Below are 1,116,204 nucleotides of genomic sequence, written 5' to 3' on the forward strand. Positions count from 1 at the left end.
ATATAACATGTACATATATGTCAACTTGTATGTGTGTATTTATTGCATTGATAAAAAAATAGTAATATAAAAACAGTAAAAAACTAATTACCATATATTGTATAATGGCGATCTAATATGTTTGATACAATTTAAAAAAACGTTTATGGAAGGGGGAACTTTTAAGTGCAAAATTGTGTTTGAGTATTATAGGTTAAGGGCAAAAAGGTAAACGACATAATTGGGGCAGCAATTTTATGAACTATGAAAAAATCAATACAACTATTTTTGAACGTAGGCTTTCAGTCTTTGCAATTAGAAAATGAGGAACGATGTGTGCATTAACTCGAATTATTTTATAACCGCCCTAATCTCTTCTATCATTTAGGTTGTACATGAAAAAAAATATTATCTATTTATATTACGAGAACAAATTGTTTTGAATCAGCTAACACAGAAAGACGAAAATGACAAAATCTTGCGCCATCAATTCGCATGATTGACGAAAAAATATGAACGAATATATTTCAGGCATAAGGAAAACATATTATATTTATTGTTTAGCGTTGAAATACGATAGCGAAAGCTCACTCGAAATTTTCTAAAAAATCAAAAATAACGCTACACCCGATTATCCATCCACAAACCGTGAACGTTTAACTCGACCGTCTAAAATCATCATCAATTCACACGAGATGCCATCGCATACGAACGGATATAGTAGAGGCACAACACGTTCGACGACAACCGCGTCGACGGGGCGCTTTGTTTGAAAATATTCCCACGCGCCGACGAGCAATTATTCGACGGGGGGCCGGGGACTCCGCCCCGCCAAACTTACCCTTCGGATTCTCTTCCTTCCGAAACGTCGAAAAGTTCGCGAAAACGACGCTAAATAGCCTGCGACACGAATTTCGTTGCCTTCGACGATTATATCGATCGAAGTGTTCAACCGCACCGTGTGGAATGAGCGAGCCGAGCGTTCGCTCGCCGAAGCGAACTCCGAATTAACCCGCGCTCTCTCGAAGCGACGAGAGATGTAAATTCATAATATATATTCTATATCACGTGTTTTAGAAGTTAAGCTGAGTAACTTCTTTCACCACCAAATGACTTATAAATAAATACATTTCGAGTACGTTATTAGTGAATTCTGATCGCTCCGTTAGAATGGGGTGCAACCAGTGGCGTAATTTATAGGAAATAGTTTTTTTAACTACCATAATAATTCGCAACTACTTGATAAGTGTCTTGTAAGCAATCGAATTTTGACTAATTATCGGGTAAGCAATAATCCGCGTGACCAATATTCCTGTGAGCAATGAAAACCGAACCGAAATTTTAAGCCCTCGTGCAAAAATTACGCAAGGACCTTTAACATATTTTTTTTTAAATATGAGATGATTTTTACTACATGTTTGTACATTTCACATATTTCAGCAAATAAAAAGTATTTAAATTAGCACTGAAGACAACATTATCTAAAAAATTTACACTCGATATTGATGAAATAATTTCTACCAAAATATTCAAAGTTTCGAGCAAAAAAGATGAACTTCTTTACACATACATATATCTGATTTTAAATTTTGATGTAAAATAAAATGTAAATTTAAATTTATTGTTTTTATAATTAATGTAAATTTAATTAGAAAAACTCAAAACTACTATTTTTTATAAAGGTAAAATACATTTTTGCACGCTACTATTTTAGCGTTTTTTTTTTCTGCGACTCAAAGACTTTTCAAATAAATTTAACGGTCCATCTTCGTGTGTGCATTTGATACCACTGATCCCATTTTAGTTTTTAAGATGTACATAAGTAGTACTGTATATAACTATACTATGTTTGCGTTAACACAGTCAGTTCGAGAGCTATCCATTTCATCATTATTCATAATTTAGAAAGTTTGGGTTTACAATTTTTGATAAGCTCGTCTGTAATATGTGCAAAATTGCGAATAACTAACAAACTGTATCGTGAGATTAAAGTTTGTAAGCAAGCACATTTAATTCAGATTGTGAATCAAATGCAATGACAATGTATGAACACCCTTTTCACATAAACTATAACACCAGATAGGCGCAAACAACGTTTTATTGACAAAGGTTGATCCAAAAAAGAGTATACATACACACATTCTCTACTTAAGTAAATGCGTTTAAATGTGGCATTAATTTCATTCCTATTAAGGTGCGTTTAATTTAAAAGTATCAGAAGCCATTGATTTTAATCATGGGTTTGATTTGTGCCCACCGTTTATTACATAGTCAGTTATGTACGTATACAGTAAATGTAATATTTATCGAAAGCTTATTAAACTAAAAACATAGCAAATTTATACATAAGACTTTTTATAATATATATGATGTAAACCCAAGTGCGTACTTAGCCCTGTAACATGAGAATGTTTTTTTGAACAGAGAGAAATTTGGCGGTCAACGCGTAACGTTACACTTTGTGATTCTAAACTCTCGTTTAATTAGCGACTAAAAATACAACTTGCTAACAAACAAATTGCGTAAGTTGCAAAAAAAATAATAAACTTCGAACTCTCCCCTAATATTTTTTTCGCATAACCTGCGCAGGCATTACGCAAACGAATGTTATCTAACTTTTCGAGTTGGGTGTTTTAATTGGTTTTAAAACTATGGATGTAACACAATCCAAGAACATTCCAGAATCTGAATCTAGAAACCCTATAACGATTGGCTAAATTTCATAATAAAAACGCACATACATACACTCCCTTCCAAAAGGGTTAGATGTGTACACACACGAATTGACACATGCGCGTAGCCCTCCGCGAAGCTGTTTGTCCGCGATGTGCACCCTCGTGTTTATACAATTCAGCGGCGTTAAAAGCGTGGGGCGCGGCGGTCATCCGATATAAAAATATAAAAAAAACGACAATGTGACATTGTGACTTTTTTATTTTACTCACCACTGGACTGACCGGTCGCACCGGATCGGCGACTTTCAATTATTGACGTTCGACACGACAACGAAATAAAAATAAAATGTAATAAACATAATGAAAAAAAGAAATAAAAGAAGTACAGTTACGCCTGCATTCGACCTTAGCTGTGAACTTGGCTCAAAATTCGTTCACCGTAGTTTTTGCGTAAAAAAATGACAGAAGAAGGCTACGGCGAAACGTTACGTAAGGAACGACACGGAAAACCTTGAACGTTTACAACTGCGAATAAAAAAACGATTATACATATAAAAAAAGATATAAAGCAGTCGAGACAAAAGTGCATAGTAACGGGTAATGAAGTCGGATGTCTGAATGCGAGAAAAAAAAAGCATATAAAAAAATGATTAATGATACATCAACAGTTAGAAAAACTACTATCCACAACGTTAACAGAGCATCCGAAGTATATATTCATGGAAACTTAATAGTTTTCTTTAAATTCTACTTAATAATCGCCAAGTGGCAGAAATTTCTTTCGGCATTTAAGCGGTCAACATATACTGCTTAGAAATGCTACCCTTGAATTTATTGTGGATACAACAAGCACATTTTATGGGTCGAATTTTGAATTGCAAAGATGGAAGTTTTAGTAAAAAATAAGCTTATATTTAGGGCTTTCAAACCGGGTAAGAACCGGAACCGGGTACCCGCAGGTTTTTAAAGGAACTGAGAACCGGACAATTTTTAACGGGTACCCGGTTCTTTTTATTTCAATATGATTAAATTTTTTTAATTAAACATTTGTTGTCACACGATTTTAAAGAAGCAAAATTCTCCGTCTTTTTTGTTCTATTTTGCAAAACAGATTAAATAAACCCTTCTGGGCAACGAAATTCGGTGCTTTCAAGAAGTCCGTTAAAATTACATCTGCATACAGAGTAGGTAGTGATAAGTGTGTCAAAATTCAAGATGATTCAAAATAAAATTCAAAATCCAATATATAAAATATTCGTAAATTTGAACTTCGGTTCAGTACATAATAGTTAACAAAAATTACCCTGTTCCTTTATAACAAAATATCCGAGAACCGGGTAATGAACACATATTTTATCACAATCGATAAAAAAGGAAAGACGGGAAAAAATTAAAGCGATTTATGCATTCAATATGCTATGTTTGCATTCAATAGATGCACAATTTCAACATAATTTATTATGGTACTATAAGTATTTACGTACTGGCTTTCATACTCGGTTTCGCTTGTGTTTGTTCTCAGTTATATCTTATTCTTTAACACTTCATACAGCTGCCAGCGCATATAAATAGGTGTTTCGAATGCTCCACTTGTGACATATAATTTGTAAATTCTTGTCACACTAAGCAACTGTTCTTGTGAATTATTTATTGTCATGGTAAAGACAATGTGAATTGGGGATTGAGGCGAAAATGTACAATAACGTATACATACATGCATTCAATGCCTTCATAACCAATTGCATTTCATTGTACAATTTTAGCATCAATTCCTCTTGAGCATCATAATAAACCACCAACGTTGTTGGTTAGCTTTTGCTGTGATAATATATTTGTATTCAGAGAATAAAATAATTAAACTGTATAATATGTAGCTTCTTCTTCGTCAATTATCTTGTCAAATATGTAAAATTAATGTGCTATAACTAGCATCAGCTTTAAAACAAAAAATGGATTCATCGATGACTATTACAATAGTGAAAATTACGTTTGTTTAGAAATCTATAAAATATACAATTAACAAACACAAACTACTAACGAGCTAAGAGCACTAAAAAGTATTTCAACTAAGTCGCGCAAATAAACAAATAACACATTCGTATGTACTTTATATGAAATAAAAAAACATGTATGCATAAAATATAAAGAAAAAACAGAATTTTCAAAACAAAAAATGTATGCATAAATATAAAAAAGAGATTATATATAATATTATATTTTATACACTGAAGGATCAACACTATTTATCTTTTGTTGGAAGGAACGATGCCATACTTTCACCAAATTGTTAGAAGCTGGTCGATTACTCTATTTCTCCGTGTTCCAAATATCTATGACAAACCATTCAAAAGTTTGTGAAAGTATCACGTAATCACAAATAATATTTATTTAATGACACCTGAACATATCAACGTAAGTTTGGTTGTATACTTATCGCGAGTATGTAAATTTCTATCGATAAGCTATCTATCTATCTCTTTGCTCGGTATGTGTAAGAATCTATAGTGCAAGATTATCCCGTTTTAATCCTATCTACATATTATATTTTAAAGAGCTGTGTTAACTTAACAAATATGCATTAACGTTTTGAAAAAAAATTATATTCATGTATTAGGTAGAATTTTCCATTCACGAGTTGAAAATTAAAGGTAAACTTTAAAAGAATTATATTACAGAAGACAATGAACTATTTGTTGATATATGATAAATTTACAGATATGCAAATTATCAACAAAGGATGACTCAGTTACGTGTGACAAGAAAAACATAATGACCCATTCAAACGGTCGCAGTCGCGCGCTGAAAAATCGCAAGCCCGTGCGCTTTTTATATTCGCATTACGGCGCTAAGTGCATTCGTCGAGGCCCTTTGTTATCTCGCCGACCGAGGCACGCGTTATATTCTCTCTCTCTCTCGTATGCCGAGGATTATTAAAGATACGGGGAGAGCCCTCGGGGGTCCCTTTGACTGACACGTGTCCGGCGGGACGCTGCGAAAACCCCTCGGAGGAAGAGGAGGACCGGTCCGCGGATTACTGCCGAAACGTGACCGTTAAAATTCTGATAGTATTACCGCGTGACTGAGAGCGTTAATATTTAATCGATGCGATTGGCTGCAGTTTTACGATTGAGAACGCAATCCCATAATAACTTAATGCGACGGAGGGCAACCTGAGCCTTAGGGATCTGCACTCAAGTGACGCGGAAGAGAGAATGATAAACCTGCCGGAGCGGAGATTGCTACGTGCTAGCCTTATCTCGATAAAACGAAGTTAACCAATCTTACCTATGCAATCAAATAGTTAGCGATAGGAATATATTATATTATTAATTAGTTATGTTATTCTGCTTTAAATCACATCAATTTATACACGATCGAGATAAGCATTAGATTATATATTATTATTTTGTCCAACTCCTTGATTGGTCGTCGATTTTGTGAGCATTTTAGTTATTTTTAAAAATAACGTAAATATTGTTTATCAGTTTAAATAAAACTATTAACTTATCTGTTTTCAGTATATATGTTTCATATTAACCCATTGGTGGGTTAATATTAAATTGAAATATCTCATTTATGTTTAATTTATCGAAGCGTTCGCTAAGGGTTTCTAATTGTAAGTCTCGGCGTAATATCGAGTTCCGAAAAAACATGAAAGCTTTTGACGCAATTCTTAGTGAAATATTTTGTTGGTTTTGACGTTTTATTGCGCACTGAGTGTTGATTGCGTATTCCGAGACCAAAATAACATGCAAAAGTGCAGGACCTATTAGTAATTTGATTTGAATATTTGTCTGCTCTTACGACAAAGAATGATGTATAGTTTAAATTATGAAATTTAGAATTCAAAGTGAAATTATAGCCTTTTAGGATACATTCTAATTTTAGCTAATTTGACGCCAGTGAATGCTTTTATCCTTCCATGACACATTTACTAGGATTTGTGTATAGTTTTCAATGAATTCTAAGAACCTCTCAAAGGGGAATTTTATATAAGCATAAAGTTGCTGAATCTATGTGGTTTAGTCTTGAAAATTATTCATACTCTAAAAAAATATATTTGAATAATAGAAAAGATTTATCAGAACAACTTTTTTCTAATTTAGATACTTCAGAATCCGATACTGAAAAACTAATTAATGATAATACGATTTAATTAATATGCCGTTAACAATTAAGCAAACAACTAATAAACAACCAGAATATTTATCTTAAAATAATAAATGTAGTTTATTATTTCTATCGAGAAATCAGAGAACGGACTCAAAATATAAATATTTTATACAAATCTTCGTTCATAATTAAGCCAACATCAACGGAAAGCAAGTGAGTGTTCTCAACAACAAGAATATTCACTATGAAAATTAGAAATAATCTGATTCGTATCTAAATGTCTTGGTTCATATAAAAACTTATTTGGCCCAGCAAAATAAAATATATGTATTCATATTTTTATAACTTATATTATGTATATCTAATTAAAATTGCGTTTTTTGTGGTTGTTATAAATACTAAATTGTATATATATATATATATATAACAAAACAATATGCCATTTAATTTTTTATTTAAATTGATGTGTGTCATTTATTTTTATTTTTGACAAGCAAATTTTTGTCTTCCTTCCCGGACTTCGAAAAATCTGATTGTACATTAGAATCACTAATGACAATGCTTGCCTTAAAAAGGCTGCATCACACTGGAATAGGCGGAAGAGAAATAATATACTACATATACATAAGTACATACTAGTCTCGTGTCGGTAAACTCAAGTGTACCAACGACTAATCAAATAGTTGGGATAGGAATATGTAGCAATTACTATGTTATTCCGCTTTAAATCATAGAAAGATAAACTCCATAAAATTAGCATGACATTATCTTAACTTCTGTCCTCTGTTATATATCTTGCATGATATATGCCATAGAAATTGATTCACGCGCAAGTAATTTAATAAAATATGTGTTGAAGCGAGTAATTTATATGCACTAATCCATATTACTAAACCACTAAATCTTAAATATATTACAAGCATACAATATTATAAATCATTCAATTACATCGAAGAACAGATGTACGAGAAAATTGTCAGTTACGACACGCAAACGTTATTTACGTAGTTAAAAAATTTAACCGAATAAATACATTATAGATATTGGCGTATCGAGCAGCTGCATCTTCCGTCGATTACGGCGGTCGCAATTAACGAGCATCGACACAAAAAGAAAGAGTGAAACATTTTTCTCAGCAGGGCGCAGACACATGGGGTAGAGGGGAAGAGAGACGGAGAGAGGTAGAAGGGAGACGGGAACATCCATAGGACCATTACAGGAGCGTCGGCGGCGTCCCGCCGGAAAAGCAATTTCCAAGCGACACGACGCCCTTGTAATTACGGAATTAATCAGCAAAGCTGATTTGCAAACGGCTCTGGCGGCGCCGCTCAATATCCTAAAGCTCGGGTTTAGCCTGTCGTGTCTGGTAAAAGTGCAGCGCGGAAAAATAAAGTAAATGAAACAATCAACAGGTTCTAAAAAACTGAGTGACAAGGATGGATCATAGCTATGAAAGGATGGAGAATAGTAACATGTTTGCTCCTAGGGCGAAATTATCGAACAGCTGCTTGGGGCGTCGACTCAAGAAGGGCACATTTTATAAAAAAAAAAGCAATAAAGAATATATTTAGACGAAAAGTAATTAACTAAGCATTGTTGTTTTGCATTGCTTAACATAATTTACCATTTTATTATTAGGTTGTATTTTAAATTAAACTATTTGAAATGGTAGATACTAAAAATAGCATTGTGTTCATTCGAATAATATTATTCGAGTAACTGGAAAAAACAATAATAAGTATTCTAATATTAAAATACAAAATTATTTGTTTACATAAATATATATTTTGTAATCGAAAAATCGGAAATGATTACGAAATTTTCAGCGACCTTATTTTTTCGAGAATCAATTGTATTAGTTGACTATTACAATAATCTTATTCCAATGTATTTTGTATATGTCTTATTAGTATTCTGCGTACTCGAATAGCTCTTCATTTCGAATAACGAGATCTAAAAATCCTTATTTTATGATTATTAAGTGTATCAAACAGCAACGAATCAAGGTGTATACTATACATGAAAATCGATAGTAACGCTTTGAGGAGGAAACACACTAGCCAACAAAGAGGTCAATTATTTACAATCAATCTACGGATACGCGTTGCGGGGGAGAGATCAGGCCCAGTTCCTTTGTGCCTCGAAATTCTAAAGCAGTGATACCCAACATTTTACTCCCGTCCCATAAATTTAAACTATGTATTGTCTCGACGACCCTACACACGTATGAATAAGCTGCTCTCTGTCGTATTTTTTTTTATTGAACACGCGACCCACAAAATCTTTAGGAGTTTGAGAACCACTGTTCTAATGCATGGTAAAACTTGGTAGTTTTTTATTCGTATAAACCTAATAATGCACGCACACGCATACGTATTCATCGAACAGCTGTTGTCGCTACTCACAAAAGAGTTTCTTTGTAAACAAAATTGCATCGTTCGGTCGATTTTTCTTCAGCTTCTGTGAGAAACGAAATTAATACACACAAAGAAGACTTAGAAAAGTATAGTGGGATAACGCGGCATACGATCCCCCGTGGGATTCGTTCTAATATCTCTATGGATACGGAGCGCAACCCTCAAACAAACCGTGAAACTTCGGCGTGCGGAAAAATAGCACTCATCTCTGACCCCCGCGATCGTTACACGTGACGAATTAAGTTAATAAACATTGACACTGAATATTGCGTCAATAATGACAACTAGACAAAATAAACCGAGGGATTAATCTTAAAAATCGATACGGCATAAATTAAGGACTTTATAAGCTTGCAGTAGAAACGGGCATAAAGGGAATCACGTTGACAAAAAGAGGGTGGTGCAGAGATTTGTATCCATAGCTACAAATACCTATCGGCGGAATATCTTACGCGAGGATCACCGGCCCCATTTCGGGGAGGGTAAATAAAAAAATGAAACTGTCATTCGTAAAGGTGGTTACCTTTGGGCGTCCCTCCTTGAATTTAGCACCATATACCATAACAGCGAAGTGCATCGTCAAACTTCAAAAGAATCGAGTCAACGAGGGCGAACAGCTTTTGTTTGTCGCACAATCATAAATAGGTGTATTCTTATATTATTTATATCACAATCACAATAAACGGCACTCATTGTAACACTTCTGACTCACGTCAAAAAACAAAACACTTCTCTTCGCGGTGATGTCGTTAGTTGCACGAGGCAACCATAACGCGTCGAACAAATTTACCTGAAACAAAAAGAAAACAACAATTGAGTTTCGAATACATATAAGTGTCACTGCAGGGGTTGGTAAAAGTCTCAAGATACACTCGTGTGTGGGACGATAAGAATAAGGAAAATATATCATATAACATATTTTTATATTATATAAAAAGTTATAATACCAATTAAAAAATATTATTAAGCGTAATTAAAAAAACATTTTCATAGTTAATAGCAATGTGGATCAATATATTTGTTATAAAAATAGAATAACTCGGTTTTGTATATTACATATGTACAGCGTTTATATTATTTTTTGACTCATTATAATACACTATAATACAATGAGTTTTCGCTTTATAATTATAATCACGGCTTTTTCTTAAACAAAAAAAGTGCCGGAACACACTTTTTGTCAAGCATTTTACTAAAAACAAAATATATTCTAATATCAAATATATTATATTAAATTTAAAGCAGTTATGCCACGAAGCATATAAAAAATTAAAGAAAATTATATGAGAGATTTATTTAAGCGTATTCAAACCGAATTTGGGTCAACAGGAGAGCGTAAAATCAATTATCACTTCTCAGCCGCCGTCACGATTTTATTGCTTTTGACGTGAATTTTTGCCTTCTGAGAAGTGATAATTGTTTTTACCGAATTTTTTAGCAAAATTCGGTATATATGTTCTTTATTTGATTCTTACACATTTAAAATCGTAATATTGTAAAAAAAATCATAAAATAAATTGTAGCTATTCTATATTTTCTGTTTTGGTCCTTTTTAACGGGACCGGAGAAAAGTAACCGATTTTTTTTCATTTTTAAACTTGGAGTTAAGCTTTTACATTTAATAATAAGTAAAATGAAAATAATGACGTCATATTTACGTAAAAATAAAGAAATGAAATGTTACACAGTTTTTCAATGTTTTTTAAACATTAAAAATACTTTAAAAAACGGTGCCGGAGCGCCGTTCTACCGCGTTACATAACAAAAAAGCCGTGATTATAATCAAGAGCGTAAATTTCAGCTATGAATAAATTCAATACATACTTTGTATCATACTCAATCATAAAATTGTATTTTTGATTATTATATGATTAGGAAGAATGATCTGTCTAAAAATAAAATCAATCATATCTACAAAAAACGAGAATCCATGGGAAAATAACGATATACAGGTTATTTTATGTTTGCGTTTTCCATCTTTAGAGTAAATATAAGCTATAATTTAAAATATTTTAGTGACATTTGTGAACAGGATTTTAACCGAAAGTAATTGATTCGTGTAACGTAAATGAGCTGAATATTTTTTTACTATAAAGCAAACCAATGCGTCTAGGTGGTCATTATACTAACAATAATAAATATTTTAAAAAATGTCATGATGCACACCTAAAATCTATCACAATTTTGTTCAGCTCCTCATATTTCGTCGTTAATAAAGAGCAAAAAAAAAGCAGATAACCCAGATTGGATCTGTGGTACTCCAGAATGAGCGAAATAGTCGATTGCCATAGCAAAAATAATGATATTAAATTAGTATCAATATATCACAATAAACCGAAATAAATAAAGATATATCGTCCCATTTAGAAAATGTACACATAACCTGTTTATCACGTACGTACATACAAACACATATTTATTATTATACGTTTTCATGACCATGAAAAAAGGTCCTAAATATAGAGGAGGGTTAGGGGGCATAACGAAATAAAATACTTTGAAGCGTCCAATTAAAAAATAAAAATGGCTACATGGGACCCTAGATCAAGCAATAAATACAATACATATTGGGATTTAGCAACTAGGGGGTATTTTAATTTAATGCCCTCCCGCCGGGGATAAAAAAACCATTAGCTCAATTGATATTCAGTAACGACGCGGTCAGCTGGGCTTTGCATATCATTTATACGACCACATACATACATCATCAAATGAAAATGCACATTTTCATGTTTGATAAACGCAAAAATCTCACGAGAACAAAATAGCTCGGCTGAAATAATACAAAATTGTTATTTATTAATAAGACCGGCAACGAGGAGAACGGTTGCTTTCGCGTTTAATCTTACTTAAATCCAGAATTTGGAAATCTTCCCCTCGTTCCTGCGAGTCCGTGAACTTTATGGGTATTATACGAAAAGACCCGGAGGCAGACTTAATTTCCGCATAAGATTTGCATAGAAAAGCACTTCAGCCTCGGTCAAAGTATATGGAAATTTGTTTGCATTACGGGAGAAAGAGATATTATAGTTAATTAACGAGATAACGTGTCCATGTAAATACTTCATTGGATTAATGAGCCGGGCTTGTTAGACAGATAAAATATAACAAAATCGGTTAACTAAACCAAGTCTACGACAAAAGTTTGAGTTTCGCATTATCGAAACTTTACGACGAAACCGAGGGCTTGGCGCAAAAAGAAGGCGCACTTTCCAATTTCGCCCGAGAAAGCAATAAACTCGTAAAACGACCGAAAGATACAGCAAACGCGCCCGCGGGGTTGGTCCACGGGGTTAGCGGGAGGAAGGGTCGGTCCGGATGTTGTATATAAATCTCGACAGAGGAAGAACAAAGTTTACAATTAGGAGGAGCCTTTTCATCTCGAGAACAACAAGTTGTACAAGAGTGCAACCTTTCAATTTTTAGTTCTAAAAGCACAGCAGAACAAGAAAAAGAGTATCTTAATTTACATTCTGCCGCAATTACCGGTGGTGCACGGGCAGCGAGCTACATAGCCGGTGTGAAAGAAAAATTCTCGACGAGGCTCAGTTTGCGTTTTGAATGTTAATTTTTTGCTTTGCGGCTGAACACAAAGGCCGCAACAATGGCGAGTTGCATTCAGTTATTGCAACTAAACGCAATAAAAAATAACCGCACGACACAATTACTTAACGGATTGTTAGAGCGTGTGTGCAGGAAATACCGCGGACTCGATAATATCAATCTCGAATAGCCAACGCTTTTACCGTGGGAAAAATGAGAGTTAAGTCGAAATATGATATGTATATTTAGAACTATTTGAAGGCGAATGTTTCACACATTCTTAACATGCAGTAGGACAAAGTTCCATATTAATACATTTTTAAAAATAATATTATGTAGATAGCAGTTGCGGTGCATGAATTTTGAATTGCGATAACAATGGGTAAGCTACTGGAGCTAAGTAAACATCTGCTCCAAACCTAAAGGCACTCGCATAATCAATGTAAAAGTTTTCAATTCAAAAGATGATGCTCATTGCAGCAACTTAGTAAGATAGGGGACGAAGAAAAAGCTACAAGATATTCAGCTGAGTTCATAAATTCTGGCGAGATCACATGTGATTGAGGCAAAGATCTTTACAAGCAATTTAAAAATTTGCTTTAAACGGCTTCAATTATAAATTAAAATTGACTTCGTCAATAAATAAGTCGTAAATACAATCCCTCAATGTGATAGAATTTGACTTATCGAAAAATAAATGCTTCACTTGTAGACAATTTTATGTTGTAATGTCACGAGCAGATCATTCAAAACACCTGTGATGGCAGATGAAAATAATTCAACCAAAACATTGATTATGGATACAATATAAATGAAGAGAAAATGCAGTGAAGATATACTAAAGTGGAACCTCGAATTGCGAGTAACTTGGTTTACAAGTGTTTAAAAAATCAAGACTTTTTATAATCAATTTTGTTTTAATACACGAGTGATGTATTGCGCCACCTTCTCCTCAACTGAACCGATGATTCTTTTTACAGTGAAGACATACCTTTTGGAAAATAATTTGACACTCGAAATATTGATGGTTATGTATAATATCCAGACCTTGAAGAAGATGAAATGCATGAAATTTTAAACTTCAAAAAGTTTTACACCAAATCACTATTTCAGCAATGCTTCGAAGTGATCGAAGGAACAAATTTAAGTGATCGAAGGAACAAATCTTACCCTAAGAGACTTTTGGAAAAATCTTTTCCACATCGTTTAGTCACGAGCTTAGCATTTAGCAAGTCGTTATCGAAATACTGCTCCTCAGATAATAATATACCCACAGTAGACGATGAATGATGTGCTGGATTCGAAGATATCTTTTCACTCGAGAAAATTTAGCAATGTATTCCGAGAAAAGTTCGATAAACGACGTCATTCGGTGGTTAAAAGATCCGTAAATACAATAAATAAATTGAGGGCGACATCTCAGAGATTGCGTGTGCGTAACTGCGGTTTTCGGAAAGTTTCAGAGGCCATATGCAAATTTCATCCGAATAACGGAAATATTTCGCGGCCGGCAGGCCGAGCTGTCGCTCTTCAGTTTCTTAGAACTTAAAAAGTACATAATGGAGGGTTTCTGGGCCATCGGCGAGGGGCGACCGCGAACGACGGTGGTTTTCTTCGGCGCACGCACGCCAAGAGAATAATGATAATTATGAGGAAAATGACGGGTTTCGGGAAGAATCGAGGGCATGCCACCACCGCATGTAAAACAGCAGACTTCCCGAGACACACACTCGAGCTTTTTACATGCTACAACATGAGCATTTGCATGCACACTAAGTAAGTGCAATCCAAAGTCGAAGCATATATGACCGAGCGGCAGTTAATTAAACGCCCCATTAATGGTCAGCATCAGGTGGCGGCGGTGGTTGAAGGTTCGATTATTTTATAATTGCTCGACGATTAATTTCGAAAGGAAATGGCGCGTGAAATAGACACGACAGTCATTTATTAACAATATGATAAACGAGTGTGAAAACGATGAATGTTCCTATGAAATTAAATCACACACTAGTTTCGCCAGCCAAATAAATTATATAATAAATCACAAATATAACTCAATTTATATTTAAATACGATATAGCACTAAGTGATCTTAGTGAAATATTAAATGTAGTTACGCGACATTTATTATATCCGAAACTAATTTGAATCAAATTTTGTCTAATTATTTTTAGGGCCCGTCTTAAAAATTCACACCTCTGGTGTTATTTTTACATGTATGTATATTATATTAAAAAGCATTCGTACTTATTATTACTACTACATTTTAAGTTTAGGGTCCATGCAAAACTAAAACAGTTCTCATCGATACAAAATACATACATTATATTATTTCCCGTTGATGCTGATTAATGATATATTCGTGTACTATTTCTAATTACGCCGATGCTTATCTATGTATGTAAATATAACAAGAATGATTCTCTCATATAAATTAAGGTTTATTTGCCTTATTCTTAGTCGCCGGATATGAACTGCTTAATTATGTATTTTGAAAACAATAATACAAATTACAATAGTAATTCTAAATACAGAGCTATATTATGAAACGACTTCATAGCAGTAAATGCACGCTTATCAATAGAAGTAAGTGGATTTCTGTGACTTTCCTCGACTCTCCTTGAGTCTTTGCAATAGTTGAAAACCTGCATGGACTTTTTTCACATAGTGAATTATCTGCGAAAATACTTTTTATGGAGAAATTATTCTTTCTGAATTAATTAAGTTTTCATTTAAATTCGCTTAAATACATCGTATTTATGTATGTACATATATAATAATGTATATCTTCATCTTTGAAATGAAATAAATAATATCATAATATTATATGAAGGGATAAACATGTTTTTAATCATAATTATTAATTGCGCACTTGATAAAACATACTAATATAATATAAGAAAATATAAACAAACACCTTTGTGATTTCATCGTGAAAAATACACTTTGACGGGTTCGATATGCGCATACAGGTGGAACATGAGAATACGACAGATGAAATTTCATCACGCATTACTTACGATTCTGTGAGTAAGATGTGTTTGTTTATTGAAGCAAGTGTGCGTATCTGGAAACGCACTTAATACGAAAATTGATATTTTTCTTTAGTATGCGAAATGCAAAGAATACGTTCGACTTGTATAATAATATATGAAATAACAATAACAATCATGTTTAAAAGTAGTAATTGATATACCCTGACGCGCACATAAAACACCATAAGTACATATGGTCGTTGAAACGACGTAGCTTCGCAAGGGTGCAGCTAACAGTTCAAAATGATTTATTGGTAAATAGCACGAGGGGTGGAATGGCAGTACACTATCGCGGCAGTCCTTGGAATATTGCTGAATCCTGCTGAACTTTCCCTCTTTTCTTCCCCCGGGGCGAAACGAAAGGGAAAAATTCCGGAATGACCGGACGGGAGACCACTCGAGCCAAAACGGCCGGAATTGTATTGTGGAAATACGATTTATTGAATTTCACTAGCGTTGTTGAATGTTGATTTTTCGTTTTATTTTAGTTTTTTTTAAGAATATCGCTTTCTATTATTAGTACGCTTACGGATTTTTCAAACTACATACACACGAGAAAGTCTGGAGATTGTTGGTCCGGCACAAGTGGTCTATTGTAAGCCTCGCAAGTCCACGAGGTAAATAAGTTATGAATGCATATGAGCACCGGTCTGCAGCGAGTTGAAGGCCCCGGTTCAACAATAACAAAGGGTACACGCAATGAGAGGTAAACGCTCTAAAGAACATACGACGAAGGTAAAAAAAAACACATGACGTTAATTGCACATGGAGTTTCAAGCAAAACAATCAATATTATAAGAACTGCTGGATGGAACGGAAAGGACCAACTGAATTTTTAAACGCAAAAACTATTTATTATCAACAATGAAACGTATACATATTCTTTGAGGCTACTTCGATATTTCCTGTATATGTCTGGAGAAATTTGAAAGTCTCTCGAGAATACTCATGAAATATTTTATATTTTTTAATAGTGCAAATTCGAAAATATGTAGTGCAATTTTAAGAATGCCGCTTAATTAACAGGTGCATTCAGAGTAGGTAGTAAGAAAAGGGACAGTGATTTCGGATTAAAACTCTGAAAACATTGTTTGACAACATAAGTTTTATGACCGACTCTAGGAATTACGATTACGTTTTATGAACTTTTGTCGGTGATTAAAAAATTAAGAATGCAAGGATCAATGATTTAATTTGGCTAAATGAAACAAGAGTCAATGTTTTCATGTGATCATACAATAACATGTAATTTTTTGAGAAATACAAGGAAAAATATTCATAATATAGCCGTTAATTAAACATGAATTAAATATTTTAGTCATATTTTTAATAATATCTCCTATAAGAATTTTTAATAAATTCATAATGAAATGATTATGAACTAGTGTGTTTTATTAAATGTTTTACAATTCTTTGCGTTGTTTATATTTTAATTACTAACTATAATATAATTTACATGCATTAAAATTTACCAAAAATCAGTAAAAATATTTTACATATATTATACATATATACTTAATGGAATAATAATATGAACACATACTTTTAGAATTCTCGAGAAATTTGAATGAATTTCTCATTACTCGAGCACAGTGAAATGATAAAACACTAGTTAGAAAATACTGATAATAGTTAATAATGATTATGGCTCTGATTTTGAAACTATAGTGTTTCCCTGAAACGAAGAACTATCGGAAAATAATAAAATTTGTTAACTTTGGAAGGAGTGCTATAAGTTTAGTTTGGTAATGCAGAACTTTTGAGTAATGTAAACATTGTTAACTTTGGAAGTATTTTAGTTTAGTAAGGCAGAACTTTTGAAATAATTACATAATAGTGAAATAAGTTTCTGAAATGAAAAAGAACTCTTGAAAATATGTGAAATAAAAAATTGATTCAGTAAACATATTTTTTTTAAATCTATAACAATAAATAAATACATATATTAAAATAAAATAGTATCTTTGGAATCAGCTTAAGCCATTTCTGATTCTTCTCAATACAACATTAATTCTTTAAGATCAATTAAAATTGTCTAAAAAAGAACGCATAATACATGTGCTGTTAAAATAATCGAACTAAGAAATTTACTGTAATCGAAAGGACCCAACAAAAAAAACCGCAATTGAGGGAAACGCTGTCCTTACGCAGAGTTAACGTAATTTTTAGTTGCTATCACTAAATACTTAGGGTGAGATTTTTCAATTAAAAGTTGAATTTTAAGCCAATTAAAAGTTGAATGCGTAGTTTTTTTAAAATTGGTAATATTTGTGTTTTAAAACATGCATTAGTTGAGTTATCCCCTAATATTATCAACACTAAAATAGATTATTAATACATTTCTCGAGAAATACAGTTTAAAATTGCTTTTCTCAAGAAATCAGAAACACTAGATATGCCTTTATCTAAAAAAAATCGTTATGGATATTTTTTTGTTAAATTTATGTTGTTCAGTACTGGTTATTCATGGTGTGATACAATAAACGCCCACATTATGTTTTGCAAAACCAGATGATACCAATCAAAACATATTGACACTCGACAAGCAGCTGAAAACGGCAAAATGTCAACAAGTATGCTTTTTATTTGTGCTAATTAACGGTTATGTTAATCTGAAACGCCCCATTTTTGTAAAACCATAATTGTACAACACAAAACCCGCATAATGAATTTAAAATCTTTGCGTTTGATCGAAATAATAAATTACGGCACGTGAAAGCATCTTGGCGTGTTACTGGCAGAGCCATCATCAGATGGTAAGGGTTAAAATTTCCAAATTTAACACGCTACTACGCGACCTTGTTTGTATGCGTTTTTTCGTCATTTTTTCCACAGAGTCAATTATGGTAATGATGAAACAGGTGCCCGCCGGACGAGTGAGCAACAGCACGCGCCGAAGGAAACCACCAGATGTAATTGGACGATCTGGTGAAGGGGCAGATGGCGCTCGATGGTCTTCGCGAGGACACAGCTGTTGGTAACGACGACAGAAATACTCGGCCATGGATATTTATACTCGGGCATGAGACGAAGGGGTCGTGTGCGACTTTTTCCCGGAGTTACAATTTACGTTCCACCCCGTGTAGTACGTGCGACGGGCCGAGCATTAATTTTGATTTGTGCAGGTGTATGGTTGTCCGGTTTGCCGGGAGCTGTTAGGGGGCAGACAACAATGCCCGCCGTGGGGCAATTCGCATCCCCTTTCTATACACAAACTGGATAAAATAAAATTGTTTGTAGACTTTTAATAGATACCATGTATGTTGGGTGCCAGCACATCCACCAATAGAAATCTCAATGATGGAACCTGAGTTTGACGCAAGTCCCTACACTATTTTTCTTGAGAGTAAATTCGTGTGATCACTAAGAACACATATTATGATAATTTTAAATAAATAAAAGAATATTAATTTTTGAAATAGATAAAAATAAAAGAAGCTCGTAGAATAAGAAAATCAAATATGAATATAGCAATGGTGAAAGGGAGATTAATTATTATCTCACAATCGTACCTCGAAACCGCCCTGTGTACTTATACAAACCGGTACATCCTTTAGGGCGACCAACCAGTCACATGGCAGAAATGAGGGATCACAAGTTAAACGACGTTTTTGTGCCATGACTTGAAGTTCAAAATTCCATAACCACAATATAGCCTACAATGCTTTTTACAAACTTTCAAACATTTCATCATCTTATAGCCAGATTTGGTTGTTATACTTCAAGCCTATTATATATATTATTAGTAGCATTCAAGCATAAAAGCCTTTGAAAGATTTGTTCTTAGCCATTCTCACAAATTAAATAGTTTAATTATTACACTAATATTTTGTTAACAAATAATACGCTAAAACCATTCCTTGAAAACTCATATTTTCGACTATTTTTTACATACATATATGTGATGACTTTATATAATATTTCAAGAACGGAAGATGCAAAATTAATTTGTAATAACAAGCTTTTATAAATATACTTATGTAGAGAGAGAGAGTTCAAAATATATATGGTCGAAAGTATTTGAATGGCACAAACTTATTAACGATTTTCTAAACTATCCTAATCGGCCTTATTTTCGCATTGGTAATCTAAGAACTACATTAATTTTCAGATGGTAATACACCGTTGTGTGTGGGAATTGACATATTGCAAAAATATATGGGGGCTTTCCACAGAGTTAAGCTACAAAATTTGACTGTCAGCAAACATTAATCTAGTTTATTCAATAATTCAAAGAGATTTTTTTTTATCTTGTTCAAAATATGAAAAATGTAAGGTAGCCACAGCGGTTATTGACAATTTTCTCTACAATACGGATATAAATACAACGCCCAAATTCCTTCGTAATTCGATACTAATCAAATGAATTATGTCGATCCGCTCAGGTCCTTCGATTATTCGTGTGCATTATAAAAAAACATCATCCTATTGAAGTTTATTCTCTTCAACGATCATTCAGTTCTCAGTTCATCAATAATACAAAGATATTTACAGTAATATACGGTATTATTATAATCACATATCAAAATTATGAAAACATCGAAAACCAAGGACGCCTCTGTATCTCAACCAGTGGCTGTCCGTGAGAGTTTGTAGTGGAGGTACTGCAGCAATAAAAACAAAAATCCTTAATAATCGTGGAATCACATGTTCGGACACACTTTTGATATGTTGAATCTGTTTTCATTTAATTATCTTTTCTGTAAGGCATAGTTACATTTAAAAATTTACCCGTAACAGTAGATAAATTCAAGCTATGGTAAAACGATATATCTAGTACCTTATCTATTATATTTAGAAAATATATTTATATGTTACTGTGACTTTAAACCGTAAAAGAAACATTATATTTCAACGACAGGAAGTGTAAAAATACGTTGTCGCGTAATTGTTTGAACAGGTAACGAAAATAAATGAAAGAAACTTTTTTGCTCTGATTCTGACAGGTAAAAGAGGGACGACGCCAAAAAAAGGCCGAGAAAAAACCGAAGGGCTTTTTTACAAATCATAACTGGAAGAACTTTTCGAATTTAGCCATATGTCGGCGGGGTTGGAGAACTAAAAACGGAAAAGATTATGGGGTGAAAGTAAAGAAGAAGGGATTGATTCGTGTGCCTCGATAAAACGATCGTAAATTCCCAACATATTTTTAATTAATTTAATTCAAACTCAACATCAAGATTAGTAATTAACTTTACAAATTATAAGTTCGAGCGTCTTCTGACGACACTACGCGACAATTTCTCTGTCATTAGCGATGGACGGATGTAACTGGAGATAAGCGGGCACGCGATAGTCAAAAAGAGCTTTGAGGCCGATTAAAAGGAAATTACGGTAAAAACTTCGACAATCGGATCTGTCGGTTGAAGAAGTGAAAGATTTTCCGGATTCTCCGAGAGCACCTAGAGTGAATTGGAGCTTCGCCCTCCCTTCGGAGGCTTTGTGCGGCACACAAATGGATCGATAAAGTCCACGAAGACAGATATTCCAAACTAAATCAACATATTTTCGACAGAATGCGTTATTGAACGGAAAGGACGCGTTCACACACATAGGTACATACGCAATAAATCCTAAGTTCAATCGCGTCGATGCGATGGCTGAGCATTTCTAACGCGTTTTATGATATTGGGGGAAGTAAATACACTAAAACGTCGTGAGATCTGAAACAGATGGTGCAATAACAATAGAGAAAACTACCATTAGCGGAAAATGAGACGAGAGCATCGGTGATATCTCATAAATGCATGAGTCATTTCTTTAAATATAATTCAGGTGAGGTATCATACATACCAGTTTTTTTAATAAATATATTTAATGATACATAATTACAGCGGTACGCTCGAGTCACGGTCTAGTGAATCGCACATGTTACAAATAATTGTAAAATTCAATCAAAATAACGATGACGTATTATAATATATAATTTCGTAAACGTTGAAATGTGATTACTTATAAACAAACAATTTTCCAAGCTCTTCTGTTAAAAATAAATAATATCTCGTGTGAAAAGTTTACAAAAATTTAAATTGTCTACACAGTAAGATTATAGCGAGGTTAATTAATGTAGTATGCTTGAAAATAATATTAAAAGTTAACTTAATCGTCCTGGTAGGGGAATTAAGAGCCCTTATTTTTTTCTTTCATTCGAATAACTTATTAAATATATAAGCTGTATGCTAGACTTATATTTAAAGTAATATTTACATATTTTTATAACACTATCCCAAACAAACAGGCTCTACCTAAATTGAGCACTCTTTTCTGTGCGTTTTTTGCGAATCAATGCAATGTAATATATCAAATAAAAACATACGTTGACGCGGAAGGCGTCTAGTGCTTTTTTATTAAGTCGATCTCGGCCGGAGCAAAACAGGCCACGAGCAAAGAGAAAATCTGGCGCAAATCCCCGGTAAGCCTTCAATCATTTTATTTTACAAGGCCTGAACGAAAGTACCGAAATGGCGGTGATGGGAGGGCGAAGGGCGGGAGGGTGCAGGGAAACGACCCCGGGCTCGACCCTTCGCACCCGTCGAATGTACCTACGTGCCTTCGGATCGGGCGTTATAAAACAATAATGGAAAACGACACCGCCGACACACGAGTGGGTTAATGGGGCGATACGATCAGCTGTGACCATCGACAGGTTTTAATTAAAACGACCTGTCACCGAACGGTCAAAGAGTGTGTGTGAGAGTGCATGCACGCGCGACTAACGCGAAAACTTCCCCCATTGACTGAAATAAAAAAATAAGGCGAACGCGCGAAGGGATAGACCCTCGCGTAACTCTGAAGGTAAAAGAGGAATCTTTTCAGACACGTTCCATATTGAATAAATTACGCGGTTAATCAATAAAGGGGTCTTTTTGGAATTATATAATTTTAAGGCGATGAAAGTGTTCAATGAAGGAGAACGTTCTAGATAATTTTCATGGGCAAAAGTTAAATTCGGGGGTTGCATACAAAGTTATGTGCAGAAATAAATGCAATTGATTGATTACTGACTAGACCTATGTGAACGAATGATTATCTGAATAACAAACATACAACCATAATAACTAGGTATATCATTGAAAGGTCTGGTTTATCATATAATAAAAGAAAAACATTTTTATGATAAAATAATGTTAAAATAAATTAGGCTTTGCAGCAAAAAAAAATGGTAATTCTGTGAATACCGCGACTTTTTTGCGATAATTAGGAATGCAATTTGTTTATGTTTATTTATATTATCAATGGTAAAATATCAGTAGACAGCAAAACGTTAATCGCGTATCAATAAAATGAAAAATAAATTTGAGTTTAAAAAGAGGTTGATAGCCACTAACCTAGTTAAAAAAGTGTAGACCATTTCAGAGCCAAATATTAGCGGCAAAAATTTGAAAGGCCTTTAAGATAGGTTATGAATTGTTGAATGTGTATAAGAAGGCCGAAAAATGGTGATGAAATGTAAGTAAAAAATGTGTATAAATGAAATAGAGGAGGATATCGATTTAACTATTTTAGTTAATATGATCTTTAGCCAAATAATCAAGTCGACAATTTGTACTTCTTTGGAAATCGCTATTTAATGTCAGCTACGAGGAGCTGGTCGGTTCGTATCATTTAATTTTTATATTTTATCGTAACGTATCAGGATAACCTGTTAGTCCATGATGGTATTAATTTAATTTACATTAAATAAATAAATAAATAATGTTCAATTCGTGATTATTAGAAGTACCGACGCAGATAGGAACTAGGAACATATTGTATATTTCTATAAAAAATATACACTGCGACTCTTAAAAGTAAATTGAGTATAGTTTGAACCTATTTTTAGTGCAAATAATCGCGGCAGTTACATATATTTAAAGGAAACGCCGTGGGAACAAAAATGTAATATAGAAACAATTAATCGGGCCTTTTTTCAACTCAAGTCATTCAACATAAAACCATACAAATAATTAAAAATAATCATTTTTAAAAAATACTTTTGTAATAAAACATTAAAAAAACATGTTTATTGTATATTTTCACACCAAAATATACAATAAAAATATTTGACTACGATAAAGCTAAAAATAGCAAAGCAAATATTTCTTTAGAGCCAAATATATCTGAGTATATATTTAATCCTTTCTCTTAATCAAATTTTTCACTTCAATTTAAAATATAGTGCGGAGCCAAAGGATATTTAAAAATACAGACTGAAGCCCTGATTTATACATCAAAAATATCAGCTGATGCTGTTATTTATTTTAGGGTGTGAATTAATTGCACTTTAATTATCTAATATCCACTATAAACTTGAAGCTTTGCACTATAATACTTTGGCGTGCAGTTTACCTTTACTTCTGTTGATAGTTGCGAAACGTCCATTTATTGTTCAAACCAAAACCTAACTTGAACGAATTAACCAAACTCTCAAGAAAATTTTATAGAACAAAATATTACATTTAGGGCCCCCCCCCCGCATGTAATGGAATACTATGAATCTTTGTGAAATCTAAATATTAAAAAAAACAACCACAGACTGGCCAATTTTGCCCCCCCCCCCCTCCTGGACCGCATGCTGCACGTGCGTTATATTTTTATAGTGCAAAGCAGGGCTGTGGAGTCGTTAAAAATAACACGTAAACACGTTGTTGTGCAAAGTAGCAAATTTATAGTGGAAATTATTAACTTTATGATGCAATTATATATTTCCCTTTGTTTTTTATATAATATTACCACTTCAAAGATTTTTTATTGTAACTACTTCGGCAAGCTTTCGCTGTAACATCGTTACATCAAACGAATGACGTCATGTCGAATATTTTTGCCAAAACAAGTTCATGGTGGTCATTTACACGTGTTTCAGTAAAACAACAATAAAAATTGAATGTCATATAGTCGACTCCGTGTTTGAAAGGTAGCAATCGCTATAACTAAAAAATCATAACATAATGACCTGTATTGTATTTGATTCGCGTTAATAAAACAATGAAATCGTATAAAAACATGTTGTTGTACACCCATTCACAAACAAACAAATTAAACAAAGACCATTCATCCCCCTGATGAACATAATCAAACGCAACCTTTCCATAAAACACATGTTTCGCTTTACAAAAACACAACGGCTTCTTCATTTACAATGGAATACATACACTAAAATATATATATTTTGATCATAACTAAAACATATATATTTAGATCTTAACTTATTGATCTAGATATTTTATACAAAAAAAATCGCACAAACATATATCAGCGCAACTCAAATATTTGTATAAAGATCAAAACGTCAAATATTGACTCATCTCCTGGCAAACGATTCAAAGTACGATTCAATTAGTTAATGACTGCTTTTTCAAAGTCAAAATTTTCACACAAACGTCGCTTCCCTTTGTCCTCCCTCGGTCATTGAAATATCGCTCGCCGGGGGAAAAGAAGTCGAAACGTGAAAACGCACTCCTCCTCGCCTCACAAAAGAGTCCGTCACAATGGCCGGCCAAGGTGTAAATCATACGTGAATAGCTCGACCCGTCATCAGGTGTGTGTATGTACAAAGCACAAAGTGTGTGCGTAATTAGTCGAGACGTACCTAGGTATCTACTATCTATACACGCGACGCGCAGAGACGTTACGAAACGTGACATTTAAAATTCAAATTTGTACCTAGTGGCAGAGTCAAGAGCGGCAACAAACAAACGCACATTTGTATTGTACATCGCGGACAGCGGCCGTTAAGTGGTGAGTTAAATTAACTAGGCGATAACCGGGACGAGCGAGAGGAAGTGAAATTTATTGATCTGCGGTGTATAGTACGAGAGAACCTTGGCTGTGGTATAAATAGATAACGTCCTTAGTAGATTGTAGCCCTCGAGGGACAAATTCCTGTATATGATGATGTATACGTATGTGGATGAGGAATTTCAATCTATAGATAAGGTTCTCAAATCTTGAATTGCTTATAATTAATCATTACCTCTAATATGCTGAAAACAAATTGGAAGCGATGATGGAAATCTTTGAATTTTTGAACTTACAAACAAACGTGAATAATAAATATCTAAATTACTAGATAGTCGCATATTTTAATTTATTTACATACAGTAAATCTTCCTTTGCAACAAAACAGGTGTTAGCCCGATGTACACATAATCAATTAAGTAATAAACGAGACACCAGCCTGAAATCAAAATCTATAAATCAATGACATCTATTTTATTATTTATAAACTTTTATAACAGCTAACAATTAATAACAACCTAGATAGATTATCGAGACGAGAAAGAATAAAACACTAGGGTCCATAGTATCCATACAATATATAAAAATTTAATTTCTTTAAAATAATTTTAAATAGTTGGAAATTGGATTGAAAAAATTATATAACACACTCACACATACTTTTCCATAAACGTGTATACTGTATAGATAATATTGATAAACATATATAAATTTAATGCGTGAAGATTTACTATTTTGTAAAGTTATTTTTAATAGATATATACACAAAATAATTAAAGTTTATATTGATATTATATCATATATAATTACAACAGCTCTTGACTTTCGCAAATAATTGGTTCCTGAAGAAATGTAATGTTGAAAGTTGTCCGAACCGAAGTTCAACTGAAGTCGGCCGAGGCCGCCGACTTCCGAATAACGGCCACACTGTCACAAATTTCAAATGCGGCCGTGAATGATGTCCGCACGGCGGCTGCTGTCACGTACAGCTGGCATCAAAAATTGTGCCAAATAATCGCAATTTTTAAATTGTCATATTATTAAAATTACGCTACTATAAAAGTTTGTGTGGGCACTCACCAATACAATATCAGTGAAAACTTTTCGGTCGTAAATATTAAATTTACGCAAAATCTTTGTCGGCTTTTGCAAAATTCCACAAGGCATAAAAATGATACTTCAAAATACGAACACCACATCTGTGACTATCCTAGAATTTGTCGCAATCGATTCTAAATAAGAATTCGTTATGGTGTGACATTTATATAAACCTATGTAGGAAAATACATTAGAATATTTGAAACGATTTTTTAAAATATTCAAAGATGTCAGTAAGAGTCTGTTGAAGTCCCCGATAAGCATGTGGTATTATAACTTGAACACGATGCAGCGCTCGTCATGCGTGTTGACCATAGGACGCCTACGCGCATACTGAAATTGAACCGAGTTACTCCATATCATTGTCTCTCTCACTCTCGTCACTTAACACGCGAGAGAGCGAAATGGGAAGTATCTCACCGCTCGCGCTCGAAAGAGCAGCTCCGACTTCCGACAATGTTCGGAAGCACTCGAAGCTGGCCAAGTCGACTGAATTACCCCCACTTTACCTCCCGTTCTCGGTAATCTCGGACAACTTCCGAGAGATTTTAGAGCGGGCAGAACCGAACTCGACCGAAGTAATCCACTATATTTTCCATCCTTGGCCAACCTAGGCCAACTTCCAGAGAGTGTAGTGCAGGCATAAAAAAAGTGAAAGAAGAGGGATGTAAAAAAATATTTTGAAATATTTATTTATCAATGAAAAGTGAACCAATTTTTAAATTTTAACGCACTAACCAACGCTTTTTTAATTGATTTCCAATGACTTGAAGCAATTCTTTAGCCTTTCTTATCAATGCTCTGGGATCTTCTGCTTGATAAACTAATCACCAAGAAACAATATTAATCAGTTTTTAGAGAGTTTATGTCCGGGGGCAACTGATTCTTTCTTCGATAAGAATGTACAATTAGGCATTTTTTCCAAAATAAATCCGTATCATCTGCATTAAATATTTAGCTAGAAAAATATTCTCCATCTACAATCATTTTAGACAGTGAGGAAATAAATTCTTTTGTAGCATCTGTGGGGACCACATATTTACGGTCACATTTAGATATGGAATCGAAGAATAAAATAGCTTCCCATATCTAATCAACCCCTCGCCGACGCGCGGATGTACTAATCAAGCGCGTCAAAGAAATAGGGGAGCTTTCGGGAACAGCGATATAAAAAATTAACAACCGCTATTTTAAGTCGTCTTAATTAAAATATTCTTCAGACAAGGCGATGAAACAGTTTCCCATGTCTAATCGACCCCTCGCCCACACAAGGATCTGCTAATCAAGTGCGACCAAAATTAGGGGAATTTGCAATAACATTTTACGTCTTCCTGGATTAAAAATAAACAAACTAGTCTGAAACCGACAATCCCACGCAAAAAGGGAAATGCCGTCTTACTTTTAATACGTCACGGATTATTTTATAATAAAATCCAGGATGATGAATATTGCACCTAAAATTACACTTGCGTGAGGACCAAAAACCGTGGGAAACAGGACGATATTGCGCAATAATATTGACGGAAGTCTACTACCTATATAAGGGGTTGGAGTTTTCATACAAAAACACATCACTCTTGCCATCGGCACGGGAGCAAGCAGTTTCACCCAAGTCCACCCTACGCCAGCGAAGACTTCCGAGACGCCTGCCTGGAACTTCGTCCTGTCGCAGAACCCCTGGACGTCCGCAGAGCATCCACCACAGCAAGAACCGAGCCAAGATCAACCCTTTTGGAACGCGAGCCGAACAGCTGATATTTTGGCCATCCAGCTCTATCCGTGAACTTCTCTCCGGAATTACGTCCATTATTTAAAATAAATCGTTGTCACGTAATGTACCATTAAGTAGCTAATAAAAACCTACATAGGTGACCTACACATCTTTATCTGCATCAGCCAATTCTCCAGTGAGTTTAATATTATGTAAAGATTACCTCATCTTAAATTTGTCAAACTAGTTATTACTGGCTTGAAACACCGTTTTGTATTATCGACAAAAATCTTGAAAAAATTGAATTCTTAAATTGTGCGAAAGTCTAGGGCCGCCTGTATATATCAGTGTATATAAAATACAACAAAATTTAGTGTTAGTTTAAACTTTAATATATTTATTATGTCCACTAGGGAGCAATAATGCTAATGCCAACTTTTCAGTTTGTCAAACCTCAGTATCAAAACAGGTGTTCAGATATGTATTAACTCTCAATACAAAATATTACAATCACTATATAAATTACACATAAATCTTGATATTTATTTATTAGATTAGAAAATCTCTTTTTTTAATATATTCCTAAAATAACTAATCGTCGGATTATATTCATAATTATTTTCACATTACAAAAAAATCTCAAAAAGCAGGTGCAAAATTCGAAAATTATTTTTTCCTTACATATTACAGATAAGTATCAGAATATGGAACAACGGTGTAAAAAAAAGGAAGGAACAAATAAGATTTAAACGAAATACAGTATTTGAATAACAAATTCGGGCTTGACATACGATAAATGTGCTTATTCAGGAAATCAGTTAAATCAAACCTTGTTTAATATGTTGTAATATATTATTTGTTTTTTTCTTCTTTATAGCAAGTATTGGATCTCAAAGGATAGATAGATAAAATAAGAAATTGATGGGAAAATATGTGGTTTATAAAGGCATAATATTTAATAAAATAATATAAAATAATCTTTTCACCATGTATACAATGACTATTGCGATTTCTGATAATAATGTATGATAATATAAGGCTAGGAAATTTAGAAAACGTACATACATTGCAACACTAAAAGTTTCCCTGAAAGTTGGAATAGTTAGTTGATAAACTATTGATTCGCCACATTTCTTCCTAAATATGTCACACACTTTTATGAAATTTTGCATTTTTTTTTTATAATATAATAAGTATTTTATAAATCAACTTTCGTTTTATTACATACAATTATCGACGTTCTACTTTAAGCAACCATTTTGGCTCTAATATTGCTGATCGTATTTTATACGAGATTAATGATATTCGCAGAAAAGGCAGCAGTTATAAATATAATTATATGCACGCATACTATCACGCATGTTTAGGTTATAGATGTATTTTATAATACAATCGGAACTTGAAACCTAGCCTGAGGTCCTTTCGGCCCCTTTATTTTCGAGGCTACAAAAAAAACAATACACGGGTAGAATCCAGGTAAGGACTCGTAGGAGTAGTCAGTAGATAAACAAAGAGGGGATACGGCAACAAGGCAAGGAGAGATTTTACATAACCTCGACAACAAAAAGAACGACCACAATAGGGCAAGAACAAATAAACAGCAACACTTCCATTCAGACAATGAGCGTGAAAAGGAAATAAAGTACTTTGGTTGAGTGAAAAGAGTCCTACTAAAACTTTTCCGATTTGTTTTCGTCGTGAGAACGGCGCCGTTAATTACGAATTTACCCCCAAGAAATATTTTTTGGTCTTTTACGTATAGAATTTCCAATCGTGGACGTTTCAATTTCCTCCCTTGGTTTTTGTCTTTGCGCGTCCGATCGCGATGTCTGGAAAGTTTAAATCGAATTATAAACAAATCCGGTTAATTAAAAGATCGCCGGCCAATTCAGTAGCATTTTAAAAAACACTAAAAAACAATAAGGATAGATGGCCCTTTTAAAATAATAAAATAAAATGGACGAGATTGCGCCGGAAGCCTAGGGCAACTGGACCGGTGTTGTTTTTGTTGTTTTTTTGATTCCAAGAAATATTTCGGCAACTTGTTGGGATTCGTAGACCTCGGATATTCCTTCAGCACTTATACGTATCAACGTCTCGCCACGATTGTCTTGTTATCCATAAAATATTTAATACTGTTTTATAATTCATCTCTACACGATGGGTATTTATAACTCTACTACATTTGAAATATATTTCAAATTGATTTATAGTATAAATTTTATACTATGTGAATTGTTCGATAAGCCATATCCAAAACACGCTACGACTCGATTTTCAAAATTAATCGGTAACTAAGAAGGTATTTTCGATAAGCTTATCAAAACAAACTCAAAATGATAAACATTCCTCTATAAGTAGATTATGTCAGTGGTTCAAAAATCACTTTCTAGCTTAATTTATCTTACGCATATTATACATACAAATATCGTTTATTATGAAGCTATAAAACACCCTTAAACGAATAAAATACATAAGATTGAATCAAATAGGTCTGCAAATAGTGGCTAACGCGTTTGACTCTCTGACCAGTAAATTGTAGATAAGTCTCATCTGCCGCTTTGGCTCTGGGCCAGTGTCGCAAAAAGTTTAACAACCGTAGACGTATGATTTTTACCGGTGAACGACGAAAACAAAATATGCTACAGGTCGTCGTACTCGGTCATTGACAAATCGTTTTGTCCCGACAAAGCGATTAACATGAGAACCAACACGTAAACACGCATACTACGGTTTCACGTAAAAAACACGTACATACAACATATAATGATATCTAATAATACAATGAGCGTATGTCGTGTGACACCCGGGGCGCAACGCGTAATCGATTCTCATCTGTCATTCATCGAGAGTACTATGTATACATAGCAACAGACGTAATTGTATACGCTGGAGTGGAGATTCCGCAGAAAATTCGATTCGCGGAAACTGACGAGTCTCGCGGAGTTTTCTCAATGAACGAGACCTGAGTCGTATTTCTTGAACGAATTACGTACGTAAGGTGTGTATGCGTATTCTGCGAATGTACGGGCGGAAGTTCACGACTAATTGTACCGCGAATAAGCTATGAAAAACTCTCAGAACGAGAGTGTGAGTAACGAGGGATTCGCCGAGAGGACTTTCCCCAAGAGAGATCGTCAAACTACGTGGAAAGGAAAATACAACAAGAAATCATTTGAAATATGTACAATATTATATTTTATGAAAACATGGGAATGGTTCACAAAGATGCGTGACATTGTAATTATTTACGGGTATAAGAAAGCGACATTTTAAGAAAACAACAATAAATAACTCCACCGGGTAGTATCTCCAAAACATAACCTACCCTAAAAACACTTGTAAAACAAAAGGAACAGATCGTCCTTCCAGGAAATTTTAGATTTCTAAAAATACTTTACGAAGAAAACAAAGAGGAAAAGGTCTACGTTTCCGAGTAGTATCCTATACAAGCGGTAAGCGAAGGATTTTAATAGCACCCCGAGAATAATGGAACAATATTTTTTTTATTATAAACTTTACCATTTTACTAAAATACGGTCGGGTAATTTTGTAAGCTACTAATCTAAAGTATATTTGTTAGATCGATATTACCCCCCTCGAGTCATAAATCTAAATAGTTTATAAATCATTTATATGGATAATCTCTTCAAGCTTTTGGGAAATAATATTGATTCATTTATGACACAAGAATATACAAAACTAGGACCTTTTGATATAAAAGCAATTGTAATTCCGTCGTCAGGATTCAGTCGATTCCTGTGCTTTGTTTTATATTCAATAGACTAAAAAATCCTTGTTCACATAGATAAGACAGTGGCTTTTTTATCGTTCCTCGCGCAGTTTAATATCCTTCGCTTGACATCTAAAAATATGACTGCTTTGTTCACAAATTAACGGCGCTATTCATTGTTAGAACAAAGTTCAAGAAATGCTCCTAGCTCCTTTGGCGCATTAACTTAAAAAAACCAAAAATAAAAATTTATTTTGTGGTAAGTACCCCGGTGCCCTGACTACTGGTCTGTTTTTTTGTATTTAGAGTAGAGATGCACATATGTTACTCGTAGTCAGTTACGACTAAAAGACTCGAACTGTGGGTATTTTTGGCGCTAACCGCTTATAAACACGCGTTAATTATTCGCCCACTTCATTGTAATTCTAGCAGTTATAAGTGTTAGTTATGTTAAACATAACATTTAAAAAACCAGAAACACTTTGATTCTGCTCTATTGTTCAATGCAGTGTTACTCAAACTAATGCGACTTCCCGGAAGAATCGAAATCCTTACAGGATGCCGCGAAATATTCTAGTCTTAAAAAACAAAAATATTAATTTCATAAACAGTTATTCTTTATATGTATGTCAGGACCAATATAATATCTAGCTGATATTTATTGTAATCCGTAAAGATATACAAATTATTTAAACACGAAAAAATTTAAAGTGGTGTTAAATTTATTTTTATTTCATTAATACTCAATTTTATTGTAAAACTTATCCATTCAATTTCTTGATTCCATTTTCGAGGTTTCGTTACTCGAAGATGGAATCGAGGCGAAATTGCTTATGCCAGCCGCCACATTGCAGCCATGATTGAATTTGCATTAATAAATAATTAGATATTTTTCAGTTGCATAAAAAATAACTTATATTTTCTAAATATTTTTTGAATGACTTAATGATAAAATTTCCAGTATTTTATTTTATATTTATTTATACTAATATGATTTGGTAATTCCCAGCCATTTTACCTGGAATTGTCAAATTAGTAAAATTTGTCATAAAATCTGTTAATCCATCGTCGAGTACTCGGCTATTGTCAAAGCCCAGACGTGTGAATTGTTATCTATGGCTCTCAATTTAAAAAGTTTTTTTAAATTTACGTACATATTTTCTTGAAATAAATTAAATAGCTGTTGTTAACTACAGCCGAAACATACTTATAAAGACAATTATAAAAACGAAAAGATATTATAATGTGGCTAACGATGATAACTTATTTGACAAAAAAACATTTGCGTAATTATGAAAATAATATTTCTGTTAGTGAATATAATCAGGAAGGTGAAAGTGATAATAACTAGTGAGATTTTGCCTATGAATTTAAAAAAAAAACATTTATTTATTGATGATGACGATGATGAACTTGAAAGAAACGCTCATGGATTATTTTAATGCAATTAAATAGTACATAGTAGCGATGATTTATTAGGCAATGAGTTAGATCAGCAATTCCAGAAGGTGTTTAGGAGCCTATCGACTTCTTTCAATTGAATAAAAATTAATGTAGAAAAACAAAAATTAATACTTACTCGCGGACAATTTACTTTTCCAAAAAATATATTCAACTAGTACAATTATGTTTAACTGAAATTGGCTTTCATAGCAATAAAAATATTGTTGTAACCTATAGATAAATGAATAATAATATTATAGTATTTGCTTGGAAGGACAAAATAACCGTCGCGATTTGCACTAGGCGTGGCCTATTAAATATGTGCTATAATGCTATTTCTATATCATTTAAAGAAAAACAAAAAGGAGCTTTTTTAAAAAGTGATCGAAAATCATATCTTCATATGGAAGATAGCTTCGAAAAATATCATACGATGGACAAATATAACCACAAAGTAATTGTAATGTAAATACATAAATATATTCAGTGTTTCATATATCAAAGTAATAATAAAAACAATAAATTCTGTGCGATTAAAAATATGTTGAGAATCATTGGCGTTGTGTGAATTACAATAGTGAACAATTAACTATATATGTACTACTCACAAGGATTTTTTATTGCATTTTACAAAATCCTTAAAACATTATCATATATGTGGTCAGCTCAAGCCTTTTTGTCTTGGTACTAGTGTACCGTGAAAATGCATTTAATAAAATCTTAAAATTGCTCACGACGCGGCCTAGTATAAATTAATATGATAGAACCATATGGATAAAATAAAAACAGAATCATATAATTGGCACGCTAAAAATACAGACAAACGAAAAATAACATACGCAATATGCATAGGTAAATCGTGTTTCATTGACAAAATGGGTGCGTCCCACCGTTGGACATTCGACGGCCGACACGCCTCCGCAAATTGCGATCTATTTCCGTTCGTCGGCCGCGTATTGCGTGGGAAGAAGTACTACTCTCTCTGAATCATACAATCTACTATCAATTCGTAAACAAACAGTAGTAACGTAGAAGCGCGCGTAGTAAATAAAGTCCGATAACGAGCCGCAGCTCATTAACGATTGCAATTATAAACTGCATGCACTTAATATTACTATAACAAGCATAACGTTCATTAATTTGACAAAATTGCAAATGTGCTTTTGAATCGTAAATCTATTAATTACACTTCTTGTTGCACCTATCGATTTTAACAGTCTGGAAAATCTAAAATGCATAGTTTGAATAGTAAAACATGCTGTTTAGATTTGAACATAGGAGAGAATTGCATCATAAAATGATCAAAGATGCAAACTATATGACGTATTACAACGAAGCTATAGTAAACCTTTGATGTTGGATGTATGTGTGCGCGCGGGCGAAAATTACTTGCGAAACTCCGAAACATATCAAAACTTCCCAAGTAAAAGTTTAAGACTAATAGGCGATCCTTGGCTTTAGCTGCCGATATGTGGGGGGGGGGAGGGTGCTTAGTAGTTATATGCACATTATAACCTTCCTGAGATGGTAACAAAAAAAATATATTTTTGAGACAGTGACGAGCATTGCAGTAAATGCGTGATCAGGATCGATAATAGACCGTTTCTGTGTGAATTTACACGTTTCAATTCAATCTAAAGTGAATAGACGTGAAAGTCGGCAAGTTTGTCTTTGATTATTTAATTCCCTGATTCAGTAAACGGGACTTTCCGTTTAGAATGTATCGATAAGTATGTGGTCGTAAAACTAAATGCATACCAATCGGAGAGTTGCATAACGTTGCTAAGTGCAACGCTCATTATGAAATCGCCATAGAAAGTGCCACAACGGCAAAGAAACGATGCAATTTCAAGGCTTTCCGGCGTTTACTATGAAGCAAATTACATGCATAATTTCTTTTAAATGTGATGATAATTACATAACCATTTTAAATGGTAATAATAATTATCAACGTACAATAATTTTGCCTTTTTTACCACAACTACACTTTGATTTTAACGGTGTCATTATAAAATTGTTTTTTTTTATGATTGATTATGATATATACCTACATACATACATATGTAATAAATCATATATATTAAATTCATTGAAGTTGAGTTTATATATTAAAACATTTTAGTTAAAAGTTGAAAATAAATTGACATAGAAATGGCAGTTAAAATGACACGTGCAAATGTCGCGTCGCTACTGTTCGCCATTTGGGAGGAGTTCTTATGACAGACAGACAGACATATGTATTTTCAGGTGTTCATAAGTGTTTGCGTTTTCAAGGTGCGGGTTAAATGAGTTAATACATAAAACGTTTTACTAAATTATATATTTATCTTTTTCTACAAATATTTTTAACATGTTAATTATTTTTTTAAATCTGATTTGAAAAATAAAGTATTTTTGGAAGCTAAACTTCTTACGTATTTTTTTTCCACTAAACACTAAATAAATGTTTGGGTGAGAAAGGAGTTCTCAAGAAAATTCATTGATTTTTCCATCGTCTTCTTGGATAAATGAGAGCGAGCGCTGTCTTGGTGGAAAATTGCCCTTTTTTAATTCATAAAAGAATGTATTTTTAATGGTTTGAGTAGATCTTAAACGAATTAACTGAGCACACTATGTATCTGTCATAATTGTCTGCCTATAATCCGATAACTCAAAACAAAATGAATTATGCTCTACATATCCCACCAAATGCATAACATTATCTTATCTCGGGGCTTGAATTGGGGGTTAAATGGCATTTAACCATTGCCTTTTATGTCGCGTGTTCAAGTAAAGGATCCACTTTAGTAACAATTCGACTCAAAAATAAATATTTCTAATTTAGAATCATTAATTATTGGCATATTGAAATTCGCTGAGCAATCAGACAATTTATATGATACACATATTCTGAAAATTAACACCTTTCCTAACTTTTTAAATATCTGTGAACAGGTGTAGGCGACACGTTGAGCTTTTGTGCTAGTTTCTGTATAGTTAATTTCGAGCCTGCTTTGATGGCAGCCCTAAAATCCTCACTAACAACCTCTAAGGAATACTTGCCCTTACGTAGATATTCAATGACAAAATTCGAATTTTTTAGAGCCAAATTAGACATTTGTTAAATTTAATGGCATCCCTGTCAATACAACTGCTATTGTCGCATTATGACTGTGTTTAAACACATAAAGCATAATATAGCTCAACTGGGATTATTTTATCTCCACTGCCATCGTTGATTTAGGGTTGAAAATATCGAAACAAAAAATATACCGTTACTAAATAGCATCATAATACGACTACTGTTAAAAAACATCGAAAGAGCGTTCCCACTGCAATATACTCTGTCTATATTGTAAACAAATTTAGAGAAATTGCTGAAATAGTGAATGTTATAAGCTATCAAAATCATTTACGCATGTATAGCGATAACAATTTGAAGACGTCCGTGCACTGCGAGTGTCGGAATAAAAAAGAAGTAGTTGGACCAATGAAATACCGTTGTGAAATACGAGATAAGCCTCAAAGTGACTCTGTTAAATGAAACGGAGTACATGCATAAAAAATAATGATAGTATCAAGCCAAATAAAATTGATTTTTCTCGCTGCGCGATTCTATCTGAGATATCATAAATAATTCGAAAAAGGTTTTCACTATTTTCACGCTTATAAATATCACAGTATATAATTATTATATAAATCATGTAGCGTTATAACTTAAGTAGCTAGTTTTTAATAACAAAATCGTATATTTTGGAGGATAAGTAGTTCCGGATTCAAATCGTTCAACATTAGTGTTTTCTAATCATAATCACAACGCGATTACAATGGCCCACAATAAATATTGTAACGCTAATGCGACACGCATTGCCCAATAACCGGTTATCTGGATTAGTGCGCTCGGCCAATGGCTATATAATACATTAATCCGATTATTGTATATCTCCAAAGATATAAATTCAATAAAAAAAATCACATATACCGTTTACGAAACGTTCGCGCTAGGGCACTCCCACGCTTTTAGAGGTTCGACGCACCTATTCAAAGGTAGTTTCTATTTATGTTTGGAGAAGAACCAACAGCATCAAGACAATGGCAACCGAGTGCGGAAAATGAAAACGAGTCGCATGCAAACGAGATAATTACACGCGCTTCAAGCAGATTGACGCTGTGTCGGTTGCGCAAGATCTCTTGTGTCTATCTCGTGGAATATGGGCCATGGCTGTTGTGTTGTGGTACTGCAGTAAAATATAGATGCTGCGCGATCTTCTCGATGTTTACCGTAATACGATAATTTCGTGCAAGTCGTAAACGAATCGACTCGACACACCTGCGGCCCCGTGGGCAGCGAACCCTAGGAGATGTTCCCTCGAGGCTATTTGTCGTACCTTCGTCACAGGTACGTAGGTATATGCGTTTGCATTACTGAGGACATAGGTCAAAAACCCCGATGGCCACGACAGTGCCGGTGCGAATTATCGTTAAACGGGCGTGTTGTTTGTGTTTACACAACGATACCGCTTGACAGATTGCGAATGCGGTGTCATGTTAATAGGAACGCAGAATGTTTTCAATGGTATTTATCTATCTACATAAAATCTAGTTAAGAAAGTACACGAACATATTTCAATCAGTGTAGCTTCCAGTCGCTTCAATTGTAATTCGGAAGCAAGTTCCATCTAGCGTTACTAGAAACACGACAATGAGCAATCTCAGAACAAAGTTTATTTGCAGTGCGATTATACAATTTTGAAGCGAATTGGATTTTGTTTTACAATAAATACTTTATATAAATTGACTTGAAAGATGAATCATAGCAAATTTATCTAAAACTCTCAAATGTAATGGAAAATGAAAAATAATTCAACAAAAAAACTACAATGAGTAAATATTAAAGAAAATGAGCTAATCGTCGTATATCTCCAACTTAGATCTTCAAATAAGGTTCATAAGCATAAAACCTCTAAACCGTGTGCCAAAGCGTGGGATCAAAGCACACACGTCCAAAACCTAGTTCAATAAATACCGATTACTTGCAGCAATATAACCATTAGTGCTTTTAAACTTTTTATTTGTCCCACGCTCGTCGGTCATGCGCCGCTATCTACAGTGCGTTCAAAAATACACATACCATATTTTATTGAACAAACCTTTGAGGCGGTTAACAGACATACACCATCGCCAACTGTGACCCATAAACACAATGAACGAGATTAGATAATGTGGCCGCGTTCACGCACAAAACGCGTCCGAGTTAAATTTGTATCATAAAATAGACAAACTTTCGAAAGCGCCTGTGTATGAAAGGAAAACTGTTATATAATCGCCGGATATAACTGCTAAATTTGATGGGTAGCAGTGAGACTTATATTTATATACATGATATATAGTAAACGTAGTTACATACATTAAAAGGAATCTAAAAAATATTTTTGAATTTGAAGCTAACTATACTGAAACATAGGTTGATATTGGTGGGATAATTTGCGGGCTTGGACCATCAGTGCCAATTAGGAAACCCGATAGAGAGATAATCGACTGTACACATAATCTCAAGTGAAAATGGGTTGGGCCGTACAGGAAATTCCAGGCGATCGACGTTGGGATTCAAACCATGCTGCTGTTCGTCTGTTTTTAACCTCTCGATCACTTGGCCAGGCGTCGGTATGTTCGCGATGAGATTAAAACAGGATTATTGTTTTTGAAAATAATTGTGAACCGAAGGAATCCTATGGTGAGCAACCGGTTGGCGATCGTTTTAACCACCGAAGTAATTGATAAAATATATTTATATAATTTCATCGTAACAAATTTAAAATTCTGATGTATAACTTTGAAAATACAGGAAATATTTATAGCTCGAAAATGGCTACAGTTTTAAACACGTTGTAAACGTGCTAAATATATACACATGTATGTATGTAATCTACAGTTGATATATTTGACAATATGCTCTGAAGGTTAACCTGTGTTTTTATATTACTATCATGATGACCACTGTAGGGAAAAAATATAGTTTCTTAAGAATTATATAAAGTAAATACGATCTATTCAATTTAAGAAATTGTTCAAATGTATTTATTTACCATTGAACCAAAATATTACAGAATAATCAGACGTGGTGTATTATTTAACTACATATTTTTTGTGAAAATCAGACAATTTGCAAATGTATAAATATCTTTAAACCACGTTTTTGCCAGTTAACATATTTTTGATTTCTAGCTAAGTCGTTTCTATTTTACTTCTCGCATACCTAATATATAGGTATTATCGTTGAAATACTACTAGATTAGTTACGTACACTTATCTCTCAATTTACGCGTTACTCGTTTTATTCAAAGTAAAATATATTTGGTTCTACACGTGTAGCGCAGTGATTTACAAATGTGTAGGTTTGGCTTACTTCCATTTCTTGCTCTTGACCTACATCTCGAACCTCTCCCACTGCTCATGCAGTGCGTCCTGAATTGATTTTTAGGGCCCACACGTGTCGCTGAAGTTTTGCTCGTTTATTTTATAATTTAAAGAACTGTTAAAAATACACGTGTAAAAATTTCGTTCTATGCTTCAATAATGCAATATTTCCTGGAATGTAAATTGCGGGATGAATATATTTGCCAAAAAGTGACACTAGCAAATCACTGCGCAAGCCTGTTACGTATCAAATATCAAACGATAACATTTTAATATGTATGTGTGTATACACGTTACAACATTGTATGCCCAATGAAACTTTGCAGCAAGGTCAAACTAATTAACGATCTGAAGCCCTTACAAATACATCCAATCAAAGTTATATAAATTATATAATACACAGGCGAGATATGTTGATAAATAGCGTTGATGACAACCTACTCGCTTTTTTCAACGCCGTATTTATTAAACAATATCAATCTGATTTAACATACAATTTTTTTAAATAATTGTAAACAAATTGTAGCCCTAATATTTTAATCCACATATGACAACATAATCATATATTTCTGACCTTCAATCGCACATTTAATGGATCACGAAAATCTTCATTAAATTAATTAACTTTTGAATGACTTCACTTATTAAGTAAAATAATTTGGGTTATGTTTAATTGAAATAGATATACATATGATATAGAAATATTATTTAAATACAATGACAGTTAAATATAAATCTTAAATTATATATAAAAATCATTTATTAAAAAATTGAAAATAAATTATTTTAACCCTATGGTTGCCGGGATTTTTGGGAGTACATGGTATAAAAATAAATAAAATATGTAAACAGAAAAAAAAATATTTTCCATTAGAGAAAATACAGTATATCTCATTAAAAATGGGTCCGATTTTATCTTCAATGATCCGACAATTCTCGTCAAAGTAACAAAAACCGATGTATCGATTTTCAGCAACCACAGGGTAAAAATGAATTTATCCAAATTGTTCGTAAACAAGTAAATATCAATGGGTAATGGTTATAAAATTCCGTTAATAGCTGATTTTTCGGAATTTGGCTCTCACTATATGTTTAAAATAGTTATGTTTTATGATATAAGACAGAATTAGGTAAAACATGAATTTATTTAAGCAAACTGTTATTTTAGCGAAGAAATATAATAAGAACATTAGAGTTTAAGTAATGCTTCGAATGAATTTTTGACATCATAAATTGATTCAGCTGTAGTTTTTGAATAAACTACAATGTTCTTACCAACAGTAATAATAAATATCAGAAATTAAAAACTATAAAATGACACATTATCCTCACTTTTATATTTTGTGTTATACATTATAAAAATGTATGTGCCTTTTTATGTCACTTTGTTATTGCTTTAGAATATAGAATTATTTACAATTATATAAGTACGACGAAAGAAAGGTAAACATTTTTCAATATAATAAAATATAATTGTTTTAAAATGAGAAAATTATCAAAATTTAGAAAAAATATAGATTTAATGGTTTTGAGTTAATGTTAAATATTTTTCTGAATAAAATACATTTTATCAAGTAGAATTTGATAGGAATATTGAAGAGAAACTCAAGTCAAAACTGCAAGAAAATTAAGCAATTTCCTCAACACAAAAGCAACTTTAATTAAAAATAAGGAACTTTGCTTGTTTTTAATATATTTCCCTTAGATATTAAATAAATAGCGCGCCATAACAAAGTTAATAACGAAACGATTAATGAACATTAATATTTTTACACTAGAAAATACTATAAAAATATTTCGCGTACCACAAAGCGCAAATATGTATTACAATAAGATTAAATTTTATTAAATGAAAATATATTAACGTGTGGGGACAACCGAAACAGGTAGAAAAACTTCGTGAAAAAAGACACGTCACAAATACGCGTTAAAAGCGCAATAAACCAAAAGACATTTGTTATACAACTGGAGATCCGAGGGATAGCATCCCCAAATGAACCATAAACAACGACCGTTTAGTGTTTTTACACAAAAAGGGTATTGTATTGACAAATTAATATCCGGTGGAATGCGGTAGGGCAAGTCTAGTGTTGCCAAATCTCCATCTGTTTAAACTTCAATAATAAATAATTTCCACCAGTTATTCCCGACTTAGAGAACACACGAATGCTACGTTGAAGCATCGACCGAGGAAACAGTCGATTCCCTCTTCATGCCAACCCCCGTCCAGCTACGAGACGGAAACAATTTATTGGAGATTCAAACATTTTTGCACACTAATGATTTATAACTAATTAACTTTGCCTGAAAAAAAGTAGCGCGCGACTGTTTATTACAGTACCAGAAAATATTTCACTACAAATTTAAATTTAACTACAAAATGCACACATCTTAATTACAGTAAGAATGGTTAAAAACTTGTACCATTTATTTTATTTAAATTATGTTTACATATTCATACAACTTTAAGAAAAATATATTTAAATTATCACTGCTGATAGATAAACAACACAATTCGTTTGGATTTTGGAGATTCACGCGAGTATAGGTCATGGACAGAATACTGTTCATTGTGAATAAAAATATTAGGGTTTGGGGGTTGAGGGTGGGGTGTCGATTGAAAACAGTTTGACGACCGGCGGCAACGGCGAGGTCGATAAACCGCGCGCGTATGTAAATAAGGTGTCGGACCTGTCTGAAGACTCGGAGCTGTCCGATCGGTCGGCGCAGCGCTTCTTCCTGGCGTCGTCGGCGATCGGGGGCGAAGGCTCCGCGGCGGCGGTCTGGGACGCGCCTCCCGCGGCGTGGCGCGCCCCCTTGGCGCCTCCGCGCCGTCCCGCAGCCGCTCGCCCCGCGCCCGAGCGCTCGCCCGGCAGCGCGTCCGCCATCTTGCGCCGCACTGTGCACTGCTCTTACTCCGCACGGACGATCCGACGATCCGGTGTGGCTAGTCGCGACGACCCTTTCCCCCACCGCTGCGCCGCGCGCAAAACAAACTTTGCGGACAGTTTGTCGACCTCAGCGCGCGCGTTCGCAATCCGCATTTACCCACGAATGAACAAATTTCAATTTGAAATTTTCCCCGAACACAGTTTTTCGAGGGCGGCAACACCGAACACTGCACCCGTGACGTCAGAGGCGAGCGATGCGTACGGCTCGTGACGTCACGGCTCCGCCTTCGCGCCGCTGCAGTCTCCCATTGGCTCGCGTTACATCACTTTGCACCGATACGTAGCCTTATACGCGCGTCATGATATAAATATTTTTTAAATTCTTTTTATAGAATATATCAAATTTCAAACTCTGTAATTAGAAAAATAGTATAATTAATACAAATATTGCACGTTCTATAAAAAACTAATGCTTTATCAGTATAAACAACTATTTATTGTCAGGGGTATAAATTCTTATTCAAAAACAGTCAATGTCATATTTTTTCTGGAATATCGTCAAAACTCATCAAATGAGGAATTCCGGTCTGATTTTTGCCAACTCTATTTCCTGTAGAATCAATTAAGGGCCTTACGACTATTATATCAGAATGTATAATACAAAATAATAACTATGAACAAGTGCAGTCGTCAAAAATTGTTTTATTTCTAAAATATCTGTCTCTAATTCGATTTATTTTAATGTGAAGTAGCCGAGATTTTGGGAGACGTTTGAGAGAAATAATATTTATAAACACGTTCAATCGTATAAAACAATGTTTGTTTATTTTTAAAATATCTCTAATTTAATTTATTTTGTTGCTAGAGAGGGGATGCAGCAACAATTAGCACCGAAGCCTGATTCTTATCTCGACGGCCTTGAATGCAGTAACACCGCAGATTATGCATTGTTGTCGCACGGCAAAAGAAAATTCTAAAACACGAATCATCATTCGCATCCATTAAATCCACGCTAATGCGGGAGCAGGGACGTCATTTAATCTTTTTTAAGTGGAGGGGGAAGGCAAAAGTTAATTAATCACCGGTAACCTACGGAAAAGCAAAAGTTTTGCTGTAAAAATAATTCATCTGAGATTCAAGAGAAGCCTTTGTATCCGCTAAAGGTGTTTTTTATCACAGTAACATCATCGGACAATAGTTTAGCATCAATCGATGTTAAAATATCAACGGACGAGTGATGGCTTCGTAAATAAAATTGATTTGCGCCAAAGATTACAATAAACCGATGTAAGTAAATGGCCAATCGCAGAATAAGTTGAAGCTGGTTGTTCTCGTGGCGGCTTCGTTCAGGTAGACGTAAAAGTTGCAGCCTAATCCGAGGAGTTGTAGAGGTAGGTCGACGGTTTCCCGACATCCTCTCGCAAGCTGATGCCGAACTGTTCGTGTTGACATCAGGTGAGGTAGTGCCCTTTGAGGACCGGGTCGGAAGAAACATCGAAAGCCCAAGCCAGGATCAACATCGGGATCAGGCGTCGATGTATCGAGTGGTGCAGCTCGAGGTCTCACTCTGAAGTCAGTGAGCGGCATTTGCCAGATGTCCTTATTAGTAGAGCAGTGGTCCATGAAGGTAAGCAGGATCAGCTGCCTGGTCGGCCGACGAGTCATCTTCCCGGCCAACCCATGGTAGTATCTCGTATAGCCTGGATCAAGAAGTAGAATGTAGCTCATTGAATTGAAGAAGAAGACCTTTCGGCTCGAGAGTCCTTAATTGAGTATGTTTGTCTTTTCAATATGGGTACATTGGTGACCCGACGTGATGTCAATTGGTGGGCCCCACAATAAGATGAGTGAAAATAATATAATATGCTATATTTAATTTAAAATATTTACATATATTGAAAAGTCATAGCACCCGAAGAGTTATATAAACGTGTTTATTGTTTATTTATTTTAAAAAATTACATTTTTTTTTATAATTTAAAATTTGTTATCATTATTTTTATTGGTATCAATTTTATACGCCGGCAAAAAAGATTGATTTTATTGAAACTATGAAAGTCGTAGTCAGCGTTGAAGCATAAGGAAAATTCGCAGTTAGTATATTTTAAACGACTCCACAAATCTGTAGTTTAATTGTAGAGACTTATAATTTAAAATTTATTTACTTGTGAACAAATTCTATCGTGCTTTCTGTGATTTAATCATCACTGAATCCACGCCATGAATTTACTTAAATACTAGACCATTATGCGTTTCGACAGTACTTTGCGATATAGAAACCAGACATAAAATTATAAGCAAACTTCTGATAAAAGCTATACAATAGTAACTCATGGAGAATTCATTCTCGATAATTTTGCCACGAAAAAGGAGTACAAGCTGAAAAGAACAACGCCAAAATGATTTCCGGACTCCTGAAGAAATAATTGACATTACTACACATATCGAAGTACTAAGTTGTGGTGATGCCCGTTCTTATCTATGTAGATAAGGACAAGCTACAACAAGTCGTAGATTAAGGGGAAAAGATCTATAAATCGATTACTATATAGAATTAGACATGAGATCATTGTGTCTTATGAATTAAAAGTGAAAATAACGATTTATTTTAAAAGTTAACAAATTGTATTTAATGTGAAATATGTTTATAATAATTTGCTGAATTATTTTTGCTTTCAGAGCTGTAGTTTTTTCAGGTACTAAAGTAAGAGTTGAAGTCGATAAATTTGAAAATGGTATGTAGCAGACGAGTTCTTCGGAACTGTGGTAAGAAAGTAAGGTGATAAATTATAGTTGGTAGTTTTAATTTTCGCACAACTCTACATTTTTTCCTTTAAGTTATTAATTATAATTAAGAACGATTATCTCAAATTTTGTTTTTCTAGGTTGTTCTAATATCATGAAAGAATATTGAGACAAGTAATTAAATTGAAATAGGTCATAATTGCTAATTGCATAAAATATTAGTACTATAAACATATGTATATTAAAGAGGTAAATAAATAGTATTCGATTAAGACTGTTTCGTGTTTTTATTTTTAAGTGGCACCTCCCCATCCCTTACTCATAAACCTAATAAATACACCGTAAATATATCATTTTATAAAAATAAAAATGTTAAAAATAATGTTTGAAATATAAAACAAGTTTATTATAATAAAAAATAATTAGTATTATTTTATAAATAAATGCCCGTTACGGTTCGTAAGAATATATATTTTAATTATTATCATATATATAATTGTATTAATTAAAAAAGAATATCGATACATATTCTCAAAATAAAACGTCAATTATAACGGGTGTTAAAGGTTCTGCTTAGAGTACGTTTATTATTCGTCTCTCGTACTCGCATATCGTAGTCGAATTACGAGCCCCTGATGAGTATGTTCTTTGAGTAAAATTTATTTATTCATTATTTTATATCAATTAAATTATTAAAAAATGTTTTGAGCAAATTAATTGAAATAGTTAATATTAAAATTGGTTTGGAGATTAAATAATATAAATTTTGAATTAAAAAATATTTATTTGTAAATAAAAAATGTCATGGATTGCAAATTTTAATCAGCTTTTCAGTTAATTTTAAATATATTTTAACATACAAAAATGGCATAACAATGACCTAAATTTTTTAAACAATAAATTATATGTGCATATTTATATAATACAACTATGCGCAATGAAAATATTAGCGATTTAAGTCTTAATCATTGTTCATTATTATAAAAATATATTTAATGTGTAATATTTAAAAAAATAATATCAAAAGAGTTTGTTCTTTAAATTGATGAAATAATGAAAATGATTATTTTTACTACTTACAAGTCATTATGGTGGGAGTAAATTGATCACTCTCAAGTCACGAGTCATTATGAGAGATATTACTGTGCGCTACTAGGTACTAATCCATTCATATAACAATCAAAACATATTTATAAAAAAATAATTCTAAATTAAACATTTTTTAGATAATGAAATGTAATATCATATAAAACATTTACAATGAATGAATGAATTTATTAATATATGTTATACATATGGAAATAATAAGTATAATAATAATTAAATATTATTTGATAATACTGGCAAATTTTAATACAAACTGTAAAAAATATAAAAAAATACAACAAATATAAAAACAATATAATAATAACTTTAAAAAATATTTAAATATGTTCAATTTTTGATTCATTTTTAATAACATGTATAGCACCTTTTTAATCACATTATTTTTAAATTTATATTTTTATTCCACGATGGGAAATTAATTTATGTCCACAATGAAGTTGGCATAATTCCCATAACTGATTTGCTTGAGGGAGTCAGAACTTCATCGACGAGAAACTCCAACGGAAAAGTAACCAAATGCCCGACAATCTTATATATTTCCTTATTAGCGGCGTCTGGATCGGTTTCCCACAGGGTCGTCTGATTATCATCTTGATACTTCTTTAAATCAGCGAACGACCTTACGGAATCTGTTGGGATGCAACAGAAAACTTTCTCAAAGATGTCGGTGTTACTATGAGAAATGGCCAACCACTTGTCTCTGTAAAACGAATCGATAACTGGATCCTTCAGATCGATTTCTTGCTGCCTATTTGCATTTCCGATCATTCCCAAATGTTCTCTAAATAGCCTTTTCCTTAATGATCCGGCGAATCGACCTGATGGAAATACTTCACCGTTCATAGAACCATCTTCAAAAGTTTCATCCTAAAACAATATCAATATTTAAATTTATATCCATTTATAATAAAATGTCTAAAATCCTAACCTGGAATAATACAGCTACTTCTGAATCTCGAGAACCCAATAAGGATCTATCGTTGATGTTTGCACTACCGCAAATCACTAATCTATCGTCGACGATCATTAATTTAGAGTGAACGTATATTAGTTCACTAACCGGTTCTCCTTCCAGAACCGAATGAGTTCTTAATCCATGGAAGGTTATAAATTCAGACGGATCTTTGATTCCGGCTTCTTTCAATCTTACAATTAGAGATTCTTTACCACTATAATAAAATATATTTATGAGAATTGGTTTTAAATTGGTAAGGGTTTTAATCTTTAAAAATATTCACCGGCTTATGCTATGATAATTCCAATGAGTTATAGCATGTAAAGACGTTCCACTTGAAGCACCGACTTCGCCTTCGAAAGCTGGGAGCAGAGGCATCACAACGAATACTCTAAATTTGGATTTAGATTTGTGAGCTCGTAATATACGGTTGTAAATCGCTTCACCAATCTGAACGTAAATAAAAAATATCATTATGACAATGAAAGAAAAATAAAAAATATATACCTTATCCACTATCATCAATACCTGATTTTTAACAATACAACTGTTGATCGATAGAGTGATGAAGAACTGATTTTCAATGTAAATATAATGTTGAGCTCTAGTTATGGACTCGAGATAGGCTTCGTGTATACTTTGCTCGGTAGATTCTGGATCTACGAATCCTCCTGACCAACAACTTAAGCTTCTGAGGATCTGACAAGTAACACTGTGCTTTTCTAAATTGGGAACTATATTCGGTACATTGATGTCTATGTATGACTTTGGCATCAAATACGGATATGTAGAATTATATCTGAAAACATATTTAAATATTACAGTATTTGTTTTATTTACAAGCTTAAATATTTATGTAATATATTACTTGAATTTTTCGAATTTGTGTGCGTTCCATCTTTGTATGAAATGTCTAGCTACGTCTCTAGCGGCTATGCCTTCTACCATTGTAGCTATATCGTGCCATGGCATTCTAGGTGTAGTCGATCTATCGACCAGATCTAAACAAAACAAATTCAACTCATTAGCAAGTCCAATCATAATCTTATGTTGGTAAACTAACCGACAAACGGTGAATCCAAATTAGTAAAATCTTTCACTATGAAATTAGCATAGTCTTTCCCAATCCACAATTTTGATTTGTCTTTATCATTATCACTTATAAGGGACACATCGTTTACGCTTAAGCCGCTTTCGTCTTCGGTTATAGTAGGCATAATAGCCATTTTTGATTCTACCATGGGTTCTTGCAGTTGCTCGCTTTCAGGGAAGAACATATTCATATCTCGCGCATAGTTTGCCGCTTTCTCTCTTTCTTTATTATCGCTTGACTCGGCTGCAGACGGTGAAGCTTCACTACCGAAGAAGCTTAATATATCTTTACTTTTATCAGTTATAGTGTCCATTATATTGCGTCTACTATTTAAATCCGGATTATAATGATCTTCCAAGAATACAACAGGAGATGTAGTGGGTTTCGGACTCCTTGGCATTAATAGATGATCCCCAGGTTGTAATGTTGGAATATTATGAGGTAACGCCGAAACTCTGTAATAAAGTGATCAATAATTTCAAATATATTGTGTGGCAATTTAATTCCCAGATCGTAGAATGGAATATTAATTTCACTCATTATTATTTATAGCACATAAGCAATATATAGAGATGCCTTTAACGACTGTTTTAGATCTGTGCTGAACTCGGATTAAGTTAATCTATAGTGAAATATATAATAATTTTATTAATGGTTTTAAGCTTGGCTACATTTATTTATTAACTATTTTAATATATTTGTTCATAGATGTCTACATATATGTAAAATAATAATATAATTTAATTTCGCATTTAAAGTACAGGGGTACTTTGATTGAAAGTTTAATTCATTGTGACGGAGCTTGTAATTCAAATAAAATTCCCTCATCAAAAATAATTGAAATGCCACTAATCCATTTTAATGGGGAAAATTGAAATGGATTAATGGGAACTGAAATGATAAATACATATGGCTCAAATTAATGATAAAGTTATTTTTTAAATTACGCAATACGTTTTTTGCTCGTATGGCAAGACATCAAGATTGTATGTCAAGACATTGCTTTTAAGTCGAGTTAATTCTTGAAAAAAATTTGTTCATATCTGCTCGTATCTCAAAATACTCGTAAGTCGAGGTTCCACTTTATATTTCAATAATAATATAGTATCTAATTTTATAAAATACAACAATATTTTAAAGCAATGTAATAAGAATAAATTATATTTTCCCTGGGCTAAAATTTGGTTATTTTATACTACTTTTATGTACTCTCTGATGGTTTTTCAATGATTAAGATACCAGTCTACTTATTTTCTATAAGTTAGTGCACAAAAACATTCTTTAACATGTGATTTTAAATTACTGCCCTGTGATTGGTCAGTCGCCCTGAGGGGCGGTACCATATGTGTTAGTACATGAGATATTGGTTTTTCGTTCTTCGAGATTACTATCTTGTCGCACCATTTTACATATGCTATATTTGTTATAATCATTACCTTGCTCTACAGGTATTTTCAAATTTTATTTTTCCAAACTTAACACATTTACGTGTGATAGCGAAATTTATGTTCATGCATTTTCGAGGGTTTCAAGCAATGTACCTTAAGTTTATAAAAATATTGTGCGAATGTAATAAAGATTTTATAATTTCACCTTTTGTCAAAATATAGAAATATTTAAAATTCTGCGAAAATTTCGGACCGTAATGTGTTAATATGGTTTTATTTGTTTTTGTACATGACTAAATAGAGTAGTTTTGAGTAAGTATAAAATATTTTTGTAAACTTTTCATTGGGCCAATAAAATAACTAAATTGTTACATCTCGTATAAAGAATCAAATTATTATAAAATATTTACTCATCAGCTGTTGACTTCTCTATCTCTTCTTCAACTTCTGATGCATTATCTTCGCTCAGTTCGATGGAATCCTTAAAGAAGCGTGGACGACTAGAAGTCATCTTCTTAGATTTTGGACGCGATGAGTTGTCTCTCACTATACTACCTATATCTGAGAGTCTAAAAATTAAGTTACATTAGAAATTTAATGAGTGGGTTGATTATTAAGTCATCGCGTGTTTTCATTTATGTATTTAAACTTTTTGAAAAAAAATAAGTTCTTTAGATAAATGTTTTTTGATATTATCCGAGTTCTTTAAAATGTTAATAAAAAACCCTCTAATTACTACTCAAACTATAATGAATCATTAATAAAGTGTACAAACCTGTGTTTATGGTCGTCCCATCTTCCGTAGCAAAGATCAATTCCGCCGACGAAAGCAATACTTTGATCGATGCAGACAATTTTTTCATGATGAGCCCAAAGAAACACGCCAGCTTTGGCATGATCAGGATGTCTCAAAACCTAATCAAATAGTATTTTACATCATCACTTAAACTAACAAAAATTAACTTGTATTAATTTACCTTGATATTTTCATGGGAAAGTTTCGATTTACTATAATAACTGCATATGCCAAGCGCCATTTCAACTTCTTTATAAAGTAGTACAAACACTTTAACTCCTTGCGACTAAAATATTATAAAGTTATTATTTTAATATTCTAAAGCTTATAAATAGTGGTTTGCGTACCGCTTTTCGTAGCAAAACTTGATCCAACCGCCAATATTCTCCGTTAATCGGTCGCTTCAAGTAGATCTCCGGACTCAACCACCAATCGGTGATGTAAATCTCTTCTTTGGCGGCTTCTAAACAATCTCCAACAGCGCTTAAATAGCCTCCACCGTCAATAAAAGAACTCGCTTTGACCGATGACCTCATTGGCACAAAAGCACGATGAGGATTCGGAGCCGTAAAATCGCGCGCTAAAACAATACTTAAATTATAGCAAATTGTATAGTAATTTACATACAGAAACTAAGCCAAATCAACCTTGATTATTAGCAATTTCTTTAAAATATTCGATCCATTCTTTGCTCTTTCTCTTCGTCCACAGTCTAAAGATCATTTGGCGGTTCAAATTTAAAAGTTGAAGTCCGTTGTTCAATCCGGTCGAGTAGATTCCGCTCGATACTTCAAAACTATAATGATATATTATTGATAACAGCTTCATAGGCAATTGCTAAAGGTTGTGGGTTTATCTTAACTAATTTTTCTAATTAATATTGTGATGATTATTAACACTGTGTGTGCCACTAAGAAGTTAACTTGTTTTCAAATGTATGTCGCCCTAGAGCCGAAAACAAGATAACGCGTTTTTTCGAATCTCCGACTTCAAAGATTTTTTTTGGCATCTGTTTTCATTTTATGGCACCAAATTTAAATAAATATATACTAGAGAATACATATCTTTAACAGATGCCATTTTTTTATTGCGTTTCATACAAAAATAAATAATTAAAAATTAATTAGTGGTTCGAGTTTACATTTAACATTTTTGGTTGAATATGGGACCTTTGCCGTCATCAATTTATATAATGTGCCACTAAAAACAAACAAATATATATAAGAAAATGTATTCATTAGAAAATGTCATTTTAAAAATTTTCTTTATACAAAATGAAATTAAAAAAATATTTAACGTATCTAATTTTTTGTTTAGTTTTGACGATTATCTTCGGTAATATTTTAAATTTACGTCGCCGTGGAGCAGCAAACAAGTTAACGTGTTTTTTTCGAATCTCTGTCTTCAACGAATTCTTTTTGACACCTGTTATCATTTTATGGCGCTTTTTTTGCTTTCATTCGAGTTGAATATTTACGATCTAATTTATGCATCATGTAGAATCTTCACACTTAGTATGTTTCATTCAGAGCTATAAAATTCAGCAGTAATTTTTTTAACCATGAGTGAAATGAGCATTTACGAATCTAGGGTTCTCATTATATAATCTCACACACAATACTTTTATTTTTAAATTTATTTGCAAGAAATGTGGCGTGCCACTGCCACTTTATTTTGGAGGATGTTTTGACAAATTTTACATTAATAATCATAAACATACATATAATAATAATCATTAAAAATAGTTAAAAGAATAATAATAGTATAATAAGTGTAAATAATATATTTTTTAAATGTGTATTTTGTGTGTTTTGAATTTATTTTTATCGAACCCAGAAAGTTGACAACCCCTGAATTCAAGAATTAGGAAGAATACCTATGGGGCGAGTACCCATATTCATTTTTATAATTATTGATAATGTAGTGTCATTAATATGACAGTTTGAAAATTGCGTTTTTAGAGCATTTTTTTCGATTGCGCGAAAAGGTGCCGGTTCTACATGTATTTTTATTTGTGCGAGTGTGCGGCACACACAGTGTTAAGTTCAGCTAGGTCATACATATGTACATATATGCTATTGGGTGCTCTAATAATGAGTTAAATGTATCCCACAATAATTTTTGATATAATAGAATATATATTATAAATAGTTAAAAGTTAAAATTTGCATACTAACCCTTGATCAAATAACATTATCGATTTAATTTCGCCGTCATTTGGCGATATGTATCCAAAAAATGTATCTTTCACGAAAAACCATCGTTCTCTCCATCTGCCAAAGCCTAATGAGCTACAAAAGAAGCTGCATCTGAAAAAATATGATTAAATGTTGAAATACAGAAAGCTTTTGCCTAAATAAAAGTGTTAATCAAATAAATATTTTGGCCATTTTAAAAAACTTATTAAATTAATATAAAAAAAGAATTTATATGTAGACTCCAAGCCAAGAACATGTTAACTGATATTTAAGTTAATTTTTATCGTAAACTAAACGTAACTAAAATAATTTTAATCTCATTTATTACCTGTTACACACTCCATAATGTAACAATCCACAACAATCACATCCTGTTTGTCCGGGTAGTGTTGATCCCGCTTTCTTCTTGACCATGCATTCTTTTCCTTTAAAGCCGAGTTCACAAACAAACGATACGTTCGATACTTCTAAAAACGTAATCTACAAAAAAATTGAATCAGATATTTGAAGTTCAATATCTTCATACTTTATTATAACGTAATTACCAACTCATGATGATTTCTGTAAATTGTTATGTTGCACAGCGAGTGTAGATAATCTTCCAACTGTTTCATTCTGTGTGGTATGTCGTCGTATGAAACAAGCACTTCCGGTTTTTTGGGAAACCTTAAAACCACAATTATTAAAAATTATATTAATATGTAATCTTATAATAATCAGTATTAGACCGAATAATGAAGATATGGTGTTAGAGCTAAAAAAGGGGATATCATCGGTTGTAACTTTATTTCTAAAGGTAATCCTTATCAATAACGTTGGCTACATACATTGATAAGTCTCTATCCAAACGTTTCTCGATAAAGATCCCGTATAAATATATATTTACCGTGGTAAAGCAGGTGATCGTAATTTAGGACGGTTTGATTTTCTACTTTCTGTCGTAACTGTGCCATTTTCGTTCCTGTTGCTTTCTTCCATGTTCATTCTAACACTGTTTCTGTGCTCTCTGTGTGTTTTAGTAGGAAATGGTATATTAAGAGTCGCTCTGTATACTACCAGCTGTTGATGCAAATATAAAATGTGCTTGTAGCGTTTGGATATTTTCCATGAAAAATCGCCGTGAGATAAATGGATGACGTATCTAAAATATGTCATAAAATAATTATGGTATTGAAGCTGAATGATATGTGATTAAATATATAATACATACAAATTAGGATTTAACAAATTCGACGATATGTTCCGTTCGTGTTTGGCGAATTGCACTTGAATTTCTATTCCGGGTATGAAAACTTTACGGTGAACGGAACTGAATTTGATGGGTTCGTTGAATATCGATTTGTATGGAATTTCATTTTTAAATTGAACTAAAATGTGAAATAATTTAGAATTGGATGTCTATGTGTCTATGTAAGTTTATTTTAACCTTTTGGCCCTGCATCAACTTCTGATGGTGATTCTTTCGGAGCGACATTTATGACTGACAATGAAGGAGGCACTCCTAGACTGTCGTCAAATTCTGATTCTGCGCTAAGCATTGATGAGTGATCTTTTCGACTGCTTCCTTCGGATGGATTTGCCACTGGAGAAGTTCGACCCGAAGCCATTTCAAATTCTCCTGTAATTAAAATAATATAATATAAAAATAAGGGACTGGAGTTATTGATAAATTCGCTTCATTCTCCGTGTATCGCTTCCTACGGATTTTCATTTGCTTCCTATCTCACAGCAGTTTTTAATTGCAAATAATTTTACAAATCGAGAAGATTTTAATTGTTTTTTTTAATAACTCTAATAATAAAATTCAATAACAAGATGGCAAGAAGTGATTGATTCAAATGAAGAATAAATAATTTATTATTAAATATATTTACTTTCTGCATCTGATAAATTAATTACAAAACAATTTGTGGCAGTACTGATAGTTTTATTCTCTATGGGAGTTTTAATAAACTTATTTATACATTTGATATTAAATAAATGAATAGAGTTGAATGATCAGTAATTATTAAAGAGTGGGTCAGTTATATTATGACAGATAATATTGTAAAATACTGGGACGTTATTTGGATAATAATTGGCCAGTCAGTGGTTTTTTTATTATTTCGATTTCATTAAGGTATTGATTTCATTCGTGGTATTTCACATCAAAAGCTATAAAATCGTGCTGTCGCCGTCATAGTTATTAATCGAATTAATCGAATTTCATCGAATAAAGCATACCTAAACCGAATTTTGAACAATAGGAGAACGCAAAAAACAATTATCCCTTTTCAGAAGTCAAAAATCCACATCCGCAGTGGGAACGATAATTAACGAGCGTTCCCACTGCGACGGCACCGACACGATTTTATTGCTTTTTACGTGAATTTTTGACTTCTGAGAAGTGATAATTGTTTTTCTGCTTTCCTATTGACCAAAATTCGATTTGAACACACTTTGACCAATACTTCCATATCAGAAGTCCGTAGTAATATCGGTAAGAATAGCTATCATTTTTTGAAACATAGCGTAATATACACATGTAGACAAAATGTGGAGCAATATACTGAGAGTTGAGTTGGCTTAGTTTGTGTTTTAGACTTGACCTAATGAAAGTTCTAAAATATAATTAGTTTTAGAACTTTTTTAAAGTTGGGTTTGGTTAATTCGTGTAGGTTAGGTTTGGGTTTGTACAGCAAGTGGATGTCTCGCAACTGTCAAATTTAGTTTCATACATTTTAGAACAGCATATAACTTCACTAGCGCTTATCAGTTAAATTATATTTTCGCTAGTAGTAATACGTATCTACTAGCGAAAATGTATTTGGACTTCACTAGTGAAAAAATATCCTCACTGAAAAATAAACATTCACTGTAAAATTTATACATCAAATGTAAATCAATAATGATAAGTATGTAAATGTATATATTACTACAAATGGAAAAATTGAAATCAATTTTACACTTACTTTATACCTGCCAGATAAATGATATTTTCACTAATAAAATAATAAAAATATATATCTACTTGTGAAACTGTATTCCGATATGATTTCACTGAAGTGACATATTTAAAAAATATTTTCGAGATCAATTTGAGACTGTTTTTTTAAATTTTCTTTGAGGGATAACCGGAGAATTTATGGCTTAGAATCAGGGACGTCATTTCAGCTTTTTCTAGGGGGGGAAAAAGTTGGTCAAATATTTCGATTTAAGTTTCATATTATTTCATTAAATGACATGCATTTTCTGGCCAAATTCAAGAGGTGATACAAATACTTCCAGCTGCCCTCCCCCCCTTAAATCCATGGTAAAATGTATGAAACTCAATGCCTGACATTAATTTTCATTTGTTGTATATCTAGTTTTATCTTATCATGTTTCTTAAAATTCAATGTTGATGAAACTGGATTGTGTAGGAAGAAGATTCCTGAGCTAATATATATTCATATGGAAGCAAAAAGTGCACCAAGATTTAAGGATTATATCCGATTTTTGTTACATGGAAATATTGATGGATATAAATTAAAAACATAAATGATTAAGTTTGAATGATGAGGAATTTTAAAATTCCATTTTATTTGTAATACTAAATAAAATAAAGTTTAAATAATTGAAATATAATATATAAAAAAAATATTTATATTTTGTACAATTTTATTTTAATAAATAAAATATAATTACTGTAATATTTATGTCTCTGTTAATATTAATGAACAGATAAGGAAAAAATAATTTTATGGTCAACTTTTATGGGATAAGCATTCCTAATGAAGATATGCTATTTCTCAGATATATTTTAACAATTTCTAAGAATTTTAAAAGGCTGGAATTCTCTGATTTATACATAAAAAAGTATCTGAAATTAATTACAAAGTAAGAATGTAAGTAACGCAAAGTACAAAGGCATTTACTTATTATAATCTATATTTTACTATAAAATAACATAAATAATTTATTTTGTTGTTTGAGAACATTGATATTAATATATTGGAATGATAAGATAATATTAAAACACAAAGGAATTTACATTGACCATATTATGCAAAAGGCAATGTTTTATAATAAATGAACGAATTAATAAGATAACCAATTGCTAAAAATAGGATTGTGGAAGTTTATTGGACGTCAAGGCCGTAAGAAAAAAAAATACGCGCTTTATCTCAAAACGTCATTTGATCACCTCCACTTATTACTTGAGAGTACATTTTTTACAATCAACGATAGTTCACCATACGTAATCTTTTACACACGTGAGGTTATTTTCAAGATTAGGTCAAATGATAGAAAACGTCCTTGATTACACACAAGCCACTCACTGAGATCAATCGAAAAAACTTTGTTAACGTAAACTTCATATTCGTTCTCGTTCATTATTAAACACTGTTTATAGCTCAATATACACTTATATTATGTGTCAAAGATAATTTTGATTTTTTTACTTGCGATAGTATATCTCTCTTTATCTTAGATATCTCTCCTTATCTGAGGTATATAACCTCCCTCCCTTTGTTTCGTCGCAGTTAACTCGAGTAAGTCACCAGTCAACCGAGGCGGTCATAATTAGCACGCACGCCCGGCACTGACCGCGATTTACGGACAACTGTGCCATTTCGGGAAAGTTGCGAAGCAAACTAAAGTAAAACGCGCAACGCAAACTCTATACGCAGTTTGACACTTCGGTATGGGCGCTGTCAAAAAAGTTGACCTTAACCGCGCAAATTGTTGACCATTAACAACTTTTTATACGGCTGTCTAGAAATTGCTTTTTTAAATAAATAAATAGTCGTTATTTTTCAGATCTGCTTAACACAAATAACGTACAATTTAAAAATTAACTCAATACTACGATCTAATATAACTTTACAATTGACCTAACCTAACCGAAATATGTAAAGGCAAATGTTGATATGCCTAATGATTTGAGAATTAAAGTATAGACAAGATATCTGGGGAGAAATTGAAAGATTATTAACTCATGCAGCGCAAATTTTTTGCTTCATTAAAATTACTTCTGAAGATTGGGTCCAACTCTTGGAGATTCTAAGTGACTACATGGTTAGATAAACTAAGACAATTAAAGTGGTTTGGTTTAGACCTGATTAGAGAGAGTTCAGTTGAAATCTCGAATATCTCAAGTTGGAAATGACGTGGTAGTTCTGTGGCCAAGCTACAGATAAAATATGGCAGTGTTCTGACAAATATACCATCGAAGAATGGGAGGGCAATAACGTCCCTTCCGTACCTTGATCCTTTGTCTAATGCAGATGATTTGCGACGGAACTTTTTTTTTGTTTTTGTCTAATACACATTTTATTAGATTTTTAGGACAAGTAAATAGGATTCGTAGTAAATAGGAAACACGGAGAGACATATTTTCTACAGTTATAATTAAATTAGACCCAATTACTATTTGTATGCTTGGTCATTCACTAATCAGAATATACTCCACCATTGGGGTATTTAATATTTTTGCTGAAACTTTTCTTACTTTATGCCCCATCTGTCACTTTATATTACTGCCATTGAAAATGTACTATTTTACATTTTTTAAAAACATAATTCGACCTCCGGAATTTACCGTTTTTAGGAAACAGTTTATTTCCCTACCCCGCCCACGGAACGTCCCTAAACGTATTTATCAACAACACTATTCCATGTCTTTCAAATAGTTAACAATCGGTTAACAAAATTTGAGTTTTAAATGCAATTTTATATAGTTCAGGTAATTCTAATTATCGTTCGAGATAGCAAGAAACACTATTCAAAATATTTTATTTTCCTAAGTAACATTGATTCATATTTCTGTTAGATAAATGGCACCGGTAAGTTAATCACAATATGAGTAGCGCTGGTCCTCGAAATCTGATAAAAATAGTTTTAGCTAATAATAGTACACAACTCTAAAATTACCAAAATCAGTCAGGTCAGACATATTGACCTACAGAGTCCTAAATGTTGGAACCCAGAATTTGGGAAGGGGAGAGATGTTAGTACCACAATTTTAATGTTTATTCAATTAGTTTACTTTTATATGAAAATCGGCCAAATGTGAAACAAAACGCTTTCATTGTATTTACATCAATATAGTGGGAAGAAAATCAATTTATTATGTAAAATAAACGTGCTGCAACTAGCACCATATCGATAAATCGAGAAATTGACTTTGTCTACTTTTAGTTTATCTCTCGTTTTATGTACTTAGTGATTATTTAAATTGCGTTTCAAAAAAGGATTAAAGTCAAAATAATTTAGATTATGAATTTAGAAAACGCGTTATTAAACTTACAATACATTGCTTTTTATTAACGTTCTGTAAACAAATAATGTTCCACTAATCACTAGTGGTCACTGGTGACTAGTGTGTTTGTAGTGAGAGAGATTAGTTCTAATAGAAAATTTGAGAATTATAGTATAGATTTTAGAAAACGTTATTACTCTCACATTTTTCACAACAGGAAACAGAGCAGACGTTATAACAGTGAAATTCTCTATTACGAGAGAAATTTTTATGCGATTGTCAAAAGGTGAAAAATAAAATATTTTGTTACGAACTCAACAGTTATGTTCCATAACTTTTTTCTTATTACAAAAACAAAATTAAATTATGTTTAGATTTTTGACATATAACTTATAAGATTGTAGTATTGTATATTATATATGTATACATATAGGACCTTGAGCATAGTTAGTTGAATTAAGAATCCTTCATAGAATAACTTAAAGCTATTGGAAACATATAATTAATCGTTTCTAGTAACCACCTTAATACCATATAGAACTTATTTATAATTTACAAATGCCTTGACAATCAATTTACGTAAATATATCCCCTGAGCGAAAAAAACGAGAGGTAAAAACGAGTCTAGGTTTACGAGCGCCATATTGTAATTACATCATAGTTATTTTTAGAAAACAGAATCCACTCGAATGTTTATTTTTGTATGTTTTTGGGTCTCACAATAATATATCTATATATAAATATATGTATATAGTAGCTTCTTTTCTACGTCTCGCTTGTGAAATATAAAAAGATATTGAATTCAATGATTTAATTTTTTAGAAATACATTACTTTTGGTAATGCTGTATGCATGAGCAATGTGAATTTTTGTACATTACGTATGTATGTATAACACACTTATTGTACGAGCAAACAAATTTATTATAACGTACAAGTGTTTGTATTTATATGAGTATGAAGATGTGAATATGTAGTTTCAATTGCATTTATTATACACTAGCTGTCGGTACCTCACTATCGTGAGGTACCGATAGCTAGCGAGTGTGAGAATACCGGACCCTCAACTTTTTGGGTTTTAAGTATAATTTTTGCTTCGTTCTGATTTTTTAAAATATTTTTTAAAATTTAATGGTTCAAATTGGGCATTACTATTTAGGAATTTCAATGATAGACAAAATAGTTCAATCTATAAAAAACTACTTAATATTTTCAATTCATTTGAAAATAGGTTTACAACTTGACTAAATATTTCCAGGAGAAAACATTTTATATTATTTATTAGATTTACAACGTTAGATTTTATCGTTATATTGAAACTTAGATATTTAATAATAAATCTAAATATTGTATATCATTTATGAATAGGTTTAAAACTTGGCTAGTTAATTTAAAATTGTACTATGAAATTTCAATACAGCGAAGCTCACGGAACCAATGAATAAATTTTGGTGTACTGAAAATTCGTTATATTGAATGTAAGGAAGATGATATATTTTAATTTTATTTTTAATTACCATATTACTACAGCATCAAAATAACCTCTTATAAGGTTGACAGATCGTTTTTTGTCCTTGTTTAAGGAAAATGTATAAAACACAATAAAATTTGTGAAAAAAATGTTTTATAAAAAAAGTTTGAGGGTCAGCGAAACACCTGTAATGTCGCTTTTGAACACATCTGGCACACGCCAAGTCAATGATGAACTGAATTCTTAAAAATATTTGGCAAGTTATAACGTCATTCTTAAATTCGGATCAAAATATTTCGTTATACTGAGATCAGTCTTCGTTACAATGAAAACATTTTGTGTGAAAGTTTTTCGGGGACAAATTAAAGATTCGTTATACTGGAATTTCATTATTTCGTCTCGCTGCCGCTCGCCCCGACCTTCACTATAGAACCAAACAACCTAACCTTTTTTTAATGATATTGTATTGATTTGTTCTCATTTCGGTATATCTTGTAATTGTCCAGAATCATCCAATCTATGACTAACTGATCCCGCGATCGCAGAGGCGTATGAATCTACGCCTGTGAGTATTTGTGGAACTAATTTTGGCGCCGGCGTGAAACGTCATCGTGACGTCACTATGCCGCTCTAACGCGAGTGTTTTGGGAATTAGCGGCCCGTTTTAACGCTGCATATAACACAATTTTATCATAAATTAAAATTTTAGTAATAAGAACGTTTTTTAGTAACACCATAAGTTACTTTATAATTAAAAAAAGTTGTTTATATGTTTTATGTGTAAATATAAAAGCCAATTAGAAGGATATAATAAACTGAAAATATCAAGCACCTAATATGTTACTTTAGACCAAAAATGCGCTTTAAAAATATTAATAATTTTGAGACCTTTGTCTATTTTTATTAAAAAATACTTTGACTTATTTTGATTTATATATTTTTTAAAGTAAATGTTTTTTCTGCGCAGTATTATATATTTTAATAATTGATAAATGCAAAAAGTTTTCACACTATTTAAAATTAATAATAAACTAAACATATTTAAAATCCATAATAAATAAAGAATATTTAAAATCCATAATAAAATAAAAAATATTTTTAAAGTTGAAAAAAATATTTTGAATAAATCTTGAAATTTTATTCTGAAACTTTATAATTTAAAAAATATTAAAATTAGTGATATACAATTTTGTGTAGTTTCCTTTCAAAGGTGTCAGTAAGAGGGATTTTTGCAACACTATGTGTTTAGTAGTTGGTTGTTATCGAATAGTACTTATTTTTAAACTTTGCCCCTTTTTGTTGAAAATGTTTTTTCAAAGGAAATTTTAAAAATTCTCTAAAAACTATTACTTTAAATTGGCAACGTTCGCCAAAATTTAAGTACACATTTTTTCTGCTAAGAGAAGCTAATAAAAAATTTACATTATTTATATTATATTTTAAATACCGTATAAACTGAACATATTTTAAAAAAATATTTTTTTTAGAATTTGATGATTTTTATACATATATTGATAAGTGTTTTATAATTTAAATCGATAAAATCAATTTCGTAGTTCGTTCTCAAGCGCGCCGGGGAAATACCATTACCGGTATTCCCCGGAATTTCTTATATGTGACAGTTCTGTCATCGGTCAAGCGCGCGCCGGGATACAGCTTAGTGCGATTAAATAAACAGTGAAATATGTTATAATCACAGCATTTTTCTTAAAAAATTACAATTGTAGATGATTCAAAGTGATTTACCATTGGAATTATAGACTTTATAATCGAAATTATCAATTATGAGTGTGCCAGTAAGTGTTTGGTTATATGAATACTATATCACGGTTATTCTAACAAAATTACTATTGACTTTCTAGGATCTAATATTAAAAGACAAACAGCAGTGATTTGGCAATTGAAGATATACATGCCAAAGTTAATTAAACATATTACAATGGTAGTAATAATGAAAAATCTCATATTAGTGTAAACAAAAAGTTACTTTTTACCCAATATATAGTATCGTTTACAGTCAATTTTCAGAATCAATGAGAGATCTAATAACATTTACGCATGGCAAACAATTAATGTATGACATATTGCGACTATTTTGAAGAAGATGAAGATATGTCAATCTATGTGTTTAATCCTCTACAGTAATTTCCGTTAATTTTGTTCTTCGTTTGTCGTTCAAATTTAATTTATGGATTATAATAGTAGTAATAATGTGTTCAATGTTTACTCTTATTATTTTTTAATTACTTTTCAGAAGCAATGATGGAACAATTTGATGACCTAAATGGCTACAACGTAGAATTGGTATATATAAACAAAGAGTTAATCTTCTCATGTTGAAGTCACTGTCAGCAAGTATTATCTTTTTATAAAGAACATACTACATAAGTTTGATGTAACTGAATATCTTAAATTTGGCTATTCAGAAAGAGGAATGATGGCACAGAACAAAAATTGTACATATTTTGCCACATCGGAATTAAACATAACCCACTCTTAGATACTTTGGCTATCGATTATTCCAGGTATGCAATCACATATTTATAATCATTGTAAAATGTCGTTTATTAGATAACATCCAAGAAACTACACATTTATAAGCTGTCCGACAGCGCCGATTTGATCGACATTAACTTTCAATCCTCACATACTAAGGATATATTACACGTTCATGTTTAAAACATAACTGGTTAATTTAAAATTCTTAAAATCTAACGTATATATGTATTAAATCGGAAAGCAATGATAATGTTTATGTAATATAAAAGTAAAACTCACTTTTCGGCCTCGGAGCCCGGCGACGGGATTTCAAAATTTGAAGATTTCATTACAAAGATTGTTTTATGATTGTTTATCTAATTTAATCAATGTATTCTTCTTATCCTCAACACATTATGTATATATTTAATTTTCATAGTTATAACACACCTAGTTAATTTGCAATCCGATTATTTATAAAAGCAAAAACTCACTTTTAGGCCTCGTAGCCCTTCACCGGGAATTCAAAATTTGAAAATTTCATTACGAAGATTATTTTATGATTGTTTATCTAGTTTAATCAATGTATTCTTCTAATCCTCAACACATTATGTATATATTTCATTTTTATTCAGTCAAATGACGAATTAATGAAAATTATTGTCGCGTAGCAAAATTTTATTATTAAATAAAATAATTATTCAAAAGTGTTGTCAAGGTACTATCTATTTGAATTTGAATGCTTATTTTTCATTGATCGACGCTATTTGAATATTTGAATGCTTATTTTTGATTGGTCGAAACAACAGAACGCATTACCGGCGGCTCGAAAATCAATCGGAACAAATTCAATTTTAATTTTTATTATTATTTATTATTATAATTAAATATATTTCCTTTGTTTACGTGTATTGTTACACACTGTTAATACAAAGCGATACGATTTACAGAGTAGATAATTGAACGGAGAATGTTTCGTTTAAAGTTATGCGCGTCCGGATACGGAAGCGACGGCGGAAGCGACGGCTTAGAACAATTATATATAAGATAATTAACTAGTATTTAAAAGATTGACGAGTTTTAGGTCAGACTGAATCACTTTTGTAACTAATGTATAAAATTACATTACATTTTAGTAAATTCCAACGAAGAGGAAATTATTTAGTAATGATTGACGGGTTTTTCCTTAAACCATGCAATTTATATGGAAGTCTTTGTTTTAATATTTAGCTCTCTATTTTCCCATTCTTATAATTAGTATAATAAATACTGATATTAAGTTAATCAAGGAAGTGGTACTATTAAATTAAATTTTCCTTAATTATAAAGATTGTCATCTGAAAATTGGTTTAACCAAGCAGCTTAGTTAAACCAATTTCCAAAAATCAAAACTATCCGAAAAATAATTAAAAAGTTGGATAGTGGTGTAGTGTTAAGTAAAATAGTACTGGAGCGCTAATTTTGACTTAACGCCTTAAATAATTATTTTCAAAATAACAAAAATTGAAAATGTGCCAATATTTTAGGTTAAATTAGGATCTTGATGAGAAGATGACGACCGGCGGGGCCTCATCTTTCAAACTATCATTTTATGTATACATTTATTTAGTGCGCGTTTTCTAGGCACGCAGTTGCAGGAGCGCATACTAAGTGGGCAGGTCGCATCAGTAAGTCCGTGAAGCTGACTATTAATTTACTATTTTAAATATTGGGAAAATATTTTTTTTCTAATTCCTGCAAATAATGCTTAGATACGAGTCACTAGGTGATAATACAAATCACAGAGTGCCCCGAGCTTCTCAATTGATGAACGTATCGCAAGACAAATCCTAACATATTAGAGGCTTCATTGCACATGTTTTCTATATGCTTGGACACAATCGGTTTCTACTTTTGTACGTGTTCAAATCGGTTTCCGCTTCTGTGCGATGAAGCAAATTGTTATTCATTTCATAATCAAAATTAAATGGTATTTTTGTCTTAGAATAGGTCATATAACGTTATTTTTTATTTTAGATGGTAATCTATTAGCGAATGACCACGTACATAGAATTTTAACATAACATTGAAATTTTCTACAATGGAATTTATTTTAAGGAATATTTTTAAATTATTGGCGAAAATAAAGAATTTGCAATTATTAATAACCAGCTGAAAAACAAAATAAACATTAATGGGTCGATATTAGAACATCGAGGAATTCACGATGAAAATCTATACATGCATATATAATTAAATATTTGTTTTTATACTTTAAATTTAGTCTAACACTAAGTCATTTCATAGCTACTACTTATAATCCCGCTCAAAATAAAAGCATCCTTCCCGTTTTTGTGTTCACCTACTGCCTCCCCCATCCGAATGTTATTAAACCAGTATTTTCTCAGTTATATTCTAGGACCCTGAACTAAATATATTTATATGTTCTTTATACTGTTTTAACCAATTTTGCATACATTGAAATAACTGGATTGTGGTAACTGAAGTACGTATTATCAGTCAAAAATATTTCTTTTTCACTGTATCTATTATGCGTGTGCTATCAAAAGAAATAGTAATACAGAGTGATCCAACTCGAGTTTTCTATCTTGGTAGTACTGTAAACCAGACAGCTGTCAATAATCATGTGTGTTCAAAGTGCCAAATATCAGTTTGCAACAACACATTTACGAAATAAATCACTTAACCACCGCTTAACGCGCTTAAATTATTCAATTATCCCACAGAAATAACAATTTGGCACGAACTGTGTATAGAAATTTATGGAAAGATTATCGTAAATTTCACCGTCCTACTGAGCGAACGATTCGCAACGTAGTGAAAAATTTTGAAGAGACTGGAAGCGCAGGAGCTAGGGTAAGGCCTGGGCATAATCGTGGCGCCCATTCAGACGACAATATTGCTGCTGTAAGTGAAAGTGTGTCCGAAGCCCTATAATTGTCGATTTGTCGGCGATCGCATCTTTTCTTATGGCTCCATAAAATTCAAATAACACAAGAAGCCCAGAGACCATGGACAGGAAAAAAATACGCAATTGGGTGTTGATGCTGATTTTTCAAAAAAAGTCTTCTTCTCTGATGAGGCACCATTCCACCTCTATGGGTATGTTAATAAGCAAAATTGGTGCATATGGGGCGAGAAAAATATTCATGTGATTCACGAGAGAGCATTACATGCTTAAAAAGTGACTGTTTGGTGCACATTTTGGTCAGGCGGCGTCATTAGGTATTTTTTTGAAAACGATTAAGGTCGGATTGTAACAATCAGTGGTGAGCACTATAGGTGCATATTATTTTTGGTACATAATTGAAAATATTGATGTGGAAGACACGTTGTTCTAACTTTCCACACATCGGGTGCAACGTTAGATGTTTTGCGTGAAGTTTCCAGGTCGCATTATTTTACGTTTTGGTGATGTAAACTGGCCGTCAAGATCATGAGATTTAACGCCGTTGGATTTTTTGTTGGGTTACGTCGTGTTTACGCCTACAAATCCGAAACGTTGGAGCACCTGAAAACCAACATCTGCCAAAAAATTATAGCCGAGATACCACCCGAAATGTACGAAAAAGTCATCGAAAGGATGCAAAAAGGGGCGGCCATTAAATTAATATTATTTTAAATAACTAATGAAGTACAACAAATGTTCGAATAGTAGAAAAAAAACGAAAATATTCTTAAATTTGTGATTTTATTTTACAAAAACAGTTCGGAAATTAAAGTTGTATCACCCTTATATTTGTATATTTTTGAGGATCCGCCTTTCAATTTTCGTATGTACATATATATAATAAGAATGTCTCTCAAGCTAAACATAGGTTTATCCTAAATCTAATTGTGGGCAACGTCTGGTATGGATTATTATTAAAGTAGAAAGTAACATTTGGTATGAATTTATATGCAAACAAATAATAGTTAATATTAAATACCTAGCTAAATATAATATTTTATAAAGTAATAGTAATTAATTATATTTAAATTGTAGTCATAGTCAACATTATTTGTGGGCAAAAAAATAAGGCTTAGATCGTAATATAATAATAACTTCTAATATCCTTAAAGTATGTACATAATTATGGTAATCCATTGTTTTATGTAAGTATAACCAGTTTTTATTTATTAACATAAAACTCAATGCAGTATGTAAAAAATCGTGAGAATTGCACTTTATTTAGTCATATTTGCGTTTATTTAATGACCATTTGTTGTTTATTGAGGTTAAACTAGTCGACGTAATGATTTGATTAAATGGTATTATTTTAAATTTATTAGTTTGTGGTTTTTATTTATGTAGTAAAGTTGTATCCTATTTCCTGTTTAAATATGCACCGGAATGAAAGGGAAAATAATCGTGGTTAGTACATAAAACATATTATGAATTTGATTTTATGGAGGCAATATAATACATGTCACATATTTTACAGCAGAAAAATCGAGATGACATCGAATGGTGTCATGGAACAAACAATAGAAAATTACATGACTTTGAGGTAACGTATTGTTCTGACCTGTGTCAATGGTAATTTTATAAAATTAATTTGCTATGTATGATTGTTGCTCAGCAATTTTCGAGTAAGTCCATACAGTTTAAATAAACGTGTAGTTCTAGAGTAACTTACTTGCGTTGGAAGAATTCATTCGACTGAAAATTGGGTTGAACTTTGGATTCTGGCTGGATAGCTGGAACAGGATTGACGTGAAGAGTGAAACGGTTGCTTTCCGTCTCGATCAAGTTGCAGTCAACGTAGTTCCACTTGGTGAGTTTGGATGAACTCTCTTATATTAGGGATATCAGGTGCAAGTTATTGATGAGGTGCTGATAGAAGCGAATTCTGAATAGAAGTATGTACATATATACACTGGGGGAGTCTTCGTACTCGCTCACTTTTCACCACGACCAATTATGCAGATTTGTGGGGTAAAATAAACACTTTATACCTGCTTATGATTGTATTTGGTGCTGCAGTATAATTTAAAATATTCTACAGATATAATAAAAATTGACATGACTGATTTTTATTTTAAGCAACACATATCGCGCCGTGGCAGTTACCGGTGACTGCCATCAATTGTCGGCAATGCGCCGTGGCAGTCGTAGGTGACTGCCAATAGTTGATTTGCAGAAGAGGTCCACACTCATTAATGGAGTTTCAACATAGAATATGACTAGCACAGAGTTTTTGCATAAAACACACCAAAACTTGAAAATTTTTTTTTTAAAATAAATTATGTCAAAAAAAGTAGATTGATTTTAACTCATTCTTCTATGAGTTATATTACAAAATATGAAGATTTCAATAGTAAAACAATATATAGTGCTAATTTAGAATAGTCAGATTACTTTACATACGTTTTATTAATTTTTACATTAATTTTACGTGCATTTTCAGTTGAAAAATAAACTTTATTGCTTGCACATACTATTTATACATTATTAGAAAAAATTATAATAAAAAAACATATAATGAAACAAATTAATCACAATTTCTTAAAGTGAAGAAAAAAAATTAAATAGCAAATATATGCATAAGACAACATGTGAGTATATGTACAAGCTACTTTACAAACATACACATGAGACGTTTCTATGTTCTGTATTGAAACAGGATAAACAGAAGTGTGGTTGACCCTCACAGTATGTCACAATTTTGGTGGTTTTATGTACCTAGCGCAATTACGTCGAACTTTTCGAGCTAGACCATATTTTTTCATGGCTGATCGTATTTTAGTTATTGCTGAAGTTGATGGCTCTGAAAAATCTTTGTACGACATAAGATACATAAATTCCTTCCAAAACTCCACAATGATAATTTTTTCTTTTATTACATTTTTTAACATAAAAAAAGAATTTACTACTGAAGTGTTCAAAAGGAGCTCTTCGAGTTTTTCGAAGTGGGCTGCAATACGCCGTCGTCTGGTCCAATAAATCCATCGCTGCTTTCCCCTGATTGTAATCGCGGATCACTATCGGTTTTTCAACCAGATTACCTCTTCTATTTTTTATATTGTTTAGGAGCTATTACGCCTCGATTCAATTTTTTTCTGGTAATTCTCTAACGTGTTATGGATGTAAATAAAAGACAATAAATAACTTAAAATTAAATTTTTATTACTTAGCAAAAATTGATAATAATTTGTATTAGAAATAATATTTTTTGTTGCGGTAAAAAAAACATAAATGTCATTTCTGTCAAACTATACCTAATATTTCAGTACAAAATAGTCGAATAAATAAAGACGTTTCATTTAAACAGCCATTACACTAACTATAGCGGTTCAAAAAATGAAACAACACTTTCGTACACACAACTTGTTTATTACAAGACATTGTTTTATTCAAACTTACATCGAAATCACAATTATTTATAAGAATTTAAATGGAAACTGTAGTGATAAATCTGAAACCGCAAAAAACAATAATTACTTAAAAATCCAAATAGTAAGTTATAATAAAATTTTAAAATTATTACCTAATCGCTAATATGCTTAAGAATTTTTGTTTATCTCCCTTCAATATACGAAGACAGATCAATCTCTTCGGGCAGTTCTGTTATGTTTACGTCGAAACGTTCTTGTACTTCATTCAACGTCTTTGCGTCGCTCTCGTCAGATACCATGGTAATTGCAAGACCCTATAAAAATGATTCAATATGTAATACACATTTCAAATTAGCTTATTTAAATATTAAAACATATTTAAATCAGTTACGATAGTTGATATCATCATTATAAATCTGATGTCCCTATCTGATATCATCATGTAAAATATAAGAGCTGAATATGAATGATTAATCACCTTTGTACCGAAACGACCAGCACGTGCGACTCGATGCAAATACGTGTCAGAGTCTTCAGGCATATCGTAATTGAACACAATGTTGACTCTCTCGATATCCATTCCTCTGCCAAAGAGATTCGTAGCAACCAGTATGCGCTGAAAAAATAATATACATAATAATAAAACAAATTCATATTATTATAGTTAATATTGTATACAAATTATAGATCAGAATCGATAGTCATATCAGCATCATAAATTTGATGTCCCTATCTGATTTCATCATAGCAATTTGCTGTAACTCTTTAAAACGTTTTTTGATATAGCAATTAGCATTTTATTAAAAAAAAAAAAGTCAGCGCCACATTTAAATAAGTTAATGATTGTTTTATATTTTTGCATTAAAATTAAAAAAAAAATATTTTCATTGTAAATATGAGGGCTATAAAAGCGAAGGTAGCGGTGGTTAATCAACGATAAGTTTTTGAACTAATCTATACCTTTTGAAAATCTTTAAACTGTTGATATCTGGACAATCTCTCGCCCTGCGTCATATTTCTGTGGATTCCGATAGCGGGGAAGTTCTGGTCGGTGAGGAGCTGAGCGAGGGCTATGCATCTTTGAACCGATTTGACGAATATAACCACCTATTTAAAGATAAAAACGAGTCAATAACTGAAAACAAATTTAAAACTTACCTAAAATGCAATACCTGGTTGAACTCGAGCACATCCAACAATTCAAAGAGCTTTTTGTTCTTCTCGTTTTCCTTCAATTTAACGTAATGCTGTTGCAATCCGTGCAGAGTCAATTTGGCTTCATCGTCGACGTATACTTCCATAGGCTAAAATGTTTGTAATACGTTATCATCGCGAATAATGTATTTATAACGCAATAATATAAAAATTATAATTTTTCTTTAAAATGCAATCGTTCATTAATAAAATTGATATTTTTTAACTGAATATGAATCATAACAGATAGAGGTCTAAACAATTAAAAGCATTTCTTTCTTCTCGTGTTGCTCGACGATTGAATCCGGGAATTAAAAAAAGCATAATAAAATACTTATATAAATAACAAGATCAAAATTAACCCATATCATATCTTACTGTCACGATACTTTTTGAGAAACATGACACTGGCATAGATCACACAGTAGAATGTCGGACAGCCAACGACTGCAGGTAGCGACATTGAGCACCAGAAGCATCATTGCGCACCAGCCATTAGAGGAGTGACGTCCCTAGCAATTTCGAAACACTGCAGCCATGCCGGGATAAGCTAACACGGTTAACTGATTTCTTCTTTCTTCAATCTTGACGCATCTTGATGTCCCCCCCCATCCCCGCCCCAGCAAAAACCTACTCGTCGGGCTGCAGTGCATATAGACTATTGACGATATCGTATCTTTCCCCGACCCCTGATTGATTTGACCCAATTTAGATTCTCGTTTCGCAGACGGTTTTACGCGCGTCGATTTTTTTTAATAAACTTTTGAACATTTAGGAACATTTACATCTTGCATAAACTTTTTGCAAACTGGGCGAATTTCCTTGCTGAGCGTGGCCGAAAACATCATGACTTGCTTTCCGTGCGGAGTGTTGCGGAATATCTCTTGAACGTCTCGGCGCATGTCTGTAACAAAGCGAATGTATTAAATAATGCACAATAAGAATGTATTAAGCGATGCTAACTTGCGTTCCTATCTTACCTAATAATTCTAACATCTTGTCGCATTCGTCCAAGATGAAGTGCTTCAGGTTCTTCAGGTTTAGCTTTTTGCTCTTGATCAAAGCCAATATTCGCCCGGGAGTTCCGACGACGATGTGCGGGGTCGACGCCTTGAGGACTTCTTCGTCTTTCACCATCGGTAGACCGCCGAAGAAGACGGCCACCTTGATTCCAGGCATGTATTTCGAGAATCGCTCGTACTCTTTGCTTATTTGGAAAGCGAGCTCGCGCGTGTGGCACATGACCAGTACGTATACGTGATTTTCTGTGGATTCCAACTGCTGCAGGGTCGCAAGGACGAAAACGGCAGTTTTACCCATTCCCGATTTGGCCTGGCATAATATGTCCATGCCGAGCACGGCTTGCGGAATGCATTCGTGTTGCACTGGAACAACAAAACAAATAATATAAGAAACAATTTACACAAAAAGCTGACGTACAAACTTATTTATATTTAAATAAATTAAAGATCAGAATCGATAGTCATATCAGCATCATAAATCTGATGTCCCTATCTGATATCATCATTTTAATCTGAAGAACTAGGCATATAATTACCTAATAAAACACACTACATCTGGCTTGGATCTACTATAACTTTATAGAAATGACAAAATACTATGTGGTTTATATTAATTCAATAAAATTAAACGACTAAAGAAACCAGATAAATCTAGATGTTAGCAAATTTAGTATTTTGCAGTTAAGCTTTCAGTGACTTTTTTGATTAGTATTTGCTATTTTGGAGGTTCAATGTACATGGCAAAAAACGCCTAGAAATCTTTAGCAATTTATTGTGATAAGAAATGTTTATAATTTTTACCAGAAACATCTATTCGCTTGTAACAGAAAGTTACAAGCGAATAGATGTTTCTGAATAGTGTTGTAACAGCCGGGAGAGAATGATGTGTTTAGATTGGCCGAGGTTACAGAATGTTACCCTATCTGGCTCCAAAGCTTCAAATATAAATCATAGTAGTTGTCAAGAAATATTGGGAGCAAAGTTTGTATGAGTACTGGCGACATTAATCATTTCTGCGTTACTCTAAATTCTACTCTTTTGACCTCATATAACAACAGGTTATGAAGTATCTACCTGCAAAATCTATATAATAATAAAACTATATTTTTTTTAATAAATTTAATTTAACCCTTCAGATGCGAGATGCGGATTTATCCCACACTATAAAAATCATAAATTTGCATGTACATACAAAAAAAATATTTCTAATAATATATTTTTATTTTTTAATTTGTATTTTTCCAGAAAAAAAACAGTAAAATTGTAGCATTATTTTCCTGCTTTTACCTGGAATAAATTTTATAATTTCTATATTCTTTATTAATTCATTTTTATTAAATGATTGTCAAAAACATTTATGCATTTTTTCCTTTTCCCTTTATTTTATCACTTTTTACTTTTTAAAATTCAATTCTGAAGGTGAATAAAGATGCAGCAGAGAATGACTACAAACATATAAAAAAAATCACAAATATATCTTTTCCTTTTTTTTTAGTTGATAATTGACATATTTCCTGACTTTTTATGAAATTTAATTCCGCACATAAAGGGTTAACCTACATTAGCTGTTCTAATCTGCTGACGACTCAAGTTTTAGATATATTGAAAAGAACAACCTGACTACTTTTTTTACAATTATGGGTTACAGTTGCATTTGTTGCACAGATTTTGCATATAGATTTACATTCCTTGGAATTTTTGACATAAGCATTTTAAAGCCATTTGCAGACGGGGGGGGGGGGTAATGCATAGCTAAATATGATCACAAATCGATTTTCAATTTGTGGGTCGTGTAAAATGAAAATTTAAATTTAGTTAACTTGCAAATAAAGTGCGTTTTTTTAAAAATATATCTTAAACTTGAGTCGTCGGCGGGTTAGAACAGTTAATATTGGTTAAATTAAAGTTATTATAATTTTTTTTAATATATAGTTTTTGCAGGTCGATACTACATAATCCGTCATAACACATCAGTGGTAAAGAAATTATAGGTAAAAGTGACCGTAAACAATACAGTAGACTCCCCAATAACACGGTAAATTGCGGACATGCTATTTGGATGCCCCTTTGTGTGAGCAAACCAAAGTGAGGATGTCTCACCACACGCGCTTGATTCATACGTACCCCAACTACACGCATCAAAATAGCAAATCGTAAATTTACCGCGTCATTTGGGGGGGGGGGGGGGTCTACATACATTGAAAAGTATGTTTTCTTTTTATATCCATTTGATGGTAGTGGTGTAAATAGTTATTCCTTGAAAAATATTATAAGTCGGCGGGCATGCTCGTTTCCAGAAAATTATAATGACCATCTCTCATTTGTAAATGAAGTTCCGTGCATTTATTATTTCGACTTTATTTTAAAGTACACGTTTTTTAAAGTAAAATAACGATTCTACGAGCATTTGGTTGGAAAAGAAAGCTATCAAGTTATTATACATATATATTTGTGATTGAGGTTAGGTCATAAAACTTAACGACGCCATCTTTTTTTGTAAGTCGGGATAAAGCTAAGCAATTCCATCGAAACGAAAGCAGTTAAGCGTTCGGCACTATCGAACGTTACACGAACAGCGATAATCGGAACGAGGTTATCGCGCCCAACTGATTAAACAAGGTTAGCGTCCACGTGCGAGACAGACGCGGGCGCTTTTGTGCGGGAATGACGCCGAAATAGTTAAAACGATCGTTACCTTCGGAAGGGTGCTCGAAGCCGCAATCGACAATAGCCCTCAAGATCTCGGGCTTGAGTAGAAAATCCCTGAAGCCCGAGCTGTGGATGGACACGTAGGAGCCCTTCACGTCCTTGGGTGGGGCGGCGCCTACGGCGGCGATCGCGGTGGCCACACCGTTGGTGGGCTCGGTTCCCTCCGCGACTCCCTCTTCATCTTCGTAATCGAGAAGGTCGTCGTTGTCAGCCATGTCGTCCGGAAGCAATGGCGCGATAACCGGCCGGCGTGCGCGTCACCAACCTAACACGATCAGATTCGGCCATAAACTCAATTTCATTTTTTAAATACAAATTTATTGTTACAGTTCACATGTAAGCGTTCAGCTTCTTTTTTGCATTTAAATAAGTCCATATAAATATTTTTATCGACCACACTCAGTACAGTACGGATGAATCAACTAAGATGACCATTCGTACTGGATTTACCAGTATGTATAGTACTGGATTTTTGTTCAAACAAAGTCAAATTTCTTAATTTATCAACAAAAAAATCGCAATTTTAGGCCATAGCACTACTTATAACGTGACAAAGTTTATCTAGATGTTGTAAATATAATTTTCTCAATCTCGAAACGTTTCTGTAATTTGTGAGCATTCAGCACACGTACACATTTAAACAAAAATACAAATATCTTTTTGCCGACTGGCAGCATTCGGTTTCAGTTCGGCGTGTTGTGCGCGAGCTGTCACCGCAGTCGTACGTTTGCGAGGCGCAGGGCGCGAGACGAAGGCGACGGGCCGGCATGGCGGGGCTGACGGGGCTGGCGCTGTGCCCTCGGCTCTTGCTGCCTGCTTTACTCATCGCCGCCGGACGAGCAGGTACCGCTTGATGGTTTTACGATTCTCGCTCTACGGGGATGAACTGCGTCGCGATTCTTTAATTTCGATGGTTAATCGAGCCGTCTCGTACACCAGCGTCCCGGCGTCGCGTTCGTCAATCTCGGCCGGAACGACCACTTTTCCAATTAGCGTCGACTCATTGTGATGCGCAATTTTACATTGCATCACACTGGTCAACCCTTTAAGTGGACAAATACTCTAGATAGAACGTATCATACTAACAATACTGTCAGCGAAATTATATTTGCACCTTGCTTTTGTCGATAACGTCAGGTTATCTGATTTAATCAGTTTCATATCAGTCGTATAGTTAAAATATATATATAAAAACTGACAATGTCACACTCGCATTCTACCAAAAACTGCATAAAAAAATATGTAAAAAATCTATGATGTACAAAAAAGTTTTTTAATAATAATTTATTTATATGCTCCAACATATAACAACACATTTTTAATTCATATTGTATCACTAGTAATCTAAAACAGTTCAAATGATATATATTATATAAAATAAAATAAATTAAATTATTTCGCTTTTTCTTCTTACTATTGTCGGTTTAAAGTTTCATTTTTAGTCACTTCTTTATTAATTTATTCGTAATGCATATACATATTTTTAACACCATATCTTCCATTTTAGCTAATTAAATAACTGAAAGATTCGCTTTCCATTTTGGGACTGCAACGGCGATTACGTATTGTCTTCCCTTATTTTATCGTAGTTTGTAAAAAAAATTTTTTTTGTATTTTTCCCTAATTTAACTCATCTTTTAATTTTTTGTAAACTAGAAAATTCTTTGTATTCCTATTTTTTTTTAATAAATATTCATATCAAAGTTTTGGGATTTGAGCCATGGTGATTTCCAACAATTAGGTATTAACTAAAATTTTGAAATTGAGAATAGGCGAGACTTTCGACTATGTCGTGAGGGGTCTCGATGATTAATTTAGAGATCCCGGAAACGAAAAATGACTTAACCACTCTATTTCCGCGAACCACTTTTGTGGTATTCAACAAAAAATCTTACTTACGCTTATAAATAATATTAAAAAATTATTTAGGTATATAGTGACATATCTGAAGAAATATTAAAAATTATAACCACTTAAATAAATATTAATGTTTTTCTTTTCAACGTCGCCAGAGCTGCCAATAGCGACTTTCGCCTTTGTATAAAACGTATAAATAACAATTGATATTTGATATGGAACTTGACTAACATGATTTGTGTTAGTAGCTAACAAATAAAAAAAATTGAAACAGGGATGCCTCTCGGTTTTTAGTTTTGTAATACGAAATTGCTCGACCCTGCCCCATTAAGCTGGAATAAACATGGTTATTATTGTTATCAACGTTATTTTTATTATTGTTATATTGATAGTTGATACTTTATAACAAAATTTATTTATTACTTTTTATTTTGCTAATAAAGCAAAAAAATATAATTCATAATTGTTTCATTGTGACAACCCTAGCACTTAGATTTTTAACTGCTAAGAATGGACATCAAATGCACTGGGAACGTCGCCCAGAGGCCCTTATGGGGTATAAAGGTCATTCATCTGTACCTTGACACTTGACATATATATTTTTTTAAATCTAAAAATAGGCAGCATAGGGCAAGATATAAGGTCCATCTGGTTCGGCCGGTAAACGGTTAACAATGAAATAAAAATCTCTACGACGATAACAGCGTCTTCCTCCATGATGAATGTAGACCTCACGCTAATGATAATAAGTGGCTTTATATAACGAAAGAGAAATCTGCTTACAAAAAAAGGATAGCGCACCCAAAACTGCATAATAACCCATACTTTCAAAAGCCATTAACAATCGCCCATTACCACAGCCATAAAAACACCCTTGGAAGAAGTCAAAACACACGCTGGAGACAATACTTTCGACCTCGCATTGATTGCCATTGTTCTTCGAGCCCCTGGTTTAAACGATTGACACAAATAGTCACATCTTGAGCGTCAACATTTTAAGGGTGTGTTTCCGAAGATAACGCAATTAGTTCTTAATTATACTTGTCAGCGATTCGTTGAAACTTCCTCGAAAGATCGATTTGAAAGATGTGACACTTAGGCGCATCGGGATTCACACTCGAGAAAACGGAACTGAGATTCGCTCTTTCTATGTGGTAAATTATATTTATTCCTGAAAATAAACAGTATACTTATCCCTCGATTTACTTTTACTTGATTAAGAAAAAACTTTTTTTTATTACTCCAAATTAAATATATTTGGTTTCACGTGTGGGTAACAAACGCATGGATTAATGGCTTACTCCCACTTCTCGCACTTGACCTACATCTGAAACCTCTCACTGCCCATGCTTTGGTGGGGAGGGGGATATGTCCAGTTATTGAATGGGGAATATTGATCAGTTTGCTACAGCAAAATCAGGAAAAAATTCTCTATAGATAATTTATTTTTATTTCTTATGTACATTTTTCTTTTAATAAAATTACCTATGCGTTACTTTGTAAGTAAATTTTTATAAAATTATTTCTTAAAATATATTGTACGATTACTTTGTAATTTAAAGACATGTTAAAAAGTACGCGTGAAGACTATTCAATCATTTTATTACAAATGTCGTTCTATGCACCGATTTACGCGATATTCCTTGAAACGTATTTATCGCCTAAATAGAAGGATGAGTGTACTGACTGTCTTTTTGGCTGCGAAGTCACACAAATCCTCCAAAGGGGCCACAAACCAAAAAAGTGTTTTTTTTCAGTTTCAGCAGGAAAACTCCACCTGAATTATTTTGTAGCCTGCGTTTTATGCCCCCAAATTTTTCCCAATATAAACAAGCAAAGGGATAAGAAGACCCTTCCAATTGAAAAATATAACACACAAAAATTTTGTATTGCTCATTATGATTAATAATGAGTAATACATAAGTATAATATATTCTCATTCTTAAATTACTCATTCAATCCTTCTATTAAAGTATAGTTGAATCATATTTTTCACAAAGCCTTTGTTTTTGTTAATAATGTCTGTTTGACCTTTTGTATTCTTGCAGTTATCAGATTTGTTTTTTCCATTGGTTAAAAATATATTGTTTTACCAACGATTATGTCATATTACTAGCTACATCAACATGATACATTAATCATTGCATAATTATTATAAAACAGATACATTGTTGTACGACTCATGTTACAGTGTGAAGATAAAATATTATGTACAGATTGATACATTTTTATTGCACTATTTATTATTTTTATAATACAGTAAGTCTCCAAAGTGATTAATTCGTTTCAAAGGTTTTTGCTTAAGCCAAAAATTCAAACAACACAAAATTCGAATCAAATAATAATTACAGTAAAATAAATACGGTCTACCTACATCAGTTTGTTCAAGTATTGTCTAGTGTTATAAAAGTATTTTTCACGATTGTTTGTATTTTCCCTTTTTTCTTGTTTTCTCAACAAAAATGTAAAAATATGCAACGAATTTTTTTTTATAACTTACTCATAAATTATCCTTTTACTTATAGAAAACTTTAATTCAAAGTATATAAGCTCTACTGTGTCTGAAGTATTGGAGGTCCTAGACACTGACTTTGTCCCAATAGATAAAGTGACATGTAGTTATGTGTCGTTCCAATAATAAGATAAGATAATTTGATCGCTCTCATGGAGAAATTAAATTTAGAGAGAGATAACATTAAATTATTTTTATATTTTCTCAGTTAATTTTTCAACAAGTACAATATATTTTATACTAATATAATGTGAACTTTTCTTGTTTCAGGTGCCATTTTGCCGAATTGCAATCCTCAAAAACTGGGCGAATGCCCAGGAAGCAATCAAATGTGTAATAAAAGAGTGTGCGAGTGTGTGAAAGGATACGTTTACGATTCTCAAAAAGACGAATGTACCAAGTCGCATCCTGACGACGTGCCAGATCATTCGTCGGCCACTTCTTTAATAGTCACCGTCGTTACTTTAACTCTTATTATATGCGCTTTAATATTAGTCGTACGTCGTTATAATTTAGTTAATTGGTTAAGACACAAGATTAACCGAAGAGACAACAGCGTGATGTACGAAGACGTCATGATAGGGCAAGACGACACACCGATAGCAGCCTAGTAAAAAGTGATATGTTAAGGTATACACACCAGTACTGATAAAACAAAAAAATAATAGCACCAATACGTACTCGGGATCTCGTTGGTTTAAACGTTTGGAATATTCCTATTTTTTGTAATGTACGAGCGCATAAATGAGTAGTTTGTATATTAATCCTTAGGGAGTTTTTTACGCCAATTTTGTACATAGTAGATTTTTCATATAAATTTATGTTAGTTGTTTCATTCCTTCAATTAAAAATACTATATTTACTTGAAGAGTATTATTTTTTTATTAATCAAGTCATTTATTGTAATTAAGTTACCCATTTAAATATTTTATGTATAAAAATTATTTATGTTTAAACGACTGTATAAAACCAAATAAATGTGTAATTTGTAATGTACAAAATATCAACTTTATATTTTTTTTTATATGAGAATGTTTTTTGATATATTGTTATAAGTTTTACAAATATGAAAATTAAAATAGCACATTAATCGCATACTATATCTATATTGTAATAAATATGAACGGAACTATGACTGAGCTGTAATAATTCTATTTGTCTTTGTATATATTAAAATAAATTATTAAACAATAACAGATTTGGCACAACTTTTATTCATCTCACTTTGTACTTTACAGAAAAAATGTACTTATAAACCATAAATAAGACGAAATGGAAGTCTTGATTGTATAAGATATCATCAATATTGTCGACGATGCGAAGTAACTGCATTGAAAAATGACTGAAACAAAATATTTTTTATAATAATAACATATGTATAGTTTAATGTTGATCAATAGACATTTATTTTAATATAAAGGATGTTAAGTTATATGCTGAATTCTTTTGGTTTATTTAATCAAAGTTAAATTTAATCAAAATTAAAGTCGAATGTCAATTGAAGACGTAGAAGTTGTAAGTTTTAGACAGTTTTTTGAGAATATTTTCTTATGCAATTTATCATGAAGAATTCTTAACACTTAACTGAAGGGTCAGGCGGTAACTGCCCGCCATGTTTGCTGATGGTAATCCACGGAACGGGTAAAATCAAACATTTTTGTCAGTGTTAATTAACGACGGGTTCTGCAGTATCTATCCGAAAAAACTAAAGCTTTTTGTGCTTGCATCTATGAATTAATATTTGTACCATATGAAAAAAATTTTTTTTTATTAAATTGTACTCTTTGTCCTCATTTACTTGACGATTGGGAAATTAGTCAAATATACACTATGTCGAGAATGGTGTTTTTTACTTAATTATCACATTTTGAGCTTGAAAAAGGTATTTATTATTTAAAATTAGAATGTTGATTTCCCTTCTATGAAGAGAACTATTTCATTAAATTACTTTGTTACGAATCTCTCAAATATAAAGTAAATTACTATGAGAGAAGATATAGTTTTTAGTTAAGAAAGAGTTAAAGCTCATTACTAAGTTCTACAATTATTTTGGAAGGCATCCATCTATTTGCATAACATTTATTGGGTTTATATGTAGCACGATTACGAAATAAATTATAGAGAATTTTTAAATATTGGCAGAAGCTCTTGGGATTAAGTTAACATTAAAATTTCAGGTCTAAAAGGGTTCAAGACAAGGATGCATTCTATTAGTTATTTTATATTATGAAAATAGGAATTAACCTAATGTGTTACAACGGGGCAAACACAACTAATAACTACTAAGTAAATAGTGAAACACCAGACTGAAATAAGTGTCATCTAGGTTATTAATTATGAATTGTTGTTCAGACATATCACTATGTACAACATAGCCCTTTTTATTTTAATTATTTGTCACCTTATTCATCTGTGAGATAAAGAAAATATAGAAAAACCTAATCCACGATGATCTATGGAATTATAATTTTATAATAAACTTATTTTTGATTTCTCAGATATGGCAGAATTTGAAAATCATTAGGGTTCATATGGGATTCACACCCAGGTATATCAGATATTAGTCACTAGTATAGAGGTAGTAAATGGGTTTGTCTAATTTTGACTAATAACGGTAGTTGTGAATAATTAATTATAATGACTAAAATTGTAACAAATATATATAAAGATTTTGGAATATCAGTACATTAACACTGGGTTTACCGGCATGAATCTGTCAATTTGATGGGTGTCATCAAAAACATAAAAGTGCCGTAAATCTAGTGTTAACAAAGATTCATAAATCATAGTTTTATATTGATAGGTGGCATATACAGTGATAATGAAAATTTAAACTTACTTGAATGCGCATTTATGAGGGCTAAAAATTTATACCCAAAAACTAAATATGTATGTATAGATCTATCATGATCGTTTCCCCATATGAGAGCTGGCAATAAGAAGAAATTACCACTGCTGGCCAAAATCAGAGCTTTGCAGAATAATAGGAAATTCACTGAAATCAATAATATATTTTAATTGCCATATTAAAAACGTATAGCTATTACATATTTAATAATGTTACCTTTATCTTTCATTAGAGCCGTATGTCCAAGGAATAATGTGAATATAAAATTTATTACTAAAAATATTGTAGTAGCTAAAAAGAAAGCAACGTTAGAGTAAAATTCAATAAAACACATTCATTCCATACTTACCAAGTAGAGATATAGCAAAAGCTACATAGACTGTTGTAGCTAATGAAAATGGATCCTCATCCTCTAATTTATTGGAGTTATCCATATTTTTAAAAGAATGATCAGGTTTGTCACTAGAACGATTGACAATCAATATAATTATAAAAATTACTAATTATATTGGTAAGGATACATCAAAGCAAACGTACTAAATAAAGCTGTAGTTATCGTCGAATATATGAACGTAGCTCTTATTACTAAATATGGTTTGTGTTGCTCTGCGTTTTAAGTCTGATTTATTGTTGGAATCGTTGGGTAAGTCCATGTATGCATCCATTATAAGTAAGCTTATAAATAATTTCCAGAAAGTCTATAAAAATACTTTTAGTAATATATTTTATTGTATAATAAGTAATTTAAATATAATGATATAACCTTAAAATGTGTGTTGTACAATATATGTCTGTAGGCCTCTTTCGAGAATAAGACTAAATCAACCACTGTAATAACAGGATCATATTCTAAATATTTGTCAGCAATGCTTCCGCATCTGTCCTACAAATTTTATTCAAAAAAATAATATATAGTTAATTTAAAAATTTAATATTATGTCCATAAATATTTTTTTATTTACGCATTTTGTAAGTTTGAGAACAACTGGACTGTATTGGCGATACAAGGGTCCAGCTTTGGCTCCACAACAAATGCAAACTCCTTCGACCACATCATCGACCTCCATGGTTTGAACAACTGTCAAATGAGTGTTGCCACGTTAAAAAATTGCCAAAGCAAATAACGATAAATTCGGGTGCTAAATATATTATAATAATAATTGAATACTTATTTTTATAAACGAGAGATGATTATAGATATTATTCACGGAAGAAAAAATATTTTTTTATCAAATTGTAATGAATTTAAAAAAACGTTTCTTGTATACTTTATTTATATTCAGACGTTCGATGAATAAAAAAATAAAATAAACAAAGAATGATTTTCGAGATCATACATAATTTATGTCAATTTGATCACAGCGAGATACAATTGGTTAGACGACATTTAAAGGTCTAGGCACTTTTTGAAAAGATTTTGCTTCTGTAGGTGGTTTTAAATTATTTTTGGCCATTGAATCACTTATCTACAATTTAGAAGGGCATAAACTTAAAAACCTTTAAATGTTCGAAATAATAAACAGCGATACATACTACTGGTAAACGATATGCTAATTTATGGTCACTGAGGCAATGTGTCTGATCACACCTAAGAGTGGTCGCTGTTGAGCTAATATTTAAAATTAGACTTATATAGTATATTTTGTAGTTTCAATTATAGTTTAAATTTATTGCTTTAGATTGAAACATCCGTTGCATTAGAAAACACAAATAAAGTAATTTAAATATTAAAAACATACTATAAGCACATTTTATGAATATTTATTCATTCAGCAAACTATGGAAAATATTTTAAATTGTAAAAAAAAATATGTCAACATAAAATTTGCCTTACATTTTTATAATAATCAATTTATTTTTCATGCTTCGATTCAACAATAAATTTATAATGACCACATACAGGGCCGGCCCTAGGTTATTTGGCGCCCCAAGCAAAAGCTAAATTTGCGCCCCCCCACCTATTAATACTTGATATAATTCAAATTAAAGTAAAGATATATTATATTTGACACCATGCTCTTTTTTGCGATTGTGGGTATTTAAGAATTTGTAGTTTATTTTTCGTCGCGATTTATCACGTGTGAAAAATTTAAAGAGAACACAGTAGTGTATAAAAAAACTAATATCAGAATATATTCTTTAACAATATTGTTTGATAATTTTAAGTGAATATTGCGCTTTTATTTGGTATCATGGCGCCTCACAAGATCTAGCGGCCCAGGCGATCGCCTGTACTGCCTGCCTCTCGGGCCGGCCATGACCACATAGAAAACATCATTCAGACAACAGGGATACTTAAGAATGCTGCAAAGTTATAGACGAAATCTCGTGCAAAAAAATTCAGCTTGAACAGAAAAATGTATACAAAATCTTTAGACACCAAATAAAGCTGCAAAATAATGATCTTTTCTATTTTTATTATTTTGTACAAGACTGCATATTTGTTAGCTTTTAGCTTGGTTATTGCTGTAATATTTAATATTTATAAGTTAAAAATATAAATTTCGAAAAAAATCTGGTGCATAATTAGCTATAGATTTATGATTTATATTTCTCTTTATGATACAAGTGGAATATTGCAGTTTTTTAAGATACGAATTTTAGAAAATGAGTAGATATACAATATAATATGAAAAATAAACACAAGTTTTTTTCACTGTTTGCTTTCAAAAGACCTTGGACGAGCGAACGTCACTTTCTAAAGGCGTAGATGTTTCGCTGTTCTACGAAGCGACTGCAGCGACTGGCTCGAAGATCGCTGCACATATGCTATTGGCCAGTAAGCTTTTAACCCCTAAAGCAGCGGTCGGGGAACCGGGGTAAATTACCCCAAATGGGGTAAAAATGAATTTTTTTGGGTAATAGGGAAATTTTTCTAATATTTAAATTGCTATTTCATAAACGTGATAGTATGTTTACAAACTTAAACAATATGTAAATGTAAATTAATTCAATAAATAATGTTTATTTAAAATTTACATTGATTGTTTTCTTTTCAGAATGGGGGGGGGGGTAATATCGACTTACGCAAAAATATTTTGGGGTAATGGTTAAAAAAGTTCCCCGACCGCTGCCCTAAAGGATATAAGCCCGAATTCCGACGAGGAGAGGGTAGACGCTCAGGGGCAGACAGTGAGGAGACACCAGCAGCTACTCAGATTCACCAACAGCAACCCCAAAGAGACCATCAGACGCGCCCTCACCGACAGACCCGAAGATCACACACGGAATTCCCGGACAACCAGCCTCAAGAATAACTATTTCCTGACACTAGCCGTACGAAGCCACAAGAGAGCTGAGGATCATCCCTGCTGAATCAGCTTCTCCACCGTTTGGAGGAAACATCTCGCAAATAATCGTCCGACGCGCTCATGTAAATATATTTAGAAAATATCTTACTAGATTTATACCAGAGTCTCACCGCGAGGTCGACGACCCCTAGGGGCATAACACCCCTAAACAACCCTTAATACTTAAGGCTGGTATCCAATGAGGAGAGGACAGACACGGGAGACACAGACCAGCAGGAGATACGGCCCGAGATGAGGACCATGCGGTCATGGACGGCCATCACAAAAGGGACTCCACTAGACATGACTGCAGCACGGGACCAACCTCCACTACACCGTCGCTGCCTCACTTACAACGCCTCCACTGACATCGTCCCTCCGCCAGCTTCTCCACCACCTCTCGGAGAATAACAATCTCGTCCATTACAGTTTGTCACAATATGTAAATTTAACTAATAAATTATTACCAGTTTCCACCGGCGTCTATCTTTACTCGGCGGCTATCTTTACTCGAGCCTTCTTCGAGAAAATTTAAAACAAAATATTTTGATTTGCTTTTCTCAACAGAAATTGTTTCGATTAAAAAACGTTTCGATTCATTTAAAAATACTTAAGAACTTTTCGATTTTATGTATAAAATCAAGCATTGTGCTGAAAAATAGGACAAACAAAATATTAGAAAAAGTGTTAAATTAAATAAAAAAAAAGACAGATATAGGTTCTCGATTATTCGTAGTTTTCAACTATTCAAATAGTGAATAAAAAATGGACGAAGCATTAAAATATTCGAATAAAGTCGTAATTATTTTCTAGGTTTTTACCGATATTAATTTATTTAACCAAATAGTGCAAAAAATCAAATAATTTCCTGTAAAATAATATTTAATTAAAAAATAATCATAACTTAGCAATATTTATTTTGATTAATCATTAATTACCTACAAAATCGTTGAACTTTTTGAATTTTGCAAAATATGCATAGCACATAACTGTGTTAATTACTATGAGGGCGTCAAAAGTAAAACGCCTTATTTATTATTTTACATACTTTTTGATCAGGGACGTCACTTCAGCTTTTTCCAGGGTGGATTAAAACTTAGCCGGTTTATGAATTTACGTATAAAATTACAACCCCCTTTCATGTTAAAAATCTCCGTGTTTTTTTAGTGATTTGGTTCAATATCCTTAATGTTGCTGTATTTAAAAAAAATACACCGCAGACGAAATTTTTTCATTAAAATCAAATATATTTTAATTGAATGTTAGATTTTTGACAAATAATTCTATGATTTAAATATTTCAAAGAAAATTACTGTATTTTTAGTTTATGATATAAACATAAAACAATAAGCAGTGAATTTTATTTCAACTCAAATACGATTTTTTTGAGAAGTACCAAATTATTTTATATGTTTATGGCAAATTGTAGGCTAAGCAAATGTACCCCACAAATTATGTCGCTGTGTCGCAAAATGGAAGTACGAAAATTCATCATGTATTTGTACAGTAACAAAATTTGAGAAAATATGATGAACGTGTTCCAAGATCCACAATGATAAAAAATGAACTTTCGCTAACGACGCATTCTACGATGTCATATTGAATCTCGGCAAAATGACCGTTTCAATTCTCCATATTTTCATTTCACATAACACATATTATTTTTCAATTAAATATAGGTTGTGAGAAGCAAAATTAGCTTTAATACATAATTGTATTCTCATTTATGTTCAATAACTAAATATCTATTGGATATTATTTTTGGAACAAATTCGATTTATATATAGATCGGAGACGTTTCATTGCTTATTTTGTGCGGAATTACATGTAAATTAAATTACCAGATTTAAGATCAGCAGCGATTGAATTTATTTAGTAAAATTGATAAAATATTTTAAGTACATAATTTAAATGAATTTATTGTATATACAATAGCTAATAGTGTTTGGAAAGAATTTGATATAAATAAATATTGGATCCGTATTTGCATTTGTTTTTCGCGGAATTGCATATAAATTTAATAACTAGGAATAAAACCTTTGCGTCGTAAAGCAACAAATAAAAATAGCTAATAACTATGCAAAAAATTGTAGCAAGCACATGTTTTTAAGATAAGGACTGAACGATATTAAAGGGTGAGTCTTTCAAACAGTTTGTTTCATTCAACAAAAGAATTCTGCGATTTTGGTCATAGTAGACACCCTTCTAACATTCTATTCACAAATGTTTTTCGATAGCACTTCAATTGTCTTACACTTCGAAACAAAATAAGGGCGCGTAAAAGACCATTGATTTTAAAGAACATTGAGAGAAAAATCGACAGAAAAACGAGTATATTGAGAGAAAAAACGACTACATGTGTTGCTCAAGTATACAAGATTTTTTCAAATTGCATTTGAGATGGTATAAACGAATATTCGATCAATTATTCGAATATTCATATAGTTGAAAATCAGGCAAATTATTTATATAATTCGATTTACAACTCTAATGCAGAGTGAATTAAAATGGAATTGAAATAGTTATCTCCCAAAATTGAATAAATCAATACACCTGAAGTAACTCTACCCTCGAAGAATTATTCCCAAATGTATTAATCGCATTAAGGATACTAATGACTATGCCCGTTTCAGTTGCCAAGGGAGAGAGAACTTTATCAAAATTAAAACTTATTAAGAACTATCTACGATCTGGCATGAGTCAAGAAAAATTGAAACGCTTGACAAAAATTTCAATGGAAAATGAAAATTCCCAATCTTTCACTTCGCTAATGAATTTCTCTAAAATAAAAACCACACGAATTCATTTTAGCAAAATAAATTACAAAACTTTTGTAATTATTAACTAATTTAGTAGTTTTAAAATTTTTTGATAGCTTTCTTTTTTTTTTGTATTGTATTGTATATTATCGTTTTTATAGTTCTCTATTTTTTAGGTGTAAGAGGAACCTTGCAGTCAGGCGCAAAAAAATTACGAGCCGGCCCTGTATTTACTAGTCTCAAATAGTTTCTGGTATGGGACAAATTCGTATGAGCGTAAATCTGGAATTTATCTGAATCGGGTGCTACGCAATATAGTTAATAAAAATAATTATTTATGTAACATTTGTGTTAAAAATTAATTAAGACATTAATTAGTTGTAGTAAATTGTTCAATCTACATCAGTTTGTCTCGCACGCAATAAGCACAACATGATATTCCTAAAAATACTTCCTAATTATATATTTTAGAATCACCAACTAAATATGGTACTAAACAAATCTATAATATATATGAAATCATTTTTATAGTTGAAGAAAATAATATAATATTTATTGTTAAAGCTATGGTAAGAAAAAAATGCTAAGATAATTGATGTCATCGGTAAAATTTACGCTACAATTTGCTAATATTTTTGTGCCAACATTTTAAAACATATGATGACAAAAATATAAACTAAGATGACTCCGCTCCATCGACGAAAAGGTTACCAATCGCTGGTCCCCAGTATGAGTAATTTCGTTACCTACCTTTTCCTCCGAGCGTCAGTCGGCGTTCGGTCGCGTTGCCGTTCGGTGTGTCGCGTTGCTCCGTAGTACCGGCTTCCGCGACGTGTTCGCACAAAAGTTGCAAAACTTCTAAAACAACCGCAAAAACCTAAGTAATGGATAAGCGAGTATCCGTTTGTGCACTAGTGAGCTTCGGCGATGCCATAAATTGAGCAAAAAAGTTTAACGGAGCTTTCGCCGGGCGGGCGCGCAGCATCCTCCGCGTGCATCTTGCATGGTGCACTTTCGGTTGCAAAGATCAGTGTTGTTGTGTAATTGAATCCAGTGCTTGTTAAATAGTATAGTTTTGTTTTACAAAGTTTGTTTTTGAAACCGTGCATCTCAATCTCTTGTGCGGCTTCGCGGAGAGCGAAAGGTCGGCGAACATAACTCAGGTAGTACTTACTATGTATATATCTATGTATAACATCGAAGCACGTATAGCTAAATATATCGCAACCTGATTTTTATAACATATATTTATTATGTATATGTTGATATATTTTTCGTTTTTATACAAATCAAATAATTCTCCATTTTTTTATTATAATGTGTAACATTAACAAATGAATATATAACTTTTTTTTTAACGTATGAATTTGAAACTGTTGTATACAAAAGTTTCAAATTCAAAGTCACATTTCGTGTATTTTAAACCTTTGTGCTCGCTCGTAAGTCGATAATGTGTCGATAAAACTATGACTGCATTTATTGGCATATTATTAAATTTATTAATGGTAAAAATGCTTCTCTTAAACACATTTCATTAATATTGAATTTTTAACTTATGCAAATAAGTCAATAATCTTAAATTTACGAGTGTAAGTTTATTGTAAAATTTTTCATCGGAACATGGCCGGACCGAGCCGTCTTAAGACCGCATAACGCTTACTTGACAGTTTTACGTTGGCAATTGTTCCTCTTGAACTGATTTTTTCCTTCAATGGCTATCTATATTTTTATGATATGGGATGAAACGGGATCATATGCTCTAATTGTGCATAATTGTTACTTTATATTGTGTGTCTGCTATGAAATAAAAAGATTACAAAAAAAGAGCGAGATGCAAGCAGAGCTCGCTATTTCGCTCGCACTATAGACAACTATCGACCTGAGTATCGACATTTTTAGCGGCAACTCAAATAATAATATTAGTCTCTACACATTTCATGTATTTTCGAGCTAGTAAATTACTAAGTTACGTATAACAGAATTAGTAATCTGTGTTTAAATTATTTATAAATATATAACATACTGATTTACTTTTAGAAATCTTTATCCATATAATTACCGAAGGACGATGGCGATAGACGAAAAATCACATAAAAACATCATTACATTTACTTTCCTATACTATGCATACCTAAAACTATGTCATTTATTTTTTGTGTATAGTAAATATAATTCTTCTTCAACACATTTCAAAAATTATTCTTATCTAAGTTTCATGGTTAACGTTTTACAAATTATTTAAAATAGTACAATCAAAAAGGTATTTCCAGATTAAAGTATTTAAATTATAATATATTGTTTTTTAACTAAAATACTCACAAGTCACAAACTATCATACTTTCGCTGTATTAATTTTATTTTGTAAAAATATTAATCAAAACATGTTTTATTTCATTTTTACTTCCAAAATTTGAACTTAAAAATATCCTGAAATTAAATACGAGCTGGCACTATCCCAACAAAAAAATACGAGTGCAAAGGGTTTAAAGTATAAATATACACATTTGAAATCATACCGATTTCCTCGATGTTTTTTTTTTAATAACGTAAAATTTTTATTTAAACGTCAATTTTTGGTTGATTTATTGCAGTCGGTTCAAGATGGCCTCCGTTTGTTTTGATGGTGAATCAGTTTTGAACGTGGTTCTCTCATACATAAAACCGGTCCGTACTCAGCTGTCTCTGTTAGTTGGAGAACCTGAAGCGATGTTGCCGGTTGGTTTGGTTATCCTCCGTTTGCGATAATTGGTTTGCGATTTTTTGTTTTGTTTGCAACGTCGGCGTTCATGCAGTGATTGTAAAAAAATAGGGTACTTGTCTATTATGACGGCGTAAGCTGCGCGAGGATGTGCGTCATTCCCCTTTTGCATCATATAACCTAACCTAGCGGATAAAATGTATCTATATACGAATGCTAAATTAGTCAACAAAATAAACATTACCTAACATAAATTCATAAGGGGCACTTTTTATTTTTTATAATTTGAGCAGATAACTTTCTTAGATCTGTATGTTTTATAATGTTTTGCTTAGTGGGGAAAGGTATTTAATCTATATATACATATTGTATAGAATAAACCTCGTTAATTCGAATTACGAATATGTACTGACAATTTAATATCAATGAATAGATGTTTGCATTTTTCGAAAATATATGTATCAATTAAATGATAATTTTATTAAAAAACAAAATTTTGGCGAAGATGAAAATTATTATTAATACTTGACCCTATATTGCAATTAAATATCTTATGTTTTTATTATAGGAGTAACTATTTTTTATATCTGAGTAAAGTTAGTTATCGTCAATATCGGATGGGATTTAAACGAAGTGTATATTATCTACAAATGTATAAAACAGCTTACAGCTGGTCGGTTTATTTCTAAGCATATTTCTTAGAATTTGAATCTAATTTTAAACCCATCGGGACCATTTAAAACAAGAAAAAGTCATTATAAAAGTAAAAAAAATAATTGCCAACTACGGCCACTAAAAACCAGGCGCGTACGGTGAGATACATTCCTTTTCGCTCGCTCGCGTGTTAAGTGATGAGAGTACGTGAGAGTAGGTGTTCCGCACGCCCACTTCTTCTCACTCACTCTCTTCACTTTACGTTACGAAAGGGAATGTATCTCACCGTACGCGACTGCTAAAAAAATTTGTTATTATATAAAATTAATGTGCAGAATTTTCGTGTGTCTAATTATCTATGTTTGGTATTTTCGCTGTGTGCATTTCGTGTTCACAGTTTTTGTGCGCGCAATTTTAGAAAATATAAGTTAAGTTCATTACCCAGCCTGATCCGTTTTATTTTAAAAAGCCGGAAATTTAAATAAATTTAAAATTTGAAAAAGGTAAACAGGTCAAAAATGTTCTTTAATATACATACATATATTAAAATAATATAATAAATTAAAATAAAACTTTCTTATACACTTTTATGTACAGAAATCTACATAATTCTTGTGACCTTTTTTTTCCTGACGGATTTTTTATTTTAAACTATTAAATCACGAATTAATCAGGGTTTTACTGTAATGGTTTATTTAAAAAAAAAATTGATACATATAAATATGTATATTCTATATTCTGGCTTTATGGATTGCTGAACAATGCGTATTTTATTATTCATTTAAATGTTAAGAACCCCTGGAGTTATTTTGTTCTCAGTCAATCAAACTAATGCTGGCCATAATCAAATTTATTGCCGAGCTCGATAATTTATAGTACATAAAAATGTTCATTATACTGCTGATATTGTGCTCTAAATAAAAACGTTGCATTTTTTCGCAGTAATAAATTAAATTTTGTTATGTTTTTATTAATCACTCTTTAATGCATAATATTATATTATATAAAAACCTTGACGGTTAGCATAATATATTTTTAGTATTCATTGTTTATATTGCTACAAATAATTATAAAGTATGGAGTAATGTGACTTATGAATCATTCAGTTCTTTATCTTATCTCTGTAATCTTAAGTTATGATTACAGATATCAGACAATGAACTAGATATAAATTTAAAACGACGTTTTATATTGTATTTATTAAATATTTTTGTAGTTTTTGTGCGACACTTATTTCCTTACCAAAAATCTAATAAGCACGCGGTACATATGTATTCGTTTTATCTCAAAATTTGTCAATGTAATATATCTATAATCGCCATCGGCAGGCACTAGTGGACCATCCACACGCTTTTTATCTGCGTCGTTCTATGGTCACTAAACTCTTTTGTCTTTCGAGGGTAGTGATAAAGTCCCTCGGTTCTAAAACTTTCCGTCTTTCAAAAAGCATTTGGTAAAGTATGTCATTAACTTATGCATTGTTGGTTAGCTTTAGCCGTCAGTATGTGAACTATGGCAATTAACGCCACGACAAATATTTAGCTCATTCTGGATTACCGCAGGGATCCAATTTAGCTCATCTGCTCTTTTCTCTTTATCAACGACGTACATACATGCCTAAATTAGAATCTAATAATATTTATTACATGCTGATGATATGAAGATCTTTTCACAAAAAGAAGGTGATCGATCGACAACCAGCTGGCTATCTTTCAGTATTGTCAAGTTCCACGCTTTTAAATTTGTTATATTTCCTTGCCTGGCAGAATTCCCTTACAGTTTAGGCGAAAGTTTTTAAGCAAAAATATTTCCGATGTTGATTTCAAATTTTGTATGCACATCATTAAAGATTACGATAGGGAATCGAGGATGCTTGGCTTCGTACTGCGGAACGCGTGTCACTTAAACAATTTATTGCTGAGTCGCGTTCTGTACGATACATTATTATCTGTTTACATTACCTGGCATTCTAGTGAAGCAAAGTAATCTTTGTTGGAAAGGGTTCAAAGAAATTTTCTCAGATATCTCTACAAGAGGGTGTACAGGTCGTATCCGTATTTGTATCCTAGTACCTTTTTACTAAGAGCGTTGGGATGAAATTTATTGGATTCAAAGTGCAGCTTCTATTAAATGAAGCAAGTGTCAACAATCCGTCGATGCTTGGCGATTTTCAGCTGCGAGTTTTAGAGTGCCCTAGAGAGTCGCGATCACGTCCCTTATTCTTCACCGTCGCGGTCAAAATGTCAGCGCTTAAGAAAGCTCCCCTTACACGAGCCATCCTGCTTTTCAACATATTTAAAGCAAATAAAAAGGAATTAGAATTGGAAATAATCAAACTTCAGAATGATTAATATTTAAAATCTAAAAATTATATTTGGAAATACATACACTAAAAATATACATAATCCTTACAAATGCGGTACAAAAATGAATGTTATTTTGGATCTACATATTTGGCTGAATCCGATATACGAAATAATTTAAGAGATTATTTTTTTCATCATATAATCCTGACTAAGAATATTTCTAAATCTGGGCAGATCAAGGATTTCATTAAGTAATTATATTTTTTATATGAATATATTTAAAATATTTATTTTTATCTACTGACATGTTTAATAAGCATTCTTTATTTGTGAATTTATAAAAAAAATATTATTTTACCTTGCATATTGGTAGATTGCTATGATTTTTTATAGATATATAGATCCCCACTACTAAAAGGTTGGCAGCCGTGCTATATTCATTTCATATTTGATCGAAGCAATATATATAAAATATTTTTGAAAACTATGTAAATTATTGTTTTTTCTTCGAAACGAGGTCATCTTAGAGAAAATTTAAGTAATTTTATATTTAAATTGTTTATTTTTGAAGATGTGCCACGTCTTTGTCTTATTAGTTTAAAACTTTAAGGTCTCATTTTATCACCAAGAGGCAAATGAGGGCTATCCTAGTGGGCAACAGTTACGACAAAGTTGTTTACAAAGTTTGTCATATCTAAGGGCATTTATTCGCGAGGTGGAATTGTTCTTGATTAACAACTTTTTGATTGGTACTCCACAAAGCTCGCTAATGTTAGTTTTAATATGAAAACATCTTCTATTTTGTAATTACTATGATTATGTTAGAATTTGTCTTCTATAAGAAAATAATCATAGATGTAATGGATAATTAACCATTTTATTTTGGAGTACTTAAGATAAATTCTTTGTACATTTCTACAATTTATAAGTTGTAACACAAAGATAATAAAGCATAGTCAGTAAATATATTTGTAAAATATATTAAAACTACGTATGTATTTATTTGTATGGTAGTCAAGTAGCAAAATGGTCTAGAAAGTTTTACTCCCATTCCCACACGTTACAGTTTTTGCCAAGGAAGTCTCCCCAGTTTAATCACACAACATTTGGGTTCACTCCCGCCATTTTGATTGGGGTCCCAATGTCAAGGGCGATCGGAGAAAAGAGGGGAGCGTCGCTGCTGCTGGCCGGCTGTCGATCCGAGTGTTATTCCAGTCGAGACAAATGAGCAGTTACAAGTGGAAATAACGATTGATACTTGTTTGTATAATAAAAGTTGTGAAAGACAAGACGAGTCTTTCAAACGAAGATCAACGTTGTGAATCAACAGATGTTGCGCCATTATTGTTAATTGAGCGACCTCACTTGGGATGTTGGTTAATTTGATTAGCATGCGTTTTAAATACACTGTGTGATCATCCGATGTGTTTCGCTCAATTGGAGATTGGAATTGTAAAATAATAATAATTTAATACATACAAATACAAATACAAATAAACACATGTTTGTATTTTAAATATTATATTGTGGACGATTAGTTTTTTTTATATATATGTATGTATATTATACATATATATTTTTTTATACAACGTGAGTTGTTTTAGCTTACTTATATAGAGGCAGTACACTTTTCGAGTGGGTCTGAAAATAGCCATGCCATTAAATGAGCGTCCCCCATTATCGTCGATCCATGACGGTCAAATTGGAAAGTCTCGATGCCGCGTCATGTCATTCCCGTGGAATTTTCTTAATTTGCATTTTGTGCTGACTCCACTTATTTACACAGAAGAAGGTTGGTTGCTTCATGAAGTCAGTTGTCGCCTTCTCGCTTCAACGGCTAGAGCTTAATTGGAAGCAATTTATAGTACATATGCACTCATCATCCTACGCGATACATAGTACAGTCGGCCATGTCGAATGATCCGAAATTGATGAGCTTTACACTTAATGTTCTTCGAATGGCGCCGTGTGGCATTTGATTTTTTGCTTTGCAAAAAAATATAATCGCAAAGTTGCTCTATAGGTGGTTCTGCGACTCTTGTCTTCCTGTGAATGTTAATATAATACATATAAAAATGTATTAAATTTGTTCAGGGTTATTATTTGCATTGTTAACAAACATTCATATAACACGATCTCATTAAATATAACGAGACTGGCGCAAGATCCCACAATTATATATTTGCCTAGAAGTTTGGGTTTTTGAGACCAAATGGAGTGTGTGACTTTACGATGAAAAAGCTAGTAACAGTTTATTTTATAAATATATATAAATTATCATATACATAGAGATTTAAGGTTTATATCCGGTGTGATTTCGCAGCTAGAAATAGACGTTGGAAACTAGTAACGATTTACTTAGTGTAACATATATTGCAACAAATTGTTATGGAAGAGTATTGCTTTTCTCCGAGCGCTGGTGGAGGAGCTGACGGAGAAATGATGTCCTCGGGATAGTCCTCTGAGGTCTCTGGTAGTAGAATGTGGTCGTGATCGATCGTCTAGGTGTCTCTCGTGGGCCGCTCTGCAGATGTCTCATAGTCCGCCGATGTCTGTCTGCCTCTGTCTCTGTTCCTCTCAGGTTGATCGTCCCTTGGAGACCGATCTTATGTATCGTAGATTGGGAAGCTCTCCGACGAATTATAACATTGCAGATATGATTCAACCAATTGATGCGCTCGCTAATTCGACCAACGAAATATGTCCATACCTTTAGAGAGTAAAATTTGTTTGAACATTTTCAAAGGTCAACCCATGCAACGGGTTTAATGTTATCGGTGCTTATATGCGTTATACACAAAAATTAATATTTTTTCTCTGCATTTCGAGGGTAGTAACTACGTATTGCTTACTTGTTACTTTATGTCCAGAGGATCGTTTTTTCCCCTGGAGTCTCCCTATTGTGGTTGTTCGTTCAGTTACAGTCTTCGTTTATATTACACTAATGTCGCGTTCATTCTAGTAATTATCATAGTTATGGTGATTAACTGTGTGAGTTTACAAAAAAAGTACCCCCACAGAAAAATATAGATGCCGCTATCAGGCGGCGTAGTGCCAATTATTACGCTCGCAAAATGTGTTTATGCCTAAAGAAAAACGGTCCAGATGGCTTCTCAGGCGATCGGAAACCAAAGAGTTGGAGAACAATAGTAATGTGTGCGCGTCCTTTCCAAACAAAGTTTATCGGCGGTAATTATTGGTGATTAACGTCTCGCGACGGATGTGCTATTAGGTGGTCCTTGCAATGTTTAATGAAATTATTTGGTCGCGATGTTTCTCTTCCATTGTTATGAATTTGCATATGTGGCCTAAATTTCGAGACAGGTTGATTTCTCTTTTCGTTTGTTAAAATAATCGCTATAGTGACTTATAACTTATAACAAATGGTGCAGGTGGTTCAAACCCCCACAGAAGCAACTTCAAAACTACATTTTTGTTAGCTTTTGTAAATAATCGGCGCACTTGGCAAATCCTGTATTTCATAAAATATTTATGTTGTATTATTGTTTTACGGAAAGTAATAATATCTATCTAGATAATAATAAGATATTTTGCGTAACATCGTTTCACAATAATATAATGAAAGTAATATTGTAAAAAAAATATTATGTTACTGGATCTAGAGTTTTAGATGGGCAAGGTTTCGAGAGATTTTTGCGCGCAAGTACAATATCCTTTTACTGAATGCTTCCGCCGACCGACCCTTAGTAATAATATTATGTCGTGTGAATGCCCATTATAGTGTATGTATGTATGTATGTTCTAAGCACGAGCAACACGACGGTCCGTTAACCTTAAATATTTTTGATTGATATTTTTTTCGCAAAAAGTTAATTTCCTGTCTTTGTGTATGTTTTACTTGTCAAAAAAAATCGTATTAAAAAAATGTGTGTGTTCCAAGTACAGTATAAAAAATCTTATGGCATTGTCCCCATCTACTGTGTTATAATATAAAGCATGGCTATACAAGGTACACACTTAAAAGTTAAAATATTTAAGGTCAGAAAATAAACATTAACACAAAATTTGATATGACTTCCGACTCCAGTGTAATTAAGTTTATTATTTAATTTTATCATATCGGTGAAAGCGCTTAAAAGGTATTCGATATTTTAAATAATGAATTCATTTCCATATAAAAGTGATTAAGGGAAATGTACTAGAGCAAATGAAAATTACAGTGGTGCTAAAAATATAGTTATTTTATCACATAAAATTATTAGGAATCTTTTAATGATTTTTTTTGTGTTCGCTATGGTAAAATCAGTAAAATTCTAAATCTCTTCATTCGCAATTGTCGTTAGGATAGTTCATAAATTAACACATACGGTTTTCTAAATTGAGTTATTAACCACCTTCATTCAATAATACAGTGGTACCTCGGTTTTCATTGACTTCGGTTATCGTCGGTTTTTCGCGAAAAAATTGTCTCGGTTTTCGTCGGTCAGCGACCCACGCGCTGCCAGTGTTAGTGTTTTTGTGCTTTTTTTTATTGAATGCGAGTGTTAATACATATTACAATTACATGATTCGTAATGTTATTACATACTACAAATAAATGCCTCGGTTTTGGTCGGTTTCGGATTTAAACGATTGTTTTCGGATGGATTTTCGACGAAAACCGAGGTATTACTGCACTCAAATACAAATTATGTATGTATTTTGTGTATACACAATTAGAAACAAGCTAATATATATTAATGCATATACTACACTGTCCCTATCTACCCTGTTATAAAGACGTTATATTTAGTAATAGCGGCTTTAAAACGTAAATAACTGTATTTAAAATATTTAAGACGTGACGCAGTCCTCGACTTTCAATGTCTTGTGATTGCTATACATTGTAGTAGGTATATGAAAGCGATCTAAAATTAAGATTTTATCGCCAATCTATCAAACAGCTGCGCTATGGCATTCACTCTTGCGCATGCGCATTTTTTTACAAAAGCGGTGAACCGGCGACACGCGTCACTATCATAAACGCTGACATTTTGATCTTGAAGGTCTCTCTTTTATGAATGTAAATACCATTTGAGCGGTATTCAATTCAGATTTTTATTGCATTGCTTTTTGTTGTGTGGATACGAGCTGTGACGAGCTGACCTTTTACTAGGAACTCAAGTACAGGCAGATGACTCTTATTTGTTTTTTTGACATTCTTTTTCCCATTAAATAATATGAATATGAAACGTGATGTACAAGTCCGTTCAAGATGTGAACGCTCATCGATATAGTATTGGTGAGAAATATTTTTGGGTGACCATGTGAAATTACACGTTCAATTAATTTTTCCTTTTTTAATTTAATTTGTTGAGGAAAATGTAAAATATCCCTTTCTTGCTTATTTTGTTTATTTATATATATATATATATTAAACTCAAAAACATGAAAGCAGTTTTGGAATCACTCTCCTAATTGAATATCTGTTTAATATAATATTAAAAAAATACCAATAGATTATTACAGGAATTGTTTTATTGATTACAAAATACCACAACATGGCAATAATTTATAATAAAAATAAAACACATTATAGTTTTTAATTCAATTTCCAACGTATGGTCTCCCTACCCTTAAAACAGCCCTGATTTAGTATTGGTAACGTTCTCCTATCGGTGTAAACAAATTCGCGGAAAACTGTATATGTATGTAGCTTACACGCACCCTTATTTCCAACACAACTAAAATGATCGTTAACATCTTGGATGGAATAAATGTATCTATTTTTCGAATTTCTTAAACTTAACAATTAGGTTTTAGTGAGTCCGGTGTATCAGTATTTCTTACGGCACTGTCCTATCTACCGTATATCTTTTTACATAGATTGTAGCATCCCTAAAAATTTAATTAATAACCCGATTGTTTGTAGGTTTTGATGTAATAGTATGTCTTTCTTGTCTCTAATAATAATTAAATAATCTGTTAATAAATGCAAGGTATTGTTTTTTGTGTTATATGTTTATATAATAGATAAACGAGTTATTGAATAGTACAAATTTAATTGTTTTATTGATTGAACTGTGTACGTTAGGGAACGAGATTGTCCGGCACTTGACGGCAATAAAATTTAACTGGCTTATATTCTTGTCATCCCATTACAATGTTTCTTTTTGTCTAGTAATCGAACAAGAGAGAGGTCGATGGCACGATTTTTTCTATGAGATAATACCACACACGCGATAAACAATGATCGATACACATGCGACAGGCGGTGTGCTTAGTTAATTATCCAAAAAATTCCGACGAAATATATACGCGTAGTTTACATGCATAATATAACATACACATATTTGACTGTTAACGAGTTACGAGGGAATTATTTAAATTAGTGCATATATCAGTGAAGAGCCCTTAGTGGTGTCCTCGTCAAGGAAAAGTTCTGGCTCTGAGTTTTTGTGTAGTCGGAGGCTAAAATCGTAAATCTAAAAACAGATATGATTAAAAAAAGAACGAACGAGTTTTAAGTTTGGTCCCGGTTTTTATTTATGACCTCTAATGATAAATCGATCGCGCTGAATGAGTGTCATTAACCATTTGCTCGTTTTGTTATCAATGTTTATTATTTGTTGGGACGCGAACGATTTATGTTTATGCAAATGAAATATAATTTTAAAATGCTGTTATTTATTATGAAATATTGTTAAAACGATCATTTTTATACGAGCGAGAATAACATCGACGCTGCGTGTGACCACCGTATAGGATATTAATTTGTAATATTGATTAAGTGTAGTAAAAAAACGAGTAGAATAAAAATCGCATATGTCACACTTGGAATGTGAAATTTTGGGCCAGTTAGGCAGAAATATTCAACGCATTCCTTCGCATTATGCACCGACCTTTCGGTTTTCTAATATTCCCGGTTTTTATGCAACTACTTTGAAACTATAATTTGTATAACGCCAACCAGAAAAAACTTTGGTTTTATAAAAACCAAATACAGCTGTGGCCAATTGAAAGTTGACAGCGGATCTTATACGTATTTTGATTATTTTATCAACTTTGATGCATTTTTTACACGTTTTTGAATTTATAATAGATAATTATAATTGTTAAATTTTCCGTTAATATTGTTAAAAAATACGGGTATTGTAAGATTAATAATATATAATTGCGTTAATTCTGGGAAAGGTGTATTTTTTCGTCGTCCCAGCAAGTGCATAATGGCGAGCCTCTAACACAACACGTGTTCGCGACTTTTTTTTTGGTTCCATTCATAGAAAGCAATATTTAAGACATTTAAAAATTAGAAGCTTGTAAATAAAACACTTTTATAACATTTTAACAAAATTATTTTCATGTAATTTCACCTTTATTTTTAATAAATTCTTGTATTCTACATGGCATCGATAAATATAGATTTTCAATTATTTTAAGACCGATCTCCTCTTCCCATCCTTCTATGACATGTTTTTTCAGCTCGGCCAAATTTTTTGATCGTTTTTTTCTTAATTGTTGTTTTATGATTGCCTATAAATTTTCAATCTGGTTCAGGTCTGGGCTGTGTAATATATAGATAGAGGATTAATTTAGTGAAAGTTTGAATGTAAAAACTATAATTTGACTCGCAGAACGAGCTCGATGGCATGGCGCAGAATCGTCTTGTAAAATGGGTTCAGCAGTATGTTAGGAAAATTCTTCAAGGGTTGGGATGAAGTCGTTTTATACAACCAATTTATATATTTTTGCATTCTTGGTGCCCTGGATGAAATTTACAGCCGTCATGCACCCCCAGATCATTACATAGGGTTAGTGCTTGATTAATCGATTAATGTACAAGGGATGAAATCTTTCGAATTTTCGCTATTTGTAATAAAATATGAATAATAAATTGTTTAAATATTTTTTACAAATTACTGATCAATTTAGATGTAGTTTTGGAATTACCTACAATTTTAAAATTTAATGTCAGAGATAAAATTAAAAAAAGTAATGTAATTTAAGTATGTTTTTTACATTTAAATCAATTAATTTAATATATTTTTGAGTTTTAATTATTATATATTTATTGTTCAATTTGGCTCCACTCTATCATATCTTATAAATGCATAATTAAATATAATGTAGTACAAATTTTCCTTGCATCGAAAGCACCACATAAATTTGGGTCGTCTATGGGGCGCTACTGTATCGTCGTTTCACAACACGTATCCTAAATTGGTCCTGTTTTGCATAGAGGCTATCAAAGCAACGCATAAGTTATTCGGCATCGATATTAAACTGTCTAATGTACTCTATCGAGGCATGAATGCCGACGTTTAAAATTTAAGGTGCTGGTCGATTGGCTGTTGCTTCAATTATGAATTGAATTTTAGATTAGTTCAACCTTTTGAGTGGAACGAAAATATTAAACGCTGTTAAATTATATATTGGATTCTTCTCTTATTAAAATGCTTTGTTATATAATGTTAGGTGAGGTGTTGTTATTAGTTGTTACCTGATGAAAAAAAATTAAACATTCGGTTGGTTTTTACTTTTTTTATAAATATCTTGCTATGATTTTTTGGGCCCCGGGAAATTATCCCTTCTTCCCCTCCTCCTATTGGCAGGTCTGATCATTAGCTATATTACTATAATGAAAACATAAAAGTAATATCGCCTCTTTCGAATACAACCTCCATTATTCAATTAACCCTTTCCGGTCCACAAAAAAAAAAAAAATTTTCTACCAGGTCCACAAAAGATTTAGAGAATTACAGGGTAAAACAATACATCTAGTTTTTTTTTTTTTAATAAAACTATATTTATGTTTACAATTTTTTTTTTTTGAAGGTAAGGATAATGCTCTAATTATTACATTTTATACACACCCAAAGTATGATATCGGTGAAAACATTCACCGATGCAAAGGCCGGGCTTTCTCTCACAAGTTACACAAATGTATCGCGTTTCTTTCCTACACCCAGGATTTTTTTTGTTGGAGCATACCAGGCAATCTTTATGCTTCCCTTGAAGGTTGAGGTATAAGAAATGACCCTTTTTGTCCAGTCTTTGCTCCCTATCGCCTAAATATAAAAACAGGAAGTAATAATCTTGATCGAAATTCGGAATCGTTATCACTGCTGCTCAAGGCTCTGTAGACTCGTGGTATTGTACGACTATTTACTTCTTTACTAGAATTAGAACTCCAAGCACTCGGGGGGAACAGATGGTCCAGGATCAGTTATGGATAATCTTCTTCTTCGGTTTTGTTTGTTTTATTACCACAGAAACGTCTTCATTTTCACTTTCAACAAATAGTTCAGTCACTGTTCACTTCATTCATATATTCTTCATCACTTCTTTCAAACTCGATGTTATCGCGTTTTTTTTTTGTAATTCTAGGCATTTTTGAGGGGTGCGAACTATTAGAATAATAGTACAATTATAAGTATCGGTAATAATAATTATCAAATTGTTTTCACGTGGATGGGTCGAGCGTAACTGATCCGAGTGACGAGTACCAATCTAGCCACTAAAACAAACCTTTTGTATCCTTCTCAGGTAGAAAGTTATACATTCAAATGCTCATAAAAACCATTCAATCCTCATCCCAGTATACCGCTACACTAAATACAAGTGAGAAAAAAATATGTTTGCTTGTATTTTGACAATAAACTGATGAAGAAAAAATGTCGAATGACATTCGACATAGGACTCACTGGAATAAAGTCGATGTCGAATGACATTCGACATAGGACCGGAAAGGGTTAATGGATCAAAGTGCAATACATATATTTGAAAAGTAATGTTCTCTCAATTATTCGTGCCTAAAATAAATTATATTTTAATTAATTTCATTTTTTTACATTAATTACAGTAATGTTTTGCAGAAATACATATGGGACTCAAAAAATTAAACTTTTGTTGATTGGAAATGCAACATAAGGGGATTAAAATAAAAAATCTTCTTGTTGATTATTACAATTAAAAATGAACAGGAATGAATAGACAGATCCTAGAAGATTGGTTCAGAACCAAATGGGTTAATGAAGTGAGAGATTTAAAAAAAGTATTGCCACAGAAAGCGGTATTGTTAATAAATATTGCTCTTTCTCATCCGTATAAAAGCATATTGTTTTATGATTGCAAAATTTTTACCTCCTAATGTTACAAGTGCTGGTCTTCTCAAAACGCTTGCTGAGGATGATGATGGCTCGATCAATTTTTATAGTAACACATTCAAAAATAACAATCGGAAAAACATCGAGAAGTTGTTTGATCGCGGTTTTTCAATGCTTAAATAATGCGAATATCGTTTCTATTGTCACTCATTGAGTAATAGTAAGAATACAAGTGACATTAGTCAGAAGACGGCACTGACTTTTATTGAAACTTTACTGGGCTACATCGATCGAAAGGGATTCGAATATAACGATATAATAGCTCTTAGAAAAGTTTTTACTGACATTGTAAATTATTGAGAGATACTTAAATGCAAGCGAGATTCACAGATTTTCCTGATAAATAAATAAAATGATAATCTGTATTATAAGTATTTAAAAAAAATATAAAAGTTATTATTTTCAATTATCCGTGCCTTTCTTCCCAGCAGTATGTATTAGCAATGGACTACATATAAACAGGCAGTTAGGGCTAATGATGGACAGAACGGCAATCTGTTATCGCCTGGAAAAAATATTACATTTATAAAACTAATACTTGTAATGCTTAAAATGAAATTGCAATATCTATGAGTAACGTATTCACTTCCTAGTTGGTGGGGGATAGTATACAAACTGAAGAACAGTAATAAAACGAGTAATACAAGCAATTTTTAACCAAATAGATGCCATAATATATAAATATATGTGATCGAAAACGATTTACAAAAGTGTCAAAAGCAGTGAATGATGCTATTAAATGTTTTTTGACTCACAGGTAAACCTCCAGAACCAATTAATGAATCGAGGACCTAACAAAAATAAGTACACGAACAAAACGAACAATCGTTGATTTTTTATTGTATAACAAAATGGATTACAACAGAGACGACGATTGAACATTTATTTTTTATAAAAAGATCAAACAGAAAGGCGTTAATTGATTTGAATATTTCGATAAGATTGAATGACGAATTCGTTAAAATCGCTGAAATTGAATTGGCGACATCAAAGCTCGTTAGAATTACTTGAATGTAAAAATGCGGAAGGAGTGCTGAATTTTTTGTTGAAATAAGAATCGAGCTTTTTTTATTTAAAATTAGGAATAAAATATCCATATAATACTTAGAAAAGTTAAACATACAAAACAAACAAATTCCATTTCATAAAAGAAAATTATTGTTTCTTCAAGATCAATTAAATTTGTATGTAACAAAAAGCCTGAAATTTTACTGAAAAGAATCGGACAACTAAGATATGCGATGTTAAATATTAAACCTACGTTCATATAAATTTAATGCAATTTTGCAACAAGGTTAATGCTGGATGCGTTATATTTCATATAGTATATTTATTTATTTACATGCATGTGCAGGGCTTAACAAGTTTATTACAATGCATACCTGGACGAGAATAAATCAATACTATCCGAAAGATAGTTAAAAAGTCGGATAGCTGTGGTTATTGAGAAGTCGTCCAATATTCCTCATTTTTCATGCGGATTAAAAAAAATATCCGGGAACGCACCCGCTAGTAATTGGTGGCACAAAAAAACAAAGCTCATCTAGTACCTTTTGATTGTGTAGCTTACTAGCAGCTTAACCTCCTCAGACCCAGTGCACATTGCAATGTATAATAATTTATTGCTTTTTTTTGAGGCCATTTTCGATTTATTTTCACCGGGACCTTTTGTACACCACAGTGTACACCATATTATTTCAATATAAAAAATATTTTTTATGTCCTTAAATGTAGTAAATAAAAAAAATTACAATTATTTTCTACTGAAACATTAATCTCAATGAAAGAATTTAGCAAAAATATTTTTTTCTACGAAAAATAAAAAATAAACAAGTGATTTTTTACACACTTCGATACTACTCGAGGTAATCATATCACAAAGTATGTGGGAAATAAAAATTGATTTTTTGGTTTTTAATGGACTTTTTTTGGACTACAAACCAACAAATGGATCTTAAATTGTTCCTCAATTCTTTAGAGGTTTTACTGCAATTTTTTCTATATGCTGTTGGAATCTGTAGTCCGCTTAAATACGACAACCATTTCTATGCGATGAAAGACGTTGCTACACATTTCATAATCAAAATTAATTGAATTTCTTACTCCAGAATAGGTCATAACCATAATATTTTTTGCCGTTAAATAATAATTTATTGGCGGAAGACCACAAACATAGTTTTACAACACTAAATTAGAATTTTCTACAATCTAATGCCTGAACTACACTCTGGAAGTAGGCCATGGTTGGCCAAGGACGGAGAATATAGTGGGTTAATTCGGTCGAGTTCGGTTCTGCCCGCTCTAAAATCTCTCGGAAGTTCTCCGCGGTTACCGAGAGCGGGAGGTAAAGTGGGAGTAATTTAGGTCGACTTGGCCAGCTTCGAGCGCTTCCGAAAATTGTCGGCAAACGGACCAAAGTCAAAGAGATTGAAGTCGGAGCTGCTCTTTCGAGCGCGAGCGGTGAGATACTTCCCCTTTCGCTCTTTCGCGTGTTAAGTGACGAGAGTGAGAGAGATAATGATATGGTTTTTCGCAAACTGAGATAGAACGAGTAATTCGCTTCAATTTCAGTATGCGCGTAGGCGTCCTATGGTCAACATGTATGACGAGCGCTGCAGCGCATTATAATACCACAAGCTTATAGGGGACTTCAATAGACTCTTACTGACATCTTTGAATATTTTAGGGCACCAAAAGGGATTAATTATATTTTTGATAATATCTTCTAACAGATATCATTATTATATTTATTTCATATAAAATTAAATAATTAAAAAATAATTAGTGGTACTTGATTTTGTTAAAAAAAATCGTTTCGAATATCCTTATGTATTTTCCTAGATCGGTTTATATAAATGTCACACCATAACGAATTCTTATTTAGAATCGATGGCGACAAATTCTAGGATAGTCACAGATGTGGTGTTCGTATTCGAAGTATCATTTTTATGTCTTATGTCATTTTGCAAAAGCCGATAAAGATTTTGCGTAAATTTAATATTTACGACCGAAAAGTTTTCACTGATATTGTATTGGTGAGTGCCCACAATAACTTTTATAATTATCAGTAGCGTAATTTTAATAATATGACAATTTAAAAATTGCGATTATTTGGCACATTTTTCATTCGCGCGCAAATATGCACCGCGGACGTCGTTCACGCTCGCCATCCGGACGGCATATGATATTTGTGGCTGTGTGGCCGCTACTCGGAAGTCGGCGACTTCGACCGACTTCAGTTGAACTTCGGTTCGGACAACTTCCAGAGAGTGTAGTGCAAGCATTACACATTAATATTTAATTTCGTAAATTAAGCTATTCTATATAATTTTGTATGTTGTATTACATATACCCAAGTAATACTGGTTTGTAAGATTTAAAGCTAAATAAATAGATGTGTCTTATTTTAATAATCAACGTTTGTTAATTTAAGACCATATACAAATAATAAAAGCAAATTTCTTAAAAAAAATTTTCGAAAAATGAAAAGTGTCAAGAAATCAGTAACACTTATAACGGCTCTTCGACCTTATAGGGTTTAATTATTATTATCATGAAAGCTCAGGATCAAATTAATTAAGCTCTTTGTTAACAGATGGTACTTAAAATGTCAGAACATCACGTAACACACAATATGAAATTATATCCCTCGTTCTTATAAGCTGTTGGAGTTCGTGATGTATGTACATATTTATATAGTAACTCGTCAATCAGTAACGAGAGGAAAGCTCCGAAAGCTCGTTTCCTTCCAACATTAAGAGGTCGCCGAGGCTCGGCGGAGGTCGTCTCGTAATTTGCGACGGAATTAATCGGGATTGTAATTAGTTGAAACCTTTCTCGGCTCACGCCCTTGCCAAACGGCAATTAACAGTCGAATTAGAGCAAATTCGAGTCCGCGCTGAATGTTTAATTCCGTTAATAAAATCGTGACCGTATTTACGCCGCACTGAGAACATTTCAACTATGGCGCGTTGGAAATTTCTTTATCGGGCAAATGAGGCCCTTTGAACTCGGGAGCTTTGATAAGCTTCGTAAAACATTTTGCTGTATGGACGTAACGTTAGCGATAATATAACATGTATATTTACTTTAAATATGACCTATAAAATGATACAAATCGACACTTTATGTTTTCTAGATTGAATAAATTGTAGTTGCTTTTGGATGCATTTTATATAAAATTTTGCAGATTTAAATGATTTTAAATGAATATATACATTAGGCAATTAGTGAACCATCAAAGCATGATTCCATTAATATCTGATATGTTTTTATATGTTAGAAATATTTAATAATACACTAACCTCTTTATATTTTTTTTCAATGCCTAGTATTACATGTTTATAGCAAATTCTAAGATTCACAATATTTATTGCTTGTAAAGAATTTAACGTTAAAACACTCGTTTTTTATATTTCGTATGCACAGTTCAATTCGACTATAAAACATTCTAGTAGGTGCGATGAATACTAAATATACAAAAAAGTTTTTTTATGTGAAAAATACCCGCTGTAAAGTCGTAAATTATTTTTAAGGCTGTATTGTACTAGCACAGACATCCACAAAATTTTATTCAGATATTTATTGCTAGATTCAGTTAAGTGTTTGCCGTTCTGTTTGAATTCCACGTGTCTGCCTACATGTGAGTTTATTTTTAACCTATTATATACGTTAACGTTATTATTAAAACCATTTAAAAAACGAAAGTTTAAAGTATTTATGCGATTGTTATCTAAAGGGAAATTGTTTTGATTCGACCGTGGATGCGTCGTTGATGTAACGCTTCGGTTAGTTATTATAACCGTACCAGTTTTCCTTCTTAACCGCTAATCCTAAAGTCACGGAATCAGTTAACATAGGTAGTTAATTAAAGTCTAGTTCATAAATCGATTTCAACTATAGGCGCGTGTGCATAAATCATTAGGTACTTCGGGCGTTTGCAATTTTTGCGACAATTCGACATGGTTAATTGACTATATAATACATGAATTTTAGAATTTAATCCGCATTTTGTGGGTGTATCGCATGCCAAGAATGCCGCAATGTATAAATTAATTAATTAGATAGTTACGGAAATATCGACCGACATCAAATTCAATGCTGTTTAAATCATTAATGATGCAGTTATAACATAAATATCTATGTTAATTACTTTAGGTTACCTAAAAAATATATCTTATTGAATGATTTTTTTAAAGATTTTAAATGACAACGCAAATTAACGCATGAATTTATTATACTATCTTGTGTACAAAGTTGTTGTAGTGTTATTATAGTTATTTAGGTCGAAGTAAAAAGTTTTAGAGACTGAAGTAGTCATGTAAAATGCTTTCGAAAGATATTGAGTTTACTACAGATTAAATGGTCATTATTAACGTTACTTGATATTGATTCTATGTGTTTTTGTAATTTAATAATAAATCATAATCTATTATTTATGAATTATTATATCTCACTTTGACGGTGTATAATTTTTATTTAACGCAAATATAAACACTTGTAAATCAACATTTTCTTTGATGGAGCTCTAATTTAAATATAGTAAAATCGAATGTTCCTTGAAAGTCCTTGGGTGCCTCGGCATCTTTAACGAGCTGCAAGGCGAGAGATAACGATGTCGTTGCAAGGCAAACAAAACTATGAAGTAAACTAATATTTATTTAGTCGTTGAAACTAAAATACCCGTCCGACTATTTCCTGAAGGAAGGATTGCTCATGTGTTCAAAGTCAACATTGCAGAGTGATCGTTTCCTACGAGCGTTTTTGGTAAATACCACCAATTAAAGCAGGTGACTTCATTGAACTCACTTTGTTAATAAATATTTTTCATTGCAATAAGGCATTTAAGAGAGTGAAATTGTTAATTCATTAAAAACTGTTCCTATTTTAAATAGCACTTTTTGGTTGTATTTTATAAATGTTTGTCTATTAATACAAAATATTATTCTATAATGGTTTTTGCCTAATGAAAATTTCCAGTCAACAAAAGTATGGCTTGATAGATTATTATTTACCACAAGATCAAATGAGACCTATTTGATATGTGAGTCATTCATCACGAACGTCGTAGGCATTCTTCATCTTCATGATCGAACCGAATGAAAGATTTACTCAATCTAAAACGGTCATTATTTAAAGCGAATCTAGTCATTCTTTTCGTTGGTAATAAAGCATCGCAAATAAATTGTGCTGTCAATTAATCTTAGATATGCACGTGAGATTTTCACGATCGCCTAGAGAATTGAGAATCGCGCATAAGAATCGTGACTTTCATGCAGCTTCCATCTGCAATGTTTCCGTTCGATTCGAGCGCCTTTATAAGGAACGGTTTGCTGTATTAATTTATAGCTGATTCGAACTGCTCGCTCGTGATGTAAATGCGCTAAATATCGAATAATTTAGCATTATTTTTTTTAATTTTATTTAGAAAGATCTACGATTTTAGATAAATAATCACAGCAGGGCGAGTGGACCATAATCAAACCAAATACAAATATTTTTTCTGGTTTAGTTTTATTTGATTAATATTGTAGTTCTTAGATTACCAAAGCTTAGATACGGCCGATTAGAGTAGTTGAGAAAATCGTAAAAAAATTTTTGCCATTCGAGTACTTCCGATCTCTATTAAAAGCTTCCAAGACTGCATGCATATTTTTAAATATCTGGCACGGACACACCCTTTCTTATGCATAGGTATAAAATAGATCCAGCGGCTGTAAAACGTTTAAAAATATTCGTACAAATTTAATTTTCAAAAAAAAAATATGAAACTTTTCAAATTATAACGCGATCTTATTTAAATAGATTTAGAGATAATGATTTTTTGTCAATAAAAATATCCGTTCAACTAAGTAAAGAAATATGAAGTTTTGCATTGACCTGATAGATTCGGTAGGTCGGTGCATAAATAGAAACACATTTCGTCGGGTCGTTTGGGTCTATTGAACCGACATGCTCTATTTTAGCTTCCCAAAGTGAACTGTTTTCAGGGCGAGATTGAAGGGATAAACATTTACGCGTCCAGGAACACACACGACGGCTCCCAATTAAAGCTCGACTGGCTCGTGTTTATGCGTTTTAATTAAAGGCTGATGTTATAAACTGTTTCTTTGGTTTCGGAGCACACAGCATACCTTGCAGTTATCTCCGAAGTATTGAACTGGATCGCTGTATGGCCTGCGCTTTCTTGCTTTAATTATGCCGCGCGTTTCGCTTAATTCAAAAGCTCTAGCATGCTTCGAATTTTGGACCGAATCCAATAGATTGTGTTGTTTATTGGTTTGAGATATACCGCGTTTCATAAAGATGTTTATCTGGCGAGATTGAGTGGAATGGCACATTTCTTTATGCGGGATGAAATCGACTCGAATGGGCTAATTTAGGGTTATGGCGTGGTGGATGGCGTATTTAACGGCTCTTAACGATCGCTAAAAGTTGAACCGAAACTGTTGAACTATCCATCAAGTAAAAACGTAAATGTATTTATGGATTTATTTGCCTAATAAGGGAAAGTTGTGCGTCATGGCTTTTCAAGATGAGTTTTTAAGGGCGTACGGGGAAGAACTTTTTTTGAAGAGAGCCGTTTTTTCTACAAATACTTCCGTTATTTTCAGACTTAAATATCTGTATATTAAAGTGTTAATTACGCAAAAAATGACTTTCTACCTTGATGTATTAGATTTTAAGACTTCCTTGACGGGCTAATTACTTGTCGCGCAACGTTGAATATTAACTATGCGTTGACTTATGATGGTCGCTGCAAAATACATAAAATATTTAACATATATTGTTGCATTTTTGATTATATTTTTATGATGGGTTATAATAAATAATAATAATACAAATTATGTATTGAATTTATTAAAATAAATATTGTTTTACTCTAAATATTTATTATTATTTAGTTTCTGAAGTATTATAATATCCAAATAAATACAATATTGATTCAAAATCATAATAACGATTATAATAATTCAGATCATTTAGTTCAGTTTCTTTAAAATTTACCTAATATTTATATCACTATACTCTTTTTGCGTTAACACAGTCAGTTCGAGAGCTATCCATTTCATCATTAGTCATTATTTAAAAAGAGATGGCAAGTTTGGGTTTACGTCCCAACTATATGCATTCGATAAACTTATCATTACTCCGGTTTATTTTTTGAACACATTTATAGATTTTTTTTCTATAATTATGTTCAAAAACTAATCGGAGTAGTGATAAGTATATCAAGCGTAGTAGTAGGGCGTAAACCCAAACTTGCCAACTCTTTCTAATTATGAATAATGATGAAATAGATAATTCTTGAACGGACTGTTAATACAAAAAGAGTATAGTAATATAAATATTAGGTAAATTTTAAAGAAACTGAGGTAAACGATCTGAATTATTATTATCATTAATACAATTTTGAATCAATACTGTATTTATTTGTATATTATAATACTTCAGTAACTTTATTAATTGATAGATATTAAATTGCACAAATAATAATTATTAATTAAAAAATCAATTTCAACTTAACTTATTTTTTACCGAACTGTTTACTAATATAGTATATATTATATATTTTTTATGCTATATAAATGTTAACGATCACTTTCATGTTCCCGGCGTATAAAATTGTGTCAGTTATTGTTATCAAAACAATTATAACACCAACACAAATTGTTGAACATTATCGCCAGGGCGTCTTCGGAGTTAAAAGCTTTTTCAAGCTCACGTTACACACGCCCTTCTTGTAAATTGAATTTAGCACGCGAAAATTTCACTTTATTGCGTAAAATCGACTCTTTTGTGCAATACAAACTCTTGAGACAATACCTTTAGATGCAAATCCGCTCTTGATAGACTAATCCAAATCCGAAAAGTTAAAGTCGAGCTCTTGTTCCCTAATAAATCCGCTTTGATCCTTATTACCTCCTCTGATGGTCTTTAATGCAACGAGATTTGTAAAAAACCTTATTGTTATGTTTAATTTTATTTATTCTCGTAATCTCCGAAATAGACTATTAGATTTAATTAGAATTGTTTCCAAGCCCGAGAGTGTACTCAAATACCTTTTTTACGTTTCGTCCTTGCGCTCCTTTGAATTAAACTTTGTCTATAAATTTATATTGCTCTCTACACTGTGAGATTTTAGCATCTTCATGAAAAGCCACTATTGGACTAACTGCGGAAAACCGATCAGTGGAAACTTGGCAAATTACTTTCGTTCAACGTCAACAAAACCCTATCCGGCAACGACCTAGGAAACGAGTTAGATAATGTGGCTCTGCACACTCGGCTATATTTTAGTTTTTGCTAATCTGATTTACGTGTGTTTATGTACGTATAAAATCGACGTCCCTATACCTCGAGACTGTTTCGATTAAACGAGATTAATCCTGTCTTTCCGCGTTTATTTGATAACGAACGTTTTGGATTGTGGAATCTAATTATATCCACATGGTTTTGGATAAAACTGTACTAACCCTTTGGTAATTTAATTTTAAATTAATATTTTCAGAAATAGGATTCAACATATTTATTTCATGGTTTATTTATAAAAAATAAAATAAATAAAAGTGTGTTAGTGATTTTTTTTCTAATATATTCTAATTCAATATTAGGTACGAATAGATAAGTATCCATAAAACGAATAGAGAAAAAATGGCATAATATACATATATTCAGTGTGCGAATATTCGAACAATCAGATCAATAAATATCACACGCAACCGTAAAAAAATTAAAAAACAGACTATAACATCTAAAAAGTATACAAGCTAATGAAAAATTATTACAGGTTCAAATATGAAGTATTTATATCCAATTATAATATCAAAAAAGTACTTTTTTTATAAATACTCAATAATTGTAACCTAGAGCCCAACACTCATAAATCATTTCATATCCTAGTTGATAGTGAAAATGCAATACATTATAATTTTTAGTATATGTATTAAAAAGCTGGTCTTTTCGCAAAAAATAATACAAAATAGATGATACCTAAAAGAGGAAATATATATAAAAAATATATTTTGTGTACAGAGGACGAGGACTTTTACGGAAAAAAAGTGTGCTATTATTGTGAAATGTATTTGATAAATATTTCATCATCGCTTATTTACAATTAGAGAATGTCTCATTGTATAATTTACGTGAACGTTATTTTAACCATATTACGGACAAATATCGAATAGATTAGCTTAATGTGCGTGTAATCTAGAGAGTATTTTGTTAAAATTATTTATGGAGATTTAGTCTGTAACTCCATATTTAATCCATACATAAATTTTCATATAATATTGCCTTTAAATTTTATTTCTAATTGGGAATTAAACGTTCGAGGATTTTGCGCTGAAATTTTGAATATTTTTGCGGTTTTCCCGTGAAAATTCCCCTTGCTTTATGGCAAGAAAACCCCACTTACATTTACGGTTACATAAAATTTGCTGTGTTGCCCAATTGGGAGACGTTACCATCGAGCTAAAGTGCCACTGTTCTAGGCCCACATCGCTTGCGGTTTTGCGAAACTATGTCCGCATTCGTCGCGATGACCTATAAACTATCCCGGCTCTTAGGTAACCGTTATCTACCTGACGGTTCGAACTCTAACAAGGTTTAGATTAAAATTTATATCGCACATGTCCCCATTAAACCCGCCTAATCGAACGCCTCACGGCGGCCAATATTGGCCGTAATATTTTACGGTTACCATTTTATCTCAGCTAGTCATCTTCCTGTAACTTTCCGTGTAATACGAATCGACTGTGTTATGAATCTAATCTTTTGAAATGCTAAATGGAAGTACGTCAATTTCATTCGAGTCGCTCCCTATGGATTTATATTGTTCCCTTTTAATCCGTACCCCTAAAAAGGAAATCTAAGGATACGGTCCATCGGTTCGAAACGCAAAAGTTAGCATAACCGTCCCCTGTTAATAACGCGACCGGCAAATCCAGCTTAAAAACCTATACATACGCATAATGATCTCTGGGCGGAAGGCAACTCTCGGAAGACGGAAAGTTAACAGAATGAAAGAATAAGAGGCACGAGTTGCGATAAAACATCTTTTCAAAGTAACAAACGAGCCGAGAATAAAGGAAATATATCACGAAAAGTTTTTCATCGCTCAAAAATGAACGCATTATGTTTGCTTCATCAAAGGGCTTTGACTGAAAGTTTTCCCAAACGCTGTCATAATCTTCGCTCCCGTTGTGATTGTTTACGTTTATGAAAGGAATGAATGCTTACCTTGATGTATTTATTTATAAATATAATGGGATAATTAAAATTCTTTAATGCTGGGCAATAAATGACAATTGACGAACGTTTCGCACTAGTATTTTTGTTTTTGTTCGAGTTAAAAGTATATACGCGAGTAATTCGAATACGGTTTATGTAATTACTCGGTTAACTTCATCAGAAAACACAAAGTTAGACAGTTAATAAGGTTAATTTTGTCGAAATTCCTCGGTTTAACTAGGCTCCGTTAAAGTTTGTGTTTATTATTTGATGTATACTCACCTTGTTGGCGTTGGGCAAGATTTAAATATAATATGTGTTCATCTAATAATAATAATATATAAATCATAATAAATTATACATCAGTGATCCTCACAATTATTAATTATAATTTATTTAGATTCTCATAATAGATTTTGAAAAATACAATAATTAATTATACTTTTCAACTCTAGCTTAAACTCTTTTCATAAACATGTTTAGTTCCTTTTTTGTTTTCTTAAGGTCGTAGAATTTTTTGTAAAAATTTGAAAGCAAAATCCATATTTTTTAATTACTTTGTTAGCACAATATACCAGTGATATAAAATATTGTATGAACCCTAGTTTTTATCAATTTATTTCGTGTGTAGGAGACATAAATTAGTGATTATTACATCATTATAATACCGATAGATCATAATAGATTATGTTTTCCTAGATTTTCTTAATCTCACAGATGAATATATTAATGAATATTTAAAATAAAATCGAGTTAGGTGGTGCATATTAATTTTAAAATGGGATAATAGTGTATATTTATATATCGGGGTTGAATCTTGGGAGTCTCTTCCTCCGTCTCTCTCTCTGATCGTCTGCCTCCGCCCGTTTTCCTTCTATAACATCTTTTATATTTCTGATTCGAGACAGATCTGGCGAATCGCAGATAAAGATGTTGGTTGGCAAATTGCATCACACCTACGAAATATGTTTACGCCTTAAAAGTGAAACTTTCAGCAGACCACTACCGGCGATCAATAACAAGGGGGTAAATGGTAGATGGTCAGTGAAATAAAAATTTAATCAAAAATCCATTTTTTTAAATTTTTTAGGTCCGAAAATTTAAAATCATTTTTAAACGAGTAGCACTCAATTTATCAACCATTTTAAATGGACAGCATGATAACTTTTTTTATAATGAATTAATATTTCCTTGAAGTAAAAATGTCATATCACATTACCTGAAAATATGAGAATATCAATTTAGAAGCCCTCTAGATGTTCTAACATAACATAATATATCATATCATTTACATAAATTGAGCAGTTTTATGATTGTGACGTGTTCAATTACATACAGTTGAAAATAGGATTTATTGTAAGCATATGTATGTATTATGTATTAAATACATTTTAATTAACCGCTTTATCTCGTTCGTTATATATATGTGTATAAATAATACACATTAAAACGGTTTTGCGTGTTGTCCATTAAAAAATCGATGCAAACGTAAATAAAAAATATTTAATGTTAAAAGGTTTATTAAATAAAATAAATGCCGAAGAGTTGTATGTACAGATTTACAGAGAGTAATAACTAAAATTTATTATGCACAATTTGTCAAACGATTTAGACTTTGACACCCACGATTTCGTGACGATGGTTATATTATAGAATATAGACAAATATAAATCAACCTTTACATGGTGCAATAATAAAATACACTTGTCGATATAGGTTATTACATAAACATTAATCGATTAACATTTTGCACTTGCATGTCATGGAATATCTGAAGGGCTTATAAACAACATCGCATCATTTCGTATGTATATTATATATAAGGAAATATAACAAACTTACTTTTTTTTCAATCGAGTTAAAAGTTTACTATACACTTTTACCATCGAAATAATTCCGTTGGAATCCCGCCATATACAAAGAAAAGCATTTTTATAATGTAATCTGGATTTCTGGGTTGGAATCGCCATTTCTGCGTGAGATAGCAACTGTTTGTCAAGTTTAATTTTAGAGAAATAGTTGTAATCGTTATTTTTTGCAAAACTTGTTCGACTTTTTATCTCTTTTCAATATTTTTTGAACATATACATATGTAAATATATTACCAAGTATCGACCTTGTTTAACAATTCTTCGATGGTTACCGTTCAATGTATGATTATTTCGACCCCTAACTTGTGTGGTCCACTTCAAGGCTCATCCATTAAATAAAAAACACCAGATTTATTTTTTTAAACTGTTGTCTGACATTCAATATATCTTCATAAATTGCACAAATATTTTTTGTAATAGTATTTGCAGAAGTATTTGAAGGCAATAAAAAACACATTAATGCAATATTAATTATATAATTTTTGTTGTGTATAGTATGTGATTAAAAAATATATAATTAGCTCTTAAATATAAAATAATGTTTGTATACATTTTTGTTTATTAATGAGGCCTTTTTATTAAGGCCCTTAAATATAAGAACTCATTTTATATATTATTATTCTTTTTTATAAATAGCTTATTTAACAAATAGTATATTTTCATTTTTAAATATTGATTTAATTTGATTTTAAACAATAATCATAAAACTATAAAATATATTTTGTGTTAAATAAATAATTTATTTTTAAGAATTGTTTTAAATATTAAAGTAATATTCTGTATGTCTCTTTTAGGATCGTAAATCTTCTGTAAGATTTTCTCCTTTAAAATGTCAAGGCTTTAAACAAGCTGAGTAGGATATTAATTCAATTTCGTGATGATATTTAAATAGAGTTCGAATGTATCACATATTCACAAACTAATTCATTATCATTAGAATATTTTGATTTAATCAATTTTACAGATCCATCCATTAATTTATAACTATCAATATTGTAATATGTTGGAATATAAAATAACTGACTTCAACAGTTTAATCAATCCATCAATTAGCATAAATTAACACATAATAGACAGATTATATATTTAGTCTGTATAATCAATACTACCCTTATCTAATTGCAAATTTAAATTGCTTACATTTAAACACTTTCATATCAATTACAACACATGGAATATGAAAATTAAATATAATGCTAATTTTAATTATCTAACTATTTTTCAGTCAATGCATTGTACCCGTTGACAAGTCAATTAAGAGTAATGAAATGAATAGCATACCAAAACTAACAGAAAAAATATAATATACATTTATTTAAAATATATAGTATATTATCTTCTATTAGCATATTTTTAAGTTTATTATATAAAAATTCATAATGATGAATCAAAAAATTAAAGTATGTTGGTATATTTCAGCATGGCGAATAACGCGATATTTTTCTCTTTTTTGTTTGCATTCATTGTCAATCAGTACTTCCGCATTGAATGTGGTAAACGATATTACCATTTTCGATTTTCAGTGATATATAAAGTAACGGTTGGTCGGCGAAACGTCTGTTGATCTGACTTTAGAACTTGCCAAGGCGTAAACCATGGAAAAGTTTTCTTCGCTCGCGGTGAATTTAAGTTGTATTCTCCTCATGGTATTCGACTGGAAAGTGCTTTTGTGCCATAGTCGCGGTGTTTATTTAAAACTTTTTAAATCCCTCTCTCGGCACATTCTTCTATATGTATAGTAAAATATTTAGACGCAACTGGAAAACGTTGACATCATATTCAGCCCGAGGAAAGTTTTAATGGGCGAGGTCTTGTCTCTCATCTGGGGGAGAAGTTTTGTTTATATATTGTGTATTTTTGCCCGTAAGGATATCGATATTCCATTCCGGAATCCGTTTTCCTCTATTGGACTCAACGATAGTGCCGTTTCGCGGAAAGCGTTATCCAATTTGCGGACACGCCTAAGAATTTTGCGTCTTTGCGTAGATAATAAAATTTGCATAATACAATACAAAGGCACAATCGGAATTGTTCTAGGTTCAATGTAAACCAAGTATTTGTAGCGGCTTGAACGAAAGCATCGAATTGTTCAGAGATACAATTCCACAATTGAGTCGATGATAAATATTTCAAATAACTACTAGTGGCTTTTGCGGCAAAAGCCTTAATTATAGCAAGAAGTATATTTTCTCAGTGGTCTAGAAAACAAAAATATACATTTTTACCCAATAACACTACATTTTTAAATTAGTATAGTTAAACTAACTTCATTCAAAAAAATTAAATCGATTATATTAGTTTATAGAGGTAGAAAATAACGCCAGTTGCTTCCTTCAATTTTAAGTGATTAGCCTTTTTGTTTTATTACAATTTTTCAATTATGTGACTTTATTTATTGAGCGTGGGATAAATCCGAATTTCGCACTTATGGGCTACACAGTGATTCGGATTTCTCCGCACCTAGCACCTAAAGGTTAGTTTAAATTTGATACAAAAAAACATGTGTGATACTGAAAACTTTGATGTTTGGAATTATATTACTCTTCATTCAGTTCTCCTATTTATTTATTAATTATGTATGCAGAAAGGTTGCAAACTGGCTATACATACGTATGTAATACGTTGTAGGATGTACGAAAAAATGCTTTCTCGTGTGGCGCAGCGGCATGTTTGAAGATAATATTTTCAATTCCCAAAAGACGTTCCAGGATATTCGGAACGATTTGTATTTATATCCCAATCGTTGCCGGGTTTCTGTTTATCTTTAACCGCAAAGGACTCCTCGGTCGGTTATCTCAGAATTTTTTCAATTGGAACTCGAAGTTTGCGTGTAAGAAAAAATACCCACTTCATATAAAACTTTGTCTTTTTATACGCCTGCGTATGAGTGAACAAAAACATTAATTTAACATAACGCTCTCTCTGTAGATTGACCCCCATATTTTGATCGCGTTTACATTTTTCGACGTGGGTTTGTTGTTATACCTACCTGTTCGACTCAGGTATTCTCTTTATGTTCTATATACACATTTTTTCAACAGGTATACGTATCCAAATGGAACATATGTTAGAACCACCTGGCGTCTGCTTGTATTCTTACTGCTCTGTTGAAAATTACCGGTTGCAGTGTGTCGTTAGATTTATGTATAATACTATATAATATAGCAGAGAATATTTTAAAATTTAATAAATTCTCAAGTGAATAGTTCGTTATAAATATATGTATATGTTTATGAATATAAATTTTCAGTTGAACCAAGTTGGTTATTAAATTTGTTGCTGCTATATTTGATTTATTTACATACATACATTACTGAGAGCAAAATAAGCCAAAATTATGAAATATGAACAAAAATGAAATATTTGTTATTGCTTCTTAGCTTTTGTAAAAATGGGGTTTGTGATTAAACTAATACATAAATCATTTATAACGTTTCAAGTAGATTATAATAAATAAATTGTAATGGTCTATGTGTCAGGGGGTGCTTATTTTGATACATGACAAGGTTATTTAGTTTATAATGGATATTTTTACAACTTCGCTGGAACAAAGTTGGACTAAGGTTGCGTGAAAAAGAAAGCTACTGCTTTCTCGATTTTCTCAGTGTGTTTAAGACGGAGAACTATGGTTTAAGTTCTTGGTAAAGGGTGCAAATCTCGAACGAAAGTTTATTGATTTAGGCGATGTGTATCTGTTTTTATATATGTCATGGTCAGCCCGAGGGAGGTTTAGTGCTCGCCCATTTTGTACCGCCACGAATATTTGAATTTTTCCCTATTCGCTTTTATTAAACTTTTATGACTATTGCTCTACAGAGTAAACAGGTTACACTTGTGTCGCTTGTACAGATTTAAAACGGTCGTTAAAATTTGGACAATTTGTGATGCGGTCTTATTAGCTTCCGAATGTTATTCATTTTTAATTCTCTTGATATATGATCTGTCCGTACTGGGCGGCAAAAAGAAGGCACTTGCAATCGACAAAATCCCTACATTGTACGTATTGTTTGGTTTTGAATTAGCCGGTAATTACAGATAGTCGTAAACTTATAGATGCTTTTAACATCATAAAAGCTTTGTTTCTCAGGCTTATTTTGATGAGCGTGAGAAATAAAACTTTTATGTTATTTATATTTAAATTTTTAATTATTTCAAGCTTTTAAAATTGCTTTCGTAAGTCCAAAATTTCACGGCAACAAAAAACAATATAACAACTAATAAGCGATATATACAAATAAAAACTTAAGGCAAGAACATGTTAGCATATATTTTTGGCAAAAATTTGTTAAAAGTAAGGAAAGAAATTTCACTATTTCAGGAAAAACTCTTAGAAAATTTTAACAGAAGGTATTTTTTATGGGCTATCTTATTTTTTGTAGTCATAGTTTTTATTCAAGATAAAAAACAGGCTATTGGCATGTGTTTTATATAATATATTATAGACAATAGGGTCAATAGAACGGGAAAAAATTAGTAACCCTACTATAAAATATTACAAAACAAACAATTACGGTTCAAAAATATCATTGACTTTCAAAATATGTTTACAAAAAAATCGTGATCCACCCTGTATACATAGTTTATTATTTTTCAAACAAACTGAATTTTGAATCGTCTACCTGCAAAAGTTGCATAAGGTAATTTATCGTTAATTTATTCTAATATATTCTTCATATCCCATCGAAGAACCGAATCAGTCAGACGTAATGAATTCGTTTTTTTCGTGTCTGCTCTGTTAATTGAAACAACGCGCAATGGGATCGAACTGTGCAATTAAAGTAATGCATCAATTCGTCTTTTTGACGGGACCTATAATTTTTATACTCTAATGATACAATAACTGACAGAGACTGACTTAATCAATTATTATAATCAACTGCGGTCGATTTCGTGAAAGCAAAGTTTCCCTTTGAAAGCGGTCCATAATTGATTAAACGCCAAAAATAACTCAAACGTGTTCTGATTAAACGCTTCTAACGGTTGCAATAAGTGTCTTAATGAAACCCCTCCGTTGAGCATTCTTTTTATTGGAGCTGGAGAGTAATTTTGTCATGCTTTTAATATGTCGCTTTTATTGCCCGTTTTCGTGGCTTATGGTTTGGTTGCCCAGAAAATTTTCATTTTCCTTTTCTGTTTTTATTATAATCTCTGCAAAAGTATGGCATAAAACCGAATATGGCTCTAAACGCACCCAGTTATACAAATGTCAGCAATTCACTAAAATAATGAAATTACATCAACACAACTATGTTCATAAAATTTAATATATAATCTCGTGTCGTCATATTATTACATTACGTACTATAAAATACTAGCATCGTATCCGTTGATTGACAGTATCTAATTAATATTACTTCTACAATACAATGACTGTATCTAAATAAGTTATATTTTTAATTTACAAATTGGTGATAAAATCCAGAACGATATTTTAAACGCTGATACCTTGTGAAGTGTTTATTTCGCCCTTTTAAAATCGCATTGCTGATATTGGTTTGGGGCAACTTCTCCCTCGCTTTTTTGTGGTGTTTTAAAGCGGATTATGGTAAAAAGTTGGATAAGTTCTGACGTATTTTTATGACGCAACAAAAAATCTCTGAAAATATAAGTAACGTGTTTGTCTTAATTATTATATCGTATAAATACACTTCTTTTACTAGTAGAGATTGACATTTGACAAATGTTTTTTAAGGAGAATTTCTTTGATATACTTGTAGAAAAGTTGGACAGTATTATAACCGTTTTCTAAAATAATATTTCAAAGCCGAATAGATCAAGAATTTATTTTTATTTTTCTGTGACATTTATGTTTCACAAAATATCGGCATTTAAAGTATTTTTCGTTCTTTCTGGGCCACTTGTATATATGCTCACTTTTAAGATTCCTTTGGGATTGGATGACTTTTATAGCAAGAATCCATGAATTACGATCGTATCTGGATACAAACTTATTAAAAATAATATCGCGTACTTATTTGTCATGTACATATACCTTATTACGAAATGCCCGATGCAGGTAAGATACTACATGGGAAAAATTCGGGTTTACTTGACTATGTACGTGATTCGAATTAATAATTTATGCGTTATTTAAATATAAAAATTGTTTCGGCAAATATTTATGTTCGGTCGTTGTGGCTTTCTGTTACATAAAAGTGAATTTAATAAATTATCGAATTACATTATTATTTATGTATGCGCATCGCAAAGTGCTATTACAAGTTGTAAACGTTATTTCACTCTTTTATGCTTATAAATCATAAAAAGGAGTACTGCTTCGACTTTGTACGGTTTTCATGTCAACTATGATCATACATATTTTACCGTTAAATTTTAACGTAACAATGTTATAAGTTATAAATTCTACTTTATGGTTTTGGAATGGGGAATGAAATTATATTATTAACGCCATTTATCACCTAAACGTCATTGGTGAGAAAGTAATGTAAAGTTTCACATAAAACGTTAGCGAGCATGTTAAACGTGTATTTATCTATTCGAAAAGTAATTTGGTTATATCATGTTGAAAGTTGGACGTTTATTGTATTGTAACTTATAAGTTTATTCTACTTTGTAATATATTTATATAGTGTTTGTCTGTAAACATAAAAAAATACGGCAGTACGTAGTTTTGTTTCTTTTTATCTTACATTTCCGAAAAGAAATTTCAAAATCACTCGAATTTTGGAAAATAATATTCGAAATACACAACATCGTGTACGTGACGTAAATTCCGTTCTTTTCCACCCGGGCATATTTGCTGGAAGAGATTAATGGTTTAGCGGTACACTTGGTGTACCATCCCCGTAGTTTTATATCCAAATCACGTGGCTTTTATTTCGGATTCACTTTATTGCATCTTCGGTAATGGAGAAGAATGGAAAAATGTGTATCTACGTAATGTATACACGGAGCAAAGTTCGTATTGTTAAATAAATTGGACTTTAACCATTGGTTCATTAGCGTCTGAGATAAATTTTCAATTGCGACTTACGAGCTTCGCGTGTGAATTCGCATATTCAATTCTAACACACAAGGGCGAATACACGCCGTAAGTACTTGGATATGTGGAGGGAATTTATTAGTGTTTCACGAGCGTTTCTACGTGGCATAGGTTGTTAATTCTGCCACGTTCTAGTTGCTGTTTATATTTATTCGTTATGTTCTCCAGAATTGTTCTGTTATGTTAATATGATACGTCCTGTAATTTTATCGCGCTTGGAATACATATTATTTGTTAATTTATACACCTAGTTAAATCGTTACTAACGTTGAGCACTAAGTCTTGAAAGAAGCTTGAAAGCTTATAAATGCAATAATACCGATTCAGAACAGTGGTTTTTAATTTGTTATGTAATGATATGCTAAAGGAGTAATAACGCTTTTGTCGGAATTGTAGAAGAAGTGGGTCCTTAACTATTTTCTAACGGACTTAAAAATCACTAATAATTAAACTGAAATTAAGTATGGGGCAAAAAGATTTTTTTCTAACGGGATTTAACGTCCACTGATCTTGTAGTTAAATTTAAGTCAATAACTAAAACTCCCTAAATGACTATAATAACACTAAGTTTGAGTAAAAAATGTATGCGATTATTTCTGTATACATATTACTCATTACTCAACGCCTTTTGTTTAAAATCTCATCTATATGTTAAACTATTGCTTTTATTTGTTTATTTTCTAGGACACAAAAAACACTATTTTAATCGTTATATGAAAAGTAATGGTAAAACCCATTGGCTTCCAAAAAATTTTTATTATCGAATATGCTACGGTCAATAAGTTTTACGTACACATATATTTTTGTATTTCTGATTTTCAATTCGTTTCGCAGATCATAAGTGGTGTTCGTGTATGCGCCCTTTGAGGTTTGATTCGCCATAAGAAAAGGTTTTTCTTTTTATCTTCTTATTCTCCCCGGTGAGATGTACATTTTTTTATTAAAGGAAATTTATGGTTGCGTGCCGCTGACCTATTTAAGTCAATAAAGAATAATATCCGTAATCGGAAAAAGTTTTGGATTTTCGTGAAAAAAATGCGTAGACCATTATATTCGTTTTATAGGATTTGAGGCAGTTGTGAGATATAATTAGATTTTTGCCATATACATAAACGTATTTGTATTATATATACTGTTTTTTTTTATTAAATAAAATTACTATTTATTTTTTAAACGCAAATACGATTCATAAATAACCTGAGGCTTTTTCAATTATTTTTCCACAAATGAAAATGTGTAATCGTTATCGCACTTTTCGACATTACAAATTCGTCACGCGTCGCCTTTCATTCTTTAATAACACTAAGTGTTGTTATTACGACATTAAAAAATCACGAATCATATTCTGTACCCACTTTATAATCTATGTATCAAATTAAGCGATGCATTGAGAAATGAAAGTGCAATATAAAATTTAATTCAAGACTGTTATGTTATCGTAAAGTTTTCTTATCATTTCTTAAATGTATTCTTTTGAAAAGATGCAATTTTATTTTAGTCATATATTGAAGTATAGTACATATTCCGAGCTTTAGTTTAATGGAAAATAGAGTGATGTATTATGTTCTGCCATAAAATTTAAGAATGCATAAATAAATAATATATACAAATTTACATATAGGGTTTCGAATAATTTATTTTTATTATATTTATCCAAATATTGTTAATATAATTGATATGTCAAGATAACCTAATATGTAATAAAAATGAGATTTGACTCTTGGAAAAACACAAAATGTAATTGTTTTATATAGTGAAAAATCCTGATTAAATATATTCTTAATTTAAATTAAAGTATTTCATACAATTTAACTAGAGAAAAATAATTGTCGACTCCGTCTTAAAATGTATAAAAAACTTTGTAATCATTACACCACTAATAAGGCATTATTGTTCCATGTTTTTCATTTCTCGAGAATTCTCATTTTCACTTTTTATGGAATTTTCAAAAATATTTGAGTTACAAAGAAGTTTCGGGCTTCCGTATTTCCGTAGAGAAGACAAATTCTTTGGATTAATAAAAAAACGATAGTTAAGTACGCTGACAGACAAATTTGATTCCGTAACTTTGGAATCAAATATTCATTTTTGCAATCTGCTGATTCTCACGCAGAGCGGTTTTTCTTATCTGATTATTAGTGTAGTTTTTATATTACCAAAGCAAAAATGAGTCCGCTTAGAGGAGTTGCGAAAATATAAACTTTCGGGATTCTAACCCTTTGGGGTGTGACTTTGCAATCAGTAAGACGCAGGTGGAAACTAGTGAGAATTTTATTATGACGGGCGAGATGTTTTAGCCCGGTAGTGGTGGAGAAGCTGGCGCAGGGATAATGTCCGTAAGAGATCCTTAGAGTTCTGATTGGTATGGTAGCGACATTATAGCGGAGGTTGATCTCTCTCTGCTGCGGTGCTCGTATGATGGAGTCCCTATCAGGATGTGAGCGTTCATGACTGTATGTTGTCCGTGGGTGGGCCGAATCTGCTAGTCTCTTCGATTGTCTGTCCGGTCCTCATTGGAGAGCAGTCTTATGTATTCAGGGCTGCAAAGCTTGCTGAGAAATCACTCTAAGCACTCGCTTCTTAGAACAACGAAATATATATATGCATTTAGAAAGTGACATTTGCTCGATGGACATCTCCGAGGTCGAATTGTGCAACGGGGACCTTGTCGCCTTGCGGTGTTTTTTGTCTTACGGTGATATATTGTTTTTCGTGACCGTTATAAATATTCATTCAATGCACCGGAGAATATTTGCGTGCTATTTATGGGAAACACTTTTTTCTACTCGTAACGAGGGCGTGATCCCACTATTGTCTAGTTTATCCTTGTTGATAAATGATCAGTTTTGGTCACGGATTTTAACGCGAGTTTCAAGATTTTTTGCCATTCAAAAACTTACGACCTCTTATAAAAGCATGCATATTTTCAAGCATCTGGCCCACCCTTTCTTATACAGCGGTATAAAAATTGTAACAGTTGTAAATCAGATCATGCAGTTTTTGGCTGTAATTAAATATTTTAATATAATATATTTAGGATAATTTAATTGTATCATATAAATAAATATTGGCAACAAATCAGCTGCTTTCTCTGGCTTAAACAATAAGACTGCAATGATTTTTTAATCACTCAATAAGCAGCGCAAAATAAGCAAGAAAATTGTTTGTATTATATTACCATTTAAAACAACTTATTAAAATATTTTTTAGCTGATAATGAAAAAACATTGAAAAAATCTAGAATACTGTTTCTTTTTATATTTAAAATAATTTTGCAGATAAATTTGCGTAAAATAGCCCAACGAGCGGGCACTATTCCAATTTAACTCTTCGCTTTTTTCTACATAATAATCATAATAACAATACATTTATATATAATACAACTACCGTGTTACATAATTGGCAAGAGTTTTTGTTTGGCAAAGGAGATTATAAGTTATCTTACACAAATTTGTGTATTGAATGATAAGTCGCTTGTTTTACCGTGTTTGAATAATGTATTAAATTTGTGCTTTATGCACCTGTTGCACCTGTCCAATCGTATTATTTTATCATTAGTATGGAATTATTTTTGAATATCCCCCTCGCGAGCGTAAAACAGTGGCAAGCTTCATATCCTCCCCTAATAAATATATAAAAACCCACCACCCTTCAATAGCACTTAAAGTAATTTTTCGATAGTGATAAATTTTAAAGTAGCATTTGTCACATACCGGAAAGGTGGCGTACGTTGACACCCCCGATAGCCGCTTAGCTCTACTGGGCATTGTTCTTCGATATGGAACGAATTGAATAATTCATGGCATCAGTAGCGTAGTGGTCCTGATAATGAAAAGTGCGTTAGGCCATATGTATGTAAGCGGGCTGTTCAAAAAGAAAAAAAATATCGAGATTTTATATATTTTTAGGTCATAGAACTATATTATTTCCAAGATTAGAGTACATCAATGTTGTATAAATTGAACGAGTGTTATATTTATAACACGTTCTTGATATATATTGGATTCAGTGATAAATCAATTTAAAAATAATTAATTTAATCTGTAATATTAGTATGAAAATAATATTTTTAAATTATATACAGTAGGTGCTTTACTTAAAAAAATATTGAGTTGAAGCATTTTTCGTTTTACAAGTTTATTAAAAAATTATGCAACAATTTTAAATACATAATTTTTAATTACTATTCTAATTAAATTATATTCAAAACATGTTCTATGTAACAAATCAAAAGCGAATAAAATGAGAGTGGGGTAGGGGGGGGATGGAGATGTGTTTGATTTTCGTATGTCTGGAAACTTTTCGATCAACCCTTATACATACATGTCGCCTGGTTGCAACGTTACCGTCGTTTTTAATTAAATGGTTATGACGATAAGCCGAGCACGATAGCAATAACAGCCCGAGGCGTACGCACATTTGTACCCTTCCGTATGCAATCCGATTACATTATTATTTATTGTGCACACGGCAATGTAACATTTGTTTATCGCGCAAACATTTGGTTATGGCCGGCGGTGACGTTGATCTTCGGACGGCCTTTTTACGCTTTTTGAACCAGTGATTGATCTTAATCTAGGGTGGAGTTTAATGGAGAAAAGCATCTGCGGGCCCACAAATTATTCACGATCCATTCGCTTTAATTATTCTTAAAATAATATTGATTTTAATCTGTAAAATTATACTGCCACTCTTGTGAATTCATCATAGGGCACATATATTAAATCGAACATATGCGTCGTGTAGAATCATTATCAATGTTAATATGTTTAGCTCTTTACCATTTAGGCAGAAATGTATATTTTGGAAACAAGAGATTTCCTTAATACATATTTTTTTAATAGTAGTACGTTAGTACAAATGCATTCATGTACATATAATAAACAATAAATCAGAAAGTAGCATTTAGAAACGTGATCTGCCATTACTATATTGAGTTTAGTTGTTTCCACGAAGCTACTGGTTGTTAATTCGATAGTTTTGAAAATAAATCTAGTTAATTTAGGTAATACACATACACATTTAATTATTATATATATCTGATCTCATAATAGCCTAACAGGATACTCCGATATGTTTTGATGTTATATTCATATACATGATATAAGTAGTGTTTATTCTGAAGAAAAATGTAAATTGATTATTTTTTATTTCTTGATAAATTTAGATCTTTTTCGAGAATTATCATTCGTTTTTTGTAAAAAAAAATTATACAAATATTTTTAAATGGTTTAAACCCGCTGCAATTTAGAAAACAAGTAATGTTTGAAATCTGCTCTATTCACAGCTGAATTCCGAGCAGGTAGTGCGAAAAGAGATGGATATAAGTTTTATGACCGACTGTAGAAATTACGATAAGCAAGCACTCAGCGTGTGTGCAAACAATCAATATCTGACTATCTTTAATCATTATCACAATATTTATAATACAATTATTTATAAAATAATTAGTTGAAGAATTATGCAGTTCATATCTGTATTTATGTTAATTAAATACATTGTAAATTTATTTGCATTTGTAAATTTATAAGATAATAGATATTAGAGTTTGTAGAATGCTAGATGTTTACTTAGTAATCAGTTAATTGATAATTTATTGCCTAGTGTGTATATAAAAGCTGTTTTTATAAACATATACATACAAAAAGTTTTTCGTAAAAAATAATGTTTTCAGAATAAAGCGGCTTAATAGGTCGATTTTTGTAACACGGTGAGCGTGTGTGAAAAGCACAGCTATTATGACAAAAGTCTGCTCTAGACACTCAAGTGCCATCATTCGTCTGAAACATTACATATCCAACTCGTATTATAAAGCTTTTTATTATATATTTTTTGCTAAAAGATACACGTGAAATTGATCGTTCAAACAGTCTTAAGTTTCAATTAAACTTGGCACGTAGTATAAATGATATGTAACACGTGTGCGGGCGTACGTAGTGTATAATCACATCGTAATTATAATATTCACATTGTATGAAAATACGTGATTAACGATCAAATAAATACCTGAAGATGTGGTTATTTAAATTTGCATTCCATATTATGTATAATAGATTGGTAGCTCATGTGGCAAGTAAAACTTATAAGCACGTGAAAATCGCTATAAATAATCAAATATAAACTAAATCTGTAACTTTATATGCGTTCCTTCTCGACACCTTGCAGACTCTATAATGCGATGTACTAAAGTCAACCTGATCCACAAGAAGGGTGAATCGAAAACTTCAGACCAGTCGCCGTTCCTTCGGTACCATTTAAGTTGTTTGATACAATTATTTGCAGATAAATTTAAAATCACTGCAAGTGCAAGTAGACCAACAACTAGAGTCTCCAATTCGAGTAATCGAGTACTCGTTACTCGAGTATTTTTGTCTATTTTTCAAGTACTTGATAATCGAGTATTTTGAAAATTACTCGATTAATACTCGAAATTAAAGTTTTTTTAAATATTTCAGAAACAAAAATAACTTTAACTCGGTCCGGTAAAGGTTAACGTCTTGCTTTTATTTGGCGTTTATGCCCGAAGTCCCGAGCTAGAGCGGTTACTATCAGGTATAATTTTTTCATAGTTCCATAGTTGCATAGTTCCGGTCGTCGGCTATGTTAGTGGGTACGACGGAGAAATTTCTTTTGTGTTTTCTGTTCGACAGTCCCGACTTATCTAATTTATGGCAATGAACAATATGAAATATCAACAAAAAAATTTTTAGGTTTTATGACTATGCAGTTGTAGCGTAAAGTGCTGTCAATTGTTTATACTGATCCCTCAGCTTAAAATATAAATCAAAACAATTGTGTGTTTTAAAGGCATTTAAAGTAAAGTCAGTTCTTTGCGAACCGTTTAGCTCTAGAGTGAAAGGGATTCACCCAAATACATCTTCGAAGGATATAGATTTAAATTCTTCGCATTAATCAGAAGGAGTAGAATATTGTATATTGTTAAGAAAAAAAATCTATTCAAGAAGAATTACAAAATGCTATTTTGTCAATAGTCAAAGGAAATAAGAGAAAAGCAGAGAAGGGAATGAAAGAAGAGAACATAAAAAGAGAGTTCAAAAAATTTTATATCTATAAAAAGCGAACAGATATAAATTAGAAGCCTTATCCAACGCGTTAATGACAATAAGACCAACATCAACAGCAACGAAAAGGGTTTTCTCCATAACGGGAATATTAAAACCAAAGGTTAGCAGTAATATTAAATTCAAGACACTTTTTGCATTATTGTTTTTAAAAAGTATGTTCGTGAAGTTAAAATAATTGTAAAAATTAACATACTAAGTATTTTATTTATTTATTTATATGTGCACGAATTTGAATAATAGCTATTTTGGTACATTTGGTAAATACTCGAAAGTACTCGAGTACTCGAGTATTTTAAAATTTTAATATTCGATACTCGAGTAGTTGATGGTTCGAGTAATTGGAGACTCTACCAACAACACAAGCTTGGTCCACGTTATTCTACAGTCACTAACATCTTGTGGCTTTCGAAGGTGGTGACAAAATCCCTCGATTCTAAAAATGTAGTCTATATCGACTTTCAAAAGGCATTCGACAAAGCTTGTCATGATAATTGTTTTTTGCGTCACCTATTAGGCAAAATTCGGTTTAGATGTGCTTTATTCCATTATCACTCGTAAAGTTGTTATAATCGAGCGTTTTCACCGCGATGGCACGATTTTATTGCTTTTCACCTAGACTAGAAATTCACTATATGGCAACACTGAGCAGCCAAGAAACACGACTAATTATCAGATACATATTACGAGTAGATTCTTTTAATACTTCTTAATGCTTAATTAAAATATTGCGCATAAAATATGATTTCAGAAAATATGTCGCAGTGGTGGTTAATTTTTATATTTATTTTAAGGATAGAGAAAGTTAACACGTACATATTATTATTTATTCAAGAAATTATATTATGATGTTAAATATATATAAAATGCCATTTTTGTCATGAGGCCTGGAATAATTTTCGAGTTTTTTAGTCACCGCCGTCAATATGCGAGCTATGGCAATCGTCACTCTGATGAGTATTTCGCTCATTTTGGAGTACCACAGGGATCCAATCTGGGTCCTCCGTTTTTTTTTATCTTTATTAACGACATACAAACAGTTTTAATAAATCGGAATATTTATTATATACTGATGGCCTATAAGTGTTTCAGAGTATTCGCACAAGTTCGGTTTCACTATCTTTACAGAAAGACCTGGGGTTGTTGTGGAAATCAACTACCTTTCAGCTTGCCAAGTGGGCATCATGACGCATTGAAGAATCCTGGCAAGTAGTGATGGTCAGATTTGTAATAAAAAATGTGTATATCGCCAATATAATCTCATTTGTCACATTATACATATTTTTTATAATGGTAAAAAAGTTGTTATTATATAAATGGTATAGATATCATTCTTTATATATTGATGTAAAGTACTTTTTTTGTAGTCTTGAGAAAAATGCGGTTTCGTTGGGGTGATCCGCCGGGGGTACCTTAAAAATTAATATGGCTTTAGGGGATTCGTTACGATCTTTTAAGTTAATATCATATATTTAAAGGATTTTTTTCTATTATTCTTAAGATTTATTTAAAAATTATATATAAAATATTTATACAATATTTTAATTCATCGTAGGCTGTGTTAAAAAATGGAGATTAATTAGTGTAATAAATGGCCTTGTATTCATTTGGGTACAAAAATATAATGCCTTTGTTATAGCCTTAAAGTATATTAACATGAACCGAGATACATTGTTTAAGGATTCAATTTAAAAGTATGAAAGAGTAAGACGTTATTATGAGTTAATTGCAGCGTTCGTGGCTCAAAAGAAATGTTATTAAAAATGCATTAAGGATACGCTATTTCCATCTATCTTGCCATAGTTAAGAAGGATGGATTTAAACTCGTTTCATGGCGCCTCAGGCAGCGTTTAAGAAGAAACACCATTATTACTGTGTAGGAACAATCCTGTCTACAAGTTTACTGCATGGTTGCTCGAAAAGCAATCAACCCCTTGTCTTTAAACGTTTCTTCGCATCACACCTTGCCTCTCTAAAGATATTCTCTGTTCTCCCGAGTCGTGTGTGAGTTGCGAAAGCCCCAAACTGGTTTTGATCACACCTTCGCACTTTCAGTTGCGTTTACTGTTATGTATAGTGCAACTTACTTGTTAACCTTGCTTGGGTGTTAATTGAACAAGAAAAGATTCGTTATTAGACGAGAGACGCTGCAGGCGAACGTTCTTTCATAAAATGCACATTGTGATGCTCAAAAGCTTGTTAATTAATTTGACGTTGTTTGGAATGAATGTAATTAGAGATATTCTCACAAGTTATAACATATATAGACGCCTCTTATAGTGTGCGCAAATGTGAAAGGAATTTGTCAATGATAAGTTTTTTTATTTATTTTTTGTTGCAATGTTTATGGAGTCACAAATTGATTCATTTTTAATTACTGTGCACAAAGATACGCTGTTGTATTAATTTAATAATTTTTTAACGAATGCTTTTTATTATACAGTGATAAGTACTACATTTAAATGTAAATATGAAGTGCAAAACCGACATTTTACAATTATTTAAATAAAATACGCCGAAAAAAGCGATATTTTTCACTGTAAAAAATATAGCTAAAATTATTTTTAGCTCAATTTAATCTTTCAATAATCTTTATTTACTCATAATATAATATGACAAATTTGAAATAATAGATAAGTGATATATACGACTAGGCAAATATAGATATTGTATAATAACATGAAAAACGAAAGCATAGAATGTTCACAATATGTGTGTTTATAACGCATCATTGTATTTTTCAACAAGCAAAATAAAAAAAATAATTGTAAAATCGATAAGAATTGTATTATATTCATATTTGTAATATATTTCAAAACAATGTAGAAATATTATTGTTTAATAGTTCATTGAATTATTGTTTGTAAACTATTGTGTAATACAATAAAATATTGTATCTGGTTTTTCCATATTTTTAATTTTTAAACAAAAAAATATATACTATATACAGTGTGTGATTATAATATTACAGTATAAAATTGTAAATATCTTTTATTATCTATTTTTGCTGAACAGAGAATAGGATGATTATTGAAAAAAATAACTTAAATAGGATGATTTGTTATGGATAGACGTAAAAAATCGAAAGTTTAGAACGGATCGATCTATTTGGAATTTTTACGCGAAGTTTAGAGAAAATTGTCAAAAACAGCTGTTGCTACTTTACAGTTTTCATATATCGAACAAGCTGAAGATAAAAAGTATCTTTGGATTATTGAAAAAACAAGGTTTAAGTTCGCCAACAGGCAAATTTTATGGCGTAACTGCCGATTTCCACGCGAAGTGGTTTCGTCTTATGTATTTGATAAATAATGTAGTTTTTAGATTTCCAAAGCAAAGATAAAACCGATTAAAGTAGTTGAGAAAATCGTATACAATTTTTTACCAATAAAATACTTTCGACCTCTATTAAAAGCTTCCAAGAAAGCATGCATATTTTCAAACCCCTGGCACTAACCTACCCTTTCTTATCGGTATGAAATAAATGCAGCGGTTGTAAAACATTTAAAATTTTTTAACAAAAACTACTTTTAACCTATTCTAGATTTGATATTTTTCTTGAGAAATTCTCGAGAAGAAACACTTATCACACCCATCAAATTAATCCTGGGAATAATTATCAAATATCTATTAACACTTTACCGACCGGCAGTTTCACTACCAGACTTACGCTAAATACCGGCACCTTTTCGCAAATCTTCGCGAATTTTACCTTTTTTATTTAAATTTATGTATTTTTTGATACGGTACGAATATTTAATTGAATTTTTCTAAACATGTTAAAAATGTATCAATGCATCAATTTAAGTAATTATTAGGTGGTTCTCAACATGTAGATCGCCGGAAATAAAAATTAATTATTACATTTCCTTATTATTAGATTTTTAAGATGATTATATTGATTTTAAAATTATAAAAACGAATAACTTTGAAATTTAAATTAAAATATTTTAATTTGACTCAACCAACGATACTCAAACTTTTTAAAATTTTTAAAAAATTTTTTCAAGCACACTTTTTTTTCGTATTGTGATATTTTGTGCAAATGATTATCTATAAAAGTGAGAAATGACATTTTTACTAATATGAGTATACTGATATATAATTCAATTGCAATAAAATATTCACTCACCATTGTAATTCGCTCCATCGTAATGCGAAATCTTCCAGGCACATACACAGATATTGTACATTGTCTTTCACGTGTAAATCACTTTTCACAATAACTATTTATATAATGCAAGTTTAAAGTGCACTCACCATTATAAATTTCTCCACACTAATACGGAATTTTTCAGGTACACAATTTATTATTATTCAATGTCTTTCACTTGTAATTCACTTTTCACAATATTTAATTCTAAAATAATACCAATAGGAATTATCAAAAAAATAAAATTCAAAATTCACAAACGTTATTTTTATTATTTACCTAGTAATGTTTCTTCAAATGATACGAGGAGAAACATTCACCAACATGTAAAGCTACTTTACATTCTTTGCACATGTAAAGAGAATCTTTTCTTATTTTATGTGCGATACAAACTATGCATCTTCTTCTTTTACGCTCATTAGTAGATGATATCCTGACTAATTGGTGTTGTTTTAAACTGCCTGAAAGCCTTTGCAATGATGGAGCAGTGGCGAATGTGGATGTCGGTTCTGAATTTTCGGACATTTCTGAAATTGTTGGTGTTTCTGTTTCTGATGTTTTTTCCTCTATCCAATATTTTGCTATTTTCATTAAATAATCATAAAACTTTATACTGCTGTTTGAATTTACATTTCTATACACTGTAAATGCATTGAATAATGCACAGTTAAATAAATACATGGCCACTTTTTTCGTCCATTTTTTAGTTTTACGGTATATTGGATAGTACGAAAGGTATTGATCAGCCCGATCTACTCCCTTCATGTATTTATTGTAATCAATTATACAAATTGGTTTTTTTATACGCAGCCCAGTTCTTCTGTCAGTTTTTTCAGTATTTACAATATTTGTATTATGGATTGTTGATATCATTCGGATATCTCTACTCTTTACTGTTTTCCACAATTGTAATAAAATTTCACCGTTTCGCTTATATTTACTTTCAAATATTCGTAATTTTGCCTTTTTTAGAATATCCGGTAAGCCCCGATTTTTTCGTATAGTGCCACATATTCTTATTTTTTTCTTGTATAATACTTTTGCCATTTCAACACTATTATAAAAGTTATCCATATATAAATGGTGCCATTTATTAGTACTAGTTGAGGTTAAATCTAAAACGGAATCTTTTAAACAAGTCCCAGGTCCTGAATAAATTTTAAATTTTGATATGTATCCCGACCTAGATTCACAAAGCATTCTAATTAAAATTCCGTATTTGGTTAGTTTACTCGGATTATATACGCGAAAGTTTAATCGCCCTCGCCATGGAATCATCCCTTCATCTAAAGATAAATTTTGATTAGGTTTATACAAATTTTCAAATCTTTCAGAAAAATAGTCTATAATTTTTTTAACTTTAAATAGTCGTCCAGAGTTCAAAGGTACATTTTCGTTATTTGAAAAATGCATGAAACGTAGTATTTGGTAAAATCTATTGCGGGTCATTGTTTTTGAAAATATTGGTGTTTCTATAAGCGGATTAGTTGTCCAATAAAGATGTAAAGAGCCCTTTTTCACAAGACCCATAATCAAAACTAACGCGAACCACTTTTTTAACTCTGAAACGGTGACATCCATCCATTTTTTAGTTTTAACTTCTTGTTTGTACTTATTCCAAGTTTGAGCACGGTATCTATTTGTTTCTTCTGCAATAATGCGGAACAGGTCATCACCGATAAATTTTTCGGCGATTTCTTCAGGGCGCGTGATATCAACATCAAAAGTTGCTCCCGACAATCCTTCAAATGGCTGGTTATGTCTAGGTGTATCAGTTTCACACCAATCTAATGGAATATCATCATCCTCAGGATCTTCTCCATCGCTAATAGGCATCATTACTCGAGGACGATTTCTTTCATGAACAATCGAACTTGTATCACTATCACTAAAGTTTTCGTTGTCACTGGGAATATTTGAATCATTGTCCGCGTAATTTTCCTCTACAAAACTATCTTCTGCCATTTATTTATTTGGGTTATAATTATATTTAAATAAAAACTATATTTTTAACACTATATAAAATACACTGTATTTATATTTTTATAGACACTATATTTTATAAAGAGGCGTAAGCGTAATATTTTTAAAGAATCACTGCAGCACAAAGATCCTTTTATTTATTTTATTTTTTTATTATTTTTAGAATATTCACTCGAGCACACGAAAACAAGATGCGATTTACACGACAGCGTTAGCTAAACTGAATTATTATTCATATTTTTTTAAGTGCATCATATTATTTCTTATCTCAAAAGAAATTCCCAATTTCAAAAAAAGAGTCACTTCTGAGAATCACTTCCAGTAAATCGGTGCTATCTCGTGATAGATAAAATTCACTCAATCAAATAAACGGTCGAAATTTCCAAATTACAGGACAGAAAAAATACGATTTAATCTCGCTAATCTGTCAATTTAGAAATTCGGGAAGCCGGTACTATCTTATAGTTTAACTCACAAAAAATGTTAGTGTACTTAAAAAAATGCAAAGTAGAAAGAATTTACAAAATATATTTGATATAAATATATATTTTTTTAATGGATTTTCGAATTTGTATAGATAAACAGTTCCTGATTATATTATAAGACACAAGTGAAGAAATACAAAGGCAGCTCAATTATGTTTGAACTATATCTTTATTATATATGATTTTGTTGTTAATTTTTACTGATAGCACTGGGAAGATATTTTTCATACTTGCAAAACAAAAATACCGTCGAGAATATTTGGGAGCATTTGAAGAGATTGATAAAATCGAAATAACCACTAAAAGAGAGCTAATCGAGAAGGTGATTCGGGAATAGAATCATACTTTAAACCTTCAAAAATAAACAACGTTTATAAAGTAAATTCAGGCACTTATTTAATCTAAAGAAGGACATACAAAATATTTGAAGTATATTGCCGAATTGCATAGTGAAAAATATTTTTATTTTTGTTTTGAATTAAAAAAATAGAATTTATGACTTCTCACAACTAAATTAGTTATTTTTCAATAACTAATGCTATAAAAAATAATAAAATAGTATAAAAACAAATTTCTGCTTTAAAAATTATAATATATAGACAAATTATAATATATAGACAAAAGTGTCTAATAATAAGGCCAGGCACAGTAATTAAATATTTTTTTTCAATATCAAATGAAACTTCATACTAATATTTAATTTTTTTCAAAAAAAAACTTAAAAAAATCTCAAAGCATCTATTTTTAATTTGATAACGAAATCATAGCTACCGCTCACTCCATATGGCGTGCGCGGTATTTAACGTTCGGCAGGCTCGCACTCCATATGGCGTGAGCGGTCGGTAAAGTGTTAAAATAGTTCCATAGTGATTTATTGTACAAACCTATTTCTTTCGCGAAAATAAATTACACACCCTCGATTATTTTACGGTTCTTTGAGACTGAGAAGTCGTACAACGTGCGCCTAGTTTTCGGGATAAGTAAACCGCATAATACTGTCTGGGTCCTGAAAATCGAGGCTGAAACCTTATATTGTGTGTGTTTATGTATAGGACTCAGTGTGCCGCAGCTTTAATTTAACCCGGGCTTTCTAATAATATTATTACGTATGTTTGCGGTCATATATTTCGTATATTTATAATATAAATACTTATGTTTGTACGTATGTATATATTGTTTGAATAAAACAATTCGTACGTGGTGAAGTATTAAAGTTACACAGTGGCTTTTACTTTGTGTCTAAAAACCAAATTAAGGAACTCGTTGACGTTTCGAGGTTTATGTCGGTCGTATTCTTAATGTAATTAAATGGGTGCAAGAATTCTTCAGTCAGGTATGTATGTATGTATATGTCAATATATATTTTATACTGTATTTGATATACAATGAATGTCCTTATATGCATACATTATATGTAAAGTATTAACATTTGTACATCTCCCAGAAAATAGATTCATAAAAAATGACATGTACTACATTTATAGACAATTTCGTTAGATATTAGTATTGGAAATTTTGTGCCACCCTGTAAATGCTAAATCAAAACACAACTTTTAAATTACGTATAAAATAGATTTATTTATGGAAAATGTCGCGCAAAAAGCGATAAATTAATTTATTGCAAAAGTTTGTTTTGTGTTTTATTTATGCGGTTAATTTTGACCTTCAAACTTTTCACTCTACTTGTAAAAAATATTGAGCTTAAACACGAGTTTTACGTCATTGGGAAATGGTATTTGGCATTTTATTAGTCTTTTATTTGATATTCAAATATAAATGGTGACAATGCTGAAATGTATTTGTTATGATGTTTTTGATTTAAATAATCATAGTGAATAAAAACAATCATTGTTGGAATGAGTAAGCTTGTACTTATATTATAAACAACTAAATTTCTGATATTTAGTTTTTTGCTATTCAATTAATTCGCAAGACTTCGCAATTTCACTAATTAGTTTTATAAATGTGATTTGTAAAGTGGTATTATATTTATAGATATTTATTCATTTGTATTATCATTTATAATATAAAATATTATATATTAGCAATATTAATATACTTCTAATCTTTTCACATACGTGCTACATTTATTTATTAAAATTAATAAATTACATGTATACATAATAAAACTATAAAATCTATAATAATAATAAAAAAATATTATAAAAAATAAAATAATAAACTGTGTAATATGTACATATATTTATTATAGTTTTGTAAAATCCATCGACTAAACACAAGATCGGCAGGTTTAAACACCGTGTGATATGAACTTGTCACGTATTATGCGTTAAAAGCGCCACAAACAAAACGCCATTTCTCTCATAACACGCCTATAAGTTGTTGCTTATAAATGTTTCAACATTTTTAACGATAAATAATCATAACATAATTATTTAAAACAAGTTTTGGATTATTGTCGTTTACTTAAACAAAAAATTATATATATAGTTACCTGATATTTTACTCATCAATGTACGAAAATATGAAATACGATATAAACATTTATATATACAGTGGAACCTCGGTTTACGAGCATCATTTGTTCCGGTAACCTACTCGTATTTCAAAATATAAGAAATGATAGTAACATTATTTGGTTCGTTCCAAAACGCAAAAACATTCCTATAAAAATTCACGTATATTTTTCATAGTTGTTATTATTTAAATTTAATAAAAAATAATTTCTCGTAATTTAATAATTATTCATATCGAAATCACTGCTGTCTATCACTATTAAATATTTTTATTTTTTCTGGAACTTTAAATTGATTTATTGCTCCCATTGCAACAGCTTTACTTGGGTGGTGATTTCCCATGAAATTTTGCATTAGTTCCAACATTTTACAGATATCTCATTTGAAATAGGGGATTTCAAAGCCTATTATTTTTTCTCCTCAGGCAAGATCTATTATTAGTTAGCTCCTGAACATGCACCTCTACCAACTCTCGAATATCTTCCTAATTCACCTTCAGTCCAATACTATTTTCCAAGAACACAGTTTTATCAACAATTGGCAGCTCTCTTTCATGAGAAAACCCGGTAGCACAATTAGGCCACGGTTTTTTCCAAGCAGAAATAAGGGTTCTCTTGGTCTCCCACCCTATGCTTTATCGATGCTTTTGAGGTAGTTCACGATGTGAAATTTATTATTCCAAAAATATCCTAGGGTAAGATTTGTTCACTTTGAAGTATCAAATAAGATGAGAAATATGTAAAGTATAAATAAAAAACATTTACAATAGAATTATATTTTAATAAGTAATACAGATTTACATAGATTTTATTTGCGGATAGTTAGGTGTGAAAATACGAGTACAGACAGGGGAATATTGTATGGAGGTGTGAATTTGTATATTATTATTTCTAGGATAATCTGCAAAAATAAAAATGTAGCGGGTTCCTCACTGGAATAATTGCATTAAGAAATTAATTATAATAATATAGTTTTTTTCTATATTTTGTTTATGTTTATGTTTTGATTATATTTGTTTAGTGTATAAATAATTTAGATATATTATCTAAATTAATTAATAAAATAAATATATAATATTATAGCTCACCTATGTAAGCGCATATTAGTAATTTTTCTCGATGCACAGCGTCCATTGTGCATATCGCCACAGGCGACGATATGGCATTTCTGAGGTGTCGCCTTCCGAAGAACAAAGGGCTCCAGTATTTCCGATCTATTGTGATTCATCGACCGTTGGGGGGTATGGTGAAAAACTTTTCATACCTCCGAAGAGCGAGCGAGCGAACAGAGATCGTAAAAGCGATGCCGGTGCATTGCGAATGTGATTTTTAACGCGGCGCATTTTGCATAATGCATACGGCTCTAAGCGCTCTTGCTACTTGTGCGGACACAATTTATATAAATTCGCATCGACGAACTACATATACAGGGTGTGTAATAAGAATCTGTATTATGTAACGCCAGTAGGCAGTAGTTGCACGCGAGCTAGAGCCTCGAAACCGGATCTTGAATCTCAATGAATGGGTTACAATTTTAACTCGGCGTTAAACCATTGAATGAATTCCACATTAGAGCAGCACATCATTGGCTGTCAATTAAAAGATCATGCTTTTTTCTTCTTCTTTTTTTATGGCGTTTAATTTATAGCCCACGAGTACTATAATTTAAAGTTAAAATAATGCATAAAATATAATAATATCAATAAAATATTTTTAAATCGACTGTAATAAATCTTATCTCATATTTTTATTATTTATAAAAAAATGTAATACAATTTAACGTATCCATCACAAACATAGACATAAATAAAATTTATGAAAAGTGATACATATTGTGAGATTATCCAATGATTTGTGACATTAATTTATTATATAAAACACCAGGACCAATTACATAAATAATATATGAAAATGTTCTTTACAATATTTAAAAAAAATCTTTAATTAGTTTTAATAACGTTATTTACAGAAATTTTGTATTTTGTCCTTACTGTGATAAAATATTTTTATTGATTGTAATTAACATACTTTTTTTTCTTTTCAGGTGAGCTCAAAGTCAACGAACAACTTGAAATATGGGCACAGCATTTAAGTATTTTTAAAGATATTTAATTACCTTTCCTATCACATATACATACATATACATAAATATTTTATTATGCTATTACTCGACTCTTTAGTTTAATCGTGCTCACGCACAGTATGATCAGAAATAATCGCGCAATTCACCTTTATTATACGTAGGCATTACTGAGCATTTTACGTTAATTTTGGATAATAATGATAATAAAAAAATCTTTTGAATGAGCATCGGTCCAACAGTTTATCACCAATTGAGAGAAACTCGCGGTGATGTAACGTAGCTGTTACCCACGCGCTCTCCATTTATTCACACCCACGAGTTCGATTATGGGATTTCGAATAGATCTGCCTCGGTCTCGGGAGATAGAGATAACTTTTGTTTGTTTATATAGTAAAAACGTGTGTGTGTAAATGCTATATACACATTTAAAAAAAGAAAGCCGGCGAACGTTTCAGAAATTTCACACCTTCCAGGCGTTGAGACATTGGTCTATAAATCAGCACAGACACGAATAAGCTATTTCCAATATAGTTGTAGCGCATGTTTCATGTCATAAATCAATGGTTAGAACACTTTTTAACCAATGCTACCAAAGTAAAGGAAGTTTATTGCTCAAACGCGGCCATGTGGTAGCTATAATTATAAATTATACATTACTTAAAAAAAAATCTGACATACTCGTATTTATATATTGTATTTTCTGAAGCGTCCGTTTCAATACCTCTTGTATCGAATAAATATGAGCTCTCGAACCAGTTGGTTACTTTACAAAACTTAATCATAAAAACAGTTAAGAGATATTTAGAAAAAATAAAGATTTATAATAATATAATTTCATTTTTCGATTATTGGCATATAATAACCGTTGATCATTCAAAAACTACAGTTCCGTCATGTTTTATGTTCAATGGCAGGTAAAGCCATTTGAATAATTTCTCAATCGAAAATGACGCTTAGACGATTAGAAATAGCTAACGATATTATTATAAAGATGCATTACATAACCTTACATTTTTTTTATCTTATTTTGGTAGATCAGTACGACAGATCTATTGTACACCTATGTCGATTACTAAAACCTGAAAGATCTTTGTTAAAATCCTATATGCACTTAGTGTTTTTTAACTTCTATCGTGTCTGGGTATCTGAAATAGTGATTATTATAGATTTTCTTATTCATACGGATTAATATTGTGATAATTAATAAAAATCTAGTTAGGTCTTACGTACATATACAATACATATACATATATTTTTTCTCATAATAAGCCTAATTCAATTCTTAATATTATAATATTACATTTGTCGTTTTAAGCGACATGTCTAAAAGGAACGAATGGCAAAAATACCAGTTATTTATTCTAAAACCATGAACTGGCACAAATACTGTCTCTGAACGAGCAGTGAGCTAAACTACAGATTTATTGTTGTCGAACTAATGCAGTCGCTAATGAAAGTACTTACTAAAATAAAATATTTATAATATTAAAACAAAGATTCCAGATCAGGTCAAGGAGGGTAGGGTCGTTGATTTCTCTCTTTTCCCCGATCTACCATGGAAAAATAATTCATTTAGGACTTCTCAAGTTCAGCTTGAACTATAACCCAGAAAGTGGCCTATGCATAATATAAACATTTCTAAGTCCAGAAAAAATCGGCCACTCCTAATTTAATTGTCCAATCTGGCACAGCCAAGCAGTCACTTTGATTGTCTTAAGAGTCCAATTCGATTTTTGACATCATATCAATAAGAATATAAGCACGAATCTGTAATATAACATCAACATAACATTTAACTGATGAATTATGAACCTTTGTATCATATTTTAAACTAAAAATAAACGCGTGTACTAAGAAGCACACAATTTAATACGCAACAATTTATGTCTTACCTAATTCTTTAACAAATTCAACGAATCGAAAAATAACATTTTTAACCTCATTAAATAATTTTCAGTAAAGACATACAAAGCCAAATGTCAAAACATATTTATAACAAAAATATTTTAACTATAATGTATGTATTTAGTTCCTAAAAATTACATTTAACATGTTAAAAATTTGGTGTTTCTATAATATATATACTACCCCTTCTTAGGCAACGGGAATGAATTAATTTGCATTATAATTTGCATACAAAACTCAGTTTACTGATTGTTTAAGATTGATTTGTTGTTGTATTCAATTTTAAGCAAAACATTAACGAGTTAATTGGAATTGAAATAGTTTTTTTAGGTAACTATTGAGTAAACATCTTTTCGTTAGAACTAAAAATAAATTCAAAAACATAACTTGTGGTTTTAATCGTAAAAAACCTAGGTAATAAAGTAGTATTTTCTTGGCCTATTTGCGCTTTTAAGCTTTCTCTCTCTCTCATATTTTTTTAATTACGCAGATCAAGTGCCGAGATAATTCCGTTAGGAGCTTGCTAATGAATCTAGCTTTTAAGAACCTGACTTTATAAAAAAATATTTTTCACGTCAATTTATTATTACATTGCAATAAATATCACATTACGTGTGTAGGTATGAGAAAACAGCGCTAATCGCCTAACAGCCATGATTCATAATGACTAAAAAAAAGTAACTTTCTTTGGCATTATTATTACACCATTGTTTTAATACACACCTTTAGTCACGTCAGGCTTAATTTTACAAAACAACAATGTAATCTCGTTCGAAGCGAAATGTTTCACATTTGAGCCCTAGAAATAAAACACCCAATTGTGAAATTTGAATACTTACTCTTCGACAGCGATTTAATTGCTGTCCAACACGAAACGACTGAACTAATTGAATTTTAACACGTTGTATACCAAAAATAAAATATAAAAACTACGTCGATGAAACTTAAATTTAATATTCTAGGCGAACAAAGGCCCAGTACCCTGGGGAGGCATTAATATAATAAAAATCCAGAAATGGGTCGGGAAAAATGGGAAAAACTGTCTAGAGCTGTGAAGGAATATCTTAATCTTTTTTACGACTGAATATATCACAAGCCTATTTTTTTTATATAATTCACAATAAAGTATACAATTGGTTTTTGTTTACAAATTTCGTGGCTAGATTTGGATTAGTTCTACTATTATTTTCTGAGAAATATATTGAGACAAAAATATGAAAAATGAATCTTACGTTTTGGTTTCAACAGAATACGTTCAATAATAATTGCATCTATAATGTGAGACTTTATTCTAATTTTTTATAATATTGATAAAGAACTAATTTAGAACTAAAAATTAAAATAAAAGTTTTTTGCCATTGAAAATATCAATTTGTAATGCAAATCAAAATTATTGTTTCTAAAAATCGTTTTTAAATTGCTTTAATTGACCTTTTTTTTGCTTTTTAAAATAAGCTCTCGATTTATTTCGTCATTTGCTTTCGTTTACGATTTGTTTTTTATGGGATAAGTTTTACTTTTAGTTACTCTAAACCATTTATCGTCTTAACCGAAACAGTATTTTAAAATTAATTACGATTTGTGATGATGATAAATTATTATGACTCTGTATCTCAGCGTATAGGATTTATTTAATGACCGAATTTGGTTTTTGATCGGTGTGTTCTTAATGGGACGAATTCCCTTTCGCATTTCTTCTTTGGACGTATACTTTCTATTGAAGGCTTTTCAGCTCTTGCCTCAGCAGCCTTCTCAACGAGGCTCTGGTTTTGCTACCAATGGCACTTCGCCCACGATAGTCGGTACTTAAGCACGAACAAATGTCGGATTTCTTGGACCCGCTTGTTATGTTGTGTGGAGTAAGTCAAATACTTTCACCTTCTAGCTTAGGTAACGTTCGTCCATTCAAAGAAGCAGATTTTGGACTGAAGTGCCATTAATGAAGTTATTTTACCTTTGAAAGTTATTTAAAGAAACAAAATTGCTCGTTTAGGAAAATGTATTATAAAAGTAATATGATATATAATAGTTACAATATACGAATTAGTATTAAAGTTTAGCAATAATAATCAGAATTTTCTAATGTAAATATGTATATGGTACATCGCTCTCACGCCATTAATATTTTAGGGTTCTATAAACTATAAGTAGGTTCCAACCTTTGAAATTAATACACCATGTAAAGTATCACATAAAAATAATATGATACAAAATCATCGCGAAGTTTTAAGGATTCTTCGCGCAAGGCTTCATTTTTTATTTATAACCCTAATACCACATGTGTATTAAAAGCTTGTTATTTAATACATTATTCATTATTTTATTTAATCATGCGTTACTGGCATTTTTAAATACAAAATCACGTTTTATAATCTATTAATAATATGCAGGTATACAAATCACATTTGTTTTTAATGACAGCATCGACTATAAAATTAAAGAAATATCTTTAATTTTATAGTTAATGCTCTAAATCCTTATTGAATATTTTGTATATACATGTGTTTCTGGTTATAAAGCCGAAGGGATGTGACTTTACAACCAAAATAAACACCGGAAGTGCTGGTAACAGTTAATTTTTTATTTGTGTAAAAATATAGATGTCGTGATGCTGATGTTTTGTTATTTATTGGTGATTAACATCTCGGGATGTGTGTGCTAAAAGGTGGTCCCTTAAATATTCCCAATTATTAACAAAATGGTTTAGTCCCGAGATCTCTTTTCTCATTGTTGTCCTTACTTTAAGACGTGATGGTTTTACTTTTCTTTTGTTCGAAACGGTCGTTAGAATGAGTGGCTCCCACATATGTGTGTAGGTGTAAATAACAATATATAAGAAATGGACGGAATATTAAGTGTATAAAAATAATTAGTTAGAATATTATCAATTATATTCAACATTCTATCATGTATTAATCATGTACATCTTAAAAAATCAATCTCTGTTGAATCCTTTCAATTCTTGATAAATCTAACGTTGATTGAACAATATTGAAAAATCCTTCAAAGCTTATCAGAATGACAAATGGCTCGTTATATGTATCGTTCACTTTATAAAGTTATCTATGAGTACACACATAGTTGTGTAGTCGAAAGTTTTATTACTAATGGCCAATATAATTTATAATACTTGAAAATACTTTTGACATTTGAAAATATTTTTTTTGTATTTTTTAAATGTAACATGACAAATTAACACGATTTATATATAGATTATAATATAGGTTTTTACAATAAATTTTTGTTTTAATTTATTACATCAATTTATTAGTAGTTTTTAACACGTTTGTTTTTTTAATGTTCGATTATGATATATTTTTCTACATAGTATATTTTAACTGCTGGGTTTTACCTTGAAAATGCCCCTTGGTAGTTCAGCGCCGGCAAGCACTTTGACTAATTTAACACAAATATAATATAATAAATTTGTTTCGTTTGAACCCCCTGAATTTAAAAATATCTGGTATGAATTTAAGGTTATAATTAATACAAAAAATAATATAAATACCTATTAACGTGTGTACTTATTTATGTTGTATTAAGGTACATATTTATCTTTATTACACTCCATTCCGTTTGTACCGATATCAGATTTGGCATTCGCACGCCACGAGGATGATATATGAAAAAATATATAATTTGACATGAACAACCGAAGCCTACGCAAATTTCCATATATACCTGCCCCCTTTGCACAAAGATTTTTTTCTCTTCTCTTTGAACAATGACTCTTCATCATTCACATCGGAGGTGCCTTTCAATCATCGCATTTTTAAACACACTCCATTCTTTTCGTTTATCTCCCATTATTATTATATATACATATAGATGTAGTAGGTACATATGGATTATAAATAACGTGGCTTGTGCGGGAAATTGGAGATTCGCATTTGATGGATTGCCTTTCTTCTTTCCTCCATACTCGCTTTGTTGTTATTATTATGTGTTTGATTTTAGCCCATTCGCTGAAATTTCTCTCGTGTCGGCTTTTGCTAATTAGTTTTTAGGTAAAATGATTTAAGTTTGTTAAACTTGTTATATGGCTACACGAGCTGCTTTAGTTCGTTCGTGAAAACTTTTAATTAATCGTTATTATTGCATCACTAACTGACTGGAAAATAATTTAGAAGCATCAAACAATAATTGCTATTGAGCCAGTAATGATATTATCGTTAGACCTTGAAACTTTACTACCCATTTGGGCTTGGCATTATTAAAGTAAAGAAAATTTTAAAATAAAATTTGTTTAAGCCTGTGGCTTAGTTGGATCAGAATATGAGTAATTTGATGGTTAATAACAAATAACCATTGTTCAGATCGATACTTAATCAAATTATACACGATTATTAGTTCTAGACACGTCAAACTTGTTTGCTTCGCATATTCCATAAGCTTTTTTTTTACATTTGCAAAAATGTATAACTTTTGTAAATTAACAATAATTTTAGTATTTTTTCGGTGTTTCTTTAGTAATGGAATATTTTTTGTTTCGTAATTTTTAACTCAAAATCAACAATGGCAGTGGGAAAAAAATAATCTAAGTTGAGCTATTTATATTATATTTAAGATAAATTAATTTGCATAAAATATAAATCGCATAAAAAGAGACTACTGTATATGACTAAAATTATGCATTTTTAGAACATGTAATTCTTTTTATTGATGATGTTAAATAGCAAACTTTGTAGTATCTATATCAATTCCTTATGTTAGAAAGATTGCCATATACAAAAAACGATCATAAACAATTAAACATGCTATAAAAAACTGATATCATAGTTTTGAACTGTATATTTCAGTTTTTAAATTTTAAAATTCAAGATTATATTTTAAAGCTCTAAACTTGGAATTAACCATGCGTTTGAACGAGCAGTGCTTGCGCGCGGCTCACGTGTCGTATCGCATCAACCCGAGCGCTGCTCGCCTGTTTCGACTTTCGGCTTGCATTAAAATATCTTAATTTATATCATTGTCTATCTTAAAAATATGAAATTTATCATTACAAAAATCTATGAATTTTGACGAATATTTATGAAAAAATATTGACGACGTCTATAAAACATGAGTTTATATAAGATGTTGGTAAATTAACATATTTATGTACATATATAAATATATATTACTAACAAATAATGGTTCATAATTCTAAATTTTAATTAATTAATTTTATTTTTTGGCAAAACTCTTGTACCGAATTAACACAAAGGAACGTACAAATATAATATTAATATATTATAGTATAATAATAACCTTTTTTAAGATTATACATTTTTATTAAATTTATTATAATTTAATTTAATAAGTTCCATTAGGTAGCATATTTCTTACGTCAAAGTGTTTTCTTCCTTATAATACACCATTCATCTAAGTATAATTAGGTTAAAATGAGATTTAATTAAAATCTACTTTCAAACATTCCTTCGTATTCATAAGGATTTCAAATAATTTAATGTGAAACTCATCATACCCATTATTAAAACAAATATAATTAGAGTCTTCCTGCTGAGCTCGAGAGTCCGAATTATTCGACACTCCTACGTACAATTAACGTCTAAGAAGTTTTCTATTATATTACATTCATATGTACAAAGGAGTGCATGTTATGTGAAATGCGAGAGTTTCATGTTTGTTACACAAGGGAAAAATATCACAAATATACGTCTTCTCGTATGGTTGACATGTGTATAAAGCATATTTTATATGGCATTTTGCTTTATTGTATTGCAATAGCATCTTGAGTGGTAACATTGACACAGATATCAAAAAAATGGTACGATAACAGGCTTTGACAGACATAAAAGTGGTTTCATTACACACGATATACACAAGAGGATACTTGAATCTTTCAGACTGAGACATACTCGTGTATTATTTATGTTGATACCCCTAATAGAATGTTAGTCACAAATTTTAATGAGCACTTTAATGCGAATTAAACCTTAATGTCGATTTTATGTATTGTGTATAACTCGAATAAAGTGATTGGATTCTTAGAATATATGGACATGTTTATAGCGAAGACACACATACAAATTGGCTTGATCGATGCTTTCTAATAATATATTTCTAAAAATAGATAGTTGTGTATAGTAAATATATTTATTAGATATACTGAGATATTTTGCTTTGTGTTATAGTTAAAATATTACATAAAACAAGCATTCATATTCCATAAAGTAGAGCAGCGGTAGAGAACTGAAACACCGACAATGAAAATTTAATGAATGGGTTATAAAGAGCATTACAGTATGCTTCGGTTGTTAAGACAAAAATGAAAAAAGTTAACTTACTTTACTATTGATAAAAGGAAAAGATTATTATTCTTGAGACTATTAGGTTACAAATTGTATTTGCTTTATGCATTTGTGATTATAAAGAAATATGTAATGATCGTAATATTATATATTTAATTAGATAGCATTTATCCATATCAATTTTTTTAATCTGGTTATGAACCAATTGTTTAAATATACTATATCCGACTTTAAATCAGCAAGCGAATTAGTAGAAACGATTCAATAACAATCTGTTATTGTTTTGTAATACCCGAAAATCTTAGAATCAGTTATATAATTAAGGGTTTTGACTCCCTATAGTACTTGGATTGTTACGCTTACAATTGTTTTATTTTATTTTCAAAGAAGTTAAAGTATACATAGGTATTATATTGTATAGGTAAATGCGCCTGCCTGTATCACAAATGATAACAACCTTTATTTTTCATTATACTTGTTTTCAAGTTCCGAGAAATGAGACGTTTCGTGAATATATGTATTGTGCATTAATTCATTTAACTGCAAGTACAGGTGTAAATTGAAAAGTAAGAATGTCCGGATGCGTAGTGACTGAAATTCCGGCTGGTGTGTCTGTGATGGTACTTTTCTTGAAGTAGAATGCCGAAATGGAGTATCAAATGAGGGGATGTGGCTCTTATAAACAGGCTTTTTAGATTATTAATTTTCAGCAGCTTCGATCACTAAAGTGCGGGCTTAATTCGACCAATTAGGTTAAAGAGAAGAGCAACATTTGTAGGATCCCAAAACTATTTTTCGGGGTTTTCTGAGTCTTTGTATATAATTATTCAACTCTTAACGTTCGTTATCTTTAAGGATGGTCAGCCATAATAGTTCATACATAAGCATATTCTTTGCCAGTTATAATGCGATAGTGAGCATTATTATGGACCAATCCATTGTTAGGAACGCTTAAAATAATTATCTATATCAGGACTCGAAATTCTTGTTGTTTTGATTTGAAAAGTCTGTATCGGCTGCTAATTTCTCTAGCGATATGATATGTATTAAAATGCTGTTTAAGTTACAAAACATACGTTCCTCTTTAATTGTTTATGTGTTCAATTCAATATCTGATATTTATATAGATCTTAAGGGGCCTTGTTATTTAGATGTCGTCTATTTTGTTTTTGAAAATATTGCATAGAGCTCTGTGTGAAACGTAACCATATTATAGCACGCCGGGGAAAATCCGAGTAAAGCACCTAGCTCTGAAAGCTAGGCTTTTTATGAAAATTCATATTCAGCCTGCACGCTTTCATAACTGCACATATAAAAATCCGTCACGACTGTTGGTAGACGTGACGGATGATTTCAGTCTGTGGTGGTAGGCATCACATAAACACCTTGCTCGGCGCCAACCACCACCATCGTTTATTAGCAAAAAGAGATACATGCAGGCATTGCTCGACACCAAGAAGCTCCGTTACGAGCCGCGTGCACCATGATGGGCCTATTAGCCGTTTTCAAGAGTGCACTCGTTTTCTCGGTGCACATTCAACGCGCCGGCCTAATGTGCCATCATCAAGCCGGCAAGTATTTAAATGAACCAACGTCATTAACCCGAGACTGTGACCCGGCAACGGCCACTTTAATATTAATTCCCCTTGCCCAGGGGCCGCAGTCGTAAATTGACAAGACACCGCACGGAATAGTAATTTAATGTCTACGCACAGCTTGCAGTCTTTGCGTTTGACTGACTCGATTGGATGGGAAAATAACAAAGGTTCGGTGAGAGAATGTAATATGGAAGCTAGGATGATATTTTGGGTTGATTTATGTCTTGATAGTACATAACTTATCAGGTTACTTAATAAGTATGAGTTATTCCTATGTGAAAATAATTTAATTAAGGCATTCATAATGAACTGGCCCCAGTGTTTCTAATACCATAATACCTTAGTGAAATTATTTAGAATAGACATTAAAATATTAATTAGGAAAGAGTTATAATATTTAAATATATATATATACATACATATATATACATATATAATGTATTGATTGTGTCCGGGTTATAGAGTAGGAGTCTTTATTTTATTAAATTGTTTGTTGCGCAAAAGTTGAGATGGGTTGTTCATGAGTGCGTCCGCGGGTTGCAAACGTTTCCGAAGTGACAAGCTGGACCAGAGGATGACAAGAGAGAAACGGCGGTTTCTGCGATCTTTGCTGATCCGAAGTTTAATCGGCATCCTCTCGTTTGAAGTCTCTTGAAGTTCGGGTGCCTTGAACTCCGATGTGAATGTTCAAGTTTGTGTCAGACAAAGTATCGGGATTTCTGGTATCCAGCGTCCCAGTTTTTATTTACATTCATGGCTTTTCCATGGTGAATTTTGTGGTCCGCCTTCTCCTAGTAGTACGACTAATTATGAAAGAGTGGCGAATTTTTCCGAAATAAATTGCTGTTGGGCGATAAGGTAGATTAAAAACGGTTGCGCGCTTAATCTATTTTTAAGGCGATACATATTAAATCCTATATTAATTTTGAAGCGTACTTTAATATGTTAAGTGGTCTCCCACTGTGTTTCATTTTAAATAAAAAACGATTTTCAACAGCTAAAATAGTTATAATGTGCGTTAATCCTACCAATTGTAAATAGGGAGTGTTTCAGTTGATAAAGATTATACTATATAATGATTTATTATTTATTTTATTAATTTATTTAGCTTAATAGATAATTTTTACATCAAATAAATATTAACTAAACATATATATAATATATAACATAAACAGAAAAAAAATATATGTATTACATTTTTTTTAACCATTTAACCATTCCAATCTATCGATTATACTTCTAAAACTAGTATATCTATTTTATTTAAGATTACTCTCATTGCCCTATTTTGTAATTTTTGCAACATTTGTTTATCTAATTTATTAAACATATCTAATATTGTCGCACAATAAATAAAATGGGGCAATATGCTACTCTTATATATTTTTTTTGTGTTTACACTAAACATATTTTGACAATATTCTTTTAATATGTATAATATTTTTTTAATATGTAATTACAATGTTCCTTACAAGTTAATTTTGTATATACAATTACTTTTAAATATTTTATATTATCAACTATTTATATAATAGAGCTATCTATAACTATTTTGATATTATTATCTAACGTATTTTTATAAGAATTAAACATACATATATTTTAAGTACATTATTTTTTAACCATATTATCATTGCATATTCTTATTATACTATTTATTTTTGTCACATGATAAATAATAGGGTTATTATTTATGAACTAAGAACTCTTACATTTTATTTTAATTTTATAAAAATCCCACTTGGAGGATATTATCTGTTTTTCTGAATATTAGTCTGATTAATTCATTTAAAAAATGAGCTTAAAATATTCAGAAAAAACAGGTAAACTCATCTAGGTGGGATTTTTATAATATTAAAATAAAATAAAATAGTTTATAAATAATAACCCTATTATTAATCATGTGACATTAATAAATTATATAATATGCAATGATAAATATATTTATTATTGCATAGTATAATATTCATCAACTGAAACAATCTCTATTTACAATTGGTAGGATTAACGCACATTATAATCATAAAATGGGCTAGTTCGACTGGCTGAAGAAAACATGGGGTTTTCGTTTAAAATGAGACTCTGATTAAAGTGTGCTCCATAAATCATAATTTAAAAAATGACTATTTAATTTAAAAAAATAGCAATGAAATATTGTTATACATACATATGTATGTAGATAAACGTATGTAACTTCTTTAATCTATTTTAAAGTTTACTTCATAATTTGAAGAATGATTAAGAATAATGACTTAAATTTAGCTGCAATGCAAGTTTCATATTTCTTTTGAAGGTTCTCTTCATAGAAATTCTATACGCGTCTTGTTAACTAGACATATTGCTCGCACGAAAGAATTGTAGCGCAAGTCAAATTTATCATCGTTGAAACAGTATGTTGAAAACGTTTACATTTGGAGTGGCACGAATTTGGAATAATATTTTTTGGCAAACGACCTGTTTTATTAAATGGAGACCAATTTGTCTCGAGTATTTTTTGTTGCCACGATAATTAGTTTTGTTTGTATATTTTTTGCGAGCTGGAAAGATGCAACGTTCAAAGAAACCTTCGTGTCGTAAAGTTACAACACGCCAACTTTAAGCTCGACGATGGCATGTCCGTGAAAGCTCGTAACATAACGACGCCTTCAAAGTCGTCTAATTTGCCAAACGCCATGAGCACTTTTACACCGCGATTTTATCGATTGGTATTAATCTCTCGGGAAAAGTTGCGAAATGTCTATATTTCTCGAATAATGCCTACTGAAAGTATCTAAAATAAACAGCTGCACTTATTTCCTCCACACCGTCCTCTCAAAAACATTTCAGATATAGGTACAATATGATTATTTATCATTTGAAGTGCTAGTACTCTGTACTAAAATTTTATTGTCATTAGCATTAATCTCTCGGTGAAAGTTGTAAAATGTCTATATTTTGCATCGTTGCACGCGTAATTTACGCTTGAGCGTTACTGTCTGATTAGTGCTAATCCGACACCGGTCTGAAGTTGTCAGATGGGTCAGATTAATAGCCGATCAGGTGGCGTGCCGACGTAATCCCCGGATATTGGTTGTATTATATATGGACAGATTAAACGCTATTGAAAGATTTTTGAATGAGCGAAATTTCGTTCCGGTGAAAACGACCGTGAACCTATCTACGTATTGTGGTGTCGTTAAGAATACGTGTCGTGAATGCTAATTAATAAAACCGGCACACACGTGTGAGAGTTGCGAGGGTCACGGATTTGGAAATGGTCCACGGAATAGATTTTAATGACTGTGAATTTGCTGGTAAATTATAATAAAAGCTATGATTTATGTACATAGATATGATATAATAAAAACAAATTTATTATTTTTTTGATAAGAAAATTATTAGATATTATATAATAGATTGTATGTTTTTTTGTTATATATGCAGACACGTAGTTTAATAAAAGTTTTGTCCAATTCTCGTCTGATAAATTATCTCGATTCTTTTTTTAGTGTTGTTGTCTATGGCCGAATGAAATCTGAGAAACCACAGATCAACGTATTTTGAAGGATTGAAAAGTGGCAACGATGGTCTGACGAGTTTGATGAGCAAAAGTGCCGAAAGTGTATTAGTCTTGAACGAGACTCTTATTGAGGGTAATAATTAGATTCATTTGCGACAACCCGCGTTCACTTTCACCTTTCGAAATGGGAATAGAATTCTTAGCATATATCAAACGCAATATTTTTCAGGATGTCTTTTCGAGAATGTATTCGCAAAATCCACAAATCATTGCTTTCGTTTAGTGGTAGCCTGATTGAAATGTTCCTAATTTCCATCTCTTCAAATGTCAATTGAACATCAATATCTTAAGGCCAATATTTTTGGTGAAATACGCGAGTCCAAAGTAAAAACATTTTTGCTATCTAGCATCCTTTTTTCAATTGACTCTTTCAACGTGGAATAAATTGTTTTCAAGTTAATAGGAGGATCATTTATTGTAGTCAGGTAGAAGCATTTGCCCCTGATTTAATGAAAAATTAAAAAAAAAGCGTTTTTGTCCCCTTCTCCCTTGAAAAAGCAAAAATGATGTCCCTGATTCCAAACCAGAAATTCTCGGGTTATCCCTTAAAAAATTTTTAGATAAAACAGTCTCGAATCTATCCCGAAAATATTTAAAAAAAATGTCATTTCGGTGAAATCATATCGGAATACATTTTTACCGGTGTATATATATATTTTTAATATGTATAGCGAAACAAAAAAACCTGTATATATGTATATGATACTAATACATATAGTACATATGAATACATGTGTATGCATATTTTACGAGTTACACATGTCAGTATTAAAAAAATTATAACTAATTAATGGGATATCTAAGCTTTGTTTAAATAAACATAGACATTTTATATTCGGCTCGATAATTAAAAGAGTAACCCGAAAATCATGGTCAAGACCCCTCAAGCACGACGGCTTGTCATTTTTAATTAGAACAAGAGTTGAACAACTTTGTTGAAAATGGAAGCAGAACTGTGACAGCCTTGTCTAGTATCCGAGGATATTTTTTCTTAACCGAAATCCAGAAATCAGCCACTGAAACTTGGACGAAGTTCAGTTTTAGTGTTCCGTCGTTCCTCGATTCAATAAATTCCTCTCGAATTTGCAGAGATAGTGCTTCTGTTAAATTTTCGGCATTGGTTTGTAAATTGTGTACAAGTAGTCAAATGAAATTTCTTTTACGGCAAAGTTAAAGCGATGTTGTTGAGCTAAATACACAATAATCGTGTTCTTTGGTACATTTTCAAGATCTTTCCGTTTATTTTAAAAATACCATAAATCATTAGAGCATATCAATATATGTTCATTGCAATTTTTTAATTCGGTTCATTCAGGTGCTTAAATTATTAGCGATGTATATGCTAGTTTGGCCAACCAGCTATTATCTTCAAAAGTATGTTGCTAACTCGTATCGAAGGTCATACAAACTAGTCAAAAATTGTCTCTGAATATAAAACTTAGTTCACTGTGAAAAAATAAAAAATTATATTCTGATTCAATTTCTATAAAAAAAATATATAAAAAAATAGGGTTCTTGATTTAATGATTTGTATGACGTTGTTGCTTTGTGATGTATGCAGCAGTTTGTAACTGTAGTCGTTTTACACAGGACAAAAAATCTTTTTTATTACCCATCATTGCCGCAAGGCAACCCATGCAAATAATTGTGCAAATATTTAATTGATCTGTTACTATAAAATAAAGAAGCGGTATTTGGGAAGATACGCTAGGCAGTTAGTTCTTCAGGGATAGAGAACATATAAAAAAAATCCAACTCATTTACCTATGTATACTTATGAAAATAATATTTATTTATGTATATTACTAAAAAGTATATTAGTCAAACCGATATAAATTATAAATGTCACAAATATTATGCGATAAATTATTAATTATAATATATGATTGTGATGCAAAATATAAATAAACAATATTAATTCTGAATACGCAAATTAGTTGTAATTGAACCCGAGAGAATGTCATACATATTTATGCCATTAGGGTGAACAGTGATATTTAAACTGGGCTTTCTAAAAGTATTAATTCTGCTTTATAATTTACATAAAAAATATATAAGTAAAGATAAAAATATATGAATAAATATTAATCAAAATTCAAACGATAAGATTTAATATATTTAGTTCCATAGTAATAACATTGAGTAATTTATTTTGAGGTACAATATATTTTTATATATATTGTATATTGTCATACTATTGTTTTGATTGCTGCATATGTAATATGTTTTAATTTATTCAATAAAGATAAACGCATTATCTTTATGACTTCTGGAAACAGATTATAAAAATATTATCGTGTGCTTGATAAATTCTCGATGTTGCACACCAGGGAAAATATTATCTTTGATTTATTCAATTTTCATTGTAATTTTTTATGAATATTATGTGAATAAAATATATCGTGTGCTTTGTTCATTTTTACATTAATGTTTATTTTCTTTCACATTAGGATTCCTTGTATACACTTTCTTTCACTCAAACGACAAATATTTTAGGTATTTCTAGCTTATTGATATACAATATTAATCGTTGCTCATTTTTATCGTTACTTTACTGGCTGAAGGAATATGTGTGATAGGATTTTTTGATAAATAAATCTGTGAAAAATAATTTGTTATAACATAGAGCCTTTAGAACAAAATTGAACAAATAAGCTCGGTTTTGATTGCTGAAAGCAACAATGAATAAAAAAAATATTTGCTGCAAGTTTTCTTTTAATTCATTAAATAAAATAAATTATACGTACTGAAATATAGCATTATAAATATATAGTATATCGATTACATATATTTGTTAATAAGTAAAAGTTACTTGTAGTGCATGTTACACAATACAATATATCATGAAACGCGGTGAATTCTTTTAAAAATCTGACCTATTTTTCACTAGCAAAAAATATATACGTATGGCGTGATGATACTTATTTGTGACGTGTTCAACTGTTCACCATTATCGTGAGAACGATATTGTGTTTTTTTCTTAAAATACTATTATTAACTGTGTTTTATCTGAAAATCTGATTTTAGAGGTTTCGGTAGAGCCACTGAAAATGTACATATCATTTAAACGTCGTAAATATAACCTCACGCGATGTTCATAGTTATAAATTAGATTTTTCCTTATATATGATTCACTCCGTAGTCAAATTTTGTGGATTTAATCACATTAGCAAACAATAAGTTAATGTGTAATTATTCGCGTTTATCAGATAAGCACGTAATTGAAAGCGCTTAAACTTCATCATTTATACATATTGTTTTAATGTAATTTTATTAAAATAATAACTTAGATTACCTCAACGTGACGTGTATTTTGGCGTAAAGGCAAAAACCATTTGGGGAACTACACGAATGTAATTTATAAGCGAGAGCTTTTTATGAACGCGATAAAGCTTAATAAAAAATATATTTTATAAGCAAAATTTATGTTCCTGTGGCATATTTATATCTTGTTATTTATGTATATGTAAAGATCAGTTTTATTACAATTTTAATATAATAATTATATTATGATAAGTGAAAAGTTATATTGTAATTAACTGCAATTTTAGTTCAGAGTTTTGTGCACGCAGCTTTCACTTTGCATAAATTAAACTTAGTTATTTTGTACAATAAATTACTTTAGTGATACTTAGTTAACGAACATTTTTGAATAATGCAAAAAGGAAATTATACTTTGCCCTGTTTTATATAACATATACAGTAATATAATGCGAAATATAATATAATAAAATAATATGTAAGTACTTAAGGGAAATATTTATCTAAAGAGCTAAACTTTTATTTGAAAAGAGCTTAACCAAAGAATACAATAAAGAACGAATGTTTTATTGTAGTTATAATATTGAAGTGTATTCTATTTTCATAATTTATTAACCATTGCGCTGATTTATTGTATGAAAGTGGTATAAAGCATAATTTATCGTTATTTTTGACACATGTTATATTCACGTATAGGTTTTATGCTTTTTTATTATTATAAAATATGTGAAATATATTTCATCAAGGTTTTATTAAAATAATCCCATATAAACATGAACATTTTATGTTAAAAATAAAATAATTTAATTTACGTCGTTGCACAGATTCTTTCGAACGTACATGATGTATCCCACATTATTAATAAAGAATGCGTTCAGAGAATTTTCATAAAAATAAGGTTAAATTGATAATATTGAATAGAAAAAAAATCCATGTTATTTGTTTATAATAAATTTGACACACTTAATAAAACGATAACGTTAGTATAATGAATGAATATTTAATTTATTATCGAAAATTATTTACAACTAAATGTACAAAATAACCTGTACGTCGAATATTTTAAATAGTTAGTTGATAATTAAATTATAAAATATCCTAAACTACTATTGATGGGACATAATTAAAATTGCATTAAGAATTCTCTAATGTATGTCTTTAATTATATTCAGTTCATTTGAATTTATTTCTGTTTAAGCACAGATGTTAAAGTAAACCCGTTATATCATGAATATGCGGAAATAGTATTCAACATAAGCATTTTTATTTAAACAAGTAACGACAAGTGTTCATAATATACGGCGCCATTACAAGTTCAACGATTGATAAACAAAGAGAATAGATAAGGTTTGACCCCCTCGAGGTAAACGGCTCATATTGAGGTCTGCCTTTGTATATCGACATGTGTTAGTTTTACTTCACGGTCAGATTTAATTATCTTCTAATATCCAATTGCGAGTCGTTAAGTATTTGTTGACGGGTCATAAGTTCAAGAAATACACAGCGAGACACACACGCTCTGTACTTATATATATATATATATTATATTAATTAATTACGATATTTTTTATTCCTCATACTTTAAAAAATCTCCCGCAGAGCTTTTATTAATATTGGCCCATTGAACATAAAGCTAATTTATCGTCGTGCATTTTTAATAAGTACACAGCTATCCTCGTGTGGTTTTAATTTTATTAAATTGAAAACGGTGAACATTTCAATATTTTTAATATCATTAAATGTGTCTTTAATGTTTATTTAATACTTTAGGCAAAACCCTACTGTAAATATGATTTGCTGTCGAAAATTTTATAAAAAGCTCTCAACGGCAATTAAAGCAGAGATAAACTTTTTAGATAGCACTCGTCCGCTTATTTCATCCCTCGTTTCTGTGAATTTTTTTTATGGAAGCGTATCTTATCTCCGAGTTCGAATTGATTAAATCTTCATCGCAAACCGCGATGAAAAGTTCGTAAAGGAACGACGAATTCGCGAGTCATGCCCTTGACAAGGGGGTGTGTAGATGATTTTTTATTTAACATAGATACCCGATGTTCGCGGTATTTTTTTATGGAATTATTGAAAAATATGTTTATAACACAAGAAAGAGCTTTATCTTAATTTTATGATTGACGCGTCTGGAAGCTGCGCGTCATTCAAACGTCGGAAATCTCATTCGTCTCATCTAATTATATATAACGTGTTTTTGAATGCGGACGCTTTTACCTATAAAAGTGGGAAGTGCTTTTAATGCATAGTTTTATAGATGGAAATGCAGTTTAAGATTTTATGCATAGTTTGTGTGTTTTATATTTAATTTCAACGAAAGACCGTTATATAATTGCATTATTATCAAGTCCGTTTAAACTTGATTTAAACACTCAACTATTAAAAAATGTTTGAGTTAGGTTTCTTTCGTACCTTCTTTTCTACGTCTTTATTTTGGCAAATATTTCGAAAATTTTTTTCTGATTTTTACGCGATTTTCTACATTATATTGTATAAACTTATGTTGTACATATGAGCTTAAGCGAAATCACGTCACTCGCTCAGTAACGAACTTTTGCGTAGCAACAAACGCGTCATATATATTTTTAGGCGTCTGATTGATTTAAAAACATATTAACATAATGTTATTTTTTTATAAAATGCTTATTTCAATGATTATTTAATGGCGTGTTTATGATGCTTCTCAATAAACCTGGAATCAGGTGTTATCGAAAGTTATCGTTTTGTATATGGCATCAAAGTCTTCTTGAAATTTTCCGCGATGGACTTTCAACCTGGAACAGTCGCTTGAATAGGACTTCAAACTCTTTCCAAAACCTCTACAACCACAAAATTCATCAACGATATACAAAATAACAGTTTCATCTAAACTCACCAATTTTTAACATTCCCCAGATGGTTTATAGTAAATGTTTATAATTCTATAAAATCGAGATACAGAGTAATTCAAATATGATTTGCACTAAAAATTTGCATGTACGACGAAATAAAGTTTAAGGTTTGAGAATCCTAGGGGTGTGAATTCGTAGTCAGTGAGACGCTTGGTGGAGTTTTATTACATTATATTTACATATGTTGAGACAGACAATAAATGGCGAGCAGTGGTGGAGAAGCTGGCGCACGGATGATGTCCGTGGGATGTTCTCAAAAGTTTTGTAGATAGCGTGGCAGTGACAGTATAGCGGAGTTTGATCCCTCTCTGCTATGGTAGTGCTCTAATGGGGGAGTCAATCTCGAGATGTGAGCGCCCTTAACAGTATGTTGTTGCTGGTCTCTTCAAGTGCCTGCTTGTGATTGCCTTCTCTTCATCGGAATCCAGGCTTAAATATCAAGGGCTGCAAAACTTGCTGACAAATCACAATTATGCAGCGATCATTGTTGATTCGGTGATTTATTGTATCCGTGATCGTTTCGCAACAGAGAAATATTCTTTCAATGACGAAGAATATTTACAGTAAGAACACTTGCGTGTTATTTTTTCTGGTCGTAACAAGGGTTTTTGTGTGGTCCATCCTATACGCTATTGTCTTGTTTCCTTGTTGATGGATGTTCATTTTTGTCACAGTAAATTAACGCAAATTTTGAGAATAAGACTCCTTCAATCGTGGGCATCTGTGTGTGGTCGCCACAAAATAAATGATTAATCTATATTTGATTCAGTAATAAATGTCAATAAGCCGCATTTGACAATAATATTTAATTTCTTAACTCTCGCCAAATATGTTCTTCATACAGTTTTTATTCAAGTATTTTATTTCAATACTTATCAGAATCGTTGCATTGCAGTGGAAAGTATTAGTTAAAGTGCTTCTCTTATTATGAACATATTTTTTAGTTCGTAGGAATTTAATAATATCACAATTTTTGGTATAATTGTACTGATTTTTACATTAAAAAATTAAATTACTATGACACAGCTGAATTCAGTGTGTATTTGTATACTCTTTAATCGCCAAATTCATATTATTAAAATATATAATTCATAAAGTGAGTTGGTGATTAATACCTGAAAGACTTGGGTTTGAATCTCATATGGACCTAAATGTTTTCCATTTTTATTGTGTCTGGGAGGTCGGATATAGTGATTATTATATAATTATAGTTCTAATAGATATTTTTTCGCGGTAAGTTTTCTTAGATTTTTCTAGTCCCACAAATTAATATCGCAATGAATAATTAAAATAACATCTAGTTCTACAGTGACATATATTTATTGTTAGTTGTAATAATAATAATTAATAAAATATATGGCACTGATTTACATATCAGATTAACTTGTCTTTACTTTCGCGATTATTTCGAGAAATTATTGGCGGATTTTTACGCGATTTTCTATTTACAAATTATTATCTTGATTTTGGATCATAATGTGAAGAACTAATTTAAGACAAGTCCTTTGTTCGAGTTCTTAAAAAAATATGAAGGTTCATATTTATACCATTAATAAAGGAACTGTTCAGGTTATTAAAAATACCTATTGAAAGCTTGACCACTAACCCTTCAGACCACCCGTTTGATTGATTACTTCGTAAAATCCGTGGCTTTGCACTCAAAACTTTATTATAAGCGTGACCGGTCTGCGATACAAAATCCAAGTGTTTTTTTCCACACGGCCATTCAAACCCAAACACGAACGCTGTTGGATAGATATTTTGGGTGGTTCGGTTATTTACTCCATTTAGGTGTTGCACGGCTGTCTTCCTGCCGGAAACATAAATTTTGATGAACACAACTACCAACCAACTCGACTATCCAACAATGAGTTTTTCGGCCGCCGAGCTCGGACACTTTAATATTGTCGTTAATATTTCCATTAATTTTTCCGTAGAGCGTCCCTTTATAACACACATACACATAGATAGATACAAACCCATTCTGTTTTAACATACACGGTTACGACTCAATCCAGCGGTGTTAAAACGCTTTAATTTATAGCCAATTTCAGTTTATAGTTCCGACTGAAAGATCAAAGTGTGAAAAATGAAATTGACTGTTTGGATATTTTGAAGTTATATTTGAAAGACAAAATGTTCACAAATGAATTTAGAGGTATTGTAATATTTTAAGTAATAATAATTGATCTCACTAATGGATAGATTGATCGGTGACATTTTGTATTTTACATATTTTGAAACCACTTAGAAAATGGTATGTTTTATGTGTAGTTTCATACTTACTAATACTTTACTATTTATAACTTAATAGTAATTACGGAAAATGCTGTCAAACATTTTTATTGATTGGTATTTGTTAAAGATTGATTTTTTAATGTTATTTAATTACTTGGTAAATTAGTTCTAATAGGTGTTATGGAAATTAGGGTTTGTGAATCGATTCCTGATAACAATCGCATGAAATTCAATATGGTCTAACGTCTAACCATTTTATGGTCAATTATTTTCCAATGTTTTAATGAATGTTACTTGAGGTTGTTGTGCTATTTTATTAGTTTGTCTCTCTTATTTTTTTAATTATCTCATTCTCGATGTCATTAATTCATAGCGATGTTATCGTACTTGAAAAGTTTCATATCTATACCCAAGGCTTTTTTTAAACAAAAAAGGTGCCGGAACTCACTTCTTGTCAAGCTTTTTACTAAAGAAAATTAAATTCAAATATCATTGAAATGAAATTTAAAGCAGTTTTTCCTATGCCACGAGGCGGATAAAAAGTTTAATAAAATTTATCATATGTTTTTCTTTACTTTAGACATGTCACATATAAAGTTAAACGAATACAAATATATAACTAAGGACTAAATGTAAAATAAAATTGTAAAACATAATCATATATTTGAATAAAAGTTTATAGTGATTTCCAAAGTTCTGCCCAATTCTTGTCTGACAAATTTTCTCTATTCCTTTTTTTAGTATTGGTGTCTATGGCCGAATGAAATCTAAAAAACACAGATAAAGGTATTTTGAACGATCGAAAAGTGACAAAGGTGGTCTGACGAGTTTGATAAACATAAATACCGATACTGAATTGGTCTATGTATTTAGTAACAATTGCTTTTAAAACACTAAAAATACCGTAAAAATGTGCCAGAAAGCCGTCCCACCGTGTTTCATAACAAAAAAAACTTGTGTGTATCAAACAAATAGGTTATTTTATCCCTAATATTAAATGCTATCTTACTCTAAGTATGCGATTTATCATATTTGATTTTATATGGCTTTTAGTTAAAATCAAATACACTTATCTATACATCTCAAGCAATTTTTATTTGTATACTATTATGGAATAAATTGTAACTCAAAGGCAATCTAGTGTTCTTTATAAAACTGATTAGACCTGTTGTAATTTCGTTTGCACTCGTCCTGTTCCTTGTGCTTAACGAATAAATTGCTATTTGGTCGAATTCCTCAATTTCTTTCGAAAGACAGACACACACTTGATAAGACTAAGTGATCCGGCTTTCTCCCCACAATCGTGCGATAGGATTCGGAATCTATCGATTCTCTCTTTGTATGGATGCTTTAATGTATGTTAGTTTTTGAAAAAACGTTTCATTAAATATTATAGCATTCATAACGTTATAATATACGTTCAACAACGTTAATTTTCATAATCTCATGCTACACAGTTTGTATCTGAACTGTTAAATATTTTGATCTTTTACTGTTGGATGTAATGAATGAATTTAATATAAAAACTGTTAAATGATATTTTAATTTGTGTATATAGATTCATCGCGGTGCGATCATCACCTAAAAAAAAATATTCTCGATTTTCATCACCTACACTAAAATTGTTTCTGGCATGCCACCACATAATCATAGCTTAAAAGGTAGGTGATGTGACCCATCAAGCAATTTTTATTGGCTCTTACATGTACCATGCGACCTGCTTCTAAATTTAAGTGTCGACAACTGCTATAAAGATTATCATGAACGAAAACAGTTTAAAGGTCTTCGGCAATTTTTGCAAGGATATCCACGTCGCGTCGTATGAGTATCGTAATGCTGTTCTAGTATAAAGCGATTCGTTGAATATTTGCTCTTAGAGCAAATTAAAGAGTATTCGACAGCTATTAATTTGTAGCATCTTTTATCTAAAATACATTGCCGAATTTAAAAGCATTTTAAAAATCCACACAATACATCATCACGACGCTAATGAACGTCATATTTGTGAATCACATCATTAATAGCCATAACATTTATATATAAATTCGTCGTAATTTATATGAATTTGCGCCATTCATAATTCTCGCTATACCTAAATTTAGTTGAGACTCTCCTTCACTGACACGGGAGTTTTCTTTTTCGATTTTCATTCCCAAATATACATTTTGTGAATATTAGTTGAAGTGTGTATATATATATATAATAAATAAAGAGAATTCTTTGTCCGCGTGATTGATGCAAAGGCATCAAGGAGTAAGAATTCATTCCTTTTCCTTAGTTAATTTCACGATTTTGACATTGACAAATATGTAAATAAACGCCCGTGACTAACATAAGCAAATTACCATAGTTATAGATTTAGTGAAACAACGCGTTGATTTTAAATTTTAAGTTTTAAAGGGAGTTTCTTCTATTCGCAAACGTATAATTTTGATTACTATTTCAGTTTTGCTCGACTTTTTTATAGCCAATATGTTGTAATAGTACGTATTTACTACTTTTGTTTATGTTAGCATAATAATACATTGCATGGTTCTCGTGTTGTGTGTTTTCAGTACATAAAAATACTTATGACATTATGAACCCGGCACACACATGTGTTTTTGTAATTTAGCTGGGTTAACTAAATACCATTTAAAATACAATAATTGCGTTCTGTTCTGAGATAAAATAATTTATTTATAGTGTATTATTCGATATAATATACTACTATAGACACAAATAGATGCATAAATGCATCACATAGAGCAAATTTCAAATTTATGGATAGTTCTCCAAAAGCGGCTACGTGTACGTGATAACGATCTGGTAAGGCTCATTGGGGATTCAGACATAGTGAAGCATGGAATTTGATATTATAATATGCTTTATATATTTATGTATATTACCTAATGCTAATTTGTTGAGCTTGCGGATGCATTAACACAAAATATGTTATAAAATTCAATTAAAGATCCGTTGGGTATAAGCAATATACCTACAAATTTTATTGTTGATGTTCCATAGCACGCCATACCTTACTGTTTCTGATTTTTATTTATGAATATATTGTACTCTATGTATTACATATCTAAACCATGTACTAGATAAGCAACTGAATATTTTACTCAAAAGTTTTGTATTTTTATTGCTGCATCTCACTAACATAAGTTTTTGTAACTCAGCTCAACTTTAGTCAAACACGTCAGTATCCACACGTAAAGTTGAATAAACAATTTCTTACAGTTTACCCTATTTTATTTATGAGTTTGGATTTTATAAGCATCTAAAAATGAAAGTAAAGGATATTTAAGACATTTTTTTAAATGTAATCAAATTCTTGATTAAAATCAAAATACGTTAATAATTATTGTAGAGCTAGTGTACATCTGTAAAACAGAGAACATATTTTAAAATCAAACAAATTTCATATCTTCTTCAAAATTGTGCGTTATTCTAAATGCAGATGTTTCACAAAATACTTTTTATCATACTTAATGTAAAACAACAAATTAAACAACATTCGTGTGGTGTCACAATACACGAGCTTACTTTTTGTAGTTGTTTCTATGACGCCACTGGTTGCTATCATAAAAATTTTCTATTTAAGTTTTATTAAAAATTGATTTTATTAACTAAAATATAAACATGTAATAGGTAACAATATACAATTGTTGTTTGCAGTAACATAAATTGATTTATAATTTCTTATAACACAAAGGACATGAAAAACGTTTACCGAGTATAATACCATAAATTCACCAAATTCGGCGTACATTTGATACATTTTTTAAAACAAAGGACAATTTAACAGTCATTGACCGTATCTTTTGGGAAGCGCAGGCGTATGTCAAAAAAAAGAAACGCCTTCTCACATTCGAATTTATTTGACTAGCATTGTTCGTCCGACAATGGCCCGATTTTACAACCGACCGTTCGGTGTCCGGTTGATATATACATAAATATATTTTATTTCAGTTATTCCTTCACACCCAATCCACCATTGACGACACTGGCGTTCCCTCGCGTTCCGGCTGCGTCTCGACGCCAATTAACACCGTTCCGGAACACTCCGCCGAATAAAACTCGGTTGTTTCTGCTTCGGACAAAAAGATTCGCTTTCATGCATTATTTATGACCGAGGCGATGTTTCAATTTTGACGACCGGATTTTTTTGGCTACACATTTGTACGCTTTTTTCACCCCACGGGTGTTTATTGGATATTTGTCGGGCCGGAAAATCCGAGCGAATTGCGTGTGGGATTGTGTGAAAATCCACTTTTGTCCGCAAGAATTAATTTTCTTCATTTTCCGACCCGTCGACGTATATGTTACATGTTACAATGTATCGCGCACCAGTTATTATTTAAACGATTCAATTCATTTTTTGTAATAATGTACTACATATACCTCAGTATATTTATTAACAAAAAAATGTTTTTACGGAAATTTATATTGTAAATATATAAATACGTATATGTATACATCTAAAATTTAACTTAGTAATATTGTATTATAAGTATATTCGAAAGCTCTATTTTGCATCAAAAATTCAAGTCTGTATCTTTAAAAGGAACCAAATACTAGCGCTAACTATATGCCAAGTCGCATAAAAGCTCGATTGGGGGCCCGGTCAATTTACCATAAGACTTGTTTTTAAAAAAAAAATTAAATTTTTTTTAATGCAAATTAAGCTTCTGAACACTTTTTGCATACGACATTTTTCAGTAGGATTTCGATTATGGAAAATAAGCAAATAAAACATTGTATCTATAAGCTGTAATATATTAAATAAAATTATATAAAATATATATAATAAATACATACGTATGTATAAATGAATAAAATTCTGTAGTGTATTTTTTTTATTACATTTTGATTTTCCAATCCGAATTTTTACGAGCTTCTCACATTATAATTATCATTTTTTTAGGCTATTTTATATTATTTGTGAAAATATTACATTATATCTATTATATCACAATTTCTTTAATTTTTTTAGATCCATTATTTCACAACCTCTCGAACTTTATTTTAGTTAGTTCATTAAAAAATTAATTTTAGCAAAATGTTAGCTTCTATTAATTTAATATGAATTATTATCGCATAGGTCAAAGTTTTAATAGATTAAGTACAAACGAAAAAAAGGAAATTTTCAATTTCTTCATTCAAATTTTACTTTATTTTTTATTAACACAAACATGAAGGAAATTTATGTTAAAAAATTATATTAAAACTTGGTTCAAGGCGGCATATAAAAATTACAATATTTTTTTATTATGTCTTTAGTCGATGGATATTTTAACCTGAGACAAGTAAAACTGGTATTAATTAAAGATAACGATTTTGTAAACACACCTGCGCGCTAACGTCTAAGCTAACCGCGGATGTGATTTTAACCTATGTTATCAAATTTTATTTTGGAAATAAATGTATACATATTAAATAAGACTAATAAAAAAGTAAAAGCGATTTTTTGCTTGATATACGCAGACTGCCGTTTTCGATTGGTTCTGTACGACGTGGCAATGTGACAGCGACTTTATGCTTTCAAAGTGTGTTTAAAATGGTCTTATTAATTCCTAATCTCATTAGTCTGTTTTACTTTGCGAAAAAATATGCTGCTGCTGAAATTGATCAGCAATTTTTTCATGTTTATGACAACGACGCTGTAAACAAGCAAAATGGTGTCATGAATTTAAAGCAGGAATAAGTCGACGAATAAAGCAGTGGTAGGCGACCCTAATAAATATCGGCATTTAGCGATCGTTTAACTTTATGAACAATATTAGAACTGTTCAATTATAATTAGGCTATCGAAGCTCAGCAAGAGTATCGATGTCTATGGTAGTAATGTTGAGAAATAAGTTTTATGGCACACAAATAAACTGACAAGTATACTACATATGTATATGACTCCAAGCTGTAATATTACCATTATTTAATTTTTTACAAAGTACAACAGTGATGTCACTGTTGCTGGGCCCTAATATATTTTGCCACACAGATCCTATCGGAAACGGCAGCAAAAAATTCGCTTTCACTTTTATTAGCCTTATTTAATTAAATGTATATATTTATTTATAAAATATATTTTTTATTATTATTTGTTTCATCTAAAAATATTTGTATTTCTTGTTCCAGGTGAGAACTTTCTCCGTTGTCAATCAATAACGACGATCTTCTACGTCTACGTGTCTCTCAACAGGTTGGAAAGATTCTATACTATTTTTGTATCGTTCCCAGTCGATATCCATACATCTTCCACAGCGATTCCATAAGTCAAACGCTGGTCTGTGTCTGGTCTAGAGAGGTTCTCTCGTTTCGAAATTTAATGAGATAAGTCTCCGAGTTGGTTGCATACCGCATTCATTTCCCGACTAGCGCATTCATCAGGCCAGATTGAAATCCTACGTATGGTTTTTGGTTGTGTGTGTACTGAATATCCTAGCCAGACGATTGACGCGCCAGCGACGCCTCCTATTCTTCAGAATAGGCGCACTTGGCAGAAGCGTGCAAATGAGGCGTATATATGCATCCGAAGTGTAGAAAATTATTGTGGCGCGATTCCGGCTTTTAGATGCCAATAGAAGGGAGGGAATATCGTGCATTAGAAGTGAAGGCGTCTGGATGGATGTGAGATTGTTATCTGGCAACAAAGAATATCAGGCAAATGTCTGTATTGAATTAAAATACATACATATAATATATATACAGTGTTATTGATTTGTCTTTCAATTAAAAGCCACACAGTGTGAGAAGATATCAGGATATTGTCAGTATTTGTTTTCGCATATAGTAAAATAATATATATTTTATTAATCTCCTCATTGGTCCACTGACATTTGGCTACTGATATATGTATATATTAAATTCTGCATGATTTTGAGAAGTGATTTTTTTACATGAATTTAATCCAAACCATATAATTATCAATTGCTAATTTCAACGAAAAATTATATTGGTTAATATGAATTTGAATTTGTGTAATGACCTCGATTGCTAATTTTATCATAAACGAAATTATAATATTTTAAGAAAGTCAGGAAATAACGGGAGGGGTATAAAAAATAAGATTTCGAAACTTATTTTTGATTGTAAAATACAAAATACTATATTAACATAAATAGCTTATGTTTTTTGAGGCTTTCTTATGAACTATTTAAACCTTTGGTGGTTGACTTTTCACGTTTATTTTCGCAGTATCGATCTCGAGCATATGCTTTAACTCATATTTTACCCAGGATATTTTTCTCGCTGGCATTCAGGGTTTTCTAATTATTTATTTCCATATTAATATTTTTTTAAACAATTGTGATAATTTTTTTATACTTATGTAACACCGATATACATCGCGTTATTAAATGCGTGTTTTATATGAGATTGAATTTCGGAAGATTTATTGCCGGCAAAAGATTTATTATGTACACATATTAAAAAATAAAGATGGGTTCCAAACGTTTTATTTTAATGGACGACCAGGCGATTTATTTCCTTAAATTGTTCTTCGCAATAGTCTGTCTAATTAAATAGATTTTTGTGAGTGATTGGACATGTACCCAAAATCACTGTCAATATTATAAAATGGTACCGCTGATAAAGATTGCTCATATTATAATTTTCTGCAATGACGTTCTCGCATATTATTGATAAGTTACATTGTTAAAAAATCAGATTTTACATAAGATCTATTTAAAACTATCTTCTAAAATTAAACAACATGTTTATTTAATTACCAGGAACAGATTACCTTATCGATTCGTTCATCTCAAATACCAGTGATTCATATAATTAAAACATAAAATCACATTAGGTTCGTTAAGCGATCCAATTGTTTGGAATGCGGAACGGATTTGTTCTGTATGTGATACACACGCGTATTATTTATGTTAAAGAGTGAATTTAGCTACTCGAACGATTTGAAAGCACGTGTGATATGGGTAATCCCTTTGTAGGCGTCTAATTGCATCGCCAACCAACATATAGGACATGCACTTTTATTAGTTTAATGTTCATTGATTATTTATTGTGTGCGAAGCGTTCATTATACGCTTGGTTGGCGATGTATAAAATACGTGTTGTTACTATAATATTTTAATCCGGGATGACATGGATAAAAAGGTGCGCGAGGATAATAGACATGTGTCAATTATTATGCTGTACGCTTCAATTCGTTACTGGTTTTGATTGAATGGATGTTTTCGTGGGATACAGGAAATTCGCCATTTTATGGAACATAATTATGGATTTTACAGGTTTCGTTGTGCATTGCAGGTGAGATTTTTAATATTCTGTTTGTTTTCACAATGATTGTCTTTTAAACAAAGTAACTTTTCTAAGTGTATTCATTGGCATATTATACTTCTCGTATTGGATTATTTTGCTTATATATGTACATATTATATATTATTATATACCAGAATGAAATTGTACTTCATTTCGCGATTTCTTGGGATCTGGAAATGTAATAAACTATGCTAAAAAAATGTACATGTGCATAAGCAAGAAGTGGTTAATTATTTATTAATGGTAATATCATACTATACTATTTTTAAATGAGTGAATGTGTAACATATCTTTCGGATTTTGAAGCCGAAGAGGTGTGACTTTGTAGTGAAAATAGACGCCGGATAAGCTGGTAAAAGTTTATTTTGTAAGCATATATTCTTTGTTGGAGTGTCAAGTTGAATAGTCGTCGGCTGTGTCGTGAGTGTTGTGATGTGTACTTGTGATGATGCTGGACAATCAGCTTATGTGTCACGTGATGTGACTCACTGGCGTTTCTTCTGGTGTCTAATCGCATTTTACTTATTTTGATCCTCTCTCTCTCCTGTTTAAGTGTCACATATATTATATTGCTGGTTTGAGACAGCTCTGTTGGATTGCGGATGAGGATGTTGGGGGGCCAATTACATTGCTTCTTGAACCCACTAACGAAATATGTATACGCCTTAAAAATGAAACTGCCAGATAATCGTTCCGACGATCGTTAATAAAGGAGTGAGATAATAATATTATTTTTCGCAGGTTAGGACGCATTGTCTATCGCGCATTTTTTCCAAAAAAAGAGTAGATTTTCAGGTTCTTATGTATGCTTATGTGCTAATAGGTGGTCCATGAAATATTAACAATTATTAACGCAGATGTTTAGTTCTGAGAACTCTATTGAGGTGCTTTTTGTCATTTATTATTATTATTATTAATGTTGCAAATGGTTTAAAAGGGAAGTAATACATTTAATAATTTTATTTATATTTTTTTATCGACGGGCTTAATTTCACATACAATGGAAAAATTCCGCGTGCTCCGGCGATGTACAATCAGTGTATATACATATCCTTATGCCTGCACTAAACTCTCTGGAAGCTGGCCAAGGTTGGCCAAGGATGGCCAAGGTTGGAGAATATAGTGGGTTACTTCGGTCGAGTTCGGTTCTGCCCGCTCTAAAATCTCTCGGAAGTTGTCCGAGGTTACCGAGAACGGGAGTTTAAGTGGGGGTAATTCAGTCGACTTGGTCAGCTTCAAGCGCTTTCTAACACTGTCGGCAAAAGAACCGGAGTCAAAGGGACCAAAGTTGGAGCTGCTCTTTCGAGCGCGAGCGGTGAGATACTTCCCCTTTCGCTCTCTCGCGTGTTAAGTGACGAGAGTGAGAGAGATAATGATATGGAGTTTCGCAAACTGAGATAGAACGAGTAACTCGGTTCAATTTCAGTATCCTATGGTCAACACGCATGTCGAGCGCTGCATCGTGGTCACTTGGTCAAGTTATAATACCACATGCTTATCGGGGACTTCAACAGACTCTTACTGACATCTTTGAATATTTTAGGGCACCAAAAGGGATTAATTATAGTTTGATAGTATATTCTTCTAACATATATCGTTATTATATTTTTTTATATAAAATTAAATAATTAAAAAATAATTAGTGTTACTTGATTTTGTTAAAAAAATCGTTTCGAATATCCTTATGTATTTTCCTAGATCGGTTTATATAAATGTCACACCATATCGAATTCTTATTTAGAATCGATGGTGACAAATTCTAGGATAGTCACAGATGTGGTGTTCGAATTCTGAAGTATCATTTTTATGCCTTATGGCATTTTGAAAAAGCCGACAAAGATTTTGCGTAAATTGAATATTTACGACCGAAAAGTTTTCACTGATATTGTATTGGTGAGTGCCCACACAAACTTTTATAATTATCAGTAGCGTAATTTTAATAATATGATAATTTAAAAATTGCGATTATTTGGCACATTTTTCGATCGCGCGCAAATATGCCGGCTGTACGTGATAAAAGCCGCCGTCCGGACGTCATTCACGGCCGCCGTCCGGACGGCATAAGAAATTTGTGACAGTGTGGTCGCTTACTCGAAGTCGTAGGTCTCGACCGACTTCAGTTGTAACTTCGGTTCGGACAACTTCCAGAGAGTGCAGTGCAGGCATTATGCAGAATATAGAAAATAATCTATTAATTTATACTATTTTTGCTTTCGATGATTCTCAAACGAGTATGGTACTAGAGCTTTGTGGTTTTAAATAAGTATCAAAGGTAAATTCATGTCGGTGATATTAAACTACATAGCTGGCAAAAATGGCTATAATACAATAGGTAGATCATGTCTAAGAAAAATGTTAATTCTTTACATTTTTTAGTGTAGCTGCTTTCAGTGATTATGGAGTTGGCAAATTATCTTGAAACATTTTTTTATGATTACTTGCTACTTTGGAGATTTGTAGTATGTATTGTAATGGTTGGAGTAAATTGGCATTATTAACTGTATTTAGCCAATTTTCGCTTAAAAAGGCAGTAATGTTTTTAATAGTTTGTATACTATTTTACTGTAATATTTTTGCTAGAGCATCCAAAGCTATAACTGTTGCTGCATGGATTAAACCCTAAACGATTTAATCGCCGCATCGTTCCAGTTTCACTGAACGATCTAATTATACATACCAAACAGCGTCGTTATCAAATAACCTCAATTATTATATAATATAACACTCGCTTTGATAAAAATCTTCATTGTACATGCTGTTGTCCGGGGGTGGTAAATCGGACGGAACGAGATCAATAAAAGAGTTTTTTATAGACATGTGATATACAATGTTGGTAATTAGCGTGTCGATTTAATCACAACAAGTCTTATAACATTAAAAACCACCTCTGGTGCCTTGATTTAGTACGTTTTTCCTGCCAGTTAAATTAAACAGCTTTTTAATGATGCCATGCTTCTGAAAAGTTGTCGCTTTTCTTTGGATTTTTTTGTCATTTATTTCTTTTTGAACCCCTGGATTCGATTGTTGTTTTCGAGTTATCGCTTTCCCGTTCATGACCCTGGTCGTTGCGTGTTTCAGTAAAAAAAGCTTACCTCGAATTCGTATTGTGTGTAACGTAACGCGAAAGCTCTCGCGGATTGTCGCAGCCGAGCTTTCATTCACAATGTTCTACTGCGTAGAAAAAGTATTTTTTTATTATTTTATTTTAAGATGGTACAAATCTTTTATTAGAGCTGATCGATAAATAATTTTATATTTATATTTATTTGAATAAGTAATTTTTTATTGTTATAAATGTTTATAAAACTCTTCCTTATATACGTGTTTCGCAACCCCTAAAGATTTGAGCTGTATTTACTAATATATTTCAATGTTTTTAAAGATGATCAAAATGTATTATTTGCCCTACTTTTTTGAAGATCTAACGACTAATTAATACTGATACTGAGAAATGTTATTTTTTTATGATCGGTAAAAAAATATTTAGTCGATTAAATTGCAATATATATTTTTGGCAATAATATGTAATTTAAATTTTGTTTTTTAAATTAACTAAACAAAATAATTAGGTACTGTTTAATCTCTTTTGTATTTTTAGTTTGAGTAGTAATGAAAGCAATGCCAGCTAGAGATACATTTCTGAAGAGCATCCACGGTAGATTCAGATAAAAAATTAGAAGTGATGAATATTTTTCGACTACTTTATAATAATTCAATAAGTAGAACTACAACACATAATTGAAACAATTTGGCGCTTCGAAATTTCTGGGAGTGGCAAACTAGGACGCAGAGATGTCGTTATTTGTCCCTAAATTAATATAGAATATAATTTAATAGGTGTAATCCAAACACGTTTTCAAAAAGTTAGTGCAAAGTTCAATGTATCTTTAAGGTTGTCGAAATATAATATTTTTTTCCGAAAGAAGACTTCATGTAGTCTTTCTTTCAAATTCAATGTCACTTGATTCTTAGTAGTAATATATCAAAAGTTGAAGTTTTTATAATAAACCAGCTCAAGTGAGTATTCCTACTTAAGCATTAAACAAAATTTAACTTTTTGATTTCCCAACGCTTCGAACTGATGAGATTGTCGCCTGCATAATTTGATCTACTACCCATCCATACGCGCCGTCCTTGTAATATATTATGATCGTATACCTATTCAGATTATTCGCGAGCACGTGGGGTAATTTCCATCTCCCGCGACAGATCCGCCGCGCTGCAAAGAGAGAATTAAATTTAATGCTTCATCCGAAAGATGCTTTAGGCTTACTACGTTATTAAACCGCACAATATGTGATACGTCTCGTCTGTGTGGACCGCTATTGTGTCTTTGCCGTCGTTAAATTCATACGTTTCGCGTTTACGTCGTTAAAATTTATACATTTATAACGAAAGAGAGCATATGTGCGAGGATATATATTATATAAGCGCAAACGATGAATATATTTATGTATTGTATTAAAAGCAAGGCGTGTAAAGTTGAGAGTTTTTCTCGGACGTTTGAGAGATGGGAAAATATATCACACATGCTACACGTTGACATTTTCTATCTCATCGGGTTTTATTCGTTGCAATTTTGAATAAATTTGAATAAAAATTTATAGCAACATTGAAATTTCATGACAAATTTATATCAAACAATAACATATATTAAAAGTGAAATATTTTGTTAATTGTATAACAATACAACTTCATGAAAAAAAAATTTAGAACAATTTATATATACATATTCACGGCCGTCGAAAGCAAAACAAGGCCCTGGAAAAACAATGATTCCGGGCCTCATGACAAAAATGCCGTTTTATAAATTTTTAACATCGTAATATAATTTCTTGAATAGATAATAATAGGTACGAGTTAACCCTTTCTATGCTACAAATAAATATAAAAATTAGCTACCGTTACAATTCTGAAATCGGTAACGAGCGTTCCCACTGCGACGGCGCCGACACGATTTTATTGCTTTTGACGTGAATTTTTGCCTTCCGCGAAGTGATAATTGTTTTTGCGCTCTCCTATTGACCAAAGTTCGGTTTGAATATACTTTGGTCAGCCCTCTTATATTAGAAGTCCATAGTAATATCGGTAAGGATTATTTATTTTATTAATTTACTTAGCTTAATAATTAATTTTTATATCAAACAAATTTTTACTAAACATATATATAATATATAACAAACACAAAATAAAAGATTAAGGATAGCTATCATATTTTTAAAACATAGTGTAATATCGAAATGCAGACAAACTATGGAGCAATATATGAGATGCGATGTCTGTCTCTACCTTTTCTTCAGCTTATTTTCTCTTGAGATATTAATTAGCCTTGTTGGTATTTTATGCGTGACCTAATAAAAGTTCTAAAACTATAATTATTTTTAAAACGTTCATTAGGTTAGGTTTGGGTTTGAACAGCAAATGGACGTTCCACAACTGTCAAATTGAGTTTCATAGCCATTTTAGAGCAGCATATTAGTGCCTATCAGTTACATTATATATTAATCTGGTGAAAATATATTTGGACTTTACTAGTGAAAATATAACTTTGACAAAAAATACACATTTAATGTAACATTTTTACATCGGATGTAAAAAATAATTATTTAAATATATGTATTACTACATATAGAGAAGTTGAAATCATATAATTGTACTAGCACCTGTCGGATAATTTATATTTTCATTGGTAAAAATATATATCTACTGGTATAAATGAAATGACATATTTTAAAAAATATTTTCGGGATAGATTCCAGACTATTTTTTCTAGATTTTCTTTTAGAAATAACCACATGAAACTGTATGTATTGTTTATTTATTTTGCTGCATTAAATCCAGTTGTCAAATTATTGATAATACAATGTATGAAAACATTAAATTAATATAATTTAGCTGGTACTGTAGTTTATTTTACGTTCTTTTTTGTTTCTTCCTTAGGTATTCGATCTGAAAATTTAGATCAATTACCAAAATTTACTACTTCTAATTTACATTCGTTAAATATTTACTCTCATATCTAATATTTTTAAACGTTTAAAAATCAATAAAGTCAACAATAATTTGCAAACAAATTTTAACACATGCAGAGCCGCGTCAAAAAAATATAATCTGTCCCTCTGAATAATAATGTTTATTGTGAAAGTACTAACTAGAAAGTGGGTTCTTTTGAAGGCAATGTTTCGCTCCTTTTATTTATTGTATGTGTAAAAAGTTCTGAAGGAACTTATACCTGAAATATATTAGTACATACATCTCAAACAACTGTAGTTTAGTTCAGATTCATTATTTGAGGTTGGTTTATACTATTTTTATACATATATTATTGCTATGATTTTTTCCAGAATCGAGCCCTATATGTATGTATGTCATACATAAAAGAGAAAATATTCTGATCAGATATGTCATTTTGGTTCGAAATGTCATGATGGTTTAATTTCATTTTAAATAATTATAGCTTACCTGCTATATAATAATCATATATGTGGGCAAAACATGTATGAATGCTTGAAAAAGTATTAAAATTATATATACATTATTAGTAAACAATATTGTTCAACGACAATGTAACGACAATATTATTCGATCGCTATTCGAAACTTCTATGTTTGGATCAAGTTATCACAACAATTTTGTATATCCGCGTACTTAGAAGTTGTACTATGTAAAAGGAATAGTTTAATTAAAGACGAAAACAAAACTATAAGTGGCAAGATTTTACACGAGCAATTAGACCAATCAAAAAAATGTCCAAAGTAAAGGAAAGTTTCAGCTAGAATGTTATCTGGCGACTTATGTCAGTAAATTAACGAGTTTATAAGTTCCATTCGAAAGAGGTAATAAACGTTCGTAAGGTCTCTCTCTGACTTCTTTTATTTGAATTCTTACTGACTTTGCAAAACGATTGGTATTCGACCGTCCTTTGAAGGATTTCAAGAGGTATTTATCTTCGTTTACTATGTAGTAGGTATGTCATTGAAAAGTTTCGCTATGTCGTGGTCGCCTTTTACCTCTAACCGATTACGTAATTCGAATATATATGCGAACCAATTTATTGAATTTTTTTTATTCATTCGATACTATTTTAATAATCTCTTAATACTTTAGATATTTAATGTGCGTGCCAAGAAAAACCCCCTGCTTTATTTCTTTTTGAATTTCACGTTTATGCGTAATCTACTAGAATTTTTCCTGACATCAAGTCTAAATTTACATTATTACGTTGGTTTATTTTGAGGAGCTTATCGTTACTTTATATTTTCTCTGGTATTTTAGAATGCTTGAAAAATAGATTTTTGGGTCATGGTGATACTTTACTATGCAATTAAAAGTTTTATTTTTGTTTAAAAAATATTTTTGCCAATATTGATTGAGATTATATTTATGTAATAAATATAAATTATAATATTTTTTATTAATATATCTATTTTCTACGCTTACAAGATTTTTGCAACGAAGATAACCTTATTAGTTCTAAAGCGTTTGCTTTTTTTGTTATTATGTACATTTATATGTAGCAATACTAATAATAACATTTATTTGAAACTCAATTTTTTTTACAATATTAACTAACAGTGTACATTTTATCATTATCTATCACAAATCACGAATAGCAATTGAAAAATCGTTTTCTGTATCTTGTCAATGCTAAATTGTTAAAAATCAAAAGCTAAGCCGATGATATCCTAGACATGGCTTTTCAGAAAATAACTAATGTGCCAATATCCATTTTTTCGAAATTTCATTTATTGACGAAATTCTATACAAACTACGTTGAGAAAATAAATCGTTAAACCACCACTGTCACAAAAAATTATATTTTTTAAGAAGAACTGCACGATATAGAAAACAAATTAAGTACACTTTGAAGTTGAGCGTAATGTTACCTAGTTGAAATTTGCTGTAATGCTATTTATTAATGGAATAATTAATATGATTTGTAATTTAAAACGTAATTAAGCTATATCCGTACGCTTAATGTTCACTCATGATTGTTACATGATTAAACCACTTCTCGGAATTCTGTAAACCTTTAAGCCACCGAGTTTGAGTGTCTATATAGATTTGAATTTCAACCTGCGTTTACACAGAGATAAGAGCGCATGGTGCGGTTTTAACACCAAATTACTCTTGAAGCTTTTGGACACAAAGCCAAATTACATAACCTCCCCACCGAAACGGTACATACTTTTAATAAATTAATATCTGGGATAACGTCTAGACGGGACATCCGGCGAGGCATTGTGAAAATTGCCGGTTTTCATGATCCTTGCGAGATGCTTCTCGAAATGCATGAATCACCAGACTGCACATAACAGCACTTATCCTTTCTTTTTTTCGGGTGGTTGTTGTGTTTTGGCGTTTATTCGCAACTTGGAGCCGAGCCAGCATCGTGCGAGTATTTTTATTGGCAACCAGGGCCCTTTTTTACTTGATCGCATTCGGAAAAGTGCGTCTAGGGCTTTGCGTGTGGTCAGGGCCGACCCTGGAAATTTAATATAATATACAATGCGATTGGCTTAACATCGTTTTATGTTTATTGTGTAATAATATATTATATATCTGAGAGTCAGGCAGTGATTGTAGCTATCATTCGTCCGGTAACAATTTATTGTCATGAGTTTTTGCAATTTTAAAATACCATACTTTTATAACGATGTGCTGAATAGCGTGGCTCGAAAGGTCTAGACAGGTAAACCAAAGACCGCGGGCTCGAGCCACGGCAGCAGACTCGAATTTTTATTTATAAAAATGCGCTATTGTTAAAAATCGACCCCAGCTGTACAGTGTTATATATCCCCGGCTTCCTGGTGAGGGAGGTGGTTTCTCGGATCCTCTTAAAACGTGATAAGCTAACTTTTATATATTTTTTTAGAAAGGCTTTTACAGCGCTATTATCTTTCTCAAAAATCAGTTTTAAAGTTTTTCTGTAAAACGTAAAGTTGTTTGAATATCATTTTCTTTGCATACCATTATATTCACTGACATTTATCTTCCTATTTATATTGTAAATCGCACAGCTACACAATGGTTTTAATGTCTAAGTTCAACCATTAAATTTAAAAATAGAATAAAAAATCAGAACGAAGCAAAAATAACATTTAAAACCCAAAAAGTTGTGGGTCCAGTATTCGCACACTCGTTAGCTAGTTTTATAAAATGTTTTCCATTTTTTATAGCGAATTTATGTTAAAATAAATTAAAAATATACTTTAAATCTTGGTTAAAAATATAAATTAATTTGAAACAAATTTGTGAGTATAAGTTTTTGTCAAACAAAAATATCGTTAAAAATAGTCTTTTCTTTTGTGATTTAAATATTTCTATACATTGTAATTGTTATATATTTTGCAATACTTCGCTATGTCGAAATAATTAATTTCACTTATACGTAGTGCTACCAATTTTTTGATTTTTTCCTAGAAATTAGAAACTGATGCTACATATGAAAAAATAGAATAATATACAGTATATATTTAGATTATTACAGTGTGTATTTTATTAAATGGAAAATCTTTTTACCGATTTTATTTATTGCGATTTGGGTTAGTGTTTATGCCTGTAAAATATTAATAGTAAATCATTTAAATATAAATAAACTCAAAGAATGGTAAGACATTTTTTAAAACATAAGTACCTAATACATTTTGAACTCCTATATGATATGAAATAATACTATTATTTTGACTAAAATATTTAATGCATGTTTAATTAACGGTTATGATTTTCTCATCTTAGTGTATGATTAAACATTGCCGCTTGTTTCATTTATTGAGCGGACTAATGTTTACAAAAGACTTATAAATTTTCCTTAAGTAATTGATCCTTGCATTTCTAATTTTTTGTTAATCGGCGAATGTTGAAACGAAATGTTTGCTAATCATAATTTCTAAAATCGTCATAAAACTTATATTGTCAAATTTTTTTTATGGAGTGTACACCGGAAATCCCTATCCATTTTGATTATTAATTAATTGCAGTTTTTTTTAGACCATTTAAAAATATTCGCATTAATTATATTTTTACCAAAAAAATTTTTAATGCGAATTTTCAAGAAATCATTGTTATGCTTTTTTTCTATAAAACATACTACTTATATGTATATTTTGTTATTATATCTAGTTTTTTTACCGTTGTGTTAAATTATTAAATATAAGGTGTTATATTGTTTTCATACCATACAGAAGTTTCAATTGTGGATACGCTTGCCTATTTTCCCATCAAAATTAAGAATTCACTATCATATTCCCGATATTGCTCAGGATTAATCTTAACTGTGTTACCATACGTCAATAACAAAAATTTGAAATTTAAATATAAATTATAATCTAGGTATAGATTAAGACTTTCATCAAAGTTATTTTCTAGGGCCAGCCCTGCGTTAGTTCAACTGTCCCATCGGGCACAAATTGCTCGAATTCAAGCGAGAAAACGACTCGTAACGACCGAAAGGCGCTGGACGTCGCTGTGAGATAATAAATCATCGCCTCCGAAGGATCGTTAATTAGAAATGGGCTGGACGTCTTTCTCGATGTCGCCTAATTAAACCTAAATGATTTATGTCAGCGTCGAAAAGTGCCTCGTTCGTGATGTTAATCGCGTAATTAATAAAAATTGTACTTTTAATAACATCCCCAATTAGGACAGCCTGCTATTGAAATATTGACAAATTAATCACATCAATTTGCATATTTTTTCAATAAAATAAATATAGTATTATTTTAGCTGATTTTCATCATACACAGAAGTTTATTTAAAAATAAATTAATAAAAAAATACTGATTTTTCAGTAAATGTAATTGACACGGAATAGTTTGAATGTAAAGAAAAATACAAGGTTAGTTATAAATAAGTAAAGCGATTATTTTTTTCAATATGTTGGCAGCACTGGTTTTCGTTAGGTTCGCGTGACGGAGATTTCTAGGCTTTAGTTGCATTGTTGTGTAAAATGACGATTTAAAATATGTTTTGATTGGTGCTTAATGACGATAAGGTTTATACAATGCTAAAAATAACTTAACATCTAGAACTGTTTGTTATTAAATGGTTTTCGTATTGAAAACATTGAGAGAATTAGGTGCTGAAAAAAAAGCAAGTGTGAGACTTCTATGATATAGGAATCAGAATTTTTTTTAATTAGTTTTAAGCTATTAAATATATTGATTTTATTAGCTAATCTAAAAATTAAATGCCGTACCGATATTATTTTGTATTTAAAATTATATCATGACATTTTTCAAACTTATCACGTACATTTTTGAAAAGATACTGATATAATATATTTCTGAACATATTGTTAGTTGGCTGGTCAATTATACAAAAAATAGTGGTGTTAAACGTAAACACTTTTCAAGGCAATTAATAAAACACTGGGAAATAATACTCTTAGTTGTTGTTGTTGATAATTGTTAATTTGCAAAGTTACGCTAGTTGGCGTTTGAAGTGTTTCAGCACCGGATTCGCTGGTATTTCAACGAAAGTTTTTAACTTTAATTTTCCGAATGGTTTGGTAATAAACTTGACTGTTTTTATTTATTATCTTAGCCCATACTTTCGTACCTGATTTTTTATAAAATAAATATGACCTAGATCATTGTTCGTTTGATACATTTTTTATCTCACAAAAGTGAAAATTATAGTTACACAAGAAGAATGTCTTTTTCCTATCTGATCACCATTAGTTCTGGCTCAACACTTTTAGAAGTACTTAGTCTAATATTTAAAATTATTTTTGTCCATATAAAATAATAGTATTAATAATTTATCTATGTTATCGTCATTATTATTGCCCAGACAAACTAAGATGAGTCTTCGCCTCCTCAAAAAATATTCTCCATCTACTTCGGTCCTGCGCCAGGTTGGTGCACTTGTTAGCTCCGGCTGCACTGTATCATTTGTCACATCGTCGGCCATCAGGTTTGTTGTCAGCAATGGTTGGGCAGAACCATTCCCTTTCTCACCATACCTTATGTATATCCTTCGTAGCACTTCTCTCGAATGTGTCAAGCAGCTGTTCGTTGGCCCTAGTAAATGTCCAACTATCCGAATCATAAATCTGCATAGGTCTAATCAACGCTCAAAAGCGTTGAAGGCTTCTATTAGTGGCTCTTTTGACTTTGCTACAATTCTATAATATCTACATAGGCGAATATTTATTTTATATAGTGCTTATTATGTTGGCATCTCCGGTTACTTTTTTCAGTGCAATGTTAAACAGGATGCATGCCAGAACTGAACAGCAAAGAAAACATAACTAATTATCATATAAATATTATGAGTAGATTTTTTTAATAATTTTCAATGCCTAATTAAAATATTTGGCATAGAATATGATTTCAGAAAATATGTCGCAACGGTGGCTAATTCTTATATTTATTTGTAGCGTAGATAGGGTTAACTTGTACCTCGGCGGCCCTGCCTCTGTAGTTTGAACATATCAATGGGTCACCCTACTTATGTATTGCACATATAGTTTCTTCATTTTATTCAGATGGTATGTTTTCATATTACCAAATATTTTTAATAATTAATATATTTAAGAAGAGTATCCCCTCTTTTTAGCATCTCTGAAGTCTGTACCTCATGACTTATTATTTTGTGATACATATGTATCCTCTCTTAATGCTTCTTCTCATATATAATAAGATCCATAAGCAATTTTTTTACTTCTATATACGTTTTGGAACAAAATTAATCATTGCATGTATGCATATTTTATATATTATGCAGGTACACCGAAATATATTACACATGATACTTTAATATATACTGATGACATCTATCCTAATTTAAAATAGTATTATTTTGTGAACGTATATATCGATAGAGAGAAGTAATTTATTTTCTTTATACATATATAATAGTAATTCAATTATATAGGAAGTTCTCCTTTGCGATGAGCCTTTTCCGATCTATGATTTTATACCCCTTTGTAGAAAATGTAGTATTATTTCCTTTGATCGTGGACAAAAAACCGCTTAATATTCAACAAAAACACATAATACGTTTTCGATTTCTATACAATACAATAGGAAAATATACTAGTTTTATTTTTTATTGTATGAATAAATAAATATTAATTCAAAGTGACACCTGTTTTCATTAAACTTTTTATTAATCAAAAAAATAATTTCAGAAGCTCAGCAATATGCGTTTTTATTGTATCATAGATCACGCAAATTTATGTTTGTTGCATGTCAAAATGCAGTTTCATTAGGGAAGGCGATACAAAATTATACACAAGCGAAACAAACTTTATCGTTTTAAATTTAATAATAATTTTATATTCGTATGTATAAAACATGTATGCATAGAATAACATAATAACGTGATGTGGGCGGATTTAAAATTCCTCAGAGATTTTAGCATACTTTGTCTCAGTAAGGATGAGAGAACAGTTAAGCGCTTATTGGAAGTTGGTAATAACTGAAAAATACTTGGAATTTCATTATTGGGTACGTTGTAGAAACGTTTTCTTGAAATTTTAATAATAAAAAATAGGATTATTTTCAATATGTAGGTATAAGCCTTTACATTATGCAACAGAGACTAATAAGGCACTAGTATCAACTTAATATGAATAAATATTTTAATATATATGTTGTAATTAAATTTAAGCCAAAAAATATATCAGAATGATTTACCAAATGAATAATATTATTCGATAGTCTTTAGATATTTGTAATTTCTCGTCAATATAAAATATATAGAATAATTTAATACTCATTTTAAAAATATTTTCCATAATTTAATTTAAGGAGAATTTTAACTGGCTTTTTATTTGTAAATCTAACCCCAACTGTTTCACGACCACAATACCCTAGCTCACACCGCAGCGCCCGTGTTTAATTGTTTACATCAAACTTTTGCAATGTCTCCTTTTTTATACAAATTTTTGTTTTACCTAAAAGAGAAAAAATACGATTGAAAACACTAGTGAAAAAGCCAATGAATGAATGAATAGAATCACCCTACTGCTTGTTATCCTGCTATTATTGAGCAAGTGTTGTACCCTATAAAAAAATAACGTTGAGTACATATTTATGTAACTATTAACCGCAAGTTTATTAATAAGTATAGCATGATACTTAATCCAGATTAAAAAAATATTAATCTAATAATTTATATTTATAAATGGTAAATTTTGAAATAAGATAATATAGTATTATTTATATATTTATTTTTACTTATGTTAAGATATCATATAATTAAAAAACTAATAAATATATTTGACTTGACTTCAAAACTTGGTGTTTTAGGGCCGTGTGAGTGTAGCAAATAACCATGTCGGTGTGGCGATAGTGTTTCATATCGATAATTACTTATTGAGAATTTTTCGAGAAATTATGAATTCTCATTAAAAGGTTTTTTGTTAAAAATAAAATTGATGTAAATATTTTTAATGGTTCACAAAACTGCAATTTTTAAAACAAGAAGTAGTTTTAAATTCGCTAAACTTATAGCTAAATTCAGAGCAGGTTGTTATAAAAGGGACACGGATTTCCGGTTAATACTCCGAAAACAATTTTTGCCAATATAAGTTTTATGACAAACTCTAGGAGTCGGGATTAGCAAACATTTCATTTCGACTTCCTCGAACATTTGTTGGTCAACAAGAAAATAAATATGCAAATATCGATGATTAAAAATAACATAATTATTAAGTCTTTTATAATAATTTGCTCGTAATAATATAAATACATATTGTATATTATATATATTTTTCATATATGAAAATATACCGAGAATTTTTTTTAAATTTGGAACATTTTCTCATTTTTCGAGAAATGGGAAACCTTCATAAATGAAAAAACTACGTAATGAGATGTAGAAGGTAAATAGTCTTTATTCTAGTCGGAAGTAAAGTACTGAATGGAGTGATGATGTTCAGCACGCACTTGAATTGCTGTGTATGGCGTGTTCGGGAAAAGCCTTTTTATATGAGCTTTGCTTATTTTTAATGAAAATTATACCACATTTGGCATCCCTATGATTAAAATTTAATCATGAACAAGCATATTCTATACTTTAATTGGAGGGGGGGGGAGGGTTGGCGATATATTTACGGGAGATAAATGTCTATAAATATTCGTATTGTCTGATGCTATTTAATAAATTCTCCCTGGACGTCTAAGGACGATCTGTATTGTTTTGATGTGACAATGACATTGAATGATTCAATCACTTTTTATTACGCTAGGACAAACAAATGTAAGAATTTTATATGTATCTTATTTTTAAAGTAGTTTCCAAGCAGCTTTGCTATTAGCAGTTTTATTTGTCTATTTATCTTTGACAGATCATGTAAAACTCACAACTAATTAATAAAATATTCTGTATTATTTTACTTGGAACTAACTTTAGCGCGTACTTCACTCATCTGGTTGTTTCTTATATAATATCAATTTAAAAACTACGTTTTGTTCGGAATAAAAATCAATTTTTATAACTTCACATTGCTATCTAATATTATCTGGCCAAATAGTATGGTAATACTGACATGATTGATGTAGTTTCACAAAATATAGCTATGAAAACATTAAGTACAATCTTATTTTCAAAATTCATGTATTGTTTTCCATTAACTGAGAATATATTTGCGCATTGTGAAAATAATTCTATTCTCCTTCTGATCTTCCCTTTATAATACGGATTTGGGAAAGCTCTGCGGTCGCTTTGAGCCATTGTGACATGTCCAACTTTGCGGTCACCTTTGTTTCATTACGCATTTCTGCCCGTCTGGCGTGCGTCTGCTAGACAAAGCTTGTGCCGTCTCCTTAGTATTCTCTTTCTGATTCTCGGTAGGTACCACATTAGAATTCATACACTTCGGGTGTTGCGTTCTGTTAATTTATACTCTTTATGTGTGCTCCGAATCCGTTGGCGTGATTCATTTTCGGTGCGCAAATTTAAAATTTCCTAGAAGTCGGTCGTAAGGTATCAGGTTAATTAGAAACCAAATTAGGAAGTAGAAGAATAAGATGGAAATTGTCGCATTTTACGTATCGAATCCGTTTAACGGCGTCACGACACTGTAAAACGTAAACAAGCAAACGTTGAATCGTAAAGACGCCCATTGATCAACGTTGAGGAACTGGCTCTGACAAAAACGTGATTAACGTGAAAAATGAGCTGTTTTTAGAAACTCATTAGGACGGAGATTTTGAATGGCCACGAAAATATTTATTACTAAAGCAAAATATATTATTAATTTGAAGCTTTTAAAATATAATATATACATAGTTATATAGATAATTAACGTCTAGCTTTATGACATTAAATACATTCTTTGGCAAGATAAGATTGTTAAAGATTGTATAGCTTTTCTATGTATATATATATATCGTGTTTATGTAATATATTATATAATAAGTAAATAAAATATTTTGTTATAATATACAATAAACGATTATGTCAAATTCCTAATTATTTTAACATATAAAAATGTTTTTTTAAAGTTGACCTAAGGTAAAAAAATTACTTTCCAGAGCAAGTGCCTTAATTAAAAAATAATAGAATGGTGATCTTATGAGATAAATAAAAACAATGTTTTATTAATTGTCACATATGTTTCACCGTATATCTTCTTTAAAACTTTGTTTTTTATCGAGCTTCGTAATAGAGAACGCGCATGTGAACCTCTGAACGCTATTAACCGGCTAGTAGCTAAATCGGTTTATGGTATCCATAAGTTAGCTGACAATGTAATAAAAATTCTTTACGGTTTATATTATATTATATTATATTATATTGTAGTCTATTTGTTGATTTTAGATATATTTTCATATAATTGACAGTTGCGAAAAAAATGCTTAAGGCCTTTAAAACTAATTTATTTTTTGCTTGTACGTAATCGTCAAACAATATGAGCGGACTATAATAAACGGTTTTAAATCACTTGAAAAAATTCGGCAATACCTGAACAAAGCCAAAAGATCGGTGAATAATGTGATGGAATGCGCCGATAGATACATGAATATAAATTACATCATTAGTTATTGTATCTATACTTGAATAATCGTAAGCAGATAGTCTTGGTGGTACTGAATTCACTCCCACCAGAAACTTCCATAAGGAATAAAACTTCAGACGAACTCGCAACAAGCAGTGCTATACCGAAACGATATTCAATTTATTGAAGACTGAGAAAATTACCGCTTTTCACTTCATCAGAATTCCTAGAGTTTAACCCGATATTCTAGACGACTTGGAGACTACGTGACGCAATTATGGCTATTACAAACACATATACAGCATGTGTGCGATGAATTTGAAAACTGTTGTTATATCAATTAGTGTTATTATTTATAAATACGTGTTGCAATCGTACCTTGTCAGCATCTCGTAGAATCTAGTTGGCTCCAAAGACCGGGTTAAGCTCTGGCTTTAAAATTTCGTAGCTGGACTAAAGTTGATATGAAGAGAGAAGCAGCTGCTTTTTCAGTCTTTTAAGTCTCGGTAGATGCTTAGGCATAACTAAGCAACTTGGCCGTTATTTATGGTCCATTTGGGGATCCTAAACAGCGTTTTTAATACGTATTTGTTCTATCTCACATTGAAAGTTTTTATAACTGATCTGGTGGTCTTCACAATTAAAAACTTTATAATTATAAAAAATAACGATTGCACCGTAAGGTACGCACGTAAAAAATGTAATTTGTTTCATTTCAAATTTAATAAAATTACAATATATATATTTTTTGATTATGAAGTATAGATTGTATTGGAATCGTATATTTTTTACACAATACAATTTGTTTATGAATATGAATATGTTATCATACAAACATCGTGTTTTTTTATATTAAATTTATTTTATGAGAGATAAACATGCTAAATTTCAATTAAGATTTCTTATATCTTTAATATGTAGGTCGTTTAAATAGTAATATTAATTTTTATTTACTAATTAAAAATAATAACATAGCTCATATTCTTGGGAATAAATAAATTAACTGGTTTGTTTCATTATAACGGTTTTGATAGATTATAAAGTATTAGTTTACTGTATAAAATTTGATATTACAAGTTTTGTATTTATTTTTAATGTTAAAACTTTTAAACGAAATTGAGTTAATAATACAATCAAATGGTTACAATATTGTAGATATTTTTTCTGCTTTCCTTAACAAAATTGCGATTATCCAAGTTTTGGGCATAAAATACCACTTTCGTCTTTAAAGACGTCTGTTTATGCCCATAAAAACGATTAAACATAATTTTATAGGTCATAATTTATGTTTTATTGTTATTTTATTCTGAAATAGTAAAATTATGGTTCCGGGCTAGTTTTAAATGCCCACGACAGGAACTTTTTCATAATAAATTCCTACTGTATTACTATAATATTATCATATTAGTTGCGTTGAAAGAATATTAGTTATTTACAAATCCATATATGAATTTAGCAATCGTAAGCGTTGTATTATGTTCCATAACCTGGATTAACACATACAAAGGGCAGCTCTTCAAAGGCGCCGATAAATAATTAACGCATTCCTCTCTGGTTTGTGAAATTAAACCCACGGATTAGAGCCGGTCACGTTTTGTCTGGAGTCTGAGATGTAGAGTGATGGTAAATAAAGTTTAGTTTTACTGCGATTTGTCTTTTACGTATATTTCTCGAGAGCACTACATAAACAATTCTCCAGACCGTAATTAACGGCAAACACAGACGCTTTCGACGTTTATACTATTTATGCGCAAATCATGACTTTCGGCCGTGCCGCGTGTGTATTTCGTGCGCGCTAATATTGACTAATGATCTCATCGCTTTGCAAATTTTTAGACTATTCCGAAACAATGCTCTCGTTTTAATACCATTGTTCAATCAATAACACGTTGCGAATGCACGAAAACGTGTCTAGTGTCGACGTTTAAATTTTATGACTAAACATTATGCACTAGTTTCTTAACTGTTGAGAAATTGACGGATAGTTTTTTAATATTAATTTATTAATCAACAGCTTAAAAATACGAAAATCGATCGTTTTATCATTTTTTATATTACATCATTTAAGCGGTGAGCCAAATGTCTGCCCTGTCGAATCTCATATGAGGATGTTTGCGGGCATATTGCATCACTTTTTGGACACAATCACAAAATGTGTTTACGCCTTAACCCAGCCTAGGCGAAAGGGGGGACATACAGGACCCCATATTCTATGACTTATGACATATATTTAAAAATATTTTTTTTTATTTAATCCTTTAACAAAATGTTGCGCGTATATTGTTATGGTTTTTAGTTGAATTTGGCAACAAATAATTATTTAAAATAGTTATTCGTGTTGAATCTTGTCTTTTGACATTTTTGTGTATTTTGTATAAACCTTTAGCAATAAACCTTTTATTTCGCTCGCACATATAGTACAAATGGCAGTAAATGAGCAGAAGTTTGATTTTATTTAATGAGTGTGAGCGAGTCAGTGATCTTAGAACAAGCTTTGTCGATAAATATTTGCCTTTTTGGAATGACTCACTGGTGTTAGTCCAACTTTAATTTTGTTTAGTTGATATATCATCAAAATTATATTTTTTTTCTTGTTTGTGGTTTTATAGGTTTGTATAATATTTATAGAAGTTTATCATAGTACATATTCTTGTTTATAAATATTTAGTTGTTTTGCAGTATAAATTATAATAAAAAAATAGATTATACATATTTAGAAAAATTAATCTTTTAAATCATAATAATGATTTAAAAGATTAATAGTTGATAACATTAATCTAGATCTGATTTTTTTATGAAAGCTTATTTCAATAATATACATACATACATACATATGTACAAAAACATTAAATATTGGTTCATAACCAAATTGAAATATATTTTTAAAAACAGGGCTGTAGTGGGGGAATACGAGCACCACTAAAATTCACTTTCGAAACTTACCCCACCTCAGTTAGTACGCGAATGGCAATGCTCTAATGATGATGTCCGTATGTATTAAATTTATATTACGTAAAAAACAAAAAATATCTATATATCGGTGATATTATAATTATAAAAATGTATTTATAAGGTTTTGTAATATATTTTTTTGTTAAAATAGATTTTAATTAGGCGTAAGATATCGGGGTCCATAAAAACTCTCTTAGGACAATGTGCGATTTTTCCACCTTCTGTCTGCCAAAGGTTCGGTAACCAAAGGGTAAAAGACAACAATGCGCAGGGTTAAATGCATTGTTTAGCGCGCATCCTTTCCAAACAAAGAGTAGTTTTTTTTTAGTATTTATGAGTGATTAACGTCTCGAAACGGTTGCGCTATTATGTGGTTCGTGGAATATTTTCAAGTATTAACGCAATTGTTTTGTCACGAGATCTTTTTTCAATTGTGAAAATAGTGTTGCCCAAATTCCGAGACTGGTTTTCGCGTATTCGAAATGGTCGGTAAAATTACCTAAAAATTAAAACACACTGTGCAGGTGATTAAAACCACCCCTAATATTAATAATAACAACAATAAAATATCGTTTATATTCTGTCTACATTGAGGAAATCGAGTCATTAATACTAATATCAAAACAGATGTGACTAGATAAAATAACAGTGTTTGAATTCAAGAGCATATTTATTTACAAATGGGTTTGAGGGGTAGTTGGGAAGGTGGTGAATGTTTATAACATTTTATTATATAAACTATATAGATCTTTTATGTGTAATTTCAAAAACCCTTTGTTTCAATTTGTCGTGGTTTATATGACCTCGCAGTAATTTTCCTCGAAGAAGACTACACAGCGACACATTTCACTTTAGTTTCTCAATAAATGTTGTTTAATTTTAGTTATATATAAAATGGACTAAACCGTGAAGTAAATATTTATCGTATATTTGCACTGAAAAAGTTAAAAAATGTTTCATCAAAATAGCAAAAATGGCTGTAACATATAAATATCATTCCCTCACTTCGGTACATATAGCCCAATAAAAATAAAAGTTGAGCTTTTAAAATTATACCATTAACCTACAGTTACTGGTTAACGACTGTTATACATATAGATCTTATCAAAACAGTTCTTTCCAATTAGCATTAAAACGTCGGTTTGTGAGTTTAACTAATGCATTTAGATAAAAAATCGTATTTGACATTCATTAACTTTTTTCTGAAGCTCGTATTATTTTTATTTCTTCGTCTCAAGGATCCATTCTATGCGCTGTGTACATTTTTAATGAATTATATTTTTTGTCGAATTATAAACGTAAATTATTTACACGTTTCCGCGAGCTCGTAATTAATTTTAGTTACTCAAATAAACAGTGTTCCGTAAGCTGAATTTTGTTAGAAAAAAATACAATATATAATATAATATAACACGTAGCAACTTGATATTTCTGTTTATAAATATTTAATTAGTGTTCGCAAACGTTATATTCTCCATTGGCTTCTTTAGTAAACGAAAAGTAGCTTTTCGCAACAGATGAAAGCTTTTACCGAATAAGCGTTATTATATATTTTTGAGCTGATGATTATTAAATTAAGAAAGTTAAATTATAAATGATAGCGTGAATAATTTTTTTTATTTAAATGCTTAAAAATGAACAGTTTATGCTGTTAAAAAATAAACTTATCTTATATTAATATTCAATTTAGTAACTGTATTGCACTTTAAAGATGTTTCCAAGAGCATTGCTGTTAATGCATTAGAAAAAAACTGTTATAGCGTTAACGTTCATGAGATATAAAATGCTTTTAGCTTTATTATGATATCATATACATTGTATTTTATATACGATATTCATACGTTATCTAATTTGGGTCGTTAGTGATTTATATGTAATCTCGTTTTGCTTCTAATTTAGCTCTTCTCTTATTATCCTCTGGGAGGTAAAGTAATTTAATTCGTACATCGTTCATGTATTTTATCAAAATATTCATTAACGAACCGTGCAGAAATATAAACGAAGGTGTGTAATTATTTTAATTAATAATATTATTTATTTGAGAGTCATATAAAGATATGCACATATATGAATTCGCGTTGTATGCATCATTTGTCCATAAATAAGTTCACACTTGCGTATTTATTTCAGTTGAACCTTTACGTAAAGCTGGATTTACACACGTCTGAATGACCAGACGAGATTTGCCTGTGACCGTTCTGACTAAACGATGAGTCATGAATATTTGTTCAAATATAGAAGTGGCAGACGTGTTGAGTTAGTTAAGCGATAATGTGCTAAAATAGTATAATACAAAGTAAAGCCATACAGTTGGGATTGTAGTTTAACTATCAATCCATCAAGTCTCGAAAGTGATTTGTTAAAAAAGATAAATCTTCTGAACAAAGATTAGTTATTTATTATAAGAACTGCCTTAATATGTTTATGAAACTAAGTTTCTTAATATCTATTGAGTATCATATTTATATCATATATCTTTAAAATATATACAAATATAATTTTTTAATACATTACAAAATTAATTTATTTGCATACTTAAATATGTATATAAAATAACATAAAATAAAGTTTATAATTATCATTCTAGTACCGTATTTATAGTATTAAAGTATTTTAGACATATTTATGTAAAATATTCTTTAATGGCAGGTCGTTTATCCTTTTCATTAACTCACTGCCCACGAACTTATTCCTAATTTTATTATTATTATCACATTAAAGTTACATTCTTGTTCATTTATATACATATCCAAATATGCATATAAAATATATTGTATTGTAATAACATATAAATATGTATTTTTTAATTTTCTTGTATACAGTATCGTCATACTTCTTATACTATAATATATCTAAAGATATGTTGTATGTTTAATACATTTATATATTTTAACAGATAAAAAACTTAAATAATAAACAAGGCAATACAAATAAATTGCAAACACGTTAAATTTAGACAATAATTAAAAAAAAATCATTGACTGAAAAACTATATTATCACTAATAAGGTAAAATATTATTAATTTACTACACCACCTTTAAAATAAGGAAAAACATAGACTTAAATGAACGTTTCGAAGAGCCTGTGGTTTAAATCAGTGTTTCACAAAAATTTTTCAATTGCGGACAACTAAAAATAAAAAAAAATTCGCGGACCACTAACGCAGACATAAAGAGTATTAATTATATATACTAGTACAGTCTGAATTTCTGATCTGAATCTAGATGTGCAACGAGTGCTAAATATCTCTAACTGGTGGTCCGTTCATGTAAGTAGAGGCTACAAAGAAGCTAAATATATCTCATTAATCAAAGAAGAATAGGATAGTTACTGACGTATGTTGATTCTTGATCTCTTTCATATACATATGTATCAGGCGCGTGCTGTGAGATTCTTTCCCTTTCGCTCGCTCGCGTGTTAAATGACGAGAGTGAGTGAGAGATAAGGGTAAGTATCTGACCGCACGCGCCTGATATGTACATTTGTACATCATTTATTTTATAGGAAATCAATAGAGCTTTATAGTTAGCTATAGACATTTTTACTTATTCAAGCGCTTGCTTTTTAAAAAATAATATGTGTAAAAGTATAACTTATACATTGCGCTGATCTGAGGACAATCAATTTTAGGTTCGATTAAATGTAAATATAGATATGCATATTCATTGTTTTGCAACGTTTATGCACAGTCGTTACCAATCACGGATATTTTAACGCATTATGCTAATTGTATGACGTAGTATTCATTATTAGCTTTTGGGTTTTACGTGTGTGTTTCACGTGTTTCAATTAGCTATATTTACAATTCAAATTTGGATTAATTTATCGTCAAAATTAATACAATAGTCAATTTGCCCCCAGTCGCTTTTTTAGGTGTTTTTTTTTTCCGTGGGTCTGTATGTATTATAATGTAGGTACTACGTGCTCTTGCCTCGTTAAGGACTTTGCGTCTTTGAAAAATCGCTTATTAATTAATTTCAAGCGCGTTTTCTCCCTTACCTTTTTTCTGCTTCGTCAAAATTTCCTACGAAATCGTTTGAGCGAATTAAAATGTAATTAATACAGAGGCGAGTTAATTACAGGGCCGGCTTTATCTCGCAGGGATTAGACGTTCGTGCCTCAGATGTTGTTATTTCAAATATATCATAAAAAAATACCTTAAGCTAATAAACAATATTTTTATATTAAGTATTGTGAGTCTTTCTAAAGAGTCTTAAAAAATATTGTTCTTTCAAATAAAAGGATAAAATATAACGTACCTCAGCAATAATATATTTTACTTTATGTTTTTATGTAATAAAAAAAATAATCTAATGATTTTTTTGTTTTATTTTCAGGTAAGAGAGTTGCTCTATTTTAAAAGTAAGTAATAGATTTAAATTTATTTGAAAAATAATATTGAATTAAAATAATTTAAATAATACGGGGAATTTTGGCGTTTTTAAAATATACATATTATTATATGTTTCTCTTTTTATAAAAAATAATTTGCAAAATAATAAAAATATGTATTGTACTGTTTTTATAATTTATAAATTCTTTATAAGTGATTGAATTTACAAGCACAGTTCAATTAATATATGGTTCTTATTATGTAATATTTAAATACCACTTAATCAATGTCTCGTTTTTCCGCGCCTGCTGCACGACAACGGAATTTTTGCGAGATTTTCGTGCAATGCAAAATTAAAAGAAAAATATGATAATTTTTGATTTAAAAAGAATAATTAAAAAATGTCAAAAGTTTTGACTTGTATTAGTACATCTGTTGAAATTATTTTATTAATGATTTTCAATGATATGTAAGTCGCGTATAATTAAAATCAAAACATTATTAATTTACATTCGATATGTGCTTAATTTTTATTTAAAAAATACAAATAAATTATAGTCATCGGCGGGTTAATACAGAAATCATTTATGGCTTTGTCACACCGAAAATAAAATTACTGCGTAATTTTACGTTATTCACGTGTGTTTACAAAATATGCTTTGATTTCTATTCAAGTGGAAATATAAAGTCGATATATTTTTTTCATATAATTCATTCATTCATTTCATAAATGGTAGTATTATAACCTTTACTTTTTGTGGGTAGATATAAAACTTTTCTGTAAATATTATTGATCAAAAACGGTTGCTTCTACCCGTTTTCTGGACTACCAACAGTGAACATGACGAGTAGGTACTATCTGTCCCATTGGTTAAGTGATACAATATATGCAAGAAAAACGTAAAAGTAAAAGATATTAAATTGCATTAATAAATTATAAGAAATGGGCTATTAGTTGCTTTAAATAATAAAAAAAATCATATGCTTTCTTATATTTATAATTTTAAGATTTTCTTAAAAAAAAGTAAGTCAAGTGAACTAAAACTTTTTTAAAACCTGCTTATTGGAAATTTTCATATGAGTTTTTAACACATTTCTGTTCACTAATTTTCGTCTGTCTTTTTGAGAAGCAGTGGTAATTGCTTACGCTTAGTTCTAATTATTTATTTAAATTACAAAAGCTCATAAAATACTAATTTAAAACCCTTGTTTGAAATGGTTTGAATTTGAACTTACCAATCAATTCAAAAAGTGGTGATCAACTTTTCACACACATTAATTTTTCAGCTGACAATAGAAAAACCCATATATTGTTTATAAAAAACCATCATGAATGATTGGTTGGCTTATATTTCACGTATGTCGCTGACTATTGATCTGAATGACCTGGGTTTGAATTCCAAATTAACCTCAGTGTTTTTCAATTTCTATCGTATCTGCGTGATCGAAATTAGTGAATATTATATTACATAAATACAGTGAAATCTCTTTGTAACGAATACCGAAATAATGAAATTCCCAGTATAACGAATCTTTAAATTTGCCCCCGAAAAACTTTCATACAAAATGTTTTCATTGTAACGATGATTGATCTCAGTATAACGAAATATTTTGATCCGAATTTAAGAATGACGCTACAACTTGACACAATATAAGTGTTTTGCCGACCTTCAAACTTTTTTTATAAAATATTTTATTATGTTCATTACAGTATCCTTAAAAATAGACAAAAACAATCTGTCAATATTGTAAGAGGTTATTTAGATTCTGTAGTAATATGTTAATATTAAAAATAAAAAAAATATATCATCTTCCTTACATTCAATATAACGAATTTTCAGTATAAAGAATTTTTTTCTTCGGTCCTGTACTGAGATTTCACTGTTTAATTACGATCGATCAGTCAATACACTGATAATATCGACTTTCACTCAGGTCTGCAGGATTCATTTATAGCACATAAAATAGCATCGAATTGGTGAGATTTTACCCCACTATTTTTAACAATATGTAGACTATACAACGTAAAATGTATATTTGCATTTCTACCGTATACAGTGCTACAACATTTTGCAATATAATAACATAAGGGTTCTCTACTATTCGCTGGCTAGGCCAAACTAATTACATCTTGTACATTTTTTTTTATAATATAATATAAATCGGACATTATCTGTACTTTCAATCACTGGTTTGTTAAAGCTTAAAAAAGGAATTATATGTAAGTAAACATTATGTATTTATCTCAAATATATGAAATATGGTTTATGTGAATCAAAGACGATTAGTATTAGGTGACCAGAAAATCTAATTTATAAAAACAGATCCAAACGTTACACATGCGAGAAGTAATGCACTGTACCATAAATAGTGTTGATGACATCACGCATTACTCCTCGGCTGTGTAGCATTTTAAATTTAATAGTCAGCTTTAATCTATGTATATCACACCAGGTATACGATAGATTATGTGATGGACACTTTAGAATATGTTGATTTCGTCAGTAGTATTCTGAACAAAACAACTCATTTGCATAGTAAATTGATTGAAGTTGATTTATTCTAATTCATGTGCACACCTTTCTCTATATTCTTATACAGATTCAATGTTTTACCTTTCGGCTATATTACACGTTGATCACCGGATTTTTAGGTCCACTTTATCTTTAGCCATTATCGAAAGATGCGCGTCTGACATTGAAACACGTTTTGTTAACACATAGCCCCCCGTGTGTATATACGTGAAGGGGCGTAGGAGGCCCTTCCTGCCCCTTCATACCGTATCTACATATAAATGAACCCGAAATATGCCTAATATATTATTACATATATAATACAGCCGAGATAAAATATTTTTATAGGCGTAGTTTATTTTTTATCCAATGACTGCCTACCTACTTCTTATAAGGTAACCGGTATTTCGGTAATGTGTGAGAATGTTCGGCGACGATAATTTAACGCAGTTAAGGCATGCGTAATGTTTACATGGTTGGCGTGAATTAATAATTAAGCGTAGGTAACTATCGTCATTAGTCGGTGCGTTTATGGGACCGAGAACAGTGATAAGGGGGAGTTCGTGTAAAATTATCACTCTTCGACGCCATTTGGTTGTACGCATTATTGACATTAAGGACTGTTACTTATCGCGGTGGTCGTGGGTTTTCCGGCTGTTTCGAACGTTTTAATGTAATGAGTTAAAGTGGGCGTAAAGACGTAACGATTATGATAAAAATAAGTCGTTTTACTATCGACTGAAACTCCAAAAAAGCTAGTGAAAAAGCCAGAAAAATCAAACGTTTTTATATAAAATAAATTAGTACATATGACATATTTTTAAATGCTATATTTGCGAGTCCCTTGGATCGCTTCTTGAATATACCCCCGAGATGTGTTCACGCTTTCAGACTGTTTAGATGGCCACTCCGGAGATCGGCAATCAAAGAGTGCAAAGATAGAATTTATTGTTTAGCACGCGTTTTTAAAAAAAAGTAGTTTTTTGGGCGGTGCTTAGGCGGTCCGTGCAATATTTGGTCACGAAATCTCTCTTCAATTGTTGTGGGAATGTATGTCTGTGGACCCACTTTTTTCACTTTTTTGTTTGTTTGAATGTGGTGGCATCTAAATTGTAACAAACCGAAACACATATAAGTGTAAAAATAGAACAAATGGTTTATGAAATTTAAAGTACATATTAATATTTATTTATAAGTCTTATACAAATATAGAAGACGAAAAGCAGATACGTGTTTTTTTTAATAATAATTATCTTCAAGCTAATTTGCGATATATGTAGATAGAAAACATACAAGCTAATGAAGAGCCAATTAAATTAATTTATGTATGATTTACCCTTTATTTCTGTAGCAATCAAAGCGACATGGGTTAAAATATTCGCATGGTTTCAATGAAATATCGACTAGTCTCATATCAAGGTTATTAGAACGATAAATGAACATCTCGAACCATTAATGTATCAACATCTACTCAATTATATGTAGCGTTTGATCAAGATGTATCCGTTTGAGATTTAAGCTGCAATGTAAACCCGACTGATGATTCATATATTACGTGTATATCATTGAGTTATTAGTTTAAATATAAGCAATATATATATAGAACATGTCCAAAATTACACGAATCTTAATTTAATATAAAATAAACTGGTTAAATATTAATTTATTAGGATGATAATATAATTAGTATGTGACGTCTATAATCGATATCGTATGTTACTTTGAATGACTTGAATTAAATGTAAAAATAAACATTGAATATTAAATATTCATATTGTTATACATATAATACGTAATATGTATTAAATTCCATTGCAAATCCAAAAATAGTTAAATGACAATGGCAGGGGTAGGAATTATGTTCATGTATGAAGTTCACACAAATAGTATTACATAAAAATCGATGTTGAAATTCACTTTTATAGATCATTTTTTGAAAATATTTTTAGAAAATGTTATATTATATATTCAATTAATGTTATATTATATATTCAAAATTAAACAATGGACATATTCAATATTGATTCCAAACATACTTTTGTATTTGTGCATAATATTTTGCATATGTATTCAATAATGTAGGTTTAGTAAGAATGTGTCATGAGCTATTACTTATAAAATTTAATTTATAAATGAAATATGAAGAGTGTCATCATATATTATCATTGGTAGTTAGTGTATTATTGTATGTATGAGAACCAGATAGCCAAACCAGGAATTGAAAAGGCTGTTTGTGACTCACTTGATCAAAATGGCATAAACATATGCGTCTGATAAGTTTCGCATTCAATCCCTATATGGACGCATTGAAATCGTATCGAACGTGTTTATCACACTTTTTTTACTGCACTTGAACACACTCACGTTACAAACTTCACATTCCTTACAATGATATTCTCGAATGAAATAAAAAACATACCGAGAATTTATTTCCGGTACTTGTGTGAGCGAAGAAAGGACTTTACGGTTTGAACAGCTGCTCCAATGTATGAAAGTGACGTAAAATAATTAAAGTTGAAACGTGTGTGTGTATTTTACGTAGTTTCTATGTTTTTTTTGCTTTATCAATTGTGTATGTGTCGCAACCGATTTAAAAGCAGTAAAGATTTGTACTGTTTTTCGAGAACATTTATTTTCTTTTCTTCCGTCACACGCACGGTAGTCGTAGACTTGTTAGTTTATTACGTGGAAAAGTCCGTAAACTGCGTTAAACTACAATTCTGTTAATTTTAACTTTAGAAAGGTAATTAAGTAATTATATAAATTATCAAGTAATGTTTATATTTTACTATTTGTATTTTTCTAGAAATATTACAATAAAACGGTCATCGCCTAGCGATTAGAATGTGTATTTTAATATAGAGCATAGTTATTTAGTTTAAAAATTATAAATAAATGTGCAACAATATTCAGTCATGTATAAATAAGCGATGTTATTGTATAATCCATACGAAGACCGGATTAAGCTCTGGATTTCGGATTTGCTGGCTGGACTAGGGTTAACGTGAAGAGGGAAGCGGCTTAGTGTAAGTTTGGATAAACTTTCGTGTATCTGGTAAATTAACTGATGGAAATTTTTGACGGATGTGTATTCTGCGTATAAATTAATGATATGCGCTATCTGTATGCGTATATACGCATGGTCGAGATGAAAAGATTCCTTTGCTTTGGTTCCTCTCGACCCGTGCACAAGTTGTTTATTTCTGTCTTTCTTATAAAAACCATTGCGTAACCGTTCAATCATATGTGCACAATAGTTTTTAGCTTCATAATTATAATATGAACTTTAGTAGTATACGTATATTTATTGATATTTATAAATAAATATTTATTAACGTACAATAGTAACTCTTGATATAATTTATATTATCAAATCAATACCTAGTTCAATAAATTAGTACAATACAATAGTAAAATATTTAATGGAAAATTTAGAAAATTTAAATCAGTATTTTCAGAAGAAATTCTAAACCAGTAATGATGAATTGGATATAAATATAATTAAATAAATATGAGAAATACTAGAAACTAAATTATAAAATTTAGTAAATAAGGCACTTACCGAAGAAGAAATACCTGATAATTTGAAGATTGCTATTATTTATTGAAAGTAAAATATAGTAAAAAGGTATATTCAGAATTTTTGAGTGCGCAATTTTCGTTTGCGAAATAATCCGGTCACCGTTGCCTTGTATGAAAAAGGTGTTTCACAAAACATTCTGTCTAAACAACAGAGATTCAGAGAAAAACATTCTACAAAGACTGTATTAAAAGTAATGATAAATGATTGGTTGTTGGCCAAGAACACAAACAAAATTATAATGTTAAAAAAAATCAAGATTATTCTTATAAGTGAAATGGTTTTAATAATTTAATAATTATTTAAAAACAGAATAAATTTTTTTAAAAGAAATGATGCTTTGCTTGTACTTAATCTGCAAAACAGTTTTCTCACGGTAGTGCTCATTTTAACAAAGGTCCCATATTTTTTTTTCTTAGACGTTTAAAACCCGTCTCTTTAAATCAGAACATCAGGGTTTATGATTTAGATTCAGATTCTAACGCCTGTAAATTTGGCTTAAAGCTTTTCGACCATTTGGGGATTTTTTCCATCTGTTGAGTGATCAAATCAATGAACCAGACAATTATAACATTAATTTCACCTTAAAATATTATATTTATTACGCGTTAAAATCAAGATTTTATATGCGTATTTTTTAAAGGTGAAATTATTTACTTTAATGGTACGCTATTATGCCAACAATAAATGCTAAAATATGTTATATATTTTAAGATGCATTTTTAATACACGTGTACTATAAATTTTATTTTTCACATAAATTCAGGTAGGAAACGTGTTTTCTGCTGTTGTCGTTCGTTTCATTCCTGCGGACGTTGAACTTGTCGCTGATGGCGGTTCAACTCCTTACTACCTTTCGAATCAAGGATGAAAGTTTTAAAGGTTTTCTTTTCGATCGTGTCAGCGTTTCTTTTCCTAATTACTAATTTTTGCCGTAGACTCGATCTTCAATAATAATCATCGGGTCACGAGTTTGACCGTTTCAACAAAAGGAAGCAAAAAATCGCGAACAAAAACGGGTTTATACCAAAGCGGATTACAGTTCCTGTCAAGAGACAGGCAAAACGCATTACGCTGTGAAATACTTTAATCCGTTCTCGACGATTTTGCGGCTATTATCGTAAACATATTCATATTTATATATATATATCTGGAATACGACGATGGGGAAAAAAGAGAATAAAAATATATTACGGTCATCCGACCAGAGCGGCGTCAGCGGTTAACAATCCCTCTTTTCAGAAGTTATTATTACATAACGAAAAGCTTCATGTAGTCATGCATATATATACATATAAATATATTTTTCTTTTTTCTCTCATTCGAATAGGAAAAGGCGAATAGATCGCGTGACGGCGCAAAGGCATTGTGTATGAAAAATATTTCATACACAAGCAATTTCGGTAACGATATCATATAAATATATTATACGTAATAATTGTTACGGTATTTATTCGCTCTGCCGACAAAACGATATGCAAAACTTTTATTTATGGTATGTCCAGGTAGACATTATTTCCCAAAAAAAGTTAAACGAATTGGATTGTGAAAAAATCTTTCTTCATCGTTACTTTTTTGAATAGTTTATATAATTTTTTAAATTTAAATGCCTTTGTGTAACTAAAAGGTTTATATATTTAATAAAATAATGTAATAATATTAATTATTAAATTTCTTTCTCAAACTATTTATCAATCAATGATCTACATAGATATTGACAATTGATAGAACATTTTCGCGTAAAGAGCTGAAAAAGATTAACTCCGGAGCTCCACCGATACTCGACCTAATATATACAGTTCATCTCTCAAAGATTGGTTCAGCAATAATGGCGACATTTGCGGACGATACTGCTGTGATAGCTTCTCATTAGGACACATTAAAAGCGTCAGAAAACCTCAAGAGTAACCTTAACGGAATTGATCAATGAATGAAAAATTGGAGAATGGAAGCAAATTCGACAAAATCAACACATGTACCGTTACCATTGAATAAAAAGACCTGGCCAAATACAGAAGACTAACATGGCGGAAACATATTTTTACTAAGAGGAAACGTCTCGGAATTCAGCTTCAGAAAATGCACTGGATGATGAGAAGAAGATTGCAGATAAAATTGGAAAGCAAGATACTAATATACAAATTGATAATCAAACCAGTATGGACATACTGGATTCAATATCGCCGAAGAATCAGACAACGATAATGAACAATGTCTTCAAAGGTTCTTCTTAATGATATAAATTCTAAACTAATTCTAACGTAAGCTTAAGAATTGTATGTCCGGATAACAGGAACTGCATAAAAAGTCATCGAATCAAGAAAATCATCACAAAGTGTAATCGCTGATTACCTTGTTAAAGGAAAAAAAATCAACACTTAAAGATAATGAAGATGACGCTATTCCAATTGTGAAAAACGGCAGCCGGTCAAAAGAGCGTGCGTCAAATGAGCGCCGTCATATAAGCGCTGCATTATAAGCGCTGCGTCATAAGAGCGTTTACCAAAGTAGCGCTATCACAAAATAGCGTACGTCAAATGCGCAGAGAGTCGTATGAGCGCTTAAAAAAAAAGAGCACGTCATAAGAGCGCAAAAACAACTTGATATATATCAAGTAATGAATATTTTAGGAATTATGTATACAAAATATAAGTAATTGTGAGAAATTTACTAAGAATTAAAATTCACGAGATATAGGCGGTAAAATTAGTATTTTATGTGCCAGAGCGCAATGACGATTAAAATGATTAGACAATAAAAATATTATTATTTATTAATTTTTACGTACATACGAAAGTATAGCTCCCCATCCCCATACATGCGATATATGCATATCAGTGTCGTGCGATAACTTTGAAACAGGGTATGCGGTTAGGGGGGATAGGAACAAAAACTATATTTTTAAATTTATTACCATTTAGGTGAAACTAGTAAAATAGAGGGAATGGGAATAAACACTATTTTTAAATTTATTACAATTTAAGTGAAGCTCGTAAAAAGTACGAATGCTCTCAACCTCGCATATGCGCTACTATACAATTAAAAAAATTTAGTAAAGAAAATCGTATCGATGATTTCTTCAGTGCTCAATTTAATGTAAATGTTGAATTAAATAATAAGAAAGTTACTGCAAACAGATATATTATTTCCAAATTAATTGACGTGATTTGCTTTTTATCTAAACAAGAACTTTCTTTTCGGGGACACTCTGAAAATAATAATACCGTAAATGAAGGCAACTATGTTGAATTATTGTATTTTCTAAGCGAATCAGACACATTATTAAAAAAAGTGAGAATAGATTGTCAGCTCTTGCACTAATATCAATTGAAAAAAAAACATTTAGACAAATTAAAGAAAGACAATATACTGATTATATAATGCGGTTATTGCTGACTTTTGTAAGAAGGAGCGTCGAATAAAATTAATAATATGTTTATAAAATAAAGAAAATAAATTTCAAAATATAGTTTTGTTCAGCCCCCCCTAACCCCCATATTATCAATATGTAATAAAAGTATATATTTTTCACTATTTTCAACGAAAGAACGTCATTTGAAAATGTCGTAAATTTGGCACATAGAAATTAGATTTAAATAATATAAAACTTGAAATCATCGACATTATACTTTTAGAAGGTCAACAAGTCAACAACAAAGGTGACATTCGTGTCACTCTCGCATTAAAATAAATTGAACGAGAGATACATATTTAAAAATAAACAAACAACTTGCATTAAAATAATTCGAATTAGAGATAAATATTTTAAAACTAGACAAATGCAATCTGAGGTGAATGACATTTGTTATTTTTAATGAAGCATAACCTTGAATTGTCTGGATGCATCTAGAAATATTTAAAAAAAATACCAGTAGCTATGCGACCACGGCCGTAAACGGCCGAATAAATTCTTTTGTTAAATTTTTCTCGAATAAGTGTTCTCGTTCATATTTTTTTATAATAATATCCGTTTCGATGTTTTTAATTATAAAGTGATAGTGTAATTTAGTGTATGTGTTAGAATTAAGCAATGTATAATTCAAATTAGTGTTTAATTTGTTACTATGCAAGGCAACCGACGCGATGCGACGCGTCCCTTCCCCCGCCGGCCTCGCGGGGAAGGGACGCCGCGCCGATTGACGCCGAAAGCGCGATATTAACAATTCTAGGCATCATGCGGTTGACAAGGTAATGTCTTTGGAATTTTCTGTGTCATATAGTTAACCCTTTGTGCTAGTAACTCAACAACGTATTCCAAGCGTCGCACTCAAAACTTTCAATGCATTTATTGGCTTTGTGTTCGAGCTAATTTTGCCAATTTCAATTTATTAATGGTAAAAAAGCTTCTGGTAGATACAGTTAAGTAATATTAAATTCTAAACTTATGCAAATAAGTCAATAATCTTAAATTTACGAGTCTCAGCTTATTGTAAAATTTTTCATCGGAATATGGCCGAATCGAGCTGTGTTAAGACCGCATAACGCTTACTTGACAGTTTTTAAGTTATTAATTATTCCTCTTAAACTGATTTTTTCCTTCAAAGGTATCTATATTTTTATGAAATGGGATTATATGCTCTAATTGTGCATAATTGTTACTTAATATTGTATGACTGTTATGAAATAAAAGGATTAGAAAAAAGCTATTTCGCTCGCACTATTAAAATGAGCGATTGACAACTATCGATCTGGGTATCGACATTTTTAGCGGCAACTCAAATAATAATATTAGTCTTTTCGAGCTAGTAAATTACTAAGAATTAGTAATCTGTGTTTTAAATTAATTATAAATACATATATTGATTTATTTTTAGAAATTATCCATATAATTACGAATGACGATATAATAATGGATGTTTAAGAAAGTGACAATGAATTTGATATTAACTGTGTGATTATTACTGTGATAGTGATAGTAGTAGGAATTATATCTAACTACTGAGGGGTGTATACCTGCCCTATTATACGCATTCATTGAAAGTCGAGTCGATAAATAATAATATTTTATTAATAATTTAAAAAAAATATTTATAATCTAATTAATAATATTAATATTTGTTAATTTAATGAAACATTATAAAACATACGTAATGATAAATTTTAAATCTGTAATATAAGTATATCGTACGTATGGGAATGGGGAGCCATACTTTCGTATGTACGTAATAATTAATAAATAATAATGTTTTCATTGACAAATCATTTTAATCGTTAATACGCTCTGGCACATAAAATATTAATTTTACCGCCTATGTTTCGTGCATTTTTATTCCTTGTAAATTTTTCACAATTTACCTATATTTTGTATACCTCATTCCTAAAATATATATTATTTAATTTTCTTCAAGTATTTTTGCGCTCTTATGATGTGCTTTCTTTTGTCAAACGCTCATATGACTGTCTGCGCATTTGACGCGCGCTATTTTGTTACAGCGCTACTTTCGTAAGCGCTTTTATGACGCAGCGCTTATAATGCAGCGCTCTTTTGACACACGCTCATTTGTCCGCGCTTTGTCTTTACCATTGTCTTTAACTTGTAGGTATAGGTGTATACAGGCCTGCCGAGAGAGGGCAAATTCCTTGAGGGTCCCAACGCTGGAAAAAATAATAGCAAGAATATATTTATAAAAAAAGTAAAAACCAACTAAACAACAGTTGTTTGAGATAAACCTATATACTGATGTATTTCAGGTAAAGTTCTCTTAGCCCTTTTTATACATATTATACAATATGTAAAAGGTGAAGAACATTGCCTTCAAAAGCACCCATTTTCTAGGTAGTACTTTCACAATAAACATTAATATTCAAAGGAATAGATTGTAGTTTTTTGACGCGGCTTGATTTGTGTTAAAATTTGTTTGCAAATATTTGTTGACTTGATTGCTTTTTGAACGTTTAAAAAGTATTAGACATGAGAGAAAATATGTAACGAATGTAATTAGTAGCAGTAAATTTTATGTATTCGATCTTAAAATTCAGAAAAAGCAAAGAAATAACGAATAATCAACAACAGCACCAGCTGAATTATATAAATTTAAAATTTTTATAGATTATCGGTAATTTAACAACTAGATTTAATGCAGTAAAATAAATAAATAATACATTCAGTTTCATTGGTTATTCCTAAAATAAAAATTAGAAAAAACAGTTTCGAATCTATCCCGAAAATATATTTTAAAATATGTTATTTCAGTAAAATCATATCGGAATAGATTTTCTTATACTGCATCATGTGAAACGCATCTACTGCATAAAAATAGACTTCAATCTATTTTTTTTAGAGATTCGTTGCATTATTACAAATCTTCGGCTGCTTCAATTCAAATATTTTCTCTATACATAAAGTAAATATAGATTTTGATTATGCTACCAAAAGCATCGATTAACTGGTGAACCGGTTCGGAAACCCTGGACAGTAACCTACCGCGATCGATGCTCTCGCTATTTATTCATACAATAATATAAACATTTTGTTTTGCGCGAGTGGTCGAATCCGGTTGTTCCGAATGTCAGAGCTGTCGTCCGAAACTGACCGAAAACAATCAAAACCTTTCCGGCTCGGCATCAGTAAATTTCCTAACCCTATTATTTTTGGAGCGTCGCGGCGGAAATTAATTTGTATACAAATGGCGATGCTGGCTGAAGGATTTATCGAATCGTTCATTAAGGAAATTCGTTAAAGCAAACGAGACAGTTAAGTGTTGCGAAAGTCTGGAAGTGTCTGTCTGAGACAACCGAAAACTAGATTAAAAACGTTAACTCGAACGTTACGCTCAATTTTCTCTGAATCCTGGTCGCTTTTGCGATAGCCATTAATTTTTACGTGTATTGTAGAGCCATCTATATTTTTTTCAATATTATATACGTAGTTATGTTTTTTATTTAGTATACAAAAATTATTTTATTTATTACAATATTATGTGGTACGTTGTACCATTTTATATATATATTTATGGAATTGCAAATAAATCCTTTTGGTTTATTATATTTTACATTAAGTTGTTTTTATATAAAACATGATAAAGTAACTTTATGAAACTTCCGACTTTTAGTTAAGAATTCCAAGAATGGAACAAAAGGATAGCATACTATTCGTCAAGCCTGAAACGCTTTTTTAATAAGTTTAATCATTTTTATGCTACATTTTCTAAGCAAATAGCACAATAGGTTTCAGTTTAAGAGTTGAAAATGCATATAGATATATGTAAATAGTAATATGATTATTTTTCTATAGTTTATTGCAAACGTTGTACGTGGATTTTGTATCATAAAACTGTTTCACTAAGCTTTATAGACTAGTCAATATTTAAGATGTTTCAAGCGTTGCATCACGTTTTCTAATCACGCCGACACATTGTAAAGTGGTGTTTTCGATTCCTATTGATAGAACCGGTGATGTGAAACGTGCTATACTTTTCCAAGCGACAGAAATCTACTCACACGGGACTTATCTTTGTGGCGCATCGATGTACATCCAGTGATCCGTATAGTGTAATAAACTAGTTCAATTGTATCACCTATTTCCTGGTTTGATAACAAACTCTATTGTGCTCTTGATGCATTAAGCAGATTAGTGATTAAAATTTATACACCAAAAAGTCGGTTTGAAAAAATACTTCATTATGAATAAAAAAAACATCGTGTTCTGGTGAAAAAACACGACTTTTAAAACATTTTGGGGTCGCCTTTTCTTTTTTCTCTTATTATTTCTTAATTCCTTACAAGGACGAGATCTACGGGGAGGGATAATTACACCCTCTTTGTGTCCGCCCTCGTTGTAAGATAAGCGAACTGTGATCTAAGCACATATATACTATAGAAAACATATCAAGGCAAATTTTATTATAGATTGATGTAATATATTTGATTATTTTTTATTGAGGTATGAATTTAAGAATCAAATGTCAAAAGCAATAAATTTTAATTAGAATCATTTATCGTCACCTTCGAGTCATACCACCCAAAGACACTCGTATCATTATATTAAGATGTTTATCACCAATCGCCAATGGACGGCGATCGTAAGACAAGGCGATCAATTGCGCTTTCGTCGTATATAATAATGGCCATATTTAATTCTTCCAGGAAATTGTCATTATCGTTTTTTTTTTTATATCATGTTTCGATATAACATTACCAATGTTCGCAAATTACCAATAATGTGAATGCAGGAAGGAAACTGTCAGAACCTTTATAAATCTACTTACGTTGTAACATTAAATGCTTGAATAATTTAACTATGATATTGAGTTAAATTTTTTACATGTAAACTGTGATACATATCATGTATCAAATTAATTTAGGGCTGTAGAAAATAATTACGAATTTGAAATAATATAAGGAAATGTTTGGTGTTTTAACAATTTTAGTTATATATGCAATTAAAAATGTTTTTCGAATATTCTGTTAAAGATAAAATATTATAAAAATTTATTATTATAAAATAGTGAGTTTTAAATACATTTAATATGTATTATATACATATAACATTCAATTCAAATTGTTTTTAAGAATTTTGTCTATAGAAAGTGTTATTAAAATTTGATTTTATTGAAAATATATTGATACACTAGAAACTATTTTTTCTTTATTGTATTAATGGTGCAAAATTGTTTGTTTTTTACGTTATTTGCAATATTGTGGATGTCATAATTCGATATCTTTTATCATGTCAATGTTATATTCCAATTTGGCTTCATTCTTAAATTAGTCAGCTGTTAATTAGACCGAATCAACGGACCCTCGAGGTCGGTCGATGAGAAGACTACTCTCGTCGATCGACCAATTTTTGTAGAAACGTTTTTGTCAATTTTTTACGTCTATACTTCCCTGGTATTTATAAGTAGTTACATGTTGTTGTTATACATGATTGATATGAGACTGGCGTACGAGGTTCCGCCGGTCGTTGTGCCGTTGTGGTCGTCAGAGGAAAGTAAAGTGTTGCTCTCGCAGCCGCCACGTTAGTGATGCTTGAATACCGCCTAGCTTGTGGTCAAATAAATCGACCTTCATAGAATTATTCAAAGCAATTATTATTATTTGCTTGATACTGAATACTCCACTATCCTTATTAACAAAAGCTTCACATTGCGATAATAATAATCTATTGTTGAATTAATCTCGTGTTTATTAAAATAACAAGCAATCGACAATAAAAAACATTCTTTATTTAATGTACAGTTTAAAAGATTATGATAAAAAATATTTGGGGAAAAACAATGAAATTAAAAAAAAATGGGATAATACGTCTTAGATTCATTGTTGATGTAAAACTTTTTTCATATCAAATTCTCACAGCTCCTAAGTATATTTTCCTGAGGGTCCCAAATCATTATTTTAAATATTCCACCACCATGCATATTTCACCGGATTTCTTTCGGTTGTTAAGGGATATATTTCTACGCCTTCGCCCGGTAGAACTTTCTGCATTATTGAGATGGATCTAAAGGTTCGGATTTTGTCCGACCTACCTAGGATCCGTCTCGAAAGATAAAAATAAAAACATACACTAGATATACCGAGCTCCTGATTTATCCGGTCACAGGTGTCCGACACTGTCTTTTTATCCTCTCTGCGCTGCCTGTCGGGTGTATATAATTTATGGGCGTTCGATTCTGGATAGGGTCTCGTCGATTGATATGATCCGTCTTTCGTGGGCGTTGATTATTCATGAAATGCGGGAATGACCGAGGAAAAAAATACTTTAGATATGCAGATGGTTATCTAATTCGGCGTCGGAGTCTCTAACATTTTTCCCTGTCTGAATAAATTATTAGTTGTTAGCAATGTGAAAATGTCGCCGAGCAAATGTACTCATTAGGTCAAATACGGATTACAATCTACGATGACAACTGGGATGACATCACCGTCTTGGCGAATTCTTTGCTCGTTATTAATGGCAAAACCATCGTGGAACTTTCTTGAGTTTGCATGTTCAATAGGTTGTCGTTGTGAGAAAATATAATAGCTGCTATTAAAATATCAAATATAAATGAATTGCATGATTTAAATTAATAGTACATTACACAATATTTTGCCACAAAAATATGTACGAACATGCCATGAGTTGTAGTGCATATAGATGCATCGTTTAAAGCATTTATAAAATCTTTCTGCCGAATATTATTTGGAGATTAGTTTTGATTACTGAAGTGTCTTAAAATATTTTACCTGTGCAATGTCTGATACTATATGTGATGTTTTCCATGCATTTATGGTGTACTTCACTACATTGCACACTAAGTTCATCGAAAAAAAATAGTGCTCTCTTTTTCGATTAAATATCACTATTGTATATCAACATTACTAATGCTGCTAATATCACTATTGTATATCAACATTACTAAAGATTTCTGATGGTTGAGGACATACCAGAACTTAGTTGATGTTAGTTGACTTTGGACTAATAAATAACAATATTATTGTATATTCGCGGGTGTCTTACAGTCTAAAAATAGGCATGCTGGATCAAAACTCGTACGAATGGCGTTGATCTTACAAACAACTAATATAATATCATAGTTTGAATTCAAATTGTCTTTGATTGCTTGACACCTACTTTTTGACTAAATGATTTAAGTAAAAACACAAATGACACATGTTGTATTAATCCTGAATACTGGTTGGTACCAAAAATAAAAAAGCCTTTCGCTAAATGCGGATTATATTGAGTAATTTATTTATGTAACGTGTATACGTGTTTACTTTACCTACTTCGTGCTCACATATAGCAGAAATGACTTATTTTTGTTCGTCACACAATCCATAAACTGGCATGAGCTTATTCAATTGTATTATACATTTATTGCACATATTATATGACAGTAATTTGACGATATTTCGTCGATGGTGAGACGAAACATAAAGTTCTTTATCGGTGTAAAGAAGCACCGCACACATGGCGAAATGTTACGACCTTTGCGTCTAAAGACAATAAGACAATAAACTCATTTTTCATTTGCAGTTATTCTTATCACAAATTTTAGCTACGCTCTTCTCTTTGTCTGAATTATTGTGTAAGGTTATGTAATTTCGCATAATTGGATGCGACAATTCTTATCGTGCTTTTAAGCGTCGAAACGTTAACGTATTGTTTTATTTTAACGGTTCACCCTCGTTGAACCTTTGAGTTTTCGTTTATTTACGATCCACTTCAAATTCAAAGTTTATTCTTGTAAGAGTACGTGCATTTTAATATTGAAAAACTCGCGTAAAAAATAACATATAGTATATATTATAGGAAACGATCCAGCTTATTTATAAGGATAATTAGTTTTATAAGATTAAAGTTAATTTTCAAGTCTGTCGATGGTTGCGATACTTTTCATTGAAAAGTTGGAGTTTCTTAACTTCCTTCTTGTTTCAAAATGACGGCTATTAAAAACGTTAAAAAATCGTAACTTTGTTAAAAAAATCCTGGAGAAAAAAGTATAAAAGAGGTCAGAAACGTTTGAAAATAAAATAGAAATTAAAAAATAAACGTTTTTTTTGTCATTTATGCGGTTTTTTGAAGACATGATAACTTTAAAGTAATAATATTTTATTCTTATGTATTTTTCTTGTGTATTTATTATTTTTTGTTTTAAAAATAAGCACATATGACTCACAAGTCAAGAGGACTTATATTCATAACTTTTATTTATCACGGTCAGATCTTTTTATTACCTGTTCACCTTATAAGGACACGCGTTCATACTAATACCGATAAAGCGATATCATTGTGTGCTTTGTTTATTTAATTGCCTAAAGTTTTTACAATAATAAAACTAACGTCTGAAAACTGCATCACCTGCAACTTGCTACGTGGCGAAAAAGATTTTTTCTAAATTCCAGGAGTTATTATAGTCTCGCATACTATTATTTTAAGAGTTGCTTTTGGTAAATTATAAGGGATTGTAAGTGTTTATTTTAATATTTAAGCACAAGTCTTTTTTTTATTGTGCTATTCTTTCACAATGTGCTTTAATCGATTTTTAAATTTCATTTATTTAATATTACCAAACCGGTGCATAGTATAAAATTAAATAAATTATTGTTTTTTTATCCCGATAAATTGAGGATGTGAGATGTATAGTCTAAAACAGTTAAAAGTAAACATATTTCCCCCCGTGCAATTTAACTTGAAATGTGGCAATGAGTTTATCGTACAATACACAACAGGTTCAATACCCCTGACATCCTATATGGTGAGCAAGTAAACCTTATTTGTCGAGAGTGATATAATCACGTTGTCAATGCGGAGTTTTGCATATAAATGGCGACCGTAAAAACGCGCGTGCATACTATCTACCTCAGTAAAAATACAGCTATACAAAATGGGTAAAAAATATTTTTAGAGAAAAAAATTAACGATAAACTTGGTAAAAAACACGCGAAATAGCCGAGTAAAATTTTAATTTGATCCGATGACACGCGTCGGCCTTTTAAAAAGTTGACGTAACTGATCGTTTATCATCTCGCCGCGATCATCCGAGATTAGACCGATAAAATACTTATCGCCGGTATAAAAAGACGATGTCTTTTCGGTACCAATCCGTCATCTGATACCTTAAAATTGAGAGACGATAAATAATACAGTGAAATCGAACGACCTCCCATGAGCGCATATATGTATGGCGAACAAACAAGATGATAACGATTAAAAGTATCCGAGTATAACGTTACTGATGTATATTCAGTTTAGCCTACACTAATTCGTAGATTGATTATGCGATAAACGATTGAAAATATTGAATTTGTGGGGTCCATTTTTATATATTCATATTTAGGTTTTATTGAGGCTAAAACTTGGGGGCACTCTTGCGTGACGGACACATTTTTTTGGGCGACTTTGGCGGGCTCGCACGGACTGAGCGTGCCTTGTGCACCGTCCACTCACTGTAATAATATGTAAACCATTATATTAATCTCAATAAAAATAATACTGCAGCGGCCAGATCTGTGTCTAATTGCCACCTGTCACCTCCTGTCGCCAAAGATTCAATAATACACTTTTAAATTGTTATTTAATAAACTACCAATTTTATTAGGAAACATGTATGACATGCAATGTTATTTTATCAACAATATAACGATACTTCTGTCTACTTTTTTTCTAAATATGATACTAATTAATAATATTTAGAAAATGGGTATCTCAATTCGCTTAATTTAGCGATAGTACATTGTGAATTTTTATCAAATCGTGTTGTGTCATTTTGTGCTGCGTGAGAATCTCGATTCAGATTTATTTAATTATCGTGAATACACTAATTTTTAATTGCACTTTTAGCAGGTGCGCGCGTAGACGAAGGGTCGATTGATATGGGAAAATGTCTTGTAAGATGATTAGCAATATAATATTTCGAAGACAGTGTTTGTTAATCGTTGGTATTCACAATTTATATATAATACTTTTTTGCTATTATATATGCTTTAATTTGTATTATCTATCAGCTAATATGCAATAATAAATAAAAATATTTGCTCAAATTGCCTTTTGATTAAAAAAAAGTTGGCTCCTTCAAATGAAACAAACTAGTATTCAAGTTGTCTGCTTTGACTTTTCGTTTCATTTTACATTTTATGGTCTTTCATAGTGTGGCTGATCACTGACTTAGAAACGTCTTTGATACGCCTGAATTAATTTTTGCTGCTGTTTTGAGAAACATCACGTTTGCCAAGAACTGAACAAATCGATTCGCGCTCTTTGCTAGTGTTTTTTCTTCGTTGAATCTCGTAACGAATCTAGTGTCGAATATAAATTGCTTATTAAATCTCTATCAAGTCTTCACTACTACATATACATTTTATGCATTTGTAAAAATATTTATAATGAAAGTAGAATTTTAGCTGAAGGCGTTAAATTATATTATTTAACTTAATTATGTTTTTTATATTCTAGTCTAGATTATCCGTTTATAGAAATGCGTTGGTCAATATTTATCCTTTACTGAAACACATTATACATAGCGGTGCTCGAGCTTTAAAATCGCACAACTCAACACTAATAATCCTTCACTCAAACGATCGTAGTGTGAGATAAGCTGGATTTAAGTATTACTACTGAGCTAGTACGTGACTAAAAATATAAATATTTTTTATACGGATATTGAATTATACAATCGTTATTGTATTTAAAAACAGTTTCAACTCGCATTTTGTAATTATATTCGTGTAAAATATTGTCAAAAACAATATTCCACGATGAAGTTTTAAATAGTTATTTTAGATCTTAATTTTAATTTTTTAATTAAAATTATTTGATAAACGAAATCTAATTTGCAGACTGAACAAATTTTGGCTCGGTTTAAAAGCTATTATAAAATATGTTATTTCTATTTAATTACAAAATCCTTTGAAAAGTGTTTCAAATATATCAAATTTACATTACATAAATATCTTGATTAATTCTTAAAAAAACAGAAGAGTTCTGAAAATCTGATAAAAGTGTATACAATATGTTTTTATATATTGTGTGCAATATATAGTTAAAGTCAAAGAAGAAGCAATAAAATTTATGGTATACTTGAAAACTTTTCGTAGAAACGTAAATAACGCGGTTATATTAAATTGATAAAAGTATACTTTGTAATATATAGAATATGTTAAAAAGCTATTTAAATATAATTAAGTATAATCAAATTTTTGTAATGAAAATATTGACCTCAACGATGCTTTATATTTTTGCTTAATTTATGAATGAATTAAAGTTGTTTTTTTATGTTTTGGTTGATCTATGGGTCACAGTTTTTAATAGAAAAACTTTGTAATATGTAATTATTAATTACCGATTGAATTTTATGATACGCCGGACGTAAGTACATTTTTATGTTGTAGTATTATTTTATTTTGCTTTTCTTAGAGGTTTACCATATAATTTGATGTATCGCAACATCGAAGATTTACCATGTTAATAAATCACATTAGATGCTCTATTGTTTCATCGACAAAATAACAAAAGAGATGTTGTATCGTGGAATTTGTTGCATCACCTGGTCCGGAGCGGTCAAGAGTTGTCGAGATGAGCAGAACTAACGTGTGATGATTGATGTACAGTACGCTCAGGAATGTCGACACAGAATTGTCTATTAGGCTTCAAAGAAATGTTTTCTTATGGCTGCTTGTTTGTAGAAAAATATTTCTATTATTTTAGTGTTCTCTTTCGAGTGACGTTTTCTATTCATTCATAGTGATATTATATCATACAAATACGAGAAATAGCTTAAAAATTATGTATGATGAACCAGTAGTTAGCAAACTACTAATATATTAGGAGTTATGTTAACTATGTAGTTTAACGCATTCTTTCATTTAAAATGTTCTCCACCTAGTTCTACATCTTCTAACTATTTTCATTTGAGTATATTAAACTTATAGTGGATAATTTAACTCACGTGTAGTTAACTTGTTCTTGCAATGTTTTTTTTATATACATGTATTAAAAAAAATTGCTTTCTTAAAATAAATTTTCAATTCAAAGATTGTGAGTTAAAAATTGATATTATAGTAGTCACCGAAACTTATCTATTATTAAGCTTAGTTAATTTGTTGATGTGTTCCAATCTATAAACATTAGAAATTAATATATTTAACAGGAATAAAAAACAGGTTTTGTATGCATTGACAATGCTGAAAAATAGCTTAAAAGGTGAAGATGATACCACATAGCTGTGATTAAAAAATTGAATCCTGAGCCAAAATTGCAAAATACCAGCAACATTAATTGTATGTAATGGTATGTTTATAAAATTAATTTAATTATTGAATTAACGTTGTATAAAATATATATCTTCATCATAATGGCATGATGAAAAAGCGAGATATATAAATATTCTTAAGGACAATAGTTAGCTGTAGTAGTTCCATATGCAAGTGCAATTATTTTTTTAGCTGCCAAGAATATATTAATCAATTTATAATTGCGATTTGTGCCATATTTAATTTAATATTCGAAATATATTTGCGATTCCTGCCATATTTAATTAAATTTATATGTATAAATCAAATGCCAAATTACGCTTAAAATTTATTGTTTAAAAATATCAGTCAATTTATCCAGTTAAAATTATTTCACAACATTGAATATTGTATCCATAAACTGTTAAAAAAACTTTCGTTGATTTTTTCTATTCACTTTGCTTTTTCTGAGGAATTTTCACAGCTTTATATGTTAAAGTTAAAAGGTTTTTCCGTCGACTTTTCGAACTGAAAGCTTGAACTAGGTTATAAGTTGCTTGATCAAATAATAACCTATGTTTGAATTCGAAAAATATAAAACGTATCATTTGAATAGTTTTATTATATGAATAATACAAACACAATAAAAACGTGAAGTATACGTAGGAAAAACTGGGTGAACGTAAGCAGGGACTAAATTAGAAAAGTTTCTGCGGTGTTTTACGAGTTCGCTGCGCATATGGTAAACTTTGATGCAATAACAATTTTGGGTGCATAATTAGGTTTAAAAAAATTTGTGATCGGACTGCTTTCATGGGAATGTTTTTAACATGTGTTATGATACTAACTTGTTCATACACGATCATGAATTAAATATTTTTTAATGAGTGAAAAGTAAATTGTAACATAAACTTTTCAGTAAAAATATATTAAATATTTATTAAAATGCTGCTTAAAAATTAATATATTTTAATGATGCATTCGATAAGGTTTAACGATAAAATATAAAAGTCATAAATTTTTCCGAAATCTCAAGTTAAGATTTCGTTAAGTTTAGTGATGTTATAAAAAATGATAATAAAGTGTGAATTTTTCCAACTTTATTAAATTAAAAAAAAAAATTATATACAGTATTTTTATTATTTAAATTTCATGCGTAAAAAATAAATACCATATACAATAATTAATACATTTAAGAGTAATTTACTTATTCGTATCATTACTCACTTTACGACCGCCGATTTATATCGATGATAATATTTATTGCCTTATTACTGTATACGCATTATATAGGATCTAACTTTATTACTTTATCGTCCGTGTTTTATTGCACGTTTATTGGCCACGGTTTATCTATAATCTATATTACTCACATTTTTTGTGCACATACCAGTTTTATACGGCTGAGCCTAATAATAATCGGTTATATAGAAGCCGAAGAATAAAATATATATAACATACAATCTATTACAGCGATAACGCGATGATAATCCTGGTGTTTGTAATGGTCAAGTTAAGCGATCATTATAATTTATGGTGTTGTGGTTGTAGGAATTTTATTTTTATTATAGTAAACAATATATTAAAAATATTTGATAAATTATAATGATTCATTTAATGCTCAGACAGGTCAGTTCTATTTGATTTAATTACATTGTTGTTATTATAAACATATTTAGTTTATAAGTTTATTATAAACAAAGACCGTAACCATATTTTAATTATAATGCAAATCAATACTTTGCAGATTTTTTTTATTATTTATCATACACGTATAATATAATATTAATATCTACAGCCTACGTATATTGATAATTCTATGGATATTTATGGTATGCAAGGTTCCGAATTAAATTTTATTTATGAATATTAATGTATGCACATCTGCTTCAATCCAACCATTGATATACGATCACCAGTTTATGCATATTTATAAACGCATACGTAGGTATTGTAGGTAAATTACGTAGTCAAAGTAGAACTTGTCGTTTCCTGTCTCTTCCATTAGTTCTCATAAACCTAAACCAAATGTGGTGTTCCGAATTGTGTATACAAGGGCGCATGAATGCGGCACGACGAGCACTTGCTAAACATGCTTCCTAAAAATACATTTGAGCATGCACACATGTCCAAAATAGCACGAATACCTAATGAAGAAGTAGACATAAAAAAGATGAAAAGAAATATCTTCGCTATGCGTTTTCTCGTTCGTTGGTTCAACTTTTTTTTATATCGCGGTCACATCGTAAATTATACGAAATTATCGTTTGCATAAAATGCATCGTTATTGTTTTAATACTTGCCGCAAATTACTCGTATTTGATACCAGATGTTCTATATATATTTTATGCTCCACTACAACGTTCTTACGGTTCAGAAATAATGCACAGTGTTTTTATAATAACATAACATATCATAATCGAATACATATTTGTAGTGCAAATTATATTTTTTATTGTACTGTCTGTAAAAGCAAAACTTGGACGAAATATATGTTGTGGTAAATCGGTAGCATGCTGTATTTATAATATGTAAAATGTTTATAAAAATTATATATTTAGTATCTAGGGCTGTAAAACTTACTGACCAATCACAATTATAACTTCTTAAAACGGCGAAATAGGTATTAATAATATAGCCTTTAGAAAGTGACATTCGCTTGGTGGGCATTGTCCAAGGTCGTATTATTTTGCAACGGGAATCTGGTGGATCCGGTGATTTAATATACCCATGACCGTTTCGCAACAAAGAAATATTTTCTCAATGACGGATAATATTTACTGTAAGAACAAAACTTGTGTTATTTATGTGATTTTTTTCTGGTCGTAACGAAGGCTGTGTGGTCCCAATCTTTTACGCTATTGTCTTGTTTTTTTGTTGATGGATGATCATTTTGGTCACGGTAAATTAACGCTAGTTTTGAGACAAAGACCCTTTCAAACGTGGGCATTTGTGTATTATATATTTATTTTGCTGCATTACATCCAGATGCTAGATTGTCGATAATACAATATATAAAAACATTAAATTTATATAATTCATCTGGTACTGTTGTTTATTTTTCGTTATTTCTTTGCCCTTCCTTAGGTATTCGATCTGAAAATTCAGATAAAATACCTGAATTTACTGTTACTAATTTACATTCGCTTAATATTTACTCTCATGTCTAATATTTTTAAGCGTTTAAAAAGCAATAAAGTCAATAATTTGCAAACAAATTTTAACATAAAGTGAGCTGCGTCAAAAAACTACAATCTGTCCCTTTGAATAATAATCTTTATTGGGAAAGTACTACCTAGAAAGTAGGTGCTTTTGAAGGCAATGTTCCGCTCCTTTTATTTATTGTATAGTATATATAAAAAAGGGCTAAAGGAACTTATACCTGAAATACATCAGTATATAGGTACATCTCAAACAACTGTAGTTTAGTGCAGATTTATTATTTGAGGTCGGTTTTTACTTTTTTTATACATATATTCTTGTAATGTATGTATTAAAAAAAGTAAAAACCCTTTTCAGAGTCGGAAATTTGCCCCTTTTCTCCTCCCTTTCGGCATATATGTACATATCCTATGATCATCTCACATAATTAAAATAAATTTCCTCAGTGAAATATGATTCAATTTACACTTAATTTATTTTTATAATTGACTGGAAAATATTTTTTTTCTTTTATTATCGTATTCTAAGCACAGATACACGATAAAAACTAACTGCCTCGAAGCAAATTTGTGTTTTAACTAGCATCTTATAGTCTCAGCGTAGGAATCTTATCGTTTTTATTTTTATTTGCAAAGTTTCACAGACATTATACAAGCATCGTCGGTCGCATCTTCATTAAGAACACGCCACTTTTACCCTCTTACCCTTCCGATATCAGGGGCTGTTAAAGCCTGTTTGCATTCTTTGAACGCAGCGTTTCACCCGGAAGCTGCGCGGGACCGTTTTAGACGTTTGATTATCATAGTGCCGCAGTTAGTACAAACGGCAGACGTTAAATGTATGTATATATATGTAGATAGATATATAGATCCATGTTGTTCAGCATCATGAGCTCATCCGGATGCTACACGCCGGTCCCCTATATGTCGTAGGTAATTCGGTTCGTGATTGGGTTGGAGAAGACTAATTTAAATTTATTTTCCTTTGTGCGTCGTCTCCGATTTTGCAACTCTGTCGTCAGAACTGTACGCTGTGTATATATTGTATTGCAGGATAAAAATTAATTAGCACCTCATCTGAGGCGGAATAAGCCGTGACGGTTACCGTCCCGGAATAATTCGACGGGACGGATGCGTGACATTGTCCCGACGGTAGAAATTTGTCAGTTTTTGTTCTATTCCCGTTCGTCGTCCTTAATAATTTATTTTAAAATGAATTGGTCGGAAATGCGTCTGTGCTTATATATATACAGGTTGGCAAAAAGTGAGAAATATTTAAATTGTCATTTTATAGTATCACTGGAAATGCTATAGAAGAAACATCATACACATGAAAATAATAACAATTTATCTACAGCCTCCATATATATATATATAGACTTCAAACTCATACAACATTTACGTAGCGCTAGTTGCTGATGCCGAGCCTTCGAATATTTTTTAACACTATCCATGTAGTTATTCTGATCTAGGCTTAATGTTAACCACTTTGCAGTCCTTGAGTCATCCACGCGCGAGAGATGTTCGGCTCACTTTGGGGCATTGTATTTTTATATTGTCAGTTTCAGGCTCACAATATATATGTATCTTAGTCGCCAAATATTACTCTACCAAATTTAAAACATTCGAAAAAACTGTTTTTAATTCGGCGGGTACATTTTACCGAAGTGGTTTACCATTGAAAAATGTTTTCACTTAAAGACAGATGATCACCGTGCTTCCCGATAAATAATTTCACAACCAGTGCATTTATAACTATCTCCTTATTTTTAAAATATTTATGTAAGATTTAGTGCATCGTCTTTTTATCGCTGTTCAACTCATATACTATTATTTTAAGTCATTCGGCGATCTTTTGCTATTAAATTTGTATCTCAAGAGATCGATGAAAGCTTAATTCTAGTCTGTGTCTTCGCGTATATTTTTGAAACGATTAATCAATCTTTAATCACCAAAATGTTTATTACAAAGTCGACTTATAATTGAGTCGTAAGTCGCGAGGTTATTACCATGGCACTAGTTTATGCAAATCATTTTAATGTAGCCATTCTATGTATTTGTTTTTTACTTTTAATTAAGCTTACTAATTTATTAAAAATCAATTATACTATGTAAGATTTCATGGCACTAATTACCAGTTGAATAACCAATTAAATATAAATGAGTTATATCTTAAGTTAAATTTAACATAACTAAAAAGTTTAATCTTTATAAAACAATGTATGTATGTATTATATATAAATTAAAACAGTACTTTCAAATGAATTGGGTTATGCATATTTAAAAAAAATATTTTATTCTTATAAGCAATTTAATATTACGAAGCAGCAGTGTTAAATAAAACATAACGCATTAGTACTCAGTTGTTTTAAATTAAAATAGCGCTTACCTTCTAATTGTATTTGCACTGAGTGCAAAAGGGTTAAGCAAATACCATTAGGAAGTTTAATTTAATTTTAAAACATATACGTTCGAATGTTTTTTTATGTTCTTCTAATTGAAGTTCTATACTATACTTAACAATTATAGTTTGTATGTCTCATTAAATATTATTTTTTTATTGAACGTTTTTAAAACAATATAATATAATATACATAAATAATTATTTTAATATTTTTATGATAAAGTAATTTAAACAATTATGCAATAAATGCGTAAGAGGTATTGTTCTTACGGTCGGTGCGTCAATTTAACTTTAAGTTTTTAAAACTGCTCTGCTTTGTATTTGCCGATGCACGTTGTTAGATTTGCATGTGATCGTTGTGAATCTGCAGGTGAATCACAAAAAAAGTAAACAAAAAATCCTACTAAAGCCTTAAAAATTAGTTTAAATTGTTTTTAATACTATGTTCATTTAAAAAAAAAACAAATTTAATTTAAAAGTAAAATTTGTTAACGTTTTACGATTGATATTTAAATTGAAGTTTTATTGTTTATTATTATTATATAAAATAAGTAAATAACTCTTAAAGTAAATGAAGTTTGGTTCCACGTAGTGCTGAAAGTATAGAAAGCTTTTTGCGAAGCTTTTTCATCCCTTTAATTAAACTATCGATTCTTTGTTCGCGAAACAATATCATACACTTATGTTTATGGATCAAGCGTATAATAATAATGTATTGACGTAGGTTTGACAATGAGACTTTTTGCAAGCTACCCAAACTTATCGATATTAACAAAGCTCGCCCTTTCACATTTAGGTTTATTGCGGATTAGGCTTACATACATAGGTAGAATTTATGATATAGCCATGCAAAAATAGTATAATCGGATAAAATGTATATTTTAGGTCGCGTTCTCGATAAAGCAATAGATTTTCTTCGCGTGTAAGCTTTGGCAAACTGACGGCAGATGTTTCCTGCGTTATTATCTATAAATCTCCAGTTGTTCATCCCATAAGCCGCCAAAAGTGGCTTAAGTGAGGGATGAAACCCTCGCAACATGGGTGTTTTTGATATTTTTGGTATACAGCAATGACGACGTCGACGGCGTGTAGCTGTGTTGAAAATTAAGTATCTTGTGGGCTCAGCCGGATCAGTGTCTTGGCTCTTTAGCCCCGAATTAGTCCGGGGCTAACATGTGAGTGAATACTTGCAAGTTCGCCGAAATTCATTATTGCCAGACGAATAAAGTTACTTAACTTTTGTGTCCGCTCGCGAGCCAAGTGACCGCCCACGTACGGAGCGTCGAGTGACCCTACAGAGAGCAATGAATTGTGAGGTCGCATCTTGACCTCGATACCTTCGCTATAATTCCTATCAATTGAATCGTATAATTTTAAACTGTACTGCTATTTTCGTTTAAATTTATATCATTTTTATAAATAGAAGTCTGCCTAATTCTTGCCGTAAAGAATTTTGTCAAGCAAATTTGAATCATTTTGTAGTGGTTATTATTTGATGCAAGATAAAGTATCTAGTTTAAAATTCATATTGTGCAATGATTTGAGTCAAATTCCCATAAATTTATATAGTTGTGTTCATGTCCTCTTTCCGTGTTTGGATCCTAAGAATCTAGTCGTCTCCGAAACGGATTGAATTCTGGATTCCTGACGTTGAGCTGAATCAGGGTTGACGTGAATAGGGAAGCGGTTGCTTTCTCGACCTTTTCCATCTGTCGTTGATCAGTGGCTCTACTTATTTTTACTTAGTATGATATCAGAGTGTAAGTTGTAGATCTTGGTTGAAGTTTTTATAAATCTCGAAGTTATAGATTTTGTGTTTTTTATCTATTTTTATATACATGACTAGTCTAAGGAAACTTAGTGCTTACGATGATCTGGGTGTGATCGTTTGAACAGGGTGTAAGCTTTCATCTAGATGAGTTTGTTATAACCGTTAAATATTTTAAATAATTCGTGAGTCAGCAATGTCGCACATGTATGATAAAAAACAATCGTAGAAAGTCTCGATTGGCTATTATGATCCTAATCATTTGAAATTTTTGGCTGGTAAATTTACGCCGGTCGGCATGCAAAAGACACCGTCAGATTATAAACTGATGGATGTGTTTATCACGTTTCGTTCTCACGGCCGGTGCGTCAAATCCACTAGAGTATGTTTTAACTACTCGGCTTTGTAATTGCTGATGCAGGTGTCGTTGTAGACTTGTAAGTAGTTCATTAAACAATTTAAAAAAATCCATGAAAACATTAAAAAATAAAATGAAATATTTTAAAAAATTTAAACATTTTTTTTATAAAACATGTCTTGGTCATGTCATGTTTTTATTATATAATTTTTGCGCATCTACAGTTTTTTCATTTTACCAGATTTTTTGAGATCCATCTTAATTCAATGATAAGGCGATTTTTTCAGGTAGTCTCAGGTAGAGTTAGACTATCGATTGAAGCAATAAAAGATAAAAAATAATGGTAATTACTAGTTTTAAAAAAAACTTTAATTATATAGTTGATATTGAGGTTACGATTAGCATCTCTTTTTTCTTGAGAAATAAGGTATTGATCCGAATTTTTTGAGAATTCTCGAGAAATTTTGACATATGATATAAAACATATATCTAATATACGGTATGAATTTATATTTTTACTGTATATATTTTTGTATATGGAAAATCATTTTACTAATTTCATTAAAATAATATAGTTTAATGCTCATTCATGCAAATCATAGTTTAGTTAATAATTAAAATATAAACGTACAAAGAATAATGATACATTAATTAAAACATACGAGTACAAAGTTATTACATTAATAATTTATTTTACATTCTTGTATGAGATAATATTATAATTCTGACGAACATATTAAATGAACATGCCCACTTCACATCACATTATATTTTCCCTCGTGTTTTACAAAATATGAGAAAATCGTATGGTATGGTATATATAGCATTTACATAAACATTAACAGCCGGCAAAGCAAACCGAAGATTTAAAAGTCATTGATCCTTAGATCAAATCGAATTCTAGCGTAGGTCATAAAACTTGTATCGTCAAACAATATTTTCGGAGAATTAATCAGAAATCCCTGTCTCTTTTCTTACTACCTGCTCTAAATGCAGGAGTAAAACCATTGCAGCGGTAATAAAGCATTTAAATATATTAAATATTTTTTCATCCAACATTTAAATTTTTCGAAATATAAGAAATCGTCATTTTGCAATTTTCTGGATAAATAATACTCGAGAAGTAACAATACTACAGTAAGAATTCTACCAGTATATTAAGGCGAGAGACGTTATAACATACGAAGCCTGTGTAACAACATTTTTAATCGCCACGTTAAATATATAGACTTTTAGAAATCCAAATACATATGATGTGAGAGGTATTGTGTTGGGGACGACAGACTGTATTTTTTTTATTGTTTTTGTTACGGATTTTTAAATATAAATTAGGGCTTATTAAACCATATACCGTGAAATATTTCGGTCATTAATTCTTGAAACAACAAGCCGCGTTACTAACGAAGGTTTTTTTGTTTATTTTCAGGTGAATACCTACACATTAAATCATCGCGCTGCATTTGCGCCACTGAAACGGGGACAATGGCGCTGAAGAGCCTGAAAGTAAATCACACGGAAGAATAAATTTCATAGTTTAGGTTTTCGCGTGTGGGAATTCGTGCGGTGTGTATATCGTATTCGTTTCTGCGCCATCGCGAGCCAAAGACACATTCGGAAAAGCGGCGAAATTGTATATAATCAGGTACGATTTGAATAAGGGGTTGAATATTTGCCGCCTGTGTTACGTGTCCATAATAAAGTTGGAACAAAAAAGCAGAACCGTGAATTTGATCTCATTATGTATTTTTTGAATCTACGAACGTTTCCTGTTCCGGTTTTAGAATTGTTGCTTAGTTTATTTCCTAAGAAAACTACATTATATTATGATGCGTGCTATTAATACTTGGAATTGTTGGGTTGGCCTCATAATTTATTTATATATAGATTCTGTGAACAAACATCGTGAAAACAACATTAGGCAAAATGTAAATTTATGAGGGGATTTATTAACACATAAATTATTCCATCAAAATGGAAATCATTGTTTGCTTTATATAATTTCTTGTATCAAAATATCACCGCAAACATTTCTTATTAAACGTATACAATAAACATTTATTATTTACAACATACATATATTCAAAAATTATGTTTTTATGGACTGATCAAAATGATTTATTTAATATTTTTTAAAAATATGAGCAGCTTACTAAGTAGTTCATATTGTATTACTTAACCTATTCTGAGTTATGTTACTTCTACTTCTATTTAATGTCTCGTTTATATGGCTGCTTTTGAGTATATTTAAGTTTTGAAAACAACTTGTTCTGTACTATAATGTTATTATCTATTATTTCTGAAGCCCACGTGCCACTTATAACGATTGTAAAACTCCATAAAATAAAATGGAATTTGACAATCGGATTGGGATACTGGTACGAAATGCCCTCTGCATAAAATAATTAATCCCTACATGGTGACTGCTCAGCTGGATCAGATCTGACAATCTAAGTGGAAGATGCTGTTTTTCTCTGAACGAAACTGTCATTTGTGTCGGTTCAGCGTAAGCTCTACTGGATGCGAGTTCTGATCCGTATTACCGTATATTTCAAATCGCAAGAAAAGTAGTCCAAATGTTGGTTGAAAAGCGAAAAAAAAAATTTTCTATTACAGTGCTGACACATAATGTTTTATATATGTGTTTATTATGTTTAATAGTGTTTTATCATCGCTCCGATGAGTATTTCGCATACGGAAATTAATAACTTTAAATATTTGTTGACGACCTTAAAGTGCTTCAGGGTATTCGCACAAATTCGGATTCACTCTTTTTACACAAAAACCTAGAGTCGCTGTTGAGGTAGTTGATCATTTCAGCATCGCCAAGTATCACGTTGTAACATATTTCAAATCCTCTCGCCAAGCTGATTTTTTTTACAGTTTAGGTGGAGGTGTGTTAAACAGAAATATTTCCGTTGATGACTCAGGAGTGATGATTGATCAAGGATGGAAATTTTCTATGCACAAAAGGCGTCGAGAATGCTCGGTTTTGGTATGAGAAGCACGAGTTACTTCAATAATTTATTACTAATTCGCGTTCTGTACGATACGGTAGTTCGCACCGTTCTCAAATATAGCTTTATTGTCTGGAATCCTAAGAATGCGAAGTGCTCCTTGTTATTGCAGAGAATTTAAAGAAAAAATCTGAGATATCAGAGATATACGGGTCGTATCCGTATTTGTATCTTAATGCTTTTTTTCTAGGAGCGTTAGGATAAAATTAATTGCATTCTCGGCGTAGCGTTTATTCAATGAAGCAATTTTTAAAGTTGCTAAGGAGCGGTGTCAACAATCCGTCAATGCTCAGTGATTTTCGACGGTAAGCTCTGAAGAGTCGCGATCGCGTCCCTTATTCTGGACCATTGATTCAATAGATAGCGGAATAGGATTGCTTATTGGAGGAAATGTATAATATATTTATCGAGAATTTTTAAGCACATTCGTTATAGTTTGAGATTATAAATGAAAATTCTAGTACGTGGTAATAAATTATAATTTGCTAGATTAGATTTTTCAGACACGATAGAAATGTCAGGATTAATATAATTGATGTGCACTAATTCTTCAGGGATTTCAACCATTAACTTTATAATTGATATGCATTGCTATTTTTAAAGTATGAGAACATATTTCTTTATTTATATTTAATATGTTCTCAATATAATTGATGATTTTCGCGAGCTCTAAAATCAATATTATTAATTACCTGTCACCTATAAAATGCTGATAGGTATTCGATTCGTCGAATTTTGAATTTCAGATCAGTTTATTAATAGGATTATTATTAGTTTTGCCTCGTGTTTTATTTTTATTTTGTCTCGAAGGTGTCGAAGGTCATTTTTATAATTTGAAATTCTCTCGGGGCGATACGAATGAATATTATTAACCGATATTTTGCATTTAATTCGCGAATAAATTCGCATTCTGCCCACGGCAGTTAAATATTCATCGCTATGCGAACTTTGTCAATCTTGCAGAAAGACGCTTTGTGCATGTTTGTGTTTGAGAAGTATTTTTTAACAACCGGTGAAGTTTCGAAGGAGAAAAAGAGTGAGAGAGTCAGACTAGTATTCATGGATAACTTTTTATACGTTTTTTTTATTTTTGTCTTAAAACAACTTTCTCATAGGCGAACTGTTGCTCGTCATGTAATTTATTGTTTTTTTTTTATTTATTAAAAATATATTTCTTTAATATAGTTTGTTTTGTAAGAAGCTTTTCTAAATATCATAAATTATATTCGTAGTAAATTATTTCTTAATTGAAGGGATTCATTTATTAAACTTCACTTAGTGTGGCTAAATGATTTTATTTCCATTTCTGTGAGTGTATATGCATATTTACAGTGACTGTTTTACTCGAATATAATATTTTATGATATAGCACAGAATGAACTTTTGAGGTTAACTTTGCGCTTATGGGGCATTTATAACCTGTTGGAATTCGTAATGAATGCAGTGTTGAGTATACAACTTATCATCAGCCATCGGGATTACTAAGTTGATGTCGATTGCTCCTTTATGGCATATCAAACAACAAAGCAATTTTAAATAATGTTTCCAGATCGACTAAAAATATACTAAAACTCATTTGTACCGTGTATTATTTGTAAAAATCAGATCGTTTTATTTTCTGTAAAAAATATAGTAAATTGTATGGTGTACGGTGTTTTTCATTAGTCTGCGAGAGTAATATTTAAATATGTAAAATTTACCACTCGTTCCACCTATCGGTTCTAGTGGATCAAAACACACTCGCCTACACTTTTTTCTGTATCTTTTTAACTACACACGGAAATGGTGTGTTTATTTCGCGTTTGGCATGTGTCATCGGCACGCTGTCAGAATTAATTAAAAACCTTGTAAAAAACCGGTCACACGGAACGTTGCCTCATTTGCGTAATTGTCAATATAATACACGCGTACGATATGCATATAATATAATACAAATTGTAGTGTATTTGGGCAATTAAGGCAATTTGCCTATACGCGTATGCGGAGTGCCTAAATACACTAACTGTTGGCCAATTATCCTATTGACTCATCTGGGCGACACAAGTTTGTTTTAGTTATCGGTTTATTAAACTGAATGCGTGGAAGTGGCGTGACGTTTCCCATCTCGGGTAATTATGGTGTCTTAATTAACCACAAATTGTTTGTAAGATGAATACTAAACATTTAGGGACAGTATTCAAAGTTATTTGCATGTTTTTTGAATTGAATGTAATATCAACAAACAAAATGCTTATAAAATAAAATAATAGAAATTAACAGTAAGAAATAAACTTCAAGGCCGAAATAAAGCTGGCAATAGTTTACTTTTATTATGTACAATTAACCACAGAAAAATAGTGTCGCGTTAAATTCCATAGACTGAGTGCTAACGGAGAAACTGGGATCGTCGCGATGAGATGATCCTAGAGACGATACGATAATGTCTATCATGTGGATGCGGGTCTCTCTTGCTTTGCCTCGGATGCCGTCTGCTGTCTGAGTTCGTCTCTAATCGTCTGTCATTTCGTATCTAATCGTTTGATCGTCTACCGATATGACACTGTTAAACTTTTGCTTCGAGACTGCTTTGGCGAATCCCTGATGTGGATGGTGGTGGGCCAATTGCATTGCTTGATTATTCAACCTTCGAAAATTTTTAACGCTTTGAATAAATATAACGTTTAAAAATCGGTAATGCAGAAAGGTAGTTTACAATAGCGGTTTTTACGCAGAATAGACGCATTGTCTATCGCGTATCCTTAACGAGAAAAAATATTTTTGCTCAATTTGAAATCTCTAATTATCACGCAATTGTAGTATTGAGTATGCTCTTATATTGTTGCGCTTTTTGTATGGCGAGTTATATTATTTTCATGATATTTAAAATGCTCGTTTAAATCACCTTAGTGTTACAAAAATATGATCCATTTGTATAATAATCATCTTCCAACGAAGCAATTGGAAAAGAATTTATTTTGTATTTATTTATTATGTATAATATTTTGCCTAAATAATAAACATAATTTTAGTATCGAAATTAAATATAAATGTATATTAAATTTTTTTTGCGGATATGAAATGAAAATGTAATTATTATGTTAAAAATTAAAAAAATATACCTGATTAAATTTCGTTGTTTAATGATGAATCGAAACGATTTATTTTCACTTGACGCAATCTTAAAATACAATTCTTTTAAATTAAATTCCTCAATTATGAAAAAAAATATAATGAAGTTTCTGAAGTTATATATTTGCGGTGTAAACCACATCAGAAATTTATTGTTTTCTACCAGAAAAGCGGTCGAGCGCAATTCCTTCCGAAACGACTTACAATCAAGCACGGTTGTGGCTTTCCATAAAAATGTTGATAGCTCCGAAGAACAGAACGGACTTATCCGACTTACGTAATATCATTTGCGTGAAAGGAACAATTGAGGCCTTGGCCCTTTACTAGGTCGGAAAGTTTTCGCATTTGTCTTCTTTTCAGATCGGATCGATTTTCCTCTGGTAAAAAAGGGAAACGCTCTCCGAATCTGCTTCATCGCATGCTAAAGCGTTCTAAGGGCTAACATTCCCTTATGAACACAGCAAAGTAGACTTTGTTAATATACATTGTTTCCTTCAATTCAGGATAAGATTTTTATCAGAAAGCAACGAAGCACACTTTGTTAGATTGAATTCGGGAAAAACTAATTCGGTTTTTTCTTCTATACAAAAAGCGTATGGTATCGTTGTATCGACGTGTAAATGAGTTTGAACCAGCTTCTAAATTCGGAAGCTCGATCGAACAATTTTCTTGTTTTATTGCAATCCAATTTTGCAATTTTCGCGTGCCTCGAACGTTTTTGGAGGGTTTAATTATACCGCTTTAATGCGGCAATGAATAAATTCGAAGCAATTTACATGGAGTAAAACACGCAGTCAATTTGTGTTTTTCGAATACCTGACGCGTGTAATTCTTGGTTTTGTGTATACGATAATTTTTTTATGGATAGGTACGTTATTGGCATTTAATCAGAAAGTTGCGAATAACGTTACGTAAAACGCAACATGTCGATATTTTAAATAAAAGTGTATAATAAATTTAATATGTTCAGAGAAAATAATTTATTCTTAGATAATAATTACTGTAATCCAAGTAATGAACATTGTTTTATTATTATTTAAAAAAAATACTACGAGCCGCCAAAACGATTTTTGAGTTTCTAAAGAAAAAATAATTGCTCGGAGCTAAATATGAGCCGTAACTAGTCTTTATAAAGTTCATGTTTATATTTATTTCCTTCCTTTACAATTATATAGTCATGGTTTGCTGATAATATCAATAATCAATTAAGGCTTACTTTTATATAACAAAAATGTAGCTATCAATTGTTTCTCAATGAATCTTTATGCTTCATTCTCTCATTTTTTTAAACTCAAACAGAGTTTTATGAACAGAAACAATGCGGTAAATTATGTTCGTTTCTTAATTATAATTCAGTAACATGGTTACTGAGTTATAATTAACGTTCGTTAATTATAATTCAGTAAACATGTAATATTTGTGGCTAATGATTTTTTCTGGAGTTGTTTCATATTGACTACCTGTTTAAGACTAATTTATAATTGACCCTCGATTCCTATACTCGATTATATAAGACTCAAAAAGTTTGATTTTTTTATTATATAAGTTATGATTTTTATTAAACAAGTTTGATTTCGGCGGAGGGCGTAATTCTTGAAACTTTAATAAAAATCCCAACCTATTGAGTATTTGATTGATTTGACTATACATATTGTAAAATCCTTCCCGCTGTCGAAGTATTTTATTATATCAGAAAACTAATAAAAAATCCGACAACCGATTAATCAACGCATAAAGAAAAAAAAATATTAATTAAAAGTTGTAAATTTTCTTTTTGAGTTGATTTTATTAATTCATAATTATTGAAAATATTAAATTGCCACGATGAAGTTAATTCTAAATTAGTACTACTAAAATATTATATACAATTATGCAGTATTGTATAAAACAATGTATTTGAAAATAGTATGTTTATTTAAGGTGTTTACGTTATTTACATACGAAATGACGTCACACTAAACGCGCAAAATATATGTAAAAAATAGACACAATCCACTAAATTTTTACTAGTCATTATAATTATTTTGATTAATTATACAAAAGCCTTGAAGTTTTACACTTTACACGATTGAATAATCATATACTATTGCTTTAATTTTTAATGGAGTTGTTGATATTTTATTTTTATTTATAACTCATTTCTATCTTCGGTTATTAGATTGAAATAATTTTTTTTTATTTACTAGTTTAAACATGTCAAGGGTAAAGATTATTTAAAACTTTTATTTTATATTAAATTATTGATATTAATGTATACAGAACTGTATTTTATATAATGATCATAGAAATATTAGGCTATCGGAAATTTTTGTTTACCAAAAGAGAGAACAGACTAGATACTATGAATCTTGTTTCCAGACTCACTAAATATTCCGTGATTCATGATGGATATTGTTATACATAAGTAAGTCTCGGTGAAGCTTACTGATGGCATTAATTTGATGTTGTTGTTAAGGTTTTGGGGAGGGCTTGAAATCTTTTATGAAACTCAGGCTCTCAGTTTCTAGGTTAAAAGATTATCGCGAAAAGATTCGTGGAGGGTTTGGCGTCTTCTAATAAACTTAAAGTAACTTAAGCGATAAAATTATCTTTATGAGCTAGCTGTGTCTTTGGTAAAGATCGATATTATCAGTGTTTTGACTGACCGTTTGTTACGCAAATTATATGATTTAGCTCTCGTAACAAAATATTTTCCCATATAAACTATGTGTTGAAATTGTATAAAAATAATCATAATATACAAATGACTTTTCTTCAGACCATATATAAATTATGCTGAAAAATAAATAAAGGACAGTTCTTAAGCAATTGTAAAATAAAATGCTTTAGAATATCTAATAATTATTAAATATTTCAAACGATGTAGCTTTTAGTTAATTAGCTACATTTATTTACCAAAAAATAATATCACATACTTTATATTAATTTTCCGAGACTCCCCCTCGTAACTTTCGTGCCTTATAAACACACAGCTAAGAAGGCTACTAAATGCCAGATTTTATAGAAGCTGTCTCACTTTGCCTCACCGTATGACGTAATAAATACGGGCTGAATGCTATTTTCACGTGACGATGCCGTCTCTCTGACAACAGACAACGTAGTACGTACACGCACGCGTATAGTATGTATATAAATATTTTCCAACTCCCCCAGAGAAGTTTAGTCGAATAAGAAGAAGGGGATGAAACGCTGACAGAAACAACCCGCATTCAAGACGTAAACCACATTATAGCGTTCCGTTTGCTTATTGTATCCACACCTCATACATATTCAAGTTGTTTCCAAGGCAAAAGCGCCTTCGACAATCTCGCCCGACACTATTGTGTCGCCGTTAGAATCTTAAAATTCCGCTTTATCAAATTACGCGACCACTTGTGGTGTCCTTAACCCTGAAGGGCACCGTTCCGGACCCTGTAGTTCCGTCCGGGAGGCGCTAGACCGCGACTGACGGGGGTCGTTATTATTCGACCTCGACCCCAAGAGTAATAGCTCGGTTGGCTGTGGCGCAAGAATAAGAGGATATTATATGTGGTTATTTTTCATAAAGGTTTGCCTTCGATCTTACCCGGCGCTTTATTCACTCATGAATGCGGCGCGGGTCAAGAGAGATTTATCACCTCATTAAATTTGCATATACCGAATTTTTGTTCACTTGATGTACACTTTCTTATGAATTTCTTTTCTGGAAACTTGATTTAAATTTAAGCAACGATGATAAGTGTTACAGTAAACTTGCAATCAAGATCGATAGCATAAATGCCGTGAAATAAGTTACATATGTACACGTACCCTTGTAAAGACCTGTATACGAAATATTTGGTACCTCTCGTTGTTGAGCGGGGGGGGGGGGGATAAAGACAATAGATTTGTGCTCTAATACTACGAAAGTTTCAATTTATATTTATATGTTATTTTACCTCAAAAATATTTTAAGTGTGAATTAGCCAATAATGCTACTTTGTTTAAATTATTCTGATACACATTCTATGAAAATCTTTCATCTTGAATATTGCAAATATTCATAAAAAATTCCCTGAAATCAACACGATATTTAGTAGAATATGTATATAGATGAATTGCAGGCTGCAAAGATCTAATCAATATTTTATTTTATTGACAAATAAGGAGTTCACCAATTAACAATTAAAGCTATTGTTAGGATAAAAAAATAAATTGTAAAATTGTAGACATAAAAAGCATATATGACCTATTTATTGTATGCAATTAATTAACACACTCTAATGGATTATAAAACTTTAAGTGATTAGATTATTGCATGCTAGTTAATCAAATAAATATGTGCACTTTGTTGGATTTATAAATGGCTCCATTATATATGTATATAGTATCATAAACAGTTTATTAGTGGCCACTTTATTACGTATAATATATATTATAATAAAATAGCCGTCCAATTATTTTAATTAATCCAACAACCCATAAATATTTCTGTTATTTTAATGTAACTTGATTTTATTGAATTTATCCTTATATCCTTATATGTATATAACTATAGTCGTATCAGCTGAAAAATCAAGTGTAAGTTATTTAATTGAAAACGTATTAATATTAATACAAATATCTATGTTTCCATCGAGATTCTAGCAATAATCGGATTGCAAACGGAATCTAGAAAATAACTTTTCGAAACTAAATAGCAGACGTAGAGTTTCTTCTCGAGAATTTCTCGAAATATATGTAAAATCGAGTATTTTCATTTCATATAAATTTAATTTGTACGAATAAAAAACGATACACTGCATTAGAAAAATTGTGAAGATTCTTAAATATTTCACAAAAGTATGTATCATATTTCAAGTAAAAAAAAAATAAATAGATGGAACACAATGAAGGCGATGCTAGACCGCTTTTAACGAACTAAGCAACAAGTTAAAAATGCAATGAGTGACCTAAATTTCAATGGTCTATGGAACTTAAGAGTATTTAATTATTGCTGAAAGGGTTCTGAAGACTTTACAGCCAATAAAGATCATTAAGTACATCAGTAGAAAAAAGTTTACTTTATTGACAGCCGAAAGGGCCTTAATTTTTTTGTTAAAACAATTGTTAATATATGCATATTCTAAGCTAAGCTCGAAATTTCAACATGCAATTAAAGGGAAATTAAAAAATCGAAAAAACAGACACAGATGTCATTAATTAAATATTTGCAAACTCCAGAATCTTTCACCAATCAAAAAAAAAAAGAATCACTTCTTTAGTGATTCTTCAAAGTCAGAAATATGTAAAATGCGGAATTAAATTGTGAATTGGTCCGGAAACAGCCCCGATTTGCACTTTATTGAAAATCTTTAAAAAACAATAAAGAAGGAAATTAGAGTACACAAACCATCTAGTGTATAAAAACTAAAAGAAATGATCGAAAAAGTGTGGTAAAAAGAAATTTATAATAAATTGATTGAATCGTTGATTAATTCTATGCCCTCGCGTGTTTTATCAGGGTTGTAGGCTAAAGGGGGTGCAACAAAATAAAAATAAAAAATATAAGTAATAATGCAAGTTGTCTTTTAAAGTTTCCTTGAACGGCTTTTGCTATAAATAGTTTTTGAATTTACAAATAATTTTTTTTTTACTTATGTGTCTAATATGTTATCTAATCATTTTTTTTCACTCATTTTTAATTTAAATTTTTATGTGTAACACTTCAAAAACCTTTAAATAGCTAGAAAAAATATAAATTTATATAAACTATAATACGTTTTTAGTTTCATATAAAATATTATGATTTTGAAGGTGATGCGTTTTTTTTGCACGCATAATGAATTATATACGTTTTAGCATTCTTCTAGTTGTTTTATATTTCAATAACATACTACGATAATAATACTTATATAATTGATTCGAAAAAAGCACGAAAAAACGATAATAGTAAATATGTTCTTGAGAAATGAAAAATCATCAAGAAATCAGAATGCCTAAGCAGACGATTGACGGAAAAAGGAGTCCGCAACACTTCGAATGTATTTAACCACTTCACCCTTTTACACGCACGGGCGTGTAAAAGGGTTTTTTACAAAAAAAACTTGAATTTGTGAATATCGCATTTATGTCATTAATAAATAAAGTAAAGAGCAAAGCCCAGGTTACCATTGAGAAACCCCCGAGGGGTGAGATATTCTTTCGAAAATCGGCCGCCATATGTTACAAACTGTCTACGATAGCACAGATAACTCCAGAATAACCGATTTAATCATCCGAGCAAATCATATATATGTATATAATATGAAGGCTTTGAAACCATTGATAAAATATTTATAATATCAAAGCAGATCTAGATATTTCTTATAATAATTTATAAAAGTGACTACGGACAAATTTGTTAGCTTGTTTTCGATGATAAGGTTGAAATATCAACGAAAAACACATATACGTGATGTAATAATATCGTGAGAGCACTACTAGACTTTTAAAAATATTACGTTTGCCTCTATAACGCATAACCTGCTATAAATCATGTTGTTACGTGTTTTTTTAAGGTTGTGTGCGAGTTTCATCAAATAACCCTTTATTAGTTTCGCCAGAGGTTTGGTACAAATATTTTTTTATGTGCATAAACTGCGCTCAGTGTGATTTCGATTACATTTTTTGCAAACGGCTGCAAAAATTGATATAAACTGTGCCTTTGTACTATTAAAAATATATTTTTAATTAAACTGTCAAAACGTTTCAAAACGTTAATCATAAAGGCTTCTAAAAATTGCATGTAAAATTATTTACTGGTGTTTTCATTTATTATTAGAGGTCATTAAAAAAAATTTAGCTATCGAGTCATTGCACATCCTTATGCCCTACTTACTAATATGATTTATAGCGATATAATAGTTTCCGTTGCAGCTTTCTATAATTCATAGAAAACTTTAATTAAACATTCAAAAGACAGCTTCAATATTTGCTTGATAAAACTATGATCTGTATTTTTTCATCTCAATTGATTTGGTATAAAATCTGGACCCCTGAGAGAGCAATAAATTGTCAAGTGCCAATAAATCAGCCAATTGATTCAGTAACAATATCCGTGCATGAATTGGGAGGGTTCCACTCGTTATGTGTCGACGCGTACACTAACTCAATGTGCGATAGTTAACACGTTAACTTAATTTCGTCGTTTTGGCATTTCGAGCCGGAAAGTCACGTTTCGAGAGTAACAATGGTCGGCTGTCGTCGTTATTCGAACCCACATGTCACGGTGTTGAAATTTGTTTTCATTCACAAATTAACACTTTCAGCCTTGTACGTGGTTCGGCCTTGCTACCAGCGTTAACCTTGCCACGTACTATTGTATCATCAGTTTTACTCTGAAGAGAATTTGGTCATCGTTGTCGGATGTAATTTTGATTCAATGGAGAGGATTACGTTATCTTACCACTTGTGTCAAAACTGAATAGATACTTTTATATACACATGTGAGTATTGAATATGAATAACTTTCAAACGACGCTTCATAAGTCATAAATTGTTGCTCTAAAATTATTAATATGTTGCGTATGCTTTCTTAGGGGAGGTATGGATAGATTGTAGTGGATAGAGGTTTGAGTTGCCTCTCAACTATAAATGGTTCTATCTATATTTATATAATACAAAAATAGTAGCAAAGAAAATAAAGGATAGTGCGAATTACTTGAATTCCGGGTAAAATGTTTTTTTTAGCAAAGATGAAATTGAAAAATAACATTGTTTTTTATGTGCAAAATTTCTCTGAAACGTTAATATTAAATCTATTAAACTGCAAGAACATTCCATAAAAATAAATCTACTGCATTTTGAAAACCCACTAAAAATGCTGAAGCAAAATAGATTTTGTAATACTACCAAGAATTCAATGGCAAAAATCTGCGGAATTCTGTTTTATATATTTGACTTGTCGAAGTTCTTTTGGGCTTAGTTTCATAAATAAGAACAAACGAAAAATATTTTCAGCTTCACTATTAACAGTTTAAAATCATTTTCCTTCTTGATATACATTATGTAGATCAGTGAATAAATGTCAAAGAAATATTTTTGTAAATGGCTATAGAAATGACGAGATAATTCCATGAGCGATGCATAATTGGTGTTCTGGCGTGACAAGTTTTCTAACGCGTACCATGACGCTTATACCGTATGTTACAATACAATCTATTATTACTCAATTAAATAAGGTGCTTTTCCAGGCGTTTCATCAATACTTATATAAAAGCATTGAACATCTAAAGTTTGTGGAGAGACCAAATCGATTATTCTTGACAAAAAAAATCAATCAGGAATTTTTTATAGTTGTGATAATACACTATTTTCTACATAGTTTTTCACTGGCATCAAAAAAACTTGAATTAGTGATTTCAATGTTTTGAATTTCTCAATCTCAAAATGATACATATGCTTTTTAGCAGCCACAAAAATGTATACACATACTTTGATTATAATATACTGTCAGGTTTATTATTAAGTATTTTTCTATACAATATTTTCACACACACATATTTACAATAATAATAACGTTATATATAAATATTGATTTATTATTATTTATAACTACAAATTTTAAGTAATAAATAATTACTTCAAAGCATAATTTATAGTACGTGATATATAATAAATTTATAACCCACAGCTGGGAAATTAAGTCGACAGTTTATACATTTATTATTTATAGCAAATGGTATATCCCGTTACTTAGGTTTAATTCAAAATTGTTAAATTTTCATATTATAATAGGTACACTCTAATATACATCGTTTTGTATCTGTAACATAAGCTTAAATAGTAATTTAAAACATATATTAAATTGAATAACTATTAAAATAAGGTTTAATGCAATACTAGATATAATCTAATATTTTAATAATGTAAATATGCGGTTAAATTAAGCGCCACGGTTTGTTTGCTTAAAATATATAACTGTACACTGTAGAAGTTACGTTATTTAATATCCGTTTTAAAAGGGTTGTGCGTCATATATTTATTTAATTAGTTAGTATAATTTTGTTAATTGAAAATATATTTAAAAGTTTAATTACGTAGATATTTTTTTTTTATTCATTTTATATCCACTTTAGTAACATAGTATTATTTTTATACGAAGGAAACCCGGAAAGTAAATATACAAAGCTTAGAAAATATTTCTAAAGTATTTTTTTTCAAGATTAACTTGAATAACTTTGGAATATTACTTTATTTATTTTGAAACAAAGCCTTGGAACGAATTAATTACAATGCCATAGAAGTGTAGCGACTGTATTTTTCAGCACTTTCCAATAGCCTAATCTTTTGATCATTTTTATTGACACTTCTTAACAATATCCATGAAGTTCACCGATTATTAAACGTGTATAAAATCTTGTAATGTATCTTGCCATACATCAGAAATAATGTAAGTACTTTATTCTTTCGCACTGAATAAGAATCACTAAATAAACCTCGCACATGGCAGGTCTAGGTTTAGCCACGGCCATTTTAAACACACTAAAAGCAAAAAGAAACGTCACTCGGATTTTAACAAACTGTTACCAATCGATTTAGAAAATCCCTTTTATTTTTACCAACCTTATATTTACAATTTCTAAATATACTTCAAATCGTGACTGTCGTTTTAAAATTAGTTATCAAAAGACAGCAAACAAAAATCTAAATTTTAATATTTTGCATACAGGAAAGTGTACATAAATAAGCCTTTTATGATATACTATGCTGTGTAATTACAAGATTAGCTCATTAATTCGTCATATTTTGTTTATTTATACCTTTTCCATGAATGGGATGTATTCACCTATTAATAATACACGAGTGTGTATTATTAATATGTGAATACATTTAAATAAACACGTTATAATAAACTCAAAAATCAAATTAACCCCTTCGTGTTCGTTTCGCCCTTTCGCTTTAATAATTACAATGTCAAAGTGGAAAGTGGAAATTGTTTCAGAGTTTACCAATCTTTCCGTTCCGGATTGTTTTCGGCTTAGGATTTCGCTCGTAAATTTATTGAAATATTATACCATTCGAGTTGTGACGATTCAAATTGTAGGGAATTATGAGGTTTCATAGTATTAATGGGATTAAAGTGTATTCAATGTAAATAATATATTGTTCAGTGATTATTTTTATTAATTAGCTTTTAAAATAGTCTTGTTTGCTTTATTTTTCATAATATTGCATAACTAAAACGTTATTTAGCTACTTTAGTGCACACGTACCAATACTAAAATAGTATCATATTATAAATAGTTAAATTGCTATTCTCTGCTATTAGATTGGAATTTAATTTATTTTTATTAAATGGCATTGTTGAGTGCTATTAAATATGAATTAATATATAAATTTTCATTAAAATGCCATATACTGTTGCCATATTAATGAATACACACAAAACCACCATAGACATAGAAACTTACTAGTATGGAGAATTTATTTTAATTAAAAAATCAATAACAAATTCTATTTTATACATATAAACTAGTGGTGGTGCATTTAGTTTTGAAGCGTCGTTTTGTTTTAATTGATTATAATTATATATATAATTTAATTAGGCAGTTGAAAATCTAACCATAATTCTCAAAAAATTATCGATTCTTTTTGCAAGTGTGAAAAGTATCATCGAAAAAACGTTGTTCTTTCGTATAATGTCATGTAAGTGATTTATTTATATACATATATTTTTTAATTAAGTTGTGACAATTATTACTTTTTTTTGGTAGGGTTTTTTAACTCTATAGTAGCAAAATGCCGTTCAATCAAAATGCTTTTAATATACTCACCGTGTAAGTATTTTCTGTTGATTTTTTATGCATTATCTTTCTCTATATAATATATTCAATTTGTTATTGTTATGTACTTGAGACGTCAAAATAAAAATATAATTTAATATAACATTTAATAGTCAAGGTCATGTAAATTTTTAACTTGCTTTGTTTATTATTTTCTGAATAAAAAAATACATGAAATAAAAACGATTTATTAAATAATTTTAATAAAGCGTGTCAAAGACACAACCGTAGAAAATACACTGTTGAAAAAATTGAAAAATGGTTGTGAAATTATGACTAATTGCAATAAAAGGTTAGGTAAATTTTAGCACTATTATTTTTGTTTCACGGCTCATCTTCAATATTTTTATAACCCACATACTTTACTGATGTACGGGTAAACGGCAGATTTCAAATTTTTATGTTATAATATCTATTCATTTTACATTATATCTATTAATTTTACATTATAATTTATAATTAATTATATATATATGTCACCGATTCAGTCTGAAAGGTCTGGTGATTAATACACAGGTATTCATTAGGTCTGATTGATTTGTCCAGCTGATACATATATACCCAATTGTAACGCATTAAGCGTACGCTTGTTGGGTTTCAACGGAGGATTAAAATTATATCAAAATACTGCATCGTCGTGAAAGCATCGATTATCGAGCAGGACGTACATCTATAAACGCAGGATTATACAATAATAATGTCCTAAATATGCGCGTATAACTTTTTAGTATCTCTTATAACTTATATGTATCATTAAAACATTAACACTAAAAAAAAATTGTGATAAAGACTTATTTATTATATAAATGGTTTGCTTTTTAAAATTTAGTTCGTTATACGTTTTTATTTAAAATTTATAATTCTTAGTAAGTGTGATAGAAAAATTTTTTTTAATGCTTTCAAGTAAATATTTTGATCAAAATATTTTGTAACATTTTTCAGATATTGTGCGTGGCTTTTATTTTAAACTTATAACTTAATACGTTCGAGAAGAGGAGGAGATTAAGTACGCATATTGGCAAAATTTACGGTAAGGCTTCGAAGATACTCAACTTTGTTGAGCGGAGCGCGTGTCACTTTGACAATTTATTGCCGATTCGTGTTTAATGCGATACGTTAGTTCATAATGTGTTTTTAATTTGACGCAATTGTCTGGAATCTTAGCTAATAAAAGTACTTATTTTTGTTAAATTTCTCAAATATCTACAATGAGGAGTACGGATTATATCCGTATTTGTATCGTAGTACCTTTTCGCTTGGAGCGTTGGAATATAATTTATTGTATTCTCGTGTAGCGTTTATTCGACGAAGCACTTTTTGAAGTTGCTTAGGGTCGGTGTCGATAATAGATCGATGTTTCGCGATTTGTGCCCTAGAGAGTTTCGATTGCGTCCATTACGCTTCACTGCGGCGGCCAGGACGCTAGCGCTCAAAGACGTTCTTCTTACACGAGGTTGCCAGACATGGTTATGTTTTTTGCGATAGTTATTTATGTGGGATGGTGGACATTTTTTATTTTGCAAAAACATTTGTGCGCATTTGTAATAAACACAGTTGTGTGTATGTGTAAAAAATGTTTTGTATTAATTTGTTTCTTATCAACTAGTCAATTTTTATTTATTCGAAAACGGATTTAGATTGTAAATATTTATATTTTCTATGTAGATTTATTATTTATATATTTAGGGTACTATTACTCAGAGAACTATAAGAGGTATGTTAGAAAAATTTCTTCAGAGAAAGATAAATGGAAAGGTAAATACTAATGGTAAGGTAAAAAAGTATGTTTTTTACTAGTTCTCAGAAACAATAGGAAACCATTACTAAAGAGAATCTTTAGCTAGGATAATAAAGGTGCATTATTCATCGATTGTTTCTTAAACTAAGCAAGATTATTACAGCAGAATCATATTGTAGAGAAATTTAAACGATGCACAGATAATTAACCACTAAACATCCGATGTTGGTAAACAGACTTAAAGCAATATTGCTTTAAGATTATACGAGACTTCGTATTTCACTAATTACTGCTGCAACATTAATAAACAAATTAGAATTGGAAATCTAGCCCTATCTCCAATATTTCCATATTCCTCTACATAATATAACATTTTTATAGACTTAAAATTATTTTTTCGAAATATGAAATTCAACAATGAGGGTGATATTAGTTTACAACCTCTAAAAAAAATTTTTTTTCCAAAACCATGGAATTCATGTATAGTTAAATTGTTGGCAGAAAACGATTTTTGTAAAAAGAGCATATGATTAATGAGACTGAAATTAAAAAAACATATAACCTGAAAAAGAAGCCACTTCATATGAAACAATCCAATAAAAAAAATCGCATTGGTAAAATAGGATCATGTTGGTTCGATTTTAAATAAAAAAATATTTTTTTAATAATTGCTCCATCTATGTAGATGTAAATGTTGATAATCATTTCTATAAGAAGAAGAGAAAGGAGTTCAAATATAATTATTTCAAAGGCTTTGGCGTCCTGTGTGTAAATATTAATTAAGCGGTGAAATTATTCTTGATTTTATTTTTCTCTGTAATTTGTGTAAAATATATTATATAATATAATTCTAAAAAAAACACCACAAGTTTACAATGAAAAGGTAAGGTGCAGAAATTAAGGTTAATTACTATACGAATTTTAAAATGTACGCCGCAACGATTAATATTATACAATAATTACATTATAGTGCTTTATGGATATGTATGTAAATAAAATGCATTCATAATTATTCATCTTAAATTTTTAAGTATCTACAATTATATTACAATATTAACCTTTCTCATTAAGTTAATATTAGACATAAATATTTTAATTGTTATTATTTGGCTATCAAATAAACAATTCTGTTAAAACTATCCACACGCTAATTTGTTTTACAAGCCTTGGTTTTTAATTACTTTGTCCCTCTTCCATTCTTAATAAATCTTCTTTTAGTGAACCTTTTTTTTGTAAATTTCATCTCGTAAGTTCTTTTTTTAATACATTCGCTCCGACGTTAAATCAACCCTTTGTTAAAATTGGCGCAAATTATCGCGCGCTCGCGAACAAGACGACGACGATGAAAGAACGTTTTTTTCCAATTGTAAACGTCCGCAATTTTTTTCGCCAAAGCACGAATTTTCCACTTTTTCGGCGTCTAAAATTACGTTCTCTTTTAATTATATCAAGCGGTGGTACACTGTGTATATGTATATTAATAATGTTTTGTGAAATTTAATGGTGTGACATAATTTATAAATGGGTGCACATCTTAAAATTGTAAACAAAGTTTTTGTCCTGCAAATATACTTCTTTCTGCGTATTCTGCAGGCGTCCTCATTTTGATAGTTTCATTACCACTGTCTGTAAATGTATAAACTCGGGTTGCCTTTAAATAAAAACCCACATCAATTATCGTCTATTGATCTATGCTAGTCAATATTATATTAAATACTCTAAGCTGATATCAGTACCTACTGTTATATAAGGCCAACGAGCTCAAGTGTGACGTCATCGGAAAGTGGTATAGTAACGAATCTACATACCTGCATTATTTCACCGATAAAGATTAATAGTATTAAAAAAATAAAGAGTTGATATTTTCACCATTAAGTAAAACGCTCAATTATTTTTAAATAAAAATAGTACAGCGGCTAATATGGTTTTACATGTGATTAGCTATTAATAAAACATAGCATTTATGCTGTTGAACTGGGTTCTTTATTCACGACGATTAAATTACGCCGCAACATTTTTCTTTCGAATGCTAATAACGGCATAATTTATAGTGCGTCGTACCGAACAAATTTCAAATTGTGAACGTTTTCTGGAAACTTGTCCTGTCACAAAAGTTTACGTCGCACAAAAGTAATTTTGGGAAGCTTTAATTTACACGCTGAAATTCCGCGAAACAAAATACGATACACGTGTGATATTTGATCATTTTGGCGACTTTAATTTATGTCGCCAAACCGGGTATAAATTAACATTCGACCCCCGGCGGAGAGTTGTCGTCGTTTCTTTATTTGCGTGCGAAATTTATGTGACTTTCGAATACACGGATGTACAAAGATTTTTACGGTGAATTATTTTTTATGTTAGACTGAAATAAAATATATTTGCATTTATAAAATTTAAGGGTCTTCAAAATTTATTTATGTGGAAGAATTACATCAGCAAATCTCATTCAGCTTTTTTGGATTTCGCTTTTAAATTCATGATATTTCAACAGCCGATTTTTGTGTTTAAGCTATTAGATCATTAATAACATTAAATTAAATCTAGCTTTTGCTTCAGAGTTTCCGCGACAATATTCGTGGCTGCATTTTTGTGTAATTTATTATTGCAATTTATTAGACAGACAAGAATCTGTTATCAGGCGCGGGTGGTGAGATACTTTCCCTCTCGCTCGCTCGCGTGTTAAGTGACGAGAGTGAGTGAGAGATAAGAGCATGTGGTCCACATAAGTAAGAGATAAGGGCATGCGGTGCATAAAGTATCTCACCGCCCGCGCCTGCTATATATATAATTATTGCTAACATATTTATTTTTTTACAAACAGAATTTAAGAAATTAAATAAATTGTAGTACAGCACACTAGGGTAATAACAATTTAAATTCGGTGCATCTCAGTGGAATCTTAGGAGCAAAACTATTGTACATAATTTTATAAGTTACATTTTTGTGAAAAATAAACTTAAAGTTATAAATATAATATGAAAAGAATTATAATAAATAGCGACTATTATAGGTACTAATTATTTTTAGAACTACATAATTCTAACGACGAATTAATTGCAAATTATATTTTTTCAAAAGAGCTTATTATATGAAACCATTTCATGAAATACGCTGTCTTAATTTACTACATCAAAACCTCAAATTGACTTTAAATACATTAACGAATCAATGCGAATTAACTTGATAATTAGCCAATTTATAAAAAAAAACGTAAATTTTCCCCCAATCATCACTGCGACTAATTTCAATAATTTTCCAATTAATATTATTAACGTTCTGTATTAACGCCGGACCGTATAATTACTAAAGAAATAAAATAATCGAACGAAAATCATTTTTCACAATGGAAAAGTTCCAAATTGAACCCGCAGAGTAATTCTTCGAATCAATTATCTCATTTTGCCGACTATGACAAATGTCTGCCGTTTGTCTCTGTGAAATGTATAATTTTTGTTCAAAGGAAAAAATGTCTAACGAAGAAACCCCTGGGAGTTATTCGTAATTGATAAGGGATTGCGATAACGATAATGCTATCGTAATAACTGACCGCTGCCAACGGGAAGACTCAATATACGAAACGAGTTTCGGTAAAATGGCTTTTCTTTCTGACCTAACCTTCGTCCCAGTTTACCGGTCGTTTGGGATCGGTTCGGGAGAGTTTATGGTAATTTACAGTAATAAAATCGTCGGCGTCGACGAATTAATCTCCTGAAAGAGTTTTTTCAATAGTGAATACACACGAATTGCTGTTAAATATGCAATTTGTGTTTGAGATATATAACTATCTATCGGGGATGCAAGGAGAAAGACAACTTTCGATGGTGCTTTATTCAATTAGTTAAATTAATTTATACTGTTGATATTCTGGCGCCCTTTCTGTCCTTGTTGGTGAACAGTTGTGTATTGTGTCAGGTTTGCGTGAATTGAATTTATAAGCTTTTGATAAATAAACCTCAGTCTTTCGACAATGGACCTTTCATATACTTTCTCATATTTCATTCACTAAAATTCAGTATATACTGTTTGAAAATTTCGTGCAATCGGGTATAACAAGAGGCAAAACCTTTTAGAGGATCTCTTTGAAAACGAACTTATTTCAATAAGATTCAAATGATTTTATACTAGTAAATATATTCATTCGCCAAGCTATTATAAACACATCTTTATTTCAAAGACAAGCTCTTTAATATAGCACAAACTGGCTCAAGTGTGAAAAAATGCAGTATTTATCTCGCCTTTAAATGCAATCGGAAAAATGGATATTATTTACCCTTCAATAGTTTTATTTTTATAAGGAAAAAAGATACAATCAAAACGAACAAAACAGCTTTTAAGTTGGTTTTATTAAATTATCGATTGTGTTGATTTTAATGACAAACATAACAAGCGTTACTGGAACATTATATCGATTAGATTATTACTTACATCCAATTCTGAGAACTTTCCCAATAGTTTTAGTGAGTATTAACTAGTTGTTCGGCAGCATTGATATGAAATATTTACTCAAGCATGTACTTAGAAATAATACAAAGTAAACTTCTTGTATTTGAACACTAACTACTTTGACTACTCAATGCTATATTTTTGAAGAGCTTTCTTAACGGCGATATATTTTAATAAGGTTTTATTTTTTTCGATATTAATAGTTTAACCATTTCCTAAGCAATATGTTTTATTACCAAATTATTTAGTGTGTTAAAAACACTCATGGCCCTTTGTGATTTTGTTTACCTTAATGTATAGAAGGTAGGTTGCAAAATCCATTTGCATTTTTGATTTAAATTAGTGGGTTTGAAAACCGTAACATATCTTTTGCCGGCAAACATAAAATATAGTAAATCAGCTGCCGGAAACTCTTTGAGAATTAATGATCCTCATCTGATTCCACAAAATGATTGGAAAGATAAGCTTTATGTACTGTGTATTGTTTTTGAATAGTAAAAAACAGAGTTATTATTGAAAATTAATTAAACGCCAAGAAAATAGACATTCATAAATCATAAATAAGGAACATGGAACTTGTGGTTCAAATCAAACATAGGAAAAATATTCATATAAATTAGATCGTCACTAACTGGTGGAAGTTTTAACATATTATATTTTTAGTCAGGTTTAAATTAAATTTAGAATAAAGTTGACTTTTTAATTCTAAAAATATATTATGTCTTAACTTTCAGTCACTACTTTTCAAGTTTATATTAAGCGGCAAAGTGATAAAAAAAAATGGCCGAAGAAAGTCATCAGATTTTTTTTTTGTAAATACGTTTATTTCAATATGACATTATGATAAACGACAGATTGCATTTGAATAAAAAAAGGATATCATTATTTTATTATTATCCTCCTTTACTCTCATCTAAAAATAATAATGGCATTCACTGTCCTGTTTTAAGCTTGAAACTGTACCACTGTTAATCATTAAATATATAAATTTTGTATTATAAATAGTCTCAGCATCTCATGTTACAGCGCCAGTTAAATGCTGACAATTATTATTAACGTTAAACGATCTATTTGTGAATTCCGATGGCAATTACCGCGGCGTTTTCGTGTCGAAACCAATTGATAAATACGTGTAATTTGCCGATCTGTGTCGCGTCATACCTAACGAGCTACAAACAGTTAAATTATATTTGAAACAATGGCGAAAACCGGTCCAAACATTCATAAACGAACATTTGGACAATATTGATTAATTCTCAAACACAAACAATGTGTGTTTATCGAAGGGTTAACAATGTTTACTGGTTAACGTGTCTGCATGCCAATGCTCTATAGTTAAACATTGCTGATGGGATTTGAATACTGGATGAGGCAAGGGCGGAAAAGAATTTGAACGGATGTCATGATTATTTGAGATGCGGCATGATATAAGGAAAGATCTAAAAGTGTATGGACTATTTTTTAAAACATTAGAAATAGGTTTTATTTATTATTCTTAACACAAATATTAATTACGTAAAAGCTGCGATATGAACAATTTATAAGCGAGTTTGTATAATCATACATTATTTATTCTAGGCGGTAATATATGCTAGCGATTAATTGCTGGTGGTGAATTATTTGCAATACATTTTCGTAGAAGCAGTCAATCTAAAATCAAAATTAAATTTAGTTCTGGTAAATATTGCTTACTGTACAAACATATAGTTATTTAGGAAAATACTGGGCCTGTTCATCTAGACTAGATCGTGTGATACACATTATGATAGAATGCTTTTAAATCTATCTATTTGTGGTGGATATGTATCAAAATATATAGCACATGTGCAAATTCAGGTCAAACGCCATAAAAGTTATCGTAGTATATTTTTAGTGTACATGGAGGGCTGAAACACATTTCAAGTGGTATGAAACGATACATGTGTATGTACTACATACATTGTAGATATAATATCTAGTGCTAGTAGATTCAAAATGTTTGTCGCGAATGAAAAACAATTCCGACCGCGTAATACATATGCCACAGCCACGATACGGATTTGTAAAGGGTTTTACAGTGACGCCAAACCGACTATTTGTATATTAATTAAACGCAAACCATATGGAATTTTAACTGTAGTTTGGTGGTTGCAATTGGTTAGTGAAGGCCATGACTAACAAGCAATATAAACACTATGTTAAATGTTAATACTTAAATTTGCTTTAAAATGTCAAATTATTTCATCAATAATGAAGAGATAGTCAGTAATATACATAAATATAATATTGTATTGTTATATATAGTATTTGCTTGCGAAAACAGTTAAATGAATTGTACTATATTTATCGAGATCGCAATATAAGTACTGTATACGTAATATTTCATACCTATTAAATATACAATCTGATCTATAATATAACCAAAACGCGCAAGTTCGTATCGAAAGCTTCACTGAGCTTTTTCGCGAGATAAAAGTTTAAGCTAAAATTATATGCGAGTTGTATATATTATTACATTTATTCGCAATAATTAACTTTAACGGTTAATAACTAAAAGCTGTGAGGATTAGATATCAAATTGTTAATTAAACCAATAGCTTTGATAACTTAATGTATACTCTAGGAAATGTAGCTTGTTTTACTACGTAAAGCGGTTTCTTTTAATTTCCGCATGTAACATTATTACTGCGATAAAAAGTGACGTTTTAATGCGCTATTCAATCAATAGGAAAACATAATTACATAAAACACGAAAGCTTAATTTCCGTTATGAAGGCTCTCATGCGTAATAATTATTATTTTCTCGGCGAGAAAATTCGCAATTAAATTATTTTATATATTTGACTTTAATTCGTTTCATAAACATCGTTATTGCAATATTTATACTTTCATTAAAATGCCTTACAGCAAGTTGAAGAATTTTATTGCTATTTTTATATTGCTTTTTTAATAAAATATTTTATTTATTATAATGTATTATACAATACAACTGGCCCGTTGCTAATTTGCTGCTCTGCTCTAATTTAAAATAATATTTATATTAATACAATATAGCAAATTGTATACGTATATATTTTTTCATTATAAGTTCTTAATCTGATCTATGGGCCGCGACCCAAATCTGATTACGGTTGTCAAGTTTTATATTATATTTTGATGGATCATGAAAATTTTTCTCGTGTTAATTTTGTATGTATGTAGCTAGGTTAAATCCAGATAACGTTAAATATAAAGCTTGTTAGGTAACTTTTAGTAAGCTAGAAATATATTATTAATGAAATTCTATTATAAATAAAGTACATTGCAAACTATTTTTGAAAAAATACTGAAAATAAAATAATGAAAACTCGAAATATATACTATTTTTCTACACAGTTTCCTACATTTAAAGCACATTATGTGGGCTGCGTAAAAGCCACTTCCTAAATCAAAACCACATTTTTCCATGGGGTTGTGTTTTTATTACTTCATAAAATTAGGCTTGGGGCCAAATTTACCAATATATGCAACAGTTAATGGTAACTTTATTGTTTAAGCTTAGACTTTGAAAAACGCGATCTGCGTAGCAAATTAAATATTGATATTTTCGTTAAATGTAAATGCTCATATAAACGTTAAATTATATCCAGGCATTATTTAATGACGAAAATAGTAGTGTATTTGAAAAATAGACAAAAATAAAATGTTCCAAATCGATTACTAGTCCATGTGCTTAAGTGTCCGGTTTTCTTGAAAATGACCGGGAATAATCCGCCCGCTTTCAAATGAGTCATATTTATTGACTTGTTACACCATGAAATTGCTTCTTTTTTAGAGACAGTTTTAGTTTTATTAAAGGGGAGATCATTTTATATTAGATTAATAAATATAGTACGGCCAAAAATATATCACAGGACTAGCTCCTGTGATATATTTTTCTGTCTGCCAGTAAAGCATTGCGTGTAGATTAGATACATTAATTTCCACTCTTCTATTACTTTTTGACTTACCACACTGTCAGTTGTGAAAAAGAAAAAAAACACTCATTCTCTTTATTACACGTTCTCTCATCGTTCGTGTCGACAACTCTCGCTTTGAAAGCAAAACAATACCCATTTTATGCTTATCGGCTGCTGTTAGTTTTTGACCTTCATTGTACGTGTACTATTATATATTTGTGAAGATTGATGTTTTAACTTTTGCCATTCTTAGTGTGCATTGGAATGATTGATTACGATTATACTTGTTTAACTTATAATTAAACTACCCAGGCATGGTAAAAATAATAGGAATCCTTTTAACAAAGATGCAATGGTGTTCCCTGATGTACAATATACAGATACAATAATAACTAAAAATATCATTGTTATTTGCTTTTTAAACACAAAACCTCCTATTAGCTTTCCTTTTATTCGGAATGTTCGTTTTTGCAAACGTATGAGCGTATGTTTATTTTCCATTGTTTACATACCGCCCTCGGCCAGTTTACACACAATATTTAATACGATTTCCTCTGTTGGTTTTGTTTACGAAAGCACCGCTCCAGATTTGAACTTTCGACTAACGGAAAAGAACGCCCTCGTTCGAACGCGGAGCTTTCTGGCAAACACACATACACGTTAGAGCTTTCATATGCCCGATTTTATCGTTATTCGGTTTTGTTTAAGGTGCTTTAAGATCTTAGCGATTTCATAATTACTGCCACTTTTTCCTCACCTTGATATGCGAACTTTTTCACCATGAGACAGTTTATTAGTTATCTCTAGAAACAAATAAAAATGCTTACTAAATCATGATTAAGGATCAGTCTTATTTTTCAATAGTATAGATTAAAATTCTTACTGAATATTACCTTCACACAATAATATAAACATTTTATTGATACAGTATTTAGCATGTGTACTGTTTATTTACGAAATTTAATTCTAGGTGACACCGGGCAAAACCATGTAATTCCCAAACAGAAAGGTAAATAATCAATGGTCATGTGTTGACTGTAGATACATATTTACCTTTATTATATTATATATTTACACTATACATTTTCATATGATATTTTTTCCAAATTCACAATAATTGTTGTTCTCTGTTGCAATGTATAAAATATCCATTTTGTATGTGAAAATAAACGTTTAACATTCACGATTAATAAAAAACGTATTTTTAAAGACAATACTCAATTCATTAAATTTAAAAAAAAATTAAAGACTGAAATTTTGCTGTTGCTAATGACGATTTTTTAAATTATCGATAACGTTGATAATTGCTTATGTTAGTAATAAAAGCCAAATATTGGATTTTATTACTAACATAATATTACTAGTTTCTATAATTCTTTGCCGGAAATTTAACTATCTATTTATGTACTTAGACAGGCTTGCAGAGGGGTAAAAATCCCGTGGCCCGTTCTCCTTGAAGGGATGAACTGAAAAAAATCAAAGCAATAATATATTTATAAAAAAGTAAAAATCGTCCACAAATAATGAAGAATCTGAACTAAATTACATCTGTTTGAGATGTATGTACTGATGTATTTCAGATATATTCATCCCTTTTTAAACATACATTAAATTAAAGGAGCGGACCATTGCCTTCAAAAGCACATACTTTCTAAGTAGTACTTTCACAATATACATTATTATCCAATGGGACAGATTTTAGTTCTTTGTTCAAATTTGTTTGCAAATTATTATTGACTTTATTGTTTTTTCTACGTTTTAAAAATATTAGACACGAGAGGAAATATTCAACGAATGTAAATTAGTAGCGGTAAATTTAAGTATTCGATCTGAATTTTCAGATCGAATACCTAATTAGTAATTTAACAACTGGATATAATGCAGCAAAATAAATAAATAATACATTCAGTTTCATGTGGTTATTCCTAAAAAGTATATAGAAAAAACAGTTTCGAATCAATCCCATAAATATTTTTAAAAATATGTTATTTCACTAAAATCATATCAAAATACATTTTCACCGGTAGTTATCTCTCGTTACCGAGCGTTTCCACTGCAATGGTGCCGACACGAATTTATTGCTTTTGACGGGAATTTTTGCCTTCTGAGAAGTGATATTGTTCTTGCGCTCTCCTATTAATCAAAATTCGGTTTAGATATGATTTATTCGATACTCACTCGTAATGTTGTAATAAAAAGTCTTATTATAAACGCTTGATAATCGTGCGTTTTCACCGCGATGGCACGATTCTCTTGCTTTTGACCTGGACTGGAAATTCACTATATGGCAACACTGAGCAGCAAAAAATACACGATTAATTATTAAATAAATATTATGAGTAAATATTTTTAATAATTTGTAATGCCTAATTAAAATATATCGGCATAAAATATGACTTCAAAAAAATATGTCGCAATTTTAATATTTATTTGTAGCATTGAAAGGGTTAACTCGTACCTATTATTATTCATTACGATGTTAAAAAATATATAAAAGGCCATTTTTGTCATAAGGCCTGAAATCATTGTTTTACCAGGGCCCGAGTTTGCTTTCGGTGCCCCTGTACTTAGTTTATATCTAGTTGTTGGTTGCAACTCTATTTATCCGGTTGTAAGTTTAACTGAGTGCATTCTGCCACGACACATTGCAGACTGGCTTAACGTAAATAACATCCCTACTGTGTCCCCTTTTAACCGCAGCATATTTTTACATATATTTTTGTCTAATCTCAATCTAAAACTTTTAAATCATTGTCAAATTTATCGTTTTTGCTGTCCAAGATATTTAAAGTATCAATATTTTGTACTTCTCCATTTTTAATAATCTTTATACATATCAAACTATACGGATCTCCCTTTATTTGACAATATTCTGATCTCGCCATATCTTTGATAGCTTTATCGCACTTTTAACCACCCCGATTCGTTTATGTGGTTCTTGCTCATATCCACTATTATTCGATAGATCCAAGATACACAAACTTATTTTTGTTTGTTTACTAAAGATTTGTACTTTCAGCTAAAAAGGAAAAGAACGCACACGCTCGAACGCAGAGCTTTCGGGCAAACACACACACGTACATATATATAATACATTCACACATTAAAGCTTGTTTGAGCTTTCGCGTGCCCGCCTTTATTGCCCGTCGGTTTTGTTACAAGCGTTTTAACTACGACCGGCTCAAAGTGGAGGAAAAGTTGGGTTTGTTTTTTTGGGACGTCGGTTTTTCGCATTGTGCATCCGACCTAATGAGCTTTTTCCGTTCCCACTGTAGCTTTCGCGCAGAAGCTACACCTATCATAATAAACTTTGGGTTTTATCACGATAATTAAATTAGTCTGTACGGTTCCGTTGCTCGTATTCACTATATTCAGTAGTATCATAATCTAACAGTCTTCTTTTAATTTAATAAACTAATAGTAATTGCCATGTTTTTATAGCTATAATTTCTTAATTTTACTACATATACATATCTGACATATTTATAATAAAATATCCAAAGTATGTTTTGATATCGTTCGTTAAATGTTTGAAATATATTTAGTAAATATTATTTTCAAACTACACATTTTTTAATGTGATTTTTTGGCAATTTTCGGATATAGTATACGAATATTAAAACGATGGATTGACTCTACAATATTATAAATAATAAATCGATGAGTCGTTCCTATATTCATATAGAATATTGAATGAGATTGAACGGTTTATTTTCGTAGGCTTGTGAATTTGATACATCTATTTTTTTCATTATCATATAAAGGAATACCCTAAAGCCTAAAGAATATATTTTTGAATATTGTCATTAATATTGCTGAAGTATCGGATTTAATATTAAATGTAATATTTTCAATATGTGTACATAACATAATATATTTTCATAACGATGTATATAATTATAGATTTTAAGGTATGATTAATGTAAGGTACAGCTATTTAAAAAAATATTGTAAACGGTAAAAATTACTTACTGCTTAAGATTTTTATTTAATTTATTTTGTGTTAGTTTTTATCTTAATTCTTACAATTTTTTCTTCTTCAAAATCTATATGTTTGATGTGAAGACTATAAAAATAGCTTCAAAGTGTTCGCTAATCTTGTCGATTCATTCACGTGGATTATATCTTATCTAGCACTGATATTTTTTGCTTTTTTATGTGAACGTATATTGTGTATTAAATAATTTAAAAAATAAAATAATAAATAGCATTATTATACTCATTTGAAATAACATAATAGATGTATATATAATATAAAATTAATATATGTTATATTATAAAGGCATAGGTTATTAAAAAGAGGAAAAGTCAAAAATTGATGCCCTCAAAATTAATTTTACTGATTCTTACAAATAAAATATTAAACTATAGAGATTTTCTGTTTATTTTAAATACATTATTTACTTTAAATCTCTAACTATAAACATGTTTGTAATTGTGTGTTATTTTTCATCAGATATTTAATTTAAAAGACACCCCTATTTATTTAAAACCTAGCTCTATATTATCATTATTACTAACCTTATTTTTAAAAGAAACTATTTTTTTATAGTTGCTTTCAAAACATGTTATACTTCACCCGCTCAAAATGCCACAGATTGGAAAATATACCCTTTAACACATTATTATTTCGAGATAAGCGGGTATTTTGTTATTATAGCGTATTTTTGCTACATGAAAAAGGGGTGAGTACGTCGAGTGTCGGACGGGTGGTCAATGCGAACCACCAAGCCACCCAACCACCCACTTTTGCGGCCAACTCAGTTCTCTGCGGTCGACACTATTTCACTTCGGAGCAATTAAGACACTTTTTCCGGGCGACGTAATCGTCCGGAAAATGATTTTGTATAGGTGAAATATCCAGCCGCACAAGATGTAGAATTTCCTTTTTCCAAACCACCCACTTCCACCGAGTCGTATTATAAAGTAAATTTTTAATCGAACCGTGCGCCGTTTCTTAATGGAATTTTCCTTTGTGCTGCTTACGGACATGCAATAAAATAATCATCGAAAAAGTTTCGTCTGAAGTGTCCCTTCCTCTAGTTTCTAATTATCCAATTCGGATGAAACTGTTAAACATCCATCGCCTTAAGGCTAAATTATAAAATCATATATTATGTATTTAACTAAATATTTATAAATATGTCAAATTATATATGCTTGAGAAAGCTGAGATGAATTAAATAATTAGGTACAATGGACGCAGATAAATTTTTGATGATATTATTAATTTGAATGTATTATATAATATAAATATATTTTTAATTAATTCTAATTATCTAGCGATGCGTATGTTTAGTTGAAAAAGACACACGTTAAACAATACATTCTATCCTGCGCACATTACTATTGTTTTTTGACTCTTTGTATATGAGCGATGCAATCGCAAACATCCTCGTCTGCATTTCGCTAAATCTGGCTTAAACTGACATTATAAAATATATTAAATTTAGTCACATTTGCAAGGAGACGACAAATAGAAGCCACGAAGTCATAGCAGCAGAAACGAGCCATCAGTAGTTTGTCCAGAGAGAATCTGGTTATTGACTCAAGATCCACTGTCAAAGAGCGTGGCTCAAAACCGTTTATAACCCTCGCGTCTTTTAGAGGGAGAAGGTTTCTCGGAAAACCTTTTATAAATAGGTGTCTTGCTGATATTTTTAATAAACTAACACTTTCTATATTCCTAAGAAAGCGGTCTTAATCACGCTTTCTATCTTTATCGATAAACTGTTTTAAAGTGATTCCAAGAAACGTCATTATCTCATTAGGCGTAGCAATGATCATCACATTGTATGTAACATAATTAAATGTATATTTATTAGTTTAAGGCTCGAAGTGGACCGGAGCAAACTTATGCATTTACAGTTCCAGTTCCTGAAATATTTAATAATTTAAACGCTTATATTATATATATTTGTTTATATATAAATCATATAAATAATATTTTACAATTTTTGACACGTTATGAATGGGAAAGGTTGTTATTATAAAAAAAATATATTTGCTATGTCAAAAAGTAAAATTATTTCATTTCTGGGAAAATCCATTAGATTTATAGGACTAATAATGTTTCTAATTTTTTTTATTTATTTGTAACAAGTATTTCTATTAAACGTCAAGCGATCTGTTTTCTCATATATTCTGGATTTATTATAATTAATATGAAATAAAAATGTACCGACATAAAAACATTAATTTACATACAATAAACTGAGAAAAATAATATAAAAGAAAACCATATTCTAGTTTAGACAATAGAGGTAAAGTTAAAAACGAGGTCAAGTGTTACATATGCACGTAAATGCAATGTTATGATAATATTTGCTAATATTATACACATGTGTGGTATTCCACTGAGCAATTATTGTTATGATAATGAATCATATTAAAAACATATTTGACAGTGTTGGTTATATCAATCATATACAAATAAAACCAAACAGAGGTCAGTATTTTATCACGCTATCGGCCATCTCTTAATTACATTTGGTCGTTTATATAATGGCAATGGTTGTTATCTCGATTGTTTTCTTTATTGGTGTAGTCAAAATAAGACTATAAAACCATTCTAGTTTGTTTAATTTTCAGAGATAACATTGAATGAATACAAAAACTAACGTTGAAAAATAAATCACTGTTTCATTGAATACATATGACGCATTAAAAAAATACTAGTGTTAATAAATATTACTAATAGTATTAATATATAAAATAATATAGTGAAAGTTGCCTTTAAAAGTTACATATAAAATATATAATTTAAGCATAACGTTATTAGATTTATATAAAAATCTATATTTTTTTTTTAAACATTATCCATATGCAACTAGAGCTCATGTTACCAATGATGGCTGTTTACCTTTAAAAATTTGTTTTATTTCTCCTTATATCCATGGAACATATGCGTGCCATCTATCGTCGTCGGCGTAGTCATAGTTATGCCTGTTCGTCGACATAATATATATATATATATATATATATATATATATATATATATATATATATATATATATATATATATATATATGTTTTTTATACGTAGGGACCATGATTCCACACGGAATCAAAAAAGTACGCGGAGTAATCCGACTCCTGGAAATATTAACCATATATATATATATATATATATATATATATATATATATATATATATATATATATATATATATAATATTAAAATAACGTTTTTTGTTAAACTACGTTGGATCAATTGTCTGTTTTATATTGCCATTCGTAGAGTAAGCAGATACTGACCGTGACGAAACAAGGAAATTATATAGCTCGATTAGAGATAGAAAAATAATGAAACTCGACTACGACTAATTTCAGTTTCTAAGCCATTAAACGATAAACCTATATTTCGCCCTAATCTTGTTTTGCCATTTCATAAAAAATAAAAGCTTGCGCGTTGATACGTTTTTATGCTACCTCAGCAAAAATAAAATATGTTGCTTTCACATTCGTATTTGTTGTTGTTGTTTTTTCATACATAAGATTATTATAATACAAAATTTTATCCAATTTTGCGGAACGCGTGCTTTGTTGTAACGACATATCGGTGAGGATTTTTTCTTAGTAATACGAACAGAGCAAGAAAGTTTCGCTTCGATGTTTATTTCCATTGCAAAGTTTCACAATCTCGAAAACTGAACTTGCAACGAGTAAATCAAATTAATGTACCGTCGGCCTTTTTCCGCCAACTAGCGCCATTGTTCGAGCGGTACAGTATTTTAGTTTGGAATATTATTACTCGGAGAGACAATGCGAGGACTTGCGGGAATATTAAGTTATGAATTTATTTCCACACCCTCTTTTAAATTCAACGTTTTACAGCCGAAACGAAACACGAACTGTTGAGCTGAATAAATTCGATCGATTGGATATGCTAAACCCCTTTTGACTATCAAATTTGTGTGCCTTTGATATTAATTTATAGGATATTAATATGTATTACAAAACAAAAGACCCGAATAAACAACAGATATATTTTCTTTCAATTTGCGGAGCAACAAAAGACATAGGAGATCATTTATGTTGGAACAGTCTTCTTCGCTAAAGTATATTTTTTTCATTGAAAATAGACATAATAAGCTTAGGTACATATGTTGCCGTTAGAATAACAACATTTATTCACTTCAGAGTTTTTATCAACTTAGATACGGAGTAAAACTCGAAATTCAATAAGTATGCCATTTGTGAAGTTCAAAAGTATTCAGTTGCTTTTTAGCTTATTTAGTATTAATATAGTAGATGATTTAATAATTTATAAGATCGCTGAAAAGTTTTATTATGGAAAGGTAAAATTATAACAAGCAATACATCTTAGATACAATTGAATAAATGCTGATGCAGGCTGAAAGACCATTTAAAGTCAAACGTCATATACAGCTGTGGCCAATTGAAAGTTGACATGGCCGTTCTTATATGTATTTTGATTATTTTATCAAATTTAAAGCATTTTTTACACGTTTTTGAATCTATAATGAATAATTATAACGGTTAACTTTCATTTTCCGTTAATACTGTTAAAAAATACGGGTATTGTAAAATCAAAATTAGTCAATTCTGGAAAAGGTGTATTTTTTCGTCGTTCCAGAAAGTGCATAATGGCGAGCCTCTAACGCAACACGTGCGCGCAACCTTTTTTTGTTCTATTAATATTATAGAAAGCAATATTGAGAACCTTTAAAAGTTAGAAGCTTGTAAATAAAACACTTTTTTAACAAAAAAAATATTTTTGTGTAATTTCACATTTATTTTTAATAAATTATTGTATTCTGCATGGCATCGATAAATACAGATTTTCAATTATTTTAAAATCGATCTCCTCTTCCCACACTTCCATTATAAGTTTTTCAGCTCGGCTTAATTTTTTTGTTAATTGTTGTTTTATGTTGCCTATATTAAAGGGTTGAAATAAAGTCGTTTTCTACAACCAATTTATATATTTTTGCATTCATGGTGCCCTGGACGAAATTTACAGACTGTCATGCACCCACATATCATCACATATGGTGAGTGCTTGATGAATCGATTAATGCATTAGGAATGAAATCTTTCGCTTTTTATACGGTGCACGGTCGCTCACCATCTGCTCCAAACATTAAATTTGGAGTCGTCCGAGAAAGTTACTCTTCTCCAATCTTGGACGGTCCAATGGCGATGAGCTTTTGCCCATTCAAGGTAATTCTTTTTCATTTTCTCAGTAAGTAGTGTTTTTTTTTGCTGTGTTTCGCGCTTTAAATCCAGCTTCATCTATTCACTGTCCGTCTCGAAATGTTCGAGTTTGAAGAATATTGTAATTCTATTTATATTTCAGCAGCAGTTATGAATCGATATTTTTTATGATATCCTTTATTCTGCGGTCTTCTCGAGCAGACGACACACGCTTCCGACCACCTCTTACACCCACTCTAGAATTACTGTTTTGCGATATTTTTTAATACATTTTTGAATAATAGAACCACTAAACCCCACTCTTCGCGCTATATCTAGAATTGAAACCTTTTCTTCGAGATATGCCATTATTTTAGATTTTACCGTGATCGACATTTGTTTAGATCTCTCCACGATTTTGGGTTTGTTTTTACATAACCGAAACTAATGTGCAGCTGAGGAGGCTTTACAAGTTAAAATATCTTGTAAATTATTACCACAGACGCACTTAATCATAAAAAATACAATAGAACAATTTTTAAGAAAAAATACAATTTAATAATAAAATTTGTGAAATATTTCATATGAAACATTTAATTGGCCACAGCTGTAAGTAAACATATGTATTCTGTTAAGCAATAAGATTAATGGAAATAAGCTAAAATAACAGGTGATATTTGTTACATGTATTAAATACACTATTATCTGTTAAATGTTATATATTACAATAATTATGAATAATCGTTGTGCTAATTACAATTTTGTCACATTCGCAAGAATGACACAGAAAAATTGCTACTCAAAATTTAAGCCAACTCATAATGCGTTTTTAATAGTTTAACTGTAATTATTTCACTAAACTTAAGATTCTTTTGTCGTCTAATTAAATTGTTGGTTCAATTTTAAATTATTCTGTCTTTTGTTTGTTATGGTTTATTGCTTTTGTTTTTTTATATAAAATATTCTTATTATACATAATTTCGCATTAGAAAATAACGTTTATACATAAAATTATGTACGTGAGTTTTTAGTTGTTAGTGATGTTATAAATATAATAGTTCATTCAATAGTGCAATTAAAAATCTAATTAGTTCTTATAATAATTGTAAGTATAAATTTATTTAATATTCACATAAATATAAAAAACGATTTTAGAATTTAATAAATTAAATACATTATTGATATCAACTTCTATATATTATATTTGTATATATTAGGCTTTTGTACCCTGTTTTGCCCGCGTTCCTTTCAAGTCAATTTCTGTTACATTAAACGACCGTTCTTGTAACTTATTTATTGTCATGAAAAAAGGAAAGGCAAATTGGGAATTGAAAGCGGAAAGGCAAATCACTGGGAAGCAATGGTACTCTGGAAATAAACAGACTGAAAATAATTATTGCCTTTAAATGTGATAGTTTGAGTTTAACGCCTTCACAACCAACTAGGTTATATTATTTTTGATGGATCCATATTCTTTTATAAAATGATCTTACCAACCTTATGAGCTAGTTGGTGTTGTAGTAATATTAACTACTTTTTTATATAATATTTTGTTATTGGAGTAACATTTTTGTTCTCTAGAATTGAGATTGATTTCATTGTATTTCATTAAAATTATATATATATATTAAATTATATATTTTTAAATAATAGACAATTTTATCAAGGGTGACTGCTTTTAAATGATATAACTAATGAGTATTACCTAGTCCACGGCTCGTGGCTCCAAAGTCGTCTAGCACTATACAACTTAACAATTTCACTTCGTAATTTATTATTGTCAAATCTAATATGTGTCAGCTTAGTTGAGGTTTCCAATATTTCACAAAATATAAGAACCTCTCTACGACATTTAAAGCTTGAGAATTTTCGAGGTATAATAAAACTACTGGGCTTATTGCGGTCGCGCGGTTGTTGTCAACCTAACCACCGCCAAATTAAGTTCATCACACGGTTAATATTCGACAAATTTCCATCACGCACCGTTTGACAAATCATAAAGCTTTCATCTTAATGACAGCGCACTTCGGCGAAACGTCTACGTGTTTTCGTACAACGTCTAATATAATTGAATCACCATACGCACGACTCAAAACGTGTCGGACTAAATGTATACACATGTACGGAAAGCATGTAGTAGAATGTCGCACAGGGAACTGAGGGAAAATCTTCTAATTTTGGAAACTCCTCGGGGGTTTCGGCTTCTTGAAGTTTGACACGATCAGCAGTTAGTGTTCCATTCGGCACTTAGTACGTTGCCTGCGCGTTACGAGTTTTCTCAACTATTGTATCCGGATTGTAATGGCACAAACATATGTACTCGTGTGTGTTCGTATCAATTAAAATATATATGCACGTTCAGCGCTAATGAAAATGGCGTTGGTTCACTAATATTTAGAAAGGGTCCAGTTCAATTATCTGGAGAGCAATGAAGGTGACTTTATAGAAAAAACTTTAATGCTCGTTAAAAAAGCTTTAGATAATTGGCAATATATAATAGTAAGTTAAATACAAAACAGAAAAGTATTTCGGGTTTTAAGGCCGGAAAGGCGCGACTTTGCAAATAGACGCCGCAATCAGGCGGTAGAGTTGAAATGGCAGGTCATGGAATTTAAAAAGAATTTGTCGTGAGCTCGTCTCTCGTTTCGTGGCTGTGATTCTATGGCTTCTTTCTGTGTCGTCTCCTTTGTGTCTCAATCGCGTCTCTTTATTTTATAATGCTGTTTTGAAACAGCTCTATAGAATCACAATTGCATTGCTTTTTAAACACCTGAGAAATGTGGTCCAGATAGCCACATCAGTTTAAGAACGATAATAATGTATTGTCTAGCACGAGTCCTTTCCAAATAAAGAGTAGTTTTACTTAATGGTGATTTGCCCTTTCAGGAGTATCGCCGTACACGTACTTCAGTACTCCAGATAATTATATATTTACATATAATATAATTGTTATATATTTACATATGTAACTGAAAAAATAAAAAACGTTTTATTAATATAATATTTTAAAAATTATTTTTTTGTTAATGATTTCTATGCATAATAATACCAATAAATTAAAGAAAATAAACATTACAAAAAATATTTAATAATAATTTATAAAAACTATTGAAAGCCTCTGTATTGATATAAAAATTCACAAAAGCCGAATAGTTTATAATAAATATGTAAAATAAATCAATGCAATGAAAGTAATAGAATCACTGATTTTTTTTACTGCTATTTACTGTAAATGCAATAAATAAATAACAACAGAAATAATTATGTAAATATAATATGTATACGTAAAATTATCTCACTCCCAAGTGTATATTAACAAAATAACAAATGCTTACAAATTAACTTACGGTAATAACGGAATTATTTGGTCACGAGATCTCTTCTTCATTGTTGTGAATATCGTGTGTGATTCCACTCTCGAGATGGGTTGACTCTCTTTTCGTTTGTTCGAAATAATCATTAGTATAACTTCTAAATTTTAATAAATTATTCAGGTGGTTGAAACTCCCATGAATAAAAAAAACAAAAAACATAAATATGACAGATATATAGTTCCTCATAATGGAATAATTAATTATTTAAAAAATAAAGAATTATTAAACATGATCTCTATAAGACATGTGATAAAAAAATCCGATCAAAAGCTGGGAGCCCATCCATTGGGTTGGACTCGTGGGTCCCAAGTACTGGTAACGGCACACATCCTGTTATTAGCCAAATCAATGTTGTTTTTTTCTCAATCAATTTCTCAGTGTTTTTGAACATTCTACAAAACCGTCTGAAGACGATGTTTACGTATTTTTCAAAATAATATTTATGATGTTTTCCTTTTTTCAGATTATGAAGTACGTCACTATTACGTGGAACTTCTGAACTGGTTTTTAATCGTGAGTTTTATTTACTTAATATTATATGTATTTTAATAGTCACATTTCAAATTAAATTAAACTATTTTATTGTTAGACACGTGTTGCTTTTTTACGAAGTCTATTACGACCCTTTGCTCAGAAGCAACAGGCGTTTTTTCACGTTATTATATCTACATTTGATTCAAGTGTGTTTCTATATATCGCTCATTTTCACTGTCGAGTTTTTATATGCAGCAAGCAATATTTTTTTTAAAACCTTGTAAGCAAGTTTGAAAAGTTCGCGACCTTATAATAATTTTTTTTTTTTAATATAGCAATCTTTTTAAACTAAAGCATATTTAACTATTTAAAGAAAATTACTTACAACCTAAGAAATAAATCTTAAATCAGGTCAAGTGAGGCAATCAACTGTATTTTTATTCGTCGATTTTTAATATTAATTCTGAATTTCGGACGTCTTAATGGATCAGTGGATGCGAATAGAGAAGCGGCTGCTTCGTGTCGGCTTCCTCTTGGTTGTAGTCTAAGTTTGAGGGCTCTTGCAGTGAACGTTGAAGTGTGAATACCAGTCAAAAAGTCTTTTTCAATGATAATTTTATTATTTTTTAATATTTATTTAACATTGCTCCAATTGGTAGTCTTATTACTAGTAATGTGTCTCTTTAAAAAAATAATAAATTAGCAATATCTCATTTATACTGGAACTAATAGCTATAACTCTTTCTGCAAAAAAAAATAAATTTACATTCTTTGTTATTGAATTATTATTTGTTTAGTTTCCAGTGTGTAGTAGTTTGTCTAGATATAATCAATAGTTATAAATCGATAAATAAAATCTTCTTAAAATAGTCTTAAATTGCAGATTAGTTTTCTTAACATTTTATAACTGACAAATGTACCAATTACCTGGAACAAAAGTTTTAAATAGAATATCTTTAATATTCGGTAGAATACCGAGCGTGAACTTTTCAAACGACACGGGTTTTTACGTGAATAATAAATACACAATTGGACTATTATTACACTCAACTTATATATAGAACGATCCAAATCTCAGCTTATCTCATATTTTTTTATTATATCACATTCAAACATCGGTTTCATCTTTACGGTCGATTTTAACGCTGACAACGTAGTAATGAGTTTTAATACAGTTTTTACGATATATCCGCGCCAAGGCACAACGACGCCATTCTGAGCATGTTCGACACCATCCAATTTTGCGAGTGTTCCTCTTTCATCCCTATAAAATCCCGGTAAGCCTTTTTCGAGGTTCGAATTCGGTCCTATGGTCTATTTTCGGTACGTGAAAGCACTCCGCAACGTGTATCGACACGAAAACAATAAACGACGATTTGATCGCTCGGATTATGTTTGCCATTACACTCGCTTTTTATACGCCCACATATTTTTATAACCAAACGCCTAATCCAACGTGTAAGACATGTACGTGATTTTCCTTTCATCTGTATATGATTCGAGTATACATAAGCTGTGAAAAAATATCTTTTAAAATTGGTAAAAAATATCTTTTAAAATTGGTAAAAAATATCATACTTATTTTGTGAAAAAATATCATTTAAAATTGTTATTATATATTTTGAAAGTTTGTGGCACCTATAGTATATAAATGGAGGTATAAGTTTAGCTTGAAAGAGGAGGAGCGTTCCAATCGACCGATTGCGGGCAGCCTCCCGTTTATTTTTAAATATATTACTTAGGTTCCTCTTACCATCCGTGTCAATTGGTGACTTCTATGGCTTTAAAGTTTTGGTGCTGGAGGTGTCTGAATTCATGCCTCTTGTAGACAGTGAGCACTTCTTGCAATTTTTTGTAGCAATCTTGCAGCTCATCTGGGCGTTACCTATTTGGTACTTCAAATTGATATGTTTTATTGTTAGATATGTGAATTCACAGCTCAATGCATGTCAGTTTCAGGATTTGCTTGCTCTGTTTTTGACTTCACATCTTATGTTATACATATATTGTATATTTTAAATTCCAACATTTTAATGCAACCGTGAGTGCAAAAATCAACTGTGAATAAAAACTATAATATTATACCAATGTTAAAGAAAAAGTAAAAAGCAAAATATGTTATACACTGTGGATACAAAACGTAATACTGTAAAACATTTTTGTGCGCTAATATGTATATAAAATTATTTTGTAAAAAAAACAGTACATAGCTCGAGAGAATTACATAAATTAAATCTTTGTATAGAAATGAAAGCGTGATTATTATCAGTGATAAAATAAAGCAGAAAGCTAAGCATTAAAATTATCTTATACGAGGCATTATTTTATAAGAAATTATGAATATTAGTTTTGCCTTAGAAAAAGTGTGTGTAGCATATTTTATTATAATATATTTACACAGCAATAAAAAATATTATTGTAGTATTTTGTGAAAGCAAAATTGTTGAAAAAACGACGGTTAATCTATACCGTTAAAAACTAACGATAAAGCTGTATTCAGTGCGTAAATTTACGTATCTTTGTGGCAAACATATGTATATATTAAATTTACATTTAAAATTCCTAAGTCGGTCAATAAAATTAATAAGCACTTGGACGAGTCTTTATCTAATTTGTTAAACTATAATTTATACGCTTTGACTAAGTGATTATTTTCTATAAAACAGTTTTGATTAATTGTTTATTTTATTTCAACTCTAGATTTTATTATAATTTATGTTGTTATTGTTTACTTAAATGCTTATAACAATGATGCGGCAATAAATAAATATGCCTGTATTTATAAAATGTATAGAAATAATTAGTACCCGAGGCTTTAATTAAAATAAATATTCCAGGTATATGTTAAAAATATTATAAAATTCGAACGAGGGATGGAAAAGGCAATTTATAAACCTTATCCTAAAAAAGCATAATTTAATCAACCTTTTGTAAACCTTTTACAATGATATTGTTTAAAATATTTGCATTAATTGTCTCGCTCATCTATTGATGGACACTTAAATTTAATTAAATATCGTTTACAAATGTAGGTACAATATAAGCAATATATTATGTTTATATCGGTTTTTAATTATACTATTTTTTTTAAAAAATAAAAGCCGTATTAATATGAGGTGTTTTTGAGTTATGGTATTTGCTCTTAGACCCACTTATTTTTGGACAACCCTTTCATTAATTAAGCGTATCTTAACGAACGTCTCTTCCAGCAAAGATTTTAGAAGTGAGGTAAATTTATCGAACGATGGGTTTTTGATTACTATTATAAAAAAATATTTAAATCCAGCACACGAATGCTTGCTTAAGCGTGGATAAAGGCTTTAGCGCTAATTGCCATTTCCGCTGATCTTAAATGCAATAGAATAAAAATAAATACATATTGCCAGTGGGTTTTGCTTGAAAAAATATTAAGCACGACTTATTGCCTAATGTATAAGCTTGAAAGAAGCAAATCCTTTATACATACAGTGTCTTTGTATATAATTGAATTTTTGGTTTCGAGATTTGGGATCCATTACCCATACCATGTACGAGATTTGTTCTCTTTTCCCAATTATGTCTAGCCTATATAATATAAAGTTAGAACATTGTTGTAAACTTTGCTCAAATACTATTTCCATTGCTTTGATGATAAATAATTCAGGGTGGTCCAAAACAACTGGAAAGAATATAATACATTTTTAAATCCAAGCTCTTTTTAATAATGTATCAGTCAATGTCATAGCCAAATATAAACAAATCATTAAGGGATTTTATTGAAATCTGTATTTGGACAATAAGCATTTTTTATATAATATATATATTTCCTTCTTTCTCCTTTCTCTCAGCAATTAGGCACTTAGGGAAAGAAAAATAAAAATAACAAGTCTCCCACTGGAGGCTTTCTTTAAATAATTAACATATGTATAATTAAATTAGTTTTATTTATATCTAATTGTATTATCTTATTATAAGTTAGTTGGTAGTAATTTTATTAATAGTTATGTTAATTAGATTTATTTGTTAGTTTAAACACATTTACACGCTTAAATCTACGTTTAGTTATAACATTTTTAACTTTTTCAAATATTGTTCATTTATAATTTTAATTACTTATTTTACACTTTATGTATTATTGTTAGCCACAAATCAAGGAGCACCAGTCAGCAACCTGAGAAATGTATTCTAGAATCTCTCAATAATATTTATATTATGTATATGGAGGTAACAAAAGCTGGGAAAATTTATAAAAATAGTAAATTAGTATTTGCATAAATTATTTATTATTGCATAATAAAAAAATATCTAGCTTATTTTTTTAATACAATATTTTTTAAGTTATATCTTATGACAAGATTATGCGCGTGATAAATAGTTCATTACTTTGTGGATGGTTATCGTTTAAACACCTGTATATAGTAGCCTATACTAGTGCTTATTGGTATATACCAGGTAGTATCTAGAAGTATCTGGTATTTATAAATAAAACACCATGTATTAGGTTAAAATAAGTAAAATTAAGTTAGAATGATATTTTTATTCTTCTCTCGGTCAAATTGAGCATATTCATAATTAAGACAGTTAATATTCTCTCTCACTAATGAAAACTGTTTTTCAAAAAAAAAAAAAAAATTCAATTAAGATCGGCTAAATACTTTCTTAAAGAATATTTTTTGTAAAAAAATATAAGTTTTTGATTAAAAATAATGGTATATTTTGGGTTATGAAAGTTGGTTGAAAAATAATTTAGATATGTATCTGTAAGGTAGAAGTTATTGACAATGGCTTTATTGCCACGAAATTATACATTGACAAAATGCTTCAAATCATTGTTTGAGGTTTGCCAATTTTAAAATGTATTAACATTACATTTACAGTATTAAACTTACCAGTCTTCTTCAATTGAAGTTTTGTAATTCTGGGAAGGAGACTGTGGTTTCGGAAGTATTCCAGTGACTTGTTTGTAACTCCAATTGCTTTCTCTCCAATTAGCGAATACCGATTGAAAGTTCGTACGATAGTTTGTATTGGGTTGATGCAAAAGTTATGACCGTTTTTTACATATACAATTAAACATTTTTTTTTAGATTTGTAATATTTATTTAATCAATTATATAATTTCCATCAGTTCTTATAACCTTCTTCCATCTTTCTATGAACTTATAAATACCATTTGTGTAAAATTCCGTGGATTATGATGCGAAAAATGTAGTAAGGGATGTTTTTACCTGCTCTATTGTATCAAATTTTTTATCATTTAAAAATTTTTTCAGTGATCGGAATAAATGAAAATCGGAAGGAGCAAGATCAGGAGAATACGGTGGATGCTTGATAACATCCCAATTCAACTCATTTAGCTTGTGTTGGGTCATCATAGCCACATGTGGTCGCACGTTGTCGTGGTGAAATACTTCTCCTTTTCTGTTTACCAATTCTGGTCTATCCTTTTGAAGGGCGATGTTCAATTTGGATAATTGCTGACAATATCGTTCTGCTGTAATTGTCTGATTGCGTTCCAAGAGTTTAAAATACACAATACCCTTACAATCCCACCAAAAGCAAAGCATAATTTTTTTTTTATGGATTTCGGCCTTCCAAGTTGTTAATGGGGCTTGTCCAGGTATATCCCAATGTCTTTTTCTTGTCACGTTGTTGTACACGACCTATTTCTCATCTCCCGTTACCAAACGATGCAAAAAAGGTTCATGTTTTTGTCTCGCACTCAAAGCAACACACGTTGAAACACGGTCCAATAAATTGGCAGCCGACAATTGATGAGGTATCCAAATGTCGTACCGCGAAACCATCCCCATACGGTTCTAATGTCTTAATACGGTTGTTTTGTTGACTTCCGTCATAGACGCGATCTCCCTGGTGGTTAGACGTGAATTGGTGTCAATTATGACTTTTAACTTGTCGTCATCAGATTTCAATGGCCGCCCGGTACGTGGTTTATCAATTAGTGAAAAATCCCCAGATCGGAATTTTGTAAACCATCTTCGTACCTGTCGAACTTTGATGACATATGCTCCAAACACTTCGCAAATGTTTTTGGTTGCCACACTCGCGGTATTGTCTTTACGGAATTCATAAAGTAAAAAATGACGTAAATGCACTTTATCGACCGACATTTTGAAAAAATACAAGGGCTCTTCACTGTACTCTGGCCAGGCCAAAACTGAATAGAAAGTAGAGGGAAAGTATCCTTTATACAATGGAGTCATTTAAAATAAGATACTATTCATCATTTCTGAAGAAAAATTTTTTTTACCTAGGATCATAAAAAAGGGTCATAACTTTTGCATCAACCCAATAGATTTATGTTTCAACCTTGCGAGTGTAGTTAGATCAATGTGTGTTATTAACGTGTTAATTATTGCTTATGGATTTTTTCGACAATTTTAATGTACAAAGCTCTCGTACAGGTCGTTTTTCATTATCGTTTTTCCCATTTTGTATCTATATTGTGTTCGTCAGTCGAAAATGGAAATTCGACCCGTGAATACACGAGGAAATATCTTTGTAACTCCTCGACGCCCTGAACATGGAGGAGATTTTTGAATAGGCACCCCTGACAGCTGTCGACGGCGTTGAAAGGGAAGCTCGTTGTTATGCCCTTCTTCGGGACACAAATGGCACTTGTATAGGTGTAGTTAACCAGCAAATATCCACTCAATATAAAAATTCAGGTTTTAAGAAAAATCGTTGTAATATATTTTAAATATATTAAAACTACAATATTATAAATAGGAACACTTAAATTAATCGTCTATATATTTTCAAATGTATCAGATACAATAAGAGAATTAGATCAAATTCGATCAGTTGTCACTTTAGTGGAAAATCTCTAGTGAGACAGAACATTTTATTATGAAGGTGTGGCAAACGATATGTATTGCTATATGACGAATTGCAGTACTGTGAAATCTGATTGTTCAGTTCAATGAATTTGACACATGATCGATAATATTTTTAAATCATAAGACCATTGTGTCACACGAAATGGCATTGAGTCACATTTATACATGAATTTATTGATTTATATTGTTAAAAAATACAAAAAATTAAATCCTAGAAATAAAATAAAAAAATCATGTAGGTGTTTCTTCACTCCATTTAGAAAAACCACAATTTTTGTACTATTGCGAATTATTATTATGCTATTATATTCTCGGGGTTTGCCTTTGCAGCCATATAAACGCAGGAAAATCTGGTAAAAGTTAATTATTAGATAGATCATAGATCAATTAAATTGTCCTTTAAAAGAACGTGTTTTTTCGAGTTAATGTTCTAATCTTTTATGTTTTGCTGTTGTAATCATTTACTAAAAAAAATATATAATTTTTTTAACAACTTTTGAAAAATATTTCATAAATTAAATATAATTTAAGAATCGACTACGTATATAATATTTATTAGAATATCGTTTGACTTTGTATATGCTATAAATAATTTAGGTTTACACGTAGTTCCTTGCGGTAGACCGTAAGATATACATATATTCTCAGAAATATGTCACTTATATATGTACATATTCCAGTTATGTTTTATTATTTTTACTGTTTACAATTCTCTTAATATACAGAAATATTGCTATAATGATATTGTATGCATCCTTGGCTAATAACCAATTGTATCATTACCTGCAATGTAGTCTTCGTATAATAGTAATTTACTAATTAATTCGTCTATCTTATTTATTTTTTATTAGTTTAGTTTATTTGCCGCGCCCTGTAATAAACTTTATAGGAAGCTTTTATTTACTTTATATGGATTTCCTGGTTTCAAATTTGAAAATAATTGTAACATTTTCATCCCCTTATCATAATGCAATCTTAATTAAATAGTTTCCTTCGAAAGGTATTATATTATACATAAATTTATGTATATGTGTAGACCCTTTTACTATTCAACTAATTGCTTTTTAATCAAAAATCATTGGGAAGGCATCACCGAATATTACGATACCTATATACGTACATATATAATGATATAGATTTTTCATTAGCAGTAAAAGCATGTCGAGCGTGATAACATCTACGAGTTTGGCAAGTGTGTTTACCAAGGGCAAAGTTTCAAAATTCGAGAAGTCCGCTGCTGAAATTTAGAATGTGTTTGGTATCGCCTAACTATGACGGTGGTATGTGCCAAGATCGCCCAGCGCTTTAGCATCTTTATGGTAATGTTCCATGTTCGTTAGGGGTCATAATGCCCTAGGTCCTAAGCGGCTTGGTTCGCAGCATCCGAACGACGACACGAGTTGTTTAACAGGCGAATTTCATAACGTGAGCCAAACACGTTTAACAGCTTCTTCCGCTGTTTGGTGTCAAAGGGGAGACGTCTTCCGCCCGTCACTCTACTTTAGCGTCGTTTAGTAATATTTCCTATCTGTATCCGATGCTTGGAGTATTCACTGAAATCGTACAGCCTTCCAAAGTGATCTTTTTTACAAAACACCATAACCATCAAATGAGCTGGTATGAGTGGTTTCGCACTTTTTCGTTCAAATAATATGATAGTTCATGAATTGAATATGTTAAACTATGTAGTATTTACAAATAATATATATACATAACTACAGACATGTATGTACTATCCCTACGGAACCGAATAGGTTAAACCTGCCGGGAGATTTGTGAAGATATTAAATTTTCAAGCATGACAGGCACGATCGCTTGTGACATGACATTTAAGTGAAATGACGTTCGCGGCTTTTGCAATATTTAAGCAAGATCGATCAATATTATTTTCCTTTTGTTTAGTATATTCTTACTGTTTCAGATTAATCAAAAATTGACGAATTGAATAATTTGCGCTCCGTTCCGTTCTCTTTCGAGTAATTTAACAATTATTAGCCTTATTGATTTTTAATTGGACTCAAATAAGTTACGGCTCAACTTGAAACATTAATTTTGATTATTGCGCTTTATTTTAATATTTTTGTTACATTCTGTATTATATGCATCGAGTCGAGATCTTATAGTGCCGCCGACGTTTGTGTGGGGCCATAAAATGGCTACGTGAAACTACCTACATACGTAGATTTGCGATACATCGGGGGCACAAGTGGTCCCAGAAATGAACGACCGCAGATACGCGGACGAGCACGTAAAAAATAGATCCAATTCGGAAGCAATCGAGATTGAAATATAGTCGAAGAGGGCGCAGTGACATCTATGGGGAAAATAAATGGGGGATGCAAATAAAGGCATTGGTTTGGAAAAAAATGCACGAAAAGAAGATCAAGTTGCATCGTAAAATGATATTGTTTTCTTCATTATACATGTGAGTTTTTCATTGATTTATTACGCTTTATTGTTATTGATAAGATTTAAATTTCCATCGACACTTCTGACAAAGAAAAGCCGCTGTCATTCTTTGTTCGTTTTCTGCTTTTATACATCTTACTATTCCTCTCGCTACATCAGCGTTCTAAGCTTTTCCATATCCACTAGTCTTTCTAGGGAAGTTTGTCTTTTTATAAAAAAACTAGTTTTTTTCTCAGAATATAAAGATTCAACTAGTCTGCTTAAAATTATTATGATCAATGTTATCCCCAGATTTTTATTTTATTCTGATTTTAAATTGTCAAGTTATACTTATAATGTAATTTTAATGATTATGTTTGACTATAAATATGATATTTCAATAGAAAATTCAGAGTAAAATTATGAAAGATACACTCAGAACCCAGTTTCTGAAACACATACTTTTCATTCTTTAGGGGTTGGGAACCCTAGGGGGGATTAACCTCGTGGTCAATGAGACTCAATGTAGAATTTAGTAAGACTTTATTGCAATATTTATATATGTGCAACAGACGATTATTGGCGAGACGTTTTCTCCAATGGGTGGCGAAGTTGGCGCAGGTGATAATGTTCATGGACGATTCTCAAGGTTTTGTAGCTGTCTGCAGCGAGTGTCAGGAAGCAGTTTCTCTTGCGGCGATGGTCGTTCGGGAGTTCCTGGTCCTCCCTTCGCGTCTGTCGGTGGAGGCGCGTTTGCTAGTCTCTTTGCGTGGCTGCTGGTGACTGTCTGACTCTCCTCATCGGAGTCCGGACTTATATATCCAGTGCTATAAGGCTTGCTAGCCAATCGCATATATGCAGCGATCTTCCAGCCAATCGTTGCAATCGCTTCGTAGAACGGTGAAATAAGTCTACGCCTTTAGAAAGTGACGTTCGCTCGTCCAAGGTCGTATTGCATTTATGGAAACGTGATTTATGATATCCGTGACGTTTTGCCACAAAATAATTCTCCTAATGACGGAAAATTTTTATGTAAACTCAAGGTCTGTGTGGTCCTCGTAATCCTTTACGCTGTTGTGTTGTTTGTCTCAATTGTTAATGAATGCCGTTTCTTCAAATCGTTTTTGGTCACAGTCATTAATGCGAGTTTAGGGTTTGAGACAATTCTTTGTCTTCGTTTTTTGGAATGTTATTTTAATGGGCATATGGAGTAAATGGTTTAAAATCGATGTAAAAAAGATAAAATAAACCTTGATTAAAGATCATTAAATGAACTATACTTAATTGATAAAATAATTTAGTAATAAGAAACATTACTTTTTTAAAGTGGATTCATAAAAAAACCCTCAAAGCTGCTGAGGAGGGATATTGGAGCAAAGAAAACTGTGAAATAGAACGCGGTTGGTTTTAAAAGTATTGAAAACATATAAGGTTTCTTCTCAAGAGTTAACTTTCGAGAATTTCTCGAGAAAAACTCAAAATTGAAATTTTCATTTCTCGAAAAATTGCTGATTTCTCGAGTATTTTTTGTTCAAAATTAAATTTGTTCAAATATTTTTAAATTAACTATAACCGCTGAATTTTGTATAACATTGCATTAGAAATAGTAGATCTGTGACAGATGTTTAAAAATATGCATTCTTGTTCAGCGGTTTTTAATAAAGGTAAAAAAAAAAAATAAAAAATATTTTACGATTTTTTGAACTAACTAATCGACATTATCTTAGCTTTGGTTAAGGCTAAAACCAATACCGTTTTTTCTATTATTTAAAAAAAAAAAATCAGCTTTTATGACTCGGTTGACCGGGTTTGTACAATTATTTTTAAATTAAATAAACAATATTTTTTCTCAAAAATCACAAAGCACTCAAAAAGCACAAAATCGATTAATAAATTATTATTGAAGCGACAGCAATAAGACTGCCGTTTCTCAGAAAAACTGTTTCAAAAAGTGTTTCTTCATGTACATTTTTTTGTGAAGGGCTTGGCCAATACCTGCTAAATAGTCAGCTGGTTGAAGTATACATTCAAATAACCAGTATTTTCAATTGCCCATTCAATTATGTTGGAGATTACTTGATAATAAATGATTAAAAATACATTCATGCAAAGTTACCTCGTGTTTTCCTAAAATGTAATCCTTTTCAAGTGAAAAAATCGATCGCAAATGTCATTTAGCTTTTGATATTTCATTTAATGTTTATAATTTCTAATTTTAATGTCGTTTAATTGTTCCTTGTATTTTATGATATTTTATATTATAATATTTTTAATATATCTATACCAAATTATGGCTAACAATAATCCGTTAGTATTTTTCTCGTCAATAAATTTGTTTTTGTTCATTATAATGTATTTTATTTCAAATTTAATATATGTATGTATATTCCAAATATAAAACATACTTTTTTCATGCATTTCATTATTTATTTCTGGTTATTTTACAATGATTTTTTTTGCATAATCTTAAACAAATATTTACATAATTTATTTTTTAAATATAAAATTATAACATACGAAATATTTTAATTTTCCGAGGACGGTTAAACCGGTTTTCGATTTGTAAAAAACCAAGAACCGTTTTTTACGGTCTCTTGGAAGCCCAAGTTACACTATACAGTTTTCCTGTCGGCGAACTTAAATCACGCTTTTTCATTAATCCAAAGAGGTATTATCTTTGTCTTGTTCGAAATATTAAAAATGTATAGTAGCAACAGCTGTTATTGACAATTTTCTCTACGATTTGGGTATAAACACGGTTGTCGGAAATTCTTTCGTAGCTTGTCGCTCTAATCAATCGAAGTAAATTGATCTGTTCTAGTCCTTATAAGTGCATTATAACAAACTATCATATCTGCCGATTTTAATATGAAAAAATATTCTGGTCTATTATTACTAGATATAGAAAAGGCTTTTGATACAGTATGGCATTACGGATTAATGTATAAACTTTTAATTATAAACAATGGAAATGGTTATGAACCAGTATTGTGCATTTAATCTGTCTGTATGCTATTGTATCTATGAATGATTTTAAAATAAACTTTTATAATAAAAAATGTAATCACATAGTAAATATATATTATATACATATTATATATTTTTTATTTATCAAAACTTCTTTAGAATTATTAAAAAATCAAGAAGTGTAAATGAGAATTCTCATTTCTTAAGAAATAAAAAACGCTAAGAAACAAGAATATCTAAACACATCTTATTGGTTTCTAAATCGCATTGTCTTTACAATGACAATAAATAAGTCACAAGGGGATAGACAAAAACTGAGTGATTTCTTTTTCATTTTTTATATTTAATATATCTGATTCTTTTATCATGTTCTTTTTACATACATTTTGCGGTGTTACTTTCAGTGACAACGAAGTTGTCAAATGTTCTAGATGCGTTTTTTAGGATTACCTATTATTTTTGCAATGGTATCGTATGTATCAAAGAAAAAAACTACATTATTATTTCATTTCCACATAAGAGTAAAGCTATATATTTTTCTACGTAGAAAAATCATGTTCTGTTTACTTTTGCTAATTTTTATTTCGTCTTTGTAAAAAGCGGCATGAACTCACTTTATTAAAATATTCTAGTAGCATTAGGATCGTGAGCTCGTGCTGTCGCCCACTTGCCATTCGAGAATCGAACCGACAATACTCGAACGTGTAAATATTTGCTCTCTTCGCCAAAGACTTGCACAATGCGCGTGCGTATTTTGCAAAAATAAAAAAATACGACGAAACAATAGGCTTGCAATGAAACAAATCTGTACAGCCGATAGGTCGCCCCCTTGAAACAATAACCACCCGCAGGCAAAGTGTATGTATGGCTAATAGGAAAATATCGGAACACAATGGATGGTTGTTAACAACGCGAACGGATTGTAAAAATATTTACATGAAATAATTCTACAGCATGCATCCATTACATACGCAAATCATTTGATGAATTGAATTAGTTAATCGGATGTATCAATCAAATGTTGTTCTGTCTCGTTAAGCGTGTTTTTTATATGACGTATATAGTATATATTTAATGCTGTATATTTCTTATCAACATGAATCTATTTTAAACCGCTTCTTATGATGTTATCCCATATTTATCTGTACATATGGAAGCTTTGTAGTATTGAAGTTTTGCGATGAACCGAGTAAGTAAAATGCACTTACTTCCCAAATATTTATTTTTCATTAGCTTTTTACTGGCTAGGTTAAAATTGAATAAATAATATTTTTAAGTATATTTTATACTATTGAATATATAGTTAAAACGTACGTTATTTATATTTAAATTATAATTAGTAATATTCATTATTTAAATTATAATTAGTGCTAATATTTATTTTCGCTGTCTTTAAAGATTCGCTTTATGAAAATTTGCACCTCATTTATTTCCTTTTCGCCCTGTCAGCTGCTGGTTCTGATATTCAGTAAATCACTTAACATTAACCAGGAGGGATTTAGAATGTTGATGAAATTTGTATATTTATGATATATCACATTTGTTCACCTTTCGCCCATATTCTTATAATTGATAATGTCTAATAGTTTTATATATAGATTCAATAAAATAATAATAATAATACGATACCATTAACGGTTTGATTTGTGCCGTTTATGTGAATAGTATTTGATCCATCTAACTGATTACAGGAAGCCCAAAAAAATCTATTATCGGACACCTCGAACGCCTCGCTAGATTTCCTTTGTGCCATAAACGAAATGTGTCGTAGTAATTCCGATGATTACAGGCGTCAATCATCGAACAGCATCCGTCCAACCGTGATTCTTCCTAGCGCCTTTCTACGATCTTCTATGTTTTGTAACACGTGGAAGTGTCAAGGTGACAGGAACGAAACAGTGATAACTAATGGGAGAAATAATTAATGTGACGCGCCTGATTGACGTGTGCCCACGAAAATGTGAATTAATACAAAGCGGCCTTTTACCTTTCCATTATATATTAATCGTTATTGTTACTACGTATACTATATAAAATTAATAAATAATATATCAGCAATGAATATTTTCAAACTTGCCAAAAACTAAAATTAAATAAATACGTATAATAATAAATAAAACATAAAGTATTTTAAAATCGTATATTACGATTATTATGAAGTACTTAAAGTCAAAACTATTATTTTATTGCATTCCTTTGGCCTTTGACAATGATGAAATACAAAAAGGGGTGGAATTAAGTAACGATTCAACAAGTTCGTGGAATACTTTCAATCTCTTTTGTTTCTTGGTTGAGTTATGCAATCGATTTTTTTCTTAATTCTGAAATTCTATCGGCTTACTTTAGGACCGTTCAAAGCATTTTAATCTCATTTTTTTGAAGTTTCAATCTAAATTTAAAACAACATGATTTTTTTTATCGAATAAATGAAAAACAAATTAAGGGCAATTTTATGATCCACTGTAATTTACTGTTCCGTCGATGAAGTGGATACTTTCTATTTAGAAAAGCTTATAAGGAGCATCTCTGGATTTCGCATACTCGGCTAAAGATATTTTCCGTTGTATCTTTCGCCATCTTGCCAGCGAACGTAGTACTTGCTTATAATAAGCCGCCATTCTTTGTCAATCTAAAACATTTGGGGCATTTTATGTATTTATTCGGTCAATAACGGTTTTTTGGCAGCTATAAGACTGCAAACACTCCTTATTGTGCACATTTATTTTCCTATCTGTTTTGCATACAATCATGATTAAAATCCAGTACAGGTTTACGCCTATCATATAAGCACATTCGCAGTATCACTCGATCTTCACCAAGGATAGTTATTTGTACCTTTAACCCTATGAGGAGTATCGCCGTACATGTACTGTGGTCGATATTTAACTATTTTGAGTTACCCCAGATTTTTATATACTTACATATTTTTGTAGAAAATTATACCAATAATAAAAAATATTTTATATTAATTTTATAAAAAAATCCATAAAAACTGAATTATTTATAGAAAAGTAGTGAAATATTTTTTTTTAAATATTCTAATTCAAAAAAGTAGTAAAATAAATTAAAGCAATAAAACACTGAAAATCGATGATTTGTTTTATAATTTAATTTAAATAATATAAATAACAACAGAAATAATTATGGAAAAATATGGTAAATTTAGTATATACTAACAAGTTAACAAATGTGTATAAATTAACTCACTATTCAAAGGGTTAACACGATATATTGCAACAATTTTTTAATAGTTTCCAAACTAAAGATTTGTTATAACTAGTATTTCTAATTGAGAATAATTTCTTAAAATTTATATGGAGCCTTTCTTTGTTATTAATTTGTACAAATATTTTACAACCGCTGCATTTTTTTTACCACTGCATAAATAGGGTGGGTCTGTGCTAAATGTTTGAAAATACGCAAGATTTATTAAAAGCTTTTTTTTAGGTCTTAACTTAAATCTCGTTTTTTAAATAATTCAAAACAGTTTTTTTATCTTTATCTTGTTAGAAATATGAAAGTACTATTGATAATTTTTATCTACGATTCTAAATTAAACACGGCTTAATATAATATTAAAATTTAAACTTTGAAATTAATATTTTATATGAAGAATTTAAAAAAAATAATGGAATATTGAATTTTTAATAATTTTATAAAGGTAAAGGTTATATTTTTTATTATATAAGAATCTAAATATATATTTTCTTAGATACTGAATTATTAATAATTTTATATAGGTAAAGGTTATATTTTTAACTTTTGCGTAATAGAGCATGATACAAAAATTAACGCTTAAATATAAATAGCAATGACTATCTGCTAAGGATATCTTATTATGAAAAAGTTATCAAGGTTTGTGTATGCTTGTGAAATATAAAGATAATACCCATGAGCGTTCGTGTTATTTTTATTTTCTCAATTTTTGTTTACGTATGAAAAGCATAATTTGATTTAACAACATATTTATATACACACAGTAAATATTAAAATGAAAAATTTCCATGTAAAATACTAATACAATTTAATAAAAAAATCTTATTGTTTTGCCAAATATTGTACGCTATAGGATGTTATATTTTATAAAAAGTATACTTTTTATCATGTAATTATGGATATATGTACATACATGCATGAAGTATAACTAAAAAATATTTTTTATTTAGTTTAAAATTAAAATTTTATATGAAAAAAACACACAAAACCCATTATCTCGCTTAACGAAATTTTATTCTTTTTGAAGTTAAAAACGCTAAATAAATATAATTTGTGTTTGTAAAATTATATTTCGCATCGTGTAGCTCTCTTTTACTAAGAATTAGAGAATTAAAAAAAAACTTTTAACATCTTATTCGTGTCAACGTTGAGTCTTTAACTTTGTTTCAAAAGTGGTGGATAAGAATTTAATAAAAAACGTACATTTCTTTCATGAGATTCTTCCATTAGATTGAGACACTGATGGGATTCGCTAAAATTGATTCTCCGCCGAAATATGCCATTTGTACTTTGGCGTATGGCGTTTTCGCTCGTCGTAATAAAATTTAGAAGTTTGGTATCGCGAGTTTTTGGAAATGTGCCAAAGAGAGTTAGCGATTTATGATATATGTTGGGAAAATGAGTTACGAGTTGCGAGGCCTCCAAACTACCATGCATTTTCTTTAAAGAATCAAATTGGCTTTATATTATATCATGTACCACACTATTATGTTTGGATATTTACGGTTTGCGGTAGTTTATTTCTTACTTTACAACTTCTTACATTGTAGTATGTTATTTTGGATGGATGAGGTTCGTGTTATATCACTGGAACAAATAAGAAAGAATGTCAGGAAATTTAGTGGTCATATTACAGAAATCTTATCGAAACTGTTTACTCATGAAAAAAACTGAATGATGTCTTACGAAACTTATACTGCTTAAAGTTTCACTTTATCCTCATAAGCCAAAAAGGAAAGGATGAGCGTTAAACACATAGCGTCTGAATAAATAATAAAACACCTGAGCCATTTGAGCGGACGTGAATCGCTCATGGAGAGGCTTGAAAACCACTGAAACGAGGTACGAACGCCGGAGTCATCGTGAAAGGGCAGAAAAAAGTAGCTTTAATAAAACCTTTTTATCTTTTTCTGGTACGCATTTTTATTCAGAATTACACATGGCGATGTTACAAAGCCGCGCTTTTAATACGAGGGCCACTCATCTTACTTATTACGACGACGAATCCAAATGTAGATGTTCAAAATAGATGTATTTTTATGGATCGATGGAACTGTTTGCGCTTTTAAAACTTACTTTTTTATATAAAAAAAATTGTACATAATTCTGTCTCGATATTTGGCGTAATGAAAACGTTTTTAAAGGCTCAGAGAGGCGTTCAATATGCCGAATTATTTCAGTTTTTTGGGCAATCAAAAATATTATGTATCAAGCAAGTGGATTTTTTCTGTTACTTTTTGTAAAATAAAGTCTTTGAAATGAATCCCATTTACATTTTTTAATTAGACATATTTTAAAAGCCAATATTCATATTGAAAAATTAATCAAATCTTTTTAAGAATGTAATGTTTTAAAGTTGTATAGTACAGGAGAAAAAAATATAGTTAGTAAGTGGCTTATGTTCAATGGTAGGTTAATAATTTGCCCAATATATTAAATTGAAAATACTATTTTTCATTATAAATTGGAAATGCATGATATCTAAAATAAATAATCATTTTTTTCGGCTAAATAATATTTAATGAAAATAAATTTACATCTTTTATGATTATTTCTTAGATCCGTGAAATACAACATTTTTTCCTTCTGGGGTTGTTTTTTATTAAAAAATAAACATCCAATCAAATTTTAAACGCATTTATGGCAAGAACATGTTTATCTAATTTATCTGTACAATTTATATTTATATTATGTTATGTTACTTTTTGTAGCATTACTTTTTATTTTAAAGAGCACATTAACTTATTATGGTATTTTTAATAAGTATTTTAATTGACGATTTTATATTTATTTTTAATCAATTTTAATATTTAAAACACGTTTTTGCTAAAGCAGTTTCTACCAAAATATTAAAAAAATAAACTATTGTTGTTATGCAGTGACATTATAGTTTTATGTAGTCATGTAAAAGTATCCTTATGACTGACAAAATAAGGAAATTATATAAGTTGGTTCTATAGACATATATGTAGATATGTAAATAGAAAAATACCCTCTTTTTCATCGAACAAAAAACGTCATTATTTCAAACGATTTTCCTCCTTGCTGAAAATCTGTTAACATAAAATAAAATGGAAATCGTATCAGTTTCTTCTTACGCACGATTTTACGAATATGTTTATGGAAAATATTTTCTTACACGTTCCAACACACATATGTTTGTCTGTTACACGTTTTGAATACGACCTTCGCAAATATCAGTTTCTAACCTTTACGACCAAATCCAGGGCCGGCACCGGGTCGTGCACTTTGATCATTATATCGAGTTTCGGCTATTGGCGCTGCATTATAATACTCGTTCAACGCCACGAGTAACGTTAACGTAACACAATACGTGAACGTGTTTAAAGCCAAATACATATCAAACATTCCGTTTTGCCATTTCGTATCCTGTTATTGTTATCACAGGTTGGAAGCACGTGCGTGCTTGGAATAGAGAGGACGCCTGTCAGGATGGCAATCCGTTTTGCGCTGTTTCATATACCCGAATTTGTAGGTATGCGGAAAAGAGGGTAAGCATTATTATTGCCGCAGTGCATAAAATATATATTTATTGATTGCGACATATACAATAGACAAATCAATTTATCGCGATCCCGACCGTCACGTCCAGTACGTCAGCGCTCCTCTTTCACTCAGGGCATCCAAATCCGTCCCTTGCTCGCTATGCATATACTATAATATGTACACTTCATTCCACAGTCGTCAATCTCTACTTCGGTTCGCAAAAGCTGTAAAGAAGTCCCTTGATACCAAAATCTAGGTCGACGTCATCTACACTGACTTTCAGAAAGCTTTTGACAAAGTTTGTAACGAGATTTTTCCTCCGGTTTACCAAACGGGTTTACCAGCTTCTTCTCAAATTACTTGAGTTGCTGTCAATACGTGATATCTCTTATTAGCGGTACAAATTGAGTACGTATCTCTTTTTGTATCATTGCGTATTTTTTTTAAAGAGCGTTATGGTATAACTTATCATATTATCAACGTATCGTGTACTCAATAAGATTATCAGAAGCTTAGCGCTCGAAAACCCCCCCCTAGCCATCCAGCTTCTTGACGTGAAATGTGCATTGTATTTTTAATGTGCTTTGGTATCATTTTAAGTATATTTTTTATAGTATTTAAGATAGATTAGCAATATTGAAGAGGGTCTCATATAATATTTTTCTGACTCTAGAAGACCCATTAATCACTCTCAGGTAAAATGTTTAGATAATATACAGGTGAGGCAAATATCTCTTTCAAAACGAGCGATATTGGAATTTTCATGATCCGTCTAATATAGAAAAAGTTTCGCAATATTTTTCTTTTCTCAAGAAATGAGAATTTATATTTTCACTCTCGAAAATTCCGATAAATATGTAATAAATAGTATGTGATTAAAATAATACAGTTTTACTTTATAAATGTAAAATATCTTTACTGTTTCTATTTTTGCAAATTGCCCATCTCTTATTTTTTTGTGAGGAAATTTTCAGTGAGAAAAAATCTTTGTGGAAAGCCTTTATACATATTTTAAATCTGCTGATTCTTATCTAATCGTTTAAGTAATTCTTAGATTAGCAAGGCAAAGATAATGCTAATTAAAATATTAAAAAAAATCTGCCATTCAAACACTTCCGATCCTTATTAAAAACTGCCATGAGAGCAGGTCATATTTTTAAGCATCTGGCACGGAACCACTTTTTTATGCAGCGGTGTGAACATTAAAAAATGGTCGCACAAATTAAATTTTCAACAAAAAAAATGACTTCTATTAAAATAATTTGATTTTTTTATTAAATTCCTAATAAATAATACATTTTATTGTATTTTAATTGTGTTTTTAATTGATTTCTTGGTGACCGTGTAGTGTGACTCTTACAGCCAGCTAAATGCCAAAAGAGCTGATAATAGTTTATTGTAAAAAATATATTTTTTTTTTAAATGTGTATGTGAGTATCGAACGACGAGTTTTGAGACTGCGTCCGTCTTCGTTTTAATCGTCAATGTTTCGATTAGTGATCTAGTGTCATAACTTTCGTAAAAGCTTCATTCGCAATAGTTTTTAACTCCACCTTTAAATCATAAGCTAGTTTCAAGGCTTTACGTTTTGCGAACGTGCAATGGTTTAAGCAATGTTTATTCGATGAGAGGTCATTAGTGTTTTTTTCTACACAAGTTTGCAGCTTATTAAGAAAAGGGTTAAATAAGTTTTTGTAGTAATTAGTGGCTTTTGGTAATAATTAATGAATTTCAAAAGTCGATAATTAATGAATTTCAAAAGATGAACCGTTATCATTTACACATTTGAGACTCGAACATGACAGTATTACATTTTTAAATTCTCATCTTATACCTAGTATAAAGCTTATTAAAGTTTAATTCACTATAAAATTTCTTTATATTATTTATATGATAATATATCATAATTTAAAGTTGTAATTATTATGTAGAATATTTATGTATATGTATATATTATATACAATATATATATGTATATATTATATAAACAGGCAGAAGTAAGCTCTCGGGTCATAATAATAATATTTTGAACAAATAAATTAATTGTATGGTAGCCATAATAAGTTAATCTGATAAATATAAGATAATTTATATATTTAAATTTCTGTCGGGTTCATCAAATGAACTACTTTTCCATTTATAATTTGAAGAACTAACGCAAGTCATAATCATAAAAGGGACCGTTTGACTTGCGATAAAAGCGTTTTATACGTTGAAAAAATGGGATTTTTCGTGCAAAATGAAACACAGTTGGAGACCATTTAACGGATTAAGGTGCGCGTCATAAATGAAAAAGATATTTATCGCCTTGAAAATAGACAACGCACGCAACTGTTTATAATCTAAAAAATCCGTTTCTAATCCACCCTACTCACCGAAAAGGGGTGGAACCCTGGCAATTAACATTCGAATACGCTTGCAGCCCACGGATGCATCCACGGTCAATACTGTTCAATCGTTGCGCAACAAACAATTTATCTCTGTCTTAATCAAATAAAGACCCTCGTACTCTATAACTTAAACATTACAATTTATACTAATGAGTTTAAAATTTAATTACTAAAACAATAGGCTGTGCTTCTACGCATAATTCCTTGATTTGATTCTGGTTCGCGTTCTAATTCAATTCCAATATCGTCGTGCGTGACTACAATGACCATGCAATTAATTACGTAGGCTGAGTTTTGTCGGTCATGATGTGTAATTTTCACCCTCGATTTAGCGTCTCTCACGATTCACGTATTTCATAATAATGAAAGCGATGATACGCCGGAATCGAGTGCATTATGTAAAAGTATATAATATAAAAAAAAGTGTTTTGGATTAACCGCGCTTATCAGTTTCTGAGGTTTTAAAAAGAGCTAGTTTCTATCCTTAACCCGTGCAAGGAAGGGGTGTGTTTCATCAAGATCTGTTTGTTTGCAAGTTTCAGACGCTCTCGAAGCTGTTGGATGTAGTTGTGTTTCGATTTTCAGACTAGCGCTTAACTAGGTTTACTCTAATACCGCTCGCTAACGGAACTCTGCCTCTGTGGATTAGGAAGTATTATTAATGAAATTGTTTTTTATAAACATAAAGATTTTTGCCACAAATATAAAAAATCTTGAATATTTCAGCTGTATTTTTAGTCTATTTTAACGAGGTCTTACTTTGTTGTTATCATTGATTTATGTTACTAATTTATATAATATAATATTATACAATATATTAGATAGCTTAATGAACTTTATGCTTTTAAGTTTCTGCTCTAATTAGTTTATTTACTAGTAAATATATTTTTTTTAAGTTGATCATACTTTTTTTAAATTGTGCTATGCATATTGAGATTTTGGGTATAAAGATTTAGGATAAAGATAATTTTTTTTATTATGTTGTGTAGCATATATTTTTATTATTATGGAACATTTCAATTTTTTTAACTACAAAGCTTTCGGTAATTTCGCTAAAGCGTTTTTTAGACACAAAGATCTAATTTAATTGATTGTGTTATTTTCTGCCTGCACTGTATATTTGTATATATTTATAAATTAATTCACAACTGAAATAAATAATTGTACGATATTAGTCGTAGTTATTCATGAAAGTAAAAAATATAAAAAATTACAGATCATCGTAGGGCAATTTCTCCTTCAATTTTCGTATACGAAAATTGAGAAGGAATAGCCGGTTTCTTATCAAAGATTTACGACCATGCACTGTCCGCTTCAAGTGGCCATTATAATTTATTGTTTCGTGCAAAAAACATCGTTTACACACTGAAAAATCCTTATGGACTGTTTCAGGCTTTGATGGATGGGCGCTTGTTTCTTGCGCCCTTCATAAAGGGCCTCCGTCGCCCTGGGCCGATCCTCAATCTTTGTCGTTTATCGAGCGTAATTAATGATAGCGATAACTTTTTTGTGGTGTCAAAAGAACTTGCAATACATATCATATTTTAGTATAATTTTCGAATGTTTATTTTCGGTTGTCTCCTACGCCTAAGCAATTTCGTCGATAACTTCTTGATTATCTTCCCCTATTATTGCGATTGTTATATATTTCGATTACTTTCGATGTCGTAGCGTAGGGGGATCCGCATCGTTGTGTAGCTTTCAATTCTACCCAGGGGGCATGGAAAAGTAGATCAGAAATATTAAGCAGCTCATCTTGTCCCCAACTGAGTGGCATAATCCTTTGAGAGGATCGTTTCCAAAATTTAATGTATTTGATTGTTGATTACTATTGATGCGTTACATGGGACTGAACCTAAAACAATGTTGGAATAATATTTATATGACAACATTAAAGTATATATTTTTAAGAAAAATACTCTTTTCGTATATATTCATATAATATGTATATATTTACAGCCCAGATTTTGACATTAAAACCACGTGTATATGTATATTATTATTATTGTTTTATAATATTAACATTATGTAGTAGATATGCTAAACAGCATTATCCTGTATAGTAAGCTTGATATTTTTTTAAATAACCATGCTACTATAAATAAATTCTGCGAGACAATAAACTCTTTTTACCTCTTTCTATTCGAAAAAAATATTTCCAATTATTTCTCTTTAAATAATGTTGAATAAAGTATGATTTAGTCATTATCCCTTTAAAATTGTTCTTAATGTTTGTCTTTTCAACAGCAAAAGTAAATTAAATTAGAAAAGCTATTATAAATAAAGAAATAAATTGTATACATTTTAATACCAAGTATGGCTAACCCCTTAGAAAGATATTTACATATATATTTGTAAAAAGATTTTCATCAACATTTGCAAAAGTTACGTTTTGCTCTGTTTTGAGTTTTGTTTCGTTTTGAATATTTTAGTATAATAAATTTATTGTCGAGTTTCATAAAATGCGTATATTTAAATCATTGCAATGAAAGAACTTCTAGATAATATTTTATTAAGCTGAATGACATTTATTATTTTCATTAAAAAAAGAGACAGCATCTCTTAAATTCATTCATTAAAATGATTTGAAGAAACAACGTCGTATGGACTGATTACCTATGCTGTCAAAAATAATGCAAAAAACATCAGACGAATAAACTCGATAAGAAAAAAAAAATATTCCTGATCATTTGGATTCAAAAATAGCTACGGAACTACATAGTTATTAGTCAGGTTTCGCTAAAAAAAGCTTAAAGAGCTGAAAGGGAGCAATTGGTGTACCACAGGGAAGTGTATTGGGACCGGTACTTTACATAATATGTACAGCTGATCTCCCAAAGATAGATTCAACAACAAAAGTGGCATTTGCGGACATGATTTCATCAGGATTCAGCTGTGATGGTTTTCCATCAGGATCCATTGAAAGTGTCAGAGCATTTCAAAACAATTTATAAAGTTTAAATTGCAAATATAATGTAATAAAGTTGCCAGATTTGAACATGTAAGCGTTTTAATCCAAATAATATAATTTACTATGATACTTATTAAAACATTATGAGATATTGCCCCACATCAGCTGATCATGATTTTATGTATAATAATTATCTATAAACTATAAAGAAAAAAAATGAAAGCTGTCAACTGGCATTTTAAATATTGACATTTGATACAAGTAATAAACTACTAGTTGGCCATATCCATTGAAAGTGTATGTATATCTTCCATCTTAGTGGATCATCTTTTCATCTTTTTGATTCGATGTTCCTGGTAAAAACAAGCATTTTCTTGTATACATATATCTAAAGAACTGTAGATTTATCTTCGTTCATTTACCGACAATCGTCTTGAAACCCCAGTTGTTATATTATGAAGACGTCGGCTCTCTTCTATATCAGTTATTATTATTTCAATAATATATTAAAGCAATCTCAGATTTATGCCCTCGCACAGACTTGGACGGTGGCATATGCACTTTTTATAGTTTTATATGACGAGGGGAGTTGCCACGGTGGGGGATATTCTTTTGCAATTTTCATTATCCGCATCTGATGGGGCATAACGCCAGGGGAAGTCTCTGGCGTCCATTTCTTATTAAAGGGGGTGGCTTACAATGGATCGGTTTACATATACTCTTGCCTCCCACCTACCGCCCTCTTTGTATCCACAATAGACGTTTGTTTGCAACTATAGCGAACCATGCGCAAGGATCCTACGAAATAATGGTCGCAAGAGGGACGGCTTGAAAAGGATCAAGCTTTCTTCGTTGGATGACGATGCCTTACTGCCTAAGATGTACCATATAATAATAATATAGTATTAGTTGAGGAAAGGATTTTATAATTATATAAAAATAGGCGCCGTTATATTTTTGAATCAACAATTTTTTAACTGTTGCTTTTTTTTAAACTTATGAAATATACATTTTATTTGGTGTTTAGAACATTACACCTCAATAGTATTTAAATAATATATTTATAAATATCCAAAAACAAGAATAAAAATTAGCCATATTCTAAAACGAATATATTTACCGCTTTTATCGCTTTTGACGTAGATTTTAAACAGTGATTCCCTTGAATTCGGCTAAAAAATGCACGTCATTTATTAAAATACTATGAAACTTGATGAAATGGAAATGTTCAAAAAATGACCTATCATCATGTTAAATAAGTCCCTGCTAACTCGTACCTATTCATATTGAGTCAAAAATTATATTGCGACGGTAAAATATACTTTTTTGTCATGGGGTCCAAAATCAATATTTTCCCAGGGCCCTGGTTCGCTTTCGGCGGCCCTTCCTAAAATAAGTCATCGCTAAAAAGTACAACTAGCTATGACTGATTCCACAGCCATTAATTCATACGTCGTGTCAGTTATAAATTATGCTGAAAATAAATATGTATACAATACTATCAAGCGTTTCTTTATCGTTATACTGTACCTCTCCTATAATTTGTATTCTTAAAATCTACTAATATATTGTGCATGTCATCTGAGATTTTAGAAATTTTATTAGGAAATAAAAACGACACTTTTAATGTGCAACATAAATAGACTGCCTTTAATATTTCCAACCCCCATATACCACGAATGGTTTATAGTATGTTCTAGTTCAAATGTGACCCTACATTTTAAAGGCATATTCAGGTTCTTTTCATTTGAAAAAAAAAAATTTCCATCATGTTTCGCTAAATGAAAGCGCTATGTATAAATGGATGCTCTAGAATTGTGTATGGCTATCCTTTCATCCATATTTTTAATGTTCTGTACAACTTCGCGCTCAATAATCAAACGCGCCTGTCGAAAGCTGAACGATCAAAATACAGTTTCGAAACAAATTCAAAAGCGAACGCAAATAAATAAAACAAATAGCACGTGTCAAAGCTGCTTTCGGAGCTTTTTGCGAGCCCTGGGGCCGCATTGCGGTCAATGCGAACAATCTGTCAGTGGAGGTAAATTTTAATTTGCACACTCGCGAAGTGGCGCATATAAGGCTGCCGCCATACGCGTGCGGCCCCGGTTTTACGTTCTAATAAAAAAGGGTGGGCAAAAATCGCCACCTCTCCAAAGAGCCCGAAAAGTCGGCGACATATTTATTATCGGCGCATGAATGCAATATGAAATCGTATATCACAAGTTCTCTCGCTCTCCTATTTACCCGCAACGGTGTGCAGAATGGTGCAGCGCAGATATTAGCATTTAATGAACGGGTAGGTGAGAGGAGCTGAGGCGCGTGTGACTTATGGCTCTTCCGGTCGTAGATTTTGCTCGATGGCGGAAGCTTTGATTTTCTAGAGATTTAGAATTTCCGTATTTTTTGGTAAACCTATATCGGTGCCAGCTACGGGGTTGACACTAAGCTTCATAGCCTATTTTTATTTGGATATATTTCTTTTATAAATTATCATTGATATTAATAATACGTAATGACGTAAAACAGAGCTTTCCAACCTTTCTTACAAATAAAATTATTATTTATTTATTTAAATTTAAACTATCGTGTCCTAAGAGTTTATTGCAATGCGTAATGTTAGTAAAAAACCAGATCCTCATAGCTGACATTAGATAGATCAATGTGCAATGTTTATGCCAGCGTATTAAGGAGCTGGATAGCAACAGCCATAGGCTAGTCGGCCAGTGCTTGTTTTATAAATGCTTAATGTGATTCTTTGTTTTTATATAGTATCTAATATTTTATTTCCCAGTTTCTTGGCATGAGCCATTAACCTGCGTAACTATTTAATTTATTAAATGGTTCTCCTTTTTATTTTTTGAGGGCAAAAAAACCCGCGTTTCAATTTTTAACTAACATTTTTTTAGAGGTATTTTATGTTATTTAATGTTTATTAATTTATAGTTTTTATAATGTGTTTAACTAATGGATTAGAATAATTTTGATGTATCACAGCTCCCTAATCGTTATAAAAATTAATATTTTTACTAACATTGTGTTACTGTGACACATAGGATTAAACTTCATTACATGTTTTTGTCACAAACACTAAATAGCATGATCATTTTTTTATAAAACTATGTGTTGATTACAAAACTGTTTTTAGTTTTATTTTGGCATGCATAATAATAAAAGTAGATTTTTTTTATTTATTAGATTGTACCATACATTGAATCTTTGATATAATCATTGTTTAAAATACCAATTTGTAAAGTCTTGATATATTTAAATGCACATACAAATACTGTTACGTATTATAAATCTAATATTTACTATAATAAAATACTATTTAAAGAAATATATTATATAATTCATATAATTTATATATTTTTAAAGATTAGTATTATTAAAAAACATTTTTTTTGCGCTATTTTAAAATATTGTTCTGAAGACTGGTTATTATTTATGTAAGTTAAAGTTAATAGACGCTAATTTTGGATATTTAATATTTTAGGATATTTTAGGCACAATGTTTGAAATGTAAATTATCATTATATACATACATATACATATATAAAAAGTTGTTTCAACTTTGAAACTCCATGTATGTACATGTGTATATTTGACTTCAAGTTTGAAAAAATTGTATATAAACGTATGTACATATGTAGATTGGTTTATGTATATTTAAATAATTTTAACTATTGGAGTTAAGCTGTAGCACATTCATTGCCATAAGATTCAGTTTGGATATAAATAATTTAACTTATTTTAAATAAATAATCCGGTATAGATATTTAAAAATAATTATAAAAAAAAAATCAATCAAGTCTATTTCATATTTTGTGCGTAGGATATCTAATATATGTATGTATAATAATAATATGAAAAGGGTAATTCGAAGAATCTTTGTGGGCCGACTTAACTGGGGCTAAAAAAGGGTCATTCGAAAATCACAATCGATGTCTCAGTTAAGGGATATTTTCTGAATAAAAAATTGCAGTTGATAGGTTAGTCATTATGGCATTGTATGTCTATGCTTAACGCAGGTCATATTATATGATGCCGACTAATAGGCTAAGTACTGTCAAACATATTAGATACTATATTAACACAATCTATTAAACCTTCATAACATAATACGAAATCTGCATATAAAATTAATACGCTTATAATAAATTGATGTTAATGAAGAAGCACGACCGTCTATGTCTACACAGGGCCGGAAAGGTAAATCATGGGTTCGGTCATAGCCTCCCATTAGGAAATATCCGCAAGGGGCGTTTCGGCCAGTCATCGTCAAGGGTGGGTTTTTGAGTTTGAGAAAATTGTAGCCGCCGCAGGTGGTCCCCATAAAGTCGCTGCTACAAACACATCCAGGAAGAACATTCGTATGCAGATACGATCCGCGGCGAAGAGTGGCTGAAAGTAAAGATAAGAGGTCTCGGGCTGGGTAAAATATGTGTGGAATGTCGCGTTTTCATATTGAAAACGGAAAATAGAAACAAAATGCTGGCGTGTAGAGTCCAAATGGTATTTCCTGGGGTAGCTGTATGATATTATACCTATGTGGGTATGTGTGTACTATGTAATAAGTGTGCGAAATGAATTGGGCCAAAGTTTCCGAAGCGGCGCTTATGTGGATACTTTATTTGGGCAATAATAGTATTTTGTGTGTTTGTGCTCGCGAGATAAGGCGCGGGATGTGACTTTTCAATTTAATAACACGATAACAATACAATATAATGCAATAAAATATAAAATAACCATTTGCGTTTTTGGACGTCAAATAAAAATAAATACAGGTAGGATAAACAAACAAACAAACAAACAAACAATACATAGTTGAACGTTTGTTCTGTTGAAATAAAAATATTAAAGGTAAATATAATTCTTGATAATTTAAACAATATACATTATTTCGATTCAATATTATACGCAGTGCCGTAAATACATTTTCGTCGTCTATTTTGGATGCAAAGTTACACCCCTTAGGCCTTAAAATCCGAAACAGCTTAAAATTAATAGGTGTTACTAATTCATTTATTACTACATACCTCCGTGAGATTAGGAAAATATAGAAAAACATAATCTGTGATACTGAATTTTGATTATATTTATATAAAAATGACTAATTACGATATCCCGATACACGATAGAAATTAAATAACAATAAGCTCCATATAGGATTCAAACCTAGGTATTTCAGGCATTAGTCACTAACTTATACTACTGGTCTATCGTGCTGGTGCATATTTCAATATTTGCTATATAGATTCTAAATACCATAAAACTTTAATCTGTTTGCAGAAATAGTGTAAAAAAAATGTAAATTTGAACTTAATCAATGAAGATAACGATAACATTTATTACTTAAAAAAATGGAATCAATTAACGTTTCCCAGATCAGAAAAATATTTATACCCCCTAACGAACAAGTTAAAATCGAATTATCTGATCGAATTAACCGAATCGTTAAAAAAGTTAGGGAAAACGGTAACGTTAAAAAACATCAGTAGGTGATAAGCACGTTAATTATATTTGATATTATCCAGAAGCACATTTCTTGGAATGAAGTGTATTAATTAGCAGCTTTTAAATCCCAAGGGATTATCTTGATTAATAAATTATTTTGCCTTCAATGGTTACATACATACATTAATACATTTATTAACTTGCTAACTGAAATAAATTAACTAGAATTAAAGGAAGTTTTATTTAAAATAAGTTGTATTAATTATATATACTATTAACGATTTTCAATATTATTTGTTAGTGATAATATTTTAACACTATAATATGTATATACATACATATAATAGATGTACTCGAGAATCCATGAAAAAAATATTTTTAGCTCCTTTTTTACTTGAATTTATCGTTTACACGTGATTGATTAAAATGTGAGTTCCTCTTAAAGAATGATTTTTTTAATCTTTCTGAAGAAGAAAATCATAAAAAAAATCACTGGAAAAAGTATTTTTTTTCCCAGTGTTTTGATCGGCCAAGTATTAAATTATTCAGACGTGCTTTGCAGACAAACCTTTTACCACGCTTTTCCACTTCGCGATTTAAATTTTTTTGATTTGCCACTAAAGCTTGCTTGTTTCGAACGAATTTCATCACCGCATTTCAGTCGTCGACGTTTCGAAAGTGCACACGCTCGAATGGTGCTTTATCCCCGGGCCTAAAATGGTGCAAAATGCGAAATGCACCGAGAACACTATTTTTACTAGAAAACGCTCTATATATAAATATATGTCAGCGCACTTTTTCGAAACAATTTTTCTATTTTAGAAAAATATACGAGTGATATTTTAAAGGTAAACATACAAAAAATATTATATTTTAAATTTGATATCGTTGGAGCATCATTTTTTTCCATAAAATTGAATGCATTTGGTGAAATGAGATAATTTTTTTTCCTTGCCATTAGACAAGTGCAGATTTGTAGTTAAACCTTATTTTTAAATAAATGTTTTATATAAGTGTCTATTTTCTCACAGATTATAAATTGCTACGATCATTTAAACACACTGTGTTTTTATTTCTAGAGAAATATCAATTCACATTTTCACTTCTCGATTTTCGCGAGATATTTTTTTAAATAAAAAATATATATATAATATATAGTAAGTGATTATAATATTACAGTATATTATTGTAGATTTCTTTATATTATTGGCGCACAGAAAACTGGATGATCGTTGATAGGAACAAACTTTCAGGCTCCCATATTTATATTTTTATTTCCTAAAAAAAATTGGCAGCAACAGCTGTTGTTGATAAGTTTCTTTTTATCTGAATATTTATGTAGTTCTTAGATTACCAAAGCATGGATAATGTTGATTAGCGTAGTTGAGAAAATCATTAAAAAGTTTTTGCCATTCAAATACTTCCGACCAAAAAGATTCCAAGAAAGCATGCATATTTTTAAGCATGTTTAATTTTAAATAAAAAGAAACTATGAAAATTCTCAAAAAATCAAAAAACGAGAATTCTTAATTTGACATTAATTTGACACTAGACATGTTCAATGCCCTCACAATCAACCGCTTTATATTTAATAGTTTTGATTGCTACAATTTTTTTCTGCAGCTTTGTGCGTTAATTTGTTAATCCAGTTAAATTAAGAAAATAGTCTTATTCGTAAATTATCTTGTCAATTGAGTCTACATCACTTATAATAATAAGCATGTTGCAACTTGCATTAATCTTTAATCGAGAAATTGCCTTCTACGTCGTCAATATCGATTGAGACTTGTAGTGTTAGTGTTTAAGTCATTCGCTGACGTTACCTAAAGAACACAAATAATGAAATGCATGTGTTCTTAGAAAAACTGGGTGATGAATATATATTACATCGTTCCTCTATAAATTTTCTACAGAATATGCAGAAAAAGTCGTATTTTGTATTATTAAAATGCACTGTAATTAGAACCTAATAATTAAATATCAGATTGAAATGAAAATTTATATATGGTATTAATGAATTTTGAACATACTGATTGGATCTTTTTATTCAGAGGACAAAGGTTTAAAAAATAAATAGTCAACACATAAAATATATGAACTCGAACATATATTCTAGAAAGCAATTGAAATCTGATTAGCTTTCTGAATATCAGGAAAATAATATAATATTGCATGTATAATGCATTATAATTGCTGTGATTTATCTGATAAATAATAGAATGACATCTAATTCATTATGTACAATTTTGACATTACATAAGAATAGAGTTTGATTTTTGTTGATTACGCCATTTCCCCCCCATGTATAATATGTAAATACAAATACATTGTGTAGTACTACCGCCATCATTCACAACAGGGCTGTCAGATTATTAGATTACATTCAGAGATACTTATTCCATATTCCATAATAATTGTCGAGCTGTGTATGAAATCGCCCACATCCACGGTTCGTCGTGATATTTCCATCGAACGGATAGTGTACACAATGGCCGGCGATAAATCACCTACGTATTATTATACACTCGGTAACGGTCAATGTGTTGTCATTGACAGACGACTCGTGTTTGGGGGATTCTAGGGGTTTTAGGGACGTCTCGTGTCACTTTGACGGTGTGTTAATTTAAGGTAATAACTTTGAGCGTACTGCTCGTATAATTAGTTTGGGACAAAGTCAGACTTAACTGAAGATTCTTGTATCTAAATCGGCACCGAGTAAATAAAGTAAATCACCGCGGGGAGCTCTTTGGCTTATTTCACGAGAGCCATCTAAGATTTTCTAAACGAGGATAATAAATATCTTCCGCCGTGGCAGCGGTGTATAAAGTTTTCAGAGTTATTAGAAGTTCCAGTGGTTTTGCGGAGGAAAAAAAAGTTTTTGCATAATAAATATGCGAGCGGCCCACAAAAGGGTTTAAGTGTTGGTAATATGAATCACGACGGTAATTTCGCGATGAGTTCAAGTAGGACATATTCTTTTTTGTATAGGATTATAAAATAATATTATAACTTTTATTAAGTAAAACCCGCTGAAGTGACAGTGCTTCCGATGATAATAAAAAATAAATCTGTTGCGATCAGCGCTTTTCACACAAATTTCATATATTTTTTATGAAAATGTCAACTATAAATGATCAATCACACGCAGACTTACGACTTTTATCTTAAGTCTGGATGAGGACCGAATATTTAGCAATATTGTTATGCTAAAGCAGACGCAGCTTATGATTTTTGCTTAATAACAGTCTTTATTTGAATGTTTACGCGGATTCTGCATCTCAAATATTATCACGGTGACTTTACCACACAAATTAACATTGAAATTTATGGATAGATTCACTATGTATTATTTCTGCGCATTACCATAACTGTATATCATATTCTAGATAAGCTTTATAACTTGTTGGTATATCATATGTTTATTATATATTAACAATTCGGATCACCTTCATATAAGCTAGTACAATTTGCCAAAGCGTTCTCGTTTAATTTTCACGCGTTCCTCTATCGCAGTTTCGCGTCTACGGTGATGTCAAGATACTTCGTTTAAGAAGCAGTTTCTCAAAAATAATAAGCGATTTTTGACTACACAAAGCTCTTATTGATTATAAACGTATTTCAGTCTAATGGCAGTGTTGATCATATAGGCAAGTTTCACGATAGATAAAAGCAGAAATTATTTTATAACGTGTTCAGTGCAAAAATAATATCCAGGCGCTTTTATTGTGCTGATATTATTAAGGATATTGTTTTGAACTTCTTTTGATGTAACATAAGTCTATTAACTAATATAGTTACTATGTTCTGTCTTGACAGTGGTTGAAAAGCGTTCTCAAAATGGTTCGTATTAAGTTGTCCTCTTTTTTAGTTTGTTTTTACCCTAGTTCCGATTTATTTTAGAAATAAAGACGCTTAGATCAGCTTAACAATTCAATTATATTTTATTTCACTTTTATTAAATTGGAATATTTTTTATAATCGTGTTCTATCTATGTATGTCCTATAAAACTTAAACGTTGAAAGCTTTTTTATATCGGTTTAAAACTACAATATATTTTGGTTCTTGTGTTTTTATAACGTCAGTTGTAGAAAAATGACAAGATTAAATCCCTGCGGCTCTTTTCGATCATCGGCATGCTGTAAATTAATTGGGCTTTAAAATCCATCGGACACCTGATTGAAAGGATCGAGATTTGACAAACGAGAAATTGGACCCGCAGGTGAAAGGGCCCCATTGTTCCACTGGCCCATTTTTCCTCAATCCGACAAAATCCCTTTCGATCCATTGTGCCTAAGGGCCGTGGTTCATTTTAGCTTTGCTCTGCGAATCGATTCGGCGTTTAAAGTGTGTGCGTGATTCAGAGACGATGAAAATTCAGGTTGTATTGAATCGATATTCAAGCTTTTCGAGGAAAATGGACTTTACTTATTCATGCATATGCAGTTTAAAACATTCTCTTTTTTGCATGTACTACATTAGCTATCGACGTTGTTGTAGTGAAGTTCTTCGTAGTAAGCAAAGTTTGCACTTAGGAATCTATTCAGAATTTTAATTTTTAAATAGCTTAAAAAAATATGTGAGTACCAAGTATATTTAGATATAAAGAATATATCGTTTTCTTTATGAAATATTCTAAATTATTAATCAAATTAATGTCTAGATTTGTGCGAATTATTCGAAAATATGATTGTATTTATAAAATAAAAATAATTAAAATCATTTCAATCGATTATGCAACGTGAAAATTATATTGTTGTATTTATAAAATCAGAAAGTATGTTTTTATATAATAATATAATTTCTGATAATTACTAATATTTTTGCTATTAGGTGTGGGTGCGATATGTTATGAAAGAAGCATAAAAAATTATAAATGGTCGGAAAAAAATGATACAAATGATAATGATACAGTATACATATAATAAATGTTGTCACCATACACAGAAAATTGTTTGACATAAACTATAAATGTTTGTATCTAAAAAAACTTTTCTTATTAAGAATAACATCTTCAAGTAATGCTTAATCTTAAAATTCATGTTTTTCCAACTTTTATTTTTTATTTTTAAGCATAATATGTATGTAAATATTTTTTTATGATCCTGAATAAATAAATAATTGAGACTGCGGTGTATTTATTGGGGTGATAAATTTAAGAAAATTATTGTCTATCTCTTATAGGCGCGTTAGAATAATAGAGCCATTCAGAATATTTTCATTTTCAAGCAATATACATAAAGTCGAAGACAATGCCAATTATCTTTCTTACCTGTATTTCTTGAGTTTTATTACCTGCGCTTGCGGCGCTTTGTATCTATGGGTGGTACGATCCATTATCGGTAACAATCGATGTTACCGTTAACACCACTTAACAGTTAGTGCTATCTGTGCAACTCTTGTGCATATTTCAAAGCATAAAATAAACTTATCGCACCTTTTTGTTTTTTCGAACCCGTTAACTAAATCGCTTCGAGTGCGTCATAAATATTATTTTACGATGATTCGATCGATACTCTTGTAGTTGTCCTTCAGGGAGTTCATTCTCATTTAGCTTGGATCAACATTTTGATATTTACGGTGGTCATGTAGCCGTTAGTCTTTGTCATTGAGATGCGTGCTGTTCAAGATTCGCATCATTCGTAAATTTAGAATAATGTTATTTTATATTTAAAACATGATTCATATTTTTATTTTATTTTGAATATCGTTGAAACGCAATATTTTGCACCTGCACTTACCTGCATCAATGGGATTTCTTGTTCCTACTTGTATTTATTTTAGAAAGACGGTCTACGACAGGTAGCAAATCTTTATTCACGAGGGTTAGTCTCGTCAATAGTCTTCGCGAGTGAACATCTATCAGTTGTAGTGCATAGTGTATAATAATATTTATTACAATTAAATTTATATTACAGGTTTGTAGCTGTTTATACAAATTAGTTGTGTTTATAATGAGGCACAGTGCATATTTTGTGTTTGTATTCCTGACTTTTTGCCCATACATTTAAGACTTCTTAAAGTTTTACACACTGGAAGATTTATCGGTTGTAAAAGTGGTGTTTTGTTTGATGGAAACAGAAAAAGTACTTCTTGATATGGATGGTTAAACTTTCAGACGTTTGATCTGTTTAAATCTCTCGAGGCAATTCCGATTTGAAAAAGAGCTTTGAATAGCCAGAAACTTGATAAAACGCCATTAGAACATAATTACGAATGAATTTAATAATTTATTGTACTTAATATACTTTTATTTATCTTTGAACACAAAGAAGGAGTACAAACACAATTTATCCTTACTTTTCTGACTTAAATATAATCTACATTCAATTATAATTCTGTATATTTTGACATACTCTAAAGGAATTTTTGCAATTATTTTTGAAGACGTGGTACTTAATTGACTTTTTTTTTAAAACCTTTTGGCTTTTGGTATAATATATAATTTTGTTTTGTAGTAAAGTTTTATTTATCTGATCTGTTTTTTGTCGTTGTATATATATCGTATATTTTCTATGAGCTAAAGAAGTTCAATATTATACAATTTTCAATACCGTATATGTACCACCGAGCTCAATTTTAATTAATCATCACGATATTAATCTGTGAGATTAAAAAAATATGATGTTAACCATAACATTGAAGATCGACCGGAACTACATATAATTATATAATAATCATAAATTTAAAAAAGCAGTAGAGTCCATGGGATTCGAGCCCTGTCCTTTCAAGTGAATAGTCAGCGACATATACCATACGCTTATCGTGCTAGTAAAGTTAAGCTTATATGCTAGTTTATTTATTATACCTATGTAACAAAATAATATTTAGATGTAAAAACAAGTTATGTAATGAATTAATTATTTATATTTTCTCAATGATTATTAATATTTGGTATACACATAAAAGCTCATGTGTTCTATTAACTATTTTAAATATGTTATTTTTAAGGACGATGTTTAATTTCATTGATTTTCCATACATTTCAAACATTTATGCGTAATTTCTACACAGAGATTTAATTCGTATCAATTTTAGAAAGCTCTCTTCAATTGGGAATCCACGGATAAATTGCTCATATTCATTATTACTTTGGGATTTTTTCTCAAGTTTACTTACATTTATTCCATACACACCGCGTTCGCGTTATAAATTTTTAGAAGTTCACAAAGTAAACAAATACATGCATTATTCTTATAGATGTTTTCAAATAAAGGACGAATAATTTATATCAGTTCTCTGCTGCCTTTTTTCACCCATAGCATTCTAAAGCTCTTCACGGAATACACTAAAAATGTATAAACAATATTAAATATTATATATAGTTGATACACATTTTTAGTACAATTTTAATTACAATTCAAACTACACATACTAGCAATTATAAAATTAGAGACTAAAAAACACATATGGGTCATTATTGTATGTAGTTTTATGATTATGGAGAGGGTCTTTGAAATATATTTTCTTATTTGTATTTCTTGTAAAAAATGTTTTATTGACACACGGTGAAAAGTAGGTTAAAATTAGTTTTTAAGTGAAACATAAGAAGGATAAACTTACAAAAATATTTTATTATTGAAAACTAAATATTATTTTTTCTATGATTATAAGAAGTATATTATTTTAAGATATGCATATTAATAGGATAGTTATGTTATATTGTAATGTAATAATATGAGTAATGTAATAATATGAGTAATTAAATAAAGATTTATTTGACACTTAAATAGATAATGCTTACAGAGTAGATATCGTTCTATAGCAATATAATAATTAAATACAATAATTGTTAAAACCATTTTAGAGAAAATAAAAAGTAGCTAAATATTTAAATAAGTTTATTCTTTTATTTAAACGTTAATAAATAGTGTTTATCGGTGCCCGGCAGATATAATTGATGTTGCGCCATGGTGTGCACCAGTGACTGGAAAATTATTTTTACGAAAAAATATGCTTATATTCCATCTCGACATGATCTTGTAGTATAATGCATACAATAAAGAGGATAGAAAATAATTGTAGATTTTTTTATATATAAAGTTATATTTTTTTTAGTAATAGCGCAGCACAATGTTTTTAAAATTTTGTTTGTTAAAAATTTTGTTAAATATTTCATATTTTTTGTGCTTTGGTTAAAGAACTAATGATGAAGATGTAATATATTATATTCAGTTCTAAATTTAAACAATAGCGAGAAATATCAATTAATAATATTAGATAAATGTTGTTTTTGAAGAACTTAAGGATTTTTTATACAAAAAATATCCGAATACGTTGAATTTGAATATGACTTATTTTGATCACAATTATTATGCATTTAAAGTAAAACTTAAAAATTTGTATTGCCTCGTAATCATCAAGTATTGTATGTATCTGTCAAACAAGTCTACTTCGAAGCGCGCCAACCAATAAAATTCTGACCTTTCTAAGCATATTCTCGTCTTCTTGTGTGCATGATTTATTTATATAGTTTTTTTCGATCGATTGAGCTATCTGAAGTCTGATTTTACGACACCTAAGTTAAGCGCGCCCTTTTGCGTTTAGAGACGCCTTTTTGAGATGTCCGAGGCGCGTAATCCGGCGTCGTTTTACATAGCAGTAAATCTCCCTTTTCTACAAGACAAGTTTAACGTATGGGCAAAGTCCTTCAGAAGGGCCGTACGGCCGTCGTAAATCCCTCGGATTCGGGCCGTAGAAAAAGACGTATTCACCATTAAACGGGAAACCGGCGCCATAATTCAAATGACGCGTCGTTGGTATTTCGAATCCGTTGTCTTCTTCTTGCGAACATCCCTCGGCCGTTTGTCACGGTCAAATATGCCAAATTCATTAGAATAAAACGTAATGTATATCGGTCAGAATGTGCGAAATATGAAATGTGCTTTTTCACATTGACGCCACTATCTATTATAGTTATTTTGTTTTTGAATTTGCTTTTATGTCCTGTTTTTATACATTATACTCTTGAATAATCAATATATGTTTCACATCTTAGTGATTTTGAAACAAAAGACATTGCCAGCAAATATATTTTTACCTATATAAATCTATATGTTTTCTTTCGTAATAAAACGATTTAACCGTATGAATTCGTCAAAGGACTATTTGTTGTTCTAAAGGCTGTTGTTTTGATAAAAGTGAATTTGTTATTAAGGCGAATATATACGGAAAATTGTCAATTAAGTTAACTGATACTTATTTCTTTATTTAACAATTTTTGCTAATAGTTAATTATTATCTAAAATACATAATATTATTCACTGAAAATTATATTTATATTCCATAGATCACAAAAATAGTTTATTAAAGATATTAAAATATTTCCTATACGCTATTGAATATTAATATAGGTATATAAATCTGTTTCTGTCTGATTCACAAATAAATTTAGGTGTTAATCCACAATAGATGACAAAATGCAAATTCGGGCGAGAATTTATTGTATTAACATGATATATGCAAAATTTCATTTAAAATTAATGGAAATAATAACAAGTTTGGTTTACGGGTTGCGGATTTTTTTTGATGTTTTGTATATATATATATATATAAATATATATAGATATGTGTTAATCTTTTGCGTCAGACACAGATTTTTTTGTGGGAAAATTTATTTACAATTCAATTATTTTCTTTTTATTTGTTCTAATTACGTGTTAAATAAATGTTCGTTTTCAAAAGACACCCAAATCGGCCTAAAATACAAAATGCTGCATAACGCTAAAATATATCTTAAAAGTTTCAACGAGCTTTTATTTTTTATATTGAGAAAGGACGCTTAAAGAAAATAATTAAAACATTTATGTTTCTGTAGGATAACTTTTATATTAAAAAAATTATTAAATAATTATTATAAATAAAATGTAAAAAGGATATGATTTATTAATTTATTATATAAAGCCCCAGTAAAAATAATAAATTTCTTAATATTAAAATGTAAATTTTACGTAAACGAGTTGCTGCGCGGTAGCATGATAATTAATGTAATTAAGTTCACTTAGTTCATAATTCATATCGTTTCAGTTTCACCGACATTTTCCGATACATTATATTCTCGTTTAATTATGATATTCGTTCGTTAATATTATGAAAAGGATATGTATTTAATTGTTCTCATCTCTTATATTGCATATATATACATATTTATATATTAAGCTAAAAATGTGTGTCTTTCGTATAACAGCTATAATAATAATTTTATATGTATATCTTATTTTTTCACCTAGCTTGTTACAAAAGCAGCAAAAATCCAAGACATTCATTTGCTTTATAAAATTAAAACTTTATTTTCTTCTCCAACCCCATCAACCACTTTTGAGTACACAAACAATTGTTTCTATAGAATAAATTGTTTTTTAATGCACATATCTTTAATGCACAGGAGATTTGCTCAATAACTTAAAAAATATGGTTGCTAAACACAACTGCAAATTCTAAGTTGAATTGCTAGAAAAAGCGTAGATGTAGTAGAGTACGTTTCTGTAAGTCAATATTTATTTAATTTAAATATTTCCTTGAAATATGACAGGGCTTAACCCAATACAACAAGGTAAACACAATCAATAACTATTAAGTAGTGAGAAACCAGATGGTAAATCAGATACAAATTAATTATTCCATATGGGATTGGAATCCTGGTATTTATGGTATTAGTCACATATATGCTGTTTTGTCAAGAGAGATTATAAATATTATACGCATTCTTTAAACAAATTAATAAAATAATCATGCTCGTTTTCCATTTTATATTTGGATATAACATACTGATTAAGGTGCCTCACTATTTTGGCCAAGGCCTTAGAGCAGTTTTTTTTTATGGAAATATTTATTATTCGACGATTCGGAAAGGTGAGCGGATCATTTTGACCCTTATCATTGTCCGGAACACGCTCTCTATCTAAAATGCGACCATCTTGAACGAAATAATAGCAGATTTTGATCGCGCGTGAAAGCTCCTATCGGATTTCAGCGATAGAACGCATGGGGAGTAACAAGTTTTTATGATAGATAACGAGACGTTGTTTGCAAGGGTTAAATCGAAATCTGAGTCGTATAATATAACTTTTTGGACGGTTAAGGTCGAATCTGATGTAAAAATACTCTTGCAGCAAAAAATACGCTATTTATGCATTGTAAATTATTTTTAAGTGACTGAATTTTTTTTTGATTGAAATAGTGTATGCATGTAAAGTGGCAAAAACAAGGAGTTAAAAAAAATAATAAATCATAAAAATATATGTTCAGAATGATTTTAATAGATTGATTAATATTTTACAAAAATATACCACAAACCATAAATATATAGTCTTCACATTGCACGTTTTATTAAATCGCTTTTTCTACGGCGCACATTCGCATACCATCTGCTCCAAACAGATTACATGTGGATTCATCGGAAAAAGCCACTCTTCTCCAATCTTTGACGGTCCAATGGCAATGAGCTTTTGGCCAGTCAAAGCGATTCTTTTCTATTTTCTCAGTAAATAGTGTTTTTTGCTGGGTTTCGCGCTTTAAATCCAGCTGTTTGTATTTCAGCAGCAGTTTTGAATCGATATTTTTTTTATGATATCCTTTATTCTTTTATTAAGAGGCTTTACAAGTTAAAATATTTTGTAAATTATTAACACAGATGCACTTGATCACAAAAAAATACAATGGATCAAGTTTTAAAGAAAGAATACATTTTTATAATAAAATTCGGGAAATATTGCATATAAAAATTTCAATAATGGCCACAGATGTATGTATTTCATATAAGTCGTTGAATATATACAGAAACACCTAACGCATCTGAATTTTCAATAATATAGCAATGATTTATAAATTTCATTAGTATTTCAGCACAATAGTGACTTATAATTGAAAGACCTGGTTATGAATCACACGCGAACCCTCGTGTTTTTAAATATCTATCGTGTCCGAGAGATTGGAATAAGTAATTGTTAAATAATTATAAATCTAATAAATCATCTTATGTGAGGTTTTCTTAGATTTTACTAATCTTATGGATGAATATCGTGACTAAAAAATGAAATAAAATCAAGTTAAGTCGTCTATAGTAATCTCTAGTGATTTAAGTAATATTTAAATTCAATGTGTTTTACTGATTTAAAAACATGATTTTACTCTTATGTCTAACTACTATTGATTTTGTTTACCCTATTGTAACGCATTAGGCTAACGCTTGCTCTCATGTTGCAAGAAAATATTTATAATAAGTAAATAAATATATAAAAATATACGATAATTTAAATTAGAGAATGTTAAAAAAATTATAGTATTTATATTTATTATTTTAACTGTGTCTTAAAACTCAAATTTATATAAATACATATATATTGTATTTATTAAAATCAATTTTATTTGTATCTAGATAAAATACAGTATGTAAACAGATTACATAATGAAGATGATAACTTAATTTTACCTTGAAGTCAACATAAGTCGCTGTAAATTCATTTAATAGCACTTCGCCTCGACATCTTGCAATTAGATCAGTGATACAAACATACGGCGCATGGAAAGAATTATATATGAATCACGCTTTTTTGTATCTTTCTCTTCTATACACATTTTTAAAAATCAATCGTAAATATATTATATGAGTCACCACATATTTATAAAAAAGTCACCTTCATAAATTCCCTAAATTTTATTATTATAGCTGCGCTCGTTCAAAATATTTTGACGAAAATTTCAAACAACGTGCGCTTTATAAATATATCAAAGAAACGTATTAAAATTGCGGCTCTAATAATATATAACTTGTTTTTGTACGTTTATTTTTGCGATACGAAACACGAAATTGAAATTCGTTTCGTTTGGAATTGTGCACGTAGAATTTTTTAGTCGGGCTCTCGATCCATTAGCCAGATTAATATTCGTTCCCGTTTTCCTTTGCATATTTGCGTAAGTCGACGTTTTGCTCGCAAAAGTTCAATACGCTTCGGTGTCCCATTGTGAAAGAGGTTCAGAAGTTGTAGTTGCGAGTTTTCACGTTGCTGTAAAGAAAACTCGCCACTGTCCCGCGGATAACGGACCGGGAAATTGTCTGCGGGAAATTCATTCGAAAGTTTTTTTAAAGACACGTACCATATAATTTTATCGATTCTTAATATTGTATGTACGGAACAGAAGGGGATCAAAGAGTTTTTGTCGTTGAAAACTTTGCTCGAGTTTGCATATAAACTAGATAAGTTCACGACACGAACTTTTATAAATATGCTTCATTACGAACTTTGAGATATCACTATTTGAAATATTAAATCTTTCAGGATCCTTCTTTTTAACACTGATCGTAAAGCATGCATATGATAATATTTAGTAATCGATAGAAAATACAAAAACTACTATGTTATGTTGGCATTATTATCTTATGTATAAGATAAAAACAATATTATATTGATTTACATATTTTTATAATGATTAGAACATTAACGAAATATGAGTAAGTAAAAAATATTTAATTCTAATTTTAACCGATGAAATAAGAACGTTGCGTAAGCGTAGTACGGTGTTACAATATCAGATAATGATAACCAAATTCCACTTTTGGTCTGTGCATATTGTAATGGCACTAGAAGTTGGTTGTTTTGAAGCACCCTCACGTTTAGATGTTAAAAGCGATACACGAATACGTGACATTTCAGTAGTATATTATAGAACCATAAGCAGGACTCTTAGTCCTATTGGTTTCCTGCGCGTCTTATATTACGATGCAATGTGATAGCTTTAAGGAAATAGCTATATATATTTTATATCATAATTTAATAAAATACATATTGTGCATGTAAAATAATAGTTTATTATATCTATAATAATTTTCGATAGTTTACGAACCCATGAATAATCTTTTAATATTTCATTAGTCACCAATCATTTTACATAATCATAGTTATAGCCTAAAAGAAATGAGAAACTCAAAAGTTGTGTCTTAAATATGTCCTTGTGTGATACAGATATCTTAGCCCAGATTATTAGTTGACTTTTAATTTCAGTGTTAAATCCACAGTATTATAAAGCAGGTCAACGTCAATTGTAACGTAATTTATTTATTTTGAATTATTAACAAAAAACAATTGAAGTTTAATTGCTTATATATTGTACATTGTTTTTGGTTGCCAAGCAATTAAACGTTTAATGGACTTCCATTGACAAGTTTTCTATATATAAAAAAACGCGTATTGATACTAAACGGCACATATTGTATAATAAATCGGTTATATACGATTATTGAATTCACTATTATAAGTATCTTAATGTTTATCACAGAGTATTGATTGCTTTTATGTTATAATAATATATGTATACGTTAATAGTTCTAATGCCAGATATTTTCCTGTAATCATATTTTATTATTTATTAAATAATAGATTATTTATATTATAGGTACATAAATACCATCAATCGTGATACATAATAAGATTAATATAATGCTTCAGATCATTATTAATATGTAATGTAATGGGATTGTTAAAACCGCATTATCAATCGGTTATCAACGTTAATTGGATATTTGCAAATTATAATTATATCATATGAATGTAATTATTAATTAATTTATTCTTCTTGTTACAGACACACAAGTATGTGATTACACGAGCAGATGTTCACAGCGCAAAAGAAACCCCTCAAACCCCTAGCTCGCAGAACTGCGCCCCAGTTTGTAGCTACTTTGATTCTGCAACTTCATCGGGGAGCTGTCTCCTTGGTAAATATTATATATTGTCATACAAAATTAACGAAGTATAAACATGAGACGGGCATTGGGCGTTGTACAATTTACAGACAGTCGATGTGCCATATTCATTGAGTTCATAATTAAATTATAGTCAAAAACCCTTCTAAGTTACACAATGCAAAGATTTGGATGGTTTTTGACAGATATGGTGATCGGAATTGAATGGGGATAGTATTTAGTAGTTCGGAAATATGGTACGATTGATGGCAGGGAAGTGCGTGAAATTGGTTAGGCAATTTTGTATAGCTCCTTTGACGTCATCGCAATATAATCATTCTTCATTGCGAGAGGCGGAATTAAGCGCGATGATGTTGTGAAATAAATAAAGGACAACACTATGGCCGCATTAGAAACGAGGGTTACGGCGAATCGTTAGTCGAAAGCTCTGTTGGGGCGAAAGCTCATTTCGTGTAACGATATTGCCGACGATTGCATACCGCGTGCAACTCTTGCCGAATTGCCCTAAAAAATATGTAAATAGTTGTTTTCTATCGACGAAATTAAAACATGGTAACGGTTGCTATAAAATTGTATTGACATTTTATTAAAGCATTTAACTATATAAAAACAAGACTTAAAGTCTTGTTTTTATATAGTTAAATTATAGTTAAATTATAGATTTAATTTTACATATTTAATTATACAAACTAAAAATGTTAAACGCATGTTTTCATATATACGTATTATCTAATTTTACACGTAGAAACGCTTTTGTTGTAATCTATGAATTTTTAAAATATATTACATGCTTTTTTCTGTTTTGACATGTATTTAATATTCTAGATTTATTAACAGAGTAAAATTTTTATGGCACGTGAGATGATCCAACAAAGTATGTTATTTACTTATTTACCGCTACAGCTGCAGCTTTGTGGATATAAACCTAATATGCTGCAGAAGCCAAAAATAATAATATTTGTTCATTTTTATTATCCTTGTTGGCAAGTTACACATCTAAGGGCTTCTTCATGTTATAATATTTCAATGCAAGTATTTTGAGCTATTTGTAATAGATATATTATATATTTTTCTTTAGAAAATTTTATCAAACGATCTGGCACATTTAACATTACATAGATTTTATACTGTCGATGGTTGAAATGTTTTTGTATGATATTTTCATATACATACTATATATGATTTTTCGATTCGTGTGTTTATAATTGCGATTAATTAAAATGTTGCAAATATATAATTCTCACAATTCGATGTTTATAAAGAGTATTAAAGCAATGTCTTTGTTTCTTTATATAATATTTTGTACATAGAACACTTTGATAATTAATAAGAATGAGGCTTTGACAATATTTAAATTTTATCAAAGAGTCCATTTACTTTGCGATATTTGATTCAAATGTGTTTATTATTTTAATGATCTCATAGCCACTATTTATAACAGATTCTTCTCTAATTTTATTTAGAGATTTGGGAGGCGTTTTTAAAGTGATTTTTTTGTTCTGCGTAAGTTAGATAAATATATTTTAATATTTCGCTTTCGATTTCATATTTATGTTGTCATTTACTGTCCGAAAAACTTATTATTAGCTATAAAAATAGCAGTGGTTGTAAACCATTTAAATTAGTATAAATTTCAATGATTTTACATTTTTTTCAAAAATAATCAACAAGTATGCTTCATCTTTGAAAGAATCAATTAAACAAACTGACTCATAAAACATTCAAAAGGTGTGTTAAAAATTACTATATGTCATTAAAAAATAATTAAAGCTGCAGGGGATTATATTTTATATATACAAATTAAAAAATAAATTGATATTTATTGTGAAGGATGACACGCGTTTGTTACACATATTTGTATCCATTTTAATAAGTATATACTTAAACAAGTGACTATTTAAAGTCGATTATCATAACAAATGAAAGCAAATGTTTGGCTTGAGAAATAGATTTATATAGTCGGCGAACAAATCCTTGCTAAAGACCTAATATTTTAATTATCATCAAGTCATTGCCACTTTTTTTGTTTTTTTGATTGTTAGCCAAAAAAATACATATATGGTTTGCACATAAAATATTTTCGTTGTATTATTTGCAAATCCCTGTCTCTTTTTTAACTACCTGCTCCGAATGCAACTGTAGATTTAGCGGATTTAACCATTATTTGCTTTTGAAATTGCAGCGGTTGTAAACCAATTGAAACTATTCGTATATGCTTATTTTTTTTAGCAAAAAACATTTTATGATAATTATCGAGAAATTTTAAGGTTTCTCGAGAACTATCATAAAATACGAAACTATCAAAGGAACACTACACGTGCTAGAATAAACTGGAAATTTATTTAATAAGTCAAATATTATATATAATTACTTCCTTGTGGCACAAACAATTTTATGAATGTAGGAAGTGTTATCCAAGCGAAATATTATATATTAGTATAGTTATATTTAAAAAAATGTATATTTATAGAAGAGTTTTAAAAGAGGTGAAATGTAAATTTTTACTTTAATATTTTATAAATATAGGAGCACAAAACACTGCTTTAAATTAATTAAATAAAAAGTCATCGTAAAAATTCAATTTTAAATGATTTTGTGATAGAAAAAGTTTCTGAATCGACGATATTAACAAATTAGACATCATATGTAGAAACAGGGTTTAAACCAAAAATAAAATCGGCGGAAAAAGCATAATTAAATTGAGTTGTGGCAAAAATATTGTTGTACATTGTGATGACTGTTTTCACTTGATTGATTCAAAATTGTATGGACTGTATACTTATAAGGGGAAGATTTTAATATTGACAAGCTCATGTGAACTTGGTCGGATAAGATATCGGATAAGATATCTTCCTTCCGTGAATTTTACTACCGGTTGGATGGACTGATTTCTCAGCCACGCGGACGGTTTCTTAAGAACACATAATATTCTATTTTTCAAATGACAATCATATGAATATACAAAGTCAGTTATTTCTAAACCATTATTAGGGTCGATAACCACGTTTTGAAACATATCCCGATACATTCAAGAGAAACTAAAAATTGATGACCAGAGTTATTGCACAGTGTAGTTATTTGATAGTTCTCGTTTAAAAACCTCACATGCCTTGATCATTCTAAACCGATTGTTTTGTAAATTTTATTTGAAAAAATATCCTAAAAGGGGTAGACATTTAAGCACATCGGCCAAATCTATCCAGGGTGTTTCACGTAATTTGTCCCTTTGAATGAGTCCCCCTGCCCCAAAAGGGTTACCCTACCCCTCTCTGTCCTAATGTTTCGCAATAAATATCCGAGGACCCTCGACGGAGACTTCTGCGGTGGTTTGACAGACGGGACCTCGTCCGAACCTAATGAACTTGGCTTCGAATGAAGTAGGATTCCGGATGCCGACCACCACGGTGAATTCTCCGGCAATTTGTCACCCTCGTCGTTGAAACTTTGGCGCGTTGCTCCGATCGTTACGTCCGGGCCACTTTTGATTTTGGCAATTTGCATAATTGATAATTAAATTTCGCACATTCGCCCGGATTAAGTTTCGCACGAAGTTGGAAGGTTTGTTTTAACGCCTTATCTATGGAAATTCACCCGCTGAATATTATCAATTGCAGTAGTTCTATTCAGAAACTTTTTTTGTGTTAATATGTAGTACAGGTTGTAAAAATGAGAATATATTTTTCTTTACAAATATATAAATCGTTGCGCATCCAATAAGCGTCAACACTTCACTTTGTTACTAGGTCAATTGCCTTTTCTTCGCTCTTTGATCTTACCCAGAAAGATTCCTTGGGTTGATCAGTTATTTTTCATGCGCTGCACGCGACCAATCCAATTCAGTCAGCTAATTTATATTTGCTTGATGACATTTGGGCTCACAAATAGATGCTATTGAATTATCATCACGATTTATTATTATTATACTGCACTGCATTTTCACTTTTAACCCATAGTAAAAATCTCATCGGTCGATCGCTTCTGATTAAAACCGGATTGATAATGTCCAAGTTATTCAGCGTGAGGTGAAAGCCTATTTAGTATAAGTTCGCAAAAACAGTTTATATTGTATATTGCAGGATCGAGAGAGTTCAGAACCATACTTTAGCAGCGGTAATATGGGCAATCCCCTGCGATTTATTGTCTCTCAATTTATGTGTGTTTTGAACATTTTTTTCGATGTTTTTGTTTTTATCTGTAACATTTAAAATATCGTTTGTTATTATTGCACTGTAATAGACATCGTTATCCATCTTTTTATACACCAGAATTATCGAATTAACGTGCATGCACATACACATGTCAAAACTAAACAATAACTTTCGTGCTGCAAGTTTACATTTGTTTTCGGGGCTGCTGGTGATGGTTACAAAATATGTTATGCGCGGATACCATTGTGTGTACAAGCATGATGTTTTCGGATGAAAATCTGCCCCGAGAATAACGTCAACCGCAGAAGATGCGTCTAGAATTTTCTATTGTTGCATACCACAATAAGAAGTGCTTTAGTGGCGTTTGAATGCGAGCGACGTAATAATTTCGTACGTAAAAAAATATATTCCACATTTTGGGTGTGCAAGATATATGGGGACGAAACGTAATATCCGGTGGGGTAGGAAATAAAGAGTTGGGTGTATCGGTTATAGTGTTGGAAACATTAGATTTCGTATATCAGATGTGTTCAAAGCATTAACAATCTTCAATTTTACTTTATTTGAATGTAACCATATTGTTTTTACTCATTTATGAGTGATTTTCACTACAAAAATATTATTATACAGGTATTATATAAGTAGTGGTATTCTATATTTAAATTAATCCAATCAAATATTTTTTTATTCTAATGATGTTTAAAAACTTTTTTATTATTGAGTCACAAAAATTAAGCTTCTTACGTATTATTGATATATAATTTATTTAGGGTAAATCCTGTACCCGTTCCAGATGTTAGGACCACTACCTAAAAAAAAACGTCCAAGAATGCAATGACCAAAAGAAAGATCATTGTAAATTGTATTTTGTTAATTGTTCATTATTGTAATTTACACAACACTAATGATTTGTAACATATATTTAAACACTCAGAATTTATTGTTTTTTTTTATTACTCAGATATATTAAACACTAAAAATATTTATGTGTGTACATTACAATTAATTACATATTTAAATATTTGGTTATATTTCTCCATCGTATGATATTTCTCGAAGCAATCTTTCATATAAAGATATGATTTTAAATTAAGTTTTTAAACATCTCCATTGTTTTTCTTTCATTAGTTTATTTTACATACTATATGAAAAATATATCTACAGTAGACCCCCCAATAACACGGTAAATTGGTGACATGGTATTTGGACGCCCGTTCCTTTATGTGTGAGCTAGCCAAATGGAAGATATCTTACCACACGTACCAGATTCGTAGATACATATTGCAAAAAAAATGTATGAGTATTTTCTAATCCCCCAACGCCTACACGATTTTATTGCTTTTGACGTGAATTTTTGCCTTCTGAGAAGGGATAATTGTTTTTGCGCTCTCCTATTGACCAAAATTCGGTTTGAATATATGTACTTTGATCAGCCCTCTTACATTAGAAGTCCATTGTAATATCGGTAAGAATAGCTATCATATTTTTAAATCATAGTGTAATGTCGAAATGCAGACAAACTATGGAACAATATGTGAGATGCGATGTCTGTCTATACTTCCGCGTATTTTCCCCTGAGAGATGAGTTGGCTTAATTTGTATTTTGGACTTGATCTAATAACAGTTCTAAAACTATAATTTGGTTAGGTTTGGGTTTAGCAACTGTCTAATTGAGTTTCATAGACATTTTAGAACAGAATATTAACGCTTATCAGTAAAATTATATTTTCGTGTGAGTAAGTCCATGTAAGCAGTGTTCGTGTGAGCAGTTAGTTGCCTTGTGAGCAATGCTCACCAAACTGTTATTGATATATGAAAATAGGAGGATCGACCTCTTGACTATTGAATAATTTAGTCTGTCGATTTGAAAGACGGTGCTTAATTATACTAATTGTTTACACTAACTTTTCAGTTGTAATTATTTAGTTAGATTCCAGACGCTAATAATTTATGATACTATTTATATTTCATCAAATCCATTTTGGAAAATTTCTGCTTTGGAAGCGCATAATTGAATTTGATTTATCGTCTAATGAAAAGTCCCAAGATCGAGATTGAGTCTGTGTTCAGTTGTATACCTTACAAATGGTTATTACCTTGCCTAAACAATGACATAAATAATGGAAATTATGTATAAACATATTTTAAGGTTATTTATATTTTTGTAAAAAGTAGTATTTCGTTTTACAATAATCGTGCACGTTTATAGATACAGATAAGAATATGAGGGGATGTAAAGAATGTACATATATTCGATGGGGTGAGATACGTCTCGTCGCGAAATCACAGGGGTGAAAGCAATTGCTAGAGTCGATCAAAATGCAGATTTTTTCAGTAGCGTCTCGGGTTCCGCGATACATGTCGATAAACCACGAAAAAAATACGACATCGTAAAACAAGGGCGCTCTGTGTGATCAAATTTGCCGAGTGGGGCAGACCTTTGAGGTCCATTACTCGCGCCGTGTTCTGCCCACGAGGGATGTTTGCATAATGTGATAAAACAGTAATGTTTTTCTAACAAAGTTTGCACCGGCTGCATAATTTTAATAGGTTATCATCCCGTGGGACGAAACACCTAAAACCGAGTTAATCTATAGATGTATTTTTTTTTAATCATTGAAAGACAGCTTGTTCATATGATCCAAAATACAATTTTCTCCGAGAATTTTTTCTAGACACAATTACTTACCGCATATATTAAAAAAATATTATACAATTTTTAGAGAATTGCCCACTTTAAAAGAATATTCTAAGGACCGTCCATAAATTTAATTTTACACTTTTTCTTTGATAAAAAAAACATGTGATTTTACAACGTAAGGATGAAAATAAATTCCAGAAAAGTTTTATAGTCCGCATCCTTCACTGTTTCGTCAATGAAGTGGATACTTTCCATTCCGGAATATAAGAAGCACCTACAGATTCTTTCGTTGTCTGGATTTTGCACAGTTGCGTGAAGACAGTTTATTGCTGTATCCTTCGCTACTTTGACAACAATCGTAGTATACCCACGTCTAACCCGTATAATTTTTTTTATTGTCTTCAGAGAGCGTTCCTCTTTCTCAATCCAAAACAGTCTAGATTTTGTGTCGATTGCCACATTTCTTCGGACAACAATGATTTTTTGCAGGTATACGACTGCAAACACACCTTCTCTAAGCCACTTATAATGGCTGTCAAAATTTATTTATTTATCTGTTTCGCAACTACTCATTGGTAAAATCCACGGCAGTTTTACGTTAACACATTCCAAGTGTAGTGATTTTTAACCTTTACTGAGCAATAATCTTGTAGATAACATTGGCGAATACACAATATTATACATATCATTTTTAACTTAAACTAAATTAAAGACAATTAGTCATTATATTTTTTTATAAATATTTTTACTATAGAATCCGACAGTTAATTGAATAGGTAACAACTTAAAAACAACATAGACATACCCCTAAATAAGTGATAAATATTTCCAAGAAGTACAATTTGATATTACGGATATATCTTCAACTTTGTATGATACTGTATATTTAATTTTAAATAACTTTTCAATTTAATATTTTATATATTAACTATGTACATATTTATAAACATAGTGGCACAAAAATGTCAGCAAAACGTGTTCTATGACCCTTTATACTACTAGTTAGTTACAGATTATGACTTATAAAATCATTATTAATCCACCTTTAATTCCCCTATTATCTCCTAATGATTACCTTTCAAATTAATCTGGCCATGTCAGATTAATGCATCTGTCCGAATCCATTATTGAATCTATAGCGCTAATGGTTCATTGTGTAATAGTTATTTTAATGAGTCATAATGCATCTTCCGGTGAAATTACGTCGATTTCGCCCTTCCGTTGAACATTTATCTCAACTATTCGTTATTACATGTTATAGGGGAAATAAGATTCCGAACAATGAGTCAGGTTTGATTCCTGTCACGGCGGGGAATCGATCAGGGAATTTAATGACAACGATGATGAATTAACCCCGAGGCTGGCGAGGGATGATATTGAGGAATTCGATTAAATTTTAACACCCCCTGTGATTCTAGAAAGCGATAAAAAATTGCGGTTGTCGGTAGACCGGGGTTTAATTAAATATTGGAAATTTTCTGGCGCAGTCATATGTTGAAATACGATCAGAGAGTGTTCGTGATACATTTTTAATTACTTTAAAGGAATATGTGTTGAAGGGGGTGAAACTACTTGGTAAGGAATGCAATAGGTGGAAGTGTGTTAAGCAAAATATTTTAGCCGAGGACTTGGGAGTGATAAGCATCGCTAAAGGCGTTGAAGATGTTCGGTTTCGTTATGCGGAGCGCGTGTCACTCAAACAATTTATTAGCGATTTGAATTATGTACGATACGTTAGCTCGTAGTGAACTCGAATATATATTTTATGTGTCATATCCTAAAAAATAGTAAAAATATAAATAAAAAACTGATCAAGGTTGTTTAAAGTGTTTATTTTAAGCTCATTTTTATTATTTAGTAGGCCTACCCTTAGCTTTAATTACAGCTGCAACACTTTTTGGCATACTGTCAACTAATGATTTGCAGGGGGACGGAGACAATTTTCTCCATTCCATCTGCAATTTTTTTCACATCTTAATTTTGGATTTGCAGTTTTGTTGAACAACCTTTCCTTTTAATTTTGTTTATAAATGCTCTATAGTAGTGGTCTTAAACCTTTTTATCGCCGCAGACCGGTCATTTTTTGATAATTTTACCGCGGCCCGTTTATTTTTTTTGGGGGCTTGAGAACGCTCCTTTTACAATAGACATCCAGCTTCTCAATGTGCTTGATAAACAAAAACGTGTACAGCGATAGTTATGAAAAGCTAAAATGATTTTTATCGAATGCTGTACATCTCTTTTATTTTAATATTTGTAGTAAATAATTGAATAATAAATACATATATTGTATATAACTATTTAAAATCATTTTTTAAATGTTATTATTCTTTACTGCCACTTTTTAAATTTTGGCAGTTGTTTTTAGCACTGCAGGCCTTGTGCTCTCGCGATATTTAGACTAAGTTTCGTTTACTTTTATGGCATAGTTCAAGGAGAGTATACGACACTGTAAAGCCAAGAGTACGCATGAGTAACGTTTACACCGTTCTGCTAAAAGTAGTACATAGTGGTATGTATCTATGTATAGTACTACTGCAGGGCGGCCGCATTAAATTGAAATAAATACGACCGAGTTAAGTATTCAATACTGCGCACGGCAATTCGCCATTACATCCGAAATAAAAACGGAACCGGCGGGCTTACAAAGCGATAAAAATCCACCGTTAAAGGAAAAGGTACGCCGAAACTGCCCTTAGCCCCTAGCGCGGCGGAATCCCTTACGAGTGCTAAACGTTTAGGGGCACGGGGGTCAACTGCCATATAAACGCGATACCGGGAAATTTGGTCCCGCGGATATTTTCACGAAATTAACATATCCGGAACATTCTACGGAAAATCTATCTCTGTTTAGAGTGAAACGAGTCCGGAGTTTCGGACTCGATTGGGTAAATGTTTAGTTGCGTTATCTCTTATCTGGGATCGATTTGAATTCGTTTTTTGTTACGGTCAAGATCTCTTTTTAATGGATGTTAATGGAACGAAACGTGGCCTTAAAAGGGTAAACAGGACGTTATAAATGACATTATAAAAGCGTATAACGTGAGCGTAAATGTAGTATTATTTTCTACTTTTTATTTATTTGGCTGTTTGGCACGCATCAGTTGTTTTAGCACCGTACAATCGGGCTTCAGTTCCGAGCAATAAGATCACGCTGGCGCTAAAATTTATCATATTTTAGTTGAGGCAAATCTAAAGCAAAAAATATTTTTACTGTGCGACTCAATTAGATCAGCACGATAAATAAATGCTACAAGTTGATGATTAAATCCCAATTTTTATGTACTATCTTTAGAATCTATGAAAATTAGCGAATTTTACATATGCATTAATCTGAAAGAACTGGACTGAAATCCCATGTGGAGCTATAGTTTCGTAATTTCTATAGTTTATGTGGGATCGAGTCGCATTAAAGTATTAGTCTAGCTCGGTCTTGTTATTAAATCACTAGATCGTTTTAACAACAAATTATAATATTTTTTATTTTTTTATGTATTTATTTATAGTCTGTATTTATTTATAATACATAAACAATTAGTATTTTTTGATTATGATATTGGCATGTAAAGAAAACTTCCCATTGGATGCCTTTTCATATTAATTATTACAAAATCTAATTTATTTTATATAATACTAATTTATTTGTTTATTGTAAGGTTTGTCAGATGGTCTAAATCGCTCAAGTCGTTTAGTGTCGTCATATCTACAAACAAGTAGTTCGGTTGCCATTTTGTTTGGGTGGAATTTTAGTCTGTCTCTGTATGTCGTGTATTTGTTCGTTATTTCATCTTTCATGAATTTTATGTTAAGGTCGTCATGTATTACGTCCTTAGGAACATACCAAGGAGCGTCGACTATCATTCGTAGAACCTTATTTTAGAATCTCTGGATGATGGTGATGGTAGAAACACAGGCACTACCCCAAAGTTAAATCCTGTGTGTCCATATTGGTTTGATAATTGACTTGTACATTAGTAACTTGTTTTCGTGTGTCATCTAAGATCTTCTTTCCATCATCCAGTGCATTTTTTTAAGTTGAATTCCAAGTTGTTTCCTTTTAGTAAAGATATGTTTCCGCCAAGTGAGCCTTCTCTCCAGATATACTCCCAAGTATTTGCCCTTTTCTTTTTGTTGTATTATTTGATCATATGTGCAGGTCTTTTAATTCAATGTGAACGTTACATGGGTTGATTTTGTCGTGTCTGCTTTTCTCTGAAAGTTTCTCTGGGGTTTTCTGACGCTTTTAATGGCGATCACAGCTGTATAGCCCGCAAATGCCGCTATTGTTGCTGAACCTATCTTTGGGAGATCAGCTGTATAAATTAAGAAGAGTACCGGTCGCAATATACTTCCTTGTGGAGCTCCGGATTTGATTTCGTTCCGCTTGACTTTCACGCGAAAGAATATGCAGGATTCTAATATTTTATAAATTTTGTTCGGCAGGTTTACTTTTATCTTAAAGAGCAGACCATCGTGCCAGACTTTGTCCAAAGACTGACTGATATCTATGAACGCTCAAAATCGTGATTATTAATTAAATTCGAGCTAGGTTGTGCATATATGGTATAAACATAGTATAAAATAATGAGCTAATTCTATTCATTTTAAATATCACATATTTTTAAACAAAATAATGTGTTTATATGTATGTGCTGAAAACGTATGAGCGGGAATCGCGAGATTATCTCCCAGCATTTTTGAGGGGTGGGGTCTGTTGGTTTTCCACTTCCCGCTATATTCAGACCCTTCAATTTCATATATTTAAAAATCGCTCCAGGACTTTAAGTTGGTAACCTTTTTATTTACTGGTACGCAAAAACTTAATCAAATAAAAAAATATGTGTAAATCCTTAAACATTGTTATTTACTTAAAGAAGATAATAATACACATTTGACCGAACATGTCCATTGATAAAAGGTCGTTTTAAGAGTTTTAATAAATATTTGATTTGTATAAATCAGTATGATTTTGGTTTTGAATATTCTACAGATTATAATGGTTTATTGTTTTGGAATCACACCGACTGGTTATATGAGATGTACATAATACAACTGTTATCCGTTGAATTCATTACCAAGTACGTAAATATTTCTTGGAAATGCAAAATTAACAAGTATAACTCTCTACCCTATTATTTGGTACATGTACAGTCGCAAATATTGTTTATGGGGGCGCCTCTATTAGATGGGCAAAACTCGAAGATTAACGTCAAATTAAAATAATAAAATTAGCTCTCAGTTACTCATTCAATATAAATTTCATGCATGAAACAAAAGTTTTTATTTCATTAATATAAAGTAGCACTCTCTTTCGCGTCAGGTTATAACCTAATTTGGAGGCACACAACACAGTTAGTTTCTCCGCCGTGGGTTACCGTGAGTGTTCATAGGTTTCAGAATGTTCTTTCCGTATCATTATGTGCTTACCTTTTGAAATAATTTGGCTCGACTCTATAGAATACCCCCGAGGCGGTGTAGCTATATTTTTTTGTACCCGGTTTATGTTTCCCGGGGAATGTCGCTGCGCATTACTCAGAAAACGTTATGGTTATATTAAATTATAAGCGGACTTCGAAAGGTTCGGGAAAATATGTAATTGGGTCGGAAGGCTCGTTACTGAGCCAGGGCCGCATTTTTCTCCGTCCACTTTGTGCGTAAGTCAAAAATTATCCCAACCCTTTGCGACTTATCAAAAGTTTTATCGGTTAACCGACGCGCGGGTTAACCGGCTCGGTCTTAATTAATTCTTGAAATTTTCAACGACTGCCTGCCGCACTCGAGAGTTCGATCTAAATCTGGTAATTTGCGCTGTGAGTTATCTGGAAGGATTTTTTCATTTTTAATCCGAATTAACATATTAATGGAGATGGTTAAACTTTGGATTTTTTTTAGATAATTAATATTTCTAACGAAACCTTCAGAGATGCAGATGGCAAAAGTGTAATCGATTTTTAATCGATGGCAAAAGTGTAATCGATGTGTAATCGATTTTTCTCCTAATTTAATCCAAATATATTCTATCGGTTTAACTAAGGACTATTTAATGACTAATATTTTTTTTACATTTTTATTTATATTCTGAAATATTTTAATAAATAAAATCTATATCTTTTTTAATTGCTTTTAAAATGTATAATAATTGAAAGTTTATTTTTTTACCGAGCATCAATCTGGATAGGATTTTTTACTAAGTTCGTGAAGGCAGTGCTTCGGACAGGCAATCATATTGAAACCGAATATACGCTGAACAACTACGAATGCTCTTTGATGGTTGGATTACTCTACGCTGCAGGCTCTAGGGAGCAGCTCTTGTATTATGGGGGTCGCCGAATGGGTATTTGGTTGGATTAACGGCATGGGGGTTGCATATGAATCTTTGACAAATAATTAAATTATGTATGAACGACGAGGATTTGGAATTAATGGCACATGTGTGCAGGAGAATAAACGTCACGAATTATTTCCTCTAACATGATTCATGTGAAATATGTCATTCATATTTTATTCCTGGTTTGATCTACATATTTAATACTAAATTTTCAACTTGCAATCCTTGCATATAAATTGTATGTGTGGTCTTATATGTTACACAGATGTTTGTTAGTTCACACGATAACTGTCCGAAAGTAAACTTTCGCTAGATTGGTCACCCTAATTTGTTCGCCTCGACAGTAACGATAATTAATTTAGTCTATCAACTCTCATACACACTGCATAACTTTGTGTTGTGTATTATGTGCATAACGTAAACATTTGCTCTGTCATTTCGTGCGCCACTTTAGTTTTGACCTGGTAATTTTGATTAAATCCGTACGATGTTATTTTAAGAGAAAATATTGTCGGAACGTAAACAATGAATATCTTTCGGCAGAATATGGAAATTTGTATAAACGTTTGTTGTAAATTTAACGCTCAACATACATAATACATAATCCTAAGAATAATAAATAACATGTTTTTTATGGGTATGTGTTGTTTTGTCTTTAAAATTGAGGCAGAAGTAATTTAATTTTAAACTTTATTTTAACTACCCTGAAATAACTTGTATGAGCTTAACATATTCTACTATCTAAGAGGCCCTTAAGTTATTAAAGTTTTGCACTATTGATTGTCATGCATGAACTTAGTGTAAGATACTTAAGATAGCAACCTAGTAAATTTAAACACACATACATGTATATCGTATCTAGTTTCAAGTCGAAGAGAAAAGATCGCCGAGTAGCGAAACAAAAGGCAGCTGTATAATGTCGGGTTTTGTTCAAAATTATAACTTTGCTACTATGGAAGCTAGCTAGTAATATCTCGTCCTAGATTTATATTTTTTTTAATACAGATTATTTTTTAATATTGTTTAATATACATTAATGTTTAATATCACCTCGAAATCATCATATTTCTTATAGCTAATGATATGTTATATTTTTAATAAATATATGTTTATATTTATAAACGCTTTACACATAAAAATTAAATAAAAAAAAAAAATTTTTTTGCCAATAATTCATATGCTAAAAATATATTATACACACACCATGTGCTAAAAAAATATTTTGCAATTTTATTGCACATCCTTTAGTCTCCATAATTGATAATGAATTAATTATCGATTCAATGAGTTCGTATTCTAATTCATCGTTGCTAATTCTTTCCATCACTTAAGTGTTACTTAAGTTGTGTAATCGATTTTTCTCCTAATTTAATCCAAATATATTCTATCGGTTTAACTAAGGACTATTTAATGACTAATATTTTTTTTACATTTTTATTTATATTCTGAAATATTTTAATAAATAAAAAAATAAGATAGGTCACGTTGCACATATGGACTCTATCCAACCGTCGCGTCGAGGCAATTGATGGTCGAAGATCGACTGGCAGACCAAAGCTTCGGTGGTTGGACGATGTGATAAACAACTGGAGGAACCTGGCGCAGGACCAGAGGAGATGGAGAACATTCTTGGAGCAGGTGAAAACCCATCTTGAGTCCGAGGGGTCAATAATGAAGATAATTAATTTTTAATCTCATCTTCACTTCATTAATAAAATCGATAAAAAATATTCCAAATTTAAGTTCACGTGATTTTCCATCTAATGACTGATAATAATCATTCATCGTACCTTCCATTCCGGAATATTAGAACCCTCAGATCATTTTGTACAGTTGTCTGGAGACATTTTTTGTTGTATCACATCTGATTCGTACAGATTAATTTTATTCTTGTAGTCTTAGTCTTGTCGATAACCTAATTGACAAATACATAATAATATCGATTTGGTATTATATTTTTATAAATATTTTCACTACGAAAGTTGATAATAAATTGGCTGGGTTACTATAAAAAAATAAAGACATACACCTAGATGAGTGGTAAAAAATTCCGAGAAATCTGAATAAGGATTACGGATATATCTTAAATGATTACGAGATGCGTTTTTTATGCTACTCTAGTATGTAGAGGATAATGGAGATTTTTCAAAAATATTTTTGTAAAAAATGGTACAGCTATAAAAAATATATGGTACTTAAAACTTTTATTCAATTATTTATAATGCAATCCTTCCTCATTGGTAAAGTAAGATTTGAATGCATTTTATCTGTGCTTTGTTTAATTGATTAAGACTTATAACCCAGATTAATATTATTTTAAAAAATAGGAAAATGCCATGTAATTCTTATGCTATCTTATCTTATGTTATTTGACGTTCTGTGATTAACATGCATCAAACCCTATGTATATAAATTAGGTTTATGTATGTACATGTTTACGTGATACATCGATTGTGCGTAATATCACACAAAGCGAGCGGTTTAATTAACAGCCAACAAAATTAGGACTAAATTACAATGTTTAATTATAACAGATTTTAGAGGTACTCCCTCTCGCTCTTCAGTAGCTAGTTACCATAGTAAATATATTATAGCACGGTTGCAAAGCCTCGCCTGTCGTTTATCGTCGAATGTTTTAATTGCGTTGATATTCTTAAGAAGTGTTTTGTTGGCTACCTGTACACAACCTGTGCACGTACACGTATCTGATTGCATGTTGCTTCTCATAATTGGAGGTTTTGCGAAACTTTCAATTTTACCCGCGCGAGACTGTATTGCGAAAGCCGTTTAACTTTACACGTGTGTGGCTATTTCGAAGGATATTTTTTATATTTCAATTGTAACAAATTAAAGTTTTCATTTAGCTTATGGGCTTATGTATATATACATTATGAATGCATCTGAATAAAATACATTAACTTTGTGTTAGTGGGCGTATTGGTAACTTTAAGCCGCGTATTATGCAAAGCCCTAAAAGGGTTTTCTTTGTGCGGATGAAATTGGTCTTTCATATCCATCTCTCGTCGGTGCGGCGGTTGGCGTGACCCGCCGGTCAGGATACTAGTATTTCCATGCAATTTTGATGAAAATGTGTATACCTTTCCTCGTGTTCGGTTATGCAACATCCTTTCCGAGTTAAGCCCATAACCTCCAGGCAAAAAGCAACACTTACTATATTTGATCCAGGACAAAATTATAGATTGAGTGTGCGAATCTTTATACTACAATTATCAAACATATGTTTTTTCATTTACTGAAATAAAAACTTGCAAATGCAATATTAGTTATTAATATTATTTTACAAAACCGCTGCGACAACCATTTTAAAAAACAATATTTTGTAAGAAGGTATGTTTATTTTACTCAATGAAACGTAGTTAGTTGTCAACGAATTTTTTAAATTAAACAAATACCTTGCCAAAATAAAGTTGTATATTAGTTTAAATAGATCTTTAAAATTGACAATTAAAATTCACCAAGTATATTTGTTGAATTTAAAGTTCGTCACGTCGCAAATTTTCATAAGTTTATAGCCAATTTTTTGAGTTAAATTTTCTCGACACGTAAATGGATGACTTATAGGCGCGGGTGTGGTTAATTGCCAGTCAATTTGTGCCGTAATTACATTACGTGAGAGCTGGTTTTCTAATATAAATCATATCGATCGAGGGTGAAAATTAAAATGGCTGAAGTCACTTGAAACGTTAAAAACAAATTGTCAGTACATGTATGTAAAGACAAGGGTCTATTTTTTTATCATTAATAAGAAACAACGAAGATTCTTTTTAGTCCTTAAGATTTAATTAAATTCAATTAATATTCATTTACTTAGCTATTTATATTAAAAATATAAAGGCACTTAAGTAACATGGAGACTATCGTAAACAAATTGTTTATTTGTTTATAATAAGTTTTGATTAAGGAATTTAACTTTATTATAAGTTAATTTTCAGAAAACCTAAATAAAAGTTGGATTTTAGCCATTCAAAAAATTTCGGTTGTATTGATTAATACCATTTCTCAAGAAAAACTTTTTTCACAAAAGCCACTTACTTAATAATTTTATATTAGAACGGATTAAAAAATATTTGTGACAAACTTGTCATAAATATATTTATGCTACATTAACAATAAACATTGATCCGTTTTTAATTTTTTATCTCCTGCAACTTTTTTTTTTTTTTTATATTTCGCTTCAATTGATGTAGGATCTCAATGATTCGATAGAATTTTAATACACTATTTTCACTCTTTGTTGTCTGTACCAAAGCATGAACATTCTCGGAAAACATATTTTTCAGCTATTTTTGATATGTATGTATTTTTCTAACGTCTGTAATTGAGTATGAGTTTTCTGGAATTGTTTCTTGGTTCATATTCAATTGACTCTCAACCCTACTCAAATTGTTTTGCTTAAGATATATTATGTGATATTCACCATAAACCTTTATATGTTTTTTTTCGAATGATTTTTATCTTATTACTTTCTTTGGCAAAAAACTTGATGCATTAACGTTGATATGGATATCGTTTATATGGGGTAACGGTGGGGAGAAAGAACACAGATAATCCGAACTGAAATTTTTTATATGTTTAATATTATACAGATTATAAATTTACTTTATATATTGAAAAATCTCGTTTGCTTTTAAGAATTTCTTAATCATTTTAGAAGATCAGTGCGAATTAAAAAAAAAGATTATAGTGTTATATTCGAATCCCTATTGGTCTACGTAATCCAGTAAAGTTTCAACAGATGTCAGTGCCGTCTTGGATTACTGTAATTATTAGTATTTTCTTTACTTGTATTCTTACTATCACTTCTTTTTTCTTTTTTTAAGTGGCAAAAGAGAAAATATACATTGATAATCCGGATCATTTGAATCGCGATCAAACTGTTTTTTCGATAGAATCCAATCCAATACATATATTTTCACGTTAGGAAGAATCTTTCTTCATGACCAAACAAGTGATTTTGGTTTTATTTTAGACCAAGATTGTGCTATTCCAAGTATTAAGTAGAAATTAATCATAGTTTGAGAGAACCAGAACGGTAAAACCGTATCATTGATGATATATCACTTTGTTGTAACCATAATACCGTCGGTCATTTTCAACATGCTTTTATTTGGACGAGGAGCATTATCTATTAACAATTCTGTTTTTGTGTGAATTTTACTTTTAAAAGATCTTTCACTTCAAGAACCCATTTGGTTTACAACTAATCTTCAAAGATTATAATAAGCAACAGAAAGATTATTTTTTTCTGATTCTTTATATTTTTTCTATGCTTTTCATCATTTCAAGATGCAATTTAATTGGCTCTTTAGTTATTTAATACATTTTAATTAAATAAAAAATAAATAAATAATGAATTTATTTCAAACACAGATAATTAGCACTCGGATAATCAAGAGTACGTTGTATTTAGGACTGTTATTTCCTATATGTAATATATAATATCTATGACATTCAGTGTCAATTGGCTAAATATAAATACACTTTGGCGTGAACATTTTTATGATATAAAAATATCACTTATTAAGTAGAAAGTAATCATAAAAGAGTCCCATAAGTCATTAAGAGCAACATTACATAATGAAAAAATACAACTTTATTTTGTATTATTACTTAATTTTATTATTAATATTACTTCATTTCAATGAATTCTAGCAAACCACAATGTTTTCTTTTCTGTATTTTTTAGCTATACTTAACACCGTAGATATATATGTAAATATAATTTTTGCATATTTTTTTATTTGTCATTAATTTGAAATGCAAGTTATTTTTATACTATCAAAATTTCAATTTTAGTTCACTACATCTACTTAATGCATGTAATAGTTCTTGCGATGAATTTTTAAAGGCGCTCGTTATTATATTTTTTCAAGATTTAGCTCAATTTATGAATATTTATTAGTGCAACGATATCAAAATTGCCTCTTTTATGTATGAAATTTGCATAATATTTAACGTAAAATGAAATATGAATGATATACGGTAGAGAAGTACGAAAGATAGTGTTTTATATGGTAATACTCTGCTAGTTTATATTTAGCCGCTTAATATGATTTATTATTACCATTATATTGATACATAATTTATAAAAAAAATGTGTAATAATATGTCACTGCTTTGTGACATATAAATAATTAACTCGTTACACATTTTCGTAACACGCGTAGGTTTTATTTTTTGGCATCGTGATATATCGCATTTTGTGTTTGTACTCATGTACCTGTTCAGACGCGCGTGATTGTTACGAATTGAATTTTCCGGGTATTTTCTGCCGAAAATCAACTGCACGATGAAAAATAGTAACGTTATTTCAAAAAAGAGATATTGCCTTCGTGGGATTCGTTTTGCTAATTTATCAATCATATGTCATTCTGAAGTATTGAAGCGTGCGAGATTTATGCAGAAAGTTTGCTCATATACATATGTACAGAAAAATTACTCTTATTTTATTAGTACCATACTTTAAGTGACATTTTTGTATAACGAAGAAAATATATTTATTTTATGATAAAATAAAAATAAAGTTAATTTTCTTGGTATATATAATACTTATATATGTATAACCTTTTTCTCAGATTTGAATGCCTTATATAATATCATGATTGTGTTTCTAAGAATATTCTACATATTATTTTGTTAACACAATATAAATAAAAAAAAACTTGTACGAAACTGTATTTAGAATAGACATAATTTATAAAATTTATGTAGGGGGAGCGTTGAACACGAGAACTGTATTATTTATATATTTTAGATGCTATTATTTAAAAAAATGACAATGTGAAGGTACGGTGCTTGCTTCCAAATAATACATATTTTTGTATGGCCCGATCCTAGAAATTTGGATTATAGAACAATATACGTTTCGATTCTTTTCATTGTAAGGATCAAAACATATCTTTCTGGTGAAAAACTTTATTTGACATTGACATTTATTTATATACGGATTTTGCATTGAGCTTTGAAATAAAAAATATATTTTTCATTCCATTCAAAGAATATTTACATCAAGGTTTGGTTGTTCTTATATTAAACTACATGTTAGTTTTATTGTAATCGAGGTTAATTATTGCATAACACACTATATTATTGTGTACGTTTAATCGAGGAAAACACGTGTCTAGTATGAGTTATCTTTACGTTATTTTTCGACGTTATATTTTCCCAATTCTGCAGAATCTCCGAATGCGGGCACACTAAGTGTTTTAATAAATATTTCATTATCAACGGCGTTCAGATAAAATTAGTCTTCCCGGCTCGTTTTCTCCTCTGCTAAGATTGTGTGAAACGAAAACGCTAAGACTAGTAGACGATTCGTTTGCACCGTGGCCATTAATGCGATTTTATGGCCTCAGCGCGGCATAATTACAGATGGTCACGTTTTCAGCTTATCAGCAGCCAGCTGCTTGTACTATTTATATTAACATTATAAATAAACCAAACAGTTCGTGTAAGCTGTAATAAATCTAATGTGATGAGCGCTTGGCGTTTTCTAATAATACCCTATTAAAAACTATTATATTTTGCCGTATTTATAATTTAATAATCTTTAAGGGAAAATATATTTCTGTCACTAGGTTGTTTATCAATTTAACAACATTTCCACTTGAAAATAAGATTAGATTGGCAAGTCAAAACAGCTTCTAGCTAAATTTACCCCGGTGACAAAGCCAGTTTCAGCATGTGAAATACAAAGATCGGTTTAAAACGTGTAAGACAAACAAATAGTTTCTTCGTTAAAATGGGACACCACCGTGAGAAATTTTTTTTGTAGATTAAGTCTAAATACTAATAACTTTTTGTTGCAAACACATTAAAACAGCGGTTCATAATCTGCTCTAGTGGCAAAAGGCTATTTGTTTCAAAAAACTTTTTTAATTGGCCGGTTCACCAAAATGAGGGTAAAATAAAACCTCTAATGAACAGAGCCATAGGTATTAATACTGTAACGCGGGAAACCAACGATCACTTCCTCGGACACTTCTTTAGAGACTTTCTAATTCCATTTACACTTGAACATCTACTTCAAGGATTCTCAAACTTGGATTGCTAAGTTTGTATAAACATCAATCAAGAGAAGGGCTATCCAATTTCAGTTAACTTCTCTCTTTGCATCCCCTAGTCCAGCTCGACGTCCAGAATCAGAGTTGAACCAGCCTAGAAAGTACGGACGCAGCCGCGGATAAAATATATAAAATGTATTCGCCGTTCTAAATTGATTTATTTTTTTTAAATAACAATACTTCGTTTTTAAACAAAAAAAAACTAACACATATAATAAGTCAAGACATTTGTATTGGTTTTAAATATAGTTATTTTTTTGAGCTTTGCGTTGATTTTAATTTATAATATTTTTATTCATTCTCAGTAATAACTGTATTCATATACATCAGGTGCCCAAATAGCACGGTAAATTGGGGACGTGCTATTTGGGTGCGTGTAGTTGGGGGACTAGAAAAAATCATATATTTTTTTGATATATGTACGTACGAATCAGGCGCGTGTTGTGAAATATCCTCCATTTGGCTAGCTCACAAATAAAGTAACAAGCACCCAAATTTTGATGTATTACTTTTTTCAAATAGTGTTCATTAAAATGTTACTATGAGCATAATATAATAAATTGTTAGGAATAGCTACTATTTATATTTTTTATATATATTATAATATAATAAATAGTTCATGAGACTTACGCATTCCAAAAGTATGTTGTAATGTAGTATTCTGAAAAACAATTAACAATGTAAATTTACTTAATTATTTCATCCAATTTAAAGTTTATCGCATCAAAATGCTTCAGTGCATGTGTGCTGTTTAATCAAGCGGCAAACAAATTTCGCACACCCTTAATTTAACTGGTTTATTTTCTACGGTTCTTATGGGTTCTTCAGTTAAATTCAATTTATTTAAGCTTCATTCAAGTAAATATTATAACGTTTATTAGTTATTCTATATAATATTAGTGTTACAACCGTAAAGGGTGGCGATGCACGAAACTTCGCCCTTAAATTGCGTCACGCTTTTACGTTTATCGTCACCGATCTTTGTCGCCATCGCCGCTTGTGTGTTTTATTGCATCCCAAATGTGAATTTAATGCGAAAATAACGTGATCGATGTCCGAAATCCATCAAATGGCCACACTTCCAATAAGTTAGTACGCTGAAAGCCGACGCATTTATCGGTTTGTAATAGGTGAAAGGCGCTGAGGCGATTTCCCGAAGGAAACCTATTTTTATTACCCATAGAAAAATATATGTTTAATTAAGAAAATTCGTTAAAAATGAGAATGAATGAAGGCGATAAGATTGTATCGTTCTGAATTTATAATCAAAATATATTGTGAAATACATATATAAATTATAATGGTATTTGTAGTATACGATGTATAAGCGGAATAAAAGTTTGTCGCATAGCGATACGGCAATGTTTCCGAGGGAATTGAACGTAATAAAAAAAATGGTAGTTTAAAGTGACGGTCGAAATTTTCTTTCGAAAACTTTTATGTTTTTCGTTACTGGACTAAATACGGTTTATATTTTTTGCTTGTAAAGAGAGACGGGAAAATGAAAAATGTTACTGCTATAAATTTGCGCAGTTACGTACAGAAAACCTTTGATATATAGCAGGGGTTAGGTTCTTAAAAAACGTCATTGTAACATTTGAAGTTTGCTCAGAAGCGGTGAGGATTAGATAAAGCGAGAAGTAAGACCAACTTGTCTTGTATGAAATTTATTTTTGTTTTGTCTTGTTAAGCAATATGTTTCACAGTGATCCGGAAACTACATTTTCCAGCAAACATTTTTGTATCATGATATTTTTGATACTCGAAATGAACCAAATGACGTTTTGACTTTTATTTAGAATTTCACCTATAATTTTTAGTTGTTCTTAAATAAAATTCGGTATATATTAAGTTGGATTCTAAAAGTATATAATTACGATATTATTTGCATTACAGCAAACAAATCATAATATTTATTATTAGGCTTTGGAAGCGTCTAATGAATTTGTTAATGTTATCTACTCGATGAACTGTATGTGAAAAAGTACTCTTATTTTTGTATTGCATTCAAAGAAGCAATTATTTTTTAATCGATAATTGCCGGGGGACTTTACCATCGCGATCATAATCTTTATAACTAAACTCGATGCAGATGCCTTATGTATTTTTTGTCTCATTTTAAACATGGGTATCCCAACAAACTGTAAATTTAATTTAATGTACTAAAAGTATATCGTATTAAAATAAATATGTAGTGAAATACGACCCATTCAATTTTTAGTTAATTATATACTTAAACTTTGTACTCTAAAACCATCTAAAATGCTTGCGATAATATTGTCATAATCACACTCTAAATATATTTGTATAAAAACAAAGTATATCGTGTCCTGAATGTCGTTAAGCAATTTTCATATTGCGATACATTTTAAGTATATCTGTTAAAATTGTTTACCCATTCCAGCGACTGGTTACGACTAGGAAATTGGATAATTTAATTTTGTTTGTTTTACTTCACCTACACATTCGCCCGATTCGATCTGGATGATTATCCTCCAGTAGGGATTTGACACGATTTCGTTTTTCATACCTCTGCACAGTGTCCCTCTTCTCTCCAGGGAGCTTTTATGCCTTTTATCGTCCCCGAAGCTCCGTTTATCTCTCACCTTGCGATCAAAGGCAAAACGGCATCCGATGTATAATGCGCAATCATGTTCCATAACTTTGCGTCGACTTTCCGGCATTTCATTAATTCGAAACGACATTACAACATCATTAGATGTTTGAAATTTCGTTTGATGAAATTCCACATTTTTCCTCTTTCCCGGAATCGTTGAATTAATTATTCCCTGATTGAATCGATCGACTGGAAGTTTAGGAAGATTGCGCCGAGAAAGAGGTGAACTTAACATAAAATATCATGCCAGATTTTCTATTTGTACATTTAATTGCAATGCCGTTAATTGGCTTAACTTTTTACATTAAAAATATCAAGAGCACCTAAAAAACTTTATAATTTGTTGGAATTAATCGAGCTGAGATGCTATAATAATTTAATATTTGTTTATAAGAAGTAAAGGTTGAATTAATGACTCAGGTAGTAAAATACAACCTGTTCAACTTTATTAAAAAATAATATATAAAAAGTACAAGTTGGATTTTTAACAATCAAAGAGTGCCGATAATATTTATTATTGATTTTATTTTGTGAAAGAATATGTTTGCAAAATCTGACCACTTGTACAAAAAATATTTGTGAAGATTTTGGAACGTATCATTAAAAACGTATGTGTTCAATATATACGAGGACGCGTCCAAAACGTTCCTAACTCAACAAGATATAATACAATTAACTTTGTTTTTCATTATCTAATCTTCAAGTCTGCATTTAATGCATTCAATTAAATATAACGCTCGTTAATCAAAAATACCTGATTAGAAGCTTTTCTTAAAAAATAAAAATCTGAACGAATTACCTCAATAAGATATACTTTTCTTGAAAAATACTTAACTACTAGTTGCGACTGTCATTTATTTCCTTACCAAAAAATAACAATTCGAACGTGTGCAATGACTTATTAGCTAAATGATAAATAAACACTCGTTAAAAATTCTGTTAAAAAATTATACAACGAAGAATTCACACTCGTTGCGAAAAGCAATTAGGTATATGAGAAGCGTTCTTTTGTATGCCGTTGCTTTTTGAGAGATTTTACGAAATTTGTAAACCTGTTTATATTTGCTTCATAGATTTTTAGAAATCATTCGATCACGTACTACATGATCATCTTATAGAGGGCCTTAGTTATATCGGGTTAGATGACAGATGTAAGACTTCTCAAAAATCTGTATTGAAATCATTTGGCAGTAATAAGCATTGAGGGAGATCAAACCGAAAATATCGCAAAGAGACAGAGATTATAATCTAAAACCATATTTAAAGTAGCTCTTCAGCGGCAAAAATAAATTAAAATCAGCTGGGGAGACAAATAAAAATATTCGTTATGCTGATGACTCGACAATATTTGTTGAGACCGTTGACGACCTTCAACGATCCCTGGATCGTGTAAATATTTTTTTAAAAAGGTCCTTCAAATAAATATAGATACAATAAAATTTATAATTAAAAGCAAGTTTCCCATGGGCCCGGTAAGACGAAAATAAAATTGCGAGAGTGAAGCAAATGGGAGCACGTCTTGATTGTTTTGTCAGGGAATATTTGTGCTTCCGTTCATTGATTTTTTTTACTGAAAATCCCAACATAATTTAGTCATGTTGATTTTTTTAAACGACTAAATATATTTTATCATAGATTTCTTCGCTTTCACACAACATAATTATTTAAAAGAACTTTATTCTTTGCTGTTTGTGCAAATACACAATTCCCAGAAGGCACCGTATATTATTTTTTTCAGATGTAAGTGAAATTTATAAAGGCCGGGATGGCGTAGTCCGTAAGGTACTGAATTAATAATTTTTACTGAATTAATAACCATTGATTTGAGTAGTGTGGCGGTAAGTGTATATATAAAATAGTATGAGCTTGTGCAAACATAATCGGAAATTGCATTATATTTAGTTAAGTTTGCACTGTATTTATATTTATAATATAAACTAATCTGATTTTTAATCGCAATATTTTTTTCATCCATTTTATCTGAATACAATTAAACCTTGCATTCTCTGTTTTATAATAGAGTATTTTTAAATTTAATTCTATCCGGGTGTAGACTGTTTCTATTTCCGTAGGAAAGTCGATTTTATTAAGTCCTCACTTTAATATATTCATTGATATCGATCTTCTCTCTCTCTTGTTCGCAATTTCACATAAACGCGCGTATTCTACCATAAATTTCGATTCGAAGCTTCGAGATTTATACACGTTTGCGTCTTAAGTAGAATTTGCACTCATCTCCTGGAATACAATAGGTTTTTTAATGCCGTTAAACCACGTTAATTTTCCATCTAGTCCGATGTATACAACTCGTAGGTATATATGGAGAAAGTTGCAAGGGACGAGTTTAAGGTCGGTTTTAGTTTTGACAGAAGCTGTCATCGTTGTTTATCCCTAGGTATATTATATAACGCTGGGTGCCATTTCCGACCAACTTTGTCCGCGGGTTTCCTCTCGGGAAGCTTTTCGATACCCGTACACACTTTATTAACTATGCTTTTTGCTCTGAGCTCACCGTTACGAAAACTACGGAAAGCCTCTGATATTGAATAATCTCGTATAATGCGGCCATAACAGTTTGTTAATAATTAACCCAACCGGAGTTTCGTGTTAGGATTTGGTTGCGCTTGCCATGTTTTGATTTTGTTAGGAATCGGTTTTATAACGTATACTAATGGCATGTAAAAATAGCGTTAGTACATAGTCAATGTTCAAATATAGCATAACAGTTTTATATTGCGTGTTTTATAAACGATGGTGACTATATTTCTCATTGTTTTTGTTGAATATATAAATTAATTTCCAATGGTTTGTAACATCAAAGATTTGCTTTAGAAATTCAATGTCGATTTAATGGAAATATGGATATTTCCGTTGATGAAGTAATTTAAGCAATTTCCTGTTTAAAGTGATCATATAAAGAGCACTTTTCAGTACTGTAAAATCATTCCTAACGTAATATATTGACCTTTATATATACCAAGAACGAAAGATGCAATTTTCTTTTTAATTAGTAAGCCATTTATTTGCCGGAAATTATTTATAAAATGATATGCGGCTTTTAAGAGTTAGTTAAACTTATTTATATTATATTTATTAAAGATTTTTATTGTTATGGGTTGATTAGGAATTAATGAAATGAAAAAGACTAATGCATACTTTTTTAATCTAGACTCAGATAAATCTTAATTATATTAGCCTTCAAAAAAAGGTTGGTGTTCAATTTAACAAGTTGCTTATAAATGCTTAACTTTTTTTCACATTGTGAAAAATATGAACAAAAATACGAACGTCATAAATTGATGTATATTTTCATTACTAAGTTGTCAAATACCAGATATATAAAATAAATCCATTAGCGAAATACAGTGCTGAGTAAATAAATTAAACGCATTGTATATAAAATTTCGTTGATCATTGATGTAAATATTTGAATTATATTTCTGAAAGAAGTATCTTATGAGTGCCAATCAAATGACACACGGAAATCCTTATGGTGTAAAAGAGAAAATATATTATTTTACTATAAATATTTTTTATCATACTTTTCGTAAGCTTAGTAATATCATATAATGATTTGCAAACCATCCTTCTTTCGCTTATATTTATTATTTTTTTATTATAAATGTAATCACAATTGTTGATTGCTCAGCGCATTTCAGCTACTTTTCTCGTAATCCTTGTGCTTGATTATTAAAAGCAGCCATAATCCGGATTCTAGATATTAGCATTTAAAAATATTTCGTATTTTTAGATCCACCTGTATATTTGCTTATTTGAGGGAGAAAAATGAAAACATACATCTGATTTTGGTGGATCTATTTTTTTACGTTTTAATCTTTAATAAGGGATCTACGGAAGCAGAGAATATAGCAAGCCGGTGGAAACTTTGTGTGTTTAACATTTTAATAAAGTTCTCCCCCATTCAAATGTACGTAAAGTATGTGAATTTATTACTTTGCATACGCGCCATGATAAACACGTAAATTTTAATTAAATATTTCTTTACGCGGGGTCAACTCTACTTACCTTCGTCACGAAAGCTCACTCCGGCTTTCAAAAGCTCGCGCATAGTTTGCAGAAACACTTCCGTCAACTATTTGAGCCAGATACGCACGATTAATCCGCTTAAAACTTTTTTTATTTAACACTGAATATTTAAAACGTTTATGTGTGTATTTTTTCCCCATCTAGCGTAGTATATTATATAATACTTTTACCAGCGTTTCTCATTTATTAAATATTAAAGAGAAAATTCGCAAATCTGCGCTTACGTATATTTGATTTAGGTTTACGTTTTTTTTTTTACTTGCTTTTGACTTCGATTATCGGCGTGGGAGGTTTTGATCTTTAACAGGCTGGCTGAGCTTCGCGAAGTATTATTTACGGATTTTGCGCATCGAACAATTATGAAGTTAGATTTAACTTTTCAATCCATCGAAATTGCCTCGTTTTAAATCGCTTCCTACTGTACTTGAATATGTTTTGTAAACATGCCCTACGTTATTGTATTCCCTGCTTATAATCTCTCATCTCTCAAACGTATTGGGTTCAGCTTAGATCGAGTTCATTACGGTTTACACTGTGAATTTTAGTTTAAAAAAATGATTAAATTAAATATATTGCAGTTCTTCATTAAAGATAATTTTATTAATAAAACCATACAGAAAACATATAAAAATCGTAATTTCGTATTTTTTTCCAAATGTCGCTATACAATGTTATTTAAATGCGAAATAAATATTATGTATAAATAAATAAATACTTTTAGAAAGCTTACTTATTTCGAGTTGGTCGCCGCTCAGTCACGAGGCGAAAATCGTTTTAAACTTTGTAATTGCTTCGTAATTATTGTAACCCGAACAATTACCGAGCTTAGCCGGGATAGAATTTATCGAGGAATTTAATTATCGAAAATTATTTAATTTGGGTATCCCGTCCTCTTTGTAAAAGGTTAAGGTGTAAAAGGCGCTCGCCCCCGCGGGACCAAGTGGAAACTTTCCGGGCAACGTGGCATAAAATTGATGATGATGGTCGGAAAAACTTTGAATAATCACCCAGCTTTAGGTCCAGGCCTGAGGTCTTCGAATCCCTTCTCAAGGGATACGGCCTCGGCGAAAGATCGCGCCGGTCTCGTCCTCACGGACCTGGATCAAACTTTGACCACGTACTTTGCCAGTTTCACACATGAGGCTCCGTAAAACTTGGACACTTAGCGACTATCGGTGAATATTTATAGCGAATAAAAATGCGCATAATAAATTTATTGTTGGGTGAATTTTACAATATGGACGAATTTATTAGTACTAATATAATATATGTAGTAATATAATATATACAATTTTAAAATGTGATTTTGCGATTTAAAAAATTCATCGTTCAGATATCAAATTCTAACAGAACGATCAGATGCAGCTTATATCTGTTTTCATTAGATAAATAATAAAATAAATAAAAAAAAAACTTTAGATATTTTACATAGTAAACAATACAAGTAGTGAAAGGGGCTTTAGTTTTTTAGGTTTAGTTTGTTTGTACCATCAACGGTTTACAATTCTCAAAAGTAGTATTTTCGATTACCATAATTATTTCTTGTATTTATATTTTGGATAAATTTTGAACATTTGAAATCTCATGCTGCAACGTTTTATTTAGTTCTTTCTAATTTATAATATACCTTCAGAGAAAAGGGTAAAAAACACTTACGATTTTATATTATGATTGTAACAATTTTTTGCAAATTTTAATATTTTTATATTTATTTAATCACGTTGTATTTTTTTTATCTATTATTGTATAATAATATATAGCACAGAAAATTAGTATAGCTTCACTGAATCACGACAGTTTTATATGAAATATATAAATTTAGTAGTATTACTTTGAAATGATAATAAAATCGTAAAATGTTCTGTGTCTGATGGTAAGATGAAACAATCGCTCGGGGCGCTACGCCACTGACAATATCGTTGATTACGAGTATGACATTACAATCAAAAGTCAGTTTTTTCATTCGCTGTCTACCTTTTGTGACACGTAGACGTGAAAGCGTAAAATAATATTTTTTTACTAAGATATATCTACGTCGTAAAAAAAAAAATATATTTTCACTATTTATCTCATCTGACTGTTGGTTGTTTTAATTCTCATAATATATATGTTTTATCAATATAAAAATATATTTAATATAAAAAGTCACAGTATAATTCGCGATTAGTTTTTTGTAATAAATTATCTACATAAATAATAAACAAATAATGATTCACATCAGAATGCTTGATAAGTATTTGGTTCTTCGAACTGTATGTTATCGCATAACTGATAAAAGTTTTATACATTAGTAGTTTAGTATAGATTTACTTAGTTAATCAGGATACTGTTATCATTGATTTACAACCATGATACATTAAGCTTTTTAATTGCTAATTATCTCGCTTTATTTTTGGATAAATATAAAACATTGTTAATAAAATAAAATAGTAAAATTTAGACTATAATAAAAAAATGCAATTTATTATTAAATTTTATAACATCTTGTGGTAAACAAATATTATAAAATCATAATTCAAAAGAAAATATTATAAATCACCGCTTTTATTGTTTAGTCGATAAGGTAGATACCTTCCATTACGGAACATTAGAAACACCCCCAGGTCATTGTCTTTCTGTATTTTGCACAGTCGCTTTTTTTACTACCTACCTTGAGATCGAAGGTAGTGCACCCCATATCAATTTATTTTTTCTTTTAACTATTTTTAATCAAACTAAATTATAGACGATTTGGGAATATATTTTCATCATTTTTTTCACTACGAAAGTTTAGTCATTTAGCTTAGTAACTATTAAAAAAAATAGATATATGTATTATATTTTAATTTTTATATTTTTTGTATATGATGACTTTTATTGTTGACGGTCTTATCATAGCAATAATTAGTTTATTCCACATATATAATTTATGTTGCATAAGCAATAAAAACCTATTCGCCTCATATAGAAAATAAATTAGAAATAAAGCTTGCTACATAAACATTTTAAATATTTTTAAGAATAATCAATGTATGGTTTTATAGTGATTCGTTCGCTGGTTTGCGTCACTTTTGCGGTGGAATTTGTCACTTTGTAACCGTAATGGATACTTTCGTTTACTTACACACAAAGGATTGCTATCACGTGTCGCAACACCTCATTAGTGTCATTAACTATGATGGCAAATGCATCATATTTGACGGATGCGGTGTCCCGTACACGTCACCGCACAATTTGCTCGGCCGACGGTTGGCTGTCACTGACAAAGGGCCGGTGGGCGGTAGGATTGCCGCAAAATAGCACTTGACCTATTATTTATATATATATGTAGCACGAAAATTTAACCTCAATTTTAACGTTTTACTGGAACAAAACTTATTTCATTATGAGAGCGTTTTTGAATTAAGACACTCTGAGGAGCCGTTGGAAAAGCTAACCGGCTACCGCAAGGAGTTAGTTTAACGGTTTAATTTGTTAATTTAACTTTTAACTTGCGCTTGCCCATTGACGCGGACAACAAATATAGACGTATAATTAAAAAAACTTAGAAGTGTAGGTGAACCATTTATTACGTACAGTGTAAGTAAAGTTTGTTTTAGAGTATAATAATTTTATTACGAAGTAGATTTAATTTAAAATCTTAAAATACATATACTATATAATTCTGAATCATTCAAAAAATCACTAGAAATGTTTTATTATGAATAAATCGCGTTGCAATAAAATAATTCATTTTTTAATGAATTTAGCATTACTATTATTATACTTAGAATTATCGTAAAAAAAAATATAGAAACCTTCGATTCGGTAAAAAATGTCTGTAGTTTAAATAAAGATATCTTCCTCAGAAATTTATATTTTCACGAAATAAATATCAAAAAAAAAAATAAAATTCAAATGAAAATTTCTCAGGGTCTTACAAATTATGCAAGTATTTAAAATTTAGCGTAAGGTTTAAAATTATATCAAAATAATATAATTTAAATGAACATCTAATTGTAGCTATTTTTTGTCCAAATATATAAAAACATATATTTTAAAACCTATTTATACTGACCGTACAAATGCATTAACATTAGAGAAAATTACTATTTGTGTATTAAAAGGGTTAAATTAAAAATTCGGAAATATCGCAATGAAAAAGAGCAATTCCATATTTTTATCATTTTAATGAAAAATCTGTTGTGAATTTTAAAGTTGCATCAGATACCACGTTATTTTGGAGCGTCGTGCTGAGATATAATATAGCCGGCGAGCGGAATGTCCACATCGTGAACAACTCCAAGACAGGTTCTAGATATCTAATCTCGTATATATTCGGTACCTCTTTTCCTCGCAGAAAACACCGTGAAAAATGGCCCCTTCTATAAAGAGCTACTAAATTTCCTGCGCGCTCCACTCGAGCGAATTTTCGCTCATTATTTTATGAGGCAATACCGGGTCCGCATCTCTGTTATATTACGCACATATACTTTTCATATTTTATATATTATATCTACTCATATGTAGTATATAGTCAATGATATACTCCTTTTTGTTTATATTTTACAATACCGCTAGTGTCATATCGAGCGTCCTATCTACTATTGTCATGGGACCTTTCAGACCTTTCCGTAATGGCCGCGATACGCTTACAGTCGTATAAGGTACGCAATAAAAATAACGAATACCTTTATATTTTAACGCAGGAACGTCGTTAATTTTATATTATTATATATTGAAACGTTTTAGGACCGCTGTTCGAAGATAACGGTCCTCATCCTATTTATTGTAGCGGCTCGGTTCGATTTCTTTAAATATATTAATCGGTTAATATATTACAACCATATCGTATTTTTCTACCCGTAACATATATAAAACATCGCGGAATGTATGTTAACACCTTTGTGTGACTAACGATACGGATGACTAATAAAACGGCGCCTAAATTCTTATCGAATACGATTAGTTTTTTAACGAACTTTATCTAATCTTTACAATGTGTGCTGGTTGCTCAGTTATTCAATTGACTTGTTTTGGATCACTCGTGTCTGATTGATATTCGAAATAATAATAATATTTATAAAAGACTTTATTTTTTTCTTGTATGAAATTGTTGGACGATATACAGGTGAGCACCAGAAGTATATATCTTTGTTGTTTTATGTTTGGAAATGAAAATAATTAATTTTTTTCCTTTACAATTAATGCAAGCTAAATTATCAATAAAAATCGCTTTTATTGATAATTTTAACTCCATCTCATTGCGTGTCTCATTTTTTGTACACATACTTACAATAAGTGAGATTTTTACTTTTTTGTTTTATTAGAAAATGAGTTCAAATTCTTATACAAAACAGCTGCTTGATAAAGTTTGATTGTTATTAACTGCTGTTGACCTGAAGCAATGGTGTTTAGTGTTCGGATCATTAGATTAGTTGGTCTATGCTAAGGTGCATTTAAAAAATCCACATATTAAATTAATGACTTGAAATTCCTATTAAACAATAATTTATTAAATTAATATATGATATGTATGCATTTACAAGCAAATAATAAGCAAGGAAGCACAAAAATAACATAAAAAAATGTCAGCTAAAATCTGTAGATATTTTAATTTGTTAAAAACAGCTGAAACAGAGGCATGTAGTATTTTATACTTTTTATTATTATATTTTATAGTAAATTATCATATCGTTTATTTTATATGTTTTGTTGACCTGTATTGTAATTTATGCATATTTAAATTTATATATAAACAATAATAACATATATTTTTCATTTAAAAAAAATACTACTATTATTTTACTTATGGGTTGCCTTAATTTCAGTGGCGGCTCGTAGTAAATAGCTAGGGGTGCTGCCGTATTATTATTTTAAAAATGTACACTATGCAATTATATATACCGACCCTGCCTAATTTCTTAAGTAAGCTGATGCATATTCAAAATCTAAAATATAAAGAGAACAAAACCCTATAATATTTCAGTATTTGATATATGAAATTATAACTTATTAATTTTCAGAAAATCCTGATTTACAGTTGGCCGGTCCAATGCCTATATCTATATATTTTTTGAAAATATAAAATTTAAAAAATTTGATTTGCGGAATTTTCGTGTCCGCAATAGGGCTTTAAACGTATCAAATATAGAATAAAAAATAGATTAAGTAATTTTTTTTGGTTTTTACCAATATTAATTAGTTTAAATAATTGCATGTAAAATAATATTTAATTAAAAATAATTATTTTCATAATCACTAAGCTTTCTGATTTTATAAAATATACATAACACAATGCTGTGCAAAGTACTGATCAGTGAGGTCGTCAAAAGTAAACTGCTTAATTTATTTTTCAATACTTTTTGATCAAGGTGCTTTTTAAAATTACTTGATTTAAAATCAGCTGCGGTTGAAATAATTCAGCAAAATTGATGGAACATTTTGAATATATAATTTTATTGAATGTATATACAATAGCTAATAATGTTTGAATCGAATTTGATATATTAACATATATCTGTATCGGCGTTTATTTTGTGCGGATTTGCATATAAATTAAATAACTAGAAATACATTACCCGCGATCAAATTATTATTTGGTAAACTCTTTGCGTGTTGAAATAACAAATACAATAACGTAACACGAACTTCACAAAATTTGCGAGGCACACCTGTTTTTGAAAATTTTGTTTCGTGCAATGAATGAATTCTACAAATTTCGGTCATAGTAGTTACCGCTGATAAATATTGTATTCACAAGTGTTTATCGAAGGCGTAAAATTTTTTTTGTTGAGAAAAACCGTCTCATTGTCTTGTATTTCGAAACAAAATAAAGGACCATGGATTTTTATGCGGCACTAGTCACTTGAGTGAAAAAACGTGCTGCTCAAGTATATACATATTTTCATTCTACGATATTTTAAATATCATTCGAGATAGTATAAAACGAATATTCGATCAATTATTAAAATATTCATATAGTTAAAAATCGGGCGAACAATTCGAATAATTTAATATTTTAATATTTGATTGAGAACTCTAGTCCGAAATCATTAATATCCGGAATTTTCGTGTTCGCAATTTTCATTTTCGAAATAATCCGCTCACCATTTATCATATGGAAAAAATGTGTTAATAAAAATATTTAACATGCTTTTGCCATAAATTTGTTTTGAAATTCAGCTCCATTACTTCGCGCTTGTTTTTTTTAAATATTTATTTTTTGCTATATAAATTCATAAAATAATAATGTAAGGGGGTAAGAAATTAATGTCATACATATCCTTCATAAAAATATCTCTAGCTATTTCTTTGTTAAAAATAATTAATAAGAAAAATTTAGCTCATTTACAATTTTATATTTTTTTATGGCAGTTAACATGTTATTGTTTTAAAGAGTTTACATGCCCAAGTTATCTTATCTTTGTGGCAAAAAATGCAAAATTTTTGTAGTGTTAATAATTATAAATTATGGGTGCTTCTTTATGTTTTGTTATGTGACTTTTATTTTAAAATACTAAATCGTTTTCAACTATTTGGCAATATATAATATTGTTTTTTTTTGTTTCTTTGCAGGTCCTATGAGTTGAGAACGGCCTGAAAGCCTGGGAATGTTACCGGGCATCTTTATATCATGTCTTCTGTTGCTATTCACGGCGGCCTTTGGCCAAAACCCTGGGAGCCTTCGATTCGCTCATCCCGTCTACAATGTCACCATCCCAGAGAACAGCGCTGGCAAAACTTATGTGGAACAGCCGCCTGGAGAGGATACGATGGGTCTCCGCCTACCGCCAGATAGCGACTTCGAGATCCGTTACAGGATCATAGGTGGAGATAAGGATAAATTTTTCAAGGCGGAAGAGCGGCTTGTCGGTGATTTTTGCTTCCTAACAATTAGGACTAAAACGTCCAATTCGGACGTCCTCAATCGCGAACGGAGAGATAAATATATACTGGAAGTGCGTGCTTCGGTGAATAGAAAAGACGGAAAGAACAAAGTGCTCCTCGAGGCGGATACGATAGTGGTAGTTAAAATCTTAGATACGAACGATCTCAATCCGTTGTTTTTTCCTACCGATTATTACGTTGAAGTTCCGGAAGACACTCCGTTGCATAGGAGCATAATAAAAGTTAGCGCAGATGACGCGGATTTAGGGATTAATGGTGAAATATATTACAGCTTCCTAAATGAGACGGATCAGTTCGCGGTAAATCCGAGCAGCGGCGTAGTGACCATAACGAGACCGTTGATTTTTAGTGAAAGATCTCGTCACGAGTTAATAGTTTTAGGACACGATCGCGGTGCTCTATTTCGTTCGTCGAATTCTCATCATGCCGCTCATGCGAAACTAATCATAAAAGTCAAACAAGTTAACCTCTTCGCGCCCGAAATCCAAGTTCATCATCTTCCGGAGATTGTGGAAAATTCAAACACTGAAATTTATGCAATTGTCAAATTAATCGATAAGGATAAGGGAACCCACGGAAAAATTAGATCTTTGGAAATCGTCGATGGCGATCCGGACGGTCATTTTAGAATCCAACACGGAGATTTGCCTAACGAATATAATATAGTGGTACACGCGTTATTGGATAGAGAAAAAACGCCCCAAGGCTACAATTTAACTCTGAAAGCTACGGATAGCGGAATTCCGCCCAGGATGAGCTTCAAATCGGTTCCCGTTTATCTGGCCGACGTGAACGATAACGCTCCCGTGTTTCATAGGGAAATATACGAAGTTAACGTACCAGAAACCGCCCCGATAAACACGCCAGTCATCAGGCTCAAAGTGACCGACAAAGACGTGGGTAAAAACGCTCAAGTGTTTTTAGAAATCGTCGGCGGAAACGAAGGGGGCGAGTTTTACGTAAATCCCGACACCGGAATGCTGTACACGGCGGTGGCTCTGGATGCTGAATATAAACCTATGTATACATTGACCGTTTCGGCTATCGACCAGGGTAACACCGGAACCAGAAAGCAATCTTCGGCCAAAGTAAAAATTACCGTTTTGGACACCAACGACAACGATCCAATCTTCGATAAGTCAGTAATGACTGTTTATTTGGACGAAAACGAACCTACCGGAACTTCGGTCACCAAAGTTGTAGCTAGAGATAAGGATTCTGGCGAAAATGCATATATTTCCTACAGCATAGCGAATCTGAATCAAGTTCCGTTTGAGATCGATCCTTTTTCCGGTATAATCAAGACCACACAAGTTATCGATTATGAAAGCATGAAACGGGAATATATTTTGAGAGTGAGAGCCAGCGATTGGGGCTTGCCTTATAGGCGACAAACGGAAATGCAACTGACTATAAAGATAAGGGATATAAACGATAATAGACCTCAATTTGAAAAAATCGATTGTACGGGACACGTTCCGCGCTACGTTCCTATCGGATCTGAGATAATAACGTTGTCTGCTATCGATTTCGACTCTGGTAATATCATAAGTTATAGAATCGTATCCGGAAATGAAGATAATTGTTTCAGTATGGAGAGTACTTCGGGAATTTTGAGCGTGAGTTGCGATTTGAAAGATATTCGCGTGGACGAGCGCGAAATAAACGTAACGGCAACGGATGGAAAGCATTATTCAGATATAGTCAAAGTGCATTTTTACCTAGTCAACGCAAAGAGAACTTTACCGTCTACGGGGAGAATGCTCAGTGACGAAATCGGATCGTTTGAATGCAAAGATACGGGGGTTGCCAGGAGACTCACTGAAGTGCTCGCTTCGGCTGAACGCAACAATATGCCAGGACGCGATATTAGTCAAGAAGAATTTGCTATGATGCCGAGTAGGTACGGAGAGAACATGCACGCTCCTGAATATGTGGATTACCCCTTGGAGGTTAAGGTCAATGAATCAGTACCGCTCGGAACTACCCTAACAAAAATCAGAGCCCGCGATAGAGACTTGGGTTACAATGGCAAGTTAATATTTGGAATTTCAGGCGGCGATTCGGACTCTGTGTTTAGTATCGACCCAGAGAAAGGTGATTTGAAAATAATCGGCTATTTGGACAGAGAACGTGAAGCCGAGTATTATTTGAACATTAGCGTATTCGACGTGGGTAAGCCTCAGAAGAGCGTCTCGAGAGTTCTTCCCATAACTGTCTTAGACGTGAACGATAACGCTCCCAAGTTTGAAAAAACACTGGCTAGCTTCAGAGTCACAGAAAATGCTATCAACGGCACTTCGATATTTAGAGTAAATGCTACAGATGCCGATTCGGCCGAATTCGCTAATGTAAAATACAGTCTTATCACTGATACCAGAGATTTTTACGTTGAACCTGTAACGGGCGTCTTGAGCGTTTCTTCGCCGTTGGATCGCGAAAGACAAAGTCTATACGAATTACGGATCAGAGCTAAAGATAACGGTGGATTATACACTGACGCTATTGTTAGAGTGATAATTGACGATGTGAACGACAACGCTCCTCGCTTTAGTCTACCAACATTCAACGTCAAAATCAGAGAAGACGTTCCTAAAGGCACTGTAGTAGCTATAGTCAATGCTGTCGATCCTGATTTAGGAACTGGTGGTGAAATCAGATACTCTATAATAGACATGGGAGATTTGGATGGGTTCTTCAAAATTGATGAACTATCCGGAACGATCAGAACTGCTAAGCTGTTGGATTTCGAGGAGAGGCAGACGCATAGTTTGACGATCAGAGGCACAGATCGCGGTATTCCTTCCTTGTCGTCTGAAACGACAGTAATAATCGAAATTGTGGATGTCAATGAAAATTTACACGCGCCTTTGTTCAGTGATTTTGTGTTAAGTGGTTCTGTGCGTGAAAACCAACCCGTTGGTACAAAAGTGTTTACGGTGAACGCGACTGATGCAGATCCGATTGGCGGAGATTCGAGAATTTCCTACAGCATCCGAGGAGGCGATGGTCTTGGATACTTTGCAATTGATAACGAAGGTTAGTCTCTTTATTTTATATATTAATCTATTAACTTTAATTCTTATAATTACACTATACTTTCGATTATTCGGGCTAACACTGGAGAGGAAAGCACGGATCAAATTTTATTTGGGTTTTAAATATGTATAATATATTTACAATACAGTTTATCATTTTTTTTGTTAATGATACTCTATTTTATAATTTTCAAATATAAGTATGAATTATTCTAATAGTTATTATATCGTTTTGTGTCTAGTGTAATTATTATGTTCTTTACTTGATAATATACGCGATATCCGTATCATTCCATATTGAAAACCCGGATCACTTGAATCTCGATTAAATCACTCCTCAATGTTTTATCGATCGACATTTTCAAAGCATTTTAAATTAATCTGAATATTTCAGTTATATCCTTTGCCTCGGTCTCTTCAGAATCCAATAAATCTATATCTTTCTCCACGATCGAACAAATGTTACTAGCTCGTGTTTTTTTACAAATATTTTGGTAAAGCTGTTTTATTGCTGATATGATTTAACACTTTGTCCATGGGTTGAATTTTTTATTTCAGTCCATTTACCTTACCACACCATTTAATTTAAATTAAAAACATCAATAGTAATTATATTTAATGTTGTACATATACCGAGTACATAAATTGTGTAAACTGTATTAAAATCGTGAAAACTAATTAGAACGACTCTAATTATATTTAATTAAATTTAACTTATATTTTAATTAATTATGTTTCCGGTGTAGTACACGTCATTTGAAAAAGGAGCTTTGAAAATTTGGAGATAGAGTAGCATAGATAAATGGAGTATTCAGTGGTGCAAAATTTCTGCGCGAGGTTTTATACATACATATATAGTTTTTTATATATATTATTATGTTAAAATTAATTGCATAGAAAAATATACATTTAAATTGTTGTATAAGGTAAATATTTTTACATGAATTCTTGTATTTTATCTGTATGGAACCTAGTTTTTGTTCTTTGTAGTAATATCCTGTATAATCACGGTTGTAATTTTCAATCAACGTTTTTGCTATTGAGGTATATTTTTAATAGTGGTTTTATTTAATTCGATTCCAAATTACGTGTTTTTTAAACGATGAAAAAATATTAAATGTTTTAAAGACATCTAAATATAAATAAATATAAAAAAATAAAAATGATATTTGATACAAAATAATGTTAAAACATTCATTCGGTCATTAAGATATTATATATGAGCTTATTTTCTCAGACTAGAAAAAATATTTTAAGTAATTATAGCTTTCATGTTGCAATATTTAACTATATATTTATAGTTATTATGACTCATTTATCATTGAATTTGAGTTGAAGTTTTGATTCCCAGAAAGCTAGCTCGCTATTTTATGACTTTTTATATAAGTTTTTTAAATAACAGTTCGTGTAATCTTTGCAAATATATCGTGCTTGTTATTTACTTATTAAGTAAGCAAAATGTAGATCCTTAAAGACAGTTGATAAACAATTTTTCTCGGATTTTCTACCATACTAGGTAATTGAAATAATTAAAAAAAAATCCATTTAGGTAAAACAATATCTAAAATAAATTAATTACATTAATTATAGATTTAATTAAAAAACAATTTTAGCCACTTATTTTAAGTTTTACTTTTTTTATGCATATGTAATTGTACATAGTACATATAATATATATTATACAAAGCGAACCGCCTCCGAATCGATTGCGTTTAAGTTTTTTTTCGATTTATAATAAGTAAAACGTATTCCTAATTTTATGTATTTAAAGATATGCATATATCGGCAATCTTAAAAGATTTTATCTAATAAAGCTGCAAATGAACTCTTCTAACGCATCTTGTTATCTTATATTTTCATAATTTTATGGCTCTCGCAAAAACCGCTAGTTTTGCATTCACGCCCCGATCTTTATCACATTCGGATGATGCCTTGCGTTAACCCTTAAAACGTTTTGCATTCCGCGAAAGCCCTTTGCGGTTCGGCGCCGCTCGTCGAGTATCAGCAATTACTGCAAACCTTCACGTTCTCGGGCTTAACTCTTCTTCTCAGAATTTCCACTCGGCGGACATTCAATGCAAAGACACGATATTGTCTTCTGTTCTCGTGTCGAGTTAATCAGTGTTTTGTTCTGGATGTTTTTGCGGAATTTTGACCGATGTAAGATAGCGCAGAGATAAATTATGAGACGTAATGTTGGAACTTGTCATGCCAAAAACATCTTTCAAACCTTAGATCCCATCATGTTAGGTCGTTAAAATGTAAAAATTGTTGTCAACGTTGAACCTTGATTTTTATATAGACTAGAATATGGCATTATGTTAGGAAATGTGTAATGTTAAATTTAATATTAAAAAATTATATGTTTTTAAACATTTTATATTGATATAAATTACATTTCGTATTAGAGAAATTAATCCTAATATTTATTTAATGTAATGTAAATTATTGTACTGAATAATTGTTTTAAGGTTATGAATAAAAATTCATCTTATATTTTAGATTCGAAACTCGTTTCCTTTTGAGAACAGTTTTATTTTAGGAAAGGGAAACATGTCAGTTTAATACGGTAGTCATTGATCTAAATTAACATTGCCTTATTTTATTTAAAGTTATTTTACAATCAATGTAGAATGGGCAATCGTGCATTAATAAATAACTTTTCTTTATTCAAATATTATCGTTCAAGTTTACAAACCATTTTTTCACTACAATTTCATCATTTTTTTTAACAATAAGTTAGCCTGCAATAATTTGTTACGAATTATTTAATGTTGTTATAAAACTGCATTTTTATTTTTTTGAAATTAAAATAGGTGTATAACTAACAAACTATAAAGAATTTGCTTTCTTGAAACCAATGCATCTATGTCAAATTTAATTGAAGTGATTGCAATTCGAATGGAATTTTTAAGATGCTTTGGTTCTTATTTTACTTTATGTGTGCTTTACTCTTAGTCTGGAGAGAAGTTATTTTTACAAATATACTTGCTACCTAAAATAAAAGTTAACGTATAAATAGAAAGAATATTTGGCTTTAAAAAGATACAGATTGTAAAAATATATTTAATAAAATTTAATATATTTGATTTAATTTGTGTCATGTAATGAATATTTTAAATAACAACACTATAATATTTCCGGTTAGCGAATTAGAAACTTATGACTTAAACTATTCAAACATAACATAATATAGCTTAAGACGGTTTTATGGTGAACAGTTTGAAACTGTTAATGTTGTAGTAATACCATATTTATTTAAGGGAATATTCGCATCTAAAGATTTCGAATCTAGTATTTTGTATTTATTTTGAATTGGTTTGTTATGCCTGCACTACACTCTCTGGAAGTTGTCCGAACCGAAGTTACAACTTAAGTCGGCCGAGACCTACGACTTCGAGTAAGCGACCATACTGTCGCAAATTTCATATGCCGTCCGGACAGCGGCTTCTGTCACGTACAGCCGGCATATTTGCGAGCGATCGAAAAATGTGCCAAATAATCGCAATTTTGAAATTGTCATATTATTAAACTTACGCTACTGATAATTATAAAAGTTTGTGTGGGCACTCACCAATACAATATCAATGAAAACTTTTCGGTTGTAAATATTAAATTTACGCAAAATCTTTGTTGGCTTTTGCAAAATGTCATAAGGCATAAAAATTATACTTGTGACTATCCTAGAATTTGTCGCCATCGATTCTAAATAAGAATTTGTTATGGTGTGACATTTATATAAACCGATATAGGATAATACATTTTAAATTTTTTTTTTAACAAAATCAAGTACCACTAAATATTTTTTTAATATTTAATTTTATATGAAAAAAATATAATAACGATATCTTTTAGAAGAATATACTATCAAACAATATAATTAATTCCTTTTGGTGCCCTAAAATACACAAAGATGTCAGTAAGAGACTGTTGATATTGAAGCAAGCTACTCGTTCTATCTTAGTTTGTGAAACACCATATCATTATCTCTCTCACTCTCGTCACTTAACACGCGAGAGAGCGAAAGGTAAAGTATCTCACCGCTCGCGCTCGAAAGAGCAGCTCCGACTTCGGACCCTTCGACTCCGGTCCTTTTGCCGACAATGTTCGGAAGCGCTCGAAGCTGACCAAGTCGACTGAATTACCCCACTTTACCTCCCGTTCTCGGCAACCTCGGACAACTTCCAAAAGATTTTAGAGCGAACAGAATCGAACTCGACCGAAGTAACCCACTATATTCTCCGTCCTTGGCCAACCATGGCCTACTTCCAGATAGTGTAGTGCAGGCATTACACTGTTCTGTATGTTAAGAAAAGCTGTGTTAATTTCTGTTAATAAAAAATATCATTATGAACATTAAAAATGTTGTTGTCGTAAATTTACAATAAAAAGTAAAGTGAAGGAAAAAGTGAAATTCGTGATAACAAGTGGTTCATGTCATTAATAAACTCAATTAAGAAAGTCAGGAAAAAATAGTGTTAAAGAGTGAATTTCCTAAAATTTAATATTCATTCAAATACGAGAGACTTCGTAGACATTTTCAGCTGTTCTATATTTGTATGACCAAACTCTATATATTCTAAAAGTGTGATGCCGCTTTAATTTTGGTCTAACTTGAAACAAATTATTGCGGAAGCGTCAATCCGCAAATTCAACAGTCACACTGAATATATCTAGTGACAAATTTATTTCAGAAAATTTACGACACTTCTGCCTTGTTTGTATAAAGTTATTAGAGTTTTATTCTGATGGCCAGAATACTAATAGTAGTAAAGTAAACATTTGTGCTTATTTTCCGACTGCTGAAAGCTCGCGGTTAACATCGAAATTAGCAAGCCGCTTGACTGAAACAATAAAGCGTTGGATTTACGGCTCTTGGAATTATTTACGTCATCGCGAGTCCGTTACGTTTTATTGCTACGTCTCTTTACGTGGCCTTGGTTAAATCCTCACGGTTAACTCGGGGGCGCGGCCCATCATATCCTTTCGGCGCCTTATTCGGGTCTTTGCAAATTGCCTGCGCGAATTTGGCGCATTTGCATATTTCCGCCTGTTTTCGGCGGGCGAGCTCGTAATTAAATCGAACCTCGATTTCGGTGCACGATGAATATTTACAAGTCCGAACCTTGGCCAGCAAGGGATTGTTTTCTTTGGGCGCGTAATTTGTTTTCACGGCGAATTCTGATTGCGAAATTCGGCCCAGCAGTTAAATATATACACGTTCTGATAGCTTCGGCCTGTATTATATAATATAAACAGGTATGTTTCGGTATTAAGCCATGTACGCGTTAACGTTAAAGAGGCAATGTTCAATAACCTTTTGAATGTAAGACTATTATATAATATATATAGTAGTATAATAATTGTTTTCCTAATTCCTGGCATATAAATATATTCTATTAGTCTTATGAAAGTCTTTTGGACCACGGAAATTATTCCGTTGTGAATAATCTTCCATTTAACAAGGTTGCTAAATATACAGAGTACAAATCACTGCTTCACTAAAAGTTAGCTTACTGTCATTGCTGTTGAAAGTTAACTTATTTAAATATGGTAATTTATGAGGCGATAACATAAATATTAAAAAGTATTAAAATACACTGTTTTCTAGATATTACATATTTATATGTTATCATTTGATTGATGCAGTAAACCATATATTTTTTACTATAAAAATTCTATAAATCCATACGAATGTTCAAATACTGTACAGGTACTCCTCACTTAACGACCGATTTTCACTAAGCGAGGATCTTTTCCGTGTAATTTTTTATTATATACTGACACAGAAGTATAATTTATATGATATAGGTACGAGGGGGACCCAAAAATAACGAGACTCGAGCTACAGAGGAAAGGGACGTTAGGCGAACGAGTTATGAGCGGTGGAGTGTTGTAGAGGGAACCAGTATAAATCAATATGCGACGTTTCGTCGCGTTAGAGCACCCATTCGTGCGTAGTTTTTTTTTTACCCAAACAACTTTTTCCTACGTGACGAAAACGTGAGATGGCTGACGCTGGAGACCAATGCGCGCCAGTAAAATTTTGTTTTCTGTTAGAGAAAATGGCTGCGGAAACTCTTGTAATGTTTCAAACAGCTACAAGGATGATGTTTTAAGTAAAGCTCGGGTATACCATTTTCGGAAATGACAATTGAAGACCAACCTTGTTCCTGGCGCTCGTCAACTTTAAAGGCTGACTCCAACATTTAAAAAATCAATACCCTCGACCAGGAAGATCGTCACCTTCTACATGAAGACATTGAAAAAGTTAAGAAAGAGAGAGGATTAGGAAGAAAAGTGCGGATCTTTGGCGCACAGGGGATTGGTTCTTTCATCATGGCAGTTTTTGAGCAAAAACAGAATGACACCGATTATTCACTCGCCCTACTCACCTGAGTTGCCCCATGTGACTTCTTATTGTTCCCTTGGCTCAAAAGGAACTTGAAAGGCAAACGTTTTGGGACTATGGAAGAAGTAAAACAAAAATCGCTGGAGGGGTTAAAAGACATCACATTATGGGAGTTCCTAAACTGTTTTAAACAATGGAAAACATGTTTGGTGAAGTGAAAAATGGTAAATAGAGAGTACTTTGAAGGTGATTAAAATTGATTGTAAAATATTTAAAAATTAATAAGTTTTAAAGAATGTCTCGTTATTTTTGGGTCCCTAATAACTAAAATATTTGATTTTCGTATGAATATAGATAAATTTAGAATTGACATTCTGTGAAAATTTGACAACTCTTAAATAGCAATCAGTCTTAAAAAAATATAATTTTATTGTCACTGAAAATTGTGTATTTGCACAATTTTATTAATCTGTCTGACATTTTGATTGTAAAAACAACAGAAAATCTGAGTTTCACTAATTTAAGTGTTGTTGGCGAATTAATACTTATTAAATTAAATTTAAAGGATTATACTCAGCTAAATCTATATATGAATCCCTTCAATTACGCGTTAATTTTTTTTATATGTTTTTCAAATTAAAATAACATATAAATATAATATATCTAAGTTAGGTGAAATATCGTTTACTTCAAAGAACAAAAACTCCTACTAGGTTACCAGATAAATGTCACGTTTTTCACACAATCACCCCTGCTTAACACTTCCCTATTCTTCCTTGCAACGATATAGAGCAACTTTTATTGTAATCTCGATTTAGCTAAAGTCAAAAGTAAAGTACGACGATTTTTAACTCTCGCCTTAACCTTACTTTATTTTCGCCGAGGAGCTCACCGATAAGGCCTCGTTACTTAACCAGGAGCCCAGTGGTATTCTTTGTCTGTTTTCTCGCCACTGCAGACTACTTGGCTTCGGGGGTTTATATGCAGACGAACAATTGAAGCTGCGACGGCATTGTGCTTGTAATTCTTTGTGTTCTACTCGAAAAAAGCTTATCTCCACGCTCTGGGTCTCTAGACAAACGGGCCACATTCGCTCGGTGTCTTATACAAGATTTACTCCCTAGGATTATTAAAATTTGGATCCATTTCTACTTGTGCACGTCCACGGTTTCGTGTATGTAATATTTGCCAAAAGCATACACAACTGGATATATACAGTGTGGTGTTCATGAAGTTTGAAATTGAGATGAGACATACTACATAATACTATGTTATATTGTGTTCGTGTTGTTATTATAATATTGTGCGCACTCGTAATCGATGCTTGAGATTATCCATGAAATATTCATTGGGCACCTGATTTAATATGCAACACGCGCCATTTGCTCAACTCTGCTCTAACGAGTTGGTTTAGTATAGAAAAATATTTAGCGTGTATAGTAAATTTTGCATACTTAAGAATGTGTGCTTTTGATTAGTAGAAGTAAACGACCCTAATAATTTAACGTTAGTCTATATAGCTTGAATATTCTTTATTTTTTTAAGGATTGATGGACTTTATGATGCAGAAACAGACTCTTAATTTTGTAGTATATTTAATTATATAAATATAAATACTGTTAAAAATGTTTTTCTTTCAGACTTCACTGATATATTTTGCCTACCTAAGTAGAATGATTATTTCTAAAGCGAAATACATGATTTTGTGGTAAATTATGCTTCTCTATTACTGATTTATAATAATGATTTGTCAAATTGGTTCCTCGTATGTTTTTTTAAAAAAAAATTTGGGGTATTGTCTAATCTCTTTTTTTATGTAGCAGTGATTTGAGCATTCTGATATAATGACTTAATTGTTATGCTCTTTCGTTTCCTTTACAATATATTTTTTTTAAATAATTAATTATACAAAGATTTTTTAAATTAATGTGTAGATCACTTATTTACTTATTATTGCAACATAAGGTCCAGATTGTGATTTACAACCCGAAATTTACATTGTACATTTTTACCAAATAGGTAATTTCAATCCATCTTGATTGAAAAATAATAAAAATGGAAAAACTCACAATAAAATATTTTTTTTTAATTATAAGAGTTGAGTTGTAACTTTGGATTTTTAAAGTAAAAGAGTAACATTTTTATAATTTTTATTTAGTATTATTTAATACAAAATATTGTCGCTGTGTAGATTCAATTGTATCGAATTCCTAAATTTATTATAAATATTCAATAAACGCTAAGTGTAATTGTCTTCCATTTATTATTTTTAGCTACAAAAATGGAGAACTATTATAGCTTATGTGCAATTAAACTGCCCTATAAGTTATTAATGAAATGAATTTAAGAAATATTCTGTAGACTGAAATAACTCAAATTATTGAAAAGCTTTGGTTGAATTCTCATTTGGGGAAGTCAAATATTAACGTTTAAATTGCCAATTAATTTGCTGTTGAATGAACGTACTAAATCAAACTTGAGATTTCTAGTACCATAAAAAAGATCACATTGTCGGCGAAAAAAATTTTTTTTTTGTAATTTATATGTATTTCTTAAGTTTAGTTAGTTTTTTATGAAAGATCTTAATTGGCAAATACATTTATTATAATATATATATACAGCATTGAATATTATTAATGAAAAAATAAGATATGAAGGATCATCATGAATACTTCAGAACAGAATTTCAATATATAATAATTGCACTAATAAGTATTTTATTTTTATTATTTAAATATTATATACATATACATATATATGGTGCATTTATAATGATCCTAGTTTATTTTTTCTGTAAAATTAGCAGGTAATACATCTTTCAGAAGCTTAACACAACTAATTCATGATTTGCGAAAGATTATCCAAAGAGCTCCGAAAGCATTGTTACAAAACGATGACAATAAGACGCAATTGTCGCACGAAAGGGCGCTTTTAATTGTCACGTGTTCGCAAATAAGCTCGTATAAGAGAGCTTTCGTTTTGTGGCTGAAACGCAGCTCACGTGTGAAACGACACTAAAGCTCTAATTTCAAAAACCTAACAATTCAAGTGCGTGCCCTAGCTCCATAAATACGCTCACTAGGCGTGTAGCATAAAATAAGATTTTTGTTCGATAATCCTCCACATTAAGGTTTTCATTAATTTCGCATTTTATTTTTGTAACAAACTAGCGCGAAACCTACATTTTACCGATCATCATTATTGGCTGTATATAACCTCAGCCTTCTCCAATAAGATTTAGTGGATAACTTAGCATGTCGTTAAAAAACTTTTTGATAAGAATATTGGCAATATGTTTATTATGACGAACAATCTACCTTTATCAATTTGTGTTATGCAATAATATAATTTTTGTGTATCAGATATTTGAATTATCAATGGATGCTATTAATGTTTTTATCTTATTTTTCTGATGATTCGGTAAATGTATGACGGTATATTGAAGAGAGAATAGATCAAACAGAATTTGTGATCGGAAAGGGTCATTCATTAATTTTGAGCGACTCGTATCAAAAACGAAGATGGAGCCGCACAAGCTTGCTCTCCGTCTGCTTCGGAATTCAATCGTTTTTTTATTGTCCTAGCCCTGTGTAAGGATAATCCCGGAGAACGTGACCCGAATTCCGGTGGAAGAGGTCATTTTTTCAAATTAAATCGCCTTGTACACCTGGACGCTTCGAATTCGCTAGCGAATGTGTCCCCGTTTTTCTTAGCCCACTAAACCGTATTGGAATTAAATCACTATGAAAAGACGTTTTTCAATCCTTACGAAAGATCTTCATTTTTGTACAACTTCTATTTACGATCGACCACAAAAGAATGCCTTTTTTATTTTTGGAATTCTTTCTATCGACGCCGATTGGAGGTTTGATTTTTTTACTTCACTGTTGATTTTTGTATTGAACGCTTTTCTATTGCGGTGTATTGTATTTTTAAGGTTTTATATATAACGTAAGAGTGTTTCTATTTATATTGTTTTATAAATATCTAAAAATGACTATTATATAATATTATATAGCTCAGTTGAGTTATTAAAATATTTATTTAAGTATGTAGTATGGCGTATATTTTTTTTAATATAAATAAATATTTTTCCGGGGTAGAGAATCGCCTGATTCCTTGAATTTGCTCAGAAAAATGTATGTTATTTAATGAAATACTATGAATCTTAATAAAATCATAATATGAAAAAAAAACGACCACTGATTGGTCAACTTTTGTTATCCCCTGTCACAAGCTGAAATTACGTTCCTGGTACCACAGACTACTGATTAACCCTTCCAAGAAGCGCCTTGATTTGTGGATTCAATGTGGAGGCTGCAATATCAGAGGGTTCTAACCATCCAAAGTCAAAAGCTTGGTGTCGGGACATTCGAGTTTTGAACGAACGCGTCCTAAAATCGACTCTGGCGTGTAATAAGCCAACGATTTATATATTTTTTAAAATGGCTTTTTACGCCATATTATCTCACCCAAAAAGTAGTTTTAAAGTAGTTCCGAGAAACGTTGGAAAGCAGTTCAAAGTTTAATTAAACCATTACGATTAAAATAAAATGCCATAAGTTTTCAGGACCACTGTTTCTGTGTATATATAGTGATTATGGGTAAGAATCATTTTCACGTGCGAGGGTTGCATGAAGAGTGCTACTTAAATCTCAACGTTGGATTCCACTTGTAATGGATTTTATTTGGAAAATATTTACAAATACAACCATCTGATTTAAAGATATTCATCATTTTCTAGAAATCGGGGGGTTGTTTGCCTTTAAGGGGTGGACTGCATATTCCTGAATTCAATAGAGTGATTCTGGGATTACTCAAAAATAATATATAATAAAAACATGCGTAAATATATTAAGTAAAAAAATTATTTCTGTACTTTCATTTTCTTCAGTTAATTTGATAAATAACATATAAGACAAATTTATTAGTGTTTCCCAAATAAAAAATGTATGTTTAATTTTTACTATAAAAACTAGCAACTGAAAAGATGAATTCTAATGCAAATATGTGACGATATTCTCAAATGGTCGCTACAAGTTGTTTGTATTTCCGATGAGAAAACTTTCTTCTCTATTTCTCCAAGTAAGTTATGACGTAAGAACCAAACTACTTTGTTGTATATTGTGCACAATAATACATTTCATGTTACAAATATATGCATTTAAATACCTTGTTATTTTCTATAATATATGTAATTTAAAACATAATAGATACAAGCAAAATTGTTTGCATCTTCGAATCGGCCCTCGGGCTTTTGTGCAATAATAGCTTATCTTAATCGTCTTCCTCTTGTATATTCATATAAAATTGAACTATACATATATACGCTATATATATATACATACCCTCTTACAGCTTATCCATTACTATATCCCTTAGATTTTGATCGTAAAATTTGCTATGGAAAATGTATCTGTCATTAGCAAGGGTGCTCGAGACCCATTGTTTCGATCGAAGCCCATCCGCGCATAATTTCGCTGTGTAATATTGATTCGGAATAATTTCCTCCCCCTTGAAGATAATGGCCCATTACGGGCCTGTGTTGAATTTACACATCAAAAAAGGCTTTTCTCTCAAACACTATAAAACATGTTAACGGCCTTATAATTTTATGTGACTTTCCGAAAGGCACAGCTCGCTACCCGCTTTTAGGTAAAACGCGCAATAAAACGGAAAAACTCGTAAAACGCGACTATAAGAAAAATCGGATATTTTATGCGATTTATACATATAAGTCAATATATATTTTCAAAATTTTAATGAAAAATAAATGTATATGCAATTTTTATATAAAATATAAAATAGCTGTTATAAAAATGAGCTGTTTCATTATTAGTTAATTACTTACTTAAGTGTGCTGCTTAAGCTTCCATTTGGGCCACAGCCAGATGCTTCCAGAGCATTGTATTGTAGACTGAATTTGTCGATAAAACATATCCTTGTCGCATTCCTTTAGAAATTATAAACTTATTTAAATACTTACCCTATACTTAAATCTAAAATACACCTTCTTTGTTTATCACTAGTTTTAAAATAATAATAATTAATGTATACATATATTATTATTGTGTATCTATGCTTAACAGCATAAATTCGATAACGTATTGTATTTACAAATATTTTTAACATTTTACGACTACTACACTATCCAAAATGATCAATGCATAAATTTAATTGTAAATAGGCGCAGCACTAATTGAAAACAGAGATAAAAGTTAAATTGAAATTTGTATGTGATACTATATATGAATATCCATTTTTACATTGCTGGTTTTTTAATTGCACTATTGTTTGAACTTTGAATACGATAGGATAGTTAAAGTATAACGTATCCAACGTTTCTTTTGTTGTGTATTTTTTTCATACTTTACTGGATTTTGCGTATAGCATTAGTGTGTACGTATATATTTTTTCTTATTGTGTAATTAATGTATACATCCTTATTATTAAAATTTGAGCTTTCTTTGATCATTGCATATAACGCTTTTAGACTGATTGAAAGCAGTATTCAGCAATATACTAATCAAATTTCCATTTTCTACATCTGCAAATATTTGTAATTTTCATGCCTGACTGTTGAAATTGAGATCTGAAAGATCAATGATCCGTGAATAATGTTTCTAGATGATTGATATTTGTATCATATTGATGTTGGTTATTCGTGTATTATTAATAAAATCTTTGTTTTAATAATAAAATGGAAATGTTAACAAAACAGGTTGAACCAACGAGAACTTTATGTCTTAAAAATCTTTAATAAAACTCAACAGATGAATAGAATTTACTTATTGTCATTAATTGTTTTAGGTTGTATTTTTTTTACACACACTTTGGTTTTGCAATACTTTACCATTTGAACGCGGAAATCGACTAAAGTCGCCCAATTCATTTTTTTATCTCTTTACGCAAAAATAAGCAAATAAACATAGAATATCATTTTAAATAATTAAAAATTAAACAATCAGAATATTTAAACACAGTTTCAAGGTAAAATTTGCATTTATCAAAAAAAAAAAAATTTTTGATTAACGCGTCTAAAGAATTAATACATTTTAAAACTTTATTAAAAGCATAATACCTCTTAAAAAAGTATACAAAAATAATCTTACTGAAACCATCTAATCTAATCGCAGGAAAATACCTGTGAAATAATCAATGGCTTTCCATAGTATATGCTCGCAATAATTCTAATTAATAACGCGGTTGTTTGGTCACGAGATCTCTCTTTCACTATTGAAGTATACGGGACCCAACTTTCTAGATTTTTTATTTATTTTTTCGTTTGTTCGAAATAGTCGTTAGAATTAAGTCTAAATAAATCAACATGTAATTGTATTATATATATGTATATAAATTAAGTTATCTTTGTGGCATACAAATTATTTGTTTTATTTAAATGTGTTGAATGGCCCTGCTTATATTTATTATCCACAAAAATAACTTTTTATTAATTAATTATTTACTGGTCTCGTGTCACAGTTTTTATAAGAGACAATATATTTTCAAAGACTCTCGGGAGCAGTTTTAACACGATAAACTTTACTGAACATGCCACAATAAGGTTAGACGAGTTTCTCTTGATGGACGTGCTGTAAAAAACGAAAACTTTTATTCTTCTATATATTATTTCATAAAAAATATAAATAAATAGATTAACATTATTGGTAGTCGATGCAAATAACGACGTATCTCGGGAAGCGCAACTTGGCGAACTTTTTTCTTCCGCGACGTAATTGCCTTCGGTTGAATTAATCCGAATCGATAGCAGAGAAACGACCTGCATCTTCAGCTCTGTAGACCCTTAAAGCACATTCATCACCGACCTCTACTTACACCACCACTTCATGCGGTTTTATATAAAAAAATAATATATTACAACCAGCGATAAACCTCGTTTTAGCCCGTACAATGTATTTAATTCTGAATACTTTTTAATGGTACTTGAAATTTATAAGTCAATAAAAAAATCATAGTCGTCAAATCACATTTATTATATGTCTATCAAATTTCGATTAGTAAAACCCTGGCCTTGTCTTATAATATTTTTTCTATACTCGTGATTATCGTATTGCCAAATATGCTTGTTGATTCACACAGAAATTTGAAATTAGGTCTAAAATTCATTTCACAATCCATATTGGATACAATGCTGATCTTATTGGTTGCGTTACACGCATCGATGATCTCACTTTTATAGGTTGAGTGGCATTACCCTTCAGCTGGCAATACGTGATACTATTTTTGTGCCGATAATGTGGGATAAAATTACTCAATCGGCTAGAGTGGTATTTAGTAAAATTATACAATATTAGATATATCGTCGATGTTAAAAATTAAATTTCAGAAAATAATAAATTATGTCACATAAAATACAATGAAAGATAAAAAATAAATGTGTAAATTCAATTTCAAATGAAAAAACTCCGTTAAAAAAAATACTTTGTGTAAATTTATAGCACATTAACTTTTATATAAGAGCACTCGAATGCAATATAATGATACAATAAATAAGTATGTAGAGTGTTTTTATTAGTTGTCGCAATATATCTATTGTGATGAACTACGTCTTATGTAGCATTATTTTCTACTCTTTTCTCATAACATTTCATCGTTTATTCTCGGATACGGCGATGGTTATATACTCGTCGTTGGAATTTATCTTCATTTTTGAAACGTTCTTTAAATTAAATAACATGTTGTGTGATGTATGGATATGCACTGCATCCAATGATACATATTCGAACTTTTATGTAGACAGTTTTTTACCACACTCCAGTCGAACTCAGCGCATCAATCATTTGCTAAAATTTAAATATTCACGAGACTTCCGGCGCTGCAAATGGCAGTCATTTTTCACCAACTTTTCCAAACGACGAATTGATTCGTTTCGTATATACGCTAGTTTGTTTGGGGGCTGCTGCAACACATGCTAGTGCTAATCGAATTGAATGCATGCCAAACTGGGCTATCCAAACCCAACTTTCTTGCGCACGTCCACTCTGGCCAAGGGTGGTCGGTCTTCCCTCTAACCCTCTATGTTGGTAGTTGAATACAAAGTCGGGTTAATCAGCGAATTGACGTAGTACGTGGCGGTCCGTACGTCCGCGGAAGTCCACTTCCGGCGCATATGGGATGTATGAGGGAAACCATTGAAAATCCTATCCGGGGTACTATCTGCCGGACGCGTGGACTCATGCATTATTTTAGCCGGATAGCTGGACGTGAGCTGCAAATTCACACTGGCCAACGGGACGTGACGTGAACGTAATAATTCGGTGGAAGTTAGATGGCTCAGATAGGGGTTAAAAAAGATATGAACAGTGGGTTATTAGGTTCTTTTAAATTTCATCAAAATCTGATGACATTTATGCTAACATAAACATTAAATTATAGTGGGCTATTTATAAAACCTATTTTACATTACACACAACAATTTCACTCAACATTGTCGATGTAACTTGTGTTATTTTACTTTGCATCCACGTAAGATTAATCTTACAAGCTACTTGAATTTGGTTTTGCTACTTAAAAGACATTTTTTATTTTGTATGCGAATATTAGGCAAAAATTGTGTCGAATTCAGTTTTGAATATCTGATAAATTCACTATTGTAGGAAAATACTGATACAAATAGAGTTTACGCGAATGAACTTATAAATACTGTACTAGTGAAAAGAACAGTATAAATATTATATGTTAAATAGCCATATAAATATATAGAATATCTAACTAAAAATTCGTGACATTTTATTACTCGAAGCTGTTTTTGATATTTATTTTTAAAATCCTGAAATAAAAGCTCTTCTGCTAATATAAAAACCTCTTTCCATTTTTTACCGTCTTCAAAGGACTTCTTATATCTTAATAAAACTTGAATGAAGTAACCTTGTATGAAACCATAATAATACTTATTTAATTTCGTATGAAATGATGTTGCATAAATAATTGTGACTTGTGTGTCTCACTTATTATGCTTTTCGTAAAAAATCTTTTAATATTGCGCCTTTTAAGACGTACAACTTTTTATAGACATAAATACATTTATCATTATTCACTATGAAAAAAAAACATTTATCATGCTAGTGATATATTTTTGAGAAATAGAAATTAAATAAAATTCACTTCACAAAAATTTCAAATGAAAACTATAATTTTAGTTTTGCATGACAAAAAACCTTAGGGAAAAAGGAGTTTTCATTTATAAACTGGTTGATATATATTAGTACCAATCAAAAAAATAGATGCCCTTAAAAATACGTCGAAGTGGTAAATTTAAAACTGATTCTTTACATATCAAATAAAAACCTGATAACAAGTGACAGATAAAATTATGAAATATACGTAAGAGTCAGTGTAATAATCTGATATAAATTCATTTTGTAGAATTACTGTATTTTTAGCTACTGATATTGAAATTAATAACGTAATGGATAATACAATCATAAGAATCGCTTATAATTTACTTTTTTATTTTATTTGATTATTTTTTTAACAAATTAGTTTTTATCGTGCTATTAATTTAAAAAGCTATCTTAAATAAAAATAAATGCGATAGTGATCTCATGAAGTGATAATACTATTTATCAATGCATATTCATAAGATTATACAGCAACAATATGTGTATAATACAGAAACAAATAAGCTAAAATATAGTGCATCCTTTCCTTTATTATAAAAGGTACACAAAAAGCAAATATCTGCTTTGATAAAGCATACCATAAATAATAAATTTGAAGTGTGTTTTTTGGCATTAATTATGTTAAAAATATGATGAATCTAATACCATTTTTTATACTTGACAGCGAAATTATCATAGAGCTGAATAATGGGATTGCCGCCGATATTTAATAGAAAATGCACGCTAGCTAATAAAAATTAAATTTCAATCAATAAACAATTAATTAGACTCGTTTTAACATATGCCTGTCCGGTGTGGAGTAATTATTACAAATTACAAGTCATACAAAAAATCTATAAAAATAATAAATAATACACCTTTTTATACTCTTCTTTATAGCTTTCCAATACCAACAATTAATGAATACCCATTTTCTTTATAGATTATATTATAAAAATATTTCGCAAAACCACACTTATCTCGTGTATCAGTGACTATGATAAAAACAACATTAAATAATAATACAAACACAAAATGCCAAAGCACATATATCTTTAGAGGCTAAGACAACATAATAATAATTCCAGTTTCGCCATAATTGTAAAAGTTTTTTCATTTTTGCCCGTAAATTATAACCATAAACGTTTCGTTTTAAATTAAACCTGAAAATGGTTATAAACCAGTAACATAAAATTAGTATGTCTTTATAATTATTTATATAATAGAAATAAACCTATTTAAAAAAATAATATAAATTCCTCACTTATACAACTTTAAAGTAGTATAAACATACATATTTAACAGTTATTTTAAATAATAAAGCAATATCATTTAATTGTAATTGTATTATTCAAAAGGTATACAATTTTATAAATATTAAATTTGATTAAAGACTATTTCATATAATAATATTTTTTATGAATTGCAAACATATGTTAATAAAACTATTATTACATATGTAAATTATTTTGGAAAACTCATTTATTGACTATGTAAGTCATATTAAAAAAAATGCAGTCACAATACAAAATTAGTATTTTTTATATGACGCTTTTTAAATTGTTTGGTTAAAGTGCCAATTTGATATTGTAAAGAGTCGCAAGTTATACTATATGGATAACTATACGTTGCATGTTGGTTGTGTTTGGACAGTTTTTTTTAAATTCAATATTACATTGTCACTAAATATTGTATTTGTTTACTCATAAAAAGTTCAAGATCAAAATATTTGGCAGCTTTCAAACAAAGAGGAGGAGTATAAAGTTTGAAACAGCATAGTTGCTTTTTATAATTTACTAGCAGTGTTGTCATGTCCAACGAAGATTGTATACTTTTACTTTTATTAAGTAAAATGGGTAAAATATAATGTTCACTTAAATATATGCCAGCTTTAAAGTAACGAAGTTGGTTGTGATGTTTGGCATAAAGTTTGAGGTAAAACCTAAAATCTCTTGTGTGTTTTATTTTCTTAAAGCAATAATGTTAGAAATTCAACAACAACTGTACATGTTGTCTTCTACTGTGACATTTAAACATAATAACACTAAAGTTAGACTGTAATATACAAAAAATAAATCCCGACATGCAGAATGATCCATTTAGTAATTAAATTTCACGTATGAAAATTTTAAGCAAACAAAACATATTCTGTAGAATAAATGTGCTATAAAAATTGATTCTATTTAAAAAAATTGTTACTAGATTAGACCCCAGTATTGAATCCAAAACTCAGAAGATGAAGCTGCTAAAATATTAATTTTGCAAAACCAATTAAGAAATACTTAAATTCTATTTCGCTTCAGGGCGATCAGATTACTCGTTTCAGTTGCGATTAGTGATGGCACCTTCGCGTTTTCAGCCTCTCTTCGGGGAATAACGTTCAATCGAGATCTTTGGGATAGTTAGTTATAATAGCTAGGTTTCAGGTTCTACCTCCGGGCCACCGTCTCGACGGTATCAACACTCATTTTGCCCTCCATTATTTCACCGTTACACCGTTGTACGTATAATATTACCTGAAGAGTTAAGCCCGGCTCGATATCTACTTATTACCGGCCGACCGGTGCTTAGATATAAACTGTGATTATTGCCAGGTTGTTTTTTACGTTTCTTTATATTCTACTTGACTCCATGCACTAGAAGACTGCAAATGATACCCCTCAGATACAAATATTCAAATTATGCACTGACCTTATAAATTGTCGGTCTTGAAACCGCGACTAATCGTAACTGCATATTTATATTATCTTGCGATGGAACGTAATGCATGTATTTATTGTATGCGGTATGATGTTGATAAACTGTTGCTAAAAAAATATTAGTCAGTATAAACAGGTACATATTTTCTTAAATAATATTTATACATTGACAAAAATAGTCAAGGTATCATATAAGAGTAACATTTCTCACTTATCGATTTTCTAATATATTTTTAGGTTTTTCTGTATATTTAATTGTTATACGTACAGCAATTAACATTACAATAATCGAATTTAAGCTTTAGTCTGATATATCTTTATTATTTTCAAAGAAGACTGTCAAAACTCTCAAATGCAATACAAGCTTACATTTTTCGACAATGCTTAACAACTTTTTAAATTAGCGTATATCCCTAAAGAAATATTGAAAAAGCCCGAGCAAAGTTTTGATTCAACGTCAGTTAAAATTGACGCGTATTTCATATATTTATATATTTTAATATTTCCAAAGCAATAACGCGTATTCGAAACGTTAAATGATATTAAATTATGTATAATGCGTATTTATATACAAACTTCACGTATTATAATTTTGTTTTGGGCCGCAAAAGTTATTGTTGAGCCTCGGGCCGCATCTCGAATAATTTTCTTGGGCGTAATTGAATTTTTTAATACGACTTCGCGTCGGATCTTCGTCCGAAAATATTACCGTTTCGAACTTTCCGTTCCAGATTTTTTTTACAGGAAAAATATCAACCGCGCCTATAATTATTATGCTGGCCGGATACGCTGAAGTCAGCTGAAAAGAGTGTAAATTTTCGAATCTGCAAAATCTTTTTTATCGGCTATTTTCGAGCGTCCGCAATTCTGAACCGTGGGATTATGTCTACTAGGAACAGGTACAATTAATTTAATTGTCGGGCTTTAAGTGTAAATCTTTATTTGTTATAGTAAGCTTTTCTTAAACCTTTCTACCTGTGGGTCATTATTTTATTGTGTTATATTTTATTTTATTTTTTATTAGGTTTTTCCAGTTGGGAAAATGATATTAAAAATAAAAAAATATGAAAATGATTCTCACATTAACCTTTAGTAGATGGATCGTTGAAAAATCGCTCGTTTTCCTAACACTAATTTCTGGCCCCCAATGTCTTATTCCAAATTAACATACTTTTTGACAGTTTTTTTACATATACAAAAAAATAATATTTAGCTATTTTTTTTTATGTTTTTTTACGTATTATAAATTCAGAACAGATGGACATCATCATTAAAGCATTGCCATTTCCGTACTAAATAACAATATTTTATTATAAAATTTGAATAATACACATTTTTTTCATAAATTTTATGTTTGTAAAAAAATACAAATACCAAAATTCAATTCAACTTTCATACAAAATGTTTTCATTGTAACGAAGACTGATCTCAGTATAACGAAATATTTTGATTCGAATTTAAGAATGACGTTACAGCTTGACACAATATTTCTCCGAATTCAGTTCGTCCTTGACTTGGCGTGTGCCGGATGTGTCATGGTGTTTCGCCGACCCTTAAACTTTTTTTATAAAACATTTTATTTTGTTCATTACAGTATACTTAAAAATGGACAAAAACGATTTGTCAATCTTGCAAGATAATATTTGATGTTGTAGTAATATGGTAATTAAAAATAAAAATATATCATCTTCCTTATATTCAATATAACGAATTTTTTCTTCAGTCCCGTGAGCTTCGCTATACTGAGATTTTACTGTATAAAGATTGTATATTAATTAAAAAAACATATTAATAATTACCTATTGTCACTATAATTATAACCTACATTTGCTATCTATAGTCTCATAATTGTAACCAGGATAGTATATTTTTAAACATTGCCGTTTATGCACCACACAAATTGCTTTATTGCTGTCATTGCAGCGAACTCTTGTTTCTGGGGCAAAAGCTTTATTTGTGTCTCGTCTCTTGAGTCACTGATTGACTGATTGTTAATGGAGGAATATAATTTGTAAATTTATTTTATAGTTCGAAGTCAAGCTGTGTCTGTAATACATTTAGATTTATCTCTTAATCTTGGATTTTTTAAGTGCATAGAATAAATGCATTTAAATAAGCCGAATCTGTCATCTCTATAAACATTTATTACAATCATAGAACAGTAGTCTATTATATGTATATTTTTATATTTAAAGTAATATATAAGTCGAAGGCAGATCTTATTGAAAAAATATCTCTGTAAACTTTAATTTTAGAAACAGGTGAAGAGTTTTAATTCCATATGAATTTGTTATATTTGCATCTGTATCATCTTATATTTATTCCACGTCAGAAATATCGGATCCCAATAATTCGAAATCACAATTACTGTTAAATTATAATTATAGTCATCTTCCAAAAAATATTCATGGTCCATGTTTCATTATAATTTACATTGAAAAAATATTTAAAAGCTAGAATAGTTACTATGGTAAAATTCTATAAATTATAAACATTGAAGTAATGATTATAAATACATGTACACATTTATTAAAAGTATAATATTTAGAATTGCTGGCGGAGAATTCTGGATGAATAATATTTTTCACAGATTGTTATGTTTATGTATCAGAATTTAAACTTTGAAACTGCTGCTTTTGATAGAAGTGATTACCTAACCGAACTATATTGATATTTGCTTCTAAAATAATGCTAAATCATAGTTTGATTTGATCCTAAATTATAGAATGTCACTAACAAAAAATACAATTTAACCCAAATCAAAACTCAAGGAACAAATTATTTGTATTATATCTTATTAATATAAATATGAATAATTTAATACTAATAACTTTTTATACATTAATTAATCTACATAAAATATATAACATTTACCCTCTAAAGGCCGTGTCTAGTTGTAGGGCTTTAGTGATACCGTATTATGCAAATGTTAATGATTGCAAGTCGCCCGAGTCTCGTGTTAAACATGTAGATTTTTGGCACTGATCTCGCAATTTAATACACATTCTGGGATAAAGTTAAGAATCGTTATGTTAGGCACCTGCCTCTCTACTCTCTTCGTCTCGCTTTTTCTGTTCCCTTCTAGAATGTTACGTAGAAATGTATTATGCTATTTCTCCTATTCTATATTTTCTCCAGAGGTACTCGAGACCCGGTTCCAAGAAGAATACTTGAAAAAGCTTGTATATTTTAAAGATTTACGTTTAAGAAATATACATATTTTTATTTAGTAATAGAATCATTGAATACAGCGTACCTGTATCTTCATTTCCGCGATATGATCGCTGCAGAGCAATAAAATAAATAGATTTAAGTAACACTTGACCGATTTGAAATATAAATATTTACTGCTAAAACATACAATATATGATAAACAGCTAATTAGTAAAAATTAAATACTAAATATAATAATATAACAAATTGAGTGCCTTACAAATAGTTGTATGTAAATCGTTATATTCCGAATAGTCAAGTAACTCCGGTATAATAGGCATTTTAAACATTTAAATGACAATACCAGCTTCGTGTCCGACGGGCTCACGTAACCGCTACAATTCCATGAACATTTTGTAAGGTCTTACAATTGCATTGTCAACTTTTAACAGCTGCATAATCACGCCGAGTGCCAATTAGCACAGGTATGTTTTGTGCAATATTCACAGCGTTTATGTAACGCAATATATAGATCCATTTTATTGTTATGATATTTTATCTCGCGGTGACATTAGCGCTAAGCCTTTGCCGAACTAAAAGCTCCAATAAATATTACGTTGAGAAAACTCGTTTATTGTTTCACTATAAAACAACTTATTCCCAACGTAGCAACGCAAAGAAAACACATTCTTTTCGACTTCCCTCATTAGACCCGTCCGGTGGATTTTTCTGCAAAAAATGTATAGGAGTTGCAAAAAACCCTTCTCAAGCGGTGCGTATAAATTTCAAGAGAGAACAAGGTTTCAAGATACAGTCCCATTACTTTCGTCTATCTCGTTACACGCCAATCGTAATAGCTCCTTCAATTTACGTTGATAGTATATTTTTTTATTTACGGACATTATAGATAATTTTTAATTTTTATTATTATATGGTATCTAAATTTTTGGAGAAAAATTTAGATTTAGATAATAAATATTGCAGTCTTAATGCATGCTTGGCTACTAATTATCTAAATCTAAATTTTTCTCCAAAAATTTAGATTTAGATAATAAATATTGCAGTCTTAATGCATGTTTGGCTACTGTCAAATTTTGATCTGATTTTTGTCATATTATTCTCTGAGAAATTCTATGATTAGTATGTTTAATGTATTTTATAGCAATTACAATATAAAAAATATTTTCATTCAAAACTTCCTACTTCGCTACTGACTTGACCTTAAATCCAGCAGAGCTTACGCCAAATATAAAAAAATCAAATCAAAAATCAAAAATTGGGGAAAAGGGAGGAGATTAACGATCCTTATCTCCATCGACACGGCAAAGCTGGAATCTATTTATATTTTAAAAATAAACTATTAAACGTCACAGCTGTTTTAAATGGTGCTTTCGTTCTCGACTGCTTAAATATGGCACCTGTGGTTTCACTATTCAAGTTATTTTTTGTTGTTATGTTTTAAAAGCGCGAACGTTTTATCGATATTTGTATCGTTACGTTACGTTTTTTGCAATAATTAGTATTGACAAGAAGATATTTGCTGCATCTTTGTTCTTCGCTCCTTTTGGTCAGGCTGCTAAACCATTGTTTTATCTGGACGTGAAAATGACAAAAATCCATTGGTTTTTATGTCTTTTTAACAGATATATTACAACATTTGTAATTGCAACGCTAGGTTTATGAGTGGCTACTTTAAAACCATTAGATTTTAATTCTTTGGCGACAATTTATTTGGTTTGTCTTTGTGAGTTAATTTATTCGCTCTTAGGTAATAATGTAACTATATGTATGGGTATGTGATTTCAAAAATTATCTATAATTATTGTGATTTATCCACATTTTAATTTAAATTATGTGTTTCTTAGCGATGCTCATTTTTTATTACCTGACGTTTCGGCTGGTAGATTCCCGCTATGGTCACAGATTTTCGATTTAAAAAAAATGTTTTTCGTTAAATATGGTAACCCGGATATAATATGCAAAACTTGTTTAATTATTTAACTATAAGTAATTAAACAATTTATTTATTGAAAAAAAACAAGATAAAATAGTTTATTAGTCTGTATATCATGGGAAAGATTTTTCAATTTTCTAACATTTCTCGATAAAGATTGTTGATTTTCTATGTTATCTGACAATTAGAATCAATAAAAAAATCAGAAAGTCTTCCGATAAAAATGGCATTCTTCAGAATTGTGTAAGATAAAAAGGAAAAGGAGTTAAGTTTTGACTGCTTAATGAGATGAAATAGCTTAGAGATCATAATTAAAAGGTTTATAACATTAAGAGAATAGATTATATTAACTTAATATCGGTTATTAAATATTATTAAAAAACGAGTTTAACCATTGTTATACTTGCTTAATCCACAAACTATTTTTACAAATAGATTTCGTGGCTAATCGTCAAGTGATTTCTGTTTTTTGACGACCTGTCTTAAAAAAAACATTTTTTTTTGTTTTTAATTGCTTTCATATGAAGTAAATTTATTAAGGGATGTTTTGATATGGTGTTTGTAGTATCATAAATATTAAATAAAGTTAATTAAAAAATCGAAAACATGTATTTAACACGGAAATATTAAAATTCGAAAACCGTTTTTTTTCCTTCATCGGTTTTTGAATAAGTTTTAGTCATAGTATATTTTATATTGCATATATCTGGTGGTCAAGTTTGTTAGTATATTAGTGTATAGAACAATACATAAATTTTCTAATTGAATTTTGAGTACACTATAAAAAAAAATAGCTCTGGAATAGCGCAATTGATGTCGATTGGTTCCGTATCAAGTTTGATTTATCATATTCGCCAGATAAATATTGGAGCCGTGTCCGCAAAGTGGGTCATATTTGTGTTTCTCCAATATTTATTTTTACCCCGGTGCAATGTTTCTACAGAAATATTTGTGTGAATGCTGAAAGGCCAAAGTTTTAAAAAGCGTATTGCATATACTCGATGAATGAATGAAGTTACGTATTCAATTCTATAAAATTATTATTTCACCAGCTATTCATCGATATAATTAGCTACTATTACTTTTTATTGACAAGTCCAATGGACAAGTGATATAATAATAATAATTTAATTTCAATTCCAGTCAGCATAAACATTGGTCAGATTATTTACAATTATAACATACATATGTACAGTATACATATATAGTATTATACATTAAAAAAATATTGATCCAACACTTCTTGATTCTTATTGTATTATATACTGCAAATTTATATCAAATATGTATTACAGAAATTTAAAATAAAATTATTGTTATTCATATAAATACTTAATATTATTTAGTCTTGTCATTTAGTCTCATTTCAAGATTAAATTAATATGATTGAAACTATTTATTGAAATAGTAATGCACGTAGATTAATTAATATTGCAGTAACTTATTAACAATTTGCTCACAAAGACCGTAAATTATAATATTAGATTTAAGAAATCAGTATTTGCTAAACATTATATTCGCTTCATAACACTATTGGTGTCATTTACGTTATTGCCGTCGACGGCAAGCGGAAATTTGTTCGGATGTTTGCAAAAGTTATGTACAAACATGACAAACTCTCACCCTATTATAAAATAATGCTTATATGCGAATTATATACATTTACAAATATGTATATAAAAATTATAATTGTATCCTTAAATATGATCAAAAGTAACTCGATGTAGCATTGGATCTGTTTTATTTTATATGAGCTTTCGAACGCTGAACATCACGGTCCATTTATCAACGTCCACTTTAAAGGTTTCAAATTTATCTCCCCACAGAGAATCCGGAACGGAAATCTCTAGGTGCAGCATTATCTTTAGTTATCTATTTTCGCATTTCAACAAATCGCCAACGGTCACGTTCGACCTTTCACATTGTCGAAATTTTGACTTTTTTTAATGGCCATATTTTTTATTCTAGGTCGCGACGCATCAGAATGCTTCGTTGTTCGAGAAAATAATTGGGAATGTCCGTGATTCGAATGCGAAGTGATTTTATTTTGAAGATACACGTTTTAAAAGAAATGTTTAATGTATTTTCCGCCCATTTCTCTCCGGCATACCGTGCCAAGAAAATCATCTAACATTTACCTACGCGATCTTTTCTCGGATGCGTTCAAGGCCAGATCGATGGTCAAGGTCCGTCGGTCAACGGCTCTTTCTATTCGTGAAATTGTGAAGCGATGCCGAAAATATAATTTTTCGACTGTAGGTGTTGTTCACAATATAAAACCTGTATAAAATTACGCCGTCCCAAGGGATGATTGATGACCGCTGAAAAATAACTTTTAATATCCAATTTATGAACTTTATACGCCTTGTATTTTTTTGACATCGATCAAACACTATTTTATAATGCTTCGTTTATGTGTAAATACGATTAAAACAAGATTAATTTCAAAGGATATTTAAAAATAAATTCATAAACCCAAATGAAGCTAATGTGAATATATTATGCTTACTGTTTATTTAATAATTAATAAAAAAAATTGTGCAATGAATTTATTTATATATTACTCTCAATTTTCATAAATATTCAATCACTTTCTTCATTAATAAGTAGTCTTTTTAGGAGTATTATTCCTTAAAATACACAATGATCAAGAGTTATGTGCTAATATGCACTTTCAAAAATATTTTTTAAAATCGCGTAATCACGAATTTGTGTAGCTCAAATTGTGGTTTAATATATATATTTTTCTTATATATTTTCATTTTATATTTGGAGCTTTCTGTTGAAGAAAGCTTTCCAATCTGCTCTTACATTTTATTTAAATGTCTTGTCACGCTCACGCAGATTGCGTATGTTTTTTCGCAAGGTTTTCTGGATACGTTGCTTTTTTATTGTACTTTCCACATCTGAACCAGAAAAGGATATTTTTAACACACTTCAGAAAAAGTTGTAACCGTAATGCCAGTCCTCTGTAGGTGAGATTTTCTCGCTTCTGCACGTTAAACTTGAACTGTGTCATTTATAACTCATAATAATCAGTCACCCTCGACGAAAAAACAGTGTAATAAAAATATAAAGTATAAGAACAAAATTTAATTTTTCTCAGCATGTGATAATACATAAGCTGTTCAAAAAATTCCTGAATTTTTATTTTATTACTTAGATTTGAAGGAATTGTACATTTATCAATTAGCCCCTAATACTTTTAAATGGTGTGTTATTGTTTTAAATCTATTTTTGATTTTTTATGAATATATTCAATCGCTTTTAATTATTGTGTCTTAAAATGGTTACTATTGCAATAAAATTCTGCGTTAAACCATTTTTTTTTATAAGATAAGATAAGCCTCAAAATTAATACGAAGCAGCATAAAAATTTACTAGAAGCATTATCGTATTTTACATTGATGCATATGGGACAAATTGTTTCGCTTTACGAATAAGATTCTGGAACAAAATATGCTCATTAAGCGAGGTTCTATTGCATTATGGTTTTTATTTTTAATTCTTTAAAAAATCAAGAACATTCTAAGCAGCATTGATGTAATTAAAATGATTTTTATTTATACATTAAAACTAATTAATACATTAAAACCTAAAGAATTAAGACGTCAATTGTTCAACAACATTGCTTATTATTTTTTTTTTAAAACTTGCTTAATTATTATAAATTAGATTGTGCAGTAAAGTTTTCCACTGTTTATTCAGAATAAGCGACATACAGTGGGAAATATTTATTAAGTTAGCGATAGTTACTCCGTTGCTTACCGCACAACTCTACAACATTGCACTGTCGCGTCGTTTATAAAGTTCGTTAACTTTTTGAACAACCCATGTATTTTTGGTAAATGTCTATTTAAAAGCCCGGCCGGAAACGCAATTAGAACTTTGCGCAGCGGCTCTTCGCCGGGCAGATATAAGTTTTCATTTGTCATAAAAGAATTAAGGAAGGTGTTCCCGTGGGTATTTAATTTACTTTTAAATCTCCGTTGCAGTCGGTTGCAGCATTCAAGCTACCCTTAGCCACCCACTCGACTCCCACCTCCCAGATGGGGGTGTTTTACCTCCCATTTGGGATCTGCTGAAGGTAACCCGTGCAGGGCTCCCGAACGTTATTAAATATTAACACACCATTACTAGGCCTCTGAGTAAGTTTATTTGAGACCATTTGTACTTTAATGAAATTTATGCGAGACACATTATGAAAACAGGAGAGTTTAATGTGTTTTTATGCTCTTATTTATTTTATTTTTATTAAAAATCAATGATACGTTATATAATAAACGTTGATATTGCGATTGAAAGCTAAATACATATTGACACTCTGGAACTATTGGTTTATCGAATGCTTTAATTGGATTGCTTTCAAACATCAGATATAGTTATTCCATTTTATAACTTAAAGAATCTATTTATGTACTGTAAAGCTAAATATTTATTTTAATGATATAAATACAAACACATATGTATATACATATATTTTACTCTGGCGCCATTTGTAAAAAATCTCTTTCGTTCTCCGTGAAGCATTCTTCAAACGGACGTTTTAGAGTGTTTCGCTTTTTAGCACGTTATCTATCTTTATCAAAACATCGGAAAACCGACTTTTACGCCATATTTTACATTGCAAATCGCAAGGACCGACCGAATGTTAATATGACGCTCAGTGTGAAGGACTTTAGCATTTTTTAATTTACCTGAAAGCCCTATTTGCGGAAGAGAGCACACAGAAAAATAAAAAACACACTAGAAAGAATGTAATACGACTTCAACGGTTTTCCACAGAGAGCCCTAAAAGAAATAGGGCGCGAGAGGGTCGGCGAAAATTAATTTCGATTTTCTTTGTATTAATGAGCTATAAATGTTTGGAAAATTATTAAGTGAGTTGTACAACTGCATTATTTATGTAAATTGTTTTCTTATTTTGTATAATACATGCATATACTGCGAAAAGTTTATTAATGGAATAATTCGAAACTTTGACTATAACGCTGTGTATAAAATAACTTTATTACTTTTATTTCGTTAATAAAACATTTAATCCGCGCATTATTTTCCGCTCGAACTTTTAAAAACACGCTTTTCGTGGTTAATAAATAAATTAATTTCCCAAAATAATAGGACAATAAAGATTAGTTTAATATTGTTACAAGGTTACTTTTAAACGCGTCGTTTATGGTTCAAAAATAACCATCATATATCTGTTATTTATGTATCTAAAAGTTGAGCTTCTTTTCTCTCTAAATATTCAAGATTATTTCCGGGATGGATTGTCTGATTTTTATACAATTTCTTTCATCTAATATATTTAATATATTATAATTAAAATACACGTACAATTTTAATATTAATAATGTCTCACATTTTGCTAATATCTTAATTACGATCGTAATCAAAGATAATTTATGGTTTGAGAACCTTAGGGTACTGAATTCGTAGCCAGTGAGACGCTTGGTGGAATCTAATTAGAGTTTTATTAGATTATATTACAATTGCGAGATGTTTTCTCCGAACGGTGGTGGAGAAGCTGGCGGAGGGATGATGTCAGTAGACGATCCTCAAAGTTATGATTGGTGTAGGAGCGACGGTATATTCTCCGAGTGGTGGTGGAAAAGCTAGCGGCGGGATGTGTGCGTCCATGATCGTATGTTGTCTGCGGGCGTCGGGCGTCTGTTGTTCTCTTCGAGTGGCTGCTTGTGACTACCCTCTCATAATCAGAGTCCAGGCTTAAACATACAGGGCTGCATAGCTTGCTGACCAATTACACCCATGCTGCGAACATACAGCCAATAGATGCACTCGTTTCTTAAAACAGCGAAATAGTTATATGCCTTTGAAAGCGACATTCGCTTGATGGGCATTGTTCAAGGTCATATTGCACTGCACCGGGAATCTTGTTAATTCAGTGATTTATTATATCCGTGAACGTTTCGCAACAAAGAAATATTCTTTCAATGATGGAAAATATTTACAATAAAAACACTTGCATGGTATTTTTTCTGGTCGTAGCGAGGGATTTTGTGTGGTCCATCCTTTATGCAATTGTCTCGTTTCTTTGTTATAATTTATATAATTTTGGTCACAGTAAATTGATGCAAGTTTTGAGAATAAAGCCCATTTACATGTGGGTCGCCACAAAACAAATTATTTCAGAGTAAAAATTATTTAAAATAGATATAATAATTAAAGATCTGTAGATTTAATTTCTTTGCATAAAAAATAATATATAGTACATATATTCGATCTTATTAGTTTAAAAATCTTATGCATAATAGATTGCACATATATACATTTTACAAATAAATATTGTTATATTTTAACTACAATATTTAAGATGCATTTTCATTTTAAAATTAAAGCGTAGTAAAAGTTATGTTATTGTTGCGCTCATAATAAAAATATACATAACACTTGGAAAACTCAGTTTCGTATATTGTAGTGGTTAAATCTTTATGCTCCATCCTCTGCATGGTAATAAAAAAATTCAAGAAGCCATCGTAAACTTAAAGCTTCTTATCTAAAATTTTGATAGTGCATGCAGCTTGGTTGAAAGGCCACCATAAAAATAAATAAATCACTTTCAAGCTTTGCTACATAATAAATAATAATAAATGATTCTTAAATTTTTTCGCGTGCATAATTTATGACGTTTCAATACGTTACAAATTATATCGCTGTGATTAATAATTTACTGGCGCTGCAATGAGCTGTTTGTTCGTAGTCGTAAATTTCCTATCGTGTGTGTGCTACAGTAGTTCATCACTCTGTTTTCCCGGTATTTTTTCCGTCGGTCCCTCTCCTGTCTTGTCAGCTTTTTGTTTTTCGAGCTATAAATACGATTTAATGAAGCTTAACGTGATTTATTCTGTTCCGAGTGAGGAAAAAGTGTCTACCGCGGTTTTGCCAAGATAAAAGCAAAACACACAGCACAATAGATTTTTTGGATATATGGCACAGAAATTAAATTCGCGTATCCATATGTAGACCAAAACCGAGCTTGTTCCAGTTTTTCATGGCTGAGTAATAAATTAATTAAGCTGACGTTGAATTCACAACAAAAAAGGAACGGAAAAAAAATAATACATGCGACGGGATTGCGCTTTTATTACAGTTACTTTTTTGTGGTGCAGTGGATAAAGCTTTAATCTATTCATGATATTGCATTTAGGATTTTCTCATTATCTTTAACTTGATTAGAATGTGGACTTAGTTTAATACTCATCGGTAAATAAGATATTAAAAATTATTTAGTAGTGTATCGGTTGTTCCAAAAGTAATTGTATTCTATAAAATATCACTATTAACTAGTATTTATAGACAAATAAAAGCAAGCTTATGTTACTATTCTATCTTCACACAGTCACAATTTTATTAGGTTGTTATCAAAAATATATAAAACTTGTTTTCTTCGTCTTGTACTAATTTAGGTCACTATTTTTTTTTAAATGAAAACATAAAAAAAGCGTCAAAGCATTCAAAATATAGTTGATTGACAAAATATATAAGTATTATATGTATCATATAATACAAATGTGCATTATAGTATAAAGAGCATATATTAAAAAAGACGAAAATATTGTTTTATTGTATAACTGATCCATCACCTCGTGTAATAAACTGTGTTGTTGAAAATCGACCCGACAGTGAAATATTCTGCCATTTGTTACTTTCTTATTATTTCTGGAAATTCTTTAAAAAATACGGCTTCGCTCTGAAATAAGATAATGTGATTTCAACATAATTTTCTTGATGCCAGGCTGACGAATACCACCCATAAACCTATAAAATTAATTTATATAGTAAGAGGTCTATATATTCTTTAGATTTGGGTTTAGTATGATTTTTTTATAACTTAAAATAACGACGCCATATATCAAACAACTTTATTTAGTTTTTCTCGTTCATTCTCTGATTACAAACTTGGAATGCATTGGAGGCGGATTCGGGGTGGGCAACAAAATTTTTCCGACGGTCATAAATGAAAGTAGGCATGGAAAAGTTTTGACATCGCTAAAAGCATCGTGTCGTTCATATCTTCCGGATACTCGTAAAATAGTTCTTAAGTGTCCTTTTTACGGCGTATCTTTCGAATTTTCAGAAAGAGAACGGACGAGGAAATTACATGACAATATACTATTTATTAACGTTAATAAAATAATTAGCTTTTTATACATTGAAGTATTATATCCATTTCATTCATAACCTGTCTGTTCCTTGGTTTACATATACGACAAAAATGGATTGTGAGATCATGCAATAGGATGTTTCTATCCATTGCTAAGACGGCAATCCCCGCACAACGATAAAAATCATTGTGGGAAAATAGATGTATTGTTCGGTATCGAAAACATCAGGAACGTAATACGCTTTCTTTCACACCGCTTTTTTGTTCATGTAAATCAGTGCTTTATATAAGCATTTTGTATCGACTTTGGTTAAAAATATTTAGATTTATATCTGCCATATTTAGCATAATATTTTAGAATTTACTGTCATCAAAATAAACCATTGTTATTTAAAATGCTAAGGTCTATAAAATAGCAACTATGACTTTTGCAAACATTTCAGTTAGTTTATATACATATATGTATTTAATAATTGCGACAACAAAAAATGAGAACTTTACCTTCAATAACTACTCAATCTAACAATTAACTGGTTTTCTTTTATAAAAGAAAGCCAGATAATCGGATTCTAAAACTAGTACAATAATACCGATAAAAGTACAAGTGTTAATTCTAATTAATTTTTCAATCTATAAGTTTAAATTAAATTTTTTAAAGCATTTGCATTTACCGAATATATTTATGGGCAAGGCAAGTTTGGATAAATTGTAGTTTATTAAGTAAGAAGGCTCATAACTTTGTTACTGTATATATAGAAAACCTAACACATTAAAGCACATTTAGTACGATATAATATTTTTATAACGATTTTTTAAAGGACACCTCGATAATATTTATAAATTTCATTGATCGATAAAAGGCAGTAAAGACAATGCTTTTTTATTTTTAAGAATCAGTGACCTTAGCGAAAACGGAAAAAAAGCTTCTATATTTGCTAGCCTTGTATTTTTATTTTCCGTATATTTCTCGTATTTGAGAATAAGTATATTAGTATCCTTCTAAGAAGTAGTCGAAAAATACTATTTGAAAAACGCTTCTGTAATCTCTCTCTCTTGTATCGTCGATACCGCTTTTCGGCTTTGCGAGTGGAATAAATGCATTTTAAACGTCGCAACTCTATTGTCTACCCACTCGAAGCGTTTCGTTTCGTCCTCTTTAATGATGATAGGGAATCGTCCTGGTAAAAAGTACTACTAGACACTCTTCTTCCTCACTCCACCCGCAAGCAAAGTGTATGTACCTTGAGCGTAGCTTTTCTCCCGCTTTTGGCAATCAGCGTTTCTTTGAGAGAGTCTCACGCTCCAGCGAAGAAGTTGCCCGGTCGCATTTTCATTGTCCACAAAGGCAAATTTTCTTATACAAGTACTAAAAAAATCAGGTCCGGCAAAGTGAAAACGTTCATTGTGTGTATGAGCGGGCTTAATTTATTTTTATTTTTTGCATTTTGAGTACGCTCTTTTAGTTTTGTAAATGGTACCCGGCCATAATGAAAACTCTGATTTCAACATTCATACTTATGAATACAAATAGTCGTTTCATGGAAATGGGACAATTGGAGAAATTACTTTTGACCGCACACACTTCTAGCGGTGGGCGTATTTGATGAGTTACAAGTTTAAAATGCTGGCGTTGGACAAATAATTTCTAATGAAAAAATTCCAACTCTAATATACTGCGGTTTCATTAAGGCAATTCCGCAGAATTATGTATATTTTTTTAATTCACTAAACGATCCACTGTAATTTCAAGGTTAGCAGGATCAATGTTTTACGGCCAGTGTAATAAATTCGCCGCAAAATGCGTCGCTAATTTTTATTGCGAAATTATACACGAAAGATATTTCAACCGATCATAAAATGCTGAACTCACCTTTATCGCAAGCCATAAAATAGATAATATGTTTTAATGTTACTGTGTTGTGGCGAATTTGGGCGAAAACAGAGACCTTTTTATAATTTTGTTAGGGCTTTTATCTAGTACTCGGCCTATACAATGATATAAAAGATACGTATGTGTAAAAAAGTCGTTAGGGAAACGCCACATGGTGTTCTTGAGCTTATCTGTGCTTGAATAGGTTAAAAATTCATATGTACGCGCGCTGAGAGAATTTTTATAGGAGCTTAAAGAGCGAACTACGATCTAACTTGAGTGGTCAGCTATAGGTAAAAAAAATCTCTTCTTAAAATTTCATTTTCTTAGCAAAAGCATCGTCACTACTATCGATTCTCAAATATACAAATATCAAGTTAGTACATGTATGAATACTTATTATACTATAAAACATAAGTTAGTAATATTGATTACAATTGTCTTACTTATTTATTTAATATTTATGTAAAACTCTAGATCAAATTTTGTTGGGGCATCATCGCCACCACTAGACTAATTGAGGTCTGTTCTTTTGAATGGCGATGTGTAATTTGTTAATTGTTAATAATAACGTTCAGCTATAATTCTTTAATTGGATCCTAGAAGGTCATAAATTAACGATACTCTTTATATCTTTCAAACACAAAGAAATGCCTTTTTGGTTGATGTTAGCTTAGGGGGTGCTTAATTTAACTTGTTAATAAAGGTTAAGTTTATTTTATGGCCTTATCTTACAATATACTACTTTTTTTCCATCTTCAATCATTAATGCAAAATGTGCTTGTTTTCAATTTTAACATCTCTAACTTTGAACACAGGCATCGTTACTTTTTACAGATAGATAGATAGATAGAACATAAATACACTAAGATTGATGCTACAGATATATTGGGCTGGCAAAGATGCTTCACATTCTTTGGATGGAATGACAGAGCGCAAGAGTGATCTATAGATTTATAAAAAGCGTCTCACTGTGTGTTTTGTTTGGTCATTATTATATCCAAACACAGATTGTTGAATAGCAGAATTTATCTTATTTTCGCAGCAATAATACGCACAATCAGATCTGTTTAATTCATTTTAAAAGCGTGTTAGAATTTCTTGTTACATCACCGTAATGACCCACGGACAGTCGTTAAAGTAAATCATAGTTAACGAGAGAGCATAATTAAAAGACTATTTCAGCTCCTTTCTGCGAAATTATGGCCATCACTTCGAAAACGCAATGCCTTCCTTCGCCATTAATAATAACGGTCATAATTAAAAAAACTTTTCGACTTTTATTACACTATATGGAAGGTTTTTGATTGGCCATCGTAATGAAAACGACCGAAGAATAAAGCGCGTAAAAAACACGTTACGACGAAATCGCAAAATTTTACGACCTCAATTAAAAATGTACGATCATGTCGAACTAATTAACGTTAATGTCGTATGATTTGATATTTTTTATATGATTCAGCAATGCTTGAAATATAATTATCAATTAAATTTTTTTTTTTATTAATTAATATTAGTTCCTAAAATTAATAAATAAATAAACTATTTTTTTTAAGATATATCCGTTATCGTTTGTTGTATTTCTCATTTATATTTGATTAAAGGGTATGTCGATATTGTTTTAAATAGGGGTATAAATATTTATAAAAAATATTTTGCCAAATCCTCCATAATTTGTTTCATTACAAGTAGTGATAAATGATTGGCTGTTGGCTAAGGATACAAACAAAATCATTGGAGCAGTTTTCTTGGATTTCAAGAGAGCCTTCGAAACAATAGACAGAGAAATAATGTTGAAGAAATTGGAGAGTATAGGTATAAGTGATATAGTTTTGAGATGGTTTAATAATTACTTATATAAAAGAAAACAAAAAGTTAAGATAAATAATGTATGTTCTGAAGAGAGGTTAGTGTATTATGGAGTACCACAAGGGTCTAAATTGGGACCATTGTTGTTTGTTTTATATATAAATGATATAGTTAATAACGTAAGAAAATGTAAAGTTCATCTATTTGCGGATGACACATTGATCTATTGCATGGGTGATAACATTGAAGAAGTTGTGAGTAATTTGAATGATGAATTAGGTGTGTTAGAGATATGGTTAAAGAATAATGTACTTAAATTAAATGAGAATAAAACTAAATGTATGTTTATTAATTATAAAAATGTGTTAGATGATAGTACCAAAATAGTAATAAATAACTCTAATATAGAAATAGTGGATAATATAAAATATTTAGGAGTAATTGTTGATACAAAATTAAACTTTAAAGAACATTGTAATTACATATTAAAAAAAATTAGTAGAAAAATAGGTTTATTATCTAGATTAAGAAATATATTAAGTATAAATACAAAAAAATTAATTTACAATAGTATAATATTGCCCCATTTTAATTATTGTGCAACACTATTAAATATGTTGAATAAATTAGATAAACAAATGTTGCAAAAATTACAAAATAGGGCAATAAGAGTAATCTTAAATAAAAATAGATTAACTAATTGTAAAAGTATGATTGATAGATTAGAATGGTTGAATGTTCAAGAAATATTGAGTATGAATGTTTTAGTATTTATATATAAGTTAGAAAATAATATGTTACCACACTATTTTAATAAGTATTTAATAAGAAATAAAGATGTACATAAATATAATACTAGAAATAGAGAAAATTTAAAGATAATTAAGTATAAGAAAACGAGTACGGCTAGGGGAATTATGTACGGAGGTTTTAATTTATATAATAGTCTTCCAAGAGAAATCCGAAACAGCAAAAATATAACGGGTTTTATAAATGGAATAAAAAAACACCTTCGTACATATAGAAATAAAATATTATAATATTAAGTCTTTATTATTGTATATTTTTTCTTTCTGTTATGTATTTTTTATATATTTTTATATATGTTTACTAAATTTGTTAGATGTAAAGATTAGCTATTAAGCTAAATAAATTAATAAAATAAAAATAAAATAAATAATAAAATATTTGCTATTGTGTATTCCTTAATTAGGCTAATTAGTAAATTAGTCTTAGTAAGTATGTCAGTGATAATCAATCAAAAGACATTTAAAAATTGTAGAAATATGTAAATTGTTTATGGGTAAAAATATCTACTTTTGGTGAAAATTGTCATAATGGCAAAAATACAGTGAAAAATGTCCTCAGGTAACTGTGCGAAATCCAAAGAGCCAGATGATCTAAGTGTGCTTCTTATATTCCGTAATGGAAGATATCGTAGTTTATAATTTTGTTTTCACCTCTTAAATTTGAACTGCAACTTTTTAAAAAAAATTCTACATTCTGTCACCCTGAAAATATTTAATAAAGTTTTTCTTATCATTTTTTTTAATTAAGTAACATTTTGTTAAAAAAGATAAAATAATGATTTATAAAAATATCTCCGAATATCAATTCACGGACTGTCTTGGACTACTCCTTACTTATTCCGATAAAATAAATATATATGAGATATAATTAAGACGAAAATTCGATTATAGAAATTAACGAGCGGCAAATTAGACCACGAACTCGTTGAATTGTTCAATGTTTCCACGATTTGTCGTGTTTTTCGTAATTACTGCTTTGTAAAACTTTGAATTATGACTTTAAAGCAGACTTTTTATTATGACAAATATGTAATGTCTAATTTATGTTATATTTATTTATTAAAACAAATAATTCTTAAAGTACTTTGTAAATATACATACATATTTTGTGTGCGTCCTGTAAATACATAAATAAATACTGTATGACAATTTAAATTTTAATAAGAAGAGAAAAAACCACCACACGTCTAATATTAACTTAATCCCATAGCTTTTGACCCAAAAACATTCTTTTACAGAAATGTTATCCATCTTCTTATTCAAAAATATCTTTATGCATATTTATATTGGCATTTTGCTATTTTGCATTTTTCTTATAGTCAAAAATTTCACTACTTTGAAAAGAATAAAAGATAATGCTAATCATAAATGATTTTATTTATATTTTGATTTCTTAACCCATTTCCATACTAAGACACTTTTAATTTAATGGGTTTTACTTTTCATTTCACGTCAGTTATTTTGCATTATTTAATTTATATTCTATACTTAGTCGATTAATGGCTATAATTGGTTTATTAGATTTGAATACAAAACATCGTAACTGATAATGATATTGAGATGCGATTATTTTGTTGCCCTATTCCGTCTATCATCGTCGTCGTGCAGGGAAGAATCCGACAGTTAATTTAAACACAAATTATTTTTAATCCGGTAAAAAAAATAATAAATAAGTTTCGAATCACTGATACTTTTCGTGCTATCGATATTTTTGACTGACTAGAATTGCAAAGTACTATACAAAAGATTTGTAATTCTAGCAGTATATGTATATATCTATAGCATAAATAGACATATATGAACACAAAATTTTACAATTATTGTTTAATAAATTCCTTTACGATTAACTTAATAAGTATATATAAAAAATTAAAATAAAAATTTTTGGTGGACGATTGTCAAAAGAATATTTTACCTCTTCGAGGGTTCCTCAAGGATCCAATCTGGGACCTCTGCTTTTTGTGTTATTTATTAATGACACAAATACAGCAATTAAAAATTCAAGTTTTCTTCTGTACGCAGATGATTTAAAATGATATAAATGCATTCGATCTGTTGTTGACTCCTTCTCTCTACAAAGTGATTTAGACTCTCTGTAGAGATGGGCTTTCATTAACCGTCTGCCCTTTAGTGTCGGAAAGTGCCATACTGTGTCATTTTCTCGATCCCGTTCGCCATCAGCTTATTTCTACCATCTCGGTGGTAACATTTTGACTAGAGAAACTTCCACTAAAGATCTCGGAATCACTTTCGAGAGCAAATGGAGGTTCTCTCTACACATACACGACGTCTGTGATAAATCTTCCAAGATGCTCGGCTTTGTTATGAGGAATGCCTTTCACTTTGACGATCCGTCAGTTATTCGCATCCACTATGACACCTTAATTCGTAGCATTCTTGAATCGGGATCTATAATTTGGAATACCCGAATAGCCAAATATTCCCTTTTAATGGAAAAAATTCAAAAAAGGTATTTAAGATACCTTTACAAAATTATATTCAGCGCCTTTTTTTTAGGAGCGTTGGGATATGATTCACTGAGTTCTCTCAGAAAGCTGTATGTCGCTAAACATTTTTTCAAATTACTAAATGGTGCTGTCGACAATCCAGCTATTCTCGAGGAATCCAGTTTTGGGTTCCGGAACATTTTCGAGAATCACGATCGAGACCTCTTTTGATGGCCGTTAAGGCTAGGACATATGCACTTGTCGACTCGCCTATAGCTGTGGCCATCCGGCTCCTTAATACGCTGGCATTACATATTGACTTATTTCATGTTAGCTACGAGGATCTGATCCAGTTTGTATCATTTAATTTTGATATTTTATATTTTTTTGTTATGTTTAAGTATTGTTATATTTATGTATATATATACGTTTTTTTATGTTTTATAAATTTAAAATTTATTTTCGAGCATCGTGGCGCATTGGGATAACCTGTTAGGCTACGATGTTCTTAATTTAATCTAAAAAATAAATAAATAAAGATCTGGGTTTTAAGCAAGCATTAATATATGACGCATAGCGCTTTATTATTATTATTTTTACAAATTACAATAAGTGTCACGAATGTGGTATTAATTTATGAAACCGATACTAGGAAAACCAGACAATTTAAATATAAATATTGAACTAAAAATTATAACATGTATATTAAAAAAAAAAACAATCTACATACATAATGCTATTCTATACTATCAGTTACATTAAGACCTGTAATATAATGTCCTCACGCTAGTGTGATTTTTCGCTCCTTTGCAGATAAATAAATTTACTTAAATCGAATAAAAATGTGGAACGTCTCTAACTGGCTGCTGAAACCCGATAAGAGGCAGCTGAACCTGATGCTCCTCGAGTTCCATTCTATCCACAGAGCTAGACGGCGAAGCCAATTTGGATAAAAAATCCAATCCATTCCAAATTGCATGTTTTCCCCTTGGATCGCTAAATTATTAGCTGCGCCACTAAAATAACACACGTACGTTATCGCGTTTTCACGAGTAATATAAAGGAAAGGCCATATGGATAGTTTAGATAATGTTTAATCAGGTAATGGAGTCGAACGAGATGAAATAATTTAATCAATTTGGTTATTTCATTCGCTTTGTTAACAACGGCACGCTTACGAATGTCCCACAATTAACGTTGGATTTTTTCATCTTGCCCATGCTTGTTTATGTAAGTTATTTTTTTCTTTCGTGTTGCGGAAAAACGCACCATTCTTGCCGCCGCCTTTCATTCGTCGGCTATTAGCTCCATTCTTTCTTTTCATGTAAAATAAATGTGAAACAAAATCCTGTGGGCAGCCTTTTGTTCGTTTCTCTTCCTTATCATCCGTGTAAAGGATTCATGGAGCAGTTTTTCGCTCTCTTTCTCTCGCCGAGTTTTTCATAAAAAAAGTTATTTTTGCCATGCGGGTATCATTTTTTAATTTTCATCACTCAACCCACAACTTTCTTTTAAGAAACATTATTGCTACAGCAATACCATCGCGTTTGAGTCGGGTATGTCACATAATAAATACTATAATATTGAACAATTATTTAAAGCAGTCTTAATTGTTGTTCAAAGGTTTTTTAGAACAGGCTGTAATCAGTAATAATGTTTTTTTTCATTGTAATGATATTATACCACCATCTCAAAATACACTCTAAAGCAAAAATTAAATTAAATGATCTAATAATAAAATATAAATTAATAATATGAGCTAATATGCTGCTATAAAATGTCTATAAAACTCAATTTGACAGTTGCGAAACGTCCATTTGCTGTTCAAACCCAAATCTAACCTAATGAAAGTTCTAAAACTAATTATAGTTTAGACCAAAATACAAACTAAGCCACTCATCTCTTAGAGGAAAATAAGCGGAAAAATATGTACAGACAGACATCGCATCTCACATATTGCTCCATAGTTTGTCTGGATTCCGATATTACACTATATATTAAAAATATGATAGCTATCCTTACCGATATTGCTGGGCTAATCAAAGTATATTCAAATCAAATTTTGGTCAATAGAAGAGCACAAAAAAGAATTATCACTTCTCAGAAGGTAAAAATTCACGTCAAAAGCAATAAAATCGTGTCGGCGCCGTCGCAGTGGGAACGCTCGGTAACGCTCGTTACCGAGCGTTCCCACTGCGTCAGCGCCGACACGATTTTATTGCTTTTGACGTGAATTTTTGCCTTCTGAGAAGTGATAATTGTTTTTTGCGCTCTTCTATTGGTCAAAATTTGGTTTAGATGTGCTTTATTCGATTCAAACTCGTAATATTGTTATAAAAAAATTTAATATAAACGTTGTCACCACGATGGCATGATTTTATTGCGATGCGTTTCCTTGGTGTTAATTTATAAATTCATCCAATACTACAATGTTTGTTTACCACTTTTAAATAAATAATAAATAAATTGACTGTCTAGAACTAACCCAAATAAATGGATAGTAAAAAGGATTCATTACACAATATACTATATAAACATATACCTATTTAATTTTGAAGCGATATTTACTCAACTTTAAAAATACTATATAATATTAAATATTATTGATGCCATAAAAAAACAGAGTCATGCGGGATCCCGAAAAATCGCCTCTCAAGACGGCTTTAAAAAGTGTAAACGACTTTGAAAACACTGTTATCTACGAATAAAAAGTTTCCAAAGTCGGCAAGTGATACATTAAAAAGACTACATGTTTGTATACCTTGTTTGTATACACACAAAATGAATGTAGACACGAATGCTCACGTTTTATTTACTTTGAACTCTAATAGAATTGTAGTCGAAAGTAAATTATAAATTCGTCCGAAATATATTGATATTAGTATTACAAACAGTGTGCAGACGTACGGCTAGGCTTGAAAGCTCGTACGAAAGCTGTCTTTATAAAAGTACCGAATACATAAATCTAACCGATGAAAGATTAACACTCGAGCGCCCGCGACTACATCGTTACATATTATTTATTGACGGAGCTTTTTATATATTACGTATTTATTTAAAATAAGAGCTTACGCACACATAAAGCTCAACGTTAAAATGAAGCACACTCGCTCAAATATGAAACATAGCACGGGCTCCGGAAGCTTTGTTTTTATTTCCGCTTTCCATGAAGTAAGTTCACCCGAGCGAGCTTTAATAAAACACTTTTCCACTGAGTCGTATCCTAATGTGTGTAATTTTAATTTGTAATAGGTAAAAGTGAGCTGTATTAACATGTGGAAAGTCTCATATTTAAAAACTATTTTGATTCGAGGAAAGTTTTTTCTGGTGGCAATACTAGATAATGTTGAACCTAATATATATGAACCTTGATCCAATCGTCAGATTTAACAATTAATAAGCTCGAAGAGCATAATTCTTACAATAGTGACAATATATTTAAAAAATATTTTTTTAAAAAAACAACTTCTTATTCTCCAGAAGAGCCTCAATATTTTTTATGACATTCTGATAATAGAAAAAAAAGTTAAATACTGTTATTACAACGTAGATACACATAGAAAAATAACATTAAAAAAATAATTTATTCAATAAATACTGCTAATAAAAACATCTAAAATCTGTCGGCATGACTATGTAAATTAATAGAATATGCATATCGTGCTCGTATGCAAATCACGGTCTCTGTGCAATTTTGCACTTTTACCTTCTAGAGCGAAAAATGACTGGAAGCCTTGCGGGCATATTAAAAAGCTCGTTTAAGCATTTTAACTTTCGGCTAACGGTGGTTTAATTTCAACTCGCGTGTGGCGATAGTGTTGAAATTTTAATTTTTAGCATTTTTTTGCGTTTAACTAAAAACATTAACTCGGTTAGACGAAACTTAAATTTATTGTTTATATATATATTTTAGAGCCATAAAATTGTTTTTTTTTCACTCATAAGACGCAAGGGCGATGTGTTTTCAAGATTGGAGTTTTCTCGAGAGGTTTCCACGGCAACGCTGCAAATATTTTCGCTTCGTCTCAGGCATTTTCGGACCACATTTCTAGGAAATATGACAGTCCTAATGTCATCCTTTATGCTACACCCATAGTGCTGTCTACGCCGTCGAGTATCCGACGAAGATTTCCACTTTACACCTATAATGTATTAAGAAAAAATATTATCGGTCGCCCCAAAACCGCCCCTCAAGTCTAAATCGAAGGTTTTCGAAGCATAAGTGTCAAGCACGTGTATTTATTATATTATGCGTAGTGTTTTATTATTATATGTCATTTTTTAATCATGAAATTTTAAATTACGTAATTAAGAAGTTAAAACTATCTAAGTCAAACTTCTTAATTAAATAATAAATTATACGAATTATTACCCGAGTAATTGAATTTAAGTTTTCAGTCTATACCAAGTATAATATTACTGTTATCAATAACTTAATTAGTTCTAACAAAGTTTAAAATATATTCTCTGACATCCAATCAATTATTAGTCTAGACACGAAACAATCTCTTAGTCTTATTAATTTTAAATATAATTGATAGTCACATCTTACGTTTTGTGTATAAAAAAATATATTAGATTGGTCATATTTTGAGTATCTGACTGTAGTGAAAACTTTAAATATGACGCTTGGTATTTTTGTGTTTATTTTTATATTTACGAGATTAATAATACAAGAAAATTAAGTACAATAACCACTTTCTGTTATTAAAAAGAAATTATATATATATAAAATATAAAAAAAATATACAAAAACCTATAACAAACTAAAATATATATAATAATTATTAAGTATAGGACTATATATGAGTACTTCCTTAACTGGGGATCTGGAGCGACTTAAAATTAAATGTATGCCTTTAAGCAAGATATGTTAGGCATTTTATGTTTATACTTAAATTTATGTTTGTTCTTATGGTATCATCGATTTTGTAGATAAGTGGGTTAATATGGTCTCGCGTAATATGTTTATAGTATGTTTATGGCAATGCTCTTTAATTGTTGGTATTAGAAATCTACTTGAAAGCTCTTAAAATAAATATGGAAAGGTGTGCTATTTAATTTTTTATCGCTATCGCTTTTATAATGTAATTTTCCGAAATATTTTGCTTCTGCCTAATTAATTTATGTGTGAATTTTCATGTACAGCTTAATACTAAGATTAAAATATTTTACCAATTTTATTAATTCGTTATTTTTGTTATTGTTACAGGTATGTTACAGAACGTTCCCAACGTCTTTGAATTCGTAAGTGTATTTTAATTAAATACAATTTTATGTATTATAAAAGCAGACTTTTATTAGATTTTTTTACAATGCATCGTTTTATCAAAGCACGTCTTTCAATAGCAAAGTTCAAAAAGCCCTACACTTTTAATTTCACTTTTCCCAGTCGCATTTCGTAGCTTTTGCGTGTTTTTCTTTTATTCGTTCTCATCTCGTTTTTGAACCGTCAGTCGGAAAATGTTCAATCGCCTCTTTCCACATTATTCTAAAAGCTTGATAATGAACGTTAAATTACATTCTCGCCATTGAAGTGCGGATCGAATTGATAATTTCAATTCACCACACAGCGATAATAGAATCCCGTTTTTCCACTTTATTGTACATTGCCTAAAAATTGATCGGGTCGAATCCGTAGCGTGGAGCTTTCAATCTGTCCGTCGCCTGGTTTGTTTACACAGTCTTGTCGGGGTGGTCTTTATTTAGCGGCTTGTTTTTATTCCGCCCCCATCTCACCCCATCTGGCTGTTTCGTGTACGGAAATTTCGCTTTTAAGTGAAAAGCAATCGCCGACGATCGGAGCTTTTATCCCAACGGATACGGAACGATGATAATGTATTTATGTTGCAAAAAATCAATCGATGTTGTAAATAACGTTAATTCGATTTATACGATGGTGAGGAGCGATAAAAGTCAAATTTTGGGTTAGCGGCGATGTCTTGAACGATTTCATTGTCGTTTTGACACTGGATGGTTTAATCGTTAAATGTCGACGGATTTAGCGAATATTGTATTAAAAGATACTTAAAAAATGCGTTGATTTTTTTTGTTATGATTGCTCAATGCTTTTCTATGTATTTTTGATGATGTATTGGATTACAAAATAGTATAAAATAAACAGGTGGTTCATTTCCAAATAGTCCTAATAAGAAATATTTAATCACAAAATTTATGACTTTGCGCCTTGAAATTCATTTTTAGGTAATACATTAAAAGTTCATATTAAAAAAAATCAATATGTTGAAACTTATTTTATGTAAATTATGTACTATATATAATATATCATACATATGTAGGGCTTTACAACGAAAATATGTGACCTGGTACAATTAATTTAGAGATCATTAAAAAATAAAAAAAAATATGAGCAGGACAATAAAATCATATGTATTACTTATTTATTTCATAGAAGTTTTGCGCGCTTTTCCATTAGTAAATACGGTTATTATTTCTGAATAGTCTAAAATACGCGCAATCTAGTTGTTGAATGTTGCCGGTCCAGTTAATCACTCCTGACTTATTTATCGTAGAAAGTTTTTAATTATTTTCAGCACACTAAATGATCATTCACCTTCTGCTATACTTGCAAAGTTGAAAAAGTTCAAAGTACAATCGCTGTGTTCGCTAATATGTTTAGGAATTCCATGTTGATAATTTGTTTAAGTATTTCTGCTGTTTTCGTGCTTAGTTTAAAATTGGATTTGTAATTCGCTTTAGCAGTATTGGTTTGTCTACAATTTCGTCACTTATTTTATTTTCATATTTCTATAGCAATCTTTTTGCATTAAAAACTTTATCAATTTAATCAAGTTTTCATAAAATTTATTAACGTAGTCAAAATAATAATTAAAATGACAATTTATTTTAAATTCTGTATTGTTTTTATTTTTGGTTGCAATTTTTTTTTACATTAATCAAGAACTGACTTCCATGTTCTCTTAAGTTGTTCTCTTCTTTAATTAAGTTCTCAATCTTATCTTATTCTACATCAAATGTTGATGTACATGATTTAATAATGCGATTTGTTTAATGTAACAACATATTTTTTTGCAAATTCTAGACATAAGAACACATTCGAATTTTGACAAATATTTTTTAAAAGCAAGAATCTGTGTTCGTGCATCAACGAGAAGGTTTCTTAAATTGCTCTTAAATCCTTTTCTGAGCATCTTGTTTCTGAAATGTGTAAGGAATAGAGTGTTAATTTTTGGATTTCCACTAAAAAAATATAAATTTAATGAATAGCACCAGAAAAAAGTTATTGCTTCTTTGTAAGAATCTGCTTAATCTACTCCGAAGTATGGTTTCCACAACCAGAAAATGTAGAATTGCTATTTTCACGTAAAATAACTGCTAGCACACCATTATACTTTCCTACCATATTGGTTTTGTTATCGTGGCTTTATCCCACACATTACAATTTAATTTTAATTCTTATAATAAATTTGAAACTCGGTTAGCAATTTTCTGATTTGTTTTATCAAGAAAATGATCAAAGCATATTAATTGAAAATTTCAATTAGCTGAACTTGACGTAATGAGTAATTAATGTCGTTTGTTCCTTATAAGATTAATCTGGATGTGCATCAGCAATAATAGCTTAATTATTAATCGCGTTTTTTCGTTAAAAGATAATAAACATGCATTTTCCTGTTGTCTTCTTGTGCAGTTTAAAATTTTAATACATTAGATCATATTTACCTAACAATTTTCGTTATATGGACTTTCAATGCGTGCATCAGATCCATAAAACGCTAGCCCTCTTTTAGAGATAAAATATCATATCAAGATAGCGCTGCAGCAGCTTTTTCTAATGTGTTAATAATTTCATTCAGCTAAAGCTTTTTAATGTAATTTTTTCCATAAAACAATTCTCCTTAGGTGTAAGAGAATTTTCGTAAGATAGTATAAATAATTCATACGGGATCTATTTTTTCAACATATTGAATTCCCAAGATGAAACCTTTAATATTGTGAGGTACGGGACAGCTGCCCCCTTTGCCCTCTTCCTTTGATAGACCCTGTAAATATGTATGTATGTACATATATTTTTTAATATGTATTAGTATGCATTCAGAAATTAATCAATTAGCAGAAAAAGTTCTCACGACCTGCTTCTATTATGATTTGGCCATTTAGACCCCTGACTAAAAAATGTTAAATTAATAACACAATTAATTTTTCTTGAAAAATTTTTGTCTTTTTATTTAAATCGAAGCTGGGTGTAGTTTAAAATTTGAACACAGTGGACATTGCTACTCTAGTCTTTATATAAAACAGTGTAAGAATACCACTTTTATGCCTGAACTACACTCTCTGGAAGTTGTCCGAACCGAAGTTACAACTGAAGTCGGCCGAGACATACGACTTCGAACAAGCGACCACACTGCCGCAAATTTTATATGCCGTCCGGACGGCGGCTTACAGCCCGCATATATGCGCGCGATCGAAAAATGTGCCAAATAATCGCAATTTTTAAATTGTCATATTATTAAAATTACGCTACTGATAATTATAAAAGCTTGTGTGGGCACTCATCAATACAATATCAATGAAAACTTTTCGGTCGTAAATATTAAATTTACGCAAAATCTATGTCGGCTTTTGAAAAATGCCATAAGGCATAACAATGATAATTCAGAATCCGAACACCACATCTGTGACTATCCTAGAATTTATCGCAATTGATTCTAAATAAGAATTCGTTATGGTGTGACATTTATATAAACCGATCTAGGAAAATACATAAGGATATTCGAAACGATTTTTTTTAACAAAATCAAGTACCACTAATTATTTTTTAATTATTTAATTTTATATGAAAAAAATATAATAACGATATCTGTTAGAAGAATATACTATAAAAAATATAATTAATCTCTTTTGGTGCCCTAAAATATTTAAAGATGTCAGTAATAGTCTGTTGAAGTCCTCGATAAGTATGTGGTATTATAACTTGACCACGTGACTACGATGCAGCGCTCAACATGCGTGTTGACCATTGGACGCCTACGCGCATACTGAAATTGAAGCGAGTTACTCGTTCTATCTCAGTTTGCGAAAAACCATATCATTATCTCTCTCACTGTCGTTACTTAACACGTGAGAGAGCGAAAGGGGAAGTATCTCACTGCTCGGGCTCGAAAGAGCAGCTCCAACTTCGGTTCCTTTGACTTTGGTCCGTTTGCCGACAATTTTCGGAAGCGCTCGAAGCTGGCCAAGCCGACTGAATTACCCCCACTTTACCTCCCGTTCTCGTTAACCTCGAACAACTTACGAGAGATTTTAGAGCGGGCAGAACTGAACTCGAACGAAGTAACCCACTCTATTCTCCGTTCTTGGCCAACCTTGGCCAACTTCCAGAGAGTGTAGTGCGGGCATTAGAGCTTTTATCAAAGCCAAAGCTAGATTTTAGTCAGTGCGTATATCATACAACCCAATTTTGTTTTTCGGCTAAATCGATTTTTTTAAAAGATGGTACTAAAAAGTTATTTGAATCAGTACTTTTACTTTTAGTTCATCAGTACTTTTATCTAATCGAATTCCAAAAAGTCATTGTTTTAAGTTCCTCCATGGTATGACCCAAAACAACAATTTACTATTACTTGATTCTATAATCAATGACGTCATTAAACCGATCTATTTTATCAATTTGTTTTTCTCAAGTCCATGAGCTTTATAAGTATTACGACGACTGTGTGAAGTATTTCGTTGTTTATGATTATATATGACACTATAAAAGGTATACAAATTTGTAATATAACCTGGTACGTAGAACAGAGCTTTCTTTTGGCTTAGCATTTCCAACGAATATTAAGAATTCCGTTGATAAATTTCTGTGAAATGTCTCTCTTATAGTTTAGTAGGTTTCATGTTATAAATATAGCAAAATTTTTCTGAAAAAAAACAATGAGATTTTTTAATTTTATATTTGCCAAAAAAGTCTCATTGTACTTTATTTGCTTTGACGTTTCGCTAGCTTATATATATTATATATGTATATATATACATACATACATATATAATGATACACAACTTACTACTTCCTTAGAAAACTTTATTTACTCTGGGGAGGTGTACTCAACAGATTAAGAACCACTACATTAAAATTCTAAAGAAACCGTCTTACTTTCGTTCCTTAAGCTCAACATTAATATTCTAAAAATGATCAATAAAATGTCCGTCGCTGGCACTCTAAAATATGTTTTCTATTAAATTATTGATATATATTTTATCTTATATTATCTATTAAGTATATTAGGTACTTGTTTTTAAGATGAAATCAACAATGAAGTATTGATGTTACATCTAACAACCTTTAAAATCAATCGACACTACTTTTAATTTTAACTAAATGCACGCTTGATCCATACTTATTCACAAACATTTTTAGATATTTACTTTAGAGTAATTGAGTGCAATTTATACAAAATATTTAAACAAAATTGTGATATAATCGTATCTTACAAATGTAATGTGCCTATGATGATTACGAAAAAACTTTGAAAAAAATCAGTTAACCTATAAAAAGATTAACTACCAATATTAATAATACTATATAAAGATTTAATACCTTTACTTACAATCTGTTTGCCGCTTGCCTTTAATAATGGTCTATCAAAACGATTCATAGCTAACCATTACTAGATAAATAAAAGATTGTCGTCATATGTTAACAATTAACAAAATTATTACATATACATACAAACATTTATTTAAAATGTATTTTATTAAAAAATACATATGATAGAATTCTTAATTATTGTTTTGGGTAATAATTACAATTTATTAGACATTTTAAATATTAATATGTTACCATGTACAATAATTCATATTGTCTCATTTTCATTCCGGATTTATATAATTTATATGTATATAAAGTCTGAGTTTCGGAGGTGTTTTATATATTTATTTTTATTTTTGCTGCGTTCATAAATCGCAGCCTCACTCAGAGATGATTTATCCTAAAATCGACCATTTCACAGTGGTGAAAAGCCTTTTCCGGCTTTTGGTAATTACTCAGCTTTAATGTGGCGATTCGTGATTCATTTCGCCGTTTTGTTCAGTGAAATTTCGCTAAACACCCATTTTATTTACGATTTTTTTCTTTTGACATTTCTCGCGTATTTTATAATTGTAAATACAGATTGGCACACGTTCCAGCACACATTCTTAATAAAATAATTGGTTATGTAATCTTGAAAAATATATGTTTGATTCACACGTAGGAAACGTATCAGGCAGCAAATCGATGAATGGAATTCAATTCATTTATCAATCAATTATTTTCAAAATGAATTTCAAAACGGTTTTATATTTAGAGTGCGTGTCACGTAGATGTCGTCATTAAAATCTCCAGTGCTGAAGAGTACGTGCCTGCGTAAAAATTACGTTAAAATGTCGCGTGAGACCATTATAGCGTAGATTTTATAATGCTGTGATAATTATTTTATTTTATTGTTATAATTTATGATCGTTTAAAAGCATATTTTTATTTTCATGAACTTATTTTACTGACATAGAATCAGTTTAAAGAACTGGTTCTTGCCATTTTGACATTAGTCGCTCTTTTATTGCCCAACCGGGCATTTGTTCCGAGCAAGGTTCACGCAAACAATCATTGTCCATTACAGAGATACATAAAAGCGTTTTATATTTATATAGACTTCGGTGTTTCTCTCTGGGGTAATATTCATGTACAGGTTGCGGCAAAGGAACCAGACGATTACATGAAACTACATTGGTCAGATGGTGTACCAACATTAAAATGTTTCTTGAAGTTTTACCAAAAGAGTCATACGTCAAATTAACCAAATACATTTTATTTATTTCAGAATTGAAACAGTATTATTAAAATAAATTTCTTAAGTAATAATTGCAAATGTAACATCAAAATAAATTTGAGTCTGTTTCGTTGCAAACAAATAATTGTTCAGGTGTTACGTCATACTGTTAAACATCATAAAATAGTTTTTTTATTGTGCGGATATAATTTCATGCATTTACTTTCAATTTTAATATTATTCAGAAAAATCATTAATCCGGTGAAAATCTTATTTCAAAGAGCTGCAATACTTTCTCGATTTGTTTTTGTTGCTTGCAAGGAAAGCGGGAGAGATTAGTGTATTTTTTATGTGTTTGAAAGTTTCTACATCTGTGTGTGCGTCAGCGACTCGTCCAATTCGGTAACAGGTAATTAACCCAGCTCTGTTGTGTCATACATATAATAGTTTCATTCTCCATTGCGTCCATTCGTGTGGTCATTTTATATATTCGACTGTGACAAATGTACAAATAATTATATCCTACTACATTCACATGCGTTCACAAACACATACCCTTCAGTTCACAGATTGTAATTGGACACAATCGTCACGAGTGTCATTATGAGTCGTTTGTCGGTACGCGGTGAATGAACGACTTTGTTGGCTAGATGATAATGATATAATGACATCGCGATTCAGAAACGAACTAAATTGTTTTACAAGTACTAAATCATAAATTCATGCGTTTTTTTGGATGTATCATTATCATTATGTATCAGAATATAGGAATCTTATATTTATTTACGTTTTTTCTTAAATGAATAGTTTAAGCACAGTAAGCTTAATATAAATTAATTAATTCGAAATGAGTTTCTGTTTTCTCTTTACGACAGGAATTTATGTGATTAAAAAAAATACACAACCACTTGTTAAAATTCGCATGTGTTTTCCTTCGCCAGGAATAACAATCTTTATTTAAATTCAACTTAAACAAGCAAAGAACTATGTTTTCGCCCTTCATAATCAATCGTTCGATCTGCAAGATAAAATTCAGTTTGCTTTAATCTTATCATGCGTTACAAATCATGCCATGTTTTAAAAGCAAATAATAATTGTGCACAGTAATGACTCATACTTTCATTCAGTATAAACTAAAATATTAATTTTTCCTCATATATTTATTACACCGGCTTTTAAAATGTGATTCTTAAAGTGTGAATGATCAATTTATTGTATTAGAGTCATCTCCATAATAAGCTTGCTTAGTTTAGGATATACAATCTTAGATTATCCAAAGAATACATATGTATATTTATTGCGATCGCCAACTTACAGAAAATCTCTTCATTGTCTCAACTACATTATGCAACCATCTTTAGCCGCACATGATACTTTACAGAGCTTCAGATTTTTAGAGAAATTTTAAGATAATGATTTAATAAATTTAGTATATAATTTTAGTGAGAAGACCTTATTCTATAGAGGCTCAATTAATCCCATTTATTAATTGCATCATAATATGTATGTAACACAATATAAAAAGAGCACTATATACTTCTTCAAGGTTTGAGAACTCTAGGAATGTGAATTAGAGTTTTATTACTTTATATTTACATATGTATGTTGCGACAGACAATAAATGGCGAGATGTTTTTTCCGAGCGTTGGTGGTGAAGCCGGCGGAAGGATGACGCCCGTGGGAGGTTCTCAGTGATCTAGTATATGGCGTGGCAGCGAGTATACAGCGGAAGTTGATCCCTCTCTGCTACGATGGTGCTCGGTATTGAGGAGCTCCTCTCGGGATGTGAGCGCCCTTGATAGTAATTTTAAAGTGACTACTGGTGACTACCTTCTCCTTATCGGAGCTCAGCTTAAGTATTCAGGGCTGCAAACTTGCTGACCAATTGCAATTATGCAGCGATCATCCAGCCAGTCGCTGCAGTCGCTTTTTAAAACTGCGAAATAGGTATATGCCTTTAGAAAGCGTCGTTTGCTTGATGGGCATTGTCTAAGGTCGTATTGCATTGCAACGGGAATCTTGAGGATTCGATGATTTAGTATTTCTGTGATCGTTTTGCAACAAAGAAATATTCTCTGAATGACAGAGAGTATTTATTCGGATTTTTTTCTGGTCATAACGAGGACTGTGTAGGGTCTTAATCATTTACGCTATTGTCTTGTTTCCTTGTTGATGGATGCTCATTTTTCTCACAGTAAATTAACGCAAGTTTTGAGACTAACGACCCTTTCAAACGTGGTCATCTGTGTGGGGTCGCCACACCACTAATAAAAAAACGTCACGGAGGATACGAGTTATGGAGCACATTATTCAAGGTAATAGACGCTCAGTGACGTGTTATCTATAAGTTTTTGATCGGCAAGGGGCGCAGATGAGGTATCGTCCTCAGGAAACAAAATCGTGCATACTTCTGACTGATCAGCTAATGAAAGCCTCACCCTGTGGATGCAGCGTGGAGGTCAAGTCTCATGGAGCCTCGATGGGATATCCTCTTCTGAGGATACCTTGAATGAAAGCCTAAGTGAAAAGCTTGGCTGCCCGCTTTTTTAATAATTAATAATAGTGGTGTTAGCTAAAAGGCATCATTTGAGTCACTACAATCCAAGTGTTAAAGAAAATACGAGGTCAGGCTAAGAAAAAGTAGTGGGTTGTCTTATCTCTGATGAGTCAAGATTAACTATCCATCTTAGCGTAACATTTTTGAAATCCTTGGTGCCTGGCGAGGGATAAGAGTTTCTCGGTAACACTCAAAAACTTGTACTCTTTATTTTTAATATGTTTTTTATTTATTTATATTTTTAACCAAAAATACAAATCATCTGAGGTGATGGATTGTAATTACCATTTTGATATTTAATAGTATTGCATATGTTGAAAAATCAACGAAACGTATTAATCTAATTCAAAATTTCTATGAACTGCTCTAAAATATTGCTATATTTTATAATTACGGACTTAAAAATTGAGTTAATGAAAAAGTTATTTTGACGGGATATTTTTGATTAATGTGTAAACGATCAAATTTTGTTTTGGAACATGTTTTTTGGCATTTTAAAAAAGATTCTCTTAGCCTAACTCCATATTAAATTCGTATCGTCTTCTATCGTGTAACAAGTTATCAACGATTAATTATTAATTATAGATGGACGAGAAAAAAATAAGTATACACAATATTATATTATATAAATTTAATAAAGGAAGTAGTGTAACTACAGTGATCAGCACATTTAATTTATGACAAAATTGTAATAAAACGCTTTGGTTGTTCTTCGGAAGTTTAGCTAACATCTCGAGAATTATCAGAAGGATTAAATATTGACCAAGATATCTCCATAAATTGGGGATGGTGTCAAAATTCTATTATTCTGTGGCAAATTATGCGCTTGAGTGCCGCATAATTTGGCACAGATTTTTTAATAAGTAATGTATGGATCGTAGCTTATCAGACAAAATTAAGTAATATTCTTGGATCGTACTGTAACAAGAGATGTGTGTAATATGAACTTTCAAAATCGAGTGAGACAATAAATGCCGTTATGTACTATTAACAATTGGATAATATGAACCTGGCTTTGATTGAGATACGATCGCATTTATTGAACAGAAAGAGAAATATTTTTCATCATGAAATATTAAATTTACTGTATTTATGATAAATTATTTACAATAAAAAAACAATTATTTATTCTCACTGTGTGCCTGAAAGTTTTAAACAGTAATTCTGACAGATAATTTTAACTTGATTTGTTGTTTGGACGTTACACGAGTAAAATTAATTATTTTGTTGTCATAATTCAATTGAAAAATGTATGTTTTGCATTTTAAGATAATTTTGAAAAACAATTATTGTTTTAAGAATATAAGCTGAAATTAAAATTTGGTTTTAAAATAACCCCGAGTAATTTAAATTGAACGCACGTTGTCTAGAAATGCGCATATTCTAATATAAGTGTAAAGTCTTGAAAATAAATTAAAAATTTACATCTTGATAACAAATAGTTTTTCTTTCGTCTTTTAATTAATAAAATTTAATTATTGTTTTTATTTATTTATAGTTCCTTAATTAAGGTTTAGTGTTAAGCCTATATATTAATAATTAACAAGTATCTGACATAAATTTAGATTCAGTAAATACTATAAAATACTGTAGATACTATTTTTTTATGCCCAATAAATATTGACAAATAACTTTTTAGCTGGAAATAATATTATTATTGATCCAAATTAATTCACAAACTATTTTAAATCAAGGCTTAATAAACGTAACAATATGCAAAGCCGAATCAAGTTAATTGCGTGAAAATTATTATTATCAACCTATAAATGGCTTTTCCGAAGTATTGGGGTCCATTCCCTTGAGAACCGTTTACGGTTTACAGCATCGTGGCGTAATGTTTCAAAATTGAATTTCGGCGATAAAATATTTGCCTATTATTATATAAGAATTATTTAAATAATATGTTATATATACTTGTTCAGCAAGCAACTAACTAATGATAAATCTTTCATGAACGTGAATTAAACTCAGAATAAAATAAAAAAGTAGTACATACTTCGTTCAGTCCGGTCAATCTAATTGAAAGGCTCTCAGCTAAATTTGTGTGTGTACAGATTGTTTTTAAACCATATATATATATATTAAGTTTTTATTAATATAACACGTTGTTTGCAAAGCTATCCTTCTCGTTAGTAGTGTTCGGGTGTTTAATTTAATATTTGCCTATATTTCTAGTCACCTTTGACATTACACGAAGGAGACTAAATATCCTAAGCTCAAGCTCTGAACGGGCGCGGTTTAATTTCGTCTGTCAACAGGTAGGTAATTTAACGTACCTGTGTCGGAGATCATCTCTCGGATTTATGTTTGCCGAGCGTTTAATATTCCATAAATCCCTGTGATGAATCAAATTTAGACGCGATCTAAAGGTTTCGAGAAGAAAAAAATATTTAATAAATAATAATACTTTTAAACAGCTAAATACGGTTGGATATAAATACATACTATATAAGGTAAATCAAAATTTTTCTTTCATTTGATAATCCTCATGAGAAATACAGATACATGGCAAAAGCGTTTTTTTATACTTTTTACTGAGTAGAAAACATGCTGCTGCTAAAAATCATCGTCAATTTATTTCTGTTTTGCTAATAACGTTACAAACATGTAAACTGGTATTGTGAATTAGATCAGGAATAAGTGATATTCGTTATAAAGAAAGAATAAGAATAGAGGAAGAAAGGGAAATATAAAAAATAATGGTTCAATAGCAATTTAATGACTGATGAACAAGGTCAAAAAGTGTCCAGAACTTATGTGTTATTTATTGAAGAAAAAATAAATTATTATTATTATATAAGCTCGACATGGGTTGTTTCCTGAAAATAAAACAGGTGCAATACTTCTATGTCATTGAAAAAAATCTACATGACACTGTGGTAAAAAAAATATTAGCGATTTATTTTTACAATCCAAAAATACTTCGTATTTTTTATACATAAAAAAATATTTATAATAATATGTTATTTGAGCATTAAAAATTATATTTATTGAGAAATACTATTGTATAATATATGTTTTAAAGACTAGAAGAAACTAGAAAAAAATAAGACTAGAAACGTAGAAATGTATTTTGATGACTTAAAAAAATGTATTTAGTAATGTATTTTTTGTGTTCATTTAAAAGTATAAGTTTTTTAAATGTATTGTGAATATTTATTATAGTAATAAATACTATAATAAATATTCACAATACATTTAAAAAAAAAATGTTATTTGTGTTCTTTTAAAGGTTTAAACGGATTAAAGCAAAAGCTTGATAATTCAATCAAAATTTACGTAATAAAATATATATTTATATATGTATAAATAGATCGTTTAAAGCAATATACAAATTCCGTGTAAACACATAAAATCGTAACAAAAACGTTTTTTTCAATTAAAATTCAGTAAAGAATTCAAGCCAGGCGAGTTGTGCGTAGAGGGTTGAAATTAATTTAACCTGGCGAACGTGGTTAAACAATTAAACCGTTTCTGCGTTACAAATGAAATTTAAATGAAAAATATCTCCGAACAAATTATATTACGTAATTAAAGAGCCAAAATAACCACAGGGCGTTGAGTTTTATCATTTTTTTAAGGGTGTCGGTGGCTCTTTTCTTTTCCTTGTGTAAAGCGTAGACGAGATGTCGCAGATGGCGACGGATGCAAATGAATGCAAGCGAGAGAACATCTGCCCCTTTGATCGCAGAGTCAGGCAAGGTGTTTGAAGATTCTGAAAGTGGAGCAGATTTAACCCACTTGGTATGCAAATACATATCTATCCGCGCCGTCGAGGGAAAAATTTAAATTATGAAAACGTAGACGAGATTACGTAACCATGACTCGAGAAAGCAAGGTCTTTAGTCATAATTCACCGCTTAACCGTTTTATATTGGCATACGACTAGAAGTGTTCATATACATATGATTTTTAAAATGTAGTGTTTACCCAATATAAGGACACCTGGAAAAATTCTGACATTCTTGATTAGTGTTTTTTTTTATAATAAATAATGATTTTAGCTTTATTATTCAGTTAAAATTTAATCAAAAAAAATTAAAAGTCTTTAAGGAACTGATAAAATTTTGAGATGAAAAAATAAACCTTTCTCAAAGGTGAATATGTCATTTAGACAAATTTACCTTTGAGAAAGGTTTGTATAATTAAATATTAAGACTTTAATGTAGCATTATTTATTATTTATTAAAATTAAATAAGGACCACCGTGACCTAACGGGTTACCCTAATGCGACATGATAAGACAATATATAAAATTTGACTATGTTGCTGTATGTGCTCTCGCTTTATAATAGAAACGGTCCAGGTGCCTAATCCGGCGATCGGTATCTAAAGAATAGAATAATAATATTATGCGCAGGGTAGAATGTATTGTCTAGCTAGTGCGCGTCCTTTCCAAACAAAAAGTAGTTTTTGGCGGTTCTTATGAGTGATGCTAGGTACTAGGTGGTCCGTGCAATATACGATTTATTTTATTTGAAAATCGTCATGACTACTAATATTTGCTATTTAAATCTATCATAATATTCATTACGTATTTCATAAACTATTTAAATTCCTTGTATCTTTTGTATATCTTCTTATATATAATTGTTCTAAGCCGCTTCCGCTTCCGGACGCGCATAACTTAAAATGAAAAAATCTTCGTTCAATTCTGTACTCTGTCAATCGTATCGCTTTGTTTGAACGGTGTATAATAATACACGTAAACAAAGGAAATATATTTAATTATAATAATAAATAATAATAAAAATAAAAATAAAATTTGCTTCATTGCTTTCCGAGGAGCCGGTAATGGATTCTGTTGTTTCGACCAATGAAAAATAAGCATTCAAATATAAAACAAGATGGCTGACAGTACCATGACAACAGTTTTAAATAATTATTATTTAATAATAAAATTTTGTTACGCGACAATAATTTTCATTAATTCGTCATTTGACTGAATATAAATAATCGGATTGCAAATTAACTAGGTGTGTTATAACTATGAAATTTAAATACACACATAATGTGTTGAGGATTAGAAGAATACATTGATTAAACTGGATAAACAATCATAAAACAATATTCGTAATGAAATCTTCAAATTTTGAATTCCTGGCGACGGGCTCCGAGGCCGAAAAGTGAGTTTTTCCTTTTATAAATAATCGGATTGCAAATTAACTAGATGTGTTATAACTATGAAAATTAAATATATACATAATGTGTATAGGATAAGAAGAATACGTTGATTAAATTAGATAAACAATCATAATCACCGGGTTCCGAGGCCGAAAAGTGAGTTTTTTTTTATATTACATAATCATTATCATTGCTTCTGATTTAATGCACATAAACGTTAGATTTTAAGAATTGAAAATAGCAACTATAGGTGATCGATTGTGTTGTAGCGTCAGTAAGGTGTAACAAAATATTTTTTAATATCAGTAATATTTTTGAGCTGATGTGTAATCGATGCTATTTATTATTATTATTTATTTAAACTGTAAACCTACTTTTAAATGATACAAAATGTTACGTTTTATTAATTTTTTTTATGTTGCAAACATTTTGGTATTTTTTTGTTTTAATAATATTTTGTTAAGTTACAAACCGATTTTAAAAATTAATACAGCGAAATCTCTTTGTAACGAATACCGAAATAACGGAATTCCCAGTATAACGAATCTTCAATTTGTCGCCGAAAAACTTTCATACAAAATGTTTTCATTGTAACGAAGACTGATCTCAGTATAACGAAATATTTTGATCTGAATTTAAAAATGACGTTACAACTTGACACAATATTTTTCCGAATTCAGTTCGTCCTTGACTTTGCGTGTGACAGATGTGTTCAAAAGCGACATTACTGGTGTTTTACTGACCCTCAAACTTTTTTTATAAAACATTATATTCGCAAACTTTATTGTGTTTCATACAGTATCCTTAAAAATGGACAAAAAACAATCTGTCTACCTTGTAAGAGGTTATTTTGACGCTGTAGTAATATGGTAATTAAAAATAAAATGATAATATATCATCTTCCTTACATTCAATATAACGAATTTTCAGTATACCGAAATTTATTCATTACTTCCGCGAGCTTCGCTATATTGCGATTTTAATGTACAATGTTTTAAACCTATATAAAGGATATACAATATTTAGACTTATCGTTAAATATATAAGTTTCAAATCTAACGGTAAATAATATAAAATGTTTTCTCCTAGAAATATTTAGTCAAGTTGTAAACCTATTTTTAAATGAATTGAAAATTCAAGTAGTTTTTTATAGATTGAACCATTTTGACTATCATTGAAAATAGTAAATATTAATGTTTAATTTGAACCATTACATTTTAAAATATTTAAAAAAAATCAGAACGAAGCAAAAATAATATTTAAAACCCAAAAAGTTGAGGGTCCGGTATTCGCACACTCGCTAGTATTTAATAAATTACATCAAATATATTTTATACTCTTGTTTTTTTTGTATGGATTCGATGTTAAAGAACAAGGTATATTTATATAAAAATTCAATACGAATAAAGTCCATATAACGTACATATTTATATCTTTAAAAAAATAAAGTTTTACGTGTCTTCGTGCAAATTGCGTCAACTTCTCACGCGATATTCCCCAGTGCAAAAATGTGGAAGGTCTTCCTTCAACTAAATTATGAAAGTTGGTTCAAAGTTCGACCCATAGTCGCCTCGCAGTCGAGGGTATCATTTCGTATAAGGACGAAAAGTTTTTTCAAGCATATCACATGTCGAGATTTAAAAAATTGTATGAGATCTTTCGGCCATATTTTGCTTAAATTCATTTCGTTAATTAAATTCGCCCACGAAAGTTTCTTGTATTTAATTAGATGAATTTTAGAGTTTCGCGTACAGTACAAAGTCAGTGGTGCATTAAATTCGCAAAATATAAATGCATTATTTAGTTAGGCGAGCAGTTGTATCGTTCGAGCGCATTGTTGTGTTCACAATTTAAACTAATAAGAACGAAACCGAGGAAGTCGATTTCATATGCGTGTTGTGCTGTCTGCAAATGAAAATTAACTTAGAATCTTGTTTACATCTCCCTTTTGCTTTTGAATGCAAATAGCTGCAAACGCCCAAGGTATACATTTTAATATGCATTGTAATTATACATATTTAACAATTAGTTTGTCGTGACAAATTATAATTAAAATTAATGGTTTTGGAGACGTAGGCTCTTATTCTTAGTATCGTCCATAAAGTTCATACATTATTTGATTAATTGTTCATTATAAACATTTGTAAACGATTGTTTTTTTAATTGTTCGGTAAATGTTTCTCATCTTATTCTTTTCTAAAGACTCATATTTATATATACATATATAACGTAAATGCCATAACATGAAAAAGTTGTTATGCTTTTCAGCAACAGTTTCATTGAAGGAACATAATTATTTTAAAATGTATAAATAACATTCTTGTGACTTAAGCCTAGTTTTTTGTACTACGCGTTGTCGAGAAAATAAAGATACAAGGCTATATAAAATCGCTTCTATTTTGCTTTACGAATACTTCTCATATTTTATGTTCGTAAATTGGCACGCATTGCGGAAATTTAGTAGAAATTTTGTTTTTGCAACCAGCTTGAGGTCAATGTGATATGAGCCATTTTCCAAGGTTATGCGACTTATTCGTTCAAAATTTATATTCGTTAATAGATAACAAAAAAATTTTTTTACATAGCTTAATATTATTTAAGTAATAAATAAAATCAGTTGGACATGTATAAAATATATTATGTTCAGATTCATTAATTACCTTAATGATTCCATTAATAACCTTTAACCCTTTGTTTAGTGAGTTAAATTACACACATTTTTAATTTGTTGGTATACAGCTGGGAGTGAGCTAAGTTTACGTATTATTCCAAAATTATTTCTGTTGTTAAAAAAGTCAGTGATTTCCAACGTTTAATTGCTTTGATTTCTTTTACTATTTTTTTGTATTAGTGTGTTTTAATAATTTATTTCATTTTTTATCAATTCAGAGGCTCTCAATATTTTTTTATAAAATTATTATAAAATATTTTTTGTTACGTTCATTTATTTCGTATTCTATAATTTATTGATATTATTGTTTATAAAAATCATTTACGTTAAAGCAAATTACATAAATAAGTATATACTATTTTTTATTTATTATTTCTTCAGTTATATATGTAAATAAATAACTATCAGGGGTACCTTAAAACAGTGAAAGTTCGACCGCCGTACATGTAAAAAAAATTATGCATATAAAATAAACCATACAATAATTAAACACACTGTACTTTTGTGAAGAAGTCCGTTAATGGAAACTTCGTACATGTTATTTTTTCATATTCCTATAGGAAAAAAATACATTATAAAAATTGCTTATTAGTGTTGCATTGAACACCTTAAGTTTTAACTTATCAGTTAATACTAGATTACCCATGGCCTCTGCCGAAAAATCTAAGGTTAAAAAAATATGTTAAAAATTAGTTAGTGTTCATAGCAAATCATATTAATTATTTCTATAATATATTGTCATATATAATACATACATATGTGTCACATTTACATATACGTTTTTTTACAATGATACTTAAATTTAGTGTATTTTTTTTGATTAAAAAAGTATTTTAATTATTCACTAAAAAAATATAGTAACACATTATTAACAAGTTTATTATTACATTTTAAAAATATAGTTTCAACGATATTTTCTCAGACTGTATTGCAGGCAACTATTTTTGAAACCCAGCTTCTGTTTATAACACTGATAAAAATGATCATACATAGAATTTATTTATAAAACTTATCCTAGATACTAGTCGAGTACAATCTTTTAATATTTTAACCGAATAAAATTACAATAAATAATATATTATAGAAAAAAATATATAGTATATTACCCTACATTTTTGACCCTTATTGTCTGCGCATATTTAGTATATACAATCAGTTGAAATTACGAAGAGAGTAATTGTCAAATAATTCCAGTTCTCATCTTAATGCCATCTTCAAGCAGATAAAGCGTTTTATCGCTTAGAAGTTACGCGCTGAGGTTTAAGATTTCGCTTTTATTCGCCATTAGATTATATCGCTAATGGAATTTTAAGCGCAGCCTGTATACGTTTACAGACTTCTTGGTTCACGCACAGAATGTTTATTTGACTCATTTTATGTTTAGAGTATATACTATATAATATAATAAAAGTGAAATATATTTAAAATATTAAAAATAGATTTTCTCTTTATTGTTTTAGCTTTCGAACTGTCGAGGAGACGCTCGTGTCTCGTTTAGCTTTTCAGTTGATTTTTTTTGATACGTGTACTATTTCTGGTCACAAAGCGATTGCATTGTGTCTCACGTTCCCTTTGTCCATCGAATTCCACGCTGTAATATGTTTTGGATTTTTCTGGCGTATTTTGTCTCTTCAAGATGTGATGTCAAAGTGTCTTTCGACCGACAAAGAAATGCCAAAAATGCTATAGACATTTTAAAAAGATAATCAATTTTCAGAACGAGCTGTCTTAATGACCAGTTTTTTTCAAAACCTTGATTTATTGTTTCTTGTTGGTCTTGTAATTACTACGTTGTGTAGTATTATATGTATACGTAAATAAGCATGAATATTGCTACAAAAATGAATGTGAATATTTAAATTGTTTTTAAATTTAACTATTTTATGATAATTTAACTGACATAAACACTTTATTTTATAAAGCAGAATTCGTGCTTTTATTTTACTATTTATATATGAAAACTTATTGAAATTTTGCTTTGCGTCAATCGAATATTAAATTGCTCGACACGGTTTGTGATAAAATTTGATATACGCATAATTTGCATCGCTTCCTTTATGAACGAAATTACACTGACGGAAATTACTTTCGCCGCTGTAATTTTTATATATTATATAAGTATATATATATAAATATATGTATATATCGGCACGTATATTATATATAATACTTGTATATAATATTATCAAATTGCGAAACGTACGACTCTTTTCCTGCATACCGTTTCGGCTACTAGGCTATATTTTTATATCTTGAATATTTATCCTCCGGGGGAGGCGTTAAGTATGTAACGTTACGTATACCTCGTGAAATGTAATATTTGTAAAATTATATACACGTATATATGAGTATGTGATGAATATTTAAATTTAGCTTTATATTTTATAAAATAAAGTCGAAAATATATGGTTTTATATTCATTGAATATAAAAGCAAAGTATATGAAATAATATTTTATTCATATGCATATATTAATTTATAAATATTTATTGCAATAAATTAATGATATTAGATAATTTATTTGTATATATATATATATATATATATATATATATATATATATATATATATATATATATATATATATATATATATATATAAAATAATTTATTACTCTTTATATATATTACATTTATATATCCGTATTTATATTATTTAAGCTATAAACATATTATATAATTAGTAAAATAATCTGATAGCATATTTTATATAAAATATTACTTTTTTTATACATATAAGTTTTGCTGTATATTACGGTAAAAGTCATTGTTAAAATATTAACTAAGATACTAAAAGGAAGATTTAATACCTAAATGAAAGCTCTTGGTTTAGTGATAAATAGTATTTTTAATAATGGGTGCTACATGCAGTGTCATCTGAGTTTTAATTTTTAAAATAATCATTAGAGCAGTTCAATTATACAATCGTTAGAATAGATATTTATTATATGTCATTGGAAATTCTGACTCTGAAACAGAATTTATAAAAATACGTTTAATACATTTATAAAAAAAATATTTAATTTATAAACAAAAAATAAGCACGACTACAATTTATTTTTAACATCTTTTTAGCACTAATGGAAACGTGTGTTAAATTGGGAGTAAACTAATCTTTAACCGTTAAGTCGGTCTTAATTTATAGTACACACTTAACAAATTGTGTACATGTTTTCTCGTATATTCAGGGTTCAATATACGAAAGCGCCTTATATATAAATTACAAATATAGTATGCATGTAAATAAAAAAATATACATATAAATTAGACTGAAAAGCAAAAGTAAGCCGTCCGATTCTTATTTATGGTCGGGTGTTTATATTTAAAAAAAAACTGTCAACAATGTCCCCTGCCGGAAACTTTTCTATATAGACTTCGTGTATATTCTGTTGGGTTCTACCCTCGCTCCTTAAACTTTGAAAATCTTGCCGTGAATATACTCTAGTCGGGGGTTTTATTTATATTTTACGAGTACAAAGTTAACGCGTGTACAGGCGAAAACTTTAAGTAACGAATCTCTGTGTGAATTGCGTACATGCTTGACGCTTATTAGTCGATCGTATATCAAAATATTGATATTAGAAAGGCGAGGAGCATATTGTTGTTTAATATGTTACATGAATATAAGCATACTTGACAGAAACGTTATAGATTACTTGGAAATTATATACTATTGACTTTTTGGAACAAAAAGCCACAATCTAAATTGCCTTTTTATTTTCTAGACTCAGAATAAATATAAATACAATTTGTGTAAAATAATCATTTTAAAATTACTAATACAAACAAAAATCAAAAGCTCAGATCATGGTCTATTTTAAATAATGACTTAATGTTCATTCCTGAATTACAATATTTAATGAATGTTTGATCTGCATCGAATTTGGCGAAATGGTGAATGAAAGGCATTACCATATTCATGAAAGACATTTACATATTTTTATACAATAGAGTATAAATTTAATCCAATAAATCGATTCGTTTGCCAACATATGTAGATTCTGCGTAATAATTGGTAAACCAATTGTTTTTCGTATCCGGTACGCTCAATTAGCGATTGTCGTCGACGACGACGACGATAAGCGGTACGCACCGTCGTTTTTCGATCGCCGGGATTTATGTATAATAAATCTATCCCTAAAAATACTAGATATTAATATATACTAGTTAATTAATGACAACATTATAATTAGCTAGAAGAAAAAATATTTGATTATATGTCTAGAGTACGCTCGGGATAAGGATGCCGGTTTGTTATTGTGTGCGTGTACATGTATATGCGAGGGAGAAGCGATGTAGCGTGTACTTCGTTGTCTCGCTTTCTCTTTTAAGGACAGTCGCTGATTCGTCAACGCTGGTATTCGTCATTAAAGTACAGTGTGGCACAGAAGTTCGATCTTCTCTGGTGATTTATTTTAAATAATTTTGTGTTGATATTGGTTTAACTTAGATATGCCCACTGTCCTGTGGGTAGGTCACTAAACTCGTGCCACTGTTTTTTATTTATAAATGAAATAGAGAACAAAATTTCTTGGGCATATCTGGGTTATTTGATATCAAGGCTTCAAATATACACTGTAAGTTATTCGGTCTCTTACCCGTGGATTAAAATATTTTAATTATTTTTCCATTAATCCGTACGTTGTTGGTTTTTTTACACTATTCTCTGTAAGGCTTAAAAAAGTTATTATTCTTATCGTTGCGCCAATAATAATTTTTAAATTTATTCAATGGATTCTAATGATTTAATAGAGCCGTCGAGCCATTAAACAATCTGCGAATAATTTCTTTCCCCATTTTATATCTTTTTGCTTTTGAAGAATAGCTAAAGACTTCATTATTTTTTTGACTAGTGAAAGATTTTGAATTTTGCAAATATTTAATTAATGCCATCAATGTCTGGTTTCTTCGATTATATAATATATTTTTAATTGTCCGTTGAAATTTACAATTGAGCTCAGATGTATGTATGTTAAATAAACATATATTTTCTTTTAAAATAAAAAAAATAAATATTCTGAGCGAAATTGTTTTGAGCCACACAGTTCACTCACACAATAACAAACCGGAATCCTTATCCCGAGCGTACTCTACTAATAGATAATGACATATTGTATGTTTTTATATACATCTGTTAACTAGATCTTGATGTTTTGTTCACATCACGGTGGCATACAAAACTACTATTTTTTATAACACAGTTTTAACGTTCTAAATATAAATACATATATACTACATCTAACATCATTATTTTTTTATTGTCAATATCTTTTGGCAGATAATCGATTTATATCTACCAGTGTACAACCCAATCCTAGGATCCCGAATGATTTAAAATACATATAAATACCTTAGGAAAAATAATTCTCAAAATTTTGGATTTTTTTTTTATAACAGTCGATTTTGTTTCTGTGAAACTATTATTTGTATAAAGTCAAATTTGTCATTGTACAAATGTTTGATGTTTGTTAGAATTACTGAATAAATGTCAGAAAAGCACCGTATTTCATTAAGTTTTACAAAGATATTATACTAGCTTTCCCATTTGTTGTATTGTCTATAGTTTTCTTATCCAGAACTTTCAGAATTATAATGAAAAAATGTCAATGAAACTGTAATAGCATGTAAATATGAACATATATATGTATATATATATATTTAAAATTTATTTTTTATATATGTATGTATATTTTTGTTCCGTTTCTGCGAAATAAACTACGAGATTTGAAATATGAAATTTAATTTCTTTCGTTTTCATGGAGAATCCCGTGGAGCTTTTCTAAGAAATTCTCTGCTAAAATCTTAAATACATACACGCTCTTGACCGTGCAAACTGAAACTTTTGCAAAGGCATAAATTATATTTGAAACTGTGTTAAGTACATGCCTACACACACTTTGCTTGATTAAACATTTATGTTATCATATTATACGATGTAATAAAATTAATTAAACATATTTGTTTTTGTTACAGGTGAGTTGCTTCGCAATCCCGCTGAGTTCTATTTAATAAAAATAGGTAGAAAATGTTTTTATTTAATAAATTATGTATGTACAAGGTGATTCATTAGTCACTATAACATTTATTTATTATCTTATAATTTTAAACCAAATAATACAAATATGTAATATGGAAACTATTATTATAAGTAACTTCTAAAACACCTTGTATAACATATCCTAAAAAAAACGTATCGCTTTGAAAAGTTTCCCAAAAAATACAACTTTTCTCTCTCGTAAATAAAGTTCATCTCTGCTTTATCTACACTAGCGTTTTTCAATCTGTCCTCGCAGGAATAAATTTAAATATAGAGTATTACATTACGGTGTCACTATTACCCTCCAATATCATGTTTGTAAAGGAATTCATGCAAAAATGTCGCGTATGCAAGGGCGTTTTGTAATAACATTGAATGTGCGGTTTGACCTATGCTTGCTTTTTTCGTGTCATGAAATCACAGTAAAATCTTATTTTGCCTTTTTTATAAGACAGATTTTTTCTATGATGCCACAAATATAAAATATGTGGTTCAGTTATTTTTTGTCAGTTGATTTTAGTGTCACAAAAATCAACTGTTAGTTGAATTTATTTATATAAGCTCATTTCCACAAACAACTGTTTTTAGTTGTCATCATATAAAGCCATATGTATAGTATCTGACATAGTATTAAACGATTATTTTGGAACATAAACGTTGTATATACCTGTTTTTTTTAAATTAAATTATTTTGTAATATTGTTTCAGAATAAATTCCAAGAGCTTTCAATCTTTAATGAATTATATCAAAATTGTTTTTCTTACATTTATGCTAATATAAATTTAATTTAAGCAGCTGTCACGTTTTCCTTCTGATTCCACGTTGAAAACGGTATAAAATTAACAATAACGTTTTTTTCTTTTGTGCAGTATACATTATATATACGGCATAAATAAATACAAAATTCATTCTTCGAAAGCATTTGACAGCAAACTTTCAGTTTAGGTACGTCCGCTTCGCTGTTTTTAAAATTTACAATTCAAATGCGAAATTTTCTCCTTCAACGATGACAGGATTTTCGATACTGGGAGCAGTTCTCCCATTGTCTTTCGTAGGCGAGTCGAATGTCGTTCGGCTCCTGTTTATATGGCAATCGAACCCATAGTTGTTGCTTGCGAGATTAAATATCAAAGTGCTTTGAGTGTTTCGGGAGTTTGAATTAATGAAAACTTTTACGAGACGCGCGCTATTCAAGTTTCTTAGACAAGCTTGGATGTTATTGGATAATTAATTGTGTGAGGAGTCGCTCAAATACTTAAGAGTAGACTTTTGAGTGATTGTTGAACTAAAAGTTCAGCGTCGAATATAATAATTGATAAAACAATTCTTACGCCGTGCTGGTGTTCAAATAAACATGTTTTTTGAATTAATATAATCATTTTTAAATTTAAAAAACATTTTTTTTATATTATAAATTTGATAATAATTATCGTCGTCGAACGACGATGACATGCGACACGCATATGCTTTATAGACCATTAGAACAAATATACTCGAAGAGATGAGTGTCTCAAGGAGAACGGGGCCTGGGAATTTGTCCCCTCCCCCCCCTCACGGCAAGCCTGGGTATTAGCAGATTGAGTATTCATATTTATTTGTAAATATAATATTAGCAAGACTTGTTCATATTTATCAGTACCACGCTAAACTGCCACAATTAAATAATTGGAATTAATAATCATTTAATAGTGTTATTTTTTGCAAGTATTGCATTATTCCATTGTGATATTAGTCTTTACACTTAGCTTTTACAATAACAATAAATAAATCAGTAGAAATATCACATACGTGATTTACTAGAAAATTGTATGATTCTCACGTGGTCAATTTTATGTCGCAATGTCACTAGCAGAGCATCCAAAATTCTCAGTTGGTAAGATGCAATACGCTGTAGTAACCGGATTTTATTTTGACAAACCAATTTGAATTAAGACAAACATGTTGTTATCAAAACAACGTAAAAATTATTTTGACAGAACAAAATTTCATATTGAATCACGTTTTTTACATGTTTTACAATTAGCTGACAGGCAGAAGGGTGGGTGTGACAAAATATGGAAATTATTGTATGTGTTGATAGTATAACTTAAGCTAAAGCTGATTTACATATTTTAAAAACGTAATTGGACCGTGAATTCTTGTACACTAAGTCTTTTATTTCTATATACGCTTGAGTGTCTAATTTAAATTAGGTTTTTAAATTTCTACCTTTTTTGGTAAAAAATATTTATACATAAAATATTAATAATAAAATAATAATACAAGTGATCAAGTCATACATTTAATTACATTTTAAATGTTTAGATCCAAAAAAAGTAATATTTTACTCTTATTGTGAATTTGTATTTAATTGCATCTCTGTCGTACACATTACACGTGTTGACGGCTTCCATCATTGCTTTATTTTTTAAAAGTTAATATATGCTTTATAAACAAACATATAATAATGTGAGGATTTCGGATCGCCATTTCAGACGCAATTATCTTATATACACATTCTTTAGCTCTTCCTTGATTTATTCATCTTGTACTTGTTTTTGGCCATTGTGAATTGCGTTTTGAAATCACGCCGAGCGTATCTACTGTAAGCATCTCAGATCATCCGAATATTTCAGACGCAATTATCGATCGATAAAGATCATGTACTAATTCATATGTAATTTATATCTCAGCTCCATTTTTTTATAAAGCTCTAGTTTAGCGAAACTTACGAGTAAGTTTACGGGTATCTGTCAGTAATTTTATACTTTCACTCAAACTTGAGACTAATGTTATTTGAGTTGCATTGCTCTTCGTGTCTTTTATCTGGAATTTTACTACAAATTCTAGTTCCCGTTCATTCCTAGAACAATAAAGGAAGCTTACTGAGAAAATATATGAATTTGTATAATAATGCCTATTATAATTAAAAATAATCATAACATTTTTACCAGTGTATACTTTTATATATAAGTGTATAATAACACAGTCGTGTCAGTTAAGTTATACCTTATAATTACTTTAAAGTAAATAACCTAATATAATTATGTATGGTAATTTGATTATTAATTATATCATATTAACTCTTAGATGTGTTGTTATTTAGCGTTTTAATCTTAGACACCCACTTTAAACAGCCAATTTGCAGCATCGCCCTTTCAGCCGGGTTATCTGACTCTAATAGGGGTTCGAGTCCTTAATTACGGATAGGTTCGATCTGCAATTACTACAAACGAACAAATTAGTTTAATCAACGGCGAAAGTAGACAAGATTTTCGCTGGCTAAGTAATACATATATATTTTTAGACTGCAGCAACAAAGGTTTCTTTGTAGTGGTTCATTATTGCGTAATAATATTATGACGGGAAAAAATATATTATGCTCGTATTTTACATATTTTTCCCTTTTATTCATAGGCTCTTGTGTAATGTCATTACTGACGGGAAACGAGCTTCCATTGAAAATTTGAGAAGTATTTTTCTGATTTTTATTAATATTATTATTATGCTTTCGCACCCTTTTCTGATGAAAGATTTCAGGTTATTCTACTTTAGATAATTTTTAATCGAATTGGTTGTATTTTTTTTACTGTAATTTAATGTTATATATTGCGGTTTAAATGTGTGTTATAAGGATGTTAGATGCAATTACATTTAAATTACGACGACGTTGTAGACCCAAATTAGATTTACGATGTTATATGTATTAGGATACTGGTACAGCTCGCAGTATATGAATAATGGTAAATTTTTATTTTATATTTATTAAGAAATATGTTTCGCCTAATAATAATATTATTTTTTATCAGACGTTAAAATATAAAACGCAATACTATGGTGAAAATATCATTTTTTCATCGTCTAAAATTGTGAATAATAGTGGCTAGTCCTCGAGGGGTTTCGTATTTATTTTCTTTATCACGAAATAAAATATATACTTTGAATATAAGTATTACTTATTTCATAATGAAACAGAAACTTAATAATATAGTTTTAATTATTCTCAGTTAATGTTTTTTGATATGGTTTGAGTATTAATATCTTGTTTGTATAATTACAGTACCCCAGTAATTTTAGTATTATTATTTGATAAATTATATTTGTATTATCAAAGTTGTATATTATAGTTATATGTATGTCGGCTTTTTCAATCGCACTAATCTACACCTGTAAGCGGATCACATCCAGATAAAGTATGTGAAAGGAATACTTTCTTAACTAACCACAATGGAGCAAAAAATAACATATTAACTCAATATATACTATACCGAATATTTGCAATATATATAATATAGAAATACGTATAAATACATATATATGTATGTATGTATGTACAAACAACAGAATGTCTCACTATTGGTATATACCACACATAAAGTCTTTGCGTACAATATATACACCATAATAGTATTTGATATAAACAATATAACGTTTACGCAGTACAATTTCGTATAACCACAATCCCGGCTCTAGCTGTTGAATATATCCCGCAATATTTTGCAAAGAACTTTCCGTAAGAACACAGGGGGTGGCCCGGAAGTTGTGTCGTGGAAAAGAGGACGTACCGAGTCGTAAATTATGCTAGATGTGCAAATAAAGTGTGTGACTCTCAACATTCTCTGGCGGTACTTCTTCGTTGCGAAAATAGTATGTACTTTCTTGAACTTAAGCTACTTTACTAAGACCATGTTTCACGAGGTAATTTACAAATGCCACGTATCAAACGGGCTTATGGCTCAATTCCGACGAAACGGCAGTAAAAACACTCCATTTGCCTGCGGTAAACACCGCCGATGATATCGTTATTATTATGAACCTAAGTTGTTTTTACACTTGTAGGAGAAATGCTCTACTAATGCCGCGGTTAAAGAGCGCAAAAGTAGACGGGTGATGCAGATATGCCATGATTGCCTTGTCTGGCTGCTGCTAGTTGCTAGAATTTCCATTATTAAAATTAAACTATATCGTATGGCAGCGTCTGATGTTTGTAGACGTTCAGTGGTAATACTTTCATGAAAAATCTCTGAATATTATTTTCCAGCTCACCTGCATCGGTGAGATAAGAGTTGTGTGAGAAATGCCATTTGACACTATATAAACTTAACTGTATACTCTGTATATTACGGTAACGTGCAATATTTTTTTTTTAAATAATACATTTTTCTTGCTATGGTATAATATAATACGTGATAATGTTATATAAAAGTTGTTCTAACGAAGTGGTCTGTGAACTTTTATTATCGCAAAATTCGTGTATAACAACATTTTCTCCTATACCAATGACAAAAGTTCAAAATTTGTGCTCCACTCCCGCACAAAAAATATCAGAAGTCTCTCCCCTATACCACAAAAAAACTAAACTAATTTTCCGGGTAGTTGCGTTTTATGTAAATAATTTTGTTTTAAACCAAAAAATTATAAACATCCAACACAAACTTTGGAAAACATGTACAATACATTGCATACATATATACACGTATTCTGTATTTATCAATAATTTAATTAAACGTTTAATATTTTTTTAAATTAATATTTAGTAATATTTTCATTATTTTTTATTAATATAATATAATTTAAATCAAATATGTGATTAAAAGACCCAAGTTGGATTCTTGCAGTACTCCAGTATGGGTCTTATATCGTTTTTCATACTTGACGAACTGATATCTATTGGTCAAGTGGCACCCCGACAAAGCCGCGCAGGACAATCCCGCGCCGACTAAGCCGCGCCGTCATAGCCGTGCAAAGTCAAAACAAAATTCATTTTATAACATGGTTTTTATTTATTAATAATTACAAATATATATAGGAAAAGGGAGGCGTCTCGCTACCGCTCGCGCCGACTTTCACTGTAGAACCGAACAACCTAACCTTTTTTTAATGATATTGTATTGATTTATTTTCATTTCGGTATAATTTGTAACTGTCCAGCATCATCCAATCTGTGACTAACTGTTCAAAAAGCGAATCACTAGTGATAGAGCTGTCCACAAAACAAAATAATTAGAATTAAAAAAATCATTTCCTTTCATTTTATTCAATTTTATAATTTTGATTTGCACGGCAATGTCGGCGCGGCTTTATCGTCGCGGCAATGTCGGGGCGGCTTAGTCGGCGCGGCTTTGTCGGGTCCCATGGTCAAGTAATTTGGGAATAGATTTATGAGACCTTCAGAAAACCCGAAATTAGATATTTTTTCATAAGTAAATCGTTATTTATTTTATCGAACGCCTTTTAAAAAGCTGTGTATATAACGTCCACTTGTAAACCAGAGTCCAATGATATCGAAACAAAGTTGGAAAAAAACAATTTATGTAATATAATTTCAAATAATTTTGCAGGTGCTGTATAACTTATTATTATATTGTATAAGTTATTAGTACTCAATTAATTAAAGATAATCTTATTGTTTTTATTTATTTTCTATACATAAAGTTCAAGTCATTGCCAGAGACAATTTTTTTCCCGCAGCTTTAATAAGTCGAGCTGGGGTTTAAAAAAATGACCAATATTGAGCATATTAATTGATCATATTTTTAATAACAGTTTTTAGATATTTTCAATATTAGAGAACTGGTATGGATCAGTATGAAAAATCCAGAACGACTAAAGCATATTGAATATATATTGTGTGACCCTACTTTCGAGACGAGCTTAAATTAAAAGCTTCTGTAATAATTGTTATTACATGTATTGTTGATAAGGAATATTTTGACTTATCAGGATGCCACAATATTTTCTTTAGAATGTGCAGAGAAAATTTAACCACGCAGCACAAAACGAGTAGAAATCTTACTCATACAATACATTTTTTAAATGTGAATGAATAAAAAAAAGTATTAGGGAACTAAAGAATTCTATTGAAACAATTTCATTTTATGTTTGTTGGAGAAATAAGAAAACGAAGAATCGATTTACGATTTGGATACTTTTGCTCATTTCTGTACGTGTTATAATATTTAAGTTAAAGGCAATTGAATTTTTTTGTAAATGCATTTTTTATTTCTTGAGTTCCTGATCTTTGCGTGCTTATTATACTCGTTAGTAATATCCGCTCCGGTAAAAATATAGATTTAGAAAATTAACCTTGCTAATGAAATCGTTAATGAATGGGCAATTCTATTTATATACCTCCATTATCTTTGAGATTTTACTTTGCTTTATCGAAATGTGCTGGAAATTATACAAATGAAAGTCACTTCTAAAAATATGAAATTCGTAGAATTCTTTTCAACTAGGAAGTCTCTCAGGCAAATGACATATTTAGCTTTATAAAGTCCGGTTTTCATTTAAGGATTATCTATTTATTTGGAACTCGTACAAAAGCTTCGTATAGACCCTCACAAATTAAATATAAATATTATGATCATTTTTATTGTTTTGTATGTATGTATAATATATACAAAATATTAGTATTACTGTTGTTTAATAAAAAATCCAACAATAGTTTGTAAGCCACTATTCGCGTCATTCGTGTTAAATTGCCCGCTTAAATCGATACCGTCGCTTTGTGTTTATATCCTACATGGCGCATTGTCATAAACGTGTCGCATGCAAATTTTACACAAAACAACAGCAAAACTAGCGGTGAAAGGCTTCACTATTGTTTATTTACATTTTTATCTCCGTTCTCCGTTTCACGTGCGCTGTTTACCCGTGTGTCCATTTTAATTCTATCCTTACACGGCGTTTCTTTTACCTGTTGCACTCTCCATGTGAATACGTGTACGATAGACAGCAAACGTTCGTACGTGTTCGGACAAAGGGTCCGAGCTGGTATGCAAATCGCCTCACACTTTGGAAACCGCTGTTTGTTCGCTCTCTCGTCTCCTAGGTGACATCCTACCAATTACAGCGGCCCGGGTAACCACCTGAACATACACTTCGTTTAAATGTGTTGTAATATTCCTGTCATAAGGTTTTAGTGACCTATAACTCAAGGGTCTGATTGGATCATACTAAAAAATACATCAAGAAGTTCAGAATAGCGTAGTCCAGTAACTCAGAGATCGTAGGTTCGAGCGGCATCAAATTTTTATTATAAAAATGCGCTATTATTAAGAACCGGCTCCAGCTGCAAAGTGACATGTTGATTATAAATTATATTACACATAATAATCTAAAATTACTTATTTTGTAGATATCATTGATTCACAGACTTTCAATCTGGTGGTAAATAAAGGTGATATAAACTTTAAAAAAATAGCAGTTAAACGCCAGCGACTTTTGTTATTTCTCTTCACGCATCTGCATCTCTTTCTTTAAATACATATAAAATACTTCGCTTACTGAATAATGAAGCTAGTACAATAATCTTTGATAAAGTGAAGATTTTTTATATATATTTTTAATTATTTAATAGCATATCTCGATAAGGATTTGAGGACGGTTGTTGCAGCCGAATAAATGTGTCCCGGTAAAATAGATATATTTCAATCTTTTGGCCAAAACTGTTGCTAGATGAATTGAGCTCATTGTGAGTATCATTAATAGCCAATTAAATAGCAAGGTTAATGATTTCGAGTGGTCTGAAAGTTTATGCCTTTGATGTTTCATTGTATATCAGCAGCAGGTTCTTTGCGATAAGCATCTCAAACGAATCATGTGTTATTAAGCTAGTTGTGTTAGCGGTAAACTTTATTCGCTCTGACGGATTTAACCGTCGTCGATTCCATGATTTTTTTTATTACAAATGGAAGCCGATTACCCCTCACTTTCAGCAGTTTGATTTACTGCCCTACTATACAGCAGCTCGATGGGTTATGTTAAAGTTTTATCAAGATTTTTTGAGCTTATTGGAGATTATGTCAAGATTCTTTGTGATTTTTATGTATTTCTGAGAAATAACTATTACATAACCCGGAGATTCGGAGAAGAACTTGCTGTACTGTACCAAGTATTAGATAGCTCCTCAATTAGCACAGCTGTTTGATTTTTAAACCACTTTTAACCATATTGTAAATTTGTTCTTAACTTTGTGGTATTGTAAATTTAATTTATATGTATACAGTATTATTGTTTATTTTTTATTATTATCTTACATTAATTTAAAGCTTTGTTAGTAAGCTTTAATCTATCTTACTAAACCAATGTCGGTTACACAACTAATCTACGGGTATTATGATTAGGGATGCACAGCGTAAGAAGGTGCCTGATTATTTCTAGATGTGTTATGAATTGTATAATGTTTCATTAGAATTTCTCTTGTACATGTATAAACATTGCAACAGAATAAACAACATCTGCGCTACAATCTCCGACTGCTAATTACCGCCCCCGTTTAGTTGCAAAATGTCGCCACCGCGATAAATAAGACAGGGCGACAGCCGCCCTTGATAAAATCGAGTCGAGGTAAAAATTACCATTATAATTGGTAATAAGCGCCAACAGTCTTATATATAGATATAATAAAGTTGGAGGGGGCGGGCTAAATCTGGGCAAGACCGTGATAATTACCGTTAATGAACACAGTTTCCACGGGTAATAACTCAGTACCCTCGCCATGCCGCGCCATGCCACTTTGCGCCCCCTAGAAAATTCTCCACGCGTTATATCCAAGAAAATATTTGCAAACGGAACAAAGGTTGTACAACCTCCCACCCACTACAGGACCTGGACTAAGGTGGGTGGCATCCTAACCGAATTGCTAAACTTTCGCCAACGCCCTTTGCCTTTACTTTTTTCTTGCGGATTTCGAGGTCTATTTTTATTCATATTGTGCGCGTGTGTAAACACGACCGTCTTTACTAGCTTCGAGAAATCGTGTGATATTGAATATGTCTATAGTAAATCTACAAAAAATATTTGATTTTCTTTTTGCACACTTTAGTAGTTCTATATTTATAAATTTCGAACATTAAAAATAGCATGGCAATTTAAAGGTTAGTTAATGAGACCCTCAATATTTGCAAGTATGTACTGGAATAAGTATTTTTTGTTGTCTATATTATAAAACCCTAAAGTTTGTTTCACTAATAAATTCACAATTATTTAAATATTATGTATATTAAAAAATAGTGTTTTTTGTAAAATTTACTACTATGAATGACTTCTACCATATTTAACAATATAAATGTCGATGTAATTAAAATATCAATTATAAAAGTGGTGCTAGTTCACTTATCTATTTGAATTCTTTAATTCTATGAATGAGATTAGTAGCAGTATTATGCTGCTAAAAGATTTGAATCCAGAAAAACTGTTCAACAAACTGTTTGTGAAATCAGTTTTAAAATAAAATTGTATACAAGTATATAAATATGTATATATGAACGATCCAGGGGAGGAAATCGATAGTTATTAGGATTTAAAGTTTATTGCATTAAAACATTTAATATTTATATTATTCGTAAGTAGAGTCTCCAATTACTCGAACCATCAACTACTCGAGTATCGAATATTAAAATTTTAAAATACTCGAGTACTCGAGTACTTTCGAGTATTTACCAAATGTACCAAAATAGCTAATATTCAAATTCGTGCACATATAAATAAATAAATAAAATACTTAGTATGTTTATTTTTACAATTATTTTAACTTCACGAACATACTTTATAAAAACAATAATGCAAAAAGTGTCTCGAATTTATTATTACTGCTAACCTTTGGTTTTATTATTCCCGTTATGGAAAAAACCCTTTCCGTTGCTGTTGATGTTAGTCTTATTGTCATTAACGCGTTGGATAAGGCTTCTAATTTATATCTGTTTTTTGAACTCTCGTTTTATGTTCTCTTCTTTCATTCCCTTCTCTGCTTTTCTCTTATTTACTTCGACTATTGACAAAATAGCATTTTGTAATTCTTTTTGAATAGATTTTTTTTCTTAACAATATACAATATTCTACTCCTTCTAAATAATGCGAAGAATTTAAATCTATATCCTTCGAAGATGTATTTGGGTGAATCCCTTTCACTCTAGAGCTAAACGGTTCGCAAAGAACTGACTTTACTTTAAATGCCTTTAAAACACACAATTGTTTTGATTTATATTTTATGCTGAGGGATCAGTATAAACAATTTACAACACTTTACGCTACAACTGTATAGTCATAAAACCTAAAAAAATTTTTTGTTGATATTTCATATTCTTCATTGCCATAAATTAGATAAGTCGGGACTGTCGAACAGAAAACACAAAAGAAATTTCTCCGTCGTACCCACTAACATAGCCGACGACCGGAACTATGCAACTATGGAACTATGAAAAAATTATACCTGATAGTAACCGCTCTAACTCGGGACTTCGGGCATAAACGCCAAATAAAAGCAAGACGTTAACCTTTACCGGACCGAGTTAAAGTTATTTTTGTTTCTGAAATATTTAAAAATTTTTTAATTTCGAGTATTAATCGAGTAATTTTCAAAATACTCGATTATCAAGTACTTGAAAAATAGACAAAAATACTCGAGTATCGAGTACTCGATTACTCGAATTGGAGACTCTATTCGTAAGCGAACGACGCCGACGATAGATGGCTACCATGTACGTTTATTGATCACTAGATTGTAAATTGTAATAAATAGATTTTTTCAATATATACTAACCCTAAAATTTGTTTTTGGTTATTTTTAACTTGCACTGATAAAAGTCATCAGAATAAAATTTTGATTAACATCGACCGATGCGTAAGTCAGTCCTGAAAATAGGTTTCCAATAAAAATTGTAAATAAAATAAATATTTTTCGCAATGATGCCATATAAATGTTATTGAAGTTATGTATATTATAATAATAAATAATAAAACAGTCAATCGAGTTAGCTTTTATGTTACTAATTCATTTGTAATGTTGATAATATTAATTTCTCCGACTTTGCTGGTTTGTTTTCTTTTAATCATATACAACTCCATATATACATAGATTCGTAATCTTCTAAGAAGCGACTGTAGTAGGATGCGTAAGCAAAGTAATTAATTTGAACGAAACCCGCAACGTATGTTAGCGTATAGTGCTCTACACCGTTCCTTTATCACTGCCAGCCTGAGTAATCGTGACGTCTGCTAATATTGTTGTTAAACACTTTTTTTCGACCCGGATTTTCCGCCCCTATATAACCTTAACGTTTTAACCGAACCCTTGATTTATTCGCCCACTACATCGGTGTTATAATTCCAATGAGTAATTTATACTTGATTTAAGCAGCGCATAAGACGAGAGGGAGACCTCCTCGTTTAACGTTCGAACGACTCGCGACTTTCGACTTTTAATATACTACCATTATAGTGAAAGCTCCAAAGAGCGAGTTCTACTTGTTGCTAAAGGTGCTGACTTGCCCGGGGGCCGATTGTTCACCTTAATTGGTTGAGGCGATGCGATTTACGGTAGGAGAACGGAGAACGTTTCGATTATCCGCGAATGGTTTCGCGAGCTCTACCTTCGAAGTTGGGGGGCAAAATTTATGATGGGGCTCGTTGATTGATAACGGCCTCACGGTTCACTTGAGTGGTTCCTCCATAATTAATGATTAACCGTTTGGCGGGAAATTATTCACAGGGTGGTTTTTACAGCAACCCCCACGAAACGGTTCGTGTGGTCGGTAATTCAATAAGTAAACAGACAAACGCTTATATATCAGATTTTTAATATAGTCTCTTTGATTTTTCCTTCTATATATTTCAGGATCGTAATATATTGTACATTCAATATTATTTCAATTAAAATTTAGATAAACCATTTTTAGCTTTTCGTGTTTTTATTTGGTTTGTTATAGCAAAAAAACGTAAATTTTTTTTTATATAAAAATATATCGATGAAATTGTAATCCTGTTTTTTATGCGTCTATTTCGTACGCTTTATTTTTTTATATTTCTACATATATCATATATACATTATGTTATGCTATTTTTATTGGAAATGAATTTGTAAAATTTTCAGATTAATTGATACTTTGGAGATGTAACATATAACAGCGTAAGTTAACTTATGCTTTTTATTGCAATAATGATTGCTTGATGATAAAATGCTTTACTTTTTAAGTATTTAAAAAAAAATCGGATTTCCGGAAATATTCTAAAATACCTCTTGTGAAATTTCTGTAAGGGAAATCGCTTGTGAAAATTGTAGCATGTTTGAATGCTGAAGATGAAATGTCTATACATTTCATCTTTAGCATCCAAATAGGCTATAATTTTCGCAAGCGATTTCCCTAATATAAATTTCGCTATTGGAGATCGATTTCCGATCATTCTTATATTGGATGGAATATTACATATATTTTATCAATATCTCTTCAAATGTTTTTTAACAAAGATTTTACTGGGCAATAATTACATTTATAATATTACATTTTTTTTAAATAATTCCAGGCTTGCGATTTTATATTATTGTTTAAACAATGATAGAAATCTACATATTATTCGTTTAATAATAGTATTTTAAATTAATTATTTATAAATGCTGTCAAAATTTCTGACCAGTCATCAGGATTCTGAATTTAAATTGTCCCTACAAATTATACGCTTTTTAATGATGCTACTGAGGTTCAAGAGAAATCATATCTGTCGGTAATCATGTAGTAAATAAAAGATCCAGCAGTATGGAAAATGTATGGGTATTCGATTAGTAAGGGTTTTTTATACGTGATTTTGTAAAGAATATTTTTTTAATTTTAAAAAGCTGATTTAATTATTTTATATAACATTTTTTGCAATAATATTTTTATTTTCGTTTTAAGCTGCAATTTTTGCACTGTCATTTGAATTAAGTGTTTGCTCTGTTCATTCAAGTTAAATATGAACGAGAAGACTAATTAATACATGACATTAAGGTGGCAAATTATATGGATAGGGCATTTTATCACCAATCCCTTGCAAGTTTGATAATTTTATTTTCTACTGACACAACTTATTATTCTGGACTCACACTATAAAACAAATTATTATTTATTTATTTTAATAATTTATTTAGCTTAATAGCTAATCTTTACATCTAACAAATTTAGTAAACAAATATAAAAATATATAAAAAATACATAACAGAAAGAAAAAATAAAAATATACAATAATAAAGTCTTAATATAATAATTTATTCCTATATGTACGAAGGTGTTTTTTTATTCCATTTATGAAACCCGTTATGGGTAACAAAAAAGTTGTATTTACTAATAATACGTGTTGAAAAATACCTTAGAACATATTTTTAATATTGCCATTATTCCTCCTTTGATGTTTATCGTTCCCATAATTTTTAGACGAAGATTTTCCTCTTACTACTAGCTAGAGTTAAGTCTAGTTTAATATATGCCAAACGTAGTGTCAAATAAATATTCATTATGTCGATTTAGTTTATTACTATTGATTAGCCTATATTAGAGTATATTATATATTTTATTTTTACAGGAACCTAAATAAGCGAAGTAAATTATAATAATAAACCTTGATTTTAATAAGTATCTGATAGCTTATCTTTGTATTTTTTAAGGTTACGCGATAAATGGGTATAAAGTTCTCCTTTGTACGATTATTTATTCAATGTTCTTATAATGGCTCGAATATCGGTGAACAAACCCTTCAATATATATACAAGGAACACCTTAAGGGCGTCTACATCCGAAATCGAATAGCAAATTTCAATTTAGTACAATTTCGTCGCTTACAAATTGGCAGGCAATTTCGAAAATCGTTATGCCTAACACATTAATCATATCGTAACGCGTTTCCAATTTGGGAATCGCGTGATCTTCTGATTTATATTCAAAACCATATTTAATATGTTTCGGAGAAGGATAAGATTTGCAGATACAGTATCTAATAATGTATTTAAAGCTATTTGACGTCTGCTTTCCAAACATACTATCTTAGTTTAATTTTTTTCGATTTTTTAAACATGTTATTCATAAAAAAATCTCTCTGGTTTGTATTACAACTTTTTTCATGCCGCCCCTGTCAAGCCTAATCTGAGTGTATTTTTCTCTTTTTTATATTTAATATTATAATATAAAATACATTGCCCAGAGAAATGTAAATTCTCTTGTGGTGGAAATCGACGCCGCTTTACGGCCGCCGCGACGCCAATTTTATTCGTTCTTTCTCGGGGGTCCCCCTTTAAAATTTGAATGGGTCCGACCCTGTTGAACCTCCAACATTTTATGCATCATAAATTTTACAGCACGGTTTCATTCAAAATGTCGCTGAAAAGACACGAAATCATATAGTGGTCGGAATGCCGTCGGGGATTTGCTGCCGTTAGATTTAGTAGCGCGGATCTCATTTCCAGCTTTGAATCGTGCACGTTTCATCGTGTATCGTAATTATATATTAAATCTAGGGGTGAGTTTATTCTGTTAGTTTTTTTAAATAAATATATAAACACATACATAGAAAAACTTTCTAAATTTTATTTCGTTCCTCGTGTTGAATTCAAATATATTGTTAAATAGTTTTTAATCAGTATTCTCGAAATATGTTCTTAAATATAATAAATTGTTCTTCTATTTTGGTATAAACGTTAGCAATTAATTACATGTACATATGTCTGTATTATATTTAATCGGTTATAATAAAAGGCCACCCTTAAAACATTCTTAAGTTCTAGTGTAATACATAATTTAACTAAAATATATTTATCAGGTAATTTTTCCTGGTATTTTAATGTTATAAACAATTCCTCTTTTGCTTACAGATTGATTTACAATAATTATAAATTACCTAAAAGTTTTTTAAAGTATGGTATATTTAAAATAATTAAACGTATTCTTAAAATGTATTAAATAAACATTTTTATTTACTTGGATTATTATGATGTAATATTATAATGTATTTATTAAGGTAATTTGATCTCTGACTCTTTTTCGATTATGTTTCTTGAAAGCAAATATTAACGGAATAACAAGTAGAAAAGGATATTTCTATTCTATCATGCATATCGTACACTCCGTTTATGTCTCTTTTTTCATCAAATATTACCGGGGATTTTCCTTCGTCATTCGTGCGCCCTTTTCTAACGTATAAATGTCTCCGGGCACAAAAAAGACACAAAAGCACACTTCCGATCTAACCGCCGCATTTCACTCGCTGAATATTAGACGAGATATCTCATAGTTTATCTCGTATGAAAATATCATGGGTGTAGGCTGCGCACGCCTTAAATCCCACAATGACAAATAGCTACAAAATTTTTACCTCTGTCTGAAAATTCTGCTATCAAACTTTAACCCAAATTAACCAGGTTATACCTAAATAGACGCACAAAAAATATTTATTTCATGAATGAATATGTTTTTTTTTTTTGATATTTTAAAACCAAATAGTTGTTTGTGTTATGTAGATTAACAATAATTAATTTTTCCACAGTGCCTATTTACCATTGCTTGGATGTCGCGATGAAAATTTGAACGTGCGTTCCGTGTCGAATTTGCTTTTAACCGAGTGAATTATTTTACGATCGTGCCGAAAGTATGTCGCGTTGTAGATGAAGCCGATTACGGTGCGGTTAAATGGTTAAACGCTCGTTTATTTTATTTGAATGTCCTGGTTCAGTGGCGGCTCGTGCTAAAAAAATAACGCGAAACTTTTATTGAAATTTGAAATATTTTTCGATGTCTTTGTAACTTATTTATATTTCAAAATATCTGTATATATATATTATATATTATTTGCTAAAAAAATTGCGTTAAAATATTCACACGTTCGACTCAATGTGTCGAGATGTTAACGTTCACGTTATTGTTATATTTTATTTTACGCAAAATTCACGAATGTGAAATGTGTCAACTGTCATTTTACTGTGTAATAACTTGACGTTCCAGTGTTTGTTTAACCCTTATCACTAGCGATCAAAATAAATTAAAATATGCGTGCTTATATTTATTTATTTTTCAGGAATTTGCACCTTGTATATTTTCCCTAAGAATTTCCGAGTTTTATAAAATTCCCAGTAGTCTTCTGCATCAACTAGTAGTGCAAAACCAACTTTTTATTTAAAACTTACTCGCAAATATATATACACATTTGTATTATATTATTGATTTTTTAGCTATTCATGTATATTCGCTATCATACACTCTAAGTATAATATCAATACGACAGAGGGGAAAACGCTTTTCCAATTTTCCGCCGAGCTTCCAAGTCGCCGGATGAAGATAAAATTCTTTCAACTCCCGTCTATAGACACTTTTCCGTACAAAACATACTTTTTTCGCAACGTTTTGCCACATTTTTGATATTTAGAAAACGCTAGTTTATTCCCATTTTGTTTCTTTAGCCGCGAAAGCTCATTTTCTAAAATAACGCACGCCTTTAAATCAACATCCATAAATCAAATTTAAAACTTCGAAAGGCGTTTTCGGTTTATATGCTGTACACAATTTTACATGTTGGTTTTTGCGTTGTGTAACTTTTGGCAAATTTATGTATACGTTATTCTTGCGGCAACTACCGTATAAATTCGTATTACGGACGGTGCGTAATATATTAGCGTATTTGTAATTTAACTTCAAATAAAAAAAAAGTGAGGAGTAAAAAAATATGTTTGCAATATATTAAACGTAATCTTTCACAAATTTGATTAATGTAAGTTGTTACAATCAGATTTAGTTAAAATTGATAATCATAAATCATTTTTATTGATTTGAGTATTTATGTAAAAATAGAACAAGGTTCTTTTTTCAAATAATAATATTTTATGGTTATCACATCATAGGAAAAGTATAAGTATGTACAATACAGTAAAATCTTATTTAAATAATATGTTTTTGGAAGCTACTTATAAAGCTACCACTTGATAATAAAACCATTATTTGAAAGTGATTTCAATTGGCATACTAACAGAATATTAATATAATTTAAAACATTTTTGCTTATGTTTATTATATATTGAAATACGTGATATATGAGCCGTTGATTTTGAAAGTGGGGCAAGTCCGTATTAGGTTATTGTTGGATAATTAATGGTTTGCGTTTGAACTGATTCTTTTCCAAAATATTTTGCATTGAGAGCACGGTCCACTCTTCCTGTATACGTATAAAACTTTTGCATACTAAATTTTTTGCTTCTTTGTTCTCTAAATAATATTTAAAACTGTGAAGTCCTTTACTATTTCCTGTAATTTCTCGGTCGCATTCTTCTCTTAGCACACTTCTGTATAAAATCATTTATATGTATATTTTGCTTATTGCATTCTGAAAGCATTCATGCATCCTTGTTTATAGTGACAATTTTTATTTCTAATTTTGTTTTTTCAGGAACAATTTTTCTTGTTATAGCATGGCGCGCTTTTCAATTTTTTTTTAAATTATTTTATTTTGAGTGAACTGGCCTCACTTTCAAAACCAACAAACAATTAATATAATTGACCAAAATAAAAAACTAGTAAAAAAATTACATTGTTTATAGTTATTATTGTGAATTGATTAAAAACAGGAATTTTAAGTTACTTTCTAAAGAAAATTAGGTGTAACTCTTTATTTTTTACAAAATAGACTTGCCCCATTTCCAAAATCAACGGCTCATATATTGAATATATTTTGAAGACTAGATGGAAAATTCTCTACAAAACACAGATATTTAGTTATTTAAAAGTATCAGATTTTTAGAGACTTGCTTTTTAATTAATAACACCTCTTCAATTTTTTTCACCCGGCCAAATGTCATTCTTAATCGCTAGGAATATTTTCTGTGAAATGCGTAGCATATTTTAAAATTTGTAAAACGGTTAATATTGGTTCTCAATATTTAGTGAATTTTATCATGTCTCGTATGTAATATAACTAAAGATATATTAAATATGTTTTTCAACTCTTTAAATGCTTATTGAATTATAGCATATAATAAATTAAATAAAAACTTATTAAAAACAAAGTAATTATTATGAATAAAGCAGTATAATTTAGTTCAAAAATTTATTATGAAGTTCCAAAACTTGACGTGGTGAAAAAAATTTAAATCCATATATAACGTAACATATTAATATTTTGTCAAGCCTTCTTTAGTATTTAATACTACGAAAAAACGTAAAAGTATAGAATTTATCAATGAGTTTGTGGTCTAATTCATCGTGGCATATTCCTTCGATTGCTTTTATATTTTTTTGTGAAAAAAATATATTTTACCTGTTTAGTTATTAGGAATATTCCAGGGCCAGTTCACGTAATTTTATTTACATTTTTAATTTTATTCTGAAACAGTCTTTACTGCATTGATAAAATTGATAAAAAACATTACTGTTTTTTTTCAGTTACAATCTGAATTTGAGTGCTTTTCTATCAAAGGGATGAAAAAAAACCCTGGACAATCTCATTTTTCCAAAGCTTTCACAGTTCCTTCGATAATGTTGATACCTTCCATTTCGGAATAAAATAAGCATTTTCAAGTAATTTGGCTCTCTAGATTTTGCAGTTTCTTAGACATTTTTGCTACTTTAACAACAAACACCCTACCTGACCTTTATAAGTTGATTTTAATCTTATCAGAGAACACTTTCTTAAACTGAAATATTTCATTTCTGTCGAGACACATTTCGTCGATCAATAGCGGTTTTTTGGCAGGTAGAGTACGCTCAAGATAAGGATGCCGGTTTGTTATTGCGTGCGTGTACATGTATATGAGAGGGAGAAGCGATGTAGCGTGTACTTCGTTGTCTCGCTTTCTCTTTTAAGGACAGTCGCTGATTCGTCAACGCTGGTATTCGTCATTAAAGTGCAGTGTGGCACAGAACTTCGATCTTTTCTAGTGATTTATTTTAAATAATTTCATGTTGGTATTGGTTTAAAACCCAGATATGTCCACTGTCCCATGGGTAGGTCACTAAAATCGTGCTATTGTTTTATATTTATAAATGAAATTTTTAGAGAATAAAATTTCTTGGGCATATCTGGGTTAATTGATATCAAAGCTTCAAATATACACTGTAAGTTATTCGTTCTCTTACCCGTGGAATAATATATTTTAATTATTTTTCCATTAATCCGTACGTTGTTGGTTTTTTTACACTATTCTCTGTAAGGCTTAAAAAAGTTATTATTCTTATCGTTGCGCCAATGATAATTTTTTAATTTATTCAATGGACTCTAATGATTTAATAGAGTCGTCGAGCCATTAAACAATCTGCGAATAATTTCTTTCCCCAGTTTATATCTTTTTGCTTTTGAAGAATAGCTAAAGACTTCATTATTTTTTTGACTAGTGAAAGATTTTGAATTTTGCAAATATTTAATTAATGACATCAATGTCTGGTTTCTTCGATTATATAATATATTTTTAATTGTCCGTTGAAATTTCCAACTTAGCTCAGATGTATGTATGTTAAATAAACATATATTTTCTTTTAAAATAAAAAAAATAAATATTCTGAGCGAAATTGTTTTGAGCCACACAGTTCACGCACACAATAACAAACCGGAATCCTTATCCCGAGCGTACTCTATATAAGCAAGTAACACTTTCCCTAAGCCACATATAACGGTGGTCTACCTTGTCTAATGTTTTGAAAATACTCAGTGGTAATACCTACGGCAGTTTTACGCCCATCACGTGAGCATATTTGTAGTATTACTCAAATTTCATCGAGGGTAGTTATTTTTACATTTAATATATGACTATTTATAATAAATATGAGTAAGATATATCTTAAATTCTTATGAGTTTGAGAAATGGTGCGTTTTTTTGTACTCTACGGTACATACAAAATATGTTTAATATTATACTGCATCATTAAACAAAAAAAATCGACTAAAAATTCATTACACGAATAACAGCTCTATTAACCAATTTAAACATATACATTACACCGTAATAAGTTAAAACGATACCGGTATTACGCACAAACTCATTCAACAAATAATATATTCGCATTAATTACGCTCGACGTGAATTATAAATAAGCTGAGCTACTATTTTAATAAAATTTACGACCGTTGTAAAATGCTTTAGTTTTCTACTGATGCATGTTTAATATAATAAACTTTAACGCTGGCGAATAAAACACAACACGCCAATTGAATTATTTTTTAGAAGTGCAAATAAAACAGGCGAAATTATGCGAAATGCAAATTTTCCGGACGGCTCCCTCTAAATTAGGGACACGGCTAATTTCATCTTTTTGAGTATTACTTGCAGAAGCTTTATGTGTCAGTGCGACAAGGGTAAATTTTAATTGATTTTGTGTTAAACCACGGATTGAAATGCTGGGCTATGACCAAACGACACAAGGACACATAATTAACACTTGTATAGTATTACGGTGTATATTTATATAGATTAGTGAGTTAAAGAAGATTAACCACGAACTCTGTTAATTAATTGTGAAAATTTAAAAGCTACGCTTGTATAAACTATCTAACTGTAATATACAATTTCGTTATATAAATTCTAACGCTGCATATACTTTGATATGGGCTTCCTTTATGTGTCAGTTAGATAAAGGTATATTTTAATTGATTCCGAATATTCGTTTTATTGCTCTGCGGAAATATTTAATAAAATGTTTCTCGTTTTAACTTCATTACATGCCGTGTATTATTTAATGGGCTTATGTGCAGCTCGGATGTTACAATAAACTAAGACTGAGATAATATATTGCCCATAAAACGTACATTACCAGGTGAACCAGGCAGCGCGCCTTTAACCACACAGTTTAAAAGGTCAGGCCACTTTTCCTCGCGGTGTTATTAATAATTCCGGTTTCAATATAACGCACGCTTATAATAATAATAAATCGGCCGTATATGGATAAGAAGGAAGGGCGAAATGAAAAAAATATATCATAATGATATGAATCCCGCATACAATAAATCATATGGGGCGTATCGCGAACGGGTCGATTGTTCGACGGGCGCATTTTTGTGTGTGCGAGTGTTGAGAACAACCGATTCATCATTTATCACACGGCTAATATATTACCTGTTGTGCGGGATATTCAAATATTTGGCTATTGTGTTATATTTTTCAGTTAGTTTATGGATAATATTGTATAACAAAGAAGGCGCTGAAACGATAAAATAAATTTAGCGAAGGACGTACGGTTTTATTATATTAGTTAACGCGCTAGGTTATTCTACTTTAAAAATACATTAATATAATATATAGCCGAAAAACTAAGCTAAATATAATATTAAATAACTTAATACTGGATTTCATATGAAATGAGTAATTTTTAATGAGATATTAAACACTGTATTTTTATTATTTTTATTCAAAATATGCTTTATTAAAAAAAATCTTTTGTATCTTAACAATGAATTAATAAATATCTCATTTGTATAAAATATAATAGTTAAATCCTAACAATGTATGTATAAATATCCCTTTTGTATATAAATATTGTTTATAAATATCTCATTTCAGCCATATTGTGTTTCAGTTTTAACAAAAATGAATACGTTAATCATGCATAAAGACTAAATATAATATATAAAAACACAATTTTGACTACAAATAAGATATGGAAATGAAAAACACCTTTCGGAAAATAAATAGTTTTTTATACAAATAATATATTCTTAATGGGCTAAAGTAGCGCTGATTCAGTTAAGTTGTAGTCTAAAAATACAACTGTAAAATTGTATTTTGTAGACTAAGTGCTGGTTGTTGTCTCTTAGCTTCTCAGATGTATGCTCTCTGAGCTCGTCTGGTTGTCTGCCGTCTCGAATCGTGTGATCATCTATGATCTCGCCTCTCGATTCGTGTCACTTGATTATCTGTGAACCTGTGGTCTCAAATTCCTTGATCATGTGACAATATGACGAGTTGTCAGATAGTTTTTACTCTTGATTCTTGACGTCTCTGGCGAATCATATATGCGGGTATTGGTGGGCCAATTTCATCGATTGCATATTCAAAAACAAAATATGTTCACGCCTATAAGGTAAACTTTCGTTAATGCGGAGGAGATAACAATAACTGTTTTTTACACCGGGTAGACGTCTATTGAATCTTTTACGCGCAAAAAGGTAGTTTTTATAGTACATACGAGCGGTTAATTAATGTGCTAATGTACCACAATCTGCAATTAATATGCAATTGTTGTATTAAGAATTCTCTTATTGTTATTAGGATTTTTATAAGTTTGAAATGATCGTTTAAATGACTTGTTGCTGGGTGAATACCCTACACTAATATGTAAGACCTAGCTAGATTTTAAAAACCATCACAATATTTATCTGTGAGCTTAGGAAAATTTATGATGATCAAACGGAATTATATTTATATAATAATCACTAATTCCAAACACCTAAACACAATAGAAATTTAAAAGTCCATATGAGATTCGAACCCAGGTCTTTCATGTCAATGGTCAGCGACTTAAACAACACGTCTATCGTGCTGGTACAAAAAATATTAACCACGAAGGTCTTGTTCCAATTACGCTCTGTTTTGGCTGAATACAAAAATCGTCTATTTGATACGAAACAATCTAATATATTTATATAATAATTTTAGGTTAATATTTTTTTATTTTAGGATGAGTGATAGCTTCATATTGATTTTGATAAGAAAGGTTCTAATATACCTGTAATTATTTTAATTGTTAAACATAATATATATGATATTAAGAGATATTTAAAAAAAGTATACCAATGGTCATTTACTTCTTTTAAAGAATTTTCCAAGGACTATGTGTACATATTAACTAAGAAATAAAGATGACCGAGCTTATCAAGCTCCTATATATCATAACAAAAAGTAAAAAAAAACGTAGTTAAGCAAGCTAAGAAACTAAGGACTTTAATATACTATGATAAAAAAATTGTAATATTAAATTCGGAGATTTTTTGTAGCATATTGTATAACGAAAAAATCGTGTTTTTTTACTTCACTAATTTATGATTTTAAAGTTTCAGTATCATTTTAAATTATTTTAATATATGCTATGTAAATCAATTTAATTATTACAAATTAATTTTAATATTTCCTAGAAAATTTATTACGAGCTATGTAAACTAAATCAATTATAATTTTAAGCATTTTGACAAATTAAAAGTGATTACTTTAAAAAAATAATCAAAATAACTAAAAAGCACGACCTTATTGAGAAAAAATAAAGTGTCAAAATCTTATATAGTGCTTGTAAGGAATTTGAACCACATACAATTTTGGATTATTTAGAGGTCATTCTACTATTTCGAATAAACGAAAAGATAAATTAACGCGTCTCGTTAGTAATGCCACATATAGTATTTATCACCACAATTGCTTGGATTACTTAATAGCATATCTTTCCCGAGGCGTTAATAACTCAAAAATACCACTAAAAACACTACTCTTTGTTTGGAAAGGACGAGTGCTTTCGACCTTTCGCATAATACTATTGTTTTTCTACCTTTGTTTACACTTTTTATGCCGCTAAACTAGAATATTATATTCATACGTTCTTGTTTTTTTGTCTTGTCTAATAGTCTCGATGTTATGATTAATTTATATACTTGAAAAGCCTGATTTATTCACTATTTTTAAAAAATCGATGAAAATATATTTTTAATTATTTTATGACTAGAGCATAAAAATAGTCTGAAGCAAACAATTCTTAATGTGAATAAAATATTTACACTTTGGTTAAAAAAGTATTATCGGTGTAATAGTTGACATCGCAACAAAATATTATTTTTCTTGCAACATTTGTCAATAAAATTGGTTTAAAAAGACATTTTTATGGATCGACTTGTACCATTCAGAAAACTATGAAATACATTGAAATGTATTAATGTGACCATTATTATTCATACGCACACTTCACATCCACCCATCTGTTTACTTTTCGCGTGATTTATGTGCTTCGGCGCCGAGTCTTATATCACGTTGACGCTTTGAACTCATATCGTAGACTTCCGAGGGGCGCTCGAACAGGAAAATAAGTGAATGGCGACTCTCCATTTTATCTATATGTCTCCTTTTTTTAAGTCTTATCCATGAAATTTTCCATAAATCATTCGCATGCTCTTTACGGCTATTATAACGAGACCATCGCCGCAGGACGCCCGGCCGGAAAACTCCCTCCTTCGCCTCGGAAAATCTTTATCGGCGAACGCGGAAGGAAAATACCCAGTTGGTCACTGAACTTGGTGATTCTCAAGCTCAATAGAGTTGCTACCCTCTTCGGTTATAATCGTCCTCGAGCGTCGTTATACAGAATCTGTTGCACAACGGGACTCGTTATGTGACGTTTTATTATGAAAGCAACCGCTGTAGTTGACACCATTTGATAGGTAAACTTTAGTAATTTGTTCGAAGTATAACTTAGTCGAGTTGAAACATAGTGTAGTATTTAGGTACTTCACTTCATTTGGCCAGTATCGTTTTCGCTGTTTTGTATGTTCATCTCGATAGCGTCGCTGCGCTATAGTGTATTGTATAACAAACGTCTTCAAGTTGAACGTTGGTAAATATGTATAAGATGTTTCATAGCGCGATAAAACAATTTTATTTAAATACATAAACACGTTAAAAAATAACGCAAACTTTCCACACGTGAAATATGTTAAAACATGTTTTTAAGTTTAAACTCGTAAGTTTTCAACTTTGTTCAAGTAACACATTTTCACTTCTGGAATCGCAGGCACTACATTCAACTTGATACGTCTAGTTAGTGACGTATACTATTTGATTTTAATTTATTTTAATTTACTTTATTAGTTTATTTTAAACAGTAATGATTTTTTTTTATTAATAAAGCTCTATATTTTTAAATTTTATTATTATTTAATACAAATATTGGCACTACTAGCAATTTTCCTGTATCTGATTTTATGTTCTGGTGTTGAATTCCCATTACAAAACAAGTTACTTATATTATGTTTTAACTTTAATTTTATTTGCTTTATATATAAAAGCGACAATTATTAAAAGTAAGCTATTAACAATCTGAGATATATTAAAATTGCAATCTGAAATCTTTATTAATTATTTTTAAATTTCTCACCCCAACAAGTATTAATATTTTCAATGATACCCTATGTAAAGATGTAAATATAGATATATTTATGTTTGTTATATAACGGGTTTAACTGGATTTGAGATCAAGGTTGAAGGGAGAAGCGGCTGCTTTCACGGTTTCTTCAGTCGATATTCCGTATAGTTCTACTTTCTGCAAGCTAAACGGAAGCGATGTATATACGCCCTGTATGCGCTTATATATGCATAGTCTTCACAGGGAGGTTTTTTGTTCACCTAAACTTGATGTGACAAGCAATTACGAAGATTTGGTAGCGTAACTAGATTTGTTTATATATGACTGTTTTCTTATTGAAGTATTTTCGTTACATTATTGTAGTTTAAACCTTTAAAGATACGGCAATCTTGCACTTGTCATTTCTCATTCATCCTGTTTGTCAATGTATTTTTTTTATGTGTAGGTGTTAGACACTGAAGGGTCGATAAAGGGATGCATTTAGCTAATATTTCGAAACATTTTTATTATCACGTAAAGTATGCACTCATACCAAAGACAATCGTTGGATAGTAGAAACTAATAGCAATATGTTTATTGTGCTTTTAACGTGTAATGTGACAAGTTTTTTTCGCACGGTCAATGCGTCAATTCTGATTAAAGCTTTACGCCTGTACAGGTAGTCAAGTCAATAATTAGGAATATTTTAATTTGTTGTATAATATCATGTTTTTAATTCGTTATTTTTTTGTTACAGGTATGTTACTAAATATTTTCCACTTCAAAAAGGTTGTAAGTAGATTTTAATTAAATATATTTTTTGATCGGTATATTTTATATTCAGTTTCGTATGCTGTTTGTGCTATGTTAATCCAAGCGAATTCAGGGTATTTAAGAGTTAAACTCTCAATTGGAAAAATTAACTAACAAATAACATCTCATTTTGAATCAATGATTTAATTTCATAGATTGGCAGAAGTAAATAATGCTTTTAAATGGCAATCAAAACATATTTGTTGTATATTTAAATTTTAAATAATGAAATTTCATTAAAATTAAATTAATATTAATATAGAACATATTAACTATATAAACTTAGTTTTGATGTATTGATATTTGCAATCAAAGGATGGGTATGTTATTTGTGTATTATCATCTAAATCACAATTTTTCTGATGTTTTACTAAATCTTATATTAATGTCTTTTTTCAATTATGGTATAAGGCATATAAATATTTTTTTTAAATTAAAAAAATAATAATGGCTAAGTGAAATTTTATTTGAGCAATAAATATTCTCAAATATTATTATTATATTGTTTAGTGAAATAGGACGTATTTATTATAAATACATTTATGCCTCGCCTAATTCTTTTATAGTTTCATTATATGAAACATTTTAAAGTATTTATTTACGGAAAAAAAAGTTAACTATATAATTTGAATTACTCTTGTAAATTTTATTTAGGTCCCCTTATTATAGCTTATTTTATTTAATAAGCATATTCTCTACTTGCTGTTGCTGTTTTGAGCATCTGTAAAAGTGAATTTTATAACTCATTTAAATCAACGCTGTCAGAAAATATGTTAATATAAATAATTTACAATAAGTAAATACTAAATAAACCTCCAAAATTGTTACATTTTACGTTGGAAAGCTTTGAGTAAATGCCTACAATATTAATATAAAGATATATAAATTCCTAATGTATCACTCTGTATTATTTATTATACACAATGTACCTAAGGACTTTCCACAATCTTTACTCACAGGCGAAAGTCGCTTACGTGTAAAACTTTTCTTATACACTATACACTTTTCCGCGAAGTCGTTGAAATTAATCATCCGTCCTGCGCTCTCATGAGCCTTGTGAGATCTGGTATCGCATAAAATAAAGCCGGGACGCACCTTACACACCATCCCGTATCCTTATCAGCCCTTAATGCGAGGCTTATATATTTGCGTCACGTCCTCCGGGGCCCTTCCTTTGACACATTCGCTGCTCTCGCGCATCTAGATTTAAACCTTTAGCGGACTTACCTCGATTCCATCCGCCTCCGACATTGTAGTTGGATAGCTAAATATTTAACACGTGCTTCACAAACAGAGTTTTATCGCGTTTAGAGCTTTTGCCAGAAAATAATAGTCAACGTCGTCCACTTTGGTCGAAAATAGTGAGCGATAAGTAAAGGGTACGGAAATGAAGCGTCGTCGCTCAAGATGTCATTCGAAAGTCAGGCATTTTGGGCGTGTAACACGCGCATGGATGTACATTTTTTACTTTATATAAGTATCGAACGAATGTTGGTACAAAATTTGTTATGTTATTAATTTAAGTAAAGGTCCAACGGTCCGAAAATCAAACAGATGCAGCAATTGGTAACAATCTCAGATTGTCAACTTATAAATTCATTTGCACTGAACTCGCGATTTTTAAAATTGTACTTTTTTAATTAATTTTAATATATAAAGTTACATGGTACATTTTAAACTCATTTTACACTTTTTCAAGCAGAAAAAGTTAAATATTCGGAATTAAAATCGCTATAGCAAAGTTTAATTTTTATTGGATATGTAGAGTAATTAGTTTTTTTTACTTTGTTTAGATTAAGTTTTTTTTATATTTTTGTCATAGATTGGACAACCTGAATTATTCAATAGATCGCGTTGTTTATCATGCAAGCTTATGTATAAATAACGTCTTTCATTCATATTTTTTTGTTTTAACTTGATTTATATAATATATCATTTTATTTTGTGTATAATGCATTTAATATTTAAAAAACGAGGAAGATATTCAAATTTATTTTTGTAGCAATATTTGTAGATCGCTTTTTAGTATTCAGTATTTTTCACTGTAGTGACTTATCTGCCTAGTCGGATCCAACAACTTAATTACTTAAATATAACCCCGATCAATCTTCTGTGTGATAAGGTTTATTTACTTCTTGAGGCTATGTTGCAAATCAATTACGTAAGCTCTTTTTAACACATGGAATCGGTGCAATTATCTTTAGTGGCCTCTCTGAAACTATATTTATTTTATTAAACATATATCTAAAAAGCTATTACTTTTTTAGATATATGTTTTTGAAGTAAAATTAAATATAATAAATAAATGGCTTTGAATTCCGAAAAAGTCCTTATTTAGTTTAACCTATTGTGGTTAATTTTGTAGCGTTATAAAACATTTACGAGCACAATATATTTTTTTACATAAAGCGTGTGTAAAAATTGAGGGGTAAATTCAATAAATTGTCATATTTTTGATATTCCATAATAATATCCGTCCAACCTCAGTGAGCTTACTAAAAATACGTATATTCTAGACCTCATTATTACATATAAAAATGGCGATAAATATGTTTTTACTCAGGGATCTTATCGTGTATGAAGTACACTGTATATTGTTGTAACCTTTGTATTGTAGTTCATAAATAATATTAATAAAATATTTTATATACGAACACAAAATATTATTTTTAATAAAAAATAGTAATAACAAGCGTAATAAGCCAAAACTATACGGTACGAATATAAAACAGAATTACTTCCCTTTGCGAAATACACAGCCTTGATAGAGCTCTTTCTTTTAATATCACCACAATAATAATAATCCATTATTAATCGCACGGGAAATGATAAAATTGTATTTCTCTTTAAAACGTAATATAAAGTTGCCACATCGAAAATGTAATTTTCTCGCCCCTCGGTGGAAATTTCGCCTTTAAAAAGCGATTCGAGCTTCGATTTTTCCTTGACTTTCTCCCCTTGTTTAGCCGAAGGAAAATATTCGCGCAATAAACATAAAACTATGTTTTTATACGAGAATATGAATAAAGAATTACGACGGAGAGCCGAAATTACCGAAGTTTTTGTAGTCTAGGGACTGCATATACGCTGCGAAGATTTAATATGAAATATTTCATTCGTAGGGTGGATGTGTTCCTTATTTACAACAAAAAAGTAATAGAACAACTCTATGTATATACAATGTCTATTCCTTGTTTATTATTGAAATAATCAAGAACCCTTGCTTAGATTTATTGTACTAAGTTTTAGAATTGTTTCGAGACTAGCGCAGTATTGAGATTGAAATTATTTTTATTTGTGGCGTTACTCGTTATACAATCTGCATTTTTACTACGAAATAGGTTTGTGTGTCTTTTAATCTTTTCCTAGACTTAAATTAATGACATTTTGGGATATTGAAAATGTAGACAGTGTTCTTTTAAAGTTGCACATATAAGCATCACTGATTAATGTGCGTTAGTTAATAAACTAAACAGTCAAGATAATTTATTGTTTTGAACTAATATAATATTCACCATTGTATATACGAAAAACTGGATAATCATTATATTACTCCCAGATTTAATCCAACGTAGCTTTTGAAATCGTACAATATTTTTTGCACCATATTTGATAAATGAACTATATGTATCATATATGCTAAATATAAGTATTTTATTATAAATATTTTTTGCCATATAATGTTATATATACAAATAATGTAAGAACATGTATGAATAATAAATACAATTTTACATATTATTTAAAAAATCCTTTTGAAAAATCCAACACAGAAAAAAAATATTGAGATATCAGAAAGTACGATTTTTCTGATTTTATAAATTTAGTCTTGTAGTAGTTTATTTGCTCTATATGTTTGCATGGTAAAAAGTAATATAAATATGGATATCTGATATTTATTTAGGGATGAAAAATGTTTATGTAAATGTTTAAAATATAAAACGCTAATTTAAATGTTTTACTAAAAAATATTCCTGGAAGCAAATTTAGTCTCTGGTTTATTATCTATTTAGGTCTCATTTTATTTAATGGTTTTATAATTTAACTTTCTGCGAATGTTTCCAACCAATTATAAAATATTATTGGCATTACAGTCGTTCAAGATTGTTATTATTTTATTAAATTTAAAACCTAATAAATTTAACTATCCTTAATTATATAAGATACATAGTAACAAACTATTTATATTAAAATTTTTAACATAATGCAAAAATATGTATAAAAAATAAGTACATTTTTAAATATATAGAATACTTGAGATATATTTGAAAGTAAAGTTAAACAGATCAAAACATATTTATAAAGCATTGTTTTTTAAGAATTTGCTTGTAATACATTTAGAATAACCCTTTATTTATTTACCAACTTAAGCATAATGCACCTAAATCAACTATATTTTTTTACATAAAAATACACTTCTTGACAAAGTTAAAGGCATATTAAAGTTAGGTTTCCTCCAATATCTTAATTCTAATAATCCTTTATTCATAACGAGATTCTTCCTGATTTGTAATCACGACATAATTTTTTAAATGGTTTTGAACAACTGCTACTTTTTTCGCATGTTAATAGTGGTTCTATTAAACACACGCTGCACAGGTAAATTCTAGACACAATAAAAAATCAAAAAAATAATGTTGTGTAATCTTTGAGTATTTTGATTGTCAAGTAAAAAAAATAATTAAAAATATAATGAAATATGTGTGTTTTGGTGCTTTTTATTCGAGGCACAAAGTGGTTACACGTTCTGTAGAGATTTACAATTTGTTTATCACGGAGACCAGTCAAAGGGCACGAACGGAGAGGAGTATAGCGTAGTTTTTATGGCACACTCCATAGAATACAAATTAATTTTGAGATCGCATGACGAATTGTACAAATTTATCTGAAAAAGCTCCGGAGACACGAGACTCTTGGTAAAACAATAAACATGAGATGGGCGTATAAATCGCGTTTTTTCTTTAATATCGACATTTTTTTTGTCGTATTTTGTTCTGTTCATATCAGAAAAATATTAACAATGAACCCTGTATTGTATAAATAAATTTATTTTTATGCATTATTATATATAAGATATAGAACGAAATGCTTAGTTTGTGTTAACTGGGCAATTGAACCTTTTTTTGCACTCAACGCTCTCTCCAACCGTCGTGCCGTGGTACTATATCGTGCACGCGAACACAGATATAAATAATAAAAGAGCACAGGGGAGCTCCCAGTATCGTTCATAAATAAAGGGAAAACTTTTAAGAGTTGTTAATCTTCCCTTTGGTGTAGTAGCTTGCGGTATCAATTGCGCATTTGCCAAGATTTAGCACCGGTGCCCTTTTAAACGATGGTCTTTTTTGGCGTCCGTTAACGAGTTTATTTTCCGTCTGCCTTAAACAGTACTCTCATAAGAAATACGTTTATTATCCCCCAACGGTCGAAGATTCATGTATTTCGACCCTTGCTCTAAAGGGTCGGATGGGTCTTTGATTATTTCGTGTATGAAATGGATTTTTTAAACATAATACGTCGTCTAAGCAAGCTCTACTCTATTTTGTTCCAGGTGCGTGAATTTCCATTTTATCCTTGTCTGCTCTTTCCGCTTTCAGGATTTTATGTACGCGTATGTAAGTGGGCTATTTTCCTTAATTTACGCGGGTATGCACATGTGTCTGCGACGAAGCACTGTCTTTTTTCGCTTCTCTTTACGTTGCCAAAGGTGATCGTTCCGCTTTTTCTCGTCGTGGGCGGAAAATTTCATGCGTTTAATACGCAATTACTTTGGCTCTATCTGGAGGCGCCTTCTGTCATTTTTGCCGAAAAGAACACTTTTAAAGTAAAGAATATGTGAGCGTGCGAGTGCCTTAAATGCCATGGTTTTATAATATAAATAAAAATGTATTTAAAATAAAATTATGTGTTATACAATTTTCGTGTATTTTAATTAAAACATACATATATTACAAAGCTACAATTCTAAACCTTGATACGGGGTATTCATAACAATGCCTCCAGCATAAGAATTGTGCACTCGAAGTTGTTTGTAATTATTCGCCTTGTACCGACTCAGAGTATAAATGTACGTAAATAAGTTTGAATAAGTAACATACACTTGGAAAAAGTATGTTTATAAAATCGGCAAAAAATTATGTTGAGGCATTATTCAACCAGTAGGCTTGTTTTGTAATCAAATTGAAAAATATATTTATTTACATCTTACTTATTTTATATTATATTCATTTAAAGAAAAAAAATATCACATACTGTTATTAAGACGTATTTATTATAAACCAGAGTTTTTTCAACTACGCCTTTTATAATTTTGCCCAAAAAAATACAGTGAGTTGCAATACATTTAACAAATCAAACAAATTCCGCTTTTACTTCTGAGTAAAATATTTTTAAGAGTGGTTAATTTAATGCCTGAAACTTATAAAGCTTACAACTTTAATAACGTTGGACTATTTCAGTCGTTATACTAGATTGCTGTAGAAAATAGTGTACTATCAGCACTTTTGATTTATCCACTTTCATAAAAGCACAAAAGTGGACATTTCCATATTCACATTAATTTTTGTCTTTTTTTTTGTGAAGTGATTAATTCATTATATGAAACTTTTGTGGTAGTAGCAATGTATGATACAAACTGGCGTAACTCACAAATTCATCAGAATTTTTATCCTAGTTCTTTAAAAAGTTGATATTAAACATCACCTAAAGTTTTACAAATTCTAGAGATTGTGTATGTGAGAGATGTATTTCATTACTGTTTTAATGCTGTTGGTGCCCAAAAACAACTGTACTTTCTCGATTGTTTGTAGTTTTTGCTCCCTGTGATTTCATATGTATGCCACTGAATAGAAGGCCTAAAGTGAGTTTTTGATAGTTCCAAAAGTACGGTTACTAAGCGTACCTGATTATTAAAATATAGATTTTATTAGCTTCAAGCTAGTCTTCAGAGTAATATTAATTTCATATCATACAAGAAAATACGTAAACTTCGCTAAACTTCCTTTTATCTCCGTACGTATGTATTAAACAGAGTTCAATTAATTTTATCTAAATATTTCTAAGTATTATGGTAGAGTAATAGGCTCATATAAGTACCGCAACAATTTAATTTAATTAAAACCGCTATGCTCTAAATCTATACTTTTTTTTACATTGGTGTTTATATTATTAATTTTACAGCATTGCATTATATTTTTTTAATATCATTGAAAAAGTATTATAAAAAACTTTTAATATACTCTAGAGTTTTTCAATATTGCGGATTTTCAATTATTCGAATATAAAATATTGTATACTAGCACGTCAGACGTGTGGTATATATCGCTGAGTTTTGATATGAAAGATCTAGGTTCGAATCCCATATTTACCTTGGTGTTTTTAATTTTTATCGTGTCAAGGAGATCGATTGGTTATTATTATAAAATTTAAATTCCTATTGATGTACAGAGATCTGTCTTATCTCATAAAAGAATATCAAGATTATTAATTTAAATTGAGCTAGGTTGTTCATATTAAGTATTAAAAATTGTCTAATAATGAGCTACTTCGTATTAAAAAAACGATAAAATATTCGAATATATCTGTAGAGGTTCATTGTTCCGGACACAAGTATTTATTTATTTGTATTAAAAAAATAATAAAGTAATAAGTGGCAAACATTAAATCAATACAAAGTTAAATTTTAGTTATACCTGTTGCCAAAGAAAATACATAACTTGTTATGCTTAAAAATATTACCATATTATTTTTTTAAGACAGATTCGAAATTATACAATATTATTAAAAAAATAAAAGTAATAATAAAATTAAATTCCAGCCGTTGAAAAAGTCCACAGTTTAACTAAGAAAAATGAGTAATTTCTGGAATTTCGGCAATTCCAGAAATTACTCATTTTTCTTAATTAATATTATTGTTCAGCTGTGGACTTTTTCATTGGCTATATTGAACTTTTTATATTTTTTTTAATTAATACGTATTTTAGTTCATATTTTATTGTTCCGCTATTAATAACATAAATATATTTTGTAAAATAAAAAGTAGCACAATTGGCTTGTGAAGAGTGCAGTAGAAAAAAGACTACTCGCGTTGTTGTAATGACCAAAAAAAGCAGTGTTTTTAGTAGTCGATTTTCAGTGTAAAATTTTAAAAATATATTACTAAAAATTGAATAAATAGAACACCGAATAGTTATAAAAGTTGGCATATGTAAATTTTCGGTATTCTAATATTTACGTTAGTCGGTTTTTAGAGTTTTTAGATTTTTTTTTAATATATCACTACAAATATGAACAAATATTCGAATAATTAATTCTTAAAAACCTGGAAAATATATTAAGTATTAGAATATTTTATTATTAGGTACTATAATAACCTATATTTAAAAAAGTTGAATTTCTTTAGTTATATATTATAAATACATTGCTAAATATTTTTTAGTATTAATTAGTTTAAAACATTTTAATTTACATTACACTATTAATTAATTTTAAAATCCAGTTTTTTTACTATAGAAATAATATTTTTTTTTTAAAAATAGCAAAAATACAATGAGACTTTTCATATGCAAATACATACTTTTATACGTTATAGATAATATCATTACTAACATAATATCGATGTCATTAAAAGTGTAAATTAGTTAATTCTTTTCTTTAATTCATTGAAATGATGTAATAGTAAGATTTTAAATATCCTGTTTTTTTCACAAGCTGTATTTTTATTTGTTCATTTACGTACAATTTATATTCTATTTTTTGACCATGGAGTCTTAATTAGAGCTTTTTTATGATTATTTGCTATGTTTAAGATATAAGATTTTCACAACAGCAAAGTGTGATATATTTAATTATTTTAACCCAAAAGAGGTTATAAATACAATTTACACATCTTTTATATATCGATGGCTGTGAAATTATGATATATTTTAATTTAAAAATAATCTGTTTTTATTTAAAATATATTGTCAACCGATGACGGAGCACTTTTGAACTGATTGCACATTTATCACTTTATGTCCAAGCAATGTAACTCCCTAGTGCATAATCGAGTTGAGAGGATCGTATCACTAGTCATTATAGTAAAAGTAAATTCAATAATATTTTATTCAAGTAAGGTAAACCATTTTGCAATAAATGCCTATTATTTATACTTAATCAATATAAAACACATAGAAGAGTGCTTGAACGAAGGTAATGAATTTTTAATAACCACTCGCCGATACCTTTTCATGGGCTTTTTTCGCGAATACTCCGATTGAATAGTGAGCACTTTTTATAGTCTATTTGCACTTTAACTGAGTGAGCGCTCCGCAATTCATTCAATTTTCAGTATATTGATTAAAGGTAATGCATTTCAACGGGTCCACGATCCGACCACTCTAAACAATCGTCAGAGCGAGTTTCAAACGATGAAATCCAACCCGCACGAGACGTATTTAAACAATTCTCCATTGCCGATTGTTCAAACCAAACAACCACAGCTGAATTGGTACAATAATAAATTATTGGTAATGATTTAAATGCGTTGATATAGACACATTATTTTAATTAATCTTCGTTTAATTTTCTTGTGTTTCAACACTTTTGGAAGATTAGTATTATAAATATAAATTTAGTAGCAGTTTCTTTATAAAGCCAACGATCTCTCATAATTCAGCACAAACAATAAAAAAAATCTTGTCTCTCTGTAACCCATTCAATACGTTGTCGTATAGTATTAATAGATAATCTATTATTGTAGTTCATTTTAAAGTTCGTTGTTTAAACAGTTAAAATTGGTTCCTTTGTTGCTCCTAATCCTCAGCGAGATACCTCGAAACAGCTTATCCGACCACATCTCAATATTTATCCAGAGGCACTACAAGGGCCTATCAAATTTAAAGGCTTACACACATCGGTCACGCTTCGTGCCGTGTCCGGGTGAAATTTTCGACCCTGCCGCGTGTACTTTACGGCCTAGGCGAAAGTAGATTTACCCTCCGTAACCCATCTCTGCCATACATGGCAACATTAGATGTTTAGCATTAGTTGCAAATTGAATCTTCGGCCCGGGGCCCGGACGTGGTAGGCATGAGAAAATATTTTTTCGCCCACCCTGAATATTTTAACATAGGTTCAACTCAGATTGAATCTAATGTGTTGGAAACTTATCTGTGTTGCACCGCCGCCCTCGTTTGCTTGTATTAATATCCCTTTTGAGTACTTATTGATTTAAGTTACGCCCCTGGGGTTGATGAAGTCCTTAATCGCCTAGTTACATAATTTGGACGCGGATTGCAATTTAACTTGCCGATATATAACGTTACGGCTCTGGTGGAAATTAACCAAGTTTGAGGTTTTAGATAATAGTGCGCTCCGACGGCGTTTGATTTGAAGGCTCGAGATAAGTTGTCGAGAGTTATAATAGTTTAAAATTACACTAGCTTTTGACAAATTTAGCAAATTGTCTGAAATAAACACGTTTACTTGATTGTACGTTAATATGTTACAAATTAATTATTTATCAATATTTTTACACCTTTTGTGTATTACTTGCCCTTTCAACCTTGTAAGCTAGAGCAGGTTTGCTCGACTGAGTACTGAACTATAAATATTATAATGTTGACAATATCGTAGTTGTTGTTGATAAGTACGTTATGTGCTTGACTGCTAATAATCATGTATGTCAGCAGCACGTTTTCGTCTAAGCTCTCTTAAATTAAAATAATAAACTAGTAGTAATATTTTTATATAAATATATTTGTAATTGTAGTTTTAGAATTATTATAATAAACACAATAACTTCTCGGAAGCAGTAGTCAAGCTTAACCTGTTTACCTGCCAAAAAAATCGCAAATGACCGAAGAAATTCGTCTAATTCGCATGAAATAAGCCAATCAACACCCTTTGAATTGAAAAAAAGTATCACACTTTAATAAGAGTAAAATAAATTTGTACTGGTCAGATGAAGTGCACTACTTTCGTTATAAAAGTGGTGAAAGATACAGAGAAACATGTCTCTGGGCAACTATACAAAATCCAGAGAGCCAGATGATCTGGGGGTGATTCTTATATTCCGGAATGGAAAGTACCTACTTAGTTGACGGATCATTAAAAGTGGTAGATTTTAAAACTCTTTGGAATATTTTTCACCCATTCGATTGAAAAAATCGTAAACTCAAATTTACACTTTAACGTTTTTTTGGTTCTGAACCATTTTATTAGACAAAAATAGTAAGTTATGTTTTTTATCAATTTAATTGATGCAGAAAAAAATTCAAAAATTAAATTAATAATTGATTTAAATATTTCTGAATATAAAGAAAAATACGGAAAAATCTTGGATTGACCCTGTAATTAAGTAAGTCTTATGATTTAATCATTAGTGTTAATTTTAAGTTTGAAGTTTTCAGGTTTCTTACTCTTTGGGGCGTGACTTTGCAGCCAGTCAGACGCCGGTGGAAGCTAGTGAGAATTTTATTAGATTATATTACATATTGCGATAGGCGAGATGTTTTCCTCAGCAGTGGTGCAGAAGCTGGCGCAGGGATGATGTCTGTGGAAAATCCTTAGAGTTCTGATTGGTGTGGTAGTTGTTCCCTCTCTGGTGGAGTAAACGTCCATGATCGTATGTTGCCCGCGGGCGTGCCAAATCTGCTAGTTTCTTCGAGTGTCTGTCGGAGTCTTCATTGGCGTCCATCCTTATGTACTTAGAGCTGCAATGCTTGCTGACTAATCACAATCATGCAGTGATCATCCAGACAATCGTTGCACTAAATTCTTAGAACAACGAAATATGTATACGCCTTTAGAAAGTGACATTTGTTTGATGGGCATCTCCGAGGTCGAATTGTGCAACGGGAATGCTGTGGCCTTTCAGTGCTTTCTGTCGTCTGGTGATATATTGTTTCCCGTGACCGCTTCGTAACAAATGCACCGGAGAATCTTTGCGTATTTTTTATGGGAAACCCTAAATTCTAGTTTATCCTTATTGATGAATGATTATTTTTGGTTACAGATGTTAACGCAAGATGTAAATAAGTTTCAAAAATATAATCACCCCACAAAGTTGTTTTTTATGTGCCAAAATATAATTCATAAATTTAAAAAGCAATTTTGTTTAGAATTACAACATATATATATTTTTTAAATTATAACACATCTTCATATATATTACATTACATTTTACAATAGACTATACTGTGTATTGCACGCATACTGTATATTCAATTAGGCAATGGCTTGCTAAAGTGCAGGTATCTTTGCACACATATGATATCAAATATTTCCAGTTAAAGTGTGCTTCTCAACCCACAGTAGTGAAGTCAGCAATGCGTGTAGCGCTATGTGCAGTACCTGCATTGTCTGAGATTGCGATATTAATTTTAGATTTTCAGATTCTCACATTAACTGATTTAGTATATTTGCTTTCATCCATACTATCTCAATTGTTGGTATTTTGATGTATTCCTGGTTCTCATTCAAATTTAAATTAAAATGTACTGATTTTTCTTAATCTAACGATTTATTTTTCAAGTTTATTACAGCTCAATTATAATAATGAATGTCTTTAATTTCCGCCATAACAATCAGGCCTGTGGCGTTAATTTTTCATACATTTCTGAGGTATTGTTCTGTGATAACAGTGGTCGTCTATTAGGTCGTTTTCGCCGCCCTGTGCCTCGCCGGTGGGCGGACAGGTCGCCGCCCACCAACTCCTCTATTTATTACAACCTAATTGAGCCGCACCTGCATCGCATGCCACCGGCTAATTGTAGGGTGCACTTTCAGTCCTCGGGCTAGTCGCCTGCCTAATCCGGCTCTGCTTTTTGTTATTAACTATATCGTGATAGAAGCTAAATTAATTTTTGTATCCAATTTAAACGACATGCGACCATGCCTTAGCATGACCTTTTAGTTTATAATCCATAAATGCAAATTTATGATATTAAAATTTAACGAGGAGAAAAGGATGTGTGTTATCGCCCATACATTGAAATATGCATTGACGGAAAAATCATTCGTTATACAAGTTATATGTTTTTATTTTATATTAAAAAAAAAATTTCTATGCAAGCATATAACTATCTTAAAAATCTATCTGATAACGATCATAATATTTATCATGTGATTTGAAAACCCTTTCAATATTCGTTCATTAATAAATGTATCACGTACTTTCATCTCAGCCACCCCCGTTAAGGGCGAATCCCTCAAAATTGGCACGCTTCCTACGTCTTGTTGAATACATTATATCTATCTCTCGCTATACGAAAAATCATTATGCTATTTTGGGCCTATACTATTACCTGTAATACATTCTACCTTATCGCTTTTCTATAAAGATTTTTTTTTATATATCTTTATATTTAAAAAAAATAAAAATATATTAGCATATTAATTAAAAACAGTGCTAGTTGGATGCAAAAAATTTGATACACTTCTTAATAACCTAATTTTATTTTTTTAATCAATTATATATATTTTATTAGTTGTAATAATTATCACTCCTCTGCAAGCTTGTTGATATGTTGACTTCCATTATTGATTTATTTTAATTTATTTATAAGCAAAATTCGGAATAATAGGGTGGCTAGAAATAAATGCCATATAAAACAAATAAAGTTAATTTCAACCAGTTTTTTTTAATTATAGTTATTACTACATACAATATTAATATAATGCATGTATTATGGCTAACGTCTAGTAATGTATACATTTCTACTTATACAATTAATAAAATTAGAGTAGAGATACAATTTGTATAAATGAGTATATTTAAAACAATTTTGTAATATAATAACAGCATATTATCTATTGTTCATATATAAGTAACAAAACAGTATAATAAAAACACTTAAATGAATGTAAGTGTTATTATTATATAATTTCAATTACCCTTCTATTGCTATTATGGTACGTTATTTTCCTGCTAACCTTTTCCTTACAAGTTTTGCTTCGCTGAACAAATCGAACGCGGTGCTACGTAAAATCATAAAAGTGTATCAATAATATCCTGTTATAGCTATTTACATTTTTTTACATTACAGAAAAGCTACGCTTTATAATATTTTCTTTCTTGCTTGCTTTTACAGATTTATAACCCAACTATATTTAACATTATTTAATTCCATTATAAATATACATAGAATTAAATATTTTTTTGATTATTCTTAATTATATACGACCGAATAAATTAACTGTTGAACTGAATACTTTGTACAATTCATTGTTAAACGGAATACGTAATAATTACTAATCTACAATATTATTCATATGAAAAATCTGGTATATATTATTTTAATTGAATATATAAATAAATAAAAATGTTGACCGATAACAATAAGCCCGTTAGTTGCACTCGTATTAATTTATCACACCCAGCTAAACTGGATTCGGTTGTATAGCTTACCTTTTAACCCCCGAAGGTATTTTTTTTCTCATCCCCTTTCGTATAATTACCCTCTGTGGGTCGCGAGAGTTCGTTGCTGCGGGTTGAATGTGCATAATATATTATACCGAGAGCTTCGTACAAAACATATATTTTTCTACTTTACTTTTCATTAGAAAAACTTGAGATTTCAACGGCAAAGAGAGTGTGCCTTTTATCACACCTGTTAGAGCAACATTTTTATTTTTAATTATATTTACGAGTATCACGTTTTTGTGTATATTTTTTTATATTAAATAGTAAATCACAACATTTTTTCGAAGCTTTTGCTTTTCAGAATCGCAATTCATATCACGCTCTTGTGATGGGCATCATTTCTACACACCCTTTTCCGAGTTTTCCATTCAACATTTTTTCTTATCCGAAAATTGCGATCAAGTGTATGAAAAATATTATTTTACTCATATATGGATATTTTTATGGCGTTATTTTTGTTTTATGCTACTAACTGATTTAATGATTATGTAATTTAAGATCATATTGTTATAAGAGTACAATTTATTTTATCATATTAATATTTGAGCATTAATATCTTAAATCATAAATTTATCCAACTACTAAATTTATTTAATATTTTTTTTCTAAAGCTATAACGTATTCATCAACTTTATTTTAAGCTAAGAAACGAAGCTTCGTCTTCGGAATTTTTTCTTCCTGTATATTTTTTATTTTTTTTATTACGCTCATGATTTTTAGTATCAAATAAAAAGCGCATATTCATTAAATTCTGATCCCATTTAGCAATCGATGATTATTATATATAAAAAAATTATCAAGAATTATATTTTTGTGCAATTGATTTTTTTGCTATATATTTACTTTGCTCCGCGACTTCTTTAAGTTATTTAAAGTGAGAAAAGTACAAATGCAATAAATTAATAATATTTTTCCATTACAAATATAATATAAAATTGAATCAACATTTAGCGCCAAGAAATATATTTAAAAAATATTTTTTTGATAATTATTGCTTCATTTCTACAAATCAAAATATAAAGTAATATAATTTGATTAAAATCTATAATAATAATTCAGAATGTATAAAAGATACGTCATCTATTTCCAAACTCTAATTTCAACCTAGTGTCTTTATACTTACTTCAAGGTTTTGATTATATACTGATTAATTTACCCAGCTGTAACGCATTGGGCTTACGCCTATCATGTTACAATTGTAGATTCAAATAAAATAAAATAAATTAAATATCTTTTAATTAATCCCAGTTTACATGAATATATTTAAAAAAATATTATTGAATAATAATGTATATATTAAAACGTTTATATAAACTATATTATTTAAATGTATTTAAGTAATTTATATATATATTTTAAAAAGGCGTTAACTGAATTAGAGACCGACCAAAATCGAGCTATATGTGATAATAGATCTTATATCCAAAATAGTAGTTGTATTATAATGAGAGATTATTTTCCGTAATCAGAAGATTTATTAAATAAATATATGCATCGTCAGCAGATATATTTAAGGTTATTTAAAAAAAAACTAGTGATTTACCAAATCCCACTCTAAATTATTTGGCAGTTTTATTTCACCTCTTTAGACGCTTGAAGATTTATAGCATCTTTTTGTTCAGATAAATGTTTCAGCGTGAAGTACATACAATTTCATCGCGTTCCTATATCTTAAATTAAGGAATGCCTTTGAAAGGCTCGGATATAGGAGATACATATGTATAAGTACATATATGTTTTTGACCACTAAGTTTAATTTAGTATTATTTTATTTTAATAAGCCCCTTCACAGTAATATTAATTTCGAAAAAATATCTATAATTTGATTGATTTTTAAGAAAAAATTATTCATAGATTAATGAAAATAATTTATCTCAATACAGTAGAGATCAGCAGTGCACAATATCCGCCCAAAATATTTTATTTGTAAGCTTAAAATTCAAAAAAATATTAGTGGCCGCGCATCAAACATGGATTATTTGATGCGATTGTATAGACGCCTTAAAACCAGCTTTCACTATTTGGAGAAAAAACAAAGTAAATAACGATATTACAGGTATTGACAATATTATTATTAATTTAATTAACTGCCTGAAAAAATATTCCGAATACCGTTTGCTTGATTCACCGTGAATATTGATTAGCAAAACCAAAGCATTCGAATACACCGACAACTACTGTTTTGATTTATTAAATATTTTAATTAAAACACTTTAGTTATAAAAAAAAATATTTTTGAAAATTCGGCCATCAAATCTTTCTTCTTTTGAAACAAATCTAGGACAACTTTGACAAAATATCCTTGATAAACCGCTTCTAGATGCCTTCTAAATTTTTATATTAAGGGCCAGAGCACCACTCTCTAATTTATTCCAATAAAATGTAAACGTTTGTTTAAAATGCGACATATTAAAAAAACACTTTTATACGATTGATGATTGTGATATTTTTGTCATTGAGATGAGATTTATTTATGATACATGATTTTATATTAATTATTGCACATTTAATAATAATTTTAGAAAATCGAAATATTTATTTCGAAAGATTTATCTATCGTATATTTCTACTTATGTTAAAAGTAACATGAATTAAATTAGCATTATAAATGTTAATTTTATTATTATAGTATAACAAATACATGAATACTTTTTGAATTAATAAATCACACCGGTCAACATACTTTAATTATAACTTATTTTACGGCGTCTAGTACAACTTATTTTAGTTGGTAACATAAAAAAATAATATTGCATCGTTTTCCTATGAAAAAGGTTTTTGTTTAAAAAAAAAACATATATTTCACGTAATTTTTTAAAATACGTTTTTCATTGTTGCGATTTACTTATTGCTAATATTTAGATCATATGTTTAGTGAAGTATTTTCCGTGGACTATTTGGGTAAAAAATGTCTGAATGGAAATATAAATGTAAAAATAGTAGAAAGAAATTCGTGTATTATATATATATATATGATTTTGTTTTCACTTCGCCAGCCATCCCTATCATAAAAATGGATCAGCAGGCCGTTTCTTTGTTACATTACATAATTACTGTGAACTGATAGGTGTCGTTAGACTTGCCAGAGACAAAGCAAATATATTCTTTGTATGTTGACACGTCGCGCATATACAAAAATATCGAACATGTTTCATTAAACTTTAAAAATTTGCTCCGAAATATCAGCAAGTAAGATTTTTGCATTGGTAGGGTAGGCCTATATTTCGGTCCTCTTGGACTAAGAGGGCTAATATTATTCTATTTCAATAACCTACCCCGATAAAACTACTTAGGTTAATCCCCTACAATGAGCATCATTTTATTCTACGCTTTTGCTTTAAATCAATATGGGCATCGTAGTTTTCGTAATTCTAAGACACGCAGATGTTGTTTTCAACAAATACGATGCACGGATTAATAAATAAATAAAAATTAATTTTTGGTACTACCGGTATTTCATTTTGTAATACCGGTAGCACTGAAAGTCAATTTTTGCCCCAATACCGCTTTTTCGACGAAGACTCTCGAACCGACGACTTTGCTGCCCAGATTATAACGTATACATATTGGTAAAATAAGCGTAAACTGACTGTAAAGGTCACACTATTCGGATACCAATTTCGAAAATCAAATTACTAGACTTAACGAGTTTAATCACAGTGAATGAAGTCAGGAGGTTAAGTTTAGACGCGTTTGCTTCATCGGTACAAATTCTTGGCTTATCGTTAACGATTCTATTTGTAAAATTTAAGTCTTTAGATTCTGCCTCATTTATTAATAATATTCCCCGTCGTACGAAGAACGACGACGGCTTATAGCATTGTTAGCATTTCATGAAATGCGAGGGCTATTTTTCCCGTACGCCATTCCCCGTGGAGGTTATTTTCACAATATTTGTTGGTTCGCAAATTCACTATAACATTTTCTAAATGATTTAACCGCACGAAACCGTAATGTCCTTTGACATAACCTATGTATATGTGATGTTTACGTTGCAATTATTTTATCTGGTGCATTCTCAGTGGCTATTTACTTAAATTGCTTCCCTTCTCATATTGATTAACGAATGTCAAACTTTGAATTGAACATCGCACTGGCATACCTGTGTATTAGCCGTACATGGGTAATCCCCTCGCGCATTGCCCACAACAATATTGAACGTAGCCGACCGTTGCGGTTACATGTACAATATCATTACGTTATGGCCGTCGCCCCATGTTCATTGGCCATGTAAATCATTGCCGTCCAGAAATTTGGACTAAATTATAACCCTAGGTTTGACCGTCGTGTCGTTCGTCTAAGCCCTGAATGCACGCGCCTTTGTGCGAGCAGTGCTAGCCCTAATTCATAGTCTTTGTCGGTTTAAACCCGCCGCCAGAATTTCGAAACAGGTGAGCGGTCAAAGGTCGAAAGAGACGGTTTTGGTTAGCTCGTAAGTTGATTGAGGATCACTGGATGGGCTGCCTAATGACGGTTGGCGGCATTGTCGGCGAATGAGGCGGTAAAAATGAATTAAGTCTCATGCTTTTATCGTGGCTTTTGACCTTTATTATATATATTGTAATAATTGCATCGTATCCGGTTAAAAAAATTCTCTATTCTATAAAGCAACTGTAATAAGGTGCATATTTTTAACTACGTTATTTAAATAGATATATTATTATAGATTTCTTGATCTAATATTTTTTAATAAAGCTTGAGTCAAAATATTCTTAATTGTAATGATTTAGCTAAAATAAGATATTAAGTCAAAACTTACACGCGAAATTTTAGCGCGTGCCAACTTAATGAAACCCGATAAGATACGTTCATAATATCCGTTACATTAGTTATATTGTACAACAAGATTGCTACAAATATAATATATTTCAGTTGAATCCCAGTATAAGAAATATAACTTGATTATTCTTGACAAAAAAATAATCCCGAAATTTTCAGGATTATGTTTACTAAACCCAGACTTGGTAGTTATCGTAAATCGTCCGGGATCTAAAATTGGATTCCCTAAAAATATTATCAGTTGTTCAGACCATACTTACTATGTATAAATAATTGCATTGGTACTCGCCCATTGGAAATTTTCCGTGAATTTATCCCTCGATTCTGTCCGATTGTCCGGTTCTATCCGAAAAATAAATGGTTCACGTCGAATCCGGCGGCGTAATTCGATTATGTGCCGATTTTCCATTTACACCGATGCGGGCTAACCGAATGCACTGATAAATGCACGAGTCGAATATTAAACCGAGAATGGTTCCCGAATTGTACCAGGAAACAATGATAAATAGAACGGCCTAATTCAGCTCATCTCATGGGACACCATATTCGCGTTTCGACTAAATCGACAATTGAAAAATCTTTCTCTTTTAATATGATTCACCATAAAATATATAAAATTGCGTATTAAAGTTTTGGGTTTTGATACCGAAGGGGTGTGAATATGCAGCCAAAAGCAATGCCGGAAAGGCTAGTAACAGTTTATTTTTATAAACAAATGATATACCACATGTATGTAGAGAATGGCAGATCAAGTCGGGGAGTTTTCGCTGGCGTGTCGAGTTTTATTATTGACGGCTGTGATTTCGTAGAGCACCTGTGATCTCGTGATGTGTCTCGTGTACATGCTGGGTCCTCGCTTGTCTTTGCTGCTGTGATACTGTGGCGTCTCTTTTGGTCCTCTGTGACCAAGCGTCACATCTTTCATAATATTTTTAAATTATGAGACAACCCTGACGTATCGCAGATGAAGATGTTTGCGGGCCAATTGCATCGCTTCTTGGATACACCTACAAAAGCTGTTAACGCCTTAAAAGATAAGCAATCCAGTGATCGATAATTAAAGGGTAGAAGAATAATATTATTAGGCGAAAGGTAGAACGTATTATCTATCAATTATTAACGCAATTATTTGTTCATGCGATTTTTATTTTATTGTGTAAAATACAATGTAAGCTCTCCCTTTTCAAGACATGTTCTTTTTATTCAAAATGATCATTAAGTCATAATAAATTGTGCAAGTGGTTAAAATCCCCATAGAAGCATGCAAATAACTAACAGAATACTGTGCTGCTGTAAATAAATATAATAATTTATATGCATAGCATTCATTTTATTTACAAAACATTTGTTACTATGTATGTATACATAGAAAATTACATGTGGCTTTCTTATATAAAAAGGAACAAATGGAGAATTGAGAATTGTCGATTTTATCGAAAAAGTGTTCGAGATTTTTATACACAATCACATCGTATGCTTCAAATCACAACGAATGATACTTGATTATTGGAAACAATGTATCCCGTTTGCTCTAACTTTATTATGAAACATTTTGATATAGGTAATCGAGTAGATGTTATCTACATTTATATTGATATTGGTTTTCTAGCAAAAATAATATTTTTAAACCGTCGTCAATGATCGAATATAGGCTTCATAAGTGTTCTAAAAACACAGTTTTATCAAAAATTCCTTAATTTTAAAAGCAATACCCGATAATATATTTTTATTAATTTATTGATTATCTAAAAGTGTTCCATAGTATATAATTTATCGAGGTTGGTTTTAAATTGCTTGTTATATATAAAGATCTAAATTAGGGATATGAAATGGGTAGTGTAGCTTTCATAGTACGTATCATTTTTTTTTGTATATATATCAAAAAGCATTTATTCAAGTTTAATATGAAATTACAGTTATCAGTTATTATATGCACAAATATTTTTTTAATTATTCTAATAAATGTAATTATTAATCCGCTCTGTTAAAACTTAACATATACATCATAATTTATAATATCACTTAATTATAACTTGATTTTTCATACCGTCGCCGCTGGGTTTTGAAATTTACATAATCCATCTTTAGATATTGATAGGAACAATCAAGCCGACGGGGATGGTTACCATCCGCTGGGATCATCCCCTAATGAACGTGCCGATCTAATCACCCCCGAGTGTGTCGAAACTGTGTTAGACCGAAATCGGTGTAACGATTCCGCCGGAAAACGGTTTGAACCCATGAAATTTTAACGTGATACCGACTAATTAATTAGTGACGAGTTAAAAATCGAAGACATTTACTAAAATATTCAAATTAACCAATAAATTCGTGTCGCGAGGAAAGATTTATATGAGTGGGACGGAAGCGTTCCGTGATAGGGCCCAAACATAATTTGCATATACATAAAATTGTCGTTTGTTAAACTAACACTTTAATTAGAATAAACGAGCAACAGTGGATGATGATGGGCGTGATATGGTTGCTACGTTTTAATTGAATGGTTGTGGTTAAAAATAAATTAAACGGTAAACAAATCAATGAATAAAAGTATTAAAAAATATTTTTCCTATTCGTGCATTAGGAATTTCAATGCCGATATTGCGGTGTTTTTCAGTATAAACATGTATTTGTTTTGTTTAAGTAATTGCTTTGAAATACAAATCAAATAATTCAACTAAATTTAATGCAAAATATTATATAAATTTATTATTGTATATGTTTTTATTCTCTTTAAATGTTGAAAAAATAAAATAAAAACCCATGATAAACAAGGAAACTAATATAAATTATATTATGCATACACTACACTCTCTGGAAGTTGGCCAAGGTTGGCCAAGGACGGAGAATATAGTTGGTTACTTCGGTCGAGTTCGGTTCTGCCTGCTCTAAAATCTCTCGGAAGTTGTTCGAGGTTACCGAGAACGAGAGATAAAGTGGGGGTAATTATGTCGACTTGGCCAGCTTCGAGCGCTTCCGAACATTGTCGGCATTTTTTCTGAGTCAAAGGGAGCGCGAGCGGTGAGATACTTCCCATTTCGCTCTGCGCGTAGGCGTCCTATGGTTAACACGCATGACGAGCGCTGCATCGTGGTCACGTGGTCAAGTTATAATACCACATGCTTTTTGGGGACTTGATCCTACAGCAGGACGTATGTTAACATGCGTTTATGAAACTCGATCTTCAACAGACTCTTATTGACATCTTTGAATATTTTAGGGTGTTAAAAGGGATTAATTATATTTTTGATAGTATATTCTTCTAACAGATATATCGTTATTATATTTTTTCTATATAAAATTAAATAATTAAAAATAATTAGTGGTACTTGATTTTGTTAAAAAAAATCTTTTCCAATATCTTTATGTATTTTCCTAGATCAGCTTATATAAATGTCACACCATAACGAATTCTTATTTAGAATCGATGGCGATAAATTCTAGGATAGTCACACATGTGGTGTTTGTATTCTGAAGTATCATTTTTATGCCTTATGGCATTTTGCAAAAGCCGACAAAGATTTTGCGTAAATTGAATATTTACAACCGAAAAGTTTTCATTGATATTGTATTGATGAGTGCCCACACAAACTTTTATAATTATTAGTAGCGTAATTTTAATAACATGACAATTAAAAAATTGCGATTATTTGGCACTTTTTTCGATCGCGCGCAAATATGCCGGCTGTACGTGACAACAGCCGCCGACCGAACGTCATCCACGCCGCGAAGCGCGTGGGCATATGAAATCCGCGACAGTATGGGCGCTTACTCGAAGTCGTAGATCTCGGCCGACTTCAGTTGTAGCTTCGGTTCGGACAACTTCCAGAGTGTAGTGGAGGCATTACTGTAAAATTTAGCTAAAAATAAAAAAAAGTTTGCAATTCATTATTAAATTCTAAAATATTATATAAAAAATATTTTTAATTCTTATATTATCACTAATACACATTAATGTTTATTTTATTATTTCATTAAGCCCCTTTAAGACTTGTAACTGCTTAAAAATGGTATTAATCAAAGGTTCAACGTGTTCTTTGTCTAATTGGTCGTGGCAAACTCTTGTATTACTATTTTTATTTTACATTGAAGTTTGATCCGTATAAATATGGCATGGATAACATTTTGTGATACAATTGTTTCAATACCCAATTATTTCTGCTTTTATATTATATCTAATTAATATCGCACACACGAGAAAAGAAAAAACATAATTAAAGTATAAATGATTCAATCTAGTTTAAATTAGTAGTCAATATTTAATTTGTAGCATCTACGAATATATCTAAATCACAGTTTTACTGAAACATTACACGAATAATACCTACCTTTATTTGCCAGCCATCTACATCAGCATAATAAAGAATTGATTTTTAAATTATGTTTTAATTGCTAGAATTTGTACAACAGTTTACAAATAAATAAGTATTCTTATACGAATTACCCATCTCTATTTGACCGAAAATCGATCGTATTCTGGATTAATTAATGACCCAAATGGGACTCCCAGGTAATGGTAATTTAGTGCGATCGTTAATTGGGAACGTTGTACCTGTGCCAACCAGATAATACCCCCTGCTCGGGTGTTTCGTGAGACTCTTTCGCGAGTTTTCCGTGAGGGTAACCTCGTTCCGAAAGTTTTCGCAAAAGCTCGCGCGTGCCGAGCCTTCCGGTCGGCGGAACCGAGCTTTCCCTTTTCGACTCGTCTGCTGCCACACGGATGCTCGTGGAGAACTTTTTGAACAAACACTTGTTAGTATGTGCGATAGGGCGATCGTGATTTTCCGACCGTTCGATTTTACTTTCGCTGCGAATCTCACAAATAGTGGAGTAACTTTCTCATTTGACGAGATTGTTTGGGTCCCGACTTGAGTGGCAAATAGAATCGCGGGTTTGGTCTAGAATTTTTTATATACAAAAACATGTTATTAAGGAAATTATTGTCAATAAGCTATATGCAGCTTCTTATATAATCTTAAATATTTATAAACATTTTTTTAACTAGCCAGTTAAATTTTTGTTTTTATTAATAAATATATACATGTAATAAAATGGCGGTTCATTAGTAAAATGTTTAATTTCTGCCAATTGCACCTGAACTTTTATAAAAATAAATGGCAATTAGCGATTCTGATACTCGGCACTTTAACGAATTCCGAGAATCGATATGTTTGTATGTAGTACATACATATATAATAAAACATATAAATCATAGATTAAATTTTTTTTGTGTATTTTACTGCAAAATTTGTTAAAAAAGGATAAACATATTTTTATCTTATGTTTCGCGTTGATATAATTTGCTTCAATTGCATTCTCTAACATATTTGCAATTATTATTTATTATGATAAATAAAACATGCTTTTAAAAAGCTAATGTTTTTAGTCATAATATCTGAATTATGTAAAAAAATATTGATTTATGAGACTTTTATTTCTGCGTTATTAAATATATTTTTTACAATCTCTAAACATTTTCACTTATGCTTAAATGTCTTGATATTTAAGACCAATAGCTTTTTGAGATTTTTATGTAAAATAAAAACATTGAATCCTTAATAGTAATTTATTTAAAAAATATAAAAAAAACACAGTTAAACACACTTATATATTAAGTATATTAAATATTGGAAATTATATACAAAAGTATTTATAATTTTGCATACTTTTTGCATTTTTCTCCTGTTGAGCCAATTGTGTTATTCATTAGTAAAATATAAGTTTTTGGTCATCAGAAAAAATGCTAGTTAATGGTAAAATGCAAACCAATTAAAAATGTGCAACTAGTTTTTGATATTCTATTTGATACAATTTTTCTGATTTCGAGTTTCGGTGTATATATTTTTAAGGTTCATCGATTAAACCACTTCTTTATTGACAATCAAAGGGATTAATTTATACTATCAATCATTAAAAAGGCCAGTTCGAATTGTGATAAAGCGTTTTAACCGCATAAAAAATAAGTTTCTTTGTTATAATAGGACACCGTGGGAAACTTCTTAATGGATTTATGTCACAAGGTACGCGCCATAAATCAGAAAGAAATAATATATCCGCCGCCTTGATAAGAGATAACTCGTGCATTCAGATGTATCCTCAAAACGATCGCTTTTGTCCTGCCTTAGCGGCTAATTCGTATTCAATTCGCCACCCTTCTGTAATTGTTCGTCTCACTGAAAAACGGACAGATTATTTCTCCTCAGACATTATGTTTTAAAACTTCACCTCGTCTGAGAACCACTCTTGAAGATTTCCTCTGACTACTGCCATCTACATCGGAGTTCAAGGCATTAGATTTAACTTGAGTCACCACCAAGAGGAGTCCGACTCAACCTAAGACCAACAAAGATAGCAGAAGCCGCCGCTTCTCTCTTTGCATCAGGTCCAGCTCGACGGGAACTGGTCTGAAATCCAGAGCGAACTGACTTCAGATACGCCTGCAGCCCACGGACAACAAATTCAATAAAAACTATCTTTGTTTTAACGAAATAAACTGGATTTTTATGAAGTAATTTTTATATTATTAATAATATTCAAGTGATCTAAATAGATAAAAATCAGATGATGCAATCATCCTTGTTTTTGCGTTATCATAGTGTAAAACATGCCTTAATTACCTATTATCAGGCATTCGTTTAAACAATATTTAATTGGTTATCTTTTTAATATAGAAAAAATAACAACAAAAGCGTAATTTTCATACATACATACGCCGACGAGCTAATTTTTAACAATGTATACTGTAAACATTTACGAAATACGCATGTACACAGGGTGTGTACATTATTGGTTAAACTCTCCCTGAGAGAATAATTTGGAATAAAGTTTAGGAAAATTTTGTTTTAATGTATCGCTTTGGGGGTGTCACGTGTAGTTATTACAAAAAGTGTTGTTATTTGACACGTTGTCTTTACGCATCTTATGAAAAATATATTTATCAACTAGTTTATAATTTATGAGGTACTGAATAGTTAGGAATCGAAGTGAAAATAGTGTTGAAGCTTTATATGATAATAAATAAACTGCACTGAAATAAAACACAACGAGGTAAATTCTGTAGAAGTAATCAAGTCAATGCTTGTCAATTAAGAAGATTTATTAAAAGTTAAAAAGCATAACATATTAAACAAGATTTACAGCTATAAACACTGTACTGCAAGATATTGAAGATAATGAATACATTATTTAATGAAGATAAAGTGATTGAATTGCTCATATAATCTGCAAATAATATCTGTCAGAAGCCATATTTTGAGGTACATGCAATGTATATGATTTTAAAGCTAGAAACATCAATTCAAGGCATACGTTTAATTCAGTATAACATAATGCAAATACATAGAATGCTAGAGGTTTTGTAATTTACATAAGCTACTCTAGCGCCTGCCATACTCATTACTCCCTTCTAGTAGGTCAAGTTTCTTCGGCCATTCCGTAAAATATACAGTATCGTAAACATCGAGGCTTTGAATTAGCTTCCGACCGCTTTTCCGGCTACGAATTGCAAAGACTTGATAGCACAAAGCCGTGATTGCGGCGCTGACCGAAACGACGCCGCACAAAAGCGTCTTTGTCTATAAACGCTTTCGAAATTGTCTTGCTTTTGGACTTATAAAAATAGAAGTAAAACGAAGGAAAAAAACATATTAGACGATATGAAGAGATTTTAAGATTTTAAGCTCATGACTCCAAGAAGAAATTGAATAAAAGGAAAACATTCGTTTTCAATTTGACCATACCACTGGATAAACGATAGACGTCGTCTTGAGTAAGCTTTTACAGATAATAAATTGCATCGAATGTGAAAGCGACGTCTCGTCCATCGATGAAACTTGACCTTTGTAAACATTTCCTAAACTTGAAAGTTTACCTCTTAAAGTGATTTTGATTAACGTTACATTTTTCAAATTTTGTATCAAATCTCTATAACGTCTAGAATCGATATTATACATGCCTATTTTTTATATTAAAAAACACGTAGAACCAATATTAAATAAAAAAAAATTATATACGTTTTATTGAAACGCGTTTTAAGCTTGCGCTTGACTACAAATGCAAACGTGACCTAAGAAAATAGTACCAAAGATACAAAAAAAAAACAATCATGTGCCAGTATTCGACCACGTGATATGTCATTATTTTATTTTATTTGATTGTGCAAAACATATTTTTAGACACACTAAATACGTTTATAATTGAATATATGTTACATTTTTAATAAATGTAAATTTATTTTCAAACTCTTAAAATGTTTATCTACACATAGATAAAAAATATATAATCAGCAGAGAAATTGAAATAAATATTAAAACAATACAATTTTGGCAAAAATCAAAAAAGGATAGTAATAAAAAATCATTTTATAATAGTATATTAACACCACATTAGCCTTTAATACTTTTAAAACACAGAAAAGCATGGAATTCGAAGCATGGAACGATTCGAGTTTGTGAAATTTTCAATATAAAATATTTTCAATATAAGTTTTCGTTCGCTCATTTACAAAAATATATTTATGATTTTCTCAACTATTCTAATTACCCTTATCTTTGCTTTGGTAATCAAAGAATTTAATTTATAATCAGATGAGAAGAAACCGCTCCGCGCGTGGGAATTGGCAGTTTGGAAAAATGTATGTGAGCTTTCCGCAGTTTTTCGGCCATCGGCCATCCATTTAAGATGATATGTGACTTTAAAAATGTTATATTAAGAACTTATGTTTTAATAAGTAATGCATGTTTTACCGTTCTTATAGTTCTTTAATATTTAAAATACTATGAATAATATTAGAAAATATTAGCGAAAATATTTTGCAAAAATAAATACAGAGAAGATATTTTGCATACATATATAATGATATCTATAATAGTATAATGTAATATTTAAATCCCATAGTATTATATATATTTTTAATTTATCAAAATTTCTCGAGAATTTTCAAGAAAATCTAGGAGTGAAAATGAGAATTCTTATTTCTAAAGAAATAAAAAATGTTTATTCACAATTGATTTGTGTTTTACTAAATCTGTATTTTGCATAAATATTAAATTATTTTAGTTAGTATAGATATGCGCAAATAGTGGACGTAAAAATGAGTTTAATTAATAATACTGAAATACCGATAATTATATATGTTTGGTAAGATAATCGGTACTTGGTGTACCGGTATTAAAACCTTGACGAGTGCAATACTATTTGTTCAGCTTACATAAATAAGACACATATATTATACAAATAATTAAGGTGTTATTTAATTTTGATTTATGTATAAGCTAGCTAAAAATGTATCTGTTATTATAAATTGTATGTTGTTTATATATTTTATTTAAATGGATATTTTAAAGGTAAAATACCATGTTATATAAATTAGCGGAAATTTACTGACGCAGGTTGTAAAACGCTCTCTGTCTATATAAATCACAAAAATCGCTCGTTGTAGCATTTTGCCTCTCGTCGGATATTTTACCGTAGTCTAATAAAAGATCGTTCAATTATTTTTTTTTTCGTTTTTTTCTTTAAAAATCCCTGGTTCTCCATCGCCATAATTATTAGCCATGTCGGAAAAGTGACGTTGAAACGTAACCGTTTTGCCGTAACTCGACCGGATATGTCCTTAATTTTCCAGAATGATATATTATCGCTCTCGTAAAAGTTGAATAATGTTTCTACTATATTTGCTATATTATATATATAAAAATCCATACGATCTGGTTTATATATTTATCAAAATTGCATCTATACATTCCCAAGTTTTAGTTTTCGTTCCTTGATTATTATACAAAGTCGTTAGGGTACCGCAAATTATCCTATTCCCAGAATTTGGTTAAAGCAAATTGGTCTCTTTACACCATCTAAGGAAGCTCGCTTATCGTGCCAGTTTACATTCTGTAACATTCGTAACCCACATTGAAATCGCATAAACTACGTGAAATAATTTCGGCTTTATTTAATATTTCACTATGCACTGTTTCACCTTTGTGACTGATGTATGTATTATTCACTTAAAGCTACATTTCCGACCTTTGTGAATTGACAATTCATGGAACTGAAGACGTTGCTCCTACTTTCCTTTCTAGACGCGCATATTACATATGTACACAATGATTAATTAATCGCTTTACCGTGTAAAAGGTTAATATTTAATGCATGGCTATTATTTGCATTTATCACTTCACCATATGGAGTGTGGCAATTCCTAATTTGGCTAGAATTACAATTTTATTTTATCAGTCAATAAAAGCGTATCATTTTTTGATGCAGGGTTATTGAATGAATTGATTAATGCAGTATTAAAATGTGCAATGTGTTCCTGTTATTAAATATAAAATTTACAGGACTTGTTTCATCACCAAGTGGTATTGATAGTTTAATTTATTTACTGATTTTCAACGATTACTTAGAAGACGTATTGTCAGATTTTATACAACTTTATTTTGCATAATTTATTTTCTAGAATATGTTTTTACATAATATTATACTTACGCATTTTTAAAAAATAATACAATTTCATATAAAACATCTTATATGTGTATATTCGTTTAGCTTTACATGTATTATGCGCATTAAGTACAATAATACTGAAAATGAAACCGATTGTAAACGTCGGCTTAACGAATCGTGATATGTGATTATAATTAATTAGCGCTTGATATATGCGCGTATTAAATTGTTTAATTTTGACCTACGAGCGTTTCCATTACGACTCTGTGCTTTGTGCAAGTTTCGAAGTGCTTAGTGAGTTTTACTTTGATTTTATCGCACTATAATTTATTGCTATTTTAAATGCAAAAAATATTTAGTTGATAATATAAAAGAGCTTTCAAATTAATTTGCGTAATATATTGCTTTGTATTGAAATATAGAGTCGTAAAAAATAATTATTATACACATGAAAATCGTTATAGTAAAAAAACGTTTAACGAATAGTTTGATTGGAATGTGAATTGATAATTGCTTAGATAAATTTTAATTTACGTAGTAAATAATTATTTAAATAAAAATTTAACCTAACCGTAACATGTGCGGGCCTACTGTGCTTTAACCGGTCCATTTGCGGACGATCCTAAGCCTAGACTCGTTTTCCTTTCGATCTAGCACTCGGATTCTATTTTTCTTTCCATTAACTGAAAGATCGTGTATTTAAACCCTTGGATTACATAGCCAAATTACTCTTTTTACGATTTTAGTTTGTTCAATGATAATTTTTTAGTGCGTATTCCTGATGCGTACCTATTAGTGGTGTTATATAATATTAATATAAGCTGTGGAAGCTCTGCTTCACCTAGTTTATTTCCTTTTGTTTAAGGCAATGGTGTAATCAATTGGTAAAATAGTTGAAGGAATTTAACGTAAGAAGTCGTGATTCATTATACAGAAATAGGTGGAAAGTCATCTGTGAGACTTCTATGACATAATCGATTTTTTTTTTGAGGCTTAACATTTTTTTCTAAGCATTCTAAATATTTTATTTAAATCCACCCGAACTTGTAGATCTTACACGTGAATTTTTCTATGTCCTCAAGGATGTCCTTGAAGCATGTCCCACATTTTTAATTTACCAAACCATCACATTTGATCTTTTTTGCGTCGCCAGATAATCGCCAAGATAATTCTAAACATCCGCAACTTCTTATTCCACACACGAACTACTTCTGCAAAGGAGATGTGCTCTCTTTTGTCTCTGAATTGAGACTCGCGTCACGTTCCCGATCCGCGCCGAAAGATACCAAACGCGGGACGGACGTAAAAGAAATATTCTCATTATTCGCTAGCGTTAACTTTTAGTTAGTAAAAGAGTAAATCTTCCCCGAAAACCAGAGTCGCTGATTTGGCAAATCCCGCACCTTTATTATCGAGTCTATGTATTAGGGTAAAACACTTGGAATTCCTGCTCCATTCCATTCCGAGAGACTAGTCTAATGTAAATCTTTCCAATTCGAAAGGCTTTTAGCAGCGCGAAAGCAACTGTTGAACACAAAATGAGCCATCCGGCTGGCACTCTTTGAGTTTTCCCCGAGTAACAAAATGGTAATGGATACTGCCTTGGATGCCATTCGAGGCTTGTTTATCGAACCTTTCACTTCACTTGACTTTTGTTTATCATATGTTTGTTTTTTTATTTTGCAGGACTCATTCGAACTCTGGCGGTACTGGATGCTGAAACTGTTGATCATTATTGGCTGACTGTCTGCGCTCAAGATCAAGGAGTTGTTCCATTACATTCTTGCGTTAAGGTAATTACATTGTATTATTATAATCATAATTAAAGTAGTCACTATAAATATGGTTAACATTTAAGATAAATACGTCACTGTATCTACGAAGTTATTCTCGTTTGAAGGTATCACAATCATATTAGTAACTAAAGAAAAAATACTATTACATTCGATAGTATTAAATGTAATCTATGCTATGAAAATCTCACATCCAAATTATTTGAAATAAGTCTTCAATCACTTTTGTTGGACTAATAGTATATTTTCACCATAGAGTCTCCAATTACTCGAACCATCAACCACTCGAGTATCGAATATTAAAATTTTAAAATACTCGAGTACTCGAGTACTTTCGAGTATTTACCAAATGTACCAAAATAACTATTATTCAAATTCGTGCACATATAAATAAATAAATAAAATACTTAGTATGTTAATTTTTACAATTATTTTAACTTCACGAACATACTTTTTAAAAACAATAATGCAAAAAGTGTCTCGAATTTAATATTACTGCTAACCTTTGGTTTTATTATTCCCGTTATGGAAAAAACCCTTTCCGTTGTTGTTGATGTTGGTCTTATTGTCATTAACGCGTTGGATAAGGCTTCTAATTTATATCTGTTCGCTTTTTATAGATATAAACTTTTTTGAACTCTCTTTTTATGTTCTCTTATTTCATTCCCTTCTCTGCTTTTCTCTTATTTCCTTCGACTATTGACAAAATAGCATTTTGTTATTCTTCTTGAATAGATTTTTTTTCTTAACAATATACAATATTCTACTCCTTCTGATTAATGCGAAGAATTTAAATCTATATCCTTCGATGATGTATTTGGGTGAATCCCTTTCACTCTAGAGCTAAACGGTTCGCAAAGAACTGACTTTACTTTAAATGCCTTTAAAACACACAATTGTTTTGATTTATATTTTAAGCTGAGGGATCAGTATAAACAATTTACAACACTTTACGCTACAACTGCAGTCATAAAACCTAAAAAAATTTTTTTTGATATTTCATATTGTTCATTGCCATAAATTAGATAAGTCGGGACTGTCGAACAGAAAATCCAAAATAAATTTCTCCGTCGTACCCACTAACATAGCCGACGACCGGAACTATGCAACTATGGAACTATGAAAAAATTATACCTGATAGTAACCGCTCTAGCTCGGGACTTCGGGCATAAACGCCAAATAAAAGCAAGACGTTAACCTTTACCGGACCGAGTTAAAGTTATTTTTGTTTCTGAAATATTTCAAAATTTTTTAATTTCGAGTATTAATCGAGTAATTTTCAAAATACTCGATTATCAAGTACTTGAAAAATAGACAAGTATACTCGAGTATCGAGTACTTGATTACTCGAATTGGAGACTCTATATTCACCAAAACAGTGACGGAATCCCTTGATGCTGGAATATTTATTAGTAGATATTGTATATATATTGCTTTTTAAAAGGTTTATAGTTCTTCAATGGTCAAAATTGGGCACTTTGCTCTTTACGTTATTTATTAATGACATCCATACGGCAGTTACAATTTACAGTTTTCTTCTGTATACCGATAATTTCAAATTATTTTAATGCATTAAATCAGTAGAGAACTTTTGCTCTCATTGTATATAGTGATTTAGATTCTCTGTAGAGATAGGCTTCCGCAAAGCGTCTGATTTTTAGTGTTACTTTATATCACTTTTCCTACGATCTTGGTTTTTTTTTTTAATAAATATTTATTTACAGATAAAGCAGCATTCAATTAAATATGACGATGAGAACGGTAACAGTAATTTTCTTGCTAAACTTGTCATAATTGGGTATTTTGTTCCTGTCTCGACAAAAAGCCACGCCATTGTATTTTTTATGTTGAATAGTTTAAAAAGATTGATGTTTTTTATTTATCCATACACTTATGTTGATAATGTTCATACATAAATAGTTATAATTTTTATAAAATAATTTAGCGCCGTTCATTATATTTAACGTAAGTCATTTCCACCATTTTTCATCTCGTCTTTGTCACATTTTTTCCATCGTCTTTTATTTCCTTATTGCTTTATTTGTCAGATTTTCGTTACACATTTTTCGCTATTACGACCGCTAGCTGTGGAGATCGTTAAATTTCACGGATCATTTATTTCTTTTTGGTTTTCGTGTCGTTAGTGCAACCGCTTTCTTTCTTTCTTTTTTCCTCTTTTTCTGCTTTCTTTACTGCAATTTTTACGTCTGTTTCCTTCCATCGAAAACAGCAATAGCAGCTCTCAACATTTTCCTGTTTGCGCTTGCATTTCCTGGCTGCAAACGTAAAAGTCGCACCGTTTCGATTCACAATTTACTTGCCCGATATTAACAAAAGGTTTCCAGTTTTATAAACATATATATTTGAAATATACCGGCACAACACAATTCACAATCGTCTCGATTGGTTTTCTTTCAAATCTTCGCTCGGCGTAGCGTTTTGCCTCTCGTCGGATATTCTATCATACCCTAATGCGATTTTCTCTTTCGTATCTCGTTATTTTCTCGCCTCGCTCATATTCTCCGGTTATCGAACGCCATTTTCGCCTTTCATTGAAATTTATGTATGTTAAATTATTCAAATGCGGAATAACTGTTGTTCCAGCGCGTTCTATCTCGAGCTCTTGAAATATCAAAGATTTTTTCTCTTGAAAATCCAAACCGAAGCCGGTGTTATTTTTTTTCATATTTATAACATATAGCCTGCACTGTACCCGTTGAAAAATCAACGGCGAATATTTAACATCAACCTACAATCTACTGTGTATAATTGTTTCTTTTAACTTGCAACAAACTGTAGCGCCGATCCGGTGTGTTTCAGCGCCACTGCTACGTTTTCAATAATTTTTTGAAGTCCAATAGTATGACATATGTGACAAAAGTAGTTTTACCTTTACACTCTATTTAAAAAATTAAATAGCTGTTTTTAACAATTATAAATAATCGTGACTATGAGATAGAGAGTAATGATGAAAAATTAGAATTAAATTTTCAAGCTTTTCCGAGTGGTATTTACCTATCAAGGTTTATAAATTTAAATTTATTCTACCCTTTATGTGTTTTCTTTAAATTATAATAGAATAAAAAATATGATTATAAACAAAAAGCGCCCGTGAGCCATTTTTACTTCACTAGATCTAAATTCCGGTGAACGTATTAAATAAACGTATAAAAAAAATATTTGAGTAAAGTCTGAGTAAAAAAATATAATAATGACTGAATCAACAGGTATAAATTTAATATTCTGTAAAACAAATATAGATTTAGAGCGTTTCATTTTTTTTTAAATAAAAATAAAAACGTCAAACCATACATTTAAAAGGGTTATGACAGCAACGAGTATGAATGCTCGAAATTATATGAACAATGTCATATTGTTTTTCTCGATAATTCATGAAGCATATTTTTATCTATTTTGATCATTTTGACAGGTAGTTTTACCATCTGGATCGATACAGCCAGAAACCAAAATTTCTATAAATAGGTGTACTTAAGCTTTAAATAATGCGGATCACAACGGCTACACTGGGATAATTCAATTTTACCGCAAAGGTTAAATAGATTTGACATTGCTCCTTTTGCCCTACCGATTTTTTTTACTTTACCTCTGGTTCATACCCAATAAAAAAAAACAAAAAACGTGAATAATGAGCTTAAGTATACGAAGTAGTGGACACTCTCTAGATAATATAGAATGTTTATTTTCTATTTATATTTTGTAATTAATCATCATAACCTCAGGTTTTTTTCGGTTGCTTATTAAACCCATTAATTCACGTCCCTCACATTATATTTTAACTATAATAAGTAGTAATTTAACTTCACTTGAAGATTTAGCGATTAATGTACTATAGTCTATACATCGTCCATACACCTAAACATCTCATTAGAACAACACAATCTTTTTTGTATCTATACGTACTTAACCAGATATTTATATTGCGGTGTGATGATCCATATTTATGTAAAGAAAGTGTGATGAGCTAGAGGCGCGAACGAAGATTCTCTCACAATAGGAAAAATAGAGAAAAAAAGTGGAAAAGCGTCTCTATTCAAAGGGGGGTTGAAACGCTCGTAATGCCGACCAGCCGACCGGACGTTAATCAACATTCAATTTTGAAAGCAAGAAAAACCGCAAATCCCGCTGTACTAAGTAAACCCATTCATTATATTTGCTTTGAAAGAGTCGCGCTCGTCCGGAGATGTTTATTTCAAATGTACATATATAATATTTGTGTCGAAGGAAAGTTCCAAGTCTTTTTCTCTTATTTTGTTACGGCGCGATACTTCAATCCGACCGTGAGTTTTCACCCCCAACAAATGTCATTCAAGTGGTTTATTTATACGATCTGCGGAGACATTCCTCATATCAAATACGTATATCATGTATAACACATATTTCCAAAGCATTTTATTTTGGGATTGACTTTAGAACACAACTTTATTTAGTTTTCAACACAGTCACCATGGATTTTAATGCTTTTATTACGCTTATTGATTACCACGGCATGAAGGTCTTTGTCTACTATATTTTTTGGCACCCAACGCGCGCAGAGTTTCAAAGTTTTCGATTGCTTTATCTTTCGGCAACCGTTTTGTACATTTGTTTTAAACGAATTTTCTTAATCTTTTGAATTAGATCATAATTGACAACGGATAGCCTTTTATTCCTTCTTTTATAATGAACTTCGCGCTATTGGCATAAACAAAAACAAGTTGATCAGTTTTTCTTTTCATACATGAATAACAACTAACAACGCACCTGGCCATTTTAAACGTTGATAAAAAAACTAATAGTCCAAAAACTTGATCATCAAATCAAATTCATCTTTATAATTTCGTCAACAAAACGATCGGAATTTTGATCGCGTAAATCTATTTCATTGTAAAATTGAAAGTTATTTTTAAATTTATTCATATCCTTTTATAAAATAATTTTGTACCTTCATATGGCTTTGTTGAAATGAAAACTTATAGGGATGAATTCAAAACTTTTTTTACAAAAATCTGACATATTATAATCAGATGTGTGTTATTCGATTTTGCTTTAGGTAAAAATCGGACGATTGTTAAAGTGATAAAATAGATTGCTACTCTAAATAGTACATTTACGAAAGCAGATAGGCGTAGATAAACCAGCTCATATAACGAAATAGAACGGTAAGGCTTAGATGACTCATTAAAATTTTGATTAATGAGTCATCTCTTATCTTACCTCGCCGTGCCATCGGAATTTCATTATTTTTCAGTCCAAATTCATACGTCTCATTGCCAGAGCTCATGATGACGTAAATAATCCTGTGTTGAGTAGACATGAATATATTTATTTTAAAACATGTAACAGCTAAAGCGATGCGAATTTCTGATCATCCAGTTTAATGAATTTTATATGTATACACTAAATAGAAAATATTGAATTATTAAATTCGTATTTTGGTAAATTTCACTGTATTACTACCAATCCTCAGATCGCGGATGATATTTGGTGCTATCGGTGCATGGACTCTTGTACCTGGCTGCTAGAATTAAAACAAATATACATATGTAGATATAAAATATTAATAGCGTTTAAATCAGTGATGGCGAACCTATGATCCGCGGGTCAGACACTGACCCACGCAGGCTTTTTAAATGACCCACACGTTGATTTTTATATCATAAAAGAGAGGACAGACAAATCAAAAATATTAAAACAATAAAGTATATATATCTAATGTCGAATTTATAAAAAAATATTTCCATGTGAACTTGCTGATTTTTTATCTTATCACTTCGCCTGTGTATAACGTACATGGTCGTAAAACGTCGTGTTTCGTTCTTTTGTCGCGAAGCGCGTATGACTCATGACAGTTAGTCATAAACTCGGCGGTTAAAAAATTAAAAACAAACGATACAAGTTCCAGACTATATCAAACATAATGGTTTGATAAATATGGTGTGATTGAATAGAATAAAACGACTGTGTGTTTAATTTGTAACGAAAAAGTCACTTCACGTACATACAACGTAAAAAGACATTTTGAAAAGTTGCATTCTAATCTCGCGCTTTCAACATATGAAGAAAGAAGAGCATATTTTTTACAAAAGAAAAAAGATAATCATTCTCAAACCAGTGTTTTAAAAACTTTTTTGATCCCAAATAATAGCATTACAGCTGCTAGTTTTCAAGTTGCCCATTGCATTGCTCGCCACAGGAAACCTCTTTCAGAATGAGAGAAAAAGAAAGAATCATTTAAACTTTAAATGATTCTTTTTATAATAGTCTATATTTTACATATTTAAAAAAAATCATATTAAATTTATATTTTTCATTTCAGGTTTACATAGTCGTAGAAGATGAAAATGACTGTGTGCCCTTAACCATTGAGAGTTCTTACACCGGCTACATCAGTGAAAATGTTCCTGCCGGTCGATCTATCATGCAACTTGAAGCTCAAGACTGCGATAAGAAAACCAGCACCTTATCCTATAAAATCATATCCGGAGATACTCATACCCTTTTCAACATCAATTCGTCTACTGGTATTATTTACTAATTAAATATTTGTTTATAAATTAAATTAAATATTAATTATTCGTTTTTAGGTATTATTTATAGCAGTGGTCGTAAGATAGACCGTGAAATACAATCTCAACACTGGTTGGAAGTTCAAGTTTCTGACGATGGTGCTCCACCGTTGTCTTCGACCACAAGAGTGCTAATACAAGTTAAGGACGTCAACGATCATCCACCGGAGTTTGTCGAGCAATATTATTCGGTCAAGATACCAGCTACGAAACGTCAAGATCTAAACTTCCAGGTAATGGTTATGCTTGTTTGTGAAGTGTTGTTGCTCTAACGATAAACATATGCTGTTTTAAATTACATAATAATATTGACAATGTGGAATAATTCAGAAACATACATAAGTATAAATATATGATAATTTTAAATTTCCTTAAACTTAGAACTAATAATATTCCAATTATATTAGTTTATTATTGTATATTATAAACTCCTCTTTACAAAAGCTATTATTCTAAACTACAAATAAATACTATATTAGATGATTACAACTTTAAATGTATTCACTGAGAAGAGATCCTAACATTAATATGAATAATTTATGTTGAAATCAACTAATGCTATCATTGTTATAAAATAATAAATATCTGCTAAATAGTCTATTGATATACTTTTAAAAAAATAATTTATGTGCACAAAAGATCTCCTCTCAAGATTAGTTATTCTTCAGTAGAAAATGTTATTATGCTTTCTAGGGATAAAATTGATATAGGTACACATAAAAATACTAACAGATTTGGTTTTATGTTATGATCGCTTTTCGCATTACAAATTCTCCCCATTTTTAATTATCGAAACAAAAATTAATAAACCCATTTTTGTCGAGTTTGTAAGCATGTTGGCCGCATATTTTTTGGTTTTGAAATTTATGAAATTAATGCCAGAACGAACCGGCTGATGAACAATCGCCGGATATGGAAGGTTCTGGAGATAATACGTTTGAGGATACTGAACCCTGGGAGACTTACAACGGAGAACCGAAAGGCATTTCGTTGTTTAGGGTAAGCTCTGGACCTGCACATATGCATGATGGAATAAGTGTAATGCATATACCATTGATCAATCATCCATAACAAACACTGAGACGGGAACTGAGAAACTAATCCTCGAAACTGATTATGCATGGGTTCTACCGATCGTCATTTTCATTGACTAATCATATGCATGTTAGATATATAACTAATCTACTAATTTTTTATTCACATTATATAATGAATATAAACACTTATTATTATATAGAGATAAAGTACATTCTAAATAGTAGTATAAGAATATAATCTAAATTAAAAAAAAAATTTTAGTAACAGTCAATTAGATATTTTATTAATAATTCAATGTAATTAAATTAATATTTAATATAAGCTATACAATGTTATATTGCAGATTATATATTTTATTTAGAATTAAAGTTTTAATAAATATTTTTTATTTTTAAAATACTCTACAGAGTACATATGTATGTATTTGAGAAAATGTGATAATGGTAACAATTACAGTAAGTTCGCGATCGTGATCGATAGTTTTTTGCAAATTTGCTACCCTTAAGGTACGCAATTAATTTTAACTGATCAGACTTTTAGGGAGATTTTCAATTTTTTGCTGATTTAATACTATTGTCAGTTCATTATCACCCTAGCACTACAAACAGATCTTAGCCTCATACAAGTTCTGATGCTGAGTATTCAGAAGTCTCTCTGAACCGTCTAACAAATGAGCTCCTCTTAAGCTTGGTAAAGTTAGTCACTTTGTGGCCTACAAGTTCTTGCAGAATAGCGTGATTAGGTTTTTCAAATAATACTTAATTAAATAAAAATATTCTCAAAAGCCTAAACGATATATTCAAAGGGCAGTACTTGGTTGGCAGGATTACTTATCATTGCCTATCCTTAAAAATCAAATATTATCAGGTATTAGGCTACCTCTATAATAGCGTTATCACCTTCTTAATTTAAAAATCGATTACTTAATGACACACCAATGAAAATCACAAATTTATTCTAGCTGCTAAGCGAGCTTAAGAAACAGTACAAAGATAAAAGACATTAGCTCCTTTCGTTTTAATATGATTTTTTATTGATCGTCTTGGAAAATATGATCAGAAAAATTTACAGTATTATTATTTTCCATTTTTTCTCTACAAATAAAAAATATTAAATATTAATTATTTAAATCTTAATGTTTAATATATGCTACATATAAAGCAATATATCATTGTTTGCGAATTATACATTTCATGTAATGGTTATTCGATTTTATTATAAAGTTCATTGTTTCATTTCATATTTTTTTGAAATGCATGTATTTCATTGTAATAATTTTTTCATCTTATAATTTTAGGTGATTTGGAATTATGTTTATTCATAATAGAAATCAGCAATGTTAATTTTATTTTTACTACAATTAGCATTTAACAAACTATATTAATATATCACAAATTATTTAACAGGTTTTAGCTATAGATGAAGACGAAGGTGAGAACGGAAACATAACATACAGTATTAAATCCGGAAAAGGAAAAGCTAAATTCCACATACATCCCAAAACTGGCGTGATATTCAGCAACACCAACTTAGAACCTGGAATATTCTATGAATTAAATGTAATTATAATTATGAGATTTGTGTGATTTATTAAACTGTATAATAATATTTGATTTCCTTAAAAGGTCCGAGCCATCGATAATGGGATACCATCTAAAGCTCAAACTACCCGTGTTGGTATAAGCATTGTGAACATTCCGAAAGAATCACCGCATGCCCCTAAAATCAAAGCGTCGTCACAAACCGTCAAAGTCACAGAATCTGATAAAGCCGGATTCCTCATCTCTCTTATACAAGCTACTGACGAAGACAACGATACATTGTGGTACAACATTATAGGTATGCTTAGAACTACTTTATTTGTTTTATTAAAAGTCTTGTCACTTCTGAAGATGGTGATTATCCATAGACTTATTTGATATTGTGTATAGTTTTGCGTTCAATATATTTTATTTAACCTTTGCCAGCTCTCTTGTTTACTTTCATTAAACACTCACTGAGAAATACTGTATTTTACGGCGTTTATACTGTGCACAGTCGAGTTTAGTCTCGCATTTGTAGAACAAAATCATACATACATAATAGTGCAACGTTCGGAGTCGAAGCAGTAATGAAAAACGCCTACATTATTTTTAACCATTACAATTCTAACTCAAATGACATTATCCAGGATATACTGTGTTTTAAAATGTCGGACTTGCTCAATCTATTGGTATTTTATTTTTAGTTGTAGTGAGTTTGTGCTTTTTTTGTTTACCATTTTATCAAGTAAAGCAGATTAAAAGTCTGCAATAACTCATAAAAATTGAAAGTACAGTTACTGTATATATGAAAAAATCTTACAACTTTAAAACTTCCCTTTTCATATATTCAATGGCGAACCGCACCTAATTTGCTTCCCATAAAACTATTACGCTTAAGTGTCACAATTTTCAGTATATAAAGCAAAATTAATAATTGTGTATATTAAAAATATTTTTTATTTTAAAGATGGAGATGAAAACAATGACTTTTTCATCGGACAAGAGAATGGCAACGTTTTACTCGCTAAAAAGCTGATGTGGGAAACTAAAAGTAATTATACTCTGAACATCAGTATCACAGATGGCGTTCATGTTATTTATACAGAGGTTAGTATATCTTTTAATATTAAAATATTATTTTACATACATAAATTTATATCAATTTAATACAATTTCAGTTGAATATATTCGTAATGAATGACGTGAATGAGCAAGGCCCAGTTTTCAATCAAAAGGAGTACATCGTCAATATCTCAGAAAGCTACTCTCATTCTGATCCCATCGTTCACGTGCAAGCATCCGGGCGAGACGTTCTTCTATACAGTATTCTAAATGCTCAAAATCCTCTATCGCTAAAAATTTTCAAAATCGACTCTCTAACCGGCGATATCATAATCAAAGAAGCTTTAGATAGAGAGGCTTTGGAGCATCATATATTAACAGTCATGGTTCGAGATCAAGCTTTAAAATCTAAAAGAAGTTATGCAAGAGTGTTAATAAACGTGTTTGATCACAACGATCATCCGCCTGAATTCAGTGCTAAAATTGTTCAAGGAAAAGTTTACGAAACATCTCCTGTTGGAACAGCAGTTGTAAGAGTATTAGCGAGTGATAAAGATAAGGGTGAAAATGCTATAATACACTATTCAATAAGCAGTGGTAAATATATTAATCGTACGGTGATTTATTATCATTATTATAATATATTAATTTTACTATGTTATTTTTAAGGTAATATTGGAAACATGTTTTCAATCAATCCGGAAATGGGTGATATCGTATTAACAAGAGAATTTGATATAAATAGTCCTTTGGAGTACAACTTACAGATCAAAGCATTTAATCCTGGATCGCATACATCATCACCTTCAATTCCAGTTCATATAATGGTTACAATGGCAGATAATGCTAGTCCAAGGTATTAAAAAATTGAGCTTTGAAGCTCCTTAAAAGAATTGCTATTTATTTTGGTTGTATCTTAATTAAAACAAATATTTATTCAATCATTATAATTACAGATTCTTAAAACATGAGTGTGTCGCTGAAGTATATGAGAACGAACCACCAGGAGCTTATGTTGAACACATCGAAGCAAAAAGTACATCATCATTGCTATTTGAAATTCTCGATGGAAATATAGATGACGTTTTTGTTATAAATCCTTCTACTGGTGTTTTAACTACGAAATTTCCATTGGACTTTGAAAAGATTCAAGTTTATAATCTCACAATATCTGCCACAAATATGGTATGTAGTACTCATTTAATATATTTTTATCTGTTTTATATTAATTTTTTATTTATTAAATTTAGGGTGCTGCTTCTTCTCAGTGCACAGTCATAGTTCATGTGTTGGATAGAAACGATAATCCACCACGCTTCTTGAATTCTGTATATTACGGAAGTTTACCAGAATCTGCTCCGATATTCTCGCATGTTGTTTGCAATAACAATACGCTTCTTGTGCTATCGACTGAAGATTTAGATTCTGAAATGAATGCCTTAAGAAATTATGAAATTGTCGAACCTATGGCGAGCGAATACTTCAGCATTGAATCAACTACCGGAGCTGTAAAGATAATCAAAGAATTAGACTATGAATTAATTCCATCTTTCACTTTCCACGTGACTGTAACAGATTTGGGAAAACCTCGACTTTCTTCGGAAACAGTTGCCGAAGTACAAATATCCGTTTTAGACGTGAATGATTGTTCTCCAGTGTTTGAACAATCCGATTATAACGTAACATTACTTTTGCCGACATATAAGAACGTAGCTATAGTCACGGTAAAAGCGAGTGATCCTGATACCGTTCATAACGATACATTGAAATATTCCATCATCGACGGAGACAGTGAGAAGATATTCGCCGTTGATTCTGTGAAAGGAATCGTTACAATCTTACATCCTGAAAAATTAAAGACATACCATATTCTACACATCAGGGTCACAGACGGAAAATATTCGAGCGTAGCTCGTGTGATTATAAAAGTTGAAAAGTCAGAGAGTTCCGGACTTATATTTCAAAAGTCACATTACGAAGGCACTGTAGTTGAAAATTCAACCAAAAAAGTGACCGTTACCATTGTAAATGTGTTAGGAAATGTATTGAATGAACATGTTGAATTTACAATATTAAATCCGACTGAACTATTTACTATTGGTCGAACGTCTGGAATCATACAAACGACGGGAGTTAAATTTGATCGGGAAGTCAAAGATAAGTACTTATTGATTATTGAAGCTAAAAGTTCTAGTAGTTCTTATGACAGAGAAAACGACAGTCCGAGAGTGGCTCACGTTGTAGTGAATGTGACGATATTGGATATAAACGATTTTTGTCCAATGTTTGTCAATCTGCCTTACTATGCTGTTGTGTCAGTTGATGATCCGAAGGGAACAGTTATAACAAAAGTGCACGCGATTGATATGGATAGTATGGAGAATGGCGAGGTTCGATACGAAATGAAACGAGGACACGGTGAATTGTTTAAGGTATGCCGAAAAACTGGTGAAATATCTTTGAAGCAAAATCTTGAAGGACACAATAAAGAGTATCAGCTCATAATCGGAGCTTACGATGGAGGTAAGTTTCATATTTTAGTTTTCAAAATTGTATTTTTAATTATTGCCTTTTTTAATAAATATACTTTGAAAGTAATTCAGCGTTATTCGGGGTTAAAATATTTTTAGTTCAATATACTAGATGTCAAATCACAGCAGAATTATAAATTTAAATTCGCGCTTCATTCTCATAATCTCGTGCTTTGCGTTAATATTATCTTCTCACACGTATAAATTGTTTAAAACATCAAGAGGTTCTGTTCTCACGTGGCGAGCGGGCTCAGATCACTCTTTGCGTGACATGCGACCCTTAAACAATATTGGGCTTCGTGGTTTTTGTAGATTATAGAATATTATTATAAGGTAGTTCAGAAGGCAGTTGTTCAGAAAACGAAGATTTTTAAACAAAAATTAAAAAAATATAATAATATTTTTTCATTATAGGTCTTTCACCATGCTCCAGCGAAGCAGTCGTAAATGTTAAAGTTGTTGACCGTTCAATGCCAGTTTTTGATAAGCAGTTCTACACAATGAGCGTCTTGGAAAATGTCGAATTACAAACGCCATTGGGAGTTCCGATGCAAGCTTCTTCTCCTCTCGGAAGAAAACTTATCTATACCATAGTGGAAGGAAACGAGCTCGAAGAGTTTGCTCTAGACTTTAACACTGGTATTTATATTAATCTAAAATATTTTTTCCTACCTTACAATATTTTTATATGGCCACAATTTTTTTGCCGTTATGCTATGTAATGTGTAAATATTGTGTGCTACACAGTTGTGCTTATTATATGTACTATTTGTACAAACATATAAATTATATCTATAATTTTATTAAGTAAGTAAATGCATAAACAGTTAAATGAAATTTAATTAATAAAATTAACGAACGGTATAAGGGTTGATTAATGTAGTGGAGGTTTCCTTTAAACGGTCTAACACAACTTTATTTAATACATATAAATAATCTCTTCAGTGTGTATAGACTCAATAGTTTAATCAAGTAGGTAATATAATAAAGTAAAATAGTCTTCCAAATTAGGTGTTATTTATCTTAGATTATATAATTTGTAGAATAAAATATTTCGATTTTAAAAATGATTACAATAACTGTTATGGTAATTGTTGAACCTGTACTCATACTAGAGATATTTTATATTAAATTTATATTTAACATTGCATGCATCGTGCTGTTGCTTTTTGATTTTTCTCAAAATCTATTTATTATACATTGTCAATTTTTTATCAATATTTATATATGTTGTTATTCTATCTATTTTATATTAATGTTTAAAATGTCATGCGATACATTCTACACAAGATAAAGCAGAATACAGGGGGACAAAAACAATAGGCATATAAAAATATAAACCTATTTAATTATTATTTATAAAAAAATAAATAAATAGAAAATAGACTAAATTTATGTTTATCTCCCTCTTTTCCACAGCACCCGACAGTTACAATGGTCCTTGTGAGTATCTATTTATTGTTGTTGATCTAGTTTCATTCTTGTGTGATGTGCTCCTAGCATCTTATTACCAATCACTTTTGCCACATTCATGGATATTCACCTCCAGTTTATTTTATTGATATATTTTTAATTAAACGCTTTCGCTGTTGCTATACAAATAAAGGTTTTCGCTTTTTAAAATCCACATAAAATATGCCAATTAGCGTGCCACTATAAATTTATATAATATCACGCTGCTATGTATTCAACGGCTTTGATATATTTTGCTATTTTATATGATATAATTTATTAACAAATTTTTGCATCGAATTAGGAAGGCGAGTCAGCAAAAGCAAGTAATTTAGTACAAGGTATTTGGATGTCATTATGGTGTCCAAATTACTAAATACTGAATTATTCGACATGTGTACCAATATTTAAAATAAATTCATATATTGACGGTCATAGTGAATGTAATTGTAACTATTTTGTATACTTAACATTTTAATGGTAATCAAATAAATTTAAAACACTACAGGAAATGATTTTTGACAATATTAGTAAGCTAATAATCTAGAGCAAGTATTCAAACGATTTAAAAAAAAATTCAAAAGGAGTGCAACAAAGGGATACCCTGTCGCCAATGTTTTTCTATATTGCTTTGAATAGAATAAAGAAAAAAAATCAACTGATTTAGGTATATGATTTAATATAATACAAAGATAAAAAAGCACTAGCTTAGTCATTTTGGAAGAGTTATAGCTCATTAAGTTTATAAACTACTACAAACAAAACCAAATCTAAATTTGATTAGCAGGTGAGAAGAATTATAAATTGAAAGTGTGTTGTACGGTACTTAGTAACAACATTTTAAATATAGGCGTCCAATTTTCAATAATGATATTCATATATGTACGTGCAGTGTTGTTGTCACTGTGGTGCTCCATCGTCTTAGTCTCCTAGTTAATCTGTAGATTAGGTTCAACTCTTGGAGATTCAGGGTGACTCCTTGACTGGACTAGAATGGACGGCTAATGTGAAAGCAGTTGCTTTACTGGGCTTCTATGTTGTCTGGGCTGCTTCGGTGTAAGCTTTGCTTGAAGACGGTTCAGGTTGAATTTTTGTAGTGGAAGTTCGGAAGTTCCGAATGGAATTGAAGTAATACAGCAGTGTTCTGGCTTATATACATTTGGTAAAGCGGATGAATTGAGGAGGAATATTAGTTTTTGTCTAATACTTATTAGGCTTATTGGCATATCGGAACAGGTAAATTTTGTTCGAAATTGTGTAAATCTGGCGACAATGGTTATGCTCTGGAATGTTGCAATTAGGTGAAACTGTGATTGTTACCTGTTTGTTAACGATATTCAGGGCTGACTTTTTTTGTTGTGGTATGATCCAATTATTTTTGGTGCACAATCAATCTAGCACAACCTCGCCACTATTGTTCTCAATGAAAGCCGAAAACTGCTACAATTCGTAATAACATACATATTAGTTTAATAACGTTTATACAATCAATTTCAACGCTACCATTATGGTTGTTCCGTATAGTATTTTTTTTACTCTTATCAATGACAAGCAAATATACTAGTAAAATGAGTAGAATAATCCATAGTGCTACTGAAATCCAGTATTAATGTAAAATATATTGGAATATAAACATTAAAAAATATTAGCCTATTGATGCCAAGCATGGAAAATGTCTGTAAATCTTGAGAGGTTCAAAATAAAGTTATTGAGAAGATCCTTGAAACATATGCAACTTATAAGAGATAAACACGAATCATTTAAAATATATGAATATTTCTCTTTATTGAATATAAAAACATACTATAGTCTATTTATTTTCAAGAGTCAGTGCGCAAGAACATTGTTTAACGCGTAATCAAAATGTGCTCTTAAATTTCTGCCTTGTGATTGGTCGTTCTCAATGAAACGATTGATCTTACGGCGAACGACCAATCACAGGGCAGAAATTTAAAAGCATGTTATGATTACGCGTTAAACAATGTTCTTGCGCACTGACTCTTGAAAATAAATAGACTATAGTGAAGAGAGAACCGCTCGAAAGACTTACTATTATTTTATAAGCTGCTCTGGCAGAAAACAAGTTAGAAAGATATTCACTGTGACGGTCAATATGAAACAATATAATTAAAATCATTATGTATTTTTATAATAATAATTTATATAACACGTTTCAGAGTTCTTAAAATTATACAATAAACACATGCTTACAATACTAAACTAAATCTTCCGTATACTATTGGAAAAATATCTAATTAATTGGATTCTTCATTTCATTTGCTTCATCATTTTTAATAAACCAAAGCATGTATACTAATTTCGTGACTAATTTTTGGGAAACAGTGATTTGATAAGTAATGCACATTGCTTTTAAAACCTTGTTGAATCACTGCTATGAATAATATTTATAAAATTGCATGATTATATATATTTATTTATTTGATGATAGTAGTTTTAGAATTACGTTGTTTGAAAATAGGGTAATAATAATGATGACCGTAAATAATTATAAATTTTTTATTTTATATTAAAATAAACCACAAATAGGTAAAGTTTATCATAAACATAATGTAAAGATTATTATTTCATATTATATTAAATTAATACATAGATTAAAATGTAGAATTATTATTATGAATTCAATTTAATAGGCATGCTGTTTGCTGCTGAAGAATTAGACTATGAACAGCAAAAAACGCACCAACTTGTCGTCCGTGCTACAGACAGTGTTACAGGAATATATGCAGAAGTATCTGTATCTATTGTGGTAGAAGACGTCAACGACTGTCCACCAGAATTTTCTTTAGACAGTTACAACATATCGGTTTCTGAAGCCGTTCCTTCCAGTACACTTCTGATGAAGCTGGACGCGCACGATAACGATACTGGTATTGTATTATCGCACGTACATATTTATTTTCCAAGTAAAGTACTAATAGCTATGTTTAATTATATAGGAATAAACAAAGAAATATCATACAGTATATCACCAACATCAGGGAATGCAAGTTTGTACTTCCACGTCGATTCAGATGATGGTAGTATTTATTTGAAACAGTCTTTGGATAGAGAAACGATCGGTGTTCATCACTTCACAGTCGTCGCTACTGATAAAGGAGTGCCGGCTCTTTCGAGTACTGCTCACGTTTGGGTCACAGGTAATTATTAAAGTAATCTTGAAATTTATCTTTTATAATAAATTATTACAAACATATATTTTAATTACAGTATTAGATATGAACGATAATCCTCCTCAAGTAGAACAGCAGGTTTATAGCTGTATTATATCTGAACATGCCGTTAGAGGACAGTTTGTTACTCGAGTAGCAGCGAGTGATCCCGATATTGTCGATCAAGGACATCTTTCATATTCAATCATCAATGGAAACGAACAACAGGCTTTTTACATTAACAACACAAATGGTATGTTACTATATATTGCATAATAGATAAACATTTTCTATAAAATATTTACGATTTTCAGGAATAATTAATTTAATGAACATCCAAAAGTTTGGTACTTCGCCTCTTAATGTATTGAACGTTTCAATATCAGACGGTGTTTATACAACGTTTAGTCTTGTGAAAGTCGCTCTTAGTCCTGCAAATAATCACGCGCCTCGTTTTACTCACATCGTTCAAGAGGCAACAGCTATGGAAAATCAACCATCTGGTCTTTTAGTCACCATGGTTAGTATAATATAATGCTACATGTTCTTATTAAATTCTAGAGAAACTATTTATTAATAATATTTTTAATTCAGGTACGTGCTACTGATGAAGATTTCGGTGATTACGGCATCGTCTCGTATTCAATACCCTCTAATTTATTGAAGAAGACATTTGTAATTGATAGTGTCAGTGGAGAATTAAGAACCGTTATTAAATTAGATAGAGAGGTGACGAAAGAATATGAAGTGCCTATAATGGCTTCGGACGGAGGCGGAAGACCAGCTTTTACAACGGTTAGGGTTAAAGTCGGCGATGAGAATGATAATGCACCACAATTTGTATTGAAAGAATATAAAGCTGCCATACATTCTAATTATACAAAAGGAATAACAATACTGAAGGTAATTAATTTCTCATTGAAAAGTACATATTTATATAAATACAAATTAATACATTTATTTTTAGGTCAAAGCTGTAGATTCAGATGATGGTTACAATGCAAAAGTACAATACACAATATACGAAAGGAGTACAAAGAACAAAGCTAGTGAGCTATTTAGTATCAATTCAAATACTGGTGCTTTGTCTTTAACTCATGGAGCTGAATTACTTGGTTAGTGTTGTATAACTATGCATATATCATATATTGCTTAATATATTAAATATTTATCATACTAATTTATTTATTATAGAATCACAAATATTCCAATTTTGGGTAAGAGCCACTGATATTGGCAAACCAGCTCTACATTCTGAAGTCACCGTTGAAATTTATATAATGGCTCCGGAAGATAAAGCCCCAATATTTGAGAGAAACCATGAGCATTTCTTCTTGCTAGAAAGCTCTCCACCTGGTACTGTTATCACTCGATTAAAGATGGTTTCTGAAGTAGCTACAACGTTTAGAATCGTAGAAGGTCTATTTGATCCCGAACTCTTTCGAGTCAATGATCAAAGTCAATTAGTTTTAGCCGGTAAATTGGATAGAGAAACTAAAGACTCGCACGTGATTGGTATATTGGCCGAGACTCAAAGCAGTCCTCCTTTGTCAACTTTAACGGAAGTAACATTGACTGTGCAGGATGAAAATGATAATTCACCTGTCTTTCATTCTACTCCATATATTTTAACTTTGGCGGAGAATATTGAGCAAGGAACATCAATATTAAAAGGTATTACATATAAACTTTTAAAGTAATATTATTTTTTGATATAAATGTAACGTATTTAATGTTTTTTTTAGTAACGGCTCAAGATATTGATCTGGGTTCAAATCACGAAGTGAGATATTCATTCGGCCCTGATATGGAAGAAATGGGAAATGTGTTTGCTATAGATCCGTACTTAGGTTGGATTACTTCACTTGTAGAATTAGATAGAGAACTTCATCCAGAATATAAATTTCAAGTGGTAGCGACAGACAATCCTCATCAAAAACATGAAGAAAAAGTTAATCCAGTTAGGAACGCCAAGAGTAATGTTATTGTACGGTTGAAGGACTATAACGACTGCCCTCCAGTATTTACTAAAGATCATTATTTTGCAACGATTAATGAAGATGCTCGTCCTGGAACTGTAATAATTCAATTGAAGATAACTGATGCCGATGCCGAAGAAACTCCCGTAGAATATTACATTACTAGTGGCGATTTATTATGCCAGTTTCAAATAAGACCAACTGGAGAAGTTTATATTACAAAAATGTTGGATCGTGAATCAATTTCAAAGTATGAGTTGAATATAATTACCACAGATGGAAGACATTCTGCAACAACAAGTTTAACGATCGACGTTCTAGATGTCAATGGTATTAAAATATTTACATATTAAATACAAAACATAAACGATAGGTTGGGGCAAAAGTATGCACCAGGTTTTCGATTTCATATAGCAAAAAGAGTTAGAATCATGAAATAGATGCATCATAATACTCATTAGTAAATTTATATCTTTAATATTTCTTGTAATAAATATTCATGGAAGTTTATACATGCCATCAATTATATCTGAACTGGATTCGATTAACCGCTGCACATTTTTATTCCATTTCCCTAATTTATAACGTATGAACTGTTATTGCTAAGAAACAAGAAATATAACTCAATTTAATTTTTTACTGTTCTTTAGTATTAGTAACATATTTTTGTAATTTTCAGATAACCCACCATATTGCCTTCATCACAGATACAGAAAAACTATTTCCGAGGGAGCAACAATTGGCACGTACATACTCAGCATCCTAGCTTCAGATCGTGACTTGGAACAAAATGCAAAATTGAGATACTTTTTGTCTGGAGAAAATGCAGAACATTTCACGGTAGACAAGCAGTCAGGAATTGTAAAAACGGCCGTGATTTTGGATAGAGAAAAATATTGGAAATACCAACTGATTGCTCACGTTCAAGATAAAGAAAAGACACATTGGGAATGCTCATCTGAAGTCGAAATAATCGTAACAGACATCAACGATAATGCACCGCAGTTCCTTTTGGGACAATATACGGTCACTTTAGCGGAAGACGTCGAAGTGGGAACTCTCGTAACTAAAGTACACGCTTACGATAAGGATTTGGGAATTAATCGAAAAGTGCGTTATTCCCTCGAAGGTAATACACAGGGACAATTTATGATTACTCCCGATAGTGGCATTGTTACAATACTATCACCGTTAGATCGAGAAACGAAGAGTTCTTACACAATAGAAGTGCGAGCCACTGATCTCGGAAGTCCAACTCAATGGAGTCAAGCTACTGTTCAATTGACTGTCTCGGATATTAACGACAACCCTCCAGAATTTGCCACTAAGTACTATTATGCAATTGTACCAGAGATCGATTCCGTAGGAACGGAAGTCGTTCGAGTTTTAGCTACATCTAAAGATATAGGAATCAATGCTGATATTTCATATTCGATAATAGGCGGTAATGAACATAAAAAGTTTTCAATGGATTCGAAACAAGGTGTTATTAGTATATCTGAACCGTTGGATTATGAGAGAGCAAAGGAATACATGTTAACTATCCAGGCAATAGACGGTGGCAATCCACCATTGAGCAATCTTGCTTCTGTAAATATATCTATTACAGATAGTAATGACAACGCCCCCATCTTTACATTAACATCTTACAATACCCGAATCAAAGAAGATGCTGAAGTGTTCGATAAGATCTTCCAAGTAATAGCGAATGATATTGATAGCGGAGTCAACGGTCAAGTAACATATTCCATTGAAAGAGGCGACCGAAATAATCAATTCTCGATTGATCCGGATACTGGTTACATTTCCGTAGCCACACAGCTCGATCGAGAAACTCAATCAAGCTACGTTTTGGAGGTTCACGCCAGAGATAATGGCATACCTGTTATGTCTAGTTTTGTGATGGTCAACATTGAAATATCAGACGCTAATGACAATCCACCGATCTTCTCTCAATCGAATTATACAGCTGTGGTTCAAGAAGATAAATCTTTAGGCTACATGGTTCTCAAGTTTATCGTGCACGATGCAGATATCCATCCAAACGCTGCTCCGTACACTTTCGATTTCCGAGGTGGTAATGAAGCTTCAGCGTTCCGTTTAGAACAAGATGGGATTCTCAGAACAGCGGCCAAATTCAATCACAAAATTAAAGATAATTATCTACTACAAGTTCGTGTTTTTGATAATGGATCTCCTCCGTTATTTTCTGATGCATGGGTGGTAGTCAAAATCATAGAAGAATCGCAATATCCGCCAGTTATAACGCCAATAGATATAGGTATAAATTCATATATGGACGAGTATTCCGGAGGAGAAATTGGAAAAGTATATGCTACAGATCAAGATCCTTATGATAAATTGACTTATTCTATCGTTCCTGTAATTGGCGTTATGTATCCATCTCCTGATTTATTCCGAATTGATGAGAATGACGGTACTTTGATAGCCTTACCTCGCTTGGATATAGGCGATTATAGAATTAATGTGACCGTTTCAGATGGTAAATTTTCTGCTTCTATTGTGGTAAAGGTTAACGTGGATTTAATATCTGAAGACATGTTAAGGAACGCTGTCGTTATCCGGTTTAGAGAGATCGGTGCTAAGAATTTCGTTTTAAGTCATCGTAAAGGATTCATTAGAGCTGTGAGGAACACCTTAAATTGTCGATTAAAAGATATTGTTATTGTCAGTGTACAACCATCATCTGATGACGTGAATGTGGTTAATCATAAAGAAAGACGAGCGATATGGTCTCATGATAATATTACAATTTCTAAATATCGACGGAAGCGTCAGATTATTGCACATGATTTAGATGTTTTATTTGCTGTAAAAAAATTCTCGTCACAGAACGTCTTGGGATATTATCCTTCAGAAGTGATTAGAAAATCTTTGAATTCTAACATACAAGAATTAGAAGAGTCTACTAAATTGGCCGTGGAAGAAATCGTCCGTATGAAATGCAGTTCTCATTATTGCGCTTATGGCCAATGTCAAGATAGATTTTATCTTGATATAAGTAAAATAATGCCAATAGCTACAGACGTTACAAGTCTTGTATGTCCGATGCACTTCCATAGAATTGAATGTAAATGTCAAGATGGCTACGGTGGCGAAAGATGCGAAACAGTGATCAACGAATGTGCTAGAAATCCATGCCCTGAAAGCAAAAAATGCTTTCCTGATCAAACTCTTCAAGGATACAGTTGCCAATGTGTCGAAGGACACTCTGATGCTAAATGTGGCATAGATATAACTAGCTGCCAGGGCGAAAATTGCTTCAGACCTAACAATCCAGCGTTCTTCGGCGGAAAGAGCTACGCTCAATACAGAATCGGAAGAGAGACCGTCAACGGAAAAAAACTGTTGGAAGATCAATTGATTCTATCGTTGAAATTCAGAACATTGAATCCGTCAGGAACTTTATTGTATGCAGCCGGAAGGATAGATTATAACATATTGGAAGTCCTCAACGGAGTTGTGCAGTATCGTTTGGAATTGGGTTCCGGCGAAGGAGTCGTGCGAGTCGCATCAATTCGTGTGTCGGATGGAAAATGGCATGAAATCAGATTAGAACGGGATGGTAGCAGTGCACATTTGACGGTCGATGGTAAATATGTGGCTCATGGATCTGCTCCTGGAGAAAATGGAATATTGAATTTGTATTCTGATTATCTATTCCTTGGGGCCGAAGTACATCAACATCCCACCATATTAGGTATGTAGTAATTGTTTTATAAAAATATATATGAAATTAATGAAAATTAATAAAAAATATAAATTTTATAGGAATAGAAGATGCTTATAGAGGATTCGTCGGTTGTCTCGGAGATGTGCGAGTTTCTCATGAACTGGTACCTCTTCAAAATGGTGGATCAACTGGCATGATTACGCTCGAAAGATTAAACAACGTAGAAATCAATTGTCCGGCAAAGTTAAATCCTCCTGGTGCATGTGGAGGCTTACCGTGTCAGAATGGTAAATTTATCTACTAAGATTATTTTATTACTAGCTTTTGTACTTTGTTTCGCATGTGTTTTGATTTGAGTTAAATAATATCCTCAAACATTTGACTATAGATGATGTTTTTTTGTTTAATTATTTCATCTGCCAGTACGTACATGTATCGTTGTAGTGTGTTTACTTTATTGAACATATGTAATGTTAATCTTCAGTATAGTTATACATAGATAGACCCTACTTTTCACAATTGTTACTAAAGCATTAAATACATATTGAATGTGAGAAAAGCAATGTCATCTATATACCAATAAATATTTTCATCGGTAATATTACAATTATTTTATTTATGTATTTTTTTATCAGGTGGTACATGCAAAGATCTAATGAACACGATAGAGGAAGGCGATGGCACTGATTATGAATGCCAATGTTACGAGAGGTTCACGGGTCACAATTGCGAAATAGATACAAATCCTTGTGCTTCTCAACCTTGCTTATATGGGGGCGAATGCAAATCCCTTCCAAATGGTAAGTTTTACTATCTTAATGATAACATTAATTTTCAATCGACATAATTTTCGGTTAATTTATAGGTCAATTTGAATGCAAATGTGCCAGATCTTTAATGGGAAGACGTTGTGAAATTGGACGATATTGTAGTAGTGCTGTTTGTTTACATGGCGGACTTTGCGAAGAAGGTGATGGTGGTCCAGCTTGTCGGTGTCATGGTTATTATGGACCATTGTGTGAAGTAAGTCATTCGATAGATATTTATTATTTAATTTTGTTTCTTCCTTCAATATATTTTTATTTTACAGCTCGATATTGATGAGTGTAAAGGAGATCCTTGCTTGAACGGAGCGACATGCATCAACGAACCTGGAAGTTTTAGATGTGTTTGCCCTCCGGATAAAACAGGAATGCATTGTGGAAATCCATTACACTCAGACGCAATAACATCCGGAGCCGGATTTCTAGGAAGAGGCGCTGATAATTGGTTATACATCATAATCGCTGTAGTCATAGGAGTGGTTGTACTCATAAGTGTATGCGTAATAACGATCTTAAAATGTGGTCGCAAGAAAAGAAGACCAATAGAGAATCCGAAGGACAGTGTACTTAATTCGAATATCCATCAGCATGAGAAAATTAAGGTATTTTTATTATTTTTCTTCGTCATTTTTCCCATCTTTGATATTCATGATCCTGTCTGCTGCATCACTTCGTTAGACTTGGACCTTTGCTACTTTAAGCGGTTCAAAAATGCGAAAATCACAAAATATATTTGTGATACCTGATTTTACTATTTTTTAAATTTAATTGTTGTTTTTTTAGCGAGGCTCAAAATTATCCAATCTTGAAGTACAACGTGCAGTTGGACTAGCGACAAATTCTGGAGAAAGACCCGTGTCTTATGCGCCAGTGTCATCAAGTCATAACGATCCATTGCATGCTAGTCACAATATGAATCTTATTAACAACTTGGATACTCTCAGAAGTTACGGGTCAGCCGGAGATGATCTAGAAAATATCCCACCAGATTATCTACGCAATCTGAATATAGACCCGATCCAAAACAACGCTTTGTCAGGTACATCGTGCGATCCCGACACTCTTCATAAGCCATCATGGTCAGAGCAAATGCATTTGCAGTCATTCCAAGATAATCGAATAAAGAATGGTAAGGCTACTATTTAAAAAATATTTTACTGATTGTTGTTTAATGATTTTTATTTATAATTTACAGACCTAAAAGGAAACATAGCCACAAGTAAAATAGACAGTGTCATCAGTCCACAAAGGGGCTTGTTGCCTGGAAAAATTGTTCAAGATCCGCGAATGCTTGGAGGTTTAATTTTTTATTAAAAAAAAATTGTGTAACTGTACTTTTCAAAAGTAATACTTACAAAATAATTTTATGAATAGGTTATCATTGGGATTGCTCTGATTGGTGCAATGGTGGCGGCGCAATGCTTCCAAACATAACAGAAGTACCCGGAAGTGAAGTACCTGATTCGTCAAGTTTCCACAGCAATGAAAGTAATGAATCGAGGCCCGAAAGAAATGTGCCTCCACCTCCAATGGTCTCAAATCAAAATGGACAAATCAATGAAATGACACCATTGAATGAAGAAGAATCGTCTTACGCTGCTGATGAAGACGAGGGAGATAATACAGACACAATGTACAACTTTAACGCAGGTAAATATAATCATGTTGTTATTTTATATATTTTATTATTACAATATTATTTATTCATCACCTAAAAAACAGTATAAGCATGCGGTATTAATGAACGTATGTTCAATTGTACATTTTTTGTATAGATTTTGATATGACAGTTCAACCGCAATCGTCTTATTGTAACAATGGTGATGGTTATATACCGTAAGTACGCTAATAGCGAAATTATGTGTGGATGTGAAAGCTTCTCTCATTTAACTGCATTTTATCTTCACGACAGGACAGAAAATTCTTCAGAACTGTTATTTATACATTTAATAAACATTAATATTTGGATTGTGTGATTGATTGAATAAAAGCATGTACTAATTTTTAAACACACTACATTCAAATCACATCTTCTCTTAAATTGAATATTATAAAATTAATTATTTTATTAAAATAACTATTAAATGCTTGATTTAAAAAAAATATGTTAAATTAACTACATCGTCTGTTCTAAATCCGCGAGGACTTGTTATATTAATCATATCTCTGGTTCTAGTAGCGTCATCTCTTAGTCGTGGTATGGGTTTTGTAGGTCTAGGTTCTGATTTTCACCCCCAAATTTTTTTTTTCGCTTGCCTTCTGTTTCGTCCAGAATACTGAGTTCAAGACAGTTGGTCGTTATTGCATGATATTGCACCAGCAAACAAAGCGAAGATTGTACGCTCTGTATTAACCTGATTTGACTCCCTGTGACTTCTGGCTATTCCCAAAAATTAAGTTGGCATTGAAGGGAAAACGTTTCGACACCATTTATGACGTCCAAAAGGGTTCAACCGTGGCTTTAAAAAATCTTCTGGAAAATTTCTACAAAATTTTTTATGATCATATCCAGCGCTGTATTGACTCAGAAGGGGTGTATTTTTAGTAAATGAATATAATATTGCAGAATAACAGTCTTCTATTTGGTTTTTTATCAGTCCTTGTGGATTTGAGACAAGACGGTGTATAAACTGAGTTTTATATTATTGCTAATTTAAAAAACTAAAATAGATGATCAGTGTGATAAATCAATTCTGGATTTACAATTTAAGCATAATTTAATATTGAATTAATAACTAGTGAATTTTGATTTGTTAAGTGCATGGGAAATGTGAAACTTTACTTCTTGTACTTACTGATTTATAACATATTTTATTTTGTATTTTTTTTTGTTTACTACGTTGAATAGCTGTGATATATTAAATCAATATCAGACATAAACTAAAGTACATATTGAATCAATATCAGTCATAATCTATGTCAACGAAATTGTAATTTTTGGGCTGTAGTGCTATGATGCTGACAATCATCATCAAAAATAATGATCTATAAAGTTTTACTGTTTGAGATTAGGGGTGACTATTTGGTTGGACTCTTGTATATTCCAAATTGAGAGTGAAGTGGTATTCCAAGCAGTGGCGTAACTAGAGTATGTGCCGCCCAAGCGATCCTTAAAATTGCCGCCCGTCTCATCCTTTTTTTGCAGGGTCATAAAATCAGCATTTCTTAAAATAATATATTGGTTATTGTTAAGCTCTTGCTATTCGAGGTTTTATATATGTTTTAGTGCATTCAGGGTTAAGAACCATCGCGAATATGCCGCCCCCAAGCAAGTGCCACCCCCCATAGCTACGCCACTGATTCCAAGTAAAAGTTTGAAAGTCAAGCTCCAAGTTGAAATGATTAAGTATGGCAATCTTTTGGTTATTATACCATTGAGGAAAGAGAGAAGCCTAATCTCCCTATTCATTATCGTTCCTGATTAATACAGATAATTCAGGGCGGAATCAGAATATTTGTTTTTGTTTATTACTTTTTGTACCGTTGTAACAGTTGACAATAATTACGTTGTGGATTGTTACAATTCGGCTAGGATACTCGCTAACTGTTCAGTGGCGATATCTGTGGGTGACAATTTTTTATAGTTGATTGGAGTACGGTCCAACAATTTTAGTGCAATTCATTTAATGATCTCGGCGCTTAAACGCATTGCTGCTCTACTGTTTCGTTTTCCGTTTGGGAAGGTTGAAAACCGCTACGAACTTAGTTTTATGACCCTTTTATCAAGTCTTCAGTTTTTAGGTGCTCTAACATTTCGGGTTTTTCTTTATATGACTCTTAACGTAACCAAAAAAAAAATCTAATGGCATTAAATTGCAGTTGACGTCACCAAAAACAGGGACGTAATTGTAAGGGGGGGGGGTCAGATGGGGGCATTTTGCCAAAAAAATGCATGATGTGTAAGGAAATACTATGAATCTTTATGAAATGATTATATTAAAAAAAACTACCATTGATTGGTCAACTCTTGCTCCCCCCCCTGGAAAAAGGTGAAATGATGTCTTTGACCAAAATGTGAAATAATACAACCTGGGAACTTTTCACGCAAAACATTTAACATTGCATCCAATGTGTGGCGAATTGTTCGCTCAGATGACGAAATTGACCATAATCTTCCCTTAAATTTCGATACACAGCTTGTACACAATTATTATTTCTGTAGAACAATTTACCAATTTTAACGCGCCGAGTGGTGGTTAAGTGATTCATTTCGTAAATGTGTTGTTGTAAACTAACATTTGACACTTTGAACATGTGTGATTATTGACAGCTATCTGATTTACTGTAGTGCCAACGTAGGAAACTCGAATTGGATCAACCTGTAGTAGGAAGAACCTATAAAAAATAGTGATGTCTGATATTGATTCTGGTCGTCAAATTAAAAGAAAGCTTATAAGATTTACAATATGCTGCAGGAAAGCATTGTATATAATTAGCGTACAATAATTCTTCTGGTGTATTTTGATGTAGCTGAACAAGTTTTTAAATCTTTTCATAATAAATGATACTTTGATTTTTTTATTGTCAAAAATATGTTGAATGAGCAAATTAAAATTACCCCAAATTTAGAACTTGTATTTTTTCAGATGTAGGTGCTCAATAAATGTACATATATATAATATTAAAAACTGTTATTTTATATTTAGCGGAAATATATCACCGTCATCCGAATACGTACCTACCGCCTTACGTACACAGTTCAACAGAAGGGGAAACAGGAGCGGAGCAAGATCTCGACGGAGATGGGGACAGCCAAGTGGTGCAATATGGCTTCCCGTTTTCACGAAGGAGACAGAACTGTAAAGACAATGATTTCACAAACACATTAGGAATGCTAGGTAATCATATCTACTTTTAAAATTTTATAAGATGTATATATACCAATATTTCGTATGATTACAGAAGAGAGGAATTCTTTGCTGAGCCATCATGGATCGCAAAGTGATATATCATCATTGAATGTGTGTGAAATAGAGGATTCAGACTGTGAAACAAGTCAGCCAAATCATAAGTGGGTTAGCAGTAATGGTGTTCAACATACGTCTGTGTGACGAAAAGGGTTTGCCTTGACAAAGGCCAAACGTGATCCCTTTTCAATTGTAAATAATATATTGCGGTATTTCTTGTAAATTTCGTATGTACTGCGAGACTATTAGCAGTGTGACTTGCCTTATATAGTTCATGATAATTAAATAACTCACACGGCGTTTGTGTGCTGTAATTAATAACTATAATATATATTTGTTGTTGAATAGCTCCAAATACATTTTAACTGAATAAATAATATTTTTCTTAAAAAAAAGTCATTAGTCGGGTAACGATTACTAGACCCTGGACCAATAATGTAAAGTTATAAGGACACTGCTATTAATGTAGATTAAATAATATGTTTAACGTAAACTACTAACACGGGAGAAAAACAGTATGTTTTGCGTAATGGTGCTCTGTATCAAATAGTGTCATATCAAAGACTATTAAACTGTGTATTATTAAAGTGATCGATCGTCCTAATAATTTATTAATTATTTTTTTACTTATGTTAACTATTAATTCTTGTGCATGTTAGTTAATTTAAGACGTACGTGTCTTTTTTCCTTTTAAAACTGACTGTGCTAATTATTTTATAATATTTTTTCATTGATATTTGTATATTCATTTTTTTATACAACTCCTCGACTGTAAATTATATCTAGTTAATAATAAATGGAAAAATTAATTAAAATATTATTTTATTCTTAAACTGAATTTATATAATAAAATAAAGCAAATTCTTCATATCTCTATTCGGGGGTAGATTGATTTGATGCTGAACTCTCATATTTTCCAAATCAGAAGTAAAATCATAGTGCAAGTGATACTTAAGAGGTTCTGATGAAAATGCTAATCGAAAGTTAAGTTCTATAACAGGGTTCTGACTTCTAACGATCGGAGAAAAGAAAGGAAATAGTTAAAAAGGTTTGATACCCAACTAAATTATAATTATTTGGTTTGCTACATGGCTAAATTATATTTTAATACAAGCAAGAGATATGGTACACATTTAGATTATCAATAAAAAAAAACAAAAAAACTTGCACTGCACTTTTATACTTTTACTTGTGCCACTATTTGCTTTTGTTACTACATGAATTAGTTCATCGGAACTTGGATGAATCGTCTCGTATGACGGCGTTCGTGAACACATACAAGAGGCGAAACGGGCGTCAACAAGCGCTAATCCCTTAATCGACATTAATGGAGTGTCGAATCCATGTAGCTTAAATTATATGGAAGATACGTAATGACCAATTTCTAAAACCAGTTTAAAGTGGAAATGGAAAGCTTTTTTTGTGGAATTGAGCCGGTAGGACTTAGGAGGACATGTTGAAACTTAACCAGTAAAAGTGAAACAAGTACATTATTATTTAAAGATTTTTATAAAAAAGGTAGATTCATTTTTACATTGTGCAGTCGAATATACAATCTTATATAATTATTATGTACATAATAATATGTATGTATATATTTAATATTATTTAGAAGTATATCTTGAAAAATAAAACTATTGAAAACTTCAAACGTAATGACAGGAAGACCACCTTTGCAAAGAGTTGTTTGTGTTGAGCTTTTGAAACACTTTACAAAGATACATACATATTTACAATATAAAACACAATACATTACAGATGATTGAAGTGATATGAAAATGTTAATATATAAAAACAGTTCTATTTTTATTTATTAAGTTGTATTGATATGATTAATACAAATTCTGAGCACCAATTCGTAAGGACAATCGAGTCCTACATTGATTAAAGTCTTTACAAGTATATTTACACACATATATATAAATATCACGCTGAATCTCACTATTAAAGATTCATACCTATCAGATATCATACAATCGCTAAATATTAATAAATACTTTAATGCAAAAGTGTTGACGGATAGTTTAACGTTCGAGGAAGAAATGTACAAAAATATTACGTTTTAACTCAAATTTTTGGGCATGAATTTAAAATATTATAAAATATTTACAACCATTGAAGATCTACGTAAGAAAATACGGTTTACAATAAAACAATCTGTATATAAAAAAGCACATCTTTAAAATCCGTCATCTTTTGCACGTGAACTTTTCTCCATTATATTGGTCCGTATTCAATTTCTTCTTCAATTTACACATCACTAATTTCACTGAAATTATCGGAATTATTTATTTTACACTTTTTTAAGGCAAATTTTATTAAAACGTGTTTTTGAAACACAAATTATTATATCACAACGATCATGTCGTCAGTATGGCGTATCTGATGATTAATTTATACCATAAGATGTTATTTTTGTGTATTGATTTTGGATACCCTGCAGCCTCCGCAAGATGAGAGGCGATTACCCTATGTCACACTTGTGTATCATGCGAAGAATTTGACTTTTTCCTCTTCGACTGCATTCGAGCGTTGTATTCATTCTCAGAGTCTTCTACTATGTCGCATGCGTTAATCGATAGACTGCTTGTACCTGCAGTGCCGAGAAGTGAACTTCTTTCTTCTGTTGAATTAGCTTAGATTAATACGTGTACAATAAGCAATACATAAATTAAAGCAGTCTATAATTTTTAAACAGGAGACAAATTTTTTGCAAACTATGTTATTACAAGTAATGAACTAAAATGTTTGTCCTCGCTGAAGACAAGTAAAAAATTAATATAATGTGGGAGTATGCTTCGGAGACGACTGGATTCTACAGACACAGACAAGGCTACGAGGATTTCACGTATACATAAACATAATTATACAAACTGTACGCGGACGTGACTCAAATTGCTGCACAAATATTAATTATAAGTAGCTGTAAGTAAATGTACTCTCACAGGTAAGTTGCATATTTTTTACAGTGCATTCTATCTAATCTAGAGATCACGTTTTTAGTTTCTCTTGAAAAAAAGTTAAATACATTAAAATGTATTCAGATATACATTAAAGCCCTTAATCAAATCTGAGGATTTTGATGCATATATAATATTTTAAGATTCTCGTCTAAGGGGTATAGAATAATTAACGAAGTGCATAATTTACATTATTTTTCACTATATAAGCATGGATTTGTAGACTGACCTAATTATTTATCAAATATTACCTAGCATTGTAATAACGGATCCTATTTGATTATCGCTATAATTCTTTCTTCTTCGCATCGATGGAAATCCATACGGTTCTACACCGTTATCATCAAGATCGTTATCTCTATCGGGTTCTGTTTCACCATCTGTAGAACTGTATGTGAAGCATGGTAAATAAGTATTGGGATGAAGGTGATAATTTGCTCCTTTAACAACGACAATATATTAATTAAAAAACTATACTTTATCAAATTTTTTAGTTGTATCTACTTACCAGTTTGTATTTCATCTTGATTCAATGGAAAAGTTTGTTCTACTGTCGCATCTAAATTATCTGTAGAACGTTTCAATATTGATTTTCCTTTTACAGATGCACTAGAAGCGTATTCACTGCTTTCGCTCCTATAACTTGAAGAATCTGCTATTTCACTTCCAGTTATCTCTGTTATGTTTGATAATGGTACTCCTCCATTGTTATGCCAATCAGAACAATCCCAATGATAGCCTTTCGGAGGGCTAATAATTTCTTCTTTGATACTGTAATTTCCTGATAGATCTGAAATTTAATGGAATATTATTTAATACAAATTTTCAAATGCTAAAGTGCAAATTAAAAAATATATTTTGTTTTTATAATCTTCACCATTATTAATACGATTGTCTTGGAATGATTGTACATGCATCTGCTCCGCCCATGATACTTTTCGAGGCTGCTCATCCTTATTCAAGTTCTTTTTGTAGTTCGATGGTATATTTTCAAGGCCATCGCCTAAATAATATTGTATTATACAAATCAAATATAATATTATCATTAAAGAGTAAGAGTAACGTACCAGCTGAACCGTAATTCCGAAGCATCTCCATATTGTTGAGAATCATATGCGGTGAACGTAATTGATCGTGAGGAGAACTTATAGATGTGTAAGACAGCTGTTGATCAGACAGTGATATTCCTTGTGATTCAATATTAGACAGCTTAGATACTTTCTGGAATCATATGAACATTTTTATGTGACTGTAAAATATATTACTTTGAAATGTAATGTGCATACCTTCATGATTGACTTTTCCGGCTTCAAGTTAGAATTAAGAATGTTTGGTTTAGATTCTGGTTGCATGACATGTTGCTGTTTTTTGTAACAACTCAAAACGATAGTGCAAACTAAAATTAATATGCAAGCTCCTCCAGTTAGTGCCATCAGCCATAAAAGCTTTTCACGACCAAATAGTTCGTATACTCCTGATGTAACCGCATTAGAGTGAAGTGGATTGCCACAATGCATGCCTAATAAAAAATATAATATTTAATATATTATTGTTATTATATAAAGATATTGTTTAGATAAAAATAAACCTGTTTTATCTGGAGGACAAACACATCTGAAGCTTCCAGGTTCATTAATACATGTAGCTCCGTTTAGACAAGGATCTCCTTTGCATTCATCAATATCAAACTGCAACAATCAAATTAGTTATTGGTCTATTTTTATTGAAGAATATGGAAGTACAATTACTGTACCTCGCAATGTGATCCATAATATCCGTGACACCGACAAGCTGGACCAAGATCGCCTTCTTCACACAATCCTCCATGATTACAAATTGGCTTATTGTTCAGATCTTCACTTCCACACCATCTTCCTAGTTCACATCTACTACCTCTCAATGGAGGATTACACAAGCATTTGAATCCTCCTGAAAACATTTTTAAATAATAATGTTAAAGTATTTTTTGTGACAATGATGACAATAAAAGAGTTGCATGACTGCGATAGATAAAATAAGAAAAACAAAAGCAAGAGTTTGTGGAACAATGACATGAGGCAGATGTATTCTTGATAGTGCTTTAAAATGTTGAATAAATAAAAATCTGCACTGTAAAACTCCGATTCAGCCCGTGGGCAAGTGACATCATTATTTTTCAATATAATTCCTACAGTAGTAAATATCTAAAAATTGAATTAAATGCAAAGCACTTACCTTCAGTTGAAAATGAACATATTCCTCCATACAAACACGGTTGAGATGCGCAAGGATCAGTATCAATTTCACATTGCACTCCGATAAACCTTTCGTGGCACTGGCATTGATAGTTATTTTCACTATCTGAAGACTTTAGTAAATTTATACAAGTTCCTCCTAAAACATTTATTGAGTTGTTAAAATATATTTAAGCAAGTATAAAATAAAGGTATTACCGTTTAAACATGGAAAGCTTCCACAAGATCCTGGTGGTTCTAACGTCGCTGGACAATTGAACTCAACGTTTAGCATCTTCAAAGCCAAAAAGCCTCCAACTCCCCCATTATGTAAAGAAACTATTTCATTAGAAACGTGAAGATCTCCCAAGCACCCTACAAATCCTTTCCGTATATCGTCTAAGCCTAAACACAGAAAAAACATATTTAGTATAATAAAAGATACACATATTGAAGCAATAATGATTTACCGAGGATAGCAGGATGCTCTGTAACTTCTGCTCCAAAGTATATATCATCAGAATGTAGGTTTAAGATTCCGTTCATACCAGGAGCTGATCCGTGTGCAACATGTTTATTGTCAACTGTAAGATGTGCGCTACTTCCGTCTCGTTCTAGCTTAACCTCATGCCACCGTCCATCGGATACTTTTACAGAATTTACTCTGATGACTCCTTCACCTGAACCTAATTCCAGTCTATATTGAACAACTCCGTTAATGATCTAAAAATGATACAGTATTGTTAAAGTATATTCTTTTTTTTATGTACATATTTTATGAAATTTAACAAGTAACCTCTAAAATGTTGTAATCGATCTTTCCAGTTGCAAACATTAGAATCCCTGATGGATATATTGTCCTGATTTTAAAAGACAATATTAGTTGATCTTCATAAAATCGTTTCCCATTCAGCACTTCTTTACTGATCTTATACAGTACAAAACTTTTGCCACTGAAGAAGACCGAGTTTATGGGTTTATAACAGCCACCACTTTGGCATTTAGTCATTTCCAAATGACACTTCCCTTCTTCTAATTTATCCACACATTGACAATTATATCCTTGAATTGTCTTATCAGGAAAGCATTTCTCATTCTCTTGGCATGGCTTTTTAGCACATTCGTTGACGATCGTCTCACATTTTTCTCCTCCATAACCATCATGGCATTTGCACTCAGCTTTATGTTGATAAAACGGACAAACTAAGCTTATATCATCCGTTATAATCGGTATTGGTTTATTTATATCCAAAATGAAACGCTCCTGGCATTCTCCATAAGCACAATAATGCGCATTACATTTGATTCTTACCATTTCTTCAACGATTAGCTTAGTTGATTCTTCTAATTCTTCCAGATGTAAATTTAATGATTTTCTTATAGTTTCTGAAGTAAAATAAGCATATACACCTTGAGATGACTGTTTTCTAACAGAAAATAAAATGTCTAAATCTCTGTTTGTTATCCTTCTAGCTATACGATGAATCAGTTGCTCGGTATTATTTAATCCGAGAGATGAACGCTTATTTTTATAAATAATTTTATTCGCATCATCTGATGATTGTTGAATGCCTATAATAATTATATCTTTTATATGACAATTTAAAGCATTTCTTACAGTGCGTACAAATCCTTTACGATGATTCGCTACAAAGGTTTTAGCACTGACATCTCTGAATCGAATCACGACAGCATTTCTCATCATTTCTTCGCTCACAAACTCCATTATAATTCTGACTATAGAAAACGTAATGAATTTACCATCCGTCACGCTTATATTTAAAGTATAATCACCAATATCTAATTGTGGAAGAGCATAAATATTACCGTCTTTCTCATTTATGCTAAATAAATTTATAGAAGGTGTATCTTTAGAAGGAACTATCTCATAGCTCAAAATATCATATACATCTTGATCAAATGCGTAAATCTTTCCAATATGACCTCCGATAAATTCATCAGAAAATGAATTTATGTTTATCTCAAGCGCGGTAACAATTGGTGGATATTGCGACTCTTCAATGATCTTAATATTGACCAAAGTATCAGAATACAATGGAGGAGAACCGTTATCAAAAACTCTTATGTGTAATAGATACTTATTTTTCAGTTTATGATTAAATTTTACAACCGTTCTCAAATATCCATCTTGTTCTAATATAAAACATCCGTCTTCATTTCCGGAGCGAATATCAAATATGTATGGTTCAGAATTCGGTGGGATATCAGCATCACTTATCACAAACTCTGTTACTAAATAACCGATAGGTTTATCTTCTTGAATAATGAACGAATAGTTAGCTTTAGAGAATTGTGGCACGTTATCATTTGAATCCGTTACTTCAATATTAATAATGGCGGAGCTTGATAGTGACGGAATTCCATAATCTTTAGCTAGTATTTCTAATTGAAAGCTCGAATGCGTCTCTCTATCCAATCTAGACGCTAAAGAAATCAATCCAGAGATACTATTAATTATAAATTTTCTTCCACTATCTCCTTTTTCAATCGAATACACCAATTTACCATTCGAGCCACTATCTAAATCTGTGGCTATGACTTGTAGAACTTTTTCTGTAACGCCCGTATCTTCTTTTATCTGAGCGTTATATATATTTTGTGAGAATTTTGGAGCATTATCATTGCTATCTGTAATAGAGATATTTACAGATGCTAGGTTACTCAAAGGTGGTATGCCTCTATCCATTGCTTGAATTGTCAAAATATATTCTTTAGCCTTTTCATAATCAAGTTTATCTAAAATGGTTATAACACCAGTTTTCGGATGTACGATAAACTTCTTGTGATCATTCCCTGCAACTATAGAATAGAATATATCAGCATTGACTCCTGTGTCCTTTGAAGTTGCTAAAACTCGAACTACTTCTAAACCAACGTCATTCGTCTCAGAAATTGTGGCATAATAGTTTTTCGTGCTAAATTCTGGAGGGTTATCGTTCACGTCTGAAACAGTTAATTGAATAGACGCTTGACTCCATAACGCAGGTTTGCCTAAATCAGTTACATGAACATCCAAACTGAAAGAACTTTGTGTTTCTCTATCCAGTGGTGTCAATACAGTGATAATCCCGTTGTCTGACGATATCGAAAATTGGCCTTGTAAATCATCTATGAGTGAATATCGAAGGATTCTGTTTACACCCAAATCTTTATCTGATGCATGTACTTTAATTACAAGCGTTCCTATTTCAACATCTTCTGGAAGTGTTACACTGTATTGCGTGTTTGAAAATTGTGGCGCATTATCATTGATGTCTAATAGAGTTAGATGTATTTCAGAAAGACATTCCCACGATGTTTTATCTTTGTCTTGAACGTGAGCTATTAAATTGTATTTCGAGTATTTTTCTCTATCGAGACTAATGGCAGTCTTGATTTCACCAGATTTTTTGTCTATAGTGAAATGTTCAGATTTAAAACCTGATAGGAAGTATCTCAATTGAGCGTTTTGTTCTTGATCGGCGTCGGTGGCCAAAACTGTTAAAACTGTATATCCAATTGCAGAATTTTCTGATAATGTATTGTAATAATGATGCCGCAAACAATAAGGAGCATTATCTGTAAAAATAAATTCATATTGTAACAATAAATATAGTTTATTGTGGCATCTAGAATCAATATCTGTTGCAATTTCCTGTTATTTAATACATATCAACAGATAATGATGTTTGATACTGATTCTAGGCATAATAGATAGATAATTTAACATAATATTTACCATTAATATCTAAAACATTTATGACTAGAACTGTAAACGTTGAATGTTTGCCATCAGTTGCAATTATTTCCAATTTATATTTAGATACAGTTTCTCTATCCAAAGGCTTTGTTACAAATACCTCTCCAGTCGATTTAATATTAAATTGACATAAGTTATCTCCGGAAGTTATATAAAAATCTACTGGTGATACATCAAAATCTTCGTCGCTTATCTCAAGTCGAATAATAACTGTTCCTAAAATATTTTTTTTAGCAATTGATTATATATTTATAATTAATAGTTCAAGTACTAAATCATTGCGTTTTAAATTTATTTATTTATTAAATGTATTTTAGAAAATTATAAGTGCAATCAATGAAGCATTATTATTGTATAATTAAATCCAAAATGCAATGACTTAATATTTTTATAGCTGTACCTGGTGAAGCATCTTCACTAACTGTGGCATTGTAAATAGCGTTACTAAATAACGGTGGGCAATCGTTATAGTCCTTTAAGCGTATTATTGCTGTCGTTCTACTGATATGTTTTTGATGAGCATTATCAATTGCCAGGACTTGAAATTTATATATGGGTTGAGTTTCTCTGTCCAATTCCACAAGAGTAGTCATCCATCCAGTGTATGGATCAATAGCAAAAATATTACCGACGTCTCCCATATCTACTCCAAGGGCATATCGCACTTCGCCATTAGAACCAAAATCTTTGTCTTCTGCTATGATCTTCATCACTGTAGAGCCTTGTTCGATGTTCTCAGCTAAATTTAAAAACATTGGAGAACTGTGGAACATTGGGGCGTTGTCGTTTTCGTCAATAACATCCACTATAATTTCTGTGAAAGCCATTAGCGGTGGACTATTGCTAGTTTCAGCTGTGATTCCAATTGAGTATGACTCTGTAGTTTCTCTATCAATCGCCCCTGATACAATTATTTGTCCTAGATTATCGATGTAAAATAATGACGCATCAAATATTGCAGGAAGGAGCTGAAAAGTAACCGGCATGTTTGACGTCATCTTTAGTCGAGTTATTACAGTTCCTAAAAATAAATATATGGTTAAATTAAAATAAATAGTAGATAAAACATTAGATAGTCATACCTTGAGGAGAATTTTCAAGAACGAAATATTTTTCATGATTTATGCTGAATACTGGAACTTCATCTACTACAGACATTAAATATATTTCAACAGGAACGTCTGCGTATAATGATGGATTACCAGAATCAGTTGCTCTCACCCAAAATTGATATATTTGTGATTCTAAAAATGTTTTTATGTAAATTAAATTTTATAGAAGCATACTAAAATTTAAATATTTAAATTACCTAAAGTAGAAGAATCATCTAGGAGAGACATTCCACCGGTAACAGAATCTATAGAGAATACGTTACTTATACCAAGATTCTCAGGATGATAGATTGAGTATTGAATCTCACTATTGCTTCCTTCATCTTGATCTATAGCTTTTATCTTAAAGTATATACATTCTATTATTGTTGTATTAATTATATATATATATTATATTATGGTTCGACATACAATAATGAAGGGACTCAATAAGCTTTGATTCAGATAGATTGATATTTTATATTCTTTGTACAAAAACATGGGAGTATTATCATTTTCATCACCGACTAACACTCTAATAATCGTGAAAGACGGTTTTCCTCCGCCATCGATAGCCATTATTGGTACTTCATACGATTTTGTACTTTCTCTATCTAATTTTATAACAGTCGTTAATTCTCCACTTTGAGGATTGATTGAGAATATGTCTTTCAACAGATTTGATTGTATCGAGTACGTCAAAGATCCGTATTCCCCAAAATCTTCATCTTCAGCTTTGACCTGTATATTGTAAAAATAGATGTTAAAGAAATTTTATTATTTATTATTATAAAATATGATACTTACAATGAGTATTAATGTTCCAGGTGGTTTATTCTCCATTACATCAACTTCTTGTATTGAATGCTTAAAATGAGGCGTATGTTTATTCGATGGGTTCAAAGTTATCTTTACTCTTCCAAAAGTGGTATAAACACCATCAGTAACAGACACGTTCAAGATTGCCAAATGTGATTTACCAAATTTTTCAATGCTCATTAAATTTATTATACCTAAAAATAATATATCATAATATATTTTACTATATAAAAATATATAGTAAAATACATATTATTGAAAAATATAAATTTTCTCATTGTGTAGCCCAATAATATTGTAGTATAGTGTATTTATTAGGCCATTATTCTAATTAAAGTAAAGATATAGAATGTATCTATATAATATGTTATACACACCGTTTGTTTGATTGATAGAAAATACTTGTCTTTCATTTCCCCCTACGATGGAATAACTTAAACTAGCTTGATCGGTTATATCAGGATCACTAGCCGTCACTCGTGTTATAAACTGTCCACGTTTTGCATGTTCTGATAGTATACAATTGTATATATTCTGCTCCATATGAGGTGGATTATCGTTCATGTCAAGTACTATAGTAAAAAAGTATTTTTTATAATAATAATATATAAATCAAACAATTAAAAATATAAAGAATATTACCATTGACCCATACGTGTGCAGTACTAGACAATGCTGGCAGTCCTTTATCTATTGCTACCACAGTAAAATGATAAACTGAGACCTTTTCTCTATCTAAAGATTTTTTTAGATACAAACTACCATCTATCGCATCCAAATAAAAAAATGTTTTTATTTCATCTGTAATTGGTGCTATGCTGTATGAAACCTCTTGATTAATTCCTGTTTTAAACAATGCATTTCATTTAAGTTCTTATTTAGATTCTATTGCTTTTATATAATCTTACCTGTATCATTATCATGTGCGTCCATCTTTAATAAGAGTGTATTATAAGCAGCTGTTTCGGATATTGAGACGTGAAAACTATCTGCAGAAAATTCTGGAGGATTATCATTGATATCCTCGACAAGGATAGATACACTCACTTCGGCAAATACACCAGAAACGCTATCAGTAGCTCTGATTGTTAATTGATGAAGTTGTTGCTCTTCATAATCCAATTCTTCTGTAGCAAGTATCTGACCTGTAAGTATTTTACATAAAATTTGTAATTAAATCACATAGATTTATATTATTTAGGTGTATGTGACTAAAACATATAATGTCAATTTTTTGTAATAAGAAATGCATTTTTTCGCGAATTCCCAAAACACACGCGTTAGAGCGCCACAGTGACGTCACGATGACGTTGCCGAAATCAGTTCCACAAATACTCACAGGCGTCGCTTCATACGCCGCTGCGATCGCGGGATCAGTTAGTAATAGATTGGATGATGCTGGATAATTACAAGATATACCGAAATGAGAACAAATCAATACAATATCATTAAAAAAAGGTTAGGTTTTTTTAGTCGGCGCGAGCGGTAGCGAGGCGCCTCCAAGACGACGCTAGAAAGAGACGCAAGATGTGACGTCGACATGGGGCCCTAATGCATGCTTTATGGGAATGCGACATTTTTTCAGGAAACAGCATATGTTCAAAATGTAATTAATTTTAGATATATTTTTTTGATAATAATGTGACAACCATTTAGCCAGGTATAAAGCACGCATTGATCTTGAGAAAAGAATTTGTCGCATATATACGTTAAAAGCGCAATAAACTAAAATGACATTAGTCCTTTCAACTCGGCAATAAGTGCCTTTATATACGACGGACAGAGATTATTGTTCTTAACGGCCATTTGGGGCTCTTACAAATGCATTCATAAGTGTAGCAGGTGGCATACGAAAGGTCCAGTGTTGCCAAATATCCACCTGTTAAAACGCAAATATTCTAACAAGAAAGATGATGGATATAAAAAAATCAAATTTCATTGGTTGTCGCGTCGTGAGTACGCTAGCAAAGAAATCTCATCTATCTAACTTCTACTAAGCATCTTATTCACGTCCATTCAGAATTAACTTTCGACAGAAACATTCATAAAAAACTTCCTCCAGTAAGTGTCGACTTCATCCGAACTACCACCAAGCAGAGCTATGCTAAGCATCGACCGAGAAAGAAATTGCTCAACGGAGAAGACCGTCGAAACAACAGCTTCTCTCTTCACGTCAACCTTGGTCTAACTACGACGTCCAAAGTGTAACCTGATATTCGGTAACGACTAGATACTACAGACGCAGACAGGCAGTTCTTTTAAAAAGAGTACTAGAATATTAGTTCTAGCATACCTATCCAAAGACAGTGACTTTAATAGTATTAGAATGAAGCACAGAATTGTGAGAGATGCTCCAAATAAATATACACGTATCACTACTGAATCTAAAACTTTTCCGATCATTACAAGATAAATTATCTACTACATTATAGACTAATAAACAAATAAATTTCTGAATGATACTTACAAGGTCCATTTTTACTATCTGAAGCTGATTGCATTATAAGTTTAAAGTAAATTTAGTTAGTATACATTATCGATTGTACATCTTACTTATAAACAAATATTAACCTGTGTTGAAGTCCAATATGAATTTCTCTAGTTCATTTCCACTTACGATGCTATAAATTAATTTTCTTCCCAATGGAGATGAAGCTTGAACTGGTGATCCTAGAGGACTTAGTGTATCAACATTTTCAGGCACATTGATGGCATAAAACTGTTTATTAAACACTGGCATAGATCTATCAACGACTTTCACATTTACAGTTGTTTCAGTATAACAAGGAGTGACGCCTAAAAGTATATGTAATATTAAAAAATATATTTTAAAATTGATGTATTAGATAAAAAAATAATATTACCTCCATCATATGCACCAATGATCAATTGATATTCTTTATTATGTCCTTCGAGATTCTGTTTGAGCGATATCTCTCCTGATTTACGGCAAACTTTAAACAGTTCTCCGTGCCCACGTTTCATCTCATAGCGCACTTCGCCGTTTTCTAAGCTATCTAAGTCTACTGCGTGTACTTTTGCTATAACATGACCTTTCTGATCGTCCACAGATACAATGGCGTAATACGGCAAATTGACAAAGGTCGGACAGTTATCATTTACGTCCATAATGGTGATGTTGACCAAAGAGTGAACGGCTTGGGAAGTTTTGTTATTCTTATGGACCGTTCTCTTAGCTTCCACTATCAATATATAATTATCTTTAATCTCTCTATCGAATTTAACACCAGTGGTCTGAATTGCTCCCGAAGTAGATCCAATTGTAAACATATCCGTCGGATTTAATATTTTAAACTCAATCTGTTCGTTTATGTAGCTACCGAGAACATTTACAACTGCAACTGTTACAATTTTAGTGCTGTTCTCCATTACGCTACCTTCATAATACTTTTTTTGAAACTTTAGATTTGAGTCTTCGAAATCGTCTACGTTTATATTAACTTGTGCGATATTCGAGTACTTGCCGTCTGAAACTCTGACGTGCAATTTATAAGATTGCTTAATTTTATCGGGCTGCATCACAAATATGATTCCAGTTAATGGATCTATAGCAAACACATTTTTCTTATCTCCATCTATTATATCGTATTTCAATGGCTCTTTCTGTGTTTTGTCTCCATCTACTGCCGTCAATGATATAACAGCAACATTTTTATATGTCGGTAAGAGTAGAGTAGCATTATATTCCATTTGACTAAATTTTGGCGGACAGTCGTTCACATCAATAACTTTAATGAAAACTTCTGATAGTGTATCAGATGATAATGAAGGTTTTCCTGTATCAGCAACTCTCACGTGAAAGCTGAAATACTCATTCGTTTCATAGTCCAAAGACTTTATAACTTTGATCGCACCGGTTGTGGAATCGATATGAAAATACTTTTTTGGAAATGGTTCTATTATTTCAAAGACTTTCATACCATTTATTCCCGAATCTAAATCTTCAGTAGTAATGATCAATCTTGTACTAGCATTTAAAAATACGAGCGAAGATATCGGTGCCGATTCATCAATACTGCCTTCGTATTTAGTTGCTAGAAATTTTGGAGCATTGTCATTTTTATCGAGGACATGAATTAAAAAAGTACACACTGAAGATATTCCACCCTAAAATATAACATAGATTGATGATAATATAGAATGTATCCATGTTTATTAAACTTACCATATTAGTCGCTGCAATTGTGAGGTTGTATTGGTGATATTTTTCATAGTCCAGTGGATACTTTGTAGTTATTACACCAGTTGAAGGATTAATATCGAATACGTCATTCATATTTCCTTCCATAATATCAAATGTGAGGGAAGATGTTGATCTTGCATCGACGTGTCCTACGTATAAGCCATATGGTCCATTTTCATAAACGTCTGCACTATAGATTTGTTTAGAAAATCTGAAAAAAATGCATTTTTATTAAATATATTAAAAAAATACGTAACATACTTTGTTTAAAAAACATTATAACATTATTTATAAAAACACAATTTACAGCTTAAAATATTTAAACAAAGTAGGAAATGTGAATTTACATAATTTTTAGTTTTTGCTTTAATTTTTTATTGTCATTTTATTTTCTATTGTATTCCTTGTGGTTAAAAAAAAACATTAAGTTTAGGGAAAAGAAAAAATAAAATACGGTAAAAGTTGACGTTGTGTTAGTTGGTGCATTTTCGTCGCAAAACAGCAGGTGTTAAAATGTTCAATAAAATATACATAATGAGGGTATACATATATAATCGCGTGCGTGTACTTAACAGGTGAAAAACCCTAACAAGACACGCGAAAGTCTATTGTAAAGGGTGTTTTTTTAGAGGTATAGAACTTTAAAATTAAATAAAACATATAAAAATCCTATTGCCTTTATTGGAACGATAATTTTATGCCATTAGTGTTTAAATATGATTTCGGGTATATGTGTGCCGGCTAGCACGAATGAAGCGCAATTTTCGACCACTTTTTCGAGCTATATATCGGAAATAACGCGGCGAATGTTGGCTTCCAAGTCGTCCGTCGTCTCTGGTTTATCGGATTGGTTTAAAAATAATCCAAAGATGGTTAATCACATGATCCTGGAAGCCAATTCACAGGTCCTCAATATGTGCTCATCGAATGTTTTCATCAATAAATTGCAAGTTATATTACTCTTACTCACTCATGTTACGCAATACGCGAGCGAGCGAAAGGAAATGTATCTCACCGCACGTGACTGATGTATATGTATAATATATCTAAAAATGTATGTGTATAAAATAACGAAGAAACTGTTATATTGACGCATTGGAGAAAGCTATAAAGACATGATGATCAATTCGTATTAAATAAATAAATTACTTAATAATATATTAACGCAATATTATCTATGGATAATTGGCAATTTCTATTTCAAAATATTGGCGATGATTATTTTAGGAAATTAGGTAATTGTTATTATTATTAATTAAATGATATATTAATCAGTTAACTCACAGTGTTAAAATAAAGTTAACTTGCAATGGTATATCTTTGAAACTCTGTTTAATTCTTATTAATTTCGGATACAAGTAATATCAGAAATTTTTTTTTATAAAAAGTATATTATATAATACTTAGAATCAATACTAGACATGCCCTATTTTTATCGTTTCTTTCTAATAACATGCATGTTTGAAAAAGTATAGCAAATGAGCATAAGTTGCGCATTTTTGAATTAATATTATATATGTTATATCAAACGTCAATTTTTTATACCTGGGTTTCGCATTTTCAGCCATCGTTACCATAATATGCACCGGTATGGTTGTAGAAAGAGGATTCGGTCCTGGATTTGAAGCTTTAACTTGCAGCATATATTCAAATGCTACATTAATGTCCAATTCATATGCTAGTATTATATCTCCCATATTTGGATCAATAGAAAATATATTTCCTAGATTACCTATTTTAAAAAAATAGTTACTTATAATTCATAATGATATCTTATATAAATATACACACCACTACTTATTGAATATGTTATAACAGCATTCTCTCCTTTGTCTTTATCGCTAGCTTGAACTTTGACTACTGACGTTCCAACCGGCGATGTCTCAAAAACTTTACCCTGTATTATTTTAGCGTTAAATTCTGGAGAATGATCGTTGTGATCGTACACTCGAACGTGAACCCTTGTACAGTTGCGTTTAGATTTCATGGATTGATCTTTGACCATCACAGTTAAAATGTGCTCTTCAATAGTTTCTCTATAATATATAATATCAATAATATATTTACACTTTTAGCATAATATATAAAAAAATATATTTCACCTATCAAGAGGTTCTTTAATTGTAATATCACCACTAGCTGAATCTATTTTAAAAAGGCCCAATGAAGCTGGGTTTTGAGCATTGTGAACATTGTATGTCAGATGATCTTGACCAGATGCTCTCAATGATAAAATCGGACTTCCTCCGGCATAATTTTCAGATACGTTTACTACGTATAAATGTTGACTGAATCTTGGACCTTCTTCGATTATATCATTGATGATGAATACATTCAACTAAAATATTGATTGAAATAATATTAGTCTAAATTTTATTTAATATTTTTTTTTATATATAAATAAAAAAATACCGTGACAAATATGACATGATATCCGTCTGTTACACTTATATTTAAAGTGTAACTATTTTGCTTCTCCCAAATTACTTTTTTGGCTAGTAATACATTACCATTTTCACGACCCACGTAAAAATTAAATTCACTGTCACCATCTGAAAATTTTATTAAAAAATGTATTTTTTTTTATTAAAAATATGAAATGCGGAGAATCAACAATATTGTATGCCCCTTGACATTTTACAATATTATAAAATAATATTAATGCATAAATTTCTTACCTATAATTTCATACCATAATGTATCGTTGTCTTCGTCATACGCTTGTATCTGAGACACAAGAAAGCCAACTTTATCCGATTCCGTCACTTTTGCATTGAGAGTCAGCGATTTTGTCGTCGGTGGGTGTTGAGAAACTTCTGATACAGAAACCACTTCTAAACCGACACGTGTCGTGGTAACTTTTGGCGGCGTACCATTATCCGAGGCTCTTATCTGCGATTGTTATACATGTATCATTATAAACGAAACTTAATGTTATTAATGTAATACAAATTATAATATATTACATGAAGTTCATGAAAACTACCAATTTCTAATTCAGTATTAGAGTAAACTAAACCAGTCTCAGAGTTGATAAAAAATAACGCTTTTCCCTTTCCGGATTTGGCACTGTAGATTATTTCACTATTTACTCCTTCGTCTTCATCGTAAGCGACAGCCTGAATAATATATATATTTAATATTAATAATCAATAATTTTATCATTATTTTATTGATAGAATGACATACTCTGAACAAAGGAATACCCCTAAGTTCTTCGTTGTGCACTCTCCAAGCTAAAACTTCTTCTTGTTCATCAGTCTTACTAGAATCACTTAAGATTTCTTTACTCATCTTTATTTGCTGAAATAAAAATATTGATTGTTTACTATCATTCGGGTTGATGTTCCCGATATTTAAATTAAAATTACCTGAGTAGGCGCCCTTCCAAGCGGTATTTTGATCCAATAGTACTGCTCCATGAAGCTTGGTGCGTTGTCGTTGACATCGGCGACTTGGATTAGCACTCTTGTGGTCGAAGAAAGCCAAGGAGTTCCATCATCAGATACTTGTATATCCAACCAATAATGCGACTGAGTCTCTCTGTCGAGCTTCCCCGTTGTACTTAAGATTCCTAAGAATAAAGGTGAATATCAGGTTAGTTCAAAATTTTATTACGATAGTAAAACGATTTAAGCCATAAGTATACTTTAAAAACTTTTAAAACTATTATTAAATTTATTTTGTAAATGTAGATAATTTATTATGAAACGCACAAGTACCTTGCATATCCAATGAATGTTTCAGTATGTTTATTATTTAACTTGTAGTTTTTAATTTAAAGTTTGACTCAAAGTTTTCAATAGTTATTTGGCTTTTTAATATAGTATTTATTTAGCCAATTGGCTGTCAGTTTTCGTTGTAAAAATATTTATAAAAATTATAATGGAATTCGCGTACACTTTAGTTGAAGTAAAAAAAGGGATGATGTTGTGTATTCGTAAATAAGTTTATTGACAATTATCAGCAAATTAATTTGAAGGAGGTTAGAAAGTAGTTTAACTACTGAGTTGAATACGATTGTTATGAATCTAATGACTTTTACCGGTAATTATTTTATTGATTAATAAGTCATATCCCGGTGTATTCTTTGCATTAATATTTTTTATGATTTGTATTTTACTTCTTTTAATAATTATTTCAAATAATTTTCTATCTAAAGAGATTTAAAATTTTAAAATTTATTTTAATATTTTAAATATATTATACATATATTTTAAAATCACTTTTAATTATTACGTTTGCCGAAAAGAAATGTATTGTATAAGAAATAAGTTATATTTTGGAGTTCGCAAATATTCGTAATTATCAACTATTGACAATCAATTATTATTGTTTATTCGTAATGTTTTGAAGAAAATAAAAAAACGCTTAAAAAAAATAATAAAACATATTTCACTAATACAAAAAAATAGCAAAAAAAATACTAAGGAAATTTATTTTAATTTTTAAAATACAGATTTAAAAAATAATTGTGCAAATTTTAAATTAGTCCAAAGTTTAATTTCATTAAGCTAAAAGGTGGAAAATATATAAATATAATATGAAGTTGTAAATTTCGGTTGCGGTTGATGTTACAAGCAATGGGTAATGATACGGACAATTCATGTTTTTTTTATAGCATACCAATTTTTAAAATTCTCTTAAATTTTTTTATATTTTACAATATTTGCATATGTGTATAGGTTTATTCGCAATTTGTTACATTTTATTTTCCAATTCTGTAAGCCTTTTCCTGATAATGGAGTTACTTCTTGTAACTGTTTCAAGTGTTACAATGTAACACTTAAAATTGACAATTTCAGATAATACATATGGGTGTATTTTTTCTAATAAATTTCATTTTCAAAAGACATTGCTGAATTTTTGCATGTTAAATTTGAATAAAAGTGTTTTTAGTTTGTTAATATAGTAACAATGTAAATAATTCTAAATTCTAACTTTCAATCATTCTTTGTTTACTGTTAGTAATATTTTTTGGCTTATTTCCGTCCCATTTTTATCAAACTTTTTGCTGTTATATAATAGCACTTTTCACTCATCTCTTTTTCAATCACTCATTTCTTTAATTTTATTTTCCATCAGTAAAAAAACATTAAGCAGCTCTTGTTAAATAGTTAATTATTGTGTTTCTTTTAAAAATATATTTAGATATTTGAATAAAAGGATTAAAAATCGTAATAAGAAAGTTTCATTTTTTTTAAGTCAAACCATAACATAATATTTTAATTTAATTGTTTTATTAAATTTTTAACTGATGTTTCTTAAAAAATGTAAGATTTATGGTTTTCATTGCTTGCAGGATGTTCTCTTAAATTTTTTTCGCAAAGATGCAGATGGTTCACGATTTTTCAATGACTGAATAATTACAGAAATATTGTAATTACTATAAATAAATATTTTTTTGAGCATACTTAAATATATATAGGAGGAGCGAAAAGTAATCAAAACTTTTTAAAATTTTTCTTTCAAATCTGTTTATTTCAATACGCGGTCTAGTAATCACATAAGTTTTTATCATTATAAAAAGTAAAAACCGTAAATTTATGTTTTTTTTTAAAAAAAAATTTTTACCCTAAAGTAGAGGGATGTCGAGGCCAACAATTGATGAGATGCATTTGCGCCATTATATGCTGTTTTTGTTCGAGCATTAGAAGAAGGCTAACGAAGCAACACAGGTTATCAAAAATACTTATGGTGATGTTTTAAAACTTAACAAGTGTCATCATTATTTAAAAAAAATAAAAATGAAAATAAGGACCTCAAGGACATTGATCGAAAAGGACGACCTCAAAAATTAGACGATGATGTCCTGAAATCAATGGTGGAGTCAGATCCTCGTCAGACCATAAAATAGTTATCGACAAAGAATGGCTGTCCAGGATTATCTACGCCGTTTGAGAAAGGAATTTGGGTCCCGCATGAATTATCGGCAACAGCGCTCGATCAGCGCCATACCATCTGTGCATTCCTTATCCCGTTTTGAAGTTGACCCATTTTTATTACGTATATGTAGCTGGAGATGAGAAGTGGGTGCTTTACAAAAATCCTGTACGAAAAAACAATGGCTTTCTTCCGAGCAAGTACCTGTTCCAATCCCTCGACCACCCCTAACAATAAAGAAGGGCTTTTTTTGTGTATGATGGGATTTCTCTGGAGTGATAAACTGGAAGACCGTTACAGCTATTGTGTATTGTAAGCAATTCGAACGATTGAAACATGATATTTAAAAGAAACAATCTGTTTTGATCAATAATAAGCCAAGAATTTTGCATCATGACAACGCGACGCCTCATTCTGCAAAATTGACTAAAAAAAAAATAAGGGAGGTTGAGTTGGAAGTTTTACCCCATCCCCCATATTCACCAGATTTTGCACTGTCTGATAACCATCTATTTAGGGCAATAAAAAAAATTAAAATGTTGGCGGAATTAAAAAAAATTTTAGAAAAGTTTTTTATTTAAAAACCAAAAGAGTTCTGCAAAAAGGGAATTGAAAATTTGCCTACACGTTGTCAAAAGATCATTAATAATAATGGATTTTTTTTAAATTAGAATTTTATATGTTTTCTGCAAGCAAACAAAAATTTTGATTACTTTTCGGTCCACCTATATTAAAATACTTAAAAATGATATATTTTGTAAAAACATTCAATACTAGTCATTAAGAAAATCTACTCTATTTTTGGCAATTAAAAAAATGTTTTTTTTTTGGTATGAATGCGAGTGTCTTTTTTCGACAATTTTAAATCTTTTTTATAAAACGTTTGTCACGTGTATATTAAAATAAAAAAAATCAACAATTTTTTTACCCTTTAAAAAAGATTTGGAAAACACGGATGTATATATTAGATTTTTTTTATTTTCATGTTATGTTTTTAGAGCTAAGGCTTATTCTGTTTATTTTTAAGATTGTTTCTTAAGCAGTTACATTTTTTATAGCATATGCTGTTTTATTATTTGAAACCATTAACAAAATACATTTTTTGAAACTGCCATTTTATTGTCAGAAAAGAAATTATACAATATACTGCAAGGCGTAATTTGTTTAAATGTAAATTACGTGAAACTTAATGTCGGTGGATCGACATCACTCGTCGTGGTTTGCAAAGGAGATCAGTTTTCAACGTAGTTACCATACCCAATACCCAAACATTATGTTCACAGCTAATGTGTATTAAAGCAAGTTTTACCCCTATAATTGTCACTTATATGGTTAAGCATAGACAACAATAAAACATTTTATCTTTTGGATTAACGAGGTCGTGTAGTGGAGCACTGAAGGCATTCGGTGTTGAAGGGAAGAAAACATAAAACCGTTTACGTGTCGACCATAACAATAATTCATACTCGCCACACGAGGTGGGGTGCGCTGGGTAGTTTCGGCTAATGGTAAAATGGGAAGGTGTCTTGTAAACCCGTTACGTTATGGCAAGGATGGGTTTAGTGCGTCGTTCCTTAACACCTCGCGGCTGGGCTGGCTAACGCTTATGGGTTGATTCACGGCTTGCTTTAGATAAAACGATTAGTGCCTTGGTGATAATTATCGCATCCAGCGCCGCCTTACTAATGAAAACCTGAGATCCGAACGTCGAGCTTATACCTACGTATACTACATTTGTACCATTATCTGGGATAGTCGCAAAGTGCTCGCGCAAGACGAGGGTGTGATGCTGTAGATCAAATTTAAAAGGGTCTGTACTTTCCAGATTAAAAATCCCTGATGGTTTTGGTTTCGGATCTGAGATTTCTTTATGTATACTCCGCCTATGCCACGGCTTAAAAAGCGTCTAAATGAAAAGGGAAAACGTAGAAGGAAAATGTATAATAGATATTGCTGTTCTTGTGCGAGTATACAAACATAGGTGTATGTATATATAAACATGTATTATATATATATAAAGGACCTTTAACCTTTTAATATAAACTTTCATTAAGTGAAACCGCAATTACAAAGACAAATTCAGGTGGTTAGTATCTACAGGGTGAGCTTAAGAAGTCCTAGTTAGTCCACATACACATATAACTTTACATAATGTTATGATCAGTTGTGTTTTAACAATCGATTTGATGAAAATTAATTATTTAATAAGCTAAATATTTAATAATAAAATGTTGTAAATGAGATCAGGGAATTTTCACGGCTTTGCACAAACGATAAATATTGGAATAATCTCAAATGGTTGTAGAGCTGTGTGAATGAGAGGAAACGATAATATGTGATTTATTAGATGAATACATTTTTACTATTATTAGTAATCTGAGTAAGTAAATAATTTAATATTTTTTTACTAACTTTAAAAATGTGAATATTTGCTTCGCAAATCACAACAAATTATATAATTTAAAATATCTATATATGCAAATAACTACAACCAACAACTAGTTAGTAACAATTAAACATCTCTGAATTTCCTTCCCGTATCTTCGATGCAAACAGCTCATTTTAGTTTGTCAAATATTAAATTGTAGATCATCATAATAAATATTCTACAATTTTAAATCCTCATCAACCGCATTTAATATAAACAAAGCGTCCTGAAGTCAGTTTCATGTTTATGTGCGACCAACTATGGGTTTGCTTATGTATTATGCATGATTGTGTTTAGCGCTTGTTAGCGTTCGCGTTTACGCTTGATTATGTTTTCTATGGTCTTGCGAATTAAACGAGAGATTACGCCGAATCCGATGTGTACATTGTGGGAAGCAAGGAAGGAAGGAAGGAAAGCAGCCGTATGAAAGATGAGACTGAACTTGCTTACGTCTATATCAATCATGAATATTTATTTGTTAATTAAGGCTCGTTGTTAATTTTCATATTTGAGTGATTACAGAACGAACCATTAATATCACTTCGCAGCGGCAGATTCTTGGACGCGGAGAGGGCAGCTCATCAATCATCGGTTAGATTCACTCTGCTAGTAATATTATTGTATGTTTGTATGTGTATGTGTATATACTAACTTACGCCAATATTGACATACAGCAAGCAAACAGAATATTACATTGAAATCGAATTTATGGAATTGGTGTATTTGAATTTGACAACTTGAAACGTTAGTTCATAAAATTAAGCAAAACCATTAAAATATGAATACATGCAATAAGGTTTACAAATTTTCCATTTTTGATAAAAAGAACAGATAACTTTATTAGTAAATAAAAACTAAACTCAATAAAGCAACGAAAGAGTTAAAACAAATTCTTAGTATTAAGATTTGTTTTAACTCTTAAAGACTATCTAAACAATTTAACTGCAACTAAAGTTATTCTCTCTGGAAAGCAACAAAAAATCAAACAACCACAAATGCATATACCACCCATTAAACTAGAAAATGGTAAATGAGTAGGAAATATGTAATAAAGAAAATTCAATTATTAAATAAATAAAAATAAAAATAAAATAAGAAAGCAGTGAAAAAAACTAAATCTCTGCAGGGATAAAATTCAGAGCATTAAAAACGAAACGTGGTCGCGTAAACTTGAATACCTAAAACCAGCAGATACTTAATTGTGGAAAGTAACTAAATCGCTTAAAAATAAATACACAGAAACTCCACGGTTAAAAACTAGAAATATCAGCTGACACGGGTTATGATAAGGTAAAGATGTTAGCTGACGCTTTTAATGTATCGTACGAACTTACTAAACATTTTAAGCACTACAACTAAAAAATAGAAGCATTCTCGATTTCATTTTTAATTTGCATAATTATCTCACGGGAAATTATGTATGTTATTAAAAACTGAAAAAGAAGATAAAACGTTGAATAAACACCTTCCTGGAATTTACATTCATTACTTAGCAAACATCTTTAATACCTGCCTATCTTTTAGAATTTTCCCAACTGTTTAAACCGCTTAAACTCATCAGATAAAAAAACTGATAAGGATCCTTTCCAAAATATATGAAAAAATAATCACGCGTTTATAATAATATTTGAAGAATAAAATTATTACCCAATAGTTTGGTTTCCACGAAAATCACTTTACAACACATTAACTTACTAGTTTAACAAAGCACATATGCACTTATTTCATTATGAAAAAGGGTACTTTTAATGTTAGATATAGAAAAAGCTTTCGACAGTATGGCATGACGGTTTGATTCATAAATTATACAAAAAAAACCATGACTATCTGCTACGGTTATACGCTCATACATGAAAAGTAGAAGCTATGTTGTTTCAATAAATAATAATCATTCGATCCCACGTAAAATTCCAGCAGGAGTTCCTCAGCGAAGTTTGATAGGGCCGTTTCTCTTCATCTTGTTACAAACATATCTCAAAAGTAAAAGAATATGCTGACGATACAGATATTTTAACTAGTACTTACGGTCTTAAACCAATTGCGAAAAAATTATAAAAATCTCTAATAAATATTTTGACAGGGAAAAATAAAAATCAACCGAATTAAAACAGAAGAAATTATTTTCACAAAACGTAGACAAGCTATGGCATCACTTTTCTAAGTGAAAAGGGCAATTACATAAAATGGGAAACAACCGTTAAATACATGGCCCTATACCTGCACTCAAAGCTTAAATTTAATAAACATAATTTGGAATTTCGCTATAAAGGGCTTGCTGCCATTGCGGCCCTTAAACCAATATTTAATAGAAAATGCACGCTTACTATAAAAAATAAAATTTAAATCTTTAAATAATTAATTGGACGACCCGTTTTAACACATGCCTGTCCAGTAATATTTACTATTTTTTCTAAATTATAAGTCATCAAAAATAATATATATTACACTTTTTTATACTTTTATACTTCTATATAAATCTTTTATAATAAACCCAGGAGACGTGAAATCTGACAGACAGATTAGTCGTTTGCTTATTTTATCAACAATGCATAACAGGCTACTATTACGTAGAATAAATCGAATACTACGAGAAATTTTGATCATCGCATATGATTTTTTTATTTATTTTATCTCTCCTTGAAACCTGACAGGGGTAAGCGCAGTGCGTTACAATGGAGTAAATCTGTACCAACTGGGTAAGTCAATCAAACATAATGAATACATACAAGTGAGTATTAACCACCAGATAGAATGTCTGAAAATCAGTGATATCTGTTTTATTAATTTTAAATTATTATGTATGATTTAATTTATTATCAATAGATGTAACCGGTTTTAATAATAGTGAATTTTTATGAATAAAAATTCGAGTCTGCTGCCACTAGGGCTCGAACTAGTCTGAGACATGCTTTTGAGCATGCTTTTCTAGTATGGTTGTTAAATAATGCAACTGACTCATAAAAAGGTCGCAAAAAAGTTTCTCAGAAACCCGTACATGAGTGAATATAAATATTATCCGTTTTTATTTCTTAAAAAAATCTTTAAAGGAATGCTGGGATTTGATTCCCTCGAGTCGCGTCAACGGATGTGCTTGGGATAACATTTCCTCAAAGGAATACGCACAATCCGGAGATTCTGATTGTCATTTAATTATCAGCGCTTACGATTTCAAGTATTATTTGAAGTAACGCATTCAATAATATAAGTATTTAACAGCTCAACAATTATTCGATTTTGTAACCATCAGTCTAATAGTATTGATTTTTTTCGTCTAAGAACCGCATTTTTAAACGCAGGTTCTAAGGTTGTTTTGTGTTAACATATAAATAAATAAATATGGCCCTATCAAAAATAACATTCTTACAAGAAAAGATTTTTTTATATTTTCACCTTTATAAAATTCGCAAAAAAACATATTGGACAACAAAACAGACAGTCAAATGTTTCGGCGGTTGATAATATAACCGGAGTCAAAAACTGCAAGACCTGATTTTAGATTATGCTATTGCCCAGAGAGAAATCAAGGATCTCTTGGATGTAAGGCAGTGAATTTATACCCTTTTTCTTATGATATAATATAATAGTTAAATAATGTAATATATGTGGCATGAAATATATGCCTGATATATATATGGATACAATTAAAGTGAACTATCTCATTTCATATAATGCGTTAAAACTTTACCAAGAGAGCTACTACGTTATCCATTATGATATTCACCTGTAGATGAGTTGATATGGAAGAGTCCTCCGGTGTCTCCAGAGACAATTTTGAAGGATAGTGCGCTGAGAGTTCTATCGGCGTCGTGCGCCTGTAGTTGCAGCACCACTCGTCCTCCGGGAGAGTTTTCAGGCACCATCCCGCTATAGAAGCACTCAGTCGTCAGGGGGACGCAATCGTTCTCGTCCTCCACCTCCACGTATACCTGTAACGAGTTACTTTGTTCAATATTGTATAGCCGATTTGCCCTTAGATAAGCTATCGTACACTATAGTCCCCGTTGAGAATACAACGAGTCTATATATTGCACAGCAACGAACGTCATAATAATTTACGAAATGAAACGAGGTCGTAAACAAAATTTTATTAGTACGGCGCTAGTGAGTTTATATATTTGTAGCAGTGATTGGCGACATGTCTTGGAGATAGGGTTCAATGATAATGTAAAAAATATCGTAAAAATGTTATTGAAACTTTTATGCTGGTGTAAAATAGAGACGTGCTGGAGAATGTTTTCAGATAAGATCCGACAGTAAAAACGCGATTAGGTGGTTTGTAAAATAGACATGAATAGGAGAGAATGGGTTTCGTATTAACGTTTTATGTATTACTATACTGTAACACAAATTTATGGTTGCACTTTATAAGAAATCTTCACGAAAAACAAAATACAAACTTAATATATAAGGTAATATGAATCAAAGAGATCGACATAACGACTGGGATTAGAATGACATAAAACGTAAATAAAAATTCATTATAAAAAATGTGATATTGACCAAAAGTAAATTTTTTAATTAAATCATAAGTATTTTATTTCATTACCATTAGTTTTTTTTTCATTATCATTTTTGTGTTATACATATTTTTATCGATTTCACAATATTTATGACCAATCGTAAATTTTCCGTCGAGTAATCGGAATAGGTTTCAGGGGAAATTTTGCTCTAGCATTTCGTAGGTATTTTATGGGTTGAATGAGTTATATAATAATAATTTTATACAATCGGTATGTAGTTTATATTATAATAAAATATTTTTTATCCTAGCACATTTTATATTTCGTAATGTAAGTTTTGTAAGATTGCAATATCAATTAGGTCACTAAGTATCAAGCATGGAAAATATCACTTTTTCATTATTCGAAGTATCTACCTCAAAATCGGAATGTTGCGTTGCTGATTTCATTGTTATAAAATGTGTGACAGGTATTTAGCTAGCAATATGTGCAATTTTTATTAGCAAAATTATATAATTTTAGGTTAGTTTATCAGTAAGCAAGTTAACTTATCTAAGTGGCAAAATACTTAGGTTTTTTCTAGCTATTTTTAAGTCTAGATTAGTACAATTTAGTGTGTAGCGATTGTCTAAGTTCTATGAGAGTACCAAGAAATTCAAATCCCAGCGATTATCCTGCATTATTAATTAGACCAGGGCTTCTTAAACTATGGGTCGAGATTTTATTGTAAAATACAGGCGGCTCTCGACTTTCGAACGTTCGACTTTCGCACAATTCGCTATTTTGCACATTTAAAAAAAAAAACAATTTTTTTTTTAAAAAAGCGTTCTGCTATCAGAACGTTTTTTGTTCGATAGAAGTAAACGATTCACCCCTATGGGTGAATCGTTTACTTCTATCGAACGTTCGTATGATACAAACAGGTCTACGATATGTTCAATTTTGAAAAATAAAAATATGATTAAAGAATACGTTCAAAATTGTGGAAAATAAAGACATATTTCCACAATCTTTAATGATATGTTTCCAAAAAAACACAGCAAAAAAAAACATGGATGAAATGGAAAATCTTTGTCATCGTAGATCGATGACCAACATCAAAAAGATGTCCCTCTGAGTATTTCAATTATTCAAGCAAAAGCTCTTAGTTTGCACAAAGATTGAAAGAATAGATAAAAAAAAATTTAACACGGTTTTTCAAGCAAGTAACGGTTGGTTTTACAATTTTAAAATGAGGTATTCTTTTCATGATATTTAATTTACTGGAGAATCGGTTGATGCTGATAAAGATGCTGCAAAAGAATTTATTTCCTAATTATCCAAAATTATTGAAGATGTAGAATATTCCTCTAGGCAAATATTTAATGTAGATGAGACAGGTTTATTTTGAAAAACAATGAAAAATATGAATGAAGCCTTCACGCACCTTGACAAATTTTAAATATTATGGAAGATTGTGATCCCAATGGAGAACGCATATCTCAAGTGCGTGGGGCGATCAATAAAAACATAGCATGTTATAAAATACTATACGAAGAAAAGAAAAAGAATAGTGGAAAACAGTTAACTCTTGATAACTTTTCAAAAGAAACACCCGCAAACCCCACTTAAACGTGTCTCTTAAACGCCTCTTAAACATTTTATATTTACTTGATAAATAAATATTTTAAAATACACACAATTTCAATTTTTTTTACTTCCCTCGACTTTCGTACATTCAATATTCGCACACATTTTCAGGAACCAATTATGTGCGAAAGTCGAGGGCCACCTGTATTCAAATACAAAATTTAAATGATATTTTAAAGCTGCTCATTATTATCATATAACTGTTACTCACTGCCTTATTCATCGGGAGGCACTTGCAGCAAAAAAACTAGCACCAGAATTGAACGATGTGCTTCAGAGTGCTGTTAAGATTATACATTTTATTAAGAGCCATGCCCTTAACAGTGGCATATATTTTCAAATCTCTGTAAGGATACGGATTCTCACTATACAAATTTGTTATTACATGCAGAAGTAACATATCTAAAGAATTTGGATATATGGATATCCAAAGGTTAAAGTTTAAAAAGATTATTGTTATTAAAGGACGAAATCAAAATATTTTTAACCGAACAAAAATGTGATCTTGCTGCTTTTTTTCAAAATGACCTATGGCTATCTGTCAGATATTTTTGAGAAATTAAACGATCTCAACTTGTCTCTTCAAGGAAACAATTGCGATATATTTACTTCGAATGATAAAATTGAAGTTTTATTAAAAATATCAACATTTGGAAAAGTAGGGTAGAAAAGGATTCGTTCGAAATGTTTTCCAGTATCGACAATTTTATAATCGAGAAAAATCAGTGGAAAAATTTTATCGCAAAAAATATTATAGGTCACTTTAAAGCGCTAGAAACACAGTTTTGTAAATATTTTATATCAAATATTGATTTCAAAAAGGTATCTTGAATTAAAAAAAACATTTTTAATTGGCTTAAGTGAGATTGATCATCTGCCATATACAGCTCAAGAGAAATTTTCTGAGCTTTTGAGTGACTCAAACTTAAAACTAGATTTTCCAAAAAAGCCCTTGACTGAATTCTGGATTGAAATTAGAGCTGAATTTCGCACAATCTCTGATGTGGTTTTAAGTGTTCTTTTGCCATTCAACACCACATATTTATGTGAAATTACTTTTTCAGTTTTAACACATATTAAATCCCAATATCGTTCATCGCTAAAAAATGTTAAGGGGCAGTGTCAAATATTGCACCAAGATTTAATTTGTTATGCAGTAGAAAAACAAGCACATCCGTCTCATTAAAAAACGATTCTTTCCTTTAATTTTTGTGTACTTATAATATATACCAGCGACGATATATTTTGCTCAATATTCTATTATATTTATGCTATTGCAAAAAATGCAGTTTTGATGAAAAATAGGACATATAATTTTTGTAGCTATAATAAATACAATTTCAAAACTTTTTGTGCAATTTTTAATTTTATATTTTAGAATGTTTCTAAGTACAAAATATTTATATTTATTATATCTGGGGTCGCGAAGAAACCCACAATCATAAATGGTTCAAAAAAGTTTAAAAAGCCCTGCTTTAGACTATTATAAAGTTTTTTTAAGTTAAAATTATTATCACGATAGTTATACAAAATAACAATATTTAGGGTTTAGGGTTTTTCTCTATATATTGCTTTTTTTTAATATTAACTATTAAATGAAACACTCTGTACAAACATAAAAAAAAAACACTTTCAAGTCAGAAAATGTCAGAGGTTTGAAATTGTATACGCTCAATTTGTATATGTATACGAGAACCAACGTTTAATTTTCAAACGTGGAAAACACCCGTACGTTTGTCTGACCGCAGGCGTTCCAGGGAATAAGGTCAGGTCGGCACTGGTGCCACCACAACGCAACCAGAACTTACTTTCTAATCACCCGGTGTACCGCCCGGCACGAGAGCCTCTTCCATTTCCGACTGTCACTAAACGCCAAAAGTCCAACTTTCTATATACGTTTCGGCAAACACATATATTGAATTTTGTAAAATCCCCGCAGCACGCTTGCCGCGATTTTATGTCGGAAATTGTCGGCCAGAGATTAATTTGTTAGAAGCTCGATGTTAAAGTAGATCATAGACTGAATAAAATTAATTAACAAAATTTAATATTCCAACACTCCATATGTTTAAAATTAATAAGTTGCTTGAAAGGATGTAATCGATTGGCAAAAAGTTTTATGAATGTGTAGGATGGTGTAATATTTTAAGGCCCAATTTCAACCTTTAGAATTCTCCATTCGCATATTTTGTGTCTGAACATTATCAAAGGGCAGCTTGGTCCTTTTCAATATTTATTTGTGAATTTATGATTGGCTTTTTGTAAAAATCTCCGTTAAGAAAAATCATGATATCAAAGATACTTATAAATGTTTAATAAAAAAATGTTTCTTAAATATTATATATTAAATTATATGTTAAAAATGTTTGTATATATGTAACGAATAAATAAATAGATAAGTTCGCCTTCGGATGATAACAATAAAATACAATTAGGGGGATTAGTGAAAATATGCCATTATTTTCCGAGCAAGCTAATACATTATACATACAAGGTTGAATTACAAGATTGGTATTCGGACTTCATATTTATATTAGTTCCGCCATAAGAACAATAATGTTCCGGAGCAGAAGGAGCTTGGACGTTTTTATGCGACTCATTATTTATTATGTTTGCTCATTAGCATTTTTAACCTTTTGTGCGCGCGTAAGCACGCACAAAATGATAATTTCCACTCGTGCATTATTTTCACATGATGTATATTCGTTTCGCTTATATTATCTACGTTCTTTTCTTTCATTTCAACATTTCCTTTTTATTTTTCAAAACACAAAGAAAAGCGAATCGCTTTTGTAGGTGGGTGTGTATGTTATTCGCCCGAAACGTCAGCAAAGGGATACTTCCACATTCTTGTTATAGTAAAAGTTTTAATACGTTTTAAATTTCTTTTTGAATTTTTGTAATTTTCATTTGCGGCCTCGGGTAAAGTGGATGGTTTTAATTTAAACTTTCAACGCGCAAATATTATAATTTTCATAATCAAAGGCTACATTTCGTTTCCTTTCCGCTTCTATAAAAAATACGTACGATGATACATACATATATTTGGTAAATCAACTCATTAGAATTTTGCAAAATTATGTTACGAGGGAAATTTTATTTATTTGACTATTAGAATGTCTAAAGCAGTCTGTTTGTCTGAGCTTCGTTTTCCGTAGCAGAATTTAATTTTTATTAATTATGAAATAATTGTTAGCTACAATTAATTAATTAACTGTTACTGATTCATATAATTCAGATTCAGTCTTATTTAGATAATACCAGTCAGTCAATTTTATAATATTTTTTTTCTCAATTACGCCCCTTTTCCTAATGATTCACTTGCTTTTGGAGCTTATACTTTTAAACTTTTACCTCTACTACGATTTCGTTTTCGACTTGAAATATTGTATATGAGTTCAATCAAGCGGAGTCAACGCCAAATCTACTCAGACGACCTTCAAAGCAAAACTTTCAGAACGACTTTAATAATTTTATATACACAGTTAGTAAGTCATAATTTGATTATCGCTATTTTTTATAGATATTAATTAAATTTATAGACTTTACTATAATTAATAAATTAAATTGCTAGAGTGCGCTCGGGATAAGGATTCCGGTTTGTTATCGTGTGCGTGAACTGTGTGGCTCAAAACAATTTCGCTCAAAATATTTAATATTTTTATTTTAAAAGAAAATATATGTTTATTTAACATATATACATCTGAGCTAAGTTGAAAATTTCAACGGGCAATTAAAAATATATTATATAATCGAAGAAACCACACATTGACGTCATTAATTAAATATTTGCAAAATTCAAAATCTTTCACTAGTCAAAAAAATAAGTTTTAGTCTTTAGTTATTCTTCAAAAGCAAAAAGATATTAAACGGGGAAAGAAATTGTTCGCAGATTCTTTAATAGCTCGACGACTCTATTAACTCATTAGAATTCATTGAATAAATTAAAAAATTATCATTGGCGCAACGATAAGAATAATAACTTTTTTAAGCCTTACAGAGAATAGTGTAAAAAAACCAACAACTGATTAATGGAAAAATAATTAAAATATTTTAATCCACGGGTAAGAGAACGAATAACTTACAGTGTATATTTGAAGCCTTGATATCAATTAACCTTGATATGCCCAAGAAATTTTGTTCTCTTAAAATTTAATTTATAAATAAAAAACAGTGGCACGAGTTTAGTGACCTACCCATGAGACAGTGGGCAAATCTGGGTTAAACCAATATCAACACAAAATTATTTAAAATAAATCACCAGAGAAGATCGAACTTCTGTGCCATACTGCACTTTAATGACGAATACCAGCGTTGACGAATCAGCGACTGTCCTTAAAAGAGAAAGCGAGACAACGAAGTACACGCTACATCGCTTCTCCCTCTCATATACATGTACACGCACACAATAATAAACCGGAATCTTTATTCCGAGCGTATTCTAATAGATATTTAACTATTTTTTCGACTAGGTTAACAGTTAATAACACCATTCGAATGCATAACTTTTAATATTTCAATCTTCTAGTCTTTATAGAACTATGACGAAGCACCTGTCGAAATTTTATATTAAAATATATATTATTGGAAAAAACGGAAATTTATATTATCGCTAAAGCCAGTTCTAATTAGTCAAATAATGTGAGAATAGGAGAGGTAAGAGAATTGTTGAACTCCCAAGTCGGAACACCGCCTCAGAAGTGTCACTTCAAACTTCAGATTTTTGTATTCAAGTCAAAATTGAAATTTCATCACATTATGTACCTTAAGCCAATTAAATAAACATCGACAGTACGGTTCTAGACCATAAGAAAACAAAGCTAACATCATGAAAGATCGAAAGCCTCTCCACTTCAATAGGCAAATTTTTGGTCTAGCCCAAACCTTCAAGAGTTAACTCGAGTTTTGCGAAAACCACTTACTTGCTCTAAATATTATTCAATAAAAATAAACTATATAAAATACTTTTTAAAATGTACTTTAAAGTTTCTTAATATAAATATATTTTATTGTGTATGAATTTAAAAACTAATTTTTCATTTTATGAATCACATTATTGCTACTATTAAATAAATACATATAAATTTCGTTTGTATTTTTGTTTCGTTTTTCGGTCAGTACACAATTCAACAAACACAACTCTTGTTTGAAAAATAAGTATTAACATACATGCGGGTTCATATAACTTGTCACATACACATATACAGCCGAAGGGTTTTTGCAAGTAAACGCGCGTTTTTTGGTGTCCCGTCAGATCAAAGAAAGCGTGTCTTTCTCTTTTATAGCGAAAACAAGAGAAAAGTTTCGTTCGGAATTTCCCCTATATTTAAGAAAACATAATGACTGTACATGCATTGTTTGTAACCAGAAACACGTAGAAAAAACAACGACAACCATCAGGATTTTCGACGAAGCAAAATCGTCCAGAAAATTTTATATGAAATTCGAGGGAAAATATTTTAGTGCGAAGGCGGTGGGGAAGGGTAAAAACAATCGTTTCCCAAAATATACTTTTGCCGCTTTTACGTCTTCGTCCCGTCCTGTGCGACTTTTCCCTCATACGGCAAATATTCGTGTATAAATTGTTGTATTTGCATACACATGTACCGCATTACCATTTAAGAGGTTTGGGAGATGTATGTATATGTATGTACCCGTAAATACATGGTATTCTAAACGTCGAATCAGATGAGCACGCATCAAGTATGATATGACATAAGTTGAGGTCACCACTAAAAGGAAAGTATATTCATAGGAAAACAAGATAGGAAACTTCAAGAATTAAATGGTTTGATATTAAACATTTTTGTAAAATTTGTAAATTACTAGAATATTTTATAAGCATTGAATTTTAAATACGTCCTTAATATGTTTACAAATTCTATAACCTAACTTTCTTAAGACAATCATATTTCAATCAGGGTTTTGATTGGTTTATAAATATTTTATATACATTCAGGATTTTATTATGAATATGTACATAAGTATATAGTTTATGTATTGATTGGTAAAATTCACATGCATTCTCATTTAGTTTAATTATCCACAAAAATATAGAAAAGTGCGTTATTTAGTTTGGTTATTGCTAAACGGCGTTTAAATATATTACATGCCGAAACTGGACATATCACCAACGTATATAATTAAAAAGCACAATATTCAGATTCACACGCCTGTAAATTTGACACAAAACCTATCAATTTAACTCTTTCAGTGAATTTTTGAATACAATGATGGTTTAATTACTAAACTCGGCATATAATAATAAATTTTGAAAGTGAAACTTCATATAGAATTTTATCAAATATTTTCATGGACTGTATGATATTTAAATTGCCATTTATAAAGCACTAACCTGGGTTACATATTTTACAGGTACATTTATAAGCTTGTTTACTCTTAAAACCGCACTAGTATGTAACGAGTTTCCGAATGAGTTTCGTTAGATTACTGTCACTGATATAAAATAATGCGGGTTATTTTATTCAATTTTGTAACTTGACGAATGTGCGAGCGCAAATTAAAAACAACACAAAAAAAGTTTTAATTGTCCCTTCATAATTTATATGCGAGATTATTCTCTCTCTCTCCATTTCGTACAGAAATCCTGAATTAACAAAATTCCTCTTGTACAAACACGAACTCAGTCGGAAACTTTCGTTTTGGCGTGTTTAATTTCAGTGCTACGAAATTTAATGTAAAAAGTGTTTCAATTAAATTCACGAATCCTTTTATTTATATGTTATTACAGGGTGTGGCATGTACGTCATTATCCGAAACGGGGCAAATATTTCAGTCTATAACTATTTATGTTAGAAAAAAATACGAGTGGATTTCAAATCAGCGTATAATTTATTTCATCGTTTTGTGTATAATAAATTAGTGTAATAATTATTATGTTAATAATTACGTATCACACATGGTAATAAAAATTATCGAAAATACTACTAAAATAAAAATTAACTTTATGAAATCTAAACAGCAAAATAAATTTAATTAACTTTAGCAATTAATTGTGTAATAAATATTTTGTTTAAGCAAAATTCATTAAAGCAAAGTCAATCTATAAAAAAATTAGACTAATTAATACTAACTTTGTTGCGAAAATGCCCAATTTATACTTTAATATTCTATATAAACTATACTATATTTGCGTTAACACAGTCAGTTCGAGAGCTATCTATTTCACCATTATTTATAATTGAGAAAAAGATTACAAATTTAGGTGTATTATAAGCTCTATAGCACACGATACGTATATATGTTATATATAGGTACTCATCATTACTCCGATTGATTGATAAATATAAAAAATATAGTCATTAATATAATTTCTATAAATTTGTTCTAAATATAAATAAGTATATTGAACGTATATCCATATCGTGTGATTTAGAGCAAATTGTAGGGGCGTAAACCGTAACTTGTCATCTCTTTCTCAATTATGAATAATGATAAAATAAATAGCTCTCGAACTGACTGTGCTAACGCAAATAGAGTATACAAAAATAAAAAACAATAAGCTTACATAAAAAAAATAATAAAAAATATAAAGTATTTAATATTGTATTATATATATAAAAATATAAACATTTAAAAAATAATTAATTAAAATCAATATTTATTTATAAATTTAAAAAAATGAAATAACACCATATTAACTTCACTGGTTAGCTTAATGAGTAAAAAACAGTAAATTTACAATGAACAAAAATATAATACAGGGTTGGAAATGAGTTTTTGCTCATTTTAAATCACTTCTGAGAGGGTACCGCGCGAAGAAATTAGAAATTTAGTCGTAATGGATCGCTTCACGGGGGAACAGCGAGTGTTCTGCGTGAAACAGTAAAGTTCGGCGCCTGTTTCGTGTTTATTACTGATTACAAAGTATGGATCAATTCCCGAGTATTAATTTAATTAAATCGTGGCTCAGGCAGTTCATATAGATTGGTTAAACGCTAAATAAAAATAAAACCGGGCGGCCACGGAGTAGAAGAAGCGAAGATAATGTTACGCAAGTAAACAAATCTGTGCAAGATTCGGGCTTGTCAACTCGCAAGCATTCTGCTGTAGTGTTAGCAAGATTAACTTTGCGTCGAATTTTAAACTGGACTTGAGGCTACACTTATATAAGATCCAATTGGTGTAAGAATGCAAAATCTGACATACATTAAATGTGACTATACCAGTGGCGAAGAAAATGTTTTCTAACAAACTAATATTGGGTAAGGGTGTCACAGTCCAGATTTGACATCTCTTGATTTTTTTATGGGGTTATCTCAAAAGTCGTGTCTACTTGAATTAATCAGTCACAATAATCCAACTTAAGGTGAAAATTCGTCGAGAGATCCAATATCTGACGTGCTTTGTGTCTTAGTGTTTTAAAACTTAAATGCCAGATTAGAAAAATGCCAGCTCCTTCTAGCTAACATTATATATATCAATGTATAATACAAGGAGCCGGATAACGACAGTCTTAGGCGAGTCGGTTAGTGCGGACGTCCTGAGTCTAAGAGACATTAACATAGGACGCGATTGTGATTCTGAAGACGTTCCAAAACCCAAAACTGAAAATCCTCGAGAATAGTTTTATTGTCAACAGTATCCTTTAGTAGTATGAAAAAATGCTTAGTGATATAAAACTTTCTGTGAAAACTCAGCGAATCGTATCTCATCGCTCCTAAAAGCAAATATCTCATTATAAAGGTATCCTAAACAAGAGATAGTATTTGGTTATTCTAGGATTCCATATTATAGATCTCGATTCAAGAATGTAAGTGTTATAAAATACACGAATCATTAAAATAAAAAGCGTTCCTCATAAAAAAAAACCCGAGTATCTTGGATGATTTTCGTAGATGTCGTTTACGTGCAGAGAGAATCTCGACTTGCTCTTAAAAGTGATTATGAGATCTAAAAATAAAATAATATAATTTTCTCTAACCTAAGCACTCTTACCGATTCTGTAGGAATAATCTGATTACGAACGGGAGCAAGTTAATGACACACGATGACACTATTCAACACTAAAGGACAGTTAGTTAACGGTAGCCCATCTCCATAGATGATCTAAATCATTTTGTCTGCAAATGATCGAATGCATCTAAGCAAAAGCTAATATAGTATTATAAAAATCTGCATACAGAAGATAAATTAAATTTGGAACTGCGGTATTTGTCATTATTAAATAACGTATAGAGCAGAGCGCTCAGGATGAACCCTTGAGGAACCTCCCAAGGAGTGAAATACTCTTTCGATAATCGGCCGCCATAGGGTACAACTTGTCTTCGATCTCTCAAATAATTCAAGAATAACCTTGGCGAAGGATTTTTCTCAATCAATTTTGACGCTAGACAGAAGGTTAGTGACAGTGGAACTGGCAGTACGAAACCCATGATGCTGGTACAACAAAACTTGCCGAAAGGGATTGAAGACGTATGTACAATATATTGCAGATAATAAATGATTAACTCGATATTTTTACAAATTCTCTAATTTTGAGCTGATTTTATAATATATTATATTTATTCTATATTAATTTATTTATAGACCATATGTAAAACTTAGGATCTTTATAAACCGATAAAAGTAGGACAGGTCATTTTTAAACATCAGTGATACAAAAATATGTTTTATCGAGATTAGGTTAATAAGAATGAGATATATAAATTAGATCAACCGCAAAACCTTTTAGAGTCGTCTTACAAAAGAAAATGCTTTTCGCCTATTATGCCATATAATGCGGTTAGTGCGACTGTCGCAAATTTTTACAGCTTCCAAAGACATCTATAGCGAAGACTTTCAACATAGAAGCTTTTATGCACTCCAAATGTAGTTTAGTCGAAGTAGCAACCGCAGGCCAGATCTAGTTGATATAATTATTGAACGTCCGTTATACAGACGCCTCGCTCCGGGAATCTACCCTTGATAGAATTTCATTTTGCAAATACGTAACGGAGTTTACCGAAAAATAAAAAGGGTTTTTGCGGGCGAAAATAACTAATTTATTATTCCATCTTCATTTGCGGCCGGCCTTAATCAGAGAAAGGTTTCGCAAAGATTGAATCCTTTACTTATTCAGACTGACCTTCACGCACGAGTGTAGCGGAACCACTCCTTGGTCCTGGGCGCACACGTCCAGCCAGTAGTGGTCCTTGGTTTCCGAGTCCAGGATGGCCAGAGTCCTCAGCTGACCTGAAAGTGGGAAACAAGCACATGTAGTACACGACATTGGCACGTACAAGTTTAATCTGTTCTTAATCGAGTTGTGTCTGTTCGGCTCGGTCGACATGTTTACACATGTCAGGTTTGATATTTGTCTAGGTTAACAGACTAGGGATGCGGCCTGGATTAAATGGAGCGGCGGGGGAATACAGGAATACCATATGAATTATAAATCATAATGTATATATGTAAATTTCAATAAATAAAATAATTACAAATATTGATTTGATACTATGTAAATTGAAAGCATAATGTTTGCTTAGGTGAAAACTGTTATATATAAATTTGAAAAAATAAAATATGTTTTACTTTCAAGATAACAACGTAAACAGAAAACGAATGAATGTTACATTTGTTATTAGTAATATTTTGAATAATTTGGGGCCAATATTGTATTTTATTTATATGAAAGCGTAAGCTTTATTAAACACTACATGACGTAAACCAAGTTAATGACTATAAACATGATATTAAGGAATGTAAAAATGTTTATATTAAATAATTTTAATAACATATTTTATGTGTGTACAAGAAAAACCAAGGCATTTAAAAGAAAAAAACAAAGGTTTTTTTGTGTATTCGTTCATAAATTTGTATTCGTAATAATAAAAATATTCAGAATATATGCATGAATATTTTAAGTTTTTGATTATCGTTTATACGATAGTTTAATGTGGAAGTTACTAGGTAAACAAAATATTTCATTTGTTTTTATTATATTTATAAAGCACAGATGTGTATAAGTAATATTTCTCATTATACGAGAAATAAATTATTATGCGCTTGTAAAAAACTAGGTTCGAATCTGTATTGAAAATCACAAGCCGTAAGTCATCCTCTAGATACGTCACACGTCATTCTCATCGCGTGTTGATTGTCCGACAGAGACTGAGAAAGTACGCGATCTGCGTCGCGTCGCTAGGCACCCCTTCTGAACACTATTGGGGCTGTCTCCTGTTTCCCCCTACTGTCGATACAATTTTTATTCACTATTTTACTAATGCTTGATTCTTACTGAATGCTTTATATTTTTGTCAAATAAATTTATTTGAATTTTGCGATCCAAAAAAAGTTTCTAGTTTCAAAGACTATAAAATCACTACCATTACGGCCGATGTATACTCATAAATGAAGCGTTAATGATGGGTTACTTTGAATTCAGAAGTAAGTTTCATTCTTTTAAGATAATTAAAGACACTCTTGGGAAAACTTTGTGTTTTGTTTTAAGAAATTTTACCTAACTCTTCATATTCTTCCGACATTTCTCTAATCGATCATCATCTTTTTGGCACTTAATAATCACATAAGAGGTTAATAGATTTTGCCCTCTCAAGATACATCGTTTTATAAAATGGAAAGAGTCATATGTTTTTATTTGGTAATTTTTAATGTAAGAAAATTGTATTATATGTAAACTTATTTTAAAATTAATTAATTAAATTAAATATGTATTTAATTGACTGAAAAAATATTATTTTTTAGAAATAAATATATTTTCTATCTAGCTGTATTAAGAATAAAAAAAGGTGTTTTTTTTTGTGCTAAGTATGTATATCAAATTAAAAAATATTAAATAAATAAATAATAAACCATAATGTAAAGTTTCGATTATATGTGTTTTTTATTCGATAATATATAATACTAGATCCTCGTATTATGAATCCAATCATTGAACACCAAGAGGTGGTAGATATAAAATGTAGTGAAAAAGCTAATAGAAAATCTGTTTGGTTTCAACACTGTTTCGAATGACACAATAAAGACTTTGATCAACATTAAAAATCTGTTTGATAGCGTAATAAATGACGTTGAAAATATAAATACAGAAAACGACAAACAAAGGAGATGATAGCATAATGAAATTAAAGTCTTGGCTTCCGGCTTAGGAAAACATCCGTTCAGCAAAACCACTGAAAAAATCACGGAATAATTTACGAACACAAAAATAATAAATGAAGAGGTCACAAGTGAAACAAATTGTGCATTGATGTGTGTAATGCTGGAAAATTGAACTTTTTAATAATTGTATAATATATACATTTAGAAAAAAACTGTATAAAAAAGGAAATAATCTATCAGATATGTTTTTAATATAAGATAAATATAAATTAGGTTTAACATGATTGCTTGAATCAGCAAAGCTCTATAAAAACTAGCAAAATTATTTAAAAAAAAGTGCTTTTGCACAGATCTTAATAAATATTTATTTATGCTTCATTAAAGAACTTAAAAATTTCTCAAGTACTTATATTCAAGAGTGCATATAAAAAACTTAATAGATTGCATCTAATTATATATCTCAACATAAGGATTAATTTTATGTAATAGTACAAGAAAAACTATGAATATTTGTATGGTTTTATCGGAAGCTTTTTAGCATTTAAAATTAAAATATTATTTGATTTAATAAAAAATGTATTAAATGTTACTAAAATTAATTTAATGTATATTTCTGGGAAATTCCATTTGGGATTTTTTAAAATGTGCTTTTTTATTATAAGATTTAATCGATGGAGATTAACATTATAAAATTCAATCGAAGTAGGCATTTTAACAAATATGTTTTATTTCTATTGGACGCATTAGCTAATATTTTTCGCTATTAATTTATAATATTATTTTTTATTTAAATCTCAAGCTCATCGATAACCCATTTATATTTATATTTTATAGAATAAAAATTCTCATACAGTACCACGAAATATATATTGAAAAATTATAACAAGTGTCTGATGTATTATCATCTTTACTGCTAGATATGCTTTATCGTCTATTTCCGTTATAGAGTAATCCTGGCAAACTTAAAAATACATTGTAATGCTTAAAAGTTTGTGTAAAGAAGGCTCAAAAGTCGCAATAAATCCTTATACTAGATTTTCAAACTTAATTTGCTGCAAAACTTTATATTGTCAATTATTTTTATATAAGTGTTCTATGAGCCTCACTAGTTTCATAACACATTACTCAGTTTATAGTTTTATTTGTTTCTTAAGTGTTGCTATTTTTAAAATTTAAGTTCACAGTTATTATTATAAGTATAGTAAAATCTATAAACAATATTAGTAATTTTTGTTGTAGAAAGATACTATACGGCAACGAATTAGTATAGCAACTTCAAATTAACGACGTAAAATTTATTCAGGAATTTTAATATAATTATCTTAATGAAAACGTCTCTGTGTTAAAGAATCTGAGTACTTGGCCGGTTGTCGGGTGAAAATTGTCGGTGAAAGTTTTTGAAATTCCATAGTGGCTACGGTCCGCGCAAGAACGAGAGAAGAATGCGATAATTGTCGAAAAGGTTCGCAGACAGGAGGCTGGGGACGGGTGACAAATCCAGATAGGGTGACTTCAAAGTGGAGAGGTGTGATCAACTCCTTTGTGTCTACATCTATAAAGTCTGGTTTTACTGGTTGTCATTAATCCACTTTTTTATTATTATTTCACAAAGGGTTGAGCAATTTATCTCACGAGGTGACCGAGTTAAAGGGTTACCCAAATTATCGTTTCTCCGTACTCGTCACTAAACGCATGGAACTGTTTAGTAGCAATTAAGGCAGCGCTGCTCGCGCTAAGATGACTATTAGATCTCAACGAGCTCCTCTCGCGCCACTTGCAGCACAAGGGTACCCTAATGAAAACCACTACCCGAATCGTTGACATAACGAGATTATGCTCCAGTAAAAGTTTTGCAGAATCGTTCGAGCCCAAGTCGCCATGTAAAACTTTGTATTCCAACATAGAGAAACCACCTGACGTGGCGAGTTGCAGCCCATCTCCAAAAACACGAATCTCCGTGGTAATGGGACGAAATATAAAGGCTTAGTTCAGTCTTTCTACAAAGTTATCAGTCAGTCATTAGCATAATCCGAGAATACGGCTTTATAAGCTGATATCCGTATGTATATGTGTGTCGTTTTGAAAGCGGGATGGAACGAGCAGAGTATAAAGCTAAAAGCTTCATATTTGCACAAAACTCTCTGCGAACTATGTTGCGATATAAAATTAACGAAATTTGGCATGGTAGTTATGCGAAATTAACTTAATGCTGCGGATTATCTCAGCGCACTGTCAATATGTAAACTTTAATAAATTATGAAAGGATTGTTAGCACTGAAACTTTTGTTTATCGAAGTTAACCCTCTCATATGAACTAAATTTATACTGAGAGAGTTATCGGACCAGATTGAGAAAAAGCCGGCTCCAGTTAGGCATTTGTGTCGTACATAACTAATTAATTTGAATTTTCTAAGTATAAAAATAAAGAAAATATTATACATGTAGAGGAACATCTGCAGCTATAAATTAAAAATGTTTTGGTAAAAATATTTACAAGCTTTATAATTATACGGTACTCATTATAACTGTTTTTACTTGCCACTGCTGGATCATTTTAATGTTTATATAGTTAATAAAGATGCATGCATTGCATTCATAGATATTTTAAAAATATTAAGATTTACTGGAACTAAATGTTCATTTACATAATATTAAAGACCGATGTTATTAAAATTATTTTATGATATTTTATTATGAAACTATTTACCAATTGATATATTTATATAAAATATTTTATTTTTCATAAATGTTTTATGACATAATTGAAAAAAATATGTGCTAATAAAAATGACAAATGTATTGGCCTTTATAGTTATTATATAAAAAATCCCAGCACGTAAAATACAATCGTAGCTGTATAACATATATAAAGTGGGTTGAATCTGCTCGAGTGCGTATCGAGCCGTTTAACTAAAGGACGACGGCACTAAAAGTTTCAATATGTTGGGCTAAAACAGCGAAACACGGAAGCGAGTTGTAAATAAACATTTATCTGACGATAGGAAGAAGACGTAGGCAAATGCGTGAATGAAAATTCGCGATGTCGACAGAAAAGCGGCGCGGGTTCAAATATAAAACTACGGCTTTATTTGCGTATCATAAATCACAGGAAACTACCGAAACCCGAGGAAGGCGAAAAAGATGCAAAAGTGAGAGTTTAAGTGTTTTTTAACTGCTGAATCACACTTGAAAAAATGCTTTTCTTCTCGCTCTCTCTCTTCTCGAGTGCAAGTGGATATAATGCCGTTTCTTTCATTTCATTTATACTCCATTTTTATTTCCGGTCTTTTATTGAAATATTTTCCGGAGAAACACTTCAAATTTGGATTATGTGCGTAATGGCGTTTAAGGCTTAATTAAGCTCCGGCCTTTGTGTAACGCAAATCTGTAAGGACGAATTGAGCTTTTATGATTATTCTTGTATCTATCGCTAAATAGTATAAATTTTGTATGTATAAAAAAATATTACGTTATAATGCTACACATGTTTTATAATAAAATGTTAAATATTAAGTTGTTTAATAAAGTATTGTGGCGACCACACATATAGACACATTTAAAAGGGCGATTGTCTCATTGTTAATGAACGTGACCAAAAACGTTTATTCATTAACAATGAGACAAACATCATGGCACAAGAGGGATTTCTTTTGACCACACAACAACGGTACAGACGCAATCAATCACCACAATGCAAACCCTTTCCGAAGAATTTGAAAGTCTGGAGCTAAGCAAAAAACTTGCTTTCGGAAACATAACATCCGATTTCTCGAATTCTAAGAAGCCACTGTAGCGATTGGCTAGGAGATCGATGCACAATCGCGATTGGCCAGCTAGCGTTCATCCCCCTAAAGCAGTGGTCGGCAAACTTATTAGCCAAAGAGCCAAATATGTACATTACAACGATTAAAAAAAATTGAGAGCCAAATCTATTTATTAATTTAGCAAACCTTTATTATAATTTTCCAAATCAACACAAAGACGTTTAAATTTAGAGCTCCATATTTTCTTATTTTTTAAATCGAATGCGCGTGGATATTTGTGCTAGAGCCGCACTTTGCCGACCTCTGCCCTAAAGGATTATAAGCCCGGATTCCGACGAGGAGAGGGCAGACGGTCCGAGATACGAGAAGGCTGAGCCACGAGACAAGAGACGTCACCAGACAGCAGAGCCAGCGACGCAGACAACCAGAGAGCCAAGATCTACCAGCAGCCATCCGGAGGAATCAGCCACGCGCCCTCACCGACACCGCACGTAGCCACAGAGCATTGAAACATCATCACATGCACACCTTCATTGCGAGAAACGTCACGCCGTAATCATCCATAGTCAAAATTGTAATTATAACTTAATAAAAATCTAATAGGATTCACCGAATAGTCTCATTGGCCGCGAGGTCAACCACCCCTAGGGCTACGCCCTCTTAAAGTATTTTGTTATAATCAATTTTAATATTTTTTTAAATTATTTTAATCTACTGCTGTAATGATAATAATCTAGCTCTAAACGTTTTTCAGCAGAATGTTTTTGCGATACTGAAATTAAATTTACAATTGAAAAAAAATTATTTGTATGAATTTTGTCAATTACCACCGCATTTTTTTTTTTTTTTTTTTTTTTTTTTAAATGTTTATTTCAAAAATAATTTAGTTTTATACAAGTTATAAATTACATGTTTCTGGCTTTTAGCCATTATCATGTTTACAAGCGAAATTACAATAGTTTAAATAAAAATAGAGGCAACAATATGCAATATTTAATAAGTAAAATTTAAGGAGAAAATACTAAAACCTTTATACAATAAGAAAAAGAAAATAAAATAAATAAAATATAAGATACATAATTAAAAATAACACTTACGAACTGGGGCTATTGAAGTCGTGGTTACAGATTTGCTATCAAAGCATTATGTGCTTAGGCATTTTATGTTTATACTTGAAATTTAGTGTGACTTTGTCATAGTTACCAATTTTTGCAATTAATTTATTATTATGTTCACGCGAGATATTTTTGTAATAATTTATCGTATTATTAATAATGTGATTTTTAATTGTAGGTATAGAATATCGAGTGTGGAGTTTCTTTAAATTAGTATAATATGGGGTGTTATAAATTATTTTTACAGCTTTATTTTGAATTACTTGTAACTTATTAAAATTATTTTTACACGTATTACTCCACACTGGGCAAGCGTATGTTAATATCGGTCGTATTAATTGTTTATATAATAAAATTTTGTTTTTAATCGTCAACGCGCTTTTTCTGTTAAAAATGGGTCTCAGAGCTGAAATGGCGGCAAGCCCTTTAGACCGTACTTCTTTTATATGCTTTGTATATTTTAATTTAGAATCTAAGTGAAGACCCAGATACCTAACACTCGTTTTCCATTCAATGTTTTTGCCCTGCTCGGTTTTTAAAGGCGGAGGCAACGGTTGCCGGCGCATCGTAAAAATGATTGCCTCAGTTTTATCGTCGTTTATTTTTATTTTCCACTTTTTTAAATGTTTATTTAAGTTATGCAAAGATTTTTGTAGTTTTGTTGCTATTGGTTTAAGACCATATGAACTAGTTAAAACGGCCGTATCGTCCGCGTAAATAGAGAGACTGGTGTTTTTTAAAATTGGAATATCGTTTGTATATATTATATAAAGATACGGCCCAAGTATGCTCCCCTGAGGAACCCCGGCTGGTATTTTACGCGGTGTCGAATTATCGTTATTTAAGGAGACGACATAGCTTCGATCTTGGAGGTATGATCGGATAATTTGTATCAGATAGTGTGAGGTTTTGTACCTATCTAGTTTGTATACTAGCCCTTCATGCCACACAGTATCAAATGCCTTCTCTACGTCTAACATTAAAAATCCTGTGCTTTTTTTCCTGTTAAAATTCGCAGAAATGTGCTCCGTGAGTCTATTAAGTTGATGCGTTGTTGAGTGTCCTTCGCGGAAGCCAAATTGTTCGTCAATGATTTTACTATTTAGACACTCTTTTAAACGTGATAAGATAATCTTTTCAAATAATTTACTTAGGGACGGTAGTAAGCTAATCGGTCGGTAATTTAATGGGATGCTATCAGCTTTACCGGGTTTTTTTATCGGAATTATTTTTGCAACTTTCCAAATACCTGGAAAATACCCAATAGATAAGCAAAAGTTAAATATGTTAGTTAGGAAATGAAAGCATTTAAATGGAAAGTTTTTTATTAAGATGTTATCTAATCGGTCAATTCCCGGAGCCTTATTATTTTTAAGTGATTTTGCAATGTTATAAATTTCGAACGGGGTAATTTCGTTAATAGTTTTCTTATCTATTCTAGTTTTATCAAGTCTTTGAATTGAACGATCAACTTTACTCTGGGTTTTTAGATGCGTATAATTTTGCGTTAGCACATAGGATGTAGAGAATGCATTAGCTAATACCTCAGTTTTTTGTATGTTCGAGGTTACTATGTCGTCTCCATTTTTTAACGGCGGAATGTCTGAATATTTATTTTTAATTGATTTAGTGATTTTCCATAATGAGTTATCTGCTGGATTTAGTTTTTTCAGTTTACGCGACCATGAATCATTTTTAATTATTTGGATTTTTACGCGGATATCACTGGTTAATTTATTTAATAAAGTTTTAAGCTGGGGTGATCTATTTTTTTGCCATTGCTTTTTAATTCTGTTTTTGATTTTTATATATTCGATAATTTCTGGAGTTAATTTTACTTTATTTGGTATATTTTTACGCGTCGGTATAAATGATAGTTTACCCTGCTCGATTAAATTTGTAAAAAAATTAATATCATCGTCAATTTGCCTGGTGTTTTGTAAAGTGTATATCTGTGGAGCGCCGTGTAGACGACATTCAATGAAACTTCTAAAACCTTTCCAGTCAGCTCTTCCGTAGTCAAAAAATATTTCAGGGATGACCTCAACATCGCCTTCCAGAGCAAAAAACACAGGAAGATGATCCGAAGATAGAGCTTGGATGCAGTGCATCCCCGAAATTGGCGTAAAACCTTTGACTAATGCGTAATCAAGAGTTGATGGAGACATGTTATTAAAAGGATAGTGTGTGTGTGAATTTGGAAAGTGAATATCCGTGTCAGTATCGTGCAAGTAGTTAAAGAGCATGGTACCGGATCGATTGGTACTAGAACAATTCCAGTGCGAGTGCCTGGCGTTGAAATCTCCGCTTAATATAACAGAGCTTCCAAGTCCAAGCACAGCATCTAGATCACTCTGCAACAATTCGTCTCCGGGTGAGTTGTATGCGGCAGCAATTGTGATGATTTTATTATTATTATTAATTTGGATCGCGACAGATTCTAAGTTAATTACGTCGGGATTTATACGCGCGTGTTTTATAGATTTTTTAATAAAAATCGCAACCCCGCCACCTGGCCTTGAGAGTCGGTCTCTCCGGAGGCAAACAAAGTTCGGCAAAGATATTTTAACGTGAGGTTTAAGATACGTCTCGGTAACTATGACAATGTCAATTTTATACTCACTGATCAATAGCCCCAGCTCGCCAGTTTTGTGTCGAATTCCACGTGAATTCCACGTTAGCAAATTCAATTTCTTCTTAGAAGAGGACATCAAGGTACTCTACCATCATGATGGCTATCTCCATTTTGCTCGCACACTTGCCAGCTTTGACCCGAATCTCCTGAAGTACGAGGAGCATCTTCCGTAGATCCGAGGACGACATGGGGGCATCCTCTGCGCCGGTGTTTGGTGCTGCTGTCGGCTCTGGTTGTGATCTTTGAGCCTGTTTGAGATTAGCGGCCGCAGCTGAGAAGTTCTTAGCCGGTTGGGATGGTCGGAGTGCGGGAAAATGCTCCTGAACTAAGTTAAATGTCGGGCCAGGTGCAGCTGGGGCGACAGCCGCGACGGTAGCTGGCCTTTGATGTCTCCTCTGAGTCTGGACAAGATAATCCTTCCTGCGAGGGCAGTCCTTGAAGTTGGCCGGATGATCTCCTTCGCATCCGATGCATTTCGCTGGTGTCTCACGATCCGTTTTCGAGCAGTCAGCGGTTGCGTGGCTGCCGGTACATTTGACGCATCGTGGGGTTCGGTGGCAGTTTTTGGCTGCGTGTCCATAAAGCTGACATCTGAAACATTGGGTTAAATGTCCATTGTTACGCTTATACCTTTCCAGAATGGCCTTGGCGAAACAAACGTACCGGATGTTTTTGATTGCAGCTGTCTTGGTATCCGAAGAGAACTGAACCAGGTAGAGGCGAGAACCTCCTAGTACCTCCGTCTTTGTCTTCATTGTCGTCACTTTGACGACATTGAGTCCTTGCCTTTGGAGGTCAGCAGCTATGTCTTGAGTTGGAACTTCTGGTAGTCCTTTCAGGACAGACTTTACTGTCTTGTCCTCGTCAGTGGTGAAGGTATGAAATGGGCGATGCCCCCTCAATCCTTCCATTAGTAAGGCTCGTTGCTCGAGCGAAGAACACTGGACGGACACGTTGCCTTTTCCAGTGTAACGCAACGTGAAGTTGCTGGATTTGGTGACGGATTTAATAAGGTCCGTCGTTTGAAGATGTGAGCCCGTGACCTCCATAATCACAGGCGGAACTCTGCTTGATTTGCTTCCTAATACCTCGGGAAGCTTTTCGAACCTGTTTTGGCTCGGGGTTGGTCCGGGGCTCCTGGACTCAGTGGATGGTCTGGCAGTTTTTTTCGGAAGTTGCCATTCCGAATCTTGACTGGGGTTAAGGAACGCCTTAATCGTCCCCACAGAACGCTTACGCGTCTGCGCCTTTTTCATGGCGCTGTTGTTTGGTAGGCAGTGAGCAAAATTGTTCAGCGGCGCAGCTGGCAGGTCCGAGTGTGTACAGCAGCGCGGTCTACGCACAGAGCACGAGGTGCGTCCGTACACCGCGAAGGCACAAAGCGGAATGAACCACCGCATAGTGCCATAAAAATGTCACAACACCAGATTTACTTAAATATTTATAGAGTATTATTTTAGAGAATTACCAAAAAAGGTGTTTTACACTCTTTGAATTAATATTCTAAATTTTAATTACTGAACAATGTATAATAAAGCAATTGAAAAGTTAAGAATACTGATTTTATTGAAAGATTTGCAACCAACAATAAAACTTGGTTTCAGTGTTATACACAAAAAATAAAATATTATTCTAAAAGAAAAAGGTAGCGATTTTTTACTACCAAAAAAGGTCGAAGCAATTTTATTTGTAGGAAAGGGTTAGGCTTCCACTTTCTGTGATGCAATTGGGATAATGCCCTGAATTATAGTCTAAAGGGGCACACGATAAACGAAAACTACTAAGTTGCCTGTTGAATTAAATCAATAAAAATCGTAAAAATATCAGATTTACTAAAAACTGACAAATCAATAAAATCAAAAACATTTTTTATTTCATGATAATTCATTAGAATTATACAAAATAATTACACAAAAATAAAAATAATTCCCTTATAAATCGTATTATGATACCTAATATAACTTTGTCTGGGTTACATATAATAAATTTAAAACCCCAAAAAGTCCTTGGTAGCAAATAGTTTACTGTAAATAATGATTTATAAGTGATGGTAAATGGGTATTTTAAAAATTTATTCGTTTCGAAAGACTATATTAAAAATAAATATACAGTATTTAACTAACAAGTTGTAATACTTTTTAAATAATATCGACCCAAAAAAGGTTTGATGAGGGATTCGAGATAATGTTCTAATACACTTGCTTTTATATTTTAAAGCATTGTTTTTTTTAACGGACAAATTAATTGTATAAGAGTATTTAAAATTCACAAAAGATCATGCAACTTTAAATATTTCATCCTTCGGTTGATTGGAAAAAAAAGTTAATTAAAACGCTGTATTTTAATAAAAAATATAAAATTCTCAAAGGATCAGTAGCAATAAATAACGATTCATTAAATATAAATGCACACATCATCGATTCAATTAGGCAATATATAAAGATTTGCTTTGAATAAAGCGTAAATAAATAAATAGTATTTGAGTATAGAGCTGGCAATGGAATAATGGAGATCGCATTAAATATTCAATGATTATGTTCAGAATATATATTATATGTATATTGAAAAGCCTTATAGGCAATTTATTATTCACTATTTTATACGTGTTTTATGTATGAGATTTTTTAACTGAAATTGTTGTATTGCCGTTTATATATACGTATATATAAATTTGTATTTTTAAAAAAGATCTAAATTTCTTGGTTGTGTTTAATACAAAACACCAGATTAGAACATCTACTAGTTAATGCAAATGTAAACAGTATTATCGTTTATGAAATTAATATTTAATTTAGTCGTATTTGTATAATTAACTATGAAAAATATGTTTCAATAATTATATTAATAGACTGATGAAACAACAAAGACAATCATTATGACTAAATTAAATGCTTACGATTATGCGTGAAACTTATAATGTTTCTCAACGTCTCTTTGAATAATTTAATTACAGGAAGAGTAATCTATTCTTTGATTTTCCCTCATAAGATACACATAAGAAGTTAATTCATCGTCGGCTAGAGGGGTTTACAATAATCCGTGTTGACTTTGACTCAACTTTCTCGATCCTCCGTGAGATAAGATTCAAAGAAAACATTTATAAGTTTTCGCCGAAACTTGATTATGTATTCGGCGATGAAAACCGACGGGTAAACATCTAACTTCAAACTTACCTCGGTGCGGTTTTGTTTCCTTTGTAATTGATGACACGTCGTGCGAGAGTTTTAATTAAGCAAATGGACGTATCTGCAGATCATTCCTTCCTTTGAGACAACATGCAAATTTTTAGACAAATCAGATACGAAAAAGTTAAAAAGAAAACACTCTTGATTTATATGATATATACAATATAATATATAGTATTTTTACTTTAAACAGGAAGAAAATATGGTTCACAAGGGGATCGTGACACATATTTCGGGAATCGTTACCGACGCTCTATATATTCAAATTTTCCGTTTATCATACCGTCGGCGTTTTTTATTATATCTTTTTTTATGTTTTCATATAACTATTTTTTTATATGCATAAGGGTTTTATGCGCAATACTTCCGTATCTTATTACGAATCGAATCGCATATATACATATATTCTATTGAAATATGTAGCACTAATAATATTACACGCATTTTCACCAAATATTACGTTATAGGGATACACCTATATGCTGTCACAAAAATGTGACCTTGTTTTTCATAGGTTATGAACGGTAATATTAACCTAAAAGTCGCATTTAAGACCCTGTTATGACATTGTTAAAATATTATAATTATCAAGTTTATATTTGTTGAGACTTTTATATTTACATGTTTTTTTTAAATTTAAGCAATATCAATAGATATTAATTAATTGATTTTTAATCATAAGTATACTTCATTTACCACATTAGTAAATCACAGAAAGTAAAAGACTTCTTATATATTCTCATAAATATAAAATAATGTTACCAAATAGTTCTCGCCATACTCAAATCAATAACTCGTCAACATGCCATTGGATTTTTAACTACTATTTAATTTATTAATTCAATCGCGTGAGTATAATCACCAACACACGCCACCCATGTTAATATACATTAAATTAGTAATATCCCTGTGGTTGTAAGTTGATGGCAAAGTGTAACTAACTGCAATAAACGCGAAACAGTCTCGAAACAACCATTTACAACACGTCAATTAAGAAACTTTCGTTAAAATTGTCAATATGCATCGTGCAGCTGACACTGAGATTCGTTGCAACATCCTTTATGACTTTATGTTTCTAGTGTTGGCTACTTGTAGTCAAACTATAATAGTCTTACTGATATCACTGTGATTCAGCTTTGTGGCTTGTTCCGATGGCAGAATACAAAGTGCCGGCTGCTGAGACAGAACTTAAGGATGTATGCAATAATGCTGCGGTATACTCAACACTGCAAGCTTTACCCTGGCTAATTAAACTGAATAACATTCAAACGACCTCAAAATTAGCTCATAGTGTGTACCCTTAGAATAGTGTTATTAATTTTGGCTCAAATTTACGAGCGTGGAATAATGCGTTGCGACAAAACTTGCATAATTAACACGCTGCAAGGACAATAAGAGAACATTGATATTATGTAGTATACAAAATCTCATGGGTTACAAAGGATTATTAAAGATCTGTATTAAAACCACGTGGCACAAAAGTGTGCACCCTTATATGCAAATATACATATTAAATTAAATAAATCACTAAACGGCATTCTAAAAAATTCATTGAAGGTTCTTAAAAACCATGTAATATTTAAGTTTTAAATACGGTTAAATTCAAAATGCTATAAACAATATAGTTTAAGTTTTTAAATTTTCTTTTAAAATAAAAACCTTAAGAAAATGTACTAAAAAGTAAAAATATACAGCACGCAAAGATGTATTTTGAATTGAGTCAATAGGAATAATGTTGATATTATAATAATATTATTGTGCTTTATTTAACTGGAAATATAATCAGATAAACGTGGTATCAGAATTATTCTTTATCTAACAAAAAATAGTAATAATAAACAGTTACAACAAATTGTGAAGATGTTAATAATAATATTTATGTTTTAATGCAAGAACCAGCTAACATCTGTTTAAATTTATAAATAAAATTTATTGAAAATATTCTCAAAGCACATTTTAGTAAATTTATTTATTAAAATGAAATTAATTTATGACAATCGTGATTTAACAAGTTACTTCAATAAGCCACAAACGTATCAAAAGCAATACATTTTATAATTATACGCAAAAAATAATATAACGGATAATACGCAAAAAAACATATACTAGTATCTTGATAACCATTTTTGTTATTATTTATATTTTAGCTATTTAGGAATTACAAACTAAAGATTCCGATTCAAGAATGCTGAGAACCAATGTGTCATACAGGGCACAAATAACTAACGGATTGTCAAAGTAAAATGTGTTCCTCATCTGGAAAAATTTTTGCTTATGACGTTTACTACAAAAATCAAATATTTTAAAATACATATAATTTTTTTTATGAAAAAATCATACCAAGAAATTTCAATATAGACAATTTAAGAAAAGATATTTTACTATTTTACATTGAGATCTATATGTAGATAAGAGTTTCAATTCAATTTAAGAAATGATTTATAAAATCTGTATGATCGATTAAAAAACGTGATAGATAGTATTAATAGTAAGTAATTATAACAAATATTTTTTTTTATAAATAATATTCATTAAAAAAGCTAGAGATGACAAAAAAATATTTCATTTTTAATGTATACTAAAAAGCTATTTTTAGAATTTATGAACGAGTCTGAGTTATTAAAAGTAAAATTTGACGTCAATTATAGAACAAAAGGATTAATTAATCCATAAATAATTAATAAATTAAAAAAAAGTCTGCAGTAAATATTTTTTTTTCAGTTAAAAAAGTAGCCGGCACGTAAGCAACATGATAAATATTGTTTTTAATTAATCGCTACGCATACATTAAAAGGTTTGCCGTCCCTGTCATAATACAACCTCTGACCGTTTCACCCCAATTACTTTTGACATTATCAATTAAAAAAGGTGTTACCATTCGACCTTCGACCGTCACCCTCAAAATTAAACTATTGCCAATCCTAATTGAGAGATGAAACTTCAAAACTTTCCAAAACCTATTAGAAACTATTTTGCGCTAGTGTCGGATCAGCTTAGCAAGCAATTAGCCCTTCCCGTGTCACCGGTCATTTGACAGGGGATTCGTTCCTGGAAACTTGGGTCGCGGATAGGGAGATATAGTGTGTCCAATGCCGTTTTTCTGTCTTTGGCGAATTAACTCGGGATTAAATTGTGCTCCCTATAAATTCTTACAGCACACATTGAAACTAAAAGTAGGTTATTTGAAAATTTATTTATACAGACATAAGCGAATGTCCGGTGTCGGGCGTTCGCCATGCAAAATTAAAGTCGCCCATGGGCGAAACGTTAGCTTCCAATATGAATTACTTACTACCGGCTCTGTCGTATCCATAATGAATAAACTACGTGACTGGTCTAGAGCTAGTAACGTCGGTTCGGTTTTGGATTTTTTTGTGCAGAACAAACGTCTATTTCTCTGTCAATTAAGCGCTCTATGCAAAAAGCTGATTTTTTAAATTATTATATAACATAAAGGTTTTGTGGGTCAGAAGTACCTACTACAAAAGAAAATATTAAAAACCAATGCAATCAAAAATAATTAACATTGGTCGGTGAACTTTTTAATTATTACCTCAAATTAAATTTGAATAAAACAATATCTTTCCTAAATCAGTGGCGGAACATTGAATTTTAATCCAACCCCGCAATCATATCAGTGAATTCAATCCACCGAAATGCGTAGCGTTTGATATATGACGACCAAGAATTTTTCTATTTATTTATTTTATGGTCGATTAGTATAATTACGATATTAAAGTTGCTTGATAAACCTCATAATTTTGTATACTATACATTCACATTTACTTTAAGTTGAATGTATATCGTCTACTGCTAACTGGGAGTTTAACACCTAGTTTGCATTTAGCCCATATTTGCTTTCTCCATGTCAATTTACTGTACATGTACATCTCTATATATTTGTTACTATTCGCTCATAAAATTAGTGTAATAAAATTAAATTATCTCAAAGATATCTAAATATTGGTTTCATGTACTAATGAAAAGCTATGAATGACTTTTGATGATGCAGTGTCATCATCAAAAGTCACAACAGTTGTCAAAAGGTATATGTGTATCTAGTCCAGTCAAATAAGGGTTTAACCTCGGAATGAAAGATAACAAGCTGAAATTTTGCACAGACCTTTGTTTTGGCGTTCTAAATATATGGTGAAAAGTCTCAAAAGATATCGTGTCTGCTAATCAAGATATTAAAGGTCAAAGGTCATAAAAATCGTTTTTTTGCAAATATCTCGCCTCTTTTGCGTCGCATGTCATTAAATGTTTAACAAAACTTATAGAAAATAAAATTTTCTACAAGTTTGTTTTAAATTATTTCTTCGTATTGTTAATGGTTTTCGAGATATAGCGCGGGGAGTAGGAAGCGCGCATCCGTTTATAGGATAACGCTATGTAAACTACGGAGCCAGAGTTACCTGTACATTCTTCCACAGTTTCGTAGAAAACATCGCAAATTGTTATCTGCTGAATGAACCTATCTCAAGCATTATAACTTTCAATCTCCATATCTTCAAAAATCATCATCGATAATGCAAAAAGTAATACGTATGGCCTCTGATACTTCTTGCAAAAGCGGGACCATCCAACATTTTTTCGACAGAATTCGATGCATAAATTGTACTGAGAGCTTCCTTGATTCCGCTTCCATTCATTATATACCCTATGCATACAATAAAAGACATAAGCATATGAAAGCCTCCTAGTTTCACAACTACTCTGGACAAGTCTGAGCTAGCATCTGAAGCTGCTACGATTTCACGTGCTTTTATGTACAACGGCTGATCAAAAGTTATTAAGCATGTTCTTTGTTCATGTTTCTTGGCAGTGTTTATAGCACACTGTAATGTGGTGTAAATTGTGTCCATATTACTCACAGGATGATGAATAAAAGTAAGAAACAGAATCCGAGAAGTTACAAAGTTCTCATTGTTTTTTGTAAGTTGTTCAATAAATCCATTCCACCCTGGCAACGGTGAGATATTTTTCCACTTTCCGTACTTCCACAACAAATCAACTACATTAAATATTTGTTCGGTTAGTTCTTCTACATCATTAAAATTTTGAACTTGAATCTCTTGCTCAATCCGGGTACGACATGATTTTCATACACTAGAAGGGGTATATGTGATAGTGCTGCTAACTCCTTTGCACTTGGTTTTGTTGTAAATTTCTTTATGCGGTCATCAGATATAACTTCAGATTTTGGAGTTATTATTTTTATCATTCCCATTATATGAACAGTATTATAGCCATCAAGAGTATAAATATTTTTCTGCATTATCTGCTGCATACTGTACTAAGGCACTTGACTATGATGGTTGATTACGAGGCTGTGGGTGATAAACAGCTGAAATTTAACATTTTACAGTATCACTATATGAAGCGAAAAAACCTAAACTTGACAAAACATCCAAAAATCTTTTTGGATGTTTGGCCTATCTGTATTTTTTCTATGAAGAAATACAGATAGGCCTATTAATAACTGCGAAGAAAAGGACCGTTTTCGTATGGAAGTCATTATAGCATGACTTATAGCTGTGTATTTCGTTTTAAAATGCCCCGTCTTTCCTTTTCTGTTCTTTATAATAACTTCTTGCAGAAAATGTAATAAAGTTTTCGGAATTTCTTCATTAATATTTTACTCGGGGGCGGATAAGACTTGGTCTCAACAACAGAAGATCGAATATCTTCTCTAATAATCGCCGCAGCAGCTTCCCCTACGCGCAAGTGCTCTTCTTCCGAAGTGCCTTTTTTATTTTCATACCAAGCTATGGATAAAACTTAAGCTTGAGCATCGCGAAAAGAAAAAATAGGGAATGATCCAATCTTCGTTATAACTATAATATCAGTTAAATATTTTTCTCTTAATTTGGAAATGATCTTCTTATCATCTGGTACATACTCCGTAAGGACATCTCTCAACTCTTTCAATTTTTTCGCACAAATTTCTTGTCGAGCAATATTTCATTTTTAATTCCTAATAATACAATGAAGAAAGTAATAAAATTATGGTTCAAACGACTTGCCGAGACAACTTTTTTCACGATTGTTTACTTTTTCAAAGCTTATACCAAGTTAAGCAGGTAGAAATACTCGCTGGATTCTATAAACGGATGTACGCCTCCCACTCTTCGCGCTATATCTCAAAAACGGTTAATGATACAAAACAAATATAATAACTAAACTTGTAGATAATTTTATGCTTTACAAGTTTTGTGAAGCATCTAATGACGTGCAACGCATAAAACGCGAGATATTTGCAAAAAAAAACAAATTTTGTGACCTTTGACCTTTGATATCTTGATTAGCAGACACGATATTTTATGAGACTTTTCACCCTGTCCTTAGAACAACAAAACGAAGGTCTGTGCAAAATTTCAGCTTGGTATCTTTCATTCCGAGGTTTAGCCTTTATTTCGCCTTATTTGACTGGACTAATCAAGTTATTCCAAACCCACAGTGTAAATATTACTTAAGTTGTAACGCAATGCATACACCAAAACTACAGGGAAGATTTGGTTAATGTCTAAAAAATTTACTTGTGAAATATTATAAATAAATAAGTTATTGTTTTTAAAGAATTTTACCTATTCTGTTTCATATGTTTTTTCTAAAACTAAAGAAAATATTTCAATGGGAGTCTTATAGGTCTGTAATATTTTACTTATTGTAAGTCGTTTCTGTTTTTTGTAATTATTATAAACTGCGTCATATTATATTGTACTGTAAAATATTAAAATGTTATCTTTGTATTGTAAGTATATGTACTCAATTTTATTTTATAGCTTTTTTTGTGATTAAATCATGCTTAAGAGCTTAATAAGGAGCAAGGTTTGTAAGAAAGTTATAATTTATTGTTGCTTTTTTACAAAAAACATTGAGTTGATATAGTGATTTTAAGAAACAGTTTTTTAATCTTTCTAATTAAAACATATTTATTTAATTATTTTTAATCTGACCATATTGATTTGAAAAATTTCCGCAATGCGTCATGATGGCTTTCATACAAAACAGTTTTATTCAACATTTCATACATAAATATATACTTTACAATAACTGAAATATGCATTATATATAAATGAAATATTAAATTATACCAGTATTGTACAAATTGTCTCAAGTAAATTGTTCCAACTCCTCATCGCTATCGCCAAAAACAACTGTATCATCAGAGAGCTCGTTGAGAAGCTGGATGGTTCTTAAAAAAGGAGCATTCTTAAGAGCTAACGTCTTGACCGCTGATCAAGAATTAGGAATTCGATCGTGACTCTCTAGGGACACGAGCATCGATGGATTATCGACACCACTCCCTGGAAACTTTAGAAAGTGCTTTATTAAATAGACGCTACACCAAGAGTTAAATTATTTAGTTTTAACTTGTGAAAATGCATTGGATTGTGTACTCTCCTTTATAAATACATATACGTAGGAAATTTTTATTGAATCCACTACAACAATGTTGAGTTCTTATTTTGGGTAGGATTCTAGCCAATAGAGAATTAGCGTAAATAAAACGCGATTTACTAAAATTTTATTATTAATATTTATTAATAAATTTACAATGTCACTTCCAAGTCATCGATGAAAATATATATTTACTGCTAAATTATAAATTAATTTAGTCAGAAAGAGAGATATCTCTCTTAACAATGGATAATGTAACTCTTAACATTACTAAAAGTAAACCAGTTATCGATTGATTATTTTTACAGCGACTCCAAGTCTTTTTGTAAAGACAGCAAATCCTCATTTGTGTAAATATTTTTAAACACTTTTAGGTGATCCGTGTATTAAATTCACTAGGGTATGCTGACTGATTGTGAATATATGTATTTGTGATTAATTATATCAAGCAACCTTAGTTGTGTTTTATATAAAAACATAGAATCACCAGATGATGCTAGTTTTTTTTTTATATTTGCACACTTTTTGTATTTGATTAGAAAATATATGCATCTGTAGATTTAGTTGCAGTTTTTAGTTCATTTTTCTCTGTAACTACATATTAGTTGGACAAGTAAAGCTATGTTGTAAATATTTGTTTTCGATTTTTTAAATGAAATTTATTCAAGAAGATTCAATCGATGCATGTACTAAAATACAGTACAATTAAAATTTCCATTATGTTGTTTCATTTTTAGTACAACATCGGGAATAAGGATTTTTGTTGTCAGAGCAATTGACATACTATTTTTTTCTTTACTGATTAAGATTCAAATTACAACATTATAATAAAAATATAATATTATAACTATTATCAACTATAGATTGAGACTTTCAAAATAGATATAAGTTTAGAAGTGTAAGTCATTTGCAATTTACACTTTTTAAGCTTTTTCCATTATACGAATTTCACATTGGCAAATACTTGAAAGTATTTGCCAATATTCACATAAATAGATGCAAAGCATTCGGGAAATTTAAGTTAAAAAGTTGTTGACTCTTCTTGCGATGTTACTTTCCGAATCGATGTCTTAACATTTGAAAAGCGTCAGCATATTATACATATATTGCGGGAAATGCTGTAATTTTTTATTGAATTCCGTAAGTTGCCTTTTTTGAGACCCTAAATTTTGCTACGCGTTGTTAATTTTATACTTTAAAATAAGTTATTAAAAGCGAGGACTTTTAAATATGCAATAATAAAAAATTCTAACTTGAGATTGACTCGTCCATCAATTTCTTTTTTATTTTGCTCATCACAAGCTAATGTTTGAGCATGTGACTAGAGATTGAAATAATACCGGTATTACTGAGGGAAAAAACGATTAATATTGGTATTACCGGTATTGACATTATGATTATAAATAATTGGTGATACAAAATTTCCATTTATTCAAAGTCGAACTAAATGCTTTACTGCTAAGTTTATGATGTAATATTTAGATGTTGATTAATTCTTGCGAATTTTATTTAAAGACCCTCAAAGAGGTTTTTTCAACTTTTCCTCTAAAAATAATTAGCCTAATAATCAAGACAAGATAATAATTTAAGAAGCTGATAATGTTGTAGATATGTAATAACTTAGGTCAGGTACTTATTATAAATAAATATTGAATCACAAATACAATTTAAGAAAATTGACTAACAAATAAAGAACTTGTTTTTAAGAGTCGTAAGATTTTCTTTAAATAAAGCAAATAAAGATGTAGTAACTTTTTATTTTATTTTGAGAAGCAGGTCAAATTTCGACTTAAGTTGTCAACATTCATGACCAATTATCCGTAAGTCTGCTTATGCATTTTTCATGTTTCAAACAATAAAAAGTTCTTTAACCTTCCATACATTCAGGCACTTCTAAAAATATTTTTTACGCTCATCTTTTATTGTGATGTCTACGAGTACTAATAAAAATCAACAACACGACTGTGTACAAAACCATTTTGTATAATTTATATCTCACTTTTATTCATTTACTATATTGTGGGTGAAAATATTTTTGGAAATACAGAAAATAGATGCTCCTAATTTTTTTTACCATGAACCAGAGCAGCATTTAACAATTCATTTTTATATTACTTATTATTTTTTGTGAGCTACGATTTTCAGAAAAGAGTGGCAAGAAAATTGTAAATTTGTTTGTTTAAGGTGCGATATATTTTTTCTAAAAACAGATTTAAGTGATTCAGATGTCATGTATTCATATTTTTTTATTGCACATTTATTATCTATTTTAGAATATTTATTATTTTTTTTCAAAAGATAAATAATTCTAATCATGTTAAGAGTAACATAAATTAAATTTTCGCAAATACTACATAATAAATTATTACAATAATATCCTATGCCGTTTACACCCTTAAATTTAGCATTATTTACTTATATGCTTCTATGTGCAAACAAAATGTAGTTCAAAGCCATGAAGATATTGTTTTCAGCAAATAAAATGTACCAATTAAAAAAAAAAATTCGGTACTACCGCTTTTAATTTTGTGATACCGATAGTACGAAGGTAAATTTTTCCCCAAAACAAAAAAAAGAGTATAAAAAGCTTGGCCTTGTTAATGGTGATATTAAACTAGCAAGTTTCAGTAATCCAGATCTTCAGTGAATCTCTAGATATTTAGTACTCAAATTAATGTACTTAATATTTTTTTATTTATTTTTTGCTTTAATTGTAACTATTTACATTATAATATATTTTATTAAATTGTAATCATAAAAATAGTTATAAATTAATAACATGTATAGTATATACTATTTGTATGTTTGCAAAATTATTTATATTATTAAAATAAACGTATAAGAATTAGCTAGCAAACGCATTGCAAAAATCAAATATAAAGTTAGTGAATTGGGAAAAAGGTTAAGAACAACTACTCCATAACCTTTAGCAAATGCATCTGGAATTCAATCAGGTCACTATTAAATGTCCCAATCGTTAAACTGATATATGTATCAAGAAATTGAGCATTCAACGCGTGGAAAACACATAAATATAATAATACTAAGAGTCCTCTTCGCACGCGCTCCAATAAAAGACGATCCGTGTTTGCTGCGAAACTTTGAAAGTTTGCGTATGTTAGACAAAGTTCTTAACACGATTGCGAGCAACGGCAGGGCCGTTTCAATATTTGCGAGCGCAGGCCTCCGACATGTTAAAACGCTAAAACGCAAATTCGATATTCAAATGCGAAACGAAAACAATTCGGTTGCTACGTTTAAGCGGAATTCGTTAGTAGGTAACGACGAACAATTCCGGGTGACGGAATTCCGCGTTATAAGTATGCAAATTGAATGTGAAAAATGACGACGCCAGATGAAGCCGATGTGTGTAATGTGTCATTTCGGGATGCGGAAATATAACATGGTACTACGCGAATGTATATGTGGTAATATCATGTTTATGGTTGTGTAAGGTTTTATTACCTTCCGCGTACTCGTTAAGTTCGTATATGAAAACGCAGTTTGTTTGCTCACTTCTACAAATTATTAGGTATATGTATTTTGAGCGGAGAAGCGCAGACGACGACTTAATGCTTGAATGCCTTAAAACATTATTCTTCTTAAGGGACTTTACATGTCTTGAAGTCATAGACATTTCAAATAATAGTAAGTAATTTATTATATCGTAGTAGTTTCTAAAGGCAATTATGAGACTCAAAAACAATAAATTTCCTGGTAGTGATCGAATTCCAGCAGAGCTCTTGAACCCTTAGGCTGTTCAACAACATCATATTGCTGTTCAACAACGATATACTGCTGTTAAACAACAACATATTATCATGATAATAGTAAGTAAATGCTAACGATAATAGTCGTTGACGCCCTACTGACGCCATGCTCATAAAGATAAATTAATTTGGGAACTTGTTAGTGTATTATTTTATGTATTAAATTTTATAATTGTGGATAATAAACTGATGAATATGTGGCAGTACTCTGCTACGGTAATTTTAAAAATCGTACTGGATTTTGAAAAACATCCTAGAAGATAAGGTGTGCGTTGTATGGCAAAGTACGAGGAACGGAGCTCCTCTAATGTATGCATAAAAAAATGAAACATGTTTAAGAATTCGAAGTACTGCTAAATTACTGAAATAAAGGAGTGATATGCTTCATACCTAAAAAGGCGATCATTTATTGTGTAAAATACTATCAAGGAATCATTCTAATAAGCATAATAATTGATGTATTATTATACGTGTTGTACGATAGATTGGTTTCGCACATAGTAGCAATCTGACAAAAGTGCGCCGTCAAAGAAGAAATTCCAAAAGCGCACAAAGTTAAAAAATATATTTTCTAAATGTATTTTCCTATAAAAATTATTTAAGCGTTTAATGATATTTAAAATTGCCATCTGACTTTAATACATGGTAAAAATGTAAGGAAATAATTAAATTATTAACATGAAAAAGGTAAAATGTTATTATAAAATATGAAAAAATGTTTTAATTATTATTAAAAAATTTTTTTGGCCTAATTCTATATAATTTTATTAAAGTAAATTTAATTATTTTATCACAAAGCAGGTGTAAAATTGCTGCTTTATAACTTCAACTATTTAAATTTTAATCGTTAAAAAAAGTGAATCTAAAAATACATACATGTAATAAAATACTAAAATAATAAAAGATAGAGAATTAAATTACTTTATAATAACACTTTAACCCTTTTATAAACTACTATTTAAATTTTGATGATTATATAATAAAAAAATAGGTTAAAAAAATTATTCTTAAATAATGGCTAAATCCATTAATTTTCACTAAAATAGCAAGAGGGGTAAATAAAGATATGTAGTTGATTTAGCTATGTTAAAAAATATTCACACAGAATTACTTTCATATTAAATTGAGAAACCTTAGTTCATTAAAATTATAAGTAATATTATATATATAAATATTACAATATAACAAAAAGTAAAAAAAATCTCAAATATATTTTTTTTTAATCTTTTAACCTAATAAGAATGTTAATCTGTACTAAAGAAAGTCAATCAGACATAATGAACACCCACAAGTATTAAACACCAGACTGAAAGTCTGGGAATCGGTGTTAATTTATAGTCAATAGACGTCACTAGATTTAAATATGGTGCTCAATAAAAACGCATTTTTAAAACAATAAAAATTCTAGTGTCGCTGCCGGGTCTTGAACCTGCCACAACAGAGTTACTAGTCTAAGACGTTATAGGCTACGCTATTCCGTCCTTATGTATAATAATATTTATAAAATTAAAATCTAGTTTAAATAGTAAGATTTTCGTAATGATTATTTATTTTCAAATGGTTTTTATTGTTTATTTTACAGTTATTATTGTTTTTATTGAAAATTAATAATATATAAAATAATATTATAAAAAAAATATTTTTTTTAAAACAATAATACTTTTAAATTTTATATATTAAATTTTTTATGGAATTTTTTTACAAATGTATTTTTTAATTGTTTGACTAATATTTTAGCATACCTGACAATATTGCTAATAAAACACGCGTACAACAAAAATTGCCTATAATTTTTTTTTGGTTAGGTTGGTTCCTTTTTTTCACTTAAATTTATAAACTTAGGTCTATGTGTACCTAATATCATAAAAAAAGTGTTTGAATAAATTTTGAAGTTAGGTTGGGTTATGTCAAGTTAGGCAACGTTTATACCCTAACCTAGCATAGCCCAATATATAATATAATATTTGTGTATAAAAAAAGTTTGTTTAGGTTTGATATAGTTTATGATTTTCGTAAAATGTATTATTTGTAAATAAAATTTATTTACAACAAAAATATATTTGTAAAATAGTTAAAAGTGAAAAAAAGTGAAATTAAAAAAAAACATAATGTTAGTCTTTAGTTGATACGTTTTAACACACCTGAATATATAAATCTGAATTTTTATTTATTCAAAAAATATTGTGTTTAAAATATTCAAGTTAGCCTTAGATAGGTTATGATAACGGTTTCCAATGTATTTTATGTTTATGTGTACCTAATTTCTTAAAAAAATGTGTTTACGTTTACATTAAAGTTAGGCTAAGGTAGATTGAGTTAGGCTACGTGCGTACTCTAGCATAATCCAACTTAAAATAGAATATTTGTTTATATTTAAAAAAATAATATGTTGAAATATATTAGGTTAAGTCTACATTTTCTTATAAAATATATAAATATAGTACACGTGTACTTAATTTTAATAATAAAGGTACAAACATTTTGTTTTTACAAAAAAGTGTTCATATAAAAAGTTGGGTAAGGTTAAGTAAAGCTACGATATGATTACCATAATCTACCCTAAATCAAAATAATTTTAATAATTAATATGTGAAAAAATAAATTTTGGTCCATACATATGTTATAAATTTTGCAAATAAAGGTACAAGAGCGGAAGAGCGAGTACGATGTATGCAAGGGTTATTCAAGTGGTCCAAAAAAATTAAATAAATAAGAAATAATTATTTCAACTACTTTAATACACTTCAAATAAGAATACATCAAATTTATTAGGCAGCCAATCTATTTACAAGGATTACGGTTAGCTAGTTTTGAGATAAAATAAATATATTTATTTCTAAGTTATGACCAAAATTGACTTTTTTTAGACGTAATTTATAAAACATGATTAAAAAAAAAATTATTTTTTAATATTAATTAAAAATCTAAAATTTCGTTATATTTATATTTCTATGGTCACAAATAAAAAAACAAATTGAGTGTAATTAATTTTTTTAACGCATAAAATCAAATTTCTTAAAGAAAATTAAATAAGGTTAAGTTAGGTCAGCTTTATATATTTTTTTAATATATATATATTCAGTACTTTTGTTTAAAAATTGACTCTTGCTTTGAGCTATTTAAGTATTCTAAAAAATAAAAATATAAAAAATAGGCTATTTAACAAATGTTATAAAATATATTATTTAGATTATATGAAAGGTATAGTGCAACTGATTTTTTTAATAACCTACGTTATTTTTGTATGTTTATGTTATGCAAAAAGGTGACAGAATGACCGCTACCATAATATTTGTAAATACGGTTATTTTAATTTTGTGCAATATTTTTATAAGCTTAAGGTATATTATTTTGAACCCCTAAAAACGCATGAACGTACTGTACATGAAGTTTAAAAATTACGAAAATACGCGGGATTGGACTGTATTATTAATACATACAAGTTTACATGTTTAATTAAAAAAAGACTTTCGAAAAGCTGCAAAGAAATTAACATTTATTTAATATGGTAATAAAAATTACTCGTTTAACTAAGAATAAAATACCGTTATAAAAAAATAAAAATCTAGTAGTTAGATACTTTTTAAAACATAATGCAGCAATATACATTTATAAGGTGTAAGGCTAGCTTGCTGTGTCTCGTCTTTTTATTCTTTACCCTAAATTTTGACCTTCGATGTTGAGGTTAATATATGGATTAAAATCTCAATATTATCACTTCCTAAACAGATTTTTTTGCCACGGATCGATCATAAACTGACTTGTCTTAAATTGAAATTTATTAATTGTATGTATGTTTATATTAATACATGTTTATAATATATAAATAAATATTTATTATTACAGTTAACATGTTATATTTGACGTATAATGTTGATTTTAATATATATGTACAACAAGACTAGAATATTTTATATGATAATATGTACATAAAAAACTAATATTTTATTTATATAAATATTGTATATTATCGATTACGAGCGACATATTTAAATTTAAGTAATGTATATAATAAATCAGGTCAATAAATAAAATAATATTTTATTTTGGCAATTCATTATTCCTTAGTAGAAGCTTTAAATTTACATGTGCTCACTACAAAATACAGTAAGTTACAAAATATTGTAATATTTGGCTACTACTTGGATACGTTTGAACTTGGCCCATAGCCAAGTAACTTATTATGAATTACTGCAACAACTGCTGCCTCCGTTGTAAATTTCTTTATATTTTATAGTAATAATACTGAAACGCAATTAGAATTTTAACAGAATAAATTGGAATAATTTATTACAAAAACATTGTCTTCCTCGTGTGATTTTTATTACTGAATTATTTTATTTATTATTAAGAAAATATTGTTTATAAGTACATATCTCGCTAAAATAAAGATATAATTTTGATTAAAAAAATAATATTTGTTTGAAAAAATTTAAATAAGTTGTTGTGACTTATTTAATATTATGTTATAGGCAACTTGATAATCAAAACTAAATGCAGTGAAATGATTTGGTTATGTTGAGTGAGCTGGGAATACAATGCTAGAATAAAACCGTAAAAACAGTTTTTTGGATCAAAATTCCTCAGCAACAACATCTTAATATAATACCATAAATATTTTAAAAATTTTATTATATTTTATATGTATATATATTTTTAATATATCTACAAAAAAAAATACCATTAACTCAATTGACTAAATAAAATTTGTATTAAATTTAGCGAGAATATAAATATCTCTCGCTCTACTTCCTATATTTAAATTACGTTTATTGCTTTGAACATTAGCTCAACTTATGCGAGTTTAATATTGAGTGGAGTATATTATTTCTTTGCTTCAAATAAATACAAAACTTTTCAATTATGATGTGTAGCAAACACTAAATAACAATAGGAAAATGTTCATATGATACAAGCACTCGAATATTTTAATTATCCAGTCTAGACATTAAAACCATAGCAGTCTGTTTTTAAGTTCATATTTAAATTATGTTTACTTAATACATGCATTATCGAATTAATCGCCTCTCTACTTTAGCAATTTATATAAAATTGGTATTTATAAACATGTGCTTAATTATGGGGCTAGAATAAAACCATATATAATATTCTCACTATATAATATAATTTCAACATCTATATTTTATAAATCGTTTTCTTTACTTTATAAATCAAATGAGAAACTATTACAGTTTGAATCACCCTATGGTTTCAAAGTTTCAAAAGCAAACGCGTGCTTAAGAGGCGAAGCAATAACGTCAATTAGAATCTAGCGCATGCTCCACGAATTTACAACTATTCCTCGCTAATCCGATCGTTCCGTGCAATCTAACTGGGAGTACATAAACAAAAATGGTACGTCATAAATTAAGTTTAACTTTACGATGTTTTGTTAAACGCCATTTCGCGTTGTTCGGTATAGCAGTTTCTCGTCGTACCACTGTACTTGCTGGAGAGCATTTGCAAGTACTCGTCTCTCTCTCTCTCTCAACAAGAGGCCATTTACATTGTACACACAATAACCTTTTGAAATTATTGTATATGGTACGCATTGCTATTATTACAATGCGAGGTCTTTATTATTATTTGCGAGATCGCTTTTATGAACCTGCGCTGAAATCACGGCCGAAGTTATAAGTGCTAAAGTATTGGGCAAGCTTTGATTATAATCATAAAGTTGAGTATGATTTTATACAGTCAAATACAGTTTATTCTGTATTACATACACATTTTTTTAAACTAAAATAACTGTATTGATTCGATATTATAATTACAATATAATTTATTTTTTTATCAATCTCAGTTATTTTAAAAAATTATTTTTACAATTTTTTGCGAATAAGGAATTCATTTAAATATTATTACTAGAATAAAGGATGCGAAATCAATTTGTAAATTTTAAGAAGTGTATTTTTTATTTGAAACAAATGTTTTCTAGCACGCGGAACATAAAAGTAAATCAACTGCATAAAATCCTTTGAGGACTAGTTATTTTCATCTACATGTGTTGTTGTAAATAGCAAATAACATAGCTTTTCAAGTACTGCAATAATGCGATTTTAATAAATTCAAATGGTAAAATACTAAGAACTATTTTTATGGAAACCATACTTCAACTCGCCATAAAATAAATTGAAAATCACAGTAGTAACGAGGGTAATGATCGAGTGTATTAGAATACACACACACTCAATGAATTAAGTTTGCAGTAGAAAACTTAAAAATCAATAGAGTATTCGGAACAGAGACGATATCTGTAGAGCTACTAAGAATGAAGGATCAACTCTAAATAGCCACGTGCATAAATTAATTACTAAAATAGAGAAGAATAAAGTGACTTCAAAAGAATGGAAAATATTAATAATTATACTATTACTATAAAATTCTAAGAAATCCTGAGAGGCAAGGCTTGAGGATGAGACTTGCAGAATAAAAATAAACTTGAAATTAGACAAAATATTATTGAAGAAACTTCCTCCAGGTTCTGCAGGTGCCAAAGATTACGACAAAAAATACTAAAACTGTCACCATTAACTAAAAACAAATGGATTTATAAATTCAAGAGACCATGGGATAGACAAAAGATGTGATAAAAATAAGACAAGTTTGTGATAAAAGGCGACTAATCAAAGACATCGAATGAAAAGTTTTTGTATATAAGGCAAAAGCCCATCCTATGACGTGGTGTCAAAAAGACTAATAATAATATATAAAAATAATTTTAATTAGGGTGAAATGGTACTTGTTTTATTTTACAAGCTGTTAATAAATTCCGGTATTTAGTAATCAAATTTAACGACGGTAATGTACACAGAGTATACATTTTTATACACATAATATCAAAAAAAATGATTTTGTTTACATTAAGATTCTCATTGCTATGGAAAAGTAAATAAAAACAATTATAATTATAATTAAACATTACATTGGCAAAAACTGATAAATTTTATGCAAAAATATTGTATCTTAATTTAAATTTGCAAATGTAAGATAAATTTAATTAAATATAAATTGCTGTTTTATTAAAAAAAATAATATATTATTTAAACTTAAGTATATTTATTTATCTAAATTAAATTACGACTTTCGTGACCTTGGTTATCCCAATGCGTCACAATAGTAAAAAACAATATATAGTCTTATTACAATACACAAAATATTAAAATTCAAGTATGATAAAAAATAATACATAGTAAGAAAGAAAAAAATCATTGAAATATACAACGGACTAGCACCATGTAAACAGTTATTTGTGTAATGTTAGCGAATTAAGAAGATGAATTTAAATCTTCTGCATACAAAAGAAAACTTGAATTTGTAACTGCCTTATTTTTGTCATTATTAAATAACGTGAAAAGCAGAAGGCCCAGATAAGATCCTTGAGGAATTCCCGAATGGGTAAATACTCTTGGCATTGGTATAAATAGTTGAAATAATACAATACAGTCCATTTATTTTGTTAGAATATTTGTATTTCCCTCTATATCATTACGCGAGAACATGATTAACTATAAGGGTATTTCAATTTTTTAAGATATGATCAAAATATAATTTAAAACTGACAACGAAAATTAAGATATAGCACAAACAGATCACGTTCATCCAATATTTAAATCTTAAAATCAATTGATTACTTATGTATAGATATAAATCAGCCTACATGATTAAGTTTACAAACAAAATTACAGATTTATAATCTTGGACATGTTTGGTAATAATATATTATATGAAATAAATATTATTATCTTTATTTTTGATATTACACATTTATTACTATACTAATATTATGTATATACATTTTATTATCATCGAATACAGTACAATACCAAAATACATTGAAAACTTTAAGCAATCCCAGTCTTCAAAGTGAATTATAATATCTGTAATTAGCAAATCTACTGCCTAGAACTCTGAAAACCGTAATTTAAAACTTTTGGCACAACCTTCTCAAATTATTTAATATGAAAAATAAAAATTCTTTTATACCGTTATTATTGTTATATAAATCAATTATTTATTATCAGAAGCGTTGCGCCCCTAGAGGCGATTTCATTGGTTGTTACTTTGATATCGGATGGGCAAATCTAATACTAGGAAATTTAAGCTTTGTAATTCTATCCTTTTGAGCTAAGCACAGCGAAATATAAACAAACAGAACCACAAAATCACACATCAACATAAAAGTAACCGTACTCGGACCATATATTCTAATTTGTGGTATTTATAAGTATATACTTAGGCTGAAAATATTTATAAAGCAATTTTTATTAATAAAGCTTAAAAAATACCGGCCGATGTTCGCCGTAACGGGGTGGCACTGTAATTACGTAACATAATCCCTTTTTGGCATCGATTGTGCGTAATGACACGCAAAAACTTTTTATTTTCCTACGTTGCGTGTCACGTATCGTTTGCGAAAGCTCTCTTAATCGTGTCGGATTTTCAGTCATAAACTGTAGCTAATTTTAAACGGTACTGTAATAAAAATGCAACCGGTAAATTGTTTTGCTCGTTTGCATCACCTATGATTAATATTTTATTTTTGAAAATTCTACGTGAGTAATTAACTTAGTCGTAAGAAAAGCGCGCCAGATTTACGTCAAGTGATAAGGGGTGTTTATATGAATTAATTTGGATATTATATGGGTTTTTTAGTAGCACAGAAGGAAACAGAATTAAAATTACCACTCTTTTATAACGTATTAATGTATCCGTGTTACGTGTGTGCTAATTTATTTTTTTGATAATCATCTGAGAATATAAAAAAACGTAGCAAAAAAGCGATTGAGGAGATTTTAATGTAGATTTGAAAATAATAAATATACCAAAAGATAAAATTTAATAACAAATTTAATGCTCATAAACCATACAATTTAAATTTAGAGATTTATGTAATATTTTTTTATATAAAAATGCTTAAAAAAATAATAAAAGCTTTTATAATAAAAAAAAAAAAATGTAGATAAAAAACTCGATAAATACGAAAAACGTTATTTGTAATGATTAATTATAGGCAAACGTTAAAAAAAATATTGTTTAAAAATATTTTTGTACATTTTCTATGCATTACGCAGTACTATTATTAATATCATAATTTCCCGTTCCAATTTTTTTAAACTATCTAATGAATCGCCTACTCTTTTACAAATGTTTTTAGTGACCCTAGTAGTCGTTTTTAAAAAAAATCATATAAAATGCAATTTTGTATAAATTGTTTACTTAGCAAAAAAGTCGTACTTAAGTGAATGACTAAAGCACAACTTACTGTTCAAACTTAAATTGAAAAAACATAATATATTAATATTTGTAATTTTCCTACATAGCAATATTTATTTATTATTTTAATATTTTTTATATTATACTATTGATTCACATAAAAGATACTTAATATTAAAAAAAAACATTTTCACTCGCATCTTATGAAATATGATCCTAAGTGCGAGCCACTTATTTTCAGCGTTTTCTTGGAGTTCAAGATGTCATCAATATCAACTGAAACCGCAATTTAACGAGTTCCATTGTCCCGCAACCATTGTTCGCCAATGGTCTAGTTTTACACCATTCTTTGTCCATTTTTCCTCCTCATCAGATTTCTTTTTGTGCTTATTGTGGGTTTTCATGATGCGGACGTTTACATAAACTTGCCATTATTGTAAAGTTTTACGCTCCTGTTGTTGTATATCAAAATTACGCTCAGGTGTACAAATTAACGGCGTTATTTGCTGTCAAGCTTTCGCTCGTTAAATATTTAATGCCTAACTGTTAGAACGTCGTTTGTTATGCAGATCCCAAGAGCATAGCTTAGCTTTGTATGCATATATTTTTATTTATATTTTAATAACCGCATTAAAAGATATTATTTGAACTAAATAAATTAATTAAAAAAATATCAATGCAAGTTTTAATAATTTTAAAATATGTTAAAAATGTATGCAAGCGTATTTATATATTTTGGTTGAATTTGCCATACTTATTTTCATTACTGTTATGAAAATTTTTTTATTTAAAAATTTAAAGCCAGAGGTTTTGTCATCCATCGCCACATGTTTTGCGAGTTGTTATTATGGTAAACGACTTTCTGTTTAATGATTATTATTTGCGTTGTGTTGTTGAATTCTACAAGCTCATTATAAATAATACATTAAAGTCGTAACTTTGTAAAACCACCCGATCCTTGGTTTACCAGGCAATGGAAAATTCAAAGATTGTAATTTTGAAAACAACCAGTCTGTCGAACTTTTGTTGCAACTCTACAGTATACATTACACATGTTTTTTGTTGCCACGTTCGTTTTAGTTCTATTTTTGCTAGATAATTAGTGAAAAGAAAACGTATATGTAAATATGCAGTACATTTTATTTTAAATACCTTGATTGCTTATTATATAAAATTAGTAAATTTCTAAGAAATAGTTTTATAGTATCATATATTATATAAAATTTTAACGAAAATTTATCGAGTTCTTAAAGAATTCTGAGGGGATTTTTTACGATATTAAATTATAAATAAGAGCTCTCGACATCGACGTGCGGCCATTAGATTTATTAATACGCAACATTTACAACCCCTTCATAAAACTATAGTGCGTCGTAAAAACGTTCATAAAAATATCATAATATTGCATACACATACATTTATTATTAATATGCGATTCGGCAAGATTCTAACGTTATTAAACAGTCGCATATAATATTTCTTAGCTGCCGTATATGTTTCAGCGTATGCCACTTTGACATATGAATAGTTCACGGTTCACGTAGGCGATATTGCGAATTCGCTATCATGTGTACACATCTCTTTTGATAGAAAATTCAGGGAATGCTCTAAAATCACATTTTCGCTCTTCTGCACTTTGAGATCATAGAGAGTGGTATGCCAACGCATTTTTCTAGAAAGTTTTCTAGGAAATGGTCACATTAAGTGTCTATACCAGCTGTTTTTATTAAGCTTTAGTAAACATATATTTTTTATTATAATATACGTTTTCTGTTCGTAAGAATAAATTATATCTAATGTTGCATGCATGTCAAAGATATTTACATAACACGATATCTGTGAAAGCAGTTAAGTTACATACATTAAACAATTATTATAAAAGACAAAGAAGACAAAGAGAAAGAAGAAGAACTCAAACAGATAAGATGAGTATAAAAGGTCTTCATTTCTCTCAAAAACAATAAGTCTCATAGCAGCGACGCTATATAAATATGGTGGAACTGAGCTTCTCTTTTGTATGCATGATATAATAATAGACGTGTGAAGGAACAAAGCATCGACATAGGACTGGAACAAGGATGTCTTATGCCCTATATGTAAGGTTGATCCTATTGTATGCGAAAACCATTGAATAGTTACATAACTAAATATAACATATAAAATAATATCACCAGTGATCTACGATAGACTACTACTATATATACACTACTTCAACTATAAGTGACTATTATTGTGTATTTGTGAAGAAGTACTACACAATTAATTGTGACGTATTCTTCAGAGTATGAGCTCAATATCGACACATAATATTTCTATACCTTTTTATAGATATATGCTAGTAAAAAACTAATTCGAACCATGTCCGTAAGTGTTGATAAATTTGTGTATCTGTGGTTTTTTGTAATTTAAAAAATAGTATCAATTCTCCATCTTTAAGTACTTTAATAGAATTTGTTTCAAGTAGATGACTTAAAGACTGAAATTAAAACTTTTAATTAGATAAGGATTGCAACATTGTAATTGACTGAATGAAATGTGGAGTGTATAGACTCTTATACACCGGTGGCTTAACCTCTTTGCAGATTTACCCGCAATCGATATACACGCCGTCTGAGCACTTTTCCGGGATGTTTTGGTATACACGAAACACAAAAAATTGCTCCCGTTTGGCTCAGAGCCAATACTTCCGGTTATTATGTGCCGATTTCATGCAAATGCCCGTCCGCCTAGGATGCGGTCACACGAACTCCGCCCTGGAAAGATTGCAAAACGAACAAGGCTGCCTTTCATATTGCAGACGGTGCCGACGAAACTTTAGACGTAATTTATACGACTGAATCGATTGGCGCTGTTGAGAATAAGGCCGTGGCACATATACGTAATTTAAGTTTTGAAGGAAAAAAATGGGACCTGAGTAAAAAGTGAGTATATATATAAATATATATATCTGATATTTTTTATATATTATTACTCTGTATTAGTTGATTATTTATATTAGAATTAATCTTGTTACTTAATACATTTCGGAAAATTACATGGATTCGAGTTTTTAAATATATTTTTAGATTTTAAGAATATATTATTTTGGTGCAAAATAGATTTCTTGTGTATTTGTATGTTATTTAAAAAAATACAGATGCATTTTATGAATAAAAATGTACATTTACATTACCATATAATAACTGCCAAAAAATATTCGAAGTAAATGACATTTTCGAAATTGTTTCTTTTATAGATCATTTAGAAAATAAAATTGTAAGTTTGTAAATCATGGCTCAGTTTCTTAGCTTGCTTAATCAGTCATCTTATTAAAAAAACAGTTTATTAGAAAAAGTCGCAGCCTTGTTAAAAAACCAGTAGAAACCAGTAGCTTTTAAGTATACTTAAAATGCCATTTCACATAAATCTGACCTGGCCCCCTGTGACTTTTTTGTTCCCTAGACTCAAAAATGACATGATAGGAAAACGTTTTATGACTAAACAAAAATCGCTGAAGGGGTTAAAAGACATCCACTATGTGAGTTTCAGACTGTTTTGAACAATGAAAAAATCGTTTAGACAAGTACATATTGATCAATGTAATTAAAAAAAATATTATTAAAGATAGTCTCGTTATTTTTGGGTTGGTCCTCATATGTTAATAATACCCTAAACAGTGTGACGCACGAATGTCTTTATTATAGGATAATAAATTATTAAAGAAAGACTCTCTACAATGCGCATGAATTGAATTCTTCGGTTTTTGGATATGTCGCTCGCGGAGAAGACAACAGCTTGGAGAGACTGATGTGGTTGACAGCGTGGAAGGAAGAAGAGGCAGAGGAAGATACACAAATGGGATCCTCAATGATCAAATCACTCTGGGCAGCGGAATTGAAAGAAAACTGGAGGGTTCTTTCAAATTAAGCGTATTAATAGAAATTTTCATTGTTGTGAAAACTTTAATATATTTGTTTCCTAATACTTTTATTTATAAATTCCTGTTTTTAAAAATAATTTACAACTCTTTACCATTTTAAGGATTCAAACTTTTTTTTTAAATTTATTTTAACAGGATTCCAAATATATATTGAGCAATATAATTCCGAGGTTAATATGTTTTTTAACTTTATTATTATTTAAATTTTCAGTGTTTAAACAGCAAATATTAGAAATAAACAAAATAACTAAAATTTTACAATAGCCACTCAAGCTTTTAAAAAACATAAATTTCTGCAGCTTAAAAACTCATTTATTTTAGGGTTCAAGACACGCTTATAAAGATTACTTTTAATATTGTATCGAATAGCATTGTTTAAACCTATTCTTTATTATTATCGGACGGTCACCTATCGCTCGAACTTAAAATTCACTTATATCAGGGATGGTTAGGAAGTGTGGTCAGATCCTAATACGATTGATTCTCAATTGCTCTCGTCTCCTATATTTCAAAGCTTTCTTAAGGACAGTCGCTGATTCGTCAACGCTGGTATTCGTCATTAAAGTGCAGTGTAGCACAGAAGTTCGATCTTCTTTAGTGATTTATTTTAAATAATTTTGTGTTGATATTGCTTTAATCCAGATATGCCCACTGTCCCATGGGTAGGTCACTAAACTCGTGCCACTGTTTCTTATTTATAAATGAAATTTTAAGAGAACAAAATTTCTTGGGCATATCTGGGTTAATTGATATCAAGGCTTCAAATATACACTGTAAGTTATTTGTTCTTTTACCCGTGGATTAAAATATTTTAATTATTTTTCTAGTAATCCGTACGTTGTTGGTTTTTTACACTATTCTCTGTAAGGCTTAAAAAAGTTATTATTCTTATCGTTGCGCCAATGATAATTTTTTAATTTATTCAATGGATTCTAATGATTTGATAGAGTTGTCGAGCCATTAAACAATATGCGAATAATTTCTTTCCCCATTTTATATCTTTTTGATTTTGAAGAATAGCTAAAGACTTTATTCTTTTTTTGACTAGTGAAAGATTTTGAATTTTGCAAATATTAAATTAATGACATCAATGCCTGGTTTCTTCCATTATATAATATATTTTTAATTGTCCGTTGAAATTTCAAACTAAGCTCAGACTTAGCTCTATGTATGTTAATTTAACATATATTTTCTTTTAAAATTAAAAAAAAAATTAACTGAGCGAAATTGTTTTGAGCCACACAGTTCACGCACACAATAACAAACCGGAATCCTTATCCCGAGCGTACTTTACATTTCTCCGTAAATATGTATAATAGTAAATAAATCAGATTTAAAGACGCTTAACCAGTTGCGAAGCAAACCTTTTTCAATCAATTCCGAAAATATTATTAATTTATACATGTAATATTGTTAGCCAATCAAATAGAGATCAGAATTAATATTTATATTACCGTTAAAGTACCGTTAATCCTAGATTAGAGCAATCGCACGGTTGAATATCTAGGTTAATTAAATAAAGTTATGCTAAAGTACTATTTTATACAATTAACGATAAAAGCAATAATTTAATGGCAAAACTTTATGAAGTGTAGAAGCGCCACTTTAAACTTTTTTGGGTAAGCTATTTAAACCATGGTTATTAATAAGTATCTGTCAATACATATATGCTATATCCAATTTGCTTTTGATTTTTTAAATTTGTATTTTGGTAAAACGGAGTGAATTAATTAATACACAATCAATACTTACATATAAGTATTAAGTCTAGAAACTCAGTAAAAAAATAGTTTTTAATTTTACCAGCACGATAGACAAGTGGTATAATAGGTTATTAATACTTGAAAGACACATGTTCAAATTTCATATGAACGTTTGTGTTTTTAAATTTATATTCTGTCTGAAAATTCAGATTTAATGAATATTATTCTTATTCCCATTTATTTTCACAAATTAGGCTTTCCTAAATTTTCCTTTAGACGTATAAATATAGTGATAAAAAATGCAAATTTGACTAGGTTGTATAAAACAAATCTCGAATCATAAGTGCAGAGAAAACAGAAAAAAAGTATAATTAGTGATAATTATTTTATTATTAAAAAATATTAAAATAACATATTTACTTTTTTAAATGAATTGAATAGCAGGATTTTAACCTGTGGCTCTAAATTATTATTTCAACATATCATTAAGTTATAAGGGTTTATAATAAAAGGAAACTCAATATCATGACAATAATATTTTATTTTTAAAGAATGTTCCATAAACCTTAAAGAATAATATATTTAAAATTTAATTTATAAGCAACTGATTAGAAATAATATTTTTTTTGCGTTAAATAAAATGCGATAACTTTATAACTGTAATCGGTATCGATAGAAAATTAATTATTCGCTTTAGCTAATTGTTTTGATGTTCAACTTATTTCGATATATCAGATAAAATTGCGTTCTTCTTTATGTTCAACAGTATTTACCACAAAATTAATTTATTACTCTATGATCTATAAGATATACGTGATTCGAATTTTCTAATAAATAAATAATTAATAATATTATTTTACTTATAACAAATTCACTGCGTAAATTTATTACCAGTAAATATAAAAATATATTTTTGTTTAGTGTATCTTATTAAAAGTTATTAGTGAGCTTAATTCTGAGATTATTAAGTATCCACTGAGCCTGGATAATAAATTAAAATTTTATGTTATTACAAAGTAATCATAAGGATATAAAAAAATACAAAAGAAATCTATTCTTATCAACAAGGCATAATAATTTCTCAAGATCTTTGCAGTTCGAAGAGCTTTATTATTCCAAAGGGTCTTATAAAGTTTAAAGAGGCCCTCGGGGTTTGTTAACTAACATTTTTTATTACGGTTAATACTTCAGTTCAACCGCCTCCCTTGTATTATATATTAATAATGAATGTCCAAACAAAGCATTAAAGTCTTGTTAAATTTTCAACACTGTTATAATCAGTTAATCAAGTTGAGCTTAATGAGGATTTTTGAGGATGCCATCAAATTTTACAAAAGGAAATCATTTTTGTATCCGTATACATTTTAATATTAAAAAGAATATTTAAATTAATTGATTTTATTAATAAAACAAACTCACTGTGATTTTAAATATTTACATATAAATTAATTGGTGAATAATTGTATATTAACATATAATATACTTTTTGATAGTTATACATAATACATGCGTGACGCCTATCGTCGTCGACAATTTATTTGATTAGTTTATTAATTGTTAAATTAACTTTATTTAAGAATTTAATTATAGATTGATTTTAAGTTTGTCTTCTATGGTATATTTTATTTAATCTATAGTTGGGTCAATACCACAATGATAAAAAATGTATATTGAAAAATTCTTTATGTATCAAAAAAATATTATTTCAAAAGATTCATACAATTGTTAAAATATACTATTTGGCAAAAACCTTAGATTCGACAATGTGCGCACAATCTAACATATAAATAATACTTTATTAAAGAATTTTAAACGATTTGGAAGGCAAACTGGTGCTTAAACGTTCCACTGGCTATAATTCGATTTATGGATGGTATACAAAAGTGGAAAACTACAATTTTCAGTTCATGCTATTTCTTTTTATTAAACGTGAATAAATTCACCACCTATTTGCATTTAATAACGATATTATGTCTTAAGTAATGCACTTTGTACACGTCATCAATTCGCATATAGGGCAATTATCAAAGTCTAACGGTTGGGAGTGACTGAACGCTCCAGACTCGATAAGGCTGAATTATTACCACTAATTAGCTTTAGGCACACCTCCGGCAGGTAAGCACTGCACCTGGCGCAGGCGAAGCCTCATTAAGCGCTCATAAATATTAGACTTACCCAATGGGTTAACAAACTTGCCCTAATGCACCTCTGGCCTCGAGGCTCAATTACAATGGTGGCGAAGACATTGTGCTTGCATGTCCATTGTTTTCCAACTTTGAATAGTTATGGAAGAACCATTAATTTCGAAACGGAGGAAATTTTCTCGGAAATATTAACTGCACAATGCATTCAATGCGCGTAGAGTTGGTTCATACGTTCGTTTATATTTCGGAGAATACAGAACCAGACGAATTTGGGACTATCCTTAGGTAATTAGGTTGGTAATTGGATTTCATTTTGAAAGTTGTGTTCTGTTGAAGACGCTACATAGAACATTTATTAACGATTCGTTTTTTAGAAAACTTGTTCAAGAAATACATTTTAGATTGTTTGAAATTACAAAGCCAAATTGTACTGTGTCAAAAAAGAACTGTACACATCAAAGCTGTTGTGTTCGTTGTCTTATTTGCAGTTAAATATATTTTTTTATAATTTTTGTGTCGATCAAAGATTTACATATACTTTTTTATACGATATCAAACTGAAACACAAAGCGGCGCAGGTCACAAGAATTATAAATTTGCGATTTAGCGAAGGTACTGTTAGGCAGAGAACTGTAGGGCATTGGTTAAAGAAATTCGTACTGGTAAAATTAATTTTGAAAATGAGCCCAGTAGTCAGTAGTAGTTAATAATAAAACATTAGAATTTAATCTAGCAGTAAATTTTAAAACACATTTTTTAACACGGTTAGAGGTTTCTTTTGCAACTGTTTAACGATATATGGATGCAATAGAACCGATGAAAAAATAGATAAATAGATAACCACATGCACTGGTTGAAAAGTAAAAGGAACATGTTACAAACTTTTTTTTATTGGTTTTCAAATACAATATATTAGCATTGTTGAAGAAAATTATTATCTTCAATGATACATGAATAATCTAAGATAACCAAAAGAGTTAAGAACAAATCAAGTACTTTGCATCTTTTAAGATTTTTCCCTACTAGATTAACAAAAAAAATAAAAGCAATATTATTAGGTAATCCCGGAATTAATGTCGTTTTTTTAATAGGCAACTTTGGCTTAGTATTTTTGGGTCCGATGAGCAGTGAAGACGTGCGTTGTAATTTTTTTCTTCTCTGTGATCCTTTGCCTTTCTTTTAAACAAAAAAAAACTTTTCTACCCCATTTACAAACAATGGCAGAGACGTGTCCTTCGGAAACACATTTAAGAAACTGTATGCTGTTTTCGTTTCATTCAAAAAAAAACTGCGACAGAAGCAACAGAATGCATTTATGACATTTACGATGATATACTGGACAAAAGAAAGTGCCAAAGTGGGTTCAAAAAATTTCCAACGGGCAATCTCGATTTGAAGGACGAGCTTCGAAGTGGACGGCCCAGTCTAGTGGATAGTCCAGCTCTAAAGGCGGAAATCGAAGCAAATCCGATTATGACCATTGATGAATTATCGAAGAAAGTCGGCACATCACGGTCGAACACCCATCGTTATCTTGAGAAACTGCGAAAAGTTAAAAAATAAGGTATCTCGGTTCCTCACGCGCTCACCGACGCAACAAAGCTCAACGCCTCAACACATGCAAAATACTGCAAGAAAAGCAACATTTTACCCCGTTTCTCCATGACTTTATCACCAGAGACGAAAAATGGGTTCTTTATCATGATATAAAAAAATAGAAACAATGGTTAAATCGAGGTCAAACCCCAATTCCAACACCAAAACCAGGACTACATCCTCGGAAAGCATTATTGTGTGTGTGGTGGGATTCGAAAGGTGTAATTTATTATGATGTTTTAAAACAAGGGCAAACTGTTACTGCAGCCCTCTATTGTGAACAGATGGACAAATTAAATACGACGTTACAAAAAATTAGAGCTGCTCTTGTAAATAAAAGTAATGTCATTCTTCAACATGATAACGCCCAGCCGCATGTTGCCGATATTACCCGTAAAAAAATCCAGGACCTTAGCTGGGATGTTTTATTGCATCCACCCTATTCTCTGGACTTGGTACCGAGCAACTTTCACTTATTTCGCTTTTTAGAAACGCAATTAGGGAACAAAAAATTCGACAATTCGACAAAAACTGAAATCGGGTCTTTCGGAGTTCTTCGAATCTAAACCAAAAGCCTTTTATGAATAAGGAATTTTAGATCTAGTAACAAGATGGCAAAGAGTCGTAGATAACACTAGAAATTACTTTGTATTAAAAAAATATTAAATAATTGAAAAAAAAAAATAAGTTTGAGTTTTAATAAAAAACGACATTAATTCCGGGATTACCTAATATTTAGGCTAACGTAAAATACCTTAATTTTAATTAAATTAGTACTTTAATTTAAAAACTATAAAAGTAAATATTGACAGTTGTTAATATTAGACAGTCATGACTAAAATGTCAGCATGCTTATTTTTCATACATTTTTTTCAATTACGTATATTTTTTGTGTTAATTGTAAATACAGCAATAGATTTTGAACGTCGCAGCTGAACCAAAGTTGACGTACAGAGGGAAGCGGCTGCTTTTATGGTATTTGTCGATGCCTAGCGTATTTTTGCTTGACGCTAGTTTGGATCAACTTTTATGTAATTACTAGATGTATTTGAAAAAGGTTCTTGTTATAAGTATATCCCTGATTAAAGTGAATAATGTGCGCTTATATACACTTGGACAAAATATGAAAGGTTTCTTTGATCTAGTTCCTTTTGACATGTGTAATAATTGCAAAAATTTGAAAGCAAAATTAGATTATTGACAGTGTCTTAACAAGTAATATTAAATATATTATTAAAATTGTTATAATTGTTTTCGTTTTATTTTATAAGATCATTAAAGTCGATTTGCGCGTAAAGGCAGAAAATTTCCTTTAAAAATTAATTAAGCAGTACTTGCTGCGAACTTTGACAATGAGACTATAAAAACTTTTTTCGTTAAGATGCAAAACCGGCGAGGGGATTAAAAAAAGTTTTCGCAGTCACTTTGCAAGAATCTAGCTTATACATTACAATGAACGGTGTCTGGTTGTAAGGCATTTGTTTGAAATTAACTGCAACGCTACTCTTGTCTAACTCATTTATCACTTAAACAGGATAAATTTAGTAGTTTACTGTGTGGTTGCTTAAGTAAATCACTACCCGTTGTGCTGTGGTAGAATAAAGTTTGTGTGAGCAAATTTTCCCTATTACGTGATATAAAGATATTTGAGACGTAAGCATTTTATTTTATACAATACATGTTTCGTTGAATAAAAAATATGATATTGCAGCGTTAGTATTATATATAGAACTTATATAATTACAGTGTGGTATAAAACATATGGTTTGCTAAATTTTATTTACTTTGGTTGCAAGTGAGATTATCTAGACAAAAATACTACATTAAGACAAGTGAGCAATCCAAAATTTCTGCTGAAGATAATACAGTGAAGTGTGAAAATGGTATATCATATTACGATTGTTCTAAAAATATCGCAAATGGATTTACAGATTACTTTTAATATCTGTTTGTATATAATTTATCTACAATGTAGTCAAACAAAATATATTTTATATAAATATACTATTTGCTGCTATATAACTAACTTACTATTTTCACGTATGTACGTTTATTTATTTGCAACAATGTAAAATCTGACTTAGTTTTCAAAACAAAACGAACTTTTAAATCAATTCTCACAATGTACATTGTGTAATGGCTTAAAAAAACTACTAAAAAAACTTCACACATAGCGACATGAATTTGGCCACACAAAGGATTTTCACGTCACACGTTTGTTTTTTGGCGTTTGTTATTGTTTCGCGATTTTCACGTTTGGCAAAAATACAATAAATCCATTTTATAGTCACAATATGTTTCATCGTTTTAAATACACATACAGCAAAATGTATTAGTCAAGGGCGAAAACCGAATAGCCAAATATCTCACGTATTCGACATTTATTATAAAAATATATCGTTGGAAATTATTACAAAGCCTCTCGAGAAATAAAATTTATTTCTTAAGAGCAAAAAACGCGGCGGAGTATTAATTCTTTTCGAAGTTTGGTATGTATTATTATATTTCCATTAACTTTTACTGTCATAAAGGTGATTTATTTTATTATAAATTCGATTAAGTGTTTTTTTGCGAGCGAACTATTATCATAATGGATATTTAATTTAATGAAAAATGTTGATGTCAATATCTAATTTTCAATGTAATAAGAAAAGTATCCTTATACACTTTATTTAGTAAAACAGTGAAGTAATACGTTATAGTGAAAAGTACATAAAACAGTCAATTAATTTTCGATTAAAAATAAAATCTTATAATAATCAAAAACAAGCAACATTTTTTACTAGAATTTGATTATTTTTTTTGTGCCTCTTTAACTAAAAAGCAATTTTGTAAATTTGCTCTGCTAGATTTACCAGTCGTGTAGTAGTAATTTTATTATGTTTCAACAAGGGTAAGAATATGTGCCAAACAGAGTTTAGCATCTCATGAATAATTCATCTTAACATTGATGATGTTAAGAATCAAATTTCTAAAGTTATTCGTAGATTATTGAAGAAAAATAAAATAGGGAAGGCAATATGCACAAAAAAGTTGAATTTTATAAACTACAAACTTAATTATATCTATAAATTTAAGTCAAAATAAACTAACATTATAGTTGTGAACTTAACAGAAATGAAAACAGCGTGATTTAATAATATTAATTGAAATGAAGTAAATATAAGATCTCATAGATTTATATGTTATTTTGTAAACAAATTTAATTACAATATTTTTTTTGCATTATTGCTATATTTTGGGATGTAAGATTTGAATAGCATATATATTTTATATTGCCTAAAACAAAGTAGCATTGTCAATCAAAAGGTAACTTTTCATGCTATAAATTCTAAATAAAAATTGAAATAAAATATATTTGAGAGAATGTGTTAGAAAACAATTATTTCAATATCTTTATTAATTATGTCTTTGAACTATAAATGCTATAAAAAACTAAATGTGCTTTATATCTTTTCTATATTTACAAACTGTATTTAATGAAATCCTAATTTTAATAATTGGGACTTTAAATGTGTACAAAACTAAAGCAAAGTTTTATTCATAAACATAATATTAATATAAAATATTATAGTTTCAGGGTCAAGCAGTTTTGCTAAAGTTCTATTTTCATACTTTTATTTCAATATATTCCAATATGTATATTTTTTGTTATAAATATTATTATTATTTTTATGGCTTTAATTATTGATAATAATATTTATTTGGCAACAAATAGTTGTTCCTTTTTTATACATATTAGCATATATCGTATAATAGCGTAGCGCCTGAAAGCGTGAGAGAGCGACCTCACTCGAATGTACGGGAGCGGGGATTTCTGAGATCAGGTAGTACTTCCAATAAATTATATTTTTGAATAATAATTTTTGTACAATTATATAGTTTATTAAATTAAAAAATATTAAAACTATTTTTTACTTAAATAACGCTGAAGCATTATACATTACGATATTTTACCTGTAGGTTTCTTGTAAAAAATATATTGACATTTTTTGTAGATTTTTCAAAAAATTAAAGTATGCTTCAAAAATATTTACCCTGATTTCGATATTTTGTAAGTAAAAATATTATCGAAGAGTTACCAATAATATTTTTTTAATGTTCATCTTGGTAACATTTAGTATTATAGAAAACATAGCTGAATATCCCTTTTTACAAGAACGTATCAGTAGGTAAAAAACACAGTAAACTATATTTTCAAGACATTTCTTATAACATACTTAAGTAGGTATATAGGGCCACTATTTATACCCACCTACAAATATTGCTTAAAATATTTGTCGGCTTATTATTTATAGCTCTGTATTAAATGTACTAGTATTTATAAATTACAAATGACAATACAACCATTATGCAAGAACAACAAATATATTCATTTGTAAATAGGCATAGAGTGAACAATCAAATTGATGTATCAACAATACAGAATTAATATTTGAACAATTGATTGAGATATTCCTTCACTCACTCTATATTCAGTGTTTAATCAACGTAGCATAAATATAAAAAAGACTAAGCATATTGTTGTCAAAATGCTATTTTATTATTATGAAATGCGGTGTGAAAAAAAATATTCAATCATGCGTATTTATTTTTTTACGAAAAAATCTGAGATCCGGCTTAGCTAAAAGTAAGATTTGTGAGGCTAATATTCTTATGAAAGAAAAAAAATACAAGCGCGAAAAAAGTCCGCGATTTAAGGATTTTCTTGGCTCACATGAACGCGTCGGCCGCGAGAGCATTCATCTTTGATATATGAACAAAATACCATCGGAAAGGGATTTCTAGAGCTTTCCGGGGCCCGGATTTGATTTTATTCATTCCGTAGGAGCGTAAACGCCCGGAAAGCATGGTGGTGCCAGGATCACCGGGTAAACAATGCGATCCGCATAGGTTAAGCGGGACCCAAACAAACTAAACTCAGACCAAATGCCCCCCGAAGGCAAATACGACGCCCCCCTAGATCCCAAACACTCAAATATTTGCTGTATGCCTCAAGTTCGGTCAAATATTTGCCGTGAAATAAGCGCGTGGATTTTCGAAGACGTTTTTTCTCGCCACCCTTCTCTCTCGCACAAGGGGGCCTATCTAATGTCGTATATTTTGGCTTTCGGGTCTAGCACCTTGGCGGATGTCGCCTGTATGTAAATCGTACTAGAAAACTATTTCCCAGGGGTCTGTGTGTGTATTGTGAAATTCGACGCAAAGAAACAATGCGCCTTCGAAGAAATTCGAAGAAAAGAAAATCTGATATTGTGACGTATACCAAGTCTCCAAACTACGGCCCGAGAGATTTCATCCGTCCCGCGGCTCTTTTAAGATGCAAGTCACACAGCACAGTTAATAATTTTTTTCCAAGGTGAAAATAAAAATGTTAAGCAAGTAAACAGCAAGTGAAATCAAAATTTAAAAAATTAAGTAATACAAAAAAAATAGCATTTTTAATATTTACTTAGCTAAAATATAGTTATAAAAAATATTAAAAAAATATATTTTAGGACTGCATTAGAAAATGTATATGAATATGTGTTTCGGAAAATGTGCAATTTTATTAATGTACGAGTACCATTTTAAAGAGTGCCAAAAATCAGAACTACTGACAAGTTTAAGTAGAAAATGAAAGTAAAAACTTATGTTTTTTCGCTGATAAATCAAGCATATTAATATTTGAGCCACATGCCTTTTACATAGCACTATAATTCATTTTCTAACACTGTAATAAATTTAGTACATTTTTGAAATACTTATATTTAAATAATACAATAATGAAAATTATTTAAGCACATACTATTTCAGACTTAACATTTTATTTTATTAATTTATATATATATATATATTCATCTGCATATATTTTCAGAACGAATGTTGGCATCGGTTGAAGCCGGAGGCTGAGGCACTTCTAAGGTCGTAAGAGCCATACATGTTCTACCAGGTAGTAAAATAATTATTTTATCAAAATAATTTATTATTATTATTAACTATGTTCTAAATGTAGAGCAATCAATAGCTTTGAGTTACACTAATTCTAATAGGGCTTTAGATAAAGATATAACGTCAATTCACATATTAAAATTTTAAAAATGTGTGTATATTTTATATTTATTAACTAAAATGCTACATATTTCTCCAATAAAACTTTATTATATAACTATATTAGATTAATACAAGTGGCGTACCTTAATGATCTTATATAGGTGTTGTATTTTTCTAAATATATGTGAATCGATTTTTTTTGCTGTCAAAGTTAAAATGATAATAATAAGAATATATTAAAATTATGAAGTAATAATAAATACAATCTCAATAATAAAAATAGTTGTTGAAAGTAAACATAACAATAACTGTTAATTGCTCAAAATAATTATATCATTTTAAAATTAAATGGAGTAAGATATACTTTTTGATATATCATAAGCTTAATTTTTTTATTAACATAGTTTTAAAAAGATTTAATATTAAACATTAATACACTAAAAAGTATTTTTAAGTAAAAAAATATACATGAAAATAAAATTATTAAAAATAATACGCGATCAAAATTAACATTGAATTCTTTAAATCAAGTAAGAATTAACCTACATTCATCATTTTGCACTGTAGAAAAAATCATTTTGGATATTTTGTTTGTAGTCGTAATGTTGTGAAATCTGCTAGAAAAAGTTATTGGGCCATATTAGTTGAACATATAGTTACTTAAGAATATTTACTAAAACACTACTCATAGGAGTAATATATGTATATATCTGCACTTAATTGTTTCTCAATTGGTAAATTATTTTCTAATTTATGTTTTACGGCTTTCCTTCAGTAACTACTAAGATAATTTAATGATATAAGTTCACGAGTTATTATGATATTATAACGATCATGCATAATTGTAACTTAAAGTGAAAGAACATGCTTCTCTGACTATAACCGAACTCGGTTAAAACTAGGCCATGGGTATAACGAACGCATTTAGATTCAAAGCTCGAATTTTCGAACTATCGTATCTTATGTTGATGCTTTTAGTGGGCAATCTTTGACTATTAAATGCATAGCTATAATTTGTTACAAGTGTTATTAAAAATAAAGTTTTAAAAATACAAATAATATATTATAATATATGTGTCAGTATAAAATATAGTTACTGTCAGTATAAATGAATAGCGTAGAAATAATGAGATTAGCTTATTTTTTATCTAAATTATGTAATATTTTTAATGAAAACTGTATTTGGCTACTTAAATTATCATAGTATTTTTTTCTACACACTTCACAGCTTCAAATCATATGTCACGAGCCAGCAGCTATACTCTGTTTCTCTTAACAGAGTCACTTTAAGGTCTATCCATTTCGTCATTATACATAAGTGAAAAAGAGATGACAACTTTAAGTGTACGCCCCACCAATTTAAACCAAAGTACAATATGTAGATATATTTATCATTAATTCATCCTATGTTTTAAGCAAATTTAGAGAAATTAGAAATGTTATCATACGTTTTTTTGTTCAAATAGTGAAAGTTATAAGCTATTAAAATCAATAATATATCAATCGTTATCGTTTACACATGTATGCCGATAGCAATTTGAAGACGTGTGTGAGCTTTGAGTGTCGGAATAACAATGAAGTAGCTGGAACGTATATGACAACTTTGCTCGGCGTAGGTGGACCAGTGAAATACTGTTACTCAAAGTGACTCTGTTAAATGAAACGAAGTATAGTTATGGTTCCCCTGAACCCTACGTACCTATTAATAGAGTCTTCAAAGAATTAAATTATACATTTATACTTAAAAAAATGATTATCAAAATTTTTGCATAATAATATATTAGACAGGAACAAAATTTATCGATTACAAAGATATTGTTTAAAGTTGAATAGTATTCTACAATACTATTTATATAAAAATACGATAATATTAAGGATCTAATGTTGCATCAAAAGCGATTATTTAATATTTACTATTAGCTCTTTTCTTATAAGTATTTAAAATAAACAGTGTATTTTTACAAATAGTTATTTTAGTCTATGTCACGTATCGTATAAAAAAACTCGTACAATACACAAAAAGATAAGCACTGTACATTACCATATATTGAGCAAGCTAAGTTTTTTCTAAGCTTTTATATCTGCTTTTAAAATTTAACTTAGTAAATTGAATTATCTCTTTTTAAAAAACGGCAAATTTATTTAAATGACAAAAAAATAATTTTATAAACTTTTTCTAAATAAAAATGTGACTAATTGAGTTCAAATAACAATTAAATGACTCATTACTTAGCGTAAATAAAATATAACCTTCACCGTGAGAGTATATATTTAAAGATATATTTTATTTACCTTCTGAAAAAAAATTCAGCAATATCTGTAGATTTTCACTACGTAAAGATGAAAGCATCACTGCTGTTTTCTAAGAACTTTATTAATATGTTGATATATAATTTGTATAAATGTAAGAATAACTGCTATTAAACTTGTTTTTGTTGATAAGAATAAAGGTATGAACAAATAAAAAGTAGTAAGATGTACATAATAAGCGACTGTGTAAAAGCCAAAATAATCAATACAAGTAAAACATTTAAAAATAACATATCAAATTAACCAAAAGTAAAAGATAAATGTGAAATTTGTACATTCTTTGGAAAAATAAAATAATAGGCCATTATTTTTTTATATATATATATATATTTGTAAAATATTGAGGTTTGACAGTTGATTATTGGAAAGTCTAAGCCACAGAATTCGACCCAAAGGTCGAGACCAATACATAATGAACGGTTTAATAATTAACCATCAATCTTAGACCACCACACCGCAATTAGTCTACAATCTGTAATATTCAATCCAGTGCCTGAATTGTAACCGTTTCTGGCAATATTACCCAATAATTGTTTACATATTGCGACAAACTGATCATCCACCGTAATAAGCTCGCGGACAAAGGGTCTAACTAAGCAAATGGCATACATGATTAATCTGGCGTAAATCTGACATGACGAACTGGGTGCAGACTATTAGAAATTATGGGGAAAAATAAATATTGTATGCGAATACGAAAACCAAACGCAGAAATTACCTAACATGGTAATCAAACCATTCTATGGGAATACGTTGTTTACCTTCGATCCGCGCAATAATAGGATCTCCGGCGGGGATTGGGCGTGTCCTGGATATGAAACAAACCGGAAGTAGCGCTTTAATGGGCTGGATGACAATCAGTTTTGCCAGGGGTTGGGTTGCGGTTTAATTTTATTAGTTAATTGACTTGTGTAACACGCCAGGAAATGGTGACAGTAAATAAATTAATTATTTATCATCTATTTTATACTAATTAAATTTTTATTTTTTTAAGCGACATGATTTCATTATATTAATTACTTTTTCTAAAGAATTTACGAAAAATAATTTTTATTATTAATTAACTGGCATGTTTACCCGTCAAAGGGCGATTGTTTAAGTTTTGTTATAATTACACATTTATTTTTTTAAAGGCTCTGTCATATTAGACAATGTTTAAAATACTTTTACGTCAACATTTATTAACCCACAAAAGGATGTAACTTAAAATGAATTCAAAATCTGGCTGTCATGATCTGACAGGTTACCTCATAATCCAATGGACTATTTAAATGGATATATTCACGTACATATATCCAGTAGCAGTGCGTTTTTTTTATCTAAAATATCTCTTTTCTGGTTCTTTTTTATATAAAACATTGAATTTAAACAAATATAAATATTTTGCTTTGACATAATACAAATAAACGCTATATATTAATTAATATATTATTATCAGTTCTTACAATCAATATCATTTACCGGAAAATGCTCAAAAACTGATAATATTCCTTGCGTGAGCAAGAAACCTTACTCAAGCGATCGGGAGAGGATCTAAGTTGACATTTATATTGATTCGTGTAACATAATAAGTTAATGTTACATAATTTTACAAGCAATATTTTTTTATAGTTCCACTCCCTCAAATTTATACATTTGTTTAACAAAGGCGGTTAAAATCGTTGACATTTAGGTGATACTATACAGAAAATGTTAATACTTTATTCAGATATTCTATGTTAATATAATATATTTATATACATGATACAATTCCGTATCTTGAAAATATATCTAATAACATTCTTTGAACCCTCTTGAGCACCTCAAGAGTACTTTGCCTTCCTGGAATTCGAGGGTGTTACGAACTAGCGTATCATACAGAACGTTAACAGCTAATAAGTGTTATTAACGTGATACGAGCTCTTCATCCTACCGCTAACTTTTGGTATGTTAGTTTTAAATTTACATTTGTTCTTAAATGTCACACCCAGGTCCTCAGTACAAGCATTCCGCTTAAAACTCTTCCACATAACCAGAGGAATTCTGCTGCGGTAGTGAATCTAGAGAATGAAAGCATATGCCACTTGGCCAGGCTAGAATGTAGCAAAGTGGCAATTCACCAACTTCACAGCATATATGTATAATTTTGCTAAAATATTTTAGCAGTGTTCTTATTTAATACAACTGCCGAAAATCTATAGGACTATAGTTTTTAGGACTTTTTTTAACGGCTTAGTTAATATTGTACATACCAGAAACTAAAAAAAAATGAACGACTTTGCCCAGAACTCTTAGATAGTTAGAAACCAATGAAATACGTCTTTAGAGCTGATTAGTAAAATATCTTCTAGCAAAGAGCCAACGATTTATTTTAAAAACTGAAATTGGCTAGACAACAACGAAATTTTATATTGAATGGATATTATATTGAAAAATCAATTTAGATTTTAAGTAATTTTTGCCAAACCCTTTTTAAATTCATAATTTATGTAAATGTGACATTAAGGTTAAATAATAAAGCAAAAGAAATGACGCAATTTTAATGTTTTTTTTATTTTTTTTTAATTATCAAACTAGCAAGTTATTGTTTTTTTTTATCATAATTTGCAAATAATTAGAGGTTGTATTGTGTTGTATAGTTTGAGAATGGCGTGCACAGTTACCAGACCTAAATTCAATAGTATAGTATTGACTTTAGGTTTAAATTAATTAATCGGTGGTCTGTAGTGTGGTGGTCTGATGGTCTACGAGAGAATTTTGGTGGTCCGTGAAGAAATTGTAATATATTTACAATATTCGTGGTAAATAAAATGTTTAAATATATTTTTAATATTTTTTCAATTGTCGCCTTATTAAATAGGATGTTTATTGAAGGCTCAAATTAATATCAGGTATTAGCAATGCAATAATAAGGTCAAGTTATTTTTTCAGCTGCAAAATAATTAAGGGTTCCATGATCTATACCCAGACTATGATTACAGATAAACTTTTAATAATTGTTATATATGTTTGAAATTAAATTGTGAGGTCCACAATTTAATTTCAAACATATAAACGCAGAGCAGTTTAAAAAGCTTTTATTAAAAGTAACGCATTGATTGTAAAAACAAAACCACTTACGCAATAAGAGCGTCACAAATACATTCATACTTTTTTTGCCGGAGTGCGGACCGTACGTGACAATAGACAGAATAAAATAAAAGCATCATAATAGTCATTAAAGATTTTCTGCAAGCAAATAATGCATAACACAACTAAAAATCTCAAGATAAGCTGATATTAAAGAAAAATGTCTTAATTCATTTATTGTGATAAAACATATACATATTACAAATATGCTTTACACATAAAAAATATTTATTGTTGCTTCAAAAGCTATATTTTGTTAAAAACATTGAATTGAACTGATGCGGTAATAATGAATGGGTGAAATATTCGGGATAAGTACCATCATATCTTAGGCTGCAATTAACGTAACTTTAAAATAAGCTTACAAACCGTTTGAAAATCTGGCACTAAGTTTCTGAATTAGAAGCTTGTGACATACTTTCAAAAATAATTTTGGAAAGTAGTTGTATTTTAACGTCTTATACTAAGTGTACAGTTAAGTAAAAAATTATTTAAAAACCACTTAAAATTAGACGAGGGAGCCATTATGTGAATTGCGTTGTGCGCCAAAGTTTCAAAGGCGTTTACGTGAGCTTTCCGAGTTTCCAGATGACTTAATGAATTTATCGATAAACCTGAACAGGCTTAGTGGATTTATTTACAGGGCCGCATCGACTGCGTTCATTTCGTGTGATTAGTCCCGGAGTGGCCCCAGGCTGTGGATTGACCCGGTCAGAGAGCTCATGCCAACACTCGCTCCCTCTAAGGCTATACATTTTTAATAAGTTTCCACCGAAGCCGGTGAGTCTTGTTCAAACAGCGAGTGCGAGATGTAGATCTGTGTCTAGATAGCTATGTTGAAAATGTGAGCGCCAAAATAACGTCGGGCATACGTAATGTTATGATTAAATACGTAAGCTCTAAAAGTCTGCTCCATAATGTACTAAGGGCGAGCAAATACTTAACGGAATGAAGGCGAAAGGGTGGAGTTTAAATTAAATAAATACATTATATTTTAGACAGCATCTTTTTCATAACCTAATATATTTTATTTATAAATTTAAATCAACAAATAAAATATTTATCGAAATTAATAAGAACTACATGAAAGAAATACTACTAAGACTTTGGCATCTCTGGTTACTTTTTCCAGTGAAATGTTTAACGGGGTATATGCAAGGGTCTGGACCACACATTCTCTACTCTTACTCAGAATTCGATACTTTTCATCGCGAATTTTACCATGAAAATAAGCTCAAATTCCTCCATGGCTACATACAATCTACCTTTATTTTTCGAATCATATGCAACCTTAAAATCAATATATAGGTGATTGGTAAAATTTCGATATTGAATTAAAATATTTCCGATATATACGGCTATTCCGGTAGATACATCAAACGATGAAAATTCACAAAAAAACGTAAAGTAAGGATATTGATCAAGATGTAACGTATCATATTTATTGAGATATTTTGAAAATATCTTGTGGTTATTTATATCCATGCAATGATTGCTAATTTGAGGTTTTAATTTTATTTACCAAAATATAATCATTATAATAGTTCAAAAAATAAAAGTATATTTAATTGAATTAATTATATAAAATAGTATAAGTATTAAATAGCATATATAATAGATAATAAAATTATGGTAATTTAATATATCATGATAAAGAAAGTAATGGACTTGATTCGTTATGTAGTTAATTCAATCATCGTCATTTATTGTTATTGAAAGCTTGTTTAAAAATGCATTGATAAAATAAAATAAATAATAATGAGCTCCACATGACAATGGGCAACTATTTTTACTATTACTGTATATACTTCTATACAACCCTAACTAAAAATAAAAAGATAAAATAATTTATTTTGTTGTTTGCTAATTTTATTCGAATAGTATTATAGCGCCTGAAAATTTTATTCATGTTATTGTGTCATAATATTTTTTATATCAACGACAATTTTTAGTGCTTCCATAAAATATTATATTTTTTCTATATTTTTCATGTGAAAAATAATGTGATTAAAATATGTAACTAAACTTTTTAAACTAAATTATTAGCGCTTCTCGTAGATACAAAAAGACGTAAAATATAGTAATTACTTTAAAATATTTCTTTAATAAAATAATAATTTAACGTTAAATAAAATTAAACATTTTAGTATTATATTTAAAAATCAGGTCTAATATAAGTATTAATAAATATATATATTTTTTATTTATGTACACAAATATTTATGGGAAATTCTGTGTTGTATAATGAAAGAAGATCCATTTTCAAAGGAAGAATAATGCCGGAAAACCGAAAATATTATATTTGCTGTATAATATAAGAAGTATAATACAAATCCCGTGAAAAGTGCAATCGATTATATGTCAGGGGCAACAAATTGTTACCTCTGACATATAAAATACTAGGAGTTCTTATACTAATGTAACGTTATTTTCTAGAGCAAATAATAAAATATGTTATTATTATTTTTTCACAATATATATTAATAAATATTAAATATGCAGTTAAAAACATTAGATTAAATGTATATTTTTAATTTACGAGCAATGTCTACGACCGTTGCTATTAACAAAATAGATTATGCGTAATAAGAAACTGACTAAATAAAAAAGTTTCTGTTGAAGAAATGTGTATAATCTATTAATTTTTATATGATACTTACAACAATGATATCACATATTTATCGTAAAAAAAAAATTATGCCGCGACCCTCTTAAGGTTTTTTAAGAAGTATCGCGTGCTGAAGTTGAACACTTACAAAAACTTTTTTGACTATGTATTTATATTGTGACGGTATTGCGAATGATAAATTCGAGTAGTGTATAAATTCGAGCGTGTGCAACCAAGTTATTAAAAAATCCATCAAAATACATTCAACGGTCTTAAATTTTATATGCTCGCGAAAATTTATCTAGAATGAATATATAGTGCCAATATATGTATTTTGATATATGCATATGATTGATAAAAATTGAATTTGTAGAATTGGATAGATTCAATTCAATATTCAGTACATAATATATAATATTACTTTGTCAAAAGTTTACAGAACTATATTGAAAATGTAATAAAAATCTGCTTATATGTACGATATAAGACAATTCGATTTCACAATTTAGTTCCAAATATTTCAATCAAATCAAAATCCATAGAAGCAATAGTTCAAATATTATTTAATAATATTCATATTTAAGGACTACAAAATAAAACGTACTATACAATTGATGTAAAGTAAGATTTACTTGAACTTTCTGAAAATATAACAATATGAATTTCTATATTTATTAGGCACATACATATAAATGAGCAAACAAAATGAGAGCGTTATTTATGTTGATACAACTTGTACATTGTATCTGCCAACAACAGATTCATTCATATTATACTGAGTAGCGTACTTTCTTGCGTGTTTGCCTCCACGTATGTAATCCAGTTTACGTATACCATTTATGCATTATAACTATTTTCTCTGGCACGCACATTTTAGCGTTACACAGTACTGGTAGTTGCAGCAGCAAAGTGGGTCAATTATATATTAGACGGACCTCCGAGGAGATATTGGACGCTAAAGAGAGGGTCGCTCGTAAAGTCCGGCCGGTACAGGCTCGCCAGAAATATGCGACCTAGCGTTTCAGGCCGGCTGAAATATGTATTTACCCTTTTGCGGTGGGATAAATATAGACTTTGCGCATTTTTCATGCAAGGCCGGAGAATGTATAAAATATCAGCGCATTACTCTTAAGCGAAATTTTTCACACTCGAAGATTTATTCAAAGGGCCACGCGAAAATCTCGGCCGCTTAATGAGGTCGTTCCCGGGGGGTGGTTTCGGCGGGTAGCTTCGAACCCACCTCACCATCCCCTACCCACTCCCAGTGCGCGGTTGGAACACTTAACCTGTTACAAGAAGTGGATGCTGCTGGGGGTGGTCTGGGCCGCTGTCGCGTGACTCGCGGCGCACTCTGCAGAGTATGAAATTGGGCTGCTTCCTGTAGGAAATTGAGCCGTTTGCAACCAAATGTATGCGGCTTATTTTTTATTTATTTTTTTATTTTTTATGTAGATAGAGGGATAATTTGTACGAAAGGAATAGTATTCAAAAGTGGCCGCATTAAGCAAGCGAGACAATATGGCGTTAGTAAGTAGTAGACAAACTAAAACAAATATCAGTTGTAATTAAATATATCGTAAGCCTGTTATTTGTTTAATAAAATGAGATTTTTGACAAAAAGGTAAATTATTATATACATATGGTAATCTTATCTTTATATACACACACATACACATATATATACACACACATGAGCATCTGACGCTTCGAAGAGTCTGTCACTCTTCATCTTCGGAGACTAAGAGTGACAGATGCTCATTAAAAATAAGATTGCGATGGCATTCGTAGCCAATATTGATAAAAAATATATAACTCGCGATAAAAATTTAAAATCTATATATATATACAAGAGATAGCAGATATTTGTATATAGCGCCGAAAACTTGCTAATAGTTAAAATTTTGTTATTTTAGATACGTTCCTGATAACTGGAATACCATGACACCAGACTACCAGTTAAAGTTACGTAATTCCAACTAATTCAAATCATCTAAGGATTGGAATTTAAAGAGACATAAAAAGTACAAATTAAAGACGTTTTTCACGAACTCCTATATATAATATAAACAAAAGCAAAAGTATATTTTCTTCTGATAAAATGAAAAAAATACTTATAATCAAAACTATGTTAGAGTCAAAATATTAATGAGAAATTCAAGAAGCAAATAAAAATTAGGACAGATCAACAACACTATCACTACCTCTTTGACCCAAAGCAAGCTTATGCTGGTTTACGTTCCAGAGAATATATTAAACAAGTCCCACCATGATCTATGCGGTCCGCAATAGCGCAAGAAATTCCGTAGAGCTATCATATTCATATACATTTTGTCCCGCTGATTAAATTGTAACAAACACACATTATCAAAGTGTATCAGTGTGCACATTAAGTGTGGACTGATGCACACATTAAAATTGTAATTATGTATACAGTTTTCTCATTTAGTAAGTTGTTTCTAATATATGGTGGGTCACAAAGTTCTTTAATATAATTGAAACACGGTATTTAGAAATAATTTGTTTATATTTATAAAAAGAACATATAAAACTGATTTAATTTATTGGGTTTATAAAAATAAACCAAACAAATGAAAACCGCCGTTGACAATGTTTAAGTTGTTGAAGACTTTTTGAAATTTTTCAGGTGTAATGGCGTCAATTTAATGCCTGATTACTTTCTTAAAATCGTCACAACATAAAGGACGATGAATTTTTTTTATTATATAAAAATGTATTTTCGAAAGAAAAAGTCACATTGGCTTTATAAATATAAAAGTGAGTATCATAGCTATTTAGAAAAAAAGATGAATTGAAAACATGTCCAAACTGTTCACCTGTTTGGAACACTTTGATGAGCGCTGGATGGATACTCTTACCGCTGTACCATTTTTTGGCGTTTTAACAGCGTTAGATCTGTGTGTGATTATATACATTTGTTTGTACAAATATTTACTAATTTTCCTGATCTAGTACAAATGCTTTGTGACCGATCGTGTACGAAACTCTCCCGATTGTTCTCATAATACGCTTGAACAACAAAGCTACAACAGATGTATGATTCGTCAAAAACGGCAAAGCCTAATTTAACTAATACAAACTATTTTATCTCTCTACCCTCACTTTGACACACACTGTGCTTCTTCGAAATTTAGAGATCTTTATTACCCACCATATACATGCATTTCTTTTGTATAGGGGTTTATTATCGTTTTAAGGAATAGGTATCCCTGTACTTTAATTATTATGTAGTCTAAACATAAGCATATTTTTGAAAATATAATAAAAATATAAACTAACCTTATAACACTGACATTTCAACATTGTTATTAACACAAAAAATATTATAAAATATTTTAAATCAGCGCATAATAATATTATATATAAAACAGATAGCATTGATAGCACAGCAAATAAAACATATAATAGACTATCACAAAAAAAATATAAGCATAAATAGAATATATTGTACATTAATACATTACAAAATTTAAAAATATATATATTAGTAATTTTTTTGTAAAAAGCGTGAAATTTTAAATACACAATTAATATATTGTATTGCTTTTTTAATTAGGTTGTTTATTTTATAAATTTTACCAATTTTGTCTAAGAATAAAATATATTCTGTTATTTAATAACAAATAAACAATACTGTTTTAGTACAAACTAACGTTGGATTAAAAATAAACGTACATGGTAATCGATTTATTTTAAGTTATTAGAAAAAAGTGTAAAATTGGTGTACAGATTCGCTGTGAGAAATAATTATTTATTTGTTTTCTTGTTAGTTCAATAACATAGTTTATAAGTAAATTAACATTAAAGTATCAGCCGTAACCTGTGACGCCGCTAATGAGACACCGCAGGGAGGACGTTGCGGAATCCGCACCTAGTTTTGTACAAAGTTTTGCAAAAACAATCTTAAATGTAAAGCTCTGCGCGTTGTTATATTCGAAACAACATGAAAGACTTTTGGATACAAATAAAAGTTTATTCGAGTTGTACATTTCTAAGTCAATAATATTAATTATTACACTTTTTTTTGTGACAAAATAATCGATTAGTTTTTAAAAAAATACTATAGACTAATATTTATGTTAATTTAAATGCAAAACATAAGTATGTATTGAGCAATGAAATATAAAATATGGTCTTGAATTGTAACAATATTTAAACTAAACTTTAATAAATAAATTTTACTGTTACATATTGTAAACTTAAATATTAGTTTAATATTAAGTAAGTTTGTTTATAATTATTAACAAACATATTTTTTATATTAAGTATTGTTTAATAAAAATAAATATGATTATTTAAAAAATAGTATATAAAACGTCTGAAAAACTCTTCCAGTGGTGAAATTATTTTGGCCCTCTATTTATATTCATTTTATATTTATTGAGGGTTATATTGTACCCACATCAATTTAGATACGAATTTTCCATTTGAATATGTAATACTACGTATACATATTTATAACTTAATATCAACTATTGATAAACAAGAAATATTGAAGGTATGTAGGGTAGAAAAACGTCCGCATTCTATAGTTCGATATATGTATGTAGATTCAGAAGCTAAGGGTCAAAAAGTTATAGTGTTTTTTACAATAGTTTTAGCTCTATTTAAAAGAAGCGAATAATATATATTATTGAATATATAACTATATTTATAATTACTTATATAAAAATCAGCATTATATTTTCTGTTTTAACTTTTAACTACATTTCTTATATGCATATTCTACGTTATTAGCAGACAACTTTCTAGGAAATACCTTAAAGTCATGTCTTTAGCGCGTTGAAAGAGCGACGTTGATTTATAACACTCTTCAAAGAATTAATATTATGCTTTGCCTCTGAATTATTATATAGGTGTATTATATTCCAATAAATATTCGCATTCAAGATATTAATATCGCATTTACTTACAACATGCATTATATATATTTTTACTCCCATCTGTTTGAAACTATTGACATATTTCGTTTATACCCGCCCACTGCTAAAAATCGACTCCTAATGCGAAATAAATTGCCGAATTCATTAACCATATTTTTTGCCGGCGTCTAACAGTAACTTTGAAAAATTAACGAAACAACCAGATGCTGAACGCCGATATCGAAAAATTAACAATAAAACACACACATACATGGACTGAAAAATAAAATCGCCGACACAAAAAAGTCTAGAGCCGGCCCTGTTTAAATATGCATTACGGCGCGATGCCCTTCATAAACACGAAGTGCTTAGTTGCTAGGCTTCTTCTGCTTCCCCTTGACCCCTTGTGCTTATACGACACACGAGGGTAAGGTACGACGGCATGAACCCTTTTTAATACGTTATATTATTAAGAAAGGACAGGGCCGGGCTAAGGTGGCGTAAGAGCGTTTTATCGAATTATATCTCGTAAGTGATTCATAAAATTATTGCTATCGAAAGCTTGCTATCAATTTACATTAATTAAGCAAATGCTTACAAATAATTTGGAAATTAAAAAGATATATAACATAATCACCTATTAATAATATAATCCTTCCTGTATTTATGAAGTGAAATATGGTAAATTTTATTTAAATTGACACCAAAGAAGTTCTTTGCGATTATAACTCTTAAAAAACCAAGAATCGTGTAATAAGAGATTGTAATATCTAATTAAACAACCATAATTATATTTTTTTGTAAATCCTTTTCCCAATTTTAATACAATTATATTATCATGATAATAAAATATTTAAATAAAATAAAAGGGTTGTTTTTAAAAACGGTTCATGCAACATGCTTAAAAAAACTCTTATTAATAGATCGCATGCCTCTTGTATTATATTATGATTTTAATATTTAGAACTATGCTTTTGTAAAGACTACACTATAAAACAGACATTTCTTAGAAGCTGCGATAATAACAAGCGAGTTTTAGTATCATCTCACAATAAATAATATAATGAGTAGCCTAGTTCTTAGTGGGATATAAGCTGTGAGAAATATGTATTTAAATTTATGATAAACTAACTATAGGGATTTAAGCATAATACTAACAATTGTAACATTGAAATTAAATATATTCAATTTTGTATAGATTTCAATCATGATTTATTAAAACTACACTTTTATAAGAGAATTAATTAAATAAAATTATTAAAAATACCGCTGTATCAGAAACTATATTTGAATAAATAAACTAGCGTTTCAATAACTCATTAATTATTATTTATTTATTATATTAACGCTAACATTAAAAATATATAATACGCGAACTAATAAATAGACTATTACCATAACCTGCACGCCGGAAATTAAAGTTTTTAGCACGTGGTTTAGTACGCAGTTTTACGATTTCAAGGCGTGTTTAATAAAAGCAGAGTCGTAAACGAATTATTTAGACCTGAAATATTTTTAGAGAAATTTATATACATAAGTACATAATATTACCAAGTCCACTTCAGTCGTTAGTAAGTTATTTTATTTTATTTTTATTTCTCACTATATGGTCCGGTAATTGTTATTGCGTGTGGTCCTAAATCAAAGATCATTAATCAAATTGTCTTAGTTAAGTATTCTACTCTTCGGTAACTAGCCTTGGCCTAAAGCGGAAGTGCCCTCTACGAAACAACGAACGATTGTGTACATAAACTAGTAACGCAATTTTCCTTTCTCGTAGTCAGTTTTCCAGGTCGAATTTTCCTTTCAGCTCCCAGACGCATTGACGTGCCGCGTATGTCTAATGTGATTATAATGGCTCAAAGTAGTGATGTTGTAAATCACGCACCTACCATTTGGTATATGAGTGTATGTATATATGTACATATAGACATATATAGTAAGTATACCCGTCTAATGCTTTACTTCTGTATAAACCTAATTTCAGGACTTGTATCTTATTTAAAATAATCATATTAAATTGTAGCAGAATTTACTTGTATGTATTTGCTAAAATACTTAATGGATATGTTTCCTTTTACTCTAAAGTGTATTAAAGTAAACAAAAGTCTACTTATATATTAACTAAAGTTTACTTTTGCAGCAGATAATTTAGAAAGAACAAGGCATTTTCGTAAACTTATTAACTTTAATGCTGTAACATTTTGTAAGTCTTGTAGTGATATGTTGGAAACAAGAAAATAAAAACACAGTAAAGCCAAAATCTAAATTAACTTTTGTTATGTTATCACGCCTACTTTGAAATATATTTTACAAGCACACTTTGTATGATTTTTTTACATTTCATAGAGCTCGGACTAAAAAAATAATAAGTTCTTAACCAATTCCTATTCCTGAAGTATTAAAGATATCTCAGCTATATAACAAAAGTTAGTGAAAAGCTTTTTTATTTATTTATTTCCGTAAATTTTAATATAATAGGTGTAAGCCCAATGCATTATAATGGGGTCAAAGCTTACTAGTAAGTAATAATAAAACACTAGTCTGAAATCAGTTTAAACTATCTATTAATACAGCGTATACTAGCTCGATTTAATTTTAGTTATTTATCACGATATTCATCTGTGAGGCTTGGAAACGTTATAAAAACCATATCTGTAAAAATTCGTCGCAAATAAAATGAAATATTGATTCTTATATTTTAGATGAAATATATATAAAAAAATACACGAGGGTTCATATGGTATTTGAACCTTGGTTATTTTTATTATTAGTCACCGACTATAGTAGTGCTTCTCTACTGGTGGTCCGTAAAATAATTCTGGTGGTCCGAAAACCTTCAAAACACATGCACCTGCAAGTGGCTGAGTACACGAAAAACTATGTCATTGTGAGCTTTTGTTAGATTAATAATGAATGTTTAGTCTTTACAATGCTCATAATATTTCTGTCTAGGAGTTTTGCACAAATTTTATTACGTCAAGAAATAAAATCTCTTTGAGATAGTCACATACAAAAATAACACACAGCGATGTTTTTAATTTTGTTAAAATTTTTAATTGCTGTTCATATAAACCGGAATTTAATTTGAAACATAGTTGTTTATGGCTTTAAGTGTCCGCGAAATGTCTGCAGTTTTAAAAAGGCTCAGAAACATTGATTCATCATGCTGGTATATTATACTTGATGGTATTATATTTTATAAGAAAAAATAATTTACGTAGAGCCAAATCGACCCTAAACTATTTAGTGAGAAATTTAAGCAAGGCAGACATGACTAATATATTATGTGATTCCATGAAAAGGTCTTATACTAGCAAAAAAGAAATTATAATTTATTTACGTGACATTATTTTATGAATAATATATAGCCTCTAAAATATATATGTATATAACTATTTTTTATATTTTAACAATAAAAGCTTAAGGATTTGTTAACCGTCCTAATGTTATTAAAATTATTCAATAATAGGCGTTATATTAAAACATTACAGCACAAAACAGTGGTAATTAGAGATCAATTTTGATTTAAGATTAATTTTACTGAATTAATATTTAGCAGCATTAATATATATATTTAACGCATGTAGAGTAGAAAAATAACTACTATTTAAAAACACTAGAATATAATATTTTTATAATGAAGGGATAACACATTCTTCCATGTCTAATCGACCCTTTGTCTACGCAAGGATATACTAATCAGGCAATAAAAAGCTACACATTAACTACTGGATTCGGAATCTCTACGAGAAGGCACAACTCGCTGGCTGATGAGCAAGCTTTTGTCGACCGACCTCAGTCAGTTGAACCTTCTTGGATTACTACACTGCTGTGATAAGCGATAAGCGCCGCACACTAATTTTAAAGTGAACATCTGATCGCAAGAGGACGTCGCGAAATTGTCGACCTACCGCTATGAGTTATAGAATATGACTACGATTTTAACGTCTACCTGAAAAAAACCATTGCGAGAAAAACAGGGACACGGTCAATTGGGCGACGGCGATTGGGCGACGGTCAAATGGGCGATTCAAAATGGGCGACGGACAAATGGGCGATGGTCTTTTGGGCGACGGTCTTTTGGGCGATACAATAATAATGCATTACAAATAAATGTGTATCAAATCATGATCTAATAATTAATTAAATAATTTACATAATTAATTACATATTAAAATATATATATACATATACGTACATACGAAAATATAATTAATATTTTTTAGAATAGAATTAAAAGATGAAAACATTATTCGGTCTAAACAAAATATAATATACCTACATAAGATATAGTATGTATATATTTACTTATCATTTGTGCTTATTTAATCATAAAATATCACTTAAACAGTTTGATTATTTTTATTCAAGAATTTAAGAGAGTTACCAGATATCATAAAACACTTAAATCACACGGCTTAAGTCAATAATTTTATTATAAATATCTACCTGATAAATGTTTTTAGTGGGCCCTTACGCGAATTTTTTTTATGTTTTGAGCCTTGGAAACTACTGTGACAAAAAACTTTTGGAATTTCCAAAAATCGCATATTTTACAGTTATCTATTTTAAATTAGATAGGATAGTTATATATAAATATAATAACACAGAACTAGCGCTGATAAGTGTTTATCGTAGATTTTGCCCTTTACGCGATTTTTTTTATGTTTTGAGACTTATAAATTACTGTGAGAACAATCTTTTGGAATTTCTAAAAATCGCATATTTTACCGTTATCTATTTTAAACTGAATAGGGTGGTTATATATAAATATAATAAACTAGAACTAGCGCTGATAAATGTTTATCGTGGATTTTGGCATTAACGCGAATTTTTTTATGTTTTGCGCTTTGGAAATTAGTGTGAGAATAAACTTTGGGAATTCACAAAAATCGCATATTTTACAGTTATCTATTTAAAATTAGATAGGGTAGTTATATATAAATATAAAAACTCATAACTAGCGCTCAGTATACTTTTGAATTTTGACTGAAAACATTCGCAAAAAGTTTCGTTGCGTCTTTGAAAATTATTTTTGTCGTGGTTTTAAAACACTGTCACAGTGTCATTGTGTTTTTGGTAAAAAATTTACTACAGCAAGAAAATAAGTATGTGTCTTTATATTCACATGTGGGTTATATTTTATGTGTTATTTATAGATAATTGTTTTTTATAGATCATTTTTGAGAGCGACTAATTTGAGTTACCACAGTTTATATTCTTCATAAATGAATAATTCAGACATATTAAGTCAAAAAGACAAGGAAAAATATTTTTGGAATGGATATCTTTATGAAAAGAATAGACCAAAGAATTGTTATAAAAGTTTTGAGGTACAATAGAAAAAATATTTACGTGGTATTGCATATAATTATAATATGAGTTAATAATTTGAAAATAAAATTGTTTTTCATTTAATATACATTTTCGTTTTAATGTATATTTTATTAATATTCACAATAAAGCAAAGCGTGCAAGTTTTTTTTAATTTCTGTCGCCCATATGACCGTCGCCCAAATAACCATCGCCCAATTGACCGTCGCCCAATTGACCGGAATCGCCCATTTGTCCGTCGCCCAATTGTCGCGTACCGGAAAAACAAGCAATTACTACTAATCATTGGCGATAATAAAATTTTATATATTGTACAAACGCATTACGCGTCTTCTTGTCTGTGATCACTTTTGAATACATGTTAATTAATTATATATTGGTATAGGTTGTTTACTTAATACAGCACATAAATATTACAATATATTCAGTGATAATACGTTAATAATATGTTAAGCTACTATATTGCTCAATCGAGAGAAGTTAATAACTTATTGTAGATAAGGACAGTGATTTTTTAAAACTAGTATTATTCTTTTATGATTTGTGTAGTGTTGTTTGCTACTATTATAATTATAAAATGTTTAGATTTGGTAAATAGAATGAGGTAAGTTTGCCAGGATATTGTTTTTAGATGTAATGGTTTACAAAAATATAACATTAAAAAAACAGTAGCTTCATTGGAAAGCTACTGATAGACTATATTACGTTATATTTAATTTGTTAGTAATATGCTTATTACTTCAAATTCCTAAGTTAAACGTTCCATAAACAAAATGTTTACATCAAGTATAACAACATAAATAGTATAAATATTGTGGTAAGCTTACAGTGTACGTATACAATATGAAGTAGATAATACGGGCATACGCGTGGGATAAACGCGAGCGTGTAATAAATTTATTTATTCAAAAAAGGGCCATGATTCTTGAGAGGATTCATTAGTGGGTGATATGATATATGCGAATTTACTTAGTCTCTTTGAAATTAACTGGCCATGCGAAAGCGCGTGTGGGTAACGCGTCCCGGAGTTTAATTGACATTTTCCCACAAACAAGTGGAATTTATTATGGAAAATTAACGCGGGACCCATTTCTGGTTGGCACCTTTTAATGGTGGGCGACATTAAGGTCCGGGCGGCGTAGCAACAAAGGCGAAATGTTAATATGTTTATAATCAATATTAATAGATATTCGGCGTGGGGCCGCAACGAAATTGTGTTCGAAATTAGGCGAAGCGTTTGCATGCGAAAGGCCCCGAACGGGCCCTTTATTGCCGCTCCCCGGGGCCTCATTATGCTTTAATGAAATCAAAATACACGAAACGTGAACGCGTTATAGCATACGCCCGTTGCCTTCTTTCGGTTTTTTAAACCTTCATGGTTCAAGGGATATCGGAAAAACGGAAGGAAATCGCTTCCCATGAGCGTATTGGATGTAGAATTTTGTCATTCAAAGTATGTATGTAGGCATTTAGAAAATCCATTGTTTTACAAGCTTTTAGCAAACACTGAAAAAATATCTATAATTAATTACAAAGGTAAAAAATTTCAGCTTAATGTAATGCAATAATAAAATAATAACTTACAGGCATATCTAAATAAACCGAAGTTTAAATTAATTACTAGATTTTTTGTGACTTTTTCAGACAAAACCTTTCTACCAATGAGATTAAGAAAATAATATTTCATAGAGATTGATAATTAATTAAAAAAATTAATTAAAACAATCGTGGACTAACAGGCTACCCCAAAATTGGATTTGTAAATGCTCTACTTAAGGCAATAATGAATAACGAAAAAGCAGAGAGCTTAAAGAAAACCCCCGAGGAACGTCTGAAGAGGTGAAATATTATTTTGACAGACTGTATAGGTTACGCACTGTCTATGATCGCTCAAAAAATTTGTAGCTAATCGAGTTAGATCATCTAAGCAGCCGATAGCCAACAATTTTTGTACTGACAAACTTTGTCGAAAGTGTTTGAAAAATGTATTTATACGACGTATACCCAAATTTTTGCATCAAAATATTTTATTATTGTTTTTGCAAAAGACACGAGGTTAGTGACAGTATAACAAGGTAGATAAAAACCATGCTATTGGCCCAGCAAAACTTTCTGAAAGTGATTATTATTTAGTAGGATATAACGATAATGCAACTGACCTATTGTTTTAATTGCACAATTTTACACCCTTTTTATAAATTTAATAAAATTCTAAAGATAAGAAAATTATAACGTCTTTTAATTCACACCAAAAGTGTGTTTTAAAGGAGCAGTAAGATTTCGCAATTTTTCAAAATTAAATCAAGAACCAAATCAGATCGAGAACATTGTCACGTCTTTAAGTTCGATTTAATATGCATGAATAATCTGTGTTTTTTTAATGGTTAATAATGAAAAGCATGTACAAGAAGAAAAAAGCTTTTTAGAAACACTAAGAAACACATATAACCCTTTGACTAGTATTGTACTTATGTACGTATTGCAACAATATATAATAAGTTTAGTATTATGACTCTTACTGATTAATAGTCACTGGTTAAGCTTTACCGATCGCTTGTTAAAAAGTAACTGACTTTATATATATATTCACTAACCATATATTATATTATTAATTTTCTAGTAACAGATAATTTCTTCTTAAAACAGTGTATTTATTTGTTTTATCTTTAGTGGAGACTTTCCTAATTTTATTTTATTATTAAAGATCGGAAGTGTATCAGATTAGTAACTCTGAGGTTGCGGGTTCGAGCCCCAGCAGCAGCACTTAAATTTTTATTTATAAAATGCGCTATTATTAAAAAAACCGGCCTTAGCTGCATTGACATCTATTAATTCTAAATTTTAAATTGTATTACATACTATGATTTAAATTTATTAATATAGAAAAATAACGATTCTTTGACTTTTTCAGTCTGGTAGGTATTCATTATTTCTGATTTACTTTTCCAGTTGGTAAGGATTAACCCCGCTGTAAGGCATTAGGCTTTCGCTTGTCAGGTTATAACGGAAGATTTAAAAAAATGTGAAACAAGCAACTTTTAACTATACACGATATATAAATATATTCATATAATCATTACAATAATATTATATTTCTATATGAAGAGCAAATAATATGTAAATATCTAATCTTGTTATATACACATATAAACATAATTTGAAAGCGACCAGAAATATAGTACGCAAATATAAACCTTCGCGATGTCAAAGCAGCTATAAAAAAAAAATACTTCTTAGTTAAAATTAAGAAAATAGGAATAAATTATATTTTCTCATCAATAAGACACTAAAAAATAACGGTATATGTAAAATTTAGTCTAAATAAAAGAGGAGTAAAAGGGAGTGGCTATTATTTTATGGAACCAAACAAAATTTTGGACAGCTGATTTATCACATTTATTTATATTTATATCGGAAAGAATGTAACAAATGTAAAATGTTTGGTTATTTTTTTTTCAGGTTCTTTAAGTATATCTGAGAAAATTAAAACAAATGGAATTTATTTTCTTTTATATATAATATTTATTGTAGTCTAAAGGGGTGAAGTAAATATTATTAGATAGAAACGAGGCAACGTTTTGAGCAGGTTATTATGATGTCTTATATATGTATTTATATTATATATTTGACTATATAGTAATTCGTATATCAAGATCTTTAGGTCAGACGTTTTCGTGATACATCTGAGCTTTAAGCGATTTCTTATAAATTTAGGGTTTGAATACAGCTTTTAAAACACAGGATTCACACCTTTCAATTAATAATTTATAACTAAATTAAGATTTAGGAATATACAATTTTATAATTTAGGTTGTATTAATTAGAAATTTGAAAACACTGCCAGAAATAGGGTCATGCAAGTGGTTCCCAAAAGCTGAAATGAATCAAGAATGACATGATGGCCTAGAGGGATTTAAAAGTGTCACAACATCGTCACTTTCGAGCGGACAGCTGAGCAAAATGTATTTCAGCAACTGGAATTGGAAGCTAACGAAATACTCACTCAGCAGTTTTAAGAATTAATGCTCAAATTTGTCATTTCAGGTATTTTTGTTTATAATTTTATTTGCCAAGTTAAATCTAATTTTGCCGAAAAGTAATAAAATAAGTTTTGATTTAATCAACAAAAGGTGGATAATTTTTCATTGAATGTGAAACTTTTTGGCATGCGTATGAGTAGGGTATGGCAAATATTATACACCATAATATTAGTTATGGTAAGTAGTTATTATGTAGTATGTTTAGAAATTTGTCACGTTTATTAGTTCAATACGTGAAGTCTAGCAAATTAACCAAGTCATTAAGTGTAATTACGAAGGCGCCCTTTCAGATTATAAAAATGACTAATTGTTTTCTTACAAGAAGCAAACGAGCGTGGTAAGGTAAACCATTACTCAAAAAAACCTAATTGCACATGTACGTGACGGTGGAACTAATCAAATCAACGCCTAAAATAAAAAATAAAAAAGTTATACTCGGGTATTGAAAATAATTGATTGCGAGCTTTCGTTTCGGGTTTTATTCGCGCCCATTTCTATTTTAGACGCTTGCTTAATGACCGTTGTTTTAACGCCTATAACGTAGGGTTACAAAAATAAAAATAAAAATAAAATGAAAAATCAACCCTTTTCATCCCGTCGGGAAGCAAATAAAGATGAACGTGTGCCCAAAAAAGTCCCGGATTCAATTTGAAATGCAATCAAAAGTAAAAACTCAGGGGAGGCAAAACCAATTAGTCCGAACGCTCGCATGACATTTTGAGAGTCGTAAAAAAAGAGTGTAGATTATGTCTATTTTTTATTTCGGCCTAAATTTGAGCTATATGTTATTTTGTTGATTTTTTTGCATCATAAAAGTAGCTGCCGTGTTCCATATCCGGTGATTAAAAGTGGCAAATGCGCAAATATCAATCGACGCTCGTCAAATTGCTATTAGCAATATTTTTAGAGCGGATTGTGAAAAGGGTAAAAAATCAATGGACGCGAAAAAGTTAAATAAATAAATGACCCAATGCAAATTTGCTTTTGATGAATTGTAAATATGAGCATACCAGTGCTTATTGAACTGTGATTAATGTCTTTGTCAATTGTAAAATGTGTGTATTGTTTACTCCAATTAATATAATAATGAAAAAAGGTGATTAAAATAATTATAAATAAATGAAACCTAACCATAAATTGTATACCAATATACTAAAAATATATACCACTTAAGGAATTGTTAGAAATGTGTTTTAAATGAAAGCATCATTTTTTAAACGTAAGCCTTAATTTTTAAAAAACCCCAGCAATTTATGAAACTACGTTAATGAAAATGCATCAACAAATCAAAAAATATAATATGCATAGTTCATATATAGTGAATTGATAGAAGTTTGATTCGATAATTTGATTAAACATTATTGATTTAGTATCAAAAATAAATTGAATTAATAAAAAAATAGTTTCTGCATTTAAAAAAAATTTCGTTGATTAAATTCTAAGTATTGTATTTAGCTAAAAATATAATTTACACAATTTTTACTTTTTCTTTATTTTGTATTTATATCAAATACAAAGTTAAAAGTAATATGTATATTAATGTAAATACTGCAAAAAATTTGATATGCACTTTTTGAAAGAAATTACTTAATATTTAATACTCAAATTTATTTAATATAAATAAAATTAAAAAAAATTATGTAGTTGCTATCATAACAATATGAAACTTCTAAAAATAGATACTGTACAAATATTGATTATGTGCGATGGGCAACCTGATTTGACATCCTGTTTTAAAACGTTGGCTTTTAAAAAAATCTTTAGCTCCATTAAAAAAAATAAAAGTTAAAAAATATTTGAAAATTATAATTCAAAACAATGTTTTAAATATCATCTATTCAAAAAATACAACTATGTAAAAAAAATCTTGAAAAAACGTATGCAGCTTTAGAAAATTTTAAAATAAAATTTATTGAAAATATTTAAAAAAAAACTGTTATATATCTCCATACTAAATTTTTTACACACTTTTATATACATATAATACATAAATTTATTTAATTTTCCGGCTGTTACTAGACGGAATTTTATTGAGTAGACACTGTTGATAAATATAAACTAATAAAATATTAAAAATGATATAGGATTTTGACAGTTAATTATGTTTTTAAAATAAACTAGTTAATTTTTTTGTAAGAATTATTTAATAATATTTATTTTTATATATAAGTATATTTTAATATACGAATGTTGCTGAAGAGCTTATGCAAATTATTTTTTGTATTTTTTCATATTGGAAGTGACACTAATTTTTTAAACATTATAATGATACAGAATAATAGTAAAGCGTTTATATTATACAAGCGCCATTTCTATTAAGAAACCGCTAATAGTTAGATCCGCAAGCATACTTAAGGTATGCTTTGCCAAATCAGTAAATTACATGTTAGCTATTGTTTTGATATTATGAAGGGGCGAATTCAACAAAAACATGTTTTAAGATAATCCACTTTAATGTTTGTAAGCGTTTGAGAACATTAATAGAAAACTAATATTGCTCATAAACAACCTAGGTATTTAAAGAAACAAAAAAATATAAAGGCTTACATTTAAAATTTCGGTTTTGATATTAAAATGTTGTCTAATCTATCCAGCCCCAGAGATTTTAAATTTTGTATTTTTTCACATAACTCAAGCGAAGATATCTTATAAAGTTCGATCGTACTATTCTGATGTACAGATTTATTGTTAATTAAGCAACTTGATAACATGCAAGTGATATTCGTAAATATTTTAGTTTAAGTTTAGAACTGATCAAATTTTCACTGTTAAATTATAATTAAAATATTAATCATAGTTAAACGACCAAATAAAACACGAACAAGCTATATCAATTACCAGGATTTCATATTGTAATTTTTAAATTTTAGGTTATCATTTAAGATTGAGACATGTCAAAATTTACTCTAAAATTAAGTTATTTTAAAAATATAATAGATGGAACGTCAAACATCAAAACATCAAACTTTTCAATTGTCAAAGAAGCAATATTAACTAATTAACTATTTCGTCTCGACTTTTTGATAAAGTGGTATTTTTCCAAAACACTTATACAAATATATATTTTATCTAACTAGACTTTTATCTTTTTAACGTGTACAAATTCGATATACAATTTTATAGTGATTTTTTCATTATTCGATTTTATTTATACCATTATACCATTATATTTATTTTATTATTTTACGACTTTTTTATTATCTTTTAACGATGCTTTTAAAGTTATCGTATACAGATAATGTTTTTAATTTACAGACATCGATTATTGGCCTGATCGATATACACACGCTATTTATGCATTGGATTCACGTATATTTATTCACATTACACTGACAAATTAGACCTATTAATATAATTATAATTTACTATATTAAGTGTATGTGTGATTTTATTTGACCATCATGACCCATTGAGGTAACATGATATAAAAGCCGTTATTTTGAAAATTGTGTAAGTCCACTTTTGAAAAAAGTTAAACTGTAAAATGCTATCTCAAGAATGTTTTTGTTAAGAGTGTTTATTTATAATAGTCATAATAACATCTTTTTGCCTTAAACAAATTTAAGATATTTCAACCCAACACCATGTTATAGTCTTAAGTAACACGTGTACTGGGAAAACTGACCTATACAGCTTGCATTGATGTGATAAGAATTGTTTAATCAGCTGAAAATAACATAAGCGTTATTGATCATTAATTTATGTTATCGATTCAATCTTTTCTTTTAAACGACAATTATTTTGGATTTGGTTAAACAGAACTAAAGAATAAGAACCATTTAAATACTGCTCAAGACTGTAATAATGTAATAAAGAATTGCAAAAAATAGCTTTCTTTTGTATGATACAAAGGGAGAAGATGCTGCGCACAAAATTGTCTACGAAATCTCTATGGAAAAAAATGTAAAATTTAAAGTTTTTGATTTTTTTCGGAAAACGAGGACAGTCTAAAATTATTTAGCAAAATTATTATTTATTATCGCGTAATGAAATTTAACAAACACCACTTTTACCACTTTCAAAAACAACGGCTCATATAATGATGGCAATTTTAATATTTATAACATGTAAAGTTACAATTTTTAATTTAAAATTTAAAGTGCTTTTAAAATTTCCTTTCTGTGTATTAATAATTGATAGTCTTGTGTGCGCTACATGTTCGTTCATTTTCCACCCTACAATGAAACTCGACCCGCTAAGGCTTCGCGAACATCGAAAAATTCCAATTAACCTAGCTAGAATAAGAAAAAAATGTTTTGCAAAGGGAGATATGATTTTATATTGCAAATCCAGGGATTTCTTACCGTTGAGTTGACATAATTTATATTTGAAATTTAATTCAAGCACACAATTCGAATTCGATTCGTGTACTTGATTTATTCGATTTTATACCGCGGGGACATTATCTTTTCGGTCAGAGACTAGGGTTTGGGGTTGGGGTTCGACCTTTTTTCCCGTAGTCCCCGGCGACTCATCAAATCATCCGCGGTCTCTCAGGTCTCATTATCAATTTTGAGCGTTTTCCATCAATTTTTCGTCGGCCGCCGCCCTTTGTCAACAGAATGAGACCTTTAAAGGTTTTTTTCGTGGCGCGAAAATCCCCTTTCACGCGGCGAGCATTTTTCAATTGGAGTATATTGGAGGTCCATAATGAAACGGCCTTGGTTGGCATAATGCCGAAAAGCCATCAGCGAGACCCGCGAAGAATTCCTAAGTGGTCGACGTGAACGTGCAGAATCGAAATTTGACAAGCAAATGAATCGTAAAATAATATTAAAATAAATCAAAACGGTATTTTATCATTGCGACGGGGATAGGGAGAAGAATTGAATTTTTATTTCGACGTAAAACGAAATTATCGCCTCGTTGAATAGAATGACATTCATTTTTTTCAAATAAAGTGATAAAGTATTTTATAAAAAAACGTAACTTATAATGATATTACTCTGGTAGAGCACCGCTGGGGTACGGGTAATTTGTCTGCTTACGCTATGTTGTGAGTATCAAAAAATAAGTAACCATACTGCACAAACTTTTTTTGCCCACAAGGTGTATTACAAAGACTACAATTGTATCGTGGCCACTCAATGGCTATTTCGCCGCCAGTTTAACATTAACTGCGTGGGAGTTCACCTGCCTTAATAAACACAATTAAGAATTCAGCATAACAACCACTCAAATAACGGTAACAAAGATCTCCAACACACTTCGTTATCGACCTATTTAGAAATATGGACTAAACATTATAACGAGAGACAGATCTTGTTACCACAAAAGAAGAGCGTCAACAATAAAACGTGTAATAACACGGACCACATTATAACACAATCCGCTCTCAGACCATTTAATATTACCGCCAAAACTACTATTTGTATGATAATAGACAATAAATTCAACTCCCTGGTTAACGATTGCTTAAGAAGTCACATGGGCCATGTTTTATCTTAATGCGTGAACACATTTTGGAGGTGTATTCAAGAAGTAAATATCCTTATGAAAGATCATTATGAAATATATGACACTTAGAGACATCGCTTCCACGCTAACAAATAGGTGTCTGTACATCAGCAATTACAGAAATTGTCTCAAGATTTAACTATATTTTTTCAATGCTTTGGTTACAGTAAGATGGGTGAAAAAAATATTTTGCTTAAATTTTAAATTCTATAAGTACCTTACTTGTGAGACTATTTAAAGAGAAAAGTTTAATTTGACTCACCATGCAATTTTTACGAGTTACGAGAACTAATAATTCAAGGGTTTATATTTAATGAAAATTTTATATTAATTAAAAAAGTTGATAAAACGTTTAATACATTATCTAAAATTTGCAATCATTCTTTATTCACTCAAAATTTTCCACATTTCTATTTGGTGAAAAATTGTTAGTTTTTTTTTTATTTACACAAGCCTACGTACCTTACTTTTAATAAAATATGTGTTGTAAAGGTCACTCGGGTAAGTACCATAGAATACAATACATTTGAATAATCACTGACCGCAAAAAAGTAATTGTCACATAGTCATGTTAAAAGTGCAATAACCATAAATGCTATTAATCTATACGAATTACTGACAAATGCATTGATTTTAGTCTTTACTAACACAAATAACGATGTTCATAGAAAACGACCGCCGGCGGTAAAATTTGATTCATTTCAGTGTTGCTAAATCTCCACCTGTTCAATTCAAAATAATCACGTAACGGTTTTTACAAGAAAGATAACGAAAATTATCATATTTAATTCTGTCTCCAGATTGTCTCAATTGCTGCACGCACTTCCACTACTAGCTTTTGACCTATAACACAATTCTTTTGAGACGTAACGACCGAAAAAGCAGTCACTTATGTTTGAAATTGCAAGTTCAACCCAATTAATAATTACTTATAACTAAATAACTGATCATTCTGTATAAAAATAAACCTACTTGCAGATAGATCAGGACAGTGTGAATCAAACTGTCAATAATAATAATTTAATTTTTTTAATGCTAAAGCTAATGTAAGAAAGCGTTTACAATAACCTAAAAATATTAGAAATTTCAGTGCTTAACGTAGTTTATTTTCAAATTTTAATTACAAAAATCTTGTGAAATAGTATGCGAGATATATTTATAGTACTTATTAGCGTGCTACTAGTTACGATACGATTTTTCACGCACCCGTGACTAGGTCAAAAATAATTGATCAATTTACTTAAAATATGTAAATTTGCTGGGTGAACTATGTAAAGTATTATGTACATTGATTTTTGTGTATTTTTGGGCTAAGTTTCACATAAACGGGTTCAATGACTGCGTGTATATTAAAACTTCAAACAAGTCACCAGAGAGATATATTTTTATATGAACATCTAACAAATTTTCATAATCTTTAATAAAGTTTATTATTAATTTTGCATGCATTATGGTAGCCAGAATGTTAAATTTACAGTCAAAAGTAAATTGTATTTAATATAAAATTATAACCCTAATTTTTTATATACAATCACTTAACAGCTAATGAAAGAGTGTTTTATTTTTTTTAAATATTATTTTATTTATTTGACTTTATTATTATTTAAAATAAATATAAAGTTGTATTTTCTAAATATATATGTAATCATATTTTAGTCTAAATTTTAGGATCTTAGCTATTTGACAGCTCAATAAAAATACGTGATTGATTATCACAAACCATTTCACTGACCAACCGCAACTGATTCAAAATTGATCAATTTAATTAACTTAACACAATCGAACGTTGCTGATGCTAATGCAGGGCCGTATTTAGTAAACATTATGCCGGTCCGCTATTTCGGATTAGCATTACGTTTTAGCCCGTATAAAGGACGGCTTTCGGGCAGAGGTCTACGAATAAAGATATCGAACTTTCGTGCAATACCCCCAGGGGTATTCCTGGAGGTTTTGGAATATTCTGGGGCTCACACCCGGCAGTTCGCCGCATTAGTAATTGAAATTTGATTAATGCGCGTTTTAAAATCTGGCAATATTTTAGCATATAGCAAACAATTCCGGGCTGCTACGAGGCGCGTGTACAAATATGCGGACATAATCCACGAAATTAAAATGAATATGAATGAGGCCGAAAATTAGTAATGTAAAAAGGCCGTGACGTTGGCTGGCTAATGCGCCGTGGGTTAAGGACGAATCCCCGGGGGCGATGTCGCCTAATCCCGAAAAGGACGACAGAGGGATTTTAATTTAATAAGCGGGGAACATAGGTAGACCGGTATCAGGTGCTAATGAATAATCTGATACTAAACTAATAACGGTGACTATAGTAGCAGTCCAGAAATCTGCGAATCTAAAATCAACTACCACTTTAATTTGTAGAATTTTTTTTATAATAATTATTTACATATTTTGTATTTATTTAAAATTGTCACACCAGTATATAATCGACAAAGTAAACATTTTAATTATAAAGTATATGTCAATAAAATAATGGTTTTTACTCACAGAAATACATATAAGACTAAGAATATATTTTTAATATTATTCTTTGTTTTAATTATTAAATACGTCAGCAGAGTCGATGTTGCTTTAATTAAAAAAATATATATAAATCAACTGTATTGAGCTTTTACTTTATTTTTAATTACTTATATTTTGAACTCTTACATTGTTACTCTTACTTCATCAATTGTTTGTCAAAAGAGATTTTTAAAGTTAGCCTTTATCAAATTAGCTATAGAGTTAATTTGATAGAGTTGAACTAAACATATATGTACCATGTTTATTTTGTTATATATAGAAGACAAAACAAACGTGTGTTCTTAGTTGTAACAATATAAAACATCACGAGATTAATGTTCCGAAGAACAAATGCCTCGAAGTGAAGAGTAAGGTCTTAATATATATAAACAGTGATAAACTTTGCCTAATATTGGTTTATTACATAAAAAAGATCATTTTATTTGTAAAATAATTTCCAATTGTGATCACGTAATTATAAAAGGGAATTTAAACGCAAGACACTCGCTGTAAAATCATAATCACTCCAATCAAAACTGTAATGAATTGCTAAATGTCATAAAAAAAACGCTATTTACTTTTATTTATCAAATATTCAGACTCATGTATCTACTATCGCAAAGGCAGGTCGTTTATACTTGATATATTGATTTTAAAAAGTATGGAATACTGTTGAATATCGTTTATCAAATTAATGTTTTTTAAATTAAAGTAATAATTATTCAAGGCAGATCTAATATAACTTCTCTAATACCCGCAAGTGACCAAGCTAGATTGTGACATCAGTGAAGGATCCTAGTTTTTTTTAAGAAACTCGTATTAAAATCTATGACCAAAAGTGATTATTCATCAATAAGGATAAACTAGACAATAGTGGGATCACACACGGGCCTTTGTTACATTAAAAGGTTGCTCCATAAATAACATGCAAGGATTCTCTGGTACATAGAATAAATATTTCTTTGTTACAAAACGGCCACAGGAAACAATATATCACCGGAAGACAAAAAGCACCGTAAGGCCACAACATTCCCGTTGCACAATTAGACCTTGGAGATTTCCATCCAGAAAATATCACTTTCTAAAAGGGTATACTTATTTTGTTGTTCTAAGGAGCGAATGCAACGATTGTCTGGATAATTGTGTTTGTTCAGCAAGCTTTGCTGGCCTGAATATACAAAGACCTGAGGGACACTGGCAGACACTGAAAGAGACTAAGAGACTTAACTATCTTCAATATAATATTCCCTAAAATATTGATTATTTTTAGCTCGGTTTTAGATCCGGCCATTTAAAAACATCAGTTGCTGAATTCGTTTAAAAAATGTTGAATATTCGAAAAGATATCGGTATGGTTATCCTAGACATCAAAAAAAAATTCAATAAATATTTTAAGTAAGACACCTAAGCTAAATATCAGAGAATAATATATTAAATAAAAAAATTATCAATTTTTTTTAACAAACCACTATGACAAATTTTGATAAATAAGCTCGAAAAAAAGTTCATCTGTAGAACCATACCGCATAATGATAGTGAAAAACTCACTGCTCTTTAAACAAGCTTTGGAAAATCTGCGATCACTTGATTAAGTGCTTTGTGATTACCTTATGTATAAAGAAAGAAAAACACTACTGGGCTACAAAGTAAAAAAAAATAAGCGATAAATATGACTTTTCAAAGAGGTTCTTAGACACAAAATCTTTTCAAAGAGGTTCTTAAAAGCTTGCTTTTCATTTGAAAATGGCACTATATTTATTAAAGCACTCAATAAGGATTGCCTTTATAAATATGGTATAGATAAGAAATAAAATATATAAAAATTAATAAAATTAAAGATAAATTACCAAAGCTTTTGAATATTCCTTGTATTTGCTTTGGTAATTGCTTCATAGGCATTTTAAGTATTTTTATTTATTAACAAAATTTTAAAATTTATTAAAAAAATATATATTTCTAATTAATATATACTACATCTTCACTCAAAAGCTATTTTACGCCCATTTGGTTCGTTCTATTCAATATCAATGTTTCATATAAATCTCCAGCAACCGTTTCCATTAAACAAATTAACACAATCACTCTCGCACACGCCTTTGTGAATCGATTTCAAATTAACCTGAACACACTCCAGTACCGTTTTCATTCCGCAATTTCGTCTTTGATAACAAACCGCCAGTCAAAAGACGACACATGTGACAGGTAAAGAGCGCAACGCATTATATTATTAATTAGAACTTAATTATAGTAAATGTTTGTCTTGCTTCTTCAAAGTATTATTTTCTTAATAATTCTTAATAAGCATAGCTTAAAATTACATTTAAATGAACTGAAACAGAATAAAACCTAAAAGAAGCGATACTAGTAAGTAGTAAGATTTTATGAAAAAAATCTACATTTTGATCCACTATTAATAAACATTTTTTTTTAGAAACTCGAATTGATACTCTATAAATTCAAATCAAACTATACATTAGCAATACGTTAGTTTCTTAATAAAAATATTAAATATAGAAAAGTTTCAGTAAATTTATACTGATCTAGAATTATACAAGTTTGAAAAGCTCACTTACTATAATACATTTAAATACTAAAGGAAAATATGAGGTGGAGAGAAGACACGTCTTCAAACTGAAGAACATTCATGAATGAACATGATTAAGTGGCGTTCAATAGCTGTTCCGACTAACTTACTTCATGCTAAAATTGTCAACAAGCTGGGGGAAGACCTGTCATAATACACAATAGTGAAATATAATTTAGAGTTGATATAGTAATCCATTTATTAATTAAAAACGATTAATTAAGTTCTCCAACATCGAGCAAGTCAGATAAATTGGCACAATTCCCGATTGGCTTCGGTTAATTATGTTGATTGAACAAGCGCGTATTGAACAATATATTTCCTACACATTCGCCATATTGTAAGCATACATAAGATAAGAAAATACACAAAAACCGATATAAAATTATCAAATATGAACATACATATTATATTAGCATGAATGCCATAAAGGCAATCACGTAGTATCGTGTATAATTTATATGCAAATCTGCGTCGAGCTGCCGCCGTATCGCTGTCATGTCATTGTGCCCAAGATGGTTAATTAAACTTCCTTTTGGCTCGTCAATTAACCGACGAATGCAGAAAATATGCCATTTTCTTAGTACATATGAACCATTACGTACATATCACATCAGTCAACAAACGTACCCATCAGTCAAGAGGAGTGATGATGGATGTTATACCGTTTCACGTACACGTTCTACAGATCTGTGTGTATTTGTGTGTGTAAAAGGGGTTTTAGCAGAAATTAAATTAACGACAAGAACACACATATAGGTATTTAATATGTGCAGGGTATAAGGACGGTATAGGGTTGGCGCCATTGTCTCATTTTTCGTTTCTATTCATCACCATAAGACTCATTAAAACGATTCCGCTCAATCATCCGACGGCGCTCTTGAAGCGGATATGATAGTCATTGTTATATATGTGGAATTTGATGTATATAGTGCTTTTGTGCACGTATAATACTTGCATTTTTAAATAAAAATAATAAATTATAGGGTTTGTTCAACTAAGTTGAGATTTAACCGGCAATAATTGGAAGGTATTTTGAACGTGTATTAAAATACTAAATCAACTTGCATGCTTTGAAAGTTCACCGTAAAACACTTATGATTATCATAAATTATGGCCTTATGCTTGTGTAAGTTGTAATTTATGTAGATTCACAAGAAGACTTATAAAAATCAAGATTATTTAATGGAAAAGAAAATTCATAAGTAAAAAGAAAATTTTCTTAATACGTATTTAATTTATTTTTAAAATATAATAAAAAGAAAGTTTGAATACATTTACATAGTATAAAATAAATAAAATTATTTATATAAATAATAATATAATTATTATACTTTATTATAATATGTACATAAATAATCCAGATAAATTTTATCGGTGTGTCACTTAACGGAAATTGCTCGATGAAGAATGACATTTTTGCATGATCGGTTTCTTAATAGTTACAGCATTTAATAAACACTTGAAAAATATATGTTTAAACAGTAAAATTATATAAAATAATAAAAATAATTATTTTAAATTACCATTACATTAAAATAGATTACTATTTATATTGTTTATAGCTTTAGAAAATCTATCGCGATTATGACAAGTTAAAGTCATTTTTGGGTGTTATAAATATAATGATTTATCTTAGTTAATTGTAGGATCTTTCAATGTTACTTTACGATATAAAAATATAAATAAAATATAATACCTGTTATCTTAAATATGTATTAAGGCCATTAAGCCTCTGAGTTAATTCAATTATTTTAATTTTAATTGATGTATTTTAAAGTAATATTGGATTACCAAATATATCGCAAAAATTAAAGAATATTAATAACATATTTTAAAATAAAGTACAAAAAATATCGCACAAAAATTAGACCGGCTAATGCATTAGCCATTTAGGCAATTGTAAATAAATGCATTAGATTAACGGAGATACTTAAATAGTACAACCAAAATAACATCATAAAAATAAACCTTAGTAAAACCGATTCCTTAAAGAAACAATTTCGTATTTTCTAAAAACAATTTGTTTAAAGTAAACTTTAGCTTTAAAATTTACAATAAAAATATCTATGAATAATTGCGTCATATAAAATGTTAATTACAGAAGAAGTTTGAACCTTTTTTGTTTCGCATCTATGGTGACCGATGTTTAGAGAATATTTGATAAATATGGTTTAGTTGCAATTGCAAAAAATCAATCCATATTCAAACCAAAAAATCTACAAGTCACAAATTTCTACAGAATATAATTAACTGTGCTGGATTGTAGTAAACATTGTCAGGTATAATAATGTAATTAGAAGGTATTCGTATATTTGGGTTGTGCTAATTAATAAACATAGTAAACATGAGAGCGTTATCTAGATTATTTATTCCGTCTTATTTATTACTAATTAAATAACATAATAACAATATTGATAATACAAGTGATATCAGTATTGATTGCTTTTCTTTCGGTAATACCGTTTTCGTTAAAATCCAAGCCCTATTAAAATCCCTACATACTCGCAATTTAGATATGTTTTTATAATATAATTATATTAAAATATTTGTGGAACTTTATACGTCTGATATAAATAAATTGTGAAACGATAGCTTAGAAGGTAATAAAAAAACAATAAACTTAATTTGATTTCTCAGAAAACTTATTTGTCTAGAAATGTGAGTCAGCAACTTATGTATATATATAAGAATAATATTATATACTTGGAGAATATTATTTATATAAAAAATCTTACTCTCAATTTAAATTAGTAAAACGACCTAAGAGTATTATCTAAAATTAAAAATCTTTGTTTGAAAGCTCAAAAGGCTATTTGGGAAAACTAAATAATAGTTTATGGATGAAACTAAGTAACAAATATTAGTTTATGGATGAAACTAAGTAACACTTAGAAGATAAATCTTCGTGGTATTTACAATTTTTTTTATGATTTATTAGTTAACGATTATTTTTAATATATGTAAATCACATGTTCTAATACTTAATTTAGCAAAATTTCACTATGAGGAGCGATGGCCATTTATCATCCCTAGCATAATTTGCTGGCTTCTATGCAGTAACATCCGAATTAAGAGATAAAACTCCAAGAAAAATATGGTTATAATACTTATAGTGATAATAATAATAATAAAACGTGTTTGAAATAATGCTGACCTCTCAGCGAAAAGAGACAATAAAATAAAACGCTATCTGGTAGGAACGAAAACACGAGGTCCAGTGTTTGCCGGACGGTAGATAGGGACAGTTGAATTATATGTTGGCATTCATCCAAGAGTGGATTCAATAGAGGCCATAAATGATAATTATGATTTATGTACTTCATTGCCGGTTAATGGCGAAACGAAACATCGGTAAAATTACTTTAGTAATAACTGTTATTTATACAATGGGTCGCCGTGATTTGGCACAATAAATCTGCGATGTGATAAAAAAATGGGACTGACAGCTGCTACTTTTACCGTTTTCTAGTTATATAGCGTACAATATATATATAATAAATAAATAAACGTATGTTTAAGTATAATACAATATGAACAGGAAGATATATTTGGCACAAGATACATTCTGTGTGTAATTTAGTGGCTTCTCTTCGCACGATAGGTACACGAAACGCCAATTCTTGGAACGGATGCCGTGACACGGTTGAATACTCGAATCGGGGTGGTATACTTGGCGATAAAAAGGAAAATGTTTTTATTTGGTAGGGATCAATCAAAATTTAAGTGAATTAAGGTAGGAAACGGTCGTATTCATAATGGCGAATTAAATACCTCCACGAAAAGTTCGAAATCTCATTCTCTCGTTCGTGGCGCACGCAATATCTCGATTGACGAATAATGGAAAACAATATATAGGCATATTATAAGGTAATATGAACAATAATATATAAATAGTAGATACGTAATGTGTAAGTTACTGTCAATAAATGGTTAATGACGTTCTAATGATTTTGGTTAATGTCATGCATGGGTATAACTGATTTAAACTATTTACTAACTATTTTTGACTTGACTAGAATTGAAGATTGAAAATTGAAATTTTGTACAACTACTATTATAATTTTAAATCAATTGTAAATTAGCGGATAAAGAATTTAAAATCTAAAACAATTTTATTGTTATGTCCATGTACATTGAAATAACAGAATATATGAAATAGTCAGATACATATTAAAAAAATTTACTATATACTAATTATTACTACACAGTATTTTACCCATTCTGTGAAGTAAACAATAATGTAGATAGACAATTAACACTACAATTACCGTCATGTATATTATCATAATATCTAATAATTGTATTATAAAACAATAACTTAGCAACTTTAATAGTATGAGCAGCCAGTACGCGATTCTGGTCAACTGGGCGATGGTAATTTGGGCAACGGGCGACAGAAATTAAATAAAACTTGCACGCTTAGCTTTATTGTAAATATTAGAGCCCTAGTTTTATTGTTTCTTAGGCGACCTATATGGGCGTTCATAAACCATTTTAAAATTATTTCTAATTCATTCTTGTTCTGGTACGAGAGCAGGTGAAGTAATAATTTTTGAATATAAAGCGATTTGCCCATCAGAATTGTAGCTGGTCAAAAGATTACATTGAGCTAAATGCTTTTGAAGAGTTTGTACCAGATGTTATCTTGTGAAAATGCTATACGCAAAGCTTTATGAATTGAAATTTCATATTCAACATTTGTATTTCTTGCGATCAAGTAATGGCCACATTTCATATATTATATAAAATTTTATTTATCACAAAACATAAAAAACAGAGGAAACATAACTTTCATCCTAGAGAAAATAAAGGGGAGAAAGTAAAAATGTACCATTCACAAATAATTCCTTCATGCTTTGACTCCACATTACATGATATTTACAACCAAAATTTTAGATTCTCATTGGATCGCCTAAGAAACATGTGTTTAAATTGTGATGAACTGAATTCATAATCGAAATATTCTACGGGAATAATTATTGTAAAAAGTGACTGAAGGAATATTTTAAGAATATCATAAGAAATTTTCCCCCTAAGATAAGATGGTATTTGCGCGGAAAATTAAAAAGCTGAGCAGACCAAACCACCAAATGTGCGGCATAATTTTAACATTTAAAGGAACTTCAATTTATTATATTTATATAATATCTTTAATAAAATATATTATATTATGGGCTTCTAAGCTTAGATAATATTATTTTTTTGTAAAATAGATTTATAGAAGATGGTTATTTATTATTATTAGGTATATATAGTACTTTATTTTTATACACATAAAACATGTTGTATTAATTAATGTTGTTATTGAAAAATGCTATACTTTACGTTTATATAAACGTTTAATATTGAAAATAAAATGTATTTTTTTCCCACAAATTGATCGAACATGCATCGATATAATTACAAAACAATACTCAAAAGTGTATTAAAAATAGTTTTTAGAAAATAAATTTGCTTTTATAATTTTATGATTCATAAGTCTTTTTATAAATATATCGATATAATGACGCAAAGACACGTAAGACACGTATACAGTGCATTTAGTTGTTTATTTGGTGACATTTTGAAATGCGCAACACCGAGCGTTTCATTTCTGAACATTTTTAGGAATAGTTATTTTGTTTTAGTGATTCACTTAGTTAAAAACAATACTTGTATGGGTGAAAATGATTAAAATATCAGCTGGTCCACAATTCCAAGACAATTAACCAAGTAGTAGTTTTACAAATATTCGCAAAAAATGATCTAACAATTGAGATACACGTAAAAGTACAAAAAAATAAGTGAAAAACGCAGCTTCATGAAATCTATTTAAAAATGTGAACCACTATATCTTAATATTTTTTAGTTCTCTTTAGTAAAATGATTTTTTTATTAATGACGCTAACTGTATGAGAATAATATTGTATTAATAAAAAAATATGCTTTGTGTTTTACCAACCTTAATTTTTAAAGTAACTTGGCAGCTTAACATGATTTAAAGCAATAGAAGCGACCACTTAAAGTAAAACTGGCTGTATTTCTGTATATTTCTGATCATTCAGTCAACTGTTATATAAATATGAATTCAAGTTAAAATCAGTTTCAATCTGTTTCTCAATTGCAAATATAAAAAACTAATAAAAAGCTTAAATTTACGCATTGTGTTTGTTAAAAACCAGTACAAACAGTACAAACTAACCTAGTTTGTAGACCTATGCTACTGATAAGTTTGTATTAACTAAAACTGTATTCATAACGATTTTCTCTGGTGCATATAAAAGAATAATAAGTTTTTAAAATAGAACGCTATTTTTTCTACTGCTGCTGCATTTAAAAATTTCCTTCATCTTTTTTATGATCATAAATTAGTCACAACGGAGCTTGATGTGATAGAAATTTACTTGAAAGATCAACTCTTCTCAAGTTGCGTTGCAATACCACTATGTGCTAACATATATTAATAATTTAACTAAAACCATCGTATTAAGGATACAATATAATTAGCAGCAAAATGCGGACAAAGCAGCATCAATAAACTATAATTTATGTATAATTAAAAAATATATAATATTTAATAAACATATATTTACTCGGATATAATTAGACGCATTGAAGCATAATTTCATGATACTATATATGCATGTGCATTTATTAACACGGTGCATGTCGTCTCATGTGGTGGGTGCGGAATAACCAAGTATTTCATATGCACAAAATGTTACATGTAATATTATGATAAGCAATATAATATTAGCATAGTATATGTATATATTAAATTAAAGGCCAATTGCCAATTTGTTGTATACAACGGTATTATTATGGTGCAATATATCTACTTCAGCGATTATTTTATTTATTTATTTTAAAGCCTAATTGAAACGTTACGTAAGCAGATTTGCATGTTTGTCGCAGATGTCTAAAAAGACGGCCATGGAAGTAGAGAATACTTTTTTGTACAAATTAATGAAAAATACTTTGATGGCAGTAGCGGGAGATGGCGTTTAAGTTATTCCAAATTTTCACAGTTAGACCGTGAATAAATGAGCGCGCTAAGATGACGCATTACGCTGGCTTAGAATGAATAAATAGTGAATTATTCTTTCAGTCCAGATTTGCGCCCTAAAAGTGAATTAGTCAAGAGGGAGATTTTGCGCCTTTTTGCCAACCGGCGCGTCGACGCAACGATTAATAATCGGCGAGTGTTGAGGGAAAAAAACAGAGATTCAACTCTGACATTTGTCTTTTGCTACAGCGATCTTCAGCCGGATATACAAAAAGCCTTTTGATGCGTCTCGCACAAAGGATACAAACACACGCAGATCGCATATACGGCGGAAAAGGAGAACCGTATGAATTTATAATTTGGCGGATGTGTGGAGGTGTATACAGACGCTAGGATTATTTATTTAATAATTGTTGCTCGCATGTGAACACTAAATGAGAAATTATGACATTCGTCTGAATTTTATATGTTTTTGAGTAATTTGAAAAGTTACTGAATAGCAGATCATTATAATTTTTTTTAATATGATCTGCCATATATTTTACCATACTTTGTTATCAATATTCTAATGCTTTTTGTTTTATACTAAAAGAGCAATTTATTAAGACGCTTAAAATATTTTTTAAATAGAGCAGCTTATTACAAAGATTTTTTTAGCTTTAAAAATAACTTAATTGAGCTCTGTCTTATCTCATATACTCATGACATCGCATATAGAGACATGCATTGTCCGAATGAAACATATTATCTTATTTAATAAATCATGTTGTCCATTATTTTTATATACTTTTAAACCTCACAATCTAAACTCAATCGTATACTTAGCTCAGAATATTTGGTACTTCTTTTTGTGAAGGTAAATATTTATATCCACAAAATATCACTTATTAATTAAGAGCCCATGTCAAAGTAGAACGAAAGAACTTCGATCAATTTTGTTTGCCAATCGCGCAAGTTTCTGGAGCGTCTGGATATTACGTATTTTTCTTGTTTCCTTCATAACAAAGCTGAGCTGACGGAAAATCCGGTGTGTGTATGTGTGTGTGTATTTAGGCAAAAGCACCTCGGTTGTATATCCGAAGCGTCGTCCGTGATCAAATCAAAGGGACATTTCGCTAACAACCCGGGGCGTTTTGTTCACAGGGCACGTCCAGTGCAGATGTCCCGGAGCCAGCGGATTGAAAATTAAGATAGTCTTCAGATTAGAAACGGAGGAGACACAGAGCAGCATCTAAAAATATTCCCGCAACTACACAGAGACGTGTCAGAACGGAACGGCGATTGTATTTAGGATTCAGTGAGAACGCCCCACCAGGGCGAATCCTGACACGTGGAATCGCATTACAACCGAATAACACGTTCTGCAGCCCCTTTACACAGAAGTAACATTACCCCGTGTCTTTGGGGGACAATAAAATCATATGTACGATACGACCCTAATGTTTGAAGTATACGATAAAAACTTTGCCTTATTATTTCCTTACATTTTTATATTGGACAAAGAGCTATAAACATGGCTTAAAGAGTAACATAAAGTGGAAGATTTTTGATAAAGCTGTTTGTGAAAATAAAATTCTATTTAAAATATAGTATTAATTACTTTTAATCAGCAAGAAAAGTTTCAGCTCTGTATCTTATCTGGAACGGTATAAAAACTGGCACGGAAGACAACTACGCAACACATTTTTTATTATTAAATAAGCGTTGATTTTCACAAATATACACAGATTGCAATCTATTTGTGAAATACAAAAGTCTTTCAGAGTAGTTTAATGTAAATCTTACACTGTAGTTATCTTCTTACAAATCACTTAAAATCAAATAATAGAGGAGAAGTGTTTAATATTGAGATCACGTATTCGAGTAAGGCTAAATAAATTTTAACACCAAACATAAACGCTGGTTATCCAAAATTTCCAGTTTAGTATTTTAATATACATTGTATATGTGTATTTAAAAACAAGTAACATAATTAAATAAACATATAGTGGGTTCGAAAAAATTTTAATAAAAATAAAAAAACCGTGTTTATTTTATTTGTGCTGCCAAATCAACAAAAACTTTCTGAAATTAAATGATAATAAAATATAATTTTCTCAAGATTAGTTTTTTACTAACTGAAATATTTTTACGATATTGGTGAAAACGTTCTAGCTAGAAAAACCTTTACCAAAGATATCAGAATTACTTTTAGGAGCAAGTGAATGTTATTACTAAACGTAAACGACGTCTGAGAAAAATCTTTCTAAATTACTGACTTTGTTATTAGGAACGCGTTACACTTTGACAACAAAACAATTTTGTTAAAACAAAATCCTAAATATAAATACATGTTAAAAAAACGGCATTGTTATTATTTTAGGGTAACATAAAGTATACTCTCAATTATTAGGCTAATGCTGGAAGGAAGGGCACTAATAATTAAAAATCCCAAATGATCCGAATTATCAATTTTGTTTTGGTCTTAAAATATGCATATTAAATTTACAATACGATTTTCAATTTTCAAATATCAGTACAATTTTTTCTAAGACAAATTGAAACCAGTTAAAAATAAACATTTCTTTCAAGCACGGATAATTCGCATTTTAACTCAAAATTTATATTTGTGTAATAAAATTAATTTTATTAATTATTGATTGATGCACAGAAATAGTATTTGTTATAACAATCTATCAATTTATTAAAAATATTTTCCGTTGATTTTTTTTTAACCCGTGAGGTCCTACTATTTTATTATTTACATAATAAACTACGCTGCGTCTTTTCGATTCACAAAAGAACAAGCTATTCGGTGGGCGGATCTTGTATGAGAAAAGATTACTCAGGCAACTGCTAAGCATGGTATGGGCTGAAACGCTCTCCCTGAAACGAAACACGAAAATCTGGCAATATCCAAGTCTATTGGGAACAAGCCAGTAGAGAAAGAAAGTTCAATATGTAGAGGAGGTTCCTCTCGGCCAATCCCTTTTAAGGGACATGCCACTTCGGTGCGTGCTTGGAATGATAAAAATAAAAGAATTATCGACACGCATGATATTGTATCATGAAAAAATCATAATTACGATGTTTTTGTATATGTATTTTATATTTGATATTAAATATATTTATACAAATAAGTCACTATATCAAAAGATATGTATATAATGTGTTTAAAAGATTAAAAAAATTGTGTAATAATTTTAAATATTATTGTTATACAGATAACATTTCATGGTCACAAAGATTTATATGCAAAATTTGATATTGATTTTATTTTCATTAGCATTTACGACAAAGGCTTGATTTTTGATAACGTCAATTTGTAATTGAAACATGTTTTATATATTTTTGGTTATATAAAATGTTGTATTTATAATTATGTTTTTTTTTCTAGATAAAAAAAGTAAATTTTTGATGATAAAAAGTGGAAAAAATGTAGAAAAATCGCTTAGCTTATTGCTACATGCAACTTTAAGTTATATACATATATTTCAATAGCATGTTTTTGCTTTCAAATTATATTATATTATACCTGTGTTAGAATATGCGAAAAATGGTCGCGTAATTTTTTTTTAAATAGAGCTTAGAACGAGATATAAAATTTTATATTGCTAAAAGAAGAGTGATTAATTAAATGTGTCATAAAAGTAGAACTAGTTTAAGCAAATAAATTAGAATTATTACGTAATTAAAGATGCAAAAGAGAAAATAGAAAGTCACAAATACAAAAACTTTTAGTGTGTCAGAAATACATATAGATGTCTGTTAAAATGTTAAAAAAAAAAGTGTTAATTCTTATTTTCTTTATAAAATTGTTAATGTAGAGAAGGAAATACTACCCATATTATTTTTTATTTCTGTGTTTTGTCGTTAAGATTCAAGAACCAATTAACTACTTAATATACAATATATCCTAAATTCTTATGATTTTAAAAAGAGATGATGCTCGTGTTTCTAATAAATATACAGCATATATGATATGTGCTATAATTTTCGAACAAAAATAGTAAAGATAATTTTGATAACCTTTGTATATCCTTCATTGATATGGCAGGTAAGATACTGGTAATTTGCATCAACATGAGATTCGAATTTAAGAAGAATCTCATTATCCCATCCTATCCTATCATATTTATATCCAAAATATATAATTTGTATTTTTTCACGAGCTCGAAGCGTACATAAATTTTCTTACGTAATACGCCCAAGAGCACATGCTTCATTTCGATCTTAATGGATTCTATGCAAACAGAACGAGGGCGGATATAAGATTTTCCCTGCGAACGATTTTTCCTACGCTAAATTTATTTTGTAACGTCTCCTAGAAATTGGCTTTGGGAGGTACGCATTCTGTCTCGCGAAAGCACTGAATCTATCATTGTTAAAAATATATAAGACCCACATTTATTACGGATAGTTTAACGTTTTTGTTTAACACAGCGTTCGGAAATCGTACGTAAGAGAAATTTTTTCGAGCGTTTTATTTTTATATCCCATAAAAGCTCCGTTAACCGCCGCTCGAAAGTTCTAGCGTTAACCAATTAAAATTTATTAGCGTCTAGTAAACGGAGTGACACATACAATAATTCGGTTTATTATATGAGAAAGTAACAATTGTTGTATGTGTCTTAATTTTAACCGCAAATCTGCTTTTAATGGGCTCGTAATCTCGCGGATTTGTAAAAGTTAATATTGCGTAATCCTGATTTATAGATCGTGACGCGAAAAAGGTATTTACTGATAAAAACAAAAAATGCCAATTAATCTTTGATACTGAAGTTTTAGGGGCGCATTTTATTTTTTATCTGCATATATATTTTTTACACCAAGTCGAGTGTTATAAGACGTATTTTCAGAATGTATATAAAATGGAAATCAGGTTTAATCGGATTTCTTAAGCTTCAAAAGTGTATGCTTAAATTGCGTTAAGGTAAATACAAGTTAATCTACCTGAACAATATTACTAAATAAGCTGTTAGGAATTTAATTAATTTTACATTAAATATATGCGGAATATCAATTTTGATATAACTAAATGGTACAGATAAATATAATACTATATTAGAAAACACCAATTTATAACACTGTGATACATAATGCTCTTTACTTGTGCTTACAAAATATTATTCTAGTATTTTATATGCTTGTAAGAAGAAAAAAAAGGTTAATTAATTTATAAAAAATGTTTACTTTGGCGGTAGGAGAAAAAAATATATTACATATACCTCAAAATATCTTGTAAAATAAAAATACTACCAAATATTTTTTTCACTTTTTTCGTATCGTAAAGGCAATAGTGGAAAATACAAACTGATTGGCTTATTTTAATTTAATAAAATAAATGAGATATTCTTGATTTGCAAGTTACAATAAAATTGTTAAAATTTTCTATGACGCTTTTTACCGATTAGTTGCTATATTGCAGATTTGAGATAATTAAAGTATATTTATTTAAACATTTTTTATAATAATTAACATTGCTAATAATTATTAATTTATGTAGAAAATTATGAAAATATTACAAGCGGCTTTAAAGACATTTATTATTTTATATTTTGTATATTTTCATAGCAGGAGCAATATTTCATTGAAATCTTTCCCTTAGAATTCAATCCAATGGTTTGCTTGGCAAACGACAGGGCAATTGCCAGTGGCGATTTAAAAATCTTAAGGGTGAAAAGAGTTAAAAAAATGTAATAAATGTGTATATTGTTACTGAAGCAAGCGTAATTTTTTTTATTTTGTATATACAACGGTATTGATTAATAATAAATACTTTATTTAAGAAAGTCGCTTGTGGCTTTAAGACTGGCTTAATTTATTATATTAAATATTTTTTTGTAATCAATGTTTACACATATGTATAAATATAGTTAAATACTGTATACAATTTAAACTTGATATTATTATATAATAGTAGTATTTATAGCAGGATGTAAATCATTATGTATTTAAAACATGAAACTGTATTTTAAACAAGATAAAGCCGTACAGTATGTAAATTATAATTTTCACGAGTATTAATTGTAGATATCTTTCAGTTAATCTGTTCTACTTTTATTTACAACGGATACGAAATTCTAAAATCATAATAGAAGAGAAACAATTATTTGAAATAGTCAAAACTTCTTGTTTGTTCGATGTTTGTACTTATACTGTATGAAGATCGATATTGAACTAATAAATTTTAAATACTTTACAACATCATACCTGTTTCAAAACCACAACATTGACTAGCTCTCTATCGAGGGAAATTTATCTATCTGTATAAGTTTGATACAAACTTTAATTTTCGCAAAGTTTATAATGTACATGAAAGCATTTATACACTTATATAATACGTACACAATAATAATAATAAATTAAATACAGATACTATTTTTGCATTAAACAAAGACACTTGGGTCGTACTTTGTTTTATTTACTTAGGATTTGTAGACCTATAGTTTTAAATAGATCATATCTTGCTGTTATTTATTGAGCCATAAAATCATTTATTAATTCTTAACAACACTTCCAACTGAAATAAAATCGATTTTACCCAAAATCAACACAATTTTCGACGACCTTCGTGTTCGTTTTCAGTGATTCTCTAATAATACTGGCATCGAGAACATGACATAGTAAGACAGTTTCCGACAGTAAAGGGCAAAGGGTTGACGGAAGCCCATCTCCACAGAGAATTTAAGTCACTCTGTAGACAGAAGGAGTTTGCAACAGATTGAATGCAAATTAAATTAAATTTTCTATATATATATTAAAAAACTTCAATTAGCAACTGCCGTATTTATGTCATTAATAAATAACGTGAAGAGCAGGTTGCACCCTGGCTCAAAAATAAAATTTAACTAATAGGCATTAATGAAATTGTATACAGCTTTAAAATTTCATTAAACCCTAATTTGGCAATGGTAAAATGTCTTTTTGCTGCTTAAACACAAATCTGACATTATGATAAATGAAAAAGTATAGTTAGTTTTAAAACTTTCGTTATGTCTAATTGGGTTTCTGATTGTAAATAATTGCTGTAAGTTAGCCAAATATATTTTTTTCTTGACTTTCACTGACATGAGTGCACCGCTGCAAAATTAAATTTTCATAGTAAGTAAAACTAAGTAGAATAAATGCCGTGTGCAGTTAAAATATTTAAGATTTATTTAGAAATATATCTCTCAAAATTCGGTACTCTCAGGTTATAAGATCAGCTCTTATGCTTTTGTATCGCAGTACGTGTGTATAGAAGCGTTGCGGTCTGGTGAGCTTTAAAAGCTTTATTTTCAAACTCGTCTACAATTACAGAGCAAAAAGCTTTCCGGGACGGCAGATTTTCTTTGTCGTTGCTCGCCATAAGCCATCCACAGCATTGCGGAGGAAGGCCATAGTACACGAGAGACGACAAAGAATAACGCCGCTCTTTACTTATTTAAAGTTTGCACAGGTGGACAGGGCCGTTCTTCGTGGGGGGCAAAATGGCGAAAAAGAAGCCGGTTCGGTCAGTTTATGGATATTGTGGTGGTTTTGGGCTATGGACATCGCTTCGCCCCGGTGGTGGTCGTACACCGCCGACCACCGCCATGTGGGAAAGCACACAAAAGCTTTGGCTGAAAAGAGGCAAAAATATGTCAATGAGATTTGCTCTTTGTATTTTTTACGCTTGTGCGATCGCAAATTGTATCCGGGCTCGCTGAAACCGCTTTGGAGTTTAACGGTTTTTATGCTGAAAATAAAATAATACGTATGACACAGCCGTAGGGTGGCACGCTTGCGTGATTTAGCCCTTCTATGGAAAACGTATAAATTTTAATACAAGTTGAGCCAAAGAAGATGTTATACATATTTGTCATTGTATCTCCATACTTATATGTAATAAATATTATCGTATTGGTTGAAATTAAAAATTCTCACAGTATGTGTAAGATCGAAATACAGTTGTTCTATATAATCTTTGATTAAATAATGCGATTATGAGATAATTTTTTCTTATCTCCAACTCGCTGGTTTTATTATTGAAAATAGTTTTAAACCAACCATCGCTGTCTTCAAATCTTCAATATACCACAATAAGATTCACCCAGCAAATAAGTTTATTAAACTGATAAATTAATTATTAATTACTTTGAAAATTACTATGGTAACCTATAAGTTACATATGTTACCTGTAAATTTTACCAACTATATATACAGGTCATGTCGATTTCACTACTATGGGTTGTGTTACACAAGACATATTATTACATTGCCACATCAGGAATTTGTCTAAGAAGAAAGATTTCAATCTTAGCCCAGTTATGTTTATTTTGTTTAATAATCATAAATTTTTACTAATCACCGATAACCATAAAGTATTCAATAAAATAAACTATATTAAAGATTGTATATAACTTAAACTTTATGTAAAAAATCTATGTGCTGTAAAGGGGTCGTAAACTTATTTTGTAGAGCCAGAGCGCAAATATCTTAGACTTAATGGAGCAAAAAGCAAAGTTATTTAAAAAAATTAACTAACTTTGGTAATTAAATAGTAATTTCTATCAAATTTTAAAAGGCAGTGTAAGTTTATAAATGAGCACTGTTTTTCTTAGTACTTTTAAATTAAATTTTTTAAGAAGTCCCATAAATCATATAATCTCAGGGCGGATTTTTATTTGATAAATTTAACTACTCCTCTGAGTTAAAAAAATCTCAATAAAACACTGCCATGTCTGAGCAGCCATTAAACTGCTATATGGTAAAAGCAAGTTAATATATTAAGCTTTCATTTTTAATAAAAAAAGTCGCGGAACTGACAACGGTTAAATTCCCCGCTGACTTAACTGGTGCAATAACACATGCTAAATTGAGATGTTACCCACAAAGTACCTGCTGGTAAATATTACAATGAATTTTCATAGGCTTTAAGCACCTTACATTTCACAAGCCTTATATTTTTTGCAACTAAGTCTTAACCTGTTTCGCGTATATTTTTAACACCATCGGATCATTTGACAATTTTTAGTCAATTTCGGTTCAGATTGTACTTTTTTAACGTTTTCTCAACTTTATGAAAAATATTTTTTCTGTAGTTGTTCCATGCAGACTATTCACGAAAGGTAATATTTCAATTATTGCAAACACAGCAATGACTCCTTGAATAAATAATGTGGTGCAAATTAGTAATTCACTGAGTAACCAACTGTTTGCAGAAGCCTTTAAACATAGGTACCATCTGTTACTAATTTTATCTAACCCTTATTTGTTATTTCACAAAGCGCACTTATTGGATGGTCTGGAAAAAACGAAATTCTGCAAAAGCACAGGGAGTCAAAAAAAATTTGGAAACTACTAAGTGAGGCCAAAAAATAATTGGCTATTAATTTAACTCACAATGTACTTAGCCCTTCTAGTAACTGCTCTCGCAGAAAAACTGATAGTTTTTAATATTTTTTTCCCAGGTACATTTCTTATCATAATCAAACATGACTTAATTAATTAACAATTAGTAAATGGATTTTTTTAATTAATAAATGAGCTGCACGTAAACTGTCTATAGTTATAGCCCTATTTTAATTTTTAATTTTAGCAAAACAAAATTGTTGTAATGAAAATTTTTGTGATGATTTTGATTTTTTGCCGTTTTTTTATTTAGAGTTCAATGCACCTGAACGATTTATATTCAATAAAAAAAATATGGTCACCCCATTTACTCAGAACGACCCTTTGCAAGGCAAACAACGAAACAACCACCTTTTAAGATCAATAAAACGAGACGGTTGTTAAAATAGCTTTAGCTTAAATAATACGACGAAATCAAACACACTCGGTCAAATGTTAAATGGGTTATATATTTAATTTTGTAACGAAGTGAAAGTGTTAATTTAACGGTATTGCTTTGGTTTGTAATAAATTAAATTAAGTTTTATATGTATATTTATTAACGTTTGAATGATAAAAATGTTTCATATTTAAAGATGAAACAAGTAGAGTTAATCCAAAACATTTTGTTTGTTGGACTTGTCTACCCTTATGGACTTACATAGTATTATGTAGTTGCTATTGAGAAGTACGAAAATAAAATGTCAATACTCGCGGTTGAGTTTCAAGCTGTAGAAATTTGAACGATGATCGATCGGAGCAAAAGGCGTTTGACGTATCCCTTTTATACGTGAAAAGAGTTTGTCAACTTAAATTGAAGAATTGTGTATATTACTTTATCCGAATTGCATGTTGTTATATAGTATATAACTATGAAAAATAATATTAATTATACTACACTATAAAAAAATACATGAACAAAAAATTTAAAATGATAGCATTTTGCCGTATTTAATAATTTAGATTTTTTTAATCTATAGAAATGATACTACTTAGACGATATTACTCTTTTGGTGATGTTCAATATACATTTAGTATTGATTTGAATATTTTACTCTATGCAGATAAAACATAAAAAAATTCACGTTCGCTAATCGATCATTTTTGTTTTTCTGCATTTCTTTGCGAAATTCTGCATTTAAATATGCAGGAATGAAATTGAATTTCTTGTTGAATGTTAAATGTGTTAGAGTAGAATTACGACTCAGGCAACGTGTGACATAATTTTAACTCAATAAATTAGTCGCTGCTGATTATCAATTCAGGCGAAACAACCGAGGAAGCCCGTGTGATTCAGTTAGTTTCTCTGATTCAAGATTTCATTCGAAATTAGACAACCTGGTCGATATACATTATAAATCTAGTCCATAAAACTTCGTTAAACTCAATTATATTCACTAGATTTAAAATCGTGATTTTTCCAATGAATATTAATGACTTTATATCGGCGAGCATAAATTATTATGCCACGCGTTCCGTAATAAACGCGCAAAATGCAACCGCTATGGTAATAAGCAGTTTTAGCCGTTGGCCACGTAAAAAAAACGTAGTTTTTCACCAGTCACAATATTGACTCGATTGTATGCTCGTCGATGTCAAAACAACGGTTATTAAACAGTTCGCCATTTATTCGATTCACTACACGTATATTTTTTGCCGAAGGGTGAAATCACAATGAAAAAATTCACCTTTTACTAAAATAATTTGATATTTTTTTTAATCAATATTGGCTACGGATGCCAATACGATTTTATTTGTATGTGAGCGTCTGACGTTTCGAGTCTCCAAAGATGAAGAGTGACAGACTCTTCGAAACATCAGACGCTCACATACAAGTAAGATCGCGATGGCATCCGTAGGCAATATTAATAAAAAATATATATCTCGCGATAAAAAATTAAAATCTAATTTATATATATATTTTTTTATTTATTAAAATTAACACTATGGTGACCTGATAGGTTAAACTAATGCGATATAATGGGCAAAAGCATTAAATATATTTAAAAAATTCACACAATTATCTACATATGTATATACGTACATATGCATAAAACACATACACACACGGGTATGCATTGTCCCATACGAACTGAATTAAATCCTCATATGTGCACAACAAAATGTCAGTATCTCGATACATAGTATTGAGCAGACGGACGGCCTTTGCCAGAGAAGAGTTGGCAAGTGCTTCAGTCCTAGACTTCACAACAACAGTGGACGCGACCAAGAACAATAACCACCTTCCGGAACTCACATTTGGAGCTGCCCGAGCAACGAAGGGTTATCTATTATCCCTTTGAGCGATTTTTAAAACTATATAAACACTTCTGCAAGTTGCCAACGGAACGTATACTAGCGTTTTCAAAATTAAAGCACAGGAAAACAGAAATGGATAGTATCCGTATTTTTTCAAGTATAAATATTGAATGAATATACGCTGTACTTTTGCTAATTTCAATTCATTACGTCTGAAATCCATATAATAGGGCCAGCTATTAGTATGCCGCTGACTAGAGCATCATAAAGAGTGCGCAATAATAAAGTGTTCCTGATATTTAACGATCTGAGTCTCTGCAATGTTCAGACCGAATTTCCAGTGTTAACCAAAGTCACACCTATATCCTTAATAAATAAAGATCTGTTTAAAATATATTCGCCGAGACAATTGTGTGATATCAATCGGTTATAGCAAGCCCACTTCGGTAAATAATTGAGATCCTCCTGTAGGTCGAGGGAATATAAAATCTACTGTACTCGCTTGAAAATATTCAAGTCATTTGCATGTAATATTAAATTTGAACGATTAATTGCTGTTTCTATGTCATTAATGAACAATAAAAACAGCAATAGCCTAAGATGTATCTTTGAGATACTCCAGTAGAGGTCTTATATTGTTCTGAAAATGACGAAGTGATATATTGGGCAAGTTACTTGAGAATAGGTTTATGAGACTTCAGAAAATCCTTAATTAGATCAATTTTTCACGAGTAAATCGTGTTTATCTTTATCAAACACCTTTTCAAATCTGTACATATAATGTCTACTTGTATACCAGAGTGCAATGATCTCGAAAAAAAATAGAAAATACCATATGAATAGTGACAGTAGATCAAGATACACGTGAAACGATTAAACGCGTATTAATGTAATATAATTTTGCAATTAAAGCTAATTAATAATTAATATAGTTTAATTTTGCAAGTGCTGAAAACAAAGTTATTGGTCTGTAATTATCAACGTGAGACTTGTCATTCTTTTTATGAATCGGGGTGACATTAGAGCATTTCTATAACCCTGGTAAACGGGAGGATCTCAAAATTAAATTATGTAATATATATACCGAAGAGCGTTTAAAATATCAGACTTACATCCTTTCAAAATGTATATTAAGATAAAATCTGGTCCTGAAGAAAAAGTAGACCTCAGCTTGCATATCAACCAAACTAAATTGATAGCAAAAATTACCATGACTGTCTCATCGTAATTAGAAGTAAAATTCGAATGCGACCCAGTGTCGTGGTATACAGTTTAAAAATATTTATCAGAAACTTCATTAAAATCTTTAAAATTGATGTTCCAAACTCATCGATGACTTTTCACAATACCGATGGCAATTAAAAATCATTGCGCTGAATCTCAGAGTAAGAAATTCTTTGTGAATGAGAGAGTTTTGGGCTCGTTTCCAGATTGTATAACATATTTCTTTGTAAGAACTGTAATTACGTCTTTCAAGAACCATATTGGAATATCTTCTGAAAAAATATTCATTAAAAATAGCATAAAGTATTTAATAATAAACAAAGAGAGCAGAACCAACATCAATTGTTTGATACAATTGTGTCCAATCTGAACGAGACAACAAACCACAGAGCTACCTAAAATATACGTGTCTGGACTTACATCAATACAGTATATTCTCGCGTAATTTTTCATTTATAAATAAACAAGATTTTAGCTGTTTGAACCTAATGCCTGGATAAAAATCATTTTTAACGAGGATATATGTTCGTTAAAAATACATAAAGTTTTTTGTTAAAAACATTATTGACACGATATCGGCAAATTAAACAATGAACAGGCGAAGTCAATCACCGCACGAAATATTAAAATCAGCAAAAATATTATTTTGCCAATTAAAAAATCCCTGTCAGACATTAAAGTTAAAAAAGACTTACAGCTGTTCTCTGTTTAATGTCCTCTCTGGTGATGTGTAAGCGTTCTCATCGGCGTGCTGAACGCACGTCAACAGAATGCCTCTGCCTCTGGTACCCCGATTTCTTCTGAACATCAGATATCGGTTATCGAACACTTACATCACGCACTTCACAATCACTCACTGATTCACTTAACCACGTTTCCGTTAGGGCAGTCAGATCATGATCCTGGGCCAAGTCGGCGGAAAAGCACTCCACAGTTTTCGTGTTGAGACCCCTTACATTCAGATATTTACATAAATTTTGAGGGTACAATGGTTCGTTGAAACCTCCATTCATTAACTGTTACACTAGTAGGCCATATCTCCGACGTCATTATTGATTTAAAAAACTCTTCTAGCACCGGTAAACTTTACACCGATACGTTTTTTTATCGCTGTTATTCGTGAATCTGACATCCCTGCCCCACGAATAATATGTCTGGGTCCTGAGCGACGAACTGATAGTATGGCGACCATCTTCAGGTGCTGAATCGAATGGAATGATTTTTCTTTTCGTTGCAACAATCCTACTGGCCCACGATAATGCAGACACGTTGTTCTTCTAAAGATATATGATGATTTATTCGCGGATATTGAAACACTGCGTTAAAAATCGTACATTTTTTTATAAGAAAAATAAAAAATAACAACTTTCATTTGATTAATAATTTTCAAATATTCTATGTATTAAGAATTAATTATTATATTTTATTACTATCTCGTAGGTATATATTTTATTTTTGTTATTTAAATTACGATTTCCCTGCGGCTATTCATTTGTTGCACGAGCGCTTTCAATCGCAATATGGCGATCATCTTCAGGTGCTGAATCGAATTGAATGTTTCCTCTTTTCGTCGCAACAATCTGCAAGGATAGACTAAAATTGTTGCGACGAAAAAAATAAATTTTCTTCATTATTGAATTCAAAAGCTTAAATTTCAGAATATGTATCAAACAGTAATTTATCTTTACGATTAAAGTAACATTATTATATTAGTTTTATAATCCATTCTTCATCCGCACATTTTATGATCCGTTATTAAAAAAAAATCCTAGTACATACCTTTAATTAATTATCTAATAACCATGTAGTAAATAACATCTATTCTATTTCTAGCAAAGTTGTGCAATATGTTTTGAACGGAATTTAGATGAGATTTGAAAAATACATTTCATTTTTATATTTATGTACAATTTATTAATTAAATAATTTGCAATTTTTAGTCCGTAAAAAATATCAAAATTGAGCTGAGGTTTCTGATCCTTGATTAATATACATAAAAGTGACTTTTGTGCCTTTTTAAATATTATAAAATCCCTATGTCTTGAGAATTTGAAAAAAAGTACGCTGTGAATAAGCAGCAACGCTGACTTTAAAACCAATTAAAATAAAATCGGAAAACAACATAGTCCACACATTTCTCAAAGCTATATGTAATATCTGAGCGTTTAGTTTCCTTAATGGTCTATGCTAAAGAATATGTACAAAAAGAAGAAAGCGACTAAGCAGAAGGCGAAACGTCTTTTTTCAAAAAGAGAACGGATAAAATACAAAGACATTTTTATGAAATAACAACACGTCTTTTATCGTTTTTGTCGAATAGTAGCATTTTTTTAAAACGTGCAGGGCTCGGTCTGTTCAAAGCAATTCAGTTTAATGTTTGTCTTCGATACTTTAAACTTTACTTTTAGGTTTACGAGTTAAACAACGCTACCATGTAGTATTTTTGTGGTTCAGGATTTTTTTTAACGAAGCACTGCTTAAAATGAGAGGCCTCGCTACATTTTCTCTGCTCAACAGTTGTTTTTTAGTTTTGCTTCTACGCATATTAATTGCAATGCATCATCTAACACGTGCCTTTAATCGCTTTATGAAACACGTATCTTGTACCTTACTTACTGAGTGTTCTTCGTATAACACATTTATTATGGTGCTCTACTATTCTGACCAAGGTAGTAAATGATTATTTAATTAAACTTTGAGCTCGTGCGAACTCTCTTTTATTGTTATTTTTATACTGGTATACTAGTAAATATTGGAATCGTATCTCGAATTGATATTCTCCAGCCGCTGCCTAAATATTTAACCGCATCTTCCACCACAGCAGAACAAATCCAAAACGGTCGATTGCCTACTGTTTCGTTTACATAAATGACGATAAATCGAACAGGTATTTATTAAATTGCTGTTTGTGCCGCCCAAGCAGGACCGTATCGAAGCTAATTAAATTACGCATTCATACCTTCGCCGGTGTGTAAGTCTGGTCCCGAGAGGAACCCAAAGGGTGGTTAAGGGCTAATTTAAATCTGAAATCTGGGAGTAGGCGATCGGCTCATAATAAATTTAGCGCGGTCCGTTGTAATGTGCCAGGAAGTTTGCAGGGCCGTGTTGCCAAGTGGAACACGGGGCCACGGCACAATGGCCACATTGTGGTCCTATTGTCTTACTGGGATTAAACACCACGGCCCAACAATTTGCCTTATGCAAATGCGGTGCACGTCGACGATACGCCTCACCAATTTGCTACGGTGACCCCTCCTCCCTCTATCCTATACGAATTCATGTCGTTTTGACGGAACAATGCCTGTCACTTGTTCCTTTCGACAGTTTATGGCAAGTTAGAAGTATGGTAGATAAAATACATAATGAAAATCAGGATAAAAAAAGCGTTACGCATGAATGACGTTTCACGTAAACGGCCTACATCAGCAATTTCATGCGTGCTGGGAATATTACGGGATTTTATGTGGTACGTGGAATAACTTATTTAGTCAGAAAAAATTAGGATTTTTTCACTATGCCACTCAATGATTATTGTTTAAATTTTAGTATATTAAAATAAAGGTTAAAAGCGTTGTGAAACGTTGTCTTAGATGAGACTATCATTTACGATCATTACTTCTTTCAAATATGTTCTCCACTTGGTATGAAAAAAATCATATGCATAGACTTTTCTCATTAGACGAAATCCTTTGCAATTGCTAGTAAGATTTAGCAATAGTGGAGCTCAGCATTTCTATGTTAAAATAGATGTAGCTTATGTCCGCGGGCATGCTTACTGATTTTTTAATTTTTGAGTCTAGATAAATCTGTTTCTAAATTATTGCAGTGCTTTGTTCTAATTTAATTATAGATAGATTTAATATGTATTTTTTCACACAGATCCATAATTATCTAAATAGGCTTTGAAGCTTGTTAGTATTATATATTATAAATTAATAAACAATTTGATGTGTCTTTCGTAAAGCCAGAAAGAGCGATAATTAGTAATTTAAATTTTATTTTCACGCGTTCGCTTCATCGCAGCTTTGTGTTTAAGTTCGAATTAAAATACTTTACAGTATTGTCATACCATACAACTTTTCAGTTGATATTTTTAAGCCTTTCAGTTTTATACGCAAAATCCTAATTATAAACTGTGGGAAAACTCGCGTTAATTCACTATGTACAAAAAGATCATTCATTAAAAAGAAAACAAGACAATAGCGTAAAGAATGAGACAACACAAAAACCCTCGTCACGACCAGAAAAATCACATAAATAACACGCAAGTGTTCTTGCTTCGTCATTGAAAGAATATTTCTGTGTTACAAAACGGTCACGGGAAGCAATAAATCACCGAATCCACAATTCTCGTTGCTTTATACGACCTTGGATAATGCCCATCAAGCAAATGACCCTTTCTAAAGGCGTATACCTAAGAAACTGTTCTAAAAAACGAGTATATGAAAACGAATGATTGTGATTCATCAGAGGAATAGAGGATAGTCACATGACAGACTCTGACACACTCGAAAAGACTAGCAGATGCCTGCTCATCTGCGTAACACCTACGATCATAAAGGCTCACATCCTAAGAATAATAATACCGATCAATCTCCGCTATACTGTCGCTTTCACGGCACCTATAAGACCTCTGAGAACTTTCGACCAACATCATCCCTCCGCCAGCTTCTCCACCACTGCTCGGAAAAAAGGTCGTGCCCATCATAGTCTGTCGCAAAATGTAATATAATCTAATAAAATTCCCACAAACTTCCACCTGCGTCTTACAGGCTACGATGTCACACCTCTCAGGGTTACCAAACTTAAAAAAAAACAATTTATTTATACACTAAATTTTAATTCACTTGCTGATTTTGTTAACAGCGCATTGCAGTTTAATACTCTCTTCCCGGTAAGTCCTTGTAGGTATTGATTTGAGGCGCTTGAGAAGTAGTATATCAAATAGGTTCTTACCAGAATTTTAGATTTCTAATTAAGATTTCCCAGAATATCTCGAAAACAAATTTAATTTCAAATTACTGAAAATACATAAATTAAAATATCTGTGTATACTGATATTCATAAAAATATCTTAGAAATTCTCACAATAGAGAAAATTATTTTTATAGAGCGCTAGAGTCAAGATATTAATAATATCCTTATTAACATTTTAAATATTAAAAATATTTATAATCAGTATAAATGTTTAAATTAACTGTATTAATGAATAGTAAATATTCACTCTTAGTACTAGTGTTAAAAATATTACTAGAACTAGAACTATTTCATACATAAAATACATATGCTTAGAATTTCATTATTGAAAATATAATTAAAGTAGATAAGTGGTAACTAAGATAAAAAAATCAGTTTAAACTAAGAATTTCTGATAAATTCAGTAAGTATCATGTTTTACGTTTATCCATATAAGGGATAACTTGCGGGGTAAATGTAGAGTTATCATGTTGTAAATATCTAATAACTGATTTATAGGTACATATGATATATTGAAAAATTGGTATTAAAATAATATTCATTATATTTCCATTTATATTTAAGCTGGACTTAAACTTTCGTCTTCTACCCTTTTAATGATTATTAACATAAACCTTTTTATAAGACTGCTGTGGCAAAACAATATAAAAGTATTTTGAACAATTTCAATTGCTTATTAGATGCTTTATAAATAGCAGGAAATATTTTAATATTTTTGTTTTGTGAAATTAATATTGCATAAATAGATATATCAAACTAACATTTAGAGACGAAAAAAGATTCTTTTAAATTATATTTTGTATAAGAAAATACAAGATTACCATATTTAAAACTAGTAAACAAGGTTATTAAGTAAGGTTGCAGCAAAGACAAAATAGTAAAATAAATATTTGTGAGCATTAAAAAAACCGAACTATGAATTAAATAGTTTTATTTTATGCTGTATTTGAAACTAGCTATAAGCATTTATAGACTTATGCATAAAATAAATATTAAAATAAATAAATATGGTATTCTCTCTCTTGAATGCGTATTATTAACTAAAGTAAATATTCATAAAGGAGATTTCGATATTGGGCCAAATCAAAAAAGGTTTTTTTTTCTCAAACATATGCTATTATCATAAAGGTAAAAACGCTTGTGTAAAATCTTGTGGAACGTGCCTCACATTTTAGATTCCCATTCGCTTGAGAAGCGCACAAGCAAATCACCGCAATACACATCTCCCAGGAATTGTCGTTGCGTCTCACAGGAGAGGACGTAATGGTTCAGAGACAATTCAAATCAGGATATAGCAAATTCAATGCCCTTTTTACAGCTGTAAAACTGTCACGATCTAAGAGAGAGAGCGAGTCACTACGCACAAACATACAAAAATACGAATCGATTTCCGGCGACGATACAAGGGTAGCTTTCGTTTCGCATCTATTTTCAGCGCTTGCGATAAGCGAATTTTCATGTTGCTTCGCATAAAGTTTCACTGTTTTTTTCAGCTGCTCTGATGTAACGTAACCCGTTCAAAATTATATGTATAAAAAAATAAAACACGTTTGACGTAGATGTATCATACAAGAGTGGCTCGTTTTATCTTGGATGAGACTGGATTAAAATAAATACTATAAAAATTCCCAGAAACGAGACAGACCGCCCAGAGGGTCTATTTGCAATAAAAACATATCATGACAAATAAAAGTTTTTTTAAATGGAATTGTGTATGCGATGATTGAAATGTATTCAGTACTAACATTTTAAACTGATTTTTTTAGTAAAATGGTTTGGAATATATAAAAAATATTTTTTTTTTTCAATGTGATAATTTATTCACTTAAACATACTTTGTACCACCAAAAGCTGCTTCTATTTGACAAGGACAAATATTCTGTTCAAAAACATTGTTGTTGTTGTTGTTGTTAAGGATTAAGCGTTATTTTATTTTTAGTATGTATTATTTCAAAGTATAAAAAACTACACATAAACTTATATAATATTTTTGTATAATTTATATAAATTTATTAATTATTTTAATTTATAATAAGAACATAAAATATTGTTAATAATTTGTCTGTATAAAAAAAATATATGGTATATATGTTTATATTAAAATTATATTTTTTTGTGATTTTTATTTGAAAAACTGTAGTCAAAACTAATTAAATAGCTAGTCTTTATTTGATGAACAATGATTTAAATTAATTTAAAACATTACTTATATTTCAATAAATTATAAAAATAGAAATACAATTCACCATATTTTATTTTCAGTAAAGCAAAATACAAACAGTAAAACATATTTACGCAAGAACATATTCTTGCCGTAAATTATGTATGTATATCTCTTTGGTAGAGAAGTGCAGATTATATATTCTTCAGTTGCTGTCTTTTTATATTTTCTAACTGGTTTTAAGCAATACGAATATGCTTATTTCATTATAATATTCGGAACATATTTCACATAAAAACAATTTTTATCGCTACAAAAAATTGCGATAAATCGTAGCTAGTATAATTTAAGCCTAGATTCAAAGCTAAATATTATAATTGTTTTTAATTCTAATACTGTTTTTTGAAAGTTTATAAAACTACTTTCATGCTAAAAATATTTTTAAATTTATTCAAGTTCTTAGTTGTACCAGTAAATTTTCTGGTAAGAGAGATTTACTAAGATTAAAACTGTAGTGATCCACAAGTAAATGTAAAATGTATTTTTTTCAAGATAAGATTGTCTTAAAGGGTAACACACTTTATATGTGAAATTTTAATTATTTTTAAAAATTCATACTCGAATAAGGGTAAATAAAATATAATTTAGATAAACTACATGATTTTTTATTGTATAATTATCGTATGTTAATAATTATTTATTTAAAATAATATTTAAGAAGCACTTATTCGAGTATGAACTAATATATATACTATATATAGTACAAATAATACACATTGAGACAATGTAAATAAAATATAAATGTATTTATTTTGTGTCAAATAATTATTAATATACGGTAATTATATTTACTTTACAAAGAAAAAGTTGTTAAATATCGACAAATTTACTCCGGATATCAGAGTGAACGAGCAAATGGTTTATCGTGCAGGTTCTAGTTGATACGTGTTCATCAAAATAAAACGTGTGTTGTGTTCAAACAAGATATTGCCCCATATCACAACAGGGTATAGTTTATTTCTGGAAAAAAGGCGAAAATATAACGAAAGATAGAGAGCAGGAAGGCTGACAATATATATTGCACTACGTATAATATAGATACACGGCTAGATAAATAAAATACGAATACACTTTTAGTAAGAGAAAGTGTGTAATAAAAACATGAATCGATCAAAAAGGGTAAATATGATAAAATTGTATATATTATTTATAAAATAGGATTTTTGTACAGTATAGTTTCCAGCTTAAAAAATATTTTTTTTTAATAATATAAAAATATTCTATGTTCGTAAAGGTCCAAAAGTATGGCATATGGCATGTTTCCCGTGAATAAGATTAAATCTCACATTGTAGAAACAAAAAAATCAGTAACAATCTTTTGGGATGTTTAATGTTATATTACATTGTTCATACAGTTTGATTTTTTTACAAAAAGTTTTGTTGTGAAATACATGCCATATTATTAAAATTTATATATATTATATATACATTGAAAAAAGTTTGTTTTGCGCTGGGATACAAAAACAGATAATAACTAAATAACTTCTTTTCAAAGTATTTAAGTAGCCTCTTTCAATTAAGAGGAAGAACATGTCTGATTATTTTTGTCAAGATTTATTGCGAACGTCGTCGAGAGTGTTGCTCTAAAAAGTTATTCCGAGATATTTAGTAAAAGTTTATCCAAAATTTTCCCACTAAAATCATAGGAATAATCTGATGTATCAGATTATTGATCGTAGGAATAATCCCAGTTTGGATACCTGAGGAAACCCTGAAGGAATGAAATATTTTTTCGACAAACGGCCACCACTGGTTACAAACTGTCTACGATCCCTAAATAACTCGAGTAAAAACCGAATTAAACCATCCTAGCCCCGAGGTCCAGTTTTAGTTTAATAATAATCACTGACATAGCTTGTTAAAATTTGTTTATCTGAATTCCTGAATCAAGCGATTTTGTCACTGTTTTGGTAAAAGACATAAGGTTAGTTACAGTGAGTGATTTATGATAAAATTAAAAAATAAAACATTGATAAGATTATATATAATTCATATTTTTGAGATTATATTAATCGGAATGTGTTTACTGAATTGCCTTAAAATAATTTTTGTATAGTAATATTACATTTAGTTACCTTATTATCACAAAATTATATAGATTTATATCACAAAAAATATGGATTTATGAATGCAAAAAATTATACTTTACGTTTAGAAAATAGCGCAAGAAATATATAAAAATAATAGCACCTCACTATAATAACTAAATAATTTGAAGCTTAGTAATTTTTATACAACTTTTTGTATGTAAAACTTTTGAAAAGAGATGTGCAATTTGCTCAAAAATATGTTCTATATTTATAGAAAATTAAATTAATTTTATGGTCATACTATGTCGATATTTTTGGACCTATCTGTATATATAAAGTAAATGTCAGCGGTAAAACGTTATTATCAAATACGTTCGTTATTGTAAGCGAGTCTTTGACAGGTGTTTAACTGTCATTTCATGATTCTGACAAAGAGAACAAAGGGGGTCTGAGTAGCAAAACAGTGCGATTGTAATTCCAGTCGTATCGAGTGACAGTCAATAAGATGTTTTTAAACGCACGTCATTTTTTATTATCATCTATCAATCCACATATTACACACCTATTTTTTTTATTATCTTCGCTCCCACGGGCAGAAAAGCTCTCAGCGAGCTTTGGTCTCGTTCAAAATATATTAATATTGAAAATGGTTACTTTTTACGGGTCGGTTGTTGGCAACAAAAAAAAGTTTTTCGCCAAATATCACATATTCAATATTAAAGTGCACACACAACTACGGAGACGAAGGAAGAAATTTTTTATGAAACAAATATTACATAGGTGTGTGTGGGATTGTATGGAATACAACCGCCACACTCTCGTATGTATAAGAAACTCACATATGTATCACACTTATAATACATTCATATCTGAAGCTCATATTCTCCGGGGGCACAACGTTCGTTCTGCTAAATTTGACCCAATTTATTTTCATACACATCGATGGATCGCCGATAGAACATGCCACGTAAGATGCTAGGGCAGTTATAACTTTGTGGGATATTAAAAAAAGCGGATTAAAATCAAGATCGGTTGAGAAATGTCGGCTCTTTGATGGGATCATCGCTTACGCATATGAATATTGGAAAAAACCCTCCAAAATATGAAAATCTGTTATGTGAAATGCAAATATCCATTAGGAATGTAAATGGGTATGCTACGCAAATTCCAGAGTAAATTTATCATATTATGATAAGATTTTATAGTAATTTCACGTCATGAGGTTTTACCAGAAAATTTCACTTAAAAAGGACCCAGAAATTTGTCGAGCTGTGTCAGCTGTTTATTTGGGTGATTTTTATTATTATTTAATAATTTATAATACACATGGAAAATTATTAAAAATACGTATTTTTCGCATTTCACAATATTATACAAAGAATCAAAGGATTTTTGCACCACTGTAGCAAATACTCACTCCGTTCGACAAAGCGCGTAAGCAAACCAGAAAATACCTCTAGCAAATTAAATCAGAGTAGGTTTTCTGAGAAAAGAGTAAAAGAGCAATTTACAAAAAACAACAACACAAAGAAAAAAAAACAGGATATTTATTGTATATTGAGCTCAACATGGTCCTGGATAGAATAATGAAAACATGTTAAATAATCGATACAAAATCATTATTTTAAATCTCATTTGATTAAACGTGAACTTTGATACAATAAATTATAAATTTAATTTAATTTTGAGATTATAATGTAATTATTTAATTATATAATGATTAAAATATGCTAAAACCGAAATTTTAAAATAAAATAATAAATGTATGTATTAATCATAAGACCACGCCCGCGTATCATAACAAACTCTGCCTTGATTTACAATAAATTGTTGTTTCAAGAAAATAAAAACGTTATTAAGGTCAACTTCAAAAGATTTATATTTTCAAAGAAACGATACATATTTCTGAAAGAACTGAGCTGAATTCTAATTTTTCCCTCATTTGATGCTTATTGAACATGAAACATGCAAGGTTATTTGTTTGTGTGAGTGTTTATAAGTATATTTACATACAGGAAGATGGTAAATTTTAGGATAATATAATTACGCTTTGGGCCATTGTTTAGGATTTTAGCACATATAATATAATATTCATTAGATGTCTGAGAAACAATAACATCAAACACCACGACCTTATCTCGAGTTTACGATAATTGAGCATGAGAAATTTGTATAAAGCATTTCAATTGAAATTTGGTTAATGGTTTTCAAAGTAAAAACGTTTATGTAAAACTAATAAATTGAGAACATTTAGTTTACTAAACTAAGTAAATCAATTAGTAAATACAAGATTTAGCAGAAGATTCAAATGTTCTTGAGATAAATTGCATGGAGTTTAATATTTTTTTTTAAGTTTATAAGGATACTAAGTTTTTAGTATCAACTCATTAAAAAATCAATATAATTTCGCTATGATCTGGATGTTGACTACTATCTATAGTTATCAGTACATGATTAGTTTAAAAATTACATAGACCAAATTATTTCTTATTGTGTCATTATTATCATATATTTAAAAAAGTCTATTTTTTGCCAAAATTTATTTTAATATAAATTTTTATATTTTAAATACTAAACAACAAGCATTTTTTTAATAAAGATAAAATATCTCAATTTACAAGTAAAGTCATCAACTGAAAATATTAGTATAGTTTTTAGTTTATGTCAATGTTGCTCATTACATTTTTTTGTAAAATTAATTGCCGGTAAACATTTTTACCTTTTCAAAATACAAAATTATTTTTTTGAAACACACGATTTCTTTAATCAATCAAATGCATGGAAAACTTAGTTATACACATGCTCAGTTTTTTATCTGTATTAAATTTTATTATTAATACATCATACATTTTTATGTTATTTATTTCTATGGTATTAAACTATACTTAAAAGTAGCGATGATTTGTATAAAAGTAGCATAATCAAATAATTTACAAAAATACGCAGAGATGTTATAATTTAGATCTAATTCTGACTAGCATTTCAAACAAAAAAAAGATATCAACTCGATATCTTTTTTTTGACTCAAAAATATTCACAACAACGGAAAACAATTTCGTTATTAATTAGAAATACTGCACACATCATTCAAAAATATTGTCCGAAAACTACTCTTTGTTAGGAAAGGACGCGCGCTAAACAATACGTACATAACTATTGTTTTTTACTCTTTGGCTACCAATTGCCTGTGTGAATATTTTTTTTGGAGAAAACAAATTGTTGAGTGTTTCAAAGAAGCGATGCATTTGACATGCAAATATCTCATTTTCTAGAGCTATCTCGAATCATTATTATTTATATTTTAATAAAATAAGCTGTTTTTTTCGTCTTAAAATCCGAAAATGATATAAATAGTCTCATTTAATGATTGATTTTGAAATAACTCATATGTGGTTCTGTTACTTATTTATTCGATTTAATTATTTATCATCTATATTTAGCGATTTATTTTAATTTTTGATTCAAAAATATTTAAGTGCCGTTAGAATATTCAATAGTAACAATAATTAAGTTTACCAATAAATAAAATGTTATGATTAAAATGATCACGTCTTCACATTTTTTTCGTGTCGTTATTAATATCAAATGTCGTTATTAATATCAAATTAATAACGACAAATTTGCAATCAACAGAAAGTTTGGTCTAACTTTATAAATGTGTAATTATCTGAGTATATATATATTATAAGGATAGTATCAATAAGTTGAAAATAAGTTAAAATTTACATATACTCATAATTCTTATGTAGCAAACTATCTGTATTTTTGATACAATAATAGCTTGAAACTTGATATATTACACTATCATCCATCATTGTTTGGCTTTTCAAATTATTATTTTTTAAGGCACGTTTGGTCAGGGATTAGTCACACACAATACACCATACATATATTACCCTTTTTCAGGCCGAAGCTCGACGCAAATTCCACGTTTCGATTTATCATCATAATACGACGTGCGAACATAATTCAGTTTATTTCGAAGTCCAACTAGGATTTTCGCAACGGTCATATGACCGCTGACAAATGGTACACACTGATTCGCATGCATGCGGTTGAACCATAATAATTACGCATCGGATGCTCCGGGATCGCATTTTGAATTAAATATGGAGACTTTAACGATCTGAAGAGAAACTAAATCATAATCCACTAATTTAAAATACGAATACAAATAAAGTAAGAAAAATTGTCTGCATTTTAATATGTTTAGATATAGTCAATGACGAGGATTAAATATAAGATTTATGATACAATTGAATTCAACGCAAATTTTTACATGAAAATTAAATAAACTCAGTTTCGCGATATGTTATGTTGTTTCAAGCGAATCTAAAAATCAAATAAAATCTTAAGTACTAAGCCAAAAATAACATCAATTTACTCTTCTTTTTTTAAGAAAAAATGAATAAAAATATGTAAGAAATACTATTTACCTACAAGCTGTTCACAAATGACATATACTAAAAAATGATCTGGTTCCTATAACACAACCCAGTAATAAACGTTTCGTCATAAAGCTGCGTGAAAATGATTGATAATTGCTTTAATTCACGCTTTCTACACTAGGGCCAATTACGAGGCGATTTTACGACTCGTGGGTATTTTTTGTGAACACAAAGGACGAGCTTTCGTATCGTTTTCACGGAAAACAAAGGACCGCAGGTGAGGAATGATTTACTGGAAAAAACACTTTCGTGTATTTTATTTTAACTTTGTTGTCAACGAAAAATGTCCACGCCCGAAAGTTTATTTTCTTTTTATAGCACAAGAGATAAAATGCAGTTTTATTGCGATATTTATCATCACAAATATAATAAAAATATAAAAAAGTAACTTTTATATAATTAAAAGCGATACACGCCAATTGCTACTTGACTCATTAATTTAATTACAGTTAACTGTTGAAATTAACTAATTAGAAATTAGCAGCTGAATTAATTACATTGGTTTGAATAGTTATAATAGCAGTTCAATGAATTAATTTATATCACTGCTTATTAATATGATAATTTAATTATATTTAATTATAAAAAATATGAAATTCATGACTAATAGAAAGGAAAATAATATTTACACCTTATTAATGCTTAATAAAACCATATTTATAATAAAGCTTTTTACAGTCTAATAATTATTTTATATAGGGGTCTAGAATCACCAAATTTTAAGGAAATGGCGTTGTTAACTTATACTGCTTGAACATTTTTGGTAATTAGCTACATTTATATGCACAGTCTTGATTATATACTCATCGAGCTAACTGTGAAGATAATTACTATTATATGCGAGTTTAGATTACGTCGTCTCCAACTTTAAATTTGATTAAAAGTTGAAATGTTCATTTGCGCAATAAATATTTTAGTATCCTATTGAGTCAATATTGATTTAGGTGTAACTACTTATAAATTATATAAAAAAAAGAGGGGATAACAAATTTATACTGGACTTTTGCATTTAAATACAACGCTTCGGTTAATCATTAAATTCTGACTGCAATTTATATACATAGAATTAAAAGATAATACTATTTCTTTTCTGTTAATAAATTAATATAAGCAACACAGTTTTTGTATTATTAATTTTATATTAATAAAAACATATAATTTTTCACAACTTTCTATTGACTAGTACTTTCATTTTAACATGTACAAAAAAATAAAAATTCGTACGGTATAATATTTTTCTGCATTAGCGAACTATGTCATTTTAACGTAAAACTACGTTTTATCTGCCTGTATACTATATTTAGTATATAAATCAGCCGAGCAACGTTTTTCTGCATGTTTGTCTTTGCTGAATACTACGTACCTTTGCCTTTATCAGACAAACTAAAAGCGTTTACATACAGTTCAGATTATTTTTCCGCAATAAGAAGAAACAATCATATGGAGATAGAGAAAAAGGGAGGGAGCTATGCTTCTAACCGGTAAAGTCATATATGCAGATTTACTGACTTGTTGAAGTTCATCTCGGGCAAAAGCCAGAAGGGTTTTTCTTCATTGTTCATCTGGTTAAAATAATAACGAGTGCATAAATTTTCCCGTCTGCTCTAAAATTAATCAAAGTTCGAAGAACCGATTTATCATTCCGTCTGGCAGTTGCTCTATAGATTAACTTGTTATGGTAAGTAACAACTGCTTATATTTTCATTCGTTTAGTTTGTGTAGCAAAGTAAATGTTTAACTTTTACATTTGACATTTAACTGTATCAAAAATAAATAGAGCATAATATCAGCTTCATTTGAATTGTATAAATATTTAATATATTATAAACTAGCATTCCATTATTTAAACAGCAATGAAACATTAACTATTGCTAGTAAAACGGTAAAAAAATAGTCTGATAATTTAATTTAATTAGCAATGTAACGTAACTTAGCAATATACGTATCTTATGTTAAGACATACATAAGGTAACTAAAAGCTTCACATTTATTTGCCAGTAAGCTTACCAATATTAACCATTAAATATTTATAGTATTTTTTTATGCCAAAATTGATAAAATAGCTAACTTAAAATATAAAAAATGAGATATTATAGATAAAATATAAAATTTTAAATATAAAAAATTAGTCAATGGCAATATGAAAGTAAAATTTTTTTAGTAATTTAAAATGTTAGAACTTACGCGTATGTCACGCGGCACCCCACGGAGTTTAATTTTTACTTTAGCGGTGCATACCTCATTGGTAGGCTCAGAAGTTAGGATAATTAAAAAAGTGTGTTTTTAAAATTATATGTTGATATTAAAAAATATATTTAATTTGTTATATATATACCTCTAATTTTAGAGCATTGCTTTAACCCTGTTCTAAATATTGAATATTTATTCTGCAAAATTTCCTCCGTTCAAATACGTCAATTAAGCATAAAAACAAAATTTCACAGACTTTTTCTGTACGGAGATTTTCGCTGTTTAAAAGCTTTGATCTCAAAAGTTTTGTTGGGGTCAAAGAAAAACTTTTTCATTAGGCACTCCCGTAAGCAGATCGTATCAATATTTGAGTACATTTTTGTACGCGATTTATGCTCTTATTTTGAATTTTATACATAATTTTAATTTTAGCACTAATTTTTTTGCTTCGCTTTCTGCCGCATTAAAAAATCAATAAAATTTATTGTACCCTCAAATTAAGCTGTAAAATTATGCAAGCAACCCTTTCGCTCGCAACATTCGGCCGAGTCATCAGAGTTTCGTTCGAAAATACCTCTATTCGGTCTGTGTAATAAAGCGATATTGTGGACTTACAGTTCGGTCGTCGTTTCCGAGTAAGGGAGAGTAAAAAAGAAATTGCTTAATACAAATGAATCGGAATAATTTCGCCGGCGAAAAGCTTGGCATTGTGAAAGGAGGAGCGGTCGGTTTGGCTTAAATTAAATTTTAACGCTTACAAATACTTAAATTTTTACAGGCAATTGCTCGCGTAACAAACCGACCCCTTGTCGTAAAATTTCACGAGCTCCTTTAATATTTTTGACAATCGCCCCCCCGACCAAGTTACTTGTATACACGGTGCGACAGAAAAGTCGGTTGACTAGACATTAATCCGCGATAATTCAAGAATGAGCATAATTAGAGAAAATGTGAACGATTAAAGCGTTTTTTATTTAAACACATTTTATTATTTTACATGTATATTATATTTATATTTTGATAAGAAAATATGTTTTATTTTTATTCTTTAACAACCTTAAAATTTGCAAAGTGATTGACACTTTGAATGATTGTTTTTGTCTTTAAGAAAATTTAAATCAACTCTTTAGCTGCTGCTTAATAAATAAACTTAATCTCGATTTTGATTAATGGTGAATAATTAGATTCTTTAGAATTAAGAATACAATTACTCATTGAATAACGTTATATGAAAATCTGTTAATAATATAAGGGATTTAATTTTTTATTATATTTATATAAAAATTTTATTTCCCGTAAATAATAAATTTACTCTGATTCGCAATATTCTTAACAATAATTGCAAGAAATATTTTTTATATGCTGTGATTTTCTCCATTTTATTTGTATTTTTAATTTCTATAAACATTTTTTTATATCTCGAAAATTTAAAAATATTGAAATAATGTTTTTTTTATTGTAAAAACATATAACTTAGATTTATTGTAAGCATCGGTATATCGCTTGCCTTTCAACAATTATTAAAAAACTTTCGTACCAATTACAAACTTGCCTCTAGCGAGAACATTTCGATTCGACTTAAAAAATATTTATAGATATCTTTCATATTTTGTACAGGAAAATGATGAAATATTTAAATCGTTTGCGATAACTTTAAATAATATTATTTCACAAAGCAAATTTAACGAACTTCGCACTTGACAGTATAATTTATTAATATAACCATTTTAAACTCAAATTAAAAATTAATAATTAGTCTATATTTTTTTATATCGTACCGTGTACACTGACGTCGAAAACGCGATGGACTCGCCGAGGCGCGCTTTGATATTTATGATGCAATCTTTGTTATTATAACTGCGTTGCGGGACTTAAAATTCGACGAAAATTAGCAAGGGATCAAGAAAAACGGGAATTTAAAATTTCTATTGTTAGAAATTTTGGCAGGGAACAGTGGTCACGGTGAAATATGACACTTTGAAGAGCGCCATTATAGTAGTGTTCTCGTCGAGTGCCTGGACGTGACACTTCTCAAAACTAAGTGCTCTCACTCCACAGTATGTATGTGAGTGTCTTAACACTTTTGACACTTACGGTCAACCGAATAAACTCGAGACCCATAAATCGTGAGAGGTGAAAATGGTAATTTGTATAATATGACCACCAAGGTAAGAAAATTAATTTAATACGAAGAGCTCAAATTTGACAGATTCGATTTAAACAAAATTTATTTTAATATTTTTAAGAGAGAATAACACGATTATGTTTTATGACAATCATAAAACAAGTTTGAAACTATACTTTCATCATAACATGATAAACAAGTAGTAAAAAAATTGTAGTTATTTTATGTGTTTAGTCCACTGAATATTAAGCAGATAATAGTATTTTTTATTGCAATACACTATACATTGATACAAAAATAGATGAGAATAAGTTTGTCAGGTTCATAAATTGAACCAAATTTCTATTTACAATTGGAGGAATTTATTCATGTTATTTAATCATAAAAAGGCTACTTCGACTTAGGAGAGCATTTAAACGATCTAAGAAAAAATAAATTCTGCATTAAAATGGGTCGTCATTATAATAAACATTTTGATATTCAAGCAAGCATTCGGGTTTTCCCTCGAAACATTCGTTCATAAACTCTTCTAGCGGCTAATGGCAATTTGTTTTAAAACAAAAACTTGCCACCCTTCTGTAATTGGCAATGCCATTGAAAAGGGGTGGACAACAAAATTTCTTATGGAAGGAGCTATGGATATAAATACAAGAACATGGGTAACTATGAATTACTTGTTCTCAGATAAGTCTTAAGATTTTTTTATATATTTTTTGATTAACAATTTTTTTATTTAGTTGAGTAAAATTTAGAGCTTACTAAATTCAAGATTATGGTTTAATACACATTGAGCTACATTTGTATTTCACGTTTAATATATTATTGATAGTTCTTTAAGCTACTATATTTAATATACAGATTTGTATGTACATATATCAAACATTTATACATTACACATTTATTTTATTGGTTTGGTGAGCATTACATAATATTTTCTTTTTAATATCTCTTAAAATCGAAATAAGAAATCATGTTTTTTTTAAGAACTAATAATGAATTCTTACTCACTATGAAAACCTACACTTAGTATGAACTACTACATATTTTGTATTTGTCATCATTGAAATGCTTTTATGTTTATTGGCCGTATTTTGATAGGTTGAGCACTAATATATATGATGACATATAGATAAAAATAAATGTCAACAACGTATTGAGTGAGCGGTCACCATTAAAATTAATTTATTGTCTTCCTTGACCCATTAACCGGAAACTTTTACGGTTGTCGCACATCTATAAATCGCAAGCACGGCGGCAATAAAAATCGTCCGTATCCTTAATGTATTCGATAAATAAAAAAATAAATATGGAACTATTTTTTCTTGCCTTCCCTTCGCAGGGCCGCAGGAATCAATTCCAAACAGATGGACAAATGTGCAAAGCCGGATTTTATGGCGCCGTATATCTTTCACTTCCATAGATAGTTTGCAAACGGACCAAGTTCCGGAAAATTTGCGCTAAATTTATCACGAGCGGCGCCTTTGCCTTAAATCCGTCTTATAGTCAGTCATATATTACTTTAAAACCTTGACGTGATATAAAGCTAAAAAAATAAATAGAGACTCACCTTCGTTATCTATCGCGAAGTATCCCATTCCGTCCCCGCCTTTGATGCTGTAAGTGATCCTCGAATCCATCCCTGGAGGATCGGCGTCGGTGGCTTTAACGGTAAACACTCTAGTGCCTATCGGCCGGTTTTCACTCACTGAACCTTCCAACACAAAATCTTCGAACACTGGCGGATGCACATTTTCATTCACATCTATTATCTCAACGGTTATGGTCGTCTCTGAAACAAGGGAGGGCGTGCCGCGGTCCGCGGCCCTCACCACCAAAGTATGCACTTGCCGCTCTTCGAAATCCAGAGATTTGGCCACCCTTATCGTGCCCGTTAGGGGATCAATCTTAAAAAAATACTCTACCTCTCCTCGATCGACTATCGAATACTTAACTTCGCCTCCGAGACCCAAATCCGGGTCTAAGGCGCTCACAATAGCCACCACTGTGCCTTTCGGAACGTCTTCCCTCACTTTAAAATTGAAAGCAGACAAACTAAATTGCGGGGCGGAGTCGTTCACGTCTTCTATTGTGATCTTGGCCAAAGCGTCAGAGTACAAACCTCCATTGTCCCTAGCGCGTATTTTCAATTCGTACACTTCTTGCTTTTCCCTGTCTAAATTTCCATTGACGCTCACAATCCCCGTGACCGCATCCACGTTAAAATCCTGAGTATCTGTCACAAGAGAATATTTAATTTTGGAATACTCCCCAGAATCGGCGTCTGTGGCGTTCAGTTTACACACGACCGTTCCATTTATAGCGCTTTCGATCACTCTGTAACTGCCTAAAGTTTTCCTAAACTTCGGCGGATTGTCGTTCACGTCCAGCACCGTGATCGGCAACAATCTGGAAACGCCCTTTTGCGGCCTGCCCAGGTCGTAAACGCTGACGTTAACTATGTATTGATACTCTCTCTCCCTATCCAAATATCCAATTATCTTCATATCGCCCGTTTCGGGATCGATCCTGAACACGGAATCCTGGTCGCCGCCCGATATACCGAAAATTAATTTACCATTGTATCCCAAATCGCGGTCTCTAGCTTTGAGTCTCGTTAACGTTGTACCTAATTGAACGGACTCGTTAACTTTTATTTCCAAGGGAAAGTCGTAAAACTCGGGCGAGTGTACATTCTCGCCATACCGACTAGGCATCATTGCGAATTCCTCTTGACTGACGTCTTTGCCTTGCATATTATTACGCTCCGCCGAAGCCAAAACGTCTGCGAGTCTTCCGGCAACTCCCGTGTCTTTGCATTGAAATAATCCTTTTTCATCACTCAAAAGACGCCCCACCGTCAAAGCCTTCTTAGAGTGAACTAAATGGAGGTGTATCCTAGAAGCATCTGAAAAATGCGTTCCATCCGATGCCGTGACGTTTAATTCTCTATCGTCGGCCTTGACGTCTTTTAGATCGCACGCTACTGTTAATATACCGGAAGAGGGATCAAGGTTAAAACAACCGTCCTCGTTCCCCGATAATATTTTGTAAGTAATTAAACTGCCCGCGTCTAGGTCGATTGCGGACATTGCGAAGATCTCGCTCCCAACCGGAAGATATCTCGAAACGTGACCGGAACAATCTACCTTTTCGAATTGCGGCCTGTTATCGTTTATGTCATTAATTTTAATGACTAGCTGCATTTCGGTTTGACGTCTATAAGGCAGACCCCAGTCGCTCGCTCTCACTCGCAAAATATACAATCTCCTCATGCTTTCGTAATCTAATATATGCGTTGTTTTGACAATTCCAGAGAAATGGTCTATTTCGAACGGGACCGGATTCAAATTGGCAATACTGTATGATATGTAGGCGTTTTCTCCCGAGTCCTTATCCCTGGCTGTCACTTTAGTAACGGAAGTACCGGCGGATTCACTCTCGTCCAGGTAAACAGTCATCTCTGACCTTTCGAACAGCGGGTCGTTATCGTTGGTGTCCAAAACATTAATTTTTACCTTGGCTGAAGATTGCTTTCTGGTTCCCGTGTTGCCCTGATCGATAGCCGACACGGTCAGCGTATAGAATGCTTTAGTTTCGGCGTCTAAAATAGCGGCCGTATAGAGCATCCCCGTCGTGGGATTCACGTAAAACTCACCCCCTTCATTTCCGCCCACAATCTCTAGGAAAACATGCGCGTTTTTACCCAGATCCTTGTCTGTCACTTTCAGTCTTATTACTGGCGTGTTTATGGGCGCCGTTTCGGGTACGTTTACTTCGTAGATTTCCTTATGAAAAACGGGAGCGTTGTCGTTGAAGTCGGACAAATGCACGGGCACTGATTTATAGCTTTGTTTTGGCGGAATACCTCTATCTATCGCCCTCAAGGTTAGATTGTATCCTAAAGGCGTCTCTTCTCTATCGAGCAGTGAGTGAATTAAAATATTATACTCTCCGGGTTGATCCGTCGCAATGATCCTGAAATGGCCATCGGGATCGCCGTTAACTATGTCCAAACTCTTAATCTGCCCGTGAATTCCTTTATCTTTATCTACGACTCGCACGATTGCGTATATTTCCGGATGAGAACTCTCGACAACTTCTGTGAAATGGTGCACGTATATCTCAGGGCTGTAGAGATTGACTTGTTTGACCCTGATTGTGAGAGTAGCTCTTGCGGCATGGGCGCTGGTGTGAGTCATCCCCCTGTCTTTGCCCAAAACGACAATTTCGTGATAAGATCGCTCCGTTAGCGTTAGAGGTCTGGTTATTGTGACCACGCCCGAGGTTGGATGTATCGCAAATTGATCAGTGTCTTCCAGGAAGCTGTAGTAGATTTCGCCGTTAACGCCTAGATCGGCATCTTCGGCCGTTACTTTGATTATGCTCTTGTGTAAGGGAGTGTCTTCTGGGATCGTGACTGAGTACTCGGTCGGATAAAAAAGCGGACTTAGATCGTTCGTATCCGAAATTTTCACAACGACTGTAGTGTCAGCTTCGAGGATTACTTTATTTTTTCCGTCTCTTTTGGACGCCGAAGCTCTAACCTCTAAAGTGTACTTGTCTTTTCGCTCCCGGTTAAGCACGTCTGTGTTTCCGGTCCTCGTTCTAATTAATAAAAAACAGAAATCGCCCACTTGGCGCTCTTCGACTTTGAAAAACTTGTTTTTGTCGCCGTTGATTATCCTGTACTTGACTTCGGTGCTATCTGGAGATACCCGGAGGCCCAACGTATCCTCCCCAGGCGGTTGTTTGGCATACACTTTGCCTACGCTGTTTTCCGGTATGGACACGTTGTACAGTGCATGAGCGAACCTCAGGTCTCCGGCGCTGTGACCCCAACATGGCGCAAAGTATAAGAGAACCCATGTCACCAGCAGGCCCGGAAACATTCCCAGGCTTTCGTTTTGTTCAACTCATATGACCTGAAAATAAAAAAATAAAACATTATTAGCATATGCGAGTATGAATCAACATATTAATCTGAATGGAGACATTTAAATTAAATGCAAATTGCCTTCGAAACGCTAGTGTATCGATTACGTTTACTACATGTCAAGTTTATGGCTTGAGCATGAATTACGACCTTAATTTACATAATTTCAAAATTATGGTTTATTTGCTAGTATCACGGATTTTCCTTTAATTATTTAATACGATATAATGTTACACCATTCTAAAGCATCAAATGTATTATTCATTATTGAATATTTAGGATTCCGTATTATTTAAACGTTAATGTTTATCCAGTCTTTGTTTAAATGTATGTATCGAGATTAAAGTAGTAAATAAATAAATTCCTAGAATTGTTTAGATGATATACACAGAATTGTTTATTTTGTTCAAATATCATTGCAATGAAAAGCAAATAGAATAGGCAGTGAAGTAAAATGAGAGAAGTAAATACGCGTCATAAAATAATAAAAATATACTGAAAGCTGGGACATCAATACCCTCCATGATAATATTGCCCTAGGGCCTAGGGCATTTATATAAAATTAGAAAGTTTTTTTTAAAAGCGTTGGTATTGTTTTAATTACAGAAACTTAACATAATATTTTTTATTAAAACAGCGCATAACTCTTGTAATCAATGTTTATAAGATTGTTTAATTCATTATTAAAAATTAAATAAAATCTATTGTAACAATATATATTATATTTACCGATAAGTTTTTTGAACTATTATTTATATAGCATATCTATTTATAATATAAACATATAAATTTTATCAATTTCAATTTTAGGTTTAGTTCAATACAGTTATACCGAATATAAATTAAAGTACTGATTCCAAAAAATAAAAGTTCGATACCGTCGTCGTTATTCAATTAGTTACGTGCATAAAAAAGCACATTGTAAAGTAATTCAATTTTGTTTTCCAGGTATTGCCACTAAGCACCATAGCGAACCTTGTAATTAACAGCGTAAACGTTAAAATCACGTCGTGTTTAGTCCAATTAAAGCATTTTTTTTTCAGAAAACAAAAAGCACGAAACGCAGTTAAATATACGACGAAGCCACTATTTCCTTGTATACTTTATTTTCTCGGTACGCTATAACAATGAAAAGTAACGATACGTATTATAATTTAACATAAATTAAACTCTAACAATGGACGGCAACACGAAAACTCGGCTTCGAATAATATACAATTTATATGTATAATATTTTTAATATTTTATATGTTTTAAGTATTAAATATTTTATAAGTAGAGAAGTGGTGTATATTAAATTAATAATGATTTATTGTACTCTACGTTATATATACAATAAATAATTAAAATTAATTTAAATATAATCAAAAGATTCAGTGCGTTCTTAATTCTGTGTACTATAATAATTTAATTTAATATTTTTGATTTTTTTATAAAACATAGTGAGTTATATTTATGTATGTTTGTAAATCTCTGTTTGCTATCGAGTTGTAAGCTTTCGCAAAGTTCATCTAAAACTTTCTTTGTCTTACCGAGTGTGTGTACGTATGCAAAATTTTCCATAAAGTATTCGATATTATTACATTTTTTATTAATTTCGATTTTTTTTATAAGTTACTTAATAATGTTAAGCGACGAGTAACAACTCGTAATTTACGGGTGCAAATTAATGTAGCAACAATAAAATCGCTCGTAAACGTCAACTTTCCGCTGAAACTTTTTCAGGGCGTTTTCCCTTCTCGTTTTTACTTTATTAAATTAAAAAGTTTCGATCGGTTTGTGTGAGATAGTAGAGATTTTGCTTATAACAAAAAATATTAATTAAGCTCTACATCATAATCTGTACCTGTCAATTTTTGGTTTACAATTTTTTGATAGATATACAATATGTTTTATTAGAAATCATTCAAAAACTTTTTTGATGCCAATTAACACTTTACCGACCGGCAGTTTCACTACCAGACTTACGCTAAATACCGGCACTTTTTCGCAAAACTTCGCGAATTTTACCTTTTTTATTTAAATTTATGTATCTTTTGATACGGTCCGAATATTTCGTTGAATTTTTCTAGACATGTTATAAATGTATCAATGCATCAATTCAAGTTATTATTAGATGGTTCTTAACATGTGGTTCGCCGGAAATAAAAAATAAATATTACTTTTCCTTATTATTAGATTTTTAAAATGATTATCTTGATTTTAAAATTATAAAAACGAATAACCTAGAAATTTTAATAAAAATAATTTAAATTGAGTTAACCAGCGGTTCTCAAACTTTTTTAAATTTGTAAAAACTTTTTTCAAGCAAACTTTTCTTTTGTATTGTGACATTTTTGCTAATACGAGTTTACTGATATATAATTCATTTGCAAAAAAATATTCACTAACCGTTTTAATTCACTCCATCGTAATGTGAAATTTTCCAGGGACATACACAGATAATTTACAGTCTTTCACGTGTAAATCACTTTTCACAATAACTAGTTATATAATGAAAGCTTAAAGTGTCTCGATTTTTTACTGTTTTTCGCAATTGCAACAATATTACCCCATATCGTTTATATTTGGTTGCAAATATTCGTAATTTTGCATTTTTCAGATATTTTGGTAAAACCCGATTCTTTTTTATGGTACCACAGATTTTTTTTTTTTCAACACTGTTATAAAAATCGTCCATATAAAGATGATGCCATTTGTATTTATTGTCTGATGTTAGATGTGATATTGAATCTTGTAACGAAATTCCAGGTCCTAAATATATTTTAAATTTCGATATGTATCCTGACACTAGTTCACATACCATTCTTATCACTATAACGTACTTTGTGAGCTTACTGGAGTTGTATACGTAAAAATTTAATCTTCCACACCATGGGATCATACCCTCATCCAGAGATATGTTTTGGCTTGGTTTGTACATATTTTTTAATCTTTCGGAGAAATAATCAATTATTTTTTGTACTTTGAACAGTAATCCTACATTATCAGGAACATTTTCATTATTGGAAAAACGCAGGTAACGTAATATTTGATAAAACCTATTTCTACTCATGGTTTTTGTAAATATCAAGGTTCCTATTAGTGGATTTATTGTCTAATACAGGTGTAATGAGCCTTTTTTTACCAGGCCCATTAGCAATATCAACTCAAACCAATTTTTTAATTCTGGTACCGTTACATCCACCCATTTATTAGATTTTATTTGCAGTTTGTATCTGTTGATGTGTTGATTATGGTGTCTATTCGTTTCTTCTGCAATAACGGGAAACAAGTCATCTTCAATAAAGTTTTGTGTCTTGTAAAGTGTCTTCTAAATATTTTTCTTGTTCATCTTCCTCAATGCTCATGAGCATCATAGCATGCGGACGATTTCTTTCATGAACAGAGGAGTCTGAATCACTATCACTATAATTTTCATTGTCACTTGGAATATCTATATATATATTTAACACTATATTAAATAACATAAACTGTAATTATTTTCACGTAGATTCTACACTCGTATCTAACTAAAAAAAAATGCTTTATAAACAGTTCGTAATATTTTTCGAATATTCACTCGAGCACACGAAAACCAGATGCACTTCACACAATAGTATAATATATAATATATACTTAAACTCAATTCATATACATAAGTTTTTATGTGTATCGTGCTAATAATTCAAAAATAATAACTCGAAAAAATTCCCACTTTCTAAAATAATGTGTCACTGAGATTCGGTATTACCAGTAAGCCAGTATTATCTGACGGGAGATAATATTTACTCACAAAAAATATGTTGGAATTTCCTTATAACAGGATAGAAAAAAATACAATAGAATCATACTAATCTGACAATCTTGAGAATCTCAGTAATCCAATACTATCTAATGGTTAATGATATGATAAATTTTTAGTGTCTTGTACTTTTTATATATGTACATCGTATTTTTTAATTTTATGTAATTTGACTTTATTTCTAAATAAACCCATTTACCCAATAAATTATTTTTAAATATACATATTTATATGTTTGTGTATAAAATATCATATTTTTTCTTTTTTTACACCGTCCGAAAAAAAAGTGTGCTGGATAAAAGTTTTTAGAAATTTGAAAAAGTTTGAGAACCGCTGGTTAACTTAATTTAAATTATTTTTATTTAAATTCCTAGATCACTTGCTTTTATAATTTTAAAATCATCAATCAATTTTAAAATCTAATAATAAGGAAATGTAATAATTCATTTCTATTTCCGGCGAACCACATGTTGAGAACCACTTAAGAATGGCTTGAATTGATGCATTGTTACATTTATAACATGTCTAGAAAAAATTGTTAAAATATTCGGACCACATCAAAAGATACATAAGTTTGTCTGGTAGTGAAACTGCCTGATGAAAGAAATATAAAATATATTTATAAAACCTTCGCATTTGTCTAAATATAATTTAAAAAAAAAAAAAATTAAAATAAAATGAAAATTCATACATTTATTTAGTCATCTCTTAAAAAAAAGCCAATAAAACACTAAACATATATTTTTAATTTGACATGGAAACGAAAACATACACAGGACGCCAATTGGCGTCTGCGGTGTTTAACTTTCGGCACACTCAGGACGCCAATTGGCGTGAGCGGTAGGTAAAGTGTTAATAGTACATAATTTTTTAGCATATTATCAATAAATATTTTTGCATGTAAAAAATCTGGCTTATTTAAAGAAATTATTCACAATCTTGAGATTGTTTTTACTAAATTATTGTTAAAAAATAGTGTTTGTAATTTAATTAAATGTTTATTGTTAATTAGTTTTACTTAGTCTTAACCATGATTTTATGTGTTTTAGATGCTTTGAAGCAAAATAGAAAGGACAGAAGCATTTATTTCTCAAAACAATTAACGACTTAAGAATATAAATTTTTGAAACAAAGACTATATAAATATTTTTAAAATTTAGACTTTTATAGAATAAGGCAAATCAGTGTTAATTCATTTATTATTCACCAAACATAGTTTTTCTGTAAAATATTAAAGCAAAATATTTTATTTTGTCGATTGAGTAAAGCAACGCGCTGAAGTAATAAAATCAATAAATAATTGGTACAAATAAGTAACATTTTCAAACCTAAGATAATTATTTACCAATATGATAAAAAAGTGAAATAAGCCAGTGACTAACATCTGAAAGACTTGGACTTGAGTTCTTTATGGTATTTATAAGTTCATTATTCATGATAATTAAATATTAAAAAATCTGATAGATCATAGCTTATTAGGTTTTCCTATATTTTATTAACATTCGAATGAATATCGTAATTATTAATTAAAATAGCATAGTGCCATAAAGTCTTACATAGTGTATAATAAATACAATAACAATAATATACGTCTGTCACATTGAAACGAAAAAATTACATTAAAGAAATAAACTGCGGTAATAAAAATATTATCTTAAACAGTAAAATAAAAATTGAAAACAAGTACCGATCCACCTAAAATAAAATTGAAAATCATATAATTTTATACTTCTGTTTCTATATATAATAGTAACATAGTACAAAGACAGTATTTTCGTTCCACCAATAAGTCGAGTGTCATAAAACATGTCGTTGAGTTTCAGAATATTATAATATTGATACATTGTAAGATATTTGTTGAATGTCATATGAAGGAATATATTATATTATATATGATTGATATGTATAAAACTTATTTTATGAGACTATAATAAATTTAAATAAAAAATAATATTAATATGGATAAAATTCACACTTGCTGTTATTACATTTATTCAATTTAATACATTTGTACATAATAACATAAATATTAATATTACTTATATAGTTTAATTGTTACCATAAAATATTTTTTTAATATATGTGCTTTTTCATAAACGATTTTAAAAAATCAAACTAATGATTTATTGGTTTGAAAAAGAAAATATTTTAGTAGGTTTATTATTTTATCAAATACTAATTAAGTTATGTAATGTGTTCATGAAGATGTTGCTGGTTAGTTATAATTTTAAAATAAAAACTTTAATTAAATATTTTCAATTTTTACTAATTTAATCTAAGCTCATGCTTTTGAAGAATATTGATTTATAAGATTAGAAAATTTTAATAAAACATAGTCTAGTTAATTTTGAGGGTTGTATAAGTACAAGGATTAACTCTGGGATATTAAAATTTTCGAGTAATTTGCTACAGTTAGCACTAACCGTTCGTTAACAGCTACTATTTCTAACTTGATACTTATGTACATTGGTGGGAAAATTGAATTACCCTGAGATTATACCTTCACAAACATTTGCTTAATTGATCGTTATATTTGGTTCGTAATAACAATTAACAAGAGCGATTATTGTTGCCAGCTTTAATGGAATAATAAACTTTAAAACTAAAGCTTGCAAAATTTAGTAGTAGTTTTATTATAACAGATTTATTATAACGTTTATAGCGGTGTTTTATAAACTTTTGTGTTGGACAATATGAATATATATAGAGTTTAAAAATAAGATGTTTTATTGTTTCCAAGATGTATGCAAAGTTTATGGCACAAACTATGAACGCAAAAAATAAAAATTTTCGTTTGATATTTTAACTTAGTGTTTCATTTATATTATAGTAATAAAAAACATATTTAATATCACTAAATCACATGGTTTCATAAGCTATACATGGCATAAGCTATACATATATAAATATAGTTGAAATCTTGGTAAATCTATAAGCCATTAGATCGGCGGCTTTTTCAGGTCAAAGTAATACGTAGGACGTTGGTCTGGGAGGAAAGTATAGGTAAAAATGAAGAAAATGGACGGGAAAATTAAAGGAAAGTCGACTCGAGGCGTTTCAGCCTTTATAAATGGGAAAAAGTGCGATTTACCACACGTCTACGAGGACGCGTGTATGTGTGTGCTAATACTTATAATACATAGCTACGAAATACACAAAGTATCGATTCACCGTACCTCGGAAAGCTTTAGATAGTAGTTGTTTTGTTGGCAGCTTTGGGCTATTTGGGAATATTTAGTGCTAATTTGAGATTGCCATTTCCTTGGCATTATCAGCCATTTACTTTTGTGTAATTATATTTGTGTGCCTGGAATAAGTATGTGACGTAAGAAGCGTTGATGTTTATTTCTATGAAGATGAACAGACTTCATTTGTAAGGTCGGAGAGAATAAACAAGGGTAATTTGATTTGCGTTTCCTTGTCGAGATTGATAAATATGGCAGGGTTATAAAATAAAAATATATATGAAAAGAAGCTTAATTTATTTACTATGCAGATAAGTAATATTCTAGTCTAGAGAAATTTGGTTGCCATATTATTTATTATTATAATACATTTTCTTGTGCCTCGAGATTTATAGACCCTATCCATCAACAAAATTTGGTTTTATGTAATATTATATCAAGAAGGCAATAGCGCAGTAAATAAATGCTCTTATTATGAAACAAAAGGTTTATAATATAGTACAAATCTTGGTTTGTTGATTGAATTATAAAATTAAAAATTTACAATGTCAAGCAACTACATACTAATATTTGTTAAGTAATTAATATTACCAAATATAATTATAATTAGTATATGTTTAGCATTAAAAACATTAGTACACTAACTGTAAATACAAAAAAAAACAAACCAAATTAGCTTATTTTAAAAATGTATATTTTCACATTTTTCTAAGTTTTATTAAAAATATATTTTTAATAAAATTATAGTGCTAAATTCATTCTTATTGTAGTATGTTTAAAAATATGTTAGTAATTAAAAACAATCTTAATTGATAATTGACCATTATTAATTTTTTATTGACCCATGGTTATAATACTATGGTATGTTAAAAATTTATTTTTCTGCTTTGCACAGAATAACATTTTTTTAAATATTTAATATAAAGGTTAATTGCCAAATAGCAATGTAATATTTTATTTTTAAATTAATTTGCTTTCCTTGGAAAATTTCCAGAAATGTTGCCGGTTCGAAATATTTATATTAATTTCTTTAACTTGTCACCAATCTCTAAATAAATTAAGTTAATTCATTTAAATTTAAAATTTATTCCATCATGTTAATTTTGATGTAATAATTATTTTTACATCGTTAATCTCAGCACAATTAATATAGAATTTAAAATGCGAATTTAAGTTTGCAACGCAGAGCTTTTCATTAAGTTTACTTCATAAATTTGTCATTAACGCTTCAATTCCGCGTTGCGGAAAGTTCATTATAAATTTTAAATTGAAGCTTTTCTTATCGTTTTTTTCATTATTAATATTAATAATCCGACTCAGAAGGCATTAGGCATGACAATTATTTTCAACCTAGTAAATAATCAATATTCTGCGTTGCATTCCATCCTACATGGATTTCTTAAAGCCTTTCATCCAATAATTAAATTCCCAACTCTAATATCGAAAATGAGAAAACACATTCTGCTCGTACACACCAGAATCTGTCTATTGAATTCTCGGTCCTTTGACCTATCTTATCGTATTTCTATTTCAATTAACATCGTGCCATTATAATATAATACATCAATTTTTAACTAGGCCGTCTCCGCCTCTTTGGCGTCTGCCTCAATTTATCAAAGCCTCAAACGAATACCTTCCATTTTGATCGTAAAAATAACTTATATAATAACTCCATTATTTATAGTAGCAAAACCAAACGTCTGGTTGAAACATTTATACACATTTGCATTCAAAACGACTTCTGTTTGTATATATATATTCGCAAATCGATAAAACATAAAGCCTCTCCGACGTTTACAAAACAATCGATAGAATTCATAATTATTCATGGTTTATTTAGAAAGCGTTCGTATCACAAAACACTTTGAATCTATTAAATTAACATTTATTCTGTATCGCGTAGACTGAAAAGGCAGACTCGAAGAAAATTGTATTTTTTTTCGTCTAATGCATTTATCGAAAATATACATGTATAATATAATATACAGACAAAGTATAATTTAAAATACGCAAAGTGTTATATATGTATGTGCATATATGTATTCATATAAGCAATACTTTGTCGTTTAAATAAGATTTTCTATGTCGTCTGAAGCAATGTCACAAAAAATATTGTCAGACAAAGACTTATAAAATAAATTATTTTACTCGTTGTAAGATATTGCTGTTACTTAGTTTGATTAATAGCAACAATACAAGCTTTTGCTTTATTAATAAAGAGATAAAACGAATTAAATCTATTATCTGTCTATGATATAATGATTATTTTGCAACAATGGTTGTAATAATTGTAATTAAATATATTATATAATTATAAAATAATTATATAATATACCAAATATATTACTTTTTGTATTTTTTTTAGCTAGTTTTTCAAATCGAAAAACTAGCTAATTAGTATTTTTATAAAATTGAATATGATAAATTATTCCAAATTATTTAAATATAATAAATTATTCCAAAACACTAAATCAAGTATAGCAAGCAATGAAAAAAAATTGGTTAATTTATTTTGTTAAATATTTACAGTTACATAAATATTTATTAGCCTAAAAAACTTTAGAAAATAAATACATATTTTTCAAGGTTATTTTCATGTTTAATTTAAAAACTGGTTTTAATCGTTATTATTTTTGCAAATAATATAATTAGATAAGTAGTTTTTCTATAATTATAACCCAGAAAAGAATAATCTGTAATGTTTTGTAAGAGAAAAAAGGTTCTGAGCAGACTTAGAATATCCAAAATAACTTAGGTAATTGCAAGTGAATTATTAATTATTATAATAAAATAGTTTAAAATATTAACTAGTTCACCTAATTAAAATCTATAGTTTTACGTTAATTTTGTATTTCATTAAATAAAATATAAATTATACAAATACAGCTATAATATTTGTGGCATAATCGATTGAATGGATTGTTAATATGTTAAAAATATTTTTTGGTAGCTATTAGATCATATTAGGATTTAATAACTAATTATTATTATAAAGTTATATTTGCAATTGGTTATTATTAAAAAACAATTTTTGGATTAGCTTGACATTATTAAGTAATTATTTTGGGTTACAATAATATAATTAAATACACGTTATATAAAATTACATTTTAAACTATCTTTTTAAAGACTGTATGATAAAAGCATAGATTGTAAAATACTTTTTATTACTTATTTGGAAGCTAAGACCCTGGGCAAAAAAATAAAATAAAAATTAATGCGATAGCGATTTTCTAAAGCAGTGATTTAGTAACTTTTTAGATACTTTTGAAAATATATTTGCGTGCAATGTTTTGAATTTTTCGAATAATACTATTTTTTTGTGTATATTTTGCTATTTTTTTGAGAAAAAACACTAATGATTAATTGGTCGCGTATCACTAAAAATTACGGTTAATTACTAATAAATTGTTATTTTTTAAAAAAGTGCAGTTGTGCATTTAAATGCGCAGTACAATATTTTTTATTTATAATAAGGAAAATCTTGAGGTTCAATAGAAATAAGATAATTAACTTTTACTTTAAATTTTGGAATGAAAATAGAAAATTGATAACGTAAGAAGTGACTGGAAAAGGTGCAGAATCGAAATTTTGCACCTTTTGCACCAGAAATAAAAGGTGCAAAAAATTGCTCAAGTCACTAAAATAATGGACGGTAAACGATGGTGTTAATTATCTTACATTCGTAATTGAACAAGCAAAAATATGTTTCGTTCTGACGCGTAAATATTCTTTAAATATAATTAAACTAAAATAATTAACTTTGAAAGCATTAACAAAAATTATAGACCGCAAATAATTGTTTTGATAAATAAATTGCTCTACTATATTCGCGTTAAAATAAAAAATGCCTCGCGGTCGTCTGAACCTAAAAAAAAAATTCTGGCTAACAATTTTTTATAAAAATAGCTAAATTGTTGAGTAATAAAAACTTCAATATTTTATCGCTAAGGACTGGAAACAATATGCTAGACAGTCTACTTTTCTATGTTGACACAAAATTTAACCCACAAAAATGACCCTACGCATGATTTATAAAATTGTTAAAGCAGTGTTTAATAATCAGACAAATAATACAGTTTATCTACTGATAATTCTTAGTGATGTAAAAAAAATATATGTTAATTGAGTTTTTATTGCCATTGAGATTTTATTTTTTCTATTTTTCTGACCCCCTACTCTAAGATGTGTAACAGTCCTTAGCTCAGTAAATATAATAAAAACACATTGTTGACTACTCAAGGAAGAGTGCTTAGAGAATTTTAATTAAAGCAGCTGATATTAGTTTCCTAATTTATTTGATAAATTGTTATAATATGATCCACGCATACGGGCATTGCTCAAATTATTATCGTATAATATTATTTTGTTTAAGCATTACTGACGTCACGGTGAAATACATTACTGTGTTTTAACGTCGTAAATCCGCAAAAACTTATGTACACCAAGCATTAGACGAATATATCGCACTTTTGTGTATGTGTGATGAGTCGAGCCGGGTTTTCTTAATGGCTCACGTTCTGTCAACGCCACGTAGAACGCAAGACATTACAACCGTTCTTTATCACACGAAATATATAAGAAATCCAACTCCAGTTTTAAAACTGCCGAAAAGCACAAGCTCAGCGAAGTTTTTTTACAATCCACCCCTTTTTAAATCGCGTTCGTTTCCTGCGACATAGGGCGTCTTCAGCAGAACGCGAGCTGGTGCTTGGTCACATTTTTAAATTTGATATCTGGCATAGATAATGTGCGAGCTAGCTCAAATTTATGATAATAAGCCATAACGGAGTTCTGGAGCCGAAGGTATTTGATTCTAGGGATGATATATGGACGAGACGAGTGCGTCACGTGCAGCCATCCGACAGATAGCGCTTTGGAGCTAATGCACATTATCTGGGAAACATCTTGACTATGGACGACTAGAGTCAAAATTGCTGGCACATGTTGAGCAACACGACAATTTTAGACCGTTTAGATTGTGTGGATGAAAATGTACGTATATTGAAATGGTCTTGTCGTAGTATTTTATATTTATTATTTAATGCAATAGTTTGATGTATGTATAATAATGATTGCTGCGTGACATAATTTAACCACTTTTTATGTACTAGCTAAATTTAAATTTTAAAGGGGCCTTAATAAATATTTATACTCGAATTTTTAATATTATTTTTATACTTAAAAACTCAAGTGTAATTTGCCATTCGATATTCGAACAGTTGATAATGATAAATATTTGGAATCTAAATGTGAGTTAGTCAAAGATACAACAGTTCAAAAACACTACAGTAGTACATTATTATAATAATCCCTGTTTGCCTAAGAAATAATCAAAATTTATATTTTGCCAGAAAATATTAGTGAAATTATTATTAGGCAAAATTGCATTTTAGATATTATTTTTTATATGTATAAATTTTAATTTGAATTAAGAATACCTGTTCATTAAGCTAAGAAAATATTAAATGGATCGCATCTTTAGTTCTCAAGATCGTCAGATTTTAATCCTCATACCTTTTCTTTATTTATAAAAATATTATTAGCAAGAGATGTTAAAGTTAAGCTATATAAATATAGCGAGCCAAATCGTAATTATGAGTAGAACATATTACTCAATTAAATGATGTATGTATTTTGTAAGAAAATATTTTATTGAAGTAATTTTTGTGTTTAAAATCATATTAATTTTTTTGTTAAATATAGTTTATGCGATAATATATTAGTAATATATTTTTGTAATAATCAAAATAGCATAATAAATATATATTATTTAAATACCATTAAGAGTTTGAAACATATACTAATGTTTGATGTAATGTAATCCATTAAAATACAAGACGCGAATTTTAATTTAACCACAAACGAAATGACTAGCGTCGGACGTCTTCGACAAAATTTGTGAATAAATTGTAATGAAAAATACAGATTGCTATCAAAAAGTATGGTTGACTTTTAAAATGATTATTAATAATTTATTTCTTTAAAGTATATGTTCACAATATATAGTGTTTATGTATATAAATATATATTTATACATTTACACCATATTTTTTGCCTTTTGAATGCCATTTATCAAGAGTCACCCAGACGTCTACGAAAGGTCCGTCGCCCCGCCAGTTAACAAAAGGGTCCTAAGCAAGGATCAAAGTATTTATCGAAAAGGACCAAATCAAGATTCGGCATTTTTCATGGAAAATTTAGCATTCACGAAAGAGTACATAATTTAAAGGGATTTGCCAAGTGCCAAACCTGTAAAGCAATAAATCAGACTGCCCTCTGGCCTCGTTATCTTTCCGCTGAGATTATACGATTAACAACCTTATCTGTTTATTGGTTTTCGTCGAGCGAATAATACAGTGAGGCAGAGAGAGTTTGGGCAATCGAGTAAATTAAATACTGAATTAAAAATGATTGATTGAACTGAAAACTGAAATCGGTTTCGACGAAATCCGCTTAAGGCACATTTGTTAAATTAAAGTTTATGACAGTTACGGATATTAATATTCAATTACTTTAATGATTTTCTTTGAATTAAATATTTGCTTTATATAAAATTAAATTAAAAACTAAAGTTTTTATGTTAAAATATTAAAATGTTTTAAGCAAAAATCTGATTCTAGATCATGTAAATAATATTTAGCGCTTGATTAACTTATAATTGTACATTGTTTTGTAGCCGTTTCGTGCATTTGATACACGCGATATGAATTTAAATATAAAATATAATACCTTTTGCTATGTATTACGATTATTATATAAGCAATTATATAAGCAATCAAAATAATCTGTAGTACCGTATTTTTTTTACAAGATAATCATTATAACATATCACTAATTTTATTGCTTTTATTCAGTACGTTAGCTTTTTGAGATATGATTGATTTAAAAAAAAACTATAACTGTCTATTTTCGCTCAAAGACAAGGTGCAAAATTATTGATGAAGAATCAGTAAAATTGTAGCCCAGGTGCTCTTTCATCAAACGGATTAAAAATAAATCAGGGTGATTTTGTAATCTGCCATCTTTACCATTCCGTTGATAAAGTGTTTAATTCCTATTCCGAAATACAAAAAACATCCCCAGATCACTTGGCTTCCTGGATTTTGCGCAGTTGGTTGGAAATAATAATCACAGTATTTTTCACTTTTTCGACAACAAACGTGAGCGCTCCATTTGACCCGAATAAATTAATTTTGCTCTCATCAGAGAACATCGCGCTTCTCCAATCGATAGAAGGTAAATTTTTATGCCGATTTCATGCGTTTTTGTCGCATTTTTTGGGTCAATAACGGCTTTTTACCACGTCGCTGTTAATGACAATGTCATCGAAAAAGAACATTCGATCGGCTCGCCGCTACTTGTTTATTTGAAGCACGTTCCGTTTGGCGAACGTTTTCATCCCGCGTTGCCATTGTCTACTATCAACTCATCACTCCAAATCTGACATTTAAAAGGGATTTCTCCTCGTTTGATCTCCGGGAAACTCTCGCTCGAATTAATCCCGAGGCCTTCTCTTCCTGCACGGGTAGCTTTCACTCTGTATTTTTTCTTCTTGTTCCCGCGTCACTCGTCGATTGGTCTATAAACCTTTGATGGTGTTGAACTTAATGTGGGCAGGAAAGCACAGATTTTCCTCTTTCGTTACATCGTTATACGTGAGCCCTGCTCGGTCTCGGTGGGTTCTTGTTTTCACGGAAAATGCTTAATGAAGGTGTCGTCGTTTGGAATCGGAAGGCGTGTCGGTGTTCGGTCACTTTAATGATCGTATTTCTATTGGAAGTAAAATTAATCTTCTTTGGACTCAACGGTAAATATAAAGGAAAAGGTTTATAAATGAAAATAAAATAAAAGAGCTCCAAAAGTAATGATAAGAATAATGGAATCTATTTTTTTTATTCGACATTTCAATTAAGTCTGCCTGCGTAGTAAAAAAACAGCAATGTTGCAGTGATAATAACCGTGGCAATTTCTAGTCCGAAGTTAGTTCAGTGTTTTTTTGATATAAAATCATTACTGAATTTATTGCACGACGTTTGTTCATGAGAAAATTAGGTAAGATGAGGATAAATAATAGTGTGCAAAACTATTCCTTAAAAAAATAGCTTAAAATTTGATTTTTTTTACTGAATTTTTTTTACAATGTCAATAATTGTTTTAAAATGTTAGATTATTAATAGCGATATCGAAAAATAAAAAAAAAGGTATAGTTAATTAATTCCAATATAAAATGTATAAGATTTTTTCCTCTTTGAATCTTTAATGGCATATTTTTTAAATGTAAGTAATAAGGTAATTTTATCTAAGAAACAGTGTAAAACATAATATAGAGTAACAAAAGCTTTATACAATATACCGAAAGATTTATAAGTAATATAGAGATATTGTACAATACAAAAATACATATATTATGATATAGCATACATAAAATATACATTAGCTAGAAGTGCTAAAAAATATTTAGACAGGTGACCTTTATAGAATGAATAGGTGACTTGTGAGAAATATGAAAAATGATTTTGAAAATAAAATACAAAATCATAGTCCATTCAATAGAAACGTATTGTAGCAACGCTAAAAATATATCTTGCTTGTCTTTATATATTTTGTTTGAAGTTTTAAGATACGATTTTCTCTGCGGGTTAAATGGTAATTTTGGCGCAAGCTTTCGTTTTATTTTTCGTTGCAGCATCCTTTCTCTATCCTACAAAAACGGAAGGAACGGTGCTAATGCAAAGGTAAGTGTATAATAAGTCGCAGTTATTTGAATACTTAATATATATTATACATAAATTAAATACTTATTCATAAATAAATATAAAAAACAGGTAATTAATGTATACTACTATATTTATACTCAAGTCGTTGATTTACATATTCTAGCATATATGTAAATATTTCCATTCAAATATAACGCAAAACTGTTAAAAGTTAATTAATTTAATTAAACATTACAAAAAAATATAATTCAATATAATGACAGACAATAAATTTAGTTACAATTGCGTAATCGCAATTATTTTAATTTGTATGGCTCGTATTCCGTTTAATTGTTTAATATTTACTGAGTGCATGTTTAATTAAAAATAATTTATATAAACTTTAATTTATTGAATTATATTATATTTCGATTGGATTTATAAATATGATAGTAATATATGTTCTTTAACAACACTTTTGTATATTTAATGATACTGTTTCGTATTTTGATGTCCGTCCTAAATGTTTGATTTTTCAATTTTCCTAATACGTAAACATGGCAAACGTATCCAAATATAAAACCAATCGCATACCCCTTTAAATCGATACATTATGGTTTAAATATTCAGGAATAATCCCGTATTTACCGAATTAGGTTCAGTTATTGCCGAACTGAATCGAATTAACCCAAAAATATAAATATTAAATAATAAAAGCAGCTTCATGCGATATACAAGACACTTTAATGCCGATATGTTGTAAATTATTAATGCATTAAAATGTTTACCTAAAAAGTAAAGTAATTTGAAGAATTTTACATCAATCATTTAAAAAATATATAAACGTCAACAACTTTATATTAAATAAAAACAATATGTGACTATTATAATAGTAAAAATAATTGTCTTATAATTGTATTTTAAATTAAATTAAAATTAAAGACATATACTTATTATATAGACACATATTTTAAACGTAGCTCTTATTAATATTTTTTTTTGTACATTGCTTGAGACAATGCAAGACTAAGTTTATTACGACTACGTTATTTTTTTTATTACATAAGCTTTAAGGAAATATCTGCATTTGCATTATATACTACATGGAGCGTGCATTTTTTACTTTTATATTTATTTAAATATTTATTTTATTTTTTGTAATTATTATTTCAGCTCTGAAACCAAATATTTAAATATGCGAAGAGAAAATGTCAAAGGATTTCACCGAGAAAACTTTGTTATTATAATTGGAACAATTACTATTCGTTCTATGCAGACGTCGACGATAAGTTGTATAAAAAAATCATTGAACAGATTAAAGACTGATTATATACGTTTTTCACCGTCTGATATTTTTCTTTCTTTGTGAAATTACACAATAGTCTCCCATTATGTTTCGAATTATGAACTTTTCGACGAATCGCTTTTTCCGAATCACGCTAATTTTTATATTAAAAATTTTCTCCGCGCTCCAAAGTTTTACGCGCTTTTGCAACATGTCGAATACATATTACCCGATGTGATGTTATATAAAATACATTAAACTTTTAAATTAACTCCTGAAGTAAGTTGTCTAAGATCAATACGGGGGCGAACGTGAGATCGCATTTTTATCAGCGATAGTTTTTTATGGATGAACTTTCAAAATCGCGTAATACGAGCGTTGTTAACTACTAGAAAAGTTTTACGTCCCTAATTTTTTTTAATTCGAAACATAAATAGTTAAATATATATTTATATATATAGTTAGTAATGCGAAGACGGAGAATATTATTGTATACTTCAAAGAAATAAATATGTTTCTGAAAACTTGTGGAATTTTTTTAAATAAACCATATGATAAATATACAAATGCATTTATATAAAGTAATATATGAACCAGTAATCTTTAAAGTACATAATAATGACATAATAAATATATTATGAACTTACAATAATATAAAAGAGTTAATATGTAGCAATTAAAGCTTTGTATTTTTTCTGTTTAAATACTGGTTAACGAAATATTGAAATTTACAGCTAACTATTCTTTGTTTGAGGTTATATATTTTGTTATAAAGCAAATTATTTACAAGAACAATTGTATATAAAGTTAATAAATGCAATGCAGATACATTTTATACGATTTTTATGATATAAATATGATTAGTTTTAAATAAGTTTTATAGAAAAACCCTAGATAATGTTGCGTACTTTATAAACTCTAAAATTACAATAGTGGATCGTGTCAATAAAAGATAATTGTAATTTATAAATTAAAATACATTTTTATTGACTGATTAAATTAAGGCAAAATATTATTCAAAGCTTAAAAGCCAATAACTACGTATTTAAGGCAAAAATTTAATTAGATTATTATAGAATAATAACATTTATTATATAATTAGAAATAAATATTTATGAAGACATACAAAAAAGTATTTAATTTAAGTTGAATAATTTTCAACGTGTTTTTGCTTATCAGTATTATATAATATATTGATATAACAATACCACAATTAAAAAATACTAATAAATAGTACAATTTAATCATATAATAGAAAGAGTCGTTTGTGTACATAAAAACGAAGTTTAATCAGCCAGCCCAATTGAGCGCTTTAAACGTTAAAATTCACTAAAATAGATAATGGATAGTTTTTTGTGAGATATAAAGAGTATTATGTATAATAGGCCTGTATAATTTACCTTAATTAATATCAATAAATAATAATATTAGATAACATCCTTCAAAATACAGAAAATTGGTTGCCTCTTACCAATAACATGTGACGATAATAAGGCAAAAAATACTAAAATAAATTTGTCAAGTTTTTAGACACAAACTATTTGATATAGATCTTTCTCATTTGAAATATTACTTTATTCAAGTAAAAAAAAAGAAACGTTAATTAATATGTTTTTTACATTAAAATCTATACTTTTTATGGTATGCCACCAATGTAGTATAATACCCTCATCATAAAAACAAATAAATAAACATAAAAGATAAAAGACAGTTTTGCCTTTTAAGCTACGTGATTGACCGTTGTGTGGTTAAAATTATGAATTAAAAACATTAAGATATCCATAATAAAAAAAGAACGGGTTTTAGTCTATTCAAAAAATAAGATTGAACGATCAATGATTTGTTTTAATATTTAAAAGTGTCTAAACCTGTTTTTTTATATAACAGTAACCGAAATATTAGGTTATCAGAAACTATACATACATTCAATGCTAAAAGAGGCAGCAAACGGTAGACTTTTATAGCGTGGAAATTATTAAAAAAGTTTTTTGGCTTACCGAATGCATATAGATCAATCAAATTAAAAGACGTGTACTATAGGTCAAATAAATAAATCTAGATTTTTTATCTTTATATTATAAATATACTTCGAAGTGTTTGTGGCAATCTAAATTTCGGCAACTAGGACATTGTTACTATGATGGAAAATTTTACTCCAAATGACTATCATAGTTCATGTTACATTATACAATGGTGCAGTATGTTAATCAAAGGACCGTAGGATGCCATAAATACCACATCCTTCATATAGAAGACAAAATATTTAATTAAATTATAATAATAAATTCTTTAGATAAAAAATAAAAGCTTGCGGTTAATATTCGTGTAATAAACTGATCCCTTTAACATTTTAATATAAAGGCAAAATATATTTTTTTATTAAAAACAGCGATTGATTTTCTTTCAATCCTAACATCTTCGTTCACCACACAGCTATCAACACTTAGCAACTCGATAATAACACGTTAATAACAAAGGCTATTCATTCTGTCCGCATTTCTTAAAAGCTGATTTATTCCATCCGCGCCTTGCGTTTTCCCTTTTTTCGCGATACGAATCAATACGACGCCATTATTATTATGTGCCGAGGCTATTTCGTATGCTAAAACGTGTGGCATGACCCGTGCCAGAGCATGAAATTTTTTTTCCCTTCGGCCGAGCATTCTTCGGCGTCTAACCTAATGTGAAAATATTTTATCGCCCCCCCAATCTTACGGGTCACGCGAATAGCACTGGTTTTCGTACAAAAAAGAGGAAAATTTCAATATCTGGGTGTATAGTTGTAAGGGTGGCGAGAGAAATTCTTTGTGCGACGAATATCGATATCGCATGCATTTCGGTTTTCAAGTACATTTCGATCACAAAGAGAAATTTTTCATCGGTTCGTATACAAGCAGCGAGTACGACTTTATAAAATAAGGGGGAAAATACTGCTGTAGAAAGGGGGTGTGAATAATGCAACATAATAGTCGTACTAATACAATTTCACCGTATTATATATTTTCTTGTTTAAAAATTAGTAAAAAAAAATTGCATATATAAATGTTAGCTAACATGAAATTGAATATATGCGCTTATTAAGCATATTTACCAATGACATAAAAACAAATAGTATTACATGTTCTATTATGGACTGCAAAAGGGCAATTGTTTAATTGAATAGGTATGATTTATATTTCTGGACGTGTATATTTCTGTTTTATTAAAATATTTATTTATATTCATAAATTACTTTGAGAATTAATATTTTTCTCACACATCGGTTCTGAGAATATATTCTAAAATCATGTACATTTGTTATATATTTTATTAGATATTTTAATATTATTTATACACTTTATATAAAAGGAGCCAATGCAGCATTTAACAAAAGGATTTGGTAATATAAATTTTACCTTGGTATGCTGAAACAAACGTACAATAATGTCTTTGAGGTCAACACTTAATTAAAATCTGAGTATAAACAAAAGCTCTTTTACGCTATGCAAGTTTAATGGAAAAGAGATTACAGTCGAGATAAATGTAATATTTACCTTATTTTCATATTTTACAGCATATTAAATATGTCTTGCAAGTATAATATTTTATAGCAAAATATGGACAAAAAATAAAATAAAATTTATTCTTTGATATAAATCATTCGGCAAGTGATTCGAATAATTATTTCCATGAAATTGTTAAAAAAGGAAAGCAGCAGATGTGATTTATATTTCCTGTTTTGCATTTCTATGAAGTATTTAGTATACAACGCGAGAAATAAATAACGAATTTCTCAATTAATTGTGCGCAAAAATGTAAAAAATAATTGGACTGATGCTTGAAAGTTTGAATACAAATTGTTGCGAAAAATACTAAGTTTAATTAAAATATATATGTATATATATACATAAACGACAAGAGGAACATTTAATATTAAACAAATATAATTAGGCAAGATCAAAATAATAATATAATTTAATAGAGTACTGGGCTAGGTAATAAATATTATTGTGAAAGTTTTTTTGTGCATTTCATAAAAACTATATGCATATATAATTTTTTTAAGATATAAGCTTATTTAATTACACTGAATTGATAATTGACATATTGATATAGCGAATATAAGAAGTCAATTTTCAAAGTCAATAATAGTTTTTCTCTGTGCTTTTAACAGCAAATGAAAGGTATTGGGTTTGCTTGCGCCGTTTTAATTGACACCGGGGTAACTTCGCCAGAAAACCGATCGATCCCAAGACGCCGATTCCTGACAACTTTCGTTTGAACAATGTCCTTTTAATCTCGCACACCGACCCAGGATAATTATTTATCTTGCATGTAACAAAGTTGAACCCCCGTCCGATTCCCGTGTTTATTCTCCAGTTTTAATATTTAATTTGTCCCACGAAACAGCGGACCTCGCCTTAAAACTTTTCCGCGATTGTAACGAGACAAAATAAACTCGAGCCTCGCAATCTAGCCGGGGAAAATAATTTGCTCGGGGAAATGCTCCTATTCCCTTCACTAATGAATTGATTCTAATTATGTATACAATTCGAGCGATGCCTAAATATTCACCTGCTGTCAGGGAACGTCTTGGGTCGAAAAAGGATGCTTCGTTTTGGTGAAAGGAAGATCTTCACCAGTTGGACATTCATGGTAGTTAGTAAATACAATGGGGCACGAACCCTCGGGGGAAAACGTTTTGCGCGACCATTTTACCGTTTCATTTGATCAGTGTAAATTGGGTAAAAAAATGTCTATCACAAAAATATTAAATTAGAGGATTGATTAAATCTGGCGTGGAAGTAATTCACTATTCGAGGTGAATCGCTTAAATAAAATATTTAATATTCATTTTATATAAAAAATCAATAAAACTCAAATTCCGTTAGCTTAAAATTAAAAGTTTTAATTATTAATAATATATTAATAAATTAAGTTGCTGTTTGTCAAAAAAATCAGATGTGATTTTTTTATTTAACAGAAAAATATCAAAGGCTTTTTTTTTCTCCATTTTACTGTGATTAATATAAACAGAAAAATATTTTTAAAAGTATACTAAATACGAAGTTATTTAAATAATAAATCATGCTTCTGTTAAATACATTTTGCAATTCCTAATTTGAATTATCAAAAAACATTAGTCCTCTTATTTTATGTTTTTGTTTTTGTACAAACTGCTTGTCAGGGTTTTAACTTTTTATGTGATAAAACATTAGGAAATTACTTAATTTAATTTTTAAAACCCATCATTTACATACCAATCATTGTACATAAGTTATTACATTAACACAATAAAAGCTATATTATTATTACTAGTAATATTTTGCAAACTTGTATTACAAACAATCAATCATCAAATAAATCGAAGGCAAGAATAGTTATATAAATTGCTTGGGAACGATCGCAATATATTATATATTGCTCGTGATATTTTATTGCGAAATATATTTCAAGAATTCAATATGTTGGAGAAAAATGTGTATATTACTGTATCTACACAAAAGTACTTTACAGTTTTTAAAAGATAGGTGTATACGAAACTCTCAAGTTTAATTATTTATTTCATGTTTACAAATGTATTTGTTCGCTAAAGCATTTTCACTGCGTCGTAAAATATCATTTTAAGCTTTTTATATAGTCGATAAAATTCACTTAAAAGTTAAAGCTGATTTACACAAGCTTTTTAATTTATATAATTAATTTGTTATTTTCAGTATTAAGAATAAGTCTTATAAGCCGTTTATTATAAAGCATTACTACATTAATTGATTAGATAAGAACTCTCAATATATTTTATTACTCTAATGCGTATTTTAATATATATAAAAGGTTCAGAAGTTTTAATGGTTTTTAAATTTTGTTATAATAGTATTATTACAAATAATTTTTAATTTTATTATATTATACATATTTAAATAAAATAATAATAATAAAGTATATAATTAAAAATAGTTTTTTCAGACAAAATTCATGGAAATATGAAGTAATAGTTATATAATATATTATATTAATAGTCAGTAAAATTTCACATTTTTTTTTACAGGGTTTGATTAAAACTTCTCAACAATAAGTAATGTGCTTTGTATACACCTATATATAGCTTCTAATTGCAGATAAAGCTATATCAATATTTTTGTATAAGTGAGAGTAATAATATACGCATGTACGTAATAGTTGTTTATACTGTTTGAAAATAGCTAATGGCACGTGTTATTTAGTATTCTCTATGTGAACATTACACAGATAATAATTAAATAAGTTTTTTAGAAACATTTTATGTTTAGAGTGTAATGTCTCTTTGTCATGGATAAAGGGGATTTGGTGTATGGGTTTAGCGGATAACCCGGAATGACCTGTACCACGTAGAAGAACGATTTATATTTTTGCACACCTACATTCTGAATGACCCCGGGTGACAATATAGCAATTTTTTCTTCTTTCTCCACAAAAAATATATTGTTAAATCAGTACGTTGTACATTTTCCAAATTAATGAAAATCTATTTGCGTGGAATTAGTTTTAGTCCTTATATTTAAATGCAATTTATATTTTTCAAGAGTTTGGATTTAGTTTAAGATTATAATATAAATATGCAAATGTGAACTAAAATAACCAGTTTTTAAACAACATATAATTTTATCAGACTTTTAACGTTATGATATTCGAAAGCAGGCATGTTCATGATATTTAAACAAATTTTAAAAATTGGGTTTTGATCGTTGCTAATATTTATCTATGCATATAGCATAAGCATACTAATGGTGTTTATTAGGCTATATATCTATATACTTTATTAATAAATATTTTAGTAAATAACATTAAATAGGTTGATGATCTACATAATACCAATTTAATGTAGGCTGTTATATTTATTAATACATTTTTAATGCAATCGCTTTTGTGGAACAAGAATTATGACAGTGAATGACGTAAAAAGTCTTACCGACATATTAAAAACAATCGATTACCATTTTTTATTGTCGTTTTTATATAAATGTTTTGTAAAATGTAAACTGTTGTAAATGTAATGTAAAATTCATTTAAAGGTGAAAAAAATAGCAATAAAAGTAAATTATCACAAGACTACATTTACACCTTTAGAATTATTTCAGTTTAATAAAAATCTATCTAAAAAAATTTAGAAAAATCATTTAATTAAATTTAATATCTTCAAATTTTTACTATAAAGTACTTGTTTTCACTTGTGAATATCGCTATTAACGATTTTTTTTAAAATGCCACATTTAACTTGCATTTCTAACGTCTAGCAACGTGACAGCTAATGTTTTTGTCAAGAATATTACAATAAAGTACCATAAAAAGACACTTAAAACAATGGCAAAATACAAATTGATAAAGAAGCAATTTCACAAATTCATTGAACCAGTTAGAAATTGTTTACAACTGTCAAATAACAGTATTCGTTTATACAAAACGTACACTTTGTCGGTTGTTTCCCATCAAACATTTACATAATCCATCAAGCACGAGAAATCGGGACGACGGATGAACGTTTCGGCTGCTTTTGTGTCCTTGACTGGAAAGTTTTATGAAGTTGCTGGAGCGGAAATTATATACACTCGTCTTTTGGAAATGTTCGAAATTAGTACCTAATAGTATTGTTTCTGCGGTGAAAACTGCTTTGACATGACCTCCAAAATACCAGTGGCAAACGTATGCCGTAATGGAGAGAGAGGGCTTTTGAATAATTGTATACAACACTCCATTTCGATAAAATATTTATTCAACCAAAATGCTTTCTTTGAGCACATTGTATCGAAGTCAACCGCGAGTTACTGTAAACACAGTTCGAAATTAAAGTAAATATACCATGAATCACTTAAAACAAATACAAATTAAGCATGCATTTCAAATCCAATACTTCTAACAATTCTGTTATTTAAAAAGTGGATTACGGGGATCGAACCCGCAACCTCAGCGTAAGTAGTCTGAGACGTTACGGACTGCGCTATTCAATTTTAAAACATGCGCTAAAACATTTTTTTCTGAATTTTATTACAAAATAAGAACACAAGAAAAATCAAAGAGAAGTTTCTTAATCAAAACTTCAACAGTTCAGTGTAAAAATAAACCTTAATAAATGCTAATTTGATTAATACGAAGTTAATTTTTTGGACATCACGTCACATCAATAAAAATTAAACAACTGCTGAAGAAAAAGTAAAAGTTATTTTCAGTTTTCTTAAGCCAAAAACTGTGCAAACGTTTTTGGCTTGAGAAAAACCGAAAAACCATCAATATTTATTTAAATTGAGATACTAGTTTTAACTAAATGTCTATACTAGTATTTTTAATTATCAATTTATCCTTTTATCTATGTTCACAAAAATTATAGTATTGTATTAGTTTATTGACTAATTATATTGTACAGTATTTTAATAAACATATTTTTTGTAAATATGTTGTTACTTAAATATTAATTTATGTCTACTTAAAATCTGCATACATTACGAAAAGATAATGTATTATTTGATATCTTGATTTTTACCAGCCTATTTACTAAATACAAAAAAATAAAAAGTAAACAACTGCGAGAAACCTCTTTTAAATAAAGATTTTATCACGCGTTGATAAAACTAGATTGTTGGAAACAGTTAATAAATATCGCGATATTTTTATCAAACTATTTGATAAAGACAATAAATATTGAGTTATTAACGCATTAAACTACAAACTAAATCTGGACACAGTAAGTCAATTTATCTAGTGAAACTACAGATAATGTATAATTTTATATAGATACATATAAGCATATGATTATTAAAAAAATTGATTAAGTTAAAAAAAATATACGATCTTTCATTAAATTGGCACTAATAATTTTATGTTTTTATTTGCTTGTTATTTACTGTCTATAAATAATGGGTAATATTGTGTTTTATTTTTATTAATAAACTTTAAAATTTAATATACGTATTCAATATTTTTTTACAATACGTTTCATTGAAAATTTTTACTTTGATGTTACTGTAATTTAAACTTAATATTCATTACTTAATAATTAAATTTAAGGACTTATTTTTTTTACGTTTTAAATTTTAATAAAAATCTAGAACTACTTTGAAAAAACTACTATTTTATTTATTAACTAATTCTTTAAGCATATTTTTAATTTAAAAACTAAAACTGATATAAAACTGTTTTAGGTTTAACTTATCGTTTAAATTTAAATAAATCGAATTTGATAAAAATATGTATTAATTAATGTTTTATATGATATAGCAAAAATAACTTTTACATGATACATTAACTAAACCATTTATGATGGATTTTACGTGTATTACACATGATCAAAATCAATTTATGTTGAATTAATTAATATTTATTAGCTAACAAGTGCGAACTTTGCTGCTGATTTAATGCAGTAATTAATTTGCATATCAGTTTCATAATTAAATTTGATATTGATACAAAATACCGTATAAGTAAGGTATACGATTTAAAATTTTAGTATCAGCAAATTGCTTTTATATAAAAAAAAAGTTATAGAAATTGATAATAACGCTTCATAATTTTCTTAAAGCGCTTTGAACCAAATTGATTAGTGTCGTGTTATATTTTACATTAAAATATAAATACCACGAAAATACAGAACAATCAATATAAGAGTGGCATAAAATCTGCTTGTGAAGGTAGTAGTTTTAATCTTACGTTATAAAATTTTCTTTAATGTCTGAGATAGGGATGTGATGATTTTAATTTGATTAAAAATCATCACATCCCTATCTCAGACATTAAAGTCATATTTTATTGCATAATATTAAAAAAAATTTAAGCTTATTAAACATTTAAAAATCTCTCACTGCAGCTATATGATCTTTTGTTAAAAAAATGTATGATACCTAAATAATATACATTCGACTACTTTATAAACCGACATTGACAATGATTATTAAATCCATCTGTTTATTATTCTTAAATACTTTTAATACTCCCATTGTAGCTTGCCATGAAAATTTTATCGCCTTATATAATCAGGTTTTTGTTTTAAAATAAGCTATCGTAATTCAATGGAACTATAAATCTTCATACAAAAAAAACTATTTTTTTCTTCAACATATAATTGTCATAGTTATTCTATAATTTTTATCAAGATTCTGTCTTACAAATATTTGTAATATAATTAATAACCATTTACTCAATACAATATATAATATACATGTATCTATGTATGGTATTTAAAGTGTGTTATCATTTAAAAATATTTACCTAATAATTCTCTTGTGATATTTGGACATTTTAAGAGGTAAACATTTCTCTCTACTTTTCGGCCATAAATCAACTTTAATAAATATACACGCATCTATTTAACGACCTAAATATAAATGTGCCAGTATAATTGTTTCAATCTCGACTTAAATTAATAAAAGATAAAAAGTTAAAATATATTTTTCGGTGACGTTATTTCGTTTCGTTTTCTGTTTATTTTTTATATAGCAGTATACGCTTTAATACTCGCAAACGAGAAAAGCCCGTTTGTTTTATTTATGGTGATTGATTGTTCCCGTGCGAATACTTCATTAAAAAAATGAACAAAAATGTGTAACGTGTACGAATAAAATAAAATATCGACACGTTTGCGTGAATTACTCTGAGGCATAAATGCTTTTTTTCGGGGGTTTATATGATGATTGGAATTTTTGTGTGTTAATAAATATTTCAATTATTTGCTCAGTTAGTACAAATGATATTATTTAGCGTGGAATATATGGATTATTTAATAAAATAATTTACAATCAATTCTACAAAATATAATTATTATAATCCTATTAAAATTAAATAATACTACAGATGCATACAATACTTTCCTCATATAATAAATATAGCTTTATGTGGTGTCTAAGGAAATAAATTTGCATTTTGATAAATCTAAATTAGTGATATTTTTTAAAGAACAAAATCTTTTAAATTATTATTGTTAGAAACATCTCCTATACGCAATTAAAAATGAAATACTAATATTGCTACATTAAAAAAAAAGTATAATTATTCATATATTTTTATATTATTTGTGTTCTGCATACCAAAACATTGTCAAAACAGTCGTTTGAATAAAAGGTAAATTACTTTTAATAAAAAAGGTAAATCAAATATCATATCAATTTTGTTTTAAAAATACTTTTTTTAATTTCCAATTAAAATATGACATATGCGGTTAAATAATTCAAGAAATAATGTTAAATCTGTTCGTTAACTTTGTTTGAGAATAAAAATGTCAATATTATATAATTACAAACATTCAATGTGTTATTGTATAAAAACACATTATTTCTAAAACCGTTAACAATATTACCAGATTATTAAAATATATATTTTTAAACCATAAAGTCTGTTTCTAAATACTGTTTAAAAAATTGCTGATATTTTCATAACATATTTATAACAAATCTGATTCATTTTTTAGTACACACTCATATTCGCTTCAAGTTCTACGTGAATTATTTATGCGATAAACATTCATTCATCTATAATGTACTCTCATATTTCAATCTTCCTTTCTTTCTCCCGCTTTAGTATTTTTTTTTTACAAATATAAATAAAGAATGAAACGATGAAAGTATGTCGCGCGCGCGAGATCAATCCTCGAGTATGTCATCAAGAAGCAAAAAAAAGGGATGAAAATATAAAAATATTTGCATAAGAATGTACCATTATCGAAATGTACAGAGTGATTCGAAGAAATTGAACGGTATTTTAAATTCAAATTTCCAATGAATCTAGCAAAAAAAAAAAACTCGACGTCTTCATTTTGTATAGTTTTAAAATCTCATTACAACACAGTATCAAAGTATTAAAGTCTCATTTATAAATACAGAATATAAGTACTAATTGTATGTTAAAATCGTAGAAAATTTTGTCAAAATAAGCTATACAAATATAATGCCATTTATTATCTGATATATCTACTACGCTTATATCTGAAGGTAAAAGCTGTGTTGTTATTTTGATTAATGAACACTCTTTTTTCTGTATAAGCTATCATTTCAATATTATAAAATTAATAAATGCGTGATTATCTTCATATGTATGCTGATATAATATATGAGTTCATAAATCAATCGCTGGTAAATTAAAAAAATAATTAAATATATAGAACATAAAATTTTATTATGTAATATGAAATTTAGAAAAGCTTTGACAATATCTCTTCAATGTGAAGAGGGTAGTAGTATAGTGTGAAAATCAAGCTTTTAATACCTAGAAGCAGGATTAAGTTTATTAAAAACATTTACCTCTTAGGCCGATATTTAATAAAAACAGACTGTTATCTTCATTTTTTAATAAAGATTCGACTTATTAAAGAAATAAAAGTTGCTTAAAAATAAAATACTTATTATTTTAAATTAATTTGCAGTCTGAATTTTTGAATTGGTTAACGACTCATTTAGATAAGTTAACCGATTTTCACTAAAATGCCTAAGCTTAATCTGACAATGTTCTGATAACGTTTTATTACCTCTCAAATTGTGATCGCAAAGAACTGAAAATATATGTTTTCCGCATTTAAATTTCAGTGGTTGATACTGTATAATCCATTCTTAAAGTATACCGTTTAAATGTCATTTAGCATCTGGCGTCAGATGACGATACTCTAAGAGCAATATTTTTTTTTTCAAGCCAATAATGTGTTTTAATGGACATTGGGTGTTGACAACGATCATTAAGGACGCAATTTCGCCCCTCTAAAAAAGAACTTGGGCCAAATGGATTTTGTATTGCTCGAAACAAGTTTTTTTCTCGTTGCCAACTTCTCATTAACGTTTGCTTTAGATACTCTATATATACACATTTGTGGGGTGAAAGTTCTTAAGTTTGCACGCGCGTCGTGATTTTACCTTAATCAAGTTGAAAAATTTTCGGGTTTCACCCGAACGCGGTTCGGCACTAACGGACAGGGTGGAAAAATAAATTGGATCAAACGCGAAGGGGTGGGTCGTGGGTGAATTGGACCAAGTGAGGACCTAGTGTGTGTGTACGTCTCGAAATGAGAATATCCCCCTGGGACGCGACGAAGACGGAACTTGCACGGTTGGCGGTCGGATGATGAAGAATTTCAGCGTTCTTGAGGAGAACCGAGACACTCGCAAGTTTTGAATTAGTTAAATCTTCAACAAGCACTTAAATATAATACAGAAGAGAAATGTACGGCTTGGTAAATAAATAAGTTAGTCACATTGTGAAGTTTTGTTAGTCGTATGATATAAACAGTGAAAAACTATGATATAAAATGCACGAAGAGAGTAAATAAAAAATTGCAAATCTTGAAAATATATATTTTTTGTGTTTATAATTGTGTTAAAAAAATTTAAGAACACTTAAAAAAAAATTCCTAACTATGTTATGCAAATGCTATTTTGCTCTATTATTGTTGTAATGTACCTATAGTAGCCATAGTGCATTAAAAAGGAGGTTTCTGAGATACGCGTATATTGAGAGATTATTAAAGGTTATTTTGCATAGCGGTATAATCTAGAGAAAAACATATAAATTAGTAATTGTCTGTCTAACAAGCAATGATCGCTTTGCTAAACGCATCTTATAAAATAAACAGAAAGTGAACAATGCGTAAAAATACAAGTCTATAATAGATAAAAAAATGTAAATTTTTTTTTATGTGATATTGTAATATTGTACATATTTTCCATACCATTAATTTTAGAATCTATTAATAATTTTAAAATATCAGTACTAATTTTTCTATTATTATATCGTTGTAGTTTATACTATATTTGTGTTAACAAAGTCAGTTCGTGTGCTATCCATTTCATAATTATTAATAATTGAAAAAAATATGGTATGTTTGGGTATACGCCCCTACTATTAGCACTAAAACACATGATACGGATATACGTTCGATATACTTATCATAAATCCTGTTTATAATTTGAATAAATTCATAGAAATTAAAATCATTATTATATTTTTTTTATTTATCAATCAATCAGAGTAATGATAAGTACATATATCGAACGTATATCCGTATCGTGTGCTTTAGAGCTAATAGTTGGGGTGTAAATCCAAACTTTCCATCTCTTTCATAATTATAAATAATGCTGAAATGGATAGCTCTCGAACTGACTGGGTTAACGCAAATAGAATAAAGTTGTAACAAAATTATTCACTTGTATTCTCACTATCAGACCCTTTCTATTATGTTTATTATATGTGCAATATAAACGATATCCGCATTATTCAAATATTAATCACCTAGATCATTTATACCGCGATAGAGATTGTGCTATGACATTAATTTCATGAAAGCTCTTTATTTTTTCTATAAATTGCTCAAACCATAATATTTCTCAACAATAGTTTTGAGAAGAGTATGGTTAAGCTTATTCATTGCTAATATACCACTTTGGTTCATGGGTTAAATTAAACCTGTAACATTCGGATGTTAAAATGTTGCAGTCTTAGAACCGTCGTTCAATTTTAATATGCTTTAATTTGAATGAGAAAGAGAATTGTATTTTACAAGCTAATAACTTTCTATATAATTTAATAATGAATTACTGTTAAATTGTATAATTTTAATAATAATTTATATTTTAATAGTAATAAGTGTGTATGATTCTATCTCAATCTATGATTGTTTTAATGATACAAAGATTTTTTTGTAAAAATTCATATTTAAAAAAAAATGGGATACTTGAATACAAGTAGGTACTTTAAGACTTAAATAATACATATAAAACATATTATTCTATAAGAAATAAAGGAGTTCGGAATTTTCAAGACCTATTTTGTATAAAATATATAATTATCGTTAACATATATTTAACATAAAGCTTTGAAATAAAAGTTTATTTCAAAATTTCTTAAATATATAGAAAAGAGGTTTTATATATTTTTATAAATAACATTAAATGTGGAATATATTAAAAAATATTTAAAAAAATATATTTTATCAAATAAGAATACTTTTACATATTTAGTAAAACCTCATCTAAAGATATAATTTATAACATAACCTAACCTATAGTGCATTTAATTATAGTAAATAATCAATAGACTGTATTAAGCTTTTATTAATATGAATACTTATATTATAGATTGACATATTTGACTCATCTATGACGTATTTTTAAAGTTTACGTTTTACATTCAAAACAATAAATTGATTTAAATGTAAAACGTAATCATAATGGTTTATCGTAAAAATATTACGTTGCTAATTATTCACTGTATTGCATTACATATTAATTTCCCAAGAGAACAACGTGTTTATTACATTCTATATTATTCAAAATTTGTTATAGAACATTCTAAAATATCATTTTGTTCACGTTTATTTATGGCGAATATATTATTATATAAACATATGTTATACAAACGTAGCTAATTGAAAAAATTACATACAAATGCCAAAAACACTTTAGCAAAAAATATTTAATATACATATTATTATAATATATATTAAAAAAATCAGTACCTTTGCAAAAAATATTATTGTTTTGGGGCACAAAAGAATGTTTTATTCGCAACGATCTAATAAACGATTAACGCTACACCAGTACAAACGCTCATTTACGTGTTACGTACGCATAAAACTAAAAGACTTATTTCAAGATTATCGCCGATATAAAAGCGTTATGTAAACGTTACGACATATTTCACAATAAGTCGTATAATTTTATTTTACACACCCCCTGTCGTGTGAAAACTATTTTTTTACAAACGTGTGCTCACTTTAAAGGCATCCTCAAGGACTGATTCGCAAGTGGCGTGAAAATGAAATATAAATTTAGCTTTTTTTCGGTTTCTTCATAATGTGACGATTTCACGGTCGTGTGGCTTAAAAGTGTCGCAACGACGATAAAAGCTTGCTAGATAGTTTTCGAGATAAGAAAAGCTCACGGTTGTGTGCGAAAAAGAAAATGAGACGAGGAAAAAAAAACGTTTTTTCAACCCTTTCCATCGTATAAAAGAAGTGCTATGAAACGGCGTAATGAAAATGTTAAATCGATGATTAACTTTCATTATATGTGAATAGTTCATTTACTAAGATTTTTTGTAAACACATTTCGTGTAGTGTTTTAAAAATGTATCTTTTCGTTTTATTTTTTCAATTATAATATTTTTAAAAAATGTTTAATTTGCTATCCTAAATTATTAGTATTGTACTAAAAGTAATATAAGCTGTAAGAATACTTCCTATGATATATGCTATGTCATGGCCATACTTTCTTTAAGATCACCTCAATATTTACACGTGAGATTAAGCTATAAAAACCTAAACAAGGGTGTTTGTGTAAAATTTTAACTTTTAACATTTCATCGCGCTGAATGAGCATAATAATTCTACTTTTATTATAATTTAAAATATCAACTTGTATACGAAAATGTGTAAAAAAAAGAGTAAAACCGTTATATACATATACATTAATAGCGGCAAGAGTCACTGATATTGATAAAATAGAATTAATTTCTCAACCGTGCTTCTATCCTTATCAATATTTATGCTAACTGTCTCTGCCTTCCAGATTGGTCTATATTCAAAATTTAAAATGTCCTTAAAGCGCGTGATAGTATCGAGGAAATAGTTATCATTTTTTTATTTATAATAATAATTTATTTAGCTAATTTAGCTAATTATCAAATTTAGTATAAGTTGAAGGCTGACTAAAAGAAATATGTAAGGTACAATAATTACTTGTTTATACATAAAAAATAAAATTATAGCAAGTTTCTTCATTATTTCATTATATAAATCAAAGAATTAAGAAAGCAAAGGCGTATACAATGCTGGTTTATTGCGTAACTAATTGTTTTAAAGAAATATTTAATTTCACGTCCCTCGCGATTTTATTATATGCGAATTAAAAAAATATTAAATTATTAAACGGTGCAACACTAAGTATGTAAATTTTGACCCACTTACAAAAATATTTGCGTCTTTAGAATGCGTTAATAAAAATGTAAAATCACTCGATGATTTTTTTGATCAAACTGAACCTGTATTGCATGACCGCGGAGCCATTAAAACGCGTTGCCATTTAACGGTTAATTGGCCAAATAAAAGAGCATGTTTTTAATTAAACTGCGACCGTTTCGTGCCAATGTTATTACCGTGGGGTCACCCTAATCCCGCGAGGACCGTTTTCAATTCCGCGATACATGACGAAAAATTTCAAAAACAATAAAAACGCGGAGGTGACCTTGTGAATTTTTCATAGTCGCATGTACTAATGACCTCTGCGCTTAATGTAAATGAGATTTTCCAAAAAAAAGTGCTATAACACATTTTAGATTGCGATTTGAATGCCAGATATGATTGTGTGCTTTGTACAGAAATATCATTTTCTTGTACTATTTATAAATAAAATATTATATTATTAGAATAAAAATAAATTTGATTTACTAAATTGTCAACTAAATTTATGATATAATATTTCATTTAATTTGTGATAATTGGAGTTTAGATGGAATGGTAAAAAATATATATTTAAATCATCATGACTCATTCTGAATATATTTGTTTTATTTTTACAAGATAGAGAAAGAATGCTGCAAAGAAATTCAATGCCAATTTTCCTTATATAACAATATAATATTCCTTATCTCATCCCATCTAATTTAATTAGTTCTAAGTAAAGGTCCAGCTACACTAGTTAGTTGCAGTCCCTTTTAAAATTATTTAGTGGTTATTTAAGGCAAACGCATTATTAAGGTCGTTAAATATTGCTACTGTTTTATTTATAGTTACTACATCTAAAAGAGAACATTTTGTGTATTTTATTGCTTTTATGAAAGTAAGTTTATGTAATATTTATGAAAACAACATCTATTACATTATAAGTCTATTATTGAATCGTTCTTATGAATGAGCCATATCCTACTAATTAGGCAATGCAGCCATAGTTTTGTAAATGAGGAATAATTATTGCATAATAGTGCTTTGGTATATAAGTATTTTTTATAATATAAATAAAATTAGGTTTTTTGTTTATATAAATGTAAAATGCAATAAAATAAATATAAAACAACGGTGAAAATAAATACATGTTTATATATCAAAAGCAGTATTAGGTGTTATTCTTATCATATCAAAAATATTTGGGCAAATTCTAGTTACCGTATTTACACATCTTCTAATAATAGATCTAAGGTATTTAAACTCTCAACCCTTTCGACCGCCATTGACCCTTTTAGAATATTTGCTGCCTTTCACCCCTACAAATATATAATTTATTTTCATATTGCAATATTATTTAAGCGTTATATATTCTTAAGCAATACTTATTCGGGCGTCGCCTTTGCTAGTCGCTTAATAATTAAATTTAATTTACAAATATTAAATAATTAAATTATTAAAGCTGCTAGCTCTAATTACATTTGTATTTTATAATCACTTAAAATCAGGCACAACGTTAACGTAATTAAATTTTGTCCGAAATTTGTGTATTTCTCAAAAGAAAAGTTTCACGGGAAGCATTACTCCCGCGGTTACGTGACGAGAGTTTTGTATTAACGGGTTAACGTTTAATTACTTTATTTAACGTTAAATTATGTACCGTGCCTATATTGTGAATTTCAACGAACTGATAAAAAAGGTTGTAATATTTTGAACCCGGAAATAATCCCTTAATCCAAAAACGATGTAACGTTTTACTAATTTCGCACCCGCTCCCGCCTCACAACGCTTTTGATGAGAATTTGCGATAAATAATTTAAAATAATTTTATAATCAGTGGCATTTTATCCTTTTATTTATACATAAAAATATGTATATTTATCATACAGGTAAAATAACTATATAAAAAATATATAAACTTTTTTAAATATGCTTCAAATTTTTATTAGTATTATATTATACTTCAAACAATTCATTAGACAGTGTTCATTATAATATAAGTTTAGTTTTTTTGTGACCTTATTCTCAATATCAAATACTTATTTATTTTAAATTAATGTATGAAAGATCTAATGGAGTTTATGGGTAAATAAATACATTAAAATACACCTCAGTTCTCTTTTTATACAGTAGATGCGTACCACGGAATAATGCCATAAAAAACACGGCTTATATTGAAAAAATTAGGAATACGTATCATATTTTTTTAAAACCGCACAACTCTAAGACTATGAGTTAAAATATACACAGAATCGCATGAAAAAAGTTTATTAAAAATTTCAGAAAAATAATAAGGTCTAAAATTTTTTTATGAATTTTTATTTATTTAATTTTAGTTAAAAGTAACGTTAATATAATAATCAGAATCATCGTTGCTAAATCAAGTTTGTTGTATTTTTACTAGAAGTAGACAGTAGGCACATATAGTGTCATCTTCATTATCGTTCTGTGTTGATTTTTGCATTTAGCAAAGTAACCGGTGATTAAACTTTGTAATGATTTTCTTACGAAAATCAATCCATAGTTTAATCACTGATTACATCAAATCAATTCTATGATTATTGGTATACTATAAGTCCGGAAATATAATTATTAAGCTCTCGTTAGAATTTTATTGTTCGCTCAGAATTGTGACAACGAAAATGAATTGACTTCTATTTTCGCTATATTATTGCTTTTTGGTTCTAGGCGATATCTAAAATTATATTATTTAAGGAATTATTCGAAAATATTTCTTTAATTTAATTTAGGCTCAAGTTATCAATATTTTAATTACGAGGTCATACTATATTTGCATTGGGAGACAAATTATGTTCCTCATTTATTTAATTTTTACATTATTATTGTATTTGATAAATATTCAATTCTAGAATATACTTAAAGTTAAAAATAATTGGTTTTGATAACAATTTTTTTTTGTATCTTAATATGTTACGGGGTAGCTTTTTATAAAGCGTTAAAAAATCTTGTATTTTCGCGATGCCTTATTCATTGAACTTTACTCGTCATTTTGTACTTGGTGTAATATTAAGCACATGTTTTTTTCCCATGGGAAGTATCGTATGACGGATCGTCGGTACCGCATATGAGACAAAGTTTCCCAAACATTTACGATAACGTATTAGATTATCATAAAACTCGTCAAATAAATCTCTGGGAAAATAAACTATTTTATTTTTAGACCCTGTTTGTTTTCGCAAAGCAAATATCATTTCAGTCACGAAATAATTAGCTGCGTATCGCGTGGTCAGCGTTATTTTTTTCCATTGGAATAATGGATCGCCATATTTAGTACTATACCTATATCTCACTCGAAATATCTGAGGCATTGCTGCTGAGATTATTAGATTAGCGGATATCATAAGATCGTGAGATATACTACCCTCGATTCGTGTGTATATATCCATTATCAGAGCACCATCAATTTGTGTAGTTTGAGAGGAATTTCGAACGAGTGTGGGTTGGATATTGTTCGCCGAATTTATTTAATCATACAGATGGAGAATCGCCTGCGGCTGAAAAAACTTTCAGCAGCCGATGGGATTAAATGGCATCAGAGGGGTTGGTTTAGGGGGACGTGAAGCGCCCCAAGTGCCACCCTTTTCTTAGGTTCCCCTTCGCATAATGTGTTTGTGAATAGACCGGGGTCTGCTTTCACTCATATAAGTCCAAGTCGGTGCCTTATTTTTCAAGCTGAGGGGGACTTTCAAATGTATTCAATGTACAGGTAAAATTCAATCAAGGTCATTGTGTCGAATTTATATCGATCTATTATTGTGCTAGTTAACTAAGATCCTGATCAAATTACTATAATAAAAAGTAATATAATTTATGCATCGAGTAAAAACGACAAAATATTGCACTGAAGTGCTACAAAAAATAAATTTTAAATTTTTATAATGATATAAATATTAGCCTTCATTCTATTTTAATTAGTATATGGTTAAAATGTTAAAGATATTTTAGACATCTTGCAGTCTTGCTCTAAGAGACAACGAAGTACAGTAATAAACAAGCGATGTCTACAATATCAGTGGTTCTACCTAATTGAGTCAAATATTCTTTTTGCAGTGAGGCAAAAAATAATTTTCATCACAAAGATGTTTATGGATAATGCTTCTTATCTCTCTCAAGACCTTGAGGACTATTAGAGTTCATTAATATCAAGTTTCTCCCAGAACCACTCTATTATTCCAGCCTATAGATCAGTTATGAATTGACCAATGGAACAAATCTTACATTTAAAGACTCTTGTAACAATCATTTTCACATCGTGAGCTGCCTTAAAATCTTCGAAAAATCGTGGGGTAGTGTTACCAAGAGAACCCTTAAGTCTGCTATAATTAATTTGACAGGTTGCTCATACATGGGAGCTGCCAATTGACGATGAAATTGTATCATTGGAGAAGAACATGAGACTGGACGTGAATGAGGACGATATTTAAAAGTTGGTGAAGCAACATGGCCGAGAGCTTACCAATGAAGAACTAATAGATCTGTATCTCGTCTGAGAAGGAGGGGAAAGAGGCTGAAAAACACCTAACTTCAAATGAGAAAACAATGAAAAATGTTGTGGAAAAGCACAACCAGAGTGAGGCTGTAGCAGTGCGAGACATGAATCTATTCAATGACAATGCAATGTCATATTATCGCCAAATCCTCAAAAATGAGGCAATATGATTTCATTGAGTATATGATTATTTTTGGGTTTTAAAACTAATAAAGTTTCTAATATTTCATATGGGGAAATATGCTTTGATATACGAGAACGTTTTCGGAACGAGTTTTGCTTGTAGAACCAGGCTCCACTATATTCAACTTTAGTTCTAATGATACATATAATCAAACCATTTTCACTAACAATTAAATTTCGCTACAAAGTTAGAGACTACTCTTAGTTAGTTCCTATAATTAAAATGTAAATTTATTGCTCGGCAAAATTCAACAACAATTTTTTTTACACACAAAATATTATTAGTCTACAAAAATCCTAAGTGAATATAAATTTAAAAAATAAAATAAATTATTTAGAATTGTTAAAGATTATCTAAGGATTTAAAAAACAATCAAAAACAATCTTTGCATATAATTTTTACTAATCTGAATAAAAAATAACATAGTAGTTACTCTTTAAGACCGTGATCAGCAATAGCTATTCTTTACCCTACGATAGGCCACCTTACTCTTAGCTTCAATTTAAATGCATATTATACTAAATGTCACCAGTTCTGAAATTCACCCGGTTGTACTCTGGGACCCTAAAAAGTAAATATTTATCTTAGCTAATCTCCTGGTTAAATCAAATCTTAAAAATTGGATTAAAATTTGTTTAAATTTTTTTTTATATATATGTGTATAAAAGAACAGCAAATATTAACGATAATAACAATAATGGCTAGACCACAATGCATTCACTAACTTCGAGTATCTAGATAAGAACAAATATCTACTATCTGGCAGATGATTGAAAAGTCAAATGGTCTAATATTTCTGTTTACTTTAAGCAATACTCAGGAACACAAGCGCTGATAATAAGGGTTTTTTACATTGCATGTTTTTTATTATCTAAAAAAGGACATCACAATGGGTTAGCACTTCCATGCGACGAAGCAAATTGTTCTTTATTTCTTAATAAAAATTAAAGACATTTTTTTATGCTAAATGGTAATATTTTAGCAGATGACCAGGCACATATATTTTTAACAGAAAATTTAAGTTTTCTATTAATGTAAAGGGATTCTTATTTAAAGAATACTTTAAGCTCATCGGTGAAAAAAAAAATATTATTGTTTAAAATTGCAATCAAATAATTAATTAAAATACTTTATTTTAATATAAATTGTATTTTGTTATTTGTATATTTAGATTTTGTGTAAATGTTTATTGAAATAATGGCTTTCTGAATATTGTATATAAATATAACAATTAAATAAATTAAATAATAAAAATTCCTCTGGTACAATGTTTATTTTCTATATCATATACTCTAACGCAAAATAAATTGAGAAATATTTCAATGAGCTTTCAAAAAACTTTTGTGATGAGCAAATAAACATAAAAAGCTTTCGAATAAATATGCCTTTTACGTCATCCATTTTTTATGTTCACTCTGTATATAGACATAAAACCAAGCTATACATATTGGTTGAAATTTGTAATCGATACTATCAATTACCAATTCAAATAGTAATTAGCTATAAAAATACGCTTTGGGTTAATCGGTCCCATTTTTACCATCCTATGCAAATAGACACTGATGGAATTACTAATCAAAACAAAGATAAATGTCTCCGGTGTCCACTCGAGTAAATCAATGTCAACAAACGGGCTAGGACGCAGAATCAATTTAAGTACAAATTTAATTAGGAACCTTCTAGTTTGTTTACTTAATTCGTCAGAAACGAAAGTTTCCTGCGGTAAATGTAAAGATTTTAACACAAACCATACAGTGAATGTAATGAACCGAGATGGACACGAACAATCTCGAGTGTTTGAAGGTTCGATCCTTTGATTTGGTTTTGTGTTTGTATTTCGAACTACATATAAGGGGAAAATGTAGCAAAGGACTCACTTGATTCATAGACGCCTCTTTCGGAAAACGCGATCAAAACAAATACGGCATTCTGGAGAAATTGAGACGGAGTACGTTATCAAATCTCAAATGATGACATTCGTTGAAATCTATAAAGAAAAAAATAATTATCAGATTTGATCGTAAGTTATATTAAAAAACATGTATATGTAAAATATATTGATTTTTTCTTTTCTAATATTTTGATAAAAAATATAACATTTCTTACCAATTAATTTAATAGAGTTGAAGTTACAAAATTTGTGGAAGAAACAATAATAAATTCCAACACATTGAAATTTAGAATTCCGAAATTTGACAACCCAATTAGCAGGTACCTTTATATTCTTTGATTTGTTCGAAGACAATGTGAAACGCTGCATATTTCTTTTAATTGCCAATTTTGTGATTTATTATCGTATTGTTATTATGTTATAATTAAGATGCATAATATTAAAAATATTTTATTATGCGAAAGTATTATTTTATATGTTTACACTACTATAAGATTTTCTTAATAGTCGTAGTTGTTTATATTTGTATTTAAAAAAACAAAAGATATATTATATCGGATATTTTTTGAAACATGTTTTTTAATAAAATAAGATAATAAAAAAATATGGAAGCCATGAAAATGCCGGGATATAACATAAAAAGCAGCAAAGTTTTGAAATAATTGCTGAAAATATGCAAAAAGACAGTGTTATAACTAAACGTAGACTTAAGCGTGTAAATATTTTAAAACTAACAAATATATTTAATTGATAAAAGCATTAGTACCTTTAACTTACTTATAAAAATAGAATATGTTTGAGATGATACTGTAATATACCATTAATATAAATACTATAATTTTATGTTTATGATTTAAAGAAAGCTCCCTTGTATATACATTTTAATTAATACTTAAAATAAACAATATGTAAAATAAGGCGATTAATAATAAACTGACAAATAAAACATAATTCTGTTTTCTAGTACTATGAATTTAATCATTCTATAAAATTGTAAATTCTGCTTTTTAGACAGCAGTAAAATAATTATGCAATAATAAATATACATGGAATTTGAGCAGACTTTCTTATTTTTAAAAAAATGACTAATAATTTAAATTTAATTATATAAAAGGTGTATGTTTAAATTTTAATATCATGCATGAAACGTAAAAGAATCGCTTTGAAATTTTTCAATTAAATTAATAGGCAAAGCTTAAAGCTGTATCATTATAGAATATTAACGATAACTGAGCACGTGAGCTTTTTTCAATACTTAAATGGGTCTTATATTTTTTTCAAAGTTGATAAAAAGCGTTTATACACGATGTTCAAACAACCAAACTCACATAGCTTTGTTTTTTAATAACTCTATATGAATTAAAAAAGTACATATATGTATTTTTGCCAATGTGTTATTTTTCGCGCTCGGCTGCCTATACAGCGACGAGTTCATACGCTTTTAGACAAAGACTTTCAACGAGAGAGCTATTTTTTTATAAAATAGCAACACGACCGAATGAATCGAAATCTAATTTCAGCTGCATTCACAGTGGAAAAAGTGATTGAATCATGGAATGGCTGTACTAGAATATTACACAGGTTTTAAAAGACGAAGCGCACAAGTCAAAAGCGTATTCGAGCAGCACAAAGAGCTTTCAATTTTTCTACGGAAAAGCAACGCGAACAAAAGCTCCCGGAGACGAAAGTTTCATTGTGTTATTCGCCGTCCGTCGTCTCGTTATTATGCATATATATTTTCGAAGGCGCTCCTAATTTGCCAGACAAGGGTTCAAAGATTAAATAAATTCGTCAACAGATACCAGCCCAGGCAAAGTTAGCGGATTTAAAACTTTCGCACGGGAGATAGCAAACAACAATAACAATAAACATATTTCTATCTGACGAGACAAAGAGAGTATGCCCGTGAAATACGCAAATCTGAGAGAACTAAGTCCACCCGAAACCATAATTAGTGTGAGCTCTTGCCCTTTGCGCCTTAATATGAAACTTCTTAGTTTATTGTGAAAGTTAAAGATGGCATTAAAATATTGCTTCTGTGCTGCGTTTCATATGACAATCATAAATATAGCAGCATTTTCACTAATTTCACTTAACTATAAAGATAAAATAACATATATTATGTAAAATATCTGTTTTCAGCTATTCAGATTTTTTTAATAACCTGTTTTGTACCTGTGATGATATATATATTTTTATTACAACCCTTAAATTACGACCGAATAATATGTATTTTAAATAGATATTAAAATATAAATACGTGTTACACCCTTTGAAGCTGTGGCGTTGCTTTTGAAAAATGTGCAAGCACTTTTATAAAATACATCAGCAATATAATACATAATATGTATTATAATATATTGCTGATGTATATAATGATATAATAGATTTAATATAGTTATATAATTATTTGCAAAATCACACTTAAGCCATATATTATATTATAATTTTAAGAATCAAATAATGCACGTAAAAGACACTAGAAAACAACACAATAAAGTTAGATTACAGAAAAATTAAACGCATAAAGTTTATCTTTACAAATTTAATTTAATAAATTTTTAGCCATACAAGTTCGATTGATTGTTTGATTGTATTTGAAATGTGCTAATTTCACCGTTGATGTCTGTTTCATTGTTCAGACTGCTAGGTTCCGGAAGGGATTCCTCAACGTAATGGAGGGAATAGTCCCATATTATTCTGGAAGCATAGCAATTAATTTGATTTAAAGGGTTTAAGGCGAATGGGAATATTAATCGGTTGTGGTCTGATGAAAGTGTATCACAAACTTCGATATTTCTCGCTTGATAGATTTTTAGATAAACATAATAATATATATGTAGTATAATATATGCTATTTTGTATTATATATTCCTAAATTTTCATTATGAGTTAAGGTTATGATTGACATTAATAATAGTATAAAATCTTATAGAAATATTAATAAAATCGTATTTGTTCTAATAAAAAAAAAATAAAAAAATCAATATATTAATCTAAAAATAGTGGTAATTGAGAAGGTCAATTTTTTCATTCAGTAACAAAATGTATTTCGTAGTAGTTTAGCATTATCATTTTATATCTACACAAGATTAATAATTGACGATCTTGTTACGTCCAACAATAGACACGTGGTAAATGGAACGTACGAAACACACCTATGATGACTCGAGAGGCACTTTAGAGGTGTAAAAGGTGTCCCGAGTGGTTTTCACCGACGCCCTTGCTGTTGCTAGCTCGAAAGTACAAGCTCACCAAAGAACGAATATTATACAAATAAAAAAAACACACTTTATAAAACTATTTCTCCAATTGAGTTTCTCGGCAAGTTTTAAATTTTGTTTTATTATTAATCTCTCCGACATCCACTACTTTCGTTCCACTTTTTTCCAATCCAATTCATAGTGGAAACGTTGGGATTTTAATTAAATACTAAACTGTTACTTTGGTGTACCGTATTATATCAAAAGTTGTGAGAAACTAGGTCGTTGCGGCGGGATAATCACATATCATTATTTCGTTAAAATTTCCATGCGGTTTTCTATTCTAGTACAGTAAATTTATTATACAAACACTGTTATTATAATATATATTGTGCAAAAAATACCTGTGTAATAATATATTGAATTTAAAAAAGATTTTGTAGATAAACTTCGACAGTTAAAAGTTCAAAAATTTACAAGCAAAATTAATTGTTTAAGTTAGTAAAGACGAGTTTAATATTAATTTTCGCGACGGCCTTTAACTTCATTCTGTCTTGTGTTTTTTTAGACGAAACAAATTTATTGTGTAATAAATTAAAAAATTGTACAATGTACGCATAAAAGCAGTTCATAATAAATTATTGTTAATAAATATTATGTTCATTCTAAAATCGTTAAATCTTGGAATAAATATAATGTTTCGATAATTAATAAAGTGTGAACATATTATATTAATTAAAATGACAACGAAACATTGAAAATAAAATCTAAGACAGAAGATGATTAGTTAAGTTGGTCTATAAAATATATATTATATATATAGGTATATAAAATGAGTGAAATCTTATACTAATACTTATTCAAAAACCATCCACAAGTTACATTAATAGACTTTAAAAAGAATATGTTTATAATACTTCAAAAATTAAACTAAGTTATAAATTTCAAGGGATAGATTAAAAGACTTTTGGGAGAAGATCAAAGGACAGGAACGTAATATAATATACAATAATGAAGTTTTAATTGTGTTTATAATGAAATTTACACATAAAATTGAAGCTCATGCTAAATAACATTTAATTAAATATTTAACTTTTTTATTGGGGAAATTTTAAAGGTTGAATTATATTGTTATACATTTAAATCAGTTTATAAATTTTAGAGTTGTTTTTGATTTTTTCTATTTGAATTAAGAATTTTCTTTAAAAAATATGTATTATAAATCTATAATATTTTATTGCTCTAAATATTTGTATAACCAAAATTAGAAATTTAGTTTAAGTTATATTTTTATAAAAATGAGATGTAAATAAAAATGGTTATAATAAAATGAGTCACTGCCGCGGTGGTGAACTGCTAGCGATCAATTGTCGGTGGTAATTTGTTGGCGGGGAATAACTGGTGGGGACGGTAAATTCTCCTAGACCCGAAAAAATTATCTGTGAAATAATCTAAGCCAGCTAATTAACGTTAAATATCCGTGCAGACATTCTACAATATTTTAAGGGAGCTTGCAATACAGCGGTTGACATTTTTCTAATGTTTTACATATACATATAAAATATACATACGTATATATAGTAAATAAAATTATTTAAAATATATATGTTTTTTTTATTTATTTATTTTTAAAATACAAACCTTTTATAAAACCACTATGCATTATAGATTTTTTAGCACTTTTTTGGTAAACCCGTTAACCGACACGTACTTCCCATCATGTGCACATATCCATACGTATAGTTTTCTATATAATACGGTGTCTTAATTCTGAACCGAGGATTTTCTCAGAAATACGTGTGTACTAAGCAAACACATTAGGGCGACGCAGCGGCTTGAATAAAAACAAGGGTCGGAATTGCAAAATGTCGACTATTAGAAACAGGTGCGTGTCGTGTCAGAACCATAACTAACACGCACCCTGCCATGTCTGCGTTTAATGAATACACGACTACCAATCGGAGAATGATGCTGGAGATATCTGAAATTAGTTTGAGTCGCATTTCGCACACACAAGTTTATGCCTAAATCAGTAACATATTTTTAATAAAAATTGCAATAATATATTAAATTGCTGTAAGAGATGGATTATTTTTCGTGGCAACCCGATGAATCCTAATTTGATTCGACTTTAACTCTGATTGCCTTTCGATTCCTCTGAGGATTATTTGGAATTATGGTGCCTGTATAAATATAATGAAAATAATAGGAATACTAATCGAATATCCAGAATTTATGATAGGACGGGTTTGATTGGATTTCTAATAGTTGCTTGTATCAGATTGAAGGGTATTTTGTCTAGAATATAATATGTATTGTATTTATATTAAGTAACGTCGATGTGGATTAGTTTCAATAAAAATAAATATTCTGATATTGTTTATTTTATGTAACTAATATGTATTATTCGTTACAAATAATCAAAATATTAAATTCACAAAAATATATTTTGTGTTTTTTGACAATAAAATCAACTAATATAATATAATAAAATCAATAAATAAATAAACATTAACTATTTCAGGACTTATTCATTATTGGCCTTATTTAGAAACGATGCGAAATATATTTTTAAGCAAATGTTATTGTTAATATGTTATTTTATTACTATTAAATCACAATAATTGAATAGCGACTCAGTTACGTTGTAGTTTCATGTGGAATTTAATAAACCCACGACTTAATAAGCATGACTATCGTGCTGGACAATGATTACTACTAGACATAGAAAAATAGTTTGACACGTGATGGTACAAAGCAATACTAACCATATATTTATCCTAATAATTGCAATCATAACTTGATGAAAGGTTTTTTTATTGTCTTAGTAGTTTGATACTGAATTTATTTACTGAGATTAATATCTGATATGGTGTTTCAAGTTAGTATTATTTTTACCTTTATAATTATTAATGACGATGTACTCGATTTTTTTGCATGTGATACAGCCTGCTTTATTGACAAATTAAAATAAACAAATATATAATATTAAGCAAAAAAAAACTGACTGAGTTGGGCAAATAATAAAATATACCTAGGTATATACTTATATGAAATTTATACAAGAAATCTTGTTTAAATGTACTGTTTTTAATAATATAATTGCCTTATATACAATACTTATTTATCTAGCTGTGATCTATGAAGCAACACACAGGAATTTAATAACTACAAAAAAAAAAATTAAAACTACAGAAAACTTCGAAATAATTATTCACACGTTTTCAATCGCTTTTGGAAAATGTTGTTGAACCAACCGCATGGGTTTAGTCGCACCCGTATCTCCTTTAGTCTTTCACAAAAATGTGGACAAAACCTTTGCCATTAAAATATTTTTACGATTTTAGTAAAAACATTTTGGCTAAAGAAATTTTTATTAGAGATCTCGGAATCACTTTTAAAAGCAAGTAGAGGTTTATGTAAAGTGTAAACTACGAGAAGTTTATTTAATTTTTTTTTCTTTTATACTCTGTGCTATTTTTTTTATCTAACTTATATTAAATATTGTTTGTGTATTATTATTCTTGCCTATAGCATTATAAAAATAGTACTTAACCTTTAAATCAAGTATGTTTTATTTTTTGACCATCGTGGCGCATTGAGGTAACCTTTTAGATCATGTTGGTTTTAATTTAATTTAAATACATAAATACAAGTAAATTATTTTATTTAAATTAAAACCAGGCAGTTAAAATTATTAAGCCATTTTAAAAATTATCCACCATAATGATAAAGCTCCATTTGCTATAATAATAATACACGTTAAATATAATAGTATGATAAAGCATCACAAAATTTGAATATAAACACAGTTTTATTTAATTATTTATCAGCCTTGGTTTAAACATTAAATCATAAGTTATTGCTAGTATTATTATAAATGTATATAATGTAATTTTGAGTTTACTTCTGAGTTATAAGTTTATAATCTCGTTAAAGGGTTTTATAACATATTTCCCCTTAGTCCATTTAATATGACATTAGTTTTAAGCTCTGTTGTATTATGACGCAAAAAATAAAACTTTTTCAAACGTACCATAATAAAATTATTAGTTGTGATACATGTGCTTAAAAAATAATCATATTTAGCAATCATGTCTAAATTCTAGTATTATTAAAATTCTTACGCTTTTGGTCATCAAAAATTTGCTTATTTTTTTATGGTACACTGAAACCAAACTGTAAAATCACTAATTGTTTTTTCTATTTTTAAAACGGCATAATCAACAAACGACATGTCGTGCGATTTAAAATGTATACCGACTGCATTATTCATGACATCAAATTACAGAGCGTGTTTTTCGTCGCGGCAAATTTTCATTTGTGTAGTTAGCGTAAACTACATTCACGAAAACGACACACGTAAAAGCCGATTCGTTTACTAATGCTATGCTACAAGGTGCGGCAGAAGAACCATTCGTTTTTGGGACGGTCTGTACTCAGTCGTGCTGTGTATATTCACGGTTTATTGGCTGTTTTAATTGATTTATTTGACCATACAAAACAGAGAATTTTTTCAAATATAGTGATTAAGCTTACATATTACATTTTGAAGAAATTTTTAGACATAAAATATTTTTTGAATAAATAAACAATATAGAAGAAAAGCTTAAGATTAAAATGCTTGTCACAGAAAAAACATTATTGACGCAAAATAATCAATTATTAGAAGTTTGCAGCTTTCCGTCAAGGCCATAACATAATGATGAGGAGTTTTACTTATTAAACATATATAATGTACGTGAAACAAATGTGCTATATAAAATGTGTTGTATCAAGAATTTTGATTGAAAAAAAATTTCGTAAGATTATTCCAATATTTATATATTTTTAAAAGTCAACTTTTTTTCTGAGCCTGTATAAAGGTTTTTCACGAAGATCTAAAGAAAATTTATGTTTGGGTCCGTTTATCTTTCGTGTGACCGTTGCATTATCGATGGCCGTAGGGACGAAAGGTGCCCAAGAATCGAAAAGAAGGACAATTGCGCTCCTGACAATTTGCCGGCTATTGTCCTGCAGGCAGTAGGTGGAATGGAACGTGCCAGAAAGAGGCTTCGATGATCACCTTTTCCCCAGAGACGCTTTAACCACCCGTGACGTGAGGAAAGCGCAAGGCACCTGGGGAAAACTCTGGATGGGCGTGTTTACGACGCACAAGGGCACTCCTTCAAATAGTGGGCGAAGAATGGAGATGTGGGTGTTCAGACACGTACATTTCAAGGTGGATTCAAAATGTATTTTTATTTTAAGTGATATTTTACGAGAGAAATGCCCGTTTACGCGTAGCTGGCTATTCGAACGTGAAGTAACTTATAATATGTGGCTGTATATAAGTATCTACTAGCTAAACCATTGTTTAGTACAAATATAAGAAATATTTTTTACGTTTAAATACAAGGGGCATTGTAAAAATAAATCTATAGATATTCATTTTTTTATTATTATAATAGTAAAATGGAACTTAATGCTTTTGCTGAATAAATGATAGTTTCTGACCGTATCATAATAGATACTTTAGTTAGTTGATATTGATTATTTTTAATACCAATTATGTGTTATTGTAGCTATGTAGCAAATAGAAAAAAATATTAAGAAAATTATTATATAATTTTATTTATTTTGACATTGATATTCATAATATAATATAATATTTTGAATAAATATTTCTGGTTTTTGGAATAATTAGTGTGACTTTGTTAGCAAGTGAAACGCAAGTGAATGGACAATTTAAATATAGAGTAATAATTAAGAGATTTTTAAAAATCCCTACTCAGTTGTTAAGACCAAGTCGTATGTGTAATGGTTAAGGCCAAGAATAAAGAATCTTAACTGCCAACAAACGCGCGTTCAGTATATTTTCCTAATCAGAAAATAAATATACTTGAAAAGCAAAAATAATATGTTATAAAATAAATCCACACTTAATATTAATATCGAAACTAACAACAAGTTAGTATACAATACGAAGAATGACGAGAAATTTCGGTTGAAATTATTTAGCATAGCTCAACCTCTTAAGTATGAGCGTAATATATGGACAAGATAACCGGGGATATATATTTGAATATAAATATATATTTAACTGTCATGCTATACCGTATCGAACGCTTTTTCGATATCAAGCATCAATAATCGCGAGAGAGTTGCTCATTAATATTTTACATCTGAGAAATTCCGTGAGAGTGATAAGATTATTTTAAAGCTATGCGAGAAGCTAATAAACTAATAAAATGGATAATATTAATATTTATGAAATTTTAATTGGATGGATTTTAGTGATTTTTTTAATTACTACACAGAATATTAGCATGTATAAATATTAAAAAAAAATAAGTTTGCTCTAATATAAAGTTAATGACACCAATGTTTTAAATTAGCCAATGACCCTATTTATAAAAAAATTTACATGTGTATTTTATTTTTGCGAATTATAAATACTAGGTAAAATTTATAATTTTAAGTAATAAAATTTGCAGCTTTTAAAATGCAATAAACTTTTCGTTGCTTTAAAAAAATATATTTTCGTATTTGTTTTCGTATGTCTTTTCAGCTTAACCAATTTCAAATTACCTTAAGTGAATCCTTGCAAGCTTTATAGAAAATAAATACCTAATAAATTAATAAATTAATTAACAAATAATTTTGATAGACAATTTTAATGGTCGTTTTACTTTATCGAAGTAGATCAGCAAAATAAAAAAAAATCTTAAAAAAAAATAATTAAAATATATATTGTGTAAGATTATTTTACATTTCTTTATATTGACTTCTAAAGTAAATATAATATTATATTTTTCTTGATTTTATTATATAATAATTATTACTTATTATCGACATATCAATGTCAATCGCAAACTAAAATAAGAAAATGTCCAGATTTTGTTACAACACAAAGCTTTGCCCGAAAAATATCAACTTCCATGTATTTTGATAAAATATTACATTATATAAATCAAACGTTATTCCTGTTATATTATATGTTAACAAAACACACTCGCTGATTAATACATCAAAGGTATATTTATCATTGAAAACAAAGTATTTTTCCTTTCAACTACACAGAAATATAAATATTTACGAAATAAATTTACACATGAATGTCAAATGAAGGCATATTTTTTATTTTATAAAACATGTTTCAAACGAAACGTATAAATAAAGCACATGAGCCAAAGTTTGCGTTGTATCACGGCGTATGTAAACCAAGTTAAAGTGACAGCTATATTTTATGGTTAAGTCACGAACAACAGACACCAAAGTATTACTAAAAAAGCAGTAAATTAGAGCGAAACATGTTTGTGGTTTCGCTTTTTAACTATAAAAATATGCGCATTTTATATATGATTTTATCATTAGCTGATTGCATATGAATTTAGTATTTTTTAAAGACTGAAATATTTAATATTGAAAATCAATTCGAAACGTCTAGACATATTTAATGAAATTTAAAGAAAAAAATATATCAGTCAAATGGCACAAATTTAATGAAACTGAAAATAAAATGAATTTATGTTGAATGTGATAATTTATTTTTTAACTGATGAGTTAAACGGTTTTGTGCGATGTGAGTTATTTGAAATAATTAAGCGTAATTGGCAGTAGTGAGGTAATGCAATTAAAGGTAGGCAGACGTTTCCTTTAGGACAAAGGTTTTGGACCGTTTCCCTTTCCTCGGGCAAAGGGTAATGGGCCTATTGAGAGCAGAAGTAAATAAAACAATACGACAAAACAAAGTGCCCGTTGCGACGTTCACAATCTTGGGTGGCAAAAACAAACCGAAACATTAATCCGGCGCCGGATCATGAAGTGCTCGAAAGCCGTGGAAATATCAGGAATAATTTGAGCGCGATTTATAACACGCTAAAATGATATACGGACCTGATGAGAGCCAGGAGAATTGTGCTAAATCACGACCTTTTGCGTTTAACGTTCGCCCTTTGTTGGGGGGAAGTTTTGTCTTGTGCCTGAACGTTCGCTACAGATGTGTTGTATAACGACCGACACACAATCAAGTATCATTATATAACACAAACACGTAATAAAGTAACATACCTATAAAAATATAAGGAATAAGTTAGAAAAATCTATGGTCATCTTTCTAAAGACATATAATTAGTTTTGATATATTTTTATGATAGTAATTAAAAACTGGAATGACTTCAATAAACTATATAAGGTTTATAATATAATATGACGATGCTATTTGTGCCACCGTGCAATGCTTTTAAAAACAAATTATATTTATAATTTATAACAATTATTTAATTCATTAAAATAAAAATCAGTAACGCTCCCATATTTATGCTCTACGTTTACGTAGAGCATAAATATGGGAGCGTAAGAATTTCACTTTTCCATCATTATCCATTCAAGTGTCACTTTACTTTTTTTATTTGTAAATTAGAATTGACATAATTATTTTGAAAAAAAGGTATGCTAAAATCAATACCCCAATTATTTCGAAAAGTAGTCAAAATATTAAATTATATGTCTGAATATAACAAAGACTATTATTATCACGGTTGTTTAAGTATTACAATGCTAACATCTCATATTTATTTCAATTAATCCATTGATAAATAAAATTGCCAATATCTGAAACTACCTCAATGCTTGTTATTATCTCGCTGATGTATAACTTTATCAATTAATCGAATCTAGTCATTATTTCCATATTTAAAAACTTTACCAACTTAGAATAATAAATATATGTAAAATTAATGTTCATTTATCTAGGAATACATTATTTATTATTATTAATGCATTGATTATAAGAATAGTAATTGTTGCATATACGCGTTAAAAGCGCAATAATTATTCATGCCACTAGTATTTACCACCCGGCAACAAGTTTCGAAAGATTGCTATATCCAACGGTCATTAGGGCCATTAAAACGCAGCAATGTAAAGCGGAAGGTGCAGTATTACCAAATATCGTTCATATGACGAATTTTTGAAAAAACTGATGGAAATAAACAGACACGACGAGAGTGAGCAAACAAAAAATAAAACCTTCTTCATCTTGAACAAGTGTATAAAACTGCATACATAGCGCAGATCAATCACTTCCATTCAGAACTCGCTTCCATCAACACTGACATTAAAAAATCAGTTTCGATTGAAACCTTTATTAAGAGCTACCACTAATTACTCCGACATGAAATATACGAGAGCTTAATAATACTCTCACCTAGCAGACTACGCCAAGTATCGACAGAGACTTTGAAGACCAAAAAAGCAGCTGCTTCACACTTCACATCAATCTTGGTCCAGAAGCAAAAGTGCAACCCGATTTTGAAACTGAACGTAAATACAAAAATCAGTACATAAAAATAATATATAACTAAATTGCCATATATAAAAATAAGCACGCTACCATGACATTAATAATATAATATATTAAAAATATTATTAAAGGTAAAATGATTTAATATTACAAGACTTAATATTCAATTATATATAATTAATATTAACCCTTTGCACTCGTATTTTTTTTTTGGTTGGGGTAGTGCCAGCTCGTATTTAATTTCAAGATTTTTTTTAAGTTCAATTTTCGGAAGTAAAAATGAAATAAAACATGTTTTGATTAATCTTTTTACAAATTAAAAATAATACAGCGAAAGATTGATAGTTTGTCAGTATTTTAGTTTAAAAATAATTAATTAAATATTTAAAATATATTATAATTTAAATACTTTAATCGAAAAATAACTTTTTTTATTGTACTTTTTTAAATAATTTGTAAAACGTTAACCATGAAACTTAGAAAAGAATAATTTATTGAAATGTGTTCACGAAGAATTGTACTTACTATTCACAAAAAACTAATGACATAGTATTAGGTATAAATAGTATAGGAAGGTAAATGTAATGATGTTTTAGATGATTTTTCGTCCATCGCAATCAAATGCGCGGTAAAACAAATAAATGAATTATTTAAAAAAACAGCTGAGTGATGTAGCGGCAGGGGTTTATAACCATTAAGAAATTTGTAAATAGCTAGATGTCATATGAATTCTGAATAATTAAAATATTGGACTGCTTGTATTTTTTTTGCACCTATCGTTTATTATCTTGCGCAATGCGCTTATTATCTTGCGCATCGCGCTCGTTCTATAGCGTTTAGCGCTCATAACATCGATCAACAATTTGCGTTTATACAAAAAAATAATGATTACAATATAATTTAATCAAGATTAAAATTACAAAGAGCACAAGTTTTTTACTTGTTGTTTTTTTCTTAGTAAAACCTTAGTTTTTAGTTTTTTTATTTGTTGTTTTTTCTTGGTAAATGGTTAATATATTCCAATTAACAAGTTTTAGACTTTTTAGAAAATCAGATTACAATAAACGTATTATAAAAAATAAAAAAATATACTGTTAGTTAAATATAACATATAAAAACATATAATAACGTTTTAAAAAATATTTAATTCGAAAAATTGTTATGCACCTTACAATAAATAAACACAAACAATATGCACATCAGCACATATGTTTTAAGCAAAAGGATACATTTTGACGATTTAACCAATGATTTTTAAAAGCAAAATTTAACACTTTTGACGCTAAGTTGCCGATAATGAGATTCATATATAAAGGATAATGTAGATTAGGAAATATGGTTCTAGGACACTAACCGCCTGGAAATATACCCCTTGGAAAATAACACCCCGTCAAAACCCCCCTGGACATTGACCCCCCGTGCAAATAACCTCCTGACAATTAACCCACCATGCAAATAGCCCCCCTGACAATTAACCCCCGCCACGTATAAAGATAATACAGATATTACTTAACACGTCTCGTGACGCTCTATTATACTTAATAAAACATATACTGACGCCATTACCAAAGTTTAGCTGTATTATACATACATATGTATCTAGACTAATAATATTTTTTATTTTTTTTTAATATTCTTTATAACAATTTTGCTCGCACCGGTCACCGGTACAAAATATACAATACGTATATTTTCTTCGTAAATGTGTTAGTTTTATTGATATTTTAAAAATTCTGTATTTTTCTGAATGAAATAAATTAGTATTGATACTGATTATTCGTATTAAACTTTATTTTATTATAATTAATAATAACAACTTATATAAAATACTTATCTCTATACGTGGCGGGGGTTAATCGTCAGGGGTTTATTTACACGGGGGGTTAATTTTCAGGGGGCTATTTGTCAGGGAGTTATTTGCACAGGGGATTATTTGTACGGGGGGTTAATGTCCAGGGGAGTTTTGATGGAAGATATATGTCCAGGGGGTATTTGTCCTGCGTTTACGTGCACTTAGAATAGGAATATTTAAAATACGAAAAAGAAGGCCAAATTAAATTAGATATTTTTTAATATATGCACTGTCTATGGCAGAGGTCTGAAAATTACAGCCAAATCCAGCCCTCTGCTTATTTTAATCTGGCCTGCAAGTAATTGTTAGATTCGACATATAAAAAAATCAAAGTATGTGCTATAATAGAGCGGCCAACCGTCAAGCTCCTATTGCTTTGTATTTCACCGTGACGTTATGCACTTTAAATTTGACAGCATCTTCAGATTTGTTCGTTTAACAGTTTTTCGGCGAGAACAGTTGCTAAAAGATAAGCACATTGTGTGTAACATCAATAGACAACTAAATAGCAGTTTTTTTAATTCAATTCGGTGGTTTTAAATTATTTTCGCCATACACCATTGCTGAATTCAGGCTTTCGCATGGCTCTCTAAGTCAAAATATTACATGTAGCCTTTGCCAAATAGTTAATATTTTGTATAAGTAAAGGGTTATGTATAAATAGTAGCAGTGTTTATTCATTTTTAAAGGCTTCTGCAAACAGTAAGTTACTAAGTAAGTTACTGGTTTGCACTAAATTATTTATTCAAGCAGTCAATGCTATGTTTAAGTGACTGAAAAATTAGTTTTGATGAATAGTTTGCATGGAACTACTACAAATGAAAATATTATTAATAAAGTTGAAAAACGTTAACAAAGTACATTTTAAGTGAATTTCGAATAAAATGTGTAACATCTGATGGTGGTAAATTTAAAAGCAAAACAAGTATAAGCTTTTTTAGAAAAAAATATGATTTTTGTAAAAATGCACTATTCACCAACAGGTACTATAGAAAACATTTAAATTTATTGTGTATTAATAAAACTATTATACTAACCGTAAACTTTATTAACTATCGTGAACTTAACCTTTATCAGTTTTGTGACTATTTTTTTATCATAATATAAGCCGTATATTTCGACTTTCTCTACCATACAGTAGTCCAATGGCCCAGTCATGGTATAGGTTGACATATAGATATTTTAAATCATAGGAGCGATTAAAATTTTTTTTCAACGAAAAACCCTGCCCTCGGCTATTATAATCTGATATTAAATAGATTTGAGAATTAGCCTTTGCTGCAGATATCATGAGATTTCTTAACAGATTGAACTTAGAGCTAAAAACAAAAACAGTGCTTATATTTAAAATTTACACTACATTTGAATATTTGAGAGAAATGATAAAGCTATAAAGCTATATTAAAATATTTACAATCTGGTCCTTCACAAAAACGGTTTGCCGACCCCTGGTCTATGGTGTTACATGAGCAAAATAACCTTGTCTATATTCTTCAGTCATATGTTTTACAGAGAGACATTCAAAGCGCGTCATGGCGATTTTACAACTTTATATTTAGATTGTCTTGTATAACCGGAATGTCGTAGTCCTTAAGGCGTTGAACTGATATCCTAGAGACTATCGGTTCAGGTCCCCGCAGCAAACTAAACATTTTAATATTAAGAATGCGCCATTATTTAAATTAAGCCCTAACTGATAAGCGACATCTATTGATTGTAAGCTGTAATTATAGTTAACAATATATAATAGATATCACTAATTTACAAACTGTGTTTTAAATCTTATCAAATTAAACGTGTAAGTGTTGATTATGTTGTGCATAAACGACTTTTAACAATAGTTTTTCAATGACGCATATTTGAGTCATCCACCTTTAGAGTGTTAAATATGGATAAATTTATATAAGTACAATACAATCCTAAAACTCACTGAAAAAAATATGTTTTACAAGACTTTTAACCCTTTCACCGTGGATGACTTCTATAGGTGTCATCAAGAAAATCGCCAGTACTCATTGGACATTTAAAGGTGACGTAAGCATTTGAGCATAATAAAATGGCTTTTTAGTATAATTTAAGGCTGTAAATCAATTATTTGAACCATAATATTTTTAAAAATATGGCATGAATAGGTGCCCCCACATATTAACAAATTTCGAAATAGCGCTCAAAAATATCAGCTGTGGTGATAATATAAATGCAATCGGGGCCAGGCCCCACCCAATTTTTTTGTACATAAAAAAAATAGGTGGGGCCGGTAAAGTTTTATTGTATTTTGTGAAAATGATCAAATTTTATATTTAGACAAATATTCTACAAGTTTTTCGTATGTATTTGCCCATTTGAGGCAAAAATGATAAATATTACATTGTTTTTTTGTGGGGATCTGTTTTGGATTGGCAGGCGTTCTTACACCTAGAGCGAACCAGCGTAGTTTGGCCTCGTGGCTTTATTTTTGAATTTTTAAGTTTTGAATTTATTAAAACAGTTTTTAAAAATATAAATAAATTGATCATAAAAAATGATTACATTAAAAGATTATCCTAAAACTTGAAACTTCAAATACTTGAAAAAGATTTAAAATTGGTAAAAATAGTCTTAGCATAAACGCATACTATTACTGTCACATTAATAATATCACGGTCAATATCGAATTCATCGTCACGTCCTTAAAAATTCAATATTATATCGTCATTCGTAATTATATGGATAATTTTTAAAAGAAAATCAATATATGTATTTATAAATAATTAAAACACAGATAACTAATTCTGTTTTACATCATTTAGTTATTTACTAGCTCGAAAATACATTAAATGTGTCGAGACTAATATTATCGTTTGAGTTGAGTACCCAGGTCGATAGTTGTCAATCGCTCATTTTATTAGTGCGAGCGAGTAAGCGAGCTCTGCTATCATAACGGCATCTCGCTCTTTTTTCCGACTTAAAATTTTTATTTTTATTTCATAACAGACACACAATATAAAGTAATAATTATGCACAATTATAGCATATGATCCCGTTTCATCCCATATCATAAAAATATAGATGCCCTTAGAAGGAAAAAATCAGTTTTAAAGCAATAATTGACAACCTAAATCTGTCAAGTCTAGCGCGATGCCGTCCTAACAGCGCGCGCTTTGACCATGTTCCGATGAAAAATTTTACAATAAACTTACACTTGTAAATTTAAAATTATTGAGTTATTTGCATAAGTTAAAAATTCAATATTACTGAAATGTGTTTAACAGAAGTCTTTTTACTATTAATAAATTTAAATTTTCAAAATTTGCTTGAACACAAAGCCAATAAATGCATTCAAAGTTTTGTCGACACATTGTCGACGTTTGAGTACAACGCTTGAAATACGATGTCGACACATAGTCGACTTACGAGCGCAAAGGGTTAATAATGTTTTTGTTATTATTTATTTTATTAAATTTAAAAGGTATTTTAAAAAGTATAAAGTATATTGTAAAATTAAAATAAAAATCAATTAAAGACCATCGTGATTTTACAAGTTACCCCAATGCACCACGATTGTGATAAAACAATAGATATATTAAAAATACGATTAAAATTTACCATTATTAAGTAAAAAAGGCATAAAATAGTAAAATCAAATGCTACGAATCAAACCAATTTCTTGTATCTGACAATTAATAGATGAATTTGCAATACCAGCGTATTAACCCTTTGAGGAGTATCGCCGTACATGTACGGTGCTCGATCTTTCGCTGTTTTGAGGTACCCCAGATATATATTTACATATATAACAAAAAATAATTTATTAAAAACATTTTAATTATATAAGGAAATAATTACTGTAAAAAATAATACCAATAAACTAAAGAATACGAAATAAATAAATATTACAAAAATATTTTATATTAATTTTATGAAAATATAAGTAATGATGTTTTTCTTTTAAATATATTAAATAATATCCAGAAAATAAATTTCAGGCGTTATTTAAAAAAATACCATGACATCTTCAAAGTTTTTATTAATAATGACCCATATCAAAATACCATAGATTTGACGTTAAAGATCGGATCAATCATCCGTGGTATCTGAATCATATGGAGTTTGTTTTGAGGTACGACGTTTGGGTCCCTCTTCAATTGTCGGGTTTAAATGGAATGGATCGTGTTTCAACATATTTGAGTACGAAACAAAAATATGAGCACTTTTGCTATGATTAATGTGCTGTTTGATAATAATATTTTATTCCAAATCGACAATAAAATACTTGAAAAAGCTTCAAATTAGAAATATGCATTTAAGAAATATATAGTTTTTATAAATGTATTTATACTCAGCAATAATATTGCTTTTTAATATTTTTAAATTATTATTCTGGGTTTTTGTACCATTACATTTATATTTCAAAACCTTATAAATTTTTAATGGAATCTAAGGATTTATATTCTATTTCCATTTCCAGAAACTGGATTATTCTTCAAAAGTAATTTGAAATATGTTTGCCATTCTTTATAAACAAAGTTAAATTTAGCAGTAAAGCATTTATTAATAACAAATTGATATATGATTTTATATAATAAAATATTCTCTCTAAATAAATTGTTTATGTTGTAATATCATAAACAATAAGATACATAATAAGCCGAATTAACAACGACGCGAATTGTGCAGAACTTTCACGTCATTATCAAACATTAAAAGCTTTGTATTTCACACAGTGCATAAGATCTCGGCTAGAAAATCTCAGTTTATTTGTAACAAAAGATTAACAGCCGCCTTTGGAAACAATTGCTCTAATTTCATCCCGGGATGAAACGAAATCTAGGCATGCTGTGCGCAGAGATGAACAATTTCAATCGACCGTAGCTGGTAGGACAATTGGGTTGAGTAATTTGCGAGTGTGATCCCGGAGTTTCGTTTAAAATTATTCTCCCCCTGCTAAATTATATTCCCCAAAAAGGAGGAAGTATAGCCTAAAAGCCAAGTCGGTGATACATTAATTCGACCCTTGCGCCTGTGATAAAATAATATTAAATATGGTAATTTGCACATTTTCTGGTACGGAATATGTTTCGCTCCGGTATTTTTTATACAAAAATTTACAATGAGCTTAAGGTATTTATACGTAGAACTAAATTATTTTTCAGTATTTTACGGTAAATTTTATGCTTTGTCAGCTATATAAACTATAATTAGGGGTGGGGGGGGGGGTATATTGTATTGCATAACACAACATGAAAATATTTTAATATTCAACATACTGTTTTTTTCTTAATCAGATTTTGTACGAAGAGTAGTCGCTTTGGTTCACATCTGCTTTTGATATACCTGTAATTAAAGAAAAAACAATGATAATTAAATTATATTCATATAAAATTATGCGAAATCTTATACTCTGTAAATCGTAACGCTTTGATGAACGGTGTATAATAATGCAAATAAACAAAGGAAATATATTTAATTATAAAAATTTAATTTTCTCTGATTGATTTACGTGCCACCGGTAATGCATTCTGTTGTTTCGACCAATAAAAAACAAGCATTCAAATATAAAACAAGATGGCCGACAGTAACGTGACAACAGTTGTAAATAATTATTATTTATAAATAAAATTTTGCTACGCGACAATAATTTTCATTAATTCGTCATATGCGTTGCTCCATTTGACTGAATATAAATAATCGGATTGCAAATTAACTATGTGTGTTATAACTATGAAAATTAAATATATACATAATGTGTTGAGGATTAGAAGAATACATTATTTAAATTAGATAAACAATCATAAAACTATCTTTGTAATTAAATCTTCAAATTTTGAATTCCCGGCGACAGGCTTCGAGGCCGACAAGTGAGCTTTTTCTTTTATATTACATACACATTATCATTGCTTCCAATTTAATGCATATATACGATAGATTTGACTGAATGTTTAAAACGTACCTAAGTACGTTTTAAACGTGAACATGTAATATATATTTAGTATGTATGAAGTTTGAGGTTAATGTCGATCAAACCATATAAATGCTAATAAAACGTATTTTTTTATCTATTGATATTTGGGGATACTATCTTTGACGACGATTGCGTGACAATGATCGTAATGCAGTCGGTTATTAAGCTGAAGAAGCTTGGTTAGAGCAAAATAAATTAAAACCATTATTGCAGCAAAAAAATCACATAGATCGTTCCGTTCCGAGTGACGACTCGTAATTTACATGTGTAGATTCTTGGATGCTATCTATTATACGACATTTACGACAAATATGTGATTGTATACATAGAATAATTGATAACTAAAATATCTAAGAGTGGCTTATTCTTAATTCCGATGTGGCAAAATATGTACGTATACGTCATGGTTTTTATTTAATTTTTGTTCTGTGCCATCATTCCTCTTTAGGAATAGCCAAATTCAAGATATTATGTATTATGTTCTTTATAAAAAGATAATACTTGCTAACAGTGACTTCAACATAAGAAGATTCACTGTTTGTTTATATATATCAATTCTACATTGTAGCCATATGAGTCATCAAATTATTCCATCATTGCTTCCGAAAAATAATTAAAAACAATATTACCATTATCAAAAGTAAACATTGAACACATTATTACTCCTAATATAATCCATAAATTTAATTTAAACAACAACCGAAGCGCAAAATTGTCGCAATATGTCATATATTTATTGTTTACCATACTTAAATGTTATTATATCTATCATTGCTTCTGAAAATTAACTGTAAACGATACTATATAGTGGGTAAAATGTAACTTTTTGCTTACATTAATACGAGATTTTTCATTATTATTAGCATTGTAATATGTTTAAATAACTTTGGTATGTACACCTTTAATTGCTAAATCACCGCTGTTTGTCTTTTTATATTAGATCATAGAAAGTCAATAGTAATTTTGTTAGAATAACCATGATATATTATTCATATACCCAAACACTTACTGATACACTCATAATTTATAGTTTTGGTTATATTGTCTATAATTTTAAATGCTACATTACTTTAAATTATCTTTAATTGACACTTTGTAAGAAAAACGCCGTGATTAAAACATATTTAATTGTACAGAAATGGGCGCAGCGAGCACTTGCCAGATGACAGAATAACTGTCACTTGTAAGCAAATTTGAAAGGGAAATCCCAGTTTTAGGCGCGCTTGAAAAGGAACTAAAATCGATTTTAACAATTTAAATTGTAAAACACTTATCAAAATATGTATAAAAATCACCAAATTCTAAAAAAAATATTTTTTAAAATACGGGATTTAAAATATAATATAAATAATGTGGATTTGTATTAGCTTATCTATACAGAAAAAATATGTACTTAAAGTTATAGTTGTAGAAAATTTTTAAATTTCGCTTGAAAAAACATGTTTAACAAAAAGGGGCAAAGCTTCAAAATAAGTACTATTCATTACCAAGCAATTACTAAACACATAGGGTTGCAAAAATCTTTCTTACTGACGCTTTTATTCTTTTATCTGTTTTGAAAATACCTCTTACTGACCGGTTTTTTACATCGTTATACGGTCGCCAATATCTTAAGTTTTTTAAAGATGGCGATAAAGTGCCTCGATTAAAAAATTAGTCAAAGTTGTTCACGCTGAATTTCAAAGAAGCGTTCGTTAGCTTTAGTATGAATGTATATTTTTTGGCGCTCTATCGAGTGTTTTAATCTTTCGGTAGTACTGCAGGGTTCAATTCTGTTTATTTTGTTCATTAACGTTATATAAGCGGTCATTGCGAGAATATTAAGCAAGTGTTTCAGCGTATTCATATATATTCGTGGTTAATATTATATAAAGGGACTTGGTGTCGTGGTTATGGTGGTCAACTTTTACTCTACTGACAACCTTTTCACAATCGCCAATTGTTATGTAGCTACATATTTTGTGATCTCTTGTTCCAGCAGAATTCCCTTATGTGACTCGTGAGCTCAGACACCTCATATACCTATCTACTTCGTATGCGAGAGGTAAGCTTATTGTCAACGAGGTCCAAAGAAAATTTCTTATTCCGACATCGGCAGCTCTGAGCGAATTATAGAGGGCCTCATTTTTTGCGCCTGATGAAACGTCGCTCGGTAGGCGTCGCCCCGGGCGACTTGATTTATGCGTCACACGTTCGGTTCGGCCACCGGAGGAAACACATAAAACCTGGTACCAGGTTTTTTCTTGTCGTCGGTGAAAATATGTCGTTTCATGGATTTTGAATACGGCTACGAGGCCCCTCGGTCCACTTGTCACGTGACTTCTCCACGAATTTTCATCCAAAAATATATGTATGTATGTACGGCGCACGCGAGCGCATTTTAAACGAGCGACGGCGTTTCGCATGCAAAATGTCGTTTTGGTGTAATTTAAGGGTCCTTCGTACATGCGGAGAGATGGGGCCTTGAGAATGTACGTTAGAGGATGAATAAAATGATTAATTCGAATTTCCATCTCGGCATGTAAATGAGATCGCTCTCGTGTGCGAGGAAAAAATATGATTTTATTTAAGTATGATTGAGAAAAAAGAATCGGATCGGCGAAAAAGTGATGCCAAAAATTTGTAATCGCAAAAGTACGTACCGTGGTCAAACACGACTGTATTTATAATATTAATAATATTCTTTTACTGCATTATTAAGATAAGAGGCTCAAAATAAGCTATGCGTCTTTTATTTGTGCTATTAAATTTGTTTAATGCAACTAAAATATCATCGCAAAAAGCATTAAGGTTAGTAACTTTATTATGATGCTAAATACTTTAGGTACATTAAAATTGTTGCAGTTGCTTGTAAAGGCATTGAATATATATATTTATGGCAACTTTTTACATAATTTATATGATTCCTAGCATTTTTTCCTCTAATTAAATAAATAATGTAATTTTTATACTATAGCATATAATATTTTATATTTTTATTTAACAAGCAGAACATCTGTTGATAAATAAAAATGCTTCAATAAAAATCGTCATCTTTATCAAGTGGTAAATAATATGTTATAACTGATTGATGACAGCACTATATCTGTAATGTAATTTGATGGTCACGTGAACTTTTATGATCTTACGGAATAATAAATTGCTAAATGTATATTACATTACTTATGTACATCCAAAAATTACTTTGAAAAACTTCAAGTTAAACTACGGTTCGTATATGACAGCTCTAATATTTTTTTCTGATATAAACCACATTGTCAAAAATATCAAGGGATAAATTAATATGTAATTTGATTCGAATACTATTATCATCTAATATATGTATATCTGTATTTCAACATTAACTAAGCTTTCCAAGTTTATGTTAATTAGCAAACATTTTTTCTTTCTTAGTTCTCTACCTTACTACGGCAATTTTGGATCCCATCTGTCATTTTCACGCCTGCATAAAGGAATTCCACCCATTTCCACTCGAGTTTGGTCACTTACTGAATAATATATGTATGTGACATTGTCTTTCAAGAGGATGTTGAGCACTACCCTATTCTTGGTATGTACTAGGTTACACGTACATAGGTATTGAGTGATTTTTTTTATCACTAAGTTATCCATATGTATGTCAACCCCTATGGGTTAAAATATTGATTTAGTAAAATTACTATTAAAATTATATATATCATAAGTTTTTAATTTAAATTATTGGAATGTAATACAAATTTACCTCAAAAATGTGTTTTTAATATATTCAACTTATAAGATTCTGTGCAAATTAAAACTAAGATAAATATTAAAATATATACAGAAAACTTTATTATTGATATTGGTACAATTATTATCAAAGTAATTTTCTGCTAAAATCGGTCTACGAGAGATTAACTTTTGCAAAGCTTTGAACACTAATTCGAAATACAATTAAAATTCATTATAAAGTTAGGTAATTTAAATTTATTTTATTTGACGTGAACTTAATGCATATTGAGTTTTATAAATTTTTAATCAGTTCTAATTATATGAATAAATTATTTATTTAAAGATGTCTGAACTTTTTTTTATTTAATATTTAAAGCATGCATCCGTTTTATCTGTGTTTCATATGTAGATATGTGTGGTGGGTTACATTTAAACGTACCCATGGGTCGCATTTATACATGGAATAGTTTTTTTAAGCTGTAGCAAATAATGTATATATAAACATTTGTGATTGTATGAAACATACCATAAATTTAGCATTTTTGATTTATAATAATAATTTATTATAAAGAGCTTACAATTATGTATTTTCATTGCTAATAAAGTTTTTAAAAAAAGGCAAATTAATATAAATAAAAAAAAACTGTGCAATTGATTTTTTGATAATATATTTTTTTCTAGAATCAAAATAAATAATCATTTCTTAAAATTTAACAAATATATTTGTATATAATAAGGGTTTTGATTTATTTATACTACAATCTAGTGTATGAATTAATAAGTAATTTAATTTTAATCTGAACTGGTCTTAAGTTGTCTATACTTTGACGTATACATAAACAAGGAACCAATTTACCCATTTATTTATTTTTAATTAAATGCAATCTATCTTTTTTGCCAATAAACAATTCTTATTTTATAAATATTTCGTTCATTTTAATTTTTTTAAACAACTAACACGGAGAATAAAAAAAATAACATATTAATTACCAGTTTCATTATTTTTACATAACTAGTAAGATTTAGTTTGAGTTAAAATATAACATATTGCTCAATGTACAATTTTTTATATTGTAAAATAAAATTATATATGTTTAATGCTAATCCTAATATTTTATTGCACAAATAATTTGTTTTAGTGCACACTACAAATGCTTCTCAATCAAATATTTTTTATTAAACATAGATATATTTATTTAAAACTATTTGTAATTAATGCACGTGGAAATCATTTTATGGGACAAAGCTTTTATTTAAATGCACATATTTCTTAAACTTATTTTCTAATATAAAAAATATATTAATACCATTTTACTAATAAATAAATGTACTTTATTTAATCACAATAAAATAATATTTTTATTAAAAAAATATAGTTGAAAATGAAAATACGAAAACCATAATTACCTTTCTGGCAACCAAATAGACACATGTATTTTTACTTTATTATGGCTAATTTTCTAGATGTCATTTGAATTTTGTTTATAGTATTAATATTATTGCATAGTTCTCACTAGTACAAGAGCTTATTTTAATTTACTTCAAAAATATAACAATAGCAATAATAAGTTATTTAAAAAAAAAAACCAAGCGCGAGGCTCAGTGCAACAGCATGCTTTAATACGCCTCCGCTTCTGGCCAGCTCTGTTTAAATAATAAAATAATTAATTTGTATGTTCTGAAAGCTTATCTAATTTTAATACGGAAGTTTTTACATTGGTATGCTGCATGGCAGGTTTGCATTTATTTTTCACTGTAATTTAATTAAAGCTAAGTAATTAATTATGCACTGCTCTTAAGGACGTTGAAAAGGTAAACAAATTTATTTCCCTTAAAGCATTTATATTAAAAGATGGAGGTTGTAAAGAAGAAACCCAAAGAATGTCTTAACTGTGATAATTGAAAATATTTAACATAGTATAATAACTAATATATAAAGTGAAATCTTGGAAAATGATATAAATAACAAATTATTAACAATGCTTAGAATATAAGTAATTATTATTAATATACTTTAGACTGAGAAATTTAATTTATTTTAGAATTTCTCACATTCTTGGAAGAGTACGATGCTCTCAGCTTGGGTGTCTTCATCAGAAATACGTTACAAACTTTTTCCTTGCTGTGATAAACGAAATTTTGTTACTAAAGACACAAAGTTTGTATTTAGTTATCTAATACAGTTTATTATACGGTAAAATATTATTTTACATAAAGACTAACATTATATAAATATACGCTATACTTTTAAGTTAGGTACTCATTGGTAGTAGTTTTCAACAAGGATTGAATTTAGTTTCACTTTTGTTTATCAATAATATACAGGTTGTTATTTAAAAGTCTAATTCCTTTCTTTTATTTATTTATTTCAGATTATTAAAATAAAGTACTTGGAAATTGTTTATGCGTAAATATAAAACTGCAAAAAGGTAAAAAAATAGAATTTTGGTAAAAAAATCTAATTTAAAAGCAAACTCAAAGAACCTACATTTGTCGTAAAAAGATTTTGTGACCTTTGTGCCAACATCAATATACACGCGGCTTTTCTTCAAAATTAAAGATAATAATGTTTGCTATTTTAGTTTTTTATGTGTTCTAAAAAAATATTCTGAATGCGCTGCTATTTTAAAATGTATTAAAATTCGTTATTCTTAACTATTCGTATATCGAAAAGTTAGCGATATATTATTTAAAGTTATAAAAAATCTAAGAATACAGTTTAAATAATAAATATAGCTCTTTGGAATCGAAAGACTAATTTATAATATTTTAATAAAATTTCTTAGAAATATTTTCTGGACTTTAAATCTTTACTTTTTAAATATCTCTTCTGAATATGATATATTTGCATTATGTATTATGTTCATATTGGGTCAATCCATGATGGTCAAACAATTATTGTTATTTGCTAATCAAGAGGACCACAATACTTAGGCATAGACAAAATGATCAAAATTACTGAGTCATGAGAATATGTTTTATTTTTAAATATAACCGTTGATGTGTCGGAGAGCTTCTAAGTGGTGAAAGAAACGCGGTGCAAACGAAGCTTTACAATTTGCCAAATTACGTTTCTCCAAAACAATTATATTAAAAATTTACGTCATTAAATTGAATACACGTCGGGTATTTACATTGCGAAAATCGCGTTTTCAAAAAGTTTTATTATCCGCGCGCCGAAAATAAATAAATAAACAAAAGCTCCCCGAGAAAGCTCTCCGCCGGTCTAAGCTCGAGGGGTCCGCCGCGGATAAAATTGAATTCTAAAAGAAGCTTTTTGAAGCTTATTACGAATTCACGTACAAAGGGAGGAGTGCTCGCGAGCCTTGACATCAAAAGAGTAAGAAACATTTCGAAAATGCATTTAAGCCGAAAGGATTCAATTAAAGCTGCGGAGCTGGCTCGTTATGACCTCTCTCACTAATTGTCTAATTATGAGATTGATCTTCCGCGGCTAATTGGCGTCGATTTTTATCCAGCCTGTTTTGAATACGTTGTTATGGCAAAATGTAATTAATTCGAACCAGCCTGTGGGGAGTGAATGGACTGGTCGTTATCGTACTGTGAACGGAGATAAAAGAGATGGGGGACAAGGTGAAATAATGAGATATGATAAGCGAGCTATAAAGGTATTTTTTTAATTACAATCGGCGCAAATATACGAACGTATTTGTGGCAAATGTAATCATATGTATATACGTCAAGGCAACATACTTCTAGGCATTGTGTTTGAGCCGGCATTTTTCAAGCTTTATTGTTCTCATAAAATATCGTGCCACCAAAGCAAACATCAATTTTATATTTGTATATTTTTTATGTATTTTATAGTGCTTTATATTTTTGCATTATAGATAATAATTTTTATGTTTGAGTATTTTATTATTTAATGCTAAAAATCTACATTGTGAAAAATACAAAATATATATCGTACACATTTTATAGAGAGTGTGACAAATCAATTATAATATATACGTATATATTATAATTGATTTGTATTAAAAAAACAGATTTGATATTATATATACATGTTTTATCTATTATATTATGCAATTGATAAAACATACATAATTCTTTATATATGCTTTTTAATTCATCTTGTATAAATTCTATCATTGAAGTCAATTCTGGTAATTAAAAATTATTTTATGGCCTGAATAATTACAAAAAAGCGAAATATATATGTGTATTGTCTTGGTAAGATATTTAACAATTATTGTAGGTTTTTATAAAACACAATATTCAGTCCTTTTAATACTTTTAAATATCATTTAGTGGTATTTTTTACTTGAATAATACGTGTTTTATATCATACAAAATAAAAAGTGCTGCTATATTTTAAAAGTCTTTATATTGTATATTTTAAAAATACCACATAATTTTCTTATTCTTATCTACCGGTTAGACACGATTTAATAAATTTTCACTAGGAAAACGACGATGGATCAAAACGTCATACCTTGTCACCTGTATGCGATGCAAATACCTCAAAATATATTATAGGTTAACTCACATTTTCAATGTGATCTCAATGACATTTTGACGCATGTCAGCTGGTATAATAGTATTGAAGATTAAAATTTAAATTAATAATACACTCAATACAAAAAATGTTAATTGCTTTATATATTAAAACTACAAAAGTTTACTGTCATCAAATATGGTCTATGAAATAGCAATATCGGTATGAAAAGGCAAAATTGTATAACAATTTAATAATAAATAAAAATCTTTATGTCGAAATTTAAAAAACAGCATTAAGTGTGTTGATTTTTGGTTTCATCTCTACTTTTAATTTTGATGCATGAATTAAAGCACCAGATAAGACATTTTAATATATAATACAATCACTTTATTTTTTACCATCAAAAATTGACATATACTATATTAGAAAAATTAAAGAAATGTTTGTTTTTAGGCGATGCTCACTACCCTATCTTGTCTTTTTGCTATGCGTCATATTTCTCTATTATTTTACCATATTTATTCGTAGAAAACTATCTGTGAAAGTTTATTTTAAAAATAAATGCCTAAATATTTTAATCAACTTTATCCTATAAATTTATCTTTCGCTAAAAATGTTGTTTATAAAGTGTAGCATTATTTTTGCTTCATGAATTTCCTAAGATAAATTATAGATTGTGGCAACTGAAAATATTTGTACTGTGAACGATAAACAGATGTATAAAGTTTTATATTTAGGCTAAATATTCAGTTATATATTGAATATACAAGGTAATTACAAAATAAATATCGTTATTTTAAACTAAACTAAAATTAACTTTTAAATTGCAATGATTAAAAGTAAGATTTTAATATGAAAATATAACATTTTCTCACCTCTTGGTATTTTAAAAATTAAATTAGCATAAAATATTAAAAGATTTTATGCAAAATATTCCGATATTCTAGTTGGTCTTAATTTTAACATGTTTTTTTTTATATAACAGGTGTTGTAATGATCGTAATAAATAGTACTCAGAAGAAGCAAACTCAAATAGTAAAAAGAAAGTGTTATTTTTATATGAAAATAGTTATTAAATAATATGTTTTTATATTTATCATTTTAATAGCATTAATATGGGTTCTTTATAGATATCTTTTTTATTTTGCTTTAAAGGTACAGTTTTTTTATACAACATCAATGGTTCATCATATTAAGATTTAAAAAAACACTCGTTTTTTGAGCCACTTTATAAATTACAATATCCTGGCTATAGTTATATATTATTTTTTAAATATATTCTCTTTAACTGCAATTTTTATTTTCTTTTTATTATTATTAGAAAATAAATTAAATTTATTAAATATAAGTAGCATAACACATAGTTCATCTAATTATAAAAAAGGGTAAATAATTTTAGTTTGATCGTAACTATTGTAGGTTTTAAAATTGTAATAGCTTCAGATTAAGGTTGTAGTTTTTCATCTAACATATGCATATGTAATTCATAAATCAAGACGTTACTTAAAAATATTATTTGATACATTTTTATTAAAATTTATTAAAGTAAAAATGTCTTTTACTTCGTAAGTAAGATCCATATATATGACTTATTTATGGCACAATTGAGAGTTCGAGAGGAAGAAAAAATGAGAAAAAGACACTTGGACCGTTTTCGAAAGGCGCTTCGAAAAGTTAAAACGTAATACATTAGGTTATTTTATAACTTTCTTTATGTTCAATTTACTAAGTGCAAAGTCGAGTGCAGCGTTTTCTAAAAATTGGAAACGGTATATATTTGACAATATAAAAAAACTCGTAAAGGTAAATATTTTTATAGGTCTTTAAATTTATAGGATGACAATGAAAAAATGCGGTTTAAAACATTAGTACTTTAGAACGAAAAAATCAGCAGAAAGGCAAGAGCTTTCTGAATAAATTTTAGCATCAAGATCTTATTTTAAGATTAAAAGTACTTAAACAAGGATTATCATTTGCGAAACAATTTCATTTTGAATTATTAAAAAAAAAACTTCGAGTAGCTTTTGATGGCGTCACATCAAAAGCATATCGGCGAAAGAAATTTTTATTATATTATTTTATTTAATTTAATTTGTAAGATATTTTTATTTTGTATAATTAGAATATATATTACATGGAAGTAAAAAGTTTGAGTTGGGCTTTGATGTTTTTCAACAGTTACTCGAAAGTTGGATTGTTATTCCAGTTGAAAATCCCGGTTTATCTTAACCGAAACGTCAACGGATAACTATTCGTTGCAGAGTTAAAATGAGCTAACTTTATAGTTAATGCACTCTGCTACGTCTTCCAGACTTTCAAAGTAAAAAATGCGGCATTACCGACGACTTGAAAACACTTCGTGTGAAATTGTAATCTTGGTGAGCTTTGGAAAGTGAGCTTTTCAACTTTTCGCATTCATAAACTAATGAAATTTATGCAGTTATATTATATATATATATATATAAAAAAATATACTTTGGACGTTGTCGATGAAATTATCTCAAATGTAACTCGAACATGTATTCTAAAATTCAGCAAGTAGAACATGGCTTACCCGCTTGGAACATGACTCAGTTATGCATAAATTTCCAGAAAAAACTCGTAAAGCAACGATGTTGTAGGCTCTAACATGTAATAAACGTGTTAGAATATTTTATACGTTTGTGTACAAAAATACACGTGTATAGCGTTGAACGGTATTTTTTTCGTATCAAAATATCCTATAACGTGCGTTGATATGAATATTAAATAATATGCTTTAAAAATTCAGATTTAATAAAAAAAAATAAAGAAGCTGGTACAATATTCTCCAACACATTTGTAATATTATAAAAAATATTTGCCAAAATAAAGACGTCCCCTTAATAAAAATATAAATTAAATGCCCAAAAAAAAAAGAGTACTTGTTGATGTATTATATTTAGTACTACAGAGAAAACTAATTATTTAATACGGTCTATAAGAATTTTAGCGAGAAAAAAATAAATAATAGAACAACACGAATGTGAATTTATTCAATAATATATAGAATCATATTGAGTCTAAAAAATAAACGAAAATATTTATTGATATCTTTTATAGCTACACATTTTTTATACTATAGAAATGTATTATAATGGCGTTATCGTAAACATACAAAAATAAATGTATTATGATTATATATATTAGAATAATAAATAAACATTATAAATCGAAATACTAATGACTAAACTTTTATGTATGTTTATGATAACATTAAGCACTCTACTTTAATCAATAAAATGTACATACATATTTTGTAATTATAATGAAATATTTTATTTTGTATATCACTATATAATATAAATATCTATATTAATAACAAAAATGATTTTGAAAATTTAATTTAAGAAAAGCTGCGAAACCTAAAATATGCATTCAGAAACTAGAAAGAAAAATAATCATGCCCCACATACAAATTTCTTATTTTTTTTCACAAATTATAGCTCATACAAAGGGCAATGCTATAATTGAAGGGCGGAAATAAACGCACTGAGGGGGCCAACGAGTTTTTTTATTATAAATTACGTCATTTTTTACCGCTCGTATTTTTTTCATATTCTCCGAGATTTTTCATTTTTACAGCACTAAAAGCTCAGAAGCGGCGTGCATTTGCCAGTTGCAACTTTTTTTTTCCTCTCCACTAAAACAATGGTTATTCTTTTTTCGGGTGTGAATTTTTGACTCACGGTGGGCGGTCACATACTGTGCTGAAAAAAGTCACGCAGAAATCCTGCGTGAATCTTATATTTCATTCATGGTTCCTTTTTCAGCCATGGAATAACGCGGCACGCACATACTATTTTTTTAATAAAAATATATCGCTTACATAGTGAGTGGCGCATACGATATTATACATACATTACGTATGTATGTGTATATTAGAGTAGAAGAGATCATTGTACAAGGGCTGTATGATAAGTCAAAGATAAAGCTACCATTATATTTTCGAATATATTTTGAAATAGGTAACCTAATTCAAGATATTTAATTTTATATAATACATAATTTAGTTTATATACATATATTTCATAAAAAACTTTATATTATTATGCTAAAATATATTGTGCTACAGAATAAACAAAGCGCTGATATTATTTGGAGATAATCAGAGCAATTTACATTTCAATCGATCAACCGCTGCCTATATACATTCATAAGATGCAAAAGCTTGTCGCAAAAGGACATAAGTATGACTTTAAATAACACCATTTTAACAAGCTTTTGCCAGAGTAAACATAGACAAACAAAGTTAACCAGATTCACAAATTGTATAGCATACGTTCCCTTAAAACATGAGTAGTTTTTTCAGCGGTATTTATGGGTGATTAAAATCTCGAAACGAATGTGCTCTTAGGTAGTCCGTGCAACCAATTATTATTACAATTGTTTGGTCACGAGACCTATCATCCATTGTTTTGTAACATTTTAAGTATAGCCTTACTTTTGTGACGTGCTGACTTATCTATTTGTCGTCTGAATAAATTGTGAGGGTCGAGACGGTCAAGAAGTAATATAATATTAAAATTAATTTATGCGACTGCATGCATGTATATAAAATTACTATTTAAATATGAATCAATAAATTGCTTATCTTTTAATATTTTATCCTCAAAAGTAAATTTGATTGGACAATTAAAATATCTGGCACAAACTTGAACTTAAGCACATCATATATGGATAGACGATTATCAAATTGTAAAAAATGAACGAATCTTGAACAAAAGTGCTAAAAAGGACTTAAAAAATTAATTTATAGATACAGAAAACGATAAATGATTTCGAAAATGCAATATAAATCTAGTTAAGTCTTGTCATTCATGCAACAAAAGAGAGATCAGCGCAACAAAGGAAATAGATCACGCAGAACACACAGTATTGCACAATAACCACAATCTTTAAAAAATACAATAATAATCACCTATTAGCATAACCATAAAAAACATAACAATGAGTCAAGAAACGATCTTGGTAAAAAAACAGAGATTACACGTTTGATATCACATCAATTTCTATTGTTTTTCGAATCTTTGTGGTTAATCGCTTTTAATCTCTCTAATAGGCGTCAATGAATTTGGGTGTTTTTATAAAGCCAGCTAGATTTTTTTAAATTATTTTTGTTGGCAATTTTCGATACAAAAAATCGACTCACATAACATCGGAATTGATACAAGAGAACTTAGACTCACACTAGCAAAGCAATCAAGAGATCATCAGAAGATCATCACCAGCTGATGTAAGCTAAGCAAAGCAGCAAAAATTCTCGGAATTTTAAGACTTGTCATTAACAACAGTAGTTCTTAATACCAACATCCACATTTTTTTTATATATTATACATATATGTGGTAGAATATATATGTTTATTAAAATAACCTTATATCAGCTTTTTTGGCTTTTATCTGGCTGCAAAGTCACACCCTTCGACCTTAAAGCACAAAATTGGCGAGAGAGGGTGTTATTATTAGTAATGCTGCGGGATGATAAAGTAAAGGGTAGTTTATTTTTAATTGGAAATAAATATATTTTACTTCTTTTCTTAGTATGAACGTTTATTTTGGTTATAAATTTGGAATACAATGTTACCTGTGTATATCATCATTGATATTAAAATACAATAGTTAAAGATGAATTTTAAGGGCAGTTTTTAAATTTACATAAAAAAAGGATAACTAAATTAAACTTCTTTAGAGATTAACACGGCCATTTTGAACACAAACTGCAAGCACAATATTGCTGTAACTAGATCTCGGTACAACGTTATTGCTAAACAAATATATAATTGTTTTAATTTTAGCTACTTTTTTTATCCATTATTTTGGAATATTCTTTGTTAATATATTTATCATACATTTTAAAGATTGGTATTTAATAAAAAAAAATGCATTTAATTATATATATATATATTTATCGTTTTAACGATTCTTGTCAACAAATTTTATCTGTTACCAGGAGAGTGAAAGGGAAAATTTAAAAAGATTTTTTTTTATTGCTGTACAACGTTGAGCAAAAGTAGCATTTCGTGCGGGTGTTATATATAACTCATTATTAAGCTTGAATAAAAAAGTGAGAAAAACAGATAATAATTTCATTATTCAGTCAAAAGCTCCGGAACATTTGAACTGAAACGTCTTTTGCGGAATTTGTTATTTTAAATTTATTTTAATAAAATATGTCTCATGATTCGTTTCGAGTTTAACTTTCCTCGGAAATATTTTGTTAGGCATCCAATTAAATTGTGATAAGTAAACGATATTTATATTAACTTTAGACATAATAGAAATGCGAATCAATGATGGACATTTTTTTGATATTTATTCATAAACATTTGAAGATATTTGTTATGCTACTAATAACGTCCGTTGAATAATTTATATTTTAGTTATTTCAATATATAAACCTAGACCAAAATATATCAATATATAACATTCTATCATTAATGATGTACCAGATTTATTTTATAATAATATTATCTATTATCAAACAACGACGATCGCTCAATTTTTTAAGATTGCAACTAATGTTTTTGATTTCAAGAACAAGAACAGATTTACATAGTTCATAAGGTTTGTGTATACTACATAGGTATACTTTCATTACATATGCTTCAATCAATGTATACACGATGGATGTATTTTAATTGTGTTTGTTTCATTATTTAATGCATATAACAGTTTCCGCTTGATTACAACTTTGGTTCCATACACTAACGGCATAAACGATACTGTGGTTAATTTCACAGCGAACTAAAACCCATTCCGAACGATTCATATGTATAAAAACGGCAATCGAAATCCTGTGCGCGAATCGTTTAAGCTGGAAAAACCTTCAGCTGGATTAACAAGGCGGTAATTGCCTTTCAGCGACGATGGACCAAAACAGAATACAACAAAATAAAAAAAAACTCAATTTGTACCCGAAGCAAGTGCAAAAGCTCTGAATAATTTGTACAATTGTCACACGTAAAAGTTGATGCTCCCCAAACGGGGAACAAGTTCGGATACGAAAACTCGTTCCAAAGTGACAAACAAAACTATTACGGTTAAATTTGCAAGAGAATTCTATAAAGATACTTTTTTGCAACATTAAAAATATATAAAGAAGTACTAGAGCGTGTTTTTTTTTTATATATAATAAACATCATATCAGAATGGATGAAGAAAAAATAATATAATATCAATAATCGATTTGTGTGAACCAACGCCAACGGACTCTTTCAATACAGATTGATATTCTTCAGTAATATTTGCAGGCGTAAAAGCGTCGCCTGTATATAAATATTATATTATAGATTTCAGCGCTGATGCGCATCGAATATTATCTCTGAACACAAATTATAGAGCATTCTGTATCATGATCTAATTCTATTTCTACTAATTTCTGTTTTATATACGCCATACATAATCAATGCTTGTATTTAAGTAAATTTGAAATGCTATCATTTAATTAAATCTGTATTATTTTGGAAATAACATTATTCGCCGTAGTTTTAGTAGCTTAGTTATGCGATTCAGAATGTCAACTTCAATAAAACTATTTATCGGGATGTTAATAATAAAACAAAAACTTATATAATAATATAAGTTAATCCTAATAGGATTAAATATCAGTGGTGTTTTAATATACAGCAAAAACTATTAGACACGAATGCAAATATTAAAATAAACTTCGTAATGTAAATATTAAATTTAGCTCAAGAGAGGCGCTTTCAATGTTAGGATTAACGGATGTTGAATTGAATACATATTTAATCGTACTCGAGAGTAGAGATGACATTTCAAACCATTTAATATATACAAGCATAATAATTAACATCATAAATTTGTTATTTTAGAGTCGTTATAATACCAAAATAATCTGTTTTAGATTTTTAAATTAATATATTCCAAAATAAACGTCGTTTTTTCAATGAAAAAAAATCAGTATTAAGTTTTTATTTTAATTCTAATGTTAAACAATTTTTATTAAAAAAAAGCTGGTCACTTTAAAATAAACTATTTTAAATATGCAGCCTCAGTAGTTGTTAGTTTTAATATATTGCTAAATTCAATCGTCTTAACCTCTTATTTATTTTTTAAAAACGATCTCAGACAAATTTAATTTTAATTGTTTAAATGCTATTATAAGAGTACTGCAAAGCGTATTCTTCAATTCGCGTAGTCTTTCCACACACTCGACTTTGCCTTCTAAAACACGTTTCAATTTACCAATTCAATTAGCGGTCTGAAGCAAAAACACTACAGATTAAATATAAAACTTTAAAAAATACAGCAAAATAAATATTAGCACGAAATGACCCCTCGTCTGATTGCTGTCATTAGCCGCCACTTCAAAAGCTACGGTACTAACGTGTGAATACTTTGGGGTTGAAATATCAAAAAAAAAAATGTAACAAAATTACGCTTGACAGCACACCGAAAGGCACCCTTTCACCCTAACCATGCCCTTGTGCAATGCCTGTCTGGATAGTCACTTGAATTTTCAACAATTGGGTGTCGACGAGTGTCGTTTTGACCTCTGGATTCTCAACAGTACGTTCCTACGAACGTTGACTGTACTATATTGTATCGATTCGCTTTAAAATTTAATTCAGACTGGCTCAATTTGAAGAATTTCCGAACGTGTGCCTCGTAAAACTCTGATAAAGCAATAACAGTAATGGCGAGCGCCGGTGTAAGATCGCCCGTCATGATATTCCCGTATAACTAGAGTCGTTAAAAATGAATTTTTGATTATGATGCATATTTCAATACTGCTAATAAAAGGAAAGGGGCTTATGCTACCAACAAACTTCGATTTTATATACAAATTTCTGTAGATTTAATATCGATTGACTTATTGTTACTCTTTTTTAATTTAAGTATTTGAAGGTCCTTAGGTGCAAAAACACTTTTGTAAAAAAAATATATTTGGGGTAAAGATGCATTCAATATAAATTTAAAGTTAAAATTACTAATACAATGTGAGTAACATCAATGAAACATTGACACATATTAACGTACTTAATATAAACGCACTTTTACTTCCACTATCCTGAGATATAGTACAACAATTTTACATCCCAAAAAAACAGGTTTAAAGAAACGATAGCAACTATATTGTTTCCTATATGACCTACACAGTTTTATTTTGCCAATCTTTTAGAAAAAAAACCTATAATTTAGCAACGGGCATTATGTTACTGATTTTGCATTTGAAAAGAACATGAGGATACTATTATGAATTCGGCCAATTTACGCTAATAATTTACGCTAGACTATCGATATGAATTTTTTTTTTAAATAATAATCAAATTGACAAATATCATAGTAAATAAAATACAAAAAATGCGTTCAAAAATAAGCTTTTAATACAATTATTAAAAATAATATAGACTATGAAACTGAACCTCTCATGTTAACCGTTAATAATAAAATTTATTATTTATGGTCAAGTTTGCATATTATTTTTTAGTATTTTGTGTGTAGAAGTATTATTGGTTTTAGTGTTACAAAAAATAAAGAAGATGCTGTTCTGAAAGTCTTTAAAATATTAAAAATAACTTTATTTTTGTGTATTTTTTTCTACATTTAAAGATAAAAAAATATTATTTGCGTTAATACAGTCAGTTCGAGAGCTATCCATATTATCAATAATTATAATGGCAAGTTTAGGTTTACGCCTCTACTATTAGCACACGATACTAATATATGTTTGATATACTTATCATTACTACATAATAATTTTATTTTCTATAATTTTTTTCAAAATATAAGTATAATATATCAAACGTATATTCGTATCGTGCGCTGTAAAGAAAATAGTAGAGGCGTTCACCAAAACTTCACACCTCTTTCTAAATTATTATTAATGATGAAATGGGTAGCTCTCAAACTGACTGTGTTAACGCAAATAGAGTAAAGTTTAAATTTCCTTTAAACTCTTTTGTTTTTTCATTTTTTATCGTATCTTGGAGATCGAAATTATCATTATTATATAATAATAAATTCGATCATTATGGATCACATATAGGAATATAGACCAGAGGTTTAAGTCGAAGACTAATAGGAACTGAGTTTCAATCCAATATGAATCCTTGGGTTCAGATTTATTTTTGTTTCTGTCAAATTGGAGTTAATGGAAAATTATAATTATAATTTGTATCGAACATCAAGGATAAGGTTTTTCTAAATTTTTTTGCATTTCAAGATAGTATGAGGTGAGTGACTTTTACATAAAAGAACTGAGTATAAATATTATATGAACCCATTCATTTTAATCGTAACTGGGAGATCAGAGTTAGTGGTAATTATTTATTTATAATTTTTTTTCTACATGGGAAAGCAGAATAAGTGGTCATTATACAATTTTAATTTTCATAGATCTTCGCATCCTGTTTTTTTTTATATATATATGGGAGATAATTGAAATTAGCACAAAATTATAAAATTATAATTTTAATCGATCATCACAAATTAGATTTTTTTTTAGGTTTTATTTTGCTTTTCAAAAAAGCACGATAGACTAATAGCTTAAGTCGATGACTATCACTTAAAACAACTGGGTTAAAATAGCATATATAGTGTATTAATAATAAAATATATAGCAATAATTTGTTTTTAATGGTATCTGGGAGATCAGAATTAACTGTTATTTAATAATTTAATTTGGCTTAAATATCACAGATAGGGATTGCTTAGATTTTTATTTTGCATTTCATCTGGAAGCAAACAATATTTTTTAATTGTCTATAAACGCGGTCTGTGGTTAAGATCAATCTTAAAAAAAATACTATTTGGAAAGTTTTTAGGTAATCTCTTAAAGATAACCAGTTTTGCACCTTGTTCAAGCTAAAAATGTTTTGTTTTGCATTTTATAATATCATGTTAGATCAGTGGTAAATGACTTATACTGAGTTAAAATATTTATATTTTTTGTGTCTGGGAAATTTATATTAATTCTTATTAAATAATTAAATATTTTATTGGTTATCAAAGATTATGATTTCAACGATTTTCCTAATCTTACGGATAAATAATACAGTAAATACTTAAAATAAAATATATTTATTATAAACTGTAAAAATATATATACCTGATTTACAGATTTCATTTTATCATGTTGCAACGGAAAATTTAAACATTACCTTTCAAGATTTTTCAGCAATTTATTCTCTTATTTAACTTCGATAAAAATTCCAGAAAACCATTTTTGCCTTTGCTCAACTCACATTAAACTTTATATAAATATAAAATACTCGATTAGCTTTTCCCATAATACTCTTACACCTGGGACGTTGAAGCTATGTTTTTTCGCTAAATAATGAACTTAACGCGTAAAATTCCAGCCAGAAATCCGCTGGGAAGCTTTACTTGGACCATTATTTGAGATTTATTAAAAACTAAATTTCTCTAAGGAAAACCTAATATTTTTAAATCGAAGTAAAAGAGTTTGATATTTTAAGTCTAATAAACAAACCTCACTCAATTAAAAAATCAATACAATTATAGGTGATATTTATATTAAAAAAATATATGATATTTCAAAGGGAATTTAATAATTTTACCTTTTCCAAATTATTAGATTGAAAAGGTACGTGAAGCAAATTTTTGCCCACTTTTCTCTCGCTCTTTCTTGACGCGGTTAAACGTCCCAGAGCGGCGCACTTGAACCGCATGCCACCCATATCAATTATGTGTACCGGTGCAGGTGTTTCAGGCGTTTTGAGGTGGGGGGCGGCTCAAGTGGCACGCAACGCTTCAGCAGCTTTCACAATCGCAAGCATGAAATGGCGGCTCTCCTTGTGTCTCTCTGTATATGTTCGTATGGGATTTTGACGAATTTACGCCGAGCAAACATGCGACCATTATGAAATATAACCATATGGAGATTTCTCTAAAGCTTTTCAATTTCGTGAATGGAGCTTTGCGACATTCGAGAAAATGCATAGGACGACGTAGCTCAACAGGTAGGTAATAAGAATTATGATTGTGCTTAATCCGTTTTCGTTTCAAGCAAGCTTTTGTGTGTGCAGTGTAATTTATTGTTTAACAGTTTTGAATTGCATTGTGTTATTAAATACATTTTATGACATGCTATGCAATTCATAACATTGTCCCAACGACAAAAACGTTATTTAGCTTTTTATATATACCTGTCATTGTTATAATATTAGGAAACTCAATAAATAATAAATAAGTATTAAGTTAACTTACTAAAAGAGAAACATTATATAACTGTCAGTTCAATATTACGTATTTAACGAAATATTCTATTTTTGACAGTTACCAGTAAATATGTCTCTTGCTCAATGAAAAGCAAGAAAATTAGCAAAAAAATCGTTTATATATTATTAAACGTCACATCAGTCATGATATCTACAATAAAACATTTGCAAAGTGACATTAATAAATGCGAAAATTAGTGTAAATTATTCCTTTTAAAGTAAACGTATGTATTGTTATATTTTAATATACCCTTAAAATAACTATCCTAATCCGTCTTCAATTTATAAGTTTGATCCGATACTCTATATCATAGACTCTTAGGACTAATTTTTATATACATATTTTTTCCATTCGAGCTCATAGCCTCACCATCAATATCCAATTTGATTTATAAGCGCTAACCAAGATTGATGATCGGCGCCGAAAAACTTGATAAACGTAACGAGGATAATATTTTTTTAACAAATTTCCATGTCCATCATGATCGAGCTGCAAACTTTGGATATATTTTTATTATTACCCTCTTGTAGGACGTGTGCAGAATTCGCGCTCGGCGAGATGAAAACTTTTCCCATCGTTTCGCTACTAGCTGTAGAGTGATATAACATTTTTTATGAGCAGCGTTGAACTTATGACTTCGAATATGGTATTAACTTATTTTTTTAGATCTTTTTACGCAGCGAGTGATATAACAAATGATTCATAAATAATTGTTTTATATGTAAATGGGACTGAAATTTAATATAGTTTAATATACAGCCCCCACGGGGTATGAATTTTTATTTTACCTAATATTTAGGATTTTGAAGCTGGAGAGGTGTAACTTTAGAGCCAAAGTAAACGCCAATTTTTATTTAGTTAAATTGTGAAATTCGCCATCGAAGAATAGTGGCAAGTAAATATTTTGTAGACTGGACGTTGATGGATAAGTGATGTCTTTTGGATGATCCACAGAAATATCATATTTATTGTTGTTGTTTATTTTCAGTCTCAGTCTGGTTTTCTGCCATCACATCGTCTGTCGATGTGACAGTGTAAAATCTTTTAGAATTGTCTCTGGCGAATCAGGTTGGCCAATTGTATATCTATTATATTCGACCAAGAAAATATGTTTACACCTTGAATATGTGAGACTGCAGGACATTAATACAATAAGTAGATTACAATAGCTTATTTTACGCTAGTCAGACACATTGTCTATTTAATGCCTTAAGCACAAAAGGGTAGTTTTCATGGTGCTTAGCAAGCGGGTGACGGGATAATGTTGACAGGGATCTGTTAGAACCATTGTTGCAATTAGTGTTTTTAAATTTCTATTCTGTCTGAAAGATCGGAAATAGTGATTATTATATAATTCAAATTCCAATCGATCATCATATATTAGGTTCATCTAGATTTTCCTTATCTCACGGATGAATATCGTGATGATTAATTAAAATCGAGCTAAGTCGTATATATCTGAAATTAAAAATTCTCTAATAATGAGCTAATCTGTATTATCTTGTAAAGGGCTATATTTGTCTTCTTTTTCAAAACTTTATAGTCCTGGAGTCGTCTTGGATGCCTTCAGAAGATTTTTTCGCTTAGCTGCCTCCTGGAGGTCAATAAATGCTTCCAGTGTCTTGTTTTGAGCATCCAATTATATCACTACCATCGTAGTAGGCCAGCAGCTAAACGGATTTGTTGCATATAGTCTTTGACAGATTTTTTTAATGCAATATTAAGTAATAAACGTGCGAGTAAATTTTACCCCCATTGTACTAATTGTACTACATTCGACTTTTCCCATTGCAAGTCTGGTGAAGTTTATGAGCTTGTTTGGTACTTCAATTGGTATTTTGCCAAAAGCGAGGAAACGTGAGATGGAAGTCTGTTGAAAAGAAAATATGACAGTATTTTATCTCCTACATTTGAGAGTGTGATTCCACAATATGTAATCACTTTGTTCCACTCTTCAGGGATTTATTCCTAATTTCTAAATTGTGCTATTATGTCATGGGTCACGTTTAGTAAGTTATCCTAGTACACCGTCATTTCCTGATGATTTAATATTCTTTAGCCATTTTATGGCTCTCAGCCCCTCCTCGAATGTTGGTTAATCAATGGCTTCATAGATGTGAGCCAAGACCATCGTCTTGTTATAAAAGTTCTCAAATCATATGTCAAAGATATAATTTTTTTCATTAAGAATGTCACTGTTGATACTTTAGTATAAAGATATTTTTGGCTTGAAGATCCTGCAAGCCTCATTAATTGTTTCATGAAAGCTCTGCTTTTATTATTATGTTATAAAGCTTATAATCTTAAGCTTGATGAGTTGCAATTTTTTGCAACTTATCAATTCAATATTACGGAATAAATTAAATGAATGTATAACTAAGTTCTAGATTTATAATTTTTAAGTTGAAAAACCAAAATTTTCTGTACAGTAATGCAAGATTAATAGTACATATATATATATATATATATATATATATATATATATATATATATATATATATATATATATATATATATATATATTATATAATATATTGTATTTAAATTTCTATTTTTTTATATATGAGCTATTGAACATATTGAGAACTGTATGGTTATGCTATGAAACATAAAGTAAATATCTAATTTGTGTTTTAAGCATGTCATTATAATGAATGTGAAGTAATACATATTTTAATTTGTATTATTAACATGCTTAAATTTATTTACCAATTTCTGTATATTCATGAATCTTGGAATATGAATCACATCTACATAATACTCATGCGATAACAACCACCATAAATAATGTATACAATATTTTGTCAATATTGACTGATGAGCTCTTTCCCCAGAAACATCTAAATTTGTGATGGCAAGTATGAGATTAGAATACTAGAAAACATATTTTTTTACAAATAATGTCAGTCCGTTTTACAAGTAGTTGTAATTAAAAAATATTCATTTTTAAGCTAAGTAATTCATAACTCTTTTGAAGCACGAAACAGTCTAGGTTAAAGTTTAAACTTTAAAACCTAAGAAAAGAAATTAAAAATAAAATAATATTTTATAAATACACATTATTCTATTAATATTAAATATTATTATTGTGAGCTAATTTTTTTTAATAAATTTTAAAAGCTTACTTAACATTTTCGTATTACTAAGACTGCACTTTATTGCTATTCTAAACCAAGCTTTCAAATTTTATTTTTTGTTAAAATTGAAGTTAAAAATTCTTACACGTACGAATTCGTATTTTCAGTACCTCGTATTTTTTTATGACAGCGTCTACAAAACTCATATTTATCTATTTTCCTTTTTTTAATTTTTTTAGCTCAACTTTGAAGCATGCTATCTGTTAAAAAAATTCTATAGGGGTACGGTTTTTGTGAAAATCTTTTCACGACCCACTCAATATGCCCATCGACCTTTTTTTTGGGTCGCTGCCCATAGGTTAAGAAACCATGCATTAACCTATATATTAACCTATGTCTAGTACTCACCTGAAGTACTATAAAATAAATATGTTAATGCTATCACAATATTACTAAAAAATAAATAAAATAGAACGTACAACGAACTAAAATAAATATAAACTGTGAAATGTTTTATATTGCTTATCTTTGATACAAATATAAAAAAAACACTGCCTTGTTTTTTAGTTTGTAATTTTCAGAATAAAATGTATTATTTTTATAATAAATAAAATATTTTATCAAAAATATAACTACTCTTAGGTAAACTTGTTGATTTTTCATTTAGTACGTTGCGAGTATATGTATATGTAATAGTTTGCCATGTCATAAATAAATATTTATATTTATTTCCTATATTTACTACATCTTTTTTGTATCAAACCCAATTAAAGCTGGTACACGGCCGGTGCGTTAAACGGAAACTTAGAGCTGGCATAAATTTTACTGCGGTCACGCCGGGATAATAAACGCGCGTTCGATACACCGCAACCGCTTGCCCAGGGTCGAAGGGCCTCTTCTTTTTCTCATATCCCGTTCGATAGAGGCCCTATGTTTTGTGGCAAGGATTGATGTGACCGTGAAAAGAGCCCCGAATCCGACATTATCGTTCCGCGGCGTCCGTACGTGCGGAACGACTGTTCGGAAAAGGGCGTCGCGAGCTTTCGCCCCGAAAGCTTCCGCAACGAAAACTTTCCGAGGGGACGGAGATACGGGGAAAAAACGGACAATTTGTACGTGAAACCGGGGGCAGGAAGGCCGCATTATAAATTCATGGGGAAAACGCCTAACTTTAGTCCAACGGCTTTATTTCTTGTTCGCTGTCTAAGACCTGCGGAGGCGGGGACTTATTCTAGATGAGTGTAAATAATTTACAACGCCCGCTGCACACGGTGTGATTTATTATGAGAATTATAGGTTTATCTGCGAATAAGCATTGTGGCTAAAATAAATATTTGATACGGCGAACGCGCGTCATTAGCGCCGATAAAGTTGGGGTATTTGTAACAGTCTTGTTTTGGCCCACTTTTGCGGGCAAATAAATAGTTTTATGAGGTAATAATAACTAGTTAATGAATCACGTTTAATCTATAAAAAAAGTCCGAAATACCTTCATATATTTTATTTGTGTATGTAATAAATGCTTTTAGGTTGTGTTTTATTACTTATCAATAGCGTTATTAAGATTATAAGCATATAAATTTTATCATAAAAATAATTATAAATATATTATAGTGAATCATTTTAATTTTTGTATGTTATATACAACACAATTTTATTTAAAGTTGAGCTAAACAAGTGAATTCCAATTTAATTATTAGTTCTGATTTGGTAACTGCAACTCTATTAAATATCTTGATTCAGATATATTATAAATACTATCTCCACCGACACAAAACCTCGTTTTCGTTTTAATGTTTTTTTTAGAAACCAATCAAAATTTATGGGACATGAAAAAAAACATAATACATATTATATTTGTAAAAAAATATTTAATAATAAAAGACAACTAATTTAAATAAAAATCCTTTAAAGCATGTGACCTATTCTATAACGTAAAGTAAACAGAAGTGAGGGGTTGTAAAAATCTAAATACATAAGCCGCGATTTGGAAAATTTCAATTCAGTGATAGTTTTACTTCAGAAAATATATTTTTGGAATAAGTTTAAGATTCTTTTAAGCCATTATAGTTTAATTAAATGGCGGATTGCGTCTTTACGATCACTACATTTTGAAGTTATTAAAATAATAATATTTTGCATATTGCATATTACGTACCGCCAAACACATAAATGTACGAGTCAAAAAAGTACGATATATTTTAGGATTAGCCTGTAGGCACCAAATCTATAATATATCCAAAAAAGTTTATCATGCGGACTTTTATTATAAATGTACAGAAAAAAATGTCCTTTCTGATCATTAAGTAATTATTTTACCTTTTGTCAAGAATCAAAATACCAAAGACACACTCTAACTTCAACAATTAATGAGTTCTGTATATATAATATGTATATAAATCGAAGTGTTAATTTTAAACTATAAATAGAAAGAAGAACAAAAGAACATTATGATATAAACTTAAAACCCTCCGAATGCTTAATTTAAGTATTTAGTAATTTAAATCTAAGTGAGCATATGTGTTAAAATTCATTAAAATCGGTTTATTTGAGGTTTTCAAGTTACCACATTGAGTATACAAAAAAAATATACAAAGAAAATGGCAAATATTTTTTTTCAGCTGAAGCTTATATGAGACATATGCTGTAAATTATGTGTAAATTAAAAAAATCTATTACATATTTTTTGATGCACTGCGAGTTAGCAAATTCAATTATATAAATAAATACTTATGCAAATAAAAGAGCACATAATATTTTTTAATATAATAGTAGAACTTAAGCAACATATAATAATGCCAAATCGATCATGCATATTCTAACTAAAAAAATCTATACCAGGTTTAAGGGTCTCTAAATATATAGTTACATTTTTATTTGCTTAAGCTAACACGTCTATTTTTAAAATGCTTCAGCTTGTATTTAAAGTACTTCATAATCAAACTACTTTAATTTACCATTGCGAAAACTAAGAAGTCTTCAAGAATATCCCTAATTTTACCCACCATATTTTATGAATATTTAATCGAAGAGCGTAAATAAAGACTCTTTTAAAAACTGGTTTCGTCAGCATTTTAAGCAAAAGAGAGAAAAATATTAGAAAAATATTAACCAGTTATTTGCCATGTGATTCTTTTATTATTTAACCAATGAATCAAGGTGAAATGCATACATTTCAGAGAACCTACGAAACAAATTAAAGCAAGCAGCTAGAGCAATTGATGAACAGAATGTCAAATCATTAACACAATGATTTATACAGCTGTTAAAAATAAAATGAATAAAATTTCAATATATAAGATAAGTAACGTATGAAATAAGTGTAATAAAATGAAAAACTTGACGATGTTTTTAAAAAACTAGTCGAAATTACCAAAGAACAGGATCTAAATCTGAAAAAAAAAATTTTGCTTCAAATAAAAATAAGCAACGAAGTTAATATAAATTTAATAACCAGTGAAAAATAGACAAAGAAAAGAATAGTTTTAGGCCGAGAAGTTGGCCTAATATTTAATTATAATCAAGAACGATTTGCGAAAGTATCAAAAGCTATGAATGATGATATTGCATGTACATTAATTTATGAAAAATATAAAAAAATCACAAGGCAATTATGCATTAAACTATATTATTATTTTTCTAATTTGTATGTACGTATTTTATTAAATATTTTTTTATTTTAAGTCAATTCTACGTCAATTGAGCCATTTTATTTTTATCTGTATTCTAAAACTGACCATATTATATCAAAAGTTTTTCGATTTTATCTTTTGTTAGACTAACACAATTTTTCCAGTTACAAAAAATCCTGCAAAACCAATTAATTAGATTTTAAACGAATATTCTCTAATTAAAATGCTATTTTTTATATTTTATTTTTAACAAACTACTATGACGATACATATAACTATAAAATCATAAAAAATTTGCTGTTAACGTCTACACTATAAGCAATTTATGCATAACTCGAAAGTAATAAATTTCATATACATTATAATATTAAAAAACAAAATTTTTATAGTACATAAAATATATACATCCATTATTGTGACACGACACGTCGTTGATATCACGAACGAGCACGATAAAAATCACATACTTCGATAATGTACATTTGTGAAATATTTTACATACACAGACGTTGTTTTTATCACGCGCCGTTGTCATTAAGTGCACTCGAATATTTCATCCGGCTCTTGTAAAATCCATAATGCTACGATTTCTTTTAGTACCTCGTAATGGATTCCGATGGTGTGTACACATATGTATATACGTATGTACTACATATAGTACTTTTCATATAGATGAATATCTGCTATCACTTTGTGTCACGGAGAAATTTGTAAAAGGGAAATTCGCCAAAGGCGAGGCGTCGCCGTAGCCGGAAAAGTTGATAAATGGATACCTTTTATGCGTGCCAGATTATTATATTCGCACATCACGAAGCCATTGCCATTGATGAAGTGTGATAGGCGCTTTAGATGGGGTAAAATGTGATTTTAATATAGAATAAACAGGGAAGCTCGAGATACTCTAATGTTCAATACTTTGAAAACAGCGATAAAATCACAATCAAACAATGTTGTGTAATTAAAAACTATGGTATTTTAATCAACATTAAAAAAAAATCATATGCAAGTTATAATTTGAGTTAAGTTTAGATAAATCTTTCACCTTTGCATTTAAATTAAATGTGTTGTTTATTTTTATAATCACCATGATACAAGATTTTTTTTACAAAACCTATTTTTTTACATATACGATAGAAAATACTGTCACCTATTTTTTTTATATATACGATAGAAAATACACAAAGTAGTAGCTATTTGTAAATTAATTTATTTAAAAATAATTATTTATTCATAGATTATTGAAAATATTGTCTTTGTCTGACCATTTTAATTCTAGACCATTTAGCGTAATTTATGCATAGATTTCAAAGTAATAAAAACTTTATATGCTCGCCAGCTCTATCAGAATAAAAAATAATTTAATCACGATTTAATATATCTTTATGAGTATATAAAAAAATAAAATGTTATTGACTAATTAGAAAATGCATTAAGCTTTTACATTTAGACATCAAATTTAAATTATTATGTGATGATAAATTATATACGTTTGTAAATATATTATTAATAATAATTCAATTAACAGCAAATACATTGATTAAATTTCAATTCTCTGACGTTAAAATTATATTTATAAACTTCTTATAAAAAGAAATATAATTTTTAGAAAATGAAAATTATTATATAATATTAATTAAATAATATTTTGTCTAAAATTGCTATTTTATGATAAACGCATTTTAGTTAAATATAAAAATAGTATTATAATTTGGAATCACTTATAAATTATAGTTATTAAAACATAAATGGATTTAAAAATAATTCAGAGAAAATGCTATTGAATTGCGTCACACTTAGCGCTATACATCCATATTAAAAACTATTCTCACATACATATATTACATTCCATCTTGTAAATAGCAAAAGATTAAACTATTGTACTTGCAGGGCGAAATTCACCCGAGAAACTCCTGGTACTTACAGCTGATTTAAGAATAAAGATGACGAAGTGCTTTTAGGCAGGCTAACGAGGGAATTTCAATCTTGAAGCTTTAAATATTTTTAAATTACATTTTTTATACGTATCAAATAAATTTTCATTAAGAAATTTAATATGTTTAAAAATATATGATATAACAATATTATTAAAAAATACATTATTAAATCCCTAATAATAAATATTGTAATAAACAATTTATTAAAAATATTTTTGATGTGTTTTATAAAAAGAAACCTTGTATCATAGCGACTAAAAAAAAGATGTAACAACCATTTTATTTTAGTAACAATATTTGATCAAAATAATACATAAAACATTGATTTAGCCTTTATCGTTATTTTCAAAGTGTACTATAATTATGTGTTTTAAATAAAAAATAAAATAATATACATTATTATATTTGTATAAGACTAAAAAAGGACATATACGCAGCTTAGCATGTTACTGTTACAATAGTAAGCTTTAACACATTTGTATAGACGTCAGAAGAAATACGCAAATGTTTTCTTTTTAAAGTGTACATACAATATTAAGCTGTGTATAAATAATCACACGCGTGTACACACTTGGAAAAGGGTAGCAAACGAAACCTTTACGCTAATTAAATTACGACATATGATATTTGCGAATTTCTCGTGTCATATACTTAATTCGGATTTATAACGTGACACGTCTCCTTAATTTGTTACACGAGTTTACATACAAAATTTTGCCAATTTCCTACCACATTACAAGCTCGCTCCAAATGTGTTACCCTACTAAATTATAAACGAATAACATTTCGAATAATATTCAGCCTTCATAAAATATAGTACAGTGAGCGAGCGAAGGGGTTAAAGGTGTTCGGAGCAAAAGCGCGTTGCTTCGGGCATCATCAGGCAGTAATTTAAGGTATTTTACTTTAATTTGCGTCAGAAATTAGTCGACGGCGATGAATACAGCAACAGATTATAATATACGGAATTTGAGGTATCGAGATAATCACGGAGATCAGTATAAAATGTGGATTCGGTTTGAGTGGAATGTATTGGTTTTCATGGCATAAACGTGGTGTGTATAATGTAGATAATAACATTGGATAATATATTAATCATATAATTTATCAAAACGAAGCTAAATATACAAAACCAATTTAATGTAATAGATATTTATATAAACTAACTTTGTCATTAAATTTTATTATCTCTGAGCAATAATTTTATACAAAAAGTCGCTCTCTACGTTTACTAAAAGAGCTATTTAGATATAATTAGTTTACTCTATCCAAGATTTTTTTTAAACAATTATTATACTAGCTCTGGATTTCTTCTATAATATACTTGGGTTATAATTAAAAATAAAATTTAATTACACAATTCAACGAGCAAGCAGAAAATTATAAAAGTGAAACAGTATAGAACGACAAGTTCGTTGAATCGTTGATTAGTTTAAGCAATGCCTTGCTGTATTTTAGTAGTATGAAGGCTAAAGAAGATACTATTTATTTGTAAAAATATACGTTTATAATAAATTAAAAGTTTTCGTATTTATTATTGAATTTCAAAGCTTTTTTCAATGGTCAATACATTTTGCCATTTATTTTGATTTATTTATTTATTATATGTTATTTTTGCTGTGTAAAGAGTTTGAAAAAATATCGATTGATACATACGAAATTTTATGATTTCGAAGGTGGTGCATTTTTACTGTAACATAATTAAAATCATCCAGTTGCATGTTTGCAAGCTACATTTTCAATAAAAAATAATAACATTGGCAGAATAAATCAGCCTATATTTAATTATAATCTGTTTCAGTATTTCTAGCGCCTAAGTAATTTTCAGCAGATATTTAAACAAATATTTAAATTTTGTTACTTTGTTACTACACAAAAATTATGCTATGTACCAAGCAGTATTATACCTGTAAATACGATAACTCTGGAATATGTTTGAAAATAGTTGGCCTAGTATGGGTTTAACCTAGCGGTTATCCGATAACCAAATGAAGAGTTAATAATGTTCGCGCTCGCGTGAAGTTGGCTAATAACTTTAGCGAAAATTAAATTTTAATATTCAAAGCGTTAATTTTCTAATTGGTAAATATTTACATACCAAACATATGTATATACAATGTTTGTTTTAAGTATATATACTATGATAAATACGTAGATTACTAAATAAGATATGAAACATATTTATTTTAGGGGACCAGAATAATTATTGTATATAATACAACTGTAGACGTGTAAATAATACTAAGTAATAATAAAAAAATTGTAGAGTTGCTATTTTTTTATAATTAAAATGAAATATATTTGCATTTTATTGAAAAACATAATTTTGTTAAGCTTTGGTTTAAAAGCTAATTTTATTTAATATTTATTTTTAATATATCATAATATACTTTTAATTTTATCAGTACAGAAATATTGTATTATTTTTCCACTTTGTTTCGACAATTGGTTAAACATTAAATGCACTTTAATTTTCTTTTCACAAAAACATATTTAAGCAAAATGAATTTTATATACTTTATAAATTTATTAATTTTTAGATAATTATTATATAACAACTTAAAATCTTACTGATATCAACTTAGACTTTAAATTTATTTCATAATTAAAAAATATAAAATATTTCTCAATCTATTTAATACTTCATATTAACATTTTTAAACAATAACGTCACAATGCTTATTAATATATATTATTTAAGCTGCTTATACTGTATTAATATATGAATATATTAGGAAAACGACTCTACTTAAGAAAAAGTAGGCGGTACGTAAATTATAAACAACCCGACCCAACAAAAAAACTATGTTTGTAATGTATTTGATACTTTAAGATTAGAACTATAGCTATAACTAAGAATCCAGGTTATTGTGAGTACACACACACACATAGAGATGAAGGGTTTTCAGCTTACGAAATGTGTATTCGGAAATTTAGTGCGATTAATATGTAAACAGTTAATAAAAGGTTTCGTTACTGCAAGAGAAAATATTATGAATGCTAGCTATTTTTTGAGATAACAAATTGCCAAGTCTTACATAACTTACGATTAGGAAAAGTGATATTACCAGAAGATGAATATATTGCTTTGACATTTTTAGATCATAAAATTAACTTAAATACAATAATAAAAGGAAAGGTAATAATTTTATTAGACAAAAGTATAGATTTAAAAAAATATTAGTATATATATATATCTATTATATATAAAAAAAATATTATTTTTAATATTTTTTTTATTAATATCTCTCTAATTTAATGACTAAAAAAATCTGTTACATGTGCAATAAATAAATTTATTTTAGAAAATAATATTTATTAGAATATTTGTAAAAAAATCAAAACGGTTTCTGATCAATTTGTAATCGTTGGCTAATTAATAATAAATAAACTTATTTTCCAATTCTGAAATGCTTGTAATTTTATATCAAGAGATAAAAAGTGAACGTGAAAGCTTATTTTTACTTTCTTAACTTAAAAAGATTTTGAATCTGAACTGTAACTTTTTCATTGCGATTTAAAATTCGAATTGGAAAAATATTTTTTTTATGAGTTTTGATTACCGATTACGGATTATCATATTTAACTGATACTGGAAGGTGCATTGAATTAAATTTAAAATGTTTTTTTACTATAAATCTAACCATAAGAATATAGGTAATTAACAGTGAATTGGAAAACTTTTATAGTGTTTCTTTATATGATCTTAGATGGTGTGGTATTAAGAGTTTTTGTCTCAATGATACGCGTTAAATAAAATTATCATTCGCAGTAAATGCTCAAATTTTAAACCTAAACACCAAACAAAATTCTTGTTTGACGAAACATTTGCTTTGTTATTATAACTTTAATGTTTTTGGTCACATAACAGTTTTAAATTTAAAACTATATTTTATAATTAGTTAAAACCTCTGCACTTCACTTAACAAATAATTGTTTTGCAAGTTATACACTTGTTTTTAGTCACGCTGTTTACATATTCAGTAGAAACTTTTCACTTGACTTCTCTGAAATAAACTTACGTCAAGCCCTCAGGCTCAAGCCAATCTTTCCACGATCTATCCGAATGGCGTGAGAATATTAAAGCTTCATCCGTTTTCACTGTCAATTTTCCTTCTTTATTCAGCGAAAGTATACCGTCTTCTATTGCAGGATTTTATCTTCACATCCGCGAGTAAAAACACACCCACGCCTTTTCCGTAATTCCATTCCCAGTCAATCGGCTGGTTTATCCGACATCCAAAGTGCACTCGTGTATTGCGAGAAGCAGTATACAGGAGTTATCCCACGCACACCCCTATACATGCGAATAGGCCGGGTCAATTGTTAAGAAATATGCGAGCATTCATCCCGGTGAAGTTTTGTTGATATACGGGCTTCTACAGTCTGAATATAAATCAAGCCGGCATAGAAAACCGTAGAACCCCCTGCTCCGATCTCGGTCCGATAATGCGAAAACTGTATATTCAATAAAATTACGTCACCGTGTGAGCGGGTGGGGGAATTTGAGAGCGCCCAGGAGGCTTTGCAGGCGCAGAACCGAAAAATTAATGGGAGTTTATGGCATTAGCCTGAGAATGCTGGGAAAGTTTCAAAGCGGCAAGGATAAATCAAAACTGACGTAAATATGTTTTTTTTTATTTCGAAACGTTAAATATATAATTTGACAAGGGTGCTTATAGGTTTTTGTTTCTATCGTTTATGATACGTTACGATTAAATACTGAAACCGCTCAATAAACGAATAAATTAATATGCGCAGTATATTCAGTATATTGCCAATAGCAAAACAATTAATTTATATTATTATTAAATTCTTAGCTTTGGCCTATAAATTTAGATTTATTTAAATTTCAACCTTATTTTTACTTTATACCATAAAGTTGCTGAACATAATTTAAGTAAGAATTTTATTCGTGTGTATTTATTTTAAAATATTTACTAATAAAATTACACCCTTTGTAATGAATCTAGAAAAAATTATTGCCCGCAATATACCGCCAGCAATTTACCGCTAGAAAATAATCGCTAGCACCTTTAATTAATCGCATATATCAGATTTTAAAGCTTAATAATATTAATTGAACCGTGGTAATAATGGTCTTCTATATGTTAAACAATAAGGTTGCCCATTCAAAAAATGAAGCTGTAGTGAGAAAAATCAAACTATAAGTCATTGTTTAATTTCATAAAAAAAGTAAAAAATCAAGGGTAATTAAATCCAGTGTGGGGTAATAAAGAAATTAAATAAAAACAAGCATTGAATTGTCGAGATCGATGATACTTGTTGTGTCGAACTTAGTTGTTAAAAATTGTTATTATATTTTTGCCTAATAAATTTACTTAAAATAGAAAGATTTTTAGCATAACAAAGAAATATGTACATTGTAAGTATTTATAAAATAATTTGTAAACAGTTTCACTATAACAAGTAGACTACAAAAACTATTGACAAACCCTAATTGAACAGGTAATAAGATATTCTGAAAATCATTTTGTCAAATAAATTGCTTTTATATGTAGTATTACGTAAATACACGCACCAATTGGTACTAAACATAAACAAAGAGTCTGGTTTCGCCTCAAGTCATCAATATTGGTCAAAGAAAGGGATTTAGACAAACTATATGGCTGCTATACTACCGATTTATTTGGAAAATCTGATTTTTAGTGCAAGCTAATAATATTTTATATTTTTAATAATAATTTTCTATAATTATTTATAAATTTTAATAATACTTTTCTATAAATCAAAATTTAAGATAACCGTTTGTATGCCATGGACGCCGTAGGAAGCTCTATCGAGTCGCAATTGAATTGCCACGAGCTCTCGCAAAAAATCGTATTTATGCTATGAAAAGATATTTCAAGAAGTAATTTAGAGTAATCTATGGAAAAACGTTTAAAATTATTTACACTCTATAGCATTCATAAAATGGCATCAATTAAATGTTAACTTTTCAACGTAACCAGGGCTCTCACAAGCCACTTAAGACTTTGTAATTTTTATTAACAATGGCTGGCATTACGGTCTTATATTATGCCAAGATATTTTGGCACATAAAGGGTTGAGAAGGAATTTTTCAAGTGGAAATTTATTTAAAATATTTAAAAATTTCATAATAAATTTGTGATTATTGATCGCAGTTTGTTTTAAATATGATAAATTAAAAATTTCACAATTTTTATATTTGCTTTAGGATATATGTATGTGTTAAGATTTATTTTAAATGGTAAGATAAATCTAAAAATATTTAATTTTTTTCTTATTTGTAATTAAAAATATTTGTTAACATATCGACGTACTTGACTGCGGTGGAAAATTATTTTTGTGTCAGAAATCTGCTGAATGGCGAATCAGAAAATTCGCAAACTCCCGTTATTGGAGCGGACGTCATTTTCATTAGTACGCATTCACTGCGGTGGCCTTTTGGTGGAAAATTCCGCTTTTTACTAGAGAGTGATTGTCGAGTTTTATAAATTGTGGAAAACCGACATTTCAACATCGATACTGTTTGTAAATATTTTATTGTACACGACCACTGTTTCACGTTTATACTTTTTCGGTAAAATTTAAATAAAATATTATTAGTAGAATAATAAATAGTAAATTATTGCTTGAGTTATAAATAAATAACTAACTGTTAGTTACAGTCAAATATTTAAAATATAGAGCAAATTCATAATTTATTATAACTTAATGCGTTCTTTTCGACCAATATTTTTATTTTTATTAACACACATGTTAACGTATTGAGCTGCTGTGTGGATCATTCTTAATATATGTAACCTTAAAGTTTTAATATCATTTAAGACTATATATATTTAATATTGTCGTGTTTCATGTACCGCATCAATTTAAAAAAAACTAATAATTATTGGCAATCAATAAATAAATAACTGCAAGACCAAGCAAGTCAAGTCATAAGTTGTTGATATAAATTTTAAAGCAACAGATTTGCAATATTTTTTTAATTTAAAAATATAGTAAGATAGTAATAAAATACAACTTTTTAATCTTTTAATTAATAAAATTTATTTAATAACTTAAATGTCAAAATAATGCCATTGAAAAACATATAAATGTGCCTGCATATTAAATACATGTATACAGTAGTACATTTATTTATGGTGTATACATGAAAATTTTGTTTAGATAAAGTAAAAAATATTATAGTGAGCACACCTATAGAATATGGTAAAAGGACCAGCTCTTCTTAGCTATCACCAAAAAGATCTTTATGTCTGACGAGTTCGTTGAGAAGCTGGATAGCTCGTGTAAAAGGGAGATCTCGGGGACGAACTTCATGGCCCCAACGAACAGGCAATTTATCTTTGAAGTCACACCACAATAAAAAAATACACAAAAAAATAGCAAATATAAAGTGCAACTAGGGAATATGCATTTATTTATTTTTATTTTAAAAATCTTATCATTTAAATTATATATTAAGTTAATTTTAATATTGTATTCACATACAAAATTAATATTTCATTTACATAAAAAATTTAAATAGATTTTAAAATAGGGGCAAAAATACTCATATTATTTTAATTATAAAAAACGTCTTTAAATAAAAAAAATCCGAGCAGTGTTTTTTTTTTATTACCTGAGGTGGTGTCACAAGGTTCTTAAAAGTTTTATACTAAGCTTGTAAAAAACATCTTAAATTTATTGGTCAAAATATAGTAGTCATTTCTTTATTATTACTTAAGTTTAAAAAGTATGTTCATAGAGATACAATATATAAAATAAAAGCATTACTCGAATACCCTTGCGGGAAATCCTATGACAATATATTTTAATTGTTAACTATAAAACAGCCTATGATAGGTCAGAATTTGCTTTAGATTAATTGGCAAAATTCATTTTAAATTTGCAAGGTACTTACTATCGAGCCGTAAAAATGTATATAATTGTATTAAACTTAATTTTAATAAAATTAGAAAGCAGTGGCAAATAACTAAATCTCTGCAATTAAAAACATTAATGATAATCACGATAAAATTTAGATTGTTAGAAAAAAACGTAATTGCATAAATTCAATCAGATATTTCAATAAAGAACGCTTAAAAAAACATACAAAAATTTCACCGTTAAGTAATGGAAATGTCATAGCTGATACATATCAGGGCAAGGTAGAAATGCTAGCTAATACTTTTTCTATATCGTAAGAACTTATTAAATTTTGAAAGACTAACATTAAATAATAAGAAAATAGATCGATACGAAAAATAGAAGCATCCGCGGTGGGTAAGGATTCAATTCGCAACAATAACTCACGAGAAATTGAAAATATATTCAAAAACTTAAAAATAAAAAAAAAACCTATAACTGCTCGATGATTATGTAACACGTTGCTTAAACGCCTACCTAGAATTTGCATTCATTACTCAACAAATATTATTAGCAGTAGCTAATCTTTTGCGGATTTACTCAATGGATAAGAATCATTTACCAGTACTTTTCGGTGAATAGCTGTGTGCAAAAATCACACCACCAGTCACAAAATAATCTTAAATTAAATATATTATATATCATTTGTGAAAAATAAAATATTATGAATTAAATAAATGATTACTAGCACAATGGTTGCGGAGCACTGCGAAGTGATAGTAGGACAGCTGTAAATCACCGAGCATCGACGAATTATCGACGCCACCCCTTAGCAACTTTAGAAAGTGATTCATTAAGTACACGCTACGTCGAGAATACAACAAATTGTACCCTTGCGCTCCTAACAAAAAAGCCCAGAATACATACAACGTATAATATCTGTACTCCCTGAGGAATTTTATCAGAATTTTTTCTACCAACGCCTTGCTTCAACGCTACGATGGGGACAATGGAACCAAATTCGAGGGCGTTACGAACTATCGTTTTGCTCAGATCGCGAATCGCCGATAAACTCATACGTAACTTTAAATTCGAAATCTAATACATGTAAAACAGTTATTTTAAATATAAACTAAATGCCATTTGCCGTTGCTGAAAGCCTCTTTACAACGATTCCAAAAATTTGTAGTTAGAGAATCTGCATTAATTCGAATGTTTTTAACCGGTCGTCAGCATATATTAATAATTTTTTTATGTCATTATTGAACATAAGATAAAGCAACAGACCCAAATTGGACTAGATACCCTTACATTATATTTTTAGATTAAATCACGTCTTTGCTGATATATGCCCTGTTAAATTCTCAAATAATCAGGTAAAATACCAGTTAAACATTATTTAAAATTAGAATAAAGCTTATATATTGTCAATTTTTTCTTAAAAATTAATGAAAATGTATTTTTTGCTACATTTAATAAAATAATATAGTACACCTGTCTCTCGATTTATGCATTTCTAACGCGGATAAATTTCAACGGTAGCTTTTTTTAAGTGTAGCATAATGCACGTGCCGAGAGTGGCTAATCAAGAATTTGAGAAAAAAGAATCAATATACATACTCGTACGTAAACATGATAAATATGCTATATAAAAAACGTTATCCATCATAGCAATTTAATTTAGTTTTATGCACAATTAAATAAATTGAGTTGCTTCTCATTAATGTTCATTTTAACTTTAATAATTTACGATGAACGTGACGTACTTATTTTAATATTGCTTTATATTTTACAAGCTATACATACATACATGTAAGAAATATATGTCTTAGTTTACATTAAAACGTAAGTTTAAGATAATAAAGACAGTATAGAAGGAAAATTTACGTTGCTCAAAGTTAAAAGCAAAACATACATTCATAACATCGCGCTTTTAATAGCTGTAAACTTACAAAGTAGTACCGCTGCAGTAATGCAAGCGAAAATTCTTGAATCACACTCGAAACTTTCTGTACTACGGTTATCAAGTATTGTTTTCAGAATTTATTATGGAATTAAAAAGTTTTCAACGTTGACTTGACGTAATGCAAGTCTGCCTTGTGTTTATGTATCTCGTGTTACGAGATGAAATTGCACAACATACAGTTATGTAATTAAACTTGACACGTAATTGTAAATAAATAATAATAAGACATTTATAAATCAGTGATATCTGTCTTAATATTTATTCAACAACGCTAGATGTCGATATGCACGACCTGGCTCGATTTAACATTAATCATTAAATTTTAATATAGAAAAATCTATGATGATTGATCTGAATTATAAGTATATGATAGTTATCTAAGACACAGTATAAATTAAAAAAACACTAGGGTCCGTGTGGGATTTAAGCCCAGGTCTTTCTTCACCGACTTAAAGCAGTATATCATGCTCGATTATGTGGAATATTAATGGTGGACTCAACGAATATGTTTATTGAAATATTAGTTTACACGGCGATTTAGGTGCTTAGAAAGATACATGTTCAACTTAATTGAATGATGGTATACTGGATAGTTATAATATATGTCATTGTAATTATAGTACATTAAGACAATAATTATAATTTATTTTAAAGTTTTCCTATTAAAAATATAATTTATACATAATATATAATTTAATTTTAAGGTATTTATTAAATCCTAAATATGTATAAAATTGAATGTTGTAATATGTTATTATATTATATAAAGCTCTAGAAGCAATGTATTTTTTTATAAAAATAAATAGCGAGCACGATAACTGATGAAACTTTATATTCAATACTAAAGTCGTATTAACAAGGAAAAAACGCTACCAAAGCGTGAGAATCGATTTGTTTGGTTCTTAACTGTCACGCAATAAAACCGTCTCCAATCCATAATATGCCGTGTTTTTTAACCTTTGTGCCGCGAACGGATTTTGTAGCTTAAATATTCTGACTGTTTTAAGTATTGCGTTTTTTTTAGGTAAATGTTGTTTTTAAATCATAAAAATAAAAAAAACTTTGATAAAAATAAATAAATATGTAAGAGTTCATTTAGAATATTTTTTAAGCTAATACATCCAAATGTTAAGCTAATACATCAAATTCAAAAACTATTGTTTATTATCTATTGTTTCAATAATATGTGGTCGGTAGCATTAAAAATAAAATAATTTAAAATTTTTAAAACAAATTAATAAAGTTTTTTTAAGTTTTCTGTGAATAAATACAATTTAACATTTTTTTTGTAAAACTTACCAAACTATATGGTATTTTTGATAAATTTATTAATAAATGACATCGCAACGCAACAACGGGAAAAAATAAATGAGATACAGGCATAAGATTTTCTCATACTAAATTGTCTACTACTTGAGAATATAGTATAATAAATGTCTAATAAAAGAGTATACAATTTTTAATATATGGTAGTTATTAAATACTACAAGCTAGCGAGTGTGCGAATACCTAACTCTCAACTATTTGAGTTTTAAATATTATTTTTGCTCCGTTCTGATTTTTTTGAATCTATCAAAATGGTTCAATCTACAAAATCTACTTAGCATTTTCAATTCATTTACAAATAGGTTTACAACTTTGCTAAATATTTCCATTAGAAAACATATTGTATTATTTAAAGTTAGATTTGAAACTTAGATATTTAATGATAAAACTAAATATTGTATATCACTTAAAATTAGGTTTAAAACTTAGCTAGATAGAAATTAAACTAAACATTGTACAGTAAAATCTCAGTATAGCAAAGCTCACGGGACCAATAAAAATATTTCGTTATACTGAAAAATCGTTGAATGTAAGAAAGATGCTCTATTTTTATTTAATTGTTATATACCATATCACAAAGAAAAGTTTTTTAGTTACTCATAAGATACTTTATAATTAAAAAAAAGTTTTTTTCTCTTTTATGTGTAAATATAAAAGCCAGATTTTAATCACAATTTACTAATTAGAAAGAAACAATAAACAGAAAATATCGACCACCTAATCTGTTGCTTGAGACCAAAAGTAGACAGTAAGCACAATATGTGCTTTAAAAATATTGATAATTTTGAGACCTTTGTCTATTTTTATTAAAAAATATTATGATTTACATATTTTTTAAAGTATATGTTTTTCTGCGCACCATTATATATTTTAATAATTAATAAGTGCAAAAAAATTTCACTCTATTTAAAATTTTTAATAAGCTAAACATATCTAATAAATATTATAAATTAAAAAAAAAATATTCAATATAAGTATGAAAAAATATTTTGATAAATTTTGAAATTTTAAAAACATTTAAATTAATGTTTTACAATGTTGTGTAGTGTTCTTCTCAAACGCGTCTATAAATGAGATATTTGCAACACCATGTGCTTCTCCTATTAGTAGTTAGTTGTTAATGACAGCCCTTTACGTTATTTATATTAAATTTCACTCACTGTAAGAAAGTATTATCTTTTTATAAACAACATAGTACATATTTTTGATGTAACTGAATATCCTTCATTTGGCTGTTCCAAAAGAGAAATTATTGCACAAGAAAAATTGGTAAAAAACCATGACATAGATACTACATATTTTGCCATATCGGAATTAAAAATAACCTACTCTTAGATATTATGGCTATCGATTATTCCAGGTATGAAATCATACATTTATATAAATTCTAAAATGTCGTCTATTAAATAACATCCAAGAAACTATACATTTATAAGCTGTCCGTTGGCTGACATATATATAGCGTTCCCACTGCGATGGCGCCGATTTGATCGACATTAACTTTCAATCCTCATACATACTAAGGTTAAATTACACGCTCACGTTTAAAATGAACCTGGTTTATTTTCAATTCGTCAAATGTACCGTATATGTGCATTAAATCAGAAGCAATGATAATTTTTATGTACTGTAAAAGGAAAAACTCACTTTTTGACCTCGAAGCCTGTCGACGGGAATTCAAAATTTGAAGATTTCAGTACGAAGCTTGTTTTATGATTGTTTATCTAGTTTATTAAATGTATTTTTATAATCCATACACACACTATGTATATATTTCATTTTCATAGTTATAACATACCTAGTTAATTTGCAATCCGATTATTTATATTCAGTAAAATCGAACAACGCACATAACGAATTAATGAAAATTATTGTTGCGTAGCAAAATTTTATCAATAAATAATAATTATTTAAAACTGTTGTCACGTTGATGTCGGTAATTTTGTTTTATATTTGAATGCTTATTTTTCATTGGTCGAAACAACAGAATCGGGCTAACTTAATTTCTATTTTTATTATTATATTTAAATATATTTCCTTTGTTTATGTGTATTATTATATACACTATTCATACAAAGAGTAGAAGATTAAACGAAAAATGTTTTATTTTAAAATATGCTAAAATTGTAGAATTAGATAAGGTATAAAAAAACTTTTAAATATTTTTTTCTTTACATTAAATTATGTTGGTTTAAACAATGTATTCAATTAAAATTATTAAAATGAATATTAATATTATTATTGTAAATCTACTGTTGAAGCAGATAATAGAGGTTGACCTCAGGCATCCCAAGTTGTAACAATACTTAGACAATCGAGTTTGGCAATTAAGACGTCTCTTATTAATAGCCAACTATTTATAATATAGCTTTGTTCAATAAATGATATTTGCAGTTATAATAGGTCTGATATTTTTTATTACTAACATTAAATTAAACGCTGCTGTCATTCAGTAAACGCAACCTTGCTGATAATATAACGACTTTAAAATAATTTTAATTGGTCCTTAACCATCACCTATAGATTATATAACACAATTCCATTTATGACAATACTCCTTTAGGTCATTACCCAAAGACAATGGATAGTCGATCGTTTACTTTACGATTCAATTAAGAGGCAGAGCAAGTTGAGAGGCGCTTTTCCACCTCTTTCTACTAGTGAACGGATTTTCTGTGAAGTCCAAAATGTCACCCCCTTAAAACGGCCGTCGTTTGACCTTCATTAATCTTGAGCCGCGTTAAAACGTCGAGGGGTAAAAATAACAAATCCGCCCCCGACCATCACCCCGATTTTGCTTACTTTTTGCAGACGCACTCGCGTTTTCATCAGCGTCTAATGGGGGCAAGTGTCAACAGAGCGTCAAAATGGCCCTTGCTAAAACCTCCATCCGGTCCTGGCGTAAAGGTTGTCAATTTAGTTTAAATACAGGGCTATCTTTATTAATTAAATTATTGTAATTAGAAATACCGTTACTTTTGATCCTTGTACCTACAACTTGTACATTTTATATCGAAGCCTCCCGTCGGCTGTTTTGCGCAAAGCGTTTATAACCATGAGTTTTGCACTCACAATATCACATTTAAAGGATCACATGTATATTTTAAATAAAAACACTGCTTAATTATGTTAAAATAATTAATTTACATAAGCAATTTTTTAGCGTTAATTGGCTGCTATTTCTAGTTTTATTTTTATAGCAAATATTTTGATATACACTAAAAACAAAATAAAAGATTTAGCAGGCTAATGAACTTAACCAATAATTTTAATAACTATAATAGTAGTCTTTTATCTTTTAAAATGTCAATGCAGTGTGCTTCAAATATTTTTTTATTTTTAAAGATATAAAATAAAAAATGCATTTTTAAATTATGTTTTTGCTATTTACTTTTTATTACACAGTTTTATAACATAATACGAATTATTAATTGAATGCTATGGCTGTCGCCAGAATGATTTTTCTTGGTCTTTATATTATTACAGCAATTACTTGCTAGTTAGTAAAATTTATACCGAACGGAATCTGCGAATAAAGATTATGAATAACGCCGGAAGGTTTGACTGGTTTTCTCAGAAGCTTTAACTGTTAAGTAATGGACGTTAAAACGCTATTTTATAGACTTACAAATATTAAGAAATTCCCATATACAAAAATAATGATTTTGTATAGATAAACATATAAAATTAAAGTGAAAATATAATGTTTATATAATAAACAAGCAAACAATGTTAAAATTAACTGTTTAACCCCTTCAGACCTGATTTATTGTTAAGTGCGATAAAAAATATTTTTTGATATATTTGGGTTCATTTAGGTTTAAGGAAAATAAAAACATTAAAATAAATTTTCTATTCTCATATTTACTATAAAAAAAAATATGTACATAATTATGTACAAACCGTCTCAAGCGTCACAATGTAATGAAATCGATGCAGTTTTTTTTTAATAATTAAATGAAATAAATTCCACACAGACATAATTTTTATAGCTTATACTATAATACAATTAAAAACTTATTTTTAAAACATATTGATAATAAAATAAAACTTTTTACTTGCGGTGGTACGAGGCGAAACAATTTTGTTTTTTTGTGAGACATAAATGTACTTTACATTTATCACAATAAAAATGTGTCCTCTTATTGCAGTTATTTTTGCATCTTTTTCCCTCTTTGTTATTATCGAGAAATGGCATGTGGTCTGTCATGTCATATCGTATTTCCGATATAGGACGTACTTCCTGACCAAATTTTAATCGCTTTGCTAATGGTGATGGCGAACTTTTGCTTGGTCTCCCTCTATTAGATAAAATATTAGATTTGCCCATCTTTACAAGACTTTCAGAAAGACGCATCCGAAAATGTAATAAATCTAATTGTTTTTTATGTGGTATATCTAATTTTCTCATTGCACATCTATATTCTAACCAACTATTTACAATTGCCAAGTCCACCGCATGAAAAATTAATCGAAGGGTCCACTTCCTCGATCTAATAGATATTCGGTAAAGCCCTATCAATTGATCTAAAAGATCGACGCCTCCCATCGATTGATTGTATAGCTTTACAATTTCAGGACGTTTTACTTTGATGTATTTTTTTTCTTTTTTCTCCCAACGTTCAACTTCATCAATTGCACCAGTTCCAACGAAATTTGATGCGAGTGTAACTGCACGGCTATCCAGCCATTTGACTAAAACTACTTCACCATCTATGCTTGTAACTTCATCGCTACATCCTCTCGTTTCTTTTTTCATATCTTTGTCGGATCGTAATGGAGGATTAGCAAACCTGTTAACTCGTATTGTTCCTGCAGCGTATATTTTACGGCAGTATAATGTTTTTAATAAATCGAATGAAGAGAAATAATTATCATAATATAATTTATGCCCTTCCTGTTGAATACTCTCTGTTAGATGAAGCACGACCGATGCTCCTAAACCATAGAGTTTTTTTTTGTTGCAGTCTAACTCCGTCGTATTACCTTGGTAAATAATAAAATCGTACATCTGTCCTGATTTTCCACAAAGAACAAAAATTTTTATTCCCCATGGTGACGGTTTTCCTTTTATATACTGCTTTATTGAGAGTTGCCCTCTAAAAGGCACGATCTGCTCATCAACGCATAAGTTTTCTTCCTTTTGTAAATCAAGACAACGTTTTCTAATTGAATTATATATTGGACGTACTTTATAAAGTTTATCAATATTATTTGCAGGTATTTCTAAATTATTTACAAGATGTAAATTACTCCTCAATTGGAAAAATCTATCCCTTGACATTGAATCAATAAATAAATTAATACTCGACGTACTCGAGGCAACTTTAAAGTTCCTATTGCTATATGTAGTCCAAAAAGTGTTTTCATTTCATTTTTATCTGACATTTTATAATTATTACAATTTTTTTGAATTGCAAATAAATTTGTAAATTCGGCCATTTTTTCAAAATCCTCTTCATTTATATATTTATTGAAATAATTTATCGGATCCAATATATCAGTATAATTCAAGTTAATTTTATCAGTCCAAGTTATGTTTGGATTTTCAAAATTTCTACGCCGCTATTTAATATTTTGTTTGTTAGTTATCAACTCGTTATCTTCAGTGTTACTAATTTCAATGTCGTGTCTATCTGCTGGAATATTATTTGCATCCATGCGATCAGCACCTACTCTTATTATATTTGATGTAGCCTCATATTCAGTGTCCATGTCTTCGAATTCGTCATCATCTAGTCCAAAATCAGAATCTTCAAGTAATTCGTAAACTTCCTCCATATCCTTTTCGTTTGTAGGGTCGTAGATTCTTTCTAAAAATATTTAAATAGCTATTTTTATAAGTAATTGATTATTTATAGTGCATAATTTACGATTGAGTAGTACAAAAAAAAACATTATCGAAAATATATTAATTCTTATATTGCAACCATGGGGACTATTTGTACATAATTATGTACATCATTTTTAATTGATCGTAAATTAAAAAAAAATGTTTTTAGGAAACAAAAAATAATAATAATAAATCAACTGTAATCTTTCTACATTATTATATGTAAATATTTTAAAACTTTGATTATAAGTTCTGTGAAAAAAATCAATTTAAATACACTTACCTTGTACTTTTGAAAATTTCTCGGCCATGATGTCTTAATTTACCGAATATCTCAGGAACAACTCGACACACGCTGACGTAAACTTTAAGTAAGGTTAATGAATGTTGCCAGACTTAAAAAAATTAGGTGTGAATAAAAAATATCGATCCAAGTTCATAAAAAAAAATAATGAACTTGATGTACATAATTATGAACACCAGGTCTGAAAGGGTTAAGATTTAATATTATATAGCATGTAAGATTTTAAAGCATTTTCAAGAATATGTGTATTATAAATACTAATAATATTTAATTTGATTTTCACGATCAATGTGTGTGAATCGTGTAGCTAACATGTTGGTTAGAAATAAGGATTCGTCGAAACGATAAATTGGTTCTTAAAATATTTTGTTTACAAACCGCAGACACTTTTTTACTTTAATATACATATGTATATACTAAGGGTATTTGTAAAAAAAATATACAAGGCGGGTTAAATCAATTGAATCCTGATATGCTTGATGGTGCGGGATTCGTTTAGTGATTTGTTTATTTTGCGTAAAAGGAGTAATTGCTGCAGAAAAAATAAATATATAAAAGGTAATTTGTTATCAGAATAAAACGCATTGCATAAATTAAAAACATATTTTTTGTACTCGTTTAACGATCAATTTATGCACATTTTTAAGACATGTTCTAAACAATTATTTTATAAAGATTACCGAAAGTTATTGAAAATGTACTGCTTTGCTGAAAAGGAAGCAAATGTAAAACTAATGTGATGATGGAATAAAAATCACAAAATGCACTTTGTTTATTAGCGACTATGTTAAAACATATTATAATTTAGAAATATTTTCTGAACTAACGATGATTATATCATGTAAGAGTAAAAGACATATACAAATATATTACAAAATGTATACTTTTAATTTAGGATGTTTGAAATATAATACAAATAACTTTTAAAAATAAAGTAAAACTGACTCGGTGCAGAATAATATATTTCAAGATGGGTTAACGTTGAATAATTTTGTACCTTGTATAAAAAGGAAGCTCGAGTTACAATTCCGCTCTGCTCACTTCAAAAGCAAAACTGCCTTAAACAAGAGTAAAGAAAGCGTTATTTATTTTAATTAATGAAAATAAAACACCTCTCCAGGGATCACATCTTTAAAAAGTTGCCAACCCTACAACCGGAGATGGCGAGAAAGTTTTCACTCGGTGGACACTGTCCTTCTAACCCTAACCCACCCTAAACACCCACAAAATAGAACCTTGTTTTTATTTCTAGCAAACTAGGCACAAAAAAAGAGAACAGGGACGCGATAATGGTTCAAACGGTGTTATAGCAAGAACACGGGGCGAGAGCGCTTAACTTTTAACGACCCTTTAATAATTCATAATCGTTACTTTAACACAACTATCGTTTATTTTTACTTTACGCGGTGTATTATAACGTGCAGTTAATATTATGTAGCGTAAGATATTTTATGCTCCTGCGCTAATGATCAAATTATATAATCGTAAATTGGGTCGACTTCGGGTAAAACGTATTTTTAAAAAGATCTTATGCACAATACTAGGTTTATACAAAATCTCATAAGTTAACATAATTTATTTCAGCATGCTTATTGTGTGTGATACACCTTAACAACCAGCTATACAAACCCTCTTTTCACACAAACTCACGTGACACCTACCATAATACACATACACAGCGGTGAGTTATGTTTATGACACAAAATCATGCCTAAATCCGCCATAAAGGCCAACAACTGTCCAAGAGTACAATATCGCATGCCCATCATTTGACCTTGTTGCTTTGAGCTTTACCTCCTTTAATAACAACCGCCAAAACAGCTGCTTGCGGTGGCTCAGTACCGCGAGTACCTAGAGTACCGGGAGTGCCAGTTTAGACCGCAAGGCGACACTTCCCGGGAAGGGGCGTCATATTACGTAGAAGACAAGAAATATTCACGACAAGATTTGGGGGATTGGTTCGGTTTGATATAAATTTGCAGGCGACCGCAAGATTTCGGCTTGGCTCGTTCGGAATGATGTGATGCGGCCTTAAATGCCTTTACGTTTACCTACCAGTAGACAACTTGAAGCAGACGTAAAGTGTTATAATATAATATTATACATTTCAGGAAAACAGTGCTTTCAAAATCGGTAGATAAAACGTCGGAAAGAGAGATAAGGATAAATAAGCAACAAGCATTTGCATTTTTCAGATTTAAGTTTTATGCTACACTATACATTTTGTTACAAATAACTAATAATTGTACTCATAAAGATTATTTTGAAAACTACAGATTATAAATACATATATTTATAAAGTATTTACCAGAGCTGCTTTCAAGGGCTCTAAAATTAAAATCAACAGCGTCGCTTAAATATTTTTTAGTCGGTTGGAAAAAGATAACGCTGATCCAGACCATGCGCTTGTTTACCGTTAATCTTATTTATTGGTCATAACTAGCATTCATACATCTACCTAATCTTAAATTTATAAATAATACCACATTTATATGTGTACATATATTTATAAATAATATTTTTTACGGACAAGTTTTAAATAAATAATTTATTTAAAACGTAAATTTTTTATCAAAATATGTTTAAGCGTTTTAAGGTATATTAACACTATAATAAATATTTTTTCCACGATAGAAAGTGTTACTCATGGAACAGATCATACTTTAAAGCACAACTAATCGCAATGAAAATTCTGTAGCTATAATAAAAAAATAGATTTTAATCCAAAATATTAAATAAATAGCTTTCATAAATTTTAAAATTGTGTATATAAATTCAGAAAATACGTTTTTATTATTATTATAAAATTATATAATTAGTTTGTGGGACGATTTATTTATTTTAATATTTAATAGGCAATTATGTTTATAAATACATATAACTACAAAATCTATGAACATATATGTATATTTGTCGCATGCAAGATTTACAACATGTGTTTAGGGCTTGTCAACCGACGTAATACACGTTTTCCGTTCCATTCAGCATCTTGGCAGGTTTATAGATTTGATAGATGGGTATATTAATTTTATAGACATATAATATATAAGATAATGAGAGAGGCACCTATAAGGTTGATTATATCAATATTAAATCTAGCACAGTGAATGATAAAGGACGCATAACGTAATGTAAAAGTAAATTATAAACTCGTATAAAACAAAAATTAACTATGCGAAACAAGAAACACTTAAACACTTAAAACTTTTCTAATATATTTGTAAAAAAAAAAATTGCTTCGTGTAAAAGTTTAATTGTTTGTCGTTTACGAAAATAATCATATTTTAATGTCATGTATGAATATTTATTTTTTGGAATTAAAACGGTAACAAATCTGATCTCATTTACAGTATTATATACTTTCATGATAGAATAAGTTTTTAAAAAACTATTAGCATTGAATATAGAAGCGCTCTGCGCTATTCGGATATTAAAAAAGTTTTCTGTTCGAAAAAATGTGTTATGAACTTCATTTAAATATATTAAAAGAGAGGATAAGGAATGCTACAAATTATATTTAAAGTTCTAACGAATATCTTGGGAGTATATAAAGGTATTTTTTTTTTTTTAAATAAAATTCTGTAAAAAAACTATTAAATTATGAGCTGTACTCTTTGGGAATCAAAAATTTTATTTTTAATATTTTTTTTTATGTTTAGCTTTATTTATTCACTTTAGCTTAAAAAAAATAAACCTAACCTTACAAGGTTATACCACATTTTCTACCTTATATCACTTGATATTTTTATTTTAAAATTGCTTCATAATATTTTTAGAACACCTCATTATTTATAAACCTCATATCAGTGTCTTAAGTTTGTGTTAAACGTTATACAAAAATATTTAAGTCTAGTATATAAATGATAATATGATTTTAAACTTTATTTCTTATTATCACTTTTTGTTTTAAGTTAACAATATTTTAACAGTGATTACTAGTTCATAATTTTAAATATATAAGCATAAAATAACTATGATCGATTTAAAGCTACAGTTTCTTCTTTTGAACATAAGCAATCAATCACTAAAGAATATTGTACTTTGAACATAATATAAGCATAACATTGCTACGTCTGAATCCTGAATAAGCTTTGCCATATCAATATTGTTTAACTAGTAACAAAAATCTCTTTTAATTTTGTATTTTCCTAAATATTTTCTGACGTTACTTAAAATATTTAAAAATCACAAAATACAACACTTACTTCATAGATTTTTATAAATTATTTATGTATATATTTATATTGTAAAAGCACACTCAAAAGGTACAGATTATGCAGGATTTTAGTGATAGGCTTATTTTCGAGTCCCAGCCGACTTACTGGAATTACCTCACCTCAATATATACTCGAGATAAGAGGCGAACCCTAATTTATAAATAAATGTCTACAATACGCGCCATTCCCTTTAAAAGCTTTCACCATAACAATTTTATTTTAAAATAGCCCAACACACCCTTAAATAAATCAAATTATATCGCCCGTATTACACTTTTTTCATTATTTTAAAGCAGCGTTAACGTTTTAACAGCGATCCATAACTGCCGCAGCTTCGCGCCAGTAATCTCTTAAAGGCCGAAGCTCGGAATGCTTCGAGCTTTCATTCGGCTAAAAGACGCTTTCAGCCGCTCCATTTTCGCGTCAATTCGCGCACCAGATCTACACTACAGCGAGTGGTACTCCCATTGTTGATTATATTCCACTTTTCATTCAAAAGGAAAAGGAAGAAGGGCTCTTTGCGTAGGAGGCCCGGCCGCGGGTAACCCTACACCGAATATCCGTTATCAATGGGTGAAAAGCCTTAGCCAGGCAGATGTTTGTAGGCAACAGAATTTGCGGATAAAGGGATCTAGAACTGTATAATCTTTTTTTATAATATTTGAAGACGCACGGAAAACTCCTTACGCTCGATTTGGCAACGCGCAATGAGCGATTTTTTTCATGTGTAACCAACCACTAAATATAAGATAGATGATTTATTATGGGACACATACGAACGTCGTAGATAACATGAAAACATGTAGATGTCTATGAAAGCTCCTAATTTTTATTTAAGGGCCAAATAGTACACCAAATAATCACATTATTGTAATATGTATTTTTTAATGTTATTAAATGGATGCTGGTAATGTTTTTATTTTAACATATGATTAATTTTGTAGATTCTCTTATAAAATTTAAACTTAAGGATCACTCGGGGCATATTGATAAAATTTTCTTAAATTTAAAATTGTATGTAAAATCACGAAGAATAAAAATACGAAGGCCGGAATTTTCCAGCGAAAAAGTTGGTTTAAGAAATAATTATTTTTATAATAAGAAAAGTATAACATCATTACAATAATTCCTTATTATAAGAATAAATAATTAAAAATTTAAAAATAAAATTATAAAATATAAAAATAAAATAAATAGTAGTACAATGACTCCACTAATATATTATTTATTGTAATAGGCGAATAACTGATTGAAAACAGATTTACAGCTACGCCTTTTTCTAAGAAAATAACATTTCTTCCGACGTGATTTTAGTGATTATTTATCAAAATTGTAATAGTTTAATTAAAACGATTTTACAAATATTACAGAAAAATACGTTGAAAAATAAAACATTTTTAGTTTATGCGAAGAATTCCAGATAATTTTAATTAAAATATTAAAGCGTTTTTTACTGTCTTTTCTTTTTAAATGTGTTTTGCTATACAAACACAGTAATAGCTAGTTAAAATAAATGAAATTGTACTAAATATAAACTAATAAAAACTATTTTATTAAATTTAAATAATTTAGAATTTCTAAAATGCCACTAATTTAAAAATGTAATAATTATGGCATTGGCTTATTGCTATTTGACATATGTATATGCTTGAAAATAAATTACATTTTCACAATAAAAAAAGTTATTTAATGTGTATCGTGAGATTTCAAATGGATTGTGCATTACGAAACTCCTAAGTCTTGTCAAACAATAACAGCATGTTTAGATTGTGATCAGTTGGACCACTTGCATAAAGAATTAAAATAAAATAAAATCACTTAACAAAAGTCGAATAGTTCTACAATACAAAGTTGATTATTGATAAAATCAAGGAGCTTGTCTCAAAAGTTTTATTTGATCCACCTAATTCTCCAAGCCTTACTCTTTCCTACTGTCATTTATTTTGATCGATGAAACACTTCCTAAATGTAAAAAAAAAATACAGACAATGTAAAAAATATTTTGAATCAAGGACTCTTAATATTTTAAGCTAAAAGATTAAAAAATTGAGGTTAGAGAATGTTTTATTTTTAAAAGAAAATTATATTTTAAATCATAAAATTAAAAATAAATATTTAAAAGTTTTTTTTTATTTCATGATTACCTATTTTATGTATAGCAGCAAACAATATTACCATTTAAGACTGAGATAGTATTTTCATTGTCATATTTACTAAAAAAAAAATTAATTTTTTTAATAAGCTCTTGCGCTGCAACACAATGTGAAAAATTTGATCTTGCCATTTAATTGTAGCGATTGTTTGAGAGAGACGCTGCTAAAACTTGATAAACTATATAGTGGTATTCAAAATTTCGTTCTGTAGCTTTTTATTTGCTGAAATAAATAACTGGATGGCCTTTGAGTGCTGTAAATAATTACGACCCACGTAAAAACACTAGAGTGCATGTTGAAACTCATTATCCGTTGTAAGGCATATGCATAACAAGTGGTTGGTTTAAAAAGTATGACATTTGCTTCCTTTATATATTGTCGGTTGAAAGTTGAACATGTCATATTTTAACCTGTGTTTTTTTAAATAAAATAATTATAGGTAAATAAAGTAGCTTACAATAAATTACCACCAAGGATACATTTTTTAATTAAGCCCTTTTGAGTCCAAGAGATTTTTTTATTTTAAAACGATATTTATTTCAATCAACTAATAATCCTTAAAAAAAATTGTTGCAATGTATTTTAAAACTAAAAAGTATGAAGGTGTATTTGAAAAAGTAATACAAACAAGAATCAGATATATTTATAAAATACAAAAAATTGTAGTCAATATTTAAATTATGTAGATTATTTATATTATGGTTGAATAATAGTAGCTTAAATATATTCCACACTTTATATCCACAAAAATTATATACATATATTGTCTTTAGCTCATTTTGGGTTATTGTGTATTTTAGTATCAATATAATTTATTTACTAATATTAGACTTGGTATTATGTTTTTGTATTGTACTAAGCATTAATCTAGGGTAGTTAAATGTAAAAGGACTTATGGGCATTGTGCGCCCGGTAACATCGATGGTGTGCAAGTATTAAACGTCCGATTTATCTCTGATCGAGCGTTCGGTTTTATTAGAGAACGGTTCGGCGTCGAGTCATTAATCACTATTATCCGATAAATAAATTTTCCTTGTAGATTTTCTCATCACTGGAGCTCAAAAAAATAAAAAAGTTCCGCATGATATTTCGTCTGTGGATGTGCAAAAAAACTCCCGCGCTAACGCGACATAGATTACGAACCGCGAAGGAAGAACAGCGTTCATAAATTGAATTTTGGGTCAATTTTTTTGGACACTAACTCGGTTTGTTTTCGAAATGAGACCGGCTTAAAAATATATAACGACGGAGCAGAGGGAAAAAAATGAAATAAGTGAAATTCCTCTATGGAAATTCGTTAACGCCTCTCCCCTTTTCACGTGAAAACACATCGCGATATGACGCACGCAAATTAAAACAGAAACGTATAAATTTTTACGCACGCATTGAAATTTGACATCAAGGTAAAGGGTGTCATAAATAAAAAAAAAATGGTAAAACACTTCTCAAAAAGTGTAAAATATATAAATATATATACACATATATTAAAAATGCATTAGATATTCTTCAATCAAATGCTAAAAAAGTTTTTGTAGTTGTATGTTATTTCTTAATTATTCTTTGTCTAGCAAATATTTTATTAATACATATTAATTGAAAATCCCGTGATAATGAATTCTATAAATTCCTTATCACTAAATTCAAGACAATCCAATTCCTTAAATTTATTTAACAACAGCAAAATAATAAAAAAAAATATATTTTAAATATGGAAATGAAAATGTTTAATGAAAATAAAAATCACTATTTTAGTTTAAACAATTCAAACTATGATGACCTTCTGAAGATAACTTTCTTCCACCTTGTCTTGGAAGTGATGCATCGATTAAAATAAATATTAGTTTTTTATAATGCAACAAGTGGTATACCTAATGTCATTTAGGCCCTATGTTATTATTATTAATTATATAAAAAAAATATTTTTTATGTCTAGAATATTTTATATTCTTTTTATTTGCACTCTTTTTCATATAAAAAAAATAAATATTTGTTTTATATTTATTACGACAAGCTAATCGTATATAAATTCATTATTTTATGACATGTTTTTTAAATATTTATAATAATAAGGGTTTAATGTACAATATCTATAATTGCATACATTTGGTAGCGCAGTATAGTTCAACACACATTTAAAATTAAATAATTTAGCATAAGTTCACTATTATTTATATATTAATTATAAACTAAATATTATTTATATATACTATTACAAATTAATTAATATAATATTATTATATAAATATACTAAGTATTACTTAATTATCATTATACTAAAATCTGTGGATAATATAAAAGATATAAACATAATTTTTAATAATAAAATTAACTTTATTGCTCATTTTAAGTTTATAACCATCAGAGGTAAAATAATTTAAGGTTTGCTGTTGAGAGCTTATATACCATTAAAAATACTAATAACATTAAAAACATACTATAATTTAGAAGTAGTGTATATAGTCGTAACTTTAAATAAAGAAATAAAATTATTTCTTAATTTTAAATTACTTACACGATGAATTATATATTTAAGACAAACATGGTGGATCATACATATGTAGGTTACTTCTTAAACTAAAAATATATTATGTATAAAAAATATTTAGATACAAAACATTTAAGAGTATTTGTATAAACATAATATCTTAAATAAATAATATTAAAATTAATTTATTTGACTTGAAATAGTTATTAGTCTTCACAATATTTAAAAATACAAGTTGTTTAATATTTTTTTTATGTCTGTAAGTTTTTTTAATTATAAGCATTTAAATCAGTATTAAAATATTTTAATATATGTTAATACATATATTTTATACAATAAATTCATAAAAATAATATATAATATTATAGATACTAAAATTAAAAGGGCAATTTTAAAATCTTATCTGTCCAACCGTTAAAGTTACAGATAAAAATAACAATCTATTGCTTTTTTGAACATCAAATATTTTATGAGGTCGTCATTAGTAATTTCTCAGAATAAATGAAGATGCGATATTGGTTACCTCCCTCTCTTTTTCCTAGCTTGCCCTCATAAAAGAGGTAAAATATGGAAACATTATTTAAGACATTCCAACTGATATTATTACATATGTCGATCAGGTTCAAAACACTATAGTATTTTACTATAATGTATGTAAGTAATAGTTTGCTACTGTGGAATGAACTACGCTTGTTCTACAAATTTGACACGTTAAGGCATCCATATTATATTAATTAATAAATTTTATTATTTTATAAATATTAAATTTTAATTAGGTAAGGTTTAATTTTATTTCATACATACAATAATCATAAAAATATATTATTATTTTTAAAAACTATAATAAAAAGGCAAAAAAATAAATATATTAAGTAAGGAATACATATATGAATAATTAAAATTAACCTTAAATATCTCCAGAGGGTTTTCTTCAAAACATAAAACTGCTTTTGCACCAACTTATAATATCATAAATCATTTTCACTGCCTATATTTGGTTTATAATAATTTAACACGCTTATTGATTTGTCATTTCACTGTTTCATTCATGGCGTTCAACTACTTTAATATTTAACTCATATATCATACATCGACGATGATAATTTATACAAATATATTATTAATATTATTTACCAAAACTTTATTTATTTTATTTATTTATTTCACTATTATATTATTATACAATTTATTTATAATATTAATATATACTATTTTAATGTTTAAAATATTTATTTGGTATTTTTTATTTTTAATTAGAGTATTTTTATTGATAAACTTTCCGAAAGCTCGTATGCGTCAGTGTATGCGAGAGCTTTTGTTACGCGAGCGAAACGTCCGTCGCCGACGCGATCCGCAGTCAACTAAAGCCTTCGGGGCTTGAGCGTGAAAGCCTTTGCCAACTGGAGCTTTTTCAATGCGGAACGACGGGCAACGTTTATCAACCAAAGGTATGCATACGCTAATATTTCAAATTTATTTAAGTAGCATTGTACACTTCAAAAATTCAATGAAAAGCTTACCTATCTGACAGCAAAATATATATGTAAAATATGATCTACGCAGCTTTTAAAAATATATTAATTGGTTTATTTACTTTTCAATTTCAAATATTTTATGTCTCTCCAATGCGTCATGATAGGTAGTATACACACAAAAATTAAAACATAAAATATTTATAAAAAATATATATTTAAGTTTACTTAAATACATATATTTAAGTTTAGCATTAAAATTATTTTATTACTAAACAATTAAATTAATTCAACAATAATAATAAAAATATAAAATTGTTTCAAATTTCTTAATAATAATATTTATCAATCTTTTATTTTTCAATCGTAATTATAATGTTCGTCAACATCTAGATATTTTTAGACGTTGATTTTAATATTATAAATTATTTTACAAACAACATATATAATGCTATGTTTGTAAAATTGAAATCATGTTATCGTTTTAAAAATGTTATTAAGCAATAATTTTTTTTTAATAATCATACATTTTAAAACAAAGTTTTTGGAGGCCCTGGTGTAGTAAACGTGCGTCAAAGAATCGGAAAAGAATCTAGCTGATTGCATATTACACAAAGTCAAATATAGTGGCGGAAGCGTTATGACCTGGGGCTGCATGGCAGCAGCAGGGATAGGTAACTTGTATACTTTTAAGCGTAGTATAAATAGTGACATTACACATCTGTATATATATAATAATAATTTTTAGGGCAAATCATTAAATATCTATATCGTATATTATATAAATATTTAAATTAAATGTATATTCATAATACAAATTGAATCACCCAGCCAATGTGTTTTTTATTAAAAATAAAACAATAAACTAGACTTATAATCTGCTTATGACATTTAAAAAAGTAATAGTTGTATAATCAAAACATATTTTAAATTTTCACTACAACAAAATTGTATCTAGAGATTTTCTTTGCGGAAAATAGCGGTTCAAAGTAAAATATCCGAGTATTTCACGCTGCCCGGCAAAATAAACTTTGCTTAACTATATATGCAGTACATAAAGTTTAGACAGTATGTGTTAACTAAACGATTACCTTAATACACCCATCAATATATAATACATGTTTTTTTGTAATATTTGTGGTATCTAAAATTTGTAATAAACTAAAGATATTTGAAATGCATTTTAAAATAAATAATATTTTTTATTGTAAAAAAAATTCAAGCGCGCCAAAACCGGGATTTCCCTTAACTGTCAAATTTGCTTACATATGACAACTATTCTGTCATCTGTCAAGCGCACGCTAAGAAATTTAATAAACAGTGAAATATGTTATAATCGCTTTTTTTTCCTACAAATTGTTAATTTAAGATTACTCAAAGTGATGTAGCATTTGGAATTATAGATAATATAAATAAAGCATAAAATGTCGTTTATTAGATAACATCCAAGAAACTGCATACAGACAGAGTTGCATTATTACCACTTTATAAGTGATAAAATATCAAACCAATGTTTCTCTATCTTTAAAAAAATGATCAAAATTTATATATCCACTTAATAAGAAAGCTTATTTTTAAATGATTATATAATTAAATTAAATTGAATTAATTTTATTAATTAAAATAATATCAAAATTAAAAAAGTTATAGTGCCCATCATAAAATATTATCAACTTGTTTTGATTGTGTTACGTAGAATTAAATTTCCATAAGATATGTGGATTGAAAATTTAATTTTTTAATTTTTATTCCTTACGTAATAAATAATCTAAATATCTATAATATATGATCTTATAATTTAAGTGCTATTTTTTGATTTTTGTAATAAACGTTATTATATATATAAAAAAAAGCTTAGAAATTGTAAATGTTACATAAAAGATTAATATTATTAGCTTTTTATTGAATAATACCTGGGTAAGCTTTTTTCCTTGTAATTGATATATTTGAGTATTTTTTTATTTTAATTATAATTATTTCTAAATTGTAACATTGCTATTATGCTTTTATAGATATAACACCTTTTTTAATTTTATTATTTATATTTTTTATAGCACCAATAATTAACTAAAAAATATATTTCTCACACTCTGTGAGTAATATATTTATTAATCTGAGTTAAAAATAATATACTTAACATTTTGAATAGGTGATTAAAGTCTCAGATGCTTTATCTGATCCTTGACTATTTGATTTGATTTAAACATGTACAATTTTAGGACGTGCTCGGCCTTTTTTCTTACTTCGTCGCACAAAAACAGTTTGTGGTTAATGCTGATAATTGTGTTAGAATATACAGCTACTATCTTTAATAAATGTTGTTTAATTAGTTACGGTTCATTGCAATGTTGATAAGCTTTGCAATAAGATACAGAAGCGCCCCGTACGAGTAAACCGAGCTCCTTCAATAATAGCAAGCGTTGCACAGAAATCCAATAACCAAGTTAGCACATATCTGCTACGGTTGCGTTAACAATGACTCGAGGAACTGCGAGACTGTTTGACATAATCGCAATATTCCAACAATAATAGAGACCGAACTGCTTCAGATGAAACACGCCTCCCTGTATCCATTTTCTGAAAGCTAGCACGCTTTAACCTTTCCGTCGTTAGCTAACCCGTCTGTGAAGACGATACTATACCTGAGGGATACATTAAAGCGTTTATTTTCCCCGGTGAAAAATTGATTGATGTTCGTAATCGACGAAACTCTTATTGAAGTGACTAAATAAATAAAATGAAAAATATCGACGTCACGTCAGACAATGAAAACTGGGTCGGAATGAATGTTCGACTTTACATATTTTTTTTGATAGGTTCGTCTGTATAATTTTTAAATTTCATACACGATATGAATAGTAAGCAAAATATTATAAAAATATCCTTTTGTAGTTTACACATGATGCTTTATAATGTTTTTAAAAATATTGATTTTTGAGTTGTATATGTATACAATTAATATATATGTATATATTAGTATAAATAGTTCTAGCTAATATAAAAATACCATCATAGTTATATTTATATATTATATACAATAAATATTTTCAAATCAAATATTCAAATATATGAAGCTTTTTTGTATATTAAAAATTAATAAATATATTTGTTGTTTAAAACTTTTTACCATTAATTAAAAATAGTTGATAAAGCTCCACAGCTGGTTTGTAATAATTTAATAAACGTTTTAAAGGTATAAATGCGATCTGTAAGACTATCAATTCTTTTAAGATTGATGATAACAATTACAAGTATTTTACAAAAATCTGTATCATACAAAAAATTATTTAATTTAATATGTTTGGCTATCGGTAATTACCGGCAGATCTTACACTAATTATTGATTAATGATACCCGAGGATTCTTTAATATGTTACCTAATGCGACAGGATTTAACTTAATAAGTAGGTAAATTATACAGCAGCAACTTGATCGGATACACCTGAACCATAACACATTACGTCGACACCCTTTGTTACGTCAGAATAGAAAATGACGCTTTATAAAGCTTTTATTTTGTATACATTTTCGTAAAAAAAATCGTTTCTTCATAATAATACACGTACAGCCAGCTAAAGTTGCTTTCTCCTGGCAAAAGTAAAATAAATGAGAACGGTACACTTGCCATAATTATATGCCGTCTTTTATGAAGGTGAACTCTGTCGCACTCAAAGCTACCATTGTTCTACATTGAACTATGAGCATCTAATTTAGAGATTCACCTTGTGCTTCGCGATCAATACCAAATACGAAAATGCGCATATTATTAATCAGTTTTAGATACACTTTACATTTAATTAAAACTAAGTACGCATAAATATGTGGGTCAATGTCGATGGGAGGTATCGAGCAAAGAGTAAACCCAGGGTTTTATTATGTTTTTTTGCTTAGTATGTACATATGTACGTTCGTTTCTATTATGTTAACAAATTGTACTAGCTGAAGTGTAACAAAAATGTTTGTTCGTCAAACAAACTTCATTAAAGTTCCATCTGTTGTTCAAATAAAAACGTATTTTCTTATAATGCCAGAGCGCTACCGCAGTTAATGGGTAAAGTACGCACATACGAGTACATAACATATTTTGTTTTCATGTGACCAAAACTCACATGAAAGTTTTAGTTTTTTGTAGAGAGTCGCCTGCTTAATGACTATTTAAATAATTTGTGTAGGTAAAAACATAATATATTTTATATGATAAATCAGTAACTTCCACTACGCAGCCCGCCTTTTGCACCTACTATTTATGACTTCGTAGAATTTTACCTGCAGCCAAATTGCCCTAAATATGCATCAGTTAATAATAGTTATATTAGTTCAGTTCAGGCCAGCGTTTTCAATTAAATTCTCACACGAAACCATTTTATCTTTTATCGACCATAGAAAAAGCTCTTTAATGCTTTTATATGTTTTTATTATGACATACAATTTCTTTATACCCCTGAACTTTGTTCTTGATCTTGTTTTTTCTTTTTACTATTCTATCCAAATTATTTACATATATAAATACTTAATTTGTTAAATATTACATAACTCAATTTTGCACATGTTAATTAATATTATTTTTGGTTATGATGTATTTTTTATTATCAATTTTTTAAGTATTTATTTTCGTTTAAATAAAATATAAAAAAGTGGTATATTGTAATAATATTCAGGAAAAAAATGATGATACTTAAAAAATAATAACATTAAAATATTTATTGTTTATTAAGGGAAAATGATATTAATGGTCTATTGTAAAATAACATAGTGCTTGTTATAACACATGTTACAACAGATCATTCACGGAAAATATTGTGTATTTATTAAGTATTTTATGTATTTAAAATATATAAGGATTTCATATTTAATTACAAAATATTTTTTGTCGATATAAAATTTAATATATTTTTTTCTTTGCATACTACGATTAATTATGTTATCATGTATAAAATAACAAGGATATCTAAATTACAATATGATAAAGTCATTACATAGGCTTCTGTATAAACTTTTCTGGCTTATTATTGTGATACTCAGCGGAACGGATATATTATATAAACAAAAACCTAACACAACAAAGCATTTTAAAGGTTTCGTTGGTAACTTTTGAGCGAATGTTAAATTTAGAGAATTTTTAATGACCCCATGGTTGGTAATATTATACTCGTTTATTGAATTATTAAATATAAATTATTATTTTTCAACATCAATTGTAAAGACAATATTACAAGGGATGAGAAAAACTGTGAAATAAACCTGTTCTTAAATTATACAAATACAGTAGTTTAAAATACAAAATAAAAATGTTGCAATTATTTTTTTGTTGCTAAGGAAACAACAAGTGCAATTGTATTCAAATTGGTTTGTTCCAATAAATTTATATTCGTATAAATTTTTGTAAATATTAAATTAAGCTTGGTTTAAAACCGACAATCAAGAACCCAAAATTCCTTTGTCGCGTCGTCTCTTTTATTCAATGCTATTTTATTTAATTTCGAATTTAATTCGAAAATAAATGCACTTGTTCTTTCCATAGCAACAAATAAACGAAATATATCAAAACACAAGATCGAATCAAAGACGACTCGGCTAAAAAGTCTGCGACGGCTAAGATAAGGTTACGCCCTTGATCTCCAACAGCAGTAGTCGGAACATCACGTCGGCAAACGAGATGCGAGTAAGCCTTCACGTCTTAAAAAGCTAAGTAAAGTTTTGAATAAATTCGTTAAATAATTAAATTACAACATAAAAACATACGTAGAAAATTTTTTAAATATATATATAAAGATAGTTTTTTTTGTAGTCTTGGTAGTGATCATGGTATTGACTTTATTGGAAAATTAATTTTATGCCATTAGTATTGATTTTAAAGTCCAATTTTCGACCACTTTTTCGAGCAGCTGGGGCCGTATATCGGCGATAACGCAGCGAATGTTGGCTACCTAGTCGTCCATCGTCTCTGGTTTATCGGTATAGACTAGAACAGGTTTTCCAAAACTTTACTTGGCAAATAATCATAATAGTATAAATAAAAACAAAAATAATATTAATGAAATATCATTTATTTAATAAACATAAAAATACAAATAAATAAAACTCCTAATGACTGATGATTTTGGGTTCTTCTTTAAGTTCAGTTTTAGCCATTGTAATCATTTGAAATTTTGACTTTTCTAGTGAGTCACGTTGTCTCTTAAAAAATTGTATGTCTTTTCCTTTGTAATCAGAGTGTGTCGTTTCGAAGTGCCTGCGAAGTTTAGCTGGAGCCAAAAAACTGTTTGCGAGTATTTTTTGACACAAAACACACATTGCATCATGAGCATCTGAATTGCCTTTATACGTAAATCCAAAATTTAATTAACTTTCATCGTACTTCTGTTTTGGTGTGTTCATAAATGACACTGGTTCTTTAATATTCGATTTTGAAGAAATCACAGTTTTTTGATTATTTTCTTCTTCGATGTAGATGTATAAGTAAAAGTAATTGGCCTTTCTTTCGTCAAATTTTCTGTTTTTAACCAAAGATCCATGGGTAGGTTTTGAACAATATGTAAATTCTGTAATATTTTTTTTTGTCAAAATGTAAAAAAAACTTTATTAGCAATTTAGTAAGCAATCATACTAAATTAATGTACAAGAAAATCGATTTATTTTTATGCAAATTTTATTTAATTCATTTACTGTTTTACCAATCCTGTTTTAATGCAATAAATTAGTTTCAGAAATTAACAAGTAGAATAAAAACGCGTGAAAAATTATCCGCATTACCGTTTGTAAATTTGACAGATTGGATCCCAAGATTGAAAATTCACGTACAAATGAATTTGCGTGAATTAATCGTGTAAAAAGTGGCATTCGTGGCAACAAAAATATGTTTAATATTTAGCACATAAATTTAAGCTTTTTTATCAGATTTATGAACAACTTTTATGTATTAGCACGACTAACAATTTTTTTAATTTACTCCAAATTTTTGTGAAATATCTATTTAGGCTCCGCGGAACACCTATTTTGGATCCATAACATAGTTTGGGAAACCATGGACTAGAGAATTCACATTTCCTTACAAAATATATTCCAAATGTGGTAAATCACACGACCTTAAAGGCCAATTGTTGATTTTAGATCCAGAATTTTCCTTTTAACAATTTTTCACAATCAGTAATATAGTTCCGATGGCAATCGCAAATCATGAACTTTACATATCTATGTATGACATATGTATTTTAAGAACTGTAATTTTCGCATTCGAAAACCAGGTTGGATAAATTATGTTTGTCGTTGAATATTTTCTGGAAAAACATTCATCAAATATACCATGAGATATTTTATATAAAATATCAAGAGCAGAACCAACATCAATTATATGTTACAATTGTTTTCAATTCGTACGAAAGAGCAGGCTGATGAAAATCTACTTCTCTAAACTTCCATCAATGCGGTTTATTGTTATGTACTTTTGCATTAATAAATTGTTTGAACCTAATGTCTATTGCGAGTGCTTGCTTATAATCATCCTCCTTTACAAGGATATAATTGCTTCCTGCGACGTCATTGCAATTAGTATACATATTCGTTAAAATTAAATTAAGTTTCTTGTTATAAACACAATTATTATCTGACAAATTAAGCAATGAATAGGCGAAGTAAATCTCCGCACGCAAATATGGTGCGGACGAAATATTGAAATCACCTAAAATGACATACATTTTTTTCAATTAAAAAAATACTGTCAGATATGAAAGTGTGAATAAAGACATCACTCACTTTATGTGCCTGCGTTGGCGGATAATATACAACACACACATAAATCTGTTCTACGTTTAATAAGTCAATTACGACTTAAATGTGTTTTCTGGTGGTATGTAAACGTTCTAATCGGAATGCTGAGCGTACACTGCCAACAATGCCTCCCTTTATGCTACCCCGGTTTTTTCTGAACATCATATATCGATTATCAAAAATCTCAACATCTCTCACTGATCCACTTAATTTCCGTCTTGGACGGAGACGGCAGAAAAACACTCGAGACCCCATACATTTTAAAAATAACTGCTACACCAGTAGGCCATATCTCCGACGTCAATAATTAAAAAAAAAATCTGACACCGTTGAACGAAACTAAGCATATTTCACTTTCGATTTAATGTTTTCAATTGAAATATATGTGCACGATGGTACAGATTCTTTCATATGTTCCCCTACATCGGTCGTCGACGTATGAGGATGTAAATGGAATAAGTGGATATGTTTATTCTATTTTATAAGAATAATATGTCTGGGTCTTGTGGAGGAGTCAACATAGGATCAGTAGCTGGCGTCTCAACTGATCCAGTTGCAAATTTCAATGCTGGTGCTGGCTTCGGTGCAACTTTGCGATGTTGGGCCCTCTACTTTCGCGACACGACCACATTTCGTCCATGCTCTTCTATCGTCCTTACCTTAGCGTTTTTTTATTGTGCATTTAGCATTTGGACTTGCACCTATACCCGTATAGAATTCAAATACCATGGACTGTGAGCAATTTACGCAGATTGGGTGTTGATAATGCTGATTTCTTAAAGAAAATCTTTTTCTCTAATGAGGCACATTTCCACCTATCTGGGTATGTTGATAAGAAAAATAGCTGCATATAGGGCACAATTTAAAGTATTTAATTTACATTCTTATTTAAATAAGTGTATTGTTTTGAATGAAAAATTTAGTGTTGGTAAATAGATATCAATAAAATTTCAAAACTTAAAAATAGTGCATTATTAAAAATGGATTTAAGAAATATATAAATGTTTTTATATTAATAAAATAATTTGCTTTCATAGATATATTAAAAATTAGTTACGGCTAAAGAAATACATTTTCCAGATAACACTCTTAAGTAAATAGTGTTTTTATCGCACTTAAAAAATATAATAACTAATTTAAATGAACTAATTTGTAAAACGTCTCCACTGATTATATTCTTATATTTTTCCAGGAGCATAATAATAATACACTTAATATCCTAAGATAATTACTGTTATATAAATTGAAATATAATTACAACATGAATGTACAAACTCTGCTAAGTACTTATCTATTTGTGTATTTCATTTATAATAATAAAGTACTGGTACAATATTTTATAATGGCCAAAGTCTTTTTAATCTTTCTGTCTGTATTTATATCACATAAACACTAATTTTCGTCGAGACAATAGAGTGGATACTCATTCCATTCACAGCAAATATAAACCTTTATTTGTCTGAAACAACGTTCGTGTAAACTTAATTAAATACACCACCATACGTACCACGCTTTATGTGCACAATGTGAGGAATTAATTGTAGTTATTCATTACATATCATTTGCTGTGTTCGTTACTTTGTGCTAACTCCAAGTTTATCATGCTGGCAGACTTTGCTTATTCAGTTCTCGCCATAGTTTCGCAGTTGCGTTTTGCATCGCGGCACGATTATTATCAAATTGCAATCAGGCCCTACATCACTATAATTACAATTTAGTGACCCGAATAAGTCATTTATAATCCCATTGCAAACGTCCATTTACAAGCTTTTAATCTCTCACTTATGCTGCTTTATGTTGTGTGCGCTAATTCGGGTTCAAATTTTTGTCGCTTCGTTTTTATAGATTAAAATTATTTTTAGAATATCTATTAGATTAAGTAATGAGTGCGGTAATTAATTAAATACTTTGAGATTAGGCGATGCTGTTTTTGTAGCAATGCTTTACTTGTACAGTATAAATATAAGCTGTAAGCTGTTTCCTTTGAATCCATTAACTATTCCTTAAACATATTAATGTGATATTTTATTTATTTAAGATTATATGTGTTAAAGCTTAACATATGTTTATATTGTCCAAAAATGTATCTGTAGCTCAAAAATTTAAATTGTATATGCAAGTTTTAGAAATGTTTTTTTTGTTTAACCATATACTGGTTCTAGTTTTATTTAAAATTTGACTTATTTATGATTATTTTTAAGACCATAAATGTATCACTTATTGAGAAAATATGACATCTAAATTTAAATCTGTAGAGATAAACATGCTCGTTAATCATTTGCCAGTCAAATACAAACATACATATGTATGTTTAATGCCTTCACAATCAATCGCATATTCAGTGTTAAACATGAACGTTGTGCAACTTCCACAACGTTCTTTTATGCTAAATTTTAATATATTTTAATTGTGTCTAAGAAATTGAATTTCAATTAAAGTTCAAGTCTGCGAGATTTGAAACGCGGGTGTATGAATGAATAAATAGTTGCTTGAACTCCATCATGTTCTTTTTATAAAAAAAGTTGTATGTACCGATGTCGCAGCTTCGCAGGTGCTACGTACGGGTCGAGCATTAGCAATAAAAGTGAGCAAGTTCACCGATCCGGTCAGCTTTTGCATACACCTATATTTGCTGAGAGAAAAAGTGTGGGCGGAGAGCAAGGCCTTGTTGAATGCAGATTCGCACATTCATATGCATGTCGAGTATTTTAACCCTCCGACGATCACTCACACATTTTGTGCTCATAAAATATGCAAAGATGATCGCATTATACAGTCATACAAGGCAAAATATGAAGAAAAAAAATATGGACCAATGTCAAATTTGAAGGTCAAACTTATATGTAACATATTGATTTTATACTTTTTTGGCAATAATTTGTTCGGTTTATGTATGTATAACAAAGAGAGGTATCGTTTTACGGATGGTGTAAAATATAGTAAATAAACATATTGTATTACTCATAATTAACTCAGTATCTCGGCATCATTATCTTGAAAATTTACTTGTTTTCGTACTATATCTTCGCTACAAAAATAATTAACTTATTAGCATGCAAAATTACGCGTCAATAAAAAATATCATTACTTTTTCCTATTATTTAGATGCTGACAAAATTTTATAAAAATATTTTATCTTACTTAATTCTTTTTTCGTAAAAAGATGTATCTTTTTTATAACTCAAAAATATAGCTTTTACAATATTTTTGCTAAAAACTTATACAAAAAATATGTTTTTGAGTGTATTGATATTCTAATTTAGTGTTACAGTCAATTATATTGAATATGTATTTGCATTATTTTGTTAAAATTAAGCTTGATTACAATATTTCGAATTATTTCGCGATTTCTAGTGATTCTTAGTAAATGGTGATGTGACTCATTCTCACATATGCGTATGACCATATCTCTAAAAGTCTACACTTTTAGTGATAACTAACTTTGAATAAAACCATGCTCTATTGTAAGGAACGACTGTCAATAATTACAAGTGATACGATTGTATGTTTGATACAAGGTCAAGATTATTGTTTTTAAATGTGTGTGTGTGTATGGAAATTTATAATGGGTGGTCCTATGCTGAATTAATTATTAATTATTGCTCGTTTTATATAAATAAGTTACTATGCTTCATTGTTTGCAGGATTTTTTAAGTTTATTGTTGAACGCTTTCTTTGTCATACGTGGAATTTCTAATACATTTTTTAAATCTAAACGAAACTTGTTATAAAACAAGGAATTGAATTTTTTTGCGAATGTGACAAACCCAATTTAGGATCAGACCATATCTCAGTCAAAATACTTGATGATATACCACAATATATTATTAAATTTGTATTCGCTCTATCTTCATTCTCTCTATGCAAGTGCTGTCTCTTTATTTTCTTTGAACGTTCAACCTGTGACGCATTTCATAAGGTAACAGTACATTACCATTTTTGGTATCAAGTACATTATCGATTCGTCACTTCGTTTAAACGAATGATATAAAATCAATCTCTTATTTGCTCTGATTGCTTCACTATAAACAAACGCTCATATAACTCGCAGCAGCAATATAATTGCGTCTTAATCATATTTAATTATGTATTATTAGGAAAACATATATTATAAATCAGAGTATATAACACTTAAGATACAAAATTATAATTACAGAAAAATTAAATGTAATAAATAATACATTATATTTGCAAATACAAGTACTGAGGTATGGTATACATATTAATAATTGACCACGGAGATTTAAGGCTGCTACTGACACCAATAGACCCTAATGATTGGCAGTAAAGCAACAGGCCTATAATTCTCATTAAAGGCTGTTTAGAATTATGCTGATGTGATTATTATTATTAATGTGCTTGTAAGAAAATTATTTTTGATATTATTTAACAGAAAATAACATTTGAAATAAAAAACCTATAGTTTACATTATTTAAATTAATTTCATAGATAGACATGATTCTTATCAGTTAATTTTCACCTTATTTTTTTGTTCTAGAATAGTTAAGTAGAACAGAATAAGATATTATAATTAGATAAATTATTTTGATTTTGAAATTAAATATTTTCTTGTAGTTTTTAAAATTAACCTTTTTTTAAACTAGCATAATAAATTTACTTTCAAACTAGATTTTAGAAAAACAAAAACTAGAGGTACTAGGGATTCTAAAGTCTCGGGTTATTTCAATTCCCGGGACTCGAGACTCAAATTCCCAGGAATTCCCAGGACTCAAGATAAGAAAAAATTACGTTCAAATCATGGGAAAAAATAATGTTAAGAAATTAGCTTATACTATTTGTGGAGAAACATAGGTACTATAGGTAAAATAATATTATAATAAAACAAAATCATTTGGAATTTCTGAATTTTTATTATTTTGAGTCACTTTTCTGCATATATTGTTCATCGTCGTTATCCTTTTCATCGGAATCTTCATGTGTTTGACATTCATCCTTATTCCGGTATAAAACGTATATAACGACTAGATGATGTGCATGATTTAGGCAAAGCTAATTTTTGACAGGACTTTCACATCCAAATATTATCATAACGCTAGCTCTATCAATTGTCAATTTCACAATATCGGTTTTAAAAACAATTTAAAAATCATCCAAATAGTTCTCAACAATTCTTCAGATTTCAAAAGAATCGCATCTTCTTGATATGAAGACTAGTCCTCAATTAAAAATATCGTTTTCACTATAAACGACTTTCTATTTCGTGAGCTCGCAATATTGTGAAAAATATATGTAGGATAAATTAAATAAAATTTGAATCGGAAAGTCTCGAGCCCCGGTTTATTTTATTTTTATTCCCGGGATTCGAGACAGCAAAAAATCTTGTCTCGACACAGAAACCTTAGTGTATACCTTACGATCGTATGCATGTATACACTTATATATATTCTATGATTTTTAATTATCTAAATCAGTTTAATTCTTACTATATTATTTTCTCAACTATATTATTTACGAATAATATTTTACAGCTCATTCTTACATTAATGCTTGCTTAAATTAACCGTACCTAAAAGTTTTTGGTCAAAGGTTATCCATGGGATATTTCTAAAATTAAGAACTATGCCATAATTATATTAATATTCTAATTAATAATTAAACTTCAATGTAGTGTTAAAAATAATATTTTTTTCTTTTTATTAAAAATAAAATCTATGAATAAAAAAATAACGATAGAACTAAAATCCACGCATAATTAAAATTAAAATCGATTTGTCTTATCTTTGTGGCATGAATGCAAATTTATTGTAGTGTTATCATAATGTATCAAAGTCCATCGAAATACTCATGGACGCGTTATATTATGCATACAGCCAAGTGTGTACAAACCCTCCCCCAGGGTAGTTAATCAAGTCCCTGGCAAATGTAACGCATAATTGCCAACGCGCACATCTTAAAACGAAACCAACCCTTTTCAGGGTTAACACCGACCACAGTCGGTACCTACGAAGACGGAACTCGTTCCGTTCATTCATCCGGTCGGCTCGTCTATCCGGTTCTGTCCTGGTTATAACAGGTGCGACGCAAAAGATACTACACATGCTAAACCAACATAGAGAGAGGGGGGTCAATTTTACCCGTAAACATTATGCGGACCCTTCCACAATTTAATGCGTCAACGCTGCGGGTCTCTAACCGAGAGACTCATTTCCATGTGTATCCGCTCATAATTAATTTTAACTTTCCTGCAAATGTGAAATTGCTGTAATTGGCTAATCAGCACTTCGTTTGAATTTATTAGCTTTTAACCAGTAATGACACTTAACCGATTTTGTACGTTTGTTTATATACGACTCCTTGCTTATTTACTTAATAAATAATTTGATATAAAGTATTTCCAAAGCATTTTTTTTTATAATTGCCTTGAAATATATTTGCAATCACCTCTATATATTTTTCAACATAATCATTATGGACATCTGCTCTTTTTTTGGTGCCCCTCAACTTTTTTGACACCTTCATATTTCAGTAAGCGCTTACTGTTTGTTACTTTGATTGAGTCTACATAATTAAAATCATGGTTTTAACCTTTAAAGAATATATGTTTATATAAATTAAATTAATAGAAATAACAGTAACATATGTAAATATCAATACAAGCAACTTATGTTCTCAAACTGATATATAAGACTGGGTTATTTTTCAATCAATTAGTAAGCAAAAGCGACATAATAATTAATCATAATTTTATTTTTGTAAGTTTGAACATTTTAAATGGTAACTCACTATTACAGCTAGGACTATACATACATGTGTTATATATACATACATATATGTATATACCTATCGGAGGCGGCGCGTGATTTGTGACTTGGGGAAAGATGTGGGTAAAATATCGTAGTGCCTAGTGGTAGCCCCTCCCTCTATACTATAAATAAATTCCATATAAATAGAAAACGGTTAAACCAAATAAAAGATGCAAACAAAAAATTAACACTACTTATAATTAATTACACGTGTAATGAACACGCATAATACAACGCAAAATGTCGTTAACTATTATTCTTCGTGTACCAAAACTAAACAATTTGTATTTTTTATATAATTTTATCGTAATTTTATCAATTTAATTTAAAATAGATAAACACATACAATATTTTTTTTTTGAGTGGATTTTTATCACACTACAATGTGTTGAAAATGGCCGTATAAAATAAAAGTGAATATCGACCAGTGAAATTAAACATTTTAACTGACCTAGTTAGTCAAATTATATGTATACTAGTGTAAATATAACTTTAATGAAAAAACAGATTTTCAGGAATATACGTGTATATATTTGACATTGACTTTTTATAGCAGTATAATAAATTTGGCTTACTACATTAATTTTAATTGGTACTTAGTTGGCTAATTATTAATAATTTCTGAATTTTTTTTACTTGAACTAGATAACCCCTTTTGTCATTTAACAAGTTTTGTGCGATTTAAAACTATCGCAATTTATTAGACATTAGTATTATTTTACCAGTTTAATTTAATATTTTTATACCCGATAATAATTTCTATAAAAAAATTGTTAAACTATTATAGATAGCCCGCTTTATTTTTTATGAAAAATTAGGTACATTACAACTTTAAACTAGCGTTAAAATTAATTTTATAGATTTCACTGTTTTTTCATTAGTTCAATTTCAATATTTTAAATTTTAAATTACATTTTATTAAAAAATTTAATGTAAAAATACATGTAATTACATTTTGTTCCATATAATCATAATTAAAGTACACGTGCGATAAAAACAATATATTTGCTGTAATATTTAGGGGTCATAAACGGAATTAGCAGATACAATTCCGAGACGATAAAACATTTTTTTGTTTGGTTAGGATTGTCTTTGCATGCTCGATATTCACATGCAGAATTGGCAAAAACCCTTGTTTTCATTTTCTCGGCGCGGCTTATTTTCTGTGTTTATTTGCAAAATGGCGCGGGGGCCAGATGGAGGATTTTAGCCGGTTAAGCCTTTTTTCATCCGAGTTTTTCTCGCTTCGAATAATTAATAAGCCGGTTGAAAGTGTCCACTAGAGAGGGGTAGGCTTTTCACTTTTCCGCGCCACTGTGTATATATTTTTTTATTTCCGTCTGTTTCGCTTTTGTGCTTTTCTGATTACATTCCATCCGGCGAGCTTTCGCGGCCGCATAGTGTATGAACTAACTCGAAACTAAAAAAACTAAAAACAAATGTAAAATACGTATATAACATACGTAAGTTTTTTTGCAATATAGATTTATCATATATAATAAGAAAGTCGATTTTAGAACTAAGTATGCGAGATATAATTTAAAAATGAAAATGAAACTTCGTAGGTGTTTTGCATACACAGGGTAAATTTATCTGTTCATATACACCAACCTTCACCCAAAGATATATTATCTCATAAGCATGCATTATCATACATATTAGAGGTTTTTTTGTATTATGCAACGTTAATATATATTCGAACGAACCTCTACTAAGCTAAAAATATTTTTTAACTAATTTAAATAAATAAAAAAACACATTGTTTTACATATACATGTATTTAAATGTTGTCTAAGCACATACAAGAAAATAAAAATATTTAATAAATTTTATTTTAAGCATCTAGCTTTAATACATGTCAAACATACATGTCAAAATATCTATTACACATATATAGTACTAAATATACGGAACTTGAATATTAACCATATTTTTTCGCTTTTTTGTGATTTTGCGTATATATTTTTTTAAATTTAGTTTTAAATAAATTATGAAAATAACTATAAGGCATAAATTAGCTTCATCTATATAGGAATAGTTTATAAAATCCATATTTACTCTGAAACGTTTTTAAGAACTTTTTAATTAAAATATTAATGCTTACTTAATGCTTGAATTCAAACAGTCTTATATTGAACGATAAAAAAAATTTGCCTAGAAAGGTTAATCGTCTGTCTGTGAATATTTAATGATGGTAATTAGCTACAATTGGTTAGAGCTAAATATATTTACTTAAAATCCAATAAATATGTGTCAACAGTAGTGCACTGAAATCTAGGCTCTCTTGAATAAAAAAATAAGCTTCTTCACGCATTTCTTTCAATGGTATTTGTAGAGCTTATACCACAATTCCATTAACTTGAATCAGCTTCAAAAGTAGTCTATATCGGCAACTAATGTTCATGCAAGATATTGACTAATATGTATGCATGTAGATGCGGCTGCTTTTTTTGATTTTATAGCAGTTGTCTCGGTCGATTCGGCGTAGCTCTGCTTGATGCGAGTTTGGCTAAACTCGCATTATTTCAAGTTGGAAGCGAAATTGTAGTTCTGTGGTCAAGTTTCAGGTGGTAAATATTATAAAGTAAGTCATCAATTACGCTATCCTTCTAGTTTATATATCATCGATCAATGGAGGATATTGAGACCTGACTGTATTTTGTTAAAGTAAGATTCAACAGTTGCTTTTGTACGATTACGATTATTTGATACCGTTAATGGACATCAACGCCCAATATGCATAATGCTCTTTTATGTGTCATGCCGACAAAAACTGCGATTCTTAGTAGATTCGAGGAACATAAATTTATTAGTTTATGATCCTTTTAACAAGACACATGGCTTCATCGCTAATATGACTTTATAAGCTTTTCTGTAAAATATAATAAATGGTGGTCATGAAGATTAGACAATGACCATTAATTTGCAGAAGTCACTTGACGCGACATTGTGAGTAAAGGACATTGATAAAAATATTTCTTTAAGGCAATATATCATAAAAGTTATTAGGCATTTATCAGATAATTTGACTATGACTTATTTCGTCTACTCTATTGATTGATTATTGTGAAATACTGATATAATTTTGTTAACATGTAATATGTAGATTAAATAAATTAGTCAATTGAAATTGTAAGCTTTGTCGTCGATAGTCCTGATCACAACTATGTATCTAATACGGAGACACTTAATTAGAGTAGAATTCATTATTACCATAAAACGAAGTTACTAGCAATGTCTGACGCTTTCATTACAGCTGTGAATGTTGTAAATGGATATCCCTTTTGGTGCACTGCACCAGTGAAATGCATTAGACCTCCGATCCAAAGTCATTATGTCACGTTCTTCGAAACGAGTGTCACATATAATGTTACGATCTTGCCACATTCGTCTATCGCTTCGAAAGCAATTTTTCTTTCAATCTACCCGAGCTTTATTGTCTTTCAAAAAACAATTAAAACATAAAAAATTGTATATCTCTACCAAACGAGGCGTTTTATACGAGAATTTCATTCTTTTCTCAAACATTTTCCACAAAGGATCAAGATAGCGTGTATTAAGGGTCTCGAATTTTGAAATGAAAAAAAAATCAACAAAAACAACACCCCGCGTTTATTATTGTGTTATGTTAATTTGTAAAATTAATTTTTGTTTTTTTCGTTTGCTAAACAATCGCCAGTGCTCTCGACGACCTCTCTTAGGGAACCATAATGGTCGGCCTTTTAAATTGTTGCTCGCGTGTTGATACTACTTTACCCTTAATAGTAAATTAAGTAGACCTCCCTTTTGGCAAATGGCCGGCGTGTTCTCCCCATGTCTTCAAAATGTTTTTTTTTCTCTTGCCCGGCTCACACCACAAAATGTCTAAAAGATGATGCTGTTTTCTCTATGCGTATATGTACTTCGGTTAATGGTATAAAATATACACAAATATATAAAGAGTATGTTGTCAATTCATATTTATTTACCAAATTACTCGAAAAATAGAACATTCTCTTTATTTGTATTACAATATTAATTTTATTGATTTTTATTTACCTTATGATAAAATATGTGCATATATATCTTTTTCGTGGTTAAATAGTTACTTTATAAAGGTATTTGAATTTAACAATAATAAAATGGTATTGATAAAGGTATTTTATATGTAATAGAAAATATAAAAATGTGATATTAATTTTACTTTATTTATTAATTAATAATAAAATTCCTTATATATTTTTAAAGCATATAATAACCTCACTTACTAGTGTTTTTTGCCGAGACTTTTATTTTTAAGACAAAAATTTTTTTTTTCAATATTCAGGAACTAATTAATATTTTTTAAAGTAAATAAAAAAATTGTAAAGATTATTTGATTATTCACAAAAATCTCGTTTTTAGATCGTTAGGTCTCGTTGCGGGTCTTTATAAAATTAGAGTACAAAGTGAAATATTATGAAGATAGTGTTAGTGAAGATTTAGTGTTTTTAAAAAAATACTATTATTTTAGTATATTAATCCAGTGTTATATATTTAAACAATAACTAGCGCCTTTTATATCCGTTCTTGATCCTCCTAGTATTACGCTCTAAAACTTTCCTCTAGAATTTCTTTGATAAAATCCGCATCTTTGTTGAACAATCTCTGTTCAAAATATTTATAGACAAACATATAAACTTACTATTGAATTTTAATATATTTTCGTAATTAATATATATATTAGTGAAGGTTATTTTGACGGCTTACTGTATTGTATATCTAAGAACAGAGGTTCTTACGTAATATCCGAATATACATTTTTTAATTTACGACGTCACGTAGTAGAATTGCCTTTAAAATATATAAATAAGTTTTTAACATTATCCATTATTTTTTAATATAGCCAGCATACTTTGCAAATGTCAAAAGTATTATGTCATAATTTTAAAGTTTAAATTCGTTGTCATTTGCAGTACAGGAACGTTAAATAAACATAGCAATTGTGTATGTTTGAAAAGTATAATGTTTTAAATAATAGTTTGAGAAGTATTATGAATTAAATAATCATATTACCAAAATGTATTTTTTTGTTTAGAAAATTACAATATAAATATATTAAAAAAATTCTAATTTTCAAATTATACTAATTAAAAACAAAATATGTCATAAAAAACAAAGTTTATAAAAAAGCAATAAATCTTTTTAGCTTTAATAAAAAATTAGTTAATCCTATACATTTTGTGTTTAAGCACAATTTTAAGCTGGAATAATTATTTTTTTTAATGAATATGAATACGATATTTTCTGTGAAAATCTTTAAACATTCTATAAATAATCATCACAATCCGTGAGATTATAAAAATCTAGGAAAACTTTATCTATGATGATAGATCACAATTTTAATTATATAATATTCATTTATTCTAATCTGCCATATAGAATGAAAAATTAAAAAAACATGTGGCATTCGTAATCAGGTCTTTGGATAATAGTCTTTAACTTAAACCACTCGTCTATCGTTCTGGCTCTAAAAAATATATAACCTGTATTGTTTTAATATCATTACATGTAAATTGTTAAAAAATAAAGTTTATATGGAATAGTAATTTTTCGAGGGCAGAAAAATCAAATTTAAAAATAAATATTAAAAACAAATTATTTTCTCTAATACTTATTTAATAACATAATCAAAATTACAAGGCAAAGTTTAGTCTATTTTTATTTATTTTAACTGCAGGTAGCATATCCATCATTCCAAACCAACCACCCACAAGTCAACCCTTCCAACGTCCCATTAATAAATGACACGTGACAACGACAGGAAGGTGGGACATTGCAACTTTTAGTGCCTCATCGCCGTTCAACAATGGAAAATTAATCATCTTTATTCACCCAACCGAAAGTGGGTGGCTGTGGTACAATATCTTACGAAACAAATTCGAGCATTGTTGCGCTCCTGTGTTGTTCGAGGAGCTTTATCAAAATTTATGTTCCTGAGTGGAACAACGGACGGGACGGTCTGATAAAATAAACACTCTCCTTATTTTTTTAAAAGCTCATCCTTTCAATCCTCGTAGTAAGCGTTTCTTTTTTTGTTTAATTTTTCTTAGAGTTTTATAACTTATCGCTAGATTAAAGACAATTTATTTTGTAAAAGCAACAACTGCAGTTGTAGAAATGGAGTGGATTTAAGAATATATTAAAATGGAAAAACTTAATAAAATTATTTTTATTGTAGCTATAATTATTAAATTTAAAAAACGTAAATAATAAAAAGCATTTGTCCTTTGTAAATTAATATTACGTTTCATATACAATTTTACGTTTTACTTCTCACCTGTGTAGTATTTAAATTTTAAACGTCATTCTTAATATATCTGAATTTTTGTTTATGAACAAGATTTTTTTCTGAAAAGTTTATACAATAAGCAAAGATTTTGCATTTCACGGCCAGAGCTTATGTGAATTTCAAATAGACGCCGATATGGAATTCAGTGAGCAGATGTTGCCAACCTTTCGATATTGCGCTTCGTATCGAGTTGCCAAAGTTGTGCGTTGACCCTTGGCTTTGTAAACGCATATTCGCCCAGATGAAATATGGAATTGTTCCAATTCATAATTGCTCTGTACCAATATATGACATGCACTAGCTTTGTTAATCGGACCGTAAATTTAAGTTTATTGCTAAAGTTTTGCATTAATTTGTGCCAAGAGATAAATTAAACTGAAAAAAAGAATATCCGTTGGTGGGAGAGTGAAATATTGTTCCCTCTTTACCGGGATTATGATGCTCCTCTAACATTTTTAGTCACGTGAAACTAGAACGATGTATAATTCCAGCAAGCGCTTAACTCTAGTCACGCTTGGGGATAAAGCAACATTATTGTTGTGGTAAAAGTACATCAATTCCATCTATAGCTATTCTAGAATATATAGTTAAGATGCTTCGTTGCTGAAGTAATCCCTCAAATACCTATAAAGTATTTTATACATTGTTAAAAATATATTTTTACCGTTAAATTATAAATTTAAATGAACTTATTTTATAAACAATTTAATTCAATATTGATATTACATAAAAGCGAGTTTCGCTAAGTAGGTGTACAATAATATACGCAACAGTGATTTTAATTATGTTTTTAATTGTTGGTTCACTTTCATTATATATACAAGTAATTGTTTTGTGTACCCAAGTAAAATAAATATTATTTTTTTCATAAATATTTTATTCTATGTGTTATTAAAATTTTAAATCCTAATTATTTATGGTGAAACTTAAATGAATCGTAATAGTTAGTTACATTTATGGTCCGACAGTAACCTTAAGTTAATTAAGAAAAGCAGTTAAAGTTTAAGATCGCTAATAAAACGTAACCATCAAAATCACGTAGATAGGGTTACAAATAAATTGTAATTAAAATACTTTGACTATAATAAATCAAAACAAAGTAATCATCAAATTAAAGGTATTTGATATTTCATTCGGTTATCTATTGAAGCTTTTACGATTATAAAATTTTTATGTAATTAATATAGTAATAAACAAAACTATTTTTTATTATTCTAATTAAAAGTGAAAAGAATTTACAGTGTAAAAGCTTTATATTATAAAGATTTAAATGTGTATAATTAAAAAAAATATTTTTTAAGGCAAAAGACAACCATAAAATGAGTGAACTACAAAAATCTGCTGAATTAAAATGTCTTTTACACGGGTTTGAAGACCGAAATATAATTTTAAAAGTACCAATAACCTTTATAGGTATATCTTGGTACATTTTAGAATAAACTTGGTGCTTTATGAGGATCTTAACACGCGATTTAAAACGCAGAATCAATATGAAAAGCTTTTTGAAGCACTTACACGTGTTTTAGGACAAAAATATATATATGTGTGCATTAAGTAGCAGTTGTGATGATTTTTAGGGTCTTTACTAGTGTTTTATGCCCAAAAACTAATACCAAAAAGTATAAAATATATACTAGAAGCAACATTTAATAACTAGATTAAATATAGCAAAATAAATAAATAATACATTCAGTTTCGTATGGTTATTTCTAAAAGAAAACTTAGAAAAAAACAATCTCGAATCATATCTAAAAACATTTCCACCGGTATATATATATTTTTACCAGTGAAAATATAAATTATCAGGCAGGTCTAGCACCTGCCAGATAATTTATATTTTCTTTACAAGTATATGATTTTAACTTTTCGATATGTAGTAATATATATATTTACATTCTTATCAATATTTATTTAGATCCAATGTATAAATGTTACAGTGAATTTGTATTTTTGGTAAAATTATACATTTTCACCAGTAGATATATATATATATATATATATATATATATATATTTTTACTATTGAAAATATAATTTAACTTATAATATGCCTTTAAAATATCTATGAAGCTCAATTTGACAGTTGCGAAACGTTCATTTGCTGTTCAAATCCATACCTAACCTAATGAAAGTACTACAATTAATTATAGAAGAAGGTAAAAATTCACATCAAAAGTAATAAAATCGTGTCGGCGCCGGCGCGGAACGCTCGTTTCCGAGCGCTCCCTCTGCAATGGCGACGGCACGATTTTATTGCTTTTGACGTGAATTTTTGCCTTGTGACAAGGGATAATTGTTTTTTGCGCTCTCCTATTGGGCAAAATTCGATTTAGATGTATTTTATTCGATTTTCACTCGTAATATTGTTATAAAAAGTCTTAATATAAACTCTCTGGTTGACTGTCGAGATAAAAATAAAAGATCATATTCTGAAGACAATACAATTTGCCCTTAAAATAATTTAAAACTTTTAAGTAATAATTTATGTCGAAAATAGACATTCGTATTTCATTAAAATATCACACAAATTTAATTTGAATTAAAATTTTACATATCGCAATTTACTTTTTAAATTGACAAAAAATGTTGGCCGTATCTCAAGAAAAAGGGTACAATTCAAAATTGGAAACCATCCCCCGTTACTCTCTTCCCCCTAGTAACCCGGTTACATCCCAAGCTTCCTTCCTTCCTCCCCGGCAGCTAATTATATTCTTGCCGACACAAAACCGGAACGAAATTTCCCCGATCGGCATCGGCAGACTGATCCTAGTAAGCTCGATAACCCGCAATCGTCGAGGCTTTATTCTCCATTTTGTGCTTCGTTTGAGCACGAGCAACTACATCGAACCAACCCCCCGTCGCTTAACATTTTTTAATAAATCTCGCTGTCCGCTCTGTGCCCATGGCTAATAAATCCCGAAAAGGCAAAACGAGATAACCGAAATCTCCGAATGAACGTCTGATGGATGGACCTGAATAATCGTAGCTTGCGTCGATATTTATTTGCATTGCACAAAGCAAACAGGGTGGTGTGTGTTTCGAGATCGTTTGTTATGTTGGATTTTCTTTTCAAAGTGAGATATATATTTTTTATCAATTTAATTAAGTTAAAATATAAAACAATTTTCTTTTAATAAGCATATCACGGTTGATCAGGATAATCATAGTACTTAAAATGGGGCAGTGTAAGCTGAGGGGTATAATAGACGTCGAACGTTGACATTTCATATTAAAAATAGTTATTTATTTACTTACCATATTATTTAAAACAGTCACCCAAATTATCATTCAGATCTTTATTGTATTGTTATTGTTCATATAAGCTTAATTTAGTTTTTTTAAATAATAAAACTATTAAAATAAACAAAGCATTATGAACAAGTTAGACTTAATCCAAGATTAATAATTCTACGAAAAAAGTATTAAAAATCTCTTAATACTTTTTTATTAAAGTTAAACTGTTTAAAAAATAAACCGCAATAAATAACATCTTATATATAATTGTTCTAATCCGCTTCCGCCGTCGCTTCCGGACGCGCATAACTTTAAACGAAACATTCTCCGTTCAATTATCTACTCTGTAAATCGTATCGCTTTGTATTAACGGTGTGTAACAATACACGTAAACAAAGGAAATATATTTAATTATAATAATAAATAATAATAAAAATTAAAATTGAATTTGTTCCGATTGATTTTCGAGCCGCCGGTAATGCGTTCTGTTGTTTCGACCAATCAAAAATAAGCATTCAAATATTCAAATAGCGTCGACCAATGAAAAATAAGCATTCAAATTCAAATAGATAGTACTGTGACAACACTTTTAAATAATTATTATTTAATAATAAAATTTTGCTACGCGACAATAATTTTCATTAATTCGTCATTTGACTGAATAAAAATTAAATATATACATAATGTGTTGAGGATTAGAAGAATACATAGATTAAACTAGATAAACAATCATAAAATAATCTTCGTAATGAAATTTTCAAATTTTGAATTCCCGGCGACGGGCTCCGAGGCCTAAAAGTGAGTTTTTGCTTTTATAAATAATCGGATTGCAAATTAACTAGGTGTGTTATAACTATGAAAATTAAATATATACATAATGTGTTGAGGATAAGAAGAATACATTGATTAAATTAGATAAACAATCATAAAACAATCTTTGTAATGAAATCTTCAAATTTTGAAATCCCGTCGCCGGGCTCCGAGGCCGAAAAGTGAGTTTTACTTTTATATTACATATAACATTATCATTGCTTTCCGATTTAATACATATATACGTTAGATTTTAAGAATTTTAAATTAACCAGTTATGTTTTAAACATGAACGTGTAATATATCCTTAGTATGTGAGGATTGAAAGTTAATGTCGATCAAATCGGCGCTGTCGGACAGCTTATAAATGTGTAGTTTCTTGGATGTTATCTAATAAACGACATTTTACAATGATTATAAATATGTGATTGCATACCTGGAATAATCGATAGCCAAAATATCTAAGAGTGGGTTATTTTTAATTCCGATGTGGCAAAATATGTACAATTTTTGTTCTGTGCCATCATTCCTCTTTCTGAATAGCCAAATTTAAGATATTCAGTTACATCAAACTTATGTAGTATGTTCTTTATGAAAAGATAATACTTGCTGACAGTGACTTCAACACGAGAAGATTAACTCTTTGTTTATATATACCAATTCTACGTTGTAGCCATATAGGTCATCAAATTGTTCCATCATTGCTTCTGAAAAATAATTAAAAAACAATAAGACTCCTATCAAGAGTAAACATTGAACACATTATTACTACTAATATAATCCATAAATTGAATTTAAACGACAACCAAAGAACACAATTGATGGATGTACTGTAGAGGATTAAACACGTAGATTGGCATCTTTTCATCTTCTACAAAATTGTCACAATATGTCATATATTTTTTATTATTACTAGCATTGTAATATGTTTAATTAACTTCGGTATGTATACCTTTAATTGCCAAATCACCGCTGTTTGTCTTTTAATATTAGATCCTGGAAAGTCAATAGTAATTTTGTTAGAATAACCGTGTTATATTATTCATTTATAACTAAACACTTACTGGCACACCCGCAATTTATAGTTTTGTCTATAATTTCAAATGCTGCATCACTTGAATCATCTTCAATTGTCACTTTGTAACAAAAATCCCGCGATTATAACATATTTCTTGCCAGATCTGACAGAAGAACTGTCAAAGCAAATTTGGGAAGTCCCGCGCTTGAGAACGAACTAAATTGATTTTAACGAGCGAAATTGATTTTAACGAGCGAAATTTATTTTAACGATTTAAATTGTATAAAATTTATTAAAATATGTATAAAAATCATCAAATACAAAAAAAAATGTTTTTTAAAATATTTTTTTAGTTTATAGATTTAAAATATAATATAAATAATGTGGATATGTATTAGCTTCTCTATACAGAAAAAATATGTACCTAAATTTTGGCGAACGTTGGCAATTTAAAGTTTTAGTTTTTAGAGAATTTTTAAAACTTTGCTTTAAAAAGTATTTTAAACAAAAAGGGGCAAAGTTTCAAAATAAGTACTATTCATTACCAACCAACTACTAAGCGCACAGTATTGCAAAAATCCATCTTACTGACGCCTTTGAAACTAAACTACACAAAAATGTATAACACTAATTTAAATATTTTTTAAATTAAAAGTTTCAGAATAAAATTTCAACATTAATTTTTTTCAACATTAAAAATATTTTTTATTTTATTATGGATTTTAAATATTAATCATTTATTATAGATTTTAAATATCATTAGTTCATTATTAATTTTAAATATAGTGAAAACTTTTTACACATTAATTATTAAAATATATAATGCTGCGCAGAAAAACATTTACTTTAAAAAAGATGTAAATCAAAATATTTTTTAATCAAAAAAGACAAAGGTTTCAAAATTATTAATATTTTTAAAACGCACAAATGTAATTAAAAACTGACTTTTATATTTACACATAAAACATAGAAATATTTTTTTTAAATTATAAAGTAACTTATGATGTCACCAAAAAACTTTTTTATTACGAAAATTTAAATTTATGATATAATTGTGTTATGCAGCGTTAAAACTGGCACTCAAACACATAAAATACCCTAAAACACAATCAATGACTTATAATCACTCACATTGCACTAACTATATATGATCGATTGTGTTGTAGCGTTAGTAAGGTGTAACAAAATATTTTTTCATATCAGTAATATTTTTGAGTGGATGTGTAACCGATGCTATTTATTATTATTATTATTTATTAAACTGTAAACCTACTTTTAAATGATACAAAATGTTACGTTTTAATATTATTTTTTATGTTGAAAACATTTTGATATTTTTTGTTTCAATAATATTTAGTAAAGTTACAAACCTATTTTAAAAAATATTACAACGAAATCTCTTTGTAACGAATACCGAAATAACAAAATTCCCAGTATAACGAATCTTTAATTTGTCCCCGAAAAACTTGCATACAAAATGTTTTCATTATAACGAAGACTGATCTCAGTATAACGAAATATTTTGATCCGAATTTAAGAATGACGTTGCAACTTTACACAATATTTCTCCAAATTCAGTTCGTTCTTGACGTGGTGTGTGACAGATGTGTTCAAAAGCGACATTACAGGTGTTTCGCTGACCCTCAAACTTTTTTTATAAAACATTTTTTCACAAATTTTATTGTTTCATACGGTATCCTTAAAAATGGGCAAAAAACTATCTGTCAACCTTATAAGAGGTTATTTCGATGTTGTAGTAATGTGATAATTAAAAATAAAATATATCATCTTCCTTACGTTCAATATAACGAATTTTCAGTATACCAAAATTTATTCATTGCTTCCGTGAGCTTCGCTGTATTGAAATTTCATAGTACAATTTTTAATTTATTATTATCTAGCCAAGTTTTAAACCTATTCATAAATGATATACAATATTTAGATTTATCATTAAATATCTAAGTTTCAATATAACGATAAAATCTAACGTTGTAAATCTAATAAATAATATAAAATGTTTTCTTCTGGAAATATTTAGTCAAGTTGTAAACCTATTTTCAAATGAATTGAAAATGTTAAGTACTTTTTTATAGATTGAACTATTTTGTCTATCATTGAAAATCCTAAATAGTAATGTCCAATTTGAACCATTAAATTTTAAAAAATGTTTAAAAAAATCAGAACGAAGCAAAAATTATATTTAAAACCCAAAAAGTTGAGGGTCCGGTATTCGCACACTCGCTAGCTATCGGTACCTCACGATAGTGAGGTACCGACAGCTAGTAATACTAAAAATGCCGATACTTTGCAAACAATTAATTTAAAAGCCTTTTGTATATGCTTCGTAAATAAAAGTTATGTGGTATACCATAAAATTTATTTTATGATTTATGCAAATTATTAAACGTTTATCAATCTCTTATTTTTTATTTAAGAAACACGTAATATTGTTAGTTAATTTCCAGTGGCGGAGATTACGTAATGTCAGGCTGGATAGTCAGGGTGCACTTTAGTTTAACTAATCGACTAACCTAAATAGTTTAAATATCGAATACGAAAGCCAAATGGTAGATTGAATCTTGAAGCAAAAATAAAATTTATTAATTGTCATTACTAAGAGGAAATTCTTAAGCCTCGTTCTAGTTGTAGTTTGCAATAAAAGTAACTGGACAGCATTTATTTGAGGTGAAACTTTAAGAGATGTTTTGTTATAACCTGAGGCGCTTATGGGAATTCAGTTTCATGAAGTACGTTTTTAAAGGCGGGTGAAAATATAATACAAAGCTATGGTGAAATTCTTTGAACAGAATCTCTTTAAAAAGCTTTTTGTACGATTGATAAATTTATTTAAACGGTATCCATTTGACTATTTCTTTCGTTTAGGTTCTTTTGAAAATAATGTTTATAATTAGCGCATCTCATTTAATGCTACTTATTTAAGCACTTCTGGTAGTAATACATTAATATATAATATTTAATTTTATTATTCAGACTTATTACTTAATGATTTTTAATGGACAATATTATGTTTTATAGTACAACTTTTTTTCGAATAAAAAACTGTTTTCCGTGAAACACGTGCAACGGAAATTAACAAAAAGACGTGTTATTATCTACGTTAATTATATCATTGACGTTTCTTTATAATCGAATATGTGTAAAGTATTGTTTTAGAATTGGTATAAATAAATAAAAAATAATAAAAGAAATAATGGAATATAAATGATAAAACACTTAATTGCCAAATAATTAGATATTTAGAGCCAAAACATATTTATAATTTTTTTAATATTTTTAAAATTATTTTTTTCATCTGAAAATACATTTATTAATATATATACCAATAATTTTTTACACCTTGATTTTTAATATATAAATTAATGATTATTTTTTTGCAATATCATTAAAATTTAGTAGGAAATCAAATATTACAATATAAAGTAGAAAAAATATTTAAAATTCTCAAGACAAGATAAACTGTTTTGAATTAAAATTAAAATGTGCTAGCAAAATTATTGATAAAAATTAAGTAAAAATAAATATGTTTTGACTAATAAAAGTATTAATTTTGCAAAAAAATTTTAAGTAACATAAATAAAAATCAGACTGATATTTAAAGAAACGCAAATAAATTTATTTAATTTTTTTTTTGATGACCTTAATCGCCATTTTTAAAACATAAATAGTTGTTTATTTTTATAATATTATAAATTTCTTTCACGAAGGTTATTGTAACTTGACATTTTCTTAGTGGAAAATGGCAGTTCAAAGTAAAGTATTTCGCGCTACCCGGCAAAACTTTAACTATATATGCAGGCCGTAAGTCTCAAGAGTTACTAACTTCTGTTTGTACCGATGATACATGTACATATCTAGGTATTATATTGTAGATATCTATGATTATAATAGTAAAATAAACAATTAATTTTTTGAGTTTTCACACACCATGAATCATTTAATCCAATTTCTTTAGAAATGGATTGACAATAATGTGTATTTAATAAAATTATTTGCTGATTGTTTAAATTTGTTTCTTATGAAAGGGATTTTTTTTATAATTTATATTTAATTGATTATTTGCATTTTTATACTAAAAAAATATCGACATATATTGTTATTTTAAGGTTTCAATTTTAGTATTAGGTTTCATTTAAAAGGCAAAATTGTTTATTAAGTACCTTGCTTTTAGCGATGCAAAAGCATTTTAAAATAACGTTGAGAAGTGGCTCGCTTTTGGTATTTCTTATTATCCAGTATCATTTTATTTTATAATTGCGTGCTAATTTACATTCAAATTAGGAAAATATCTGACATAATTTCTGAAGCGAGAATCTACATTTTGCGAAAACAACCGCACTTCGTCGTGGACGCTTAATTTTTAATTTATTCACGCCTTGGTGTACAGTAAACGGCCATCACACAGAATAATTAATTGGGGTCACTTTTTGCCGTCAACTAAACGGTCTCATGGGGCTGAAATATTCGGTCGACCGCTAACGACCTTCCGAGTATTTTATGCATCCGAATCTGGAAAAAATACTGGCGTTTTTCAAGAAAATGGAGACGATTCATAATTGGAAACGGCCGAGAGGAAACCAACCTCGGTGAGTTCCTTTCAGTCGAAAGATCACGCACGAGTGTTCTTCGTGTCCCCAAAGTAACTAATTGTGTAGATTTTTTTATGGTTATGCTTAAAAAATAAACTTCTTCTACTTTTATTTTATATAAATTCCTAGCACTTGCCAATACACATATTTAACATGTTTTTGCATATTCTAAAAATATTTTATTTGGCAAACTTTTTCATTTTTTAAAATTAGGCAATTATAAAAAAAGTCATTTCAAGTGGTAAAATATACATTCTAGAAAAAAAACTTTAATACATAATTTAACTTGATTTAATATTACTACTAATAATCTAATTAATATAATTTAGCAGATATCATCGTAGCTTTTTTTACAGTATTTTTTTTTGTGTTATGAAATATTAAATTTTCAAGAATGTTTTATATATATTTATCAGGATTTAAAAAATAATTTTGTTGCAATCTTACGGAAAGAATCAAATAAAAAATACCTTGATAGTTTGATTTTTGTGAAAAAGAATTTCCATTTTTAACGTGTTGTAAGTACTATATGAAGTGATTAAATGATTAAAGCAATGTAGCAATATAAAGCAATTTAATCCTAATCAAGGCGTTTTGCCGTTAAGCCTTTATATGTTGTAGATTTATTGATAAAAAATATTTGTATTTATTAGGAATTTAGTTTCACTAACAATCCCGGTATGTTATCATTTTTGTTTCAATTAAAAATTACTCGCACATGTCGAGTTATGAAAAAACCCAGAACATCAGTACATTGTTTGAGAGATACATCACAAAGCTTTCGAATGCAACCAGTCTTTCACGTAATAGAAAATCTTTTGTTTCATTATTGGTAACATCCACTTACATACATTCTTTGTACCCACTCCAATACGAGAGAATAATTTTAAACGGAGATAACGACGTACTTAAATTTACAAACGTCTCTAACAAACAGTAACTGCTTAATCAATAAATACACTTTGATAAAAATAATTTAACAAATGGTATATTGATAAATTTTAATCCCTTAAAGTGTCCATGTACTTATTAACAATTATGTTTTCCTATAAAGTGTCCTCAATTTTATTATGTTCTATGCTCTTTTCCGAAAATTCAAGACTCGTTAGTAAAATGTTTGACCTCGTGATAATTAATTGAGACGCAAAACGAACGAATTTGGATACTTATTTTAATAAATTGCCCTCGAGGACGGGACCTTCATTCTTAATTTTCATTGTCCGTCATATTTACATTTTCCATTTTCTTTATGCTATTTGTCAGTGTCGGCTTAATAAACGTATCGCTTTAACGTGAGAATATTTCACCGCAAACATTAAAATTATAAAAATATTGTATAAATGATCATAATAATATTAGTTAGGTAAACATATATTTATATTATTTTATATATTGCAAAAATAAAAACAAAACCAGGAAAATCTTGATGACCATCTATGCCTTGTAACCATTCTTGATTTTTTATATAAATAATTACAAAAAATATGTATAAAAAAGTATAGTATTTACGTAAATGCACAACAAATATATAAAAAAATATAATACAAGTAAGACAAAAAAATAATGCATAGTAAAAAATAAAATAAAATCATATATTAATAAAATGAAATTTAACGAACCAGACCAGCTCCTCGTATCTGACATTAAACAAATCATTGTGCGATGCCAGAGTATTAACCACTTATTTTTTTATTATTTAGATTTTTTATTAAATATTATTGCTTTTTTTAATAACTTTTGAAAAAAATTTTAGGCATGAAGTGGTTAAGCAGTCGGATGATGACAGTCATAAGCGAGTTGCCTATTGTGGATGTCCTAGCTCAAATGGGTCAAAAAATATGATGCGGTCGTGATTCTCAAAGATTGGAATTCTCCAAGAATAAATATTTAAAAAATGTCATAGAGAATACAAAACAAAAGTTTAAATCAAAAATGTCCTCATAACATAACCAACCATCTTGGAAGATTTATCGCAGACATCGTTTACGTGTAGAAAGAACTTTCACTTGTTCTCAAAAGTGATTCAAAGATCTGTAGTGTAAATTCAATCTTCATCCAAAATGTTTCCACTGAGATTGTAGGAGTAGTTTGATAGCGAATGGGATCGAAAAATTGACAGAATGGCACTTTTCGATATTAAAGGGCAAACAGTTGACGAAAGCCCATCTCCATAGAGAATTCTAATCACTCTGTAGAAAGAAGAAGTATGCAGCAGATTGAATGCATTTAAGCAATTTTAAATTATCCGCATACAAAATTAAACTTTAATTTGTAACTGCCGTATTAATGTCACTAATAAAAAACTTGAAGAGCAGAGGGCCCTGGTTTTAATTATTTCGATTAGCTGGAGCTTAAAATAGCAGCGAGACTGACTTCGAAACCCTTCAAAATGTAAGTGGGAACCCAATCAGGGCCAAAAGGATGATTGTCTTTTATTTTTCAAAGTCGTATTTAAAATTTGAGTGCTTAGTTTTTTTAATTAGTACTACTGAAGACCAAATACAAGAGGAAGAAAGCAACTGAGCTAAAGGCGAAAAATATTCCTCGACAGAAAGGAAATTATCTGAATTGGAATTTTAACCACTGGCTTAACATCACATCATTTGCAAAAAAAAAGCATTCAAAAGTTATAAAAGTAAGTGAGGATCGTTGAATAATTTCGTGTAGCTAAAAAGTTTATGTATGATGCACTTTTAAATAATATGTTATTATCAGAAAACCACTATTGAGTTGGAATTGAAATGAGATGGATTTTGCAACCTCTTATTATATAATATGATATCAAAGCGTTCCTTAATATTGAATTAAAATTTGATTATAAAGAGGCAAATAAAAAATAAGTAATAAATATTCTGTCAGTTATATAAATCAATACCGTAATTTCTTTATTGAACTTTTTCCGAAATACCGTTATTCTGTATAAAAAGCCCTTGTTTCTATATTGAGGCCATAACATTAAGGTAATCATTGTCAACAAAGGTAATAAGATAAAATCGTGTCGTTAAACATTATACGTTTGAACATAAAAATACACGTGAAAATTGATCATTTAAAACGTACGTGTCAAAAGCTCGACTCGCTTTAGTCAATTTACCCTAAAAAACATTTGTATGCCCTTTCAATCGAATGATAAATATAAATATTATAGCATCATACATATGTATATATACAACACGTATGTATATTTGCCTTTTCGACGTTCATAAACATTATTTGTAGTGTTACAATAAACAAAAAGAAGCAGTTAACGGATGGAGCGGCTTCGTACAAATATATAATATGAAAATATAGATTATTTCAAGCAAACGTATGTACATTTACTACATAAACAAAAACAGTACAAAGACGCAACAAATATTTTTTAATATTATACTTATCTGTGTTTACCGTTAAACTCTGCTCTGATACATTTGAATGAACAAAGTTAATGTCAATATTTTAATAATATAAAATATTAGGTAAATATAAAGTTTAAGCATTTTAAAGCTAATATATTCACGTTGTTTGAATAAAGACAATCATTGATGTAAATAATAAATATCAAACATAAATTGAAAGTATATTTTAAAAATATCTAAAGAATACTTGAGTCTGATATTTACATTAGTTTCATATCAACTTTTATTTGTGTATATAATAGTTTTAGAATAAACAGTTTTTATTATGTAGATAATTAATTTAAAGTACAGAAAGGTATTGACGGATATAATTGATTTTGTAGTAAAAATATTGTATAAATGCGTTTGAAATTAAGAAAAACCGTTACACTATGTGTATATAAATATTCTTCTCTTATTTTCTCTCTTGAAAATTAGTACATGATTTATTTTAATACATAATGTGCATTGTATTTTTCACGAACCTTTCTGTATAATATTTTGTGTGAAACATGTGCTACTTATTACTAGATTATTGGCTGCCGTAATGTAGCATAGTCGTTTACCATTTTCATTAGTATTTTCGTGTAAACTTTTTCGTCCTGCCACTTCTCTAAATATATATTCCTTGCTTACTTTGGCGTTAGTCTCCTCAAATTACTAATGAACCATGTTTGGGGACTTTTTCACAATGATTTTGAAAATACAAATATAGCTTATACATATTTGTATAGCAATATTAAATTATATTTTTTTTAAAACTATAGAAATCATCTGAATATAAAGTCGGTGCAAAATAGAAAAAAAAAAGTATTTTAAAAGGTAAACTTTTTTAATATTTTTATATCCCTCTAAAAGTTACAAGTTATTGGTTTTACTAAGTGTTAATCAACTAAATTTAATAATATCAACTATACAGAAAAGTCTTTGAAATCAACTATATAATTTGATGTATTGAAATAAAGTAACATTAAGATATTGTTATATGGTTCTGTTTATTTTACAGACAGTTGCAGTATTGATTTAGTTAGCATCTTAAGCAAGTGTTTTATATTTTGATAATGTGAATATTTTATATGTATAAGAATGGTTGAAGCAAAATGAGATTATTTGGTATTTTTCATCTTAAAGTTGGTTCACTGAATTTTATCAATTTTTAAATTCAAAGCAAATAAAAATACAGATTAATAGGATGGATACATAGCTCACGAATCAAGTATATTATTTTGATTAGTAAAACAGTGACTAATGAAAATGATGATTACTTTGAGATAGCTTTATTGAAATTATCTCGCAGTTGTTTTTTCACACGAATAAATTGCTATTATGTTTTGCGATAACAAGCTACCCATTTGTATTTCTTAAAATGCTTATCTTTTCAATAAAAGCAAAACAATGTTTGCTTTGTAAGCGCAGACGTGTGCATAGTAAACGATTAGTAATACGTAATATGAAGCTGAACTGCTTCGTTGGCGATATGTTTACTTTGCGCATAGCTTTGATTTTCTCGCATAAAGTTATGAGTCATTAGATAAGAAATGTGGTGGTGAGCTTGTACGTGTCGATTTGCAAATTAGATCATTCGTTTCAAGTGCTCCGAAGTGATTGGTTGTCATCATGTTTTTAAATACCTGTGGCAAGCACTATCTTGCAAATCGCGGAGTTCCTAGTCGCAAAGTAGTGGGATACTTTTCGGTTGATAGTCTCGGTCAAGTGCTAAACGACACGTCTGCCCTCAGATTTGTAAAAAATATTGAAGAAATTACGTTTCCGTTACAATTGGACGAGTTTGCTAATTGTGGTGATATCACTAAAGATAAGCACTTTTATCAATACCTCTCGGAGAATAAAAGTATATTGTATGCCCTGGGTAGTGAAAACGTGGACCGAGCCGGGTTTATAACGCACCCGAATAATTTAAAAACGCTATTAAGACTCCCCTTCACTAATACGCCCGTACTCATAAAAGTTGTCTTTTTTGGTGGTAATATTTATGTTACCACTATCGTTAAAAGTCATAAGCATGAACATATGTTTGATGACAAAGGACCGATTTTGTCTATTTGGAAATCAAACAAGCTTTTCAAGCAAAACATAACGTCACGTGAGTTACCAATTTATTTTAATTTACCATTATAACCATGCTAACCTGATTTATTATTTTTAGCAAATGAAGCAGTACTTAAACCATCACACTGTGCAGTTCCAACCGATAACTTTTACGTCTTGCACCAGCTACATTTCAAGCACAATCGTGTATTGTACTATGCAAATCTAGATAGTGTCAAAATAAATCAGAATAAACATAAAAAAGAATCTGATTTAATAGTCGATAACATTGCTAGCCTAGAAAAAAGTATTTTTACCAAAATACGAACGAGTGAAGAACCTCGGAATCATGGGTAAGAAACAGAGAAAATAAAAACTAGACTTATTAAAAACATAATCAACTTTTATTTCAGTAAATATTTGATTGAGTCATATATAGAACGCACAGATGAATTTTTGCTCGGGCACAAAAAGAGAAACAATATACTTAGTGTATCCAAATACACGATAGACGAAATAGAAAGTGATTATGTGAGTAACTCATGTTTATAGAAATTTACTATGTCATATGTATATATATATATTTTTTTCAGTCGAATAAAAAAAAAATATCCTTAAACTTTTTGGACGAATTTATCAATTTTTTAAAAAAATATATCATAAAAAAAACGGGACGGTATCATATTCGTAGAAATGAAGATCCCCTGGATTTTATGTTGGTTAAAGATGAAGGAGTCACGTGTCCTGTTACAGAAGCAGACAATAATGCAGATTTGACCAAATGCCAGCTTCTAAAATTTTTCACCGTGTCATTATTAGAACGTAAGTATCTTTCTTACGTAAATTTTTATTATGATTTTTTTACTTTAGTATTTTTTTAATCTTATAGATGAGAAAGAAATCAGCAATTCTTTATAATAATGTGTGGGTAAATAATTAGCTCAACTCATTATAAGACTTGTTTAGTAAAGCAACTATTTCTAATTTATATACATATTATATTCGCTCCAATATAATTTCATTGTATATTTTTGTTTAATTAATTTGCATGATCTTCGTCGTTAATGATTTTAAAACAAATATTGTTTTTGCGTTCAAATATCAGTAGAACCATTGCTGATCTGCACCACTTTATATGTATGTATGTTATAAATCATTTAAATAAGTGTTAAAGTACAATTTTAATAGTTTGTGATGAAAATGTATTATTTATGTTTTAACATCAATCAGCAATTCTGCTTTAAACATATTTAAAATTTACATATTTTAAAAATATATGTATTTATTTATATATTTGTTTATTTTTATCGAATCTCCCATTTTAAACCCCAATGCGTTACAACAGGGTAAATCTGTACTAACAGAATAAATCAGTCAGATATAATGAATATATATAATATATATACGTCTGAGAATAGGTGCCATCTATATTAGTAATTATAAACTAATATGTGTAATATAATTTATAACCAATAGATGATACTGAAGCCGATTTTTTAATAATAGCGCATTTCTATAAACAAAAATTTAAGTGCCGCAACCGGTGCTCGAGCTTTCAACCTTAGAGTTACTTATCTGAAACATTACGGACTACGCTATTCCGTTCTCAAATAAATATTTTATATCTACTGTTTTATGTCTACTTATAAAGACAATAAATGTACATATTTAAAAAAATATTGTTATTAATCATTAACTTAACCAGTTAACAAGTAAAAAATACATACTCAATTAATTGTAACAAACATTCTAACTAATATTAAATTAATTATAAATATATAATACAACTTTATTGAACAGTTATTTTGAACGGGTTTCAAATTCGCCGCAATCTTGATGGGTTTGTTTCAACGATTTGTTAACTTACGACCAACTGTGATTAATAGTTTTGGAAACTTACTGAAATTTAATTGATAATTGAAAATCGGCTGAACTGACAGATGTAAACACAAGTTAACCTTACGACCCTGAACCGGATTCAAAACTTTTATTTGCCAATTTTGTAATTTTTGATAATTATGGAAATTTATAAGAACGCAAAATCAATCTATAAATAAGGCTTTACTTGTAAGCGGGTTCCGGGTGCCAAAGAGAAAACTTAGGCATATCTGATCGCACACAAAAGCAAATATCTTGGCGCACTGAAAAATGCGATTCTTGCTAGGGAAAAAATAGAGAAGCGTCCGGCTATTTTCACAACTCTTCGAATGCGATGGAAAATGTTTTCTTCGAGCCCGGTGCACGTTTTCCACCCGGCTGAATTCCGTACAATCCGGACGAGAGAAGTAATAGTAGATTATAGACAAAGAAGGGATGGTGGGGTAAAGCATCCAGAAGGAAGTGCGACCGCAATAATAAATATAGAAGGCTTATGTGAGAATGGTTTGTTATCAGTTGGGGCGATCTCTTTAACGAGGCGAATTTTCACACTGATGATAAATTGTTATTTTTAGATTCAAATATTATAAAAGAAATAACAACACTTGCTATAAATATATTACAATATCGAAAAGTATGTTTTAATTAAATGATAATCTTTACATACATAATATAGTTATTAAATAGTTGCTTTTTATGATAAAATACATATTTAATTTACGAGAGATATTCAGAAAAAAATATACAATGTCAAGAATGTATTTTAAGATATAATTTAATACTCTTTGTCTACTCTTCTTGACGACGCAATATTAACTTCATAGTAGAGCTCATAACTGTTGCTGTCTTTGGTGCCTAGCAAAAGGAGAGTGCATCTCAGTTACATTAAAAAAAATGTGATAAGCCTATCTATTTATTAAAAAAGATCTTATCACTCATTTTTATCTTTCGTATAAAGCTGTTTTATTACGATATTTTATTTATATACAAACCTGTATTAAAAACTACTTTCTCTTGCCACCATTATAGTAATCAACATATGTGTCACACACAATAAAACGATAATTTTAGCATATTTATAAGAAATGCTTGTCTGTATGATAAAGATAGTCTTTTTAGAATGATAAAATTATCGTCCAAGAAATGTGTACAAATTAAAATTCTAACGGTCCAAACAAAAAAAAAATATTACCAAAACCGCTTCTGATAAACAATATAAAGCTCCAAGATCAGCAGAATAGTCCACTGGGCCCACCACCGGGGCTTTGCCCGTTGGCCAGTCAGGCTTTTAGATTTGCTACCATTCCACAAAGGAGGGGAAATCAGTTACGCCATTTTAAAAAAAATGAATATACTTTTTATTTAAACAATTTTTAATAGTAACTAAACTTAATAAAGTGTATTAAAAAAAACACAGAAGATAATTGCGATTCAATAACTAAATGCAAATGTATTTTCTAAAGTAAATTTTAATCATTTCTGTGGTTCAGATATCCAAAAGCTAACTTTATTTCGAAGAATAAGATTACAATAATAATTTAAAAATATGCAAATATCAATCGTGGGAGCTTTTAGATCGTTATTCGAAAATTAAACTTAAAATTTATATTATTTCAAATATATTGCTATATTTAACTTATTCGATTACAAAATGCGCTACGCGCTCTTTACTGCAATGAAAACCGATTTAAAAAATGGCACTGCGCTTTAGCGAATCGCGCGAATAAACTGCAGCGTAGCATAGTTGATAGTGTACAGTGTATAGTAAAATTTTTCGATATTTTTCAAACCGAGAGAGCTAAAAAGGGACAAATTTCATTTTAGCCAGTTCGCCTCATGACGTATTCAACGCGAGCGCTGTACAAAATGCAAGTTTCACGGACCGATTTGAAGGCAACTGAAAGGTTCAATTTGTGAAATAACTTTGATTCGACGTAAATTCTCGATAGCAACGTGTTTTTCGAAAATCTGAAATTTTTCATACGTTTATTTTCAAGCTCCGGTTGTAAACTTACATATAGATTCTTTCGATATATCCTAAAACCTATTTTTGAATTTAAACAAGAAGTTTTGCCATTTAAACTAGCTTAATCCAACATCATTCTCCACCAGATAAAAGTAGTGTCTGATATGAAAAGTGTGGTCTAAATTTCTGATTTAATCAAGTAATATCTTAGGTTAGCGAACGGTATAGTGGCTATTTAGAATTAGTTATAAGTTGTTATTTTATCATTGTGCAATGACTCATTCGTAACTATTATTTATTTCTAACTAATGAGTAGTTATTACAAAAACTATTTGTACTAGAATATCATCATATATACGGTGAATATATATTTGTATCTTCCAAGATCTCAAAGAGTGTATCGAATCTCGTGTACGGATGCGATAAAGTCTATATAGGACAATCTAATAGACGCATCGGACAACGAGAAGCAGAACACAAAAATGCGGTTAAAAACTTTAATGGTAACTCTAGCTGAACAAAGTTTTAATGAAGACCACAAAATTGACTTTAGTAGCACGAAGACTAGCTAATGTTAAAGTCCGATGGTTTGTACAAAACGCGAAGCACTGGAAATATAAATCCACAAAAATATTACATTGAACAAACGAGATGACAGCAGCATGATATCAAAGTCTTGGCTTCCGGTTTTAGAGTCTATACGAGCGATAAGAACACATATAATTGTCACCGACCAAATTAACACACAATTAAACAATCACATTAACACAGATACAAATGACGCGGCCTCGGCAAATGGGCAATTAATAAATATTATTTATACTGACCCACCGCAAGTGCGTTTATATGACGAGGTCAAGGACAAGAGCGGCGGTTGCGAAAACTTCGTGACTATGGCTGGAGCATTACAGCCGAAATATCAAGGAGTAGTTTATTTTTAGTTTTTTTTCCTAATTCTTTTTTTATAGAAAAATGAGAAGAACATCACCTAAAAAATGTCAAGTAGTAACGCTAAAAATAATGAAGAATTTTTTTTCTAATTAACCTAACACGAATACAACAGAAATATTTAACAAATAATATTTATTTTGAAATTTACAGCAATTAAAAGTTCGAGATTTGTACGTCGGAAATTCATTTTTATCACAAAGATAATTCGTGATCATGGCCGGAAAATCACGGCCGAAATATAGAATACAAATAGGCAAAAATCGCGATGAATCCTGAGATTTCAAAAATATTTATACTCGCAAAAATCTAAAAATATATATAGATATATATATATTTATATATATGGTTAATATTTCTAGGAGTCGGATTACTCCGCGTACTTTTTTGATTCCGTGTGGAATCATGGTCCCTACGATCTGAACAACCACATGCTGGGCTTTGCCCACACCGGATGTTCATATTCTCAATTTTCCCCTGAGGATGGCCGGGCGAATCTGGCCGAAACGTAGGGACCATGATTCCACACGGAATCAAAAAAGTACGCGGAGTAATCCGACTCCTAGAAATATTAACCAAATATTTCTCCGCGAAAACGCATTCAACCACATTTATATATATATATATATATATATATATATATATATATATATATATATATATATATATATATATATATATATATATATATATATATATATATATATATATATATATATATATATATATATATATATATATATATATATATATTTTGTACATACATATATTAAATTAGTTTTTAACACATAATACACAAAAAAATGAATGACAGCTTAAATACGCTTTAAATTCAACTTAAATTATATTTCCTTAAACTTAAACTCAGATTATGGCATGACATGAGCAAATATGAGCAAAAAATAATCTTACAATTTGCGAGAATGTTTTAAAATACCATTATTTCTTAAATATTTTAAAAACAGTATTTTATATATCATACTTTATAATTATATTAAAAACATATAAAATTTGAGCTATTTAATGTATAAAGCAGGGCTGTGGAGTCGGAGTCGGAGTCGGAGTCGGAGTCGGAGTCGGAGTCGTGGAGTCGTGGTGTTTTGGCCGGAGCCGGAGTCGGAGTCGGAGTCGTGAAAAATGAGCAACTCCGAGCATTTTTTAAATTATGAAATTTATGAATTTTTAATTGCGTAATAATGAATGTGTATAGCGTATGAATATTAAACGTGTAGAAAAACACCAAAAATACCTTATAAAATTAAACTTTTTTGAGTCGGAGTCGAAGTCGGAGTCGGAGTCGGAGTGGAGTCGTGTTGTTGGTAAATATCGGAATCGGAGTCGGAGTCGGAGTCGTGTTTTTTTTTAGCGACTCCACAGCCCTGGTATAAAGTATTTAAATCCTTATTAATTTTAATAATATACAAGTGTTTTTGCAATATATTATATTTTCGACCATTAAATGGACTAGATTTTGTAAGATTTAGTTAGAGAAACGCAAAACAATTCCTCAACTTACGGCGGTTTATTTCACCGCCTGTGACATGTGAAGTTTAATAAAGTTTTAGTGAAAGCCATTTACTCTCACGACATTCACCATACTACTCTATGTTTAGTATTAAATTCGCATATACGCACAAGTGTAGTTTACTTAAGTTTGAACCATACAATTAGCAATCAATGTCTAAGATGGCATGTAAATATTTAATATGGTACATTTTGTACGGCGGATTTGATAGACGGATGGAAAGTTATCGATATGTGTAGGTAATGTGTTAGACCTTGAAAGCTTAGCAAACTAAGTGACAACAGAAGCATATGAAATTGTATACATATTCAGGTATTTACATTATCACTATATAATAATAATTATAGATAAGATATTAAATCTATTTAATTTAATTTAAATTATATTATGCAAATTAAAAAATAATAATATACAAATAAACTACATGCATATTTTTTTACTTAATATTAAACGTAATTGCTTTTAAATATATAACACACAGTTGTAAATTACATTTTAAAATCAATAATGGTAAATTATTATATTGTGTGAATATTGTATTTAATTGTCATTTGATAAAAATTACATTTTAAAATCAATAATGGTAAATTATTATATTGTGTGAATATTGTATTTAATTGTCATTTGATAAAAAATATTCTAAAACATAAACTGAAAAATAAAATTTGTAATCGACGCATAATGTGATTAAAAACAACAAAGATTATATATAAAATTTGCGTTTGAATTTTGAAAAAATTTGTTTTTGTAAGCTCACTTTAAATTTACTTCTGGTCTACTGAGCATAAACTATTTACGATCTGGTAATTTACAAAATAATTTGCCGACCTAGCCCTAGAGAACTTTGATCGTGTCCATGGTCACAAATATATCGCGGCCAAGTCGTCAGCGCTCGATAACGCCCCTCTAACATGAGCCATCCTGCTTCTTTACAAGCTTGCCATATACACAAATGTTTTTGCCGTCAACTACTAAGAGTTATTTATTAATTTGTATTTAATATTTAACAATATATAAAAAAAGTCAAGTTTAAATTAAAAACAATTTTTCGTGTCCTTTTTATAAAGGACGTGTCATACGTTACTATTACTCAAAACATTTGCTTAGAATAAATGGTTTCTGGGGATAAACCTATATTCATTTGGCGACCTTTGACCGCGACAGGAGTTGCGATCAAATTTCCTATTCCCCGCGGTTAGTAATCGTAGTAACGTTTGATTAATTTCGTTATAGAACGCGATACTACGACAAATACTAAGGGATGAAAGCATAGTTTTTTGCGTCGACTTACCGTACCTATATTGGATCGTATATTTAGATAACTGAATTTTGCATGATTTATAATATGACTTGTCTACATTTGATATAGCAAAATCAATAGTTCGGCGCGAATATTATGAAAGGTTTTGTAGCGCATGGAAAATTAATAAGGTTACGGTACATGTAATTTGTTATGAATTTTAGAATTCCTTTTTTATTCACGGTATGGTTTTTTTATACTTAAATGTTTTTTAAGGTCGGTTGCTTTTTCATAAATATACATATTTCTTTATAAAAATGTTTTCTTTGTCCGTAGTAAACCAAATTCCCACAACAGACATATATTTGGATAAGACATTTGATCTTTAACAAAAATTGCCCGAATTTGATGATAGTTTTTAAATTAAAAAACTTTTATTAGTACGTTAATAAAAACGTTTGGTTAAAAATTGAAAAATAAAATTTGTAAGAATATTTATTTAAAGTCCTTAAAAGTAATTTTTATATTGGATATAAGCATAAAGGGCTTTACTCTAATTAAAATTGCTTGAGTTTTCTATTTTCTAAGCTTTAAATAATATTTTAAATTTGACTAAGCTTTTATAAATATATATACTATATATATAACCTTTAATAATACTTTTTTAACTAAAGCCTCAACTTAATATATAGTAAAAATAATTTATTTTAATACTAGTTTTAAAAAATCTTAAATTTAATATTTAACAGATGTTTTTAATCTAAAATTATAAATATATAAGACAATGTATTTATATTTATTTTTTATAAACTGCTTCAATTTAAACTTGATTGTTAATTTTAGTACACCACAGAAAGGTTGTAGGTCAATTACAATGTAGCATAACCTTTGTAGTAAATTCGCCCGTATACACTTTGATCTCAGGGATTTAGGTACCCAGGTAAAAGGAACATTGTACTACATCAGTGTTTCGTAACTAGTGGGTCGCGAAATAATGTTAGGCGTGCAATGCGTTCAAGAGAAAAAAAACATATATATATTTTACAATAATATCTATCGGTTGTTAAATAAATTTAAAAACTCCTGCAGTAAACAAAGAGTTAACGAGCAAAATCTACATTATTATTTTTATCTTACCATTAAAGCGATACCAAATTTATTTGTAAATAAGTAGAGAATACAGTGCTTTTATTTTTTTTAATTAAAAATATATTCCTAAATTAATTAATTATTTAAATTAAAAACACTACAATGTACATATATTGTTTATCTGGGCGTTGTATATTCGTTTTTATACACATAGCCAGCCTGAGAGAGGCTTAGTGCTCGCTCATTTTTTTCTGCAATAATGACAAATTACTGGTATTAAGGGTGCAATTGAAATTATATTTTAAATCAGAAAAAACTCATGCCTAATTTGCTTGGCAATTTTGCTAATGTTTCCTAATAGTTTTTAATGCGCTTCACTAGTTAAACATTATTATGTTTATTAAAGTCTAATAAATGACAGTAAATGATAACGATAACATTTATAAAAATTGTAATGCTTGTTATAAAAAAAATAAATGATATGGCAATACAATCTTAATTTTGTTTAAAAAAATTATAATGTAACTGATTTTGTGTTTTATTCTGATAATAAAAAAATAATAAAAACGTACTATTATATGAATATGTTACTGAATGAACACACCACAACAAAGGAGCAAGGAGTTTTTTGAAGAGTATTTTTTTCACCATGTAAAGAATATGTTCGTTTTATTTTCTGTTCATTTGATTTTATATTATTAACCACGGACCTAATTTAATTAAGCATATAGCGTTTGTACTCGAAGCACTTTTTTAAAGCAATTAATTTAACGCACATATCCCTCAGAACTTTATACTTTGCTTTACATTTGAAAGGTAAAGTTTAGCTAAAGACTACTTTTTTTTGCTAAACTAAAGTTCTATGCCAGCTTTTTTTTAGTCAATATTGGATCTACAAAGGGCAATATTTTTTTCCGTACCAAACGGTTTTGTATTTACAAACAGGGTAAACGTTATGTCGCTGAATGTAAAAAATATACATCAAAATTTATCATTCAAAGCTTATTTGTCAAAGCTCAATTTACGCCAAACATTTTTTTTATGTTCTTTGAATCGAATAATACATTATTCTACATTTAAAAGTTTATATTCATAATTTTTGTTGTTGTTTATGTTAAACAATAAGAAAGGGTTAACGGTTAAAGTGGGATCATACAAAGGTCTGAAAATATAAATTAGTTTAATCAAAGGTATAGATAAATTATTGCAAAAATGATATGATGTAATACAACATTTCGTGTTGTGTGATTTATAATTAAATACCATATACTTTCTTTATACATTTATACGTTTTATACGTTTAGTTTATTGTACTCATTTTTACATATTTATCATGTAAAATAATATTTTAAACTTCAATGTAAGGACTTTACTCTAGTTATAAATGTTTTTTTTTTATTTTTTTTATATTAGCGTTTTAATTGATTGAAAAAAGATCTGCGTTTATTTTTTTCTTTTTGCACTGTGATAAATATTCTTTCATAAAAAAATCTGTTTATTAACCGATCTTTAAAAGGCAAACAGGCCAGTTTATAAAATAAACTTACAGAACACGTGTGATGCACACAATTAGGTAAAGTGCTCCACGTGTCTGAAATTCAGGTTCGTCACGTACGCGTACACGTTTCCGGATGGCGTCAAAGTGTTTGGATGTTGCAATTGAATTTGTGACGTATTCCGTACCGGCAATTTGCCGAAGTCTTCGTAAGGCTTCGAAGTTTTTTCTCCTTCTTCATAGACCCATAACAGAATTCAACGACGACCCCCACGGGCTGAGGGGGGCTAGGCGGGTAGGCTTTCGAGTGGATTTCGAAACTCCACTCGTACACGGCCATACGTGTAACTTATTACAGGTGTGTTCGGAGCTACGTACTCATTTTCGCAGCGCGGATTTCCGAACGGGCATAAAAGTGGATGAAATTGAAGCAATTTCGTTTTTACGGACGCCATGCGTTCTGGCTCTGTGTGTGTGTAAATTCGATTTTATCCTGACTAAAAGCAAGTTTGAACAAACACGTTATGCGCACATATCCGAGCAACGGATCTGCAATAAAAACATTATGGTTAAATGTGTGTGTATGGGTTTTTCTTTACCTTCTTTGAGGAGCTCTTATCGGTGGGTCTATACTTTAATTCGCCTTGATCAGCGAAACGCGAGGAGAAAATACGTGTAATAAATGATGGTATCGAGTTAATATGATCGTAAAGGTGAGCCGATATTGTATGTTTAGTGATTTATTGTAATAGAAAAACATAGAAATTGAATGTAAAATACAAAGAGAAGTATAAAAATACATTTTGATCTAAATATAGCTTTAGTTTCAAAATTGCTACCAAGAGGTTGGTCTATAAAGAAATAATGATACAAATATGTAAAGCATACTGATTCAATATATTATAGATCTTTATTTTACCTAATAAACTAAGTTTTAATGATAATATAATATATAAAATATTTTTTTATAAAACATTGTATTAATAATTTTACTATACACAATACATGTTACTGGTTTACAAACATTTTCATGTTTACAATTATGTTTCTAGGTACAATATAATAAAAAAATAAGAATATAAAATAAAATGTTTGTGGTAATAATTTGGAGAAAATTTTTTTTTCAATTGAAGTGGAAGAGAAAGAAAATAGGATGATATTAATAATGGTTTAAGTGCTAATTTGAGAATATAATATGAATATTTGTAACCAGTATTTAGTGCTTATAATTAAATTTTAGGTTGTTTTTATCGTAGTTTCTGATACCGCTGGGTTAGTGTTGTTACGCCAAATATTTTTATAGTATTTTCTGATGTAAAAATGACAATGTTCTTTGATTGTTGGTATTTGAACCCTATTGCAAAGTTTTTTTAAATTATTATTTAAAGATTTTCATACCACATTACTCCTCTGCTCTCTTTTAAGATGCAATAGAAAAGTTTGTACACGTTTCCTAAATTTATTTACTTTTTTTTATGTTGGTTTATTTTAATTTTCTACCTCTTGAAATGTTTATTTAATGTTTCAAAACATTATAGTAATTTATTCGCGATTTGTTTAAGACCATCAACATTTGTTAAAATAGTTGTATCTTTAGCGTACATAGATACACGGGTATTAGAGTAGTTTTAGGATATCGTTGGTATAAAAGATAAAGAAAAATGGACCGAGCAAACTTCCCTGAGAATCTCCAGCTGGAATGCGGTATTGAGTGTTCAATATTATTAGTGAAATAGCATAGCTATTACTTTTCAGGTATAAGCTTATTAAGCATAGCAATAGCTCTGTTGAATTTTTTTATATCTAACATGAATGAGTGCGTACTATTTTTTATACTAAAATTTGCGAATATATGTTCTGTCCAACTAATAAGTTTATGTGTTGCCAAGTAATTTTTGCGGAAGCCAAGCTGTTCGTTAATTATTTTATTGCAAAAAAAATTTTTTTTTGTATTAAAGTCACAGAAATTAAAATTTAATTGCATAAATAAGCTACTCTAAAAATAGAAGAGAGTTATAGGGACCAATAAATATTTTGTAATTGTTTAAACTATGTATGAAACATACGTCAAAACTTTTACACAACTAATATATACAAAACAGTGTTTTAGGGTTCAATTAACAATAAATAATTAGTACCTCTTTCTTGATACAGTTAGGTGTTAATTTAAAAAAATCTTAAAAAAACACACGATACTATTTTACTATAAAATCTGTTCTCAGCGCTATTACCATAAATAAGTTAACGAGAAAAAACAGAAAAAACGAATCACTGAATGAAACTCGCAATGGACCCTATCGGAAACGGAAATGTTGCCAACACTATAGAAAACCGCTTCTATTGTTATTAGCCTTGTAACTTTACTTTTCGAATTAGCCTCGTACTTTTTTATTTTCGCGTTTACGAAATAAAATGGTTTGAAACTGAAAATATCGAAGTATATTTATGTTTACTTGATTTAGAACTTGTCTAACACTGTTGACAATATAATTAATCAATTAAATGAAATTTGATTTTAATCAATAACAAAATATGAGTCGTTTGCGTGTGATTTGTGTCAGCAGAGGCTTCCCACGATTTGCGCCTTTTGCGACTCAGCAAATATTATGTAACATATTATACACGTACGAAATAATATATACGACTCATAGTAGAACATCTACGAAACCGCGTGTTCATCAAAATATTCACTTCAATGACAAGTATTTGTGCGATGAAATTATAATATTAGATTTTGTGTTTACACAAAATTGAAAGCGCAAGAATTTTGCGAGGTTCTTGTTTAATTAATACATAGCACATTGTTTATTTAAAACTTCGTTAATTTATTTGGACACGCTTTATTACGCTGTAATTTTGCTGAATTTTTTGATGTAATTTATATGTACATAATATATATTTCGAGAAAGACAAATATATTATAATAAGAAAAGCTTCTTTGATGATAAAAAATTATGTTTAGATAAATATTAAAGATCATATTTAATATTAATTGGAAAAAATCTTTAATGTTTGCATACATATGTATATGTATTTATTATTTATTTAATAAATATATTTTAATATTAAATTTGATTATATGATAATAATAAAATCACGCCACGTTACACTCAACACAAATTATAACAACACAACACCTGAGTTATAAATTATTTTAAAATTAAATCATATATTATAAATGTTAAGCGCCTTAAAATATGAAAATGATATTTTAAATTTATTTAAATTAGTATGTCGTATTATTCAACTTCTTCATCAAGATGTTTCTGAAGGGTGTCTAAAAGCCCTATTTATTGTTTTGTAATAAATATCAAGTGATGTTTAGACTGTTGAAAATATTTTTGTATATATTTGATAAACACAAAAAAGATTTTAATTTAAAACTATTTATTATATTTATTTATTTATTTTATGTAGAAAAAATATACTATTTCTTGATAGTTTAATTATTATGATAATTTATTGCTATTTAAATTTAGTTTAACTACCTAATTACATTACGATGTGTTCAAATTTCAATCCCGTTCTCCCAAATGTTGTGAAGGAATAACTTATCTGATATTATATTTTACCCGCAATAAAGAAAGATTTGTTGGTTATTGAAAAATAGTAACACGCGTTTTATGGTACATATTGATTACACCTGCACTGTAGATATTAAAATTAGGCAGTACAATAATATTTATACTAACTATATGTATCTAAATAATACGATGAAACATTAGAAATCATAAATTAGTTTGTTTGATGGATTTACATTTTTTTTATTGTTGTGCTTTTCAAATAAATTTTAATTTATATTAAAAAGCGCAAAAAGCTATTTTGATTTAATTAATTAAATTGTGTAAAAATACAGGTAATGAAATTTGCACCCAATTTTACCCTATGCCGTGTTCTTTATTGTTTAATAAGCGGTTGCCGAAAATCGATTTATTTTTTGTCAAAAAACACAGGCACCTAATATAAATTATTTTATTTTTATATGATATTATATTATATATATAATACGGCAAATATTTCTCAACGTCTATTTGTCATACAATTTTTCGCGAGCGTTTTTTCTTCTCCTTCGGAACACTCCTTCGAAATTCATAAATCTTTCAGCCTTTTGTGAGCGTGCATGTGCGCATGTATCTGTATTATATTTGAGATTTTCCCACGAGTTTTTCTTTTGGCACACCAGGTTGCGAAAGCGTTCTGTTTTCGGGATTAGTCCCAGTGTCTGGCTCTTAGCGCACTTTTCACCTCTGCAAAATCCTTTGGCCGATGGGTGATTTTTTTCTCTTCCTTTTTCTGCGCCCTTTTTTCGCGCGAATGTGACGCAACAACGCACAATATTTTCTATATATTTTCCGCAAAAATAACTCATCTTTATTTTTCGAAGCCGTGGAAATATTTCAAAAGATTGAGGCGTTTGCGCGGGCCGAGCACGGAGTTTTCTATAATTGAATGATTTCATTTTTCCTTCGGCTCGTCGGTGAAAATATTTTTTTATATGGACCAGCGTGTGAATACAACACATGGATAAACCAATCGTATTAAGATAATTTAGTACAAAAATTAATTAAGGTTTAAACATTGAGACAATATGCTAAATTAATTGGAATAAAATGAAAATGATAACATATTTTGATAAATTTACGTTAAATATTCTGTACCATAACTATGCGCAGTTTATTCATAATTAGGTATTTTATTAGCTACACAATTTTACTTAATGTATTTTTATTGCCATGTTTATGTATAACAAATTAATAAAAATTAGCAATATTAATTAAAGATAAAACTATTTTTATTATGTTATTAAAAACTTCATAAAAACTTTTTACTTGGCCCTTTTCTTAGCTAACAGATCGTCTCATATTGGTTTAATCCTCTGCACTATGGTATGTCCACTTTTTTCTTTGTCTGCCAAATGGTCTCTTTCATTCAGGATACATTTTGACTAGTTTATGGTGAAGGTATTCGTCCATCCTTTTGTGATTTCATTAATTTTTTAATTCCAAGTCTATTTTCATTATATAAGTTTGAATCTTTAAACCTTGTGGATCAAAACATTTTCCTCAAGATGTATTTTTTGAAAACTGCTGGTCTTTTCTTCTGCCATAAGTATCCTTATATATTTATAAATCTAAAGTTTAGATCATTTTCCCAGTAATGTTTCTCAACCGATTGTCCGTGATCTAATGGTGAAAAGGTCCGCAAATATTTAGTATCCATTTTAAAATGTTTTAAAATTGTGCACCTGTAAGTGACTGAGCCATTTGTTTTTTGATACCGTTTCGTTATATTTCGAAAAACTATTTCTTGTATAGAAAAATAAAATGAATAGTTTTTATATATTTAAAAATTTGAGACCCTACCAAATAAAAATAAAGTAAAATAAAGAACAAGATCTTTTGCCATTCTTTAAAAACAATAATAGTTAGAAGAAGAGTCGTGAAGAAACTGAAAATAGTTAAAAACGGATACATCAAGTATAGAAGAAACAAGGAAAACAAAATGGTCAATTCTTAGTAACGAGCGACTAAAACCAAAAAAAGGAAATAAAGTAATGTATGAAATATCAAACACGACATGCAAACCGTATTGTAAAATAAATATTTTTTATTTCTGCATCTGCAAAATATTTCTGATATAGTGAAATATATTGGTTCACATGAGTTAAAAGGTTAAAAAAAACTGTCTTTGTTTAAAAAAAAGCTTCTGCTAGATTTGCGTCTTGGTAAATTATTCTATGCTTAGTAATATATATTGTATTATAATCAATACAACCTCTGATTTTGAGTTTGTGCCTGTAGTACTAAATTCAATATTTTTGAGGACAATAGGTATCCTAGCCTTACCCTATGTTGAATTTAAAAACACTCAAAATGTTCATATTTTAACAATTAATACTGTTTGCTTCCGATAATGTAGTACCTATCAGTCTAACATATTTTACTGAAATTTACAATACCTACAGAAAAAACAGTATATTTTCTATATTTAAACTAGTCTGTAAATATATGGTTAGGTTATATTTTATGTATATGCTATACCCATGGTTCGTCTCATGAGATCTATGTGGTCTATGGTAGATATTTTTGGCTTGAAACCGAATTGACACTCATGTTATATAGAACGGCTTAGAAAACTATACAAATCACATTTAGAAACGTAATTTTCTAATAGTCTTTTGATTTGTTTGTGATGTCCAGAAGATGTACACTAGGAAAATGCCACAATAAACGAACAGTAGATACAGTGTTAAGAATAAAAAAAAACAAATTTACAAACTTAGCAAGATGGTCGCAATGTATCAAACAGATACATAGACCTCAAATATCCCATTCGATTTGATGACAAACATATGTGTAATGCAAACCTAGGAAGCTATTGTGGATTGCAAAGTTATAGTAAAAAAAACATAAGGGAGGTAACGCGTATTTGTCTAATACTATTGCGACTAACGGAGGGTTAATAACCACTAAGCATAACCTTAGGCGAAAATTAATATGTTCATCCAGACTTTCACGCCTCTAATTTGTGTTTTACATATACGCATTCGATTGAACCTTAAACCTATACATAAATAAAGTAATGAAAAAACTCTACCATAATGTAAATAAATTTAAAATTGCTACAAGTGTCTCAAAAAATAAATGGTATATTATATAATTAGTATCCGTCAGAAAAAACACAGTTTCAGAAAACATACAAGAAAATCACAACATGTACTTTTGCATTATGTATACCAGGAATAAAAAAAAATAAAACAAACAAATAGGAAAACTAATAATATTATATTTAAATTAAATATGCTTATAAAGTAAAAAAATAATAAATATTTATTGTAAATGCATAAATAATGTTATAATATAACGACATTAATTATTTAATTTAATTTTAGTTTTAACGTTTGTTTAGTCAGGACTGTTACGCCAGTAATATTTTTCCAAAGCTGTGTTTTTAATAGTCGATTTTTGAAGTTAAAATAAGTGGGTAATCTGCTTCGTCACAATTCCGGACATAACTTTTTGTAACGTACACACACACAGTAATAACATAATAAATTTGATTGCCACCTATTCGATAAATGCTTAATAAAAATATTTAAATTATATGATTATTACATCAAATACAAAGATATGCAATTATATTTCAATTACAGTAAGAGTTTTCAATAAGTGACTTTTATTGTAAAATATCAAAAATAAAATATATCGAGCATAGCATTGTCAAAGAAATTAAATTCAAAGGCGTTCAACGCTCGATCCAGGTGGATTAGCTGACTGCACCTGAAGCTAATCAAGTTCAGAATTACACAGTCCAATGAAAGTGTAATTATAAACTTTCAGGGGGTGCGGTGGAGGCTGCTGCTGCTACTGAAAGTTAAGTTCCTGTCGTTTATAGGATTCCAATTAATCGCGCAATACTTCTCATCCCTCATCGGTAGAAATTGGATAACTTTCGTACTGAACACTTGGAAAATTGATACGATTTTTTCTCTCCCTAGTAAAAGAAGACGCCCGGTTCATATTTCGAGACAACCGAATTAATATCACTTGAAGAAGTGGAGAGGTATGAGAAAAAATTCACGAAACGACCGTATATATGTATAAATATCCGGTGGGCTTTGCGGCATTAATATGAAAAAGCCATAACACTTATTTACCTTAAGGAAGTCCCTTGAGTGGTGTGAATGGGCATAATTGTTGGATCCGGAGCTCTAACAATACTTCGGAGGTCAGATAAATGGAAATAGAATATATGTTGCGGTGAGCTTTTTTCCGAACATTCCATTTTAAAAGTGTTCATTCGAGGATTAAATTTAGTCTAAAAATAATACATGAGAGGTTCTCGATTATATTAATTTAATTTCTTAGAATTTTATTGGTATTGTATCTGAGTTTTTTTATACCGTATTATTATAAATTACGCCACTCGATGTTCTTAAAAGATTCTCAGAACATTAATATTAAATTTGAGATGTGAAATACTGATACAATATATAAAATATTGTAATATTTATTATTTTATAAATTTAATTATTTCGCGTAATAAGGCAATATTGTTTGAGCGAAATATTGAATATAAACATTAACAAGATTTTTGCTACAAATATAAATTTTACCTGCAGAATTACACTATTTTCAGTAGCACAATATGCAATGCAACGCGTCACACGTAGGGATAAAAATAAAAACCTACCTACCTACACAACTTGTTATAATAAGAGATCACACTAACGACAATTTGAGATATCAAATGTCAGGCTGTATATTTTTTTCATAATTGAGTATTGTGAATTTTCAACGAAAATTGTGGCGATTCTAAAAATGTTTATTTTATATATTCTTAGAAAATATTTATAAGACAAATTGTAAAAAAAAGAATATTATATTTTTTGTTATTTAAAAAAGCGAAAATCAATAAACATGCTAATAAAGTTTTATAATATTAAAAGCCTTCGTAAAACTTGCTATATATATAGTAAATAAATTATAGTATTGATTTTAAAGAACTTAATCAATTAAACTTGTTCAATGAGAACTTACTGATTAAACACATATATTTTTGTTTGATGAATAGTTTTTTAATTACATCTTGTTCTTTTTTATTACATTTTACAGTATCCAAGAATATAATGTAATCGAAATTTGATATTCCTATATTGTAAATCTCCATATTAAAATTATTAATTTTACATCATTCTTGTAACTATTATTTTACTATTTTATATGATTTTTATACATTTACAAAAAATATTCTAATAGTCTGAACCATATCTCCGGGCCAATATATCACCTTTGTTCATATTCAATTCAGTTCTAAGTCTAGGTGTTCCAGCCGAAGATTTATTCATCCCTTAAGCCAGGGGTTTGAATGCCCTATTCAATTATTACAGACGTACCCTCATTTTACCTGCGATTAAAACTTATTTCGTCTCTGACCATTTCTAATGACGCCTACGCGATCCGTCGATAAATTTTAATAATATTAGTTTGACGTCTCATCTGCGTGATATTTCTGTTATAACATGAATTTTATATGAAGGTCTTTCAAATATAGGCTGCGATTTATATTTATGTCATACGTCTATCAAATTCTAACGGCAATTTGTTTAAAGATAAATCCAGTGCATTGTGTTAAGGGTCTAGATAGTTCGAAAGGTTAAACCTTACGAAATAATAGTCTGTATCATTCATGACCAAAATTAAATACCCAAGTTTATATTATTTGCCATCGTAGACAAAAGCCAACGTTATTACTGTAAATAATCTCCGATTTGGGATATCGCTCTTCAGCATCACTCAAATAACACGTAAAATTTCTCCGTGACAGCTAAACGTTTTAAGAATTGATCTTTGCAAAAGCACTTTGCTGAAAAGTTGTTATTAGGTTACGTGACATTGTACTATTACGGGTATGAGGACATTTATTTTTATTAACGTGCCCTTTACGCCTTGTCATTATATGGCAATAATCACAATATACTAACTTGTTTTGTATGAATTATTTTGTATTGAAATTTCAGTACCTATGTATAGTTTTATGTAATAAAAAAATAGTTCAATCGCACCACCGTCACGCTAACTGTGATTATAATTATATATATTATATATATACAATGTAACATATAACGATTTTTAATTAAGACTTGTAATTTTTTTTGATATTATATATATATTCATAAAACACATCTTTGTTTAATTTACACAGTTATATGACAGATACTTTATGATTAAATCATTTATTTATGGTTTTTACCACAAAGCTGCCTAAATGTCAAATATAAATAAATAATAAATGCTGCTTCTAGGTCTTTTTAAGAAATAAGTTATTGTAAAAAAATGTCTAGTATATGAAATAACCGTTGTCCTCTAAATAATACACAACAAAGTTTTAAAAGTTTAAATGTATTACCAATGGCACGGAGTGCGGGGCGGATTCCTTAACGTCTCCGTTGACGTTGTATCAGTGAAAATATTTAGGCATGACGATGATAATACATTAAGCTACAAATATAAGTTAGTTATAAGCTAACTGCATAGTATAAATTTTAATGAGTTCAATATTTACAATAAGTAGCGGTTTTATTATAATAAAGCTACATTTTAATAACCCGTTATATCTGATTGTTTCCATTAATCGTTTTTATAAATTAACAATAATTTCACTATTATTTTGGTGTTTGTTAATAGTAGTCTTTTCAATGCTGCTAATGAGTTATTCTAAATCAACAATGGCAGTGGAGATAAAATAAACTCAGTTAAGTTATATTATATCATTACGTGCGGAGGGGTAGTTTTTAGGTGTTGTTAGTGAGGATATTAGGGCTGCCGTCAAAGCAGATCCGAGATTATCGACACATAAGCTAGCACAAAATCTCAACATTTTGCCTGTATCAGTTCACAGACATTTTAAAAGCTAGGAATGGTTTTAATTTGCTGAATATAGGTATCTCATAAATTTTTTGAGTAAAACCTCGCGCAACGAATCTCAATATTCCAATAATTTTTGATACTTACCAAAAAAGATTTATTTTTGTGTCGTAAGTGAATCTTTTACTTTATCACGCGACGTAAAAGACAGTGGTTTGGTGCCAATCAACCTTCAATTCCAAACCCGAGAACACCCCAAAAGGATTACACCTCAAAAATTATTGTTATACATATGGCGTGATATGAAGGGTATAATTTATTATAAGTTATTATATTATAGACAGAAAATTACGACAGATACGGATTGCGCTCAGCTACGTCACTTAAAAGTGACGTAGACCATAAAAGATACCTTTAAAGAACGGTAATTTTACACCAAGACAGCGCTCGCCCTCATTTATTCAAGAAGACGATAGAAAAATAAATTGCTTGTTTTGGGAACGTTTTTATCATCCACCGTTTTCTTTAAACATTGCTCCAAACAACGATTATATATTTAGTTCTCTATAACATTTTTTAGGGGAAAAAATTATTTTACAAAAATGGATATAAAAAACGACATCACGCTTCCAAAAATACATTATTTTTCAAATCAGATATAAAAAAATCGATTACCATATGGAGAATAAATCTAAAAAAAATAATAATAAATCATTTAGTGAAAGTATTAAACTTTTTAATTCTTAACTCACTTAACCCGTACGTTAAAAGCTAAAACTTATGGAACAACCTGATTTGGGGTGTACCTATATTTTATATTTTTCATTCGACACACACTCTTGAAAAGTATATTTTACACAAAATATACACAAAAGTTATATACACAAAAGTTTTTGTGTTGTGGTATTTTGTTTGAAAATAAGTTTTTATGTTGTAGTCATCTGATCTGAGACACTTTGGAGAAATTTGTCTTCCGGAACAATATCTACGGAACTGCATTTTGTATAAATTTAATATAAAAATAAACGCAATGGTTGTTACAAAAAATATGTGTAAAATTTTTTAGAGTTTTTAATTTTGTATGAATATATGAGCATCAATGTGGACTTACAACTTGAGAGATGAAAAAGACATACAAATTGAAATTGAAGCATATTCAATGGTAACCATCGAATAATTATTAAACGATGTCGGTACTTCATGGTTTACTACCAAAATATGGTAAGAACATATTAGCAAAAGCTGAAGAGTGTTTTGGTTTCCTATGTATTGTTTGACCAATTCAGAGCAAAGAGAATTAACACATTTTCCTTATTGCGGTAAAAGTACAGTTACAGCTATTTCTTTAAATCAAATTACTGGGGACGAAAAATGGGTATTTTATTGGAAAGTGACGAAAAAAACAGTGACTATATTACGCTGAAATTCCAACCCCTAAATCCGAATTACACTCTTAAAAGGTATTTTTTTGTGTATATTGAGATTCCAAAAATTTTATTTGTATTGAATTGTTAAAACCTTATAAAATAATAAAGGCATTAAGTAAACAAAAACCTGATTTGGTAAATAGACAAAAATATTTAGTAACTTGCCAATGGCACTGGTTTTGTACCACGAAACCATTTTCTAAGAGAAGAAAAATCAATATAACCAAAGAAGAGAAATCGACTCAATCTTATTATTTCAATTCTAAGCTAGAAATTCTTTTTAAAAAAAAAGTAATAGTTTAAAAAATATTAAACGATGGAAAATATATAAATATAAAGAAAAAAATACTAAAAGATTTTATATTGGTTTTATTTATTAAAACCTAATATAAATCAATTATTTTGGTAATTCATTAAAGATGTTATTTGCAGGACTAGTGCGTATTTTTTTCAGCAAATATAAAGATGCTATGTTTTATATTTAAAAGAAAAATATTTGATTAAGCAAAGCAAAGTTTTTGGATATTTTCCGAAAAACACAATATATTGATGTTACTAAATATATTTATATAAACTATTTATTTTATTGTTGTGAAAAATCTTTTTGGCGTATATTAAGTAACATTTCTTAATGTTTATTTTAAGTAATTTTCTGGTTCTTCGTTTTTTTTGCTTTTTATCATTTTTTTTGTGATATTTATGTATATGTAGTGACTCAAATTTGATTGATAAACAAATATTTGCAGGTGTTAATTGCTATATTTTACGCCTGATTTGTTGATGTTAGCATAAAATTAATACAATAATTTTATTAAAATATACTAATCGTATTTTTATACCTCTTTGTTTTATTTTTTAAATTTTAAATTCTAAGAAAAAATTATATGTGAAATATTACATATTGCTTTTTTTATTTCTAAGTGGTCAATTGCCTGCAGAAGAATTGCATTTGCGAAAGCAGCTCTGTATCCCTACGCCCATAATTTCTAAGCAAATGTCTGCGGTGGGATTTCGGGTGTGGTATTAAAAATGCAAATGAGACTTTTATAGCTATTGCGGGGGCGTTAAATAATTTAATATGTCGTGGGGGTGACGGGTGGAATCGCAGGGGTAGTTTCCATCTCGGCTTCGCGCCTCACAGATAAGAGATCCTTTAAACGATCCTTTTATGAGACTTACACTACGGAGCCTAGATAAGACGAAGCGAAATGAAAATGGTCTAACAAGTGTTGCTTGGCGAAAAGTGGCTAATGGTCGTCAATTTTTCAAATAAATGCGAGGAATGCAAATCATGGCTTTCACCACAACAAGCAAAAAAATCCTTTGAATCGCCCTTGAATTGTTAGAATCACTTACAGCGCCCTGAAAGCCTGCAGCTGACAGTTAAAGTTTAATTTGGAAATGTATCTTGCTTTGTATTGTATATTAAATATTCCTGTTGTTAAGATAGGAAAAATGCTTATATTTATTACGCTTACTTTTCAAGTCAATGGACGTACGAAAAAGAATAAAGAAGTATTAACAGCAATTAAAAAGAAAAATTTGAAATACTTTGGACATTTTATGAGCGGAAATAAATATGAATCATCCATGTAATATTGCAGGGAAAAAAAATTTACCATAAAACTTTATACATTAAAACGACTAAATAACATTGTCATCATCACATTGAATTTAAATAAAAAACAACTAAAATTTTAATCTGATTATAATATTATCCATCGATAAACGACAGTTAAAGCAGTCATAAATCAATGTCTTTTTTATATTTTTAATATGATAATAATAAAACAATTAATGCCCACATGTTTTGGAAACGATATTTATATAGCAATTTTAAACAATAACGTGTTATAGAAAAAATATTGATCACATCTACACAAAGCTATTATATTATTTGACGCAAATTGGAGAGCACCAACATTAGGTTTGTCAAATTACACATTCGTCACATCTCAATTTTCATACAAATGCGCGATAAGCGACAATAAAATTTCTGTGTTTTGCAAAATATTATAGATTTATTTATACAAGAATTTTTATAGCCATATCCGCTTATTACAGACCCGAAATGGATCGGTTGCTTTGACTCTAAACACGATACGTTATTGCCAGATTAAATCTTGCGAGTAAAAAGAAAAAAACGTTACCGAACTAAGATTACGGTCCTTCGATTTAATACAAATGCCAACATCATAATCCCGATCACGAAAGGGTCACAAAACGTAAATTACAGTCGTTGACTTAAATACAACTACGAGGAAATGAAAGTAAAGCGCTAATAGAAAAAAAACGAAGTAAAAAAATCAAACTTCAATAAATGCTTTTGTTGCCGACTATGAGAAGTGTGATTTTATAAATATACTAAAGAGCAAGTTATGTTAAATAAATACAAAGATATAATACTGAAATAATATTAAATCACATTGTTTTAATGATGAATGTAGGGAAAGAGACGATCAAAAGCACAATCATCTCTATAGAAATAGGTATTATTTAAAATCGTGTATTAGAAACCGAACAAATATTTCAATTTTTAGTCAAAATATATGATTGATACTGAACATGAAAATGTTAATTTAAAGTTTGTTTTAGTACATAAAATAGAAAAAGAGCCTACCATTGATACATAATAATAATATATTTTTTACCTAATAATAATTTGTCATTTAAATAAATTTTACAGAAGCACTTTAAAAGAATTAACAGTACAAACTTAAAAATAAAATGTATAAACTCCTACAACTAAAAAATAATCTTTTATAATGTATACATTTTATATTATCACATCAGTTATTTAGGATTCACGTTTTAAGAGCACAAATTGAAAATATTTAAAAGCAGCGATCATCCTGCATCAACGTTAACTACTACTTGTACTTATTTTTATATGTACTATGTATAATGTTCTAAAATTTGATTTATTTGTATGGAAGCTTAAATTTATTGATATCTTAATACGATAATTAAAAATTAAGCAAATATTTGTTTATTCACATACCTTGTTGAATATAAAAGCAATTATAAAATGCAAGCAGAGAGAAAGAGATAGAGAGAGTAATAAAATGCAAATTTCTCTGTGGCGAAGAAAACGTCCCGAGTTTGTCTTCTTATCTTGCGTTCGCAAGCGGCAAAAGAGTTAACACGCTTATTCGATATTTGCATTACAAATTATTTGTTACAAGCAGGAAATTTGTGTACTATTTAATATTTCGACGGCGTATTTAAAAAAAAATTAAATGTAAACGGTTTACGCCTGAATTAAACATGAACTTGTAACAAGCGTTTAAGCTGTACTCGTAGAGTTATAACTTAACAAAGAGAGAATTTTGTTCGTAAACTGATACAAGCAAGCTGTCAAGTTAATATGAATGTTAAATTTACATAAATCTTAAAAATGTGATTCTATACATACATATGTACAACCTACGTATGTATATGTCATATGCATTGGTATCATATTTAATATAAATATTTTTTTAACTGGTCTATATTGACTCATAAATAAATTACTGAATAACCTAATGATAAAATACATTTAATATTTGAATATACTATATAAGGCAGCAATGATGTTAGAGGTTTATCAAACAAAGTGTGATTGGGGTTAAGGGCGAGCCAAGCACACGTGTCTAGTCATCGTCAACTTCAAAGTCGAATTAATGAGTGAAGGGGTACACAAGATAAATTTGGTTAATTTTTAGATATCTATTTGGCATAGGGTAATAGTATCCAAATATTTGTTATTTTTAACTATTTGAATACCCATTAGTTAACGATAAAAAATGAAAGGTAGGTGTAGGTTGAATTATGAAACAGGTCCATACTATTATTTTTTTATTTAAAAAAAATGAAAATTATTAAGACTGGTAAAAAATAGTAAAACAATAGTTTTTTTTAAGAAGTACGAAATACTATTTAAATTATTACTGTTACCAAAAAGTAGTTATCTTAGTGTGTTAAAAAATATTACCATAATAAATTAATTGAGACAGACATGAAATTAAATATTATTTGTACTGATTTAAAATTAATTGGCTAATTAATATTAGCCATTACGAAAGTCTAGATCTGCACAAAATTTCTGGAATTTCAGTAATTGGAGTTTTTTCATTATTATTTTGCTTGTCAAGTATTAGTTTGTATGATTATGGCTGTTGTAAATAACATAACGATAAATTTCTTAAAATAAAAAATGTCAAAATTGGGCTGTAGATAATGTACTAATAAACTACCTGCGCTGTAGTAAATTTTTAATACACAAAGAAATAATACACAACTGTGTTTTAAGGATTGATCGGTTTTCAGTGTTTTTATAAATTTCATGAGACAAAATATATGGTTATTATTTTTCCACTAAATTATTACATGAGCCAGCTATGACAAAATTATCTTTTTACGCTGATTTGTTTGATATTTATAAGATATATTCGAAGAACATCCTATAAATTAATTTTCATGCGGTTGTTAGCACTCAGATTCTTAAATGTGACGTAGTTTAGTTTAATAAGCCTTTGTCACAGCAATGTTGTGCCTGCAGTCTCTTGTTCTGTACTTGCACAAGGCGCTAGAGTTTCGTCTCATTAGCAACCACGAAACGCATTTAATCAGGCATTTCCTTCAGTATACAGCGTGTACTGCGGCAAGGACCGACTTCTTACCTGGGCTGTCGCAATTGACAGTTGCGGTCGAGTAAACTCGAAAAAACTAATGATAGTTTTAGTATAACTAATAATTGTTAAGAATAAAAATGCGATAAGAGAGGATAGAGGTAGCAGTCAGTCACGCTCTACATCCCCAACAAAACTTCATAAAATATATTTTTTAACTTTCATAAGAAAAAAAGAGTTCCGTCAGCCATTGGCTTCACAAAATAAATTAAATACCCTGAGATTATCTCTTGGAAGCTACAAGATTACATAGCTCTCCTTTCTGTGAAGCTCCACAGCCGAAAATAATTTCCTATGTTCACCACTAATATATTTTATGCATCACACGCAATAACCTGCGTGTGGTGCATGATAGCTTCTTAAACTGCAAACAGATTCACCTTTTCCAAAATACATTCTTCAGCCCGCCTGTAAATACTAGCAACTTTACGAAAATGCAAGATAAAAATACGTTGCAGGAATTAGAGTAATATTATACGCTGATATGATATGAAGTATAAGATGGGCTATCTGTGACCTTAGAAACCAAATCTAAAGCAAGGTTCTCACTGTCAACTTTACTTAAGAACCCGCAGCACATGTTTCAGTAAAACAAACAAAGCTCCTTGTATCATTCGCTTCACCACAAAATCCAGACGCACCAACCTGCTTATAGCATTCTGGCACTCAGGTAGTTGCACGCAATAGCAAATATTCCTGCTTATCATAGCACCTAGGGTATTCAATCCCGGGATCCTGGGATCCCGAAAGATTTTCAATACCTATTTCAATCTCGAAATTAGAAAATATAATCTTGAAACTTTTGGAATTGACTTTTTTATCAACAAAATTAGATTTGACTTGTATAAAAAAATGTAACGTTTGTTGCACGTTTACATGTGCTCACAGATAATAAATAACATCAAAAATCGATAAAATATGGATATACTCTATTATTAAGTAGGCATCACTGCATTACTCACACGAACTCATTCGTATCACTTATGTAACATCAATCATGTATCACTCATGGAATTCACCTAGCTGTTTCTGAAGTAGTTTACAAAATTATTCCAATTCTCTCTTCGGAATCATGCTCAAAAGAAGATGATAAAACTGTTTTGTAGATGTAAATAGAACGAGAAAATTCGTGATATTATTTAAAAGATCACCCACTTAGTATGATGCTATTTTACAAAAAACATTAAAAAGGAGCTTGGAAGAGATCTTTCACTTACATATGACTGTAAATTCAGATGGATAAATCTTTATAATATGATGGAGCAATTTATTTTTTTAAAAACAAGTATACAAAAAACGCAAATAGATTTAAACAATTCCTCGGCAACGTTTAATAAAAATGACTAAATGAAAATTGCAGAAATTATAAAAGTTTTGAAATCTTTAAAATAAGTTGTCGAAGCACTTTGCCGACGTGATTCAAACTTGTGCTTAGCTGACGCAATTCGTAAATTTTCAGGCAATTGGCCGAGCTTAAATCTGCATTAAGCTCAGATATGGTAATTGCTCTAAAAAAACATATAGAAAAAGGAAGTCGAATACATTTAACGGTTACGAGTATATTTTTATTGAATCCCAAATCGTTTGATGAGATTAATATTGTCATAAATTTCCCTGTAACAACTTGTAAAACTCTAATCCAGTCAATAATAAAATTAATAAAAATATTAGCTAAAGATCATGAGAAAGATGTAAAACATCAGAAAAGTGACTTGAAGTACAGTCATCTCACCCATCAGTTGAAGAAATGACGATGAAAGAGCAATAAGAAAAATAATAAGAAAAAAATTAACTTATTTGAAAATAGCGTTTCACGTGGTCATCATCTCGAACTAATATACAAATATCTCATGACAATACCTTCAACGAGTGTGGAGGCTGAGCGGACTTTTTCAGCAGCAAACTGCCTGAAAACCAAACTTAGATCCAGACTAAGAGACACTCGATGCTCATATTACTATAAACATATAATTTTAAATAATAATATAATTGCTTATTGTATTATTTTAAATATACCTGTATTTGCTTAGTGTTTTATGTAAATTATACCTCTTTTTATTTTTTTTAAATACATTCTTCAATGCAAGATTATTTACTGTATTTAATTTATTTCTATGAATTATAGAGTGAATAATAGGTTATGATTGTACGTATAATATATAACAAAAAATAAATGTCTCATATAAAATAAATTCTATTAGTCATTTTTCCTAATTTTATCTATATATTTATTTAGAATTTTAAAAACTAAGATCCTGGGACTAATATCGTGAACTTGCTAACACGTTTCATAGCATTGGTCCAAGGTCAACCTTTGTTGACAACCCTTTTAAAACATAACTATTATCCTCTAGATCAGCAAAACTACATATATTAATTTCTAATACCGCAAAAGTGCGAACTTCATTTAATGATATTTTTATTGTGTGCAAAAAGAGAAAATACTGTAATAAATTTTATATTTTTTTTTAGTAAATGACAATGAAGCTTAAAGTTTGCACAGTAGTTATGAAATAAATTTAAAGCATAGAAGTAACTTTTGTGATCATTCATTGTTTTTGCCACTGGAATAAAAAAAATATTGAGATCAATGAGGTGAGTATAATATGATCTTAATAAAGTAAATTAGAAGTTATACGGCTGAATAATTTTTTTCTGAACTTTGTTTAGCACTTATTAATAAATAACACAGACGTTTGTAAGTAATGGATTTATCAGTTAAATAAATAATGTCAATCGTTGCATTTATAATCGTGCTGTTTGCTTTATTTTTATAAATGATTGGTATAGTAAGGATTTAAATAGTATTTAGGACACTTAAGTGAAGTAAGCATGCCATTTGACTGATTGACGTTTTCTTGTCAGTTGGAATTGGATTAGCTTGACACATAAATGACGTATAGCCATTTCTTATTGTAATACATTAAAAACCAAACAACTATAATAGAAAAATTAATAATAAAAATAGTGAATTTGTGATTTTATTTGATTTATTATTGCAATTTTTTTATTTATCTGGTTTTCATTATTTTAGTTTATCTTATGTGCTTATCACGACAAATAAAGAGTTTGTGATAACTTATTGCGTTGCTTTTAGTCACTTATTAATTGCTATTTTGGAGAGTTACATATTTATTTTTATGCATGGTAGAACCAAAACAAAGGTAATAGCTCTAAAACATGATTAACTATTCAATTATTGTATTATCTTAAGATTAAAAAATACTAATATTTTTTCAAACAAATCAGAAATCCTAATTACATAAACTTCCATAATTATTATTATTATTAACCACACATCAAATATATTGAAATTATCACATTATTCACCTCCTTTCAACCGAACCTTCTAACTCACTATTTGTGTAAGAAGTATTTCCAAGTGTATTTTATGAAAAGTTGAAAACGCCTGGCCCACAAAGACCGCCCTTCAACGCGGGACAATCCATGGATTTATGCGCGGGTCGTGGTCCGCTTTGGGTCCAAAACGTGAAACGTTTGGATCCTATACACATCGCCCGTGTTCACTACTTACAATATGTCCCAAATACCCAGAATTGTGGACACTGTCGATCTGAAAACCTTTTTCGAAAGAGTTGACTCGAATGCTTGTAAATAATTTGAGATAAATAATTTACCCTCGAAATTCCCATAAAATTTATAGTATATGTTTGAATAGTATTTTGTGTGAATGAAGTACAACGTGTCTTTACAAATTGAATTATGGGTATACTGTGTATTCACATAAAATATAAATATAATATTGTTGCATGGAAATGGTGAAATAATTATTTTATTTTACAATATATTTGGACTCGTTTAAATGATTTTCAGTGGAATTTTATTAATAAAATGCGTTTTTATTAATAAAAGCACTTTTTATTTAAATACATTTAACTGTAAATAAAACGACAAATAAAAGTGGCAGATAGTATTTACTTAAAAGTGAGCCACTTACATTGCTTTAAACATATTTCATTAATAATGCACGTAAAATTAAGCACTGGTTACAAATTTTTCATTAATATTAAAAAAAATATAATAAATTTATTTGTAAAATAATAGAAATTACATTTTGCCTTTTCAAATAAAACTAAATTTAATCTACAACTAATTTTTGTGAAAATTACAAAGCCATACCTAAAGTAATGATAATTTTAAATATTGGACAGTCATAAATAAAAAATTAACAATTTAATAAAGACATAAAATATTTATAAATCATTAGTTTATAAGTCTTATTCATTTTTAAAAGAATATCATTCTCATAAATAAATGAAATTAGTAATAAGTCGTTAACTGATTTAAGTTTAAACTTAATTTTTTTGTTATGAAAAACCTGTAAAATTTATAAATATATATTGAACACTTCTGATCATTGTGAGTGAATTGAAAGCTGACAAGAAGTACATATTGTGTAATATCTAGGTACCATATTCGTTCTCTACTTCTACATAGAATGAGAAAATACACAAATCAGATACAATATCTTTTCGCCAATCAAATTCATTTATCGGGCAAATACATTTCGCTCTGAAAATTGTCCTACTTGTGTCAGGTTCACACATCGGTGACGATTTGTGTTTTGAAAACTTCACCGGCAGTATCGAGTGCCGATTTTTCAGCGGCGTTAAAAGAATATATCAATCCGGGTTTTATCTAGGAACAAAGTATTCGTTTTATCTGTGAGAACGATCGGCGTTCACTTCGAGCGGAATAAGTTGTTTACCAGCGTATAGGATTCAAGCAAATCCTGTAAGCCATCCATACATCACAGCCGTACGAGCTGTCTGCTTCTGTTTAACTCAAACAAGATTAATGCCCAAATGTGCACTGATTGAATTCCTACCTCTCGATACATAGACACTCAAACAGCAGTACCAGAGAAGTAACTGTAAAAATACACAATTTAAGTTTGCGTTAGCTCCAAAATTTGGATAAAAGAATCTTTGATTAAATTATTTAATAAGAATATCAATATCAATTACTTAAAAATATAGAGCATTTATGTGATTAATACCAGATATGTACGACCTAGCTCGATTTTAATTAATCATTACGAAATTCATCCGCGAGATTTGGAAAATCCAGGTAAACCTTATAGAATTATAATTATGGCAACGTCACAAATAAGCGCGGACAAATGAACGTGTGTATTATAAGCGCTGCGTCATAAAAGCGCTTACCAAAGTAGCGCCGTAACAAAATAGCGCGCGTCAAATGCGCAGACAGTCATATGAGCGTTCGACAAAAGAAAGCACATCATAAGAGCGCAAAAATACTTGAAGAAAATTAAATAATATATATTTTAGGAATGAGGTATACAAAATATAGGTAAATTGTGAAAAATTTACAAAGAATAAAAATTCACGAAACATAGGCGGTAAAATTAATATTTCATGTGCCAGAGCGTTTTAACGATTAAAATAATTAGTCAATGAAAACATTATTATTTATTGATTATAACGTACATAAAAAAGTATGGCTTTCCATCCCCATGCGTACGATATACATTTATTTTGTACTAAAATGAAACGCGTATTTTGAATTTATCATTAGATTTGTTCTATAATGTTTCATTAAATTGACAAATATTAATATTATTAATTAAATTATGAATTATAAATATTTTTTTAAAATTATTATTAAAATATTATTATTTATCAACTCTACTTTCAATGAATGCGTATAATAGGGCAGGTATACGGCCCCTCAGTAGTTAGATATAATTCCTACTACTATTACTATCACAGTAATAATCACACAGTTAATATCAAATTCATCGTCACTTTCTTAAGCATCCATTATTATATCGTCATTCGTAATTATATGGATAATTTCTAAAAATAAATCAATATATGTATTTATAAATAATTTAAAACACAGATTACTAATTCTTAGTAATTTACTAGCTCGAAAAGACTAATATTATTATTTGAGTGGCCGCTAAAAATGTCAATACCCAGATCGATAGTTGTCAATCGCTCATTTTAATAGTGCGAGCGAAATAGCTTTTTTCTAATCCTTTTATTTCATAACAGACACACAATATTAAGTAACAATTATGCACAAATAGAGCATATAATCCCGTTTCATCCCATATCATACAAATATAGATACCTTTGAAAGAAAAAAATCAGTTTAAGAGGAATAATTAATAACTTAAAACTGTCAAGTAAGCGTTATGCGGTCTTAACACAGCTCGATTCGGCCATATTCCGATGAAAAATTTTACAATAAACTTACACTCGTAAATTTAAGAATATTGACTTATTTGCATAAGTTTAGAATTCTATATTACTTAACTGTGTCTACCAGAAGCTTTTTTACCATTAATAAATTGAAATTGGCAAAATTAGCTCCAACACAAAGCCAATAAATGCATTGAAAGTTTTGAGTGCAACGCTTGGAATACGATGTTGAGTTACTAGCACAAAGGGTTAACTTTATGACACAGAAAATTCCAAAGACATTACCTTGTCAACCGCATGATGCCTAGAATTGTACATATCGCGCTTTCGGCGTCAATCGGCGTCCTTTCCCCCGCGAGGCCGGCGGGGGAAGGACGCGTCGCATCGCGCGGTTGCACGCCATGGAAAAACACTGGTGCAACGGTGCCTTGCATAGTAACACTACTTTGAATTATACACTGCTAAATTCTAACACATACACTAAATTACACTATCACTTTATAATTAAAAACATCGAAACGGATATTATTATAAAAAATATGAACGAGAACACTTATTCGAGAAAAATGTAACAAAAGAATTTATTCGGCCGTTTACGACCGTGGTCGCATAGCTACTGGTATTTTTTTAAATATTTCTAGATGCATCCAGACAATTCAAGGTTATGCTTCATTAAAAATAACAAATGTCATTCACCTCAGATTGCATTTGTCTAGTTTTAAAATATTTATCTCTAATTCGAATTATTTTAATGCAAGTTGTTTGTTTATTTTTAAATATGTATCTCTCGTTCGATTTATTTTAATGCGAGAGTGACACGAAGGTCACCTTTGTTATTGACTTGTTGACCTTCTAAAAGTATAATGTCAATGATTTCAAGTTTTATATTATTTAAGAAAATAGTGAAAAATATATACTTTTATTACATATTGATAATATGGGGGTTAGGGGGGGCTGAACAAAACTATACTTTGAAATTAATTTTCTTTATCTTATAAACATATTATGTATTCATTTTTATTGAAAATTAATTTTATTCGACGCTCCTTCTTACAAAAGTCAGCAATAACCGCATTATATAATCAGTATATTGTCTTTCTTTAATTTGTCTAAATGTTTTTTTTCGATTGATATTAATGCAAGAGCTGACAATCTATTCTCACTTTTTTTAATAATGTGTCTGATTCGCTTAGAAAATACAATAATTCAACATAGTTGCCTTCATTTACGGTATTATTATTTTCAGAGTGTCTTCGAAAAGAAAGTTCTTGTTTAGATAAAAAGCAAATCACGTCAATTAATTTGAAAATAATATATCTGTTTGCAGTAACTTTCTTATTATTTAATTCAACATTTGACTTAAATTGAGCACTGAAGAAATCATCGATACGATTTTCTTTACTAAATTTTTTTAATTGTATAGTAGCGCATATGTGAGGTTGAGAGGATTCGTACTTTTTACGAGCTTTACTTAAATTGTAATAAATTTAAAAATATAGTGTTTAATCCCATTCCCCCTATTTTACGAGTTTCGCCTAAATTGTAATAAATTTAAAAATATAGTTTTTGTTCCTATCCCCCCTAACCGCATGCCCTGTTTCAAAGTTATCGCACGACACTGATATGCATATATCGCATGTATGGGGATGGGGAGCTATACTTTCTTATGTATTATACGTAAAAATAAATAAATAATAATATTTTTATTGTCTAATCATTTTAATCGTCATTGCGCTCTGGCACATAAAATACTAATTTTACTGCCTATATCTCGTGAATGCAGCGCTTATATGACGGCGCTCATTTGACGCACGCTCTTTTGACCGGCTGCCTATAATTATATAAGACACGGTTGAAATTTAAAAACGCTAAGGTCCATATGGGATTCTAGTCCAGGTCTTTCAGGTCAATAGTCAAAAACTTATAACACTCGTTTATCGTGCTAGTATAATAAGTGCTTTTTTTAATATTAATAAAATTATTTAATAACACTTATTACTATAGTATTATAACAATAGATATATACTTTTTGTATAGCTGTCAATAAATCTAGGTTACAACAAGTTAATCCTATTTTGCACTATTACCGAACTCTAGATTACCAGAATATTCAGAACATTGTGGTGCCTCGAAATTAATTAGTTGGGCTATAGGTCTTCCCCTAAGCTAAGCAAGTCTTGATTCATGTTTTTGTAAGACCCTATGTTAATCTATCCTGGGTATAAGATGTGATGAAAGTTCTGCTTACACTCATTCGAATGGTTTAAGCAGCCATGTCTTATACTGAGGAAAAGTATGCCCTGCTCCTAAACTAGGTCCTTAGCTTACATATTCAATGTATGTTTAAACGATACCACGATTTTTATTCTCATTTCAATAAATAACATAGCATTGAATCCACTACAAGGAGTCGCTGCAAAAAGGACGTGGAGGAATCCGCCCCCTTTCCGTACCAAAAGTATACAATAAGCACAATATGCGCTTTAAAAATATTATGAATTATTAAACCTTGGTAGTTGGTAGTTGCTTGTTAATGAATAGTAATTATTTTGAAACTTTGCTTCTTTTTTATTGAAAATGTTTTTTCAAGCGCAATTTTAAAAATTCTCTAAAAACTACAACTTTAAATTACCAACGTTATATCTTGAATTTGACTATTCCGAAAGAGGAATGATATCACAGAACAAAAATTGATTAAAAATGACGCACGACGTATACATATTTAGCTGCATCAGAATTAAAAATAAGTCACTCTTAGATATCTTGGCTATCGATTATTCCAGGTATGCAATCACATATTTATAATCATTGTAAAATGTCGTCTATTAGATAACATTCAAGAAACTACACATATGTATATTGCGAATCGTCGCTCGGAACGTAACGATCTGGGCGATTTTTTTGCTGCAATAATGGTTTAATTTATTTTGCTCTAACCAAATTTCTTTAGCTAAATAACCGACTGAATCACAATCATTGTCACGCGATCGTCGTGAAAGATAGTATTTCCAAATATCAATAGATAAAAAAATACGTTTTATTAGCATTTATACAGTTTGATCGACATTAACCTCAATTTTTATTCATACTAAGTATACTTACGTTTAAAATGCTCACGTTTAAAATGTACCCGGTTCAGTCAAATCTAACGTATATGTGCATTAAATCGAAAGCAATTATAATGTTTACGTGTTATAAAAGAAAAAACTCACTTTTCAGCTTCGGAGCCCGTCAACGGGAATTCAAAATTGAAGATGTCATTACGATGCTTGTTTTATGATCGTTTATTTAGTTTAATCAATGTTTTATTATAACCCTTACACACATTATGTATATATTTAATTTTCATAGTTATAACATACCTAGTTCATTTGCAATCCGAATATTTATATTCAGTAAAATCGAACAACGAACATGACGAATTATTGAAAATTATTAATAATAAATAATAATTATTTAAAACTGTTGTCACGTTGATGTCGTCCATCTTGTTTTATATTTAAATGCTTATTTTTCATTGGTCGACAACAAAAGAATACATTAGCGGATGATCGAAAATCATCATGCCAACTCTATTTTTACATTTATTAATTATAATTAAATATATTTCCTTTGTTTACGTGTATTAATATACACCGTTCATACAGCGATACGATTTACAGAGTATAAAATTGAGCATAAAATGTTTCATTTTAAAATATGCGCATCCGGAAGCGGAAGCGGAAGCGATGGCTTAGAACAATTAAATATAAGACTGAACATAAACTGTTGCAAAACTAATGCACTGAGCTAACGCCTGTCAAGTAATAACCAAAGACTTAAAGTAAATATCAGAGGCTCGTCAATATTGTTGCGCAATTTAATTTTTTTCAAACGAATTTGGCTTTCCTGCAAGAAGTAAGATTTAACGTAAATTATTATAAATGTGAATTATTTCTTTTTTTTGCGTGAGAATCATAGTTATAGTTTTTTCTCAGTGGTGTTTTCTTTATTTAATTAAACTCAGAAAGATAAACATTTGTACTTTTGTTTCCAATGATTATTTTGGTCACACATGCTTAGCAATTTACTATGAGAGATTGTTTTTAAGATTATCTGAAATATTATTTTTCGATTACAGTAGTTGTCAAATGTTAATACCTGCACACTGTGGATACCTAAGGAATAGTATTCAATGTTATAATTAAGCTATAATTTTGTCAAAACTAAAATGTTAATTAAATACCGTACTGCATTATTTTAATCAATATTGCTTACAGAAAAAAATTAAAATCGAACTATCACATAAAAATGTTTTGTGTAACTATAACTTTAATTTTTTTATTAGTTCTTAAGTTAGACTATCTAACAAATATATATATAACTTCTACTTTTTTATTCATGTCGAGTTACATCGAAAAATTCTAAGCCTGTTTTTTTAATTAAAATTGTTCAGAAAGTTTGTAAAAGTTTGCTATTATGCTCTTGTCAAATTACTCTTTTTGTATTATATGTATGCATACTGTGTATTCATTGATTTATACTTATATAATGACGGAATAAATCACAGGAGAAAATCCTACCTTACAATATACTATATTTAGGTAAAACATTTTTATACATATTTTACTTACTTAAGACATCGACAAAAACAACTTTAAATTTAAATATGAGCACAAAAATCCAAAGCACATATTGCTTTAGAGGCTAAAGAACACTTACATGTACATAAATTAACACTATCTTTAATATTTTTTCTCTTACTGAAACTGTAATAAATTTTTGTAGTTTTTTTTCTCAAATTGTAGCCACCAACGTTTAATATAAAAAAATGTATAGTAGCTAATAACAAACATGTTAACATGAAAATAATTAAAAACGACTTAAATGGTATGTTTGTGAAAGTAATAATATTAATAATTATGACTTTTGTAGTGAATAGCTATGGAGTTATTAGTAAAACTTCTTTACAATCACATAAATAAAAATAAATCTAAATGATTTTTAGCTAGCTTTGCATATTGGCAAACAGATTTTTGGTACTTTTTATGCTAACGCGTTTTCTACGCAACTTTCTAAAAAATTGCTAAATATAATATTTGTATGATCTTCAATAATAAAAGGAGGAGCTTTTAATACATACACAATAAAAATTTAAAAATAAGAAGTCATAACAAGCGGGTGATATATTTTAATTTTATTCTTACTTAAACTTTAGTCAAAGAAATTAATATATAGAATTAGTGTACAACTATTTTTATAACTGATAATTTAAAGTCCAAGTGTACGAATCACTTACCAATTTTAAAATTCAAAATCAGTTATAACATGACAAACGCAAACCCGATATTTTACACATATTGTAACAATATACACATACATACAAAGTAACTATCGGCATATAATAATACATTTTTGTGAAGTGCTATATAGCAGGGAAACATTTTGAGAAATATGTATGTGCATTTAAATAAATAATTTGTTCCATAAAGCGAATCGTTTGTGAATTTATGTAAGCTAAACCTTTGGATTATTTTTCAGAAATAAACTCGCTGCGAGTTGCTCATTTAAATTGTCCTCATTTTTGTAACGCTACCAGACTGAATCTAAAGCCTGGCGATTCAATACTATTTATTTAACTTTTAATTAATATAAATCATAATGCAGTTGGGTTCAGTTTATATTATTAGCGTATTTTTATCAAAAATAACAAATTGATTTTGCTTCGAATATCATCCAGATGGTCCAACACCTAAATGATTTATATTATTACGGCCCTTATATTACATAAAAACGTATCTAAATTATTGTTAGCATAATCTTATTTCACACTCGAACAATACATCCAATCACCTGGCCTATTGATCATAGAAACTTTTACTACCCGCCGCATAACTTCGTCCATCTCAGAACGGCCGTATCGCGCTTTCTCGGTCATAAAGATAAGTTCGCAAGCAAGATATAAAACCGAGTCTGGCCCTGGCTGCGGCAAACAGTAGCGGCAGACAATCGGTAGGTGTGATCGCGCATAATTCGGCAATATTTCAAGCGCGTCGTCAGTCATGATTTGTCCGCCGGATTATGACCGGGCAATTTGAATAATTCAGCGAGCCGAATTTTATATATGTATGAATGTGTGTGCTATATGGTACGTATAGCCATGGCTCGCGCCATATCAATAAAACAACACTCTGATTTACATTATTATTCCGCATCGTATGTTGCATCTTTCATGAGGTCGGTAAGCGCCGTCGTTCACTTGGCCGTATTGCTTTTCGGCTGAAAGCAAATTTTTACTGCCGCTCGCTACCCCATTGTTGCCGATACCTATTACATATTCAAGATTTATGACGGTCATTAGCCGCGGCAAAGTTGGTCAATGTTCACGATTGGGATATATCGATATTCACTGGGTATTTATTTAATTTCATATAAATGTTTGATATTTGTCACGATGCGCTGTCACAAAAATAAATCATTATTACATTCATAGATCAAGCTAAAATATACAATTATATACAACGTTTATTTAATTAATATGTAGGTGCAGTGCTTTATTGTTAATTACCTGTTGTAAATGCTTATATCATATCATGAAGATTGTAGGGATAGATTTTTGACGGTTTTACGAGCCGATGCCGAACTTTCTGAATCTACATTAGAGAGAGGCGTTGTCTTGCTTTAGCTAGGTCAGTTTTATCAAACTGGCGTCGGACTCATCCGTTGACGTTGGCGTATCGGTACGTTTTTTGACATTATTATGACAAAACTGTTTCAATATGCAGTGTGACATTTTAAATTCATACCAGATTTTCATTGGAAATAAATTAATATATAATAGCACGATGGACTTAGATTTATCTTTTTTTTGTATAAAACTATTAGATATGTGTATGCTACGAGTATATATGAGTCCCAAAATATTTTTCAAATATAAATATAAATGCGACCGAACAACTCTAGATATGAAAGCCTGTTAGTTTCACAAAAATATAATATTTGGGTATCGTATGGCTCTTCCCAGCAACGCCACTCGTCGACTCATGTAAAGCCTCCCTTCGAGCCAACGAGCGCGTTAACACTCGAAACTTTCATACCATACCTTTATAATTCGGTCTTACTACTCCTGCATCTCCCGCATTTTCTGGTATCCCTACGTCCCATAATTTAATTCGGGAGTAATGTGCGAGTGCGCCTCGACGTGATTATCCGTTTATATACGAGAGCATAACTCATGCACAACAATATTCATATCTCGCGGGCCCGAAGAAGCCGAATTTCATTTATAATGGAGCACTCAAAAGCCGCAAGTGTGTGGGATTGCCAAATTTACGGCCGAGCTCTATACGTCTGTGTATCCTTACACACGTTATACCGTTACCGTTTTGCGTGCGTATTTCTCAGATTCTCGGATCGAGATTATGTACGGTCCTGACGCTGTCGTAATCATTCATTAGACCTCATTGTTGTATCTGCGTAACGTTAGGTATGTTCCGCACTCAAAATTATCTGATCGTAACGAACAACGACTGTGTTATGTCCAGCGATAAAATAGCGGTTATGCCGGGAGGGTGATAAACGTGACGATTGACCCCTTGGTTAAACTTGCGAGACCTTGGGGGATGGCGGTGGAAAGAAAAGGGGAAGAAGAAAGTATAAAGGATCTTTTTAAACCCAGATCCTATAAAACTACGTTTTTTCAAACTTCGGTGACTTTAAATTGATCGTAAATATAATTTAGTATTTTTAATGCGTGTATTTAATTGATTTAAAATGAAATTATCAGACGATAACATGCAAATAAAGCATCCTAAATCAAACTAAGCATAAAATTGGGCATAATATTTGTCATATTAATTATAAAGCTAAAACTCAAAGATATTCCTTAAATACTCGTATATCATGAAAAAGTAAAAACAATAATACAAATACAATATTGTTTTTTTTTAGGTATTCAATGTTTAAGGTGTAGCGGCCAATTTACGTTTATATATGTAATTATTCAGTTTTATTATGTCCAAAACTTGGCGGCAATCTGGTAACACTGGCGTGATGGATTTTTTAGACTGGCAACCTCTCGTCGCGTCGGCTCAAACGCCGCGGTCGCGTATTAATTGTATTATATAAACCAATATGTAACTCTTCAATAATTTAATAAAAACACTACTGCAGCGGCTTCATCTGTGTCTAATGGCCATCCATCGCCCTCCCGTCACCAAAAAATAATAATATTGTAGAAATACTTATTTATTGTTTTGAATTTAATCTAATAAGTCTGGCAATGAAAGCTATAATAGTTTTTATATTTAATATAATTTATATTAAGCTTTTAATTGAAAAATAAATTTACAGCTTAGACAGGAATTAATGCTGATAACGTTAGTTATAATAATTTTAATATGGTATTGACATTTAAAATAGATCTTATAGTTAAACTTATAAATGGGCACTCGCAATATTAATCTTTCCAAAAATCTTTTTTTATTTAAAAAAGTATTTTTTATTTTGTTTCAAATATATTTAGTTATAAAAGGTCCTGAAATTATTAATATTTTAAAGCGCATATTGTAGTAACTATTCACTTTTGGTCTAAACCACAGATCGAAATACGATTTACGCGAACAACAGTGTATATTATGCGGTACAAAACTTGGCTATACTCACTAGACTCCACTACACATCTACGCTCAGACTACTACTTCGCTTCAAAATCTAGAAGTGAAAATGTATTCCGATATGATTTCGCTGAAATGTCATTTTAAAATTATTTTTGGGATAGATTTAAGGATGTTTTTTTTATATTTTCTTTGAAGGATAACCCGAGAATTTCTAGTTAGAGTCAGGGACAGCATTTTAGCTTTTTCTAAGGTGGGGAAAAAAGTAGGCCAGTCCATGGTCGTTTTTTAAATATTTTGATTTCATTAAGATTCATAGTATTTCATTGAATAACATGGCCAAATTCAAGGAGGGGCAAATTTGAAAGTACGTGAAAGTACTTCTTAGAAAGTGGGTGATTTTGAAGGCAATGTTCCACTCCTTTTATTTATTTTAGTATGTATAAAAAGGCAAAAGAAACTCATACCTGAAATATATACATCGCAAATAACTAGTTTGGTTTGGATTCGTAATTTGATGTCAGTTTTTAGTGTTATTAAAAATATAACCTTAATATGATTTTTTTCCAGTCTGGCAACTCAAAGAAAACGTGCTTCAGAAATTCGCCCCGTTTCCCCCCCCCCCCTCTCGGTAGGCCTGGCTTCATAGCATTATATGCTTTATACATTTCATTGTTTGATGGTAATCAAAGTATGTACATATATATCTTGTTTTGACAAAACTACAATAGAGAACAACCAGTGAAAAATACCAAACTATAAAGTAATGGTTAAATTAAGTTACCAGACTCTCACATCTGATTGGATGTTTCATTCGTTTGAGTTCAATGTAACTATGGAACACGTCTGCATTTTTGTAACTATAAATGTTTTTGTAAATAAACTTGTCTTTTATACTTATTTCCTCCTTACTGATAACTATCATAAACATCAAGTTTTGTAGATAATTAATAGTCAACAGTGTTAGTTAAAATATATATCTAACATATACTGTTTATATATAGTACAAATAAAGTCTGGACGTTACAAACCTACAATTTTACACACACAATTGTTGCATATATAAGTATGGAACAGTGCGGTTCTCTAGTTAAATATTGGTAATAGGGTTAAAACAACAATGAAGCTTTTGAAACTCGCTTCGATACTATGTTTTCCCAATTTACATACATACATAAATATTAAACTAACACGCATTCCTAAATGTGTTTCATTAAGCTTATCGAAGTGAATAACGATTTAATTATATTAATTGTTCCCTAAATAAAAAAATCAATATGCAGCTCTTTGTATGACACCCTAAATATTAATTAATTAATATATTAAATTTATTAATTATATTTATATATACAATTTGGAATATTTATTTCGCATTATAAAACAAAATAAATTGGCTTCTAATTACATCCCGATGTTACTCTTTTTAACGAATGGGATTAACCCTGCCGTGTAATTCAGAACAATAATATTTTTAAAGTGCAGTCGACTGTGTATAAATCCATTGTTCGAGTTGACGTGACTTTTCGTTGTGATCCCTTTCCAAAGAGCGGAAAGTAACCTTAGGGTCCTGGACTCAAATACGTGATTAGTTTTACGATAACTTTGGCATTGGGGTAGGCAGACCCTGGGTGGGATTAATTTGGATACATTACCGTCCGACGTATTATATTAAATTCCTACAGTGTGTTAATAATTTCGGCAATAATATGATTTATGTTGTTGCGAATTTAATTCATTAAACGCGTGTTAATGAAAAGCGTTTAATTCAAATTTATCAACTTTGACTTCATATACAAATATGCTATGGAATACAGTACAGATGTATTTTGAAATGTACACTATGCACGATTCAAGCGGTCGACGTATATAGTATTTATACGATACCTATGTCTGTTTACTATATTTCAATTGTGGGTATTGAACCCACGAACCGTCGGCTAATAGTGATTGATTTAATCATTCATCCAAACGCCTACTACGCGTCCCTTTGGGGTAGCACGCCCTCGATTCGGAAACATTACCGTTCCGGTTTATTGAAATTTATTAAAATAATTAGGGAGGGCAAAAGAGTGATACGTATTTTATGGGAATTGTGTTTTTTCTACCAAATAGCCGCGTCCATAACCTAAGATATTTAATTTACTATCAAGAAAGATGAACACGGTGTAGTAAGTTTTACCAATGATATTTTATGGGGTCTTTATTTACAAAGTCAGTATTGCATACTTTTTTACATTATTTTTAATGTTTAAAAAACAATAACAATCTGCGTAACATTTCATTTCTTAATTTTTACGTAAATATGACGTCATTATTTTACTTATATTTAAGTGTAAAAGCTTAACCCAAGTTTAAAAATGAAAAATAATTTTGGTTATTTCTCGATCGCCGCGTCGGTCCCATCATAAAAAGACCAAAACAATAACAGAAACGACGACAGAAAATATGAAAATATTGGTATGATAAGAAGCTATGGATACAATATATGGAAAAATAAAAAACTACAATTTAATTTACGACTTTTTTTAAAATGAGTAAGAAGCAAAGGAAGAACATCGAAACCAAATTTTGACTAATAGGAGAGCGCAAAAAAACAATTATACACCTCTCAGAAATCTAAAATCCACGTCAAAAGCAATAAAATCGTGCCGTCGCCGTCGCAGTGGGAACGCTCGTTGCCGAGCATTCGCACTGCGACGGCGCCAACACGATTTTATTGCTTTTGACGTGAATTTTTGACTTCTGAGAAGTTATAATTATTTTTGCGCCCTCCTATTGACCTAAATTCGGTTTGAATACACTTTGATCAATATTCTCATATCAATAAATTTTAAAAAATATAAATCTCTTATATAATTTTTTTATGCGCTTCGTGACATAGGAAAAGCTGCTTAAAATTTAATATGTATGATATTTAAATTTAATTATTTTATTGTAAAACGCTTGACAAGAAGCACCTTTTTTGTTAAAAAAAAAGCCTCGGGTTTATATCATAGACAAATATTTATTGACATTAAATAAATTCTCGTGATTCTTTTTAAGATAATTCATTACATGTACATGAAGACCGATAACATCATTATATAATTAAACATCTAATGAATAGGCATTGAAAGAGTTTCCCAAAATACCACTTTACCACTCAACTCTTACTAAAATAAGCCCCCGAGACTTGGCTCATTTATTATCCATTTTATTCAACTAACATGATTATATAATATATATCAAACTCATTTATAATATTTAATAAATTAAGTTATCAAAAAATTTTAAAGTATAAATAAGTAATTTTTTATTTCTTAATATATTAAAATTTTATCCTTAAATTTATATATAATACTATATATCCAATTTCACCACTTGAGAAAAAAACTAAAATAAAATACACAAATAAATAATGACATTAAATATATGTAACTCAATTTAGCTTTAGAGTTAAAACTATTTTCTAAGCATATTATCACTAAAAACAACCGTGTAAAATGTCTAGAAATAGATTTTTCGTATATGGATCTATCAGAAAAAAATAATAGAATAGAACCAGACATATCTTAAAAATAATACTACTTATTACAATGAAATAGAGCAAACAAAAATAAAAAATAATGAAATTGCGCAAAAAAAAATTAATAAAATAATATTTTAAGTAAGCTATTTAAAATTGTCTTTTATTATCATTTTTTAATTTTATCGTTGTACAAAGTCCTGTAGTTGTTATGTTTGTATTAACTGAACCAAATTCAGTGCATCGACGACGCCAAAAACCACTTAACTAATGAGAGATCGTCTCTACGTCAGATTACCCCAAGGACTGGGTAACCCATTCCGTTCAATTGCAAGTTTAATGCCACCAATACCAATCGCACTAATGAATGACAAAGTAATTACCCAATCAGTTGTTGTTTTTCTTCGCACGATTCTACGCCCGTTGAATCATTAATGCGGCACGACGGCAAAGTTTTCCAATTAAAATACCGCGCGTGTGTAAGGTCCTAATTTATACATAGAGGAACTAATCTGACCGATCGGTAAAGTACGCTTTTTATCGGTGACCCGGATATAACGATTAAATATGATATAGCCATCAATCTGCCTTCTGAGATCACGTACCCTGAGGCGCGTGTTCTGAATACACTCGTCAATATTTAACTTGTACATCTATCTGTGTTTATCTGGGCATTGAATCTGAGACGTCAGATATTGGATCGAATTTGTGAGCGGTCGAGGATTTTTAAGCTAGTTATGTGCGATGCTTTACAATGGGGTGTAATCAGTGTTTGTTCGTTGTATTGACATAGGGCAAACACGGGATACAGATAAAGAGTAATGTGAAAATATTATAAATGATATACATGGGTCGACCAATATTAAGCATTAGGGTTTAAATATACGACATTTTTATTTAAATTATTAATAAAGATTTTCTTTATCATTTTTATTATAGCTTATTAAAAAAAAGGATTTTTAATTTGATAATACAAATAATAATAAATTAAAAAAATATCTTACATATGTCTCTATTATGTATATAATATAATAAACATTTCAATTAAGATAGATTGTATTACATTTTACATTGAAATATAGATAGAAGATGGACAGATGGGATATTCATAAAGCTTGTAATTTTATAATGATTAAGAACGTTTTTTTAATTTCGGTTGCCAATACTGGTTTTACTTGTGTAAAGTGTCAAGTTGTGTGTTGAATATAATCGGTAAAAATTACGAGGCTCGTTCAGTAATCCATGACTGTTATCTAAAAAATGGGAAAAAATTTAAGACTTGTTACTGCATTTGACAAAAATGGAATGAACAATACAAATTTGTTAAAATGTCGATAATTTAAAGCAGAAAAAATATGATTAAAACGCCATTTATCTTTACTTATAAACTCATTAAAAAATAATGTTTTCATATGCATCTAACAATCAAAGAAATTTTTAAATATTGTGTGTGTTCTAAGTGTTCAAAAAGTGTTAAAAAATAGCTACTCTCAAATATTTGGCAATCGAAAATTCGAAAAAAAATGCGTTATTGGAATCAAGAAACTTCTTTACAACCTCACCAAAATTTTGGTCATCATATTGAAACATAATGTGCTAAGGATAATCAAATATAAGCACTTAGTATATTTGAGTATTGTTTTATTTAATTAATTATTTTTTTTATTTACCAAGATAAAAAATGACCACCCTAAATAAGAGCCTATGTCACATAATAACATAAAATGTGCACTTTTAAAAGTTCTATGTAATCATTAGAAGTGTGAAATATCATCTCTAAGCGCGAGGTCTTGAACAGAATGCAACATTTGACACTTTTTTATAATATAATATAATATGTATCAGATAAAAACAAAGTGTCTAGTTTAACTTCAAATTATCTGTATTGAATCAAATATCAAATCCTAGGTCCACTGCTCTTTACGTTATTTATTAATGACATAAATATGACGATTACAGATTCAAGTTTTCGTTTTTATAAAGATGATTTAAACTTGCTTAAATGTATTCAATCTGTTACGGTCTTCTTTCTGAATTGATTTATATTCTCTTTGGAGATTCTGTCTGCCCTTTGGTGTCGGAAAGTGCCATATAGTGTCATTTTCTTGATGTCGTTCGTCAACAGATTATTCCTATAATCTCGGTAGGAACAATATGGCTAGAGATACTTTCACTAAGGACATTAAAATCACTTTAAAGTGTATTTAGAAATTCTCTCTAAACATAAACAACGTCTACAATAAATCTTTTGTAAACAGCGTTTTTGAATCTGAATCTATAATTTGCAATCCCCGAATTTTCAAATATTCCTTTTTAATCAAAAAGTTAAGAAAAGATTTTTAAGAGAATATTTGGTTATTATCCGTTCTTGTATTCAAACACCTTTCTTTTAGGAGAGCTGGGATACAATTCACTGAGTTGTATATTATTAAGCATTTCTTCAAACTATTAAAGGATGCTATCGGCAATTAAACTTTTCTCGAGCAATTCCAGTTTTGTTTTCGAAAATCATTTGGTCTCCTTTGTTGTCCTTTAAAGCACTAATTGACTCGCCTATGTCTGTCACCATCCGACTCCTTAATACGCTGAAATTGCACATTGCTATGTTAATGTCAGCTAGGAGGAGTTGATCCGATTCGCTTAATATAATTCTATTTTCTTGTGATTTTTTTATCTTACTTGTATTATATTTTTAAGTGTATTGTAATAATACTATGTATTGTTTTTTTACCACTGTAACCCATTGAGGGTAACCTGTTAGGTCCCGATGGTCCTAATATAATTTAAATAAAAACATTTTGTTATAAAATTCTAAAATAAACAATTATTAATAGAAACTAAAATATTTATACTAAGATGTAAAATTAGGCTTGAACTCAAGGAATATGTTAAGTAAGTCTAAAGTTGTTACGTGCTAAAATTAAAACAAAAATATCAAGTGGCGTTCTCTTATGTTTAATAAATCTTACTTCTATTACACTTTATTATTTGATATTTTTAGTATTAAATTCTTACACTGAAATTTAACAACTAAACTCTACTTAATTTTTTTATATTGTCATTATAGCTTACATATAATATTTAAATTATTATAATAGTAATCCTAGGAAAAAAACGGATAGCCCAATATTTTATAATTAATTACAAATATATTTATATATTATTCACTAATTATAATCTTCCAGATACAAAATAAATTAAAATGCATCATGGTACATATGGAATTCGTCCCCAAATCTTTAAATATAAGTCACAAAATTATACCACTGGTCTATACGTACTGGTGTTCGAAAAAGCTTTTAAAACAGGAATGAAAGTAAAACAGAAATTTTTGTTATTGCATTAAAATTTTACCAAATATTTCCACGTTAATATCTACATATAAATAATAAAATTCTTACCAAATTCCGTTATTGTAAACATCGAATTAATATCGAGAACAATTTAATTTACGTTATCTAACAGCCTAACACTTCAAACAGATATCGCGATGATTAATGCTAAAGGATTTCACAATTTCGCAACTCTGCCTCACCCGCCATAGAATGTTTATTTTAACTTTTGAAAGATTAAATTAATTTCCTGCTTTCGTCGAACGTCTGAAACAAAATTTATATAAATAATGTATAAATCGAATCCGTGTTGTACACTCTCGGAGGATACTCGTAATAAAGTCATCAATCTTCCATTGTCGGTGCACTCATGGAACATTGAACATTCAAAAAGATAGAGGAAGGAAAGAATGCGCAGCTTCGATGCATTTGGGTAATACACAATTTTATTTATTCGATTTATATTTTACAAACAAATATGTGATGTGTTGTTTGTGTCTGGTGACGATTTTTCATGCGGGTTACTTTTGAATGGTATGACATACTTTGTTTTCAGATAGATCGAATTTTTTATGGATTTTGAACTTTTTGACTGCTATTTCATAGCTTGTGATATATAGGTTCGAAGACTGTGAAATGTGTCTTGTTTAAATAAATCATAGCATAAAAATAGATTCATTTAAAATTCATCAGACTAAAAATTTAGAGAGCTTCGAAATAAAATCATTATCACGAAAATAGTCTATTGATTTATTAATCTTAAAAGAGGTTAAAGTATTTAAATAAATACGAGTTTTTAGTAAAATGGTTTTATAAATTGTGTGAAAATATAGCAAAAAAAATAGTGACGTAGTATAACATTAATGAAGATAATGAAACTAAATAATTTTAGAAACGTCTGTTTTAGTAATCATATTTTATAGGTTACTAATTCCTGTTTGTAATTTGTTCTTAGTTAGAATTATATAACAATTTTAAAATATATAATAAAATGTTAATGATTATTATTTGAGGAAAAAATAAAATTATAGATAATGAAAAAATAGATGATTATTTGATTATATATAACTAAAGATCTAAAACCATTGATATGTTGTCTTTAGCTTTTAAAGCAATATGTGCTTTGACATTATAGGCTTGTATTTGAATTTACTGTTGTTTTAAGTAGTCATCGATACCCAAGATAGTCAATGTGATTTTGCAAAATATTTTTATATTCTCTAGTAGAAAAACGACAGTATTTTTTAATTGTCTACGCTTCGTAAATATACATAGTTCTGTTAGATTTTTATTTTCAATTCTTAAAATATTTTTTTAATACTTATTTATTTTCGATTTGATTAAAAACACTCGGTAAACAGCTTTACTATCACCAAACATAAATGTACTTATATAATATATTAAAAAAATAAGATATTGTTCGTATACAAGTTAAAGCGAAACGGCTCGAGCTAAGTACCTCGAGAAAGTGTTTAAGTTTTTCGCGGTTTCAAGTAGTCATTATTTAGTGAAACATTGTTGCTTTTTCTTTTCAGGTTTGAATGGAGACACGTCAAAAAAGACAGTGCTATTTAGACCTTATTTTATGTTGGTTGATATATTTTTATAGGAACTGGTCTTTGTAATAATGAATACATAGATACGTTTAGCTTCACAGTAATTTCCAAGTATTTTTACTTATAAGGTGCTATTTTACTTGACTAACGACGCAGCGTTAATTTTTTTAGAATAGAACTGTTATTTATATAATTTAATTCAAAGTAATAGTGCTGTTTAATATTACATCGCATAAAATTCCATTTGCCTAATTCAATATCGACGCGCGATAATACCTGGAATTGGTTCAGATAATGAAAAAATTGCACCGCTTTATACACGTGGCGGCCATATCGAATTGGTGGATTTATTCTATTTTTCACGTTCAAAGCTCGACACGCCACCTGTGCACGCGATCGCTTTTCCGCAGACTTTCCCAAAGAGCCAAAGAAGCGTCGCTTTTCGGCGCAATTGCGCCAATACTGCACTTTTCGCCAGCCGACCTGAATAATAAATGCCACAGAATCCGCCGAGCGATACGACAATAGGCGACGAGAACCCGAGAAGCCTCCGTCACGCAAACCAGCAACCAAGGACAACTTAATTTTGGTAAAACTTTTCATGCGCACTGCCGAAAATGAAAAAAATCAACCGAAATCACGCCACGTTGCGTTTTCTGCCTCGGAAAAGCCACGTACTTTGTTTATTTTCAGAGAGCCTTTATTTTCTTACAGTAATACGCGATAAGAAAGCGATAATGCCTTTGTGCAAATAAATACAGTAAAACTACGATAATTTCAAACCCTCAAAAACATTATTTTTACACAATAAGGTCCTTTTAGTTTCTAGTTGAAAAATCGTATACGATAGTAAAACGATTTTTAAAATTAAAAATTATTTTTTAGTGTACTTATGTTTGTATATATAATAGCATAATAAAAAACTAAGCGCTTAAAGAAATTTATAGTGAGAAATATTAATAACGAACAGCAAGGCTTCTGCGAAAAGTATTCGACGACACCTAATGCTTTGACGAAGCATATTTAAAATAATTTTATAATAAATAGTACGGGCTTTTCAATGTTTAATACAGAAAAAAATCATCTGATAACAGTTTACTTACAAACTATAAAAATATAATACTCTCGATTTAATACACTTAATAATATACAAAAGAGATAGAAGCAAAGTTTTAATCCAAGCAAAGTACACTCAATACCTATTGGAGCTCCTCAAAAAAGTTAACCAGTGTTATTTCATTTAAATGTATTAACTAATAATATTAAAATAATTAATTATTTCGAGTATTTAAAAACTTTATTTTGCAACCAATCATAAAAAAATCACAAAGGGCTGATAAATTAAAATCAATCATATTAAAACAGTTTGACAGTAAGGTTCCAAATTATTCGTTGTTTTAAACTATTCAAATATTCAGTAAAAAAATAATGAAAAATTCGAATATTTAAGTGTATTCTTTTTATTTGTTTAGTTTGTACCGAAGTTTATTTAAAACCAATTAATGCAAAAATATCAAAAAATTGTCTGTAAAATGGTATTTATTAAAAAAATAGTTATTGCTAAGTAATTCTTATTCTAATGAATCATTTATTACTTTTAAACCTTTTGAATTTCATAAGAAATGCAAAACACAATGCTGTGCGAATTACTGATATTGATTTCAGTAATTCGCACAGCATTGTGCCAATTACTGAAAAAACAGAAAAATTTATTTCAAATTAGTTTTAGTGTAACAAAGAGTACATATACGCTTAAAATCACATATTTTTTGTAATATGATACAGTATCTAATGAGTATTTTAACAGTTTTGTTGAAAATCTTATGAGCAAAGGAATGGATGTTCCGTGAAGTAGAATTCAATCGTCTGGTGAAATTCATAGCATTTTGTAAACGTCTAGTAACAATTGAGATTATATTTACTCTGAAATAAATTATAGATACACCATAAATCAGCATAGTTTTAAAAATAATGAGCCTTTAAATACACTTTAAATCGAATTCCAAGTATTTTTAATTTAGCAGTCTTAATTAAATTATAAATAAAAATAATTGCAAATTGTCTATTTGAACAATAATTAATTCTTAGTTTTTGGTAACATAGTATTAATAAGAAGATGTAATTTCCAATTTACTCTGCTTTGATTATGATAGTATAATGTATATATTATAGATTAAAAAATGACCTGAGAGATATATGTTTTTTTCATGATAAATTCCTGTTTCAATAGTTGAATTAGAACAACCAAAATATCAGTTTGTGCTGATATATGAAATTCAATAAGCAATTGATGAGAATAATATATACATATTATTTTAAATAAATATCAGTTAAGTAATATTTTTGACATAAAGCGAGATGTAGCACTAAAAAGGCCTATGGTTTTTCAGTTATTTAAATATTTCAGCTAAATGGCCAGATTTGTATCTTCGTAGCCTTGATCTTTAAAATATAAATATTTAACTGAATTTATAATTTAAATAATTATAATTTAATATATACTCATAACTACGTACATTAGTGGGTTTTAACGGATTCTGTTCCTGATTCTGGTTATAATATTGGCTTTATTGGTTATTAATAAGATGTGGCCCAATTTTGGCGTAACATAACCGTGTTTAAATTTAAGTAGCGCTCAGAATCTTAACAACGTATAATAAGCTAATCAATATGACTTCACGGAAGTTCTATAAATTTTAATAGTCAAGTGAGAGTATATTAATTTCAATTAATCACTATTTGATATAATTATATTGTTATAAAGTAGATGAAAATGATACGTAAATAACTGACACATTTCATTTTAAAATATACTTTAAAAAAAAGTAGCATTATAACTTAAATTTATAGAAATAGATATGTGTAAGTATCGTTTTAAGTGTATTATTTTTAATAAAACAAGCTTTATAGTTTTTCTATGAAAAAATACCCTATTACTTATTCCATATTATTTTGTTCATAATGGCAAATTTTTCAATAAAATTTAGCAGCAATTTTATTTTTCTCATTAATAAACGGATAACCACTGAGGCATAGTAATACTTTCACGTCACGCATACCACAGTGGAAACTGCAGTATTTCCAATCGAGTAAAAGTTATTAGGTTTGTCTATTTACTCGACCTTATAAAATAGATTGTGTAACATCTTCACTACCAAAGACAATCCAATATCTCTCGGGAGTTGATCTTTGTTGGCAAGTAAATCGACTTAAAATAACACTCAAACAAAGAAATTTAAAAAAAAGTTAGTTTGCTGCAGTATAAAAACGTTCAAATATTATTTTAACGCTATCTGAGGTCACTTTGTATTTACTCAGCAGGGTAAGGTCTCAAAAAGACAAACGCTCGATATCATCATATTTTTTACTCGTTTCGCCGAGGTCCTCTCGGTCGTTAGGGTCTCTCTTTTTGCCATTATCCCGTCGGTATATATTGTTCGACATTTCGAGCCCTCCCTCAATGCCAAAATGGAAGTATCATTGCTGGATTTTAACGTGAAACACCGAAACGATGAATGGCGAATTCGTTTAAATGAAAATTGGCTTATTTTAATACGGCGCAGGTACCACGGCGATTTTGCATATAAATGGCTCTATACATTTTTCTTTGGCGCTTGGAAAATTTTATGTTATGCACTATTGTGTCGGTGGGGGAAATATATAACATTACCCCTTGCATACTGAGTTACCGAATTTACGCGAAATCGACTGATGTTAGGGTATAATTTTGCGAAATATATTATCCAAATGGAATTCGTGAATTTATTAAACATGCAAATGATATATAACAATTAAGCAAATAATGTTCATCAGAAATAAAGTAATCGGATTTAATTGAAAGCTTTCACGTTCGTTTTTATTATGTGTTCAGCTAGGTTTTTTTTTTAATTTTTTAAGGAATAGTATGTATTACATTAATTGTATTGTTTGTATTAATTTGCAAAAACGAAAGTTTCCCAAATCGAAAGACAAGTTCATGGTGTACTAATTATGTATTCGTATGTTTAATGCATGTTTTACTATTTTTTTCTGTTAGCTTAATAACTATTACATAATTTGTATTCATAAATATTGACCTAAATTACTGGTTGTTTATATTTAAAAATATTTTTCAGAAAAAAAATATATTCTTTAATAATATATTTCTTTCATGTTTAAATATCTCGAGAAACTTTATATTTCTTAAGAAATGTCAACACTAGTTGATATTAATTTAATAGGAAGGCAAGGAGTTTTGACAACATTATAATTACTTACATAATTGCATAATCTAGAGCTCAAACATAGCTTTTATTAGAATATTTTTTACCATAAAGAATTTTGAAATATAAATTTATGGAAAATATTTTAGTAATGACAAGAAATTTTTCAAGAACAGCATATTTTAAAAATTTAAGTGAGGGATAAAACTAATAATATTATTTATTTCTTTTTAACAAGTCACAAGTTACTTTTTTATTTAAATTTCTAGTACGTAAAATGTGGTCCTAAAATATATTTTGTAAGCACAAAAAAATATCATGCCTTTACATCTGCTGTGAAAACTTTACATAACGAAAGTTTCACTATACAGCTACAACAAAATTTTTGTAAATAAACGGTGCAATAGAGTTGCATTATGTAGTGGTTTGAATTTCGACTACACTATAACTTAAAAGTAGTAAGAAAATGCAAATAAACTTATTAGAATGTTGAAGGAGTATAAAATTTTATATGTTGTATATATTATATATGTGAGATACATATTTTATAATATATTAAGTGGTTATCATTATGGTTTGTTTGAAAAGCAATTACTTTAAACACACGTATATATTCTATGTACATGTTTTTTTTTATTTGGATAAGACAAATGGGGGTTCGGTCCTTTTTCCTTCTGACCATAATTTACGTTCGGCAAAGGGATGAAGTTTTGCAAAATGCAAGGATAAAAAAATGAACGGATTTGAAAAAACGGTCTTTTGCCGCAAACGTCGGGACCCCAACGACTTATCCCGCCCGTAGAGCATCTATCATTGTTTTCCCAGTGACCTGGTTAGTTTTCCATGTTTTTAACCCTAGGGGACTGATATCTTCGAATTTTTCCCTAGAAACGTCGCTCTGAAAATTTATATCGGCCAACTCGCCGTGTGTTTATGAGTCATTCTTTTGCATTACTTATGTGTAATATTATGTAAAAAACATAGATGAATGTATTCTATTTTGAATTCGTATATGTTATAAAGAAACACATGATTTTATAATATATAAATATATTTTATAAACAAACTTCATGCGAGCGTAAAATGTTAAAACAGATCTCTTTTTATTGTTGTGTTAATTTAAGGATTTACTTTTAAGAAGTTAGAGAATTTTAATTAAAAAAAAAAATATTTTAAATTTGTGTCAAAATGGGTTGTTGCATTGAAAAAATATTGGTGTACCTGTAAATTATTAAAATATAGAGCAAAATCAGTATTTTATTTATCATATTCTATATATTGAAAAATAGTCTGTATATGCTCACTCTTAAAATATTTATTATAACAATATCCATTCAGTATTATTATCTAAGATAATCTTTATTAAAGTATAAACATAAATGATGTTTATTTTTATGAAATGTTTCGTATATTCTGTAGATAACATAATAAGATAAAAACGTACGCGACAACAATGTGGGCAAAATGGTATTACTACATCCCGATTTGTGTTTGGACATTTTGCTGTAATATGAATAATCCCTACAAAAGGGGAATACGATCCTTTTGATGAGGATCCTCAGCTAAGTCCGTCTCAAGATGTTCACCATATTAAATCGGTTTATAACGACTTAAATTACCGTATACTTCGCGAATGGACTTACACAACTAACACTTTACGATTCGTATAACATTTACATAACGGTCTTTTATCGCAAGCCGTGTGATTCGCTTTATATTTATTTTATATGCTTTAAATATATTCAGATTAGATTCAGGCAAAATTAATTGCACATTTATTCCTACTTTCTTAAATATCTTACATGATATATAATATATATATTTTATACATATAATGTATACAACACTTTCATCACTGTGGATTAAGTAATGAAAGATCAAACTTAAGTTGGTAAATCGTATCAATTATAATTATTATAAACAATAATTACTGCTTACAATCTATAAATGACTATTTGCACTAATGGCCGTTTATTAGTATTAGCGTATAAATCAAAATTTGAGTTAGCTGCGGGACCAGAGCCCGAGGCATTTATATTATCAGTTCAGCGCCTACAGTCTACGCTAATCTGCCCTTTCATTGCTAATTATAATTGATTTTTATGCTGATTGCCAACACGTATTTTATAGTATAACTATATACGATCATAAAATACCAGTACATTGCAAAACAAACCGCACGTATTACAATCTCGCACGCGCTTTGAATTATTGCCGCATTTTTACACCCCGTAGCTATTCCCCGGAAATTTACCCTCTTAATGTTTTATTGTTTTTTTACGCTTCCAAATAACCCTATCTCATTCGCTCTTGCGAATTATTCGCGCGCTGAAAAAAAGAGAATTTTTCTTAGATCTATGAAATTTTGATAACCGTCAAAATGCCCGAGCCGTTTCATCTTCGTCTACAGAATTTATTATAATATATATTATGTAGAAGTGACTGTAAATAAAGCATTATGATGATGAATACTAAATGTATTATTTTGCAATTCTATTTATAGTAAAGGCGTTATTTTGTTATTTAGGTTGTGGAAAATGTTAATTTATGGTAAGATTGTAATATTATAAGATTTTAAAAACTGTAAAAAGTTTAGCCAAAATATAATTAAGTTAGGTTTAAATTAAAAGCCAAGCGCTTCATAAAAATATTATTTTTAAATTCTATAAATAAAACAAAAATGTTATATGTATTATTATGACATAAGGTGTTTGATAAAAAATCTACGCTGAGAAAAGAAGGAATTTTTCGGACGTTTTCTGATGGTTTGTAAAACCTTTGTGAAACATATTTGAATAATAATAAATTATATATATATATATATATATATATATATATATATATATATATATATATATATATATATATATATATATATATATATATATATATATATATATATATATATATATATATATATATATATATATATATATATATATATATATATATATATATATATATATATATATATATATATATATATATATATATATATATATATATATATATATATATATATATATATATATATATATATATATATATATATATATATATATATATATATATATATATATATATATATATATATATATATATATATATATATATGACTCGTGGGGCACACCGTACAGGTTGGTGAGGGGAAAACTCCGAAAAGCCACCGTCGACCCGTATTTGGAAGACGAGGACAACATGGAGCGAATCGTCGACGGACTATTTCCCCAACATCCAGAAGAAACCTGGTCCAGCTGCGAGATCGACTCGGTCGACGAATTGAACACTCATACACCGTTCACCGAAGAAGAGGTAGCCGCCGCAGCAAAAAGGATCAGCGTTAGGAAGGCGCCGGGTCCAGACTGCATACCGAACGCGGTCGTAAGACGGATCGCTACAATGGACCCACAGCTACTGACCGCGGTTTACAACGCCTGCCTGCAGGGAGGCACGTTCGGGACATCGCGGAAGCGGCAGCGCTGATCCCTAAGAAGAAGGGAGCTCCGCCGGGTCCGTCCGCATACCGTCCCCTGTGTATGCTGGACGGGGCCGGAAAACTCTTCGAGAGGGTGATTTCTCCAGCGGCTGCAGAGCGTCCTCGAAAATGAAACGTCAGGGCTGTCTGAGCGACAGCACGGCTTCCGTCCCAGCAGATCGACCATCGATGCCATCAAAAGGGTCGTATCCAAAGTAAGGGATGCATGGCAGGGCAGCCTTGGAGCCAGCAGACACGCGATGATGATAGCCTTCGATGTTCGCAACGCCTTCAATTCGGCCAACTGGGGGCTGACGGTTAAGGCGTTGACTGCGAAAAAACCCCAGCATACCTGGTGAGACTCATTGAAAGCTATTTCACGAACAGGGTGCTGGAGTATGAAAGCGGAGGCGAGAAGCGTTCCCGCCGGGTGACGGCAGGCGTCCCTCAGGGTTCGGTACTGGGGCCTTCACTCTGGAACGCCATGTACGACGAGCTGCTGCGCTTGGAGATGCCCGACGGCGTCGAGCTGGTCACGTTTGCCAACGACGTCGCGGTCGTCGCAACAGCCAAGCGCCCGACGCAGCTACAGCAGGTCGTAGAAGAGGCACTGCAGGCAATCCAGAGCTGGATGGACCGAGTTGGGCTCGCACTCGCGGCGGAGAAAACCGAAGCAGTATTCTTTACGCGGAGGCGCAGGTTACAACCGCCCAGGATAGCGATCGACGGCTTCGAAGTGCCTTTCAAAAGAGAAATCCGCTATCTGGGTGTAAAGATAGACGACAAGCTGCGCTTCGTTAGGCACGCCGAGGCGGTGGCGGCAAAGGCGGCGCGCGTAGCGGAGGACCTCGCCAGGCTGATGCCGAACGTCGGAGGGCCGAGGCAAAACCGGCGACGACTGTACAACGAGGTCGTCCACTCGGTCCTTCTCTACGGCGCCCCGATCTGGGCGCAGGCTATGATTATAGAGAAGGCCAGACTCAGCCTCGCGAGGGTACAAAGAAGAAGCCTGCTGCGTGTAGCCTCCGCGTACAGGACCGTGTCCGAGGACGCCGTGCTCGCTCTATGCGGCACGCCGCCGTTGGATCTCCTCGCCTTGGAGAGACAGGCGATTTACAACGGCTGCAAGAAGGAAACTGCCAGAGCTGCGACCATGACGGAATGGCAGCGGAGATGGGACGCGTCCACCAAGGGCCGGTGGACGCACAGACTCATCGGCGATCTGTCGGCCTGGGTCGGCAGGAAGCACGGTGAGCTCTCGTATCACCTCTCGCAGGAAATGACCGGACACGGATGCTTCGGTACTTATCTGAAGAGGATCGGCAAAGCGGCGAGTGCCGAGTGCCTTCACTGCAACGCAGGAAAACACGATGACGCTGAGCACACACTCTTCGGATGCTCGGCGTGGGCAGCGGACAGGATGGCGCTAGAAAGGACCATAGGAAGGTCTGCCACAGTAGACACTATGGTCCAATCTATGCTATTGAACCGAAGCTGCTACGAGGCATGAACAAACTTCGTGTCGGCCGTGATGCGGAAAAAAAAGAGCTGAGAGACAGCTCAAGACAGTGGCCCTAACGGGACAGAGTCTCTAAACTGGACGAGCCGAAGTGCAATATCGGAAGATAGTACCGGCCGTCCAGGAGAGGGCTAGGGAGAGGTTTTAGCCGGTAGGTCGCTGCTTGCAGCGGAATCCGGCACAATCACTAGCAATCTGGACGCTGGTGAAGTCTTTAGAAGATTTCCTCTCCTCACAAAAAAAAAAAAAAAAATATATATATATATATATTTGTTTTTACTTAAAATATTTATTACTTATTGTAATACCCCTATTAAGAAAGTGGTTAAAAACACGTTGAGCAAACAAGTCTTGAAACTAAAAAATATTATACTTCATACTAACAAGTATGACATAAAAATAAATGTGTATTTATTTTAAAATTATACTAATATTTTTAGGTCAATTTGTACAATCTATCAAATTTTAATTAAAGTAATTTTTATTATGATATCGTTATATATTTTTTTTATAAATATTTATATAAATTAGAATAGATGTACTGTCTATAAGAAAATACATTGATTAATTTATATATTTCTTTTTAGATTTATCAATCCTTTGGAGTAATAATATATTGAACGTATATCCGTACCGCGAGCTTAAGAGCTAATAGTAGGAGCGTAAACCCAAGCTTTGCATCTCTTTCTCAATTATTAATAATCATGAAATAATTAGCCCTCGAACTGACTGTGTTAACGCAAATAGAGCATAGTAATAAACATAACTACTTCCTGCTTCAAGTTCTGGATAACAATATATATCGCAACATTTTGAATGCTTACTAAAGCATGGTCACAGATTTATTAATAATAAAAAAATAAATAATTCAATAGATTGACAACATTTGTTTGTGATTAGTTTTAATGAACCTTATTATTGTATTGGCCAATATTTTATTTCTTTGCTTTATGCTCTCATTAAATATTATTGAAAATTATTATGCATGTCTACAATTGTGCTAAGTAAAAATTATATGTATATTTGTCAATTAGATAATGAAAATGAAAATTTTTCACTTTGCCAATTAACACCAATAAGACAAAAATATGTTGAAATCACTACTAAGATCCGGCGCCAGTCGACTATCCGGCACCAGTCTACCACACTAGGAGAGCTAGGGCTTAGCTGATGAGGTTAAAACCCAAACCATTGAGGGGAAGTGAACTCTCGGGCTGGCCGTCTGAAATAGGGCGCAAGGCACTACTAATGACGAACATAGCATAGCAAAGTAACGCAAGTATGGCCAAAGAGCTCGGTCCTGAGAGGAACTGAGGCAACATATACACCTCTCTCATCAGGGGAGTGATGTGACAAGGATGATACGCAATGCATGCAGTGCAAAGCAATGCAGGCCAGCCAACAGAGCACGTCTCCCCATGCGCTCGGGAGAAATACTATTGAAACTCCGATAAAATATGTAGTACTACGGGGGGTGGGTCGCGCTCATCCGGCCGTCACAAGCTGTGTGCCCGCCCATAGGGTTGGACTCGTTGAGCTCACGTATTGGTAACGGCAGTGTTACACCCAACGAATAACAAAGTAGCTATACATCTGTCACTACTAAGCATATGAGATTGTAGTAAATAAGTGCTTTGTTGCGATATTCAGGTATAGTGAATATGATTTGTCCAGCTAAGTTTATCATTCAAAAGTATACCTAGGTACTCAAAAACATTTGTCCATTATATTTTTTGTCATTGGCGTAAATAAATACTACATGTTTATATTGTCCCGTATTTCTCTACATTTTAGATGAATTATGGGACTTTTACATCTCATATGCTATACATATATTTTACTAATATAGTATTAATATAAAAATAAACTTAAAATAAATCTAATTTAAATCTTTATACCATTTAATAAAGACATTTATTATTTAAATAAAATATAAGGGTAAATAAGTGGGTATTTCGTGCTTGCGGTGGCACATACGCGTTCGCACGTTTGCGTCTTAGGCTCGGGCAATAAAACTCAATGAAGCCGCTTCTACACAAAACGAATACGCTCTCTGGTTGTAATTCGGCGCAAAAGTATCCCGGTTGAGGCAATTTCGCGTAAAATTTCCTCGACTTTCCACCGCTGTATCCCATCAGGTGTAACATTTCTCTGCTGTCATCTGCACCTGCGGTCGTAGGACACGACGCGCAGATGAAGCGATAAGAAATACGTCTTTGGCATATACTATTATATTATATAACATATCGCATATAGTGTATATTAAACAATTTCATACCTGTGCCTGAACAAGCTTCTGCGCGAGACTGGCATTGCCGCAGTTGAGCTTTTAAGCTCGCTGCACTACGCGCATTAAATCTAACGTAATTAGACACTTCAATACGGTTGTTACACTCTAAGTCTAAAATGTGAATGACTCAAGTTACTTTTCATTTATTCTAAAATAATATAAATTAAAATATAATCTTTATAGTTTATGTATGCGTTTCACATAACTAGCTTATTTTAGATTAATTTGTATTTGCTGATAAACAAATATTGTTAAAAAGGCAATGTTTTCGTGTCTTTAAGATAAGATCTGCTTAAGGCATTTAAAGTGTGATACCTGTCGTCTTAACATCAAATCTCAGTTAAAAAAATATTTTAAAGTACATCTCCTAGCTAAGCCCATTTATTGTGTAAAAATGTTTTGAATTGTCATTTTTGCCTTTTTTTTTACAATAAGTAAGGTTTTTCATTTAAAATTTAACCAAAGATTGTTATTGTTTTTGATAATAAATAAGTTCCTTTAAAATCTACAAGCACATATTGAGCGTCGATGCTGTTCTAATAAGTAAAAATATCACTACAAAAATAGCTAACTTATATTTGACACTCGTTACTAAATATAAATCGTTACTTTTAATCTATCTTTGTAGTTATAAATATATACCCGAACCCTTTGTATCTAAAAACACGTCGTATAATATTTATACCATCGTTAAAAACAAAGCACAAAGATGCTGACGCGGCAGCAGCCATGATGCATAGTTAAAATTAGCAAGTCACTTTACAGTGTCTATACATAACATATGTATGTAACCTTAAAACCTTCCCGAGGGCTCGCTTTATTCTCGCGTAAAAATATCGTTCGATTCTATTTATACAAAACCAATTCGATGCTTCTTGCATTGCGGTCGTAAAAGGGGGCCTCCGGGTCGAAATTAGCGACCATAAAAGCGAAAATAGGCGAAGTGTCACAAGTTTCCTTATTTCCGGAACGATCCCGGGGCCCGAGTTTTTTCATGGCCCATTTAAGGGCGGTTCGTGTGTTCGCAAAGGGGTGTAGCGATGGAGATGTAGTGAAATCGCAAAAGGCAACATGCCACTGCTTTGCATCATAATTTTCGCATGTTTCTGCACGGTTAAATTTCATTCCCTTTGATGCTCTGCGACTCGTTTTATTCATTTTTATTTATCTACAACGGACGCAAACGGAACATGGTAACGCTGAAATTTCAATCTCTAAAATCAAACAAGGTGAGTATAAATATAAACTTTGTTTATTACGGCGAGGCGACCGCAGTAGCAGTGGGGTTAATTGTGTCCCAGCCCCTATTAATGTATTTTGTAACACTTTTTAATAATGGAGTGTTTTGTAACTTTTTTTAATGAGAAACGAAGCTGTAAATTTATAAACAAATACTTAAATTTGACACTACCATAGTACGAATAAATAAGTATTTTAATTTTGGGCTAATTCTATCTTGAACACTAATATATAATTTGAGCCTTGAGTTGAAAATGTTGTATTTGCTTTTAATTGTTCGAATATAAAATGGTATATGATAATAAATTCCTATTTTTTCTTAATAAAGAACTAATGTACGATAATCGAGATAAAATATTTTTCTTAATGTAAAAACAACGATAATTAAAAGCGACTCTTAATCTTTCATATAATGAAAAATATAATTTTTAATGTTATTATTGTTGACTATATAATTACTTAAACCTCAAAAACATTTAAATTTTGCTATTTTATTTAAAGTTTTTTTAATTCATAGAATTCTATTTTTTAATTTTAATAAAAATTTCAATATTAAAGTTAAACTAATATTAGACTATTTTTGAAACTCGTCAGTAAAATCTTAAAAAAAAATATTTCATAAAATTTATTGGGTGCATTTTTTCTAAAAACAATATGTCTAAATACGAATTTTATTTGATGAAATAATCGAGATACTTTTTGGTTATAAATTAGAAAGTATTTAATGCCAAAGCAAAAGTTGTAATTAAGTCTTTAGTGTTTGTTTATTTATATAAAAGTAAAAATTTCGCAATTATCAAACAATTATGTTTGAATTTCACTGTGAAAATTCAAAAATTATTGTAGCAGTTCAGAAAAAAGAAAAAAAAATGACAATTCTTTATTTTTTAGTCAGTTTCTTTATAATTTAAATGAGAATATTATTCTAAGGGTGGTAATTTTCATTTTAATTAGCATTATACTAACCAGTACGATAGACTAATGTTAAAGGTTGGTAAGTAATATCTAAAAATCTGGGTTCAAATCCCATATGCACACTAATGTTTTTCAATTTTTATTATGTCTGAAAGTTAGGAAATAGTGATTTTTAATTAAATTATAATTCCAATCAAGAATTACTAACTTTTATTTTGGAGTTTTTATTTTTTTTAATTTTTTGCCCCCTTCGTAAATTTTAATAAAATTAATCAGCATATATGTTTTATATATTATATGAATTCTAAATTTAATTTTTGTTGCTGCTATATATTTTAATGTTAGTAACAATACTGATTATCTTGTATGTTATAATTAAAAATTTTATCGTATATTCATATATTTCATCAATAGTATTTAATAAATTTATTTAAAGCTTAGTTAGAGTCTCTGAAATATATTTTATAACATAAAAAATAACTTTGAATTACAAAACTTATAGTATAGAATCTTAGCGTTACCAATCTTATTTTTCCTTAATTTAATAAAATAATAAAATTAACTTATTACCTCCTAAAACCCGTATTCTTAAATATGAAACAAATATAATTTTATTATATGTTAATTTCTTGAAAAGCTCGTATTAATGAAGCTTAAAAATAATTATGTATATAAATAACAATGGTATAAATTTTATGTAGCTTTAAAACTTTATTAAAAACATAAAAAAGTTTTACGATGTAAATTAATAATTTTATTATAATTAAATAAATTTAAAAAAGTAAATTACCATGATCTAAAATTAATTTTAATTAACTGACTTGACGGCAAAACACTCAAACGTTATTAGTACACTTTCAAAGCAAAGTAAATTTTAAACTTTTTTGTATAAACCATTTTGCAAAACAAAGCAACCAGCGCCACAACATTATCATTTTAATTAAATGCACAACGGCATTTTAACGATTGCACATTTTTAATTACTTGAAATTTTATAAGTGCTCGCCGAGCAAAACCGCACAAATTCAATTTGCCTCGAACGGCGAGCTTTTACATACGAAAGCTCTTTGAAAGTAATTTAATTTATTCAAATATTTTCAAGTCGAATGCGGTCGAGTATGGCTGCCGAACAAATGCTCAATGCAAAGTATCTAATTGATTTAATTTGTCAAACCATTAACGATACACAATTGTGAAGGAATCGAAATGCCCCAGCCGACTTTAAATAATTATCCTCTGGACACAATGCGAAACGGGGACCTTTAATCAAAGCTTGCGGCTTTCGAACGGGACCAAGACGAATAAAAATGTATGTTTATGTTTTTGTAATACGATCATGTGCTTTGCGAAAACATATTTCGCCTATAAAATGAGATGAGATACATGCGCAGGGGTCAAAGCGGACCACCAAAAAGGGAAAGGATTCGGTACGGCGAGGGTATTTTGCCAATTTAGCCATATTTCACATAATATTATTTGCGAAATTCTCCAATGTGCTCTTTTTTCATTGGCATTATTGGATATGTACGCTTATACAAGGACGAATGTAATTTTTTTGGATTGTATCGACCAAAAAACTGACCCGTGGGCTTTTCCCCGCAATAACAACGTAACGAAATTTGATAAAGAAATTTAATTAAAATTAAACTTTATTATTGTAATAAGACACATAGCATAATTTATATTCAAGCAAAATATAGTTTATATAAATATTTTGTTTAATTAGAGCAAATTTTAAAACTCTAGTTTAAATATATTTTGTGAACATTATTCGCAATTAAAAAGATCAATTGAGAAAAGTTTCATAGATAATTTAACAATCTTGCTAATTTAAAAAAAAAATAGAGATTATAATTTTTAGACTTTTTACATTTAAAGTAAAAAAAAATTAAAAATATATATCATAGATTAAAGCAAATATTTTAAGGTCAACATGATTTTTTTAAAACAATAATTTATATTCGCTATTTTTTACATTATTCAATAATTTTAACTAAGGGTAAAAAATAAGTGTAATAAAATTTTGCTATTATTTTATTTGGCTTTGAAAACAAATTTCAGAAGCACGAAATTACGAGATTCCGAATGATTTATGATATATATGAATCCTGGGATTAGTAAGCACTTATCTGAATATATTAGGATTGATTTTTTCAAAAACAATAGAATTATTGAAGAAGCACTGAAAAACAATTTAATTGAGTAATGATATTTTTTGTATTATAACAGATTTTCAGAATCATGCTCTAAATAAAATTATCATAATTAATTTACTGTTCTCTTTAAAGTCTATTAAGAAAGAAAAAATATTTAAATAATTTATAGTGAAACTAAAAATATTAATATTACTGAAAATTACTGTATCAGCGATATAGTAAATAATGTGAGAAAATGTGAAAAATATTTAAAAATTCACTTATAAGATATAATTTTCATTTACAAAAATATGTTAGAAATAAGCACAAAAATAACATTTTTTTATAAAAGACTTTGAAACCAATTCGTCTAATACTCTTTATAATAATCCTAATAAAAAAGCTATTAAATTTGAATTTTTCACTACATTCAACAAAAATGGCAGAACTTGTAGAAGTATTGATACCCTTAAAATGAATCATCGAAGCATTTTTATAACGTGATTTCAACTCGTATCAAATTTCAAGAGTATCTGGGTGAAATATATAGAGAATGAAACTTAAAAAAACGCGATCTCAAACACGTAAATAAAATATTTTTTTTTAATATATTTATCGCGTAAAAAAATACAATTTAAAATATATATTTATTTATACAAATATATGAATATAAAAATGCTCCAGGTTCCTGGAATGCAAAATTGCAATCCCCAAATATCAGTATTGCAATTTTTAGCTTTAAATTGGCTTTTCTAATCAGGATGGTACTAGATTTAAAAGTGCTGTTTTGCAATAAAAATTGTTCGAGAAAAATCTGTGGTTACCAAAATATTTAAAGCAAAGGCATAGCTTTATTTTTACAGTCTATATAGAGATAATGAGTATGTAAAAAAAATATAAAAACAGACCGACGTTTATTAAAATAGCTTGATAAATATATTTAAATAATTATTAAGGAACTTACAAAGTACGTAAGTAATTGTAAATTACATTTTAAAAAATATGGAAATATTATATTGTAAATATTTTAATGTACATTTTTAAATAATTTAATATTTATTTATTTGCATTAGGTTATTAAAATTTTTGATGTTTCATAAAAACGAAAAAATCTTAACTTGTGGTGCGGCGAAATATCTATTATTCAACAATTAATTAAAATGTTGAATTAACGTTCGGAAAATTTTTGCTACGCTTATAAATAAATCATTTTTTACAATCTGTTTATACGGTAAAAATAAGCATTTTTTATTATGATATTGGGGTGTGAATAAAACATCTCATTGAATGCCTCTCTATTTTTATGAATACTTATACTTATTTTATTTATTTTTACTAATTTATTATTTTAAATTTATTATCTGTCATTTCTGTCAGGTATGTCAGATGGCCTAAATTGTTTAGGTCGTCTGATGTCGTTATATCTACAGTCAAGTAGTTGGGTTATTCAAGGTAAAAATAGTATTTTATGAGAATCCTTAAAATATTTCACTAAACGACGTAATAATTAGTGGAATTTTTTTAGTTTAAATTATAATTAAAATAACACTCTATGAGAGAATTGAAATAAAGATTTTTTAATTTTTAAAGTTGTGTTTCAATCTCAGTGTTACCTCTCCGATAAATACATAAAATAAAAGGTTAAGTAACTCGCCAGACAATTTAAATTTCAAATGTAGCTTTCATGCTTATTGAGTTTGGTGACTGCGAATTTCAATAATTTATATAACCTTTTTATGAGACTTTGGCATTAGCATTTGTTTAATTAAACGTATTTGTTAATATTTATTATAATATAGGTTTCTTAAATTAAGGCTTTGTAAATCTGATTATTTTAATTTAAAACATACTTTCTTGCATATAAAAACGTTTCAATAATTGCAACTTCGTATAAGGCAATGTCAAACGACTCAAAGGAGTGTATCTAGGCGTCCTGCTTTTGTACAACAGCACTGACACACAAGTAGTCAAAGAGTGTTCTACATTACACTACGGAAGTAGTGGATTTTTTGTGCTATGAGGACTTATCTGCGCAATAAGCCGCCGGAGTTAAAGGTGCGAGAGATAATGGGTAAGCGGGGGTTGAATTTAAATTTGTTGGTCCAGTGCCAAGAGCGGAAAAGAGGAAGCCAGAAATAAAACCGAGGGTTTGAGTTCCACTTTGAACCACTTGGCCGGCATCTGCTGCGAATCCGTATGAAAATTAATCGGCCACATGATCCATTAACTTTTTCGGCGACAGATATTCTAAAGCGTAGTGAAAATGATAGGGGTACGTGCTGTGGATTTAATGACTTTTTATACAATTTATAGGGCGCCGAAGTTAGCATAAAATATTTATTTATCATTCACGCTATGTGAATTAACAAACTTTATAGTTTTTATATATTTTTTTTAATTCATTGAAATACAGTAATAGTAAAATATTAAACACTAAAAGATAATAGAATTGTAAAAAAATTAAGGTTTTATAGTATGGTTTTTAGTTTGAAAAATATATATAATGTATATAATTTTTGAATAGTTACTAGTTATTATAGAGAAAATAAAAGTATATGTTTCGTCAAATTTCTTAATCTTTACAAGTAATTTGTTTGTAATGAAAGCACTTATTTGCTACTTTTTTATTAAATACAATACTTCTATATAATTATGTAGCAAGAAATAACGAAAATAGTATATTATTTTTAAAATCAATTTTAAAAATTTGCACTAAAATCAAGAAATTATAAACAATTCTAACTTATTTTGTATTTAATAGAAAAGCTGCAAAAAATTAAAACAAAATCGCAATCTAAGTTGCAATGACAATGATGCAAGATTATTTTTGTCTATATATCAAAATCAGTAAAAGTACACTTTTAAAGGTCATCAAAATAAAAATGACCACATTTTGTTACAAATGAAACGCATTATATAGTAATTTTATTATCGCGATCAATTAAAATAACCACATTTGATCTCAATAAATTTTATTTCTAATCATTTATGAGCTTATATCATATTATATATTATAAATCATTTATACAAAATTTCCGACAGACAATTTCGATTGAGTATCGACAAAGATTATCATAAATGTTGTCACATGACAAGATCCACTTTTTTTAATTAGTTAGTTAGTTATTAGATTGCATTTATATATATATATATATATATATATATATATATATATATATATATATATATATATATATATATATATATATATATATATATATATATATATATATATATATATATATATATATATATATATATATATATATATATATATATATATATATATATATATATATATATATATATATATATATATATATATATATATATATATATATATATATATATATATATATATATATATATATATATATATATATATATATATATATATATATATATATATATATATATATATATATATATATATATATATATGTGTGTGTATATATATATATATATGTGTTTATTTCAATAATATAGGTTTGTAAAGTAGCCTGAGCATAGGCATTTTTGATTAATATTGAACAGAATATAATTTTCAGTACATTAAAAAAAAATTAAAAAGGGTGAAGGGGAAAGAAATATTATCTTGTCGCTGTAGTAATAAATTCAATTCAAATGGTATTTTTTTATTTCATCTTTTTGATCCAAGATTATTACATAGTTTAGTTTCATAAACATATATATTTTCATATGTATAATAATAAAACCTTAAAAATATACCTTTGAATCTACATTTATTTGCTTATTACCTATCTACAAGTTTTTAGATTACTGTTTCCTAAAAGCAATTGAAAGTTTTAATCCAAAAGATTCAAATTTAATATATGCTCTAATATTACAATTTTTTTTGCTGTGCAAAAGAACTGTGATTTATAAAAAGGTATACGATTTTACAATATACGAAAGTCAATAAACTACCTCGGGCTACTCCAACTTTTGCATTAAATAATATATAAAACATATTTATATGTTCATATATTGAGTGACTACTTACAATAACATATTATACATTTCAATAATATATAATTTTAATAGCAAATAAAACATAAATGATGTGTCCCGATATTCCAATGAATTAATTTCTATCGCTTTTTGCTAAAACACTGATTTTAAATGAACTAATTCGAATATTGTGAGATTACCAACGATATACGGTAATTTTTTAATATGGCAAAACTTCGATTCAAAAACATTAGTCGTCATTATATTATTTAATGACTTAAAAATATTCATAGAGAAATTATTCTATTAAATTAAAAATTCTTGCGCATACTTAAAATGCATTACCCACTTGGCAAAGTTACCGAAAAAGGACACGAAACTCTTAGCAAGGAAAGAAAGCAAATTGCCACCTTCAGTTTTCTCACGGTGAAAAATTCGATACGGCGGCATTCGCCCAGTCCTTTTTTGTGGCAGTCTCGCTATAAATTAATTAAACTGCTGTTAAAAGTTAATCTTACAACCACAATTGCTCGTGGGCGAGCAGACAGCGGCGGGGTGGGCCTCAAAGAACCTGGGGGTTATTAATAAGTTTCAGGTTTCAGCCTGAAAAGGCAATTCGCTGCATAATTAATAACTGGGTCGACAGGCGCCGGGTTGACTTTCGGTGTGCATTTTATCTTACGGCTTATGTGTCGCTTTTGAGATGTATAAAATATTTCAACATTGTGCGAGAATAACACAAACGGTTAAAATTTAGTTAATTATTTATATTTTTATTATTTTTTTGTTATCTACAATACTTAATCACAGGTGTTTTCTTAATACATTACAATAAAACACCAATTCACACTGACTGTTTAGGGATTAATAACATTAAGATTTTGATTAGTAAATTATTTTTCACATATACATGTTGAGCTACGTTTTTATTTATCGTAATTATTATTATTAAATAAGCAAAGAGCCGCTGTATGAACTAAACTTTAATCTTGCACCAGAAATAAAATAAATTATAGATAAAATTTCTAACCAATTAGTTAACAATAATGCATTTCAATATTTATTTTTATTATTGCAGTGACCAAAAATTTTGTGCCCAAGTTATATGTTCGCTGTAAAAAACATTCACTTTTATATAAAGTTTACTATAAAAACATAATAAACAAAAAATGCATACTTGTTTTATATGTACAATATAATTATTTTCTACATAAACAAATCGTTGGTATGTAAACTGACTGACACAATATTACCGCATACATATACGTACATAAATATATCTAGAAAATTGGTTCTTATCTCGATTGGAAGCACAATAAATAAGCGATCTAGGGGGATGAATCTTACATTACGGTCCATTGATTTCATTTATGGCCGGCTGTATCTCAAAATAGCTTCATGCACTATGGGCATGGTACACTTTATATACTTCATCGTTGAATTATCTTTGGTTTATGAAGACTTTCTGCACAAAAGTACTACTTCCTGTGATTGCAATAAATTCAAAATTATTTTATTTTACTTTTAAAACCGTTTATCGTAATATATTAATTTGAATTTAACTCAGGCATTATAATAAATAAATTTTCTACTAAATTATCAAGCAATGTGATCCTAAATTTATAAATTGAATTAACTATTTTATAAAGAATAATATGTATTTAATTTTTTATCGCTTGTTAATTTTTTTTAATTACTATCGGCCACCGATGCATCGCGATTTTAGTTTTTATTAAGGGTCAGACGTTTCGAAGAGTCTTTTACTCTTCATCTTCGAACATAAAGTAGCTTTCCATATGTATGCTTCAAAATTATATAATGTTAGGATTCTAAATAGACTTATAGCAATTCTTAATAAACTACAAATGATATGACTTTTCACTATCAAAATTAAATTGCCTTTAGGAAAATATGTCAATCAAAATGTGTAGTATTTAATATGGTTTTACAAAATCAATTTGACATTGATTTAAGAGAGTTGTATTTTTTTTCTAAAGAACTTTATTTTATAATTTATTTTATAAACATACAATGCATGTTACTAGTTTATAACTATTTTCATGTTAACAATTTTGATTTTAACTTCAATATGAAATAATTTAAAATATAAAATAAATCGTTAATGGTTAAAATTTGTGAAAAAAATACTAAAAAATTTTCTACAATTCAGGTGTAAAAAAAACGAAAAATTAATGGATCGAGTATTAATTAAAGTTCATTGTGTGCTTAAATTTAGATTTAAATTGTATTTTGCTAAAAATATTTACAAATTAAAATATAAGTACTTAATAACCATGATTGATCTCCAATAAATAAGATTAGTTAGGGTTAGTTATATTGACATGAAATATTTTCTAGAATAAAAATAACAATGTTTTTTGAATATTGGTATTAAAAGAAAATTATAAGGTGCCTTAGAATAATATGTTTATGTGAATTAAATGTATACTATTTTATAGCTTTATTCTGGATGACTTGCAAATTACAAAAAATAGCATTGATAATTTAACTATATGCTAAGATAAAGGTTTGTATACATATTCAACTTTTATTTCTTGTGGTAAGCGTTTTTTTACTTACTATTATACTAATGGCTACAATGGTAGTAAGCCCCTTAGAGCAAAGTTCTAAAATGTGTTCAATTAATTTAAGCTCAGGTTAAACTCAAGTAAAGTCCAGGTGTAAGGTCAGTTATTTAACGATAGATTTCTATTATACGTTATTGCCCTGTTCACTTGGAAACAGGGTGGCAAATTTTGTCTACGTCTCTAAAATATATTTGATTATTTTTTATTCTGGTATAATTTAAATTTATTACCTCTTGAGAGAGCTGTAATAATAATAAATTACAAAAAGGAATTTTGGTTAGTCAGATATTTAATATTTCAAATTAAAAACTATTGTTATATACCAAATTTCTAAATAAATAATATCTACCTCTCTCTTTTCCTATAATTTGTGGGTATTTTTAATTTGAAATTTGTTTTTAGATAGTATCAAAGAGTACTATTTGGTTGTTACATATTAAGTAACGACAAGAGATTCTTAACAAATTACTATATTTTTAATTTAATTTTAGAAAGTTGTTCTATTTTTTACGCTTCTATGTCGACAAAAGATTTTCGCATCTTTTTCTAAGAAGCTTAAACTGAAGCACAATAAATAATATAAATATCAAGAAACACCGTTGAATGTAATTGAACAACTGTTTATTCTAAGGTTTATCTGAAACCGTTTCTCGACATTTGGATGCCATAGAAAAGGTATAAAAATTGGACAAGAAGGTACCGCACGAACTGATCGAAAAGCAAAATAATCAATATTTAAGGTATGTTCTTTGTTAGTCTTTAGAGATATTAGGGAAACTTTATTAAAAATAACTATTAATTTTAATAAGAAATAAATTTTCCACGATAACTTAAAGAGATATGGACAATAATTAGACAGCAATGAAGCCCAAAAATCGAGCTTCATCCGAAAAAACTTTTAATCAAAGTATGGTGATCTTCTAAGAAAAATATTAACGAATAATTTCTTAAGTCAAGTTTTTTAAACAAATTAAAATTATGCATTTTGTAATAACACGTAAAAATATCCATATTAGTAAACATGGATCGATATTGTTAAATTGTGGAACCTCATGATATTAAAAATGTTATCAAATAGGATGGGAAATTTTGCCTCTTCTTTTTTATACTACCTAGAATATTTCCTTACAGATGACCTTTGAAAAGTCTAGACTTATTTCTTTGAAATATGAAATTCAATAAACAGTGATATTATTAAAAACTTTGTCGATTTAACAAACTTTAAAAAAAAGATATTTGTAAATAAACAATTTATTTATTGTAAAACTGTTGCTATAGATCATTTCTGTAAGTAAATTATATTTTTATTATTAAAATTCTAGTTAAGAAATATATCGTTTTAAATATTACTTGAAAAAATTGACACCTAATATAGAAACAACCTAAGACTTTATTTAAACCTAACTTAATTTATTATCTACATTCATAACATTTTTTTTTAAATCTACTATATAAATGTTTGTATATAAGCAATATTTTATTATGACAGTAATTGATAATATCTAAAGGGCTTCGATTATCAATTATACAATCTGAATTATTAACCTCTGCGTTCTGACTATAAAAATATAAATTGGCTATGAATAAAAATATACCTCATTAAAAAAAATAAAACAGAACCTAGATCCGATAATTAATTAAACGCTTATTTTTTAGTATCGTATTGATTTTATAGTGAATAATCAATAAAGTAATACCTGAATTACTATAATATAAAGGTTTTAAACTACATGATTATAACATATATTTTTTATTTCAATATACATTGGTCTTATTGACTAATACTATAAAATCAAACGTCATTTATTAAACATCACAAAAAAAAGATTAAATTTTAATTTGATGAGTGAAGGTGAAAATTGTTTTTTTGTTAACCGCTAGTGTTTTTACTGTTATCGATTCAAACAATTGTATAATACCTAAAACTATTTAAAAATCCGTATAATAAAGCATTTTTCTACCCATACATAAATCAACATATAACCAACACCGCTAACCTTGATAAATTTGTGACGTTTGTTACATCGAATCCCATCGGACAGAACTTTGCAAAGAATGTCGTGTTTCCATATATCGCTTTCACTCGCTTCGCATACTTTTGACGTATTGAATAATTGAAGTTGTTATTTTCTGAACTCTTATTTTCCCCCTTGTATATATACATATATAAATAATATAAAATTGATGACTTTAAGGTTGCCACGCCTTATTATTCTACTATGAAACTCTAATTATGTTTCATCATAGCTAATGGTCAATTTCCATCGGGCGCCTTCGCCTTCGCTTAAAGCTATGTTTTAATCAGCGACTTCCCCTTCTGCTTTATTTTAAAGGCAATTTTTACTTTGGAAAATAAGTCGGTCTATTATCGGCATCGCCCACAGCTGCAAGCCTTGATTAACGACCTTTGGAGTCTCGTGTCTGGTCTAACAACCACTCGTGCCGGGTATTTCGAGTTGATTTACCATGTTTCTTTGCGATTTTTTTTCCGGTTTTGATACATATTACTTTGTATAAGACGGCCAACAGTCGTTTACTTCAAAAGCAAGCCATTACATTAATGCGAAGTAAAGATATAAAAAGATTTTCTTTTATATACTTTTGAAAAATACTTTGTACATTAGTTCAAAAGTTATAGCTGAATGTGGTTGTATGTTTATTATTTAATTTTTTATAAATAATAATTTTAAAATAATAACAAAATGTTAATTTTTTAGTAATTAAATATATTGTAAAAATATAATTGACTCTTGCATTTTTTTCTACAGTAAATTCAACCCCTTGATTCGATTAGTTTTAAACAAGGTTGCTACAACACTAGGTAGACATAATAATAACACAAATTATACGTGACACAAAATTTTTAGTAAATCTATCAATTATTAATAATAATATTAATAAGTTAAAATATATGTACAACTAGGTCAGCATACAACATTAAAAATAAATTCATACTTTAAAATAATTAACTATTATAAATTTAAACTCACTATGAAATTGGTCAGACTTTCTTTGAAAAAATAAACTAGAGAAATATATTTTTATTGAATTCATGACTCTTAAAATATATGCAAAATAGCGTTTCTCTGTATTTCTCAATCTATTTGAAACTGAATTTTATTTTTTTCAATATTTAAGATCCTATTCTATATATTTAAAAAAATGGTTTTGCGTACTTGCTTAAAGACAATATTAAATAACGTCTCGAACTACCCTTCCGGTTAACCAGCAGATGCTTCAAGGTTTATTTAGAGCACTAACACCTAGATGTTCGGAAGCGCTGATCCGAAGAGACTTTTCCTTTTGTTATTCGGGTCATAAAGATGGACCACACGATGCAGGTGAACATCGGACCAAAATACTAAAACCGGAATGAACTTCCCCGAGAGCCACTACTTTAGCGTCTCTTTTGAATAATTCATCCCAGATGGGTTTTATATATCGTGAAAAAAAGTTATACACACAGCGCATTTGAAGCGCACCTACTTGAAAAACCAATCATCCTTCCGAGTACTAATTCATATCCGAAATGAATATAATAAATTGTATGTGTCTGTATGTAGCAAGGATTTGCGTGGCACCCGTCGAGTTCTTTTGTCGGAATTTCTTTATGTAATTTTCTTCTTTTAAACGCGAAACGGAAAGAATGAGATTTAATTTAATAAGAGATTTATTCCCGCAATCCATATTCAATACTAACGATATTGTTCGGATCTATTTGAAGACGAAGCGAAATAAATGTAGCCGCTTCGGGAAATTCTTTTCTTATACATTTTTACATGCATAATTTCGAACTTAAAATATCCACTCAGACGTACGTAATAAGATAAAGATTTAATCTTTAAAATTTATTCACGAATGCCATATACTACATAACTTTATTTTTTAGTGCAAACAGTATTGCGTGTTTATTTTTGCTCTACTTAATGCTATTTTATTTACTTATTTCTTAAGACCTAACAGTTAATACTCATAATAAGTATATAATTATCATATGTAACAAAGGTGACAGAATGTCACGCACATGTCACAACAAATTTAAGATCAATGTGTGATTAGAACGTTCTCAAACATCTTGTACGAAATATGCAAGATCTTTGCGAATATTTCATTTAGAGGTCGGTTATATCTCACTTAATACGAATTTACTAATGTTTAATTTTAAAGACTAATAATTATATTTTCAATAATATTTACTAGTTTTAATTAATTTAACATTTCTAAAATCATTGATGTTATTTATAAAAAAATGCAACAGTACATCTATATTTGATCCTTGTTACCTTTCAGAGCATGTTTTTATTTTTCCGGTATGAGCATATTGAACATAGCAGATAGTCGGGGTTATGTATTTGTATACTTTGTTAATCGAACCGTCATGATATACTGTGTCGAAAGCTTTTTATATATCTAAAATTAAAAGAACCGAACTATTTTTTATAAGAAATTAGCGCTTTATGCTCAGTCAACCTATTAGGTTGCTGTGTTGTCAAGTAATTTTTGCGGAAGCTGGACTGTTTGTTACTGATTTTATTACCCAGGTATTTTTTAATCACATAAGGTTTATTTTTTAAATATATGGTGCTAATCAGAGTTTAGGATCCTTATCGAGATTTTTTTATGGAATAAATCTTAGCGGTTTTTCAAATTATTTGGAAATACTTCAAATATAAGCTAGCATTTAAAAGAGATTTTAAAATCACTAATTAAAAAGTCGTTTAAAAAAAGTCATCGGTAAACTAACGATTGTATTTTTATCAAAAGCTCTCCCAAAATATGTATGTATTATATCTGTTTAATTAAAATTTTATAAGATGATAATATCTTCTTTGTGCATGTCGAAAAATTAATCAACGAGAAACTATTAAAAGTGTTAATAATTTTCGCAATATTGTTTTCACACATGTGTTAACAAGTATTGTTTTATTTTTCTCTAATATTCTTTAAGTAATATTATGTATGATGTCAAAAAATACATGAACTCTTAAATATGTCATTATTATAATAAATAATATAGATAATTAACATAATTCAACGCCCATCTAATAATTTTTTCACACGTTTATATGAAATTTTAGAAGATTTATTGGCGCCAGATTTTAAATAGACTTCTTGGTAGAAATAAGAAAATATTAAGTAAGAATAGAGTCTAATTTAATATATGCTACGTTATCTATTTGTTTAAAAATAAATAAATTACAAATATAGAAACATCTAATAAAAATGATTAAAAATATAATATTTTACTATCCGAAAACCTTACACAATTTAAAAACTGTAATAGGAAAAATGCGGTAAGATATTTTGCTACTTAAATTTTTTGTTATATACTGTACCAAAAAAATGTAAACATAAAAATTTATTCTCAACTAATCGATATCTTGTAGCTTTTAGGAGACTTCCTCTGTACACAAAATTCGCATCCGTTATCGTTCAGGTCAAACAACGTAAAAACGCCAGTACGTACTATAATAAAAAGCCTGTCCATAAATTTCCAAAGTTTTAATTAATTCTCGTTTCGCCACATTGTTTCGCCGTAAAATTGTGTTACGGCACAAACATATTTACATAGTCGTCAACGGAAAAGACGAAACGGCAAACAGGCCGCGGACATAGACATTTTTGGTTTGTTTAAAAATGTGCGATAATATAATGAAAAATTGAAAAAATAAAGTGAAAGTAAAGTAGGAAATAATATAATATTAAAAATGAGATATGCGCACACAGAAAGGAAAAGCTCTAGTGAACTGGAAATATCTCCTTATTATTTCCTCGAAGCACTTTACACGAGCTGTTCGCATATTGGTTTACAAAATCGAGGATCTATGAGTTTACAACATACATAAATAGAAATACATATATAGCTTTTGTATATTTGTATAATGTATATATATAATCTAATTATGAAATTTTGGAACAATTTCGGCGTCTTATAACTGCATTATAAAAATCGTATTTATCGAAATATATATCCTATTAGAGATTCCGTGCAAAATTTTGTTAATGGATAAATGAACAAAACGACTCAATATGGACTTCGTAAAGGATAATTCAGAATTTTAAAATATCATTTTGAGAATATCGCAGGGGATGTATTCAAATAAAAATATTTGTTTTTACGTGTAAATTGGAATACTTTATCAAAAAGCATTTTACCACAAGCACTAAAAAAAACTTTACTAATTTTAAATTAAATTTTCTGTTTTATTTGTATTTAATCGATTATTTATGAAATAAATTGTTTAATTTTTACATACAAAGTATGCCAAATGTAATGCATAAATATGATTAGCCCATGTGAAACATTAGCAAGAAGCGTATTTTTCTTTTATTTTACTAATGCAAATTTTATATTCCAATTATTTCTTACACAACAGAAAACTAAATTTTGTTTTAAACATATTTTTTGATACAAAATTCATGCATGTATGAATAAAATATTGTATAATATAATATTTAATACAAAATTGTAAAACGACTTATATGGTCCAAAGCACACTTGCATGAAAATACGTCAACTGCAATGATTGATCATTGGTTAACGTGACGCATGGGTTTATCGATTTTATTACATTATATATATAAAATTTAACCTTAATATTCCATCATAATAATTTTTACCTCACATGCGTGCTACGAAAATACTTATTTTCAAGAAAACGGGTATCAGTAATTTATATTTCCTTCCGTTTCCACAGTGTAAATTAATTTCTCTCTCGCGAGCGAGTACGTTCAGTTCGGAATTTACAATTAATGTGAAAAAGAGTCATTAATAAATAGTATGGTTCTAGACATATTATGATAAATTGATCGCATCGAAATATTCGTCCGTGTAAATTGAAACGCTGTAGATTAATTGAAAAAGTTCCGCGAAGCGACTGGTATCAGATTAATTAAAAAGTTTCATTTCCTGTCTTCATTTAAGATGTGAAAAAAATGTTTAACTTACATTTTTCTTTGGATTACCGTGACGATTTATCATCAATGTCAAATTAAAAGGTTCGTGTAAAATTAAAATTAAAAATATAAGTGATCAAGTAATTAAACGTGAAAAATTAAATCATTCTTACATAAATTATTATTAAACAATTCTATTTTTTACCAATTTTATATAGCAAAAGTTAGGTATTTATTTTCGTATTTCAACGTGAAACTTTATTATAAAATGTTCTAGAATTAAATACGGTTCTCACATCCCACTCGTATACCATTGGATTTATTTCGCTCTGTAAAGGTTTAACTTTTAACGTCATTTGCTTGTCACAAGATAAATGGGGTAGAAATTCCGAAAAGCTCACTTCTATTTAGTATTTTATTTACTGTCCATATATAATATTTAGATTTAAAGATATAGTTTTTCCTAAAATTAAAAAACATATATTAAAGAAAAATTATATTATTATATTTTTCAAAATTCGTAAAAAACGATTACAGTACTTTATTATTTTTATATCAACCTTAAATTTCAATATTGCCCCTCGATTTCCACAGTACTTATTTTCAGGTATTCCATATAAATGTTCGTGGGGAAAAGTAAAGTTCAGATTGCTTTAAGTATATACTAGTTGAATTATTGCTATTTGTGCTATTTAATATTGACTTTGACAATTGCTTAACACAAATTTAGCTTTTAAATTTAAACAAGAACAGGAAGACAGAACCTAGTATTTGAAATATATATATGTATATGCATATATAAAATCATATTATTATTTTTTGCAAAAAATATATTTAAAAAATATTTTTACTATTATATAAATAGAAACATTGACTAAATAAAATTAGTTTAGTTCTGCAGCATCAATCCTAAAATTAATAGCACACTAGAAAGAATATTTTTTTTAGAAAATTATTCGTTTCATGTAAATATGTTTCTAGGAATCAATTACACGCAAAGCTCGAGCTACCTACAATACGTCAAGTCCAATATGCGATACATGATATAAAAATAAACACGAACACCTTATATCACACACTTTATACACGCACAAATTCTTAAGTCGTTAAAAACGCTCAAATAATGATGTTTTTCAATATTCGTTTCCGACCTTTAATAAAGCGCTTTCGAGACATCTTGTTAGTAGAGCCTATTGAGTATTTTCGCCGCGAAATATATGTATACAGTATACAATATCCACGTTGCTTTTATTAAATTTTACATAACACACTTTGAGCTTATACACTAAGGTATCTCGAGCAGCACAATCGGCCGAGACGAAATTTATTAAAAGACGTTCAAAGTTCCCGTTGCTGTAGTGGAAAGTTTAAAACGAAAGCTCGCCTTTGGCCATCTTCTTCGCTTAATTCTCACTTCTCAAGACTAAAAAATAAACAATATACAGAGGCAACGGATTCTTTCAAAAATAGACTAATAGTATTCGTTAGTTAGAGTTTAATTTAAATTTCACACTCAAGCTTAATTATTTTATGCGTCACGAGTGCACCTCTTAATGTTACCCTTGAGTGTAGTATTGTTTGCAGCAAAACATTATAAGATATAAGTTTACACATATCTGTGTATACAACTTTATAAATTAACTGGTTCAAAAGTAATATTAAACTTAAATTTCCGTTTTGTTTTTGGTACACACTGTATAAATGATGCTTGGTTAGCTACTTTATTAATTCGGTTATCTCGTAATTAATGTCGGTAATATAATACTAATTTCTATATAATATCACAAGTTCGCAGCCTCGACGGAAAAGATAGATAGAAAAAGCGCAGTTATTAGGAAATCAAATTATATAACAATCGAAAAGTCTGAATTCTTTTAGGAGTTAAATATTGGCGAAAAGATGGCGGAAAAGTCGAATGAAAAATGGAATACAAGAAATAAATCCCAAGAAAGCGCACTCAAATTAATCAAATAGATTTGCAAAATTTTTTCTACTTTAGTTACATTAATATAGATATAGGTGATGGTAAATTAAATTATTTATAATATTAATTTTTAAAAATAAAGCATAAAATTATTTTATTTAAAAAAGCAGTTTTATAATAAATAGTAAACAATTCTTAGAAGATTCAAGGGTTAAAATATAAATCTTATCTAACTTTGTCACTAAGGTTAGGTTAGTTTTGTTTTGTTTATGTGACATATTACATCAGCAAAAAATACATTTAATTTGCTTTAGAAAATTACAAAACATTAAATCGATACAGAAATATTTAAGCAGGTAGTTTTAACCATAATTCTGAGAACTAATTAATTTATAATTTTATTAAATTAATTTATAATTTTATTGGTTTCGCATAATGCATATTATTGCCTAAATATATCAAAAATTAATAAAAACAATAACTGTTCACAAAACGCTGTCCAAAATGATTTGAAATGGTTTAACGAATGTGGTTTTTACAAATCAAAGCCAAAAACTCAAAGAAAACGAAAGACAACTGACCAGGAAGATCGAATGTCGGTACGCGAGTCCCTTCAAAATCGTCTAAAAACGTCTCTGCAAACGGAGGGCCATCCATTTTTTAGCAGATGGTGAGAAGAAGGCTTACTAATATGGGACGCAGAGGTTGTAAAGCCCGACAAAAAAAGTGGCTTTCAGAAATAAATAAAACTAGAAGGTTAAAGTTGGCCCAAAAACACCGAGAATGGACATCTAAACATTAGGCGAAATTTATTTGCTCAGATGAATGCAATTTCAACATTATTTTAAACTAAAATTAATTAACATAAAAAAATATTAAATTTCAGAAGCAATAATTTAAAAAAATATTCCTACTTTTTTAACATTATTTCTTAAATTTCTGGTACTCCGACTCTTCGACGTACGTGCACTACAGTACACGTGCGTCGAAGAGCTGGATAATAATATCTAACAGATGATGTAATACCCAAAGTCAAATATTGTGGGGGAAGCGTTATGGTCTGGGGTTGCATGGCAGCACCAGGGGCTGGAAACCTGTACACTTGCAAGGGTAGTATGGATAGTAACATTTATATTTCAGTGTTGGAATACACTGGAAAATATTTCCAACCATAAACCACGGTGCCATCAGATTCCAGTGCCATACTTCATTAAAAAGCAGGGGTTAATTTGCGTCAAAGGGTTTGACGCTTTTAGGATGGCCTACACAGGCACCAGACCTAAACCAAATCAAGCATTTATAGGTAAAATTAAAATAAAAAGTTGCCCAACACATTTGCAATTCTAAAATTTAGCTGCGAAAAAAATCGGATATGGAGTGAAGAAAATTGTCTCCGTGCTGACTCCTGCAAGACATTAATTGATAGTATGCCAAAAAGTGCTGTAATTTTTTAAATTCATAGATCCTGACTGTCGTTGTTTGAAATCTGACACGCTAATTTAGTTTGAATTTTATACTGCTGAAGAACATGCAGTAAATTAAAAAAAAACACGAGAGCAATTGTCCGTGAAAGCAACTGTCGTGGAAGCAATTGTCCCGAGAGAAATTGTCACTGAATAATTTTTTTCTCCCAGCATTTATAGTTTTTTTTTTATAATAAAATAGACATAAAATAAAATGGTTTAAGTGTGACAATAAATTAAACACACATTGATATATAAAGTATCCATGCTTAGTTAAAATTGATTTATTTAATACTTGTCTTTAAATAATTTATAATGTGTACTCCTTAATATTTTGACGTGCCATTGCGTAAAATATACAGGAACATTTATTATGAAATTTCAATTAAGTAAGGGAAATTACTATTTCATCTTGCATTTCAAGATAATGTTCGCAGCTTTGACACGCAACGCATAATCATTTCTCATTCCATCCATAAACGTCACCTTTACAATACCGTCAACGTTCGTTTCAGTCATATTTTCCTTTTTTACCATAAAAAAATATCGACATCTTCGCCGGAAAACAACTTTATTAACTCTGCGAATTTTAATTTTTTGGATTCAATTCGACCTAGCGGTGTTGACCTTTCTCTCTCTCTCTTTCTCGGCCCAGTGTTTTCTTCATTTTTGCACCACCCCCAGATTCATTAAGATGACGCTTTGCTGGACCCCCATCCCTTACAAATTTAATTTTCATTTTTATCCCTCTCTCCTAATTTGACGTTTAAACTTTTTCATATTAGGGCGTAATGCCTCAAACTCGATTTTTTATTATGGCATTATTATTATTAAATATAATACATTTAATATCAGTGCACGATTATGGAAAGTTACGGGCGCTCTCTCTCTTAACTTTTAATTCGATTACCGAAGTCACGATTTAAGAAAGCTTTCCGCTTATTAAATTCATAAATATGATTATATTCTATCATGTACAAGAATATTCTTTAAGCGAAACTTTTTTCTTTGAAATACAATTAGTGCAGCAACCGAAAACAAAAATAATTTAATGTAACTAAGTCAAATTTTAGATTTTACTTAATTAATATTTGAATCACGAGCTTAATATTAGATCTTGTGTGTAAAACATAACGCTTAAGAAATTGTTTTATTATGGTAATTTTGAAAAACCGATTATGGTTTATGGAGTATTTTATATCAGTATATTTTAGAACACAATGCTTAACGAATATATAATGTTTGATTATAATTAATAAGGATTATCATAATATAGTATAATTTTGCCACAAAAGACAACTTTGTAATATGGGTATTTTGAACGACAAGCATATCCTTTTCGCTGAAACGACATAAAATGAGTTGAAGCGTTGAGTTTTCCCATATTATATTTTACTGGCAACGTGTGCATTTCACGCCCACGTGGCGCATCATAATTTCACTAGTGCATCCAACAAGAATCTCAACCTGAGCTTTAAATTTTCGACGTTTAACAGAGCAAGATACCATAAACGATATGATCTTGTTAAGAATCCTAATAAAATATAATTTTTATATGTTTCTATAATATACATATATATTATCATTTTAAAATAATTTGACTTCTTAGATACGCAATTAAAAAACAGTACTAAAACATATTGTTTTAAATATACATATAGTATTTATTTTTGTTTTTAAATAACAAATAAAATAACTAAAAATGTTTGTGAAATAAATTAAGAGAAATTCGATGTAATTAACCTCTTTCCTAAATTACATCAGAAACCTCAATTCGCCAGCATCAGTTACGACCATAACACATGACCATAAATGTAACGACCAATTATGGTGAGCTCTCATTTATGTCGAATAATAAGATATAAAAAGAAAGGTTCAGCGTTTATTTATTTTTATTAAATTATTTAAAGTTTTTGACAACAGGAAAATTATCTTTTGCCTAATCTTAATACAAAGAGTATATTTAAATTATATAATTAAATATAATATAGATAAATTATTCAAACCAACACGATAGACGAGTGGTACAAGTCTCTGAAAAGAACTGGGTTCGAATCCCATACGAACCTTCGTGTTTTTAAATTTCTAGAGATGGGAACTAGTGATTATTATATAAGTATAATTCCGATCGATCATCACAGATTAGGATTACTTAGATTTTCTAATTTCACGGATGAATATCGTGATTAATTAAAATCGAGCTAGATCGTACATATCTGGTATTGAAACTTCTCAAATAATGAGCTAATACAGCTCATAGAGAATATCTTATATGTAATAAAAAAATATTACATTTACCTGTAAAAATACAGAAAACTTTTAAAAGTAACAAACCTTAACTACCAAGAAACAAATTAAAATAAATTTTATGAAAATTATAAAATGAATTTTAATCAAACAAATTAAAACACAAATCAATGACTATTTAATGCGAAAAATCAATTACTATTTACAAGCTTTTGAAATCGTCGCTTAATTATGGATAATGCTTTATGCAAAAGAGAATAAATATTTATATTATTTCGGTACTTTGTTTTGATATTGCTTATGGATATAATACCAGTTTTGCAAAGGTAAGTAGAAGAGCTTTTACAGCAATTTCAAAAAGTTCAGTATATTCCGTTATATTATAAATCCAATAAAAAAAAGTGATGTAATGGTTTTGAAAATTAACTTGAATACCTCATCAGCAGCTAGATTAAATTATTTGTCTAGCAAAGTGATTTTCAAACCTTCTTCTGATACAATAAATGGATTTCAGGTCCATATAATTCATATTTATGGAGCATATTCCAACGATCGATTAAGTTGGTTAAGTGTCCAATAAGAGACATCAGTTATCTCTTATTTAGAATTTAATTATTTTTTAGTATCCATTTTATAAAGTACAGATCTGGACACACTTGCCGATATTTTTTAAACCGGTAAACATTCATAAAAACGAATAGTTTTCTTACATTTATTAAGCGAGTTAATAACTCAACAACCTTCTCATAATCGTTACTATATTTGCCACTGTCCCATAGTTTTCTTGTTCATAAAAACTTTTACACTAAAGGTGAATTTAAAAACCATTTTTTTTAATAAGCATTTGAAAAATATATTTAAAACATACACTTAGAGCAGTTCTGCTGCAACAATGATATGATTACTCTGCTATTTCAAGCGGTCAAAAAAATCTCTTTTATTTTTAATAAGCCTTGTATCTTTACCATCCGTGTACAGCAATTTGAAAGATAAACATATATAATATTTTAATTTAGCTGCCCTTTGTTACGTTGCGCATATGTTTACATAAAAAATTATGTGAAGTCCATAACACGATAACAGTGAGGTACATGCCAGAAAAAAATTCTACTTCCTGGAAGCGACGCTGGAGATTTCAAAATCAAAGCATTTCTAATAAACCACTCAAAAAACCTAGGGATCCTGAAGAAAATTTCCAAAATTAAATAAATGGAAGTAGGATAGTAATAAAATCGTAGGTCAATTTCGTCATCATTTTGTAAGTAAGTTGTAACAATATTAAAAAAATAAAATATATCATTTAATATTTTTTATGGCTGATCATGCACCACAAATAATATTTTTTCTTTCAAGCCTGCATTATTTAACCAATGGATAAGATTACTTAAAAAGTACTTCATTTAGGCAAGCAGTTAGTGCTAATTTTAAGCAGATGCATATCTGTATAAAGCATGACATTAATAAATCTGGTAAAATATTGGTAATGCCTAGGGGGAAATTTATATTTATATTTATGATAAGTAACGATATAATAAGCTCACTCCTCAGTTAAACCAAGATAATATACAAACTAAAAAATATGACGATGTTTTTAGCAAACTCGTCAAAATCACCATAGAACTGAATCTAAACCTGAAAGAATGGAGTTTTATTTTGATTTGAATAAGCAAAGAAATTGTGATGAAGCTTGACGACTAAATAAAGTAAAACCTTATTGATAAAAGCAATTATATGAGCTACCAAAACAACTTTAAAGCAATAAGGTCGTGAAACATTTAAATATAAGCAAGAATCTTTCCAAGAGTGTCAAAATCAGTAAATAATTATTAAGCGTGCTATACATTAATTTATGAAAAAAGAAAAGGTATACAACGCAAACATATTTTTGTAATTTATTTGTTGTTAAATATATGTATGTTCAAACATACATTTTTTTGTAATATTTACAAATTATATAAATGAATAATAATTTCTTTTTTAATACATCGAAAATTGTTCAAATTTAAGTTTTTACGATTTACATGAAAACCTAAGCCGGAACGAATTACGTAAGTATACGCAAATATAAATTTATTTATAACGCCTAACGATCCAAATGATTTTATCGCTTGTGTGTAATCGGAAATGCACTCTTTTAATATAATACATGGAACCATAGTTATAAGCAGAAACTAACGATCGGCCATTAAACGTGAGGATGCGCACAAAACGATTTGCTCGGTTTCATTGGCAAATTTATATGGACCATCTAAAAGGTTGCTTCACACGTTCCCACGGAAAACCATGAGTCAGTGGCGCAGCCACCCATACTATATTTATTGCAGCAAGGGGGTATCAAAAGGTGGTAGTGGCATTGCAGGGTGGTATGCAGTTTTAGCAAAAAAAGTTCACTTTTCGCAACCGCGCTTCGACGCCCAATTAATAATGCAACGTTCTAGGGGTTGCTGAGCAAAAAAGCGCTCGAAACGTATACGGTGACCGATTGAACTGTATCCCATGAAAGATTGCCTGTTGGGTGTTGTAGTTTTTTTTATTATTTTAGTTCATTAAATCACAAAAAAATAATAATACCTATAAATAGCAAGTTTTATTGCATTGCAAAAATATACTTTATTTTGTATAACTAAAAATAGTCGTCAGTCTTTTTTTTATTTATATATAACGCTCTCTTGCCGTTAATTAAATATAGCACAATCCAAAAAATAAATTGATCATAAAAATATATAATAATTAAATTTACAGATTTTGAAATTGGAATATTAGCTAATTTGCTATATCACCTAAAATATTTATTTAGGTTTGTTTTTTTCTGCAGTAAGTTAATGATTACCGTGAATTATTAAAATGTCTATTAATAAGTATAAAATGTACGCAGTTAAAACACACTAAAATATTTTAGGTAATCTAAAAATAAGTGTAGTAATAAATTAAATAAAAACATACATATGTGCATGTATATGTTTAACTTTACAATTTCAAAAAAAATCAAAAAAAAAATCAAAATGTAAATTGGAGCTTTCGATTTTTTTTGCATTAAAGCCTCCAACATGTGCTAAATGAATAAAAAATAGCAAAATTCCAATACATTAACTGGATGTTATCCTTCAACTAAATGGTGCTGAATTTCTAACCAAATCGTACTTATTATATTGAAGCATATAATGATAGTAATATTAAGTTTTTTAAGTTCTCAAAAGTTTTCTTGAAAAACGGTCTAGTTGTTTTCAGCACTTGGCAAGTCTAATAACAAACGATTACGCTGTTCGCAATCAACGTTTATGAATAATTATTGTGATTCGTTCAACTTATGTTTAAGTTTGTGTTTTTAAAATAATGGTTTATTTTATGTATATATTTTATATTATATTGTACGAACTTTGACGATAACAAATTTTGTAAAATATTATACGTTTTTGAAGAATTATGCGCATAATTAAGAATGTCTCTTAAAGAGTGTTTGACGAGCACGACTCTATCGACGCAAAGGCTTTTCGCAAAACCTATGGTATTTAGTTTGTAAACTTTTGTTAAGCATTTTTTATGTCAAAATTGAGTCGCTAATAGATATAGAAATTGATATATGATAACTATTCCGAAAGTAAGTATTCAAAATACTTCAAAAACATTCAAATATAGAATTGACTTATACAATTAAATGAGCTCTTTTTATTTATAACATATTAAGTTATACCACTTACGGCATTATTTATCAAATAATATATTTCTTGTGAGCTTAAAGAATTAAAGCTCATTCATCACATAAAATTTATTAATTAAAAATTCAGAACCCTATAATGTATAACTTTGTTCTGTAAATTTAAATAAAATGAATTAATTAATATATTTATATTTGTTTAAAATTATTTTTCTGGCTTATTGAAATTATAAGTGAAACACAAAATATGGTGATTTTAAAAGTAGTGTCCGCGATACTGTATATCACAATTTCTTAGATTCTTAATCTACGTAAATATATAAATAAAAATAAAGGATACATAGCAATAAATATTAATTTTAAGATGAAATTAAAAAGTTACATTATAAAAAATTGCTTTAAAATTCAAATTATCATGTTTATGTTTTATAATTAAAATATTTTTTTAGGTTTTGCGAATTTATATATAAATATATGAAAAGCATTAAAGTTATTATAAAATATGTAATTCGAAATGACTAAGAATTTTTTAACGCCGTTGGAAAAAAAAATGTTGCTTTGAAAAGAAATTATGATATAAAAACCCTCAACATGAGTGAAAGAGGCAAGAGTTCAAAGAACGAACATTTTTTAATCCTTTTCAAGACAAAAATGGTATTTAAATATTACATATATTTTTAGCTATATACATATTTATATAAGTATTAAAATATTTGTACTTGATTATATGAACTTTTCGAAAGAGAAAAAAGACAGAGCGGCATGCATTTATTTTTCTTTTACATGTACTTTGTTTCGAACGTGTATATATATATATACAAATATGAATATATAAGTGATAATTTATTTATGAGACAGCGTTGTGCACATTCGCTGTCATCGTGCTAGCATAAATTTTAATTAAACTGTAAATTTAACGGCGGTTCCTACATTCGTCAAATAGATTACAGTTAAACTTAATAAACGTCCATCAATGTATATACATACAAAATTTGACAATACTATATTATTATTATTTAATTTATTGTTAAGCATAAATTAAAACAAACAAGGATGTGACATGTGTTGTATATTTGTTTTAAATTAATATGAGCTTACAAATAACAATTTATTTTATATTTCATTTGCATGACACAGTTGATGGAAAAAAGCAGACATTCCCCAGAGAAGTAAATTTGCATGTCCGTCTGTTGAAGGGCACATTAAAAATTCAGACGTGACGCCCAAAACAGCAAATTAAAAAAGATAAACGTATATTTGAGGCAAGTTTTAAAAAATGTTAAATAAAAGCTCATTTACTTCAACAATATTAAGCACACCTAATTAAAAGAGCGCATTTTAATATTTTCAGAGTCTTTTAAAAATTATAATACTGATTTAAAATTATTTTTATATGTATCTTAAAACACGGGTCTTTGTTCAAATTTTAATAACATTTATTATACTAATAAATGTTATCAACAGTATTCGATATAGGAACCGTAATAAAATTTTCGGTTATTACTAAATTAAAGCAATATTTTCTAAGCATTTTAATAGAAATTTACCGAATATTATGATCCTGTAAAAGTATTAATATTTTAGCCAAACAAAAATCAAGATTAAAATTTATTCTTATTTGCAGATACTTCATAGGCTAGCCTAAAGTGTGCCTTACTTTCACATACAACTTCCACTGCTATGGTTTATTTTGCACCTAACCTTTAGCTTTCAATTATTACATTTGATACACAGGAATTATTATCTAGAGTCTTAAATAGTTTATGACAAAATAATATTAAGAAAATTGTCTTTGAGTTGGGGCCCGTGCCCCGGGTATTTAAAAAGTCCTGATATAAAGACCACTTTACTTATATGAACTGTTACATATCAAATAAACCTTCATACACATCGTCTGCCGTTCTTCAGAGTATATACAAAGAATTACGATTTGTTAGATTTTATTAGCTCTAAATATAACTTAAGGGGCGTTACTTTAAAATACCTCTATGCGAACAAGAGCTTTTTTCTTGTTTAAGAGAACCAAGATTGTGACATAGAACGTATACTGCTGACATATACGTATATGGTTATTGACATACAAGTCTATACCCTCTAACGACCAACGTCTATATTAAACAGTTAAAAAGCTCCACTGAGTAAATTTATGGAGACGGGCGATCAAAACAGCTAAAGGAAAATTTGTTAAAACTTTTATTTTTAAGGTACAATATAAGATTGCTAAATTAATTATTATACTAAGTCAACATTAAAAATTTAAGTAAACATATTTTATTCTTAGCCTGTCTGTTCTGTTTGTTTACATGATTTATATACAAAATACGTTAATGTAGTAGGTTCATTTTTTAGATATATTATTTTTTCATAGATTTCTTTAGTTGAAATATATATTCAGGTGGCAGCCCTGGCATATAATAAAAAGCTGAATAATATCCGGTACTAGACATTAATTTCAAAAGGGACGTATTTGTGTGTGCTTTGAATGTCCTACCCGGGAACAATATTACTTTAGGACCAGTCCCATATATAGTAATACTTATCTTGCGAACCAACTCGAATAACATTGCTCATTTTAATTTTATGCATTTTCAGACCCGTATTTGCGGTGAGCACAATTATGCCTTATCTATCAAAAAATAAATTTAAAAAAACATACATACACAACGTAAATATATGTGTAACGAAGCAAAATCGTAATTAAAGATAACTGGTAAAGTATTGATCGAGATAATTACAGTTATGGTATTCAATAAAAATATAAATCTATGTATGTATAATATGTAGTAAAGCACCAATTTTTGTTTGCTTTAAATTGCATTTTATTTGCTTAAAAAAAATTATTGCTTTACTACCATTTAATTTTCAAATAAGACCTTACTACAACCTCGAGTTGAATGCAAAACCCAACTTTTAGTACTAAGCATTCCAGTCAGTTGATATTTAATACCGTTTTGTCTGTCGCTGATAATTTATTTCAAACAAAACTGGAACATGCCACATCAAAAGCTAGCAGATTCGCGAATCGTGACGCTCAAGGCTCAATTCGTTTCGTTTATTTATATTTTTTACCGAAATGCGACAAACGACATTGTCTCTTTTATAAGGGAGCAAAAAAGGATCCGTAAATATTGCGAAAATACGGCACTTTTTTCATTTTTGCACGTCGAAAGCTATGTATTATTGTCTTAATGCGAAGCGCGTGCTTGACATCGGCCACTCGGGCACGTTTCGAAAAATACTATGAAAATATAAAATTTAGCTGCAGTTAAAAGTCTCTGAATAAACTCGATTTATTTAAGAAAAAATATAGCTTATTTAATAATAATAAAAAATAATTTTCAGTACATATCTTTATAAATTTAGGAATTTATAATAGAAGCTCTTATTGTTATAAATAAAAAGTGTAAAATTACATTGAAATTTAGATGCAAAACAAAGCTATAAATGAATATAAATATGGAATAATTATTATTAAAAAAATATTTTCTAAAATTAAAAGCTTTGCCGATAACAATAAAAGACTAATATCAGATTTAAACACAACGCCTGATTTAAAACATCAATCTGTTTTTTTTTGCGTGTGGAGCAAAGTAATTAATCATCCAGCAATAACAAAAAACTATGGTTACAAAAATCATAGTCCAACATTATTCTTATTTCACGTTTTTAATTTCAGTCCATCCTTCACAAAATCACAAAAACCGTATACATCCAATTCTTTTTTGTGTAACTTTTTATTATTTTTTTTGTAAACGGGTTAATGGAAAAAACATTAGGCTGTTTTTTTGAACCGTGCAAAATGAAAATCGGGTGTATTCATACAATATGTAATACAAGTTTACGTTTATAAAATTATAAATAAATATTTTTCACTTGTATGAAACCATTTGGGAATAAATTGTTTATTAAAAACCCCTAAGTAAATGTTATATTTTAAACACAATTTAATTGCTTATGAAAATTATTTGTTGATGCAGCAATAACGTTTTCAATTTACCATTTATGGTTGCTTAAGAGGAAAAACTAAATGCAGTGCTTTTCAATTGTCGAGTGTATTAGCGGTTCAATTTATATGCAAATGATGTATATAAATACGAATCAGCGTTCTAGGGAAGACTCGTTAAGTCAAAGGATCAATTTCATGCTTACGATTATTTTTTTAAATAAAAAAAATTATATTTGCTAACAAGACTCGGTGATAGATAATAATAATTGTAATATTTCTAGGGTTTTTCATATATGTATGTATAAGTATATTTTATTTTTACTTTACATTCCTTTTTTTAAGTAGTTAGAATTATATAATTCTCATTTATTATTATCATACATAAATATAATTAAATAAAGAAATTTTGATTTTAATAATATATTTTCATTTCGAGCATAAAATATATTTTTATTTATATCTTGATTGATATTGATACAAAAATGTTTTGTATCAATAGACATAAATACTAAGATTTTAGTAATCGGATGCTTCAGATTGACAGCACAATTATTGTATGGCTGTTCAAATAATCTAAAGGAATATTATTACATCTTCATATATACAATATAAATAAAATTCAAGTAAATATTGAAATTAATATAATATGTTTTTATATGACTTGTAAAAGGTGCGGGTTTTTAATTTATTATATATCTTTGCGATATATTCATTTGCGAATTTCTAGGTTCACTTTTTAACAGCATTATATTTAAATATAGACCTTGGTAATACTTTAAATAATAACGATACATTATTGATTTGGTAACAAGCAGGCTTTCTGATTTTACAATATTTATATTTTTACTAGCGTTCCTACAACTAATGGCTTAAAAAATAAAATTACCTGCGTCAAGCTAATATTTATATATTATAAATTAATAATACACATAATAATCTTATTAATTAATACTTACTTGTAAGTATTCATTATTTATAATTGACTTACCCAGTTAATTAAACCTGTTCTAATGCATTGTGCTAAAGCCTGTCAAGTTTAAGAGAAGATTAAAAAATCTGATGAAATCGATTAATTAAATACATAGTTAATACTGACTCAAACAGTGCGAAGAAAAGACAATCAGATATCTAGTAGATGTATTAAATTCAAGTATAATTCTAAAGTACTAATTAACTTTTAAGGTTTATAATATTAATATGCCGTTTTGGATTTAATTACAATTTTAGATTTAGATAGACTAAAATTGTGTGAAAAAGATTTGCTTAAATTTTTAATTTGCCTTTTTATCTCAATAATAATAGCGCATATATTGTTACAATATATTATCTCAGTGATAATACGACAAGTCCCACAGTCACTAATGGATTAATCATGATAGTATCATCTATATTTAAGAGTTAAATATTGATAGAAATACTAAGCTGTTAGAAACATACCAATAAATAAAATTAAAACACACATGTTTTGTTTAAGTCATTACTTATAATTTAAGCAAGTTTAAAATTACTAAGAGATTTATTTTATCATTATTAGGTAATTTCTAAATGGATGTCGTTTTTTTAAATTTATTTAAAAGTAGTGATTGACTGTTGATCTGAATACAAATTTGTTATGTCTGTGTTTGTGCAAGTATGTACTCCAAATTTCGATATTAAAATAAAAATTGGGGGGCAAAATTGATGAAGATGAATTATTTGGCAAGTGAACATTTTATACGAAATTGATGTTCCATGAATCCCTTAAAAATAATTTAGCAACTACGGTCTCCAAAATCATTTGTGACGTAATAATAGTCATACATATATACATAATGTGGGAGACCAGCAAAAGCAGAAGATGTCCTCGCTATAAAATGAAAGCAAATTCGACTTAAATTATCTATCAGCTGGCCAAGAAACTAAACATGTCCGATTTAACAGTTCATAGGCACATACAAAATTGGGAAGGCTTGGAGACAATATAAATGGGCTTAACATGAATTTAGATAATAAAACAAGTTGGCACATATCCGTTTATTCGAAGCTTCTGAATATTAAATCTGGTCGCTTTTTCTCGATTATTTGATAGCCATAGATGAGAAATGCATGCTGTACGACAACAATCGTCTTCTTAGACAGGGGTTATCCTAATATCATATAGCAAAACCCACAAAGACGGCCTCACTCTAAGAAAACATATTTTGTGCGTGAGGGGATTGCAAATAGATTGTACATTATAAAACTCCTAAGCCTGGCCAAAGTTTTTATTGTATTCAGCTACATTTTTTGCACGAGAAATTTAAAAAAAATCCTGCTTATCAATAGAAGTTAAATAGTCCTACAACACGAAAATACACGTCTCTGTGTGTCCTTGATTTTATCGAGATTGAATTTTGGTAAAATCAGTGAACTTGACTAAAACATTTTATCATCTCATCCACCATATTCTCCAGACCTTTTTGCTTAAGACCACTATTTATTTCGATTGATGTGTGTTAGATGAAAAAAAATTCAGACGATGTGAAAAGGTGGCTATCGAAATAATTTGAATCAAAGCCTTAAACATTTTATTCATTGAGAGGTAGTTGAAGTTTATATACTTAAAAATAGTCCTATTTTGAATAATTTTACTTAAAAATAAACGTTTATAGAATTTTATTTTGGGATAGTCAAATATAAAACATATTTATTGTAAATTGACGAAAACTTAAATTTGCGTGTAAATGAATTTTCTTTCGGCATTTTGATACACGTGCTTAAAAAATCATACATTTCTAAATTATAGAGTAACCATTAATCTAGCGACTCATAAAAAATTAACAATGAAAACAACACTGCAAAATGTCTAAGATAACTTCAGAGTATGCTGCTTTGTCAGAAAGAGTATGTACAAATAAGCTGATATAAATGTTACGAAAAATACAGAAAATGAATTTTAAATATTTTACCACTTCCTTATTTCTTTGAATTAAATCTTATCATAATAAATTTGTGTAAAAAAATAAAATAATAAGACGAATATTTTAGTAATATCTTGTTGTTAAGCCACATTAAATACGCTTGAAAAATAATACGTAAACAGATATGAAGCACGAGCACCTAAAGTTGGAGTTTCACTCTCACACAGAGATATTAAAGCTAGATAGAACAAGCAATTTTTTGATAAGCAACTTTGACTATGTTCTTGCTTATCAGCGGCACGTTCATCGTGCACATCTCACGCGCGTAAAATATAAACGCAGCACGCGATAAATACTCGCATTTTCCCTCTTTATTGTTTTTTTTAACTATAATTTTTCAGGAGCACATTTAAGTAGGTCATTATATAGGTGAATAATTTTAAATAATAATAATAGTAAATAGTGATTTAAAAAAATGACGCTTTCAACTAAACTGGAGATTCTATCCTTAATTATATTCAAAAATATCGTAAGAATATCGGCAAGACTCTTTTATACATTGTAAGGACTGTCTGACATCATAGTTAAATATATAAACTAAAGTTTTTCTTTAACTCATTTACAAAATTGCCAATTAATTTCAGAGTCGCAATCAGAGAGTAAAGCGCTAATCCAAAGAAAGTTCCGATATAAGATTTCTTTAATCTTTGTGTGCTGTTATTCGATTCATACAATGGTTATCTTCAAGGGTCATCCCTAATGAATTAGTGGGCAAAAATAATCATTTTGTCTCGTGGTCGGCATGATAATAGTCATTGTTATGGCTAGACCGCTTTTAATTATTTTAGAACGTCTAAACTGTATATTGTCTATAAAAGGATTTAAAATTATTGTCCGTTAGAGTGGCTTATATTTTATATTAAATTTGCGTCGGTAAGTAATAGAGTAATGTAGTACCCTATACAATTCTTGCTCTCGACATAGCAACCCTTAGAAAGAAAGCTTACGCTCGAATTAAATTGCTTCCTATATGATTTGATTTGTCCCATGCTGCGACGCAAAGTCTCCGCGGACAAGTTCCGTGACCCAAAAACGTGAAAGAGAACCAAATGGGTCACCCTGAACACTTTACGGCCCACGTGATCCCGCACTACTCGCCTTCACTTTACGAGTGTCTCGACGTGTTTCTTCCCTTGTCACCGTTGCATGATTGAACGACGCTTTATTCGACATAGTCTCTAACCCTACATATGTGACTTTTAAATTTTACTACGTCGTTTTACGACGCACGTAACGATCGGACCATTCGACCGCGAATTTTGTATAATGTAACATTCTTCTGGGATAGCAATTTATTAATTCAGATGAAATGGACATGATCAGTCGATGCTTTAAATGAATCCCTGATTAGTTATATATAATTTTAAATCATTGAATTTAATAAATTTAGATTTACTATATTTTTAGTATTATTCATTATTATTCATTACTCTTTAAAAAAAATATCGATTTATAATGTATGAAACAATATAATAAGGGTAAAGCAGCAACGTTGAAAATTTGTATATTTATTGTATAGCAACAAGCTAATTGCTTTATTAATTAATAAACTAATCAACTATTCAGGATCTCGCATAAGAGGACAAGGAGCTTTTAAAGGGCGTCAGTGCGCTAGTTTCACAATATTCACATGGTATGAATAATTTGATTTTAAATATCACGCGACTCAAACGCACAAAGGATCTAAGGGCGTAGCACCAAAAATATCATAATCCAGAATACACTTTGTCCTTTGGCAAAGTTGTTTATTTACCTGATTAATTTGGTTGTTTGTGTGTGTGTGTATGTTATTACGTTAGTGTGGCTTTCAAGTATTTTCATTTTAGCAAGGCTTTGGAGATTTCCGGTTTTGACACTTGTGTACTATTGTAAATACCCACATACGTACATATATGCGGCAGGTGGTTATTTGTTCACCTTTTCACTATAAGGTATTTTGCTGTAGTAAATTGATGGCTGATGAAACTCCGTGTCCACCACAGCGACGAAATTTGATTTGCGTCAACTTTCATAAAAACTTACGTGGAGGTTAACTTTTGCAAAAGTTAGCAACGAGAAATGATAACAGAAATCGAATAAAAGGAAAGGAGATGAAAAATCGACGAAACGTTCAAAGTTGTGAGTGTATGATATATATAGGAAGTATTTTTTGTTATAAGAAGAATACTCATACTTGTGTATGTACCATATTAGAGTATAACATAGTAAAGCTTTCTTTTCGGTTTAAATAAAATATTTTTGTTCTTTCTAACTTAATACACCGAGAGTGAAAAAATTAAGGCAACTAATATTAATTAGAACAAATAAATCCTTATAAACAAACAATTACTTAGACATATTTTTGTATTACTATTTTTTAATACTATATTTTTTAAATTGTAAATCATCCAAAATTAAGCTTTAAAAACTATATATATATATATATTACGTTTTAACACCAAAAAATACTTTAAAAATATTTCGCGTAACACTAACCCATTAATAACCTGTATCGTAAACAACAATTAAACCAACCTTAAATTTAATTATAAACACTAATTGGAAAAGCACATATTGCTTTAGAGGCTGCTAAACATATTTCAGATATTAAAAAAAATATACTGAAATGAAACACTTAGTGCATTGTTTTTTTCCCTTAAATTAAATTGTAAAAGGTTTTCTTCATTTGTCATTTAAACTGTAACCACTGACGTTTTATTTTTATTAAAGTCAAACAATCATTTGTGGTAAGGTATCATCTTGCATGGCTAATATTTAAAGTACGACATTTATGTTCCTTATAAAGTATCTGTATCTAGAATCAAAATAAAATAATAGTGATACATATAAGAAAAAAATATTAATGAATACGATTGTAAAATTTCAAACTCCACGTGTTAAAAAATAATTAGCACAATGTATGAAATTCCAAACATACATTCACATCAAAAACTGTTGTAATAAATCACCAAGATTTGTCAGGTGTGCATGGATGCATTTAATTAACGAATGTCAAAAAAAAAACACAAAAACAATGACGTAAAATATGCCAATTACTATGGAACTCACCCAGCAAATTATAGAGGTTGTTTGGTATATGAGCAACTCCAACAAAAACAACATCCACAACTTCAAACAAAACAAATAAAACTAACCAACGCAAATACAACAAAGTCAATTGGGAACAAACAAAAAGTAAGCAATAACATAGGCAAATGATCTAAATATTATAAAAAACAAAGAATTATTCAAAATAAAAAAATAATGAAAGAGCTAATGCAACATATAAGAACTAGATCTATGCTTAACTACTAAAAGTATATGTCTCTGTAATTGCACAACGACATATTGCTACATGGAACGCCAACGGTATATCGCAATACACACAAGAAATAATAAAAAATTTGATCTACACAAAATATACGTTTTACTATTCTCAATACAAGGGAAGTGAGAAAATAAAAATACTGGTACAAATTTTCGAATAAAGAAGACGGAACTTTGGGCCCTATTATAAATTATAAGAGCTTAACTTCACAATAAATATTTAAAAAAGAACTATCTCAATAACGCAAAGACATTTATTAAAAAATTCAAAGAGTCAATCAGAAAAAGATTGTTAGATAGCAAATACGATGAATTAAAATACGTTTTGCTCTCGTGTAACACTGGCTTGATTATGTTCATACTCAATTGACATTTTAAAAAGTAAAAATTAGAAACTAGACAATAAAACTACAACTAAATACAAAAAAAATATTCGTGGATGGGAAGGATATGTTACATTCTTTTGATAAAGACAAATTTGCTAACTATCTATAGAAAGTGAAATTTAATTTAATTGAATGTGCATGGGGCATATTAAATACCTAACAGCATGTGAAACTATGGTGATGGTATCAGAAAACTTATTTACAGTTTCACCAACAGCAGTGCCTATGTAAAAAATTAATAAAAATATTATAAAATACATTAAAATAATAAAAATAATAATTCTGAAACTATATATAATAAATTAAAAATACAGCGTGGACTGTGTATATCTGACATTTGTGTTTGTTCACATTTTTAAAATTACACTTCATAGTCGTACTAAAAACAAAACGAAAAAGCACGAGGGTGACCCAGTTTTATCACTATAACGTCCTCTATCAAAAATCCCTTTTCATCGGACAATAACTGCGAAAAAATGGCCATGCACGGGCGATTCGTCGTTACATTCCCACGAGAATTCGCCCGTTAAAAGCGAGCGTCGTTTATCGTAACATTTTTCATAGTCCACGGCCCTGGCAATAACTGTCTTTGCCCGTGGGCCAGAAATTGCCGCGGCGACGACATTGTCGCGTGTCGCGTAACCGGGCTGCATCCCGACTTTTTTATTGCACCGTAAAATTAAGTTGGCTATAACGCATAGCCTGAATTCCGCAGGCTTTACGGCCCCTGGTCTGTTAAAGTGTAGGGATTGAACAAGGTGAAAAGCTTCCCTTTTCACGTTGATTTTTTATAACATGATATGACAGTGAAACGCGTTATCGCTATATTTTATATCTGTCCCATTGATAAAGGCGTAATTTATTGTGTTTATATAATACAAATCATAATATAATATATAAGCTTTTACATATAATTGAGTTAATTATTTAAGGCCCTAAAATATATTAGACTTAAATTTAGGTAGTTTAAGACTGCGTGGATTGTGATGGCAAATATATATTAGAAGCCTAATAACACCATTGATCGTGAACAATAAGAACGTTTATTATATAATTATATAATACATGAGTTGCTGTGATAATAAACCAGTTGCATATTTGGTGAAATTCATTGAAATAATGATAAAATTCGGCCTATACATATATGCAGGGTATATCATAGAGAGGGTCTCAAGAGAAGCTCGGGCATCATCTTAGTAATTCAAAATGTTGAAAAAAATCGATACCGTATGAAATTCAATCATAATTATTTATAGAATCGCACAAAAAATCTCTTACACATAAAGAATTATTTTTAAAACAATTAGAATAATAGAGGAATATAAAATTTGCTTAAATAAATTAGTCTAGAGGAGCGACAAAATTAACTGGCAACACCCAACATTACTTATCATATAGCGTGTATTTTGAACTATTCTGAAATAATAACCGAATTTGTTAATGGAAAAGCGCGCAAAACTTTTGTAAGCTAATAAAATGTCATAATATTTCCTAACCTTCTAGTCAGAGGTTTATTTTTGTTAAAACAAAAATAGATGTATTCTATTTATTGCGCAATAATTGAGACGTGCAGGCGTTTCCAAAGTGGGTCGCTTTGGATTCCGGACTTTGAGCTGGACCAGTAGGTGAGAAGTGAGAAGCGGCAGCTTCTGCAATCTTCGCTGATCTGAAGTTAAGTCGGCCTCCTCTTGTTTGTAGTGCAAGTTGGAGGGCTCTTAAAGTCCGAATAACTTGAACTCCGATATGAATGTTCAAGTAGTGTATCAGACGAAGTGACGAAGGGAAAGTGATTCCTGGTTGCTAGGGTTTAGTATTTATATTCATTGCCTTCTCCATTGTAAATTTGTTGTCTGTCCCTTACTTAGTGAAACGATTAATTATAGAAGAGTGGTGAGTTCTTTTAAATAAATTGCCTTTGGGAAGATTGAAAACGGCTGCGCGCATTATCTATTCTCAAGGCGATGGATATTTAATCCTCTATGATTTATGGCGCGTACCTTAATTTGTTAGGAGGTCTTCTACGGTGTTTAACTTTAGCTAAGAAAGTAATTTTTTCTCAACGGTTAAAAAGCTTTATCGCAAGTTGAAATGTCCCTTTTTTATGATTCTGGTATGCGTTAATCTCCACAGTTGTGAATAAAGGAATGGTTAAATTGATTATTATTGATTTATTGTCTGGACCACATTCTTTTATAATTTTAAAGGGCCTCTAAAATTTTAGTTGTCTCGGGCCTCACACTTATATGTAAATAGTTCTAATAACCTGCAATATTTTGATGATGAGATAGCCAAAAAAAGTTGTTATAAGTGCTTATTAATAAAAAAATTTGTCTTAAAATTAGTCACTATAAAAACTAAATTTATGTGCGTATGCAAAGACATAACTGATTACTTAGACCAAGGCTTCTTAAACTATGGGTCGCGACCTCAAATGAAGTCGCTTAGCAAAATCTTGGGGTAGCGAGATTTTAATGTAAAATATTTAAATACATTAATTTAAATTAAATGTTTTTTTCAAGCTACTCATTATGATCATATAACTTTTACTCACTGCCTTATTCATCGGGAGGCCCTTGCAGCAAAAAAATTAGCACCAGAATTGAACGATGTGCTTCAGGATGCTGTTAAGATTATAAATTTTATTAAAAACCATGCCCTTAACCGATACGGATTGCCACTATACAAATTTATTATAACATGCAGAAGCAAGATGGATAGCAAAAAGTCAAAGTTTAAAAAGATTATTGTTATTGAAGGATAAAATCGAAATATTTTTAACCGGACAAAAATGTGATCTTGCTGCGTTTTTAAAAAATGACCTATGGCTATCCAAGCTGCGTTATCTGTCAGATATTTTTGAGAAATCGAACGATCCTAACTTGTCTCTTCAAAGAAACAACTGCGATATATTTACTTCGAATAATAAAAATGAAAGTTTTATTAAAAGATAAGCATTTGGAAAAGTAGGATAAAAGAAAAGGATTCATTCGAAATGTTTTCCAGTATCGACAATTTTATAATCGAGAAAAATCAATGTAAGACTTTTATTGCAAAAATTATTATAGACCACTTAAAAGCGCTAGAAACACAGTTTTGTAAATATTTTATATCAAATATTGGTTTCAAAAAGGTATTTTGAATTAAAAAAAAACATTTTTAATTGGCTTGACTGAGATTGATCATCTGCCATATACAGCTCAAGAGGAATTTTCTGAGCTTTTGAGTGACTCAAACTTAAAACTAGATTTTCCAAAAAAGCCCTAAGATGAATTCTGGATCGGAACTAGAACTGAATTTCCCACAATCTCTGATATGGCATTAAGTGTTAAGCACCACATATTTATGTGAAATTACTTTTTCAAACACATATTAAATCCCAACATCGTTCAACGCTAAAAAATGTTAAAAGAGCTTTAACGTCTAACCGTGTCAAATATTGCACCAAAATTTTATTTATTATGCAGTAAAAAACAAGCACATTCGTCTCATTAAAAAACTATTTTCCCTTAAATTTTTGTATACTTATAATATATACCAGCGACGATATATTTTGCTCAATATTCTATTTTATTTATGTTACTGCAAAAAATGCAGTTTTGATGAAAAATAGGGAATATAATTTTTCTAACTGTAAAAAATACAATTTTACAACTTTTTGTGCAATTTTTAATTTTATATTTTTGTATGTTTCAAAGCAAATTCTAAAACTATATTTTTTCATATGTATGTAATATGTATAGTGTTACATAATCAAAAAATCAGCACAAAATATATATATATATATATATATATATATATATATTATTTATCTGGGGTCGCGAAGAAACTCACAATCATAAATGGGGTCGTGAATGAAAAAAGTTTAATAGGCCCTGATTTAGACGATGTTTCATTAGAACATACATCTATTTACGATACACTTTTTTAGACAGAGACTTATATTTAATTTTTTAATATGATTTTTTCAACAATTTTTTACCTTGGAAAAACTTATTTGGAAACTTGTCTTTTACAAAAATAGTACAAGTATTCTAAAAAAATGAACATTACAAATGTAATATCTCCCTATATTTCATAAATGATAATATTCGCTAAAAGTTATATAAAAAATAATATTTTTACATACGTTGTAAAGCTGCTTTTTAATGGTGAGATGCTTTATAGATTGTTAGCATAAACTTTTAATCTTTCGTAACATCACAGGAATAAATATAGTAGGGCTAAATCACAACAAAAAAACACTTCGGTACGTTACGTGACCTGAAAATCAAACTATTAATAACACAATTGTTGCTCAAGCTGTAAAAACCACTTATTTTATAGGATTAATGTATCTAATTAAAGCCAAAATAGACAATTATCACAAAATATCGTTCTTTATTGATAGTAAACACATCAAAAAATTATCACGCCGTGTGCTGAAAAGTTACAAGAAACTGTGGCGTATGGTTTTCTATTGTTAAGATACAAGTTTATTCGAGTGTTTAATGGATAATCTAGTACAACTTTATAAGTGCTAAGCATGATCAAAAATCTTACATCAAAATTAGTATATTTTATTTTAATTTAAATACGTTAAAATAACGTTTCTTAAACTAAAAAATAAAAAAACATTAGTAATGTTAAAAATTTGTATCCTTAATGCGAAATGACATAAAACTAGAAACATTTTTGCGTTTAATTATAAAATGTAAATGCAAATGCGCAAAGGAGAGCGTCACATTTCTATACTTTTCAGAGACGTTGAAACGTCGTTAAAAATCCATAACAAGAAAATAAACAGGCAATTTAAAATGCGGTTTTCACTCTTTCTGCAACGAACGAACGGTAGGAAATTTAAAATTAATTATTTTTTGCCGAGCTTGCCTTCAGTTGATCAGCTTCCCGTTCCAAGCGCCCACAGGTTGTGCAACCTAGGGGCGCGTGAATACATATTTTATTTTAAGAAGGTCGCCGTAAAATTTCATAGTTTCCGCGACATTAATTTAACGATGCAATTAACTCGCCGGACCGTGTGTGTATGACGCGATATGCCATTATATGTATGGAAAGTTGGAGATAAAAGGAAAGCTCAAAGTAGACAGACACCGCAATTAGGCGGTTGCAAAACGCCCATTGTGTTAACTCGAAGCCGATAATGTTTCTAGTGAGCAGTGCTTTCTAAACTGTGCAGAAGGTTTGAGGAACTTTGGGTCGTTTTAGAATATGTGCCCGCAAGGGACTACAGTATACGATATTCGCCATATTGCTTTAAAGTTGCTGATTGGTATTCGTGGTACTCGGGGTAAATTAAATTTTCGATTATATAAATAAAAATAAATGTATAATTAAGACTAGATAACTTTATAATTACAATAATAAAACATTTTATCTAAATAGATAACTGTGTTAATAAAACGCTAAAAAAATTGATACCGTATACAAAATCAATTCGATGTTCTTTCCCAAGAGCAAGAGACTGTTTACCCTTCTATACATTTGTTTTTTTATTACCATAAAACATGGAAATGAATGTGCCATTTATTGTTGTGAAAAATGGATGTTAAACAATGAAATGTAAAATTAGTTCAATTAATAATTTACAAACTAGACATTTTTATATATTCAAAAGCACTTTTCGCGATACGCCTTTAGTAAAAGATTATTATTTTACTTATTTATTATTTTAGTACAATAGAATGACTCGCTAAGATTCCAAAAAAAATCTTTTACAAGCAAAACTTTTTATTGCACTAACAAGAAGGTGGAATGTGCTAACAAGTGCAATGTTGCCTAATTTAATAAGTAACCGGTCCAAATTTCATCTGACACATAATGAATATTATAAAAAAATAAAATCCAACCTTACGATTTAGCGTGTAAATAATTGCTCATGTCATTTATTTCCATTCGGAATAAACTTTTGTCAAGAACTTCATTCAAAAACTTTACAAAACTTTATGAAACAGTTCGATAAACCTTTGAAATAAGTTGCTGACTATTGACCTGAAAGACCTGGATTCAAATCTCATATGGACCTTAGTGTTTTTTAATTTCTATCGTGTCTACGAAATCAGAATTAATGAATAATATGTAAATTATTTTGCTGGATCATTTCAGATTAAATTAATAAGATCATTTTCATCTCACGGATAAATATAGTGAGGATTAATTAAAATCTAGCTAGTTCATACATATTTGATAGTGAAATTTTTTTAATAATATAATAAGCTACTTCATAAAGCAGAAATATTCAACCCGCGGCCTGGGTATCAAAATTGGTTATTATTAACAGCTTAACACCCGAGGACTTATTAGTATTCTATTATATTTCTACATAATATCAAATTAAAAATAAATTATATTTTACTTCTAATTTTTGTAAAAAGTCATCGCCTTTTTGGGGCACGTGAATTTTTTTATGAAGTATAATTATGTATTTCATTTAAAAAATAATATTTTATTTTACACTTCTTACACATAAATAGCTTTCAGGGTCAAAACTGTTAGGTAAAGATTAAATCAATCCAATCAAAAAAAATCGAAACATCCGCGGTTGATAACACATAAATTAAAAAAATTTTCAACTTAAAATTCTGTGTATTATTGCAAAATTTAGGAGTAAAAACGTTACGGTATATGTAAATAAATTTGAGAGCACAGTAATTAAGAACTTTAAAAAAATATCATTCATTAACTTACAAACATTTTTACGAGTGTATGTTATTTTAATATTTTCTCACTATTTAGAAAACCGCAATGATTCACAAATTAAAAAACTAGGGAAAAAAGCTACAATGCAGATAATTTATTCCCGTATTATTTTATTACCGTCATTTAGTTACCTATTCAAAAAAAAAATATATTGCTAAGGAATAAAATCATTAACGAATAAATATGTTTCATTCGTTCCTAAAATTTTGTAGAAATTATAAATAATTGCTATGGTTACAAACCAGTTATTTGTAATTTAATAATATGTATGTTAAATGCTTCGATAATTTTTTGTATAAACGATTTATAAAAAACATCTATTTATAATATAATATAATTTGCACTCACCAAATTTTTCGGCGTCCGTTTTCTGCATACAACTGTCACCGACACATTTATTTCCACAAGCACACTACACTATATCACTATTTATATTTATTTTTATTATTTACACTTTTTTATATCAATATATTTTGATACGTATATAAACACGTATGCTGTATCTTTACTTTTCCATGTGCAGAAAAAACACGACATTTTCTTCTCACATATCCCCACTCCCCACTTTTTATTTTTATTGGATGATGGTTTTTTAGCTAATCCGAAAGCTTCTCTGGTGGATCGACACCACGGCAAGATGTCTTTAGAATCGATAGATTACACGGAATTCTGCATCCATCCTTACTCAAAAGATGTTTCACAATTTTGCTGTTACGATTAAAATTTTTATCGACACGGAACGAACACGAAAAAACAATGCGCATTAAAATAAATAAAAAAACAACATTTTTGGTTTATTCAATTGTTTTTCAAAATAAAATTAATATTTGTAAAATTAATAAATTATATTTATTTATTTTTAAAAATAACTTGTTTATATGAATCTCTAAAGATGTAAAATTGCTAACCTATAGTTCGATTTTAAATGAATATTTCACATAATCACACTATCTCAAATGCAGAAACACAAATTTGATAGTTTTAGATATATAGCTAAAAAATATATAATATAAATATCGTTTGCCTTAATCATTAATCGTTTGCTACCTTTTTTATCAAAGCTATAAATTATTTAAACTTATTTTAATAAATTGTAACTACTAATGTTTTGATTATATATAATTAAAATATCACAATTTTTCAATCATGAAAATAGCAAAAAAAACAGTATCAAGTATTATATTTAAATGCACGTTAATACATATTTTTATATTAAAATAAAGAATAATTCATACAATGGAATCATTAAAACTTTTTTTTTAAATTTATGTACATATATTTTTTTTAATATAAATATATTTGTATTGATTATTAAAAAACATTTTACGTTTGCTCTAAATTGAACTAAGCAATTCTATTATTTTAAAGTTTACTAGTTATTATTCGAATATTAAAAATTACGGGGGTTTGAAATCTCGACGAAAGTTGAACCGACCGACATATACTGCCTTGTACAAAATAGTAAGACCCTAAATAAATGTGTTATATCCTGTTAGTTATACATACATGTATAATAATGGTTTTACCTAAATTGGTAAAAGCATATTTAAAAATTTACATTGTTTTAATTATAGCTGCAACCCTTTTAGTATACTATCAAGTAATTACTTATCAATTTCACTATTAAACCTTATAGTTTAAATTGTGTTTTTCTTAAATATATTACAAATAAATTATGGTATTTTGATTGTGCAGGCAAAACTTACTTCAAGCAAAGTAACATCTAATGTTGTTTTATTCTGATGGTTATATTAGAAAATATTTTTCGAAACAATTTTGTTAAATTGGGTCGTATTTATAAATATTTTCTAATATTGCATTTTATCAAATTGTTCATTATGAACATGATTTCTATTAGTACCATGAAAGCTCCTGCAAAGTGTTGGGATAGAAACCAGAACTATCTAATATTAAAAACCGAAAACTTCTAACATTTAATTTTACAAACTAGTGATGATTTGCTGAATCATTAAATTTCCGAGCCAATCCTAACGTTCTTTTTTTCTGGAAAGCTTTGATTTATATAGAGCTTTGAAACATCTGAGTAAAACTTCCATAATCCTTTGCTCGCAGTTTGTGATAACATGGCTTAGTATAGTTTCTATGGGTCGTTGCTTAAGTCCTTTACTAAAGTTGGTATTATTCAATTTTTACATATCCAATACAATTAAGTCTCTGACCTATATTTAAAATAAAGGTTTTATTTTAATTTACAAAAAAATATGTTATATTCCAAGTAGATCAACAATAAGAAAAATATCAGCAATTAAAAATACACGTGCAACAGAACAGGGTTGTTGTTGTTCCTATTTTCTTATTCTAAATTATACCCTTAACAATAGGATTACAAAAACTAAAATGTTTTTTAATTACAATTACACAAAAAACGCTTGATTTTGTGTTTTTTTCAAATTAACTTCTTTGCTTTTACATGTTCAATAACATTTTTAAATATTTTCTTTAAATATTTTTTCATGAAGTTCTTTTAAAATAAGCAACAATATATTTATTGATTCTTAAATTTGTGGGAAACTAAATAAATCTGCATCATATAATTTATTATGATTTATTGATATTTTGAGTAATAAAACTGTCTTTAAATATATCATTAATTTATTACTTAAGGGATTAATGTACAGAAACAGCATTTTTGCGGATGGTTATGCACCATAAAAGCGCCCTAAACTTATTTTCTCATGGTATCATAAAGCAATCGTACACATGCGTACGTTGTACACACAGGTACCGCATATGTACCTACAGAGGCGGATGGGTAATCTATACGGCTTTGTAATATTTTAAATAAATAACTCCAAATTCAAGTTCATGTTTAAAAAAAATTTAATTCAATAAACATTTAAGTTTTTAGGAACAGTGATCGAATTTAAAATAATATAATTGACACATTGTTTAGTTTTATTTTCTATACTAAAAATATAATACAATACATTTATTATTATTATGTCTAAAAATTTAATTAAACATTAATTCTAGAATAATTTCATTATGATACAAAAAATATTTAAAACTCAATAAATTTCAAGAAAATATTTATTATCAACAACCGTCAAATCGGGAAATTTCTCATTGTAACAATCCACCCCTGTATACACATGTTTTTATCCTGACTATAAAACCGAGCTCGGCACAAATCGACTAGGATTATTGAATCGAAGAAGAAAGGTATGCGTGATTTAAAAATTCACCAAATCATCTGGCAAGCCCGCTATAAGCGCCCGGAAATTGGTGAACCCTATGGCGGCGATCGTTGTTTTTCATCAATAAACCGGACAATGTTGCGGTAAAAACGACCAATTTTCTGGGAAAAAGCTACCGGACGCCGGCTTTTCGAGAGAAGATTTTCTTTATGTGTGTGTGTTTTCGTTTTATTTTTATTTTTTGCGGTATCATTGTTGATGCGTTCTCTTTCTTGTATCCAAATGACAAATAAATTGAACGAAAACTTGACGATCATTTTTTTTTTATGAAAATTGTAACCAAATATCTCTACACCAATATTCGCAAAAGCAATTTTAATAATAAATAGTTGGGCAATATCAGAAAAGAGATGTATATTTCTGTGACTCAAAATTTTTTCGTATTATTTTTATAAGGGTAAAATAACAACAGAATAACAAACAGTACAAAATATATTTAATCGTTATTCTATTCTAATTAATTATTAATTAACATTATCAACCACTAAACCTTTTGAATAAATTAAAAAAACTGTCAGCAAATTTTAGAAGTACACTGCTTTGATTGATTAATAAAAATTACATTTTAAAGTAATAGTCTAGAGAAGCAAGATTGTGAGTGCTTAATACCATCCTAATCAGATTTTATTTTATCATTGTTGCATCTTGGTAATAAATACCCCTTAATGGTAACTTTTTAAGGCATGTCATTGTGCTTATCACTTTTTTAATAATTTACTTTAAAGTTGGATAAATAAAATAATAATTGATATATTAAATATCGCAACAAAATATAATATTATATTTTTAGTAAATTTATTTTTATAAAGCTGAACTTAGGTAAAATTTCTTGATCTCCTAATAACACATCCGTCACTTGAAGTTAAGTACCAATAAGGACTGCCGAAAACAACTACTTTTTACTAAAAATGACGCACGATAGACAATACATTCCTTCCTGCGCTCATTATTTTTATTCTTCGACTCTTCGGTTAATGATCACCAGAGTAGTCATTTGATCCGATTCTCTTAAGAGTGCACATTTCAAGGGTATCTAAAAAGCGATTCAATTGGCTCGCAAACATACTCATCTGCAATTCGCCTGAGCTGGCTTAAACCAGCATTCTAAAATATGTGACACTTGTCACAGAAGAGAGACGCTGTAAAGATGAGCCAGGTGACTGTTTTGAAACAAAAAAACATCAGTGGGTCATTTAAAGAGTATCACAAAAACACATCACGACAAATTTCAGTTGCTCCATCGATATCACAGCCGACAATAATACAACTCAACACGCCAAAAATCTCGGACTTCTATATATATGTTAATAGATTTGTTTTTTTGACGTTTATTTGGCTGCAATGTTACACTCCTTCGGCCTCAAAACTTGAAACACTCAAAAATACTATATTCAGTGCTGTCAATTAATTAGATACCTAAAACATTTCTATATGATATTCAGTTAAACTTAAAAAAAGTCATCATATCTGGTTTTAAAAAACTGTTTTTGATTATTGAGCTAAAGTATATTATTTGTTATTTTTTTCGTTAATGTTTAAATGGAGTGAATAAAAACCATACACGTTATAAATATTTTTGATTGTCTAAGTCAATATATAAAAGCAGTTATTTCACATTTTTTCTAAGCTATTCAGTGGCTAGATACTTAATAAATGTCTGAAAAACAGATGTTATATATATTTTCAGAAAAAAAATGTTCACATACCTATTATATATATTCTTTGATCAAATCTAATACCGGCAGCGTCTGGGATTGAAATTTGTAAAAAAAACTCAAAACAAACATAGCCCCCATCGCGGTCTTAATTCAATATATATAGTATGTATATAAATGTGTATATATTTATTCACACAACACATACACCGTGATGTGTATTCTACGAATTGGCAATCCGCGTATTTTGTCAATATCCGTCGGGATGTTTTTACACGGAAGGGCTTTAGCCCCGGGCGCTTTTGATGCCAAAAAGGCGGGCCTGTTCGCACTTCCTTTGATTTTTCCGTTCCCCTCCCTTTTGATTTATGTCTAAAACAAGTCAAAAAATAAAAAAATAAATCTCGTGCATTGACCTCTTTGGTTACTAGCAAAAATATGAGTTTTCGTTTTTTTTCGAAAGTGTTGACAAGCAAAAACAATATATGATATTTATACGAATTTAGCGTAGACAAAACACAGCCAAAATAATTTATCGATATCGAAATATTCTGGAAGATAAACAAAAAGTATTTGATGTTATTCTTTATATCGTCATGTTTTTAATCATAGAGATACCATGATTTATATATGTGTTGTAAATAAATATTGATGTACTTCAAAAAAAATTGAGTCGTATTTATAAACTATTTAAGTAAAGCTTAAAATGCGCTTTGATTTTTTATTTAACAACTTTTCAAGAATAGTATTGCATGATGTTACATATTATGATTGAATATTTGTTATTATATATCAAATTATTTTAATAAATAACTTAACAAAACAGTTTAATTAACACATGATTTTAACACTACAGTGTTTAGAATCGACCTTGACCAAAATTAATATTCGTATCATGCTAAATAACAATAATAATTACACACTTGCTCTAACATTAATTTTCAGTAACACCTAAACCCGATACGTATCGCAAATTCTAATTACTTCATGTTTATACTGTTACGTTATATTAACTGAGCCAAAATTATATATGTATTATATAAACGGATCAGATTTAACACTGATAATATATAAAGGGTTTAATGCATTATTATAATATAATATCCAATGCATCCATATGAATACAAGCGCAAATTTCGATCAATTTTAAAGCAATATATATTCAGATAAATATTTAAATTAAACCCAGTCACTAGATTTATATAATATTATTGCAGTTTTAAAACACTTGGAAACACACCAGTTTAACATTGTTTAAAACAGTTGCACTAACCTAGAGGTATTCCATTTGCAAGTTTTAAGTGAGACAGACATCTAAAAACTAATCCACTGAGAATAATTTCAATTTGTTTATACCTGATTTAACTGTCTAACCTTTTTGAGTTTAAAGAAAGTATTCATATTATTTGAGAGTATTAGTAAAAATATTTAAATTAGTTAATTTGCTTTTAATAATTATAACGGTCTCTTCTTTTATTTTTTGTAAAACCCACCTTTGTCAATATTATTTAGGTAAAATCACATGATCACTAGCATTGTTTCTTCTTTGTTATCTAAATTCTCCTATCGTATTAGGGACTGTGAAAACATGCGTGACAAAGAGCAAGGAATAAAAAAATGTACACAGTAATAAATCAGACACTTAATAATAAATAAAATTATAATTAACTTAATGTTAAATACTACTTTAATATAATGTTTAATGGTTAAAAGTAATATGTGTAGGAATGTTGAAATTCATCGTGCAAATCGACCGTGATCATGCGTGAAAATATTTCTACATATTTGTTTTAGAATTTATTTAAAACGTTTAAACACAGGGCACATTCGTCAAATACCATAGCAATCGTCGATAATCAATTATGATCCCCTAACCGGCTGTCAAAGCATACCGTTTATTGCTTCGTCATTTTTCATTTTCAAACAAATTTTGCACACAGCAAACCGAACAACCGATTCGGTCGAACCGTATAAAAATCGCTTCCCGCTGGCGGAAAATCTTTTCAGTGAAAATTTTCACGTATTGCTTTCAAAGGCTATATAACGGGATTAATGATATTCGCGTTGGTCGTAATTATAAAATACGAATTTTGACCAATTAACGCGGGACCGAATTTAATGCATATAAAAATTTCCGCAGGGTCGTTTCAAACGATATACCGTGCGATGTATGGTAATTTTAAATTAATCTCTATATCTACATAAACGTGTATGGAGGTTCTTCATATATACTAATGTACATTTTGTGTAAAATATAGATTTGAATGAATATTTTATAAAGGTATTCGATTGATGAGTAACGATGTGCACTCATAAATATACTTTTTGGATCATTATAAAATACGTAAATAATTAGTTCAATATATTTTTATTTATAACACAATTCTCACAGATTGAAATTTATTAAATTAATTACTTAATTTGTAGTACTAATAAATCACCAGATATCCTATCCAAAGCACATTGGATATGATATCTCTTGATGTGCAGCAAGATACATTTTCATTCAGCTGGCTTACAGTTATAAAAAATAGAATCAATGATAATAAATTAAAGGGCCTTTATTGTGTCTATATTTACGATTTTGTACAATATATATTGCTTGTTATTAATAATATGTTAATAAAATAAAGACAATAAAACAATATTTTAAAAGTTAATTTAAATTAGTGAGACACTTTTAAAAGTTTAAAGGAATAACTAAGGCAATGTATAATAGATCTAGAATTGTTAATTACAAAACTAATCTAAATAACTTGGAGTTACAGATATACATTTCAGTTTATACACGTTTTAATTTAAACCAACATGAATCTATAATGTCCCAAAAATATAAACAAATAAATTAATGTAATATTTATTTGTATTATTTTATCAAGACTATTTAAAAATAATAAAATAATATTATCAATAGTGTATAACGTTTATTTATATCATTGTTAAGTTAATTAAAGTTCAAGGTCATAATTTATTTTGACCTATGCTAAGATACCATGGAATATGAGTCATTCGTGTTGGGGCGGTTTTATGGGTGTGACTGATCTTTGAAAAGAGTTATCTGGTCTTTGAAACGACTAGACTTACCGGAGCTTTGATCTACTAGGTCTTATACTGTGATATACTATATGTAGAAATAGCTAATTGTAGTGATGCAAAACGCTTGTCTTTCACCTAGCAAAGGGGTCCAGCCCTGAGTGCCCAATAATGTCGTGACTAATTGCTGCCATTCTGTCTGTGTCAAAGTTGGCAATTACTTCTAGAAACGTAGGTGGCTCTAAAGCCGCTTACGTTTATGCACGTATATAAATGAGGCTTAGCTAATTCGTATTATATGGTGTAAAAAATATATAGTACGTCGTCTAGTAATCCGAGAAAGTGAGGAAAAATGCTAATGTCGTAAAATCTCGATCCGACCTTTCCCTACGCATATAAAGTGGAAATTTGGAAGCCTTGAAAAACGCGTGAGTTATTTGCCAAAGTTTGAATTTTGGTTTTATTCGCGAATTCTGTCTTTTTAATTTAAGTTTTAAGCCACTTTAGACTATTTACAATATAAATAGCATAAATGTCACTATTTCATTAGTTTCGGTTACGGTTAAAAATGTTGCTTTTAGAGTCATAATAATATGGCGTTACTACTTAAAAAGTCGAATATAATTGCTAAGTGATTTGTCACATTATCAAAAAAGAAACGATATTGCGCAATCGAAAAAATAAAATTTAGCACGTTTTGAAAAACGTACTTAATATAATCCGAACTTCCAGAGCGTATCAGTAAATAGATATACTAAAAAAAAACCTTTAGAAATTAAATTAATAATGCTAGAATTTCTAAGAAAACAATCTATTCCCGATAACATTCGAGATGAGTAAATGTTTATTTTTATTTGTTCGAAATGGTCGTTATAATGACTGTGTAGGTAGTTAAAACTTTTAAAAAAAATTTAACTTTCTTTTATATTCAATGATAACATATCAAACAAATATGATTTTTGTAAACATAAACTGAAAAATATGAAAGAAGAACACTGCATCAATTTTAATTTGAGTTAAAGATTTGAGACAATATTTTACTGACATATAAATTGTGTAGCAAACCTAACCTAGCCTAACCTAACCTAACCTACCCTAACAGATATATAAAAATATTGAGTCTAAAATAAAAAAAAAAGTTTAGTAAAAATACAGGACGTGAAATTTAAACATATATAACGTTTTTAAATAATGAAGATACACTTTAAATATATACATAACAAGGGGGGGCAAATAAAAATTTAAAAAATGGTATTGGTATATATAAATTTATTATTTATTATTAAAAAAAAAAATTTTTATTTTTAAGCATCTAACTGGACAAATATATGATAACATCATATTAAACCTACTTTAAAAAAATACATTTAGCATACAATAATAAACTTTAATGTAAAGAATTATGGTAAAATTAGTACTTTAATTAGATATTATACAAAACATCTATTTATTTATTTATATATACACATATTTAGATTATTTTTATTTTAAAACGTACTCACTAATTTATTTCGGTTCTTGAGTGGCTGTGTAAAATTATACATTTTCTTTGGTATTTTCACTGTCTTATTTCACTACATTTTTTCGGTTCGTATGTTACTGAATTCTTAGAAAATGTTTTTATTTCAGTATCATGACATTTTATCATCAATCTTTAACCATTTTTTCTTGTATATGTTTTTTTAGTATTTCTTTGATTGATGCGTCTTATACAATTTCACTCTCTAATCAAAAATAGTTCTACAAAAATAATGTACATATAAACACTAACGTATTTTTTCTTCTCATGCACCGTCGCGAAGTTTCACTTATAAGAAGATTTGTCGCCGTCTGTAAAATATGAAAAGTGCACATGCAAAAGCCGAGGTAGAGCCGAGAAGAATAACGGCATAAATATTTTGCATGGGAGTGCATTCTCACTGCAGAGGCAAGGACAAGTTTAAATAAGGTCTTTTGAATTTTTTACTTCATAAATTTCATGCGGCAATTTAACTCACTGCTTCTCTTCTTTATAACGAGCATAAGAGGTGAACGAAGCCGGAGACGAAATCCGTCCTGCACTCAGACCGTTAAATTATTCGTATCAGTTACTCCGATTTTGATCTTAACGACGACAGTAAAAAAACGCGATGCTGCTATATATGATCTAATGTAATATAATAAAAATTTGCGAGCTATTTTTATAATATTCAACTGAAATATAATTTTTTTGACATGTGAGATCTTGAGCGACAAAACAAGAAGACATGATGATTTTATCTACATATAAACATGTAGTATGTATCTACATACATTTCTATATATCCTAAAGTACACGACTTGAGTATGATAGCGTGACATAAAAAATATCTTTTACCTGTTCATTTAAACGCATTTTTTAATAACTTATATAAAATTATTTAATCTCCATATTTTGATTTGCAGTTCTTAAAAACATGTTGATATATTATTAAGAATTAAATTTTGTAAAATCTACATTCGTTTAAACGTTGTGGAAAAAATGAAAAAACCCGAAATATTTAAATGCATCTAGAGTTTAATATTTATATTACAGTAATATTTACTGTAATAATTAAAAAAAATATCGATTTGTAAGTATTTTTAAAATATGTTTTCTAAGCGCATAATATTTTGATAATTTGTTTAAAATCCTATACTAGAGAACTGTATTTTCGAGTTAATAGACGAAACACGTTAGTCGTAAATGTAATAATAAATATATTATAAATGATTTTTTATGTTTGCTATTATATAAATAATAATAATAATAATATGTTTTTTTAATATATGCCTACATATATATCAAATCAAAAAAAATATGAAATATTATTACTTGATAATAACAGGCAATCCGTTTTTATAAAATACAACAATATTTATAATTAGTTTATAAATAATTTTATATAGTATGTATATGAAATTTTTAATTATTGATACTTTTTACACGATTTTTAAATTATTTTAAAAGACCTTCACACTAAGCTCAAGACTATGTTCAAAATATCTCCAAAAGCTTCTGAGAACCACATACATTACTATTCTTCCGCTCAAAAACCTAAGCACAAACACGAATCCTTTAATATATTATCCCCAACAGCTATCTTACCTTCACCCTTTCCTCCTCCAAGGTAATTAGAAAGGTTACTGGTCCCCAGAGAAAAAGACCATTAAAAACTATTTTCTCTATTATTTCAAAGTGACTTATAAATAAAATGTTTTGCCTAATAGAAAATAATTGTTAGTAATTAATAGGAATTTATATCTCTTACAATATCATAGTCTTAGATAGTACTTTAAACCGATACGTATGAATTACTAATTATATTAGATACATATTAATTATTTATATATATTATTATGTTAAATGAATGTTGGGAAAGTAAACATACATAGGTATATTTATATTCATTAACATATAGTAAAATATTTATTTATTTATCTCTTAAAAGTTATACCTAATGATTAATTTATTCTTAACAATCATTAATATTGTAAGTAGAGCTTATTAATCATTAAACAACTATTAAAACGTATTTTTTAAATATTTTTTAAAAAGTTTAACAAAGACAACTGATCGTTAACATCACTTTTTGTTTTCATAAATTCACGATTTCGTACATTTTTCTTGTTTATATGGACAGTAAGAAACAGCAAAAAAATGGTTATTTATTTCAGCGAAAACCAAGTTAAAAAATCTTTTATTTTATTAGCTTTGTTATCTTTACTTTTAAAATATCACATATAATTATAATATGTGAAAAAAAAACTTTTGCTTATACATCTATCATTCCTACTTTTCTTGCAGCTGCCACATTTTTTTATTTCGCACATCGCAATACCATAATATAAATAATACGAAACCATTAGTAATATTCGATCATATTACGTACCTATTTAGGATATTTATCCACATTATACGGAAGCGATACTAAACAGACGCGATGCTAGCCTAATTGAATTCGCCACACACGTCAGTTCCATCTATTAATTCTATCCGAAACTCGCTACTTTTGGCTTGAATAATCGATACTCGGACAAACCAGACAGCGATATGGTCCATCGTCACTTATCAAGATTCCCTTTGTGTGCTTGTATACTTTATGGGCCAGATACAGGACACAGGAGACGGTTTGACAAATTAAAATTTTAGCCTGGCAAAATTACTGAAGAGTCGATTTACAATGCAAATTCACCCATCTTGGAATTTGCACCTCAAAAGGTATTGTATTAATTTAATAGTTCATTGAAATTATGAATTTTAATTAAGTGGCCGCCTGAAACTTACGCGTAAAGACTCGAGTGCCTAATTCAAGATTAAAGATTTTTAAGCTTTCGCTTGATGTGATTATGGTTATGCTAAAGTATTTTTTAAGATAAATTGCTTAAAAAAATAATACATTAAGATATACCTGTTTTAAATAGTTTGTTATCAAATTTAATTTACACCTATATTTTTTCACTAAAATAAATTTTAATAAAAAGGAAATATATTTTAAATTCTTAGTGCTAATTATTTGTATTCATGTATTAATTAGGATTAGTTTGCCAAAATGTTTTTTATTTGTAAATAATATATTATAATAAGAGACAAATATTTTATGCATTTTGCGATAAAATTTAATTTATTAAATTATTTGTATAATAATTTTAAGTATTATTTTTTGACCATTATGTCTCATTGAGGTAACGATAATTTTAATTTAATTTAAATAAATAAATATCCTATGTAATTTAATAATTAAAAAAAAATTGCAATTATATGTTCGTATCCAGTATGTATCGTAATAATATTACAATGTATTGTTTTATTGCCATCGTGACATAATGGGGTTACGACAGTCTTAATTTATTTTAAATAAATAAATAAATACCCGAAAGCTGCTTAATAAATAATTTTACCGCAACGTATGACTGTTTTACAATTTAAATAAAACGTTTGCAAGCATGTCTTTAGTAAAATATATATATAATATTTTACTTATAATATACTTGAATATTGTATAATTGCTTACAAGTCATATTTTATTTAAAATTTACCAAAATGCATAATTTATTAAACATTTTAACGTATCGGTTAACCATCGTTCGACATTATAACAACCGACCGTTAATCAAATCCAGTTCAAAACGAACCGCTCTCTGTGTGTATTAATTTTAATAAATAGCCAACAAAGTTGTCGCGTACGTCCTGTTATTATCAGGCGCGTTCGACATGTCAAAATGGAGTTTTATTATGCGAAACACATTATAGGGTACACGGAATAATATTTCACGGTTCGGTATCATCGAATGCGATTGCGATACGGCCAATGGTTTCCTAGAACGCTTTTTCGGCCCGCGGCTTCCGAGCTAGCTACCGATAAATTTTCGGTTCCGGTTACCATTGACAGGAATCGCGGTGAAAATCCACCCTGTCATAATAATAAAGGTCCGCTTTTTTGTCGTCTCTCTACCCATTGTAATGGACCGTCCGATGACTCTTTTTTATTCGACTCTAGATAATTTATCATTGTTCATTTTTAAGAGAATATTTATTAAGCATGGGCGGATCTATATAATATATAAATATAAATGTCTAATTGAATGTTTTAATTTTAGAATTTAAAACATCTTCTGAATTTTATTTTTAATTAACGTATTTTATTAAGAGAAAAAAGTTATATTAAATTTATGAAAATAATATTTTAATACAGTTATTTCACTTACAAAGTTATTCTTTGGTGGCATAACTAGAAATATCATAGTTAAACAAGACCCCCCAAATAATACTACAAAGATTTGTTTATATTTATTTTAGACAATATCATATGAACTACTGATAAATTTACGTAAATTTGTGTCAGTAATGACAGATGGAGCACACAATATGGTGGGAAAATGTAGTATTTGTAAAATTGTTTATGGAAGCTATTGGATATCCTCTAGTTCCTTTTCATTGAAGTATTCATCAGGATGTGGTGTATGTCAAAGAATGTCAGTTGTACCAAAAATAGTGAATTTAATAGTTTTTTAAGCCATTCACAACCGAGAATTTTTCGCACTTTTCACATGATGATTATTTAATCTTCAATGGACAGTTAATGTTCAATAATGTGGTTGAGCCCAGGTAAAGAGCTTGAGTGATATGCTTTTTATAAATTTAAGTATTTCTTGATGATAATAATCTAACACACTTTTCCTCAGCACAACGATCATAAGTATTGCAAAACATTGATGTCTTATTACAGATATCTTCGTTCATAAGAATGAAGTGAACTATAAATTACAAGGTTTTAGCAAAAGTACTAACGTTATATTTAGATTCATAAGCGTCTTTGAAAGTAGCTTTTCAATGAAAATAAGTAAAATTATTATAAATTCATGCTTTCCTTAATGGTTTGTAAATATGAAAACATTCTTAATTATCTAAAATTATATGTAATTTTATACGAAATCAATATTATTTTAAATTTTGTTCCACCTTATTAAAATACTCATATAATATTAAATAATTATAGCGTTGACGGATGCTGGTATTGACGAAGATAAATACTTAAAGAAACTTTGTAGGATCAATTGTCTTTGAGAGAGAACCTTTACTTTATCTAGCTATTTAGCCAAAACCTTTACAACAAAATCGTAAAATAATTCTAATAATGGATGAGATAAAAAAAATGACATAATATGTCATATTTTAACAATTAAAAGAAGAGAGTAGACAAAAATTTATCCAACAGAGAATCTATTTAGAGAATTACTACATATTTTTTTGCAGAAAATACTTAATAAATCGAACTATATATGTAATAGGTTATATATTTTCAGTGACTTTTTAGTATTTTAAACTAGCAATATAACTCATTACATAAATAGATTATATTAACAATAATAATAAACAGAATTTTTTTACTAACAAAAAAAAATAATAATTTTACCCTTTAATGTAAAAAATATAGTCAATATTATATTGTCTTATAACCAATGTACAATACCAAAGAAATTTTTAGCATTCTAACAAGCAAAATATATTTAAAAAAAAAAAATTTACAATAGAAAATATACAGCGTGTATTGTTAGATTAAATTCGGGTTGTTATTATGTTTTTTTCGTTGTATTGTGTATAGTTTAATCAAGCAATCTTTCTATTCAAAATTACTTCTTACGACCAATTGCCTTTGGAAATTTGCCAGCTTTGATGGTCCACGCACGCATATATGATACAAAGCACACATACGAATAAACATCGATAATAAGCTGATAAAAGTCCTTTTTATACAATAAACCTAACGATAACGATGATGGATCGCTTCACACGACGAAAGCGATACACAGAGCCGTGCACAATTTATGATTTCTCTTTTCAACATCAATCATGCGAATTTTATTTATTTGTTTGCTCGGGTCTCTCTGGGTGCGTACATACGCGTATTGTACTCATACGCATATTTATTATGTGAGTCGTCTACCTTCAAAACAAAATGTCACTGACGTCAGGCTTGTGTTACACTGGCCTATACTAATTTTATAACTGGGATTTTTATGATTGATTAGGGCTTAGTATATCATTCGTAATAAAAATCTGTACAGCGAAAAATTCGTATCATGGCATGTTTTATTGTTACTTTTGTTTATATAATACAAAAGCAGTAGGTATATTAAAAGTAAATCTGTAATCAGTTTTGTGTAAGAGATTATTGAAAATATATTTTTAGTGAAATTAATTTATATGTATAATAATTACATATATTATTGTCCTAAGATTTTTGGAAAAAAAACAATATGTAAGTAAACAATTGGAATCTTCAGTGACATTCTTTATGTATTTGTAGCCCATCTTTTTATAACAACAATTATTCCTTTTTTATACTAGCTTTTTAAGAACTTTTGTAAATTAAAATTAAAATCCAGAACTCTCCTTAAATAACGTATTTATTAAATCATAAAACAAAGCCTAATGTATAAAAGTGAAAAGAACTTTCAAGTTGCTACAAATAATCTATCAAAATTTAAATTTCTTCTAATATATCATTTTTTTTTAATTATTAATAATGGCATAAGCTATTAAAACTTGCGAATTTTAATAACTTATGCCATTAATAAGATAAATTTAATATAAATATAATTAAAGAAACGTAGAAAATACTATGTAATAAATTACATAATTAAGTAAATAGTATACCTATACCTTAGATAAAAATATAGTTAAAGGTTTTAAATTATGAGACCAATTAAGTGATGAAAGAAGTAGTAATCAAACAATTAAAGTATTTTATTATTTTATAATTTTGTGTGAGCAACAATCGAAATTCAGAAAAAAAAACATATCACAGAGACATTGTATTATATTTCATTGAAGCAGTTTTTTTGGATTTTAAGAGAGCTTTTGAAACAATAGACAGAAGTATTGTGTTATGTCAAAGAAATTAGAGAAAAAAATATAAGTTAAATACTTTCACGACGGTTTGATGATTATTTAAAAAAAAAGCTAAAAGTTTTAATAAATTATGCTTATTCCAAAGATAAAATAATATTTCACGGTGTACCAAATAAGGATCATTGTTGTTTATAATATTTATTAATAATAAAATAAATCATATGAAAGGGTCTGTATGCAGACGATACTTTAATTTATTGCATACGTTAATAGAGAATTAAGTGTAATAGAAAGATGGTTAAAAAATTATGAACTTAAACTGAATGACAATAAAACTAAATATATAATTATTATTCAGAAAGATATGTTTGATAATAATATTAAAATAGTTATAAATAACTTTATTATAAATATTTATAGATAAAAAAATAGATTTTGAAGAAGATTGTAATCACATAATAAATAAAATGGTGGAAAAAAGGTATGTTATCTAAGATGATAAATATGTTAAGTATAAATAAAAAAAGAATAATGCAATAGTATTATATTGCCCTACTGCAACAATATTTAATATAACCTAATAAATTATATTAAATGATGTTGCAATATTACAAAATGGAGCAAAATATAAAAATAAATTTACTTGTTATAGAAGCATAATTGAATGATTGTAATAGTTAGATAATCGATAAATATTGAAGATGAATGTTTTAGTTTTCATATGTAAATTAGAAAATAATATTTTACCAGAGTATTTATTAGTAGATTAAAATGTAATTAAAATTAATACTAAAAATATAAATAATTCAAGGGTAGATAGGTATAAGAAAATGAGTACGGCCAGGGGAATATTGTACGGATGTGTAAATTTATATAATAGTGTTCCAAGAACGTTCCACAGAAGTAAAAATGTAGCGGATTTCTTCAATGGTAGAAAGAGATACATTCGTACATTAAGAAATAAATTATAATAATAAAAAAATTATATTCTAAATATGTTTAAGTTTATGTTTTATATCTGCTTTGTTAAGTGTATATACAATTAGTTAAATTAGCAATACATTAAATATATAATTATTAAATTAACGTTTATCTTAGTTATTCATTCCTAAAACTGTATGTTACAATCAAAATTTACAGCTTAACTCTAATTTCTGAGATTATAATAAAAGCATTTAATTAACAATCTAAGCTTTTATTTACTTTTTACAAATAAAAGTGGTAATTGCTTTTTTTACTCATGTTATTTATATCAATATATAAGTAAATAAAAAATACAGTAAATTACCATTTTTAGTTATTTAAATCTTTATATGAAGTCCAATTTAGATTTTAAGTTTTTTAAAAGTTCAGACAAATAATATAGTAGAAATTTTGTTTTTCACAAGCCAGAAGTATGTAAAAAAAAATCAATCGTCAGTAGCATTAAGCTCTTTCAATAATTTTATGCAATTAAAGTCTAACGAAAATTTATTTTAGTTTATTTATAATTTCGCTTATTCTATTTTTTACAAGATTTTTAAGTTCACGATGCTTTTTTTCAATTAGTATTAAGTCTTAAAGTGCCTAAAAGGTTTTTTTAAGACTCAACTTTAATCTACATTATGAGTGGAATCGAGCTTTTGACTTAATGTTATCGTTACAGAGAAATTATTTTATTAAATTGTCTCAGTTAAGTTGAATTTATTAAAGTGTCTCAGTTAATGTAAATGTTAATAAATTAATATTAAAAAATTAAAAATATAATAATTTTTAAAAAATGTTACATGAACACATAAATGAATAAATAAATTGAAAACCGCACAACGCAACGCTTGTGAATATTTTTTGGTAACACCTTTCACATTTACTCAAAGGGTTTTGAGACTACACGACTTATATTTATATTATGCCATCGACTTATATTATTTCATTGAATACGGTGAAATATGGGTGTGAATGTGTGAGAGAGAGAAGCGTCGCTGGGTTTGGTTATTTCCACACACGTTGAATTACAATATGAAACTAATATCCGCACATTTTGCCAGCCTTCCTCTCTATCTTACGATTTCTGCTCGGATGCTTTTTGCCATCGGAATAGAACATATATATTTCTCTCGTTCGTTCCTAATTTGAAGCCGTTCGAGGGTATGTGCGCGGGTTGAAAAATTGTCCGCGAGACGAATTCGGGCGCATTTTTGGGGGAAATTGTGCGGGCGACAGATAACACGCGGAAATTACGAAAATATTATTTTAATTCGGAACACGCGGTTGGTTTCATATATACATTCCCACACGCGAGTATAAGTACACAATATGTGTAGATTTGTTCGTCAAATAACTTTAATAAATAAAAATGGTTGGCCGAATGAATTCCTGACGGTGAATGATAAAAGATTTACATCAACTTAAATTTAAATGATCTTGTATTGTGAAAAACTAAATATAGCAGTCGCACTATATTACCAATTTTTCTATGCAGTATATGGTTATAATGTATTGGTACAATTAAACACTATAGATATTTTTTTAATTTAATATTTAGTATGTAATAGACGATTAATTATTAAACAGTTTATAAATATTTTACTTATAATGCGATAATATGAAAGGGAAAAATTGGATATAAATTACATTATTGGAACAGACTAATTATTTATTATAATGATTTATGGGTAAAATAATATTATAATCCACTTAAAATAATTGAGATGGCCTGATCTAACACTTTATAATATGCCTTGAAGGATTGCTACATTCAGAGTAATTCGTTGTACGTCCAATATATTTTTCAGTATTTATTACTAAAATATATATTTATATTATATATAAAATATTTTTATGTCTAATTATTAAGGTAAATTGTAATTAATAGTCTATAATATTTTTAAAACCATATGCTAATTGTTCTACATATATATTTTTTAACATCTTCCTTTTTGTTTTTGATTTCTTAGGAAAAATATCACACAAACATTTGTATGCTCGTTTGCCTTAATTCCTAATATTTGTAGCTATTTTTGTATTTTAATTAAAAATATAAATTAATTCATACTTATTTTATAATATCTTTGCTTATTGTTTCACTAGTAAGATACAATAACTACAAACTTGTACATTAACATTCCCTTAGTTCCTTTTACCAAATTAGTAAATACTACACATAATTTATCTCTCAAGAGAAATATTAATTCGAATCACTACCCTTAATTTAGAGCGAAAATTAATATTAATAACATAATATAATATTGACCACCAGCAAATCTTAAGGGACATTTTACCCATTCTCTGCAAAATCTTGTTTCACTTTACATTCAATCTATTTACTACATGGACCATATAATATAAAGCAATCCATACAATTCTATGTATTTCAACCCTAAATATTATTGCGGCTCGGATTTGAGATGATTATAAAACGGATTATGTACCTAGTGAATCAGAGACATATTAATAAATACTATATTTTTCATTTATGTATATATAATTATTGATAAAATTATTTCTATAAATTCCAAGATGTGAATTATTTATATTTATCGTTGAGATTAACCAATAAATAATTAATGCATATTAAAGTAATAAAAAATTCTAATATTGGATATACTTATACAACAAATATAAATATTATATAAAAGACAGTAATTATAAATTATAATTCTATTTAAATTTAAATAAAACCATTGTGACCTAACAGGTGGTTCTTATGTGTTACAATAGTCCAAAAACAATACATAGTATTATGCAAAAAAAAGACATTTACTATATATTATTTTTTAAGAATCTTACAATATTAAAATCAAAAAATATTAACTAGACCAGCTCCTTGTTTCTGACATTAAATAGAAATGCCAGCGTATATATAGCGAATTGTATCGCAACGCTTCTAAAAGAAAAACGCTGGGATACAAGAATGGTAATAACTAAATATCCTCTTATAAAGGTCTTTCAATAACCTTTTTTAAAGTTTTTTTAATAAGAGTAAGTATTTGCTTATTTAGAGTTTGAAAATTATAGATTCTAATTGAAGAATACTGAAAACCAAAGTGTCAAAGTGATCAGTGAACCTACACATGCTCTTAAAAGTGATTCCGTAATTTTTAGTGGAAGTTTCTCTAGCCAAAATGTTCCAAGCGAGGTCGTAAGAATAATCTGAAAATAACACGATGTGACACTAAAGGGTAGATATTAGACGAAAGCTTATCTCAATAGAGAATCTATATCACTATATAGATAAAAGTCTGAAGCAGATTAAACGCATTTAAACAATTTAAATCATCTGCACACAAAATAAAATTTGTAACTCCATATTTTTGTCATTAATATATAAGATGCAGAGCAAATAGTCTAAGTTGGACCCTTGAAACTATTTGAATTGAATTATATATTCATTAACCTCAAAGATCTCAGTTAATTTATTATCCAATCGGCAACATCGGCTCTAAATTACAACACTTCGAATGGGGATTTCAGCTTGATTTATACCTGTTCCGCCTTATAGCTATTAAAGCATTCCGATGCAGAAAGCTAAGAAGAAGAAGAGTTTCAGAAAGAAACGACAACCAAAGAATGGAAGGGGCTAAACTTTTCTCGGAAAATTGCACGCGCTTCGAATCGGAGAGCGGGGGCGGAAATTCGTCAGTTTTACTCATCGCGCGGAAAACTCTCGTCAGATTCCAACGGAACTAAGGCAATTCATAAACGTCCTTATTTCATTTCGCCTCTCAACTTTTCACATTATTAATTCCGACTTAACAAGAAACGGCTATTCTTTGCCGAATTCTACGTGCACAATACAAATACTACGAAATAGTGTAGAAAAACACGACGGCCGAAGATTAATGTCTCAGGCGGCTAGGAAACATTACTCAAGTTTTCATTATCGTTTCTAAAATTGCCGCTCAGCTGGAGTCCCAAAAATAGATTTTTCACGAAAATATGAAATAAGCTGTAAATGCATCTATGGTGTATAACAATCGCCAATATTTTTTTTTTCTTAGTCATAGTACTTTTTTCACTAGAGATTTCATTATTTACATTAAAAATATACAATTTAAAGATTCGTAAATAATAAGTTAAAAAATCATCATATAAGTTATAAATTATTAAAGTACCTTAATTGCAATATCTAAAACTTATATTTATACAATAAAATAAATTTAAAATGGATCATAGAACTTTAAAGTTCTTAGTATGGCCGTCCAATTACGATATTGAATGGTTGTTGTGCGCTGTGTTGACGTTGCTCGAACTAACCACAATATTGGATACAATAACATGTGATTATATAGAACCAGATGGACCAATTGAGGGATATTAATGCTGTAATGGGATTAGTTTATAGTCGAGTCTTGACAAGAAGGTGATTAGTAATTAACGTCTATTATTAAAATTTACCTCTAGATTTATTTATACTTTCAAAAACATTTATAACTGATTTAAAAAATATGCCCATTAAGTTTTAATAAATTAATAAACATATGATATACCAATACCTAAAAGGTATTGTTTGTCCCAAACAAAAATGAAAGCCTTGAGATATATGAGTTTTATATTATACAAATCGCATCTTTAATTGCATATATATATAAATTATTAAAACGTAAAGTCTTAGACTGGTCACAACTAGCGCATGCAAGTATTAAACAGACGACTCTATTTGCCACATAGAATATAAAATACACATATTTTTTAAATTTACTAGAGACAAAATTCTAGATCCATAAAGCCATGCCGACATTTACAAGCGTAAATTCTCACAGAGGAGTTGATCTGGCATCTAGAAGCCTTTGACACATGTTATTACAGACATATGCTTTACATCAGTTGAGAAACGAATTGTAAAAATGCGGAAAGATGAAAAATACAATAAAAAAATACTTTAATCACAAACAAATTATTATTTAACAATGAAATGTAACATATTGGTTAATAACCAGCTGGTAGTAGTTTTTAAAGAGCTCTACTTATGATAAAATGATACTAAGCAAGATAAGTATATGGTCTTAAAATATGAATAATTTAATATTTCAATACCGGTATATACAATATGTTCTATCCTGCATTAAATTCTCTAATTTCCACTAATACAGTATCACAAAGATCTAAAGCCTTGAAAAAACCCCTAGATTCATCTCAATCTTTTTTCACATTTTCGCTTCTTACACGCCCATCAGTGAGCTTAAATTGAAACATCAACGTCGCGCACGTCCCCGATGTAAATTCGGCACATCAAACGACACCTAAGCATGTGATTCCCGCATAACTCTTCTTACCCATCGACTTTGGGGACGAATAAAACTCTCCTCGGAAACTCGGAAACGGCACGCAATGGCGTGACGGTGGACAATAATTCAACTTTATGCCCCGTGTACACTTTAATCGGGCCCTGCTGCTGCTGCTGCTGCTGCTCTTGCGAACGTGCGAGATGAAAATTAAATATTACCCGGGAGCAGTTATGATTTCGACCCCAGGATGAGGTAATAGCCCCTAACGACCTCTGCTCCAAAGGCGGGGGCTGAATGATTTACGGCCAACGTTTTACGTCCAATATACCCGGGGCCGTAACCTACGAATGTTCTTTAAGCTAAAGGGTCGCGAGTGTCGAGCGATACCCACGGATTGAGTGACGAGTCGTAAATCGTTGAGGTGTTTTTAATGGTATCCAGATTTTGTATGAGCTCCCAGATGATTTAACTTACAGTGCTAACAGCCTAAAAAATACCTGATAATTGATTGCTACTACTGATAAATCTACACTAATATTGAATTAAAAAATCATTTTGCATTTATCGTAATCGAACTTAAAATAATGTAACATAATATTTACTATTTTTAAATATAAAAATATATCCAGTAAAGCTAACTGACAATTTAACATTTACTTAACATTTAACAATTTAACATTTATTTAACATTTAACAATTTAACATTTAACAGCGTATTTCATTTACTTTAAAAAAATTAAATAAAATCTAAATATTGCTTATTATTAAGCTGTGATATCATTATTATTTAAAATATGTTTAGCGTGCTAATAATTAAATATCAATGCATTTTTCCTTATTAAAATATATAATATACATATATTCTTTATAGTTAAATAGTTATAAAATACTAGAATTAAATATATATATAGAATCAATAATTTTGTTTTGAATAATTTTATGGAATACTAAGATACCAGTTTCTAATATATTTGAATTTAAAGTCATAGAAAGCCGTTCGGAGATCGTATTTTTTCTCATTGCACTAACCGGACCATCATGGGAGGTCCCGAAATAAAATTGAAAATTCTTAAAGGAGCCACCCTAATGTAGGTATTTTTGAAGGGTCGTAAGAGCGTCTATAGAGTCTCGGATTGAGTGACGAGTCGTAAATCGTCGAAGTGCTTTTAATGGAATCGAGATTTTGTATGTGCAGCCCCGGAGGGTTTGCGGCGGAATGAGAGAGTGAAGCTTGAAAGTCTAGGAAATTGCACATCCGAAGGTGGAATGATAGTAAATTAGACGCCGGTTAATTTAGGAGACTGTTCGCACGGACCGGCGTTCGACGGTTATAAACGTCTGTGTCTTAAATGGCAATGTGAGGCGAATTACACATCTGGATAGAAGTAGGATGGTTTTTACGATGGTAAATTTGGTTGTTTTCTATGTCTGGTTATACAAAATATATTTTTTTTATTTAAAATCTATACATGAAATTTAGTATTAAAAACTAATACATGTTTTTTTTAAAAGGCATAAAACTAAATTTATTAATCTACTTTAACAGAGTTAAAAATTATCTAAGCTACTAGAAACTGGCAATATATAATGATAAACTACTTGGATTTGATTTACTGGCTCACATTTAAAATGAAATGCCCTACTTAAACTGACATACAAAAATAGTTAATTTAATATAAAGTAACAAAGTTTTCGAAGCAGTAGTGATTTATGTTTATAAATTGACCCGCGTTCTTTTATTTTCTAATGCATCTGAGAGACTAATGTCTTACTTTTTATTACATTATAAATATATATTGAGATTATTAATTAAAATCTATTAAGGTATAAGTTATTTACTAAAATTATAATGTAGCTCTTTGAAGTATATGTATATATAATATGATGAAACAAAAATATGGTTAACTGCTCAAAGCAGAATTAATTATTTAAATTATCATCGTGACGTCACAGGTTAGGCAAGAATAATATATAGTAAATAAAAATAAAAATCAAAAAATATTGTAATGAAATAATACGAACTAGACCTGCTGCTATCATTAAAAATATCAATGTGCAATGCCAGCAAATTAAGAAGCTGGATGACGACAGCCATAGAAGAGTAGTGCGGTTGACCTGGCTCTAATAGAGATGAAAAGAGGACCAGATCGTGACTCTCGAAGAAGTCACACAAATCCATACACCTTGAGAATAATTTAATTATCAATAGAAATCTTCAGTAGTTTAAATACATACTTAGTGACATACAACTATTTGCAAGAGTTCAGCAAATCCAGCGCTCCTAAAAGAAAGGCGCTGGAATACAAGAACAGATAAGAGCCAATTACTCTCACATAAAGGTATTTCAACAACCTTTATTGATTTGCAATGAGAATTTGGTAACTAAGGGATCTTAAATTAAATATCTCGATTCAAAAATGCTAATAACTTAAATATCATAAAGGACACGAATAACTTAAAAATAAAAATTATTTAGATTAATAACTTTTGTTGTTGAATTGCGTTTGCTAAATCTTTAAATTAAGGTTGAAGATTTAGCAATTTTTATATTATATGTCATTCGCTTTCTTTTATTAGTTTTAATATTACGAAATGTCAAAAATAAGGTCTCACAAAAGTACATAAAGGGTAAAATTACATGTAAAGCCATCGCTAGATTTTTCATGATACTAAAAGTGTCCAGTAATCGGTTCCAAGCACTCACTACACACCTTCTATCCAGATTTTTAAGTTTGGACCTTTGGAGTTTTAAGGATTGAGAACCCTAGGGGGGATGACTTTGTAGCCAGTGAGAGTTTTTTATATTATAATTACATATGTTGCGACAGACGATACATGGCGAGATGTTTTTTTTCGAGCGGGGCTGGAGAAGCTGGCGCAGGGATGATGTCCGTGGGAGGTCCTTAAAGGTATTTTAGATGCCTGCAGCAAGCAAGTGTATGGAGACAGTTTCTCCTTGCTGCGATGATCATGTTTGGGAGTCTCAGATCGTATCTTTGCGTCTGTCGGTGAGGCGCGTCTGCTAGGTGGGGTGAGTCTTTAAGTGGCTGCTGGTGACTGTCTGCTTTTTATCAAAGTATACATGGCTGCAAAGCTTGCTGATCATCCAGCCAATCTCTGTAGTACGCTTGTTGGAACGGCGAAATATGTATACGCCAGTAGAAAGCGACGTTCGCTTAATGGGCATTGTCCAAGGTCGTATTGCATTGTAAAGGGAATCTTGAGAATCCGGTGATTCATTATATCCGTGACCGTTTCGCAACAAAGAAATATTCTCTCAATGACGGATTATGTGGATAGAACGGGGGTTTACATAACGAATTTTGATTTCATGAAATCATATATGTATGATATATATGCATATATTCATATAGTTTTATCTGTATAAATATTAGATTAGTACCCTAAGAATTTTTCGTTTCATAATTACTATTTTTAAATTCGAGACTTCAAAAACAAGAGTTTTATATTCAAAGAGTTAAATTTATTTGTATAATGTAAATGCAAATCCCTGAATTTAGTCAAGGTACACCAAAATACGCCTCTCCAGCCTCAAAATTTCCAACCCATTGAAGATATCGACAGACCAAGCGATGATTTGTCTGTTATTTGAACCCAAATAATAATTTGTATATATATGTAATTTACAATATAGCAAATGGAACATTTAAATCTCTTTGTATTAAAATATGTTCATAACATGAAAAAAATACTTTTATATGGCATGAAAATGGTTTGAATGATTATTTTTTACGTTTCATAAATTAAACTTAGCTCTTAAATAGTCCTTTGGCGTTCACTGCCAACAAAAAATCGCATGTTCTCTAACATTTTCGTTTCAAATTACGTGTCTTACTATTATATTTTACAAAAATAGATAGCAACTATATATTTCAACTAAATTACCAGTGAATGTTATATAAAAATATCATATTGAATTATGTCATATTTTATCATTTAAATATATCATAGAGTTTGATTTATCATATTCAATAATATTAAATCTTCGATGGGTGTTTAGTTGGTGATGCTATTCGTACGTAAAATACGCATATTGTTTAATGTGAATATATTGTACTATGGAACAAAATTATCGTACCAGTGCCGATGAACTGTTTTTATGGACAGTAATGAAATTTGACCGTAATTGACTTTGTATAGCGGATACCAGATGCAAATATTACAAAGTGGTTGTTGGCGAATTGGCTGCATACGAATTACAATCCCTGATAAATTTACAAGCGTTGGAAGTAACATTTAGTTAGCGGGATTTGTTGGGTATTGGGTAATGGAATTTTGAAATAAAGCGAGCATTTGTGTTTATTGTTTAATATAAAATACTCGTATATCTACGCAAATATAATTGGGGGGCTGCTACAAAAATAAATTAAATTTTAATTATTTATTATCAATGCTTAATATTGTTTAATACCCACAGTATCCTAATAAAAATATTTCCAAAATATAATAAATATACAGTATGTTTGCCACTGTGTAAGTTAAATAAATTGAATTAAAGCAATGCATTGCTTTCAATTTCATAATTCCACGTAATTGAAGCAAAGCTTTCATTGCCGGTTTAATTGCTATTTTTCAATACAAATGTTTGCCAATTTACAGCTGGAATTCAAAACGACATGTTATATGGATTTAACCCAATTAAACTGAGGCATAACTAGATCTATAAAACTCAACGGTTATAAGCCGCGCTTAAACCGAAACGAATTACTAACTCGCAAGACATATTGCGTGTTCGCATTCAAACTTGGGCAGGTCTTATTTTATTATGTTGGCAGGCAACTTCTATATTAATATAATACTTGTTTGAATGAAGGCAGGGATTTTCAACGAGCGCCAAATCTTGAAGACGATTGTTTCAAGTGCTACATGTTCAAAGTTAGAGAGCTTTAAGTGTATTAACGAAATTTGTAGTAACTGATTACATTTTATATGACTATAAAAAATATTTAAAATAAATACCTCAATTTTGTAAACGTTACATCTCTGTTACTATGTTATATGTTAAGGTAATTCAAATGTTATTTGTGATTATTTGTAATAATTAGATTGAATTATCAGCCGCAAATCGTATTATATTCTACTAACGTGCAAAATTTATTAATACAATGACTATGTCTCACTAAGCATAAACCATATTACAAATGAGAAAACTTCAGATGGCTTTTCATCGCGCTGCCATATAATAAAGGTATGTAATCATGTAATTTTGACCCCATTACTTATTCAGAGACTTTTTACTAGATCCAGTACGCGTTGAAATTTTCATACTTGAATTTAAAACTACCACAATACTCTTGTAATATTTAACTACAGTTCATAAAATAAAACAAGTGTAATCGATATACACTATAAGTAAAAAATAATGTTGTCAATCTTCTTCTAATTTTTAATTTCACTTTATATTTTATTCGCACGAACTTTTCGTGCAGTTGGTGGAATCTTTTATTTGCAAATATGTATATTTAGCTCTTATACATTAATTCAATTTATTGTATTTATGGCAAATGTTCTTCGTAAATTCTAAAATTTGTATCATTTTCGTCCGACTCTCCTTGTTGTTAGTATCTATGGCTGAATGTTGTCCTTTGAGTGACCACAGAGCAACGTATTTTAAAGGATCCAAAAGTTTAAGAAGTGGTTCGACAAGTTTGATGAACAAAGTTGCTGAAGTGTCTTAGTCTTCAACGAAGCTCTTGTGGGGTGGCAATTAGATTCATCTGCGAAAACCCGCGTTCACATTCACTATAATAAATGGAAATGGTATTTAATCCGTATCAAATTCAACAGTTTTTCTGGATATGATTTTTTGAGATTGTTTTTACGTAGCTCACGAATCATTTATATCTTATTTAATTTCAGTCTAATTACTCTAAATGTCAGTTGAGTATCAACATCTTCAGGCGAATGCTACGTAAGAAAAATACGTTAACTCTTTTTGATATCATACAATCTTTTTTAATCACTCTTTTAATTTTGTATAAGATGTAATTGTATCAATTGGAGGATCGTTTCTTGAATCTTTTTCGTGTAGTTAAGCTCCACAATAGCAGCAACAGCACATTTATTAGAGCACAATTTCTTTCTTCAAAAACATGTACCAGTATTTTTATTCTCTCATTTATCTTGTACAGATCCATGTTGCGGTCTTGTAGGTCTAAACTTAATTTTGATATTTTTTAGAAAGCTTCACACTAGGATGTGACTTTTTTGTAACAAATAATCATAATAAAACATTTACTATGCTTAATATGGTATATAATTGAAATTGTAAATATAATCCAATAATAGCTCTTGAGTAATCTGTTATTAACTGGTTGTTTAAATATTCATAAAGTCGCACAGGGTCGCTAGTTTAATAATATTATTTTTAACCACTCTGTATTTCGCTGAAGCATAAACTAGGATAGAAACGGTTTAGCGTAATTGCCACGGGCCACCGTTAATCGCTGGTTGAACTTAGTTTTGTATTGCATTAGTGATGATACATGTGCCACGGATGGAAATACATAATGATGTGAAGAACATTAACCGGAAAATTCCCACCTGCTACAACATCGTTCGCGGCAGATGCCGTTAAAACCCAATTAACCGGCAGTAAATCAGGCGCAGGAAACCATCTTGACAACGTTCGGTGGTTTGTGCGAAAAATTACGAGTGAAAGACTTTGAAATCAATTTATAGCGTAATTATGAAAATATTTCATAACTATGTATTTCTTTAATGGTCTAATAAATAACCAAAGTAAATTAGGCAGACTTACATAGTTTTTACTTATAATTATAAATTAATTACTAAAATTCCAAAAAGTTTGAACAAAAATCTACTTTTCTGCAAAATAATTTGTTTTTAATAACTTTTTTAAAATGTCATTAAAAGTTAATGCTACGTTTCTCTGCTTTAATAAAGTGCCAATCATACTAATTTTATTTCGGAGGCATTAAAATGTTGTGACCCTTTTTTATTGAATTACAAATAACGTTTTTACAATAAATTATATTTTTTTATAATTTTGAAGAGTAATATCTAAGGAGATTTAATATATTTTGATTATGGTTTTTAAGCACAATATGTCTTCTTAACTGATACTTAAATTATCGATTTTTTAATTTTTTTATGATTTTCCTTAAATTGTGAAACCCTATTTATTACACAGTAGCAACATACCAGATAATCTTTAGTGCTCTCGTATCAGTAGCAATATGTGAAAAAAAATGAGAAGACAAAATAATCGAGTGAGTTTTATGAATAGTCACACGGAAGATTTTTTAAGGTTACTATTAACCAATTATACTCTTGATTTTTTAATTATGCTGGAAGCAATAAACGTACAATCTTTTCATTAAATATTCTTCGGCTATGTATATATTATATTAAATTCTATCGTAAAATATGATGTACTAAAAACATGAAAAGAGTTTATAATTTATATATTCCACAAAAAATCCGTTTAAATTCTAAAATTAGAATTTGTCGATCGCTATACTGAATGCTCTATTGCCCATACCTGGTATGGAGCATTATGTATATTTATTTGGCATTTGATGTTACTGATCCAATGACCAATTATCTTAATGATAAGACGCGGTTGAGAACCCCTTTTAACCATAAAACGAAGAAAGATGGAGTACATCGGACACATGATTCGACATCCAAAATGGGTTTTTTATAATTTAATAATGAGAAAAATTGAATAAAAATAAATTACTGATTATCAGGCGCGTACGGTGAGATACATTCTCTTTCGTTCGCTTACGTGTTACGTAACGAGAGTGAGTGAGAGATAAGGGTGTGCGTTACATGCGTTCCGCACGTCCACTTCACATGCGAGCGAGCGAAAAGTATAATTATAGCTACATATATTCTTTTCTAAATATCTTTCTTCATTACTTTAAGAAGACTGTTGCATTTTTGGATCATCCTGTGCATGTAAAAGTAAATCCGACAGAGCAAAATACTGTGTGTAATATAGTGGGTACTAGGCACTCTTTTGTGGTTCGCTTGAATATAACGAACTGCGACCGAGCCTAGGTTCTATGTACATATGTACATATGTATGTCAAATTGGGACCAGCCGGAGGTAATTAGAACGTCACGTTTATTATGCAGATATCCCGCGGGGGACTTCCGCGAGATTTTGTTCTCTAATTGAGTTGACAAATAGACTTTGGTCTACTGCCGAGGGACACCCATTCTAGCTGGGTTGAGCGCGGCTACACGCCATTTTGTCCGATGCGAATTGCACGAGGGACGCGCTCTAAATCAGCGATGGTGCGATAGATATTGTATGTCCAATGTAGAGGTGTAAATTATTATTACGACCGATACTGTTTTATGGTTGTGAAATATGGATTGAGTAAGCGTATTTGTATTAAATATGCTGCGAAACAAAACTACTAAGGCCATTCAAACATTTTTAACTCCTACTCCACACTTTTTTTGTATATCTGACTTATCTCAGCTTATCAAGAGCAAAGGTACTTGTGTTTTTGTGAATATCTGACCTTTAGTTTTTATGTATTATTTTTTATTCGTTTTTTATGTGTGCAAAAATAAAAACATAATAATACACTTCAACGATTTCCTGTTATGCTTATTAAAAATTATAGCTTTAAAATAATAGTGTTAAAAAAAAATGCTGGAGTACGCTCGGGATAAGGATGCCGGTTTGTTATTGTGTGCGTGAACTGTGTGGCTCAAAAAAATTATGCTCAGAATATTTAATTTTTTTATTTTAAAATAAAATATATGTTTATTTAACATACATACATCTGAGATAAGTTGGAAATTTCAACGAACAATTAAAAATATATTATATAATCGAAGAAACCAGACATTGATGTCATTAATTAAATATTTGCAAAATTCAAAATCTTTCACTAGTCAAAAAAATAATGAAGTCTTTAGCTATTCTTCAAAAGCAAAAAGATATAAAATTAGGAAAGAAATTATTAGCAGATTGTTTAATAGTTCGACGACTCTATTAAATCATTATATCCATTGAATAAATTAAAAAATTATCACTGGCGCAACGATAAGAATAATAACTTTTTTAAGCCTTACAGAGAATAGTGTAAAAAAACCAACAACGTACGGATTAATGGAAAAATAATTAAAATATTTCAATTCATGGGTAAGAGAACGAATAACTTACAGTGTATATTTGAAGCCTTAATATCAATTAACCCAGATATTCACAAGGAATTTTGTTCTCCTCAAATTTCATTTATAAATAAAAAACAGTGGCACGAGTTTAGTGACCTACCCATGGGACAGTGGGCATATCTGGGTTAAACCAATATCAGCACAAGGTTATTTAAAATAAATCACTAGAGAAGATCGAACTTCTGTGCCACACTGCACTTTAATGACGAATACAGCGTTGACGAATCAGCGACTGTCCTTAAAAGAGAAAGCGAGACCACGAAGCACACGCTACGTCGCTTCTCCCTCTCATATACATGTACACGCACACCATAACAAACCGGCATCCTTATCCCGAGCGTACTCTACAGCTCTTTACATTCGCCAGCTCAGTCTTTTATAACGTGGCAGCCAATATATGACAAAAAAGAGGGGGAAAATTAGTTAACTAATATCCATAGCGTTAATTTATTTCACTCCTATAAATAAATCCTAGATTGGTAGCCCTTACACCTAAAATATATCATATTTACTATTTGCTTACGTATGGATAAACAGCGATTTTTTACATTTCAAATACAAAATTCATATGTATCTATATCTAGATTTTTATAAAGCTCTTTTATTACAACAAAAGTTTTACTATTGCAAAAGGTTATAGCTTTCACCGAGTAGAGCCGAAACAATACTGTGTATGCATTATGCAGTATTTACAGTCTAAAAGTAGACGCGTCTAAAAGGAAGACAACAGAATTCAATCGAATGGAAATAGAATGCTCAGATATATACACCCAGACGACATGTTAAAATTATTTGCATATGCTTAATTTTATTAACTAGATAATCGACGTATTATTGAGATATCGATGTGAGTGAATATATATTATAAATAGAAACAACCCATGATTTATTATCGGGAAATTTAACGCATGTTTTATGTATAATATTCGCTCGGCTTTCCGTCGAGTATAATACTATAAAGCGAAGCTTTTCAAAAGTGCGCCTGTTGTGCAAAAGTTTGTTCGGATAAAGTTGACATTATAAATGACACGGAGACAAAGACGAGAACAGGGCCATCCCTCAAGGCAAGAAAGGGACGCGAACGTTTTTGTAATAAGACGTTTATCTTCGGTGACATCTGCTCATCCAGTTACTTTATACGGTATTCGAAATTACAAAGTAATCTTCATATATTATCATGTTGTCAATCATGTTGAACAAGTTTATATTTTGGCTACACAAACTTTCGTTATTATGATGTATCTACTACGTATAAAAAATATTCTTGTAGAACAAATGTATCGAAAGGCTCTCGTTATTAAAATTACTAGTTAATGCGCAAGGCCCCGGGAGGAAAGTGATCTTTCGCTATCTTAATTAGAGTGCGACTGAGAGATTGCCTACCGGATGGTGTGGGAAAATGAGTTTTTACCATAATTGATGTTTAATATTGAAAGCTTTGTGTATTTTAGAGAGATTATCTTACTCCTTATATAATGCTTCTTTGTATATTAATCGGTACTTTATCTTGAGGTTTGAGTTTATGAGATCGCTGTGTGTATAACGAATTCACATTTGTATGACAAGATGTCACAAAAGTCTCGCTCAAAAACTGCAGTTAAAAACTTGACAAATGATATTTTGTAATCGTAATTGCATAAATTTAGTAAAACAAAACGAGCGGACAATACTTTAAAAAAATAGATTACTTTAAAATAAAAATAGACAATATGAAACAGAAAAATCTGAAATGATAGCTAATTTTTTTTTAATAAGTGAGCTCACACAAATTTATTCACGTATAAAACACATAACAAAATAGCTCCAGCGATACGCAAAATAGAAATATATGCCGTAGAATATAAATATAAGATGACTTAATTGCCTTTTTAGACTGTTTTTTTTTTATCGAATAAGCTTACACAAAATTATTTACGTACATAAATACATGACACAGTACCCCCAGCGAAACGTGAAATAAAAACTGGCGTAAATTACAATTAAAATTATACTACGATGTGGTATAAGTCACCACGATGTGGTATAAGACCTGAAGGACCTGGGTTCAAATCCTATATGGACTTAAGTGTTTTTCAATTTTGTATATATTATAATTATAATTTCGATCGATCATCACAGATTAGGTTTACCTAATTTTTTCCAATCTCACGGATGAATATCGCGATGATTGATTAATGTTGATCTAGAATCTAGATCTTTTTTAATAATATGAACAATCTAGATTCTAGATCGTTCATATTATTGAAAAAAAATATAATAACTATGATCACATATTATAAAACAAACAGCAGTGATTTGGCAATTAAATGTATACATACCAAAGGTAATTAAACTAAATTGTATTATATTAATACTAATAATGTGTTCAATGATAAACCCTTGATAAAGGTCTTATTGTTTTTAAATATTTTTCAGAAGCAATGATGAAACAATTTGATGACCAATATGGCTACAACGTAGAATTGGTATATATAAACAAAGAGTGAATCTTCTCATTTTAAAGTCACTGTCAGCAAGTATTATCTCTTTATAAAGAACATACAATATAAGTTTAATGTAACTTAACATCTTGAATTTGGCTATTTTGAAAGAGAAATGATGGCACAAAACAAAAATTGATTAAAAACCATGACGTATACATATTTAGCCACGTCGGAATTAAAAATAACCTACTCTTAGATATTTTGGCTATAGATTATTCAAAATATAAAATCACATATTTATAATCATTGTAAAATGCCGTCTAGTAGATAACATCCAAGAAACTACTCACTCGAAACGGAACGATCTAAGTGAATTTTTTTGATGCAATAGTGGTTTTAATTTAAATTTTTAAGCTAAATCACCGACTGCATCACAGTCATTGTCATGAAATATAGTATCCCCAAATATAAATAGATAAAAAAATACGTTTTATTAGCATTTATACGGTTTGATCGATATTAACCTCAATTTTCATACGTACTAATTATATATTACATGCTCACGTTTAAAACGTACATAATTCAGTCAAATCTAACGTATATGTGCATTAAATCGGAAGCAATGATAATGTTTATGTATTATAAAAGGAAAAACTCACTTTTCAGCCTCAGAACCCGTCGAAGGAAATTCAAAATTTGAAGATTTCATTACGAAGATCGTTTTATGATTGTTTATCTAGTTAAATCAATGTATTTTTATAATCCTTACACACATTATGTATATATTTTATTTTCATAGTTATAACATACCTTGTCAATTTGCAATCCGAATATTTATATTCAGTAAAATCGAACAACGAACATAACGAATTAATGAAAATTATGGTTGCGTAGCAAAATTTTATTAATAAATAATAATATCACGTTGTCACGTTGATGTCGGCCATCTTGTTTTATATTTAAATGCTTATTTTTCATTGATCGATAACAAAAGAATACATTAAGCGGAGGCTTGAAAATCATCGTGGCAACTCTATTTTTATTTTTATTAATTATAACTCCTTTGTTTACGTGTCAAAAAAATATCTAAGAAACTGTAAGAAAAACGATATTGTACTACAGCACTTTTGGTAAGTCTTTTAATGAGTTTTTTCATGAGAGTTTATTATACAAAATAACAATGCACCTTCCTCATCATTCCCTTGCGGTACTAAAAATATATATCAAAAATAGGTATTTTTTGGTAAAGTATGGTGAAGAAAGAGCATTTCTATTTCTTATAAATTCAGGCGTCCCTCAGGAAAACCTGTGTTGTATCTGCTGTAAACTGCAGATCTCTCAAAGACAAAAAATACTTTGATGGCTACCTTTTATGGTGATATTAGTATAACATGACGACTCAAGCATCGCTTCTAGTATGCTGCAAGAAAGCCTTAATAATATTCAGATATGACTCGTAAAAGGAAGGATCAAGGCAAATGAATTCAAGTCGGTAGATGTAATATTCACCAGTGAATTTCAATAAGAACGGATTGTCACAAGCAGAACATGTGAAATATCTTGGCATGCACTTGGACCGAAAACGCATATTCAGTAAAAAGAAGCAGCTTGATATAAACGTGAGAAAGATGCACTGGCTTATATGTCACAGATCACGATTGTCAACAAAAATTGAATTATTAATAATACTTAAGCCGATATAGTCTTACGGTATACATTTGTGGGGAACATCCAGCACCTCAAGTATTTATATTACAGAGAGATTCCAGGCCAAATATCTAAGAATAATTATAGACGCACCATGGTATGTGCCTAATGATATCATACGATACCTCGACATAGGCTCGGTAAAGACTCGGTAACTGCAAGACTTGCCAAACCTAGAAAGCATATTAGAATATTGAAACGTGTACAACAAATGGATCCTGCGACAAGATTTGAAAAGTGGCATAATAGCTTTGATAGCTAGTTGATTACGGAAAACAGTGGGCTTCTCCCTCTATGACCCAATTCAGTTTGACATAAAGCCTGCTTATTGTCCTTGTTAGAGACAGATTGCAAATAAAGAGATAAAAAAACGTTTTAGAGAAAAAAATGAATTTATTTATAAAGAATAAATACACGTTGAGTTGAAATCTACACGTATTTTCATATATACATAAATCAAATTATCATATATTTGTCGCAAATATTTTTCGTTCAATATGTTTGAAGTGTCAAATTTTAGTTTCATGTCACTTAAACCTTGAGCGTTTAACATGAAAACAAGTTTTTAGATGTCAACAATTTTAGTAATTTCGTCATCGTTTCACACGACAGATGTCCATATACGTTCCCGTATAGTATTACCACGAACAAAGCTACTTTGATACGCGAAACCAGAGAAGCTTCCGTTATTACACCCCAATGCTTCAAGCACTGAACTGTGTTGAATGTGAGCGAATTTCTCCGAAAAAAAAATATATAACGTGGAGGTTTTATGACGGCTCGATGTGGATATTTTGTCGAAGTGTTCGATTTCAACGGCACCCGTATATTTAATTCGCAGTATAAAAAACTTAGCATATACACTCCACCAAATTAGCATACTTTACGAGAAGGCACCGACATTACTTTGCCATGTTGTACAACTGGCGTTTGGTACCTACGTTTCGGATTACGACTCATTAAAACCGTCATGAGCTTTCAGAATGTATTCTGGGGTGGTTTAAATCGCATCTGTTGCACGCTTTGAATATAACAATGTTTAAGATGAACGATTCTAAAATGGCTCAATAGAAAATTGTGACAGATGGTCTTGATAAAATTTCAAAGAATATTAAAATAGTTTTTATTGCACCCTGCATTTTATAAGAAAAGCGGTCAAAATTAAAAAAAATGTTAAAGGTTAATGCACAAGAATCGTATCATAAAATAGCTAATGTAATAGAACTAACGACTCTTTTCTTATTTGGAAAAAAAGCCAAAGCGGTTTTACAGTCCCTCCACATTTTCTTTGCAACTGCACGGTAAGGACGTTGTCGATCGGTGCCTCGCCGACCGGCGTCTCAGGTGTTGGAACTAACTTCTTGTCAAGCATTTTACTAAAGAAATTTATATTCAAATATTTAAATTAAAATTTAACGCAGCTTTTTCTATGCCATGAACCACATAAAATTTATACAAAAATTTAATGAGAGATTTATTTACCTATGCTTTTGAAGAATACCTAAATAAGGCTTTTTGACTGATTTTTCAGATATTTAATTAATGACATCAATGTCTGGTTTCTTAAATTATATCATTTCTCTTCAGAACTTATATTTTCCCATTGTTTCACCAGAAAAATTAAGGCTCTTTTGGTTGTCAATAAAAATCGCGAGACAATTGTCAATAACAGCTGTTTCTACTTTACAAAAACAAAATAAAATAAAAACGAAAAAGAAAAATAGCTCTAAATCGTTTTGCATTCCGCCTATTCCCATGCGTAATTTCTTCTTATCGGAGCGGATCTTTAGATCACCAAAGCAAAGATAAAACCGCCGGCCGGTTAGAGTAATGACAATTGCAAATTCGCAAGTCACTCAAATACTTTCGATCTTCTGAGAAAATATGCATTTTGTCCAACATCTATCACGAACGCCTTAGGAAAGGTTTATTATCTGACTGTCTTTTTTTATTACTTATGCAAAAATAATGATGTATATAAAACTCAATTTGACTATTTGCTGCTCAAACCCAAATCTAACCTAATAAAAGTTCTAAAACTATAATTAGTTCAAGCTATTAGTTCAAGTATTGGTCAAATTGTATATAAACTGAATTTTATTCAAAAAGAGGGCGCAAAAACAATTATTACTTCTCAGAAGTCAAAAATTTACGTCAAAAACAATAAAATTGTGTCGGCGCCGTCGCAGTGGGAACGCTGCGTTCCCACTGCGTTTTTTATGTAGCATTAACAGTTTAATTATGGTAACATTTCCCAAACAGCTGCCGTGGAAATTGTAATTGCATTAATATTATTTTAATAAAAACAATTTGAAGGCAAACAAATAAAAAATATATACAACTAAAAATGTTAAAACGTAAATTGATCAGTTTATAATAAAAGATATCTGTTTTTAATAAGTATAAATTATTTTTATTATAATTATAATTGTTATTATTAAATAAACTTATTTTTGTAGATCAATTAGTTTATATGTAGCCATTTAAAAATCAGTACGTCTCTTATGTGATATTCTAAACACATATACCTTAATATTTTAAATTACTAAATCACATTGAATAAAATTATAATATAGAATTATAATATGTAAATGTAACTGGAAACCTCTGTCAAATCTGACACTAATGTTACCTGAGTACCGAGTATGAATTCATTAAAATAAGGTAGATAACTGCCATTGATTTTTTATACTGTAATTAATGTAACATTCAAACATTGCATTTTGTCGTTATGACTAATTAATATACCGTAAATACTAATTTGTAATATTATGAAAATTAACATAAACATAAAAAATTATTCCAACCTTCAATGGACAATTTAATTTATAAAAATAATAATATTAAGTTTGTTGTATTTTGCCAACCACAAACATACGTAGAAATTTTGTTATTTATATTTTTTCAGAAAAATACGTTAAATTTATAGCATAGCAATAGCTTTTACCACCGCATGCATGGAAACAATATAAAACAAATATTTAGACTTTCCGGACATTCAATAAATAATTAACGAATATGCTTGTTACATATGCAAGAAACACTATTAAACCATAAAAACATACAAAAGCGTACATGTACTAGGGATTTTGCAAAAATATTAGTTATAAGATTTCATTGAACTTTAATATATGTTTATGAAATAGACTGACGTGAATATAGATATTTAGAGGTACTCACTCCACTGAAAATGCTATTCAAGTCGATGAAAAACTCTGATGATATATGCTGAAGTATATATTATATTATAAAAGTTTAATTTCATCAACAAAAAATATTATTGAATGATAATAAATTTCATTAAGCGTAGAACTGATGCTTTCAATAAATTTAGAAATTTGATTTAACTTTGAATTATAGATTACTGACATAAATCATATTGTTGGTGGATAAATAAATTGGCAAAGAATTAGCGTTCAATTTTAAATCATATAGTTATTATGCTGTATGTAGGTATAATTGTAGTATAAAGCTAGTTCTAGATACAGTTACATAAATATTGTATAAATTGCTCGCTTAAAGCTGTACTTACAATTAAAAACAGTGTTTATTTGTTCCTCATTACTGTGTTATTTTTTATGTGGATTGTAATTGTGTGGTTCACAGACATTTGACCCATTTATCCTTTCTTATATCATAAGGTTGATATTTTCGCTTTATTTATATCAACGCAATAAAGCAGCGAAAATTGGGTAGTTGTCCCGAATAAATCCTTTGTCAGTCGGTAGTTGACGCGCAGCCGAGCTAATTGCCCACTTAACCGGAACAGTTTTGACCCTAATGGACCTCATTAGAGAAACTCTTGAAATATTTACCCCTTTTTGGTGATGATCCCATGGGGACGCCGCATGGAGGATTGGTAAATTCGAAACATCAATTAGCAACACCTTCCAATTTACAATCTAGGAGCGGTCTATTATTGGAAACTAATTTAAAATGTAGCGATACAACATCACCTTACTTTACAAACATATCTGCTAAACTTTACTGCAAATAAAATGTTTTTATTTTTTAATTATTAATTGAAAATAACATTATTTAATATATTATTATAAGTTTACAGTCACATGATTTCTATTCTATTGAAATAATTAATTTGTACAATACACTTGAATCACTAATTAGTGTTATTGTAATACTTATTAGCAGATAATAATATTTTAATGCTTGAAGTGTTTTTATTATTTAAGCATCTAATTAAAAATAATTATTTGTTATATAATTGATAATGGTTATTTGAAATTACTAATTACTTAATTATTATTTATAAGTTTAATATTATGGAAGTATGGTATCAAAACCCTATTTATAACAACATGATTTTTATGTCTGTTCAATCAAATAGAACCTTGTATAAATGAAAATAATTATTTAAAGAGTAAAACGATCCATTAAAATAATGAGAATAATCATCTAAGAAAATATTGATATTGTGTAAGAAGTAGTGATAAACATTTAATTAAAGGTAGCATCAGCTATATAAATGCCTATAGCTTTTTTTTATTTTTTATTTTGGAAAATGATTATTAAAAATTGATAAGGCAAAAAAATGCCAGCGATCAGATCTTTTTTACGGCATAGAAAGCGATAAATGAGTAGATAAACAGTACTTTACAAAAGTTATACAGAGAGGGCTTAAAAAAGCTTGTTTTGTAAGCGTCAGAATTTTAAGGAAAAAAATAGAAACTATGTTTTATTAACAGTTAAGAAAATAACATAATGTTGTACAACAAATGCAAAAACTATAAAAAGACATAGAAGTTAATTACGAATTAAATAAAATCAGTTTTGATAGAAAATAGTCAAATTAAAACGTGTTTTTTATTAAATGATCTTAATGAATGAATAGAAGTTTTAATACAAATTATTTGTAGAAGAATTAAGAATGTGTATAAAATAAACTTAATAATATGATAAAAATATGTATTTATACATAGAAGTTATTTGAACTTTTTTACAACATAGTTAAACGTAAACTTTTGAACATATTTTATGTATTTTTTATCTTATGCAATATATATAAAACGTGTTGCGAAATATAAAATAAGAGCATATACACACCAAGTTAAATTTGGTCAATGATATTTACGGCGGGGCAAACGTCACGACAGGTGGTCCAAAGTTGCAAACTTTTGGATCGTGATTCGGCAAACTTTCGGCCAACTTCGAAATGCGATACATCTTCGCGACCTCGTTTCTTGCTTGGTCTTTCCGCAAGAAAATCCACTCCTGTGACAGGAAAGTTTTCGCACGCTTTTGTGTCCCTTACATTGGATCCAGAATGAGATTTTTCAAAAAAAATAAGGCACCAACGCAACGGGGTGGCGTTGTCAAAACGTAACACGGGTCTATTTTTCAACGTTTCGCCCATTATGTGACGCGTATTGTGCCGTAATAGTTTTGGAGTGAATTGGCAAGAAATATATTTTATATAGTACAATTAAATTATAAATACATATAAGTAGCTTTTATTTTTTATGTGTTTATTCGAATAAACTTAAATAAATTAAATCAATTCGCGGCTCATATTTATGTGTTAGAGTAACTAAAGTTAAAAATATTAATTAAAAATAAGATATAAAAAAAATCATATTTAAAGACTCATCAAGAATTCAAACACAAATGGTCGTTTAAAATTAATCTAATTAATCGATTAATCTATATTACAAATATAATTTGAGATTTTTTTTATTATATTTTTTTTTTAATAATTTGAATGCATTAACTGATATTCACAAAAAAATCTACGAATGATCTTTGTTGAGATAGTTAATGAATTGGCCGATTTTTTTTTTCCCCGTGTACTTTTCTTGTAGACAGCTACCGGTTAGATTTTTTCTTATATATGTAAGTAAAGCTAAATTTAACTTAAAATTAAATAAAAAAATAGTTATGCCGTATGTACAGTTCAAATAGTTTAAGTAAAATATACTTGTATAACGTACATTGTATTTTAAAATGTATTTATTTATTATAAATATTAATAGATATCAATTGCCATACATACATAAATTTAAAGTTCATAACATAGAGAATTTTAAATAATAACTCCAAAACCGTAACCTATTTCTGAACTGCATAACGGAAATTAAGCGCGAGCACGTGAAAGGATAAAGTATAAAAATGTAAGAGTAAATATGATTCGATAAGCTAGCAAGTATGTGCTGTGTGAGATAACATGACAGTAAATATTTTTCTTGCGAATACGCTCTTAATTTTAAATAAACTATCGCGTAACTCAATACAAATATTTCATCAAGAGAAAGTTTGGCTAAATCTTGTTACTTACTGAGAGATAAATTCAGTGAGAGCGTTATCGCGTGGGACGCGCATAAAAACTTTATTTGTGTTTAGCTTGATTTTTATTTGTGCTCGTGTGTGACATATCGTAGTAGGCTAAGATTTTATTATGACTTTTCTTGTGTTATAGTTTATCATAGCTAAGTACGTAATTCGAGGATAAAACATGTTATACTTAAACCAACTTTCAACAAGAAACGAATATATAAATAATACATATTATAATAAATTTTTATTTAATTAAAAACATTTATTTAATTAAAAATATATTATACTTATTTATAGAACAATTTTTCCAACAAACATAAAATAATTCGATTTATCTGTAAACTTTTCCTTCCTTACCATTTTTGCGGTACAGGTGCTTGGCAAATGCTTTTATTTTTAGTTCAAATTATAAAAGTTTAAAATTTTTTTCAAGTTATAGCAGTTAACATTTGCTAGTACAATTGGTTTTATAAATGGATAATATGATATTATCTTGTCGTTCGTTTCTACAGATTTTCAAAAATCGAGCTAAACTTGAGCATAATTTAAGGTTACTGTTTGACTGGACAAGATCGCAAAATTGATATCGATGTGACTCGAGGGAATTTTATTTGAGCTTTTAAAGTAGAAGCGGCTGCTTTTCTCTGAACTTTAGAGATGTCATATATGTCGATTCCATTGAATGCAAGTTCAAGATCAAACTTTTGTATATTTTTACTTCAACTAGTGGGAAGCGAATTAAAAAGTTTAACTGAAATTTTCGAATGAAAACAGAAGTTCAATTTATACTTAAAAAAATTTTCTATGGCATCGACTATCCTAAAGGATTTTATGCAGAACTTTTTTGTTTTTGTTTTTATCGTATAGTATCTTAGAATAGTCCTGAATTGCATAAGTCTAGCAACAAATGAATTTATAAATACCTTCTTATCAGAAAATAGTAACTCTCGCACGTTTTTTTCTATTTTTTTTTTTGTTGTTATTTATATAAAAAAATATATCCTTACCACCAATAGTATATAATTAGGGCTTCCAACCGGGTACCCGGGCGTTTTTAAAAGAACCGAATACCCTGTTACTTAATACCCAGGCATTTTATTATCAATATAATTTTTTTTTTCCCAATAAAATATACTCATATTACACAATTTTCGAGACGCAAAATTCTTTGGCTATCCTTCTATTTCACAAAACTCATTTAAAGATTAAGTGTGTAGTTAAAGCGGTGTATCAAAAAGGGACAGGAAATCCCTATTTAACAGTCGGAAAGTATTAATTCACAATGTAAATTTTATGATACATTTCGATTCGGCATCCTTACACATTTTCCTTTTAACAAAATAATTAAAATGCAAGTATTCGTAAAAATACACACGGCATACTCGGGAGACGGTCGTACACAAAAAAACAATATTTAAGTATATTATTATTATTTACCGTCAGTGCTTTATAATCGCTTGATAGTTAGCACTGCTAAAGAGATTTTTTTTAACTATTTTAATGCATTTTTGTTACCAATTACACAGTATAAATTATATGATGGAAATAATTAATATTTATTATCGATTTATAATTAGCTAAAAATATTTATTCCTTCTTTTTGAAAATATAAAAAGACTCAATTCTGCATGTACAATTAGGTGATTCATAAATTAAAGATAACAAAAAATTTATTCAAAATTTGATGATGTATTTAATCCAGAGGGTTGAAAATGGTCATAAAGTTTATGTTAACCTTTTGACTCATAGCAGAAACACATTTTTACTATAAATAATATATTGGGACGGGTGAGCCTTTTCACATGTTTTTGCGATAAGCATAAACAAATATTAAAATTGTCCCACGCTCATGGACAAAAGGCGAAACAAGAGTGGCTCTAAAATATTTTTTTGCCATTTATCTTATCTTTGGTTTATGATAAAATTTAGTCTTAAGTGAGGACTTTAAAATTTATATTTTATGACTTCACCTAATTTTTAAATTCATAATTGTGGTAATGCATTCGGTTGTTTCGACTAATGAAAAAGAAGCATTTAAATATAAAACAAGATGGCCGACATCAACGTGACAATAGTTTTAAATAATTATTATTTATAAACAAAATTTTGCTACGCGACAATAATTTTCATTAATTCGTCATGTACGTTGTTTGATTTGACTGAATATATTCGGATTGCAAATTGACTAGGTATGTTATAACTATAAAAATGAAATATATACATAATGTGTGTAATAATTATAAAAATACATTGATTAAACTAGATAAGCAAACATAAACAATCTGCGTAATGAAATCTTCAATTTTGAATTCCCGTTGACGAGCTCCGAGACCGAAAAGTGAGTTTTTCTTTTTATAATACATAAACATTATCATTGCTTCCGATTTATTGCACATATATGTTAGATTTGACAGAACCAGGTACGATTTACTTTAATATTTAGTACGTATAAAAATTGAGGTTAATGTCGATTAAGATTTTATTATATACTGTACGCATATAATATAATTTATAACATTGTGTCAGTACATAACGGTGGGCAAAAATTACCTGGAATTGAAACCAATTTACCGGGCACCCGATTAATATATGGGAAAATTCCTGAGAACCGTCAGAATAGTATTTAGCATTTAAAAAATGTTATTGATCAAATCGGTTAATTTGTTACTTCGATAAATTAAGTACCTCTAGCTGTAATTTTTTTATTAATAAAATACAAAATATATCAATTATTTTTCAAGTTACAAAATAAAGTGGGAAAATAACTCTATTTTATGTTTTAAAAGTTATTCAATTAATAATGTCGAAATTCTACAATTTCTTCATAAATTAATTTTTAGCACTATGCCATAAAAAACGATATATTTTGCTACATTTTTCTTTAATATATATTTTTTATGCATTTTATATAATAACTTATTAATGATACCTTATAGAAAATATCAATGTTTTAAGCATTTAAATTTTATTTTACTTATTATATGATATATCTGTGGTTGTATCAACAGTTTCATTTATAATATAAATATGTTATCTCAAGTAAAAAATAAATATGATTTTTTGCACACTAGTTTATCTTGTAAATAATATCCAGTCACGTATTCCACGTAGACTGGACGCTCGAGTGATTGTAGATAAAGAGGGTGGGAATGGTTTTTCTGTGATAAACCATTTTCAAGTTGGTTGTTTTAATTTCGTTACGCCTGCCGTATCTCGATAACGTTGCTCTGCAAAGCATCCAAACCACCCTTTGCTTTTTTGTGTTACGATCTGTATTTACCAAAGAAATAAGCAAATCATCGGCGTCTACTACCCTTTGACGTCTATATCCCTTTGAACCGCTTCGATAGCGGTATAGCTTTACAGTTTAACGTACGACTATGCTTGAACAAAACTTCTCTTTGATATCGGATACGATGATATTATTGCATTAAACAATATTTCAATGCAAACAATAAAATAAACACTGTCGCTCGTTCTACCGTTAACAATGTTATACTTCGTCTCCTCGATTCTAACACCGTGTAAATCATTAGATGCTGGGCTACTTACTTGAAGAGCTATACAAATATAATTGGAATGGCATAATCGGCAAAGAGACTAGGTGTAGATATTTTGAATTATTATAAATTTGCTAGTTACATTGTTTTAGATTGAGACGCAAACTTAATTTTTGCTAAATGTAAAAAATGAGTGTTTTTTTAAAAAAAATATTTTAAAATGTGATGAAAATAATAACTCAAAGTTTTATTATATAGAATTTTCTGTGGCCTAAGCTGTTAAAATGGCCGAGTTGAACTTGAGCATAATTAACCTCTTAGCCAACCATCGTTTAAGGGTTTTAAGACCCTCTGAACATTTTGGCATCTAAATGAAACCACCGCGGCGATACAATGACGTTTAAGGGCTCAAATTGGGGGTGAAAAGCCTTTAAGGAATATCACGACCCTCAAAACGGGTGAAAGACGGGAAAGACTTTAGACCATAAGTAGAATGCTAATTAAGCGGTCGAATTTTATATTACTTTACTGTGCATTTTAGTACGACGTTTATATTTCGCTTAATGTCCGATGCCATCAGGATGAGATATGCTAGACTCGGTTTTTCAGAGAGATGGCTTTCGAGGGAAAATCGCCGATTCACCTGGCTCATCGACATTATCGACGGTTTTGCTCCTTTTTTACGTCCGAGAACCCAGATCCACTTACACTTCCGATATAACCCATAACGACCGCTCTATTTGTTTTAAAGATCAAACCAATGATTTATTGCCGGAAGACTGCCCAAAGCTTGTGATCGTATCTGGGCGCATTAGAATCTGTTTTATTTTATTATCGGAATACTTTTTAGATTTTTAACAAAGGCGTAACTAATCAATATAATAGAAACCGTAGCATCAGGCCAAGTACATAAACTCAACCCCTAAATTAAAGCTCTCATAACGCCCCACACAAGTTTTTTTTAAACATATAAAATAAAATCATAAATCAATGATCAAATATTATGCCAATTATAATGTAAGATAAACTTATAAAAACAAATACATCAAATGTGTAAGCATAGCTTCAACTTTATTTTTTGTCAATTCTGTGTATTTTTATAATTAATTATTATTATTATTATTTTATTAATTTATTTAGCTTAATAGCTAATCTTTACATCTAACAAATTTAGTAAACATATATAAAAATATAAAAAATCCATAACTGAAAGAAAAAATAATAATATACAATAATAAAGTCTTAATATTATAATTTATTTCTATATGTACGAAGGTGTTTTTTTATTCCATTTATGAAACCCGTTATATTTTTGCTGTTTCGGATTTCTCTTGGAAGACTATTATATAAATCAAAACCTCCGTACATAATTCCCCTAGCCGTACTCGTTTTCTTATACTTAATTATCTTTAAATTTTCTTTATTTCTAGTATTATATTTATGTACATCTTTATTTCTTATTAAATACTTATTAAAATATTTTGGTAGCATATTATTTTCTAACTTATATATAAATACTAAAACATTCATACTCAATATTTCTTGAACATTCAACCATTCTAATCTATCAATCATACTTTTACAATTAGTTAATCTATTTTTATTTAAGATTACTCTCATTGCCCTATTTTGTAAGTTTTGCAACATTTGTTTATCTAATTTATTTAACATATTTAATAGTGTTGCACAATAATTAAAATGGGGCAATATTATACTATTGTAAATTATTTTTTTTGTATTTATACTTAATATATTTCTTTATCTAGATAATAAACCTATTTTTCTACTAATTTTTTTTAATATGTAATTACAACGTTCTTTAAAATTTAATTTTGTATCAACAATTACTCCTAAATATTTTATATTATCCACTATTTCTATACTAGAGTTATTTATTACTATTTTGGTACTATTATCTAACACATTTTTATAATTAATAAACATACATTTAGTTTTATTCTCATTTAATTTAAGTACATTATTCTTTAACCATATTTCTAATATACTTAATTCATTATTTAAATTATTTACAATTTCTTTAATGTTATCACCTATGCAATACATTAATGTGTCATCCGCAAATAGATTAATTTTACATTTTTTCACGTTATTAACTATATCATTAATATACAAAACAAATAACAATGGTCCCAATTTAGACCCTTGTGGTACTCCATAAGACACTAATTTCTCTTCAGAATATACATTATTTATTTTAACTTTTTGTTTTCTTTTATATAAGTAATTATTAAACCATCTTAAAACTATATCACTTATACCTATACTCTCCAATTTCTTTAACATTATTTTTCTGTCTATTGTTTCGAAGGCTCTCTTGAAATCCAAGAAAACTGCTCCAATGATTTTGTTTGTATCCTTAGCCAACAGCCAATCATTTATCACTACTTGTAATGCAGTTTCAGTCGAATGCTTTTCTCTGAATCCCGATTGTTGTTCACATATTATGTTTTGAGAAGTAATAAATTCCTTTAATTGTTTGATTACTACTTCTTCTATTATTTTTTCTATACACGGTAGCATGTTGATTGGTCTCATTTCTTCAACTTTTTTACTATTTTTTATTTTAGGTATAGGTACAATAGTAGCAATCTTTAAATTTTTAGGCATTTCTCCTAAGGAGAGTGCTTTATTTATTAAATAATTTAATTTAGTTCCTATTATTTCCCATGTTTCTTTAATTATATTTATATCTAGTTCATCAGTACTAGTTCCTTTTTTAAATTTACATATTATGTTATGAATTTCATCTAATGATACTGATTTAAATTCACTAAATTTTATAATTATTGCTTTATTATTATATTGTACTAAATTACTAATCCTTGGTATTGAATTCACAATTTCTTCTATGCTCTCAATGTAATATGTTTTCATTTTTTCTGCTATTATATAAGGATCTTGATATATATTTCCATTAATTTCTATTTTTCCTATGTCGTTTTTCTAAATTGGATTAATTAATTGTTTTATTGATTTCCACATCTTATTTGGATCATTTTGTATTTCATCTATCAATTTTTCATACCATTTCTTTTTAGCCATTCTTAATACTTTGACTGCCATATTTCTACATTGTGTGTATGTTTTCCATTTTTCATTAAAGACTTTATATTCTATTTGTTATGTTTTTAATATTTGAAAAATTTTGTATGACTCATCTCTTTTCTTTATAGCATTTTTAACATCATCATTAAACCACGGTTTTGGGTTGTAACGATATTCCTTTTTAAAATTATATTGACTTTTTGTTTTACAATCTACTATATTCTTATAAATTTTGTTCCATATCATGTTAACATCCATATTATCTACATTCCAGTCACATTTTTGTAATTCTAATCATAATTTATTAAAATTAATTTTTTTAATATTAATTTTTTTTGTTTTTTTAACCTTAAGTTCATTATGTTTTTCTATATAAATATATACAATAGAATGGTCAGTTATTCTTGGAGTTGATTTTACTTTACAATAAATTCTTTTGTTGTTGGTAAATACTAAATCTATTAATGTACTCGATCTATTATTTGTCCTTGTATTTTCTTTGACACATTGTCTTAAACCAAATATATTTGATATTTTTTCTAATTTTGATGTGTAAAAATCTTCACATTTGTTCCAATTAAAATTCCAATCTCCAATTAAAACAGTATCCAAAATTTGATCAAAACTCCATTCTGCAACATTATTTATAAATTCTATGAATATATTCGGATTACTATTTGGAGATCTGTATGCTATACATAATATTATGGGAATTTTTTCAATAAAAATCTTAACTGTGATAGACCAGTATGTCTGGAATTAGAATCACATCTAATTATATTATATTTGCCAATATTTAGTTCAAATTCTTCAATGTCATTTGTGATATGGGTTTCAGTTAACCCTACAAATATTGGATATTCCTTTTCAGTAATTAATTCTATTTCCTCTTTATTTTTTAAATAACCTTGTGCATTGATTAATATCCCAGTTACTGATTCTTGTTTCCTATATGAACTTGATTTTTTTAATTGCTATACTATATTATATTGTATTTTATTATAGTAATTTTGCTCGTATCTTTTATAAATTGAACAATTTCTATCCATGGAGTTGTGTTCCACATTCAAATTAAGATTTAGTAATTTATTTGCTCTACAGCAATTCACACAGTTTTCTTTTTTGTTGCATTGATTTATTAAATGTTCTTCCGAACCACATTTTATACAATTTTTTTTATTTTTACATTCACTGGCTTTGTGATTATAACCATAACAGTTATAACAACGGTATATGAATATGTCTTCGTATAATAATTAATATAATTTTATTTATTTATTTAATAATTTTTATTTATTTAATAATTTTAAATAAATAAAACATTAAATGTATTATACAATACATATATTTATTTTTAATTATATTATTTTTTTAACTTCAAAGAGTAACATGAAAATTAAATATTTTACTTCAGGCTTATATAATAAAAAATAATTTAGTACTGTAGTCACACCATATCGAATAGCTGTGTAAAATTTACCAAAATTCAGATGATAAAAAACACATAATGCTATATTTTTCTTACTTCAATCACTTCATTCAATAATCTGAACTTTGCTTAGGTGTAGCTAACCATTATCATTATAGAATATGATATATATTTGATTTGTATGATTTTTATTTGTATTGGTCCAGTAATTGTTTATACCAATATACAGATTTAATTGAGGTGTCAGTATCGGTCGTCAATGTCGAATGCAGAAGAGTGCAGGTTGATCGAAAAGGTTGTAGCAGGTGGTCAAGTCTGATATAGTCATCCATCAGTGACATAATAGTATTTTTTTACATCTTCAGTTCTAACCTGACAGGCGTAAGCCCATTGCGTTACAACGGAATGAATCTAATTATAACAATTGAGTATTTTAAATACTTCCCTCCCTTCTCACTCTCTTTGTTATTTTCAGACTCGTTGTCAAACTCTACCTCTAATGAATTATGAGTATGTCGTCCGGGTAGTCCTTTATAAACAATAACATTATGATCAATTACTGAAAATTATAGCTAATAGTTATATCTATTTTTGCTTAGACGATTGCAAATAATACATTGTAAGTAATAAACGGTTAATATTTTGTGGTTACCGTTTTCAATGAAGTTTTTAATTCTGATTTTATATTTTTTTAAGTCTGGTTCTTGAATATTTCAGTATGAATGAAATATAACCGATTAGGTTACATTGATAAACAAATAGTCGATGTGTTCAACTATAAAATATCGTTAACTTAACACAAAATAATTTATTTATTTATTCTCACTCAGCATCGTAAACAAACTAACAATTAGTATAGCTAAATTAAGATTCAGTAGGCGAAACATTGCAATATTGGTGAATCACATTGGAATTGTTAGAAAATTTGTGTTCTAAAAACTAGAGACTAGTCAAAATATCAATGTTTTTACCAAGGCAAATAATATAATATGCCATGACAAAAGTAGTAGAAATGTGTCTACATATATATAATAATTGAACATACAAAATTTTTAATCTCACTTTTTTTTAAATTTAATGTGACCTTACGAAATCTTAAATTTATTGTTACCTTACGAAATTTTAATTGAAATATTATTTTGCATTATTTTATAAAAATAAAAATTAATATAGATTTTTAAAAAAAACACAATATAATGAACTTTTGAGTGACTATAATAAAGTAACATTTGCTTACGTAAAATTATGTTAAAATTAACTAACCATACAACTATATTTCACTTCATCAGTATATTAAAAATTAAAGTATCGAATTAGCGATTATTAAACGTAAAGACAAATATTTTATTGCAAATGCTACTTTTTTCATTTGCAATATAATATATTTGTGTTTTATACCCAAATACATAAAAATGTGTATTAAAACTTATTTTGCACTTTGCGCTTAATATACTTTCAATATATAAGTGAATATTTTAATAGTATCCTATTAGAGTTCACTATATAATTTGAGCTCTAACCGGTCAATATATGCGGTACATGTACGAAACTTACCCCATTTTACCCTACAGTATTTACAAGCAAGCCTTGAAATATAGAGCGTATCTCACTATCGTGAGAATGGATGTGTGCAAATAGAGTAAAAGTTTCAATGGAAGCTCATAAAATTGATGTTATATGCATTTCCCATGCATCAGATTTTTCAAAAGATATAAAAAAATCTGATCGCTTGCGATAAATATTGGCACTGGCACCTGCTCACAGTGTATTCAATTCTATGATATATTTTCGAATCCAATATTATATTATAATTCATTTAACGCAAATTGATTGAAATGCGAGTCCCGTTTGTTTTTTGCAGATTGTCAATTGAGATTTAAATTTATTGGAAACGCACGTTTGACAATTCGGTTAATTGGTATGTCGATTGCGTTAATTTCGCACCGTGAAATTAAAACCTATTCACGTTAATTTAAATGAATATGGATTTGACAGCACGTTGAACCAAATTTACGTTCGATTGCATTATACAGTAATGTTGTAAAGTAACTACGCGATTTAAATTACAATAATATTATGTATATGATATATGATAAGCTAGAGGCTTTTTGGCTTAATATTATACATATTATCATAATTAATTAATTTAATATAGTACTATAGTGCTCATAAAAATCAATATTATTATATTATATACTATTTTTAATAATTAATTTATTTTAATTAATATGTGTATTAAATAAATCTGTGATAATAATAAATATGTGAAATCATATTTACTTAAATAAACAATAATATTTTCGAGCATTCAAATTACTACCAAAATAATAAATTGTTCAGGCAATGAAATCTGTGTAATTAATAAATACGCTTTTCATAGAATTACGCATTAAATACTTACTGTGATAACAATAAAACATTTAGATGGTTTATCAAAGAGAATTCGGTGAAAAGCAATTCAGAGGGAAGCAAAAGTTTATTTTGTGTTTTGGTGGATAAATCGGTTAATAAGTAATTATTTTGTATTTACACATTTTACATTTAATACTCAGAATTTTAAAATATTTATTAATATCTCCATTAAAATCATATTATATAAACATTGTTTATATATTTGCTTAGATTTATATACACGTGTTTCTAGTAACAAGTTGTACGTTATATTTACTTTTGAATATCTAACTACATATAGTATTATAACTGAAGTCAGCTGATATATTTACATATATTAGAGAATGTGATGTGTAATTGTTTCAAACTTTATATAAAAATATAAATAATACACTATAAATACATTACTTTATTTTTTTAACAGACCATATAAACTATTAATATATGTTTTCAATCTTTCTTTGTATTTCCGTTTTGCATTTTCCAATTCCACCTTGACAATTTTGTTGTCGTGTTAGTTTGATGAAAATTCATTTTCTATATTAATTTAACCATAATTTCTTCTGGTTTGCACATCGTTGATCTATTTGTCTCTTGATTTGACTGATTGCTTTTTGTTTCTGAGCTAATATTTGCATCGTTGTTTTGGTTAATAATTTTTTATCATATCGGTATATTTAATTCCGAGGGTTGTTTGTTGAGAATTGATTACCGTTGTATTTTTTCCTTGATTATTTAACTAAAATATTTACTGTTTGCACTTTCATTAATAAATAAAAATAAAATGATAATAAAAATACAAAAAAAAAATGTATTATCAGTTAACTGATTTTTTAAAATTATTTGTTCCATTTGTATTTTTAAAAACATTATACACTTAATATTAATAAAAAACTTTTATTATGAAAGACACATTTTAACAAGAAAGAAATATTTTATTTTATATTTTGATTAAAAAATAGAATAGTATAAATCCAGACAGAAATTATTTGCACATAAAAATTACGTTGATTATTTTATGCTGTATTATATTCGAGGAAGAGTCGAGTGGTACGTTTCAATTTAAACATTTGCCTACAGTAGATTTGTATGAAGATAATATATCAAGATCTCTCTGAGTTTATCTTGTAAATGGGTCAACAAATTCGCGGCAGGCATAACTCCCACTTTCGTTTATTACGTGGAAGGAAAAAAAGGCGATTACAATTTCACCATTTATCATAGCAGCTAACAAAAGTGTGGTCTTGCACGCGCCATATACTATAACAGCGTTTCCATTCAGAGAAAATGAAGTGTGCCATAATGGAAAATTCTAATGCGGGTATAGAATGGAACCGGAACGAATTTCAATATTGATTTTTTGCGGTTTTATGAATAATAGGCGAGTGTAAAGGAAATCGGCGTAAATAAAAACGGCCGTCGCTATTTTTTTCTCATCTTCTCTTAACGGTGCAAACATCCGGACGAGACGCGAAAAGCTTCGGGAAAAGCGTTATGTTTTCAATGAACGCAAAGCTTTTCCCATCGGGTGTAAAGCTTTGAAAACTAAAAAACATCCACTCGCCGTAATGGATTATTTTGTTTAAACCCTTCCTGTATTTGTTTCGTTTTTAATAAAAAAATTAACAGTAAAAAATCGTTTTTCACAATTAATATATTTCACTATAGCAATTGTATATAATAAAATAAAAATATATATTTTTATTTAATATACATATGTGAAATATTTGGCAAGTCAATGAATCTGTTTTTTTTTTCAATTTTGTAAGAAAACGGTCCATTTGTAATTGCGATTAATATCTAGTCGAAATTTTGCTTTAGTGCATACAGTGCGCGAACTGAGGCTATGCTTTACCTGTCGCGGGTAACAGCTGCAGTCGTGTTATTGCATCAATAATAATTTGTATGATGTAAGGGATGAGCGAGGAGTATTAGGGAGTCAGCCGCACTTCGCGTAATTAAATAAAAAACAACATTAACAAACATTGCATCAACTACATTTTCTAGTAATGTAAAATATTGATGCTGAATCCGAATTTTACGATACAAATACAGATGCGTCAGAATGACAATAAGATGAAGTTCAAATCAATTGAAGCCTTACACTTAATAAAAATAAGTGATGCAATTACTTTTCATGAAGCATAATTAATTAATAACGATTTAATTTACGGAAATGCTTTGGATGAATTTTAATTAGTCTTCTCTTAAACGTACGTGTGTAACCACGTAGCACATTTTACGGCGCTTACGAAATTTGTGTGAAATCACGTCTTGCCGACGTGGATTTTATTCAATTCTGTATAAAGGCTAAATTATGATAAAGGATAAAATATGACCGGCGACATGACACAAAACCGCCGAACGACGGCGTTTCAATAGTCGAAATTTGACTATGGTCTACAGAATCGACAAAACTTTTCAATGAATAAAAAACAGCAATGTCACAACTTTTTTATATTATTCCAAATATGTACCGTTGTTAGTGGAAAATCGAATGTAGATAATACCCCTTATTTACTGCTTTCAATTCGCACAAAACGGTCTCGACTAAATGGTACAATACGTTAATAAGAAAGTGACAGACCTTATTTTAAAATCATTTATTATAAAAAAATGCATTATATTACGCGTACGAGGTGTGGCCATTTAATCGGCAGATAAACACACAAAATGTTTTTTATCATTAATAGGCATAGGTGGTAAAAGAAATCGTTGAAAAAAAATCAACGGTAATGTATGTATTTCTTCAGATATTTTACGTCTTAAAATCATTTTCTTTTAAGAATAATTTTTATTATAAAAATAAGAAAAGGCATGCGAGCGTTAAGTTAGTTTAATCGCATGGAAAAAATATACACACATTTATCATAAAAGATAGATTACGATATTTATTACAAAACATATAAAATATTTCAGAATTTAGCTGTTAAAAGTAAAATAGAGGTATTTGCCACAATAAACGATTTTTTTTACAGAAATTGAGTTGATATTCAATATATAATCAGAGTGGTTTTGAAATATATAATTTCATAAATTAAAATATTACGACATAGATTACTAGTAAATTTTCATTTCATTCAAGAATAATGAGTATAAAAACCTTAAATGTAACGATGTTTTATTAATCGTTAGATAAGATAATACAAATTTTACAATAATGTGTCATTACCTGAGCTTAAGAATGTTTATTTGTATATTTCTTATAAATTATATTGTTATTGTGCAACAATTTTAAGTCGCATACAATTTTGTATAATTATTGTTATATACATATGTATATACATTAAGTTTCGTAGCATTGTCTGCGTCTAAAAAATATGAGGTTAAATACAGCTTTCAACTGGTTATGATCCATCTTAGTAATAACTCGTCACTGTAACCCATTTTTAAGATTCAAATCTTAAAAATGGGAATCATAACAACGACGAACTACGTGGTTAACGTTTCGAACTCTCTGCATTGAATTTTTCCATGTCGATACTTATATTATTAGTTTCAAAATAAATATCTAAAAAAACAATTTAAATGGTAAACATAAAAAAAACCTTAAAAACCAAAAATTCTGAAATAAAAATGTCAGATATATCGACTCTCAAACTCAATAGTTATGAAATTCCATTATTTTCATTCCTAATAACTAAATGATGACACGTTTTTTTTACTTACACAATGTTATCACACTCAACAAGTTTATTAAATTTCATTGCATTTCATTCTGAAAATAACATGTAATTTTATAAATGCAAATTATTATTAACTGTCGACAAAGTTTTAGTTTAAAATTAGGTATGCGCACTAAATACTCTTGAATATGCGCGCTTGAGTTAACATAATTGTGTACGTAACCAAAGGTTGTTCTCCCCTGGCGTGATGAGCGCCAACCTTGGTTGTTTTAAATTGAGTTACGCCCTTACTATGCCTTATTTGCATAGATAGAACAAAAAACACTAATTCAATTTGGATCGTAAAACCATGCCCGCTTTTCTTCATCATCGATTTGCTTTTTTCCACTTATTTTTCTTCTTATTTCATTTCCATGGTGAAAATTTTATCTTGTATTTTTTTATAGTTTCACTCGGTGAGCGTCTCACTCTTGTTAACAACTAAATTACCTCACCAAACGGCCACCTTTACTGCCGGTGAATTTAAATATTTTCACCCGGCGGGTGCCATTAGGAGGCTCGCTTTACGACAAGATAAAATTCACTCGAATTTGAGGCCACGCCTTAAAAAGGCAATGTGTAAATGGAGTTGAATGTGGAAATAATAAGTTAGAAATTATCGTAAAAAAATATGCTTTACATATTATTATACGTTATTTGCCGTTAGCCTAATATGTCTATTGACACAAATATATGTATTGTATAATGTGTTTTCCAATTTTATTACTAAGCTCTTTATACCTAAAATCACAGCTGAATATATAGATTTTTTATCTCTTGATTCAGTTACTACTATACCCAGTCATATAAAATCTTTATGAATATGATTGTTATTTTCATATAATTTTCATAGAATTTATGTATTATTGGTTGCTTTTAAATATATACCTATTAACTGACCTAAGAAAAAAAATATTTTGAGTAGCATAATGTACTTTTGATTTAATTAATTTTGGATTTTAACTGATTTAAGTTGTCTTTGGTAAGTTATTTTTAGCTTTACACTGATCTACAATATATGAATTAATTTATTACCATAAGTTATTTTATCGCTCATCGTAAAATTTGTTATAAAATTCATATGACCAAAAATGTTTAGGCAAATTTATGATTAATACCTTCCATTGCGTTGAAAAGCATTGTAATTTAATTACGGCCTAATTAATTATTCTGATGAATTTCACCGTCACTTTGCCACTTATTCGGTCATATCTTTTTCTATTGTGTAATAAATTTATTTAATTGAGATTTCTTGAATTGTCTTCTTTTTTGAAGAGGTACATTTAAAAAATTGTTACTGTTCTGATCGTTTTCATACGTGTCTTCCTCAGGAAATGATTTAAATTTAATAAATATGTAATCAATAAAAGATCAGATTTTTCTCTATCTTCTCTGACCCATTTTTCATTATTAAATCTGATTGGGGTAGAGAATTGTTATACGTTTCTTATTATCTTTGTTACCTTCCAAAGCAAGTATTCTATGGACATTTACCATTAAAACTTTTAAGATATTTGTTGACTTAATATTTATAATTTTTCTTTGTTGTGGGGTGGTCGTGTATATTGCCATTTTTCTAAGCATTCTCTTTTCAATGATTTTTTGAGCAGTTTTAATTTTTTGGTTTTCTAAAATAGAAGACGCTCTTCATGTTGCATTTTGTATATTTTAATTAATGTACTAATTATAATGTATTTAAAAAAATATATTGAACATTGTATTGAAAAACTTTTGTTAAATTTAATGCTTGTTAATAATATATTTAGACGTAAAGTTGAATTTAAATACATATTGTTGCTTAATTAATCGTATTTACAATTCACTACAATTGTTAAATTGTTATTGAACTATTAACATTTAATAAATTAAAGCATCTCAGTCGAACGTCGAAACTTTGAACAGTTACATCGTTTAACCACAAACAAGTTAGTATTTGAATTAATTCCAACTCTCAGTAGGTTCGCTCATATTGTGATTGACTCTTAAGTAATATGCCGTAGTTATATGTATAGATAAAAGATACAATATTTGCGGTGGATGATATATTCATTTGAACGCTATTCATGTGTTATTGATATCAAAAATAAATCATACAATACGTGTAATGAAAGCACAGAGCAAATTGTTGGAAGCCCTCGAATGTGGGTCAGTACGGTCAGCTTTCATTTAATTCATAGCCATAGAAAAGGAACATTCACAGCCATAAATTATAAAATTCAATTGATTTCAAACGATTTACATATCTCGATAGATTACGTGTATAAAAAATATATTATGCATAAAAGCAATTAAAACGGAATAATTTTATAAAAATTTGTTCAATTCAATAAAATTGATTGTTAATATTGTACATTTCTTAAATATTGAATTTACCTAAGAAATGATAAAAACAAAAGCTCTCATTATCATCATATAATTGGAGCGAGAAACAGGCACTTGTGAAGTGAATCCGTTAGAAGCAAAGAACGGAATCTGATACAAAATAATGAATGCTTCGTTGAATTTATACTTTCATATAAAAAACAAGAGAGTTACAAAGTTAAGACGAAACGTGAAAAGTGTACAAATCAAACAAAGAAAAATAAGCACTGACACGACATTTATAAATTGAAATATGTTTTTTTGTCATACTGTTAGATTTAATATTAAATATCATAAGAAATAGATACTCTAAATGAATATACAGAGCTAGTATTAATAAAGGTTATTTTCTTAATTTTTTTGTAACACTGCTGCTTTTACTAAGGTCCTCGTGAAAGTTTCAATGATTTTTATGGCTAATAATTATAGCCATATTGTGCTTATTGTATATTTAAAATAACTGTGTCAATATACTGTGGTGGTTCTAATAATAATAGGTCAATCCTAAAATTAATTACTCCAAAAATATTTTTCATCTTCACACATACGTACTATGTCTTTTATTTTCAAATGTCCTTGAGAATTTACGCAGGTGACAAAGAGGCTATAACTAATATTACCTCGTATGAACTCGAAGCAATTCGTCTACAGCCTGCTCCTTTCGCGTTAACAGGCAATGTGGAAAGGTTCCAAGTAGTATTTCAACACGATATGTTTCCCTAAAAAATAGTCTTAAAAGGTTAATCTAAATTTACAATATACAATCTATACAAACACATATTAAGTAAATAAATATCATATATAACTTGTACAAACTTGTAAATATTATTAACAGTAATAATTATGTATGGTTATATAATATTAACTAAAAGCTAAAATATTACGTTTTAATATATTATATAATTCCTAGATATGATATTTAAAAAAAAATATTTTATAAAGTAATTTATAATTAATAATCAATTTTATTTTTTTAATGTTGTGCTAAAATACTATGAAAAAGAAATACGTATATAATTCATTTCTTATGTACAAAAGTTCATTGGCAATTTGTGTATTGAATTTTAAATAAGAAAAACTAGCGCTTACAATAAAAATGCGTTGTAGGCTGATTTATTCTTTAAAATACCTGTGTTTTATAAATGATTAACAAAAAATAAACAATATAAAAAAGTTTTTACAAATGTTATTAGTGCAATGATTACCGAAAGATTAATTGAAAATTCTGATTGCAATCGGTGCCAAAAATAAGATAGGCGCGACATTTACATTATGTTGGAATCAAAAAGCTCATTTCAAAGCTTAAAAAATGCATTACGATTCATAGTGACTATTTAAAATAAAAAATATTATGCTTTTTCGTTTAAAAATATTTTTTCTATTTTATACTAAATATATAAGTCAGATAAAAATGTTTACTTGATAACAACCATAGAGTAAACAATATATATATATATATATATATATATATATATATATATATATATATATATATATATATATATATATATATATTATAATAGAGACGGCGACATAGGCCAAAATCATGCCAAGTTTTGATCTCGACTGCTAGTCGCGCGATCATTAACCTCCCCATGTATGCCTGCGCGGTCGGCTGTGTTTGTAACGCCGACGGACAAAATGACCTTGTGACGTTTGACAAACGAATAGGGCTGGCACATTTGTAATTTCTTAATTTATATTCTTCTTTATTAATTCAGTTTTATCACCAATAATTATTATATCATTATAGTAAGTTTTTTAATCGCAATTTCATCTATTACTAAATTGCAAACTAGTTTATAATTTGTCGATTGAGATTTTACCGTAAACCCTGCATCTCCATTTACAACATTTACCGATGGTTCTTAGTTTGAGCAGGTTAAAATTTAAAGTCTGTCGTACATATTGATAAGCTTTGGGAAAACAAAAACTTAAAGTTAATGCAAACGATCGAGCTCGGGCTGAATACTTGGCTACTTTTGAATTATTTTTTCTTTTTAGAAAAGTTAGCAACTCTTTTGAATCAGAATCAAAATTTAATAATAGTATCAAGCTGTTTTCCTAACTTAAAATTTCTTTGTCTGTTATTGACTTAACTATATTTTTTAAATTAACTATTTTTTGTTTCTAGTTTTTGCCTTGGTGCGTGTATTATTTTTTCACGTTTTTTTGAAATTAACCTAACATGATTTAATTTTCGTAATAAATTTCTTTTTCTAGGAGAATTGTAAGCATCAATATTCGAAATTGACGTTGACGGGAGTGGAGACGATGATTGGTTTTGTAAAGGGACTGAGTTAGGTTTTAATCGTTTATACCCACTTTTTGTAATAAAAATGGAATCTGGGTTAAAATGATCCGAACAGATGACACTTTTCACGGATGGCTTCTATGAAGGACATAAAATATGTTCAAGCCATATTTCTTGCAATTTTGGTTCTAAATGAAATCTAAAAAACGTGTATAATATTACTAACTCCAATATGTGACAAAAATATTTACTTATGATATATTATTTTTATCATTTATATTTAATTTAAAAATAAATTAAATATGAACTCGAAAAATGTTTTGCACGCGTCACTCTTAATAAAAAATTCTAAAATAACACAAATAATTGCAAAATGTAACCCGTGAAATGATAAATTACAATTCCTCTGCTGTTTTGCACTGTTTTTACACGATAATACCGAACAGGAAGCCATATATTAATAAGTTTGCCAAAAACGCGGAGACGGGCACCATCGATCACGCGTTCGGGGTGAATGATCTAGAGACGTAGCGAATACTGTTTTATAGCACGCTAAATTTCTTTCTATAGGCCGCTCTATATTATTTGATATTCTTTACTCTATGATAACAACGATATTGATTTTTAGCTGAGATTTACAAAAAATACAGAAAAAATCATACATTTGATTATTCATACATTTCTAAAATAAAAATTAAATTGCTGCTTTTAATTTTATTTGAATAAGGATTTTCATATATTTTTTAATAAAAAGCTTGAGTAAAAGTTTCGATACTTTCTTTCTAGAAAAAAGCACAACTAATATGTATTTAATAATTATAATTGTAACTTAAGTAAAGGCGCTAGTGATATTAAAATATATTGGGTAGAACACTATCTCTTGGCCGTGAAATGAGGAAATAAGAACCACTCACTCGGTCCACTTTGTGAAGTCATATCCATTCGTTCCGCTGTTTGAGCTAGTCCGAAAGTTTGCTCGATATGTCGCGCAGCGTTTTAACGAGATATCCACCGCGGGAGGCAAACTTTGCTTTCAACTGTGTTAATGTTACTCGGTGTAATGTCTGTAACAACATATCCGGGCGAAGACTTTGTGCCGGCGCGTGACTTGTGTTTGCTCTTAGCACATCTGGCGGCAAACTTACCCAGCGGCTAATGCATAATTAAAATCCGCGTGTATATATTCATTAGGATTGATGGCGGTGAGTGAATATGGTTAATTAGAAGGGATTATTCAGATGGGTTTAAAAATTGACCGGTTAAAATTAAGTGATCAGTTTTACGGGCACTGAATCTAAATTATATAAAATTCATCGCCAGCAACCCAGATAAAATTAATGTCGTACTTCGTAGTGCTGAAATTGACTATTGTACTTTAAATAATGTAATATTGTGTACATACAAGAGTATTTTCAGATAAAATGCGACGCCCGTGGCTACTAATATTTTGGAGGCCATTCAAAATGGAGAAAAAAATGTGGGCAAGACTATAAAATTAAAGGTATTAAATATTTTTTTAAATATAACATTTACATATTTTACATTAGCCTTCGCATCGATCGCTTAAAAGTTCTTAAATATTTACATAATACTGAATTATATTTTACCTTCTGCTACATTTACAAAGCATAGTCGCTGTTTATGTCAGTAATTCGGCCATTTTCGTGCTAAGCTTTGAATTAAATATTGCGACACACTATGATCGGCGAGATCGTTATTTTCCGAGTGGTGGTGGAGAAGCTGGTGAAGAGATGATGTCAGTGGAAAAACTTCAGAGTTCTGATTGGTGTGGCAGCAACGTCATAGCGAAGGTTGATCGTATGGTGGAGTTCCTCTCCATGACCGTATGTTGCAGGCCGAATCTGATAATGTCTTTGAGTGTCTACTGGTGTCTCATTGGAAACTAACCTTATGTATTTAGGGCTGCAAAGGTGAACAATTAAAATCATGCAATGATCATCCAGCCAATCGTTTCTTATAACAACGAAATATGTATACGCCTTTTGAAAGTGACATTTTCTTAATGGACATCTCCGAAGTCGAATGGCGCAGAAGTAATAATAATGACCTTATGGCGCTTTTTGTCTTCCGGTGACAGTTTCGCAACAAATAAAAATTCTGTCAATTGCGTGTTATTTATGTAACCCGTTTTTCTAGTCGTAACGAGGGCCTTTGTGTGGTCCCATCCTTTACACTATATTGTCTTGTTTCTCTCAATTGTTAATGAATGATTATTTTTATTCAGTCACTAACGCAAGTTTCAAGAACGAGCTCCTCCACATAAGTTTTAATTTAAATGTAGTTTAATATAGTCAAAGATAAATGTGACGACTATATTTTGACTTTTTATGACTGGTTAAAGTTTTAAGTTCCGCGTAATCTAGCATTCAGTTTATATCTTCAAGTTGTTATACTGATTCTCCTTTAATTTTAATTACAAAATAAACAAAATGAAATATGTGTGACCTAGCTCAATTTCAATTATTCATCACGATATTCATTCGTGAGAAGCCTGATCTGTGATGATTGATCGGAATTATAAGTATATAATAAACAGTAATTTCGTATTCTCAGACACGATAGAAACTTAAGAATGTTAAGATCCATTGAACTTAAAGTCTTTCAGGTCAATACCCAAAAACTTACACCATTCATCAATCGTGCTAGTTAATAAACAAACAACTTTATCATTCACTTCTATAAAAAGAAATACATTTGTCATCTTGACTGATAAATTGCACTTTTTATTAATATTAAGCTTCTTCGTATGAGAAATTTTCTTTGAGTCGGAGTCACATTAGCAATAATAGCATAATATTTCCCCTTCTCAACTTAATTTTGAACAAACAACCCACAAATATGAATTAAATCGTTTTGTTAATAAAATAAATGCATGTTGAACTTTTTAAACATGCTTCGCTATTATCGGATTCTATTTACTTAACAGTTTAAGTAATCCAAGTAAAAAACATTATATAGAATGCGTGTATCAGATCGGAAAAACGCTAACGCTCTTTCAGAGAGAGAAAATATTACAATATATCAAGAGCGCTCCATAGCTTTTTTTAATGTTGTGTTTGATCATTAATTATGTTGAGAAGCTAATTTTCTATTTATTTATCAGTATAAACATTTTATTTAAATTTTCTCACTATTTGTATGTAAGAGAATTTTCATAAAATGGTATAAGTATTTTTTATTGAATTACTTAAATAAGGCTTCAAATATAAAACTGCTCGTCTTCCTCTCTGATATACCCTGTACGAGTGTGTGGTACCAGTAACTATTTGCACTGATCTTGGAATTTAGTAGCTATCCTTACTAAACGTACTGTATGTTTTTAACTTGAGTGTATTAAATATCTTCCCTGAAGGAGAACACTGGAGAACGCTGAATTACCTCAGTTATACCCCTAAATAAAAATTATGGCACATTTAAATGTTTTAAGGTATTCTACCTCCAATATGGCGTGAGATAGAGCTATTACGAAATATGTATAATATATAAAACGCGGATTACGAAGCTTCCTACCCAGTGACTTATCACTGCGGGATTCGCGAATGTCGCCAAGAGTAATATTCTTTTACGTCTCTCACTGGAACACATTTATCATTGGCCTTTTTGAAAAATGATACTATTTGTGTCATATACTATACGTACATAAGTAACGTTTGAGATTTTTTCACTCGCACCAAGGAAACGTTGCAGTTGAAATACAATTTCGCGTGTCTTCTCATCCTTCTTTATATATTTAAATCGTTTTTCCCAAAAAGGGTTTAATTATAAAAATATTCGAATAAATGAAATTCCTTATTTGAAACAGAGTGACCTTAAAGGATTTTGCGGAGGCAGTTTATTGATTCGAGGCACTTTGATGTTAACGACGGTTGTGGAACAATTTTGTTTAATTAAAAACTGGGGTTTTGTTATGTAATGATTTTTTATTATTTAAAAACAACATGTATAGGAATATTTTTTTATTTAATAATAATATAAAACATTTGTATTTTTGCAATTTATTTTATTATTGTATTATAAATCATATATTGTATTATCAACAGAACCACTTAATAAATATTGATATAATATACTGAAATCAAAGTCAATGATTAGTGACATAGATTTGATTAATTTTAAACTACTACTTCTGTTGTGTTTATTATTCGGTCAACGTATTTTGTTTTTACTTTATACTGTGCAACAATTGAGATCGTTCACGTACAGTTTATAAATAATGATGTTATTGTATACGTGAATCCTTTTTACAGTGTGTTTTAAAGTTCAAATAATATGCAGGCTCTGTATATAAACTTTCCATATATATGACCCCTGTTGAGGGAGATTTAGGGCTCGCCCACTTTTGTTGTCAAAAGCATTCTGATTTCTCGATGATTTGCATATTTCCAGAAATGAGAATTCTAGACTTCACTACTCAAATTTCTCGATTTTTCTCGACCAATTATGATGAATGAAAAAATATATGTAATTCAGTAAATTATTGGTAAAGCATTATTACATATTATTCTTAAAGTAAAAAAAAATTCGGCCTTAGTAAAATTCCCTCATTTAGTGTTGATGTTAATTTAATCGACTTCAATTAGGCACTGTAAATCATTTGTACTCTTTCTAATCGATTCTAATATTTTAAATTCTTTCTTTATTAATCTGTAAAATGTTGGTTTTCTTTCACTATTCTTTGTAAATCTAAAATAAATTTCTTTCTCTAATTGTTGCGCCAGTGATAAATTTTTAATTTCTGCAATGAAATCAAAAAAATTAATGAAGTCGTGAGGGTCAAAAGAATTCGTTAAGCCATTAAATAATCTGCATATAATTTATTTTCTTATTTTACACATTTTGAAGAATAACTAAAGAAGGCATTCCTTGTTTTTTGAAGGCATTTCTGCTTTTGAAGAATAACTAAAGAAGGCATTCCGTGGGGGATTCTGTATTAAAAAAATATTTATTTAATGACATGGTTTCTTTAATTATATAATTTATTTTCAATTGTCCGTTGAAATTTCGAGATTAGCTCTAAATTTATATTTTAAGCCCCCTTTGGCTGTGAATAATAATCGTGAGACAATAATTGTCCATAACAGCTGTTGCTACAATACAAAATCAATAGACAAAAACCTTTTTGGATTACCTAATAAGAAAAATAGCCCTAAATCGTTTTGCATTCTAACGACTTCCATCCGTAATTTATTCTTATTGGAGCGGGTTCTGAGATCAACAAAGCAAAGACAAAGCCGCCGGCTGGTTAGAGTAAAAAAATTGTTGGTCATTCAAATACTTTCGATCTTCCGAGAAAGTATGCATATTTTTAAACATCTGGCACGAACACATTATGAAAGATTCACTATCTGAGTGTCTTTTTAAGCAAAAATAAGGCGAATTCGAATGACTAAATATTTGTAAACATTTTTTTGTCATTCCCAGACCACTATTAAAACCTTCCTTAGGCATGGATCCGCCTTTATTTGATACGATTACTTTAAAATTTATGTTGTTATGCAGTTTTTTGTCTGGCTATCCTTTTTGTGGTGGGTCGATATTTTCCAGATTTTCCCGGATGTAAAATAGCAATCAGGGAAATGGTAGTGGTAGCAGCCCCCGGGTGCAACGTTTAATTTGCATATCTACCAGTTGTCAGTCAGTGTCGCTCTCCTGCCACACACTGATTTACCTGGCAAGAGGACATTCGCGTCATGGACTTTATGCAAATTGATCATTGTACAAAGTGTGATTGTCATAGCCTAGAGCTAACACAATTTGCGCAAGTTTCGATGTCGTATCGGAATAATAAATCGAGGGTAAGTGGACGCCAGCAAGTACGGTGTTGTTCAAAGAGCAGTAAAATTTAAATAATATCTAGTATAATTTCATATTAATAATTCAACAGAAATATATTATAAAAATTCTGTCATAAGCAAATAGTATTTCATCAATTGTATGACTCCTCGGGTCTTTCGGGAATTAGTCACCAGCTATACCACTGGTCAAATGGCGATTTTTATTTGAAATAATGTGCAATTCCTAGCATCTCCTAAATTTGTTTAATCATGAAAAATGAGTAATATGTTCCTTAAATATAAAAATGATTTATCTATTATTTTATTAGTTAAAATTATATATAAAGATCTATATATCATAAACAAAACTATAAATGTAATATTGAAGATGTATGGAATAGTATATAATAAATTTGTTTAACTGATTACAAAAATGGATACCATAAAAAATAAATTTAAAATATCAATATTGTATTTCAATATAGCTTACCTAATGCACTTAGACAAATCGTGTATTAAATATAATATAATAGTAAATTTTCAATATTTATGGAACACCCTCAGTGCATATATTTAGAGGGCCGATGCTCGCCCGAACGGCGCGAAAGTGCAATTAAGCGACTATAAATTCGACGGTAACAGTATCTGGAATGTTTGTCGAGATTTAAGGATGCTGGTGCAACGTTCAAGAATTATCTAGTAGAGGAGCACCCTCGTGCAAATTCACTAATGAACAAATAATCCGCTCGATTATACGTAATACCGCACAGTCAGAGCCACTCATCCGATTTTACTTCTGCGATCCAAATCTATTAATTAAATCCTATATAATGATTGATTTTTTAACTAAAGAGCTAAACATAAAATCTCATTTCCCGTGTTATAAAAGCGCTTTGTGGAAATCCCATTGTTGGAGTGAAACGCATACGGACTTGTCGGGCGTGTTCGAGAGGGAACAGGAACATGTTCAGCAACCACTTGGCAACCAACCTGGACGACATAAATATCGGGCTTAATCAGATTTCGCTTACACCCACTGCGGGACATATTGTCCAACATATTGCGCGATGTCGCCATGGCAATAGATATATAGCCAGCCTCCGTATACTTGACACATTGAAATATAAAGGCAAATCCCATATGGGCGATATAAATATTGGGAAAGGAAGGTATATATGTACATATTTACAAGCTTTCAAAAGTAACCTAATGTAAATATATTATAATATGTATATCGCTAAACATATATTGACGGCTATATATCAATTCAAATTCTTACAGCATTTTATACCTGTATATTTTTTTTGCGTTTTACACCAAATTGACCTCTTATATGTAACAGTTATAATATATTTATTGTTTCAGTCTAGACTAGCAAATATGCGACTGAATGATGTGCAGAGTTCGCAACCCGTTTCCATAATTTGTTTGTGTGCAAAGAAATAAATCTTGATATTTTATATTATCTTAGCAACTATTTAATAATACATTATATCAAAATCTTTTGGGCTTGCTGAACTTGACCAATGATTAAGATATATTCTCGAGCGTATTTTCGGAACATTGAATTGATAAGAGAAAAAAATATATTTAATGATACCAATATTTATAAAACGAGAATTGGACGTAATTTAATAACAACTATACATATAATACATATATATATATATATTTACTGAATTCTGACAAAATTATTGATTCGTTGCTTTGATCGGTTTATTTGCCTTTTTATGCTCTTTATATTAACTTTTTCTCATTAACTTCTCTGAAACATTTTCTGGAATAAAGCTTTTTTATGCGAAACTTTTAAACTGTGAGAAATGTAAGATAATTTACCTGCCTTTTTAATTGTTTTTAATCTGTTTATTTTTTTCGAATAAACTTAACCGTTTAATTTAAAAGTAACTTTTTCTTAGTATGTGTATCTACTTTAAGTATTGATTTAATTACAATGCTTTGCCTTACAAATATTAGGTATTTTTTGATTATATGTAATTATTTTACAAAATAACATTTATCGATGAGGTTGATTCATTCTTACAAATTACTACTTATTTTTCTACGGCACAGCATTTATAAAAACTATTTAACTCTGTTTAAAAACAGTAAAAATAAATTGATTACTACTATTAATAATAGTACGCTACCATTTTTCTTGGCAAAATTTTCTAAAATGTTTTCATAATTTAATCAAGTATGATTTTATTAAATTTTAATTAACCTAAGAGACTCTTTTTTATAATTAGGTTTTAAAGAAGGTTCTAAATATAATCAAGTATGCTATTAATACTGTGAAATATTATGAAGATATTTTACAACCAAAAGATACTCTCGACTTTTTTTTACGTGAAATGTCTTAATTATTCTTGCTGTGCGGTATTTTAAAAAGAATATTTGCACAGCTTGTTTTAATAAAATCGTAAAAAATTAAGGTAAAAAAACTAACAATTAATTATTTTAATATTTTAAAACCACAAGTTAATTTTAATACTAAAAAAATTAAATAAAAATACCGTAAAATTTGTCATAACAAAGGGATGTGTTTTTGCAGTCAAAATAGGCGTTGAAAAATCTGAAACACTTAATTTTCATTTTGTACAATTTAGCACTGAGAAATAGTGTCGACTTGTATTTTGTAGATTGAATGTTGGTGGAGAGGGATATCCTCTGGACAATTCGCTGATGTCTCTCGTGTGGATGCGGATGCCGTGTGCTGTCTAAGCTCGTCTCTCATCGCCTTTCGCTCTTGTTTTTTAAATCGGTTGATTTCGAATCATGTATGATCGTCCAGCAATGTGACAATGCGACTCATATTTTATACTTTTAATTCGAGACAACTCTGGCGAATCACAGATGCGAATGTGTGGGCCAATTACATCTCTTGATTATTCTACTAACGAATATGTGAAACTGCAAGATTAAGTTTTCGAAGGTCGTTAATGCAAGGGATAGAATACAATAGCGGTTTTTATGCAGGAACGACACATTGTTTATGGCGTATTTTTCACGCACAAACGGGTCATTTTTCTGGTGTTTGCGAGTGGTTAATGTGCTATGAGTTAGGTGTTCTTTAAAATTACGCAATTTTAGTATTGAGTATTCCCTTACTTGTATTAGTTTTTGAACAAAATGAGTCGTTTTAATGACCTTGCCAGTGCAGCATGTTGGACTCCACACAAAAGCATTTAAACAAAAATCTAAAAATGTAAATTAGTGATATTTTTATATACATTTTATAAGTAATAATTGTCTTAACTACCTAAGCAAACGTATATAAAAAACTTTCTGCTGTGATATTATATAGCAACAGTGGCCAAGTTGTAGCTCGTAAGCCGCATGCGGCTCTTGAAGACTATAGAAAATATTTACTTTTGAAAAAAATGAATCTTTTCAATACACCCGAGTCACAATATAATTCGTTCGGTTCGGCATTTTTCAGTACGACCCGGTTCAACCACAGAAACCTATGCAATGTGCTTTTCAGAGCACAGAGAATTTTCAGTATTAAAACAACAATACAAATTTTCTGTAAGAAGAATGTAATAAAAAGACATTCAATCACTTTTAGAATCTGATATTTCTCCTGCAGCCATCATTAACTATCAAACAAAATTGAAAAACCTATTGAACGATTGCGAAAAACGATTTGCAGATTTAGTAGCATTAAAACGATTTGCAGATTTAGTAGCTATATTAAAATTTAAGAATTTTAATATTTCACTAACCCTCAATTTATACGAAAATCAACTTTTAGTTTTATAACGTCTTTAATCTAAGCTAAGATCGATTAATTTAATTTTTGCGCAACAATAACAGTAATGGCTCAGAATTTTTTCTTGAAACTATATTAATAAAGTAACTTTTTATTTGTAATTTTAAATTTATTCTTCAGCATGAGAAATCAATATTATATATGACATATACATATATTTTTGATCTGTATAAAAATGTATTTTATAAAGATATTTATCTTATATTATAAAATAGTAACCATCTAATGTAAAAATTACTAATAAATGATTAATATGTATTAATTATAGAATATTTTATCATAATTTACAATATAATATAAAAATTATTAATATTTATAAACTGCTAGAAAATATTGTTGAGTTACATAAAAATTTAACCTATTGATAATAGTACATAAATTTGTATATTTTAAATATTCAACAATACATATTTTTTAAGAATACAATTGTTGCTATTACGTACATAAATTTAGTTTAAAATGAATATTTAAATATTTCTTTTACCCCTCTTTGTGAATATTATGATTCACTAAATATCAGCGGTTTTTAATTATATCTCGAATGTAATTTTAACCTTTTAAATTATATAAAACCTTTATAATTAAAAAAAATACATTTGTTCAGTCGCAAGACTTTATTTTTTGCCGGCATCAATTAGCATAATGAAGTTCAGAGCACGCGTGGTGACAGCATTCGAATTGTCATCTGAAGATTTTCGTCAATTTTTTTCCCGGCGTACATGAAAAATAAGTTTTTCCAATTTTCCATCAGTCAGCCGTCTGAACTTTCAGATTCATTAACAGACGTCAAGTGCAGACTTTTCACACTACGTAAAAACGCCATACGACGAATAACTCTATACTACGTGATTATTGTTTTCTTTATAATCAATAAAAAAAAACTTGTATTAGGAAATCTTTAAAAGAAGTATTTTTGTTCGATTTTAACAAAGTTTTTGCTGACTCAAATTTAATTTAATATATTAGCTTACGTATTATAAATCTTTTAAAATCAGACTAGAACTGTTTGATGATAAGTTGAGTTTGAATTTGCTGGTTTAAATATACTTCCCTGAGAAATTACAGCTGTTCCTCAGATCCTATATAATGTTGTTAGCCCTATAAATGTACATTACCGCTATTATGTATTTTCAATATTCCGCAATAAGGCGGTTTTTAAAGTAGAAAATTTAAAGCAGATTCAATCTATGAAACATTTTCTTTTGCCCGAGTCAAATCTACAAAAGAATACATAAACGACAAGCCACAAGACGAGATTTTTCAGATACGAAAAAACGATGTTTATAGTCAAAATTCGTCGAAAACCGTAATCTGAATGCTGAACAAAAGGATTAGATTGAGGATTCAAGCGGCTACGCGAGGGCATTTCAAGGGAATTGCGAAAATGTCAGAGGGTCGGATAAAATGAGACACGAGAATGTTTTAGTAATTATCGTACGACCGCAAAGATGTATTTGTGTATAAAAATAATAATTACGTAATAAATTTTATAACAATGTACATATTTCAAAAGCTGTCTCGGCCCAAGATGGATACTCCATACGATTCCATATGAAATATTTATGTGTGATCAGAATCCACCGAGGGAACATTTCGTGAGAGTACGAGCTGGATTTACGATCTTCTACCAACATGATTACGAAAGCCATTTTTTTGCCAGAAAACATAATTAGATTTGTATAAAAACATTTTCTTAATTCATAATAATATACTAAACTTTAATATGTTTACATAAAAGCGTTTTCGAAATTTATACAGTAATAACCATTAATATAATACAAAGCACTAGTTAATTAATTTCTCCATATCTCAGCTGTGTTACCGGAATACACAAATTGAACGTTTGTTGAACGGAATATAATTTTAAGGCAATAAATCGTGTCTGTGTTAGTTTCCAATGTGAAACTATCGAGTTTAAAAATCATTGAATTAATACAAATTGGATAAGCACAATCAAACACGAAACTAATATATTATTCATCTCGTTTCGTGTATGTCTCGATTCGGAAAAGGTTTTCCGGTTCGATCGCATATTATTATATATAAAGAGGTATTAAACCTCGGGCTTACGTTTGACATGAATCTTCGTTGAAAATGTCAAATTTAACACTTTTAGAGACGTTTGCGGTTAAATGGTACGGAATGAATTTGTCAGATGGAAAATATTTGAAAATTTGTCAAAAATCAAGTTAAACATTGGTTTTTAAATCTTTTAGAACCCAATATATAAAATTTTGATCTACCATTATAATATAAAATATTGATATTTTATATTTTTATCAATAATAAAATTTAATAATGCACTATAAAATAGTAAATAAATACAAAATTAATAAAAATATTAATTTTAAATTTATTTCTAATTTTTTTTAATATACCTGATGTAAATCATATTTTGTAATGATATATTAACAATTATAATGTACAATAAAATATTTGGAGCGAATTAGGATAGTCGCAACAAACAGCTACGGATATTGATTATTTACAATATACGTACTCATACGATTATGCAAGGATATGCGACAATAATTATCCTGACAACGAAGCCATAAAAGTCGTGAGCATATATAAAACAAGCAACTATAAATTATATATTTAAGTTTTGGATATCCCAAAGTTTTGTTTTGACTGTTAAAATATTAGATTGTGACTCATTTTTTTAGTAATATTTTATACAAAACTATATTTTTAATTACAATTGTATTAATCAAAATATGCTTTATTTACAGAAATGGTCTTTTTCTAGCGATTTAACAAATAATGTATTCTTTTTATCTTGAATACTTTACAACCTATAAGAATCTTTATTTTTGGAGGTTGTTAAATCTCAAAAGCTTTCATTATTTCACTGATTATTGAAGTTCGCATTTTTAATTTTTAAAAACATGATAATTTATAGAGAAGAAGTCATGAAAATACAGAGGATAAATCAGAATTGTTAATTCTTGTTAGTTTAATTTTGAAAAAATAATTAGTAGAGCATGAAATCTAATATAGCTAGAAGTAACATCAGATGTTTTATAGTTAATTTTACAGGAATAGTTTTAATTTTCAATAAATATAATTTTACTGCAATAGTCTTACCACATTTAAGAAACTATCGAGGAGTGATAATAGTATAAAATAATTAAAAAACACACTTCTGTTTATGTCTTTTGCTTAATTTGTGCGGTACCCATTTGTCCATTTATTTTACTTTTCACATGTCATGAAATAATTGCAAGTAACACATCTAGCTATGCAACGAGTGTCTGAACTATTTATTAACGTTACTCTATATATAAAATATATTTTTTATTGAAAGTAGACAAAACTTGTCAAACCAACGCTTTACCCTATCCAAATCAAAAATTGGTATTTTTCGTATCCTGCACCGCATTGTGTTTCAGTTTGAACTTGTACAAAAAAGAATCGTAAATCTTTTATCGACACCATTGTGCATAAAAGCTGAAATATGAAAAAATATAGGCTGCAAAAAATAAAAATAAATAATACGTAACACCAAACGTGAAATAAAAAAAATATGGTTATACACTACGAACGTATTGTTTCAATCAAGATTCGTTTTTGCCTAAGTAAAAATCGGCCATTTTGTGTGAAACAATCTAATACAATTAATTTTAGTCACGCAAATAAAAGACGCAATAAGGATTTTGGAGACGAAAGAAAGAATTGCATTGTTTTCTAAGAGCAAAGAAATTCTACTCGAGGCTGATGATCGTTTACATGTAGTAAAATCAATACATTAGTTATGACATAAAAAGCATTTTTTTTAGACAGGTAGTTAATGCATTTTTTCTATACTCACAACAATATAAATCAGAGCACTACCCCAGAACAGTCACTTCCGACTTCGGACTACATCAAATTGGCACAAACAGCCTTTCTACTTTAATCTTTAGATTTGGTCCAGCCCGGTCGCTAAAAGTTAACTCAAACCCCGACATTAATGCCCTAAAGCATTAATGTTTATATTTTTGAAAGTCTAGCAATTTCTGTGTGTACATTTCATGTATATTGTTAAAATTACAATTTCTAAATACGATCATGATGAGAGTTACTATAATTATGATCATTATTATAGGTATTTTCAATGCATTACAATGGTCTTTATACATATTATACATACATTTAAACACAAACATATATATACATTCGCTCATATTCAAACGTAAAATCATATACGTACAAGTCTAATCTTATTACAAATGCTCATCTTAAAGAGATGTGCATTATTGTACACGAATTGTTCACAAATCGGTTAAAAATAAATTGTTTTAAAATATTATATTTTAAAAAATCATATTTAAAAAAAAATATTAAAAATTAAGTTTCTTTAAATATTTTTTATAAATGTAGAATATGCATATTACATAAACACACACGCGTGCGTTATTATCGAAGTCTTACCTCTCACCAAAATCACGTATTCACACCATAAGATTTCTTAAGTATCAAATATCCTCTCAGGATTTGTAACTTTATGCTTCAAACTCTTTGAGCATATAAAATACCACACCCTATACACTAGAAGGGCTTTACAAACTTGCCCGTCCTTTATTAACTGTATAATATAATGTTATGAAAATTATCGATTATGATATTAGACCCTTATATTTTTATTTCATTATTTTACGATTTTCTCTAAATTGTTTTTTGTTTTAGGATCGATTTTCTAAGCTAAGAATATGATTGTAATAATTGAGCTTAGATGTGTTTTAGCTTTTCTTTATATCTTTATAAAATAAAATAAATATATAAATGATTTGATTTTAATGTACATGTTTAAAGTTCTTTAATTACACGATTAAAAAATATTTCGATTTTTTTTTTTATATGTTTTATAGTCTTTTTATTATTTATTTATTCTTTGCAATTAAACTTATATTTAGTTGCAATATGAAAAATTGATACAAAACATTTTATGTAGATAAGTATAATAATTTATTATAATTGTAAATATTATATTTAAAGCTAGCAAATATCAGTTGAAATAAATTTATATTATCATGTTTAATTTTTTTAATGGGTATATATTATCTTAGAAAATTTAAAATTAACTAAACAATTAAAAAAAATAACAAATATGCACGTCATTGGCTTTAAGGACAACATAATTTAAATAATAGATTTTAGGACAAAATAATTTAAATAATAGACTAAAATAATAGATAGGAAAAACTTTCTATTTGCAAAATATTTTAAATTACACTTAAAATATATAAACAAAGAATAAAAACAGATTTCCTCTTCTTAATTTAATTTTTAAAAATACTACTTTTCTAGTATCAATGAGGCCCCTGAAAGGCGCCATGGTTTTTTTCTAAAAATCAGCGTTTGATTAAGGACTATCAAAAATATAAGATGTCTCATTTTAAAGCTAATTCACATTAAGAAAAAATGGATAAAAGAGCTTTATTGTGTATTATATTTTGACGCGAATAAATAAGCTTTAAAAATATTAATTTTTATTGTTCTAAAAAAAAACTTAAAAAATTATTAAATAAATAAAAAAATAAGGATTTTTCTAAATTAACAAAATAAAATACCTTGATTATTAAAAACAATCCGTCCGGTAAAGGCCGTAAAATTTATTATAAAACATTTTTAATATTTTAATATTTATTTATTATAAAACATTTTTTAGCACTCTTTTGCATTTTTTTTACTTTTTTATCAAAGTTTATAAAATAATATATATTTTATTTTAATTTGTAACTACAAACGTTTTTAAATTTTCTTTTCTCTAAGATTTTTAACATTGTCTCTGAAATTTTTTTTGGAAGTACTGAGTTCTTGAGTTTTTGAATAGCCGCTATTTTTAAACATGATTAATATGACTGATGAGCTTAGCTGAAATATTATTAAGAACCATTTTTAAAACAAGTTTTATGTTAATAAGATTTAAACTACGGCATTTATCGTTATATTGTACGCAAATGACAAAAAAAAAAAAAGTGAAAAATATCGTTTTTTATATTTTTATTTCAAAACATTTTTTCTCAAATATGTTTAACGATGTTATGTTTTTACTACTAATATATTTTTTTAAAAATGCCACTTAATATATCTAAAAAATGATATATAAATCGTTGCAAAATACCACAATCATTGAATTAGTTTGCAATTAACTTGAACAAGATCCGCTAAAAAAGCTAATTTGTTTGCCTTCTGCATTTACAGAGAAAAGGGAACGAGTTAAAAGTACAAAAGAAATAAAATAAATTACAACGGGATCTATTGTGAACGGCACATATAACAAAAGAACAAGAAATTTTGCGCTTTTATAAGCATTAATCTTCTCCCGGTAATGAAACTACAAGTTCCATTGTTGCCGGATTAATGCAATCTAAAATGAAAGCATTTGTTTTAACAACTAGTGTTTTGAAAAATTATAAGAAAGGATTACAGCTCCGCAGTTCCAAGTCATTAAGATGTCCTTCATTTCTCAGATCGCTCTCAATTTATAAATAGGAAATTCAATGCTTCTGACTTGGAATATACAATAGTTCAACCTTGAACTTGAGTCCAACTAAGCTTAAGCCAAATCGACATAGTCCAGAAAACAGCAGCAGATTCCACCTTGGATCTTAAAAATTTCAAATAATTGTATGGCCATATTTTAACTATTATAACTTGTAAATCATGAACAAGCAATGAAACTTTAACTAAAAATAAGATTGAACTCACATAACAAATAATATTGAATACTGCGATAATATGGATAAAAACTTTTTTTTTTAATAAAATCAAGACCTTATCAGAGTCAAATATAATATGAGAGACCATACTAAGACTTTAAAAATAAGTTAGGAATTAATAGACATACATAAAAAATAATTGTGATGTTAAAAATAAGTGATAGAGGAAGCGGTCGAATTTTTAAAACTATTTTAGTTATTCTCAAATTTTATATAAATAATATTTATTATCGAATTTAAAAATCACTTTGGTTTTGGGCAGAACTGAAAAATAAAGTTTCGATCTGCCTCAAAAAATTGAAAATGTTCTTTACGTTGGGATTTCCAAGGGTACGATAAAGGATAAAATGTAATATAAAATTGACTCTTCCAGTTCAATTTATCCCCAATCAGTGCGCAACCTTATGAAAAAGAGAAAGGCAACGTTGTGTCAAACGTTTCTCCTCATATCCCTATATTTGTGAAATATCTCCTGACACATTTATACGATCCAGAACGAGGCCACACGCACATATGTATGTACTCACACATGATATTACTCAACGAGCATATTTTTTTCGCCCGCTTTGTATGAATCACAAGCATATATAGGGTAACTGTGGCGGGTATCCGGAATATATAAGATTAGTTGAGCGATTTGTTAAGGGAAATAGAAACCGTGAAGCTCGAGTGTGACAAACAAAATGTAATCACCAAACATTATTCTATTTTAGCGAAGAGAGGCTCGTGCGAGTCTCATCTATCATAGGATTAAACCTCGCGAGATTTTAACACGAGGCCAGATCTCCTTCATTAAACTATCAATTACTTTTTATGTATGTATATATTTTATTTATTTTATTAAACTGTCTGAGATTGCACACCTAAGCAGTCACAATAAACTGTAATATCAAATATGTTTTGACTATAATATGAATTGAGATTAATCTTGAAATCCTATATTTATAATTATTTTCAAAAGGCGACAAAAACTTGCTTTTGAGCGCTATCACTTTATTAGATACAATTTAAAAGGATTGCGAATATGTGTATTATTCTATTTCTGATTCGTAACGCTAAAGAATTATCTAAATTTAGATCTGCAGATTTTTTTCTTTCACTTAACACGCTACATTATAATAATCTTTTCTCCTACTCTTGATATTCCTAGTGAATATAAGTTTAATTTTTTTATGTTACTACACCAAATATATGAGCGAATTTAAGAAAACCCTAATTTCTTAGAGAGAAACTTTTCTCATATTCATATATTCGCCTATGCTAAAAAAATTTAGAGAAAATATACGTTTCTGGAGGACACCTTTTTGCAAACGAAATTCTTAAAAAGTGATATCGTTTACACACAATATTCATACTGTCTATCCATAAGATATACGATACGAGCTACTTTATTTATTTAGTCACACATTTTTTTGATGCGTGTATGTAATCGCGTTTCTAATAAATACTTTTGTGAACTATAATAAATATATAATAAAAATACTGATTTTTAAGCGGGTACATAATAGTCGCTTTATAGAGTGACGTGAATCTCAAGTGTGACCAACAAAATTTATTCACTGAACATTATTCTATTTCGGGTAAGTGAGGCTCGTGCGAGTGCTTCATCTGTCATAGGATTAAACCTCGCGAGATTTTAACTCGAGGAGATTTTCCGCACGCGAAATTTGCCAATTCTCTAGTCGAAATAATTTATTAAAAGTTAGCTGCGCCACTAGCTCGTCGAGGATTAAGAGCTCGTTAATCATTGCCGAAAGCTAATTAATTTATGCCGCAAAACCGACGATGCCCTTATAAACGAAAATACCTACCCAAATTAGGGAAGTTCACCGCACCGAGCCGAATCTTATAGACAAGGAAGTTTAGTTAGTGATTTTAAAAGCCATTCAATCTGATCAAAGGATTAATTACCGAGACCGAGGCAACGAATGGAACAATCGATTTTTCAATCGCATTGAACTTTCAATTAACGGATTTACTTCAAAGGAAAATATTGTATTCCGCATAGTGTATACAAGAATATATAACCATTTCAAAAGAATGTACCGAATGAGACGGTTCCAGTGTAACGATCAAAATCTGTTCATTTATAAAGAAATAAATTTAACAGTAAACGATTTAATTGAGTTAAAAATTAAAGTAGCACCATCTAATGAAGTTTATAAAATATGTGGTTTTTTATTTAAACTACGGTACTTATATCTCTCCTACTTCGTTTGATAATAATTCATAATTATATTGTAAGTGTATTAGAGTATTCCTATTGCTAAACTAAAAACTAAAAAATTAAGATTAAGCGTCAATTATTTATTATTAACAAAGAAAAACCTAAAACAGATATTGTTAAAGTTAGTCGACAAAATTACTGCTCATACAACTCGCATTAGATTTAGAGGTCACTGCCGTAAAATTTTCAGAGCATTGATTAGGTTAATTAAAAAATTAGGCCAACGGATACTAACGGAATTAACAGAGGCAAAACCCGTTTGGAGGTACCTACTGCCAAATTTACGAATGAATATTTGAAACCTTATTATATTCCTGCCTTTCTTTTATAGATTATGACTTTTTGAATATATGAACCTTTAACCGTCTGTGGTAGCCAGGAGTTATTTTAGGAACGTAAGCTTAAAAACCACTTAAGCTTATGCTAATACTAAAAACGAAGACGTCACATGTTTGGCTTCGCTGAATACATTTAATTGTTATATGTGTGGTTTTATATTTCAAAAATATGTTATAATCAGTTAACAAAACTGCGGTATATTGTTTCTAAAATATCATCTGTTACTAACAATAAAAAAAATCATAAGGTCTTCTATTTAGTGGCATCTCTGAGACCAGATGAACTCACAAATAGTTACACATTAGCTGTGTCTAAAATTCACTATTTTCTTCCGGTACTAGTTGCTGTTGATGGATAATATTTTTATGCTTTTTCTTTTGAAAAGCTTATTATCTTAAAAAAAAATATATGCTACATTGTGAACAAAAAATGTTAATGATTTTAAGACCCACCTATTTTTTAAATTACTACGCATTTTTTTAGAACCGATTATTAGATTGAGTTAAAACTTTTTTTCTTAAGCGGTTTAAATTATTCTTTAGATGCTAAAGCCTCTGAATTGCTTACTATTAACCTATCATTTTTCATTGCACAGTTAATATTTTTTAATGGAACACATGTCTAATACGTTTGACTCATATTATCATACTAAAAATTGAGTTAAATAAAAAGTGACCATTGCGACAAATTTATCATATTTTTACTAATATTTGAAAAAAATACATATTTATATAAAGAATAAGTTTGCTAGTTCATAAAAAATATATAAAATAGTGACCATAATAAATTAGTGTCAAAAATATCATACTAAGACGAATATGTGTGAAATTTCTAACATTACATTATAATACATCACACGAGAGGCTAATATTTATTCATGATAGTGCAATAAATTTCAATAAGGGACAGTGTAATGTCGTCTGGGAGCTAAGCTCATCCATCTTGTACTGTATCGATAATGAGAGCAGAAGGCTATTAATAATCTTCTATGGATTAATAATTTCTAAAGCTCTGACTATTATGGATTACCTTAAAGCACTATAAGAGTGGATCGCCATCTAGGGAAAAAGCTCGTCCAATTATTTAACCTTCAACCTCTACATACTTATAACGACGCTATTCTAAAATATAATATTGTTTATCGTGCAAGAGCGCCTTATGTTTATAGGTATGACATCAACTTCTTAAACGTAATAACCTGGTACACGGGTACGTTAATTAACGTTTAGGGAAGGCTGAAACTATCTACTAATTAAAACTCGTTAGCGGTTCGTCGTAATTATAAATATCACTACTTCAACTTTTTAATTACCTCTCGGCGTATGTACGAAGTTCATATAGAGGAGACTCAGTTCAATTTAAATTAAGGTAATCAGAAAAATACTTTACAATATATATTATTTGTTGCAACTATATTTTTATTACATTTATAGACGGTTTATATAAACTAACCGATTAATGAACTTTTTACGTATTTTATTTTTACATAGAAAATAAGTTTTTATTACTTCTATCAATTTTCGCTTTTCTTTTATATTATTTTAAATAACGCTTGTATTACAATTGCCTACGTTTTCTGATGTAACGTAAAAAACGTAACCAACAACACGCCATTGTCGTAATTTAACTACTAAGCGGTTTCTTGAGACCTTTAGACATATCTATCTATCTGAATTACACGCATGCAAGCTTCCACACCACCAGGAGAACGGTTTAAGTTCTAAAAACATACAAACTCACCTTTCGTACGTAGATTGAGTAAAATTTTCCACAAACGATTAATCCTGCGTAATCTCAAAGGATTTAAGAGTAATTTGTGTAAATTTCCGATAAACAATCTGTCGAACGCCCAACGGTAAACTCTAACTTTAGTGTAAGTGAGTGTGATATTATTATATATTTTTGGTGTTGTGAAAGTTAGGGTATAACTCGCATGTGAAGTAACCATAGAAATACTTTTAACGGGCGATATATTTTGAAGAAATATTTAAATTTAACCGATAAGTGTGGGCGAAGGGGAAAACTTCGCCTAAAATCGAGTTTGTTCCAGAATCTTGTCCCTTGCCTTCGTATTCAAAAGTTATAATTGGTCTTGACTTGATATTTTCTATAAATATAAATGTGTACCCAAATATATTAGATATGGGAAATCATAATATGATGACGATTAAAAACGTTGTTATTTTATGCTTTAGTTTAAAAAACATATATTCACCATTTATTGAAAAAAAATATTATTTAGTATAATTACTTTACAATAGACCACTAAAAGATTACATTGTAATTTTGAATATTATCAAACGTGTTATATTAAGCATTGTAATGACTGTAAAGAGTCAAAATCATGAAATAAATGTCTCAAAATCAGAGATACATAGAAAATAAAATAAGAGATCCTTCTAATCCCACAATCATATTTAAAACTTTCCAAGTATTACTAACACTTCGCTTCTGACTTAGAATACGCGAAAGATCTAGTCTAAGCTGACCAAATTGACACAGACGACACATTTTCAGTGAAAAGCACCTATTACCAACTCGATCGTCAAATTTGTTCCAACCACGCAGTCATTTTAAATCGCCAACATCTTAACCCTGTTTTCAAGACTTAATGCTCTTACTATGCAGCATTATAATTACAAACAACAAATCTATATTTGTGTCTAATGTGGTATTTTAACTGATTATCTTTATAATTTGCACTCTGCTAATCACTTTTTTTTTTAATTCAATAAAATTATATATTAAACATTTTAAAATTGTAAATGTTATATCTAAAATAAATTTATAATAATCTACAAATTAAATAACGGCACGCAACTTTTCTCTGGACTGAGTAATAAGACAGCGTTTTACTTCGTTTGTATTAAATATATAAAAAAAAGCTAGTTTAAATGACCTGCTTAAATATTTATTTTATTTGAGCTTCTCTTTTCATTATTTATGTGAAATTTAGCATATCATGTCCACTCAATTATGGTTTTATTTCACTGGGATACTCAACAATGACTTTTCCTTTTCATAGAATGATACTATAAAATATGTCACATCAAATCTTTCACATTAGAAAATGTATGCTTGCTTAACGATATACTGTAAGTATGTATATATTTTGTTAAACATCAAAAAATTTGATTATTTTTGGGCGTTTTTAACTTCCGCTTACCTTGCGAAATGCTTAACCAGAATTTTATCGGTTAAATTTGTATTTTTGCAGTTAAGCACGTAATTGAACGGCCGCGAATCCTCTCCTCGTCCGAAATGGCCAACGTAACGATTCGCTAAGACCCGACAAATTGAAGTCTGATAGGTTCCGGGGACTTTCTGTACTCGGAGCCCATAAAGGGGATTCTCCTTTAGGACGTGTGAAAGAGTATAAATTAACGTTACGGCCCGTGCATACCATACCTAATGGCTCGGCGTGTTTAAACGACGCTCTCGTGTCTAATGACTCGAGCTTTGATCATTAAGTGAAGAGTTTGAATTAAAAAAAAAAGAACTTCTAACTTAAAGCTAACCGATCAATTAGTGGACGATGAAAAACGCCCCGGTTGCAAGCTTAACGACCTGGTATTTACGATTCTCTGGAGACGAATAGCGAATTACAAATTGAATCGGAATCTTAAATAATTAAATCGTGAAAAGACATCAACTAGACGTAGAAAGAAACGATATTTTATGTAGCCAGCGAAAGAAAAACTGTCCAGTTTGTTTGAAAATCATAAAATAGTGGAAAACTAGGAAAAATCACATAGTGAATACTAACATTGGAGCTAAAATGGTCATTTGAGTCAAAGATCAATAAAATCAAAAAAATGCAATCGAAACAACCAAATTCACGAAAATACTTAAATAAATACTTTAATTCAGATATTCAACACACTACTTTGCTATTATTTTTATCATTATTATTAACAATTTTACACAATTCTCTAAGAGATATTGTCTTTACATTATATGGCACATAAAAACATGTCTGTACTTTGCGCAATCAATAGTATTTCCAGAATCTCGTAAATATGTCATCTTGTCATAATAAATGTCTAAACTTTTTTGCATTTTCAGAGAAAAACATTTTTCCTTAAAGTTTCTAGTTATAAGATGAAAACAACTGCCACAAAAGTTAGTGTAGTTACATTTTTTTATTTTTTACACAGCGATTTTAAAATAAGATTGCATATCAAACTGGCTAATGAACTTAACTAAAATATTGCCAAGGTCAATATTTTTCTAATAAGAACTGCGATTTTTTATTGAAATCGTCTTAGAAGTGGATGTGTATAATAATATATATATATGTATATGTACGTAACTACTTTTTTTTTCTTATAATATTTTTATAGAAAATTTAAATATTACGTATATATTTGCGTTTAATATCAAATACATACAATATATTTATTACTACATAGTTTTATATAGATACAATAAACATGCATGTGTCAGCAAGGGCTTTTAAAGAAAATCCAAACTGATATTTTGCAGTCCATTAAAAAATTTTAAAAAATTGTGGGTCAGACAATAAAATCAATTTATTCTATTATAATAGTTAAATATTTAACAGAAGCTTTGCGCGTTACTTCATTCAAAAATTCGGTTAATATTTCATAATAGTCTAAAATACGCGCTATTTGGTAATTAATGTTAAGTTATAGTCGCTCCTGACTCATTTCCTATCGTTGAAAGTTTTCTTTTTATAACAATAAATGATCATTCACCTTATGCTACACTTACAAGCAAAAAAATCGAAGCACAATCTCTGTGTTCGATAATATTTTTTTAGATAAAAAGAGGCAAAATCATAAAATAAGTTTCTAAAAATCCTCAATACAACTTTTATTTATATAGGAAAAAACATCAAGTTTTATTAACATGGAAAATTGCCTCTGAAATTATTTTTAAACAATTTTCACGAATTAAATCGCTTCTCGCTTTTTGCTTCAGGCCGCTTTTATAACATATAATAAAAATTAAAGTTTTATTTTTATATTTAAAATCGACCATATGGAAAAAAATTGAGATCACATTCTTAAAAAAATGATACCCTTAAGCTCTCATTGTTTAAATCTGTGAAACTTTTGAAAAATGCTGGAGCTGGAGAGAGTAACAAATTTAAAAGTCGGCTAACAATTTCTTGATCTGTTTTATCAGAAAAAAACATCAAAGCATATAAAACGTTTTTAAAATAAAAGTTTAAATTCACTGAACTTGGCGTAACGAATAATTAATGTCGTTCGTTTCGTACGTCATTAGGAACAAACGACAAACGTGATCATAAATTCATCTCATAAGGCTAATGAGATAAATCTGGAGATGCATTAGTAATATTAGCAAAATATTTAGCCTTCTTTACTTCCCCAATGATCACGTTTTGAACAAACAAACTGCAAATATTATAATTTGGGTCATTAAATCCAAAAAATGCTAGTCCTCATTCTGAGAATTAAAGATAGAGTTCCAGAGCTTTTTCCAATATTTTGTTTGGTCAATAATTTCATTTGGAAGCAAAATTTATATTCCTCCATTATCATTTAATGAAATACTATAAATCCCTGATTCTAAGCCAGTAATTCTCGGATTATCGCGAAAAAAAATCTAAAAAAAACAGTCTCGAATCTATCTCGAAAATATTTTTTAAAATATTCCATTTCAGTGAAATTATATCGGAATACCGGTAGTTAAATATATTTTTACCAGTAAAAATATAATTTATCAGGCAGGTGCTACTAAAATAATATGATTTTAACTTTAACATACGTAGTAATACATACATTTACATATATATCACTATTTATTTACATGCGATGTATAAATATTTTATTTTTATGTATAAAAGTTATATTTTCACTAGCGAAGTCCAAATACATTTTCACGTGTAGATATATATTTCTACTAACGAAAATATAGTTTAATTGAGAGGTACTAGTAAAATTTTATGCTACTCTAAAATGTCTATGAAACTCAATTTGACAGTTGCGAAACGTCCATTTGCTGTTCAAACCCAAACCTATACTACGCGAATTAATTAAACCCTACTTGATCCAATGAAAGTTCTAAAACTAATTACAGTTTTAGAACTTTTATGAAGTAAAGTCCAAAATACAGACTAAAATAATAAGCTGAAGATGAAGTACAAATAGACGTCATATCTCACATATTGCTACATAGTCTGCATTTCGATATCATACTAAGTTTTAAGAATCTAATAGCTATTCTTACCGATATTACTTCGGACTTCTAATATGAGAGTATTGGGCAAAGTATATACGAACTGAATTTTGATCAATAAGAGGGCGCAAAAACAATTCTCACTTCTCAGAAGTCAAAAATCTACGTCGAAAGCAATAAAATCGTGTCGGCGCCGTTACGATTTTATTGCTTTTGACGTATATTTTTGACTTCTGAGAAGGGATAATTATTTTTTGTACTCTTCAATTGGTTTAAATATGCTTCATTCGATTCTTACTTATTGTAAGTCTTAATATTATTATAAATACCTAATATGAGCGTTTTCACTGCGACAGCATGATTTTATTGCTTTTGACGTGGATTAAAAACGGGCATCTTTGGAGAGAGGGGCATTTATTTCCTCTTGAATATAGCTAGAAAAATGCATGTCATTTACTGAAATATTAAGAATTTTAATGCAATCGAAATATTAAAAAAACGATCACTGACTAATCAACTTACCCTCTCCCTCCCTGTAAAAAACTGAAATGGCAGTCCTGGTGATTGTGTTATTAATAAGTATTAAGTCCTTTACACTGTTCATTTGAAGAAGCTTAGACGAATTGTTCGTATGAATCTGCTTACAGTACATCCTTCAGTGGAAGCATAGCTCCCAGGTGGCCTGGTAGGTAATTTGTAATGATATATACAACAATATCTATAGTGTGTCTCGAAACACTTGAAAAAATGTTTTTCTTGTTGCTATGGTAATTTAAAGCTACATATAAAATTTAAGAAACAAAAAAGTAAATATAATAAAATTTCGTATTGATTGATTTATACAATATTTTTATCACTAATGCACTTTGACTTTATTATACATTTTATAATGCTTTTTCTCAAGGTTAAAAATTAAAATATCATGCTTAGGGTTTTCTGATTTATTTTATTAAGAAATCTTGTTTTTTACTATTAAAATAAATATTAAATTGGATTATAAACGTCACACGGGAGAATAGATTATATTGCTTTGATGCGAGAGAATAAAGAAGATATACGACACTTCTTGGTCGCTTTGGAAAGCTATTAACGGTCGCGTAACGACAAAGAACTGCAAAGAATTATTTTCTAAGGCCTTTTCCTCGTATTACTTGATATCTTTTGATCGAAAACACGCTGAGCGGGACAGTTTGAATGATTTCCGTAGTCATAAAACTTTCATACAGATAGTGAGACGAACGTGGCAGGCTTGGGGTGAGTAGAGTTGGTTGAGTTGAGGGGTTGAAGTTAATAAGAAAACTTTTATATTATTCACCCTGGCCGCTTCGGGGTCGCCGACACGTCAGAAGTATGGCCTCTTCAATAAAACAAAATAACCAGTACTTGGAAACTTCTTGGATAAACGGACCAACAGTTAGTTGGCCGTGTAGATGCTCGTAATAACCTCTATGTTGTGCTGTTTTTATTTGTGCTCAATTATGATGTTTGTCGAGTGTACTATAATATTATACAACGGCACATTTCCTAAAGAGCTATCTATTATTTTGTTGTAAAAAGCATAACAAAAACATTTTACACAATGTGAGGTAATTGAATTTACGGATTGAGCCAAAGATAATATTTTAGTACCAAAGCAATCTGGATTTAGAGACTCAGTGGAGACTGCAATCCAATTAATGATATTGAACTCAGTAGATAAAAACATTATTTCTCGGTTTAATATATAAGTGTACATTTTGAGGAAAATTATTAAAATTTAAAGCAGTTAAATTTATACGTCTAGTGTCTCGGAAAGCAAATGTCATTTAATGTACGACAAGGTTCAAAATTAGGTCCTTTCTTGTTTTTATTGTATGTAAATGATGTGGCACATATGATGAAAATATACAAAATGTGTTTTTTTGCGGACGGTGATTTAATATATATGAAACTTTCATAAATAAATATTTAATAATATAATGAGTGACTTATGAATATTTTAAAATTGGTTAAATAAATAAATTATAATACAGACAATGAATATCTATAAAAACTGTAATATATTTTGATTTAAATATATTTATATTTATATCATATAATATATAAATAATATTATAATGGTAATTGTACAACACAACATATTTTATATAGTTTTAAGCCTGCAAGGATGCCAACTCGATATTTGTACTAAATCTAACTCCTTGCCCACCTTCGTGTGCAAATCCAAATCCAATTTGCTCACTTCAGATTAACAAAGCATTCGGATGTCAATGCAAACCGGAATATGCATACTGAATAAGCTGGAGTTTATATTCCATGCGAGCAATGCCATATGTATAACATTAGAACTACAGAATCAATATCAAACATACATATATATTCGTATGGCTAATTTACATTAAAAGCAAATATAGAAAACGAATGACTTGTCTTTAAAGATATATATAATGTAAAATTTATACTAAATTGTATGCTTATGATATAGCTCCTACTTAACCTGCAAAGCAAACAAAGTATTTATATATTGTACTAATGTATACGTGAACTAACATGAAACGTTTTCTTAAGAAGACTTAGTGTTTTATGTGTGAATCCAGCTATAAGACCTGCTTGTTTACCTGCCTGTGTTTGCAATAATAGATTTGTAAGAAATTTTAACAATACCAGTATGTAAGCAATTTGTAAGTAAAATATATTTTATTTACAACTTGTATCAATAGATATTTAAGTGTATGGGTTGTTCGGAATGCCATAGTAATGAAAAAATCACTACCATGTGCACCAACATCGTCGATTTGGCAGTATATGACCAATTTCTTCTTCCAGCCGTCAAAGCTGTTGGCTGTAGTTTCAGCTGTCGTTGTGCGGGTCCTTTCAAAAAGTACATAATAAACATACCCAACAAATCCTTTTATTGTTCCATGTTTATATAAAGGCATAATTTTTATCCCCTGTGACAATCAAATAAATAAATAAGAGAGGCGTTGTCGAGTAAGCTAAGAGCTTATGAGGGATATATCCGCAACTTGTGGACTTTTTTTAAAAAAAAATAGATGATTAAGCACTGTATGCAATCAAAATATGAGTTCTGTCAGTAATTATTGTGTTGTTTGATTATTGTCCTCCGCAGAAGATCTGCTAAACGCTCTTCGTTAAATTCACTGTCGTTCAGACTTAGGCCCAAATCATATTATTCAATTAACGTCTAAATGCACGTCTGCCTGTAGATAGAAATAATTCACGTCTCGTGTAACACATTTAACACATAATTTTACTATCATATAGACGAAGAGAGACTCCCATTGAATTGTGTCAAATTATAGGTTGCGATGGTGTGAATGCACAAATGGTGGCAAATTCATCACCACGTAAACCCACTTGTGCATACCCGAATGCAACTACGTGTGCCATTTCACCGGCGAGATTTGGATATGAATGTAAAGTTGGGTATATATTTAACAGAGCCAGAAAATATATTCCATGTGAACAATATCGTAAGTATCAAATTATAAAATTAATTTATTTTTTGTGTGTCGGATGTAATATTTACATACATGATATAAAAAAATCAACAGGTTGCAGTGATATTAAGGAACATGTAGCTCCAAATCCATCCGTATATCAACCTATTTGTGCAGATCCAAATCTATGTTTTCTCTCTACCAATAAAACCGTTTGGTTGTCAATCTTTTCCTGGATATATATTACACTCACAGAGAGCATATGTGCCTTATGATCAACGCCGTAAGTATTATATATATAATATATATACATATACTAGTTTTTGTTTTCAGTTACATACGTATATCTTCAAGATATAACTTCAATATATTCTTTAAGACTTTTTGTTCAATGATTTTCATCTCCCAGATTCATTGCGATAAAAAAAATAGTTACGAGAAGATCATTAATCTATCAAGTCGATTACACGAATTGAGAATTGAAGGCATTAACACTGAAAAGGCAAATCTATAATCGTATATCAATAAGAACATCAGTATTTTTACCACACTCGTATAATTTTTAAAACCAAATGCATTATACTGCAATCAAAATTCATCATAGGGTTCAGAATTCATTTTGATTCGATTTTAGGACGAAGATGATTCGCATGTTATACTGGTAATAGTATTTTCACTTTCAATAAACCCAGGCTTCTGTTTTATAGTTTTTTTTAATTTTTTTAGCATAAATCAATTATTGGTGATGCACGTTTAATCGTCAGAAGTAAAACTATTTCATTCACTGTTACTCGGCGCTTTTATTTCACTAATGAACTTTGATATAATGACTTGATGGGGCTGACCGGTTGGAGAAGATTATACTACAGAACTTGCTAAGGTGACGGACATGCATGATGATGATTCATACTGAACTTTTATTCGTTGATGAATTTCAATGAGTTATTCCCATTTACTACTCGCAAGTGTAAATGTCATTTTAAATTGTGTTGCATGCCTGATTCGTACTACAACCTATATTTAACTCACCCTCATACAATATTTGGTAACGTATTATTTAATTTCAATAACACAGCATTTATTATATTTTATAACTTCTAGTTATTTACGGGCTATTCAGCCTGATAGATATCGATTGACATTTGCGGGTTTAAACACCAAAGGGGTGTGACTTTTTAGCCAAAATAGACGCCGAAAAGTTGGTAACAATTTATTCAGTTATAGTACATATACCAAAGCCAACTATTCGAGAGTTGTATATGTATTGTTTGTTTCGAGCGCTGGTGGAAAAGCTGGCGGAGGTATGATATCCTCTTGATGGTTCTTTGAGGTTTTGATTAAATTTATATATCTTTTGCTCCAGCACACATAAAATTTTAGGATATTGTTAAAAATATATCATGGTATCGAGTTCCGCTTTTATTCAACGGTTCTCAACACTAGGTCCGTGGAAAATTAAAGTTAATCATAAAATATTATAATTCGAAATTGTATTTACCAACGAATTATTGGAAACACATTAGATTAGCCAAATTTTTTATATTATCCAATTCCGATAAAATTAAACCGTACTTTTTTGGAAAATTTGTAAAATTCATCAGTGGCTTTCAACCTTAAATAATTTTATTAAAAGCTGTGTCACTTTGATTATAAATAAACCTATTATTTAACTTTAATTTAGTGAATGTAGACATACTTGAAGGTAAACGTGTATTCTAAAAATTTTGACAAAATTCATCAGTGGTTCTCACACTAATTTTATTTTATTAAATTCTAAGTGATTTAAAGACGCGAATCGTATTATTGAATACCCGAAGGTCACCCTTGTAATATTGTTTACCTCCTAAAACTATAATGTCGATGATTTAAAGTTTATTTGCATGAAAAATATTATTTAAATCTAATTTATATGTGCTAAAATTACGAAATTTTCAAATGACCTTCATCCATCGAAAATAGTGAAAAAAAAATATTTTTACCACATATCGATAATATGTATATTGCAATATCTTGAAGAAACTTGAAGAAAACGTAACATAATACACATTTTTGATAATGAAATTCCATACGTCAGAAGACGCCACCGTGGTGTATGCGGTGGGTAACGTGTTAAGATAGATCATGATTTTACAAAAAGCTCAACATTCTAAGAAACTCTTCAGTGCCGATTATTATAAATCAATCAAACAAAGTATTTATATTATGCCCTGGAGCATGCCCTCGAGAACAAGAACTATTTCAATGGAAATACTGTCATCTGCCTAACGGAACCACCTGTTCTTATGTGTGGTCCAGTTTATAGACGGGCTCCTGGAAGAAACTCAAATATCTGCGTTTTACCCAACTCAAATAGTATATACATATATTATTTTTATATAATTTTACTTTATTGTGATAATAACTATTGAACTTATTATAAGTTGCAATGATGTAAATGCTTTAATTATACATAATACTTCATGAGAAAATTACTATAATGAAATAAACATTATCTGTATCAATCCAATCATTACTGATACTCCCAAACCAGCTCTCAAATGTAAAAATGGTTTCGTAAAAAGTCCGACTGGAACATGCGTTCAACCTCCACAATATAACAAACCGATTTTATATGCTCTTTATAATAAAATTAATACAAATTTTGAATAATTTTTAAGCTGTACTGATGAAAATTTACAATTGGTTCAAAATTCAACACCGTGTCCTCTGATTTGCTCCAATCCAAATCCCCAATTTTGCACAGAGCCTTAATTAACATATTTCTGTGCAAACTTCTGAATGAATTCCATACAATCTATGCCGTAAGTTTTCCCAATTGATTTGGACTTAAGTATTCTTAATTAATCACTATAGTCTTGAGCATATTAGAGAATTTAATATTATTAATAATAAATTAAGCTTAACATATTCTGTTTAGCTTCAATTTTCACATGTAATCCAATCAGTGTTTTTATTGTCCTGAAGCATGTGTAATCGAACAGAGATGTATCAATTATTACAAAGGAAGAACAGCAAATTGCCAAATAGCTCAAGTACTCTCATGTGCTCCAGTGTGTAGATGTGCTCCGATCCACACCAAAAATTCTTGAAACATATGCGTTCAACCAAGAATGTAGAAGTAGATACTTAAAAATACTAGGTTACAATAGGAAATGTCTTTACTCAGCAATGTTTATTTATGTAGGTTGTTGTGACTCCAACGCTGAAGATGTACAAAATGCCACTACATGTCAACCATGTTCAAATCCTATCCTGACTAATTGTATCACACCGCCACTACCATTTGGATGCAGATGTAAGGCCAGATTCATTCTCAACAATGCTGGAATATGTATATCTTATAATTAATGATGTAAGAGAAATAAGATTAAAATACAATTAAGTTTGTTATTATCAGTTATCTTAATTAACTCACTTTTCATAAATTTATTATAATAACTGCATTATTTCTTAATAAACACGATTATTCGTTTTCTTACGTGTCTGAAAAAAAATTAAAATATAAATTTAAAATTGCTATTGTTTATATTTTTCATAATATGTTATTATTGAATGTGGTATAAGTCCATTTTAAGCTAAAAAACCGTTTCTTTTCTTTAATAAATATTATTGCATAATAAAATTCAACAAGTTTATAGTTTTAAAAACATTACCCGATTTGATTAACTTTTGCCAATATTTTTAGGTTGATTCGAACGCAAACTCTTAAGTATCCCAATGTATGAATAAATCAACTTATAGCACTTTCAAAAACAACGGCTCATATAATAATATAAAATTCATAAAGGCAATTGTTTACAATTTATTTTATAAGTTGTTACTTACATGAATAAATCTTAGGCAAGAATCTGTGGTATTAAAAAGTGTCTTGAATGTAGGATACTGTGTTCAGGAATTGGGTGACAATGTAAGAAGCAATATGTTAAACATAATGATAAAGATCCAACTTGTATGCCTATCAAAGATTCTTATGAAAAATACTATAATAAGCTATATCCAATAATAATATCTACATATACGTATATGAATTAGTACATTTAAATTATATTTATATTTGTAAAAATTACTGATAAATGGATTTTTTTTTAAAGTATAAGACATTCTCTATGAGCTGAAATAACTCATTATTAGAGAATTTTCAATATATAATATGTACGATCTAGCTCGATTTTAATTAATCATCACAATATTCATCTGTGAGATTTGGAAAATCTAGGTAAACCTAATCTGTAATCATCGATCGGAATTATAATTATATTATAATCACTAATTCCAATCTCCCAGACACGATAGAAATTTAAAAACACTAAGGTCCATATGGGATTTGAACCCTAGGTCTTTCAAGTCAATAGTCAGAGACTTATACCACATGTCTATCGTGCTGGTCTTTTTTTTTAGATTTATGTAAACCATAATAATTATTACAGTTCCAGTTTACGACACATTAACAAATTATAAAAAATAGATTTTCCTTATTTAATTATTTATTATTAAATATAAGTTACAGCTAAGTATATAGGAATCATTTAAAGTTATATATAAACGTGCCATCAAACTTTTCAATTCATGTTTTATTACAATAAATACTGATGGTGTAAGTTGTACTAGGGTGTCTTTTTTCAAAATACTTAGCATAACTGTATATACATGTTAGTTAAAAATATATGTTCCTATCGTATTTTATATTATATTTGATCAGTTATGAAATTTGATATGTTATTACATCACCAGTTGTAAAATAAAAAAATCGTACTTTTATGTTTATGATATTTTAATTAAAAGTCACAGAAAAAGAGGTAAATATGATCATTTGTCACAGAAAAATTCACAGCAAAAGAAGTAAATATGATCATTTGTGCAATTGTCAATGATAAATTAATTTATTATTCTTTAAACATAAAAAGATCTCGCAAACTTACAAACTATAGTCTTTATTTTTCTGTCTGAAACAACTTAATCAACTAAAAAATTAAATTATTGAACACAAATGAGTATTCATGCCTAGCTTGTTTAATATGTATTATTGAAGATAAAAGAAAATTAACATTTAAGTTTTCGGGGGTTTTCGGTTGTTATAACCGAGTTCAAGCATTTTGCTCAACATAGCATACGTCGTATATACAAAAGATTCGTCTGCACAATGGACAAGTGCATTTACTGCCAAGCCACATTTCAGGATGTTCAGAGTCTTGTCTTGTTGCAAACCAACGGCCCATACAATCGTCACACCACATTGGCCTAAAACAATAAACATTATTTATATTTACATGCAGATGAAAAAATAAATAAAATGTCGCCTCAAGGAATATAATTACTTAGACGACTTTATCTTGTATGGAAACATAGAGCAAGTTTACAAAATAGAAAGTTAAAATATAAAAGAAGAATATTATGCAGTGTGTGAGTAGTGCTATCCCTAATTAGCTTTCTCCGGGACCTAAACGGAAATGGACCAAGAGATGCTCCTAATTTCTGGAAACTGATCAGACGGGAATCCGCTCTCAATATCGCATTAGTGATGTACAAGAATCTTCTACATTTTTTAACAAATATTTCCATTCTTTAACTAATAAATATCAAAGTCTCAATATGCCAAAAAATATTTTTTGTATAATTTAGAAGAAAAGAATAGTGCAATGGAAATCACTTGTAGAGGAGTAAAAGGCGAGTGGCAACCCCTTAAATAAATCCACTGACAAAATGGCAAAATTATTGTAAAGAAGACATATAGGTCATACAGTTTTGAATACAAAAGATTATGATTGTCAAATATGAGCAATACAACCAAGAAGAAAAATCTATTTGAAATTTTTTCAACACCTTCATAACAAAATATAAGATAAAAACCGTTTTATTAAGAATATTCTAACTTATTTAGGACGTGCTTGGCAAAACTTTTGTTATGGTTAATATGATTGGACCAAACCAAGCGCTAGTTTCCGACTTGATTTTATACTGTTGGCATCCATGAAGCATGGATGGGGGAATGAGCCTATTTGTTGTTAAACACGAAATAAAAATTCAAATAGTAATCGCGTGTTTCGCTGGTCCTTCAGAGCCCCAGTAAAACAGCTTTTCCGCAAGAGTCAAGGCCAGGAATAAGAAGAAGAAGCTAAATACAAAGTATATAAGATTGAAATAAAATATTTTACCTGCATCTGCATACTTCACAATTTGGGGCAGCGTCATCATTCTCATAATTCTCAACGTCGGTGCATTGCTTATGAAGTTTTACATTGGATCTGGCTTGCATGCAACCTATACATAACTCGAGATCCTAAAGAGTATTATAATAAACAATTTATAAAATAATAAATAAATCAGTCATAAATCAGGTAAATCAAGAGAACATACCTGATCAGTCATAAACTTTTCGTTTATGGAGATTTGACTTTTGAATATTTCAATAAACTTATCAATGATCGTCGTGTGAAAGACGATGTGTGGCAAAATAACTATTTGTTTTAAGACTTTACTTTGAAGCTCTTTAAAATCTAGAGAGTTCAATCTAATGTAAAATCGAGGTACTTTGTACTGATTAGATATCACTTCTATATCAATAAACTGTTGTTCACCGCCATTTACCGGCGACAGCTGGTGAGTGTCACTCTGTAAAAAAGATTGATATATTAAAATAAATATTAAAATTAAGATAAAATCACATTACAAGATTCAACCAAGTATGGAATTGAGCAAGATTTGTATAAGGACATAAATAATTTGATGTATTTTTATGATGTTGAGACATATGGTATGATTTATTAGCAAAAGTAAATATCATAAGCAAAGTTTTACAAAGTCTAAAAATGCACATAAATTTAGCGATGCCACTTTAGCATGCGGTCTACTCAATTTGACAGTTGCAAAACGTCCATTTGCTATTCAAACCCAAATCTAACTATAACGTATTAACCAGCCCAAACTTAATCTAATGAAAGTTCAAAAACTATAGCTAGTTATCATCAAGTCAAGAATGGTTTGATTCTATGGATTTGAAGAGTACAACATGTAAGCTTCAAATCCATAGAATCAAACCTAACTTGAACCAGTGAAGACCGCATGCTAAAATGTCACCGATTTAGCTATGCAGCATTTAAATGAATTAAACGATTTCTTTAAAATATACAAAGTGAAGATTTTGAAGAAGCTATTATCAAGGAAAAGGAAATTTAAAATTAATTAGATATAAAGGCAGAGTTAAGGTCAATAGCAAGCTCCGTGAATTAAGACAATATTTTGAAAGATTTTGCTGCGAAAAAGGCGAGGAAGTTTTTATATTGAATATTTGTTTTACTATTTATTTTGATTATAAAAGCTTTAAATATATAGAACATTTTTTTATGTATGTTCTCTAATTTTCTAAATTATTTAAATGTTAAATAAAACTCGTTCCTTATTGATATAAGTATTGCGGTAAATGTTTATATGAATATAATTTTATCTGGCTTTTAGTATATATTTATGTGTTACGCGTTCGGATTTAATTTAATTTGCTTATTTATGCTTGGTAATATGCGAAAGAGTAACATGCAAATTTCTGTCATCCCTCGATTTATCGATTTATTAAAAAATCGTTTTGAATATTTAGTGTGGACTTTTTATCGTTGAACCAAATGGCGTCATGTGGAGCTTTTGTTGTGACACGATTTAGCACAGTATCTTTGAAGGCATCTGTAATCCTTAGAAATCTTTCTTATATACTCGGGGCTGAGATGGGCAGATTATCTTTATGAAGAATGCTGTCTAAAACCAATATATTTAAGCAGAATTTCTGCACGAATTACAACTCAGACTTTCATTAAGATAAACCCAATAGAAGGCGAAGATGTAGAGTACATAAAAAATAAATATAATAACTTACATTCTTAACAATCATAATAGCGTCATTTTGTCGTGCAAAGTGTACACTATAAAAATTTACTTGAACGATCCAATTGTCTGTGACGATCGTTTTCGTCAGACCATTCGTGCTCAAGCAGACTTTATCAGCACTAAAAAATAAATAAAAAAACAGTAAAACGCATTAAACTCTAAATTAGCTATGCTATAATAATATGTTATACATACTTTTTAAACTCAAAGTTTATCCCAAAAGCCAACTCGGACCTTACGGTGACCAGATCGGTAAACTTGGCCAAATTCTTATACACCGGATGCTGCTCCCAATCGTTTCTGTACCAATCGTAGACCTTCAAGGCCACCACTATCGGTATTATCAAACAAACGGTCCACAAGAGTTTCACCTCTCCGGACAGCTGAGCATAATTTATGATGTTTGGATATTTGTAGTATATCAACCCGTTGACGTAACCGAGCGGCAGGCAGGAGTGGACGAACGTCAACAGGGCTATCTTCTTCACATGATATTGAACGAAGAGTTCGCTCTCCGAGCCGAGCAGCGGAGAGAATAACTGGGGTATCGTCAGGCCAGCTGATATGAACACCATCGACGGATATACCGTGAGGAACGAGAAGAGCAGGTAGAAGAACGTAAAAAAGAAAAGCATGTTGATCGATTGTAGGTCAACATTTATGTGTTTCAACGCGAGGATATCATCGCTTGATGCACAGGTGTTGCGCGAAGTCGATCTGTCAGCGATGTCAATTAATTCGCAACGCGACAGATGGTTTTCAACAAAGGCGCTAACTTAGCGCACGCTATGCGCTAAAAGAGCTAGTGTTATAAAGTTGATTTATATTCACCGATACAGTACTTTATATTTTCGACTATAAGAAAAAAAATTCTAATTTGGGACTAATACAAAATATTCTTAATTTAAAGAGGGGACAATTCTGCTGACTAGCACAGAAAAGGTCGCACAATTATTTCCTGTGAGATTGTGTTCACTGTGACAACTCAGTGGCTAAATATCTGCACAAACGGGGCTTAATACCATGGTAAGTTGATGAAAACCTATGTATAAATATTTTAATCTTTGTACACAATGATCAAAAAGTGGCCAGCTAAATTTAAATATGCGAGGGAAAAGTCATTCTGCAAGTGCTACTTTTTAAGAAAGCATGTTTTTCAAATCGTATAATAAAACACTACTACAGCGCCTCAATCTGTATCTAATTGGCATTTGATAAATGGGAGGTTGCGTTCAGTCGTGCTCCGCAAATTATTTAAGGGAAAGATTATTTCTCTCTAAATTTATTTCTCTTTATTTTTTAAAGATTCTCAATTTTTGTCATATATTGCAAACTTGTAAAAGGCCGTTATGCGCTTGATACCACTTCTTATTACAAACACTGCAGCCATATTATGTCGTAATCACGAAGAATCACTTGAAGGCCAGTAGGTTTCCTTTCTTGGCCACCAGGTGACAATGTTGAAAAAGGGCTCTAGAGAAGCATATAGCTGGGTTCTCTCATCTGCGAAGAGTGAGCATTCCCACAGCACGTGCTCGAAATCTTACTGGTCATGACCACATTAGCAGCTCAGATTATCTATGAAACTGAAACGTTTAAAACAGATCAGGAAGGACCCGTGCTTGGTCATACACTGTCATCTGGAATCATGATTCGATCCAGCGTATCTTGCGTCTGTCAGCTGATGGGAAAAATAAATCCTTCCCGTCTCGGTTCGATTCCATCTCTCATGCTATTTTTTAAGCAACTAGTCTAGCCGTTGTTGGGTATGCTTGTCCGGGGGAGGATGGAGCTGTTTTCAGCGATCACCGTCTAACAACACTTTTTGATATGATAGACCGCGGACTTTTTTTGAGCCATGAGATCAATATGTTAGACTCTGGCAAGTATTAGTAGTGACATCTTTGGCTCAGTCTCAATCGACTCCTAGATGGAGAAGCTTGTCAATAGCAAGCTCGTGCACGCCCGAGTTAAAATCTCTAGAAATAGTAACTCGTGATATAATTTAATTCATTTCCCTTTTTGATTATGTGGAATCTTGGGGAACTGCTCAGTGAACCGCGTAGAACAAGAATTTGGTTTTGTGTGAGGCGAAAGAAAGTTTGTTTGCGTATTCCTGAGAGTTAATCCCAGCGAATGCTGAAGTGGACTTAAGCATGATATCTGCTCGACTATCAACCTAATAAGCAGAAGCAGATCGTTCATAATATGGGGCAAAGGAGTAGTGAAAACGTCGTCTAATAGGATGTTCTACATAATTTAATTGAGTAAAGAACCTTGCGAACATCACATTATTTAATCAATAGCAATTAGCAGTGTTTTTGTTTAGTTACATAATTTATATTTTTTACAAAGCAGTTGACACGTTATTTATTCATTCATATAAAATAAGGAATGTTTTTCTTTTAAAATATGGAGAATAAAATAAATTAAAGACCTCACAAATCAAATTTCTAAAAGCTTATAAAATTATTTATTTGTGACTTTCGAAAACAAGTTTTTACTTCGTCGGCATTAGAAGCAATCTCAGAAAGCACTTTGCAAAAGGACATAAATAAAAAACTCAGTCGGTGAAGTACGCTTACATGTACCTGATTATGCACTTCATAGAAATTGTAAGACGATCGAGAATCGAAACGCTAGAGGATATCTCTTAACTATAAAATAGTATAATATATAAGAGCGAACACAGCAAACTAAACTCACTTCAACCGGGAACTTTCACTCATAATCAACACTTTGCTTTCGACTTGGAAGAAACGAGAGTTCCGCTGATTTCACTTCAAGCGGAGCTACGCCTAATATCGACTGAGACGACCATTAGAAAACTAAAAAATCAACCGCTTTGCACGTCAAATTTGGTCGAGCCCACCGGAAAACAGACTATGGAAAGAAACTCCTATACATATATTTATAATAGTAGAAATTGTACGTAGACGGTTTTAACGAATTTATAATTATTGTTCAGAAAGCAGTTATAGCTTCAACAGTAAAAGAGAGTACAAGATTATTTATAAATATAAAAGGGCATGAACTTTAAAAAATATATACACTAATTGGATTGTAAAACCATAGTAATTGCAAACGTCTACTTTGGAAGTATGAGCGTTTTAACATAATTCTCGAAATATAAACTCATTATATATTGAGCAAATGATTTTTTGATTTTGTATATATATTTTAAAGTATTTTAATAATTGAATAAGTAATCATAAAAATCTGTTTTATAAATTTGCTCTCAAGGCCCTGAAACTGGAAAACTTTAAATTTTTTTTATTTTGTGTCATTATTTTTTAACCAATTATTTTAAAGACAACTCCTAATCTTTTTCCCTTTTCACATATTTTATGTATGATATTAAAATTAAAAGCCAGTCGTCGCATTAACGTTCTTTATTTGCGAATTTGTATATAAATTGCAAAATAAATGTAAACATAAATTGTAGATACATATAAATATGTATGTATAAAGAAAAAATATACAAATAGCGTTTCACGGAATTATTTTTAAACTCGTTTAATTTCAAATTTATAAGTAAAGACATTCTGAAGCCTAAAACGCACTAAATATTAAGGCCCCGATGAAAACTATATTGTCAATAATATTATCAAAGAAATATATTTTTATAATTATTTATTTTACATGTGTAACATTGTATTAAATATTGTTTATTTATATAATTTCAATTGACTCTTATTTTGAATACACATAACTGCATTCACCCGTATAATTACAAATGGATGGATGTTTCATGGATAAACTTATTTGCTTAAAGCCTTTTTTTAAAACATTTTGGACAAATATTAATTTGAAACATTTTCATCTTTGGTATCAACTAAACATATCAGATATGTTTAAAAATATTGTCTAAATTACACAAATTCTTTGCCTTAAATTTACACAATAAAGCTTTAACCTTTGCCTTATTTAGTATGTTCTAAATATTATATTATCGCATTTAATTCATAAATATATATTCCAATCGAAAATGTTTTTTATATGTATATATTTTTGTATGAATAAACAATCTTTTAACATGTTACATATTGATCTTTTTCAACATTCGTTTTGTCAGTCATTTTATGTGTTAAACACTCAAATTAGACCTCACTACACATAATACTGTTCTTTTCTTGTACCATTAACGATATCACAAACATTGATCCTTTTAAGTTTCTTTTCTTAATATTACACCCGCAACATAAATTGATTCGTAATAACATAAAAAATAATATTTTTAACTGAATCTAAAATATTATAACATTTCAACTGTACAAATAAAAATAACAATAAAACAGGCACAATTGATATGTTTAACAATTACCCTTTGGTATTTTTGTTTATATCATATAGTAATATAATTTTTCAACATTTTTATTATTAAAATAAATATATCATTCATACGTATTTCTCTTTAAATCGTAACTATAATTATAATTATCATTTATATCGTATAATTTAACGGTAAAGTTTCACTTTTAGTGTATTTTTGTTCATATTTTTATTGATATTATATAAAATGCATTGCCTGCATATATCAACTATTTTTTTATTCTTTAACAATACGTATAGTAAAAATACTGAATTTAACAATGGTATAAGCATTCAACTATAAAAAATATGTACATGTGCACTACTTTATTATTTTAAAGAAGAGAACATTAATATATTAGTGTTTATGATGAATTGATTAATTTATGTATTGGTATGTAACAGTGATACACAAATGTTGCTACTAAAATAAATAAATATATATTTTTTTATAATTATTACAAATATATTGTTAGTTAAAGACTTGTACAATTTATGGTGAGCACTGAAGAGAAAAAAATAATATTAAAATTATGAAAAATAAAGAGATGTGTGATCATAGAATATAAATATAATTTTATAAAGGTATATAAACAAATATATACAAAATAGAATGACAAGAAGTGATAATATATTATTTTAGTTGTACCAAGCCACAACTGTAGAATAATACTTTCAGTCTATAACACTTGGTGTACAGAAAACAGCTTTTATACTGTAAAAAAAATATTCTTCATTGATGTTTTACTGAAAATATTTCTATTCAAAAATCAATGTGATATTTGCGTTGGTTTTGAAATTAATGCTATTATAATGTACGTATTCTTTGTTTAGAATAAGTTAAAATGGCTAATAATTTTTTATTGTAAGTTAATAGTATTGTATAGTTAATTCTATAAACTATTATTTTTATTCAAAATTTAACACAATTTAAGAGTTAAAACACATATTTAAACGATATTTTTGTAGAAATATTCGTGTATCACTATTGTATTGAAGAAGAATATGTTATATTATAGTAATAATTGATGACAAATCTGAAAGAAGTTTAATTTATAAATTGCTGTGCGAATCTAATTTTATTAATTGCAGTACAATCAATACATACGGTTATGTAAAATAAATATTTAGATGGAAGCAGCTTCATCACAATACCTTAACAATTTTATTCGTTCCTAAAATAAATAAGAGTTCCCTATCAACTTAACAGGAACATAATACCACAATATTAAAATACTGACACAATAGTAAACATCATCACAAGCAAAAATAGTTTTAATTTTATAATGTTCTTACATCTGCACCTCAGAAGTATATGCAGAGGTAAAAGTAAACTAAAACACTATTTTTATCCATATTAAAAAAAAAATTAAATTAATTTTTATTATTTGTAAATGCTGCGAACGTTGAGAATGGAACGTACTATTTTTGCCTAAATTTTAAACCCTTAAAATATTTATAAAAAGACAAATATTTAATGGCAAAAAACATGGTCTTTCTTTTACTATTATTTAAAGAAGTTTGAAACTAAGATTTCATGTTTATTATGTTTTGAAAAACGAAGTAGAATGATGGATTGTTCTCAAATTTTATTATTTTTGCTAACTAAACTTTATTTTATATTTGCGTTTTGGCAAGACATTATTTCTACCTTCGTATCCGGGCATAGGAAACCTTGTACCTTTTCTTCAACATTCGTCTATTTTATTTTCTCATTGTAAACATAAAAAATAATATTATAAATAATCAAAATATGTACATAATATTAAAATTTTACAAAAAAAAGTAAATGGTCTTCTGTTTATACTTCAGAGGTACAGATATTTTATAATATAAATCATAACAAATGTTTTGTAATCTCAAAAATGTTTTATCACTTCAATTTGTATGCATTATATTTGTGCATAACAATCAAATAAATTATTACCTAATCATAGCACAACCTATTAATCGCTCTGAAAGAAATACATGTCTCATGCAACCATTTTGGTTTTTAATAACAAAACGGGCCAGTACAGTATAACGAACAGTAAAAATATAGCTGGAAAAACTGCCCTAGATAACTTGTCTATCTCTCGCCATAGTACTCTTTCAACACCAGTGTCTGAATCTAACCATGCCACTTGTAATATGCTCTGTCGACGTTCTATTCCGCGTCCAGCTGTACTGCTCGAAGGAGAGACGACTTCTACTTTACGGCATCGGACGCCGGCGTTGTCCCACGCTGCAACTGTGTTACATCCACCCTTTTCTGTAGAATTTATTCTCTGAAAAATAAAACAAACAAAGGTTACCTATAGATCTTTCAAGGTTATTTCAATAAATACGTCGATCGCGATTGATTAGTCGACCACGAAGTTATTTGCAATCGCCTGTATTTTAGTATGTAATACGTCGTATGTTCTACTAACATGTTTGTCTAAACAAAATATCGGCGTAAATCGGAAAAATATGACAATAATTTCAGTATCAAGTCTAACGACCCCTTCTCTATATTTTATCTTTCCAGACACTAATATTTGTCGGAAATATTTGAATAGTAATGAAACCATAACAAATATTCGATTATTGATATTATAAGACAAATACTCACGACGGGTATGATTCTAGGCATTCCTTCCTGCGATTTCTTCTTATTAATTTGATATTGTACATCGAGTACTTTAACAACGACAAATTCTCCAAGAGCAGCAAAAACAAATACCATGCAGCCTGCCATCCACAAATCCAATGCCTTGAAATATAAATAAAAACAATGCATATCTATTTTTCAAAATACATATCCATAAATATTTATTTGAACAATATATACTTTAACATAGGCTACGGGTGGAATATCTGCACGGAGACCAGTGAACATGGTTACGAGAGTTAACATGCAAGTCACAAGAAGTGTGACTCTTCCAGGCACTGCATCCAAATCTAACCAAAAACTGAACCATGATAGCATCACGACCAACGAAGACGGAGCAAATGTTTGTATTAGATGATGTCCGATTTGTCGTTCAAATCTGAAGTAAACCACCAAACGAGAAAAGTTTCCTGTGAACACAGTCAAACGAAACATACATAATTAGGTTTGTATAGTAAATATTTTGCTTTTGACTTGAAAATTTGCGAATAACCCTAAAGAACTTTCGACGAAGACAATATATTTATCTATTGCATAATTTATGTACAGGTTCTAAATGCAAAGCACTGGTTACAAAGTTGCACCAAAAAACAGAGTTAATTTAGAATCTCTATTAGGAGTATATATGTTGTTGCAACTCTGGAGATTCATATCCCAGCATGTATAGCAAAAATTCATAAGAAAATCGGTTAAATCGTTTAGCATCCAAACAAAAATGAATGATAATGGTAGCGGCTCATAATACATAAACCATGTAACACGCGCGTCCGGAGTCGTCAAGACGTGCACCCGTAATCTTTCGATCTTTACCAACGTACGTAGTGTGAATACGGCGGGTCCACACAACCATGTATTCCAAAATTGTACTATATACACTCTTAGATCACGGACTTCGACCACGCCTCCTGTTGAGCTTCACTTTCAGAACATGCGCTCGAAACCGCAAATACCAAAAAATTTAAAAAGGTTACCGCCTGACGCAACCTGTATGCTTCCTTACACACTTCAAGTGATATTGCAAAATGCAAATTTTCCTCAAACTTTTAAATTGATAAGATGATCGAAGAACAAATGTCAATATTTTGGAGGCTTTTATGTAATCCTTACCAATAATTTGTATCGACTTAAAATAAAAATTTAATTCATATAAAAAAAAAATATTCCTTCAAAAATATCATTTTAATAATCTTTCCTTTATATGTTTTCTGTTCACATTTCAAATGCACTTCTTCGCTTAATCTTAAGCCATATAAAAATTAATATATTACCATCTTTTTCAAGCATGTAAGCATCAGTCTCTTCCAATCTCAAAGGTTCGCCCATATGGTATTGTAGCAATTTCAATTCAGGATTTATAGTTACACCGGCATCGTTCCATCTTAAGCGAACTTTTTGGTTACTATATGAAACTAAAACATAGATTTTTAAAGTTAAATAATATAATTGTCCTCACAAAAATAAAAATAAATATAATAACAAATTCTTACAACTTTCTATATATATTGGACAGGATTGAATGTCCATTGGATAAAGTTGGAACTCCATCTGACAAGCAATTATGGCGTGCATTCTCGCCGCATATTTCACGGTTTTGTTCTTGTATAATGTCACCGATGAAAATTTGTGCGTTAAAGTAGCAATTTCTGAAAAAATAATAAACAATTTTAAAATATGTTTTAAATAAAGACTATAATAAAAAATGTAACCTGTTATCTTAGAATTTAAAAAGTACGGATCAGGATGCCAAAGATTATCGAAGAATTCGCTCGGCAGCGTGACATAGTCGTCGCCTTCTTCGAATATATCGTTGGGTAGTTGTAGTCTTGACTCTACCCATGTTTGACGAATAAACATATCAACTCTGAAATTCATATAAAATTCGTTAATGAACAAATATTTATATACATATAATGAACAACGTACCGAAAATCCATATCTTCGACATTTATAGAATTTACATCTACAACATAAATACTAAATTCTACTATGACTGGTTGACCTTTTCTTGAAGGTGGGCGTACTTCTGCAAAGTAATAAAAAAACATTATTAAATAAATAAAAGATGTTTGTAAAGCTAGTATCAACATGAAGAATAATGTTAGTAAATATGTAATTAAAAGTTTCATAAAACGATTAATACTGAAAAGACTATTCGTGAACCCGTCATGTGTTTTGCGAAACAGGTTATTAAATTAGGCACTATGCATTATGTTTAAATATACGTAAGTATATGTTCAAGTGTATTTTTATATGTGATATGTGTAAGTTATGAGAACTATAAAGTAATATTTATTTTACCATAAATTATTCTCGGTTCAATCAGCTTTCCGTTGATATTTTAACGGGTTCTACTCTATGATATCACAGTTTTTAGTTTAAAAATATAGTGTTGCAGTAGTTGTAATATTTATTTAAATTGTAATTTTGTAACGTAGACAGTAGAGATAAAACACGAGTTAGTATGGTGCGATTTATAATAACTTATCTTTATAAAATGGTATTTTACTTATAAACTGCAAAAAAATATAATAGCCAATAAAATATAATGTAGTAAATATTCGAAAATTCATAAATAAATCTACAGGTGTATGTTTGATTAAGCAATTTTAGAATAATTATATTATCAAAGATGCTTTAGATATCATTATCTAATAATGGAAATATTGAAAAAATATGGATGGAGTGCAAAATTCAATAAAATAAAGATCTTTAAACAGTACATTTTAAACACATTGATTTAAGGATTTGTTCGATTTACTAAATAATTTCAATATTGAATCCTTTTCCAACGAAGAACTGATTCTTTATGCGGCATTTTACTACACGGCAACTTTTCAGGAACATATCTAGACCGTACAGCGAGGCATAATTGTATGAATATACTATGTACTATTTATATTTACATATTAGTGTAGTGCAGTTTTTGCGATATAACGAAATCTGAGGGCATGATAAATGCCGTAGTTTTAATCATATCTAAATGATTACTATTTCAACAAAATATTTTTTTTCACCCTTTTTTATTATAAATATGGGATTGAGCGATTTTTTATGTTAAAGTTGTTATACCTCAAATATAATTATATCCTGAACGATTCACAGTACAAGTCAAATGTGACTGTGACTGGAATACATTGTCAATGTCTGTATTTGTATAGTATTCGTTGTAGCAATTTCTACTGTTCCGATCACCATTCTTCTAGTGGTTCGTTGGTCGATTAGGAATATGTTCTCTCTGACAGGTACGTTTTTGCGTATGGGAAAATGCACTTATCAATGTTTTTACACTTGCAGAATGAAATGTTGATAACGCATTGTCCATGTATGAAGAAAGTAACGTTTATTGGTTGTAACCTTGACTTATATTTATCTCGAAAAAAAATTGAAAAATCGAAATCAATTTTGCGGCAGTTAGACTTATCAGAATGTAATAATATTCCACATATGCCATTTAGCACCTTTTTATCGCTGTGCCCCTTAAACATGGAGAGAAAAAATCTTTAGTAAAAGGCAAAGATTGGTTCGTTTTAAAGGGAAACCAGAGTGACTTATCGATAGTATAATTTACCTTATAACTAACATATATATAGTTATGCTAGCAAATATCAAACCCTCCTAGCGCTATCTATTAAGTATAAAATAACCTGTTAAAATAATATATTTTTAGAATATTTATTTATTAGTAATTCAGTTGTCAACATATGACAATTAACAAATGAATATTTTTTCATAAAAAAATACTGACAACAACCGTTGAATCTTCTAAATAAAGACGCAAAGACACAACTGTCTGGGAATCTACCGTCTTTCTCCAATTAAGGTAGTTTATAATAATTATCTCTCGCTTGCATATATTGATATGTTTTTAATGATCTCTGACCAAATTTAGAATGTAAAATATTAATGGTGCTCATAGTAAATAATAAACTATTTTAGCTGGACTTTTTAGGCCTGATTCTTTCAGATTTATCATTACAATGCTTTTATAATAATATATGTTATTAAAAGTTGATAATTTAGTTCTTGTGTAGCATTAATTAACAATTAACTCTTTCAATATTTTTCACAGCTAAATTAATCATTGCTGCTTGTTTATGAATAAAATATAAAATTGGTTGTTTTATGTTTAAAGGACTGTATTCCAAACTTAGGAGGCATGACTTTAAAGGGTCGAATAATTTTCAATATTCATTCAACAGTTTTTTGAACTCAACTGAAGCTTCTTCGCAAACTTTTTTAAGGAGGTGACTCGTATTGTGAATCGCTCAGGATATAAATATATTTGAGGTATAACAAGTTCAACATCAATGGCCATACAGTTTGAAGCAGTTTTATTGGCATTGTAAACACTATGGACATTGCATCCAATTTCAATATTTGTTTTACTAAGTAAATGCACTAATTTCTTATATACATTTTTATTCCCTTTGCCAAAGTTGGTATTTGTATTTTCAGCAAATACAGCAATAACCTTATCACTTAAATTGTGACTATCTTCTATTTTTTTAAAGTGATTTGATTTACAGATATTTTGTCATTAATTGCTTTTGATGTTGAAACTTAAGTTGGAATTCCTGTTTTGAAATTTAAATAACGAACCAAGACGGGTTATAGTTTTGTTATCTATATGATTCGAGAATATCTGAACCATAAAGATCTGAAAGAAGCAGAACAAATTTTGTCTTGTCTGAATCATTTTGAGTATATTTTTTCCTAAAGAAGGACAAAGGAGGACAAGTTTTTTAAAAGAATGATGATCTTATTTAAAATAGGACGTCTGGTCAACGTACTATTGAGGAGTTGTCCAATACTCTTCTTCTTGCATGCGATACTTCCATAGATAAAATATTCTTCTATTTTATGGGTGAATAATACTGATAATTTGGTGGGAATAAAAAGTCTAAATCGGATAATGCCATTAGGCTAATGCCACGACGTGACCATTAGCCTAATGGTTACGTCATCAATTTATCATGTCGCCCATTTGTACAGATCCCTTGTTAAATATGGCAAGTAAAGATGCGACAAATATACTAGTACAATAATACAATTATAAGGAGGATTTTTAGTATAACTGTGAGCAACATAAAAAAATATTTTCTGTTTTTCCCTGCACAATCTAATTTTAAGATATTTTCTTTAAATCTGGAAGATTTTAGTGGAAAAAAGTTTGTAAAAGCTATGTTAGGGGTTGAAGTCAAGCTTCCAGACGAAAGTAAAAGTGAAGCTTGCTCTCAAATCTCTCAAGAGCGTTTACCGCATGGCTCGTTGATATTTAATAATTATTTCTTTATTACAAACAGGGCTGTGGAGTCATTTCAAAATTGACCAATTTTGAATCCGACTTTGGCTCTGACTTTTTTGACCAGCGTATAAAACTAAGTGACAGTAGTATAGGAAATAGTATTATATAGGAGGGCAGATAGGAGATAAGTTCGCAATTTAATTACCGTATTTTTTGAGATTAAAAGCCAAAGTTATTAAAGTGCGTTTCTAAAACTCTTATTTGTGCAAAGTGTACCATAATTAAATATCCTGATGATGCTAAAGGACATTTTTGTCGAAATATCGAGATTGTGTATATCCTGATTGTGATAATAAGTAACACATTTTTATATTATTCAATAAGTGACGAAGTGTCATATACGAGCTTAACGTTTAATCTGACCATCAAACAGCTGGACATCCAAATGACGTACGCCTCGGTCAAGTAATGCGGAAATTGGCCAGCAAGTCGATCCATTAACTTAAGGGATATGCAGATGAACGTTCGCATAATGATTACAGAACACTGGTCATTAATCAATATTAAACTTCACGTGTATGACTTGCAAATTGATTTACGAGCAAACGCCAACTCACAAAGGGGACACGGTAGACCATACCGCCGCCGATTCTTCGGACAATAAAGAACCAACCATACTCGATTCACGTGACTTATACGGTTAGCCATTGTCGTCACATCAGCTCAGACACGTTGCTTTTAGCATATGATTGAAAATTGCCGAGAGAAAAAGTCACGAGCGATCCGTCTGGGTTGGGATACGATAGAGGAGCAGATTTTTTAGGTCAAACTTAATGAAAGCAGTACTGTGAATACAGCTGTTCCTAAAGTTCAAAGATCAAGTAAACGTAAAAGCATGCTACGAGAGATATGCCTGGCTTTAAGACTGAAAAATATATGTTTCAGGAAAATTTAATTATTTCATTTTTTTGCAGGGAAAATTAGTACGATCCAAAGAAACCACAATTTTTTAATTTTGATCTTAACCAACACAACGATTACACTATACGAGATTTCTAATATAGAAGTTTACGTCGATTTAGTCTGTATCAATTAGTGTATTTCTCAAAAAGTTTTCGTTTTTAGTTTTAATTTATTATATTATTGAGAATTTATCTACAAAATACTCAATAATAATTTAATAAATTAGTATACATTTTAACCTTATTTTATGCGTTTTTGGTAACATGTTATAATTTTTAATCAAGTAGTAATATATTTTATTTGTATTAACAATCTCAGTATATTACTATTGTAATGGTATATAGTAGTTAGAATACAACAAATAACAAAAACGTAACTTAGAGTCTGAAACTCAGTTTTAAAAACAAATTAAATATAAATTACGTACCATAAGGAGCAATAAAAATGCAAAATGTATTAGCTGAAATCAGTGGTATTTATAACACAGATATTTCATCGGAATATGGCGCGCGCGTTAGCACAAAAATTTTCAGCATAATAACAATACTCAATAGTCAAACAATCACATATAGTTTTATTTGAAACATAAACTTCTTAATATGTGATTTATATTACAAAAACTATTGATTCATTGCCTGTTCTGTTAAATTGTACATTGTTTTTAATGCACTGATTTTCGCAAAGGTTTTTCTCTATGCAGGTATCAACGTGATTTATAAAAATATTAACAACATGCACCCAGAGAGTGATTTATGAATCGATGGTGTACATGTTCCATGCATTATTTATTCATTCCTGACCTCGTATCAAACAAGTAAGGGTATCATAAATTTCAATACTTCCTGTAGATACTTTGGTTAGTATCCCTTGCAAAAAATGGACTTACAAACAATTTTCATACACTTTGCGGTCATCTATATTTGTATGTATTTACATAGTTCGTGAACCAAATCGCAATCTGATGAAGGCAAATTTACGCGATGACGATGGAAAGAAATCTGTTGTTTTGCCAAAAAGCGATCAGATAATAAGCTCACTGGCATTAATGTGAGCCAGATAATGAAGGGCCTTAAGTCCACGTTGTGCCGCAGATTTATGGTCTTGATTTTGGTTTTCGTGCGAATTTTGAGCGAAAGTTTTATGGGGCGCCGCAGCGATTACCTTTAACATAATGCTCAGGAAGTACCACCCTCGGCCTCAGGGTGTGATTCCTCTTCGATGAAACTTCGCTGCAGAACCTATAAAAAGAAGAACGTTCATTTATTTTTTATTTTCTAATTCGATAAACAATCAAAGCGAACGGCGGCGAAGCACGAAGGTGTTGAAGAAAAAATGTGGTTTATTTACGTAACGCGCTATTGGGGGTCGTGTTTTACTGAAAAGTGATCATCGCTGATGGATTTTGGCTATTATGACAAACGAAAACATAGCGAGAAGTTTCTAAAAATATGAAACAGTCGGAAATGAAACATTACCGCGGACAGAAATTAAAAAAAAATGTAAAAAGTTGACTTTATTTTATATTGCACGAAAATTTGCCTCCCTAAAGTCTATAAATATAAAGCATTATCATGGATGTTTACAATGTACTATAGATCGCTTCATTATTATGTAAATCGTTTCATGGCACGAATTTTTTCGATCTAAAGGGAATTTGGGACTTATTATTCGTGCGCGAATATTCAGACTAAAATTTTCATATTCTCATGGAGATGCGTATCAATTTTTTGCGACCCATGATTAATACACCACTTAACGTCATTTAAAATATAGTAGTTAAGTAATAACTAATGAAATATTTACATCATATAAATATTTGTTAAGAATTTAAATATTTAATATATGTATATGTATATGAACGGCGATACTATATGTTCTATATTTTTAATACAACTATAAGTATATATAAATACTTGATTTATATTTTATATTATTAAAAAAAAAATTTAAAGCTTAATATTTTTATTTATTATTATTATAATTTTACGGTACCATCCATGATCGTTGCGACAAATTAGTCGTGGAAAACTTTTTTTTTCTTGGTAGCGTAAACAAACGATATTGCGTATCCGAGTAGATTGTATACATTAAGTGTTGAAAGCACTTGCATAAAGACCGGGAACAGATGTGGGGGTCAGTGCATATTTACGTTTACTTACTTCTCAGGTTACACATTCCATAGAATGACGACGATGACAAGTGTGCCGATTTAAAATCTAAAGTATGCCTTTATACCCGCTCACAAATTTAATGTGATATGTTTTAGACAACAAGAAAAAGTCTGGTTTTGTCCTGAATTAACGATGTTGCTCAGATAATTAAGAACTGGAAGAGACGTTGGACGCTTCCCATGTTTACAGTGATGTGTAAGCCAAAACACCGATGTAATGAATCACTGTCTTCAGATACTTCAGTTAGGAACTTACTTCCGCCACTATATCCAAAAATATACTTCGCTTTAGATTTGAACAAGAGTGCAGACAATCCTTAGGGGATCAAAAGAAGTAGCCATCCGATATATTTCAGCTACACGAATCATCTGAATTCCAAGAGTTCAATCCTATCTTTGATATAACTTGGAGGTTACGTTTTCTACAAATATGCGTATTGTACGAATATACGGTCATGTTTCAAACGGTTATAATATAAAATAAAACGTGCACCTTCAAAATTTTACGTTTGGTAGAGCAACAATATCTACTAAGTTGGTCCTTATTCGTCGTTATTTTTTGTACAAGTAATTTACTTAAAAATAAAAATATAGTAATTGCTCAAGTTTTATTATTCATATTAATTTTATTATAATCAATACAAGCTTTTGAAATTAATTAAAATTAATATAAAAAAATAAGACACACCTTTTAATTACATTTTAGTTAAAAGCATTATGTTAGAATATGCATGATTCATTCATTTTTTTGCGGATGTGAGTTGAAAATTAAACTGGTTGCCTTGAATTTCTTGCACGGTTTAACCTATTTTCCACTTGAATAGTAAATCGTGCGTATAATCGATTATATCTTATTAAAAATTTTCTCATAATTTATTTATTATTAGAGAGTATTTTAAATGCTAATTTACTTTCATATGCCACAATCTTTAGTGTAACCTTTAATGGAAAAAAGTTTTTAAAAAAGCTAATTCATTAAAATATAATATATGATATTAAATGACATTTATATGTAGCGTGTATCGTTATATATCCATCAATATAAAAACGTATATACCGAATCACGTTACGCAACTCCCCAGACGAAGTTGCAGCATTTTTACGGCCTCGTTATTCCACAGAAAGCTCTCTGCTGGTTTGAGTCTAGTTTAAAGCAATTTTATAGTTTAAGAAACGCTAAAATTACGCAACAATCTTTGCACCTTTGAGTTAACTGTGCTTTTCAAGTAGGCATTAGTGAATTTAACTATTTTTAAACACTACATTACATAACTGAACATATGTTAGTTTACGAGTATTTTAACCGTTAAAACATTTACGGTTAAACCTATGCGATTAAATTGACGTGGCAGTTTGCCAAAACTGATTTGGCCACGCGATAGTGTAAAATTTCTATGGTTAACAAACGGATGTTATTATGGGGAAAATGCAGGTGAAACGCTATACCATCAATATACATCGAAGAAAATTATATATTCAAAAAAGGTCCGTGAAAAGAGGTCGTAATGAAAATATAAAATACCCTTGATATATCGATCCAAGTTGTATTTATAAATTATATTGAAAATATAATAAAAGTCAGATTTATTTCATACAATTATACTAAAATTTTATAATTTGAAAAACTATTATTTTTATAGGATATACATATATTATTATACTACTATTTTAAAATACGTAATTAGTTTTAAATGGGTTTACACTCCAACTAGGGCTTGTAATACTGGTATTGGAGTAAATATCTACCTTTAAAACTACCGGTATTTCAAAATGAAATACTGGTAGTTTTTTGATTATACAAAATGAACAAAGCTATCTAGTAAAAATGTATATATTTCTAAAAAGCTCAGTTTTGTTTCAATGCATTTAAAAATCCAGATCATTCTTCGAATCTTCTTAGTTGGAATTTCGTTTATTTCCCATCTGATATTTTGCTTTAAATTCTGAAAAAATCAAGGACCAAGAAATTGAAAGACAAAGGTCTTACGGACTTCAATATGGTGGTCGTGCCGGCTAATTACGTCTCCCATTAAATAAATCAAACGCACAGAGAAAATTTCCCTCAATATAATTTTGTAAGAATGCAGTTTAAAATCTGAATGATATGCCCAATGTCATGGCATGCTTATGAATGGAACGCTTTGGCATACTGTCTTACTTCTTCCATGTTTTCTGGCCTTCCAACGGTGCTATATCTACATTAGTCTGTGATTTTTTTCAATTTGGAATTTTATTTTATGTACTTTATAAATCTATAGCAAAGTTGTAAACAGATTTGGTACAGATGCATTTAAACCGAGCGTGTATGGAATGCTCTCTGCGTTGTTATCACAGAATGATTGTTCTCATAATACGCTTGAACAACAAAGTCCAAATATTCACCACTCCAAATTAGGATGCGTAATAAAAAAAGGTAAAGCCTAATTTACATAATAAAAACTACTCCACATTTTTATCCACTACAACCTACACGGTACCTCCTCCAATAATGTGACAGTATAACAATATGATTAGAGACCGACTAAGTATTAATATTCGTTAAAAAATCAGCTTAGGTTTAAGGAACATTAAGTAAAGCCAAATTGTGTACGATGTTTTAAATTATTATTACAAAAGTACTTTAAACGTTTGAACTAGACATATCATGAGAGGCATTCCTATAAAAAATTCCAAACCTCACGTATCTTGATAAGTGACACTTGATGTACAATCGCAAACCGATATTTTCTAGCAAAACTTGTCAAACTGACGTTCAAAACGATATTAGATAAAAAATTCACCTATTCGAAAAAAATGTTACCAAAATGTATAGTTCTATAAATATTGCCGACTCACTGCTCTTGCATGTGTAGCATATACCAATCAGTCGGCAATACGTGACTTTGTGTGAATTTAGCAACAATTAGACGCTGGAAGAGCTGATAACAGGTTATTGAGCAATATATATATATACTATATTTTTAGGCGACCGTGCGATAATTACAAAGAATAGTTTAAATAATTCTGAGTTTTTGTGGTAATTTATGATAATGGCTAGCTTTCGAAGGTTTGTGTGGTTATTGTACATATTTGGGTGTTCTGCTGTTTATTATTGTAAACAAAACCATTGTCATTTGCAGATTTTGCGCCCTCACACAAAAAATACACTGATAAATTTGGGTCTATGTAACAGGTAGAACAAAATATGCGATTTTTAGCTAAATAAAGACATTTATCGCTGCTGCTCTCAGCAGACAGCAGCAGTAACTTCACATCATGGTAATTATACTGCCGCTTCTTCAAGACTGTTTAATTTATTGATATTATCGTAATAGTTTTACAATAAGTAGAAGAAAACCCATATAAAAGTATTTACTTAACAATAGGAATTTAAGTAAAAAAGTTCTACTCAAAACATTTTATGTAAAGCCTGTCCATTTCTATATGCATAAATATATAACGATAATTTTAAATAACGTATAACGAAGGTTTCGGTCTAAAATAAATATAAAATATTTCTGCTAGGTCTTAAAGTTTTTTTTATTTAATAAAATTTTAAGTAGTAGCATGCGCGACCTATGCTAATGCCAATTTTTAGCAGCCGTTCTGTCCGGTCGCGAATATGCTCTCGCGAACAATAGGGACACGGTAGGATTTTGTGCCATCAACCATCGGTATCTCAATTGGCAATCAAGGTGGTCGGTCACAATGGCGACGAGGTGAAGGTCAGGAAAGGAATCCATTAGACGTTTCAGGGCAGATAAGGCCCGACCATGGCATGACCGTGAAAACCCCACACTTTCAAACTTGAAGCCGAAGTTTTCATTGTTAATTGGACTCACTTGTTAGCGCCTTTGAAGCGTCTTGCTTCAATTGTGGCGATGGCGAAGCAAATTAACTGGTAAGCCCTTGCATCCCATTGGACCAAGGAAGAGACCCATTTTGATGAAAATGCGGATGTCCGCGGATTTAGAAATATCGGAGTATAAGACTAAAGCGTGTTACTTAGATGACACATTTTTTATTAGCCTGGGAAATGGAGCAATTTTTATGATAGTCCATGACTTTTGGCAGTGGTAAAAAAATATTTTAATAATATTTTTTATATAATTAAGAAAAGTCGATACATATGGTTTTTAAAACTTCAATCATGAAAGATAAAAATGTTTTCAAAAATTAATTTGCAATGTTTTTTTACAATATGTTAAATAATATTCAATAAACGTAACATTTAAATTCTGTCTCAAAAAAAAGAGCTCCAACAAAATTGCCTATACAAAACAACTCACTCCACAATATATATGAAACTATAAAAACTTTCAGCGTTAAATCATGCTTAAAAAGATAATAACTCCAGTAACACTATGACTTCATTGAATCAATATCTTGGATGTATAAAGCAATGCTGTGGAAAAAAGGGGTGGAAAAAGTATCGTGGTTTTTTAGAAGTCATAAAATTGAGAGTTTGATTATAATTAATTATAAAAATATAATTTCGTTAAATATAAGTCTTAAAATGTTAATAATTTGCAAGATTTTTTAATAATAAGATATCTCAATGTATTTTTTTATAAATAATGAAAGTATAACCTTTAATTTTTTTTTATTCTTTCATAAGCTTATTTAACCCTTTGATAAATTGCATGCCTAGATCTGATTTATGCAAAATATGGTTGCACTTCAAGGTTTGTTATGTCGCAAGGTTATATACATATAGTTTAATGAATAACGAACAATACCATAAACTTTCTAATTTAAAAATAAATATTATTTCAAAATGCCAATAGTATCTTTTTAAAAAAAGTGTGTTTTTATTAAATATATTAAGAAATATATACCAATATATAATACAAAAAATCAATACCGCATAATCATGTATAGTTAAATTATTTATTATTGTATTTTAAGTTTCGTTTTAAAATTTAAAAAAAAATTGTATTTAAAATGGGATATAGTAATTAGGGCGAACTTTTTTTAGAATTTAATATTTTTATTACTCGTTCTTATTTTTTAATGTTATTTTATTTTTTTGGCCCAGAACTGACAAGTTTAACTACATGTTATCCATAGCGTGCACCACTGCCGTTACCGGTAATGAGGCCCTAAGAGTCCAATCCTTATGGGTGGGCACCCAGCTTTTAACGGCGTGTTTTAATGTTATTGGAGATGCATTAGTATTTCTCCTGAGCGCTCAGGGAGTTGGCTGGCAGGCATTGCATTGCACTACATGCATTGCGTTTCATCCTAGTAACAGCACCACCCCCCAGGGTGTTTATGCTGCCTCAGTCGTAGACTTGGTTTTCGGACTCCAGGAGAGGTGTTCTCTGCTGTGCTTTGTTCGTCCTACTTCAGACGGGCAGCTCGAAAGGTCACTTCCCCTCAAGGGTTTGGGTTTTAAGAAGGGTACCTTTCTCTCCAACACTGATGGATGGCGTGCGTCCAGCGTATGGTGGACTGGCGCCCATTTGCCCAGAACTATCGTTCACTTTTAGAACATTTGTTTAAGAATTTATTCTGGTATAGACCTTTTGCCTTGTTTCTATTTTGAGATTTGTTGAGTTCGCCAATAATATTCTAGATGCTTTATATGAAAAACAAACAGTGGTGTAATTTTCGAATTAAAAATCCCAACATTTTAGAAAATAGCACATATTTTATTAATGAATTAAGGGCTTCATGTATTTGAAAAGTATTTATAAATAAGGGCATCTAAAGATACATATGTAAATATCAATATCAAGCAATATATTCATTTGATGTTTATAAAAAACATCTGTTATTACAATTATTCTGTCGAAACTACGTAATCATTTCAATGAAATGTATCGTAAGGACCTGCTAAAAGCTTATAAAACTAATTGCTTGAGTTGGACTTCCTAAGAAAGATTTTTTCATCGGCGTTATACAAAAAATTAAGTATCTGAGTGGATATCCAATAAACGCGTTTAAAGCACTTAAAAAATAGGTTGCTATTCTGCAATGCAATGTCACTAGTATTTTGAATGTATTTTCAGCTTACCATCGTTTAAATTGTAAGTTCCCGGATCATAATTTGTAAAATCATCATTGACTGCATCTATCCCGTATTCATATTTTTTTTGTTTGCCTATGTTGCATTAATGCCTACATCAAGCTCAAAAAGTAAACAATGTCTAATATTCTATGTAATTGTATTTGTTTCATATAAAAAAATCACAAGAGTCTTCGCGTGCTAAGATTATGAAAAAAAATCCAGACAGAAGTTAAAACATATGTTATTAGTTGGTGTTAGCTCTATGGTTATAGGACATTATTTATGCATCAACCTTTATAATAGACTAGTATACTTGTTACACATGTATGTGTTTTAATCTTTTAGACAAAAATGCTATTTATATATTATATTTATAATACCGATACCGCAGTTTTATTATTTTTCAAATAACATAGATAAAATCGACCTTGCTTCAGTCGTCCGTGTATTGTCTAGTCCTCGGGCTGCGTCTAGACCGCAGACCTTGGCATTGGCTGCCCTGCTGAGTTTTTTCCTCAATTTCAATGGAAACAGCGACCGGACGGCGACCGTTATCTACTTAAGATATTGCTGCGCTAATTTAAGACCATTAAAAATGCGACCAGATAGAGACAACGTTCTAGAGGCGTCAACGATCAAACTCGGCCCGAATGTTATGCCAATGTTTATGTATGTACATGTGTATCTATAGTCTTGACGTCAGCAGCTGAGCTACACCTTGGCCTTAGCACGCTATCGCGATGAGGCATCAACGCTGAAGGAAATTGTAGTAAACTTTCACGGCCATAAGCTCTGCGGATGTGCGGCCATTTCACGAAAGCTCTGCTAACCACGGACACGCTGTAATTTGTGACCATAAACCGACACGGTTATAAAATCAGCCCCAAATCTGACATAATCATAATGATATTAAATTTGTATATTTATTTATTAGAAGTATTCTAGATAGAATCTAACAGAAAAAAATAAAGTGAAATGTTGTAATCTAAATGTCTTTAAAGATCTCTCGAGTGTATGAGTTTTAGCGACACCTTTTGTATATTGCCTACGAGCGGCTTTGACAAATGGTTATTAGGTATATTTTGACCAATTAAACCGTATGGTGAATTCATCTTCATAAACGCAATTGTCATATGAAACGGGTATATGTATTCGTACAGTGACTTTACAGCCTTTTATGTGAATAAATGAGAACAAAAGTTATTGTCTCAAACATGAAAATGCCATTTAATTTCTTAACTGCGCGTTTGAATCAATGAAATATTTGGATCAGATTTAAAAACCATTATTAAATTTTTGATTGAGTAATGGTTTTAAGAAAGTTAATGGTATCTTAAATCGTATACTGTTATTTATTTAATTTTCTATGTCATCTGTGGAGATTTTTTCTTTTGGGTTTTACCATACCGCGTTTTGTTTAAATGGTGATTTCTAAAGAGGAATTGTGCAGAATTCTTTACAATATTAAAAATAGTTATAAATGGTAATTAAAAAACAAACATTTTTCGTAGCAATAATAAAAAATGCTATAATTACCATTGTCTTGTCTGTTTCCTGTGTATATATTGTAGGATCGACAATATATTATAAATTAATAAGTCGTTCAAATATGAAAAATCAATATACCCATACTAATGTACATATTTATGCCACAAGCGGATGGATTCAGGGTCATTTTACCATATCCGCAAAACCGTGTGCACATCTTACCGTGGGGACTTTTTGCTGTGTACTGTGTTTTAATGTGAGAACTTTTCACCGTGCGACATTTTACCGTGTAAAAAATATTATGTGATTAATGAAATCATAACAAGGTCAGTGAACCATTCGTTCGGGAAATTCGGCAAGATTCGAAGATAAAGCAATTACAACGCAACACACGAGTCATCAGCTATTGGCAGAAGGTTGTACAGGATTGAGAGCAGCAGTCATCGATATGCCAAATAATTCTAATGTAGAAAAAAATATATTATAAAAGACAAAAATGTAAATATTAACAGAAATAAAAATAGGTTATTACAAAATTTTCAATTATATTATTTTAAAAAATCTTTAGAATCTTTTTTAATGCTTTTTTTATTATTTTTTGCTGTTGTTTTCTATTTTAATAATAAAGTAAACGAACAAAACAAAAATTGTTAAGTTTTTTTTTTGTTATTTTAGCATTATTAATATTTCTTATTTGTGTTTTGTTTACACGTTCCTTAATTTATTTATTTTTTTGTATTTTTAAATAAAATAATTGAAAATTTTGTAGTTGTAATAGCTCTATTTTTTATCGATTGAAAACTTTTAGTGGCTTCGATTCTTGCTGAGTTTTCGGAATGATTGTGTTCACTGACTCGTTTTGTTAGGTTTTCATTAATCACGTTAAATAGAGTCCACACGGTAAAAAAAAGTCGCGCGGTAAAAAGTCCCCACGGTAAGATGTACACGGTAATACGTAACAACAAAAAATGTTTTTTTTTACTATTTTTCTGTTCTTTTAGTAGTTCTGTTTGGATATTACAGGAATTTAAATAAGATTATCAATCATTTTTTAATAATCAAATGCAAACCATGAAACAATCTAGCACAATTTAAAGTTTTCATTTCAAACATTTCAAAATTGCTACGCCAGATTTTAAATTTTTTTTCTTAACAAATGCTATTGCTTGATTTTATAAAACTATTTTACCACTAAGCTAACGCCAGCTTCTATTCTTATTATAGAAAGCGAAAATTTAACGAGCCAGTTAAGGATATTTTTAGATGGTAATATATAAAGTTTTTCACATTATATCAATACTTTTCACGCAATAAATCCAATATAGATTTTTAACGTGGTTATATATTATATTTAGATATGACAGATCAAATTGACAACACAGCAAAAAAACTGTTTATTTGTAATATCAGTATTTTATGAACGATGGTTAATTATGCAAGTACTCTAAATTGCCAAATGGATTAAAACGTTTTATCATGATAAACTTATTGTTACTGATGATTATCGATACATTAACAAACCAACGTTACTTTCGTTAAGTAGCAACGGTTTTTGTTTCTGTATACACATACAATAAATCAGTGAAAACACTGGTTCCAATATTTTATTACTTGATTTAATATACAAACAATTTATTAAATAACAAAATTGTTACCAATTATTTCATTTATAAATTATTTTACAATCAATACATCATTTTCGCAATCATATACTTTTTTTATATTCCTCTAAAAATAAATGTACTTCATAAATTATTAGTTAATAACTCGATGCGTCTCTCACCATGTCTTCCTCTTATGTGATCAAGTTTCACATTTTTATAATGCTGGTTAGACTGCTTTCGCTTCTTGGACACACTCACGCAATGTGTTTACGCATTAAAATAGAAACGCTTAAATGGCCACTTCGGCCACGAGCAAGCCAAAATGTATTGTCTAGCTAACATAATGATAAGAAAACAAAATTATCTTTGTCTTATCGTCTAAAAGCTAGCATCTTTTCAAAACAAAGTGTAGTTTTTTAGCGGTACTAATTAACGTCTTAGGACGGGTTTGCTATTAGGTAAAATATTTTCAATATTAACGCAATTGCTTAGTCTCGCGATCTCTCTTTTATTGTAGTAAAAAACTGTGAGTGGTCATACTTTCGATACTTTTAATTTGTTTTTTACGGCTGATCTCAAAATTATAACAAATAGTGCAGGTGGTTGAAACCCCACAAATTAAAAGAAATATTGAATCGTTACTCACGGGTTTTAATAATCATAAATCGACGCAGCTCTAAAACATAACTGAACTTTTTTCCTATACGCATGGTAAAAACAACGAAATTTGAGCACACTGCCAGAAATAGATATTAATGATAAAAGACTAATGATATGACGGTAAAATTTCTTTTAAAGAGCAATTAGCGCGTTTAAAACAGATTGTGGACTGGCATATGTTCCAATAATAAGATAAAAACGGGATTTCAGTAACGTACAAATCATGCATATTTGGTAAATGAGAGACAATTCAGAAAATCTCTTTTTATTTCCCTAATAATAAATAAGCCGGAACATCACCACATGTAGATTTCCAGCTCACGGAAAATCAATATAAACGAGCCCAGACCTTTAGATTGAGAAAATCAGTCTTTTAACTTCGATCGTTAGATTTGGTCCAGACAGGCTGTCATCTAGAGTCGCTAGGAGCTAAATAGAGCTTCGAAAAGACAGTGCCACGACACTAACGATATATCACGAATGTACGCTTTCATTGGTATCGTACATTTTTGGTAGAAAACTAAATATGTAGCATATTTTAGTGTGTAGTTTATGGTACTTCTTCATTGTAGCAGAAATTTTGTTCAGTGTAATATTCTTATAGCTCTATAAATTTACCACTCATTTCTTGACGTCCAGTTTATACACTAAAAAATAAATGTACAGAATTAGGAATTAGTAGGCGTAGGTTTTTCGCGTACATAATATATTGAGCATGAGTTACAAAGTAGCAAAAGGGTGACTAGTATAGCATTTATTAGAACAACCGTGTCTATAATTATACCATTAATTAATAAGATATTAATTCCGTAAAGAGTTGCATGCAGCTTTCAATGCTCGCACAAGTCACCCAACTCCCACGATTAAATTAAATTTAGCTGTGGACAAAAATAACTGAGAGAAATAATTATTATTCATAATACAACAAATATTATCGAAGTAAAAAAAATAATCAGAGTTTCTACATATTTTTGTAACAAATTGCATGATAATAAATGTTTCTGACGTACTATGAAAGCCATTAACTACTTTTCATACTTTTATTTTTTTCGTTGCACACACTCTGACGTAGTATCTTTTAAATGGTTTTTAAAAATAAAAGCGGTTAATTATACCTATGCACGAAACATATATACAGTACAATGCACTATGTATGAAATTTTAACACATAGCACGGAAAATATTTGTAGTATATAAATAAACATACGATGCATTATTCATATGAGTTAAAAATATTTTATTCACTAAAATAGTTTTATAAATATGTTTGAGTATTTCTAATTAAATTTGCATTATAGTCTCATTTAAGCTGCCATTGAATTTGTGACAATAGTCGGAATAAAATTGCAAAAGGGTAAAAATGCTGAATAATTTTTTATTATATATTTTTTCTTTGTGTTGCCAATAAAAAGGTTCTTATCAGTATTAATCAAGCTCTCTGTGGTTTTCACCTACATAGGTATACAAAGTCGATTTTTTCCCCATGAATAGACACCGCTAATGTAATGCGTATCAAAACACCAGCATTTCGCAATTCAAAGCTGAAAACTTTTCGGGAAATTCGTTTTGTGGAATTGAATCGAGTTGCGTACCAGGGCTCGGCGTACACCATTAATTCTTTTATTTGCAATTCAGGTCAGATATGACAGGTGAAAATTTTGGATTCCAATGTGTTAACATAAACTTCCCTGTCAAGTGTTTGTCGATAAAGTTAACAACAGTGGACGTACATTTTATCTAAATGAAATAAATTAATTGGTATTGACTTTATGAATATATTCATTATTAAAAATCAATTCTGATAAATTTAGAAACACAAAACAGTATTTAAAATATATATTTCTCTATAAAACTATATATCATCCATCTGTGACGTCAAGAATCAATATCAGATACGTCTGTTTTCATTGGTTGTATGTTTCTGCATTTATAGTAAATATACAATAAAGTAAAGCCGCAATAATGGATAACATAGGGGACACCATTAATTTGCAAATTAATTCGATTAACGACTTGTACAAGGGATGCAATAACTAAATTTTTTAATTCAAATTTAATTTTATATATAGAGATCAAATTTTATAAATTGGACACTGCACTTAAAATCTGATCCTTTGAGAAGCTTTATTTAATCTTTTATCGTGTTTAAAAATAGGATTAGTTTGAATACAGTTAATGAATTTTTGCCGGGAATTGAGTAAAACAGTTAATCAGCTTATTTCTAGTTTTAAATGGATTGGAACATTTAGAAGCAAAAAAATGTTTAATAAACAAATGTACATATATGCTTTACATCGATGTTTTAGATCTATTGATTTCTTTTCAATATAAAATCGAAATTAGAATTTTAAGTTTTTAGCAGTATTATCTTTGATATTTAATTTTCGCATTACTTTGCTGAAGCCGATTTATTTTCTACGGCTGAAATCTGAGCGGAATTCTGGTAATAGTGACGTGACGGTGGCGTAAAGCAACATACATCTTTGGTGGACCTCGACGGGAAGACGACGATCGGCGGCGCCTCCTCCGCCGATGATTCGCATCATTCAATAACATGTAAGTAATTTTATATAGCTTCAATAACTGTCTAATGCAGCGGCCAAATCTGTGTATAATTGCCACCCGCCGCCATATGTTCGCCAACACTTCAAATGCAACGATGTCCCAAAAAAAGTTGCTTACCAAAAATTAAGAAGCCAACGGTATCTACCAGAAAGTGTACTGCGTATAAAGATGAGTGTCTATAAATATATAAGGTCCCGTTATTGTAGTGTTTTTAGAATAATTCATTAGTTAATTTAGCAAAAAAATTACTGATTTTAGGTCTCGTTGCAAATATGTTTGCATAGAAACGTGTGATCTGGCATTGTATTGGTGAAACACATTGTCTTTCATATATGTACAATAGTAAATTGTTTATCGGCAAATATACAAATGTCATGCTTTTAAAACATAAACGCTATTCTCCAGGTGTCATTGTTAGAGTTTTCAACAATAACATTGTCTAGGAAACTTAACTTATATTAATGCAGAATTTCAGTAAAATAATACATATTGTGCTCATTTAACTCATTGCGTACGGTGTGCACAAATTTGTGCGTTTCAGAAACCTTCCGTTGCGTCGGTGTGCACAAATTTGTGCGTTTCGTCATTTTAACTTCATACGAAAAAAACCCACGTAAACTGCGTATTTACTGTAACGTATTTATTTAGGGATTTACCTACAGATGTTACTAATATCATATTAACTAAAAATAGTTCAAAAAAGTAGAAATTCTAAATTCCAGAGGCTCAAAACTCGGGTAAAATAAATTCGTTTCAAGATGTATGTTTACATATATATATACAATTTTTTTCTATGGAATTATCTCACATATTATTTATTAGAAATAGTGAAATCACTCAATACCAAATTGCGAATCACATATCAATAATATATAAATATATTTAATTAATTTTTAACACTTAACGGTCGATTTACGCGGCGATATTCGCAAGACACCCAACCGTCCAATTTCGAACAAATGTAACGTTTCCGTTAGGCTAAGCGCACGCGGTTAAAAAAAAAATGTTAACGAAAAACCCCACCTTATCGGTTTGATTCAGGTAAAGATGGTAATTTTTTTAGAGATATGTTTCTTAAAATTCTTATCTACAAAATTACAAAATACCCAAAATATTCAAATGTAACCGCATAAAAAAAAGAAATGTTGAGCTAGACCTAATATCTAAGTACATATTATCAACCCGAAGCATTATAACAAAATAATCAGTGATTCTCAACTTTTAATTGCGTTAATTTATTTTACAACTTTTTGCATTATTATATATATAAGATGGTAATTTTTTTAGAGATATTTTTCTTGAAATTCTTATCTACAAAATTACAAAAAACCCAAAATATTCAAAGGTAACGGCATAAAAAAAAGAAATGTTGAGCTAGACCTAATATTTAAGTACATATTATCAACCCGAAGCATTATAACAAAATAATCAGTGATTCTCAACTTTTAATTGCGTTAATTTATTTTACAACTTTTTGCATTATTATATTTTGTTAGGTTTACAATATATTTTTGTAATGCTTATTTATTTCGTACTCCTTCATTTATTGATACTATTTTCTAAGAAATAAATTACAGTTAATCAAATTCATATTTTTATAATATAAAATATAATGTTTTTTATTTATCATTATTTTCTGTTATATATATGTATGTAGAGGTATCGTGGGCATTTAAATGCAGATTCCTCAACCCCAAATGTGATATTTTATAATATTTAGACCTGAAATGATCCCGATCTGTTCAAATTAAATAAACTGTTCTCAACATGTTTTCAATTACCAACACATTGAATACCGGGCATTATTCCTAAAAATGGAGCGTGCGGCGGGGATTATTTGCGAAAATTAGGACTTTAATTGATTTGTGTAACTATCCAAGCACATTGGTGGTTCGAGTCTTTATTGGATGCGAAGTATACAGTAAGTGCGCGTTTTTCATTATTTTAACACATTGCGTACCGTGTGGTAAAAATACAAAAAGTGGTAAATATATAATATTAAAGCAATAAAATGTTGAGAATCACTGATAATTTTTAATTATATTAATTATACTATATAAAATAATAATACATAAATTATAACAGAAATATAAATTAATAATACATAAACAATAAAAGATTACATTTAGCCATAGGCAAACGTTACGTTTGTTCGAAATTGGACAGTTGGGTGTCGTGCAAATATCGCTGCGTAACTTGACCGTCAAGTGTTAAAATTTTTGAATTGATTGTATAGGTCACAAAATTAGATATTTTCAGTTTTTATTATATACAACAGTATTTTATCATCATTTTATTATTATCTTTCTTGTTTTTATTCAAAAATATATATATTTGGTTATTCTAAACTAAAAATTATATTTTATTTTATTGGTACGCGATCCACAGTTTGACGTTTACTGATTTTATCATTGCGAATACAAAAAACCGATCATCATAAATCTGTTTTTAAAATTTGACGTTAAAACGTTGACTAATTAAAGAGTTACGATGTTTTAAAAAAAATAAGTTTGTATCCTAATTTTCGCAAATAATCCCCGCCGCACGGCTCCATTTTTAGGAATAATGCCCAGTATTCAATGTGTTAAAGGTGTGGAAAGGACTCATTTATAGTAGCAGACAACACAAATATTTATGGTGGTCACCCTCAAGTGTTTCAAACATTTTTTTCTGTCCAGAGGCGAACCAAATAAAGCGTTAATTTCGCCTTCAGCGCAATTGATAAAAATAATTCCTCATTTTACAGACTAAATTTTAGTATAGTTGTATATTTCCGATAAACGGGCATATAAACAGCAAATCGAATCGTAATAGAAACGTAGTAACAATCACCCTTACATAATAATTTATTAATTTATATATTATATCTTTCATTTTAGCCCAATTCGTTACAACGATGTAAACACGATCAATAACTAATAAGTAAGTAGTGAAACACCAGACTGAAAATGAAGTCTGTAAATCAGTGACATATATGTTATTATTAAAAAACTATAAATACAGTTTACAATCAATAGATGTCACTATTCACGATCAATCTCGATTATATTTTAATTATTGAAATTTGAAAAAATTAAGAAAACCTCATCGATGATAATCTATCGGAACTATAATTATATAATAATCACTAATTCTCATCTCTTAGACACGATAACAATTAAAAACAGTAGGGTTATGAAGTGTACAAAATAAAAATTATAGGTACATTTAAAAATGGCAATTTTAATAAGAAATTTGTAATCAACATAGGCAAATCATTAGGATTAATACAGGATGATCTAATTTGAGTTTCCTATGTTGGCAACACTGTAAGTAAATCAGACAGCTGTCAACAATCACGCGGGTTCAAAGTGGCATATATTAGTTTGCAACAACACATTAACTAAATGGATCGCTTAACCACATCTCAACGCATCGAAAGAATTGGCTGCTGTAATAAGTCTAGGGGCGGCCATTTAATGGATAATTTTTTTCATATTATTGAAACACATCAAATGTTTTATTATTAAATAAAAATCATGAAATTTATTATAAAAAAAAGTTCGGAAATTGAAGTTAGATCACCTTTTATAATCTCTGTGATTAAACTTGTGTTGTCAAGCTGTTAACGAGTCAAAGTTTGAGGTTCAAGCCCTTGTGAAACAGACCAAGGTATTGTGAACCTGAGAAAAGCCATCTATCTGATCTATTCCACTAATGGTGAAATATAATTGGAAGATCAGAGACCTCGACCGAACAATAATTCATGAACATGAGTCATAATAATGCTTGCTGTGGTTTGAAAGCTGAGGTCGCAACATTTAATTCTTTCCTTTAAATGTTTTTTAATTAACTAAAGGCCTTATATTTTTTACAAAAAAGTATAGATATATGTATGTTATATAAATTTAAATAATAAAATATAATACATTTAAATGTAAATAACGTAAGTGTGTTGTGCCCAATTATTAAATTATCCATTTATTATTAATTGCGTATATTATAAATTATTTGGTATGTTATTGATTTGACCGAAAATAATTAATAGATAATTGAAATATATATAAATAAACCTTAAATACAGACCGTATCGACGAAAAAGATTAAACGCTGAACTTTACGCAGTTAAAATGGCAATTAAACGAAAACCTAGGCGAGCTTAATGGAATTACCTCATGCAATTTGTGAAATTAATTTTTTATCTACGTAGCAAATTAAAAATACATAAACCTTCTGGACAAAATATTAAGTCTACAATTTATATTGCAAAAAAATATAGTTTTTATAAGGATCAATAGTTGAACCTTGACCTATGATAATAATATTTGAGTGCGTTTATATTAAAAACACATTAATCGGATAGTTAAATTCTGATTTGAGTATAATACCCTATGTATTAATGGACAAAATAATTTGTAAGTTTCTTTTCGTCAATTTTTTTTTAATTTTAAATAACGAAATTAGGTGCATTAATAGCTTTGTAATAAAACACTGGTTTTATATTAGTAAATGCGCTTTTACGATCGGTTGTTATTATTATTGTTATTATTATATTTGCGAGTTAAAGCTTTCAAGTCACGATTACCCTTTGCAGCATTGGTCGGTATACATAATTCATTGCATGGTTGTTCAGGTCTTGGGATGTCTTATATTTTAAATGGGTCACATGCAATCTAAAATTTTAATTATAGAAAAAATATGTTAATTAATTAAAAACAATATACTTAAAATATTAAAAATCTAAGTCCATCTCAATATAAAACTACTTTACCGTATACATTTCCCATTAAAATCGCACGATAAAAAAGAGTGATTAACATACTAATATTTATTATATATAAATCATACTTAATGATATCGTATGTGTAATTATTTAATGTTTCTATAAGTATGTTACAAATACAGTTATTCGCAATTGTAGAACAAACATAAATCGTTGAGCTTGAGCTTAAAATATCGATTCATTTTACAGTATGAAAATCGCGACCACTCATTCGAGTAATCAAGTAGTGGGTTATGTTATTTTTTATAATTTAATTTTATAAATGTATTCTTATAGTATTATATATCACGGTCACGACATTCACTACTTTATAAGGGTCAATATTCTTTTACAATTCTGGCGGAAATATGTCATTACTAAAGATCGATATTACTATAAATATATTTTATTGTCATTTTTTTCAGAACGTGTATGTCACATTGTTCGATCAACCTTTTTTACTGTATCGAATTATTTGACTGCAAAAACATGATACACGTTTGACATTTAAATAACACATAAAAGTATCTACATATAATTAATGGGATTATTATGATTAACGATAATGCTAATAAGATAAATACAATACTATTTAAAAATATAATAACTTAAATATTAATAATCAAAGTACTATTCATAATATGCTTATACATAGGTATTAGATTTGTAGCTTGACATTAGAATTTATATCTTAGCAATCTAACATGCCATGTAAACTTGGCGAAAATTTGATATTTATTCTGATTTTGGACTCAATATTAGTTTTATTGTATATGTTGTCTAGGATAAATTTTGTTGATTTCAATTATTAGATAAGTTGCCTTATACTGTGCTAATTACATTAAAAGTAATATTTTCTGATTTAAAATTTTGTATTATCAAATTATTTTATTTATATTTTTACAATATTTTAGAATAACTGTAGTTACGACCTTCGATCAGTTATAAAGCTTTTTATTAAAATTGACGCGTTGATCGTGAGTTAGGAACTCGACGCATAACGCGTTAAAAGCGCAATAAACAAAATGTCATTAGTGTTTACGATCCAAGGTTTGTTATGCTTACAAGTGAATTTTCTACGTGACGATCAGAAAATATAATAAGATTGAATTCAAGTATCCAACGGTCGTACGAGGCCTTTACATATTTTTTGTAAAGTGATATAAATTTCTGACTATTGACCTGAAAGACTTGAGTTCGAATTCTATATAAACCTTATTATTCTTAAATTTATGTCATGTTTGGAAGAGCAAAATTATTATATAAGTATAATTCAGATCGCTTTTCACAGACTTTACCATAGATGTTTACCTAGATTTTCCTAATCTCACTGATAAATATTGTGATGATTAATTAAAGCTAGGTCATAAATATTAGATATTAAATGAGCTACTTCAGCTCATAGAATATATCTTATGTGCTTAAAAAATACAAATAGTTTGTTTTACATTGTTTAAATTTTTGCGGTTATTTTTGGAATATTCTAAAAATTGCAGACAGAAATTAATAAATTAAATTATACGACGAGCAAGGAATCACCCCCCAGTTAGACCAAACGTATATAAGTGTATACATAGCACATATAATCAGAACTAGTTCCGCCAACACTTTCATTCGGAATTTACTCCCGATAAGAACTTCCATCAGTTATAAACGAGAATGCATACAAACTCACACCAAATTTACGCCAACCATCGAATGAAAATCGAGAAATCAGCTGATTTTCTCTTCACGCCAACCCTGGTTCAACTCGTTGGCCAAAATCCAGAACTCAACATGTTCCACAGAGATTTGGATTATTCAAATACAGACAATGCTACGAGAACTTCACATTATTATATAAACTACAAGTACTTCAAAATTGTTGCATTATAATATAAATGTATAACTAAATAGCGTTGCTTTACTCAAAATATTTTTTAAGAATGTAACCATATTGATTATTATGTTATATTTATTACAAATACTAGATTTTTTTTAAATGTAATTATGTAGTAATATCGTACTAAAAATATGTTTTTTTTTTATAAGTTTACAAATATATTAATCATTAGCCTTATACATTTGCACGTGGTGACTATTCGTCGGAGGGGAAAAATCCTTATCTTTCAAAATGTGCTTCCAAATTTTGTCGTTTGTCTACAATCGATTCATCTCCTAACGACCTAACGTATTGCGAAAAACTGTAACGATTTTTTCATTATTATTATTGTATATATTTATTCCAATAATGTAAAAATAAATTTAATTATTTATTTATTACAAATTATTTTAATAAATAAAAACGTTGATTAGATCTAATCTGACGATTTATAAACATATTTGCTACTACATTTATGATACGAACAGTGTATCAGATGCAGCAGTTAAATCTAACTAGAAATGGCATTGTTTACTATATTTTTTTAACGAAACATATAGTTCAATTAAATAATATAACAGAATACAAGAAAAAGTATTTTTGCGGTAAAATAAAAATAATTACCTATAAGGAGCAATCATAGGCATTTGTAATAAATTTTAGATTGAAAAGCTTATAATTATTTTTAAATGTATTAAAAGTGGCGATGAAAAACGCATATGCTTACAATAAAGAGTAACTGGTAATAAAGTTTAATGTTTATGAATTAAAAGGTGAAATGTTAAAATATATTGTACATAAATTAACTTATAGCTAAAATAAATATACTATATACAATACATAAAACACTAATTATGACAAAAAAACTTTAGACTTGTAAAATATAAACAGAAAATTAAGAACGGTTTGGTGTAATACTAATAAATGATTGATGTACCAATTAATTTTTTATTGTTATTATTTTTATATTTTTTATTATATATTTATGTAAGGAAAAATATAAATCTTATATTTTAATATTGAAGATATTGTTTTTTTTAGTATGGGAATTTTTTAATGCACTTGAAGCTACACAAGTATTGTCATTTTATAATATTAATTTAATAAAAATCATATAACAATTTATTAAAAAATACACAGGGATCACAACTTATGAAAAATAATTAAAAGCTTTAAAAAATCTTCAAGGGCGCAATTTTGGTTATTTTTATGGCGCCACAAAATTTATTATGTGCACATAAAAAATGCAAATACGAGTAATATAATTTCGTTTTCGTCCGCACTGATAGCATCGACAGCGTTGAACAGAATTTGCGATAATCAAGCGCAATCTAGTAAATATAATGATATGATAAAAATAGAAAGACTACTAAAATGTGTATACAAACATTGCGATCATTAATAAATATTTATTTATTCTTACCAGAGCAACAAAAATGCCCAATGTTGTATGGAGCGGGCGCGCGGAAGTCGGTGCATGTCCGCTGCCGCGCGCCGCGTTTCTCACTTTTGCACCCCTGAAATGAATAAATAAAATATTTAAAATTTGTAATTAAATGTAAAAATATATAATTTATTTATTAACATTTATATATATTGTGTGTATGTAAATTGATATAAGATATTAGACGACAGCTATGTCGTGCGATTGTTTCAAAAGACCTGTCAGTTGGATAAAATAGAACATTTTAATTTAATTTTTGCACTGTACTTAATTTGCATGAAACATAAAAATGCCCCTTCTTCGAATAATTTAAGTACTACAGTGTTGTTCGTAGCATAAATTAATGCAGCAAATTTAGCACCAATTAGTTAGCACATGAAGGGTTTTTTATAGTCGTAAATAATATACCTAATTAAATTTGCTTTTTTGCCATTATTAATAAAACATTTTTTCATACATTTACTAAATCAATCAAGTAGTATATTAAGTGTCAAGTTCATTTAGAGAACAACAATTGCTCTAATTGCATATTATTAACAAATCAAGATAAGTACAATTAGCATTTTTTTGTCACAAGTGACTTTGACATATCAATTGAGAAGTTTATAGAATAGTATTTGTTATTGTTGATTAATGAATATATCGTAAAAGCTTCTGAGCAATTAGCAAGTTTGTGAAACACAAATTGCTATTGATTGTTAGTGATGACACTTTAAGATTGATAACATTGATACCTATTATATTACACATTTTCAAGGACGGAAAATTACCATGAATTAATCGCTTTTAAGCAAATTATACATTGACATTGAGTTCGATTCGTAATTAACTATGGTTTGATATTATTTATTTATAATATACGATTTGATTGTTATTAATAATTGAACGATGTTTAGTATGGTTAAACCTTAATACATATTTTGCGTGTTTTATAAAACATACTGATACAAAAAGTTTTTTAACTACCTTTTATAGCTAATGAATGTATTTTATAGTGTTTTTTTACACGTGTTATATATAAAATAAATGTGCAGGTAAAATATTGTTATTTTTATCATATCTAATATTTACAATGTCAACATTATTTTTCCGTATACATCAGGTTCTCTTTATTTAGCTTTTTTATTCAGAGGTTAAATACGACCGCTCGACGATATGGATCTTTTATAATTTCCAGAACGTAAAAGCAGTATCTTGATGTTTAAACAAAATTTCGTCGGAATTTTTTATTCATAGTGTTCGGCATAATTTACACGTTTTCGCAAAACACGCAACGATCTCGTTTGGGACATTCCTTGTCGCGTGCATAATAGCAAAATTTTAAGGCCCATACATTTTTTTATCGAAAATCTTGTAATGGACACGATTTTTCATTATTATAAAAAAAAACTTTGCAAATAAAGTCAATATATCATTATAAAAATATTTGCTTTTGGTACCAAAATAAATCTAGCCTACTTCTCTATCTGTATTTTGATGTTTTTTTTAATCTCTTTCTTTAAAAAACTAATAAAATAATTTAATATACAATAAAGTTTACTTTTATATTAGTTAAATATTGCGAAAAAAAAACATTTTTTATACACAAAATAAAAAGTACGGTTCATAAATATATATATTTATATTTCATTAACGATAGTTTTACCTCAAACATGTCTGAATGGGATTTTAATTAAGTAAATTTTGATTTATGAAACATCAATCGTCAAACTGTAACTGGGGCATAATCTACACAAACATAGTAACACGACTCTTTATAATTGAATATTATATTTTTACTACAAATATTACAGTACTTTTGATCAATGTTTTATAAAAAGCAGAAGAATTTATCCATAATGGTTTTCGCGGGACATATTTTTTATAAATTTTGGAAATAGTATAAATCTCGTAATCTTTTATAATTATTAGAATTTCATATGATTTGCGGATCAGCAAAGCGCATGGTGATCCTCGAAATTATTTGAGAGAATGTGGAGATATACATATGTCAATACCAAAGTCAAAGTCAGTGAGAATTTTGTTTGGTGAGTAGTGCTGCATGTGTTCGACTTAGGTTTTCTGCTGTTTCTCCTGTTCATAAATAATATTATAGCGGCAATAAAAATTGCAATTTATTTCTTTACGCTAATGGCCTAAAAGGTTTTCGTGATATTTACATAAATATCGATTCCCTATCTCTGCAAAAAGACCTAGAGTCGTTATGGAGCTAGTCGGTTAATAATTGATTACCTTTCAGTGTGGATAAATGCCGTGTTTTGTAAATATAATATAAATATAGTCTTGGCAGAAATGTTTTAGCACAAAAGGTCAATGATTTGGGTACAAAATTTGGCATCCAAGTGGTTAAGATTAGCTGCAAGACAGTTTTTATACAGAACGCATACCACTTCAATAATCCATTGGCGATCCGCTTTCTGTGACAATTTAGTACGAAGTGTCCTAGAAGCTAAGTCAAATATATGTAGTTCTAGTGTGGCAAAGTACTCCTTATGGTTAGAGTTAATTCATCATCTATTACAAAAGAGAATAAGGAACATACTCATATTTGTAACATAGTGCTTTTATACTCGGTACCCGGGTGTAATTTTTATGACATGAAGCATTTTTTATAGTTGCTTAGGAACGGCGTCGATAATCCGTAGATTGAGTCACTACGTGAATCATGATCGTGTTCATTATTTTAGCCTGTACAAGCTAAGATCATAAGCTTCTCTATTTCGTACCATCCAGATCCTTAACACATATTTGTGCTTAGGTATAAAGATGTTTTTAGCGATAGCTATGATGGAAAAATTCAAAGGAAATTCTTCAGGTATCTCTAAGAAAGAGTGTGGAATGGACCATATTTGTACCCTAATGTTTTATACTGGACCCCTCTTATCAACCAAGTCACTTTTGAAGCTTTTTAATTTATCTGAGTATAATTTATATGAGTCGCCTACATTTTAAAACATAATATTTTTAATGTAATACTGTGTATACTATGGCGCATTGGGACAGCCTGAAGGACATAATTTAAGTTCAATAAATAAATATACATATATCTTTATTAAAATATACTTGTATTTTTTAATTATATCAATACAACTTAAGAAGAATAAGCACAGCTTTCAACACTAAAATATATATTTTAGAAAAAAAAATATTATTAAAAAAGTCTTTTCTGAAAAATGTGGCACCTTCAATTATTTTTTGGCATGGACCCTTCTAAATCATATTTAGCACATTTATATATATTACTGAACTTTTACTGACATAAACAATCGCCTGCTTTGTGTGTGGTCCTGCCTTTTTTCGCTATTAATTTATTATAAAGATTTACAGGATGCCCTAATTTTGTTTTAAATAAAAACAGTGCTATGTCAAAACTATTTTATTTGTTCAACTCAACAAAGTACGCTACAAGTGGAACAAAATTGGTATCAACAACCACTAAACTCTTATCGTTTCATGTGTGTTTTTATTTATCCCGACATTCTTTTTTTTAATACATATAAGATATTCTCTTTAGAATGTTCAAAATCTAATATGTATGACCTGGTTCGATTTTAATTAATCATCACGACATTACGATTAGGGAAGTTTTTGTAAACCTAATCTGTGATGATCAATCGAATTTTTAAGTATAATATATAATAATCATCAATTCCGATCTCCCAGATACGATAGAAAAAAAAACAAATAAACACCAAGGTTAATATAGTATTTGAAACCAGGTTTTTTCAGGTCAATAGTCAGCTACTTATATCACTTGTTTATCGTGCTTGTTATTGGGCTTTCGAAATCAAATAAAATCATCAAAAAACACAATAATATTTTCTAAATAAAAACAATGTGTGTTTTTCATTGAACCCCATTGAACCAACATAAGACATAGTGATGGAAGTTCTATATAGTAAATATTTTATTTATGTATAATACATATACATATATTCTAATTTGCGCACGCTCGGGTGATAAGCATAGATATATGTTTTTATTTTTTTAGTTTATTATAAATATATATAATTACCATTCTCAATTTTTATAGAAAATATTGTTATTTATTTTGTGTTATTAAATTTAAACGCGACTGCTAATCTAATTAATTCAATGGTTAAATATGTATATAAATTTTAATGATTAAAAAAATCTTTTAATTTTTAATATAAATACGATCTATCTTAAAAGAGCATTTGAATATTAAAATGTAAAATATTATACAAGTCATATTACAATCGTTTATTAAAAACATAAATATCATTTACTATAGGTACCTAGACTTATAAAAAAATATGATTATTTTATTGCCACTATATTTTGTCGAAAAATACTGGAGTAAAATTTGGAACTTTTTTCTTATTACAAACAAAAAAAAATTTTAAAATAGTAATTTGTAAAAATTTCAAGACGAATTAATAAAAAGTTACACAACTTTATAATAAAAGTTTATATCAAATTATTATATTCAGAGATTTATTTAATATGTATGTATATTTAATAGCCTAAAGAAAATATCAACTAATAATAATAATATAGTTGTTGATAATTATGTCTTAATTATATATTTATTTTTCAGAAATAATAACGTACGATATAATATTTTCTTGTATAGTAAATTTAGTTATTACAATTAATAGAATAAATGCTACTGAAGAAAACTTTAATATTGCACTGTTCTAATTTATTACATCCTTCAGAGTTAATAAAGGTTAAATAAATGCAAAACCTTGTATATTTTATAACATAAAATATAATAACAACAACTCGCCATAACATACTCACGGGACTGTATCAAACTCCAATTATCGCTTTGATGAAAATATTACTCAAGTTAAATTGTTTTATCCGCATTTTAATAATGCGGTAATTGACTATCCACGCACGGTTAACTTATAACTGAATTAATTAATCACTTAGCATTCAAATGAAAATCAGTTGAATCGCGTGATTTTTACTATTTATTAGAGGGTTTCGTCATCGTTCGGCAAATAATAAATGTGACCTGACATTTTTCCATAGAAAAATCGATCTAGACGCACACTCATATCCAACAAACTAAATTTTCATGGGAAACTAGTCGGTTCCATGCGAATAGTATAATTTCCAGAAGTTGCATGTCTGTCGCGAGTCGTATAAATTTTATTATGAATCACATAATATATAATATAATATCGAATATAAATATAGAGAATGAGAAAGCTCACCTTTAGTATGCGTAAATCGAAGCCAGAAATATAGTTAATTCGATGCTCGGCGATGATTCTCCATTTCGATGTTGTCATAGATATTAAATATTTAATTGATATTATTTAATAATTATAAATATTTATTATCACGAATGATCAGCGCATTTAATTAATTTTATGATTTAACTTTTATGTTTATTTTTAGAGAATAAACTATTTCGATGAACTGGATTATCCGCGTTTATATGATACAATAAAAATCGTCATATGTAATCGTTTATTGCAGTTTTTGATGTTTGTTTGTTCATAAAAAGTTTTGCAAACGGGCGCTAACGTGCCCAACGGGCACTTGCTGAGCCGCGACCCTTTCGACTGACCCAAGTTAAATGTTACGTACGCGCTGCAGTGTTAACCCTTTAACGAACCGAGGGGTTTTTAACACCAGCAGCGCGAAAAAAATTTGATATCGATTCGATTCAAATACGACGTGTATATATATATATATATATATATATATATATATATATATATATATATATATATATATATATATATATATATATATATATATATATATATATATATATATATATATATATATATGTATATATATATATATATATATATGTTTTACACGTGTATGTAATACATGTTTTCAATTTGAATAGGAATACTGAAAAAACTATAATAGTTAGTATCATCAGATAAATTCCAACTTAAAATAAAATTAGCTCAAACAGTACGTATTTAAAGTAAAAATTATTTTGGTATTCAGTTGGCAACACTGTAGCTTTTAAAACGCAACTAACGTCATGTGTTAAAAATTACCCTGGCTACTTCTAGTCAATCCAAGTGCGAGACTTAATAAAAATAAATCCTTAAAGAGTTAATTAACAAGTTTTTAATTTGTCTCTGCTATGAGCTAAAAATATGTATCACAATTATATTTTTAATTTAAGATAAAAGAAGTTTTAATAAAAAATTAAGCGGTTAGAAAAATATGTGTGGGTACAAATTTAAAACTACTGTTTCCAATATCATAATATAATATTCTTGATCAAGCGAAAAATATCTTTTCTCATATCAAATCGACCCTTCGTCTACGCGCGCATCTTCATAATCAGACGTCATCAAAAAGATTTAAGTTCCACGAAAACAGGGCAAATAAAAACTAATTCCTTTTTTAGTATAATGAAATAAAATAATCTATATTGGTTGAAAATATATCAATTAGATTAAAATATCTATATTTGCCTATGTGGATTCTGTAGACGCTGACACGTAGTATGTATGTACGTACAGAGTGTCAGAGATATTACTATACGTACGTAATTTATTACTATTTAAGACTGAAACTAAATTGTCAGTACGGTTAGAAAATATTTGAATTTATAATATATTACCGTTAAATGTAGGGTTTATTGCGGGTTAAAAATATCTAAGTGCTTACTTTTTTACGGTTACCATGCTATTTTTTATAATTGCTAATATTAATTAAGAGTTTAACTAGGACCTTCACTAAAATAATATCAGAACTTCTATTTATTTTATTAATAATCAAAAGCATATTAGAGTTTCGTTTAATGAATAAAAAAGTAAAGAAGTTTTTCACATATTTTCACACATTTTTTATCGATTGAAATTTTATTTTTAATTTTTTTTCCCACTAATTTCTCATCTTACCCATTTTAAATAAATATGAACGTAGTGATTATATTTAATGGAAAATTAGAAAAATAGTTTTTATATGCATGTTTTTATATTATATATACATATATAATGTAAATATCATATTTCCATACACTTTTTTTAATATTTGTTTGTAAATGATCCACAAGCAAATAAAAATTATAATATATTTTGTAAAAAACAAAAAAAAATATTTTAAAAATATTGTTATTTAAACTTTTTAAAATAATTTACACTTTAAGGGTTAGAAATATATAAAACGTGAATTTTATGAAAATACTTAATTAAACTTTAATATGTTTATTATAATTAAGTATTTCAGTAACGACTTTTTTAATTTAATCCTAAAATGTCGTCACTATGATTCGAAACATTTGCGTTATTCAGAGCTTTTTACAGAGATCGATATAACAATGCTTGAAACTTACACGAAACTCGCAGTTCTTCGTATCTTTTTATTTTATCGTACATATTTTTTTTATATACAGTTTTAATTTTTTAACTAGTGTAGATGCCTTTAGCATAATGTCAATACCCAACTATATATTAGGTAAAAATGAATAAATGAAGTTGGAATTATATTTGCAAAAGAAAATATAAATTTGCAAGTAGTATATAAAAAAAATTGCGTTGCGCGGTCAATATTTTTCTGCTCTTTCTGATAAATATATTTAAACTAACAGTTACTTCTTTTAAAACATAATTGAATGTTTTACTAATTTCAAATTATAATTTATTAGTAAATGTTGCTAAAGTTGAGCAAAACGATTTACGATTGAGCCTCGTTATTTTTTTTAAAGAAAATATCAGTTGAATAACAAAACATTTTTACTTTTTTTAGGTGGTTAATTTTCTTTCAATCAATTAACATGTCATAATTAAAATATTTCACATTTCTATCTTGACATGATTTTCGGTAAATTAATGACATGATACAAATACGGATGAAACGTGAAAATTTAAGATATTCTAACCAGCAACTGTTATATTTTTTTGTATAAAATGTCATGTCTTTATTGCCCACGTAGCACAAAAATTTAAGACGTTTTATTAATAAATTGGTATTTTCTTTAAATTAAGTGCTGAGGCTTAAAATTCGGCTATGTGGCCATAATATTGGGATCTTTTAACCTAAAGGTAGTGAAAATATATAATAGTCTGTGTAGCACGTAGCAAGTAAATAATTATTTGACAATGCATGATGTATATATTTTTTATAAGACATGCAATTAGTAATAATGTGATTAAAATTATATTTTACTTTATGTGATTGATATTTATATAACAAAAATGTTAATTTTAAAATATATATGTATAAAAATGCTTTGCTATTTTATTACAGATTCGAATGATATCTATCATTAGATTCAGCTCATAAACGATCGCTCATAAATTTTTCTTTGAAATTTGCCATATGTTTTGTGCAAGAAGTTATGTACATACATATGTAAATATGGATAGTCAAAAGATGTAAAATTAATTACTAGCTAATACATTGATATATTTATTATAGTATTTTTAGGTAAAAAGTGATCAAGGAAGCCACTTAATAAATATTAATGCGGATGTTATTGAATCATCTTTACTTATTATTTTAATAAAAAGACTTGTTACAGGTGTAAAATAAATGCAATTAATGATAAATACGAGTAAAAATTTAGAGCAATATTAAAAATAGAATATATACTGCTGATATTTATGCTTCAAAACACATGAAATTTATTTCTGATAATTCAGTAAACACAAAAAGTATAATTGTATATTCTATATTTAATTAATCCTACTGTTCGTTAAGCTAAGAACTTGGTATTTATTTTTTATAGAACATTCTGCTACAACTTATTATTTAAATTAGAACAAGAATGTTAAGATTCAGTAAGAGGCTTTTTTAACACATATAATTTTAATGATTTTGTCTGCAATACTTTACTTCGGGACGTAATTTTAATAGATGAATGTCCATGTAATATTACATTTAGAACTTTTTACTCGAAAGATGTTTCTAATTACTTGGCCTTTATTTCACTTAGTTGACAATATAATATAAGAAGACAAATCTACGAATTATTTACTCAAGTCTAAGTGAATTTCCATATCAAAAACTAGAAGGCATTTAAACTATTCTAAATAACATTTTCAAATTAACAAATATTGACGCGCGATTGAAACGCCGTCTGATGCGTGCGTCAAACCTTATCAAAGGCTTTTTAAAAATTCGTATATACGACGTTTACTTGAAATCACACATCGAGAGATTTTGTCGCCGTTTCTGTGATAGACAGAAGGTTAGAAACAGTGGAACTGAAAAAGTGCATTGGTCCAACAAAACATAACATATTTATAAAAAAATATAAAAAATATAATTTATTAGAATAATCTCGACTTTGAGCATTTATGTGAAATATTGAGAATCTTATTAACGTGAAACTATATTATAGGCCTTTAAACATTTTTTGTGCAAGATGTTTTCTGAAGTTTTTAATATTATTTTGTATACACATAAACATGTCTAGAACATTCAATTACTTCTTAATATTTTTTAAAGGGTGGAACTAATAAATAATTGCAGTATTATATCCACTATAATAACTAATTCTGCCTTGAGGGTGGTTTGCGAGCAAGAGTTTGTAAACCACAGTTCTGTGCAACCGTTGATTACCCTTAGCGTGCTGCTCATCATAGCAAATTGAGACACCAAAAAGTGTCAATATGATATCACGTGCCCAATGAATGATTGCTCTGTGATCACGTGCAATAATTTGGTAATAATTGCGAGGAAGTCTTACAAATGTGTATGTTGGTGAATGGCAATTAACAAATCGGGCTCAAAGGGCGTAATTTGTGAGCTTTTGGCGTGGGTTTCACACCGTACCATACGCGCGTCGAACTCGCTTTTAAAACTTTAAACTCACAAACAATTATATGTAATTATCGGGCGTCGTTCCTGGAAGAGTTCTTACAACCTGGCGGAGGCGTATAATTGGTTGCGTTTAATAAAAGTGCAAATTGTACAACGTACGAACGATAAAAAAGTTTATGATGTTTATAAAAACAGTCATCTTTACTTGCTTATGTAAAACAATTATACAAAACATTAGCCTTTACTAAGTTATACATAATAATATATTATTTTTATTTTTTTATACTATCTCCTACCGGAGAATAACTATCATATTTGCGATTTTTATTTTGTCATACGTCGAAGGACTTCAATATTCGTAATTCTATTATATTTTCCTATGAAATTTGGGCATACTTCTATAGATCCAGGTTTTAGAAGTTTCTGCAACACTTTTCGGATGAATTCTTGATACCAGTGTCAGTGACTTATACCACTCGTATAGCGTGCTGGTCAACATTAACTGTTTGATTCCAGCATATTTTTTTATTAATGCGGATGTCTTTATCATAAATTAGTATTTGTAGAAGTTTCGAATGTTGAACTTTAGACATCTACATTAACATTCAGACATCTTTGTATAAGATCGTTTATATTCGATAGAGATTATGAAAGTAAGCTGAGTGTGGCTAATGTCTTCTTCACATCATCAAGCTCATCAAGCTTATTGATCTATTTTATTGACAATTAAATTTAAGCCAGACATTTGGTATCGAACTTGTTTTGTATGTCTCTTTGAAAAGTTCTACGATGGCGCTAATTTATTCGTTTTCCAACAGTTTCACCAATTCGATATACACAGAATCTGACCCAACTGATTACAGGGTTTTCTTTGTTTTTTTCATTATCGTTCTGCAATGCTTCTATATCATTTCTTTTAAAATTTCAGTTTTTCCTATAAATCTAGAATATTTATGGCAATTTTATTTTTTATATTATATACACCTAAGTGATGTTTTATTTATGCTAATTCCTTATTTTTTTTATGTACGTTGAGAATGTTGTGTTTATTTTGAAGGTCTATCTCTATGCATTGGTCAGATACAGGCCGTTTGTTTAAATAGTTTGTCTGCTTTCGATATTAAACTATATTTTAAAAATATTATAGCTATCCTTACTGATATTAATATAATCTACTAAAATGAGAGGGCTGATAAAAGTATATTCGAACCGAATTTTGGCCAATAATAGAGCGCAAAAACAATTATCACTTCTCAGAAGGCGAAAATTCACGTCAAAAGCAATATAATCGCGTCGGCGCAGTCAGATATATACTTTTCCTTTACTTTCCAAATGGATGCAGAGTCAATTTTCATGAGATGACAAAGTTCAACAAAAAATCATTGCGATACTGAAGGGCCAAATACAATTAAATATATTACAATATTTAAAAAATAAATGTTTTTCCATTTTTTCAGTAAATCCACTCTTCTACCATTATATTAATAGATTCGTATATGCATTATATATTTTATATCAAAATGCTTTCAATCTTTATAAACAAAAAATAAAAAGTAATCAACGCAAAGCAATCCTCCATTTTAATTGTATTTTGTTTATTAGATTAGGCCTAGATTGTGGATTTTAGTCTACAAAGCCGGTTAACACATATTTACTGATGTGATCGAAAACAATTTTAATCCATTATACAATCATAACGATTCCATTTGCATTCAACGTGAGTCTTATCGACGTAGAGAGTGTTTCATCAAACGGTGCATATTCGCGCGAATAAATAGCACATAATGCACAAACACACAATCCTTGGAACTAGTATAATACAAAGTTTTCATATCGCGTGCTACGTGAAAACTGTTTTTCATTTTATAACGGTCAATTTTGTACGTTGGCCACTGTTGGCATAGAGCTTATCGAATTTTCCACATCGCCCTCGCAATTAAACATTGCCCCGACGTTGTCTATCTTCAGGGTCAGGGTCTATGTGTTGGGGCAGATTGAAAAAAATAAAGATTGATTGTAACGCTGCAAAACAACGATGGACGGCATTAGTCACTTTATTGGGGAACAATGGCGAACGGATTTGCCGATTGTTGTAATTGCGTCATGAAAAGCAGCGGCAAAACTTCCTGCATTCGAGAACGCGATAAATTGACCCATAGATGACCACTCAATAGACATGCTAGTTCAGTCAGACCATCTGGACAATTTATGAGAATTTTTAAATAATATTTTACATACAGTTAGCAAAACCTGAATGTGAATTACAAACATTGAAAACTTACAAAAAAATTGCGATATAAGTTAATTTCAAGTCCTTTATATAAATGCAATTACTCTTATAGGAACGGTAAAATAGCCACAATATTATTTGTCATAAATATATTAGGTTATTTGAGAACACAGTAAGAGTTTATTACTATATTTTTTATTACTATATAACATATATAAATGACAGTTATTAAGCAATTGTGTAAATAAAAAATAATTCATAGTAAAGTTTTAAATCATATTAATTTTACATATGTATAATTTATTTCTGGTTAGGTTAGCTATACGTTAATTTATCGACGGGAATATTTCTATATAGTATTTATTATGTACCTACTATCTACCTATAAATTATGAAAAATACTGCCAGAGATATGTTAATCATGTAATTTATTCCAAATCCAACATCTGATTATCGAAAAGTGTCGAATGTATCTTTATAACTCTATTGGGAATCCGTATCATTGCCAATACTATCGAGTATTGAGTGGCTTTCAAAATATATTTTTTATGTTAAAATGTATATATTTTATTATTAAATAAACATATATACACGAAAAATATTCAATGTATAATCAAATCTACTTATTATATTAATAGTTATTTATTTTTAATATTATTTAGTAAAATATTTATAAAAAAGTTGATCATCAACTATGTAAGAATGCTACAAAATAATCAATGTTAATATGGAAAAGCATATTAGTATGCATATATGTATGATATATGGCTTACATTTGTAACAATCATTGTTATATTATAGTGTTAGATTAGATAAAGCTAATAGATAAGCTCCTTAAATAATGTTATATATTTTTATTTATAAAATAAACTTATATGTAACTTATAAATAAACTACACATGTGTTACAATTATTGATTAATTTAATTTAGAAGACAAATTGTATAAATTTTTCAATTCATATTCATGTTTTAGTTTATGCGTTTATGGTTAACAACATAGTCATACATAAAATTATACCTTGCTTCTACCATAGACGAATATTATCAATAATTATTAAATTATTGATAATATTCACGCTAAATTAAATTACGTAGCATATTCTACTCTTTTGATCCTATTTTGATTTAACTGTGGGCTCCTAATCTCAATAGAGAGAGACAGAAATATATTGTTGTTTGTTTTTGCCATATCAAGTGCGTAAATTAATAGCATCGAATCCGATTCCTGCTTATCGTACGTGTTCGTTACACCTGCAATTAACAGTCATGTGAATTTCTGGTTGTATGGAATTTCCTTCGACTTTACAGGCAGGGGTATACAATAGACGATTCAATCGCTTCTACCAAGTCAAACTCACGCACCATCTCTGCAAGAATCGTTTTAATATGTAGTGTGTAAATTATAAGGTTCACTTATTGCTGTCACGTGTTTTATTGTGCATGTTCGTAGCATATGTTATTAACCTACTATTAACAGCGACTTACTTGATTGCTTACATCCATTACTGTGTATTGAAATTTTCTATTTATATGAATTTTATTTTGGTAGAGATACAGGGAGAAATTTTCATTGACGCTACCTAACTCACGTATAGTCACATATACTATGTGTATATAATTATATTACTAATGAAATGAACTATTTGAATAACAATAAAGTCAATTTGATTAGGATAGCTTAAAATAGTTGTGTAGTAAATAGAGAAGTAGTAGATTATCGATTAGGTTAGTTGCTAAGTTTTATTATTGTAACTTACATGTGTTATTAATGGTTTTATTAATACCTATGTAAAATAATAAACTAAAATAATATTTCATGATAATCTGATATTTGAGTCTAAATTAAACATTGCGTGTTTAAAATACGAGCCTAGAGAAAACATATCTTTTCAGCAATAAATTAAAAACCTAATGAAAGTTATTTACTACATGTAGATTAAAATGACATCATTCATGTCGAGGTGTTTTGCTTTTAATATAAAAGTTTGATTAAATTGTACTACAGATAAATTACGCATAAAAGAGTCGCACACGCGAATTGGCCTAACCCTCAAAATACCATGACTGATAGTTATTATATAATATATGCTTTCTCGCTTATTACATCGGCTTATCGATTGAATTGATCACCTATTAGCAGTTTTTGTCAATATTCGGATTACTTGTACCCAATCCGGGACAATGGATAATGTAGCGACATAAATAAATAGTACACGATTGTTTTATTAGATACAACACGCAACCTTTAATTTCGTCATGGTCGTTCTTGACCGTGCTACACAACACTACTAATTTTTAATATTGCTAACTTCCTCGTTAAGGGTAATACGACAGTCGATGTCGAAAATTCATACAGAAAACGACAGAGAATATATCTGCAACATAGACAAGATGCATGTCAGAGCTAGAGACAAAAACAAATTAATGGAGACCTAGAACTCATTCTAGCATTCGCATAATTTGGTATAATAACATAATAAGTCAAATCTGGTATGATATACAGCAGTTCTACACAAATGGTGGTTCATGAACATGTGCCACCAAATAAAATAACTATAAACAAAAAAGAATAGTTTGATGGGTATAGAGACAAGCATTGTTATGCTAGAATAAAACTTATTTTACAGCAGAATCGTTACCGCAGATGGTTTTGTGCAAAATTTTGTCATTTTTGGTAATGTGGTGATATCCTTCCTCGGTCTCTTGTTTTCCGGTTGGTGGTAGTAAACTCAGGTTTCGTCTCCAGTAAAAATGATTATTTTTGGTAGTCATACACTTTGGCTTCAAAGCACTGAAAGTCATTACTGACTCAGAAATATATCTGAGCTCACTACCAGTGGAGCTCACACTAAATAGACTCAGCATGAGTAGATTTTCAAGTGAACACCATTGAAGTTCAGAAAGAAGCAGCCTTTCAACTTTGATTTTAAGAGTCGGTCCAGCAAAGCTTCGAGCTTCAAAACGAAACAGAGACACAATACAGTACGAACGATCATATGTTCAGCAAACACATTCAGTCGGCAGATTTTGACAAAAGCACATAATTAGCCTGCTTTCTTCAAATAAGCCAGTCATAAACTTAAGAATGAACTATTTTAAACTGCACGATGGACCAGCAATAGAAGTCAGTGACTAATAATACTTGTAAAGTCTTGGTTTGAATTCCATATTTCTTAAGAAGTGCACAAATTTCAGAGGGACTCACGACACGACTTAAAAAAAATCAATGCTATATAATTTACCATTGCCAATAAGCACCCAAACCACCTTAGTCAAAATATTTATGGAATATAACGAAATTTAAGGACAAGTTAACTGCCGTAATTTTTAATATATCGACATAAAAAATCGTAGTTTTGCTTAAAAAAGTCATAAAGAGAACAGTAAATAGGGCAAAAAAGTTTTAAATAAAAAAAATCTAATAAAAGCATTTTATTAAAACACTTATATGTGTATGTACATATACAGAAATCTACTTAATTCTTGCGGCTTTTGTTGGATGGAATTTTTTAATTTCTGTCATATCTGGGAGATTGGAATTAGCGATTATTATGTAATTATAATTTTGCTCGATTATTACAGGTTATGGTTTTCTAGATGTTAAATTTAGTCTCACGGATAAATATCATGACAAATAATTTAATTAAAATCGAGCTAGGTCGCGCATAGGGACATCTACTGATAGTAAACTGTAAAAATAGTTTGTATGATAATCGCCTCTGTGTTTCATGCCTGATTCGAACCTTACAACTATTCTTAGAAGTACATGTATGTAACATTGCTGTCAAGTTGCAATAAATTATTTAGACGCCTTTTTAAGTAACGATCAATGCACTATACATATCCATTTTCCTACTAGTTCTATATGTTCCTAGACCAGTGGTTCCTAAAGTGGTCCCTATGGACCCCGGGATCATTCAGGGGGTCCGCAGAAAATAAAATTTGATTTGGGGGTCCCTGAATAACGTCAGGGGTCCGCACAAGGTATAATATAAAATAAAAAAATTGTGACACATTTTTATTAATATGGAAGTTAAAATAAATAACAATGAATAAAAAAATCACAATAATTGTTATTTGCTAAATTTTTGGAAACTGATACGAAATGTGAAACGTTATTTACTGAATTAAAAAGATTTTTCGATGTAAAAGCTATACCCTTGACTAATATCATCTCCGTTGCTACTGACGGTGCTCCGGCAATGGTAGAACGACACCGAGGCTTTCTGGCATACTTAAAACAAGCTATACCGAATGTATTATCGGTACATTGTGTCATTCATCGACATTAATTGCTCGCAAAAACCTTAGTGAACGTGTGCATGAATCACTACATTATGTCATTAGAGCAGTTAATAAAATCAAAAGGAATGCCTTAAATGAGAGATTATTTGTTCAACTTTATTTGAAAAATGATGATGACTTATGACTATAATCGTTTACTACTTAACACAGAAGTATGTTGGTTATCTATAAGTGCATGTTTGGATCGCTTCTATTCGCTCTTTGATTCAGTGTTGGAATTCCTGGAGAGTAAAGACAATGATTAACGTCACCATTTAAATATCTCAAAAAATGACATTGCTTATATGACTAATTTATTTGCCAGATTTAACGAGACTAATTTGAAACTACAAGATGACACTTTAAATTTAATTAAAACTAAAAGTGTAATATCTGCGTTTGTTGCAAACATTTTGCTATACAAACAAAACTAGGGAAGAGGAGAATATTCCCAGTTTTCAATCTTTCAAAATTGCAAAATAGAGATGAAGATTTGTTTCCTTATTGTCAACACTTATTATAACATTGCTTCATTCGGATCTTAACCAAAGATATTCTTCACTTAGATATTCCCGACTGGGTGTTGAACCCTTTTGCAAGTAGACAAACTCAGAGCACAATTATAGATGAATACATACTAATACAGGAGCAACTTATTGAATTATCCATAAATTAGGAGCTGAAACCAAAGGATATGACAACGTTCTGGTTACAAAATCAGATCCCAATTTTATATCCAGCATTATGGGTTATTGTACAGAAGCTGTTGATTGCTTTTCTGTCTTCCTATTTGGTAGAACGTGGATTCAGTGCCTTTATGAGCCTCATCACAAAAAAAGAAACTGACTAGAAATTAGTACTCGTGGGGATTTAAGGTTGCTACTCACAAACATTGAGCCGGACATAAATACACTCATAACATCTTATCAGGTTCATCCAAGTCATTTAATTTTTTTTGTATTTCAAAACAAAAGTTATAATTTTAATAATTACTTCTTCAACAAAATGTTTTATTTATATTTTATTTTTACGTCACCGTTTACCATTCAAGACATGAAAGTTAAATTTGTAATTTTTCTATTATGCATTTATGTAGTTTTTCACCAAGGGTCCGTAGTTAAGCTTTGAGTATGAAAAGGTGTCCGTGGGCCAAAAGAGTTTGGGAACTACTGTCCTATACTAACCAAATAGAAGCAATTTCATTTTTTCAGCGATTTCATGTGTTTAAATTGTCCTTAGTCCATTTTTTTGTAAATATTGAAATATATATATTTAGTCTCCTACAAAATATACCAAACAAGCAAATATGTATGGTCAAAATAAGATACTCGTGTTTCTGTTACTGTAGTCACACTCTCTGTAACTATATTAATTTGCGACATACATATGTATGTACATATACGAGTGATCGAAGAATTGAAATAAAATTATAGATATAATTTACTTCTTTATTTTGTGTTCGCTACAAATACACATTTAAGCTGTTATTACTGCAGTCTCTTTCATCCCCGTTCTCAATAATTTAAAATATTTTTAAGATATAGACAATATGACATTGATTTGAAAATAAAATACATTTTGTTCCCTTCTTCCAGTTTGACTTTGTCCGAAATTTATTTTTGATGACAAATGATGCAAATACAAGCTATATGGTCAGGCTGCTAAGAGTAAAATACATATTTTTAATTTAAACTTCTCTTGGTCATTTTTGGACTAGTTTTATGGTCACTGGGTACAAGAAGAGGACAAATTTCTAAGATGGATGTATAAAATAAATAATATCACAGGTTTGTCACATGATACTAATGATGATCACTTGGATTGGTTTCAATTGCCCATGAAAACGCTTAAAAACGTCATCAATTGAGAAGACTAAATTTTAAATTATTAGGCAAACCTAAATGCAGTGCATGCTACAAGCAAGCGTTGCCAGTTAATAAAACAAATCTATCTTTTATATGCGAATTTAAGAAATATTTGATTCACATTTTTATATTGAAACTTCACCATATTGCACATTTGCGTTACGAAATAAATCCAACGAAGTGATAATATTTTATTTTAACCGGTTTAAAATACATTTAAAATGTTACATTGCTCGGTTTACCCATATTGTCATTCTTGAAAAATGCTTTAATAAACTACAAGGGTTATAAAGATTAAGAGAGACACTTAAATACTATAATAGGACAAATATTTTAATTTAATCGATTTTAAAATAACATATTTAAAATTATTATTTAGTAAATAAAACTGAATAAATATATCTAAGTGTCGAACCAATGTAAATAATATAAGTTTCCATACAATAGGTGGCGCTAATATAACCCACTAATATATTTTTTCTCTTTAAATACAAAAGGTGTTCGGCATTATTATTAATCATTGGTTGCTAAATAATATTTTTTGTATACCTGCCCTTGACGCGACTTCTCATATAGACAAGATTTGCGATACCCTTGACGTTCGTTGAGGTAAAACAAATACAAAATAATAATAAAAGCAATCTATAAGAATACAAATGTGACCTTCAATGGCACATTAGGTACGAAAGGTATGCTGTAAATTGTGATAATGTGTTATCCATTATTTTTTTGATGGGCGAGTTATATGACTTTTACTACTAGGTTTTTAACACTGTTGAGTTTGGAGGATTGGAGCCTGTATAATGTCATAATCTATAACTCTATAAAATTATACATAGAGTTTATATGCATACAATTAGGACAAGTTTCAATGATACTTAAGTATTTTCAATTCTGTGTGTCATATGTAACTATAAATTCGTGCAATATTCAAAACTACAACACAAAGTGTCATAGGCCACCGTCTCCAACGTTTCGGTGTATAATTTGAACTTAACTTTATTTAATATGATTATAATTATAAATCATAATTTGTGTGTTACTAATCTTAATATTGTTATTTCTATAGTCAATTTACGAACTATGTAATTAGTAAACATGTTTTTATGTCATACTTGTGAGTTTCCAACAATATCTTTCTAGAAATCTGCAAATGCAAAGGTTTGGTTTTACAAAACAAAACTGAAATCATCACTTAAAAACACTCAAAAATTGCAAAATAGATAAGCAGACTTTCAAACGCCATCAATTACGTAATTAAAACTCTTTAAATCCGTTTTTCATAAGCTTAGAGACATATGTCTAGCAAAATTATGGTCTCGGATCGAATAAGCATTGCTGTATGTATTTCTTTGTAATTATCGAACAGTCGCCTATAAATAGCCACTTTGGAAGTTACTCTTTCATTAAGCATAGCATTAAATAACATGTAATTATGTACACTCAGTAAATAATACTGCAGCGGCTTAATCTGTGTCTAATTACTACCTATCACCATCCATCGGCCAAAATATATTATATATTTAATGTGTATTAAATGGAGGCATGCAAATACTTTTTTAAATACATATGTATTTATTTAATAATTTTGTTTTTATATTATTTCATTGATTTATAAAATTATTGTCTATTGTACTTCCTTGAAACTAATTTTTTTAAATATATATTGTATTTTTTGTTCTTAGTTTTCAACTTTTGTGAGGTCTATTTAATTATATTATGGGCGAAAATTGTCAGCACAGTGATAACACTTACATGGCAGCGCGGCGGCGAAGAGAAGCAGCACATTCCTGGGAGAAGTCAGCGGTACCTCGTTCGTCGATCATTTTAACTAGACTTTTAATAAATAATACTGCAGCAACCTAATCTATGTCTAATTGCTACTCGTCACCAACCGTCCGTCGAACTGTTTTTATTAATTTTGTGTTCGTATTATTCAATTGTTTTTTTTAAATATTGCCATTTTTGCTTTTTCAAAATTAAATGTTTTAAAGGATATCTTATTTTCTGGTGATATTTTTTGAATAAATTCATTTTATTTTTTAAATAAAAGTTTCTATAAGAAAATCGCTGTCAGAACATCATGTTTTAAAATAATAATATATAAAGGGCGGCGAAAAATCCGGACGCACACGAGTTGATACAATATGACCGATAATAAAACAATACCGCTGCAGTACCGCATAAACTGGGTCGTCGCAGAACCGCTTGCTGTAATCCCGTCGGAGTTTTCCTGGATCCAGACCTGAGCTGGCCGACCTCCGAGACGATGGGCCTGTGCCCTCCTACTAGATGCCCCCATTGTCAGCCGCCGCCACCGATTACGTAGCCCAGGAAGTGTCCGGCGCTGCCATTTTCCTTCAGCGAGAAGCCACCAATATTTATTTATTTATTTTATTAAATTATTTAGCTAATAACTAATTTTTACATTAAACAAATTTTAACTTAACATACAGAACTACTATTTTAGCGACGGGATGGTGACGGGTGGCAATTAGACACAGATTGAACCGCTGCAGTGGTATTTTATTGAAGTATATAAAAAGTTACATGGTGTTTATACTTTGGAACGGGGCACGATCCCGCGAAGCGCGAAAAATGGCCGAGGGTTGCCAGGCGACATAAGAAAATCGTCACGCCAGTGCTACCATAACAAAAATCTATATAAAAATATAAATAGGCCCCCATACTATTATAATTTATTTCGTAAGGTTGCATCCAAGCGACTCAGAGCCCCTAAAGTATATCCGTGGCTCTACGCTAGAACTGCCATACGTCCCGGTTTTGAGGTTTGTGTCCCAGTGTCCCTGTCCAAAAATTATTTGTATGGGTCGATTTAAAATTTACGCATATTAAAAAAAAGAGCGATGATACTAAAGTCACCGAAGTCGAAGAAGGGGGAGAGTGAAGGCAAGAGAAGAATGAAATGTAAGGTTCTATTTGGTTATATTAAATTAGATTGCCTAATAATTTATATTATATTATTTTAGATTTGATGCAGACGCATCCACAAAAAAAAAAAATCAAATTTTTCCAGTCAAACTGAGTGCTCTAAAATGATTCAATATTAATCCCAACGTTTCGCTCTTGGAATACCTATTATCAATCTCTTCTTTAATTGTTTTTTGTCTTCAAAGTTTTTTTTTATTTATTTTTTTAAAAGATTATGCAGTTTTTTATAATAAAGGTATGATTGACCACCGCCGCTGTCTCTCCGTTGAAGACAATCAAGAGTATGTGCCACCGTCACATTAGTGTTACTGTAGTGCCGCCAATTTTTGGTCATAATAAAACCTATACATATATTTATTGGCCCCCACAAAACAATTACTAGTTGATTTCTTGAATACATTATTTATAGGACATATCCAAACATATATATGCATTTGATGCATGCACTGAAAACTATTCTCATTTCTACGAGGAAGTGTAAATGCAAGTTTTCAATGAATTTAATTTTTACCCAACAAGATTTTGTTGAAAATTTAAAGAGATTCGATATGTTTGTTTAGCAAACCCTTTGGATCACCTTTGAGACTTTCAAGACGTCGATGTTTGGTAACTCAGAAAACGACATTTACTCTTAAATACTAAGATCATTAAAAGAGTCGTGACGATTTCTTCTATGAGAATCATACAAAACTTAAGGAAATACTTTTAAAATTATAATAAATATAAATGATATGATGTTTTTATAAATTTATATTGTTCCCTTACATTTGGTCTTTAGTTTTATATTCTACTTTCTTAGCTTAAATTTTCATGTTTAAAATAATAAAAAAATAAGATAAATTGTATTTTATTTATTTATGTGAATTCGTGATAGCAAAAGCTACTTTAAATTTGACTTAAATTAAGTTTTTAATATTATTTTTATCAATATAAGATGTAAGTTTAGGTGCATTTTTTCTAGAAGAAAAGCACTGCATAAATTATTTATTTGTAAGCGATAAACTATGGAGAACTTGAAACTTAAATACTCTTGTCACGTTTTGTGGTGGTGGATATCTCTGACTTGAAATTTTAAGCATCGTTCATAAAAAGAGTATTTGTTAAAATATTATTGTTAAACCATATTATTTAATATTAGAAATTTAACAATTTTAAGAATAATACAATTAGTTTTTAGCGTTTTAATATTTTTTATATTAATTCAACAACCATGGTCATACTGTAGTTTGTTAAGACCAACCGATCAGCTGAGCGTTGTCAGGGAAATGTCATTCGAGACGCTTACGTTTCTATCCGAGCGCCATGTTGGTTCCTCAAAATAGTTTTGGCGACGCTCTCGTTCGTTTAGCACACGCCTCCGTTATGAATTCGCACCGTTTTTATAACGTTTACCGTTTAACATCTTGACTGTATTCTGAACTGTGATTTTTACACATTATTACATAACACAAAGGCCTTCCTGACCCTCGTTCGCATACTTTGTCGAGGTCATAACTGTAAGTTTGACGCCAATAGTTATATTTATAAACGCGGATGTGTTTCAATCGGTTGGAACTTTGCACAAACTCGTTCGTGTGTTCTTATTCCAATTTCTTCTAAATAACAACACTAAAATAATAGTGTGACTCATTACCTATTGCACCATATTTTTACTCAGTTCCATTATCTACACGCGTGAATTAACAGTTACTTTTGAGATTGTATTAAGTGTTTTTAGGTAAGAAAATTCAAAATTTGATTTTTTTTCAATATAATCTATGATTATTTAACAGTTTTACTGTATTTATTTTTTATTTATATTTTAATTGTGTGTTATTTTAGAAAACTTATTGACGCACTTTTTTTTGTGAAGTTATGTGAACTAGTGTTTTAACAAGGTTTTGCATTAACCTGATAATTTGTGACATGTGAAATTTCGTACTCATCAGCTTCTTTAAGAATGAAAAAATATATCATCGTGCAGTGATTAAATACTTACACAGAAAGAGCTTCAAACTGAAAAATAATAATAAATACACGGCACCTTTTAAATATCTCGTCTTTCATACACAATTGGTAAAAAAGTAGGCAACTGAATTAAACATTCGAGGAGAAGCGTTGAAGATGACCATCGTAGTGAGGCTTGCAATTTCTACTACTGAATAAAACACTGATTTAATTTAAGATATGGTCATGCCAGATCAACGAATCAAGGTTAAAAAAATAGAAGCTGTAAACATCTCTTATAAATGGATTTCAAACATTTTGAGCCAAGAGTTTATCAGAAATGTCGTTGAACTTACTGCTCCGTTATGAATTTGCTGCTGATAATTTTATGAAAAGATTTATTGCTACCAAGGAGACTTGAGTTTACCATTATTAACATGAGCTAAAAAAACAATCGACAGTTACGTTTTTTGGATAACTGTGGATAACTTTGAACAATAACAATATTACTCAAACTTTTTTCATTAATTATGTGGAAAAATAATAATAAAATGACTTGGAATACTAACAAAAAGTGTGCTGTTCCAACAGAGTAACTCTCTAGCACACTCATCGGCAATTGAGATGGCAGAAATTCTTTAGGGCGGTTTTAACTTGATACTTCATTTTCTTTATTCGCTGAATATAACTCGATCAGACCCTCTATTTCTAAACTTTAAAAAACACCTGAAATACAACGAAGAAGTTGTATCAGCCGTAAAAAATAAATTTGCAGAACAAGACAAAGTATTTTATCAAACCAAAATCATAGCATCGATAATAAAGTCTTGTGTTAGGCTGCAAAGTTTTTAATCTTTCCTTGTATAATATTGATGTATTTTATTTATAATTTAATTTACACTGCATTGTTAAAGCTTATGCTGAATTATATATGCTGTCTTAGTTGCAAAATTTGCACATTACATATATCTTTATGAACTAAAGATTGATATTTTATCAACAATATCTGAAAATATAATACTTATCCGGAGAGTATTTGGAATGATATTCAATGCAAATTTTATGTATAAAATGGGTTAAATCTTTCCACATATATAGTATATGTTCTTTAAACCTTTTCTTTTAAAATTAAATTATCCTGTTACTAATAAATGGATTATTTTTATGTAGCATTTCATTTTTTTATTTAGCTATGTATTTTATAAATATATGGGAGCATTTAATTAGTGCTAAGAAATAGTAAATTAGCCACTCTACTATTTTTTTTATTATAATTAATAAAAATATACATATCAATATATTAGTAACAGATTTTCATCAAAGCTATAAATTATATTTAAAGCCTCTAATTTTACTCACACGGTTGGCCATGATTCAAACACTATTATTTAATTTACATTATAAAATATATTTACTTGAAACTCACAAACGAACATTTTTTATATAACTAATTCAGGTAGATTTATCAGTGTAAATGGATATTTATATTATAAAACATTTTTAAATACTTTATTAGGAGAGATACGAGTTTTTAATAGTTAGCAGTTTAAAACGAGATACCGGATCTTATCTAATATATTTTGCAAACAGCTATAGATCAGAAGTTGTTTGGTATTAGTGATTAACTTATTTTCTTTACTACCATTGTTCTTTCCTGTTGGTGAGAATAAAAAATTGTGATCAATTTTTCATAAAAGTTTGATAGAAATCTGAAGGCTTCTGCAATAGGTAATATTTTAAAATCAAATGTTACAATTTTTTTAAATAATCCTGAGGATTCCTATGTAAAACATAAATAAATATGACAATATTTTGTCAAATAGTATTACACAATTTCCTTCAAACTAGGATGTTTATTTTACTATTTACCCTGTGTGACAACAATGGTAAGACCGAGATGGATAAACGAATGACATAATCTATATGTGACGTGGGAGGGATAAAGTTGAAGGAAAATTTATGAATAAAGAGATAATATTAATTATTAATTTGTTTTTTAATAGATCTTAGAATGTGGAATAGAGTCACTTTTAAACGTTTTATAATGTGATAGTGTGCAAGATTGTCTTATATAGATAGTCTATCAAGGATATATGTTTAGCTAGATTTTTAATTGGGTTATCTCATTTTTATATTTGATTTTCTGTCACGGAAATGCAATTTAACGGACATAGTCATTTGTAGTATGCTTACCTTAGTTCGAGATGCAGATTTATCAAGAGTCAAAATTGGCAAATATATCAGATTTGAAGTGAGTTTATATTTATTATAACCCTAATTGATTGACATTATCAAGTCAATATTTACATTAAGGATATTTTTTTTATATTTTAATAAAGGATATTATTTTATATACTTCAATTAAGGAAATAAATAATTGTCATTTTTCTATTCAAGTGATTCAATTTTATTTCCTATAGATTGAATACTACGAACTCGGTTTAATCATATACATATCTTTGTCATTTATTTATGTTTGTGTTTAATAATATGTCAGTACTGCGGACATAATCACCGTGATATCATTTAACTGAGCATTATTCTTATATGTTTCAGAATCTAATCGCAAAATGGCGCAGATGGCTGATTTTCTTACCTACAGCTCCTACCGCAAGATGTACTGTGATATTAAATCATCTAAGAATGATTCAAAACATATTGTCGTCATCGAAAGTCCTGACGAAGTGAACCGCAAAGCCGACAAGAAGAAGTTCTCCTGGAACATCTTTGGCAAGATGAAAAAAATTATACATAAGGTCTTCAAGAATACTCCGACGAAACCATTTGATAATACCATGTGATACATTTTAATCAATTTATGAGGCTTATTGACGTTGGCGTTATTTGTAAATGATAATTACCCTTTTGCAATTGAGATTTATATGCAGCACAATATTCTAATATTGAGTATACTTTATACATATTATATCAAGAAAGACTGTTTATTTTTTTACCTATGTAATCATTGATAATGTGCATTTCATTGTTAACACTGATATTAAGATTAAGGCACAGTTGGTAGTATACTTTTAAGGACATGAAAATGTTTACTTTATCCTTTTATGTATTCAAAAAGGATATATAGTGAACGGATCTGTTTAAATATGTTTCAAGATGTTATATTATTTTGCTTATTAATAAAAATATTTAACTATCACTTTGATGTAATATTTACTTAAATTGACGCCTACTGACTTACCAATGTTTGAATTTTATCAGCTTATTTGTTGATCACAGTGTTGACCTTTTTTTAACCTGTTATAGAAAGAAATTTAAAGCATTTTGATTATATATCTCATGTTTAGTAAATATATATACACTTTTCAGTTATAACAACAATTTTATGTGAATATTTTTATAAGAGTTAAAAAATTAGAGTGTATTTAGCACCATACAACTATGTATTTCAAAATCAATTATAATATGGCTTTTAAAAATATTTTGGTCTTAATTTTATTAGGAACTTAATATACTTTTCATGATTTTACGATACGATTTTTTGCATTTTTACTCTTACTAATTAAGCATTATTTAAACTATTACACAATAATGTTACTTTTAACATGAAAAATAATAAGAATAATATGTATAAGTAATGTTACAAATAATATTTTATTATAATATGTTTACTATTGCATATTACATATTTTCTTTTTACATTTCAATTGTTGATCTCAAAATATTTGCTCTCTTTGTAATTTGATAATTTGCATATTATTAAAAAAATAAAATTTAAAATAAATTGCAATAATGTTATGCAATGAGTCTGTTAAAAAATATTATTTTGAAAATTAAAACTTTTATGCAAATTTTACAGTTTGCGTATTTAAGAAGTCAGTAATAATATTTTTTATTTTACTGATAATTTAAATTATAAAATGTTTGATTTAAGGCATTAATTAATATTATCTAAAATGTACTCTTTACTTATTAAATAAATCTCATTGTAATTTGTTTTTTATTATTGACATTTCATATTTTTATTTAAAAAATTATACATAGTTATAATATCTTATAATGTCTATACTAATAATAAAAATACGTATATATGCTTCAGCTTATTACTAACATTTATATTCCAAATACTTTATATATTTAACTCAAAGTTGAAAATATGACGCATTATTTAATATTATAGAATTTGAGTTATCCAATTTCAATTTGTACAAATTATGATTTAAGATTAATTAAAAACGATTATATACTATAAAATTAGACAAATCATTGACGTACATACATTTTTATTTCTTAATAATGAATCTTGAAACAATGTTAGTCTCGACGCTGTGTGATTTAGAATTACCCACAATAGCCGCTGTCACACGCACAAGAGTAATAAAATCTAATCTTGAGCAGTGGCCAGCAGCTGCAATGGGATTCAATATGATGACCGATCTTCATTGATGAGCTCCGGGGAAGAATCAATTAACTATTGTCATGCTTTTGTAACACTAATACATTTTTAAACACTATTAAATTTTAAATAATATAAAATCACATCACTCACACTGTTATGGTTTGCAATAATTATTAATTAATAATTTAATGTTAATTATTTATATTATTTAAAAGTGCATTTATAATTATAAAAAAGTATACACCTATGATACACATCGTTCCTATGTGTAATGGGTAGTACTGAGATAATACTAACTGACCAGGCTTTATAAGTAAAGTCCCCCACCCTAAGGTGTATATAGGGTGGTTAAAAACCGATAGCCAATAACCCATAGTAGTGCTTCTCAAATATCCATACAGTCCAATCATTAAACATGGTTTTAGTTTTTAATATTTTTATGACTTTAAATTGATATATTTCAAATCTGTTAAATTTTTTTTTACCATATGCATTATTAAAATAATAAATCATAATATTTCAATAATTTATTGATAACACGCGATTGTTCTTTCTATGTATTCTTAATACTAATTAACTTCTTCAATCTGAATTGCTATTTTTTTGATGTTATAAAAATAATTAATCCAAACTATAAATATATGGAGGGTATAAAAAAAATTGCCACTCATTGTCCTTGCGGTTAATATTACACAAAGGGTGTTAACTTTTAATCTAATTTACTCGGCTGATGAAATCAGTGACTCTCAACAATTCAAACATTAATATTAAATACATTTTTCGTATACGATGGATTTATAACTCGATCGAAATAATATTCCCCTCTACTTAACTTAGTTGAAAACTAAACGATTAATGCTCAGGATTGTTACATATTTAAAATTACTTCCTACTGAGAGGCTTTTACGTATATTAATTAGTTGATTAATTAATTAATTTATAAAGCCTCTAAGACCGAGGGCACTGTGTGCCTTGTATAATCACCTAGTGCGCAGTACATTTGAGCATACTTCTCTGGTACAGTTGCCAAATAATGTTCTCATAAACAGATATTTTAATCATATTGTTATGAGTAAAATAACATGCTATAAAAATAATAGTTTATGCTGCATTGTAAGCTTCGCTTCATACATTTCTAGCAAATGGAAATTTATAAGCAGGGGTTGAAAAATTGTTTTACTCGAGAAGAAAGGATAATAATAAAAATAAAACTGTAGATGTACAAACAAGTATATAAATATAATAAATATCGATGCTTACGACGGATACAATGGCATTTATAAAAAACTCGGTTTATGTATGAAGTCCATAAATTTCTCAGCGCGCTGCTAGTCTTTTATTACTTTTGTTTTAACATATTTAGCTTTTCAGAATATATTTTTAAAATAGAACAACGCTAGCAAACACTTATATTTATTTTATTATCAATTTTATTTGGCTGCGTATAGATAAATTTGAAGAGAAATGAACTTGTCACAGCGCTGATTGATTTGATATGATTTAGATTAAATTAAATTTAGATTTTACAGTTAATTCTTTTATTTTGTAAATGTAAATTTATTTAATTATTTTTCAACTTCGAATTTTTCAAGAATATGTATTGATTAAATATCATCATGCCTCTTTTTTCATGTGCATTGACCCGTGCATATTTTCCGCAGTATGTGGGAAATTAATGTCGTTGCGATTGAATAACGGTAGAAGGGAAATCTCACAACTGCTCGGCCCCCAGCCACCCTTTTCCACCCTGACTTATAAGATTATAGGGCCCTAGTATGGCGCTTGACCGCCCTAGAAACTTTAATCACCCCTCATGCAAACACAATGACAATAAATGCGATAGTATCGTTCTGAAAAAAATACACACATATATCACTCGAAGAGAAAAGGCCCACATAGCATTCAATAATTTTAATCAGTAGTTTATTGATAAAACCAATTAAAATTATTTCTTTTATATAAAGTAGTTTATTTAAAGGTACCATTGAAATGTGTTCCGTAGATTTTTTATTATTACATGACTTGACAATGCGTCATGATTAAGCTTACCATACGTCCCGGTTTCACGCATTGGTTTTTTTATTATTTTTTTAACTGTCCTGATTTAGAGCTTCATAATAATGGTAAGATAGTTATTATAAAAGCATTGATAAACACATAAAAAAATAATTTAATATATAATAATAGTGATGCACACTTAAAATACATAGGCATTATTTATAATCCAATTTCATGTAGATTTTTTTTTACAAATTTATCGTTATAATCTTATTTGATGTGAAACTACGCTATATTATATTAAGATAGACCTCAAATATTCCCTAAATATGGTATTATGAAAGAACCAGATACTATATATAAACCGTTAAATTAATTGTTCTGTACTAATTTTTATTACAATTTTCTTACACATATAGTTTTAAAATATTGATGTGATATTGAATTTCGAATAAATTAACTCGTAATGTTTTTTTTACAAAATAAACACTATAACCTAATTTTATAGATTGTTTTCTCAAAATCACTATAATTCAGTTAGACATAAAACTACGTTAATATATTTTTAGATGGATCGCAAAGGTGCTATAATACGAACTCATAAATTGATTTAGTTTCAAAATGATCATTATAACAAATTTACTATTTTTTTTGTAGCACATATGGATTAAGAAAAACATTAAAGCCAGATTTTATTTTAATCAGTACGTAATTTTAAAGTGCTAAAAAGTACATTAAGTAAATGATGATAATACTGTAAAGTCAGAAATTATAAAATGGCAGCCTTATTAATAAATTATAAAGTTGACTCAAGCAAAAATCTAATATTTATGTGTATGAGGTAAATTAAATTAAAAATTAAATGGATGATTGATTAAAAATATGGATCTTAAAATAAATTATGTTGTAATTGTTGCAATAATAGGTAATATTTTGACTTATAAATATGGATAAAAATTTAAAAAAATTAAAATCGAGAATAAAAATGTTTAGGAAAAATAATTTAGCAATCAGTTCTTAATTTTTATATTATTTAATTTAAGCAAATATTTAAAAAAATGCTGAGTATTTTTTTTTTGTTTTAAAAATATTAATATGCGTTTAATCTTACGATAATAAACATAAAACTAATCACATATAAAAATCAACACGATAGACCAGTGGCATAAGTCGGTGACTAATACCTGAAAGATATGGGCTAGAATCCTACGTGGACTCTAGTGTTTTTAAATTTCTATCGTATCTGGGAGTTATTATAAATATAATTATAATTCTGATCGACCATATAAAATGAGATTTTCCTAAATTTTTCTAATCTCATGGATGAATAATTCAAATAAAATCGAGCAAGGTCTATTGATTGTAAGCTGCATTAATAGATTTCACTGATTTCACTGATTGAAATACAATGAATAAATAAATAAATTAGTTCATATTGAACATTTTGTAATAAAACATTACACAAATATTGATCTATCATATCAAAATAAACATAATTGTATTTTTGTACGTATCGAAAAAATTTACATATGTATTTCTACATAATTGATAATATAGTGTTTATTGCGTAAAAAAATTACAATAAATAAATACGTAATTAATCTAATTTTATCTGTGGTTTTTTAATATATATTTCATTCTACAGCATATTTACGAGCCTTTAACCGCACTATTTAATAATTTTAAATACGTTTTATAATATTATATTAAAAAATACATAATATAGTACACACATAACTCTCGGTAATAAAAAATAAGTAACATGATACAGGGCTTTGGGCGCCGCTCTTGGTGGCTTATGGCAACCATACAAAAGCAAGGTACGTCGTTCTTTAGCTGCCTATGGATTCAATAAATGACAAACATTTCCATAATGTCTATTACGATACATTTACATAAAAATTATAGGCACGGGTGATTAAAAAGTATAAAAGCCTATAGAAATGATATACCATCAATCCATTTAACTGATCAACTTAAATTTTTTAAGGGCGTCTTAATCAAAAGCAAAGTATTAAAGTATTATACTAACAAAAACATAACACTACGCAACAAATACATAAATGTGAAATAAAAAATATATTTTATTATTCATTCTAACGAGCTAGGAACATGTGCATATTGTTTTAAGTATTCATTAGCGTGTATGCGTGTTGATGTATTTTGTATGTTCATACAAATTTACAATACAATTACAATTCACACGGGTTGTCGAAGGAATCGTTAGATGTGCATTATTCATAAGAAAAGTGGTCGAAATGAAACGCGATCAATATCGGTGAGGCATGATGTGAATTGCCCTATTTAAAGGGCAAATTACACGTTTAAAGCGGCTCTGGAAATTTATATTTTTGTATAATATATTTAGTATATACGTAACAGTTTTAAAATTTGTGATTTGTTTCTATGTTTTTAAGGAACTATTAAAAAGAACTGTTTAAGCTAAGGAGATGTTTCAATAATTGGTATGGATGCATTCTGGGATGTGATAAGATGAGTAAACTACTTTAGAGCAGTCTTCCAAACCTTCCAATTCGTTTGATGTGTTAGTATTACACAAGTTCAGAACGCGGAACGTATTATATATTTAGCTTTGCATTAGTTTTATAATTATTTTTAATTAAAGATAAATAAATTTAATATATTAGAAATATTACTAAAAAATATTGTAATATAAATGAAATTTGGAAACGTATTAACATAATGATGAAGGACAATTTAAGAATCAAATAACAACAGAAATCGACTTAAAACTATTTATGCTGAAAAATAATAAACAGTAATAAATAAGCAAGAATTAAATACATTTGTGTATGCAGAAGTGTGTGATTTTTTCCTAATTTTTATTAATTTATTATCTATTATAAAACATTTCTACAATAATATCTCTATTTTTTTTGGATATGAAGAATTACGCAGGGCTTTGTTAATTAACCTATGGCTTGTCAAGGCTCTCAATAAAGTTTCTTAGCACACTAAAACTGTAAAACTACAAACCATCACTCATCGAGCTTTTGTTCTTGGCCGACCGCCCCCATTAAAGACTGCACCGTAGATATTTCGACGCCATGCTCTCAAGCTTCCATAAAAGCTCGCAGCTCGAAGGGAAATAAGGACCTTATTAGAATGTCAGCAAGGATTCTACGCCACTTAGTATTTTTGAGGACAACGACGTCATCCGCGTGCCTCACCGACCAATAGGTTCTAGATGGCGTATCGCCAAGTGTCTGTGCCCTCGGATAATGTGCTCCGTAAACAGTGCAAATTGTAACATACATAAGTTTTTTCTGCCACATCCTGAATTTTTAATTATACATATGTATATAAACATGGTAATTGGTTTAAAATGTGTAAAATTAGCTGTGATTAAAATTAAAGATAATAATAGTTTTAAGCTTGACTACATTTATAATTAAATATTTTAAAATTTATGATCATAAATGTATATATTGATAATTTAAAATAGTAGTGTGCCTTATTGACATACATTATTATTATCAGCACATCATTAATATTGTGAAGATCGATACTTCTTTTATGAATAAAGTATTTTTTCTATGTATAATAATTTATGATAGACAATTTCTATTCTTATTGTTTTTAAATAATTTAATTAAATTGCTAGTAGATTTATTTGTATAAAATAAATTTATATATATTTAAGTTAAAATAAATACTTCCTAAATTTAACTATTCATTACTATATATAATAATCTTGTTGTCTTTTTTGTATTAAATAATAAATTTAATATATTGATTCACTATATGCAATGTTTAATACAGTTCATTGACTATTCCTTCGGGAAGCCCCGCATTCATGTTTAAGTACGTTACACCGTTTTTACCGGAAGGAAGTGTGAGTTCACTGTAGGATATGATACCATTCCTATCATAGTCTGACATACGATCCCCCTTAATCGATGTAATCCTATATACATAATAAAATAGTTAAAAATCCTTTTCTGTATGCATCGAACGGTTAAGTTCAACGTCACAGGGCATTGACTCTTATTTAAATATTTATTTAAATCGTTTATATATGGAATATGCATTTATCCATATTATTGTAAAATAAATAGTACGTTAAAATATTAATATGAGCCATTTTTAATATATTTTATTGCTTTAACGTACATTCACGTAACGCCGTTACGTGATCGAGTGTTACGTCAATTGTTGAATGCTGAATCGCTAGGAGCGCATGAAACTGAAGGAGGTTCGTTTCAGTACTATATTGCTCAATATTATGCATATATTGATGGGTGAATATTGCGCAATATTATATTGTGGTGTGTGAACAGGGTTGGTGGTGTTCGATTTACGCATGCGCTACCCCTGACCTCTCCTAGTCTTTTACGAGTGATTGTATTTTTGTACAAGCATATAATAAAATATATTTATATTAAAGATATTATTAATAATATGTTAAAGCAAATATTTATCGTATCAAATATTTTAAAATTATTATAAATTATAATATTCGTAGAAATATGCTTACGGTTTATTAAAGTTGCGAACCACCGAGTTTTATATTTCATCTGTGGACATCTATCGGAACGTAATGAAAAAATGATTAGTTCGTGGAAATGATACGCTTTTCCTGAAAATTTTCCAATGATTCTTATAATTTTAAGAAGAAGTCTAACTGTGCTAGCTTTTTTATTAATATATATTTAAATGCTTTTAAAATAATCTATTTTTATTTTTTAAGTTGTAAAAAAAAAGTTGTACGCAAAAAATAGTTTACAAAAATTAAGTATGTTTTTAATATTATATTTATATACTACATAGGATATTTTTAAATTAAAGATACGAATTCCAAAAACTGAATTTTATAATACGGTATATTATATTATTTATCCATATAGTCACTATGAATTTGGAAGCAACTTTCTTTGATCGAAAATAAACTAGGCATTCTAAATGTGTTTTTTGGAACCTAACGCGCGCAGAATTACTTTTAATAACATTTAATTTATCCGTAAAAAAATAACTTTCACCTGCTTTAAATATACGAAACTATTTTGCATAATTTATATTTTTTATAACAAGCATAATAGTTTCTAATGCCATAAAAAAAAACATATTATTATAGTAATTTTACATATTTTAAATATATACTACAAAACACTGTGTCACTTGTTTAAATTTGTATACTTTAGTAGAGTTGCCTTTAGAGTAAAAAAAAAAATTTACTAGCATTATATCTTAAATTTCTAAATATCCCACATATATGAGTATGAGTATTTCAGGTGGACACATATTTTGAAAAACAATGTTCGATGTTTTAACGGCTGTTTTCTGTATTTGAGCAATTATTTTATATTATATATAATTGTTCTAGTATTAAAAGCTGTTACTATACAACATTGGGATAAAATTAACATTTTAAATATAAGATTTTTTCAATAATAATAATTACTATAAGACAATGCTAAGAATAAAAACAGTAATGGAAACTTTTATTTTTTTATTAATAGCGACATTTGCGGATAATACTGCTGTGATCGCCTCTCATCATGACCCATTGAAAGCGTCAGAAAACCTCCAGAGAAACCTTTATGGAATCGAACAATGAATAAAAATTTGGAGAATGGAAGCAAACACGACAAAATCAACGCATATTACGTTCACATTGAATAATGAGAGCAGCCCGAATGTTTCGCTAAATGATAAAATATTACAACAAAGAGAAGAGGTCAAATACCTGGGAGTAGGGATTCCAATCCCGGGATCCCGAATCCCGGGATCCCGGGATCCCGAACGATTTTCAGTACCCGATGAGTCCCGGGATTATAAAACATAATCCCGAATTTTTCGGATTGGTTGATTTATCAAGCACAATCGAATTATTATTGACAACATCGTTATATTTCGTGTACAAACTAGCGCGAGTTGCACGTGTCATCTGTGAATCTTTGAGGCTGTGAGTCTGAACGTGCTTTTTCAGCAGCAGGCTGCTTAGGAACCAAAATCAGATCAAGGCTAAATGATAAAACACTTGATGCTTTGATGTTACTTCGTGAGTTTTATTCAAAATAATGTTTTCAATTAATTGTGTCTATGAATGTACATACCTATGTGCATACATTGTCAAAAGTTCATTTTTTTATTCTCAAATAAATATATAAGACCTTCCCATTTTTATTTTTATTATATTATTTTCTATTTTAAGTCCAAGACTAAAATTATACGTACTTTATACATTGTACGTTATAAAAAACAGATGTAAAAATATATTGTATTATTCATTTTAAATTATTTTTATCGATAAAATAGCATGAAAATTATCCCGGGACTGGTCCCGGGATCCCGGGATCGACTAATTGCAATACCAAAATCCCGGGATCAAAATTTTGGCCCGGGATTGGAATCCCTACCTGGGAGTATATCAGGACCGAATGCTCACATGGCGGAAACATATATTTACTAAAAAGAAACAACTTGGATCAGATTTGGTTGTCTATTTTTTCATCCCCAAAATGTCAGTTGAAATTTTTTTGCGTGCAACTTTTTTCTAGTCTTCCAAATAGTGGTTTAGCAATTAAAAGCAGTATGCTCAATTTTCACTAATCACTCTCGCCATCTTTGATTTTTTATGATACTCTTTGTACTACTTATAAACTCTTCGTTTGGTTCTTTGCCAAAAATTTTCTCTAACATATGTACGACCTATTATAGGTTTATTTGGTTAAAAACATATTTTTTTAAATAAATAAATCACCAAGTGTGACAAAATGCGTTTCCAAACATAGTATCAAATATAATCTTGATAGAAAATAAATAGCGAGCCAAAAGTCCAAAATTGTCGTTGATTTTCATCACGCCTCGTAATGTTGTGTAAATAATTGTGGTAAAGGAATCTTTCACTCTCAGAAATAAATGTAGTATCATGATGATTAAAAAATATATATTAAGTAGATTCTAAATAATTCCAGGCAATGAAGATGATGTAAAATGGACCAATTTAAGACAAGGGGAAAAAATGTTACATATTTTTTTTTATAAAAACTTTTTATGTATATTAAAAAAAATCTTTGCAAGCAAGTAATTTAAATTTTTCTACGCCAGCGAAACTCATGCTGTCCACATGACAATAAGAATTTCGATTCGATAGACTCGTGACTTGTAAGTGTTCAATTTACTGTGTTTTCAGTCATGCGTAAAACTTAATATTTTCGTCCCAAGCATTACTTTCTCAATAATACTAATAATATCCACCTACAATAAACTGTTATATAAGAAATATTGTTTTAGTTTATTTATGATTTGGGAAGTTAAAGTTGTTCCCAAATTTAAAGTTGCGCCATTGTATTATATATATATTTTACGCTCTTCATTTTTAACGGGCACCATACTTGATGTGAATATATATATATAGCATTGACTATATATATTAACATTTAAATATATTTTAAGTATTAAAATGAAAATATTTTCCGAAAATTTCCCTGTCGTTGGTGAATGAAAATCGTCGGGGAAAATTAGTAGCCAGCCAGCGAACGTCAAAACAGTGGGAGGGCGCGCAGTTCTATTTTTAGCGGCGACGGTCGCGCTAAATATAGAGCCTCCGCCGGAACTAGGTCAGTGGGTGCGACGCACCTGAGCGCATGCGCAAAATATCATCCAAACCCGTGACGTCACGCGGACGCTGCAAGCCTCCATTGTGGCGCAAGTGATGTATGGGCCACGACCAAAATCGATGGGGGCGCAGCACTACGCGCGTGCGGCCATGTGTGTTCAACCTAAAATAATTTTATTTTAATTTTAAATATATTTGAATTAAATGAATCTTAACTATGTTGTTAATTATATTATTTTGGCACAACATTGCCTAGAAATCTTGACAGAATTAATTTTGCTGGGGAATCTAAAAAATGTATTTTGTTTGAAAGTAAGCTGTGTCAATTTCTGAAGTGCCCTTTACATAATAGCAATCTCTAATTTTATATATATATATATATTTTACATATATGATTTAAGCTGAAGATCCTTCACAAATCTTCTTATAAAATAAAGAAATTATATATCGAGAAAAAATATTTTTTCTAATCATGTACTCTTGCCAGTAATTTTTTTAAAGAATTAAATACTATCATATTTGTTTATATATTTCAATACATTCCGCAGACTACATAATGTAGATTTTAATTTTGTACATCTTTATGAAGCTAATGGAAAAGATTTTCTTATCAAACATACGAGTACTTTTATTATTAGACGATTCAAAAGCTCCTCATTAATAAAATAATGGTTTGGGTCTAATATGATTTAAAAATTATGAAATCCATATAAACAACTACAGATATTTGCTTACAGAAAACAAAGTAAGCACTGCGTCAAAATAGACAGTGAATTAGTTATTAGAAAAAGCGACTAATAACGACAACACGATAAGATATGACAATATCATGATTTATTTTTCTTGCATTTTTTTTTGTTGATAGAATATAGATCTACAATTAAATACTTTTGAGAACATTCTTAGTAGTGTAACCCAAAAATGTTTAATATTTTAATATACAGATACTTTTCTTATACAAAAAGTCAAGATTAAATTGTCCACGTAGCGGAATATTTTTAGATAATTACGATTATATATATGTAAAATTCAAAAATTCAATGAGTTTTTTGTAAATTTTACTTATACGTTAAAGTTTAATACAATAGTCGGCAAACCAGTTTTGTTGATTGCCTTTTAATAATAGTCGTTCACCAACTCATTAAAATGGCTTTTTGATAATTTTATAGATAAATTCTGACTATTTTTGTTACTGTCCTTAATTCAGGAAAAAACATTTCAATACGATTTATCGCTTGTCTTTACTTGTTCCTTTCATTAACAATTTAAGTATTAAAGTAGCCCTAATATAAAATAAAAGGATTTTTACCAAATGCTAACAAGAAGTTGTTAGCACTGGTTAAAATTTTGCTCTATGATTAGTTTCTAATTGTCTCTATTAACTTTGTTTTAGTATAAAAATCAAAAGCATTAACTCTAAATTGGCTAAAAAGTGACTCAATAGTACCGTTTTGTATTGAATTTTATGAGAATATCTCATCTCCAAAATATAAAAAATATAACAACTCCATTGTAACTGAATGAATAACTGCAACATGGAAAAAATATCTCGACAAAGGTATATGAATAAAAATATCAAAAATGTACAAAAATATTATAATTAATTTTGCTTATATCATATTAGTCGTTAAAATAATTAAAAGCGTTATATGATCGATTATTCTCATTAAGAAAGATTAATGTTGAAGTACCTTGCGGGCCAGCTTTCTGCGACGTGGGAAAGCTCTGAAGCTTTTGCTCAATGACGTAACGGAGAACGGAGAGGAAAATGACCTCTCCGGAGAGAGAGGGGTTGTCTGACGTCACGACACTCCCTCTGACGTCAGAGGCAGGCGTTTCTTGAACCCGTTTACCCTCATTTTGGCAAGTTATATAAAACGGAACGCGTGTAACGACGAGAAAATTGCAATAATTAAAATTCAACAATGACCTAAATAAAAGCTATGAAAAAAATACATTAGGACAAAAAATAAATAATATGTTACTAAATATGTCTTTTATTTGTAATTAGAAAGATAAAGATTGATTGTTGCTATATAAAAAACATAACATTTAATTGATATATTATTTATGTAATATTTTAATATTCGAAAATATTAATAACATAATATGATTCCTATATGATTTTATGTAAGGATAATACTATTATGATATATAGTTCAAGCGAAAATTATTACGTTTGTGACGAGTGGTATAAGTCTCTGAATATTGATTTGAAAAACATGGATTCGAATTACATATGGATCTAAGTGTTTATAATTTTTAATCTATACAGTGCTTATTATATATAATAGTTATAATTCCGATCGATCATCACAGATTCCACCTAGATTTTTCTAATGTCACGAATACATATTGTAATGATTAATAAAAATCGAGCAAAGTCGTAAATACATATAATATTTGGTATTAAAAATTCTCTAATAATGAGTTATTGCAGCTCCTAAAAAATATCATATATGTATTAAAAATAAAAATATTTCTTTCAACTGTAAATGGAACAATAAATTTAATAATAATATTAATTTGCATGTATAATTGTAATAATTACAGATTGCTTGGATTTTTTTGTTCTATTTGTAAATTAATATAGGTAAAAGTAATACGTTAACATATGTCTACTGTTTTTGAGTAAAAAGTTATATCATGTATAATTTAAAATTTTAAAATGTGTGGAATTCTTATTTGAATGAAATATACATTAAATGGAAAATTTACAAGCATTAGTTCTTCTTACTACGTAATTTTTATGAATAATTTTCTATTGAACCAAATAATCTTGTTTTTTAAAATGCTATTAAAATGTTAAATATGCATTGAGTTGACCCTAAAATATTGTCATTAAAACTCTTGTAAAACTAATGTTTAAAAAGATATTATTTTTGCTATATACAATATAACAAAAATTGAAATATATTACGAAATATTTAAGTTGTATAATTGTTAATTCGTAATATCATACTCCTAAGCTATTTTAACTATTTGTCCCATACCAATATTACCTACTTAAAATCTATTTTAATCTGCAAATATATCTTATTGAATTTATTACGAAAAAAAAAATTAAATAAAATCGATATAATATAAAATAAGTTACTACTTAAACTTCATTAATACTCAAATTTGATGGTGTTTATTAATTTGGTCACCATTCCGGTTTTCGATCCCATTTTCGAACTTTCAGTATTTAAAGGCTAAGTAGCATTTACTATGACTAGTACTCTTCTTATTTTTAATTGAAATTGGCCTAATCGCATGATAAAAAATGTACTTTAATTTTAATATTAACTAAAATGCTACTATACATTTTATTTTTGTAAAAGCTAGTTAACATAAGAGTTTATAAATCAAATTCCAAACAGAATCTCTAATCACTACCAGCAATAAAGAAATATTGATTATTAATAGTCATCACGGTTTTTTTTCGAATTTTATAACCAAGATTTATCGTGAAATCTGTAAGAATTTTTTTCAAGGATAAGTGCTACGTCAAAAAAAAAATTATATTTTTTATTACACAATAAATGGACGAAAGATTAGTTCTTTTATAAAATATTTTAGAAGTTCTTATTTCAGTGTAAGTATAACTAAGTCATTATTAATTTTTTAAGGAGAGCTTAAATAATAATAATACTCCATTAACAGTATATATATGTATATACAAAATTAAGATTTTACACGAATGAATTGATTTTATAAATGCTCCCAAATATTTAATTTTATTGCTCAAAAAGCCAATGCAGACAGATTAATTAATTACTGATGAACATCCTCATTTTGGTGAAATAACGATTGTCAAGAAGTTACATATTGCAATTTAAAAAAAATCATTAAGGAAATAATTACATATATTAAAAAGGGAACGTGTAAGAATATTTATACCAAGTAATTTGACTATCTTTCCTTCGTAAAAAGAAATACTAAATGATGCAATTTTATTCTTATCATTGTTGTACACAACTAAGCAAAATCTCACGTCTTACATATCAAATGATTTGCAAAAAGCACCATAAAAATTTGACAATTTTATTGCTGCTTAAAGAATCATTTTTTTGTAGATCTATACAGATTCAACAATACAGATTATTGCCCTTTTTAAAAGCTTACAATAATAAAATTAGCTTTTACATCTAAGTATATCGATACAGTAGTTCCAATCACTACATATTCATATGCATAAGAATTTTTTTAGAATGCATGTATAATTATTTCGATTTAAAATTAAAATTAAATCAATTTATTTAAGTCTTGATTTAAAATCAAATTCTTTAAATCTTTAGTAGCCACGAAATTCATGCAAATCATATATCAAAAAACTCTGAAATATAAATAAATTTATTTATGTGACTTATTGCTAGTGTAAAAGCCTCAAGATGTGATTATATCATATTATACCCTAATAAAATATGTTTTAAGGGGAAAAAATAATCAAATAATAATATATAATAACCATACTTCTCATTTCCCGCTGTTTACGCCAACCACGCCATGTCGTTTCACTTTCACACGGCATTGCACTACGGTACTCCATTGGCGGTAGGGTGAGTATCGTCGTGTAGAGCTTCGAGCTTTTCGCGTGGGTCGTAGTCTGGACGGTCCGTAGACGTTCGCGTGGGCGGAGGACCGTAGACTGGGGCTACGGTTTGGCGTAGGCGCCAGAATCTGCAGCAGCTCCGTAGCACTATGGTCCAAAGCGAACCACTCGAAAACCAAACACTGCAAAAACATGATCACTTTGTAGCAGAGAGTAGTGAGCATCACCGCGCGTGGCGCGCGACTGCCTTACCACCGGCCGTTGCCGATTTTCCTCAACGAATTCTGCAAGAGACTTTAGCTGAATGGACCTCATCCCTGATTGGTGCACACGGTTATGACGTCATTGGGCTGTGTGTGTGTGCTCTGCAGCCGATGGGATGTAGGTCATCATCCACTTGCACACCCTCGAATATAGGTCCTACGAACACACAGACGATTTAGACCTACCTGCGAGGAGTGAGCTATATAGGTCAAGCCTGCACGCAGCCTTGTGTATGGGAGCTATACTGAAGCTAAATATCAAAAAAATCTATGAGGTACCTAACGTTGATAAAATAATTCCAGCTCAAATGAGCAGTAGTAAAAATTAAAGCACATTTGAAGTATTTCGGTGCTTAAGGAGTATTGATTATAGGGCGTAGAACATTGATGTCTAGTGTACAAGAATCGCACCATTCATTCAAAAGCTCTACAGCAATTCATAAGTAAACTCATATAGATGTCAAAATAAGTAGAGATACACTGTGGTTTTTATGGTATCGTACTTTGTTAACAATAAATCCAGCAGTATTCAATATTCAATTTAATCGTCAGATAATTAAGTGATTTACTTAACTCTAATTTAATTTCAATATATTTTCTTTGTAAGCGATATAATAGTTTAAATGTAAATTGTTTACATTTTGAATATAAATCACTTATTAATGTCACTTTGTTTTCATTATTTCAATGCAATTCTATGCAAATCTTACATCTCTAAAATAGCAAATAATTATAAAAAAGCGTATACATTGTCCTTGAAAGCAAAACTATAAACGGTTAAGAATAACTCCATTATTTAATTTATGGTAAATTGCCTGTGAAATGATCATGAGATAAATTTAAACTACATTTTTAAATATAGCAAATATATTTTAGCTAATCAATTACATACTTTTGTAATAGTTTAATTAACAAATTATATTTATATAACTGAAAATGCATTAAAATAATTAGTCAAAAGTGTGGGACAATAAATAACTTTTAATTACTCTTTATTTTGGCCTTTCTGTATCACACAATAAGGTAGAAATAATTAAAAAAATGTATTAACTACCTTTCCATTAATTATAAATTATATATAATGGGCAAAATCTGTATTTTTATCTTATATTGTTTTATCGCCACTTCAGTAACATATCCTTATTCTCTAAGGCCTTTAATACCACAAAGAAACGATAAAAACCCATAAATACTTATAAAACATAAAAAGAAATGCTTAGATACTTTTTTTATACAATTTAATAGTATGCCATTTTAATGCAAATTTTGGCTTAGTGTATGAAAAATCTTTAAATAAACTTTCGTTTTTGTTCTCAAAAGATTTTCTTTTTATATTCTACAATAAAATTTTCTAATGTTTGATTGACTATAATAATATTAAAATTAGAAATTTGTGTTGTTATAACGTACAAGTACCTAAATTATCAATGGATGATGAGAGTATCATCATCCCTTTTCTGAATGCGCGGTATATCGACCTCGCGTCGAGGAGTTCAACGGCCGATGCAACTCTTCTCGTAGTTTACTCCCCGGCCGTAGGTGTGCCGGTGTGGTTGTGTGTGGGTTGTGTCGGTATTGGTGGAAGCTCTGGGGTTGGGGTTGTTCCAGTTATCCCCACCAGCGGCCTTGTGTGGCTTACGTGTGCCCCAGTTCGCAACAAGTGAACTGATATCGACTGAACTAAGATCCTCAGAAGGCTGCTGGGCTCTGTAGTAGATGGACGTCTATAATAAATTGATTTAAATACAATTACATGATATTAATTTAAACAGCAAAAGAAAAATTTATTATACAGGATGATTAGGGGGTGTCCTACAATGCATTTTAAAAATAAAAGTATGCCAATTAAAATCATTAAAGGTCACTGAGAAACATTTAAAAGGAATGCTTACAAAGTTCAAGGAATTTGCTTGTAATTTTCTCAATTATTTATACTACATATTACAATGTAATTCACTAAAAGGCTATGCACTTTTTCTTACACCAAAATTATGTTCAGAGACATATAAAGCTCATTATACAATGTTTTTTTTTAAATTCACTGTATGCTAAATTAATTTAATAACAGTGATGTTATTATAGTTATTTCCATTGCCGATCTGTTCAATTTATATTTGATAAACGAACGCCATGCGGTTTTTAATCATTATAGGGTCAAAGTTTCACTGGTGGCTTTTTGATTACAGTTGTTAGAATCACATCTTTAATTATTTAATTGGATAATCAAGCTTACAATTCATCAGCTTGGATCGGCGACAGTTGATAAACAATGACAGGTCCAGAATCTACCATAACTTACAAACAATGGAGGTCCCAATTCTCAAGGCAAAAAAGCTTTTAGTCAAATTAGCCCCAAATATTACTCTGTTTGGTCATAAAACGTCGGCAGGTCGGTAAATATTTTTTGTCAAACTAGCTAAAAGATTTTTCATAGTACCTGTCATACAAACATGTGCTTAGCATGTATGACAATTAGGAATTAGAGTTTTTCATATGCATGGGAATCGAGACTCAAAGTTCCAGGATTCGAAACTGATTTTTTTTCATTTAGATCATAGAAAAGAAAAATGTTTTTTTTGCGGAATAATTATTTGGGAAAAGTACGTTATATTTGTGGAAAAATAATTTATTGAAATAAATAAAAAATATTCTATCAAATATTTATTTAGCAAATATTTTACATATTTAGGGAAAAATATTTAAGAATTTAACGATGAATCTGATTTTATTTTTGTGTTGAATATAACTGTTTAAAAGTCATCAATCAGCTAAAAAATAAGTTAAAATTATATTTTTAATTATTACAAAAATGAATTTAGCATATACTATAAAACAGAAAATACACGTGTCTGTCTGTCTATCACAAGAACTCCTCCCAAACGGTGAATAGTAGCGACGTGACATTTGCACATGTCATTCTAGCTACCCTGTCTATATCAACAGAACTATTCTTAACTTTTAACTTTTATTTATTAAAAAGATTACATATTACTGCAATGTGAGCTAGTGAAACCGCTGAAGAAACTTAACAGCGACGTGCTGACAATCGATTACGTGTTGCATAAAGAATGAGTTTTATTCTAAAAAATAATTATAAATTACAAAAAAAAAATTATTTAAGAGTAAAATATCAAAAATTTGATTTTATATACAATAAAGAATTTTTAGCGTTAATGATTGCTTATGTGTAATAATAATCTTGATCGATTTTATTAGTATTGTCAAGATTTTAAAAGCGCGGGTGTACATTAGTGGAAAAAAGTTTCTTTGTTCTTTCACATTATACACTAATGATTAGTATATAATGTGAAAGAACAAAGAAACTTTTTCCCACTACGTATTTTATAATATTTCTTATTAAGACTTTTATATCAATTATTAATAAATATTTCTAGTCATAATATATAATATTTTCAGGATATTTTAGTATTTTCGTCCCATTAATAATGCGTGTTTGAACGCACGCCCAAGTGCACAAGCGAAAACAGGCCAACGATGACGTCAACGCTTTGCAGCATCCGCAGGACTGCGCCCCTCAACTATGACATTCTCTAACCAGGACTCGTGCAAACGATGCAAACAGTGCACACATACATACAACCTGACTTACAGCAAAAGTGAATTAAACTGTTTAAATATAGATCATATCAAAATTTATAGCATGAATTAAAATTTTTGCCTTAACGTGCATTTAATACATTTTCGTGGTTAAACTATTAGGTTTGATAAGTGATCTGGTATTTAACCTTAGATCAGTGATACTATTCCTTTTTCGTTATATCTCAACAAAATAATATACAAATAGGAAAACTAAATTTCAGACTATTATACTAAATAAACAAGGTTAGTATGTATTTGAATGTGCATTTAAATTTTACTATTTATCGAGATACCGAAAAGTGCGCTTTATAAATATTAATAATTTTGAGACTTTTGTCTATTTTTATTTAAAAATATTTTAATTTACATATTTTTTAAAGTAAGTGTTTTTTTCTGCGCAGTATTATATATTTTTATAATTAATAAGTGCAAAAAGTTTATATTTTATTTAAAATTAATAATAAACTAAACATATTTAAAATCTATAATAAATTAAAAATATTTAAAATCGATAATAAAATAAAATATATTTTTAAGGTTGAAAAAAATATTTTGAATAAATCTTAAAATGTTATTCTGAAACTTTATAATTTAAAAAAAAATTAAATTAGTGTTATACAATTTTGTGCAGTTTCCTTTCAAAGGCGTCAGTAAGAGAGATTTTTGCTACACTATGTGCTTAGTAGTTAGTTGGTAATGAATTGTACTTATTTTGTAACTTTGCCTCCTTTTGTTGAAAATGTGTTTTCAAGCGAAATGTTAAAAATTCTCTAAAAACTATAACTTTAAATGGCCAACGTTCACCAAAATTTAAGTACATATTTTTTTTGTATAGAGAAGCTAATACAAATCCACATTATTTATATTATATTTTAAATCCCGTATAAACTAAAAATATTTTTTTTTAGAATTTTATGATTTAAATACATATTTTGAAGTGTTTTACAATTTAAATCAATAAAATCAATTTCGTAGTTCGTTCTCAAGCGCACCTAGAACAGGGATTTCCTTTTTAAATTTACTTACATATGACTTTTCTGTCATCTAGAAAGCGCTCGCTGCGCTCAGTTTTGTGCAATTAAATAAACAGTGAAATATCTTACAATCACAGCATTTTTCTTACAAAGTGTCAATTGAAGATGATTCAAAGTGATGTAGGATAAGAATTATAGACAATATAATTAAAACTATAAATTATGAGTGTGCCAGTAAGTGTTTAGTTATATTAATAATATATCATGGTTATTGTAACAAAATTACTATTGACTTTCTAGAATCAAACATTAAAAGACAAAGAGCAGTGATTTGGCAATTAAAGATATACATGCCAATGTAAATTAAACATATTACAGTGCTAGTAATATTGAAAAATCTTGTATTAGTATAAACAAAAAGTTTCATTTTACCCAATACATAGTACCGTTTACAGTTAATTTTCAGAAGCAATGATATATCTAATAACATTTACGTATGGAAAATAATTAAAATATGACATATTGCGACACTTTTGAAGAAGATAAAGAGATGTCAATCTAGGTGTTTAATCCTCTACAGTAACTTCTGTCAATTTTGTTCGGTTGTCATTTAAATTTAATTTATGGATTATATTAATAGTAATAATGTGTTTAATGTTTAACTCTTGCTAATGATCTTATTGATTTTAATTATTTTTCAGAAGCAATGATGGAACAATTTGATGACCTATATGGCTACAACGTAGAATTGGTATATATAAACAAAGAGTGAATCTTCTCATGTTGAGTCACTGTCAGCAAGTACTGTATTTTTATATGGAACATACTACATAAGTTTGATGTAACTGAATAGCTTGAATTTGGCTATTCCTAAAGAGGAATGCTGACACAGAACAAAACTTGATTAAAAACTATGATGAATACATATTTTACCATATTGGAAATAAAAATAAGCCACTCTTAGATATTTTGGTTATCGATTATTCCAGGTATGCAATCACATATTTATAATCATTGTAAAATGTCGTCTATTAGATAGCATCCAAGAAACTACACATATTGCGAGTCGTCACTCGGAACGGAACGATCTAGGTGAATTTTTTTGCTACAATAATGGTTTTGATTTATTTTGCTGTAACCAAGCTTCTTCAGCCAAATAACCGATTGCATCACAATCATTGTCACGCGACCTCGTAAAAGATAGTATCCCCAAATATCAATAGATAAAAAAATACGTTTTATTAGCATTTATACGGTTTGATTAACATTAACCTCAACGTACTAAGCATATATTACATGTTCAAGTTTAAAACCTACCTAGGTACGTTTTAAACGTTTAGTCAAATCTAACGTATATGTGCATTAAATCGGAACCAATGATAATGTTTATGTATTATAAATGGAAGAACTCACTTTTCGGCCTCAAAGCCCGTCGCCAGGAATTCAAAATTTAAAGATTTCATTACGAGGATTAGTTTAATCAATGTATTCTTCTAATCCTCAACACATTATGTATATATTTAATTTTCATAGTTATGAAACGCCTAGTTAATTTGCAATCCGATTATTTATATTCAGTCAAATGATGAATTAATGAAAATTATTGTCGAGTAAAAAAAAATTGTTAAGAAATATAATAATTATTTAAAACTGTTGTCATGGTACTGTCGGCCATCTTGATTCATATTTGAATGCTTATTTTTTATTGGTCGAAACGACAGAATGTATTACCAGTGCTTCGGAAAGCAATTTATTTATTTAATTTTTAATTTATTTATTATTATAATTAAATATATTTCCTTTGTTTACGTATAATATTATATTCCGGAAGAGGAAGCGGCTTAGAACAATTATATATAAGATGGTTATTATAATGTGTTGGATTAAATTATTTATAATATTGATATACTTAATGGTGTAGTTCAGTGACTGTTATATTATTAGATGTGATTAAGTTTGAATAATAGCTTCTCTACGACTTACACGTAAACGAATTATTTTTAACTGTGTCAAGAATTTTGTCTACGAACTAGATGTTATGTTTAATTTTATTTTGCTATGCTAAATACATTAAAAGTAAGTATAATTTACATATATTTGAAATAAACGTATTTTTTATAAGTTTTCCAATTGTTATTGAAAAAATAATCTGTAAAAATAATATAAATAGGAAATAGTAAATTATAATGTATAGATATCTTTTCCTTAAATAATTTAAAATAAAATTATATTACACCAATTTAGAAAAAATGGTAAGTATTAACTACGATGTTGATTTTTTAAAACTTTAATCAATTATGAACATTGTGACTAAATACTAATGATTATTTATAAGAATCGTAATAAACTAATTAACTCATATTAAAGCATTTTTAACAATATTGCTGTTTTGTACTATTTTCATAAATCATATATAAAATTGAAGATTTTAATATGGGTTTTTATGCAGTTAAAATTTAAAATCAATTTTGTGTTTTTTTATTTAATAATACGAAAAATCATTGCTTTAAAAAATATAGTCATTTTTTGGTGTAGCTAAAATTTGTCTAATTCTTTAAATATGTTACTTTTCTGCAACATCCGGCTTTTTAATTAAATAGGATATGTCGAAGCAAAATATCTTTTCCTTATGACATTATTGTAAATTATTTTTTGGAAAATCTAGGGAAAATACATCAGTGTTAAGTTGTTTATCAGTCATGAGCTTATACAAGTTTAGATTACTGAATTTTTATTTTAAGCACCTAAAACGTTTGTATTGTTTTTATTAATATTTTATACTGATGTTAATAAAACAGTAGATATCAGATAGTATTTATTAGTAATAATCTTTGGAGTGAACAGTAAATTTTAAACAGTAAACTAGCAATGTTAAATAAAAAAAATTTGCCAGTAAAATAAAACTTTCTTCTTTTAGTTTTTCACACTAAGCTTAATTAAAGTTAGACTCTCATAGCGTTTCATTTTTTATGAAACGATTGATTATCGAAATCATTTTATTCCAAATCTTCTGAATATTTTTAAGATTTAATTTTGTGATATATTAAACTCTTAGATACATATTTTAACATTATTTTATTAATATAAAATTCTCAATATTAGCTATCATTTATAAATGTTTTATTGTGTAACTAATGCTTTCATTTTTCCGGTAAAGAGATATTTAATTGTGTATCGGATCAAATTGCCATTAATATTTGACATTTACTATTTTTTTATTTTTGCAAGCACTACATTTTTCTAAAATAAAAATGAAATATGAAACCAAACAGGTAGTAAGCAATTATTTTTATTAATTATATTATTTTCACGGGGAAAGATAACACACCTAAAATTATTATTCAAATATTTTTATAATAAAATCATTGAGTCTGAAACATAAATTGCTTAATAAAAATACATACATCAATGTAATTTTCACATACACCTCCGTTTCAGATTCATTGATTAAGTCGCATCATACATCCGTCTCGCTTTCTCCTTCCCCCACCACTTTAGTCGGATATGACGTCATTGGATGCTGTCGATAAACCGTTGTTGGAGCTCCGTTCATACAGCCATATTTTTAGCCTTGTAAAATTGGTACAAGTTCCACGTATTCAGAAATAGCGCTTACGAATGGAGGTTGGAAATAGACTGCGGAATTCAAACTCGATCATTTACTGCATTTTATTATAAAACAATATTATAACATAATTACTAAAATACATAGTAAAAATATGATATAGTACGATTTAATATATCAAACATACACCTAATCTATTTCATCTAAAGAAAATTATTATTTTATGATAAAAAAATTATTTTAGTAAAGCAATGTATATTTAAAGATAATGTTATATTATATAGTAAACATTAAACATTCGTTATTTATTCCATATTGTAAAAAACGCTGACAGAGAATGCAAATCATGCTTTATAAGTTAAAAGCTGTTGGTTCAAATCAAATCAATTTAAATCGTTTCTGAAGGAACAGAATAAGTAATTATTTTCATTACAATTTCGATAATACAAAATATTAACAATATTTGCTTAAAAATACATTTATCGCACAGTCATCAGATGGCATATAATACAATTATATTTATGTAATCATTTAAATGTAGCAATAAAAACACTATATTTTAAGACTTTTATTTTTTAAAAAGCTTAATGTGCAACTGCTTTCGTTACACAGTAAGTCACCGACCATCTGACCAGGTGATGGAATCTGATGATTAAAATCCACAACAGAAAGCACTGCTGGAAAGAAATTCAGATCAGACGCGAGAAGAATTTGAATAACAGCCAGGAGTCGTATAAAAACAGTCTCCAATTGTTCATATTAGTTGGAACAAATCCAAAAGCTCGAAATGTATAAAAATACTACAATAAATATCTGCTTTTGTATACTTTAGTTGCTATTACAATGTATTATTAGCCGCGAATAATTTATAGTAAATGTTTTACCTTTTACTTTTTTTTGTTTATCAAAGTCATGAGAATCATGAACAACTGACTCGTGACTTGTGAGTGATTAAATAATATGCAGAATTAAAAAGTTTATAGATAATGTGTTCGTTTTCACATTTTTTTTTCTGTTTTCTAATATAATTATATGCGTTATATATAATTAGTAACAAAAAATGGTATAGTTTTGGCGTATTATTTTAAATGATTACTGGAAGATTTTGTAATTAAAAATATTCTCACACGTTTGTGGGTTTTAGAGTTAGTTTTTATAAAATACAACAGTAAATTACCAGTTTAAAATATATAGGATTAGATAAATTCTATGTTAATTTGTTTAATTGCTCACTTTAATGATTACGTTACAAATTTAAGAAACTCTTATAATACATTTGAAAATGCATACAATATTGTCTAAATAAATTTATATTTAAAAATATTATCTTAAATATCTACCAATTATTTCATATAATCATAAAACAGATAAGAGGATTATTGATTTTTGCGCTTTATGAACAATATAATCGGAGCATGACGTTTGACCTTTTCACAACAAAGTGTTCGCACTATACAGTATCCTGTCAGAACATTTAATTTTTAAATTCGTAACTATATATTTCTATTAAAAATAAATTGTTTGTTGTGTCGTTTATTTTAGTATATAATAAGGTTTATCGTATTTTGTGTTTAAAAATATTTTTCCCTGAGGCGTGCCAGAGCGGCTAGCCAGCCATGGCTGAAAGCCTATATTTCAGAATGAAGTTGACCCAGTTTCCAGGACCTCCCCTCGTCCCTTTCGGCGTCACCCTGAAAACGTGACGTCATGGAGAGAGTTTGATCGGGTTGGGGTTGGACAACTGGGTCACATTTGGCCGGGGTGCAGTAGTTAAAGGGATGCCAATGTCTACTAAAAATATTTAAATTTATTACATGAAAATAAACGATGGTGGACTAAAATATATTTAGTTATAAAAATAAACTTATAGAAATATAAATATTCATATACTATAATATCTCTTAAATATCTCTAATTTTACACTTTTTTGTGTAATTATATAGAATTATATTGTACATGTTCAAGTAAAAATGAAAATCGTTATTTAAAGTTCCAGAAGTAAAAATTGCGTTGGGTATACCATCCGTCTATCAATGTGCTTAAATACTTTTATATGTTAGGTAAAGTTTTCATTCGTACGGTTAAAATTTGTTTGTGTATTTTCTTGTAAAAACTTTTTTTTTATTTATTATCGTAAATAGCCACAAGATGATTTATAAATTATAAGTAAGAACACATGAAGCGAAATATAAGAACGTTATTAGGGACAGATAAAAACATCTGCACTGATTAGTCTAAAAAAACACGTTAATAATTGGTCAAATCTGCTCGCAGAAAACACATAAAATGGTTCGCAAAAACTCAAACACACACTAATTCATTTTAATACTACTAATTCGACGACCTGTTACTCCATTACAATTCATCTGCACTCTCCTGCAGATGAATCGAAGGTGTTCTTTGTAGATGTTTGAAAATATACATACTTTCTCGGAAGATCGAAAGTATTGTAATGACCAATAAAATTTTGCCGGTTTTCTATTACTCTAACCGGCCGGCGGTTTTATTTTTGTTTTGCTGATCTTAGAACCCGCTCCGGTAATAATTAATTTCGCATTAGAAACAGCAAAATGCAAAACGATTTAGGACTATTTTTCTTTCTTGATAATCCAAAAAGTTTTTTTTATTGTTTTTATATATAAAGTAGCAACAGCTGTTATTAAATATTATCTCGAAACGATTATTATTGACAGCCAAAAGGCCCTTAATTTTTTTGTTAAGACAATTAGAATATATCAATTCTGAGCTAATCTCGAAATTTCAACAGGCAATTAAAGAAAAATATATAATTGAAGAAACCAGACATTGATGCCATTAATTAAATATTTGCAAAATCCAATTTCGATGATTCTTATTTCTCGAGAAATGAAAATAGTCTATGTCTAGGTAAATAATGATTGAAATATTGACCTTCAAACTGTTTTTGCTGATGAGAAGAGAATCAAATTCCGCATACCCTTTCCGCATAGCCAAATTCATATTATAAAGGAATTATGCATGGCCAAATTCATATTATAAATCCGTATGTTTCATTCAATGAAATTTTATAATGAATTGCATAAATATATACATATAATGTATATTAATGTATTAAAGCATTCATTTAATTGAATTTTTGGTTTGTTTAACGAAATATTTTCGTAGTTTTGGTGCAATATTTTATCAGCGTTAACGTTAAAAATATGGTTTTTTGTTTATTAAACTAGGCCGGCGGTCCTTTTAAAATCGTACGCGATTGCGTTTCAGGAATTTAAAACAGATATTCCTCACTTAACGACTGAGTTTCGTTCATGTGGCTATTATTCATCGAATCCTTTAAAGACATTAGTGTCATCATCGAAGTTTTCAGCAGGTTTGTCAGGAACTGTAGGGGGCCTAGATGAAAGATGACGCGAAAATATAGAACTTGTTTTAAGTGTAGGGGTCTTCGGGTAGTATTAAAAAATAATCTCGTTTTTTTCTCTTGATAAATTTCACGATTACATCGTAAATGTTCATTTATTTATCGTTTCGCTTTGCTGAACCATTCAACATTCGGATCCATAGCTTCTAGTTATAATATAGCCGCATACACTTCTTTACTGTGAACTTAAACTGTACTTCTTCAATTATTTTCCCTTATTCCTTCTCCAAGGTCATAAGTCCAGGCGGTCGTTAATCAGGTAGATCATTAAGTATCTGTATTAATATTTTGTGTGGCATGAGTATGTTATTTTTTTAATATGCCGATTTAATATGAGCGTTGTAGTCTTGATAATTAAAAATATTTTAAAATAAACTTAAAAGTATTTTAAAAAAAAACACTTAACGTTTTATTTGATGATTTAAAAGTTGCATATTAGTTTACAAAATGCTGTAAATACATGAATCTTTTTTCTCAGTATTGAAATTAACGTATACTAACTAAATTTGAAAAATTGTATTGTTTTCTAATAAAATTTTAATTATTTTATGAATATATTTACCTGACAACCCTACAATGACACATACATATACAAATAGGCGTGTCTGTGTGTTTAGCGTCGAGATTTTGAATGTGTGCTAGCATCATTCAGGTCCTTGTTGCGTGCGCCGCAGCCTCCACACCACAAAGGAAATTCATTCATCAATTCATCGCCTCGAACTGGAGCAGATTTTCCGAGGCCGAATCCTTGGACCGGGGCTATATCCCTGACGAACGGTTACGTCCCTGAACAAAGGACAAATTATTGAAAAAGGAATGCGTATCCTTGCGATGAGGTCGAGTCCTTCAAAGCGAAGTACGACATTCCGTATTAAATATAAATAATACTGGACGTGATAGAAAAAATATAATAATGACATTAATCGATCCCCTTGTACACTCATTATTTTTTATTGAGACGATCGATTGAAATTGAAAGTCTGATTTATCTAAAATTATTTCTGTAATTGCTTTGATATTTCGAAGTCGATATATAATATTACATGTTTTTTACGTGTGAGCATTGTATGTATATATGTATATTATATGATACAAATACATTCTCAGAGAATGTCGTACGCTTATAAAGTGAGATAGAAAGTAAGGTGATAGAAGAGTGAGAGAGATTTTATTCATCTGACCTGTCGCCATGGTTACCAACTCTGACGTCATTCAAGTCTGTAGTGTATTAGAGAATTTAATACAATAATTACACGTTGGATAAATAAAATGCATATGTATTTAAAATATATGTTAATTATTTAAATACTCTTTAATTAAAAAATAAAATTTTCATAATCAAAATATAAAAAAATAATGTACAATAATTATCTCATAAAAAATATTATATATTTTTTTATTATTCTGACAGTTGCTTAAGAAAATTCTATTTATTAATTTAAATCTTAATATGTAATTGAAATAATATTGTTGATTGATTTTTGATATTTATACACATATAAAGCAAACGTCACAAGTATTTAAGTGTTAGATTTAATATTTATAATTGTATATTATATATAGAAAAGCATTAAAAATAAAATAAATTATATTTAAATCTGTCAATATGTTTTATACATTAAAATATATTTACATTAAATTATTAAAATTAAAAATTCACGAATAAGAAATTACGAAAATAAGTTGTTAATGACATCTGTTAGGGACAACGGAAAATCCTTTTCGAGTGAAAATTTCATCGGAAAACTTGGCTTGTTTGTTACGTAGCTGAAAATATATTTTATCAGAAGTCCACAGATATTGCATAAGCAACTATTGTAATATTTATATAATAATATAAAATAAAAATATATTGATAAAATTAAAATAAATATCAAAAATATTATATTATATGAAAATAATAAAGAATGGATTGCAGTTATTACTATTTCATAGAATAACCTTTGTTTTGAACCTATGCCAAAAGATATATCTAAATTTTCTTAAACGCAATTGTTTATTACACTTTCGCCAGCTACTTTGGCAGACATTTGACTTAATCAAATCTTAAATTTATATCCGATCTAAAGGATTTAATTTTAATTCTCACGCTTTAAAATAACCACGTGGAAATATCAATGCAATCGCTTGGGCTATTTTTAGTATGGCAAATTAGTTTTTTTTCTAAATCGCAATTGCAGAAGAAAATAAAACAACTGGTACAATGCCAAAAAACGTTTGTTTTTCAACTGTGTCATATCTGCACGACTTGGTATAATGAAAACGATATTTTTAGCTGAAATTGTAACACTTTCAAAGTTTGTTTGATGTAACAGCTTATATTATATATAAAATACATTAATGACAACCTTTCAAATTATATTTTATACCTAATATTTTAAGAGAAACAATTCAAATCACTTCTTAATGTAGAATATTAAAAATACCTAATCGTGTATTTAAAAATAAGTTACCTTAGTTTAGTAACACTTTTTTTGTTCTCTAAAATCAACGCTTGTACGAGCTATTTTAAAACTAGCTTTATTTATAGGTCCGTCTCACAAAACAGCTTTCAACAAAGCTCCGTGGTTAGTTATGCGAAATAATTTCATTAGTACTACAATTATGTTAGAATTCGTTTAGTAATAATGAACGTTAACCCTATTAGTGTTTAGCAAACTTCTAAATAACAAGAGTAATTTGGGTAACTCGATTAGAGAAGACACGATTCTAGAGTGCTTGTTCCATCGAAATGTAAAATAGTTAGATTAATAATGTAATTTTAACCTTTTATTTTACGAATCAAACATACGTTCTATGATTAAATAATATGCTTATCCAGTATGTAATATGTATGGTTATTAATAATATATTTTAATAAGAGATTATAAAATAAATGTAATTTTAGTGGCTGTTGTGAATAATAAATATTATTCTTAAATTTTTAATATCTATTATAATATAATATAGTATACAAAAAATATTAGATATAAAACGAAAATATGTTTAGGATAGTAAATGTTGGTTATAAATATAGACCAATAACAACACTCATCACTGGCTTCGAATTTCATCTAATATATTTAAGATAATAATAGTATTATTAGAATTTGATCAATTACATATTATACGGTTATTATGGATTTTCATAATCTCATGAATACTTAGGTGATTATTTAATGTCAATAACAATATAAATGTAAAATTAATGGAAAATTTATTTGACATAAGTGACTTTTACGTAAGTGTTGAAACGTGATTAACTAGCTATTTTTGAAAGCTCAAGGTCACATTTATTAAGATAAAATCATACTATTTTAATTTTTGTGTTAAGTTATTTATCGATTATTGCTTTACAGGTAATTTATTTACAACTTATAATTTTCTAATTTTTTTAATTTTACATTTGCTTGTTATTTATTTAATTCATATTACGTCTTAAGCCATAAAGTAAATTTATAGAATAACTTATTTCAATTTTATTTTTTAATGTGTGTTCGTTTAATGCTAACCTATGTTATCTAAGAATGAATGTCACTTGACTCGACATATTTTAATAAAACTAAAATAGAAAACAATTAGAGGTATTTTAGAAACAAGCTAGCCTCGTAAAGCAGTAAATAAAATGTTGGCACTTAATTACTTGCTTTAATTTTATCGGATTCGACTTGACGATTTTTTAAGAACAATGTAAGTGATCAGTCCAAAGTTGGTCATTCAACATATAGTATGCATAAATAAATGCATAGATTAATCATAGTTAAAAAAATGACTCATAAAATAATATTAATATTTTGGGTTTGAGTTATTATATTACTCTTAACATACTTTTAATACTAATAGTGATTATTTACTTTAATTTGTAACTAATTTTATATATATTTTTACTTTGTGGAACTCTTATATATTTTTAATTTATATGTATATTATATTTATGCCGTAATTATGTAAATATATTTTAATATATAAGTCGAGCTTTCGGATTTAAAATATGGCTTCAGTAAGCTAAAGCCTGAATGCTGAATCCTCTGGATCAAATATGGTTCCTAATTAAATTTTAAAATGTTATAAAATCAGTTTGGCTGCTCCTTTAAAGCGCATATACTATATTGAAACGTCATAGTTTACTCGGCAAAAATGTATAATGCAAAAGTTACACTGATCCACAAAAAGGGAGATATTCAAACATCAGTTTCAGTGTTTTAAGCGTTAGATAAACTATTTGTAATAATTTCCCACATATACTCGTATATTGAAACTCACTGTCAACAAAGCTTTGTGGACCAACAGCATGGTTTCCGTCTACACAGTTTACGAACACCAATATTTTATCCTGATACGGAAGTTCAAATTAAAACCATCTTTATATACATATTCTGAAGTAGACTTTGACATAGATGGTCATAGCATTTTGCTGCTTATTATGAAGTTATTTAAGGGATCGCCGTCACTTCAGGAGTTATTGTTGCTACTTGTAAGAGTATTTTATTATTATTAAAAAAAAATTGAGTGGTATCTAAAATATAATATCATAAAGACTCACAGTTTGCACAAATATGCTTTTTCTTGTATAAACGAAAATGGAAACAATTTCATATTTTTTCACTGTGACCCATGGATAATTGAAAAAAGTCGTAAACTAATAGATGAAGGAACGGAGATCCGGTACATTAATATCAAAAATATGTCGATCGATCGTTCGATATAGGAATAAAATTTTCGAAACTTTCCACCTTAAAAAAAATATTTGGGCCCCGGCTATTTACATCGACTGCCCCCCCCCCCCAATCTCATTGGGCCTGGTTGTGATGATTAATTAAAATTGAGCTAGGAAAATTCTTTAAAAATGAGCTTTTTAAGCTTATAGAAAACATGTTTCTTATACACAAGTGTATTAAAAAAAATCATTAAATCACTGAATAGGTGTTTCTTAAATTATTTATTAAAAGCTTGGAAAAGTCGATATGTGAATTTAAA

General features: G+C 29.8%; 12 protein-coding genes and 7 long non-coding RNA genes across 31 annotated transcripts in view; 6 read left to right on the plus strand and 13 right to left on the minus strand.

The window, feature by feature from the left end:
- The window catches only part of LOC148227483 (uncharacterized), a 42,555-nt gene extending 26,179 nt beyond the window's left edge, over positions 1-16,376 (minus strand). Inside the window, exons 1-2 of the long non-coding RNA XR_015811890.1 lie at positions 16,312-16,376; positions 9,708-9,974 (exon numbers count right to left, since the gene is read on the minus strand). This is a non-coding gene — a long non-coding RNA (uncharacterized LOC148227483). The remainder of the gene's footprint in view (positions 1-9,707; positions 9,975-16,311) is intronic.
- Positions 1-42,768, minus strand: part of jing (AE binding protein 2 jing) — a 118,450-nt gene extending 75,682 nt beyond the window's left edge. Inside the window, exon 1 of the mRNA XM_088201231.1 lies at positions 42,552-42,768. Coding sequence (XP_088057357.1) covers positions 42,552-42,748 — 197 coding nt within the window. The 5' untranslated portion in view covers positions 42,749-42,768. The remainder of the gene's footprint in view (positions 1-42,551) is intronic.
- A 4,229-nt stretch (positions 42,769-46,997) lies between these two features.
- On the minus strand, positions 46,998-57,749 carry Pld (Phospholipase D). The gene is made up of 18 exons (XM_088201230.1): positions 57,458-57,749; positions 54,460-54,651; positions 54,244-54,400; positions 53,920-54,174; positions 53,579-53,699; positions 53,362-53,513; positions 53,013-53,144; positions 51,483-51,631; positions 51,183-51,415; positions 51,017-51,121; positions 50,815-50,954; positions 50,450-50,608; positions 48,622-49,106; positions 48,427-48,559; positions 48,087-48,357; positions 47,842-48,008; positions 47,532-47,772; positions 46,998-47,470 (listed from the first exon to the last, which is right to left on the minus strand). Exons 2-18 carry the CDS (start codon positions 54,638-54,640, stop codon positions 47,024-47,026), a joined length of 3,528 nt encoding a protein of 1,175 aa, XP_088057356.1. The 5' UTR covers positions 54,641-54,651; positions 57,458-57,749; the 3' UTR covers positions 46,998-47,023.
- Positions 57,750-60,618: 2,869 nt separating this feature from the next.
- On the plus strand, positions 60,619-63,950 carry LOC148227486 (uncharacterized). Its single transcript, XR_015811969.1, has 3 exons — positions 60,619-62,386; positions 62,454-62,522; positions 62,589-63,950. It is a non-coding gene; the product is annotated as an uncharacterized LOC148227486 (long non-coding RNA).
- Positions 63,951-69,499: 5,549 nt separating this feature from the next.
- On the minus strand, positions 69,500-74,714 carry Hel25E (ATP-dependent RNA helicase 25E). Its single transcript, XM_088201238.1, has 8 exons — positions 74,434-74,714; positions 71,697-72,101; positions 71,502-71,620; positions 70,695-70,826; positions 70,483-70,629; positions 70,001-70,138; positions 69,675-69,836; positions 69,500-69,602 (listed from the first exon to the last, which is right to left on the minus strand). The coding sequence occupies exons 1-7, from the start codon at positions 74,660-74,662 to the stop codon at positions 69,705-69,707; spliced, it is 1,302 nt and encodes a 433-aa protein (XP_088057364.1). The 5' UTR covers positions 74,663-74,714; the 3' UTR covers positions 69,500-69,602; positions 69,675-69,704.
- Positions 74,715-75,140: 426 nt separating this feature from the next.
- On the plus strand, positions 75,141-80,014 carry LOC148227488 (uncharacterized). The gene is made up of 2 exons (XM_088201242.1): positions 75,141-75,290; positions 79,087-80,014. Exons 1-2 carry the CDS (start codon positions 75,215-75,217, stop codon positions 79,425-79,427), a joined length of 417 nt encoding a protein of 138 aa, XP_088057368.1. The 5' UTR covers positions 75,141-75,214; the 3' UTR covers positions 79,428-80,014.
- Arv1 (ACAT-related protein required for viability 1) lies at positions 80,013-82,755 on the minus strand. Its single transcript, XM_088201239.1, has 7 exons — positions 82,627-82,755; positions 82,428-82,547; positions 82,202-82,362; positions 82,014-82,126; positions 81,881-81,955; positions 81,656-81,811; positions 80,013-80,158 (listed from the first exon to the last, which is right to left on the minus strand). The coding sequence occupies exons 1-7, from the start codon at positions 82,729-82,731 to the stop codon at positions 80,049-80,051; spliced, it is 840 nt and encodes a 279-aa protein (XP_088057365.1). The 5' UTR covers positions 82,732-82,755; the 3' UTR covers positions 80,013-80,048.
- Positions 82,756-88,480: 5,725 nt separating this feature from the next.
- On the plus strand, positions 88,481-503,742 carry LOC148227490 (fat-like cadherin-related tumor suppressor homolog). Of its 5 annotated transcripts, XM_088201228.1 has the most exons (36): positions 88,481-88,876; positions 265,486-265,535; positions 309,750-309,882; positions 345,272-348,643; positions 474,075-474,181; positions 480,498-480,702; positions 480,766-480,980; positions 481,630-481,746; positions 483,192-483,344; positions 483,411-483,624; positions 484,276-484,415; positions 484,487-484,967; positions 485,040-485,226; positions 485,327-485,555; positions 485,621-486,893; positions 487,316-487,540; positions 488,321-488,344; positions 491,005-491,241; positions 491,311-491,511; positions 491,582-491,776; positions 491,838-492,043; positions 492,118-492,426; positions 492,491-492,638; positions 492,718-493,197; positions 493,269-493,832; positions 494,182-497,223; positions 497,295-497,483; positions 497,832-497,996; positions 498,062-498,219; positions 498,287-498,622; positions 498,804-499,149; positions 499,216-499,317; positions 499,395-499,670; positions 499,796-499,856; positions 502,667-502,858; positions 502,923-503,742. In XM_088201228.1, exons 4-35 carry the CDS (start codon positions 345,307-345,309, stop codon positions 502,821-502,823), a joined length of 14,079 nt encoding a protein of 4,692 aa, XP_088057354.1. In that variant the 5' UTR covers positions 88,481-88,876; positions 265,486-265,535; positions 309,750-309,882; positions 345,272-345,306; the 3' UTR covers positions 502,824-502,858; positions 502,923-503,742. The 5 variants fall into 5 exon arrangements, with proteins under 5 accessions (XP_088057354.1, XP_088057351.1, XP_088057352.1 ...); XM_088201225.1 differs by lacking the exon at positions 499,796-499,856; XM_088201226.1 differs by lacking the exons at positions 488,321-488,344; positions 499,796-499,856.
- LOC148227491 (uncharacterized) lies at positions 466,530-469,566 on the plus strand. The gene is made up of 2 exons (XR_015811891.1): positions 466,530-467,481; positions 467,543-469,566. It is a non-coding gene; the product is annotated as an uncharacterized LOC148227491 (long non-coding RNA).
- Positions 503,743-504,451: 709 nt separating the features above from the next.
- Positions 504,452-512,863, minus strand: LOC148227492 (fat-like cadherin-related tumor suppressor homolog). The gene is made up of 14 exons (XM_088201244.1): positions 512,261-512,863; positions 511,840-512,076; positions 508,897-511,679; positions 508,571-508,823; positions 508,320-508,505; positions 508,102-508,260; positions 507,641-507,816; positions 507,476-507,575; positions 507,174-507,406; positions 506,955-507,108; positions 506,765-506,890; positions 506,396-506,677; positions 506,139-506,327; positions 504,452-505,550 (listed from the first exon to the last, which is right to left on the minus strand). The coding sequence occupies exons 1-14, from the start codon at positions 512,856-512,858 to the stop codon at positions 505,402-505,404; spliced, it is 5,625 nt and encodes a 1,874-aa protein (XP_088057370.1). The 5' UTR covers positions 512,859-512,863; the 3' UTR covers positions 504,452-505,401.
- A 65-nt stretch (positions 512,864-512,928) lies between these two features.
- Positions 512,929-666,472, minus strand: LOC148227493 (fat-like cadherin-related tumor suppressor homolog). The gene is made up of 18 exons (XM_088201987.1): positions 663,128-666,472; positions 542,462-542,568; positions 530,007-530,211; positions 521,346-521,548; positions 521,171-521,277; positions 519,766-520,010; positions 519,520-519,706; positions 517,957-518,185; positions 516,635-517,898; positions 516,342-516,566; positions 516,238-516,261; positions 514,679-514,915; positions 514,413-514,613; positions 514,148-514,342; positions 513,759-513,964; positions 513,384-513,692; positions 513,170-513,314; positions 512,929-513,104 (listed from the first exon to the last, which is right to left on the minus strand). Exons 1-18 carry the CDS (start codon positions 666,447-666,449, stop codon positions 512,929-512,931), a joined length of 7,587 nt encoding a protein of 2,528 aa, XP_088058113.1. The 5' UTR covers positions 666,450-666,472.
- Positions 520,091-521,086, minus strand: LOC148227494 (uncharacterized). The gene is made up of 4 exons (XR_015811892.1): positions 520,941-521,086; positions 520,653-520,866; positions 520,387-520,526; positions 520,091-520,312 (listed from the first exon to the last, which is right to left on the minus strand). It is a non-coding gene; the product is annotated as an uncharacterized LOC148227494 (long non-coding RNA).
- Positions 551,966-553,331, minus strand: LOC148227495 (uncharacterized). The gene is made up of 2 exons (XM_088201245.1): positions 552,615-553,331; positions 551,966-552,542 (listed from the first exon to the last, which is right to left on the minus strand). Exons 1-2 carry the CDS (start codon positions 553,205-553,207, stop codon positions 552,014-552,016), a joined length of 1,122 nt encoding a protein of 373 aa, XP_088057371.1. The 5' UTR covers positions 553,208-553,331; the 3' UTR covers positions 551,966-552,013.
- Positions 666,473-771,913: 105,441 nt separating the features above from the next.
- On the minus strand, positions 771,914-773,522 carry LOC148227496 (uncharacterized). The gene is made up of 2 exons (XR_015811967.1): positions 773,433-773,522; positions 771,914-773,129 (listed from the first exon to the last, which is right to left on the minus strand). It is a non-coding gene; the product is annotated as an uncharacterized LOC148227496 (long non-coding RNA).
- A 34,593-nt stretch (positions 773,523-808,115) lies between these two features.
- LOC148227497 (uncharacterized) lies at positions 808,116-810,474 on the minus strand. 4 transcript variants are annotated; one of them, XR_015811964.1, is made up of 3 exons: positions 809,618-810,474; positions 809,272-809,372; positions 808,116-809,200 (listed from the first exon to the last, which is right to left on the minus strand). It is a non-coding gene; the product is annotated as an uncharacterized LOC148227497 (long non-coding RNA). The 4 variants fall into 4 exon arrangements; XR_015811963.1 differs by adding an exon at positions 809,472-809,536 and having other exon boundaries at positions 808,116-809,372; XR_015811962.1 differs by having other exon boundaries at positions 809,272-809,536.
- Positions 810,475-819,277: 8,803 nt separating this feature from the next.
- LOC148227498 (uncharacterized) lies at positions 819,278-820,836 on the plus strand. Its single transcript, XM_088202582.1, has 5 exons — positions 819,278-819,771; positions 819,835-820,069; positions 820,130-820,247; positions 820,310-820,538; positions 820,606-820,836. Exons 1-5 carry the CDS (start codon positions 819,285-819,287, stop codon positions 820,632-820,634), a joined length of 1,098 nt encoding a protein of 365 aa, XP_088058708.1. The 5' UTR covers positions 819,278-819,284; the 3' UTR covers positions 820,635-820,836.
- A 198,363-nt stretch (positions 820,837-1,019,199) lies between these two features.
- On the minus strand, positions 1,019,200-1,023,068 carry LOC148227499 (E3 ubiquitin-protein ligase TM129). Its single transcript, XM_088201895.1, has 5 exons — positions 1,022,514-1,023,068; positions 1,022,308-1,022,437; positions 1,020,801-1,021,055; positions 1,020,599-1,020,723; positions 1,019,200-1,019,684 (listed from the first exon to the last, which is right to left on the minus strand). The coding sequence occupies exons 1-5, from the start codon at positions 1,022,951-1,022,953 to the stop codon at positions 1,019,531-1,019,533; spliced, it is 1,104 nt and encodes a 367-aa protein (XP_088058021.1). The 5' UTR covers positions 1,022,954-1,023,068; the 3' UTR covers positions 1,019,200-1,019,530.
- Positions 1,023,069-1,025,795: 2,727 nt separating this feature from the next.
- alka (glycine receptor subunit alpha alkaliphile) lies at positions 1,025,796-1,078,680 on the minus strand. Of its 5 annotated transcripts, none has more exons than XM_088201728.1 (11): positions 1,078,549-1,078,680; positions 1,077,850-1,078,452; positions 1,057,974-1,058,067; positions 1,036,631-1,036,707; positions 1,031,185-1,031,284; positions 1,030,968-1,031,122; positions 1,030,752-1,030,904; positions 1,030,530-1,030,670; positions 1,029,442-1,029,671; positions 1,029,223-1,029,363; positions 1,025,796-1,028,896 (listed from the first exon to the last, which is right to left on the minus strand). In XM_088201728.1, exons 3-11 carry the CDS (start codon positions 1,058,027-1,058,029, stop codon positions 1,028,603-1,028,605), a joined length of 1,347 nt encoding a protein of 448 aa, XP_088057854.1. In that variant the 5' UTR covers positions 1,058,030-1,058,067; positions 1,077,850-1,078,452; positions 1,078,549-1,078,680; the 3' UTR covers positions 1,025,796-1,028,602. The 5 variants fall into 5 exon arrangements, with proteins under 5 accessions (XP_088057854.1, XP_088057853.1, XP_088057850.1 ...); XM_088201727.1 differs by having other exon boundaries at positions 1,030,749-1,030,904; XM_088201724.1 differs by having other exon boundaries at positions 1,030,749-1,031,122.
- Positions 1,078,681-1,080,269: 1,589 nt separating this feature from the next.
- On the plus strand, positions 1,080,270-1,084,922 carry LOC148227501 (uncharacterized). 2 transcript variants are annotated; one of them, XR_015812060.1, is made up of 2 exons: positions 1,080,270-1,080,763; positions 1,083,529-1,084,922. It is a non-coding gene; the product is annotated as an uncharacterized LOC148227501 (long non-coding RNA). The 2 variants fall into 2 exon arrangements; XR_015812059.1 differs by having other exon boundaries at positions 1,080,270-1,080,542.
- The last annotated feature ends 31,282 nt before the right edge of the window (positions 1,084,923-1,116,204 follow it).

This window comes from Plectrocnemia conspersa, unplaced genomic scaffold, assembly GCF_051122295.1.
Source record: "Plectrocnemia conspersa isolate PC_06_02 unplaced genomic scaffold, ASM5112229v1 ptg000013l, whole genome shotgun sequence".
Classification (NCBI taxonomy): domain Eukaryota; kingdom Metazoa; phylum Arthropoda; class Insecta; order Trichoptera; family Polycentropodidae; genus Plectrocnemia; species Plectrocnemia conspersa.

Excerpts from the sequence above, each read along its gene's own strand:
- LOC148227488 (XM_088201242.1), top strand. The coding sequence starts at position 75,215 with ATGGCGGGGCTGACGGGGCTGGCGCTGTGCCCTCGGCTCTTGCTGCCT. Across the intron at positions 75,291-79,086 it reads CATCGCCGCCGGACGAGCAG|GTGCCATTTTGCCGAATTGC; the intron begins GTACCGCTTGAT and ends TTCTTGTTTCAG.
- LOC148227498 (XM_088202582.1), top strand. The coding sequence starts at position 819,285 with ATGTTTTTAAATACCTGTGGCAAGCACTATCTTGCAAATCGCGGAGTT. Across the intron at positions 820,070-820,129 it reads GAAGAACCTCGGAATCATGG|TAAATATTTGATTGAGTCAT; the intron begins GTAAGAAACAGA and ends CTTTTATTTCAG. Across the intron at positions 820,539-820,605 it reads CACCGTGTCATTATTAGAAC|ATGAGAAAGAAATCAGCAAT; the intron begins GTAAGTATCTTT and ends TTAATCTTATAG.
- Hel25E (XM_088201238.1), bottom strand. The coding sequence starts at position 74,662 with ATGGCTGACAACGACGACCTTCTCGATTACGAAGATGAAGAGGGAGTC. Across the intron at positions 72,102-74,433 it reads CTTCGAGCACCCTTCCGAAG|TGCAACACGAATGCATTCCG; the intron begins GTAACGATCGTT and ends TTGTTGTTCCAG. Across the intron at positions 71,621-71,696 it reads CAAGATGTTAGAATTATTAG|ACATGCGCCGAGACGTTCAA; the intron begins GTAAGATAGGAA and ends GCTTTGTTACAG.
- Arv1 (XM_088201239.1), bottom strand. The coding sequence starts at position 82,731 with ATGGAGGTCGATGATGTGGTCGAAGGAGTTTGCATTTGTTGTGGAGCC. Across the intron at positions 82,548-82,626 it reads TTCTCAAACTTACAAAATGC|GACAGATGCGGAAGCATTGC; the intron begins GTAAATAAAAAA and ends TAAAATTTGTAG. Across the intron at positions 82,363-82,427 it reads TGTACAACACACATTTTAAG|ACTTTCTGGAAATTATTTAT; the intron begins GTTATATCATTA and ends GTATTTTTATAG.
- alka (XM_088201724.1), bottom strand. The coding sequence starts at position 1,058,029 with ATGCACCGACTTCCGCGCGCCCGCTCCATACAACATTGGGCATTTTTG. Across the intron at positions 1,031,123-1,031,184 it reads GTCGAAGATATGGATTTTCG|AGTTGATATGTTTATTCGTC; the intron begins GTACGTTGTTCA and ends TATGAATTTCAG. Across the intron at positions 1,029,364-1,029,441 it reads CACCCGTAGCCTATGTTAAA|GCATTGGATTTGTGGATGGC; the intron begins GTATATATTGTT and ends TTATATTTCAAG.
- LOC148227495 (XM_088201245.1), bottom strand. The coding sequence starts at position 553,207 with ATGAAAAAGGCGCAGACGCGTAAGCGTTCTGTGGGGACGATTAAGGCG. Across the intron at positions 552,543-552,614 it reads GCTGCAATCAAAAACATCCG|ATGTCAGCTTTATGGACACG; the intron begins GTACGTTTGTTT and ends CCAATGTTTCAG.
- LOC148227492 (XM_088201244.1), bottom strand. The coding sequence starts at position 512,858 with ATGACGTCAAACATGCCGGTTACTTTTCAGCTCCTTCCTGCAATATTT. Across the intron at positions 511,680-511,839 it reads AAATGTTTTAGATATTAATG|ATAATGCTCCTTATTGTTTG; the intron begins GTAAATATTATG and ends TTATTTTTACAG. Across the intron at positions 505,551-506,138 it reads ATCCGTTATTACAATGCTAG|AAGAAAGAAGTTCACTTCTC; the intron begins GTAATATTTGAT and ends CTAATTCAACAG.
- LOC148227490 (XM_088201225.1), top strand. The coding sequence starts at position 345,307 with ATGTTACCGGGCATCTTTATATCATGTCTTCTGTTGCTATTCACGGCG. Across the intron at positions 492,427-492,490 it reads AAGGAATAACAATACTGAAG|GTCAAAGCTGTAGATTCAGA; the intron begins GTAATTAATTTC and ends ATTTATTTTTAG. Across the intron at positions 492,639-492,717 it reads TCATGGAGCTGAATTACTTG|AATCACAAATATTCCAATTT; the intron begins GTTAGTGTTGTA and ends TATTTATTATAG.
- Pld (XM_088201230.1), bottom strand. The coding sequence starts at position 54,640 with ATGGCTTCGGGTCGAACTTCTCCAGTGGCAAATCCATCCGAAGGAAGC. Across the intron at positions 50,609-50,814 it reads TGGGACGACCATAAACACAG|ACTCTCAGATATAGGTAGTA; the intron begins GTTTGTACACTT and ends CTTAATTTTTAG. Across the intron at positions 48,358-48,426 it reads CACAAATTCGAAAAATTCAA|ATATAATTCTACATATCCGT; the intron begins GTAATATATTAC and ends ATATGTTTTCAG.
- LOC148227493 (XM_088201987.1), bottom strand. The coding sequence starts at position 666,449 with ATGTTTCCGGGCCTGCTGGTGACATGGGTTCTCTTATACTTTGCGCCA. Across the intron at positions 516,567-516,634 it reads CATTGGTGCATATGATGGAG|GCGTCACTCCTTGTTATACT; the intron begins GTAATATTATTT and ends ATATACTTTTAG. Across the intron at positions 513,965-514,147 it reads TTCTATCAATCAAACAAACG|GTATAATAAATTTAATGAGC; the intron begins GTGTGTATAACA and ends TATTATTTTTAG.
- LOC148227499 (XM_088201895.1), bottom strand. The coding sequence starts at position 1,022,953 with ATGCTTTTCTTTTTTACGTTCTTCTACCTGCTCTTCTCGTTCCTCACG. Across the intron at positions 1,021,056-1,022,307 it reads CTATTATGATTGTTAAGAAT|AGTGACACTCACCAGCTGTC; the intron begins GTAAGTTATTAT and ends TCTTTTTTACAG. Across the intron at positions 1,019,685-1,020,598 it reads TGTGAAGTATGCAGATGCAG|GCCAATGTGGTGTGACGATT; the intron begins GTAAAATATTTT and ends TTATTGTTTTAG.